The 1,153,433-nt window shown below is 38.2% G+C and overlaps 1 protein-coding gene and 1 non-coding gene across 3 annotated transcripts; both read right to left on the bottom strand.

Annotated features, from left to right (window-relative positions):
* Nucleotides 1–385,467: 385,467 nt before the first annotated feature.
* Nucleotides 385,468–912,555, bottom strand: UNC5D (unc-5 netrin receptor D). Of its 2 annotated transcripts, XM_055335242.1 has the most exons (17): nt 912,453–912,555; nt 608,557–608,775; nt 594,534–594,677; nt 568,161–568,264; nt 485,969–486,149; nt 484,945–485,112; nt 482,969–483,133; nt 466,646–466,678; nt 451,444–451,629; nt 447,607–447,984; nt 442,525–442,609; nt 423,636–423,804; nt 421,706–421,933; nt 414,133–414,282; nt 406,579–406,743; nt 399,181–399,359; nt 385,468–387,184 (listed from the first exon to the last, which is right to left on the bottom strand). In XM_055335242.1, the coding sequence occupies exons 1-17, from the start codon at nt 912,553–912,555 to the stop codon at nt 386,980–386,982; spliced, it is 2,862 nt and encodes a 953-aa protein (XP_055191217.1). In that variant the 3' UTR covers nt 385,468–386,979. The 2 variants fall into 2 exon arrangements, with proteins under 2 accessions (XP_055191217.1, XP_055191218.1); XM_055335243.1 differs by lacking the exons at nt 484,945–485,112; nt 912,453–912,555 and having other exon boundaries at nt 608,557–608,695.
* A 97,310-nt stretch (nt 912,556–1,009,865) lies between these two features.
* Nucleotides 1,009,866–1,009,973, bottom strand: LOC129516245 (U6 spliceosomal RNA). The gene has a single exon (XR_008665726.1). It is a non-coding gene; the product is annotated as a U6 spliceosomal RNA (small nuclear RNA).
* Between the last annotated feature and the right edge of the window lie 143,460 nt (nt 1,009,974–1,153,433).

Below are 1,153,433 nucleotides of genomic sequence, written 5' to 3'. Positions count from 1 at the left end.
CACCCCCTGTGTGTCGGCTAAGGTTCTAAATAGCTCAAATGACTTCTGTGTCATGGTGCAGATCATACCCAGGGTGTTCTATCACCCTGCTGAAACTCTAGAAAATCAGTATGATAAACCTCCCACCCGTTTTCGGCGCGAACCTGTCTCCCTAACCTTAGCCGTTATGTTGGGACTAGGGGTCGCTGCTGGGGTGGGTACTGGCGCAGCTGCTCTGATCCAGGACTCACAACATTATATTGAACTCCAAACAGCTGTAGATGAGGATCTACGGACACTAGAGCAGTCCGTTTCTAAGCTAGAACAGTCCCTCACCTCACTTTCAGAAGTAGTACTTCAAAACAGGAGAGGCTTGGATTTACTATTCCTGAAAGAGGGAGGACTGTGTGCGGCCCTGGGAGAGGAATGCTGTTTCTATGCAGACCATTCTGGAGTCATCAGAGACTCCATGGCCAAACTCAGGGAAAGGTTAAATAAAAGACAAAGGGACCGGGAGGCCCAGCAGGGCTGGTTTGAAAGCTGGTTTAACCAGTCTCCCTGGTTGACCACCCTAATCTCTACCATTATGGGCCCTCTAGTTATCCTGCTCCTGCTGCTAACTTTCGGCCCTTGCGTCCTCAACCAGCTGCTCCAGTTCATCCGAGAAAGATTGTCTATTACCCAAGCTCTGGTATTAACTCAGCAATGTCGGGCCCTCCAAACTGAAAAAATAAATGTTCCCTAAGATTTTAAGGTTAAAATCAGCCCAAACAAGAGGAGGGAATGAAGAAACCTCCCCCCTTGTAAGTAGGGCCAGCCCTAATCCAGAGGCAGCCCATCCAGTCTTCTTCCTGAAATTTTAGCAACTAAAAGCATTCTGTTTACAATAAGAAAACCGTTCCCCCCCCCCACACCCTGACTGGAATGTCCCTGAATAGGTTCATGTTGACCCTCCCCAAAATCAACCTGGATGCTACGAGACTCCCGCGGTTCTTTTGTCTTTAGGCAGTTTCTTTCCTTTTGCCTTTTAAAAGATACCTGTAACTGCTAATCGGGGCTCTTTTCCTCCTCGGAGGCGGAGAGCCCGTTTGCGCAAACGTTCAATAAACCCTCTTGCTAATTGCATCTGCCTGTCTGGGGTCTGGGTCTCTGGGGCGTCCACCGGGCCACGTTGGCACCCGTGAGCCAGGGTCCAACAATAGTTAAATCTATACTTTGACAAGTCAAATGTGTTTTTTAGGGTTAGGGGAAGAGAGAATAATTTCCAATCCAGGGAAAGGAGGTATAAGTATATTACTTTTCTATGAATGATATAATGAATGACCACAAATGGATAGCTTAATACAATGGAAATATATTCTCTTACTGTTCTGGAGGCCAGATGCTTAACATGTTTCACTGGGCTAAATTAGTTTCACAGGACTAAAGTCCTCTGGATGTTCCAGGAAAGAATCTGTTTCTTACCTCTTCTAGTTTCTGGTGACTGCTGCCATTCCTTGGCTTATGGTCACATCACTCCAATATCTGCCTCTATCTTCACATCATATTCTCCTATGTGTATATGCCTAATCTCCTCTGGATTCTTTCTTTTAAGGCTACTTGTGATGGAATTTAGGATGTACACAGATCATCCAAGATCATCTTCTCACCTCAATATTCTTCACTTCCTCAGGTCTGCAAAGAACCTTTTTTTCCAAACCAGATAGTATTTACTAGTTCCAGGGATTAGTATATGGACATATCTTTGAAGCTACTATTCTCCCACTACAACAGGAATAATAAAAATATGGTCTATCCAGACACAATGGAGGGACAGAAATAATGAGAATAATATGGCCAATAGCCATTTCCTATCGACTTTGTCTGTTGTTGACTGTTTATTTATTTAATTTACCTTTTTACTCTGAATCTAGATTGGAGTAATGGAAAGCATGAGGAAAAGAGTCAACAAACTGGCAAGTAGACCAGATCCAGCTCCCCATCTGTTTTTGTAAATAAAGTTTTATTGCAACACAGTCACAAGAATACTTTACATATTATCTCTGGCTGCCTTTGTGCTACATACAGTAGCAGGGTTGCATAACTGTAACAGACATCATAAGGCTTGCAAAGCCAAATATATATACTACCTGGCCCTTTCCAGAAAAGTGTGCTACATCTTGAATTAAATGATCCATTCCAAGCGGAAATAGGGAGAGAATTAGATGGATTAATTGACTGACTGTGTGTGTGTGTGTATGTGTGCCTATGTGATACGTATTTTGAATTAAGATTATCATTATTAGTCTGACACCTTCAATGGAATTGAAGTTCTCTAGGAGAACTGACAAGTAAAGGAAAAAAGTTTCACTTCCTTGGATTTGGAAATATGAATTCAGGATTTTCTTCAACTCTGCAGAATATTCTTAGAAGGAAGATTTGCAATTAGATGCTAAGCACATTGGACTACAGGGATAAGGAGCTGTAAATACTGCCAAAAGTTTTATGAAAAGTGTATGCAGCCTGTATTTTACTCCTAATGGGATGCACATTTTGGCCTCATTTTTACTTCTATTGTAAGCTGCCTCAAATCATTTTGGTGGAAGTAGATGTGGTATAAATAAATAACCATACATGGACAGCATGAAAGAAAGAAAAAATGTAGAGCAGAAAAAATAAATCTCATAAGTAGCTGTATTTTAAGTGGAAGGTCAGGCTATGCACTAGGTAGTATTTATAAGATATTTTGTGGAGTGCCTTAAAATGCCATGGAAATGTCAATGATGGTCACAGCTCTTGAAAACAATAGTGTCAGAATAGCTAACTTAGTTATTCCACTGCTTGGCTTTCACTTCTTTGTAAGAAACAGAATACCTGTTCTTCAAGGCTGCGCATCAAGCTCAGAGATCACATGCTCTCCCTCCCAGGGTACCACTGACAGCTTTCACTGACACACTCCCCCAACAAGAGGAATAATACACTTGGACTCTGAATTCACAACAAGCATGGCTAAATACTTAAGGATCTGAAGTTTTAGGTTTCTTTTTTCTTTTTCTGCCAATTATAGAGAAGGAAAGATAGAAATTTCTGTTTTATGAGAAAGCCTCCATATTATTTACATTGATACTTGTCTGAACTGCCTTCACGGTAAGCTGGGAGAATTGTCACTCTTTCTGGTTTGAGACAGACTTCTTAAAGAGAACTGACAAAAATAACAGGATCCTGCCACTCCTTACTCCATCCTTCGCTCATTATGCTTAGGTTTGCATGTCTTCTCCACCTCTCTTGCAAGATTCTCGGCAGAGCAAAGAAGTTTCCCAAGATGGGCCAGTAAGCAGTGCATGAAGAAATGGAAGAGTCAACTCTGGACTCCCCAAAGAACATCAGAAAACATACCAATGATGTAACCCTAAGTTTATTTGGCCCACTGCAGTAGGGGAAGATACAACCCCAGTATGAACTTTCCGGTATCTCAAAAGTGAGAGTTCAGGGGAAGGTATTCAAAGAGTTGTTATTTGGGCAGATGTTTGAAGGTAGAGAGCTGATTAGATTCAAATAACGGTTTTTTGGGCATGATACTTAAAGATTGGTGGACTCCAGGAGGTGATGGTCTTAAAGTCAATCTTGGTAAGGAAATTCTTTGTTTGCTAAGTGAGCTATTTGCCCAAGGGAACAATGTGTTTATCCTGATAGGAGAGCTATTTACCCAGATGAGCAAACGTTGTTCCCATAAATTGATTTGCAGAAATTCCCTGAAGCAAACAGTGAAATATTTTTATTGCTTTATGGCCTTATCTTTCTGGGCAAGAGTTAAGTCAGGTTGACAAAGATGGCTTCCACTGAGTTCTGTAGTTATCTGGATTCAGCGGAGTCTCCATTCTTAAACCATGATACAGATTTACAGGGTAGGGTCATTCTCATTTCTCCACTAGGGAATTGAGACTTCCTTATTATATCTCCAAATATATTTTCCTGAATAAAGGTGTCTAAAGCTTGCCATTGTTTGAGGAACATTGTTAGCCTCTGCTCATCTGGTCATATTCAGCAAGATGGCTGAATCTGTTGACTCTACACTTGCTCCATCTCCAGTGGAACTGAAGTTCTCATGAGAACGGATAATTGAAGGAAAAATATTTTACCTCCTCAAATGGGAAATATGGACTCAGGATTTGTTTCAACTCTGCATTCAGCTTTCTTAGATGCAAGAATCAGTTAGATGCCGAGCACGTTGGACTAGAGGGAGAAGTGATAGTACAAATTGACAAAGGCCTACCAAGCTGTATCTTTTATCATCCTACACCAGATGCCTTGTTTCAAGGAGCAGGAGAACATATAGCAGAATCATTGGACAGATGATCAGGTTTGTTCGTTTATTCTTAAGAGACAGAGAAAGAGAGAGCACACATGTATGAGCAGGTGAAGGGGAGAGGGGCAGAGGGAGAGGAAGAAAGAGAATCTTTTTTTAATTTTTTTTATTATTTATTTATGATAGTCACAGAGAGAGGGAGAGAGAGAGGCAGAGACACAGGCAGAGGGAGAAGCAGGCTCCATGCACCGGGAGCGCGATGTGGGACTCGATCCTGGGTCTCCAGGATCGCGCCCTGGGCCAAAGGCAGGCGCCAAACCGCTGCGCCACCCAGGGATCCCTGAAGAAAGAGAATCTTAAGCAGGCTCCTAGCTCAGCATGGAGCTCGACTCCAGGCTGCATCTTATAACCCTGAGATCATGAACTGAGTAGAAATCAAGAATTGAATGCTGACCTGACTGAGCCACCCAGGCTCCCCCAGATGAACATGTTTTAGAACCTGATCTCTGTAATGTAAGAGCTGGTCCTAAAATATTATCAAATCCATCAGAAACAAAGTCCTTTACTGGACCAGAGTGTTCATGCAGCCACTGCCCAGAGACTCCAAACCCTAAGATCAGACTCCTTGCTATCAGTGACAGTCCAAACTTGGCCTGAGTTTGCCATGGTTATTTGTTCAGTGATTAGAAATGATGGTGCCCTTTCTTACTTCCCTCATTCTCCCGGAGACCATAGATTTCTTTGTTTTTTATATGTTGCTATAGATCCTGAATTATTTCTTTACTTTATTATCCTTCACCAAAGTCTTAGCGTGGCCCTTGGGCCTTGGGCCATGGTCTATAATAACTTTCAGCAGCCAGCTACCAGGAAGACTGCCATGTCCTGCATGTATATTCCAGAGACTGTCTTAATTTTTGAGGCCCAATTAATCCATCTGAACTAAAAGAAAAGTTGACCAGAAAGCTGCCTTTTTCCTTCCCATTCCCCCAGTCTGCTTTGAACCTTATTTTCCATCTAATTAAGCTTCCTTTCTTGACTCCTGTCTTTACTGAGTCTGCTTAGGTTTGTTAGGATTTAATTTTTTTTTTTTTTTTTTTTGTAATTTCAGAATGCAAGCCCAGGCTGGCACATAAAGAGAGGCCAATTCTAGCAATTGTCACCAAGATCTCGTCCTACAAACATGCACAGAAAGACTGCACCCAGCATCTCCACTCAATTCCTGGGGTTTTAAATCCTGCTGCTCCCACTGTAAAAACTGTTCTCAAGGCATCTTGTGCAAATACTCTCTCTCCACGTCCTTTTCACCCAAAATGCGGTTCATCAGACTTTCATTTGGGACTCTCATTTCTCAGGGGAAAGATGGGAGCCTCAGAGCTTGTTTAGGCTGCTGGGGACTTGTGGAGCTATTCCTGCTGCTATCCCCACCTAGAGCTGCCTTGTTCTCTTACAAACTTGACTCTGGCACCTCCTTTTCACCCTCATTGTATTCTCTCTGCCTTTCTTATTGATCCTCCTTTTCAAAAAAAGTTAACCAGAGCCTGTTCCTCTTGCATTCAAGGAAAGTACCTTCCCAATTTTTGTTGCTTTCAAAAATTGAGGTCAGTTCCTTGGTTTCAGCCTTGAATGCCATGTCCTGCACTGGTTTAATTGCAACAGAATACTCCCATCCTGGGTCAGTTGCAGCCAGTTCCCTAGGCAAAGCCCTATAAAAACAGACACACTTAAAGGAAAAATATTTTCTTCTAAATTGAATACTATATCTGGCTGTATCAGGGACAAATTACTTCCTCCTCTTATATGATAAGCCAAGTCTGCAAGGAGACCATTTCAAAAAGCAGTGAGTCACTATCAATTTTGACTCAAAGCTAGCCGTTCAGAAACCAGCTCTTTTCTGAAGTTTATGTTCCTAGCTGTGTATGAGAGAGAGAGAGAGAGAGAGAGAGAGAGAGAGATGCGCGCTCCCATGTGGACAGATGGACAGACAGACAGGGATCCAAAATGGAAGCATCGAAAATAGCAGCTTGTTTGGGTAATTAGTCTTTTCCCAAGGGAGTGCAGCTTCCCTGTACTTTCATTTGCATCTAAACTGGTCTTAAAATCTTTCATCTTTCTTATCTACTCATTCTTTGGTAGTAACAATCAAATGAGAATACAAATGGCACTGAGGTTAAGATTTCCTGAAGGCCTCATATCTTGCAATTTCTCATGTGGAGGGAAATGGTCTTTGTGGCCAGAGCAGGTCTATTTGTGTCCAGAGGCCTTATCTACACTCACCTTCCTCCTAGATTTTTAATCAAATGAAATCCTGTTAATGTGAATAGCCAAGGCTATTGTGAAGAGAAAGAGAAATCCTGGAAGATAAATTGTGGGCAGGGTTCTCATTTGCCCTTGTCATAATGATGGTTTTGATAAAGAATGGATCTGGGTTCATGAATAATGAATAATATTTATATATGCAGCATTACAATAAATGCAATATACGTGCACACCTGTAAGTACACTAAACATCTAGCTCTCACTTTATGTCTCCCAGTAGCCTTGTGAGATGGGTGTTCATATGGTTATTTTTTTTTTTAAGATTTTATTTATTTATTCATGAGAGAGAGAGAGAGAGGCAGAGACACAGCAGAGGGAGAAGCAGGCTCCATGCAGGGAGCCCGATGTGGGACTCGATCCCAGGTCTCCAGGATCACACCCTGGGCTGAAGGTGGTGCTAAACCACTGAGCCACCTGGGGCTGCCCTGGTTGATATTATTAACCCAACTTTAGAAATACATGAACTCGGGGCACCTGATTGGCTCAGTAGTTGAGCATCTGCCTTTGGCTCAGGGTGTGATCCTGAAGTTCAGGGATTGAGTCCTGCATCAGGCTCCCTGCATGGAGCCTTCTTCCTCTGGCTATGTCTCTGCGCCTCTCTCTCTGTGTCTCTCATGAATAAATAAATAAAATCTTGAAAGAAGGAAGGAAGAAGGAAGGAAGGAAGGAAGGAAGGAAGGAAGGAAGGAAGGAAGAAGAAGAAGAAGAAGAAAGAAAGAAAGAAAGAAAGAAAGAAAGAAAGAAAGAAAGAAAGAAAGAAAGAAAGAAACCTGATGTCCCTAGACTTTGACTTGCTTCCAGGTCACGAGTTAGTACACAACTCTCAAGGATTAAAGGATGTCTGTCAACCAGCAATATCAGCACCATCTGGGAGCCTGTTAGAAATGCAGACTCCTGGGCCCCACCCAGAGCTGAAAGCTTCTCTCCAGGATCATGTCCCAGGAGCCTGGCAATGAAGGTAAGGAGTCTCAAAGTCTGGGGCTTCCGTGTCTCTTCAGCTTTTCTTTAGTCTGAGAAGACTTTCATTGTCACTGTTGGAAAACAAAAGTAAGCAGAGCTGCAAGAGGACCAAGAAAGCAGGAGAGAAAAACAAAGTGTGCTCAGTAGATTATTTCCTGTTCCTTCTGATTTAAAGAGCTGCTCCAAAAAAGCACAAACCATTAGGACTGAATTTTGAGGAGACTAGGGAGAGCCACAAATTGAGTCATTTTGCTGTCTGTTGTTAATGTAATCTACCAGGTAGACAGACATGATTTTGTTTCATTTGTCTCAGGGCTGTAGTACACTCTCTCTGTTGTGGAATTTTCACAATGAAAAATGGCATGGTTTAAGAATGTGCAAAATTATATCTCTCACTGGGAGATCCAGGATGGCAGTTCCATACATTTAGGCCAGGCCTGTAGGAAGATGTAAAGCAACCAAAACCAGTGCCCTGGAACCCCGGATGCTGAATTCTGACCTGCCCAGCCGCACTCAGCCACCTGTTCCCACTGAACATTAGAAGGTTGACCTGTTATCCCAAAGCCTTGGAAAAAAAGAAACCAGGATGCTATGTCAGTTTCTGTTGTTTTGATCACACTTAGGATTTGAAATTAACCAATGTCTGATCCATGATCCAACTGGTGAAACTCAGAGGGCTGCAATCCTTTTAATGTTTGAAAATCAACACCCCCCTACAGACACATACACTCAAACCAAGCAGTATCTGCTTGCTAAGTCCTTCAGGTTTCCTAAATTTTACTTTGTTTCCAGACATTTCATTCTTCCAATAGCTTTTCCTTGCCTGGTACATATTTTTCATTTCAAATCAAAAGATTTTTTGCGTATATGACTGTTTGTTTTTGTCTTATTCTGAAATGTTAAAAGGCAAAGTGTTCAAATAGGATGCAAAGAAGCTGAATGGCTGGAAACTGGGTCAAGGCTCCTGTTTCCTTGGGAGATAGCCCAAAACCTACTTCCCAAATGGAAAGATTTAGTTAACAAATACAGAGACTTCCAAAATTCTTCCTGTAGGTTTGTTTGTTTGTTTGTTTGTTTTTTTAAAGATCTTATTTATTCATGAGAGACACAGAGAGAAAACGGCAGAGACATAGGCTGAGAGAGAAGCAGGCTCTAGGGATCCCTGGGTGGCGCAGTGGTTTAGCGCCTGCCTTTGGCCCAGGGCGCGGTCCTGGAGACCCGGGATCGAATCCCACGTCGGGCTCCTGGTGCATGGAGCCTGCTTCACCCTCTGCCTCTCTCTCTCTCTCACTGTGTGCCTATCATAAATAAATAAAAATTCAAAAAAAAAAAAAAAGAAGCAGGCTCTATGCAGGAAGCCCAATGCGGGACTTGATCCCACAACTCTGGGGTCACACTCTGAGCCAGACACTCAATCACTGAGCCACCCAGACCTTACTGTAGGTTTTCTTTTTTTATATAAGATTTATCTTATTGGACACATGAAAATGATGTTAGGGAGGGTACATATGGTTCGGAGCATAATTTCTAGTGAAAAGATAGATCCAACAGGCTAGAGGCCAGAAGAGGAAGACTTCATCACTGGACAGGATCACTAAATCAAACACCTTCAAACTAAGGGGTGGGGCCAGGATCATCTTCTTCTTCTTCTTCTTCTTCTTCTTCTTCTTCTTCTTCTTCTTCTTCTTCTTCTTTTCTGGTTTTCATTTGAATACAGTTGATGTACAATGTTACATTAGTTTCAGGTGTGCAGCATAGTGATACCACAGGTCTATACATTATAGTTTGCTCACCACAGTAGAGTTACCATTGGTCACCATACAATACTATTAGAATATCAGTGACTACATTCCCCACTCTGTTCCTTTTGTCCCTGTGACTTACTCATTGCAAAACTGGAAGTCTGTATCTCCCATGACCCTTCATCTATTTTGCTCATTCATCTACCCCCTTCCCTCTGGCAACTACCCATTTATTCTCTGCATTTATAGGTCTGATTCTAATTTTTGTTTGTTTATTCATTTGTCTTGCTTTTTAGATTCATCTTTGCAGGCTTGCTTTCCCATGTCCATTTGTTGAGTGTCAAGTTGTTGACTATGGGGTCCTCTGTCAGCCAGCTGATATTTACTAAGCAGCTCCAATGCACTAGAGACTCTGCTGGCCACTAGGTGAAGAGAAACCAAGGCAGACAAGCCTCCTGCTCTCTTGACTCTTGCATTCCAGTGTTGTTGGTTATCATGATGGCAGAGGAGATGAGTGATCCAGAGGAATGATACCAATGATGTTTTCCTATAAAAAGGGAAGTGGGTTATACTAATTTCTTGTGAATATATTTACAAGAGCTGGTTGTCTGTCTCCTCTATCTCAAGGTGTGTCATGATGTCAGAGAGTGTCAGCAAGTATCATAATGTCAGGGAGTGTCAAGATGTGCTGCAAGCTGGATGGCCTCAGTCTTCACTCTTCCCTTGGTGATCTCGTGGATGTCACATCTATGGAAGGAGCTTCAGTCACAGAACTAGATTTCATCAGATTATGAAAGCTGAGTTTCTTAGAAACAAAACATAAGGGAGTGATGAATGACTAGCTTCTGGAGCTCGTGTTTTGCCCACCAAATTGATTCTCCCCAGGTATCCACTTTAAGTGGAATGGATTCGCACATTTACTCTGCGTTGCAGAGAATAAGCTGTACTAGCAGGCCACCTCAACGGTTGTCATCTGTCAGCAGTTACTACCTACCATTAAAGCTAAAGGGAATGTTAATGAAAAATATTACAGCGCGCTTTGTAAAATTCACAAGCCATTTTAATATTACCCCCTGCTCAGCCGAATATAGCAGTTTGCCTAACCACAAAATTTTACCTCTCACATCTTCTCCCCTACCCTCCTTTCCCGATACCCAGCATCCATCTGACTGGAAATAAGAAAGGCCACATTTAATTACTTAATGCAGAATTCAGTCACATTTTACCAGAGGTTATTCTGTAAGAGTCCTTTGTGTTTAGTTGTTCTGTGTTCTGATAAGAGCGTGTATTGAAGGTTGCAGACCATTCTCCCTGAGTCAATAGCTTTATGCGGACTCAGAAGCCTCGTTGTGCTGTCTCATGAAGCTGTAGGAAAACCGAAACAATGCTCTTCAATAAATAGGCTTTGTCTGCCCGTGCTGGCAGTAACTGCTTCAGAAAGAGTGCACAGGCAATATGCTAGTGTGTATTCCCTATAGGCACCCAGCACTCCTGAGCATAGCTTCCAAATCTCTCATCTTTCTATTCTGCTCTGGCCAAATTCCTATTCTCCTTGGCCGGGGACAGAAGCCATAAGCTTCTTTTCTAGTCTCTGGGGCCCATGATCATTCTTGTCTTGAGAATGTTCACTTTCGACAGGAGGGACACTGTGGAGCTAATTCTCCACCGTATAAGAAGTGAGTGAATAGCATCTCAGGGCCCATGAGGCATGTGCTAGTCAGCAGTTCTAAACCCAAAAAATAAAGGATCTTGGATCAACCTATAATCAGTAAACTAGACTCAGATCTTTTTGAGCTTTCGGTCATCTGAGTGTCTCCCCACTGTGACTGTCTTCACAAATAATACTGAGGAGAGCTAAAGAGACCCAAAGGGGTTTGATGGCTTCCATGGGTACATATAGTTAGTGTCCAAGCCAGGATCAGGGTGCCTGCTTCCTGCCCTCCATTTGACCAGCCTCAGTGCAGTTGTTCTAAAGACTTTGGAGAGGAGGAAATCTTTAAGCAAGGTCTTCAGGGTAAATATCTATGTGTTAGGAAAAGAAAAAATCTGAGAAAAAGTGCAACCACACACATGAAGGCAGGCATGTACTAAATGATGACTTTCTGAGAACTTCAGGGAACCCAGGAGGGTATACAAAACAAGAAGCGCATGAAAGAGGGTGGTCATGAAATAGCCTGCAGAAGTCCTTGCCACCAGAGATGGAGGGATGGATTGTCAGATACTACTAAGGAGTCCCCATCTCATGAGTAATAGGGAGTTGCTAAATGACATGATAAGATTTCAGTTTAGATAGATCATTACACGGTTTTGCTCACACAAAAATGATTGTCCTGGATATTGGAAATAAAAAAAAAAAAAAGCAAATGCAAAGACCAGTTCTAGCCATCCACCAATTTGCTGAAGAAATTCAGAAACTTCAGAGTTAACAGCCTAGCTGCAAAGATAAAAGAGATATCAGAGCAATTCTTTAGAAACACAAACTTAGGCTGTGCCATATGATTTGACATTTATAATAAGCATTGAGATAACGTCTGGGAGGGGACATATTTAAAGAGCAGTTGAAAAAAAAAGAACAGTTGAACAGATTTTTCTGGAGAAGAGGAATTCATTTGGGTTTTGATGGATAAGAGGTAAGAATTGAAGGGGGAAATAAATATTAAAAGCAACTAATTGTGGAATATATAGAACTAAATAATTTGGTTGTAAGAACAAGCGATGCAGATATTAGTGAGCAATGACTATGGGCAAATTTCTGGGTGGGGGGATGGATGCCAGATGGATGGCATCACAGCTTTAGGGAATACTCTCTTTCAGGGTTCAAGGTCAAGTTTCAAGGAGCCCAGCTAGTCTTATCAGATGGCTGGAACAAAGATTTTTTTTTTTTTTATCACAGCCAGAGTTACATGTCACAAGCAAGTGAAACTGATATTGGCTGATTGAAGCAAGAAAAGATTATTTTGAAAACTTATCATGTATCACCCAGATTTGCTTGGAATTCTGAAGCAATAGGCATTGAAAATGAATAGGAATAAAGTGAGAATATCGGTCATACCATAGCCAAGGTAACTGCAGATACAGTGCCCTGGGAAGGTGCTCCCACCGTTGCCCGAATGGGAGGCTGCGGCTCATGCCCTCAGGGCTGTGGTCACCAGGGCAAATGTCACTGCTGCTGCTACCAGAAAGAATACTTCCAGCCCTGGATTCTGGTTCAATACCAGACCTGGTGAGACTGCTACGCCAAGCCGAGGTCACAGACTCAACCGTGGAAAGGGATTCATATACGAGGTAACACCAAAAGAAGTTATATCAGCCACAATTTTTTTGTTGTGATTTTTGTTGTTGTTCCACACGCTTTTGCATTTTTCTTATTGAGTTCATGGGAAGTAGTGATAAGGTCTCTGGAAATGTTCAAAGTTCCTTAAGTCAGCTCCAAAAAAACCCCACTCTTTACAGCAACATTAGAAACACCACCTGACCCCCCCCCCAAAAAAAAAATTCTTGTTTCTCCTTGACCAGAATACTTACAGACAGGAGACCAGAGTTCTTCTTTCAAGTGTTTGTTTTTAATTGAGATAAAATTCTTGTAAGATTCACCTTTTGGGGCCCCTAGGTGGCTCAGTCAGTTAACTGCCTGCCTTCGGCTCAGATCATACCAGGGTCCTGGGATTGAGCCCTGTATGGGGCTTCCTACTCAGCAGGGAGTTTGCTTCTCCCTCTTCCTCTGCCTCTTCCTCAGTTTGTGTGCTCTCTTTCTCTCACTCCCTCTCTTTCTCTCAAATGAGTAAGTAAAATCCTAAAAAAAAACAAAAAAAAACCAAAAAAAAACACCTTTTTATTTTAGTCATTTTCACTCTCTAATTCAGTGGCTTTTAGTATATTCACAGTGTCATAGAACCATCACCACTATCTTACTCCAGAATATTTTCAGGCCGTGAAAAAGAAAGTCTATACATGTTATCCAGTTACTCTCTATTTTCCTTCTGTCTGAGCCCTGACAACCAGTAATCTACTTCGTTTCTATGGACTGCCTATTCTGGATATTTCATATGAATGGTATTATTAGGTATTTGTTTGTGAAGAGCCAGGCCTGAAGACAGGTCTTTCTTGGAAATGTGCAGTGATTGAACCATTGGCAGGTAAATTAACCCTTTCTTTCATGCCCTGCCACACCCCCCCAAGCTCTTGGCATAAGCTTAGAGCAAAACTATCATGTTTTTCTGGGCATCTGTGTTTGACATACTATTTATATATCAGATACAGCAATAGTATCAGCATGAATATGCCTCATAATTGGAGGAGTCATCATGGAGTAATGATAGACTTAAGAAAACAAATAATCTATCCTCTCAAGCCACTGCATACATATACTTACATCACATTCATATTTCTTTACCAATTTACTTATGTTTCCCCTTAATTTATCATTATTTGTACATTGTGATAAACTCATGCAGAACTATTCAGAATAGCAGTTGGTTAGTGGTTAGCTAAATCCCAGTCTCCCCTAGGCCATCCGTTTTCCATTGGCATTATATCCTGAGGAGGCTTTACGTTGATTTCTCAATATATTTGATCATCAATATCAGTGTCATCACATGACTTGTATACACAGGTCATTGAATCTTACCAACAATACCAGTACTGTATCCCAATATGGTTATGATAAAATTCTGTTTTAATACAGAACAAATCAGTAGGAATCATGAAGGTATTTGACATCTCTTCCTAACAGAATCAGCCTTTGCCCAATGATATTGGTATCATATTAGATATTACCATGGATAAAAATTGTTACAATTAGCAATAATTGAGCTATTTATGGGTGCCAAGTCAGCTGGGGACAAAGACAGTCACCCTGTCCCAGTTCCTAGGCTTGTGCTGACTGGTATCAATTGTTTGTTATTGTATAACTGGGCTCAGTTCCCACATAGGGACAGGACACAAGTGTTACTTAGAATTGTTTCTATTCTTATACCACAGTGTATGTCTTATTATGATTTGTTTGGCACGAGTGTAGTCATAGTACATCAGTGTAAATCGCAAATGCCCTCAGATTTTCCATAAGTATGAAGGTACCCAAGAGTCCTATCGGGGGTCCCACTGGGCCTCAGCAGTCAAGTGGAGGAGGTATTGCCTCAAGGCTCCCTCACCTTCCGTTTTTATTAACATAGTCAAGAGATGCTATTGAGTTGGGATACAATCTCTTTCCCAACACTGGGGCCTAACAGTACCCAGAATTAGACCTTAAGTCTGGTGGACTCACTTCACTAAAACTTTCTTGGATTTCCACACTTATTCCCATCCTTTGCCTCTTCCTAGAAGAGAATTTTCTCCTTTTTTTTTTTTCAGATTTTATTTATTTATTTGAGAGAGAGAGAAAGATAATGAGAGAGAGCACAAACCAGGGGTGAAGGAGAGGCAGGGGGCCTGAATTTGATTCCAGGACTTTGGGCCTATGACCTGAGCTGAAGGCAGATGCCTAACTGACTGAGCCACCCAAGCACCCCAAGAGAATTTCCTCTAACCAGTTAATAAATCTTTGCCCCTATATGTCACTCCCTATTAAAAGCAAATTTAACTTGCCCCATGATGCTCAGATCAGCACCTAACTCTCTTAAAGCTCTTCTCCATCTTGTGGTCCAGTGTCATTTAAGCTGTCATGGCTATTGTTGCCATTATGTACTAATGGTTGAAGCACTGTTAGGATACCTGTTCTATACCCCAAAATGCTGAGTTTCCTACCCTATGGTTAGATGGGGGGATAGTCACACCTCCATGAAATCTAGTCTGAGTATGCCATTAGGCCTCCTATAACCTTTCTCATCTCATTTCTGGGATGCTTATATCAGGAATTCACACCTACCATGTGGAGCTTGCTGCTTTATTCCCATCAGGAACCCATTATTCCTTTCTCTTCTGGCTAATAGCTTCACATTTACAGAAATAAAAGTGCTGGGGATCCCTGGGTGGCGCAGCGGTTTGGCGCCTGCCTTTGGCCCAGGGTGCGATCCTGGAGACCCGGGATCGAATCCCACGTCGGGCTCCCGGTGCATGGAGCCTGCTTCTCCCTCTGCCTATGTCTCTGCCTCTCTCTCTCTTTCTCTCTCTGTGACTATCATAAATAAATAAAAATTTAAAAAAAAGAAATAAAACTGCTATGTATTTGTTAACATCATGGTCATACATGTAACTGCTATATTTTTTTCTATTATAAGAAGGAACCTTTTTAAGCATTCAATCATCAAGGTTTATACTTAATAGTTATCAGTCTGCTGGGAGTTGCACATTACCCAATCTGATGGCCAATGGGGAGTAGTTTCCTGGAAATTCCTTCCCAAATGATGTCCTTTGTAGTATATGTAACCTGAAAAATGAGTCAAAAGATACTGGCACACTATCAGAGTTCCACTCAGTCATTAACAATAGGTCCAATGCATGATCATATCAAATAACCCAAGTGTCTCCCAAAGCAATGCCACTCAGGTTTGCAGCCTTCCAACTGACCTTGTCAGTTTCCAGAAGCAGGAAAATCCTGGAAAATGTATGGCTTCCCTCTTGAGCATCTTAAATAATTGTGCTAGAGACAGCATCATTCCGTTTCTCTGAGCCTCTCTTTAGGCACCAATGAAATATGGGATTTCCCTCTTCATTTATTCATTCCTCTACCCTCAGCTACTATTACTCCTTCTTTTCTCCATTTGTCATTGTTTTTAACCCAAACTTACCCATTTGTGAAAGGAATACATATTCAGTCTCTGTGTTAGGCCACATTGCTGACAGCAATATAAGTCTAGCACTGCCTCCTCCTCAGCCACTCTTGTTACATGAGGCAGGATTACATAGGTCCGGAACTAGTGAGCTCTCTCAACCACTAGAATAAATTTGCATTCACAGTCAATCCCAATGTTGCTAGATGGCACAATTAATGCCATCAGGCCCTTGGAAATTTTGGCATAAAAGTTTAAAGAAAGTTTCTTGCTTAGGAATCATACCTCTTTTGGCCACCAGTGGTCGTAGCCCTGATCCTAGGACCCCCATAATAGGCAGGAAAAAAGAAATTTGAGGTAATGTGGGGAAATTTTATATAGTTACACAGCATCTTCTCCCAGTCCTCTTCCCCACATCAACCAGAAAAGTAGAGGAAGCTGTTGAATAGGAACCTTTCCTCAGCACTCCTCATGTTGAGTGTGAGCCCACACTCATGAAAGCATGTCAGCCAGACCCTCATACTTTTATCTCCTCTCATTTTAGCAAGAAATGTTTCCATTACCCATTCTAATTCTCTATAAAACCATTTTCTCTGAGGATGACATGCAACATAATGTGTAAATATGATATGTTGTTACCCTATTTGTCCATTTTTGAACATCATAGGCTATAAAATGTGTTTCTTGGTTTCAAGAAATATAACTTGGCAGTCCAAATTGGCACAGTACCTTCAGTTCCAGTCTTTTTTCTTAGCATTTTGAATATTTGTGTTATGGACTGAATTATATCCCCTCCAAATTTGTATGTTAAATCCCCAATTCCCCAACTATATTTAGAGAAAGGACCTTTGCGGAGATAATTAAAGCTAAATGAGGTCATATGGGATCCTAATCTGATGGGATTGGTATCCTTATAAGAAAAGAAACACAAGATCTCTCTCTATATATCTCTTTCTCTCTCCCTCTCCCTCTCCGCATGCACAAAGAGAAAAGGCCATGTGAGGACAAAAGAAGAAAGCAGGTTTCTGCAAGCCAGAAAGAAAAATTTCATCAGAAACTGACCCTGCTGGCACCTTCATCTTTTACTTCCAGCCTTCAGAATGGTGAGAAAACTGGATGTTGTTAAAGCTACCCAGTCTGAGGTATTTTGTTATGTCAGCCTGAGCAGACTAATACAATTTGCATCTATCACTGGGTATACAAAGTCTAGTCCAGAACAAATGTCTCTTTACTGTTGGCACCCATTTCTAGACTCCTAGCCTTGTTGGTAGTGGTCTAGTGACATCTACATGTCAGCTATGTGTAGGGCTTCTGCCCTGGGGAATCTGTCTCCCAGCCTCTTCAATTTCTGCCTCTCTCCCTGGTATTTGTGCCTTAGAAGGTGCAGGAGGGGGCAGCCCGGATGGCTCAGCGGTTTAGCACCACCTTCAGCCCAGGGCGTGATCCTGGAGACCCAGGATCGAGTCCCACGTCGGGCTCCCTGAATGGAGCCTGCTTCTCCCTCTGCCTGTGTCTCTGCCTCTCTCTCTCTCTCTCTCTCTGTGTGTGTGTGTGTGTCTTTCATGAATAAATATATTTTAAAAATCTTTAAAAAAAAGAAGGTGCAGGAGGCATGTCAATGATCAGCCCATCTCAATATCGCTGAAGCTCCCCTATTTCCACTCACTTCTTGGACCGGTGTGGCCACCCGAAGTGAGCACAGCAGGATATCCATTCACTGGTTCCAATATTCTTCCAGTCCTGGAAGGGGATTCTTCTGATGGGCATCCGTATGTTCTACTTTACTGAGTCGCTCAAATTCCCAGAGTGGTTTCCATCAGGACTGTGACCCTGCAGGCATGCCCATCAGCCTGATCATAGGGCCAGACAACTGGCCATCACCCGTCAGTCTGTAGGCACCCAAAACATTGGACTTTTGTTGTTCAATTATCCCACCACTGCAAAGAAAACAACATGCAGGCCAGACCATTTAGTTGGTTCACTCTTGCCTTCTTTTTTTTTTTTAGATTTTATTTATTTATTCATGAGACACACACACACACACACACACACAGAGAGAGTAGAGAGACAGAGACACAAGCAGAGGGAGAAGCAGGCTCCATGCAGGGAGCCTGACATGGGACTCGATCCAGGGTCTCCAGGATCAGGTCCTGGGCTGAAGGCAGGTGCCTAAGTGCTGAGCCACCCAGGGATCCCGCTCTTGCCTTCTTTAATCAGAATTTTTTCATCAGCCAGTTATAGTGTGGTAGCCGTTGGAATAGGATGCTGTCCACAAACCAAGTAACTTCTTATTGGTCAATTAAGAGTTGTGAAGAGGGCACAGCCCATGTGATAATGTGATCTGGAATCCCCTCAGGTGATTCCAAAGTCAACCCTAGAGGAAAAAAAGGCTGCCTATTCATGAATACTCCTGGGTACCATCACATATTCTTTCGGTAGCATATTCCTATATGAACCATTTACATTTTATTATGCAACTCTTCTTGGCACTGCCTCTTTGTTAGAGTGTTTTTTGGACATTACCCAAAAATGGCCTTGAAATCTTTTAGATTTCAAGATTATTTTATGGCCTTCAGTCATATGGGCAGTTTCAGTTAAGGCCCTGTAACAAAACATTGTCTCTCAAATGGCGTGTACCTGGCTGCCACACGTGGAAATTTCCTGGTCCAAAATCCTGGTGGTCACTGCTGGGCAGCACTCATAGGCTTTTGGCATAAGCTCTGATCAACATAAGTGCAAGTCAAAGATTCTTCCAAACTAATTTGAGTGTGGAAAATAAGGGCCCAGAGGAATTCATTGAACCATGACTTTTTGCAATTCTGATATAGCCTTCTGTTATGCAGTTCCCTATTCAAATCACAGTTTTCTTTCAGGTAGTTTTATGGCTAAGAGGCTGCAATATTCCCATATATCCTCCCCAGTCCAAACAACCTGACCAAGTGCTGTGCTTCTTGCTTAGTTTCAGGCATAGGCAATGACAGCAGTTTATTTCTGATTGCCCAAGGAATTCCTGTCATGACTGGCTCCTGCCCAGGTTATTCTAATAATTTCCCCATTTAAGCAGGCCCTTGCCTCTTTGCTAAGTTTTTCAATTGGCCTATTAGTCACGTGTGCCATCATTGATTCAAGTCAGTTCTCACTTGTTCTTCCATTTTTGATACTACAATATCATCAAATTGTGGTGTCTTATCAAAGTGGGGACCCGCAGTAAATTCCTTCTAAACCAAATGTCTTAAATGCCTTCTAAACCCAATGATGTTAGAAGTTGATGAATTCAACTAGCCCGCTAGTAATATGATATGACAAAATGTAAATTGGGAGCCTTTCCACATGAAGGCAAACTGTAATTGGCTCTTTTCTGAGATCAGAATTGAGAAAAATATCATTTGTAAAGACCAGGCACTGAGTACCAGTTTCTTAGATTTTGGTGGTTTTTGCACTGTTGAAATCATATGATGGGCTGCTGATGCTCTGGGCCCTACTACTTTTTTCAAGCCTGGATAATGTACTGTTAGTCTCTGTGAGCCACCTGCCTTTTCCATGGGCCACATAGTGCAATCCTACTGAAAATGTGTTGGTACTGGCACTCCAATTTCTAACATGTCATTAATTAAAGTGGCAATCCCTTTTGCCCACAAGTTATGCAATACTGTTTCAAATTAACAACCTACATGGACTCAGGCAATTCTATAGCTTCCCATTTAGCATGTCTAATAATACTGGCCAAGGTATTACAATACCAAATAGTGGAAGTTTTCACCACTCAGATATAATACCCATCCAATAATACATTCAGATAAATGAGATGCATCTACTTCTATAAATTCTGTTCAAATATTTCAGTTTTCATCCAAACTTTTACCTAATTCCCTCCCTATAACCTCTCAATCTAATTGCCATCCACATTAAGACTTCACCAATGATTTCGGAATTACAGTTACCTGGAGTTTTGTCGAAGTTTCTACCCCCTTGGCTATTTATCCATACGTATGTATATGACTTTGGGTCCCCAGCCAAGAGTTGTGCCAATAGACTTTGGTCCCTTCATCAGTCTCCATCCTGATTAATTTGCCAGACCATTGACACTGATAATTAGAGGTTAGGTTTGGTTTGTCATTCATTTTGTCATCCAGCTTTGTACCTTCCCCCCAAATAGGATAAATAAATTTAATTAGGGATCTTCAGTTTTAGGAGACCATCAGGGGCTTTCACCAGTCTACCCAACCTCTGACAGTGTTACATTAAGACTTTTTCATTGACTCCACTGATATCTACATCATGCAGACCATTCCTTAATTACAACTTAAGATCTTTTCATTGCACTGACCAAGTCCCTTGATACTACTTTGTTTTTCCTCATTCTCTTGTGAACTACTCTAATTTTCATAGCATCTCTAATACCCATAAGAAAAAGTTGAGACAAAATTGATATGGCTTCTGAGATCATTGACTGATTTTTCAGCAGAAAAGTACAATGAGATACCCATGTAAAAGGGGGACCTTAATGATGGCATTTACAAACACCATAGCAAGAAGCATATTAAGTGGATGAACATTCCAATCCAGCATGGGTTGTATATGCAAAATATCAGCCATTTCATTTGGGGAGTTCTTCACATTAAAAGAACAAAGGACAAGTGCCCTTCTTTGAGTAAACAAACTGCATCAGCTCTGATCCAGTCCACTAAGCTAGCTGTCACTTAAGGAACATCAGTCGTTTGTATGGATCATGAACAATCATCTGTGATGATCAGTAGTAAGCTTTATTACTGGCATTAATCAATCCAAAAATGCTTCTCCATTCCACTGCATTGAAAACCAGGAAGACTGCTCCTAAGACTGCTCCTTAAAATCCATTTGCATTATCTTCAGAAGCCGGTGATAGCAATCCACAAAATTGGACAGCTCCATCACACTACAGCGTATACCCCTTGGTTAGAGTAAGTACTTCCTTGCTCTTCTGGTCCCACCACTGAGACTACATCATGGTGTTGAGGTTGTAGAAGTGCTGTTCTACAGCATGATTCTTCTCTTTGGTAGTGGCTCTGAGGCTAGTGGTCATAGCTTAGACTGGCTACAATCTGAGCCTGACACTGCCAGGATCTGCCCCAAACATTCTTTCTTTTATTTTAACTACTACAGTTAAAAATAAGCAACACATTGTGAGCATGATTTTCATTAGTTTTCATTCCCTGTGTATCTGTACAATTTCTTTTTTTTTTAAGATTTTAATTATTTATTCATGAGAGAGAGAGAGAGAGAAAGGCAGAGACACAGGCAGAGGGAGAAGCAGCCTCCCTGCGGGGAGCCTGATGTGGGACTCAATACCAGGACCCCGGGATCACAACCTGACCCAAAGTTTCAACCACTGAGCCCTTCTATGTACAATTTCTTGAGAGTTGGGTCTATCATTTTAAATTTCATTGGTAACTTTTGCTAATGTAGCTAATTGCAGGGTAGCTTCTGTCTCATACCATGGGTAAGTAGCCATAAGACATAAAAGGTGGGTCATCTGTCAACCCATCATTTTTCATTTTTCCAAATAGTACTTTCCCCATGTTTTAGAAAATCAGAGTCATGGTACTGAATCCCACTTGTGATACCAGTTGTGCTACAGAAGCTAGCACCACCCTCATGTTTAGTAATTTGCTAGAAGGACTCACAAGACTCAGAGCTGTTATCCTTGCTGTTTGAATTTATTACAAGAAAAAAGTCTAGGAGAAACCTGGCAAAAGCTTCTAGGTGTCTTTTTGCAGTGGTCACACAGATATGTTAATCTTCTCAGCAATAATATACTGTTACCACATGTAAGAAGTGTAACCAGTAAAGCTCACTTGAGCTGTGATGCCCAGTGTATATATTAGGGGTCAGCTATGTTTGCATATATCCATCTGCAGTGCTGACCTTAGCTACTCACATTTGAGACCCTTAAGCCAAAATAGACACTCATCAGAAATCACATATGGTAGCACAAACTATCTGATCACATGGATACCATGTATCTTAAGGTTTTTTATCCTGATACAAAAGCAAGTATTCATCATAAATCACATTTGTTAACATAAACTATCTCATTAAACTGGCACACCATGGCCCTAAGCTTCAGACGTACAAACACATTCTTAACAGGCAGAACATTCCAAGGGCTAAGCTTGTCTCCCAGGAGTCAACAAAGGTCTAATCCTAAAGACAGACCTTTGCTGGGAATGTGCAGGGTATGGCAATCAAGGCCCATGTTGATAGTCTTTTGCTACATACCTTCAATTCCTAGTTTTGGGACAGTTTTTTTATAATGAAAGGGTATTGGGTTTTGAGAAATTCTTTTTCTGCACCAAAGGAGAGGATAATGTGCTTCCCTCTCCCCCATTATATCAATAGTGGGTTATAGGTATTGATATTCATATGTTGAGACATCTTATATTCCTCAGATAAATCCCATTTGTCATGGCATATTTATTTTAATATGTTGCTGGATTTGATTTTCTAGTATTTTGTCAAAGTTTTTGGACGTATATTTACCAGGCATATTGGTTTGTAGCTTACTTATAATGTTAGTATATGGCTTTAATGTCAGGTTCATATTGGTCTCATAAAAAGAGTTAGGAAGTGTTCGGTCTTATCCTAGTTTTTGGAAGGATTTGACAAATACTGATGTTAATTCTTTTTAAAGTTTTGGTATAATTCACCAGTAGGCCATCTGGCTCTGGGATTTTCTTTCTTTGACATTTTTTTTGATCATTGAATTAATCTTTTTCCTGTTATAAGTATATTCATATTTTCTATTTCTTCATGAGTCAATTTTGTTTGTGCTTTTTTCTAAGAACTCATCTTTTTCTCTTTGAACACAATTGTTCATGTATTCTCTTAAAATCATTTTTATTTATGTAAGGTCATTTGTAATATCCCTACTTTTATTTCTGATTTTAGAAATTTGAGTCTTCTCTCTTTTCCTTGGTCATTGCATTTAGAGTTTTGCGAATTTTGTTGATCTCAGAGAAACAATTTTATTTTTATTTATTCTTCCTGATTTTTTTATTCTCTATTTCAGTTGTTTCCATTCTAATCTTTACTTTCTTTTCTCTCTCTCTCTCTCTTTGGTAAATAAGTTCTTCTTTTTCTAATTTCCAAAACTTTAGATTACTAATTGTGGTCTTTTTCTTTTTCAATGTAGGTGTTTATAGATATAAATTTTCCCCTGAACCAATTGGATTTTTCTATATTCCCTAGGTTTTGGTATGTGGTATTTGTGTTTTCCGTTATTTAAAAGTATTTTCTAATTTATCTTGTCATTTCTTCTTTTATTCACTGGTTATTTAAAATTGAATTGATTACCCCAAACCATAAGATACCTAGGAATAAGCCTAACCAAAGAGGTAAAAGATCTGTACTCCAAAAACTACAGAACACTTATGAAAGAAATTGAAGAAGACACAGAAATATGGAAAAACATTCCATGTTTGGAATCTGTGTTTGGATTGGAAGAATAAATATTGTGAAAATATCTATGTTACCGAGAGCAATTTACACATTCAGTGCAATCCCTATCAAAATACCATGGACTTTCTTCATAGAGTTGGAACAAATAATCCTAAGATTTGTATGGAATCAGAAAAGACCTCAAATAGCCAGAGGAATGTTGAAAAAGAAAACCAAAGCTGGGGCATCACAATGCCTGACTTCAAGCTGTATTACAAAGCTGTGTGGTACTAGCACAAAAACAGACATACAGATCAATGGACAAAATAGAAAACCCAGAAATGGTCCCTCAACTGTATGGTCAATTCATCTTCAACAAAGCAAGAAAGAATATCCACTGGAAAAAAGACAGTATCTTCAATGAGTGGTGTTGGGAAAATTGGACAGCCATATGCAGAAGAAACTGGACCATGCAGAAATTGGACCATTCTCTTACACCACCCACAAAGATAACCCAAAATTGGTGAAAGATCTAAATGTGAGACAGGAATCCATCAAAATCCTAGAGGAGAACACAAACAACAACCTTTTTGACTTTGGCCATAGCAACTTCTTGAAAGACACTTTTATAAAGGCAAGGGAAACCAAAGCAATAATGAACTATTGGGACTTCATCAAGATAAAAAGCTTCTGCATAGCAAAGGAAACAGTCAACAAAACTAAAAAAAAACCTACAGAATGGGAGAAGATATTTGCAAATGACATATCAGATAAAGGGCTAGTATCCAAGATCTATAAAGAACTTATCAAACTCAGCACCAAAAACAAAAAATCCAGTCATGAAATGGGCAGAAGACATGAACAGACATTTCTGCAAAAAGACATACACATGGCCAAAAAGCACATTAAAAAATGCTCCACATCATTTGTCATCAGGGAAATACAAATCAAAACAACCATGAGATATCACTTTACGCCAGTGAGGATGGCTAAAATTTACAAGACAGGAAACAATAAATGGTGGCAAGGATGTGGAGAAAGGGGAACCCTCCTGCACTGTTGGTAGGAATGCAAGCTGGTGCAGCCACTCTGGAAAACCTTGAGGAGGTTCCCCAAGAAGTTAAAAATAGAGCTACCCTATGACCCAGCAATTGCACTACTGGGTATTTACTGCAAAGCTACAGATGTAGTGAAATGGCCACCATATCATTACAAATGACACCTGCAACCCAGTGTTCATAGCAGCAATGCCCCAAACTGTGGAAGGAGCCACAATGTCCTTGGCCAGGTGAATGGATAAAGAAGATGTGGTATTTATATATTTATATACAATGAAATATTACTCAGCCATGAGTAAGGATGAATATCTGCTATTTACATTAACATGAATTGAACTAGAAGATATTATGCTGAGTGAAATAAATCAATCATAGAAAGACAATTATCATATGGTTTTGCCCATATGTGAAAAATAAGACATAGTGAAAGGGACCATAAGGGAAGGGGGCGGGAAACTGAGTTGGGAAAAATTAGAGAGGAAGACAAATGATGAGAGAATCCTAACTCTGGGAAACAAACAAAGGATTGCAGAAGGGGAGCTAGGTGGGAGGATAAGGGAACTGGGTGACAGGCATTAAGGAGGGCACATGATGAGATGAACACTGGGTGTTATACTATCTGTTGGCAAACTGAATTTAAATTAAAAAATTAAAAATAAATAAAATTGAATTAGTTAATTTTCACATATTCATGAATTTTTCAGATTTCTTTTGGCTATGGATTTCTAATTTCATTCTACTGGGGTCAGAGAGGAACTTTACATGATTTTAATCTTTTCAAATTTATTGAGACTTGTTTTGTGGCATAGTCTATAGTTTATCCTAGGAAATACTCCATATGCACTCAAGAAAAATATGTATCTTCTATTGTTGAGGGAAATATTCCACAAATGTCTATTAGATCTAGCTGGTAGTGATATTTTAGTCCTTAATTTTCTTGCTTTCTTTCTGTCTAGTTGTTCTGTTCATTATTGAAAGTGGGGTATTGAAATTTCTACCTATTGTTGTTAAACTACCTATTTCTTCCCCTCAGCCATGTAATTTGAGTCACATATTTTTGAGCTTTGTTGTTAGGTACATATACATTTATAATTGTTATATCTTCATAGTTTATTGGCTTTTTCATCATTATATATATAGCCATCAATATAGATTTATATACTTATTGTTTCATGCAGTTGTTTTTTAAATCATATACACAAAAAGGAATTATATCAAACTTATTAATTCTGACTTTTATTTTTACCTGTATTGTTACTTTCCTGTTGTTCTTTATTTCTTTGTATAGATTAAAATTACTGTCCTGTGTTCTTTCATTTCAGCCTGAAGTATTTTCTTTAGTATCTCTTGTAGAACAAGTCTACTAGCAACAAACTGTTAGTTTGTGTTTATCTGCAAGTATTTTAATTTTCCTTCATATTACAGGATATTTTTATTAGGTATAGAGTTCTGGGAGATAAAATCAGGGTAAAATAAAATGCCACAAAGCACTCTTACTGAGATTCAGCTGTTTTTCCTTGATTAAGGACTTCTCTTGTTTCAAACATTTGGCTAGTTTCCAGAGTTCAAAAAAAGTTGATTATGACAGTTTTGGCAATGTATTTGTTGCTTTTGTGGAGAGGGAGAATTTTATAGTTTCTTATTCCACCATTTTTGCTGATACCTTCCTTCCTTTCTTTCTTTCTTTCTTTCTTTCTTTCTTTCTTTCTTTCTTTCTTTCTTTCTTCCTTCCTTCCTTTCTTTCTTTTTTTTCTGCTATGAGAGACATTTCTCTAAAGGGTGATTGATTCTCTTAATACCATATGAAAACTTACCTTCTACCTGTGTTATGGAAGATAATCAGGATTGAGCTAAGTGGAGTTTGGCCAACTCAGGGCTTGTAGGGTATAGAAGGGTGCTAAAACATAATATGCAACTGGCAAATCTGATCTGTTGACAGAGCTCAAGCCAGGTAAAGGCAGTGAATACTGCAGCCCACACAGAGCAGTGTCAGAGATCACACTGCACATGGATATGGTTCACCCAAACATGGATTCCAGTAATTGCAATATAAAGGACATGATAGGGCAGTGAAAAATTCCAGATGGTGGATAATAAGATTGATCTGACTACTTGGAAGTCATATATAGGCAACTAAATAATAATAACAGAAGCTAACAGGAAATGAGGCAAACTAAGATTTAGAATGAAGAATAGGTCCACTTAAGAAGTTTAAGACTAGCCATGAAAAAAAGAAGAGTAGTAATGATTTAGTTAATTCATCTACTTTTCTTTTTTTTAATTCATCTACTTTTCAATCGTCTTATTAATCAATCATCAGTTAATGAAATAAAAACTATTTACCAAGCTTATGCTAGATCCTGCTCTAGGTATTATGGATATTATACTAAACACAATAACCATAACCACATATTAATGAAGCTTTCAGTCTGGTGGGAAAGCATGTTTTAAACAGAGAAACATAAAAATATAAAATTATAAATTGTAATAAATAAATAAGAATAAGATACTATGAGAAAGAACCATAGGTGGGCCAAATTTGGCTAAGGAGTGGAAAATGCTTAAGGAAAAAGAAACTAATACTTAAAAGATGAGGAGAGGCTCACCTGCCAAAAAGCAGAAGAGCATTCCAATCAGAAGGAATAGTATGCCCTATTCTTATGCAGTTACCGCTGCTTGGTGTGGGGGATAGGCTTGATGGTTTATAAGACTGGGAAGAAAATACAGCTGAGTTAAATGAGGCTCTTGTCTTAGCTAAGTAAATCCTGTCAGTAATTATATCAGCTAAGTAATTTTGTATATAAGTATATAAGAACCAAAGTTGGGTAACTAATTAATATTGGGTGTTAGGAAAGATATATCATGACCCAAAGTCTTATGAATACTTAGGGATCATTCTTAATACCTGCATTTTGAAATCTCCTTATTGGCAAAACCAATGCCAGTATTAGTGTCCTTACCATCATTTAAATCTTTCGGTTAATTTCCTGCCGATTTCTTCAACCTTTCTTCTTAGGGACCATTCAAAGCCATTAGCACTCTTCTCATTGTCTGTATCAACTCTCCTTTCCTCATGACTCTTAACAAATGTGTTCTGTATTTTCATCAAGAAAAAATCCTGGGACACCTGAGTGGCTCAGCGGTTAAATGTTTGCCTTCGGCTCAGGGCATGATCCTTGGGTCCCGGGATCAACTCCCACTTTGGGCCCCCTGCATGGAGCCTGCTTCTCCCTCTGCCTGTGTCTCTGCCTCTCTCTTTCTGTGTCTCTCATGAATGAATAAATAAAATCTTAAAAAAAAAAAAAAAGAACTCGATCCGCCTGGCATGAACCATCTCAAACACACAAATTCCCTTTACAAACTTATGTCACATTTCCTAACATTCTTCCTCTTTCTTCAACATTCAAAGTGTAAATTAGGTCTCTTTCAATTCTGGACTACCTCTTCCACTATCATTTTTAATGACATCCCCACTCCTTATTTAGAATAAGATAAAATCAGTTAACCCCTCATCTTTCACATGTAATACTCTTTTTTCCTCTCTTTCCTTTCAACCTGAAATGCTATCATCAAACCCTTCTATTTAAGAAAAGTCCACATCAGACCTGTCTCATCCTACCAATTTCCCTGTCTTTTTCCTTTCCTTCCTAGTCAAATTTCACTGACTTATTCTATTATAAAAATATATAAACCTATGTTCAGTGAATGCTGCATAAAAAGACAAAAAAAGATTACAAAGATCACAAAACTACCTGTCAATTCATTTGCACTTTTATTCAAGGTTTTCTAAAATAGTAGACACTTGCTATCATATCTGTGTTTACCAAAGAATACCTTAGTTACCATTTGGTGAGTATGTACTAGGTGCTCAGTCTGTATAGAATCAAGGTAAAACATTTTTCTTGTTTTTCTAATCTTCTTCTGGTCTTGCTGCATCTTGAGATTGACTTCTATGGTTAAACTCAACCTCAGTGCCCATTCTAACAGACCCAGCATGGTTCAAGGGAAAGAGAATAACTTTGAGGAGATATAGTTAGTGGCACAGGCAGCAATAAAGTCCTAATGACTACACATGAAAGCTTCAACCTAAATTGTGACATTTACAGGAGTTGTCCTTGGTCACCATCCTTCATCTTTTGATGTCTCTAACATTACAGCTCTGGCCCCTCCCCAGAATCTGGATTTTCAGCCAGTGCAGACTCCATCACTCACAGTTGAGAGTATGACATTGCTAATTGTGGTATAGAATTTTCCTTACCTCCTCAGCCCAGTCAACATATGTATGTCCCCTGATCTGTTTTCTCAGCACTTTAAATGAACTTAGGAACACTTACTAAAAATAAAGAGAAATAGGGATTCCTGGGTGGCGCAGCGGTTTGGCGCCTACCTTTGGCCCAGGGCGCGATCCTGGAGACCCGGGATCGAATCCTGCATCGGGCTCCCGGTGCATGGAGCCTGCTTCTCCCTCTGCCTGTGTCTCTGCCTCTCTCTCTCTCTCTCTCTCTCTCTCTCTCTCTCTCTGTGACTATCATAAATAAATAAAAATTTTAAAAAAATAAAAAATAAAGAGAAATACAGTGAATGTTTCTTACAGTGTTTAATTTGATGCCTTCATCACATAAGAACCTAGCTCAATAATTTGTTCATGTCTTTAGAAACTCCCAGCCCCCCCACCCCCCCCCCACAAATTCTAATGAGGGAAAATTTTATCTGGAAATTTCTTATTAATGACATTCTTATAAGATGGGTTTCTGTCATATGTCTTGAGGCACCTAATTAATAATTAAGAAGAAATGGAACATTTCAAAATCTGTTCTTAAATATCACTCTATTGCCAACAGCAGCATTTTATGTGAACTGAGAATATTTGGACAGGCTCAACAAGAGTTTGTAAGTGAGTAGAATCAATTCCAGATCCATGTCATCACCTGAATGTAGCTCCAATTGCCCTATCTACTAAACTTCTGCTGTCTCCTCACTTAATTAGGGCAACTGTAGGTGTACAGGAATGTAAGCACTGCAGGAATGCCCATCCTTGAAAGATGTTCATCCTACCTCTTTTCCAGGAGTCAGTGGATAAGCCATTTATGTTCTGTCTACAAAGTCCAGGCAGCTAGTCCAAAGAAAAGAATGTCTTTCAGATAAATGATGGATTCGAAAGTTGAAAAAAAAAAATCCAGGGCAAGTGATTCTTAGAGTAGGGATCATTGCCAGCAAATTTTGTAGCAGGCAGCAGTAACTCAGCCACTAACTACATTGTGGTCTGGACCACATTCTAGTTGTAAAGAGGTGATTGATAAGAATATGGTAGGTCCTCAGTCTGAAGGCAGCTGAGGCAATAGGAAAATCAGAAGAAGTATGTGTCATGGAGAGGAAGAGCTACTGAAGAGATGGAGGTGTACAATTAAACCCAATTAAATCAGCAAATATTTACTGAGCCTATAGAGTAGGAGAAATAGGCTGGGGGTAAAAGAAGGATCATATGGTGTCATTATCTTTAGATGACATTAGTCCATTTAGAAGGGTAAAATATAAAGCACCAAAAAGGTTAAATAACAATGCAAAAATATTATTTACTAAGGCACAGTGCTAAGATATGTTAAAAACTAGGACATGGTTAAATGGTTTGGTTTTGAATCAAAGTGGAATTTTCAGACTGAACCTTTGATATCTTTGTAAAAAAATATTGCTGATATTGTCTAGGTGAAAAGATAGATTGATTATGAAAGTGGTTTTTTTCATGCTACTGGGCAACATGCCATGCATTCTGTAGCATTTTTAAAAATAAGATCTTGGGATGTCTATAACAATCCTTCCTAATTCCTCCCTCTTGCAATTACTTTTATTAAGAGTTTTTCTGAAATAGGTCACAGTGAGAACTTATCTATCTGACCATTCCCCAGGGTAGGCTACAGACAGGTGGCACCTGGGCTTTGGCAGCCTGGCTTAGCAAGACTGTTTCCTGCCAAGCTTACTGCAAGGCTCACTTTGGTTGTGTCTCCATGACAACACCCTAGTCTGGGGGATACTCCATCATTATCCAGTTGCTATATTTTCATAATGCTCAGTTACTTATGTGAATGGCTTCCCCACTTATTTGATTGCAATGACCTTGTATAAGCTTATATATAGCCCTTATTTTTGAGGTAAATGGGTTTGTACCATTTCACAGCAAATGAATGGTTTTGTTCACCAGTGAACTAGTTCTATTAGCTGTGAATATACCACTTCTGCAGGAATTAAATGGCCGTTCTTCTTTTCTTTTCTTTTCTTTTCTTTTCTTTTCTTTTCTTTTCTTTTTTTTCTTTTCTTTTTTTTTTTTTTTTGAGAGAGAGCACAGGTGTGTGTACATGGACATGCATGAGTGGGGGGTAGGGGCAGAGAGCAAGGGAGAGAGAATTCCAAGCTGGCTCCACACTTAGCACAGGGCCTGATCTCACAACCCTGAGATCATGACCTGAGCCAAAATCAAGAGTCTTAATTAATGCTTAACCAACTGAGTCACCCAGGTGAACCAAATGGCCACTGTTGTCATGGACAGCTTAGCAAGTAGGGCTTTTCTTCTTCTTTACTTTCATTCTTCCTTCCTCTTTTCAAGTTTCTAAAAATAAATTGAGCTAATGTCCATGTAACTACTTACTAAGATGGCAAGTTCTCAGTCATACAACTAAACTGTAGTAAACACACTTGGGCAATGCATATGGAGGAAGCACCTAATTTCCTTCCTATTTTCTTCTCCATATATACTTATGATAAAATATCCTGTTTTGTGAATATTGCATTTTAATGAATTTTAATATGCAGAATCTTTTTTGAGTTTTTAAAATCATTCTTTTAATTACTGAGATCAGCTTGAAGCAAAGGACTTGAAAAGCTTTGCCAAAGAGGAAAAAATAGTATTCTAGAAAAAGTAAAAGTAAAGTGTTTTGACTTTATTTTTCTTCTGTTAAACTCATAGCAGTATTATGCTAGCAATTACCATCTTTCAAGTCAAAACTTTAAGAATCACTAAATATCAGCTAATCAACAGCCTTGTGCAATTCATTAAGAAAGATTTAAAACCCAAGTGCAAGAGGAAAAAAATTTCAAGTGGTTCTGATAAGCTCCCAAAGATCATTCCTTATTTGAAAAATTTGATGGAATCAGAGTAGAATGGAATGTCATCATTAACCAGGGCCATTTCTTCATGTAAATCATTTTTCCAGTATTGAACTTGAATAAAACTAATTCAGTTTGAAGAGGTCATTTTCTGATCTCTCAAATAAGATATTTTACAGGTCTGCATGAAACTCTCTTTCTTAGAATCAAAAATAGGGAAGCTTGAATTCCCAAATACTAAATTTAGGGTCAGAAAACACATTTTTTTAAACGTTTGTTGGGGTATCTGGGTGGCTCAGTCAGTTAAGTGTCCAACTTTTCATTTCAGGTCATGATCTCACAAGACTGAGCCCTGCTTCGAGCCCCATGTTTGCCCAGCTTGGAGCCTACTTAAGATTCTCTCTCCCTCTCCCTCTGCTCCTCTCCTTACTCCCTCTCTAAAATAAAAATAAAAATAATAAAATTAAATAATAAAATTAACAATATTTGTCATCCTGTTAGAGTGGGCAGGCAGGGGGGCTCTTGCTTCACCTTCATTAACATGCATTCCTTTTTGTGAGAACATGTTTACAATGGGACCAGTTTACTCACCAGGAAATTTTTGTCAATCACTCCTAATAGAGAACATTTCCCTGAAGATGTACTATTCACTTTGTCCTTGAAGCAAGAAAACAAATGAGAATCCAGAGATGCATAATTGATTGTTTTATTATTAAGTTGAAGAAAAAAAAACTTTGAGTCGTGTTCTCATTTATGTTATTTTCTGACTTTATGATGGTTTCCCTGAAAGGCAAATGCTCAGGATTGTAGATTATCAGCCTCTCTTGTTCTATATCATTGTGACTAACTTCTACCCTCTTCTCCACTGCCCTAAGTTATGAATTTTGAAGTTACTGTGAGTATTGCTTCAATCAAAGTGATCAGTATGTGTTGTCTTTAAGTGGTTTTCATAATTTAACAATTATTTTGGGTGTTTTTTATTTAAAGATTTTTTATTTTATTTATTCATGAGAGACAGAGAGAGAGAGAGAAAGGCACAGGCATAGAGAGAAGCAGGCTCCATGCAAGGAGCCTGATGTGGGACTCATCCTGGGTTTCCAGGATCACGCCCTGGGCTGAAGGTGGCGCTAAACCGCTGAGCCACCCAGGCCGCTCTATTTTGGGTGTTTTAAATTAAGTTAACAATTAGCATTAAGAGACTTATTCAGACTCTGCCACATACCAGCCATGTGACCTTATAAAAGTCACTCAATTTCCCTGGCCTTCATTATGCTCATCTACAAAATTAGATGGGTGACCATGACAATAATGCAGGAGAGACATGCCTCACAGAAATGACTCCCCAAAAGAGATTTGGAAATACAAATGGAGGTAACGTAGGGCAGAGTTGTGGAAAAATCTGGGATTAGGTGGGAAAAGATCAACATTTGGATAAAGGGAAATCCAGAGGCTTTTCCTACAGATGAAAGGGTTAGGACTTTGCAGATCCCTTTTTGTGTCATTTCAAACCCTGTGAGTTCCTGGAGATCCAAGTGTGTAGCAACTTTGTGAACAAAATCCTAAAGAAGCACTGAGTCAGGATCCAAGCAGTTGTGAAAAATCCAGGAAAAGCCAGGGACCTAGAGGTGATTCACACAGCAAGGACATTGCTGCTTTAGATGTTACCTTGGCCTTTGCCTACTGGATAGAGAGGAGGGGGAATTTGGAAGAAGGATGGGAAATCATTCTAGCGACTGACATGGGGACCAACCAGAGGCATAGAATTTGCCTTAGTACACAAAAAATCTGGCTGTGGCTGATATTCATCAAGTAACCCCAATATAGAAACCACTGGGGTTGGTGATGGTAGATGGAATCAGGATTTAGGAGATCAGGAAGCAGAAACTGAGCTCTCCGGTGAGATTTAATACATTGGAGAGGGCAGACGTTTAGTCATCCAGATGAGGTTGGCCTAGAAAATGGAAATTAAAGACAAACATCAATGTCTGGATGTCCAGGAGAGGAGGCTGTCATCTCAGTTTTGCCAGCATTTTCTGCTGAAGATCTGTTTGGTGCCAGGCACTATGAGCATGAGGACAGTATTTTCAGGCTAAAAATCTAGTCCATTTGAGAACTCGGCAACATGTACAGAGTAGAATTAGGGCTGAGAATGACTGGCTATGCTGCCCTTTCTACCTGACCCTGAACCCAAGTGTGGAATAATACACCAGCCTATCCAGGACTATATGCAAACAAGAGAAAAAAAGATATAGAGAAAATGTTATAGTCACCAAAGTTTGCATTTCTGTAACTTAAGTAGTTTATGAATCAATTGTACCATGAAGCAATTTCTTGCTGCTTCCCTGGCATTCCTTCCTACTTCCCACTTTCCCAAAGATCTTCCTTTTTTTGTGTTTATTTGGTTTTTTTGTTTGTTTGTTTGTTTTTTGGTTGGTCCATACAGTCATAGGGAATCTGGCTCCCTGCCAGTTCAATGGGTAAGGGCAAAACACATAACCTAGGCTAAGCCATTCACATTCTTTTGGTCACAGTGACTGGTTTGGGGTGGACAAGTGATCTAAGCTGGTCTAGTCAGTATTAACTGGAGGATTTCACCAAGGACACCAAGATGAAAACTCTCTTTTCCTCCTGAATGTCATTGAGGAGGCAAGCAACTCCAGAGGTGCTGGCAGCCATCTTGGGGGACAAGAAGAAAGCAAGTGTGAAAACAGAACTGACCCCGGGGAGAAAAGTTGAAAATTGGAGAGAGGAAAACCATGTGCTCAGACCATCCCTGGGAATGGCCAGCTATATGAGTCTCTGCTGGCTTCACCCCACGCACTTTTTGTTCTTTTTTCCTTATGCTAATTTGGATTGAACTTTCTCCTGCTTGAAACTAAAGACAATTTTAATGATGAAGCAGCTATTCTCTTTAACACGAGCACCAGGCTCCCTGGTCTGCCATTAACTTGCTTCGGCACTTGAGATTTCTCTGGGGGACATGGTGTCCTTAGATCTAATACATGTAGATTAGACTAATATATATTTACCATCATTTTCATATCTAAAGATCAATGATATTCATCATCATGGCCCCAAACTCATATCAAAGTCTAACTAGTTCTAGATCCTATTCTGAGAATAAGATTGGGTGGGAGAGAGAAGTGACCCCTAAAAGCCAAGGGTGAGTGACATGGAACAAAGAGTGTCCATGATACATTTTACTGGCTTTATTTAGAGTTTGAGCCAATTTGTGAGCCCTGGGTGCTTCTCACTATACTGCTTGGGAAGTACTTCAATAATGAATTAAAAAAAGGTCCATAGTGATGTGGAATTGATTAGCTAAAGGTATGACCCAACAATCATGGAGCTAGTCTGAATATAGAACAAACAGAAAATCTCTGGTAGAGGAATTACAGCAAAGTTGGACATTAAAGAGCACCAAAATCAAGGCAGACCTCTTCAAAACTGGGATGGTTTCTTCTGCTTATCAACAGTGTCCTATTGAACTAGCACAGCATTGTGCCTGTGCGTGTTAACATCGACTGCTTTCTTGTCTCCTTTCCCTTGCCACTCTATCCAGCAGTATTCTTGAAATACCTAAAATCGAAGACTGATAATCTAGTTGCATTGTTATCTTGATGGAAATTTGTAACATGACAAAATTACATGTAATTAAAATCACATTTGCATTGTACATAATGCCAAAATGTGCCATTGTCTAAAATTAAATCTTTGGGGGGGCACCTCCCCCACATGAATAGAGTTTTCCTACTTATTCTGGGGTCCTCATGCCTCATAATCTGAGTGAACCCCAGTAACTGCAGCCCTTCCCAAAACCACAGGGGAATGCCACCTATGCCACCATCTTTCCTATTCTCTGTGTCATCTTTGTCTTCTGCATTTCACTCCTATACTGGTCTACAGGGAGGATACTATAATTGCTTCTCCTTTGCAATTTCACCTTCTGCCCAGATTCATCATAGTTTGCTCTTCCTTCAACTCTTCTTGGACTTGCCAAAGAATGACTACTAATTCCCATTAAGATTCTTTTCCTCAGTGGTTCTTTAATTTCCCATTGACATAAATCACTTCCCTGTATTTAACTGGCCCACCTGTACAGTTAAGTCATGACACTGTTATTCTTGATGCTAATTCAGAAGATACTTGTTTGTTATGTAATCAGGAGAATTTTACTCCAAGAGCTGATCATCTCAATGTGTCTGTTGGAGATTAAGTTAGCTTAATGTATTACGGTGTTATAATTAATAACTAAAATCATAATCGTAAGTTGCTTTATATTTAATTTTTATAAGCCTGATAAATTTAAGTTCATCACAGCCTTTGTCCTTTAATCTGTTTTTGGACTACAAATACCCCGATAACATGGCAAGTATTTAGATACACAACTTTATGAACAATAGTGGAATCTTGGTAGATGACCAATTCCATCACTATGATAACTAAACTTCAAACATCAAATAGCAAAAATCATCATTCAGTTAACTTTTGGACACACAGTAATTGAGCCCCTGCTATGTGCTAAGCACAGGACTGAGTCCTATGACCAGAACAATGACAAATAAGCCTTGGTCCTTGTCTTCCAGAAGTTAATACAATAGTTCTGACAGTCTTCTAGCAGCTTACAATATGAAAAAACTAACAAGATTCTGTCAGAATTAAAAAAAAAAAAACATGACAGACATATAAGCAGTGTGCTCTGGGTACAGAGAGAAATGGGTGGTTAATTCTTTGAGGGAAATTGGTACCAGCTTCCCAGGGGTATTAGAAAATAATTTATAAGGAAGAAAGAGTAGAGCAACAAAATGAACACCAGTTGTCCCCTAGAAATCCTTACTCCCATTGTTGTTTTATCTATGCTAATGGCAATAACAACCTGTCGGAACAATAAACTCTAAGTACACACAATTTTGTTTAATCTTAGGACCTACCCCATTATTGAGATGACACAGATCATGGTAAGAGAATGAAACTGCACATAAAAATTTATGGCATCTCCTCAGTGTTTAAGTTTCAACATGTCAAGGAAATTGTTTTTAATGCATATGAATGGGCATTCCTTGGAACTACGAATCGGACTGCACATCACTGCCCTCAAATCAAGCCAAAAACGTGCCTTGGTAGAGCTTAACATGGTATGCCGCCGGCCTACCTCAACAATCTCACCTTCAGCCACTTTCCCATACAAATGCTGTTTTCAAATTTACGAGCCTCCATGCTCTTTGCCTTCCTGTGGTTGTTCATGACTCTGTCTTCGTGTTGTTCCCTTTTGCAGGGATAAATGCTGCTTCTTCTCTACCCTCTGCAGGACTGACTGCTATTTGTCAGAGTTCAAGAATCGTCCCTTTGGGAAATTTCAATGATACCCCCTTCTGGAATAAGCATGCTTAGAGACATCTTCCCAGATTATTAGGGTGCTAGAGGGTAGAGTAGGTTTTATAACACTTAATTTATTGGTATTTATCTCCCACTAAGCCATGCGATTCTTGAAGTTTAGACACGCTTGTTATTTTTATTTTCTGTATTTGTCTATTGGTACTCACCCAGAAATAGTAAGAACGTGGCATATTTTGCCCTCCTCTGTTTCTTCATACATTTCAGGCAGCAAAAGCCTACCACCACATAATTTCCTAGTCTGTTTTTTCTCAAAAACATTCTCATCCCAATTCTCCAGGCAGAGCCTGCCAATCACCCTGAGTTGGCACACAAATCCATGCAGTATTCTTGCCTTTACTAGGCTCTAAATCCTCATATAAATAATTAATTCATCAAAGATTGCCTCCTATTTTCATAATATCGTATCTGGAGCTTGAGTAATAGGTGCCTACTTTGTTTAAACCACCCTGCTTGGTTATTTATATACATTACCTGATATAATTCTCATGACAATGTTAATAATTTATTTTCCACATATGAGAAAACAGACACATAGGAGTTGAGACACTAGTCTAAGGCCATGCTAGTAAGCCTAGATTATAAAACACAGCTACAAAGTTTCTATTTTGCCAGATGAATTGATCCTAGAGAGCTCCTGTACGGCGTAGCACCTATAGCTGATACAACTATCTTGTACACTTAAAATTTGCTAAGCGGGCAGATCTTACATTAAGTGTTCTTCTCACACATACACAAATAATGATAAAAAGAAGAAGAAGTAAAGAGGGCAGAGGAAAACTTTTGAAGGTGAAGAATACATTATGATGTAGACTGTGGTGGTGGTTGCAAGGATATACTTAACTCCAAACGCATCAAGCTGCACACACCAAACAGACAAGGCATCTTCTTGTGTATCAAGAATACCTCAATAAAGTGCATTAAAAAGTAAATAAGCCCAACTGCTATTTGACTTCCAAGTCTAGGCTTTTTCCATTGCCTGCGGTAAACTTGGATTTGTCCTTTTGTTTGGTACAAAACCCCCCCTTCAGCCACTCATACTCAAAGAACTCTGACTCAGGCAGCTGCAGGTGCTCCCTCCTCTCTCCTAACTGGCTGATCCTCTGTCCCCATTCTACAGTGAAGAGATAAGTAGATGGGCTCAGGGTTGGGGTGGTGAGGAGGATGGCACAGCTGACCACAAGGAGAATGCGGGTGCAGGTTGACTGAATACAAACTCTAGGATCTTCATAACACCTTATGGAATTGATGTTTTCCTCACCTTTTTCCCAATCATGTTTTCTGCACTGTTCCTTATAATTGCCCTGTGGAAGTCTGAAATAGCAGCTGCTTTTCTCACCACATACACTCTCTTCCTCTACACAGACCTATTTATATTTTCTGGTTTGTTCTTGGGTCCTGGACTCTTGTTGATGGCTGATTCTTTTTTTCTATCTTGGAAAAAGGAGCTGCAAGTCATTGCCTTTCAGAGACGAAAAAGGGGCTAGGGAGAGGGGGAAACCACACACATCTGAAGGATTCCATGGACTTTGTAAATAGATGTTTCCAAAAGCTTTATTTTAATTCAATCAAATTTGGATTCGATTTAAGCCAATCTGATCCAAATTAGTCCAAATCAGCCTGAATGGTACCTCTGCCTATAAAGGAACTCAGATAAAACCTTCCATCAGAAACACAACATTTTGGGGATCCCTGGGTGGTGCAGCGGTTTAGCGCCTGCCTTTGGCCCAGGGCGCGATCCTGGAGACCCGGGATCGAATCCCACGTCGGGCTCCCGGTGCATGGAGCCTGCTTCTCCCTCTGCCTATGTCTCTGCCTCTCTCTCTCTGTGTGACTATCATAAATAAATGAAAATTAAAAAAAAAAAAAAGAAACACAACATTTTGCAGCTTAACATGGACATGTCTTTAGATTTAGTCGCTGGGAGCAGAAAAGTATCATGACAAGTGGAAATGTATCTCTTTCTAGTTGCTCTTTCTTCTTTTATACTCAGCACATGATCTCCTCTGCAGGGCTTGGGCTTTGAACAGACTTCAGTTCTGAATCATCTTGGTCATTTCTTTCATTTTTTCAAATGTGAGATTATGTGGACGTCCTAACTCCCCCAGTTTAAATCTCTCCCAAAATAACCTCTGTAGAATTAACTGTGAAGTGAGGAACCAGAGCTCATAGTGCAGATAGGTGAAAATCTGTTCCCTCCCTCATTCTCCTCCACGAGAAGAGCTGGTTGTCATCTGGGAGAGCACACTTCCTTTTAAAGTCAACCCTGATTAAACTGAGTCACTTATGAGGGTGCCTGGGTGACTCAGCCAGTTAGGTGTCTGACTTTAGCTCAGGTCGTGATCCCCAGATCCTGAGATTAAGTCCCCACGTGGCATCGAGCTCCCTGCTCAGCAGGGAGTCTGCTTCCCCTTCATTCCCTGTCTCTCCCCACTGCTGATGCCCGCTCACTCTCTATCTCTCAAATAAATAAAATCTTTTTTAAAAAAAAGTCAGTTACAAACTTATGCCTTGCTGCAGAAAATCAGGAAAACTCATTCTCTTCTCTTCAATTAATCCAGATGACTAAAAACCACTGAAAAAGCCTAACTTGCTTTTTTAAGAAGTATCTTTCATGTCCTGGAGTTCAAGCTGCTCCAGTGTGAAAGTAACATATTACCTTTTATCCTAAATAATGCTGAGTTCCATGCTACTTACCCTCAGGAGTCAATAATTTTTTAATGAATTAATAAGTCTGAACATGTATGGGACTAACTCTGAACATGTCCAAAAGGTTAACTCACTTTTAACTAGAGTGTAATGCTAAAAGACAAAGATTTTATGCCAGTCCTACTTTGGACCCTTCTGTTTGTCCCTCCTGGAACCTAGGCCACTTACCGCCTTATGCACTCATGCTTTGGGTGTAGAGAAGCGCAAGGGTGTGTGGAATTAGCAGCGTTAGAACTCTGTCACTTCAGGGAAAGAAGTGGTCATAAAGACTTTTCTGATGGATAGTGTATCTTCTGTGTTATCTGAACATTTATGAAGGAAGCAGGAGCAACATGCAAGAGTTTTGTTTTTTTTTTCAATTATTCCTCTGGATATATTCAAGGCTATCATAGAAATTTTCATCCTACCATTCTTCAGGAAGTACATACTAGAAGGAAATTTTATACAGAGTCTTATGCTAGATGTTAGGGGCTGGCACTGGAGTTAAAATAATTTCGCATTTTTTGCCTAAGGGAGAGGATATAAGCAGGTGCCAAATAATTATTCCTTACTTTGCATTATGCTTTGCTGCTGAGCAAAAACTTGTACATGAATGAATTATTGTATTTATCTTCGTAAGTCTTGGGGTGAAGGGGCAGACATTATTACTCTATTTTAGAGATGAAGACAATATAGCTGGGAGTTTAACAGGAATTACCTGCGGTAAATTACATCATTGACTGAATTCCTCACCCCTCCCTGCATCCATAGCCTTTGCTAAGTGACTTCAACTTCCTCCCACTAAAGGAGAGGAGAATATTTGCCACACCTTGATGCTGACTTTGCCTTTATCACTTGCATTGGCTAACAGAACAAGAGAGAAGCCTTGGTGTGTCCATTCTGAGGGTCAGCCCGAGGGATCATGTATGTTTACATTTACACTTGGACCCTCCACCAACGACACGAGAAGAACATGCCCAGGACAGCATGTGGATCTCAGAAGAAGAATGAGAGAAATGTGGAGCAGAGCCACCCTGGCTACACCTAGATCAGCTGGCCAACAGACTCCTGCAGAATAATAAACAATTGTTGTTTTAAGCCACTGAGTTTTGGCTGGGGTTAGTAGTAATAGCACACACAGCTGGTTAGGAGAAGACTCAGAGACCAGTCATTACTTTTGACTCCCAAACCACTGATATTTTGTTATGCCAGATGCCTACTGAATATATCATCTGAGGCCAGACAGCCTCAGTTTTGAGACTAAGAAACTTTCTTCTAGTAAACTGTACCTTACAAGCTAGTCTAACATACCCATCATTATCCCCTATCTCTCTGCTATAGACACACGGCTGTCCTTCCACCAGCTATTCAGACCTGTTCTATTTCTTTCTCCCTGTACACAGTCCTAGTAGCCACTACCCCTTCTCTGTTCAACCAAATCTTCCAGTCGCGTAACACTTCACTTCCAATCCATCCATTCACGAGCTCTCCCCTATTCACCTGTTCTCTGCTTACCTGGCACTTAGCATTTATGTGTGGTCTCAACCCCGCACAGTTACACCTCTAATCCCTGCCCTCGATGACTATATGTCTTGCCTCCATAGTTCAGTTAAGCTCCCCAGAGGGACCAAGACCTCTGCTTCCCTGGCATACCTATACTACACAGATGAGTGAATAAATAAATAATAATTAAATTCATAGGGTATAAACTATTCTAGAAGGAGGCTAAATTAGTGTAGCATCTTTTTTTACTGCTTGCATAATTGCTCCACTTCTCCAGACTGCTAAAAAGCAAATACAAGGATTCTGCGACATTACCTTGATCTCTTATCATCTGAAATACTATCGGAAAAGAAGAAATAAGAATGCCTTACCAAGAGAGATGAATGCTTCCATTCTCCACCAGGTGTCTCCTCAGGTTCAGCCATTTTTAGCAGCATTCCCGTAAAAGATGAGGATGTGGCTAGGTCTAACAAGCAAGCACAAGCGCAGAGGAAGGCCACCTACTGCAAAGGACTGCAGGGCTGGTTACAGAGCAGAACAAAGCAGGCAGAGATACAACTTCAAAAAGTTGCTTCCCTGTGTGTGTGCGATGCGGGCACAACAGTTATTTCAAAGAACAGACCTTCTGAAAACATAGCTCATGGATCATTACTTATAAAAGATTACCAGCTCTTCTTTTAAAATGTAATTTCCACCTCAGGGAAAAACTTAATTTCCATGCATATCACACTCATTACTTTTGGTACATAGGTGGCTTATTAGCAGACTGGTATTCTTAAAGATCTGTCTGTTGGAACTTCTGCATTTGAAAGAAAACCAAATCAGTAATAGTAATGCAACATTTGCTCTGCTGTTCTTCCCAGCTTTCTGATCACTGCACCCGGAGTTATAGGCATACATGAGCCTGGCTCCAAACTGTCAACTTGAAGAAGGACTGTCATAGCCACATGTAGGTACTTTGTGGGTCCGATAAACTGAAGGGTGTGCCAAGATGCTTCCAGGGCCAGATTATTAGAGCTATGTAGTCAGTGAAGTAGGAGATGAATCTGCCAGCTTGTATATAAAAAGACACAGGCTTTCAACTACAAAACTTATAGAACAACTAGGCCCTCCTGACAAAAAGCTTTTCTCTTGTATATAGCATGTGTGGCTTGTCACTATTTCTTTTCAGGGTGTGCCCTGGGTATTTATTTTAACAGATTCCTTAGATGTGTGTGTGTGTGTGTGTGTGTGTGTGTGTGTGTGTTACAGAGGTTATACATGCCCATGAGTATGAGCTTGATCTATGGAAGAAATCAAGTACTGCTTTGTCCTACATCTTTTATGGATGTTCCTACCTGATGAGAGGGAAGAAGAAAGCATTGTTCACAGACCGATTAGCTGATTCCTGTTCCTACTGAAACCCGCGGGACCAAATCAGTTCACATTAATGTTCTGTCCATGACCTAACATCAGGTAGATCAGATCAGAATGAGGACAGAGACAAAGCATGGTTGATATGTGGTGTCATGGGCTGACTTTTGCTTCCCACAAAATACATACGTTGGAGTTATAAGCCCAGTATCTCACAACATGACCTTATTTCAACATTAGAGGTTTTTACAGAGGCAATGAAGTTAAAATAAGATCATTAGGGTGGTCCTAACCCAATACAACAGGTGTCTTTATAAATTGGGGAAATAAGGACATGGACATAGACACAGGGAAAATGCCACATGAAGATGAAGGCAGAGAATATGGCATTGCATTGACAAATGAAGGAATTCCAAAGACTGCCAGTAAAGCATCAGAGCTAGGGGAGAGGCATGGAACAGATTCTCCCTCACATCCTCCCGAAAGAGCCAACCCTGATGACACCTTATCTCAGAATTCTGGCTTCCAGAGCTGGTGGGGAGGGACAAAGTTTCTGTTGCTGAAGCCACCCAGTTGTGGTATTTTGTCCTGGCGATCCTAGTGTACTAATACAGATAGAGAAGGAAAAGAGATCCCGTGCTTCTGACCTGATTGATGGAAGTAGCTTAAACCTTGCTGAGAACTTGTATTTAACTTTTGGTGGGGTGGGATGTGGTGAGGGTGCAAGGAAGTGAGCGAGAAAAGGCATTCCTGGTTAAGAGATGTACTTCCTTATTCATGTGGATTAATTAAGTAGGTGTTTGGACTCGTAAAGTATGTATAGTATAGTTTTCAGTAACTTACCAGTTATGTGTTGAATCAGCTTCCTGAGAAACATTTAGTTCTGAACATAAATGCTTGACATTTCCTAATTGGATTGGATCATAGTCAAATCCATCATGATCCTTGGCACATCCTGTGTTAACGATGGGTCACTTGCTGCTCTACCCATCCTCGCTTAGTCCCATTGAGTCATTACCTCCCAAGGAAATGTTTTGGTTAGGGTTGTCATTGTTATGTTAAGCAAAAATTCCACAAAAGCTCATGGTGAAATAATAACTTCTAGTGTCAATTTTTGTCCTGCCTTTTGTCTTGTACAATGTTTAGATATGAGGGCAATATTAAGTAGCTGTGAAGAATTACAATCAAATAGATATCATTGCATGGAATTTTCCTCGGCTCTGAAGCAGGCCTGGCATGTGATCCTGTGTTATAATCAGGACCTGGATTCCAGTATTCCCATATTTTATTACTGATTTTTAGCTCTAATGTCAAGATCTGTCTTGAAGCCACCCACATTTTTATTGTGGTAAGATACAGAGTGACACACAGTAATGGTAAAGGCTACTCAAGAATCTGGCCTTAAAACTATATAATCTGGCCAGAGAGATTTAAATGTTGAAGGACATATGAGTAAACAACTCAATATGTTCAAGAACATCTAGCAAGAAATACTTATTATCAATTAGCCAGCTCTCCTTCCTAGGCAGGAATACTTCACAATGCACACAGCACCACTCAGGTCTTCATTCTTAATGAAATTAATTTAATTCAACATCTTTTATGTACCTGCCATGCACAGAATGCTGCACTGGTGTTTATGTAATATTACTCACATTTTCTTTTCTTTTCTTACTTTCAAGAGAAAGAGTTGCCTCACCAGTCAGACTTCTTTCTTGTTTAAAAAAATGGCTTGAACAGTAATAGGGGAAACCAAACTCCTCTTTGATGAATGCATTGGTAAATGTCATTTTCCTGGAACCTGGGGCCCAGGAATTTGGAGCTTGTAACTACTGTTAATGCATGAGAATTTTAGGCTCCGGTTGCTGCACCAGAGCCAAGTGACAGACACCCTTGATTATGACAGTCTCTGAAGAAGAGAGTTTTGACTGACTACACAAGAAGGCACACAGCTGGAAACTGAGCTATGATCAAAATAGAAGGTGGGCCCCCTGAGGGAGGCTCTCTGGTAGCAGGGAGAGTATCTTGGTCACCTTTATTTCCTAGCAACTGAATGATCCCGGCCTCAAATGAATGTCATCACCATGTCCTGAATGAATAACAGTGGAAATGCTTATGGCTGCACATTCCAATATTGGGCTGCATGCTCATATCTGGATATTGAGATTTTCCATCCTTAGGATCTATTGTCTGCGCTACTTTTTTTCTACTGAATGCCAGAATGAAGTTGTTAAATCAATAAGCCTGAGATCCTGAATTGCTTTATACTTGGTTCTACTGGTTTGTCCCATGCTGGCATGGAGGAGCATGGGTGGTGGTATTATATTGGAGGGTACTAGGGAGTTTTCATGGACAGTAGGGGACCCTTTCTGAAGAAGTCCAACAGAGGCTGGCAGTTCCCACATTCTTCCACCTCTATTCACACATCTCCCCCAGAGAGAACTGTGAAATAGTTCTCACATCACTGCGGGCAGCTCAGGGCAGGATGGGGTGCCGGGGAGTCATGGGCCAAGCCTTGAGGACTATAGCACCTGCTTGGGTAGAAAGAAGTCATTCCCAGGATAGACTGTGCACATAGAAAAAAACATTCAGACTTGAGCTTTCAGCCCTGTCTGGATCTATGTAATAGCCATTAGAAATGGCAGCAGATGTACATACAGAAATAGCTAATGTGGTGCAAACTCCGAGCAATTGCAGAGACAGATTCCCTACAAATGGTAGAGAAGCCTCCATACAAGGGAATGATTCTTTCAGGGCAGGCTTGTTTAGGTCACAGAGGAGGATGAGCAGAAACGCCAAGGCCGCAACTACGAAAACAAAGTAGGGTCAAAATAGTCCCAGGATGGGAGGCCTGGGTGGCTCAGTGGTCGAGCCTCTGTCTTTGGCCCAGGTTGTGATCCTGGGGTCCTGGGACCAAGTCCTGCATTGGGCTCCCTGCAGGGATTCTGCTTCTCCCTCTGCCTCTGCGCCTCTCATTGAATAAATAAATAAAATCTTTAAAAAAAAAAAAAGTAACAGAGCATAAGTAACTGCCACTTCTCTCTTAGTGAGGCAGGATTTGACACTAACACTCGGCCCCCAAGCATACCATTTGCAGTTGTAAATATGAATGTATTCTTCAGTGCACTTCATAGTGAACCTATTAGGACCCATTCTCAAGCAATCCTGGGGTGCTTGTTAGGATCCAGATCCTTCCCAATTCGTTTACATTTTTTTCTTTCTTCTTGGTGGCCTCCAATTGACAATGGCAGTCGGGACTCTAGCTCTTAGGTGGCTAAATAGGTAAAAATAAAACAAAACAAAACAAACACAACCCCACTTGGAGAATACTGGGTTACCAAAGGTGTGTGCTTCTTGCTATATTGCCTCACAAATTCTAAAGCTGGCTGTGCTTTAATTGCTATTTGGATGGCTGGCAATGCAAAACTCCAAGATAAACAGCATCTGCTTATGAAAACAAATTCCGGTTTTGAAGCTCTAGGTAACGGAACTAGCCACATAGTTAGTGGTAAAAGCAAGTTTATTTTCTTTTAAGTTGTGACAAATACTAAATGTATACTTTTTAGTCACTCTTCCCTTGGGAGAACCACGGCTGCAGGCTTCTTGCTGACAAAGCTTATCACTAATTCATTTGCCTCCTTTAACAATAAGAAACGTTTTCCATAAACGAAAATGAATTTGCTACATTATAACTCAATCACCAACAAGGAGCATTTTCCTTCTGCATCGGTTGGAAACCATTTACATTTTTCTCCATTCTTGGTGGTGTAAGGATCTGTGTGTTTTCATGGTCCCATTTTTAACCCTGAAAAACTAGTTCCCTTCTTGAAATCCAGGGTCACCTAAATGCTTCATTCGATCAAAGCTTCACTTATCTTCATAAAGTTGGCCTAAGTTTCTTCTATCTGGAAAGGCATTGATGCTGAAGTTATTAAGTTTGTCCAAGTAAATAAATCAGAGAGAATCAGGAACTAGTTGGTAATCAAACTGAACTTCAGGCTTCTTGGGAAGGCTTCCCTTCATTTCTTTCTTTCTTTTCTTCTCATTTCTAAGTACTCACAACCTAGATTGGATGCATTTGTCTAAGGACATATTAGAAAATAATATGCTTTGTTTTGTAATAGCTAGGACACAAATGGGGCAATGGCTTTTCAAACATGCTGCATTCATGATGATTATTTAATTTAGAGGACAAAAATCGGCTGTTATGTAATTGAATACCAGTTGATTGTTAAAAGATTATTTTGAGGCTATGGGCAACTAAACCTAGTTGTTATATGACTTTGAATTACACACGTATCAAATATGTAATTAGGGTGGAAAATTGACGGTCTTTGTGCTGCAGTGATATAAAATGGTGATATGACTCTAGTACCAAAGAAAGCTCCACACAAAAGAATGAGAACAAAACCCACCATACAACAAAATGCATTGTGGTGCTATAACACAAGAGCAGTGTCTACGCTATTGAATTGAATTCAAGTGTCATGCAGCACTCCTCAGGATGTCCAGGTTCAGCCCCACTGACATTCAAGTCCCCAGAAATAACTCTGCGATAGGTGAAAACAGTCGTCTCCAAACTTTGCTACACACTAGAATCACCTAAGCAGCTTTTAATGCTGACACCCAGGTCATACCCTAACTGAATTAAATCAGAATCTTCGAAGGTAGGAGTCAGACCAGTATTTTTCAAAGATCTCCATGTGATTCCAATGTACGATAAAGTTTGAGAATCATTAATTTACAGAAAATAAAGGTTAAGATCAAAATATCTCAAAAAAGTTGAAGCAAAATAGCAGTCACATTTTGATGAGATGAGCTTAAATACAGGCTCTCCATTCCTTATCTAAAATCTTTGGGGATGGAAGTGTTTTATTATTCAGAAAGTTTCATACTTTAGAAGTTAAATAGTAATATACTTATATCATGTAACTCCTTGATCAGACTATGGGGATAGACTTTGTGGCCACAAAACTCATTCACATTAAGTGAGGAAATCGAAACTATATATAAAATCACATCTGCTGAAGTTGGGTTTTGCCACCAAATGAATTTATCCATACTAATAAATCCAGTTTTGATTTTCAGAGCTTCTGGGGTTTCTCATAATTGTTGATAAGGCCATGTGGACCAATACTGACTCAGACTTTCAGCAAATCAAATCAAGACCTAAAGCAATAGACTCCACTCATAGTAATCAGTAGCAGTGAGATTGACAGTGATGACAGTGAGTAGACTACCCTGTAATCTCAGCCCCAATCTGGTTCCCTTATGCTGAGAACAATTCTCATACATGAGCTAATAACTTTTCTAAAAGCTGAATTCCTTGTTGTATGTTTCTACATACATACATACATACATACATATTTATAAACATATGTATATACATCATGTCTGTCTGCATGTCTATTTGAAATGCCAACCCATTGGAACATATACCTTAAAGAATCAACCAGACACATTCCTAAGAGTAATCAATAACCATAGATTCCTTGGTGTGCACATCTCAAGGCTTTCAAACGCAAACTTCATAACCACTGGCACTACTGTGTCATTTAGTGTCTGTAAACCCCAGCTGTGGTCCAACAGCTTATGGAGCCTAGCAGTCAATCTCATCACATCCAGAAGAGAGCATGCTGAGTTATTTATTGGAAACAGTCTATTGGCTTTCTGTCCTAGGGTGGAGTTGCTCACTGATATTAATCAGATGAAGAGGAAACTCATGGATTTTTACTGGGAAAAGATGTGTATGGTCAGTGAGAACAGACCAACCCAAAGATGAAAGCTTTTAGCCTAAAGGCACCTACAGAAAATATAGCTTCACAGGATAGAATAGAAAGTCGAAGGTCGTTATACAGCTCTGATGTTATTTAGCCAGTAGAGGACACCATACAGTTAGGCTCTAGAGGAATCTGGTAGGATAATTAGAGGACATCCAAGAATTACCTGAAGCTAGAAGAATCATCCTCGTGGACTAAGTTCCCAAGACTTCCTCTAGGGACTCGGTGAGAAATAATTAGCTTCACCTGATGCCCTGAGTGTCCTCCCCTCCACATACCCCCATCTTCCTTCTCCCAGGGGCACCAAACCCAAAAATCAGGATGGTAAACAGGCCCTCTCTCACTAGCATTGTTTTAATTGTAGTCAAGCACAGGGTTTATTATACAAAGAAAACCACCAAGGATAGGAACGATCAACTCCATTTGAAAACCACAGTTCAGTCTTCAGAAATGCTCAAATGACCTTCCACTTCTTGCTAGTCACCTGCCTCTAATGTCCCATAGCATCCCATAGCATCCGGGACAAATGTCAAAATAAGAGTATTCAGCACAAGAAAATAACTTTTGAAATCCTCTCCACCCACCCCTCTCTCAGGAAATGAACTTAGTTGACTGAACAAAACGAGCCTATGATACATGAACCCCTCTCAGTTTCCTCCCCTTCACCTACAAACCAACACGCACCTTCTCCCACTTCCCCCGTTTCTCTGTCCTTCTCCAGTTCAGGCACCTCCCACCTGTCTCTTTCGCATCCCCCTCCCAGATAGAGCTCTCCTCTGTGAACATGCTCACATCTTTCCCACTCAAAAACCCCAGCAAAAAGGGGACATAACCTTAAGTTTGCCATAGCCTTACTTTCTGAGCTTTTAGAGCGTAGCTTCTGGAAGGGGGTGAATGGGAGGTGAGAAAAGAGAAACACTTACCTTGGCCCCTCCTCTCACTATACACTGAAATTGTTCTTTCGAGTGTCAATTATCCTAGCAGCTAAATTCAGGAGGCATTTTTCAGAGCTGCCATGTCTCACTTCCTTGTGGCATCTTTCCTGCATCCTGAGTGGAATTGACCTTTTGTGACACTCACTCACTCCTGAATTTTTCTTGAGCATCTGTAAGCCCTTCTCTTTCCATTTTCTTAATGATCCCTTCTTTCGCCTGCCAATTAAATGACTTTGAACCCCTGGTTCTGTCAGTGATTTCAACTGCATCCTTTACAACGCCCAAATCTACCCTACACCACTGTTATTAACTTAATTTAAAACTTCATCTTTTGGATTTCAGCAATAGCCTCCTGTATCTCCCACCATTCTCCTGGTTTTGCCTCACCTGCCATCAATTTGATGAGAGATATATGGCCCATTGTCTGCATCTCTCCATACTGTGCCCTTGACAACCACAGTCATTTTTAGCAATGGAGAAAAATATTACTTTTGGATGCTGAATCTTCTGCTGACTTATATTTCCATTAAGTCCACAACATACCTCACCTTTCCTAGATAGGAGTGGTGAAGTCAGATGAATTTCTTTGGAAGTGATGCAAGTGGACAGGAGCCATGGCTTTTGGCAGTTGTGTTGGAATAGTAGCCATCCTTGAGGACATAAGTATGGCCTTGTCCCAGGTTAGACTGAGCATGGGATGCCTCAACATCCTTCTCAACACAGTTCCAATTAATGGCGTTGAATGATGCTTGAAACTGTCATTCTTGCCTTGACTAGTCCCCACTCTGCTTCAGTGTGGTCCTTCTAAAACAGACACATGAAAATATGGAATGCTGTCTCCACTCTGCTGAAAATGTTTTAATTGTCCTTTGCCTATAGGATACAGCCTATGGTTTTGTTCTGACACAGAAGTTTTCACAAGGTCTGGTCCTGCCTATTTTATCAATCTTGCCTCCAGCACTCTCCGTCTTTCACAAACTACTTACTATTACCAAGAGCTCTAGTGCTTTTTTGTTTCTAGAAGATGTTTAATAGTTGCATCTGGTGACTATGGTTAATGATACTGTATGTGTACTTGAAAAGTTGCTAAGATATTAGATCCGGAATATTCTTACCATGAAACCTCCAACCAAAAAGTGGTAATTATTTGAGGTGTTGGATGTGGAAACTAACCTTGTTGTGGCAGTTGATTTGCAATATATCGAGTATCAAATCATTACCTTGTACACCTTAAACTTATACAATGTTGTTTACCAATTATATCTCAGTGAAGCTGAGGGGAGAAAGAATAGTCATCTATAGGGACAGATGATATCAACAAAGAAATGAGCATTCAAATAGGAGACAAAAGGCAGAAACCTACATTACAGGAATTAAAGAGAGGAGGAAGGTCGGCAAAAGAACAGGAAAGGAAAAGAGAATTATAAGCAAAATTAGTAGAGAAAAACATCACAGAAATCAATGGGTGAGCAAAAGAAAAAACTACATGTGTGTGTTTGTTTTGTGTATATTTGCCGTGAAATGCAGGGGAGCAGTGATGAGTGAGGGAGGAAGTAGATCTGGGGCTAGGAAGGTGATCAGTAATTGCAAATAACATGGATGGAGGGAGGTAAACAAGATTCAGTAGAAGCTATTCAATGTGGTGACTGCACTGACGTTTGCTTGGAATAGGTGTTTCAGCTGAATAGTGGGGAGAAAATGGATTGCAAAGGACTGTGGACTGAGTACGTAGTAAGGAGGTAAAATAAAGTGAAGGAAACATGGCTCTTTCCCCATTGGTCAATGAGCTTTTGGGAGGCAGACTAGCATCCAGTACAGGTCCTGTGCATAGCATTCTTGGATACATATGATTTTTAAAATACCCAGATCTGTAAAGCCCGCAACCCATAACCTGATCATTGCAATGAAGCTGAAAGCACAAAAGTGCCTTTGATTGACCTTTATTAAAGCTTGCCATGGGGACCAGGTGGACATCCTTTGCTCCAATGGATGCTCAGATTTCATATTGAAGCAATCAGACTTCAGAATCAATGGTCTTTCACTTGAAAGCAATTTAATACATTTGAATGATCTAAGAACAGACCATATAACCTCTATTGGCGGATTATGTGAATGAAAGAGCATTTAATCTAATTTTCCTCCCCATTTTTCTGGTTTTTTTCCTTTGTGCTACTCAATAAACAATATGGAACTTACCTCTTGACCTTCATCCCTCTAAAAGCTGCTCTATGCTGTCTTCACAATTTCAATTATCCCATGTCTTAATTTGTTCTTTCCTTTTTGTTCCCACTGTGCTACGTCATTCAGAACCTCTTTACTTTTCACCTCAATTGATTTAATAGCCTTTTTGAGGCTAACAGTGTCTTAATTTTTTTCCTATCTTCACATAGATTCTTTTCTTGCTAAAAAGCAAACAAAAGAAATAATTTCACAGGTTCTTTTAAATTATTCTCTATGACCTCCCCAAAAAACTTAGCCTGATTTTTAAGATTTGTGAATTGGGTACTTATTTTAAATTTTATCTCCAACTATTTCTTTTTATACTTTACCCCCACCGAAACAGTTTCTTTCCTACCAGGGTCTTCTACTGTCTGACTTATTCACATAGTTTTCTCTCCTCTCCCATCTTTTGGCATCTGTCCAAATTCTTTGTGTTTATATTATGGATAAAACAATTCATTCCATGGAGTCATTCTCAGTCTTCCCAGACTGGCACTTTGAAACTTACTTTTTTTTCATATGTGAATGTCCACAGTCCTCTATGCCTTGTCGGAGAGATGTATCATATTTTGCCTATATTGTAGTTGTTTGCAGATGTCTCAATTTCCTCTCTAGATCTTTACCCAGTTCTTAGCCTAGTGTCATCTGCACTGTAATTAATAAATATCAAATGAATGAAGAGGTGAAAATAAAGATTCATGAGTAAACTAGAATTAAAAATCAATCTTTGGAGATCTGCAAAGAAGTCCATCTCTTTAAAATCTGTGGACATATAAATTGGCTAAATTAGATAAACAAAATAGCATAGTGTGTCTTAAATTTTACATTCCATATTAGATCCATCTGGATAACCAAATCTCCTCTTCATATTTGACTAAACTAATATAGCAAGCAATTGTACCAAGTAACAAGGAGAGAGAATTGAAACATCTGTTTGAGGCCAAACTAATCTTTACTACACAGATTTATGTTTTAAATGTTTGTTTCTATATGGAGACCAGAGAATTACAACCCTAGGTTAGCAGTGTCTCTACAGACATTGGTAATGCAAATCTTTTTAAAGCAAGTTCTATAAATAGCTGCATTTGTTCTTAAAATATTTTTTCATAAAAGACCTAAATATATCCATCCACCAAGTCCTTAAAAAATACATTAGAAGTAACACTGAGAGTAGAAAGCAGTATGGAGCCAGCCTAGATTATGACCAGGTCAATCAATTAGCTGGAACATGATGTTAATGAGGTTGGGGTTACATATTCAATCCCCACACTGACCAGTTAGCTGGACTCCATTCAGGTTCCAAAGCCTAAACTTCAGTCCCCAATCAAGTGAGAAGAATGAAACTGAATCAGCACAAATGTATCCTTATTCTTAGAAAACAAAGCAAAATACTTCCTTTATGTAATGAGGGTCAGAATGGCCATCTGGTTCTAAAAAATACAGCTCAGGGATCCCTGGGTGGCGCAGCGGTTTAGCGCCTGTCTTTGGCCCAGGGCGCGATCCTGGAGACCTGGGATCGATTCCCACGTTGGGCTCTCGGTACATGGAGCCTACTTCTCCTTCTGCCTGTGTCTCTGCCTCTCTCTCTCTCATTCTGTGTGACTATCATAAATAAATAAAAATTAAAAAAAAATATTTAAAAAATACAGCTCATTAAATTGGGGTCAGGTTTGAAGATAGAGGAGTGGAGAAATCTGGGGAAAGGAAAAAGGATTTTGCTGCAGGTGAACAGGGAGCTGCATACCTGTATCTCCAAAGGAAGTTTGGAAGTTGAAGAACTGGGATGGGATGATTCAAAGTAGCTTAGTAGAAGTAGCAGAGTATTTTGAGGCAGATTCATGGAAGACTGAATGGTATTGGAAACTAGTGGAGAATTTTGTCAATCCTGCTCTGGATCCTTTCTCGCTTTTATATTTCGCTGTTTGTCATAGTGGCTTACTGCATTTCTGAGGAGGAAATAGGAGTGGAAACATTCTCAAAGGGCCTACTCTTAAGATAGTTGTGCTATAGAACAACAGCTGAGTGCCAAACATCATTACTTGTAGAATGCATTGGAGCACACCTTCCCCTTTCTTTTCTTTTTTCTTTTCTTTCTTCTTTTCTTTTCTTTTCTTTTCTTTTCTTTTCTTTTCTTTTCTTTTCTTTTTTTTCTTTTCTTTTCTTTTCTTTCTTTTCTTTTCTTTTTTCTTCTTTCTTTTCTTTCTTCTTTTTCTTTTTCTTTCTTTCTTTTCTTTCTTTCTTTCTTTTTTTTTTTTTTGAAATTTACCAGGGATTTTTTCTCTCCAAGGCAAATGATGTAGGTGGCAGTTAAAAGTAAACAATTAGAGATTGGGAGCTGGGCAAGCAGTCAGAAACTGACACTGGAATTTGAACTTTCCCCAAGCAAGTAACCATGCCTGTCTATAAAACGGCTTCAAGTGAGAAAAAGAAAGAACATTGATTGAGGCAAAGAAATCCACTGTGAAATGTTCATGTCTCCTTGGTGTGCAGCAGTAGCAAAGTAACTAATGTTTCCAAATTACTTTATCTTGGGTATGTATCTACTTCCCATCTCTCCCTGAACCATATTTGTTTATAATGACATATTGATTTCAAGTCCAGCTTGAAATGGAATGGAAGCCACCCCTCCACCAGAGAAGAGGGCATTTCTCCTGAGTCAGCTCGCCTTGCTCTCATTCTCAATGTACCATCTGTCTTCTGGGCGATTGGTCCTTAGACCACATGAGGAAATGAGTTTGAGGAAGAGGGGCTGGGGGAGGGACAAGAAAGGAAATGGGGGCTTTCTCATTTCAGAGGTGAATTGAGTTCCAGGCTTGGGTTAGGAGTTGTCTGTCAAATTCTGTCCAAAGCCTTCCCAAAGTCAAACACATTAAATCTAACAACCTTGACAACTCAGGACACACATTTTAAACTGCAGAGCTCAGTTCAGCATTCTGTCAGCATTGGCAGCCACTGCCAGGATTATTATCCTGTCACAAGTCACATAGAAGCTCATGAAGGAGATACTGACCAAGCAAACAGAAGACCTCAGAGTGTTTCCATTCTAATTTCAGAAAGCCTCCCCAGTTGTGAATAATCAGAAGGAAATGAAGTATACCCCAAATATGATGGTGATGAATCATATGAAATTTCACAGTATCAGATACTTGGAGGCCTGAATAAAATGCATACAGAAAGCAAGCCAGAATTATGGACGTTTAGAAAGCAAATACAGTCTTACAACTTTCAGCTACATACAGTAACTTTGATAGAAGGGTGTTTCCTGTTAGAGGGATGACTGGATCTGCTGTAATGAACAGATAAGATGAATTTGTCCCAATAGCTGTCAGTTTTCATAGAAATAGAATGGCAGGTTTTTCAAAATGCATTTTGATTGAAAGTAAGGGAAGGAGTTAATAATCATGGGGTTATCACTAAATGCTGAGGCTTGTGTTGGATAATTTACATATGCTACCTCTTTTAATTGAACTTAATTTCATTTAATTAAATTTAAATTTAATTTAATTCTAAAGAGTATTTAATATCTCTTTTTAACAGATGAGAAAACTGAGGCTAGGGAAGGGTAAGTAAAATACTCAAGTTTGTACAATTAGTAAGCAAGAGAATTCAAATTGAAATTCAGTTTTGAGCTCTGGGTCCCATGGAGCAGATTACATGTGCCAAAGAACACATTTGTTTTGTTAAATAACAAAAATTCAACGGAGCTAATTTTTAAGATCTAATTGACTTTATTGAATCATTCATGAATCCAGCAGTCTCCCATCCAAGTAGAAGGAGCTTTGCTGAGTTGCAGAGAACAAGAGGTTTTTAAAGGTGGAAAGGAAGCTGAGAAGGGAAATCATTGGCAAAGAATGCACTAAGTCACCCTCCTAAGGGGCATGGAAGTGCCTGTGGGTCAGATTACCTCACTAGTGCTGACAGGTAATTCCAGGTCAACGAGTTAAAGGTTACATTCCCAGGGAGTTGAAAACCTCCATCAGGTTGGGCATTAAGTCTTGAGGTTGGGTTTGGTAAGGTTGGGTTTAGCACAAGAGACTCCACAGAGGGCTCGCTGTTTCCTTTTTAATAGTTTCTGTTATTGGGCAGCCCGGGTGGCTCAGCGGTTTAGCGCCACCTTCATCCCAGGGTGTGATCCTGGAGACCCGGGATCGAGTCCCACCTAGGGCTCTTTGCATGGAGCCTGCTTCTCCCTCTGCCTGTGTCTCTGCCTCTCTCTCTCTCTCTCTCTCTCTGTGTGTGTCTCATAAATAAATAAAAATCTCTCTAAAAATAGTTTCTGTTATTAATATACATCACAGGGGGACGCCTGGGTGGCTCAGTGGTTGAGCCTCTGCCTTTGTCTCAGGGTGTGATCCCAGAGAGAGTCCCACATCAGGCTCCCTGCGAGGAGCCTGCTTCTCCCTCTGCCTGTGTGTCTGCCTCTCTCTGTGTATCTCTCATGAATAAATAAATAAAATCTTAAAAAAATACATCATAGGAGATGTGACTAAAAAATAGAGTTGCTTAGAAGCAGGTAAGTGAAATTAATGGTTCATTGTCCATGGGTACAAATGTTTTCCAGAAGTAAATTTGGGAAGTCTTAAGCTTATTCTATTCATGCCACCAATCCTTAACAATCTTAAGAAATATTTTTAGAATTCCTCTTTGGAATTGAGAATAGGAAGCTATATTTAGGACCTATTTATTGAGCACCTTCTAAGTCCTAGTTACTAAGCTGGGAGAAAATAAAAATAGGTGAAAACTCCATAATGCAAGTCCTACTCTCTGGTAATTTGAAATCTGGTTGGGGGAATGGGATATTTACACATCTACCTCAATACAAGGCAGTACAGCAGTGCACAATTAGTGTACAATTTGTGGCAGATTTGTGTACATATTGCATGTGACAGAATTGACAGCTACTCTATAATTAAATTTGGCCAATTTAAGATTTTTGGCTTTAATGTATTCTAAATTTTTTACCTTGAAAATGTATTTCAATAATGTGCAGAATGAATCACTTACCTATATCTGGAAGAACAGGTACCAACCTACAAGTGGAAGAGGTCAAGGAAAGCTGATCTTTTCTTTCAACCCAACAACAAATAGACTGTGTATGTGTGTGTGTGTGTGTGTGTGTGTGTGTGTGTGTTTAAAAAGCAAAAAACAATAAACTCCACATGACTGATCACAATGAGGGTATTTTAGCAGGATTAATGGATCATCTTGTTTTATCTATGATATCCTGTCTAAAATAATGAGTCTCGGGGTGCCTGGATGGCTCAGTCGGTTCAGTGTCTGCCTTGGGCTCAGGTCATGGTCCCAGGGTCCTGGGATCAGGCTCTCTGCTCGGTGGGGAGCCTTCTCCTCCCTCTCCCTCTGGCCCTCATCCCCACTTGTGTTCTTTGTCTCTGTCTCAAATGAATAAATAAAATCTTTAAATTAAATTAAATTAAATTAAATTAAATTTAATTTAATTTAAAAAGAGTCTCATTAGGTCATGGTAAATCTGGCCCAAAGTGGATTGAACTCCCACCTTAGTTATCAAATTTAGATTTCATCTTTTGAAGATAAGTTTTTTTCCAGAAATTAGCAAATCATCCAGAGCTACCATAATAGAGAATTTTCAAAATATCCTGTTGGAAGCTCTGATGACAGTTAAAAAAAAAAAAAAAAAGGAATACAAAACATATGCCTATCCAATAACACATTTAGGGTTTATTTTGTGTTATTTTGTTTTGTTTGTTCTTCCATAATACATTTTGAGTGAATGACCAGGTGGCTTCCAAGGTGGCCCTGGGAAAGAAATAACGTGTCTTTGTCAGCATATCAGACACAACATGAAGTCCAGCCCTCACTCTGAAACAGCAAAATCTTCCAGTTGGTGCCGGCCAAACTACAGAGATTTTGTTTCTGCCATCAAGTTAAATCTTCTGTCAGGGTTTTCTCTACTATGCGATCAGCATAAGATTTTCTTTAGTTCAGAGACCTTGTAATTTGGCATTTGTATTATGTGCAGTGCCTTTTGAGCAATTGTTTGCTCGGTATTTCCCTTTGCTTTTGTTAATCCAGTTCCATAAATGTATATACATTTATGGCCAAGAAAATAAGGACATTTAGTAATTATCTGGTTGCCGGTGGATGCAGAAATCCATTGAAAATAATTCAATAATTCAGGCACAGAAGTGGAGTTCTGGGCTTGAACTGTTCAATTGGACTATCATAAGCTATGTATAACCATGAGACTTTCTTTTTGCTTAGTGCTGTAAATCAGTCGCAAAATGAAAAGAGTTCCTAGGTATACTGTAGACGAAGGACACAAAAAGCAATTTTGCTGCTGTGTTTTCCCTCTCTAGGCTTTAAAAATTCTGATTATTAATCTGCTGTGGGAAGTTTCTATCTGTGTTTCTTTCCAGTTATCTTGCAAGCAAGTATTCCAGGAGACTTGCTCTTTCTAAATCTAACCTTTCAATAGATAAAATGTTCTAGAGGCTGGGAAATCAACAGAAACCAAACAAAACCAAGCAAAACAAAACAAAACAAAGCAAACAAACAAAAAACAACCCCATACCATGTGCTTTCTTCCACTAGTCACCAGAAAACAAATATCGATAGCATATTACAGGAGAGTAATGGTTCAGGCACTGCTCTCCATGTTGTTGAGGCACCCATGCATACAATGCCCAGGGCAAGGAGAAAAAGCAACATTTTATTGCCAATTTCCATGGTGCATTGTAAAGATTTGCAGATATAGCTCAAGAATGCCAAGTTCATTTCTGGGTCCAGAGAGGAAGGAAAGATAACCTGTGGTGGGGTGGGAGGAATATTTGGAAAAATAATGTACTATCAGATTTTCTACCTTTCAGGCCATTAGCTCAGATAAGATCTAAACTAAATATGAACTAAATCCCTCCTCTGTGTCTTTCATTACCTTCCATACCCATCCCTCCTTCATCATTAAGCTCCTAGCAGCAGGATACCCCCTGTGCTTTTTCTCCTTTATCGAAATCCTTTATCTTCACAGTCTTCTTGTGGATGTTGAGGCCACAGATATGGACACTAAGCAAGCTAGGCTCTCACCTTTCCTTTCTCTGGGCAGCCTGTTGGCAGAAGAAGGTGATGCTACTCATAAGTCTAACTGATGAGGAGAAGAGGTATTCCCTGGTAGAGGAGAGACAATGAAAGATATGCACTTTACTAAGCTTCAAACTAAAACTTATTTTGGATAGCTATGGATTTGGAGTAATTTGACAATTTTTTACACTATTACTATAGTTATTTATTTATTTAAATATTTTATTTATTTATTTATTTTAGAGAGAAAGAGTGTGTGCATACACACACACACATGAGAGTGGGGGAGGGCAAGAGAGGAAGGGAGAGAGAGAATCTAGAGCCTACTCCATGTTGAGTATGGGGCCTGACATGGGGCTGGATCCCACAACTCCGAGATCACGACCTGAGCCAAAACCAAGAGGCAGATGCTTAACCAACTGAGCCACCCAGGTGCCCCTACTATTACTATAATTATTTTACTCAAAATTAAAAAAAAATCTGTCCTTATCTCCAACTGATTGATTACCCCTTATGATATGAATTCATTTACAGACACAAACAAACACACACACACACACACACACTCACACACAGAGACACACACCCAGAATAAGGCAAAGAATTGAGTCTCTTGATTGTGGTTAATAGATATGAATATTGTTCAAGTAGCACCTGCTATTTAGGTGAAGCAAAAACAGTAGGCCATGTTCCTTAGGGTAACGTCTTGAAATTTTGATATTTTGGCTTATTGGACTATGGGATGTTCCTATTATCTTCTAGAGACCACAGAGTTGTATAACCAAAGGATAATCTTGACCAACCACTCAACCAATGTGTGAGTTTTCCTTCACAATATCTTCCAGCTTCTGGTTGAAGTATCTAAAGGGATTTGGAACTCACTGCCTTTCATTGCATCTTGGGTGGCTCCAAACACTACAATCTCCTTCCTTCTAGGGACATGGAATTTCTTATTTGCATGTTCCATACTTTGGTCCCGTATTAGTCTTTGCCATCATGTAGTCTGATGTAGTCTGATTCTTCCACAGGGAGAAATTTCGATGAATATTATAGATGGACAAAGTTACAACTTATTTATATAATTCAGAAGAAGAAGATATTAAAAAGCAACCATTTGCAGCTTTATTTGTGGAGTTTTTTGGTGCTATTATATTCTGAAGTAATTTTCTATCATGGGTACAGCAAGGTGACATACATAGGTAAAGAATAGAGTTTCCCTAGAAGAAAGTGGGTAGTCAGACTGTCAAACATTCTTGAAATGTATCAGAACTTGGAAAAAGGATGTATAACACAGAAGAGAAGGAAAAAACCATTTTCTTTAGCCCCAGCCCCATGGAGACTATTCTAGAAATATAGAGAAGCTTAAGTGTACTTTTAGGTAGCAGGGAGCTCTGCAGCAAAGAACCACTCTAGTTGGGTCCCTGTGGCCATCTAGAGAAGCCCTCTGTTCCAGACTCAGAGGGATGGGCTTCTAAGTCTTGAGAACAGCCCCATCTCATAGATAGTTGAAACCTTTTCCTGCATTAAAATCTTTTTTAATATTCAAATGTCCTTACTCTCAATAAGTGTACAATCTGGGCTTAGCTGGACTGAAAGCTGGACTCCCAAGGCAGAAACCTTTAAAGCAGTAGTTCTTAACCAACACCAACCATTCTCACCCCTCCAGGCAGTGTTTGGTACTGTGTGAAGACATTGCTATTGCATAATCAGAGGTGCTACTACATCCAGTGGGTAAAGGCTGGTGATGATGCTAAACATACTGTGATACACATGGAAGCCCTCAAAACAACGAATTTGCTGGCCACAAATATCATTAGAGCCGAGGCTCGGATATCCTGCTCTGAGGTTATGCCTGCTGCCTCAGACCTGTGGGGGAGGTGCATATTCTGGCCCATGTGTGAAAACCAGGCTGGCCACCTGGAGCCAAGTCAAGCAAGTGGCAGAGACAGTGACAGGGACCATATCAATGTGTGGCATTCACGGTGGACACAGTGAAGTCCCCTTGAAGTGGAGGAGACAACTTGAAAGGGAGACTGAGATATTTCTATCATTCTGGTGATCCTGAGAAACATTAGGTTTCACCAGTTAGCGTCTTCAGACAGTTAGATCCATTCTGATTCCATGAGTCCTTGAGCACTCTGAGGCAGGCAGTCTTGATTTGGATGTGATTGCCTTAGACCTTGATCAGCTGCAGCTTTTAAGGCAAAAAGTCAGTATCTCATCATTCAGAGCCTCACTCTTGTCTTTGGGCTGAGCATATGAAATACCAAAACTTTTGCCATGCTTTAGCATAGGGCCTTATGGTCTTTAACAGGAGAATGTTTCAGCCTCTCCTTCCCCAGCCTTATCTGGCTATTAGTTTAGTGTTTGTTTGGGGTTTTTAATCCTTTCATCTGAAATATCCCATTCTTAGGCTGATTTTTAACTTCCATTTTGCTGAGTCTGTGATTCCAACTCAGTATATATGTCTATATATTTTCTGTTATCTTGGCACAAGAGATATTTGCTTGGATACGCTCACAATGACAATAACTTTCTTTTGCATTCTAAGATTGATTTGAAGTATTACCGCACCATTTAGCATGTTTGCATCATTTCTACATATTGTATTATAGTTGGCAATTTATTTGTTCACAGGGGCTATACCCATTGCAAACCAAAATGCAATAAATATCATTACAACTTATATTGTGTTTAGGCTCTATTTTTGCTATAACACAAAGTGTCAAAAATCATTTGCTTTTTTTTCTAAGATAGATGCCTTTTCTATAACGATATACGTGTTTAATTTCTGAATATGCCATCTTTTGTAATTTTCAGTGTTCTTGAAAAACTACCCCACCTAATTTGAATAGTTGGCCTGTGTTCTTTATAGCAATGATCATGTTTATGTAATCATTGTATTTTTTTTTTTTTTGAAATCCTTTCAAGTTGCAGAACTTTATTTATCAGTAACCAGAACTGATGGTCCACTACACACCTGGGGTTTAGAGGAGGGAGGTTTTATTTTAAATTTTTAAATTTTTTATTTTTTAAACATTTTTATTTTTATTTATTTGAGAGAGAGCACAAGAGAATAAGAGCACAAGGGGGTGGGAGAGGGAGAAAGAATCTGAAGCAGACTCCATGCGAGTGCAGAGCCTAGTGTGACGCACAATCCCATGACCACGAAATCATGACCTGAGCTGAAACCAAGAGTCGGATACTTAACCCACTGAGCCACCCAGATGCTGAGAAGGGAGGGTTTAGATATAAATGGTATATACAACCCACAGTTGTTTGACTTTGAGGGAATTATAATCTAAGTTGAAACCAAACCCAGATTTCTCATTTCCTCATATCAATGATTGTTGTTTGATGATCCTTCTGCAGCTTTTGGGAATCAGATCCACCCATGATTCAGTTTTTCCAATCATGACCTCTGAAAGGCCTTTCTCAAAACCAGGGAGAATGAAATATTGAGTGTGCATATCCTAGTTTTACAAAGTCATCCTAAGAACTCTTTAATTAAGGGTCAGTAACCCATGAATCCCCCCTCCTTCCAGGCTGGCCTGTTGATCTGGTCAGCTCAGAACTCTATGATGCAATTTGAGACAGAAGAAACAAAGACAATACAGAGTAGTGGTTTATTAGGGATGTATTATATTCCATGCCAATGTCAATATACATGCAAAATAAAAAGCCTTGGAAAGAGCTCGTTGTTCTTCAGAATTTCATTAATCCAGGCACAAATAACAGAGGGCTGGTCCATCTCCCCGGCCCACCTCCTCCCCACCTTCAGTCATTGTTCAATTTTAAATAGTTTTAATGGCTCTGGAAGTATTCATGAATTCTGCTTGCTTCACTTTCCTAATCATGTTGTCGGCTTAAAATTCACATTTAATTAACCTCTTCACCCAAGGCATAAATCAATAATAAAGCTCCAAATGCTTACCATACAAATAGTGATTTCCATTTGGAGGGAAACTGTTGAAAATTAGACATTAGAACACCTGAAGAAAAGCAGAGAACTAGTGGTGTGGAGCTAAAAAGAGCAAACACATAAACTGGGATAATGAAAGCCCTGGATTTGAGAAGGAATATCCATTTATTATGATTTCAGGGACAAATAGATGTTTAGATTGGGTTCCAAAATAATGTTTTCTCTAGAAACATTAGAGGCAATCAAACATACTGATAAAGGAATGAGGTAGCATGCAAATTCTTAGCACAGAAAATGATAAAAGAAGAGTTGTTTCTTAAGGAAAGGAGGAGAAGGTTGACAAACAAAATTCAAAATCTGGCACCAACATTTTTGCTATGTGAACTTCATAGTATATTTTCACATCTCTATGTGTCAATTTCCTTGTGAAATGGAAATATTGACATCTACCTCATAGAATTATCCCAAGAATTAACCCTAAATATGTTAAACAGATGGAGGAGGGATTCAACATGTGTACATCATAGTGAGCATGCACACATATACACACACACACAATATGAGAGAGCTTGACCCTCAAATCACTATTGATTATCTATTGACCCAAAGGAGTACTGGAACCCAAACCAAGACAACCGATTTTCTTTTCTGGAATTTTTAACTAAGAGAGTTAGTTTCAGGGTCTCTCCATTAAGGATGCTATTTAAATGCAAGGCAAGGAGGCATGTCTCCTGACAAGAAAAGAAAGTGGTATCTATTGGAGGTATAGATCAAATACAGGGACATAATACTGTTGCCAAGGGGGACATGGAGAACAGACCATGTGAGGTGGCAAAACCTTGTTTTCTGGATCACTCTGGGGTGACTGGAAAAATACTACATTACCCTATTATTGTAGACCATGATTTTCCTCATCCAGGAACATTTAATATCAATGACCTACTTAGAGGTGATAGAGCAGATTTATAAAACTGGGTTCTAAGCAGGACAATATAAAATTACATAGTGATAATCATAACTCCTTTGATCTGGACACATATTTCTATGAAGGCCTTTTTTTGAACAGCACATTAAAAAATAATCTCCTTGATAAATCACCCTGCACAGAACTTTTCTAAAATTATAAAAGCTCTGAGATAGTTTTATATAAACTGCTAGATAGTTTTACATAAACTGCTATTAAACCAGAGCTCCCATGTCTCACTTCTTCTTCCATTTGCACTAAACAATTGATTTAATTGAGCCTAAATGTTGGAGTTGATATCAACCAGTAAAATTTTGACTTCTCATTTTTATTATAATAGGATATCCTTGAATACTTATTCTATTGTTCCACTCCTTAGCTATTCCTCTCAAATTTATGTAATTTGCACATTAAATGACTATGATCTTTTGTGTCCTTCACTCCATTTAAAAAGTTATCAAGGGTAAGAATTATTTCAGACTTGAGTAAATAATAGGGACTAGATTTACCCTCACATCCTCACACCCTAAACAACTAGAAAACTGGGGAAAAAATATGTGAAACAATGGTTGTCAGAACTTGAAGAATACTCAGTTAAGAACTGTGGTTTCTGAGAGAAGAGAGACAAATGCGATAAGCTCTAATATCACCCCAAATTACTGCCTAGACTAAGTTTTGAGGTTGCAACATAAGGAGGGGATACCTGGTTGTAGCCCAATGACCCTCTTCAGTTGAAGAGATTGAGATCAGCATTGAAAGACAAAAACCCCCTAGAATGTGTGGAACACATTTTCAGACAGGAGGGACTGCACACAGAGAGGTCCAGAGATGTGTGTAGGTAGGAAACTCCCTCCCGTCTTAGGCATACACGAGCAGTAATTATGCAAGGTCATGGAAGGAACCATGGAAAGCATTAAGGCAAATTATTCTCAAGCTCACCTAAGACTGGAAATCTGTAAACCAGACAGATGGAATGATGTAATACACAGGGCTTCTGTTAGTGTCCTGAGAGGATATCACCTTTGGGATTGAACTGAATTAGCCTAAGACTAAAGACTAAACTGGATCCAATCTAACAAGCCTTAAAAACAAAATTTAAGTGATAAAACTGACACCAATACCTTAACTGCATGCCTGGAAAAAAGTACAATATTATTTAAAGGAATAAAACAAAATCCCAAACCCCAAAATATACAACTCAATGACTATTTAGGTTCCACATCCAATTCCACCATGAGGGTGGGGGTGGAAGGGGTGGGACGGGTGGGGGGGTGGTTCCCACACCAACAGAGAAGTCTCTAGATAGCACCTGGGTGTCCTAGAATTCAGCTCAATTCTGACACCATCTACCCTGACATAGCATCAGATTCCACAGGGTAAGGGCTGTGTCTCAAGAAACTACCCTCTGCTTCAGATGCTAATCATAAGTCCAGGTTGTTACCTGTGCTACTGACCAAATGGCTATAAATCTGGGGTCCCAATAACACCCTTGTTGAGCTTAATTAGTTTGCTAGAGGAGCTCACAAAATTCAGGAAATCTGTTTACACTCTAGATTATAGGTTTATTACAAAGGGTATTCAAGGACACCACCAATCAATAGCCAGATGAGGAGACACAGAGGGCAAGCTTCTCTCCTTGTGGAACTTGGGGCCCACCTTGGCAGCCCATGAAAGTATTCTGGTTCCCCAACCTGGAAGCTCTCTGAAATATTCTCCACCACCAACAACTACTTTTTAATTAATGGAGGCTTCATTACATAGGCATGTTTGATTAAATCATTAGCCATTGATGATTGGTTTAACCTCTAGCCCCTTTGCCCTCTCTGAAAATCAGAGTGGAGCTGAACTGTTTCAACCTTCTATTCATGGTTGACTTCTCTGGCAACCAGCCCCCATCCTTAAGTGATTTCAAAAGTCATCTTATTAACATAAACCTAGTTATGATGGAAAGGGGCTTATCATAAATAACAAGACACCTATTTCAACTTTACAGCTCTGAAAGGAACTGAAGACAAGAGACCAAATTTATAACAAAAAGATGCTCCTGTTGCTTTTATTGCTAGGAAATCCCAAGCATTTAGGAGTTGTGATCCAGGAACTGTGAGTAAAGACCAAATATATGTGAGAGAGATATATACCTGGTCATCTGAATAACCAAAAACATATCTCTTGTAAATCACAATAATTCATTGATATCCAATAGAAAATTACTAGGTGTTTCAACAAATAGGAAAATAAGATACAGTAGAAAAATCAATCCATATAAACTGACTCAGAAACAGCAATGATGATAAATTTAGTAGATACTAAATTTAGTAGATATTAAAACACTAATCATAAATATGCTCAATATGCACAAGAATGGAACATGTGGATATGACAAAGAGAGACATAAACGACACAAAAAAGACCCAAATGAAACTTCTAGAAATGAAAAATACAATATTTGAAATGAAAAGCATACCAGATAGGATTAATAGTAGATCATATACTTGATGTATTTAAGGCCAGATTAGATAATACAAAAAAACAGATGGGTAAACCTGAAGACACAGTAATAAAAATTGTACAAAACAGATCATCAAGAAAAAAAAAGAAACGAATCATAAACAATTAAAGGCATAAGTGACTTGTAGGATAATAGCCTACAATCTAACGTATGTGTAATATGATCTCCAGAAAGAGGGGAGTAAAAACATTTGCAGATATGAATGTTGAAAATAGTCCAAATTTGAATTTAAAAAAAAAAAACCTGTAAACTCATAGATCCAAGAAGCTCCACAAATTCCCTGAGGAATAAACATAAAAACAAAACAAAACAAAAAAAACCCACCATAATCAAGTTGTGGAAAACCAATGACAAAGAGATAAATATTAAAAACAGAGGAGAAAAGATATATGCGAAGTTTAAAAAAGTAAGAATGATGACATACTGCTTATAAGAAACTATGCAAACCAAAGACAATGGAGGAACATTTTTAAATATTTAAAGGAAAAAACAAAACAAACCTGTCAACCTAAAGTTTTTTTTATCCAGTGAAAATATTTTTCAAAAATGAAAGTGAAATATTCTCAGACAAATAAAAGCTGAGAAAAGGCATTCCCAGCAGACTTGCTCTACATGAAACGTTAAAGTTTTTCAGGCAGAATCACATACACAAAACAATGAATAATGCTGGTAACAGAAATGAGCTGAGTAAATATATATTTTTCTCAATGAAAAATCTCTTTAAAAAATAATTGTCTGCTTAGGGCAAACATAATAAAAAATAGGCTGGGTTTACGACACGTAGAAGTAAAATGCTTGGCAATAGGACAATGTATTGAAGAAAAGAATGTACTTTTCAAAGGTTCTTATATTAATTGTGGAGTGCTGCAATATTATTTGAAAGTAGGCTGTGTTTTGAGGAAAGATGTTTCCTTTACCAACTTAGGTCCAGTGAGGCCTGCAGATAAACTGACAGATTTAATAGGAGAAAAGACAAAGTTCACTTACATATACATGTGGGAGCATTAGGATGAAGATGTGGTTTATACGCCAATCTCCTAGGCAAAAGGAAAGGGGGAGAAAGGAATTCTATGGGAAAACAAATGGGATTTTTAGGAAAGACAAATAGAAGACAGGACAGTTTGTGATAGCATTTGTTTATGCAACTTTTCCAGTGTAACTGCTGAATCTCTTACCTGGCTGCAGAGCTCCCTTGGAGAAGGGATTTAGAACAACTCAACTATCTGAAGGCTCTGCTTTTATTCAAAGAAGGGAAGTCTGAAAAGAGAACTTTCGAATTTGCTATCTTTCAGGTGTGTTAAGTTAAAAATGCAAATTATGAATCATAAGGCAACAGTGAAAAGACAAAATAGTGTATCTATTAAGTCAAGAGTTGAAATAAAGTAAAACCACACAAAACACTCAACTGTTCCAATAGAAGGCAGAACTGAGGGAAAAGAAAATGAAGGCCAACTGGACAATTAGAAAACAAGTAGCAATATAGTAGCTATGACAAAGTATCAATCATAGAAAATTATAAATTAGATTCACCAAAATAGTTAACTTGAAGGACATTGCCAAAAGAATTAAAAAACAAACCACAGACTAGAAGAAAATATTTATATAACATATCTAATAAAGGATTTCTATCCAAAATACACAAAGAACTTTTACAACCCCATAATAAGACCAACAACCCAAATTTTAAAATGGGCTGAAGATTTGAATAGATCTATTACCAATGAAGGTATACAAATGACAAAAAAACACAAAAAAAGTTCACCATCACTTCTCTTTAGGAAAATGAAAGTTAACTCCAAAATGTAAAGCAATGAAAGTGAAACCATGATGAGATACTACCACACATCATTTAGAATGGCTAAATACCAAAGAGGTCTAAGGAGTAACTCAAATTCTCACGTTACTGATGGGAATGCAAAATATCAGAGCCATTTTGGAAAACATTTTGGTGGTTCCTTATAAATTTAGGCATACCCTTACCCATTCAACACAACAACCACACTCCTATGAAATTAATCCAGAGAAATAAAGGCATATATCCACATAGACTTGTTTGTTCAAAGTAGATTAAAAACAAACAAAAACAAAACTGGAAACAATCTAAACAATTCAAATCCCCAACAACTGTTGAATGGATAAACTAATCGTGGTTATAACCATACGCTGGAATAAGTAAGCAGTAATAAGAAATAATGAACATTCAATGACATGCATGGACTGCAAAAGCATTATTCTAAATGAAAGAAGATAGAAAGGAAGAGAATTTACACGCTTTATATTCCATTTACATGAAATGCTAGAGAAGTTAAATCCTAGTGACAGAAAGTAGCCTGGTGGTTGCCAGAGTGATGACCTAGGAGGAAGCCACCGACTGCACGGGCCCCTGGGGGATGTTTTTAGACTATAGGAACTTTTCTATATCTTGATGGTGGTGATTCTTTCATGTCTGAAACAGTTCTTAAACTCCTCAATTTTTATGGTATGTAAATGTTGTCTCCATAAAGCTATTTTTTTCAAATTATCAAAATCAAGCATTTCTTATGTCCCAGGCCTTGTGCTAGAAGCAAGAATTAAATCAACCAACCAAACAACTGCAGTCCCTTCTTTTATTATATAGTTGGGGAACTAGACAACAAGTTTAGTAATTGCCAACAATAATATGATATGTGATATAAGTGTATCACAGGGTTCTAAGTAATATTGAGGACTTGGGGAAAATTACCAGATGAGTGGCTAAGGATGGCAAAGTGCATGTCCCTATTTTGGCAACCTACTAAATTCACATCTTCCACTAATACATACCATAAAAAGGCAAATAATTTTGCATATTAGAATTTTGAAAATTTTGTAAACAAGATGGACATGTTTAAATTGAATTTCTTTTTTTGTGCTTTTTACTGTCTGTTTTAGCTTATTTTTTTATTCTTTTTACTTTGTTCTTTTTTTGTATATTTTTTATTGGAGTTCAATTTGTCAACATATAGTATAACACCCAGTGCTCATCCTGTCAAGTGCCCCCCTCAGTGCCTGTCACCCAGTCACCCCAACCCCCCACCCACCTCCCTTCCACTACCCCTTGTTCATTTCCCAGAGTTAGGAGTCTCTCAGGTTCTGTCACCCGCTCTGATATTTCCCATTCATTTTCTCTCCTTTCCCTTTTAATCCCTTTCACTATTTCTTATATTCCCCATATGAAGGAAACCATTTGATGATTGTCCTTCTCTGATTGACTCACTTCACTCAGTTCCATCCACATCGAAGCAAATGGTGAGTATTCGTTGTTTCTAACGGCTGAGTAATATTCCATTGTATACATAGACCACATCTTCTTTATCCATCATCTTTCAAGGGACACCGAGGCTCCTTCCACAGTTTGGCTATTGTGGACATTGCTGCTATAAACATTGGGGTGCAGGTGTCCTGCCGTTTCACTGCATCTGTATCTTTGGGGTAAATCCCCAGCAGTACAATTGCTGGATCCTAGGGCAGTTCTATTTTTAACTCTTTGAGGAACCTCCTCACAGTTTTCCAGAGTGGCTGCACCAGTTCACATTCCCACCAACAGTGTAAGAGGGTTCCCTTTTCTCTGCATCCTCTCCAACATTTGTTGTTTCCTGTCTTGTTCATTTTCCTCATTCTCACTGGTGTGAGGTGGTATCTCATTGTGGTTTTGATTTGTATTTCCCTGATGGCAAGTGATGCGGAGCATTTTCTCATGTCCTTGTTGGCCATGTCTATGTCTTCTTTGGTGAAATTTCTGTTCATATCTTTTACCCATTTCACGATTGAATTGCTTGTTTCTTTGCTGTTGAGTTTAAGAAGTTCTTTTTTTTAAATATTTTTAATAAGTTCTTTATAGATCTTGGATACTAGCCCTTGATCTGATATGTCATTTGCAAATATCTTCTCCCATTCTGTAGGTTGCCTTTTGGTTTGTTGACTGTTTCTTTTGCTGTGCAGAAGCTTTTTATCTTGATTAAGTCCCAATAATTCATTTTTGCTTTTGTTTCCCTTGCCTTCATAGATGTATCTTGCAAGAAGTTGCTGTGGCCAAGTTCAAAAAAGGTGTTGCCTGGGTTCTCCTCCAGGATTTTGATGGATTCTTGTCTCACATTTAGATCCTTCATCCATTTTGAATTTATCTTTGTGTATGGTGTATTAAATTGAATTTCTTAAGAGAATTGTCTCTTTTTTTGTGTGCACCACTTCTCCTCTTATTTTGCCTTCATTTTTGTAAATTATAACATAGATATAGTAGGCCACACAAATCTTAATTGTACCATACAACAGATTTTCATATACATACATTCCCTCATAACTACCACCTAGATCAAGATTTAGTACATTTTTAGATTTTTTTCCATTTTTAAGGCCCCTGATTGCTCATTGATTATTTATTGGCAGTTTGGAATTCGAGAACAGAGGGCAATGCTGTCTCTCTATGGAAAAACTGTAGAGGAAGATCAAAATTGTCATTGCTACTTATAAGAACTGTTCAGCACGATCAATTTTGACTCTGTCAGCTTCATTATGAAGATAGCTAATTTAGGTAACATTTGTAAGCACTCCCAGGGTGAAGCATGTCTTTCTAAGAGAGGTAAATATCAATATTCTGCCCTTGGGAAAGCTATTGGAATTTTAAAATCATTTCACTACAGGTAGAAAATTATAATTTTCAATAGGAACATGTTGAACCCTGAATAAGATGAGGGCCTACTAGCAAATCTCCTCTGTGCTTTTGTGTAAGAAAAAATCCCTTTGTGAATTGACCTTAAAATGCACTTTAATCTATGGCAATAATCTATGGTTATCCACTTGAAATAATAATTAATGCTAATGAAATCGATAATTAGGAGCCATTCTCAATTTTAATTAGACATACAAGTATTCTAATTAACCAGTTTTGGACTTTGTCTTGAAGTTGAAGGTCTTCTGTTCCTTGACAGACAATGAGGACAGCTCAGGAAAAAAGAAAACAACCACATCCTCCTTCAATTAGACTCCACATCAGATGGCTCCTACTGTTGTTTTCTGTCTGTGTAGTAGTTGCTGAGAAAAGTCCCTCTCCAGGAAAATGGAATCCATTTCTGGTAAGAGGGATACAGTGCACACAGTGTTATTTGGCACCACCAATTTCTCTTAACAGTTCCAAATGCCCCACCTTCAGACTTGTTTCACTACATCTTACCTGGAACTATTTCTGTCCTCAATGCCAAGCTCACAGCAAATGAGAACTGACCATGTACTAAGGTCTGAGAAAGTGATGAAATATGAAACTGGAAAAGCGGATGGGGGAATGAGTTATAGATTTCCTTAGCTTCAGGTTTTCCCCTTCCCTAACCTCCATGAATCAAAACTAGTTTGAGATGCTCAGTCTTTGCTTAATCTTGCCCTATTAATGGGACATGGTGGTTGGTTTGTGGACCCATTGTATCACTGAAGCAATATTTTATTTACGTGTTTTAAAGATTTTTTTCTTAATTTCAGAGAGAGAGCAAGAGAGAGAGAGAGTAAGAGAGAATGAGAGAGTGAGTGAGCACAAGTGGGGGAGAAGGGAGGAATAGAGGGAGAGGGAGGAGCAGGATCCCCACTGAGCAAGGAGCCAGATTAGGGACTCAATACCGGGACCCTGAAAACATGACCTGTGCCAAAGGCATTAACTGACTGAGCCACCCAGGTGCTCCTGAAGCTATATTTTAAAAGATATTATCCAGGAATAAGTGATGTTATAAGCTCTTTCCAACATTAACAGAACAGAGTTTCTGGACCACAAGGCCTTTTGCCTTCCTTCAGATCATCTTTTCTGGGCAATCGTCTGTTCTATCTCCGTACAATACAGAGCTTACTCAGGCAGTTGGGATGTCTCACTACCTGGATGGCAAGCAGATGACATTGAGGAGATCCCCTCTGTCACTGGGAGAACTATGCCTGGCAGTTTGTTTAACTCAGCTCATTCCAAAAGCATCTATAGACAACATACTCTGCTCTCTTAAAGACTAGTGAAACTGGGACGCCTGGGTGGCTCAGTGGTTGAGCCAACGTCTGCCTTTGGCTCAGGGTGTGATCTCTGGGTCCTGGGATCGAATCCCATATCAGGCTCCCCAGAGGGAGCCTGCTTCTCCCTCTGCCTGTGTCTCTGCCTTTCTCTCTGTGTCTCTCATGAATAAATAAAATCTTTTTTAAAAGGCTAGTGATACTGAGGCACTGTATAGTCTAGTGTTTCCCCCTAGAATCTCAGTGGCTTTCTCTGAATTCACTTTAACTCTGTCAGGACATGAAGGCTACTCTTCTGAGATTGAAGCAGGCTAGTTTCTATAGTGTCACCATTCCAGCATCTCTGCCTTGTTGACTAGAAGTGTTCAGATCTAAAGACACAAGCCTGCAAACATCCCAGACTCTGATCATCCTTACCGCAGTTGTCACTCTTAGGACACATATCATCAGAATGAGACAGGTTTGTTTGTTTCATTTTCAAACAAAAGAGAATGGCTTGTTGCCCAGTCTACTCATTTAAGGCCCTAACAGATCACTAAGCATTATTTTTCAAGATAGAATTTTAAAGTGCCCCAGAGTGTCAGCACTGTGGGAAATTGGGCAACTGTCTCTGGAAGGTTTTGCTTTTTGTTAAATGGAGTATTTATTTGGAATAATTTGGGATAAACATTTAATTTGTGATAATTTGGGCTAATAGAAAAAATAGTATGATGTCCCTGTATATTCCTCACACAGTGTCAGTTTTCCCCATTTATCTTCCATTACCATGCTACATTTGTCAAAACTAAGGAACCAGCACAGATACATTAAACTCTAGATTTATTTTAATTCTAGCAGTTTTTCCATTAATGTCATTTTTTTTTCTGTTCCAGGATCCAAATGTGGATGGGTCCTCTTTCCATCTAATGTGAAGTCCTTTCTAGAATTTACCTTCAGATAGCAGTATTTTCTTTCCAGTAAATTCTTTCGGTCTGCTTTGGATCTTAATAGGAACAGTACTAAAGCCCTGAGCTCCATGTTACATGTTGTTTTGTTCCTCTCCGTGGTGAACCCACCTCATACTTACTGCCCTGGATCAAACCAAAAGAGAGTTGAAGGGTGATGGGTTTTTAAAAGTGTCCTTCATCGGTTTTAGCAAGGACACAGTAGAGGTAAGCCCAGTCTTCTTTCATTCTCTCTTCCTTTATTTTTTCTGAGTAAAAACATTTAGGTCAAATGTATCTGAACTAAAAAGCAGCTGAATTTTCCCTAGAATCAATAAAACGCTTCCACAGCATCCACACTGAAACAGACAAAACCTTCGTCAACGCCCCTGACAGGCAACCAGTCTCTCCTTTGTGCACCTGTAGGGTCACTCTTAGGATGCAGTCTTTAATTGAAAAAAAAAAAAAAAAAAAAAGTCCTTCAGACCTCAAAGAGTAGCAGAAAAAGCATTATTCCTCGGTCTGGGCAGTTGTGATGCATCATAATAGATTCCTTTTGCAAAACCATTCTCGCTAACACCAGCGCACCAAGTCTCTTTAAAGCTTATTAAGCACAGACATTTAGTTGCTCTTTTTTTTCTTCTAAACCTGAAGTTTTCCTCCTCTAGAACCAATGTCAGTTCACAGTAGCTCAGTTTATCAACGCATCTAAAAAGAAGGAGAAAGCAATTATTTGAGAGTAGCCAAGGCTGTGCTTGCGGGGTGGGGAGGAAATTGTGACAAGATTTTAGTATATTTAATTCACTTATTCCCTGAGTGAAAGGTGAAAATTATAGAGGGTTTTTAAAAATTTTTATTTTTTATATCCACTGCCTAGAGAATTATTACAAGTCTATACTGTTACATGATTACATGGACAAAGCATCCAGCTAAAATTATCAAATAAAATTAAATTTGATAATGAACTCTTTCAGTTTGGATTGAGTTTGGGTTTTACATTGCTTCACAGTAAATCTTCATAATTTAGGATCCCATTAATAGGAATCTAAAATATGATGGATGGGTTGGGTTGAAGTTTCATTGATACAATTGTGAAAGCATGTTTCTTTGTAAATTAACCTGGTAAACAAAGACTGTGGGCAAAGGTTTAATCCTGTCAATAAGAACTGCTGCTGTCAAATATTGAGGGTGCTCAACTGATTGGGATAAAATATGAAATTGTTTTGTTTTTCCACTAACTGTTATCAATTCTGCTCTGCTGACTTGCCATCCTCATTTCCTGAAGAATAGAATGTTTATGAAAATGAAGTCTTATTTCATAATATTCAGTTATGTTTGATTATTAAAAGTTATGTAGTTCTATTCCTTAAAAAAAAAAAACCCTATTATCACAACTGATTCAAAAATACAACTTCCTCACCCCTCTAGCAGGAGGATAAACCAGTGGGGCCAGTGACCTCCTGGGAGAATTTTGCACTCTCCCATGCTCTCTCTCTGGTACTTGCACCACACATTCCCACAACAACCCTCATCTCTTGCTTCCTTTCTTCCTCAGGCCCCTCTGCCCCTGCCTCCTGATTATCCCATCCCTGGTGTATGATAGCACCATGCTAGCCAGTGGATGCACAGATGTCAAAGCATAAACAAAATGTCAGACTCCCCTTTTGGCAGAGTCTCAGGCTATAAAGAGATTCTCTTGTGGATTCTTTTCTTTGGCTGCTATCCATAATAAGTGCATTAATCGAAAAGTGCTTATATGTACACTTAGCTTTTTATTCACATGTCAGTTAGAACTTTGAAAACTGGCAAACTGCTTTACAAATGCTTAAATAAAATGAAGGAAAAAAACCCAAGATCATGTCATCAGGTTAGACATTGAAGTTGTGCTTTTTCTCCATTTGTCTTATAAATTTGGGGAGTACATAAACAGTTTTTGAGGAGAAAAGTAGATGTATATTTTCAAATTGTCCATGAAAGGAGCCAAAAAAGTCATTGTTAATATCCAAATGACATATTAACCTAAAACCATTAGCTATATCATTTGCTTTATCTTATCTACTGTATGAATGTAGCAAGTCGAAATGAAGGCCCTTCCACTCATGAAAATACTGTTGACAATGGTAATGACAAACTTTATGTTCTAGGACTGATTTAATCTTGTTCTAAATCCCATCTACCCCGAGAAGCAGGAAGTCAGATCATCCACTGGAACTGTCTCAGCACAGCCTAGATATTCTGTTCCCTTTATTCTAAAGGGATTTTGATCTCAAGGGTGAAAGCAGAGAACCCAAGTCTAACCTCTTGCTCCTTGCTCCTTGTGCTCTTTTCTCATTTTCCCTCTCATACTAGAAGCTCTTTTCCTCCCCTCTTCCAGAGTGACCAGAACTCCAGTTCTATCATATTTTCATCTTCTCTAATTATAGACCTTTCTTTAAAATACTGTTATTCATTTACTTGTGCCCACAATCTTCATATCCTAGATTTAATGGTGGGAACACAACAGTGGAAAGAAAAACATAGATTGGTAATCAAGAAAATATTTCCAAAATGTTGTCCTTACTACAGAAATATTTGGGTGTAAATTTGTGACATAATGATATTCCAGGCTAATTTTTTTTTCTTTAATCCTGTGCTATTATCACCCATTTCCATGACTATGCTTTCATGAAATTGGAGCATGTGGCTGCTGTTCATGTTCTGGGTCTTTTCCAACATGACCTATAAACTCAATTTTTATACCAGTGATGTTTATGTTTTACTGTTTCTTTATCTGGGAGCTACCCTGCTATGTGAATCAATGTTTTCTAATCTTTATTTCTAATCTTTATTTAAAATATAATAAAGTAGCCTACTCAGGAAACACAAGGCTACAGGCTATACTCTCAGAACTGCTATAAAACACTCTATAGCTAAGTAGTTGGGTATGTAGTTGGCAACCCGGACATAAACTTGCATAATGTTTGAGTAGAATTCACGTGGCCATATTTCAATACTGCCTATGGGAAAGAAAAAAAAAGTCAGTGGGTAGTTTAAAGCGTACTATTACAAAATTAGAGAGTATGTTTCTAATAGAATTATTTTATACCACTTCTCAAAGTTTTAAGTTTACCACAAATAAATGAAAATTAATTATATTCACATAGATCTAAAAAGTTCTCAGCTCTAATTTGTCTACTATGAACTTCAACAAATGGCATTTAGAAGCTGATGTACAGGCTTTAGAAAGGAATTTAAACTGCATTTATATTCCTAATACATATGGTTCTCTGCCATAGGGTTAAGTCTGCCATCTTTGACCAAGTTCTCAGCTTTGGGACGGAACCTCACAGAGAATCAACAGAAGAAGATAGTGGCTTGCTGGGTGAACTGTGCGGTATGACAGCTTGGGAAACAGCCATAACAGAATACTCCTGAATGCATAGATTCCTTATTTTTAAAATCCAGATTTTCATGATCAGCTTAATCTAAATTAGGGAAGTTGGATGATACCCTTCAAAATATATTTCTCTAGGTAGCGATATTTCTTATAATCTAACCTCAGAGATTCAAAGTTCATCTTTTTAAAGTTAGCTAAAGAGATACCTTCCAGACAACAACAGAGAAGTATCAAAGTGATCTAAACTCTCTGGACCTTAGTTTCCTCAGAGTTAAAATGGGGGAGAGAGAAAAGTGAGGTCTCAATCCTTGGCTTGTCTGAAAAAAACAAGACAGAGTTTAGACTCTATTTCTGAACTATTTTCTTCGTGAGCAAAATGAGGACATGACTCAATCGAAAACAATGGTCTGATATGCATGTGTCTTGATGGTTTCTTTCCTGTTTCTGTTCCTCCCCAAATACTTTGGGACAAAGTGAATTTGAAGCACTAAAAGGGTTGCCTTTTAGGGTATTTTCAAATTGATAACCAATGTATTATGTATCAGTACTCATAACAATTTGGATTATGGAGGCAAAAGGAAACTCTTTAAACAATTCAAAGTAATAAACTGAAGTTAAGATTAGTGATGGAATTTCAAAAGCATTTGATACTTCTTATATAAAGCTTACCCTTAAATAGTTTGGACCTTTTGGTACAATTTAATAAATATAGGTAAATTGTTTTGAAAGCAAATAAAAAACATGGAGACAACATAAGAATAAATTAAAGCTAGTCATATGCCATTTGTCATCAATTCTGAGTCAATGTAGCACGATTTAACAGATTTACCCAAGAAAAGTATTAAAACAAAATAAAAAAAATTGGTGATAGGAGAGCCCAGGAAGGAAAGAATTAACCAATAATTAAATATGTGCCTCAAATATATTTTTGTCTCTCCAACATAACACATTATGGCTTTCAAACTCAGTTAGGAAATGCTTTTCTTTTTCATACTTCTTTTCTTGCTATCATCTCTTAGTTAAAGCAAGTGTCCCGGTTCACTGGGCATCACATTTCAATCTCTCTGACATGATTGGCAAATATGGCTGCTGCTCTGAGATTTAGCCCTTCGCCAACCAGGTGGTGACGATTTCAGTAATATTCTCATATTTAAATAGATTGTATCTCACAAGGCCCCTGACAGTTCCTCACTTACTCATCCTTGCAACACTTCAGGAAAGAAGACAGAGTTTGGCTAATCATGCCCTGGAGTAGAGAAATCAGAGATCCATATGGATAAAGAGTTGACAGGGAAAGACAGCACAATGGAATGTCACAAAGCAAATCCACCATAAGGAATCAGAAATGCTGAACGATTTTCAAGGTCAAAAATATGCTTCTAAATATATTCCCTTTAAAATCCTCTTTCTATTCATAATCATTTAAGAATGGAAAAGGAGATACACATTTTACCATTCTTTATTTGGTGGATTGGTTTGTGTGAGGGTATCTGAGAAACTCTTCCCCCTTCTTGGATTTCTGCCTCCAAGGAAGCTGGCAGGTCCATTTCTCCTAAAACAGACATAGCTTGGTTTAACCCTTGAATGAAAGCTGGCATCAGGATTTGCAGAAAGTTTACAGCTCACAAACTGCTACTTCCTGGGGTGAGCTACTACTCAAATGCCAAAGGACTATGAACTATTTTGCTTATTCTTTGACTCTGCCAGTTAATTGTAGTTATTATGTATAAAGTATTGGTATACAATTATTATAATACAAAGACATTAATAGACTTATAATGCTAGTGCATGTACTACATATATTTAAAAGTTTTGCATTTGCTTGTTTTGGGGGGTTGGTTATTAAGGATTAAAAGACTATACTTGTGGAAAAAATAAGACTTTCATTTCTGAGTGAGGATATGTTTCTACTTATTTATCAGGGAGAAGACAATCATGATCATTTTTCCCCCATGTAATCAACATGTTTTGAGAAATCTGTGTTTGATGTCAGGGAGACTGATGAAGGCAGTGGGGAGCATGAGATTTTTCAGCATCCTCTATCATGAACTATGCTGTAACAAAAAGATTTCTTCTGGCCCAACCTCATAAAGGAATAATACTTCAACACCCAGTCATAGAACAATAAAAAACTAATGTGTAGAATCTAGTGCAACTATGTCATTTTAAAAATATTTGAATAAACTTTTTATGTTAGATAGTGTTAAATTTATAGAAAAGATATAATGATAGTGCAGAGCATTCCCATATACTCCACACCTAATTTTTCCTATTAACTTCTTCTATTATTGTGGTCCATTTGCAAAATAACAAATATTATTATTTATAATATATTTACTTATTATATATTTATAATTACTTATTATTTATAATAATATAAAATAACAAGTAATAAACTAATGCTGATACATTATTATTCACTAAATTTAATTCTTTATTTGGATTTTATTAATGTTTCTCTAGCCACCTTTTTCTGTTCCAGGATCCCATCCAATATATCACATTTCAGTTAGCTGTAAAGTCTCCTTAGGCTTCTCCTTAGTCACTTATCCATTTATTTGTTTATATCACTATGAATTCATGGATAGTATTTTATTTTGTGGATTATACTTTGAGTTATAATCCAATACCGTATTATATATTTTGTTGCTCAAGTTTTTCTAGCTTTACCACTAGGAGCCTGTTCTGCTGGTTCCTGTGTCCTGGTATATTGTTCTGGGAGCTCTTTCCTACTTTCTGACACTACAAGACCTTCCAAGTTCATCTGGTATATTTCCTGCCTGAGTTGTCATATCAGACATTTTTTCTTTTTTTTTAAATAAATTAATTTTTATTGGTGTTCAGTTTACCAACATACAGAATAACACCCAGTGCTCATCCTGTCAAGTGTCCCCCTCAGTGCCCGTCACCCATTCACCCCCACCCCCCGCCCTTCTCCCCCTCTACCACCCCTAGTTCATTTCCCAGAGTTAGGAGTCTTTATGCTCTGTCTCCCTTTCTGATATTTCCCACACATTTCTTCTCCCTTCCCTTATATTCCTTTCACTATTATTCATATTCCCCAAATGAATGAGAACATACACTGTTTGTCCTTCTCCGATTGACTTACTTCACTCCACATAATACCCTCCAGTTCCATCCACGTTGAAGCAAATGGTGGGTATTTGTCGTTTCTAATGGCTGAGTAATATTCCATTGTATACTTAAACCACATCTTCTTTATCCATTCATCTTTCGATGGGCATCGAGGCTCCTTCCACAGTTTGGCTATTGTGGACATGGCTGCTAGAAACATCGGGGTGCAGGTGTCCCGGCGTTTCATTGCATCTGAATCTTTGGGGTAAATCCCTAACAGTGCAATTGCTGGGTCGTAGGGCAGGTCTATTTTTAATTCTTTGAGGAACCTCCACACAGTTTTCCAGAGTGGCTGCACCAGTTCACATTCCCACCAACAGTGTAAGAGGGTTCCCTTTTCTCCGCATCCTCTCCAACATTTGTTGTTTCCTGCCTTGTTAATTTTCCCCATTCTCACTGGTGTGAGGTGGTATCTCATTGTGGTTTTGATTTGTATTTCCCTGATGGCAAGTGATGCAGAGCATTTTCTCATGTGCATGTTGGCCATGTCTATGTCTTCCTCTGTGAGATTTCTCTTCATGTCAGACATTTTTTCTAAGTAGCCCTGGTTTCTTGTACTGGAGAATGGTATTAGAAATGAAGATCTGAGCACTGGCAAACATGTCCTTCTACAGATTACATAAATGAGGCTCAGAGAAGTTAAGGGATTTGCTCAAGATCCAAAGGTGACCAGTGGCAAAGCTAACACTGGGACACAAGTTATCTTGATGCTTGGGTCACTATCTAGCCATTCTATTACTCTGTCTTTCCTGTCACATTCCAGGACACATAGCCTTCATGGGCATATAAATGAAAAACTGGGTCTTTTGCCCCAGTAGTCTAGACATTCTGAGTGTCCTGCAGTTACATGCATTTTTATTTATGCAGGACTTTGAAGCCTCATAATGAAAGAGAAGATGAAAGCATAAGAAATTCAGCTATCTTAATAATGACAAAGGAAACCATGAAGGGCTGTTTCCCTATGTAGGGTATGGTTTAGGTAATGCAGAGAATATCAGGTGTGTCTTCGTATACTTGGACAATGTGCTGTGTAATATATTTGTGTGAATGTTTTATCTTCCAAGATCCTCATCAGTTTGTCAGAACCCTTTCAGACATGTGTCTTTACAGCCTTGTTGACCTAAAGGCATGTCTACTTGCATACACATCTATAAAGAGCAACAATAACTCTTGTAGCTGGAAATTTGATATCTGTTGCAAAATACTAAAGAGTAATGCATATTATTCCTTTTTGGAAGAGACAGGTAGTGCATTTCCTTGCAGTCTTTGTGATGTACAAAATTTAGTGATCAACTAGTACCTAAAGCATATGAAAACCCTTGACAATATTCTTTGGTGCTAGAGGGCAAGCATAGTATACATCTCCTATCATCTTATTATATATATTTATATATGGTCTAATTTTATATTTATTTTAAAGGTCAGTAGACCATTTTAATATTAATGCCTTAGGATTATTTCTTTTTTATCTCTACAAGATGTGTTTCTCGTAGATTCCATGCATTTAATAGTGAGTCATTCTTATCACTATGGCTGGTTATTAGCAAGATTGTTTCAGCTATTATGGGTAATGCAAAGATGAATAAATCCTAGTTCATGGTGATAAAATGATACCCTAACTTACATTTTACTGATGACCTCCATAGCTTCTAGCACAATATACCATACACAATAAGCATTAAGCAAGCAATCATTATTTAACAAATTAATAGTCAATTCATATAATATTGGGCCTTTACATTTTCCACTAGTAATTGTTTCACTAAAATATTTACAAGGCAATTGGTCAATATTGCAAATTCTTTGTTAGAAAAGTTTAAATGATTATTTCCTCATGTGTATCAATATATTTGTAGTTTTGGTATTAAGCCCTGTAAAATAATAACTGAGCCCATCACTATATGGGCTTCGTTTCTTATCTACCTCATAAGTGAAGAAGTAGTAAGCAATCTCTGAGGTACCATTGTCCTAAATACTTATACTTAATGGTTGAATTGTTCCTAGTAGTAAAGGGCTTAAGCACCCAGATTTTATTTCTTTTTCCTTAAAATGGGACTATATTTTATTTTATTTTGTTTTACTTTTTAAATGGGGACTATATTTTAAATACATATCCTTAGGGGTGACTGGGTGGCTCAGTTAAGTCCAACACTGAGTGTGGAGTCTGCTTAAGATTCTCTCTCTCCCTCTCACTCTGCTGCCTCTCCTTCCCACCCTGCTTACTCTCTTCCTCTATAAATAAGTAAATAAATAAATAAATAAATAAATAAATAAACAAATGCACATCCTTAGAAGCAATTTCTGTCAATTATTCTAATTTTGGCATATAAAAGAAAGAACTTGGTATACTTTTGAAACTTATGTACATTGTTCAAATTCCAAAATGTCAGGGTTTTTTTACCCTTTTATTATTTTAAATTTTATTTTAAATCTACATATTATATGTGATTGCAATTAATGCAAATGTATGACATTTATACCAATTACTCATCCTGCAGCAATCAACCAATTGCTAGTACTAAATGTTTAATGCAGGCAAAGCCTCTCACTCAGTAGTAAGAATAATCACATTTTTACTTACATTTATATTGGCTCATCAATATCTGTCTATGTATGTAATTTTTTGGAACACTATCTGATGGAATATGGTCAGAGACAGAGTTAAGACTTTTAAATAAAGAGTCATTTTATATGGGTTTGTACTAAATAAAGCTAATTGATGTTAAAGGCAACATCTTCAAAGAGCTTGTTAAGGGGTTTTTAGATGCTCAAATACACATATTTCTTCTTTTTTCCTGGTTCTATAAATTGAATACATTTCTATGCTATCTAAAGCAATTATCTCCCATCCCAAATGGACAAGGATCATTGTTACTTTTATAGCCCTTATGGTCTGTTCCACAACTTCTGTAATGAGTGGCTGAGTTTGAAAGTAGCAGATCTGTATGAAAACATTGAAGGAATTTTTCCTGCTTGTCTGGTTAAAACGTTAAGCATATCATCTACCTGAAAAATTTGGTCAGTGTGTACAGATCGGCTGGTGGTTCTTGTGTAAACGACTTAGCATCTCACCAGAGGTCTCTCAGGTTTCCTGCTTTCTGTTCTCAGAGGAAGAGAAAGTTCCTCGGAACTAATTTCTTGGGACACATAGGTGGCTCAGTGGTTGAGTGTCTGCCTGTGGTTCAGGTTGTGATCCTGGGATGGAGTCCCACATTGGACTCCCCATGGGGATCCTACTTTTCCCTCTGCCCATGTCTCTGCCTCTCTTCCTATGTCTCTCATGAATAAACAAAAGCTTTAAAAAAAAACACTAATTTCTCAATGAAAACGTACACACAAACACACACACTAAAATAAAAAACAACAGATACTAAAAGTGGGCCATGTTTAACTTTGTTCTTGAATTTTAGTTAGCAAATTGTAACACTTTTCTTCATTCTTGACTCATAATTTTTAAAATCCAGGGAACCTTCTTTGGTTTTAGTTTAATTTTCTTATGAAAGTTCAAGTTAGTCTCGGTTTCCTATTCCTGTTAAGAACTTCTTTGGTAGAACAAATCCAGAAAAAACATAACAAGATCCCCTAAACTTATCAAATTAAAATGAACCTATGAGGAAAGGTAAAGGCATTTGGGTTAACTTAACTCAAAGTCAATCTCCCATATTCTAAATCCTTGTGAGTGTTCAACACACCCAAGACTAAGCCGTGGTCTTTCATTTGGCATATTATCATTCTCTGAACTGGCATCTGGACTAAATTCCCTGATCTGTAAAGATTTCATTTTCCTCTTTGAGGATTAAGTGAAATTCTTCCCATATAACAAAGGAGCAGGATATTAATATACCCCACAGTTGCTTGATTTCCTTTTATTAAGTGATATACGTTGAAAACAATAACAATCCAGTGATATTGCTGAGATTATCAACATAGTCTGAATATCCAAATGCTCAGCCTTAGGGAATTTTGAGCATCACTCATATTGCCATGATACTACGGAGAAATGTACCAAAATATTATTTCTTCAGAGCATATAAGACAAAACTGAATTTGTAGAACATAATCATAAAGGAAGATTGGTCAGCCTCACTAAACAGAAGTTTTGGAGAAGCAGTGGGATAAATACATTGCTCAGAGAACATCTGGGGCAGAGAAATGGGTGCAATGCTTTGGGAACTACACAGCTTGATATAGGATTCTGGCCTCTTCCTTCTGGCTCTACAATCCCATCTCATACTTCTATTCCATGGCCCATTTGTTTAGCGGCAAGCATTTAGTGGCATGTCAGTGAACACAGGAGTTGCCAAACTATGGTCCATGAGTCCAATCTGACCCAATGCCTGATTTGGTAAATAAAGTTTTATTGGAACATGGCCATAATCCTTCATTTGTACATTGCCTATGACTATTTTGGGGCTACCACAGCTGGGTTCAGTAGTTAAAACAGATATAGTATGGCTCCTATAGCCTAAAATATTTTCCTATCTGATCCTTTGATAAAAAGTTTGCTAACTCTGAACAGAAAGGATTAGTTGATAACTCTGGATTTGCAAACATTAACATTTACTGGCTCAAAAAACCACTAATCATATATGTCCTATATTTCTTCATTGAATAACTCAGCATTTCAAATCCTAGATCATTTTCTCATTTTCACTGCAAAGAAAACTGTGTGCAGCATGTTAGGGAAGGAAATAAATAGCCCAGCAGGAAGGAAATTCAGAATCCTTCCTCTGACTCCACTGCTTTTCTCTACAGAGTGACTTGAAAACCCTAAGAATATAATGGACAGTAGCATCTCATGCTTCTTTTCAGCTCATCATTACTGGTTTTGCAAGAAGGCACAGACTTCTTGAGATTTCACTCTAGGGTTGGGTTCTTTTGTAGGCACACAAACACACACACACACACACACACACACACAGCTAGCCTGCACACACGCATGCCCAGCACCTTCCCTCATTTTGCATGTCCACTCAGGTGCTGACCGCCAGCTGGCATGAATGACAGATGATGCTAACTTTCAGCAGATGTCTTTCTGACCCCAAAGATAATGGAAATGACAAATAATAACTTTGTAATTACCTTAACTCCAACCAAAGCATAAGCTGAAAAATAACCAGATGAGAACTACAGGGAACATGTGGGACTGACTTCCCTATTAAGCATGTTTAAGTGTCCCCCGTGCTGCGCAGCTCAGAGGCTGTGCCAAGAGAGCAGGGAAGGCAGCCGAACATGCACCCAACCATAAATCTTCTTGGCCCCATGATAAACAAACAAGATTTCAGCATCTGCACGCACAGCTGATGAGAAAGGGAGAAATGAAGATTAAACGGAAACTAGGGCACTGGCAGAGCTTGCAGTTTTACAGGGCTTTGGATCAGATAAAAGCTCTCCAATTAAAAATACATTTTAAATGCTCACATTTTCTTCTGTGTGTTGTGTCTGGTCCTCAAGAAGAAACAATAGGAAAGCCCCACACACACCTACCCCCCCCCAAAAAAAAATAGAACTTTGAAATGTTGAGAGGACAGTTTGCCTTTGGTTAATAGTCTGGGAAGTGGGTGAGGCAAGATGGTGACATGCAGTGAGTGCACCATTTCTAACTCTGGCCAATAGCATGGCCATCTGGGCTTCATCACACCTTGGGGATGACAGAGAGACCCCTGAGCCTGGTGAAACTTTCCTTTATTTTTAGGAATCTAGAGGCTATTTGAAGTAAGTTTTTGAATAAACACCAGAAAGTGAATTTGTTTAGTTGGTCTAAAAACCCTGACCATCCTGTGTATTCCTAGGTGGAGATCAACCAATCTCCAGGTAGAAACAATTCTTATTTATGATGATTAATTTTATGTGTCAACTTGATGAGGCCACAGGGTATCCAGTTATTTGGTCTATCATTATTCTGGGTGTATCTGTTAAGGTTTTTGGATGAGATTAATGTTTAAATAAGTACATTGAGTAAAGCAGATTGCCATTTCCAATGTAGGTGGGCCATATCCAATTAATTGAAGTCCTGAACAGAACAAAAAGGCTGATCCTTCTCTAAATAATAGAAAAATCCTTCTGCCCGATGGCCTTCAAACGAGAGCATCAGACTTTCTCTTTCCTTTAGACTCAAACTGAAACATCAGCTCTTCCTGGATTTTGAGCCTGCTGCCCTTGGATCATAACTACACCAATAGTTCTCTTGGGGCTCCAGCTTACTAACTCACCCTGAGGATCTTGGGACTTGCCAGCCTCCATATAGCATGAGGAAATTCCTTAAATTTACACACACACACACAAACACACACACACACACACACACACACACACACGAGTCCAACTGGTTCTGTTTCTCTGGATAATGCTAACCAGTTCACCACAGACTCTGAGGCTAAGTATCTTAGGACATGCATGAGATGGCAATGATCTCACTGAAATTTTCTCTGTAACTTCCTCCCATCAATAGCTATAACAGAACCATACAAAGACAGTTGCCATGATCACCTTCTGCAGGCTAACAATGTGCATTTGATCTAGCCATTCCTTATTCAACATAATTTGAATTCTTCCAGTTTGCAGTCACTCTTCCTTAAATGTCCTACACATATCACACTTAAAGTGTGCCTTGCAGCCTTCTGTAGGTACAGAACAGCATGATCACTTCCTGAATTCTAGGGCTGTAGATCCACTAATGCAGCATCTATTGGCAGTAGCTTTCTTGAGGATTGTGTTGGGTTCTGACCCAATTAACCTAAAATACCCCAGCTACCCTAGATGTTTTTTTGCAAAACTGCATCTTTTTCTTTATGTAGTAAAACTTTTTTTTTCAGTACAGAAACATATGAAGCCATAATCTCAACTGTTACCTATAAGCTGTTTTCCCTTGGATAACATTTTTAGACCAAGTATTTCTTCTAAGCTCCAACATCAGTTCAATCACCTATTGGGATGTCCATCAATACCCTCCTAGATGTAAGCTCCACAAAGGAAGGAATTTGTTTGTTTAAATCACTATGTATGTCCAGCACCAAGAGTAGTGTCTGACATCTAGCAGGAATGGTGTCTGCAAACATTGTTAAGTGAGTAAATAAATGCATCTTAAAGTTAACATGTTCAAATACAGTCTTACCACCTTATCTCTCTTCTTACATGTCTTCTCAGGAATCGTACCACCATCTCTATGAGCACCAAAGCCAAAAATTCGAGAGTCGACCTATATTACACTCTCTATACCTCATATATCCAATTATATTTTAAGAAACACTTATTTCTCACCTGAGTGACTCTCAGATTGATCCCCATTTCTCTTACCATATTGCTTAAATGTAGGTCCTCATTTTCCCTACTGATGTTTTACTAGTTACTCCCTAACTAATCACTAAATTCTTGCCCCCACTCTTTTATTCCAAGCATTCTTCATACTTCTGCCAAAGTGGTCTTTCTGAAATGCAAGTCTTATCAAATTTTTGTACTGCTTAAAATCCTTTGGTGGCTTCCAATCAAGATCGGGGTTGATTCCAAATTCCTTAGCAAGGCACTCATTATTCTAAGCTCCTTCTTGATCTGATCCATTCCGACCTTTCTAGCTTCATTGTTACTTCCTTGCCCACCAGATGTTCTATTTTCCAGCTGTAATGAACATGCCACACTCTCCCTTCTGACCTGGACATGTGTTATTGTCTTTGTTTCTTCTATTTATTTATAGAGTTAACTACAACTCCCTAAACCATTCAAGAGGTGGTTACCAATCATCCCTAGCCTGAATAAAACACCTTTGTCCATGCTTACAGGACACCTGTGCATATCTTTATTGTAGACAATCATAACAAAGTGTGATAGGTGCACTCTTTCACACTCGACTCTAAACATGTACAAATTTGTATCCTGAGTGCTCATCCTAGTATTCGGGACATACTAAGTACTCCAGCGAATGAACTGCCCTCTATTAAGCATGTTGCAAAAAGTGGGAGAAGAAGTATCAAGTGGGTAGGAGACATTCTAGAACAAGTGATCCACATGAGCAAAAGCACAGAGGCAAGATAACTCTGCTGTGTCTTCAAGATTCAAGTACACATAGTTCAAGAAAGGAGGTAGAGAGCCAGAAGGCTAGAAAAAAAAGTTGTTTTTTATAAAGAGAATTTCTGAGGTCATTGAGTTGCCATCTGGCCATTTCTAGTTGTCCAAGCCAGCAATAAATTATGTGCATCATACAGACCTTCCTCTGAGTGTCCCACATCTCCCATTTTGCACTATCTCCCCTTCATCAGCAATAACACATAAAGCTCCTGAGTTCAGCACAAATTATCTTGTTAGCAAGGTTTTCCCTTCAGTGCTGCCTTTTTGCAACTCAATCTCTCTAATGCTGACTGCTAAAATGGCTTGATGTCCAGATGTAGATTCAACATCTGAGTCAGGAGATCTGAAATTTGTTCCAGCATTGTGGAAATGTGCTGGCAGATGTGATAGTGATTTATCTCTAGCACGTTTATTGGAACATTCCAAAGCCCTGAACAAAAATAACTCACATTTATGGAATGCTCGTTTTGTACCGGGTATTGTTCCAATTATTCTACATGCATAATCTCACAATATTCCTATGAGGTATATATCATTATTAACCCCATTTTATAGACAAGGTCATTGAGGTACAGGGAGGTCAGGAAAACTCTACAAACTCACACAGCTGGCAAGGTTTGGAGTCAGAATTTTTCAGGTGTAGCTTCAAGTTTCAAACTCCATGAACTTAATCATTATTCTATGGTGCTTCTTTAAAATGGGCAAGAAATACAAGATGAGGAAAAAGTACAGCTTCTAATATTGACTTTGCTATAAACTATGTGATTTTGGATAAGTCAGAACCCCATGAAACTTAATTTATTTCTCTGTACAATGACAGAATCTGTGTAAAAGATCAGACTTCAAATATTTTTGCTTCCAAAGCCCTTAACAATGTTTTTTAAAAAATTGTATCCCCTTGTACATTTTAAAAGGACATCTAGATTTTCAATATGTTTGAATATTTGCAAAAAAGTACTTTCTAGCATTTTATAAATACAGATTTTTTAAATAAAACTTTTCTATTAGCTTTTTAAGATAAGTACTCCAGCTCTCTTCTGGTTACTATTTGCATGTATATCTTTTTCAATCCAACTATGTCTCGATATAAACTATTTCTTTGTACAGCACATGTAATTAAATCTTGCTTTTTCTTCTCTAGTCTGATGATTTGTGCCTTTTGATTGGAGTCTTTAGTGCATTCATACTTAATATAATTATTGACGTGATTGGATTTATGCTTGCCAATTTTCTATTTGTCTTCTACATATCTTGTGTATTTTTATTGTTGTCATTTTTTACTGTTTCTTCTTTACTGTCTTTTTTTTGTATAACCAGTATATTTTAGTAAATTTTTAGTAATTTTAAATCACTCTGTAAAGATTTTAGCTTTGATATTTTTTAGTTAACTTTAAAAAAGGTTTACGCTAAGGTTTACAACATGCATTTTCCTTTGATAAAATTAAATATATTTAAGGTGTATACAGTATGATGATTTAATATACATATACACAGTAGATGATTATTATAGGCAAGCTAATTAACATCCTCCATCACCTCACATAGTTGCCATGTTTTTGTTGATGAGAGCATCTAAGATCTACTCTCTTAACAAATTTCCAGTATTCAATACAATATCTTACTGTATTGAATATTCATGTACATTAGATCTCTATACTTATTCATCCTACCAAACTGCAACTTTGTATCCATTGGCCCTCATCTTCCCATTTTCCCCATATCCCACCTTAATTTATCACAGGTCACTTCAGATTTGACTGACCCATTCTAGTAAAATATAGCTCCATTCGCCTCTCCTTGGTGCTAAAATTGTCATATATATTGCATCTATATATGCTGTGAACACAAAGTGTTGTAGTCACTGCTTTAAACAATCTTATGAGTATGTTTAAGAAATTAAGAGAAACAAAAATATATAGTAAGAGTATTTTGTATTTACCTGCTCTTTATTCCTTCATGTATATTTGTCTTCATGCCTAGTTGTCATTTCCTTTCAGCCTAAAAAAGGACAGATGTGCTAGCAAAAAAATTCTCTCAGTTTTTGGTTACCTTGGAATGCCTTTATTTTGCCTCGTTTTTGAAGGATAGTTTTGCTGGATAAAGAATCCTTGATTGACAGTTCATGAATGTCTATAACCCAGTAAGTATGAGGCAATTAGGAGTTGGAGAAGCATTCCCCCAAAGAAGTATATTCTTTGGAGATTCAGTTGCTATGGAATATCAATGGTCTATTATAGTTAGAAAACAGTGGTTTCTTTACAATAGGGATTCTCAGAGTTTTTAAATGCTAATATGTGTCTTGACTCTTGAAGAAGGTAGAGCTTAAAATGTTTCCAGAACTTTTCTGACTATAGAAAATCTTTTCTACTGAGTGTCTCACTTAACTAGTGTTCTACAAACAATATGTTGAAAAATGTTGATCTGGTTTGGATAAGTAAACTGAGGCATAGAAAGAAAGAGTTTGACCAAATGGATGAATCAATGGCTCAGTGAAAAGAATAACAAGATGATTATATTTCCATTCTATTCACTCCTAGTAGCTTTACAGATGGATCAGGTTATTGGAGAAGTAAAGGTTATGACCTTTATTGACACTCAAGGAAATATATTATGATTTGATTGTCATTGGGCTTTTTGTTGTTAATTAGTGCCCCACGTTTGATCACATAGCTTTATAAGTGGAAGTTCATTTATTATCTTTACCTTCATGTACCTACATGCCTGACTGTTACAGCTCACACTGAGTAGGAAAAAAATGCACAGTTGAAGCATCCCTACTTTATAATTATATTCTGATTGCTGAGGCATTATCAGGGCAGTCTACAAAGCTCAACTAATGCAAACTTAATTCTCCTTTAATACCACTCCCAGAAAGAGTTTAACTTGAAAACAGTAAGATTTCTTTTTGAGTCTGTAGATTATTTTAAATACTGGTTGCTGGATTTTATATACTGTATACAAGGGAAAAAATAGAAAGTCAGAAGGTTCTACTATTTCTTGTCTTCTGAAGGGGACAGGGAAAAGCACAATGCTTACAGTGGTCAGCTTTGTAGTTTGGGTGATGATTGTAGGAAATCTGGAAAATGACTGCAGAGCGAACAGGGAGACCATTACACAAAGCATGTAACGACTCCTCCAGTAAGATATATGAGAATAGGATTATGTCTTTTATAGAAATACAATCGTTAATGTGGTTACTATTTATTGAACTCTTGTTATATATCATTTTATCCATACAACTATCCAGTGACATAGCTATTACTAATTCTTTTCATTATAAAAATCAGGAAAATAAGCTAGAAATATTAAGTGAAATGCATAAGATTCACCCCAGGTCTTGTCTATGACTCCACATCTATGCTTTTAATTACTGTTCTACACTGTGGGTAACCATATAACAGTGATTCTCAGTCTGGTTTCCTAACCAAATCAATAAGAACTGGGCACTTGATAGAAATGGAAATGCTTGGATCCCATCCTAGACCTACTGAATCAGAAGCTCTGGGGATAGGGCCCAGCAATCCATTTTAACTAACCCTGCAGGTGATTCTGAGACTCTCTAAAGCTTGAGAAGTACTGTCATTTTAGCATGACATTTGGTAAATGTGTTTCGGGTTCAGGTATATTTTAAGAGACAATTTTAGGGATTTTTTTTTACTACACATTAGAAATCATCTCAAGTTTTCAATGTCAATCTACAGGGAACATTATAGCATATACCTTATATCTTATTTATAAAAATTCAGGGCAAGAAATGTTTTTTTTTTTTCTTTTCATCTTATTTCCTATATCAGTTAAGTGATCCCAAGTGCCACTGCATTGATTGCATAGGCATCTGATCCCACTGCCTTTGGAGAAGCCAATCTTACTTGCATTCTAGTCTTCTGAGCTTTAATCTTCTCATGTATATATCCCACCTAAATCCCAGAATTCATCAGTATCCAGGACAGTCTCTGGCACATAACAGGAAATTAATGATCATTAATTAAATGATGTGTTAAACTGCTATAAGCTCTGACACAGATTTTAATGATTCTTCTAGGTACTCTTTTGAAAGTGAATTCTTAATATTTGCTCACTATCTGATTGATTTGAGTATAACAAGAGTCTACCAAACAAAGTCAGGCATCATCATATTTCATTAAAATGTACATGACAAATGTGGTCACTATTCTTCAAATGTGGATTCCCCTAATGTACCTTGCTTCCCAGGAATCATGTCCTGTATAGTGACATTGGGTTAATTTCCAGAATAGATCCAAAAAAACCAACTACTATGTAAGAAGTCTATACTGAGACCTTCATGCTCTAGGCATCTAGCTAAATAGAGAGACTATATGGATAGAGAGAAATACTCAGTCAACTCCCAACTGTTCTGGGCTTCTCAGGTGAGGCACAAAACTTGTAGGTTACAAAGTTATCAGATATCGAGCCCAGCCAGGCCTTTAGTTAGGTTCCATCTATCAGAGGACTTTAGTTGCCCCATCTACAATGTAAATGAAATGAGCTGAGACACAAATAGCCCAGGTAAGCTCAGTCACTTAGAGAACAGTGAGCAACAATAATAAACTATTGTTTTAAGTCACCATATTTTGGGGGTAGTTTGTATATAGCAATAGAAAATAACAATTGGTCAGGGTTTAAAGGTATCCCATATGTTGAACATATGTTATGGTGCCTAAATATAATACAATGAGCTAAAAGAGAAGGGAAAGGTCTATGTATAATTCATTTCCTTTTGCTAGACTTAGCAACACATTGGGGTTGCTTAAATGTGAACTGTAAGTGTTCTTATTGTAAGTATAAAAACGAAATTTGCATGACAGGTAGTGTTGCATACTGTGTATTTCAGTTGAGTTAGAAATTTCTATAATAGCAAAGGGAATATTTTATGAGTGTCCATGAAAGGAAAAACAATGTGTATCCTGTTAAATAGTTTATAACTTGAGTTACACTGTATATTAAGTAAATCAGTTTCTTTTTTTTTTTTTAATAAATCAGTTTCTAATACCACCCAAGAAAAGTGACTGTTGACTGGCACCACTTCCATAAAGCAGTGAAGACATATCATATGAAGTAGAACCTAGTTCTTCATTCAGAGAGCCAGGTGGACATATATTACATGTTTCAGATTAGGGCTTTCCGTGTGACACCTGGTGAACCCTTCTAGTTAGCCTAATACAGCTTAATATCTGTCAAATTCCTGACCTCACAAAAACTTTTATATTAAAATTCTATCTTTTATCCCTCCTCCAAAACATAGAGAACAAAATGCACTTACTATTTATCACATAGTATATATGTTAGCTTTATCCTGTATGCAACTAAATCACAATGTATTTATAGGCAAAAATATTTTTCAAACTTTTGAGATATAACTATCATTGTGTAAGTTAAAGATGTACAATGTGTTGATTTGATGTACTCATATATTGCAAAATGATTCCCACCATAGCATTAGCTAACACCTTTATCATATCACATAATTGCCATTTCCTTTTTGTGATGAGAACATTTAAGATCCAGTCTTCTAGCAACTTTTATGTATATAATAAAGTATTACAATAGATTCCCCAGAACTTGCACATTTTATAACTGGAAGTTTTATCTTTTGACCAAAATCTTTCCGTTTCCCCTAGCCCAATATAATGTATATCCTGCCTCTGTTGGATGCAATGTTCTGTGTATGACTTTCAGTTTCACATATTCTAAACTATAGCTGAACTCCAATGTTTTTTTCTTGATTTTCTGTCTGAAAATGGAATATTTAAGGCTCCTACTATTATTATATTTTTGTCTATGTACCCCTTCAGATCTATTAGTTTTTGCCCAATATATTCAGGTAATTTAATGTTGGGTACATATACATTTATGATTATTACATTTCTTTTGATGAATAAATCTCATCATTATGTAATGACCTGCTTTTCTCTTGGTAAAGTCTAATTTGTCTGATATAATGATAGCTTCTCCTGCTCTCTTTTGATTTCCACTTGAATGGGATATCTTTTTCTTTAAGTCTATATGGATACTTAAAACTGAAGTGACTCTCTTACAGGCACCATATATTTGGGTCTTGTTTTTGTTTTGTTTTGTTTTTTTAATCCAGCCAGCCATCTATATCTTTTGATTGGGGAATTCAATCCATTTATATTTAGAGTAATTATGAATAGATACAAATGTACTAATGCCATCTTATCAGTTGTTTTCTGGCTTTTTTCTATTTTTCTTATTCCTTTCTTCCTCTCTCATCCCTTCTTTTGTGAATCGATGACATTACAGTATTCTGCTTTGATTCTCTTTTTATATCTTTTGTAAATCTACTGTAGGTGTCTGCTTTGTGGTTATCATAAGGCTCACATAAAACATTGCAATATATATAGTATAAAATAGACATACATACATATATGTGTTACACCTCTTCTTTTATATTTGTGATGTTGCAATTTGCACCTTTTTATATTCTGTATCTATGAACAAATTATTGTAGCTGTAGGTATTTTCAGTACTCTGCCTTTAACATTTATACTAGAGTTAAGCAGTTAATACACCACCATATTGCAGTATAGAGTATTCGGAATATGACTACATGCCTGACTTTGCTATTGCATTATATATTTTCAGATGTTTTCATGCTAACTAACATCCTTTCATTTCAGATTGAAAAATTCCTTTCAACATTTCTTGTTAAGGACGGTCGGTGGTGATGAATTCCTCTAGCGTTTGTTTATTAGGGAAAGTCTTTATCTCACCTTCATTTCTGAAAGACAACATTGTTGGATAAAGTATTATTGGATGATGTTTTCTCCCTCTCAACACTTTGAATACATCATCTCATTCTCTCCTGGCTTACAAGGTCTTGAGAAAACCAGTACTGCCTAATGGGAGTTCTTTCATAGGAAATATTTTCCACTCTTGCTTCTTTAAAATTCTCTTTGTTTTGGTATTAGAGAAGTTCATTTTAGTAGGTCTTGGAAAAGTTAGTTTTGGATCAAAACTTTGGGGCACCTATTAGCTTCATGAACTTGGATGTATAAATATCTCTACAGGTTTGGAAAGTTTTCAGCCATTATTTTATTTTATTTTTTTATTTATTCATGAGAGACACACACAAAGAGAGAGGCAGAGACACAGGCAGAGGGAGAAAGCAGGCTCCATGCAGGGAGCCCGACGAGGGACTCGATCCTGGATCTCCAGGATCACGCCCTGGGCAGAAGGCAGAGCTAAACCGCTGAGCCACTGGGGCTGCCTGCCATTATTTTTGTAAATAAGCTTTTTCTATCCCTTTTTGCACCTTTTCTTCTGGGACTGCAATGATGCATACATTGTTTCTTTCAGTGATGTCTCATAAGTCATGTAGTTTTTCTTCATTCCCTTTCATTCTTTTTGTTCCTCTGATTAGATATTTTCAATTGATCTGTTTTCTCACTCAGTGATTCTCTCTTCTTGAACAAGTCTGCTATTGAAGCTCCATTGAATTCTTCAGTTCAGCCACTGTATTTTTCAGCCTCAAAATTAGTTTTTTTTTGTTTTCTATATCTTTGTTGAACTTCTCATTGTGTTCTTATACTTTTTTCCTGATATGGTTTTGTTTTGTTTTGTTTTGTTTTGTTTTAATCTGTGTTCTCTTGTAGCTCTCTGAGCAATTTTTGGAACAATTATTTTGAATTCTTTGTCAGGAAATTCTTGTATCTCCATTTCTTTGGACCAGTTACTGGAAGTTTATATATATATTACCTTGGTGGAGTCATGTTTCCAATTCTTCATTGATTCCTGTAGCCTTGCACATTTGAAGAAGCAGTCACCTCTTCTAGACTTTATAGCCTAACTTTAGCAAGGGAAGACTTTCACCTGTAAATGGAAGCACACTGGAGCTCGCTGTGCCCCTGGATCTAGTGTCAGGGCACTGTCTCAAGTTGGGGGTATGATGTCTACTTGGTTCAGTCTGTTTGGGCTCATGGTATCAAGTGTGTGGTCCTTGGCAAGTATCAGTTGTGGGGGGAGGAGAATGTTCTCACAGTGGCTGCAAGGACTGTTGGGTTCCTCAGTGGCACCTCCATGTTGAGTAGCTAGGGACCAGGACAGCACTCATGGCTGGAGCCAGTGGAGTGAGCACTTAGCAGACATATACACAGGTGGACTGGAGCCAACCATGGGTTTACTAGCAGCTTAGGATTCCTGGAAGCCAGCATGCTGTCCTGTAGCAGCACAATGTCCTCCAAGGAATACAAACTGCAGAGGAGGGCCATGATGAGGGTCAGGCTGGTGGTATGCACAAGTGTAGCTAGAGAGGCTAGTTGCAGGTGATCATAGTGATGCAAGTCAGCAACAGAAGACAAGGTCTGATCTAGGCCCACAAGCAGCTGCAGAGCCTCCAGCTGTTGGCGTGTCCTCCCATGGCTACGCAACTCCTCCTGGCAGGTTCACTGAAGGAAAGAACAGTTGTGTGCCTATGAACAGCCAGAGGAGCTAGCCCAAGCATGCATGTGGCAGAAAGGGTCAACTGCAGGGGTTTAGCCTGGCATCTTGTACTCCTACAGCTACAGAGCTGGTTGTAGTTTCTAGGCTCTGGCTGGGGCAGGGGTGGGGAGGGACTGAAGAGAGGCCCCAGCAACTGGCATTAGCAAGCATGAATATGTGTGGAATGGTGAAATTTGCAGGGGGTCTGCAGTGGCCATGCTGTCTATTTGGTTCCTTTGGTGGTAAAGCTGCTAGATTTGGCTGAAGAATAGATCACTGTGAACCACAATCATTGCCAATACATCACTGCTAGTGGCGACTCTTGCTTTGCTTCCTTGTTCCTACACTCTCTATACATCTCAGCTTTGCCAACTTAGTTGAGGTGAAACCAAAGTAGGACCTTAGTCCGGTGCCTTAAAGGACTGGGGAAGCTGGCTGATCTCCTGGCTTTTCCTTCCTGGCAAAAAGGACTTTTTCTAGCTGAGAAGTTCCCTCTTGCACTATACAATGCTGGCTTGGGGAATGGGATGATGAAGGCAAAATGAAGCTGTCTCATTTCTCTTCTTGTGTGGCTATTCTCAGGTTTTTTTGTTCTGTTATGTTGTCATAAATTTGTAAGTAGACTCCAGAGTTCTCCCAGAGCTGTTTCTGTTCAAGGGTGGCTGTGTAATTGTTGATTTTTTTGGAATTTCCTATGCTGCCATTTTGGTGACTTCTGGTAAAGGTCATTTCTTTATTCCTTTTTATATCTCCCACAGTGCCTAACTTTTGTATAACTTAAAATCTTTAATAAATATTTATCAGATGAACAAATGGAATGATTGCATGGTACATTTGAAAGATACTGCATTTTGTTTTACAGACTGAGATACTTAAAGGACTATTGATAAGATCTTATTTTTATGTAATCTCTATATCCAATATGGGCCTTGAACTCAAAACCCTGAGATCAAGAGTGGGGCATGCTTCACCGATGGAGCCAGCCAAGCACCCCTAGGATTTTTGATATATTTTGATTGTTTTATCTCCAATCTGGGATTTGCCTGCTGAGGTCTACACTTTATTCTCAAATTTCATTAATCTATTCAAAACACAGGCTCCTTTGCAGAAAGGCATTGATTTTAATCCTGTAATAGCCCTGTGATCACCACCAGACTCACTACTCTCAGATCACTTCTTGGCTTGACTTAAGTAACAAACACTCCCTAACACCTCTGTGTTTTATCTGTTGTAAAGTCCTTCCTTAGAGAAAACTTTGGGAAAATAATTTGCAAAGTCATATGCAAGTATTCAACCCTTCATGAAATATTAAATCTGTATAATAGTTGACCAGTGATCTAAGCAATTGGCATTTACATGCTTTATATGTACTTTAAAAGAATCTTGGTATGATGTTTAATCTTGAGGTAATGGAGATAGTGTTTTGCAGCATCCTCTGAATTACCCCTGGCACTTGGTCTCTCAGTTTATAACACAAGAATGTTCATTTGTCCATAATTTGGAGAATTTGGTTCATGTGATACTAAAAAAAGTCCACCTGCCAAGAAAGAATACAGTGTGGCTATGTGCTGCACAGTAGCTTAGGCATCACATAGCCACATTTCCACTAAATACTTCAACAGCTAGCTTTGAAACAGGAAATTCTTTAGGAGGTCTCCAACTACTTGAGCAAATTCTACCAAATTCTACTAAAAGATTTCATATGGTGCATCACACACACACACATACGCTCACACATGCACACAGCTTTCCAGAGTGGAAAGGAAAGCCCAGCAGGCAGCGAAGTCTCCTTTTTTGCTCCTCTCAAAAGCTTCTTCCATTCCCCTTTCCTTAAGAACCTCATTACTAACTACTCTTTCCTCTCTCCAGCCTATTTTCACTAATATTCTCAAAGATTCAGGGGTGGAAAAAGAGGAAATTAAGAAAAAAAGCACCCTCTTCTTTAAAAGGTTGGAGAACCCCGATAAATGTCTAATTGTGGGCCATTTTTCACTGAGCCTATAGATGGGAAGAAAGATGAAGGCATCAGGGATGCAATAAAATTTAGTACATATGAGGAATTGAAACCTAAGGGGTCGATGGCTTTATTACTCTGCTTGAGCTGCTAGAGCAAAATACCATCAACTGAGGTTTAAATAAAAAACATTTATTTCTCACAGCACTGAAAGCTGAGAAGTCCAAGACCAAGATGCCAGTAGACTTGCTGTCTGGTGCAAATCCTTTTTCTGGTTTGCATTCAGACACCACTCATGTCTCTTCCTATGAGGACACTAATCTCATTTATGAGGGCTCCATCCTCATGACCCAAATACCTCCAAAGAACCCCCTACCTTCTAACGACCTTCCCACTGGGGGTTGGGCTCTACTATATGAATTTGGCCAGGGGACACAAGTATTCAATCCATAGCAGTGGCTTTAGACAGGGTAGACACCAAGGAAATCTATGAGGGGAGCAGAGTAGAAGAATAGATTTTGCCATGAGATTTCAAAATCCAGCAACAAAATCCTTGGAACTATGGGATTCATTCGGCTCAACTGATTTCCTCTCTCCATTCCACCCTCTTCTTCAGAACTGTTTATTTTTTAAAGATTTTTTATTTATTCGTGAGAGACAGAGAGAGAGAGAGAGAGGAAGAGCGAGAGAGGCAGAGACACAGGCAGAGAGAGAAGCAGGCTCCATGCAGGGAGCCCGATGTGGGTGGGACTCAATCTCGGAACTCCAGGATCATGCCCTGGACTGTAGGCAGGTGCTCAATCACTGAGCCACCCAGGTGTCCCCAGAACTGATTTTTGAAAAATTTTATGTGCAAAATTTTCACATACTTATTGACAGCTCTGGCTAAGACTATAAAAGTTATATAATAATGGTTATAATGCTACTGAAAAAAATGAAGCCAGCCCTTTCTCATTTCCATCAAGTCCCACAAAAGTGGCATAGTTGTGTGGCTGCTTAAAACATCTTTTTTTGTGTTCTTCAAACCAGTATACCTTAATTCTGTCTCAGAAAAATCACTGGTAAGGCTGTTGGAGATTGGATATGGTGAAGAAATACTAACCTTTGGCACCCATACATTTCAAATTTGTTAGCTGTGGAAGTTACTCTCATTTTGTTCATGAACACATGCAGGTTGGGCATCCAGATAGACAATACATGCTTGAATTCCAGTGATGATGGGCAGCTGACACAGCTCCCTGTGCTCCCCACCTGCAGACGTTCTGATTCAGTAGATCCGGAGTGGGACCTGAGAATTTGCATTTGTAACTACTGCCCAGGTGATACTGATGCTGGTCAACAGTGAACCATACTTTAAAAATCCATCTTTGCTTCAGGTACCACAGTAAAAACTTGCTTCTTAACCTATCCCTCATTGGTTGTTTTTTCTTCCCTCCCTCTTTTGCTCCCTTACCATTATTTCTGAAATCATCTTGCAGGTAAACTATTTATACCCAATCCTTAATTCAGGCCTGCTTCTTTATTTTTAAGAGTTATTTATTTATTTTTAAGAATTATTTATTCATGAGAGGCACAGAGAGAGAGGCAGAGATATAGACAGAAGGAGAAGCAGGCTCCTGGGGAGCCTGATGCGGACTTGATCCCAAGACCCCAGGATCATGACCTGAGCCAAAGGCAGATGCTCAACCATTGAGCCACCCAGGCATCCCTGCAGGCCTGCTTCTAGGGAAACACAAAATAAGACAACCATCTAGACTATTCTTGCCATGATAAACATGCGAGCCTCCTTGCTTAGAGAGATTAGGTTACATGTCCCATGTAACACAAGTGGAAAAGTCCAGCTGTGAACCATCACATGATGCTGTCTCCTTGACATAATGCTTGCCTCATATAGAGTGCTCCATGAAGGTTAGAATTAAATTCATTAGTGTTGATCAACTATCTCACAAGTATTAGAATCAGAACTTGCTATTGTTTGAAGTCTCAAAGTTACCACTACAAGTATTTCATGTTTTAGAGCAGACCCATGCATCTGGAGAGGTGACCAGATTTGTTTAAGCAATTCTCCCAGCACCTGAAGACTGGGATGGATTTGACTCTGCATTGACACTATGGTCCTTTAGTAGAATTGTGGTCTAGGGTTGCACTCTGAAAACTCAAATGGCAGCCTGGACAAGTTTACAGCTGCTTAATAGCTGGAGTCTGAACATCCTAATGCCCTCCTTTGGAGATAATTAGGCCCACTATCTGCTGTCACTGTTGCCCTTTGATTCCTTGTTTTGTATTAGCCAAGAACCCAGCTCCATCTCCCTAAAGTATGTATCATCTTTGCTTCAGCTCACCACTCTTAGACAGTTTTGTGGTGGTTTTTTTTTCTCCCTTTTTTTTGTGGAGGATGGGAATTTTTCCTCTGCACAGAACAAAGCATATGTTGCAATTTTTGAGTGGTCTTATGATTGAATCACACCACTCTTTAAACAGACTTGTCTAAAATTTAGAGGTGGTTGAATATTCAAAGCTTAAAATCAGACAGGGCTCTGGCTTCATAGATCAGTCAATCACTGAGCACTGGGAGCCCAGAGAGAATTGTATGTAACAGGAAAATAATATGTAATTGCGTGAACGATTCACTTTATTGGTTTCCTTGGGATTAAGCTTGTACCATCTATAGTAGTTTTGACAGCAAAGGAAGAAAAAAAGGGGAAAACTGTGTGCAATTTTCATAACTTATTCTTAATAGAATGAAATTTGAATTGAATTGTGATAAGCTAAAAAGAAAAAAAAGAAAGAAATGCTTAAAGTGAATTTAAGTTCAAGCTGATTTATTTTTAATTAATTTCAGTGATGGTGAAACAAGCCAGATTTTAGGCTTGGGAGTTAGGACAATACCCAGAACACAGGAAAATAAATAAAGAAGGGAGCTTTGCATAGTCCATGTAAAATGTCAATACCACTTGCACCATGAGTAGAAATACTTTAAATCAATGGTTTAGGGTTCTTACAGGGAGTCTGTTGGAACAGCCTCATTTAATACAAGGTACCTCTGAATCAGGCCTGATTTTGTAAATCCATTTGTACAAAATCAGAGTAAGAGGGGTATCTTGAAACAACTGAGCTACTAAGTGTCTGGTAGCTACAGAATTCTACTACTATCACTAATAATAATAATAATAATAATAGCAAACACTTATCTGTTGCTTATTTCTAGGGCCAGCTTCATGGGCATGTGGTCAGCACAGCCTCCTAGTGTCTCTTAGTCAGAAGGGAGACCCTCAGTAGGGTTTAATATCCTGCAGTTCCTGTCTTAAAATTCTTCATAATCTTGTCTTTGATTCTAAGACCAATGAGACAATGGAGCATGTGTTGGAGACCTGGAGTCCAGCTCATAGGCAGTACCGCCTCCCACTGCCCCTTGTGTCTCTAGGATATGTGCTCAGTTGCCTTCTTTCCCACCCCTTGGCACTTGGGGACCATGCTGACTTCCCTCTCCTACATCTGCCCATTGACCACTGCTGCCCTCTGTCCTCCCCTGGTTGGGGGGCAGGTGTGGGTGCAGGGAAGATTGAGCCCTAATCCCTAAGACTATGAATATAATGAGATATTGCACCCGTGATTGTGTTATATTACATGGCAAAAAAGGGTTCTGAGACTTAATAAAAATTCCTAATAAGTTCACATTGTGTTAATCGAAAGGGAGATCATTCAAGTGGGCCCAAACTAATCAAATGGGACTTTAAAAAGCAGTGAGTTCTCTCTGGCTGGGAGCAGAAGAAGAAATCAGAGACTTTTTTTTAAAGTGGGAGAAGGACTTGGCATAACACTGCCACATTGCAGATGGTAAAATACATGCAAGAAGAAATGTCCAGGGCAGGGGAGGTGTCTGGAAGCAAAGAGTAGCCCTTGCCTAACAGCTTGAAAGGAAACCAGGACATCAGACCTACAGCCACAGCACCTGGATTTTGAAAACAACATGGATCATCTTAGAAAAGGATTCTTCCTCAACAGTCTGCAGTAAAAACTCAGCCGGACTTTGATTTTGACCTTCTGAGAGCTCAGCCAAATCAGCCTGGGCTTCTGACATACCGCACTGTGAACCAATAAATGGGTGTTGCTTTAAGATGTTCAGTTTGTGGTAATTTGTTACACAGCAATAGAAAACTAATACACCTCCATCCTTCCTAAGTGGTCCTTTGGCATTATTTCTTTTTAAGAGGAAGTCAGTTACTACATGAAATTAATGGTTGGTTAAGGCAGACTCTTAAAATACAGCTTTTCTGTGGTTACATACACCTATAAACAGTATTCTTCTATGAGATAATTTATTACAAAGCGGAATAGTTTAATGAGCCACAACATTTATAGTCATGTTAAATAAAGACAATCAAATATGCATTAAAATATAGGAATCCTGGAGAGTTCTAAGACAAATTCTTGGCCTCACTCACGTCATGCACATATTTTGTGCAAGATATTATAAAACTTAAGAGTAATATTGTAATTTCCTACCTCTCTGATGATCATGATTATTCTAAAAAAGTGTTAGAGAAAGTGAGAATAAGACTGGCCTCAGTGTGTGGGGGGGGGTTATATCATATTCCTTGACCTCTGTTTTTTATCTTAATCGGTCATTCTGTCTTTTTTTGATGAAAATAATTCTCTCATGAAGTCAGAGGGGCTCTTCAAAGTTCAGCTCCTATGAGAAACATGTTGGTGAGTAAATGAGGCAAGGAAAAAGGAAGGAGGATTTGTGCTGGACAGAAGGGAGCCCATATGATGTGCTGTCAGGATTGAGGCTTGGGCCAGAGCTGGGCCCAGTCTCCTCGTGCTAGAGCTTGAGCATCATGCCATTATGATTAAACCTTCAAACTCCTCTCCTGAAGCATCTGAGTCACCCAGAAAAAAAAATAAATCAATGATACACTCTGAATAAATGAAATTTAAGTCAAGACCCATATTTCACACTTACTCCCCAGTGGAGGGAGTTTTATTTCACGTTATATTTTTAAATTGTGTGTGTGTGTGCGTGTGTGTGTGTGTGAGACCCAGCCAGGAGACTCTTAAACACAGCTTGCTACCAACCATTATTTATGCTCCGTTTCTGAGCGGCACCTAATAACTGCTAATTAAGTCTTTTGTAGCCTGACTCTGAGCTAATTAGGGTTAATTGAGCCTGCTTGTGCATTAGCTATTCTAGCTCTTGTCCTGATAATCAGGATTTTGGAGCACATTGAATATTTAGTCAGTCTGTTAGCTTAGACTTCTTTCCACCGGGCATTGTGTTACAGGCCTTTGTCATATGTTAATGGGAGACAGTGGGCTACTCTCTGCTTGATTTGCACCTTGCTTTATGGCGTTGCATGGGTGTTCGTGTGTATGTGTGTATGTGTGTGTGCGTGTATAAACAGCCAAGGAATATGATAGAAGAATGAGTCCCAAAAGAATGGACAAGCAGCAAGATTGGTGTTGTTATTTCAGCTTTGATTTTTAATCATTAAAGAGATTCACGAAGGGATATCTTTTCTCAGTGAAAGAGAATGGAGTTTCCAAGGCTGTGTTTGTGGTCTATAAATAAAACATTTTTAGTCTTCTTTCCTAATCCCATTTATTGATTAGATGGCTGTATCTTTGAACTGATTTTGAACTGTGGTATAACAGGGACCAGGATACATATCATGACTGTTGTCATTATGACTATTTTCAGCATGATCAGTTAATTCATATGAATAGCTTCTATGAGAGCTCCATTTCACACCATTTCAGATCATTGATAATGCAGTATGTTTTTGAAACTTAAAAAAAAATCACTTATCTTGGAATCCCATTTAATTGTTTGGCTGTCTTTACCACAAAACCAATTCTACATAAAAACCAATTGTGAAACATGTCTTCTCTTTAGTTTTTCATGGTTGTACCTTCCAAGGAGATAAAGTTTACCAACAAAAACTGAAATGCTTTTTAACATCATTTCACACCTTTTCTAATTTCACCAAACAGTTATTCAACAACTTATTTATGAGTATTATCTGAGGAGCCAGAATTTAAAGCAAATAATATGACTATAACAAACATAAACACTGTGTTTCTTTCTTTCTTTCTTTCTTTCTTTCTTTCTTTCTTTCTTTCTTTCTTTAGAGGGAGAGAGAGTGTGTGTGTGCACACTTGAGCAGGACGGAAAGAGAGAGGGGGAGAGAGAATCTTAAGCATGTTCCACATCCAGCCAGAGCCAGACATGAGGCTGAATCTGACTACCCTGAGATAATGATGAGCTGAAATCAAGAGTCAGATGCTTAACTGACTGAGACAAAAAACAATGTTTCTTTAATGAAACTCTGATAGGGAGATAGAGAGAGATCATCCTTGGAGCAAGAAGTCCAGCTGGCTTTTCTCTTTTATCTCATATACACTTAGCAAGAGTTTGTTGAATAATGAGTGACTGAATGAATAGTGAATGAATGTGTATGAATAACAGTAATTCATACAGTTACCTTCTCTGTCTCTATACAAACAATCTAGATATTTATCATGTGATTCTTTAATTCTATACTTTTGTTAGGTTAGCAGGTGAAAAAAAATCATTAATTTTGACCTCTCTCTTTACAGATGATGAAACTATGGATTACAGAGGTCAAGTGTTGGACCCAAGTTCACGCATAATTAAATACTGGCAAAGCTGAAATCTAAACCCAGGGGTAAAGTTGATGGGTTTCATTGTGAATGGAAATTCTGAGCACTGAAAAAGTCTGTGTCTGGTCATTGGCTGCAAGCTCCTTTACCTTCAGAAATAAGACCAAGCCAGTTATAGAGGCCAATGTTCTAAACCTCCATCTCTGCACAAATGCCCATTTGGCAGAGGCTATTGCTGAACATTTACTTTACTTTATGAAATTTGTATGAATGTGGTCCAAAGAAATCTTCATTACAAAGCTCTTAATTTACAATAGAAAGCTTCTTTTAAACACATGTCCAAATAATATAACTAATTAATTATGTATATATAGATATGCCCATAAATCAAAAGCCTCAAAGAAAGTTAAAAATAAATGGGGGTATATGACTTCATAAGCAAAACTATGCATAAGTTTGGTTTCTTTTTAATTGAATCCAAAATTAATCAATAAAATTATTACCTAATATATTACCATTGAGCTCCTAAAAAACCTTGTTTCATGGTTTTAAACCAACGATTCTTTCATATGTATGAAAAAAGTACTGCCAACAATCGGCAGTGCATCGAAATAATATCTAAATTACTTCAGTAGGTAGGGGAAATAATAGAATCTAAATTGTGGCCTAAAAAAACTGCAATTTAAAGCCTGCATGCTGCTGTTAAGATTTATGATCATACTAATCAAGTTGATGTCAGGGTTTATTTCATAATAGGGATTTTATGATTCAGGAAAACAACTATGATGGCTGAGAACAAGTTAAATGGATTTTGTCCGAAGTATTGTTCCAGAGAATGATGTGAACATGTACTGCAGTGCTTCCTAGGGAATTCCTCCATTTCTTTTCCTCATAGCTCCCTATATTCTATTGTGATTAATACTACAGGAAATTCTTGATTTTTTTCTTGTATGATTATGATTATAGGCAATTCTTGGGGGAGAGCAGCATGCAGAATACTGATAATTAGAATTAATCAAATTATTCAAGGATTCACTACTAGTTCTTGTTTTATCTACATTGAACCACTGTTGTGATTAGACCTGGAATTTAATTTGTAGACACTGACTTTAATTTATAGAAGTGAGGACATGGAGGGGTCAATGCCATTTAAAGAAGCTTTATTGCTCACAGTTCCCAAGAGAAGGCAATATGCCACACTGTGCAAGCCCATGTGGGAAAGTCTGCAGGTTGGTCAGGAGGCAGAAAAAGCGAAGGAAAAGGTGTAGCCCAGAGCTCTATTGTGGCTTAGGGAAAGAATGAGGTAGGGTAGACAAGCCTGAGCAAGTTTAAGATTGGACAGTTTAAGTAATTTCAGCAGGCTCTGGGCTCTAGATGGTCTCTGATTAGGCAGGACCTGACCTTAGATCAGGGGAAATATTGAATCCCTGAGAGTTACATAAAGGAGTTATTGGGAAGTGGGCTTTGGATTGGTTGGTTTGCACAGGAAAGCTGTGCTAACAGAAGAGTGATTTTCTGTCTTGGAATTAGCTAGCCCTGGGAGGGGCAGTCTCTCCTAACCTGCGTGGCACCAAGATGTCCAAGCATCGTAAAATACAGAAAATAGAAAACATGAATAATACAACCATCCCTTAAGTACTCTCTCTCTGTTCTCCCTCTCTCTTCTTGGCCTGTCCAACTTCAAAAGCAAAGATTGGTCAAGAAATGAGGAAGAAGAATCTGGAAGTCCTAAAAGTAAATAAGCCCTAGATTTGATAACCAAGAAGGGGCATGAATTAACTAGATAATTTTATTGAGTCCTTGGACTCTGCACTTGAGGGACTGAATTCAAATCTTTACATTTCGTCATCTAAATATCTATTCTATGGGATGCCTCGGTGGCTCAATCAGTTAGGCAATCTGTCTTCAACTCAGGTCATGATCTTGGGGTTCTGGGATGGAGCCCTGGGTAGGGTTCCCTGCTCAGTGGGATGTCTGCTTCTTCCTCTCCCTGCTTGTGTGCTCTCTCTCTCTCTCTGTCAAACAAATAAATGAATAATCTAAAAAAATACATTTTCTTTTTCTTTCCTAGCTTTCCCCTTCTCTTTCTTTCCTCTTCTCTCTTTCTTCTTTTATTTCCTGTTTTCTTTTAACAACAACAACAGAAATGATTGTGCTCAAATTATACAGTACACTGACTGAGTCCTGGTGATACAAGGATGAAAAGAAATATCAATATCCATATCCTCAAAGAATTGGTAGCAAAACACTGCTGAAATATGACTATTTTTTGGACACTCTGGGAGCTCTTCTAAGAAGAGTGTGTGAAGGAGGACACATGGAGCAGGAAGGTTCTCAGAGGAAGAAACTCAAGATGAAAAAGGACAGCACTTGAAAGGTATCAAAGGGAGCAGCCATCCCAGAAACAGCAAGGACGTGTGCTGCCCAGTGATGAAGGGAAATGTGTCGTTACTGGACAGAAAGTAGTTGAAACTGACTGAAGCATAGGGACTATGGGAAGTGGAAAACATTAGGTGAGAAATAAGGTGGGGGCCAGATCATGAAGGGCCTTTTATGTCATACCATGGAGTTTGGATTCTATTCCCTCCTTCCACAAACACTAATTGAGCATGTATTTTCAGACACCACTCAAAACACTGGGACTACAGCAGTAAACAAGACCTCGGAAGTCCGCTTACATTTCAGCCTAAACACCTCAACATCAACAAACAAATGTATAAAATTGTGTCAGATAGTGGTACCTGTAAGGAGAAGGACCAGGAGGGGGTTGCTATTTTAAATGAGGTGATCAGGGTGCCCAGGAGGCTCAGTTGGTTTAGTATCTGACTCTTGATTTCGGCTCAGGTGATGATCTCAGGGTCATCAGTTCAAGCCCCACGTTGGGTTCCGCACTGCTGTGTGTAGGGAGTCTGCTTTAGATTCCCTCTCTCCCTCTGTCCTGCTCTGCTCTTGTGCATGCTCTCTCTCAAATAAATGAATAAATTTTAAATAAATAAATAAATAAATAAATAAATAAATAAATAAATAAGGTGATCAAGAAAGCTCCCCAAAGCACAAGTCACTTAAACAAGGGTTTATTGAGCTCTAAAGAAGGAGCATTTTAACAGACCCAGGCAGTAAGGGGAAAAGTCCTAAGAATGTAGAGGCAGGGATGAACTGAAGCTATAGTTATTTGAGACAACCAGGAGAAACTGGGAGGCAGGAGCTGTGTGAGTGAGGAGATGGTGGAGGGAGTAAGGTTCAAGACATGGGAAGGGTCCTACCTACCTAATTACATAGGTGAAAGGGGGAATTGCATTTCATTCTGTGATGGGAAACTTTTGGGAGTTGTGACAAAGCACATAACATGATTTATATTTTACAAAGATGACTTTGATGTTTTATATCTTAATTGGATGGTGGCCTCCCAAATATATATACTCACCCAAATTCATCAAAACATACACAGTATCCATGTATTCTATGATACCTAAATTATGCCCCAAAAATATTTTTAAATAAGAATTTTTCTGGCTGTATGGAGATGCGTGCAGAGCCAGGTAGTGTAGAAGTAGAAGCTGTACTGTCAGATTTTTTTCTTAGCCATCAACTGAGAGTCCCTGAAAACTGCAGAGAGATGGAATCCGATTTATACCTTTGAAAAATAACTTAAACGATGGAGTACAGAATGGATTGGGAGCCTGAGAACAGGAAACCTGATTAGGAGTCCACTATTGCAGTAGTGCCGGTGGGAACTATCAATAGGGTTAGCACAGACAAAGAAAAGAAATAATTAAAGTATTCAGGACATGGAATTGCCATGATTTGGCCATTAGATAAAGGAGTGGGGATTGAGAAGCATCTAAGATGAATGATTCACAGGTTTCTGGCAGTGCAGATTGGAGAGCACAGGATACATTTATTGAGGTAGAAGTCACAGAAAAGAGGAAATTATATGCAATGTGTTTAATTTGGGATATTAGGTAACACACGAGTGGAAATGACCAATATGTAGCTGTAGATAAAGGGCTAAGAGCTGACAGTGCTAAGGTCCTTAAATAATAATTTTTGAGTTGTTACTAAATGAATATTGCTTAAAACTTTAAGTATGAATATGGATGCCCTGAAAGAGTGCTAAATCATGGTCTACAGTCTTCAGAATTCCTTATTGTGGAAGGATGACTCACTTCTCCATAATTCATGTCATTCAAACAAGTCTTTACCAAGCACTTATTAAGTGCTTGGTGGTAAGTGAGGCAGTATGATTGATTTTAAAAAACTCTGTAATTTACATGGAAGTTTTCTCTTAATGGGAGCTGGATGCACAAATTGGCTACCAGATTTATCATACCCTTTAAAATCTATCAACTCTTAGCTCCATTTTATGGAGGAATTATCATTTACTGTATGCCGAGTATTTGCCTGAAGCTGGGTGATTTTCAGATAAAGTAAATCACTTTGTGATAGGTTGAATTCTAAGGTGTCCCCAAGATTTCCTGTCGGTGATGTACATGCTCTACATGACCCTGAGTCTGAACACAACAGGTATCGCTCCATTGATTAGGTTATGTTTTATGACACAACTGACCTTAAAATAGGGAGATTATCCAGATAAGCGTGAGCTAAACATAAGAACCAGTTGAAAGCAGAGACTTTTCTCTGGCTGGTGGCAGAAGAGGAAATCAGAGAAATGTGTTCCATCTGGCCTAGGAGCCACACAGTGTGGAACCACAAGCAGCTTCTAGTTGCTGAGAGCAGTTCCTGACCAAAGCTAACAAGAAAATGAGGATCTCAGTGCTAAAACTGTAAGGAAGTGGATTCTCCTCACAGGCTGTGAGCTTGAAGAAGATCCTAAGTGCCAGATGAAAACCACAGTCCTGAAACCTGTAACCTTGGTTTCAATCCTGAGAAATCCTGAGCAGAGGATTTCCAACCATTCTGGGCCAGACTGCGGGCCTACAGAAACTGCAAGGTAATAAATAGGTGTTAAATCGGTGACAATTTGTTATGCAGCAATAGAAAACTGGTACGTACTTAATACCCAGCAATTCTCCATGTAGAGGCTCAGAAAGGTAAGCAACAGCGCCTTGCTCCAGATGCTGGTAAGTGGAGCAGCACAGATTGCAACCCAGGTAAGCTAACTCCTCCCCCCTGCTTCCTTCACTCAGCTCATCCAGAGAAACATCTAGTAGGCAGGAGAGTAAGGTGGTGCTATGGGTGGAAGTGAAGCGTAGCATCCTCACGGGAAGCCCTTTGTTTTCGCCTCTGAGCTGGGCCACCTCTGCTCACATCCACAACACAGCGTCTGCTGCCTCTCTGGAGTCCTATGGTCTGTCCGCCTCCAGGGAGAGCAGTGAACGCCCTTCTCATGTACCAATTAATCTTTGACCACTAAGGCTGCCTAACAGAGGTGGCAAGGGTGAAATAAACTCATGTTTTTTAGGAACCGAGCTGAGACCCCTGATTTATTTCACCTTGTGTGTGAAACAGTAGCTAATGATTTTTGGTTCACTACCCACTGGACTAGTTTGGGGTAAAGCTGTGTAGGTGTAATCGCAGGAGAACACAGTTAGGGCATGAGCCACTGGACTCCTGGTGCGGCTATAATTCATCATCCCCCAGGCTCAAAAGGCTTGGGTAGCCAGGGAACATTTACTATGGTCTTACAAAAAAGGTGTCAATATCTGAATGACCCTTTGTGCATGAGCGGGTGTGGATTACAGTTCTAACTTTACCCAGATAAACCCAACAAATATTCCCTTTGTGTCAATCACAGCCTAGTAGTAAAGATGCCTGGTCCTTAGGTGCCTTACTTTTAACATGAATATAGCAACACCTTATGGGAATATTGTAAAGATCAAATGTGATAATATACACAAAAATGCATTACAAACTGCAAAGTGCTATTCACACTTAGGATGTTACTTAGTTGGGCTCAAGGTAGTTGTCTACAAAAGGCCAAAACTTTTAACCTTTTGAAGCTTTAAGCATGTAGAAGCTGCTAGAGGGGAATCGTCAGCAGCTGAATCTGTCTTCCCTGTGTTAAACCTCTCACACCCCATCCCTCTGTCTCTGTCTCCATCTCTGTGTCTCTATCTCCATCGGTCTCTCTCTCTCCCTTTGTCTCTCTCTCTCACACACATACATATATTACTATGAAGTGAGATGATCCACTTTAACATCTTCAATCCATCCTTAGAGCACCTTGAGAAATGCTCAGGTCCCGCACGAAGTGTGTTCAGTGACACCTGATCTCATACTCTGACCTCATGGAGACAAGGTGGTGTTACTTACCCCGAGTCTGCACTTCCTTCAAGTTGAGTAGACCTGCCTGCCATCAGTGGAGTCCTACTGGACCCAGCCACGTCAGAACCATGGACGAGACCTGAGACAGCTGCCAAATGAAATGCTGAAATGGGTAGGGAAAATAAATAGAATTTGTTCAGCTCCTAAAAGGGAATTACCTTCCCTGGTGAGTGAGGAGAAGAAAAATCACTGAGAGAGTGTTGGAGAGTTACTTAAAACACATTTTTATGCATCGGACAACAGCAAGAAATTTGTCAGCAGTGGGCAGCATCATGGTTTGCCAGGCTGTAAAAAGGTTATGCAAACAGTAACCCAAAAAGAATAGAAACACATTAGAATTTATAGGCCTAAATTGCTCACTATGTAAATGAAGCTTTCAAATATATATGGTTTATGGAAATTAATGTCTTATATTTATTACTCAGCTCCGAGATTAAAATTGGAACCACACTGATTAGGTAACATTACAAATCAATTCCCATAGAGAGAAATAATAATAATACATCAAAGTACAAATGCTCTGATTAAACAACTTGATATATAAGAAGAAGGATGTGTGCTTCTCCTGACTGCTGTTTCTGAATTCTAGTCAGTTTTCTCCTTATTCTTCCCAAAACAATGGGCTGAAAGGAAACAGACAAGCTGGTTATGACACTTCCTATTTCAGTAAACACACAGGGAAAAAAAAGAGGGAGAAAGATCTGGGCTCCTTTCCTGCAAGTTAAATATCAAATCATGTGAAATTTGTGTTGCTGAATGTAGAGACACTTCAAATGCTATAATCAATGTAGCAGTTAGCCAAAGAGAAGGCAGGAAAGCAAACAATGTATCACTGGTCCAGCCTTCCATCCAAGTATCTCAATTTCCCTTCTTTCTTTCAGGCAGGGGAGCAGGGTTATAAAGTGGAAGGAATAATATTAAAGGCTGGAAGCATCCATTACTAATTCAGCCCTTGTGCTCAGGACCTACGGAAACTGTTAGGATTCATGATGTCCACAAACATTAGAACATTTTATTTCCAAGTGAGGAAAAGAAGATTTTACCCAAAGATGACAGAATGAAAGTAAATTTAAATCTCAGTGCCTTTCGGGGTGCCATGGGAGGAAGGAGACATTTCTAGAAAGATGCTTTCAGAGACTTCCATGGGAGAATTTTGGAGCACAAACAATGCTAGTAGAAGTACCATACGCCTACATGATTTGGGACCACAACTCCTTTATGAAGAGGCAGAGTGTCCCTGTTAGGGACATATAAATAAAATTTAAAACAGACAAGTACATATTTTTTAATTAACAAAGTGACTCCCTTCATCATCTTGCTTCTGTCCAGATCCAGCCCAAGTGTCTCATTTAAAGTAAATCACAGATAGCGAATGGGGAAAGTTTCTCCACTTCATTAAAGAATGTGGTAGACTTTTAATGTAGCCTCAGGATTTTATAGCAGTACATTTTCCTTCTCATGTCCATCTTTCATGAAGGTAAATATAATGACTATATTCATCCCATGTTGGGATGTCTTAGGTAGTCTTGGAAAATTCTGACTTCACGCCAACTATACCCACAGGCATTGGGTGATATGCCAGTGTTGGGCTCCTTGGGCTTGACTTAAACATCTGCAGAATTAGGTACACCCAGAACTAAAAAAAAAAAAAAAAAAAAAAAAAAAGAGGTATTGGAACATGCTAACTGGCACATGCTGTATTGGTAAATAGTGTCTGCTAGCATCAGAATGTCACTTCACCTGGAAACTCTACCGAGTAAGATAAGCATGTTTATTTCACCAGACTCATTGGTTTTTGAATTCATTTGTGTTAGTGCTTTCATTGTTTTGCCATCATCCTGGATGTCCATGCCCAAATGTTTCTATTTTCAAAATGAGTGTTCTGAGAATCATGTGCAAGAGCCTGTACCAGGTGCTTTAGCAGACACCAGGGTGAAGGAAGTGAGAGCCTCACCTTGAGAGGCTACAATCTGCCAGTGTAGATAGGGCAGATAAATAGTTACCTTGTTTTATTATTAATTTTAGCATCACAAAAGAGATGCAGGCCCTGACAGGCTCTCAGTTGCCACGCAGCCTTGGGTACTTCTCACTCAAGTCCCAATTCAATTCACTGATTTGATTCACATCCTGATCTCTGTTATGTGATAATGGTTTCTCCTCACCTGTTTATCCTTTTAACCAGAAAAACTTTCTATTCTGCTCATTTGGTACCAGCCACAAACTTATCTCAGTTTTTGGTTTCATTATTTCTTTTCCTGCGGCTAGTGTTCTCTGAGAATAGGGGAAGGCTTCATGAAGAAACCAGCATGGCAGCTGGGGTTAGGCTGTGGGAAACAAAAGCCAAGATGTCAGCTACCTCTGCTTCGTGGACCAGCCAAACCTCCCCGGAGGCAACAATGATGTGTAGCCTCTATATCTGTGGCCCTCATTTAGGTCAGCTAAAATAATAATAATATCTAAATAATATCTACTAGCTTCAGAACATCCCCATTTCATCTGGAGACTACCAATTAAGATAATCATGTTTATGGCCCAGATAGAAACTGGTCACATAGAAATCAGTATGAAGGGGGGTGAGGGCCTTTCTTGCAGAAGAATCATCATGAACCAAGACAGAAAAGGGAAAGCATATGTGTTTAGTTGTTTCTGCAGTTTGGCTGGAGCACAAGGGACAGACACACAGGAGACTCATGGGAGGGCCAACTTTAACAGTCATGTTAGGGTTAACATGGAAGATTTCAAATATCTGAGGTGTGAAAACTGAATTTTCTTGGTATCAGGAAAATAGGAAAGATTTTTGAACCAGAGAGCACAAGATCAGAGCTACTCTTAGGAAGGAGTAATTTGGTAGCTATGCATGGAATGTTTTAGAGTCCAAGGAAAGAAAGAAAAGAAGGAAAGAGAGAGAGAGAGAGAGAGAGAAAATTGGAAAGGAAGGCAATTGGAAGAAAGTAGTTATAAAAGTTCGTAAACACTATGCTGATCTAAATGAGGGCTACAGGTATAGAAAAAGAGGGTACTCCTTATTGTTGTCTCCAGGGAGGTAGGGCTGGGCCAAGATGTGGTGGTAACCTGAGTCTTGGCTTTTGTTTCCAACAGCCTAACCAACAGAATACCTTATAGAGTTTGTAGGAAGCAAATGGGAGGCAGGAGCAGGGTGTTCAAGAAGAAGCAAGAGGGAAAGCAATATTTCTCCAGACTGTAAATGGTGTTCCCCTAGACTGCAGGGAGACAAGACCAGTCTGTGGCTCATGGAGTTAGGGGGGGGGGCAGGTTCCCAAAGAAGCCTGGCTGCATGCAATCCATGACAAGCTCTTAGGCACAGAGCACCCAGCCTTGTGAGATTTTTTTCCTCCCATGTGTGGGAGGAAGGGCCTAAAGACTCAATGCAAATAGAGGAGGGATATATCTCATCACCACAGACATCTAATAAATGGGGGCTCCCTCTAGCATCCCCTTATCATGGATGTCCTAGGTGGTAGATGACCTGACCCATGGGTGTGGGAATGGAAGGAACCCTAGAGGTGCCGACCTTAAGTCAATCTCTTGCCAACAGATCAGGGTTAGGACTCAAGTGAGAAATTACACTGATTCAGAGAAAATTAAAATTGTTCTATTTTTTATCCACCTGGATTTGTGTATTGGACTTCACATACTCTAAATATTTTACATATTTTTGTTTTCTGGGCATATAGTACAGCATGTGCTAAAGCAGCCTATGCTCAATAAATAGGGGTACATAAACGTAAGTGGATGACATTCAAGATAAATCCAATCTACAAACACATTTGTCTTATAGTACATAATGATAGAAATGTCTGTGTATATATTTACTATTGATAGCTGCCTATTTTTTCTCTAAATATCTTATTTCTTTGTTTTGAAAATCAAATTACCAGACCACATTCAAGTAAAATTATTTTGCTCATCTGAAAGTTCCTGATTTTTTTTCTTTCCTTTTCTTTTTTTAAATTCAAGGTAAACCTAATATTGCTCACAGATTTTAAATCCCAAGAGATAACAATTGTTCTATTTAGTCACAGCCTTAACTGTGAGGAAAATAGAACTATTTTGCAGAAAAGAAATTTAATTAAGGCTTTAGCAGCAACAAACACTTAGTTAAAAAAAAAATCAGGCAATCACTTGCTTTCCTTGCCACATTTTACGTTTCTTAAATTAGTATATTTGCATCGATTTACATCAGAATTGAGTACATTTGCTGACATTATCTGCCCCCAGATTTGGGTTTGTTTATTGACCCCAGCAATGTCACACAGGGGCACCTGCCAACCTATGTATTCATTCCTGTGCACTGAAAACATCTGGTAAGTCTCAAATGGGTGCAGCTAGGAATGTCCTCTCATATTGACTGCCATTTACATGTGGGACCAGGCATTTTTTTCGTGGAAGGGGAGCCTCTGCTACAGTGATTGAAACTTCCCTACGCTAAATGGTGACCAAGAAAAGGAGGACTGTCATATAAAGCCTGATTGTCCTCTCCCGATTCCAATTTGGTTATATATGAAGGTTCTACTTGTCTTAGAATAGAAGAGATTGTCTAAAGAATTTCTGATGAGTTTGATGTCAATGATTTTTTTTACCCGTGTTTCTACGGCACTAAGTTTTCAAAATGGTTGGGGTCCCTTACCTCATAGTTAGCTTGGAGGAGACTGTGAGGTAAACACATGCAGACAAGCTAAGAGATAGGAAGTGACATATTCAAGGTCACATAGGTGGCTTAAGGCACCATGAAAATGAGCACATAATCTTCCTTCAATAACACTTCAGTCACTGATTGTTCTGCGGAAGCTTCTAAGAGCCTATTATGTGCGAGGTACAGTGGAGGCCCTTGGAATAAAAATATCAAGAGGCATAGTGTTTGTCATTAATGATGGTCTAGTACTTTATGAAAGATTGGTCAGGAAGGGTGGCAATTATAAAACAACATAATAAATACTTTGAGGGCTTTCTAGAAGAAAAGAACAGTGTTCCAGACTGGTTTTACTTCCTGTTGTAAAACATAAGAAATAGAATTTAATCCAGCTATTCTACCTTTCTTTGTTGTTGTTCTTCCATTACTCTCATGCTTTTACAGATCCAATGCCCCAGGACTACGCACAGCTATGGATTTGTAGCAAGGAGTGATTTGGTTTCAAGAAATGGAATTTGTCTTAAACTGGCTTAAGTATAGGGAGATCTATTTTAAGGACACAGAAGTAAGTCACAGAAGCTCAAAGCAGGAAACCTAAATAGGCCCCCAGGTGGAAGGAGGACTGCACTTTGGAAGACATTGAAAAGCAACGAGGACTAAAATAGTTTCTCTCCCTGTCTCCTTTTGCATTTGTCCTGTTTTCTTATATGAAAGACAAAATGCACTAGATAACTAAGGTGATCAAATGCACTAGATCAGCTAGTGATCAAAATGCACTAGACAACTAAGGTGACAACTAAGACCCATCTCTTCTATTGTATTGGTGGGGATGGAGAAGGATGGAGTTTTACAAGAAGAAATTATGAGCAAAGGAAACACATCAATAAATATCAGTTACTAAAAAATAATAATAATAATATCAGTTACATAGATAACTGTTCTGGGGCTTCTTGGAATGCAATATCACTAGATATTTGGATGAGGAGTTATTTATGTATTAAAATAGATAAGATACTTATCAAGTTGGTAGAATCTGTAAATATACCTCAATTCATTTCTACTGAAAAATTCTAGAAGTGACCAAAAAATATATGAAAGAAAAAAATTTTGCCAGCATTGAAAATCAAGAAAGTGTGCCAATGACAGTTTTGAAGACTTTCTAGAAGAAAAGAGCAGATGGCTTTGGATCAATCCATTAAGAAACAAAGTTTATTGATACTTAGAAAAGGTCTTTATCCTAGAAATGTAGGATAATTTGACATTAAGCAATATAACAATATAACTCACCACATAAACTTTTAAAAGAAAAAAACAATAGAAGCTAAATGCATATATATGTGTGTGTGTGTATATATATATATATATATATATATTATTTTTTTTTAATATCACTCCCCTTCTCTATAAATATTCAAAACCTGAGGACCAGGATTCAACCCTAATTTGTTTAAAAGTATCTTCTAGGAACCTATAGTCAGACTTATTTTTTATATTAAAAACAAAAATTCCCATTGTACCAGAATAGCAAATTTCCTCAGGTTTATTCCATGTCTTCAGAACTCCTTGACCACTCTTTCAGCCCCAAATAAATAAATAGCAGGAGCTGAAAGTCTTATTTCAATTCGGCTTAATTTAAAATATACAAAGACCCAGTAATGTAAATAGCTTCTCTAGGTGCAACTAGGTCTATATTTTTTTAAGATTTTATTTATTTATTTATTTATTTATTTATTTATTTATTTTATTTATTTATCTATCTATTTATTTATTTATTCGTTCATTCATTTATTTATTCATTCATTCATTCATCATTCATTCATTCATTCATTCATAAGAGACACACAGAGAGAGGCAGAGACGTAGGCTGAGGGAGAAGCAGGCTCCCAGCAGAGAGTTTGATGCAGGACTTTTGATCCCAGGACCCCAGGATCATGACTCAAGCTCAAGCCATGACACTGAACCACTGAGTCACCCAGGTGCCCCAAGGTACAACTAGATATTCTCTGAGATATCTCTGAAATACTTACTCCATGTTTTCATTTCCTCTCTTTCTCCCTGCTTCAATTGGCATCTAGAGTATGAGCACAACCTTCATAACTGTGACATTGGAGAGAACCTTTGGCTTCTTATGAGCCTCTGCGTGTGCACTGTCTGCTCGATGAGATGTGTTCATGCCTTTATTTAACCTCTGTGGTCCATTGAACTGTGGTCTCTTCTTCTTTGGCTCTGTGTGGGCCTCATGGCTTCTCCATGCTTGGTCAGTATTCCTGCAGGTCCCTCTGCTACAGCTTCTCTCTGCGAATCCTTGTCTTAATCTCCTTTGGACGGTAAATGAGACTACCCATCCATCAGCAAGTCACCCCATGAAGTCACCCCTCCAAGCAAGCCCTATGGAAGGCATTCTGGACAGACTGGAACAAGAGTCACCCCAAAGAATTCCTTGTTCACTCTCTTTCTGCCTGACTCAAGCTGCTCTTCATTATTATACCTATTGTTGGTGTAAACCATGCTTACAGAGCAGTAGGAAAAAAAAAATTATTCAGCTATAGTGATGTCAGCAAGATCAAAAGATATGTTTCCAATGCCTCACCCCTAACAGAAATATCAACTTCAACAACTATCCAGACATGAAAAGGAGAGTGATGTGAGCACCTGACTTCAATGCAAACCCTGAACCAGGGCCACCCCCGTGAGCCCCAGCATGAAGCCAGCCCCTGTGGCCTGAGGACCTATTGGACCTAGCCTCCAGGTTTGCCCTAGTGCCAAGGGCCCTCACAGCCCCAGGCCCCAGATCAACACCCAAAGCTCCAGGTTCCAAGCTCAACTAAGTGCCAGGCCAGCTCCAAGGGATTCAGCTCCTATGCTAGTTCCCATGACTCCAGGCTCCCATTCTGCTACAGCATCAGGCCACACTCATGGGCCCAACCTCCAGAATGGCACTTGTAGTCCCAGCCTCCAGACTGATCCTGTGCCCCAGATCCACAGTCTGCCCCAGTGCCAGGCCAACTCCCACAGACCCAAGTCTCCATCCTGCATCCCAAGGATGTAGGACCATAGCTCACCACAGCACCAGGATTCCCCCAGGCTCCAGGTTAGTTCTCACAACCTCAAGCTCCAGTCTAGCACCAACAGAGTCAAGATCCAGACCCATCCCTACAGTCTAAGCTTGCCCCAACACCAAGTAAGCTCTCACAGACCCAGATGTCACATTTTCTCCCACAGACTGAGATACCAGTCTGCCTTAGCACCAAGCCTGTGTAACTTAAGGAATGCCATTAAATACACACACACACACACACACACACACACACACTACACACACTCACAAACACATTATGGGAGTCCAAAACGAATAGAGAAAGAGAAAAAGACAGAAAGCTTATTTAGAAATGACAGATAACTTCCCCTATAGTGAGGGAAATGAACATTCAGATCTATGAAGCCCAAAGACCCCAAATGGATTAAATATAAAGAGATCTTTACAGTGACACGTTATAAATTCTCAGAAGTTAAAACAAGGAGAGAATTTAAAAGCAGCAGAGGAAAATGACTCATCATTTACAAGAGCACCGCCATGAGGCTATTGGTAGATTTCTCAACAGAAGCCTTGCAGGCCAGGAGAGAGGAGGATGATATGTTCAAAGGGCTGAAAGAAAAAAAGAAAAGGAAAGAAAAGAAAAAGATTACCAACCAAGAATACTATACCAGATGAAGTTGTCCTTCAAAAGTAGAAGAGAGATAAAGATTTTCTCAGATAAACAAAAGCTACAGGAGTTCATCTTCACTAAACCTGTCTCATAAGACATGCTACTCAGAGTTCATGTTGAAACAAAGGATCCTATCAATGTGAAAACACATGAAAATATAAAACTCATTATAAATGTAAGAATGTAGTCAAATTCACAATACTTTAATACTGTCCTGGATGTGCATAAATTACTTTTAACTCTAGCATAAAAGTTAAGAGGCAAACATAAAAAAAATAACTATAACTACAGTTTGCTAATGGTAACACTACATATGTAAAAGATAATAAACAAGATATCAATAACATGAAATGTGGGGAGAGGGAAAGTTAAATTGTAGCATTTTGTATGTAGTCAAAGTTAAGTTGTTATCTGATTAAAATTAACTGTTATATTAAGATGTTTTGTGTGAGTTTCACGGTAACCCCAAATATAAAGAAATCTGTAGTAGATATGCAAAAAATTTAAGGAATCTAATCATATCACAACAAATAAAACATCATATAACAAAAGAAGACAGAAGGAAACACAGGAACTATGAAGTAGTCCAAAAACAATTTTTTAAATGATAAGAATAAATCCTTACCTATCAATAATTTTCTTAAAAATTTTTGTTTATTATTTATTCATGAGAGACAGAGACACAGAGAGAGAGAGAGACAGACAGACAGACAGGCAGACATAGGCAGAGGGAGGAGTAGGCTCCCTGTGGGGAGTCTGAAGTGAGACTCCATCCCAGAACTCTGGGATTATGACCTGAGCCAAAGGCAGACACTCAACTGCTGAGCCACCCAGGTGTCCCTACTGAGCCACTCAGGCATCCCACTTTAAATGTTAATGGATTAAATTCTCTACAAAATGTATAGATTGGATGCACACAGGCTGTTAGCTATAGATAGAAAAATATATGCAAATGGTAAAGAGAGTAAGGGTGGATGTACTTATATTACACAAAATAGACTGTAAAATGGAAACTGTAACAAGGGACAAAAAAATAACTATGCAATCATAAAGGGGTCAATTCATCCAGAGGATGTATAAATACATATGCATCCAACATCACAGCACTGAAATATATAAAACAAATACTATCAGAACTGAAGGGAGAAATAGAGAGCAATAAAATAATAATAGGAGACGTCAACACCCAATTTTCAACAATGGAATCATCATCCAGAAAGAAAGTCAATAAGGAAACAGCAGACTTGGACCTAACAGACATAAATACTCTATCCTACAGCAATAAAATACACATTATTTTCAAATGCGCATGGAACATGCTCCATGGTAGATCACATGTTAAGCCACAAAACAAGTCTTAACAAATTTAAGATGATTGAAATCATATCAAGTATTTTTTCTAATCATAATGGTACGAAACAAGAAATAAATAACATGAGAAAAGCTGGAAAATTTACAAATATGTGGCAATTAACACACTCCTGAACAATCAATGGGTCAAAGAAGAAATCAAAGAAAATTTTAAAAATCTCAAAACAAATAAAAATGAAACACAACATACACAGCCAAACCTAGGGGATATAGGAAAAGCAGTTTTGAGAGGGAAGTACATAGCAAAAAATGCCTACATTAATTAGAACAACTTCCGATAACCAACCTAACTTTAAAACTCAAGAAACTAGAAAAAACAAACAAATTAAACCTAACGTTAGCAGAAGGAAGGAAATAATGAAGATCAGAATGGAAGTAAATGAAACAGAGACTAGAAAAATAGATTTAAAAAAATCAGTGAAAATGAGTTGGCTTTTTTGAAAAGATAATCAAAATTGACAATTTTTTAGCTAGCTTTACTAAGAAAAAAGACTAAAAAAATCAGATAATAAATGAAAGAAGAGACATTATAGATGACACCATAGAAATAGAGGATTGTAAGAGACCATTCTGAACTTTCACCATGCCAACAAATTAAATAATATAGAAGAAATGGATAAGTTTCTAGAGACATACAACTTACCAAGACAGAATCAAGAAAAACTAAAAAATCTATATAGATGCATAACAAACCAGTGTGAACAAACAAATCAGATAGAATCAGTAATCAAAACCTGCCCCCCACCCCCCAAAAAACCCCAAGACTTAATGGCTTCACTGGTGAATTCTACCAAACATTTAAAGCAAAACTAGTGCCAATCTTTCTCAAACACTTACAAAAATTGAAGATGATGAGACAATCTCAGATTCATTTTACAAGGCCAGTGTTACTCTGATACCAAAGGCAAACAACAAGAACACTACAAGAAAAAAAAAAAAAATATATATATATATATATAGGCCAATATGCCTGGTGAACATGAAATATTCTCAACAAAATATTGACAAGCCAAATTCAATAGCATATTAAAAGGATCACATACACTGATTAAATGTGACTTATCCCTGGGATGTAGAATGGGTCTTCATATACAAATCCATAAATGTGATAAACCACATCAATATAATAAAGGATAAATAACATATGACCATTTCAAAAAATGTAGAAAAAGCATTTGACAAAATTCAACATCATTTCACAATAAAAACCCTCAACAAACTAGTTATAGAGAGAACATACCTCAATGTTATAAAGACCATACATGACAAGCCCAGAGCTACCAGTATATTCAACAATGAAAAACAAAGTTTTTCCTCCCAGATCAGGAATAAAGCAAGGATGACCACTCTCACCACTTTGATTCAAGATAATACTGGAAGACCTAGCCACAGTAATTAGGCAAGAAAGAGAGAGAGAGAAAAGAAAGAAAGAGAAAGAAAGAGTATCAAAATAAAAAAGAAGTATAATTTTCTCTATTTGCAGATGGTATGATATTACATTTAGAAAACCCTAAAGATTCCACAAAAATCTCATAAAACTAATGAACAAATTTAGTAAATTGACAGCATATAAAATCAATAGATAAAAACCAGTTACATTGTTATGTAATTACAGTGAGCTACTCCAAAAAGAAATTAAGAAAAAAATCCCACTTATAATAGCATCAAAAAATAAAATTGAATGCTAAAAGTAAGTTTAACTAATGAGGTGAAAACCCTATATACCTAAAGTATAAGACACTGTTGAAAGAAATTGAAGAAGATGCAAATAAGTGAAAAGATATTCCACGTTCATGGATCAGAAGAATTAATATTATTAAAATGTCCATAAGTAATCTACACATTCAGTGCAGTATCCCAATGGTATTTTTCACATAATTTTTAAAAAATCCTAAAATTCATATGAAACCACCAAAGACTACAAAGCAATCTTAAGCAAAAAGAATAGATATCACTATACTTGATTTTAAAATATGCCACAAAACTATAGTAATCAAAATAACATGGCATAGGCATACAATCAGGCATATAGATGAATGGAACAGAATAGATGGCCCAGAAATAAATCACACATTTATGGTTAATTGATCTTTGGTAAAGATGTCAAGAACATACAATAGGAAAAGGACAGTCTCTTCCATAAGTTGTAGCAGGAAAACTGGTTTTCTACATGCAGAAGAATAAAATTGGAAACTTACCTCACTCCATATAAAAAATCAAATTAAAATGGATTAATGATTTATTTTTAAAGATTTATTCATTCATTCATTCATTCATTCATTCATTCATTCATGAGAGACACAGAGAGAGGCAGAGGGAGAAGCAGACTCCACGCAAGGAGACTGATGCAGGACTTGATCCCAGGACTCCAGGACCACACCCTGAGCCAAAGGCAGATGCTCAACTGCTGAGCCACCCAGGTGTCCCTGGATTAATGACTTAAATATAAGACCTGAAACTGTAGTACTATTAGAAGAGTATATGGAAAACGCTTCTTGACATTGGTTTGAGCAATGATATTTTGGATATGACTCCAAAAGCACAGGCAGCAAAAGCAAAGATAGACAAATAGAACTGTATCAACCTTAAAGCTTCTGTACAGCCTAGAAAATCATCAAGAATGAAGATACAATACATGGAATGAGAGAAACTATTTGCAAATCATCTATCTGATTAGGGGTTAATATCCAAAATATATAAAGAACTTAACTCAAAACAAAATGTATATACCTGATTAAAAATCAGCAAAGGATGCATAGACAATTTTCATAAAAAGACATATGAACAGCCAAGAGATTAATGAAAAGATGCTCAAATCACTAATCATCAGGGAAATTGAAATCAAAACTACAATGAGATATCACGTGGTGCCTGTTAGAATGGTTATTGTGAGTAGACTAAAGATAACAACTGTTGGTGAGGATGTGGAGATAAAGGAACCCTTGTATACTGTTGGTGGAAATGTAAATCAGTATAGCCACTGTGGAAAATAATATGGAGATTCTTGAAAAAAAAAAAAAACACTAAAACTAAAGCTACTGTACGATCCAACCATCCCAATTCTGTGTATATATCCCCAGGCAATTAAATCAAGATCTTGAAGAGATATCTACACTCCCATGTTCATTGCAGCATTATTCACAGTAGCCACGTATCTGTCAATGGGTGAATGCATAAAGATGACATATACCTGTACACAATGGCATGTTACTCAGCCATGAGAAAGAAGGGCATTTTATCATTTGTGACAACATGGATGCACCTGGAAGACACTATGCTAAGTGAAATAAGCCAGCCAGAGAAAGACAAATACTTATTATCTCGCTTACATGTGGAACAAAGAAAGAAAAAAAGAAAGAAAGAAGAAAGGAAAGAAAGAAAGAAGAAAGAAAGAAAGAAAGAAAGAAAGAAAGAAAGAAAGAAAGAAAGAAAGAAAAAAGAAAAGAAAATGAAAACTCAGACGCACATAATTGAACAGTGTTGGGAAGAGGGAGAGATATTAATCAGAGGATACATTACAAGCCTGTAGGATGAATAACTTTAGATATCTAATGTATAGGTGTGATGACTATAGTTACTGTTTTGAATACCAGAAATATGCTAGGAGAGTGGATTTTGGGCTCACTAATCATCAAAAAAATGGTAATTAGGTGAGGAGATATGTAATTAACTCAACTATAGCAATCATTTATATATATATATACATATACATATAAATCATGTTGTACACCCTAAATATATATGCTTTTTTATTTAAAATATATAAACAGGAAAGAAAAAGTGTTATTCAAAGACTTTGTGCTTATACAACAATGATAAAAAATGGAAGGAAGGAAGGAAGGAAGGAAGGAAGGAAGGAAGGAAGGAAGGAAGGAAGGAAGGAAGGAGAAAGGGAGGGAGAAAGGAAGGGAGGTTTCCAGTCATTAGGAGAGAGGCCAAGGAAGGAAAAGACTGGTGGAATTCACTTACTCTCCAGTCCAGTGTGTGACTGCACTCACTGTAGCCCCTCCCAGGCCAATTCAATGTCATGAGGTAGTCCAGTGAAGCTTCCTCTTCCCTGAAAAATCCCCTACTGCATTTTCCTCTGATAGAACAAAGTTTAAACTGCGACAATACAGCCTTAAATGTAGGCTACCCTTGCTAAAGCTCCAATCACAGCTTGCCACTATCATTCAATCAAGAAGTCAGTCAGAGCCTGGCTGGCAGGAAAAGAAGGCTTTACTGAATATGGAAATGTGTGCAGGTCTCCCATGGGTAAGGGTTAAGACACAGAGCTTCAACAACAACTTGATTAAGCAGATACATTCCAGAGAGAGAACTCTGGGAGGCTGTAAGAAGGGAAAGTAGATCAAATCCTTGACAAGGATGATAGAATTCAAGGCCTTGCCAGCTGAATTTCATACTGACTTTGTTGACAGAAGACCAGCATGTTCCTGGAGGCATCAGCTAAGGATATCCCCTCAGAGCCTCTTATTAGGGAAATATATGTGCTTTATAAAGTCTAGACAACCAAGAGGGGGGAAATTGGCTACCCCTTGACAAAAGTCATGCAGAGCTTCCCACTAGCCTCTTGTCACAAACTTAGGTTTATTGACTATTCCAGTCTTTGTTTCATGTGACTTATCTCGTGTAGGGTCTTAGAAGCACACACACTCTCCCCCAGCAAGTGGATTTATTAAGAGTTATATACCAGCTCTCAGAAGTGTCTTCCAGCTAATCAATATGCTGAGAGGCTCTATAAAACAGGCGATAGCCATCACAGCATGTCCAATTTCTCTGTGTTTTCACTTTTACATCTGTTAAAGGTCAGAGACTATATTTATCACAACCAAATATACATGGATATTGAAAAGATATCATTGCAGCATATTGTTTTGAAATGGGATGGGGTGTGAAAAGTCTTTCTTCCGGTTTCTGAAAAGTTCAAATTAAATTAAAGCACATTACACTTTTATGTGCTCCTTTCCATCAAAAGATTCCAAAGTCCTTAAACAACTTTAATTAAGTTGTTCCAGCATCTCTCAGGAGCAAATCAATATTTTTCATATTCCTTGTTACAGGCTAGGGAAATAAAGCCCAGCACGGGCCCCCACCCCCAGCTCAAACTGAACATTTTTTCTTTGAAAGATAGAAAATTCCTCTTGAATATATTTAACTATAGAGGAGTAAAATTTTCCTCTGTAACGTGCCTTACCTTTTCTCCTCTGTTAGAAATGAGAAGGAAAAATAAAAAGCCAGCCCCAAATAGGAATCTGAGAAAAATGGGATTTTTTTGGAGGCCTAGATATTGAAAACAGAATATATTTTTCCATTTCTCAGGCAATATGGGAGGACTGATTTTTTTCAGCCTGTAAACAAAAGAAGTATAGCCATATTTTCAGACTCCTAAGATGTTTAAAAATCTAAATCCTCAAAAGCCACAGAACCAACTCTTCACCTCAAAAGTGTCACCAGAATGAATCAGAAATCATCCCTCTTATAAACCGGTGGAAGAAAGGTAGGTGGGTGCTGAATTTTCTTCTGTTCTCTTTGTAGGATAATGGGTTTCCTGTGTCTTTTGATTGAGGATTGACATTCTCTGCTCTCAAAATGTCTAACTGTCCATTGGGGAGAATCTAGGCTTTTGCAGCAACCAATAGATGGTGAGCCGTACTCAGTATGACAGGAGGGCAGGAAAAGGCTGCTCTGCCCTCTCGGAGGTGGCACCATGGGGACTCAGGAAAAAAATAATCTAGGAGAAAAAAAGCAAGTTTACTCACATTTCTCCACCTGAGGGCTACTGTTTGTAGGAAACAAATTGCTATAATAATAGCTACACTTCTGCCACCTTCCTAGGTTCACCTTGGAGACGGATTTAAGCTCCTGGGATGAAGGCTTTTTGCTGTTAATGTGAAAGCTTGAGTGCCTGCAACTGTCCCTTAATGGCTTTTGGAAACAGAGACCTTCTGCATCTCCCATCTCGGAAAGCTCTGAAACTGAGAGCATCTCAGCTGAGCTGTATCTAGGCTTCACACTGAAGCAGCGACTTTCCTACGCAATGCAACAACCTCTAATTCTCTGTTTGTAGCATAAAGCAAAGGGAAATGGCAGCCATTAGACACGATAAATTGCCATGCTAGGCTCATACTCAGTTGGTAATCTCTTGGTAATCTGCTCTGAGACATTTTATCCCAATGTCCATTAAGGTAGTTTTGGTCAACCTTGGTTATCAGGAGGGTGTTGACAGTCTCTCTCCTTCTCTCTCTCTGTCCACATACACACTGCCAGGGAGAAAACCCTTACCCCAAATCCTCTTTTGGATTAGTTTTTAATCTACAGTACTCAAATATAAAAGAAGTTGATAGAATAAGGCTAATGGAAGGCTGCATTTTCTCTCCCTAGTGTCACCCCTAGAAAAAAAAAATCCCCATTGTGTTTCTAAAAAACGCACTTAGGAAGGCCTACACATGGGATAATCCCACCCCCTGGTTATGCCTGTTTTCCCAGTATAGTTATTTCTGCTGCTTCCTTTCACCTTTAGAAGCATCCTGATTTGGATGACACACTGCATGGTCATACTACCTGGCAAGGTCTTCCCCAAAAAGAAGGAATAGAAAGAAATACTTGGAGAGTTAAAGACAGAATGTTGGTCCTAGAAAAAGAAAAGAATGATAAAGACTGGAAGGGAAACAGTTTTGGTCAATTCCCTCAGAGCATCCTGGGCCTGCTTGGTATGTCTACTGAGGTTGGATGTCAGATACTAAAGACCTAAACTACATTACGACCCTTGCACCTAAGCTGGAGTAATAACAGGTCTGTGCATTCTGTACAGATCATGTGAACTTGAACAATGTACTTATCAGATACCACCACAGTGGACTGAAGACTAGAGAACATTTCTTTAGCTCCGGACATTCACATAAGCCACCTGTCTCCAAAGCTATTACTGAGTTTAAATTTCTCCCAACCATGACTAGTGTGGGCACAAACTCAGAACTAATTTGATTTAGAAAAATTAAACAATGTGGTATTTCTTACAGCCAGGTGCAGAGATAGAAAGTCATATGTAGTATACAAGCAGCTAAGAGCTTGTGTTTGTATCACTAAAGTAATTGTTAGACAGGTGGATGTTGAGTCTAGGACCAGGTGGTTGAATTAGTAAACATGTGAGGTTGGGGTTCTCAGTGGCCTGGGATTTTCTCAAGGCCTGGGGAGCCAAATGGGAGGAAATGGAAGGGATTGCTTATAGAGGCCCTGCAGGGTCATTAATTTATTCAATGGATTCCACACATATTTATTAAAATAAGTTAACTCTTTCCTGGCTGTGATGGATTCTTGCTCATGTACTCCATAGGCCCAGGTGCCTTCTACAAATACATGTTGTCTCAGATTGAAGAGTCACCTATGAGAGAGAGAGAGTTGAGCAAGGGAGTTTTTTTGATTGTTGGCTTGGTTTTTGTTTAGGTAGAACACAAGATTTCACTGCACACATGGGTCCAGGGATTCATATCTGGGGGAAAGTTTGCAACATGGGGAAAATCAAAGTTATAATAATGAAAAGCAAACATCTATTCCAAATTAAATGACTACAACAGAGGCGTTATGAAGTATCCAGGAGTACACAAAATATTAACTTAATTAGCTAATCAACAAGTGTTCTACTTGTTTCTTAAAGAAAAAAAAACATAAGAATTCTAAGGGGTTGGAAGGGTATGATGATTCAGGAAGTATCCTGAGAGAATGTGTACTACCCCTTCTAGGTTGCTTTATATATGCTGGGAATAAGGATGCAGGTGGTGTGTGACTGCTGGGGTAGTCTGATATATTAGGAAAGTATTCAGGGAAGGATTTCTTGGAGGAAACTAGGGTTGTAATAACTAGGACATCTGAAGGCTTATATTAACCCAAGGTTCATGAGTCAATGAACTTGTGGAAGATTTTTATTGTCCTGCTCGCTATTTCCCATTAGAGCATCCAAAATGAGAGTACAAAATAACTCGAAGTCATGAATGGAAATATCCATAAGAGTATCCATAGGCAGCAGAGGCAATTGGGATTCATGGGGGTTCATGGACTTGCTGGTTCTGAACAACTTTGGGAAAGGTTTTGGTGAGATGGACTTTGAAGTACAGATAGGAGATTGTTGAAATAGGAATAATGAACTCCATAATTATTCCTGTGCTCACTTCCAGTCATCCTGACCAATAGCAACTGAAGCCTAATGTGCTTATTTGTTTATTTGTTTTCCAAACAAACATTCTGCTAGATGCCTTTCAGTGGACACATAATAATCACAACAACAATAATAATAATCAGGATCGGCCATGGCCTAGACCTTGAGTGGACATAGTGATGACTGCCTATGCCAAGGCTGGTCCTCCTGTTTATGTAAGAGCCTTCAGTATTAGTCCTGGGTGGTTGCCTAGGAGGAAATTGGATAAGTCCAGTATCTCATTTACCGAGGCCATCAAGGAGCTATCAAGGAAAGATGACCTTTAACCACATTTGACTCTGACTAGATTCAAACCAGTGACCTTGAGGTGGGAAGCACTGGCTATAGACTCTCTTTCCTCTGACGGGCTGCAGGGCCCTTGGCACTGGGTTGATTTAAGCCTCACAGCTGTTGCATTAAAAATTATTTGTGCTACTACTGAAATCCTCTCGCTCCTGCCCCCTTCCCAAAATAATTATCAGTTACAGCACAGATATTAAAATGGCACTTTAAAAAATTAAAATACAGTTCTAAAAAAAGACCATATAAATGTAGAATTAATTGCTGTATATGCTTCGAATTACCGAGAGACTTTATTTTATTTCTGTCACAGCAGAAAGTGCTTCATCAGGAGGAATTCATGTGGAGATCCAACCATGTCCTAGTTATTTTGTGTTTAATATGCTTGAGATGTTTAATTATTTTTGATTAATTCATTTACCATTAAACTGCCCAAAGAGTTTGATGTGTTCTGCACGGCATGCCTTGCCAGCATGTTGCTATACACTCCCAGCCTTAAAGGAGTCAACATAAAAGCCCAGCATTGGGGGTCAAGGCAGATTCAGATTTAAATCCTGGCTCCATGACTTGCCAGTTGTGTGAATTTTGATAGTAAATATCTCTGAGCTACAGTTTTTGCATTTGTAAAGTGGGTGATACAACAAATCCAACCTCGTAGGGTGCTATGAGAATTAAATGGGGAAATGAATGTCAAGCATTTTGGACTCATGACTAGTTTAGGCAAGCACTCAAGGATGGTAATTGTTACTATTATTGTTATCCTGTCAAAGTGCTAACCATCTACTGTACACAGAAGAAAAATATACCATTGCTGCCTGCTTTGTCTCGCAGTGGTAGGCAGATGCCTTGGAATGAGCCCTAGTCTCAACTCAGTCAGATAAATCTAAAGGAAATAAAGGTGAGGAGAAAGTTCTAGCTGGTCCCAGATCACCTTTGGACCCCAGCCTATATTTACAGTCTTATCTCTTACTAATAACTCTAATGAGTACTCAATTGCAGTCAAACTGGGCACTCCCGTACTCCACTTATTTTTTACGTAACCTGAGAAGCCTTTTGTGACTACTGCAACCTACATGCTAATACTTTCTGGCAATTTATTGAGGAGCTCCTGACAGAAGCAGAGAATTTAGAACATGGAGGAATTAACAGAAGTTCAGGGAAAGAAGGGTCCGTGGACATCCTTTAGCCTTCTTTTACAGTTAAGAAAACTGAATCTTGAAAGATTAAATAACTTGCTCAAGGTTGTATAATGAGACAATGACAGAAGAATAAAGTCTCAAAACTCCCAGTTCTGCATTCCTGTTCTTACCAGCTTTCCTCAGCTGCCTTGGCTCGCTGATTGGTTTCAAGCTAGCAAGTTCTCAGACAAGAGTAACGACTTCATATTCTCTGTGGGAAGATTGAGAAGATCATGAGGGTAGCCTAAGCAGCAGAACATGAATTAGAAGAGATAATCTTTGCCTCTGTCTTAACTACCTATGTATAAGTATCTGTCTCCAGGAGCAACAGAAAAGAGGAAGGATATAACAGTTTCTGAGTCCTAACTAGTAGTTCTTACTATGTGCTTCTATGGCCTCATCTTCTCCAGGCTTCACCAACCTAGATCTAAAAACTAGAGAAAATAAGTATTCTCTCCCACCATAATGGCAAACCCAGACATCCTCAAAATTCCTGCCTCTAAATAAATTCTGGACATCCTGTGGGGTTGTCTCACTTCTGCTGTGAACATGTTCACAGCTGCTAAGTGATGCTTACCATTTTCCACTTCTCTTACTTTGGGTAATGAACATTCTTTTATCACCACTAACACAGTTGACATGATACAAATTGTGAAGCCACCACAATATGATGTCTTTTTGGTGTTGCCATATATGCATTGGTGTCTCTCATGAATCAAGATGCTACATCTTTCTATATTACATCAGATTCTAGGAGGAACCCAAAGAGAGGGAAAAGATGTTCATTGGCATAAGCATAGCACCTCATTGCAACAAAGCTTCATTTATTCTCATTTATCAAGGGAAACTAGGCTTTTCTTTGTTCGTGGCAGAAACAGGCCCAGATCGGCTTTGGTAGGTCCCCAACACATCTCCATCTCCAGTACTATGGTCCAGTCCTTAAACAAAACTTATTATCTCGGCTTCTCCCTTGCCTTAGAATGAATTACCTGCTCTCCCCCTCTTGAGGCTCTATCTGCACACAAAAACTCCTGCAGCAGGACCTCATCAGCCATATCTTAACACTAATCTGAAATTATAAGCTTGTGTTTACACAAACTTTAATTCATTTGATTTTTACAAAGCTGAGAGGAATAGAAAATATTTCTTCTATTTTTCAGATGCCAGCCCAAAGTCATAGAATCAGTAACCCAAAGCCAGGAATTAGAGCCAGGAATTGACCCTCTGTCTGGGCTCATGCTCTTGACACTGTGCAACAGGAGTTGAGAAAGACCCCATACTCGACCTCTACCTTGCAGCAGTCCAATTCTATTAATCTGTCATCCCAGCTTTCCTTGTTTAAGAGCTCCTTGTGATTTTTACATGTTCCTTCCATGAATGAATTTCTTGCATTGTTTTTATCCCACCATCATTAGCCTTGTGACTTACTTTGACTATCCTAGAGTCTCTAATGTTCTCTTATAGTCCAATAACTGATCTACTGTCCAGCTTATTTTATGTTAAAGGCAAGTATTTTTTAAAAAGCCACACAACTACACCATATTTCGATTAAAATTTATGATGGACTAGGTATAAGCAAGCAAAGCTGTTAGCTATCCTGACAATGACTAATAGAAGTTTGTGTGTTTTAGTGAATTATATATGCTGTACTGTAGGTACGGATGGCAAACAATGCAATTTATCTTCTATTTTCTTTAATGGTCTGGCCCATAAAAATAGGTCGATCATGAAAAGGCCTTCTTGAAATGATAATTTGGAAATAAAACTTTCATAAAGACACTCAAATGTAATTCAACATCCAAAGGGAAGAATAGACCCCTAGACTCTGAAGTGACTGAAGACATGTATAACTTATAAAGACCTTTGTACATTTTCCACGTCCAGAAGCCATCAATTATAATGAGGATTTCACACAAGGAAGTGTTCCTGACATGCTGGTCTCTCAAAATTTGAGCTTAGCAAAATGGCTTCCAGAAATTAAAGCCATTACAAATGATCACTCTGAAGAGCAGGTAAGTGTGAAAGGTAAGTTCAGTGGCAGCTGCCCCTTCTTGCTCCATGTCAGAAAAGTATCAGGTCTCTTAACATTCTGGAAGAGGCGCTACTCTTGATCAACTCAACTATTATCTCTGTATGCATCTTAGGGAACAGCAGAGAAATAATAAACTATCCTGTCTCTTTGGGATTAAAAATTCCTGAGTGCTAAATGGAAGCGAAGCTGGAATTGAGACAGATATTCCGAGTTATTTGTGGTATCTGTTATCCAGTTGATCACCTTAACTTCAGATCACTAGAGAAATAATATTAGCAGCAATAGCTAACATGAATCCTTCATTATCTTCTCCAAAGTGTTTGTGAAACATTAGTTGATTTAACACTGACTATATTATGTCATAATGTCTTCTCTGTCCTATCTTCTTCCTAAGCACAAGCCTTAAGCACACATTACCCAACTTTGTTTCTATCTAAAAGATAAACAGCCTTCCCTTGTCTTCAGTCTAGGCTGTTTTCCTTTACTGACATTCTTTCTGTACCAGCCTTGCTAACATTTTTCTACAGGCTGTAGATCAGAGTTGTCCAACAGAGTAGCCAATAGCCCCATGTTACTATTTAAGTGTACTAAGATTAAATATAATTAAAAATTCAGTTCTTTAGGTATACTAGCCACATTTCAACTGTTCGATATGTCTTGAAATAGCCACATGCCTGTTAATGGTTATTTTAGAGGATAGTGCACATACAGAACATTTCCATCAAATTAGATAGTTCTTTGAACAGTATTGCTCTATGATAAAGGAGAAGTTATTGTTGCCTGATCATTATTTTGTTTTTCCAATCTATCATAAAGTCTTTTTGATCTATACTCTTTTGAGGAATTTCTCTTCAGGCTACAGTGAAGTAACCAGGGCCATATTTATCCTTTGGTCTTAAACAACTAGAAAACTGGAAAAAAATGCATAAAATATATTTTGAGTTTTCAGGCATTGGAAAAGTGGCAGCACAGAACTTGACATCTGAAAAAAGTGAAACAAAAAGAGGTGAGTTCTATGATTACCCAATTTATGCTCAGTGACAGTTTTCTAAGCCTCAGGGAAGAAAAATCTAAACAGGCCAGAAGATTCCATGAGTCTCTGTTGAGGAGACAGAGTAAAGGGAGGTCAACAATGCTGGAATATGAGATGTGTGGTACCAAGAAAATTGACTACCTATTGAGAGAAATCTTGATGTTTATAGACCAGTTCTTTCATGTCTTTGGCACATTATCCATCTATTCATGCATGACAGAAAACCACACAAGGTTGGGGAAAAAACAAAACAAAACAAAACAAAACCTTAGAAAAACTAGGCCAAAATAGAATTTGCAAGGAAGGCTGTGAATAGGGATGCCTGGTGGCTCAGTGGTTGAGCATTTGCCTTTGGCTCAGGGCATGATCCTGGTCCAGGGATCCAGTCCCATTTTGAGCTCCCTGTGGGGAGCCTGCTTCTCTCTCTATGTCTCTGCTTCTCTCTGTGCCTCTCAGGAATAAATAAATTAAATATTAAAAAAAAGAAGACTGTGAATAGTTCCCCTCCCCCATTAGCCAGAAGTGGTTAAAAACTACATAATAAATATCAGGTCGGGATGCCTGGGTGGCTCAGCAGTTGAGCGCCTGCCTTCGGCTCAGGTCATGATCAGGTCCCGCATCGGGCTCCCTGCATGGAGCCTGCTTCTCTCTCTGCCTGTGTCTCTGCCTCTCTCTCTCAGTCTGTGTCTCTCATGAATAAATAAATAAATCTTTAAAAATAAATAAATAAATACATACATACAAACATAAATATCAGGTCAAATCCTCAGAAGGATATCACCTTAGTTAGTGGATATAAATTAGAACAAGACTAAAAGATGTTCTGGATGCTCTAACAAAGCTTCAAAAGCAATCTTTAGAAGGATCTACCTGCTTCTAAGTAACATAACTAAGTGCCAGAACAACACACACTATTTAAAGAAGTTCAAGAAAATGTAGTTTCCAAAAACCTAAAGTTCACAATATCTACCATCTAGTAAAAAAAACTACTGGGTATGCCAAGAAGCATGAGAATACGACCCAAAATCACTTGAAAATCAATTGATTAAAACAGACTGCCAAAGGGTGTAGATAATTAAATCAGCAGATGAGATGCCTAAACAGCTATCATATAAATAAACTTCAGAAAACCAATAAGATAAAGGAAAATGTGAATATAATGTGGAAAGAAATGGAGTATATAACAGTAACCCCAATGAAAACTTTAGAGTTTACAAATAAAATACCTAAAAGGAAAAACACACCACATAATGGATATAATTAACAGTAAGTTGTATACTACAAAAGAAAGATTACTACATTAGAAGACATAACAAAAAATTATACAAAATAAAACGCAGAAGAAAAATGACTGTGGGGTGGCCCGATGGCTTAGCAGTTTAGCGCTGCCTTCAGCCCAGGGCATGATCCTGGAGGCCGGGATTGAGTCCCACATCAGGCTCCCTGCATGGAGCCTGCTTCTCCCTCTGCCTGTGTCTCTGCCTCTCTCTCTCTCTCTCTCTCTCTCTCTCTCTCTCTCTCTGTTTCTAATAAATAAAAACTTTAAAATAAAAAAGAAAGAAAAATGAATGAACAAAATGATAGAAGAACAGCAACACGTGAAACAATTTCAAATGATCTAAGACACATATATTTGGAATTTCAAGGGGAAAGAAGGGAAATACAGAAAAAAAATAAGAGACAAAATAATGCTCAACTTTTGTTTTTCAAATTTAATGAACACTTACAACCCACTGAACCAAAAATCTCAATAAAATTCAAACAGAATAAGCAAAATAAGACTGTACTAATATACCTTATAATCAAATTGCTGAAAATCTGTGATAAATAGAATATCTGAAAATCTTTTAGAGGCAAAAAAGCAAAACCAAAAAACAAAAATCGACAAAGATTAAATACAAAAGAACAAAAAGAAGAATTTTACTAGATTTTTCATGAGAAACTCTGCAAGCTATTAAGGCAATGCAGCACCACTTTTAGATGCCAAAAGAAAAAGAAATTACCCAGAATTCTATACTCAAAAAGAATATCTTTCAAAAAGAAAGGTGAAATCAAGACTTTTCATACAAGTATAAGCTGAAAAATGTATCTCTAGCAGGTCTACGTTACAAAAGATAGTGAAGAGATTTTTTTTCAGGCAAAAGGAAAATAATACCAGATATAAATTTGGAACTACTCAAAGTAATGGAATACCAACAATGAGGGTAAATTAAAAAAACATTCTCAACAAGCTTAATCTTATTGAAAGTTGACAGCTTAACAAAAATAATCATATATCATGGGATTCAGAATATATGTATATGAAATCATGGAGCATATGGATGCTTACTGTTTTAGGTTCTTTTATATGTGAAGTGGCATGATTTTATTTGAAAGTAAACTGTGATAAGTTAAAGATATATTGTAAATACTAGAGCAACCACTAAAAAACAAAAATAATTATAACAAGTGAGACAATAGTAAAAAAGGAAATAAGAAAGATAATAACAGAAGCTATAAAATAGGAAACAGAAACACAGTAATGCATATCAAATCACAATCTTTTTTTTTTGGAAAGATTAGCAAAATAGGAAACACTAGCCAGACTAATGAAGAAAATAGGAATAACACTAATAATCAAAATCAGGAGTGGAACAAAGGTCATTATTACAGTTGCTAAAAATGTTAAAAATATGTGAAATACATATTAAATATAAAGTTAAAAATATTATGAATAGCTGTATGAAAAATTAATCATTGAAGATGTGTAAAAATTCTGTACAAGACCCTAGCTACCAAATCTCACTAAAAAAGAAACAGATGAATAGTCCAAAATTTAATTTTTACACCTGAAATCACAGACTAAAAATTCTACAAAGAAAACTTCAGAACTAGATAGCTTCATTGGTGAATTTTATTCAACATTTAAGGAAGATATAATATCAATTATAAAAATTATTCTAGGACATAGAAGAATGTCAACCCTCCCTAACTGATTTTAAAAAGGCTAGTATTACCCCATTTGTAAAACTGCAGTAAGAGAACATACCAATAAATATCTCCCATAAACACAGGTGCAAAAATTCATATTGTACTTTTTTAGCAAATCAAATCCAGCAATATATGCATCATGTCCAATTGGGGCAGGTCCCACGAATGTAAAGTTGGTTGAACATTTGAAAATCAATCACTGGGATTCATTATGTGGATGATTAAAAAAGAACCCTATAATGATTTCAAGGAGAAGCATCTGACAAAATTCAATGCCCATTCATAGTAATAATTCTCAGTAAACTTGGAATACAACAGACCAGTGCTCCTCGATCGAATAAAGGATACTTATAATAAAATCTACAGATAACATTGTAATTAATGGTGAAAAACTAAATGCTTTCTCTCTAGATAGAGAATGAGTCAAGAATACTCCATCTTCTCACTCCTATTTAACATTATACTGGAGGTGTTAGATGGTCGGGGGGAGAAGCACACTGATTGGAAAGGATGAAATCAAAATTTTTGTATTTGCTAATGTCACAAACAAATCACCACAAAGCAGCTAGAAATGACAAGTGATTTTAGTAACTCAGTAGGTTACAAAGTTAATATACAAATGTACTATATACCTTATTCAGCATATTTTGATGCAGTAATGTCAAATTGTTATAACAATTTCTATTACTTATTCTCAATTTTTGTAATTTTCTTATTATGGATTGGTAACAAAAAGCCCATGAACAGGCACCCTTCTACAGACCACTACCCACATGATCATTTTACTAAAAAATAGAATCTTCCAGTATTTATTCAGTAAGTACTTAGTATCAGGCATTGTGTTAAACACAGCAATCTTCAAAATGAGGAAGGCTCAAATTCTAGGATGGGGACCCCTAATGTAATATGCGACATGAGACAAGTTTACACATAATGAATATTTTCAAGAATATGTTTACTGACATAAATGATGAGAAATTATTTGTGTCCAAAGAAGAGGGGAAATCGAGAGGTGAGCGGATCCAAAAAATCTTAATGGTTGAAGATATTTGTGAATATGTCAGAGAAAAGCAATATGGAAACCCAAACTCATCCACATAACAATGACCTTAATGGTGAGAACCTGATATTTCATACTGTTAGTTTTTTAGGAAATGTATTTCTACAAAAGCTTCTGGGACATGAGGATGGGACTCTACATCTCCCCCTTCAAACATGCTCCCAATCTTCCAAATCCACTAATCCACTCATGCTTCTGATTCCCAAACAGGAATGATATTCATGGCTAAAATCCCAAGAATAAAGCCAATGAACAGATTGTAAACCTCTGTATCATAGAATCACAGAGTTTTATTAATGGAAGACCCTTAGAGGTAAGATGATGCCAAAATTTTGCAAATATGGCAATGAGAGGTAAAAGTTTTTTTCTTAGGCCATGTGGCCTTCCTGGAATCAGACTTTAGATCCAGCTCTGACATGAAATCTGGTGTTCTTTCTGTTATGCCATAATGCCTTCCCAGGCAGAAAGGAAATGGTAAGTACCAATTGCAGCTGCTGTCACTGAATGTAATTAACAAACCCAGTTGAGTAATCTATGTAACAGAATGACAGCTTTGATCTATACATAAAGGCATGTCTGAACGCAAATGAAGGACTGAGGACAAGTCCCCCAGGCATCTCTTTACTAGAGTATGGAAGAAGCCTTCTGATAAAAATATAACCAAAAGGAAAAGAAGGTATGGGAGAACCAATTCATACATATTAAGTCATTATTGAAAAGAGAAGATAAAGTTGAAAATACTAAATTCTTGCTAAGAATTTTCAGTGCTTATTAACTAACAATCACATCCTGGGAAAAATAAAGACTGCAAGATGAATTTCAAATAAAATGTCATTGTATCATTGAGAGCAGTCTTGGCCTTGGCATGGCTTTCAAAGATAACAAGACACTGGAAGGAGCAAAGCTTATAGGGGTAGGGACAACATTCACAGCTGACATGCAGGTTCTATGGGCATTTAGGGGTGCCTATAGTCTTAATGTAAATACCAAAATAGAATGATCCTGCTACCATATCCAACCAGCAAATGAATTCCAAAGCACATAAAGTAAACCAAAAGAATAATCATAGAAGCCTTCCATAAGATGGGTAGTAGCGTAGCACATCTTTATTTTCAAAAAGCTAAGTCTAAATATAGGACAAATGTATTTTAAAAAAGTAAACTACTGGAAATTTCATGATTTCAGAGTCTCTTCTCCTGAATGAATAATTGAATTGTGAATGAATGAATGAGTTAAGCATTTGTGCTTTTGTATGCTTCAAAATCATGTAAAACTACCCTGCACACAACAAAATGAAATACAACATGAATATGAAACCCAACCAAAATGATTCTATCACCGAATAAAGAAGAGACCATCCTAAAGATAAATTTTCCCTTTTGCCTTTCAAACCATAGACAGCACATATCTGACCCTATCTACAGGCTTCAAAAATTTAAACATCAAACACCAGTGTCAGAGGAGTATTTTTCCACATCAATAAATTATTTCATGATTTTATTTATTTTATTTTTTAAGACTTTTTAATTTATTTTTGAGAAAGTCAGGGGTGTGTGCAGGAGGCAGAAGAAGAAGGAGAGAGAGAATCTCAAGCAGACGCCCCACTGAGTATGGAGCCTGATGAGGGCTCTATCTCCTGATCCTGAGATTATGACATGAGCTGAAATCTAGTCAGAAATTTAACAGACTGAGCTCCTCTAGTTCATGATTTTAAATCCAAATATCTTTATGTCTTTATAACAATAACACCCTTCTACTTAAATAAGGTAAAGTATCTTATCCCTCCTGAAATCCAGTTGAGTCATAAACCCACAAAGCCAAAGAGTTTGGAAGAGAAATGACACCAGAAGAGAGGGGTCAATGGTTTTCTGGAAAATGAAAAATAGTGACTGAGTGGTAAATGCCTTCACATGACAGAGAAAACTGGATCCTGGGTGATGACAGACAAAGAAAGGAACAAACAGCCAACAGACCCATGCAGAGAACAGGGGGACACTTCAGGAACTGGAGGCCCTAGGTACATCAGATGGCTATGGTGGGAAGTGAAGTTACCAGCAGGATCAATTTAAGGTTGAACAATGGGAAGTTTGACTTACAGACTTCCTTTCCAACTCCATGCTGTTAATTCATATTTAAGATCTCACAATATTTGAGGAGGACCATTATCATGAAAGATAGAGACCAAGTCAAACAAAGGATGCTTAGAGAAAAAAAGGTGAAGTGAAGAGCAGAATAATTTTTTAAAGAATACAAGATCTTTACAGAGATAAGAGAAAATTTTGCATGACTGAAACAAAAGAAACTATAATAAAAATAATTTTTAAAAGTCCTTTCAAGACTTACATTGGATTAAATTATATTTGTATATGTAAACTATATTATAGTATATTATATTTGAACATGGAGGTCCTGATATCTTTTCAAATTAGTGATTTTGTTTCCTTGGGATCAATTCCCAGAAGTGGAATTGCTGGATCATGTGATAGTTCTATTTTTAATTTTTTGAGAAACTTCCGTACTGTTCATAGTGGCTATACCAATTTACGATCCTACCAAATTGCACACAGATTTCCTTTTCTCCATACCCACACCAACATTTTTTGTCTCTTGTTTTTCTTTTTGACAATGGCTATTCTAAAGGCATGCAGTGATATCTCATTGTGGTTTTCATTTGCATTTCCTTAATGACTACTAATGTTGAGCAGTTTCTTCATCCACCTGCTGGCTTTTGATATATCTTCTCTGGAGAAATCTCTATTTAAGTCCTTTGCCCATTTTTTCTTGAGTTATTTGGGTTTTTGCTATTTGTATGAGTTTTTGCTAGTTGTATGATTTCTTTATATATTTCAGGTATTAACTCCTTACCGGATAGGTGGTTTGCAAATATTTTTCCCCCTTCAGAGGTTATCTTATCTCTTTGTTAATGGTTTTCTTGCTGTACAGAAACTTTTTAGTTTAATCTAGTCCCACTTATTTTTTTTTTAATTTTGTTGCTTGTGCTTTAGGTGTCATATTCGGGAGATCATCACCAAGATGATGATGCCATGGAGATTTGTTCCTATATATCTCTTAAAAGTGTCATTGTTTCAGGTCTTACATTTAAGTCTTTAATCCATTTTTAGTTTATTTTTGTGAGTGGTGTAAAATACGTGTCCAGTTTCATTCTTTTACATATGAATATCCAATTTTTCCCAGCACCATTTATTGAAAAGATTGCTTTTTCTCCACTGAGTATTCTTGACTCCTTTGTCAAATATTAGTTAACTGTATATGCTTACGTTTATTTCTGGGTTCTCAGTTCTTTCTATTGGTTGATTTGTCTGCTTTTATGCCAGTACCATACTGTTTTGATGACTATAACTTTATAGTATAGATTGAAAGTATAGTATAGTGTGATGCCTTCTGCTTTTTTCTTCTTTCTTACGATTTCTTTGGCTATTCAGGGTTTTTTTGTGGTTGCATATAGATTTTAGGAGTATGTTTTATGCTTCTGTAAAAAAAATGCTGTTGGGATTTTGATAGGGGTTACACTGAATCTATAGATATCTTCTACTAATATTAGCATTTTAGCAATATTAATTCTTCCAATGCATAAACATGGGATACCTTTCTATTGTTTTGTGTCTTCTTCAGTTTCTTTCATCAATGCTTTGTAGTTTTCCCGTAGCTATCTTTTACCTCCTTAGTTAAATTTGTTCTTAAGTATTTTACTGTTTTCGATACTATTGCAAATGGGATCAATTTATTTCCTTTTCAGAAAATTTGTCAGTGGATAGAAATGCAACTGATTTTTACATTTTAATTTTATATCCTGCAACTTTACTGAATTCATTGATTAGATCTAAGTTTTTTTGGTTGAGTCTTCAGTATTTTCTGTGTATAAAATTATATCATCTGCAAATAGAAACAATTTTATTTCCTCCTTTTCAATTCTAATACCTTTTATTTCCTTCTTCTGCCTGACTGCTCTAGTATGACTTCCAGTACCATGTTGAATAGGTGTAGTGAAAGTTGGCATCCTTTCCTTGTTCCTGATCTCAGAGGAAAGGTTTCAGCTTCTCACCATTGTATTTGATGTTAGCTGTGAACTTGTCATATAAGGCCTTTATTATGTTGAAATGTGTTCTTTCAATGTCTAGTCATCAAGGGTTTTTTACCATGAGTAAATATTGAATTTTGTCAAAAGTTTTTTCTGCATCTATTGAAATGATCATATAATTCTCTTTTTTCATTCTATTAATGTGATGTATCACATTGATTGATTTGCATAGGTTGAACCATCCTTACATCCCAGGGATAAATCCCACTTGATCATGGTAAATGATTATTTTAGTGATGCTGACTTTGGTTTGCTAGTTTTTTATTGAGACATTTTGCATCTGTATCCATCAGAGATACTGGTTTGTGGTTTTCTTTTCTAGTAGCAACCTTTTCTGATTTTAGTATCAGGATAATGCTAAACTTCTAAATAAGTTTGAAAGTGTTTCCTCCTCTTCAATTTTTTTTTTTTTGAAAGAGCTTGAGAAGGACTGGTGTTAATTCTTTAAATGTTTGGTAAAATTCACCAGAAAAGTCATCTGGTCCTGGGCTTTTCTTTTGTTGAGAGAAATTTGATTACCAATTCAATCTCCTGGATAATAATTGGTCTTTCAGATTTTCTATTTCTTCCTGATTCAGCCTTGTAAGTTGTGTGTTTCAAATAATTTTTCCATTTCTTCTAGGTGGTCCAGTTTTTTTGGCCTATTATTTGTTTATAGTAGCTTTTTGTGGCCTTTTGAATTTCTTTAATATCAATTGTAATGTCTTCTTTTCATTTTCAATTCTGTTTATTTGGGGCCTTTCTCTTTTTTCTCGGTTTGTCTAGCTAAGGGTTTGCCAATTTGATTAATTTTTCCAAAGAACCTATCTTTAGTTTTGTTAATCATTTCTATTGTTGTTCTGTTCTCTGTTTTATTTATTTCTTCCTTAATCTTTATTATTTCCTTTATTCTGCTAACTTTGGGCTTAGTTTGCCCTTTTTATCTAGTTCCTTAAGGCATAGAATGAGGTTGTTTATTTGGATTCTTCTTGGATAATTTACCTATTCATTTATTGCTATGAACTTTCTTCTTAGAACTGCTTTTGCTGTGCAGCCCGGGTGGCTCAGGGGTTTGGTGCCGCCTTCAGCTCAGGGTGTAATCCTGGAGACCTGGGATTGAGTCCCATGTCGGGCTCCATGCATGGGACCTGCTTCTCCCTCTGCCTGTGTCTCTGCCCCTCTCTCTCTCATGAATAAATAAATAAAATAAATAAAAAAAAACTGCTTTTGCTGCATCCCATAGGTTCTAGTATGTTGTGTTTCCATTTTCATTTGTCTCAAATTCCTTTTTTTATTTCCCCTTTAATTTCTACTTTGATCCATTGGTTATTTAGGAAAGCACTGGTTAATTACCCTGTGTTCATGAATTTTTCAGTTTTCCTCTCGTTACCAATTTCTGGTTTTGTGCCACCATGGTCAGAGAAGTTAATGGCATGATTTCAATCTTGAATATTCTAAGAATTGCTTTGTGGCCTAATATAAGGTCTATCCTAGAAAATGTCTTATGTGTGCTTGAAAAGAATGTATATTCTGCTTCTTTTGCATAGAAAGTCTGTAAATATCTGTTAGGGCCATGTTGAAATATGCTGTTTCCTTATGGATTCTCTGGGTGATCTATCCATTGTTGAGAGCAGGGTATTAAAGTCCCCAAATATTAATTACTATATTACTATTTATTTCTCCTTTTAGCTCTGTTTTTGCATTATATACTTCAGATGTTTCAATGATAGGTGCATAAATTGTTGTATCTTCTTGACAAATTGAACCTTTTATCATTACATAATGACCTCCTCTATCTCTTTTTTTTACCATTTTTAGTTTAGTGTTTATTTTGTTTGATATAGGTATAACTAACTACTCCTGCTTTTATTGTTGTTGTTACTCTTTGCTTGTAATGTCTTTTTCATCCTTCCAACTTTTAGTCTGTGTCCTTACAGCTAAAATGAGACTCTTATAGCCAGCGTATTACTGGATTTGGTTTTTTTATTCAGTTACCCATTCTCTTGTCTTGTGGTTGGAGAATTTAACCTATTGTATTTAAAATAATCATTGATAGATAAGGACTTGTATTACCATTTTGTTCATTGCTTTCTGATTGTTTTGTAGAATCCCTTGTTCCTTATTTCTAATCCTGCTACCATTTTTGGTGTTTTGATGTCTTTTGGTATTTTGATAGTATTTTGCTTTGACTTCTGTATCATGTTCTTTTGTGTAATTACTACAGGCTTTTCTCTGTGGTAACCATAAAGTTCACAGAAAATATCTTAAACATACAACACCCTATTTTAAACTGACAATAATTTCAATAGAATTCATGAACTCCCGATTATACTTCTCTTCCTCCTAATATTTTAGTCGCTGCTTTTATAATTTACACTTTTTTATATTGTCTAACTAATAACAGAGTATTGTAGTTATGGTTATTTTTATTACATTAACTTTTTTTTAACTTTTAGATTGGAGTTGTACGTGAATTATGCACCACTATTAACATACTGCCTAATCTAAGTATGACTACATATTTACCATTACAAATGAGATTTACATTACCTTGTATGTTTTAATGATGTATTTAGCTTACCAGTCAAAGAAATCCCTCTAGCATTTCTTATAAGGTAGATGTGGTGGTAATGAAGTCCCTCAGCTTTTGTTTGTTTGGGAAAGTCCAGACTTTATAGCAAGAAATACTAGGTCCTTCATGGTCAGGTTCCAACTTTCCTGTTTGACTTAATCCTTCACCACCACTTTCCTCCATCCCTAGCACTCTACCTTTCATGCTAGGGCAATATCTGCTTTCTGGGCCTTTACACACTGCTTCTCTCCTTAACTCCTCTTATTCTTCAAGTCCAGCTCAGTCATCTGTAACCCTCATATAGCTTGAATATTCCATCTACCTACCACCATCACTTGCTTTTTAAAAAAATTCAGTTATATCTATAAATTAAGTACTATTTATTGAGTACCTATGGTATACAAGACACTGCAATGGGTGATGTACTTATATTACCTCTTTGAATCACTCTTTTAATCACTTGTTGTGTATATAATATACTATTATACCTATTTTCCAGAGGAGGAAAGCAAATCTTATAGAGGTTTAATAACTTAGCTAGACTTATAGGTAGTTTATTAAAGAACTAACATTTGAACATGGGTTGATTTTACTTCAAAGCCCATCTATCATTTTGTACTTAACACTCTGAACTATTTTTAGAAATGAGTGCCTGATTCTAAACTCCATAAGGGCAAGTACCATAATAAGTATGTTAACATTATCTCCCCAACATACAGTATAGTGCCTGGCTTATAAGTACACAATAAATATTTGTTGAAGGAATGATGTGTTTGTACAATGTTCCCTCCATCATTTGTGTGCTCCTTGAGGATATTAGTCATCTTTCTATGCTGAGATAGTAGTGCAGTGTTTGTTGAAAGAAAAATGAATATACCACATATTCTCCCTCTCTCTCTCCTCTCTCTCTCTCTCTCTCATGCATACACACACACACACACACACACACACACACACACAGAGTAGTTTTTGGTTGCTCATGCAGGGCCTTGAAAACATACCCTGCTGCTGGTTTTGGTATTATTTTCCAAACAGGTCACAGATCTTTAAAGTCAAGAGCCATGTCTTCAGTTTGGGATCTCTCCGCACTGTTTTGCACGCTTGGTAGATACTTGATGTTTAAAAAAGCTGCTTTGATTGCTCCTCTTGTTGCCACAAGAAGAAAGAGAGATAAATATATGTTCAGTGGACTGTACAAAAAGCTTACGTATCATTTGCCTGAATAACTCTTGCTTATCCCTTCAAGTGAGACACATGTTTGGCCGCGCAGATTTGAAAGCCATCTGATGTGGTCTGGCCTAAATGAGACCCTGGCACTGAGAGGAACTCTGCCAGGTTGTAAGCTCTATGGCTTTCTGGAGGTGAGTGCTCCAGAAAAAGCCATACCTGTTCCTCAGAGCTGGTGGGGACCAGGATATGGGTGAGAGAAGAGCATTAACATTTTATGTCTGGAAATTAGAGGTTTTGGCATCCCAGGGAAGAAAACGATGTGGCCTTTCTGAGGCTGCCAAATGTCTTTCCCCTTGAAACAAAAACTGTGTTCAAGTCTAGATAATTACCACTGAGCTGTGCCAAGCCCAGAAATCCTTCTCAGCCAAGCAGCCCCCACAGGGAGTTGAAATTTACATTTATAATCATTATCTTCAAAAAAAAAAAGTTAGTTTTCAGGACCAAGCTTCAGACACATAACCGTGGGGTTAGATCTGGTTGAGTCCTGAGGCTGGACCTACCAAGTCAACCAAAGAAAACCATGTAAGAGAAAGACAGCTTTTTTTCTTTCTCATTAATAGAGAATGCTTAGAGGGAAAATATTGAAAGAATAGAACAGCTAAAATATCAGAAGCAAGATTGCTTTTGTAGCACCATATAGCCTGTTTTTCTGGAATTTTATAATCCCAGAAATGAGCAGGCTGTTTTTCATCTGATCTCCAGATGACTCTCATAGACTCAAGAGAGACATAGTTCTCAAATCCATCTGATCCCCTTTGCCTATCTGAGCAGAATCAAAACACACAGAGCCCTCAAATATTTGGCTAAACAACAGAAGTAGCCAGGCAACAGATACTTAAACACACACACACACACACACACACACACACACACACACACAGAAAGAAAACCCACAAAAAAAACCGCCAAAAAAATAAAAAGATTAAATCATTTGCCTTTTCTTATGATAAAGGCACAGCCTTTATTGTCACTGAAAACATTCATCGATATTATTCATGTCTGATTAATTCAGAGTAAGTCCCAGTTTTCTGTTTTCAATTCCCTTGGTTTATGAATTCAGAATCATTAACTATGTATCAATGCCTTATGCTTTTATTTTCTTTTCTCCCTGGGAAAATTAATGTCAGTCTCTGTTGATTTCTCCATCTTCCCCAGAAAAGGTACCAAAAAACCCCAAGAAGATTCACAATAGAGGTATCTGATTGTAGTGTGATTGGTGGAGGGGGTGGGCGTTGATAGTTAGATAAGATGGGAGCCGGGGGAGCATTCAGCTCTCAGCCATGTCTTCCTATTGGGATTCACCAACAGTGGAAAAAGAATTTAATTGCCCCTCCCTCCTTCTTTAAGTTTGACAAGGGTAATATATTACTGCCAAACCTTGTGAAAACGTTAAGAAACATCATTCCAGCTGTTAGAGTCAATGAGAAAAGCCATGAGTCTTGTCAAGTCCTTTTGCTACTTCACAGCATAAAACTGTCACTTCATTAATTAGATGAGCGTGTTGCCACGCGACTCCAGGATGCTCACTCTTCATCACTGATCTTTGTCAATTTTGGTAATAAAACAGCAATTTAATAATCCCCCCTCACACATTAGTAACTGTTTTATGATGGAATTTCAGTTTCCTGGTGCACTTGATTAATCAGTCTGGGGAGGTCTTAAATAGATGTATTAGGAGTTTAATTAAAAGGCAGGCTGCAAAAAAAAAAAAACTGAAAGGAAGACACAGTTTAAAGAAAACAAGTTCAAGTGACTATGCGATAAAATGGATCTATATTCCAGATAATCAGTTTCTTTTTTTAATATTTTATTCATTTATTCATGAGAAAGAGAGAGAGATAGAGAGGCAGAGGCAGAGGCACAGGCAGAGGGAGAAGCAGGCTCCATGCAGGGAGCCTGACTTGGGACTCAATCCCGGGTCTCCAGGATCAGTCCCTGGGCTGAAGGCAGCACTAAACCTCTGAGCCACCCGGGCTGCCTGATAATCAGTTTCTTATATGCATTTAGGCTAAAGGCAGACAAATAAACTTATAGGAGCATGAAACACCATAGAAATCTTATGTTCTGTCCACAGGATTCCAAAAAAGCAGGGGTTTAATTGTCTACCACTCCCATCCCCACCTTGCACCCGCCAAAGCCCCCTATAACCACCACTGGCAGTGACTCAGGTGGCTGGAGGGCTCCTTTGGAACTCTATGTATGGCACCTGGTAATAACCTTTCTTGTGTCCAATGGCAGCAAGAACTGAGCTCTTTCCGTTAGGCTATGAATAGATCCCACAGGAGATTTTAAAGTAACCTCTTACTTCCCCTTAATAGAATCTCAAGTAATAGGGTATACATTAGAAACTTCTTGGTATAAATGAAACGGGACAGAAATAAATTGGCTACCTGGCTAGATACAAGCTGGTGGTGAAGAGCAACCTGGTGAAATAGGAAATGCATCAGATCAAAGCCAAGAGGGATGGGTTCTGGTTCTGGCTCTTCCACTGGCCACAATACATTTGAATTAATTAATTAACCAACTGTGTAATTTTAGGCAACTGTTTTCATCTCTCTCTGCTTCAGTTTTCTCATTTATAAGACCTCTACTGTCTTTTCCACCTAAACATTCCTCAACTCTCTACACTCTGTCTTGATTCCCTCTTCTTCCCTTCCCCCCCATTCCTTCCCCTGCCCTCAGCAGTGTGGCTTTGACAAGTGCTGTAGGGCCCTGAGAGGTAAAGGAGTGTGTGTGTGGGGGTAACACTTTAACTAAAAAAAAAATATGTAGGCACAGCCTTACTAATAAAATTAACCAGAGGATCTATCAGGCAGTACTACTATACTCCTAAGTTAAGTTATATATTACCACAAGAGCAAACCTCAAAAACAAACAAACAACAAAATACCAAGATGAATCTAAGAAAAGACTATAATATCTAGGTTAAAAGTGAAGGTCACATAATTCAAGCAGTTATAAAGATATATCAGAGAATCATTTTAATCATTGGAGTGGATGTGATATACAATCCATATTAACAGTCAAATTCTGTGAGCCTTTGAATATAAAATTGATGATTTTGGCTAATCTTACCCCAACAATAACCAAGAAAAACACACCCCACGGTTTTCTCAAGAGGAAGTATAGTTATCTAGGCATCAGTGCATTTCCATGGTACTTGTTACTAAAATACTTATTTCTTCTCTTCATCCTTATACTCTGCTCTCTGAGAGGTCCTGCAGAACAATTGATTCCAGCTCCTGATTGATCTTATTATATATGATTTTAAAGACGCTAAGGTGTACAGAATTGGATCAGCTATAATCCTTAGCTCATTATAAACTGTTATCAGTAATCCATATATAACATTAATTTAATTATCTATTAATTTTAATAATAAATAATAATAGACCATGAGACCTAGTAATTCAAACTCTGGTAATAACTTTTGTCTATTTATATACTCATCTCAAACCTGCCTTTCCACCCCAAAATAAATATAATCTCAAATTTTTTATTACTTATTTCCTTTAATATCTAGTATTTTTAGAATTAAGTATGTGTGGCTAAACAATATATCATTTAGTTTACTTGTTTTGAGTTTTGTAAAAGAACATTTATACTGTTTGTAGTCTTTTGGAATTTGATTTTTTTATTTCCATTAAATTAGTAAGATTCATTCGTGTCATAGTGAATATATGGGGTTGATTTAGTTACCTGCTCTGTAATATTCTATTGTTTGAATATACTATAATAGTTTTCATTTTGAACAAATTTATCCACCTTTTTTATGGTTAATAGTTTTGATATCTTATTGAAGGAAAAGTTTCCTACCAGATAATCCACAAAAATTCTACTTTTGGTAGTTGATTCTCAATGTATCTGAAGTTGTTTAGTTTGTTATGATATGAGATAGATTTCCAGCTTCCTAGCCAGTAGCATAAGATAGGAAAAATAAGTAAAGCATAAGGCTTTAGAAGAAAAAAACTGGTATGATTATTCAGAGAAATATTCAATAGATAATTATTATAAAATATATTATAGAATATATAAATATGATAAATATTATAAATTACAGGAGAATTGAATAGTTTTTAAGAGGACAAAATAGGGCAGCCCTGGTGGCTCAGCAGTTTAGTGCCACCTTCTGCCCAGGGCATGATCCTGGAGACCGGGGCTCGAGTCCCACATCAGGCCTGCTTCTCCCTCTGCATGGGGCCTGCTTCTCCCTCTGCCTGTGTCTCTGTCTCTGTCTCTCTTTCTGTGTCTCTCATGAATAAATAAATAAAATCTTTTTAAAAAAAAGAGGACAAAATATGGGACATCTGGGTGGCTTAGTTGGTTAAATATCTGACTTCTGATTTTGTCTCAGGTCATGATCTCAGGGTCCTTGGATCCAGCCCCACATGGGATTCTATGTTCAGTGGGGAATCCGCTTGGGAATCTCTCTCTTGCTTTTTCTCTTCCAGGAGCGCTGGGCAAAATATAAAATACTATTGTATTTTTATATATCAGTAGCAAATAATAAGAGAATGTAAAAATTTAAATAAAGATATTACATAGTGAGTAAGACTGTAAAATATTTAGGAATAAATCTAATCAAATATGTATAAGTTCTAGGAGTGCCAATTTATAAAATTCCACAGAGAGACATTCCAGAAGACCTAAATAATTGGAAAGAGAATCATGTTTGTGAAAGAAACCTATCATGGAGATGCCAATACACCCCAAATTGATCTATGGACTCCATGCAATGCCAATCAAAATCCTAAGTGGGCTTTGACTGAGGCTTATTCTTAAATTTCTGTGAAGGTAAGAAGAGCCAACAGTAATCAGGATAAGTTTAAAAACAGTTAAGAGAGAAGACATGTCCTGTCATATATTAGGCTTTACGATAGAACTATTATAACTGAAACAGGATGCATTTATGAAGAAACAGACACATTGACAAATGGTATAGAGTAGAATAGGGAGCCCATAAAAAAACCCAACATACACATGGAATTTTGAAAGATGATATAAGTAGCATAGCAGATCAATGTGGAAAAGGGGGTTATAATAAAAATGGAACTGGAAAAGTTGTTACTCACATGCCTGTGCGTAGGAATTGGTTTAATGTCACTTATATAATCAATTGGTATTTATTAAAGTGGCACTTCAAAGCTCACAGGCTTGTCTTCATTAATAACAAGCTCCTGGAAGTCTTCCTTTTGGAGAAGAATCTGAATGTCATAAGGCAGTTGCATTAAGATCTCTGGGGGACATACTTGAATAATAACAGGGAGTCTCCATTTCCCTTTCAAGAAGAGTGAGTCCGGTTAACTGGAAGCTTTCAGACTGGTGAATGAGAGATAACAATTTAAGACCAAAGTTGAACTCCATGAGGTCAAAAGGAGAAGCTGAATGCTAAGTCCAGCAGTCATCTTTCAAGGCTCTTTCCCCTCATAAGTATTCAACCTCTTTTCTTAAAAAAATGTCAAGTATGTTTTAAAGGGTGCAACTAGTAAACTATTAGCTTACTGGAAGCACTCATATAGTTTGGTCTGCTTTTGCCTCATGGCTATTAAGAGTCACAACTCATTTGCTTGGGTCTACATTTCAGTGCATTTCCATATAACCATTTATCACTGACTTATGTGTATCTCTTTGCCCCTGAACCATACCTTCCTGTAGTTTCAGTATATGAGAGCCTGAACACAGTAATTCATTTCAACCCATAAATATTCTTTATAGAAATGTACATGTTAAAAAATAAATGTACATGTTGTCTATAGAAGTATTCATTTAACCTTTCGTTCATTTACCCCATTGATATTTATTAAAGTGTCACTTCAAGGTTCTTGCATAGTACTCAGTAATAATAAGTACTCAAAAAGTTTTATTTTCTCACCACATACTATCTGAATTCTTTGGATTTGTGGCACCCTATACTGTACTTTCAACTATATTATTGATCTTCTCTGCTCTTAGCTTAATATCTTGTCCCTTGTCTATTGACTCAGATCCTCCTCTTGAACATAAGGCTGATATCACTACTTAGATATTTGACTTTTTGTGTCAGTTGTAATTTTAGTTTCTCTTTGTTCTCATCCTATGTTTCAGGATAATTTTTAGTGCATTCCCTAGAGACAGGGCCAAAGCATCCTACCCTAGCACCAGTTCACATGTCTAGCTTTCCCAACAGGCTTGCCCCTTCCTCTGAATGGAGAAAATAAGTCACAGAGCACTTTTATAAGCATTTTTCAGAAAGTGTACAAGTTTGGAGAAACAAAAGATATACATTAAATAATTAGAGAAGATTCCCAGGTTAGCATATGTCTTCAAACTACATCTCTACTGAATCATGCACACTGCATGTTTGAACTGCCTGGGTGAATTCCACCTCTTATGGAAAATCATCTTATTTCCTAGTTCACAGTTTGAATTTGTGCTTTCTCTGCTTAGGAAATATGGAAGTGTTCCCAAATCAGACAGAAACTTAAAATGGATTTGTTATTTGGAGTGCTTTTTCTCATGCTAGAATCCCCGTAGCCATTACTCTCCATTTCATTCACTTGACACAGATACACTAAAGACAATTAACAATAGGTTGTAGAATGTATGGCTTGTTTCTCTTCTTCACTCCCTGAGAACAGCTCTTCCACCTTTCAAAGTCCTCAGTCAGGGTCCCAGAGGAAGCAGATGACACATTCAAACTGGGATAATTTGAGGAAATTTAGTAAAGGGACTATTTACAGCCCCTAAGGGATAGTGCAGTATTCAGGGACTAGTAATTATAGGGCTGACTCCTTGACTAATTCTAAAAGGGTAGAAGAGAAAGTAGTCATCATAAGTCAGAAGCAGAGAAAGCCTGTGGAGCATGCTGATTGATCTTTGTTCAAAGAAGAATCTAGGAATAGTGCCTCTCTTAGGACAGTACTAAGGAAATTAATACCCTGGCCACATAATGCCTCTCTTCCTTCCTTCCAGTCTCCTGGTATTGCTTCCCATTGAAAAACAAAAGCATAGACAAAAGCAAAAAGTGACCCTTGTTGTAATCTATACATACAGCCTTCCAAGGTACAAATTAAAGTGGAGAGTAGAGAATGGGTCTGCAGGGACCAAAGGAAGACACATAACATATTTTCTGAGCCTCAGGTTACTTACATACAAAATGGACCCAACCAATATGGAATTTAAATTAGAAATAAATAGCAGAAAGATGTCCAAAAAATCCCCAAATATTTGGTAAATGGATAGTATATCGATCAAGGAAGAAATCAATAGGGAAATTATAAAGCATTTTCCCTGAGTGTAAATGGAAGCATAACATATCAGAATTTGTGGGATGCATATAAAACAGTACTTAGAGGGAAATTTATAGCTTAAAACTATATTAGAAAAGAAGAAAGATTTCAACCTAATGACCTCAGCTCCCACAGTAAAAAAAATAAAAATTATAGTAACAATAATAATAAAGGCCTGAGCAAAAACTAACATAACAGAAAATAGCAGAACATTAGAGAAAAACAAGAAAATTAGAAAGTGATTATTTATGAAGATCAATACAAATGCTAAACCTCTAGCCAGCCAGAATGATCAGTGAGAAAAGAAAAAAATACAAGCTATCAATATCAGGAATGAGAAAGTTGACATTACTACAGATTCTTCAGACACTAAGAGGATACTAAGGAAACATTATGAAAAATCATTATGTCAACCACTTGGATAGCTTAGATTAAATAGCAAATGCCTGCAAAGGCACAAACTAAAGAAGCTGGCTTAAGAAGTGGTTAACTGTAATAGCTCTGCATGTATCAAACAAATTGAATTTACAGTTAAAAATCTTCTCACAAAGAAAACTCCAGACCCAGATAGCTTCACTGGGGAATTTTATCAAATATTTAAGAAATAAATAATACTAATTCTACATAAAACTTTCCAGGAAAATATTAAAAGAAAAAAATAATTTCTAATTCATTCTGTGAAGCCATCCCCCTCTGACACCAAAACCAGGCAAAAGCATTACAAGAGAAAACAAAACTGCCTACCAATACCCTTCATAAATGTGAGTGCAAAAATATTTAACAAAATTCTAGCAAATCAGCTCAACGATACATAGAAAGGTTAATATGTTATGTCCAAATGGGGTTTACCTGAGGAATGTAAGGTTGCTCTGACATTTAAAAAAATCAAATAATAAAGATGGGGCACCTGGGTAGCTCCATTCGTTAAGTCTCAAACTCTTGATTTAGGCTCAGGTCATGATCTCGGGTCGTGAGTTAGAGCCCTGGGTCAGACTCTGTGCTCAGCAGGTGACTGCCTAGGATTCTCTCTCTCCCTCTCCTTCTGCTCTCAACTCTGCGACAACCCTTCCCCTCTTGTGCCCACTCCTCTTCTAAATAAATACATAAACAAAAGTCAGGGCACCTGGGGGCTTGGTTAAGCACATGCCTTTGGCTCAAATCATGATCCCAGAGTCCTGAGATGGAGAGACCTGTGTGAAGCTCCCTGCTCAGTCAGGAGGCTGCTTCTCTCTTTCCCTCTGCCCCTCCCCCCACTCATGATCTCTCTTTCTCCCTCTCTCTCTCTCAAATAAATAAATACAATCTTTTAAAATAAATGAACAATTGATATATTCACCGTATTAAAATTTAAAGAGCAGAACCATACAATTATCACAATAGATCAATGAAAAGCATTTAACAAAAACCAACACCCTTTTAAGATAATATCTGTCAGCAAACTAGTTAATAAGGGAAATTTCTCAGCTTGTAAAAGGCTATCTACAAAAAGCCTACAGGTAAACGACAGGATGGTTTCCCTAGAAATTCAGGAACAAGCAAGGACTTTGATAAGCCTCAGATTAAGTGGTTGCCATGCAGACCACCTGACCACAGAGGGAGCACTCAAATGTTCCTTTTAGGTTTAAAATAGGATGGGATTGGGCACCTGGGTGGCTCAGTTGGTTAAGCATTTACCTTCGGCTCAGGTCATGATCTCAGGGTCCTGGGATTGAGCCCCACTTGGGGGGGGGTTCCTGCTCAGCAGGGAGTCTGCTTCTCCCTCTCCTCCCCATTTGTGCTCTCTGTTGCTATCTCTCTCTCAGGTAAATAAATAAGATCTTAAAAAAAAATAAGATGGGTCACCTGTGTTTATAAACATAGGGTCAAAATCTTGTTTAGTCTCATGAAGCTATGACTCATGATCTGATATAATTCTTCTTCATCAATTTCATCACATTCTTGATTTAGTTCCCTGTCCTATCTCCTTTACTCACTGTGTCTACATGGAAACTCCACACACCTCACTAGGTCTTTCAGGTACTGCCTATTTCCTTGCTTGTTTACTGGGGGGGGGGGGGGTGGGGTGGAGGCCTCAAGAAGTTGTGTGTAGTCAACTGTCACCATTTCTCTCCCACCCTTTCTCTCTTTGTCCTAGTCCAAACAGGACTTTATGCCAGCACTGAATTAAAACTCCTGCTGGGAGGTCTTTAACAACCTCCATGTTGCCAATGCAATGTCAATCCTCTGGCTTTATCTTACCTCATCTGTGAAAAGTATTTGACACCTTTGATTGCTCCTTGGTTTTCTTGGTGCTTCTAAAACTTCTTCTTCTAAAACTACTTCTTAAATTTTTTCTCCTAACCCCCTGGCTGCTCTTTCCTCCCTCTTTTGCCACTGCCTCCTCATATTTTCCTGACCACTTAAAGTTGTGGTGCTCAAGGGTCTTTGTTTTCTCTTCTGTAAGTACACTCACTCCCTCTATGATTTCATCCAGTCCTGTGGTCTACACACTTCCTGTTTCACAAGCTCTGGCATTACTGTTCAGCTTTAGATGCAAACGTCGAGCTCCCTACATGATACCTCCAACTGCATGTCTAACAAGAGTCTTGATTTTAACACTCCCTGCTGGAAAATAATATTTAAATTTCATCCCCCATCCTCGTCCTGTTTGCCTTTTCCCTGGTCTTTCCCATGCCATTGAATGGCAATAACATTCACCCAGTAAGTCAGGCCCCAAACCTATAAACCACACCTGGTACTTCTAGCCTCATGCCCACACATGATACACCAGTTGGTCTTGACAGGATCCACACCACTTCCTGCATGTGGCCTGCTACAATGCCTTATAGCCAGCATCACATCTGTCCATGACTATTTTCCCTTCTTTCACTCCTGTCCCCTGAAAACCAATTCTCCTGCACTTAGTGGCTGAGTGATCTGACTCCATGTCAGACTTACTAATGTTCAGAACAAAATGCACATATCTGACCCTCATCCACACTATGGACCCATCTCCACATAACCCAGCTCTTCCCAATTCTTAGACTTTATCCCCAACTCCTCCTTTTCTCTCATCTTGTTCTAGTAACAGTGGTCTTTTCTCCCATTCATTGACTATATCGTACTTTGAATTTGTCACTTCCTCTGCCTGGAACACTTTTCCATTAGGCATCTGAATGTCTTCTTCCTGCACTTCAGTCATATCTCTGTTCAAATGTCACTTGCTCTGAGAGGCTTCCTGTGACCATACTATTTACCTCTTTGTCCTAATGTCACTTTTTCCCCTTATGTTGGTTAGTATCTTTTACCTTAAATCACTTAGACCACATTAAATTATGTATTTATTTGTTTAAGTGTTTACAATCTGTCTCCCTATTTAGAAATATAAATTCCAAAAGGGCAGGTTCTTTTCCTGTCCTGTTCATCCCCATATACTTGGTGGCTAGAACAATGTCTGGCTCATAGTAAGTACTCCATAAATAACTGTTCTAAGAATGAAATATTGAGAAAAATATTGCCTCAGATCAATATATTCCATTAAAACCTTGCCATGCTTTGAGATTTAGTTATTCCCCTTTTTATATGGCCTTTTGCTAATTGCATTCTACAAAATAGAGAAGTGAGTGATTTCAATAAAGCAAAAGAAATTCATGGCAAGTTTACATTTAAATATTAAAAGCATCAATCATAATAATGCTCTATGTTTCAATAACACTTTTATGGGTTTCTTGGTACTTTCTTATATACTGTCCCATTTCATCCTTATAATAATCCTTCATTAGTAGCTCCATTTTGCATATGAGAAAATGAAAACTCAGTAGAGCTGAGGGACTTGAACAAGTTCATGCTGCTAAGAAATGACAGACACAAGATTAGAAGCGATGTTCTTCAGACTTCTCACCTAGGATATTTTCACTATGTCACACTCCCAAAGCTCACCTGAATCCTTTCAACTCTGCCAGTGTCAGGCCCAATGTAAAAGAAACAAATTTGAAATGGCACTCCACAGCTCATATTGTGAAAATGCATATTGTCTTTAAAAGGCAGTCTCCAATTTGAAAAAGATTCTGATTCTGATTCTGATCCAGGAACTCTGAGAAGAAGCCAGACAAGGAGCTTGGCTCTGCAGATCCAATTCCCAGTTACAGGGCAGGAGCTGTAGGCATAGGCATCTGGCAGAAAAGACCGGCTGGGAGGGTCAGGCTTGGACCCTCCCTGGTCCACAGAAGAGCAGGTGTCTTATGAGTCAAATGTCTTAATACAGAAGAATAGCTGTAAATGTGTAGCTTAGGGACCATATACAATCTGAGTATTTTAGCTTGGGGTTCTATCTAATTTTGCTTTTATTTCTTTCGTGTTAGTGTGGTGCAAAGTTTATTTTGTATTTTAAATTGATTACAAATGTTCAAAGGACTTCACACAAAAGTCTGAGTTTTTCAGCTTCCTTTTAAAATGGGACAAATAGAAGGACAGCTAGTTTACCATATAAAATCATGACAAATCATAGTATGGATTAGTATCTACCTCTTCACATAGGGTGTGTACTTTCTATTTGCCATGGTCCCCAGTATTGGCTCATAAATTCCAGATTTCTGTTTTGCTCATCTATGTTACCTCTGTGGATAGTTGAATTTGTGGCCTCTGATTTAGGAATTCCTAGCTATATAAAGCAAGCATGAGGAACCAGATAAACATCAATGACATGAGGTGATATGAATGGGCTGTAGGAACTTGTATTTCTAAGTAAACATCTTTTTTTTTTTTTTTAGGAAGAAAAAAGCATCTTGAAAAGAGTGTGTTCATAATAAACATATTGCAACTACAATGCACAACCATAAGCAACCAAAAGAGCATCTTGCCTAGTGGGGCTGATTCCCCAGTACAATCTGTTGCTTTGATGTATGAGCTGAATCCATTTATTATTAATCACTTCCCCGAAATGTTTTCCCCAACATCTTCTCAGAGCTTTGAAGGAAGAACTCCAGAGGTTCAATATAATACCTTACTTATGAGGGGTAGAACACACTACCCCAAATCAACCATTTCCATGGTAGCATGTAGAGCAGAGTCTTAAGGAAATGAGGAACATGATATGAGAGGAAGGAGATCATTATATATTTTTAGCCAAGACAATACTGGATAGGGTGATCTTATGAAATACTTGTTCCACTAGGACAATGTCTGGGCATTGATTGTTGTGAAGGGAGAAGGATAGGTACTCATGGTAGGAGGGGACTCTAGTTCCCGCAAAAGAAAAGTATAGGGAAAACCCTCTCATTCTTACTTCTCCAAAAAAGAGGAGTCACTCATCTTATGGATGTATATAGAAGACCTGTAACATGTTCCACTCAGACTCTTCTTGCCCATCTTCAATATGCCTACAGAGAAAATGCATCTTGGCATGGTCTCCACCCTGTGATAAGTTTAAAAATCCAGATTCTGCCTTCAGAAGGTAAAGCCTTTCTAGGGGAAGAACTTCAATTCAAGGGTGAATAATAGGATGTCTATTATGACCACACATCTGAAGCTATTATCTCCAGATAACAGTATTATCATTCTTATCTCCATTTGTTTATTTTTTATGTTGCAATACCTAGTGAGCATGGGAGGGCTTATTTAAAATAACCATAGAACCCTAATAATGCTGAAAAAAGTGAAGGAATTGAGAAGTAGTTATCTTTTTTTTTTTTTTTGCCTTGTGTCTAGAATTTCTCTTGTGTAACTTGGAGGTTTTCAATCAGACAGGCTCTTGAATGAGATGACACATCATGTCCCTTTGAAACATGAAATTCTATAATTGTATAATAAGATGTACTACTGGTAATTAATATGTTTTCCAGCTGTACAATGTACAGTGAGACAAGAGAGGTTCCATAACCTTATTAACTCATAAAGGGAAACAAACAACTAGTTGTTCTGGACTCATAGAATCTACAAGTTTGGAAAGGAGTATGTAAAACCATTTAATTCCCAACTCATTATCTGTGTGTCCTTTCTATTCCTAACTAGTAAGCCCTCCAGTTATGCCTAAACATAGTATATGATTAGAAATGTAAGATCGTTCGTCTTGAATGACTGACTCTCAGATTGCAAGCTATATGAATATAGATTTTTAGCACAATTTCAGGAAAAAAACATACATATAACAGAAATGTATTGAATACCCATAATGTGCCAAACATTGTGCAATATTTTGACAGTATAAAAGCAAAATCTTTGAAGTCAAGAATTTTACAATCTGTTTAAGAGAACATATGTAGGCAAATAAATATTCTTGATTTATGGTAAATAGAAAATGTAGGTGCTATGTGAAACAAATGTGAGTGAAAAGGCTGGCTGAGGGTCTAAGTGGGGTTTTCACATCTTTGTTGTGAACCTTGGGTTTTCCTTTAGAAACACTTTCTCAATTCTTAGAAAAGAACCTTCATAATCGAAGGTTCTCTGTTTTCAATCAAAAATGGATAATAAATGACAGGTTAATCATTTCTTAGGAAACAGTCTGAAAGCTATTAGATACTACACCTATTTTCAAGTATCTATTCACATTTGTGATGCTATCACTTGATTTGGATTCTTATTAATGTAAAGAAATTGTCAGCCTCATTGAAACACTATAGCTAATCAGTAACTTAATGAACCTAACAGATCTCCAATGACCTCAACATAGCACACATCTTCAGCATCCCGGCTCAGGGTCACAACCACCAAATGTAATCATCACAACTCATACACCTTTGAAATCTTAAATTTGAAAACCTACTTTCTTATTATTATGACCCTTTCAACTCTTGCTTCTTTACTTGCTTTATACATGATCTTAGTCTTAGGAGGACTAGAGTCCCAAGGAAGTCAATCAGTTTTCTGGCTTCACTTACTTCCTTGCTTGGTCAAACCCCTAAGGTCCATCGCTTCAGTCACAACTTCCTCATCCTTCTCCCATTCCACCACCCTCTCCTGAAAAACCATGGCATTAAATATTCATGCCAGAACATCTTTATTTTTTCTTTATAGAAAATATTTCAGGGCGCCTGGGTGGCTCAGTGGTTGAGGGTCTGCCTTTGGCTCTGGTCATGATCCTGGGGTCCTTGGATTGAGTCCCACATCAGGCTAGGCTCCCTGCCAGGAATGTGCTTCTCCCTCTGCCTATGTCTCTGCCTCTCTGTGTCTCTCATGGATAAATAAATGAAATGTTGAAAAAAGAAAAGAAAATATTTCTTTGGGCACCTGGGTGGCACAGTCAATAAAGTACCCTTTCTTGGTTTCAGCTCAGCTTGTGAATTTGGGGTCAGGAGATCAAGCTTCACATTGGGCTTGCTCTGCACAGAATCTGCTTGACATTCTCTCTCCCTCTCTGTCCCTCCTACCTGTGCTCTCTTTCTCTCAAATAAATAAATAAATCTTTTTTTTTAAAAAAAAGGAAAATATTTCTTATACTTCTTAATTAGAAAATTTTGTTTTTTTCCTTGTCAGTGTTCTCCCTCTTAATGCCTTCAATAGTTATTCTGTATTAAATAAAAATAATTATATCAAAATCTGGAATACAAAATACTATAAGAAAATCAACACTATGTATACACTTTTTTTTTTTTTCAAAAAAAACATCATTTGTATCAGGTTGATGTATTCTTTAGGTCTTTTGTCCCCAACAAATAGGGTAATTTCACATGGTTGTATTTGTATGGTATATGCAAATTTGTGCCCTGCTTTTCCAATGAACCCTGCATTATAAACAGTTCTCCTTGTTATTAAACTACTTAGGCATCAATTAAAAGGACTGTATCAATTAAAAGGACAATGTAGAGAAGATATACAATGATTTTATCATCAAATTTCTTGAAAGAATAGATGTCGCCTACTACATTTACTTACTCATATACCACTCACTGTATCATATAGAGTGATAGGGCTAATGCCTGTTATTTCATGAATAGTATCCCAACAAAACTCATCAATGAATTCGTATCAAGGATTATGTTCAACAACAAGCAATACTAGCATATAAAACAAAAAGGTATATATGATATAGACATTTATTTCTTACTCAAGACAAAGTCCTGCCATGGGAAGTCCAGGGACAGTATGACAGAGTTGCTCTATGAGATCTTTGGGGACACAGGCTCCCTGCATATATGGCTTTACTAGCATGACCACCACTCACAAGACCATACTGTAGTTGAAGATGGCTGCTCCATCTCCAGAATAAGGCCTCTATTTCAAACAGAGAAAATAATGATGGACCAAAGGAGAAGACAAAAGGCCTCTATCAGCTACTTTAAAAAACAAAATCTCTGGATATTTTGATAGGACAATTATTCTAATATGTCCTTGGTAAGAACATAGTCAGTTGGCCATAGTTAGAAGCAATGGAGGTTAAAGCATGCAATGTTAATTCTAGGCAGGCATTTTAACACCATGAAGAATAGGAGAATAAGTATTGGAAGATAATGAGAAGTCTGTAACATAGGTCCCAATTACAAAACCTTACTTACCTTACTTAATCCCTCAGCATTATTTATCCTCATTGATGTCCTTATTAAGCACCCACTTCATGTAGTTCTTCCACTTTTATGATTATTTTTCATTAATTTCCACTTTAGTGGCTTTCCTTTTTCTTCCCACCACAAAATGTTGATATTCTCCAGAGTTCTGTCCTTGAACTTCTTGTTTCTTTTATTCTACTTATGATTCTGACATGTCCTATTAGTGTTTTTAACTACTAAGTATATACTGATGATCCCAATTTCTTCATTGGGATTGAAGTCTTCTATTAGAAGATTGAAACTAACGCATTTGTCATCTCTTTTGGGTTCGTGGACCCAGTTCCAACTTGTGAAGGGGAAAGGGAGGTTTCCCACACCACTAACAAGCAATTCTGGGACATCAATAGGTATCCAGGAATTCAACCCAATTATGACACTATCTACCCAGAGATAATATCAGATTCCACAGGTTAAGAATTCAGTCCCATAAGATGGCACCCATTTCAGATACTGGTCACATGCCCACCTATGCTTCTGACAAACTGGTTATAAATCAGAAGTCTATGAAATCCCCATTGGGTTTGGTTAATTTGCTAGAATGGCTTCCAGAACTCAGTGATAACATTTTACTTACTATATGACTAATTTATTATAAAAGGATATAACACAAGAACAGCCACATAGGAGAAATGCTTTAGGACAAAGTACAGGGAAAGGAGATGGAACTTCCATGCTCTCTCCTGAGCATGCCATTCTCCTGGAATCTCCAAGTGTTCACCAACCTGGGAGCCCATCTTTCTGGGATTTTATAGAGGTCTCCTTATATAGACGTAATTGATTAAATCATTGATCTCTGGTCTCTGATTAAATCTCTAAACCTTCTGCCCTTCCTTGGAGGTAAGTTCCAACCATAAAATACTTCCATTGGCTACCAGTCCCCATCCTGTGCAGTTCAAAAGTTACCTTTTAACATAATAAAACACCTTTGCTGTTCTTATCACATCAGAAATTCCAAGGGGTTTATGTACTGTCTGCCAGGAAGAGGGATAAAGACCAAATATATTTCTTTATAAATCAAAATATCATATCATGCTATTTGTATCTTCATGGATACTTAATAGAAGTCTCAAATTTAACAAGTCTATAGCTAAGCTCATTTTTTTCCCTTATAAATCTGCTTCTCCTCATGTCTTCTATTTTTGTTCTTTCCACCATAATACTAATGAAGCCAAAACCTAGGGTCATTCTAAACTTCTTCTTCTTCTTCTTTTTTTTTTTTTTTTTTTTTTGCACTACTATTCAGTTGATCAGTAACTGATTTATAATCAGTTTTATAAATTATATCTTCAGTGTGTCTCTAAAATCCGTCTCTTCCTCTACATACACACAACTGAAGTGTGGAAAATAACTGTGATTGCTATTCTGCCCTTAGAATCTCCCCTTTTTAGACCAAATTATATACTGCCCAAATGATCTTCTTAAAATAGTTGTTTATGCCACTCCTTTGTTTAAAATCGTTCAATGGTTATAATCAGAATACAGTCCAAATTTATTAGCTTTGTCTAAAATGTCACTTGAAATCAAATATCCCTTTAACTATCCAACTTCATTCCCCTTCTGGCTTAACTAATGTCATCAGTCCCGGTGACTATTGTACTTCTTGGAGTACACTATATTGCTAGATGCAGCCATCTTCTACTCTATGTTGTCTGCTATGTCTGAGCCCCAGTACACACTTACCTACCTATGTTTTTCATATTTGATTTTCTAAGTACATTAAAGATCATCTCTTTGATGGAACTTCCTTGGCCTTTCTCAAGCAGAGAGAACTGGGTGCTCAATTTTCTGTACTCACTTGAAAACATTCTTACATTTCCTACCTACACAGTCACAAATCACTCTTGTTACATTGTATTAAGTATGCTTGTTTTTATACTGGACCCTTTAAATTACTAATGGCATATCTGTTGTGTCAACTAATGTGTGGCACACACAGATAAGGTTTTATTAGAGAGAATTTGGCAAAGATTGCCTTAATTTACCATTTCTGGGTACTAAACTCCTAATTTCAATAGGTAAGAGGCATTATCAAGTAAGTGTATTTAAAAAAAATAATACTTTAAAAGATATTTTAGCTTTGGAACTATGAAGACAATAAAATGATTTATTGAAAATAACAAAAGCTATATTTTGAAATGAGATTTCAAGTAAACCGATTTTTATTGTATTATTAACTTCTAAAAAATAGCAAAAGTTTCAACATCAAATTCTAGTTCCTTTTCACTAAAATATTGGTTATAATAATACTCAATAGTGAGGTTACAAAAACACATTTGGTCCATTGTGGGCCAACTTCTGTGTGATGCACATTATTCTTGTCCTACATAATATGGTCTTAGAAGTATTTATTTCTTATTTCAGGATTATTTTTTTAAGATTTTATTTATTTATTAGAGAGATAGAGAGAGGGAGGGAGAGGCAGAGACACAAGCAGAGGGAGAAGCAGGCTCCATGCAGGGAGCCTGATGTGGGACTCGATCCTGGGACTCCAGGATCATGCCATGGGCCAAAGGCAGGCGCTAAACCACTGAGCCACCCAAGGATCCCCCATTATTTCAAGATTCTTATTCTAATCACCAAGAGTTCTTGGTCTTTTCTAAATAGTACTAGAAATGGTTTTTCAGCCTCCAGGAAATCTTAGCACAGCTTCAAGTGAGTGGCAGTGCCCTATCTATAGGATCAGAATGTATTTAAAAAAAATTTTTTTTTATTTGAGAGAGTGTGTGTGAGAGCAGGGTGGCAGGGAGGGGTAGAGGGCAAGAGATACTCTTAAGCATACTTCATGCTGAGCACAAAGCTGGACTCTATGCTCAAACTTACAAGCATGAGATGATGACCTGAGTGAAAACCAAGAGTTGGGGACACTCAATGACCTGTGCCATCCAGGTGTCCCTAGGATCAGATTTTTCTATTTCTGGCCTTTACATTCTTTCTTCATATTTTCTTTTATGTACTGTGATGTTGGGAAGTTGTTTTAAATTTCTTCTAAAGATCTATAGTTCTGTACATAGTAGGAATGGGAACTACAAATTGACCTCCCCCTATTTACAATCCGTGAAAGTTTCTGCACTCCATCATAAAAAAATGACTCACAACATTACTTTTTAATCACTTCCTGCCTAGTTTAGTTGTTGCCTTTGTGTGAATGGCCTGCATCAGAATTGCCTGAGAAGTATGTTAAAATTACAAATTCCTAGGTTCCAACCCAATCATCTCAGAAGATTTCCAGAACTGAGTCCTTTAATCTTGTTTTAAACAAGAAAAAAGGCAATTTTTATTCTAACCCAGTTTGAGAATGTATAAGAGCACAATGACTGTCATATATATAAAGTCAGCAGATACCATTTTCTGAATTAAAAAAAATTAATGAATGGATGACATTCATAAACATTAAAAAGTCATAAAAAACTTTTATGACCTTTCTAGAACCTTGGCTCCAAACAAGTGAAAACCTACCATCTGTTTGATAAACTAAGGCAGCCTACACTTTTGCATATGAGTAGAATGCAGCCCATAATAGCAGAGCAGGGTTTCCATAATAAGAGCCAGGAAGAGTCGAATATACTACAAAAACTCATGTATCTTAAGGCCTCAAAGAGAATTAGATGATCTAAAATCCCACAAGTGTGGAATATTTCCATGCCTAGCCTCCATCTTCTTCTAGGAGCATTTATCAATTCTGTGCCTGGGCTGACAACAGCACTTACTGAGAGCCTCTTATCTATTCTTGTGGGGAAGGGGTGATGGTGGAGAGATAGGAAATTTTGGAGAGATTGTGTAGTGTTGGACTAAATTTGGAAATGTGAGGGAACAAAAATGACTGGCCAGTTTTCCCTATGAGAAACTAGATAAATTCTGGTATTGTGAGGATGAATTCCTCTGAATAGTTAAGGAATAAATTATACCAATCTCATACAAACTCTTTCCCCCAAAATAGAAAAAGAGTGACTACTCTGACTGTAGTTATAAGGTTAACATAGCTCTTGATTCTAAAATTTTTCAAAGAACACTACAAGAAATGAAAATTACAAACCAGTGTCATATAATTATGGATACAAAACTCTTTGACAAATATTAGCAAATCAAATCGAATGGTATATAATATAGTTTTAAAAAGATACTGCTCTACAACACACTTGGGTATCCTAGGACTGCAAGATGGTTTTAAAATTCAAAAATTCATCTATTTAATTTACTACAGGAACAAAACAATTGAGATGATCATAAGATCATCCAGATAAATGTAGGAAAAAAATCCTTACAAATTCAAAATCTACTATGATTAAAAAGAAAAACTTAACAGATTAGAACCAAAGAATCTTTTTTTAAAAATCTGTAGTAAATTTCACACTCCATAGAGAACTATAAGAGATTTTGCTCCTGAGATTAGAAACATGGCAAAGATTCTCACTGCAGACCATTCTGTTCAACATTGTTCTTGAGATCCCAAGCAGTGTGATAAAGTAAGAAAAGAAACAAGAGGCAAATGGTTAGAAAGGAAGAGATAAAGCTATCATTACTGGCAGACTATGTGATTTTATATATATATGTATATATATATATATATATATATATATATATATATATATATAATCTGTCATATATACTTCCAAAACAATATTGAAATAGATGAATTTAGCAAGGTTGTAAGCTACCAGATTGATATTTAAAAATCAGTTTTATTCCTATATACTAGTAAAAGTAAATAAATCAAATAACTTAAAATATACCATATACAATAGATTTTAAAAACATTAAATACCTAAGAAAATATCTCCTGAAAGATATGCAGAATTTGTATACTAAAGTATTATAACATATTTTTAGAGAAATTTTAATAAGCCTAAAGAAATGGAAGAATATATCATACTTTAAAAAAGGCCAGCCAAGAGTATACCATCAGGCAAAATTCTGCTTCAGAAATTAAGGAGATATAAAGATATTCCCAGACTAACAAAAGCTGAGAGAGTGCACCACAACTATACAACTATATTTACCTTACAAGAAATGTTGAAAGGAATCTACAAGCTGAAATGAAAGAGCACTAATTATTAATGTTAAAGCATATGAAAATGTACAATATACTGAAATTTATGTATATAGTCAAATTCAGAATAGTCTAATACTGTAACATGGTAGCATGTTAACCCACATAACTCCAGTGAAAAGATTAAAGGGAAAAAGTATTTAAAAATAACTATAGCTATAATAATTTTTCAGTGGATACACAACATAAAAAAGTGAATTGTAACATCAAAAACATAAAAAGGTAGGGTTTTTGTATTCAATTAAAGTCAAGTTGTTATCAGCATAAAATAGACTGATATGTCTATAAGGTGTTTTTTGTAAACCTCATGGTAACCACAATGCAAAAACCTACAGCAGATACAAAAAGTAAAGAGAAGAATATCTAATTGTGCCACTATGGAAAATTATCAATCCACAGAAGAAGGCAGCAAGAGAGAAAATAAAAAAAAATAAGGCAGCCACAAAACAGCAGAAGACAATGAATAAGATAGTGTTAGTAAGACTTTACTTATAAATAATTACTCTAAATGTAAATAGATTAAATTCTCCAATCAAAAGGCATACTGTGGCTGAATGAACAAAAAGAATGAGATTCTACTCTATGCTGTCTACAAGAGATTCACCTCAGATTTAGAATCACACATGGGTTCAAAAGGAAGGAATAGAAAAAGACATTGCATATTAGTGGAAACCAAAAAAGACTAGAGGTACCTCTACTTATATCAGACAAAATAAACTTAAATTTAAAAACTGTAAAAGAAACAAACAAGAGCACTATATAATGATAAAAGGTTGAAGTTATCAAGAAGATAAAATAGTCATAAATATATTTGTAGCCAACATTGGAGCACTTAAATATTTTAAACAAATACTAATAGATTTGAATGAGAAATAGACTAACATACAGTAAGAATAAGGGAATTCACTACCCCCCTTTCAATTATGGATGGATCATCCAGACAGAAAAATCCATAATAAAACCTTAGACTTGAATTATACATCAGACCAAATGTATCTAACAGACATATGTGGGACATTCCATCCAATAGTTGCAGAGTACACATTTTTCTCAAGTGCATGTGGAACAATCTCCTAGTTAGATCATAGATTAGGCAAGTCTTAGCAGATCTAGATTGCAATCACATTAGGTATCCTTTTCAACCAAAATGATATGAAGTAGAAATCACAAGAGGAAAACTGGAAAATTCACAAATATGTGAACTCAAACAATATGCTGTGAACAACCAATGAATCAAAGAAGCAACCAAAAGTGAAATTTTAAAAAAATCTTGAAATAAACAAAAATGGAAACAAAATGTACCAAATTTCTGGAATGAAGTAAAATCAGTTCTAAGAAAGAAGTTCAAAGTGACAAACACCTACCTTTAAAAAAAAATGAATGAAAGATCTCAAATAAACAACCTAATTTTACACACCTAGGAATTAGAAAAAGAAGAACAAACTAAACCCAAAATTAGTTGAAGGAAGGGAATAACAAAGAACCAAGCAGAAATAAATGAAATAGAGACTAAAATGACAATAGAAACAATCAGTGAAACAGCTGGTTTTTTTTTTTTTTTTGTAAAGATAAGCAAAATTGACAAACTTTTTGCTAGAGTTAACATACAAAAAGAGGGAGAGAGCTCAAATAAATACAACTAGAAATGAAAGAGGAGACATTACAGCTGATACATAAATACAAAAAGATCCATGAGACTACTTGTATGGTTATATGCCAACAAATCAGATAACATAGAAGAAATCAATCCCTTGAAACACATAACCTAGTAAGACTGAATCATGAAGAAATAGAAAATCTGAACAGAACAATTAATAATAAAGAGATTGAATCAATAATCAAAAATCTTCCAACAAATGAAAGTTAGGACCAAATGGCTTCATTGGTGAATTCTATCAAACACTTACAGAAGAATTAATGCCTATCATTCTCAAACTCTTCTATAACATAAAAGAGGCAAAACTCCTAAACTCACACAAGGCCAGCATTCTTCTAATATGGAAACCACACATGGACACTATAAGAAAAGAAAATTATAGGCCAGTACCCTGATGAACATAGATGCAAAAATCCTCACAGAAATATTAACAAACCAAATTCAAAAGTACAATAAAAGGATCATACACCATGATCAAGAGGTATTTCCTCTAAGAAATGAAAAAATGGCTTGATATAGGCAGGTCAATCAACATGTACACCATATTAACAAAAAAAGGAGAAAAATCATACAATCATCTCAATAGACACAGGAAAAGCTTTTGACAAAATTCAGCATCCATTCATGATTAAAACTCTTAACAAACTGAGTATATTGGAAATGCACACAACATAATAAAGGCCATATATGACAAGCCCAGAGCTAACAACATACTCAGTGGTGAAGAGCTGAAAGCTTTTAGCTTTTTCTTTAACATAAGGAACAAAACAAGGATGCCCACTATTGCCACTTTTATTTGACATAGTACTAAAAGTCGTGGCCAGTGAAATTAGGCAAGAAAAATAAAAAGGAAGCATCAAAATCTACCTCTGTTATCCTGACTTTCTGATTGACCTCATTACCAGTTTTTGGTTTATCAGCTCCTCTCTATACAATCAATTACCTATATTTAAGTCTTTCTGATTTAAATACTCTAAATACTGTTTGGTAAATAGATCCAGATTAATATAACTCTCCATGTTTCAAATGATGAATTTACAATCATCTTTTACTCACATAAGCATGAGTTGATTATTTCATTAATGTCACAAGGAGTAGGAGGACAATACCCTTATTTGAAACAATTGATAGATCATGACTCTGCGACTCTGGGAAATTACAATGAGAGTTAAAATAGCCAGAGGAGCTCTTGAGATTGCTTAGCATGCACCAACATGTCATTACATATATCTACTAGATTTGTAATAAGACAGAGAAAAACATGCAACACTACTTCCCTTCTAATAGATGCAAAAACTGAGTAAGTAAGGTATCATAGTCACTTACTCTTATTGTCTAAGGGATCTTAAAGAGATCATCTTAAACCAGAGTTATCCTTAACTCAGGATAACAGGTGGATGCTGTATTAGTACCTAACGTAAAATACCTAAGAATTCTAATCCAAAAACTTTATAAATGTATAAACTGAGACCCAAAATGGTGAGAAGGTTTATCTATGGCCAAAGGATAAGTTCAAAATACTTGTGACTCTTGACTTCTAAAACTATGATCCCATCCAAGCAAGCTTCAAAATTTGTCTTATACTTAGCTCCAATACCCCATTTTTATCTTGAAACCAAAAAGAATTAAGTTGTTGTTATGATCGTTCAGAGTACATGTTGATTTTTTAATGGCAAGATCTATTTTTATATGATTCATAATCCTTGCAGATTCTGAGCAAGGTTTTCAATTTCCGTCATTGCATGGGTATTAATTTTCTACTACATTCAAGACACTATACCATGTACTTCGACATGAGATTTATTTATTTATTTATTTATTTAGACATGAGGTTTAAACCAGATTTCTCACTATGTACTGCATTCAGCTATATGAATAGATAAGTTGGACTATTAGATTAAACAGATATAAGCACTTATTTAAATTTATTCATTTATTTAATAAATATTATTTGAGCACCTACAAAGAAATGTGCATTGCTTTGTATACTGATGATATATAGCACTAGGTAAGATAGACACGGTCCCTGCCTTCCTGAAACATCTAAACTGTAGAGGAATAAGACATAAATAAACAAATTGTTTCAGCATGCATTAAATACTGTGGATGAAACAAATTGAATGCTGTTATAGAGGCTAAAGGGTTATAGGAGTGCTGCATAGAGTCATGCATGTTTTACACGCACAACCTTAGGAGGCCCTATTCATGTCATAGACACTGCAGATTTGTATATTTATTGCCAAAATTTTCTGGCAGATGGCAGTAAAGTGTCTTGTTTAAATAAATTGGTATATTATGATCATTTTCTGACAATATAAGTAAAGAGTCTTGAAGAAGAACTGTTGTTTTTGTTGTTGTTTTTCCTAGTTTGGCCAAAGATACCATACAGACTAGTAGAGGCCCTGAAAGGGGAAAGTACTTTGAAAAGAAAGTCAGATAAGACCATTTTGATGAAGTGACATTTAAGCTGAGGATAAGTAAGAGCCAGTCATTTGGAGAGCCAGAATAAGAACACTCCAGGAAGGAGGAAAAGCATGTGCTTGACATTATCCACTTTTATTTTTGGTTTGTTTATTTTGACATTATATTCTTACAATTAAAAATCACAAAGTTCTTTGTAGATGAACGTAATTTTAATTAGCAGTGTCTGTGTTTTGCATGATTTGTTTTTCCACTGGTGATGACCTAGTCTCCTTGTTTTCTCCCTCGAGCACACACTTCCAGAGCTTTTTGCTGAGGTTAGGAATGCAATCTTTGATCACATAACCTAGTTGACTGACCTCATATAAATTAAGGGCAGAGAAAAGTAATATAGCAAAAATTACGGAGTGATTTCATGACAATTACTACCATTTGTTGAGCATTTACTGAAAGCACGAAAATATATTAAACTAAACAATTAATCTGAACAGTTGTACTGAACAATTAATCTGACCTAATCATCACCATCAAGGAAACTTCCACTATATTCATCCCTTCCATCTTCCTCTCTTCTATGTACCAGCTAGTCTGCCTTTTACCTATAGGGCAGAGTTGAAATATGTATGACTATCTTGTTATAATCATAACTTCTAACATCTGTGGAGTGTTTATTAAATGCCAGGTGTCATGTTAAGAGCTCTACTAACTTTAGCTCATTTAAACTTCAACAACCAAGATTAGAGATGTTATTTTACCCAATTCACAGAGGAATCTGAGGCCTATCATGCCTCAGATTTGTGGAGTTGCAATTTTGTCCAAGTAGCCTGACTCCAGAAATCACACTCTTAATTTTTCATGCAGTACATGGTATCTAGAAAGATTAAGTAAATGTTTACTATTACTGGAGGCAGAATAGCATAGTGATAAAGAATATCACTCTATAAATGATCACTTATCACTCCAATAAGTCAAGATTCCTACCTCCCACATGACCTCTTATGACCCTAAGAGGAGATATGCCAAGTCACGAAGATTTCCTTAGAGAAATAGGCCAAACTAACGCAGCTACCAGGGGACTTGTATTTTGCTGTGTGCTTTCATGAGTTTACTGACATCTTTTGTCTCAGAAAAAGTCTTCACCTTTCCCCATGTAATCCTCAGGGTGAAGCACCCTTCAATCTCTTCTAAAAAATACCCGATTTCAAGGAGAAGGAGATATAAAACATGCATAAAATTGTCTTTGTTCATCCAGGTCCTCCTTCCCAAGGGACTACTACTAGAGTCCCCTAAGTGACAGAAGTAAATGGCAAAGAACACCAATTAGCAAGAAAGTACTTTCTCCCCCTCTCATTTATAGTGAGAGTAGTTCAAATATTTAAAGTGTCATGTGATAGATTTTTGCAGAAATTTGCAATTCTGAAGTACAAGGAAAACCCACATCATGAAATTAATTTGATAAAAAGACAATACGAAGCCAAGAGACTATTTAGACATGTCATTTTATTAAACATCATAAACTCTGCGTGTTATAGGCACAGTGGAACCAATAAACCATTAATATAGCATCATGCAATAGCCAAGAGCAGAATATGAACCAGCTTTGATCAAGAGCAGGTGTGAACACAAAGCAGAAAGTAAATTGTTCAATCAATTAATGGGAACAGAGTTAAACACTCTTGTCTATCGATGGGTTATAAATCATTGCATCCCGGTGGAAAAGGCTGCAATAATTTCATAACAAAGCTCAGTGATTCTAAGCACTCAGCAGTAAATCTTTTATCAGCCTCAGCCTGGCATCTCTGTCCCAAGAGCCAATTTGTACTTTGTGTGCTCAGCCCAAATCAGTGCCCAGAAACAATTTCAGTGAAAGGGACTTGTGAGCAAACCTCCAAATGTTCACACACCAGATCTTGGATAAATACCCACAAGTTCAGTGGCTTATGTTAACTGTTGAAACATGAAAATCCAAGCTGGAATATGTGAGAATAGGCATTGGGGGTAGAATTAAGTACCCACTTCAGAGAAACCAGGGAGAATTAAGAGTCACTCAAGGAAATAGGCATCCAGACATTTCAAATTTTTAAAATTAATATTGAAAAATATTCTTTTTTTCCTAAACATGCTCCTGAGTCTCCAGAGATGGCTCCCTAAAACTGAAAGTTTCCTCCCCCATTGCATCTGAAATGTGAAGCACTGAGAAAAGACAGAGCTCACTTTTGGAAGTCTAGAAATTGAAAAATCACAAACCAAACTGCAACCTGCTTAGATCACCAGGGAATGGGCTCCTTTTCCCTCACTGGCCTTTGTAATTTCCATTCAGCTCATCACTTCTACAATAATAACCTCAATGTGCTTAATGAAAGCCTGCCAGGAGAGCCAGCGTCTACTGACTCTGGGACTAATCTTCACTCCAAATGAGGGACATATATGAATTGCTTCTATGCGGCAGTAACTCGCTAGCTCAACCTCAAAGTCAATCTTACTATAGCGTCTTTCTGACCTTTGTGTTAAAGTTCCTAATAACTGGTTTCATATCACATTCCCAGTTGTGATGATCAAGTTGGTGCCTTAGCCTCCTGAATACCAATGTCTAGATTTTGTCCTTGAACTTTATTTGCCCAATATTTGTTCTAAAGCTCTACACATGCCACCAGCCTCTTTGCTTATATCTGTTTATTGCTCTGCATTATCTTGACCTGCATAGATTTTCCTTTCTCACACTAACAAACCTCTCAGCTTTAGAGTCAAGTTCTTCTCTTCCTTCCTGTCAAATGCTTATTGAGTGTTTATTTGAAACTGGACCCATAAAGAGAAAATACCCAAGTCCCTTACCTTAAGAGTAAAAATGGATATCAACATCCATATCCTGATTTTGAGTCATGTTAGGATTTGGTACTAGTTAACCTTTGGATCTACTTGATCTTTAGGTCCTACTCTAAGCCCCATAGAGCTTAAGTAACTGAGGCTGGAGTTCTAAAAGGACACTAAACATATCATAGAGTTGGCAGGACTATAGCCTTAATTGATAGACTCTTCCAAAGATGTCCATATTGCTAACTGGTTTGACTTGAATTGTTTTCTTTTTTTTGCCATTTTGCTTAATTAGGTTGAGCAGTATCAGAGTTGGAGTTCATACACAAATCTATGTCTGCATTAAGGAAAAATATTTAGTAATTTTGGCAATAGATATATAAACTTGATCCCTAACAAGGACAGTTTTTCAATTTCAGTTAGAGTATTTTGCCTTCACCTGTTCGTGTTATGTTCTCTGTCAAATAAAAACTTGATGTTTTCCACACAGGTCTCTGAGTGGTGGAGACTCTCTCAGTAACCCAACGAATACCTTCTAGCTCCAGTTTTGATAACACATAAATGTACAGTTAAATTTAAAATTGTATTCCTTCATAGTTGAAAGCTGAACATAAAATGTTTTCTTATTTTGCCTTTTTGCTGTGAATTTTTGTCTGAATTTCTCAAACCAAGTGCAGTATAAATCCCATGCCGTAGAGCAACTCTCTAACCAAAACTGGCACTTTTGTTTTCATTGTCTCTGCACACACCCACACACCACACCTCTGACACAAACATATATATTTTTCAAACTCCATCTACTATTTTAACAGAAGATAAAATTAAAAAGCAGCAAAAACACAAAAGCAGTTCCTCTTTTTTCCATAATTTGGGCAATGATTGAAGGAACATCAAGAATTGTAGATCTCAATACTAAGAACAAACACTCAAGATCATACCACAAAACTAACACCACAGTTTAATAAGAATCAAGCACTATGCATCAGATCCTTAATAGTTACCTTTGAGAATTACGGATTTTTACCAATTAGCAAGTTCTTGACAAACACATTACTTATTCATGGGAATGGATTTGATTTTCTTCACTAAACCATCAGTTGCCTTATTCAGTAACCTTAGAAATGATAAACTTAAGGGGTTATACTGGGCCCTGGGGTGGGTTTGTAAAATGTTTTGTATTTCTGGAAGAGAACTAGATTTTCTATGAGAAAACATGGATGGGGTTGAAGCTTAGTCCGTATACTCATTAACTATATAATATTGTGCAAGATATTTTGCCTCTCCGTGTTGGCATTTCCATACATCTAGAAGTCATTAACAATATTAACAATAATTGCTTTATAGTTTGACTATATTTCAGTGAAATTTTTAGCACTTTTTTATTGTGGTAAAATATACATAAAATTTACCATTTTGGCCATTTTTATCTGTACAGAACTGTAGTATTAAGTATATTCATAATGGTGCACAACCATCAACACTTTTTCATCTTCCCCAGCCAAAACTCTGCACCCATTAAACACTAACTCCCAATTGTACCCTATTCCAGCTCCTAGAAAGCACCATTCTACTCTCTGTTTCTATAAATTTGACTGCTTCAGAAACCTCATGGAAGAGAACCATACAACATCTGTCCTTTAGTGACAAGCTTGTTTCATTTTAGCTTACTGTCTTCAAGATTCACCCATGTTATAGCATGTGTCAAGATTTCCTTCCTCTTTAAGACTGAATAGTAGTCTCTTCCATGTTTACATGCCACATCTTGTGTATTCATTCATGGACATTTGGATTGTTTCCACCTTTTGGCTATTGTGAGTAATGCTGCTGAGAATATTGGTGTACAAATATCTATTTCAATCCTTGCTTTCACTTTCTTGAATATATCCTCAGAAGTAGAGTTGCTGGATAATCTGATAATTCTAGGGTTAAGTTTTCGAGGAATTACCATACCATTTTCCCTATTTTGTGAGTTTTAAGTAAGACAATATTTGGAAAAGAGCTCTGAAACTCTTATTCCTTATAAGCAAAATAATTTTGGTGGCAGTTAAGTCCATTTTTAGATAATGTTGAGAATTTCTTCTTTGGCATCTTCCTCTTATCTCAATCTCAATTTCTCTGAGCCACAGAATTATGACTATGAAGTCAGGATCATAATTTAGACCTTGTAAGTTTGTTGAGAAGTTTAAATGTATTAATAGATTGAACCATACAAATTGTTGTTCTAGGTTAAACATGGTCAAATGTTCATGATTTCATATATCTCAATATGCTTGCTGACATTCCTTGGCCATCCTAGAACCGGTCTATACATTTTAACATAAACTCTGTTCTGTGTTCTAAGAGCAGGGCTGCATGAACAGTTCTCTTGGCATCTGGCTTCCAATTAATTCAGAAGAGACAGGCAAGAGATTGCAGGGCAGGAGGAGAGTGTGTTTGAAATGTATATTCCCCAGCTTCCTTACTGCTAGATAACAGTTTGGCCAGCAATTGCATTCACCCAATGAATTCCATAGCTTTTCTCACATGGCCTTCCCCTACAGCTAGCTATAGCCTCAGCATCATCCATGTTTTAAGCCCCTTCAGGCCTATGGGTGCTAACAGCTCTTGGAGATTGATAATCTATGGGTACCCCACCATCTTTTATCAGTTTCTCTTAAATATGTCCTCACCTAAACAATTTCTTTATCAATCTCTCCTTAGTTATCTCATTTGAGTGTGCCATGTCTTTCCTGCAAAGACTCAAACTGATATAATATATAACATCTTTAATATATTGCCTTGCTTTCATTAAGGGCTCAGAAAATGATTGTAATTGTCATGAAAATTACATCTAGTTTTTTGATACTATTATTTCTCTTTGTCTTTGGTTAATCATACCAATGTCTTTGGTTAATCTTATCGCAGCTCAAAATTGTTCATATGCTGGTAGTATGATCAGTGAACCATCTTTTTAAAGACCACATACAAAAGTTGGAGCACCAGGATGCCTCAGTTAAGCATCTGACTCTTGATTTTGGCTCAGATTATGATCTCAGGGTTATGATATCAAGCCTTGCATCCAGTCTGCTCATCAGGGTATCTGCTTGAGATTCTTTCTCACCTTCTCCTTCTCCCCTAAGCCCCCCTCTTTAAAAAAAGGAAAAAAAAAACATATGCAAAGGTAATATCTTCTTTCAAGTATGCCTATTGGGTTCTCAAAGTAGTCAACAAGCTGGAAAACAAAACAAGGTAGCTTAATCCAGGTCCTGAAGTCCTTAATCCTATTTTTGTTCCATGCTTACTGTGTTGAAACAATTTAAAAATAACTGATTTGAGAAGCTAACCAACCCAAAGGTTACTTTTGGTTTCCACTTAAGGAAAGCATTTGACCTCTTGTGGAAGATATACTGTCCCAAGCCAATGGCTGTCAAGATGTAGAAAAGCCTAAATACAATGCTACTTTAGACTGATTAAAGATAGCAAAGATGGACTCATGAATGAACTCATGCATCTTGAATTGCAAGGACCCTTGCTTGTATAATCTCTTTTCAGGATCTCAGGTAGGAGAAATGTGTGTGCAAGGTCATTTGTGTTTGTAACTTGTGAAAGACAAATATCTCTTTCCACTGTGACTTCCCCTCTATTACATTTTCTCTAATGATGAGAAGCATTGAAGTAGCTGTGGGCATTGTGTGGAATATTACTAAGAGCAGGCTGAATTGGGTATTCATTGGGCTTATGAATATTTCTCAGTAAAGTTAATTTACTGTTAGCTATTCCATAAAAAACGGCTTCACGAATTCTATCTCTGGCTACTTTGCTGACTCAACCACCACTGTGGTATTAAGATGCAAAAATAGAGGCTGTATCACAATATGAATGTGTCGTACAACACCTGGCACAAAAATCTGTGACTAGTGGAAGAAAAACAAGATTTGCAAATGTGGAACTAAAAGCTCATCATCTATATGAAATTCTTTCAGTCATTAGACATGTAAAATTATAAGCAGAGAACTTAGTTCTCATCAATGTCTAGTCAAAACAGGCATATACTCAATAATGCAACATAAAATTATAGAAGCACCATACATTTTCATTTTTACATGGTAATCAAGCAAAACAGAACTTACCTGCATTTCTGTTATTGTAGAGCACAAAACTATAGGGATACTAAAAACAGCAATGTGTCTATAATGGTTCATAAATAAAAGAAATTTGATAAAGGTTTTTAAATTTTTGGCTACACCACTAAGATATTTGTATGACATTACTGTAATGAATTGTGAAGCAAAAAAGGCAACTTTTCTAAACTCTTAGTCATATACTGATCAATTATGGTAGATGAGAAACTGAATTATTGATAAAGACAATAATTATTACTGTGATTAAATTTGTTGAGCTGTCTTTCCTATTTCTAAATAAATATTGACTCTAAGACCTTTTTTTGGTATTTGTTTTCTGACAGAGATCTCCTGAAACTGTATAAGCCTCAAGTACCTTAACACTTAAAGCTACTCCTGAATAATAGAACAAAAGGCTACATAAAGTCTCCACTTCTACCTCATAGAGACACTCACGATAACCTCAGGCATTTGCTTACCATCTCCAAAGGTATTACATCTGTTTCTGCACTTCAGTCGAAGTAGTTTTGAGTATTTGATGAAGATGAGATATCTCTACTCAGAAGTATAGGAATTCAAATAATAATGATGATGATGATAATGATGATAAAAATCATGTTCCTGGCTTGACAGTCTGTGGGATGAATTCTTCTCTACTGGAGGCTCCAGATACACAGGTTCTCTGTTCCACTGAACTGGAGAGAGAGAGAGAGAGAGAAGAGAGAGAGAGAGAGAGAGGAGAGAGAGATTGATTTTCAGGTATCCTTTGCAATTTTTCTCATGGACAGAATTCTAGTATGTCAGAAAATAACCTTGCATTTGTGAGAAACCTTGTGAGGGAATCAAAATTTTCTACCTTATCCAAGAAATGTGAAGTGGTTTCAGAGAAAGTGAAGGAGAGAAAAGAAGATGTTGCTCTGGCTTTCTTTTCTAAGGTAAATTTTGGAGGAAATTAGTCAAAAGTAGCTGCTATGTTTCTTCTTTCAAGTGGCATTCAACTAGTATCTACTCTCTGGAAAAAGATAAAGCCATGAAAGATGAATTCATATTTTTCACTGTATCTCCTATTTATAAATAAGGAAATTACTATAACTATAAAGGCAAGTCCCTGCCTTTTTTTTACAAAAAAGGCATTTGTAAACTATGGCAAGAGAAACACTAATGCTAATAGCACCCAAACTGAAAATCATTTGTGCTATTTGATTCTACTATGTGGCTTCCATCCCAAGATGTCAAAAGCTATTTCTATACTCTTACATTTATACACTCTCTCCAATTAGCCAAGAGAGTTTCATGGATTTTGCTGAATTTGGTAGTTAGGCACCAAGAGCCATGGAACACAATCATAAAGATAGTATGAACACTGCACAACATACACATTGTTATGTGGCAATTATAGCTCAATAAAGTTGGAAAATAAAAGGACACTGTGGGTTGTTAGATGAAAATACTCTTCAATAAACATGTGTGACTTAGGGGGGAAGAATAGTATATGCCTGGGAGAAATGTAAGATGTTAAAGAACAAATTTAATTGAATTAAAAGATGGCAATTTGATTGGTACAAGAATTTCTTTTACTAGCAAAGTTGAGAGAAAACCAAAAAGAGAAATAGATCGTGACTATTATATGGGAAGTTTTAGGGTTATATAAAACATCATCACATCCACTCCTGGGAAAAATAGAGTAGAATTATTTTTCCCTATCCCTTCCCACTAAGTGCAACTGAAAAACTTTGAACATTGTAAACAAAATAAATCTAAGACTCTGAAGGGTGAAGTGAAGAAGACACTCTCTAGGGACATTTGAGACCCAAGGAATGACATGGTGGTGAGTTCCCTGGGTTTTCTATTTACATCATATACCCTGGGTTTATGGTTGAAAAAGCCAGCAATCCCAAAATGCCAACATATGAACACTTAAACAAACAAACAAAAAACAAAAAACCCAACAACAACAAAAGCTTGCTTTTTCTAATAAAAAGATCAAGAAAGGGATAGCATAAAAAGACAAATAAAATTTATACAATAACTGCTATACTTTAAACACCTACAAATACTGTGTACAACTCCCATTCATGTCAGCAAAGGTGAGGGGAGAGCATAGAATCCCACCTGAATGGAACTGTTACAAGGTGCCCCAACAGTTCTGTCAGTGAGGTGTCAGAGAAGGCCAAGTAGGGAATCAGCACCTCATCATCATCAAGTAGTAAGTAACAAGGCCCCCCACAGTATCAGTGGATACCACATGTGTTGTCTGGACTTCTACCCCAACCAGGAGTTAATGAGATGTTCTTTCTCCTCCCCTTTGCAGCACTGTCAGAAGAGGCCTCATAGAGAGTAAAAACTTTTCCTGGCCCCCATCAGTACTGAGGCCATCCTCTATTGGTACTGAGGTCATGTGGGGATCAGTAACAAGATACTCTACTCCTCCCAGCCAGAGTGATATCCACAGAGGCCTCGTGTGGAGCAAGAACAATCCCTCTTCCCCCCCAAAAAAAGTAAAGAGTTTTCCTCCTACGCATGGTGGGGGCCAATGGAGACCAGTTTGGAAACTAAACTTCTACTCCCAGTACAAGCAGTGACTCAATACTTCCATGCTTTCCCTGGATCAGTGTCAGGGGAAGCTAGCTAAAACAGAAGGTTCAATAAGATTCAGAATTTCATAACATAATACCAAAAATACCCAGTTTTCAATTTAAAAAAATCACTTGTCATACCAAGAGTCAGGAAACTCTCACCATGTAAAAAATGATGATTGATAAATGCCACTACTCAGATTACAGAGATGTTAGAGTTATGTAACAAAGATTTTAAAGGAATCATGATTAAAATGCTCCAATGAGCAATTACAAGCCTGCTGAAAATAAAGAAAACAGTGCAAAGTCTCCACAAGAAATAGGAAATCTCAGCAAAATAATATTATAGAAACAAGATGGAAATCTTAGAACTGAAAAAATAATTAGCCAAAATTTAAAACTTGCAATGTCTTCAAGTTCACTAATTGTTTCTTCTGCAACATCTAATCTGATATCTCATCTAGTGTAGTCTAATTTTTAAAATATTTACAGCAGTTTTAGATTCACAGCAAAATTCAGCAGAAAGTGCATAGAATCCCTACATGCCCCTTCTCCCCCACACAGCCTCCCCACCATCAATATCCATCATCGATGTGGTGCATTTGTTACAATCAATGAACCAACAATGACACGTTTATTATCAACCAAAATCCATACTTTATATTATGGTACATACTTTGTATTATACTTTCTATCATTTTTTGACGAATGTACAGCAATATGTCTCCACATACAGAAGAGTTTTACCTTCCTGTGCTATACCTATCCTTCCTACTCACCCCTCCCTGCACCCCCTCCCAAGTCCTTGTCAAGCATTGATCTTTTTCCTGTCTCCACAGCTTTTCCTTTTCCATAATATTTTCCAGAATTTTCCACTTAGAATCAAATAATATTTAGCCTTCTCAACTTGGCTTCTTTCACTTAGTAATATGAGTTTAAGTTTCCTCCACATCTTTCACAGCTTGATGCCTCCTTTATTTTCAGTGCTGAATAACATTCCATTGTATGACTGCATCAAGTTTACTTATCCATTCACCTATTGAAGGACATTTTGGTTGCTTCCATGTTTTGGCAATTATAAATGGAGCTGCTATAAATATACATATGCAGGTTTTTGTGCAGAGATAAGTTTTCAGCTCCTTTCAGTAAATACCAAGGAACATGATTGCTAGATTGTTCAGTAAAAGTATGTTTAGTTTTATAGAAACTGTCAACGTGTCTCGCAAAGTTGCTGTACTATTTTGCATTCCAAAAAGACTGAATAAGTGTTTTTATTGCCCCACATCCTCACCAGCAAATAGTTTTGTCAGAGTTTTGGATTAGGACCATTATAATCGGTGTGTAGTATAATCTCATTGTTTAAGTGTTCAATCCTTAATGATATGTGATGTATATCTTCTTAGGGGCAGTTCCTGTTAAGGTCTTTGTCCATTTTTTCAGTGGGATTATTTGATTTCTTATTGTTGAGTTTGAAGAGTTCTTTGTATAATTTAGCTAACAATTCTTTATTAGATAAGGTCTTTTGCAAATATTTTTTTCCTAGTGTGTAGCTTATCTTCTCATTCTCTTGATCATCTAGTATATTTTTCATCTCATATATAGTAATTTTCACCTCCTGAAGTTTGATTTGGTTTCTGTTTGGTTTGGTTTTTGGATTTCTTAACATATTTTCAGTCTCTACTTATTGTGCCTGACCTCTCCTCTAGCTTCTTAAACATACAGAAGACAATTACAACTGTTGTTTTGATGTCTCCTTCCACTAATTATATCATCGATGTGATTTCTGGATTTACTTGTTATATATATATATTTTTAATTTTCATTATGTGTTAGAGTTTTCTGCTTTATTTCATGTCTGGTAATTTTTTATTTGATACCATGCTTTGTAAATGCTGCCTTTGGGGTGTTTGATATGTTTATTTAACTATAAATATTTGGTGCTTTGTTTTGAGATTCATTTAAATTAAATGAAAACAGCCTGATTTGGGGGGTCTACAACTAATTTTGCACTACTATTTAAGAAAGACCCTTCCGAGTACCCATTACCCTATGAATTATGGAGTTTTCCACTTTGATGAATAACAAATCATCCCTAACCCTGGCTGAGTTACAGGAAATATTTCATCTAATTGTGAGGTTATTTCACTGGATAAATATCTTCTTACATGAATGAGCTGATCAGTTTTCAGCTGAAGCCTAGAGGGGGATCCTTTGCAGATCTTCAAAAACTTGCTTTCTCTGAATTTCCTCTCTGATATTCTGTACTGTGATCTCTACCTCCTAGGCCTCTTTGGGCTCCCAGCTCCCTGTCCTTTAGTCAGAGAAATGAAGTTTCCACCTGGGGCTCCCCCACCTGCATCACAGCCTAGAAAGTCTCCAGGCAATAACAAGGTCAATAACAGGCTCATCTCACTTGTTTCCTCATCTCTCAAAGACTGCTGTCCTTTATTACATGATAGTCAATGCTTTAAAAAATATTGTTTTGTTTATTGTGCCTGGTTTTTGTTGTTTCAGGTAAGAAGGTAAATCTAGGCACTGTTACTCTCCGTTTGTGCCAGGAACTATTTGAGACTCAGCAGCAAATCATTAGATCTTCATTAAAGTATTACAAGGTAAAAGAAAGGAGAACATTTAGACTTGCAGACTGAAGTATGATTTCTTTCAATGGATTCCCCATCTGGTCCACGGATACCACACACACACACACACTTGACCCCACTGTTGTCAGAGAAAGTTCAGCTTCCTCCCATCATAGCTTCTTTATTCTCACTGAGCAGTAAGAGGCTACACCAGCTTGCAGATAATTTTTGAACTTTTATAGCTGTGAGTCATTAGTCTCTGGATCCCCCAGATTCCAGGGGACTTATGTCAATTTCTCTGAGAACTTTCCTTGAACTTAACCTACCCCCATCATAAGGATTCTGACAACTCTCTAAGAATGTATTCTGTGCCAATCTCCAAACCTCTAATGAATTAATAGTCTTATTTCATAAAAGTTAGAGATAATTGATAAGCTAGGAATCATTAAACAATCTTCCAAAATCTTTGTATTATCTTGCAGAAGTCACCTGGTAATTACTGTTCTCAGCTTTTTGAGGGCAAACAACTAGAGAGGCATATTATTGGCTCTACAGTTTACAAATGTTCATAGAAAGGAATACATTTATAGAAAGGAATAAGAAATCATCAAAGATGAAGAAAATCTTAAAAGCAACCAAAACAAATGACATGGCTTTTCCTATATAGCAGGCTTCACATCAGTACTCCTGGATTTTCAAAGATAATAGAACACTATCTCTAAACTGCCAAGAAAAATAATGTTGCTTTCAACCTGAAAGTCTATACCCAGCTAGGCTATCATGCAAGGGAGGAAAGCAAAGTAAAAAATATTTTCTGGCTATCAAAAACAAACAAACAAAAAGATAATCTACACAGTACAAACTCCAAATAAAAGAACTTCTAAAAGGATCTATGTCTTTTAATAGGAAATAAAATGGAACCAAAAGAGCAGAGGGAAACAAGAAGTGTGAATAAGGAAATTTTTAAATATGTTAGTAGAATTTAAATGAGGTTTGACTGTTCACAATATACTAACAAGGTAATTTGTGATGTTTAAAACTACAATGAAACTAAAATAGAAGACATAAGATGGAAACTGAAGGTGAATCAAAGTGATAATAGTCCAAAGCTCATGTACCAATCTCCAAAAGAGTTGAGACTGCTGGCTGACCAGATTTTTAGGGAAAGGATGTTAAAAGATTTAAGGGTAACCACTAAAAGAATAAAAAACAAGTTATGTAATTTCAAGAAGTCAGAAAAAAAGGAAAACAAGGAAGTTTAAAACTAATTTTAAAATATAAAAAAAGGGGTGCCTGGGTGGCTTAATTAATTGATTGAAGAGCCAACCCTTTATTTTGGCTCAGGGTCCTGGGATTGGGCCCTGCTCAGGGCTTTGTGTTCAGCATGGAAACTGCTTGAGAATTCTTTCTCCGTCTCTCTCTCTCTCTCTCTCTCTCTCTGCCCATCATCTACCTGGTCATTCTCTCTTTCTCTTTCAAATAAATAAATAAATCTTATAAAAAAATAAAAGAAGAAGAAGAAGAAGGGAAATAAAATGTTAGTATTAAGTCCAAAGAGAATTGGGAGAAAGAAAATCTTCAGCCTCTGAGATCCAGGAAATAGCCTGACAATTACAAGTAGACCTCAGAGTTCTGTGAAGTAGGCCTGTCTCTCAAAGCTAGGTCATGAGGTTCTGCTGTCATGTGTAAATAATCTCCCAGAACAGCAACTTCAGACAAAGTCGCTATGAGATCACCATTAAATGAGACAAAACAAAACCACTCTACAATACTGTCTAAACCTAGTCACTGTCCCAGTCCAATCTACAAAATGCCAAATACCCACCTCCTGGCTAATGTGAGTGAATGCTACTTTTTTCTTGTAATAATCATGCTTTTGTTTGACTCTAGCCTGCCATCCTTACAGCTCAGATTTGTTAAGATACTCAATTACAGAACTGTCTCCATTTTCCTAAAGCATTTAATGCAGAAAAAAAACTCCAATTTTCCTAGACCATCCCCCAAATCACCTCCATAAAGCCCAAATCACATAAGTCCTTTATAACACCTTCTTATTAAGGAACCTCATTGTTTCTCAGGTTGTACAATGTCTCTTGATAGGAGTTCTAAACTCAACATTCAATTACGGGTGTGGTGCTGGGATCTTTGGCTGGAAAGCACTGACACTTCCAATCATAATAAAATTAAAATGATATTTTAGTTCACTTTTCTCACTAATCTGTTCCTAGATGAATTTTAAAATAACTCTGCCAATAGTCCCTTAACCTTTATCCCACCCCAAAAATAATCCCGTTGGAACTTTTCATTTTCTTAAAAGTACATAATAACATAGTGAGAATTAATGTTTTTCCAGCATTGAGTTTTTCCCTTCAGAGATATGATGTATCTCTCCAATTATATGCATTGTGATTTATGGCTTCTTTGTAGTTTTATTCTTACAGATATTATATATGACTTGTCAAACTTATTTCTAAATAATATATAAGAAAATATTCCTTAATATTTCTATAATAATATTCTATATAGATATTTAAGTATATGTGTCTTTATATATGCACATATGCATTTTATATAGTTTCTGTATATGTCTTTCTAAATTTATTTGTATATATTTATATTTTTGTGATACAATATATTGCTATTATATATGGCTATTATACTTTTTGTTTTCTAATTCATTAATATCCCTTTTTATTTTAAAATCTCTGACACGTTTTCTGATATCTTTCTAGAATTTAGAGTAAAATGATTATATTATTTATTTTTAATAAGCATTTAAGAATGTAGATTTTCTCTGAGCATAAATTTGACCATATGCTATAAATTATCATACAGATCAGTGCTCTTCTTGTCCTTTATTCCTAAGGAGGTTGTAACTATCATTTTTTATTTTAGCTGTCGAGGAGAGTTGATTTTTTTCCAGGCCAAGAAGCTTCATCTCTTTCATTTTTTTGTAAGTCATTTCTATGTTTAGATCATGATGGTGATGGAATCTTACTGTATAATAATTGATGTTTCCCTATTTTCCCCAGTTATCTTCATTTTAAATAATTTTTCATGAATATTTAAGAGGTAATATATGTTCCAGAGGATACAAATATTTGCACGTATTTTTTTTAAGTAGGCTCCATGCCCAGCTCAGAGTCCACTGCAGGGCTTGAACTCACAACCCCGAGATCATGACCTGAGCTGAGATCAAGAATTGAGTGCTAAAAAAAAAAAAAAAAAAGAATTGGGTGCTTAACTGACTTAGTCACCCATACATACCTGCATTTATATTAATACACATTCTTAATATATATGCATCTGTATCAATAAGCTTTTCTTTATACACCAAGCTCCAAAGTACAAGGACTATATTTGTCCTTTTCACTATTGTATCATTAGGGCCTGGGGCAATGCTCAAGAAATATTTGTTAATTCAACAGATTAATAATTTGTACCACTTATTCCTTTTCCCTGAATGACCTCCTCCAAATCTTCCACTACTCTGGTTGTTTCTATTTTGATGCAGGTGGTAGCTCTGGCCTTCTTTTCCTTGACATTGTCTGATAAATCTTTGTTCTAATTGTTAACTTATTAAAATTCTCTCATAGTTATGCTGCTTCTAAAAAACTAAAAATTTTGTAGTTGGTTGTTTTAACTAATATGAGCATTTGGCCTCTAAAGGTGACATGTTATAAATATTTCGTACACTTTTAGTTTTTATGCTTCTTTTTTGTTTTCTCTACCATTTGGTGTTTTACCAGTGTCTTTGCTTGCTTTTCTTTGTATTTCCTTAATAAGTTAGAAAATATACATTTTATTTTAATAGTATATACTCTCAATAATACACTTTTTCAATACATCAGTGTAATAAAAGAAATAATGTACTGCTTCTCACCAACACACTATTGGGAAAATAGCATGCTTCTATACTCCCCAAGACCTCTTCACCAATCCTCCACACACTCCTAAGAAAGAAATATCTGAGACTATCAAACAGGAATATAGGCACTCGATGTCATGTACATTAATGATTCCTGTATTAAAATCTTTTCCTGGTATTTTAATTTTGACTGTGTACATATTTATAATAATTCTTCAGTCTTGCTTTTCTGTTTAACTAGTTTCAAGGTTTTTCTTTTCTACCACAGTTTTCCCATTCCTTTTTTTTTTTAAAGATTTTATTTATTCATGAGAGACACACACACAGAGAGAGGCAGAGACACAGGCAGAGGGGGAAGCAAGCTCCATGTAGGGATCCCAATGTGGGACTCCATCCCAGGACCCTGGGATCATGACCTGAGCTGAAGGCAGATGCTCAACCACTGAGCCACCCAGGCGTCCCAATTTTCCCAGTCTTGAGTTCTCTGGTTTCATTTTTCTCTAAGTAATCCAGAAGACATGTTTAAATATTTTTCTCCCCAGGAAAATAAATCTATAAAAGTAGTGTTCTTTCTGCTTATGTTCTGCAACAATTCTTACTGTTGCCTTCAGGTGAACTCTAATTGATTTTCCTCCTGATCATCAGGTTTATGTGAGAGAATTCTTGTATGCATGCGGAATTTCCATTTCTCTTATCTGGATAGAAGTTGGATGTAGTCTAGGACAGAGCTCTCCAACAGAACTTTCTGTAGTGATGAAAATGTCCTATATCTGTGCTGCCTGATACAGTAGCAATAAGCTACTGCATCGGGCAATAAGCAATAAGCATAAGCCAGATGTGGCTATGGAGCATTCGAAATGTAGCTATCACAAATTTATTTTATTACATTTTAGTTAATTACATGTAAATAATTGCATGTGCGTGGTGGTGACTCCCACTGGATTATGCAGTTCTCGAATGTTCTGGGATCCTGAGTGAGAAGGCGAGAGGAGTTCAGTTCTATGTAATTTCTCACCTTGTTTTTATCTTCCCAATTAACTCTCCCTTCCTTGAAGAAACTGGATTTTCGTCTGGCTCGAGTGCAGATCTGGAATCTTGCTTTTGGCTGCTTTTCCTTCCCATTTCCTTGCACTACCAGCAGCATTCCCACTTTGGTGCCATTCGCTTCTCAATTTTCTTCCCTATCTGCTTTTTCCTCAGACTGCAAGCCTGGAGGTATTTTTTCAGCAGCGTTGTATTTAACAGCTGCTTAAGAGTACTGTGAAGGCTAAGGACTTGGATTTTGCTTCGCCCAAGAGTTCTAGCTTGTCAGTTTCTTAGCTAAAAAGAATCTTCCGCCTCATTCTGTGGCTTATTTTCAAGTCTCCTCACTCTGCCTTTGTAGTGTTGAAGCTCCAAAGGTTGTCTTTTCTGTTTGTAATGCAAGTACCCGATTTCAGCTTTGACTGTGGAGGCATCCCCTCAAGAGTATCTCCAATAGCTACATACAGACTGAGGAGCCAGGAGGGGCCTTTGTTTTACTGAACTTGGTTGATTTTGATAACTAATCCTTTGGGCCCTAGTTTTTTTTTTTTTTTTTCTTTTCCCCTGGCCTTAAATTCCTCCTCTTATGTTTTACATTCGCAAAGGGAGTGAGGCCTTGAAACCCTAGACCCCAACCCCAGACACCCTATCAGCAGAACCCCAGGCACTAGCTGTCTGCCAGAGACCTCATTGTGTCCCCACTGACAGTGCCTTGTATGCTCCGGGGCTAGTAAGTAATAAACCCTTTTTTCCTTTTAAGTTTCCTAATGGTTATTGCTGAAGGGCATCATGCAATCATAATAGGAATCACAAGGGTTGGTCCACTGCTGGCATTGGCTGAGATAGGGAAGTTGTCAGTGGGAAGCTCCCTAGGGCCCAGGAGAGCACCACCAGGCCTTTCTAGCCCATGGCATTAGATCAATAGGCAGAGACCAGCACAAAACAAAACAGCCTTCCTGTGCTTTCCATCCTGCTCAAAGGGACTGAGCTGTCAGACTGCTACAACTCACTTCCAAGCTTTGACTGTTCTCTTTTCCTGGGGTTTTGTTCTCCCAGTTTGGGTATCTCTCCACACCATCTTCCTAATTTTGTCAACTCCAGCATATGTTGCCATTTCTCTTGTTCCTTTTGTAGCTACTTTCCTGCTTCTAGTGCCTCTCAGCCAAATCAGCACTTTCCCCAAGTGTCTCTCTTTTTTTTTTTTTTCCAAAATAGAGGCAGTTCAGCTGGACCGAGAAGCACTGGAAGATACTGGCATGTTTTCCTTGAGGTGGACTCCAGGCCTCAGATTTTACTTTGGGTGAGGAGTGGGAGTGGAGGCCTTCATGGACAAGTCCAAAGTCATCTAGAACTGTCTTATGCATTCCATGACATCTTTCCCACACTGCACTTCCTTTGCCTCTCTAGTCTTCTCCTGAATGAAACCTGCTACCAAGTTCCCTCTATCATGGCCAACGGTGATTCCAAGCTCTTTCCAGTTTCTGCTGCACAGGTCATGAAAGCAACTGGAGCTCATTAATTTATCTGTAACCCGTAGTGGGCCATGTGATGCTAGTTTGCATCCTGAGGAGCACAGTTCTTGTCTTTGAAGCCATCACCATGCCTGCAAGTTGGGAGTATTGGCACTGTCTGGGGCACCACGGGCACCACAGGTTTTGTTTTATCAGAATTTCTGTCTTAGCCATAAGATGACATTCTCCCTGTTGTTATACCTGGGCTTGCTAACAGCTCAAATTTGCCAGTTACCTTTCCACTCTGAAGCTCAAGCACTGAACCAGGAGTCTAGCTTCTCAACCTTGCTGTGACAACAACCAGTAAGCCTCTCCAGATTCCCTGTTCATGAGGTCAACGAGCTCCCCTGGAGTCCTTTATTGCCTCTTGGGGCAAGTGTTCCTCCTGGAGTCCAGGAAGGGGAAAGCTGAACTCAGCAGCTCAGAGACCAGAAGAGGTGGTAGTGGGTGAGGCTCTGGTCAGCTCTGTCCCTGGCTGATGGGTTTGCAAACCAAGGTGGTAGGTGAAAGGCAGGAACCTCTCAATTCCAGAAAGTCTTTCACATTTAGGTCTTCCCCTCCCTTCTCTTTCTTCTCCTTTGTCTTCCCCTCATTCTCCCTCCCCTTCTCATTTCCTGGGGCCTCTAAGTTGGTAGATGGAGAGAGAATGCAAAGAAGGTGAGTGAGAGAATGTGGTGTGGCAGGTGAGTTTTTCTGGGAGAGGAAACGTGGCGGGGCGGGCAGAGAAGCTTTCCAGTTCAGCACTTTTACAAAATATGTTTATCTATGCATCTCATTTTGTTAACTGCTCAATAGTTGTTTTGATTTTGGCTTTAAGTCTCTCAAACTTGGGAAAATTTATGTTTTATTTCTTCTAGTTTGTATATTCTGGTGTCTTCTTTGGGGACAATAGTTATCTGTGTCTTTGATCTCCAGTCTCTCTGTCTCTCGTATGTAAGTTATCTCTTCCTCTCCTCATTTTGGAAGGATATTTGCAGTATGTCATCCACAAGTCAGTATAACCCAGTGTTGATTCTGCTCTTTCCTGCAATTAATATTGGTTTAATTATCCAATTGTATTTTCACTCCCCGTGTAGTGTTCCTTTTCTTTCAGCTCTCTCTCTCTCTCTCTCTCTTTTTTCCTGCATCTCAACCAGCATCTTGTACATTTTGGTTTCCTGCTACTACTTTTCATCAGCTCTCACATCTTATTTTGGAGTCTGTTTTTTTTTTTTTTTTAATTTCTTGAAAATAGAAACCACATATTTTATGAAATTTACTTCTCTATCTAATTATAAATAATTTTCAGAAGTCCTTTTTTCCTTCTTCAGCTTAAATTCTCATTTACATGGAAGATTTCTTTTATGAGCTCTATCTTGTTTGTTTTTCCTTCCTTCCTTCATTGCTTCCTTCCTTTTTCAGGAAAGAGAGATCCAATCACTTATGCAAGTAAATAAATTTTGATTGGTTCTAACTGTTGATTGTTTTCTGCCTTCTCTTAAAAGTTTTTTTTTTTTTACTTTATTTAATTTATTTCTTTATCTGAGAGAGAGATGTATGTGCCAGAGAAGGAGGAGAGGGAGAGAGTGAGGGAGAAGCAGAGTCCCCAATAAACTGTTTGCCTCACTCAAGGATTGATCCTAGGACCCTGGGATCATGACCTGAGTCCAAGGCAAACACTTAACCAACTGAGCCATCCAAGCTCTCCTCTTTCTGCCTTCTCTTGGATGACAAGCAGGAAAACTAAATAAGGTGCATAGATTCAAACCCATTTCTAATACGTTATATAGTCTTTAATTTAGAATGACTGGCCTGAAGAATCTTTTTTGTTTGACTTGATACCATCCTATTGGGGAAAAGTTTAACCTATATAATCTGAAGCAATCTGTGCTTCTTTACTGATCGAACATGATAAGTGAAAAAATATAGCTCTCTAAACGTAATTATCCTGCAACTTTCAGCCCTTTGCCTTAAAAGCTTGAGTTGTAACCTACAAAGTTCCACGTCCTTTCTGTAACCATCATCAATTATATTTCATGTTGGAAAATGTTTGGTAAAATCATGTCCAATGAAGGAAAATGAGAATACTGAACTAGCCCTGCTCAAAAGAAATTGGCTTTATTCCCTCTGAAAATGAAGACCTCTCTCCTCTGAGGTATGTATGTACAGGGATTTGATGGATTGAACACTTTAGCAACTTTTCCTCCATGTGGCTTGTCATTCTGCCTCATGACTTCATCTGAGCTGTGGTACATAGGCATTCCTCATTATATCTACATTTCCTAGAGTCTAAGACCCAGACTATTCTGTACTATTAAAAATGTCCACACTTTACTGTTTTCTTAACAATAAGATAAGATTGAATGAAAGGCAAATTCTTAACTTTGCCACACACAGTAGTCTAAGAGGCTTGGCCAAGCAAATACATATATTTGTACAGATTCTTGTTGCCCTGGTTATATGTTTCTCCCTTTAAGAGAAATGTGCACATTGTGATGATTGAGTGTTGTCTCAGGGGATATACAAGAGGGGCTAATTGTTCACTAACGTTCTAGTTCCCTGGCTGATTCATGTTATTTCATATCCCTTTCACCTCCTTGATATTTCCTATGCCTGTTTGTACCAGCAATCATTCAACTCATTCATTTATTCAGCAAATGTTATTTATCAGGCCAGAGATATGATTATGACTTATACAGATACAGCCCTTGCTCTTATAAAATGTATAGTCTAATGAGTAGAAAGCCAATAAACAAGTAAATGAATAAATAAAGAAATATTTATAAAAGTTATATTAGTCACTGTGAAGAAAGTAAAAAACTGCGAGTTGTCCTAGAAAACACAGAAGGGATGGGGCACAGTCAGTTAAGCATCTGCCTTCAGCTCAGGTCATGATCTGAAGGCCCTGGGATCCAGCCCCACATCAGGCTCTATGCTCAGAGCCTGCTTCTCCTTCTCCCTCTGCCTGCCAGTCTGCCTACTTATACTCCCTCTTTGCCAAATAAATAAATAAATAAATAAATAAATAAATGCTTAAAGAGAGAGAGAGAGGATGCAGAGGAGAATACTTCAAAGAACATGGTTGGAGACTTCTTCTCTAAGTTGAGAGAAGTGAGAAGAAGCCAGATTTGTGAAGTAATGTGAGGATGGCAATCTGTGTCCTACACAGAATTGTAAGTGGGAAGGACCTGAGGCAGAAGTCAGGAGGAAAGTGGGAATGGAGCCATAACATGAAGTTGGGAGAGGTAAGTGTAAACCAAAACATACAGATTTTCAAGGTAAGGAATATGGGCTAAATTCTAAATACCGTGGGAAACCACTGAATGATTTTAAATAGAGTGACGTGACATTTTAAACAGAGAGTAATGTGATATGTTTCAAAAACATAATTCTAGAATAGGGAATGGGGAGGATGTAGAACAAGAGTGAAAGCAAGAAAACCATTTAGATGATGATGCTACCTGCACCAGAAGAGGACACATCAGAAATAAATTGTACAGGTACAATCAGCAAGGCATGCTTCTCATTTAGACGCAGGGTGTAAAGGACAGGAGCAACAAGAGATGTCCCTAGTGTACTTGCTTGAGCAGTGGAGCAGATGACAATACCTTTTACTAAGATGGGAATGACTGGGATAGGAACAAATTGATACGGGAAAGGGAAATCAAGAGCTCACATTTGGACATGATACTTTTGGGAAGTCTTTAACTTTGAGAGTCCTACACATATGCATAGAATTTAAAGTCATAAGAGTGAAACTGAGCACCTCAAGTGAGAGTGTAGATAAGAAAGTCCTTAACAACACCAACACATTGAATTTGGGTGGAAGAGGAGGAGCCATCAGAGGAGACTAGACAGGAGAGAAAAACGAAGTAAAAAAAGGAAACAAGTGAAGTATAGTTAGATGAAAGCCAAAAGAGGAAAGTTTTCAGGAAGGAGGATAGTCACATGTGTTAGAGCTGGTAAGAGGTTGGGGAAGTTCATATGTCCTCAAAATTTGAAATCAGAGGTGCTTGGGTGGCTCAGTCCACTGAGCATCTAGCTCTTGATTTCAGCTCAGGTCATGATCTCAGGGTCCTGAGATGGAGCCCCACGTGAGGCTCTTCACTCAGCGAGGAGTCTACTTCCCCCTCTCTCCCTCTGCTCTCTCTTCCTATTTGTGCACACACACAATCTCTCATAAATAAATAAATAAATAAATAAATAAATAAATAAATAAATCATTTAAAAAAATTTGAAATCCTAAAGGTCATTAGCCATTTTGACAATTGCAACTTTGTTTGAAGGAAGAGGAGAGGAAACTGGGAGGGGTGGGGAGAGTTAAATTAAAATTTAATATAAAATGAAGGGGGATAAGTCATTGAATCACGGTCAGGCAAGTTATCTACACAGCATGTGTAGATATCTATTTCAAGATCTTTGAAGGGGCCAAAAAAATGGGGCACAACCTCAAGGACAGCAAATCAAAGAAGGTTTTTAAAAGATGGGAGGTTCTAGACCATGTTTATCCACTGATCAAAATGATCTTATAGAGGGGAAAGAGATGAGTGATGCAAATCAAGGAGAAGTGATCTGTCCCTGGGAAGTTGAGAAGGAATGGGATCCAGCATGCAAATGAGGAACTGCGTTTTGATAACAGAAGGGAAACATTAGCTGTTGTAGTGGGAAGAATGAAAATGGAGACAGGTAAGTTTATAGTCTTCTAGAACAATTCCAGATTTTACTAACCCTTCCTTGCTCAGAAGAGCAACCCAGTCCCAATTCTGCACTGCAAAAGCAGATGACAAAGTCAAGGACTACACCAACTGATCAACAAAGCCCTAGATTCTAACTTCTGTAGCTGTTCTCTGGAGGTCAGGTGCCAGATTTTAGATAACAATGCAGCAGTGATAGTAAAAGGTAAATTCTGTTTAGCATCTGGAATAGCTTTGCTCGTATTTACTCATGTATTGTATACCTGCTGCTATGAATCCTTTCATATCAGTGTTTAAAAACTTGTTTTGTTTTAGAGATAAGGATTTTTAAGTTGTCACTTTTGTTTTAAAAGTTTAAAAATAGGAAAGTGCACACAGACTGGGAGAGGAATGCAATATTGCCTTTAACTGCACCAAATGCTGAAAGAAAGACAACAGCATAGCTTGGAAGCCATTTTCTGGTGTACTTAAAAAAAAAATGTTTATTGCATTATCTTCAACGCAGTGCCCTGGGATTTTGAGCCAAGGCTGGTCTGGCTAGCTGATACTGACATTTTCTCCTTAAGATACATCTGACAAAACCCACAGCTCACTAGTCATCTGGCTTATGGAAATATTTATAGGCACCTTTGAACTCAATCACACAGCAAGTAAGACCTACAGAAGAAGGAAAAGCAGTGACAACTGTTAAATAACACTTGTCTTATTTTTCCACTTTTCTTAGGCATGAAGTCAAGGGTTAAATGCACACATTAAAAAGGGAAAAATGCCTGCTATTAGGTTCAGTTAAAGGAAGAGTTCAAGAAACATCACATCATAGAGGATTTTCTCTCCCCAAAATGAAGCATCGTTTTAGGTTGCTACCTACATATGTCAATTTAATTATAAAACCAATTTTATAAATCAGAAGCAATAATGGGGTTCTGGGTGAGTGGGTGTGTGTGTGTGTGTGTGTGCATGCGTGTGTAATTTTTAAATATTCAGTGTGCAGATTTTGCACTCCAGAGAATTAATCAAACTGTCAGGCCCAAGACCAAAAACTGAAAAGCACACACAGTGGTATGTCATGGTAACTTAGCAACCAGAGCTGAAGAGGTTAAGACAGAAATTGCTGTCATTTTCTTACATTTAAGAATTTCTACCTCATACTTTCCCTGCTCCCCACCTCCCAAACACATATTCTGATTCCTCCAGGTGGTAGTTCACCAAATCAAATCTTTTATATATTTTAATGATCTTGTGTTTGACAATTTCTATTTGTGGAGGATAAAAGGAATCACCCACTGAGTATGGAATTTCAGAGCATCTGTGGATACTTCATTGATCAAGACTCTAAGTCTTTTGTGCATAACACAGGTGTTGCCAACTTGACACAATTTCCCATCAGAATGTGAAACATACATAGATAATGAGCAATTCCTATACAGAAGCATAGCGTCAGAGGGACATCACCGGTTCCATGACAGGTCCGTTCTGGTACTAAGTGGCAGTTGCCTCTGTCAGGATGACAGGTGTGCAGCAGCCCTGAAGGGGCATCATGACAGGGCCTTCATATGGTAGGCCCTCTAGGCCAAGGAAATTCTGGATAACATATAGGAAAGAATTCTGTACCTTGAGTCTTGAGTGAAGGGCAGAAATTAAGTATTTGCAAACAAAGTGTAGAGGGGGGCATTATTAGGGTACTTAAAATGCTGATATATTTAAATTTGCATAATCCCCTATTGGCCTTGGATTAGAGAGAAGACAGAGGGATTACTTATCTCCTTCTGCCCGATCTCATCAATGTTGGCCTGTCTTATTGAGCACTCTTTACACCAGGCTCTTACATCAAGGAAAAGAGGCTTATTTGAGGGTAGCAATGGGCAAAGGTGAAATGGAGCAGCTGCATAATCCTCCTTCTCCATGCTGACCCTTGGAGAGATTGCTTAAAAGGTCTTATGTTTCCTTTAAGGTGGATGTGGCTGGGGGTAGATGGAAAATAGTAATCCCTCTCGACTACAGCATGATTGTGCTAGATTTTTGGTGCAACTTTTAAAAAGAGAAGGCCAAAATGTCAAGATACTGTGTGGAAAAAAAAAAAAAAAAAAGAATGTGATTATGCCAACCATAATAGTTCCGTTTTATTATTTGAGGCTCTGTTCTTGTGGTGTTCCTGGCCCTGGCCTGGTCCATTCAAAATACTTGCACCTGCCTCACTGGCCCATCTTTCCCAAAAATGTTAATCTCAGAAGCAGGATTTGAATGTTCATTGGTAAATTTAGTCTCAGGGTGAACAGGAACTTAACTATCAGTTCATTGTTTTATCTTAATTAAGAAGACACAAAGAACTCTAGAAACAAAAATATTCTGGAGCCAGGATTTACTGGAAATAATCGAGCTACTGGAATTTTTTTTTCTGTTGTTTTTGTTAAATCAGAGCTCTTGCAGTTCATAAAGACATTAATCATTTTTAAATTTTTTCCTCATTTACTATATGAGATGGGATAAGAGACTTATGGAAGTCATATATACAGACAGGGAGAGGTGGATATAAATAAAACAAGGCAAAAAAAAAAAAGCTACGTGGCTTCTTTATTGTCCTTTCCTACACTGATTTGTATGTGTACATATATATATATATATTTTTTTTAATTGGGATATATATACTTCCTGGGCCTCAGAAGTTGCTGACTACAGATAACTTCAGCTTGTGTCTGAAGTCCAAGGATCATCACACTAGATTTTGCTAACCTCACATGAGAAAGTTTTTCCCCTTTATCATTTATGAGGCTGTGTCATGATGCCCTTTCTCTCTGACTGCTCATTATACATTCATTCATTTAAGGAGTATTATCTGAGCTCCTTTGGGGTCAGATTCCACAGTCTGAAAAAGAAAGAGGTCATGTTCCTTCCCCTTAGATCTGAAACTAGACATACTTCACATGAAGGCATTCCATATCAGCCCCAGGGAGGTGCTTTCCCAGAGCTCTTGGTCAAAGGGTAGCCTGGTCATCTTGTCTGTCCTCTGAGTTACTGACCCTCAGAAAGGGTATATATACCTCCTGGATTGTGGAAGATAACTGCCTGGTGTATAGGAAGAAACTATTAGAACTTTCCTTAACATATTTTTTAAATTCAAGGAAAGGAAAGAAATTATGGAATCATATTAGTTCATTCTCATTTTTTCCTACTTTTGGAATCACATGTCCTACTTAGCATATGAAGTGCCCAGAAGAAAGAGGAGGGGTTTGCCACATGGATGGTTTAAATGGTGGCATCCTCACTTGCTTTTTAGAGTGTTGTGATACTGGGCAGTTTATATTTTCCCACTTAAATGGGTCTGTAAATTGTATTATCTAGTTCTACTAAACTAACCCTCAAAAATGTACAACTGCCTTAATATATTCCTGAATAAAAACACTACTGATGGATGAAAGATCTAAATGTGAGACAAGAATCCATCAAAAATCCTAGAGGACAACACAGGCAACACCCTTTTTGAACTTGACCACAGCAACTTCTTGTAAAATACATCTATGAAGGCAAGAGAAACAAAAGCAAAAATGAATTATTGGCACTTAACCAAGATAAAAAGCTTCTGCACAGCAAAAGAAGCAGTCAACAAAACTAAAAGACAGCCTACATAATGGGAGAAGATATTTGCAAATGACATATCAGATAAAGGGCTAATATCCAAGATCTATAAAGAACTTATTAAACTCAACAGCAAAGATACAAACAATCCAATCATGAAATGGGCAAAAGACATGAGCAGAAATCTCACAGAGGAAGACATAGACGTGGCCAACAAGCACATGAGGAAATGCTCCGCATCACTTGCCATCAGGGAAATACAAATCAAAAGCACAATGAGATACCACCTGACACACCAGTGAAAATAGTGAAAATAAACAAGGCAGGAAACAACAAATGTTAGAGAGGATGTGGAGAAAGGAGAACCCTCTTGCACTGTTGGTGGGAATGTGAACTGGTGCAGCCACTCTGGAAAACTGTAGTGGTTCCTCAAAAAGTTAAAAATAGAGCTACCCTATGACCCAGCAATTGCACAGCTGGGGATTTACCCCAAAGATACAGATGCAGTGAAACGCCGAGACACCTGCACAAGAAATATATCTCTTCTCTATGGCCTTTTCCTATTTTTGCCTCAAAAGGCTGTCAGCCATAGCTTTGTCTTTAAATGTGGCTGGATCACACTTTGATTCAGTTTTTTACTGACTATGTCCTATGCTCCTTTCTTTGCAGCAGTGTTCTGTATGGTTCCTCAAACAAGTACATTAGGTTAGCCGGTATTTTCAGGGGTTCCGTACTCATGTGGTGATCCATAAGCATATAACACATGGGCCACACCCTGATTTCCCCTCCAGATGCCTCATTCCCAAAGCCGATTTCTGTGCTCTCTAGTCTCCAAGGTGGCTCACCTGTTGTTGGTCTGCCAACCACCGGAGCTGCTGGGTGATATCTGAAGCTGGTCCCCCAGGCCCTAGAGCCAGGACACTGAAGATAAAGTCAGGCTCATCCAGATCAGTGGGTGACAGATTTCCTAAGTGAGGGAACTCACCTCCAAGGCTCGTGTTGGGTGACCACAAGCCAAGGGGATCTCCACCAGTGCCAGACAGAACCTTAAGTTTATGTGGATACACTAATAGGTTTTGGTCACATCTACTGTCAGATGGTCTGAACAACATATTGCTCTCTCAAGGCAATGAGAGAAAATGAAAATGGCTCCTTGAAAATGGCTCTGACTGAGAAAATGGTGGGCAGAGCCTATAGCCCAAGGACAGGTGGCAGGGGAGGAGCCTCTGATTCTCCTAAGCCAGCTTTCAAGTCAACCAGAGGTCCCAGTCTCTCCATAACCTCTTTTCAACAGTCAGGGTTTCAAAATCTCACACTGGGTCAGAAAATACTTTGTTGTGTGGGCTGTATTGTGCAGTGTAGGGTGTTTAGTTACTTGTCCCACTTCTACCCACTAGATGCCAGTAGTCAGCCCTCCCCTCCTAAGAAAAAATATCTCCAGGTACTGCCAAATAAATCCTGGAGGATAGATTCACTCCTGGTTGAGAACCTATTGTTTTCAGGGCTGAAAAACAAAATAGCAGATTGCTATGGGAGGAAATATTAGGGAAGATTTAGATGGGGCTACCTGAGAAAGCCACCCTTGAGGAGGAGGTATACAAGCCGCCACCTGAAGACCGAGAAGAAGCCAGTCTCCTGATGCGTGGATGGGGAAGAGTTTTCTAGGTTGCAGACATAGCAAGTGTGCCAGACTCGGGAACTGAGGCAAGGCCAGTGTTGCTGCATTACCGTGGCAAGAAGTAAGGCTGGAGATGTAGGTAAAGTCAGGATCACATGGGCCCCGTACTCCACTATGATGATTGGTCCTGGGAAAAGTCCTGATCTGCAGCCTTTCTGCACTCATTCTTGAATTTTCAAGAGGATTACCACATAGCCTTGTGGAGCTTTTTGGGAAAGGGTAATATTAGACATTGTAGATTAGTTCATCTTTCTAATAATTGAAGATATTCACCGTTGGAGCCTGAGAGCAGAGACTAGTCACACACACACACACACACACACACACACACACACACACACGTAGAATTCACTTTCCTGGGTGGAGGTTTGGCTCCAACAATTCACAGACTATTAGTTAACTTAGAATTAGATCTTGAATATTTAGAATCCTCGGGTGTTGCTTGAAATAAAAAGTTGGTGAGGAGAGAAAATTGAGATGTTATTTCTGCAACTCAGGATATGCATTTGCCAATTCCTCCAAGAAATTAGTTGAGAAATTAATCTGCTGTGTTCCAATTTGCATAATTAACTTTGTCCAACCCCAGATCTCTAAATTCACCTGCTTTTCCAAAGGAAGATATTTGCTTGATAGTTTCAGCTCTTTGGACCTCAGTTTCTCTCCCTGTAAAATGCTACGATGTTTAAGACCTAGTCAATGCCTAAAATGTTTTAATTCCCTGATCTTTTCTATTTTGCCCCCTCCTAATAAATATAATTATTTTAGTGACATCATGATGAGGCAGTATAACGGGAGAAAAATTGTTCTCTTTGATTTCTCTCACATGGATTACTTGGATTTGAGTTTGAAATGATATAGAGTGCCACATGGTCTTCCATAACTCAATTTCTCTATCAAAACCAAAGGTGAAATGGACAGGTGCCTTTGGCCTGGCACCCAGCCAAAGATCTATCCAAGAGCAATTTGCTGAAAAGAAATAAGAAACTTTCTCTTCTGCCAAACTTCCTCATGCCTGCTGCTCTTGAAAAGCTATTTCTACAGAAAAAATCTATAAACACAGATATAAAAAGCAACAGTTGCTTCTGTTCAAGTTCCCATCACATGTGACCTGATTTTTCAATCCTCTGTGATGTCTGGACCCTTGGTTCCCAGCGAGAGCCAAAGCAAACTGCCTTCAAGAGTCCCCATCCTCTGTCTGTTTGCAAACCATACCCAGTTTGCCCATTAGGTAGACATCTGGCATGGGGACCCCAGCACAGCTTCCGCGTGGAGCCTCATTCTGAGACGGGGGCCAAGCTATACCCTGTCAGAATGTATCTGAAGACATGGGGTTACTGTTGGGTGGGAGAAATGAGCTGGTTCCTGACAGGAGGACCAAACAAGAAACATTTTTGGGACAATGGGTGGCCTGAGGCTGATACTGTTTTCTGGAGAAGGGTAAAGAGTACAATCATCTACTTATTGCCCTTGGAAAAGCTTTTGCAAGGGAGAGAGAAAGAGTGTGTGTGTGTATGTGTGTGTGTGTGTGTGAGAGAGAGAGAGAGAAAGAGAGAGGGAGAGAGAGAGAGAATGTGAGCATGTAACTAATATCTGAATGCTAGAGAGTATCTTCAAATCATTCTAGAAAACATTCCCTACTCCTTCAGACCCTATTTAAAATTCTTTTTAAAATAACTATTTTTGCAAGAAAACATGAGCTTCTGGTCTATTTTGTTATCATTTGTACCTGCTCTTTGCCGTAGTCGTGTACTAAAATTTCTTCCTGATGTTTTGGACAAAACCAATGTTTTCAGAGCCAAATTAAAAATTTTGCATGACGATGCTTCTGTACTCTGGGAAAGAAAACTCTGCAGATCTCTTTTGTATGTATAAGAAATTTAGGAAGCCTGAAGTTGCTTAAATTTACAGTAATATCCTTGATGACTCTAATAAAAATACTACCTGGACTGGTTTATTATTGCAGAATAATAGATATTCCTGAAATGCAGTGGTTTAAAGCAACATGCATTTTCTTGGTTCACATGCCCAGGTTGGAAATTGAAGCTGATTTATCACGTGGCTTTCTGTGCAGTCAAATGCATGCCAGCTAGGCAGCACTGCTGCTGGGGTTGTCTGGCTATTGGCTAGAAGGATGGTGACAACTGAGTGACGTTGCTCTCATCTTCCAGGAGGCTAACCCAGGTATGTTTATATGTGGTCACAAGGGTTCAAGAGAAAAAAGAGAAGGCTTTGACTCAGAATGGTGCAGTTTTTATTAACCCAAGGCAAGTCACAGGATGAAGCTCCATTCCTCCAGTAGGGAATTAGACTCCATGGATTGATAAAAGTTGCTGAAAAGTTACCTTGAAAAGGAGTAGATACAAAAAGGGGCCAGTTTTGCAACTGACCTCACTACTTACTATGGGCACATCTCAGATATTGTGGGTTTGGTTCCCAACCACTGCAATAAGGTGAATATCACAATAAAGTGAGTGTTGAATTAATTTTTTGGTTTCCCAGTGCATATAAAATTTATATGTATCTTATAATGTACTTTATTAAGTGTGCAATAGTATAAATATGTATACAGTATGTATACAATACATATAAAAACATGTATACCTTAATTAAAAAGTATTCTATTGCTAAAAAATGCTAACCATCATCAGAACTTTCGGTGAGTTGTAATCACTGATCACAGATCACCAGAATAAAAATAATAGTAATGAAAATGTTGGAAATATTGCAAGAATTACCAAAATATAACAGACACAAAGTGAGCAAATGCTGTTGAAAAAAATAACTTCCATAAATTTGTTCAATGAATGGTTGTCACGAACCTTTAATTTATAAAAAACACAGTATCTGCAAAACACAATAAAGCAACATTCAATAATGAAACATGGTATGATATTGTACCTTTGACCATGCTAAGTGACTTACATAAATTTTCACCAATTTTTGCAAGAACTCAAAATTAAATATAATTTTCTTATTTTAGTGTTGAAAAAAATCAAGGTTTAGACAGACTAAGTAGTTTGTCCAAGATCATAAATAATAAGGAGACCAGCTTTGGACCAGGATTTGTGTATGTGACCTGAAATGTTTCCCTTTTTTTAATTCCTACTTGATATATATTATCTATTTTCATAATTATCAAAATCTGTTGTCCAATTCTAGCATCTCATTCCTCTATCTCTTTTAAAAAATCTCATTCAATTTTGTTATTGCTTCTATATAATTTATTAGTGTTTTTTATTAAAAGAAAATTTTAGAGTTGCTAGTTTGGTAAAGACTGGAACTAAATATTTTAGTCTTAAATAAAACCTAGATGGTAATTTACACTTTGTGTTGAAAATATTTCCTGGCTGTAATCCAATCTTCATGAATACACTAGAGTCGAGGAGTGGGGGCACATGAGGGTCCAAGAGAAAGGGAAATATAATTAGGAGAATGAAAACAAAGAGAATGAATGTTCTAGAATGGATGTGTAATTCTGGTCGTTTCTTATATCTTCATTCTCCTTGGGAAGATCCTCCCAGGTAAGTGCTTTCCTCATATGGTAGAGTGGAAAGAGCCATGTCTTGGCAATCGGATCACTTGCATCCCAAGGCCCTTTGCATGACTAACTAGTTGTTCTAGTCGGTACATCATTTTACTTCTCTAGACCTCAGTTTCTTCAATAATAAACCAATAATGCTATAGTTGTAAGCAACCTTGGATATAAACTATTCCAGCATTCTGATTCACTGCACAAGGACACCTGGAGGAGGAGATTTCTGCGGCTGAAATTCAGTCCACCTTCCAAGCTAGGCTGTCCCTCCAAGAACAAATTGCTGCCTTTTCCAAACTTTTTAAAAAGAGTCTACTTTCAATATGAATATGAATGTTCTGTGTGCCTACCAAAAGTGATGCCTTTTTGACTTCTCATAAATTTCTGTATAGTTAGCCTTTGTATTGCCCCTAATGGTCTCTATTCATCGTCTCCAGTAAATGGGAATGAGATCTGTATGAGTATTATGCTCTCCTCCTGAACCATGGATTAATGTAATGATCATTTCCTTCTAATTGAGTACAAGCACATGGTGACAGCAGCAATGCTTCATCCTCATAAAAACATCACCTAACGTTCACTCATTGTTAGGATGTCTCCCCCCCTCCCCTTATACCTGATGTCTGAGATTAACTTTCAAAAGGAATGAGTTGGGACTCTGGGTGGCTCAGTAGTTGAGCATCCACCTTGAGATCAGGGCAGGATCCCGGAGTCCCCGGATAGAGTCTCACATTGGGCTTCCTGAAGCAAACCTGCTTTCCCCTCTGCCTATTACTCTACTTCTCTCTCTATGTCTCTTATGAATAAATAAATAAAATCTTTAAAAAAAAAAAAAGGAATGAGTCAAGAGAAGATCTGAGGGGAGTGCTCAGGGAAACATTGATCAGGCAACTTTTGTTCTAGGCCTCAGGAGAAATACTCTTTGTCTTGGTGTCTTTCTAGGCTTCTCATCATCAGAGGAATAAGACCTTACCATTTTATATGAAGGTATGAGCTAGGGATAAGAGCACGAAGGGGTCTGGTTTTGATGGGGGTGGGGAAGCTTTACAATGGCCACACACAAAGAATCCTCAGAATCAGTAGATGCCCAGCCAGGCACTTCAGAATTGGGGCCCCACACAGTGTGTGGGACCAGAAAATCAGCTTTTAAAAAGAATATTTATTTGCTGGCTTTGGGCCCTATGCAGATTTCACTCAGGATTCTGTGACATCAGCAGACACTTAGCTATAAGCTTCACAATGTGGGATGCTGGTCAGTTTGGGCCCAAGTAATATAAGTAACTATTCAGAATGACATTTGTAGATTCCGTGAGGGTAAAGTCTTACTGCTGGGATCCCTGCTCATGGTAAGGTTTGTCACATCCATGGACTAGGCATTTCTATTTTTTAATTTGTGCTTACTATCTCAAGCTACTCATTTTCTTACAGGGCTACAAGCTATTGGAATATAAATTTGGAGTTAGTATTCTACTTCTGAGTTTTGTGGTAATTTTTTTCTTTCAAAACCAGTACTTACCTTATAATAATAATTAATAATAATAATAATAATAATAATAATAGTTGTTAGTGTGTTTGTCTAAAGGGGCTACCTACCATAGCAAAATAGACTCAATTTTCTTATGGTTCTAAAGGCTAGAAGTCTAACAACAAAGTGTCGATAGGGTTGGTTTCTTCTGAGCCCTCTCTCCACAGCCTCTCTCCATGGCCTGCAGATGGCCAGTCTCACACTATGTCTTCACATGTTTGTTCTTTGTGAACAAATGCCCCTGGTGACTCTCTGTTCTAATCTCTACTCATATCAGGTCAGAGGCTATACCCTAAAGACCTCATTTTAATTTTGTCACCTCTTTAAAGATGTTATCTTCAAATAGAGTTACATTCAAGGGTACAAGGGGCTAGGGCTCCAATATATAAATTTAAGAAAACACAATTCCACCTATATTACAGTCAACATTCTTTTTTCCCCACCAAATACGATTCTAGTCACTAGATACAGATTAAGTCCAGGGTTTCTCAAACACAGTTCCATTGATGTTTGGGCTAGCTAATTCTTTGGTACAGTGGGTAGAAGGCTGTCCTGCACATTGTAGTATGTTTAGTACCTTCCCTTGATTCTACCCATCAGATGCTAGTTGCACCTCCTTCCCCAGTTAGTGACACCCAAGAATGTCTCCAGACAATATCAAATCCTCCCTTGGAGACAAAACTGCACCTATTAAGAAACCTTCATTAAGTCTAATCTTTAGCACAACACTGCAAGTTAGCTTTCACTATCCCCAATTTATAGAGAAAAATACTGTGGTCAAGTGAAGGTAAAGGATCTGTCAAGGTCACACAGAGACTAATTAGCAGAGCCAGGATTTGAACCCTGGTTATTTTTTCATGACATTAACCTGTTCATTAGGGGCTGCCCTATACTTCTTTAAGCTTCCACTGTCTCTAATCTAGTTAACTCAAGCTCTGAAGCATTGGTCTCAGACTAATCAGTAATTAACCATTTGATGATACATTTTAATCTCTTTGTGAAAGTCCCAACTATAAATTGCTTTCCCCAAATGGGGACCTATAGGTATTGCTGATTGTCAGCTTGACATCACACTAATATGTCCTCTACTTCTGAGTTTGGTCATTAAAAGGGATGCCCAGCTGGTTCAGTCAGTAGAGCATGCAACTCTTGACCTCAGGGTCATGGGTTCAAGCCTCACATTGGGCATAGAGCTTACTCTAAAAAAAAATAGTAAATACTAAAATGATCATTAACAATTGAGAACTAGACTATAGAATACACTTCAGGAATAACAGATTCTTAAAAAAAAACAAAAACAAAAACAAAACAAAAAGAATAATAGATTCTGGGCACCTGAGTGGCTCAGTGGCTGAGCATCTGCCTTTGGCTCACATCATGATCCCATGGTCCTGGGATCGAGTCCCACATTGGGTTCCCTACAGGGAGACTGCTTCTCCCTCTGCCTATGTCTCTGCCTCTCTCTGTGTGTCTCTCTGAATAAATGAAATCTTTTCCTAAAAAAAGAATAATAGATTCTAAATCTTTGCTTAATCCTCACCCTTACAATTTATGAAAGCCAAATTTAAAGAAGAAAAAGGAATCAGAGAACTTGGGATATTGTCCACAAAGAATTAAGGATAGAATTAAAGGTTTATATTCTGCCTTGTGAAAAATTGTTTAAATATGTATGTAAATTTGTTTTTATATATATTTTTATTTATAGTATTTATAGTATAAATATATATATAATATTATATTTATACATATGTGTGTGCATGTATATATATATATATATATATATATATATATATATATAAAAGCTTGCACAGTAAACCCCAGAAAATGTGACAACTTCACAGTGATATCCATTTTTTCTTAAGAGTCCGTGGTCTCATCACATCTTACCTGAACTTCTAATAACCTCTGTAAGGAGAGAAAACTAAATGATTGTGTGAGTGTGTATACTGTGGTGTTGGGGGAGAGATCCCTTCCTTACTCTCAAGAGGTAATCTTTGCTTCCCCACCATGAAGCACAAGACTTGATTAACTTTATCCTAGCATACCAATAAATGTTGTATTGGCCATAAAAACAGTCAGCTCTAGTATAAATCCAACTCCAGTATTTAATTCCTTGACCTTCCATGTCAGAAATTCCCACAAGCAAGCTACATGCCCTGTGAAGTGTCTCCTTTTTATTGGTTCTAAATTTACCGTTTGATCACTTTGTAGCTCCTACACTCGTCGTGCTATGAGACAACATAAAAAAGGACTGTTCCAGAGACCTTCATATTTTGGAACATCTTTATCCATCCTACTCTGACTGTTCCCTCTGCCTCAACTCTTCCATATGGTAATGAATCTCCTGGGGCAGATGTGATTTTTTTTTCTATACTGACTTGAAGCAAATGAGAGAATCTTTACTTCAAGTGAGAATGATACCAAGCCAAATCCTCTGGAATATTGTTTCTACCTTATCCATTATTTTATTATAATTATAATAATTTACCTTAAGAGATTTCTAATCCCCGTTGTCCATGCCACAATTTTTAAGAACCGTTCTCCTATCCAACAGAAGAGCTTTGGAGGTAATTTTTTTTAAAAAATAACTATTCATAGAAACTTCAATGACATTGTTTATTTATAGGAGTGTATTTTAAATACTATAAAAATCCATCTATCCCTCTTCCTCTCCCTCTTGAAAAGGTTTCTCCTTTTACTGTTTTGAAATTTTTATTTCTATGTTATCACAGTTTTTTGTAGTATAAATTTTACTAAGGAAAGATAAGACATATTGGTCACTCTTGCCTAGGAGCATCTGTGTCTATGATTCTTCACCAAAGTACATCAAAGTCACTCCTGGGGATTTTCCTGAACTATGCACCATGATTCTTCTCCCTGCAGAGATGCACATTCACTCTGATATGCTTCAAATCACAGAGTTACTTTTACCAATGACAGTACATGGTATCTCTTGGTATGTCAAGGCTGTAAAATAATATTAAGAACCACTGGTCTGTATTAAAGAAAATGTATTATGTGGACTGGGATTTTTTAGAAGATGGAATTTTAGATTTTTTTCCCCTGAGTACTTTACCGTCTCTGTATACAACCATATGCATGCCTCATCTGGGTGTCCTCTTCTGCTTTTCCTATTGGTCGTTATGTACCTGGCACAGTTGTCTCCACCCTAGAATGCCTATTTTAGACAACCAGGGAGAGTTAGCTGTACTGGCCTCTGTGCTCTGTGCTCTCTCAAGGTATCAAGGTGAGTTCTTGACATCTTGTACAAAATTGTTTGAGAGTTTATCTTTTCTGTCACTAGACTTTCAGATCTTGAAATTTAGGGATGATAGGGAGATTTATATCCCTCATACAAAGAAACATGCCCAGTATATAGAGGGCTTTCAGTTAAATGCCAGTGAATGAATGAATGAACGAATGGAAATGAACTAATGAATGAAAATGAGTAAATGGATGACACTTTAGGGAAAGGATGGACTAAGTTAAAAAGAATTGGGAAACGTGTTGTGCAAACAAGGGTGAGCAATTTGAAGACAACTTGATGGGCTCTTAGCATGGCTGAGGCAAGATGACTAAAGACACATTTGCTTCACTAATCTGTTTTTAGCCAGTTAGGAAAGGACAACAGGCAAGAAAAAACATTGTTTTACTTTAAGTCCCACAGAGTCTAGGTTGGTTCTTTAATCTGCCTGTGTCCAGCAGAATGTCCCAATTTTGGGTGAAAGTGTAAATGGTAAACCCACCCCACTTAGAAGTACTGCCCCAACATGGCAAACTAGAGGAGGTGTCCCTGGCGATGGGTTAAAAATAATAAAGATGTTCTGAAAATTTGATGAAAGCTTCAGAGTAAATGTTATTTTGATGTCAGACACTGCAGCAACAAGAAGGCTGCATTCTAGAACTTATGAAAAAATAATGAAAAGGATTTGAGAATGCTGTTGTTTTTAATAATTATTAAAAAAAAAGAATAATCTCATTTAAGTCAGTCAAAACTGAAACAGCCTGACAGACCCTCGTAAAGAACAGAGTCCCAAGAGCAGATGGAGACTCCTTTTGTGTGTACATGGTGACAGAGGAAAATGTTGTCTCTCCCTTTACCTCTCTGACAGAACGACTGCCAGCACAGGACTCAGGGCTCTGCAGTGCGTGCATGCACACACATGTGGCCAAATATCTTAAATTTTTTAAAAAGATTTTATTTATTTATTCATGAGAGACACAGAGAGAGAGAGAGAGAGAGAGAGGCAGAGACACAGGCAAAGGGAGAAGAAGGCTCCATGCAGGGAGCCCGACACCAGACTTGATCCCAGGACTCCAGGATCACGCCCTGGGCCGAAGGCAGGCACTAAACCACTGAGCCACCCAGGGATCCCCTAAATAACTTAAATTTTATCAGGCTTTGCAGATAGTTTCTTACCCAGTTGCCCAAAGCCAGTGAAAATTAAGATGGTCCTCACCATTGGGAAATACAATTTGGTTCCTCCTGAAAAATATTTAAAACATGCATGTGAACCCCCCTGCCCATGGCTGGCTATCCTGCCTCTCATCCAAATACCCTGTTTTCATTCTTTCAGTCCCAGACCTCCTTAAAAGCCAGTGGGGGTGGGGGAGGAACCAAAAGTTGGCCAAGTCACAAATTAGGAGAAATTTCTGTTCTGTTTAGAGAAATCTTGGGTAAAATTACACACACCTGCATGAGGTGTGAAACAGGAAAGCAGAGAACACAAGCAGGAAACACTCTACTTTGGGAAGAGCGCAAGAAGTGTGGAATCCAGGCAAGGTGAAACACGCAGCGAACCAGGTGCTCGGGGGATACATTAGTGGGCTCTCCTCCACATCCCTATCAGCAAGTGGCTATTGGGATTGAAATGGCAAAGGGGGACTTTCCCCCCTCTCACCTGCTCAAGCTGCTATCTACAAATCACAGAACTGGGCAAAATACCTTGCTAGAATTTGTGTTAAATTATTATCACAAAATTTAATAGAGTAATGACAAACTCATGGCATTGAGGTGTCCCTGTCAGAATTCAAATTCCCAGATATGGTCAAAGCTCATTTTGCTTCTCTGTTATCTGGCTGTTTCTGAAATCCTCTGAGAGAATGTGTGACTTTTAGAATGACTTGGTGAACGGTGAAATAAATGGAATTTGTGACTATGCCCTCTCTCCTAGGGACACTGCCAATGCTGAGGAACTGAACAAACTAAATCCGAAACTGGAGCTAAGGGTGCCCATCCACAAAAGTGAAGTAGTCCAATGTAAATAGCACCCAAGTGGTGGCATTGTCCTGTCATATGTCACTGACTGTGGCAGAGACTGCTCTGCACTTGCAGAAACTGCTCTCATTTTCTTCATGGACACAAGCTGTGCTACATTTGCCAGCCCCTTTGCCATTAAATGTGGCCATAGAACAGAGCACTGATGAATGGAATGCAAGCAGAAGTGATATTGGTCATTTCCATTCCTGGCTCATAAAAATGAACTGTCTCTTTCCCTGTGTACTGGCTGAATGAGGTAGATATTGTGGAAGCATCTGGAGAAGGGTGCAGCCACGTGACAGATACTGGATCCCTTGTACGGCCAGCACATGCACTGGATCCCACATAAGGGTGAAATGTTGATTTGTTGAAGTGCTTGGATTTAAGAGTTTGTTGGTGCACATTACCTCATATACCCTAACCAGACTGACTACTCTTAGGTTAAAGCCTGTGGCTTCAGTTCTTTGTCTGTAAAAATGATGAGGTAGGCTCTCTACCTATCCTTGTTAGCACAGTTTGGGGAACTAGGAAGTGAAAGGATATACATATCCAAGTTTTGAAACATGCTCAAGTGTGATACGAGGCATTATGGCTTTGATGGGCTGTACCCTAGCACAGTCTCCTCATGCCCAACATTTTCACTCTTCCGTTTGCCAGCCCGGTGGGCTTCACCCATAGCCCAGACTCTTCTCTGCAATGGAGGCAGTTGATTCCCAAACATAGCTAGGAGACAGGAAATTTCTGTCTAGTTATTTTTGGTGATCATTGTGATGCTTAAGGCTGAATGAATTCACCGGATTCCTTCTGGACAGCAGGTTTTGGGGTTTGGGGTTTGGATTTTTTTTTTTTTTTTTTTGAGAAGGACAAGTAAGAAAGCAGATCATTCCAGATAGATAACAAGGCACTCTTGCTGACCAAGAAACATTTCCACGGCCATTTTTTCGGCGGTGAGAGTAAGCAGAGTCATCTTCTCTGGGAAGTCTTTGGCTGCTGCCAGGATTCTGGAATAGGCCAAAGACCTCCACCTGATCTTAACCAAGAGCAAGCATCTAGAAGAAACAGAAGGAGAGCCAGCCACAACAGTGAGTAGATGAAGTGGAAGCCTCTGTGATTAAATTTAACAAAAGTAAAAAATAGCACACTTAGGTTCCAAAATGTTTCCTATGTTGGCACCACATGGTGGCCACTGCTTTATGACACACACATGGGGGTTCTGGCTCCATGGGTCCCTTGTTAAAATGCATAGGTTGGTTACCTTTGGGACAGTCATACTCTAGCCTCTTTCCAGATAATTAAGGCTGAAGGATCTTAAAATTTGTCTAATTCTTTCTTCTCCCTTTTGCACTCATGACCGAAGCTGCAAAATCTTTTGTGCAGCATCACACAGTCAGCCCCAGAATCCATGTCTTCTGATTTCTTATCCAGAATGTTTTTTTTTACCTCACCACATTCTGCTATCCAGAGGGTAGTGATATTCTGAAAAGCAAAAATAAAAATAGTATCCATTATCCTTATATCTGTAGATATTGCACTGTGCCTACAAACACCAAAGCATCATCTATGTCCTTAAATGTAGCATATGTCATCTTAGATAGTTGTTCTCTTAGGCAGGAAGGAAAGGTGGTAGAGGTAAGGGACAAAAGTCATCATGCCTTCCCTTCTATGTTCAGTACATATGAACATTACAGAGAACAAATTTACCCTGTATATATGGGAAACTTCTTAGTAGAAGTCATATCATAAACAATGTCAAGGTATAAGCATCAGATTTGTTTGACAACAATTAGCCTTTTGCGTCTGCCATAGAGAGGCAGTTAGAATAGAAAGAGCTGGGATAGAGGATTTGGAAGAAAATTATGCTATTGGTGAGTAGCTCCAGAACATAAGACAAAATGAATGATTTTGGCTTTTGGTTTTTGGCTGCTACAGGCTACAGTTCCAAAGATGTGGCCACATCACTGCAGAAGCATCCTATAATAGAAGGCCTTGTGTACGTGTACTCAAACCAAAAATGTGCTAAGCAGATTGCCTTACCTATCTTCCTTCACAAACTTGCTCCACCTAGATCTTCCTGTTCTGGGTTAATGCCAAACAGCAATATTATTAAGAACACACACACACACACACACACACACAGCTAAGATTTGTCGCGACATCCCTTTTATTTATATAGTCCACATCTAATCTGTCATCAAATCTTGTCAATTCTACCTTCAATATACATCCCAAATCTGACTAGTTCTTGTCACTTTTACCACTGTCCAAACCACCCTCTTCTCTTGCATGGATTGTTTCCATAGCTTCTTCATCCACCTTTCTGCTACTGCTTTTATCCTCAGCCATCTATCATCCCCAACCAGAATAAGTCCATTAAAACATAGGTCAGGGACGCCTGGGTGGCTCAGTGGTTGAGTGCCTGCCTTTGGCTCAGGTCATGATCCCGGGGTCCTGGGATGGAGTCCTGCATCTGGCTGCCCATGAGGATCCTGGTTCTCCCTCTGCCTATGTCTCTGCCTCTCTGTATGTCTCTCATGAATAAATAAATAAAATATGAAAAAAAAACCAACATAGATCAGATCTCATCATCTGTTGCTGCTTAAAACCTGTCAGCACTTCCCATCTCTCCTAGATTAAAGACAAGGTACTTACAACAGCCCAAGAAGCCACACCTGATCTGTTGTTTTTCAGCCTCTCCAACTGCATCTGCTGTTCCTCTACCCCTCCCTGCCTCAGTTTCCCTTACACTGGCCTTTCTCCTGCTGCTCAGCCATGCCCTTCACTCTTCCATCTTCAAACACTGCACACTTGCCCTTCCTTCTGTCTGGTGCACCTTTTCCTGGGCAGTCTTGTAGCTTTGCCCCCTCACCTCTGGCCTTTACTCTGAACTCTACCCCTTTACTCTGAACTCTACCCCTCAGTGACTTATTTACCAACAATTATGTTTAAAATAAAAATCCTTCCTATCTCACCTGCCTCACATTCCCAGTCTATCCTTCCATGCTGTATTTTCTCCACTCTTCTTGTCATCATCTAGCGTAGTCTACCATTGGTTTTGTTAGTTGCCAGTCCCAAGTTTCTAGAATCTAACCTCTGTGAGGGCAGGGATTTTTGTCTATTTGGTGTATAGTGGCATCCCCAGCACTTCCAATGATACTTGATAGGCATTCAAAAAAAAAAAAAAAGAGCTTTTGAGTGAATAAATGAGGGAATGGATGAATGAGAAGTTAATGGATAGAAGAAAAGCTTAGTGTATGGGGGGATTTAGCAAATATTTATTTTTCTGCAGTTCTCTGTACCTTAGGGCAATGAGTTCTGTAGTGGCAACCTCTAGATTGGAATGATAAGCAAAACCATCTTCTTTTGCTTGCACAATATTGTTATCACTGCTTTTATTGAATTAAAATGCCGTAGGCAGCTCATGGATGCTACTGCTCACCATTCCTCCCACCCCCATACGTCTTAGACTTGGCCGGTTTGCACATTGACTTTACCTCCCTGCCTGAGGCTTGAAGGCATTTGAGTTTACCCTGTTAATTCCACTAAAAAGACTGCTCTGTAGAGCAACATTTCAGAGGCTAAAGTCACATAATTCATTGGTTCATGTGTGTGAATTGAGCATTTGTCATGAACTGGGCTAATGCCAGGGCACCAAAAATGAAGAAGTCCCTTCCTTCAAAGCTGGAAGTTTAATGGGGCTGTCACAAGAAGCCCAACTCCCACACCCAGCAGACCCTTAGACTTGACACAAATATAGCTCTCCATTCTCTCCCACAAAGGTACATTTCAGAGATCCCATCATATCAACATATCATTAGGTAATTCCTTTCTTCCTCTCACTCTCCTGGGCCAGATTTGTTTTTCCATCTTAACTAAATAGATTTGTTTCTGAGGAGGCAAAAATCTTCTGTGTGATGTTGGAGGCCCAATGAGGGTTGATCTGTCAGTCCTTGTCGGGGGAGCGTCCCTCTCCAATCCAGACTTGGCACATAGCGAATGCCCTGTAGTTGTCCGGAAGGATATACAGTCAAGGACTGGTCCCTGGCCCACCACCAGGCCTGGCCCAGCCCAAGTTATACACATATCTGTGTCCTTAGCCCAGGACCTTCACTGTGACACTTTTTTCCACTTTGGTTCCGTGTCTTTCTACTCCTAGCCCTGTCCCTAGCACATGGACCCATAAAAAGAGGGCAGGAATCTTCTATTTGGGGCTCCTCAGCAGTGAGATGATTTCCCTTTTGCTGCACTGCTTCCACCTGACCCTTGCCCCTTGCTGTTCTGTGTGGAAAAATGGAACTCTAGAAAGTCAGCATTTCCTTTTGTTTCCTGTTTGTTTCCTATGATCATTGCTGATTTTTTGACCCTTTCTACATCCAAGAAGGTTATGGGAAACTAATCTTGACTTCCAATTCTCTTATGTTCCTCCACTTCTTCCCCTTCTCCCTCCCTTAATACGATGGGACCAGCCAAAAGGCATAGCACTCTCTTGCCTTTTGCCTACCATTTGGGACTATGATTTTTCACTTTTGCTTCAGAGTCACCCCTGTTCCCTAGAAGCCACTAATGCCTTCTGGTTGTACCTAGAATGGCATGTAAATTCATTATCATGGATAATCATGCCCTCAAAGTTCTGGTCCTCACTTCTCAAACCTTACCTCCTTATCTCCAACAGTCTCTGCCTAGTTCATTCTATTTTAGTCATGCTGGTCTTCTTTCTGAAACAGATCAGACTCTTTCCTGCCTCAGGGATTTTGTACACATTTTTTTTTCTTTTTTTCTTTTCTTTTTTTTTTTTTTACCTCTGCCTAAAGTGTTTTTCCCCAGCTCCAAGCATGGCTGGCTTCTCATACATCAGATCAAATGTCCCCTCCTTATAATTGTACCTTTTCTGATGTGTCCTTCACCCAGACATCCCTAATTTCACTACCTTGCTTTGTGTTTGTAACCATTGTTGGTACCTTGGTACCTTAAAATACATTGTTTATTTACTTACTCATCTATTACTAAAATGTAGCTCTTATTACCTCAAATTGCAGTGCTCAGGAGGGGACATGGATAAGTACACGTTCTTCCTGTCTTCTATATTGACATCTGTCAACATCCAGGTCACTCATTGTGCTCCTAATGCTCTGAGTGTGTGTGTCCAGGTCACATTAATGGTCTATTCAGTTTTCTATTGTACAGTTCCATGAATTCTTCTTCTTAATGTATTTCATCATTACTCTGTCTCAATGAGTCTTTCTGAGAACCATAATTTGCCATCATCTCCAACTTCTAAAATTGTCCTCTCTTAGACAACAATTATCTATCTTTCTATCACACCCCTTTCTCAATTCCGACGGATTCTTTCCTTGAAGCTTCTATTGATTTCAGACCCTGAATCCTTTTTCTCCTACTTCCTGATAAAGCTTCTCAATTCCATTTCCTCTCTCATCTGCTTGGAACTCATGACTAAACATTTCAATGCACTCTCTCAAGCTTTGAAAGGATTCTTTTGTTACAAGACTGTACATTGGACTTCCTTGGCAATGCACTTGGACTTACAATGTCAATGTAATGGACTTCACAATGACAGTATTCTTTTTTTTTTTTTTAATTCAGTTTCAGGGTAGAGAGCACAGCTTTGCTTGGTAATGCTTTAATTCATCTCTACGGTGCCCTTTTTCATTCTTCAAAAACAGATAGATCCTCCTCTTTCCTCAAGCCTAGCCCCTCATTCTTCACAGAAGACCATGTTTTCTATTTCTATTTATATTTTCTATCTATCTTATCTATTTCTATTTTCTATCTTTTCCATTGAAAAAATAAACAATAAAGTTGATTCTAACAGGCATGGATTATTTCAATTACTTACCTCCACAGCTCCAAACTTATCTAAGACATCTCCTGGCTTTGTCTTCTTCCGAGCTATCTCAGAATAGGAAGTGTGCAATTTATTCTTGCATTTTCAGTACCTATTGCACTTTGGGATAGGCATTTGTTATACATTGATTGAATAAGTGAAACAACAGCAGATGGGAAATTCAGAACTTTATTAGCAGAAAGTGGGATGTTTAATATTCCGAAAACTAATACAGATGTGTTCAGACAGATTGGTGGTCTAGAATAGAACAAAGCTAAATACTAAATCCTTTTGACTTAGTAAAATTAGTAGGAGCGCACTTAGCTCTGCTGTCACACTGGGTCATATGTGACTGCATCATTTAACAGATGCCATGTGGGTACTGGAGTTGGAAAACACAATTTCTAATCTTAACTTTGGTACTAGCTGTCATTAGCACTCTAGACTTCAGCAACCTCATCTGAAAATGAGAGCCTGATAGGCTCAAATTTCTTTTCTGGCTCTAACAGTCTATGATTCCTTTATTCCCTTGTCACTGTGTCAAACTGACAGCTAACAGTGAGGACTTCATTGTAGAACAAGTGAACCTAGGTGATAGGAAAAATATCTCAAGTGGACTCTGGAAGGAAAGAAAGCACAAGGACATACTAAGTTTATTTATCATTTTGTCGGGGCCTGGTTATGGTGGGAGATGTAAAAACTTGAGAGAGGAACTTCTAGTCTTTGTACTTTTTTCATAAAGGAGCAAAATTAACAATCAAGAGGTGGCATCTGGTAGGAACATGTGTTAGGAAAGCCTGTACACCATGCAAATGATCTTATACTTCTAGTTTTGATGCAAAAGGAAAACACTGGTGGGTTTTACATAAAGACATAGATTTTTATTTTAGATATCATAGATATAATCTGAGTGATTAACACAAGGAGACCAATTACTTTTGTGATGATTTCAAATGGACTCCCTAACAGAGTTAATTATTGACTTTGAGTGTGAAAGCTCTTATTTTGCTATTTAATCATTTTTCAGTTATGGCCAAGAAAGATGAGGGAAAGGAGTAAGGCTGGGTGAGGTGACTGTCCCTTGTTTTTCTGAGAGTATTAATTGATGTTCTTACCCATCACAGACTCAAAAACTGTGATTTTAACTATTACTTCTAAAGCATGTTATATTTACATTTCTTCCTGTCACTTAGTTCTATCCTAGTGGTTCATCTTAAGCCCAAGAGAAATATGGCTATGCTCTGAATATACTATTATTGATAAAGTCTCCTAGGACCAAGAGGATACAAATAAACAACTATATTTTTCTCCTTCCGGAGTATGTATTTCTATGTAGTTCTAAGCACTGATAGTAAACTCAAAAACAAAGTAAGTTAGAAAGTAGCTATTTTTTTTACTTTATTATTTATATCTTGTGTTTATTTACAATATATTCTTCTTTCATTGAGGTATAATTGACATGTGACATTATGTTAGCTTCAGATGTCCAACATAATGATTCCATATTTGTATATATTGTGAAATCACCGTTACTCTAGTTAACATGCATCACAATACATAATTACAATTTTTTTCTTGTGATGAGATTTAATTTATTTATTTGTATATTTTAGAGAGAGAGAAAGAGAGAGGACACAAGCAAGCAGGGGAAGGGGCAGAGGGAGAGAAAGAGACTCCTCAAGTCAACTTACCACCGAGCTGGGAGCCAAGGGAGCACTTGATCTCAGGACCCCAGGATCGTGACCTGAGCTAAAATCAAGAGTCAGCTGCTCAAGTGACTGTACCACCCAGGCATCTCTCTTGTGATGAAAAGTTTTAAGATTTACTTTCTCAGCAACTCTGAATTATGCAGTACAGTATTATTAACTATAGTCACTAGGCTGTATATGACATATCTATGACTAACCTGTTTTATAACTACAAGTTTCTATTTCTTGACCACCTTCACCCATTTTGTGCTTCCCCGCACCCCACCCCCAGTAATCATCAATCTGTTCTCTGGATTTTCGGTTTTGATTCTTTTTATTGTTTTGTTTTGTTTAGATCCCACATACAAGTGAGATCATGCAGCATTTATCTTCTAACTTATTTCACTTAGCATAATGCCCTCAAGGTCCATTCATCTTGTTGCAAATGGCAAGATTTCATTCTTTTTTATGCCTGAATAATATCCCATTAGATATACATATCACATCTTCTTTATCCATTCATCTGCCCATGAGCACTTAGGTTGTTTGCATATCTCAGCTATTCTAAGTAATCTTGAAGTGAATATGGGAGTGGGTTGTAGATATCTTTTCCAGTTAGTGTTTTTGTGTTCTTCAGGTAAATACCCAGAAGCGGGATTGCTGGGTCATCTGGTTGTTCTATTTTTATTTTTTTGAGAAAATGCCATCTATTGGCTGCATCAATTTACATTCCCACCAACAGTTCATGAGGGTTCCTTTTCTCCACATCCTCACCAACACCTCTATCTCTTGTCTTTTTGATAACGGTCATCCTAACAGGTATAAGGTGATATCTCATTGTATTTTGTTGATTTTTTTAAAAGATATTATTTATTTATTCATGAGAAACACACACAGAGAGAGGCAGAGACACAGACAGAGGGAGAAGCAGGCTCCCTGCAGGGAGCCCGAAGTGAGACTGGATTCTGGGGCTCCAGGATCACACCCCAGGCCGAAGGCGGCACTAAATCGCTGAGCCACCCAGGCTGCCCTCTCATTGTATTTTGATTTGCATTTCCCTAACGATTAAATGATGTTGAGCATCAATGTATTATTTTTCCAAGGAAACAAGTTAACAGGCTTTTTGCATAACCAGATGCAAAATGTTAGGCACCATTGTGGGAAAAGAAAAGGTGTGGGGCCATTACCATAACTGGGTTTGTGTTTGCAGAACATGTTGTGAGACTAAGATAGTATGCTGTATTCCCATCTGGAATATACAGTATTAGGGGAATAAAATTTTGACTCAGGCATTGAGACATGAGTGTTGTCATTTGTCTTTCTGCAAGGACAATTGTACAGGACTGGGCATTACCAGGGCATGTCTCAGGATCATGGCAGCAACTATCATTACATAAAACAAAAACTACTTGTTTGTTTATATGTCCATTGTCATTTATCAGTTGGTCAGTACCATTATTGGCTACTGAAAATGATGAATTCTTCAGAGGCAGGATTAAAGAAAATGAGTTCACCCAGTGGAAAAACAAGTGGATGCTTAATAAATGTTTTTATGTTTTAATGATTGAGAACCACTTTCACTTGCATTGAGTTTATATTTACTTAGTGGCCATGGAGTGCCTGGCATTCTGCAAATGACACAGCTCTTACAAATGGCCAGATTTGGACAGTTATGCAGCCAGATAGCTGCTCATGCAGACAAAATACACTAAACTAAATACTACATAGATTGAACTCTGGATGGCTAAAGGTGGTAAAAAACAAACAGATGCTGTTTTATTTTGGTTTTGTTTCTATTCTTTAAAAAAAGACAATTCAATTACCCTTTAACTTTCTCCTTATTAACATTAAAAATGATAACATAGATTTATTCCATTGTTTATTTGAAAGAACTTTGGCATCCCAAGGTGCCTATCAAATATCCGTCAGCCATGTATCTTAAAACACCTGTAAAATTACCCATCCCGATTCTTCAGGCCCATAGTATATAAAATGCCAAATAAAAATAAACAATTTCCAGTTTCTTCTTTTCCCTAGCAAGCTGGAAACCCTATTTTAATACCTGAATATTCAGTTATAATGTGTGCAATTTTGTAGTCTTGCTGTAACGAATATTTTTCTTCCTTGTACAAAGACATAACAGATGCAATTAGAGGATATTATATTGTCATATGCATCAGAAGAATAGAGTTGGTATTAAATCTTCCACATGACACTCAGGCAAGAAGGCATCAGAAAAGGAAATGGCATTACTCAAAACCTCTTTCACCTTTCAACGCCAGGGGGTCTCATTATATCTGAGGGAAGATATTTGCAAAAGTCAAATGCAGAGTGGGCTATAAATTGTCATGGGGAGTGGTAGGGAAAGTAAGAACTCTCAAGAGCCAGAAGCAGCACCCTCTCAAGGACCGAAAGTGGTGATTTTATATGCTTTGCTGATCCTCCAGATACTGTGAGTAGAGAAAGGGAGGTTTGATAGATGAGACAGCCCACTTATGATTACAGACAATGGTAAGCGATGGCATTGAATAACAATGACCAGAGAACAGTTCATGCACCATCACCTGCAAATCCTGATTACAGACAAGACACCTACAAATGACTCTGAGATTTGGAAGTACCACAGTCCACGTTTTATCAGCAACTTGGAGCAGCCTCTGTAAGGTCATCAACTGCCAATCTTCATTGTATTAATATTCTAGGTTTCATATTCATTCAGATGAAAAAGTAATGAAACTTCAAAACAATGTAATCATATTACAGTATGTCTAAACCTACCTTCTAGACACCCCCTGTGCTTTGGATAATGCTTTGTGTCATTCAAGCAGACAACTTTAATGCTACATTAGGTTTATAAAAAAAAAAAAGCTGGAGAAAAATAGCAATGCCTAGGCCACTTTTCTTATGGTTGTTTCTCAAGTCCTAAAATGTATTCTTCTTGCATGGAATGTTCTTCTCTATAAATAGGAAGAGAAGGTGATTTAAAAGGAAATTAACTGAGTTTTCTCTCACTTTGAACTTGCACATTTCTCAAAGGTATTTTTAAATTTATTGAGTACCTACTGTATGCCAGATATTTTTATATATGACATTTATTCATTTAACAAATATTCGTTAAGTGCCAGACGCTGTTCAAAGAACTAATTAATAGAGTTGTAAACAAGGCAGACCAGTTCCCTCCCGTTACAGAATTTGCCTTCTATTTGTGGAAGGCAACAAATGAACAAGTAAACAAATAAGTAAAGACAAATACAGATGGTGATACATACTGTAATGGAAATAAACTGAGTATGCTAACATTTATTGAACATCTATTGTGTGCAAAACAATGTGCCAGATGCTTTCAGAGTACAGAAATGAATAAGAGAATAAAATTCCTGCTCTCAAGGAGCTTACGCTGTGAAGGAAAACATACTTCATCAATCATTTTGTTCGGGTTAAAGTATTATGCATGTAATGAGTTATGTGGTTTTATCTCTTAGCTCAATTCCTTAAAATCTCTTTCACAAAAAGTCCATATATGAGAGTATCATAATAAACAAGGGCTACATTTTAGGAGAGTTACAAATTTTAATTTAAATCCAAGAGAGGAACTAACCAAATTGAAATCCAGGAATCCAACTGAATTATCTATATTTAAATCCAAGAGAGGTACTTCATAGACCATTTCATAAAGAATAATTTTGTAATGTCAACCAGTATTGGAACAGTAATGTGAATTCTTACTTTTTTTTTTCAAACTTTGATATGCTATCTAACAAGCAAAAGTGGTAATTGGCCTGATTTTTGAAGGACTAATAGGAATTTACTCAGTGTGTGTGTGTGTGTGTGTGTGTGTGTGTGTGTGTGTGTGTGATGCTATATAACAGACATAAAATAACATATACGATAGGCCTAGGTTAGTTGGTTTGGGAATGTGAAACATTCAAAGAGCTTGGAATAGAGGTAGAATAAAACAAAATGAAGTTGCAAAAGGAAAGGGGCAAAGGTGGAAGCCCACAAAAGGCTTTACTAAATGTTTTAAGGATTTGGGGTTTTCTTTTAAGACCAATAGGAAGGCAGTGTAGTGTTTTAAGGAGGTCAATATAACGAAAGTCCTTTTTAGAAAACATCACTATATTGCAAAATAGAATACTGACTGGAGACTAGCACAATGTGTACAAATAGAAGAACTAGGTGGCTCTTGAAGTAGTCCACTCAAGGGAAGATAGTAGCATAGGCCAAATTGTTGGTGGTAGAGATGGAAAATGATGGATATTTGAGAGACAATCAAGAGTTATAGTTGATAGGATTTAGTGATCAATCACATATGGAGAGTAGAGGAAAAGGAGATATCAAGGAAGACACCTGTTTTTTAAGTTATAAGATAACTGGTAGTGCCATTAACTAAGATGACTAAATTTAAGTGAATATTAAAAATTTACAGGCTTTAAGTTTGAGTTGCCTTTCAAACATTCAAGTGACGTTGACAAATAAGTAGCTACATTCCAGGTATTGTATCAATCAGGGTCCAACCAGAGAAGCAGAATCAGGAGAAGATATTGCTAGATACCTAGTGTGTGTGTGTGTGTGTGTGTGTGTGTGTGTGTGTTATAGGAAATCAAAATCGGCTAACAAAATTTGGTGAACTGGTTAAACAGGCAAATCTCTATAAGACTATTGTCTCTGAAATAGAAAATTTGAACAGATCAATTACAAGCAATGAAATTGAATCAGTAATAAAAAAAAATCCCCAAAAAACTAAAGTCCAGGACCAGATGGCTTCACAGGTACATTGTACCAATCATTTGAAGAAGAGTAAATGCCTATTTTTCTCAAATTATTCCAAAAAAAATAGAAGAAGGAAAGCTTCCAAATTCATTCTATAAGACCAGCATTACCCTGGTAGCAAAACCAGATGAAGACACTACAAAAAAATATTATTTACCAATATTTCTGGTGAATATAGATACAAAAATCCTCAACAAAATGTTAGCAAACTGCAAGCAACAATACATTTTATTTATTTGTTTATTTATTTATTTATTTATTTATTTATTTATTTATTTTCCCAACAATACAGTTTAAAAATCATTCACCACAATCAAATGGGATTTGTTCCTAGAATGCAAGCATGGTTCAATATTTGCAAATCAATCGATGTGATACATCACATCAAGAGAAAGGATAAAAACCATATGATCATTTTGATAAATGCAGAAAAAATATTAGACAAAGTACAATATCCATTTATGATAAAAACTCTCAACAAAGTAGGTTTAGAGGGAACATATATGAATGTAATAAAGGCCATATATGAAAACCCTACAGCTAACATTATATTCAATGGTGAAAAATAGAGCTTTTTCCCTGACAAGACAAGGATGTCCATTCTTGCCACTTGTATTCAACATAGTACTGGAAGCCCTAGCCATAGAAATCAGACAACAAAAAGACATAAAAGGCCAATTCACTAAGGAAAAATAAAACTTCCACTATTTGCAGATGACTTAATATTATATATAGAAAACCCTAAAGACTCTACAGAAAAAGTACTAGAACTTATAAAGTAATTCAGTACACAGGATACAAAATTAATATTTGGAAATCTGTTTCATTCCTATACACTAATAATGAAGCAGTAGAAAGAGAAATTAAGAAAACATTCTCATTTACACTTGCACCAAAAAGAATAACTTTTCAGGTGTCTATTGGCCAACTGTATGTTTTCTTTGGAAAAATGTCTATCCAGGTCCTTTGCCCATTTTTAAATTGGATTATTTGTGTATTTGGTACTGAGTTGTATAAGTCCTATACTTACCTTAGATATTAATATCTAGTCAGATACAGCATTTGCAAACCTTTCCCCATTCTGTACATTGCCTTTTTGCTTTTCTGATGGTTTCCTTTGCTGTGTAAAAGCTTTTTATCTTGGTATAGTCCCAATAATTTAATTTTGCTTTTGTTTCCCTTGTCAGAAGAGACATAACTGGGAAAACCTGTTTATGGCTGTGGTCAAAGAAATCACTGCCTATGGTTTCCTCTAGGAATTTTATGATTTCATGTCTCACATTTAGGTCTTTAATTTGTTTTGACTTTATTTTTGAGTATGGTGTAAGAAAGTGGTTTAGTTTCACCCTTTTGCATGTTGCTGTCCAGTTTTCCCAGCACCATTTGTTGAAGAGATCATCTGTTCCTCATTGCATATTCTTGTCTCCTTTGTTAAAGATTAATTGATTACATGGGTTTATTTCTGGACTCTCTATTTTCTTTTATTGATTTGTATGTCTTTTTTGGTACCAGCACCATAATGTTCTTATTCCTCTGACCCTAGTGATGAGGCTATCTTACAGAAGTCAGAACCCTTCGTTACAGAGCTACATGCACTCACAACTGGCCCAGAAGTCAAAGAAGCCTGAGGAGGATTCAGGAATAGGTAGAACAATTACAGGCCCAGCTGTTCCTCCATGCCAACAAGGTAAATCAGTGTATCGGTGACATGTGTAAGCTGCACAGTGGCTGCTGCTCCTCTTCTGCCTTCCAAACTTCCTGGGGATCTCCTTTGTGGCCCACTCTAGCAAGAAATATACAAAAAAGCAAATTCTGGAATAGCAGTTCAGCCTAGCCAAGTTGACACAACATAAAGCCATCACAGGTACTGTGCTATTTTAGGTGAGTGATGTGAAGATTAAGACCATTTTTCCTGTTTTTGCATAACTGACACTTTTCATATTTTTTATTGATTGATTGATTGATTGATTGATTGATTTATTTATTTATTTATTTTTGGTTGTTTTAGAAGTAAAGATATACACAGGTGCTATGGAAGCCTATACAGGCTTTTCTCCCAGCCTGGGAGCTTAAAAAAAAAACACCAACAACAAAAACAAAAACAAACAAACAAAAACACTTTCTAGACTGAGTTAAGACTTAAATAATATGCATGATATAAGGACACAAAGAATGATAGGAACTGAGTTGCAAACAAGGAGAAGAAATGGAAAAAGTATATAAATCAGCTTTCATTTAGAACATGCTAATGCACATTGAAAACTCTCAACATAGGTTTGTTTTACTTACACTGATGTCCATTTTATTTGGCTGCATTTCTCTTTCCAATCTTCATTCTGAGCCCTGGACTGTAAAAGCAGTCCTCTCTGAAGATATAAGATGCCTCAAAGGAGAAAAGAGCCAATATCCAAATGACACAATGATTCCTAAAGATACTTGGGAAAATCATAAAATTCATTTCCTCTCATATTTTATTGGCCAAAGAAAATCACATGGCCAAGCCTGACTTCAGTGAAGTAGGGATGCATAAACATCTACATGGAGGATAGCAAATATTTCAAGCAAATAAAATCACGGTGTCTTGACCACAAATATTCTCTTTTCTCCCTTCTGTCCACTAAGTTCGCTCACTCTCACCTTCTTCCAAGAGACAACCAAAAAGTCTCATTCAGATTCAAAATCTAGGGTCTTTTCTTAGACTTTGTAATCAAATCTGCATCTGGTTCTTCTTGATTCCATGACCTGTAAACTTAAAGAGATAAATTATGTTTCTTCACATATCCAATATGTAATATTGAAATGGGTAAATCATAACTAAAATAAACCCTCCCATTTGGAAAGGAGAAAAAAGGACACTCACACTCATCAGTTGTTCATTTATATCAATACAAATACAGAATAGGTATATGTTTTAAGTGGTCCCTACTCCAGAGATCTAAAATTTTCTTTAATTTTGCCTCAGTTCTACAATCTAGGAATAGCTCTTCAGTATATCACGTCTGTAACCTTTGGTTCCACTTTCGGAAGGCTCTTTTTCTTCCTTTTATCCTCATTGGTTATATCTGAAGATGATACTGGAGAGTGTGGTTTTCTTTTTTTCTTTCTTTTTTTTTTTTTTTTTGAGAGTGTGGTTTTCTTAGAGGCTCAAGAGTATCTAAGCCTGCTCCCTATCTGTAAAATCTGTGGGGCCCAAGATTGACTATATTCTCCATACAATTCAGAAATTGCAGCAGAAACTTTGTTGGCTGTACCATAAATTTTGACTGTGCCATTAAGCTGTTGGCCTTCGGTATCCACAGGCCAACTAGATTTCATACCTTACCAGCTGGAAATGGCATTTAGTGGCATATTTAAACTCTGCAAGTCTCATAATCTCTGGATTTTCTTTATTCCTTTCAATTATGTGCAAATCAATTAGCACTTTTATGAGCTCATCTTTTCCTACAGTATTTTGTCAAATACAGCCAATAACAATCATGTCACCAACATTCTTTTTTTTCTTATTTCCCTAAAGCCACAAGTTATGAGATACATTATTTGTTTTCTGAATTATTATAGGTTATGGTTTTACAAAAGCTAGAAGAAGAGTGACAAAATATGTTTCCTCAATTCTACCAACCCCACCTGTGGTCCAGAAACCAGAGCAACGTATTTTAGTTCTTATTTTTAATGGTGGCACCTATTTTCATATTAGTCAAATTTTCCTAGATAATGCTACAATGACAAACAACCCCCACACTTGAATGGCTCTCAACAATAAAGTTTCTTACTTAGATTCATGTTCATTATTTTTAAGCTGTGGCTGTGCTCTACACACTCTTTATTTTGGGACCCAAGGTTGAAAGAGCATCCGCTATCTGGAACACACCAGCATAATGGCAGAGGGAAAGAAATGAATGGTTAAAAGACATGGTGACTCTTAAGGATTCTGGCTTGAAGTGGCAATTGTCACTTTCACCCACATTCTATTGGCTAAAGACAGTCATACAATCATGCCTAACATAATGGAGTCAGAAAGGAAAGGCAACACGTATTTTCATCAAATACTGTCATCTCCCACAAAATGAAGCTTCAAGATGACATTCAGTAGCAGTAGGATATAAAGTGAGAGAACAGGAATGGTGGAGGTAATACTAGAGTATTGAATGAAGACTTGTGTCTGGAAGGTGTTGTATGTAATACTAAAGATGTGCTTTTGTTTTGGAAGCCAAGCAGAATTACTGAAGGTCTCTAAGCAGTGACATTGTGATGTTTTTAGTTCTAGCAGTGCTGAATACAGGAATCCAGTTAGGATGTTATTCCCATAGATTCAATGATTGATGGTGGGATCAAGAGCTAGAGCTATGGTAATAGAAAAAAATGGAGGTGTGCCATATTCACATTTGGTAGGTAAATATTCATATAAAGAAGGTAAGGATTAAGAAGGGAAGGAAAGTTGACTATACTAAAGAGAAAGGATAATCAATGATCTTAAGGAACATGGCAGGCAACAAGCATGGGTAAGGGTACATTCTGTAGGTGGAAAGAGCAAGCTGTTCCTGAAGGCTTCAGCTTTCTGTATGAGATGTGAGATGTTCAGTTATAGATGAAAGGATATAGGAGTTGGGTAAGATGCTTGAACAAAATACTAAAGACACCCAGTCTCTGGAGGAGTGGGAGTGAGAACAAATAAAAATTAAAACTGTAAGATCATTAAGAGCCTTCCCTCCAGTAAGTTTATAATGACTTTATAGGGCATATTTGGTTGCTTTTCTCCACTAATGCTAAGCAGCCTAGGGGTTTGAAGGGATTATAAGGTTGAGTGGAAAGACTGGGTTTCAAGGTAGTTGAGGATGCCACTGAGAAAGCAATTGAGGTAATAAACTAAGTAGTCTGGACTATTTAGGGAAATGAGCAAGCCCAGAGGTGGCTGAAAATCTGGAAGACAGCAGGCCAGTCAAGAAGCTGTTGCCTATCACAGTCAGAATAGATGTCACTGGAGTGAGGGCAGGAGCATGGCTGATAACAGTTTGAGGTGAGAGAGTGGGATATTTACATTTAGGGTTTCTAATTTGATACAGTTCTGATTCCTGGGTGGTGATAAGGATTAGGACAAGACACGTATACAGCTTTAGTGATGCTCAGGAAAAATCTTTAGAATTGAGAAAAGGAAAGAAAGACGTGTGAGGATAGTATGTTGGAGTGGTTATGGAAATGGACATTGAAGTCACTCTTGATGTGAAAGGTGGAAAACAATGATAAGGGTTTGTTTTTTTTGTTTTTTTTGTTTTTTTTTTGGAAGAGGACAACTACTGCAAGAATAGCTAGGGAAAAAATTAGAGAATTATTGAATGTGTTGATTCCTACCTATGGTTGGCAGAACTCTAAAATGACCTCCAATGACCCACACCCTTGTAGAGTGGAATCCTCCCTCTTATAATTTGCTTCCAACCAATAAAATGTGCAAAAGTGATGGGATATCATTCCCACAATTTTGTTATGTGGCATAGATAAGGGATTTTGCAGATGTCATTAAGACCTCTAATTAATGGACTTTAAGTTAATGAAGCAGGAGATTATTCCAGGTGAGCCTGACCTTTTCAGGTGAGCCTTTAAAAGTAGGTCTATAGCTCAGAAAAAGGAGAAGTCAGAGAAAAGCTTTCTTGCATCAAGAAACCAAGAGCCACATGGTGAATTTCTTTTTTTTTTTTTCCACATGGTGAATTTCTAATGGGAGAGGAGGATGAGTAGTCTTTAGTTGCTAAGGGTCTTGTTCCTACAAGCACAAAAAAATGAATTATGCCAACTACCACATAAACATGGAAGATAAGACCCCAACTCTGGCTGACACCTTGATTGTAGGCTTGTGAGATCCTGAGCAAAGAACCCAGCTAAGTGAAGCCCAAACTCCTTACCCACTGAAACTGTGAGATAATGAATGCAATTGTTATGCAGCGAGAGAAAACGAATATACTATGTTAAATATACCACCTTATGTTAAGAGACCAAAGTGTTTTCATAAACCTTGTGTAAAATTCTATAAAAAAAAGTTTTCAATTTTTTTTTGTCTTAAACTTTTATTCACAGAAGCAAACATGAGATGGTTTCCAAATTAAGATTGTAGATTAGAGCATGAGAAGCAAGCTGTGCAGTAGATGGATAGAGAACAATGGGACAGATCTTAGGCATAATTCTCTCTACTCCTACTCCGCTTTCATCACCTTGTCTGCATGGAGAGGAAACAAAAGGAACAGGTGCGTCCAGTCAGAGGGGCTGGATCAGCTGACAATCAACACCTAGGGAAAGGAAGCTGGGCGAGGAGGGGGATAACAGAAGATGTGAAGCTGGCTGAGAATGAAAAGAAAAAGGTGGTAGAAAAGGAAACAGGGATAAGGAAGCATAGGAGAAAATCAGCTCAGTGTTTGCTTGATAGACATATGATTTCATGATGGCTTCTAGCATCTGCCCTCTTCCCTAAAATAATTCATCTTTCCAACCCGTGTGGGAGAACTTGCCTAGCCAGAAGCAGTAACAGTAAAATTTCCTTCACATTCTGAGTTCTACCCTTGCAAGGTTATTAGCAGTAACATTCCAGGACACCAAACAGATCTGAATGAAAGCTTCTTCCATTTTCTTTTATTCTATTGTGTCTATAGGCTTCATTATAAGTGAGCAGGAAAGGGTTTAATATCTGTTGGCTACAACAAAAATTAATGGCCATGCAGGAAGAAAGCATTAATGGTTAAATGGAAAGAAGTATAAAAACGTTTAGTAATGTATGAATTCACATCACTTCTACTTACATAAAACACATTTAACATTTCAGTTCTGTTCTAAAGGTTCACTTTAGAGCCAGAATGCAAAACTTTATGAAATTGCTAAGTGTTTCAGACTAAATTATGAGTAATACTTTGGGACATGGTTAAAGATTTGTTAAACACACCACAGAGCAGTTTAAAGTGTGCAATGATTCAATAAGGTACAAGAGATACAATGGGAGTCTTTGATTCATTATTTATGGAATTAGACTTGAGCTATCTCTGTAGAGTGATTTTTCAATGCTAGATATATATTCTTGACTGCTGTGGCTCATGGTTATGGGTAGAAAGAAGGTGGAGTTGATGATCAATTCAATATGGAAAAAAATGTCCTTATTGAACAAAGAATGCTCTGGTGACCCACTGAGAATGGGCAGAAATCAGGACAATAGTCAATATGAAATTTTTGCTGCAGTACGTGATTGGAGAGGAATTTGTATATTTAATAGATGACTTTTAAGGGCACCTGAGTGGCTCAGTTGGTTAAGCATCTCCCTCTGGTTCAGGTCATGATCTCAGGGTCCTGGGATCCAGTCCCTCAATGAGCTCCATGTTGGGCTCCCTGCTCAGCGGGAAGCCTGCTTCTTCCCCTCCACCCCACTCATGCTCTCTGTCGCTATCTCTGTCTCTATCTCTGTGTCTCTCTCTGTGTCTCTCTCTGTCTCAAATAAATAAAATCTTTTTTTAAAAAAAAAGACATGATTTTTAAAATGTACTCCATTCATATGTTCCTTCATTCAACAAATGTTTTATAAATACATATACCTCCTTTATTCATAGTGATCTTGACACACCTTTCATCCAAAGAGAGAGAAATTAATCCTTTTCTTTCCTCATTTATGAAGCCATTTGACTAATTACATCATATAATGGTCTTGTCAAAAGACCTCTACCTAGGTGAGAATTTAATTATGTAGGGTAGGCTGATTTAATCACTAATACTTTTATAGTCTATATCTATCTCCTTGGCAAGAGTAGTTAAAAAGGAAATTTAGTTGGCCAGCAAGTTAAAAATATTTCTGTTAGTCTGCAGTGTATAAAATGAAGGGAGTTGGTGTTCAGAAATAGATGATTTGGACTGAGCAAGGGTAGATATGCAGAATTTTAGAGGCCCATACTTCATAAAGCTGCATCAGATATTTTGAACCTAATATGTTAAGTTCATAAAAATCAGCAGAAAAAAATAGTCCCACAGGCAGGACAAAAAAAAAAATCATAATCAGTAAGTCTCTGGTAGAGAGCATGAATAAGAGTCTGGGGAAATTGTACCCAAACTGAAGTAAAACCAAAGTTAATTATGGAGATGCCCGGGGAGTGCCAATCCTGCCTCTGAGACCGGTGATTTTCAAACAAAAGGGGCAAAAGTCATCGTTATCACCCTCAGTGGCCTTTTCCTGCATTTGAAAAATTTACAAATCAGAGAACACACTTCCTTATGCTCTCTATAAACTCATTTATATTATGTGCTATCTCCATGTACAACTTCTCAATTTAACTTTATAATATTTTGACACGAAAAAAGGAATGTGATTTAAAAAAAAAAAGCTTTCTAGCTCTCTTCTCCTTCAGAATAAAAAATTCCCAATCTCTTTAGACTTTTTTAAGAAACTATTATTCCCCTACCATTTAATTATCTCTCTTATTTTCATCTCTGGACTCCATCCAATTTCCAGTCATCTCTTTTCACATACCAAAATTAAACCTGGTACAGTGTTCTGTTAAGGTCATGGCCGATTTTTGAGTAGCATCTATATGTCTGTATCTTATTAGAGCTTCAGCATTTGATAGTGAGTCATTTTCACTCTCAAGGTCAGGAGAGCCTGGCTGAACCCTCTTACAACCAAAAGAGTGCAAGTGAGGACTCTTGTGTCTGTGCTTGCTGGCCAAAGGAAGTTGCTGTGGGTTCTTCGAGAGACTGTGGCTCTCTCTAGACATTATTGACAATGTTAGCTCATAGGCAGAGCACTTTAAGCAGTGTTTATTTAGAGGCTTTCCTTCGATGAAGTGACAGGAGGCTCCCAAATGCTGCTCAAATCACCGCATGATGAACTGCACATTAGATGATCTTATGGCACTTCTGATATTAACTCCCAAGAATCACTTTAGACATGTGTATCTCCTTTCTACAAACAGTAGATAAATCAAATAGTGGCTGTTTGACTTCACGGGATTTAGAACTGATCTACAATATGATTCTGTGCTTTGTAGATACAGTCATCAGCTGGAATTGTCTCTGGTGAAGTATTTAAGTTACACAGGAATACAGCACTTATATCCAGAAGGAGAAAAGAGATCCCAATTACAGAAGCCTTTTATATTTGTTTTTACTCATTCCTACATGCATTGCCTACTTCCCTATTTAAAAAAAAATCACAAGATGTTTACATTTCTTTAAGACGTCTGACAATGGAATTGGAAAGAATCCTTGATTTAAATATTACACGAGTATTAAATGTTTTAAAGGGTGATTACAGATGGGATTTGCATCTGAGCCATTTTCCCCAAACAAGTTCTCAGCTGCAGGCCACTTAAGTGCAGTTAATTCATTAGAACAAGAAGAACTTGAGTTAAATACATTAGCGATGAACTGTTCATCTGGAATAAGGCGGGCTCATGCTGGCAATTTCTTGCATAGTTATTATTCAACATGTACTCTAGAGTCCTGAGCAAAGAAGAGGAAAACAATGAGAAATGCAGCTTGTCATTTAGAATCTGGGTTTTGAGAATAGTCTTTCCATGGCATTGGCCTAATTCGAACATCCCAGTGCTATAGACAAGTCCAGTTAGAACAAGTTAAGCATATTTCTATAATACTAGGCAATTCAGGGAAGGCTGGAAACCCAGGAAGTTTAGGGAGAATATGAAAAGATGGGTGAGGTTGTTTTTAAAGGCCCATGTCTTCAACTCTGGGCCTTGAAATGATCTCTTTACAACAAAGCAAGCCCTACTTAGAGCCAGTGACTCACCAGCAGTCCCTTATTCTCTGAGCAAATGAATTAATTTGGCAGTTGCTATTCCTCACCCCAGACCAGCCATGTGCTCTAATTGCCCATTTCCTCCTTCCGGGTTTGTAATGAAATACCTCCCTATCACTTCCTATATTAAATCAAAGCATGTGTCAGCATCTGGTGGTCTCTAATAAATGTTCTCACTTGTCCGTCTCCCTTCCCCTTCCCCGTGCTCTATGGAGAGATTTAGAATTTTCAAGGTCAGGTCTTTAAATCTCATTAATTTTTCTTTAAATGATGTGCCTATAAAACTCCAACTTCTAAAGTAATAATCAATAACCCTAATAGAGATCCTTTTGTAAAAACCCTGTGACTATGCCTTTAAAAGCAGTGTTTTCTTTGCCAGTAGATTTATAAAGCTAAGTCTCTCTCCAATCCTAATCAAATATTTAGAAATGCATGCATTGCAGGATCCATATTATCAATCAGCATACATTGCACTATCTGGGGTTAAGCTCTAATTTTAAGAGAATCTTACCAGTTCTCCTAAAACGTAATTTTAAGAAAACACTATGTTTGAAGCATTCAGGAAGGAGTACTTGGCATAGCCACAATGAATTTACACCTTTACAAGCCAGCATTCTCTGATACAGTGGAGTCAACTCTAAACTAAGTATCAGAAAGCTACTGCGATCCTTCCTTAAAATATCGATTTCATAGCCCAATCCTCTCTCCTACAAAAACATGATCTTTGGAGCTCACACTTGGGATTTTTGTTTTTAAGCCTGTCCATCAACCATTTTATTTGTTGTTTGTCTCCATCTTTTATTTATTTATTTTTTTGTCTCCATCTTTTAGAACATAGGCTCTTTTTGTCTTTTGTTCATGGCTAAATCTAAGGCGCCTAGACCAGTGCCTGGCACATGTTGGTTGTTGAGTATTGACTAGTTGAACAAACTCTTGTCTGGGGCCAGGTTTGAAAACTATTGCATTAGCAGATGGAACTCTGGAGCCAGATAATGCTTGGTTTGAACCCCAGGTCTGGCAAGTATGACCTTAGTCTAGTCCTTCATCTTTTGGAGGTTTAATTTCCTCATTTTCAAAATGGTAATCATAATCCCTATAATGAATATCTGTTAACTAAGTGAATGAAACCCTTAGGACAGTGTTAGATTGGGGCAACATATGTTGAAAACAATGCCTCAGTAATAATGGACATCCATTGTGATTATTTGGACGTGGAGGTAGCAAGGATTGGCCAACCAGAGGTCATGTTTATGAGAACCTGAGGATGAAGCTTATGGGAAGGCCAGCTGGACATAATGAGGTTAATGGCTGGCCCCAAGAACTGAGACTAATGTACTTGATTCATATCATGTAGAAGAACCAAATAATCAGGTTTCTCCAGTGACAGGAGTTTAGTGCAAAGCCACATAGAAAGCAAGAAAGGAGGGGAATCCATGTCATTGGAAGTGCCATAGAGTCTCCTAGAGAACTGAAAGTTTCAGATGGTCCCCAAACCCTGATCTCCCCACAGAATCTAAGGATCTATCTTTCCGCAGCTCTGCTCTCTGCTTAGCATCTGCACTGTACCCACCAGATGCTCTTCTACACAATCCACAATTCCTCTTTTAACCCTTTCTGAATCCATGCTTTTCTTTAACACTATGATCTTTCTTTGTGTCTCAGGAAAAACTGATAAAATTAGATCCTCTCTTAGAAGATTTAGTCTAGACCATACATACTGAATAGGCTTTTCATGCCAAGCCGCCTTACAGCCTTTTGGGCAGCTTCTATAGATAATTACCTATGGCAGAACTTCACCCTTTTGGAAAATCTTTGGTGGTCAGTGTGGCAACATCAAAAGGCTTGAAGTTTGGCAACATGTGTGTTAGGAGTCACTTTTGATCATCTTGCCAGAAGAGTTAAGAGGTTGTCATTTTGCTCTTATTGCTTGGAGATTGTATTAAAAAGATCTATCTATGAAATTCTGAGTGCCTATCAGCCTATTGGTCCCTTCAGGGCAATTTCTGCTGAGGAAGGACATTTTATGTCATTATAAATTACCATTTATGGCAATGCTAAACTTTATATACCTTATGAAGAAATCATCTAGTAAAATATTTTAGGTCTTACCACTATTTATTAAGTTCTCATACTTAAAACTCTATCTTTACTATCATATTTGTATATATATATTTTTAAGATTTTATTTATTTATTCATGAGAGACACACAGAGAGAGGCAGAGACGTAGGCAGAGGAAGAAACAGGCTCCTTGCAGAAGCCTGATGTAGAACTCGATCTCAGGACCAGGAGATTATGCCCTGAGCCGAAGGCAGATGCTCAACCACTGAGCCACTGGGGCATCCCCCATCACAATTTTTTTAAAGATTTTATTTATTTATTCATGAGAGAGAGAGGCAGAGACACAGGCAGAGGGAGAAGCAGGCTCTATGCAGGGAGCCCAATGTGGGACTCGATCCCCAAACTGGGATCACACCCTGAGCTAGAGGCAGACACCTAACCGCTGAGCCACCCAGGTGTCCCTCCCCCATCATATTGATATTATAGATTACACAAGATTAATTGGATTAGTCAGAAGAAAGTAATACACAGACACCTGACCTTGGCAGTGGTTGGTAGTCTGAGGGTGGAGAGGATATTGAATGCTTCCAGTGTGTTGTCTCTCAGATTGTCTTCTAGCCTTATTCCAAGGAACAAAATGTGTTAGTTTTCTAGGTAAAAAAGAGCTAAAACCCAAAGCAGGCCAATAAAAGAGTGCCATTCTTAGAGGCCAGGCTAGAAACTAAATATTAAAAAATAGAAATTCTCAGGGCACCTGGGTGGCTCAGTTGGTTAAGCATCTGCTTTCAACTCAGGTCATGATCTCATAGTCCTGAGATCGAGGCCTCCTGTCAGGCTCTCCGCCCACCAAGAAGTCTGCTTCTCCCTCTGCCCTTCCCCCACTGTGCTCTCTCTTGCTCACTCACTCTCTTTCTCTCAAAGAAATAAATAAAATCAGAAAGAAAGAAAGAAAGAAAGAAAGAAAGAAAGAAAGAAAGAAAGAAAGAAGAAAGAAATTCTCTTTTGTGGCTTCAGGGATAGCACAGGTGAGGAGAAGGAAACTTTCTCCAGCTCAGCATGATGAGCATTGGTACAAGATAAAAGAGTATCACCATGACCGCAGCACACGGGGGTGTGGCAGAGGACAAAGCCTCCTACGGGCTTTTTCAGAAGAGAAAATCCAGAGGAAAGAGTGAGAAAGAGCATCACTCATGAGCCCTGAATTCTGCTCTTTGCCCTTCTACACATGTATGTGTCCCTAAAGAAGAATTTAGGACTGGGTGGTGCTGTCAGGTAAACGACCAACTCTTGGTTTTGGCTCAGGGTGTCAGGGTCATGAGATGGAGCCTCACTCACATCAGCCCCTCACTTAGTGTGGTGTCTGCTTAAGACTCTCATTTTCCCTCTGCCCTTCCCCCCACACATTCTCTCTCTCTCTCTCTCTCTCTCTCTCTCTCTCTCTCAAATAAATAAATAAATCTTTTTAAGAAAAGAATTTATGAGGCTAGGGGCTCCAGCAATTCTGTTAGAGACAGATGACTCTTGGATGGGTTAGGTATTGCTGCATAACAATTTTCCCCAGAATTTTGTGGCATAAAACAAACATTTTCCCAGCTTCTGTGGGTCATGAATTTGAGTGGTTGGGTCTCAGGGTTTCTGATTAGGTGGAAATGAAAATGTCAGTTGGAGGATTCAGCCAACTGAAATCTGGACTAAAGCTGGATGAACTGCTTCCAAGCCCAGGCAGGAGTGTTTGGCTGGAAGCCTCAGGTCTCACTGTATGGAGCTGCTTGAGTGTCCTTGTGATATGGCAGTTGCCTTTCCCCAGGCAAGCAAATGGGGAGAGAGCGAAGAAGCTGCAAAGTCCTTTATGTCCTCATCACAGAAGTCACATTCTGTCACTTCCATCTAACTATATTCCTTAGAAATGAGTCACCCAGTCCAGCCCACACTCAGGGGAAGCAGTTTTAAGCTCTGTATCTTGAAGAGAATTCATAGACATATTTTAAAATATTACATATTTTAAATGGGTATTATAAATTTATAATTTATAAATATGTGTTAATTTCTTTAAAATAAGGCATATGTTAAAAAGTGAATTCATAGACATTTTAAAACCACTATGCTTTAGGGGCACCCGGGTGGCTCAGTTGGTTAAGCAACTGCCTTCAGCTCAAGTCATGATCCCAGAGTCCTGGGATGGAGCCCTGAGTCCAGCAGAGAGCCTGCTTCTCCTCTCCTTCTGCCTCTCCCTCTGTCTTCTGCTCTCTCTCTCTCTCTCTCTCAACTAAACAAAATCTTTAAAAATAAATAAAATTAAAATTAAAATCATCACAATTTGTACTCTGGCTACATTTATTTATATTTGTCCCATATGCAAAATACATCCATTGTCCCTCCCAAGGACCCCAATACAGTATTAATTTGAAATCTAGGATGTTGTCATATAAATGAGATCAAAACATCAATGAATCTTCTCAGATGAAGTTCTTTAAATGCAGATCCTCAGGTACAGTTTCCCTTGACCTGAAGACCTGTGAGCTAAAGAAATGAGTTCTTGTGCTCTCTCCATGCCCTACATTCAGTGGTGGGAGAGGCACCAGATAGCCTCCATAGACATGGAAGATGCCCAGGAGTCACTGGTCAAGACCAGTTCTGAAATCCAATCTAGAAGAGGTCGGAAATTTCTTGACTGGGACTCAAGACCTGGGAACAGTACTCCACAGTTCTTGGCTCTCTTGGCTCCAATCTTATTTTTAACTTCTGAGTCATCCTTCTTTTTTCATGACAGGTGTTTGTAGCCAAGTACTTTTCTGAGCCTGATTCCCTTTAGTAGAACTGGGGGCAGGGGCGATGATGCCTCTTTGTATTTAGTGTTACCTCTGGGCTTTCCGTCTAAACTGACAGTGCTTCTGCTGATATAATTCTGTTTTTAAAACTTTGTGGGTCTCCTGTGAATGTTGTTGGGCTCCAATTCATTAGATAAATCTATACCTATAAATCAAGATAAGTTCTCTATCTAGAGCTTCTGCTAAGGGACAATAACCATAAGCTTCTTAGAAGCCACATTGTTTGATTGAGGAGAGGCCTGAGACATATGTATCTGCAGAGAGCCCCTTTTTTTTTCTAACTAAATGGTATTCTGAGGCAGCCCCATTGATCCTTCTGAAGCCTTAATAAGAGATTTCATAGCCACACCCTCAGTTTAAACGTCAGACCTGGCAGATCCCTTGATCTGATATTTGTACAGAAGTTATTTCTTAATTTTAGTTTCTTTCACCATCTAGAGAGGCTGTGGAATTTTTTTAAAGATTTATTTATTTATTTGAGAGAGAGAGAGGGAGCATGAGCAAGGGGGAGAACAGAGGGAAAGAGAAGAGAAAATCCCGAGCAGACTCCCCATGGAGCATGGAGGCTGACAACAGGGCTCAATCTCAGGACCCTGAGGTCATGACCTGAGCTGAAATCAAGACTCAGATGCTTAACCAACTGAACCACCCAGGCGCCCCGAGGCTATGGAATTTTTTAAGCCAAAACACTAGCTTCTTTTTTGTTCAGCCGAACTTCCATGAGCCTCTCTCTCTCTCCTCTCACATTTTATCATAAGCAGGAAGATCCCAAGTAGTACCTTCAACATTCTGTGTAGAAATTACCTTAGCTTGTTCGTTCAGTTCAAGTCATTTTCCACTTCTAGATTATCGCAGGTGACAGTGTTGTTAACCTGCCTGCCACTGCAGAACAAAGATTTCTTCCTTTCAGTTTCCAGAAATGTAGTCCTCACTTTGTTTGAGCCTCACTGACAAACGACTCAAAAGCCCCAACTTCTGCTAACAGTCTATTTGAGGTTCATAAGCTTCCACTAACACTCTCTTCAAAGTCTTTCTCTGTGTCTGCCCATTACTTAGCTCCAAAGTCACTCCACGTTCTTGGGGTATTTGTTATGACAGCAATCTCACTTTCAGATACCAAAATGTGTATTGGTTATCTATTTCCACATAACAAGTTATCCCAGACTTAAAAAAAAAAAAAAGATTGTTATCTCACAGTTTCTGTGAGTCATAAATTTGGGAGTGCGTGTAGCTGGAAAATTCTGGCTCATGAGGTTGCAGGCAAATCCAGGAGGAAGCCACAATATTTTAGGTCCCAAATGACATCACCTACTTTCATTTCCATCACATACATTAGAAGCAAGACATTAAGTCCAGTCCCCACTCACAAGGAAGGGTGTTAAGCCCCATGATTTGAAGAATGTATCCAAGGATTGGTGATCATATTTTTCCAACCACCAAAAATCTGAAATTATTATATTATTTGTATCAAAACCACACTGTACCCTGAGGAAGATAGGGCCTAGGAAAACGATGACTACATTTATACAATCAAACTTTGCCAAGGTTTTCAGCTATGAATAAACCCCTACATCACTAAATCCAATGAACAAATTGCAGTTGTCGTCTGACTGCACCTTTCAGTAACACTGGGCATCACTCTTTACTCTTTGAAAGTTTCTTCATTTGGCTTCCTGGACATCGCATGTTCCTTGTCTTTCTTCTGCCGATAACTAGCTGCTTACTCTCAATTTCATGCACCACTTTCTCCTCATCTCTCAAACCTCATAACATTGGAACTCTAGAGTTCATGACTTGAACCTCTTTTTTATCTACATTCAAGTTTCTGCTGACCTAATGCTATCCCAAGTCTTTAAATACAATGGACTGTATAATTTATATATCCCTCATGTAACTCTTCCTCAACTCTAGACTCATGCGTAACCTCTCACCACTTGAATGTCTAATAAGTATCACCAACATAACCTACCCTAAATTGAGCATTGGATCTTTACCTCAAACTTACTCTTAGAATCGTCCCCATTTCAGTGAATGGCAACTCTATCCTTCCAGCTGCTTGGAATTCATTCTCATTTACAGATTCCTTCTCTCTCTCTCTCCCTCCTTCATTTCCTTCTTTTTCCCTGGGACACTTTCGATCCATCTGCAAAATTTGTTCTACCTACAAAATAAATTCAAACGTGAAGTACTTTTCACAAGCTCTGCAACTACCTCTGTGGCCCAAGGTGCTACCCTCTGTCACCTGGTTTCCTGCAGCAGCTAACTTCCCATCCCGTGGTTCCCCCCATTCTTGCCCCTGTAGTCTATTCTAAGCATGTCACCTGCAGTAATCCTGCTAAATATAAACCAATTCATATCCTTCCTCCATGTTAACTCTCCAGTGCCTCCCTTCGTCACTCAGAGTAAAAGCCTAAATCCTCAAAACTGACCCACCCCGTCCTATGTCATCTGATTTTTGTCACTTACCTGATATCATCTCCTACAGTTCTCCTTTCTGCTTATCCTGCCCCAGCCACATTCTCCTGCCCACTCTTGGTCAAACATATCAGGCATGGTTTTGCCTCTAGGCCTGACCCTCCTGCCTCAACACTGTTCTTGGAGCTCCACAGGATTTACTCCCTCACTTCTTTTAGATCTTCAAATGTCACAGTCTAAGTGAGGCCTTCCCTAACTAACTTATTAAAGTTGCAGCCAGTAGCCCCCAATTATCTTTCCTATTTTCTCCATAGCAATTATAATTGTCTAAGCATTCATTTTGCTTCTTTTTATGGAATGTAAACCATGTGGAAGATGATTTTTTTAATTGATTTATTCACTTCTGTATTCTTATGACACACAAGCACCAGTCAATGTGTTTTGAATAAACAAATGAACTGTCCACTAGTTTCGCCATCCTTATTTTCTTGGAATTCTCTTCTTTCTCTCCTTAGGCCCTCTAAGTCCCAAATTAACTCCCAGCATAACTGGTCAAGTCTCGTCTCCTCCAGGAGACTTTCCTCACCAATTTAGGCCTACGTGGACCTTCACTTTTACTTTCATCAGCCCTCGTGGTCACAGCCCAGGTCATATTCCTATATATTTGTTTGTGTGCCCCATTTTTCTCCATCTTGTTCATATATTCTTGTTTGTCTAAAAGATCCTTGGGAAATAATATTCACTTTCCTTTTTTTTTTGTACTACTCTTATGACCCCTCCTAATTACACAGCATGCATTTTATAAATCCCTGCTTCAAAAACAACTGCTAACCCACTGAAATGAATTTCCTCACCTTACACAGCTGATGGAAGATGCTACTTTAGGACGATACAATGTTTTTGTAGAATGTATACAATAGTTTTCAATTTATACAGTACTAAGTTTCAGGTAAAACCAGCTGAGCTACAAAAGCAACTCTGTTCTAATACTCACACCCTTATTATATTCTCTTTAGGAAATGGAATCCATTTTTCCACATGGACTGGAAATCCTTAGATGTTAAAAATATTTTTAAAAGCTCCGCTGAGATTTAGCTTCTTGCCATGATACTCTAAATTATTCCAGTGTTCTGTAAGGCATTATAAAACACTGTAATTTATATGCTCCTGAGCAAGTACCTCTTAAAGTGTTCACCAATTAGTTCACTTCAGAGCCTGCTTCTTATATCCCTGCAGGTAAGTAAGAAAAAAAAAAAAAACCTTCGTATGCAACCAAAGACTATATCAAAATCACTTATGTCAGCTCAATATTGTCATAAGAACAACTCTGAATTTTCTGATAGCTGGAAATTTTGGAGAAGCTCATTAAATGAATAGATGAGAATTATGCACAGAGATGTTTCCTTCTGGGAACTGAACACAATCTTCTAGTTTTTTCTAGATTAATCTTATTGTATCATGATTTAGATTTTGCTCAGAAATGAGGTAGACTGGAACTCAATCAGTTCATCCCCACCTCTAGCACCTCACCTTGGAAACTGTGCGTATCCACTTTGGTTGTAACCAGTCTTCTTAGGGTAAAACACACACATGCACACAAAGTCTAAATACTGACTCAATAATATTGGAGCTTGTAACTAACTCTCCTTGGAGGAAGAAAATTAATATTTTAAAAGGAAAACAAAGGATTTCTTAACTCTATTCAAAGATTGGTTTACGACTCATCTAGGTGCAGCTGATTCTAATTCAGAATTCTTTTATTGAGTTTATTTATAAATAAACTCAACTAAATACTTTTCTCTCATTAATTTCATCATTAATTTATTCTTTTATGTTGAAACCTTTGTGAGCTTAGTGTTTTAAATTATATTCAAATAACATAAAAATATTGACACTATATATCACTTAAATTTTACGATGTTCCTGGTACTGTCTCATACACATAATATGTTGCTCTTATTTTTATGAGCCATTGCTAAAGCATTATCTTAAAAGCTAACTATTAAGATAGGAATTTACCTCACGTAGTTAGCTACAAAATACCTCTCAAATATACGTGTGTGATCTCAGGGCTAAACGGATATCAGCAGTATCTAATTTGTGGGTTTATGACCTTTCTTTCACTCAGCATACCTGAAAAACAAGTTGGTCTTGAAGGGAAAGCCACCATGGTAATGTAGTAGTTTCTTACTGCTGTTATAACAAATTGCCGCAAATGCATTGTCTGCAAACAACACAGACCTATTCTCTTACAGTTTGATATGTCCGAAGTCTAAAATGAGTCTTATGGAGCTAAAATCAAGATGTTGAGAATGCTGCATTCCTTCTGGAGATGCTAGGGGAGGATCCATTCTTTGCCTTTTCCAGCTTCTAGAGGCTGTTCACCTGAATTTTGGGCTTATAGCTCCCTTCCAGTAATCATATCACTTGGACCTATTTGGCCTTTCTTTTCCTGACTCTGAAACTCTTGCTTGTAGTTACAACCATTGTAACTACACTAGGCCCACTCAGATAATCCAGGATAATCTGCCCATTTAAGCATCCGTATCGTAATCTCATCTGCCAAGTCCCTTTTGCAACAAAAAGCAACATTTGCAGAAATTTCAGGGATTAAAATTTACGACTTCCTTAGGACTTCTTTTGGCAGAGGAGGGCCATTATTCTACACATCACAGGTAGTGATCTCAAGAAAGAGGGGAGAGTATAGTAGCACACATATTTGAAAAATAAGCAGTAAGGCATTGTGATTAAGCCCATGGACTCTGGTGCCAGATGGCAAATCCCACTTTGCCACTCAATAGCTATGACATCTGAATACCAAATTATTGAAACTCTCTGTGTCTCAGTTTTGTAATTTATAAAACCATAAATGACAATATTAGCAAATACTTCCTACTCTTGTTTTAAAGACTCAATGAATTTATACATGTAAACATACTTAGAACAATTCCTGACACATAGTTAATGTATAATAAACTTTACTGTTATTATGTGCTCTCATGAAGATTAATCCAATCTTAACTTCTTTTACAGATGAAGAAATGGAGTCCCAAAGAACTTAACTGATTTACACAAAATCATATAGTGACATTAGATTCTGAAGCTTGTCACATTGAGATTATTCTGTATGACTGAACAAGTGTCTAATAAACATGTTTTCAATGATATCAGAATTTTAAAACTACTTCTTTTCTTATTTCTAATAATTCTTAACTTAACCTGGTGATATCATCAATAACATACTTCACTCTTGCTTTAGTAATGGGAATCCTATAAAAATATTTGATTTCTTTCTTAATTTTCTGAGGTTTGATAGGGTTGTATTATGTCTTATAAAAGGTAAGATATTTGACAAACTGACAAATTTGAGAAGACTCCAGGTCTAGCATTTCACATGATGAATCTGTCTTTGACTTTTTATATCCAGGTAATAATGTACATTGCTATTAAAATATTTAGAGGACTTTAAACCCCAGTTCAAAATGTTTGTAACATTTTCTTATATTTATAGATTTGATGTTGTCAATCTACTAATTCTACAGTATAATCAATCAACTGTTCCACACACCAAACTGATTATTAGAAGAACTGCACTAAATAAACCATTCAAGGGCAGCCCTGGTGGCCCAGTGGTTTAGCGCTGCCTGCAGCCCAGGGTGTGATCCTGGAGACCTGGGATCGAGTCCCACGTCGGGCTCCCTGCATGGAGCCTGCTTCTCCCTCTGCCTGTCTCTGCCTCTCTCTCTCTCTCTCTCTCTCATGAATAAATAAATAAAATCTTAAAAAAAAACATTAAAAAAATAAATAAATAAACCATTCAAGATAATGAATTTTGATAATTTTCATTGTGCAGAAATTTCCATTGATCCCTACTTTTCAAATATGCTTAAGAATCCTTCCAATCTAGAATTAGGATTCTAAGAGTAGATGTCATATTTTTTATACTTACGATTCTCCTACCTCTACCAGATCTGAAATGATTTTTTTTTGAAATCTCCTTTTATTGATGTGTTAAGCATAAAGTACAAAGAGAAAACTATTTTATAGGGAGAATTACTAAGTCGAGGACATGTTATTTTATCTTTCTGGTGAAATAGAAATTTCCCACTAAAAGTTAAAGTCTCTCTTTTCCCCCTTTAACTAACAAATTGAATAGAGTCATGAAATTTAAGAGCTGGAAAGGAAATAGAGATTATTTGGTCAAAAGCCTTCATTTTGTAGATGATAAAGGATATGAGGGGAAAATAAAATTGAGCAAGTTAATTTTAGACTTCTGAAAAAAATTCAATCACAGAATTTTTTTGGCTCTAGGCTGAAAACATTTCATTTAATTGTGAATAAGACACATTTTCATTCTCTGTAAGCTTTTTTTTTCTCACTGCTCTATTCTTTAGGAAGAGGCAAATAAGTGTTAATCATCATATAGGCCTTGATGGTACTGTACCCTTTTTCTAAATGATTTTTGCTGTTGTTTTGCTGCCAGCTAAAGATGGCCTTGTGCTCTTAACATATTTTCAATGACTGTTGTACAAGAAATGTTTATATATTTCTAAACTACTGTGCTTATTCAATTGTCAAGCGTCAACTTGGCATTCTTCTCCTTTTAATGCCATTCTTCTACTTTTTTTTTTTTTTTAATCAGCTCTGAAAGAAAAAGTATAAGCCCTTCCCAGATTCTGCAACCAGCTCTATTGGTTTTTTTGTTTGTTTGTTTTTTTACTGAGTGACCTTGATTAAAGTCACTTAAACACTGTATTTAACTTTTCCCATCTGTAAGATGAGGGCACCAACACAAAGAAAATGGGGTAATTATAAAATGAATGTAGGCTTCATAGATAACTATTAGTTATTAACACTGTTAATTATTTTTTGTCAATTAGAAATATTTATTTGGGAATCTGGCTCCTCATATGCCCCCCCTATGCCTACTGTCCAGTCCCCAGGTAATTGTCCTCACTTAATGACTATCTGCGTGCTGCATGCTCTACCAGCCCTCTAGGAAGTGACTGGTTGTGAAATATTCCCTTAATATTTCCTGTCTCTCCATCTATTCTTTAGGTCTCCTAAACTGTGAGCCAGTTGTCTCTTTACTATGTCCTCTATGACACAGCATGGCTAGATTGATTGACCTCACCTCACACATATTCAACTTACCTACTTTATCCTAGGTGATTTCACTTAGACAATGTCCTTTAATCCCAGAAGGAACCTATGAAGAAGATATTATTATATATTATAAATGATGACCCAGGCTCAGAGACATTAAGTGACTTGCCCAAAGTAATTCAAATATAAGCTGAACACTAGGTTCCTCCAGGTCCTAAGGAAGATTAGTGCATTCAGCTGAAGTTGTAGGTTTGATAGGGCTAATACTTTAAAGTATCTTTCATTCTAATTTTAACAGTTGTATGTTAACATCACCAGGCCCCTGGAATAATTTGGTTTTATCTTTAACCAAAAGAAAGGTAGTTACGATACCTCATCCTCACTCTACAATGATTATCACGATCAAACAACATGGTTTAAGAGAAAAGTAGCTAGGATGAAAATTTAAACCTGTCCTGCTATTGTGTGATGCCACCAGCCAGCAGGAAGGAGAGAGTTTTTGCTTAGTAACCAATATCCTAATTGCTTTCATTACTCCTCTCCTTACAAAAAAGGCAAGCTAATTTTTAAAATAATATTTTTTAATATTGGAAATATTACTATCTGAACATAAAAGAATCTATGTTCAACAACTCTCTTATAAATCATCATTACATTCATACAAATGCATAGTTTTTTCTCATGCTAAGTAAAACCACTTCTTTATCAGCCTTGATATCATCATCAACAGAACCCAAAAGGGAGCAACTGATCTCAGAGCTCAGTTGCCTTTCTTCTAGAATTCACTGCCGTAAGTCAAGTGGTGACCTCAGGTACTCAATGAAGTACCATTCCTCTGTCAGCATTGAAGCCTGCATCAGCAGAAATCAAAAAGTCATCCGTGCACTTGACATAAGACTGCTGCTTTGCTGACTAAGATCAAAAAGAATAGAGTTCAGACATCAGTGTTGTCCAGATCTCCAATCCTTTCCAGGTTTTCCACCCACCTCTTTGGTCACTACTCAATACACTTTGTTCGCTTCTTTTCTTTCATTTTCACAATCCGTATTAATAAAATGCTCAGGTCTCTGTACTTAGATATCCTTTTTTAAAAAAAAATTAGTTGTTCTAAAAAAAATATCAAATAAATAAATAAATAAATAAATAAATAAATAAATAAATATTAGTTGTTCTGTTAGTTACATCATCTAGTCTCATGACTATAAATACAATCTATACATTGGTAATTCCCAAGTTAATATCTCCAGCCCCATTCTTTTTCTTGAACTTCAAGCTTAACGTGTTAACTATTCAACATCTTCACTTGGATTGATTCCAGGTATATCAGACTTAATAAATTCTAACCGAGGTTCCCAGTCTCCCCAGTCCAAAATCCCTCTCCACCCCCACTCCAGGTAACAGTATCTTCATCCTTATATCAAAATTACAACTACAAATTTGGAGTCATTCTTGGTTCATCTCTTGTTCTCACATTCTACATCCCATCCAGGAGCATTTCCTATCAGTTCAGCTTCAAAATATCCAGAATTCAACCATTTCTCACCTCCTTTCCTGCCAGCATATTGATTCTTTTACCATTAAACATGAAATATTACTGAGTTATTGTAATAGCCTCCTAACCTCCCTGCTTCTGTCTTTTATCCATTATCATCTATTCTCAACAAAGTCAGTGCTATCCTGTTAAAATATGTCAGGTCATATCACAACTCCACTCAAAACCTGCCAACGGTTTCATTTAGGGTAAAAGCCAAAGAACTGTCAATAGCCTACAAGGTTCTATACTATCTGTACCCCTCCCCCATCACCTCTAAACTTAGCTCCTCCCACTCTCCTCTGCATTCACTCTCCTTTAGCAATGCTGGCTTTCTTGCTATTATTTGAACTGCCAGGCATCCTCCCACATCAGGGTTGCACCTCGAATACATTTCTCCTGGGTATCTATATCGCATTACTTCCTCACCTCTTTTAGGGCTTTGTGCCTTTAAAAAAATTTTGTTTAGATATTTATTCATGAGAGACACACAGAGGCAGAGACATAGGCAGAAGGAGAAGCAGGATCCCCCGTGAGGAGCTCAATGTGGGACTCAATCCCAGGACCCCAGGATCACAACCAGAGCCAAAGGCAGACACTCAACCACTGAGCCACCCAGATGCCTCTGGGCTTTGCACCTTTGTCAACCTCACTGAGGCTTTCCTGGGCAACCTTTATAAATTTGAAATTCCTACTCCCCCCCCCCCCCCAAATTTGCTATCTCTCTGATTTATTTGTCTCTTATAGCATTTATCACCATTTGGAACACTAGATATACTTACTAATTTTGCACATTGAGTACTCCTCCCACAAGAATGTGTAAGCTTCAATGGAGATGGGGATTCTTGTTGGTTTGTTCTCTTTTGTTCCAGAAATTGGCTTAGTGCCTCGTATGTAATAGGTGCTCTACAAAACATTTTTTTACCATGACCTGACAGGGACCTTAAGTTTTACATGCATCATGTTCTGCTTCTTCCTAAACCATGAGTTTTATTCATTTAGCATTCATTCAACATGTTTTTAAGTGCCTTATGTGTGCTGTGCATACTCTTACACAGATAACCTCACACAAATGACGATATAATTATAGTTGAGCTAAGTGTTTTGTAGAAAATCAGATAGACTTAGAGAACACTTAATAAAGAAGCCTAACATAAGTTGAGCTTGGCAAAACTTAAAGAAATGTCATTTGAGCTGAGATCAGAAGGATGAGTAGTGAGAAAGATTTTCAGATGCAAGACACAGTACCTGCAAAGTTCCTGTGATGAGAAAAGCATGGAATTAAAAGGAGACCTGGGGAGCCCAAGTATAACACAGGCACTGAGAAAAAGAAGAATATAATGAAAGGCCAGAGGTTTGCAGGTGACTTAAGGGCCATTTTAAGGATTTGGGTTTTAACCTAAGAACAGTGAGGAAACCATTAAAGACATTTCAACCTGGAGGTAGACCTCAACAGATTTGTGTTCAGAAAATACCCCTGAATGTGAAAAAAAGACAAAAGGAAGACTAGCCAGGATATTGTAAGAATTAGGATTTCAGGAATTCCTTCCCACATGTCTCAGGACATTCATTTTTTAGAATCTCAAGAAAAATCAATCAAGAGTTCAGAAAAATAGGAAAAAGTAACATAAACCTCAGGTAAGAACCAAAGTTCCACAATCCACATAGAGACTGATGGGGGTTTGAAGGAATCCACTGACAACAAGTGACAGACTAGAGCAGGAAATGCTGACATGGACATGTGGAATGGATGGCTAAGGTCAACATATCTAGTATTTGAGACAGGAACCCAAAGCAGAGAAGTGGTCACAATCAAATCTGTCAGTCAGCTCTTGTCATATTACCAGGTATCTCTCTGGCCCCGTATGCTGACAAGGGTGAATTCTTCACTCAAATAGAAATAATTAATAAATATGTTCATGTAGCATACTTTCTGCAAATCCTATGTGTGATGTTCTGAAAACATAATAAGTTTTGGATGCAAAGCAGTTAATTTGGTGGTTTGTCACGTGATTATGAATAGTATTATTAAGCTTATTAGAAGATCTGAAGTCATGTTACTTCAATACTTTTCAATAAATGATTCACCAGTGATTTTTGGTACTTGAATATTTACTGTGGGCTACACTTCAGTGTAAGCACTCGAACAGAGAAATATAAAGAGAAGAGGATATTGTGTGGACACCTCAACACAAAATTAGAAACTGATCTGAAAAAACACTATGGATTTCATGGCAAAACTAAAATTGGGGCAAGCAGACAGAACACTTTTATTGATCTAAAAAAATGAGCTTATACTCAGAAGTGATACATGTCACTTCTGCTCATATTTTGTTGAGCATATACCAAAGCATGTCATGTGACTGCACCAGTCTTCAAGGGCACAAAACAGTGTAATCTACCAGAAAAAAAGAGATCCAGAAATAGCACTCACTACTACCACCAGGACTAAGGGGAACATTGGAAGTTCAACCACAAATCTGAGTTTGAGCTGCCTTTAAAATACCCCAAGGAACGTGTTAAATAGACAGTTGGCTTTGTGGGGCTAGGAGCTCAGAGGAAAGATCTGGGATAAAGATACAGGTCAGTTAGTCATTAATATACATGTGGTTATTTAAAGTCATGGACACAGAAGAGCTTGCAAAAGTAGATATCATCTGTAAATATCCTATAAAAAAGTCACATCCAACACATGCACACGCGTGTGTCACATTCTATGATGACTTCTCTCTTGAGCCATCTGGAATTACAACTATTAAGAGAAATGGAGAGGGTGTCAAACTCTCTTTGGTGTCTTAGAAATATTGAAGGTGACTGGAAAGCAATTGGTATTTTATACCTGTCAAACTTTATTCTAAAGGCCACATGCTCAATGAAACCCCTGACATTATGTATGCTCCCTTTGCTCTTTGAGTTCCATAGCACTGTATTTAGATCTCTTTTATAATAAAATTCATACTTCATCACTAAATAGGGTATATGCTTGTTTTATCCCTCCTGCTAGTCTATAGCCTTTTGAGTTGAGGTCTGTGTTTTATTCTTTTTTATGGACATTAGAACATCTACCACCATACCTTCTACATGGTAGTGCAAAACAAGCAGCAAAAAAAGTGTGTTGCATAAATTATTTTCACCCAAATGAACTTTTAGCTCTCTAAAACAGATAATCGGCCTTTTCTTACCTTGTGTTTTGCTTTCTGCCTACCATACTGATTTCCAAATAATTGGTATTTGATAAATGTATTGATTGATGAATTGATTCAGACAAATATTAAAAGCCTTTTAATATACATTGTTAGAAATTATTTGCATTACCTCCAAATAGACATATATGTACAGACACACCTGATGCATTCCCTTCACCTTTCAACAATTCAAACTTAAATATTCAATGTTATTTGCAACTATCAAGCCCAAAATCAAATCTGCCTTCCCTGTCTCTCAAGTGTCAGACAAGTGTAGTTTTGTTTTGTTAGATACTTTCTACTCTGTAAGGTATTCCACGTCCCTGGAATCCCATATTCCAGATTTTATAGTGATGCTCAGGGTCATTAGTTCTTACAGATTAAGTTTTAAGTAAATATTGATTGAACATATTTATAAATTGTATACATAGGTACACATGTATGGACATATACTATAATATAATCATATTTACAGCATCACAAGTGACTTAAATTATAAACACCTTATACATAACAAAATATTAGAATCACTCAATATAATTATGTATGTAATTATACAGCACAGATAAAATTACAATTGATAGCAATAATCAGTTCAAATATATAAAAATATGAAAAGATTCATGTTTAAGTAAAATAGCTTACCTTGTAAGGATTATTATTAAAAAGTATCAACTGTAATACTAAAGTATTATGAAACAGTATAAAATAGAGTAAAAAAATCTCTAAGAAATGTAATAGTCAAGATAATGTACACAGAAGCTAAGCCAAATAGTTAAGAAGTCTAGGGCACTGCATTTTCTTTGTATATTTTATAGGATTTTGTAATAAAGCCAAAGGAGAAACCCAGAGGTATGGGCTTAAGAGATAAAATTAATTCAGCTGATTTGTAATTGTTGTATAATTGTCCAGCTTCTTTTTTTTAAGTACTTTATTTTACTTCTTTTATTTAATTTCAATTTCCAAATATATAGTACATCATTAGTTTTAGGTGTAGTTTTCAGTAGTTCATCAGTTGTGTATAACACCCAATGCTCATCACATCACATGCCCTCCTTAATGCCTGTTACCCAGGCTTCTTAATAAATTGGAAATTATTTCCAATAATTTGGAATCCTACCATAAGAGATTCTACCAAAACATATTTCTTCTTTTATTTGCATTGCTTTGCTCTTTGCTTTATAAACCCAATGTAAATAAATATTTATAAATTAATATATGCATTTATATTTATGTAATTAAAATATACAAATAAGTAAAAATATGTAAGCAAAATATAATACAAATAAATGTGCATAAATACATATAGCCACCCAGAACAAGTTTGCCCAGTCAATTCAACAGAACTGGGGCTACTAAATCACAGGCAGGCAGGAATGAATTGGTGTTGAAAAAAATTCATGAAACAAAATTCTTACAGCCTGAATTGTGATATGGCTTTCTTTTGAAATCATGCTTTAGTGAAATACTGTAATTTTTTATTGAGCACATACTATGTATCAGTTACTAGTTTATGATACAAAATGAAAAGAATACAGTTCCTGCCCATAGGCATTTACATCCCAATTCCAATGTAAATGTTAATTGCTTTGGGAGTTGATTCTTTTCTTTCACTAAAGATCTCTAATTTCTAGTTCCCATTTCCTTACCAAATACCAGCCCCTCACCTCCCTTGGACAGTGAGCTGATTAGAGATCTTGCACAGAACATTTTATTTGGTAAGATAGGTAAATGCTGACTCTTCCACTTGGGAAGAAGACAGTCTGAGGTGAGTCTGTCATTCTAAAATGTGCAGAAATAACCAACCACCATACTGATCCTAACAACAGATTAGCTCTGTCATTTTTAACTACCTCACCTTGAGCACAATGGAAAAAAAAATGTTCTCACTCTCCCCTTTTCACATACAAACTCTTTAGGTTGGTATCCCCTGAATGTCTTAGCAGGGCGCTGCAGGCCCCCTGAGACAGCCAGTCACAGATAATGAACTGTAATGGAACTAGCTGCTAAACTAAGCCAATAATCTCAGCCCTTGAGATTTACCTATGCAGGTGAGGCATGTACTAATTCCCAATCAGATTCCTGCTCAGCATTTGCTGCTGAAGTGAAATCATTTTCAATTACCAACAATGTGTAAAGATAATCATGAACACTTATCTAGTCACATTCACTTGCATACATGAAGCAGACAGAGCGCACACACAGACACACATTATTCCTGAGTGGAAGCAAAGACCTGAGTCTGCACAAGTCAGTAGCTGCCACAAGTCGGAATCTTGGCAATGGGTGCTTTCACCACTTGAAAAACTTTAGGTTTGGACTGACCATTTAAGACTGAAGTGCCTTTATTTAATTTGGTAGCTGCATTTTAAGAAATGTGTTCTCTCTGCTCCACCTCTATTGCCCTAGTGTGAGCCCCCAGGTCTTGTACCAGCACCTATAGGGAGCTTCCAAGTGTTACAAAGCTAAATCTCTTGACATTGACCACACCTCATTAACAAGAAGCAATAAAAAGCAGTTTGGATTGGAGTCAGAAGCCCTGGGTAGGACCTTAAACTTTCTCCTTTACCAGTTGGGTGAACTTGAGCAAGAAATAGAATATCACTGAGCCTGTTTCTTCATCTGTGAAATGGCTGTAACAACATGTAATTATAGAAGTTCTAAAATAGGAGAAAAGTAGCCAAGGAAATCTTCACGGAAAAGGCTGTTGAACTGCTGTGGCACAGAGTGGGATTGTTAGGGCAAGTGTTACAGAGTCCTAGTCCTCATCTCCATCTTGCAGGCTCAGTGATAGGAATGGCTGTCTTTTCAGTGACTCTTCACAGTAGCCCTGCTCACACAGATGGAGGTCTAACTTCTGAAAGCCTATGCTTAATTTAAAATGAAAACTATGACTGCCAAGAATCACTGTGCTTCTCTGTCAGCATACTATCTCCTTGAAGGCAGTGTCCATGGGAAGCCAGATTATTATTAGAAGGATGTTTTCTGAATATGCAGACCATTGAATTATCCGATTCTAGATATCCGAGAACAACACTCAGACCTATGAACCCATCCTTATAACAGGGATACATGTGCCATAACATTAAGATAGGTCAAATTCATGAGCACTCTCTATCCTGGATAGCAGCACTTAATGGTCACTTGAAAAAGATACTTACAAGATGCTCCTTTGCCTCGGCTTCTGTTGGTGGCCAAATTCCTTCATAACGGCATATTCTTGCCTTAATAAATTCAATCAAGTTGATGTCTTTAAATTGCGATCAAGTGTTTACCTAGAAACATTCTTGACTCTGAATGGGGATTTTGCATACCTTCCCTTTGGCCTGTTATATGCTGTTTTTTGTTGTTTTTTTTTTTTTAAAGATTTTATTTATTTATTCATGAGAGACACACAGAGACAGAGAGAGAGAAGCAGAGATGCAAGCAGAGGGAGAAGCAGGCTCCATACAGGGAGCCCAACATGGGACTCGATCCCTGGTCTCCAGGATCAGGCCCTGGGGGCTGAAGGCAGCGCTAAACCGCTGAGCCACCCGGGCTGCCCTGTTATATGCTGATTTTAAAGATACTCCTCAGAGGAGTATTTCCAAGCTTTAAGTTCATTTGAGAGATTTAGAATGTGAGAGGGAGAATTGGAAACTAGATATACAGAATCTCTGAACATCTCAGAATCTTTGACCTATTATGAAGATTCAATTAAATAAATAAACATTCGTTAGCTTCCATGTGCTTATATGATGAAAGCACTATAGAACTCTTACTTGATAATACTGTTGTGTTTAGGCATTTATTCTCTGGGATAAAGAAGCAAAGGGGGTGTTGTTCTTTTTGTTTTTAATTGACAATAAGCTGTATATATATATCTCACCCGCATAGGTAAGTCTCAAGGGCTGGGATTATTGGCTTAGTTTAGCAGCTAGTTCCATTACAGTTAATTATCTGTGACTGGCTGTCTCCGGTGCCCTGCTAGTACCTTTTCACATTATTTCCCTTCCACACCTCTCTGCTTTGCTCTCCCCTAGGCAAACACTGATCTTTCTGTCACTATAATTAGTTTGCATTTTCTAGAATTTTATATAAATGGAATTATATAGTGTCTTTCTTGTCCAGCTTCTTATGACATGATTATTTTTAGATTCACCTGTGTTGTTGTGGGTATCAATAGTTCATTTCTCTTGGGGTTCCTGGGTGGCTCAGTTGGTCAAGCATCTGCCTTTGGCTAAGGCCCTGATCCCAGGATCCTGGGATGGAGCCCGTGTTGGGTTCCCTGCTCAGTAGGAAGTCTGCTTTATGCTCTCCCTCTACCACCCCCTCACACTTGTGCTCTCTTTCTCTCTCTCAAATAAATTTTAAAAATCATTTTTTAAAATAGTTCATTTCTCTTTATTGCTGAATAGTACTCCATGGTACATAGATACCAAAGTTTATCTATATACATGTTGGTGGACATTTGAGTTGTTTTCAGTTTTTGTCCATAACAGATAAAGCTGCCATGGACATATGCTTTCATTTTACTTAGAAAAATACCTAGGAGATAAATGACTGGGTCCATATGGTAGGGATATGGCTAGCTTTTTAAAGAAAATGCCTAACGTTTCCAAAGTGGTTTTACATTACTATCAGCAGTGTATAGTTGTAATTCTTCTGCGTCATTGACAACATTTGATAAAGTCATTCTATGATTTTAGCTACTCTAAGAGATATGTAGTAGAGTATCATTGTGATTTTAAGACACATTTCCCAAAAGACTAATGACATTTTATGTGTTATTTGCCAGCTTTTTAATCTTCTTTGAAGCATCTGTTCATATCTTTGCTTATTTTATAATTCAGTCTTGTTTTCTTATTATTACATGTATGTGTTTTGGATATAGGTTGCCCACCAAAGATATGCTTTGCAAGCGTTTTTCCCAGCTTCTGGCTTCTCTTTTTAAAATTATTTTATTGGAGTAGAGTTGACACACAATGCTATGTTAGCTTCAGGTGGATAACACAGCACTTTCAACAAGCGTATGTGTTATGTTGTGCCCACTATGAGTGCAGCTACTGTCTTTGCATTTTGTTAACATCTTTCACAAAGCAGAAGTTTTTAATTTTGATGAAATCCAATATATAAATTTATTTTTTTATGGATCATGCTTTTGATGTCAAATCTAAGAAATATTTACCTATCCTGAAGTCACAACAGTTTTCTTCTATGCTTTCTTCTAGCAGTTTATCGTTTTAGGTCTTACATTACAGTTTAGGATTCACGTTTAGTTAATTTTTGCTATGTAATGTGAAGTATGAGACAATATTCTTTTGTCTTTCCTTTCCTTTTTTTGCATATAGCTATCTAGTTGTTTCAATGTTGTATGTTGAAAGACTTTCTCTATTCTACTGAGTTACTTTCTTGCTTCTGTTGAGAATTAGTGAGACATATATGTGTGGGCCTATTTCTCAAATCTATTCTATTGTTTTGAGCTGTATCTCTATCTTGATGCCAATACCACTCTGTTTTCATTACTGTAAGTTTATAATGCCCAAAGTCATGTAGTGGTAGTTTTCCACTTTTGATCTTTCTCAAAGTTGTTTTGGCAATTCTAAATCTTTTGCAGTTCTGTATGGTTTTTAGAATTTAGATATCTCATTTCTGATTGATTTATAATTTAATTTCATTTTGGTCAGAGAGCATGGTTTGTACTTCTTGAATTATTTTAAATTTGTTGAGACTTGTTTTATTGCCAAAATTATAGTCTACCTTCACAAATGTTTCCTGTGCACAGAAAAAGTAAGTGTATTCCCCTAAGTGGAGTGTTCTGTAAATATCAAGTAGATAAAACTGTAGAAGTTGTTCAAATATACATTCCTACTGATTTTTTTGTCTACTTAGTCTATAAATTATCAAAAATCACCTGCTGCAATTGTGAACTTTTTATTTCTCCTTGTCATTGAATTGGTTTCAACTTCATGTATTTTATAGCTTAGTAATCAAATGCATAAGCATTTAGGAATATTATATCTTCTTAATGAATTAACTCCTTTATCATTATAAAGTAACCTTTTTAGTCTCTAATAATATTCTTTGCTCTGAAATCTGCTTTGCTTGATATTAATATGGTCACTCTAGATTTTTTTATAGTGTTATAATGGTAGATATTTTTCTTACCCTTTACTTTCAAGCTATTTCTGTCTTTATATTTGAAGTGCATTTCTTCCAGGCAGCATATAATTGGATCTTGCTTTTGTATCCTGTCTATAACTCTGCCTTTCAATTTGATGTACTTAGACCACTATATTTAATGTGATTAAGTATGTGGATGAGTTTAAAATATAATAGCTTGTTATTTGTTTTCTATTTATCTTATCTATTCTTTGTTCCATTTCCCCCCCTTTTTCCTGTCTCCTTTTGAATTTTTAAAATTTTATTTCTTCTTCATTGTTGGCTTATTAGCTAAAGATCATTTTTAGCCGTTTTATAGAGTTCATATTATACATTTATTTTTTATTTCCATTATACTGAGATTTAATTGACATAAAATTGTGAGATTTTAAAATGTACATTGTGGTAACCTGATATACATAAATATTATGAAAGGAATCCTCTCATCTAACTGATTAACATATCTATCACTTCACTTTTTAAAAAAAGATTGTATTTATTTATTTATTCATGAGAGACAGAGAGAGAGAGAGAGAGGCAGAGACACAGGCAGAGGAAGAAGCAAGCTCCATGCATGGAGCCGGATATGGGACTCAATCCTGGGACTCTGGGATCATGACCTGAGCTGAAGACAGATGCTCAACTGCTGAGCCACCCGAGCTTCCCACTTCACTTTTTTTAAATGAGAACAGATAAATTCTATTAGAAAATTTAAATTAAACCATGTGGCATTAAAAACTATAGTTACCATGTTTTTCGTTAGATCCTCAGACCTTATTTATACCACAGCTGAAAGTTGTACCATTTTATCAACTTCTCCCTATTTCACCACCTCCAGCCCCAACAATTACTTTCCTATGAGTCTGACCGATTTTTTTCGATTTCACATATAAGTGATACCACGTAGTGTTCTTTCTATGTCTCATTTCACTTAGCATAATGCCCTCAAGGTTAACCCATGTTATCATAAATAGCAGGACTTCCTTCTATTGTGTATATATATCATGTATACACATACTACATCTTCTTTATGCAGTCATCCATTTTTTTGAAGGACATTTAGGTTGGTTCCATATTTTGGCTATTGTGAATAGTGCTGCAATAAACATGGAAATGCAGATATCTTTTTGATATCTTGTTTCTATTTCCTTTGGATATATACGCAGAAATGGAATTACTGTACCATACTTTTAAGTTTTTGAGGAACCTCCATATGGTTTTCAATATTGGCTGCACCAATTTACATTCCCACTAACAATGGATAAGGGTTTCCTTTTTTCCACATCTTCACCAACACTTATTATCTCTTGTCTTTTTCTTAACAACCATTCTAAGAGGTGTGAGGTGATATATCATTATGGGTTTGATTCACATTTTGTTAATGGTTAGCAAAGCTGAGCACCTTTTCATAAACCTGTTGGCCATTTGTGTGTTCTCTTTGGAAAAATATCTATTCAGTTTCTCTGTCCATGTTTTAAATCAGAGCTCGTTTGGTTTGTGTGTGTGTGTGTGTGTGTGTGTGTGTGTTTTGCTATTAGTTGTATGTTTCTTTATATAATTTGGATATCCACCCCTTATCATATATATTATTCTATACCTTATTTCATAGATTGCATCTTGGTGTACATCTTTAATGTATCACAGCCTACCTTCAAACAATATTATAACACTTGACCTATAGTATAAGAATCTTACAATTGCAGACTTTCAGTTTTCTTCTGACCTTTGCACTATTATGGCCATATATTTTGATTTTGCATAAATTATAAACTCTACACTATATTTTCATTTTGCTTAAACAGTTTAAAGCTATATTTAAAAGATATTTTATCATAATAAAATATCTTGTATATCCATGTCATTACCATTTTAAGTCTTCTTTCCTTCATGTGAAAACCATATTTCCATTGTCTGTCATTTTCTTCCTGCCTGAAGGCCTACCTTTGAAATGCCTATAGTAGTAGTCTTCTGGTGGTAATTTTTTCATCTTTGTTCTGTCTAAACATTTTCATCTTGCCATTGTTTTTTTTTTTTTAAGATTTTATTTGTTTATTCATGAGAGACACAGACAGAGACAGAGACACAGGCAGAGGGAGAAGTAGGGTCCCCTCAGGGAGCCTAATGCAGGACTCAATTCCCCAATCTTGGGATCATGCCCTGAACTGAAGTCAGACACCCAACCGCTGAGCCATCCAGGCATCCCTGCCATTGTTTTTGAAAGAAAATTGTGTTGGGTAGAGAATTCTAGTTCACAGATAGCTTGCTTTCTCTTTTTCTTTCTTTTCTTTAAAGATATTGCTTTACTGTTATTTCTCTGACTTATTAGCTAGCAATCATTTTATATACTGCTATATATACGATACTGCTTCCAATGAAAATTCTGCAGTCATGCTTGTTGTTGCTATTCTGTGTATAACATCATTTTTCTCTGATTCCTTTTAAGGATTTCTCTTTATCACTGGTTTTGTGCTATTTGATAATGATCTATTTCTGTTTAGTTTTATTCATGTTACTTGTCTTGACCTTTATTATGCTGCTTGAATCTATGTGTCTATAGTTTTCATAAAATTTAGAAAATTTAACTACTTTTTTCTACTTGCCCACTCACCCACTTGTTTTCTCCTTGGTGAAATTTAATTATAGTGTATTAGATTGCATGAAATGCTGCACAACTGACTGATGCTCTGTTTATTATTTTTTCTTAATATTATCTTTTATCTCTGTTTCAATTTTAATAACATCTATTATTAGAGGTATTAAATGTACTAATAATTTTTCCACAATGTATATTTTGCCATTAATCCTATGTATATTTTATTTCACACATTAAAGTTTTTAATCTCTAGGAATCTATTATGGGTTTTTGTTGTATCTTCTATGACTCTACTCAACTGTTAGAACAAATGGAATGTGATTATGATAACTAGTTAATAATGTTGTTTTTTGTTCATTTTAGTATTTGTGTTTGGGGATATTTTGATTGATTTGTCTCTTCTTATGTTTATATATTCTTGCTCATTTGCATGCCAGAAAAATTTTTATTAGAAGCCAGGTATTGTATTTTCACCTGCATATTTTACATGCTGGATGTTTTTGTATTCTTACAAATACTCCTAAGCCTTGTCCTAAAATGCATTTAATTGCCTTGGAATCAGTGTGACCCTTTCAGTCTTCATTTTGAGATTTATAGACTAGGTCAGAACAGTGCTTAGTATAGGGCTATTTATGCTCCACAACTGAGGCTAGACTCTTTTGTATATCTTCTTCAATGCCTCATGAATTATGAGGTTTTCCAGTTTAGTTGTTGAGAACAGGCAGTACTTTCTGATTCTGTGTGAGGGTTGAGTATTTTATTTTTTCTTTTTTAAAAAATAATCAACTGACTTTCTTTTTTTCTTTTTTATTGAGGTATAAATGACATATACTAACAGGTACTATACATTTCAAGTGAGTCTTCCCCATATGAGTAATTTCATCAAATGCATATTTTTATTGATACTCTACTGAATACTTGAGAGAAATCCTCTGCAGTTCTCTGAAGTTATTTTCTTGTGCAATTTTTTCCTCCCTGGTGCTCTTTCTCTTTCCTGTGAACTCTAGCTGTGTTGGTATTCCCAGATGTGTAGCCCTATCTACCCCACTCAGGTATTCTCCCAGGCTGTTCCTGGCTCCCTCCTCTAGCACCTTGGCCTGGAAACTTTTTCAAAGGCAATAACCCGAGGCAACTGTAGAATTCATCTCATCTCTGGAGTTGGTCACCTGATGCCCAGTGAGAGCTGTTGTGTCATAGTTTTGTTTATTTTTGGTTGTTTCAGAGAAGAAGGTAAACCTGGTTCAAACCTCTTGGCCAAAAGTAGAAATCTTTGGAATGTGGCTTTTTAGTAACATATATTTTATTCTTCATGAACAAAGACTTTAGAGTAGAGAAGGGAGCTGAGAGTTTCCTCTACTGTGGATAATAACTGCACTTTTTTGTCCATGATTTGAACTTTCTAGAGCCCTCTCTTCACCCCTACAGATAGGTCTTAGGACTAATGTATACGTTCTTGTGTAATAGACAAACAATTTAGAGAATGCAGATGTCCTTTCTCAGTGCATTTTCAAATTACTTAAGTAATTACATTATAAATAGTTAATCTATTGATTGTCACTGTGAAAATATCATTAATTCTTAAGAAGATACTTTCTTCTCTCTTTTCTTAAGCCTAGAATACATTTGTTATCAGTCTAGTTTCATGAAAAGAGGACTAAGCTTTAGACAGCATTCAGTCTATCCTTCCTACGTTTTTTCTCAGTCACAGAAACTTGTTCCGACAGCAAGCCTATGTGTGGCACAAGATGGACATGAACAAAACGTAAGTCGCAACATGATTACAATTAGAACAACTCAATCATTGAAGTTTCTAATGGGCAAGAAGCCACTGTTTTGCCAAGCAAATTAACTCTTGAGCCTACTGAACATAATAAGGCATCAGGAACAACAGAAACTTATCAGAACCTGGAATTAGCTGTTTTCTTGGAAGCTGGTTGTAGCTAATATGCATTTATCAACTCTTGGGAAATATTGAGTAACTGATAACCATAATACTGTTTCATATATTCTTTTCACTTAAAAATAACCCCAGTATTATTCTCAGTTTGCACATGAGGAAAGTAAAGCTTGGAAAAGTCAAGCAGCCATCCCAATGTCATACAGCTAAAAAATAGCAGTATAGTTTGATTCCTGAAGTGAGGTCAGATTTCAGATTTCTTGGTCTTTCTACTGTTATCATGCTGCCTCCAAGAAGAACGTAACCTTAATTCAAATTGGATGGTTTAGTGTTTCACTAGCAGGCATGGAAATTTTATTTCACATAGATTTTTTGCACTGAATAATTATAATTTTTCTTATGATTGATTAAAACTCAAATCATCTTGACAGTGATTTTTTAAAAATGTTTTTTTTTGTCTATTTATTGTGTCGTCAATTTTCTGACAAAAAGATTGTCATAGCTTTAACTTCAACCCATGCTATTTAAGAAACCACTACAATTTTAGGGTTAATATGCATAGAAAGTTCGTCAATAGAAGAAATAGAGTTATGTCCATATGAATGATTTCATTTGTATAGATGAATTTTCATGCTGAGGATAAGGATATTTTTAATAATCTCACAAGTTAATCAAATGTCAAATCTAGACAAAGTAGGAAAAATATATCAATATGGCATTGTAAGGGGATTTCATAAAATAGAGTATTACGTATGTTCTTTTAAAGTCTGTTTGCTTTGCTAAAAGTAAACCAAATGATGTAAATGGAAAGACAGTCTAAAGTCAGTCTTAAATCTAAAATCTAGATTTAATTCTAACAGTGCTTTTTGAGCAGGTATATGACTTAAGTCACTCACCTGGTCGATTTCCTTCATTTTAATGGGGAAATTGGGGATCGGAGAGGTTAAATGGAGACTTTTAATATTATTTTTCTGGTCTATTAAGGTAAAACAAAAATCCTCTCAGTATATAAACCCAAGAAACCAAGCTTAATGAAGTCACATTCTGTAATAGGTACCAAAGCAAACCCTGCAAGTACAGAGCTTATTTGGTTCAACGTGAGGGAAACTTTCATTTGATTGTCAGAAATATGTGGAATTTACTTTATTCCACATTTTTGGCCAGATTATCTATTCAAGAGCATCTGAGCATAATAATAGATGTTTATATCAGTAGTAACAAAATATAGAAAGCAACCAGGGCATCAACTATGTATGATTCAATTACTGATAAAAAAATTTCATTCTGGACTTAACCTCCTCTAAGTCATTCTAGCATTTTGATACATTCCTGTACCATTTCTTACTATCTTCTATGCCTTCAAATACCCTGACAGTACATAATTTCCATGGCCAGAAAGGATTTTCAGTGAATATATAATCTTGATTCTTACACAGAATATCCACTATATAAACACCAGACATACATATGGCAAACACATGGTGAAATTCTCTCTCTTCAAAAATCTCTGCCAAACACTGGCTAATCTCTGTTCCCCACCCATCAGTTTAGCAGGAGACTGGAAACACAAGCAAACAAAATAAGTAACACAAAACAAAACAAAACCTCTAATGAAATACTATCTAAAAACCAAAATGAAAATATGTTCCAAAAATATTGTATTATCACTAAAAGCAAAATAAAAAGAGTACAACATTCAGGTGATTGCTTCTAAGAACAGACAAATCAATCCTAATCTTTGTTCGTAAACATTGCTCCCCTATTGAGGATTTATTTTGTAGAGGGCACTGTACTCTTTGTTACATAAAAGAACCTATGGTCGGAGACCCTAAGTAACTCACTACATGAAAGAAGAGACAGACCTTTACATGACTTATTAATAAAACAAAATGCAATGAAAGAAAAATGGCAAAAAGGATATCTAATGTATGATAACTAATGGACGTGATAAAAGAATTTGAGCAGAGTCATGCAACAATTATTCAATAAATCAGTGGCTTGAACCTGTAACAGTTCATCAGAATTGCCTGAGGATATTTTTAAAAATATCAGTTCTTGGGCCTAACACTCCAAATTTCTGAATTATATGAACTAGGGTGAGACTAGTATTTTATAAAAGCTTCACAGGGTATGCTAATATGCAGTCAGGGTGGACGACCAACACATTAAACATGCTGTTGGTCTCCACTGGAAAGCAAATGCTGCATGTCCAATACCTGGTAAAGATGAATAAATTCTGGTCCCTCCTTATAAAGGTAATCACACTGTAATTGGGATTCTTATGCAGTTATTAAGTTTGAGCAAGTGGACCATTATGAACTTGAAGGAGAATTCACATGAAATAACACAAAGCTCTGTCTTCTCCAGTGACTCAATTTAAATAAAGATCAAAAAAAAATAAGCATTCATCACATCTCTGGATCATCTGAGACTGACAGGGAGATTACACTTTTGCAATCTTTTAAATCAAAAGTTAAGAATATTAGAACATACTAGAAAATAAAACAAATCTTTTAAAAAATCAAATAGGTCTAAGATAATAGGACTAAGATCATACACATGGGTCCCAACAATTAACTACATAATTATGTGACAGATGACTCATAGCTTAGCAAATGCTAGAGAGTCAACCTTCAACTGAAGGCTGAAGTTACCGAAAACTAAATTATATCCTCAATTAATAGAGCCATAAAATCTAAAATCAATGTTGACATAATCTCACTCTGTCTTGTCAGACTAAACCTAGACCAAGGTCTTCTACTCATACCCTTATTCTTGAAAAGAGGTATAGATTAATGTAAGAAAAAATAAATGTAAATTAAACAAGGCAATGAAAAATTTGAACTCATTTTAGATGGAGAATATTGAAGGAACTGGGATAGAAATGCAGTCGTTAAGATTCTTTTGGCTGAGTGTAACAGAATGCTCAACTAAAAGTGCCTTAAACTGTCATGGACTAAATGTGTGTATCCCCCCCGAATTCAGAAGTTGAAGCTCTAACCTCTCATATGATAGCACTTTAGGTGGGGCCTTTGGGTAGTAATTAGGTTTAGATAAGATCAGGGCAGTGGAGCCTCCATGATGGGATAAGTGTTCTTTTAAGAAGAGGGACAGACCAGAACTTTCTCTTCTCCTCCATGTGAGGACACAGGGAGAAGAAGATGGCTCTCTCCAAACCAGGAAGAGGTTTCTCATCAGAATCTGAGCACCCTAGCACTCTGACCTCAGATTTCCAGTTTCCATAACTGTTAAAAGATAAATTTCTGTTAAGACACCAGTCTGTGGTATTTTATTATAGCAGCCCAAGCTGATGACAAAAATGTTATTTTATTACCTCAAAAAACAAGTATAGAAGTTGGTAGCTCAAGTATTGCTTCAGTTGCTCATGATGTTATCAGGGACCTAAATTCATTCTATCATTCTGCTCCATTGTCCTCAACTTTTTGCTTTTTATGCTTGGCCTTTCATGATGGCAAGATGGTGCCTGCATTATTCCTTTACACATCCATATCCAAGTCAAGAAGGTGATTTTCCCTTTATATGCCTTTTTTAATTGAAAAATAATAGCAAAATATGTGCCCTTGCCAGAACTTGCCACATACCTACCCCAGAATAATCTCTGATATGAGGGTATAAAGCAACCATGACCAGCTCAGAACAATCATGATTCATTTCCAAGAACTGGAAAATTGTTAAATATTGATGCAACCAAATATCTAAATAAATTTGGGGAAAAAAATAAGGAATAGTTCTTGAGCTAGAAATCAAAGTATTTTTCTATGATGTTTCAGAGATGATGCTATTCTCTCTGTTACAAAAAGGATAGTCCCAATAGCTGTCTTCCAATATTTTGGTGAAATATAAATGGACCTTATTTAGTATAATCTGAAAATGTCAATCTAAGACCAATGGGATAAATCCATAGAGAGAAAGAGCTTTTTCATAAGGCTGTACAAAAGTTCCTGAAGCACTTCTGGGTTTGCTTTCATCAGTGATGGACAAAGATAGGGAAATTCAAGCATCAAAAGTTTTGTTGGTTGAAAAGAACTTTAAAATATCTTTAAAGTCTATACTTACAGAAATGGGTCTAACAAAAATATAAATAGACTTCTTTTAATCAGTATATAAGGCATAGCTACAGAGGTTAAAAAAATTTATAGAAATTCTTCCTTTATAAAAATACTTTGTATTAGTGTCTTATTGCTGCTATAACAAATCATGGCAAATTTAGTGGCTTAAAAACAACACAAATTTATGTTCTTACAGTTCTTAAGGTCAGAAATCTAAAAGGGGCCAGCAAGAGTGTGTTCTTTCAGGAGTCCCTAGGGAATAATCTATTTCCTTGCCTTTGTCAGCTTCTAGAGGCTGCTCACATTCCTGACTCATATCTCCATATCACTCTGACTACTGCTTCCATCACCAGCTCTCCTTTCTCCCCCTGCCTCACATGTCAAAATTGTTCTTTAACTTCAAGCCTCCTATCTCCCTCTTGTAAGGACTCTTGTGATTATCTTGGGCCCATCAGGTAATTTCCAATCTTAAGTTCTTTAACATATTCACATCTGCACAGTCCCTTTGTCAGGTAAGGTAATATATTCACAGGGTTTTGGAGATTAAGATTTTGACTTCTTAGGAAGGCCATTATTCAACTTACCATACACTTCAACTGGTGTTCTTTTCATTTTCTCTGTTTAGAATGCTTCACTTCACTGCAGAAAACAAACATTAGAACCACTCTTAATATTTCATACTGATGTTAAGGAAAAGAGTTAACATTATATTTTGAGATTTTCTATTTAGAGTAATACAGATACACTAGACCTTACTGTTTACAAAATAAATATGACATTAAAGAAACTGTATTTCTGGATTAGTAATATAACATATAACCTCATAAACATGTTTTTCTTCCTTGGACTAATTCAAAAGACCAAGAAAAATGAGTTGCATAAGTGATAGCCAGGAGGGACATCTCAAATGTCTATAATATGAATTGAACCATATGAAATTATCACTTTGCCTGGGTCAAACACAATTGAATACAATTTATTTTATTTAACTCAAATTAATATTATAATTATTTATATAAACATATTCTATAATATCTATTATGAAATATTGTAAGCATACAGAAAAAGGAATATTATGATGGACATCTATGTAGCTACCACCCTGATTTGTCACATATCATATTAATAATGTGATATATTTCCTTTTGATTACTTTTTAAATAACTAGAACAATAAGGTTGAAGCCCTTGTTTACCCTTCCCCCAAATCCCAGTCTTCTTTGGGGAGCTAGAAAATATTCTTTATGGATATTTGTGCACCCTAACTGGACACAATTTATCTTTTTTTCCATGAAAACAAAATCAATGGTCTTTCTTTTGGTCCAATGAGCCACTCAATTTCTTTTTCATTAAAAAAAAAAAGCATCTCTCACATATAGGTTTAATCAGATTCCACTCAAAAAACTGAATAACCTTTGAACATTCTATTGTGTATAATGGAGGAAAAGGGCAAAAGTAATCTTGAAGACTTCTCAAAAGTGATCTGATTGGTTAGTCACAGTGATCCAAAAAACTCAACCATTTTTTGGCAGGTGTTCTCAAAAACTCTGTGAAAGAGGGTTTAAGAGTAGAATGAGAATCCTACCTGATAAGATGATGGTACAATGGATCTGAAATCATTAATTCATTTTTATTTTTTTTGTTATTATTGTTTTTGTGTTTATGCAAATTCTTTCTCTTTTTATTCCTCTTGCCTCTTCAGTATTCAACACACATATGTGAGATTGTCTGCCCTTCTTGGTCATGCCATTTGGGGAGACACACAGTAGCTCCTCAACACATGTGGAAAAACCAGTCATGAATATTAAGAGAAAATATTCAAAAGGCTCTTTAAAAAGTTAAGCAGTTAGGATTTTCCTAATCGTATACAGAATAAAGCTGCTCATTTACAGACATGTGTGTGCATGTATAAGTACAGCTGCAGAATTAGAGGTAGAATTTTTTAAAATAAAGGTTTATTGGACTGTAGGACATATCAACCCCAAGGGAAGGAATAGTTCAAATATTCTTTTCAATCTCCAATTTTGATTAAAGTTCACATCATTGCCTTATGTCCATGTGCAAGTAGCCATTTCATCCTGAATTATAGTGACAGCTTTCAAAATTTAGTGGAGGATAGTGAGTTTCTTCTGGAAATAAATGAAAAATTGAAGTTCCTAATGAAGGATATTCTAGTTGGAGTTTGAAAGACTGCAAACTTTCATTTGGCATTTGAAATCCACAAACCTCAACTTTTTTTCCAAAGCTTTTCTTACCAAGAAACCTCTGCATTTCAATTATTATAAAAAGAATTTCAGAAGCCAGGAAGTAAGAGAATTGGTTTCAAAGTATAGGTAGACAAAGAAGAATGTTTGATTACTTGTGTTTTGATAGCCACTTTTTAACTATACTTGGGGGTGGGGGTGGTAAAAACTGCTTCTGATGCAAAAGCACTATCTATTTCCATTGAGGTAATTTGAAAACTGCAGAACTAGTTATCATCAAACTTTTCAATGTAATTTGTCCCCAGCACAAAAGCAAAAATTACTATAGCCTTCACACTCTGGAGATTGTATATGTGAGTGTGTTTAAACACATAGGATTCTAGTAGAATTGCACACTGGAATATGTAGAAAAGCTTTCACTTGGCAAGTAATTTGATATATGTCAAAACACTCTGATTGAGTGATTCACTCTTTAGAATAAACAGTCACGTAAGGATCTTGGAAGGAAGCTTTCCAAAATCTCAGTTATAATCATCCCATTTTTCAAATGCTGACTCCCAAAAATCTACTGACATCATTAGGACCTACTATCCATTAACCTACTACCTCCTCACGTCTCATATCCTTCTTTTTCTCTTCAGCTATCTAAATTCCGTGGTGTCTTTGAGCTACCTTACCCTCCATAGCATCACTTGCTGCAGTGTACCGTCCAGAGCCCCCCTTCAGGACAGAAGCATCCATTCACTCAACTGCTAAGACTACTGGCTATATTTGACTCACACCCTAGTCTACTCCTGCCCCCCAGGAACTGCCCTCCACCAAAGGGAACCAGATTGTCCAAGGTGACACTTCTTCCCCAAAGCATCTATTTTCAATGATTGGTTAACGTAAGGGTACAAAGGCCAAGATTGTTTCTTATCTCAATCAGAGTCATCTCTGAAGGGCCTTCCCAGCTCTCTTCTCCCACTAGGATCAGCTAAAGACCATATTGGGTTTCAAATTCTCCCTCTGCCTAATCCTATTCCCCTTACTCCATGCACATTTATTCCCCAGATCACTGTCCTATAAAACACCTACACACAAATCTCCATCTTGGAGTCTGGGATGGAGACTTAAACAGTTAGAATTAGAAGTGGAACAAGAGAGTGGATCCTAAAACCAGAGTTTGGAATGGGATCATCTGTCTCCAGTTGGCCATAAGGACCGCATGACTAGTGGCAGTGGAGTTAGGATAGCTCCTGGTGTGTCGCAGCGTTGTGATTATAGTAAACAGAGATGATATAGCCGTGGAAGAGAGTACACTGAGACATGATCTCTCAAACACTTGAGAGATACAGGAAAATACTAATCATATGAACTCTAGGGTTGGAAAGCTGCCACAGAGGGTTGTTAAAATGCTGTAGAAAGATAGTGAAAGGCCAAGGGTAATTAATCACCAATATAAGGCACATAGTGAAAGTATCCTTGGCAACATGGAAAAAATCTCTCATCTGCTGCAGCCGGAGGGAAAAAAGAAAATTGAAGATCAGGCTCAGGGCTTAATTGGTAGGAGTGCCACATAAACTTGAATTCTGCAACCTGAAAAGTCAGCTACACCCAGGCTGGGGCCCAGATTGGGAAGCAATGTGACTATGAGTCTTGAGATTTGCATTTCCAAATTTTGAATGGCCAGATTTTCCTGAACGTCCAGGGCTTGCAGACATGGTCCATTCCTTTCTATCAAAGGCTCGTGACCTCCTCTTACCTGAGAGGAGGGAGCATAGTCAGATTTCAAGTTCACTAAGGTTGTTAGCAGAGTTTATTTCCTTGCAACTGTAGGACTGAAATCTTTAGTCAGTATTTCCCTCCAGCCCACATTTAGTGACTGGTTGATATGGGGGGGTCTTTACTCCCTTTTCTCAATTGAGACATCTATTAAGAGTCATTCCAGTGTCAGGATCCTGAGCCATCCCGAGGGGGCACACCAGGGATCAGTTCAGCTCCTCCCTCTCCTCAAATCTGCTTCCCTTCTTCCCTTCCATATGTCTTTCCCAAAAGGACAAAACCACTTGTATGCAAATGTCACCTTCAGAGTTTATTTCCCAGGGAACATAGCCTATGACATTTGGCTAAACCACAAGCTGGTTGAATACAATGCTCTTCTCATTTCTTGTTTACATCCCTGAAGTTGATGATGACTAGAGAAAACCACACAGCAGTGCTAACTAACCCAGCTCACTCTGCCTTCATGCCCACTGACCTCAAATAGACCCTCACGGCTGCCCAGAAATTTTACCATCTTTTTTTTTGCTGTTGTTCAGTCTCTCTTAAGACTATTTCTCATCTTTCCTTTCTTTTTGCAAATCTACAATATGTACTCTCCATTCTCACTTTCAGCTGACAATCTTGCTTTTTATATTAATGATGAAATAGAAGCGGTAATGATAGAACCCCACTACTCCCACCATCTCATCTTCTCACCTGCCTGCATCTATGCCTGTTACTATTCATACTAGTCCCACTCCTGCCAAGTGCCACTTCCCACACGAGTAACATTTTATTCCATCCCCTTTCTTCAAGGACATTGCTCCAGAAATTCTCACTTCACTACCACATATAATACTGTTTCACCACTCTACAGATATTCCCCATCTGCACACAACCATAATGCTATTTTTTTCTCTCAACATCAGTTTATCATTCAGTTGCTGCCCAATTTTCTGTTCTTTTTTAAAGCAAAGTTCCTCAAAAAGTTGTTTGTACTCTTTCTTTAATTCATCACTTTGAGTTCCTTCTTGAACCCATTCCAAATAAGTTTTTTTTTTTTTTTACCTTCCACACATTATAGAGACTACTCTTTTGAAGGTCACCAATCAACTCAAACCCAACAGAAAATTCTTTAAAAAAAATTATTTGACAGAGAGAGAGAGAGGAGAGAGAGAGAGTGTGCAAGCAGGGGCAGGGAGAAGGAGAGAGAGAAGCAGACTCTCCACTGAGCAGAGAGCTCGATATGCAACTAAATCTCAGGACCCCAGGATCATGACCTGAGCTGAAGGTAGATGCTTAACTGACTAACCCACTCAGGTGCCCTGCAACAGACAATTCTTAATCTTCATCTTGTAATATCATTTGATACAGTTAAGTACTCTCTCTTTCTTAAAACACTGCATTCACTTGGCTTCCAGGATTCCATATTGTTCTGGATTTTCTTCCACTCCTTTAATCTATTCTATCAATTTCCCCCTCTTCTTCATACCTTACTGTAGGAGCAGCCTAAGATTCAGTTCTTTGACCTCTTCTCTTTTTTATTGACATTTCCTCCTTTGATAAATTCATCTAGGTTTATCACCCATAAAACAATATAAAACCTATTGACTATCATACCTATAATTTTTCGCAGAATTTTCCTCTGAACTGTCTTTGCAGGGAACCCTGGGTGGCGCAGCGGTTTGGCGCCTGCCTTTGGCCCAGGGCGCGATCCTGGAGACCCAGGATCGAATCCCACGTCAGGCTCCCAGTGTATGGAGCCTGCTTCTCCCTCTGCCTATGTCTCTGCCTCTCTTTCTCTCTGTGTGTGTGACTATCATAAATAAAAATTTAAAAAAATTAAAAAAAAATTTTTGAACTGTCTTTGCAACATCTACACTTGAATGTCTAATAGTCATCACAGACTTAATATGTCCAAACCTAAAATACAGTTCTTCACCCCTAAACCTTCTATTCCAGTTCACCCATCTCAGTTAATGGCTCCTCCATTTTTCCATTTTCTAAGTCTAAAAGCACTGGAGTTATTCTGGAATGCACTCGTTCATTTCATACACTTTCTTAGTCTGCTGGCTGGTATAAAAAACTACCACAGACTGAGTGGCTTATAAACATCAGAAATTTATTTCTCACAGTCCTGGAGGCTGGGAATTCCAAGATCAGCACCAGTAGATTCAGTGTGTGCTGATAGCCACCTTCCTGGTTCATAGATAACCCTCTTCTTGGAATGTCCTTACATGTGGAAGGGATCAGAGAGCTTTCAAGTCTCTTTCATAGGGGCATTAGCCCTGTTCATGAGAGCTCCACTCTCAGTACCTAATCACCAACCAAAGACCCTACTTCCTAATACTATTACACTGAGAGTTAGGGTTTCAAACATGAATTTTGTGAAGACATAAATATTCAATCTATGGCACACACTCTATCCAACCTATCAGTAAGTCTGTCGAGTGATTGTTGGGTTTGTAGGTTTTTCTTGGAGAATATCCAGAAGCTGACCACTTATCCTCTTCTCCTCTGCCACCTGCCTGCTCCAAGCCTACATAAGCTCTCCTCTTGATTATTGCAAGAGTCTCCTAATTGATCTCCCTGATCCCACACTCTCACTGTCTCATTGTCTATTCTCAATACAACCTCCAGTGTAATCCTGTTGAAACATTTGTTATTCTGCTCAATACCTCCCAACAGCTCTGGGCCTCTCTCAATGTAGAAGTCAAAATCCTTCTAATGGCCTGTTTGTCTGTATGTCTTGACATCCCCCTTGGCTCTCTGAACTCATTTCATAGGGCTTTCATTTCTCTTATTTTACTCTAGCCTTACTGTCCTCAAATGTCCATGAACACTCCCTTCCTGTTGGCCTTTGCAGATGCTGTTTTCTCAGCCTCTAATGCTTCCCCTAGATACCTGTTTTGCCTTTTTGCCTTTCCTATGATATTTACCCAAATGCCACCTTTTCAGTGAGACTTTCCCTAACCATATTATCTAAAATCACACAGATCCTTTCCTATACACATGCTTTCTATCCCTCTACCCTCCTTTATTTTATCTTCATAGCACTTTCCACCTCCTAGCATACTATAATTCAGCTACTTCTCTTATTACTGTCTGCTTTACCTGCCTGGACTTCAAGTTCATAGGGACAGAAATTTCTTGCTATTTGGTTCAGTGTTTATATTCCTAAGGCCCAGAATAGTACATAGCACATAATATTTATTGGATAAATGAATCAGTAAAGGAGTAGATGGATGAATGGATGGATGGATGAATGAATGAATAAAACTGAACTCTTCTGGGCACGTGAGTGGCTCAGTGATTGAGTGTTTGCCTTTGTCACGGGGTCATGTTCCTGGGGTTCTGGGATTGAGTCCCACATGAGACTCCCTATGGGGAGCCTACATGTCCCTCTGCCTGTGTCTCTGCCTCTCTCTCTCTTTGTGCCTTTCATGAATAAATAAATAAAATCTTTAAAGAAAAAATTGAACTCTTCTATATCAATCAGGACACCTGCAGAGAGTACATGGGAAATTCAAATGAGGAAGTTTCTGTAAAGTTTAAAGCCCTTATTTAAAAAGTGTGAACAAAAAAAAAAAAAGTGTGGACAGGATTGGAAGGGACCAATAAGGATGGTGAATTACCCCAGGGCCAAGAACAGAGATGTAGTGGTGCTGTCTCTACAACTAAAGAGCAAGGAAAGGAATCAGATACCAAAATATGAAGAGAGAAACTATAAGACAAAACTGTCTAAGAGAAGTATAAACTCCAGTAGAAAGATGTCACCAAAATCAAAAGTGACCCAGTGGGAAAAGAGCTTGGAAGACAAATACACAGACATCTTCCTTCTTTTGCCCTCATATATCCTGCTGATTCCTCCTATTGGCCAAACCCACCTGCAGGTCAGAGGACAAGGAAGCCTATAATATAGTCCTGCAGAGCCAGCATGCAAGCACAGTATTGGGTAGGAAAGGTTGGAGAGTGGGACACCTGGGTGGCTCAGTGGTTAAGCACCTGCCTTCGGCCCAGGGTGTGATCCTGAGGTCCCAGGATTGAGTCCCGCATCCAGCTCTTGCATCCTCTCTCTGCCTGTATCTCTGCCTCGGTCTCTCATGAATAAATAAAAAATAAGTAAGTAAATAAATAAATAAATAAATAAATAAGGAAAGGTTGGAGAATGAATCTAGCAAGAAAATGGCAACTCTCCTGGACATTTGATTTTTACCTCTATCACTCACAATAACTCCTGGGCTGGGATAGAACAAAAGTATTATTTTGAAATGAGCATCCATTTGCTGTAGAAGATAAGTTTCATTTATGCTAGAAATTTTGTATGTCTAACTTTCTTTTTTCATTGCCTGTTGATCACTCATTTCTTTTCCTTAAAATAAAAATATTCAATCTTTGGATTTTTCTTTATTTTAAATCATTACAGTTCAGACTGTTTTTCCCAAATCAAATACTAACCTTTAAGAAAATGTCTAAAGGCTACATTCTTTAGCTTGTTCTATTTAAGAAACTAGGAAGAAATAGTTTTGAAATTTGCTAAAGGCATCTTTGGAAATTTTTGAAATGAGTCTTAAAAACAACAACAACAACAACAACAACAAATGGAAGCAAGTAAAGTAAAGGAAATTGAAGCAACAATCTTGTCGTAGGAAGCAAGAATTCAACTGTGGCTAAAAATAGCACCCATAGCTGCTGATGAGAAAGAGAACATCTGGTAGGAAGAATACAGTAATCAATTTACACTTTTGAGAAGGTGCCTAAAGCATTTAGGACACCACAACCATCCCTATATGATGGTATCCCTAAGAAGTTGGAGTAAAAACAGACAAAATTTTAGCATTACTCTTAATGTTTAGGGTAAAGTAGTCTTAGCTTTCTATTCTGTGTTGGGACTTTCTACTTGTGAAGGGTTTCCCCTGTCTTCATTGTACCTTTACTTTAAAGAAAAGCAGAGAGAGAGAGACACACAGAGAGAGAGAGAGAGAGAGAGAGAGAGAGAGAGAGAGTCACAAAGAAAGGGTAATTGATGACTCAATAAGGAGGTTAGATAAAAGGAATCAGTCACTGGAAGGAATTTGGCCCAAATCTGGAGGCCCAAATATAAGTTCTTAGACCTAAGAGGTGCAGGTATAATACAGAATTGAGTAACAATATTACAAAACTCTACAGTGATTTTGTTCAGGGGCTATTGAATATGGAGATACTGCCTTTGACTCTTGATATGCATTCATTTACCATGGACATGTTCACAGGGTTGTTTTGTTTTCCTTTTGGATTTTTTATTCTACCATGTATGTCTCTCTTCTTTCAGCTCTGAGCTCTTGGGATTTGTGATTTTTGTCTTTTCTCTCATTTCTGTCTCACAATTCAAACTTTGTATCTTTTGCCTCCTTTGTGATTCCCTTACCACCACTCTTGATTAGCAAATAACGTGTGCTCTGTGTCATGGTTACTAATCATCAATAAATATTTGCTAATTTCCAGTAAATCCCACTGCAAATTCTTTGGTCACTTTTTACCTTTTCTGTGGACTCTTGGCATCTCTGAATCAGTGGCCCTGCCACACTGTCCTTCCCCATCTCAGTAAATCTTAACTGTAAATGACAAAAAAAAAAAAAAAAAAAAAAAAAGGATGTTTTTCACTTCTCTTTAGCCTCAAGACTTACTCAAAACTCCATTTTCTCCCTCCACATGCAGCCTGGACTCCTGCTTGTAGACATTCAGGCCTTTAATCAGATTTATCTAACTTACTTCAAACTCTGTTCCATCTGTTGAGGCCTAACCCAGATTACTTTCTCCATCATTATCCATAAAATTAGATAATAATACAAGAGTAAGTTAGAGCAATTTTGTTTGGGAAGCACTTAAATTGGATGCTACTGCTTGCTGCCCTTATAGACAACATTTGCCTATGGAAATAACAAGTACTATGCCAGAGCTCTGCTCCACTAATAATCACATCTGAATCATATCTGCAAAGTAGGTTCTGTTCTCCCCATACCACAGATAAAAATATTAAGATTCAAATAAGTTATTGTCCAAGATCATACTGTTGGTAAGTGGAAGAAGGATATAATACAACTATTTATCTAATGTAGTACTTCTCAAGCCTCAGTGTTCATTGGTATCATCCATATCCGTCTTTCCCAATATTTACTGCACACATAAATCACCTGAGGGAATCTTAGTAAAATGCAGAATGTGATTTATTAGATCTAGAAGAGGGCCCAAGATTCTGCATTTCTAACAAAGTCTCAGGTGATAGCAACTCTGCTATGGTCATAGGACATATTTTGAGTAGCGAGGACTTAGAGTGCATTTAAGAAATTATTTTTGCAAGACTCCACCAGACACATTCAAGCTTTGAAGATAAGGGGCCTTGTGGTACATGTACACACAGGAATATTACTCAGCCACGAAAAATAATGAAATCTTGCCATTTGTGACAATATGGATGGACCTAGAGGGCATTATCTTAAGTGAAATGAATCAGACAGAGACAAATAACTTATGATTTCACTTATATATGGAAGCTAAAACAAACAACAATAACAACAACAAAAAGAAAAGCAGACTCATAATACGGAGAATAAACTAGTGGTAACCAGAGAAAAGGGACTGTGGGGAAAGGAAAAACAGGTGAAGGGGATTGAGAGGTACAAACTTCCAGTTATAAAATAAATGAGTCACAGGAATAAAAAGTACAGCCTAGGGAATATGGTCAATACTACTGTAATAACATTGTATGTGACAGATGGTGACTACACTTACTGTAGTGGGCATTTAGTAATGTATATAATTGTGGAATCACAAGTACATTGTAAACCTGAAACTAGCATGTTATATGTCAACTATACCTCAATTAAAAATTAAAAATAAATGTTTAAAAAATTTTAAAAGATAAGAAGCCACGCACTTGACTTAGAAATACATTCAAAATAAGGGCAATTAATGGATATATACATAGATATATGATAAAGTAAGAATATTGCAAGTATAAATTTCAAGAGGTAGATATATGGCTTTTAACTCTAAAGTTCTATATGTTTACATATTTTTCACAATAAAATATTGGAGAATGGAGGTTAGAAAGAAAACCATTTTGGGGTTCAGAAATCCTTTCTTCCCTTCAGTATACACCAGTTATACCATTCTTCTCTAAAATAACCCACCTGTTATATCTTTACATAAGCTTTATTTTATTTCATTTCTTTCTGTAAATCTATTCACACTTATTTCACTGATAGGGAGAATTCAAATCTTTGAGGTGATTACAGATGACTCATTGCAGAGCATGAAATTTGGGGTCAGCTAAACCATACCAAGGTATAAATTTTAAATCTGTTCTGCCCTTCACATATTAGTATGCAATTTTACCCAAGTTACCTTGTTGGTCTTAGTTTCATAATCTGAAACTTGATATTTATGATAATATTAATAAAATATTTTCCTTATAAAACCAATGTAGCTATACTACATTAATATATACTAAGATACTTCTTCTCTATGTATACTTTTTTAAGACACTGAATCCTATCACATAGTAGTCTTTGCTGTCTCAAACAGCTATGATTTGTGCCACATGGCTTGTTACTGACCTATCACCACATTCCCCAACACACTCACAACAGATTGGGCACACTTTAGACTAGTAACCAGTTAACACTGACTAGTCAGTGACATCTGGCTTGTAACCTATTCAAAAAGATGCACTAAAACCATAGCTACATCTCTCAAAAATATAAATCAAAAGACTCAGAGAGAGGCAATAGTTGGTAGTAGGTTCTGAGATGGAAAATTGTATAAAGACAAGAGCTGGAAATCATCTTCATTTGGGTCAAATTTATGATTAGTAATTATGTAAAGTTTACTGAAAGAGGAAGAAAAAGTAGCTGGTAAGTAAGAGAGAAGCAGAAATGTGAGTCTATACTGCTTTAAAATATGAATAAAAGAACACCAGCTTCTAGACTTTTAGTTTCCTGTCCCAGTGAAACATAAGTGCTCGTGGTTCTCACGTGCCACATCACATTCTGATGTGCCTAAGATTCCCTGTTGAATTCTTTCACTAAGCTCCCCTTCATTTGAACTGAGTTGGAGATCTCCATCAGTCAGGATAGATTGTAGTTTGCCATTATAACACACACAAAATCACAGTAGTTTACAATAACAATTATTTCTACTTCCTACACGTTACTCATAGTTTACAATAACAAACTTTCTGGGGTACCTGGACAGCTCAGTTAGTAAGGTATCTGCCTTCTGCTCAGGTCAAGATCCCAGGGGCCTAGGATCAAAGCCCTGCATTCAGCTCCCTACTCAGTGAGACTCTGCTTCTCCCTTTCTCTTCCTCTGCCCCTCCTCTTGCTCGAGCTTGCTTTCTCTCTGTCTCTGTCTCTGTCTCTGTCTCTGTCTCTCTCCTTTTCCCTCAAATAAATAAACAAAATCTTAAAAAAAAATTTCTATTTCTCATTCAGTTCAGGTTAGCTGGGGCTCTGTTTCATAGTATCTGAGGCTTAGTTAAGGGAAATTTCTTTTTGAAACATATCAGCAATCAATTGCAAGGCAAGCCACCATGAGCCACTTGGTGAAGCTACTGCACAGAAGTCACATTTGTCACTTCTCCCATTTCACATGTCCATACCAGAGTTCAACAGGGCAAGGATATGTACTATCAGGGAAGGGCACTGAATATTAGCCAATAAAACAATCTACCACAAGGTCTCTGTTGTTGTTGTTTATTTTTTTTCCATAAAAATAGCACTAAATGAGAGATAACATAGCAAATGGCTGGTACATAACAGATAATAAATCAGTGTGACATTTGTCCTTGTGAAGATCTTTGCCCATTGAAGGTCTTTCTTAAAGTGTCAGATGGCTTTTTATTCATTAATTCCTCCGATATATAGAGTGTCTGCTATCTGCCAGGCTGGGTGTCAATGCCAGAAATAAAATGAAGAACAAGATAGATATAGATCTTACACACATGGTGCATAGGGAATAATGTATAATAAAGACCAACAAATAGGCAGTTTCAGTACCTTTTATAATGTTTATGATAAAAGAAGTGCTAGGTGCCTAAGAACATAGGAGGTGAATCTGATTTAGATCTGGGACACACAAAATGTTTCTTGGAGGAAATGACAACAGCTAAAACCAGATAAACAAGAAGAAATTAGACAGGCAAAGGGCGAAAGAGAAATAACGTTTTCTAAATAGAAAGGCCAACAAATTTACAGACCCAGATGTGAAGAGAGCATGGACCATTCAAAGAACTACAAAAAGAGAAGGGAGAGGCCCAGCAGTAATAACCTATGCAGTGGAAGTTGAACTTTATCCTAGGCAATGGAAAGCCCCTAAAGGTGTCAGGAAAGGAACTTCATCAAATTTGTGTTTTAGAAAGGACACTGAGAACACTAGGGCCCACTTGAAAGCCATACATTTATTTACCAACACTTACCTCCTACAGACACACCTGTGCTTATTAAACAAAAGAAAATGGACTTATTTCAACGAAACTCTGTGTTTTCTCCATTTCCCATCATAACTATTTTGTATGTGGCATGTGTTGTACAGTGTGCTGAAGTGGGAGCTAAAGCAGTGAAATGGATACCAGACAGATAGTTGCTTGCCCCAATTCTATTGCTTTCTCAAAATGGGCAGATCATTTAACTACTCCGAAAAATAGTGATAACAAGTTAACCTAAGAGCTTTGGAAAACATAAATCTATTACCATGGGTACCATTATTGGGAAATTTTGAATACCAGTAGTTCAAAAAAAAAAAAGAAACAGAAAATCTGTGCAATGATCTAGTTGTGGGACAAGTTAGATTAATATAGTTTACTTGTTTCATTTAGACACAACTTACCAGTAGTCTCTTTAGCAAATAAGATGCTCAGGTGGTACTCTTCAGATATTACTCAGATGTATTAATGGAAATTTTTCTTCAGTTATGTGGCTGACAAAGTAAAACAAGAGCTTTTGGGAGACTTGACTAGTCTCACCGATAAGCCACTTCTGAATACTGAACTTAGTCCATTTACAAGCATTGACTTTTCCTAGTTTGGGTTGGATTTTCCAATTTGCATTTGAAATTCAAAATGTCAGGCCTAATACTCCTGCTGCATCTCTGAGGGCATGACATGGCCTTTATAACTAAATGTTAACACATAACTTGATGCCTGATAGTTGCAATTCCATTTTCCAATGCTTGGCGCTGTCAAAGGCACTGTGTGATGTGCTGTCAAGCCAGGTTGGTCAAGCTGCACAGAATATCATCTCCTTTCTGGATATTGTTCTTGAACAAGGAGCATCTCATAGGCATTCCTGTTGTCTTACAAGATGCTGGAAAAGTCTAAGATTCCTTTTTATCTCTCTCCCTTTAAGAAGGTTCACCAGAGAAACCCTTCTGAGATCCAGAGAGTCAGTGCCAAGAAGTTGCTAAAGCTCATTTTTTCCTTTCTCTACTGACAATTCATTTGTTTTTCAAGTGAGGCAGCTGCAAAATGGAAAACTGTCCTGCAACTAGGTAGATTCATTCATTTGTCAAGGATGGCCTTCCACAGCCTGCAATGATCTGCTAGAGTGGAAGCAGTGGAATAGTTAACATGTTCTAGAATAAATGTGGTTTAAAGACCCAAAAGAAATATAATAATTGTCAAATGATTTTGAATAAGATATGTCCACATAAAAGTTAGTACCAAACTTATTTTTAATGACCTAGCTCACTATGGAGATGATCGAAAAGTCACCTTAGTAGGGGCTTGAAAAAGATTTAAAAAGATGCTTTTGCCAACAAATTAATGAATGACAAATTTTGATGAAAAGAAAAACAAAACAGAAGTTATGGGTTTGCTGAAAGAAAATACACAAGATGGAGGGCATTAGGAAAAAAAAAATGTATATGATCCTGAACTGTCAGTGAAGCCCAAATAAATGTGGAAATTCAGAAAAATGAAAATTATATAATGAAGAGTTTCCACTTCTGGTAGCAGAGGAGTTTGTTGCAAATCAACTGTCCAACAGACCAATAGCACAAAAATGTAGACTTGAAAACAAGCATTACTGGAGATAATGAAATTACTGATAAAAGTGACAATTTACCCAAAGAACATATTTTTTATGGAGATAGAATGGCATTTTGAGTTCCTGTAAAGCTTTTTCAAGAGTTCATAAAGTCGTAGTTTATAAAACATTGTTTTTACAATTATCAGTCAGTTGCCTCTCTTGTCATAAATTCACTAAGGGCAGAAATTCTATTTATTATTATATTCCTAAGTTCTAGCATATAGCAAAGCACAGAGTGGGAACTGAATAAATAATTTTTAACTGAATAAATGGTTGGATGGATGAGTATAGGGACAGATGAACAGATGGACAGATGGATGGATGGATAGATGGTCAGTCTAGGCCTCAGAAAAGCATTATGCTCTGTTTGTATGATAAATAAGATGATATCTGGACAATGATGACATAACTTGCATATTTTTAAAACTCGAATTATAGAGTTTAATAATGAGTGAGGAAATACTGGGACATCTTAGTTATAAAAATAAAAAATAGGCTTTAAAAATTATAATAACTGTGGAGCACCTGGGTGGCACAGTAGGTTAAGTTGCCTTCAGCTCAAGCCCTGTGCTGGGCTTTGTGCTCAGCAGGGAGTCGGCTTGAGGATTCTTCCTCCCTCTCTCTCTGCCCCTCCCCCATGATGTGCTTTCTTTCTCTAAAATAAATAAATAAATACTTTTAAGAAATTATAATACCTTTACTTAATGAGTACAGCACGGTAGAAACTTTCTGAAGCCTGATTGAACATGCCTCCCCATTCTCCATTAATTTCATTTGATACTTGTTCTTTGTACACACCTTTTTGAGGAGCTTCATGGGATAATAGGTTGTTAGAAGGGAAAATGTGAATATTCCTGGATCTTCTAGTCAAATGTCATCAATTTCCCACAATTTACTTCAACCAAATTCATTGGTTCTATGTTTATTATTATTTTCAATGCCAGCTGCTTCCCTCTTATTTCTTGTACTCTTTGGACCTCAGGTATTTAGAGAAGAAGATAGCCAAACCACAAATGATACACAGAATTAAGAGTCTTTCAGTGGGAATCACAGCCTCCTAATTCAGTCATTTCCTGTGGTTTTATTACTGATTATGTTCCTAATTACTTCCTCTTAATCTATCACATTGATGGTCCATGTCACCAAACCAAGTTGTGGTGAAGAAAGAAAATCAAGACATTCTTTTAGGAAATCCATCCAGATAACGCCATGTTCTCTAAAACATTTAAAATCTTTAAGCATCTGTTCAGCTTTAGTTTTTGTGCAGAAAGTACCTGCTTCGTAGTCATAAATACACTGTACCTTCCTGCAGACCTATAATTGAGTTAGTTTGGTTTCCCTGGCAACCACCACGATTAATTAGAATACTTAAGCATGGTAAGTTTATAGATGCAGAAAATATTTCATGTATAAATAGTGCAATCTGTTTATGCTCAAAGGAATTTTCCCCCTCAGTTGAGAAATGGGGTTATTTTTTTTCTTTTTGTATGGATTAATCACATTTTCTTCCCCATAAACTCTGTAAGTAATATTTAAGGATTAATGTTGATTGAACCCTTTCAGCCAGCTCTGGCACACATTGGTGATTTCTGGCCTGCATCCCAGGTGCCTGCTGGGTGAGGCATGATTGTTCTCACATTGTATTTAGTGACAAAGCTGGTGAAGCCATCCTCTGGGTCCCATCCACATTCCTATCCTTTTCATAAATTAGCTTATGGTACAAATGACTGTAAGAATATATGTATTAAAATTGGTTTTGCTTTATGATAATCCTTGCCCAGAACCAAAACAGAACTCAGCCAGTTGTTAAAAAAAAAGAAAGTCTCCAGGCAATTAATATATGTTTCACATTAGACAACATAGGAGCTATCATTTGTTGAATGTTTACTCAGTGAGTCAGTCATTTATCCAAGTACATCCCAGAGTATATCCCAAGTATATCCCATAGGCTATGTCATTTAGTCCTCATACTATTCCTATGAGGCTGATGCTCTGCACCTCATTCAGAGATATGTAAGCCGAGGCCCTAATACCTTAAGCAAGTTGTTCAATGTCCTTCACATATTAGCATCAAGTTTGAAGTTCAAACCTATACAAACTAACCTAAATCAAAAATGTAGGTATTCACACATCTGCCCTGACCATTGCCACTCTTCTTCTGAAGTGGTCCCAGAAAAAGGAATAAGAGAGATTATGATATTACATCAAAACAAGATGCCCCAATTCTTGGTTTGCACAGAATCCATCTTCATCCTTCTTTCAAAACAGATAAAATGGGTTACCTGTGTGACATGTCAAAATTTCCTATTACTGACACAGAGCTGGCCCCAAACTGATTTTCAGCCATCTATAACTGGATCTTAAGTGGTTTCTAATATTCAGCATGTATAGGTAAGTCTTATGCACCTAGACTGGGAGGTGTGGGGAAGAACAAGCCGCCAGATAAAATGGAAAAGGCACTGAGCTGCTTCTAAGGAGTTTTTTCATTAACTAGCTATAGATTTTAAGGAAGTACATTTTGAATTTTAGGGCTGGTAGAGGCTCTAGGAATTACTCCTTGTGATAATAATATGAATGCCCCTCCATTCAGTTATCTAGAAAATACTTTCTATGGCTAGCCCATTTCCTTCCAAGCTATACAATGCTAATTACAGAAACTCACCTTCTTCCTCTCTTGGCTAAATTTATTACAGCCTTAGAAACAATGGGGATTCTAAGCTATTGTCTCAATAATTTACATATTGGAACTAGTGCAAAGATCCTAGGAATGGTTAATTAACAGTCCTATCTCTGATCATTTCCCAATTTTACCATTCTCCTCTTGTGTTAATAATAATTTTACTGTTTATCATCTAAGAATATCTAATAAAAAATCTGGTTCAATTTTATTAAAGTCCAATATACATTATTCAGAGACCTCTCAAATCTTAAGTCGGATTCAGGATTAACTCATTTTTACTAGAAACTTGGCAGAACTTCCTTTTATGTGAGCTAGTCTCAGTGGTAAATATACATTCCCTGCTTTCATACTTGAAATTCTGAAATGAATTCACAGTGTTACTTAATTTTTTATTGACACTAATAGGTTATTTTTTGAGGGATTATTGACATGAAAAATTCTATTAGTTTCATATATATATTAGTTTACAACATAATGATTTGATATTTGAATACACTGCAAAATGATCAAGTTGGTTCACAAATTGGCTCCCATAGGGGGCAAGGAGAAATCAAAGGAAAGCAAGCCGCTTCAGAAGTATATCTCCATATCGGCCCTCCAGAATCTTTAAAAAGTTCAGCCATGTATAGATTCCAAAGGTTCTCAACAACCATTGCTTCTTGGAAATGGCTCCCTGTGGAAGAAAGAGAGTACAGGGAAGTGGGTGAAGCTCACCCAACTGCCCAGGTCCAGCTCAAAGGTCAATTGGGTGTCACGTCCTCTTGGCCTCCTCATACAGATTTACTGGAGTAAATCTAGTTAACATTTGCCACCATACATAGTTACACATTTTTTTCTCATGATGAGAAATTTTAAGATAAACTCTCGGCAACTTTCAAATATACAGTACAATATTACTAACTATAGCCACCATGTTGTGCAGTACATCAGCATGACTTATTTATTGCATAACTGTGTTTGTAGCTTTTGACTCACTTCTCCCATTTTGCCAATCCCACCCCAACTCCCTGCCTCTGACAACCACTGATCTGTTCTCCATGTTGTGAACTTGGTGTGTTTTTTTTTTTTTTCTTAGAGAGTCCACATACAAGTATGATCATAGGATACCAGTCACAACATATTAGATACTAATTTAACAGTACCAACATTGTTTGTATTTCTTAGTCATGACATTAGATTGCTTCTCTAATTTAGACAGATCTTCAATTTTAGGGTCAGCATCTAAATTGACTTTTGCTAAGAATAGAAAGTTCTGAAGTTTGTTCTCGTTAAATGCTGCCAGCCCCCAGAAACTGTACAGCATACAGAATATCTAGCTTGCTTGTCTCTTTCTTTTCTCCTTTGTTCATCCTTTCCTTCTCTGACAAAGAACCTTTTTTCTTATCCCCTCTGCTGGCCCGCATCTTAAATTCTCTCGATTTTGCCCCACTCCAGACATAAATACAGTTCAACTGACATGCTTAAGCAGCAATGATAGCAATTCAGGTCTTCTGACTGTAAAGATCTCCTAAGGCAATAGTAGAAGCCTTTCTGAAAGAGTAGACAAGGAATTGGAGGTGAAAGCATTTAATAAAATTGCCTCAAGAGCCTATAATGTTGGGACACCGAGGTGGCTCAGTGGTTGGGTGTCTGCCTTCAGCTCAGGGTGTGTTTCCAGGGTCCCGGGATAGAGTTCTGCATCGGGCTTCCTGCGAGGAGCCTGCTTCTCCTTCTGCCTGCATCTCTGCCTCTCTCTCTGTGCTTCTTGTGAATAAATAAATAAAATCTTTTAAAAAAACAGCCTGTAATGTCAACTATGTATTTCTAGATCTCTTAAGAGAACAACAGAAAGCTCATTTGGTGGCATAAAAACAGTTCTGAGCATTTTCCCTAGAGTCAAAGGCTCTAACTGTCCTAAGGGTAGGGGCCCTGTCTTATTCAGCAGTGTATTTCTAGCACCTGCCATAGGCCTGGAAGATAGTAGATCAATAGATGCTCACTGGCTTGAAGTTCCAACATTATAAAAATATACTAAACATGTTTGTTTCTAGGAAATTTAGGAAGATATTGGAGGAATTAAGCAGTTGAATTAATGTGACCAATATGTTTTTGCTTAACTCTATGGGGCCTTGTTTCAAAAAATGTTACTGATTTAGAAAAAAAAATTAATCATTTTGCAATTGGAAAGATTCTGATCAAGTTCTTTGGTTTTACAAGTAGAGCTGAAAACAGCTAAAACATTTGTAAATGCCAACTCTGATTCTTTCTACCTAACCAATATTATACCTAAGATGATGGCATCAGGCACCAAGACTATGTGTAAGATGATCCATCTTGTGGAGAGAAAATGGTCATCTGCCATGGCATCTATCTGAGATGTTAAGGACACCCCCTGGTCATAAACTTATACATTAAGTCATTACCTTAAAATTTCTTAAATTTATTTTCAAAACTGGCAAAAAAATAATAATGTCTAAAAGCTCTATAAAAGGTTTGGCAAATTATTTCTTACTTCCTATAACAACATGCTAACACAATACTTACTATTTTTCCTTATTTGCCTTCTTGGGACTTTCAAATAAAGACCCGTAACTCTTTCATCCTGTGAATAATAAACATGTCTATTGTGTAGACACTTTGCTTTCTCATGAATATGTTATTCTATCACCTTTTGCCTTATCTTTCTATACTTAAGACTCTTCAGCATGTCTCTCCTTTCAAGGGGCAGTCCCCAAACCTACACTCTCTTGAGCATTTCAGATTCTCTCACCAAATTTCTTCATCTCATGAATCTATAGTTTTTGACCTCAGAAAAGGGACTAAATTTCTTTATGGTTCAAGGAATAATCCCATAGAAGTGCTCATTAGCAGGCCCAACGAATGTCCACAGCAGTCTCCAGGTAGATAAAAACTGGTGGTGACAATCAAACTGTCCTATCTAATGAGCAGCAGGATTCACTGAATGACAGTGATCTTGCTTCTTCAGATAGGTGACAGAACTGTGGCTCAGGTCCTACTCAAGCTCTCTTGGCCCAATAACCTCCAAATGCATAATAGCATGACAGTTCTCCCCTCCAGTAAGTGTCATTAGGGCTTTTCTTTTCCAACAGTTTCCAAAGTGGCACTTCACATGTGCCCAAAGACCAATCATTTGGCCATAAGCACCACAAGACATATGCCCTTTTCTACTCCGGCTTCCACTTGTCACATCCATGAAGTCTCCTTGCCACACTGCTCAGGTTGACCATAATGAGAGCTACAACACATGAAACAGGGGTATAGCCTCTGATGGTCCCAAAGCTGCCATTTTTCAGGGAGCCAAAGCAGATTAGGTTCTGTGCAGAAGCAGAGAGAGCATCTTTCTCATTCTGAGCTACATGTTGTAACCTGGTACCTAAAGCAGTTTGCTTAAAAATGAAGATCCACAAATTTTCTCATAAGTAATTTTACAATTAACAGACCTTGTCTCTTAATCATATAGCTCCCAAGTCAGTCCAATGGGCCAGAAGGACAACTGGAGCTATGTGCATTTTCCTCCTTATCCTTCAGCCTACATTAATAATTAGACATTAATTATTAGACATCATTATTTTAGCAGCCTTTGTTTGGGGGAAATTATAATACATGAGTTTTTGTCATTGTTATTGCTGTTTTTATAATATATGAGTTTTTATTCAGGTATACAGAAAAAAACCAAGTCCCCACATTAGAAACAGTAAAACATTCTCTTGGAGTTTTTAAGCAACCAAGTTTTTTTTTTGTTTTTTTTTTTTTTTTAGTTTGCTCATCAAGAATTCAAGAAAAAAAAAAATCAAATTCCAGAACAGGATCACTGTTAGATGGAGAATTGTTTGAATGAAGCTGGATCCCTAACTAAGCTGAAGGTACTGTGAGCAGGATCTCCCCCTTGCGGCGAGGGAAAGAGGGAGGGGTGCAAATCAAAGAACTCAACCAGCCTCCAGTCCCCCTCAAGGGAGCCAGCACAGGAACCCAGAGCTGAGACAGAAAACCAGGCATATAGATTGAATTCTTCCAGGGTGGAGGGAAGGGCCATCCCTAGAAAGACTCTACTCAGGCTGCAGATCAATCAGACCTATTGTAACAGGATGCCAGGCTCAGCACTTATTGATTCACACTCAGGACTACAGATTTCTGATCCTTCTCTGTGACAGGTGGTCCTCAGGCAAGGATTGACCTTCTGGTTTGGTCATATCTTCTTTGACATAGAGCACCCAGAATTGAACACATTCACACAGGTGAAGAAAAGCCCTCTCACACCCAAATGATTTGGTGTAAAGATAGAAGTATTTGTTTTTTGGTTTCACATTATCCATGGTTGCATTGGACCTCTAGTGGCCTGTAAATTAATGTTTTTATGCCAAAGTCATTGGTTCTGTAATATTGCGGAGTGACCCTCAGCTGAGGTCTGATGGTGCTTTGGGGAGGTTACATGGTAATTTATTAGAATTGCAATGCTAACAATATTAAAAATAGTAACAAGAGGTACCTTTCTGCTCAGGTCCTACTTTATGCCAGTGCTTTGAGGGGTAGGGAGAGCTGTGGGCAAGCAGCACAAGACTGAGTAGCCCCACATACACACATGTGACTCTTCCCATGAGCATCCTGTGTGGAGGCCCTGTTATCTGAGCTGACCCTTCTCCTGCCTCATGATTAATGACTGGCTGGTACAGCAGAACTCAGTTCACAAAGCCCTTACACATGCAACATCTTGCTCAATACAATAACCCTGAGAAGTCCTTAAGATAACCTTTCCTTATCCTCTCCTCCCTGACACAGACGTTTCTTCATCCCAGCACACGAAACGAAGACTGAAAGAGCAAGGTCATATAACTCAAGGGGTGCAGCAGCTGTGTGACCAGAATCTGCCTTTCTTCACCCATCCCCCACCCCGCCCCCTCCTTGCTGCTGCCTTCTGCCCAGGCCCCCGGTGTTTTCAGAGGGCCTTTCTTTCCTGGGTTGCATTGGGAAGGAGAGGGGGCCTTCCAACCATCTCCATACCAACAGGCCACTCCTTCTCTCTCCCTTTTAAAATCACATCTTTTTAAAGGTCAAAAATAAACTCTTCCTTGGCAGGTTTTTGCATGTTATGCCTTGTGGTGCTGATTTCCCCCGCTCCCCGGATTGGGGAGGACCAGCAGTTGGTTGCTCCGTATTTATTTGCTCCATACATTGTTGTCCAGCTGCAGAGACGCAGAAAGTTTGTGCAGTGGAGCAGATTTCAAGGGCGCATTGGTGGAGCGGCTGCCTGTTCCCAGCTTGCCAGCTTTCTGTTATTTGTTTGCATTATTTGCTTTGAATTATCCAAGTCCTCCTGCATCAGCTCCCATTTCCGGTTACTATCGCTATCTTTATTCATCATAGTTGTTATCAAAGCACAGAGCATAAATAAACTACTTAGCAAATACGTTCTGAGCCTAACACAAGGAACTGTTCAGCAGGGTGGAAACAGATGCTCATTTACTCCCTGACAGCTTCTGAGCCGAGGTTCCCTGCACCAGGAATGGGAGATGGGGAGAGGCGTGGCTAATTTGGCAGAGGGTTGGGCCGTGGAGTTGCATGCCTGGTTGGCCCAGTACCCAGCAACAGGTGATCAGGTCATTCCCTCCACCTGGCAAAGGGGCAAGTGATGCTATCTTCATCTTCTCACTGCAGACACCCGGGACCGTGGGAGACTGACTCTGTACACAACCACACACCAAGGCAGTGACCCCACAGCCCTGCAGAGGGAAGAACTTAGAACTCCTAACCCTCTGGCATACACACCTTTCTAACCAGCCAGTCAGAGTCACCTCCACACATACAGACATAGCCCCAGTGCCACATGTCTAGGTGAGCGATCACGCACACAAGCCTGTGTAATACAGATGTGCACACATGCATGCGTATCCATATCCTTGACAAAAATCAGCCAGTCCTAAACCAACAGATTAGAGAGCTACATCTCATGCCTGAAATCCAACAGATCTCCCTTTAGCTTACGTCTTGAAAATATACCCTTAAAAGATTTTATAAGGTACACAGAGATGATTGGTGTGAAGCAGGTGGCAGGAGGAAGGTCATGCCCAATGTCCCCTGCCCACAAACTAAACTCAACAGGCATCAGGCCTCTGAGCATCTGTCAGAAAGGGAAGAAGCTGTAACCATCATGACTCTGTAGCCCAAACCAGTGAATAAAACAGTCATCTTCCCATAACCACTTAGGAAGGGGAAATCTTCTATTATAATTCCTTCCTGATGCTTTAATGCAATTGCATCTGAGATAATTCATGATTTGCTTTAGCTAGTTAGTCTCACCTCAGCATACATTGAGCTGAATTCTTGACATTCGTTAGCACACACAGATCCATTTATCTCTGTCCCTTTTTTGGCTTCAAGAAACCAACCTTGCATTGCAAAAAAGAAAAAAAAAGTACACATAGCTCATAAAGACCCACTGATAGAGTGATAGATCTTTTTTAAACACTGGGGCATTACAGGATTTTATGAAGCAGTAAAACTTTCTCCAGGCATGAGAAGTGCAGACCGACAGAGATCATTTTATCTAGAAGGCATTAAAGTATAAGTGCCACATCGAACAAGCATAATAGAAGAGGAAAAAAAATAATAATTTCAGGAAAGGCAGCCAACTCCTCGAGCAAAAAGGATCAGGCCAGGAGGTACCTAATGATCTTCAAGAAACCTGAGGAAGGACTAACCTATGCAGTGCCTGAGTTTTCAATCAGGGGAAACTTAGCTGCCATCCACCTTCCATCTCATTGCAAAAAGCAGAAAATTGAAGTAATTCCAGAAAGCATTTTCTGACATAAATAGTTCAGATACTAAGAGAAAGAGAGGATTCTATTTTCTCATCCCCTTGTATCTAATTTCCCCTATCACTTCAGTGACCACATGTGTAGTTTTATTGCTCTGCTAATATTTATTGAGCACCTACTATATAGCACACAGGCATTTTAGGTGGGAAGAAATGGCCAGGTCTCTCCCCTCAAGGATCATACATTGTTATGAGAAAGAGACTCTATGATAGTGACCAAATGAAATAAACTTGATAATTTCAGATTAGTCTAACAGCTGAGTAGAAATACAGGAGGATGTGAAGATATATTGGCAAGAGTTGTGAAAGTAGGGAAAACTTTTGATTTTATAATCTGAGAGGAAATTGAAGAACTACTAAGCAGGCTTAAGCTAGATGCCCTTGTTCCCTTGTAGTCTCCGAAGATTTCATTTCTGGAAGGACTCTCCTGTTTTCGAACCATTCCACTTGTCTCTCTTTAGACATTTTGGCTCTAAACCTTTCCTGTTAGAGGGATGTTTGTCCTATTTTAAAGGAGGTGGATTATTATATTGTTTTTATACCATTTTTGGGTTTGAAATGTCTTTAGTCATGACATTTCTACTTCAATCCAATTTCCTGTGTTGCTTAATGTAAGCATCTATATTGTTATCCAGTTTTAGTAGAGGACCTAAAAACTATTATTCTCCCCACCAGCAAGCTTTCTGTTCTTCATATGGGTATCTTTATTTTCTTTATTTCACCTTTACATGTAGTTACAATTTTCCAAGCTTTGGTTTTTCTAAAACTTCTTCAGAGACATTATAATTAGTCTATCTTACCATGTAAGAGTGCTCCGTTTGGATAAAGTATGAGTCATTTTTAAATGTCTTCGGCAATGAGAGACAACTGAATGCTTTCAAGCAGTGAGGTGAAATGATAAAGCCACTTTTAAGGATCACCTCCTCAACTCAAACTTCAGTGTGTTGGTGCCATATCAAAGGAGGCACACAAATTAATGAAGCCTAGGGAATAACTCTGTTACAGGCAGTCCTGGATATGATCCGTATTCTTGGATGAGGCAGTGATTTGAGTCCATCTATATATCAGGCGCTGAGCTTTGCATGCTGAGTTTAGATTGAGAGCTGTATGTCCTTACTTTATCCTCTGCTGAGGCCGGTGTATGAGTGGCAGTGTTTGAGTCAGTTTGAGTGTCACATCTGCCCCAGGTGAAGCCACCTCCATCCTGACAGCATTCTCTCGGTTTTAACATTGCCCATTGGTGGAGAACACTGTGGCCATCCTGTAGCATAAATTGTGGTTTTTCCAGCACTTTTGCCAATCCCCACATCATTCAGTTATTGTATTCATCATTCTGTAGTCAAACACACCAGGGGATTCTAAATGGTGTGTAAAGAGAACATCTGTCTACTGCAGGATAAGCACATCTGCACCCATTAATTTTTCATCATTTCCCCAAATCAGAGGTCAGATGTTCACAATGTGCTAATGTCCTGGCATCTCTCTCCCCTGGATGTCATGCTTCTGAAGCAGATCTTACAATTATAAGAAAATGGTATGGCTCTGGCAGAGAACATGTAGACTTGTGGAGAGACTACCTCCCACTCTTAATGTATATATATATATATATATATATATATACACACACACACACATATATATACAGATATATGTGTATATATATATACATATATATTAGAGAGAGGCAAATATACTTAAATATACTTTTAAAAAGATAGTATCTTCAAGAAGATGGAAATAAGGAATCAACTTGCAGCTTATTAAATATGGGATAATTATCTTTGTTATTTCCTACATGCTTGTTTAGAATAAAATAAACATGATTTTCTTTCTTGAGAGCTCCCTCTTTTGTATTGTTCCAAAATGTAATGGCCTGTAACATTATCTTCTTTTTCTTTCACCTGCCATCAGAACAGCTTACCAGCTATTACCTCTTTTTTCCTCTATGTATTTCTTGGTCTTTTATGTTTTATTTCATCTTTTATCTTTTTATTCCAAATGAGGATAACAATGATCTGGTGCTTCCAGACACCTGCTCTTAGTACTCCACTTGCTCAGATTTTTTGATCCCTCCCCTCTCCTCCTGTTATATTGGGTTGGATACAAGGTAAGGAAACAATTTTCAGCAAGACAGATAATCATGACTTTGTACATGACTGGCAGGGATAAATGTCTGCAATGAGCTTAACAAACATTTGCTGTAGGGGAGGAAAACCCTCATGCAAATATTACCTTCATATATAGAAGCAAACTATTTTCAGAAACATTGCCTTGGTTAATTACCAATCTCATGGTGTGTTAAATATCTAAAAATAACTATTGATTGTCCTTCTTTGCATAGAGTTGAAATAACAGCAGGAGGGCCAGGAAGAGAAAAGATGTTTTTAAAACTTGGATGGTTTCCCAGGATTTATTTATTATTTATTTATTTATTTATTCATTCATTCATTCATTCATTCATTCATTCATTTTGGGTTCCCACTTTCAAAAAATACAAGGTAATTTCAGAGATTTCCCATGCTGTCATAAGGTTTGGAGGGAGTGTGTCAGCATGCTCATTGCCCCTTAGGAAACAGGCTCTCTGGTTTTCTTCTCAGCTTTGCAGTCCATGTAGGCATTTTGTTAACAGCAGGTCAGCTGTTCCAAATTCACAGTGGCTATCAACATAGACCTCGTTATCAAGGGTAAGAAAATGCTTTTTTTCCAACCTAGTTTTCTTGAAGTCTCTCCTTTGTTAGAAACCATGGCCATTAATGCTTTTGTGAGTATATTTCATCAAAAACTTTCCTTCCTTAAGTTAAATTGCCTGGCTCCATTCCATGTTCTTCACAATGACTCAAAACTGCTGCCAACAGCAGGCACTGGCATCCTCAAGGTAATTATCCAGTGGACATAGTCAGCACAGGCTTTTCTTTTCATAAAAAAGAAAACAAATAGTAGTTTAGCATCCTGGCATCAGTTGAAGTATTTGAGTATCGGGTCTCTGTACTCTTTATCAATCAACCACTATAGACTTTCTGTTTGTTTCAGAGGTGCTGTGATCCAGGTGTTATAGGATTTAAAAGCAAAGATAACTGGCATTTCAGATGTGTATGGCATCCTACAGTTTACACAACATTTTCATAGTTGTTTTCCTTCCAAAAGCAGATTAGATAGTACATAAGATACAGTGACAAATCTATGGGGGGAGATTGAACTTATGCATGCTCACTTTTTTTTTAAATTGGGAAGGAAGCTAATATTTAGCATTGCACTAGGCATTGTAAATTTTTATGTATGTTGTCTCATTTTTCCTCAAAACAACCTTGCAAGATAAATTTCTCTGCCCAAACCAGCCTCCAAGAAATGAATAAATTGCCCTAAGTCACATATTTGAAGTTCCAATACCTGGTCCTTCCATTAAATCACACAGATTGATATTTGTTACAAATATATTCAGTAGGAATAAAGGAAATGTATCTCAGGGCACCCGGGTGGGTCCATTGAGTAAGCATCTGCCTTTGATTCAGATTATGATCCTGGGGTACTGGAATTGAGCTCCTCGTGGGGCTCTTTGCTTAATGGGGAGCCTGCTTCTCCCTCTCTCTACTCACCCATCCCCCACTTTTGCTAGCTCTCTCTTGCACGCACGCAAATAAATAAGTAAAACCTTTTTAAAAAGAGAGAGAAAGAAGAAGAAAGAAAGAAAGAAAGAAAGAAAATAAAGGAAAGAAAGAAAGAGAAGAAAGAAAGAAAGAAAGAAAGAAAGAAAGAAAGAAAGAAAGAAAGAAAGAAAGAAAGAAAGAAAGAAAGAAAAAAGTATCACTGCTGAGGATCCACAGGATGTCTGTATTTCAGAGGTCCTCATACATTAGGATGTTAGTGAAGTCAGCAATGGAGAGGGCCTGGTGGAATTTCATGTGCTGTGGGGATCTGCTGGGTCCTTAGCCCAGGTCCTTCTTCTCAGCCTCTTCACCTGACTGAGCACACATGAAATTCCCATCCTGATCTCCATGGTTACATGGATGTGTCCAGGTTCCTGGTCTACCCAGAAGACTGGGGAGTTTAGAAAGCAATCCAGATAACTCCAAGAAGCTTCTCTTTGGCAAAGTTCTGACCAATAATGAATAACAGACAGTCCTCCCAATGAATCCTTTCTCTTCTGTTTCATAAGCACTCATTCTTGGAAACAGACATAGTCCAATTTGAGAAGGAATTGGTTCTGCTCTGATAATTTACCCAAAAGGAATTGTACATAGGCTACAAAGTGAGTTTAACTCATACTAATATAACGGAATGTAAAGATACAAGTAACTTCCCAGTCAGAAAATGAACCTGCATTTCTATTACTAGTGGGACTCTACATATTAAGATCTATTTCAAGGGTTGTTGTGTGATATGTGCCCAAAACTCTAAAAAATTCACACTATTTTTCTCAGGAAAATAGAGTCTAGAAATATGTTTAAAAAAAAACAGAGTTTGGTAAAAATATTTTTTACGATTCAGTGGGTCATCAACACATTGTTTTCAGACCAAACTAGTTTTTAAATTATTTTACTGAGGTATCATTTATGTATGATAAACAATATATAATTAAAGTATACAACTCAATGAGTTTTGATTCATGTTTCTACCCATGAAACAATCAAGATACTAGACATTTCCCTCCCCTCCAAAAGCTTTCTCTTGCCCCTTGGGAATCCAATCCTCCCTCACTCTTGTCCTCAGGCAACTGCTATCTCTATAGAGCACTTTGTATTTTATGAAATCTTAGGTAAATTGAATGATTAGTACATTACTTTTTGTCTGGATTCTTTTAGTCTGCACAATAATTTTGAGATTCATCCATGTCACTACATGCCAGTAGTTCATTCTTTTGTTTTGCTAAATAGTATTGCATTGTATGTATGTGCCATATTTTGTTTATTCATTCACCTGTGAATGGACATTTGGGTCACTAAGTTTGAGGTATTACAAAATATTCATATATAATAACTGTATGGACAGATGTTTCATTTCTCTTAAGTAAATATCTGAGCAATTAGAATGGCTTATCAATCGTGGTAGGTATATGTTTATTTCATTAAGTGAAAACTTTTACACCGTATAAACAAAAAACAATAGTTAAATAAATTAATGATGCTATTCTCCAAATGGAGTGCAACACAATATTTATTATTTAAGAAGTATGGTGCTGAAGAATATTATGAACGTGAGAAAATATTTACAAAGCATTAAATGAAAACAACTTAAAATAGGCTCTCAAACAATGTGTATGATCTTTAGAAAAAAGACATGAAGCATGTACAATATTGTTAACAGTTGCTTTCCCAGAGGATAATTTTCATTTCTTTTCCAGTTGCCTTCCCTTTCTAAATATTCTGAGGTGGAAATGTATAATGGGAAAAAACAAGTGTTTATATAAATATATATGTAATATATATTTTCTTTTAGTCTTCCCAAAGGCACACCTACCCTATGAAGGAAAGAACTTTCCTAGCACAGGAACTCTGGGGAAAGATGGTAGAGTCAGAATGAATGTTTAAAGATATCAGTTGCTTTACTCTTAGCCAAAAGGTAGATGCCCAGCTATTCATAGACATAAGTAATAGCTCTTAACTTCTTTCTGAAGCAAAGCGTCAGATAAACAAATAAATAAATTCTAAAATTCACCTACCATTTTACTGTGTACCAAGTGTTTTCCACATATATTAACTCTGGTTAATTCTAACAACTACCTTGTAAGTGATCCCAAAGGAGTGTATTACTAGAGTAAGACTATATGTTTTGAGCTTAAAATTTGCCAGCAAATAAAGCTACCTCTTCAAGTGTTTTATTCAAAAGGATAAACTTTAATAAACATCACCTTATCATAGGCTTACTTTGCCTCTGTGCAGGCACATGTCCAGGTGCTTAAGAAAAGCCATCATGGTGCATGCCAGTGAAGGACATACTCTAAGATGCATTTGTACTGCTGTGAGCAATCATGGAGATATAAGTAGGAATCTAGGTTCTGGATTCTCCCTGTCTATAAACTTAAGCACAGAAGCAGATCCCTAAGTAAGAAGATGAAGGATGCTTTTTCTTCATATACATTCTCATTCCTTAAATCCATCATCTGTGCTTTCTCCTCATCTCTAATAGTGTTCTGTTTGGTGACTGATGAGTGACTCCAACTCTGAGACTTAAGTTGAATAAACCATGAAGCCAGTCAGTACCATGAAGCCTTCTTAGTGTTGAGTAGATTCTATAATGAATGCTCTCTATGGTCCCTGCTCTGACCTACTTCATAAAAAGGATTCTTCATTAACTTTTCACTGGGATATGGAGCTCACACATATGGAGCCATGTTAAAACAAAGCAAAGTCACCTGACTTTCTTCCTCCAAAATTCTGAATCCTTTATGATGTCCATCTCTATAGTTATATAATATATTGAATTTATTTTATTCAAGTTTGTACTATGATTTTATACAAAATTTTCCCCACCAAATTATATAAGCTCTCATTTCTCTTTATTTCTCTCTCTTTTTTTTTCTTATCTCTTTCACCTCTGCATCATTTGTAGAAATTTGTAGATAGCACTGTGGCTTTGTACACTGTGCTCAGTGTGTGTTCAAAACGTTAGTTGAATTAAATTTGTTTCATTGATTCATAATCCATTTTACAAAATACGAACAGATTAATGGACCTTAATGAGCTGCTTTCATCATATTTTTTTGGGCATAATGATCTTCATGAGTGATCACATTGTCACCTAATGTGATAGTCCAATGTAGACAAAAACTTTCTATTCATTTTGGAGGTTTGCTCTATGTTGCCCCCAAAACTCTTCTTCCTCCCACCCCAACAAGAGAGATACCTGACAAAGTCACAGCATCTTTAGTATGATCAGCACTATTTCTAGTTCTGACATGTAACTCCTCTCTGACATTTTATTCTACTTGCAAGCTACCAAGTTAACCTAACACAGTTTTGTGGGTTGTCTGGTAGAAAACATACAACTTCTATGTCAGAGACAAAGGACATTTATTACTCATAGCAACAGCAAGTGCCAGAGTGTTAGCATTTATGCTGGTTCTCTGAGACACTGACACAAAGAGGTCCAAATGAAATCATCACATGCAATAGGTTCCACTATAAGAAAGGGACCCTGAGCTTAGGGAACTAGAATCTTTTATCGTGGTCAGAAATCATGCCTGCTTTTTGCTCCAGAAGGAGACCTCACCTCTATCTTCCACGATTGTAAGTAATTATGTCCTTTGCTGGGGAGGGAAACACAATCTCTACCATCCAAGGATGTTTGCTATGCAAGTCTAGAGTGAAGGCCAGTCAATGTCTTGCTTCCCAAGTTGCACAGAAATACAAGAGACTCAGAGAATTATCTTAAACAACATCTACCTCTTCTAGAGAATTTTCTGAGTCTCTCACTTCAATATCTACTCTGAGTAATCTGACCAGCAGGGGCTGGGACCAAATCCATTCAATTTGTCTCATATAGAATTTAATAAAGGTACTATTAACAGGACTCCAAGCAGCTGGATGAGGCCAACCTTCAGTCATAACCTCAACAATGTCTCCCAGGATCCCAGATCCAGCCAGCTGAACAAACCACATAAGCCATCAGTGTTTACTTTAGAAAGTCAAGGGACTTTCTCTTTAAGGTTCTATATTGACTTTTCCACTTGACCTGAGACATTAATTAATGTACAACAGGATATATTTGCATGTTCCCAGACTCTGTGCCTTGGCCCATAAAAAGGAAGTCTAGAATAATCTCATAACCCATAACTGTTCTTATCAGTGATTTGGAGCTAAACTAAATGCTTTCTAGGGTAAAGTTTGTGTCATTGAGACAAATGTCTTATCACCTTTTTTTTTCTAATTGAGTGGCACCTATCATTATGGATAACTGTGTATCATACCATTAACTGTCTACAGAGTGAGCATAAATAATGAGCCAGTTATCTCTCCAAGAATTTCCTTTTGATATCTAATGGTAGCTTTACTTTAGACATCTTCTAGTCATCTAAGAGCTACATGACTTATTTTTGGTGTTTCCTTAAATACTCGAAGGTCTCTCATGATCACCAATAAGGTGCCAGTCATCATCTTTTTGGAGTGGCAAGTTACTGAATCTCTGACTTTCTCACAAAAATTACGATCTTGAAGGCACAAATAGTACCACTTAAAAGAGTTAACAATTATTAGGGCCTACCAAGTGGACTCTATATCAGTCTGATGGCAGAGGTTGACAATACCTCCAGGATACCCTGCCAGTCAGATGGCAGGTTTGGGTTTACTAGTTCAATTTAAATAAGTGTTTTTGAAGGGACATCCAAAAGCCATTCAATCAATCTGTCAGGTTTAACCACACCACAATGAGTGACTGAAAACAGGGTAGAGAAGACATCCTAAAGTGATGAGCAGTTAAACTGGGACCATCTGCTGCTGTCATCAGTCTTCTATGGACTTGTTGGCAAGTTTAAGAGAAAATGTGACCAAACTGTAGTCAGGATTATCTCATCAGGAATGGCTGATTCAACGCTCAATTAAATTTAAGGCACTTAACAATAGTTTGGGAGCGGTGCAACAGGTGTTTTTCTTTATGAAGAAAGTTCCAGAGACAACTCTGAAAGATGGAGATCATTAATATTTGCCCCCCCTCCAATATCTCTCAGGGTCTGAGATGTTCCGTCCCATGTACCAGGACTGTTCTCATTCCACAGCCACAGTAACATGACTTGTTCCCTACATGCACTCAGAACTTTTGCCTAAAAGAGGCAAGTGCAAGGATCCCTGGGTGGTGCAGTGGTTTAGCGCCTGCCTTTGGCCCAGGGCACCATCCTGGAGACCCGGGATCGAATCCCACGTCGGGCTCCTGGTGCATGGAGCCTGCTTCTCCCTCTGCCTATGTCTGTGTGTGTGTGGTGTGTGGGTGTGGTGTGTGACTATCATAAATAAATAAAAATTAAAAAGAAAGAGGCAAGTGCAAACAAGAAGAGCAAATGTTTATAAATCTTACACAGATCTATTATATCCCCAAATTTTGGCCCAGAGGGTCCTTCATATGGGAATTCAGCAAGCAATGTATTTGACCAAGTGTTTATTACTTTTAGGCTCTTGGACCCTGTCAACCCAAACAAGAGAATTTAAAGGCCTAAACCAGAATTCAGTTTCAGTCTCCTAGGTTACCTTTTGGTTGGACTGTCATTCAGAAGATGTGCTAACTGGGCTGACATCGGTTTTTTTCATTAGGGAAAAGAAGTATCTTGCCCAAGAATGGTTATGGAAGAATCCCGAATTTTCAAAATATGTCTATACTATTTCCTATTTTATTCATACTGATCATTACCCATAAAGTAGCTAAAAGAAAATGATCCCTCTCTAGGGAGAAATTATGAGGGACCAAACTACCTTACTAAAGTATAGAGCAGGTAAAGGAGGTAGAGTCAGAAATCTTTTTGAGTCAACTTTTAAGGAGGCCATCCCAAGCTCAATAATAGCAGATAACCATGTATGCCAGGAATGTGGAAAGTCCATCAAATATCTTTACTATTAACCTTTGTCAAGTGGTTGTTGCAATGAAATATACACCACTGCTTCACGTTTTTAGCCTGAAAATTCTCTGAAAAGCTGTAAACATGACACAGTTTCAAAGCCCACATGGTGAGGCCCAGGTCAGCTGATTGTTCACACACAACCACACAGTTACCTGAATCAGCAACATAAAGTCTTTTGCACCCAGTCTACAGTGGTAAATGTGTTGCTATGTATGGTATGATGGTAGAACCAGGCAGATTTGGTGATTTGTGTAGTTCAGGCTGTAGAAGGAGCTTGATTACAGTTGTCTTATCAGAGAACAGGTCCTTACCATGAGCATCTTTGTGAGTGACACAGATGGTTCAATCAGCAGGCCCCAAAGTGCCTTTAGTCTGCTCCAAAGGATGCCTTTAATTTGCCCCAAAGGGTGTCTTTAATCTGTCTGCCTCTGGTTTTCCAAGGGGCAAACCAAACAGCCAGACCATTGGCAACAGCTCAAGAATCAGTAAAAATACAACAAATTCATAAAGGCAAGTATTGGCCAAGGCTATGAGAACAACCCCGTGTCCTGTCCACTGGAGTGGAAGAGTTTAAAGTGGAACAACCACATCCATTTTCCCTGTTAAGCAGCTGGTACAGCAGGACAGTGGATGCCATCAAGGGCCAGCTTAGCCAAGCCATCTGTCAATTGGGCCCGATCATTTAGAAAATCAAAAGTCCCATTGAACCAATGACTTTGCTGCAGACAGTGGAGTTGGGAGTGAAATTTCCCCAAAATGGAATGGCTGTTACTCTTTCATGAAAACTGAGATACTGGTAGAGCCAGGCCCCCTATTCTTGAATATGCCATTTCCAGTTGAAAATTGGACCCCTCCCACCTTATCAGTCAGCAAGTGTGAATTGATCCAATCCAAAATAGAAACATCAGGCTGTAGAATATCAAATTCTCTGTGAGTTAAGGTTTGCTTTTGACAAAAGTCCAAAAATAGTCAGCTAATAGCTGCTTTTCAAAGCAGAGTCAACATATCCAAAATGTTTCCAGGTAGAGGCTGGCTCCCTTTGCTCCAAGCTCCAATTAGTAAATTTGTAAGTCATGAAGACTTGTAATTCAAAGTAGTCTTTAGACTTAGGGGACCCCAAAGGTATGAGTATCTCTCTATGTGCAACAATTCCTAGTCAAACTAATCCTCTCTGTTGTTTATGGGACAAAGAAAAGCACATAACACATCAGTTGTTCCAATGCATTCACTGAGTGCATTGACTCCTCCCAAAGCCCCATCCATACGGTCATGTCAGCATTTCTTTTCCGCTGATCTTTCCCAAAACCCATGAGTTGAATTCAGGGAAATGCTGCCTCCCCCCTCCCCACCCTTCGTAAGATTGGGTAGAATGGTGGCTTGGATGTCTTTATCAACAGAACAATCGGAGTTTAAGTCAGTCCCACCCAGAAGTTCCCTACCACACTGACATGTTAGGGATAGCTATATATGGCCTTTGATAGTCATTGTGGACAGAGAGACCTCAGCCCTACTTCTAATCATCTCCTTAAAGTAGCTGGGTTTGGAGTAGAGTATGAAAGTCTAGATGGCACTAATCACAAGGTATGTTTGTTTTCAGTTTTGAGAAATATGGTGGCAGCTTGCGACTCAACCAAATGAAATTCCAATGTTTTTTATCCACTAAAAGTCCATCTATTTCAGCTTTGGGAACCCTTTGACTCAGCAGCCATAGGAGCATTATCTCCTATCTAGGACCTTGGGTTTATGTTTTTGTGAACTTGGGCTTGATTTGCATAGTAGCACCTTTTTTTTTGGATAGATAAGATATGAACATTTATTAAACAATTTCCTTATTTACGGATACTGTATCAGTTTCTACTTCTTAAACAGATAAAATTTTTGTTCTTTTTATGACAGTTTTATTGATGTATAATTCACATGCCATAAAGTTTATCTTTATAAAGAATGCAACTCAATGATTTTTTCATATATTTCGTAGAGTTGTGCAGCCATCACCACAATCAATTTTAAAACATTTTCTTCACCTCAAAAAAATCCTCAGACACATTAGCAGTCACTACCCATTCACCACTACCACCACCCCCACTCCCAGTACCTGACAACCACTAATCTATTTCCTGTCTTTATGGATTTGCTTATTCTGGACATTTCTTATGCAGGCTTCACCTGCTATCCAAAAGTAGAAGGTTCCTATGAAACTTTTGTAAGCCCAAATGGCCTAAAGCAAAGAAGCAATTACCATTTCATGAAAGTGAAAATCCTCTTCAGATTTCTTTCAGTTACCAAAAACAGAATCTAACAAGGGTATTTTACACAAGTGTTGTGGCATAAAGCCGACTTTCAAAAAAAAAGCCGACTTTCGGAATACAAGGGAACCCTGTAAACAGAATTATATGGTGTGTGGCCTTTTGTGTCTGGGTTCTTTCACTTACAATAATGATTTCAAGGTTCAGCCATATATATATATATTTTTTTTTTGCATGGAGGTGTAATTCACACAACATAAAATTCACCATTTTGAAGTATACGATTCAGGGGTTTTTAGTATATTCATAATGTTGCATCTATCTCTGCCATCTAGTTCCAAAGTAAGTCCATCATCCCAAAGGGAAACTTTGTCCTTGTTAGCAATTCCCCCATTCTCTCTATCCCCTGGCAAGATTCAGCTGTGTTCTCCCATGTGTCAATACTTTATTCCATTTTATGGCCAAATGTTCCATCATATGAATACCATGTCTTATTTACCCATTCATCAACTGATGGACATTTCAGGTTTTTTTCTACTTTTTAGCTATTATGAACAAGGTTGCCATTGACATTCATGTACCAGTTTTTGTGTGGACATATATTTTAAATGTTCTTGAATTTATGGCTAGGTGTGGAAGTATTGAGTCATTTGGTAGCTTAATATTTAACTCTTGAAGGTGCTACCAAACTATTTACCAAATCAGTGGTTTTACCATCCCACCAACAACAGATGAGGATTCTAACTTCTCTGCATCTTTACCAATCCTTGTTATTATCAGTCTTTTTGATTATAGCCATCCTAAGGTGTGTGATATCCTATCTCATTCTGGTTTTAATTGCAATTTTCAAATGACTAATGATATTGAAAATATCAATATGAAAATGAGCATCATGGCCTGTGCTTATTTATGCTTATGTATCTTCTTTGGAGAAATATCCATTTATGTCCTTTGCTCATTTTTTAATTGGAGTATTTATCCTTTTATTATTGAGCTGTAGACATACTCTATACAATCTAGATCCAAATCCCTTATTGATATATAATTTGCAAATATTTTATCCAGTTCTGTGGGTTTCTGCATCTTCTTGGTGGTACCCATTGAAGCACAGAAGATTTTAATTTTGATGAAATTCAATTTATCTTTTTTTCCTTTTTCTCATGATGTCTTAGCAAAGAAATCTTTGCCTAGCCCAAGGTCATGAAGATTTACTACTATAATTTCTTCTAAGAGTTCAAAATTCTAGCGTATACATTTAGGTTTTGATCCATTTTGAGTTATTTTTCTTTATGTGTAAGAAAAGGGTCTAATTCCATTCTTTTTACACATGAATATCAGTTGTCCCAGCACTTTTAAAAATTGAATTGTCTTGTTTATCCATGTTGAAAATAAACTGACAATTAATGTAAGGGTTTATATTTTTTTAATTTTTTAAAGATATTTATTTATTTATGTATTTATTTATTCATTCATTCATTCATTCATGAGACAGGCAGAGACACAGGCAGAAGGAGAAGCAGGTTCCATGTAGGGAGCCCGACTTGGTACTTGATCTTGGTCTCCAAGATCACACCCTGGGCTGAAGGCATTGCTAAACCACTGAGCAACCCGGGCTGCCCTATATTTTTTTAAATGTAGTAGTAGCACCTTTTTTTTTTTTTTTTTTTTTTTTTTTTTTTTTTTTTTTTTTAAAGAGCCCATCTTAATCCCAAGCATTTGCTGCTTCATTGTCATGGTGACATCCTGTAAATTCTTGCCGGATTTCAATACAAGGGACAAGAGAGTTTTCTAGGACAATGGGGCTGATCATAAGAATGTATTTGAATTCCTTTGGGACAGTTTCTCATTCTCCAGTTTAGGTCACCTTCGTCAGCATTGAAACCCTTTTTGGGGAAATAAGAGCCCAAGTATTAGTCACTGCCTTATCTATGGTTTTCTACAGGATTTTGTCTCTTTTGGGGAAATCTCCCCAAGGAGCTAAACACCCCTATGGCTGCCAAGTCCTACTGCAAAGAACTCTGAGACTTTTTACTGTCATTTTCAAATAGATCTAAGGTTTACATAAAAGGCTGCAGAAGGGCTGAGCTATAAAATGATCTTACTATTACCTTTCTTTCTTCATAAGCATTATGTGTTCTTTACTATCAAGAGAATCAGCCAAAGTTCTAACAAATCACCTAGATTCTGACCATAGTGGCCCTAAATGTCATGATTGCATAGATGCATGTCTCCATAACTGTTAAGGGTCTGAAATGTTATCTTACTTACTAGCTAACAAGTTAACCTGCTACATTTTCATAGATGCTAGCAGAAGACATGAAACCACTAAATCAGAGAACAAGGATAGTTAATACTCACAGCAATAGCACTAGTCCGAGTAAGAGCATTGGTTCTAGTTACCCATGCCTTATTCCTACTTGGTGATGCAAAGAGGGACATATGACATCTTCACAAGCAGTGGATTACATTCCATGAGAGAAACCCAGAGCTTTGGGAACCCAATCCTCTACAATGAGCATAAGCATGTTTACCCTTTGTTCTTGAGGGAAGCACTCTCTTTACCTTCCAAGACTTTAATTAAACCTGCCTTTTGTTCCAGAGGAAGACACCATCTCTATCTTCTAAGGCTGTTCACTATATAAACATCTTTAAAAAGATAGTTTGAACAAAGGCTGGTCAATGTGCAGAAATGTAAGAGTCCCATAAAAAATGGTCTCTCAACAGGCAGCGACTGACCAAGTTCAGTGTTTTTCTCCTGCTTGTGGGATCCCTCCTAAGCTTTTATTGTAAAAACATTAAACGTGATTCTCCACAGAATAGTAGTAAGGTGTGGGGCGATACCCTATTTTGCTGATTCTTTTTCTTATACATTTTTCCAACACAGCCTATTCAGTGCCTAAACCAAGTGCTTTTATTGTGGTATTATATGTTTTATAAGAGTCCTAGTTTAAACAACTCCTCTTCTGAAATACTTTAATGTATCTTTGTTTGGATGTAAAGGACGGAAAGTGAGAGGTGTGTGTGTGTGTGTGTGTGTGTGTGTGCACCCACACACACACACACACACAGACACACACAGGCACATATACTGTTTTTCCTTAATACTATTTTTTAAGAGAAGTTTTAGGTTTATAATAAAATCTGGAGGGAGATATAAAGATTACTCATATACCTTTTGCCCCCCTATATGCATAGCCTCCTCCATTACTAACATCACTCACCAGAAAAGTACTTTTTTTTTTTTTTTACAAAGTCTGAATCTACATTGACAAATTATAGTCACCTAGATATCACAGTTTATGTTAGGATTCATTCTTGGTATTGTACAGCCTATGGGTTTGGACCAATGTATTATCACGAATCCATCATTATAACATCACACAGAGTAATTTCACTATCTGAAATCCTTTGTGCTCCACTGATTTTACTGTCTCCATACTTTTGCCTTCCTCAGAATGTCACATAATTTGGAGTCATACAGTATGTAGCCTTTTTAGTTTGACTTCTTTTATTTAGCAATACACATTTAAGGTCCCTCTATGTCTCTTTATGCCTTAATAGCTCATTTCTTTTTAGTCTGAATAACATTCCATTGTCCAGATGTGCCAAACTGTTTATCCATTTACCTACCAAAGGGCATCTTGGTTGCTTGCAAGTTTGGGCAGCTATACATAATGCTGTCATAAACGTCGTGTGTATAGGTTTTTGTGTGGACATAAGTTTTCACCTCCTTTGGGTAAATACCAAGGAGTGCAACTGCTAGACTGTATGGTAAGAGCAGGTTTAGTTTTGTAAGACACCACCAAACTATTTTCCAATGTATCTGCCCCATTTTGCATTCCCTACAGCAGTGAATGAGAGTTCCTGTTGCTCTACATCCTCACCAGCATTTGGTGTTGTCTGTATTCCAAATTTTCACCATTCTCATAGGTGGATAGTGGTATTTCATTGTTGTTTTAATTTTCATTTCATTCATGACATATGATGTCAAGCATCATTTCATATGCTAATTTACCATCTATATGTCTTCTTTGGTGAGGTGTCTGTTAGAGTATTTGACCCATTTTTTAATTGGGTTGTTTGTTTTCTTGTTGTTTGTAGTTACCTTTTGAATTCTAGGACTCTGCATTTTTACTCTTTGCTTCTTATCAAAGGTGCTGTTTTTCTTCCTTTTCCCCCAAGTTTTGTTGAGTCTTTCTTTTATTCTCTCTCTCAGAGTCTATATATTTGAAGACTGAACCTTCAAACTGCACATACTTTTAAGTCCTTTCCCTATAATCTGTGCTCTGATCCACCTATATATATATATTTTTTTTAGTAATTTTAGACTTAAAGTAGACTCAGGCTCTCTAGTGGTATGTTGAGATTGGCCCAGAGCTCCTTCACTGTCTTCCCTTTTCTGTCTTCTTTGCAGTTTTTCTTAGCCTCTCTTTGCATGCCAAAAACCCTACTGTGGAGGACAGGTGGTGTGGGAGTCTGAGAAATAGTGCACCCAAATTTGGTCATTTTTCTTTACAGATATTTTGAAGTTTGGACATCCTCTGTCTCTAAGTTCTGCTAAAGACATTGTTTTGGTGTCAACCTATCTTTCCCTTTTTATTATTCTATATGTTTTCTGGAGGAAATATTGGAGGATAGGAAGGTAGGCTACCACCTTTGCTTCCAGTTACCTGGAAGTCCTAGACAATTTATTAAAACATGGATTGAAATATGGATTATTAAAGCACTTTTAGAGTTTCTGATTCGGTAGGTCTGGGGAGGGGCCTGTGAATTCCTAGGTAATATTTAATGCTGGTGGTCTAAGAACCACACATTGAAAGCACTTTTCTGGTGTAAAACAGCTACTTAAGGAAAATGAAGCAAGAGGAAAGGATTATCCTCCATAACAAGGAGCGTACATCTGACCTCAGATTACATTACACTTAAACTGATTGTTTTGATCTGACATGGCTTCAGAAAAATATATATAGCCAAATTATTTTAGGAATTTAAAATACAAAATTATAGTGTAGAAGAGGGAGCTGAAACTGAAATAGTAACTATGGAGTTATAGTTGTGAGTCCATGAGAATGGCATCATCAGAGCTCAAAGTTTGAGAGAACAGACATACAGAGAGAAAGGACAGAAGATAAGAGTGACACAAGTTCATATCTTGAAATAATGATAAAGGCAATGAAGAAAATGAAAAAGGATTACATAAACAATAGTAAGCGATACAGAAGTGGGGTTAGGCAGTGGGGCAGACAGTTTGAGATTTGTATAATTGATAGGCAAACAAATATTTGTATAAATATAAATAAATAAATAAATAAATAAATAAATAAATAAATAAATAAAGGCTTCTCTGAAGAGGTGATGTGTGAACTGAGAAGTAAATGATTAGCAGCAGCCAACCATGCAAAAATCAAGAGAAGAGAATTTCAAGGGGGATACCAAGTGTGAATGTCCTCAGTGGGAATATAAATAATAAAAATGACAGCCTTGAATCGACATTTTCATAGCTCCCTGACCTCTCTCATTGCTAAATCAGTCACCATGGCCAGAGAATTAGGATCCTATTTGAAGAAGGAGGAAGTCTGGAAATAGCCACTGGGAATATATTGGAAGCCCTGTAACCACTCCAATATATACCTAATATATTGTATCCTTCTCAGTGCGTGCGTGTGTGTGTGTGTGTGTGTGTGTGTGTGTTTGTACATTGTCTGTGTTTCCCATACATACAATTTGAAAAATGTCCTTGTTTATCATAATACAGTGTTTAATATACAACCACAAATTGATCTTCTTCACTAGAGAAAAGCCAAAACCATGTCCACCTTCTACATCTTATTTTCTTTTTTTTAAAGATATTATTATTATTATTACTATTATTTTTGAGAGAGAGTGTGTGCAGAGGGAGGAGTAGAGGGAGAGGGACAAGCAGACTCCATGCTGAGCATGAAGCCTGATGAGGGGCTTGATCCTAGGATCCTGAGATCATGACCTGAGCTGAAATCAAGAGTCAACTGCTTTACCCACTGAGATATCCAGGTGCCCCTACATTTCATTTTCAAATGTAATCAGATCTCATATACATTCCTCAGAATTTTTCAATCTTTGAGCTAAAATTGCAACGACCTTTAATTCTTCCAATTTACAAGATATACAAAAAGATCATCACATTAAAAATTCCCATGATATGAGAAAATGCTCGACATCACTGGCCATCAGGGAAATACACATCAAAACCACAATGAAATACCACCTCACACCAGTGAGAATGGGGAAAATTAACAAGACAGGAAACAACAAATGTTGGAGAGTATGTGGAGAAAGGGGAACCCTCTTGTACTGTTGGTGGGAATGTGAACTGGTGCAGCCACTCTAGAAAACTGTGTGGAGGTTCCTCAAAGAGTTAAAAATAGATTTGCCCTACGACCCAGCAATTGCACTGCTGGGGATTTACCCCGAAGATACAGATGCAGTGAAATGCCGGGACACCTGCACCCCGATGTTTCTAGCAGCAATGTCCACAATAGCCAAACTGTGGAAGGAGCTTCGGTGTCCATCGAAAGATGAATGGATAAAGAAGATGTGGTTTATGTATACAATGGAATATTACTCAGCCATCAGAAACGACAAATGACGTGGAGGGACCTGGAGGATATTATGCTGAGTGAAATAAGTCAATCGGAAAAGGACAATCATTATATGGTCTCATTTATTTGGGGAATATAAAAATTAGTGAAAGGGAATAAAGGGAAAGGAGAGAAAATGAGTGAAAATACCAGTGAGGGTGACAAAACATGAGAGACACCTAACTCTGGGAAATAAACAAGGGGCAAGTGGAAGGGGAAGTGGGTGGGGGGTTGGGGTGACTGAGTGATGGGCACTGAGGGGGGCATTTGGCAGGATGAGCACTGGGTATTATGCTATATGTTGGCAAATTGAACTCCAATAAAAAAAATTAAAAATAGGGCTTATCTCAGAAATACAAGATTCTTTTAACACTCAAAAATCAATCAATACAATTCACCATATTAATGGACTAAAAAAGAAAAATACTATGTAATCATTTCAATAAAAGTAGAATTATTTTCAAAAAAAATTAAAAAATAAAAAATAAAAATAAAGATACCCATGTTAAAAAGCAGAACATATAGAGCAATATCTGGTACCATAACCTCCTTTCTAGGGAAACAGGCTTATTGATGAAATAACCTGGCCAGCCTCAGTTTTATTCTTTGAAAAGATTTCTCTTGTCCATTATCCTTCGTGGCTAAGAAGGGGCACAGAACAGGGCTTTTCTATTAGAGACCATTCTCCTTTAGCACCTCCTTTATTGTTGGCACAATTGTAGAAACCCAGAGGTTGCCTAAAAGAAGATTAAAGTTATAGACCTTAAAATATGGGCCTGGCTGAGCCAATGGTAAGCACAAGAAGTGAGAGTGGACATCAGCTATGGTTAATTTACCTCTGACACAGAACTTGGTCCTTTTAAACCAAACCGTGGCTCATGTAAGCAATGGCTATTGCTCTTTGCAGTCTGTAGGAAATCATAGGTGTTGAATTCTGCAATACAATAAAAACGAGAGTAGAAATGCTTCTTAAATATTCATAATTTTGCCATTATGGATTTACTATTCATGAGCATATTTCGACTTTCAGTCTTTGAATATAGATTTTACCTGTAGAAAAAAAGAAATTTTGTAAAGGGGTCTCTTTCTTTTAATTCTTTCTTTCTTACCATGGGGATGGTGGTGGTAGTATCATTTTCCTTCCTAACAAACTTTAATGAGTTTTTCATTTATAGACCACGCTGAGGGTGGGCAGCAGGGAAATACCACCAACACAGGACCCTATAAAAAAGAAAAGAGAAAATGCTCTATGGAATTTAATTCTAATATAGATCCTGGATACGTTTTGTAAAATCCATAACACACACACACACACTCACATACACACATAACATAAAGTTGATCTAGTAATCCATCCAAATAAATCAGTACATGTCAGTATGCCTCAGACACCTAATTTCCAGTTGGCTATTTTATCTAGATGTTAGACAGTAGCTCTAATTTTTTTAAAGCACTCCTATTTATCTTTTTCTAGTCCAGTGATTTGTAAAATTCATAAACATAGAATCATGTGTATTTAATGAAATGCACACAAACTCCCAGTAAATAAAACAAATAAAATCATATTTATTAGTATATTTTACACTTACAAATATAAACTAAATTCAACTTTATAACATGTACTTGTAAAGCTAACCAATAAATAAAGCTAATTCATAAGTTATGTTTCAATGTTACATGATATATTTGAATGTGCGTATTTTCTTTTTAATTCAACTTTTAAAACAGTTTGAAATAAAGTATAAAAAAGAGGTTTAAATAATCTGTAGAACCTATAAAAACCTCTGAGGAATAAACAGTTTGAAAGGCACAGTCTATATTGCTATATCTTGTCACATATTTCACTTAGCAAGTTTCTGCAAAGCACTGGCTGTACTAGTTTAACATCCTTGCAGTATAAAAAATTGTCTTCCTCTAGGTCCTTTAAGAGAAAAGTACCTTCAGAGCTATTAATTCACTTTTTAAAATTATCCTGGTTAGATAGTGACTCCAAAAGCCATCAATAACTAATGTGTCTAGTAGTTGCCCAGGAACTACTGATCATAGGTTCTCTCATATTTCCCTGTAAGACACTCTTCTTAGAAATTTGCCAATATGGAGTTCGCTATTTTCAATTTTCCATTGCTATAATACTGTTATAATACTGTTAAATGTTAATATACAAGAGAATATTTGATATCCTATATGAACTAGCTCACATGCATGTTTATATAGGAAACTGGAACTCTGGATGGTGTGTGTGTGTGTGTGTGTGTGTGTGTGTGTGAGACATTTGGACAACCACTGATAAAATGAGAAGCAAAACATCAGTAACCTCCTAATATGGAAAGATTTGGACATTCCTTGAGCAAACATATCAGATAACTAAATACTTGGGATATTTTGACTCTGATTTTGTCAAAAGGGGGAGATTATAGAACTTAATTAATACAATACAACAAAATAAACATGATTTAGGACTCGCTGAAGGATTAGGTCACCTGAGTTGGAGCTCAAATTGGTTCTGTGACTTTGGTGATCAATCTAATTTCTCAGAGCATCATCCCCTTTTCATTTGCATAATGAGATTGTTTAACAAGCTGTGGGCCTCAGTAGGAATCACCTGGGGTGTTCTTAAAGAAGCTGATTCCTGGGGCTCATTTCCCATGAAACAAATCAGAGTTTCTGGAGCTGGAGCCAAATTTTGGTGTTTGGTATTCTTTTTCCTAGGTAATTCTAATGTACAACTGGATTGAGAACCATTGCTTCTCCCTAGAGTCTCTTTGACTACTAAGATCCTATTTTTCATTAAGTTTCTTCTCATATTCCAGCTCAATGTCCCAGAGACTTTAATAAGCATCAGAATCACCTGGGGGGTTTACTAAAGTGCAAGTGTTGGGTCCCATCCCCAGTGTTTCTGGTTTAGGAGGTTGAAAGTGGAGCCCAATAATTTGCTTCTCTAACACATTCCCAGGTAATGCTGGTGCTACTGGTCTGAACACTGTACTTTGAGACTTACTGCTCCAGCCCTGGGCTAACTCAGGCTTATTCCACAAGGTATAAGTGGGCACACATACATTCTGTTTAGAAGCGTGGACATTTTCAGTTTTGCAAGCAAGCTTTGAGACCATCTCCTGAACACTTCATTCAGTTGTAAACTGAAATAAATGGAGGCCCAGAGAACTGAGTAATTAATAAGGTCATGGGAAAAGACTCTGTGGCTATTAGAATCACTGTCCCCTGTATCTTTTCCAGTGCTTCAGAGGGAGAATATTTGCTCCCTAAATAATTGTTGTCAGTGGGGCACCTGGGTGGTGTAGTCAGTTAAGCATCTGATTCTTGGTTTCAGCTCAGGTCATGATCTGAGCGTTCTGAGATTAAGCCCCACTTCCAACTCCATGCTCAGCATGGAGTCTACGAGAGATTCTCTCACTTTTCTCTCTGCCCCTCCCCTCCCCGCTCTCACCGCCTCCCCCCGCCCCCCCCCCCCCCCCCGCCATGCACTTTCTCTTTCTCTCTCTCTCTCTCTCTCTCTCAAATAAATAAATAAATCTTTAAAAAAGGAATTGTTGTCAGGGACAGCAATCTTCTTAATAAATGTTATTAATTAATGAGTTCATGATAGCTGCGTTCGATTAGTACGTATTTTGTGTCAGACAGTGTGCTTAAGATGCATCATCACAGTCAAAAATAAAACTTAACTGAGGTCTTCTTATGTGCCAGGCACTGTCCTAAGTTGCTGTCCATGGATCGGTCCATTTAATTTTCATGAAAGCCCTCCAAGGTAAATAATATTAGCTCCTCTGTGTAACAAATGAAGAGGTAAAGCAGGGGAGGATCAGTAACTTGCCCAAAGATACAGGTCCAGATTCAGGGAGTCGACTACACTGTTCTTCCACCTTCTGGCATTTAATCCTCCCAACAACCCTAGGATCTTTATTAAGACCTGTCATTTTACAGATGATCAGACAAGGTCGGAGGGTATACAACTTGTGGTTATTAAGTTGCTTGCTAATAAACTGATAAAGATAGTAGTTGAAGTTGATGAACTTTAAAATCTCAGCTTTCCCCACTATGCCAGCTCCTTAATCTGCACATAGACACTAAGGTTAGGACCAGGCAGACAATGCCAAACCATGGAACTGAGCAAGCTGGACTTGTTGCCTTATCTTTGGGTGAAAGTGCAAGTATTTCTCTCAGCTTTCTGTTTTTCAGTAGTGATTACACGAAAAAGTGGTATGAACAGACATTGCTGACAAATTCGTTCCTCCCACTATTCATTAGTGTTTTGTCACACAGCTTGACCTGAGCATCTCTTCCCCTGTTTGGCTTCTATGGGGCATGTGTCAAACACAGCTGGAGGGGGAGTCACATTGACTTGATGACTTTGCTTTGCTGCACAGGTTTTTCTCCTTTCCTCACCAAAATTAGGCGTCCATTACTTACCAAGCAGTAACTGTTTAGTGAATGCCTACTATATTCCTGGCACCATACTACTCATTACTGAGACAGAAAATACTGAGACTTTATGTGTATTGTTTTCACAGTCTGGGTTTCTAGTTGGGAAACCAAGAAAAATTAATGAACAAAACAAAACTAAATATGTCAATGAAAAGAACTGGAGAGTGAAACAGGCCAATGTTCAGTATAAAAAAATGGGTGCAGAGGAATCTGAGAACTGAGAAATGATAGAAGCTAGAGTTGCCATCTGAAAAGGCACAGCAGAGGTCTCCAACATCAATGAAATAGCTGAAATAGTGTCAATAATGGTAATCTTTCAAAGAGAAAGTCTACATAAAGGGGAAGGTGAGGGAGATCATTTAATGAGAAAAGAAAAGCCTGACAAAAGTGTGTAGTGGGCTAAGGCAAACACCACCATATCATCTGGTTTAGATGCTAAATAGACTCTCTTGGAGAAAAGTCTTAACAAAAAGAAGGAAACATACACATAAATGCATCTCTCACAACCCCTCCTTTACTATCAAACAAAACTCCACTGAAGAATCTGACAGAAGAGTTGTGGTTGAACTAATATTCTTATAAAACACTCAATACCACACAAAAATTAAACAAGAAAATCAACAGACCCATACAGTGGTATTGAAAAAAGTCAGTACACCTCAATTTTAGAAGCAAATACCACTCCCCCACAAAAAACCCAATCACAAATCAGAAAAGACCCCGAACAGCCAGGGGAATTTTAAAAAAGAAAACCATATCTGGGGGCATCACAATGCCAGATTTCAGGTTGTACTACAAAGCTGTGGTCATCAAGACAGTGTGGTACTGGCACAAAAACAGACATATAGATCAATGGAACAGAATAGAGAACCCAGAAGTGGACCCTGAACTTTATGGTCAACTAATATACGATAAAGGAGGAAAGACGATCCACTGGAAGAAAGACACTCTCTTCAATAAATGGTGCTGGGAAAATTGGACATCCACATGCAGAAGAATGAAACTGGACCACTCTCTTGCACCATACACAAAGATAAACTCAAAATAGATGAAAGATCTAAATGTGAGACAAGATTCCATCAAAATCCCAGAGGAGAACTCAGGCAACACCCTTTTTGAACTTGGCCACAGTAACCGGAGAAGGACAAACAGTGTATGTTCTCATTCATTTGGGGAATATGAATAATAGTGAAAGGGAATATAAGGGAAGGGAGAAGAAATGTGTGAGAAATATCAGAAAGGGAGACAGAACATAAAGACTTCTAACTCTGGGAAATGAACTAGGGGTGGTGGAGGGGGAGGAGGGCGGGGGGTGGGGGTGAATGGGTGACAGGCACTGAGGGGGACACTTGACGGGATGAGCACTGGGTGTTATTCTGTATGTTGGTAAATTGAACACCAATAAAAATTAATTTATAAAATAAAAAAAAAACCCAATCACAAAACAGAAGGAAACTACAAAATGACATTCTAAATGGAACTAAATATACTGAAACAGGCATTTAAGGACATGAAACAGTTTTCAACATACAAGAACTTGAATTGTGCACTCAGATACTGTTCTTGAAGTGTCTGCAAAGAAAAAGCTTTAGCTATTAAGGATATGTCTTTTTCTTTAAAGATTTATTTATTTATTTTAAAGAGAGGGCATAGAAGTTGGGGGAAGGGGCAGAGGAAGAGGGAGAAAGAGAATCCTCAAGCAGACTCCCCACGAAGAGCAGAGCCCAATGCAAGGCTCCATCCCAGGACTCTGAAATAACGACCTGAGCTGAAATGAAGAGTCAGACACTCTATTAACTGAGCCACCCAGGAGCCTCAAGGATATGACTTTTAAAACTTCAGTGAGAAGTCTGATGGTGAGCACTTTAAAATACAGAATGTTTGTCAGTTTCTCAACTTTGGGCCTATTGACATTTTAGGCTGGGTAATTTTTTGTTTCAAGAACTCCCCTGTGAATTATGGGATATTTAGCAACATCCCTAGCCTATATTCAATATTCACTAGATGCCAAGAGCAACGCCATCCTCTGCCCACTTTCATAACCAAAAATGTCTCCAGATATTGCCGAGTGTCTACAGGTAGGCTAAATTATTCTCAGGAACTACTGAGGTACGTCTAAGATGAAAACATCAGCAGGGATGAAAATGGAAGGTCAATATACAATATTATATATTATGATAAAGTAGAAATAATGGAAAGAGAATGGTGCACCTGGGTGGCTCAATCAGTTAAGCATCTGCATTCAGCCTAAGGTCCTGGGATAGAGCCCCAAGTCAGGCTTTCTGCTCAGCAAGGAGTCTGATTCTCCTTCTCCCCCCGCCCCCCGCCCCTGCTCATGTTCTCTCTCACCATCTCTCTCTCTCTCTCTTTCTCAAATAAATAAATAAAATCTTTAAAAAATAATAGAGAAATAAAGTAAAATAATTGATTGCTATATGGGCAACAGGTAGGAGTTAAAGGATGCCAATAAAAACCAGATAGAAGATTAAATAGTAAAACAATAGACCAAGTATTTTAAAAATATAGGCACAAAACTAAAATAATAATACAAATATATTTAAATCCAATTTTTAAAAGATTATTTGTTTACTTATTTGAGAGAGAGAGCATGAGCAAGGGTAGGGGCTGAGGATTAGAGAGAATTTCAGGTAGACTCCACACAGCTCAGAGCCCAAAGTGTAGCTCCATCTCACCACCCTGAATTCATGACCTGAGCCAAAATCAAGAATCAGACAAGAATCAGACAACTGACTGAGCCACCCAGGCATTCCTATATATCAATTTTTTAAATTATAAGACAAAAGACAAAAATATTATAAAGGCAAAAAATGGAAAATATAGTGAAATAAACAGTTTAAGAATACTAACACCAAACATATTCGTCATATGAATTTGAAAAACAGCTTTAACACACATACTAATTGAAAGAGATTTTAAATGTGTCTCATAAACCCCAAGTGTATTCTGGATACAAGAACCAAATTTAAAACAAGGAAAAGAAGCAGAAATAAATAAGTGGTAGACAAAGGTATATCAGGCAAATGGAAAGAAAAAGAGATGAGGAGTAATGATCCTGACATCAAACAAAGAAGTCAAGCCAAAACAAACAATAAGTAAAGGCACTTTTTAATGCTAAACATGACAGGTCCCAAAGAAAATATAAAATTGATGAATAATTGTGCACAAAACAACACAGTAACCATCTTTATGAAGAAAAAAATACAGAAGGTGCAAAGAGACATAGATAAAAACCCACTAAAAATACAAGACTTGAATACATCATTCACAATGCAAGTCAGATGAAGCAAATAAAACCTGAAAAAGAGAGAATACTTAAAGAAAACAATCAAAAAGGTAGAATTTATAGGTATATATCAATCACTGCAATCTGGTAATACAGGAAGAAACTTCTCAAGGACTCATGGAACATTCACAAGAATTAACCAAATATTAAGTAACAAAAAGCTGGTATGTACATATAATAGAAATATTACAGTATAGTAAAATTAGAAGTTATGAATAAAAACACAGAACAGCCCTTACACCTGGAAATTTTTTTTAGCCATTAAAAATAACTCTTCAATTAAAGAATACAAACTGTAATTACAGTTTTTAAAATTTTTTTAAATTTAAAATTTTTTAAAAATGAAACTGAAAATGCTACATACCAGAATTTATGGAATACATCTAAAGCAGTGATCAGAGTAAACTTCGTTGCACTAAACATTTTCATCACTAAAATAAAAGAATAAAAATAAATGAATTCAATTACCATATCAAGAAACAAAAAAAGATACAACAAACCAAAAGAAAGAACAAGAGAAAAAATAAAGATAAAAACAGAAATAAATAAGGTAATATAGACCTAATCTACACACACAAAAAAAATAGACAAACCACTAGCCAACTTGGAAGGAAAAAGAACAAGATCGCAGTATGTCTAATGGGAAATGAAATGGGAGACACAACCACAGAAATTTAAAAATAAATTCATAAAGATACTATTTTGCAGATGCCTTTACAAGTAAATCCAATATTCCAGGAATGCCATGTAGATTTAATACTAGAAAGTCCACTGATATCATATATTAATATAGCCAGAAAAACAATTGTGTAATTATTTCTATATGTGCTGAACACTCCATTAACAAAATTTGACACTCATCCATGATAAAAACATACAAGGAAATAGGAATCAATTTCATATAATGATAAAATAAAGCCAATATTTTACTTAATGCAAAAGCATTAGAGGCATTTCCACTAGAGTCAGAAACAAGTCAAGGATGCCTACTATCTCTGCTGCCTTTCAACACTATATTTGAGATATTAGCCAGTTCAGTTGGATAAGAAAAAACAGAAGCATAAGAAGGGGTTTAAGAAGGAAAACCATCTCTGCAAAGTGACAGACATTCTGCAAAACACCTGACCAGTATTCTTCAGAAGGGTCAAGGTGATGAAAAATAGGGAAATAGGGAAGAATTCTCATAGAGAATGGTGGAAATACCAAGCAGGATACCAACTAACTCCAATGTGAGACACTGAATGATATCCTGGGACCAGAAAAAGAAAAAAGGCATATAATTGGGAAAACTAGTGAAATTTAAATAAGGTCTAAAATTAGTACTATTACTGTGTCAGTGTTCACTTCCTGGTGTTGGTGATGATGCTGTGATTAAAGAAAACTAGATGGAGAGTATATGGGAACTATTTTTGCAACTTTTCTGTAAGTCTATGATTATTTCAAAACAAAAACCTACAATAATAAATTACTGTAGCAGTCCCTCCAATTGATTCTGATGCATGCTAAAACCAGAAAATCACTGCACTAGAATAACAGTCCTGGCCTCTTCCCTCTTACTATTTTTCCCCATAGAAGTGACATGCATTTGTCTAAATTTCTCAGGTGGGACAATAAGAACCAAATGATTGTCCCTTATATTTTTCTCTCTGCCATTGATCTGTAAAAGATCATGCTGTATGAAACCAATCTTTCACACCAGCTGATCTTCTCAAGGTCTGGACTTTGGGCAAGGGTAAGAGAGGAATGTTTGACCAATGTTCCAGAGTCACATTTTTCATTCACTTTATCAGTAATAAAACTAATATCTACCATTTCCTGCATCTGTCTTTCCAATGGTTTTCAATTTGTGAAATGGAGACCTCATTAAATCCAACACCTTAGTCCCATCAGCTATGCCCAAGGGATGGGGGTCACAGGGTCTTTATAGGACACTTAATTCAGTGAATGAAATAGGAAGGGTAATGTCCTAAATTAATTGAGTGCAGGTAGGAAGATGCACCTACCAAAGGATGATGACTTGCCATTTAAAACGTATTGAGGAATATATCTAAAACCATCAAGAAATGTTCCCAAAATTTTATGTAAATATGCAGTAGAGAATTATATATGAGGTACCAAGACAAGTCAATGGTGAAGAGTCTTTTAAATAAACGTGCTGAGACAATTGGATATTCACACCAAACAAATAAAATTAAGTTCTTTTCTTACATTGTAAACAAAAGTTAATCCAAAATGGATCATAGACCAAAATGTAAGAGTTAAACCTTTGAAATTTTAAGAAGAAAATATGGGAGTAAGTTCTCATGGTCTTCAATTATGCAAAGCCTTCTTCAATGTGTCACCAAAAGCACAAGAGAAAAAAAGAATAAAATGGATTAGTTGAACCTCATCAAGGTAAAAATAAGCATTTGTAGTTCAAAGAAAGTGAAGACAACTTTCAAGAAAGTGAAAAGACCATAAAACAGAAGAAAATGTTTGTAAATCATTTATCTGTTAAGGGAATTGTATCCAGAATATAAAAAGAACTTCTACAATTCATTCATGAAAGTATACATAATCAAATTTAAAAAGAGGCAAAGAATCTGACTGGGCATTTTTCTGAAGAAGCTATAAATCATCAATAAGCATATGAATTGATGCTCGACATCATTAGTTATTAGGGAAATGCAATCAAAACCAAAATGAGATACCACTTCACATCCACTAGGATGTCTGTAATCAGAAAGTCAGATAACAAGTGTTGGCAAGGGTGTGGAGAAATTAGAACCCTCATACATTGCTTGATGTATGAGGATGTAAAATGGTGCCGGTTTAGAAAAATAGTTTGACAGCTCCTTAAAAAGTGAAAAATAGAGATGATAAGCTCCAGGAATGCCTCTTTCAGGTGTATACCTAAGAGAACAGAAAACATACACCCGCGTAAAAACTTCTACACAAATGTTTGAAGCAGCACGATTCATAATAGTCAAGGAGTGGAGACGGCCCAAATGTTCATGGTCTGATGACTGGAGAAATAAACATTGTATATGCATACAATGGAGTATTATTCAACAATAAAACGTAATAAAGTGCTGATATGTATCACCACACAGATGAACGTGAAAAACTTTATGCTAAGTGAAAGACTCCAGTCACAAAAGAGCACCTTTTGTATGATTCCATTTATATAAAACATCCAGAGTAGGCAAATGCATGGAACCAGAAAGTAGATTAGTAGTTTCCCAGGGCTGGGAGACAGGCGGGAGGGGGAGGGGAGGTGATAAAAGCATTCTAAAGTTGATTGTGCTGATGCTGCCACGACTGTCTGAATACGAAAAGTCATTCAATGAGCTCAATGTACGGTATATGAATTATATTTTCATATGAATATGTGAATCAACAAACTTGCCTTAAAAAAGAAAGTCTTTAGGAAAGAAAAAAAAAACCCTCATACAACTCCATTAAACAAAACTTAAACTCAAACCCTTTAAATTATGGACCACAATCATTTCTGGGTGATAAAATTAAAGGTTACTATTTTCTTCTTTACACTGCTACTGTATTTTCAACAGGCACCAAGACTATTTTGTAAATGAAAAAAAAAAATTAAACCTTTATTGTAAGTGATTAAAATGGAGGGAAAGGGCTGGCTAACATAACCAGTTCCTCAGCACGCCAAAGAGAGCTATTTGAAGTGGAACACATCCCTAAGAGGAACCTATTCATCAAATCCTGGGATGGTGGTGCCTGGGGACTGGAATGCCTAGGACCCAAGTTCTGGTTAGCCACGAATGATTGACAGGCCTCTTTGGGCCAATCTTAAGAAAGATCTTTCTAAACACCATTTTGATTTGCATCAGGTAGCCTGGAATTGGAATCAGAAGTCCGGGAGCCACTTACTGGCTGGAGACTTCCAATTACTTACCTACAAGATGTGGAGAGAAAATAAATACAATGTGATGATCCAATCGCACTAGATTGGTGGCTCTCAGCCCTCAGAAGCAGCATCCGCTGTGAACCCAACAGAAATGTAAATTCCTGGTCTTCCCCTCAGACCTCCAGGATCAGAAACTCCAGGAACAGAGAGGCCAGCAATCTGTCTTTTTTTGTTTGTTTGTTTTAAAAAGATTTTATTTATTTATTCATGATAGACGGGGGTGGGGGGTGGGGGGGGGGAGGCAGAGACACAGGCAGAGGGAGGAGCAGGCTCCCTGCAGGGACCCTGATGTGGGACTCATCCCCAGGATCACGCCCTGGACTGAAGGCGGCGCCAAACCGCTGAGCCACCCGGCTGCCCAGCAATCTGTGTTTTAACAGATTCTGATGCAAGCTGGATTTGAAAAGTACTGATCATTATTTCTTCCGTGGATGAAAAGGAAAATCCAATCAGTACCTGGGGAAGGTTTTTGAATTACATACTTTAACCTCAGGCATTCTGAAATGCCCCTTTGACTTCCTACATATTCTCTTCCAAACACATGCACACACACACACACACACACACACACACACGAATTCCTACTTAATGAGTCACCATTACTCATGAGCATCTCTCCCCCAGTGTCAGAGGATTGTCAAGATGGCCCAAGACTTTCATATAGATGCCCTCTAATTTCTCTCAATTCCAAAATGCTGTGGTCTAGCAGAGTGCAAGAAACCACCCCACCCATTGGGAGCAGCTACAGTGGGATTTCTGGCAGGAGCAGGTAAATAGCTTTTGAAGCTGGGAAGCCATTTAGCACCTCTAAATTCACACTCCCTTCTTTTTTTGGATACACCTCTGTTGGAAATACTTGCCCTAGGGCACTTGGGTGGTTCAGTGGTTTAGCAACTGCCTTTGTCTCTGGTCATGATCCCAGGGTCTTTGGATTGAGTCCTGCATAGGGCTCCCTACAAGGAGCCTGCTTCTCCCTCTGCCTGTGTCTCTGTCTCTGTCTCTCATGAATAAATAAATAAAATCTTTAAAAAAAAGGAAATAAGTATTTCCTTACCTTTCATTGGGGTGGTTTCTGTTTTTTTTTTTTTTTTTTTTACAATCTTTTCATTTCTTATATTTAACTCTAGACTTTTTCCAAAAACTTCATGATGACACATCGAAGTATTCCTACCTCCTGCTGCCTTTATCACCCAGCTGTCCTGCCCCTCACCATTGTTGTGGAGTTTGGGGCCCAAAAGCTAGTTGTGATTTTGAGAGAAGTGGAATGCCATTTAAAACTGTCTAGAAGTCTGAGCAGCAGAGGTCTCTCTCTCTCTCTCTCTCTCTCTCTCTCTCTCTCTCTCACACACACACACACACACACACACAAAACACTTAAAGAGAAAGATGATATAAAGCCAGAAGTGTCAAAGCACATTGCTTTGTCCACCTGAAGGAATCTAAATTCAGATTTCGTTTGCTTATATATTTGTTTTTCACCACAGCTCTCTTCTGAGAGACCCAGTTTCTTTGCCCAGCACATCTTGCAATGTCCAAGACCTTCAATGAGCGCCTTGATCTGAGAACCACACAGAAAACATTTGCAGGCTGAGCAAGAAAGTGAGGATGGACCTCAAGTTAAAAATCTTCTTTCCCCTTTCGAAACAGCAAAAATAAGCAGATGCAATTTGTTATACTCACACTGTTGACAAGATTACCATGAATGCTACAGGCAAAGACAGCAGCAAAGAGCTCACTTCATCTGCCAACTGCTTTGTGTCTTAAGGGAATGTGTTGCCTCATTGAATGACTGAACTAAGCCATTTTGCAGAATATATGAATCTTGCCTCTGATCCTAACACTTAATGGCTATGTCGCGGGCCTGTGTTCTCCATGTCAGACACGATCTGTAACATGATAACAGCACCATCTCCTTTCCTCTCGTTCGCTTCTTATTTTTCTAAGGATAAAGAAAAGGAGTCTGTCCCCTACCACAAACATTTGGATCTCTCACCTTGTTGTTTAAATTCAGCCGAGAAGAGGTTGATGGAGCTTGTCACTGTGTGGGCTTTGGTAATAATTTCTCATGCTCAGAGAATTCCATCATAAGGTAAGACGGTAGTTATTTGTTCACTCCTGTTGGACAAGAGATCTTTGTGTCCATAACATACATACGAAATCAACTGGGAAGGGCAATGATATTTGAACACACTTGTTCTCTAAAATAATCTGATAAGCCATTTAACAAGGAGCAAAACACAAAGTCAGTTTGTATCTGGAATCCCTTTCCTGTTATTTCCCTCCTTAGATCGTTCTGGTCTAATGCCCCTCATGGAAATCCTCAGGGCACTCAACACCATTCTAGCTCCTTGCTTTCTTCTGAACACATTTAACATACTCCACGGATAATTTTCATTTCATTCTGGCCACAGAGCCTTACAGAACCGAAAGACTAAAGAATCACATTCTTCATTGAATGGAACCTCACTGGGAGGCTTTGATGCCCTACCCTGAACCCACAAATCAATCCAACAGCAGTCTATGACCTCGAGAGACTGGCCTAAACTTTGTCTCCTTCCTATTATTTAATCATATCTTTGTCTGTCTCAGAGAATCCTGGACTGATGTCCTGTATCTTTAGTTGTTTCACAGGTGGCCAAGGCATGTCTGTCCTGGATCTGCTCCCCCTCTCCTTATATTTGCTATAGAGCATACCCTCAGTTCTTGCTCCAGACACCATCACAACAGCAATGGAGTTGTGGAGGTGGCTTCCACCACAGGTGTGCTGGGTCAGCAGCAAGCTCATACACTGCACTGGAACAGAATGACCTCTTGGCTTCACATCTAAGCTCTGCCACATACAACCCTCAGGAGCTTTTCTAAGCCTTAGCTTCTCTAACCTATAAGACACTGATGATAAGACCAATTCTAAGGTAACGCTGTGAAAACTCACCTGTTCTTTTAAAAGTTGCAGGCAGTATGGTCAATAAATATTCATTCTTTTCTTTCTTGTTTTCTCGCTATTTATATCATTAGAAGTATATCTAAGACTTAGGGTATTAAGGGGCACCTGGGTATCTCAGTCAGTTAGGTGCCAGACTCTTGGTTTAGGCTCAGGTCATGACCTCAGGGTCACAGGATCAAGCCCTGTGTCCACCCTAAGCTCAGCATGGAGTCTGCTTGAAATTCTCTCTCTCTCTTTCTCTGCCCCTCACCCCATCCACTGCATGCATACACACTTGCACTGGTGCTCGCAGGCTTGCATGCACTCTCTCCCTAAATAAAATAAATAAAATCTTAAAAAAAAAAAAAAAAAAGACTTAGGGCAGCCTGGGTGGCTCAGCGGTTTAGTGTGGCCTTCAGCCCAGGGCCTGATCCTGGAGACCCGGGACTGAGTCCCACATCAGGCTCCCTGCATGGAGCCTGCTTCTCCCTCTGCCTGTGTCTCTGCCTCTCTCTCTCTCTCTCTCTCTGTGTCTCATGAATAAATAAATAAAATCTTTTAAAAAATAAATAAATAAGCTTTATTTTAAAAAATAATTAAAAATAAAAAATTTTAAAAAAAGACTTAGCATATTAAACATCATAACAAATTTCCAGACATCACAGAAACTAACAATGGCACACAACTAAACTAGTGCTAGGATATTTTTTTTAACAATATAGGTCTTAACAAAAATAATTTGTTTCCTTTTTCTTGCATTACTAAGTTTCCCAGCAAGAACAGTTAGCTGCTAGAAATGTGATCTCTATTCATAACCAATCCCTGTTACCTGGTTCAAGCTTCTCAATATTACCAAACTTCTGTTTTTTGTCTAAGAAATTACTGACACACCTGGACATTTTTAGAAACCGCATTTTGCATTCTATACTATCATGGAAAATAAATATTTTTGCTATAGATGTGAATGCTATTAAAACTGCAAATAATTTTTAAAATTTCTTTAATCCAAAGATTAGACTCCTCATAAGCATGATTATTCTCTGACTTTTGCCCAATATAGGCTGAAGTGTTTTTCAGTATTGAATCTCAAGGCCAGAGCTTTTCTGTATCTGCATGGCTGAGTTTATATACTACCTACAGCTAATCAAAGCAAATGTAATCAAGAGGACATGGTGCAATTGTCAGAGTGAAGAACCCTTAACATTACCAACTAACACACCTTTGATGTTTATTTAGTTGGAATAAGTATAATACCAAAGGACAATTAAGAATCTATTTCTTCAGGTCTTGGAGCAGGAACTATGCCCTGATTTTAAAAGGGCGGGGGGGGGGGGGGGTGAGAAACTACAGCTCTCAGTATGAAACCTATTGACTTGGTTTTTCACAAATTATTTTTGGGATGCCTGGGTGGCTCAGCGGTTGAGCATCTGCCATAGGCTCAGGGAGTGATCCTGGGATCTGGGATTGAGTCCCACACTGGGCTCCTTGCAGAGAGCCTGCTTCTCCCTCTGCCTGTGTCTCTGCCTCTCTCTCTCTCTCTCTCTCTCTCTCTGTGTATGTCTCTCATGAATAAATAAAATCTATTAAAAAACAAATTATTTTCATGTTCCACTGTATTTGCCCCACATTTAAATTATCGAGATCATATGAAACTTAAAACCCTGGCACTTTTTTGGAAAGTGTCTGATTAGAGAAACACCCACTTCTGAATCAGCGATTTTTGTAAAATCACAGAATGGTGTGAAAAGGAAGCTCAGGGTATCATTTCTAGCTTGTACCAATTGGCCTTCTCCTCTGTGACCATTAACCACAACAGATAGAACCGGTTGATTTCCAGGGATCCTGAAAAGCAATAAAAGTCATGAAGTAATAAACACTATTTACTTGGTACAACTCTCATTTGTCAGATTTTGAAAATGCCACCTCGTGTCCTAAGAGTCAAGGTTTATTTTTCCCAGGCAACTCTCTAGGCCCAGCAGAATGATTTTCTCAGTGAATTTTTTTTCCTGAAATCAGATTTCTTAAAGATAATATCCAAACAATTTCAAGTTAAGCACAATACTTAGGTTTGTGACTAAAATCAAAACAGAAATAGCCAGTTCTTCTATGAGGCCATTTCTGATTGTCACGCAAATCCTCTCTCTGCCACTTTCCTTCTAAAAAAGAAGTTGTGTGCATGAGAAAACAGGAGGCATAAAATCATTTAGCTGAAAGAAAGCTTATGTGTCAACTTATCACTGCAAGGATGGGAGGGAAGGAGGGAGGAGGGAAGGGAGGGATAAGGGGAGGGAGGAAGAAAGGAAGGAAAGAAGGAAAGACAGAGGGAGGGAAGGAAGAAGAAGAAAGCAAGAGAGAAATAAAGAAGTTAGAAATGAAAGAGTGATTTCATTCTGTTTTTATTCTGCTAGGTTTTCAAATGTCAGAACCGACAAGCCCTGTGCAACATTTAACTCAACCCTCTTCTTCAACTGGTGGACTTATATTGATGAAATTAATGCTCTGCAATCAATCCTTTGAATGTAGATGGAATTCTAGTGCTGAGTTCAGCAGAACTATTAAGAAGAAAGTTGGGGTCTTATGAGCTGAACCTAAAAGCTTTTCTCTATGTAGTGGCTAAAATATGGCAAATTTTCTTTTATTTTCTGAATTGACAGAATTATTCAAATTCTAAATGCAGGGCTATAACTTCAATTCGAACTAAATGCTAATGTTTTGTCTAAAAGGTAACTCTAAAGTGATAATGTTAATGGGCATTCTATTTCCTAATCTGATCAAGAAATAGCTCTTCTTCGACTCTCTCCAGAGATTCTGTAACATTTCATACCTGCTTCATCATCATTCATCAATATTCATAGACACATCTATAATTTTTGAGACACTGAACACAGCCCCATTAGTGGTGCAGAAAAAGCAGTCCCTAGAAGGGCAGTATTGTGAAGGAAGTAAAGTGTTCCCTTAGGGACCCTCTCCTCCTGCCCTGCCCTACCCGGATTCATGTCTCCTCCTCCAGGGGTCTTCCTACTGCCCACTCCTACCCAGAGCCTGCCATGACTCCCAGTGTCTTCTGCTTCTCTTCCTCTCTCCCCAAAACACCTTGCTGCAATGCTAACGTGATTGTAGTAACCTACTTTACATGCATATGTTAATGATTTATTAGAGTTTTTGTGTTCCCCTCCCAGGCAACATGCTTACATACTTGCATTTTTACTTCAGCTTCCTGGGCTTTAATCTACAGGAGAAACCAGACATTCCTAAGACGGCATTTTCTGATTTTAATAGTCTCCAGCCCCCTGCAAGAAAAGCAACTTCTTTCCACCTCCTTTGCCCTGAAATATGAAAAATCAATAACCAACTTCTCAAAATGATTCTGCAATGGTGAGTCCACCCCTAGCCGCAGGAGCATACCGTTCAGGTGACAGCCCCTAGACTAACACACAGCCCTCCGTGGCACAACTAGAAGAAGTCGAGATGGATTTGTCACTCTGCCAGCACAGCCTCATGCCCCTCAGTCACTATGTCCGATGAAAGGCGAGAGTGTCCCAGCCCAAACGTGAAAAAGCGCCTTCTTATAGTTATTGATTCCAGGGGAGAAGAGCGTGCACAGTTCACGGGCTCTAAGCCAAAAATTGCTAGGACTAGAGAACAGGAATATCTCCAAGAGTTCATTTGCTGCTGCCCTCACCCCTCCCTACTCTGCAAATTTCCTAGTATCATGCCCTTCGCCCCTCATTCTCTATCATCTTAATACCGGCAGGAGGGTAGGACCCATTTTAAAGCTAAGAGATTTTTTTTCTTCTTTGTCATGCAGAGCTTTGGGGCTACAGAATAAAGTGTTTGAAGGCCTGATTATCTCTCAGTGAAAGAAAAGATCTGCAACCACTTGGAAAGTTTTTCTTTTCTGAGTCCCCTAGCTTCAGGTACCCATCTTGTAGACCTGTTTGGTGGCACTGCTTTAGACCGAAGATCCTGTTCTGTGGATATTTGTCCCTTCCCATGTAACTGCGGAACCATCTGGCATGCAGTAAACAGGCTTATGCATTAACTGTGCTCAGGAAACCTAGCAGTTAGCAATTAATTTTCTCCTTGAATAATACAGTGGCAATGATAACCGATGGGACAAAAGCGGACAACACTGGAAAGAGCCTGAAAAACACTGCATGTCTACAGATGTACAAGTTCCTATGCATTCACTCAGATCAGAAATCAAGTCCATGTCAGATCATCTTATAGTTTATGGATTCTAGTTGGTTGCATAAATGGCAGCCCACTGATTATAAATTCCACACAGGCTTCCCTTAATGACCTTAATGGGTTGCCATTATTTTCCTGTGCTATCATTCAAAAAAAGCCCATCTGGTATTCATAAATACAGGCAGAGGAGGGTGGACTTTGACATTTATAAATGCAACTGAGGAATATCTTCAGTTCAGGTGGAATGGGGAGCTTCTCTGGCAAAGCATTTTTTCCCTCAATGAGTTTCATTAGATGCATCAACCCAAATGGCCACCATAAGGGACTGGTGTTTCTTTTACATGATGGATTATTATTTTCAAATGTGTTTACCTACTTTCAAGTACTGTGGAAACGGTTCAGTGACAAAAGAATGACACAAACTGCACATGTGCCACAATCACTACCATCTCATAAAAGTGCTAAGGACGACTGGCAAGGGACTTTCACTTTCTTGATCTCATTCCTTCCTCTTCTTTATAATGAGACATGCCCCAGTCTCAGTTCCTCCTATGCACATATTGACTAAAGGTCTAAGCATGAGCAATTTTTTAGGGCAATGATTCCAAGAGGCACGGTGAAGGGTGAGGAAGTGAGCTTCAGAAAAGAAAAAGAGTGTCAATTAATGAGTTGACCTGCATGGAAAATTGGAGAGAAATCCTGATGGAGATGCTCTGAGATGCTGACTTCTCAGAATTCCCCACCAGAATATGTATTAGTCAACATCTGCCCTTTATTGCATGCCAGTTGCTCCTGGAACACTTAGTCTTATCCCATGTGGACCAAGCATTCTTCCACTTCCAGAGTACAGAAAACTGCAAAAAACCAGCTGAGCCTGGGAGAACCATCTCCAGGGTGGGCCATGGAGATGCAGACAGGGTATCTAGAGCATCCGCTAGACAGCAATTGGTTTAAATAACTTCTTACATGCCTTCAATTGCTGGAAGCTTATTTAGAGGACAAAAATGTTACTGAATGATCTTGCTTTATATCTTTTGCATTTTCTACAATAAGCTTTAGAAGACAAAAAATAGGGGCACCTGGGTGGCTCACTCAGTTAAGTGTCTAACTCTTGATTTCAGCTCAGGTCATGGTCTCAGATTGTGGGATCAAGCCCCGAGTTCATGCAGACTCATTGGGGAGTCTGCTTGAGATTCTCTCTCTCCCTCTCCCTCTGCCCCTTCAATCTCTCTCTCTCTCTCTCTCTCTCTCTCATGAACAAATAAATCTTTTTTGCAAAGCATGTTATTAATTAGGTATTAGTCACCACAGTTGTGGTGACTAAGTAGCCCTCCATCCAACTGGGGAATTCTAAAAGACCATGTAGTTTACACCCCAGAGGTATTCCATAAGAGAGCCAAGGGACCTGAATGTTTAGCTACCACCTCCCGTTTTTCATTTGTTGAAAACTGCCTCAACTGAGACATTGACTCCCCAATATTGCTGATCTACACCATGGGTGGCAGAGTAGGCTCAGGTGGCCAAAGAGCATCCTTGGATAAAGAGAATAGATGCTTGGTGTTGGAAGTCAGCCAGCTTACATAAAAATAGTGAAGACAAGGGCAGAGTGAGAGCACCATCAACATCTGCCACAGAGGAAGTTCACTTCTCAAGCCCTATGGTAGACACAGAAGGCCTAGATGACCATGTACTGTGTTATATACACAACCTATAGCTTCCTATATTCATCTATGGAGGCCACTGGAGGGAGGGATCACACATGAGCACACTCAATCCTACTGCCTCCATCAAGGGTCTCCTACTCACCACAAATGAGCATCTTCATTGTCTTCAAACTCTTTCCATAACAGGATTATCTCTGCCACCCGTTGAGAATTTACAGCACCCTTCTTCGTTCTATAACTGGGCTGTACGTTTCTGCAGAATAGAGTGTCTGTCTTATTCTGTTCCACTCTCAGTGCCTAGCACACAGCAATGTTCCACAAATACTATTTCCTTGGATAAACTGCAAAGAATTAAGTATAGAAAAACTAAAAGGAAATGTGCTCTTTAAAATGGTATCTATGGCTGGTGGAATTATTTCCTGCTTTTGTTTTTGCCTTTGCTTTCTTTTATTTTTAACTTTTATTTTTCATGAAAACAATATGTGCTTTTTTAGAGAATTTGGAAAGAATAAAAAAAGCAATTTTTTATAAAATCGACTTTGCTTATAAAGACGAAAGTAGGAAAACAGGCTCCTGCTTCAAATATAACTCAGCCCTACATCTGTGATTGGCTCTGTATAATATCAGAATGTTTCAACTCTCAGAATGTCTCAAATCTCATGGTAATTTGTTAAGTGGTAATTATTCTTATAGGCCTACCTAAAATAGCAATGCCATCTTTCAATAAAGAAAAGAAATGGTTAAGATTGAACATATGACCTAAGTAACTCATCCATGCTAATCTCTAGCTTCTCAAAGGATTCTTTACCTCGTTGCTTCTGGAACTCTCCAGATAATATAGAATACTTCAGGTATAAAGACTGCCTTATTTAATTTAGAAACCAAATACACTTTAGTGCAGAGCTAAGCTTAAGAATGAGCTTTGAACTGCAATGACCCTCTTTAATTTCAATATATCATTATAAATACCAATTTAATTTCTCATGTTTTAAGAGAAACCTAGGTTTCAATCACCACATTATTAACAATTAATGGTCAGATTTGGGAAGGGATACTCTAATTTTAATAAAAGGCTTCACAGGAAAGGTCAGTGAACTCTACAGAATCAATCATTTATAAGCAGTCTTTGGTTTTCACTGAAATATTTATGAATGATAAAATTATTTTGACAAGGCGAAGTTTGATATGGAGGCCATTTCTGACAACATGACATGGTTTCATAAAAATTCCTGGGTACAATTAAAATAAAGCAGAAAGTTAAGCCAAAGGAAATGGATAATTCCATCTTAAATTCTTCAAGGAACAAAAGACATCTACTGTGAACATCCACATGATTATGTATGCAACATATTTTCAGGATCAGACCAAAAGAGGCAGCCAGAACCCAGCTTGAAATGAAAATAAAAGAAAATACAACTGTTCTCCAATGTCTCAGCAAGCAGATGTTGGAACTTTCTACAGGATAAGGATGGCATTCGGTCAAAAAACTGGTTATACGCATGAAGAATCAAGTCAACATTATTTTTTAATGTAGAATTGCCTACCTCTCCTAAGACCAAATTGCTCTAACAGAAACCAACTGCATCATGTTATTTAATTTAAATGCAGCAGAGACTACAGGCAGTTAAATTAAGAATGTCCACATGATGGGCACAGTGAATTGGGGCCACCACCTTGCCTACCACTGGAAGAAGGAGCTGCCTTTCAGATCTCTTTTTATAACATATGTATAAAATTAGTCCCTATAGCCCAGCAACACTGCCAGACAAAAAAGCAGGTTGATGTTCCTTTGAACCTAATTTCACATGCACAGAGACAGGAAGCCAGTAGGAAGTCATTCCTGTATGGGGTGAGCTCATTGAGATTTGCTGCTGACCCCTAGGCAGCCCACACCTCCACAGGCCCTCTGGTAGAGCAAATCAATAGGGTCTTAGTGTTCCCTGGGAACTAAGTGTATTTGCGGAACAGAATTAGGAATGGTTGATGTGAATGAACCAACCTTAAAGTTCCATAGCTTGGTTTACATTCTTTCCCTATCTTCCATAACAGAAAACACATCTAGGTAAATTGGAGTCAGTTAAGACTGCCTAGAACTAATCTGAACCTGTTTAAACTTGCTTAATTTTGTTTGAACATGGGACTCTGTAAGCCCATGGAAAGTGAGGAAAAAATACAAACATTTTTACGAATCTGATATATAGATTTGCAGTGTCAGTAAACTCACATTAATTTAGAATAATTAGGCAGAAGCGAAATATCAAAAATATAGAAATGTTAACATTATTTTAAGCACATATATATCATGTATAATTAAACTGTTTCCAATGGGATGCTGTGAAGTACTCCAGTTACAATATTAATGAAACTTTTCTGTTTTTTAACATTAATCATCTGCCTGTGACTTGTTCAAGTGGTTTCAGAATACAGGAAAACAATTAATTTCCTTGAGATTTTGAGGACAATGCTGGCCCGCCTTTATTAGTAATCTGCCTAAGGAGTAATTGTTTTCTACAGATGGTAGAGAATTTCCAACTAATAGACCCTATTCAAGCGAGTACAGATTCCAAATTTGTAAAACTATGGTTTATTACAGTATTTATTCCATCTCTAAGATTATTGGCTTCTGGAGGAATAAAGTTCATTTCCATCATGACAATTACTAATGTAAAATTTAATACTCTGAAGCCATGAAAAATGAGTTTGAAAATGTGGGAGTCTGCAAAACCAGTGGCCTTTCTGCCAATCTGGCATGAGCTCTACAGACATTTCCCAGTGCTGATTTCTCTCCCTGAAAAGGGTCATCTCCAGCACATTTGAGATTTCTCCTTCAGGGTCCTTTCAAAAGCATCCCATCCTTTTCACTGAATATTCCATGAATGTAGTCTCTCATCCCTGCTGGGGACTGCTCCCCACCTCCTCCAACGCATTCTGAATATTTCCCAAACACAATTCTGATCTTGCTATTTCTTTATTTAGAAATCTTCAGTGGCCCCCATTGTCTCAAGTTCAGAACAGTGAAAGAACACAAGTTGAATAACACAGCTTAAACAGCTGAATCAGTAAAGGTAAAAAAAAAAAAAAAAAAAAAAAAAAAAAAAAAAAAAAAACACTTCTTCCTGGAATTTTTACCATGTGTTAATATTCTCATCTGTTGAAATGGGATACCTACATTACCTGCATTTCAAAATAACTGGGAACGTTAATTAAAAATATGAAAGCAACGTTGCTCTGAAAAGTGTAGAACTCCAAACACATGCAGGTTATCATTGTATTTCTGTAAGTCTATCGGCCTGTTGGCTTTTTTGTTCAGCAAAAGTCTGGTAGTTTCTCCAGTTACCAGCCAGAACATGAGGGGACACATTTCTTTCACTGGTCCTTAATTTCTGTTCTGCCACAGAGGTAAATAAGCTAAAGTCAGACACACTTAGCCCCTTGCTGTGAAAACCATTATTATTCTTTTGCATAATTATCATGCTTACAGATTTTGCAATTCTTTCCTTGTGTTTGACATTTTACTTGGTGCCCTGTATCCAATTTTTGTGTAAATCAATTCAATTTAATCTCACCATCAGTCTCTCAGAAAAAAAAAAAGGGTTCAAAACACCAGACTTCAAAGTTTCATTCACTCCCTGCCTTCTCTGACTCTTCACTTGGTATTTCCAACATTCATATGGTCCCTTTGGAGATCACCACATAAAAGAAAGGATGCAAAAGGCCATAAGGAAACATTCCAGGATGCTTGTAAACCTAATTTTCTGGGTCCTTCCTAAGAGTCACATTTATAAAATGTGCACTAACAAAAGCTCAGTAACCTATTATAGTGCATTAAACTTAATCCTCTGTGGACTTTTCTATTAGACTGAACTCCAATTTGATTAGGCGGAAGAGATCCCGGGACATTAAAGCTGTCTAAAATGGGTTGGGCACACACATACACACACAAAAAAAATAAAAACGGGAGCAGAGCAAATTCTGGCAAAGGTTTTACAAGGTTTGAACACTGCCATTTTCACCTTCTGCATTTCTGTGGATTCTCATGGGGCAGGGAATCTTGGTGTTTTTATTTTTCACCTCCCCAAGAGAAAAGATGGAAGAAAGGAAAGGAGGGAAAGAAGGGAGAAGGAACAAAAGACAAGAAGAAATAGAGAAGGAAAGAAAATAACGCATGTGTAAATGATACACGTTTTTAAACGCAAAAGAGTGAGAGGAGAATAAGGAAGGAAAACATCCCTTGGAAGGGCCAACTCAATGCTATGCTTCTATCTCCCAAAGTAGCCATTCACTTCTTGAATTCACTCCAGTTCCAATTTTTAGAGCTATTAATGAGAAAGAGCTTCTTCTCTCTGAAGCTGAGAAATATAACAAAATAATAATAAAATACTGTGGTTAATACATACATTTGTGAATTAATACGAGCCAACCCTGCTCTTGTATGAAGGCTCAGAGTAGTTCATCCTGGTTTAAAATTTATTGAAAAGCAAACACTTAACCTTTGCTCCCTTCCATTCTCCATGCAGAGTTGTTTGGTAATTAGCCTGGAAGCATCTACATAATATATGTCTAGACTCACTAATGTTCATTTTCTGTGGTTGCTGCTGGCACTTTACATTGCATTACAAAGTAATGACAAAATACGAGTTGTGTTAAGAGCCTTGACAGAAGACATGAAGTATAATTTTCAAAGGAAGGAGGAAGTTAGGACCTTCTTTTCTACTACAAAAAGGCCCTAGTAGGTGCATTTAAAAATACATATTTTTAAATTTTTGGTCTTTGTATTCGGATAATATATTAAAAGGGAAATGGGAGTGATAAAAATTTATAATTTAGATGAAGTATGTTGGTTCCCTTGAAGATGATTGGAAGTTATTCTTATATATAACTCACCTGAATGACACCAAGAGCAAAGAAACTGAAATCAATAAACAAAGGGAAGAAAGTGAAAGCCGACTGTGTTGCATTATAAAACATAATCTACATCTCAACAGGAGTACATTAATTTAGAAGAAAATTAGCAAGGTTCTGTTAACAGAATAATGAATAGTTTCCGAGGTCTACCATATCAAAAAGCTCTGTGTTCATTAATACCCAACTCAATGTTATTGTGGAAAAAAGTAAATGTGAACAAAGCAGTAATGTGCCTCATATCCTCCAAAACCTGCACAAATGTTCGCTACCTGTTACATTTACTTCAAGATGTCCCATCTTAATGCCTATGGCAATATGATGACTATGACAGTCTCCAAAGATGAGGATACACACTTATTTGAAATTTGATTTTCAAGGGGTGTATGGGGATAAGTGGAGAAGGATATATGTGACCTTGTGGGTCAAAATGGAGTTACAGAGACCAAGACAAGGTAGTGTAATTGAAAAATTTATTCTGTACAGTGTAGATTTTAATCTCTGGTGCCCCAAATATGAACAAGAATCTAGGATCTCAGAGAAAAAGTGAATTTATACAATTTAGTGGGGAAACAAAATCAGTCAAATTGGTAATTTGGAAACGTGTAGACCAAATGTCCAGATGAGTGACTGTCATTTTCTCTTCTCAAACTGGTGTTTTTGGCAATAGTAGACTCAATATTGATGTCTGTGTTCTGGGGGAAATAAGTTTCTCTGTTGCCATATTTCATTTTTAATAATATTAGTTCAAATTTCTCCAGTGCCTCTCATTCCATTAGCTCAAAGCACTTTTCAAACCACTAATGAATTACACTGGCTGCCATTCCAGCAAGGCAGAAAGCAGCCCATCCATTTTCATAGCAAATGCTTCACTTCTAGCAGCACCAGCCCTTAGAGAATAGCCACAATTTTAAAAAATATATTTTTTTTTATTATTTTCTCACTTCCCATTTTATCTCTTGCTTCACAGGTAAGTCTGGAGCATTAAGAAGCTTCACGAGATCGTCCAAAAGGGGAGAGATCGCACCTTCAGTCCTCACTAATTTTAGTCTGTCCTACATCTTACGTTATCCACTGGAGATTGATCCAATCAGTTTCTAGAACTCTCCATGGGAGGCCAAGAGAAGGAGGGAAATGCCCCCCAAATCCAGTTTCCTATCAGGAGACATATCCATTACCCTTTTAGCATTCATCAGTGGGAAACAGAAAGGGTGGAAAGAACAGGTTAGGTGACAAAAGTTATTTCCCAAAACTGAGCGAATCATTGACAACATCATCCATTATAAGGTGAGGGAGAAAGCAATTGTCAAAGAGAACAACATTAATTTCAGGTCCATTTAAATTCCAAGTCAGTTTTTCGGAGAAATCCATCCAGAGTGGAGTCCTTTTGGGTTTATAAACAAACAAATGAGATGAAATGAAAGCAACTGAATGAGTCTATTTGCTCTCACTTCAAGCAATCGAATATGGTAAGTTCTACAGTTACCACTTCTGAAATTTCTGTTTTTAAAACTTTTCACCAAGGGTAAAGAATGACTTTGATCTGCTCTATATGTACACTACTGACCAGATTCAAATATGTAAAATAACAATGATGTTGTTGCCCCAATTTGCATTCCACAATTACTGCTTTTAGGTCCTTAACTGCATGTTTCTATTCCTAAAAAAATTGACACTTTTGTTCACAAATATATATATATATATATATATATTTAGATTTTTATTTATTTATTCATGAGAGACACAGAGAAAGAGAGAGAGAGGCAGAGACACAGGCAGAGGGAGAAGCAGGCTCCCTGCAGGGAGCCCGATGTGGGACTCGATCCCAGGACCCTGGGGTCAAGCCCTGGGCCAAGGCAGGGGATCAACCGCTGAGCCACCTGGTGTGCCCCAACATTTTTGTTCTTTTTAAAGTATGTAGACCTTCCATTTGTCCTGGCCCAAAGGAGTTAGAAGAGCCCTATGTCCTAAGTGACACCCTTATGGCTGTATGAACAGAAGAAGGGTCAAGCTTCACAGCCAAGAATGAGGTGGAAGGAAAGCTTTATATGAATCTCAGAGATCATAATATTCCTGCTTTGTGCGAAGTGTAACAGAAAGGAAGAGCAGAAGTGGAGGACTCTACGGAAATGCAACAACTTACTAGTCTTCAGAGTCTGAATTTGATATGGTATTTTAGTACTACATTATAAAATCTCAAATTATCCAACGTTTTCATAGTTAAATGGTAGTTCAAACATATTCTGAAGTCAAATGTAAGACCTATGAAATTTAGACCACAACATAGTAAAAACAATCCCAAAAAGGCACCATAAGTGCTCCTATTTTGCAGAGGTAATGAAGGGCCGCTGGTACAGCCTGTCTGGATGTGCATAGTGTGTTTCAAAACACACCCCTGAAAACAATGAGGTAGAAAAAGCTTCCACAGAAGCCCGTAGTAACTCCCCATCGACACCAGATGGCCTTCCACTGCCAAGTGTTCTCTTTGTGTTTCCCCCACATTAAAGAAAAGTGACAGATATTCAGAACGCTGCGATAAATACTAAATATAAGTGTGTTGTAAGCATTTTTAGATAAGTATATCAGCAAAATTTAAAGCTATAGAAAAGCAGAGATTACTTGTAAAGGTTTTTTTCTCTAAAGAGCTCAGCATATTAGTTTATTGATATAATCCTATCTCATCATTGATATTCATAACAATTTCTTTTGGAAATAGAAAAATGGATATTGCTCTTTTTATTTGACTAATAGAGATCAATGAGATACATAGAAATCAAGTCATGCTAGAAGTCAGTGAGAGAAAAGAGAAGGATTTGGAGGAATAGAAATCACTTGGACCTCAGAAACTTGGGTAACAATTGGATAAAATATAAATTAATAAAGTCACCGATATGTCATTTTCTATCTTCTTTATGAAATCACCTTTAAAAAGATCAGTCTCAGGCCTCAGGCAATATATGTTAAGGTCCCAGAATAAAACGTACCTTATACATGTTATTCTATACTCCTATGCCGTCCCTTTGCTTTTTGTTCTTTAGATGTTACAAACTGGAGTATATGCACTTGTGATACCTCACTCAAGATGGAAAGCAGCAGTAACTGAGTTACTTCTGTTGCTATGTAGCCCAGACTCAACATGAATAAACAGAGCATATTAAGACAGAGGGACCAGATGAATTTCCCTTAGAATTTCCATTCATGCTACTGAGGAGGTAAAACACACCTTCAAATAACCCCCTTGGCTGGCACACACTCCTTGATAAAGAGCATGGATTAGATTGCTTCAGTATGCTTTCCATAGTTGTATCAGGCAGTTAAAATGATGTCACTGACTACCTTGTGTCACTGATAATGGTGATTGCTTTTTTGTTTAAGTATTGGGTGTTATTTAAGGTTGGATGAATTACCCCAGAGAAGAAAAAAAAAATCTGCCGCATTAAATTGATGCTCAACGTGTAAATTTTGCATCTCTCCCAAAGCTGGCTTCTGGCTTCCAAAGATCTTCACTTTCTGTTTATACTTGCTTAGCATAGTACCAAAAATGTCATGGTTACCTCCTCGTTTAAGTGCTACTGAAGGGCAGAGACCACATCTTTCCTGACATAGCATGGTGTTTTGAACCACTTTGGGATCAGAAAAATATGGGTAAACAAAAAAACTTGGTGTGTTGTTGACATTAAATCAAAATGTTGTTGACATTAAATCAAGAAAAAAAGTCTTTTTCTTTTCTTCCAAGTGTTTGACACAGTCGTGGATAAGATTTCACCAGCTGACTGAGACAGGAGCCACTCTCCATCAGGGGCTCTGGGTTCTGGACGATGTCACTGTGCCATGGCCAAATATATGCTTTTGCTGGAGCCACACAGCATATAACACGAATGTTGGATCTAGACAAAACTAATGGAGCTAGTAAAAACTAACCCAGAAGATCTGATATCTTATGTCACCTACCTTTATATGTACATCCCTATGTTTAAAAGCTCACATCTCAGTAAGTATTCCTAATTCTTGAGGATAAGCTACTCAGCCTGACAAGGACCAATTCCACCTGAACAAATACAGAGGAGAAGAAACAAAAGCAAGAATCAAAGTATCATAGAAAGGAGAAAGAAAGCCAAACCCACTGCTCATTTGTTTTCCTTATTCTCCACAAGCAATAATAGTGCCTGCTCTCTAAGCCACTCAATAGAGAAGGGTAGGACTGGTGATGCCTAAGAGCTGTTATTCTCACAATAAAAAAAGACATTTTTCTGACTTTTTGGGAGGTGGGACCTGGATTTTAAAGTGTTCTAGCTAAGTTTCTCTTTGTTACATGGGTTTGGCATAGCTCAAAGGAAGAAAGGTTGAGTACACCTGTTCATTTTGTTTAGGAACCATGGGCCTACATGTGAATTCTAGTTTTACCACCTTTAGATTTTGTAAATTCTGAACCACTTCACTTCCCCTAAGTGTCAGTCTTGGTTTTTCTTTCTTATTATCCAAGATGAATGGGGGCTCCCTCTATTCCTTCCCACATTTCCGGGCACTGTTAGCTTATAAGACCATAGCATCTAATTTAAGAAATTGTTTTTTCATCCTGGTTACTGTCCCATACAAATTAAGGAAAATGATCTGGCTTGCAGAGCATCAAAATTGAAAATATTTTTCAGTTTCTTCACTAATAACTCATTTTGCAAAGAGCCTCAAAAAACATCATCCCTTTCTCCCTCCCTCCTTCCCTTATCTCCTGCCTTCTTCCTTCTTTCCTTGCTTAACATTTTGTGCAAATGTCCTTTTATTTACCCCTTAATTCTGTATTGCCCTATATGTGATCCAGAGTCTCCCTCATATTCAAATGAAACAAAACAAAACAAACTCTCTTCCAGATTTTTTTTAAGTGAAACAACCTATGTACACATATACATGTGACTTTCTCACTTTGGGGTTGAAATAATAAATTATAGGGGACATGCATCTTCAGCTTTTCTAGGTAATGCCAACTTGTTTTTCATCATAGTCTTAATAGTTTTGCTCCTACCAGCAGTATTGAGAGTTCTGTCTTTCTTGGTCTGGGCCATCCAAGGGGGATTGTTCAATTTGTTCATTTTTGCCAATCTGATGGGCATGTAATGATATCCAATAATTTAATGAGCATGGCCTCGATTGCTAAAGGATTTGAGCTCCTTTTCAAATATTCATTGACCATTGGATTTCCTTTTTCCCAAAATGCTTATTCAAGACTTTTAGCCATTTTTCTATGGGATTCCAAGAGCTCTATTTTTATAATTAATACAAGCCCTTTGGCAGTTACATGTGTGGCAACTATCTTTTCCCGCTCCATGCCTTGTCTTTTTGCTCTGTTCTTACTTTTTTTATGAATTGGAGTTCTTGGTTCTAATGTAGTCATCTTATTAATCATTTCCTTTATGGTTAGTGCTTTTTGCATCTTTTAAAAGACATTCTACCCTATCCTGATTTTATCAGTTCAATTTTCCTCCCCTTGGTTTTCAAAGAAGATTGAGTTTACCAGGCACTTGAAAGCTGTTGATTCAGCCTTGATTCAACAATGCTAAACCATACTTAGAACAATACTTTCACATTAAATGGAAACTGCTTCAGTGGCAGAAACAATATTTTATCCTTTTATTGGTATGATGGCATTGTCAAATCTTCTCATTGTTTGTAGACCTGTAGATTTGCTGGTTTAAGGCAAAAGCTTTCACATAAAGTCATCAGTAAAAGATATGTCCCTGCTGATAGCTTGATCTTAGAGGAAATGCTACAGAAATATGAGTCCTTTACTAGGTGAAGTGGTAAAAGGCAGAAACAATGGTAAGCTTACTAAACTATCATTTAGTGTGCATTGAGTTTATTCAGGATGTAAGATTTTCCCTCTACATTGATAAAGGAACTTAAAAAAAAAAAGCAATTTGTGGAATGTCTGGGTGGCTTAGTGGTTGAGTGTCTGTCTTCGCTTAGGGCATGATCCCAGATTTCCAGGATCCAGTCCCCACATCAGGCTCCCCACAGGGAGTCTGCTTCTCACTCTGTCTGTGTCTCTGCCTCTCTCTGTGTGTCTCTCATGAATAAATAAATAAAAATCTTAAAAAAAAAAAGCAACTGGTGCCAGCCCAGCTCGAAAAAGGTAAAAAAAAAAAAATAAAAAAATGATAGGGTAGCAAAATCTGTAGGACACAGTTAAAATCTCATAACATATTCAGCATCTTTCTGACTATCTATATGACCAGAGAAGTATGGTACTTTTTATCCAATGGCCTTTGGTTTTACAAACATGGTCAAGAACTTCCTCTTAAAAGACCCTCCACCTCCTTACTGCGGTGAATATTCCATACTCTACTCAGAAGTGTGTCTTCCTGGTACCCTGATTAATGTTTACCCCCAGGCTCAAAGTGCCCATTCAGACAGGCCAAGGCTTATAGGCACAAATCAGAAAAACAGAGCCACAAATCATTCTCCTTAAATAAAAAGGTCAACTGGTATTAAATTAGTTCATTTACAGAACTCATTGAAATTAGCAGCATGTTCTTAAATTGCTTCTTGATTGAGGACATTTGCCTCATTAATTCTGAACAACCTGAGAAGACTATTAAAGTCTCACAGAAAAAATTGACCAAAGGACAAGATGCATAATACCCTTTACCTCAGGGGGCAAATGGTAAATCCCAGAAAATATATACATTGAGAGAGAAAAATCTAAGATGAGGGAGTTTAACTTCCATGTTCTACCAAGGAAGTCTTCTGTGTGTGTGTGTGTGTGTGTGTGTGTGTGTGTGTAAATGTGTGCATATGAGCACATATGCACATGTGCAACAGCCAAAGAGAACTTCCTAACACACAAACCTAGTCATATGATTCTCCAATTCAGTGATTCCCTTTTGTCTTTATTTTTTAAAAGATTTTATTTATTCATGAGAAACACACACACAGAGAGAGAGAGAGAGAGAGAGAGAGAGGCAGAGACACAGGCAGAGGGAGAAGCAGGCTCCATGCAGGGAGCTGGAGGTGGGACTCGATCCGGGGTCTCCAGGATCACACCCTGGGCTGAAGGCAGTGCTAAACCGCTGAGCCACCCAGGATGCCCCCCCCCCTTTGTCATTAAATAAAGCTCCTGAAGATGTAGTTCTGGCTTACCCTCTACCTACCCTGCTAGTCTCTACCACACCAGACTGTTTGTTTCTGAGTTCGCTATTCTTGGGCTCATTTTGGAAGCTCTTCATGTGCTTCTCCTTCTGTTCTCTTAGCTTAGGCCAATTTCTCCTCATCTTTTAGGATTCAATTCAGGTATCCCTTTCTCTGAGAAGCCTTCTCTGAATCCAGCATGCCACCCTACGTGTCCCCTTTCACAATTCTCCTTACCATGAATCCCTACCACATTAACACAATTTCCTATTAATTCTTCTGTCTCCCCTACTACATGTTTTACAGAGACAGAGACTATGCCTTATACACCATTTTATTTCTGGCACATTTACCTGGGTCTTCATGGGAGCTCAATAAACAGTTGAGTGAATGAACAAATGAATGATTTGATTAGCTTAGCTCTTACTGAGCCCTTTCCCTGTACAAAGTAGGAGTACATGATCCCACTATATTGGAACTTGTCCTCAATAAGCATTCAGTATTTTACTCAAGAGTCATACACACAAGTCACTAAAGTGTAGAATACCAGAAGTTTCTAATAATGGGCATTTTGAAGAGCGAACTTGGAGACATCAGGGAATCCTGCTAGTGTGGGAGAAGGTGGACAATATGATACAGTTCATCTGATTATTAGCTGATGATAATGTAGGATTTGGATAAGAAAAAAGAAGGGATGGGTCGCCTGGGTGGACCAATTAAGTGTCCAACTTTTGATTTCAGCTCAGGGCATGATCTCAGGGTTGTGAGATCAAGCCTATGTTGGCCTCTGCTCTGTGAGAAGTTTGCCTGAGATTCTCTCTCTCTCACTCTGCCCCACCATGTGTGCAATTGTACTCTGTCTCAAATAAATTTTAAAAAATCTTAAAAAAAAAAGAAGAAGAAAGAAAAAGGAGACAGGGAAGAGCATTCTAATCCAGGGAAAGAATAATATGAGCAGAGGGCTAAAGGAAGAACATTATTCATACATTCTCTCATGTATTAATCAGTCATTGAAAACTTATTGAATACCTCCTTACGATGGCTTAGTCCCTGGGCTAGGCACAAGATACTCAGTAATGAATTAAACAAACTCAGTCTGGGGAGCCTGGGTGGCTCAGTCAGTTAAGTGTCTGCCTTCAGCTCAGATCATGATCTCAGGGTCCTGGAATCAAGTTCTACACTGGGCTCTCTTCTCAGTGGGGAGTCTATTTTTCCCTTTCACTCCCTCTGTGCTCTCCCCTCACCTTTCCAATAAAGAAATAAAATCTTAAAAGAAAAACTCAGTCTTTGCTCTGTTGTAATACTCTCATCAAGAGGAAAGAAAAACATTATATAGTGAATTATATAGTTATTATATGCTTTTAACTGTAAAGGTACTATATACTATAGATAAGAGAAACATCTTTAGCATCAGGAAAGTGGGATTGAAGGAGAGTATTTTTACAATGGGTGACATGTGAGCATGTTCTAGTCCTAGTAGCAGGGATCTGGGAGATGAAGTTAAGATACAAGTGAAAGAAGAAGTAACGAGTAGGATAATGGATAATGTCCCACAAAAGGCCAAAGGGGATAGTCTCTAGAGAATATGGATGACCTTAGATCAAAAAAAAAAGAAAAAGAAGGAAAACGAGAGAAGATGAGCCTAGCCTGGGCATAGGGTTTGGAGATTTGGCCGCAGAAAGTTGAGGTTGTACTTGTGGTCCTATATGAAACTGGAGACCAGATAATTTCACAATGGTGAAAAGAAAGTTAGAAAAAGGGACCACTCTCAGAGGTTTGAAGAGCATGACTATGAGCATCTGTGAAAAGAATCATGGAATTTGGTGTGACTTAGGGTTTGAGTTGTGGGAAATTAGGTTGGGGTAGAAAGTGGGGCCAAATCATAGGTGGCACTGGTTAGAAAGCTTAGTGTGCTTATCCTTCAGCTTCTGGCTGCCTTACTAGAAAATAAGTGGGAAAGGAACACCTGTCTAAAAGCTACCTTTTTACTATTAAGTAAATGAGGTTTTTTAATTTAATTTTTTAAAGATTTTACTTATTTATTCATGAGAGACACAGAGAGAGGGGCAGAGACATAGGCAGGGGGAGAAGCAGACTCCCTGTGGGGAGCCCGATGGGGACTCTATCCCAGGATCCCAGGATCATGACCTGAGCTGAAGGTAGACACTCAACCACTGAGCCACCCAGGCATCCCAATAAAAGTTTTTAAACACCTTTATTCTTGGTTGTGCTAAAGGAGAGGAAAAGGTCTTGCCTTTTACTCTGTGTTACTCTGACTGGTGAAAGAACTGATTCATGGAAGAAAGGAAATCACAGAGCACCTCTTGTTGTAAAAGTGCATAGACTGCCTCACGATCTCTGCATTATCAGCAGACAGAGCTGGCCCTCATTAGTGGTCTGTCATAGACGATCAGATGGTATCATTACCCCAGATTGCTGGAACAGAGCTTGGAGACCATGTCATTCATTTACCTCATAGCCCAGCTCACAAGGAACTTTTGGAAAGTGAAACCCCCTGCAGCATCCATCATTACACCAGGGTTCCAGTGTGGTTCCTGGATGACATTAAAAGGATTATTAAATTCTGTCTTCTTTGGGGCACCTGGGTGGCTCAGTCGGTTAAGTATCTGCCTTCAGCTCAGGTCTTGACCTCAGAGTCCTGGGATGGAGCCACAAGTCGGACTCCCTGCTCAGCGGGAAGTCTGCTTCTCCTTCTCTCTGTCCCTCCCCCTGCTTGTGCTCTCACTCTCGCACTCTCGCATGCATGCATGCATAAATAATAAATAAATAAATAAATAAATAAATAAATAAATAAATAAATAGATAAATAAATTTTTAAAATCGTTAAAAAAATTCTGTCTTCTTTATGTATACAAAAAAAAATCATTTGGTTTGTCCAATTTCGAAGGACTTTAAATTTCAAATTTGCTTAAGTTACTATTTTGATTTCCAGGGCCGCGCCAGGCAGTCATATTTTGGCCATGATTTTTCACATTGTTATAGTTCTGAGAATGTTAGTTGGCCATAGCAACCAACCCCCTTCCTTCTTTCCGTTGCTTAGTGTCCTTCTCTTGATCCTATCAAGGGGTTACATATATCTTGAAACATAATCAAGAATATCATCCAAAACTGGGAAGGAAACATGGTCTGGGACAAAGGTAGGCTTCTATTTTCATCCTAATCTGTCTCGGTGATGCCTCAAATAGTGACTACCTTTCATTCTTTGGAACAGCTGGAAGCTACTATCATCAGGGGCCAATCTATCATGTCTCCTTTTCTGGCTTATTCATGGTCATCTTTGACATTTTTTTCTCCTGGGAGCATTCCTCTGAACGTACTCACCCTGAAATATAGGTAAATACCCCGCCATATCTTTCACCAGACTTTGGAAAATTATCTCAATGTTCCCGGTCCTGAAAGTCAAAGAAATGAAGTAAAAGGAAAGCCAAGAATCCAATCAGCATCTTGCTCTGCTCCTGAGGTTTATGTCAACCCTAGCTGATACTGACTTTGGAGGAAATCATGAGGAATGTTAACTATAGAAAAAGTGGCTTGTTTGTTCACGCATATAGTTATGCGCAAGATCATTCTGATGTCTAAAACTATACATAGGCAAATAGACTGAAATATAAAAGTATATTCTGGAGAAAGTTTGAATAGTGGGTGTCCCACTACCCCTTTCTGTTTGCCTCCCTCCCCCTAAAAAGGCTCTACTTTCAATGTAATAGTCTTGAACTTAATTTTTTCTATCATATCTAGAGATCCTTTTATGTCAAATTACATAGTGTCAACCATAGAGGAGACAGACTTACTGTAAAACTGCATGTGCTCAGGTTGAGTTATTAATTTAGGCCCAAATTTCAATTTCAGACAGCCCGAGGCTGGCCTCCCTAGTTACCAATGCTCTCATCATCTAAAAGCCCTTTGCACCCCCTATAACCTTTGGCTACCTCATTACCCTCTCTTGCATAAATATGCCTATTGAGTAAATGAGTTGTAAAGAAAATGGAGCAGAGCAATGCATGAGACAGCATGGAGGGGGTTCTCTACTCTGTCACCCCCCAACTTGGTGACAAACTGGTCAGCATAACGTGAGTGCCAAGATAATTAGTGGGAATGTTCTTTATGGCTGTGTAATTTCCAGCACATCTTAAAAAAAAATTCTCCACCTGACACTGTGTTCCAAGGTTACTTTTTTTAATGAGCTGGTATGCGTGAAATACTAATTCTGACACATAAAAACAGAACCACTGCTGACGAGGAAGCCCAATGTGGTTTTTCAAATCTTATTTTTATATTTTTAACTCTTAGTTTTTATACACAGATTATGTGGTCTGAAGACATAAAGGATGCCACACTCCAAAAATACAAATTCAAAATGTTCAGACCAATTGAATGAGTTACATTTCATGGCTTCATCACAGCAGAATTTTATGCATCCACTGATTGGAAGCCTAAAAATCCTTTCCTTTTAGAAAACAACTTCCTTTCACTATCCCGTAATTTCCACATTTATCTTTGCAAATATGTAGGAATACATTTATAAAAAATAAAAAAAAAAAGAAATGAGAGAGTCTCATCTACAGCTGATAGTTTGTCTTCTTTTCATGACCCAAGCAAAATATTCAGCCACACTGTTAATCACCAGAGGCAGCTGAAAGAAAACACTGGAAAAAATGAAACTGTTTGGGTTCACTTATCTAATTCTGATAGGAATGCGTCACTTAGGAGGTCTTCTGGTTGTATGTCCAAGAGTGGAACAAACAATACACCTGTATTTATTATCTCCTTTAAGTGATTTAGTGATCCCACTCCTGGGATGATCCGTAGTTGAGCAATGACAGTGGGACTGTCCTTAGCATTCTGGTTGCTCAACATCATCTATGCAGTGTCTTGATCGCATGGCAACTACCAAACTCCCACGATGAAGTCAAGGCAGGGAATAGGAATGTGGGAAAGCCTTATTCCTAGAAAAGGTCTGTCTTTTTTATACTAGAAGCAAAGCTCTCCCATCTCCCACACCTCACTTGATGTCTCATTGGCCAGAATTGGAACTTGAGTCCACTCCTAAAACAATAAAGGGAATGGGATTGCCACATCTAGTAACTCATCCCTGGGACTAGGAACAGTCCAACTTCCACTGGGATGGAGGATCATTTTCTACCTTAAAATCAGGGGTCTGTTAGCAGAAAATAAGAGAAGGTCACTCTTGGGTAAGCAATTAATTGTGTCAGCCACACAGAGAGGACACTGTGTCTCCAGCCACTTGGATTATTAAGGTGTTTCTTTCATTAATAACTTATTTGCCTCTATGTGCCTTCCTCCACTAACTTCAGCTCACAGCTCAGTCCTGGCAGACTTTGGGGCTTTAGATCAAGAATGAGATCCTCATTCTCAAGTATAACGTACTTTCGAGTACCTAAACTATGACATGAACTATCTTCTCAGAACATAAAGAAATATTCTCCAAAACAGCATCAATAGAGCAACCAGGAAATGATACTTGAGATCCATACAGCCTGGTTAGTTTTTAAGGTTTTCATAAGCATTATTCCGCTTTACCATTCAAAGGAAGAAATTGCAATTTAGGCAAGACCTAGATGAAATTCAGGGGAGGAAGCTGGCTTGCTCCTTCAAGGTTACATAACTATTTGGTTACATAGGAAATGCTTAACCAGCCATCATCTGACCCAAATATAGAGCCTTTCTTCTGCTACTCTGAGGCTGCTCCACTTGCATCCACTGCCATAACTCTAGCCTACTGGAGCTGTCACTCCCAGCCATTTTGCTGGTTCCACAAGGATGGCATCTTAATATAATCCTTTCAGTGTCACCTGAGTGGCTCAGTCATTTAAGTGTTCAACTGCTGAGTTTAGCTCAGGTCATGATCTCAGGGTCGTAAGATCGAGCCCCGTGTCAGGCTGTGGGCTAGGCATGGAGCCTGCTTAAGATTCTCTCTCCCTCTACCTCTCCCCACTGGCCCCCCCATCTTACACTCTCTCTCTAAAAATACAAATAAATAAATAAATTCATTTCTGTTATCTTTCATATAGTTTCATCTTTTAGACAAAGACAATGAGGTACAGTTAGAGCTAAATTTACTCAACCAAAGTTAGAGTAAGTGTCAGCAGGGGGTTTAAGAGCCAAGCCCATATCATTCCAAATTCTACACTCTTTCCAACATATGGCTTCTAGACCACTTTCTGCCCCAAACAAGGAGAAAAGGTGGCAGAGAGGAAATGGAACTCAGAATGCTACCTTTTGTCTCCTAACCTCAGAAAGCAGCTAATCCCCCCCACTCCCCCCAGCCTACCATCTCGAGGTTGGGAGATTGGACGAATGGCAGTTGGGAAGTTCACAGCAAACAGGGTGACCCTGCAACTTATTGTTCTAAGTGGAATATTTTTGAAAGTGGAAGAAGGCCCTTTTGAAAATTTCATCAGGATAACAGGTGTAAACAAGGATTGTCCTAGGAAAATTAGGACATATGGTTGCCTGAACTATAAAGTATAAAAACAAAAGCTTGCAGGAAACAAACCCTTTGGGGAGTAAAATCAAGTAATATCCAATTTAAGATTCTGGCATCAATGTTCACTTTCTATGCTCCAATTCTATCTCTAAGAAACTATTTCCACTACTGCTCCATGTACAAAGTGCATCTGAATTGCTTTTACAAAGTGTAACTCCCCTTATAAGATTTAAGTCAGGGATGCTTTGGCTTTTTTGTTCCAGCAAATCTTGTTTATCTGCCTCTCCTGTCTCCCCAGCCTCATTCTCAGGCCAAGCTGTTAGGGAGGGAAGGTTCCAGGAGAGCCATATGATGAAAAGAGTTTTATCCGCTAAAACTGCGGGGAGCAGTGCACCATGGATCCGAAAGAGATTTTAAGAGTTCTGTTTGTGCTGGTTTTCCTTCAGTGCCCTCTAGGGAAAACTCTCTGGGAAGAAAATTGGCACTTGAGCCTGACAGGATAGTGGGAAGATCTTTGTTCAACTTTATAGACTGTGTTGAACTATTTGGGGGCTTTAAGGCAATCCAGCTGGAAGGAGCTAGCCAGGAGCCCCTATCAGTAAATGCAGGTGTGATTCAAGAAAGACTGTAAAATTTGGGGGTTATGTTTTGGGCGTTAGTTTGTGTTTTTTTTCCCCCATTTTTTGCTGATTGTGTGAGGTAAAAGCTTTGGGCCTTCTGCCTGCTGGGAAAATGGGGAAAGGTTGGAGGGAATGCTCTTCCACTTAGTCTGACTTCTGGAACAAGTACCCGTGCTGCTGAAGGCAACTCTGAGTCGACTGACCATCCAGGATGGGAATTACTTGAGGACAGGTGCATGCCACAAAGGCAGAGGGATGATTGCCTTGTCTGGTCACGTTCACTAGTTTCGCAGCTGCCGTGGCATCTTGTACTCACGCCAGCCCTGGCCGCAGGATGTGTTGATTGCAGGGATCCAGGCCCTTCCATTCTGCAGCAGGGATAGAAAAACACGCTTAGGCTCTGCCCAAGCTGGCCTTTCACTCCATCTGCTGCTTCCCTGCTACTCAGCCCCTGATTGATGAGAGAAGGTGGCTGGAGGGAGGAGGGAGGCAGCAGGGAGGGCTTCAGGTGTTCCAAATTAGGGATAATTCAGCATATTAGCCTAATGAAGTCAAAAAGTTAATTTGTAGCTGCCAGCTGTTGAAAGGAAAGTTATAAAGCTCCACAGTCCCACGCAGCCCAGGAGGGGGGACGCCGAGGCTGAGCGAGAAGCGCAGGGGACTTTGAATAAACACAATCAAGAGTGTTCAGCAGAGAAAAGCGTGGCAGTGGCAGTGGCCGGGTGGCCTCATGGAAGAAGAGATAATGAGAAAAATGGTGGGAGGTGGCCAGAGCTCCAATGGGTAGAGAAAGGAATATTTCTTTGCTCTGGCACTGGATCTAATCCCTGGTTTACAGCACACTGATGTCAGTTGGTGCCAGGCCTAGAGCCTCCTGTTACTACAGGAATCACGGTGAGTGTCATTTCTAGGTTTCCAGGCTCCCCTGGTAATTTATATTCAGCTCCCTCATCCTCCTGTTTTGTTTTATTTTGTTTTAAATCCACAAACTAGACACTTTTTTAACAATGGTTCATCCCCTGCACCAACCCAGGGAGTGTGCGTTCTAGGACAAAAGCAAACTTTCAGTTGTCTTGCAGGAAGGAGAGCAGGTTCTTTCTTCTAGCTCAGTATAAGGTCCTGGTTGCTATGTGTTTCCCTATGTGCTCTTCAACTTCTCATGGCCCACCTATGTGCGGATCTTACTGGGCTTCCAAGTATACTCCGCTTAAGGTAATTATCCTCCTAACTTGGACCTTAGAGAAAATGCAAGTTGTCTGGAAAGGTATTAGGTACATACTAGGATCAAAAAAACATACAGGTGAATAAATAAAAATAAAAGATTGCTTTATCTGTAAATACTTGTTTTAAATCCATAGAACTACTCTCAACAATTTCTCCTCCCAAGTATTTGGTAGATATTGGTATTATAGGATGTCTCACACTATATGGAGTTCATGTCTCTACAAACGTTCTTCTCCAGTAAACTGACTGTTCCATGGCATTCAGGAAGAAACAATAGGTCTGAAGAAATATCAACCAAATGAATGAAAAGCTATTCTTTGATGGAAGCCATCAAAATCAACACCAGTTCTTGCTTTTATTGTGATCAGATATAGAAAGCTGTTCACACACTTAACCAGCCACAGAAAGTATTGTTTGTTTGTTTGTTTGTTTTTCAAAGATTTTGAAGAGAGCATGACCAGAGGACAGGGGCAAAGTGAGAAGCAGACTCCCTGCTGAGCAAGGAGCCCAATGCCAGGCTCAGTCCCAGGACCCAGAGATCATGACCTGAGCTGAAGACAGCTGCCTAACAGACGGAGCCACCCAGGTGCCCCCAAAAAGGTTTTTTGACTGCCTTGTATTCTCCTCTGCCCTGAACACTACTCCTTCAGTGCATTGCAATTGTAATTCAGATGCATATTTAACTGGCCTGCTGTCTCTGGGCTGAGTTTGAGTTTTAATCTTAGAAAAGAAAACTGCTTCTTTTCGATCAGGGACTGGTCATATGTGAAAAGATTATCCCCTTGCTCGTTGGAAAATTATGTAATGTTGTGGTTGTAAAACTGGGTCTTAATATCTGGCTGGTGATTAAGTCTATAATCACCCACTCAGTGCAGTGATTTAGGAACTCAGCAAATGAACTGTTGAGGCTTTTCCCCGGGGCTAGAGACTCCACCAGCTGCGCTATTTGTGAGGGCAACTGAGAGTTTCCGAACAACGTGATCTGGCCACACGCGTGGCACGTCGCAATTCACAAAGTCCTCACCACATCTCTGGGATGATGATTTTTTTTTTCTCATGTGAGCAGTGAGAATGAGCACCATCTCACAAGGAGAGTGAGGTGCAGACAGGTTAAGTAAACTACCCAAGTTTGCATAGCGTGTAAGTCATGAAGCTCAGAACCACGTAAAAACCCATTATGTCTATGTTTTTCAATCTGCCGTGTAGGACTCCTGCTCCCTCTGGCCAGTGAGATCTTGAAGACCATGTGTTAATTTTGTGCTTAGAGTGAGCACCTCCATGAAAAATATAAGCACTTGACCATCACTTGAATCATCATTTTGACCATCTTTTAACCTAACGTACCCATGTAGTGACCAGGTCACCTAAAAGTCCAAGTTTGTGTTTATGAGCGTGTTTCTTCCATGTGATAACCAACTATTGTCAGGGAGCACCTTACAAATCAGTGTTTCACAGTGATTTTAAATAGGGAAAAGGAGTACGAAAACCAAACCCCTCAAGCCCTGCAACTTCAGCAATGAAAGCTGTCCTGAAGCTGACGGGGCCCCTGGCAGGCAGATGGCCCACCAACATCCCGCAAAGAAGCCCATCTCTATGTGGATCTGTACAGGAGCAGGAAGGCTGCACTGAACACAATTTCTATTCCTAATCCTGGTGAAAATCGACCGTTTGAAAGCAGACTTCAATAATGCAGCAATGCAAAGATTACCAGTATCTTTAATTGAATAAAACAACTTTAGAGAATGAAACTTCATTAAAATTTGCTATCATGAATTGATTGGTGGCAATTTTGATTAAGTATGTGGCCTGATTAACTTGAACTAGCCAATGATGCCTTAAAGGTATTAATACTCATTTGTAAAACACAATCACAAATTAACATTTTCTGTATTATTGAAGTAAAGATACCAAGAGAAATTAAATATAGGCCCAAACTGGAGGCTATATCATTCAATCGTTAAACTAAACATTAGTAATTTAATTTCATCAAAATAGCACCATGCATCATATTAAATTAATGTTATTAATTTGGATTTTATTGATTTTTACAGTGTTTTTATATTTAATTTATAAACTTGCTTTGGTTTTACTTGAGAACTGTAAACATAGGACACATGGAGATATAGGTTAGTAGATATTAAGTAACATTTTCACAAAATAACTGGTCTTTACTCAGGGTTTACAATAACTATATTTTGACTTTAAAATGATCCAAAATGCTCAAGTTTGGGAGCAATTACACTACTTTCCTCAGGAAAAAAAACAAACATTGAAATCTCAACTTGAGAGTAAAGCAAACTGAGTAAGTTATGGGTAAAATATTATATGCCAGGTTAATATCCTGGTTGGAGATGCTGCATATTTTTATCTATTTGCTTTCTTAAAGATTTTATTTATTTGAGAGAGAGAGTGAAAAAGAGAGAGCATCAGTGAGGGAGGGATAGAGGCAGAGGGAGAAGCAGGCTTTCTGCTGAGCAGGGAGCCCAACATGGGGTTGGATTCCAGGACCCCAGTATCATGATCTGAGCAGAAGGCAGACACTCAACTGACTGAGTCACCCAGGCACCCCTATTTATTTACTTTTAAATAGATTCAATGACTAAAAATAGTATTATCATGCTGACCTGTTTCTGCTAAATACTTACATATATATATACTTATACATGTGTATATGTTCGATATACACACATGTATATATAATACTATATATATACATATATACACACACACACACATATATATATACAGATGCCTAAAGAGATGCATATAAGGATGATTATCAAAATACTAATAGCAGTATCTCAGGTGGTGATATTTTAATATCTCTTATTTTTCTTTTCATATTTTGTGTGTTGTTCATTTCTTTCTCAAGGAGCATAATTGGAATTGGGAGGGCAGGGGGAGAGCCATTTTCATCGTGGAAAAATTAAGTCAAAAAGTGATATACAAAAATAGCACCTATGTTACATTTATTATTTTAAGTTATATGTGCAGGGGTACCTGTATGGTACAGCCAGTTAAGTATCTGCCTTCAGCTCAGGTCATGATCCCGGGGTCCAGGGATCGATCCCTATGTCAGGCTCCCTGCTCAGTGGGGAGTCTGCTTCTCCCTCTCTCTCTGCCCTTCCTCCTACCCTGTTTGTGCTCTCCTTTGTGCTCTCTTTCTCTCAAATAAATAAATAAAATCTTTAAAAAAAATTGTATCTGCAGATGAACAACAGTTGGAAAGGAACATTGGATATTGAAATCAATATTGAGAGGCTTAGGAGGTGAGAATACTGTTTGATTTCCTTAAGCAAAGGTTTCTGTTAAAGTTTCTGTGCAATTATAAAGACAAACACTGATTTCAAGGGCTCTCAGAGGACGAAGAAAACAACCAAGGGAGGAGGAAGGAAAGCAATAACAGAAAAATGAAACAGGACCTGGAATCCAGACCAGGTTTCCCAATTTATTGAATTCCTTATTTATTAAAAGTGATTTTAATAATTCTTTAAGTATGTATTAAATGCCTATGCCATTGTAGATGTCAAGATATTGAAATCCCTATCCTCATGGAGCTTAATTGTAATGGGAAGAGAGATAATAAGTTGCACAGTATGTTAGAACCTGGTGAATGTTCCATAAAATAAAATAAAGCTGGGAAAGCCATCGAGAATGGAGGCTATTCAAATGTTAAATGAGGTCCTCATTGTTTTTGAGCAAAAGCAAAGGAGTCAGCCAAGTGGTAGGGACGAAGCCCTGTGGATATTTGGGAGAACATGTCTGGTGGGAGGAGTAGCCAGTGCAAGGGCCCTGAGGCAGGAGTGAGCCTGATTTGTTCTAGTACCAGGGAGGAAACCAATGAGTCAGGAGTGGAGTGAAGGGGAAGTAGAGAGAAATGAAGTGAGCCACTCTGGGTGATAGAAGGCAAATTGTGTGGAGCCTATGGACCACCATAAGGACTCTGGCATTTGCACTGAGAAAAATGCAGAGCCATGAAGTTTGAGCAGATGAGTGACATGACCTGATGCTACCAGTCCTAGCAGGATCATTCTAGCTGCTGTGTTAAAAACAGACTGGTAAGGGAGGTAGGGTGGGCACAGAGCTATTGCTATAATCTAAGTGTATCAGTCAGGATCCCAGATGAAACAGTGACACACTAAAGTGGATAATTTGAAGAACAGTTTAGCAAAAGGACTGTTACAAAACAACGGGCAGGATGTCAGGAAACCGTACAAAATGGAGCATTTACTCTTCCTACCTCTAGGCATGAAGAGGTGAGGGAGAAAGTTGTCACAAAAACCCAGAGACAAAGAAGACTGGTGGAATGGGCTGCTTGAGGGATGGAGCCAGGCTGCCATGACCCTGCAGGTGCCAGTGGACTATGTGTGCCAGCATCCACTCTCCCTCTCATTCCTTGCTAATGTTCCCCAACTGACCAAACTCAGTGGAATCCACAGGGCAAGGGAGACCCCAATATAGTGCAAGTGTTGGCCCATAGGCCAAATGCAGCTCAGCATCTGTTTTTGTAAAGAAAGTTTAATTGGAACAGAACTATGCGCATTCATTTTCTGATTATCTACAGTGGTTTTCACAGCACAGCAGCATTATCTGCAACAGAGACCATTTGGACTATAAAGCCTTAAATATTTACTGTCTAGCCCCTCACAGAAAAGGTTTGTTGATCTCTAATTGCCCACACCAGTTTGCCTCTGGGGACTGAGCCACCAAGTGTGGTAGGCAGCGGCTCAGAGGAGGCGAAGGGAAGCTCACTAGGGCCTTGGGCATGAGGTAATGATGGTTGAGATGTATTTTATGTCCCAGTATATGGTCTATCTTGGTAAATGTTTCAGGGGCAATTGAAAGGCATGTGCAGTTTTCTGTTGTTCAGCGAAGTATTCTATAAACGTCAACTATGTCAAGCTGATTGCTAGCTGAGGAGATAGTGAGGAGTGACTGTATTCGGGAATGATATTGAAGTTAGGCTCCGAAGGATTACAAATGAGTTAGATCTGGAGTTTAAGAGAGAGTGAAGAGTCCTGGGTGCCTCCAAGGATGTCACCCTGAGGAATGGAGGAAAGCTGATGAAGGGATGGAGAAGAAGAAGGCAGTTTTAGGGGCACCTGGGTGACTCAGTCAAGTGTCTGCCTTGGGCTCAGGTCATGATCTTGGGGTCCTAGGATGGAGCCCCACATCGGGCCTCCAGCTCAGCGGGGAGTCTACTTCTCCCTATCCCTCTGCCCCTCCCCCTGCTCAAGCTTGCTCTTACTCAAGTAAATAAATAAAATCTTTTTAAAAAATGCAGTTTGAGACATGTTAAATTTTAGATGCCCATTAGACATCCCAGAAAAGGTATCAGGTAGAGAGTCTGATACTTAGGTCTGGACTTCAGGAGGCAGGTGTGTATTGGAAAAATAAATGGAAGAGTCATCAGCATATAGATATCTGAAGTCCAAGACTCCATGAGACCACTAAGGGAGTGAGAGTAGACAGAGGAGAGAAAAGGTTGAAGTACTGTACTCTGGGTCATTTTAAATGTTTCACACGTAATGAATCCTCACAATAATCTCCTGCTGTAACTCAACGATTATTTCTACTTATGGATAAGAAAACCAATGCTCAGAAGACAACCTAGTCAAGTGTCACAGTGCTATGAGTACCCAGATCAGGATTTGAACTTCACTCTGAACTTCAGAACCATGCTTTTAATATTCCAAAGCAAGCCTTCCCACACCATTGTCCCAAAAGTTTCTCCATGTCACAACCTGAGGCAGGAGCCTCAGTGCCTGCCACCCCCCCACTGTTAGTCCTTACATTCTTGCTGGTTCTCTAAGGCTTTGTTCTTCTCCAAGGTGTACCTTCTGTGAATCTCTACAGGCTATTAACAGAGGAACTGAGAGAATGAAAGGAATCTGAGTTAACTAAAAGAAATAAAAAGAAAAATATTTGGAGATAAGGAAACAAATATTTGGCTAATATAGGATGCGATCCTATATTAAAGTAGTAATAGTACTACTTTAATATATCTAATGCTATATTTTGCTATAATATAGTAGTAATAATGCTAATTTTTGTAATCTAACTATTAAAACATCTGTGAAGAATAGTTTCAAATATGTTTCATGGTTTTTGGATGGGTGAGTAGTCTCTTAATGAAGCTGATTCAAAGGCAAAATTAACTTTCATGTAAATGCATGTATGTGTATGTATATTTATGTACATAACGTGTATACAAACATGCACATAAATGTGTAAATACATACACACACTGTACTCCACCCTGAAAGGCACTGAAGAATGATGACAACCCTCTGTTACACATCAATATGTAAGATCTAAATGGTTGAACTGGTAAGTTTTTTAAGTTGTGACATCATAGTTGTTCTTAGCACTGAACACTTTTGAGGTTTTCTACTATTTAAGCTAAAAGTATGAGACTCCTCCATGACAACAGGGTGTGAGGCCAAGTATCTCACATTAATAAACTGACAAACTGAGAGAACCAAAAGGACTTTTGTTCAAAAGTACTTAAACCACATGACATCCAATATCTAGTTTTACTGTAGGTGCGTGAAAACACAATGTCAAAACAGGACGTTGTCAATCAGGACCTCATAAAGCCCCAGTGTGGCTCTGAACAGAACTTTGAGCTTCCTTAAAGATGCCTACACAAATACCTAAGAAAGCCATTTTGCGTTCATCAATTTGGACGAACTTCTTCATTCACCTTCATAGTAACAGTTTAAATTTAAAGCTACTTTTAATGAAATCCCAACTGAAAAAAACCAAACATGAAGCTCAAATAAACAGTGAGAATTTTATAGCATTTCAAAGGATCCTGTGTCATACTAAACACCAAATCCCACCATTATTTACATTACTGCCCCATCGAATCCATTTACACACAAGGTTTATAATTTATTTAATACATGTAAATATGGTTTGCTAACACTGGAAAAGTTGGCCAGTCTCACACTGTATTAGAATTTCTACAGGAAAACCATGTTGACTGAGAGCTCCTCTGGCAGGAATGTAAATTGCTGCGTTGAGGGTTTCCTCTCTTGTCACTCTGCACCGGTGTCCTCTCCATCAGTATGAACCTGATGCAGTAAAAGGAAGTCAGCCAGACTCTGCTAGCTCCACTACAAAGATATATGAAGACGTCCTCCTCCTGGTCATCAATTCTCACTCACCAAGCCTGTACGACACCATCCTCAGGTCTCCCTCCCAGAACCCAGGTGGGAAGAAATGATGGTGGTGCCCTCACCTGTGCCCCACCAGCCGGGCTGCGTGGGGAGAAGTCAGCAGAACTGCTCCAGGTCCAGCTGCTTGGCCTGGTGCGGAAAAATGTTGAATAATCAAATTGCCCATTTCTGCTCAATTGCTCTAATTTATTATCCCAGGCATTCGGAATGCTAATGAAAACTACCTATCATGCTAGGCCGTGTCACTCTACTTTATGATCTTATTAAAATCTCAGCGTTTCTTAGCCCAGTGACAATGAGTAGAGAGTGGGACAGCTGTCCTCCTGCCTCCAGTGTGGTTCATACACACGCCCTGTCACTGCTAACGGCTGAATGATTTAGGCCAAATGAGCAGCCTTGGAGTGATATTTTTATACCCGTGACAGGATTATATAACTTAGAGAAAGGCCATTAGCGAATACAAAGGAATAAGCAGGAGGAGGAAGCAGGTGACAAATGGGCAAGTAAATCTTTGGATTTGACTCTTCATAATAAAATGCCCTTCACATTTAAATTTAATGAGCTGGTTATCTCACCAAAAGGAAAGGGGGATCTGTCACCTAAGCTCCTTGGCTTTCCTCAAGATGGACCCAATTATGAGGGAGAAACGCGGTAACCACAGATGCCAGGCTCTTGCCAGGGCACAATGGCATTGTCACTGGAAAGCAGCCCTGGGGGGATAGTTAGCAGCCCTCGGATCTTCCTGCCTAGGAATGGGAAGAGAATCCAGGAATTCATGGGCATGACACAAATATAAGATAAGGCTAATGAATTTTGTTAACTATTTAGGCTTTTAGCAGATTTGTTGGTTCTTCATAGCCACTTTATCAAAATGGAAAGAACACAATTCTGTTAGCACCATATGGTGGGAACTATAGGACATGGTGGCCTAAAGCCATATCTTTGAGGGGGTGGGAGGTGCTGGGAAGAGCCAAACCATGTTTCTCCATCCCAATATTTTATTCTCATAAATTACTATGTAAACCATACCACATGGAAGCATCCAGAGAAAAGGTATCACTACCATTTTCTATTCAAGAAATATATTCATTTGCTTTCCTCTTGGACATGATTCATAAGAGAAAAATACTTGATATTTATGTGCATATATTATCATTTCTCAGAGTTCTCTGAGTTTTTGTTGTAAAGCAAACATTAGCCTTTGTTTTAGATGATGCTCATATATAAAGCTGTGCCATTTTTATTATACACAATACACATGTAATACACACAAAAAATATATTTACATGCATATGTAACCACAAAAAAATCCTTAATGCCTACCAAGCTCACCATCTTATGGGTCCTAAGTCAGATTCCTATAGTCTGAAATCCATAATATTGATAATCTTCTGGTGAATAGCAAGAGTTCATTGTATTTCTCCAGATATTCAAAGAAAGTAATAAATAGGACGTGGACATTTGGGGTTTTTTTTAAGATTTTATTTATTTATTCATGAGAGACAGAGAGAGAGAGAGGCAGAGACACAGGCAGAGGGAGAAGCAGGCTCCACGCAGGGAACTTAACGTGGGACTCAATCTCCAGGATCATGCCCTGGGTTGAAGGCGGTACTAAAGCGTTGAGCCACCCAAGCTGCCCCTGACATGGACATTTGTTTTACATTTATTTGGGCCCTGGATGCAGCCTCTCTTGCTAGCCCGGTATCTTCTAGCCCAGTTGATACCACTTACACCTGCTCAAAATAGATTGTGCTAATCTTACTTTTTATTCCCCACCCCCGCCTCTGCCACACCTATACCTCACATTCCCAGGTCCCAGGGTTTCTCTATTCACCTCTTTGAAATTCCTACTTCTTACCTCCAGATGTCTGATGTGCATGTCTCTCTCTCTTTTGCTTACAAGGAAATTCCTTCTCCTTTATCTTTAGAATCATAATTTTTACTGAGGAGGTGGTAGGAGTGAGACATGTCCCAACACATGTTCTTGCCGTCACCTCCAAAGAATGAAGCGATCAAAGTTTACCACCCAGACTTCTCCTCCAAAGGGAGCTGTGTTCTCTGCAGGGGACTGAATTGTGATGCATTCAAACATAGCCTCAATGTACATAGAAATATTCTTCTTTCCACCTTCTGCTCTATTTACTGGACCAGGCTCCTTCCTTCTTTATGTTGATATTTTTTTCCCTCCCTGCAGTCTGGTTTCTATCAGACTCTATCCAAGTCCTCATAAATATCTATAGTGCTCTGAATCCCCAGGATTAATGTTCTTACCCAGTGGCTGCCTCCATTCCAGGCACATCATGTAACGTGGCTATTCTTAGGGGTGAGGATTAATGAAAAATTTTCTTAACCTCTCATCCTTGCATATGCTAGATTGGGCTGCATTAGTTGGAGTACTACCATATGGGAGAAGGATTAAAAGAAAAGCAAGTGAAAGAAAGTAAGTAAATCTGGAAGTAGCTAGCCCTGACATTAACTGATTTATCTGGACATTTACTAAATGATATAGTAAAATCCAAGCTACACAAGGGGAAACAAATGTTAGCTGCATGCTCTTAAACCATAACTTAATGATCATGTCAATATTGCCCATGGAGATGTTGCATTCTCAAACTTGTCAAATTTAACCAAAAAATGTGAATAAAGAAAATACTGGTTTCCTATTCTGTGTATCACCTGCAGCTCAAAATGTTTTATATGGCAGAAGGTATCTATGTGGATGCCAGGAAAACAAAACTGTTTCATATTAGATTCTTTCAGCTTTTTTTATTCTACTCACTCACTACTGGAAATACATTGCCATAGAAGGAGAAAGACAGGATACAGCATGAATTCTTACTCAGCAGGCCAAAATCAAGCTCTGTAGTCTATTTCAGCTCTCCTCTGGGTGGTTTTCTGTGTGTAATCATATGTGTGTGTGCACATATGCATGTGTGTATGCTAATAATCATTGCCATTCACCTGGGAAGAAAAATCTTCAAAGATAGACTAGAATAATAATTGTGACCTTTAAAGGCAAGACTAATTTATTAGGTTTTCTAGGGGATGAGAGGCCATATATGTTACCGTCTCAAATCTAACACTCTCTCCTTTGCTTGGTGCTTCAACAAGCTTAAAGAATCATATGGCAGAGGTGGGCAGAGTAAGTCTTTGAAGTAAGAAGAGCTTCTTTACTAATGCTGTCTGTCCCTTGTTTAGCCTTTCCATCCATGCCTCTTCCTTGGGCATAGAAAAAATATATGCATAATCTGATCACTACCATGTTGGTTATTTGATATGTTCTTCTGATAAATGTGCACATTTTCACAGAAGGTCATCAGAATACCTAACAGAAGGAAGTAAAGTGTTGAAAGTAAAATCCAAAATATCAATAAAGACAATGGGGTAGATGTTTAAAGGGAAGTAAAGAGAGACATGCTGCCATTGCTCCAAATTCTACTATGTAGGCTATCATTTCCTTTGCTAACATTGTTATGCTACATGGGAAAAGTGGAACTTACCTACTCTAAGTTTAACTATATTGAGAGAAATTTTTCAGTTTGGGTAGAGAGCCTAGAGTTAAGTCATGGCATATATCCTAAAACTATATAAAAGAAAAAATTGAGGCAATTGCTAACTCTATGGAAAACAAATGTTATCAGAAGACAATGTGATATATGGCCCCACTTGGCTCAACTGTGAACACTGAATATTTATTTAATAAGTATGTTGGGAGGGTAGAGTGGTACAAGTTATGTGGAAGTTGTAGTGTAAGAGTTAAACCTTCATCTTTTATCAAGAAAATTTTAAAATATCTAAAACCAAAAATTTAAGAGATATCAATGCTATTTAGAAACATGGAAGTATAAAGAAGAAATTAAAGAGTTAATGGGATCTGCCTCTGCTGAACGAATGATGGGGTAAGGGTATACAGGGAGCTGCTGATTATTATTAATAAATGTTGCAGATCATTTGATCTTTTTCAAGTAAGTATGTGTATTTTGAAAAAAAAAAAAACCTAAAATAAAATGTTTTCTAAAAACCTCAAGACAGGGAAGTCAAGAGTTCCCATTTCACGGGACACTGGGGTGACTCAGTGGGTTAGGCATCTGCTTTCATCTCAGGTCATGATCCCAGGTTCCTGGGATAGAGCTCTGAGTCAGACTCTCTGCTCAGCAGGGAGTCTGCTTCTCCCTCTCCTTCTGCTGCCTGTTCTGTCTACTTGAGCTTGCTCTTTCTCTCTCTCTGTCAAATAAATAAATGAAATCGTAAAAAAAAAAAAAAAAAAAGAGTTCCCATGTCTAAATACACTATAGTTCCAGGAATCTAGATCAATGAAAGAAAAGGACGGTATTTCCTTGTCTGTCCCTCTTTAAGAATGAGGAAACTTCTCCCAATATTCTCCCAGCAGGGTCTCACGTCATATCACAGTGTCTAGAACTGGTCAGATACCCATCCTTAAACCAATGCTGACAGAGAGAGAGAGAGAGAATAGAGAGAGAGAGAGAGAAAGAGAGAGAGAGAGAGAAACCATAAGTAACTTGGACTAATCAGAAATTAACCCTGAGTCACATGGAATGCAAGAACACCCAAACACAACAGGTGCTCTGTCAGTAATGAAGAATAGAATAGAGTTGGGTGGTCAACCAAAAGTGTCTGTTGTCACACAAAAGTTTTGATAAGACCTATCCTTCTTCATTGCTCTTTGCTTTTTGGTTTTGTTTTAAATCAGTGGAGGAAAACTAGAAGGCTGTAGGAGTAAAATACATTTGAGGCCTTATAAAGGTGAGCATATCAGGATTTTGTGTTTATGGGCTTTAGACTTATACTCATGATGACGGAAAAGTGTCATATACATAATACTAATACACTTACATCTGGAACTATGTGTTATTCACTTTTCTTTTAAAAAGTTTTTACAAAAGGATCTGCTTTTATTCCTATTTATGTAATGGTTCTCAGTATTAAAACAGTCACATGAATTTGACAACTAGTATTAGTTCACCAACTGCTTGAGGTATATAAAGAACATTTAAATTATATATCTGTGATATGTACCAAGAGGGGTCTTGACTCTTAAAACCACGCACTTCCAGATAATACTTTGCTAGAAACCTTATTTCCTAAGGGACTAGGCCTACCCAATATAGTTGTAAATGAAATGCATTCATGGCTTTGGGGCATCATATAATCCTAATCTATGCAGTATACAATTTCTGCAGGTGTGCTCAGTAGCCCATTTGAGCAACTCAAATACATTCAGTTAGTGTTAACTTGAAGGCATGCTTAACAGTTACTGATGCAAGGTATGATTTTGATAACAGGCTCAAGTTTCAGGGGCTCCAATCTCAGAAGATCAAGACATATCCCTGTAACTTGACTCCATAACTTAATAGCTATTGAATGAGTAAATTATATACTCTAATCACCGGTTTTCTCATTTGTAAGATGATAGAAGAAATAATAGTAATCCCAAATGTATAGAACTATTGTGAGGATCAAATTATATAATTAATGTATCATAACTTTTAGCACATAATTATCAAATAAATGCTTAACATTTATTATATTACTCTTACTTCATTGTTGCTTTCAAGATTAGGTGAAATCATCATATGCAGTGTTCAGTAAACTGCACAAAAACAGCAACAATACCACCACTGAACTACCTAGGGAGGCTTCATTTACAACTATTATGATATAAATGATGCAGCACGGAGTTGGGCAACCCAGAGGTCCCACATGGGAAAGTCCAACACCTGCTAGATATTTTTATTGGTATTAATAATGCCTGATCCTTCTTCTCAAAGGCCAAATAATGATTAGCCTCTATTCTTTATGCACAGAGTATTTGGGCTACACATTGCTATTAACTTCTTCAAGGAGGCTCTGATGTTTTTTCTAATTTTATTAAGATATAATAGACAAATAGCATTGTATATGTTTAAAATGTTCAATATAAGGATTATATATATATATAACAGAATGATTACTATAAGTTTAGTAAACATCTGCATGTCGCACACATAGTTACAAATTTTTCTCGTCATTAGAGCTTAAGAAAATGTGTTATATATTTAGAAAAATGTAAGATATATATATATACACACACATATATATATAAAGATATATACATATATTTAGAAAGATGTAATCCTACCATTTGAGACAATGTGGATGGATGGACCATGAAAGTCATTATTCTAAGTGAAACAAGTGAGATGGAAAAAGACAAATATTGTTTGACCTCACTTATATGTAAAATAAAAAAAAATCCAAACACAGAAACAGATATTAGAGTTGGGGTTGCCAGAGGTAGACGGCATGGATGAGGGATGGGAGAATTGGGTGAAGGTAGTCAAATGTACAGACTTTCAGTGATAAGATAAATAAAATTCTGGGGATTTAATTTACAACATGATGTTCATTTTAAATCAATTTCTTATTAGAATGGAGAGAAGGATCCATGAAAGAATTTGCTCCTGAGGCTGCTACTCTAGTGACAATTCAATAGAAAGCTTCATAGGCTCCTGGCAGGCTAATGTGGCACAACCTAGGCTTGTGGTACAGCCTAGCTTTGGCAGGCTTCTATGCCTCTGGACTGATCCTGTGGCCCCAGGATCCCAATAAGCTCCTACAAAACTAAGGTCCACATGGTCACATACAAAACCAGGACCCTAGACAGGCTCAGCATGAGCTTGGTTATCACGGGCCTATGATTTTTGACCTATTCCAGCACCAGGCCCACCCCAACAGCACAACAACCCAACAGATCCAACCTCAACCTGGCTTTGAAAGCCTCAGGTTATAGACTTGACCTAAAGCCACGCAGATCCCTCGGCCCCAGCTTCCAGGTAAACATCTATGAAGCCAGACTCCTTGCCCATCCCACTACTAGACCAGTTTCCTCAGACCCAAACATCAGGTTCATCCAGTAGTCCCTGGTTTCTGATCAGTCCTTTAGAACCCAAGATCCAGATCCTAGACCCATCACAACAGCCTCAAGTGCCAGGCTTTCTCAGTTTTTGTCCCAGGTAACAAATCTACCTGCTGAAGCTTGCCCACAGATACCACCAGGTAGCCCACACAGGACCTTTGGATGGGCTGACAGGTGAAGAGCCTTCCCCACCAAAGCCAGGCTGTAAAAACTGGAAAGGGTGTCTATTTCCTCAAATGCAAAGACACCAACTAAGGCCACAAGGATCATGAGAATGACACCACCAAAGGAAACTAATGAAACTCCCAAAACTGACATGACAAAAATGAAGAACTGTGAATCATCTAAGGAAGAATTCAGGATAATTCTCTTAAAGAAATTCAGTGAAATACAAGAAAACACAAATGAGCAATTAAGGGAAATTAGGAAAGATTACATGAACAAAATGAGAAGTTCAACAAAGGAGTAGGAACTATTTGTAAAAATCCAGAAATCCTAGAGTTGAAGAGCACAATGAAAGAACTAGAGGATTCAAGAGACTCTTGATGTCGATTGTAAGTTCGAGTTCTATGTTGAGTGTAGAGATTACTTAAAAATAAAATATTTTTTAAAAAGAAATTAAAAATAGAATTACTATCTGATTCAGCAATCCTACGCCTGGTTATATCCTAAGGAAATGAAATCACTATCTTGAAAAGATATGTGCATTCCTGTGTTCACTACAGCATCATATATATCTGTTCATCATCAGATGGATGAATAAAGAAGACAAGATACATACATTATATGAAATATTAGGTAGCTATAAATAAGAAGGAAATCCTGCCTTGTGTGCAACATGAAGGAACTTTGTGTTATGCTGAAGGAAAGAAATCAGACAAAGACAAATATTGTGCATTCTCACTTATATGTAGACTCTAAAAAAGTTAAATTCATGGAAATGGTAGAATGGTAGTCACCAGGGGCTGGGTGGTAGGGAGGAATGGTAAGAGTACAAACTTCTGGTAATAGATTAGTAATTTTGAGGATCTAATTTAAAGCACGGTAAATATAGTTAACAGCACTATATTATAGACTTGAAAGTTGTTAACAGAGTAAGTCAAATATTATTACCATATGTATGCATACAAAAACAATTATGTGAGAATATCAAGGTGTTCGTTAACATTATTGATAATCATTTCACAATATATATGTGTATCAAATCATCAAGTAGTATACCTTAAACTTATATAAGTTATATGTTAATATTATCTCAATAATGCTGAGGAAAAAGCAACAATGAACATTTATTGAAAAAAATCAGAGAATATTTAAAAGTATTAGGAAGCATATTAAAATTGCTAAAAGTCCCACTGCCCAGAGATGACACCATTAATGGTATTAGCAAATGGAGGAATTTTTATCTGGTCATTTAACTGTATGTATATTGTAAAACTGGCATATAATTTGTAAACTGCTTTTGCTTTATCCTTAATATCATCAATATTTTTCAAGTCATCAAAGTCTCTGACAACATAGTTTAAGGAGAGAGAGAAAGAGAGAGTCCGGTGGACTATATTGTCTGAACTTTAAATGGAGGACAGCCAAGAAAGTCACCTTATTGTACTCTACCTCATTCAGTATCAATATTAATAGTAAAAACAATGTGGGTAATGCCCTACTTATCAGGGAATCAGAATTCAGGCATCATCAACCATCTGTAACAGAAGAATGACTTTTTTTTTTTAGTAGAGAGGAATCCAAGCAGGATATACTGTGTAAATGATTCTGCTTTATGAGGTCTATAGGAACACTCCTTTCATTATCATATATTATATATACTGCATCCCTTTTAACAAACAGAAATTATCTTCTGTGTATATTATATAGCTGTGTTAATGTCTTCAATCCTCTCTTGAATGTTCCTTTCCTTTTTCGTTGTCTATTATGCCAATGACAATGGTGATACCAATGATGTATCTAAATGTTTTAATAGTTTCTGATACATGGTAGGCATTTCATAAAGTTTTTTTTTCCTCATCATGGTACTTGCAGCTGTGTTCAGCATCCCATGTGTTCTCAGGTCACCTTTGAATATATTAATATTAAATCCTTAAAACAGTCCATAGGCAAGGTGGAATTCATGGTAGTCCATTTATGCTGATGGACAAGTTGAGGCACTAGGAGTATTAGTAGATGATATGGGGTACCTGGCTATGACAGGAATCCAAGTTCTTTGTCCTCTGCCACACAATCCTGCTTAGAACCACTGTGGTCTCTACATACAATGGAAGATCTAGAACAAGCTCTTTTTAGTCACAGCCCTGACTTCAGCCTCAAATGATGTTGTTCAATTCTATGTTATTAAAAACATAATTCTGTTAGAAAGCTCTGCCTTTACATCATAGTTGTAATATGACCTTTACAGTATACTCAGGGAGCACCAAGCAGGGAAAGACAATCATGGTGTGATTCCTGGGCCTAGTAATAGCAACCACTAACAGTTATGGAGCATTTGCTACATGCCTATCACATTCTCTTCTTCAGTCTTTAAATTAAACAAAACCTCGTTGAAATATACCTTATGATTTTCTCCAAATTACAGAAGAGAAATACAGCTTTTGGAAAGGTTAAGTAGCTTGCCCAAGGTCAGACATCTAGTAAGTGGGATAGAATGGGAACTCAGATCCAGGTGTGTTCAATTCTAAAACTCAGGGTCTTGGGACACTAATTTTGCATTATCTCTTCCTAGTTCCATAAACAGCCTCCCCACTAAACATGTTATTGAGGTCTAAAATTCTCTGCTAGACTTTCTGAGCTTAGCCTTGATTCTCTGCTTGGTTGAGACACAGTTATCTAATCTTCATGGATTTGACTCTACAAAACCTAAAGAAAACACAGTTCGGATGTTTCCAGGTGACAAGAGCCACCTCCAACCTCTCTGGAATTTCAATACTTCTTCACTTATATTAACTTTGCTCTAATCTAGTCCTGTTAAGTAGTTACTGAGACCAAATGGGAATCTGCTCACTTTCCTCCTTGTGATACTGTATTTTTTTAATATAAATTTATTTTGTATTGGTGTTCAACTTGCCAACATATAGAATAACACCCAGTGCTCATCCCATCAAGTGACCCCCTCAGTGCCCGTCACCCAGTCACCCCCACCCCCTGCCCAGCACCTCCGCTTCCACCCCCCCTAGTTTGTTTCTCAGAGTTAGGAGTCTCTCATGTTCTGTCTCCCTTTCTGATATTTCCCACTCATTTTTTCTCCTTTCCCCTTTATTCCCTTTCACTATTTTTTTATATTCCCCAAATGAATGAGACCATATGTTTGTCCTTCTCCGACTGACTTATTTCACTCAGCATAATACCCTCCAGGTCCATCCACATCGAAGCAAATGGTGGGTATTTGTCGTTTCTAATGGCTGAGTAATAATCCATTGTATACATTAACCACATCTTCTTTATGTGATACTGCATTTTATAATAAATATATATTTGGTCTTTGTCCCCCTTTCTGGCACAGAGCTCCTAAAGCCTTTGGAATTTCCAGTGATGAGAGGAGTCTTTTGTTATGTTAATAAGGCCACCATTGGAAAGCAGCTGAGGATGGGGGCCAGTTGCCAGTGGAGCAAGCAGGTGATTATTAGTGAAGGGTTGGAACATTCTAGTTGGGGAGACCTGACTGGCATACATGACATGTAAAGAAGAGATTTGGAAACTCTTATGAATAACAAGTAACCAAACCCTCAATAACAAGTAACAAGTAACCCCTGACCTCTGGGGAGGGGATGGAGCTGATAGTCAATGATTTAACCTGTTATGAGCATGTAAGGAAGTTTACATAACAACTGGATGGGGTTTAGAGAGCTTCCACGTTGATGAAGATGTGGAGGCTGGGGGAGAGTGGCTTGCCTAGAGAAATCATGGAAGCTTACCCTATACATCTCTTCCATTTGGCTAGCTTTGGAAGAAATCAACAATCTAGAAAATAAAATGTTTCTCTGAAGTTCTGTGAGCTGTTGTAGTAAATAACTGAACCCAAGGAGGGGTTGTAGGAAACTTCTATCTATGCTGGTGGGTCAGAAGCCTAGGTGACAATTTCTGCTTGCAGTTGGGATCTAAAGAGGGGAGTTGCAGTCCTCTGGTATTGAGTCTTCAACCTCTGGGATCTGATGGTATCTCTAGATGATGTCAGAACTGAGTTAACTTGTAGGATACCCAGCTGGTCCTGGAGAATTGCTTGGTGGTGTGGGCAATAAATATATACATGGGAACTGGTGTCAAAACAGACTGTCTCTCCTTGTTAGGCATTTTGTGTATCTTGCATATTGCATATTTTGTGTATTATTTTGTATATTATCATCATTGGCTTAGTATTGGGTTCCTCTGACCCTCACTCTTGCTCAGATGGTTTTTATTGCTGGATTTTACCTACTATGTCACAGACTGTGTTAAATACTTTAGAAATACTTTGTTTCCCTGCTACCCCAGCTTCCTTCAAGCCTTCTAAATTTAATAATTAAAGCAATAATCATCATCCTATCATAAGAATTTCCAGGGAAAAGGAGCTCACATTTAAAGAACTCCAGTATACAATTTTCCCCTTAAGGTAGGAGTTCTAGCCTGAATCTTACTAACACTTAATATCTCTGGCTATTCCTTAAGCAGATGAAAAGACTTAAATAGGCCCCGAAGGGTCATCCTTCCATTAGATTATTAACTTTACCTGGGCAAAGACAGGGGCGAAGTCCTTACCCCGAGAGGCTATTGGAGGAACTGTGGAGTTGAGAGAGGGCAAAATAAAAGTTAGAACAACAGCAGACTCCAAACATGTCTTCCATACAGCCAGGATGTGTTCACTCAGTAAGGAAGAGAGATGGAGGCTTCCCTCCAAAGTCCTTTCTTTCCAGCCATCAGAGGAATTCCATGAAGCCATTTTTTAATCACTTAACTAATTTTTGCAAATATCTTATAAATTTTTTTTTGCAAATATCATAAAATTGGATGTGACAGAAGAGAGTGAGACTCTGAACCTCTATTATTTATAGTCCAGTATCAGATTAGTAGAAATCCATCTTTTCTCCTATTTAGCAGCAACCCATTCTTAACTAAGTATAGATGGCTTAAGCCACAGTATATAGGATCAAAGAACAAGTAGATTGAAATGCTTGAGAAGCAGATCTATCATTCTCCTCTTTACTCAGTTTGTCTGATTGATCTGATATTAGAACTGCCTGTGATTTACTTCTGTTGGTTTCCATGAATTCCTCCAGCTATCTGCAATGCGAGCAGTGGGAATTGGGGTAGTGTTCTATGGGGCTATTGGCCCCTGGCACAGTCTCAGAGATCTAGCTTCCATAGAATAGTTCCCAAAAGGCCCTGAGGGAAGCAGTGGCACAGGTTCTTAATGGAAATACTTTGGCTGTAGAGAAATGAAACTCCCAACTTATGCTTAGTTTCTCCCTTTTTGTTTAAAATGAATGGCCAATCCCTTTGAAGTTCATTTATCACTTACTGATCCCCAACTTCGTACTAGATGAACCATTCAGTGATATGTTCAAGAATACATTTGCAGTGAGCAATAATTTGACTAGAGAGATGACTTGAATATAAAAAAAAAATCATTGTTGCAACAAGGGAAATTTAAAAGTAACATATCCCTGACACGTGCTTTTACCATATGCTAGGTGTTAGGTAACTGATATGGGCATAATGTCCCCCCAAAAACCCTGAAGGACTGGAAGGGAAATAAAGCCTGAATATAGAACAAATTGATAAAAAGTAAACATGATCCATTCAATTCTGAGCACTTCCTTGTTGCTCCCCTCCCACCCACTGGCCCTAAACCCGATGTGATTATTTCCAACCAGTTTCTAAAGTACAAATAATTCAAACCTCTTCCAGTTTCCAGCCCAAATCCCTACCCATTCCCCAAAGCTACACTCAAGGCCACTTTCCCCATGAATCTTCTTGGTCCTAATTCCCTTGCTCTGAGCCCTGTGTCATAGACCTTTGCCATTAGTTTTGGTTACTTGTTATTCATAAGAGTTTCCAAATCTCTTCTTTACATGTCATGTATGCCAGTCAGGTCTCCCCAACTAGACTGCATACTTCTTGAGACCAGGAACCGTATCGTACATTTCCTTTGTATTCCATAAAGAATCTAGCACAATGGGGATCCCTGGGTGGTTCAGCAGTTTAGCACCTGCCTTCGGCCCAGGGCATGAGCCTGGCACCCCGGGATCGAGTTCCACATCAGGTTCCCTTCATGGAGCCTGCTTCCCCTTCTGCCCGTGTCTCTGCCTTTCTCTCTCTGGGTCTCTCATGAATAAATAAATAAAATCTTTAAAAAACCTAGCACAATGGAAAAAATATAGTTGACTTTATTGAATCATCTAATGCCTGGTATAGCTCATGTTTCTTGATCACACTATCGTGAGCATTCACCTTCTAGGGTTTGAAATATATGTGTGTTTGTTCGTTTGTTTTTAATTCAGAACAGAGAGATGTTTGATGTATGATGAGATACTTGGTTGTCTGTGTTTCTGGTAGGCAATTTATCTTTCTTGCTGCTACTGTAGCTCTGACCTGTCTCAGCTCCCACAGCCTGAAGTAATGTTACATCATTGATCTGACTTGGATTGAAACTTCTTTGTGTCAGAAAAGGCATCTACTCATGACATATTTTCAATCAGGTTTAATACACATAACAAACCCTAAGAACACCATGGAGGTTGAGGATGATTATAATTTTAATTGCATCTGTAGAAGGGTACTTGATATTGAAGGTGGTGGCAGAACTGTGTAAAACATAAAACCTCAGAGAATGGACAATTACACAGGTACCCTGTGGCCTTCTGCTGGTTCCTGTTCCACTCAGTTGAGATTAAGTGTATTATCATGATTGGTAAAGTTTTTTCTTTCTTTTTTCTCCCCATTCTACAGTTGAAAGTGAACAAATACATGTTGAGGGTATTCCACTTCAATTAGGCACTTATTCTTTCCTTCTGTGGCAAATTGCCTTTGCCATGGAAGTCCTTTTGTTTTTCTGAAAATGCCTCATTGTCTAGTTGTATATTCATTTGTTTCCCCCTTTCTTTATTACAGTAATATATATACATAAGCTTTAAAATGTTGAATGGTACTTCTAAGCTTATACTGAAAAATAGCAGTTTTCTTCTCTATCCTATTCACTCCTAATCCTTGCTCCCCTGAGGAAATCCCTTTCAATTTTTGGCTATTCTTTCATATTTACTTCTGTATTTGTAAATACTATTTCTACACTACTTTCCTGATTTTTTTAAAGCTTTATATGTTATCCATAGAATACTTACTAGGGAGGATGAGAATCTCATTCAATTAAATACTTAACACACTCACACACACACACACACACACAAGGATATGCACACACAACACACACAACACAACCACATTCACTCATAAACACCCTATTCTGTCAATATAGTTATTCTCTTCTTCCAATGAAGATACATCACACTTTTTGTTAGATTACTACTCTGAGTTTATATTACCAAGACCAGGAAATAGTCATTCACAGCTGAACCATGTATGTAGTTCATCACAATTACATTTGCTTGTAAAATGTTAACTCCTTCCTGGTGGCCCTCTTTACCACATTTTAATTTTGCTTGGTGATCTCTTTATCATTCACAAATCTATCTCCAGAGCTCCTATCAGATTTGAAGACATCACCTGAAAATATTCAAACAACTCAGGTTTTCTGTTTTATTTTCTTGCTGGAGATCTTGCTCTGCAAGCCCACATACTTCCTGTTCCCATGTTGATTGGTTCCCCTCTACAGCTGAAGCTCAGCAATATCTCAGAACCTGCACCAACATCCTGGGAATCACTTTTGCTTCTCTTTTGTTTTGGAGCTCCCTTTTCTGGATTTCGAATTTTTCTCTTCTGAGTTTTTTTCTCTGTTTTCATGTGCATATCTTCCCAGAGTTCCCTAAAAAAAGAAAATGTTGAGACTTTTCCTGTCTGAAAATACCTTTTTTCTATCCCCCTATATTAGTGATAGCTTGGCTAGGTAGAGAATGGTGGATTGCAAATCATTTTCCTTACAATAGAGAAGACTGAATATATATCCTTCCTCATGTTCTTTTGTCTGTTTGACTCTGGAAACATTTAAGAACTTCTATTTGAGGTGTTGTGAAATTTCCAAGTAATATGACCTATTGTGGATCTTTTTTTTTTCCTTCATTCACAAGAGTTCTCAATTTATGTCCTGCTCTGCCATTTGAATCTTGTTTTGTTTTGTTCTGGACAATTTCTTCTTAAATGCTATTTTTTTCTGGATTGGCTATTATTGAATACTAATTTCCAAGTTTAATTCCTTAATCTCATGTTTCTCATCTAATTTTCTTATCTTTTTCCAGGTTTGGGAGTTTTTCTCAATCAGTAAGTTGAAACTACAAATATTTCTATGGAATTATTTTAAATGTTGGTGTCCTAGTTTTAGTTCTCAGCTCTTTTTTGTTCTCTGATACTTTTTAAAAATAGAATTTTTCATGTATTATATGTCTTATCCCTCTAAGAATATTAATCATAGGTGTTTTTAAGTATTTCTGTCTTGTATTTTTAGTTTGAGTCTCATCACTTCCTCTTATTTGTTTTTATTTTCCTCAGTTATTTTATTTTCTTTCGATTTTGGTAACCTTTTGGCTTCTTGAAGCTCTCCTCAAACGTCTGGTCATCGTTGGCCTTATATTCATATTTTAGAATTATGTCCATACACAAACCCCAATTTAAAAACTCTGTGGATGGGTAAGGCTTGTCAAATGATAAGCTTCATGGTAAGGTAATTAGGCTGACCCTGACTGTCTTGTTTGAGGGCCTCCGAACATCAGTATCCAATGTACTTCTCTTTCAGTCATTTCATTTCCTTGTTGAGGAACTCACCAATTTCCTGCATGAGTGATATAAGCATTATCTGAGACAAGACATGGGAAAGAGTGTACCATGGTCTTGAGAGTTCAATATGTTCACTGTCACTCTCCCTGTTCTAAGCATGGCACATATTCCTTTCTATAGCTGTACCTGAAATACTTCTCCAGCTGGTTTATTTTAGCTTCTTCAAAGTAAACAACCTCTGTGATCAGCATAGGACAGCCACCTCATATGATAGAGAAAATTTCTGGGAGTCTATTTGCAATTGCTAAAGCCTATCTCAAAGGATTGTTTAAAATTAATCCTGCTTGCTGATCAACTCCACATCCCCACCTTTACTGTTTGGCTGCTACATATCCCCATGTGGAACAGCACTTGGCACATATTAGGCACTCAATAAATTTTAATGAATGATTTATAACTTTTGACTCTGATTGCTGAGCATTTTTCATGTTTTACTATAGACTCCTACCCTGAAGGTCTGGGTGCAGCCTTCTCAGATATGGTACTTTAACTACCACTCTACTCCAATTAATTTCTTCTCACTGCTCTTTAATCCTTTCCCACTCTTCCTGTCTTTGTGGGCTTATGGACAATTTATCCCTCTTTTTTCTTTTTCCATTTTCATTCTTCTGTGCCATTTTTTTAGGCAATAGAGATGGGAAGAGATGAAGGCTAATATGTACCTAATGTGCCACAGAGCTACATGAAAGATTTTCTGCTTTGTCATAATTACATATATTCTGTTGATTGATTGATTGATTGATTGATTGAGATGGGGAGTGGCAGAGGAGAGAGAATCTTAAGCACTAGGTGTGGAGCCCAAAGAAGGGCTTGATTTCATAACGCTGAGATCATGACCTGAGCTGAAATCAAGAGTCAGATGCTTAACTCACTGAGCTACCGAGGTGTCCCTATATATATTTTGAATAAAAAATTACAAGCATTGAGATTGCATAAGAAGTATTTAAAAACAACATATATATATATATATATATATATATATATATATATATTCCTGCTTTGAAAAGTCTTATCATTTAGTCATCTTTGCTTCAGATTCATCTTTGTTTTAGTATCTGTCCCTGTCTCTGTCCCGGTCATGCTCTGTCACTTGTGTCCTCACTGTCTTCCCACTCTAATTTTTAAAGAACCAAAGCATCTCACAGGTATATAGGTAAAGCCTCTCAACTTTCTTCAGCTTTTTTTTTTTTCATTTCTTTCATTCCTTAGAGGTAGCTACTTCATTTAATAGGTCTTATTCCCATCCATTTGGATATCTTAATGTCCATGTATGTGCCCTAAATAACTTATGCTTTTATTTTGCATGTTTGAAATTCTATGTAAATACTGTCATATTATACATGTTGTTCTGCAACTTCTTTACATTCAACACATTTTCATAATGTATACGTGTTGATGCATTCACTTAACAGCTGTCGGCCATTCCAAGCATATAATCTGTATTTTTTACTTTTGTCTGTCTTAGATTAAAAGCTATCATGGAACACAAATAAGGTCCATAAAACTCACTGCATGCCACCACTGCAAACAAGCAGCATAATTTTAAAAGCATGGATTGAAATCTAGAATCTTTCATTCACTAGCTGTGTAGTTTAGGGCAAATTCTTTAGCCTCTCAGGCCTTGGTATCATCATTTATAAAATTTAAACACTGACAGTACTGACCTTGTTATTGTATTAAGCATGTAGATTTCAGTACAGTAAATGACAATAGTAAATAGTCAAATAGTACAGCTGCTATTATATAATGGTAACAGTTTGCTGACTCAGAATCTTAGAACTGGCATTTCAATTACTTTAGGATGTTCAGGTTTGCTTTACAAAATCCCCTCCAAGTAGTAGTCTGGCCTCTATACAAACACTTTAGTGACTTGAAATTCTTTGACTTCATCCTATTTGATAGCTATGTGAATATTACATTCACTGTAAGGAATAAAAAGAAAAAAAGTCTCCCTGAAGCTTCTGCAGAATTAGTCCTAATTCTACCACTTGGGACCAGGCAGAGCAAGTCTAATCCCTCTTCCATATGACAGACTTCCAAATATTTGAAGACAAATATCATGTCTCCCCATCCCCGAGTCTAATTATATTGAAAATGGGGGAAAAAAGTAGAAAAGAAAAGAAGGGGAACTGGTATATGTCAGTGATGGATGAAACCTCACCTATTGAAACAAATCGGTAAAAACAGAGATAAATACTCTAGAACTTCCCCCTTTTGCTGGTTCCTCCAAAAGAAAAAGCTGTCAGCAGAACTTCCCTTTGAAAAAAATCTTCTAAGTGCTATTGAAATTTTTTGCTAGTACCTTTTGGGGATCTGCCTTGGTGGTATTAACATAAGTGCTACCAAATGGACTGGGAAATAATCTTTAAACATATCTTATAAAGAGAGTCTTTATTGTAATCTATTATACTTTAAGCCTGGAATGGATAATAGTAGAAGGGGATGCTCTGGTTTTACAAGGCAATAATGTGGTACCTATACAGTCAAAACTTTATTGTGAGTCAGACTACAGAATAGTTTATCCCAAAGAAGCTCTCTGACAAGTACAGAAATACCACTGCAGAGCTGGGGTCAATTACAGAACAGTTCTGCTTTGTTTGGTTGGTTTTTTTTAATTCTGCTTTCTAATTCCCTAATTGCATTTCTGACTTTGAATCCCGATATTGTGTTCAAAACACACACACACACACACACACACACACACACACACACACACCCTATCATTATATCTTCAATGAAAACCACTTTTTAAGACTGACCATTTAGATAAAAAACATTAATACATAAGGACTTCTTTTCCCCAATGCACAGCAGATTCTCAACCTGCAGAGTCATCACTGGGAGTTCAGTGAATCTATTTTCATTCTTTGGACAAGTTGTCCCTCCTGAAGATAAGGAAAGGCTAGAGCAAGGTTTGCAAACTATGGCCCTCGGGCCAACCCAGGCTGCTACCTGTTTATGTGAGCTAAGAATAGTTAAAAAATTTTTAAAGGCTTTAAAAAAAATCAAGAGTGATGTTAGGGACACATAAAAATTACGTGGAAATCAAATTTCAGTATCTATAAATAAAGTTTTATTGCAACCTAGCCACACTCATTAGTTTACATCTGGTCTATGACAGCTTTCTTGTTACAGTGGCAGGGCTGAGTACTTTCAGCGGAGACCCAGTAGCCCCTAATATTTACATTCTGGCCTTTACCAAAACAGTGCACTAATCCTGAGAATGAAAATCGTGTTGGTGGGAGGAACCAAGAATCTCAACTTGAAGGGAAAGAGGGAGAAAAAATGTCTGAGTGATGTCCTAGGATGGAAGGACTTGACCAAAATTGAAAAATGCGAGCACTGTTTGTATGCTTCAACGGAAGTCCTGGATCAAAATGATCAGAAGCTTTTAAGATTCCTTAAAAGCTCATCCCAGATTTGAACAGCTCTGTGAAAATTATGCCCCTGATAAGGGGGCAGGGAAAAGTCTCGTTGTTTCTGCAGAATTGGCCCTAGGTCTACCACTTGGGACTGGGCAGAACTACTGTGATCTGTCTTCCGTATGACAGATTTTCAAATATTTGAAGACAATATCAAGTCCCCCTGAGTCTAATTATATTGAAAATGGGGGAAAACAGGAAAGAAAGAAAAAGAGGAGCATTGGTACATGTCAGTGATGGATGAAGCCTCATACATCAAAACAGACTCTTTTTACTCCCCCTCCTCCTCAACAGGCTCACCACTTATATAGGAGCTCTGAACAACAGTCGTCGAACAAGTATAGGATTGGCAACTGCTTAGATTTGGGCAAGGATGGAGATGATAGTAGGAGAGGCCATGTGACTTCTGTCTTCCCCGCGTGGCTTCAGATGTTGAGTTACTGATGTTGGTGGCAAAGAAGGGAAACAGACCTGCCAATTCTTGGAGTAACAGAAGGGAAAAAAACAGAAAACAAAGCACAGTAGTGAGTTGGAAAGTTGTTGAGAGATGCTGCACAAATAAAAGTCTCCCAGGAGATTTTCCAGACACACTGAGTATTGTCAAGAAAAACTTGTCAAAGACTTGAACATGGACAAAAGAAAGTACTGAGCGTCTTTTCAGGGAAGTGTTGAGTGTTGTTGAACTGGCCATCTGGGACTGTTTGATGTCTCTGTGTGTGTACATATGTATGTTTTCTTCAAATTCTTCTTTGGGCTAATGTTAATCAATTTCTTCTTTAAATGGTTATGTGTATCTTTGATACATGTTCATTTTGTATTTACCTGTGAGATGTTTTTAACTCTGTGAGAAACAGTAAATTCTTATATTTAGCAATATAAAGAATTACATATTCAATATATTCACTATAAAAAAATCTTTCATATATGTGAATAGGTTCCCTTCTAAAGCACTCCATTTTTTGTTAATGCATTTATTTGTTCTGACTGTACCAGGAAGGAACCCTCTGGAAGGTTCTTACATGTCTCGACCAACTCTAGTGTCTTCTAATGGTTTCCAATGCGTCAGGGCTACTGATCTTAAAAACAGAAGCACTGGGCTCCGGGAAGCCAGTAGTGAGCAGTGACAAATAGGGAGCCTATGCACGAGGTCAGCCTTGCAGACTCCAGAAGGTGAAGCTGGTAGAATTGTTTACCTGTGGCCTGGGTGATCCATTCTGTTAGAGGTCCTGCATTCTGCCCTTGAACTAAGACTTTCTATTCTATATGTAGAGTGGCTAAAAAGACCCAGAAAACAAAAACAAAAAACTTTGTTTTATAGAAATAGCACCCCAGAAGATGACCTGCTTAAACTCTGCCACCAACTAGCTTTGTCATTTTTGGCTAAGCACTGCATTTCCTTTCTACTTCTTTTTTTGTTTGAAGAAGCATATAATTACCCAGTTCGCAGGACTTGGAGGAAAGTTTCTAGACACAAAGCACCTCATGTCTAAATGTATGACTAAGTGGATAAACCCAATGAACTTTTAGTCAGTCAGTCAATTAATTTATTCAGTTTAAATGACTATTCTAATCATGTCCTTTATCCCCGTTGAGGTCAGCCACCAAATGATGTCCGTATCTCCCATCCACTGGACCATGGTCCTCATGAGGAGTTGTACATTTGACCCATTTCCCACTTTCCCAACTTATGAAACTCTTCCCTGGTGCTTTTTTCAGGACATCCTGATAGGGTTCAGGACACACTACCCCAAAATATGGCATCGTGGCCCATTGAATTTCTTAAGCTGAAGGAGTTTGAAAAAATGGAAGAAACTGAAAAGTCACTGTGACCATTCCTTTTCCCCTTCTTCCCTGAATGTGGGAGTTAAATCTCCCACCTGGAAGGTATCCTCCCTATACCAGGAGGAAGGGACACCTCCCTATCACCAGAGACAGGGAATGTAGGGCCGAGAAGGATGGATAAACAAGCCCTGTTACTTCTTCACTATTTACCACCCCTAGTGCAATTCTCTTTGTCTTGTCAATTCTTTACCAATTTATTGTTTCTTTGTCTAGAAGGTATAAAAGTTCCTGCTCTGGTCACTTCATTTTCTTCTGAAGCCTTCCCCTGTACATGTATAAATTCAATAGAATGTGTGTGCTTTTCCTTGTTTGTGTGTTTTGTGTCCGTTTGTTACGTCCAGCCAGAGACCCAACATTGTACTACATTGTACTACCGATCATTTCCTCCTTTATCTTGCTTTTAGTTAAAGCTGGCTCTTAAAGAAACTATTTCCTCTGTGATCTTTTAGGGGATTGCTATCTTCTCTCCTATACTTTCTACACCACCAGAGGTGTGGAGAAGGAGTTTCCTTCTTATGGCCAGGTCCAAACCATCTCTTTCTTCTCCCTAATATTTTCCATGTTTTGATACTCCTGTTTCGACAGCATACCAGCCACTATCTCTGCTGGTTGTAATAATCGACGGATGCCCAAGTCAAGTCCTGTTATTTTTACTGAAGCATTAGCTTCTGACTGTCATTGTATGCAACACACTCCCACTTAAATTGTGGAGATTTAATTTTGCAGATAGATGATGCTTCTACCTCCCTACTCTAATTCCTTGAATTTTGATTCTCCAATGATTTTGTCTTTGATCCTAGCTTACTGCTTACTGTGACCTATCAACACATTATAGACCAGTGGTTTCAGCTGTGATTGCTCCCTAGAGGATCTTTGGGAATGTCTGGAGATGTTTTTATTTGTCATAATTGGTAGAAACTATTGACATTTTGTGGGTACAGGCCAGAGATCCTGCAAAGTACAGTGTCGCCCTTCACAGCAGAGAATTATCCAGCCCCACATGCCAGTAGTGCCAGCCTCAGTAAGACTGTATCTGACAACCTGGATCACACCCCCAGCAACCCCATTCTTCTTTCCTTTGTCTGATTCTATATTCTCCTTATTTAGTCTTTAGTCTCTGCCTCCCTTCAGAGTGAATGAAATCTCTGTGAGTAGGGTAGCTTTGGTTCATTGCTGTATTCACATGGCTCCCAAGTGTTTACTCCAGTGAAGATAATAACTATTATTTTTTAAATCAACTCAACACCTGGGTAAAGTAGAGTCAATAGGAGGCACACTTAAAGGGTAAATTGTCCATTTTTCCTAAGAATATAAAGAGTGATACAAAGAAATGGTAGTTTGGGCCCATAAAAGGAAGAAGTATTAATTTTTAGGCTCCATGCCCAGAGCAGAGCCAGACACAGGGCTCAATCTCATGACCCTGAGATTATGATAGCTGATGCTTAGCCAACTGAGCCACTTAGGTGTCCCCTAGATGTGTTAACTTCTTAAGCTCTTGTGATGATGATGAATCAGTAGTTAACCTAAGCATTTTACATAATTTTTCACTCAAGAGCATACTCCTTTTGATGATTTTTCTAAAAGTATGTGGATGTTTTGAGCTCATGTGCTGGGAGAAGAAATCATCCCTATTTTTCTGGGTACCCTAACCAAATTATTCAAGTTAGGGATCTGAGGAGATGAACAAATCTGGGTCATTTAAAATTTTTTTTACCTGTATATCTAATAGTTTGCTCTCCTATATTGATCACATTGTTTTCTTTTGGCAACAGATAGATATGGAAAGGGGGACAGGATATGCATGATGCTGATTTAACAGATGAGGAAACTGGGACTCAGAAAGTAAACTGAATTGTCTGAGATTCCACTGGTAGGCATGACAGCTAAGATTAGAGTTCTCATTGTTTAATGCCTTCTTAACCTGCTCTGGGCTCTTTCTATTAATTGTACAGCATCTTTCTCCTGGCTGGACACTTAACATTCACCCCTTTGAAAGGAAGGATATGTTGAATTTTTCTCTGAGCTTAGAGAAAGCAAGGTTATTTGCTACAAGTCATTTCATTGGAAAGATGCTTCCAGCTTTTAAAGCAGTCTTTAGAAGATGGAGAAAAATATTTACAACTGACTCTTATCAGTCTTATGTGTGCCTTTTTAATTCTAGAGGAACATGGTAAAATTAAGCATTCGTAGCCAAGAATTAAAATGTTAAAAAGGTTGCCATGGGCTTAGCATATGCTTAGAGATGAAAAATTTTGCAAAATGCAAAGAAATGAGTTGGTAGATGAGAAAAAGTTGAAGAAAATCTAGACTGAATTAATTTAGGATGGAGGACCCAATTTATCTCTTCTACATCTTTGAAAAGTGGATCCCAGAATATTAATTGCGAGATGTTACTACATGCTCATTAAGTAGGAGTAAGTGATAAATATTTGGAAAATGTTGTAGACATTGTAGCCTTGGCTAAGTGATTAAAAATTCATATTAGCATAATTCTTTTTTCAGCTTTCCTATTTACAAAATGTGAGCAATAATAGTACTGACTTCATATGGTTGCTAGGGGATTAAATGAGTGAATCTGTGTAAAGTGCCTAGCAGACCGAAAGTATTCAAAAACTATTGACTACCCGTTATTATGTAAATAAAACCTTTGAGAATTCTTACAATAAAGAAGCCCCTGTGGATGTGGTTAACTCCACTTTTCCCATGTTGCCCATGTTTATGGCTAAACATAGGATCAGTACCTAATAACATAGCATGGAAGTTTGGAAAGTGCTATTATGGAAGATCTAGTGGATCATAAGAACTAGAAGCATGAAAAGCTGTATGGTAGCCTCTCCTGAATAAAATACTTATGAATCTATTTATCAATGTTAATATGCCTGTTTGAATGCTTCCCCCCCCCTTATTTTTGTCTGACAAATCCTTACCTCTCTCCGATGGAGAAATTGAAACCATGAGCAAAATTCTCCACCCTTCTTGCATCCACTCCCTTTAAAGCACTGTCATTTTTGCAACAGTTCCCATCATGAGTTGAATTCTATTTCCCTCTGTGTTGAATGCGCAGGTCTTATGAGTTATGTGGGCCAACAGAATATCACAGAAGTGACGGTGTTCCAAGACTATTCTTCAAAAACCTCTCCAGGCTTTTCTTCCTCTGCCTTTACCATGAGAACATCCCCAGCTGCACCTACTGTGTCATTAAGAACTGTGGGGCAGAGCTTAGTCCTATCGTCCTAGCCAAGGCCTTGGACATGTCAGGATCCGGGTCTGGAAGGGCCAGCACAGTTAACCTCCAAGACAGATAGCAGCACATACAGGAACGAGTTCAGCTGAGACAGCCAAGCAAGGCTCAGATCAGGAGGACCTTTCTACTGGTCCATAACTCAGTAAGAAGAATAAATGGTTACTTCAAGCCACAGATTATGGGGCTTGTTGCAAAGTGTTATTATAGATAGCTATGTTAATACATCATCTTTAAATCTTATCCCAGTGACCACATGTCCCTGTTAATTTTCCCTCACAACATACAACCTGGTTTCACCTCCCCTCCTTTATTCTCCCTTAACAATCCGTGCTCATCTCTTTCAAGCACTTTTTTGATGGTATGATAACCTCTCGATACAGAGAGAGGAAGCTTCATGAAAGTTGAGTCCATGGTGTTGTTTTGTTTTGCTTTGTTTTATGAATGCCTGCTTTGTTGTAGAGGGTCTGGCACATACAGAGTAATAATAAAGATAATAATAAAGAGTAGATAACTCTTTAATTTGTACATATACTCAAGATTTTAAGGTCTTTGTGTTGTCTGAAAACCAGAAAATGGGTCCTCTCATTGATGGAGCATCTACTCTATGCAAGATTACTATTTCAAACAAAATGTTACTTGTCTTAGTGATAGACACATCTTAAATATGTATCTCCCCCATCATCTGACTCCAATTCCTTTCTCTCCTAAAATCATTTTAGGTGGGTGGATATAATGGATCTCATTAAAGTATTTTCACAGCTTACTGTACTAAGCATTAACCTTTATATTTGAAAAACAAAATATTTTACTTATTTTTAAGGGCCATAAGACTTTTTTTACTTTATTTTTTGCCTTAAATAACTTTCTGCCAGCTATCAGAAAGACTAAAATTGAGTACGTCTATGGCCCTCTTGTTACTTTACTATGATCATATAGTGAACACTCTAGGACATCTCTGTTCAGAACCAGGATGAGCCAGAAATAGAGACGTGTTTAGTCATTATATTTATTATACTATTCTTGAACATTTACTTTGTACCTAGTGAGCTTGATAGGATTATCTCCTTTTAAAGACAGTTTCTTGACCTAGGTCACATGACCAGAGAATGGCAGACTCCAGGATTACTATGTAGCCTGTGTTGATCTCCAACACATTTTGTTAACTACCATGCCTATTTCCTTTCTAAAATAAGGTAAAAGTGAACACTCAGTTGCTTATTAAGTACCACATTAAGGATTTTACATGTATCTTTTTTTTTTCACTTAATCTTTATACTTTGGAAAGAATCTAGAATTCTATTATCATCCCTATATACTTAAGTAGAAACATAAGTATTTTGTCTGATATTAAATGCTAAATGACACAGGCAGGATTTGAATCCTGGCTTTGTTACCATGTGGCAGATCTAAATAAATATTTTTGAATGAAAAAATAACCCTATCAGAGTAAATTTGATCAAATTCTAATAAATATTGGCTACAGGGAACAAACATTAGCCCAAAGTAGCTTAATCCACTCAGAACCAGTTCCTAGGTAGATGAAACATTTTTTAGACGAAACTTAAAAAAAAATATTTTGAACAGTTTATTAGAGGCTCAAGCTGATATATTTTTATCCAAATGAGCTAGTTGTATCTGAATCTCTCTGCCAGGCGTAGCATTCTTTACAGTCGATCAACTCAGATTGGATTTGTTTGCTCTATTAAAATAGTTCTGAAACTTTGGCTTGGTTCTTCCTAATCATACTGATTTACCTAGTTAATTAAAACCAATTCTCATTCTACCAGTAACTTAAATATATTCTAATTAGCTTTAAAGCACTGGAACCTCTCACAGCCACTTTGTGGATACTATCATCCCTGCTAGTCCTATAAAATGATTCATAAAAAGAATTACATGGTCCAAAATGTTTAGAAAATGTTATATACACTCCTCTTTTAGAGATCCACCATATACATTAGATCCATCATACACTTAAAGGTTTTCAGAAATCTAGAGAATGCAGTTTCATTTTAGGGATGGTTTTCCAAACTTAATTTAATGAGCAGGGGTGGGGGTACAAAACCTGCTATCTTACTATGCTAATTGTATTTTGTTTAAAGACAAATTTTGGAAAACACTGGTTTTAAACCAATTTGTGGCCTTCTTTTAATTTATGGCTAATTGAAATACGTCAGAAACCATCTTAAACTGGTTCTGACCGCTGTAAACAGTTATGATTACAGTCTTTGGATCTTGGGAGCCTTCAGCATTTTTAAAACATCTTAAGCAGATTCAGTCAGTGAAACTGTATCTGCAATGTGCAACATTGTACTTATTTTTGTAGCATTTTTCCCATGAAAAGGCAGAAAATTTCTGTAGTGTCTGTAAAAAATAACCCAAGTATTTTGAGGTCTAAGGTGAATGATATCTCAATTACGTTAGGTTGGGATTCTCTCATGGTTTGTAAAACTACGTCCTAAGGATAGTTGTGTGTATGCATGGGTTGGGTTGAGAACCATAGGAGATAATCTCATTTTTGTTTCCAGTAGCTTCGTGGGGTCTAATTCTTGAGGCCACAAGGAGAAATTAGGTTCAATACGTTAATAGTTACTTGGAAACTGTCCTTGATGTAGAGGGAATTCCAGTTCCTGCTAGGATGTAGCAGAAAGTATATAGAGGGGGTACTCCTTAGGATTTCAAATTTCCACTCATGGATATCCTAAAATGTCAATAAAAGACTCTTTATTCATAAATAACTGATATGCGGCAATTTACGTCTGTACATTTATCTTGAAAAGTCTGTAACCATCCAGTTGTTTGTTGTTGTTGTTTTTTTGTTTTTTTGTTTTTTTTGCAAACTCTACATAAAACATCCAAACGGTCCATTTTGTTCAGTACAAAATAACACAGCTGTTTGGCATTACCAAATATATATGTATATATATTTATAGATATGTACATGTGCTGAAAAAGAAGCCAGTGCAGCCTTTTCTAAGAAGTCCATCCAAGTATTTACTGTACAACATTCAGAATTTACATTGATAATACAAGGCACAAAAAGTGTGGTATGAAGCCAAGGCCATGCTTTATTCAAACTCTCCTCTGGCTTGCTCACTCCTTCAGCTTCATGTCAATTTAAGTGTTCAGTTCTGCTTTTTTTTTTTTTTCTTCTGGCTTTGAACACATCAAATAAAAGTTGAGAGTGGTATGGGTTGGAGATATGAATCACGAAAAAAAACCACCCCTCCTCCTCCACGTACTTTCCCAAAATAAACAGAACAAAACGAAATTTGTTTTAAAGTTCTTCATACAGAAATGGAGGTAAACAGTTACTCAGATTTGTTGAGTTTGGGTCAGAAGAATAAGCCAGTTTTCCTCTAATTGCTTCTATCTGCGCTATTTCTGGGGGGACACTGTCTTGCGTGTACCAATTAGAAACAACTGTGAAGAATGGGAAATTTAGAATCTGTCTTGATTCCAATTTAGAAAGGAGAGAATTGTTTTCCTGACCAGAAAATTCCCACAGTGAGTTTCACCTTCTTATAGAGATGTGTTGAATGGGAAGGGCCTGCATGATTGAGATTGGTCCCTCGAGAGGGTTTCTGATTGAAATTTTTTACCTACACTCTGATGAAGCTTAGATCACAGCCTCCCTGTAAGAGGTGATCTTACTTTAGCATCATCAGAGTTCGCTAATGGAAGGATATTGGAATTATTAAATCTATTTGTGATTGTAATGTCTGTTTCAGTGATGGGGGTCATAAGGCAAGATATTCTGCTTACGATTCCCTTAAAATATCATCTTCCCATAATTCAATAGAACCATTGTTAAATCTCTACCTCCTGTATCTCTTTAATTTGAAGGTACTTGTACAATTTATCCCATTTTGGAATTTGTATGTAAATAATGCCTGCAATAGGGAAATACTCTTTGAGGTTAGCAAGATTTGAGGCAAAAGGACATTTCTGTCACAATCATGCCTTTTTTGTAAAAGTACTTAACACACATTTCCACTCATGCAAGAGTTACTTTACCAAATTTAGTGATCCATTTTATAATTCAAGGCGGTAACTTTTTGGAAAGGAGGATGTATCCTCTGCCCAACTCAATCATAGGGGTGGGGGAGGATATTTTTAAGCTTAGGCCTAAACATGAAGCTTACTGCCTTTTTAATCTTTGGGTTCAGATGGAGGGTGGACCCTAAGACATGAAGTTCACTGTCACCATCTTAGGTCCACCTCATGAGGACATTCCAAATCCATGATCTTCACAGCAAAAGGAAAAAGCAAAGTAGCTGCTTCAAACACCACAATTATTCTATGTGAGTTAAATTTCCTACTTCAGATCACAGTACTACACACTAGTGACTAACAGCCAGGTCTGATTTCCATCCCCTTTTTATCTTTTGAAAAAAAACATAGCACACAGAATTGCCATTTTGCTCTTTTGCTGATGACCCTGGGATGGGGATGTGAGGAGTCCATGGTAGACGCTGGCTCTCCTAGAATTGCTTTTGCAAAGAACACCACATGCTGTCCATACAGCCAAACAGCTTTTAGAACTGCAGCTTTTGAAAGAGTATGGGAAGTAAAAACACAAAATATGTAACACGTCTAATATTAGCAACATTTTCACTTTGTGACATTCGACAAAATACATTTTGCTTGTAGTTCAGGAAAACTCTATGCAGACAAAACAGTGGAAGCTGCGGAAAAGGGTGGCCGTTCAGCTTTTGGCTACAGCATCGATTTTTCAAATACAGCGCTATGGCAACTAACACTGAAGGGCTAATAAAATTTTGTCACTATCTGTAGGACAACATTTTGCTCTCCCATTTGCTGTGGATGTGACCCCTAGTCCGGTCAATGGGAGATACCAGGATTCAGAACTTTGCAATGTTTCATGAGGAAAAGTAATGGAAATGGGCCCCATGAGGGGCCATAAGAAGCATGTATTTCAGCCCCGTCAGGTTCCCATGACCTTCCCAGATCTGGGACAGAGACCTTGGAGGGAATTTCACCTTCACCACATCTGAGAGTGATTATTTCACACCTTTACAGAAGGACTAAGGGATTGTGGTGAAAATGGCAAAAGGAAAAGCAAGCACGTTCAATGATCTTCTCACAGTTTGAAATCCATGGGTAAATTTGCCAGAGGTTTGGCAAGTGGAGAATACTATCTAAAATCCATTACAGATGGTCCCCCAGTTATGACGGTTCAACTGACAATGTTCTGACTTTATACGATGGTCCAAAGGTGATAGGTATTCAGTAGAAACTGTCCTAGCAACTTTGAATCTGGATATTTTCCTGGGCTAGCGATACGAGGGATGACTCTCCCGTGATGCTGGCTGGGCCCCGGGCAGCCACCGCCCCCCACCTGGTCAGCCATGACATCTCAAGGGTAGACCAGCAGGATGCTGGCAACCATTCCGTTGTTTGTTTTCAGTACAGTATTTGATCAATGACATGAGATTTTCGACACTTCCTTACAAAGCAGGCTTTGTGTTGGATGATTTTGCCCAACTTGAGGCTAATGTCCATGGTCTGAGTGTGCATCAGCTAGGCTATCGGCTGTGGTATTTTTGATTTAACTATATTTTCGACTTACGATGGGTTTGTGAGGACATGACCCCATCATAAGTCGAGGAAGATTTATATTCCATTTTCATATTCCACTTTGTGATGTTGAGAATTTTTCTCAAGGAAAATAGGGGCAACAAATCCAGAACTTTTAATCCAAAGAGAACCCTGGTTTAGTCATCTGACTTAATAACCCTTCTCAAAGTCAACTGAAAGAAAAACGTAGGGACCATGGCACAGGAGAACACCTGCAGCTGGAGATAAAAATAATAAGAGAGAGAAAATTTCCCCTCTTTAAAGAGAATTGTGTCAATTCCTATTCATCTCTTACAAAAAGGCCAATAAAATTTTTGTGGGAGTACATCTGAGTTTTACGAGACTTTCTGCACCAGTAAATGAAGTTTGCATTTAAATCCATAGAGTGAGCTTCCTTTTGGCTTAAAGGATTTTGATGTAAACTGGTAAGACTGCACAAGCAATGTTGTAAAAACTGTAAATTAACTTTATGATGCAGCGGCAGTCTGGTACAGCTGTGAAGTGTACCTTTTGGTGGCATAATTTGAAGTCCTGTTTAAAGCATGACCATTAGACTTGAATGCCTTTGAGGACTGAAAGATTTGGCACTAAATGGGATATTTTGAAAAATTTTAAGTAACCTGCCAAGTATTCAAGCCCATTTTTCATGTGTTGGTTCCTTTTACACTAGGACAATAAGACTTCTAAGGTAAGCACATGTACTGACAAGTGAATCTCTTTCTAGAGGGGCATTGGTGTTGTGACGGGAAAATATTAAAATAGAAAAAGGGTTTAAGGTCACAGTGAGTAATCACAAGTTCAAGTTCAGTGAAGTCCATCTGATCTGTGATTTCCGCTCTTCCCTGACACCCCGACTCCCCAACCATGTCGGTAAATCTCACAAACATAGGTTCTCTTTGGAATTCTATTGTAAAATAGGATCCTGATGTGCAACGGCCACAGAATTTCACATATTCCTGTAGAAATCCTATGTAGGATGCTAGCAGAAATAAGAGAAATGAAAAGAAGGAGTAAAATAGGTTGAAAGATGGATTCGAACCTTAGGCTGAAGTGAGCGGTGAATTGTGTTAATTTGCTTCTTTGTTGTTCAATATGGTATGATGATCTTGTGAATTTATAAAAATCCAGGCCCCCCCCACCAGAAAAAAAAAAAAAAGTCCATGGTTGGAAATTCTAGACGTTGAGGGTGGATGATAATCTCTTAGCTTAAAATGATCTAGATTCTAGGGAAGATATTAAATTTTTTCATTTAAGATATTAAAAACATATCAGATCTAAAAAGGATCTGTGTGGATTCTCGGGTTATATGAAGCAATTATATAAGGCCAATTAGAAAGGAAAAGGAAAAATGGGTAGGATGGTTTGTTTTAAAACAAAAATCCTCCAAGGTGGAAATTTACAAAAGTTCTCTCTGATGTTTCCTGCAAATTATTATTAAAGTCAATGCAGTTTCTTTCTGTATACTACCATGCCAATAAACTCTCTAGTTTACTTTGGGTGACTGACCATCTATTTCAACATGTTCTCTGGAAGAGCAACATTCTTGCTCTTCCAGAAATGCTAGCAAGGGTGTCAGATGATTTACCCTCTCCTGCTTTCTCTTTGCTCATCAGAAGGAATAAATAAGTAGAGCACGTTAGCAAAAGGGTCTTTGCTTGATCTAGAGAGGTATTATGAAAATATGCTCAGCAGTTCTAAGAGGATTTGTTTGTTCTATATGATATGCCTTTGGCTCCTGAGAAAAGCAAGATGCTTTTGAATTTCATGTAGCAAAGCCTTTCATCCAATATAGGAGACCTATACCACACATTAGTTAGAGAAAATGGCTAATGCATTCAAGAGTTGCTAATGCCTTACTCATGGTTTTATAAATTACACCTATCTCTAGGCCTTTTTTACTTCAGTGGAGATTTATGTTTTGTTTTGTTTTACATGAGACTTACAAAAACATTTAAAAAAAAGATTGATCATAACCCCATTGCCAAGTACTCTCCAACACCCCCATTCCCTGACTAGATTTTATTTTAATGTAGCCAGCCTCTAAGTAGCTGATCAGTCTTGTAGATAATCTAGGTCCTTGACCTTGCCTGTTCTGATTGTGGACAGCTAATTAAAACATCCACCAGAAGATGAGCAGGAACAGATCGGCGCATCTTTAGTCTGCCAGGACATCTTTTCAAAAACTATTTCATAGGATAAAAGATGGAGTAAAATGTTCAGGTGAGTTTCATGAATTATTGGTGGACTTCAATTCTCCACAATATCATTGCCTGTTTTTTTAAAAAAGAACCGTAAAGCAAGAGTCCCATATTAACAATCCTGTAGAGAAAGCATACCTAGTGAGGTTGAGTAATCAGAGCTTAAAAGCTTCCAGAACAATGCATGTGGTTTCTGGGACATTGTGGTAGACCTACTCCTCATGTCTATTTGCTCCTATCATTTAGACCAAAGACTATCTGCTAATTTTCCAAGAAGCAGAAGCAGAAGGAGGATGCCCTATAGCTCTATGGAAAGATTTTGTGACAACACAGTATCAAGGGGCTAGAAATTTTCAGGAACCTGGATTGAAAAGTAGAACAGGACCCCTCATCCCCTCATAAAAATGTTTAGAGAATGGGTCAACACCTCTATCCTAGAATTATAGCTTATCTGAGGCCTGTGGCATCCGCAGTCCCTGTCCTATTTTGGGCTCGATTTGATACTGCCTCCCCCCAAATCCAAGTAATAAGCTGTGTTCTAATAGCACTTTGCACCTTGAGTGGCTGGGCTGGGAATAGAGGGTTCTGCATTGTTGAGTTAGGAGAAGTAAATTTCCATATTGAGAAGTTTAATTAGCCTCCTTGAAACCACTCCTATGTTATAGGTAAGGAAGGGGAAGAAAGAATGTGGGTAGATTTGTCTCTGGGAGAGAATGAAGGTGGCATACACAGCAAGAACTAGTTTGTGGTCCATCTTACCTTCTGATCTTATTTCCATTAAGTGGTTAGGATAAATAGAGAATCGGTGCTGGTGTGATGTACTCAGAGTCTAAATTCTAAATGCCTTCCTTGACATTACCAAAGTCCTACGAATGGGTTGGCAACCCCATTTCACTTAGAAAAGCCAGTTTTACAATGATTGTTGACATCACTGGATGCCAGTTGGTAGACAACCCTGACAATCTGGTACCAGAATCAGCTGGCCCTTTGGGGCACATCATTAAAAACCTGTTTTGAGACATGCACGATTCAATCTCTGCCTTCCTGGCTTTATTGTAGCTCATCTTTCCCCCACAATTGCTTTGATCTAACTATGCCCTCACTTTTATCCTTACCACTCCAAAGCTCAGAAAGTTCATCAAGTGTGAACCCAAGTGTGGATTCAGATGAGACAGTAGAGCCCTCTTATATTTAAGAGAGCTTGTACTCTTCCCTATTAACATATTATACCTATATAAAATTCAGTTTCTTCAACCAGGGATTCTCACTGATTGTAAATGAAGGCTGAATTCTCCAAATGCCACTGGGCAGAAAGCTGTCTCTTTCCCATTTAAAGCAAATGTCCCGAAGCTGGCCATCACTCTCTCATGAGCGATCGTGGACTACAGTCCATTTTGCCTGCTGTAGTTGAAGTCGGCTTCATCGAGCTGGGATTCTGCAATGTTGGAGAGTTTCGTGTGTGTCCTCCCAATCTCTTCAAGGGCACAGGCCAGGGAGTCAAGATCACCATCGTGCTGATGACGAGCTTCCCACAGGTTCAAAATGACAGCAGATGGACTACTTTGTGTAGCAAAATAAGATAAATTCCTAGACAGAGAGATTTAAAGAAAGAAAGAACAACAAAAATGAAGACGGAATTAAAGAACAAATAAAAATCACTATAAGGAAATTAAGAATGACTTGCAGTGGATATTCTTACAATAGGAATAGTATGTGAATGGGAGCTAGGGACAGGTCTCCAAATGACCTTGGGATTGCTCAGATTTGATCTCTCTCCACCTCCTCAAACTCAATGCATCAGAAATGGTTAGCTCTCCTATATTTCCAGATTGTCCCCCTTTGTAACTATAAAAAGTATCACTGGGATTGCAAACGACCTTTTAATCTCTCATACTGTGACATTTATTTTTGACTTTTCTCTTTATGTTGTTGCTTGCTTTTTGACATACTCAGTCTTCCTTTGCCCTTTGAGCCATTAATGCTGGCTTAGGTAATACTTTGCTTTTTGCTTTCATTCAATCTATTCTCTCCATTGGGAAGACCCATTTCCTTCTTTACCCTCTGTTTATCAAGATCGTACATTCCTGTTCATGCCTGGTTCAATTCTCCTCCACTCTTTGTTCAAAATGCTTTATTTTTTCTCTGAATTCTTTCTACTGTTGTGTTTAAATTTTCATATGAATAGGTTGGTTATATATTTCATGTGAGTTTTGCCCACCCAGCATGATTATAGACATCTGAAGGGAAAGGATCATAGCTAATAATCTTCTGATTCTGCAATAGTCCTTATCATAGTACTACGAGAGGTGTTTATTCAATATCCATTGTCTTGAGTAATTAATTGCTATGAGCTTTTTTTCAGATGATACAGGATCTTCAGTGAAAACAAATGGTGACCTTTTGGACAATGACTTTGCTATGATGAAGATTAAGACAACACAAAAGATTAAAGGTCACACAATTTTTCATAGGCACTTTTACAGCAGGGATAGAAATGTCGCCTTTGGTAAAATTTTGATAAGCTGAAAAGATCTTTGAGAGTCAACCAAGAATTGCGTATTTTGAGGATGGCACTACTTTCCCTCACCACATTCGGCAGTCACAGAGTAGACTCATGTAACGAGCGCTTGGAAGAGAAGACAAGCTTTTAAGGGCACATTACCATTTACAAGCACCACACACACATACAGTAATTTTGAGTGAATAATGTGCTGTTTTATTTAAAGGGCTCAAGGGACTGCTTAAAGCCAGTTTGGTTGCCAAATAGCATGAATATCAGGGTACTATATATACTTTCTACTACATCTGAATCTGATTGAGAGAGGGAGAAGGCCAGCTTAAAAATGTTCTTTCTAGCTTCTTTTATCTTCTTTCCTTATTTCCCTTGCCCCTTCCACTCACTTGGAATCAAATACAGTTACTTCTATACTAATAGAAATGGCAAATCAAATGGCTTGGACAATTGAAGGGATTCTGGTTCCTTTTATTTAAGAACTTTGTTTTGAATATTGTCACTTCTTCCTGGTCAGGGCCAACGTTTGTAGAGCAATCGGCTATATCTCTAGGTCTGTTCAGTCAACTGACCCACCCTTCCCAACATCCAGGCAGAATGAGAACTGAGGGAATAGCTGAGAAAAAGGCAAACTGAGAAAGTAGGGGTGGGTTAACTCTGGGTAGGCTGTGTGACAATCTCTTCATTTCCCTTTTGAGAATAAAGACCATAAACACATGTTTGTTCCTGGAATGGATAAATATTTATGTTCTCCATTGTTGTTTCAAAAAGAAAAACAAGAAAAAAAGAGAAGCATAGATTTCTCATCATTCTATTGAAGGTTTATAGTTTGTATTTGCTCTTGAAAAACAATGGACTAGTGTCCCATTAGAATAACTAGAATCCTTGTGATCTTTTCAACCCCCAAATTAGGCTTTTTTCTATACCAGGGCTCGACAAATATTTCTATGAAGACCAAATTATAAATATTTTTTACTTTAGGGCTCATATGTGGTCTTTATGTGGACTTTAGGGGCCAACTTTGTTATGGTAGTGTGAAAGCAGCCATAGACAATACATGTGAATGAGCATGACCACGTTGTAATTAAACTTTATTGACAGATACTGAAATTGGAATGTCTTACAGTTGTCATGTCACACAATATTCTTCTTTTTTTGATTTTTTTTCCTGACCATTTAAAAATCCTAAAACCCTTCTAGCCCCTGGCCTATAGGAAAGCAGATGGTGGGCCAGATCTGGCTTTTAGGCTATAGTGCTGATCTTTCTCCTATGTTGTCTTACAACCAAGCTAGATTTCCAGAAGTGGTAACGATTTGAGAGAAGATTAGACTGAACTTTTCATTTTGTGCTGCATTTGAAAATGAGTACCCCGAGGGCTAAAGTTGTTGAATCCACAAGTTACACATCCTGCCTCAAGCACTTTGAAAGCTTCATCCTCAGTAAATGTTCAGGGATCTTTGACATTTCAAGACATGACAAGAAGACCTGGGCAGGAAAATGCAATAATAAAACTCTGGGAGAGGCGTACAGAATACACTTCGGAGGTCGGGATGAATCTTTGTCCTAACATGATATTAAAAGTTCATGAATCTGTGGTGAGTATGGGAGTGGGCATGGGAAGGTGTTCTAAGTAAGTATACCTGACCAGAGGAAGAGGAGCAGGGATGGTGAATGGCTCCTGTCAGCCATTAGGTTCTCAAAAATCCCACAAATGTTCTGATTTGTGAATAGGCACCCAGGGCTAAAGCAAACTAAGTGATCAAGAGAGGCAGAAATATAATTCTCACTTGGCACAGGTCTCTGAACATATTGTAACAAGTGAAATGTGCTCCCCAAAGCATGGCTCAGATTTATACTCTATATAAGCACATTCATCATAACACACACAAATCTCAAATTCCACTTAATTTTAGTAGATACATACAGGAACATAATCAGTCTTATTAAAAATGATTCAGTTAGCTTTGTGATAAACAGACCTCCTATTAAATTACCTTTACTTGTCTACACCAGAATAATTAGTATATAAAAGATCCTAAAATCCTTTTTTTTAAATTTATTTATGATAGTCACACAGAGATAAAGAGAGAGAGAGGCAGAGACACAGGCAGAGGGAGAAGCAGGCTCCATGCACCGGGAGCCCAACGTGGGATTCGATCCCGAGTCTCCAGGATCGCGCCCTGGGCCAAAGGCAGGCGCTAAACCGCTGTGCCACCCAGGGATCCCAAGATCCTAAAATCCTAATGCAAAAGGCTACTCCTCTAAGATAGTTGGGTTATTTTAACTGGTTATATATGTGCAAATGCACTGATTTTTGTTTTGTTCTGAAAATTTGTATACCACGCATCTGTTTGGTTGTTTCCATACTGCCCTTTTGAAATTATTCTGATCCCAACCTATGTGACCCATTTCTCTTCATAATGGTGGTGCATTTGGACACTAGCACACACAATTCAGGGAATATTATTACTACTAGAGAATAGAATTCATAGCAATAGTTGGTATTAAGCAATTTTCTGATTGTCTTTGAATTTTTTTTAAATGAAATCAGAACATTTAGCAAAAGTAATAGTCCTGAAATTTAAGTGGATGCCTCAAAATAAAACTTATTTTTTTATTTCTCTTTGAAATACGTTTAAAGAACCGAATGGTAATTCTGGTCTTAGATGCTTCAAATTATTAATCTTTTTACATTCTGAACTCTGGGTGACCTTTTGTCATAGCCTTTTTGAATTCTGAGACTGAAGTTATTTTTAAAAAAATAGGATTTTTATTTTTGTGGTGTCATAAAGATGCTGTATATTATGCAGATAAGATTACTCTTAAATTTTAGGAATTACTTTAGAATCCTTCTAGGTCTTCAGGTTTATTTGTCCTAAGCTTTGAAGATTGAATGGCTTTATCTTTTCATTTGGAACTCCCACTAAAATAGTAAACTATAAAAAAAAACATGCTAAGACAGTTGGACAAATTTATCTAAGTTTATTGAGTAATAATGGCTTGTGAAATTTAATTTTGTTTCATTAAGCCTACATGCCTTCTATTCACCTGAGTTCTGGGGGTGGGGGGAATGGTGTTGTTTTATTACCATGATGACTTTCCTCTGAGACTTTCCTATCCCCATTCCTCATCCTCAATTAAAATCCCATGCTTTAGGTGGAAGCCAGGACAGAACTGGGAGCATGAATCTTTACCTTAGCAATTTCACTAGCTAGACACAGGCCTACCTATAATGGTGTATATGGTCGAAAACCAAATTTTTATACAGAATCCCAGTTTTCAAAACACATCTTCAAGTTAATAACCATGTTAAACTAATCATGGAGATTAGGTTAAAATTTGAGTATTTCTGGAAATCATGACTGTGCCTTCTGTTTCCTTTTTTGGATGCGAGGAGGAGGGGAGAATGAAGGGATCATGATCCAATATCTTTATATCCCATTATACGAAGGGCTAGTTTTCTGAAAAGGAAAAGTGGCTGGCTGTCCCTCTCCTGAAAATTCAGAGATACTGCCTTTTCTTAAGTACTAGAAAGCAGCATTCAAATGTAAATATCTCCAGGACTTACAAATCTTCAATCAGTTAACACAGAGATAAGAGTCCTGGGGTGCAGAGTAGGGGGTGGGAGGCAAGGAGGCACAGGTCTGAGGCTCAATCTTAGCCCAGGGAAAACATTCCAAGGGCACAGTGCGCTCACACTGGAGGTGGCCTGGCTCCGTGTTCTTCTGTCAGGTTGTGTGTGTGGCCTACAAGGAAGGGCCTCCCTTTCATACTAAATTCATACTGAATTCCAGATAACAAACTCTGAATCCTGCTATGATGGGGGCTGATCGCAAGCTGTGAGCTCTTCTTTGTCATTAACTGGGAGAATGGATTTCCTACCGAAATATAGTTGGGGAACCACATTAGAACTGCGCTGAATGTCGTGATTAGCACAGAAGACACCCTCATGGCAGGGGAATGCTGCAAATTCATGCAGAATTTAGGATTTCACCCAACGCCTTCAAGTAGAAGGGGGAGGGGCATTTGCACCTGTGATATGAGAGGCACCAAGTATGTTTATAGTTTACAAACTTGCTGTTTACATCTAAGTTACCTGAATTGTGTTAGCCTTTAAAAAGCCAATTTTAAAAATATCTTCTCAAGTAGGCTTGTCGTATAGAAAGTGAAAACGAAGTTTGGCTGTCTCTAACAAAGTGGGAGCCATCATTTATAGGAACAGTGCCTAATCCTGTCATTAGTGCCAAGTTGGGAAGTGAAACATAGCCCTCATGCAAAAATATTAATGTCCCGGCTATCATCCTAATTGTCTCATTTAAGGAAAGCCTCTCTGTGACCCAAACCAACCTTCTGTATGGTTCTTTTAAGGCCAAAAGAGGAGAAAAGCCATTCATATTGAACAGCAGTATTGGACACAACACCAGCACTTGTTCCTTCCATCAGGCTTCCATCCCCAAATTTCAACCTCACTTGGGTACTCAACAAACCACAAAACTACCCTTGGGATAGAGTCAAGTCGGTGTTTCATTTTCTAAAGACTAAAAGATGCAGGCCATGATACCATCTCTGCCTCGCGTCCCCTTGCCTTCAAGAGAAAGGCAGCTGGCACCCACAAGGACAGGGTCCAGGCAATGGAAACCATGGAGTTCCACTGTCTTGCCCTAAAAGCAGGTGCATTAATCCTTCGAGGGCAATTAATTTGACAATGAAATTCCCCTTAGTATTTCTTTTTGTCTATTCTATTAACTGGTTCTTGAAGGGGAATAGCAAGGCTTTTTTTTTTTTTTTTTTCTTTTTCTTCTTCTTTGTCAAACATTTAAAGACCTGGAGCTTTCAGGGCCACCCGTGAGTTGCCAGAGAACAAGGCTGGCTGTAGACCCTGTGTTCAATTCTCCAATTTCATTCCTGACAGGATGACATTGTCTATGACAATTCGTCATATTTGGAAGTGAAGGACAATGAAAACTACCAAGTCAAATTTTTAGTTTTCTTTGAATCGGGAAAGATCAAGGAAAAAGAGGTATCATTGAAACTAATTTTCCCCCTCATAACCTTGAGACATTTTCAGCATTGTGAGGGTGAAGGACATTGACCACCCATTTGTTCCCAGCAGAAGACCACTGTGTTAATGCTGAATAAAAGAAGTGTCAGGGGTGCCTGGGTGGTTCAGTGGTTGAGCATCTGCCTTTGGCTCAAGTTGTGATCCTGCGTCCTGGGATTGAGTCTCACATCGGGCTCCACATAGGAAACTTGCTTCTCCCTCTGCCTATGTCTCTGCCTCTTTCTGTATCTCTCATGAATAAATAAATTAATTATTTAAGAAAAAAAGGAAAAATGAAATATTTAGACTTCTCCTTTTGCAAAATACTCAGTATGTGTTTCGCTAAAACCTTGCAAATCACTGAAAAGAAACAGTTAATCTCTTAAAGGATACTCTAATGAATTAGGTTAAAGTCCTTCCTATAATTTAATTTTCTCAAATGATGCAAACATCACATTCAGGCATACTGATGCTGCCAGTTTTTTCAGAACTGTTGGAGACTGCTCTTCTGAAGGAGATTATTTAGACAATTAAGAAAGGGCCTTGGCATGTCCGTCTTCTCTGAAAACTCTATTAGCCTACGGGGGGGTGGGTAGCCTGTTATTCCTTCCTAAACCAGCACAAACTCACCCCTTGCCTAGAAGGAATGTAGTGCCCTTGTTACGGGCCCCTGGGGCTGGCGGGAGCATGGCTTTGATTCTCTCAGAGGAACATTAAGAAGTTTCTTTTCCACATTGCCTTTAGGATGGACACCTGCCACTTTTAAACGGTATATAGCTAGTTCGTGGCTACACTTGTCCCAAGGCTGTTTCAGCTTCACATTAGTGGGCAGTTTCAGGAGTCATTGACCTGGGTGGAACGAAATGCAAACACCCACCACTTTGCCATGTTGGGTTGTGAAGGCTCACTCTAAGGACTCTTCGCATTTCACTGCCTCCATAAGCCTCCTGGGCTACAAGCAGAAAATCTGATTTGGGTGTCACTCTATTTGCTTCCAAGGACTTGTGTAATGCTATCCCTCTGTATATTAACTTCCCTTGGAAGAGTCATAAAGGTGGTTTTGTTTGGGAAATGACAGCCTAACATCCATTTTTATTATTTAAAGGTAAGGATGTGTTTTCTAGCCTCTAGCCTGCAGACCAAAGCAGCGTTTGGTGTCCTCACGGTAAATCCCAAACCACGGGAATGAAAACAGCTAGTCTCTATGGTCGCTGCATGACCCCCCTCTCAGTGACCTGCCTGGGAAGCAGGCATCCTGTATGGATTTTGTTCGCCTCTTCCTCTCTCACCTCAAAAGGCAGCTGGTACTGGGGCTGCTCTACTTCTGGTGAGTTCTCAACAGTTATTCCAAGACAGATGAGGAAGCTGCCTTGTGACCTTCCTCTGTCCTCTTCCACTGTCCTCTGGCCATTTCACTGTTCCTGTATATCCAATTAAGAAGGTGGACAGAGGGAATGAAAGGATATGACCTCAATAGGAGAAGATTCTGTTTCTCATTAGAGGGCCTGGTGGAAAAACTAGTTATATAGCGAGGCTTATCAGCCATGAGGTTTGAGAAATTTGCTCGCAATTGCTACACCATCACCCATGAACATTAACGGCCAAAATGAACTATTTTAACCTCTGACCAATGAGAAATATGTTTCAGTTAACCCTTGAACAATGTGGGGAGTTAGGTCCCCACCCACCCCACCATACAGTCGAAAATTCAGTATGACTTTTGATTCCCCCAAAGCTTAAGCTATTACTAGCCTATTGTTGACTAGAAGCCTTCCTGATGACATAAGCAGCTTACACATATTTTGTATGTTATGTGTATTATATACTGTATTCTTATAATGAAGTAAGCTACAGAAAAGAAAATGTTATTAAGAAAATCATAAGGAAGAGAAAATACATTTATAGCACATTTAGGGGGGAAATCCACATATAAGTGAACTGTGCAGTTCAAAGGTTCAACTGTGTTGTTCAAGGTTCAACTGCGTACTATTATGAAAAACCGTTAATAAGATGTAATTATGTGCTTCTTTCCACCTTGGCACCCTCTCTTCCATCTCGGCTGCTTCCCCTCCGCTCACACTCCCATATCTCATGCTCTTTATCCAGCAGCTGTTCCCATAGCAACATGGTCAAGCTGGCTGTGTTTTCACAAGGGTTTCTGGAATATGAAAATCATGAGGCCTTAAAGAAGCATGATCTAACAGCAGAATTTTGGGGACTGTGTAAGAGCCGAGAGCAAAGACAGGAATCCTCTCTAATGTTAGCCTAGTGAACTGTTTTCCTTTGAGATCAATTTTCAAAATCCTTTGATGATTATTCCTATCAATTCTATTTATTAGGAAAGAAGTTTCTGAGGTCAAGCATCATTAGTATCCAATAAAAGAGTTCATGTCATTCATTTAAAGATTACTGAATTTTCCCTGTAAGTAGAGAATACCAACTTGGTGGGTTTAGCCACAAGTGAGAATACAGAGTGTGGTCATCACAATACAAAGTGCTATGGAAGTTTAGATATGGGAGAAGTCTTTTGGCTGAAGCAGTTAGTTTCCAACATTAATCTGTTTGGTCCTTAGCGATACTTCCCACCATCTACTTTCATGCCATCAATTCTTTATTTCTCAGTGCTACCCACCTGCCAATCACATGGCGGCCAGGAGCACTGAGGTAGAGGGTTGTTGCAGCTGAATTTAGAGAACAAATGTGTAATCTCAGCTTTGAAATGCAGCAAGTATGGACTCTGAGTAATAGTCAAAGTTTGCTCACAGAATCTATAATTGCAACTGTTCTCTATGACATTCTTTGCTAGGCTGTGGAGCTTCTTTGGCGGGATCCATATGCCAGGCAAGTTGCAAGGCCACCTGTGTTGCCGCCTCATCGCACACACCACTGACATTTCTCACATTCTCATCAATTGCTAAGCCTTTCACTTGATATTCCAAGTCTTTTCCCCTATTCAGATCTAAGTAGAAACTTGTTTGGCAAAAAGGCAGATTATCATCAGTGACATTTGCATTTCACCAAAAGGAGGCTATGAGAGCATTTTCACGGCAATAAAGTAAAAGCAAATGCTTCCTTCCATTCCCTTTGAAGAGTCTTTCTTCCTGATTGAGGGCTTTGGCTTTGCAAGATTTTGGAGATTTGGAAATTGAAAGGAGGTGAGGAGAGTCAGGTGAAAAGTGCTGTCATGAGATCAAGGAAGGTGAATTCTATAACAGCCTGTGTGCTTTGTCATCATCTTTCTCTTATGATCCCAGAGCTGATGGGATCTCAAGCTATGGGACAGCTCTCTCAATGATATTGGCATACTGACAATGTCAGGTTTTTGTATTTTAACACACAATAATGATCAGTTCCATGCTATTATTTGTAACCATAAGAGAGCCTGGCCAGTGATTTGGGGTTACACGATAGGAAGTTGTGACAAGTTGCATCTGAAAATCCCATTCTTCTGTGTTACGTAAGGTTTTTCCCCATGTAGGAGAGGGCAGATTTTTGGTACAGTAATGAAAACCTAAAAGGAACTTGACAATTTCTGCAAAATGAGAATGAGCTAACATGGTGCAAGGTGGTTTTCAGTAGTCTTTCCTCTACTCTGCTTCTGTGAATACATTGGTGGCCCATCTGCTGGAACTAACCAGGCTGCAGAAAAGGGTCCTATCCTATGTCCCTCTCTCCCCGCCCCCTCAAGCTTGGATGCTGAGCTGACTCAGGAGCCTCATCTCTGGGTATTACAATATCCTATGGAAGTTTTACTAAATGAGGGTGGATTTATTTAAATTAGGAGTCAGGTAACTACATTCTATAGGGTAAAAGCAAGCTGTTGCCTGTTTTTATAAAGAAAGTTTGTTAGACAAATAGGCATAGCTGTGTTTCATGTATTATCTCTGGCTCATTCTCACTGAAGAAGCAGGGCTGAATGGTAATTATCACAGATCCTATATGGCCTGAACTATTTGCTATCTGCTTAAACAGAAGGGAGTTTGCTGATTCTCAATGTAAACCATTCTCATTCCATAGTTAGACTACTTTGGGAGACTTAAGGACCTGCCATTCACTGAAGTTGCATACGTCCACCAAAGAAGACTGAAAGATAGCAGGTTACTTGTATTCATGCCCCCCATCTCCACCATTTGCTATTAGTGAAGACTGCAAAGAGTGACAATGATTGAAAATCAACATTTTTGGGGCACTGTGTTAGAAACTGCATAAAGTAGGTCATTTGTATTTCATATGTCAAGGAAATGTAAGCTTTCCTGTAGAAGGGCTCTTAGGGAAACCCCAGAGCAAGCAAACAGGCACACCAAGTATTCACATATAAGGATCCTGGACACTGGAAGGGCATTCTGTTCTCATGAAGCCACTTCCTGCTTATGAGAACCCAGGCACGAAAGGCTGTTGACCTTCATCGCCCAGTTTGAAATGCATTTTCCCTACTGTGCAAGGGCCACAACTGATGATTCTGGGGCACTTGTAGTTCTCATAGGAAGACTGTAAGCAGAGAATGAAAGGTGAAAGGAAAAAGGCAGGAATGAGTGTAGACTCATTCAGCAAATGAACCATAACTTCTGTGGATCCACAGATCCTTTGTGGCAATTATTTTCATGTGATTGGTGAATTAAAAATCATAAACTCTCATGGCCAGAATGGACTAAGGAGTTGATGTAGTTCGAATTCTACAAATTGCATTTGTGGAGAAGGAAATAGGACTAGTAAGTGATGTGTTGAGGCAGACTGGTATGGGGTTGTAGAACCAAGGATGCCTTACAGGGTCCCATCCACCGCCTACCCTTTTTTCTTTGCAAACCAAATTCTATTCTCAGGTTTTTCATTCTTGTCCCTGTGGGTGATCAGAAAGTGAGCTTGACATAGTCATGGTGTTCATGGGTTATACATGAGACATCTTCTTCCTTTGTCAAAGTTGCTGGGAAATAGTCAACCTAATTTTTTTTTTCCTGTACACTCAAACATTTTTGTGTTCTTTCATTTTCAATATATGACTCTCAAGAATGTATCTATTCTTTCTGGGCTTGTCTGTCTCTGCAAATTCCATTTTCTTTTACAGCAATGCATCGTTCCCTGATTTTCTTCTCTGAGTCTGACTGCCTTCTAGTTGGGTCCTTCGTTCCTGGATTCTGGATCCCTTTTGAAACAGGGAACGGCACTCTATAATTTCTTGGCAGACACCTACCTCCCCTTCAGAGAAGAAAGAGTCAGGTAGGATGTCTGTGAAAATAAAGAACACAAAACGGAAATGATAGAGCAAGCCAAACAGTAAGAAAATAAGGCTTTGCCTCAAAAAGGAAAAAAAAAAAAGAGTAACAGAGAAGAAGGGATGTAAATGGTTCTGGCGAAACTTGTTCTCTTTTCTAATCATTCTGGGGCATAAGGGGAGGTCAGGGTGGGGGGCCAGGGCCCTCTCCCTGCTAGTTATCCTACAAGTTCAGCAGGAGCTGCCTACCCATTGGTGCTGCTCGGGATGCCATCACTCTTGCTTCTTCTCATCGAAAGTAATCCAGCCCATTATGAATCTCTCTATTCAACTCTCAACTACAATGTTAGTATAGTAACGGGAGTCTGACACAGAGGCATGCACTTGCACTTTTGTAGGCTGAGCAAGTCCCCATTAAAGGTTAAACCACACATAAGGTGGTCTGATGCTAGGGAGAGGGTTTATGCAGCTTACTTGTTTGTTTCTATTATCACTGGCTCAAGACCATGCTAGCATCTCCAAGTACCAAGATGACCCAGTCTCTACCCCCATTTGGGTGGCCCAAATTAGCCAATCTAATGATGGACCAGGACCAAAGTAAGACTTTTCTATGACATTTCCAAAGACAGAATGGGTGGAAGGAAATGCCACACACAGGGTCCTGTTCTTGTTCTTTGCCTAGCTACATAGCTAGGCCTCACGTGAAATACAGCCAGAGGGATCTATAAAGGCATCAGGGTCTGGAAACCATGTGGATGCACCCAACCCCCTTTGTTTTTCAAAACTGTCAGTAACCTCTTTCAAGTTTACCCCCAATTACCTGTTGATGCTGTTTTTCTGTGCTAACATCTGCCAGTCCTTGCCTTTGGCATTGGGAGTATCGAATGTAGCACAGATCCGCTGTCTGATGGAGTAGGGGATTTTGAAGGCTTTGGGACCAGTCTGTGCAGGGAAAGTGCTATCCTCTTGTGCAAAGAAAGTGATGGTTTCTCTTTCACTCTATAAACAAAGAAAGCATGGTCAGATCTAAACGGAAGTGTTACTGGTCAACACTTTTATTTTTTTAAGAAAATCTATTAACACACATGCACAAAATGCTTGGCTTCTGTCATGGACTCTGTAACATACATTGAAATGTTCCCCTTTCCTCTAAAATAGTAAATAACTTCTCTAATAGCCTAGTGAATCATGAACTGGAGATTTACAACAGTGCCTTACACTCGAGGGAGTCATAATCATCAAGGAGATGTCAGGTGACAGCAGAATTAAACCTTTTTTTTTTTTTTTTTTTTTTACTCTCAGGGATGGATCTAGAATCAGTAGGAAGAAGTCCCCAAATGACAGATTTCAGTTCTATGAAAAGAATGACCCTGGTGATAGTCAGAGCTGACCAAAGATGAATAAGCTTAATCAAAGCTGCTGGCTAGGCAGGTACCCAACAGGAAAGCTACAAAGAGCAAATGATTGTTTACTGATCAACTTTAAGTTTGTGTTGCCCTGTTCTGGGATGTGAAGTGTGTGATTCCATAGTAAATATTCTGGTCTTGTTTCAGAATTACATTGCTTTGGTCATATACAAGCCAGCGAGGAGTCAGTGAGGAGGTCTAGAGCCTGTGGAGTGGCACAGGCTGGCCAGCTTCTGCCTGCTGTCTTCCCACCCCTGCCTTCTGATTTAGAGCTATCCAGGGAGGACTGGTTATTTCAGTGCATGCCAGAAATCAGATCATCATCTCCAACATAAAACCATATAGACATTGGTCAAATTAAAGTGGCTGCTGATAAGTTTATGTGAACCAACAGAATTTTAAAGCCTGAAAAGTATCTGACTGAATCCTTCCTGCAATTATGATATGCTACAAATCACAAGGGTTTCTGTAAATGTCACTAAGGCCTCTATAATCAGTTGACTATGAGTTGACCAAGAGAGATTTTCCTGGGTGGGCCTGACCTAATCAGGTGGCCCTTAGAAGAGAGAAGAGGCAGCTCTTATCTGGAGGCATCTCTCCTGCTGGCCTGGTAGAAAACAAACAGCAAGGCTGTGAACTGTCCATAGAGCAGGACAGGGGGCGAGGGTCCAAGGGCATCCCCTAGAGCTGAGAGTGACTCCAGTCTAAGAGACAGCAAGAAAATAAGGACCTCAGTCCTCTAGCTACTATTATTGGCCAATAATCCAAATAAGCTTGGAAAAGGACTCTGAACTCTAGCCTAGAACATATCCCCAGCCACTACCTTGATCTCAGCCTTGTGAGATCCTAATCAGAAAACCCACGGGCACCTGGATGGTGGTTAAGTGGTGAAGTATCTGCCTTCAGCTCAGGTCATGATCCCAGGACTCTGGGATTGAGCCCCACATCAGGCTCCCTGAGCCTGCTTCTGCCTCCTGCCACTCCCCCTGCTTGTGTGTGCAAGCATATGCTCTCCCTCTCTGTCATAAATACATCTTAAAAAAACCCAAAATGAAACAATTATGCCATGCCTAGACTTTCAACCTACAAAAAATGTGAGACAGTAAATAGGCATTGTTTTATTCTATTAAGTTTATGATAATTTGTCATATAGCAAAAAAGAAAATATAATAATAATATAAAGAGAACTTAAAGCATCATGTCTGAGATGGGGTTAAGGGACTTGGTTAGGACTGTTTAAACCACAAGAAACTGTCCTTCATGGTAGGAATTTGTCATCTCGTGTTTTCCTTCAAGGTAACACGTGCCATTTCTGAGCTGTTCTGTGATCCTGCCTTCAAGTTTTTTTGAACCTTAACGCCTCTTCCTACTTCGGGCACCAGAGCCAGGAGAGCCCTTCCTGGCAAGTGCCCAGGCTCACATGGCTATACACCTTTAGACTCAGTAAGTCTTATGTCTTTAAGAATCTGTTAATTGAGGAAGCTGGTTCACACAGAGATCTTATTAATGATTGATAATATGTTTTGATATTTCATAACCATTTGACAAAGTTACATTTTGAGGGCTCTATCTTGGAAATACAGTGCCTTTATGCAGTATTTCCAAAAGGGTATTTCAGAAGATGTTCCCAGAAAGAGCAGATCTATGGTCAAATACATTTGGGAAATCCTGCATATTATATCTTCTGCTTGGAAATTCAAAGTACATATTATCATATTAAACAGATTCTACTTACTGTTCTATTCCTTCAGAATATTATAGAACAACACTCATCAAAATTCTTCCAGTATTTCATGATAGCATGGGATAATAGAAAATCATAGTTTTCAGAGGTAGAGAGACCTTGCTTTGGAAGATGCTTTTATACTTCCTAGATCAGTGACCTTGGATGCTTCATGATGCTTCTGTCCCAATTTCCTAATCAGTCTTTGGCCTTTTTTATAGACCCCACAAAGGTTATGAAATGTAGTGAAAGTTACCCAGGTCAGTTTGTACATGGCTGAAACTAGCAGTCTGATTTCCTAATACCTATACCAGGATTCATTTCACTATGCCATCCTGCTTGAAGACAAGCAGGTGGTTAAGAAAAATGCTGAGCATTATTAGATTTATGCTTCAGGAATTAAGAGCAGGAAGGGCTTCCTGTTGGAGGCATATGGGTTGGCTTTGGAGGATGAGTAGCTATTGACTCAGTAGAAACTGAATGGGTAACTAGTTATTTTTGGTGAAACATACAACTCTTATTCTGATATGTTGGATTGTTATAAAATGAACCAACTCAGGCTTCTTAGTGCATGAAGTAGGTTACGAGAAACAACATTTTATTTTATTTTTTTATTTTTTAATGAAATTTTTAATTTTTATTTATTTATGATAGTCACAGAGAGAGAGAGAGAGAGGCGCAGAGACATAGGCAGAGGGAGAAGCAGGCTCCATGCACCGGGAGCCCCACGCGGGATTCGATCCTGGGTCTCCAGGATCGCGCCCTGGGCCAAAGGCAGGCCCCAAACCGCTGCGCCACCCAGGGATCCCGAGAAACAACATTTTAATCGTGGTTTGTAAAATTTCTTCTGACCTTTAAAAATGTAAAGCAAAAACAGTCAGTCTCCTTCAATTTCCTGACTTAAGGGAGAATGAGGTCCTTTAAAAAGATGGTGGAAACTATAGAGAGAAAAAAAGAATTCTATGCAAGACAACATGAGAGCTTGTCATTGTAAACTGGCATGAAAGGGTGTTAACATGTCAAAAAGTGGCTTGCCAGCAAAATTGAAAGCACTGGAAGCATCCATGATAAAAGATTCCAAGAGACTGAACTGGCTTTGAGTGGAGCAAGCTGATCAAGCTCTCTTTACTGTTGGCAGAAGGGAGACCACCCTGATCCACAGTCTTCAGGACAGAAGTGGTAGGATTTCAGAGTGAATAAAATATTATATGAGAATGACTCTTAAGTATTTTTTCTATTTTGGACACTTTAATAAGTGGGCCCCTGGTTTCCTTCTAAAGTTTCTCAATTTAAATATTTGCCATGCATAAGGATGACACTTTATGCAACATTTATGGTGCATTCTAAAAGACAGCTGGGCCAAGTAATAAGAATCCTGTAGATACATCACATTGTCTGATTGTTTAAATTAAATATGCAGAGGAACAGCAGATTTTCATGCTCTGCACATCTGAGATAAGCGGCTGCTACTTGGCTAGCTGGGGAGTTGTAAATCAATGAGAAATTCCAAGTATTCTGTCTATTTTGCAACAGACAAATCATCCCCCAACCTTCCACCACTTTTGGAAGAAAGATAAGGGAACTGCTTGAAGGGAAAATTGTAACATGCAAGTTTCGCATTTAAGTTCTTTCTTCAAAAAAAAAAAAAAGGCTTCTTCAATAATATTACATTAACAAGGGATGATGCAATAAATGACTTAGGGATTCTTCCATTCTCTTCAATATTAGTAAAATGATTTCGCTTTGGACTACAATTTTTAGATCAGGGATACCGTTGCTTTTGTAGACTATCAATTGGCAATAATCATTAGGTAATCCAATGAGGTTACATTTAAATAGAACCCTCCCGCTTCTACAGATTGGCACAATAATGGCCACTCTAAGGAACAGAAAAAATATACTGTCTTGATCACTGAAATAATTTTTAAGTGCGAGAATGATGTGAATGACTGTATTTATTTGGAAAGCCATTTAGATGAGAAGGCATGAAGGTATATGATGATGTGAGGCTTAATGTAAGGAACCAAGGACCTTCAGTGAGGATAATCACGGCATTGATTCAGATATTTATTTATTTATTTATTTATTTATTTATTTATTAATATTTTTTTAATTTTTATTTATTTATGATAGTCACAGAGAGAGAGAGAGAGAGAGAGAGGCAGAGACACAGGCAGAGGGAGAAGCAGGCTCCATGTGCTGGGAGCCCGACGTGGGATTCGATCCCGAGTCTCCAGGATCGCGCCCTGGGCCAAAGGCAGGTGCCAAACCGCTGCGCCACCCAGGGATCCCGATTCAGATATTTAAAACAAATGTTATCTTATATATACAATGACATACATCTATATGTATCTCTTTTACCTCTCACGGTACCATTGTTAAATTTGTGAAACAGACCCTAAGATCATACATTAAAATAAGTTAGAAGTTGGAGCTCTGAGCTTAACTAGACAGGGATTTTTGTTTGTTTTTTGGAGTGGGGAAAGGGGCAGATACTTAAAAAAAATTCAGACATCTATTGAAAGCTTGAGAAGATTTATTTCCTTATTATTATTATTATTATTATTATTATCTTTAATCAATGAAACCCTATTACTAACTTATTAAAACCACCTAATGCAGGGTCTTTCAACCTAAAAGCCATAAAGTATGATGCACTTACTGACTAATACAATTCATGTCTAGAATGCATCTTGACTCCTCAAGGTAATCCTAGCTTCTCAGCACTTTATGTATCTTCACTTTTTCTGGAACCATCTACAACTAGAATCCAAGTCATTTTTAGGAAGAAGAGAATGCTTTGTATTCACTAGATCTATCCTCAGTTCTATGCTTCTTCCAGGAATGAGACAGTCCTGGAGTTGGAAGGAACATTAGTGATCGATCATACACTCAAGATCTTCCATTGCAGGTGGACTGACATGTGGGAAATCTATTCTATTCTCGAAGACCTATAGAATGAACCCTTATTCCGGCCCAGCCCAGTCCAACTTTCTGCAGTCTTGAGGAAAGAACTTCCCAATTTTCATCTAATTTCATACTCAAAGACAAAATTTATGGTGCTACGATGTTTGTCACTAGTGCCTAAGCATCCTCTCACCCTCCCAAAGGAAGACTTACATTACACACAAAGCCCATAATCAGTATTATTAAATTAGACTTCCCTGATTGGGATCTGGAAGCAGTCTAGTATGGAAATCCAGACTTTGACCTGGACATCCTATAACTGGGTTGGGAACTCTTGCTCCCCATTGTTGGCTTTATCATCTGGGATAGAAAGTTTAAAGATTATTCAGATGCTTGCCTTTTATTATCAAGACATATGGTGGTGTCCTCTTTTTCAAAGCATTTCAAAGTGTAAGCTTGCTAAGCATTAGACCAGGAAATGGAGAGTAAAGGGTAAGACTGTGCTTATTAGCTCATTTTCCTCCTGTTCACTTCAAAAATTTGCTTGAGTGGGGAGGACAGGTACCAGGCTATCTCAACTCCATCACAGTCCTTATACATGGATTTCCTGTAATAGTAGGAGTTGGTCCTCACCATCTAAGTACCTTAAAAAATAAAAACCTTTTAAACCTGGAATTGTTGTATTGATCTGTGATCAGACATTTAGGGAGTTTGCATCAGAGGTTATCTTTCCGTCCCACCTCTTCATGCTTGCTTCTGAATGCCAGAAGGAAAATCTGCTTGGATTTTCCTTTTGTATTTATTTTAAAACTTTCCTGCAATTTTTTTATTTTACTTTGAAATGTATTGTGTTAAATATGCCATGACTGTTCAAGAAAGAGATGCTCAAAATATCCTACCCTATGTTTCTGGATCTACCTTGCCCATCAAAACTAGTTTAGCATACAATGTTAATTGGCAATAATGAATGCAAATACTGTACAAACATGTCAGTTAAGACAGCTATCAATTTTGAGGCACAATCCTTTAGAAAGCCATCCACTCTTCAGAAAAACTATTTGGGGAATTAGCAATGCTCATTTTGCATAAACAATGAATTGAAATGAGAATGGAGTGAAGTGATAATGCTGTAAGACTACAAGTTTTCAAAGAAAAAAAAACAAATTGAGTGGTATGTATATAACATTTGTTAGGCCTTCTGCCAAGCCTGAATGAATAAATATACATTATTTATATATTTATACATAAATATGTATGTGTGTATGTCTGTATACATGCACGCATATGTACATATGCTACTGATGAGCAATAAAATGTGTTTTTCTACCCTAGCCAGGGATTACCTTGTCATTGCTCAACAAAAGCATCTCATGTCTCCCCTGATTCTACCCCTCAGCTGCTCTCTCTCTCTCCCTTTAAATAACCAGGCAGGTGGGAATGCCATTGTCTCCTTTCTAAGCCAAATACATAGCCATGATGAAGCCATTCGGTGGTTTAGGGCAAATCAGAGCCATGGCAGAAATTAGGTGTCTTTTTGCAAAAGTGAATTCTCCTCTGACTCCCATTCTACCTTTGCCCTTTAATAATGATATGACCTTGGACAGTATCCTCTCCCTCTCTGCACTTGCATTTCCTTACTTTGTAGAATGAGACTTCTGTCTACTTTGTCGTACATTATTGCATCGATGAATCTAGATTTAATGGAAACTGGGCTATGGGGGATATGAGACATTGTATGACAGCAGGGAACCAAGGTCCTGAAGATAACTTATGGAAAAATGGTCAGAACCGTAGAAAAACAGCCCAATGGTGACCTCGTGCCTCTTCCAGGTCTGTGTCTCAAATGTACCATCAGTCTACAAATGAACCACAGGTGATACTCCAAACCTACAAAGGACGATTAGATGGTTTGTAGTTCTGTGCATAAAACCAGTGCTTTCCCCTAAAATTTAGCTCTCCACAGAGCCTCATCTCTGATGGGTTGAGTTTCTCAGCCCAACAGGAAGCTCAGTTCAACCCTCAGCTTGAGGAAGAAGTTGATTTGCCCTTATCGGTAATGATGCTTAAGAGTGAGTACATTCTGAAGCTCTTTTAGAACCTGTGTAACACGACTGAAATAGGTACATTTATCTTCCTGTCCTGTAGAAATGGGGTCAAGTGGTCCTGCGGACTAAGGACTCACCTCTAGGATGGATGTCTGCACTTGGAGGATCTGTTCATGGCCTTTGAGCTGCCGGATGCAGATTTTGCAGGACAGCTGGGTGGTGGTGGGCGTGTAGCGCTCCAGGGAGAAGGCACAGTGCAAGGGTTGCCAGTTACTGCACCACACGCGGGAGAAAGGGACTTCCTGCAGGAAAACAGGGGAGAGAAGAGGGGTCTGGTGTGCAGAGCCTGGCTGAGAGGAGAGGCTTAATAGCAATAATTATGATGATGATGACAATGATTGCAGCAGAGATAATTGCCTGAGCAACTTTGGTGAAACTGTTGTAGAAATAATGTTCCAGCATATGCCAAGCAGCACAAAAAGTAATTAATGTCAATTCCAATGGATAACATTTGAATTCCAAAACCACAGCGCAAGAACTCAGATTTCACTTGGTGACACACAGTTAGGATACCATCAAAAATTAATCCTCATGCTTTTCCACTAAAAAAAAATATTCTTTAGAAGACTCCTCTGGTCCATCCTTCTCCCTAAGCCTGGGGTAGGATGATATCTTTTCACTTAAATGAAAATTTTGCGAAAGAACTCACTGACCAAGGGGCACCTGGGTGGGTCAGTCTGTTAACGTCTGCCTTTGGCTCAGGTCATGATCTTGGGGTCCTGAGTTCAAGCCCCACATCAGGATCCCTGCTCAGTGGTGAGTCTGTTTCTCCCTATCCCTCTGTCCCTCCCCCCACTTGTGTTCTCGTGCACTCTCCCTCTAAAATAAATAAAATCTTAAAAAAAACCCAAACACCTGACCAGCACTTATCCCAACACCACAAACTTATATAGAATTGTGTAAAAGAACACACTATTGCTAGTGTATCCACCATAAAACATTATACATCCTACCAATCACAAGAGTACATACACACACATATACGCACACCAGAGAGAGACACAAACACTAGGCTGCCCAGAATAGTCTTGTTTGTCAACTCCTCATTCACTTAATTCATCTGTTCCACAATTATGTGCATGGTGCTTGCTCATGACCATAAGCTATACAAGATAAACAATTAAGAAACTAGGTTCAGTCTGTACCATCATGGGACTCACAGACAATTGAGTGGCAAAAGGGGTTTTTACTGTGAGGGGGGAAATAATAAAATCTATATACACCAGCCTTTTTTCCTATTACTAGTCAGTGTATGCCCGATTAGGCTATGCTCAGGCATGTGGCTTTACAACAATGTGAACTAGAGGTCACTCATTGATATTCTTTCATCTACTAAAAAGTCTCTCCTTCCTACTTTAATCAAGCTGAGATTCTTGGCAATGACCATGTATGACCAGCCTCTAGTAACGTTCATCTTCACCTTTTTCTCTTTTTTTCATTTCATTAATGTGTTCTTTTTTACCTTTCACTAAAGATATAATTTTCTCCAATATTAACACTGGCAGGTGGCAGAAGATACATCGGGTTTGGAGGTTTGATATTCTGAAGTGTGACTGGTGATGAAGCCATCATGTGTTATAAGATCGGGGGTCATGATTAAAATTCAATCAACTCACTGTGAGGAACTAGGAGTTACCAGAATTCTTTTTTTTTTCTTTTTAAGATTTTATTTATTCATTCATAGAGACAGAGACTGAGAGAGAGGGAGGCAGAGACACAGGCAGAGGGAGAAGCAGGCTCCACACAGGGAGCCGGACATGGGACTCTATCCCGTGTCTCCAGGATCAGGCCCCGGGCTGCAGGGGGCGCTAATCCACTGCGCCACCAGGGCTGCCCTTCTTTCAGAATTCTAATGGGCACATTGCTTGTTTCTTAGTTTTCTCTACTGGAAGTCTCACAGACCCGGATTTTGGATGATTCACGGGGGGGGACCAGCAAGGAAGGACAGCCTTTGATTGTTGCCCACTTGAAGAGAGGAACACTAGCTGTAGGGAGTCTGAGAGAAGAAACTCATGCCCTAACCACTACCATACATCCCAGCAAGGAATATAAGGCTTTGTGGTCTTGTTTCATTTGTTCTTAATCCTGAATCAAGGGAGAGGAACTGGAATTTTCTTTTTTTTTTTTTTTTAATTTTTATTTATTTATGATAGTCACAGAGAGAGGGAGAGAGAGAGGCAGAGACACAGGCAGAGGGAGAAGCAGGCTCCATGCACCGGGAGCCCGACGTGGGATTCGATCCCGGGTCTCCAGGATCGCGCCCTGAGCCAAAGGCAGGCGCCAAACCGCTGCGCCACCCAGGGATCCCCGGAACTGGAATTTTCATCTCAAGATGCAGTCAGGGACTGAGAGAAGGTCTGGTTGGTGAGGTAGCCCAGCCATCTTTGGAGGAAGTCATTTTCCTGACAACACTCAAAAATGACTTTTCACATGCACCAAATTCTACACCGGATAAAAGAAATAATGACATGCATTTACAAGTTCTGTCATTTCTTCTTGTTGTCCAACCCAAATCTTTCTGTGCTTCTCCCCCTAAGGCTTCTCCCATGTTGGAGGCCATGGGTAACCCTTACTTCAACACTTCTGTCTGCTTGCTGACTCTTCAAGATCCTATCTGTTCACAGACTCCTTGCCACCTCTCTGTGGAGAACTCTCAATAGCTGTATCTTTGGAAGTTATCTCATTATCAATCACTGACATTATACTTCTAATCATTTTATTTGGCCTTTACTTTCTCCAACAACTCTACCTTTTCAAAACAGATTATCACCATTCACTGTCTGTCCTCCAATTTTCTTCTCTCCATTAATGATCCTCTTCTCTCCTCATTAGAGCTAACTGTGGTGACCTGCTCCCCAATCTCCTGCCTTCAGTCTCTATGACATGGAGCTAATGAGGGGGTTAGGGCTTGTCCAGAGAGGCAAACAGGAAGCAGGTTATTGGTGTTCTTTAGGAAATAACACTGCAGTGTCTCTTCTACCTCTAATCATGAGTAGGGGACACGGATGTGACCAGATCTCCTGGGAACTCTGTTTTCATTACAAGAATCCTTTGCATTGGGGCCCAGTATGGCCCCCTGATACCTGCCACATTTAACAGAGTCTCCTGCCTGGCCCTCCGGGGCTTCCATCGTCTATTGTCCTATCTTCATTTTAATAGCCCTCAAATAAACTCTCCTTTAAGCAAGTATGTTGTTGTTGTTGTTGCTGTTGTTGTTTATATAGAGTTATTTTGCAACAACCTCCTTTCATGAAAGAAACTCTAAGATAGGGCTCCATGGTTAACAGGTACTTTTGCCTAATTAAGAAAACTAAAGGGACACCTGGGTGGCTCCGTTGGTTAAGTATCTGACTTGATTTATTTATTTTTTTATTTATTTTTATTTATTTACAATAGTCATACAGAGAGAGAGAGAGAGAGGCAGAGACACAGGCAGAGGGAGAAGCAGGCTCCATGCACCGGGAGCCCGACGTGGGATTCGATCCCGGGTCTCCAGGATCGCGCCCTGGGCCAAAGGCAGGCGCCAAACCGCTGTGCCACCCAGGGATCCCCTGACTTGATTTCAGTTCATGTCATGATCTCAGGGTTGTGAGATGGAGCCTTAATTCTAGAGCCTGCCTAAGATTCTCTCTCTCTTTCCCCCACCAACTCTAAAAAACAAAACAAAACAAAACAAATCAACAAACCCAACAACAATAACAACACCAAAGAACAAAAAGCTAAGGTTTTTGTGTTTTTAAATAGAAATTTGAGTCATTACAGTATAATATAAGTTCTTAAGGATCAGGGCCAGACAGAGCTGAATTCAAGGTGCCGCTCTTAAACTAACCTCCACGTTGTGCAGTGGATCTGAATCCTTGCTAATTCTTCCTTTCCTAAAAAACAAAACAATGGTACTGACCATTTATTGAAAAGTGTCTTCTCTGGTATACTTTGCTACATTTCTTATATTTTCTCCAGAGAATGCTGGCAGAAAGGTAAGAGAATCATGCTCACTGCAGAGATAATCTTCCCTTGCAGAAAGATATGAGAATCAGCACACACACACTCCTCTCTTTTCTTTTTACATTCCACTGCACACAATCAAAACATTTTAAAAATCTGATTTTAAGATCATATCAAAAGAATATTCCTTTTTATTGTTGGGTTGAGTAGCAGCTGCCAAAAGTGCTCAACAAAACATTTAAAAGTAATAGAATTAGAAGCGCTGTGATTAGTGTGTTTTCAGGGCAACCATCTTTGCTTTCAGTTATTAAAAAAAGAACAAACTATCAAGATGCTCACTGAGCGAGAGGAATGATGTGGCAAGTAATATGGGAGGACAAAGTGTAGCAAAGTTATGGGTGTTTAAAGAATTCCGGAAATGTTTTCATTTTGATTCCCATTATAATTAGGTTCCTAGCAGATGGAGAGAATGTAAATCACATCCTAGCAGGAGACAGACACAGGGTTCCCCAAGACACAAAGTATGCTGAAAAGAAAGCTGCTTTTATTCTAGGGAGGTGACAGCTCGTATTTGTGTTTTGTAGGATTTAAAAAATATTTTATTGTATACTGTTTATTCCAGCTTCTCCACCCCATAGTCAGCAACAAATAGCAGAATGGGTGATTCTGTAGCACCCAGGTCCCAGTAACCTATGGGGAGCAGAGCTATTTATTTACCTCCTAGACAAGGTCTGCTAAATCTGTGGAGGGGATCTCTAACTGTGGTCAAGTCTTAAAAAGCCTGAGAAGAGAAGAAATACTTTTTTTTTTCAGGGGAGGGGAAAGGGAAGACCAGCACTACGGGTTGTAGCATAGCATTTTGTCAACTCTAATCCTCCAGAAGCTAACCTAACAAGATTTCAAAGCCAGCTGGTCTGACTCTGGATCTAACCTTGAATTTACACCATTCTAAGAACATTCCTTGTGCAGTTGGTTGGTGTCTCATGGGGCAAATATTCTAGGCAGTGGGTATCTCCTAGGCCTGAAAATTCCCGGTAAATGCCAGCTATCCCAGAAGAAGAAAGTAAGGTTTCTTAGGAGAGCAGGCTTTGGGTGCCAGCTGGAATATGTCGCCTCTCAGATTCCAAAATTAAAGTTAGAGAAAGAGGGAGAGGAAGACCAGAGTTCTTCCATGCATTGAGCTGGAAGATGACAGAAGATGACAGGGAGATTTACCAGTTGAAGGAGAGACCTATAAATGATGTCAGGAAGAGTGAGATTTTCTGTCTCTGCAATAGCTCTCGGTTAGTTCCCATCCACTAAGCCCTAATGAAAAGCCATTCTCTATTATCCACGCCAAGTTTATCAGTGCACATCATGTTCTACATGAAGTTCAAGCAGGATGAGCACAAACCCTCCCCAAAGGGCTTACATCTGATGCCTGGAGCAAACACAGCATGGCCATTAAGAGCAGCACAATACGCATTCATACAAGCTAGGGGATTTTAGTGATGACAGAGGCAAGAAAATTGGCGGCAAGGGTGGTGGTGGCAGGGAAAGGAGGAACGGAGCAGAAAGCCATTTGTGGGTAAGAAAAATGAAGTGGAAATGAAACTCAGTGGCAAACCCCTGGTGCAGAGAAAATTAAATTATTTCTCAGCCTTCCAAGACTCTTTCAAATTATGCTCAATTACAGAAGGCAAATATTTATCCATGTTCACAACATCCATGCAATCCAAGCCATCCCAGCAGTAAAGCTTGTTGGGTTTCCTTGTGAGCCAATGCCCTTTTTCTTTGGTTGGCCTCTGTGGCATGTTTTGAGGTCCACAAGTTCTTAGGCCCCCACACCTTTCCTGCCCTGGACCCTCCTTGGAATTCCTGGTACTGGAATTATTGTTTAAGTGCTAGTGCAAGGTTATGGTCCTTTCATCTGACTTTTTTTTTTTTTTTATTTCTAAGCATTAAACTTAATAGTTACTTGGATTGAGGCACTTGCATTAAATCCAGTAGAAAGATGCCTTTAAGCCTATAAAGATTAATACAGAGGAATTTATGTGACTACCAGGATTTGTTTTAACAATGCCCTGAAGTTCAATTTGGACTGGAAACTTTGAATATGCTTTCCTGGAAACAGAGACACCTAGGTCTTAGAATATCATAAACGACCCATTTATTCATGGAAAAACCTCTCAGCATAAGGAAATATGCTGAATGTGTCAAAAAAATTGTTTGGGGCCATGAGAGATGCTCCTGTTGCTCTGAATGCTCTGAAAGAGTACACAAGGGGCAGTTCCAAAGGTAATGAGAAGTCTGAAAAGTAAACAGGAAAATACAACCTTGTCCACTCTGAAAAACATGAATTTTTGAAGGCAAAAGGGTTGGTGGTTCAACTTTTTTTTCTAACTCTCATGACTCAGGCAAGGTTTTTCTCTCTGTGATTTGGCTTGTTCTCATTCTGACAAGCTGGTTCATCTTGTGCATGTTTTTGGTTTTTGTTTTTAATAAATGTCACAAGAATGGAAAGGTTAAAACCCCACAAAGCTCCATAGGTTATGATAGAACTGAGACATCTGAAAGCCTCCTGTGATCCCAGATCAATCTGAGCCCACCAGAAGCTTTTTCCAAAGCTAAGGAAATGTCCTGTCACCTGGTGACTTTGATTTAGGGAAAGACTGTAGACCAGCCAGCTGCTTGTGATGACAGTACTCATCAGTGGGGATTTCTATAGAATTCGGTGGCAGAGTCACACATCGATAAGAGATCTTTCTATGCTAAGCAATTACTCAAATTCCCTAAAAGTGATCTGAGGAGACTCAAGTCATTTTGCAATGTTTTAAAATTTTTTGATAGAGGAACAATAATACAGAATATCTTTATATATTTGTTAAAGGGCCCTAAAAGGCATTATTCTTTCTCTCGCTCTCAGTTTACAATTTCCTCTTCCCATCTTACTCAGCTTACTTGGTGGCAAGCACTTCATGTTCAGAACAGAGTCTCTGGTGCCTACCTGGCCAGCCAGGGCTCCCCACAATTCAAAATTGTCACCCTTAAAGGATTGACATTAGGGGTGCCAGGGTGGCTAAGAGGCTAAGTGTCTGCCTTGGGCTTAGGTCGTGATCCCAGGGTCCTGGGATTGAGTCCTGCATCTTCTCCCTTTGCCTCTGCCTCTGCCTCTCTTTGTCTCTCTCTCTCTCTCTCTGTCTGTCTCTCATGAACTAAAAAAAAAAAAAAAAAGAAAGAAAGAAAGAAAGGAAAGAAAGAAAGAAAGAAAGAAAGAAAGAAAGAAAGAAAGAAAGAAATCTAAACAACTGACATCCAGATCATTCATTGTTGACCATGATTAAAATAGTGTCTCGTAATGAACTGGTTTTAATTAAAACAAACACCACACCAACCCTGCTCTAAGTTGTTAAATGACTATCTTGAACCTATACTGAGCAAGAGTGTAAGTGGGAGAGAGGAGAAATTTTACATTGCCTGACTGACATCAAGCATCTTTTCCCCCTACCTGTAGAAACCTGTGAGTTGATGTCAATATGATTGATTCCCTGTGTGTCGTCTAAACTGCTACATTTCTGTGACAGTTCTGAAATTAAATCCATACTTTCAAAGGAGAAGGTAAGTCAAGAGTACCCTTGCTACGGTTTAGTGACGTGCTTGCTGGTTAAAGCAAAGCTATTTCTGTCAGCAGCCCATTTGGCCAGTACCTGGCATGCAGTGAATGGTTTGATTCTCCAGAGGAATGGAGGGATATCCAGGACAGAGATCTGAAGACTGAAGGTGTTCCCTTTGAAATGCAGCAACTTTGGCTCTTCCAGTAGCTGTCCACCTTGATGTCTTTCATCTGAAACCACTTCCTTTAGGGCAGGAAAGAGAAAAGAGGCATAACAATGAAGTGTCTAATTTCCAACACGTTGCTTTCTATAGATAGGTACGCTCACTACCATGTGTCTTCTAGAAATAGACAAACAGCATCACAGACACACACTTCTTTGGTTCCCCCATATCCTTGTAAGGTCAGGGCTCCTGACTCAAAGCTGCTGACTCGTAAGGACCTAGGCTGAAAGAAATAATTGCTCTTCATTATTTGCATTGCTTAGGCTTTTAAACCAACACCGTTCCTTTCTTTAAAGCTAAAAGACCTCCCCTGCCCTAAGCAAACCGTTACACCATTGAGTTGCCACAACTGTGTGAATTTCATCTGCCACAACCATAATCAAGGGATGTGTTCAGAGTTTACACTGAAAGTTGAGTAGCACCCTCTCCACAGTTCCACGTGTTGTGAATACGGGCATTATACAATTACTTACTCTTTGGTTCAAAATAAATGTTATAGGGTGTATGGACACTATTTATTTGCAGTAATGTTCATAAAAGTAATGCCAAAAGGCCAAGCAAAAATAAGTTGTTTATCATGTTTTAGCTCAGAAAAAGGAAATCCGATTCCTGAAGATACATACCCTTGTATCTTTTGCTGAGAAATCTTTAAAATTATAACTAAAATAAACAATTCACCTATATTCTTTTAAGCCAGCCATTTTAATTGGTTCCAAATTTGTGGTGTTTAGAATCCTATTGAAGAGATGATAAGTCAAATCAAATAACCGACATGAATTCTCCAAAAGGTTAAACTGCCGTTGGGGTGAGGCCGTCAGTGCTATTGGAGATAAGAGAGCTCCCTAAATCCATTTCTTAAAATCACCATTAATTGACTTATAATTCCCCTGCAGAGTTACAATAAATAAGATAACTGAGATCCTTTAATTATGTCCTGTAATCTTCCCAGATTCTAAGAAAGATTGTGAGAAGGCAGGCAAGTGGGATTATAAATACAATAAAACTTACATTTCAATTATCAGCGAGTAAAAGCAGCTCCAGAGGTTATCTTACCAACTCTTGTCTACGTGCAGAATAACAGGAATAAAAACATGTCTTACTAAGATGCAGCTGTCCAGCTTTTATCCGACACATACCCGTAATTGTTAATCGGTTGCTAGTATCTTTTCCCAGGACTAACTGATTCAATTCCAAGGTCAATTTCTACACTTCATTTAGCAAGAGGAGGTGTTTCTTGGGAGCTCTCAGGTCAGTGCTGAACTTTCTGTGATGCTGGAAATGTTCTAGATCTGTGCTGCTCCACGTGGTAGCCACTGGCCACAGTGGCTATTGAGTACTTGAAATGAGGCTAGAGAGAGTATGGAACTGAGGTTTTTTTCGCTTTAGTTAACTTAAACATCCACATGTTGTCAGTAATTACTGAACAGCACAGTGCTAGGTAGTCCCTAGCTTTGTAGGTCTAGCCGGCATCTGAAGGGGGCTGCAAGAAGTGGAAGGATCATAGTAGGGTAGGGAGGAAAGAGAATGCAATCCAAATGCTGAGCTGAGATTTTTTAATAGATGCTGATCAGTGGTTCTTTGTGGAGATTTAATAAGTGTCCATCAGAGCTATGCTCAAACTGGACTCTAAGTTTATAAAATAAAACTGCCTTCTGCCACCAGAGAGCTCACAGTCTAGTAGGCATCTGACGTCATATCTAAGTATTACAAATACATGTATACCTAGGAGGTCAAGGCAAGGCATAGGGTATAGCCTAACCCAGATGAGAGGACAGGCCAGGGAAGTAAGTGGGAAATTAATAGAAGAAGTAATATTTGAGCCTAACCTTAAATAGGAGGGCGAGCCACTGGAAACGGCAGAGAAGCACGTGCTCAGGGCACTGAGCAGGGCATGTACAAAGGTGCCAGGTGAGGTAGAGCTGGGACAGGTAGGGTAGAAAGTAAGTGGCTGGAGGTGATGAAAATCCAATCATGAAGTCTCACTTGCTGTGCTAAGGGCTTTGTATTTAATTTTAGAGCATGGATACTCAGGTTTTAAGGTGTGTAAGAATCTTCTGGGGACTACATATACTCAAAAGAGGATGCATTTTATTAGCTGAAAATGGAGGCTCAGAATTCCAATCACATTTCAGTATGATTGGACCAGTTACTTATTTTCTGTAGGCTTCTGTTCCTTAGCTGGGCTTATTCATGGCCAAACAAAATCATCAACCTGATACTATATTAAGCTCTTTTTGCAATTTTAGTGTGACATTAGAAACACATAAAAATAACGAATGCACTTATTAAAACCATGTTAAAGCCATACGCTAACAATAGTGTGGACTCTTCAAAGTATATTTGACTGGGTTGTGTAAAGCATACTCCTTGTCTTTAAGTCATCTACCTTGCCTGAAAGCACAGAGAAGTAAACTGAGGTCAGAAGACGAAGCACCTTGGGCCAATGGCTCATTTCTTAGTGGAGATCTAGGTTATTTTAATATTTAGAAACCACACCGAGCACCATCACACTAGAAGAGGACTGAAGTTTTAAATCACCATGTACCTTTTTGCAGATGAAAATTTGAAGCACATCACCACCCCCAAAGAAAGTCATCTTCCTAAAGTTACAGGGTTAGTGACAGAGCTAACTACAATGGGGCAACTTGACTGTAGCCTAGTATTTTTTTTTTTCATTTCCCTGCCTTTTTATATCCTATGCTTTCTTTTATTCTTTTCTTTTTTTTTTTTTTTAGAGTCATGTGAAGGTCAGACTGTTATTAACTCTGTCCCATAAATAATTTTTCACTGGTGCACGATATATATAAAGATGACATAAGTCAGTCCATATTTACCCTATGGTCTAAGCAGTCCCTAAAATGCAGCATGGAGAATATTAAAAATTTTTAATAGATGTCCACTTATAATTATCACAGAGAAAAATGGTATCTTTTAGAAATTTCTGCTTTAGGGCCCCCAATTTTAATACAACCATGATTTATCTTTGCTTTTTTTTTAGCTTACTTTCATCTCCACACATCGAACCAACTCTACACAATTAACAGTATCTCATAATCTTGCACAAAATATTAAGCAACCACAGTTACTCTGTAAAAAAACATGTACTTATTAAAATGAAGAAGCCAATCATGAACTTATCTTTGTATTTATAAATTGTAAAGGCATAACTGGATCCATAGGTAGAAAAAAACAAACAAATAAAACCTCCTGAATACAAGCTTTAAAACACTCTCTAAAAAGAAGAAATTATACTTAGTCCAGAATTTCCAGTTATGCTCACAACTTATGGCATTCTTTTCAGGGCTAGTCCTGGACATCTGTATTTTTGAAGGCTTTCCAGATGAATCTGATGCCCAGCTGGGTTTGAGAATCAGTGGTACAAACAAACTCTGCTGAGCTAGTTCTGAGTCGCTCAGTGGATCTATCATCCCGGGTGTGAGGCCTGATACTCATTTCATTTTTCCTATCTGCCTCCTATGTGACAATGACCTTATGTTAAGTCTCTGGTTCTACTGTTAAATTATTATCTGCATTAATTAAACTAGAAAACAGGATCTGGCCAGTTTATTGTCTATAAAATGTACAAAAAGGCTATGGTTGGTGGTGGCTATAGTCTGTCTCCCTCCTCATTTCACACTGGGTGCTGTTAGCCATCCAGCTCCTGGAGTTGGCCAGGAGAAGCCTGGGCTTTGTGCCTCAGTGAGCTCTTTATGTTGATTTAACGAGACAGGCAGCAATATTCAGGTGTGCTTCAGGGAAACTAAAACAGGCAGGCTGAATTTACATATTTATGAGACAAAACTGTTTGAACTTAAGTGTGCACGTGCACGCATGTGCGCACACACACACACACACACACAGAGAAATTATGTCGCTATGGTGTTTTCCTTTAAATGCTTTACATGAACAATATTTCCCAAGGTTGCATTATTGATAAACACAAGAACTACATCTGGAGGAAATCCTTTGAAATTAGATTCTAAATCCACATTAATGCCAAGTAAGTAATGAGTACCGAGAGGTACTGAATAGGAGGGCTGGGAGCAATGGAGAAAAAAAAAAACTAGTTGTTTTTCCTTTTTTCTTTCTAAGATGAGGCAAGTGCTTAATTACTTGCTCCCCCGATCAAGGTTTGTTTGTGTGTGTGTGCGTGTGCATGCGTGTGCACACCCATGTGAGACACAGAAAGAAAACACAGACAAAAACCTAGGTCTTAAATGTATTTTGTACATATCTTACCATTCCTCAACCTTTGATTTGAATTCACCAAAGGAGATGATATCAAATACACATGCATAAAATGGCTGCTCTAATTATTGCAGACATACAGGAGTAGGATGGACAAAAAGTCATGGGTTGTTCTACTCTCCTCTCACCTTCAGGCAGACTTTTATTTTAAAAATATACATATATCTGAGCTGATTTAACTTCCTAGAGAGAGTTGCAGATGTATTTATCAGAATACATCTTCAACAACTTGAAACTAAATTATGTTTCAAGGTGTATGAGGTATTTTGTTTTTGTCATTGAGAGAAAAACCAGTACTATTATTCAGATGAAGTATCCCCAGAGCAGAAGAGAAGCCCTGCAGGAGGTATAGGGTAGGAGGGCAGGGCTGGAAAGGGACAATGTTTCTGTTCCAGTACTAAAATTATCCACAGGACTACTGTTTGGTGGGACCCACACTGGTTCTAGGAAGACAGAAGTTTTGGGTCTGGAAGCTGTCCTCCTTGCAAAGTTTCCAGTGAGGGAGGAGGTTTTAAGTATTTTATTGAACATTACTTCCCATTGATCTATGAATGAAATGAAAGATGTCATCATGATCTTCAACCAGGCTTCTTTCTTGGTGAAGAGGACAGTCCTAGTTGGGCACATATGTGTTGTTATTTCTCTGAGACATGAAAGATGCCCTACAATAAACACAGCAGCTATTGTAACCAAGCTTGTATCTGTTTCCAAATCACAACAAACATTTTTATCAAAGTGATAATGGAGGCAAATTCCAGAAAAGGCAATTTTGGCAGAAATGCTTCTGGGAAATGACATATTACTTTTGATTAGGAAGTTAGGGTTCTATCAGAGTTACAGAACATGAGTCATCATGGTATACAATATTTTCAGCTCATACCACACAAGTTGGGGGAGCTAATATTAATGTGTGAAGTCTGCTAGAGGTTCAAAAAGTGAATTGTTGCTAAGGCTTTCTTAAAGTGGAAGAGTTTTAATAGATTAGTAACTATATAATTTTTCCCCTCTAATTAAATACCACATACAAAGCTGTGAAAAATATGACACAGATGATGTGGGATGTTAAGGTGGTTTAAAGGAACCTGGGCAGAAGGCCCTGAACCTGTTCACTTATCAAGGGAACAATCCAGAATGCTGGATTCTTTCAGAAACAAAATCCCGAGACTAAGACTGTGGACTGCGTGGTTGTGTTCTGAAAACCTACAAGTTATATTTTAATCTTTCTGTGGGCCAGTAAAGTTATTCAACCAGGGTTGACGATCTCTCACCATCCCAGGGGGAAGCATGGCCTTTGCTGCTCATGACAGCTGTCACATACATCCTGTCAAAAACAAGTACAGCCAAACCCAACTTTAAAATCAGCTTCATTCGATGTAATAGGAGAGAGAAAGAATCACTGGAGGTAAATAGATTATGACAAATGAGGTCAAAAGTATTTCTACTGGAAAACATTTCTCTGATGCAAAATTAAACTGTTTTAAGAAGTATCTCTAAATGATGAAATAAAGATATTTGGATTCAATTTAGAGGGAGCATACCATTTTCCCTAGCACTGATGAAGAAAGGATATTACCCATAGGAAAGGAGAGTGGTTTGAAAAGCTGTGTTTAGGGCCTCATTTTCATGACTTCCACTGCAATTCATATTCATCTGTGAACAGTTGAGCTGTTATAGAATCTGCTAGCAATCAACAGGAATGAAAATAGATTATCTGAAAGTCACTTAGTTTTTTCTTTAGGCAAATGTCAAACTCACTGGTATATAATATACTTCAGCATTATTCAAAGTGAGATCAAACTGATTATGAGGGCCGACTTCCAAGGCACTTGTGATAAACAGATTCTCACAGGCACAGTGGTCGGCAGTGGGTTACCCATATGAGCCAGGAGGCTGGAAATCCTCCAAGGTCCCCCTGTGTTTACTCCAGCTTACTCAGCCTTCAAAATGTGGCTAAGTTACTAAGCGTCCAACTTGAGTCATGACGCATTCAGTGGTAGTAATGACCTCAAGTGATTCTTTATTTTTGGTTGCTGAATGTCTGTTATGTATTTTATTTTGGAAAAAAAAATGTTATTGGGGCGGTGAAAGTAGATTAAGATGATCAAATAGCAATCTTAGGATGACATTTAACTACTCACGTTGAAGTTTTTACAAAATGGTGACCCTCTGCGAAAAGGCCCTTTTATGAGCAGCCATATATTAAGTGTGCCTTTCAAAATGATTTGTGCTACTTAAGAGATAGTCAGGGAAGGTTCAAGAACATAGGTTGGCACTGTATCATCTTTGCTGGCTTATGTTCAGGATTCAGGTCATTGTATCTCTTTTATTGGTAAACATGAGTTTTCCAGCTCAGTGTCTTAAAAGCTAGTTACTGAGGAAATGCTCTGCATAATGGACTTAATGATCCAGGACTGGAATAGCAGGGATCTGGGATGAGGTGTGTCAGGAGAGCTAGGCTATTTATATACGGGCAAAGCTTACACAGGCATTTCTGCATTATCTTTGCTGCTATTAATAAACTCGAACTCTTTGTGAGTAGCTAATTTAAAATGAGTCTTACGTGATTAAAAATGCCAAAAATGGAAAGGAACCTTGAACTATCTCTGCCCTAGTAGCCCTAATTATTAATCGACTATGTATCCAGGATATAATATGCCTGCCTGCTGCCGGGTGTGATTTCCAATTGTTGTACCCTAACTACAACCTTCATTTGGTTCATTTTTCTCACTGCCTTCTGCACATTGAATAACTCTTGCTGTTCCTGTGGCTCATGCCATTCTCCTTTCCTGACATGGTAGCCCTTTCTCTTTTGCTCCTGAATGACATCCATCCCATGAAGGTTCACAAAGGGCTCTTGGAGATTATTCTCTAATTTCTCTATTGCAATTGGCTCTCTGTTTTCTGAATTCTGACACACTTCTAAGTCAGTTTATAATTTAGCACACCATGTTCACAAGATGTGGTTATGTAACTCTTCTCTGTTCCTGAGCGCCAAGTACCTCACATCCTTGGAACTCAGCACATTGTTGGACATATGATAACACAGCTCTTGTTTCAGGACAGGTATTGCTGGCAAGCCAATGGTGTGGCTTCATTTTGCAGACCCTCAGCTACAGAATTCTCTATGGATAATGATCTCTAGGAAATCCCATGCATTTGTGACCCCAAAAGAAGAATTCTAGAGAAAAAGCTGACCTGAAATGCCCAAGGGGTATTGTCCACACAGTAGACTCTCAAGTTGTAATCCAGAGAGTTACAGGACATGCAGCCAAAAACAGCCACCTTGAGTTGCTTCACGGCACAATCTGTGATTGGCTCTCCAGTGAGGGCATATGTCCCAAAGCTGTCTAGGAGCACATGACATGCAAAGGGATCCAAAAGGCAGTAACAGGATGTGGATTCATCCTCCACTGACATCACTTCCTGTTGGGAAAAGGTGTGTTAGATTCTCTCAGCTTGGAAATGAGATGTGACTTGACAATGACTTTGCATGGACATACACATTTTTTTTTTTCAGAAAATTCTTATTGCACTCCCTTTCTTGGTGTCAAATAATCTTTTTCTAGCAAAGTAACTGTTTACATCAGGAACTTAATAAATAGTTCTATTCCATGTGTTGGAATTCTATAAAGTTACAACAAACCTCATTTCCAAAGATCTCCTTTTTTTTTTCAGTTAATTTGTTCAGTGCTGATTTTAAGAAAAATCTTAAATATTAACACCCAGCCAGTAAACTCAGTCTTGAAAAAGGTCTATTTTTAAAAATCTCTTTCCATATCCTTAAGGTAATATTTATTTTCTTTCAAATATTTTATCCTCTTTCCACCAAATTCATTCATGAGGGACCATTACACGAAGGGTTTTGATAACATGTACTAGAATATTTCACCCTCCCTGATAAGAACTTTGGTTTGTGTGACTGGTTGGGTAGAGCATAAATCTAACACCACCTGGATGCAAAGCTTGTGAGGAGGTGCTCGATGAAAAAAATAAAATAAATAAAATAAAATAAAATAAAATAAAATGGTAAAAATCAAGGCAAAGCAAACCATAATGGAACAGAGAGCAAAATGTGGCCCCTTTATGAAACCCATGGAACTTCATGCCTAGAAAATGTGCCCCTGCTTGTACTGAAGAAATAGGACTGAAGAAATAGGGCTGAAGAAATAGCAGAATGCATTTTCAACAAAGAGTATAGGCTAGTTGTAGAGATAGCCTGGCAGGGTGAATGTAATCCATTGTAGCAACTGGAAATTTCTTCTCCTAAAGAAACAAGATTTTCCTTTTACTACTTTTGCTTGAAGCACTTCCTGGGAGGGAAGATCCCAGGGCTAGCTGGAACAGGTCATTCTGTTCCAGCAAGATAATTCAACTGCTTTCATGCAAAGTGACTTCAGACAGACATCAAAGGGATCTCTATCAGACAGATAAATCAGAGGTTTCACTTAAAATAGTAATTCCAGGGCAATCATTGCTGTGTCTGTCTGCCTTGTTGTTACCCTCCTCTGAAGCTTCCTCATTTTCTTGTCTTGTCTCTCTCTTCTGTTTTCTCCTTGGAATGAATTGCTTTCATATGTATTTCTATACACAGGGCAATAGTCACTCAATGATTTTCATTGCATTTGTTAGTTCACCAAAATATACTTAGCAACCACTGGGTTGCTGAGCATTTCAACATGTTATAATCCCTATGATGGCAAAATGACAGAGAAGTTTCGTTCATGAACACAGCCTGTGTGCCCCGAGCCTCCTCCCAGTCTCCACAGAGGCCAGAGGGAAAGTCAATTCAGGTAGGGTCATGGTCTGGGAAGAACAGGAATAAAGGGTTTATGTACCGAGGATGGTCACATAAGGGTACACGTCTGTGTGGGTAGTTACAACTGGATTCTAAAACCAAACAGAAAAGCTCTGGATCCTCTCTTGCTTTCCCATCATCATGGAAAAAGACTTAACTAGCTAGGACATTGAGGATGCTGTAATACACATGCCACAAGCCCTCTGAAAAAACAAGGAAATGCTTCCAGATTTTCCAGCAGACTCGTGTTAAGAGAGGGTAAGGTTAAATCTATCCCCACAGCTGGGAGCCAAATCTTAATTTTTCTTAAAAGGAAGAATAGGGTCTCACCTCCCACTTGCCCTGCTGTGTCCTCTTCTTTAAATGGATGTTCCAGTGCTCAGAACTGACGTCCGCACAGTGTGGTATGGTCAATGCAAAGGGAGTGGTGACAATCATGTCTGGGGGGCCACAGGTGACTTCAGGACTCAGGAGCACCTCGGATCCATCTGACTGGAGGCTTTACGGTTGGAAAAGGATACAAGAAGCGCGTAAAGAAGGGGGCATGTTTAAATAAGAATATAGTCATAGACTGGCTGAGGAAAACAGTTTCCCAGGATTCCCTCCTGGACGGCACCACACCTGCTCAGGGCTGGTCTGGGCAACAGCCATTTATTCAAGACTGCTCAAGCACTCGGACTGAGTTTAGCTTAGATTTCAAATCTAGGTTTCAACAAACAAAATGACAGGTATGTCTTCAGAAATATAGAGAACAGCAGAGAGCAAAGACCTGGCTGGTGTGTTACACACCAGCTGCTAAATCCTTACACTTGCTGATAACATTATCAATGACCAAAGCCAAGAGCTTTGTAGGAACAACTGATCTGGTAATCTTCCCATCAGATTCTTTTCTCCCAACAACACCTTCTATGAACATTTTTAGTGCTAATAAGTGATAAAACAAATTATTTCATAACAAAGCACACTTTAGACATACCCAGATTGAGTATGTCACTTCTGGTTTTGAAAACATTTGTTTTCTGCCAATGTACAAATACATGAGTTATATAGCAATAGCATAAGTAGACAGTTACAAATGTGTAAAATAACATACATAAATATATATCTTTCAACCCTTTCCTATTTTAGTTCTAAATTTAAAGTCATTCACCCAAACCTAGTGTTCAGGTTTTTCTGTATTGTGAATTATTCACAATGGAAATACAGAGTCATGAAACAGATACAGTGAAATTTAACTAAAGGGAAAGGATATCATTGAATATTTCTTTCATTTTCTTCTCCTTTGGTTTTAATCTCTGTCCCCAGACGGTAAGGTGGACTGGTTTATATGACAACGGGCAATGAGAAGAACCCAGAAGTCTGCTCATTCTTCCCCAGCTGTTTCTGGATTTTTGAACAAGCTATCTGATTTGGGGGGGGGGGGTCCTTGTAAGAATTACAGTGATACAGAATATAGTCCATAAAGCAATGTAGGACTCTCAGATGAACAATGCTACAGGAGAGTTGTTGAGATTGGTATCATTATATAGAACTTTCCTCTTACTTGACCTAGGAAGGGCATTTAAATGTCATCCCTCATTGCAAAAGCCACCCATTGAGCAAGATAAAGATGAAATTTAGCACCAAAGGATACCCTTTTCCACGGTATTATATAAACAGAGTTTTTCTATGAGTGTGTTTCACATGTTATTAGTTTCTGAGTTGCTTTTGTTGACATTGCTTGTTCTCTCTGAAGTTGGGAATGGTCATCCTGGAGCTACTATTCATAATTTGCTGTTACATTAAAAGTCCAGACACAGAAGCACCTGGGTGGCTTAGTGGTTGAGCGTCTGCCTTTGGCTCAGGTCGCGATCCCAGGGTCCTGGAATGGAGTCCTGCATTGGGCTCCCCACTGGGAGCCTGCTTCTCCCTCTGCTATGTCTCTGCCAGTCTCTCATAAGTAAATAAATAAAATCTTAAATAAAAGTCCAGACACATAGGTGGGCAGGAACATCTTCTATCTACTGTATCTAAAACAGACCTGAAAGTGAATACAGTATCCTCCCCCTTCAGAAAGGCCTGAAGACGGAGTCACAAAATTCAGTCTTCCACAGAAGCCGCTGCAGTCCAAAGCTGACAATTCTTCCCATAAAACCAGGGTTCAGGGAACTGAAAATCTGTCTGCATTTATTGTTAAGCAGAGCGGGCAAGCAAGGGGGCATGGGTTGCAAAGTAGTGTATTAGCAATAACAAATGCTCACTGAACAGCCTAGAATGATATACTTGAGGTTGGGGGATGAGGGTGATGTAACATTCCGGTATGAGCTAGAGGCAGCACGAGGTGGCAGCCTGCGTGTGGATACCTGCCAGGGGCCGTTAGGAAGGTGACACACTCTCTGTGTAATTGCCGCTTGCATTCATCACAGATAGGAATAGCAGGGATGCTTTTGAGTGACCGATGACAAGCTCTCCTAAAAGAACTATTTAATTGCTTTTGGAGAATCATCCCCCTTGTTGAACATATTGTTCAAACATATGGGAATTTGGGGAATTATTTAATGCCAAATGAGCTGAAATCAACTAATTAGATGAACTCTCACACTTGTGAATAGCAAGGCTCCTTTCCGTAATAACAAATAGCATTAGGAAGCAGAGGCAGAGCAGCCCAGTCTCAGGCAGAGCGGGGAATGGGAGCTTTGCCTTAAGCAGGCACTGGGCATTTCCACAAGTACAAAGGAAGTAAATCAAGATTTATATCTAATCCTCCTACTGTGAAAACAGTGTCTGTGGGTATAGGTCTCTGGTGAAGGAACATAACTTAAATCTCTCTTGTTCTTCTCTGTCATCTTCTAGCTATAGCAATCAAGGAGATTTGCAAAAATTAAAGATCTTCACACACCTGTGGAGGCAGGTGTTAACAGCATAAGGTCACAGAGAAGTCCATCAAAGCGCTGAGCTGCAAAATACACCCTAAATTTCTGACTCGTATGTAGGCCCCTGCTCTCTGTGACCAGACGTACTTTCCTTTTCTGTAACCACTAGCAGATTTCTGGTCAAGCTGCTGGCTCTTGTGACATCCCGAGTAAAGATAGGGAGAAAATCAGTCCAAGTGTAGTCATGGATACAGACTTAGGACATGTGAGGACAGAGGTCTGAGGAGAGGAGCCTTTTATTGGGCCTGGGCAAAAATATCTATCATAAGGATAGTTATGAATGACATTTCAGTTCTTCCATAGTCCATATGACAAGGAAGTATTCACATTCCTGCTAGGAGAAAAAGAAAAAGGCAAAATATTTTTCTAAAATTTCTGTGAGTTAATGATAACTGTGAAGTAGTAACAGCAGCAATATTAGGGCCATTGTAGGCACCACCTCAGGCATTATATGGTCTAGTGTAGATGAAGAAGTCTGGGGTGTCTTCAAGTTTTGCTACATTTCTCTTGTGTTTGATCTATCTGTCCATCCATCCATCCATCCATCTGCTCTGCATATTTATGAACACTTATGGATCTAAAAAGATTGATAGTTTAAGAGGCAGTTCAGTGTAGCCAGGTGGTTTGTTGGGCAACTGTATGGTAACTGGGTCATGAATTCAAATTTCAGCTTACACAGTGCAGCTGAGGGTTCTGGGGAAAACTCTGCCAGCTTTGCAGTGTTGATGCCCCCAGCCACAGACTATCCATGGAGGGAGAGGGTGCTCATCACAGTCACAAGAGCATTGTGCCTAGTAATCCCATAAGATAGAAGGACTCATGTTGCTACTTTGTTTAGTACTAGAAAGGGAAGACATGAGAAGGAGAGTTGCAGAAAACACAAGAAGTGGGTGAAAGAACATCCTAATGTCCTACTGTGTCCTCACTGTACTCTACACAGCATTGCCCTCGATACCACATTCCTTATCTGACTTTTTCTGTCATGAAAACCTCGGTTTGGCAGAAAGGAAAGCCCAGGTCTTTCTGGGCTTCCCTTTCCTAACATGCAAAATAACGCCTACTCTAAGATTGTAGTGAGAATTAAAACAAAACAAACATTAAGAACACCTAATATGTGCTCAGTGGGTGGAGGTTCTGTTTCTCCAATTCTGAATACTCACCTTTCCTGCCTTTTCATGAGCCCTATTTTCATAGGAACTGTGCTTTTTGAGATTGCTAACGGATTCAGTAAATTGTCATTATAGCAAGGTAGGCTTTAACAAACATTTCATGGCCTTGGAAATGGGTACTGTTAAGGAATTTAAGGTATCTCAGCAATCCTTCCTTACCTCCCATGATCTATTCTCAACTCAGCAATCAGTGAAACCCAATGTGCTCCCACCTCTATGAATCCCAGCTATTGTGCTGCTCTGGAGTGTTCCTCACTGACTGGAAGGTTTCCTCCAGGAAATGATGAGCTCTCATGCCACTCTGGTCTTTGCTCAAATGACGCTACTAGTGAGGCATTCCCAGACCATTCCCAAGACCAACACTCATCTTTGTTTTTTTTTTTCCTCCACTACATCTAACTGGCCTCTAGTACACTAATACCATTTATACATTTATTTTAGTCTCCCACAAGTGAGAACGTAAGCTCTATGAGGCTAGGGATTTTTTTTTTCCTGTTCATCATTGTATTTGCAATGTCTACTAGACGCCAGTTGTAAGCACTCAGAAATATTTCTTGAGAAGGACAGAAGAGTTAACTTGAGGTTGTTCTAATTGGTCAAAAACTGGAACATTTTGAGTATCAAAGTAAATAATGGTAGTATGGGATTATAACCCATTGAATAACATAACTCTTGAGATATATGGATATATGTGAATGAATAATGAGAAGGGAAAACTCTCCTATGCAACAGGAAGCCAACTAATAAATGGGAAAATCATTTGGCAACCAACCATATTCCAACCAATAATACACAACCTGAATCTAATCCCAGGAAACTATCAGACAAGCCCACACTGAAGGGCACTGTGCAAAAGAACTGATGCACACTCTTAAAAATGGTCAGTGTCATAAAATAGAGACACTTAGGAAATGCTTCATAATACAGGACTGAAGACACGTGGCAATAGAATGTAATGAATGGACTTGGATTTTCATTTGCTATAAAGGACGTTATCTGGATAACAGGCAAGATATGAATAAAGTTTGTGGAGTAGATAATAGAAGCGTATCAATGCTAATTTCCTGATTTGAGAATTGTGCTGTGGTTACATAACAGAATTCCTTTCAGGATATAGATACTGAAGTATCTAGGGACAAAAGGACAGCTTGTTCATAATAGTTACGTGAATAGGCATATGTGTATGTACGTCGATCTGTGCTTTGTGTGAATATGTACACACGTACACAAATTGACAAAGAAGAGGACGGAATACGGCAAAGTAAAATGTTAACACTCGTGAATATACCTGTGGGTTGGCTGGAAGTAATATTATTCTTGCAACTTTTCCCTAAGTTTTTTTTTTTTAAGATCTTATTTATTTTATCAGAGAGATAATGCAAGGGTGGGGAGGAACAGACACAGAGAGAAAGAATCTCAAACAGACTCTGCGCTGAGCATGGAGCCTAAAGCGGGATTCCACCTCTTGACCTGAGCCAAAATCAAGAGTCGGATGCTTAACGACTGAGTCACTCGGGCACCCCATCCTTAAGTTTGAAGTTGTGTCAAAAATAATTATTTTGACTGACTGACTGAATGAATGAATGAAGACAGAGGCCCAGGGAAAATTTTCCAGACTTGTCATAATGAAACAAGAGGGGTCACTGACCATTGCATAAAATGTGTGCTGGAGGGTGACAGGTGCTGCAGCCAGTGGTCCAAGCCTGGCCACACCAGCCACGTGGGACCTGCCATTCTGCAGCACCCACGTGCACACCAATGGCAACAGAAAAAAGGTCACGCCAAACAAGGTCTGCTACCACATGGCAACTGCTAACCACTGCAGGTCTGGAGGTGGATCTGTGCAGTTTTGCCTTTGTTCTCAATATTTCATGACCTACTTATGGACTGGTAACGTGTCACTCTCTTCAAGCAAAACCACCGGCTCCATATTTTGAGATGAGATTTTCCTTGTTGTTGTTGTCTGCCATGCTGCGCTCGGTAATTACACTCCCGCCTTTACTCCTCCTGGTCTATATTATAGATTAATGTAGGTTTGATCACCTTTACCCAGAGTATCACTCAGGAATGCAGGCAGGAGAGTAATGCTAGTTTTACTATGCCAGACCCCGGGTCGATACATAATTAAATCATATTTTAATGGAATAGACATAAAAGGCAGATAGATGGAGGCTGTACTTAGTCTTAAGACTGGAGCTCAGAAAACAAGGTAGCTCCAGCCTCCTACGGTTTCCTGCCCAGGAAGATACATAGTTTTAACTATTATTATTCTCTTTTTCTCTTTTCATTAAAAACCTCCTATATTGCCCTGAATTCTAAACATTGCTGTGGATGAAAATCAAGGTTTGAGGGTTTATTATTCCTGTTGTTTTGAGTCTGATACCTGTCTCATTCTCCAGCTCTGACCAGATCGTTCAGACAAGCCCCAGGAAAACAATATCATAGAATCTCCTGTGGAGATGAGCCCCCAAAAGCCAAGTGTGGCTCATCAGTCAACCCCAGCACCATTAGCATGTCTCCAGAGGACTTTCATTCCATAACTGCCATGTATGATTTAAGAAAAGACTTTTGGAAAAGGAGAAAAGGGGGTGAGGAGTAGAACAGAGGACAAAGAGAGAAGTTAAGCAAAATCTTCTCTTTATCACAGGAGACTCCTCTTTCAGTATTATGCAGGCCTGAAACCAAGAGTGGTTCAGAATTCTTTGGGCGGTTGACTCAAAATGATACTTGAAGACACCACCAGTTAAGATTTTCATTCTGTATTTCTGGGATTTTCCATATTTTTTGTGTTCCTTACCTGTAAGATAGCCCTGGCACCCCTGGCACTAACTTTTGAGAAAAGATTGTGCAATTCTTGAAAAACAGGGGCTTGTTTGTCTGTCCAATAAGAGAGGGTAGGCTTCTGAAATGGAGGTTGGAGGTGGTCAAGGTTAAATGCTCAGTCTTAAGGTCTCGGATGATGCTGCTGTGGTGGAAAATACAACCACTCAGGTACCGTCCTACATCTAAGCAGCTTGTGAATTAATAAGCAAGGATGTCAGGTTGGGAGGGTTGATTAGTAGTAACTGGAAATAATGCTACAGCTCATCAAGCCATTATACTACATTAGCTGGGGTGGGGAAAGGAGCAGTGAGAACAGTGGATTACAACAAGCAACAAGCACAATTCACTGAGGATAGAAGCATATGCTCTACGATGAAAAGGTTTAAAGATCTGGGTCACCCACTTGGTATTATCTGAAATAGGATCGCAGGCAGGGAGATGGCATGAAGGGGGCTGGGGTGGAAGGGAATTACATTCCTCCTGGAGTGCATATCTGAGTTTGCTGAAATGTGAGCAATCCCACAGAGAGATTAAACCGTTTGCATACGTTAAACGGCTTGAGTTTACACACACATGCCTAGGTGTTTACCAATTAATATACTAAAGGAATCACAAATCATGTGTAAGCCACCAATTCCTAGACACAATTTAAGCCTCATCTTTCATGCAGTGTCGGGCTTGTGTTCAGCTTGTTTACTAGGAGGAGCGGGATAGCAGCTCATTGAGATGCCTTAGGGTGAAAGACAGGGAAGGGGAGTGTGTGGGTCTCTGCAGCACACGACTACCATGGTTTTTATATCTGCCAATTTGTTCTATGGATTCACATTTTGAATGGGAAAAACAGAGTCTTCTGGAGCAAACCTGAGTCTTGTTCCTAAATTGTTTTCTTTTAGCCTGGGAAAGGACAAGGGATTATCAGCTCACAATACCATCATTGTTGAAATGATGAAACATGGAGTATGGCATGGGGTAGAGTGACATGGCCAAAGTCTTACCTTGCTTGTGACAGAGCAGGGACTAGACTCTCCAGTCCTGTTAGCAGTGGTGGTTGAAAGGTATGTGTCGGGGCAGGCAGGGGACAGAACAGAAGTTCCTGGGGACATTCCCCAAACCTAGCATTTCTAAGGTAAGACACTGGCATGAGAGTTAAAAGAGTGTACTCAAGGGACTGAGTCTTAGGATGGCAGGGCACTGAGGTCAGTTATTTGCAACAGAAGCTTGGGGTAGTTTCCCATTTTTACTGTATCATAGACTTAGTAGCTTAAATCAACACAAACATTATACAGTACTATAGGTCAGAAGTCTCACTGAGCTAAAATGAAGGTGTCAGAGGGGCCATGTTCCTTTGTGAGGGGCTAGAGAAGAATCCATTTCCTTGCTTCTTCCAGCTTCAGGAAGCTACTCACATTCCTTGGCTGGAGGCCCCTCTTCTACTTGCTGCTAGCAGAGCATCTTTACATCTTTGTATCTGACTCTGATACTCCTGCCTTCCTCTTACAAGGACCCTTCCATGATCCCACCTGCATAATCCAGGGTAATTTCTCCTTCTTAAGGTCCTTAACCTTAATTCCACCTGTAAAGTGCCTTTCATCATGTGGGATAACATTCGCAGGTTCTAGGTATCAGAATGTGGATATATTTGGCCATGCGGGGGAGCATTCCTCTGTCTGCTACCTGACTTTTAATGGCTTGTTCACTTTAAACTTAGAACCTAGAGATCCCTCTGCTTCTGCCTCCTGATCCTCTGTTGTCTCCAAGACACTACACAACTGAACAGAGGTGTCGGTTGACCTTTGGGCATGCCACTTCTCATTTCCAGATTGAAGCTTCGTATCTGCATGTGACTTTACAGAGTCCTGAGAAGTGACTTTTCCTTTGCCTTAAAGATGATAACCAAAGGAGTTAGAAGGTTAGTCATCTAGGTTTTTTAAAGCGTGGTGTGGATTGTCTTAGAAAGCATGGAGACCAGCCTCAGTGTGGGCTAGTGTGTTCTCCCGGTATTTTTATTAGGCTATAACTAAGTGAAGTGGAAAGGATGATATATATTAAATATCTTAATAGGACAGGTTATTTCTACTTCCAGCGTGGGCAATAAAAGAGATGGCACATACAAATAAAAATAATTACAGTATGTGGTGATCCTTTACAATATGCAATCAAACTCATGAACTGATGACTTTCTTCTTATTGAATTAAGGAGCACCTTCCATTCGGACCTATTAACAACATTCACAAACTATTGTTATCTTGTCAATGGCATCTTTAATTAAAGACTCCTCTGGACTGATCTAATCACTTCATATTGTCAGCTCACAGGAGCTTCAAACATACTCTGATGAAAATGACGGCTATTTTTATTTATACATATTTGTTTGTGGACCAAGGGGGCGTGGGGTGGAAGGAACGGGGAAGAGCATGGTACGGGGAAATTCTTTCCAAAAAGAAAAAGCAGATCATACAACGACAGTGTAAGAGTTCTCCAGGACCCCCCCCCCCCCCCGCTTTTCTTTTCCTTCTTCCTTTCTTCTTCTCTCCCTTCCTCTCATTTTGGGGGTAATGGCATTGTGTTCTAACCTAAATGACTTTGTGAAGGAGCCAGTGTGATTTCGCTGCAGTAAAGAGCACAGTCTTCAGCTAAAGGTGCATTAACCCTTCTAAGCCATTAAGATACCATTTGATTAATTGCCCCTTTTATCACACTGCATGGCAGTGGTAGCCTGAAAGAATTAATGTGTTTCCCAAATGGCAGCAATTTGCTCCCCTTGCACTAGTGGAAAGAGTCCCTTTGTTTGTTCCTTTGAAAGCACCTTTCCTCCTTAGCAGTTCCTTCTGCCTGATACAGAGCTCATTAATGCCAAAGCCTCTCCAAAGGATAGATATTTGTCATTCTGATTCTTGCAATAAAAATTTTGAAAACCTCACTTAAAGCAACAAGCAGGATTCTAATCTATGGCTGAACACTGAACAGAACTGGTGACAGAAATAATCTGTTCACCTTTATCCATCACTATCTAGTAAAGAGGGCCCGACAAAGCTTGTTCAAGGTGGCATAAGCCACCTGCCCGGCTCACTGATCTCCTTCTCTGAACACCAGTCCACTGGAGTCCACTGTTTGGACTCCACATAGTATACCTTTAGAATATAAATCAGAGGCTCCAGTGTGATGAGAGATCAAAGTAGACTCAGTGGAACTGATGCCAAGAGTTCTTCGTATCTTCACAAGGCTCTGATTTTAGAGTGAACAATTAAAACCTTTGCTATCACTGAATTAATCTTTCCTGTGAGTCTAGGGATGTAGTAGCGGTCAAAACGGAACCCAGCATCTTTGGGACAGAGCTAAAGCGAATTCCATGGACTCTAGAGAACTTATCTACATAATTAAAAAAAATAAGGCCAGATGAAAGAAAATAATATCAAAATATAGTATTTGTATGGTACTTTATACTTTTCACCAGAATTCTCATATGTGACATCATTTTGTCCTCACCATGCAATATTTCTAGATGGTAAAGTTGATGCCCAGAGAAAATAACTTGCTCACAGCCATTCAGGCTATAGGTGGCATGAGAGAGTTGGAACTCAGGCCTTTTGAATCTGTATTCTCAAGATCCCCCATCATCTCATTTCTGATCATTCTTTAACTCTTGGGATGCCAATGACTGTGTCTACACTACTTTATTGACAAGTTATGTATGTTATCAGTTCACTTCAGTGAACTCTAGGACTTACAGATCCTTACCCAACTAGAGAGGCAACGAAAACAAAGGTAGGCAGAAGACTGTGCCCTGCACAAAGCAGGCGGGCATGGTCTGTGCCCAATATCGTGATGTTTTGCTGAAAGTGTACTACTGCCACACACTCTAGCCAAAAGCTCAACATGGGATTTCGATTCAGCAGCTGTCTTTTGTCTTGGTTACAAATATTACTTTTGCGTTGTATTGATTTATTCTTTAATCAATTTCCTTTCTACTCCCTTTCCTGTAATTCAACGGGCTGTGTTTATTCCCTGGAAAGAAATCCAAAGTGGCTCCTGGAGCAACCATTATCACAAACTCTCAGGTGACCTTCAGCTGGGAAATCTCTCTTAACTAGTTAATCATCAGTTCCCAAAGCAGAATTCTGAGAAGTATCTTTGACTCCTTCATCTCTCACATTAACACCTCCCCCACTCCCAATCTCTTGTGCACAACCAAAGTCAAGGACATTCAAATGTAGGATGACTGTAATTTATTGTCCAAACTCAGATACTTTTGAGGATGAAGAAGGACACTATTAATAACTGTGCTAGGTAAAATAAGACATATCTTCACTGTGTTCACAAAGAAGGTGCTGGTATAAGGAAGACTTCAACTGGAAAGTGGTCGTGGAGATAAAGTAGAAGATAATATACTGAAAATGTAAATATGACCAGGTCTCCTGAAGCTTATCTTTCCCCAAGCTTATCTACCAGGTAAATGTCAGTTTCCCCTAGGCAGCAAATAACCCTCCCTCTACATAGTCTAGTCCTTATCACTCCTCCTTTCATATTTTGTTCAGATTTGCTTAGTTCCAAAATATATGAAGCTATTTATACCACCGTGCCTTTGCACATTCTATTCTTTGACTGGAAAGCCTTTTCCTCACTTTCTATTTTTAAGTCAATTGTTACTTCCTCTTGGAAATCTTCCCTGACTGAGCCTTTAGACAGGGTCCATCCCTTTGCCCCTGGTTAACATTTGTGTGTCTTTGTCACCACATGTATCATGCTGCAATATCCTCGGTGATTTGAGTAACTGGGTTTACTTTGGGGACTTAATCTATTATGGTATTAGGTGGCTCTAGTTTTCCTAGTACAAGTTGACCCTTGAACAATATGGGGGTTGGGGGGCCACTCCCACACGGTTGAAAATGAGTATAATTTTTGACTCTCCCAAAACTTAACAGCTTACTGTTGACTGGAAGCCTTACCGAGAACATTTACAGTTGATTAATACGTATTTGTATGTTGCATGTATTATATACTGTATTCTTATGATAAAGCTAGAGAAGAGAACATGTTAAGAAATTCATAAGAGAAAATACATTTAGAGCACTCTATTGAAAAAAAAATCAGCATATAAGTGGATGTGCACAGTTCAAACCTGTGCTGTTCAAGGGTCGGTTATAATTGCTAACGCTTGTGCTTAGTGGAACTGCCCATGGTAACAGGGTCCCTCGAAGACTTCTCATTTTGATTCTATAACTATTAAAATAGTTTATTTATAAAACATATAAGACCTAAAAAACTATTTTAGAAATTTAATCTTACATCTGATTCAAAATTCCACCCCCGCTCCCCAATACCAGGAACACAGACACACGTATCCACATACTCATGCACTCGCACATACACAGGGCTCTTGATGCTTGGTCTGGAGGAGCCTGCTCCCTCCTGTATTCCCTCATCCACAAGTGTATCCCTATGGCACTATGGTGGAGAGCAGGGATATAAAAATACACCATCTCCTTATATAACCACCTGCGACAAGGTGGTAATATTGTCTTGGATGACTTAAGTGTCTTAAGATAACCCTTACTGGAATTGGTACAGATAGGCAGGTGCTCCAAAAATCCTCCCTGACAGAGGGTGCTGGTGATGGGATTAAAGCAGTTACCATGGAACCTCTGTAGTTTCTTGCTGGTCTGTTACTTCCGCCAACTGGTCCCCATCTGGCACCATCCTGACCTTGTTCTTTGACTTCTTTGCCTCACATTGCACTGGCCCCTGGCAATCCTGTTTTCATTTTCACCTCCACTCCCTTCTGACTCAGATCAATCTGCCCAACTCCTTGGGAGGATGGGGACCTGGGAATAACAAATACCCTTTGCCCCTCTCTTCTTGGCTTTAGCAGCATGGAACAAGTCAACAAATGTACAAACCATGAGAAAATCAAACATCAGTGTCCAATTCTCCCACAGACTTTATGAGTAATTCTCTTGGGGCTACTCTCTTTGACTTTGGAGAGAGCAGGGGCAGCCATGTTTTTATACCTGTACTCCTCTCTCCTAGTCCCTTTCTTTTTATCAATAGGGAGGAAGAGGGCAGGGTGTGTAAGTGTGTTGAGGAGCAGTACTGTCCATGTTGATGAAATGATGCTTCTTGGAAAGTTCTACAGGGAGGTGGGAAAATTTGCCTTTGGCTTAGAATGTGGGGGCGCTTCTCTCTTTTTTTTATAAATCAGTTCTGAGCTTTGTCAATTTTCAGAACACAGAAGAAATCCACTGTACTCCCAAACATTCTGCAACATATACATAACTCTGTTCTCCAACCATCACCTTGACCAGAAATAAACTTACAGAAGGGATTGCATTTTATCCTGCTCCACAGTACTGGATGCATTTGGGACTTGATAGTCATGGACTACATTGAGCTCTAATACTAATTGTGAAAACATTTCCAGAAGTCTACAACATTTTTTTTTTGCAGTGAGAAGGTGCAGTGTTTTTGGTCTGAGCTGGGCAATGGCTTGAGACAGAGCATAGTGGGTAGGTCCCCCAACCTGGAGAAGCCCAACAGAGATACAAATCAACCCAGAAGCTTTTAATCAGATTTTCTCCCTGGTGGCAATGTCCTGACCAGTCACCTGGTGTCAGGCAGGGGAGAGCCAAAGGCAGGTGCTCTTGTTTTGGGGACCTCCACACTAACTGCAGTAGCCCAGTGGCCAGGGTTCTTTACCTTGTGAGAAATCAGAGCTCTGGGAGGCCCCAGAAAAGTGTGTGTGGTTTCCTATTTTACTGTGACAAGGAGTTTTAGAATGGCCTCAAATGTCCACTTTAATATAAAGACTAGTCTACTACAGATTCATTCATTAAAATTTCATTTTTACAAGCATGGCCATACCTACCCAGGTTTTCTTACTCTTGTAGAAATGAGGTCAAAATGAGCCTAAAGGTGTTTCTTGGTGTTTGTATCTTCTGCTAGGTATGATACATGAGGACGTATGTGTGTGTGCATGCTTGTTGTTCTTGCTACCTTGGTGGCAAAGCTACGTCATTCCACAGGAGCAGCCTCCACCGCCATGTTTAACTGTGAGCCATTACCAGGAAAGAAACTCTCTTCATTTTCCAAGGTGACTTTTTGCATCTTCCTAATCTCGTATATGGTCTTACCTCATGCTTTGCCATTAAAACTGTTGCTCCATCAAGGCACCCTAAAAACAGGTAATGTTTCATAACACTACCGTGTCTACTTCCCTGATCTTCACCTCTAGAAGTACCCAGTGGGTCATACCATTCAACAGCAAAACAAACAAACAAACAGAAGAGAAAAAGTGGTTGAAACACACTATCTGGGCTGAGCCCAAATTCCAAAATATGTGTCCTTTTGTAAATTCTTCAGTAAGGTTACTTATATTTCCTATTCCAGTTTAAGCATTTGGTCAGGGATATCCACATGACAGTATAATTGGAAAAAGAAATGAGTGTTTGCTTTTGGTTTCATTTTATTGCTTCTTGGAAGAAAGCTCCATATAATAATTTTCTGGTCCAGTTCTCTACTCTCCAACTATGGGGTGGGAGGGGTGCAGGAGCTGGGGGAGGAGCAGAGAGAAGGCTGTGCTGCATCCACGTCATTTTCTTATTTTACTACATGTGGGGGGAGTCTCTGAAATGAGACTTTAATTCTCTTGTTGAAATACCTGCATTTTATTAAAAAAATTATCAAAACCTGGTCAGAGAGGATGAGAAAAATTTTCCCTGAAAGCTTCTGTAGAGATGCAACAACAACCCCAGATTCGTTCAAATTGAAATTTGGGGAAAAAAGGGGGCTTTCGGAGAATGAACAGTGCTGCTTTCCTGCCCTCTAAAGGGGCTGATGGGAAAGGAGGCCATGTTTAGTATTGAGCTAGCTGATTAAATACCTAGATCTAGGAGGAGCCCTAGGGCTTCTACCAGCATATACTTCTGGCAGCCCAAATTTCATGCCTTTGCCTTTCTGTGAGGCTCTTCTAGTTCCCGTTCTTTTGATGTCACTAAAGGTCCTCTAATCCATGAGTGGGCAGTGCATGAAACCTAACTCTTTGTCTGATCTGTGCCCTGGCCTAGGGTACTGTTGGAAGAAAGCTGCTTAAGATAATGACTTAAAGCAGGGAAAGATATCTGGATTTAGCCACTCCCCCTACCCTTCTTATGTTACATAGATAATGGAAAACGTATCCTGGAGCTGGAAATTGAGGTACTGCCCTTATGCCTTCTTTGCCTGGCCAAAGTCTACTGATGTCTTAGACTCAGGTCAAGTGATGGCTCCTGGAAGCCACTCTCTCCATACCCCATCTATAAGTCTATACTTAGACTAGATTAAGGGCCATTTTGTATTTTTCCATGGGTTTTCCATAAGATCCCCTACTGCAGTGTTGTTCTACATTGAGTTGCAAAGTTATCACAGCCTTCCCAAATCTGAGACCCTCCCCATCCATTTCTCTCTCACCAAGCGTGCTTTACTGGACTCATAGGTAACATACCTAATTGCACCTTAAGGTAGGGATTATGATGTAACATCATAATACATTGTAAGTCAGACACTCTTGGTTTGGTGCCTAGTCTTGCTATAATCTAAGTCAAGCTTACCAACTTTTCTTGGTGTTCATTTTCAAATCTATAAAAATTAAGATAATCATATTCTGTTTACCATACAGGCTCGACATGAAGATTAAAGGATATACTGTAGGTAGAATGCTTTGCCAAACATTAAGTGTAGCAATGAGGAGAGAACACCTATTTTATCATCTTTTAGATTTTTGCATCACTGTGAGCCATGCAACCCCACCATACCCCTATAAGGTGGATATCTATTATTTTTCAGAGGAGGACACATCTGAGTTATAGTTTTATGAACCTCCCTAAGGTTACATGGATAACAGCAGTGAAGCTTAGATCAGAACCCAAGGCCTCTGAGAGTGGAGCTCACACTCCTAGCCACTGACCTCAGAAGTTTCCTAACATTCTGTCTGCTAAGATCCAGCAATTTAGTGGGACCTGTTTCCAGCCTCTGTGCTCTCAGTTCTATGATGTAACAACAGCAATTTACCTGATGTACTTCTAAGGAAAGTTTAACCTGATCCTGACTTTCTGTCTTGCTTAATTGTCAGTGCTCAGACAGTGATTCCAGAGGATGCCTCTTTAGAGGGGCCAAGAGTTGGAGCTGAAAGTCAGAAAGCTATTTCCATAAAGTCTCTGACATTAGGGAGAGATGATATCCTTTAGTTTGTGAGCACTAGAATTGTGGTCAGGTAACCTGAAGTCAAATCCCAGCTCTGCCAGTAAAGTAACAGCCCTTGGAAAGCAGCTTGGCTTCTTAAAACCTTCATTTGCTTAGATTGTTTTTTTTTTCTTATCTCTAAATTTGCTACAAAATCCTCTTCTTTTGACATCTTGGAAGACTTAAATGAGTCAAATGCATGTGAGAGCACTTTGCAAGTTACATGGAAGCAGAGGTAATCATTACTTTTTCAAGAACGCAAAGTCCTCGTCCAGCAAACCATTTAATATGTATGTACACACAAAAAGTCAACAGAGATAATTTCTGAAGTCTTATGAGTAACCAAAGGTCCAGATCACTGCAGGAGGCTGGAAAAGATTCATTAAAATGATCATTCAAGCCTGAACGTGTAGACAGAGCAGGGACATTGAAGAATGACATCATTCCATTTAATGGAAAGTACAGAGCCTCTTCCCGGAGGCTTCCCAGCAATAGAAGTAGGACCTCCTGAGAGGGGCAGGGTGCATTCAATTCATACAATGAACACCCTTACTTAAAATCTACCCAAGTTTCAAAATATAACCATCGGAGCCTGTTTGAATACAGAGAGTTATTTTAAGTGTGTGATTCATTCCACACAGCCCTATCTCTGGGAATCTGGTAGTGAATTTGGATCAATGATTTTAGTAACAGTTCCACTAAATCATCACCCTTCTATCCCAGGTATGTAACTCAGAAAAAAGCAACAGAAAGGTACCATCAATAGGAAAATGGGATGGACTTTAAATATAGCATAAAGAGGCTGTTTGGAAGATCGGCCTGTAATTCTGTGTGTGGAAGCGAGGGAGAGTCAGAGGGTAAAGAGAGCAGTGATGTTTAGGTCTATGGATGGTGAGAAAAAGAGGCCATATTCTGAGCACAAGTTCAGAATGACAGAAGGACAGCATAAAATGAAAATGGTTTTTTAAGTGACATTACAAAGGAAAGGTGACACTAAGCAGCGCCATGTTTGTGGACTTCTGATTAACCACAGGATTAAAAGCTGAAGAATTTAGATCTAAGCAGCCTCCTGTTAGGGATAGAAAAAATTCACCAAGCTTAAGAAAAGTAGCAGCAGAAAGGCATGTGCTATTTTTAGTGTTTTGATAAATAGTTTGGAGCTTCTTGAAAGGGAGTGAGATTGTCAAGGGAGCTAAATGAACAGGAGCCCGGGGACTGGTCATTTTCTTAAGAGCCAGGAACACATAGGAAGGTTTGAGCAACATGAAAAGGCATGTGTGCTTCTGACAATGGTACTTTGTTCTCCATTTAATAGACAGGAAAACGCACACCTCACAGATCTGAAGTCTTGGATGAACCGTTCCTGCATCTGTCCACTGTTTTGGAAAGCAGTAATAAACTCACTTCTTAGATACAGATGGATAAACCGAACTGGTTAGCACAGAACTTACAGAGCTAGTGGTGGCCCATGAGGTGACCGCATCAGGCCAAACCTATCTTTTGAGGTCTGGGGGCTCTGGCATGTTTTTCATATATTTCTCCTTATCTTATAATTGCAGGGCATCTCAAGTGACATTTCCCACATAAGTGCTGTATGTTTAATGCTTTTTGGCACATCCTAGCTCTGACCTCCTCAGATGTAGCTTCTTGTAAGAGAAGGCACTTGAGGTGAATTGTAAATTACGTGCCTTTGAAGATGGAAACTAGCCCTGAGTTGTTTCTCACATAGTGAGGCAGAAGATACTGGGTTTGAGAGGAAAGAGCTGTATGTAGGCTCAGTGGATGGATTATAAGGAAAGAAGGGTGCAGGGGCGAAGGTTGGCAGGAGGTCACGATTCGGGCAGGCTGACTGGATACTACTGCTTGGTACTCAATGTGCATCAGCATACATGTAATGAACCCTGACCTAAATTTTAAACCGGTATGGTTTCTCAAATAAGTCCACCAAAGAGCTAAAAAAAGAGGTGACTCTTATCTAGGAAACTCCATTTTTAGGTCTGCTTAACCGAGGTTCTGAATAAAGTCTCCAAACCCCTCTGCACCTTGGTGGCCTCTATTTGCACGTGGAGGTGCCTTCAGGAGCACAGGTGAGGGATCTCATTCTATAGGACTGAGAAGATAGCAGGAGAGCCAACCACAGCATGGCCTACTAGCAAGCCCTCTGACAGCCTCACCCAACAGCCAGCTAGCAGAGCCTTTTCCACCTCTTCCAAGCTTCCTCTCGAGAAGAAAGTTAAAACTACTGGGCACCAACAAATCCTTTCATGGAGACAGCTATCAGAATCTGTTTAAGCCATCTGTTTCTCTGGCTGTTTTTCCTTTCAGTGTTTTTCCTTCATGTGTTCTTTGCTCACAACAGAAAATCTAGTCTAAAATAACCAAGATGTTAAGTTGGAAAATGCCAGAGGTATACATCCAGTTTATGAGAGAAATTGCTTTCTAAAGAGGAGCTGGGCTGATCTTGTGTGGAGGAAAGCAACGTTTCCACAAATATTATACTTGCGCTAAGAAAATAACCAACTACTTTCATTAAAAGACTCCGCAACAAGATTTGTATTTGTTCATGTAATTGAATTTAATGCTACTGAAATTTGTCAGACCTGAAAACTACTGTGGCGTAGATGGTACTTTCACATTGAGGAAGATTACCTGAGAAATCCGCTCTCAGCCTAGAGCAGCAGGTCTTGTGCTGACCTGAAAAGGTGATAGGTCAGTCATTTTCAGCATTTGCATAATGCCTAGCCCCAAAGGACACCTCCTGGGATGATTTGTTTTGTTTTGTTTTGTTCTGAGAAGAAGACTCTGTGAAGCAGTCATTATTGATGGAGGGGCCCTGCTAATGCCTTGCCTACCAATTTAGTGTCTGCAGACCAGAGGTCAGTCACCTAGATTAGTTACCCAAAATTGCAGAGCCAGCTCTGTATGTTTTCATGCTAGCCAATAGTTTTGCAACTGGTTTTTCCCCTCTATGTAGCCAAGTAACTCACAGATTTTAGCTGCACACTTTCACACCAAGTTATCTTAAAAACCTCAGAATTTCTGCAGAAGCTCCATTCCATATTCAAAATGTCATCAATATGTCATGCTTCTCTGTTTCTCACCTGGGTTCACCTTGGTTGATGGACATGTAGATCTCCCAAGAATTCTCTTCTGGGATGGCGCCATGTGGTATGAGTAAACTCACCCCTAAAGCAGAAAAAGTCAAGAGGTTATTTCAAAGATCTCTAAGCCTCAGTCGAGCACCTTATAGATGTGTGCTCTCTCTCTCTCTCTCTCTCTCTCTCTCCACACACACACACACACACACACACACAATCTCACAGCAATTTATGAAATCCTGATATTTGAAAAGTTTAAAAAGTCCAAGATAATAATAGAGAAAACATTGTTTCCCAACAGTGACATAAAGAGGAGCATGTTATTTGACTGTGTACTCAAGGTTTTTAATTTAAGGTCTTCCTGGCATTTTTTAATTCTCTTAAAAGACTGGGTGTCCTGAGACCAGGCACTATCGAACGTATCTGAGAATATAAGAGTTTATCGGTGTATCTGTTAATCTGCTGCAAAATTTAGGAATGTATTGCAGTATCTTGTCTCTCTCCAGTCATTTCCTGAAAAGGTATCGAGATGGTGGGTGAGCCCTCTAATGCTTTCCTCAGGCCTGGTATGAAATTGTCTTATAAATTATACACCTCAAAGTAAGTTTAAAGAGGTGATCAATAGAGTACTGTATTTTGTCAAGAAAACAGGAGGGGAAAAAAAACGCATGGATAAGTTTAGGGACATTGTAGGTTGTTGTATAGCTGGTATTTCGTCCTCTATTTGCAAACTGAAGCTAAAAAAGATGAAAGTTAAAGGCAACGTAACCATATTTATGGTGGTGTCAAATAAGAAAAAAATCCGCAGCCTAACTTCAGCAAAATCCTACAGTGCGAGGGGGGAAGGCTCAGGAAGGCACATCACACTGCGTCTGCAATGTCCTTTCTCTCCTCTTGTCTACTGCGAAGTAAATATTTCACTTTGGCCAAGAAAGAGGAATCTAGACAGGGCAGAGATGCTCTTTAATGTAGCTTCTTGTTTATAAAAAGAAATGAAATAGAGACACAGTAAGATCTTTGCAAAATAAAATCTCAGAACATCCTCCTATTGTCTGAATAATGTAGTTCCCACCTTTCCCCCTTTCATTAGAGCTAATGTAATTGCACAGAAAGCTTTCAGGTTGCTGATGGTAATTTACATCTAGAGATGGCAGGCTTTACTGATATCCTTCTATGTGCCTGTTAGCTGCTATAGAATCAAGGAATGCAAGACTCATTGCAAAACAAGTAATTTGTGATGCACATTTATGAGCATTATTCAGTAACATGCTAGTTATCATCAGTATCGTTCGCCAGCACTAAGAATGAGGCACATTTAAATCTTGCTTACAGCTTTTCAGCAAGAGTATCCATTTATATTCTGGACTTTAATGTCAATGGAACTGTAATTGCCATACTTAGGGGCCTCTGATCAGGCTCCTCCTTTCATTTCCTGTTCTTTTTTAAATGTAGTTGCCAAATGAAGTGGACTTCAGTACATCCTTCCCTGCTGTTGAGCAGAAGTTGTAATACACAGGATAATCTGTGTGTGGATGTCAAGCTGAATGTACACCCTAGATATTATGTATTCTCTCTTAGTTTGACACAGTGGTTTTCCTCTGTTGCCTCCCTTTTATTTTTTTTAATTTTTTTTATTTATTTTATGATAGTCACAGAGAGAGAGAGAGAGAGAGAGAGAGAGAGAGAGAGAGAGGCAGAGACACAGGCAGAGGGAGAAGCAGGCTCCATGCACCGGGAGCCCGACGTGGGATTCGATCCGGGGTCTCCAGAATCGCGCCCTGGGCCAAAGGCAGGCGCCAAACCGCTGCGCCAACCAGGGATCCCATGTTGCCTCCCTTTTAGACGACCTAGGCCCTTGTGACAGTAGAGACATTCCGTCCTTACCCCTTAATTTTTAAAAATTTGACAGAGAGAGAGAGCACAAGCAAGGAGAGCAGCAGACAGAAGGAGAGGGAGAAGCAGACTCCCTGCTGAACAGGGAGCCTGATGTGGGGCTCGATTCCAGGACCCTGGGAGCATGACCTGAGCCTGCTTAAGTGACTGAGTCACCGAGGCACCCCATGTTCTTATTCATTGGCTTGGATATAGAAGCAAAGGAGGCAACATCAAGCAAGGATGCCATCTTTAGCAGTTACCCCCAAATAATAACTTCGTTGTGTTCCCATTTTTCTTTTCCCATTCTTTTCTTTTTTTAAGGTGCAATTCACATGCAAGAAATTGTACCCATTTTAAGAGTACAAATTGATGTATTTCTGACATGCATACTCTCATGTAATGACCACCCAAGATATAGAACACTGCCATTTCCACAGAGTTGCCTTGTGCCCTTTAGAGTCAATTTTTTAATTTCCAATGCAAATGGTCACATTTTGCTTTCTGACGTGTTGGTTAGCTTGCCTTTTGCAAACTTTCAAATAAATCATACAGTGCATGTAAGATAAAAAAGTAATGATGGCTCATTACATCAATAACATGTTGTACAACGCTTGGCACAGAGTAGGCACTCAAAAAACATCCTGAATGGATGAAGTAATAGGATTCAAAACTTTTTTTTTTTTTTTAAAAGCCAGGTTCTGAGACATGGTCTCTTCTCTAGATCATCAGTGCCTGATGGTCAACTCCCATATCAAATCAGAATAAATATATGTGTAGACTTTTGAGATAGGGCTGTTTGTAAAACAGATCATATCTCATTCCTTTCAAGTCAGCTTAATTCCCTATGTTCAGATTGAAACATTATTCATAATACTCCTAAATACGACCTGAATCTACAGGATCATTAGAGCTTTAAACGATTTCATGTTTCCTTCAATCAGAAATTTTATGATTATCTTTCTAACACACTTCCCTCCTCCCACTTTAAACATGCAAATTGTAAATGGAGATGGGACATAGTCAAACACAGAGGCAGGGTCAAGATGGGTGGTAGTGTGGGTGGCAAGCAGTATCTTATGAAGAATGAAAGGTGTAGTGGGGAATCCTTATGCCTGTGGGCCCCTAAAGAAGTGTCCATTTTCAATATGTCACTCACCAGTTACTTCTGATTAAAGAAACATACTCTCCCCCAAACTCCACCTGCTATCCTGACAGCCTTTTATTTGATATGACAACAGAACCACCTGTCTGAATTTCTTGCTTCATATTTTGCATAATAAATGATTTCTACAGAGTGGGGGCCATCCCATCCCTTTTGAAAAAATCATTGCCAGGCACCATACAATAATCTGGGAGGATGGCATTAGAACAATTTAATTGCTGTGCCTTGCTTCTTTACACTTATCCCCCCTAGGGCATATTTTGCATTTATGTTCTGCAAATAACATAGCATATGTTTCAATTCCCCACACTTATTTTTCCTCAAACTCATTCCCAGTGAACAGCTTCAATCTTGTCCAGGGCTTCTTATTAGAAGCTTTGAAAATGCCCTTTTACAGAGGAAGTGTTTGGGAATCAGGCAATGCCATCAGAACTTTTAGATTTCAACACAAGTGCTTCTTAAGTCAGAAGGGAAGAAAAAGAAAAATCTGTTTCATGATTTCATCTCACGTTCTTTGATGAACGTTAAACAAGCAAGGCCAATGAATGGGTTGATCTTGGCATGCCTTCCACATGTGTAAACACACACAAAGAGAGGAAAAGTGTGGGCCAGTTTATTCAGCAGATAACTACTGGGGGCCCCTGAAGTACCCCATACTGAGCTAGGAAAAGAATTCTAATCACTATATCCTGTTCTCAAGGAGGGGTTTGCATCATTTTCTTTTCCCAAAACCCCACTTCTAGTTTATAGATTCTTACAAGAAAGGTACTTGGTAAGCATGACTGACTGACTCATTCCACATTGAGCCTCCTGACTGCCAATTATGACCAGGGAGGATTACGTCACCCATTGATTCTTGCGCACGTTTAAACGAAGATTCTTACCATGTCCTAAGACATCAACCAAGGAAGATTTTGAGAACTGAGAGTTCAGAACACAAAATCATGAGCAGGCCTGCATTGGAGGGCTATTTCTGAGGAAGCAACTGAGGCAGGAGACCATGATATTTCTCAACTTGAACCAAAGTGCAGGGTCAAGTCACTAAGCTGCCATAGGGTCAGTTAGCTGCAATGGGAGCTTCAGACTAGTCCTATCGGAGATTTCAATTTAGAGGATAAAAGGATTGATCTGGAGAGGGTGGTTAGCTGTAGCTCAGAGGGAAGGCTGTCGAGGCCCTGATGGTCCTGATTCAATGCTGTCTGACTGTTCTGTCACACTTACTGACAAGTGTGCTCTTTCCTTTCAGCAGCCAACCAGCAATGACTCACAGCACTACCTAATTCTCATTGCTTAGAAATCAGAGGAGACAGTGCCTTCTCCTGCCACCCAGTTAGGTCTTGGATGGCAACTCTGAAGACTAATCCATAGATAGGATGCCATTTTAAAAGTGGTCTGGTCTGTACACCCTATGTGTCCTTATCAAAACATCAGGAAAATCTCCCTTCTCAGCAACAGGAGGAAAAAAATTCTTGAGAACTAACTGTGTGCGTGATATAGCCCTGGACTTGAAGTCTGCCTTCAAAAGAACAGCTCTGTACCGAACCTGCATTCTTGCTTATCATAAAGTAACATTAAAGCAAGGTCTATGGCCACCGATGGTGTTTATTAGGTCCCTTCCGGAGGAAGTTTGACTTTAGGTGTCCTTCCGCTAAATTATCTACTAGTGTATAAACCATGTTTGGCTACAAAACATGGTATTTCTCAGTCCTGTCAAGGAATGTTTTCAGTTAGTGCTTCCAGATCACATTCTAGGGAATATATTTCAAGGGGGCTTAAGCTCTGGAGGCCACGAAAACCTTCTAGCAAATAGGGCTCTCAATTCTAACAGGGCATCAAATAGAGCGGACCCTCCACACTGAGGTGAAGATTGCCAAATCTAATCTCTGTGTCGGTTCTGGTTTGCTGTAAAAATCAGGGAGCCTTAGGGATCCACGTAAGTAGCAAAGATGGTAAGGATCTTAAAAATGAATCTTATGAGACATAATTACAGACACATAAAACATTTAAAAGAATACTCAGAAATACACACACGCACACTTGACACCCACCTGTATTTGGCATGACTAAGCGTCCTCCTAAGTGGCCAAAGACCCCAGTGGTCCTCAGTTCTGTTCTTGTGGGGAGTGATGACAGATTCTGGATGTAGGGTGTTTTATTTCTGGGATGTATTGTACTAAAGCTGCGGTTGTTTCCATGGGGAAAAGTCCCAGAATGATTCTTGCCATGGTACTCGGCTCTCTCAGACACGCCCAGGGACACCATGAATGAGCTCTGAACTTTGACTTTGATGTCGGACAAAGGGTTAAAGAGTGAGGCCTCTGTCATGAGCTCCTTGTCCAGAGGGTCCTGGAGGCAGATGGGCCCACTATATGTTCGGCTGACCGTGAGGTCTGGTTGCATGGAAGAGTTCAGGAGCAGGGAGTTACCTGGTAAAAGAAAATCATTCTGTCACTCAGAAACTCAGAGGCGTCACAGTGACCCCCTTACCTCTGCCTCTGCCAACTGTGTAGCATCCGTGCCCTTGCCAGCTGCCCTTCAGGGCTGCCCCGAGAATCTATGGCAGCTCTCACAGGCTGGACAGGAGGGACTGGGGCCTTGGGATCAGGAGCTCTGGCTTGCACAGTGGATCTCTGAATGCCGCTGACCCGAATCGCTCCTCTTCCAGAGCTCCTCGGAGGCCATCTTTTCAAAACAAGTGTTCCTGCCACCCCGTCAGGCAACTCACTCAGGTATTATTGTTTATGTGATTATCTTAACTGGCAAAGAGAAGCTTAAAGGAAAATAAAAAGGAGGAAAGATGTTTTGCAATCCAGTTTGGAAGCAAAAATAACATCTGTTCCTTTTAAACGGCCAAGGGTGACACAGCACGGTGACTAGGTAGGGCTGTTTACAACCAGAGCGGCACTGGCGCCAGCACATCTCACGTGGAATCCCGGGCCGTTTCTGGAGTTGGGAGAGGAAGTGATGTGTCCTCAGAGCAAAAGGGTCAGGAGACCCCATGGATCACGCCATGTCTGAGTAGTCAGTCTGCTCTAATAGCGCATATGTCACTCTGACAGGGAAAAGAGGCCCCACACGGGCAGAGCAGCTTAGAAAGGCTTCCTTTCTGTCTTGAAACAAATGAAAAAAAAAAAAATCTTTACAAAAACATGAGAAATTGGACTTTCATCTGTTCGGGCTCAACCGATTTTTTTTTCTAGGCCAAATATTAAAAAGAAATGCTGTGCTATTTTCTTGTGATGAAGTAATCTCATTTATTAGTAAATAACGAAATAACCCCCGGTCCCAAACCTCCCACCCATATCAGTCCGTCAATGTGACTTCTCAAATTGAAACCCAAACCATATTAAACAGTTTTCCTTTGGGGCCTGACAAAACGTTTAAAGTATGATATTTTTGAAAATGTAGCAATTCTAGGCCATATTGTATTAGTCGCTATTGTTCTTCTAACTCATAATTTGTAGCAACGCCAGCAGGAAATCTATAACCCTGGCTTTTCCCACCTCTTGTGCCGATGCTCTAAGAATCCAAAATCATAGAGGAGGAGGTTCAAAATGAGATGAAATGGCTTTGTAGATCTAAAGGCTCCTTGATGATGCTTTTTTTTTTTTTTCCATGCTTGAGGCTCTGGTGCCAAGACGCAGGCACAATACAGGAGCTGTGCTTTTTAATGGAACGGCACTGAATTCTATAGGTCCCAGCCTTGTTCTTGTTTATGGCCTTCCCTGGCAAGAAGCAGGACTTGAGAACCATGTCACATCTGAAAAGAATTCGGAACAGGCCCTTCCACCAAGACCTGAAAAATCATATTGCTGAGTCTCATGGCTATTTTATCTCAAGCCCTCACCTCCTGCAGCTCTCACCACCTTTCTGGCCACTTTTAAAAGACCCTTCTCACTTATGTGAAGCGAAGCAGCAAAAAGATTTCCTAGAGTTACACCTAAGTCTAACTTAAGGAGAAAATGCCTAATTATACAAATATTTATCTATGATAAGAGTCCATCTACAATTTAAAGAAAGTTGGCTCATTACCCCACAGTTCCCTTTGGAAATCCTTTTAAATCTTCCTGGTTCACTCTAAGTACGGCATTCTGTTGAAAAGTCTCATCACCATTCACCTTCTGGCTTTATTTGCTCAGAAGGGATGTCTCTCAAGACAACAGAGGTGAAAATAGTATGAGAATCAATGTTAGGTGTATCTTCACAATGACTATATGGTAGAGTAGAATTTTATTTTATTTATTTTTTTTTTTGAGTAGAATTTTAATAAAAGAGTTTTGCTTTAATCACTAGCTTTGGGATATTCTTAGTTAAAAACAAAAACAAAATGGTGAAGTAAGTTTGGAAAGGCTATATATTCTTTTAGACATTCACAATACAATGTAAGCTCTAAGGAGACCCACACTATGGAGATATGTTTCAGCTTATGCAAGTCAGCATTCTCAAAATGTTTAGGCGAGGGAACCACCCCCTCATCTGCTGCCTGCTGTTCTACGGAACACACTGGCATCCTGTGCCAAAGTAAGAGGAAACCATTAGCTTGTAGAGACTCCTATTCATCACATTTATTGAGCACCCTCTATATGCCAAGGGCTTATAATCCTTGTTATTCCAGGTTACTTAATCCTCAGGAGGACCCTCTGAGGTGGATACGAGTATCCCCATTTTATAGCTCTAAAAATTGAAACAGAGAAGATAATCAATGAACTACGTCATATAGTAATTTGGGATTAATCTATTTGAGTTCAAAGCCTCTGTCTCTGAAACAACTGTATTTCTTTTGTTTTAAAATGGTATGGTCTGAGATACTGAGATCTTATTACTTGATGGAAGTATTTCCAGTTTCTTATGCAGTATAAAATCAGTTCTTTTTTCGATTTATTTCTAATTAAATCATATCTATTAAGCTAGGTACATATTTGTATAATCATATCATATCTACTAACAGGATGTGTCCCTTTCTGAGGCCAAGCAGGCTCAGACCTGAACCTCTGGGGCCCAGAAATGAGTAGCAGGCAGGAAAGCATTTTGTCTCTACTGGCCATCTCCCAGTTTCTACCATGTTCGGGTTCAACTTCAGAACCGGTCACTACTCAATCACTGCCAAGCAGTGAAACTTGTTCTTTTCCAGGGCCATGGGCAGTAGAGATGCACAACAAATAGAAATAAAGGTGGTTAATATTGACAGGAAGGGTCAGGGTGGAAAATTTTCACCCTCTAAAAGGAGATAATTCCTTTTTTTTTTTCCTCTAAACCCAAATCCATGTATGGCTCATCTCCATCTTGCAATCAGAAGCAGATTTGGTTCATATAAAGAGAATTATACGACTCCATTTTGAAAATGAGTCTTGCTATAGTTCAACATGATAGATTCCCTTCTTCCTACAACAAAAGATTGGCTCGACTGGGCAACAGGTAAGAGTCATTTAGGCTAGGAACTTCATTTTTTTCCCTCTGCTGGCTAGGGGAGATTCTCTAAAGTCTTTTCCACTTCTACAAAATAGAACACAAATAACTCTATCTAATAAAGAGTATAATTCATATGAATGGGATATTGTGGTGAAGTAGTTGGTCCTCCTCGGGGCCAGCTTGTTAAAATAGAAAGTTGGATAATCTGAGACAAAATAACTTGCTAAGTTTATTCCATATCAAAGATGGAAGAATGCTGCTCATGGTAAACTGACATCCATTTACCCTCCTAGTAGCCAAGGACTGAGGCCGACTACCCCACCGAGCCTAGTTTCCTAACATGTAAAGAGAATTAGGTAGCGGCTGTCAGTGCCAAGAGCTACCTTCACACAGGGCCGGAGAGCACTGGGCGTCCTGTGTGAGCGTAGTCTCTATGGTCCTGAGGACGAGGTGTTGAGGGGACCTACGCCGCTGACCTTGACGGACCGTTTTGAAGTTGAAGGTCTGGAAGCCACCTGTCAATGCAGAAGAGTCAATGACGTCCACGCCATAGTCACTCTGGCTCCGTCTATAAAGGGTGACGCCAATGACCAGGACTGCAACGGCCACCACAGCAGCGCCCAAGCCCGAGTACAGAGCAATGTCGCTGGCATTCTCAATGCCTGAAAGACACAAGAAAAATCCTAAATGGCCAACATGGGCACAGAGATGAAGAGCCACCCTGGGATACCAAATGAATGCTATTGGATTTTTGGAGCTACTGCTCAGAGAAAATGACAAATGCAGCTAGCTATAAGTTATACTCTCACACATAATCATGTTTCTCAAATACCTGTATAAATAAGATGGACTCTAGTCAAATATCTTGACTGCATTAAGGTAGCTTACCACATCATAAAATCTTAAAGAGAATCAATTTTGCGAAGAATATAATATTTTTCAAGGAAAAACAGACAACTCCTTAATTTACTTGGTTTAGAAGTCATATTTACCCACAAAGTATTTTTTTGGCATCTTATTTTTATTTGAGGGGGGGACATGAGATCCACATACAATGACAAAATATGAGCGGACTGCTCTGCTTCTATATGACATGGGGAACATGCATTCACAGAGAGTGGGTTGGGGTGAGAAGGTCATACATGGTCTAGGAGTCAAGAGAGAGAAGACCAGAGCTCACAAATAGGGATTTTTAGCTTTGGCACAAATCATTCAGTTTAAGAGAACATCGACAACATTAGCTTAGGGTATTTACAGTCATTGTGAGAGAATTTCTGTTGTGAGATATGGAGGTGTTGGTCCTAGGTGCTCCGATGTCCATGGTCAATGTTTTCTAGCACCATTTAAATGCTAGACTTAATACATTTTTGTGGAGGAGGACTCGTCTCTAAAAGGGCACATGCTGTTTCTCCCATACCTCTCCTACTCCATCCTATTGAATGCATAGGCAAAGCAAAAATAAGAGCGTTAGTTGTATTGAGAATGTGGGTGTCTCCCCAACCCCCAAGATTGGTTGTAGCTTCTTTCCATTTTGTTGCCCAGTTGCACTCTGGGTGTGGTTCATTCCTGAAGACATTCATAATGGCTACTGCGGTTCAAAATGAGATTTATCCAAGACCACACAACCCTGAAAGAGTCTTCATCTTGGTAAGTATGTGGAAGGAGAAGGTGGCCACTGCTAACTATGTAATTCATCTCCCTATAGATGATGGGGTGCGTACACTTAATAGGTCCCAAAGTAATTACCCTGTCACCCTGTGTTGGGTTTAGAGGCTAAAATAGAGCTATCATATATTCACCTTGTAATTGCATGGTGCTTACTATGCATTCACTGCAGCCTAATATGGTACTTATGTTATCAACTGAGTACTACTAACCACACAGGTAAAACGAATTTATTTTTGACAAAGTTAGTGGGTTGTAAAATAAGGCACTACCAAATTAAAGAGCAAACGAGGAAATCAAGCAGAACCAGTTCAGCAATAGGGCAGTTAATACATACAAATAATTTGTAAGGGAGTGTAACCATCCAAAAGAACGGTATCTGAAAGGTTAGAGGATTATAAGACACTTGGAATAACCACAACAGCCTACAAAGAGCTGAGACACAGGGCATGACTCAGGTTTTAATTCCAATTCTATGGTGGTCCCGGTGGGAAAGGAAAAGGAATGGAGGCTTCTGGGTGGTGGTCTGCTCTGATCAACCAGAAACACACACGTGGTGATGGGACCTGACCCCAGGGTTCCAGCATCTGTCTGTGTCACATAGAAAAAGGGAAGGGCAGCTATGGTCCCACTTAGGCTCCCACCCTCTCTCTATTCAATTAAGTTCCTTGGAGGACGTAATAGAGTAGAGAGAGGACATGTAACACAACAGAGTACCAGGGTACCAGGAGTAGTGAGACAAGTGTGGATGGAAACCAATTAGCCTTCCCCCTGCTTCCTGCCAGTTCTTCAGGCACTACTGACGGATGACACTATCATCAAAGGTGTATCTGGGGAGAACACACCTACCTGCTCATTCTATCTCAGCACAGACAGAGAAACAGCCTGGCCATGTACTGAATGCAGCTGCTGAGTTGGCAAAGTAGAGACAATGACCCAGTTAGCTTCCAAGGTGCTAAAACAGGCAGGAGCAGAAGCCAGGATGATGACCAGGACAAACTACTTCTGCTGGAAATGGACATCTGTAGACATGAATATCTCTAGATGAAACCAAGTAGTGGGAACAGGTTGTGTCTGCTCCTCTGTCTGCCTGTCTGATTCTTTGTTTCCACCCCCTTACTAGCCAGACAACCAGAATTCTCTTTTTCAGACACAAACCCTGTTTTTAGGAAAGGACCCTACATATGCCTTCAGAGTGAGATTTAAATGTTTGATATCGTTCAATGCATTTCCCAGGAATATTTGCAGAATCTATTTGAGTTAAGTTGACTATGAAATACTGTATTACAGAATTAAAAAAAATAAGTATGGGGACTTTGGGGATGGGGGTCGGGGGTGAAGGGAGAGAGACTCGTATGGAGGGCACTGTGTCCTTACAAAGCTCACCCTGGCACTTGGTGCGACAGTCTAATCCAAAAGCCAGAAGTCAATCGACTCCTAAAGGAAGATAAGCAATGTGGTATTTACTTTACAAGAACAATCTATCTTGGGAATGAAAAACTTCAGAATCTAATAATTTCATTTATTCAACAAACATTTGTTGAGGGACAACCATGCCATGGAAATGAGGATGCAGGGGTGAATTAACATATTCTTGTTTCTTGTCCAACAGCAGTGATGGGATTCTGACAGAGGCAGACACAAGTATTTGAAGCCACATCTATGTGTACTGAGAGATTTAATCAGACATCCTTATCCACAGCTCAAACCCTTCCAAAGTCGGGCCACAGTGCTTCTTTCTTCTTCTTCTTCTTCTTCTTCTTCTTCTTCTTCTTCTTCTTCTTCTTCTTCTTCTTCTTCTTCTTCCTTCTTCTTCTTCTTCTTCTTCTTCTTCGCTCTTTTCTTCTATCTATCTATCTATCTATCTATCTATCTATCTATCTATCTACTTTTGCTTCGCCTTATTCTTTTGTCTTTTTCTTCTCTGCTTCTTTATTTTCTAATCTGTCCTTTAGGAAAGGAGAGTGGTTTCTCCTCTAGGGATTGCTGCATGCTTACAAACACAGTTGATTCACTTTTCTTGTGTGTTCAGGACTGGCTCCAGAAGAATCTGAGATTTAGTGCCATATCATCCACTATGACTTCATGGGAAGAGGGTGGAAGCAGAGTGTATGTGTGCACACATGCACATAGGCACATACTCAACTCTTATGCAAACACTGAAAGCCACCACTGCTCCTTCCCAAGAGGAGTCTTTCCAACAACATGATTGACTGGGGCTACCATTACCCAGGCACTGATGGCTTTCTCCATGCTCTGCTTTGCTGCATTGCCCTACACCCCAAACTCAACTGTAATTTACCTGTCGGGTGGATGGATGACTGCTAGCAAATGGCTCTGTGTGGCAGGTTATTGTAAAATATTCCCCCCTTCCCCTGGGCATCCAGGTACTACTCATCTATCAGGTGCCAGCTCCAGGCCCATCTCCTCCTAGAAAGTAACCCTGGCCTGGAGGATCCAGCCAACCCTGCCAACCATGTTCTTCTAAATTCCAATATCACTTAGGGTTCCTAGAACTCATTTTGGATTATGCTTTTTATTGTTTAATTATCTGAATGCCAATGCATTCTCTCTAACTGCTTTAAACGCTTCAAAAACAGTAATATCTCTACAATGTCCCACAGAAATTTGCAGATCTTTGCAACTATTTATTGATTGTTTACCTGGTCTCCAAATGCAGCAACAGTCTGAGGTTGATTACAAAACTCCTACCGCAGGGACTCTCTTTACATTAACACATTATATGTTTATACCTGTCTGCTTACTCACATACACGTGTTGAAGGTCTGTTTGCTCTCAATGATTTTTGAACAAAAGCACCGATATCTTGTGACTGATGATGCCGTTCTGCTTTCTGTGGGCACAGGATACTTTCTCTGACCTTGTTTCATGAATGAACCCTTACATATCAATATGTTATTGATATCTTTCCTATGTTTTCACCCCCATTTTCCTTGATCCAAGAGTCACAAAAGCTTTAGGCAAAAGCATGGAAGGACCCAACATGTGGTACAAAAAAACAAAAACAAAAACAAACCTGTTGAGTAGGGGAAGAGAAGGAAAAATAAGATGAAAATAGAGAAGGAGGCAAACCATAAGAGATGCTGAACTCTAGGAAGCAGAGCATTGCTGGAGGGGAGGGGGGGAGGGGATGGGGTAATTGGGTGATGAGCATTAAGGAGGGCACATGATGTGATGAGTACTGGGTATTATATATGCAACTGAGGAATCACTAAATTCTACCTCTGAAACTAATAAAAAATTGTTGCATAAAATCTTACACCTTAGAGAAAACAAAACTGAGAATGGACTGAGAAATCTCTTGTATTCTAAATTAGTCAGGAACTACTGTGGAATAGGTTCGTTGCTGGAAGGAGCGTGGAATATCTGCAGAGAAAGGCTGCAAAGATTAATAGAGAGCTGGAAATTGGGACCCTGGAGAGGACAAGTTGATGGGTTCATTTGGCCTGGAGAAGCAAGAGCTGTAAGGTGACTGGAGGTGATCTTTAATGCACAGACTATTGTCACAAGAGGAGAAGAGGCTCACAGTAGGCGCTCAGTGACCCTTCCTTTATGATGACGCGAGTAACCAACTTTTTGCCATCTCTAACAAGGACTGCAGAGGAGGACATGGCCTTTTATTGTAGCAATTGGGACTCTGGTTAGATATTCAAATGACCTTTTCAACAATGAGGGTTGTTAAAAAAAAAAAAAAGTGTGAGGGAGACTATAGTTCTGAAGGAGACTGAAATTTCCTTTCAGAAAATCTCTGAAAAAAAAAAAAAAAAGAAAGCAGCACGACTTAACAACAGTCTGCAGTCATTTCATTTATTTATTTTTGGTCAAAGCTGGTGAGAAGGAGCAAGTGGCCTTTGAAAGTCCCTGTGAACTTCCTAGGGTGAGGAACAGGCATCAGCAAGTTCCATGTCTTTAGGAATTGCCATCACATCTAGTCATTTAGAGGAACCAATCTAGTGCCCAAAGGACTAAATACAAGGGCTGTTTACTCTGCCCTTTTTCACGACTCCCATGTGAAAAACTGATTATTGCCACTAATTAATGGGAATATAACTAAATTCTTGTGTTATGAGCTTAACTATATATCAGGTTAAAATCTCTTTTATATAATTAGATAGTGACACAAAATAAAGGAGTACAGCAAATGCTTTTCTAGAATATTCTATCTCCCATTAAATATTATAGAACAACTACTGCTACCATTTCATGAGAAAAAAACAACAACATGAATTGGCATCTAACAGAGATGGTAAAATACTGAGGAACCCACACCATCGAAATTCACAGAGAGGCAAAACAAATGGAAGACGAAAGAAGTTGTTGCTGTGCTCACTCCCCTGGAAGGGCAGCTACCGGCCATCTCAGCACCTGCCCCTGGCTCCCTGCACAGCCAGTGCTGTGGCTAGAGTCATGTGCCAGAATATTTAATTAGATGGTGAAATATAACAGAAGTTACTGTTGGAGTGGTTTATCCTTGCTGTCATTGAAAAGTAACTTTTTTAATAACACATCAGAAAATAGCTTTGAAATGGCCAGCCGTGGCCAACCATGGTGAACAATCCCAATTATATTTGCACTGCTTGGAATCTCATAACCCCTTAACCAATCAACACCTCGGCTCTTCTAATCTCCTGTCAAGAACCTCATTATTGTTATTGTGGTGACTGTTGTTTTACTGTTGTAATGAATGACAAAAATAGCCAATTCTTCAGTGTGCTTACTACGTGCCAGGTGCTGTTCTAGTTCAAAAGGAGCGCTCCTGCTCACCTGCTCATCTTTCCAGCTAAAGTCATGGTGACCGTCATATGTGAGCCCACTCCCCCACAACTCGAAATTCCTCCACTCCTGCATGCATGTTTCCTTCCCTCTTCTCTGTTCCTGTAGAGATGCTCATCTTCTGGGTCAGACCGGCTCTGATCCCGCCTTCTCTTGCCTCCCTTGAGACCTGGACTTATTCATTATTCCCTTTTGGTCTTGCATCTTCAAATTTTTCCTCTGCACCTGAGCCTTGCCCTCTGCCTCCACACACTGTCTAGTCTTCTTAAATCACCTCTCCACCAAATCCTTCTCCAACTTCCTCTCAGATAAACTTCTCAAAGGCGTGGTCTTCTCTACACCCATGGATTCTTAGCTCTTTGTTTAAAAAGAACTGAAAGCATTTTTTTTTTAACATTGAACTTTCTTTTTTTTTTAAATATTTTACTTATTTATTCATGAGAGACATAGAGAGAGAGGCAGAGACATAGGCAGAGGGAGAAGTAGGCTCCTTGTGGAGAGGACCCCAGGACCCAGGACCCCAGGACCCCAGGATCATGATCTGAGCCAAAGGCAGATGCTCAAACATCGAGCCACCCAGGTGCCCCAACATTTAACAGTTCTTAATATGTGTTTTCTTAATACATTTCTCTAACCAATTAACTGCTGTCCCTTATGTTAAGGGAATAAATAAAATACATGTATAAGGTGAGAAAATGTTTTAGGAAGTATAAAAACAGTATGCAAGGAGAAAATGCATTCTTCAACTACCATTTTTCCAGAAGTTATCTTGATAGTATCTTTGGGATCTTTTGGGGGAAAAATGTGAATGTCCTTCACTTATCTTTTTTACTCTAAAGGCTCTGCACTATATTTCCTTTACTGTATTTTATTTTGTTGGGGGTGATCCACATACAATATATTGTAGGTCTTTCCTATCAGAACCTAGAGATGCACTTCATTTCTTTTTACATTTGCTTCACCTGTTGCCAGGCCATATGATAATTAGTCCAGGATTTCTATGTTTGAATATTCTCCTACCCTTTAAGATCTGTCTTCCTGCCAAATCACTGTTCTTTCTTGAAGGCTGTTTACAACGTGTGCCTCAACAGTAATGTCTTTGTCTTCCTCTTTCCCACTGCTCCATAGCAGTAGCCAAGCCAAGCCAACCCTTCTTCTAGAGAGAAAAAGAATGTTCCTTAAACTTGATTCCCCTACCATCTCCTTTCTTATTTAGTAACTACCTTTCATTCTCAAAGTTCTATAGACAGACTTGAAAGCTCAGTTCTTAGTCCCTTTCCTTGCTCCATGCCAGTCTAATTGGATAATCACTCACAGACAATGCTTAATGATTTCCTTGATGCCGAACATTCCCCATTAGAGATCTCCTGCCTCATTTCTTTCCTGCTCTGTGGACAACACCACCTGCATGTTGTGCTAACATCACAAATCTGTCTTCTGACTTCTGGATTCATCACTTTTACCTCTTCAAATATTTTCTTCTCTCAAATTCCCTTTTTCAGGTAATGTGACACCATGAGTGAGACTGAAGACTCATCTCTCATTCCGTCCCCATTTAGTCCCTCCCCCAAACCACTCACAAACCTTACTTGTTATATTTCCAGTGCATCTCACATCTCAATTTCAATAGGAGACACTGCACTTGACACCCTCAGTGTACAGTCTCGTCTTACCTCGTACATAGTCTTTGGTCACTGAGAGCCATTTTACACGTGGATTAGTCCTCCCAAACACAGTTCTGGTACTGCCACTCCAACACCTTTCAACGACTCTCTAGTATGAATTGAGTCCGCTCCAGGAGGGAGTTATATTATGGCTCAAGATGCTTTATGCTCTGCACCAACCCATTTTTCAAAAGCTTTCATCCACTTCTCATCCACATGGACCCTACTCTCTGGCCAAGTCTGATTACTCCTATTTTCAATAGACCTTGTACTTCAGGAGAATTTTTGTTGTTGTTCAGATTTTTTGCTCTTACTGAAAGGTTCTCCCCTCAATATCTGTTTCAATTTTAAGCATTCTTCCAAAATTGGCAATAAAGGAATTTATTTTATAAAATGTTTCTTGATAGTGCACCTTCAGGCATGTTATATTCCTCCTTTTCAGCAAAGTTGCCAGATTTAGCAAATAAAAATATGACACAGTTAAACTTGAATTTTGGATCAATAATGAATAATTTTAGTACATTTCCCATGCAATATCTGGAATATGGTTATGCTAAAAATTTGTTGTTCACCTGACATTCAAATTTAAGGGTCCTCTTTTTTATCTGGTAGCTGTCCCTTTGGCTGCAAAAGAACTGTGCTTTTCCCCATCAGATAAGAAGAACAAATTAGGCTAGGGGATAGAGTAAAAAAGAATAGGATTTGAACTCTAATCCTTGAGAAAATAATTTTACTTTATTTAATTTCCTCTCCTAAAGAGTGAAAGCATAAACTCTGTAATCTTTGAAAATACTGACAAGTGGAGAGATGGGGCCTGTGAATTCACCTTCTAACAAGAAACTTGGGTTATTCTCTTGCTGAAGAACATACTTGTCTATCAGCTCCTTCTCTATCTGTGCTAAGTTCTGGGGAATGAAATGAAGAAAATCCCATCACATTCATTAAGGGTAGAGTCAACAATATCATTGAAAATAGTAGTAAGAAAAGGCACACACTTAGGATAAAAATTGGATAATAAGGACATTGGAAGTGGTAAGAAAATTACAAATGTTGCCTATATAGATGTGTTGGATTGATTCACAGTAGGGATGATCCTGAAGTACAAAACAAGTCATGCAATTTGAAGAAAGTGCTATATTTAGGTAATCAAAAATAATCAGCAGGAGATGAAGAAAAATGATGGGCAAACTACAAGAAAAAAATGTATAAAGCATGGTTGAAAGATCAGCATCGAAACCAGTAGTCTAATGTTAGCTTAGAAGAGCCTAAAAGTCTGTTGAGAGTGTAAAGGTATGTCCCAAAGTCACAGACAGTTCCATGGGCTCAAAGTGCTATTCAAGTCTTCATAGGCTAAAAGAAATGTCCAAATATAGTGTGGGCCACATAAATTCTGAGGCATTCCTTAACACTGTGAAGCCCCCAAAGGATGGTGATTCCCAGGCTCCAGAGCATTCCAATATGGATGGAGACAGTACATTTTTACAAAAGACATAATGATATGGGTGTTAGTGAGAAGGGTATACCTAGTTTTTAGACTTTAGGGACACATTTGGGCCGTTCTTTGACAGAAATGATTCCAGAAAGCACACGTTTTGGGCTTTAACTTCATGTCTGGTATAGAATAAATGATTATTCAAGATTGTGTCCTTCTCCTTCTCTGGAGTCATTTATCCTTTTCTACTTTGTATTGAAGCTGTGGGGAAGAAACATTTATTTTTTTCCCTCACACTTCACAGAGAAAAGACTATATAGAACAATTGTATAATAGTTAGCACATAAATGAGTAAAAATATTTAGAAGCAAATAGCTACTACGTAACTGAGTAAAAATATTTGGAAGCAGACTTTATTTCACCTTAACAATAAAAGGCCTTGTGAGGAGTTAATAGGAGGATGTAAGGCATTAATTCAAGTGTTTTGAATACATACATGAATCCATCTCATACCTACTAGGCCGGTGGTGAATGCCATAGATATAAGAGTAAATAAGACTCAAGCCTGTCTACCTGCAGGCAGGGATTGTCTGAGAAGGGGAATCCAGACCAGCATCGGGGCAATGAAAATAGAGAATTAGGAAAATAGTTTGATACTGGGTAAATTATAGGATGAATTAATGAGGGCTTGGTGGGTGAAGGTCTTATAGGGGATCTGAAGGAAGACTGAGGTCAACAAGTTCAGGATTAGGTGGAGGGAAAGTTTTCAGACAGAAGTAACAGAATGTACATGTGAAAATGGGCAGAGGGTATTCAGAAAACCCAGCCACTTTATTTGGCTTAAGAATAAAGGAAGCAGCAAGTGGAACTTACCTAAAGATTCAGCTACTGAGAGAAGCTGATATGATTAAGAAGAGGAAGCTGAGAACACATCATTTACGTATTCAGTAACCTTGGACTTGATCTTAGCACTAATGGTGAGCTACTGAAGAGCTTTAAACCCGCAGGTGGCGTGACCAGAATTTATGTTTCAGAAAGATCAGATAAATTGATGAAGGGCAAGACTGGATACAGGGAGGTAACTACCGAAAATCCAGGTTGGGAATGAAGATGTCCTGAACTTTTTAAACTTTCCTTCTGGGACACCATTTTCTTTTCTTTTGGTTTCTCTCTTACTCTGCTGGCTATTACTTTTCTGTCTTCTCTGCAGTGACTTCTGACCTCCTCCACATCTAAATGTTGATGCCCTGGAGGGCTCAGTCCTCTGCTTTCTTCCTGTCTCTAGGCACATTCATTAGCTGGGGATCTCTTTCAACCTAATGGCTTTAAATATCATCTGGACACCGACAACTCTAGATTTATGTCACCAGCCAGGACTCTCCTCTGACCTTGAGACTCATATATTCAACTGCCTGCTCAACCTCTCCATTTTGATGTTTAAGAAGTTTCTTAAAGTTAGCATCAGTAACACCGAATTCTTGATTCTTCTCCCTCTGGATTTGCTACACCAACCGCATTTTCTCTGTTATCAGTAATGGCAACTCCGTCCTTCTAGCTGCGTAGTCAAACTTTTGAAATCATGCCCAACACCTTTCTTTCTCTCACACTCAATATCCAGTCCATCAGCCTATCCTTTCAGCTTTCAAAAGATATCCAAATGTGATCTATATTTTTCAGTTTCTAATGTTGTCTATCCAAGCTGAGCCACATTCATCGTGAACCTTGGTACTGTAAGGGCCCCCATATGCTAACAGCCTAGATTACTGTAACAGATTACTGTTATAATAGATCACTGTTAACAGGTTTTTCTTCTGCTCTGATACCCTCTATGCTTATACTCAACACAGCAGGTGGAGTTTATCCTTGAAAATATTAGGTCATATCACTATGACTAAGCCTCAATGGCTTCCCATATCACTCAGAGTCAAGGGCAAAGTCATTATAGCCTATGCTACATTTGGCAGTTTCCCCTCTCATTCCAATTCTCTGATTTTAGCTATTAGGACTCTTCCCTTTGCCACTCTGCTCCAGGTATCCTGGCCTCCTTGCTGTTCCCCAGACACCCCAAGCAAGTTCCCACCTCATAGCCTTTGCATCTGGTGTTCCCTTTGTCTGGAATGCTCTCTTCCAGACGTCCAGAATGCTTGTCTCTTTGTTTTTTCAGTTCTTTTCTTAAGTGCAATTTTAATAGAGATCTGCTCTGAACACCTTATACCAAAAAAAAAAAAAAAACAAAAACAAAAACAACATTCCTTTCTATCCACCTGAGCCCCTACCCTGCTTTATTTCTCTTGCCATCAGCACTATATGTTTTCTGGTTTGTTTGCATCCCATCCATCTCCACTCATTAAAACTGTAAGTTTTGTGGGAGCAGAAACTGCACCTGTTCACCTCAGTACTGCTTCCCCACCACAGCTTCCTAGCACATGGTACATACTCAGTCAACAGCTGTTGAGTGAACGGAGGGATGGATATGGGTAGAGTGAAAATGGAGAGATACTGATGCACTTGAGATCTGTTCAGATGGTAGAACAGTCAGATTATAATGATTTACTGAGTAACGAGCAGGAGACAAGAAAGGGAAAAGAGGGGTCCCAGAGACTGCCCGAGTTACACACATGGGGAAGTGAGTTGATGGTGTAGTATTGGCTGAATGTGAGAAGATGAGAAACAGGACTGGATTAAGAAGAAGGGCAGATAAGGAGAAATTCAATTTTGAAAAATATGAGATGAAGGTAATTGGTAGACACCAGGAACCATCCTGGAGGTGGCTGACTTGGGAAGTGGTAATGGGATTTGTGTTTAGCAGGCATTGCTGCTGGAAACTATGTGGAAAGGAGATGGAAAGAAGACCATGTGTGTGGTTCTGGGTTATTTTTCAGGGGAAAGCGAAATCCTTCTCATCCCTACAGTGAACTTGCTGAGCAAGCCTCTCCTCAGGAGCCCATGGCCTTCTGGAAAGCCACAGCCCCAAGCCTCCTAGAAGCCCCATTGTCTGAAGGCAGCCTTTTTCCATCTGACTCTGGGGGTGCGTGTTTGCCATTCAGAATCTACTATATTTTACTGCACCTCCTGACATTGTTACACAACATTTATTGAAAGCACATTTGATGGTAATGAAGTTTCTATTAACTATGATTAAATCTCATAAAGCACCTGAAGATAATTTAAGATGTGCAGAAGCAGAAAATGAAACATTCGGTTTAGTACATTAGGATACGTAATTGATTAAATTATCTCGTTTACAATAAGTGCTTTCATGAGCTATGCAGTGCACATATTTTCCCCAGTTTGTCATTATGATTTGCCAACAGATATCTTAAGACCTCACTTTCTCTTTACCCCTCTCTGCAACTCAAAGCTGGCTCCTTGGCCTGCCTGCTCACAGAGCACTGCTTTCGAACTGAGTAATGTCTTCTTTCCACCAGGCCTTGTGGAGGATCATGAGTACAGCTATATATAGGAACAGGTTGTTTCTCAATTATCTTCATAATTGACTTTGATTTTGCATCAGTGATGATTCATATAGTCTTAAACTAAGCCCCTCTTTCACTGAACAACCACAGCCTGAATTTGTATAATGCACTCCTAACCATGCAGCTTACAGAACCCTGTCTGGATTCCTCTGGGAGCCTTTTGCAATCACATTGATTCTGTTAAGGTTTTATTTTTAGGAAATCACAAATTAAAACAGTTTAAGCGATTCCGTTGCAGTATCCAGCAATTAAGCATGGTGTTCATGAGTGAGAACCCCAAGCAAAAACTAATTCAGGAGTCCCTGAGGACTAGAAATAGCTACTGTGGGGTTTATGGCTGGAAGTACAGATGTAACCAAATTAAAATGGCACAGGACTCACAAACTAAGCATGAAATTAATTAAAAAAAAACCCCACATTTCTAAGTAACTCTCATGGTGGCCACCACATGGACACCCATGATCTTGCTGGTGCTACACATGACAGCCAGTGGGGGGGCATGGCTACGTCACCCGGAGACAGTGGGGGGGGGTCCAGCTGTCACTCTGAGGTCTTGACACAAGCACAAACAGCCAAATATTTACTGACTCGATTTTTTTCCTCCCTTCCTCAACATACACATATACACACACATATTCACAACCAGGTTCCCCCTCTTCAGCCTTCCTGAGTTCAAAATCACCAAGCAGGATGTCAGGGGATCACTATCTAAGTACCAATAATGACTTGATGGGCAGTGGACCTCAGGGGGAAAATGTTAAGGAAGTTTGTTTTTGTTGTTTTGCAAAGTCCTCAGACTCTGCAAGTTAACGCCACCATTATATCTCAAGCCTGCCTGAAGCAACATAACGAAGTATGAAGTAACAGCTTTCCCGGATCTTTCTCTCATGTCTCCTGACCCCCGTCCCAAGATGCCTATTTCTGTCTATCCTCACAGGATCTTAATTCCTTCAAAGAAGTTCGCTAATAAAAGCTATTAGCTCTCCCAAGCTATTTGAATTTTAATACCCTAGGATTTAAAAGATCAAAAGTCATTCACTTTACACTCAAATGGGAGATACTGGCTAGGGACATCTTCTAAAAGCTTATAAACCAAACTGGGCAGCTTGCTACCTCTCCTGTACTTAAGAGTTGTATTGTTGAGGCTCTTCTATTTCAAGGTTCCCCTCCTAGGCTTTACATACTTCTGAGTGCTTCAGGATCATTTGAGGAACATAGGAAAATGTAGATTCTCAGGAGGGCCCTCCCTCCTCCCGCCATCTTGTTCCAGGGATTCTAATTCATTTTTTCTATTCTGAGGTGGTGTGTATTTAACAAGCTCTCACCACACCCCAAGAATTTGAGGCAATGATTGCTGATCCCCTTTTTGAGAAATATTTTTCTAAGTTATTCTCAGCCCACGCTGCACATTGGAATCTGAGGATCTTCTAAAAAAAAAAAAACAAAAACAACAACAACAAAAAAAAAGCCAGGCATTCCTATCCTTACATGTGGAATCCAAACAAAACAAAACAAAACAAAACAAAACAAAAAACGAAAAACAAATGAACAAACAAAACAGAAGCAGATTCATAAATACAGAGAACAAAGTGGTGGTTGCCAGAGGGGTGGCGAATTGGTGAAATAGGTGAAGTGGATCAAGAGGTACAAACTTGCAGTTATTTTAAGTCCTGGGATTTAAAGTATAGCATAAGGGAATACACTATATAATATTGTAATAACTATATATAGTGATAGGTGGTAACTAGACTTATCATGGTGATCATTTCCTAATGTACATAAAGTTGAATCACTGTGTATATAATATTGTTTGTCAACTATATTTTAAGGGAAAAATCATATATATTGAAATATGCATTAAAATCTTTAGATCCTTAACAAACACAAAACAGGAATTCTAACCGATCCCAATTCTGATTCCATTGGTCTGGGGGTACAGCCTGAGAACTGGGCTTTTTAAAAAGGCCCCAGGTGGTTCTAAAGAACCCAGGTGGTTCAAAAGTTGAGCCAGGGATGAAAGCCATAGGGTCAAATGCCTAGCTGCCAACCATTCACAGTGTGACTTTTCCCAAATCTTGCTGGATGTGTAAGGTGGATATGATGTAAAAGCCTCTCCAGGAGGCAAGTTTGTGTATGGAAAGCTCAAGCTAGCACCAACACCAAAATTTTTAGTTTCTGATGATTTCACTGTGGAATACTGGTTTCTAATCACCCACTTGCTATGAATTTCACAGTTTGCATTTCAGGTGCCCCCTCCTCCTCCTTTTCCACCTAGGTAGAGAGGCTTGTAGTCAGGCTCTTGCACAACGCTGCTCTCATGAAAGCTTGTACTGACAAATATTTATTAATTTTAATGCTATAAATCTCCTTAGCAATAAGAATCCTAGATGACATTTGCAGAGAAATGGACTTATAGGCAGGCAGCATCAAGAGGAGAGATTTACTTTTACTCAGAGGTAGGGGAGGGGTGTGCATATTTCCTTTCGATTTAAATCTCTGATATGTGACTCCAAACCCAAGGAGTAGAAGTCTTGAAAGCCCTGGATCTTTTGCACAAACTTCAATTTTGTTTGGCTCCTAAACAAATACAACAGTAAGGCAGCAAATATGAGAATAAATTATATTCACAAGAGGAAAGATAACTTACTTTGGGGTTTTATTTCATGAAGAGGTTTTTTATCTAAAAGAAAGAAAGAGAAAAAGAAAGTTTCATTTAATAAATTTACATGGAGCAGATAGATTTCCTATATCACTGTATGTCCACCTCTATAAATGAAACATTTTCTCTATTTTTGCAGACGATAATGGATTATGTTGTCCGTATTTTTCCTTTTCATTCTAATTTCATATTTTTCTCTTGTGCAATATTTTCCTATGGTGATTGCTTCATTCCTTTTATTTATTTTTCCTTTTCCCTCAGGCTTACTAGAGTTTCTCTCTGCTGCATTTACTAGATTCTTATCAGCATGATGAGAGCAGGGAGTTTGCAGCGAGTCCCCTGTTCCTATAGCCAGAAGACAGCTCAGGTAAGAGATGCTATTTCACTATATGTGATGATGGAAAAAAAAAATGAGCTGGTGAATACGTATTTACAGGGATCCTACTTGGTTTAGCAGTTATTGTAGCCTGGATGAAAACTTTCAGGCTATGCAATTTGCCCGTCTTTTTTGAGGATGGATGCTGTATTGTGAGCTTGTTGGAGGCTTGTTTCATATCTCTCTGATCTGTTACGATATGTACCATCTCTCTGAATGGATCAGGTCATCTTGTAAGCGTGGTACCTAGCAGTGCAGCAGGCAGGTGAAGTGGACAGAGAAAAATCATTGAAGGGTCAGGCTCAGGTGAGACCTTTTGATCATTTCTCCCTACTGCCCTCCAGCCACTCTCTCCTGCCCTGTCTGTCATCACTAGAGAACCTAGTAAATCACTCTGAGACTTGGTGCCTGTGGCTAACTCTGTCGTAGACTGCGGACAGGCTGCTTCCCATTACCCCAGCAATCCTAGACCAACACCACCTCACCACGACACAGAAACCTGAGAAGACTCTGTTTTAGTCACTGCATCGGGATTCCAGAAGATTTGCAGGGGGTGACCTCCCTCTTATCAGTCTGCTTCTGAGAATTTGGATGGAACACGGTCAGACTATGAGCTCTGAGGCTGTTGCTCATCATTCGCAGAATCACACGATGGTAGGGGACCTTGAGAGGTCACCTTACACAGTCCCTTTCCTCCACTTGCCTGAGGGCAAGCCAGGCAGGGGGAGACACTGTCATTTTGGATTACGTTTTTAATGGCATCAAATCTAGCCCAGTACGTATTGGACAACTTTATAAACATTATCTGACTGCAACATATCCCCTCCCAGGCAGAGAGACACAGCCATATTCTGAATCCTTCACCAGATGCGTGTCCCTCTAACCTGCTCCTGCACTTAGTACTACTTCTGACAGCAAACCCTTGCAGTGTGCCTTCCTGAAGACAGCTCTTGTGGGTTCTGTCATCGATTTATCATGGAAGTAGCTTTTAAAAGTTGTAAGTCACCCTCTTGCAAAGGGACCACTGTTTGTTTGTTTTCCCCTTGTTATAAAGACAAGGATAAGTGGCAGAGGATAATTTCCAGCAAAGCTCTCTTTAAAATGAAAAATATTCATAAAAGATAATAATTTGCTCAAGGGGATAGGATCATATTCAGATTTTTACACAGAGTTCTTAAAACAGTCAACACTTGCGCCCCCCCTCCTTTCCTGCACGGATCTAGGGCTGCTGGTTTTCCCAAGATCGGGTTGGCACCTCCCAAAGTCCAGATGCTAATGCACCCAAGAATTAGAATCAAACGGCTTTGGTGGCTTTAACCTGACTTCAGATTTTGCTTATTGCATGCTATCGGAAAGCATTTGGAAGGGGCAGAGGATGCTGGCAGGCCAGGCCAAGACGTCTGGAAGTGATGCATTGCTAAGGCTACACACAGAGACTTGTAGAACATCTGTTTAGGACTCTAGCTGAGCTTAACAGCATTTTCTTCCCCCTAAACCACAGGAACGCAGATTATGCTGGGTCGCAAAATGAAACTCCATTAGAAACAGGTGAGATATAGAACCACTCCTCAGAAAATAAATCAAATACCGTCAGGCTGTTAAAACACCGAGGTGGTAGGGCTCTACCGGGCACAGCTCTAAAGAGTGAATGGGGCAGAAAAAGCCAGGGTTCAGCTGGTCATGAGACAAACTCAGTCGACAAGGGCACAAAGGGCAGAGAAGAGTGGGGCACTGCCTCTCTGACCAAGCTCTGGGGTCATTGTTATTGGCAGTGGCATTGTGGGATTAGTGCAGACTCCCATGGTTAGCATAAGATTTCCATCTTCAATGGTTATGAGAAATATAAAGCCAATAGCTTAGCTAGCACATGTTCAGTATCAATAAATGGTAGCTTATAAGTAATATAATTTCAATATGTTATGAATAAGAGCATCATTGCCAGTCACGCAGAGCAAGAACATGACTCTTTCTGCTGCTGCTGCCTGGAGACAAGTCACAACTCCAAATCAGAAATTATGGTGGATTTCAGGGGTACTTGAAGGGAGTTAAGAAACTTGTGTCCAGTCCTAGCTTCCACTTTAGGAAACTGAGCACAAGTTGAAAGTTCAGGTCCCTCATACAGAAAGAGAAAGACAAGGACCAGAAGACCTCTGTGGGCTCCCTAGCTTTCACCTACTATAAATTTGCAGAATAATAAGCAAAGACAATCCATAGAAATGCATGTGGAATGATTTTCTAAAGCAGAGTAAAAAATGATTCAAAGGCCACTGCTCTACTGGAGGATTTGTTCTGCTAAGGTCCAGCGTGTCAGTGTGCATTCTCTAACAGAAAAGGCTGGGAGCCTCTGGTGCCCGAGAGAGCTTCAGCCCCCTGGAATCAGCATCACAACTGGGTCCTGCTGGATTCTGTGAGATACCAGTATCTTGACAACAAGCTGCTATCATTAAACATTTCCCCAGTTTGAAATATCAGAGATTGTTCTACCATGAACTTGAGAGAGGTCTACCCATTGACCTCACTATACTGTGGAAGAACTGCTCAACCCGACATTCCACGTTCTTTTATTCTGTTTGCAAAATCATTCTCACAGGCCCTGGGCCATGCATCCACTTGGCCTTGGTCAAACAAAATCCTCTCTGCTTTCACTTTACCTCTCTCCAAGGCCACATTCAAATAACCCCTTAGTAAATTAATCCATTAGGGCCATGGTTCTTAATGTTGGCTGCACATTAGAATCACCTGGGGAGCTTTTTAAATAAATACCCAAGCCTGGGCCCGAGTCCAAGACCTCCTGACTAATTGGGGTTTGTGTTTTTGTGATTACCGGCTGTACCACTACTTCCTAGCGACAAATCTGGGGTCATGTGTACTCAACCAGTTAGTCTTGCCTCCCTAAGAAGCTTCAGGGTAGCTGTAGTATACCTGGAAGGATTCCTCCTGTATCCTATAGGCAGACAAATATAATTTTGAGCTAGTGGCAGTTGAGCTGTAATTTGGGAAAATCACAAGTTTTCCTGGGGTCTAACTTAGACACTGACAGGTACCTTTTGGGAAGTGGAAACTGATGTCATTGCAACTCAGTCTTATAATGATTGTGTGCATTTACAGGTTACAGATGCAAAAGTATGGTATTTTTTTAATTTTAAATTTAATTAGCCAACATAGAGAATATCATCAGTTTCAGATGTAGAGTTCAGTAATTCATCAGTTGCATTTAACACTCTGTGTTAGTATGTTTTAAATTGTCATGTTTTCTTTAAGAATCCTTATAGTCACTACACAATGTATCCAAAATAATAGGGATCCCTGGGTGGCTCAGCAGTTTAGTGCCTGTCTTTGGCCCAGGGCGTGATCCTAGAGTCCCGGAATCAGTCTCACATCGGGCTCCCTGCATGGAGCCTGCTTCTCCTTCAGCCTGTCTCTGCCTCTCTCTCTCTGGTCTCTCATGAATAAATAAATAAGATCTTTAAAAAAAATCAAAATTATATATATATATATATCTCAAAGGAAAAAAAACATAATTCCACACCAAGTGTTAACCATCCTTAATGTTAAGATAGATATAAAATCTAGGTTTTTTTCTCCCCCTAAGATTTTATGTATATATAAAATTATGTGCACACATATATGTTTATATGGAACATTTTTACATACAGAGACATTGAGTTATCTTTTATATATTGTTTTGCAATCTGCTTTGGTCTGTATTCTCTGTGTGTGTACAGAGGTATGTATATTTATATATATGAAAAAGGGAGAGGACAATCTATCTTTTTATTTTTGGTAGTGATTCATTTCTTTGCCATCTTTACTTTTCTTGCTTCCTCTGTTATATGAGATGCTCCTCAAGCATTTCCATGGTATCCATTGTTCTTAGGAGCTATTTATAGCTGCACTCGTACCTTCCAACCCACAGCCAGCCTTATCCTTTCTCTGCTAGGAAACAAGTGAGGCGAGCTATGTGTACCCTAGCCCATATCCTAGGGATATAAGGAGAGCAGGCCTAAGGAGAAATGGCACATGAGGACAGATGGGTTTAACTCCAACCCACAGAGTGGGCAAGAGACTGCTGTTCAAAACTTGTGGTTGGTTATTTGAAATCAGCTTCTCTGCCTTTTAAAGACTACAAAGGTATGTTTGGTACCACAGTCTATGTTACCATTTTTTGAGAATCAGGTACAGAAGCCACTCAATGTGACTAAATGCTCCCCAGGGCAGTGAGCCTGGACTCTCCTTCGAGGCAGCAATTCACATATGTCATTATAATTAATGATTATTACCATTCTTTAATTTCACTAAACCACTCATGTCCCATTTTTTTCATCTCCAAAGACCATCTTTATTATTTCCTTCATAGATTCTATGCTTTGAAACCCTTTTCATCAGCTCCCCCCACAAAAGGTATGCATTGACTGTTTTACTTTGACTCTCCAGAGCTGATTCTGAGGTCAGTGGAATAGTCAAATCTTCTTTCTCAGTCATTCTCTAGCTACTTTTTTATTCACTGGAATAATTCTCTAGCATCAGCACCTAGTAGTCTACCATGATTCCACCTTGCCTGGAAGTCATGGCCAACTGCTCTGCCCGCCTTCCAGTCTTCTATGTACTGGTCACACCATATTAAACGTGACTGAGTTTCTGTAGCACTTCAACGCAAATCCAAGCTCTGGTCCAGTTGATCCCTGAGGTCTCCAGGCTCACCTCAGTGCTGTTGCCCATGCTGTTGGCTCTCTTTGGAATGCCATCTTCCCTCCTATATAAAATGTCCTGTTTGCAAGGCACAGATGAATTTCTGATTCCTTCCTGAACTTTATGGTGATTATTTGTTCACAGGGATGTCTCATCCCTCTGGACAGCTTATAGTCACTGCAATACAATGTGTGTGTTTGTGTGTGTATGGAGGGGGCGGTGCCTGGCCTGCTCAGTCCATAGAGCATGAGACTTGATTTTGGGGTTGTGAGTTTGAGCCCCACATTGGGCAGAGGGTTACTTTATAAAAGTATGTGTTTTTTTTTTCTAAATGTATTACTTCAGAAGCATTCATATAATTTGTTTTATACTTTTTAATCACTGCCAGTTACAGGTCCCTATCACATAAATCATATTTAAATGATTAGCTCATAAATAATTGGCACTGTAACCAGAGAATCACAGTAAGAAAAAGAGGAAAAATGAAATTAAAAGTTATTTGTTTGATTATTTACTGATTGGCAGAAAAGAAGTTGACATTATTGATTACCAATGTGCTTCATTTATTCATTCTTTTCTTCTCCCCCATAACTAGAAATAATTAAGGACCAGTGTTATGCTCTCTGAATGCTAGCCAAGGCTGCAGGAAATCCCAGGGCCCGGTCGATCTGCCTTGTATTATTATCTCTGGCAGATAATTAAATAAACACAAGGCCTGCTTTGCTTTGGTGATACTACTGCGATTGAATATGTCAGGCAGACCCTGAAGATGACAAGTGGGGATTCTATTCTATGCTCTCAGCTATGCAAGTTCCTGTAGGCAGTAGAGCACAAAGAGACATGACCATAAGCTCCTGTGTTCCTCAAACTCTTCCAATGATCAAAACCATAGAAAACACAAAAGAGCATAAAACAGAGCCATCTCTGGTTTTCCACTCTTTTGAGTTTTTAATTTCCTAGTCATGTTTTTATTTTTGTTCATTTCAAAGATCCTGCTCAGAATTACTCTTTAAAGACCATATTTATGACACACGTTACTGGGTTAGTTCAATTTTTGCTTCCTTATCCACTCCTCCTACCTACTCCTGCTCCTGCCCCTTTCCAGCCTGCACAGACTATTAGAAGATCTACTGCTCCTTTGAAGATGCACTCGGAGCACATCCACGGAAGACAAATGCAGAGAATAAAAGGTTTTTAGAGATTCCTCCCAGGGTTTCCCAGCTGGTTAGAAAAACCTGCCAGGGACATTCCAGGTCTGAGGCAAAAACACTCACCTGAATAAAAATCCTGAAGGTCTGAGATACATTAATAAATGAAAAACAACTCTATGGATGTCTTTCACCTAAGAATTGTTCAAGATCCCATCATAGTTTGGGGAAGTCGGTGCCACAACAGAAAGCTTATGGATGTCCCTTCTCTTGATAATGATCTTTCAGAACTGCCCTTCAGTCGAAGCACATGATTAGTGTACATTAGGAGATAGAGTCTTCTCTTTCAAATCTGAGAAATGTGCTTTGCCTCCTCTAAACTCAGACAAGTCTGTGTCCATAATGACCGTGTTCCCAAGGAACATTCTCATATTTCATTTTTGAGCTAAATCAGTTGAATTTCTAGAATCCATACCATCATTGTTATGAAGTTCTATCCATTTCCACCGCTTGTGTGTTAGTTTCATTTTGTGAGATGGAAACAGAGTAAAATATGCTCTTGGGTCACTGTAAATACTTTTAAGCATGGGTCCATAAAGACTTTATCAGAAATTTGCCTCAAAGTAATAAAATGCAATGTTTCCATCTTTGCTCCAAAGGAAGATGTCTATTAAAATCCTTTTCCTATCCAATAAACTAATTTGCTTTGGTTCTCCCTTCCAACCACAATAGGCATACATACATATTCAAAACTAAACACTGTTCATATTGTATAAGTTTAAGGAATAATTTATTGGTTAAGGTCTTGATGATTACTCTCTTTACCTTAAGGCAAGAATGATGTCAGAATTCTTTAAAAATTTAAAAACCTTCTACAATGTAAGTGCCAGCCTTGACATAGGGTCATGGTGGTTTCCTGCTGTGTCCAGAGTTGTCCCTTTTGTGTTGCTGGATCATAGGTAAGTCTGAGTAGGGAATGGATGGGGATGGGGAGATTCAGGAGGGTGATAGCTTAATGACTATTTACCAATTGCTAAGGAAATACTTAGCAAATGATATACCTAGGATATCAGTCCCACCTTAAAACAAACAAACAAACAAACAACTCCTTGAAGAGAAATTGTGAAGAACCCTTGACTTGTACATGTTTTTAAGCCTAGTAGACTGAGCTACTTGCACGTAGAGTCTATATGTGTGTTTTCCACCTATTCCCAGTCCCTCGAACAGTAAATGGAAGTTAGTAGGTACTCAATAAGTATTTGTTGACTATTTCTACAAGGTTTTTTTTTTTTTACATATATATATTTTTTAATTGGAGTTCAATTTGCCAACATGTAGCATAATACCCAGGGCTCATCCCATCAAGTGCCCCCCTCGGTGCCCGTCACCCAGTCACCCCCACCCCCTGCCCACCTCCCTTTCCACCACCCCTTGTTCGTTTCCCAGAGTTAGGAGTCTCTCATGTTCTGTCTCCCTTTCTGATATTTCCCACTCATTTTTTCTCCTTTCCCCTTTATTCCCTTTCTACAAGTTTTTGTTGAACACAAAATCAAAGTCCATAAATTTCCTATAGTCTGTACAAATTCCTGGGATATTGTGGCTTTCAGGGAAAGGATTGAAATGGAATGCTAGTGGCCTGATTTGATGATTCATTTCCTAGGCGAGGCTGGCATGATTTTACCTTTCTCTCATATCTAAAAGTTGTCCCCCCTCATGATGCTTAATAATCATCTAAATGGCTAAATGGCTAAATTAAAACTTCTCCTCAAAACTGGCTAAAAAATAAGTGACTGAAAGCTCTGACATGTCAATGGTATTATCTTCACATTTTATATGCATACATGTATAAACTATAAGTTATTGAAAATTACCTATGGAATATATATATATATATATACACACACACACACACACACAAGCTTATATTTAAGATATAAAATTGTAATAATTTAATGTCTTTATAATGGGATGAAACCTAGAAATCATCTGCTTTTTAAAATAGATATGGACACAAAGGCACAGAATCGGGAGAGACTTGCTCAAGGAACCGTGTTTGTGTATGAAACAACTGAACTAAGATCCAGAACTCCTGATTCTTGATTCTGAGCCCTTTTTATCACCACGTGCTCTCTTTCTAAATGATCATGGCAGTTTTCCACTCTGCTGAACACTAACACTGTCCTCTGCCAAACACATGTATGCAAAGCCAGGTCTTTCCTTTTCGTAAGGAGCAAGGGGAAGGCCAGGGTGATAACAATGCCTGTTGATAATGTTAATATCTTCATTTTAGGTAGCACCTTTCTCCATGATCTTGAAGAGACACATGCACGTGTAATTTAAGGAGAAAAGGTAGGATCAACACAAAGAGGTTTCCTCTATATTAATTCACTTTGTTAGTACACCCCAGAGGCCACTGAATTATCTACTCAGTTTTAAATCACTTCCTTGATTGGGTTCTTGCCATTTCTTTTATAGCTGGACCACTCTATGATCTCAGGCATTAAATCTTCCTCTAGTCTAGACTAATATTTCTTACCCAGAGTTGTGTACTGTTGAATCCTGATTAGATATACGGCAAATGTAGAATCTGGATTCACACAACTAATGAAATGGAAAGTTTGTTTTATACTCCAGAAAGCCTAATTTTTGTAAACTTCCAAAAAAGACTTTGGATATCCATAGTTACTGACAACCAAACCCATTAACCATTTTTTTAAAAATATGGAAAAATATGGCAATATTGCTAATTTTGCGATGTGAGATTATACAATAAGGGAAGTACCAGACGTGTAACAAATATTAATCCAGAATGGTTGGCCATGGATGTATGATTCTGGAATCTGTATATACAGTCTAATAGTGTGTATGTTAAATTTTTTTTTCCAGAGAAAAAGAATTTTTGAATTTGTGTTAGAAAAATTAGGACTTGCTTTATAAAAATTTATTTTCTGATGAGGTGGTCAGAACATGTTTATTTTATAACATGAAGGAAACCTATATAATCTCCCAGTATGTATTGTGAGAACTGATTTTCTCACCTGGGGATCATCCCTCTCTGCAGCCTTTCCCTTGAGTGATTTTGAATTAGTGATGAGAGTCACAGCATTTTAGAACTGGTTGGGACCTCATAAATCACCTGTCTTCTCCTCAGGACCAAATCCCACCTGCAAAGGAAAACTGGAAGATCAAGAGCCGTTTGTTCAGCTACTTAGAAAGTTCTGAGAAAAGGACACTGAATCTTTGATTTGACACAAGGTTTAAGAATCATGATTCTGGGGACCCTGAGGGGCTCAGTTGGTTGAGCGTCTGACTCTTGATTTTGGCTCATATCATGATCTCAGGGTCCTGGATCCAGCCCCATGACAGGATCCACGGTCAGTGGAGTCTGCTTGAGATTCTCTCTCCCTTTCCTTTTACCTCTGACCCTCTCCTTTTTCCTCTGCCCCTTTCCCTCCTCACATGTTTTCTCTGTGTTTCTCACTCTAAAATAAATCTTTTTTCTTTTTTAAAGAAAAGAATCATCATGATTCCTAAACTCTATTTTCCAACAACTATTAATCAGAACTGGCTGGTATAAAGAACACTTTGTATCTCAGAGATTTTAATGAGAAGTATATGTTTTTTCATTAGACATACAATATTAATCAGGTATATTAGGAAATATTTTAAGAAAATATCTAAAATGTCACAGTGTCAGTATGTAGCAGAACATGCAAAACAATTTTTCTGCCACAGGACTCCCTTTAATAGAACACACGCATATGATAATTATTTACACAAATAGAGAACTTACTATGGATGCTAAATGGCTTGCATGGATTAGCTCATCTCCTCAAAAAGAACCCTTTCTTTTTTCAATATAATTTTTAAAAAGATTTTATTTATTTGAGAGAGATAGAGAGTGAGCATGGGGAGAGGGATAAGCAGGCTCCTCACTAAGCATGGAGCCCAACCTCCCAATCCCAAATGGGATCATGATCTAAGCCGAAATTGGACACTTAATCAATTGAGCCACCCAGGTGCCCTAGCACTATTAGAACTTTTATTTTGTAGATGAGTAAATTTAGACTTAGAGAAATTAAGAACTTGCTCATAGGACTGTATTATAATTCAAACTTAAACAGTCTGACCCCAGAGTTTGATCGTTTAACCTGTTCATCTATTCGATAAATGTTCTAGTAGGCTCAGCTCATTCATTTCTTTCAATCCAAGGTTCAGACTCATTTCCAATTTTTTTTTAAATTTTTTAAGTTTATTTATGATAGTCAGAGAGAGAGAGGCAGAGACACAGGCAGAGGAAGAAGCAGGCTCCATGCACTGGGAGCCCGACGTGGGATTCGATCCCGGGTCTCCAGGATCGCGCCCTGGGCCAAAGGCAGGCGCCAAACCACTGCGCCACCCAGGGATCCCTCATTTCCAATTTTTGATAAAGAGAATAACCAGTTTCAACTCAGAATCACAGAGGACCTTTGAAGGGTATACAGCCTTTGCTCTGAATGCCAGACCTACCTTGGCCTATCCTGGGCCAGCCTGTATGAGTTCAACTTCTGTACCTTCCGACAATAATCAGTCCTCGGTTAGTGCTGATGCCTTCCCTATGCTGCTTGGGGATGGCATCTATTACTCTTTGCTTTGTTATGGATGTGCATTCCCACTAACTATCTGGTTTTGTGGCTGAAACTTCACTTCCTTAAGAAATGTTTGTAAGGTTTCTAATGGGCTGTCTCGAGCTCACACTGTCATGGGGATCTGTTCTGATTTGTAAACTTTTCTTGGGTTTTTGTTTTTTCCAATCTAGGTGATATGATCTGGAGGTAATGTATCCTGCTCTCCAGCTGCCCAAATTTAATTTTAAAGTCCTTCCTATTTACAGTGGAGGTGTTCTATTTCAATTCTGTTCATAAAATGAACAAAGTTAACAAGATGTGTCTGAGATAAACAATCTTACAGAGATCAAATTTCTGAAGCACATGTAGCACTTTCTGTCCAATTCCACCAAAAGAATGTAAGAACTTAGCTCCAATGTCTCTTAATATGTAATAAGGTACATATTAAAATATGTGGATGGGAAGTGGATAGGAATAGGAAACAGTGGATGGAAAAGATAGACAAGTACAATAATTGCCTTGGCTTCAATTAGCTGAGAGAGAATTTCTTCCCTAGGCTCTTCTGTCATGATTCTATACATGTAGCACACAAGTCTATGCAGAAGTAAAGGAAAAGTGGTGACAGAAGAAATTTTCCTGGATTGGGAAAAGCATCTTAAGTGTTTTAGAGCCGATTAATAAGAAGGGCCATAGATTTTTAATGACTTAAGAAATACAGACCCATCACAGACCAATGGATGAAAGCCAATCCTTAGCTGGAAGGAGGATTATGTTTAAACAATGATCAGATGTCTTTGATCTTTTTTATTAACAAGGCTAAAAGTAGATAAGTCTATAATGGATGGATAACAAAGAGAGATTTCATGGTAATTTGTTGAATATGGTTTATTCTTTATTCTTTTTATGCTCCATTCCACTTGGGACATGACACAAAAAATGAGTTTTAGCCTTATAGAATTAAAAAAAAATGCTTTCACGAAAACAAATGAATATTGAGATACCTCTGCTTTATTTTCTTTTTTAATTAAGCACAATGGAAACTTCAGTCATGAGCCACTCCACTCTGTCTCATTAAAGCTTGTTACTCACAGGCTTTGATATTGGGTCCCATAATGGGAAAGTGTTTGCTGGGGCATGGGGGAGAGATTGTTGCTAAGCTGCTAATGACACCATATGTGTCCAAATCTACATTCTTATTGCTCCTGTGGGCCTGCAATATTATATCCACTTCTGCTATGCAATATACATGAAGGCATCTCTGAAGTAATTGTTATACAGAAAGGCAGCGATTGGGTATTTCTAGGAAAAATCTTTGTGTAGTAAAGGAGCACCTACTGTGTACTATAAATGGGATGAAAATGGGGTTTTAATATTAAAACTACCTGGTAGAATTAGCAAGCAGTAGTAAACTCCATGACAACTTAAGAATGCACTGTGCTAGCATGTTATCCTGCTGGTGCCATTTTTCTTTTGCCATGTAGAGTTTATGCTACAATTAAGCACTTGTGCAGTGCAGCTGGCTCTGAAATATGAACTTATCCAACACAAAGTTTAGTCAACTTAGTCAAGTGTATGTATTCCGGACTCTTTTGCCCATAGAAAGGAAAGGATGGGTTTTATTTTGGGAAAAGGGAAACCCACCCTTTGTGATCTTATATATAAAAAGCAGGCATTCTGTAAACCACTAGCAAAAGAGTTGTTTTAGATTCACTTATATAACCCAGAATGAAAATTCTCTTCTTTAGTGCCCTAGGAAAGACAGGGAAGGGACCCAGGTAAATTACTGTAATGGGTAACAATGAAGCTCAGAATGGTCCAGGAGAAAATGCTTACCAAGGCAGCCTTTAGTTTGATGTGATTACAGGCTCACCTTTTCAGGTGCTTCCTTTAGGTCATTTTAGTAGATCATTCAATAGACAATGTGGTTAGATTATTAGGTATAGCTTGGGGATGTTTATTTGAACCTGCTATTGTATAGATACGCCTTTACCCTTGATTTAGTTTCCAAACTGTCTATTCGAAACTTTTCTTATCAATATAACCATCAGAAACGAAAACAAACCAGCATTCAACTGATATTCTGGTTTTTGAACTGTCAATGTTAAACTGACCTATCTTACATCTTGACAAGAAGGACGGATTAGCTATCAGTTTGCTCAGCCTTAAAGATTTCCTCTCTCTTTCAGACCCCTGTGGCATTTCTCTGGCTTCAGCCTCATGACACATCTAGGCACTAATCTCCTCTGAAGCAGACTGATTTAATCTTCTCAAGCCACAGCCCTTAGTTTTTCTATCTGCTAAAATAGAGGGAGAGGGACAGGAGCAGGCTTCTCTTATTTCTCAGGTTCAAGCTAAACACCCTACCAATTTCACCCTTCTGTTACTGTCAATGAGGCATACACCTGTGATTGACCTCTGGCTGTGATCCTCAGAGCATGGAAGCCACTAAGTTCAGCAAGTAGAAAGGGCATTGGTCAGAAAACCACTCGATGCTGTTGTTTAAGCTTAGAAAAGTTTCTTGACAATCATATCACATAATTATCTTTCTGGGAGAGAAATGTTCTAGCATAAAAGCACTGGATGTTTAACTTTTAATTTGGATCCTTGGACTGTTATTGGCAAAGATTGCCTAATCTTACTCTCACTAGTCTTGAGGCATTTATGTTCTTGTGGAGAGCACTTAGGTGTGGCCATCTGTGATAGCATAACACTAAGGTTCTGTGCACCAGTCACAACTGACCAAGCAACAATCACACCCAAATATTAAAGTGATCATTCAGAGCTGGCAGCTCCATCTCTAGGAGTAATGCAGCCCTCAGGGACAACCAAAGAAATCCAGATATTCCGCTGAAAGCTAAATGAAATCTAAGAATTGTAGGTCATCCGAGAGTCAAGCACTGCCATTGTTAAAACTCCAAGAGAAGTCGGGAACTGAGAAATTGCTTTAGGGTTGTGTTTGGCATAAAAGGAAAAAATTAGGATGAAGGAATTCCCCAATCATAACATGACCTAGATCCTTCGCAAAGCTACTGCTCCATAAAGCTATTGCCCAATGGTATTCTAATCAAACCTGGCCTCCATTGCTGAAACAGCTAGTTTTACCAAGAGCGGTTTGGCAGGGTACCAGTGACACGTGCGGTGATGTTGGCATCATTTAGCTAGACTGCTGTTCATTGCTTCCTGCAGAGATGGTAAAATGTAATCCAGTTTTGTTGACACTGGTAGCCATTCTCTGTCTAAAAGGGCAGAATATGTCCTGGTGTTGGGCTCTTATAAACACACCCCTTTCCCATCGATGTAAAAATAGATCTCATTCACCTCTCTGATTTCAGAGGCTTCACTCTTTGTCCCTCAAAAAGCTCAGTCATTGTAGCCATCAAGAGTCCCTGATAATATTTGACAGACATTTCAATATGCATACGATGGAGGCCAGAGGTTGCTAGAAAACCATGCTTCAGTGGACAAGAGGAATGAATAGAGTAGAAAGGCTTACACAGCATTTTAAACTCATGGAGGGATTTCTCCAAACCTGCTTGTCTTCCTAGCAATTTTATTTCTGCTATAGGAAAATGGAAATAGAAAATCCACTAAGTGACACATGTATGACTAAAAGAAGACATGGCCAATGCCCAGAGAGAGGTTCATTCAGTAAACTAACAACTGCTTCAAGCAATTGCCTGAATTACGGCCATGACAGGCTCTAAGAAAGAATGGAGTCTTGGAACTCCACAAGTATGTACACATCTGTGGGGATTAGTTTTACCTATCAATTTGACTGGGCCATCGGATGCCCAAGTATGTGATCAAAAATCATTCTGTGAGAGTGTTTCAGATGAGACCAATGTTTAAATTTGCAGAATGCCTTCATGATGTGGGTGGGCCTCATCCAAGTACAGTTTAAGGCATAACCCTACCCTGAGTGAATTCTCCTGCCTAACAGTCTTTGAGATATTTGACTCTAAAGATACCTAAAGAATTGCTAGCTTTCATACTCACATGAGCCATTTCTTTATTATATATATATATATATATATATATATATATATATATATGAATACACACACACATATAATTTACATATTATATATATTGGAAAAGAGAAGGCATTTGGAGGGAAGCTAATGGTTGGACTATTAGAGAGCATGGCCTTGTCATCACAGACACTGGGGGTGAGTTGTCTTCTGATAGAGTCCCTTGCAGTATATCTGACATATGTAGGGTCCTCAGTACTTGGATGGAGAAAAATAAAGGCACTATGGGCATCATAGTGGTCATTTCAAAGTATTAACCATTTTAATTAATGTTTTAACCTCCTGGGTTTATTGTGAAAATACAACAGCATGTTTGAATATGCTTGCTTTGAAACCTACTCAGTCAGACCAGTGCAGAAAAGTAAATCCAAATTAGACATTCCCTTTATACTGTCATTTTCCCAAATAAAAAATGACACATTCTCCTGAAAAGATGGCAAACTATTGAGCTATATTATTTTTTGCTGGCTATTTTCCAAGAAGGCTACTTGGTTTTAGAGAGAACCTTAGGTTTTTTTTTTTTTTTAAGGACCTAAGCTAAATCAGTATATCTTAGTTCATCTGAGTAGGCAAGTGAAGAAGGGATTACTATTTACTAAGCAACCATTCTGTACCATGAAATATTCACATATATTCTTTTATCAGTTAGTCTTGCCAGTAACCAGGTTTTTGGTACTTACAAGGGAATTAAGGAGTTAGGTGACGGGTCCAGGTCACAAAGCTAGGAAGGGACAGCACCAAGTTAAAACCTGTCTATGTGATGCTTTGATCTTCCCATACTTTCTTACCCAGGCAGACTATCACCTAGAGGTGGTAACAGTATAAATCCAGGAATAAAGTAGAGGCTCGGGAGTTTTGAACTGGACACCGTATTTTGATACAAAACCACCCATCTCCTCAAGTGTCATTTTCCCCCCCAATTTATAAGGTGAGAGTCACAACACATGTCCTGTGCCACAGAACCATGGTCTCTGGAGATTATTAAAATCTAAATATATCTTATATATATTTATAAAATATAAAATTTGTGTGTATATATTATATATACATTATATATATAATATATATATAATACATATATATTATAATGCTTTATAGTGCTGTGAAATTCTTGGAAGAAATAAAAGCATATGGTCATCTGTAACAGTATGTCACCAAGCTTTAAAATGGTGGCTAGTAAAAGAACTGCCAACTTAAAATTCAATGTTAACCACTTTCTTAAACTCTTAAAATAGATTAATAAGTATGCACCTTTAAGGAAGTTACAGTGATACAATATTTAAAGTGATCCTAACGTCACTAAAAATGTACTTGACTACTTTTTACTCGTCTTACTCCTTTTGTTTTTGCTCTTGGTGCACAATTTTGCTTTCTCCTAACGTACGCAAGCAAATGGATGGTCACGACGTTTCTTTTCATGCTGTGGACAAACACTGAAGATGTTAAACAGAAGGTGTTACCTAGAATGCAGAGACCATCTGTACAGTTTTCAGATTCCTGGCTCAGCCCTTCACAGAATTTGCCCCCGTTCCTTGGGGGTGGCGCTGTGCACTCCCGAATCCGCAAATGCTCGCACTCTGGACTGCAGACGGACCATTCGCTCCACACTTCCCAGCTCCCATCCACTTCAAGGGAAACAAAAGGAACCACCATTAGAATGAATCTGGTGGCTGTCAAGAGACTCACCCCACGGCTGCTGTTGTTCTTACAGCTGGATTTTAAAGAAATCACCACTACCACACACACACACACACACACACACACAAAACAAACAAAAAACACCAAAATAATTTCTGTTTATCTTCTCTCCATGGTTTCTTTCCTCAAGACAGAGGGTAATATAAGCAGTGGTATAATTCTCTGGCTATTTCAGGAGGAGATCAGTTACTGAATTTAGGCACGAATTCGCATTATCAGTGCCCTTGGGGTGGCTAATAATGTCATTACCCATTCTTTCCCAGTCTTTCATGCCCAAGTGCATCTTAGATGGACAGACACGGTATGTGTGGTAACCACTGGTAATCGCCACTTCCTTGTGGGTTGACAGTTTAGAACGGAGAGTAGAATGAACTATCTTTAAGCCCTAAAAGCCCTAAACAATAAAAAGTTAAACCTATATATATTGGTGGTATTAAAGTAAAACAGGTCGGTCAAACCCCAAGATACCAGGACTTACATAAATAGAATTTTGCGGGTCACGGATTGCTTCTGTATGTAGAAATGAACAAACGGATTTTAATTCCACTAAAAATTGACCCTAGAGATTATGGCAGCTATTGGAGGCAATTGTCCCATTACCTCTTAGGAATAGGCCAACTACGCTTATGTGGGTTAAGATAGATCGTGCAATTTTTAATCTAGAGCAATTAGTCAAGAATTGGGTAACATAAAAAAATACTGAATTTGAAGGAAAAATTTTGAGTACTTGTCTTGGTTGTGTTTACATAGTGGCTCCTGAGCAATCCCTTAGCCCGACTTTACTATTTTTGTCAACGGGGAGATAATAAAACTCACAACACAGAGTTAAAGGACATGATATCTATAAAAGTATCTTGCACAGTATCTGGCACATAGTAAGCACTCAATAAATAAATGTTTACTGAATACGAGTTTAGAATTAAACTCTGAGAATAAGCTGCTGGTGAGAGCCTCAGCTTCGCTCTGAGCACTCTGATCTGAAACTTAAAAGAACACAGAGGCTCTAGTCCAGTGTCCTTGGGGTTAATGTTTTATAATGCATGTGAGACCCAGGATCATTTATTTCTCAGTGGGAGGATATGCTTTCCATAAAGAAAGTCATCTTCCATCTCATCTATTCCTCATTGTAGAAATTGGATTAGAGCCAGTAAGAGACGAACAAAAGAGCTTCTAAGAGCCATATTTGGTAAATGAAGCCTCTATTTAGAAAGGAAGGCAAACAGACCAAATATAAAATAGAAACTGCTGTGATACTGTACAATCTCTGCCAATTGCATTGGAAATAAATACAAAAATAATAAGGTTAGTTGGATTGGAAGTGATAAAAAAAGGGTCAAAGTTTTGCTACCAATTTTGTGCTCACAGATAACTCAATCCCTGTTACTGTATAAGTAAATGCCACCAAATGGGAGAACCCAAGGAGAGAAGGGAGGGCTTGGCCCAACCAAACGTGGGTAATATAGAAATACTCCAAAGCATTTGGCTTGTTGATGGCAAGTGTCCAGCATCACGGAAGTATTAAAAAAATGTATATATATATATTTAAGCCCCCTAATGGAGGTATCTCACCCACATTCTTGCTATCATAGTGAGTTTCACATAAGCTCTTTGGACAAAGGCTGCATTCTGAGAATGTGGGAGAGGATAACTTTGGGAAGGAAGGTTACATTCAATGCTTCCCACCAGTGTGCTAGTGTTGGTGGATCAGAAGGGAAAAGGGAATCTACACATATCTCACCAGGACAAAGAGAAGTGCAGGTTATTTTCTGCACTGACATTCCCTCACAAAAGGCCCCACCATTCAGAGGAGCTGGGTTGGTGCAGGTCCGGGAACGTTTCTGCCATCCTCTACCACAGCGAACATTGCAGGCTGACCACTCTGTCCAGGAAGACCAGCCTCCATTCACTGAGAGAGAAAAATGGGGAGGGGAGAAAGAAAGGAGAGAGGTTTTTATTGATTGCCTACTATGTGCAAGCCACTGTGTCAAGTGTTGTGAGTTCGGCATCCAGGGACCAAGGGGCCCTGGGACCCACATTGGCTGCTCCGTCATGAGGCCACAGTGGGGCTCACCTCACCTCTGTCCCTTAGTCTACTCATCTGGTGTGAGGGGGACCCAGAGAATTTCCTCTGTGGGGAAATTATGAAAAATAGGAAGAATTCATCAACACATCACTAAAGCACTTGAAAATCCACAGTACAGAAAGGAAATACCATCATTTGAATTTCTATTACTTTAAGTGCTTCAAAAATAAATCCCAGGGCTCTTCTATTGTGGAAGGGAATGCCTTTACATAAATAGCCAGGAAGTTCTTTTATATAATACCTGAGATATTCAGTAAAGAGTAATGTTTGTTTTTGGTGGATTTCCTATGCCAGGAGAAGTGGCCACAGCAGGTCCAGAGAGGATGGGGGTGGAAGACGGATCAGGTAGGGGTGGGAAACAGAAGTTGCCCACTTTGTTTCTTTTAAAATATAACACTACAGGAGGAAATGACAGACTTTTAAAATTATTTTTAAAAGAGGGATTGGAAATGTTCCTATCTCCTGGAAGTCCAATACTGGAGGGAAGAGCCAGCACATCAATAGCAATAGGGATGTGTTCTCACCTACCAAATGGGAGAGGCAGGAGAGAGCACAGTAGTGAAGGACTCCTAAAGTGGCTTTTGGCTGGAAACAATGGAAGTTTTAACGAAATACACATCCATCTACTTCTCTGCTTTCCGTCCTCCCTATCTATTCCTGGCCTTTGGGCTGGTCTTACCATAAACCACTACTGTGGCTGACAGGCTCCTCCTCTTGGCCACGATGTTGGCTGCCATGCAGGTGTAATTGCCTGAGTCTGAGAGCCGTGCCTGTCTGATGATGAGGTTGTGGTCAGCCCTGGTGTCAATGTTCTCATCTTGCTCAGAGTCAATGGGTTCCTCATTTTTCAGCCATTCCACCTATAAGGAGAAGGGAATGTTTACTTTACTGGTCATTAAAAAGAAAAAAAAAACCCTCTTTTCTGGAATTGCTAGATGAGCGCTTCTGGCATGGGGGAGATAGACATTTGTAACATATAGATCAACAGCAATGATTTTACCATATCCCATCCCTTTTATTTAGCATATTCAGGAAATTAGCACTCAATAAACTGGAGGCAGGAAAAGAACACAAATACGTACTGACTTTGACCCACTTTTAAAAAATGCAGTGGAAGAGAGAAAAGGGGGCCACAATTAGGTCATTTCATTTTATTTCATTTTATTGTGACTCTGATGATGAGGACTGTGTTTCCATGACAAGTCCAAAATGGAGCTCAGAAAATCAACACATATATGCAGAACTTTGTGATGAGAGGATATTTATATTGTCAAACAAGGTTTCATGTCAATGTGTGCATTTAAACAAATTTTAAGAAAGGTGTGATGGGGTGCATGGGTGGCTCAGTTGATTAAGCATGGAACTCTTGGTTTCAGCTCAGGTCATGATCTCAGGGTCCTGGAACTGAGCCTAGTCTTCAGCTCTGTGCTCAGCAGGGGAAGTCCTCCCCTGTCACTGCCTCTCCCCCTGCTTGCACTCTCTCTAAAATAAATATATTTTTTTTAAAGGTGTGATAATGTATAAAGGCCAATGTAATACAGATTTGGGCAATCATAGGCAGTTAAATCCAAATCTCAGTATTCTCTAGTCTTGTGATCAATTACTTAATTCCTTCAATGATCCAAAAGACATTTAGACCTGGCTAGATGGCAGAAACATTTAAGGCCCAGCTTCTCCCTGGAGGAGTGGACTTCCAATATCTTGGGCACAGGCTAGTCACATCTCTGATTTTTTTTTAATTTTTATTTATTTATGATAGTCAGAGAGAGAGAGAGAGAGAGAGAGAGAGAGAGAGAGAGAGAGGCAGAGACATAGGCAGAGGGAGAAGCAGGCTCCATGCACCGGGACCCCGACGTGGGACTCGATCCTGGGTCTCCAGGATCGCGCCCTGGGCCAAAGGCAGGCACTAAACCGCTGCGCCACCCAGGGATCCCTGATTTTTTTTTTTTCTATAGTTTGCTCCTAGAGAACCTATTTTATTTTTTCCAGTTCCTTTCTAATCCTACCCTTGGTCCCAAAGTCACTTGCCTTGGACATCTGGAAAAGACAGAGTTGGAAGCTTCTGTTCCCTAGATCCTCATCTTCCCCCCAGATGAAGTGCACCACTTTTAGTGCCCCTATTTTATCAAGCAGGCCAATTTCACCCCTGAACTACCTGCCTTCCTTCCTCATCATGTACTCTGCTTCCATATCTAAGCAACATCTCTACTCTCTAGTGCCATATTGGTAGCACTAGATGCATCTCATTTGACAATAACCATTTAGCTCTAGGTATTAGTATATATTACACACAGAAATTTAACAGACACACAAAAATCATAATTTAACGCAGAAAGCAACAGTGGTGACTATACCAAAGAGACACCACACAGAGGCATATGCATTGGGGGGCTTTTCATCATACCCTGCCCTCTGTTAGCACAGACGATTGAAAGTTGGTTTTGGAATAAGATGCCTCATTACTCTTTAAATCTAAAGAATTTTAATTTACCAATAAACAAGTGGCATCTGTTGTACAGTAATTTGGTTTTATAAGGATTTGTTGGTCTTTATAAAAAGGGATTTACTTATCAGAAGAAAGCCTATTACGATCCTTTATAATGAAATTTGTCCCAAGTATTTCCCCACTAACAAGTGTTCAGAGGATCCCAAATCATCACTATCCAAAAGTTACCCTCCAATTTTGGAAAATAAAGTGACACAAAATAACCAAAAGAAGAGGTCTGAGAACTTCTTTTACATATCAATAAGAGGAGAGAAAGGAATGTTGTCCAGGCCCTGAAGTAAAGAAGTAAGCCGGACTACCAACCTCAGGAGTTCCTGGGGTTATCACCATGTTCCTGCCTGGAGGAGGTGTAGGCACTGATGATGACCCAGAGCTCTGGTTAACAAAGCAGGGCAGCAGAGGGATTTTAAAGCATCTGACCCCCAGTCTGTCAGCAAATGCCATCTGTTCCCCACTGACACTGAATATTTTACAGTAATTCATTCATTCATCGATGAATATTCAAACACACACGGCTATCGAGGGGTCTGGAGAGGGGTAAAGCAAGACAGTCAAAACCCACATAGCCTGTTCTTTCATGGATCTCACAGTTAATGGGTAAGGTGGAAATAAAGAAGTCAATCGTGTCACCACCAGATAATAAGAGCTGGGAGTGACACTGTCACCAGTATCTGGAATGAAACACTTACTCTAAGGCCAACATGGATGGATTTTTGAAATCGCTATCACAGCTATGTCACTGGAAAGGACAAACTGGTCAGCTTAAAACAGGCGTGGGGAGCTTCTGTTCCACACCACTCTCCTGGTTCAGAAATTCTGAGGTTAAATTGCCAGTTTTTCTGTTAATTCCCTTACTCTTACTATTTGTGGTACCTACAGAGCTGTTTCCTATGTCCCCATCTAAGTCTTCTTTACCATAGCTCCCCACAAACAGTTGGTCAGTAAAGTCAGACAACTCTGACCCAGAAGTAAGTCATCTCTAGTGAGTCAACAGCCAGAAAGAGCTCTGGGGACCAAAACCAAAGGAGTCCCAGCACTTAGGAATCAAAGAAAACTTTCCTGAAGGAATTTCAGCTCAGAAGAATTCAAAACCACTATCACCAAGTAGAAGTTTGGCTTCAAATTGAAAACTTATATAAGAACAAACCATGCACAAAATTAAATAGCCAATAAACTAGGAAAATATTTGATACAAATTTGGCAGATAAAAGGAGAAAGAACATGATGATCTGAGGAATCATAATCTCAATAGCTCAAGCTCTCATTCACTGCTGATAGAATTCCACCCTTGGTAATACAGCGTTAAGATGAAGGAAAAAAGGGATACACAGCAATTAAACAATTGAATAAATATCCTACACCACTAATAGAAAAGTTAATATAATGAAGTTTTTCCTACCAAAATACCAAAGATTACAATTACACACAGACACACACACACAAGCACAGTTTTTATTTTTGTGGTTTGCTTTTTTTTTGAACTTGCAGATCACAGAACATTTCTGCAATCGCTCCTCTACCATTATCCCCTCTCCAGGATGTGAGCAACAGCGTCTAACTACCTGGGCTGTGGGGCTGCTTTCATTCTTGCCTCCACAGTTGATTCTCCACGAAAGAATTAGATCACATCACTTTCTGGCTTGAAATCCTTCAATGGTCATGAATCTCACTTAGGGCAAAATCGCAAATCTTCACCAAAGCTAACAAAGCGCTTCTTGATCTGCCCCCGCCCCCCACCAGTCCTCCACCTCAGGTGCCCCCATACTTGGGGCACCCCTGCTCCTTCTGCTCCAGCCCTCTTGGATCTGTCCAGTCCTAGAAAGCTTAAAGCAAGTTCCCACCTCAGGGTCTTAATACTTGCTGAATCCTTTACCTGGAAGGACTTATCTGTAGGCAACCTCATGGCTCGATCACACTTTTCATTTAAGTCTCTGATCAAATGTTACCTCCTCAGAAAGGATCTGCCTAATAGTACTTTTTCCTAAGTAGCCTCTCTCCCCTTGCCTACTCCCCCACCCTGTCTGCTTCAATCTTCTTCCTAATATTTATCTCCATCCAATAGTATTAAATATAGTAATGCCTTTTGTTCATGTAACTATGACCCCAGGAATTTACTAAAGTAAAGGATTAGGGCTACAAGAAGGATTTAAACACAATAAATTATTTTTGGTAGAGAAAGAGAGGGAGGGAGGGGAGGAGGGAGAAAGAAAAAATGTATATCAAAGCCACACACCAAATAGAGCTCTGTTTAAATAAATCATGATGCAACAATATGATTTAATGTTATATAGACCTGAAAAGTCATGATTTCAGCTAGTGAAAATACAGAAAAGGCTCTGAGTATATGAAAGGGTCCAAATGCAAAATTATATGCTTATTTAGTGATATCATAAATTCATAAAACAAAAAATTCACAAATATATATACTTAATGACTGGAAGAAAATGTAGGATGTGTGTATAGGGGTTTAAAGGGAAGCCTTTTCTTCCTGGTGGCTAATTGTGGCACATTCAATGGAAACCTATTTAGTAATCTGACAAAATCACTTTAGCTTAAAAAATCTCTCTTAATTACCATGTGGCACAGCGTTTTTCAAATTCGTATTCACAGAATGTTTCCTCAGTTTAATGCTTACCTGAAAGTCCAAGATGAAAAAAAAAAAAAAAAGAAAAGATAAGGAAATTTCTTATAATTCCTGAAGAAGTGAGGGTATTAGAGCCACAGATGTTAGGGAACCCAAGCTGTATTAACATAGTAATTCCCAGAGCCACTGTTGGCAGAACTCCAGGAGGGATCATTCATATTCTTCCCTATGTCAGTTGTGCCCTGTAGAGATGTTCAGGGCACAACCTGGACCACCATATAAATTGACCGCACCATATACTCTATCCCCTACCCACCCACATGTACTATGGATATATACAATGGTCTGCCGGTGGGTCTCCCCAGATCATAGTTTGAAAAACACTGATATGGGATGAATGAGGTATCATAGTTTTATATATATATATATATATATATATATATATATATATATATATATATATATGTTGTGGTAAAAGTTTTTTACGGTGTCATGACTGAGGTCCTGTGATCCAATTAGTTCTATAAACAAGTGGCGCATTAGTAGACTCCTAACCGTAGAACTGTTTTTTATCTGTAAACTAATAGTTTATCCATTAAACTGATGGCAGGATCTTTATGAGGAAATCAGTTTGGTATTTTCTGAGCTTATAAAAATGACAAATTGCTTTTGGATTTACACTTTTGTCACTTAGAGAAATTTTAAAACATTTTTGATGAGCTAAGTGCTCCTAATGTAGAGTAGTTTAATAAATAAGATAGAAGAGCATTCCCTAAACCAGCAGTTGCAAACTCAAATGTTCCTGGGGGCCAAGGAGGGCACATAAATTACTGAAGTGGCCCTGGGTGCAAGACATCCAGGCACATTGCTTGCATATTAAAGACAAAGGGCTGTTCATTTCCCCCAAAGGAATGAGCTCACTCTCATTTGTCTTAAAAAATGTTAGCACTTTCTGTCTCCTTTTGTTTTCCTACTTTAGGTAGAAAGACGAGTATTAAAAAAAAATCAACAATGAGTATAATATAAGCGACAATGACCTCATTTTTTGCTTAAAAATCTCTCAATTTTAAGGTAGCCATACTCTGAATTTCTGGAGGAATCAGCCTCTGTGTCAGGATATATGGGAAATGTTGGCCATTTATGACAAAATGTAGATTACGGGACCCATGCAAATGTGCAGCCTGACCAGTCAGGTCCAGACTGTTGCTACTAGTGTAACCAGAGCTTACAACTCTCACAAGAAAACTAGGGATGCATATTCTAATGTAATACTTCTTGATTCTAACATGAGGGCTCAAGATATATTGTGAGGGCCAGACACAATGTAGCCATAAACTAGATTCACTCCCCCTTCTCCACAGAAACTATAACACACCAGCTTTCAGGCCACTGGTGAACATTACCACAAAGAGGAGCTCAATGTCCTTCACTGAAGTTAATTCTTTTTCATGAAATCTGCTTCCTCCATCATCCTAAAATGTTATGGTTCACATGTATCACATGCCACTCTCAGGGCTTTCTCATGGAAATATCTGACAAGTATCATAAGGGCATGAATATTGAGTTAAAAAATTATTTTACAAGACACTGCCAACACCAGAAGGCCCTAATTAAGCCCTTAACAGAAGCAACACAAATTTTCAAATTAGCATTAAGAGATCAATACATTGACTACCTTGAAGCTAACGGATATTTATATCACTAAAGCCAAATGACCTCGTGCTAACAGGTCATCTCTTTGACAGGGAGGCTTACCAGACCCGAAGGTTGTTGGAGGCATTCACCCCTCAGAGAAACAATTCTTTGTATGATTCTCCTTATTTGGTTTAGATGGATAATCCCAGTTAGGAGTGTGTGAAGAAGCTAGTTACTTAGAGGTAATGAGCTTATGGATTTGCAGGATGCCCGCATCTTTTAGCATAGTGTTATGTACAGATGGTCTGCAATTTGTAGATTTTTCCAGTTTATAAACAAATCTGGAAAAGCAGACCATCAAAGACAATTAGATTTCATGCCAGACAGCAGGTTCCTGATCAGTCATTCTGGCTAGCTAGGAGCTGAACGTATGTAACTGATGAGCCTATAGGTTTTCCCAACAATAGGAAGCAAGGTGGTATTGGATGGGGAGGAAACCTCCTTTGGAAGAGTAATGGATTGATGCTTTGTGGGGCTTTTCTTATCTGAGACCGTGATTATAGGTGAAAATGTTTGAATGAGACCTAACATTTCACCTCTATTGACCTTTTGTCAGACATCTATGAATGTACACATATAAACCTTACACTTAAATGTTTATTTTCATCAGACAGTATGTCAGAATTCTAATACTCCTGTTCTTGTTAATATTCCATAAGAAAATGAGAAGGCAGTGTTATTAACCTTTCAGAAGTGTAAAAAAAAAAAGCCAGTGAGGATTATTTGTTGATATCATCTACCAAGTGTTCTGATCCTCCGAGACATGACAGCCATCTTGTGACTATGAACAAAAGGCAAGAGCCCACAGAGATATTGGTCCATGGTCTTTATACTCCCAAGTGAACACACTGTGATTTAAGGCATTATCTCATTGATTCTGAGAACTCTAAAGTAGGCAAATAAAGAATTTTCTTCCAATTTCACAGAGTATATGATTTGCCTAATACAACATCCTTGGAAAATGGTAAAACTAGAAGCAGTAGCCGTCAAATAGTTTTTCTACCAGAAAACATAGCTGTTTTCTTACGTCTCTCACTGACCATATAAAGTGCTGTTCTTTAACATCTCCTATGATTTGACCTGCCATTCTTGAATACGTCTTAACTGGGACTTACCTACTGCATAGCCCGACATTCTTCTATGCATAATGGAGCATACTGTCTTTTTTTTTTTTTGTAAAGATTTATTTATTTGAGATAGAGCACACACACACACACACACACACACACACACACACACACACGTGAGCAGGAGGGAGGGGGAAGCAGACTCCCTGCTGAGTGGGGAGCCCAATGTGGGGTTCGATCTCTCAACTCTGAGATCATAACCTGAGCTGAAACCAAGAGTTGGTACTCAACCAACTGAGCCACACAGGCACCCCAGAGAATACTATTGTCTAAGGTCAGCTCAGGCCATTACTTGATTTTCTACTTTCAGATGACATGTCACCTGTCCTCTCCTCTCCTTGATAATTTATTTCCTTCAAGTTATTTATAACCATACTATCAGGTTCCCCCTTTGCCTTCCTTTTCTTGCCAGACTGTATAGATTGATTTTAAAGCCTCCTACACTGCAGTTTCTTCAATTTAGCTCTACTTATCTGATTACGCATCACAAAAGGAAGCAGAAATCCAGCTTAATTGTGAAGTCACAGCAGCAGAACCAGGCAAATGATAGAAACTTAATGATCACAGATTGAATCGCACTCGCTGATGCTGAAGGAAACGACAGACATGCGTACCTCTGCAGAAGCCTGAATTCTGATGATGGAACTGGATGTTCTGACATTGTAGGTCTCTTGTCAGACCAGTGCTGTCCTTTAACTTCTCCTTCTTAGTTCTGAAAGTCAGGTGTTGTCTCATGTTGGTTTTTTTATTCATTTTGACAGGTAAATGGTCTCTGAGAAAGGGAACACCCCTTCCACTGTTTACTGAAACCGTAACATTGTCATGAGTGAAGAATGAGCCCTGTTTACATTAACATAAAACATTTACAATTATGATGATCAGAGGCAAAAGACATGGAACAGATGAAACATCAACAGGAGAACAGGGAGAGAGAAGCAATGGGCAGATGATTTGTCAGGGTAGGTACCTGTTACCATTTTTAGCTGTGTTTTCCATAGTGCAATACATCTTGTGCTTTGCTAATTCTACCTTGGCTCATTCCCATCTGCTAGGGAAAATGGATTCTGGCTTTGAAAGTTTGATGAAGTAACACCTAGAAGGTGCTTCCAAAGCTTGATATCCCAAGGAATGCTCATAAACATAGCGTCATGTGCCATTTCATTTTAAGAGACTATTTTAGGATGGGAAGAACTCTCTAACAAGATTGCAGAGTTGGCTTTCAGAGAGACTCAAAACTATTTCTGCATTCACGTTCCCTCCCATAATTCCTGTTTCCTAAATAAGGTTTAAAGGTGGTGGTTGGGAGATATTAATTAACAGTTTCCCTTTCCTGTTTCATGGTACGATGTAATATACACTCAAGTGCTGAGAAAATAGCCATTTTTTAAGGATTAAAGCATTAAAGACTGTAAAATGTTCATATCATAAACCGGTTTTAAAAGCTGATATCTGAGTTACATACAATTAGATACACAAACACCTATCACTTACACATACGTATATACACACCATTTGAGAAATCTAGTCTGCTCTGAATAAAAATGTTTCCATTAGCCACAGTGAAAGGCTAATCATGTAATGATCTACAAAGGAAATGCATGGACAGATATGGATTAGCTCAGCTTCTGTATATTGGGTGGCTGAGAATGAATTAGCATAATCATAAATTTGTTCCAATTACAGAAGGCAATTATCAGAGACCAGCGTAGAGCATTATCAAAATGAAATCACCAAAGTGCATCTACATTCCAGGTAGATGCCATTGAGTTAATAGTGCTTATATATAAAAAAAAAGCCCTATACTCATTCATCTTTCATCTCTTTGATTACTCTACACTCCATACAAGTTCCCTTTTAGCTGACAGACACAAAGCCACAATGAAAAAAGAAAAAAAAATACATGCTGTAAGAAAAAAAAATCATGCTCAATATAATAACACAACTGTAAAAAAGTCTTGTATGGATAATTTCTCTAGATCAGTGGTTCAGATAGTGCTTTTAAATTTCAGACAGGAATTCCCATCACCTCTTATGTTCTCTCCAAAATATTGATTAGGAAAAAAACTGTGACTAAACCTGTCATTATCTGTGCCAAACAAAAGTCCTCTGAGCAGAAACATAGTGCTGTTTTGCCAGGGTAACCCCACTGCTGCTCATACTGTTTTCATTTTTGCCCATCATAAATAGAACCTGTTGCCTTATTAACCACTGCCAGCCTGGAAAGAACACAGGAGAGTTAAATCTATTTTGTAAAGAAGGCAACAGATTTAATATCCAAATTTTAGAGCTAAAAAGGCAATTCAGCTTAACTACTTAAGATTATACATATATATTACAATGTGCTCAGAACTTCAGGAAACAAACATTAAAGAGATGCTTGAGAGAGGGCAGACTAAAGAGAAAGACAGAAAGGTATTTTTATTGTAACTACATACAGTGGGTTGTAGTGTTAGAAAGGATGGTGGGCCCAGCAGAGAGGGAGAAGGGAAAGAAGGGAAATTCACATTTTACTTGTACTGATGACCTGCTATGTATTAGACACTAATCTAGGTTCTTTTACATCTTAACCCACGAGCTGGGCATCTTTATGCTTTTATACTTAAAAAATAACTGAGCAGGCAATATTCAAACATGCTCAAAATTCTAGTGTCTTAAACAAATCAATAAGCAAACAAAACTCCTTCCTTTCTTTATCCATAGCCACCTCTTTTGAATTCTTTGGCAAACAATCATTCACCGTCATTGCACTTAAAACGAGCTTCCACCCCATCGACTCACTGGGATTGCTCTTGCTAAGACCACCAGTCATCTGCAAGTTGCCACATTCACTGAATGCATATCATTTTGCATTCTTACCAAGCTTTCAGGAATAATGTGAACATTCTTGAATTTTCTCTTCCATTGTTTTTTTTATAATGCCACATGTTGCCTCTTACCCTTCTGGCCAATCCTGCCTTGTCTCTTTTCTTGGCTTCTTCTCTATCCAAACATGAAGTGCTGCATTTCTTTGGCTCACAAGATTAGGTCCCTCTCCACATCCTCATTGCATAATGTATTTCCATATGATATCACCAGGTTTGTGTGTCATTCATGGTTGCATCCTGAACATTTACAAATCAATATCTTCAGTTCACTGACCTCGAGCTGTAGCCTCTTATATTCAGATGTCTACTCAGCATCTATTTTTGTATGCTTCAATGATACTGTAAGTTCAAGATGTAGAACTGGATTTAGATTTTTTTTTTGAACCTTCTCATCTGAAAAATAGGGATTCAGTGAAAAAACTGGTAGAGTTGGTGGCATAATAATTTCACATTAAAAAGCACACTCTTGATGTCATGTATAGAATACATGGGACAGGGAAGGGCAGGCAAAGCTAGAGCAGAGAAACCTATAGAAGACTATAACAATAATCCTAGGGAGATGTGGTAGAGTAAACTGGAAAGTATACACTGGAAGTATATACCTATATACTTATAGGTATATAAGTAAAGAGCCTTGACAAGAAGTGAAGGGATCAAACAGAATGAATAAAAATTTGTGACTGATTTAAGATTAAAAGAGAGGGCAGTCAATATTTGGCACCCATATTTCTGACTTGGATAAGTGATACAGGGAACACAGATGAAAAGGTCATTTGGGGATGTTGTACTGATATGCACTGATTATCACTTTGGTCCTAATACACAAAAAGCACTCTCAAATCAGACAGAAGCAGACAAGTAAATAAGAAATGGCAACAGAAAAATATGGCAACAGAAAATAAGCTAAGTAATTGAATAATTAACGCCATGATATATACAGTGAAATTTACAATGTATATAAGGCATTGAGATAAACAGCTTGAATCCAGAACTCTTCAGCTCCAGACAAACATACTCAACTACTTTTTGGGAATATTTACTACACAGGCTTCAGGGTAAACTGTATCCAAGCCTATAAGCATATATGAAATCAAGCAGAAAGTGTAAGATACAGGGGGAGATTTTAAGATATAACACCCTGAAGGGGTGGCCCAGGTGGCTCAGCGGTTTAACGCCACCTTCAGCCCAGGGCATGATCCTGGGGTCCCGGGATCGAGTCCCACGTCGGGCTCCCTGCATGGAGCCTGCTTCTCCCTCTGCCTGTGTCTCTGCCTCTCTCTCTCTCTCTCTCTCTCTGTGTGTCTCTCATGAATAAATAAATAAAATATTTAAAAGAAAAAAAAATAAAACCCGGAAGAAAATAATCATTTTAATGACACAAAGGGGAAGAGGAGACTGCCAAAATTGAGAGTGTTGATATTGAGATAAGAGAGAAATCAGGAATATATGTATCATGGAAACCAAGAAAGAAAACATTTTAAGTACTTAAAAATTACCCCTGAAGTAAAAGGTGAGTATAGTAAAATCCCAGGCTTCATTTCAACATGAAGTTCATCCTATAGCATGTTAACTAAAGGACTCTACCCTGTCTTTGTTAATGTAAATTAATAATAATAATAATAATAATAATAATAATAATAATAATTAGTATTTTCCTCTTCTGTTCACTTTCAGAAGTGAAATTGTCAATAATAGTCAATATTATTCCCTAGAATTTCCCCAAAGTCAATTGTCCACTTGAAATGTAAAGTGCTATCTCTATTTCACTCTTTACAGTAAAACAACCCCAGGCATATAAAATATTAAAAATATAGTACATGAAGCTGCAAAAGTGCCATAAGGAAGCACAGGTGAATATTTTGGTGGTTTTAGACTGGAAATGGATTTCCTGCATGATATAAAAGCAAAAGCCACAAAGACTGACTATTTTTATTTTTAAGACTGACTATTAAAGTTTTAAAGTTCAATATACCTAAAAGATGCTTTAAAGATAAACATAAAAAAGATGTTTGCAAAAAAAAAAAGATGTTTGCATCATATGACAAAGTGTTATTATACTAAAATCAACATGGAAACTAAATACATTTTGTAATTTGTACATCATGATGCTCATCCAATAAAAATGGATGCTGGATAGTATATTCAATCAGTATGTACTGAATAAATATCAACCTGCTTTCTAATATGCAAAGATCATGCTAAAATCAATACAAAACATGAATTCCAACAGAAAAACTAACTAAGTACTTGAATGGATCATTTAGAGGAGAAAAATATGTATGGAGAAGTAATATATAAAAAGTTGTTCAATTTCTCCAATAATGAAAATGACAGGAATCCTGTTAGCCTATCCCTGTCGCAATCCTGAAACTATATAGGGTTGTCAAAATTGTAAAATAGATGTTTTCATTTACTTAAGATGCTGGTCTAAATTAGTACATCCCTTTTGAGGGACAATCTTGCAATTTTTACCAAAACTGAAAATACTGACATCATTTGATGTCAATTTCCACTGGTGGAAATAATCATCAGTAAAAATCCAGAGATACATGCTAAGATGATAATTATAGCCTTGTTTATAATAATGAAGAAACTGGAACCAACTTAATTGCTCATCTACAGGTTAAATCAATTACACACATTTATTCAATGAAAATACTATGCAACCATCAAAAAACGATGCATTTCTATTCTACTAGAAGGGGAAATATCTCCATGAGACATTCATTAGCTGTTAAAAGCAGATCTTAAAACTATATGTCTATTATCTCTCCATTCAAAGACACTCATAAATAGCTGTAAGGCAGCTTACCAAACATTATTTTGGTGGTGGAACTTTCAGTGACCAAAATTTTCTTCTTTCTAAATACCTATACTGCTGAAATTTTTAGTATGAACTCTAACAAAATTTCTGGCTCTCCCTTACATGAGTCTGGGTTCATTTCCTGGTCCCTTTTATTTTGGTGGGGTCATGTGACTACTTCTGGTTAATTAGTCATCAGTAGAAGCTGTTTATTAGTTCCAGGACTACTTACTTTCCCATGTTGAGACTTTTTTGACTTCTTTGTTTCTCCCTCTGCCACAAGAGCTCACAGTTTTGTTTCTTTTCTTTCTTTCTTTTTTTTTTTTTTGAGAATGGCTATTCCATTAACCTTGGAACTGCAGTAACAGTGTCAAGAATAGAGTTCCCAGATGACATGTGATGGCCACGTAACACAAGAGAGAAATCAATCTTCGTTGTTTTAAGCTACTGAGATTTCTAGGTTGTTTGTTACTTTATCATAATCTAGTTTACCTTATTTTCTGCCATCTATATTATGCTTTTAAGCAAAAAGAAAAAAGCTATTTTCATTAAACAAAAATATGTTCCTCCAAATGTTTCTAACACTCCTGGTCTCTAAGAGGTAAACAAATTATCTTAAATTGCATATCTTTTATCCCCCCACAAGCTAATACATTAACTAGAAAAGCAATCCATTTCTAGATGTCTGGCAGGCAAAGTGACTGTCCTCCACATTGCACTTTATCTTCATAGGCTGGCTATTTTATATAACTCTTTGATTTCTGCATAATCTTACACAGTGTAGATCATGGCCAGTGAGTCATTGCATTCAAACCCTAACCTCTAAATTCGTGGAGAAAAATTTAAATGAAATTATACACTTTTACATGTCACACTTACTTCAGGTAACTATACAATTTCATCAACAAAATTGAGTTTTTCCAATTCTGTTTTTATTTTTTAAAATAACATAGGTTGTGTCGTGGGTTACAAACATTCCAGGAGGAATCTAAAAAGAAGTGACTTTGCACATCTGACATCATCTCATTTGAGGAGGGTGTTTACGTTTCCCATTTTAATCAGCCTGGTCAATTAAATTGGATGGTTACCTATTTGTTTCCTCCCACTTTATCCCCCTCTTCTTTGCATTCTGCTTTTTATGAACTAGCTCAAAGCTGCTTTTTGGTCTTCACAACACTACAGGGAATGTCTAAAAAATAAACTAAATTGCTTTCGTGACTTTGTTTTTTTTTAAATTTACTGAAAATTAGATTTTCAACAGCCTCTATGCTATAACCCCCTCCTTTCTTTTTAATTTAAATTTTGGTACTAAAATGAGCTTCCAACATTCCGTTAATATCACTAGGGGAGACACTTCTTTCCTATGCAATGTGCAGGTTAGTCTATAATTCCCCCCACTCCTATACTTCATTGTTCTATGATGTACATGTTATATATTTTACATAACATGTATATAACATATTTAGCAGTTTATTTGCCTTAAAAATTCTACCTTTCCATATTACTTATCAAAAGTACTCAATGATCAAATGATTAAATCTATTGAAAAAGAGAAGTATAACCTATTTTGAAATTAAATGCTCAATCATTTTGGGAAAAATAAATGGATATGCATGTATTAACTGAGTATACAGTTCTTAAAGAATTAGCTGAATATAAGGTCCAGAACCAGTAGTATGCTAGACCATAAAAATATACATTGCACTTTCTCTACAGATAATTCATGAATTCTATAATGTATGTTAAGATTATCGAAAGTTGATTCTATTTCATACTTCCTTCCCTGTTAAATCAGTTTGGAGTTAATCCCCTACTATCCCTCTATAAAATGAGAAAAAAAAAAAAGGCCCCTTCTTTCCCCTACTCACAAGGATCTTGGGAGATTGAAAATGAAACTATAGAACTATGGATGAAGCAATTTTGGTACAAACGTAAAGCAATAAATTAATGTAACGTGGTAGCAGACTCCAGGAATAGAGGGTCTCATGAGGCTTCACTCGGGATGTAAAGTCAGTAGTTCAAGAGGATGAGACCAGACAACAGCAGGCTGAATATGGGTTCTACCGGCCATTCCAAGTATTTGAACTCAGCCCTGAAGTCTCCAAGGGACCACTGATGGGTTTTAACCAAAGGAGTTTGGTTTCAGAAAAAATCATTCTGGTATCAATGTGAAGGTTCCAAGTGATGATGGGTTAGAGAGGCCAGATAAGTAGTTATTATTCCACCAAGGTAGAAGAATGATAAGGGCCTGAATAAGGCAGTCAGTAAAGATAGGAAAGATCTAACACAGAATAAATACAATTGATACGTAGTGGTAATTGATAATCAGAGAAGGGGTGAATGAAGGACCTGAAGAAATGTGCATAATTCACAAGTTCTTAGCTGGGGCAACATGTACCCTTAACCAAGACAAGGGGTCCCGGATTTTCAAGGTCAAGTACCTGTTTTCTACATATTTTCTACATTGTTAGACACTTTCAAGAACCGATCATCATCTTCAGCAACTGGACTCACCCAGCTAAACAGACATCAGTGTTTCTGGTTTAAGAATAAAAAACAATTCCACCAGGTGCTGTTATCATCAATAAAAATAATGCTTCTCTGTGGGCTTCTGGTTGGTGGTGATCATGTTATAGGTCACACCATAAAATAACTTTATAATTCTTGAATTAGGAGGAGGTTACTCTGCCCTTTATAGATGTCTGACTTTTGACTGTGGTCAATAGGTGGAGTGTACAAGCATCAGAGGTAGCACATCCAGAATGTCACCACTCCTTGAAGAGCAATCAATCATTTTCTGGGTGCAAGATACAACTGTAACTAGCATAAAATAAAAAAGGTCAACCTCTGGCTGGTGGTTATGACTTATTTTCTTATAGCCTGTTCTTTTTGGTTTATAAGCCCATGTTCTTGTTAATAAATAAAAAGGAAACTTATTTGAAGTTTCTTTACCCTTTATTTTTAAGCCAACCACTTCTCATCCACTTTTTCTGGTGTAAGTAGGACCCATCAAAATAAACTATTGAATACTTTTTGTAATCATTTTACAAAGTGCATAGTACCTGGGATAGAAATGAGGACATTATATTTGGGAATAATTAGGATCAAATTCTTCCTCTCATTTTTTAAACATTCTCTCTCCCTCTATGTCTTTCTCTATCACACATCTAGACATATTTACCCTAACCACTGTCCTCATCACTGCCACCATCACTACTGCCTGAGTGATCAAGACAGATATGATTATTGAGAAAGGGTACCTTCCTTATTTTCCTGTGGATTCATAGCTTATCATGAATACTTAGGTTATCTTTAGGCCAAAAGGCTCATATCATCAAATGTGCACCATAGCTACCATTGCAATAAATATTGTCAATCTGTCTGGTGCTTAAGAAGAGCAAAAATGCTAGCTGATTGGATTTGTCTTTAGAGTACAATGAATTGTAATAAGGGCAGGAAGATTGGTTGGTCAGGAAGTGCTAAAAAGATCGATCATTTTCTATGAGGCTCTGGGCTGCCTAAAGACAGGGAAGGTGCTAGCTGTTTTGTCTCATCCCTGAGCACTATATCTGGCACACATTAGTACGAAGCCTACCCTGGCGTTTCTGCACATAATAGTTAGGAATAAGTAAATCTCAATGAGTCCCTAAAGGAGATATATGGTAACAGCAAACCTGTGACCATTTATGACTTTGTTTTCTTTTCAGGGTTGTTCCTTTTTACCTTGGATGTGCTTGTTTGAAAATATCAGTGGGAGATGTGATAAATGTATGGAGGGACTCTGTGTTACCTGTTCTGTTTGGCATTTTCCCCTCCTCTTCAGCATCCTGGAGCTCAAGATCCTTTCCCTTTTCCTGTAAGTATTTACTTTGCTTTAAACCAAGACTTCTCTCCTATGAGCTTATATATATATATATATATATATATATATATATATATATATTTTTTTTTTTTTTTTACACAAATCACAGACTGAGTTTGGTTGTTCACTTTCCCATCCACACATCTGCAATCCCTATCAACCTTGGCGGTAATGCAATATCGCCAGAGGGCATTGTCTGCTTTATGAACTGCTACAACTTCAATAAAGCACAGGGCCTGCCTGGACTCTTCTAGTCTAGATTGTAACTCTAACTATAGATAGGGCTGCCAGGCCACATATCATTAGAGAACCAGGTTTCACTGAAATCGGTCTATACTGCATGAAGTTCTATTTTTTTTTTTAAGCTTCTGTTTTGTTTCTTTTTGATTTTGCTAAAGGAAAGAGACTCAAAGAAACACACGTCCTATGCAGTTCATACAGAGTCAGCACTGGAACTGATACATGTTTAGGAGAGTAATCAGTCCTGGCAGCAGAAAATGTGATTTGCAACCCATTGTCCTATTTTCTATGAGAAGATAACGTTGGCACAAGATGATGCTAGGTCCTCAGCCATAGAATCTGGAGCACCAGGAGGGAAGAACTATGGAGCAGGAAATAAGTTCAATTATAGCTCTAAGTCAGAATACAATTGCCTGGGGTTCAGGACTGGGGTCCACTCAGGAGTTCCAGACAAGAAACCCAAAGAGTGAGAAAATCCTACACTAACTGAACAGGTACAGTTACTGGTTTGTTTCTGTATTCAATGATACGTGTGTCATCAGTGACTGGGGGTGATCACCCAAAAGCAGTAAAATGTGGCAACAGAGGGACAGTTAATGGATTGTAGCTTTACTTCTGACTGCTCAGAAGGCTGATGTGTTCTACATGTCTAATAGATTGGCCTAGGGCTCTCGGATTTCCCAAATATTACAGAGGACTGGTTCTAGAACCTGACATAAAAGATCAATCTACAAGTGGGTGCTAAGGTCCTGAGCACAAAGTCTCCAGCAGGATAAAGGAGGAAGGAAAACGGTAATTGGGGATGTGACTGTGAAAGTCGTAGATTCTCTCTCTTTTAATCTTTTAAAGATTTTATTTATTTATTCATGAGAGACACACAGAGAAAGGCAGACACATATGCAGAGGGAGAAGCAGGCTCCCTGTAGGGAGCCCAGTGTAGGACTCGATTCCAGGACCCTGGGATCACGTCATGAGCCGAAGGCAGATGCTCAACCACTGAGGCACCAGATGCCCCATAGATTCTCTCTTTGTACGGCTTCTTTCCATCATACTCTTTCCATCATACTCTGCCAGTGCAGGGCTCATTCCCAAGCCCTTCCTATACAAAAATCTCCCTTGGGAGTTTTAAACCAGAACCAATATTAAACTGGAAATGAAGTTAAAAATTAAACCAGAAAAAAAAAACTTAAAAAAATTCAGATTTTTAAAAGAATGAAATTAAAATTTTAAAAAATATTTTATTTATTTACTTGAGAGAGAGAGAAAGAGCAAGAGCACACAAGCTGGGGAGTCAGGGAGAGGGAGAAGCAGGCTCCCCACTAAGCAGGGTGCCCAACTCGGGGCTTGATCCCAGGATCCTGAGATCATGATCTAAGCCAAAGGCAGACATTTAACTGACTGAGCCACCCAGGTGCCCCTGAAATTAAGTTTTAAACAGAAACAAGGAAGGACTAAAATGGGCGTTACTAGTCCAAAATTTAGGCTTCAGATCCTGAGTTTTCTCTGTCTTCAGTCAAGGATGTCTCATTATTTCAACTGCTGGGAACAAGCAATAGTATCTTTCAAACGAGCTCCTCTCCACTGCAAACAATTTCATAAATGTTTCTTGTCTGTGCCAATCCTAGGTGTAAAAGTACTGTGCCTTGCAATATTTACCCTGAAAGGAAAGCCATAGGAATTTACATGTCACCTATTTCCTGTCCTTACTTAGGACACTCACCAAGTGACCAGAACTCCTAAATATACACCTGGAGGTGTGTGGGAGGGAGGGAACAGTGGGTGACCTGCTCTAAGCTCATTTCATGGCAGAAGAGAAATCAGAACCCAGGCAGAAAGGGACACAGTAGGCCTTTGTTTGTTGTCAGCCACAATTTGCTTGTAAATAGGCAGCCCTGAGGGGAGGGAATCCATTTATTCCCAACCCCACTTCCTAATTGTCTAGTGCCATGGCTTTATTTTATCTCAAAGCAACATATATATATATATATATATATATATATATATATATATATATATATGCAACTCTGCTTCCCTCTGGCTCCCCTTTTTCCCATTTCCCCTATTTTATAACATAAACTAACTCCCAGCAGAATGAGAGTGATGAAGGGGTGTCTTTGGTTCTGCATACATTATAGGGATCAAAACTAAATGCTGGGTGATAAATACCACTGGAGAGCACAGAATGCTCCAGGAGAAAATGATATTTAATGGAGTCGCTCTTAAAAGTATCTGCATGTGGCAACGCTAAATACCATGAAGTCTCTGTTACAGATCACAGAACTCAAATGCATGAATATTAAAGAAGAAAACAGCAGTGGAACAGCTAAAAGTGAGTGGAGGAAGCTACTAAGAGAACCAAATTCATCAGGCTTACTTCCTGTCATATGGTCCCCTCCAGACAAAACCACAAAAACCTAAAACTTTTTCTTCTTGATTTATTGTTTCACTCATTCTTTCTTCTATCCATGTTCCTTAATCTTTCCATTTCTATCATGTTCTGCCCAGAGAGATAGGATTTGAAAATATTTGGAGAGTATAACAATGACACAGTCCCGTATATTTGTATTTTAATTGGGGCAAAGGTTTAATCTAAGAAATGATTCTCTAATGGTGAAATTTCAGGCAAGAATGAGAAAATGAAGGTGAGCATGAAATGAGTGAAAGTTTTGGTAAATTAAATCTTTAAGTTATAGCCCAGTGACACCTGGGTGGCTCAGCCAATGAGCAACTGCCTTCGGTTCAGAACGTGATCCCGGGGTCCAGAGATTGAGTCCCACATTGAGCTCCCTGTAGGAGCCTGCTTCTCTCTCTGCCTATGTCTCTGCCTCTATCTCTCTCTCTATGTCTCTCATGAATAAACAAAATCTTAAAAAAATAAGTTATATCTCATAAATGGTTTCCTATATTTATACAAATTCTCTTCTACAGGCTGACTTCTTCTCTATCTGTATTCTTTTCCCTTCTAAGAATGGGTGGTGGCGATGGTGGTGGGGTGCTTAGAGCTTGGATATATCAATTTTTTCAAATGTTGACCCTGAGAAAGTCAGTGAACATTCATGTCTTTGCTCCAGCAAAGCCCAAGGTATCTTAGAAACCATCCCTGTTGAAAACTCACTTGCAGGGAGGACGATGCCCATTTAAATGGCTGTTACCTACAAGATAGAGCATGAGGTTGATGGGGTTCAGGGCAGGCCACTGCAGAATGTGCCACTTTGATATGCAGATTATTTCAAGCTGAAGACAAGTAAATTCAAGAAGAGCTTTTTATTTCACTCTTTAACTGCCTAAAATAATTTATATAGAAGGTCTATGCCAGAAAGTGATTATCAAAGATAACTTTGTTGTTGTTTTTTAATCAGAAAGAATTCTCACCATGGCAATGACAAACAATTGATTACCAAACATTTGCTCCTTCCATCTTTCTGTAAATTGCCTTCTGCCTCTTTGAAGTCCCAGACTCTCTTCCCCTTTCTCTTTAGTTCAGGATGGGATATAAGCCTCAATTGTCTGTCAGGGGGCCCTTGTGTCTCTGTGGGGCTCCTGAATGTACGTAGTTAAATTTGTTCTTCTTCTGTTAACCTGTCTTTTGTCAATTTAACTTTTAGTCCAGCCAAAGAACCTAGAAGGGAGAAGGAAAAAGTGTTCATCTCCTGCAGATTGGGTACCCCATCACGAAGCCCTCCCCTCACCGGACACTGCTTGCTCCCAGCTTCTGCAGCTGGGACCTTGGGACCTCTGACAGAAGCTGGCAAGAAGTAAGAATTCTTACATCAGTCTCCTGGACCACTGGCTGCAAGATCTGGTGGAAGCAAGAACAGTGCAAGTCCTTGTCTTTTTTCTTTTTCTTTCTTTCTTTTTTTTTTTTTTTTCCAAATTCAGATTGGCAGGAGAAAATATTTGTGTAAACTAAGTTCCTTAAGTATAACAACTCCAGTAAAAATCTACTAAGAATATTTTTGTTTCCTATTAATACTTTTCCTTCAAGAAGAGATGGCCATCATTTTCCTCTTAGTCTTTTGTGTCATTGTCATAAGAGAGTTTTAAAACCATAGGATTAAACATAGGCAGAGGTCCTATTAGCCTGTGTTTCCAGCTGGCCACACAGATTGGGGAGTTCGTGGTTCTCACCAGACTGGCATCTGTTTAGATAAACTTTGCTGTGGATCTCCTATGTAAAAACCAGATAAGGTTTTCCATTCATCTTCTTTTATCCTGAGACCCTGGTTTTGTGACCAGTGAGAATATTCTCTCAGGTCTCTACCAGCTGGAAGGGGCAAGTACAGGTGCATATTGTATGGCCAGCTGAGTAGTCTGAGGTTCTGAAACACAAAGTCACAAGAGCACTTTCTTAGTCCAGTCATGCCTGCCTTCAGGGAAATGTGTCTTAAGGGATCCGGTCCATATGGCCTTTGTCCTCTCAACCTTGGTTGTCTTGTTTGTGCTGGAAAAGTCTCATTCCAGTAGTGCCTGCCTGGTGTCACAGATCAGTGGGTTTGTGAATTGGAGGCATATCATGGTGCCATGGGAGGCCACAGACACAGTTCCACTACACCATTCTTCCCACCCATGACAACAAAGGTTTTCGCTTTTTTAGGCTAACTCAGGGAGTGAACTTTCTAGATCTTATGAGGGTCACACCTTTTGCACTTTCCCTTAGACCACCTCTTGTGTCCTTGGTTAAGCCATAAAAAAAAGGCTTGCTGGTTTTAGTCAATACAGAGAATAATAGATCTTGCCCATTAATGGCCAGAAGATTTCTTTTGAATTAAAATAACTTTAGTATTAAAAAAAAATTAAAGTCCTCTCACCCTAAACAATTGTCTTATTGGTACATATGGCACCCAATTAAAAAGTGGATACAAAAGAGTATAACAGCTGGCCTTGGGGACACCCTTAAGAAGATGAAAAAACAAAAATTAAACTTAGAACAAAATTAGTCTACATTCAACAAAAATTCCCCTTCTTAAAATCCAGTCACATCATCTCCACTCCCAAACTTCACCTTCCCCAGAATATAGGTTAAACACTTAATGGTCTGTTTTAGCTTCCCTTTCCTACAAAATTTATAGAGAGCACTCCAACCTCATCTGGAGGCCCAGGGTTGGCATTCTTTCTCTGTCCCTTGAAAATGTAAATCTTAGCATGTCTCTGAAATGTAAACACCCCAGGAGGTAATTAACACTCGCTTGAAACTGAAGGGTGGTGCAGGTGGTGGTGGTGATGGAGGAGCAGAAGAGGAAGAAAAAGAAGAGACCTTTTAAAATATAAATAACAAAGTAAAGCGTATTGACTGTTACTATGTGTATTCAATATGAGTACTTACATATAGCATGATTTAAGGCTCAACAATACTGTAAGGGGCATATAATTATCTTCAATTCACAAGTAAGGGCGGAGGGCTTAATTAACTTGCCCAAAGTCACATAGCTGCTAACAGAAAAAAATAATAAAGAGACCATTTTCAAGTAAAATACATGCATACATACACACATACATACATAAATTACAAACTGCCAAAAAAAGATCTCTCTTGTCCAAACTCTAGATCACAGCATCATTAAGATTACATGTCAAGGGCAAATACAATTCTGAAAGTTTTTCCACAAATTAAAAAGTTTTACTCATCTGAGCAGATATGCTTTACTTCCTCCAACTGTTATTTATAAACTAGTGAGTTTTATATTTTTATACCTGATTCAGTTAAAACTTTACAATGGAAGCTTAAAAGATCTCTGTTTATCTGCATGTTTATGTAAGTCTATGTATGTCCTGGAGGTAGGTATTACAGGAAGACCCCTCCAGGAACAAAGAAGTTGGTAGGCACCCTCTCCTCCACCTTCCCAGCATAAACACATGGCCACTTGTGGGAACTAGCACTTTGCCTGAATTCCCTACCTAACTGGCTTACACCAAGCTCTACCTCCCCATGCTTCAGTGGATCTCCTCTTCCTAGTTAAGTTTGTCTCAGTCCTACAGCTGTGGGTTCCCTCCCCAAGAAGATCAGCATAAAGCTTGCCAACATATCTCCCCACCTGTGTGCTTTGTGGGGCATCAGTCCTGGCTGCAGTAGCAGCAGCCCATAGAGGACCAACATGCACCTTGTTAAAATTGTGCATATTACCCATGCACAATTCACAGATCCACTAGACTGACTCGGTCCCAGCAGCCCAGCATCAGGGTTCATTTGGCAAGGGGGCCAGCACACACTATGTTAAAACTGGATACCACGCAACAGCCCAGTTCCAGGGCAGTGGCATGTCTCCTCCAATATGCCCTCAGCTTGGGCCCATTCAAAGTGGTGCCACAAGCCTGGCAGAGTATAAGCAGCTCCAATAGAAGCCAGCACCAATCCAAAGTGAATCCGTCTCTGGCATGAGGGTAAGACAACCACACACATTAGTGAATGGTGGCCCCAGCAGTGGGCTGTGGGTAAACAGCTGGTCTGATTGTGGGCCTCACCCATCAATGAAAACTTCTCAAGGGCTGACACAGGGAAAGTGCCCTGTAGTGTGGTGCTACTGCATCTCTGGCAAATGCCTGGTCTGACTCAAGTCAAGGAGGCACAGGAACCAAACGCTGCCCACAAGAGGTAAGTGAGCTACTACAGATGCCTGCATAGAAGGAAAAAGTGGCCAAGATACAACAGAAGGGTGCACACAAAGGAGATGCCCCAGAAGAGCCAGGTTCTGGTGAACAGGGGACACTGCATTGCAGGGCACTATAGAAACTCTTCTTCATAAGGCCACTACTTTCAAGAGCAGGGGATCTAGCTGAATTTCCTAACAGAGAAACAGGCAGAGAGTCAGATGAAACGAAGAGACAAAGAGCTATGTCCCAAATAAAAGAACAGGACAAAATCAATGTAAGGAAACTAAGTAAAAGGAGTATGAATAATATGTTTGATAGAGAATTTAAAGTAATGATCATAAAGATAGTCACTGGACATGAGAAAAGAGTGGAGGAAAACAGAACAGTGAGACTCTTAACAAAGAGATAGAAAACATAAACAACCCCCAACAATCAGATGATGAACACAATAAATGAAATTAAAAATACATCTGATGGAATAAATAGCAGGCTAGAGGAATTAGTGGAAGGAATTAACAACCTGGAGGACAGAGTAATGGAACTAATCAAGCCGAGCAGATGAAAGGGAAAAAAAAAAAAAAGGTATGCAAAATGAGAATAGACTTAGGGAACTCAGCAACTTCATCAAGTGTAATAATATTTGCCTTATAATAATCCTGCAATAAGAGAGAAAAAAGGAAGTAAGCAGAGTGTTTATATGATGAAATAATAGCTGAAAACTTCCCTAATTATGGGAAAGGAAACAGATATCTAGATCCAGGAGGCACAGAGATTCCCTTGTGCAAAATCAGCCCAAGGAGGTCCAAAACCATGACACATAGTAATTAAAATGGCAAAAAGTAGTAATAAGGAAAGAATTTTAAAACCAGCAGGAGAAAACACAGCAGTTTCATATGAGGGAAAACCCATAAAGCTATCAACTGACTTTTCAGCAGAAACTTTGCAAGCCAGAGAGGAATGGCATGATATACTCAAAATGCTGGAAGGAAGGAAGGAAGGAAGGAAGGAAGGAAGGAAGGAAGGAAGGAATAAATCTGCATCCAAGAAGACTATCCAGCAAGGTTATCATTCAGAATAGGAGAGATTAAGTGTTTCTTAGACAAACAAAGACTAAAGGAGTTCATGACCTCTAAGCCAGCTCTATAGGAAATATTAACATAAGTAACATTAAGAAAAGTAGGAAGCACAAAAGCAGTAAAGATATCTGTAAAAATTAGTCAAGAAACTCACAAAATATAAAGGACATAAAGTATGATACCGTATACCTAAAATGTAGGGGAGAGAGAAATAAAGAATGGGTACAAATTTACATGACCATCAACTTAAAATAAAGTATTATATGCAGAACAGGTTATATACAAACTTAATGTAACCACAAATCAAAAGCCAGTAATACGTATGTAAAAAATAGAGAAAGGACTCCAAGTATATCACTAAAGAAAGCCAACAAACCATGAGGGAAGAGAGCAAGAGAACACAAGAGAAGAATCAGAGAACTACAAAAACAGCTACAAAACAAAATGGCAAAAATACATACCTATCAGTAATTCATTTGAATATATATGGACCCAATGTACCAATCAAAAGGCCTAGGATGACTGAATGGATAAAAAAGCAAGACCCATCTATATGCCACAAACAAGAGACGCCTTTCAGATGTAAATGTTGTGCCCAAGACTGTGAATCCTAGAAACCACCAAGGAGCCCACACTGATGCAAACAAAATGAAGTTAGTCCTGCTCTGCTTGTCCAGGGGTAGGGAATTTTTGTTAAATTTCCTGGGTCCCACAGTAAATACATATAGATTGAAAGTGAGGCAACAGAGAAACATTTAACATGCAAACGGATGGCAAAAGAAATTTGGGGTAGCAATACTTTTATCAGTCAAAACAAAGACTATAAAAAGAGACAGAGGAACACTAAATACTGATAAAGTCAATTGTAAAATGAGAAGATCCAGCACTTGTAAATATTTATGCACCCAACATAGAAGCATTCAAATACATCACATAAAACTGTTAATAACAACCACTAAAAGAAAGCAAATTAATTGATAATAGTATAATAGTAGAGAACTTTAAAATCCTATTTACAACAATGGACAGATCATCCCAAAAGAAAATATATAAGAAAACAGTTATTTTTTTTTTAAGATTTTATTTATTTATTCATGAGAGACACAGAGGGAGAGAGAAAGGCAGAGACACAGGCAGAGGAGAAGCAGACTCCATGCAGGGAGCTCGACGTGGGACTCAATCCCAGGTCTCCAGGATCATACCTGGGCCAAAGGTGGTGCTAAACCACTGAGCCACCTGGGCTGCCCAAAAAAGAGTGATTTTGAATGAAGCACTAGACCTTATGGATCTAACAAATATAATCAGAACATTACATGCTAAAACAGTTGAATAAGCAATTCTTTTCAAGTGCACATGGAACATTATCCAGAATAGATCACACACTAGGTCACAAAAGAAGCCTCAACAAATTCAATAAGTTTGAAATCATACCATGGAACTTTTCTGACCACAACACTATGAAACCAGAAATTAAACACAAGAAAAATCACAAATAGATGAAGGTAAAATAACATGCTACTAAACATTTAATGGGTCAACCAAAAAATCAAAGAACAAATCAAATATTACATGGAGAAAATGAAATTACAATGTTACAAAATGTTTGGGATGCAGCAAAAGCAGTTCTAAGAGGCAAGTTTATAGCAATCCAGGCCTACCTCAAGAACCAAGAAGAATCATAAATAAACAACCTAACCTAATACCTAAAGGAGCTGCAAAAGGAAGAAAAAGCAAAACCCCAGACAGCATAAGAAGGAAATAATAAAGATTAGAGCAGAAATAAATGATATAGAAACTAAAAATCAAAACAAAACAAAACCCCAAACAAATACACCCAAACAACAACAACAACAAAAAAAATGAAACCAGGAATTGGTTCTTTGAAAAAAATCAACAAGATTAATAAACCTCTAGCCAGATTCATCAAAAAGAAAAGAGAGAGAGAGAGAGAGAGAGAGAGAAGGCGGAGAGAGAACTCAAACAAAACCACAAATGAAAGAGGAGAAATAACAACTGCCAAGAATGAAATACAAAGGATTGCAAGATAATATTACAGAAAAAATATGCCAACAAATTAGACAACCTATAAGAAGTGGATAAATTTCCAGAAACACATAAACTACTAAAACTGCAGCAGGCAGAAACAGAAAATTTGAACAGACCGATTACCAGGAATGAAATTGAATCAGTAATTAAAAAACTCCCTACAACGTGCCCCCCTGGACAAAAGTCCTGGACCAAATGGCTTCACAGATGAATTCTACCAAACATGTAAAGAAGAGTTAATACTTATTCTTAAACTTTTCCAAAAAGTGGAAGAGTAAGGAAAACTTCCAAATCCATTTTATGAGGCCATTACCTTGATACCGAAACCAGTTAAAGATACCACTAAAAAAGGTAACTACAGGCTAATATCTCTGATGAACATAGATGCAAAAATCCTCAAAATATATTAGCAAATCAGGATGCCTGGATGGCTCAACAGTTGAGTGTCTGCCTTTGGCTCAGGGTATGATCCTGGTCCAGGGATCAAGTCCCACATCAGGCTCCCTTCAAGGAGCCTACTTCTCCCTCTATCTGGGTCTCTGCCTCTGTCTCTGTATCTCTCATGACTAAAAAAATAAAATCTTAAAAAAATATTAGCAAATCAAATCCAACAATACATTAAAAAGATCATTCACCATCATCAAGTGGGATTTATTCCTGGGAGGCAAATGTGGTTCAATATTTGCAAATCAATCAGTATGATACATCACATCATTAAGAGAAAGGATAAGAACTGCATGATCATTTCAATAGATGCAGAAAAAACCTTTGACAAAGTACAATATACATTCATGGTAAAAATTCTCAACAAAGTAGGCTTAGAGGGAACATACCTCAACATAATGAAGACCATATATGTATATCCTATAGCTAACATCATACTCAATGGTGAAAACCAGAGATTTTTTCTCTAAGATCAGGAAGAAGACAATGTCCACTCTCAATCACTTTTATTTAACATAGTAGTGTTAGAAGTCTTAGAGACAGCAATCAGACAATAAAAAGAAATAAAAGGCATCTAGATGGGTAAGGAAGAAATAAATCTTTCACTATTTGCAGATGACATATTATATAACAAAAACCCTAAAGACTCCACCAGAAAATACTAGAACTTATGAATAAATTCAGTAAGGTCACAGGATAAAAAATCAACAATAGAGAAAACCACTGCATTTCTATACACTAATAATGAAGCAGCAACCAAAAAAAAATTAAGAAAATAATCCCATTTACACTTGCATCAAAAATAAAATACTTAGAAATAAACTTAACCAAAGAAATGAAAGACCTGTAGTCGGAAAACTATAAAATTTCTTATGAAAGAAATTGAAGATAACATAAAGAAATGGAAGGACATAACATGCTCATGTAATAAAATGACAAATATTATTAAAATGTCTATGCTTCCCAAAGTAATCTATAGATTTAATGCAATCCCTATCACAATACAAATAGCATTTTTCAGAGAACTAGAAAAAAATAATCCTAAAATTTGTATGGAACCACAAAAGACCCTGAATGGTCAAAACAATCTTTTAAAAGAAAAACAAAGCTGGAGGTATCACAATTCCAGACTTCCAAGTTAGATTACAAGCTGAAGGAATCAAAGTAGTATGCTACTGGCACAAAAATTGATACATAGATCAATGGAAGAAGAAGCAGCCCAGAAACCTGCAACAATATGTTCAATTAATCTTTGACAAAGCAGGAAAGAATATGCAATGGGAAAAAGACAGTTTTCTTCAACAGTGTTGGGAAACTTGGACAGTTATATGCAGAAGAATGAAACTGGACTGTTTTCTTACATCATACACAAAAATAAACCAAAATGTATCAAATATGAGATCTAAAGCCATAAAAAATCCTAGAACGGGGACAGGTGGTAATTTCTCTGACATTGGCTCAGCAGTATCTTTCTAGATATGCCTCCAGAGAGGAAAGGGAAACAAAAGCAAAAATAAACTATTGGGACTAGGTTAAAATAAAAAGCTTCTGCAGAGTAAAGGAAATAACCAATAAAACTAAAACACAGCCTACTGAATAAGAGAAGATATTTTCAAATGACATACCTGCTAAACAGTTTCCAAAATACATAAAGAACTTATGCAACTCAACACCAAAACCCCCCAAATAATCCAGTTAAAAGATGGGTAGATGACATGAAGAGACATTCACCCAAAGATGACATCAAAATGGCCAAAAGACACATGAAAAGACAATTGTCACTTATCAGGGAAATGTAAATCAAAATTACAATGGGATTATCATCTGATACCTGTCAGAATAGCTAAAATCAACAACACGAGAAACAACAGGATGGAGGTTCCTCAATAAGTTAAAAATAGAACTTCTTGTGATCCAGTCATCATAATAGAGAGTTTTTATCCAGAGAAAATGAAAACACTAATTGGAATGGATACCACACCTCTATGTTTATTGCAGCATTATGTACAATAGCCAAATTATGGAAACAGCCCAGTGTCCATAGACAGGTGAATAGATAAAGAAGATATGGCCTATGTATATAATGGAATATTATTCAGCCATAAAAAAGAAACAAATCTTGCCATTTGCAAAGACATGGATAGAGTTAGAGAGTATGATGTTAAATTAAATAAGCCAGTCAGAGAAACACAAATATATGATTTCACCCATATGTGGAATTTAAGAAAGAAAACAAACAGAGAAAAAGAGATAAAACAAAAAAGCAGACTCTAACTACAGAGAACAAACTGATGGATATCAGAGGGTAAGTGGGTGGGGTGATGAAACAGGTGATGGGGATTAAAGAGTACACTTATCATGATAAGCACTGAATAATGTATAGACTTGTTGAATTACTATATTGTGCACCTGAAATTAATATAATATTGTTTGTTACTGAACTGGCATTACATTTTTTTTAAAGAAATATAATAGAAACTACCCTAAATATTTTTCAAGTTCATAGGATCTAAAATAATTTTCAGTAAATAAAACCTAATTTAAGATTGTCAGTTTAATTAGTACAGACATGTCTTTGGAGTTATCAGCATTAATATAAATAATACTTTCATTTTATATATGGTCACTAAACACCAAATAAGCTTATGCTGTCTGTGTTGCAAAATTTGTCCACAAGAAAAATAAGGTGATGGCCAGCTGCTTTTTAAAAAGATTTTATTTATTTATTCATGAGAGGCAGAGACATAGGCAGAGGGAGAAGCAGGCTCCATGCAGGGAGCCCAATGTGGGACTCGATCCCTGGACCCCAGGATCATGCCCTGAGCCAAAGGCAAATGCTCAATTGCTGAGCCACCCTTGCTTCCTGATGCCTAGATGCTTCGTATCTTATGAAATCTTCATAAATAATCTCAGTGCGATTGTTAAGGACAATGAAATAAATGTGAATTAAGAATTCTTAGTAAACTTTTTAGCAATAATTGTTTTATATCTACTCAAACAGTTCCCCAAACCTCTTTGATAACTTGTACGTTATTGTTTTGATAAGTCCAATTAAATGATGAAAGTTCACTGAGTATCTAGATCATTTCCAAATAAGATAAAACAGAAACAATGATTACTGAACATAGGTTTATTCGCTTTTGGTTTCCCTTTACAGAGGAACCAAAGGTACTTGGGTCCATCAGTAAACATATTTCATGCCATATTGAGAAACTGTACTATGAAGAAACACAGGTCTCTAGAAATTATGAAATGCATTTATAAATTTGCCAATCTAAACAGCACAGTCACAATGGCTTACTTAGTTTTCCCTAGAAAGTAACGTTTTTAAGCATTAAAAATTTTAATATATGTAGTTAAAACTCCTAGGAGCTTAATAAAGGAAATAACTTTATGCAAGAAAAGTAGGATATGTTCTTTTGGTTAGCAAAGGTAGGAGGTATAAAGACACATTTTTGTTAAAAGAAATGCTATTTTGTCCTAAAATGAAGCCGGTTATTTCAGAATAGAAAGGAACAAGATAAAAAAAAAATTACTATGGATTTAGAACGTTAACAAGAGAACAAAAGGTGACATCTTATGTGATCAAGCTGGCTAAAAATTGAATTGTTACTATAAGCTTTTAAATAACAATAGGGTACTCAAATAAAACAGAAACCTAATGTGTTTCATTTGCTAAAAGGACAAAGTTTTCTTGGATTATTGATCTGCTCTTGATATTTTGAAAAGTTTTCCTTTGCGTGGTAATATGCCTAAAACAAAGATTTTGTGTCTTGTTGAATAATTTCTTATGTTTCATATCAAGTCTTTGATTAGTTATGAAGTCTGGGTCTCATAAATATAGAGAACTGGTGGTTCCCAGAGGGAGGGGTCAGGGTTGGGCAGAATGGGTGAAGGAGAGTAGGGCAGACAGGCTTCCAGTTACAGAATGAATAAGTCATGGGAATACAGGATACAGTATAGGGAATATAGTCAATGGTATTTTAATAGTGTTGTATGGTGACAGATGTTCACTGAGAATCTGACCTCCTTGTAACAGGACACAATTGGAAATTGATTATAACACCAAAACCTTGACTGGAATGTCATATTTGAGAGAGATGTACAAAGAATTTGATAATAACCAGACAGCTTTAAGGAACTAAGTTTGACTTTAAGGAGCCAAAAAGAACCCTTGGAAAAATTGGCCTGGTACCTTGCTTATAGGGTTCTAAGCAGCTTTATCAGGTGAGTAAGGAAGGTCACTTGAACCTCAAGATATTTTGGGACCTTAAGAATAGACGAATTAGGGGATCCCTGGGTGGCACAGCGGTTTGGCCCCTGCCTTTGGCCCAGGGCGCGATCCTGGAGACCCGGGATCAAATCCCACGTCGGGCTCCCGGTGCATGGAGCCTGCTTCTCCCTCTGCCTATGTCTCTGCCTCTCTCTCTCTCTCACTGTGTGCCTATCATAAAAAAAAAAAAAAAAAGAATAGACGAATTAACCCAATTCCATGTACTGCAAGCATAATCTGATGGCAAGTTCTTGGAATGGCTTCCCAGCCTCAAGAGACTTTTAAAGGCCCAATCTGAGATTCCTTATAAAAAGTTTCAGCAAAGCAGATTAAAAGATTCTATATGGTCAACTGCTATTCTAGCTGCCCTTATGTAAATAATCAAGTCAATTTTATTGAAACGATGTAATTGGCAACAAATCAGTCTTATAGTTTCTTGATAGAAATGGGGGTGATTGTCGTAAGAAAAAATTATGTTTCAGTAGAAACTATACTATATACTTATGGATATTAGATTCTAGTTATGTTAACTGTCTTTGAGATTTTGTTTTCTACCTGTAAACTGAACCAAATCCCAAATTCCTGTTGTTTCCTCCAGTATTTGTCTACAACTCTCCAAACTAACACTTTCAATTTTTTTCTCTCTTTATGACTTAGAATCATTGAGAACTAAATCTGTGTTTTTTCAAAACCATACCAACTAAAGTTGGACAACTGGATATCAACTTCAGAGACATCATCACAACAAGCCATGCAGAGACAATCTTCATGTCTTTTGCTGTGTGGAACACTCAGAAAGCTCACTGGAGACATTCAGCCTGGAAACCAGGAAAAGCCGTCAGATTGCTATTGCCTACCCTCACTCCATCTAAAGAGGCTTTGAGCCTGACAGTGAGAAATCTTCTCGACTGGCTCTTCTAGAACTCAGAAACTTGTTTATAATTTGCTCCAATCACCAACTGCTGCTTTTATTTTGCTTCCGTAGAACTTCTGTATTAAACACCTGATTTCTCATACAATCTATGCCTAACTTTGGAGCCCAGCTGTGTATCACCTCCTAAAATGAGATACAACTCATTTTTATACAACTATGATTACACTGTTATGCCATCAGTTTAACTAAACTGACTTATTTTCAAGACTAAGGGATTAATTGAGTGAAATACTGGAGGAACAATCTAATAGCCCAGCTTTCACTCAATATGTGAAATTTCCATGGAAAAAGTTTCAGAGGAGGCAACTGATGGGGTCAAAGCAGGCTGCCCCAAAATGTGCCATCTTGGCATGCAGATTATTTCAAGTTGAAGACAACCAAGGCCAGACAGACTCAAAAAAAAGCTTTCTACCTCCCCCTTAACTGCCTTAAAATAATTTAGAGAATGTATACCAGCAAGATAGCTAATAACAGAGATAAGATTTTACATCAGAAGGACTTAACTGCATGCCATGGCAAGCATTTGTATACCACACATTTGCTCCTCCCATCCTCTATATGTCTTCCTCCCCCTTTGAAGTCCCAAACTCTTACCCCCTTTCTCCTTTGCTCAAGATGGTATATAAACCTGAATTGCTGGACTGTTAGGGTCCCCTCGTGTCTTTGTGGAGACCTTGTGAGTATACAATTAAATTTGCTTTTCTCATGTCCATCTCTGTTCTAGCCAAAAAACCTAGAATGGTGGAAGGAAAAAGTTTTCTTCCCCTACAAGGTCATACTTTTGTGAAAGTGTTGGTATGAGCACACACATGCATGTGTGCACTTACAGAAATGTACCTTGAAGATTTCAGTTAAAGGATAGAGGTTCCTAACTGCATTGTTACAAGGAAGTCAGCAATCACCATTAAATGTAACAGAGGTGATTAATTGATGCAGACCTCTACAATACCCAGAACACATCGTTTGGCTTACTAGTTCCATCTTGTGCATGTTTGCTTCTATGATTATACTGTTATGTCATCAGAATAATAAAAGACATAAATCTTCATTTCACAAAATTGATCACAAACCTTAAGAGAAGAAGAGGTCACTTTACCTGTGATACTGTCTAAACAAATCCACGGAGAGATCTTGAGTCCTTTAATCATGGCACTGTCATCTGGTTTGGGTAAGCATATTTTCCTTTCATTAGATTTAATATATAATCTCATTATAGAAACCTGACACTGCACTGACTCTCAACTCATAAATCAGCTTCTACTTCTATTCCGAAGGCCCAAAAAAGGGGGGACAAAGAAACTAACAAAATGTGATAAAAATGCATAGCATAACATAATTTAAACCATTCAGATAATGCTCCCTTGCTACTCTGCTTTCTATTTTCATTGTTGATTTATCCTAGTCCTGCTGCCACGTGGACTATCACACTGACTTCCATTTTTCTGTGCAATCAGACATTTAAAAAATATTTCACTCATGAAATTTTCCAAAAGGTCACTTCCTAACATCCCCACTCCCACCCATTTGATCACATGAGCCCTTCCATTTTTTTTTTAATTTTATTTATTTATTCATGAGAGACATAGAGAGAGAGGCGGAGAGACACAGGCAGAGGGAGGAGCAGGCTCCATACAGGGAGCCAGATGTGGGACTTGATCCCGGGTGTCCAGGATCACGCCCTGGGCTGAAGGCGGCACTAAACCACTGAGCCACCCGGGCTGCCCAGCCCTTCCATTTTTACAATATCATGCAATGTCTGGGCATTCTCAGAACACCAACATAACTATTTATAGAACATCCATGGCATGTCTTGTACTTTGCCTGTTGTTAACTGGGATGGAAAAGTAAAAGACATATTCCCTGGCTTCAAAGGTGATGTAATATCTTTGGGGGGAAAAAATCATAATTTTAATCCCAAGAGACTTTCTAAATGTTGATCTGTACTTGCTGACATATCTACAATGAACAGACATGGTTTATAAAATAAATTTTGTGGACATAATATACCTTTACCTAAAATAGTTTTAAAGAGTTTTGAAGTAAATTCTTGTATAGACAAAATGAAGTTGTTTCTCCATTTTATAATATCATGACCCCTAAAAAAAATCATTAGTCTGTTGAGGCCATATAATGTTTTAGTTTCAAATAGAAGCTATGTCACCCTAAGTAGATGTGAATTTTCCATATCTGAAAATTAGTATTTGTTTTGGGAGTAGTGTGTGTGCATGTATATATATATGTGTATACGTGTGTCTATTTTTTATTTTTATTTTTTTAAGATTTTCTTTATTCATGAGAAACACACACACACACACACACACACACACACACACAGAGGCAGAGACACAGGCAGAAGGAGAAGCAGACTCCATGCAGGGAGCCCGACATGGGACTCAATCCTGGGTCTCCAGGATCACGCCCTACCTAGGCTGTAGGCGGCACTAAACCGCTGAGCCGCCGGGGCTGCCCTATTTGGTATTTTTTAAAAAGCTGCTGGTAGATGGGAAGAATGAGAAGGAATGTATACACTTTCCTCTTTTATAGAGGTTAAAATAGCAGCAAATTCCACTCTGGCCTGTGTTGCTAAAGCTTCCCTGTGTCCAGCCTACACTGAATAACTCAGCCTTTTGGGAATATACTGTGATTGGTATTTATATTCTTGGGATTGCAAAGTAAGGGGAGAGAAAGATTCTGTGATAAGACCCAACCTAATAGTGATGGAGCTTTGGGGTAAAGCTCCTTGAGGAGCTTTGGTTTGCATTATAGAAGTCGAAATGAAGTAACTTTTTAGTCTGACTTAAGCAGAAGGAAGAAGGAGAAAAGAAAGATAAGAAATGGGGTATGCTCAGGAAGGGAGGCCCTGTGAAGTAGTTAGCTGTATTTCCCTTGAATGATGAGGAAAATAATTTTTAATCAGCTAGTATTCAGTTTTTTGCTTTCTATGTTAAAATTCCCTCTTCATTAACTTTCAACTTCTTGGTAAAATCTGATATGTCTTATAATTTACACACTTCTCTTGCATTGAATTTGGACTGCAATGGTTTCCAGAGGCCAGAAACATAACTAGCAGTGGTCTGTGCTAGAGAACGGTGAGCAGAAGCTTGAGATACCTGCCTTTCAGCTGAGAGGCAGGTGGCTCAGGAATGGAGATTGAGACAGGTTCTATAGCTCCCACATAAAGAAGAAGAAAGTGGCTCTTCACAGGGGGAGGCTGATGCTTGGATCACATATGCATAACTTGAAATTGTTCTTCCTGCTGAACGTGGAAAGGGTTAATATCAATAGCCCCCAAGTTGAGTATTATTCCCATGCAAATTCAGGTAGCATTTTACATAAATGGGTGACTGAAGTTGGGTCCAGCTAAAGTTACATCTAGCAAAATCAGTGAATTTTTACGTACTGCAACTCTTTATTAGAATTTGGCTGTTGGCGACTGTCTTCTCTTGCTTCCACGATGCTATCTAGTTGAGTTATTCTTGTAATGATGTGCTCCTTCCTCCTCAAAATTCCTAGAGCATTTACTCTCCACACCTTCAACAGGGACTAGCCCCACAGAGGACTGAAGTATACCTCACGGGAAGCTCTAATATCTAACTATTGCTTATTATGACACAGTTATCATTAAAATGATGACCATAACTGCTTCTTTTTATGAATAAGTACAAAAATGATTGTTGTCCTTCTAACAGAGCAAGTTAAATAAAATGGCGTTAGAGAGATGGTTATAAAGTCCATTATTTCTATTCATGGCTCCTTAGATACCAATTAAATACCCTAAAGAAATGGGCATCACTCAATACCATCAATTGAGAAGACAATGTGTATGAGTATTTGTTATATAACCAGGAGACTTACAACTCAATAACAGAAGATGACAATATTTTTGGCTAATGTACCTGTGATAATTGGCTAAAACCAGATAAACATGAAAAAGTTAACCTTAAGCATTTTTAGGATCCATGCTTACTTAATGGAATTATTTCTGTTGAATGCCCTAACACATTTAGCCATTTAATGGACCTTACATAAAAGTAGATCTGGGGCACCATTTTCACCACTTTAACTCATAGGATTTCAGAGATGGAAGAGGCTAGAGTTTGCCTAGCTCAGTCCCCTTGTTTTTGATCCAAGAAAACTTGGGGCCAAGGAGAAACACAAGTTACTTGAAATCACATGACTAATCTATAATTTTGGGCCCGGTAAATCAATCAAACTTACTCAGCCACATATGGAAAGGTATATATCAAGCTCTGCTAAAAGAAGGAAAACAAAAACAAAAACAAAACAAAACTAGAAATGCTGGCTCTGTAAGTATGACAGAGCAGCTATACAGGGAAATCTTTATTAGTACAGAGTAACTAAAAATGCTAGATAACATAAAACAAAACAAAACAAAACAAAACCCAACTTTTTAAAAGCATGGCTAGGGCAGCCTTGGTGGTTCAGCGGTTTAGTGCCGCCTTTAGCCCAGGGTGTGATCCTGGAGACCTGGGATTGAGTCCCACGTCAGGCTCCCTGCATGGAGCCTGCTTCTCTGCCTCTATCTCTCTCTCTGTGTCTCTTGTGAATAAATAAAATCTTTAAAAAAATAAATGAAAGCATGGCTAAAGCTGGTGCTAGTAAGATAAAAAATTAGAGGAGACAAGACATTTCAAGGTATTTTCTGGGTGAGTCTAGGAGCAGGCATTTTCCATTGGTATGCCTTCTAGTCCTTGGGGTCGTAAGAAATGCACACAGGATAGGGACAAAGCCTGACATTCAAGTAAGAAGGAGGTCATCAGAGACCCTGGCAAAAAGCAGGTATTGACAAAGGGCAACAACTCACTGAAGACATACTAGGAAAAAAAACAAAAACAAACAAACAAACAAAAAACACGCACAATTGGAGTTGATCTTAAGTGAAACAGGGAAAACAAAAAGTCTCTTGAGAGTTCCTTATCCAAAATCCATTTTCCAAAGAATGAGGCCAGGATTCATATGATAAGAAAAATCTCAGGAAGTATCAAATGAGTGGTATCTCTAAGTAGGCAGCAGAAACAATTTACAAATATTCTCTAGAGAAACACATTCTAAGCATAGGCCACAAAGTGTTCCTATAGATGAATTCCAACAAATATGAGCTCATCATAAAAAATACTCCTAAGTACACAAAGAAACAAGTCCTATGAATGAATCTGCAGAAACAAAAAATTAAGTATTTGATGTGCAAGACTGATTGTATATAATTAATAAGTGCAGAATATAATAAAACCTCATATATTTAAATAAAAGAATATATGAAAGTATATGAAAACAAGTCTATTAAATTGATCAGAAAATGCTGAAATAGAAACAAATAAAACTACAGAAATGAAAAGTATTTGAATTTAAAACTCAAATGAATAAAGCTAAAAATATAAAATTTAACAGTTGAAGAGGAACTTCATAAACTGACATACACAGATGAAGAAATTCATGCAAAGAGGCACTGAGAGAGAGAAAATAAGACATCTATGATCGAGTGGTTAAGAAGCATGGGAAAACAGAATAATAATATCTAACAAAGTTTGGTCCAAGTGTGGTTCCCAGAATTATAGCACTGGCATCAGCATATTCTCAAGACACAACATAGACCTATATATATGTAGTCACAAATATATTAAATTAATGACTGACATGAACGCGCACAGGCTTAAGAAGTTCAATTTGCCCCAAGCAGGATAAATAAAAAGAAATCCTGACAGTAAAAATGAAAAACACCAAAAACAGTAAGGTTTTTAAAAATAGTCAGTGAAGAAATTCAATTTAGAGTCATAAGAAATCATAATACAGTCCAGCCTAGAGAGAGGTCAGTCCAGACAAAAGCAGATGAGAAGCTTAAAGGAAAGACTCCTTCAAGATGTTAATATCCACTGAACATACAATACCTAATATGTTAGGTATATGTAAAAAAGATTTTGATACTGGCAAAAAATTTTATGGTTTGAGTGATTGATAATCACATGAAAAATTAAGAAAATTAAAGAAAAAGATTAGTAATCACTCCAGGGAAAACAAAATATTGGGTAATTAAAGTAATTATGCTATACCTTGTTCATCTGTGAATAGCTTTTTTACATCTTAATATAAATGATCATATAATGATATAACATAATACAACTATATTGGGAAGATGGGCACCAAAAAGTATGCACATATGTAACAAGGACCATGAGGGAAAAGGAAGGAAAATCCCCATTTTCTATGGGTAATACAGTGAGTATCTCAGTTTGAGAAATCAGGACATAGTAGTTTAAAACATGGAGAGAAATGCCGAAAAAACTACTAAAATGAGAAGTAGTGGATTCTGAGGAACAATGAATATGTTTTACGTTTTTAGCAAGCTTTCTTTAACTAGTTAACATTTTATACACAACCGTGTTCAATGTTAATAATACACCACTTTACCTTCCTGCTTATGATCAAAAAGTTGAAAGTTTGAAAACATAGTGTTGCTGAGTAAGGCCATAAGGAGCAGGGATAGCTGATTAAGAGTTTACTTTTAACCACTCAGGCAGGGATCCCCGGGTGGCTCAGTGGTTTAGTGCCTGCCTTTGGCCCAGGGTATGGTCCTGGAATCCCAGGATCGAGTCCCATATGGGGATCCCTGTATGGAGTCTGCTTCTCCCTCTGCCTGTGTCTCTGTCTCTCATGAATAAATGAATAAAACCTTTAAGAAAAATAATCTGGCAGCATGGCAAAGTGGGATATGCAGACTGTTTGCCAGCTGATTCTTATGTATGTTCCCTAGAGAAACTTCTGCACGTCTGCACAGGAAACACATCAAGACTGGAAATAATAGCATTGTTTGCATATATCTAAAGCCTGAATACAATCCAAAGGTTTTCGTTTTTACGTTTTTATTTAAATTCCAGGTAGTTAGCATACAGTATAATATTAGTTTCAGGTGTAAAACATAGTGATTCAGCACTTCCATATATTGTCCAGTGCTTCTCACAAGTGCACTCCTTAATCCCCATCACCCAATTCACCCATACCCCCACTCCCCTCTGGTAACCATTAATTTGTTCTCTATAGTTAAGAGTCTGTTTCTTGCTTGTCTCTCCCCCAGTGCTTTGCTCGTTTTTGTTTCTTAAATTCCACATCAGTATAATCATATGATGTCTTTCTCTAACTTATTTCACTTAGCATTATACTCTCTAGCTCCACCCATGTTGTTGCAAATGGCAAGATTTAATTCTTTTTTTATGCCTGAGTAATATTCCATGATATATTTATATATAACACCTCTTCTTTTTCTATTCATCAGTCAATGGACACTGGGCTGTTTCTATAGTTTGGCTATTGTGGATGATGATGCTATAAACATACGAGTGCATGTATCCCTTCCAATGAGTGTTTTTGTAATCTCTGGGTAAATATCCTATCGTATGATTACTAGATCACAAGGAAGTTCTATTTTAACCTTTTGAGGGAAGGTCTTCCATACTGTCTTCCACAGTGGCTGCATCAGTTTGCAAGGGTTGCCCTTGCTCCACATTCTCAACAAAACCTGTTGTTTCTCCTGTTGTTGATTTTAGCCATTCTGACAGGTGTGAGGTGATATCTCATGGTAGTTTTGATCTTCATTTTCCTGTTAAGTGATGATGATTGTCTTTTCATGTGTCTGTTGGCCATCTTGATGTCTTCTTTGGATAAATGTCTCTTCATGTCTTCCACTCATCTTTTAACTGGATTATTGGGGGGGGGGTGTTGAGTTGTATAAGTTCTTTATATATTTTGCATACTAACCCTTTATCAGATATGTCATTTGCAAATATCTTCTCCCATCCCATTGGTTGCTTTTTGCTTTTGTTGATTGTTTCCTAGCTGTGCAGAAGCTTTTTATTTTGAAGTAGCCCCAAGAGTTGATTTTTTTTTTCTCTTTTGTTTCCCTTGCTTAAGGAGATGTATCTAGAAAGAAGTAGCTGTGGCCAGTGTCAAAGAGGTTACTGCCTGTGCTCTTCTCTAGGATTTTATGGTTTCAGGTCTCACATCTAAATGTCTTTAATCCATAAAATGTCTTTAATCCATTTTGAATTTATTTTTGTGTATGGTGTAAGAAAGTGGTTCAGCTTCATTCTTTTGCATACTGCTACCCAGTTTTTCCAGCACCATTTATTGAAGAGACGGTCGTTTTCCCATTTATATTCTTTCCTTATTTATTGAAGATTAATTGACCATATAGTTGTGGGTTCATTTCTGGGGTTTCTATTCTGTTCCATTGATCCATGTGTCTGTTTTTGTGCCAGGACCACACTGTTTTGATTCCTACATAATTTGAAGTCTGGAACTGTGATGCCTCCAGCTATGCTTTCCAAAGGTTCTTAAGTAGGAAAATGACAAAAACTGTGGCATAGTCACCTAGCAGAACAGTATACAGCAGTGAATGGGGATGAACAAGACTTATACATATCGTAGTTGGATCTCAGTCATATACACGTTCATGGAATAAGGGAAGAGTACAATTTCACTTACATAAAATTCAAATGTAGACAAAACTGAATAACGTATTATTCAGGGATGTATCCAATATACCAAGCAGAAAAAAAAAAAAAAAAGAACAACAGAAAACAAAGGAATGAGTAGACCAAATTTCAAAATGCAAGTGATCATTAGTGGGGAGAGAAACAAGCTGTAAGGCAGGGATGAGGTAGGGAGGGGCCAATCTCCCAAAGGTTTTAGTTTTTAAACTGTTTTGGTGAGTTTTCTTAATGTTATTTAAGCTAAAACTGTAAGTTATATGTAGTTTTATTTCCCATTTAAAAAAAAACAGTAAAGCATAACCTGATTCATGCCACATACCCAGATTTTTATTTCTTAAACTGTCTGATCTCAGCCTCTGCAAACCTGGCTTCTAGCTCTGTTCTTAACCACTTTCTTTCCATTTCCTGCTTCCATGTTCTCTTCATTTATGCACCTATCATGGTGACTCTTAGCTTCTAACCTTGGGCCTCTACAGCTATGCTTTTCTTCTTTTTCTTTGGCTCCCTATATTTACATGTAACCTTCCTGTTCTGGCCTGGCCCCTGGAAACTCCTATTCACATACACTGTTTAAAAAAAAAAAAAATCCTAGCTGGATTGACCCAGTTTATATATAGATATCAGAAAAATAAAGGTTGTGTGTCTTTACTCCCCACTCAGGGCTGTCCTTTAAATGACACTGACTCTTTTGTGTCCAGCGATACAACAGGGGCCACAAAACATGAACACGGCGCTATCTCTGATAGATGTGGAAAGTTCTATGAACAGAGCCTGGCATATGACCACAGAGCCAAACACCTGTTAGGCTACTGAGAATGTAAGACCTTGAAGGGATATAAAGGGATAAATAAACAAACAAACAAACCCTATTTCTTTTTTGTTTTTTAAAGATTCTGTTTATTTATTCATCACACACACACACATGCACACACACACACACACACACAGGCAGAGACATGGGCAGAGGGAGAAGCAGGCTCTATGCAGGGAGCCCGATGTGGGACTCGATCCTGGGACTCCAAGATCACGCCCTGAGCCAAAGGCAGACGCTCAACTGCTGAGCCACCCAGGCATCCCCCAAAAGGCTATTTCTTGATAATGTATCTCCTTCACCTTGAAGATCATCATGATCTGCAAAGATGCTCAATGGCATTAGCAATGCAAATCATAGCTCCCCGGAGGCCCAGGGCTATATAAAAATAAATAGCCACCTTTCCAACAGTACCTCCACTTTGCAATCCAGGGTAGTGATCATTAAGAGAAATAAAAAATACTCTTGTTCTCAACTATGTATCATATCAGAAGCTGCTTCATCAGGATTAGTGGAGGCTCCTGACACCCACAGTAAGTTAATATTATCTCAGAGAGAAAGCCAGAACAACCAGAGGGCTAAATGATCACAAGTTTCACACCAAGTCAGTCACAGGGCAGAAGCCAGAGCCTTAGTCATTGTCTACTCTCTAAATTCCTGGTGCTGTGGGATTATTTGTCAGATATGGGTTATGTAGACCTTTCCTTTTTTTTTTTTTTGTAGACCTTTCCTTAATCTCTGTCTTCAAAGCCCGTGTCCACACGGCTTTGCCACTTTCCTCACCTGTTCGTTATAACAGTGTTCCTGTATTACTTTGACAAATTTTCCCACTTTTTATATTCTCATCCAATGATTCTTAAAAACCTGATTTATAAATGTAATTATGGAAATGTGACAAGATTCCTTTCCTTTGTTCTTTCTCCAAGAATGTAATCTCAGCGACAAGCTTAGTCTTAGTATGTGACAAAAATGCAATAACATCCCTTTCTGAGAATTCTTGTTCTTGACATTGCATTGCCTTGCTAGACCCCATACAGTTGCTTGCATTTTTTACACATACCAAAATCAGCATTAGGTGTTTTAGATTATTTATCTCTTGAGGACAGAGGGGATCTCTGCCCTGTCCAGTAGCCTTCCTTAGGCACATCGTGCCAAAGTATAATGAACCCAACTCCATCTGTCAATGACATAATTTTACATTATTAGATCTTGTCCTAAGTATTGCCGAGGGTTCTCACTTTAGCTCTTGTTTTTTGCAGCTTCTCTCACTATTGACTTTAGAAGGAGCTTGGGATCTTTAATTCCTTTAAGGACTCTGGCCTCTGAGGATCTTGTCAGACAGTTGATGCCCATTGTCTCTTTTGTTAATGATTTTAACAGTCATATGACGAATGTTGTTGCAGGGCTAGGATTCAGATTTTAGATTTAGGGCATATTAATCATGTACTTTAAAGATGTGATTAACTGGTTAATGAAAGACCATATCCTATGAGGAAGAGCTATTTGGCTTTTTTTCCTCGTTTTAATTGCAATACCAACTCACTCCTTCCTTTCTGCAGATACTGGACTATGATTCACTGGTGATATACTGGACTACAAATAGTACAGTACGTGTACGTGGTACACTTTCAAGTGATGCACAACACAGGATCAGTTGACTTCAATTACTCTCTAGTAAGAAATAAATGACCTGACTATTGCTGAAACTCTGGATCCCTTGACTATTGTTCATGGGAATGAGAACAGCAAATTATGTGAGTTGTCTTTGGAATGGTAGTTTATCTTGCTAACCTGGGAGTAAAGATGGAGAGAAACACAAAGCCTTGCTTTCTACAATGCTGATGTAAGCAGATTTCTTGAACTTAGATCAACAGATAAAAGAAGTCCAAAACCATTGTCTATACTTATTTCTAATTTGTCTTCATTTATAATTAACCGGGAAGTACCTACACATCGCCAATAGATAAACTGTACGAAAGGACAATCATAGATAAGAACATTGTATTTTTTGATAATCCACTAGAAGAGCATTTGTCCAGATAGCATTCATTTCAAAGATTAGGATCTGGACATAATTATAGAAAACCTAATGCAATAAATCAATAAAGTTTTGAGTATCTCCTATCCCTTAAAGTGAAAATTATGTAGTCAAGAGACTGAATAAAATTTAGGGAAAAAATATATAATGTTGGAGGTCCCAGAAGAAACATAATTGATGCACACAAATGCACAACTACACACACACTCCCTCTCAAATATACACACGCACCACACGGGAACTCAAAACTAGGATTTTTAATGCTAATGAAGCATCTTGATAAATGTCCCATGGACAGAAAAAAATAAATTATTTTCCATTGCTGGCGTGTGGGCCTTCTTTTTGATTACAGCAGCAACTTGAATATTTCTGCACTGTGTAGAAAAGCAATAGAGTCTACATGTGATTATGTTTAGAGTTATAGCTAACCAGGAAGGCTGCAGATAGAAGACATTTTCTGTTGATAAACAGTTGCCTTCAAAGAGTACATTTTTTGTTTGTTTATAAGATGCAGGTGAAGTCAGATAGAAACATCATTAAGATCTGCTAATGAATCATCCTCCTATTTGCACTGGGAATAAGTGTTTGAACTCAATGCTGCATCTATGTTTGAAGAAATACAATTATTGGTTAACAAATGTGTTACATTTAGGTGGTATGGCTGGATGAATACTAACTAAGAGAAAGCACAGGGTCTGTTATGCTAAAAAAAAATACAGTACATCAATGGCAACATCCCATTTTCACCTAAGCAAATACACATTTATATTATATTAAATATATTTATCAAGTCAGAGTTACTGTTTTTAAATTAATACTGTTCTTTTTTTCACTGATAACACATTAATTGGAAAAACTGTAGAAAACAAAGAACAAATAATCATCAACAAATCCCATCATTCAGTGATAAACACTTATAATTTTGGTGTCTCTGCTATCTGTCTTTTATCGTAGATGCACAAGCTAATTTATATATACCCACACACTCATTTGGAGCTGACCGAGAGGTAGATATACATACAGAGGTGGCTAGTCTTTAGTTATCACGATACTATCATTTAATTTTTCCCCCAGTACATTAGTGACGAACATTGATCATGACACTGGTGTCCGTAATTTATAATCTGGAGGTATTTCAATGACTAGGTTGAAGCAGAGTAGTCGTAATAATGTCTGAATTAAAGACATAGGAATAGAGACATAATGGGGATATTATTCTCACTGGCTCATGAGCCCCATCCAGGGTTCTTCCCAGGGCTCTCTCTGCTTCATTCCAGAGTCTTGGACTCAAATGGTTTCTGACATGTCATACTTAAAAAAAAAAAAAAAAAAAAAAAAAAAGTTTTACCTCTGTAGAAGAAAGTGCAGTGCATTTCTCCTTGACTTTTCCACGCCTAAATAGGTAACTCTGGTTTCTCAACTTCACTTCTTCCCTAATTATCTACACATTTAAAGCAGAGATTGTTTCACTTGCTTGGTCCAGACCCACCATAATACCTCACATACCATGAGTACCCAGAATATAGTAAATGCGCTCAACTGTATGTCAGTGCTGCTGCCTTAAATGAAAACTGTCTTTAATATTACTCTGCTCCTTTTTTCCCCAGATGTACTCATGTCACTTATATTACTCCATGGGTTCATGGTCTGTGCTGAATTCAACAGATAGAAGGTGTTATGGGTTTTATTTGGGAATTTATTATTGTTAGTATTAGAATTGGTTTAATTTTGGAACAACTTAGCACAATCTCTTGAGAATAAGAGATGTACTTATATATCTCCTAAAAAGAAGACCCTAAAAATGAAATGTTTCTAGGGAATTGAAGCCCTAAAAGAACACAAACCTCACCCTTATCCAGGGCCAATAAATAGGCTAAAGACAAAAGAAAATTGGGTCTAAGTCATCATTCTTTGCCATGTCTCATCTGTCTTGACCTTGACCAGCAAGAGGCTGGGAGGGCAGAAAAGAAGACAAAACTCTCGACATGATAATGTAATTCCTTTGCCTTGCCAGTATGAATTTTCTGAAGAACAACCATATCTACTTGAAAGTGTCCTAGTTCAAGGACTGCTACTGCCAGGAAGTGAGGCTCTAGATTTTCTGGCCAGGGAAAAAGACTTACTTAGAGTACATATGCTGAAAGAGAGAGGGAAGTCCTAGAAACAAGTAATAGTTCGCTTAAAAATACATTTTTTGGGGTGGAGAAATGTTGCACACGGGTATAAGGATCATACAGTTTACATGAAATTTTTTCCCTCTAGTTTCTTTCCTTGTTCTGTTAAAGGGTCACCTGGATGCTAAAACTACAAAGCAGCAGCCTCTGTGCATCTTCATAACAGAACACAATGCATGCCCAACGGATTCAATAAGTGATTAATTAGGGAGACCAGGCTGCAGCTTCAGCTTCCTCAAAAGCAATGTATTAAGCCAAATAAGGATACTATCACCTATCTGGAGGAAGTGCCTCTATGCAGTCAGCTAGCTCAGGGAAGTTCGTCCAAGAGTTCCAGGGTACATAACCAAGACATTTATATCAAGACGAAATATTAGGCTTGTGCAGAAAGAAGAGATGGGATGTGGGCAGGATGCAGAGTGCATGTGCATGCATGTGCCTGTGCACATGCACTCACATGCTCAATGTGGCAAAAATGGGAGCCATTAAACAGGACGGTGCAAGCTACCCTGTCCAAGAGAAAACAGATCTGTGGGATGGAAAGACAGAGACCTTTAGAATTCCTAGATATGATTACATTTATATCAGCTACTTGGAAAAGAATCAATCCCAGAATTCCAATAGGCACTGCTCCAAGTCTCAGTGTTTAATATGTGTCTATGTCAATTGAAATTCTAGGCCTCAAGTATCTGAATCTTAGTGATTTCACCTCATTACATTACATATGATGAAAAGAAAAGTAGAAATACCAGAAACAATCAGAGTTCACTTAAAAATGTTTCTTTGCGTGTGTGTGTTTTTTTTTTTTTGGGGGGGGGAGGTTGGTGAATGGATAAATGCTACAGGTGGGTTCAAGGAAACTTATGGTTTTTGCATATTTTCTCCTAGCTGGACACAAACGTGATTATAACCATAACCCTTCAAGATGATGAGAGAACTTTCATGTGAAGAGAGAAAATGGTATGCAATCTTGAAATAGAATCTGAGATGCTCTTTATCAGTCAGGACAGAAATAGGCAGTAACAGGACAACCTTAGTGAAGGTTACAGCATTAGCATGCTTAGAGCTCACTGAGTTTTTTGCGTTTTTTGTTTGTTTGTTTGTTTTTAGTCTGATACAATGAGCCCAGAGAGCTTTAAAAATGCTCAAAATGGTACTGGTTACAGACCCAGGAACTGAGTGTGATGAGTGACTTTCCATTCTGAGGCCTACAGTCAACTTTAATTCTCAAGATCTCACAAGTGTCTGAGGGCAAGAGAGGAGAAGGTGTATGCTGAATCAACATACATCAACACAGCTACAGCAAAGACAGACTTCCTGGCCCCTGTGGATGGATTACTGACATTAGCAGTGCTGATGGGAAATAAGGGTTTTCTTTAAATGCTCAAAACATGGTCATGGACATGTCTGCAATAAGCCCAAGGGATATCCCATTCCTCCTTTTTCTGCTAACCAGTAATATCCCAATCCTTTCTTCCCAATCTGTTCTGAAATAAAAAGGATCAGGAGATCAAAAATCTTGACTCTATAGAAGCCTCAGTTTCAACCCAGTAGACTCTGGATTTTTTACTACTTTCTTAGCAATGACAAATGCCCATGACAAGCTTTCTTTTTTTCTTTTTTTTTAAATTTTTTATTTATTTATGATAGTCACACACACACACACACACAGAGAGAGAGAGAGAGAGAGAGAGGCAGAGACACAGGCAGAGGGAGAAGCAGGCTCCATGCACTGGAAGCCCGATGTGGGATTCGATCCCGGGTCTCCAGGATCGCGCCCTGGGCTAAAGGCAGGCGCCGAACCGTTGCGCCACCCAAGGATCCCAAATGCCCATGATACATTACAATTTCTAATTTCCTGGAGGGACAGTTTCCTAATAAAATTGTGGGCAAAAGTGAATCTTGAAACTGGTGAGATGCATAGCCAATGGCCCAAAGCCTTCAAGAGGTTTACTGTTCTCCCCTTGTGACCTGTGGGTATGAGAGAAAGCGTGCACTGCAGGTGGGGTTAAAAGAATGACAATAGTCTTGGGCTATTGAAGCCTGATGAAGACCAGGGCTTTATTCTTTATCCTATTTCAATTCTGCTGATACAGCTTAATTAAAATGGTAAAACAATCTCTCCAGAAGTCATTCCCTTCTCTTTCCTGACCCATTAGCATCCTGAAACATTTTTAGAAATGTAGAAGCCACTAAATGATGTCAAAGTCATGTAAGAACTGATCTGCTTTGTAAACCTCAACTGTAGAGCTTTTAACAAGAGGGGGACTGCATGAAGGAGACTTGGGAAATGAAGACAGAATCAGGACAGTGGCTCTCAACAGAGGGGTGATTTCCCCCCCAAGGGATATTTGTAAGGTCTGCAGACATTTTTGGTTGTCACAACTGGAGAGAGGTACTAGTGACTTCTAGAGGGTACAAGTCAGGGATGCTATTATACATCCTACTGTGCACAGGATAGGTCCTAGAAAAAAAAGAAATAGCTGGTCCCAAACATCCCTGATTTAGGGAGATTAATAACTCTGACTTTTATGGAAACAAGAATTAGCACGATGACCAGAAGCTATTGTGTCCCCTTATCTAAGGATGACTTCCTGGCATGTTCCTAAACTTGAGATGATAAAACATTCAGTGGCTGTTAACTATTCAACAAAGGACACATGTTTCACCAGATTTAGAGTGGGACAGGGAGAGGAGGAAAACAATTCTTGGAACTAAAGATGGGGGGGGGTGTAATTTTTAATTATGCAAAAATGTACTTTCTGTGAGCTTAATGCATCATTAAAATGTCTTATAGGTGCTTAATGCCTCATTAAAATTAAATCTGTACCTGCCAAAAAACAGTACTTTCCAGTAATCTTTGGAGTATGTACTAATTAAATTTAGTGAATGCTTTGAGATTAGCCAAGAAGCCAGCTAGGAGAGCAATCTGTTGATATGCTTTCTCTCTTTCCTGATTTGATTAGTAGACTGTGCTGATTTGGACTCTGTAGGGTTCAGAGGAGGGCCATTAACCAGTGACACGTGGTTTTCAGGGAAATATATACACCCACTTGTTAAAGCCCGAGCATAAACCTAGATGTACAACTACAGCTAGTCCAGTGAAAGACTTGCGGGGAAGAGAGAAGACTGAAAAAAATCTCTAAAAGAAATAATACTTTCTCCTGTTGGTTCTATCACTTTTGTGAAAGGATACATGTCAAAATGTGGGAATGTACTATTTATAAAATATGACCAAAGAGGAAAGACACAGTGAAAGAAAAATCTCTTGACCCCAGGACTTGGAATCTAACAGTGCTTTCATCAACACTCAGGCCCTGTAGGTCACATGCTTAATTTACAGCAAGGAAGCAAGGTGAGGGGCAGCAGCACTCCTGTTAATTCTTCTATCAATGCGAAACAACTGCTTTAAGATCTATCGTATCTGTATGACTACAAGAGTAAAATCAATGGTATGAGTGGTATTGTCAGTCATATCCAAAGGAGAAGTTACTCCTAAGACCAGTGAGCCAGGGGGGCAGTTCAAAGTCTCAGATTGAAAATGCAAACTAAGGGGTGGGTGGTTCAGTAGTTGAGCCTCTGCCTTTGGCTTAGGTCATGATCCTGGGATCCCGGGATCGAGTTCTGTCTCAGGCTCCCCACAAGAAGCCTGCTTCTACCGCTGCTTATGTCTCTGCCCCTCTCTCTGTGTCTCTCTTGAATAAATGGAATATGAAAAAAAAAAAAGAAAGAAAATGCAAACTAACAGCAACAGGCTTTACTGAGACATTCCAGCTCCTTGCTCATAACCAATGTCTTAGAGTGTTTGAGATGATTTTCAGGGTGTTAAATTGTGAGATGGGGCCCCCAAATGCACCCAGGAAAGCACCTGGAGAAATAAGTTTCCTCTGATATTGTGCCAGGTCTTTATATTCAGATTATAAAAGTCTGAGACAGCATTTGGAACTGGGATCTGTGAGCCCAGAATTTCAGATAAATGATATTGTTCTCAAGGTGTATCTGCTTAGAGGTCCCACACTCCTGTTTTTTCAAGTGCTCTTGAAACAGCAGTATTTTGCACAGGCTCTGTGAATGGAGCCCAAGAATCTGAGTCCTTTCTTTATACCCATGAAATGCTGCAGAATGTTATATTGTCATAAAACATGACTGATTATAGAATATGACTGAATCTCTAATGAATATTAGCATTATTTTAAAAATGAAAGCTACATGTGTTCCCACTGAGGGAAAGGTAATTATACTCCTACAGGCCATTGACTTAAGCATCTGGCAAAGATCTCATCAGGCCCACCAGCCAGTGACCTCTACCTTCCCAAATGTTGTAGACTGCTTTTTTTTCTTCTTGGTTGGCAATAAGATGTGTTATACAGACATACTCCTGCTGGCCTGAAACTGAAAAGACAGTGAATGATTAGAAACTCTTGGCAGCTTTTATAAAATATAACTGAGAAGACACTGCTTTCATATCAAATGAGATGCATATGCACAGAAAAAAACTGCACGTTCAGCTTTATAGGTCAGAGAGGTGTGAGATACTTGTCTCTTTGAGAAACTTTCTCAACCCTAACCCATATTTTGTGAACATCTATATGAAACAACTTACAGTTCTAGGCTTTGATTGGGCCCACATCGAAACTACTCTCACATCTCAAAAAGGCTATCTTACAAGTGAAACACAACCAAAGAAAGGACACGCTTTTGTGTATTAAAGGTTATGGCTTAGAGAATTATTGGAGAGAACAGAGTGAAGGAGATAGAGAGGAGGGGTGGGATCATAGAGTTAGGTTTAAAGAAAAACAGGACAAAAATTCTAAAATAGTCTATTCCACTAAAAGTATTCCTTTGCTCATATAGACGGACTTTGCATATTTCATAATCTGTAGCCCATTAAACAGGAACTACTCGATAGATAAGAATTCAAAAACCTGCCAGGTAAGGTGACAAGTGTGAAAACATTTTTGAGCTTCTAGGGAGTTAGATCCTGGAAGATACAGCTATTTGAAATCAGGGCAGTATGTGTACTTCAATCACCTATGACTTCTGGCATCCTTCTAGGTTATCTTTCGTAGGCAGGGATGTAATAATGGAAGATGCCAGAAATTCCTAACACCAGGGCTTCTTGCTCATGTAGAGTCACTCATGGCAGCTTTAGGTCATCCTCTAAAGATCAAACTCCAGAATCTGAATTAAAGCTATTCACTCTATAGAGCATCACATCAAGAAGGGACAAAAAACAAACAAACAAAAAAACCGGTGGTGTTGGCCACATGCCCATTGTTAGTTGCTTTCTTCTAGGCACATGAACTCTCAAAGGGCTATGTGTTTCATTCCATAATCCTGAGTACAGATATATAATTAGATCAGGATATAAAAGTTTCAGACCAGGGAGTGAATGAATCCTCAATTTTGCAGAATTCAAGGAACTTTGAGAGCTGAAACATTTTTAGCCTAGTTTGGGTTTTAACCTCATGACTTGTAAAGTAAGAATAAAAGTTGCTTTTATAATTGGTAGAAACCACCATTTCCACTTTTTAGGTTTTTCTTTTTACATTTTATGAAGGTTTATAGGAGATATCTTAAATATTTTTCAAAAGCCATGTATATAACTAGACAACCTAGAAGATTTTACATGACTTAATGAAAAAGAGTTTCCCTCCCCTACTCCTTCTTGCCTTTGAGTTTTAGCTTCTACTATTTACATCAATATGTTTTAAATAATGTGCTTTCCTGGTTATTAATTAGATTTGAGATTCTAAAAATTGTCTCTTTGTTTCTCACTATTGAGGATGAGGATTTAATATATCACTATCCCTCAGCAGCATATTTCTTAATCACGCTACCAAAATAATAGACATATTATATTTTTGATTAAATTAATATTCATGGTTTACAGTGTAACTATTTAGCATTGTTTGCATTTAAATTACTTAGTTTGCTATGACTCCTTTTCTTGTTTTTTTTTTTTTTAAGATTTTTCTTTTTAATTTATTCATTTGACAGAGAGAGAGAGCAAGAGAGCACAAGCAGGGGGAGGTACAGAGGAGAAAGAGAAGCAGATTCTCCACTGAGCAGAGAGCCCTATGTGGGGCTGGATCCCAGGACCCTGGGATCATGACCCCAGCTGAAGGCAGACACTCAACCAACTGAGCCACCCAGGCGCCCTATGACTGTTTTTCTTTCTTGACACCTTCTTTTTAACCCCCTGGAGTTAATAATTCCATTAATTTTCAATGGAGGCAATTTTTCATCTAAATCTCCACAAGAACTGTAAACCTCTCAATATGTACAGATAAATTACCTGAATAAATTAGGTGATATATAGTTCCACTGTCTTCTTTGAAACAAACTTGCTGAACCTCCCTACCTCTCTGTTTCAATCAGGTTACCTGAGTTGAGGCCTGCTGCGCAGGTCATTTGCTTAGCTGTGTGGTTCCTTACACTTGAGGTTTGCTTTGGGTATATAATTCAAAGGCAGAATGGTACATTTATCATGATATCTATAGCACCTTTCTTGAGTCTGGACTATAGGAGACTTAACAAATGTTAATTAGAAAAATAAAATCAACCAAAGTAGGTATAACTCATATACCCTTCCTTTCCTTTACCATGTCTTAACTATAATAAGTCTCAGTACTTTTTTTTTTTTTAAGATTTTTTTATTTGAGAGAGAGGGAGAGTAAGCGAGCGAGAGAATATATGAGCATGTGTGGGGTGGGAGCTGGAGAGGCAAAGGGAGAAGCAGACTCTGCACTGGGCAGGGAGTCCACATGGGACATGATCTCAGTGAGAACCCTTAGATCAAGTCCTGAGCCAAAAGCAGATGCTTAACTAACGGAGACACCCAGGTCTCCCAGTAAGTTTCAGTATTAAGAGTGTTCACTTGGTCCTTTTTGCCTATTCTTGATACTATGACTGAAGCTAGTCTAAGGATATGTTTAACTTTAATCCTTTACTTATTAGAAGACAAAGAGCAAAAATATAACAAAAAAATAAAATAATAATAGTAAGAAGAGGAAGACATAGTCCATTCTTGTCGCTGTCATTCATTTAGTCAAACTGAATCTATTATGTGCCAGATACTATTTGCAGGCAGTAAATTCTGATTCAGGGAATTCTTTCTGTATTTAAACCAGTCTTCACATGCATACACTATACCTATTTTCGTTGGCTCCCATTATTTTTTCTCAAAGCCAAGCATCTAAGCTACTGTGCCTTATGGTTGAATCACTGAGACAAGTGTTTATTCTCATAATAAAAATATATGCAGGAAACGTAGGTGAAACATCTTCTTTCACTGTTTTAGATTAAACAGCAAATAACTGCCTTTCCTTAAAGATGAAAAAGTGTAAAAAAATCTTTAATTGGTATACACACAGTTCTTAGAATAAAAATGTGAAGAAAAGATTCCAAGCAAAAATGTACCACAGACTTTTTCATTTGTTCTTTTACATCCTTCTCAAGACCCAGATAACTTTGTCTTAGAGATATGCTGGACAGTGAGGGCTGGTAGTGACATGGGGCATGGATTAGAAACATAATAAAGGGACATGATCTATCATGTTGTACATTGGTTGGCTGGTGGATGGGGACTCAAGAGCAGGACTAGCAAAACCTACTGGTCAAAAAGCAGTTCTTGAATAAAATCAGAGGATGAGTGTTTCTTATAAGCATCATCATCACCAGGGAAGAATGAAGAAGTTCTGTCCTAGGAGATGGAGCACACTATTTTTTTCCCCTATAAAAAAATCCCAATCAGCTTCAAGAGACACCAATGCCAACAGAATAGGCTGACTTGTGAAGATATGGCCACCATGTGTTTACTTCACCCTCAGAGTTAATATACTGATACTGTCCAATCCCAGACTACCTCAGATCATTTAGAGAGGGCTCTGAAAATGTGAACTCTAATCCTAGCTCTTACATCCACCCCTGAAATGGGCTCATTATTACCGGCTTCCTCTCCATTTTATAGATGTGTTGTAAAGATAATTGTAAAGATACTCCAAAGTACTTTGGAGATTTCAGATGGAAATTGAAGTACAACTAGCTAGAAATTAATTTATTCTATGCACCTGGGAAGCTTGACTTCCATGTGACACCCAAATAAGACAGTATTTTCTATTGGTGTGACAACTGAATCTGACTTGAGCCACAATGTGTTTGTGACTCAATCACAAAGAAAAAGGTGTGATTATTTAAAAAAAAAAAAAAGACAAAGGAGGTAAAGTTCTCCAGAGCATACATCCGTCTATGAACCTGACATATGAACAATGTGTACTGTGAATCACGAACCACTTTAGGAATTGGTGATGGGCTCTCTACTCAAAAAGGTAACAGCAATTAATTGCACTATGTGCTTGGGCATGATCATTATTGCAATTCAACTTTCTAGGTTTCAAACATTTCTTATCAGTTGAAGAAGGTTTGTTAACATTTTCTCCAGAGGAAGTCAGAATGGGTGCAGAGACAGATCTCAGGCAGAAATAAAGAAATGTCCCCCACAGGGGAATGGACCTGACACTAACTTGTGATTTATCCACTGTCAGAATAAACACAGCAATGTTGTTGGGGTTATTATGCTTGGTACGGGGGTTACTTGTATCTGCTGAGTAAGCAGGAGTGCCAAGTTTCCAAAATATTTGCATAGGCAAGACATGCAAAGACCTCCTGAAAACAGGAAGAAAGGATAGGCCTCTAGAGGACTCAGTGGGAATCCCTCCATCAGTGGGCATTTCCTTGGCAGATGAGTTCTTTCACTGGGGATGAGAGAACCAGGCAAAGATTCTTTGCAGTCACCCGTTCCATGAGGCAGTCTGTGCACTGGTCTTTACCTAAACCAATGGTTACATTGGGGGTGATTTTACCCACCGCTTAGCAAGGGGATCCTGCAATGTCTGGAACCATTTCTGATTGTCACAATTGAAGCAGAGGAGAGATTCTATTGGCTTTAAGTGGTTGGAACCCAGGGATGCTACTAAACTTTCTACAATTCACAGGACAACCCCATGACAAAATTATTAGGCCCCAAACGTCAACAGTGTCTGATCTAAACCAAAAGAATGTATCCTTTACTTATTTGATTCTAGGTTATTCACCATCTCCTTTGTGATGGATGCTCAGTTACTAAAAATGACTCTTTGTAGGTACCAAACCTATTGTTAGACTCTGTTTCCTTCCCCAACTTCTGTGAAATTGATTTATACAAATGAGTATAGAACAAATCAATAGCCCCTGCATAATGCCGGGCAAGCGCAATACAGACTGGGCAGGAGGTAATCAGAACTCAAAATGATTAGGAAAAATATAATCACTGTGTAGTTTAGCTTACTCCATGGCCTTCACTACTGTACCTTCTCTTGGCACAAAATAAGGTCTTTTGAGATTTCTCCTTTCTTCTAGATATAGTTTCCTCCCCTACGTCCACCCAGTAATTTTACTTGTTTTATTTCTTTGAAGAGTGAAATGCATGTCCCCTCTCCAGCACGCCTGATTCTGGGAGAGGCAAGGCTGAGGCCATAATCTTCTAGTGCCTTGATGAGGAGGAAAACACAACAAGCATAACTCTTTTCCTTCCCCCCATTCCATATGATTTTTGATCTTCCATTTCTACATACATAACAATCTTACTGTATATGTGTCTTTTATTGTCAGCCAGCTCAAATCCTTTTGTGAAAGTAGGCAGGGTATAAATTACAAATAAATAAATGCCACACAGAAGAACCCTTTACTACATGCATCATGTGCTATATATAGCAGGTTTCACATAGCCTTCATCAATGAACTGCCACCAGTCAGTGTCGTTAAAATGATTTCTTACAACTAAGGAGCATTATCATGTTTTTCAAGCAGGCAAGGCAATGAGTTATTATAACTTCTGTTCAACTTCTTATTAAGAACTGAACTGCCTCTGAGCCAGAGGTGGTTTCCTGGGTAGGTGAGTACACCTTGGATGAGCGACAGGAAAAGTAGAAGACACGCATGTAATGGATTAAGAGAAAATGTGCGTCCCTTTCAGAGTCAGAGGATTTTGTTGCATATGGACATGCTGTGCGACAGCAACCACGGCATTACTCTATGGATCCATCACTGTAACCTAAACGATATAAATACTTAAAATGAGCCATCTGAGCTGAGTCAGGGACGAGAGTCAGGAGGGACCACGGAGGGTCCGTTCTGCCCAAAACAGGAAGGAAATCATGATGCCAAAGGATAGCGGGGGTGGCAGGGAGGAAAAATAAAACCCTAGCGGGTCCTTCTAAGAACTCTGTATCTGTTTTGTGCAGCTTTGCAGAAAAAATCCAGAGAGAAATAAAACACCATACGACCTATACCTTTATTTGTCTTATAAATGCACAAAAAGCACTTCAAAATCAGTATGTGCCATCACATCATCTATTTGTCCCTCCTGCATCAGTGTTTGCAACCTTTCGAAACTAAATAACTTGTCTCTCTGCACCCTGGAACTCAGTGTACTTCTTCTAATGCTCTTAATTCTATCAGATAGATCCACTTAGGTCACCTCATGCCCAGGAAATGAATTCACACAGCTCTAAGAAGAGCTATCTAGTCAGGGCCAGAGGACCTCGTGATGCAAATCTTTCTCATTTTAGCGCTCCCATTAGTGCGGATGTGTTTGCTCCAGCATTTCATTTCTGTAACCTTTGTTACTCCTTTGTGTGTCGCCTTGTTTAGATTACCACACAGAAGCAAAAATACGCAAGCCTCTTAGTTCTCAGGGAAGAGTACCATGTTGACTTGCCCTGACCGAATGGAAATTCTGGGAAAATGCGTAAGAGCTGAATGCTAGCAAAATGGCTACTGTTTTCATCTCACTTATGAGTTTAAAAGGCATTCTTCAAACAATTCTTATTTCACACCTTACCAACAACCAGAGAGATGGATATTATTATTGGGACTGAGATTCAGAAACCTTAAGATCACATAGATTAGTGAGTGGGGGAGTTAAAAATCAAATGCTAGTTTTTTGTGTCTTTTGTTTTACTATAACACCTGTGTTCTTCCTTGTAAATTCTATTGAGTGACTGCTTTAGACCAACTTCTGGGTTCTGAACTGGTTTCTAGCCAAGATTCTACCTTTCAAGTGACCATTCTTAACTCTATGGACTCTGACCTGTGGGTAAGTGATTTGCTTCTGCTTCATTGTCTAACCCCGGCTCTGTGGCACCACAGTGCTGCCTGGACCCCACTGATATGGGAAGTTTGTATTGGACAATAGACACTGCAGGTGTAGCCATTCTAACCACCAGGTATTTTACATGCTGCACTGGGCATCCAAACAGAAAATGATTTTTTATCTGACAGAACAGGAGAGGCTACAAGAAATTGCTCAATATTAGACTAGAGGCATCTGTATTCCTAAAGTTACTGCTATGGTTTAGAAAAAGTATTTACAAATCAGATAAAGGTGAGACACAGAGGCCTACCTACAAGGAAGCAATTTAGGCTTTTAACCTGGTAGCAGGTTAACAAGAATGTAAAAACAGACTACTAATTCACCTAAACATCGTAGAGCTGTAATTCTAACTTTTTGCATGCTGAATCTTCTCCCCAAGGGAGCACAGAACATCAAGGAGCATGAAATATCTCAGGCAGAATGGCTGTGGGCTCAGTCAATGGCACTCTTGGAGGAAGGCAGACAGCCTTACAGAATAGACCTCAAGCCTGCCGACTTGATGAGATTTTCCTAGGACCTAGACTTTCAGATCTGCAAAATGTCCTACAGAACCAACTTATCTTCTATAAGGTGGGAGTTGATTATTAAAACTGGAGTCTAAACAAAGGAGGTGAAAAATCCATTGGCAGGCAGTTTGTGGCAATGTGAGCTGTCGAGGGGGTAGTTTGATAGTTTTGAACTAGGGAAGAGGTGCTAAAGAAACCATAGTCAGTAGGTGAGAACTAGAGATGGCTGTTAGAACTGGCTGGATGACATGCCCCTGGTGGTGGAGGAGGGAATGAACCTAGACTTCTTGAGGTGAGTGGCCCTGGCCTATAATGTGCTATAATAGCGGGGAGAAGCAGAATGGTGAGAGGTGTGACCTCGCATGGACAATATGCCCTGTCCCACAGTGGACAAGACAGTGAAAAGAGAAGCAAGCCTCGACTTCAGGAATGTGTTCCTCAGAGAATTCCATTTCCCTTCTTACCTATGAATGCAGCAGCCACAGTACCACAGGGACAAGGACCTGGCTGGTGGAAGGTTTTCTTAACGCCTTGGAGTAGAGGTGACTTGTGCCAGAGGACAAATACATGAACTTGAGGTCAAATACTTCAGGCTTGAGGGATCCAGGCCCCCTTCCTCAGCTCTCCTGATCATGGTGGTCACTGTGGCCACAAGGAAGAGATTTCTGTTATCCCATACAACAGACCAAATAAAAGTAGCTAGGCTTTCAGTTCCAGGTTTTGGAGGGAATCAATGCCAGCGTAAAGAGATTTCAATTCTCTAAATAACATAGGATTTTCTTCACTCAACATGCCTCAACCAGGAAGCATGAGTGGATAAAAGATTGAATTTCACCATAAAGAGGAGAAATTGAAATATTTTCCAATATGAATGCTGATCCAGGGGCAGCGGGGTTACAGATCTGCCACTGGTCCCACCTCACATATGCACATATCAGAGTAAATAATTGGGTTATAACTGGTTCTCAGTTTTATGTGCAAGGAGGCCCTGTCTTCTCTATAGAAATGAAGCAGATTGTGTCTGGAAGGAGTCCCAAGGCCTGCCAGAAACTCAGCAAGACCAGACACATGCAGAGTACAAATGCCTGTATGGACCCCAGTTAGGAATTCATCTTATCTTTAGAGTACTGGATAAATGATGCATAGGAATTATTTTTTTGCTAATATAAGATCATAATAAATATGAACACAAGTTAGTCGTGTGAAAACACATTCTAAAGAAAGGATGAGAGTGATGGAACATGGATCCCAAAGCTCTACAACACATACAGATCCACATACAGTAATCTACATAATCACAAAAGGTCAAGCCTAAGAGTCATCATGGCCAATATCCTCATATTACAAATGTGGAACCGAGTCCCACGGAGGCAAAATACATTCCATAAGAGCTCTAAGCAGAATGGGGGTGTTTTCTTCACCTATTCTGTTCAGACTACTTGCTGTGGAAGTGAACATCTGAGGCACTTCTGTGTTTCCATTAGCTATAATTCCCCTAGTTCATACCTGCGCTATAGTGACAAAGAGAATGAGACTTGACCCCAGGGGACTGGCTGAACAACTTCCTAAGAGTAAGCAGGTGGAGCCACCTAATACATGGTGCAGCTGAAAGAACATCCAGCCAGGAGTCAGAGGAGGTACGTTGAGAGGCTGCCATGATGCTGACCAACAGCTTGACTCTGGATTTCATTTCACCTTCCATAAAATATGGTCAAAAGATCTTGAAGGCTCTTTCCAGCTCAAATTACTCTGTGTCTCCACAAAGCAGAGGTCACAGACCCAACATCCAGAGAAACTGCTTTCATTCCCAAATGATGATCGCCATGTATGGAGACATCAGTGTATTTGCCCTGACTCCCTGGGACCCACAATTATGCCCCTGAGGGAAGCCTAGCTTATATTAGGGATGAAATTTTGCAAACTTCTGGCAGATTTTTTCCCCCTTGTCAACTCTTCTGGCTCTGAATTAATCATAAGCTTTGGTAGCACTTTAAACCAGATAACTGACATAGATGGGAAAGATTTAACTAACCACTTTTTTTCTCTAGGAACTACTAGATAAGAGAAAGCAAGAAGCTGGATCAGATGGTGCAGTCCTAAAATTCTAATGAAGATCCCAGGAAATTACATAGGGCAAGAATTTGCAATGTGGGCCTTCGAGAGAGAGCCAGATCACTGTCAAACACACCTATCTGTCATGATATCCGTGGCTAGATGACAAAGAAACAGGAAAGGACACCACTGTTTCTTGAGTGTTAACAAGACTTAGCTTTGGCTTTTCCTCTGCTCCAGATATAACTAGTCTGGACGATTCAAGTCACTGTCAAAGAAACACTATGCTATCCATGAGGGGGGCCTTATTTTCTAAGATCAGGACAGCTCAGAATGCATATCAATGACTACTAATCCCTGATCAGACACTGATCACACAAAGCAATTGCAAGCAGGAGAAAAATAAATTCTGCAGATCAACGAACAAAAGAGTATTTGTTATATGATCCAACTTGCCGAATTAAAATTTTTACCAACTAATTCCATTTTCATAAAAAAAAAATTTCCTGTGTGAAGTAGCTAAAGTCCAATATAAAAAGTCCAGAGTTCCACTATTGTCAGGGAAGCAATTTATTAAATTTATTTCATTGGATTAATCAATTTCAGTCCAGAAAATAAAGACCAAATTAAGGTCTTTTCTACATGTAAATATCTATTACATGTTTGCTTTTTTTCAAGGAAAAATGGTTATCAGGTAAGAAAAGATTCTAAATAAATAATTTGATTTTAAAAAGGAAATGAAAAGGGAGGGAAAACAAAAAACCCTTATGGTTACCCCAAAAGAACACACAACTCTGGGCCTAGGCATCATAGGATTACCTCATTTATAATGATGTCAACACTTTCACGACTCAGAGGAGAACTGAAGACTGTAATAAACAGACAATCTATTACAGCACAGAGGTCACAGCTGTGTGCTAGAATTTGTATTCACTTTTGTGAAACTAAAGCATTCCCTTTTCTAATTACAGGAAGAATGAGCGATTCAAAATGTAGTAAAGTGCTCATGTTCAAGTAGCTTTGTACTCTTTGATTTAAAAACAACAGAAAGCACTGCTGCCATTATTTAGTAGGAAAAAAAAAAAGTTTGCTATTGAAAGGGTGTTAAGAGTTTGGAAGAAAAATGGCAAATATAAAAGGCACAGGTTAGAAGTCCTGGATGGAAACCATACCACAGGCCTGCTCCCCATCTCTACACCAAAGAAACCCACAAGAATACCAAGGGAAGACAGAGCACCAGACAGGCACCTGACTGTGTTTGCATTCTAAGATCTATAGTGAGGGTTGGACAACTCTAGGTAATTAGTATAATTTATCCAGATTTGACAATTGCCAATTCTAGGAGCTATACAGATATTTTTTAGAAGGGGCCATACTGTTGGAAATTTCTAATTATGGTATCACCAAGAGTAAGGCTCATATTGTGATATGGTATTGAGCCAGCTTCTCATGGTGTCCATGATAACAAATTGTTCTTTATTCCCTTCGTAAATCTAATTTCTTTTTGAACCTATAAAACCTATTACTCTAGGGTTATTTAGTACCAGTATTGTAATACCTAATCCATTCCCTAAAACTCTATTTTAAGACCTAATCCATTTCCTAAAACACTAAGGACAGAGTTTTGTATTTTGTTTTTAAAGACAACTCTTTGTTGATTGCCAAGTTTCTAAGTTTCAATACCAAAGAAAAGGAAAGAAAGGAAAGGCAAAGAGTAGGCACAGGGCATATTTCTCTGATTCTACAACATGCATGCATACTTTTCATTTTGACACCTTGAAATCAGGGCAGGTTTGAGAGTTGATAACATCTTAAAATTAAAAATTTACCTTTTTTCAGTGGTATATAAAGTAATGGTTCTCCTTACAACTGATGTCATCTTAAAATCTATGAAATACAGTATTATCTGTCACATAAAGACCAAATGCACACCTTTCTTCCCCCCAAAAAATAGACTGACAGTAAATACAAAAGAAGAGTATATTATTTTTATAAAGTACTGTCAACTGGAGAATGGCATTTGAAATCTCCTGCAATGATGACTATTTGAAAATCTTGGGTTATTTTCCAAAGAAACAAAAGGGCTGGATTTTGCTGAGTAAAGATGGCTGCCTTCTCAGGCAGAAGAAGACCCACATACTATAAATTATTCACCAGGGCAAAAGACTGCATGACTGCTATGAGGTGAATGGTGACAAATTAATATGATAAAGATGCCCTGAGTGCACTAAGATTCTGCAGCCCACCCCCCCCAGCCTTTGCTCCTGTCATTGCAAGATGATGAATCAAACAAATTAGGGCAGAAATTACCAGATTAATTAAGCCAGGTGATTATGTCTGAACGCTATTGTTCGGAACTAGTAACTCTACCTTAAAGGTCATTGCGTTTTACTCTAGAGGGTGTGTATAAAGCTGGTAAGAATTAGAGAAGAAGAGGCTAATAGGATGGAACCTATGGAAAACTTTTTTTTTACTTCTTTTCATTTTGAATTTAAAGATACCCGAATATATTCTGTTCACACCTACGCTTAATTTAAAAAGATGAATGCAGTTTTTGCCTTCCTGTTTCCTAGAGGATGAGTGTTGAAGGGTAGGTGGGAGTAGAGCATCTACTTTACAGATGTAGAGTTAGCACCCACTAGGTTAGGAGTACTAAGTGTGAAGTGCCCAGTGCCGGTCCATAGAGCCTTCCTAAGTGAATCTCTCTCTTACACCAACATACAAACCAGACGTCTGGGTGAGCACACAAGCAATTACAAACCAGCAAGGCAGTTTCATATAGAGATGCGGGCTCTATACGTATATGTAGTTTTGCCTGACAGTATTATCCTGAAAACGTTTGAACTCATACAGAGAAATAATGAAATATCTCTTGCTAGCGCACTGAGGATGCCTGGATGATACATATTCCTAGTCGGTGCTCTAGGGAAAGTAATAGCAACACAGCAAGTGGAAATTGTACCTTGCTAGCTCTGCTTTAATCATTTTCAAGCACTCCTATCTTTCAGATGGCTTTGAACCCAAATGAGCTGAAGGCTACGTGTGCCCTGCTATAAACGCAACACCTTACAGAATCTAATTAATCATTTTCATTCATTTCTAGCCTAGGAGCATGGTTTCCATGGTTTACCAAGCACCATAATCACATATATGCATATAGCTAATCAGAGTTAAAATTCCAAAAGGAGGCTATATTTTAATCTTTTGGTTGTAATTACAATTTGCAACTAAGTCCCACACAAAATGCAAGTGGACATTCTTTTAAGGATTTCTAAGATCCTATGACAATTAGTTGAGCATTTGTAAGCTACTGAGAGTAATGCCTAGAGTTTATACCTTGAGACTTTCTTAAACGTTGAGATTTCCTTCTCTCTTTTGCCTTTTTTTGTTGTTCATCTGAGTGGCCCAAGGGAAAATTTCCATGAGGTATTTTGCAGACACAATGGAACATGGGGTCAGCTGCCCCCTTAGTGCATATGGTTCCCATTAGTATTAATGAGAATGCCACACATACATCAAGAGAGAAAGAGACCTCACAGCTTCTAAACCACAGCTGAAAGACAGTCCTGCTATCTGCCAAGGAGCAATTTAATTAAACTCTTATTTATTGCCACTCACTCCAGTTTCATGGGTTTCAGAGAGCAACAGCGAGCAGCAGCAGCACCCGTGTTTGCTTATTACAAAACCAGTCTTGCTTACTTTCAACAGGGCTTTTAGATCAATAATCATTGAGACATATATTGCACACTCTGACTTGAGAACTGAAGCCAGTATGTCTTCGATGAAAAATGAAACACACTTATTGTATTTGTAACTAATGTTCCTTAAAAGTAAAGCAAATATTGATATTCTAGGCACACATAAAAACCAAGATCTATAACTAAGTGTGTAAAATCCACACTGCATGCATTTAATAATCATACTCCATTTTCAATAATGGGAAACAAGGTACAATGACTGCTATAATTCACCAGCCCTTTTTTTTCCCCTTCAACAAGCACCACATTGTTTTATTACAATATAGCAATCCTGCCACATTACATTTTACAGTATGTGTACAAGAACCATAAATACACTAGCCCATCTAAAATATGCAGCAATGACTCTCCCAGCTTTAGTGATACTTCCAACTTTGCTTTTTTATGTGGATTTCACATTTTGTTGATGTGTTTGCAATGAAATCAGTACTGCCCAGAAGAGAAATTATTTTACATTTCCATTAAAAGCTACAGTAGTAAATAAACCATCAGAGTTTATGTAGATACCCACTAGAACACCGAGGAGAGCCCATTAAAGTGCCAAATCCTGTGTTAAACATTTGATAAAAGAGTATCTGAAAGGCACATTCCTAACATTTTTTTTTCAGGTGATAGAGTTTTAAAGATATTTTATAATACTGTACCGACCTCTGCAGAACACTCAAAAATCAAGGCAAGTTTATGTTTGTCGGTAAAGCAGCTGTACGGTGCATCACCACGGAGAGCCCCATCAGGGCTGGAAAGGCAACGGTGAGAGAAGACAGAAGGCTACAGAGGCGGACGTTCAGAGACTGCTGGCATGAAACACACACACACACACACACACACACACACACACACCCTGAAAATAAGCATGCAGTCGATTACAATAATTAAGGCGTGATAAATAATAATTAACATTCCCGTAATTGAAAAGGCTCTATTTTAAAGAATAAATTAACAAGGAGATTTAATGTAGTCAAATACATATATGGAATGTGACTCAAAACAGCTGGCTGACTGCGGAGAGGGAAGAGCCACAGCAATTAGTTAATTTGGAGAGAGCCTGTGAATGGTTTTAAGATGCCCCATTTAGGTTTTCCCTTTAAAAAAAAAAGTGCGGGCAGCGCGGGTGGCTCAGCAGTTTAGCGCCGCCTTCAGCCCAGGGCGTGATCCTGGAATCCCAGGATCGAGTCCCAGTCGGGCTTCCTGCGTGGAGCCTGCTTCTTCCTCTGCCTGTGTCTGCCTCTGTGTCTCTCATGAATAATTAAAAAAAAAAAAGTGCTTGCAAGTTAAATGAAAAAGAATAAGGGAATGCGCGTGTATCCCATAAAGCTATGTGCCGAGCAGTGTACCAGTCATTTCTACATACTTCCTCTCATTTACATCTTAGAACATTCCAGAGGTGGGCATTACCGCCATTTTCATTCCCACCACTGAAGAAATCAGTTTAGAGAAAGGAATTTGTCCAACATCACACAACCAGTGATTGTCAGAAAGGAGGGTTTGAAATCTTGTTCCTTAATTCTGAAAACTCAGGCCTTTTGTTCATGAATGTGTAAGTAAAGTGCAAAAGCAAAACAAACATCATAGGTCACCTCATGTTGTGAATGAATGATACAGAGTATCAATCTTAAAGGCAAATCACTTTCACTCAAGTAACCAGAAGTGTTTGGCACTTTAATGAGCTCTGCTTAATGTGATGGCCCCATGGATATCTATATAAACTTTGATGTGCAGCTTTTAATGCAAATGTAAAATAATTTCTCTTCTGGGCAGTGATAATTTCATTGCAAACATGTCAACAAAATGTTCAGAAAGGTACTCCTGAAAATGATAGTAATGCATAGGAATTGGTTAAAGAGCTAAAGGAATCTCCAACTGTCGCTTCTGCTTTGGATGGCCTCTAGCACCATGCTCTACCAGTGTTCTGTGATGATGATGACATACATTATTCATTCACAAAATGCAGCATATATAATGACTTCTTTTTTTTTTTTAGTTTTGCAAGAGATTGATATGAAGGATTCATTAAAAAGCAAAATTTATTTAAAATGTGTAATTCTTAGCTTGCTTGTTTTTCAATGTCCTTGTTTTTTAAGATTTTATTTATTTATTCATGAGAGACACAGAGAGAGAGGCAGAGACAGAGGCAGAAGGAGAAGCAGGCTCCCTGCAGGGATCTCGATGCAGGACTCGATCCCAGGACTCTGGGATGATGACCTGAGCTGAAGGCAGATGCTCAACCACTGAGCCATCTAGGCACCCTCAATGTCCTTTTCTAAATGAAATGATGGTTATGGAAAAAGTGCCTGTTATTATATCTTAAAGTCCTTCCCTGAAAAAAAAATAGTTAAAAGTTGGCAATAATCGTCCAGTCCCTCCTCTTAGAGGAATTTTACTAGCCTGATATTCAGAAGTTGGAGCCATTCACTGCTCTGAAAGAGAGAGGCCAATCAATGACATAAGCTAACTACCATGCAGCTTGAATGAATAAATGGGAAGCCAAAGAAGAGGATGTTAAGAGAGGAAGAGAGAAAAAAAAAACAATTTTGGAAAAACTCAGGCATACGGGAATAATGAAGTTATCACAAAAAATAATAAAAATAAAATAAAATGTACGCCTTGGGTGTTCACAGCACATTCTCTGTTCCTGAGCCCGAAGTAATAGAGATTTTACTCAGCCAAAGAAAGTAATAAGGGGAACAAACACACATAAAAATGACTCAAAGCTTGACACACTGGATGTATTGACCAAGTGCTTCCCAGTCTTGGCTTGTGATTGGCCTGACAGCCACCTTGGAGAACACAGCGCTGGCTCTCACAGAGCAGGCAGTGAGAAGAAATCACCATCCAGGAGGCAGCGGGAAGTGATAACTTATCCTTTTTGCTGACTCTATCACTTAGAGCTTGGATCCATTAGTTATATTGATTCTGGATCTTCCACCTTGACTGGTACAGAGCACTTCCAATGACAAAATCAAGTTGTTCACATTCTTCATTATTTTACTTTGAAAGTAAATGGATTTGTCACTGAGAAAACATGATTCCAACAGTTGCTACATCCCTCACATCGAGAGAGATCGCGATCACTTGGAAAGAATGTGTTAGCCTGACTGGAATATGATGAGCGATTACAGGTAAGTTGGGGTGGGGATGACACTGGGCCACAGAGTTTTAGGAAGGGGGAATAATCGAGGCAACCCTCAACATGATCTTGTATCAGAACATGTTACAGTAGGAGAGCAACACGGTGCCTGAGTTAGGTCCTCAAGCTTGCTAGTGGTATGCTACGGACAAAGAGGAAAATTTATTAAAAAAAAAAAAAAGAAAAGAATAAAGCATTATTAGATTGCATTAACTAATGCTACAATAACCAATAACAATAGCCATTTACTGTGCTATGTGCTGAGAATTAAAGTAAATGCTATAATGGTATTATTTAATTTAAGTCAATCTTCCCAGTATCCTTATGAGGCGTCATTAATCCCATTTTACATATGAAGACCCTGAAATTCAGAAAGGTTATAGAATTAGCCCAAGATCATGCAGCTAATAAAAAGTGGGACCTGGATCGAACCACACCTGCCTTATGATTACAAGATACATCCTATTATAATAATAGGCTGATAGTAAATAATGTCATCCTTGGATTTTACGGGACCTCTTCCCCTCCCCCCTAATCCCTTGCCTTTCAATTAGGAAAGGTAATAGCTCCATTTAAGGAAGCCCCAAGGGGATTTTGACTTTCCAGTTTATGAGCTGAGAAGGATCTGGGACCCAAGTCTCCTGCCTTCGACATGTCACATTTCCTCCTACCGTCATATCAAGCAAACTATAGGATGAGTGGGGACATATTGAGCTTTGAAGGAACCACCATAGTGGCGTCTGAGGAACATCTACAGGGACATGTTGTCTTTCTTCCCTGCAGTTCACCTTTGGGGTCACCAGCAGGCTGTCTGCTTTGAGATGACTTTATTTTTAGGGTGGTGGCCTGAAGGGATTCATTCATAGCATACATTTGACAAGTTTAAGGCCACAGATGCAGTCTATAGTTGTGAGATGTGGCTTCTTCTTCTTCCTTTTTTTTTTTTTTTATGTGAAGCAAATTGGACTATCTGAGGAGTAGAGGCAGAGTGTAGACAATGACCATTCTTTAGGGAATAGAACTTAATCCTGCCTGACTCACTGGGTTTCTCATACTGATTTCCTCTTTGTCCATCTCTTCTTAAACATATTCACCTCATCTTTCACAGAGCAGTTCATGCCCACCCAATACATGTAATTTCCTGATTAATCAGCGAAACCAGCAATCATTTTCACTGGAGCTCTTGGCCTACTCTTTTCTTTCAAGCATTCCCTGGATATATACTTTCTGAATGCCTATTACATGCCAGGTACTATGCTAGGGGCGGCTATAGAGATGAATATGGCATGGTTTCCATTGTCTCAATGTAATCACAAGCAGCAGGCATCTCTTAACAGCTATCTGTTGATGCTGGGCTCAACTCAACAAAAAAAAATTACTGAACACATGCTTATGGCAAACAGTGGATTAACCACGGTGCATAGCATCTTAGGTTTCGAAACTACAGCAAGGACTGTGTCTCAACTAGGACTGGCATTTGGCAATGTCTGGAGACATTTTTCGTTGTCACTAAATGAGGTGTGAGGGTCGAGGTGCTGCTGGTGTCTAATGGGGAGAGGCCAAGAACACTACTAAATATCCCCCGCAGAACAGAGTGCCCCCCCCCACAAAAGAGTATCAGGCCCCAAACGTGAATGATTGTGAAGCTGAGAACTCTGCTCTGTTCTATGCTCCTCTGAGTCCAAGTCAGCATTAAGTACTGAGTGACCAGTACCAGAAAAGAGAAAGGAATTATTTTTGATAGATGCTGTCCTCAATTGCCTCGGGAACCCACAGTGGCTTCTGGGAGCCAGAAAGTCAATAGAAACCAGGAAACTCAGGGATGAAAACCCAGTAATAAGAGCATGATTAGGCCCCAGTACAGAAGTGACTTAGAGGAAGATTTTAGACTTGAAAGCAGGCAAATCAAAGGAATAATGGCTCCTGCACTCTAAATGCAGGAGGTAAGGTAAGCCATAATAGCACAAGGAGACTTGAGTGAATAAAGCCCAACTGAACACACGTGTACAGGGCGAAAGCAAATGCAAAGGGTAATTGAGACAATGGGACAGGGGAGGACGTGGGGAGAAACTCACTTCACATGATGAGTTGCAGAGGTAATCTAAGCGAAAACAAAAGCTCTTTCCCCGACTCGAGTTCCAAAGAACCTTTGAGAGGATATCCACATTATCTGGATGAAAAGAGCCTGCCTCCTGGAAACAATAATGCCAACACTCCACCGTCCTTTGTCTGCCCGAGCCCAGGCTTTAGCAAAATACCCTAACGACACAGGACAGCCTGAAAAGCCGGAGCTCTGCACGTGCCTCTAATGGGCTCAAAGTCACTGGCAGGCAGAAGGAGCTCGGCACGCTTCAAGGAGAATGTAGAGCAAGTACAAAGGAGGTGAAGGACACCTCAAAGGCTTTGCCAAATAGTTCAGGAAGCCCACACTGAATACAGAGTTCGCGAAGGGCAGGTGCAGGGGCATCTACCGACATAGAGATTTTGACCTCTCTCTTCAGCTGCTACTTCTGCTGTGAAGCAGGGAAGGGGAAGGCACCCATTAGGTAAGCTGCATAGTGTGAACGAAGTGAGTCCAGGCCATCGTACTTGAGGGCTACTGAACACAAATGTCTCCATTACCTACACTTCCTCCCATTAGCAGAAACGACTGGAGGGTTTTGGAAAGAGGGACCTGCCATACTAGCCAGGGTCATGGGAGGCAGGGCCAGTGGTCAGGCCCCTCAGCAGGGCACTGTTGAAAGCAGGCTTCTGCTGTGGATTTCCTGTTCTCATTCTCGAGACCTTTCTGCAAGTTCCCAATTATTTACAAATAAAGGAGCTTTGAAAAAGTTAGTTCCAAAAATGACATAGACACATATGTATTTAAAACTTTCTACAGGCTTCCCTGTTACAATATCATGAAAGGGTCCATGAATGAAAAAGTAATATGGGGGATCCCTGGGTGGCGCAGCGGTTTGGCACCTGCCTTTGGCCCAGGGCGCAATCCTGGAGACCCGGGATCGAATCCCACATCGGGCTCCCAGTGCATGGAGCCTGCTTCTCCCTCTGCCTATGTCTCTGCCTCTCTCTCTCTCTCTCTGTGTGACTATCATAAATAAATAAATTAAAAAAAATTAAAAAAAAAAAGAAAAAGTAATATGGACACTGAAAAAAACAGACAAACTTGTCTGGTTCAAATCCTTCAGTGGCTCCCACCACTTACAATCAAGACATCAGTTTAAGATGGCAAACAAGAGTTTTCACTCCAGTGATTCTTCCATTTGTTCTCGAGCCTCTCTCAAAAAGAAAAAAAAAAAAAAAAACAAACAAACAAACAAAAAAAAAAACCCTAACTGTATGTCCTGACCAACCATGCTGATTCATAGCCGTGTGCTTTTGACCATGCCGATCTTGTTCCCCGAATGTTCTGTGTAACTTCCCACTGTAATGATCTCTTAACCATCCTTCAAAAACCTACATGGGAATTGTATCTGGTTGACCACTCTGGCCAATAGATACAATTATGCAACTTCTATGTTATTATTGTTATTCTTATAGGTAGCACACTGTCTTAGGAAGTTATCTACACTTTTATCTCATTTATGGGATGGTGGTCAGGAATAAAGACCATCTCTCATTTATTGTTGTATGCCTTGAGGCAAAGAAGCCATCTATTAAAGTAGTAAGTGATGAAAGCTGTATTAGACCACACAGAGACTTTCCATGAATTGTCTTTAAGTCATACTCTGATACTTGAAACCACAAAGCTGACCCAAAACCAATGGGTGGATAGGGTGATATAACAGAAAGGATTCAACATTAGAATCAGATATATCCCTGCTGGGGTCTCTTCTTCCTTGCTTACCAAGTCCATGGCATATGGTCAAAAACAAGACACAGTGTTGGATTATCTCGAGATTTGGGCTTTGTAATCAAAGAGAACTTGGCCTCTTACCATCTGAGGGACTTTGTGGAAGTTACTTCATCTAAGCCTCAGTTTTCAGATCTATAAAATGGAAATGATAATTCAGTTGAGAGAATGAAATAGGATGGGATATGGTAGTGATGATAGCAGAGAGCCTGGCATGTGGTCCTCAATATATGGTAAATAGCAGTGATGATCATTAATAGGGGGAGTCTATTATCTGGTTGAATCACATCATTGAATGAAATGGCATATAAACACAATCCATCATTTTTAGCTCCCATTTCTACTTTGAGGTTTCTTTTCCACATTAGCTTTGTTATCCTTTTTACAGTTATCCCTCTACACTGCCAATACATGCTGCCTATTATCTGAATGATTTAATTAAAAATGAGAATGTGAGTTCCCTGGCTATGAAGTAAGAGACAAATTCTTTTCCAGGCAAACGTATGATGTCCATTACCACATAATACTTTACTCCTAAACATACCCAGATTTGCAACAAAGGTATTTCAGGCAGTGCATAGATGACAATGTTAAAAAGAAGTATTAAACTGACCACCTAGCTTCATACATAATTGATGCCCTAGAGTGACTGCTCCTGTCAAATTTGGTGGGTATTACGCAGATTTCCTTGCAGTGGCATGCCAGAACTGCCTCTTGAAGGTGATCTCCAAATGATACTGTTGAGCTAGCACATGAATCGCCAGCCTGACACTTCCCGCACACGGAAATCAAGGTTTAAAACATCACTTGTAACTAGCAGGAGCCAGTGCTAGCAGAGCACGGAGGGTGAGGAATATTGCACACGATTAATAAACATGTCGACAGAGATTCTGTTGGAAGGACTGATAGCCAAATCTCTAAGTCAATACCGATATCAACAATTAAAGGAACAGTTCCAATTTAGCTAAAGCAGAGTCAAGAAAGACTCAGTTGTATTTAAACCAAAATTCACCATGGCAGGGGATTATTTTTTTTTATTTTTCTTTTCTTTTCTTTCCTTACTTTTCTTTTCTTTTCGGAAGCTTAACTGATACAGCGAAGTGAATCTGAGTGATGTCTGGACTTGAGCCGCACAGCTGCTAGGCTAGGGTGGTGCGTCTGTCATGTGTAGTGTGCGAGCCACTGTAATTCATACCAACAAAGCTCAGGGAGTTTCAATAAGTCCCTCTCTTTCACTCAGTGTAACTTACTGCACTGAATCTAAGGAGGCTCCACGGGAGAGATCACAGCTCCTTTAGATTTTACGAAGTGGAGAAGTCTGAGCACTGTGCAGTGCAATGAAAGAAGCCATCTAGGATTCTTTCAGCAGGCACAAATTCTAGAACTGAAGCGAAACTGCAGTAAGATCAGCTGGGTGTATGTCAACAGTACCTGCAGGCAGGTGCTTAGTCTGCAGGTCTCTAACTCATGAAGCTGAAATGGGCACGCTCTATTTTACTAGCAGTTATGTGAAAAATTGCCCATGCTGCTGACGTGCCTTCTAGTTGCCCACAGTTAACTAAAAACAAAGGACATTATAGAAGGTGGCACTTTCTTCCTGAACAGACTCTACACACAGTGGGCAAGACATGGGTATCATGGCAAAAGACTACCAACAGAAGCTGATAATGTAGTGGCTGTTTGTTTCTGTTTTAACAAGATCTGCGTACAAAACAAAGGCATTTGCTAAGTGAATCAGGACGGTGTGTGGTATGCTTCACAGAAACATTAAAATCCATGCTGTCTCAGCAGGATTGGGATGGAGTTCTTGATTCATGCCCATGGAGCATTACTGCTGAATTACAGAACCACAGCTCTTTATGTGGAGGCCTCCCAGACTGCTTTTACTTCTGCATAATTCAAGATATAAAGACTGTTTATTGCTGCTAAACTGCGAAAAAAGGCACAGGACAGAGAAATAGCTCTCCGCCTTCATTAGGTTAATTTAGGAATCATACATTTCCTTTCCTTATGTGTTTTTCTTTAAATTTTTTACTACTGATGGATTAATTGCTAGCCTTCTGATTTTTCCTCCAAACCGCCTTCCCTCTTGATCCATTTGTTTCTTCTTCCAATTTGAGAAGCCTTAAACACAATATGCAAATTTTATATTTTTGAAGGGAAAAAGGATGTAATTTCCTGTCAAGGAAAAAAAAAATGGAGAGTAGGATAAAGGGATGTTCTGTTAGTAGGGTTTCTGCATCTCATCAAAGCCCACTTAAAGTTGTCACTGGCACTAAGCCACTCTGCAAAACCATCTCCAGAACTTGAACACAATGCAGATTCCAATGCCATCTAGTGATGGTGTTTAACTACAATTGGAGAGCAATAAGGCTCAGGCCTGTAATCCCAGACATGAGCAACAACATGCAGGAAAAGCAGTAGGCTTGCATGTGCGAACTCATATATATTTATAAATGCCATTATCTTACCTTAATACTTTTAGCTGTATATGTAGGAAACGAAATGGTAGACTCTTTAATGTCAGGCATGTATCTTACCCAGCTGCTACTCAGCATGCAATATCTGACACATAAAGAAGCTTCGTTGGGTGGATTTTAAGAGAATAGGCTCAGAAGCCAGGTTATCTGGGTTCAATTATTGAATCAATCATTTAGTAACTGTGTCCTCCAGTAATATGTAACCTGTCTGTGCCTCAGTTTCCTTACTTATGAAATTGGCAGATTACTAGCATCTACTTCAGAGAGCTGTTGGGAGGATTCAGTGATGAACTGTGCCGGCATAGAGTGCATATGCAATAAATGTTAGCTATATAGTAGTTTCTGCACTAATTTGTATCTGGAATAAATGACTCTATAACTAGATTCATTGCATAATGAACTCTCGGAAAGAGAAATTAAGAAAGTAGTCTTATTTGCAACTGAATCAAAAACAAGTATAATGCTTAGAAGTGAGTTTAACCAAGGAGGTGAAAGACCTGTACTCTGATAACTATGACATTGATGAAAGAAATTGAAGATGATACAAATAAATAGAAAAATAGAAAAATATACCATGCTCATGGATTGGAAAAAATAATATTGTTAAAATGTCCATACTACTCAAAGCGATCTATAGATTTGATGCAATCCCTATAAAAATACCAATGGCATTTTTCACAGAACTAGAATAAGTAATCCTAAAATCTGTATGGAACCCCAAAAGGCCTCAAGCAGCTGAAGCCACCTCAAGAAAGAAAAACGAAGCTGAATGTATCATATACTTGCACAAAAACAGACAGAAAAATCAATGGAATAAAATAGAGTCCAAAAATAAACCCCACCTTACATGGTCTTCATCCAAGGAGGCAAGAATATACAATATGAGAAAGACAGTCTCTTCAATAAATGGTGTTAGGAAAACTGGACAACTACATGCAAAAGGATGGACTGTTTACATATACCATGTACAAAAATAAACTCAAAATGGATTAAAGACCAGAATGTAAGATCTGAAACCATAAAACTTCTGTAATAAACATAAGTTGTAAGCTCTTGGGCATCGGTATAAGCAATATATTTTTAGATCTGTCTCCTCAAGCAAGGGCAAGAAAAGCAAAAATAAACAAATGGGACTACATCAAACTAAAGAGCTTTTGCACAGCAGAGGAAACTGAACAAAATGGAAAGGCAACCTCCTGAATGGGAGAACATGTTTGCAAATAATATAACTGATAAGGAGTTCATATCCAAAATATATAGAGAACTCACACAATTCAACATCAAACAAAACAAAAATTTTAAAAAAAGGCAATCCAACTATAAATTGATAAGAGGACCTGAGTAGGCATTTCTCCAAAAGAGACACAGATGCCCGCACATGAAAAGACACTACACACCACTTATAATCAGGAAGATGCAAATCAAAACTACAATGAGGTATCATGTCATCCCTCTTGGAATGGGTATTACTTAAAAGACAAGAAATAACAAGTATTGGTGAAGGTGTGGAGAAACCCTCACATACTGTCGGCAGGAATGCAAAATGGTGCAGCAACTAGAAAAAACAGCATGGAGGTTCTTCAAAAAATTAAAAATAGAACTAACATATGACTCAGCAATTCCACTTCTGGGTATTTATCCAAAGAAGACAAAAAGAAATTCAAAAGATATATGCACCTCTATGTTCATTGCAGCATTACTCACAATAGCCAAGATAAGGTGACAACCTAAGCGTCTATGGATAGATTAATGGATAAAGATGTGGTATATATAATGGAATATTACTCAGCCTGTAAAAAAAAGTGAAACCTTGCCATTTGTGATATCATGGATGGATCCAGAAGATAATATGCTAAAGCCAAACAAGTCAGATAGAGAAAGACTAATACTGTATGATTTCACTTTTATGTGGAATCTAAAACAAAACAAAAAGCCACAAATGAGCAAATAAAAGAGAAAGAGACTCATAGGTACAGAGAGCAATCTGGTGCTTGCCAGAGGGGATGCTGGTGGGAGAGTGAACAAATGGAAGAAGGTACAAAATTCCAGTTATAAAGTCAGTAAGGCACAAGGTTACAATGTCCAGGACAGGGAATATAGTTAATAATATGTAACACCTCTGTATGGGGACAGATGCAGTTAGGCTTATGGTAGCAATCACTTCCTGATGTACATAAATGTTGAATCCCTATGTTGTATACCTAAAACCAATATAATATTGTGTTTCAAGTACAGTTCAATAATAAAGAACAGGAGTACTGCTATATTGGCATACCTACAAATTGTAGCCTTAAGAATCCAATGAGTCAATATATGTGAAAATCTAATGTAAATTTCAAGGTGATAACTTAAGTTGAAGAGTTTATTCGTGGGTGCCTGGGTGGCTCAGAGGGTTAAGTGTTCAACTCTAGGGTTTGGCTTAAGTCATGATCTTAAGGTCATGAGATAGAGCTCCACATTGGGCTCCTTGCTGAGTGTGGAGTCCGTTTAAGATTCTCTCTCTTCATCTCCCTCTGTCCTTCCCTGCTCCTCCTTTAAAAAAAAAAAAAAGTTTATTCTTATATGTACCACACAGCCATGTGTAAATATTCATCCACTAAGTCATAAACACTTGCCAGGTATCCACTATATTTATTTATACATATGATTTATATATATTTTATTATATATAATATATAAATATATTTATTTATATATATGATTTGCATTTCCTATCCTGAAGGGAATTACCTTAAGCAAATAGGACATACAGTCATGAAAAGTTAAAGACAGATGAGAGGAAGGGAGTAGGGGAGAGAAAACAAAACGTTCAAGGCAATATGCTATAAAAGTCTTCAGAGGTGTGGAGACAATGCTGCCCTTCCCTGAACAGTCCACACCAATCAGATTAGGAGTCTCTTGGAAAGAGAGCTCCATGTCAACTGGGATGGCCAGGGTAGAGGTTAGAAACTGGCTGTGTTAAAATGGATCCTCCCAGGGCCTGCAGAGATGTCAGAGGTCAAGGGCATTCCAGGCAAAGACAAATTGAGCAGACACAGAGATTGGATTGGCAATAACAGAGTAGTGCTTGGTAAGAAAGAGACTGAGTGTGTGGAGCTACCATAGGAGATGGAGGGGGGGAAATAAAGAAAGGAAAAGGAAGGCAAGACCAGCAACTAGGCATCCTTTCCAATCTCATTGTGGGTCCTTGCCTTTGGCTTCAAGAAATGCAATTGTATCTTCCAGGTTTTACCCCTCACGGAATACAAAACAAGGAAAAAAAAAAAAAAAAGAAAGAAAGAAAGAAAGAAAAGAATTTCAAATCAGGAACTTCAAATGTCTTCTCTCCTTTTCTTCCTCAGTAAGGAAACACAGCCTCCCAGATGAGGATGTGGTAAAAGTCAGTACGTTAATAGGATTTACTTAAGGACCAGTTTTAATGATGAGGGTATTTGGGCTGTAGACAGACACTTTTTAAATAACTTATATTAACCTCATTTTCCCATCTCTCTTACGATAGCAATTTTTTTTTCTTTGGCAGAAATGTTTTTAGAGAAGTAATTTACTGGCACTTAATTACTAGTATTTAACCAATTCAACATTCTCTTTTCTTAAGAGTCCATTAGGTTTCTATTACAATATTATACATTCTAATCAAACGTGGCTTTCTGCAAAGGTCCTCATTGTCAGTCTCCTCAAAGCAAAGTTTATCTGGACTATTAGACATTCTCTCTGCTTTGGCTGCACCAAATTAGATTAATTATTTATACCTGAGGTCCATTGCTTCAGAACTTGGGCACCTCACTTAACATTTCTCTAGTGAATTATTAAGAGTCTTATTTTTAAAAAAGTCCTCATTTCATAGTCTGTTTGATTGAGGTTAAACACAATAGTCTAGTGATTCTTGTCTTAAACAGTTCAATATCATAAGATTCTCTCCTGGGTTTTATGCCAGTGAACACATTTGAAACAAATGAACCTTTCACTAAGAATACCCTCACAGGCGATGAGGGCAAAGGGCTTTTGACTCAAAACCAGTCCGGGCAGAATTATTAAAACAAGTCATAGAGAGTATGTGGATTCACTGTTTATACGTCAGGAATAACTAGAGATATGAAAGGGGCCGTAGGGGTTTTCTAGTGCCCCTCCTTATTTGGCAGATAAAAAAGATATTAATGTCCCATAACTTTGGCTCAAAGTGACTTGCTTTATTCCAAAGGCCACATGGTAGATGCACTGTTAATAGTGAGGATTCCTGATCACAAACAACAAACTCTGCTCTGGCTTGTGTATGCAGGAAAGGACTTGATTACAAAATATTAGTAGTATCCAGACAATCTTTTTTTTTTTTTTTTGGACTTTTACCTTAGAATAAGGGAGACAAAAAAAATCTCACATACATTAGAAACCATGTCAAATGGTCCACCAAGTGACCAAGATTAACAGAGCTTCTTAAGATATCTTTGCTATCCACTTGGGCATCTGGAAAGGAAAGACTCCCCTGCCCCCACATCCCTGTCCCCTCTCTCCCCTCCAACCCCCCACCAATAATTTGGCTTCTTATACTTGTCTAAGCTCTGACACATTCTTTGAAACAGCAAATATTCATTCTTTCATTCCACTCTTGGAACCTCCCCTTGTTATACAAGCATTGCAACCTAGTGATCAGTCAATGATAACACCGATTTGGTGCCCAGCAGAATGAAGGGAACCTCCTCCTTACCCCACAATGCACTGACTAGGGCCCCCGATCTTCTTGAATTGTCTAATTCCAGCACTGTCTTGACTCCTTGGTGAGATAAAAACAAGAATAGTGCCTGGCATGCACTGGCTCAAGGCTAGAATCTGTCAGTTGCTTAGCTTTGGGGCCTTAATTCTCAAAGACATTGAATTATTTTGAGTAGGCTGTTTACCTTGATGTGAGCAGAATTAGCCTTAGACACTAAGCCTTTATGGCAAGTTTTATTGTCCAAGGCAAATATAACCTGTTAAGATTTACAGGCTTTATTAACAGCAATAACCATTTTATAGCCAACATCAGTAAATCAGGGTTTATTGAGAACTCTACAATTTTAATCTGTGGAAAACCATTAAAATGTCGGCTTTTCATTGGACATAATTTCTAACTTTTATGAAAGATAGATTTTCCATTTAATTGGGGAGTATAAAAAAGTGCAGTGTGGGATAATGAATTGTTTTGAAAAGAGCAAATTGGTTTTAGCTAAACAACAAGTGTCAAACACTAAAGTCGCTATCTTTAGTTAGAAATGTCCCAAGGTCAAGGTGAGAAGCAACTGCAGTGACCAAAATGCTCTAATACATCCAGCTAAAGGATGAGCTCACGGTGTTTAGAAAAACTCAGATTATCATCTGTTCACATATCAGGTGTTTTGCAAAGAGCGCGTGACCTATTATTATTTCATCCAAATCAGTGTGTAAATGAGTCTGTGAGAATCTTCAAGTTCATATGCTACTTTTCAGAAAGTGTTTTACTACTCCTGGTACCATACATTAGGCTCTGCAATGGGGTAAGCAAGGTGAACAAACATTGATAGTCACCAGCTTCTGTCAATAACCATTTATTTCCTCCATGTGATAGATTAAAAGAGAGGGAGGTGGAGAGTGTGTCTGTCTTTTGATGAGCTTGCAAAGTAAGAATAGAGGGCTCAGGTGGGAAAGGCAGAGCTCATTGGTAGTGTGGGGTATGGAGGGATGGTCTTAGCAGCGCCCTGCTTTTCATGGGGCTGAAAATGTGTCAGATATTGTACAAGTCTCAGTTTTAATCTGGTCCTCCAGCTACAATGGAGCCTTCACCTCATCTCTGAGAACCAAAGGTTTGTGAAGCTTTCTAAAAGACTAGGATAAGGAGGAAGAAGAAAAACCATAATAATCTCTACTATGTATTTAGTACCAAAGACTGTTTTGCATATTCCCTGGCTTTTTTCTTTCTTTGTCTCCTAGCAATCCTACAAGGAAAATATGCTTCCCATTTTTGGATGAGGAATCTGAGGTTTAGGGTGGCTAGTAAACTGCTAATAGGTCACAGCACTGGGAAGTGCTAGTCAGGGTTTGACCCTTCATGACAATGAGATCTGTCATGGCCAATGCCAGATAAAGGAAAAACTGTAATGAGGGTAGAGATTACCCTTTCATACATCCACTTTTCTCCTCCTCCCTGTAACTCTGGACATTGTACTTTCCTATCTCCTAGGACAGCATCAAACCCACGTTCCTGGCCCTTGGGAGCGCAGAGCCTCCACAGACATCCTTCTCTAGACTCCTTGACCCCTTGAGCATCCAAAGCCTCCATTTCTTCATTTCACTGTTCTTTGTTTCACCACCAGATGACCTATCTCAAACGAAAGAACACAATTTGCAGAAGGTTTGGGATTGCTATATTAGCTAGAAGAAGTTTTAATCTAAAACTCCATTTCTAAGGATGGAAAGAAAGTCCGGCAGCATAACAAACAGAGAGGTTACCCCTGGCCTAGGGGCTCTCTAGCTTCAAAAAGCTTTAGGGAGACTCACTGAACCCACAGGCTCATTAAAAACCAACAAGAAATATTAGAGAAGGAAAAAAAAAAAAGATCTGAGCTTTAAGGTTAGATTGGCTTCCTACTGATCTGAGAGCTTAGACAAGTTCCTATAAGAAGGACATGAAAACACATTTAATTTTCTAGCATCTCTTTTGCAAATCACATGAAATAACACAGAGAAGGCACTGAACACGGTGCCCAGCACATGGGGACATTCTATACATGGTAGCTCTTCCTATGCTTATGCAAACCGCCTTCCGTGGTCATACAGGTGAATTAGTTGCCAAGGAAACTACTTCACGGAGAGAAGACAATTGTACAGGTCTTTAGTGTGCCAACAGAGGAGACCTCGTATGTCACTGCAGGACAAAACCCATGGCGCCACCAGGCACAGCCCCTTCCAGTGATGACCCCAGGGTCCCACAGCAGGTGGCAGGAAGGGAACTACATGGTGGAAAGGGAAGCATCCCTTCTCAAAGAAGATAGCAGGAGCTATTTTACAGTGACAATTCTTACCTAACTGACCGATTTCCAAGCAGAGTTCCCAACGACTGCCACCCTGGAGAGTCGTGAACGCTGCAGGATCCTCACCCAACGGTGATGTCAGAAGGCACAGCAGTGCACTCGTGGAGGTCCGAAGAGCGGGTGACAGGCGCTGTCAGACATCTCTACCCAGGGAGCCCCCTTTTGGAAGGGTATGCACATTCTCCCTTTCCTTCCCCATCCTGTCCTCCTCTCTCTCAGCCTCCTTCTGCCATGCTGCCCTCCCTTCAGCAAAAATACAGATGTCGGTGGTAATAACGACTGTGTGACCTATTGCATGCTAGAAGAGCTGTAAATATTGGCATGTGGATATGGGTAGTATCTGACTCATGATTCCAAGGTAACTCAAGTGTTTGGAATTGGGATGCCTCCTCGCATTATGATGATGCGTTAAATGCTTGTCAGGGCCCCACAAGAGTCCATTAACCCACGATGTAGCTGGAACACACTCCATATCCATCCTATGATACAAAATGTACAAAACACAGCTTTCCTCCACTCTCAGCTCCGAATTGCTGTTTTAAACCATCCTGCAGTCCTGGCTGCTCCTGGCAATGGCCCTCTATTTAAAATCAGCCAGGCTGGGGATCCCTGGGTGGCGCAGTGGTTTGGCCTTTGGCCCAGGGCGCGATCCTGGAGACCTGGGATCGAGTCCCACGTCGGGCTCCCAGTGCATGAAGCCTGCTTCTCCCTCTGCCTGTGTCTCTGCCTCCCTCTCTCATTCTGTGTGACTATCATAAATAAATAAAATTTAAAAAAAAAGAGTTTAAAATCAGCCAGGCTGGCTCTGAAATTTATTCCTAATAACGTACACATGGTTAAAATAAAAGGGTCATATGATACCAATGGGAGAATGAGAAGTGCACTGAGTTAGAGGGTCCCCCCCAGATGTCATGTCCACACAGACATCTGCAAATCAGGATTTTGAGGGGTAGATGGTGCCTGTAGCAAACTGCTGACACTCAAGTTAGAGTCCTGGGAGCACAGAGGCAGTCACGAATGGAAGTGACACATTCACCTGTGCACTTAGTGCCCTGCTGCCTGTCACCCTGCTCTGGACACCAGAGCACACTCTGGAAGGAACAAGAAGGTGGCAAAAGAAGTTCAAAAATCTTTCTGTTTCACATTAAATGAAAATCTAAAAATAAGCATTTTCCTTTCTAATCATTTCCTATCATGCATGGAATGTTCACTTTAATTTTCAAGTCCGTTTACTTCATTTCTGTGAACCACTTGAGCTTTGAATAGTGTCCACCCAGCATGCTTTCTGTCTAAACATGCAAGTGTGTGTGTTTTTTCATTTCCCTTTATTTTCTCATTCCTTTGTCCTTCCAATTGCAAAATCCCACAGCAATTTTAGCGAAAAATATGATGCAAAGGCTCTTTCTTTCCCCCTCCCCCCCCCTCTTTTTAAATCTCTACTTCTCAGTGAATAAACAAACCATAGCTCTGAGGACAGTTTCCTAGCTTCCTACAGAAGAGTCACAACTGGACTATCTACTGCTCACCTCAGGCCTACATTTATAAAACTCATCATTCTACTAAGCATTCCTGGTACTTCCTAGCTTGCCTCTACCCCTAATATTGCCTTCCTAACTGTATTACTCATCTATCAGAACATCTTTTAAGAGTGAATGAAAGATTTAGGAAGGTTTCTCTATTACCACCATAGGTCATCACTGACAACCATATTCTAATAGCATGGTAGGAGTTCTAGAAAACATGCAAGGTGCAAAAACCACAGTGACTCTGGATTTTAGACTCCCACTGGGAAGGAGACCTGTAGCTTCAACACTTTTTATATCCCCCATGCCGGCACAATGCCTACAGCACAATAAATGCTCAGTGAATGTCTGTTCCATTACTAAAGAAAGACTAATAAGTACAAACATCAGTGACACTTCGCTCTAGGGGCTGATCTCCTCTGTGGGCTTTTTCACGTGGCTCTGCCTGTTAGAGCTCAGGTTGATTCATGACCCAGTGTGCATATCACAGTGTCCAAGGTGACTGAGGACACAAAGGATACCACCTGTGTCACCTGAGGTCACCAAAATTAAGACAACAGACCAAATCCTACTCAGGCTACCTCGCAAGAGCTTTGTGTCACCAACCAAGTAGTCGAGAGACAATTTCCTCTTCCAAAATATTTGCTCCACAATTTCTTCATCATCTTTGGCAAATGGGTTCAGACAGCAAGAACACCACACACAGGCTCTTTTACCTCACTCAGGATCACGCGGGACTCGGTTCCCCTTCTTGGGTCCCGGGCCTTACCTCAGCAGCAGGGACACCCTCGGGCGGTCGGCAGTGTAGCACTATCATGCCTTCGATGGGAACCTCCCTTCCCTGTGGATCTTGTTCAAAGTTTTTCCGTAGATCTGCAATTAAACAAAACAAAACAAAACAAAACAAAAACAAAAACAAAAAAAAAAAAGAAGAGTGTGAGAGTGTGAGGTCCACGTGACAACTTGCTCTAGGGCCAGTATTGTTCACATTGGTTCCAGATGCAATAAGTTAGGGAGCTTAAAAAAAAAAAAAGAAAAAGATAGCAAGCTTCATGTCACAAACTAGATAAATACAGAAAAGTCACTGGGTTTCAGGAATTACAGAAGAAGAAAATTGTTTTCCCAAGTATTCACGAGCACATGTGAAATAAACCTGCACAGAACTTCCTAACGCTCTATCCTGCCGTGAAGGATGAAAGATTTAGTGGGAGAGCAGAAAGAAAACCAACAAACAACTCATCATTTCCTGAGTCTGTGCCAGCATAATCTGCTTAGCATCTGATGAAACACTTGGCCTGATAAATTGCTATGCACAGCTATTATGCAGTTGAGATGCACGTGAATTTTTTTATTATTATTAACGAAAGAATGCCTTATTAATCTGTAACCTCTGCCTTTTCCTTAACCCTCTAGAGGGCTCTAGAAGATGGTAATAGAGTGAGATTACCTATTAGGCTTTTATGTGTAACCAGGGAGAATGGGGCAACATTCAACCACAACAAAATCTATAACTCATCCAACCAAACATATAATTAAAAAATACAACGCCCTCCAGTCAAACAGTGATGCTGGGTATCTGCATAGTGCCCTTCAAGGAAGGCTCGAGGCACTTTGCAAACAAGCTGCAGTATTAACCTTTTACACATGGAAGGGTGATGTTTGGAGAGGTTAATTGGCTTGCCAGTGGTCACGGAGATCATCAATGCAGCGAGGGGGAAAAATTCCCTGAGCATCCTGACATCCAGGCTCTGCTGGCTCACCAGCCAAACTTTTTTCTGGAAAAGGACACACAGATAGTTCAGAGAGAACAAGCTTTGCTGCGTGGCTTTCCACTTGAGTGGATGCTTCGAGAACCAGAGTGGGAGTTGGCCTCTGCTTCTTTTGAGGTGTCACAACAACACTCTGATAATTTTACAGCACAGGCTTCACTCTTGCTGTCACTTGAAATCCTGGGATAGTTGAGCAAAGATAGCTTTACAAGTCTTTCTCAATGTAAATGATTCCCCCTCCCTCCCAGACGATGTATTTTTCTTCAATTGAGTATCTCAAATTACAGGCTGTGGATTTATTGATTTAATTTTCTTTAGTGCTTACAATAACATGAAATATGTTCTCTGTAAAGAGCAGAGCTCCAGAATCAGTTACATCTTTACAAATTGTATAAATACATTAAACTTGCTTTTAGCAAGTCAGAAACACTGGATGAATAACAAGCAGAGCAATCCATGTATTCACTTTCTTCTGAATTCTACTCTTAATGTTTTCCCTCCCAGAGGCAACCAATGTCTTTTGTCAGTAGTGCTATATATTCAGGGATCTTGATGAGTATATATGAGGCAAAAGATCTTAGAAGGACTTGCATAGCAGACAGGGGGCAGGATCCTTCTTCTCATTTCTCTGCTGTCCCCTAAATCGTAAAGCTAGCTAGCTTTCTTCTTTCAAGATCCATAAGCTTCCAGAGCCCTTAGGATTCGGAATTTCTGACTGCAAATGTGATGAGGGTTACCTGACCTAGGATAAAACTGTGAGTGAGGAACTGTGAGTAAATATCAGAATGAAAACTCTCCCACTTCCTGCACAATTTGGCCACAGGGTTTCCTTTGCTCTCCCACAAGGAATCTGTGAGTCAAAAAAAAAAAAAAAAAAAATCCCTCCTCCATAGGATTCATTTATTCATTGGGACCGTATTGAAATTAATCTAGCATACAGTGTGAGTGACTCTAACACGAGTTTTACCAACATTCACTTTGCTAATGGAAAGGGTTGAGTTTTCGTGGCCAATTTTGTTTGGTTTGTTCGCCATTTTGTTTTCCTTGATTGTTTTGTTTCCTAAATGAAGCCTTGCTTCATGCTGCTAAATAATGGTTGCAGCTTTGACAGCACCAAATAATCTGTATTCAACCAGATGAAGCACAGAAAACGGATGGTAGGAATCTCTATTCTATCTTTCATTCCTATTCCCTTTCTTTGCTCAGGAGAAATGGAAAAGGTAGCAAAATGCATAATTTATGGTTAGTTCTGCACTCCACTATGTTAATACAGTGGCAGGTGAAAAGAAAACTAGAGTGAAATCATTTTCCCCTCCATTCCCAACTGCTCAATGAAATAGGTTTATAAAAAAGGAAACCCTGTATTGACACCTTTCTGATATAGGAAAAAAATATTGTCAAGAAATTTTGAGAAAGTTCTAGTAGATCATATCCAGCCAGGGACCTAACCAACCTCATGCTCTTCCCCACTGACATTGGAAATCACTGGAATGGTTCTGACAAGAATCATGTTAAAACTCCTCAGTATGGGCAGCCCTGGTGGCTCAGCAGTTTAGCGCTGCCTTTGGCCCAGGGCGTGATCCTGGAGACCCGGGATCGAGTCACACGTTGGGCTCCCTGCATGGAGCCTGCTTCTCTCTCTGCCGCTCTCTGTCTCTGTGTCCCTCATGGGTGGATAAATAAAATCTTAAAAAAAAAAAAAAAAACTCTTCAGTATGTAAATACAAAGACAAAAGATTAATCGGCAATGGAGTGGGAGGTCAGGGGAAAAGTATGCTGTCATGTATCAAGATCCAACTCCTAAAAGTCAGCTGACCATGCACCAGATACCACACCAAGGGAGAAACACAATTATCACCGCATCTTGGCCCATACCAGAGGCTCATGGTGGGAACTCTGGCATTTCTGATTCCCAAGAGGGGCAAACAGACCAGAAAACTTCCAGATAGCTACTAAATGTAATAAAAATCATGGAAATAAACTCTTAGACACAGAGTTACATGCATCCAGTTCTACCTCTGATTCTCACCATAGGTCCACCCAGCCTAATTAAGTTTCTGAATTGGCAAAACTAAGTAAGTACTTTTATCGCCTATGTTAGTTCCAAGGCTTGAAAAATTCACATAGGAACCCATGCAACTTCCAATAGTAGAGAAAACATCCCCCGCCATATAAAAAGAATTCTTCTACAAATAAAGGAGGCAAACCATAGAACTGAGATTAAGTGGCTTCCTCTAAGACAAGAAACAAGAGGCATTTTTGGATGGCTTCTAATTTAAGCTCTTTAAATTCAAAAGGAAATAGCAACTGAGAATCTAGAGTAGGGAGTTATAAATAGGATAACATCTGAGATCAAGAAAACTGCCACTATGCAGGAGGGAAAAAAACGCAACATAAGTGCTGAGTTAGAAATACACATATCATGAAGACTGTAAACAGCATCCTGAATATTGCAGAAAATTAAACTAAGGGAGGATCCAGGCAGGATCCAGGCAGGAGAATTAAAAAGACAAAGGGGGAAAAAGTTGGAGTAATAGAGCTGTGAGACACTGGGTATTGGTGCTGGCACCTCTGGAACTTGGAAGAAGGACCCAGATCTCTGAAGAAAGACTGACCATCAGCCTGGTGCTGACCTCTGTGTGGCCTAACAAAGCTGGTTCTGGAAGTATTTTAGAAAAATAATAACCTAGAAACCAGAAGCAACTGCCACTTCTAGGATGAAGAAACTCTCAGGGGTGGAGGTGGGGGTGGGAGTGGTGATACTGACCTGGAAAGAAAATTAACAAGAAGTAGTTTTTCTCCCTCTTGCACCTGTCAGTCACCAGTCCCCTCTGGCACCTACCACTGGTGGAACCTTACAGGGAACCAGTGTCTAGCAAAGAAGTCTCCATCCACAGATTTACAAACTATAGACCAGTGGTTTTAGAGGCAAGAAATAATAGCTTTGTAATGAACAAAACCCATTTTAAGAAAGTTCCTCTAGCAGGACTCTTATGATTGCTTGCTGCCTATCTGCTTTCCTCACGAGATCGTCAATTCTATGAAGGGGGGGATTTATTTTTGACATGGCCACCCACATGTTCCCAATGCCCATATTCCCATATTCCCAATACTTAACATCTGATACAGACCATGTGTTTATGTTGAGGGATGCCTGGGTGGCTCAGCAGTTAAGCATCTGCCTTCAGCTCAGGGAGTGATCCTGGAGTCCCAGGATCAAGTCCCACATCAGGCTCCCTGCATGATGCCTCCTTCTGCTATGTCTCTGCCTCTGTCTCTCTCTCTCTCTCTCTCTCTCTCGAATAAATAAATAAAATCTTTAAAAAATTGAAATAAATAAATATATGTTGAATGAAAGAGCTAAGAGAAAAATGATAAAATGGCAATACATTTTCCAGGAAGATAAAATAAATAACAAAAGATAACATTGAGATAGAGAAATATAGCATTAAATATAATAGGAATTTCAAAAGGAAACAACAAGCTGAAAGAAAACACATAATAATCTGCTTAATAATGATAATAATTCTTTAAATTGTAAAAAAGTCTCGAGTTTGTAAAAGAGCTCACTGGATACGTGCAAAATAGTCTTAAAAATAAAAAAGAAAGATCCTAAATACATCATAGTTGAAATTTTGAATTTTAACAAAATTAAGAAAATCATAAACGTAACTTTATAATTATCTTTGGAGTAAATAAACAAACAACTAACAACATTATAGACTAGAAGAATTAACATTGTTAGCATTTCTATACTATCCAAAACCATCAATAGATTCAGTGCAACCCCTATAAAAGTTCCAATGGCATTTTTCACAGAAATAGAAAAAAAAAATCCTAAAATCACATGGAATCAAAAAAGACATTGATGAGCCAAAGCAATCTTGAAAAAAAAAAAGAACAAAGAACAAAGCTAGAAACATCACTTTCTGATTTCAAATTTTACTACAAAGCTATAGTAATCAGAGCAATATAGTATCAGCACAGAAAGAGATACATAGCAAAGGAAAAGAATTGAGAGCCCAGAAATAAAACCTCACATATACAGATAATTAATATTTGACAAGGGAGCCAATTATACTAAATAAGGAAAGAATATCTCTTCAATAACAGGTAGCAGGAAAATCGGATAACCACATGCAAAATAATTAAATTGGATTACTACCTTTTAACATTCACAAAAATTAACTCAAAATGGTTTAAGAGTTTGGAGCACCTGGGTAGCTCTGTCTGTTAAGCGCCTGCATTCTGCTCAGATCATGATCTCAGGGTCCTGGGATGAGGCCCCATGTCAGGCTTCCTGCTCAGCAGGGAGTCTGCTTCTCCCTCTCCCTCTGCTGCTTCCCACCACTCATGCTCGCTCATGCGCCCTCTGTCTCTCAAATAAATAAATAAAATCTTTTTTTTTAAAAAGAAATGGATTAAAGACTTAAATGTATGACCTGAAACCATAACTAAAAGAAAACCTAGGAGAAAAGCTTCTTGACAAGGGCCTTGACAACAACTCTTTGAATATGACAACAAAAACACAAGCAATAACAGCAAAAACAATACCGTATCAAATTAAAAAAAAAATTTGTCCAGTGAAAGAAATGATCAACAAAGTAAAAAGGCAACTTACTGAATGGTAGAAACTATCTGCAAACCATATGTCTGATAAGGGGCTAATTTCCAAAATATACAAAGAATCCATTCGACTCAAAAACAAAACAATAAACAGTCCACTTAAAAAAAACAGGCAAAGGACTCAGATAAACCTTTTTCAAAAAAAGACATTCAAATGGCCAATAGTCTTGTGAAAATGTGCTCAACAGCATTAATAATCAGATAAATGAAAATCAAATCCACAGTGAAATATCACTTCACTCTTGTTAGAACTGCTGTCACCCAGAAGACAAGAGATAAGTGTTGACAAGAATTTGGAGAAAAGGGAACCCTCGTGCACTGTTGGTGGGAATGTAAATTGGCACAGCCACTGTAGAAAACAATACAGAGCTTGCTCAAAAAATTAAACACAGAATTACCATAGCCTGCAGCAATCCTGTTCCTGGATATGTGTGTGTGTCTGTGTGTGTGTGTATATATATATATACATATATACAGGGCCTTCTGAGGAGGGGGCAGGGGGACGGGTTCCAGGCAACCAACCATCTCCCACACTCACAGCACACACTGGAGTGGGTGCCATGCCCACCCCTACCTTGGAACACCTGAGATAGCCTTCGAAGAAAGGGCCTGTGCACAGGGCTCTGAGGGATTTCCAAGGAAAGTGCCCAGCACCACCCTCAGGGGGTGAGGGGAAGGCCTCGACTCCACAGCTGTGCCGCCCACACCTTGGGTGGGTTGTGTGCACCCCGAGCCTGAGCCATGGGAAGACACCAAAGGCCCTCCCAGCAGATCTGGTCACACTTCTCTGCTTTAAGCCTTAGCCAACTAGTGACAAGTAAAACCGGATAATACCCATATGTTTTGGAACATTTATGTAAGATTGTCATATGAAATGCATTTGGGAACACATTAAAACTTTTAACTAAAAAAATATATATATATATATGTATATATATTCATATATATATGAAAAGGAAATAAAATAACTATCTTGAAATGATGTTGACACCCTATGCTCATTGCAACATTACTCACAAAAACATGGAAACAACGTAAGTGTACATCAACAGATGAATGGATGGAGTTGCGAGTATATACACACACACACAATGGAGTGCTATTCTGCCTTAAAAAAGAAAAAAAGGTCCAGCCATTTGTGATGACACAGATGGACCTCAAGGGGGGCATTACACTAAGACAAATATTGTATAATTTGGAATATAAAAAAGCTGAAATCAAAAACAAGGAATAGATCAGTGGTTGTCAGGGGCTGGGGAGTGAGGAAATGCAAGATAGAGGTCAAAGGGTCCAACTTCCAGTTACAAGATGAGTAAGTTCTGGGGCCCTAACCTACAACATGGTAAATATAGTTAACAGTGCCATACTGGACACTTGAAAATTACTGAGAGAACAATTTCAAATGTTCTTACAAAAAAAAAAAAAAAAGAAGAAGAAGAAGAAAGAAAGAAGAAAGAGAAAGAAAGAAAGAAGAAAAAGAAAGAAGAAAGAAGAAAAGAAAGAAAGAAAGAAAGAAAGAAAGAAAGAAAGAAAGAAAGAAAGAAAGAAGAAAGAAAGAAAGAAAGAAAAAGAAAAGAAAGGGAGGGAGGGAGGGAGGGAAATGTAGCTATGGGAGGTGATGGATATGTTAACTAACCTTATTGTGGTAATCATTCCACAATAATAACATATATCAAATCATAATAAATCAAAAGTTATGTAATGTAATTTGTCAGCTGTATCTCAATAAAGCTACATAAATGATTTTTTTAAAAGAAGTAACTGGCAAACAAAAATCAGGCTATGACTAAAACTTTTTCCTATATTAGCATATACCAGAGTATAATTAATCATATCTATCTATTTTTGAGGGGAAAAAAAAAGCATGGGCACTGAAATTTTGTTCCCAAACAAGTAATTATATGTGAGCAAACTAACAATATCATCTCAGACACAACAGGGCCAAGAGAGATTATTATCAGCTGCATATCTTCCTGAAAACATTACCTTTTTAAATGAGGCTCAAAGTAAGGGATTAAGTATTTGAAAGTTGTGGTTTCCAAAAATCTGGCAGTGGCCAATAAAAACCACCTTAAAATGTTTACATCTAAAACATCTAAAATGTTTATATAATATAGTAAGGAATATTCATAAAAGTATCCAAGAATGCTGGAAACAGAAATACATAACACATTATTATAACCACACATGATAATTAAGGATAAGGGTTTAAACTCTCAGGTCATTTGTCCCAGACTTCCACTAGGAGAGACCGTACAGTGTTGAAGAGGGTGGGGCTAGAGACTGAGCATCTGTCTGAATGCTGGGTCTGCCACCTACTAGAACCTTGATTCGATAAGCATCTTTATCTCTCTCTGCCTCAGGTTCCTCATCTGTAAAATGAGGATAATAATTTCTATTACAAATAGTTTGAGCATTAATTGTTAAAATGTATAAAATCCTTTCAAGAGCAGGGTACATAACACAGCCTAATAAAGGTCACAAATATTACTAATCCTAGTATAAAGCTGTGATGATTAAAAGGCGCTGGCTTTTTCATAAATCAGATATATATTATATATATATATATGTAATAAAATTTCAGAGCATTCTTCAAAGAGACTCAAAAGAAAATTTAAGTATATGGTAAAACCACAGCAGTAATAAAATACGTATTGGATCTTAGGATGGGGAAAGGCCCTCCTAAACAAAATTCAAGGAAGAATGCTGCAGGAAATGATTGGCAGATAATTGTTTTGGTAGAAATGTTTGGTAGATACTGTTAAAATTAAATTGTTTCATCTCAAACATTACAAGCAACATTATAGGCAGAGGTTTGACAGCCATTATACATAAAGGGTACTTTTAAAAGGATGTGGGAAAGATAAATATCCTATAATAAAATGGCAAAGGGGTATTTAAGCAAAATTTACAAAAGAAGAGACATAACTGACTAATAAAGATAATTAGAAGGCCCTATAGCACTAATTATTAAAGAACGGCTCATTTAAAAAGCATCAATAGGTCTCTTTACTTTTCCAAACAGGCTTTGTTTTGTTTGTTTCATTAAATACTAATCCCTGGTGTTAGAAAGAGTGTGGAGGGGTGCCTGGTGGCTCAGTCAGTTAAGCATCTATCTGCCTTTGGCTCAGGTCCTGATCTCAGGGCCCTGGGATGGAGCCCGGGTGTTAGGCTTCCTGCTCAGCAGGGAGTCTGTTCCTCCCTCTACTCAGGCTCTCTTTCTCTCTTTCACATAAATAAGTAAAATTAATTTTTTTCAAAGAGAAAGAGTGTGGCAAACTAGATAGTCATCAACACAGCTAGATGAAGTGAAAATGGGTCAACTTGAAGAGCAAGCTAGAAGATGTGTCAAAATCACTCTACAAATTCATTTTTACATTCACTTTCTAACGAATAAATAAATATGTGGTATATCCATACCATGGGAAGTTATTTGGCAATAAACTGAAATAAAATACTGAAGTACATACTACAACATGGATGAATCTTGAAAATAATATGCTCAGTGAAAGAAGCTAGACAAAAAAAGACCACATATTGTATGATGATTCCATTTATGTGAAATGTCAAGAATTGGTAAGTCCAGAGAGCAGGAAAGATTAGTGACTGCCTCGCACTACAGGGAGGGGGGTAGGGGGTGGGGGGATATCACGATTAATGGGAATGGCTTTATTTTCTGGTGTGATGGGAGTATTCTAATATAGACTCTGATGATGGCTGTTCAACTCTAAGAACATAACAAAAAACTAATAAACTATAGACTTTAAATAGATCAACTGGTTGCAAGGTACCATGGATTATATCTTAATAAAGCTATTATTTAAAAGAGTTCATTTACATAATTCAAGAAATTTACTTCTAAAATTTTCTAAGAAAAAGATGGGAGAAATACCTAGAAAAATGTGGTATGGCAAGATTGTTCAAATCATCACTTATAATGCTGAACAACTGCTAACAATCAAAATATGTAATTACACCAGGGGGACCTGGGTGGCTCAGTCAGTTAAACATCTGCCTTCTGCTCAGATCATGATCCCATGATCCCAGAGTCCCAGGATCCTATCAGACTCCCCGCTCAGCAGGGCATCTGCTTCTCCCTCTGCCACTTCCCCTTCTGGTTCTCTCTCTCTCTCTCTCTCTCTCTTTCTCTCTCTCTCTCACACACACACAAATAGATGAAATCTTCAAATAAATAAATAAATAAACAAGCAGACAATAATACAATAATGGTTAATATTTTTTGGCACAGTCACATAACGGAATAGTAAGCATACATTAAAAAGTCCAAAGAATATTTTAAATGGCAAGTAAATGTCTGAATAAATTGCTACATGAGATGAAACAGAATGGAGTGAATGGTCTCTATCTTTTATATATATTTTCTAATATATGAGAGCTGGCCTCCTTGAAACGTAATGATTATATTTTTATAGAATGCATCTATTTTCAAATAAAAGTAGGTACATCTGCATAAAAAAACCTGCTTGGGGGGGATTCCTGGATGGCTCAGTGGTTCAGCGCCTGCCTTTGGCCCAGGGCATGATCCTGGAGTCCCATCGGGCTCCCTGCATGGAGCCTGCTTCTCCCTCTGCCTGTGTCTCTCTCTCTCTCTCTCTCTCCTTTCTCTTCTCTCTCTGTGTCCATCATGAATAAATAAATAAAATCTTAAAAAAAAAAACCCAAAAAACCCTGCTTGGGTAGGTAGGCCTCCTAATTTACCTTCAGGTTTTCAGTACACATGCAATAGTCTCCTTCATTCATTCTTGCTGTGGACCATAGGCTAGACACTATGCCAGGCAGTGGGTGTGTCAGTGAACTTGATACACACCATTTCAGCCCTCCCACAGCATATATGCTATCAGAGAGAACAGACATTAAACAGGAAATTAAGATGTATATACAAATGATGAGATAGAGAAGCAGAAAGTTCTGTAAGAATCTACTACAGGGGGACCTACCTTAATCTAGTGATTCCAGGAAAGCTTCTCAGAGAATGTTATAGGTAAGCAGAGGGAGAGCACCACCCAGCCTACATAATACATACTGTACCACTTTTACTGTTTCAATCAGGCTTTTACTGGCTTAAAATAATTTTTTTTGTTTTTTGCATATAGATGCACTTGTTTCTTTCCTGCAAGTCTCTGCAAATGCCCGCCTAGCTACCTCTCTTTCCATAAGTTATCACATCACATAAGGACACTCTTTTATTAGACTTGGTCTTCTATTCATACATATTGAGAGGGTGGAATATAAATAGATTTCCACCTTCTGATCTTGCTCACAATCATGCTCACATAGTCTCTGGGAAGAAGAGAAATAATAATTTTCACATTATTTTGTATAAGGGAACTGAACCAGACTGCATACATACACATCACGATTGAAGGTTTTAAAATTTTAAAATAGCAACTGGTGTGGGATTACTATATAGGTTATAAGAAAAACCCTGAAGAGAAATAATTCAATATGTCAAAGATTTGCTGCTGGATGAGTATGGGTGTATTAATTCTCTCCTTCATTTGTTTCTGCATTTTCTAAGATTTCTGTAATGAACATGGATTATTTTTATAGCCAGAAAAAAAATAATGTCCAAAAAAAGCCACTCTTTCCTAGGAATTGTCAAGATTCTCTGATTTGCTAAATCAGAGTGAATCGGAAACCAGGGAAGAAGGACATTTTGTTTCATTTCATTGTAGCAAGTTTCACCCCTATCATGTCTATTAGAGAAGGAAGCAAGAAGGACTATATTTTCAATCTTTCGCGAATTCCAAAATATTGTTTTAAAATTTGACTCATAGGAATCTGTGCCTGAGGACAAATTTTTCATTTGTTTTGTTCACTGACTTGCCTCTAGTACCTGGAAGGGTATACAGAAGGCACTCAGTAAATATTCGTTGAATGAATGAATGAATGAGTTTCCATTTCATCTCATGTGAATGATTATAAACTTATATGCAACTAGGTCCCAATAGTTAAGATGACTAGAAAAAGCAAAAACATGATGAGATAAATGTACTATAATGATGTTCAAGTAACACTTGTTCATTATTCTCGTGTATATGTGTGAGTGAACGCACATTAACGATGCTAACAACATCAGCACTGACCAATGTGGAGCAGTCTCCTGTCTACTTCTGCTCCTTCTTCACCCCACTGCCCTGCTCAGTTTCACAGCAGAATGCCAACAAGGCTCAAAGTGACTGGAAACAAAGACAGCAGAAGGGAAGAGGAGGGCAAGGTGATGAAGCCAGGTATTTGGCTAAGCTGTAAATCATCTAATCAGCACCAAGATCATCTCGAGTCAGCAGTGCCTGCCAATAAGCAGTCCATCTGGGGCGAGGCCATGGGAAGCAGCAGACTCCCCTTCCTCACCCTATGCCCTACTTGGCCTTTTTCTCATTTTCCTTTCATGCTACTATGTTAGAAAAGTCATTGTAGCACAAGAAAATCAATAAAAATTCAATTCCGAATAATAGTTCTTTGCGGCTCAGCAACACCAGGGAGTTATCGGCTCATTCAATGTTCTGGCAGTTAATGCAATGAAATAAAAATAATTTACTCATTCAAACCAAATCAGCCAGTGAAAAATCATAGTCATTTTTTTTTAATAGTCATAGTCATAGTCATTTGTTAAGATTGCAGGAGGATGGTACAATGTCCCATTAGTGTCCAACGACACTGGTATGCAAATCAGCTTTGAATCTCTCCCACCCATATTTTTCGGAAGGAACAACAAACCCCATTTGTCATACATAAAAGGAATTTGTAACTTAGCCAAATACAGATCGTTTGTTGGAATAAAAGGGCTGGTTCAAATGCAGAACAGATGGATGCCAGCAAAATGAAAGTCAAGGCCTGGTGCCCCCATTTGGTTCTGCGTTAATCCTCCAGCCCTGGATGGTTATGGCCTGAGAACAACTCCATTTCCCAGAGGAAGCATATAAAAGGCTTCCTGTCAGGTCAATTCCTTCCTCTGTATATGCTTTCTTTGCCAGCCTGGCTTAAGCCCTCTGCCTTGCTGAGATCTATGAATTCTACACATTTCTTGACCACTGATCCATATTGATGCAGGGCGGTTCCTATCTTTTATTTTGTGTCTTCACTTTGGATCTTTTAGTTGTTTTGCTATATGTCCTTGAAGGACTATTGGTGCTAAAATGCAATTCTACATGTACGTATCTCTTTCCTAAAATCTGTAAATATTGTAGATTTGCCTCCTGCTGAGCAAATCTCACATCAATAGTGAAGGAGGGACACCTTTGACCATAGTTGCATTGCATGGGCCTCTCTGCATTAGCCCCGAATCCTACACTGGTGCCAAGCAATGAGCCGCCTCTGTTTATTGGGACAATAAAGCATTTGGCTGATAACAGGGGTCCTGTCATTCAGAGACTCCTCCAGGCTGTTTTTCAGGGCCACAGAAAAACTCTAGGGCTTTGCTAGATACCCTGTGTTCTGCAATCCCTCTGCTGTTCAATTGCCATTATCAATAAATAATTTTATAACTAGCCCTGTGTGTCACTAGCCCTTGCACACTAAGTAGCATAGTTTGTCAGGCACCAATGGTGTTGCAAAGGCAGCGTTCAGCAGTAGGGACTGATTATGGTAGGGATAACAGCTGCAGTTTTACAAACTGCTTTGAGCACGAATTTAACCTGCCGTCTATTGAGTGATCCCCAAGTCAATACATTCCATTGCATTTTGTTTATAAAGATGCAAAACTCATTCAGATTCCATATAAAAATTGAGCATTTATTGAAAATTAGATGGACAAGAATCTTAATTTTGAATCCAGGACTCATTGGAAACAAGAAAACCACAAACCAGACTGAAAGAAAGAGCACCACAAACAAGCAGGTCCTAAGAGAGACTGTAGCATGGCCAGACAAGAGGATGAAGAGATCCAGTGAAATCCTATTTACTGGGTGACTGCATAATTCTCTTAGCATGGATGTGGCCTCCATCACTTCTGCACCTCCTAACCAATTGCCTCTTGCTCTACTGTCTTAATGGCCTCTGCTTATCTGTTGCTCACACTCACTTGGGTCTTCTTATGTCTCAGGGTCACACAACCTGCTTCTTTGTTGATCTGCCCCTTTCTGTTGCCTCTGCCAACTACTGATCCTCTTTTAAGATCAAGCCATACTTGGAAAAGCAAGAATCTAGAAATACATAATCACTTTAATCTTTCTCGAGAGGGTCTCTTGTACTGAATTTACTCACATGCAGCGAAAGTAGTGTACATTCTTGGTCCAATGGACGTGATAGCAGGCCTCTGAGGGACATAGCGTGGCCACCTAGGCTTATCAACACCACTTCCCTCAGCAAAGAAATATGGGTAGGACTCCATACAGGGGAACTGTGCCTATAGAAGGATTTCTAAGGTTTGCTTTGACTCTAAGTTCCATAAAAGACACTTTCTGTGTATCAATAATAATAGGTTTGGCTCCCAGATGACAGCTGAGGTTTGACCTAAGAAGCAGATTTTCACAAGCTTCAATAGGGAAATGTTATTAAGTGAAAATATAGAAATTCTCTGCTCCCCTTGTTTTTAAGGCATTAAATCAAGTTAAAATAAAGCTCGTAACTCACATATTGTTATCTTTACATCATGTTCCATTGAACACTCTCGGGACAATGTACCCATAAGCTCCACATCCTATGAATTTGAGAATACAATTGCCCTACCTGCTGTGCTAATGGGGACAATGAGTCTTAGATGAATGCAGAAGGAGACACCAAACCAAAGTGCTTTTGATGGAGGGAAAAAAAAATGTGCAGACCCAGGAATCATTGACTAGATGGGGCTGCCCAGCTCTGAAGAAGTATAAAGAAAGGTCACACTGCTCATCTTTGTCCTGTCAGGGCTCCCCATCCACTTTGTGGCTTAAGCCCCACCCCACTACCAGCTGCTCATCCATAGCTCAGCATCCTGATGAGGGTTCCAATGCAACACAAGCTCCAGGGTTGATGAAACTGAGTTTTAAGGACAACAAAGACAATAAAGAATCATTCCTGACTGTCCTGGTGCCCTCATAGCTCTCCACAGAAGATTAGAAGGATGTAAACGAGCAATGCGGTTCAAAAGAAATGAACTAAAAATAACCTGAAGCATTCCATACCCACCATCTCATTTTAATTCAGTACTAGTACTGCTGAGATGGGGGATGGATAGAGAATAAAGGGTAGGGGGAAGAGAGTCCAAAAGAAAAAGCCACCCCAGCAGTAGGAAGAATATATATATATATATATATATATATATATATATATATATATATATAAATATATAATTTTTTTTAAATCTGCCTTTTTAAGCTTTCTGATTCTTCCCTACTCCAGGTCTCCTCCAGGCCAGGAAGGTCGATCAGGACAGGATGTGGCCAGTGTCTTGAGCATGTAAACAGTGGGCTATACCAGCAAACATCTAGCACCCTTGTCTCCTGCTTGGCCCCATGTGGCAACCAAATGAGAGGAAGGAAAACGGCATTCTGCTTTACTTTAAATCCATCTTGCTGGAACAAGGAGGATCTAAGAGATCACATTAGCCTGAAGCTGTTCACATTTTTGGTAGCAAAAGCCATGGTTTACATTAAGTCTTATAAAGAGACCTAAGAAATAATGCAGATGGGCTGAAAGTTGACAAGAAAGAATCAAACACTTGGAGGTCTGGCGGGGTGTTTTCAGGAAAAGGCTCTAAAATCATGGGTATCTGAAGAAGAAACACAGTCACAGGAACTGGAACAATGAAGGGAAGCATTGTGGTGTAAGAGAACACGAGAAGGGCTGGTTAATTCTTATGGGTCCCAAACAGCATTTGGAAAGCCAGCAGGAGAAGCACAGTCATGGGACAATGTGATCTGGGTTGTTGTTGATTTTTTTTTTTTAATATGCATTTTGGCTTCAGTATGGAGAATGGATTTTAAGATGTTAAGAGTGGAAGCAGGGAAGAGATGATTATGGTAAAGGAGTAACAATTGTCAGCACCAGGGGGATCCCTGGATGGCTCAGCGGTTTAGTGCCTGCCTTCGGCCCAGAGCGTGATCCTGGAGTCCCGGGGTGGAGTCCCGGGGTCGAGTCCTGCAATGGGCTTCCTGCATGGAGCCTGCTTCTCCCTCTGCCTATGTCTCTGCTTCTCTCTCTCTCTCTCTCGAATAAATAAATAAAATCTTTAAAAACAAAAAAACAATTGTCAGCACCGATGGAGAGAAGGTGGTGGATTCAAGGTGGGTTTTGGAGATAGAGCTGCTGCTGTTGGGACGTGGCTGGAAGAAAAAGAAGAGTCAAGAAGACATCCAGGTCTTGTCAGAAGCACTGCAGGGACTGCTACTGAACGAGGAAAGACCAGAGAATGAACACAGATTTGCAGCATTGTTGACAGACTGAAAACCAAGAGAATTTTCTTGGGCATATATTACATTTAAGATATCTCCTAGATATCAAGGAAATACCAGGTGGGCAGTGAGTAAAGAAGTCAAGGGATGAAGTGGAAGGTTAGGGCTGAGAGTCACTGACACTCAACAGACAGGACCCGAAGCCATGGAGGAAAAGATTTCACCTGGGGAGAGTCTGTGGCTTGAGGAGGGAAGAGGTTTCCAGAGGGAGGTCTAGAGAACTACAATATTTAGAGGTGGGAAGAGATAGAAACCTGCACAAGAAACTGTGTTGTGGGCAGTGAGAGAAGACAAGACAGCAAAAGTCATAAAAAAGCAAGCTTGGGCCCTACTCCCAGGGATTCTGGCTCTGGGCATCTGGAGCAAGACTAATTTAATGCTATCACTAAGCTCAGAGTCCTCAAAGATTAACAAAGTTTTATTTTTGTTTTGCTTAACAGCTGTTTGCATTAACTGTCAGAAGGTATCTTTAGTAGAGAAAATGAGGGATGAACTAAAATCTGTATCCTCTTCTCTGATACACTGAAGTGTTTACATTTTTTTTTTCAACTTCCATAGTAGGAAGACTTTACAACATAACCTTCTATGGAAGTTGAAAAAAAAAATATTCCTTTGTGCTACTTTTTACTGACCCTTATGTGACCAAGAAGAATTTGCAAAAATATGGCCACCACTTTTTTAGCACCTCCTGTCTGCTATTCTTGTGGTAAAAGTAAACCTTAAACTTCCCTAGAAAGTGGCCATTTCTGTAAACAAATCAGTGTATCGGAGAAGAGATACAGATTTTAGTTCATCCCTCATCTTCTCTACTAAAGATACCTTCTGACAGTCAATGCAAACAGCTGTTAAGCAAAATAAAAATAAAACTTTGTTAATCTTTGAGGACTCTGAGCTTAGTGATAGCATTAAATTAGTCTTCCATAGTAGGTTACGTTGTAAAGTCATGCTACTAACTAGTAATTCTCACCTTAAAGGTGGGTGTACTCCATTGTGCGCACAAATGAAGCCAAAGTAGCACAATTTTTATCAATTCTATATAAACCATTCTACCCTGTTCAGAGAATCACAATCTCTTATTGTTCAGTATTTCTCACACTTTCTACTGAAGTGCCCCTTCTGGCAGAGGAGAACAAATTCATATCTCCGCTGCATTTATGGGTGGAGCCTCAAAAGATGTGACATGCACAAAATGGCTTTAAAAATTCAAGTTCCATCTTCACAATTTAAGAAAATTTTGCCTTCTACTCCTTGTACCCATGTTTGTCTTTGATGACCTAAAGGAGGAATATACATGATGCTGCGGAGAGATATAGCATGTCTATCCTGAGGCTCCTATCCCCAGAACATCCCTGCAGTGTTACACACAGGGCTGGCTGGCATTTTGAGAGACATGTGAAGTTAAAAATGACCTCTTATGTAAAACATTCCTCAATTTAGGTTTGTCCAATGTTCTCCTATGGTTAAATATACATTAGACATTTTTGGAAGACACATCACTAAGTGATTCAGTCTGCTCTGTCCATCACGTTGGGAGACACACACTACCGACAGCTCCCATTGCTGGTGATGTTAACAGCCAACACTTGATTAAGATGGTATATGGCAGGATTTCCCACTGAAAAGCTATGTATTTCCCCTTGGTAAGTATTAAGTATCTTGTGGAGAGATACTTTAAGATCATATCAACATCCTGTTATTCCTGAAACTTTCACCTTCTAGTATGAGCATTCATGATACTTGTCTGAATCAATGAATATTATGATGGTGCTAAATGATGATTTCCCATTTCCATCATTCCTTTTACATTTATTTATCCATTTACTCTACTCTAAGGATATGCTCTCTCATTGCACCTATTTATTTATGCCTTCAATTCAGTTATTTTTTCAAAATACCAGTATGGATTTTTTCAGTTATTTACTGAGTTATAATCGGTCATTACCAATTACTTTGATATTCAAATTGTCCCAGATTTGGCCAGCGGGAGTCCTTTCTAGTTCGCGGATGCTTCCTCTTTACTAAGTTCAAATTGAGGGGCATTTTACAAAATAACTGACATTGATACTTCGCTCAGTGTCATGAATGACAGAGGAAGACTGAGGAATCATCTGCATTAAAGAAAGATAAAGTGACCTTTCAACTGAATGCAACCTGTCATCTAGGATATTTGTTATTGTTTGAAAGGATGTTACTGAACAACTATGAATAAGGTCTCAGGATTAGATAATAGTATTATATCCCTGTTAATTTCTCCATAATTATACTATACACAATTATTCTTCATAATTAGACTGCTCATTATGTCAGAAAATATCTTTGCTCTTCAAAAACCTACATGATGACGTATTTAAGGGAAAGGGGGCATCATGTCTGCAGTTTAATCTTGAACACGTCAGAAAAAAAAATGATAGTCTATGTACAAAAACATGTATGGACACAGAAAGAGAACACCAAAGCAAATGTGGTAAAATGTTAATATTTCAAGATTCTCAGTAAAAGATGTGCCTGGGTGGCTCAGTCGGTGAAGGGTCTGTCTTTGGCTCAGGTCATGATCCCAGGGTCCTGGGATTGAGCCCTGTGTCAGGCTCCCCACCTCTTGGGGAGGCTGCTTCTCCCTCTCCCTCTACCTGCAGCTCCTCCTGCTTGTGCGCTCTCTCACACTCTCTCTCTCCCTCTGTCAAATAAATAAATAAAATCTCTTAAAAAAAAAGATTCTCAGTAAAAGACTTAGGGGAATTCTTTGTATTCTACTGTAACTTTTTAGAAATCTGAAATTATGTCAGAACAGAAAAAAAAATGTAAAAACCCCTTTAAATGCACCCTTTACTCACCTAATGTAGTAATTCCTTTTAGAGAATACCGACCCAACACATACCTCCTTCTGGCCCGTGCATAGTCTACAGGAAAACAGGACCAAAGAAGAATGCCATGCATTTTTAGTTAACACCAAACATGTATTTTAAAACTTAGATACTATGATGCTGCCTCTGGCTTTGGAGTAAAACAGAATAATCCTGTTCCCAATTCTATGTGTAATCAGTTCGAATGAGTCCCTGGATCTTTCTAGGGCAGTTATTCCCTTTTTATATAAACATTACATCCACAAAATGATTCCTGAACCATCATCACATTACTGCCACTGAAAGCCAGCTTCGTGGGCATGGGACCAGTGGGTTGCCCGGGGCCCCACACTTGACTGAATGCTTTCATGTGGATGGCTTAAAACCCTTAATTTTTGTGTTTTTTTTTTTGTTGTTGTTGTTTTGTTTTGTGTTGTGTTGTGTGTGTGTGTGTGTGTGTGTGTTTAAGAACTTATTTCTTCACGAGAGACACACAGAGAGAGGCAGAGACATAGACAGAGGGAGAAGTAGGCTCCTCGCAGGGAGCCCGATGTGGGACTCGATCCCAGAACCCGGGATCACGACCTGAGCCGAAGGCAGACACTCAACCACTGAGCCACCCAGCCGTCCCAAATTGTTATTTTTTGTAAAAGGGGCTCCACACTGTCATTTTGCACTCAGTCCCACAAAATTAAGTACTTAGCCCTGTTGCCACAAGCTTATGTGGCACCTTTGTGTAACTTAGACACACATGAACAAAAGGCTTGAAAAAAATCACCTCTGGGTTAAGAAAAACCAGCCCCTGCCTTCCAGATATGCTTCCTGGCTGGTGGGGCACAGGCTGCATTTCAACCCCCATTCCTGTCCATGGCTAGATGTTCCTACACAGTGCCCAGCTTCATCCAGATGCACAGACTCTCATAATTTCAATAATACTCACATACAATTGATCCTTGAACAATACAGGTTTGAATTGCGCAGGTCCACTTATGTGTGGATTTTTTCTATACACACAATACAGCACTATAAATATATTTTTTCTTCCTTATGATTTTGTTAAAAATATTTCCTTTTCCCTAGCTTGCTTTAACTGTGAGAATCCAGATATAATACACACAACGTACAAAATATCTGTTAATCGATTTCGTTATCTGTAAGGCTTCTAGTCAACAGTAGGCTATTAGCAGTTGTGTTACTGGGAGTCAAAAGTCATAAAGAGGATTTTTTTTTACTGCAGGGGAGGGGGTCAGCACCCCTAATTCCCATGTTGTCAAAGGATCAACTGTAAATTAATTTCAGTCTAAAGGAAAGGGTCGACCTTTAGCAGAGTAAAATAATATTCTCTTCACTTAGGCCACATTCTTCCATGAAGAGAGAAAGAGAGTTTGGAGCTTTTGTGCAATTTCTACCAAGTACTGAGGGGTCCTAACAATTTCTTCCCATAACCTGTGAGCAAATTCCATGTTCTGAAAAGAGAGGAACAGAACAGTGCATGCAGCGCTGTCAGCCTTGGCCTCTTTCAGAGCCATACACTGTGTATCACAGAGTTGTATAGTTGTAATGATTCACCTACTCCCAAATCCCTTTTGACCCTTTCTTTATGGCCGTAAAGATTAGCAGGAGTAGTACACAAGGCAGGGAGGACAGATATGATCCTCATAATAATGTCCTGCTGAGCTATGGATTCGCTAAAAAGCCAGATGCCATGTTAGTACCAGGGTACAATCATGACAAACTACTAACCAGTGGAAGTTTCAGAGAATTGTATCGGGCATTGATGAAGTTGCCTTTTTAAACCAAACATTCCTAATACAAGCGATGTTATAGATCAGTCTCTGCAGTAGGCTCAAAGGTCAAGATAGTGAGGGTAATACAACTGAATCTTAAAGTAGGTTACATTCTAAGAAGGGAAATCGATCCCACACAATAACTTCAAAATTACTATGATTCTGGCCAAACTATAATAAGTATCATGGGATAAGTTCTAAATAAGTGCTATGAGAATTCAAGGATGGATATTTAGATCCTGTTAGTTTTGAAGCTGGAGATGCTACAGGGGGAGTATCTTTGTCAATGGCTCAGTAGATGTGTCAGGTACTGAGGTCAATTAGCATTAAGGGATTTATTAAATGGGTTTCATAGAGGAGACAGCATACAAGATGGGCCTTGGATGTAAAAATTAGATGGAAAGAGGTAAGAGTGCAAAGTGGGGCTGAAAATATGCTGTTCCAGGGATGAGAAACAATATGAGCACAACACAGAGGGGAAAAGTGGGTCTCATGTCCCAGAATCTGAGCTGTGCTAACTTAGTGGGAGCTCAGCACACTTGCATGACTTGTGGTGGAAGATGAGGCTAGAAATGTAGGTTAAGGCTGCATTTGAATATCAGGCAGATGTGCCTATATTTATTCCTATATCTAATGTGCTGTCAGGAGGGGGTCACTGACAGTTTTTAACCGGTGAAATTATCAGAGCTATGAAGTTGAGTTCCATAATTGAGGTTTAATTGAGTATCTTTCTTCTATGTTTACCAAAAAGAAACCACCACTCCTCCCCCAAAAGAAACAAATAAAAATAATACTGTTTTTACTGTGTGCCCATAAAATCAGGTAGAGAGTTTCATAGCTTTTTTTTTTTTTTTTTTTTTTTTTTTTTTAGTTTCATAGCTTTTAAATGAGGTTCTCCTTTAAACTCTCCACTCGTTCTTGGCATCACTGTAGCAGTATTTTAGGAGTGCCTCAAAGAAGCAGCCGATTTATATTATATTCAGGATGTATATTTTATAGATCTTAAAAATCAACAAAACCGCCGTTTCCTGCTGTGTTTCATTCTAAGGGCCAACTTGCTGTGTGACTATAACAGACACAGGTTTCCCTTCTTTTCAGCCCCAGCTCTTATATTCGAAAAAAGGCCCAAGTCTCAAGCAGCAATCGACCGACCAAGGGTTAATGATAAGGCAAAACATTTTGTAAGCAGATGAAGAAGAGGGAGAAAAACGGGAAAGAAAAGCAATAGTTAAGCAGCCAAATGTTCACACATGAAAATAAACAACTACGAATAATTGAATATTCCTAGTTTTGACAACCATCCAGCAGCAGAAGTAACAGATGCCACAGTGGCCCGACTATCTCCAGCTGGATTGGATCAGACAAACGAGAGAAGGCCCATGGGAGCTCCTCCCTGGAGGTGGGCTTCTGCCAACCTGGTGGGGGCGGCGTGTGTGTGTGCGGGGGGGGGGGGGGTAGGGGGTGGCTTTATTTATTTATTTTTACATTTAGAAAATCACTTTTGAAATAGGGCCTCAGCTATTTCCAGCCCCAGGCGTTTGGAAGGCGGCCAACATCTCCCTGACACCATGTAGAATTATTAAGGAAAATACAATAGTTTAAAATGACAGGCACTTTGGCTACTAAAACAAAGCCCGTACTGATTTCTCAATGGTAAGGCAGCAATGTGTTATGACTTCATGTATGTACATGTCTGTGTACGTGTGTGTGTGTGTAATACATACAACTTAAATGCATTGAAATATATTCAATAAATGCAATAACTCTACCATGAGGAGGAATCTACTCAGCAATAGAATGGAAAAGTAATGACTGCTTCCTCCAGGAAACACTTAAATGCACATGAACTCTTCTTGCTATGATGGTTCTCAAATTCCATTTGATAAAAAGGGATCAACAGGGCTTAGTAGCTAGAGCACAGAGGAGGGGGTGAAAGGGTGTTAATATCCCTCTGACTCTAATACGTCCGCCATCTGCTAGGTGACCTTGGGTGAAGCCACTTAACCCTTCTGAACATCTCTTACTCAGCTCTTACATGATGTAGTTGGATAAATGGGTTAAATCAACATTTCCCAAATAGTGCTTCATAAAGGTTTCTTTTTAGGAACCTGCTACTCAGACTATGGCCCATGGACCTACTGGCAGCATCATCTAGGGACTCTTACAAATAATCTCAGACCTTGGACTGGACTTGCTGAGTCATTTTAGTTGAAATTGCCTGTATTTTAATTGGATCCTGATGGATTTTTATGTATGTTCAAGTTTGAGAACCACTGTCTCTGAGCAGGATGTCCCAAGGTTACCTGATTACAGAATCACCTGGATAACTTCATGCAAACAAAGATTCCCTGTTCCCTCCTCCAGAATCTGATCCAACAGGCCTGGAGTGGAAGCCAGGAATCTGCAGGTTTAACTGATAACCCAGGTGGGTCCATGTCAATAAAAATACAAGTTAAATATATAAAATAATTGCATTTAATCCTGTTTCCTTTTAAAATTGAATGATGTCTAAGTGATATCATGCCAGTGAGCTTCCTGATATTCTTGCAGAGATTACCTAATATGATCACGTCAAGACACTCCAGTCAATACATCCCTTGGCTGAGTGCCCCAACTGCCATGAAGGTTCTGCTTGCTGTATTTTCCAAATTGCTAAATTCTTAGTGCATCATCGGCTAAATGTAGAAAGCATACGGAGCTCTGATGTTGAACTACAATAATTTAATGAATAATATAAAAATGATACTAATTTTGCAAAGTCCCCTCAAGACAATTGTCATCAGATTCATAAGCTACATTCATCTATCAAAATCCTTATTTAGCACATTAAGATGTCTTTACTACTTCAAAAACCAATCTTAAAAAGAAGAAACATAGAGACAATTATATCCAATTTGGCTTTTCATTTATTGGGAATAAAGACTATCCTCATGTGCAATGTGTTATTTGCTGGGAAGTACTTGCAAATAGCAGCCAGAAATCTTATTTCAACAAAACATGAAAGTTATTAAAAAAAAAAGAGAGAGACAGAGAGAGCGAGCCTTTTTTTTCCCCCTACGAGCAAATGAAAAAAATTTCAAGCAAGGTCCTGAAGGCAGTTTTTTTCCCCTCCACTTTTGATGTCATTAAACATAGTTAAATTTCAATTTACATTTTAATGTACATTGGTCCCCAAGTCAAATGCAATATTTAATGACAAATCATGTCTTGACTTGCATAAATAATTTTAAATAAATTAAAGGACCTGTCATTTGATACATAGGAAAAAATTAAAAATATGTTTAAATATAGGAGATTGCATTAATTGCATGATACAAGTTTTAATGATCATTTTAAATTTAAAAATAACACGCTTATCATATTCACATGAGCATACCATATACAAGAATGATAAAATGATTTTTTAAATCCCTGAACAGATTGGTGAAATTATTACCACAAAAGTATTAGATGATTCTAAAAAGGCAGGAAATGATAGAAAAGGGTTTTCCATTTGTAACATTCTTTGATCCTATCATGCCTGGGAGAGCTGAATCCTAGGGCTGCCCTAGAATGGATTTTTTTTAGAGTCCATATAGCCATAATCTACAGAACATTTGCTAAGGCACTACCATGTAACCCAGTACAATTGGTTTTGCTAAGTATTAACACACCTACTGAGGAGTAGGAGGCTCAAGTATGTCATAAACCAACAGCTAATAATTGGTAAGGGCTAACTCTGTGCCAGGTAGAGTTTCAAACACTTTCTAGTTATTGATACCTATGACTCTTCCAATAACTCTACGAAGTAGGCACCCTTTTATCATTGGAGACATTAAGACACAGAGAGATGAATAACGTGTCCACCATCATAAAACTAAGTAGTGGAACTGGAAACCAAGAGGAATGCAGTGCCTGGCTTCTTAACCACCGTGATATACATGGTAAAATGAAATTCCAGGAGCCAAGGCCTACATCAGGGGAGTGAGAGTGAGAGTGAGGAGTGAGGGTGATATGCCAAGTGCCTGGAAACATCTAGTGTACATGATCAAAGGTTACGGAAAATGAACAAAGGTGGGTTGGAGCCATTCTTTGCCAAATTCTGTGAGCCAGGGGAAAACCCCTGGAGCTTTCCAGCAAGCAGGTGACTATCAGAAATTAAGGGGACAAGTATGGAGGTGAGAGAGACTGGAGGTGACAGATCAGTGAGATGCTATTTATAGTAAATTACAGAAGAGGCCACATGGGCCTCAGAGACATGGAGGAAGGCAAGGAATGGGAAAAGTGATGTGGAGAAACCATAGACTGAGGGAGGGCATGTTGAAAACCCCTGTGCTGCTGTTTGGCCAATCTCTCTCTCTCTCTCTCTCTCTTTTTTTTTTTTTTTTCAGAGAGAGAGTCTGTAACATCATCTGCTTCACCCTGACCAGGGTCAAATACCCTGATTAGCCTCACTGAAGCCATGTAGGGATCACAGAACTGGCTGTGTTAAGGAAGAGTAGAATCCAACATACTCCCTCTTTCAGCGGACCTGCTACTTTAGAGTCATAAAGTATTTGTTGGCTAAAATCAACTAAATAACTATGGGGAAACAGTTTCCAATGGCTCTCATATGAAAAGCACAGCTGACAAAATGACCTCGTCTCCTTGGCCTACTAGGGCCCAGTCCACATCCAGGAAAGGGCCTCCCAAATTGCCAGTATAGTGAAGGTGAAACGCATATTTTGAGAAGAAGATTTCATTTCCCAAGAAACATAAATGTCTCTGCAAATAGCAATTCATTCCTATTCTCAATCCCTAAACCATCGACATCTGTTATGAATTCCTTGAGTCCTCAAATAAATCCCCCTTGCCCTGTATTCTTTATGGCAATCTCAAAAGGCAGCATTTGAATAAAACAACAATAACCAACTCTCCCCTCCTTCTCTCAATTTCTTTCTGGAGGAGCTTTTACACCCCTGGGCTCACCAAGGAGGTTTTATGGGAACCCACTGGGATGGGATAATGGGGGTAGGGGAATGAAGACATTTTAAGGAAGGAGAAAGGAAGTTTCTGTACTTCTAAATATGTTTGAGATGATAAAAGCACTGATGCTGAAATATGATGAAGACATCTTGGACTCTCCTGAAAAGCAATTTCCTGCTTCTTTTTTTCCCCCCCAAGTGTCTTTTTTTTTTTTTTTCTTCCTTCCTTTTTTTGCTTCTTTGGAGTTCCATGCAGGTCAAACACATGCAGTTTTTTTTTTTTTTTCACATGCAGTTTTAAAACCCATTTCCATGTTTTAAGATTCAGAAGCAAGAGGTTTAGTAGTAGGCTATAAAAATCCCTTAATCTTTAATGTCTTATTTTTGCAGATTTGCTGGAAAGTGCAGTTAACCATCACTGCTCACCTTTTTCCAGCAATGCCCCTTGAACTTGGTCATTGATAACGAACAGCAGAACCCACTTACAAGTGTTTCTTTCTCTCAGGAACCGATTTTCCGGGCATTGTTGAGACACCTGCGCTCTGACAATCTGCAGAATCTCTTAGCCTAACTGATTTGCTGATTGTACTCCAGAGGAAATTATCACACATTCAAAATACAACTCTAAAAGAGTAAATTTAGTAGAGATATAGTTGTGATAGCGCTCGATGTCCTCTAATCTCTATTCTGCAGAAGCACCTGGCACATCTAGAGCCCCCCTTCAACTCCACTGATCTCTGGCCCATGATCCCACCAGACAAGACCCACAACCCAGAATGTACTCACAAGCTATGCGCACGGAGGCCTTCCTGCTTTTGGAGGTCCCCAGGTGGCTCCATGCCACACACTGGCACCAGTAGTCCTCTGGCCCGTGGAAGTCCTCCACCTGCTGCCTGGTAACGTTGATAAACACCTCCCGGACCTTCAAGCCTGATGGGGAGACAGAGCAAATCCACTGAGGCCGCTGTATTTTTCAAACAGAAAGTTAAGGATAGCCAAACCTTTTCTTGTTAATTAAACAATTCGGTTTTTAATCAAGGCAAGGTTTTAATTACTCTGACAATAATACATTGCTGCTAATTAAATTCCAACAGCTGAGTAGGCTGGAAAGAATGAGTGTCAAGTATTACCAACCAAATACGGCTCCAATACAATATCAGAATTTTCAGAGTACCTTGATTAGTGCTTTTTCTTTGTCTTTCTTGGTGTAAAACCTATGAGGAATGTAGGATCACAATTAACTTCTAGGATTCTAGACGCTAAGGAGGTCTCAACACATGGACTCCAGAGATGTTATGCCAGGTGGCTCTAAATGGCCGTGTCCCTGGGTTTGACAGTGGGCAAAGGGTCTAGCAGTGTGGCTTAGGAGAAAGAGGAAACAGGGAACGTGTGTGAACAGGCAGGGAAACCAAGGAAGGACCAAGTTTCGGCTTCAGGAGCCTCAGACAACAAATGCAGTGCAGACATGTTGAACTACGTAAGTCTCAAACCCCTGACAAGAGAGCCCAGGAAGGCCCCATAGCAGTGGCCGTGTGGGAGGAGAGAAAGTAGAGGCTCTTACAGGAGCTAAGGCTACATCTTCAAAAGAAGATAAAACTAAGAGAGCCACCTCTTAGTGTAGTTTATTATTATTATTATTATTATTAATTACTTTGCATCCTCTTAATAGTTAGAAAATGTTATTTCTTACAGGGGAGTATGAGTTTCTTCCAAACCTTTGACCAAGGACTATCAGCCTTCCTTTCCTTGGGAAGAATAGTCACCTTGCACAGGGTGCCAAGGATAAAAGAGGACACTCCTCACTAGCCCTATCAGTTCAATCATCATGAGCCAGACAGCAGCTCTGACAGTCAGCCTGCTCTCTCCGTCCACCAAACACGCTGAGGCTGGGCCTTGCTCTGGGCTGGGCCTTGTTCTGGGCTGAGCCTTGCTCTGAGCTAGGCAGAGGAGGAGAAAAAGAGGCCATGCCTATTGAATTCCCCTTACGTACCTAGCATCATGATCAGCCTTTAGCCTACTCACTCACTACATTTTCTCAACACACTGATGCAGTAGAAACTATTGCATCCCCACCACGCAGACCAAAGCACTGTCTCGGAGAGACTAATTCACCTGTCCACAGTTACACAGTCTGATAATGGAAGATCTGGGGTCTTAGAGCAAAACCAGCCCCACGTACAGGTCCCTCTCGAAAATTAAAATTCTGTCTCTGTATTTTAGGTGCTTATACTTAATTATGGAAATAAGCCTAACACAGGGGACATTTAAAGAAAAATTAAATGCATAATTATGCATTTGTCTTCAAATTCAAAAGGAATTCATGGGATAGAGCCATCAGTGTAATCAAAAGAGCCCTGGGGCTTTTGATGGAGAGGGTGGAATATGATTCTGTCTTGGGTGCTGATAGGATGACAAGAACAGAGGTGCAGGATTGGTCAAGGCTGGGAGACAGTCCCTCCTAACCAATCCTTAACATGTTATCGATAGTATGTGAAGAGAGAGGTTTTTTTTAAAAATATTTATTTATTTATTCATGAGAGACATAAAGAGAGAGGCAGAGACATAGGCATAGGGAGAAGCAGGCTCTATGCAGGGATCCCGATGTGGGGCTCGATACCAGGACCCCAGGATCATGACCTGAGTCAAAGGCAGACGCTTAACCGCTGAGCCACCCAGGTGTCCCTGAGAGAGAGTTTTATGACCACAGAAATCACCATGCACAACTGGAGTCACACTTTCTCAATTTTTAGGAGGGACCACATATAGAAAATCCCTTTGATGACAGCTGATAACCTACGTTTCCCTGTTTGTGGAAGGAAAGAACACTTTGTTTCCCTGGAAGAGATGTAAGAGTCCCAAAAGCTGTGTCCTACACCGAACAGAAAAGAAGCCTGAGAGGGGGTTTTTATGGATGGTGGTATTTTCATCTTTGCACTTAAGGAAATATAAAGTGTGAGTGGGAAGACAGGGGTGAGGAGGAGGTGGGGTTGGCAGGTCAAAGAGACAGGAGAATAAAAATTAAGCAATCAAACAAAACAGAATGGTTAGGACAAAAGCAGACGGGAGGGGGGGGATGGGGAGTATAGCCACGCATGCTGGGGATTCGAAAATATGTTGAAATAAACAAAAATAAGGAAATGGGCTGCAGAGCAGGGGGCTTTTGTTATAGTTTTCTCTTTGATTTGAGGCAAATGATGATTTACTTTGAATAGTGGAAGGGAAGAGAGAGAACCCCAAATCAATACATCCTCTGTCACAGGGTGAAGGGACCTACTGAGACAGAAATATGCCCACTATTTAGGAATCAGGGGTCTCTCAGAGAAGCATTCAATTATAAGCTTGAGAGGTCTGCTTGTCTTGTCTGTATGCCCCTCCTCCTGCTTGTGCTCACATGCTCTTTTTCCAATAAATACGTTTTTTAAAATCTAGAAATATGTTCAAGCTGGGGGAGGGCTATTCTATTCTATTTATTCTTTCTCCATCTTACTAGAACATCTACATTATCAGCTTCCTCCAGGTTGGAAATGAAGACAAACATCACCTCAAAATGGTTCAGGACTATTTGGATGCTTATTAAACAGGAAGTTTCCATATCCAAACATCAAAACTTGCTATGATTTCATCTAGGCACCATGGTTTTTTAAGGGCACCCAGGGTTTGTTTTCCTGAGGTATGGTAAGACCACACAAAACAAATGGAAACAATTGTCCAGAAAGAAGATTTAAGCTCAGAAATCCCTAGAAACAACAAGCACAGCACCCAATGCAGGGCTACCTGGGGGATGCTAGGAGGCAGAGGGGCACAGGAAAATGAGGGCAAGAGCCTTTCCTGTGGTTTCCTCGGGAAGAGGCAGGGTAAACAGGTTTAGAATGGGCTGATTTGAATCATTTCAGTGGGACATAGTGGCTGTCCCTAGTTGTCAGGTACTCGGTCCTGAGGTGAGGATAGGAAAATATTGCCCTGGAGTCTAAGAGCTTAATAAAATAAGTGGCTAGGGGGATGGACTCTGGATTGATTGATCTGCCTATGAAAGGCACTCTCACAGACAGATTCCCTTTCTCGGTGAATTAGCCAGCCCTCTGGCAGGACAGCAGTGTCAGCAAGAGCCCACGACGTCAGAGCATCAAATACAGAAACTAAACTTGTGGGCACATAGGCAGCTGCGTATTTGTTTTGGGAAGCGTTAACTGTGGACCATGGATAGTCACCATGAAGGTCCTAACTGATCTTACCCCCTCCTCTAGACAAACTGCAGATGACAGCACGATGTTGAAGTCACAATTTCAATGCTAGGATGAGTCAGTTACACGTCTTTCACAGAGGCTTTCCCAGGGGACTGGAGAAGCCAAATGAATAGTAGAAACCCACTATTTCTAAGCACAGTGAGTTTTTCCTGCAGGTAGCATCAGGGTGGCAGGCTTCTTTGAAAGGCCACAAGAGACATCACCCCCCCACACACACACTCCCTCAAAATCACTATCTGTCTGTATTAGGCCTTCTTCTATCCACAAGTCTTCAGTTCTTGTCACACATTCTCTCTAGGAGAACTCTTGGAAAACCATGAATACCTTGTACCTATTTTACTTATCTCTACCATAACAAGAAATAATTCCATTGAATACAAAATATTTAAATGGTATATTCTCTCCAAAGTCCCCCTTATAACTCTGCCTACTGATATATACACCACATACACATATATTAAGTGCATGCGTGCCAAACACCCACGAGGAGCAGCTCTATTTAAGGAAATCTCCACCCACTCCCCTCCACTGAGGTTCATCCAACAGCGCCAACAAGATGGCTATCCACTTCCACATCTCTCCAGGGAACCTGTTCACAGGAAATGCTACTGAGGAGCACAAATCCTGGCAAACAGAAGATGACTCTCTCTTAAGTAAGGGTCGCACTGTACCCAGTAACTCGTGAACTAATAAGCACGGGAAGAGTCCAGCCCTTTAAATTAGTGTGTAAATTATAACCATCAGCCTTTGTGATGGACTAGAGGCTTACAAGATATAAAACTATGACTATGGGACTGATATGCTAATAAGCTTTCTGCGCTGTTGGATGGTTGAGTTGTATGGAGACTAATGTTGCCAGCAGATGAATAATTGCTCTGCATGTACTAAACATAACAGAGCAGCACAGAACTTCATCATTTGTCAGCTTTATTTGTTTAAATGAGAAAAATGCTGACAGCAGTTATTGCTGTAATCCCCTTATTTATCAGATAGAAAATACTAGTTACTCTTAGCAGGTCTAATCCTGTTGGGAGACTAAAAGTTACAGAGTTTTCCAACTAATTGAAGGTAGAGGCTTTAGTGTTCCAAGAAGAGAAATACAAAAGACAGCGGGGAAGAAATGTTGAGAGAAAAAGGAGGAAAATCATTTATTCCTGGCCAACTTTTAATAAAAGGGCTCTAGCCGTAGTCTTAACTTGTTCTGTAGGAAATAAAGAATAGAACATTCAGCACCATGCCAACTGTAGCCCAGTGCCTAACAGCTGTCCCACGTCTTTTATCTACTGCTCATTATCACACTTCTGCAAAGCCCATCGGCAGCATCCTGCCGTGGTCACTGTTGCCAACCTGCTCTCAGTTATACCTGCTGATGGGCACTTGGGAAGGGATTTGACACAGCTCTCCCATGCTTGCCACCCCTCACAGCCTCCTGTCCTTCAATCATTTGGAGGTTCTTTGTGGCCAGATGCTTGGCTTACTAGACTGGAGAACTAGATTCAAGATGGCAGGTTAAGGATCCATCTTTCTCCCTTGGAGACATCATTCCTATCCCAAAACCACACAGAAGTCAGACACCAGCAAACTAGGTTTTGGTGAACTGTTTTGTCATCCAAGGCTCAGTGCCCCTTTCCCAGCCCAGTTTAGCTCAGTGTTTGACCAACCCCGTGTTTCATGTTCCACACTGGAATGTTCCAAGATTGGGGATTAACCAAGAGAATGAGGACATTGCTTTCCAAAGACAAAGTTCCAAAGAACTATTTCCAACATAGCTTTATGAGTAGCAAAGGACCTTCCTCAATTCTTTGAAAGAGGAAAAGAGGAAAATCAAACTTTTCCTGGAAAGCACCATCTCATATTCAAGAGCCTTCTCTAAGGAACCATCATCTGTCACAGTGTTTTGGTCCCCTCCGATGCGTGCATTTGGCTCTGAGTCCCTCTATACTCCACAGTCTCCTGAGAAGACAGAAAACAAGCCATTCTGCTGGAGGAAAGGAGTCCACCATTTTTAGAAGGGAATGTTTGTCATGTGCCTCTTCCTAGTCTGGGGATAGAGCCTAGAAGACAGGCTTCAACAATGAGAAGCTCCCCCATTTTTGAATAACATTATTATCATTACTGATCATTATACCATTGTGTATAGCTTTTTACCTTTAGCAATGCCCTATTTCATCCTAACACCACATTAGTATTGTTTCTGTTCTCATCTTGCCACAGGTCCCACCTCATAGGAAATATATCAAAGATGTCACATGATCTGCAATGTATGTTATTTGAAAACAATAACCAAGTGCATCATATGTGCCTGCCACTATGCCAGGGGCTGAGGATATGGTGACAAAGTAGATGATCCAGATTCTTGCCCTGGAGGAGCTTCTGGGTTGGAGGGGAGACCTCTCAACCTGCCCCAACAATAAGGCATGAAAACTGCCCTGGCAGGAATGCAGAGGGCTACAGGACCCATGGGAATAGCTTCCCACCTCCCCACGGCAACAAAAGCTTCTGGGGGTGGCTGCCATTCCATCAGGGACTTGAAGCCTCTTCCCTTACCTGGTCAGAATGACATCTAAAGCAAAGAATTGCATTTATTTATTCATGAGAGAGAGAGAGAGAGAGAGAGAGAGAGAGAGAGACAGAGTCATCTGCAGAGGGAGAAGCAGGCTCCGTGAGGAGCTCAATGTGGGACTCAATCCCAGTACCCTGGGTTCACTATCTGAACCAAAGGCAGATGCTCAAATGCTGGGCCACTCAGGTGCCCCCTAAAATAAGGTTCAAATATATGTCCAACACAAATTGGACACATATTTGAAGTTTTAAAAGTCTGAGATATTAGGGGAGCATTCACAGAAGTGTGCCTCCATTTCTTTGGGGACCTTGGATATCTTCAGGCCAAAATGCTATTGAAAATAGTAAGTTAAATGTAGATAATTAAAAGGTAGAACCATATTTCATTTTACTGGCAGATGCTTAATTAGGGCTAAATGTCTTTTGCCACTTCATCTTAGCAACAAGATTAAAATGTATTTTGACCAAAAAAAAATAATAATAATAATCCTTTGAATGTGCACGATGCCTAATGAATACTCTTTAGTTTCCCCTAGATAATAACCACTCCACATATTCCTCAGAAGCACCACAAGTTCAGTGTTAAGTACAGAAACTAAGAATACACTCAAGCTCTCCAATTTCCTCCACACCAGAGATTAGAATTAATCAGCACAGAGGTGTCTGGCAGAGGAAAGCAAATTAACTTGATATTGTTGTCTGATAGCGGAGAGAAGGAAACTCAAGAGCCAGGAGTAGACACAGTAGGGTTACATAAAGGACAGAACCCTGTGAAGGACTTACTCAGACATCAGATTCACAGCTATGTGGGCAACAGTCATGATTTCCAACCTTGCCACCCAAGTCAGCGACTTCCCCATCCTGCACTCACCCAAATTATCTGCTGTGAGGTTAGGGTATATCATATGACTTCTACCACCCACAATGCTACCATTGGCTTGGAGAATAACATAAAACTTGAAGGAAAGAATCACAAGCCAGTAGCAAGTTCTTCTAAGCAAGACCAATACTTGCCTATTAATAATATCAGCTCTTTTGTCTTTTTGGAAGTATACAAGTTTGTAATTTTCTATTTGTTTTTGAAGAGTAATCAACAGCCACATGCTCCATTAAAAATAATAATAATAAGCAATTTTAGATTTATCCTTTTGAAGGCTAACCTTGATTGACCACTTGCTCTACACCAGACCCTCAGATGAGTAATCCTCATAGCAGTTTCAAGTGACAGATACAATCATAGCTATTTTACACTTGGTAAAACTGAGGTAGAAAGAAGCCAGGTCACATGTGTACCTGAAACAGTCTATAAAGGGAGAGTCAGATTTCAAACAGTACCATCTAACACTGATAACCTATGCTCTTTATCACCACGCTGTCTTCAAGCTTTCTTTGAGATTCCTCTAACTCCTACTTCAAACAACAATACTTCTGAGAGTTGTATGAATAGAAAAAATGGAAAAAGTCCAAAGGCACTGGTAAAGAATTTAGTGGTCACAACAGATCGCTGGTGCCTATCAGGAGGGGTTAGCAGCTAACTATCTCCGCTAAGGATGGAGTGAGTATAAATGGTCTCCAATTTTTTGTAGCTAGGATTAAACTGGACACGAGAAACAAAGTCTTCATACTCTGTCACAAGTTTATGGAAAGAATTCATAATATTTTCCTGGAAACCTTTTAAGAATAGGTCAGTCCTCTCTGAGTAGCAGACTGATGAACAAGATGAAATCTGGAGTGGGACGGAAGAACATTTCTTTGAAAGTAAGTTTTAAACCCACAGACTGTCAATGGAACCCCTGAGAGATTGATCATTTATGTGTTATGTGGACTAAAATATGTTTCCCAAATGTACCTTGGTGATTTGTGAGTCATTGAAGGTAACTTCAAATTAATGGTTTTCTGGAAGAAACTATATTCAAATCCCCATCACTAGCACAGCAAAGTTCTTAGATACAAACTTTAAAGATTTAATACATTTTTATTTCTACTCTTCTCCCTTTTCTCAACACAATCCATTAACCTTTTATCCCCAGAGAGGGACTCCAGTTGTTTAAAAAGGAAATCACACACAATTGAAAGCCTTGAAATGATATTCTTTAAGAAGAAAAATATTAGTTTACCAGAGTTGAAACTTTTCCCATAACGCATTGGAATACACATTATTTCACTCATTAGAGTTCAATATCTCCAAGGTAGAGTAAGATAAGAGCCATGGAGCGTTGTTAAGGGAACTCCTGTTTTTATTGAACAATAAAAAAGCGGTTTAGCTTATTGATAACTCAAGCTTCCCATAGGCTACTTTATCTTAATTGCCAAGGATGGGTTTTGCTCGTTCTTGTTTTTTTTTTTTTTTCCCCTCTGTGTGTGTGTGTGCGTGTGTGTGCCTTCCTGTTATATTAAATCTCTTAATTTCTCCGGTACTGAGCACTCTGCCTGTTTTCTCAGGGGCGTGATTCACGAGTTGGGATTACCTCTCCACTCCAGATGTTAACAGAGGAAAAACCCCAGGAAGAAGAGTTCCCATATTTCCAAATGAAATGAGGCAGAACAAATGAAAGAGGACCCGTTGGCTTGTGCACAGAACCGAAAGTGTACATTACTAAGAGGTATAGCCATGTCTGTGCAACACAGTAACTCATGTCAAATAAATTGTGCCTTTTGCAGGAAAGAACTCTAGCTCTGGGTTTTCCAAGCTAAATTGCGTGAAAACACACAATCCTTTTTCTTCTTATTTGAACTCTTAGATGACGGGGCCAAATTACCAGAAAGACCAAAGGCAGTTTGCAGCCTTTAACAACTGCAAAGACTTATTGCTTCCAATTTGGAAAATACAAAATATTCTGTGTCTACTCCAAACACTCCCAAGTCTTATACATTTCCCATTAGTACTTTGAAGGAAGAAAATGTTAAGCAAAAATAATATCAAAATTCTCTTGGAGGGCTGACATCGAGATTGTGTTGGCCAAAGATATATAAGGAGTTACTACCAGCTTCTCAAAAAAAAACATGGGCAATTCTCTACCTCTGCTCAAATGTGGTCTTACTGTCTTTGGCCTCTTGGCATCCTTTGCTCCTACTGGACTGGCAGGAGTTACTTTGCAAACCCAATCAAAAGCCATTAAGTCTGTAAAGGTAGTCAAGCCCTGTGCTCAAGCTCAGTATTGAAGACCCCAAGGGAAGTAATGCATCTATTTTTCAATACTGAAGGCCATTTTGTTTCCAGCCTTAATTGCACTGATGTATTGGTTTGGCATACACCATCTCCACTCATCTTGCTCCACTTTCCACTATTTCTCTATTAATACAGACCTTAGGAAACATAATTGCAGTGTGCAGTAGACAGTGATTTTCATTAAGTACAGAAGAAAACTGTTTAGGGCGAAACATTTTTTTTTTCCTATTGATTCAATCAAAATGACTTGGAAGAAAAGGTTGTGCTTATTAAATTCTTTTCAAAGAGGTAGCTGCTAAAATTTAAATTCTTTCTCAACAAAAAATTGGTATATAATCTCTTCAGGTTTTGCCATTTATGAATCCTTATTCTTTCCAGTTTCTTTGAAATTTGTGACTTCTATTGGTCTTTTTTCTTTTTCCTTTTTTTTTTTTTTTAAGTGGAGAGGGGCAACTTTTACATGGAAACAGAGAATGTAATCAGCGCTGCTATCTCCAAGACATGGAGTTGCCTAGCAATGCTAGAGGAATTAAAAGGGGGAAGCAATAGCAAAACAGAACATTGCAAAATTACAAGAGGGTGCAGTGTTAAATTGGATTGCAATACTTATCGAGAGGTCCTTCGATGAGAATGGATATAGGATTTTCTAGGAGTGGTATAAAAAAAAATGCCTGGCCATTTTTCAATGTTCTTCCTAGCTTTCATTTGGAGTTTACCCAATGGGATTCTGCTATTTTGAGTTCATTATGGGACAAAATCTAGGCCAGAAACATCTGACAATAAAACACAGAGCCTCACTGAGCCACTGGAACTTGAGTCCTTTCCAGCTGGACTAATTGAATATAAGACATATAAGCCTTTCATAGTCTCCCATTGTTCTACAGGCTTTTGCTCACATGGCAAATGCTATTCCCTTTGTTGTTCTTTCCCAGATTTCAGAGACCTCCTTTGAAGTTTTCACACCAAGGTAAATGGGGCTACTCTGTTTGTGACTCAGTCTCTCTCAATGCAAGAAATATTTAAGATCTCAATCCTGGGAGCATAAAAGAAGAAACTTTGCTGACACCAAGATTTGATTTGTCTTCCTCCTTTGCCTTGATTATGCCAAACCCTTTCTTTAAGAAGGACATTATACCTGCAATCGTAGAAATGTCTGTTTTCAGTTGGTATAAATTCTTGCCTAACAGCACCAGACACATGACTTAGAATAAAGGATTAGCCTTCACAAAGATGGCAGAAGTGCTGAGGGATAGAGAAATCCCAATGGAATGACTATGGGATTATACACTTGGGAAGCAGAAATACAGGCACATGATGAAAATGAGAAGCCATGTGCTGAAACCCATCCTCATGTCAGTAAGAGAATTTGTCAATATTCTGACTACACAGGAGAACAGGAAACTGTAGTATGTAAATGTGGCTTATAGTCTGGACGGACTATATCTGAAGCAGAAAGCAGGAGACCTGAGTTCTATTTTTCTAAGATTTTATTTTTAAGTAATCTCTACACCCAATGTGGGGCTCAAACTCACAACCCCAAGATCAAGAGTTGCACACTCTACTGACTGAGCCAGCCAGGTGCCCCAGGAGATCTGGGTTCTAGAAATAGCTATGCCATAAACTAGTTGTAGCTCTTGGAATTTAAGATTTTTATTGCATAAAATAGGGCTGTTAGATTATTACTAAGGTCCCTTCCAGTTCTCACATTTAAATTGCAGAATTATAAGCATGCTTTTGGTCTGCAGAACAACATCTCTAAAATAGCCACTTTTTTTTTTCCTTCTTTATACCAGGTCCAAACTGCAAGAGGGAATTGTGATAAGGTTTTAGGTGTTTCTCTACCTTTTGAAATTATGTAATCCCAGATGAGTTCAGAACTGTATGATGCTTAGCACTGTTTATATATGTTTAGTTCTTTGCCTTCTTTATTGATTCCCAGGCAGAAACAGCATCACCTGAAGATCTTTTGGAAAAAGTTTCACTTTTTGCTTTGGAGCAGAGCATACTCTCTCACCCTGTATGCTTCTTTGTTGGCTGGTGATATTACCCCTACTGACTCCCAAGGAAGTAGCATTCTGGATCCATTCTCTTTTCATGTTGCCCATTCTCTCTTGACAACTCGTTTGTCTCCATGGCTTCATCCTTTCTTTATGACGACCAAATTGACTCTTCTATCTCTGAACTCTATAAACTCCATATCTACATCTCTTCATTATATCCCACAAATATTTCAAATTCAGCTTGTCCAAAGATCTCAGCCTTCTCTCCTTGCTAATATATTTACATCAATAGCATCCTCCCCTTCTGCTTCTGTTGAGACTGTTACTCCTCCATCTTTTCATTCATTCATTGCACCAGCTAATAAGTCTGATTGGTTAAAGTGCTTCTCACACCAGAAATCTAGTTCTTATTTCTGTGGCTACCACTCTGGAGGCCAGACTTTTCTTTCAACTCAACTGAAATATCCCAGTCTCCTAACTCATCCATTCTTGTTTCTTCTTACCATTCCAAACACCTGTACCAGATTCCATCTTAAAAGCAGAGCTCCAGCCACTGCATTCCCATATGTCAATATAATCAATCCCACCCTGCCCATATTCGTGAAATTAAGTAAGGAACTGCTCACTTATAAGTGAGGCCTTTTAAGCCCTTGATTGAACTAAATTGGCCAGTTTCCACATCCATTTTCTCTTTCAACCAAATCAGACTTCTTGCTTTCTTTTTCTTTCTTTTTTTTTAATTTATTTATTTATGATAGTCACAGAGAGAGAGAGAGAGAGAGAGAGAGAGAGAGAGAGAGGCAGAGACACAGGCAGAGGGAGAAGCAGGCTCCATGCACCGGGAGCCCGATATGGGATTCGATCCCGCGTCTCCAGGATCGCACCCTGAGCCAAAGGCAGGCGCCAAACCACTGCGCCACCCAGGGATCCCGACTTCTTGCTTTCTTTTTAAAAGATTTTACTTATTTATTCATGAGAGATACACAGAGAAGCAGAGACATAAGCAGAGGGAGAAGTAGGCTCCCTGTGCAGGGCCTGATGCAGGGCTTGATCCCAGGACCCTGGGATCACAACCTGAGCTGAAGGCAGATGGTCAACCACTGAGCCACCCACTAAGCTTTCCTTCATTGCTAATGTTGACCTCCAGGCCACAGATCTCTCTCTCTCTCTCTCTATCTCCTATTTAGTATAGAATTAATAAATTAATTCACTCACTTACTTTGAATTAAGGAATCATCAATATTCCTTTCAAATGCTCTTTCTTGGGCAGCCCCAGTGGCGCAGTGGTTTAGTGCTGCCTGCAGCCCAGGGTGTGATCCTTGGAGACCCGGGATCGAGTCCCACATTGGATTCCCTGCATGGAGCCTGCTTCTGCCCCCCCCTCCTCTATCTGTGTCTCTATGAATAAGTAAATAAAATCTTAAAAAAACAAATGCTATTGCTTCCACGCCTTTTCTGATAATCCTAATTATCAGAAAAAAAAGTCATAAGCTTTTTTTTTTTTTTTAATGCTCCATAGGATAAGTACATCTATGGGTATATTGGACTTCTCCATATCAGTAGGTGTAAAGTCCCAGAGATCACTGTGTCTTCGCTTTCTTCGGACACTATATAAGGCCTTTCGCATTGAGTAGCAGTGGTATAGAGTTAATACATTAAGCTGACTTGAAACTCCTAATTATACTCAGGCTTTCTGACTTATTCAAAATCTGTTATCTAGAGAGTGAGTTGGAAGAGTAAGAGCAAAAATCTATAGTGAGAACAGATTGGTTTTAGGGTGAGGCTAAATTTTCAGGTGGTCTGAGGAGCCAAAGTTCAAAAGCATATACTGTTTCTGTTACACACTAAAATTTAACAAGTTACAAATTTCGCAAGTTTTTTAAAATGTATTATTTATTTTAGGGAGAGCAAGTAAGCAAGCATGCACAAGCAGGGGGAGGAGGAAGCACTGAGCATGGGGCTCAATTCAAGAGCCTGAGATCATGACCTGAGCTGAAATCAAAAGTCAAACACTTAACTGAACCACCCAGGCACCCTTAAATTTTGCAAGTTTGAAGTCAAATAATCTTGCTTTCAGATTCAGTACAAACCTGTAGTTTGCTTAGTGTCTCTGAGTCTCAGTTTCCTTATCTAAAAGAAGGTAATGACAGTATGATTTATCCCAGAGGGCTGTTGGAAAGACAGTGAGAAAAGGTCTGTCAAATGCTTAGATAAGACCTGGTACATAGTAAGTGTTCAATAAACACTAGCCAGTATGATCATTATTCTCATCATCCCCATAGGCTAAGTTAGCCAAATTAATAAAGACAGCCCCTAAATTCTTTCATAATGGAGATACTATTCATTTTAGCACTCAGATTTGGGCTCTGTCATCACACAGAACCTAAAGAAGATTCAGAAACCCTCAACCATGGAGAATGATGTTATAAGAATAAGATCTAGGAGGAAAGTTTAAAGAAACTGAAATCATGCTGCTGAAAAAAGGTGTTTGGTGAAAGATTTGCCTTCCAAAATATTTAGAATTGAGAATATGAAAGCAATGACTGGTAGATCTTATTTCCAGTGAGAATATTAGCTTCCATACAAAATTGGGTGCTAAAGTTATATAGAGGGGGGAAATAAAAATGCCCCTTTACTCTCCTAGAGTCAACTAGCAAAGTTGCTGTGGAGTCATTTAAATATACAATAGCACCTTGTATTCCTGGATGATGTCAATAGGACCTTATTCAAATAAAGCACTGGTGGGTGGCCCCCATAGCTTTTATCAGCCAGAGACAACATGAGGATCTAAAGAGCCACCATGTGAGGATCTAAGAATTGCTTCACATTCTTACCTGAACTCTCATCCAGACTCTCCTCAGAGACATGTTCATTTTGATGGACCCACTCGCCATTGCATTTGAAGAATATCTGCATGGCCGGCCTTGCTTTGCACCTCAGTGCAATGGGGTTGCTCTTGATGATGTAAGCATCGTCTGGCTCTTCTATGAAATGAGGCAGGGTCCCAGGAGCTGAGGGGATGGACTCAGGGAGGACTTCGCCATTGTCAGTTCCTGCAAAATCGAAGAGGCCATTAGCATGCTGCCTATATCAACAGTACATGTGTCAGGATGTGGGCTTTAGGAATCTGTGCTGGAAAACACTGCATCCTATCAATACAGCACACTCGTGAAGGCCTATGCACATGAATTCTCTTCTAGAGGACTAAACTAGTATAATATGGTGCCTCAAGCTGGACACCCCTTCAGGGTCACCAGACAAGGGAAAATAATGAATAGGAAATTTCCTCAAAATTGCAGTTCTGAGTCTGCAAGTCTTTGCTGAAAGAACAGAGACAACATGTGGCGGATGAGAAGCTGAAACTTCAATTCCATCTGGCGAGTGGTTTACTGAAGGTGTCCAATGAAGGCCTCCGAGCTGCCTCCAAACTTTGAAATAATGGTGGAAATAGCTTTTGTTCTCCCATAAATGAGCATGGATAATGCCAATGTTGTCGGAGGATGTTCAGTCTTAAGACATGTGAAAAAAATTCCAAATTGTCTGCCTTCTCTACCTATGAAACTGGAGATTGGCTGGTATTCAACAGTTTTCTCCAAAACCTCACCAACTTACTGAACCTTTTAAAAGGAATGCACATTCGTTCCACTTGACCATGGCTATATTCTCTGCCCCAACCCTCCCCTCAATATACTGTGAATCTCTTTCAAGGCTACAAACTGAAATGAACCATTAAAATAGCCATGAGCTTTTTACTTTTGGACCTATAATTATGTATCTTCAAAGATAAAAAAAAAATGGCCACGATTCTCCCCTAAATTTAGGGAATTGATGAGTAGAGAGAAGCAAAATAAAAAGGGAAAGGCAGAAGCCAAGACTTCACTTCACTACCTCTTCACTACACTAAGCAAGGACTTAAGTCCTGGGAAACTACCACTAAGTCACAGGGAGCAAGATCTGAATGGGAAGTGCCAGTATGGTGGAAGTGCCCAAGAGCAACAGGTATGCCTTCCATGACCACTCCAAAGAAAGAACAAAGAGGGCAAGAATTTCATAGGGAGATCAACAAATGCCCTGGAAAGGGTTATTCACATGCAAAGCAAACCAGTCTCCAGGAGAAAGCTGGGGAAAGGGACCCAGCTAGGGCACTGGATGAACAACCCAGTTCATCAGGAGCAGGAGCAAGCCTCGGTGACAGGGTGCATCCTGTAATGTAGACTGGCCCCTCTCTGTGCACCTTCAGCATAGTTTGGAACAAGAGCCTCTTATGATTCACACTTAGGTCCACAACATGTATCAAGGAAGCACCGTCCAAGGTAAACATAAGTCACAGTAGTAGGGGGTAATATTTTAAGACTTGGGGCATTCTCCAATGCAAATAGAAAGAGAGGGACTAGGGCATAAAAGGTATAACAGCCTATAATTCTATTTTTGTGTAAGGAAGGAAATGAAAGACAGTGAGTTATGAAAAACACGCCTTGTCAGTGGAAACACACAAGCACCACTTGTACCACTGCAATGAATTACATAAAACAAGAGTCTGAATCTCCAAACTATTTTTTTCCCACTAAATACATCAACGTAAGGGAGGATAAAACCTCACACAGCAAAGAGTTTAAGATACTGTAAGCTTTAAAATGCATTTATAATAGAAAAGCCAGATCATGTGTAAGTTACTGGAAGTACCAAAAATTCATCCTAAAGCAAATGCCCTAAAGAGCAAGAGAAGAAACTATTTATGTCATAAAAGTACAATACAGTCACTCAAAATAAAATGTGTATATGCCATATGGCATAAGAAGGGTTTCAGGACAGTATCTGAGAGGTTTATTGTGGTTTTTTTTTTAATGTTTTAAATTACATTGACAATGGACTTCATAAAATAGATCATATATTAATTCATTTTGTTACTGACTGCTCATGCCAATTTCCATCTTCAATAAATACTAAGTCCCCTCAGGCTTTTGTAAATCCATGCATTAGAGGAAATGACAAAGGTATTAAAAGATTTTATATGGACATCAAACAGCTCACACTCCCATCACGGGCTTGAGTTCTGTCCAAAGTAATTCATTGCTGCAGAAAAGGGTCACTTGATAAAGAATACCCAAACCTTATGGTGTCAGCCTCAATGAACAGCCCCAGGCATACATTTTGGATGATGCCTTTTGCTTAACTAGTAACAATGCACGAATGTCCAAAGTAACTACTAAAATGAGGCAGGGTGAATCATAAACAACTAATTCTAAATAAACAGTAAGGCCGCTTTATTCAGAATAAATAAACTGTCAAAGGCACTACATCATTAATCAAGTTTAAACCATCCAATTCACAAAACAGAGATCTAAAAGCAATTAAGCTACCATCCTGCTATTTTAATAAATACCCTTTAAACAAAGTAAGAAGTTTAGCTTTCACCTGAAACAAAACAGGAGAGTAGAATAGAAAAGTATGTAGGTAAGTGTCCTGCTATCTCAAGGACCTCCATTAAGAATCAATCAATCTTAATGTTCAGAGGAGGGGGGAAGAAGGCAAATTGTAACATTACATCTTAATTATTACTGAAGCCATGTCAAAGTCATGTATGTCTAGGGAAAGGGCCAGGATCCATGAAAGAAGGAACAAAGGAAAATGTCAATTTATCAAGGGTGGCAGTTGGAAGGTGAGATCATAGGTATATTTGCATACATATCACCATGTATTTGTATCCTTCCAACAATGAAATGAAATAAATGATTTTCTTTATTTGTTTTGTTTTGTTTTTGCTTTTCCGTTTTTAAGTTTTTATTTATTTATTCATGAGAGGCACACAGAGAGGCAGAGACACAGGCAGAGGGAGAAGCAGGCTGCTTGCAGGGAGCCCGATGTAGGACTGATCCCAGGATCCCCGGATCATGACCTGAGCCAAAGGCAGACGCTCAACCACTGAGCTACCCAGGTGCCCAGGTTTTTTGCTTTGTATAGTGAAATGTTGGTAGCGGTGTTTACTAACACCCTCCTCTAGGCCCACTTCCTCTCCCCTACGTTCCTCACTGGGCTCAGGATCAAATTTGTACTGCAGTAATGCCCAGCTCTCCAGATGGCTTCTGTGCCACAAGAAGGCTGGGATCTCCCAGCAGGCAGACCTCCAGGAAGATATCCCTCCCTTAACCCGCAAGGCCCAGAGTCACCTGCCTCCATTTAAGCAAAAGGAATGTGGCAGAAAGAAAAGAAGTGATGTGGGTACTTTTCAGGGGCTTAGAAGTTGCCAATGGATACCGCTCTTTGGAAGAGGTGGGAGGGGGTGGCAACTTACCTTAATAAATGGTTTTATGGAAGCCTGCATGAACAGTTGTGGGCTTCAGGGTAAAGGAACCTATAATCTCAATACACACGCCACTGCTTTCTAATTCAAAGAAAAGTTTTAAACCCAGTGTGACAAGCGCTGGTGACTATGTGACCCGGTCAATTGCCTTTTCCCATGCCTGCTTTTACAGTAGAGGCTGCAGAAGGCATGGACTCAGTTTACTTCTTTGCAGGTAGGAATGGTCACGTGACAACCCCCTGGCAAATGATTCCTAAGCAGAAATCTCTGAGGAAGCTTTTATTTTCCTGATAAAAGAAACAGGGGTAGTAGGTTCCTGTCCCTTCTCCTTCTTGTTCCTGCCTTAACTAGGGAAGTTCAAGAGGAAAAATCTCAGAGGAGCAGACAGTGTAGAGTGAAATAGCTCCATGGGGCATCCACCTCCAGATAATTTTTTTTTAATCTTTACTTATTTAAACTACTAACAGTCAGATTTTTCTGTTGTTTTACAGAAGATATTCCTCACTGATACAAGTAGGAATAGCTTCTTAAGCAAAACCAGAGCTCCAAGCTTCACTTTATTAAATTCCAATGTTCTCAGTGCTACAGAATTTGGGACAGCTAAAAAAGCATGGAAACTAGGAGAGCAGGGAGTAAAAACTAAGAGCTGCCATGTACTGAATGATTACAGAATATGGCGATGCAACTTCTATGTGGATTAGGTCACTTAAGCTTCATACCAACTCTCTGTGGGAGGCACTATAAGTATCCTGTTTCGCAACTGAGGAAATGCTTCAGTTAGTGTGCCTTGTCTAAGGTTATACGGTTGGTCAATGGGGCCCAGAATTTGAACACAGGTCTCAGACTCCAATCACCTCACAATTTAATTTTAGTTCAGATGAATGGACCCTTAGAAGTCTGGCATGATAATTTAGTGAGCGTCTTATGGCAGTAGCATGCAGTTCATAAAACCAAAGAAGATATAAAATTGTTTATTATCCATGTAGTACCTGAGAGCCTATGTTAAGTGTAATATTCATCTTAAAGATCATTCACACAGTTATCCTGTTAGCAGACTAGAAAGGTCAGAAAGGGTGTATTATGGACATATTCTAGACAAGGTCTTGAGAAAAAAAATATTTTTGAGAGAACAGCACAGCAGGTATTCAACTAATTATGATCAAATGACTAGGTATCCTCACTCAAGTCAGAAAACAAAGAGGTTGAAGAATAAGTGTTTGAGAGTAATGAAAAAGCTTTTTCATTATTTCATTTGGAAACAAATATTCTTGCTTAGGGATGAAACTAACTACTGAAACTCCAATTAAAATAACATGGAGTAGGGGTGCCTGAGTGGTGTAGTTAATTAAGCGTCTGACTCTTGGTTTCAGCTCAAGTCATGATCTCAGGGTCATGAGATTGAGCCCTATGTTGGGCTCCATGCTGAGTGGGGAGTCTGCTTAAGCTTCTCTCCCTCTCCCTCTGCCCTCCCCTCTGTGTGTGTGCACACATACTCATTCTCTCTCTCTCAAAATGACTAAATAAATATTTCAGAAAATAACAAGGATTATTACAGGAGACAGTGAACCTCAGCAAGAAAGAGACTGGGGCCAGGGCAATGCCATATTATCATGTTTAACCATACAACACTGCCACTATTCTACACATTGATCTATTAAATCTGTAACAGGATTGGGCACAGTGGAGGCCAGAGTCATTCCAAACTGGGATTCATAACACCCTGGGCTACCACAAAGTATGCTGGCATTGCACAGGGTTAGAATATCAATAAAGTTGAACTTTAACAGGCTTTACGAAATTCTAAATTATTTTCATACTTTTTTTTTTTCCCAAGAGTACTTTGAAACACATTTCTTCTTCTTTTTTTTTTCCCCTTTTCTATCTCCAAAGTATGCTGTATTCTCACTGGTACTAAATATCTGTATTTGTTTCAATGTCCAACCAATAATCCTGCCATAAAGACTATATCTGGTAAAAGAGAAGAACTTTAGAAACAAATAATCTGACTTAAACTCTAGGTTACCTCTGTGAACTTCTATGAGTAACTTAACTACAAGGTTCCAATTTTCTCATTAAAAAAAATGAGCGATTAAAATTTATTAGTCAGTGGTTTATGACATTAAAGTAAGATAAAGTATGGAAAAAATACACAGTATTCTCCAAATGTCACATAAATACAATGTGCCACCACTACCACCACCAACACCAGTGCCTAGATAAACAGCAAACAAAACAAAGATATTTATAATTATGATCTCTATGACTTCCATTCCCAAGCTTATTATCCTAATATTTGTATTTTAATTTTGTGATTATGACTCTTATGTTCAGCCCAGAGCCCGCATGATATGAACTGTCACTTGTAACATGTTTTTGCTATTTTCTACCCATATATATGTTAGTATAATTTTGTTAGGTCAAAACCCATGAAAACATGCTGTGAAGCATTTATTTATTCAATAAACACATAGCAAATGCTTATACCATAAACCAGGCACATGGCTGTCCTGCAATGCAGTATGATAATACACAATGGATTTCCTGCTGGCCAGATCCCAAAACCATTGCCTTTAATAGGCAAGCAGTTATTAACCATAGGAGATTTCACAGTATTCCAGAGCTCCTCTCACTGCAGTATTTAAATGAAGCAAGGCACCTTAGAAATAGCTCTTTAAATTCCACTTGATGTCTGTGAGCATATTGGGCCACAGCAATATACAAATCAGAGCAGAAAGCCATACGAGGGAAACCAAGTTACATAACCTAAGACAATACAATAGAGCTAGGTTCTTTGCTTTTGTTTACAGAAATGTGGCTTGTCTCCATATGGTTATTTAATTAGACAGGGGATGCATTGTACCACTGAATGCAGAACAAGAGCCAGAATTTTACATACCAAATATTTAATGCAATTTATGAAACACAGACTCTTTCCCTAGGCCTCAATAAGAGTTTTCTTTTTTTAAACTCAAACTATTCTACCTTCTTCCCAACCTCTAATAAAAATGGAAATGTTTTATATATCACTGTATTTGCGTAGTTCACCTCACCTGTGTCGATCTTCTGTATTGTCAGCCTAGGATATTATTCCATTGAGCAGATCTTAAATTTTTCAGAGTACAAGATGGTAAACAACACTTCCTACATAGTCAAAGAAATATGAAGGGCCATTCTTTGTTCCTCAAACAAGAAACTTCAGATTTCAGGAGAGCTTATAAAAGCACATTCACTATTCCCCAAATTATCACAACTTAACTTAATATATTCATTTTTTAAACTGACGTATGTGTGCATGCCTACTAAGATTAGTCAGTGTTCTCTGTATTGGAGATTCAAAGTTAACTGAGACATAGTTAATTTATTCAAGGAGCTCATACACTAAATTAGAGAGAAAAAATTACAGAACAACAATAAACATGCAAACAGTATATTAGAAGTATACACAAAATGTCATAGGAGCACTATGGAGAGGGGGAGGGAGTGAGGAGGGGAGAGAGAGAGAGAGAGAGAGAGAGAGAGAACCTGACTTTCCTTGGAAGGGTTCATGGACAACACCACAGGGAAGATAACATTTCAGCACAGTTTGGACACAGGACTTGAAGACTTGAACAGAGAACAAATGGAGAAGGCATTCCAACCTGAGTCATGGTATGTGCCCCAAATATATTTCATTAGAACTCACATTTGAAAGAGTTTACTTTGACGTTTGTACTAAATCATTGGTCCTACTTGGACCTAACATCTCGAATATTTTTATTTTATTTTATTTATTTGAGAGAGAGAAAAGAGAGAAAGCATGAGTAGGAAGAGGGGAAACCACACTCACCACAGAGCAGGAAGCCTGCCTTGGGGCTTGATTCCAGAACTTTGGGATCATGACCTGAACGGGAAGGCAGATGCTTAACTGACTGAACCACCCAAGTGTTCCCCCAACATCTATTTCTACCTGCCTCTAAGAGCTTTCTGAGATGCAGACACAGAGTAACCACCAAATTACAGAAAGATAGTATTCTTGGTTTAACAACATGGGCCCCAAAGCCAGGTTTAAAGTAACTATTTGTATAGACTTCCAATGAGGGAGAAACCATGTTTACTGCTATGTTGGAAAGAGTTATTCTTGAAATCATACCAATACAAGTGGCATTATCTCCCAAGGCCATAGGAAAAGTTTTTTTGTTCTTAAAATGACCACCATTTTGGTTCTCCCTTGACTTATACACAAAATAGATTTCTGACGCTGTGTCTTAAGGCAGAGATTTTACACTCTTTCTGATGGCAGGCCTTGTTCCTGAAGCAACATGCAATATACAATCAGAGTTAGCATGAGACACTTATTCCCATGATAGCAGTTCTCCAAAGGGAATAAGAGGCCACATTTAGTTCAATGGTTCTCTATGCATTATGAGATTATTGAGAATTTACATTTGCGTTGTTTTGCTTTCACTCTATTTTTAAAACGTGTTATATATACATACACTTAGAAATAGAATATAACAATATAACCATATACCTATATATAGCATGTGTGTATGTATGTGTGTACATATTTATACATAAACAATTCTCTGTTGAGAGAAGGAATATAAAAGTTTCTGTAAACTATGGCAACTTCCAGAATTTACTTCACGGCGTCTAACTTCTGTGTTAAAATTCATGAATCAGAAAAACTAACAAATCTATCCCTAGGAAAAAAAAATGTAAAGGATTAGATTATAAAATTTATAAAAATTATTCATTCTAAAATGTAAAAAAAAGAGAGTAATACTTTGCTGAAAATAGGAGGTAAGATTAAGCTTAGAAATTGTTTCTTAATTTTTTCCCCAACAATGGATATATTTGTGTATGAATGTGTACCACTGACTAGTGTTCAAATTCTTCTGAAAACCTAGTGGGATTTGGGAAAGGTTTTGCTTTTCAAAGTGTTACCACTTTTCATTTATAACTGACAGTTTTTGAGAGTGAGGCCATTCATAGTTATGGAAAAATGGTTGTTTTAATGCAACACTGAATGACAGAAAACCAAACAATCAAACACCATTCTCATATTTTTCATTCTTGGAAAATTACCTTTCAGGAAGAGCTTCGTATTTTATGTTCTGAACGCAAATACAGCAGGGACTTTCAATCTTTTTATGACAAAAAGAAGAAACAAAAGGTGGGAAACAAAAGCATAAGGAGCAAACACTAAATTCCCTTTGAAATAAACACACTTCCATTGCATGTCAGGTCACATTTTTAAAAACTCAGATGGTGACCTATAAATTCGCGTATCTCAAAATTTTAATATGGGCCAATTTGACTGCAACCTGGTTTGATACATTTTCTTGTATGTGAACTGGACTCAAGCAAAACAGAGTGGGAGTTCATCTTAGATAATATCTGGGCGAACTCTTATCTCAGACCCTCAGAGGTTAAACAACTTATCAAAGAGCTCCAAGGAGCAAACTTAGGTTGAAATCTCTCTGTTGACATCTAAAATAATATTTTCCCCATTATGCTGCTTTTATTTGGACAGGATACAAAAAACTAAAGATATAACTAAGTCTTGTGTTATCATCTATGAGAAATTTTACACAGAAAACAATCTTATAAAAATCTCTTATGATGACCTTGTAACTTGCAAACATTATAGTAAAATCGAACACAATAAAAAATATGATCTTTAATTTTTATGATGCTTTTTATTGCAATTTATGTCTTATTATAAAACATTAAATTAGAGAAAAATTAAGTGTATTCTTTAAAATATTGTTATCCATTATCATCAAATTCCCAAATTCCCATTCAGTATATTTCATTCTCTTTTCTTTCTTTATCAGATGTATATTGAATATTTGGGTTTTCTGTGCATATTTGGGAGATGTTATTTCATTTTCCCATGGTATTACTTTCCATTAACTAGATTCTTAATGATTGAGAGTAGATATGTCAGCTTTGAACTTGCCATTTTCTTACTATTTAAGAAAATACTATTACTTTAAGTATTAGTATAGTACTAAAGTACTATTACTTAAGTATTTAAGAAAACTTACTTTTAAGAAAATACTACTACTAATAAAACTATTACCATTTCCAAACTTTATTTTATATTGCTATTATAATGCTATTATAATGCTCCACTTATCTATTACTCTGATTAGACCCAAATGTGTCTCTTCAACCCATTTCCTTCTCTAGACATTCCAATCTGTATAAGAAATTGCCTCCAGATATATTCACATAAATGTCCCTATAGACTTATCAAACTATTTTTTTTTTTTTAGATTTGAGAGAGAGAGAGAGAAAGAGAGAGAATGTGCAAGTAGAGGGAGGAGCAGAGGAAGAGAATCTTGAGCAGACTTCCTGCTGAGCACAGACCCAGAAAAGGGGCTCAATCCCAGGACCCTGAGATCATGACCTGACCCAAAACCAAGAGTTAACACCCAACTAAGCCCCCCAGGTGCTCATAGACCCACTCAAACTTCTTATACCTAAAGGGACAGCTTATTACTTGGCTCCTGATCTGTTCTCTGACCTAAGTTCCCTAAATGTAGTAGTCACGGGGTTCTCCAAATTCCCCAGGGCAAGGCATCACCTACTTTCCCCTGCTCAGCCCCTACATCCAATTTATCACGAAACCCTACTGGCTCTGTCTCCTAAATATCTGTGTAATTCAGTAACTGCTTTTCATCTCTATTCCCACTACCCTGCCCCTAGTCACTACCACTGTTCTTCTGAATGACTATCACCAATCCAGTCTTCATTTTCATTCTTGCTCATCCTCCTTCACACCTAATCAAGTCACCACCAGGAGGCTCCAGGCACCACCAATTCAGTCAGTGGCCTAAGGCTCTTCACCGGGGATCAGTCTGTGCCATGCTTTCCTTCTGCCTACTTTACTAATTTCTCCCAGTTTACTTTACTAATTTCTCCCAGGTGAGAAAGCCTGTTCTCACCTTTCAAGCTTTATTTAGTTGACACATCAGTGTGAAGCCCTACTGGAACTTCGGGGATACATTACTCTGCTTTGCCCGTCCATAATACTTTGTACAACTATATAATTATTCATGTATACCAATGTACCTTCTTTTAGACTGTAGATTCCATGAAGGCAAAGGACAAGAATATCTAAATTAACAGATAGCTGAATGAAGCATGTTGAAACTCTGTGACCACTCTCTCTGTAACAAATATGTATTAAATACATATGATGTACAACTAAATTTATTTTAAAAAAACTTTGCAAACTGACATGGCCACCAGCATTATAAAACTTTATCATTTTCCTCATCCTCACCAGTAATAAACATTTGGTGATATTTGCTAATTGATGGGTAAAATTAATATTAAATGACATATACTTCTTGGTTATCAGCCAAGTTGAATATTAAAACATGTTTATCAACTATTTCATTTACCCTTCTACAAATCACAAATTTGTATTTTTTACCATTTTGATTTTGTTTTACAGTTTTAAAATGCAGCTACAGAATCTCTAAAAATAAGTACAAACATAAATTAATTGCATAGATTCCATTGTTCCTGTATCAGGTGCTTAATCACACGAATTACACCCTAATTTTATGCTATTTCTTCCAATCCATTAATTCCTTCTTTCATCACCAATTTGGAGTTACAGAAATCAAAAGATCAGTTCCACTATTCCAGAAGCAAGAGAAGTTTGACTAAAATGGTTAGCTCTAGACAAAAATGGTCTTGTGCAGGGAAGAACTTACATCTTAAAAAAAAATAAATCAACATTTTATGAGGAGGATTCATAAAGAGAAGTAAGAGGAACAAGATTTGTCTTCCATTTCTTAATGAAATGACCTTCTTTCCACAGCAAAGTCCTTCTTCTGGAAATCACATAAGATGTTGATATGAGGATGAAGTTTTGATGCTCATATGAAATTCCTTAATTCCTTTGTTATTTTTCCTAACACAGAGATTTAGTTGATCCTGCTGAGATGCGGTATTTAGTGAAGACTGACAATATACCACATAGCACTAGTGACCAGCAACAGAAGCTGTGTCCTGATCTGATCTGACAGTCATCTGATTGGGAGGTGGAACATGTATAGTTGAGGGAGCTTAATATCCTTATCCTCCTTAGAGAGGATGTCAGACACTGTCAGAAACAGATTTATACCAAGTTGTATTAGAAACACAAAATACTATTCCTCCTGATATCTTTTATCAAGAGGCAGCTTGATACAAGAGAACAAATGTGGGCTTGGAGGTAAGGCTTGATTCAAATCCAGGCTCTCTTACAATTAGTTATAAGACCTGAGGCAAGGTATCTAACCTGCTGTATCCTCCTAATTCTTCCATATAGAAAAAGAATACTATAATACTCTACAGAACTATGAAACTGTTGTATGCATTCAAAAGTAGGTAAGTGTAAACTGACCAGGCTATTATAGGCCATATAATAAGCACTCCATATTAACAGAAATTATTATAAATTTCCCTTCTTAAGGTCTGGCCCAACTGCCTCCCCAAATTCTCTTACCTCCCAAACTCCTCCATCTTCCCCAGAAAATCAGTTTAAGCACTCAGCTGCCTGTTCCAGCTTTCCTATTCCTACAAGATGTACAGAACCCTCCAGCCTTATCTCTAGGCCCCAAATGTAGAACTTATTCATATAAATGCAGACAGCCAGGAAGCAAATTTAGGAGAAGCATAAACAATAAGCTTCTTATGCTGGGCTCTCTAATGAGGCTCTATAAGTTTCAGGGCTTTCTAAGCAATGTCTTTTATGGATATATTCTCCACTCAAATAATTTGCGACCCCTGAACAACAGCACATCTAAATTACAAACCTTTTACCTCTACTTTTAGAAGATCCTACCAGTTTTAAAGGGGTAATTAAAAAGATGAATGGCCATTCACAGCCTAACTCACAGGGAACATATTTGGTGTTCTTCCCATACTGTGGTTATCACACAAGACTCTCCCTCCCCTATAAAGCCTCCCTCACAGAAGAAACAAATAGCCAGAATTTTTCCAGGGCCTCCTGCACATGACCAGGAAATGGTTTGGCCGGAGGCTGACATTCAGAGGCTAACAGACACATAAGTTGAGGCTTTTTCCCCTCAGGTGAATTGATCGAAGGTTAAATTGGGCACTCAAAAAGCAAGAGAACCTCCCATGGCCTTTGCTGGACATTTTGTACTATCTTTTCAAAGACATACTGCTTTTAACCCTGAAGCTCCAGAACACAAAAATCTTGTAATTTATATATCAATAGACAGTATTCTCTCTGATACAAAGGCAAAATCAGAATAGCATGCTTGGGTGGACCAAACTCTACAATAATGAAATTATTACAGTAGAAGAAGGCTACCCAATTCTTGGAACGTAGCTTACAGGAATGTACATCAACAACAAAACAAAAACAAACAAAAAGAGAATGAGTAATTCTTGATTTACAACTTGAATCTTTAGAGATACAAAATTGTAACTCTAAGAGCAATTCCAAGTCCAATCACCGTTTCCTATTTGCCTTCAGACATTTAAAGAGACTGTAAAAAAAAAATCGTAATATTGGAAGTAAAACTGTTGTGCACTGAAGAAAAAGAAAAAATTAGCCAGATTTCTCAAAGACAAACAGACCCCAAGAATCCTAGGAGAAAACCTGCATTCTTACCTGTCCCTTGAAGATATAAATCTTATCATGTCTTTGAAGTGTAAACACTCCAGGAGGAACTATATCTATACCCTAAGACAAAAAAAAAAAAAAAAAAAAGAAAGAAAAAAGAAAGAAGAAAGAAAGAAAAAGAAAGAAAGAAGAAAGAAAGAAAGAAAGAAAGAAAGAAAGAAAGAAAGAAAGAAAGAAAGAAGAGAAGAAAAGAAAAGAAAACAAATCCCCAAATCTGGTCCATGGTCTTCATAAGATCACTTGTCAAGAACAAATACAAATCTCAAAAGACTTCTCTACAAATATTGGTAAAAAACTAGAACCATATAAGTGGGTAACTTTATCTTGTTCCACCTGCCAGAGACTCCAGGATTCATAAACTAGTGAGCTTTGTATTGCCCCTGATTTATAGCTAAAATTTTAGAACAGAAGCTATGTAGTCTCTGTGTCAGCCTTTTTATATTATCTATGGAATATATACACATATATATATATTCCATATATATATATATATGTATATATATAGGACATTTTTCAACCTCTGGAGGTTATTGAAAAAATTAATTTGTAAAGAACTCTTTAATTGGCTTACAGACAGGTGCTTATCAAGTTATGCATTTCTAAATCTCAGAAATACAATGGAAATGAACTCAAATGTTTATCAAGTTCACACGCTCTCATATGTTTTGGTAAAAGCTAGTTTAATTTTGCTGATTTAATTTTAGAGTTATCAGCATTAAGTATAATACTTATAATCTACCTGTTTTTACTAAAAGTCAAATGAACTCATGCTATCTCTGTAACAAACTTTGTCAGCAAGATAGATAATTTCAAACGATGGCTAACTGCTTTAATGTCCCATGAAATCATCATAAGGAATCTAAAAATGGTTGCTAAAAAAAGTTTATTAAATTGAAGTAGGAGGAGAGTTTTTAGGTAATCATTTCAACAATGTTTTACAGTATGTGTACTTGAAAATAGCTAAATTTCTTTGACTTCCACTGGTAAGAGTTGTGCTATGTTAAATGGCATTTCATTGACTATCTAGATTATTTCCAAATACGATAAAATACAGAAACAGTGGTTATTGAACATAAGTTTATCCACTTCTGGATTCTTATTACAGAGAAACTAAAGATATCTGGATTTGCCAATATACATGCCTGATGCCACATACTAAATAAACTGTACTATGGAGAAAGTGTATGCTTCTAAAAAATCATGAAATATTCTCAAAAAATTGCCAATTTAAAAAATGCTGGCATGACAAACAGTTGACAAGGGCTTAGTTTTCACCAGAAATTAAGGTTTCCACGGGTTAAGAATTCTAATATACAGGGGCACCTGGGTGGCTCAGTTGGTTAGATGTCTGCCTTAGGCCCAGGTCATGATTCCAGTCCCACATCAGGCTCTCTGCAGGGAGCTTGCTTCTCCCTTTGCCTATGTCTCTGCCTCTCTGTGTCTCTCATGGATAAATAAATAGAATCTTAAAAAAAAATAAAACTAGGAGAAATAAGATGGCAAAAATGTATGCAAGGAAAATTTTATTTTTGTTGTTGTTAGAAAAGGTATGAGGTATAGAGATCATTTTTTTAGAGGAAAGTGAAAGTGATTTTGCCTAAATGGCTATTTCAGAATGGAAGAAGGAAAATGAAAGGCCAACTATGGGCAAAGGAAGTTGACCAGAGAGAGAGAGAAAAAAAGGAAACCTTGTACAGTTGAGTTGGCTAAAAAATTGATTTTTAATCAATTAATTTAATAAAATATAAAATTTATTATAAGAGTTTTAAAATTAAGCTTTACGGATGTCTGGGTGGCTCAGCAGTTGAGCATCTGCCTTCAGCTCAGGTCATGATCCCTGGGTCGGGATGGAGTCCCACATTGGGCTCCTACGAGGAGCCTACTTCTCCTTTTGCCTATGTCTCTGCCTCTCTGTCTCTCATGAATAAATAAACAAAATCTTCTAAAAAATAAAATACAATAAAATAAATAAAATTAAGTTTTCACCACTAGTGTGCTTATATAAATCTAAATCTGCTGGAAGGACAAAGTTTCTGGGACTGTTGGTCTGCTCGTGATAAGATACTGTGAAAGGTTTTTCTTTACCTTTTAAGTAATTTGCCTAGAAACAAATATTATTTAGTGTTCTATCAAATTAGTTTTCTGCACTTCATATTATCTTTATCATCAGGTCTTTGATTATTTAAGTACACCCAAGTCTTCCTGATATTGAAAGAGCTAAGTTTTGCTTGGACTATGTACTCTTCTATACTTGCCTCTGAAATCTTTCTGTCGTTCAGCTAAATGGATAATTAAGTATTGTTTCATAATTATCTGTAATCTTAGTTAAATGACTGAAGTTTTTTGTTTTGTTTTGTTTTTTGACAAAATTCCCAAAATTCAGTTTCTAAATGAAGTCTTCGTGGCCTCAAACTAACTTTCAGATTTCCCAGAGGAATCCCTGGAATATTTCAAAAGATTTGTTTTCTCTGTATTAAAAAAGGATGGGGGTGTGAAAAAGAGAAAGAGATAAGTTACACTACTTAGGCTTATGGGCACATTAATTACATAGGAAATACTGCCAAATAAATAGTAATGAATCTACTTAGGTTATATTTGGGGTGCCTGGCTGGCTCAGTTAGAAGACTCTTGATCTTGGGGTCATGAGTTCAAGCCCCATGAAGGGGGTATAGATAAATAAATTAAAACCTTCTTAGGTTATAGTATACAGGTAATTGTTATTAATACAAATGTTCTAAAATTGCATGAAATTTCTAAAAAATCTGGAATGTCCTGGTATAATGTTATCTCCTGTAGTTCTAAGTTATTATCTTAAATGTTGTATATTACAGAAAACCAAATTTCCTCATCAATAATGAACAATCCCTTGATCTTCAATGACTGTCATTTTTAAGTTTTTTGTCATTTATAGGAAGTGCATTGTTTTACCCTGATGCTTTTGCAATGGCATTCCTGCTAGTGTCACTTTCATTTTTAGAGAAAGTCATGGAAAAGACTGTCATAAGTATAGAATACAGGTATCTACTAACTTTCAGGTTCTATCATTGAATTAGATAAGAAATTACAGAATTTTAATGGAAAAAAAAAAACACTGATGGCTTCATAAAGTTGCTAACAAAAGATCCAGATCAACAAGAATGACAAGGAAGAGAAAGTGATGAGAAAGAATTTTTATGACTTTTTGTTTGAAATACTGCTGGCTCTCTAATATTTTGTTTTCCAGATATAAGGAAACTTCTCCTCCTAAGCAAACAATGACAGCAGTTTGGTAAAATAGACCTTTACAAGCAGAACTAAAACATCTTTTTCTCCCCTACCCGATCCTCCAGAATTCAGAAACACTAGTATTCTTATTTCATGGCCATGTAGTTATTTGTGTAAATTCCTTAAACATCTATTCTTGTAACAGGGCACAAATGAAAACATTAGTTATATCAACAAGGCTTTGATTAGAAGGTCATGTTTGAGACAGTCATGCACAGAGCCGGGTATAACCAGGCAGCTTTAAGGAACTTCACGGACCTTACAGAGTCAGTCAGACCCCTTGAAGACAGGGCTCCCGGGCAGCCCCGGTGGCCCAACGGTTTAGCGCCACCTTCTGCCCGGGCCTGATGCTGAAGACCAGGGATGGAGACCCATGTCGGGATCTCTGCATGGAGCCTGCTTCTCCCTCTGCCTCTCATGAATAAATAAAATAAAAATCTTAAAAAAAAAAAAGAAAAAAAAAAGAAGAAAGAAAAGAAAAGAAAAGAAAAAGAAAGAAGAAAGAAAAGAAAAGAAAAGAAAGAAAAGAAAAGAAAGAAAAGAAAAGAAAGAAAAGAAAAGAAAAGAAAAGAAAAGAAAAGAAAAGAAAAGAAAAGAAAAGAAAAGAAAAGAAAAGAAAAGAAAAAGAAAAAGAAAAGAAAAGAAAACAGGGCTCCTGGCAGCCTTACCAGGTGAGTAATGAAGGCCACTCGAGGTACCTACGAGCAGATCAGGATACTTGCAAGCCTTGAAAGGCTTTTAAAAATCTGAGATTCCTTATAAAAAGTTCCAGCACAACAGATGAAAAGATTCTCTCTATGGTCAATCACTTTTCTTGCTGTCCCTATGTAAATCATTAAGCCAACTTTATTGACACTAGATGTGATTGGCAAATGAGTCTTACTATAGTTATTTTGGATAGAAATGGGGGTGATGGTAGAGAGAAAAGCAGTTTCAGTAGAAAACACACTTAATGGAGATTAGATTCTAGTTCTATTGTCTTCGAGGCTTTGTTTTCTACCTATAAACTGGGTTGGATCCTAGATTTTTGTAGTTGTCTCCAATTCTGGGCTACAACTCTTCAAACTGACACTTTCAATTTCTCCCCAACCTTCTGACTTGAAATCCTGGAGAACTGACACTGCCATTCTACCGAAGCCATGCAAGCTACAATTGGAGGATGTGATATATTCTTCGAAGAAATCATAGCAGGTCATGTCTGAATAATCTCTGTGCCTATTGCTATGTGAGCCATTCACATGACTCAAGACATTCAAACTGCAAATGAAGAAAATCTGTCAGATTGCCATTGGCCACCCTGACTCTATCTGAAGATGCCCTGGGCCTGACAGATAGAAATCTTCTTGACTGGCTACCCTCAGAACACTGAAACCAGGATTGTACTCTGCTCTAAGCATTAACAACTGTTGTTTCTATAGAACTGTCTCCTAATACGTACCTGACCACTTGCTTGAAATGATTTTAACTGGACTGACCTATTGTCAGGACTTAGAGATTGGATCAAAGAGAACAATCTATCAACTCAACCTCTGGACTGTGAAATTTCTTGGGGAAGTTTCATAGGTGGGGTTCATGGGGAAAATATATGATCCCAAAATAGGACACTATGACATGTGGATTATTTTGAGCTGAAGGCAATCAAGAACTAACAGATTCAGTAAGAGGTTTTAGGTTTTTGTTTTTTTTTTTTACACCTCTCCCTTAACTCCCTGAAGGAATCTGGATAGAGAGCCTGTACCGTGAAGGGAGGTTATACCATAGATAACTTTTTATGTCAGAAACACTTATCCCTGTGGCATGGGAAAGATATGTGTGTGTGTGTGTGTGTGTGTGTGTGTATAGGTATATAATATATATATCTAAATAGATCAATAGATTTTTTTTTAACCAAACACTTGCTCCTCCCATCTTATGAATTGTTTTTCCCTCTGCTTATAGTTCCAGACCTCAACCTCTTCTCCTTAACTCAGAATACCATATAAGCCTCAATTGCCTAGCCTGCCTGATAGACCTTTGGGGTTCCCATATGTACAGAATTAAATCTGTGTATGTGTGTGTTACCTCCTGTAACTCTGTAACTCTGCCCTATGTCAATTAAGTGATTAGACCAGCCAAAGAACCTAGAAGGGGGAAGGAAAAATTCTCCTTCCCTAAGATCACAACCCAGTGACCAATTCTGAGGACCTGAATATTCTTTGAGGATTAAGGCCACTAGACTTCGCTGTAACGTGTTTAGTAAAGAGCTTTATGTACATCATTTAAAAACCTAAAGTTGTACATTGAGAATCTGGTATTTGACTTATGAAGCTTAAAGAAAAAAAAAAAAAGCAACAACAGAAAAGCCTACTACACACTTGATCAGCTTAGTATTACCTAATCAGCTTAACTGCACTGGGGTGAAACCTGGTCTGCATGCTGTCAGCAAGAACAATGGAAGGAAAAAGAACACTCTAACACTAAGTTTAATTACATGATGTGATTTAATTATTTAGCTATCTCAGCACCCTACCTCCATATACAAATAAATATGAATCAGACAACATGTATATATCACTAGGCTATTTGTTTGCCATTTGTCATCAGTATGTTGATACCTTGCAGATACCTAAAGCTTATTAGCAAGCATTCAATTTTTTGGCACTTAGGGTCTGGGTCAGAGATCTGTAATGACCTGTGTTACTAATGAACAGGTTTTGAAATTAAAAGAAACAACCAATACTAGTTGATACTTTGGGGGAAGATATTAAACCATCAATCAAATGGGTCCACACACCCTAGAAGGAATGAAACATTTCCTACCATTCAGAGGTAACTTCCAGGCAAAGATGTAGGGGTTCCAGGAGAAGATCAAAATTTTCTTTTTAGGTAAGTGGGGAAACGAAAGAACAGATGCTGAGATCATTACGCTATCATTCTCCTACTCCTTCTCCTGTCTCTTAGTCTTTTTTTGAAATGCAAATATATATCAAAGCAAATTTGACTATCATACTTACCTAGTCAAATACAAATGTTGCCATTTTAAATAGTAACTTATAGAAGCAGTAGCACTGCAAAATCTGGGGAAGGAGATATGTTCTGGTACCCTTACTTTAAAAATGGATCTATAAATTTTTCAGATACAGTTTTATCTAAATGGTTTAACTTATACTTGTTTAGAATTAATCTTAAAAAAAAAAAAAAAAAGTAGGCTCCACACTCAGCATGGAGCCCAAAGGGGAGCTTAAACATACAAGCCTGAGATCAAGACCTGGGCTGAGATCAAAAGTCAGACGCCTAACTGACTGAGCCATCCAGTTGCCCCGAGAATTAATCTTTAGGTAACTCTAGAATCATCAACCAAAGGACTCACAAACAGGAGACCAACAATGGCGTTTACAGTTGATTAGAATCAGAATTTAACACCCTAACTGAGAAATGGACACAAAGTGCACTATGTACTTTTATCAGAAGAAAACAAAGTCCCGGGCAGCCTGTGGCTCAGAGGTTTAGCGCAGCCTTCAGTGCAGGGCGTGATCCTGGAGACCCGGGATAGAGTCCCACATCCCCCTCCCTGCATGAAGCCTGCTTCTTCCTCTGCCTGTGAAGCCTGCTCTCCCTCTGCCTGTGTCTCTGCCTCTCTCTCTCTCTCTCTCTTTGTGTGTCTCTCATGAATAAATAAAATCTTAAAAAAAAAAAAGAAAGAAAGAAAACAAAGTCCAGACATTAAAAATCAGTGTAAGATAGTGCTTAAAGCTGATAGTATGAGGCATACAATGGCGTGCCAGTTCTGGATGAAGCTAATAAGAATGACGTTAGAACCCACTCACCAGAAAAACCCCTAGACCCATGCTGCATCGCCCTTCCATCCCTATTATACAATCCCTAAGATGCAAAATGTAAAGGCAAACTGAGACTTAGAAATGATTTTTCCCACTGGATGGTTGACAAGATGTTGTCCATACAAAAGACCAGTTGATTTTGGGACTCATAGTAAATCTGACTGAACATTGTCCGTCTTTCAGGAAGGAGCCTCTAGAGTACAATGATTATCACCACATAAAAACACCACCTCCTTGTTTATCTGCTATAGGTAAGGGATAAGAGAAGATCCTAAAAATCTCAATACAGAAGAGGAAAAAAAGCAATAAGGATCCTACAATTGTTTACTATTCAACATCTCAGAGTGCAACTTCTAAGGTGTTTTTATTTTTATTTTTTTATTTTTTTAATTTTTTGTTCAGGTGACTCATTATAGATAACAAGCCCATAATAAAATGTAATAAAAGCAGAAGTGAAGGCACACAAAGTTCTGACCCATACTAACTATAAGTAATCATCTACTCATAGAGGCAGTATGCCTGGCTATGGGGCTGGAACAAATGTTGCTACAGAGGGTATAGAAATATCAGATATATCAATACACACTTAATGGAGCAAACTGGGCATTCACCTCTTGTTAAAAATCACTGGGGCATGGGGCACAGTGAATACTCAGTGAAAACCAATGTAAGTGACATAAGCATTTTTCCCTCTTGGATAATTCCTTTTTCTTGGATGGCAGAAATCAGATTTTCTTCATGTGGGAAAACAATAATCCTTCATCTCTCAACATTTAAAGTTCTTCGACATAATCCGATAGAGATGAAAATGTGAACACTACAAAAAACAAAGTGATTCACTTGTCTTCCATTTCCCCCTACATTTGTAGTCCCCACCTCACACTCATCCTAGATGAAACTGCTCTGACAACCACAAAGACTGGGGTGACAGGGGAATCCACTTGGCTTCCAAGATACCACATGCTTCTGAGGTTATGTGTGCATTACAGATGCAGCCAAGATTGATGAGGCGAGCTCCCACTCTTATTATAGCTCCAGTGTCCAAGGACTCATGGAGCTACTTTCTGAAGAATGTGCTGCTGCTCTTCCTATGACTGCAGGGAACAACACAACCTGCAAGATAAATGTGGACCCCGGATTTGGTTGAAGGTGTGGGCTTGCAGCAAATGCAGATTACTGGTTTTCTATTAGTAAGTGGAAAACAGTGGGCTTCTGTTAGATTAATTATATATCAAAGCAATGTTCTCAATTGACAACAGTAGTCTTGAAGGTAATACTACTAGAACAGAACTGTGCTTTTTCCCTTGGTCTCACAGGGAACTATTTCACTCCTGGGCCATTGTCACACTGCAGTGATTCAGAGAAGAATGTAATGCTTAATGAGCCAAATATGAAGATAATTATGCCAGTTATATTTGGGACAGACACAAAATAACAGACCGTATTTGTCGACTCTTTATGAACACTCTAGGGCAGGGAGAGAAGAGAAGATTTTCTTTTTTAATAGCTGCACTGGATTTTACTATGACTAAATATCTTTGAAGTAACACATTGCTTTTCTGCCCAATTAAAATAACAACAAAAAGTTAGTCAAAGAGTGCATTCTTAATTTCAGAGGTTCTAAAAGGGATTTTAAGTTGCTCTGAAACTCTTAATCTTATTCATGTGAACTTCCAAGTGTATAATCAGATGTAATTTTTTTTTAAGATTTTATTTATCTATTTGAGAGAACAAGTGAGTGCACATGAGCTGGGGGAGGGGCAGAGGCAGAGGGAGAAGTAGACTCCATACTGAGCAGGGAGCCTGAGGCAGGATAGATCCCAGGACCCTAACATCATGACCTGAGCTGAAGATAGACACCTAACTCACTGAGCCACCCAGGCACCCCAGATCTGTTGTTTCTTAAAAGTTATCTACTGACACAGCAGTATCTCTTCGCAATTGATTTTTTGTGAATAACATTTTAGATAAGCCTACACAACACTACCACTGTAATTATGAGTAAAAATAAGTCTTAAGTCACAAAAGGACCCGAAGAATGAAATAATTCTAGATCTGTTTAATATAACTTGTTTAATATAGATCTGTCTTAAACAAAGCTGGTAGATAGCAAAGATAATCACTAATTGACAAATACTGTTAATACGGTTTCCATGGCAAGTATTCAGAGTAAGGGCAAAAGTCAGTAATGCTAAGTTTTGAAGACACGTGCTTTAAAAAAATACTTTATAGGAATATTTGGGGTGAATCCATTTTGGAACAGGCAGAAAGGGGCAGAGTGGTTGAAATCTACCTTAGGAATCTTTGTGTGTTAATGACAGAATGTACTATTGAAATCATCCCCCCTAAATCATTTTACAGACACGTAAAGTATCAATCAGAGAACCTAAGTAAGTTGGCCAAGTTTACTCAACTAGCTAATGATGAAGTCAAGCTCGAGAAACTAGAAACCCCTCTCTTAATAGAGTTCTTTTTGTCATCTGAAACCAAGAATCAAGTGCAAAAATCTGACATTTAAACCCAAAGTTACCTTAAAGTATTTTTTTCCTTTTATATGAAACTTCCTCTTTCTGCATAAACGTCTTGCAGAGTAAAAATATGCCAAGGCATTTCAGGAATTGGTTGAAATAGCAAAGCTCATTGTAATCATCTTCGCAAGCTCTCGGAGTTCTGGGAGGGCTCCACTGATCAGAAAAAGGGCAAGTGAAACATCACGCTTGGAGGGAATTTAGATTTGTCTCCACATGAGAGCTCATCAAAGACTAACCGAATTGAGTTTAGATCAGATTACTGCCAAGTAGGTGCACAACTGATTAGAAAAATGATTACTAAAATCTGATTTTAGACATCCAAGTAGGACGCCAGTTCTCTAATGCATTGTCACAGCATTTATTCCAAAAATAGTCTTTGAACAAAATAAACATACTTAAATGTTAATTTTTAGAATCAGCAAATATCTCATGAGGATATTAGGATTAGTAAAGCACGCTATGTGCAATGTTTTGAGGGCTGGGTATCATGAGGTCACAAAATCTCAGACTTTGGATACTCAACAATCATGTGAATTGTTCCTCAAGGCATCTTAAGTTCAACACCTAAGGGAAGCACATAAAGCTGATCATTGTTTTAATTTTAAAAAACATTTTGATTAAGGCTGGGTAGAGAGTTTGTTCATTAAGGTGCTGATGAGAACCAATTTAGTTAGGTGTGTAACAACGTTAGAGCAGCTGCTTAAAATACCATGTTACTTTTACAGTTTTGAAAAATGGACATATACGCAAAGAGAAAGACATATTTAAAAAGGCCAATAGGGATGTTTCAAATATATATATAATATATATATTCAGGGCTTATATTTATCTTCTATTTTAAGGTTCAATTGGGATTTCAAATGAAATTCTCACTAACCAAACCGTTCATGGGATTGGAATTCACAGCATTAGAATCAACTCCTAATCTCTACAAGGAGCCATTGGAAGAAGTCTGGACAACTGAGCATTTCTTAACTCCTATATTTTTCTCCCTCTCTAAACTAATTCAGTTTACCTACTCTCTCCTTTTGTCATTGATACAACCCCTCTTCTGTGACAGGAAAACGATCAAAATTTGGTTTCAGGTAGTCATCTTCATAAAAGGAACTTGTTCATTCCCCCATGTAGGTTCTTTTTTTAAGATTATTTATTTTAGAGAGAGCAAGTGAACACAGGAAGCGGCAAAGGGAGAGGGAGAGAACCCATGGAGACAGCCCTCTAATCACAGAGCCTGACTTGGGGCACAATCCCACAACCCTGAGATCATGGTCTGAGCCAAAATCAAAAGCTCAACTGACCAAGCCACCCAGGAGTTTCTCCCTTGTGTAGCTTTATTCTTTTTCTCTCATCCCACCTCACCTCTTCTTCCTCTGCTATTCCTTCTTAAAGAGCAAAACAAACAAACAAACAAAAGACAAGACAAAATAAACCCCTTCCTTTCAGGAAAAAAAAAAAGTTTTCCCTCCATTTTCTAATACAAAAAAAAAAAAAATCAGATTTGTATAACCCAAAACTCATTAACATGCTTGCTGAGCAATGGGCCACCTCTACCGGATGTCACCCTTTGTCCGTCTCTAGCAGTCTGTCTGAGGGAATAGAAACAGTATAAATGTGTGGTTCCATTAATAGCAGTGCCCTAGCTTCTTCAAAAGGTAGAGAAGGCTGCATTCAGATTTTCATTATACAGTTCTTGATGCATATAAACATTATAGTAGTAAACAATGGTTAAACAATATGCATAATGTGAACATGAGGAATGAAGCATGGTAATAAAAGGAATGATCCACTTATGTCAAGGAAATATCCCAATACCATGGCTCCATGTTCCCCTCTGATATGATGGCCTGTCTGAAATGCACTATTAACAACCACCACTCTATGCAACATTTTTCTTCTTTTAGATCATTTCCTCCTTCATGTTTATGGTTTTACCTTATGGGTATATAACTGTACACAATTTTTATTTGTTTTTGAACTTTATAAAAATCTCAGTAGAGTACAAGCATTTTTCTGACTGCTTTTAAAAATATATATATATATATATCTTTGAGATAGAATTCCTATATCTTAAAATTCACCCACTTCAAGGGTATAATTCAATGGTTTTAGCATATGCACAGTTACATAACCATCACCACAACCTAAGTTTATTTTATTTTTTTTAAGTAGGCCCCATGCCCAACATGGGGCTCAAACTCACAACCCCAGATTAAGAATCACATACTCTATAGACTAAGCCAACCAGGCACCCCCACAATCTAAGTGTAGAATGCATTCATCACCCCAGAAATTTTGCACTCTTAACTCTTTGAGAAACAGCCATCTCTTGCACACTGCCTATACAATTTTACATTCCCACCAACCATGTTCAAAGGTTCATATTTTTCCACATCCTCTTCAAAACTTATGATCCTTCTTTTTGATAATAGCCATCCTAGTATGAGTGTAAAATAGTTTCTCATTATGGCTTTGATTTGTATTTCCCTAATGGCTATGGATGTTGAGCATCTTTCATATGTTTATTGGCAATTTCTGTTCTTCTGATAGCTTTTTGCACTCAGCATTGTTTTCAAAATCCATCCATGTCAATGCATGTGGTCGGAGATCATGCATTTCACTGCAATATGCTATGGCATGAATATATCATGATTTACTTATCCATTTTCTTGTCAATGGACATTTCAGTTTGTTTTGTTTTGCTTAGCTACTGAAAATCATCCTGCTATGAACTTTCTTTACATATCTTCTGGTATACTCTAAATAATCACAACCCCCCCCCTTTTATCAACTAAATAAATGTCTAATAGTAAAAACTGCCTTTGTGCAGCATATCAAAAGGCATAACTGGTCAACCTAATAGGCTACAAGCTAAGTGTAATCCAATCATTCAGTACGGTCAGTACATGATGCATGCTGAGCATATATATTTGTTCTAAATTTTGAAGGTTTGCTCAGAAGAAGGAACACAATATGTATTTCCTGAATAAAGTGACAGATATATACATATCTATACATAAGTATAGATTCAAAAAGTCATATATAAAAACTATGCAGTAATACAGTCAGCCCTGTTCAAGGCTATCGTTTTTTTTTTTAAGCTTAGAACCCTATTTTTTAAAAAATAAGATATGAATCAATCTGAAAAATCCTTGATTAGAACTACACAAATGATCTAGGACAAGAAATACCAGGAGAATGACTCAAGAGACTGGATTCATGTAGTCTAAAGAAAAAAAAAAAAAAAAAAAAACAAAAAAACAAAAAAACCTTCAAATCAGCATATGGGAACACATGGTTGTTTTAAGGGTGGAGGCAAGTAGTTGGTCTTCATCACTTCTGGAGAAAAGCAAGAGAGAATGGGATTTCGATTAGAGCAGTAAGATTTTAGGTCAAGTGCTATGAAAAAAATCCCAACTCTAGTGTTCTGAGATATTAAAAAATGAAACCAAGGAATCTGTGGACTGCTACTGAAGTACGAGGGAAACTAAACCAGGAAGACAAGTTGACAAAAGTAAAGCCATTTTGGTTTCAGGCTGATCCTTAACCTGAAAGTCAGCAGGTTATAAAAAGAGTCACAAGATCTGACTGGTGGAAAACTACAAGACCTCACTTCCTGGGATCCCTGGGTGGCGCAGCGGTTTAGCACCTGCCTTTGGCCCAGGGCTCAATCCTGGAGACCCAGGATCGAATCCCACGTCGAGCTCCCTGCAAGGAGCCTGCTTCTCCCTATGCCTATGTCTTTGCCTCTCTCTCTCTCTCTCTCTCTCTCTGACTATCATGAATAAATAAAATCTTAAAAAAAAAAAAAAAAGACCTCACTTCCTCTTGAAGTAAAGGCCGTATAGGCTGGACATTCTTAAAATTGCTCCCTGTTGGTAATTAAACAACCCTCAAACAATGGAAAAACTCACTGCCTAACATAAATGATAAACCCAAAGTTAACCTCTCTATACAGTTAGCTAAAACAACAACAACAAACTTATAAAACCCTTTATTAGAGGTAAAGGTCGGGGAGGTCCTCTTCATCTGAGAGGAGATGCTACTATGAAGTAGCTCCTTTCTTACTTCTCTACTAAATAAATCTTTATTCCTTTCTCAAATGGCTTCCTCTTGAATTTTTTTCTCATCTAAAGTGAAGAAACCTCTTGGCAAGAGGCATGAGGTCCCACCTCTTGGTGAGGGGCATGGCATTCTTCCTCTTGGGGGTTTGGCCAATCCAGCATCACTAGTCTGATATTTTTTTTCAAAGAGTAAAGAAAATTTCTAGGATAACTTAAATTAAGCACTATTCATAGGGAGAGGGGCACATTATAAGAGTAGCATTCAATTCCTTTGATGACCCCTTCCTTTGGAATATATCATTTAAATGACTCTGCCTAGCAACCACTATTTGTTAGGTAATGATTTCTCTCACTGCTTTTTAATTAGAGACATAGAGAAATTTCCACCAGGACATGAGCCAGAAAAAGCATGCATAAATATATTCTAGATGTTTTCTAGACAATAAGTAAAATCAATACACCCATCTACTATGAGTAGAACTAATAAATCAAGGAAAGCATATTTGTGGAATAGAAGACTATACTGCAATAAGAAAGGACTATCGATCTACCTACCAACATGGGAAAAATCTCAACTAATAAGAAAAAAAAAAACACAGAAGAATATATCTGTAGGAATCCATGTTTATAAAATTTTATAAAACATGGTCATAAAGCAATGCAAGAAATAACTATTCACAAGTATGTAAATGTAAGCTAAAATATAAAAAAAAAATAGAAGGATATTAAATTACCAAGAGGAGCTGCTCTTAGGGAAATGGGGAGGGAAAGACGATGGAAAGAGGTATGAAAGAAAAAGTACTTTGATTTTATCTCTACTTTTATTTCTCTTGTTCAAAATGTACAAAGCTGTTACAGAAAACCAATGCCATTTAATAAAAAAAATAAGAATTAAAAATAACTAGGGTTAAAGGTAGGTATATATTTTTATGGTATTTTTTAAAATTCTCAGACAACAGATAATCAAAATCTCTGATTAATCCATTGTTTCCAGTATAACCCTACTGAATTTCAAAAGTTCCAGCCCAAATGAGAAAAATGTATTGTGAGTAAATGCTCACTTTTCGTTATGCTTTGTGAAATGCTGGAAATAATGTGCTTTCCCCAACTGCTCTACAACCCCATGGTATCCCAAGTTAAAGTCAAGGGGATGGCAACGGCTCTCTTCAATATCTTCGCACAGACAAATAATCAGACCTTCCTAATTTCATTTCCCTCTCTTTAAAAATAAAAGGAAACAATAAAAACATTGCCTATTTTCAACTAACCCCTATGTCAGGATTTGCTTTGTTACAGAGTTGCTACGCCACCAGCAAGAACTAATTCCTACCTTTCCATTCTTTTCCACCCATACATCTGGTTCCCAAATTCTTTGAACAAGATTGCATGACAGCCTACATGCTCTATCAATCGTCCAGCTACCTCAATCAGGGAAATCAAAGAGAGGCACATTCCGGAAGATGGGGCCGAACCATTGGTTTTCAGGGAAAAGAGAAGACATAGTTTTGGAAAAGAAGGTAAAAACAAGGAATAAAAACTCTCAACTACAAAAAGGCTAAATGATCTCAAAATCCTAATCCTAAAGCTTTTACAATTATTGTGCTGAAATAATCCTAAAGGCAGAGAAGAATGTAGATCTCTTAAAAGCTTCAGTGAGAACAGTGGGATGTGGTCTTATTCAATGTGGTATTATCCATTTTATCTTAAAATTTGGGCGAATTTTGAGTTTCACTTGATGATATAACTAGTTAATGAAAACAAACAAAAAATGGTCTCTTATGTTTAAGTAAAATCAATGCTCCAAAAAGATGGAATTCCTCATATATTTCCACACTGCCTGTTCCTAGGATGGTATACCTCTTCTTGGGAAGCACAGAATAGGTAAGCAAAGATATTCTTTGGATTTTTACCCAGATATAGGAAGGAAGAAGCAGCCCACAGGCTGAGCCTGAAGGGAAAGGTCTGGGAAAGTACATTTGGGAGGGGAAAGAGAGAGGAGGCAAGCTGAAGGATGTACGGTCAGCTTGTCCATTCTGCGTCTTGGGTACACCTAGTGTGAATGTTGCTGTGCTTTCATCAGTTGGCAACATGATATGAGGGTAGATTATGATCAGCACTGGCTTCTAGCAGATTGTGGAAGCCCTCAGCACACCAGCGTAGCTCTGCTGGTGGTGAACAAAGCAAACGAGCTATGGGAAATACCAACATCCAGTACAAACTGTAGCAGGTTTTTAGAAGAAAATATATACAACTCAGTTTGGAGCAAGGCTATCACGTGTATGCAAACAAGTAAACAAGTATATATAAACAACTTAACAAAATGCTCTTAATGATCGAATATTCTAGATTTGTATGCAACTGATGGGAATTAGAAAAAAAAACGTAAGCTGAAAGATTCCATAAACCATATCTATGACGTGGTCTGAGTTCACAAAGGCATTATTTCCAACTGCTTGCCTTATGGAAGGCTTATTGGAGAGAGCTGAATTTGTAGTAAGTTGTGATATGTAGTTAAAATATAAATTTGATAAATAGGATGAGAAAGAACATGAACTAAAGCATGGCAATTAAGGTAATTTGCAAGGAATATGCAGGAAACAACAGTTGGGCTTGACTGGCTCATAGGTCCAGAGGATAGTGGAAGATAAGATAGAAAATCCAAGTCAGGAGGATCTCATTATCCAGGGATGCGAATGCCAGCCCATGAATGTTAGCCCTTTCCCTGAGGTAACTGAAGAGTCCTGATACAGCCCGGTAAAACCCAGGCTTCAGAAAAATTCTTCTGACAGCAGCAATATTATTGTTACTTACGATATCCATAAAGTGTTTGAAGAAACAAGGGAAAAACAGTTTTATATTTATTCTGACAGTTTAAAAGGTTGCTGCCATTATGCATGGATTTTTGAAATCTGTTTTTGTTGATTGTACAGACTCTGCTGGCTATATACCTAACAAACTACAGAGGGATATAAAACTCAGTGGAGACAGTCAATTACTTGAACCTGAGATCAAACGACAATTTCATTTATACCCATGCACCAGTGCTTTACTTTGGTTCCATTTACCAGGAAGATGAACAAGAATAATTTCAGGCAATTAATTCAGATCTTTGGCAAGGCCACAAGAGTTTTGCTGAATACAAGAATACTGTTACAGCATAAAAGAAAAACGTCAACTGCCGTGCAGCAAGTTGAGAAGCATGAGTGTGTGTGCGCACGCATGTGTGTGCATATGTGCTTGTACGCACAAACGCACATATGTTTCTGTCATTGAAACTAGTCTTTTGGAAATTGCCCTAACCACCAGAAATCCTTCCACAGCTCCATAGACACTTTCGCAAGCTGGACTCTGATATCAGGGTAGTAGTTTCATTAGGGACCTCTCTCTTCCAAAGATCCACAGTATAAACTTTCAGAGCCGGCAACATAATCCTTCTCATCAAATATTTGGGCGACAGGTGGAAAATTGTTCTGCCAGCTGAAGAAGACAAAATCCATTCCTTCTGGCAATTTTCTGCAATGAAAACTCCAGAAATGAATGTGCAATAACTTGTGGAAATAAATTTCAAATATTATCACACAAAAGCAGTGTGCTCAAAATCTCTAACTGTAAACTAACTCCTGCTTATCTGAATTTTAAAATGTTGATTTCTCCTTGTGTTTGAATTGCCACTAAGGAAAGAGAAAATATTTTCAGATGTAAAAAGCCAAAGAAATGCTAAATTCAAACAAAGTAAAGCCATGTTGAAAGCTGTCTGAGGTTAGTGGCATCTCTCAGGTCTGGATGCCAGGACAAAAAGACCCTTTTCTACCATCACCTCATTCCTAGAAAGCATGAGAGTATCCCCCTCAGATCAGAATGCTGTACACAATCCAGCCTGGAAATGGATGTATGTTGGGCTTTGACTCTTCTTGGTTGGTTACAGTGACTTCCATCTGCTCCGGGATGCATAGATGGATCACGAGCATTCTGATAATGTTTCTTTTAAAGGCTTCTCTCAAAAGCCCTCATTTGCTCACTCCCTAACCATATAAGAGCCTGGCAGATGGGTATATGATGGCATGGGGAGGCTAAACAGGTTTGTGGCAAGTTAATGACAGAGAGAGGATTGCACACGAGCTCTCTGGGTCTTCAGTCTTATACATGAACTGTTCAACCATTCTTTGCTATATGGGGCTTAACGCATGTCAATCCATGTGGCTGCTGAGATATAAAATGGATCCAATTGGAGAACAGGAGAGCAATAAGGATTCTACTATTAAAACACTGTATTGAACAACTTAATTTAATCTATTTTCATTTATTTGGAAGACTCTCCTCCCTTTACACCAATAGCTTTTTTAAATGTGGTTTGTGTCTGTAACGATAACCAACTGATTCCAATTTACTTAGTTGGAGTTTTATGCAATCCACTGATGAAGTGTATTTTTTGTAATAGCTTAAAAATGTTAAAGAATGTAAACAAAATGACCAGTTTAATGCATTCGTTTTGAAAAGAAACTCTTTTCCTAGATTTTAAAAGAAACCATATCACAAGTCAACAACCATCATGCACACGATTTCAGTCATTGGAAAATGGTATCTTTGACCCTTTCTCTGTGCCAGCCACTCTGCTAGGAGTGGAATTTCAGTGGTCAAAGAAAACAAAACCCTTCCGCTTCACATAGACGTTCTTGGGCAGAGACAGACAATATACACATTTTTACATTTTTAAAAATAGGTAATAAAATAAAATAGTTTGATCATGGTAACAGGCCATGGAGAAAAACAGAGCAGGTAAAGAGGGATTAAAACTCCTGGGTGAGAGGAAATTGCAAATTACAATAGTGTGGTTAAGAAGGGTTTAGGAAAGCAAAGGGGATAAGGAAGCATATGGCTATTTACCCAAGTGTATTTCAAGTATATGGGGCACCTGGGTGGCTCAGTTGGTTAAGTGTCTACCTTTAGCTCAGGTCATGATCCCAGGGTTCTGGGATCGAGCCCGGAGTCAAGCTCCCCACTCAGCGGAGAGTCTACTTCTTTCTCGGACTCAACTCCCCCACTCATGTTCTCTCTCAAATAAATAAAATCTATATATATATTTTAAAAGACTGAAAAAAATATTTCAAGTATACAAAAGAACAAGTGCAAAGGTCCTGAGGTGGGAACATGGCTGTAATACTAATGGAACCATAGGAAGCCAATGAAGAGTAAGGCATGTATGGGGGTAGGGTGGGTAGGAGGGATTGCAGGGAGATGAGGAGAAGAAGAAAATAAAGAAGGCACAGTACACACATGGAGTGATTTAGAACATGGGACTCTAAGTCTGAGTGAGGTGACAGATCTTTAGAGTTTCTCAACAGAGGCGTGACAATTTCACTTTCTTCACATCAGCTCAGATGTTACCTTTCTGAGACCTACCTTGATAACTGTATTTAATACTGCAACTTGTGCCAGTCTTCATTCTTGATTCATCATGCTCTAATCTACTCACTTCTTATCCCACAGTACTTTTCACCTTCTGTCTTCCTAGATCTCTTTGTGATTCATAATGTACACTGTTTATTCCTGATCTCTTCTACCATGTCCGATATACCAAGGCAGGAACATGTATCCAGCTGGCTCACAGATGAATCCCAAGCACTTTCACGAGTCCCTGGCACTCAGTAGATGCTCAGTAAGGCTGTGAATCCGATCAGTTGTTTTGAGTGATTCAAAGAGATCTTTAAAATGCTAAGAATGATTTCAGAACAGTTCATAGAAACTTCTTTATTTTGAACACTAAAGGGAAATTTGAGGAAGTGTGTACTAGAAAGAATAGTTACTTATCACCCAGGTTTATGGGGGAGGAGAAGAGGAAGGGAGGAACCAGTTGCTATGAGAAGGAAACTAACATAACACATTTGCTGGGGTTTCTCTTCAAGATTGTTATACCCTCCCAAGTTCAAGAAATTGCTCTTTGTCAAATTATTAGAATCCTATCTAATAATTGGCAAGGGAAGAAATGTAATTTAAATTCTTCTTAGAAAATCTAATTAGTTTTCTTATAGATAATGGTAAAAGTTTCTAAGAACCAACAAGAATGCAGCCAGGTAACTAATGAAGCAACCGCAGACCAGATTGCTCTTTTAGTGTCTTAATATGTGAAGACAGACTTCCTTCCCATATTCATTTTTTTACTCTGGGAGTACGTGTCTTTGGGTAATGGACCTCAGAATGCCTGGTGAGTTAAGGCACAGTACAATACAGACACCTTCAATCTGGTCTCAAGTTCAATAGTTTAATAGCCATAAACAATTTATAGTAAACTACCCTTAATTTTATGCCCTAATTAGAAATGATGATCCTTTATCCTGATAAACCTCTAATATTCTCTATAATTATAACGAGAATTCACCAAGTAAATTAAAAATGTAATGACTGGGAAAGGAAAATATTTGAAGCTAGTGAAAAGACTCCTATGTTTCAAGGACTTCAGGAATCTAGTTGGAGAACTCTTTTTTGCATGATTATATGAAATGGGAAAGTTACCAAATTTCTTTTTTAATGTATACTTTATATATGTAATGTGACATACCATAGTTGTTATTCATTAGTTGATAGTCTTTTGGGATAAGGTGTTTTGGCCAGGTATGCTTTCTGATTAGAATTACAGTATCTCAGAGTTAGAATAAGATTTAAGTACAATCTCATCTCAATATACTTTAGATGATTGAATTCTTCAAAAGTTGTATTATCCATCTCCTGCCAGAGCACATCTGATGATGTGGTCCATCAATGCCTCTGAAGACCCTCTCTCTGTCTTTCAAATAGCCAGATGCACAGAAGGCTCTGGCAGTGGTAAGGAAACCAGCTCTGGGGTTAGAGAGTGTGAATCCAGATCCCCGCTACTACTACTTACTAGTGTGACCTTCAATAACGAACTCGACCTCTCTGCACCTCTGTTTTCTTACATGTAAAACAGGGGTAGCCACAGGATTTTCTTCCTAGGATGGTTGTGAGAATTAAGATTTAAACCCCAGAAGATGGGGGCAGCCCAGTGTCTCAGCGTTTTAGCACTGCCTTCCACCCAGGGCCTGATCCTGGAGACCTAGGATCAAGTCCCACGTGGGGCTCCCTGCATGGAGCCTGCTTCTCCCTCTGCCTGTGTCTCTGCCTCTCTCTCTCTTTCATGAATAAATAAATAAAATCTTTAAAAAAAAGAAACCCCAGAAGATGCTTGTTATTAAGTTAATTATATAGAAATCTGCATTGTTGCTATTATTGTCATTAACTTGGTTCTGCACACAGGTCCTGAGCTACTGAGGGCTAGCGTGAGATCATGTTAATTAGAATTACAAGACTTCATTTTGGTATTTTCTTGGCATCTCAGGATTTTGCAGACTTCATGTAGTGAAGTAGAGGGAAAGATCAGAGTTCAGTGAAAGAGGCACTGCTCTTGCATTGACCCTAAGATTATAATCTAGAAATCACTTTTAAGGGGGAAAGTTCCTGAAAGCTTGATTTCCCTAAGAGTTGTGAATTCTCTTATAAACGCAAGGAGGCCCAGAATTGATTGATTTGGATCTTGTTAGTTGGGTTCCAGTTAATGGAGCCTTTGTTATATAATTGGCCTTCCCCTCAATTAGTCTAAATTAGTAAATTTTACTGTACATTTGTTACTGTCAAGAATGAATTAATAATTTAAGTGTGACATTATATAAATACCAGATACTGATTTATGTGTGTCATCTTTAGTATCTTTAGTACGTATCAATTTTCCTGTTAAATCCTTCATAGTGACAAGAGCACAGAACAGGTAAGGTGATCAGGAAAACTTTTATGGTACCTACGCAAACCATTAAAAAATATGTGCAAATATCACTTCTTTAGAAAAGCACAAGATTGGTTCCAATTTATAGATTGTGACCGTGACTTGCCTTAATGCTGGGCAAGCTCTGTATTTGAGCATATTGGTGGGGCAATGGTGGTGGTAAGTCATCTATTTTTTGGACGCAGGGCAACCTCATGGGGCAGTGGTTATAAAAAGTGATTTGTCACAATGAAGCTTGGTTTTCCATAAATAAGTCAGAGCCAGGAGGTGATAAGTGGTCACAGGTGCTGAAAACATGCAAGCACACAACTGGTGATGTCTTTTCAACAAAGCTGATGAGAAAGGTTGGGGAAAGTATCCAGTGCAGGAAAGAATACAGAGGAAGAAATCCAGCATGTGATATACCCCAGAGTCTCCAAGAGCCATGTTTGAGGAAAAAAAAAAATTCCCCCAGCAAGCCAGGTAAGCTTGGGATCCATGTTCGAGATCCATGTTGACCATGTATTTCCTTCCTTGCTGTAGGGCTTTAGTAATCGTACCTTTTCCTGGACCTCCTTTCGCACTTCTTGGCCCTGGTACACATCCCATGGAGGGCTGAGGTCAGGCATGTCACCCTTCCTACTACCCTAATGGGATAATATATACATGGATATTTTTTTTTTCCTTGATGGATCTACAGGAAAGAAAAAATTGTGCTCCTCCTGTGATTCTGATATTCCTTCCTGCCCCAAACCCCACTCACCATATATATACTACTTCTACATGTCAGCACAATTTCTGAGTATAGATCTTTATTCCATGACATAGTAAAAAATATGGGAAAAGAGCATGTGGTGGCAGGCAGTCACAACTGAATGTGCACAATATCAGTTCTAAGGGAAGCCATGAAGGCTCCTTGAGAGGCTTATCTATGAAGATGCAATTTAGAATATCTACCTTGAGGAGTGGCAGCAAGACTCAAAGAAAATAAACTAATATCACATTTTCATTAGACATTAGATTTTTTTTTTTTGAAAAAGAGAGCATGAGAGCCAGCTCAAGAGGGATGAAGGGGAGGGTAGAAGGGCAGAGGGAGAGAGAGGGAGAGAATCTCAAGCAGGCTCCATGCTCAGGGCTCAACCTGAGATTATGACCTGAGCCGAAACCAAGGGTCGGATGCTCAACTGACTAAGCCACCTAGGTGCCCTGTAGTAGACATCGGCTACTACTACTAAGTTCCAACTATTATTTTAAGTGTTGGAACTATGCTCACTAAATCAAACCTGAGGTATGCACGCTGCTTGATTCCATTTTCTGAGGGTGACAGAATTTGCCCAAATACCTCCAGTTCATTTCTAGACTGCAAAGGAAGCCCTACATCTTTCTTTTACCCTCTCAGCTCCATGTAAGCTTATCACCAGTGTGTGTAATTAAGGGGCTTAGTGCTTCAGTGGCATTCTGAGAGACACAGTCCCTACCCTCGTGCCACCTGGCCATCTATCAAAATCTGCATCTATTTTTCCATTTTCTTCCCCAAAATCCTTTTGTTGAAGAGAAAGTCGGACGAGATATGAAGCCAGTTTCTATTTCTCAGCAGTACTTCCAAAAGGGTGCAGTTTGTCTTTCTGGAGCCTTCCTCTCCTCTCTTGCCTATTTCATAATGACAAGGGAAGACTCAAATGCCACAGTTTGGTGCAAACACTCCCCCATCTTTGTTTCTCACTGGTCTCCTAAGAGAAGTGCCATCTCTGTCATTAGAAAACTCCTGGTGTACTGATAAAGTCAAAATGTCAGGCCCTCAGCAAACGGGGATAATTAAAACATTTGAAATGATCTAGACTGAGGTCAGACTTTTAACTTTTTTTCCCAGCTGCCTCTGAAAATAGCCATTACCTTTAAATAGAACAGGCAAAAGACCCTCCAAAGTCACCGCACTAGGAGTCGACGGATGTCCAGTGAGGCAATGAGGATGCCAGGACGTTCCTAGGGGCAGTTTCTAACTTTCAAAGCATTCCTACATGCATTCAACCCTTTTGTTTATCATAAGAGCTTGGGGAGTTGCCATGATTAAATTCACTTTGCTAAGCAAGAAAATTCAAGTGCCACACTGGCCATCTCAGAACCAGCGAGTGGCAGAGCAAGGGCTTCTGACTTTAGGCTTGGCATCGTTCTCATAAACCAGAGCTTCTGCAATCTATTCAGTTCTGAAAGCAAGGTTTCTAGGATTTTTCTCCTTGACTCCTCTTTTTATCAATTTCCCCCTCTACCAGATATTATCATTGTCCTCCAGCACCTTCACCATGAAGCCATTCTTCGTTACACGGAGTGAGGGACAGATTCCCTCCAATGGCACCAATAATCCCATTATTTCACCTATACTGTGGGTCTGTCAACAGGGATTGATGAGAAGGGAAACCCCAATGGAGACGTGCCCCAAAGACTCACCTCTACAAAAACACCTTCGAAGGGTATGAATTCATCTGTTATACATGATTCTGAAAAGCCAGGATGACACTCAATAAATCAGTTAAAGCAATGTGGTCCATCTCATTTAGTCTTAGAGGTTGACAGCTCTTTTTTTTTTTTTTTTTTTTTTTTGGTTGACAGCTCTTTACTAAGAACCCTGACCCACAGAGTCACACGTGTCCCATTCCAGATTCACAGGTTACTCCCAACTCACAATATCACAAGCTCATGCCAGACCACACAAGTGTCCTGTTCCGAACCCTCCCTCTATGCCATAAGATCCCCCGAAATGACTTATTCAGTGCTCTCAGACTCCAAATAGATGCATATGCTACACAAAGCAAAGAGGTCTATGAATCACATCGTAAGGAAGAGTTTTTAAATTGTGAGCTTTAGGTTCAAAACTGTGTGGTTCAAAAACTGGCTTGTCATTTTCTAACTGTGTGATCTTAAGGAAACTATTTGAATTTTTGAAAGCTCAGCTTCTTTGTCTCGAATGCTAAATCCACCTCTATCTCTAATAGATACTACGGTTTACTAATTTCTTCTTCCTTCTGAAGAAAAACACCATCTTGTACACTCCTTTAGGAGGTTCTGCAATTTCTTATGACAATCAGGAAATTGCAATCCATTTGCCTTCCCAGGAATAGGCCCAGGTGGCAATTTTGACCATTGAGAGGTGTATGACAGGATGTTAGGGGACTTTGGGACTTATAAAAATACACCCAAGGAAGAATCATTTTTCTTCTACTAGACAGTGTTGTATCTGAATGTGATGGCTAGAATTGTTAATAGTGATCTTGTTACCAACAGTGGAGCCAGCCTAGGATACACTCTGCTCACTGGGGATTACAGAGTATAAAATTCAAAAGAACTTGGTTTTCTGATATCTTTATTGAACTACTGAAGTAATGATGTATGTTGTGTCAATTAATAAACATCCTTGTAATTTAGATAATCTGAGCCAGGGCTTTCCTACCACTTGAAGCTGCTAGAAAGCATACTAAGTAAAAATAATGACACTATCTAACATCAAGAAATTTCTCAATGTCAAGTATTATTTGAAACACTTCAGTATATTAACTTATTTAATTATCACAACGCTCCTTAGGGTCTGTGAGGAAACAGCACAGAAAGGTTACAGAACCTGTTCTGTTCACCCAGAAGGGAGCAGAAAAGCAGGCATTTCAGCACAGACAGGTCTGGGGCCAAAGCCAACACCGTGAAAATCTTTTTCCTTACTTACATACAAGATCTTATATGGGGTAACAGGCTTAGCTTTAAAAATAAAGCCACCTAGACAGTTCCTCATGTAAAGCTGAAGGCTTTCACATAGGCTGTGAATTTTGTTAATGATGTTCATTCTGTTAACACTTATGTGTTCCATATGTGTCCTATACTATCAAGCATCTCCTCATCCACTGCCATTGTGTAATCTTGTCTCCTTGGCATCTAGATGATTTATTTTTTTAAAAGATTTTACTTACTCATGGGAGACACAAGAAGAGAAGTGGAAATATAGGCAGAGGGAGAAGCAGGCTCCCTGAGAGGAGCCGGATGTGGGACTTGACCCCAGGATCCTGGGATCACAACCTGAGTCAAAGGCAGATGCTCAACCACTGAGCCACCCAGGCATCCCTAGATCGTTGACTTTATTGTTCATATTGACCTTCACCACAAACTGCCCAATTGTATTTTGATGGCCTACATCCCTATCCTAGACCTTGTCTCAAATTAGCACCACTTACACCTGATTCTTTTGTTGTTGTTATTGTTGTTTGAGACAGAGAGAGAGAATGAGAGAGTGTGAGCAATGGGGGAGTGGACAGAAGTTGAGGGAAAGAGAATCTCAAGCAGACGCCCCACTGAGCATGGATACAGGGCTCAATCTCAGGACCGTGAGACCATACCTTGCGCCAAAACCAAGAGTCAGACACTTAACCGACTGAACCACCTGAGTTGCCCCTACCTACATCTGATTCTCAAGACTAACTTCCTTTCTGTTGGGAGCTTCCAATGTTGCATGCCACTCTTCAGACCCTAATGTTATTTTTTCAACCTCTGATTCAGTTTCTTCAAGCCAGCCTACAGAAGAGCTTCTGACCATTCAGTTGTACTAGGGCCCTTTCTTTTTGTCTGATCTCCAAAATATTCCCATAGTTTTCCAACATCCTCCTCCAATGCTCCCAAGTGAATTGATCCAAATCATCCTGAACCAGTTCCTGCCTTCATGTGTTGACCCCATCCATAGCAGTGCTGCCTTTTAGGGACATTCAGGTGTCTGATTGAGCTACGTCTCCATTTGCAGTGGGAACTTGAGGGTAGAGACAGGTAGCTGGGCCTCGAGAGGGGAAGATGGATTCTGTTTTACTGTAAAGGAAAAAACCACTATGAAACCACCACTACCAAATGAGTGACTTATTAGAACTCAGATGTCCGAGTCCTGCAGCAGACATAACACAAAGTTTTTAGAGACGTGGCTCAAGGATATTCATTTTAAAAATTCCCCAGAAGATTCTGACGCACATTAAGTTCTAGGACTTTATCATAATGGCCCTAATGGCCAGAAAAGAACAAAGGAGCCAACAAAGTAGAGGGTTTAAATGGTATCTAAACACTTCCATATGGTATTTAAACCTGGGGTAAACCTGTCTTCCTTCACTTCTCTTGCTTTGTTCTTATACAATGAATTAATTACACCCCACTTAAAACACATCTCCACCCTTTCAAAAGTAGATCATTAGCCCACAGTTGTATTTACAGGGACTATATCTAATACTTCTTAATATTCCCAAAGTGGCATGAATACTAAGAGCTAACACTGATAAAGGATCCACTATAGGCAATGCCTAAGCACTCCTGTGTGTTAACTCTTTATGATGCTGTGCTCTTGTTATTTTGCCACATTACAAATATAAAACCAGAAACATCTCATAATTGGCCTATGGTCACAGAGCTGGTCATAGACGATCCAGGATTTGATCCTGGTATGTGGTTCCAGAATCAGTGCCTTTTGACAACAGTGCTTCAATGTCAGAGCCCAGTGGGAATTTATCAGTAGTTACTGCCTCACTCCAGCCATGAAGTCCCATGAATGGCACACTCCCTCCCTTTAAATCGAATCTCATACTCTCCCCTGCCTGAGATCCCCTCATATCTTCCTTATCTTTCTGTCTCTTATCCATCTTTTCAGGCCCTTGGTTAATAAAAGTCAGCCAAACATGGCAACCATTTCATGGGTTAACATTACAGGAGATAACATTCCCTACTTTGTAAGTTTCTTGAAATTTAAATTATATGTAAATGCTAATAAGCACTGGGCCAGCACATAGCTAGCATGCATAGCAGGTAGCTATATTTAATGTTCTTCACACTGGCCCACTCGCTTTCTTTAGATCTTAAGATAGCACGAGACACAAGGAGGCACTTTTAATATACACTCTTCCAGGGTGATGATTCAGAGGGAGGCACACCAGGAGTGGGAGTGGGAATTAAAATTCTAACTCCCTTCCTATTAAGAAAACTTCCTGCACAGCTTTTAAGCATCCTAATTAACAAAAACTTATGCTGCTCATTACCCTTAATTTCTCTGTAAGAGAATACAACTATAGCACAGAGGAGAGAACTATACTAGGTCTTGAGCTAGGGTCAAGTCCTATCTGACACTTGCCAGCTTGTGATCTTGGGCAAGTCATTTTACCTGGATGTGACTATTGGTGCCAGCAATGCCTCTGAGTCCTGGTTTGGCCATTTTATCAGCTGTGTCCATTTTGGCAATGCTGCAAATCACCTGGGAATGCTATTAAAATGCAGACACTGATTAGGTCTTTTGACAAGTTTTTAACAAGTCATTTCTAACAAGTTTTGAACTGGTCCTGATGCTCATGGCCTATGGACCACACTTGGAGAAGCAGTTTTCTTGTCTGTTAAAAAATAAATGAAAATAGCAGTGTCAACATCACAGAATCTTTGTGAGGACTCAAGGAGAGATACCATATAACATATGTAGCATGCAGCCTTAGAAGGCACACTAGGGGACCCCTGAGATACCCTATGTAAATGAAGGTTAGTTATTAAAATATCGGGGCTCAGGGAGCTTTCATCCAGCATAGTAAGGACAGCCCTGAAATGTGATCCTGCTCACACACAGCTAGGACAACTCTGTTTTGATCTGAATAGTACTTGCTCTTGTATTAGAGAGGGCTTTGGATAACTTTATGGGCAGCTCTCATCTCTAATTTCACTCCACCCTTGTTCTCTGTGTGCTTTAGGTAAGCTCTGCCAGGAGGTCCTTACTCCAGTGAGACTGTGCAGAAATTGAGAGGGGGGTAACTTCCCTGCAAAGTAGGTCAGTCATTGGCTATGGGAGATGAACACATTTATATCTATCAGTGAGGATTTAGTATGCTCATAAAACACAAGTGGTAGCTGAAAAGACAATATCATCATCCCATTGCAGTCTCGTTTGTGTTTTAACTCCTCATTTTTATATGTCTACCTATCTACCTATTTATATGTACACACACACACATACACACACATCAAAAAACCCTCAAATATTAAATATTAAGTAGAATGCAAGTTACAGTACTGCTTCTCACATTTATTTAATGCACAGATTAAGAAAGGAAACCACATTCAATAAACATGAATCAGCCCCTCAAACACACACAAAGCTTTATTTGCTAATACATCAAATGAAGCAGAGTACAGTATTCACTCACAGGTAAAATACTGGAGTGGGAACTCTGTAAGGCTCAAGGGAATCTATTTTCCTCAAATATGGTAAGGGTGGGATAATGCAATCCAAATCATTTATTTCAATTCTGAATGAGAAGAACAGTGAATTGAAACTTTTTTGTTTCTTCCTTCTTGTCTTATTATTATTATTATTATTGTTGTTGTTGTTGTTTTAAAGATACAACTACTCAGAACTAAAGAGGCTTCCTGACATGTTTGTTTTACAGAATCTGTCCATCTGCCCTTGCATGGAGACATCAACAACCCAGAAAGACAGATGTCAAAATTAAGCTTTGGCTCTGGGTAACTTGAGAACATTTCCCCAGAAGACTATTCCCTCCCTCCCAGCAGCACGATGGCTTCAACCACGAGGCTGGGCTCAGGGTGATCTGCACCTGAGAGCTCTCTTCCTAATTCCTTAGGGTCCTGTGACTTTTTTGTTGATATTGCTGTTTTGTTTTATTAAGATTTTATTTGAGAGAGAGAGAGAGAGAGAGAGAGAGAGAGAGAAGGAGTGTGCACAAGTAGGGGGAGTGGCAGAGGGAGAGGGAGAAGCAGACTCTCTGCTGAGTAGGGAGCCTAATATGGGGCTCAATCCCAGGACCTTGGGATCATGATCTGAGCCAAAGGCAGATACTTAACTGACTGAGCCACCCAGGTGCCACATCCTTAGGATTCTTTGTACAGAGATCTAAAAGAAAACAGCCACAAGCACAAAAGCCACACATAGGGGACAAACACCATCTAGGCTGTCCCCTGAAGGCTGTTTGTGTTTTTAGCCTTGGTCAGGCAACACTGGGAAATGAAGGAGTCCTCAGGAGAATTTATTTCTGGCGCTAAGCCCCTCTACATAAATGAGCTTATATCTACTGCCTTGGTAATCACATTTTGTGAAATGGGTGAACTTTTCCACAGAGCACTTTCATGGCTGGCTGTCTGCCTGGTTTTGGTCATCAGACATCACATTTTTACTGAGCACCTACTATATACCAGGTAATGAGCTAGGCAGTGATGCGTAACTCAGACAGGCTCCCTGATGCACCCAGACGTACGTTGCTAAGAACATGGTATTCTAAGTGCCTGAAGAAATCTTTCTCGCCACTTTTTCTTCACTTATTAAATTATAATTTTACTTCATAATTATGATTTTAACAGTTTTTTATGAACCCCAATTACAGAATTTTTTTGGTTATGCTTTTAATCCGTTTTGTAAACATATTTACCCACACCTGTCCTTCAATGTAGATAACATCTGGTGAAATTTACAATGATCTGGCCTGATCTTCTGCTTTAATTCATTCATTCATATGCATGCATTCAGTCAATCACCAGTTCTTCACGGATCATCCATGGTTTGCAAGGCTCTGTGCTGACCAGGAGAAGAAGTCCTCAGGATGCTCAGAGTCTAGTAAGTAAGGTGAAAACACTCCCAGGCAACATGAGTCGATGTGTTCAGAAAAGAGATGCCAAGAAGGGCTTCATAAAGGAGAAAATATAAAAGTCATTGGTTCATGGACATACAACTTAACTAGACATATAGGGAGATAACAGAAGCATTTAGCATCTTATGTCAAAGAGGTAAAGATAAATCTCCTTGAACACTAAGCCATACTGCTAGAACATAAGTCTTGATGCCATTCAAACATGAAATAAATTATCTAAAATGAAGGGTGATGGTACAAATTTATTTTTGTTGTTGCTAGATGCAGTCTTGGGTTTGAGTGGCACGAGGTAACGTTTACCCATTCCCAACTTGATAATTTCATTTGCACAAAATCCGATTAGAATATCAGATGTTTGGCATTTTCCAGCATGAGTATTAATGAAATATTGCAGGGTGGGAAAAAGATGTTTGAGTCTGCATGATTCACGGATGTTTTCCAGTATCACGCAATGCTCCAACTAATGAGCAATAGCAAAGAAGCAATATAGGGTATTAACTGTTACATATTAATGATGCCCTGCTTGGAAATGAAGATGGGCCTTTTACATGCAACTTACAAACAGCCTGTAGTCCTGCAGCTTCTCGCCTACCCCATTCCTCCCTCCAAGCTACTCTTCTCAAAAGCTTTTCAACATTAAAATCAGAACTTTCAAGGGAGATTAAACAAGTTCCTCAAAAATTGCTTCCTCTGGCTCAGTGATGCCCAAACAGACATAATTAAAATATATTTACAACATTTGTTTAAAAGTCTTCACCCCCAGAGAACAAAGTTTTCCCAACAACTCAACTTGATATAGTCGCCGAATCATGTGTGGTCTGTCTGATGAGAAGATTTCTCTCATTTCTGTCAGTTAAGTTATGACGAATCAAAGAGAATAATGTCCATGAGGGAGAACTAACAGAAAGCAGGGTTAATACTCCATCCTCCACCAAGGAGGGCACTAACCTAAGATTCCTCCCAAGTGCAATTACTGACCTAAGGTAGAGGCTTAGGAGGTCTCTGGTCTGAACAGTTTGCTAATGCATGGACTCACACACTGGCAGGAGGGCAGTAATAAGTGAAACTGGATCCTGCTCCTGTCATAATGGCACCTTGGTGTGGTGTGTATTCTTAGCTGGAGAAACATTTCATTTACTGAAGCTACTGGTCTGAACCAATCCCGAGGCTCTTCCCTCAACTTGATTTGCCGATCAATTGTTGTGATTAAAGGAAAGAGATTTGAAGGAGCCAAGTGCTGATTCAAATGTTAGAGGTGCTTACTGCAGTGTTATTCACATCCTGCTTTAGACTAAGCTGGTAAAGGTCCTGTTTCCAAGCAAGAAAGTTTCGAACGAAAATTTGATGAATGCTTGGAAGTAAGAGTTAGGGAAAAGGATCTACCCAAGGGAAAGAAGGATATAGGACTCAAAGTCATGAAAATATGCAGGGTAAATTCTGAAAAACCCAATTCTGGTCAACTATGTAGGGTTGTTTCCTTTAGTGATTATGAGTTTTGAGCTCATAAAGCCAGGTTCGTTGCTTCTCTATACACACGACTAGGTGGCCATGCCTTATGTCTAAATCCAGCCAACAGCCTTTAGAGAAACAGGCCAGACATATGAATGCAAATGTATCAAAAGGGAGGAAACACAAGTCCTAAAACCAACCATAAATCAACTGACATCTCCACACAGTCCTATGTTCTCTTCCTGGTGTACAGGAGGATTGTCCGTCTTCCTGTTCATATAAGTTTGCCTTTGATTCTATTTTCTGCTTTCCCAGGATGCTCATCTACATGATGTTTCCCAGTCCAGTTTTCTGCACTGATCTTGTAGGTCCATAGTTAGTTGCATTAAAATCTCTATCATATTATCAAAAGCATGATTCAGCTCTACTTTCTACACTCCTTCTTGTCCTTCACAAAAGGTGGCCCTACATTCATTATTCTTTCTAACCCAATCTTTAACCTACTCAAACTAGAATCATCCAAGCCACACAACTCTAATGTACATCACCAATGGCTTCCATGACAATCAACCAGAGGAAATTTTCATCACCCAACTTAAGTGACCTATCATCTTTCTTTCTCTCTCTTTCTCTCTTTCTCTTTCTTTCTTTCTTTCTTTCTTTCTTTCTTTCTTTCTTTCTTTCTTTCTTTCTTCTTTCTTTCTTTCTTCTTTCTTTCTTCTTTCTTCTTTCTCTTTCTTTCTTTCTTTTTTCTTTCTTTTTCTTCCTTTCTTTCTTTTTCTTTCTTTCCTATCTATCTATCTATCTATCTATCTATCTATCTATCATCTGTCACAACTCCCTTGTTCTAGAAATGTTCTCATCACTTTGCTCTTACTTGTCCTCTTAGCTCAAAGGACATTTCCTCTAAACTACAGGAGACCCCAAGGTCCAGTCCCAGACACTTTTTTCTTTTGTCTTCTTTTGCTTTTTAATCTATGCTCAGAGATTCAATTACCATCTATGAATTAGGTAGTTCCGCTGGATATCTAAGAGGCACTTCACTCTTGACATATCTAAAACCTAATTCATCACCTCTCCCTTCTTTATTGCTCATCCTGTCTCCTCTGATGCTACCTCTCTAAAAGAAAGGACCCACTAGGTTTCAAATTGCATAGGTAAACTACAACATGGATGCACTTTTGCTGAGTGAAAAAAGACAGATATAAAACACATTGTGTGATTCCATTTATATGACATGTCTAGAAAAGGAAAATCTATAGAGATCAAAAGTAGATTAGCTGCTGCCTAGGGTCAGAGAATGGGAATGGAGAGTGACTGTAAATGGGCTTGAGTTCTCCTTTTAGGGTGCTGAAAGGATTTTAAAATTAGACTGTGAACGAACTGATGGTTGCCAGAGGGGAGGGGAGTAGGGGGACAGGCAAAATGGGTGAAAGGGAATCAGAGATAAAGGCTTCCAGTTATGGAATGAATAAGTCATGAGAATAAAAGGCACAGCATAGGTACTGTCATAGTGTCGTGGCAGATGGTAGCTATACTGTGGTGGGCACAGCATAACTAAGAGAGACCGAATCACTGTTGTATACCTGGAACTCCTGTGTGCCAAATATATGGAAATTTTTCTTTCAGTTAGACTGTGATGTTGGCAGTGCAACTCTAAAATTAAACTAAAAACTAATGAGTTGTACACTTAAAATGGGTGAATTTTGTGACATGTAAATTGTATCTCAATGAAACCATTTTCAGAAATTATATAGAAAGAAGTCAGGTTTGATTCCCTCCCTTTTCTCTGTCACCTCCATTGTCAACCTACTCCTAAGTTCCACCAATCAGACTCTCAGAATACTTCTCAATTCACCCTTTTTGTGCTCTACTTTAAAGCAGCAGTATCTTTCTTAGACTACTGCCAATAGTACCCATCAGCTCTGGTACCCACAACAGACTGTTCTACACACTTCAGCCAGAAAGATCTTCCCTGCTTGGAAACCCTTTATTGGCTTCCAAAAGTCCTTAAAGTCCACATTCCTGGGATGCCTGGGTGGCTCAGGGGTTGAGCATCCACCTTCAGCTCAGGTTATGGTCCCAGGGTCCTGGAATCGAGTCCCACATTGGGCTCCCCTCAAGGAGCCTGCTTCTCCCTCTGCCTATGTCTCTGCTTCTCTCTGTTTCTCATGAATAAGTAAATAAAATCTTTAAAAAATAAAACCACAATTCCTTCAGTTGACCTAAAAGACCCAGCGTGACTGGCCTACTGACCCCCCTTCACCCATCCTCCCCTCCCATGCTTCCCCTGGGTCAGGGACAGTTTCACCTGCAACTCTTTTCTTCTCCAATCCTCACCTGCTCCATTTCCACTCCTTCTTGGGTGGCAGCCCAAGAATTAGATTGAGGAGAATTACCCTGACTTCTCAGTGTAAGTCTGCCCCATTAGTTATCGGTCTCAGAGAACCACAATTCATGTCTTCAGAGAACAGATTCCACTATGAAGACTTGGGTTCATATCCCACGTGTGTGCACATGCTTCTGCCCTTTTGTTCATCGCTGCATCTTCAGCACCTAGACTGGTACCTGACTGTAGATAATTGTTCAAAGAATAACTTCTCTGCTGGCAAGAGTTAATATCAATACCTTTTATTAATGAATATGAAATTTCTTTCTGGATGGGCCAGTCAAGGGAGAGGGGATTGATATTATTTTGTATGAAATTTTCACACACAACAATCCTTAATACAACTGTAAAATAACCTAGTTTCCTTTACTCCATCGAGCCTGGGTGAACGGAGGACTGAAAAGAACAAGCTGGCTGGTCTCTGAGAGGGCCAGGAGCAGCCTGAATGGAAATACAAGAAAGCTCCACCCCCTTAAAGATCAGGCAAATTACTTCAAAGCTTGTCTCGAAATCATGGCTTTTCTCCTATTTAATAGAAAGAGCCTCTGCCAGCCAAATAGAAATGTTCAACCTCCTCCAAAATTCTGCTGGGAAAAAAAATGTTTTGACATCCTTTCCTTATCTCTGGGCACACTGACTTCTCCCTGTGCCTCTGTTCAGACCTGCGACAGCACCTGTGGCAAGTCCAGATTCCTTAGTCTCTCTCTTGCTTTTTCTTGTGATGAAAATAAGCTGCCAGGAGCACCTGGACAGCTCATTCAGTTAAGGGTCTGCCTTCGGTCAGGGGCCTGGGATCGAGCCCCGAGTTGGGCTCCCTGCTCAGCAGGCTCCTGCCTCTCCCCAACGTGTGCTCTCATTCTCGCTCCCTCAAATATGGAAGATCTTCAAAAGATAAAAAATAAAATCGCTCCCCACCATCACTTGGCAATAAGGTTAGCTATGAGGTGTCTAGTCTCAACCCTATCCCTCCTTTGTAAGCCCTGAGACTCATTGCCCATCTTCTGCGTATCATTTCCAAATCCAAACCCAGAGCCCTTTTAAAGGCCATGTAGATGGGAAAGAAATCTGAAATTGTGGGCTAAAAAAAAAGTGTTAAACCAAGATTTCTAAAACTTTTTTCAGAGACTTTAAAAATGAAATAGTGGGGGCGGGGGAGTACAATTAAAACAAGGCAAAGGAAAGTCCCTTTTTAATAAAACAACTGGGGCAATTGGCTGGCTCAGTCAGTGAGCATGCAACTTTTGATCTTGGGGTTGTGAGTTCAAGCCCCATGCTGAGTATAGACATTACTTTAAAAAAAAAACTTAAAAGAATATATGAAACAGGGGCACCTGGGTGGCTCAGTCAGTTGAGCATCCGGCTTCAGCTCAAGTCATTATATCAGCGTCCTGGGATCCAGCCTCACTTCAGGCTCCCTGCTCAGTGGGGAGTCTGCTTCTGCCTCCATCTGCTGCCCTCCTCCCCACCACCCTCACTTATGCTCTCTCTCTGTCAAATAAATGAATAATATCTTTAAATATATATATATATGAAACAGAATTAAAATACACTTGGAACTAAAATAAAATCCACAAAAATGATAACTGACAATATTGATGTTGTAGATATGGACAAAATCCTGATCTGTCAGAATTATTCTAGGCAATTGCATCTGAATAAATATTCCAAGCATTTGACTCAACTTATGCGGGGCACACAATTAAAATTCTACCAGTGTGTACAAATGGTTTGAATAGCAAACAGCTGAATGGAGAGTACTGCTTTTCATCACGGTCACCATCTATCTGTAATTCTTAGGAAATCAATTCTTTCTAGAGATTATAGATTTTCCATCTGTAAAATGAATATAATAATACTTGGCTTTGTCACAGGATTTTTTTTAAAAGAGTAACAAAAATGTTGTAGCATAAGTAAAAGTTCTGGTTAGGAAAGACAGATTCTCATACTTCTGTTATTAGGGTAAAAAATCTGAAGATGTCCAAAAAATGCATTATAATGCAAAATGCTGTTCAATATATTTATTATTTTATTATTTCATTTCCTTGAGAAACATTCTGAACTGTGCTCTTAGGAATTGTTCTGCAGAGATGGCAAAGATTTAATTGGATACTTCATTAATGCAAGTTAAACATAAAGTTATGCAATTTAACTACAGCACTAAATAATCAATAATGTCACAGAGAAGGTAGTCTGTGTTTTTGCCCAGATTTCAGGAAATGGAGAGCCAACTAAAAGGAAACTGTAACCATTTAGAACAGATGAGCATGATGGGAAGATGAGAAAGATCATTTTGAGAATCTGACTCATCAGTTGGCAACTATCTGATCAAAGGGATCCAGCCACTAGCAAAAGGGGGCTTAAATCCTGTCTCCATGTACTGGAATGTTAGTCATCCAAAAACAAAATTATGAAAGATACAATTAATTTAAAAATATTTTCATAGATGTTCTCTTTGCCTCAGAGAAAAATCCACCTATTAATTTCAGTAACTTTCTCCCTGATATATTCTAATAAAACCTAGAAATGCAAGATCTCCTGCTCACAGAAATATGGCGGATAGTTTTTCAATTAAAGAAAGAAAATAAAGTATCCACTAAAAACCATTATAAAGCATACTATAAATCAAACTTAATATGGAAAACTTCAATATTCTCTTTAATTCAAACAATTTCAAATACTCAATATTGGTTTTTTTCTTTCATATTTATAAAACCAGCAACTGTTTTTGTTTTAATCCCATTTGTGGGTTTGGATTTTATTTATTTATTTATTTTTATTCTGTGATCCAAACAACCTAAAGCTACCTTTAAATTATGTGCCAACTGGAAGAGCAAATTTAGTAATTATAAACATAGGACCAACAACATAAGGAAACGCAATGGAGTTTTAAAGTAATTGTCTTCCAGACCCTCTGTGACACAACATTTCAAAACACACCGAACCCTGACACTCCCTCTCAGCAAGACAGATCACATGCTGCCTATTTTCAAGAGTAGGAACAGATGCTTAACTACAAAGCAAACTGGTTTTTGTCACAGGCTTCATTGAAGCAAATCTTAATTGTTAATAAAATTAAAGTACAGATAAGAGGAAATGTTCAGTGTCATAACGCATGTGACAGCTTCTGGGACCCCCATGTTCTCAACCACTGATAGCTAACTCTAGCATTTCCTTGGTTGAAGATAATGCTACTAGCCACCTTGCATTTCCCTGCTTTTGCAGGCTGATGAAGCAGCAGACCCCACCGACACAGTTATTTCTTTTGACTCACATCATGTCATAGTTAAAATAAAAAGAAAACAGATGAAAGATAAGAAAAATATATCTGTAAGCTCTGTGAGGAACAGCCTGGCTAGTGGTTTGATCTGACCAAAACCTGAAGCTCATTTGCTTAAGGAAATAATGACAAGAAAGGTAGACTCACATTTGGACTCTAGGAAAGAGAGGAAAAAAGAACAGTGAGTCTTCAGGAAGCAACAGAAAATAAAGTAAATTACCTAGTGAAATATTTGAGACAAGTTCATTATAGTTCATCAAATACATACTTCATATAACGGCCATCTATCTACTCAAGTTGAAGGGAAGGGTACACTGGTTCTCTTACAAGAGAGAGATGGAAAAGACAAAAAAAAAAAAAGAAAAAGAAAAAAACCACAAAGAAACAAACGAAAACAAAAACAAAACAAAACCCACACAACCACCACCACAACAAAAAACTACCACCACCACCACCACCACCACCACAAAAAACACAAACAACATGCACACAAAACTAAGGCCGAAGGGATCTGTTTAACAAATATCCCTACAAAAACTAACGACAGTAATATACATTCAGGATCATTTCTGGCAAATAAAGGTCTCGGTGGAGAATAAATAAGGAAATGCAGTTTCAATATTAGAAGGATATGGTGGGGGTGGGGAGGGGGGAAGAAAATGAAACCAAAAGGATACATGTGTCACAAAGTACCATTTTATCAATCCCTAAAGACAGTTCCTAGAAGCTGAAAGAACAAAAAGATTTATTTTGAATTGTGGATTTCCTCCCACAAGGAAACAATGTCTAAAGTGCTGCCTTCTTATTGAAGTGTATTTTTGAGTATGTTGCTAGAGCTACCATAGATAGTAATGCTTGAGTTCCTCATTTTATGCAAATGAACCATCTAAAACACCTAGTTTGTAAAAATCAGTTAAAATTGAAGGATGTGGGGCACCCGGGGGGCTCAGCGGTTGAGCATCTGCCTTCAGCTCAGGGAGTGATCCAGGGGTCCTGGGATGGAGTCCTGCATCAGGCTCCCTGTGGGAAGCCTGACTCTCCCTCTGCTTACATCTCTGCCTCTCTCTCTCTCTCTCTCTCTCTCTCTCTCTCTCAAATGAATGAATGAATGAATATTTTTTTTAAAAATTGAAGGATGTGGTAATATAATGATTTTGTATTAAGGTACCTTTAAATAATGACATCTCTGATGTAAATCAAGTGGAATCTAATTTATCAAATATAGGCATATTGCTTAAAGACATGGGTCTGTCATGTTAATAGTCACATTAAAAGTCAATATCTCCCTAATTCAGTTAATGTTTGTTTTGAAAAGCTACCACATGGTAAATAAATGATAATAGGTTCTCTAAAACAAAGCATTTATATCTCACTTGCACAAAAACGACAAAGGACAGGAAGAGATAAGCTTCTTGAACGAGATCCTTGTTTGATGAAACCTGCTAAAAAAAATACTTTCTTTCCCTAAATTTCAACTCAGCAGCCTCAACTACCTGAATGTAAACAAGCAAATGGAAAGCATTGGTAATCTCTTAAAAATGAATGTTAATACTGCAAAGTTCAAGCACTATAAATTAGGCCTATAATCACAACCTGTTTTTGCTTACTTTGCAAACAACTCTAGCCAATTCAATTATGTAAACACGCAGTGAGTTTTTGGAAAGCAAATAAGGAATGAGAAGAAAAAATGCTATAGGCAAGTTCATGAAAAGGAAGGAAACAAAACAATTAAATACAGTTAAAGAAAATTCTAACAAAAAAGTAAAAATTCTAAAACTATCCTTAAGAACTCAAACCACAGGGCAACTTGAAGCTGTTTGGTGAAATGACAACCAGCACTAAACTCTTATACCATCTCCTGAGCTCCCCGCTCTCCCAGAGGTCAGAAAAATGATAATGTTCATAAGGAAAATCCTAAATCAAAAATACTTAACACAGGTCCACTCTAGCTAATGCACCAAGCTAGAGCGTGATGAATGTGCATAAAGACATCTCCATCCAGGATTACTAGAGTGTCTATTTCAGTTTGGATACATAAATGACAGCTTTGGTTATCTAGAGGTTTCCCTCCCACAAACCTACAGAATCCTTTAATAAAAGCAAAATATATAATGCAATCCTGTACTTACCTTTCTAGGGGCTGCCAAAGGAGAGAAAACGGAATTGCAAAGTAAGGAAAGATCTGGTTATAAACAAGTCACAATTTTTAAGATTTTATATATACATAAATGAGAGAGAGAGACAGAGAGAGAGAGAGAGGGAGGGAGGGAGGGAGGGAGGGAGGGAGAGGAGAGGGAGATTTTATTTGAGAGAAAGAGAAAGAGAGCATGAGGGTAGGAGGAGAGGGAGAGGGAGACGCAGACTTCCCGCTGAGCCCGGAGTCTGACCAGGGCTTGATCCCAGGACCTTGGGATCATGACCTGAGCCAAAGGCAGATGCTTAACCAGCTGAGCCACCCAGATGCCCCTAAAATAATACTATCTTTATGTTTCATTCCCATTGGGGTTATATATAAGTGAAGTCCAAGTTGGTATATGAATAGCAATTATCTCTTGCTTTTAAATGGGCCATATTTACTAACTGTAGAAAATAAGTGATCTTCAACGTTAACAACAACAACAACAACAAAAAAAAAAACCCTATAAATAAAATTAAAGCTGGATGTAACTGTAATTCAGTACAAATCTTTGATGGACCTGGCTTAGATGGTGTCTCAGGATTCCAGAGTTAAATAGCATACCTTCTGCTGCATAACTTTTAAAATAACCAACTCAAAGCATCATAGATGTGAAAGGAAACTTCACAGATAAGGCTGACTTTAACAAGTGAACAGGTCAGAATGATATACTTAGAAAAGACTGCCAAGTGTCTCTGCCAGGGCTGCCATAACAAAGGATTTCCGGCTTAAATAATAGAAATTGAATACATCACATGTATGGAGGCTGGAAATCTAAGATCAAGGTAAGGGTAGGTTCGATTTATCCTGAGACCTCTCTCCTTGGCTTGCAGATGGTCACCCTCTCTGGTGCCCACACATGCCCTTTGCTCTGTGCATGTGATCGTCCCCAGCATCTTTGTGTGTCCAAATTTCCTCCTATAAGGACACTTGTCAGGTTGGATTAGGGCCTGGCCTAATGGCATCTTCTTAACTTAATCAAACCTCTTCAAAGGTCCAATCTCAAGGCACAGTCAGTTAAGCATCTGCTCCAGCTCAGGTCATGATCGCAGTGTCCTGGGATTGAGCCCTGCATTGGGCTCCCTGCTCAGTGGGGAGTCTGCTTCTCCCTCTCCCTCTGCCCCTCCACTTTACCACCCCCTTGTGCTCACTCTTGCTGTCTCAAATCAATAAATAAAATCTAAAATAAAATAAAATAAAATAAAAGCTCCAATCACTAAATACAATCACATTCTGAGGTCCTGGGATTTGGGGCTTCAATGTAGGAAATTCTGAAGGGAAAAAACCATTCAGCTCATAACACTCCACATTCTGGACCTCAAAATTCATGTCCTTCTCACATAACCAAACATACTCATCCCACCTCAATGATACCCAAAGTCTGAACCCATTCCAGCATCAAGAGTAAGTTCCAAGTCTCACGTAAATCAAGTGTAGCTGTGACTTGAAGAAGTATTTATTTTGAGGCAAAATTCCTCCCCAGCTGTGAACTTGTGAAACTGTACACATTATATGCTTCCAGAAGACAGTGGTGGGACAGGCATCAGACAGATATTCCCCCTTTCAAAAGGGAGAAACAGGAAAGGAGAAATGAATTATGAGCCTCAAGCAAGTCTGAAACCTAGCAGGGCAAAATCTGTCAGATTTTAAGGCTCAAGAATAGTTCACTTTGGGTTGATGCCTTGTCCGGGGGGCCCTTAGAGGGTGATGGGTCTGCCTTCCACGGAGCTGGCAGTGGCGACCCGTTGGCCCTGAGCTGCAGACAGGCCCTGCCTAGGAGGTAGCCCTGCCTTCTCGGACCGAGGAGGGGATAGAGTGTCTCACCTCTGAAACCAGGGCTCTCTGGGCCCACGGTGGTAGTGGCAGCTCTGCCAATCTCCCAGTCACCTTTTGGGTCATTCTTTGCTTTTTTTGAAGGGCAAGACATGTTCACTGCCAGAAAGCTCTATTGTTCCATCCTGAAGGAGCCCAGAAATCTGACAGTCTTCCTTCATTTTTTCCTATTTCTGCCCACTTTAGTCCAAACTTTATTACTTAGAAGTTCTATCTACCACAAAACCTTTAACACCTGTATTTTCACCACCCCAAGGCAAGCGAGGCTTTTTCTAACATGTATCCCAAAAATCTACCAGCCTCAACCCATTACTCCATTCCAAAGCCATGTCCATATTTTCAGGCATTTGCTACCAGCAGCAACCACCTCTCAATACCAGAATCTATATGAATCAGGGATCAATTGGAAATAGAATCAATAGGACATGTGTGGTCTCTCCTAAGTTTCATGAGGTATACATTTACACACAAAGCGAGAGGATCGGGAGATTTAAAATTGGGTCACATAACTGTGGAGGTGGGGTAAGTCCAAAATCCGCAGGGACGGCCAGCAGACTGGAAACCCAGGGAGGAATTGCAGTTTGAGTCAAGAGGCCATCTGCTAGCAGAATTCTTTCTTGCTTGGGGGAATCCCAGGCTTTGTTCTAGTAAGGTCTTCAACTGATTTGATGAGGCCCACCCACATTGTACCATTCATCTGCTTTACTCAAAGTCTTTCAGTTTAAATGTTAATCTCATTCCACAAAAACCCAATTTAACTGAAATATAAAGAATAATGTTTGACCAAATATCTGGGCACCATGGCCCAGCCACAGTGACACATAAAATCACTCCTGACACCACGTATAATTTTAGTTCCATAAGGCATATGCAGTAGTGTAGAGCTGTGTCCATTACAAGAGGCTCTGCAGACTCTGAAAATCCTTACCTTCTAAGAGGAATAACTGGACTAAAATCGCTTAAGGCAGTGAGTGTAATAAGAATCATGTACCAAACCTCAGTTATGACACTCTGGCCTGAGATTGGAGGGTACGACATAGGATTTTGCCACTGTCTACCAGGAGTTTTGGGCGGGGAGTCTTAAGATTTATGAGCATGTAGCTGTATGACCACATCTCTCAGCCTCCATTTCCTTAAGTGCTCAGTCAGCAGGTACGTTAGAAGCTAAGGTTCTTCTATGTCCAGTGACAACACTCAGGGCAGCCTCTCCAAATACCTCAGGGAATCTCCTGGACAAACTGGCAATATGAGATACTTGCATTTGGACAATAATTAAACTGAATTCACTGAAGTAGGGGGTTGGATTTTTCCCATCCATCTGATTTTTGCATCTTTTTCCAGTTATAAAGATAGACATTTTATTTAATAGGATTTCCTTACCTGATTCCCTCATGACAAATCACAGGCACTGTATGACTGGCTTTGATCTCATGCAGCAAACCAGTCAGTGATGATTAAAACAAAACCAAGTTAAAAATGTCATACTTTGACTCTAAGTTTGGATTTCTCTCCAGATTCAAATCCTTGTAAGTTTCCCATAGAGTAGGAAAGGTCAAAGACCATTTTCATAATTATCAGAAAGAGAAGCTCAGAAGAAAATTTCAAATGTCTTCTTGGGCCCCCACTCAGTCAGCATCTGAGTTTCTTCTAGTTCAACTGTCCTCAACCTGGGCACTAGATTACATGTTTAGGGGACAGATCCCCTTAGCATGTGCTGGATGAATCACCACTGCAGAGGGAGTTTAACCACATGTATGCGTTACAGGAGTTAGAACATGCTCCTCACGGCACTCAGCAAATGACTTTTATATCTACTCATGCTAATTAGGAAATTACTGAAAATATTTCCCATATTTAAAACAGCAGCACTCCTCATTGATATGCCACTCTGTCCTTATATGGCAACCCTGCTATGAATCAAAGCTGAATAATAATCCATCACTGTCAAAGGTAAATTACTGCCTAGAAAAAGCAGCAGTATGACATTTAAAAGCACTGAGAAATAGGCAGCCAGTCCTCGGTGCGATCCCTGAGCCACAGAAAAGCATGAGTGACGTGGGCAGTATGAAGGACCAGAGCCAGCGGAGGCCAAGTGGAACCCAGATCAGAGAAAATCATGCCCACAGTGGAGACCCTGATGAGGAGACAACTGTTTGATCACCTCCCCTGTGTCTACCACAGCTTTACACACACTGTTGCATTTGATTCTTGGAACTACTCTCAGGTTCTAATCATCTCCATTTGATACATCAGAAGCCTTGGCCACAGCAAAATTAAAACTGTGCTCAGTGTCTTGCTGCTACTAAAAAGGGGAGCCAGGGCTAACAAGCAAAGTCTGTCCATCTTCAACACTCTGTTATTTTCACTGGCCCTGCCACTGGTTTACTTAGGTGATTGGCAGTATTTTGGTAGGTAGCACCACAAAGCAGCAGGCCAAGTGGATTAATACAGTGGATATTAATATAAGTCCTGGAATATAAAATTACCTAGGGGCACCTGGGTGGTTTAGTCAGTTAAGCATCTGACTCCTGATCTCAGCTCATGTCTTGATCTCAGGATCCAGAGTTCAAATCCCCTGTTAGGCTTCATGTTGGGCATGACGCCAATTTAGAAATAAAAATAAATAAATAAATAAATAAATAAATAAATAAATAAATAAATAAATAATATTTTTTAGAGATTGCCTCAAGCTTTCAATGAATCAGATTGCACACCACCATATAATGGAATAATAGTTAACTACCGTAGGTTATGAATATTAAATGAAATACTCTTCATATTTAGTGATAGTGTATTAGCACAGACCTAATAAAAGTATGATGAACCAGGTTTATTCTTACTCCTAACTCTAAATTCTGAAAACAGTGACAAATGTAAGGCAATATACATATATTCTACTCATCTTGTTCATCTTTCAATAAAGTTACTTTGCAGGTATTCCAGAAACAAATATTTGCTCAGTTCTAGGGAAGCAGGAGCACATGCTATTGCTATAGTAACAACCACTAAAGTAAACATTAAGGTCAACAGTAAAGTAGATGGTTTGAGACTTTAAATACCCCGTCACTATTTATCTCCCCACCCACCCTCTTTTCTGTGCATTATGCCTGTCGAGGTTTGTCTCTTTTGAATCTGTGGATCTCTCTGTCGTCGAGGATAGTGACCCAATGAAATGATATGAAATGTTGTGTGGTGACGTAAAACATTACTTCCACAACATAGTTGCTTTAGTAAACATTAAACAATTCAAAAGGAGGTTCTTTGCTTATGGCAAATATGTATTCATGCTAAGATACTGAGAATGGGAGTCAGAGCACCTGACTGTAATCCAGAATCCGCAAGCTACAGTGAAACTGGGAAAGCTGTCCAACTTCTCTCAGCCTGAGTTTCTCCACTGAAGAGGGGATAACACCATCCCCAAAGGGTTGTTATAAAATAGGATGTGAAGCACTTGGCTCAGTAGAACACACAGTGCCTGCTTGGTACATTTTTGTTTTGGGAATGCTAGAGTCCATGTCCTTTAAGTCAAGGAAAGCCTTTAAGAGTGCTGGGATGATCTTTGCCTAAATCATGCCATACTGGCACCACCCATCCAAACCAATAAGCAAGCCATGGTCAAACAGGCAGCACATGGCATTTGCATAAGAATGTACTAGAATAGTTGGTCACCTGGGTGGCTCAGTCAGTTAGGCATCTGCCTTCAGCTCAGGTCATGATGGTCAAGGTCCTGGGAGAGAGCTCTACATTGGGCTCCATGCTCAATGCAGTCTGCTTGACCTCCTGCCGCTCCCTCCACTCATGCACACTCTCTTGCTCTCAAATAAAGTCTTTTAAAAAATATACTAGGATTGTACCATCCATCCTAAGGCAGAAAACCAAAGAGCCCTGCCTCTTTGGCTCTCTTTAGGCTCTCATAGTGGTCTATCATCAAATTCAGTCTCCTCTCTATCTCCAACCTGTAGATAAGGACACAGAAAGACTATTTAAGCAATATGGATTACCAACAATTATTCATTTTTTGAGCACCAACCATGTTTAGGTATTGGGCTAGGTGCGTGGAAAAGCAACCACAAACCAGACTGGCATGATTCCAGATTTCCTGAAATACATATTCTATCACAGGAGAAAGACCCAAACAAAAGCAGACAAAAAGTCACCACTTTGTGATGTAAGATAAGATAAGAAGATGCAAACCAGGAGAATAATGTTGGGAAGAACTATTTTAAATAGGCTGGTCAGAGCCACCTCTCTGAAATTGTGGTGTCTCACCTGAGACCTGCGGGATCGTGTAGGGGGAAGCTGTTATGCACAAGTAGGGAAGCACACTCAAAGCAGAGAAAAGGATGCTCTGGTCCTGAGGTAGAACAGATAGTATGGTGTTTTGGGCACTGAGAAACCACAGTGGTAAGGAAGAAGGACTCAGGAAGAGCCACAGACCATGAAGGGAGCCCTTGACGGCCCCTGAAGGATGCGGTATACATACTGAAAGGTCAGTGGGAAGCCACCAGAGGATCCAGGCAAGGGAGCGGTGCCACCTCAGTTACTTCTAAGAAGATCACTCTTCGAGATGAAGAATAACCTTTAGTGTCCCAGTGTGAGCGTAGTGAGGCCAGTCAGGAAGCTAGTTCAGTGACAGGAAGGATGAAATGGTGCCTCAGACATGAAATGGGTAGTGCAGATAGAGAAAATAAAGGGAACAGAAATAGATTTTGGAGCATAAGTGATAACACTTTCTGATGCTAGGTCAAGGCAGAGTGAGAAGAAGAGAAAAATGAAGAGTAACTGGACCTTCTGGCTTGAGGGGTGGGCTGGCCAGCCCCAGGGGAAGGCTAGACAGTGAACAGCAGCCAAACTTTGAGAAGTTTCCCACACAAGTGGAATAGGAAAGTTCTGTGGGGATGCAAGGGTTTTTATTCTTTTCTTCTTTCCTTTCCCTGACTTAACAGGGTTTTGACAAGGAGCTTGACATTGATGTCTTGGTGATTAAATATAAATATGCTTAATTCATTACAGCCAGAGATAAAGGAACTCAGCTGTCCCTTAAGGGTCATTATCTAGATATGATTATATTGTGAGTTGAAGCCAGGTCTCTGGAGGCAGCCGATCGATTGGCCAGTTCACAAAGCCCCTCCCCATCTCCCCACATTTGGATGCAGCACAAATATCCTGCTTGGAATCTTTACTCCCAGCAGCCCTGTGTTCACTACATTCTGAGCCTCAGATGTCAGAAAAAGCACTCTAAATGACTGCCTGAAGAAGAAAATAATTAAAATGTTTGTATCTCTTCTCGTGTCTCATTCTGCACTAATATATTAATTCAACCACTGCTCCAATGAGTGCTGTTTTTTAATCAATACCTCCTAAGACCCAAGGAAGCTGGGGTGGGTAAAGAAAAACTCTTAGCTTTCTTTGTGCCTAAAAACCTCTATTATAATGATGGAGAGATACAAAATCTTGGGATGCTGTATTAGGGAATTCAACACTGGAGGACGAACCATATTGCTATAGAGGTGAAACAAAAGTTCTAATTCTTAGATAAGTTTCCACTTTTCAAGCCGTACTTGGCTCAAGAAAAGCCAACCATATGAGTGACCCAACATAATCTGTGCTTCAGGAGAATTAGTCTGGCAGCAGTATATAAACTAGAGAATGTGGCCAATATTTTTCACACACACAGTCCACTCGTGTTTGGTGATGTATACAGACTCTGTATTGTGAACCATTTATGGCAAGTAAATTTAGCAGATACACAAATCCATCTAACTTGGCCATTGTGGAGGAAGAATAATAATACCTCCTCTACCTTTCCAAGTTCTTGGCTAAGGCACCCTTGTAATAAAAAGCTTAACAAGAGCAAAAGACCAATACAACTTTAATGACGTGTATACCTCCTATACACATGGGAGATACCCAGGAAAACTGAGAGACTCTCCCAAATGGCCCAAACTACCACCTTAAATAATACCTCCAGCTAAAGAAAAAAGATGGTGGGGGTGGCAGAGGACATGTTCATGGGAGGTTACCCAGAAAAGCACAGTACAAGCAGTAAGGTCTTCATACAGATTTATGTCATTGTCTTCTCCATGGAAAACAGTTTCTAGAGATTTACAGACATCCTGCTCTTCCTGGTATAGAGATGGAGACACCCTTACAAACAGAGATTTCCCTTATAAATACAAATTTCTCTTACAAAAAGGTAATTCCTCCATTTTCAGAGCTGTTGGCTGTTTCTTACAAATATGCCAAAGTAACCTTATGTCAGTTAGGCATATTTTGGGGTAACCAATTCTGTTCTCCTTCACCACCATCAGTAGACCGCTCTCATCGTTGATGGTGAGAGATCATTCTGAACTTAGGAAGGAAGAATCTTTTTGAAACTACTTAGTTCATGATTAGAGAAGATACATAACACCTTATGCTGTCAGTGGATGGAACTAAGATCTGGAGCCCAGTCCACCAAGATCCAAAACTCTTGCTGAGCATTGTCTCTTCTCCTCTTTCATATGGGACTGAACAGCAGCAGTAAGAAACTGGAAGACTCTCTTTAATGATGGTTGCCCTTACTTTGCAGATCATATATATTTTTAGATTTAATGTTTATATTTGTGGTCTCTCCTAAGTTTCATGAGGTTAGGTTAGTATGTGTGTCTGTTTCATCATTTACCTAACATGTTGAATTTGCATAAAGTATTGTTAAATATATGACAACAGGCCTAAAACGGAGTCACTCTGCTAAGCCCCACATCACCAACCTGAGACTGAGTTTTGGTTCTCTCACAAATAACATCGTAAACCAACCAAGATTCATTTAGTTGGGCAGACCTAACTGACTGGTGCCTATTATCCTCTAAAGAAAAGTGACCTTACAATTACCAACTAACTTTTTTGTCTAGTATCATTTTCTTATTCCCTCTCCCTTCTGCCTACTAACATCTTTCATTTTGTACAGCTACTCAGAACCCCTTTCTGTCTGCTAAATTGGATGCTTCCTGGTTCATGAGTCTTTTAATAAAGACCATAAGAGCTTTAAAATTTACTCAATTGGGGCACTTGGGTTGCTCAGTGGTTGAGCGTCTGTCTTAGGCTCAGGTTGTGATCCCGGGGTCCTGGGATCAAGTCCCACATCGGGCTCTCTGCAGGGAGCCTGCTTCTCCCTCTGCCTCTGTGTTTCATAAATAAATAAATAAAAGTATTTAAAAAATTTACTCAATCAAATTTTGTTTTTTAACAGTATTTAAACAAATAGTGATAAATTAATGAATTCTTTCTCATTTAGACAACTGTTTTCAATTCTAAGGTCCATATTTTAAGAAGATTTTTACTGTGTCTAGAATAGGCTGACCATGATGACAAAGGAACTGGAAAGTTATACTAGCAACATAAAAGTCAGAAGTGACATCCAGGAATAGGATGAAGATACAGTAGTATTCTTTGTGGACTTGAAAATTGTGTTTCAGAAAAATTAGGCTTATTCTGGAATTTCAAAAGACAAAATTAAGAAAAATGCATGGAAAGCAATGAAAGGCGCATTTAACTCAAGTTTAGAACATGTTTACAATCTAAATTGTCTAAAAAATAAAAATCACCCTTGGGAAGAAGTGCAGATGTATCCAAACCACCACTTAAAGACCACAGCCACCTGGAATTTTACTGAGGAGATGCCTTGATCTAGGGTAATGTCCCTTTCTCCAAAAATGGCATGGTTTTCATGCCATTCAATCTGTAGATTAAAAGGTGCATTTTTGCTTATTTTAGATAAAAAGTGATGTATATAAAGCATGTTCTAACACCTTAATTTGGTATATGGTAGGATATATTTGACAGAATAAAGACAAAAGCATGTAATCAGGTGTGAAGTCATAAATATTTAATTAGAATGATAAAAGTAAGGATAAATAGGAAAAAAAGGTATCTGAGGGACATGGGAGGAATTCAATCCACATATTCTTGTGAATAACTGGATATAGAGGTGAAGACATTAAAAAGGCACAGGATGATAATGGTTAGGCACAAATGAGTATAGGAATATTGGTAATATTGATACATTTTTTTTTACTGTAGAGGAGAAGTAGCTTTGGAAGAATAACTCAATTTTTATGGCAAATCAAAAGTTTAAGTGACATATTATAAATACATGGAAATATGCATCATAAGGTCAGACACTGATCTCAAATTCAAGGAGGAGCTTAAGACTCAGAAGCATCATAGCTATTACTGAAGGAGGAAAGGAAGAGAAAGATATGAGGGTGTAGAAGCAAGGGAGAAGAGGAAAGTTCTAGTAACCATGTTAGAGTACAGGCTTAGGAGATAGAAATATTCTCCAATTTTGGCTCTAGCACTATGTACAACAAATCTGTCAATAAGAGCAACTAGCAACTGTGTGGTTATTCTGTGACACACACTGCATAAAGTGCCTCATAAGCACTATAGTCAGTACAAAAAAGTAAAACCATCTTGATTAATAACATGAAATATTGTATAGATATTAAAAACAATTATTATATCTGTATCTATAGACCTTGAGAAATACTCACTATTCACTCTAGCTACAGAGAAATGTGTGCAGTAGGATCCTAACAGGACCACACATTATATATACACTGTTTATTTCTATCAATATTTCTTTTTTTTAATATATATATTTTTATTTATTTATGATAGGCACACAGTGAGAGAGAGAGAGAGAGAGAGGCAGAGACACAGGCAGAGGGAGAAGCAGGCTCCATGCACCGGGAGCCCGACGTGGGATTCGATCCCGGGTCTCCAGGATCACGCCCTGGGCCAAAGGCAGGCGCCAAACCTCTGCGCCACCCAGGGATCCCTTTCTATCAATATTTCACAAAATTCTTTGACGTGCTATTTAACATACACCAAACACCACACAAAAAGGTGTAGAGGGCTAACCATCATGCTGCTCACACCAGTTATCTAGGAAGTTAGAGGGTGATGGAATGAGGTGTCTAAAACCAAACCAAATAAAAAACAAAACCCACCTGAACATAAAGATTCTAGCATATTATGAAGTTAAGCGAAAAAATAAAATTCCATCCATATTAGCATAACATCCAATGATTGCATATGTTTATAGACTATAAGTAGAAGACATTTTCTTTTTTTAAGAGAGAGAGAGAACATACATATGAGGGAAGTGGAGTGGGCCACTGGGAGAGGGAGAGAGAATCTTAAGCAGGCTCCATGCCCAGGGCAGAGCACGATGCAGAGCTTGATCTCACAACCCTGAGATCATGACCTGAGCCAAAATCCAGATTGGACACTAAATTGATGGAGCCACCCAGGTGCCTTTAAAAGGTTAATATTTTTTAATAAAACCACTGACTTGAGGGTATTAATTTCAGGTTTAGATGGCAGTTGTTTTAACACTCTTTCAATATGATACTATACAAAACTAATCCTTATAGCTGAATCCAGAGGTCTACAAGAATGTATGCTCAGTGAAAAATATTTATTGTTACTTATTCTAAGTTTAATGTGGCACAACACAGAAAAAACAAGTATGTCATCAAGTGTTAAGTATGTGGGGGTTAGAGAGCCAATACAAATCTATGTATAGGATATATTTTTTGTGGGTTGTTATCCACTCACTAATTGCATTGCTGAGAGCAAATACACTCTGCCTCAGTGCTGATAAGAACAGCAATGATATCTCCTTTCTGCCTTCTGTACTCTAATCCTCTGCCCATCAGAGGGGCTGTGAGCACTTCATTCAATGTTAAAGGTCAAGTCTTTCTTCCAGTAGGATCTGTTTGCTTGATAAAGTATGCACACAGCTTTACATGCTAATAAAGCAAATAAAGTCAGTTGGCTTGACCAATGATTACTTCATCCACAGAATCAACTTGGAGTGTGTGCCAAGAAGACCCTCTGCAAGAACCTATTACCTTCTCAGTTTCTCACTTCGTTTACAAATTACAGGTGTTTAGACACAACTCCACATCTTGACTTGGCATCTCTCCACATAGGAGACTTAACTTTCATCTTAAACTACACATGACCAAAACTAAAATCCCTACCCGCTACCCATTCTCACCAAATTCCCCCCATCTTAGTGAAGAGCAACTTTAGTCTTACAGGTAGCCGGACCAAGAGGACTGGGGTCCTTGTTGAAAGACTCTTTCTCACATCCCAAATCTAATTTATCAGGAAATCTTGTTGGCTCTCCCTTCAGGATATATGCAAATTAGACCTGTTTCTTACCACACTCATGACTACTAGAATGACTGAAGCAAATATAATATTTTGCTCAGATAATTGTAATAGCCTCACAACTAGTCCTACCACTTTCTCCTTCGACTCTAAAAGTCTGACAGAAGATAGAGTGATGGCTTGGAAAGGGTAAGTCACATCATTTTGCGCCTTGACCAAACCCCTCAAATGACTCCTTATTCCCGTATATTTCCCCTGTCAAATGTGCATACATTCTCCTGCAACCCCTCTGGCTTCTCCCACTGTAGAGGGTTTGCTTGGGCTTTTCCTTCTGCCTGGAATGTCTTATTTGATTTTATAGGGGTGCAAGGTAGGTCACCCCAAAATGTGCCATGACTGAATACTGGTTTTTAATTACAGGTATTTAAGAAACAGTTGGTGTAGGAAGAATACTCTGACACTCCTTTGTTTCCAGACAACAAGAAATATATCTCCCAGGTGAAAAGTCTCCTGAACCAAGAGGTAGAGACATCCTTATTGTCAGAAATAAGGGATTTAGGGACCAAGAAGTCTATATAAACATATTTGAAGCTCCTGAATATAAATTTTCTTTGTCCTCTCATTCTGTACAGATTTAGGTTTCTAAAGTGTTTAAGAGCTGCATGCCTTGATCATTTCTTTGGGTCTCAATTTTATTACTGGGTCTCCATATGCATGAAATTACACCCTCCCCCCATCAAGTCTATTTTATTCTTAGACTATATAGAAGAGTCTTGAAAGGTAGAGTAAAATTTTTCCTCCCCAACATTATCTACTCTGCTAACTTCCCTTTTTAATTTCAAAGGCTATCTTTTCAATAAGGGCCACCCTAACAAGTTCAAATAAATGATTCTTGCAGAGGGTCTCCTTGGCACAAACCTCACCTGACCTCTTTTATCTTATTGCCACCCCCCTCCCCGTCTTGGCACTTAATCATCTTCTAGCCTTTTATAGAATTCACTTAGTTATAAAGTTTATGATGTATTTCTTGTCCCGACCCTGCCAGAACTTAAGCCCTATAGATCTGTGCCTCTTATTAATTACTGACGTATCCCAATAAGCTAAACAAACCTTCACATATAGTAAGTCCTCAGTAAATATTTTGTTTTATTTTACCATACCAACCAGAATTGAACAACGACAAATATTTGGTCTTTATCTTTCTCTACCAAGGAGTTTCTTTAAGATCCTTCAGGAACTCAAAAGAAAGAAAGTTCAAATCCTTATAGTACCTAAAAAAATAATTATCAAAATAGAGTTCTTAATCTCATCGACAACTCTTCTAATAAAGTCTTTCTTCTAAATATTCCAAAACAAAATTGTTTTGTTTAGTTTCATTTTTTTAACTTAGATTTTTAAAAAATAGTGTGTATTGCTCTTTATGACTTTTGTTTCCCTTTGGAAGAATAGTGGTATGATAGTGAAATCATATACATTTAAAAGCAAATATAGGGAAATCTACCATCAATGAAAGCCATGTGTTCAATATTCTACATCTAAATCACTAATTTAGTGCTGAAATGCAACACAATAAAATGGAGACTAAAGTGATCTTGAATAGGCTTTTAGCATATCACGGCCAACTCAAAGAGATCATAGTTTGTCACGGGATCACCATTAGAACCCTTGTTAGATAGGTCAGTACTGCATTCCAAAGGACAGAGTGATGGATTCCCCGAATTTTAATGAATATATTATTCATGAAGGGCTCCAGAGTCATAGGATTGACACTTATGCCCCAGGAATCAGATACTCAGACAGCAATTACTGATTTTAATTCCTTTGTATTTCTTCTCCAATAAAAGAAAATTACCTTCATAGAGAATCAAGCCCTCCCAAAGGCTAACAAATAATTTATTAGAAATTCCAGGTGGGTGACTTTCTGCCCCAAGTTTGAGGCAACATAGACTTACTGGTTCTCTGCGTGTCCACACCATCAAAAGGCAGGGAAATGCTCTTCAGTGCCTCTCAAGGCAAACAGTATGGTGTGAAACAAAAAGATGAAGCAATCCAGTACTGAAGATGTTGCTCTAAACTAACCTTCCTATTTCTGAGCTCCAAAGACTAATGATATTTCTCTAAGTCTCTTAGTCTAAAAAGACATCATGCTCTCTGAAGAGTTGTCCTTTATTTCACTCAGAAAATTTCCTAAAACCCTCTCCTATAATGACTAGTTTGAAATGTAATTTAAATAAACTCAATAGCTCAGAGTGAGGAGCTGCAGTGTAATTCAACCAATCGAGCCTTAAATCCCTAATGATCTAATTAAAAACAGGTTAAAGAATGTTGTACTTGACTCTTTGCTTCCTCGGATACCTCACACTTGATCAAAAAGCATAGAATGTTTAATGTCATTAACACATTTCAATACCATCAGCTTCAGATCTGATATTCAAAAACATTTAAAATAAAACTGAAATGAAGGATCAGAACTCAGTGTGGATTTCTCCCTCCTGAGACAGATATATGTGCATAGGTAAGCATGGTCTTCTGCTTGAAATCTGGCTCCATCATGAAGGAGTAACTTTAGCACCAAACGTGAGGGTTGGTGGAACATAAGATTTTGAAACCCGTTAACCCAGAAATACGAATCTTCGTGAGAAGAGACACTGAAAGCCAAGTTTGCTTATATGTTTTTATCAGAATATTAGAGTATAAGGTTACAACTTTATGATAACAATTCACTTCCATAAGTGCTACTGAAAGAGAAAGAGCTCTTAGGTGTGTGCTTCTAACCTATGGACTGTTGATGTCCAGTTCATTTTAGTCACCAATCTAAACGAACAAAGTCAGTATAGTAATATTTAAATTAAGGTCACTGTGTTGGCTTTCTCAAGAGGGCTCACATAGGTTTGTCACACTATGAAATAAGCTAAATAAAAACTAAAAAGCTTTTGAGGTAACAAACCCTTCTGTATTGATTACTTTGGATTTTTATCTTATTTCAGGACAGATTCTAAATATTGGCCTAAGATGTGTCAACCTCTAAGGGCAACAGAAAGGAACAACATTGCTAAGTGCAAGAATTATAAACTTGCCTACAGTTTTTTAAAATGAAATAATCTATTGATTAATGTAAGGCCTTTCATCGATCTTGATTAGTGATGATAGTTCTCTGGCACGGAATTAAAAATTCTTTATGAATTTTTACTTTTATGTACCAATGTTCGAAGAGTATCCCCCAACTTAAGCCAATGATTTTGGTAATAAAAATATAAATAGAAACTCAATAGAAGTGGCTAATTACTTTTGTATATGTGATCACTAGCACACATTCCAGACATGGTAAGATTTTTATAATTCTTATAAGTTGCACTGTATATCCAGATATAACCACTGAGTGTTGATTAATGACTGTTTGGTAGAATGAGCAGAATAATAATGCAATATTAAGTTTCTGGTCCATAACACTCTGGATGTAGCTAGTTTTTAGTTTTTAGTATTGTTTTTTTTTTTTTCTGTGTTGCTTAATAGCCACGCACGATTGTCTTTGATTGGATGTCAGAATAGTTTGTGCTTAGCTACATTCAAATTTTCTTCACACACACAAATTCAACAATTTTTTTCTGGCACAAAAAAAACAACATCATTAGCAGTGGCATCTCTCAACAATGAGCATCATAAAAATCATCTGTGAAGAGAAAAGAAGCTGATTTTCAATGATGTGATACAGACTTTGAAATCATGCAGGTAAATGCCCAAATGATATGTAATGGATGAGAAAAAACAAAAACCAAAAAACAAGTAAACGAGAAGATGAAATACCATCATGAGTCTCAGGCTTGTGTGTGCAACATGCACACTAGAAAGAATTATTATAAACATTGGAAAAGAAATTCTTAAACTAATCAAAGAGAGGAAAAGAAAAAGACGACATTCTAAGTTTTGAATGCATTAAAATTAAACCCTGGAATATCTTCAAAATTAAGTGAAATGAATCTCAAAAGTAGGCAAATGTCTTTTAAAGTACAAAGAAAATTACCTTAGAAGATTAGACAGAGGGTCTTTTCAAGTGCAGCATATCAGATAAACCAGAAGGACCCACAAGGGGGCTAGCTGCCTGGTAAATGCAGTAGATGTTACTAAACATTCACATGCATGCCCTGCTATAATAATCACAGAAGGAATGAGATGCAGACATTAGAGAGAGTGGCCTGATTCCAGGAGCAACGAAAGAGGAGGGGAAGAAAAAGGAGAACAGAATGGAAATCAGTATTAATGCCAGAATGGGTGATCAAAGCATCACAACTCAACATCCCGACCCTGGGCTGTGAAGCTTGAAAGAAATAAAAAGATACATATGCATAATCCTTCATTTATTTTTCTAGCCTGAGTTTGGAGGAGAAAAATAAACAGGAAAGAATGTCTGTAGAGGGAGGCGGTCTTAGTTTCAGCAAAGGTCTGAATCCCACTTGAAGCTAACCCAGAACAAATGGCCTTGCAGAAAGCAGGGCAGGAGATAATAGAGAAGGGAAACCTGGCTCGGAAATAAACTTTGGGAAGCTATTTGTCAGTGGTGGGGCTGAGGACAGACACTTACTGCTTTGAGCCAGTATTGTGAAGGCCAAGTTAAGGCCAGAGAGCATTCATGTTCTATATCACAGAAGATGTCTCTTCCTCTTATCAGTCTTCATACATAACATCCAAACTACACTCCTGGAAAAATGCAGATATGAATAAAATAATTCAAACTGTAGAGCTGGGAGAAAGCTTTGCAAGCATTTAGTAGAACACCTTTATAGCTCCATGAATAAATCAATACCTAGACAGGTGAAATGTCACAACAGAGCCAGGCCTAGACCCCAGGCATTCGTTCTTCAAGGCTGGTGTGCTGCATTTCCACCATGCTTGCAAGGGTCCATGGTTCAACTCACTGGCTCTTAAAACAGGTGTTTGCAGAAGATTCATTTGGAGGCTTGTTAAAAGATAATCCTAGGGACACTGGTCCTAACCCAACATCAACAGTTGACAGCAAGCAGGCTGAGCCAGAAAGAATTATTCCAGCTCTCATACAGCACTGCTACCTTAAATTCAATGTAAGAGACATTCATTGAGGTCTCTCTGTGTGCAAGGTACTGTCCAATGATGGAAAGTCAATGATGACAAAACACTGCCCTCAAAGAGTTTTCATTAATCTAGTTACTGAACCACTATTTCAGGCACCCAGGGGGCGTTCTGTAGATAGAGTTGACAGTAAGGATGCTAGAACCTGCCAGCTGGTGATCAACAGATCCAACAGTATGAAGAAAGGATACCTCTCCAAGTACAGTATGGATGGCCAACTCTCCACATATGCTCAAAAGAAATGGCGTTGGGTCATTATGGTCATGAAATGTCAACAACATGTAACTATGCCATAATATTTTAAAACTTAAGAAATTAGGATGCAGACCAATATACCCCCACCTTCATGTTGAAACAAGATATAAAACAGAAGGTGTGATGTCAAATAACTCTCAAAGAAGGTGCCAAATCTGCCTCCCCCCTCTTCTCCTCCCACACACCCATTCACCAGGAGTCAGGCCTGAGCCATGGTAGGTTGAGTCCCTTGGGTACTCACTGGGAAGGGCTGCTCAAAGCTAGAGGCACAAGATCAGCCTGCAGCAACTTTAGAAAGCTAAAGGTCCAGGGACCCCAGGTGGCTCAGCTGCTTGGACATCTGACTCTTGATCACAGTTCAAGTCTTGGTCTCAAGGCCATGAACTTGGAAATGGAAATCTCAGTGGCCTGATACAAGAAAGGGTTATTCTTTGCTCAGGTAAACTCCAAAGCAGGTCAATGGGGAACCACCTCCATCCAAGATTCAGGGACCCATAACTCTGCCATCCTGTGATGGCACCATCTCAACATGTGGCCTTCAAGGTTGTTGAGACCGGGGAAGGGAGACATGAGGCATCTTGCTGGCTTTTAACCAGCTCCACTCAGAAGTATCATGTCACACCTCTGTTCTGTGACCAGAACTAGTCCCACGACTTCATTCTAGTTTCAAGAGACCAGTAAAAATAAGGAAGCTCATGAAATATTTAGTGTGCACAATTTCTACTGTGACAGTAATAATTATCATCTACCTACAACATTAGCATCCATGTCCTATCTGGAAGGACCTTTTCCCCCATATTCCCATAGTCCATTTCTCAAAAGTTGTTTTTCTGAGTTTGAATGCTGAGAAACATTCTCTTCCAGTGATTTAATGAGGTAGTCAAGTAAACCATTAAAACCAAAACAAAACCGTGTCAAACAAGAAATTCTTGTTTTGTTTTTGCATGTGCTTAGGATCAGAAAGTAGAAATGGTCAAGAATGAACTGTGGAAGATCACCAGGAAAGGGGTGGAGAAAATTAAGGGGAAAAATTTAACAGTTGGCTGTTATCTCTGATGAACACGTTAATATGCATCTAAATGTAAACATCCTATAGCACAAGTACACATACCTACACATTCCACAAAACAGCACGGTTACATCGTCAATTGTGTGGACATATGGCAAGTCCATGATTCATAGCCCCAAGCAAATGAAGTCTAGGTATCATCCTAGTGGGTTCTACCTTCTACCATTCAATGCTCTCCTGGTTGCCCATGCTGACTGAAGAGTAAGAGATGTCCTTCAGATCGTTCTTAGAGCTTCAGGGGCTCTTGAGCTTGTAAAGAGAATTCTTTCAACTTAAATAAAAAGTATTTTTAGGATCTTTCTTTCTTTCTTTTCTATTTTTAAGAGAGGTGGGGGAAAAGCAGTGGGGGGGGGTGGATCTTAAGTAGACTCCATGCCAGCATGGAGCCCAACAAGGGGCTGGATCTCACAACCCTGGAATCATGACCTGAGCCAAAATCAAGTGTCAGATGCTTACACCCAGGCACTCCTAAGATGTATCTTTTAATCCAGGGTGAGTACCAATTAATATAGAAAGGTTAGGAAAAAAAGAAGTCAGAGGGATATGCTCATCATCCAAACATTCAACAAATACTGAATGCCTCCCACGTGTTAGGCACTAAATTTGAAGATAAAGCAGTGCATAGGGCTTACAAAAATCCATGCCTTCATGGAATCCACCTTCTAGAAGAACTGCATTCCCTAGTCTACAAGGCATTTTTTCTAGTTGGTTGTTTTCTTCAGTCTTCGTTTTATTCCCAACCCCCCAAGATGAACTTGATAGGCCAGATACTACTTCCTCTCTCGGTGTTCTCCCACATTGTCAGCTGAGGTTGACACCTTCCCTGTAATAGAAGTCATCTGCTCACTCATTTCTTGGAAGTTCTGTCACTTACTGTCAGGGCAATCACATTTAAAGAAACCTCATGCTCTACAATTGACAATGTGAATATTATTTTCACGTTCTGTTTTGCCTGGTTCACTGATCAGTCAGGCTGGCAGGACAACAACTCTGGTTTGCCTCTCTGATGTGCTTTTTGTGACTTCCACACCTGCACCACTGAACCCTCGTGGAAAAGCTGGCTTCCAATATTCTACCTTTATGCGATGCTTTCCATATCCAAACTTCATTTTTCCATCTTTTGCTCTTTCTCATTTTTCCTCAAGTCAGGACAAGTCATATATCATGGAAAGATACAGTTTGGGAGGAAACATGGGTCCTATGTCAATCCTGACAACAAAGTACTTCTTGGACTTTTAAGCAAATCACTCTTCCTCTTTTGTGCTTCAAGAGGATTCTTGGTTCAGAGCTCTTAAGCACAGATCATCCCCCCCACCCCCCGCTTTTATTTACCAAGGGGTTTTATGGTAATAGAGACTCTATGGCCTATTTTTTTAAATTATTTTCCTGGAATGGTCTCTATTTCCCACATCCTTTCCCATAAGTATGCTATCATTCTTGTCAGACCGTATCTTAATTCCCATTAAAAACACAAGGTTACAGTTCATCTGGTTGCTTACCAGGGCAATTCACATTTAGATCCAAAGCCTCACACTTTTCCCAAAGTTCTTCCAAATAGCCTTTTTTTGTGACTTTTTCCCACTCCACCATTCATCTCAGCTTAAGACCACGTATCGACCTCCTACTCATTCTGCCAACCCACTCTCGGTTCCAGGAATCACTCAACATCCTCTTTCTTCGTGGGCTGCTCTCCCAAACCAGTGCTCACCAAACCTCCTCTACCTCTTTTCAGTGCAGGTTCTAAACTATTGCTGCTCACTCCTGCGTGGCATCATTCTCCTGACTGTGCCCCAAACCCCTACTCATACATGCTCCTTTACCAGGAAGTTTTTCCTGACCTATGGAGCTTGTTAAGTGCTCTTTTGAGGAGATCTCCTTGTCTAACTAATCTCAAGTTTTCTGCATAAGTGGGAAACTCCATTTCAACACTGTGTCCTTGGGCAGCCCTGGTGGCGCAGAGGTTTAGCGCCGCATGCAGCCCAGGGTGTGATCCTGGAGACCGGGGATCGAGTCCCACATCAGGCTCTCTGCATGGAGCCTGCTTCTCCCTCTGCCTGTGTCTCTGCCTCTCTCTCTCTCTGTCTCTATGAATAAATAAATAAAATCTTAAAAAAAAAAACACTGTGTCCTTGAGGTCTGCCTGTCTCTTTTCAGTTTATTCTTTGAGAACAGTGGACGTTAGTTTCAGATGTACAATGCAGTGATTCAATAACACTCAGTTATGATATTCTCACCACTAGTGTAGCTGCCATCTGTCACCATGCAATACTATTACGATACCATTGACTAGATTCCCCATACTGTGCCCTTTATTTCCGTGACTTATTCATTCCATAACTGGAAGCCTGTATCTCTAACTCCCGCCACCCATTTCCCTAACCCCCTCCTCTCTGGTAACCATCAGCCTGTTTTCTGTATTTATGGGTCTGATTCTGCTTTGTGTTTATTCATTTTATTCTTGTTCTCTTAATTCCTTAGATAGGGACTAAGAGAATTCAACATCTTTACTTGTCCAGTACTGAACCACAAAGCAAACACTAAACTGTTTGCTTGTTTTGTTTTAATTTATATAGTCATTAACTGGTTGGCAGTAATCCACAATAAAGCATCAATATATCTCGTAATGGCAGCTTCCTCTTTTAATAACTCAATGGATCTTTAAATACTCACCGAACGCTACAATGGCCATCAGACAAAAGATGTGCCTACCAGTATGTGTTTGTTTAATTCATTAAGTAAAACAAACAAAAAAGGAGTTGTGGTCGACTGCATCACGAAAACATTACCAGATCCCAGAATATTAATTAAGTTTAGCTATGAAGAAGAACAAGGATATATACACTAACAAAAGAAAGATGTACTACAACAGAATGTACTAAAGCAACAGTTGGATGTTTTTACTACTTTTCTTTTGGTATTAATTGCTTTAAAGTCCACTGGGGAACTTGAATTAACACAAAATTCAGAGTTTTTTCCCAATGCTTGTAAGTTACCTTGCAAGGTGTTGCAATTCTGCAATTCACTGTAATTATAAGAGCCTTCAATGACTGTGTTCTTGGCTAAAATACGATGAGATTTTTGCAGTACCTTCCAGTTGCAGGGATGGGGAAGATAGGAAGGTGCTTTGTCCAATTCCTCAATTCTCTATTCCTTGTGAAATCTTTTCATCAAACCTTCCACAGCATATATCAATAGAGAAATTTACTTAAGGACTGTCTTAGAGTGGTTAGTCCTTGGCTATTGGGTATTTTGAATAAATATTGAGACGATGAAAGTATTAGAGGGTAAACATCATTTGTCACCCCTAGTTACAGAGCAAGGTCATCAAATAGTCCCTCTCAAGCCATGGCTCTGAAGGAGATGTGGGGGTAGACAAAAAGCTATGATCAAGGAATCAGTTGCAAGAGACCAGAATCAGAAAATCAAGGGTCAAGTGCTGGAATCCATAATAGCATGCTATGTGAACATAAGACTATCCTTTAAATCTGAGTCAGTTTTGACAGTTACAAAATAGGAAGTCAACCTTAAGGGTTTGTTACAAAGCTTAAGTGAGATGATCTCTAGGAAAGCATGTTTAAATACACATAATAAAAACTCAAGGCCTCAGTGGTGATGGTGGGCAGATGGTAGGTTGTCACCCACTGATGCTGAGCTGTGCTTTACCAGTCAATGGCAAGGGAATCCTATGTTAATTCTTCGCACTATGCCTGTATGTGTAGGTCTTCCTTCTCCAGCTAGACCATAACATCCTTAATGTCATAATGCCCAACTGACTTCCCACAAACCAACTAAGTGCCAGGATCAGAAGATGTTCAATACATGTTTGTTATATTAATGAATAAATTACATCAAACTGTATCCTGTTAGACTATGGCCACAAACGCTATTTTAAAGAGGAGAGTCAGGATCCCTGGGTGGCGCAGCGGTTTAGCGCCTGCCTTTGGCCCAGGGCGCGATCCTGGAGACCCGGGATCGAATCCCACGTCGGGCTCCCGGTGCATGGAGCCTGCTTCTCCCTCTGCCTGTGTCTCTGCCTCTCTCTCTCTCTGTGACTATCATAAATAAAATAAATAAATAAATAAAAATAAAAATAATTTAAAGAGGAGAGTCTTTCCTACAATCCCCCACACCATCCTGTTGGTATTTCCAAACCATTTTAAACAGACCTACATCAATACATGTCTCAGTTAATTGAAATTACTTACGCATGTTTGTCTTCTCAATTACTAATTGTATTTACTTTTTAATCCTCAGCTCCTAACTGAATATATATTCATGATTCTACGTAACCTTTGGCTGGAAAGTCATTCAAAATTCAAACCTGAAAAGTATTTATCAGGACCAGCGTCTTGCCCAATACCATGCCTACAATATCCTTCACCAATGGTATCCAAAAGACAAGGATGGAGCTGCTTAGCCATTATGTGGTGGCCATCAGACATTCAAGAAGGACAAAGTTCATTCTTCATTCTCTTACCCTCCCCCAGCCCCCAAAAAAGGCCTTTGCATATACCTAAATCTCCATACTATTTTGAGAGTTCTTCTTCTCTTGAAGTATAAAAACTGTGGTGCCTGGGTGGCTCAATGGTTGAGCACCTGCCTTTGGCTCAGGTCGTGATCCTGAGGATCCTGGGGATCCTAGGATCGAGTCCCACATCAGGCTCCCCCGCAGGGAGCCTGCTTCTCCCTCTGCCTATGTCTCTGTCTCTGTCTCTCTCTTTGTGTCTCTAATGAATAAATAAAATCTTTCTTAAAAAGTTATAAAAAACTGATGTATGTCAGGCATAAATGTAATAATGTGGTCAGGAGATCTGATTTTGAGCTGAAAACCTTGTATCGATTACTCAGATCTTCCTGGGGGAAAAGCACTATGGTTCCCTTCAAATGTTCTTCTTTGGCCCAATGAAAGCATTGCTGGATTCATAATATCTACCTTTGTGGCTTCTGCGAGAGAGGAATAGTTAATTCTATCAAGTTCTTGGAGTGGTTGGGAAATTAAGGCATAGATGTGTTATTGAATAGTTATTCTGAAGCAAAAGGAGTTATTAAACTCAAGGCTGCGTTGTTTTTTCCCTCTCACATCCCAAATATATGCACCAATACAGTCTGTTACAGGAAAGAGAGATGGTGTATTTAGTAACTTATAGGTTCCCTAGCTTTGGTCCTGAAAGTAACACTGAATTTTAATTATTGAATACTGCCTATGGACTGATACTATCCTAAGTGCCTTCTCTGCATTATATCATTTGCTTTAACTTGCAAGATAATGTGATTAGGCAAGCATTATTATGCACACTTTAAAGATGAAGAAAATGAGCCTCGTGGAGCCTAAATGAACTAAGTTTAAGTCGAATCTAGTCAGCTCCAAATTTTAACTAAGTATATGTCCTCCTGATAATTAGGTGCTTTTACCTATGCTGCTTTGATAACAAATGTCATCCGTAAAACTTGCTCCCTCTTTGATCAGAAAGGGCTAATAGCTCCTGTCACATCACTAGAGCATTTTTAACTTGCTGAGGAAGGTGTAATCAAGGATTATTTCCTATTATCAGCTACCACCCTCTCCAACGCCCACTTTCCCCAAAGCATGGATACTTTCTTTCTACAGAGGCTTCTCTGGCCACTTTTCTCCCATTTCTAATGCCAATTAACAAGAGCTCCCCTGTTTCCCAAGCACTCCCACATCCTCAGTTTTCTTCTTTCTAACCCACCTATTAATGCAGCATAAGCTAAAGAGAAGAATCCTAATTAAAAAGTCAGCAGCACTGTCCCATGGAAATCACACCTTCTTTGCCAGGAGGTGTTCAGTGACAGAAAAATGGGACTCCAGTCATTCTGCAAGACTCAAACTCCCAGAGCAATTTGCTGCCACTGGCCAGGTGATAATCTAGTTAGTGCTGGAAACTATCCAGGCTGTGACACAACCTGAAAAAAAAAAAAAAAAAGAGAATCTTGACCCCCATAGCTACAATCCCTCAAGGAGACAGAGGCCCTACCAACATAGAGGGTCAGAGGTACGCAAAGGAGAGCTCAGGATTTAATGGCCAACATTGATAACTCATTCTTTCTCTACTGGAAAAAGAGTATTGAAATACCACTTTCACTGCATGAGCTATTCTACCCAACATGGAGAATTTTGGTATCCCAAAGAATGCAGACAAAGCAGAGAAGTATCAAATGGCAGGAAGAGCTGGTGATCTTTGGCTTATGAAGCTTAAAAGCACTTTTTTATCCCTATTTACCTGAGGCTTCATTTCACATGTTCCCAGTGATCATTCATCACTCTAGCACTGGTAAACCCTCTACCAGAAGCATGCTTCCAGGTTAAGTTAGTTTCATCAACCACTGCATTCGGAGTGTCATCTTTATTTACCTGACTAAAGTCATCAGCTAGTAAAGTCTGTCCTAGTGATAACTTTAATTTAGGTTATTATTTCTTTTACGGGAACTTATAGAACTCAATGAGTATATATGTGTGTATGTGTGTCCTTTTAATAAAAGAATTTTAAGTTTGGCAGGAAAAAAAAAAATCATGAAGGCCATCCAGTATCACTTCCCACCCGACCTTTCCCTAAAAAGTGATCCTCTAGCCTTTTGGTGAAAGCCTTAGGTTATTGGAAGGGCACTCCATGCTTACTCAGCTCCTGTTGTAGGAGGATGCTTTGTAACAATGAATGAACTCTGCCTCCCCCCAACACCTTCCCCTAAGTTCTGGTTTTGCCCTATATGCCACAGAGTAAATGAGATAATTTTCTTCCTTCTCTATCTGCAAGTCCTTTAAATATTTGGAGACAGTTATTGACAGGTCACACAAACAAGCCTGATTTCTTTTTCCAATCATAGTGTCATTATGGCTGGGATGCTCTCAAATATAAAAAAATGGCTCTGGATTATTCTGAACATTAATGCTGTATACCTAAGGGGATGAATCCAACAATCTCACGTATTTCCACTGAATTTAAATTATCTTCCACTCTGCCTTCATGGCTTAACTTGTGCTTTCAAACTGTCAATCCACCCACTTTGAAGCCAACTAACTCGGCATGTCCACACACCCTCCCACACTTCTTCTCATCTTCCTAGAACACAGTTCCAGGATGAATTTGGCATTGGAAAGAGAACAGGTAGCTTTAGCTGAGTTCTCAGCAAAGGACATCAGGCTTTAGAAACTAGCCAGCCAGCCATTACTTAACATAAAGGCAAATGGCACTGAGGGGTAATTTTTAAGGCAGACATCTTAAAGAACTGATGAGGGCATATGAGTTTCTGAGCCTAAACATCCAAGTCCTACTTGTCAGAAGCAGCTTCAGAAGACACCCTACGTGTGTTTACATTCTCATCTTATTATAGCTGTATATGTTCACCAACCTGGATTTTTGCTCCTTGTCTAAGAGTCTCTAGGAGAAAGCATCCTTGACTTCATTTTGTATTCCAACAGAAAAACGAAATTAAGTTGTAGCAAGTGAGGCAATTTCCTCATTTTCTCCTGACCTCTTCCTAAAGAGAACACACAGGACACATACTATATAGTACAAACATGCTCAGATGAGGCAGTCAGTCTTCAGCTCATGTTGCACTTCTGAACATACAGTTGTGCTGTGTACAAAAGTCCTCATAAGCAAATGTATTTAAATCTGGTGTGCGTACCAACCTTTATTTTAAAATGGCAATGGAATTTTGATATATATATATATTCCTGCAATTATAAATACAAGACTGTTGAAATTCCAACGTTCTCATTTTTTTCAACTAAAAAGAAATGAGTTTCTCTTTTCAAAAGGGGTCAAAGAGATGGTCTTGTGGGATAAGGAAATTATTTCTTTAAGGAAATATCTCCATCTTGTGGGCATTTAGGACTCATGTTTAGCACCATATACAATGTTTTGCATTTTTACAATTTGATTCAAAAAAGCTTTGGCTTGAATGTAAAATTCTGTGAGGGGATACAAAAATAAGTAATCTACTAATCCTATTTTCTGGATATTCACAATCTGAGGTTAGAGAGACACACACATCTATCTAATAAAAGAGAGTGTGCTGACACAGGACACAAGGTTTTAGGCAAGTATGGTAGGGTTAGAGAGATGAATTTTGACTACAAGTATCTAGGAAGTCCTAGAGCAAGTGAGATTTACACTGGACTCTGACATCTATCTGATTTTAGTAAGTCAATGGGAAGAAGAAGCTTACCTTCAATACAATGATCAGCTTGAGTATAAACATGAAGGTGGGTATGTTAGTTTCCCATTGCTGCCGTAACAAATTATTTACTACTAGCATAGTGGGTAAAAACACAAATTCACTACCTTACAGTTCTGTAGAAGTCTGACATGGGTCTCACTATGCTACCTCAAAGTGTGATGCCACTTTCTGGAGACCCTAGGGAAGAATCCTATTTCTTTGCCCTTTATGACTTCTGCAAGCTACTCACATGCCTTGGCTCAGGGCATCTTCTTCCATCTTGAAAGCTAGCCACAGCAGATGGAGTTCATCTCACATGTCATCATGCATATCTTCTTCTGAAGTCCAACCCCACCAGTCTCTCCCCTCTGCCCTCTTCTTCTACTTTCAAGGACAGCTTTTGATTACACTGGTCCCACCCGAGTAATCCACAATCTTCTCCCTATTTTAAGGTCAGTTGATTGGTATCTTCAAGCCATCTTCATTAATTTCCCTTTTCCAGGTATCGTAACATCTTCCCAGGTTCTAGGGATGAGAACAGGGGTGGGGGATTTTATTCTGCCTATCACGATGGGAGAAGATCACAGTAAGAGATGGTGAGTAGAGAGGGTTTTGTGTAAAGAAACAAAGGCATATGGGAAGGACGTTAGGGGAGATAAAGTTGGAAATGAGAGATTTGAGACTCCCCACTGGCTTCTGAGCATGGAGAAATGTTATTTGATTTTGTTATGAAGAACACAACTCTGGCTGCACCATGGCAGGCACAGGAGACCAATGAGATGAGCAGGGATGGTTATGATAAGTGATTGTGTGACTAGCAGATGTGAAAAACACTGCAAAAGAGAGAACAGACATGACTTTGATGATCATCAGGGTTCTGGAGAAGACAATGGAAGATTCTACCAACACTGGGGTCTCAAATATGAGAAAATACTATTCTGTTAAGAGAGCTTGGGAACATAGGAGATATTATTCAAGTGTGTGTGGTGGGGGCCCGGGGGGTCATGATTCAGGAGATGCTAAGGAAAAGGGATAAACAGAGTTTTAACCTAGAGCGACAGTATCTGTAAGATCAGCCAAAAAGACTAGATGAAATATGAAAATAAACAGCTGAGAATTGACCTCCAGAGACTGCCTCCATGTAAAAGGGGCACAGAGGAAGAAAACAGGAAAAAGGTAAAGACAGAGTGAAGGAAGACTTAGAGATGAAATACAGAGAAAAACACATGGTGAAAAATGAAAGCTGCACATATGCTGAGCAGGATAAGAAAGAAGACCTACGAACCCAGGAAATTAAAACTAACCTGGGCACCCGAGGCTGGAGTAATTCAGCATTAGCAAGGGTTTTTCTCCAGGTGAGGGAAATCACACAGATCACAGATCAATACAAGCATGAAACTACTGGCCTGGTAATCATCAGGCAACTGTTTCCAGAGAGGTCACTGCAAGATTAGAAATCTGCAATGGATGACAGGCAAGTTTTCATCGAAGCATACTCATGGCCAAGTATTTGTTGGAAATTTTCTACACACCAGTCACTGTTTTAAGAACTTTACTTTTTGTTAAATGAACAAATATACTATCCAGGCACTACTGCAGGTGCCAAGGAGACATCAATCACCAAACAGATGCAACTGCTGGTCTTCAGGAAGCTTCCATTCTCTTGGATTTCATACACTCAACAGTCCTTTGAGGCAGGTCTTGCTACTACTGTTTTCTGGATCATACCTGAAATAGGTATGATCAACACAGCCATGAGACACAAAGCTAGGGGCCAAGCCAGGTGGTGTGGCTTCAGAGTAACCATACAGGTACTGCCTCTTGGGATATAATTAGTCCCCAATGGGAGAAAGTGATACCTAACATACTTTTAAAAATAGTTGCATTTCACATTAGCATTAGTGACTTTCCAGATTTGCATAAATGCTTCTATTTGCCTTCTCACTTTTTCTCTTGTAACTAATATTAAAACCCAGAGCTCTATCAATAAAATAAACATATCCCAGGCTTCAGCAAGCAACTGCAAAGTGGGGGATATGCTATGTGGGAGAAATGAGACATGGCTTCAGTCTGTGGGAACACATTCAGGCAATGCTGTGACATATGCAAATCCAACTGGAAATGCTTTTAATATCTACCTAAACAAGTTGTAGTTCTGCCAGGAAGAAAATATTTGTTAAGAATACAGATTCAACATGTGTCCAATCCAAACAGGTATTAGAAGTCTTACACAAGGATGTGATGCTCCAGAGGGGAAGACATCTCATGTCTTAAGAGAGTACAAAGAATGAAAGATCCGCCTGTGTTAGCTACATGCCTAGGGATGGTTACAACTTTGTAAGGAGAGCATTAAGTTCTGACGTTACTTAAACACATCATTAAGGCAATGTCTTTGGCAAAAACCAAGTTATTTGTTTCACCCTACTATTTTGGGTCTGTAACTCACCTATGCTAGGACAAAGACCCCATATCCCCTTGGTATGATATTCTCTTCTTCTTGGTCAGTGCAAGTGTCATTTAACACAGGGAAATTTAGAAAAAAAAAAGTATAAAAATTATTAAGACAACCAGTCACAGCCTATTATTATCTTTATTAAATTTGAGAATATCCCACGTAGGGGATCCCTGGGTGCCTTAGTGGTTTAGCTCCTGCCTTCGGCCCAGGGTGTGATCATGGAGTCCCAGGATCGAGTTCCACATCAGGCTCCCTGCATAGAGCCTGCTTCTCCATCTGCCTGTGTCTCTGCCTCTCTCTCTCTCTCTCTGTGTCTCTCATGAATAAATAAATAAAATCTTTTTAAAAAAGCATATTCTGTGTATAATTGATATTTTAAATACATTACTTGTATTGTTTAAGAGAATTCAATGTTGAATATTTAAGAAATTACCTTTACCAGTTCAAGTTTTAAATGAGGCATACTTGAATAACTTTTGTCTTTCTTTTTTAAGTAGGTGCCATATCCAACATGGGGTTGAACTCTTGATCCTTGTGAATCACATGTTCTGCTGACTGAGTCAGCCAAGTGTCCCTAACTTTTAAAACTGTAAATTTAAATTGATAGCTATAAGAAAAATTTCCTAAAGTTGTAAGTAATCTTGTAACATGCAGAAGAATTAAAATCCACTATATTTACAACCTGAATTTATGAGATTTACAAGTGTTATTGGAGCACGTGAGAAAGTTTATTTGTTAGACAATTCAAGTACTTAAAAAGAAAATAAAGTATCTTAAATTTATAAGTGCAGTTTAAAATATTTAAGTGATTTAATTAACTAGGTCATAAAAAAAACCCTCTTTAAAAGTGATTGCTAAAGTTGTCAGATTTAGTAAAATAATTAGATTTGTAAATTGAACTTAAGGCTTAAGAAAGAACTGTTTTTGAATTTATAATTTTAATAAAGTGAATATTAATATTCAAAATGAAAGTAGCCCTTCAATAATCTTTGTAAGGATTAAAATATTTAAGAATACCAAAAAGCTCACACAGATATCGTGTATCTGTTGCCTCATTGATTCTGAAAGGCCTGGGTCAAAGAGCCTCTAACATCCCAGCCAACTCCTTATAAAGAGCTGAAGGTCTTGTATCTGGCCTGCTGGGTAGTTTGTTATTCATCGTTGGTCACATTTACAGTCTTCTCCAAAGGGTCACAGGGTATAGTTCAGTTCTTATCCCAGAACCACGGTTCAGACCTTAAGTGAGTTGTTTCCCACCCTCACGCACAAGAAGTGGACTTCCCAGCCCCTGCTCACTGGGCTGCCATGAGAACTAAGGAAGCAGTGTTTCTTCTTTCATGTAGAGGCTACATCTTACCAAGACGTGGTTATAACAACTTTCTGTTCTCCTGTTTGTCCCTACAATGCTAAAAGGTGTATGTGAACAATATTCAGAGTGGGATGAATGTACCTCTTCTCCAGCTGGAATGGAATCCCTATTATTGTGTTAGGATCCATTAATGGTTGTGTGTATTGGATTTTTTCACCCCCTCCAGGTGATGGATGGGCTCTCCACCACCTCGCACGGCTCCACTTTGCTTCTGCTCATGGAATCTTTCCAGATACAACCCTGAGCATTTCTCTTTTCATCAGAATATAGTACAGAAGTAGGAGCTTCAGAACGTAAGCAATGCAGAAGCGTGAGATATAAACCCAGAAATAACTCTGAACTGAAAGGCCCCAACCCACCTACAGAAACAATGGAACATAGAATCTGTCAACAAATATCATTCAATGTCCCTTCTCTACCCAACCCCCTGTTGCCTCTCCTGTCAAAGAGTACCTTGCCCTGTAACTTTCTCCTAATTATCCAGGTAACTACCTCATCACGCCAACTCCACCTAGGTGACTTTGCTCTCAGAACCACCCCATCTGATACTCAGAGAGTGTCACATCCAGCAATCCCAAGCCCTGGGACCGAGTCTGCTTCATTTGCCTAAATGCACAAGAGGGATAATAAGGTAAGGATTTGCTCATGAGCCAATAACGGCAATCATCCTGACCACACTTCCTGTTTTGCTTTCCAAAGAAACAGACCACTGGATGGACAAAGTCTGAAAAATATAAATAGAATGAATCACTGCTGCTGGTGTCGAGATCAAGCAAGCCTTCTAAATTCGCTGAATGAAAGAACAGGGTGATCCAAATTAGCCTGAAGGGCATATGCACAGAACAGAGTAAGAAACAGAGAAAAACAGCTAGGAAAAGACCAATAAGGAAAACTGTCTCCAACATGTGAGCAAGGGCTTCAAGGGGCTTGAAAAACTTTAAAGGCCTCTGCATCACTCCAAACAAAGAGCAGGAAAGATGGGGACATGATAAATAAAACATACCCTCAAAAATCTATGAATAAAAATTAATTGGCTTTGCAGTTTAGCACTATAGTCACTGCATTTCCTTGGCTGAAACCCTATCTACCCAGGGGATTTTGAATAAGTTGATGAAGCCATGTGTGTTTCAGAGGTTTTGTGGTCCTGGTATAATTTCCGGTTAACAAGTTCAGACTTTGCATTTCATGTTATAGCATCTGGACCATTTCCTGATGTGGAGTTCATTTTAACCTCCATTTCCATGAGGTATCTTGAGATGCTCCACTCTGGTGTCACTCAAGCCGTCAAGGCCATCCCCCTGGGGAGATTTTAAGCTTTTTTAGGGAAGGCAAGCCTCAGGAATGTTTTGAAGAAGGGACTACTTCTCTTTTTTTTTTTTTTTAATTTTTATTTATTTATGATAGTCAGAGAGAGAGAGAGAGAGAGAGAGAGAGAGAGAGAGAGAAGCAGGCTCCATGCACCGGGAGCCCGACGTGGGATTCGATCCTGGGTCTCCAGGATCGCGCCCTGGGCCAAAGGCAGGCGCTAAACCGCTGCGCCACCCAGGGATCCCAGGGACTACTTCTCAATTCTGTTGCTCGGAAAGCAGCAGGGCCAGCATTTGCCATCCTGACTGCCCAGTGCACAGTCTTTTAATGTTCTTGGAGTAAATACATTTTGATAATCCCAGTTTTCTAAACTGATGCCAAAAAGAGCTTATCTTTCCTTTCCTTTCATTCCAAACTTCCATATCATTTGGGGACTGGCTCTCCTGCTCAGAGGAGCTGGCTGGCCCTCACTAGTTGCTCTCACCCCTTCCAGCATTCATGAAGCTGAATCCTCCAGGATAGATCTCTCCAGTTCAGTTACATTCTGTAAAGGCCACAGCAGATCTAAAAATACTTAATGAGCCATGTTCATGCAAATGTTTGCCAGTTATAGGACTGTCCAATGGCATAAAATCAACCTAAAAATATATGCAATAACATGTTAGAAATCAAAGCAGAAGGCTCATTAGTGTAACAGGAAGGGTCTACATTTGAAATAAGATACTTTTGGATTTGACAGTATCAGTGGAGTTCATCCACCCCCATAACTAAGCCCTGTCTAAAAAAAAAAAAAAAAAAAAAAAAAAAAAAAAAAAAGTAGCGTTTCCTTCACCTAATCTGATAAATAATGCATTGGTGATGGTGACAGGTTTGTAAAGACTGTGCAAGAGATCATGGGGGCTATGTATCTTCTTAATTCTTCCCTGTCTAATACACACCACGACCTTCAGCTTTGTGATTTGAACATTTGGCCTCAAATGTCAAAAGGCTTATGCAGTGAGCCGGTGAATTCAGCTATGTGTGATTGGATTCACCACAAATTCCAGAATTAATGTGTGTTCAACAAGCAGTTATACTTCAATAACATTTCAGCATGAAAGAAAAATGGGGCCAAGATGTAAAAATTGAAATGTTATTAGCCTGCTTCTCCTTGTTATTGGCAATACTATCATTTCTAGTTAAAGGCTTAGCACTGCTGCTTGAAATTCTCCAGCTTGACCTAACTGACTAAGACACGCCGGATGAACGAATGCAGCAGTCTCTTGTCCGCACCAGGGCAACAGAGGCTATCATCAACAGGGACCCAGCACTACTTGTGAAATCAGATGAATTAGCCTTTCTGATATTACCCTTCTTCTCCTCATACCACACCCTGAATAAGAGCTAGGGAAAATTAAGTATTAATATATCAATCAGTGACTTCCACCGAGATATCTACTGGTTCATGGACCTTCTGAAATTTTTTGACCACACATGCATGGCCATGGAGACCAAAAGAGGAAAAAAAAAAAAAAAAGGGAGGGTATGGGGATGGGGAAGAAGGGGAGGGAGAGAGGGGGCGGGAGAGAGAAGTGGTTTATATACTTAAGATAATTATAATGCTACTTATTTGGATAAAAATAAGAAAGAATAGGAAAACCTTCCAAATCTGAAGCTTGCCTAAGGTTATGTTGGCCTTAAAAAGGCTACTTGTAATGTTTTATTTCATTGTTTTCCTTCTGAAGCATGTCTCTGACCCTGAACGTGTATCAACAATTTCCAGTGTCCCTGGGGTCTCCTCTCGGTGCACCTGTTTTCATCCATCTGGAAGCGTCTTGTTATTTAAGATCAGCGTCTTGGTTTTCCTTAGTGGCATAAGTGAGGGCTTTCCATGCCAGCATTGTTCTCTTATTTGTTTTCCTTTAGATGCTATTAATTAAAGATTCCTTGTTGGAGTGAAGAGGGACTGAATCCCATGGCCAACAGGTCAGTGCTGGTGGCCTCAGAAAATGGTAGCACCAATCATGGTGAGCCCTCAGCAGCAAGCTACTGACAAGGTCAATAACCAGCATTAGCAGTGCTTCTCTGTGGAATGTATCCTGATGACCATTTGTACTAAATTACAGAATTCATTTCTGGGTTCATTACAAGGTAGGCAAAGGTACAGGTAGGCATTTCTGTGCCAGAAAACACAAACTCCCCACAAGGGGCAGTCAGTTTCCTGCTTTGCGCAAGGAATCGGACTGTCCTGGGCAATCTCCAAGAAATGGCTCTAACATTCTGTTCTGTACAAGTGGGGACAGTCCCACAGCCCCATTATTAAGGCACAAAGCAGTCCACCAAAGAGCTGAAAACTAACACATTTCATAAGGTCTTAATACGATGTTCCATGCTTTACTGCCAATTTGAATAAGCCTTTTAAAAAGTTGCTTGCCAACCTTTCATGAGATCCTTGCATGACTTGGGATTGTGTAGAAATTCTTCTACTACTAAGCTCTTTTATTCAAAAACTGTGATTGAGCCCATACTGTGTGGACACTGCGCCAAGCAGTAGGAATAAGAGAGTAAACAAGACCCAGTGTCCTCAAGCAGATTCTTCCCGTTAGGTTCCGGAGGGACTGAGGGAATAAGTGGCCTGGAAAATTAGTAAAACAGCAGAGAACTGCCTTCAGATATGTCCCTTCTTCATGGATTTGGGGCATTCGACACCATTCTAACCTTTCTCACCCACTTAGAGTGAGGCTGATACCCCTGCTGGCAGGTAGCACCCAAGCCAAAAGTATCAAAGTGTAACAATGTACTCAAACTCACCACCTTGGGGATGATAAATAGTATGGTACAAATGAATCAGCTGGAGACAGTCAGACCCTGGCCGTGGCCATCCTGTTCAGAAGCAGAAGGTAAGACAATAAAGGGAGCAGGTGGTCAGAATTTGAAGCTCACCAGTCTTTAACTGGAAGACCTCCCCCATCTGAGTCTTTTTTTTTTCCCCATCTGAGTCTTAAAGAACACAGAAACATCATGAGACCAGAAATTCTTTCCAATTATGTCTGAAATCAGGAGATTTCAATTAATTTTTAAAAATTTTAGTATTAAGCAAATGACATAAAAAGAAAGGGAAAGAATTAAGTATTTATTACGTGCCAGTCATTTCACAGGCTATACGATTTAATCTTCGAAGTAAACCTAATTAAGGCTAGGTGGTATTATCCCCTTAGCAGAGGCGGAAACGTGGCCCAGTTGGAAACAATAAGAATATGCGCTCGAGGGCATACATTAATAAATTTCTGAGCCAAGACAAAAATCTTGTCTAAGTGCACTATAAGTATAGGTAGTGGCATGTGTATTACCTATGTATTACATAGACCACAGCTGCTAAGAAAGTTAAGCATGAGACACATGTTGAGTGTGATCTCTTAAGACCTGAGAGAATGTATACATAAGCCACATCTTCTTTATCCATTCATCTTTCGATGGACACCGAGGCTCCTTCCACAGTTTGGCTGATACCCAACCCCTAGATTGTGTTTCCCATCGCCCTTTCTTAACAAGCCAGAGAACATTACTAAGAAGTGCAGCATTAAGACCCAGATTCCCATGTAATGAAGTGAAGCACTATTGGATTGAACAACTCTTGACTTTTAACAAATATTCTGACAGATAAGGTCAATTACATCAATAACTCTTTCTCCCGTGGCCCTTTGTGGTCAGGCAGGTCCTGCCTCACCAAACACATTTCTACTTTTAAGCACCGTGATGCTGTGACAAGCCACAATGAAACGAAAGCCTTTTTTTTTGGGGGGGGGAGCATCACCACCCCATTCTCACAGTGCATTAAGGACACAATACTAAATGTTGGTTACATATGACTATCTGCAACTGTCTGATGAACATCCATAAAGGGGAAAGGTTAATCTCACCCAAACTTCTCTAATTTTTGTGACCTGTTGTGTCCTTGAGTAGCAGGTGTCAAGTTGTGTTTGCATGACCAACAACATCAGCAGCACCTACAAATGCAGATTCTGGGCCCCATCTCAGACCTGCAGAACCAAAATCTGAAGTTAACCAATTTTTAACCTGGGAGGGCCTCCAACCTGAGGTTTGAAAAAATTAAATCCAAGCCTGGGGATGAAACTCAACCAATCTGTGTTTTCACTTAACAACAAGCCTTCTAGGTGACTTAAATAGTCATTCCAGTTTCGAACAACTGGCCTAAAGAGAATAGCAGCCTAGTAACCTGGGTTCTAAATAAGAGGGAAAGGGGGTGCTTGGGTGGTTTAGTCGGCTGAGTGTCAGATTTGGTTTTGGCTCAGGTTAAGATAAGATCTCCAGGTCATGAGATCAGAGTCCCGTGGTAGGCTCCGAGCTCAGTGTGGAATCTGCTCGTGAGTCACTCTCTCTCTACCCCTCCCCCTGCGTGTGCACATGCTTGCAACATTCTCTCTCAAAATAAATAAATAAAATCTAAATAAGAGGGAAAGAATCCGAAGTTCCAACCAATTATGATGCTAGGTAATATTCTAATGAAATCCCTTACAGAATGTGGAATCGGAAATATGCTTGCCTATTTTGATAAATGGATGCTCTTCCTTAAATAAAAATTAAAATCTGAATTATGCAGGCCATTAAGTTTACCTTAACTGCTAGAGTACAGTCTCTAAATTCTTGGCTGTTCTGTATATTTATTTCACAACCATCATCTGTGATTTTTATTATATTAGAATATCCATTTCTAATTTTAATTTTTTTAATTAATATTTTTAGAATTTTAAAACTTTATTTTATGATAGGAAGATGAAACATTTATTACTACTATGTAAAATACAGTTTATATCTGAAAGCACAATGATATAAATAGATGGAATGAAAGACGGATGGGTGATTAATAAATAAATGATAGATTGATAGATAGCATGGTACCTTCCATCTATATGGTAATTTTCACTGGAGCAAATCTAAAGTCTCCACACAGCCTCAAAAATTGTCTCTGCTAGATTATCAACCACATGAGAGCAAGAAATAAGCCTTACTAATTAAAGTGCTTAATAAATATTTGAGTTATAAACAAGCTCTAGAGAAGTTTTTTCTGAGTCCAGAAAGAGAAGCTGCCAAACAAGAAGCAGTTCTTCACCAGCACAGGGGAGGATAAACTTCCTCTGCACTCTCAAGGCGTGTCACTGAGGTTGGTGAATCAAACTGATAAAAAGCCAGACTAACAGGAAAAAAGGCAGATACATCCTAGCGATGTTTTTAATTTTTATGAGTTTGGGGGATTCACAGAAACGAGCGAAAAATCAATTAAATCATAGGCTTGAGGATTTATGTACCCTTTTAATAAAGGGAGATAAATTGTAGAGAAGTGACCAGACAAATGAAAAGGGTTTGAGCCTCTACGAACAGTAAACCAAGAAAGTGAAGATGCTCAGAAACTAATGAAATATAAGGGTTATTTTAGTAATGTTAGTTTGCACGGACATGTCTCAGGACAAACCTTCCTTCTCTGGTGCTTACAGTTGTTCTCTTCCTCCTGGTAGATGAGAAGAGACGAGGGTACATTCACAAAGAAAAGGTGATGCCCTGCTTTTGGGGCAAAGAAGGGGAAAGCAGAGATCCCTTCCTGGATTTGCTTCTTCTCAAGTGTCTTTGTCTCAAAATAATCCCTGTGATAAAGTGGCATATTTTGAGGTGGCATATTCTGATCCCCTTCACCAGTAATTCCTGAATCTCTGAGTCAGTGAAGAAAAATGCCTCTGCTTGCTGGTTCTCTTCTTTGGTATGTTTGTGTGTGTGTGTGTGTGTGTGTGTGTGTGTGTGTGTGACCTCCTCTAAGCTCTGGACCCTTATCCATCTGGGCAAAGAAGTTTAAGAATCACTACTGTGACAGTGATGGCCACGGGCTATTTTTCCCTTTCCACTGGTTTCTATGTAACAGGAAGACACTCAGGCAAGAGAGGGAAGGGAAGGCTGATCAGGGCGGCAGATCATAGGTGGGTGGGTCATAAACCCAAGACCCAAGTATCCTGGGCCATTTCATAGGTTATGCAATGCAAACAGCCCAGTATTATTATCTTTTGTTCTTAATGCTTTCCTCTATTTCTCTGATTTCGTATTTTTCTGCCATTAAGAGAAACAGGTTGGGGGGATGGGGGAGGGAAGTGATGGCTTAACAAAAAACAAAGCCAGCCCCTTCTACTGAGTGTGGGCAGGAGGCTAATTTTACACCCCAGCTAAAGCAAGATGAGGAATGTCCTGGTAGGCAGGAGAGTGGGCGAGTGGCAGATGTCTCACTCTGCCTTTTAGAAACCCACGTTTGAAAGTGGAGTCCTGAATATGCTACCCCCTTGAGATGCAAAGCAGCCAAGAGCCCTGCAAGGAGGGAACACAGACAAAAAAAAGAACTAGGCCAAACAGCAATTAGGAAGAGACATTAACCAGGAAAATGCCAGAGGACTTTATCCTCTCTTTTCTCTGTTCTCCGAGTACAAACCTAAAACTGTTATAGGAACAGAAGTATCCTCTTATTTGATTTGCTTTACTCTTCAACTGCTCTTAGGACTCTGTCATCAGGGAAGACCCTGAACATCTCTCAAATTATAATCATTGAGATTCATGTGACCAGGAGTTGCCAAAAATTTGAACTTGCAGGGGTAATGCCACCCACTTCCAAGTTACCTTTGCCTTAGGTATCCTTCTGAATTCATCCATTTCTCTCCCTTTTTTTTTTTAAGATTTTATTTATTTATTCATTGGGAGGCGGGGGATGGAGACAGAGACATAGGCAGAGGGAGAGGTAGGCTCCATGCAGGGAGCCTGATGTGGGACTCAATCCCAGGACTCCAGGATCATGCCCTGGGAAAAGGCAGGTGCTAAACTGCTGAGCCACCCAGGCATCCCATGAATTCACCCATTTCTCAATGCTGTCAAAATACAATACATTCACTTCACAAATCTCCAATCTCCATTTTGATGGAGATGGTGCACAGAATGGGCATTAACTAGTAACAACTACCAAAAAATTCCAGAATTTGAGGATAATAATTCATTGTTCTCTGTGTCATCAAATGCTACTGGAGACAGGAGCAGAAATTCAAACATGGAAGTGCAACTTCAGCCTCATGCCGTTCATCTGAGGTCAGTAATTAAAAAGATTTCCTCACATTCCAATGAAGACATTTCTGACATTCCAAAAAGAGGCTGTGGGTATTCTACTGATTTTGCATAAGTGTGAGAGCCAGAAGCCTGCAGGACAAATGCATTATTTAATTTTCTACTATCACACACTAAACAGCTTCTTTGGACTCTAGACATCAATTTGTTCCAATACTAAAGGCCCCAGTGGTAAAAAGATATGAAAATATTCAAAGTAAACTAATGCCCGCAAAACTCTTGGATCAGAATACTAATGCCTCCATCTGAAGAGGCCTTTAGTCTGTTATCTTTCCATTAGAAACCTTTCACATAAGTCCATTTGGACAATAAATACCTGCGGCTCATGGAGCAGTAGTCAGTAATATCCATTTATTTTCCTATGTAATGCCCTTCTTTGTCTGCATGCCTTGTGCAAATTTATCAGCTACACTGTTTTTGTGCTTTAAATCCTCAAGAATTAAAAAAAAAAAAAAAAGGCCTCTCCTAAGCCTCTTTTTTAGCTACCTTTGAGTGGCAACAAGGATAGCATCATGTGGTTTTGGTGCTTGATAACATTTGTTAATGAAAGATACTAGAATTCTCTTCTCTACACACACACACACACACACACACACACACACACACGCACACCCTGAAGCTCTAAGCAATTAAGTTAACAAATTTGTATGGTGCGCTTGTGACTCACAACATTAATTCACATGCTAACTCATTAAGAATTTGTTAAGTGGTTGCTATGTGCCAGGCACTGAGCACGGCACGTTGAATTGGACAGATAACACTTGTCCATGAAGAACTTACCAAATGCAGAGAAGGAATGCATGCAACTCTTTCACTAAATAAATGTGTCAAAGAACTGCTCATTGCTGGGTGGGAGTGGAGAGTGAGGACAGGGGGTTCACAGGAAGTGTTGGGGCTTCACAAGAGAAAGCTCTAGTTCTGGTTTCTTCTTCAACAGAATGAGGCTCTTCCTTACCAAAGGAACTTCATATTTCTTCCCTTCATATCACAGCGTGGAGAACAAAATGAACTTAAAGACAGCATGGCACCATCAATCAGAAAGGCCCAGGGCACAATCCTCTCAGTGTAGAGCTTATGGACTTTCAGCAACAAGTGCAGACTACAAATGACCTACGTTCAGTAACAAGAAGGCCCACACACATGCTCTGTGACACATGGACAAGAATATGGAAGAGCACATCATTTAAGATCATGAGAAGATGGGATCCCTGGGTGGCGCAGCGGTTTGGTGCCTGCCTTTGGCTCAGGGCGCGATCCTGGAGACCAGGATCGAATCCCATATTGGCTCCCGGTGCATGGAGCCTGCTTCTCCCTCTGCCTGTGTCTCTGCCTCTCTCTCTCTCTCTCTCTGTGTGACTATCATAAATAAATAAATTTTTTAAAAAAATTAAAAAAAAAGATCATGAGAAGATGAAAACTCCAGAACATTTTCTTCTGCAGTTGAAACCTTAGCTCAGTCACCTATGTGACCTTGGCTGAGCACACCTTCTCTCTCCATATCTTTCTGTACCTCTCTGTCCCTGTTTCTTCATTTGTAAAATTAAGATAGGAATGGTTCCAACCAAGTTGGACCAGGGTGAGGACTCCATGTCTTAACCTATATAAAAAGCTTAAAATCATACTTGTACCTAGTCAAGTGTTTTATAAGGATTTGCTAGCTAATGAATGACTCAATTAGTCACATAGGTTATAAAAAAAATAGCACTCTCGGTTCTTATTGAGTGAGAGGCAGATTGCTTTCAGGAAGTACTGTAGTTAATCTTCATTTGCAAGTATACTTTATAAAGAGTACCTAGCTTCCCCTATATAATATAGATAATAGTCCCTGTGGTCATAAGGTGTCACATGAATTATTACTTCATCATTAGACAAATTCAAAAGCACTTTTGTCTTCCTTCCTAAGTCCTAAAGTAAAGAACTAATCTACATATTATTATAGACCTCAATGTTATTAATAAATAAGAGTGGGCCAGAATAGGAAAACCCAGGGAAACATATGGCTGGTTCTTTTACTTGAGGATATTGTCTTTACTGGTAGAGGAGACCAATAAGCTCCCCTGGACAAGGCACAGGGCATGTGAACTAATGGTCACTATAAGTGACAAGGATGGAATTTTAGTGAGCCATTAGAGTGCATTAGCATGCATTTCATCAATCCAAATTTATTCGGCACTCCTGGACATGACATCTTACTACGTGCTAAACAGGTTACATTTGCATTTTTGGCCTTCGAGGAGTTTAAATTTTAGCTGAGGTATCATGTCTAGTATAATATAAACTTAACAAAAATGTGTCACGAAAAAGTTCCAGAAAAATCCAGGGTAGGGTTATTTTATAAGAAATCATTATGGGTCAAAATGGTCTCAATAGGCTTTGCGGAAAAGGAAGATAAATGAGAAGACTCTGGGACCAGTTTCGATGCCTGCAGGTGTCCTCTCACACCACCAAGCAATTCCCACACAGGAGCTGGATGTCTTACAGTTCAGCTCAATCCCAACTCTATCTACCTTCAGGGCTCAGTCCCACAAAACCATTCCCATTTCAAATACCAATCAAAAGTCCAGGTTGTTACCTGGATTTCTGACCAATGAGCTATAAATCAGAGGTACCTAACCTATAATCATCATCTTAGGTTTAATCAATTTGTTAGAGAGGCTCACAGAACTCCAGAAATTAGCTTACTCCTTATATTAGCAATTCGTTACGAAGGATATTAAAGGATAGGAATCAATAGCCAGATGCAGAGTTACTGTAAGGTGAAGCAATGAGCAAAGGACCTTCTGATCTCCTGGTAATCTTCAGCCTAGCACAGTTGTACAAGGAAGCATGTTCACCAGCCTAGAAGCTCCCTGAATCCTATCCTTTTGGGTTTTTATGGAGGCTTCATTACTAAAGCAGGACTGATTTAAAAATTTGCTCATTAGCAATTGTAGTCAACCCTCAGCCCCTCTTGTGGCGGAAGGAACCTGAAAGTTCCAACCCTCCAATCACAGGATGGGTTCTCCAGGCAACCAACTCCCATCCCCGGGTGCTGGCTAAAAGTCACCTCATTAACACAACAAAAGACCTCAGTTATTGCTCTCCTCTCTTAAAATTCCAAGGGTTTTAGGAGTCCAGATGCCAGAAAAGAGGTCAAAGACTAAATATATGTTATTTATTATAAATCATAATACCACACATGGGAAGCGATTCTTGAAAGACAGAAATGCATAAAAGTTACAAAGGTCATGCTGAATAGATCAACATTGTAGGCAAAAGGTCAAAGACTGGCAATTGCAATGCATAGTAGTCAATGTTAGTGTGAGTTTAGTTATAATACAGAAACCTCCTTAATAGAACTAGAATATAGTGAACAACTACGGTGTATAAACAATAGGCAGGGTGCAGAGGTAGCAAGCCAAAAGAGAGGCACACGATCTAATGGAGCTTTCCATACAGCTGAATACATTAAAAAAGGAAAAATACTGACAACATGATGTGAAATCAGTTAAATTACGTAAGAAAGATTCCAGTTCCCAAATACAGAAAATATAAACTCCATGAAGAAAGGAACCAAATCTATTTTCTTACTATTTTGGCAAAGTAGATGCTTAGTAAATATTTGTTTAATGGAGAAACATCAAAGAGATTTAAAATATTCTAGACAAAAGTAGGGTACAGGCCAATATTATAGAGGGGGGCACTGAGAGTCAGGAAATGCTTCATGAATGGGTTGCCATGTGCACTGAGTCATGGACAATGGGCATATTTCCATGACAGAGCAGAGTGGAGATGTGATGTGCCAGGGAAAAGGCTCAATGAGGAGGACCCGAGGGTGGGGTGGGGAGCAGGAACTTGAGTTTGGTCCAGTAATGATCATGTACAGTAATGATGACAGTTATCACCAATGTGGAAATAGAAAGTTTTGAGTTTCCATACTAATGGACACTAATCGCTAGAATTTTAAAGGAAACAGAATGTCACCCCAAAATAGGCCACTTTGGCATATCAATTATCTTGAATTAAAGGTATTTAATAGCCTGTGTGAGAAGGAACCTCCGACCTTCCTTGTTTGCCGTGAAATAAACCTCCCATGTGAAAGGTACCTTCCATGTACCAGTCATATACAAAAACTGTTGCTAAAACCAACATCCAAGAGCTTATTGCCTATATTTTCTCCTAGGAGCTTTACAGTTTCAAGTTTTGCATTCAAGTCTTCAAAGCATTTTGAGTTAATTTTTGTGAAAATTTTATAGGGATCTAATTTTATTCTTGTGTATGTGAATATTCAGTTTTCCCACCACTATTTATTGAAAAGACTATCCTTTCTCCATTGAGTATTCTTGGTCCCCTTGTCAAATATTAGTTGATTGTATATGTATGGATTTACTTTTTCTGGCCTCCCAATTTTTTCCATTGGTTTATGTGTCTATATTTATGCTAGCACTATACTGATTAGGAACTATAGATTGGTAGTATAGTTTGAACCTAGAAGTGTGATACTTTCAACTATGTTCTTTCTCAAGATTGCTTTGGCTATTCAGGATCTGTTTGTGGTTCCATTTGAATTTTAGGATCATTTGTTCTATCTCTGTGAAAAACGCTGTTGGAATTTTGATAGGGATTGCACCCAATCTTTGGATGGCTTTGAGTGATAGAGACATTTTAATAATATTAACTCTTCTGATGCATGAACATAAAGTATCTTTCCTCTTATTGTATCTTTAACTTCTTTCATCAAAGTCAGTTTTCAATGTACAGATCTTTCACCTCCTTGGTTAAATTTATCTCTAAATATTTTATTGTTTTGGGTGCTATTGTAAGTTAGTTTTCTTTATTTCTTTTTCAGATATTTCACTGTTCATGTATAGAAATGCAACTGATTTTTTTACGTCAGTTTGGTATCTTGCAACTTTGCTCAATTTGTTTACTAGTTCTGAGGATTTAAATTTCTAATAGCTTCCAGGTGCTGCTGCTGCCACCTGCCCTCCTTTCACATTGGAAGTGGCACTGATCTAGATGGTATGAACTTAGCAAGGACTTTGGGTCAAGTGAAGTCTATCTAGGAAAGTAATTTGGGCTGGGGGAAAATATTTATTAAGGAACAATAAGACATTATTTTTCAGCTTTCCAAGCATCCCATCATCACCACCACCATCATCACTATCATATTTAAAGCAAATGAATTAATCCTTCACTTCAATCCTTTCCTCAAGACAATCTTTAAAATATTCTTTTAATAGTCTTAAAAATACAATCACAAAATTCCAGTGGTCAAAAAGCATATGGAACAACACCAGCCTAATCTGATGGGGGCAGAATGGAATGGAATTTCTGTTTACCAATGGCCTTTGCTTTTCTTCCTTCTTCCCTTCCTTTCTTTCCTTCCTTCCTTCCTTCCTTCCTTCCTTCCTTCCTTCCTTCCCTCCTTCCTTCTTTCCTTCTTTTCCCCATCTCCTTTCTTCTTTCCTTCCTTCTTTCTTTATTCTAGGCCAGCATGTTTATTAAAAGATATTAATTTCAAATTGATGACAAAATGTGTCACTGCTGCAGCTGAAAATCCTAAGAAGCAAGAGGGAGTTGGAGGGAAGGGGAGACTCTGGAAAATGCTGGAAAAGAGCCTCAAAAAACAGCAGGAGTTTTAGGAGGCAAAATTCCAGAAACTTTCAGACAGAGGAGTATTATTTCCTGAAAGAATACTGTTGAATTTTCAGATCTTCTCAAGTTTTACTGCAACTGGTTTAAGACGATGATTATAGCAGCAGACTCTGGAGAAGAAGATGCAGAGTAAAGACTTGGAACTAGATTTTCTGAAACTCTCCATTCCAGGTGGGGTGGAGGGGATGAATAGTAAGTCCTCCAAGGTAATGCTTCTTCTCCATGCAACGGCAGTACCCTATGGCATGCACAAGTTAGCTCACCCAAACTATCTTGTTTTTACTGTAACTGTCCAATTATTGGCACTACTGCCCAAGAGACACATTTTTAAATACTTTAAATGTCATTTAAGTATCCCAATATCTTCTAGAAAAAACAGTAGTATTTTCTCTACTTTACAGATGAGGTAACAGGCCCAGAAAGGCTAAATGACTTGAAGGTCAAAAATCATACATATTAGTAGAAGGATTCAAACAGTTTCAAAGCCTGAGACTGTCCACACCTGTGTTGTCCTAGGCCCATTCCTTCATGAAGCTGATGAGAAGTGTGTAATCACAACCTCCCAGATGTAATGAGAACCGCCTGCAGCTCGCCACCAAACAGCCGGTGATTTGTCCTTGGCCAAATATCCTGCCCTCTCAGAATGCCATGTTCTTCCTATATAAAATGGAATGTCATCAAGTCAGTAAGATTAGTAGATATTTAGTAGGTTTTGTGATAAGTGTTTACCAGTAAACACCCAACTATTTCACTTCTCAGCCACATAACCTTAGCCAGCTTTCTTCTTCTCTCTGCCATGGTGAAAAATAAGAGTATTTACTTCCCAGAGTTTTTATACAAATTAAATAAGCTATTCCACAGAGACCACTTAGAATAGCCTGGCTGGTACAAAGTAATCATGGTAATGAGATGATGGTGATGACTATGCGACTTTTATCAATACCTGTCCGCAAACCTCCCGTTCTCCATGTAAAGGTAAAAGCAATTAACGTTCTGGAAAGCATAAAGTATAAGGCATCACAGTACACAGATATTAGTTCCCAAAGAGTCATTCAGAAACTTAAAAGAATGTGTTTACTGGAGGCCGGGTAGTGGATGGGAAGAAAAGCCATCCGAGTCCAGACTTAACGGAGTGCTGGAGGGTGGCCTAGGGATAGGGAGCTGGGGAGCTATACTCTGAAGCCAATGGCAGAAATGGATAAAGGTTGATATATACATCACCTGGTCAGGTGAGATATTTTACATTTAAATGATACAATTTGACCCCAGGATAAAAACATCACCCATAGCTAGAGTGACTCTGGGAATTCTCATCCAAAGTAAGACACTGTAAATGTGAACAGAGGGAGGTAATACTAATTATTACAATGGACCAAAAAGTATAAAAGAGACTTCTAGCCACAATCACCCTTGTCCCTTGATATCAAAATTACTAAATTGAAATTATTCTTTTCCTAGAGTCAACAAAGATCATTCTTATCAGATCTGGATTACCTTGGGGACTTGGGATTCAGATACAGTTCTAGAGGAAAGCTTGATATAATTGAAAGAATAGAAATCTGGAACACAAAGTGACCTAGATTCAAGATGGTGGTCCAGGCCAGAAATATCTATCCTATAATTTCTGCTGCTGTTGATTCTCCTAAGATTAGAATCACTTAAGACAATAAATTTTCCAGCTCTGGTATGATTTTATCACATGAATGGACTTGGGAAAACTTGTGTGTGTGTTTGCGTGTGTATGTTGTGTTCATTATCATACACATGCATTACACACACACACACACACACACACACACACAAACACACTTATTCTATGAGTTACATCAAAGGGGAAAAGAAAATCAATCAGGTCCTTCCACAAAGACCGAGAGAAATCTGCAACAGACTGATTACTTTCCAGGAGGTGAGCATTCTCTAAACATTTCAAGTAATATCACATGGAATATACTTCCAAACTGAAATCAGCCAAGTCCCCCAAAGAGTTTATCACTTGACTTAAGAGGAAGAGCTAGCAGAATGTACAAAGGTATAAAGTGAAGCATAAAAGCACTAACACATACACATACACTGCCCTTCAACAGAGCAGAAAGAATAGGGAACTTGATATTTGTTCCCCTGATGCCTACACACTCAGTAACCTTCTATCAGGAGAATGAACATACAGAGATAAGGTTAAGAGAAGATCCCTCTCTTGGAGTGTGGTTATCATGTGCCGTGATGAGCAGTTCATAATGTTTTTTTTAATATTTTATTTATTTATTCATGATAGAGAGAGAGAGAGAGAGAGACAGAGAGAGAGAGACAGAGAGAGGCAGAGACACAGGCAGAGGGAGAAGCAGGCTCCATGTCGGGAGCCCCACGCGGGACTTGATCCCGGGACTCTAGGATCATGCCCTGGGCCAAAGGCAGGCGCTAAACCACTAAGCCACTGAGGGATCCCCGAGCAGTTCATAATGTATATGTAATTGTTGAGTCGCTATGCTATAAGCCTGAAACTAATAAAACATCAGATAAACTTCAATTAAAAATAAAAACAAATTTACACATAGCAAAAACAAAAACAAAAACAAAACAGAAGTCCCTTCAAATGCCTTTGAACAGTTGGTAGAAATACCAAATTACTTTATTAGGCTATATCAAATAATTTCATTTTTTCAACAAAAATACATTTTTAAAAATGAGTCAGAAAAAGTACATACAAAAATAAATTATCATCAGCTTCCATATTAGAAGCAGTGAAGAAACTGGCCCTGTCTTATGTATGTATGTAACTCTTCTAAGAGGATCAATACAGAACTTAACAACTCTGTTTCTGTTCCCATGATGAAAGGTGATCAGCTACTTCTACCTAATATATCACATTCAGATACATTAACATACAGACTTCCATATGTAAATCTAATGCTATATTACATCCCCGGTGTTAAATTTATGGCAACAATCAGACCTCAAGGGAATGACTTCAGAAAGCACCGCTTCATTAAAAAGAAATCTTACGCTTTTAACCACAGTTTGTTAGAAAAAAGAATTCTCTCTAGTGTGAAGCTAAAACCATCAGCAGGAAAGGATCTGGAGCAGAAATAATACAGAGCCTTTCTTCTTGATTAGAACAAGACATTTGTCACATTTTCATTGGAATCCATAATCTATCTTTTGAGAACCACCAAAGAACTAAACATCATTTTCCCCAAGCTGCATCAAGATGGAATCAGATCATGCCTCTTGTAATCAGTATCTGGCTAGGAGCTTTTCCCCATTTATTCCCATCTGAGCATACCGGCTTCTGTGGCTTACTTCCCCTTGCCAGTAGTAACCGAGTGATCTGTTGAGATTAACTCCTGCTGAGTCATCTCCATGCTCCTGTTGAGATTAACTCCTGCTGAGTCATCTCCATGCTCCTCCTCTGGATACTGTACTTCATTTTCATACACAGCAAATTGATTCACTAGCATAGAAGCTGCTATATGCTCCAAGAAAGAAATTGCAATAGGTACATACTTTACATGAGTCCTTAGCATTTTCCTTCTTGGCACCAAGGAGTACATCATGCTTAGTCAAATAAACAGGGTTATTTGGTTTTTAGCACCCACAGATAGAATAAGCTCAGGAAGTATGGTATGGTGTAAAGACCATGTATAAATATGTAGTCTAACACTGTGTGGGTCAACTCTCTCTTCCTAGTTACTAGTTTTAAATTTAGAGGCAAGCTAATTAACCTCTCTGGGTCTAATGGTCCTCCTTATAAAATGGTGTTGTGATGTCTATAATCAATGTTAACATAAAGTATAGTGATGTGTGTGTGTGTGTGTGTGTATTGTGTGTGTGTTAATATGTGATAAACAGAGCTTTAATTTACAACCAAGGGTAGTTACTTCTCTGAATTCGGTTAGTTCTCATATAATCTAAGGGATACAGCAGCTATTAAAACCCTCCACTTGGGATCCCTGGGTGGCGCAGCGGTTTGGCGCCTGCCTTTGGCCCAGGGCGCGATCCTGGAGACCCGGGATCGAATCCCACGTCGGGCTCCCGGTGCATGGAGCCTGCTTCTCCCTCTGCCTGTGTCTCTGCCTCTCTCTCTCTCACTGTGTGCCTATCATAAATAAAAAAAAAAAAAAAAAAAAAAAAAAAAAACCCTCCACTTATCTTTATCTCTGATCAGCAAAAGAGATTTTTATTAAAAAGCATAAAAGATTTTTGAAATGGTGTTTCATTGACAAATTTTGTAGTGTAATTTAAAATTGTGTGGATAGGCTAGAAATGTTACACATTTCCCCGCATGAACTTGTTACACAAAGTCTGTACCTTTGAAAGGGACCTGAGATTTGGTTTTAAAAAGGACTTGAATCTCTCCACTATTACAGAAGATTCTGATTATGAAGGCCAATTATTCTAGTAAATAATTATTGCCTCTAGAAAAACTGTTGTTTGCTACAATTTTTTTTTGTATACCCTGTGGGTAGAACTCTTAAAAGAACAGACCACTGGATGTTGCTGTTCAACTACCATGATTATGACTAATTTGACACTTTCATTCCAATAAATACTTATATTTATAGCAAGGTTTGGATGCAAATATAATTTGGCATATAACAGTAAAGTTATCAAGGAAGATACATGTAACTCTCCCTACCTGCAAGGACTATTCATTAAAAATCAAACCAAAACAATAATAAAATAGCACCAAAAATACTTAAGGATTAGGAAAACCAAATTTGGTTCCATCAATTTATAAAACATAGAAAAATAAGTACAAATAATAACTTTGCATTTTACTAGGATCCACAGGATCCACAGGACAGATAGGCCTTGGTAAGGATGACAGGTGATGTTATGTATCTGGTACTCAAGACAACACGAAAAAGTTAGTATGTTATCATCGTGAAAATGAAATAGGTTCCAGAATCAGAATTTCATTGGCACATGGCTGGATCCTTAATTGAAGAATCTTGCCTTCTTGTTGTTTGTTCCCTTATTCATGTTAGATGAATGATAATGATACATGATGAAAAAACTGGATTCTGCTGAATATGGTACTAATTCTCCTTTACCTTTCACAGGTAATACCCAGTATTGAATGTTCAGTCAGCTTCTCTTATTAACCTATTCTGTTGCCCTACACTGGCTCAAATAGCTGCCCTACTTTCTATCTTAGTATAAAACATGCTAAAATGTGAATATTTGTAAATTGTAGCAATATAAAAAAAGATGTAAATTGTGGAATCAATAACATAAAATGTGAGAAAGTAGAGTAAAAGTATGGAGTATTTACATATGAATGGGTTAGTTGTCACATTAAAACAGACTGTTAATAATTACAAAATATTTTATGTAAATCTCATGATAATTGCAAAGAAAAAACCTGTAGTAGATATATAAAACAGAAAGAAAAAAACAGAACCAACTGCCACAAAAATATTAACAAATCTTTATTCAACACAGTACTAGTAGTAATAGTGATAAGCAATCAAACAAGAAAAGGAGATAAAAGGCACCCAAATTGGTAAAAATGAAATAAATCTGTTACTATTTGTAGATGACAGGATACTACACATGGAAAACCCTGAAGACTCTATGAAAAAACTATTAGAACTAAAGAATGAATTCAGTAAATTTGTAGAATACAAAATTAATATGGAGAAATCTGTTGTTTCTATACACTAATGATGAACTATCAGAAAGAGAAATTAAAAAAAACAATCCCACTTATGACTGTATCAAAAAGAATAAAATACCTAGGAATAAATTTAACAAAGGAAGTGGAAAAGCTGTACTCTGAAAACTATCAAACACTGATGAAAGAAACTGAAGGTGACACAAATAAACAGAAAGATCTTGCTTATGGATTAGAAAAAATATTGTTAAAATGCCCATATTAACCAAAGCAATTTATAGATCCAATGCATTCCTTATCAAAATACCAATGACTTTATAGAACTAGAACAAATAATCTTAAAATATATATAGAATAACAAATACCCCAAATATTCAAAGCAATCTTAAGAAAGAACAAAGATGGAGTATGTTCTCCAGACGGTATGTTCTCAGATTTCAAACTATATTATAAAGCCATAGTAATTAAAACAATATGGCACCAACACAAAAAGATACAAACAAATCAAGAGAGTAGAAAAGAGAACTAAGAAATAAACTCATGCTTAAATAGTTAATTAATCTATGACAAAGGAGGCAGGAATATACAATGAGAAAAAGATAGTCTCTTCAATAATTGACATTAGAAAAACTGGACAGCTACAATAAAGGATGAGATTGGACCACTTTCTAAAACCATATACAAAAATAAACTTAAAATAGAGTAGAGAACTAAATGTAAGACTTGAAACCATAAAACTCCTAAAAGAAAATGTAGGTAGGAAACATTTGGACAAAAGTTTTAGGGGATCCCTGGTGGTTCAGCGATTTAGCAAACATTTGGACAAAGTTTTAGGGGATCCCTGGGTGGCTCAGTGATTTAGCGCCTGCCTTCAGCCCAGGGCATGATCCTGGAGTCCCAGGATTGGGTCCCACATCGGGCTCCCTGCATGGAGCCTGCTTCTCCCTCTGCCTGTATCTCTGCGCCTCTCTCTCTCTCTCTCTCTCTCTGTCTCTCATTAATAAGTAAATATTTTTTTAAAAAGTTTTAGCAATATGTTTTTGGGTCTGTCTCTGTAGGCAAGGGCAACAACAGCAAAAATAAACAATTGGGATTGCATCAAACTAAAACAGCTTTTACACAAGAAGGAAACCATCAACAAAAAATGCAATTTACTGAATGTAAGGAGATATTTGTAAATGATACATCCAATAATACTATCCAAATATATAAAGAATAACTCATTCAACTCAACAGCAAAGAAACTAAAAAATCTGATTAAAAAATGGACAGAAGACCTAAATAGACATTTTTCCAAAGATATCCAGATGGCCAGCAGACACATGAAAAGATGCTCAACATCACTAATCATCAGGGAAATGCAAATCAAAACCATAATGAGATATCACCTAACAACTGTCAGAATAGCTAGTATCAAAAAGACAAGAAATAATAAATGTTGGCAAGAATGTGGAGAAAAGGAAACCCTTGTGCACTGTTAGTGGAAATGTAAATTGGTATAGCCACTATGGAAAATAGTAGGAAGTTACCCAAAAAATTAAAAATGTAAGTATCATATACTCAAGCAATTCCACTTCTGGGCATTTATTCAAAGAAAACAAAACTACTAACTGAAAGGATATATGAACCTCTATATTCATTGCAGTATTATTTACAATGGTCAAGATAAGAAAGTAACCTAAGGGCCTATAACTAGATGAATGGATAAAAATGCATAAAAATACATACACACACAAAAAAAAAATACATATACACACACAAATACATACACATACATACATACATTGGAATGTTACTCAGCCATAAAAAAGAATGAAATGCTTTATTTTGCAGCAACATGGGTGGATCTAGAGAAGGTATCAAACAAAGTAAATAAGTCAGACTGAGAAAGGCAAGTATCCTTATATGTAGATTCTAAAAACTAAATCAAATTTAAAAAATGGAAACAAGCTCATAAGTACAGAGAACTGGTGGTTGCCAGAGGGAAGTGGGTTGGAAAATGGGTGAAACAGGTGAAGGCGGTTGAGAGGTACAAACTTCCACTTATAAAACAAATAAATGATGGGGATATAAAATACAGTACAGGGAGTAAAGACAACAATATTGTAGTAACTTTGTAGGGTGACAGATGATAACTAGTTGTATCTGGTGATCATTTTGTAATGTATAAAAATGTCAAATCACTAGATTGTACATCTGAACAAGACTTCAATATCCCATTTTCCGTGATGGATAGATAATCCAGATAGAAATTAGTAAGAGCAGACTTATCACTATTGATGACCAAATGGATGCAACAGATATACATAGAACAATCCTTTAAAATATATATACATATATATAATTTATTTGAGAGAAAGAGAGTGTGGGGGGAGGAACAGAGGGAGAGTGAAAAGCAGACTCCCTTCTGAACAGATAGCCCAACATGGGGCCCAATCCCAAGACCCCAGGATCATGACCTGAGCTGAAGGCAGACACCTATCTGACTAAGCTACCCAGGTGCCCCAGAACATTCCTTCAAATAGCAGCAAAATACATTTTTTTCTAAAGTGCAAAAGGAATATTCTTTGGGACGTATCATACGTTAGGAAACAATAAAGTCTTAAATTTAAAAGGTCAAAATTATATCAAATATCTTTTTCCAACCACAATGGTATTAAAGTTGAAACCAAAACAGGAGGAAAAATTGGAAAATTCATACAGATGTATAAATTAAACAATACACTCCTAAACAACCAACAGACCCAATAAGAAATCAAAAAGGAAATCAAAAAATATCTTGATACAAACAAGAATGGAAAAAACATACCAAAACACATACGATGCAGCAAAAGTAATGCTGAAGGAAATTTATAGTGATAAACAACTACATTAATATTAAAGAATGATCTCCAAAACTCTAACTCTATACCTCGAAGAACTAGAAATAAAGGAATAAACAAAACCCAAATTTAGCAAATGAAAGAATATAGATCAAAACAGAAATAGAGATAAGAAAAGTAACAAAATATTAAGAAATATAAGAGTTGCTTTTTTAAAAGAACAAACAAAATTTATAAACTCAATTACACTAAGAAAATGAGAATAAAAAATAAAGTTATTAGTGAAAGAGGAGATATTACAACAGATACCACAAATATAGTTAGATAACTTAGAAGAAATGGATAAATTACAAGAAATATAAAACTTACCAAGACTGAATCATGACATATTAGAAAATCCAAACAGATCAATAATGAGGAAGGAGATTGAATCCGTAATCTAAAATCTCCCACAAAGTGCAAACAAACAAACAAAAAACAAGAGCAGATGGTTTCACAAATCTATTCTACCGAACATTGAAAGAAGAATGAATGCCAATCTTTCTCAAACTTTTTCAAAAATTGAAGAGGAATGACTCATTCAAACTCATGCTATTAAGTCAGCATTATTCTGGTACCAAAGTTATACAAAGACATTGCAAGAAAAAAAATTATAGGACTATTTCCCTAAGATAGATGTAAACACCCTCAAGAAAATGCTAGGGAACAAAGTTCAAAAGATTAAAAGATTACACAAATTATCAATTGACTTCTATCCCTGGAACGCTAGAATGGTTCAACATACACAAATCCATAAATGTGATATGCCACAGTAATAGGATGAAAAAGAAAAACCATTTGGTTACATCAATAGATACAGAAAAAAAATCATTGAACAAAATAAAACGTCTTTTCATAATAAAAACTCTCAACAACTTAGATACAGAAGGAATGTACTCAAATATAATAAAGGTTATAATGACAAGCCCATAGATAATATCCTCAAAAAGCTAAAAGTTTCTCCTATAAAATCAAGAACAAGACAATGCCCACTCTCACCACTTCTATTCATCATAGTGGAATTAGGCAAAAATAAGAAATAAAATACACTCAAATAAGAAGGAAGTCTTTTTTTAACAAATGACATGATTTTTTAATATAGAAAACCCTGAAGACTCCATCAAAAAGAGTTTTGGGCTAATACATGCATTCAGTAAAGTTGTGGGATACAGAATCAACGTACAAAAATCAGTTGTAATTTGATACACGAACAATGAACAATTTGAAAAAGAAATTAGGAAGACAATCCTGTTTATAATGCAATTGAAAAAAAATAAAATACTTAGGCATAAATTTAGCCAAAGAAGTGAAAGATCTATACAATGAAAACCCAAAACATTGGTGAAAGAAAGTGAACAAGACACAAATAAGTCGAAAGATATCCCATATTCAAATATTTGAAAAATTAGTATTGTTAACATGTCCATACTATTCAAAGTGTTCTACAGATTCAAGAAAATTCCTATCAAAATTTCAATGGCATTTTTCATAGCAAGAGAAAAACACGATCCTACAAGAACACAAATATTCAAAGCAATCCTGAGCAAGAAGAAACAAAGTTGAGGCATCATGTTACCTGAGTTCAAATTATATTACAAAGCTATAAGATACACTTCAGAGATATTGCAGGCTCAGTTCTGGACCATGGCAATAAAATGAATCTGGCAATAAAGTGAGTCAAATGAATTTTCTGGTGTCCTAGTGCACATAAAATTTATATGTATACTATACTGTAGGTCTACTAAGTATGTGGTAACATTATTTCTAAAAAAATGTATATACCTTAATTAAAAACATTTTATTGTGAAAAAATGTTAACCATCATCTGAGCTTTCAGCAAGTCATAATCACTCATTATAGGCCATCATAATAAATATAATAACAAAATTTTAAAATATGTGAGAATTACCAAAATGTCACACAGAGACACAAAGTGATCAAGGGCTATTGGAAAAATGGTGCTGACAGACTTGTTCAATGCAAGGTTGCCAGAGACCTTCAGTTTGTAAAAGTGCAGTCTCTGAAGCATAATAAAAAAAAAAAAAAAGTACAGGGCAGCCCAGGTGGCTCAGTGGTTTGGTGCGACCTTCAGCCCAGGGCCCAATCCTGGAGATCCAGGATTGAGTCTCACGTCGGGCTCCCTGTATGGAGCCTGCTTCTCCCTTTGTCTGTGTCTCTGCCTCTCTCTCTCTCTCTCTCTCTCTCTCTCTCTCTCTCTCTCTGTGTCTCATGAATAAATAAATAAAATCTTAAAAAAAAGGAAAAACTTTATAAAAAAGTACAGTAAAATGAGGCTTGCCTATAGTAATCCAAACAGTATGATATCAGAATAACAATAGACATATCAACTAGTAAAACCCATGCTTTCCTGGTCAACTGGTTTTGTTAAAGATTCCAAAAACATACAATGAAGAAAGGACTATGTCTTGGGACGCCTAGGTGGCTCAGCAGTTGAGCATCTGCTTTCAGCTCAGGGCATGATTCCAGGTCCAGGGATTGAGCCCTGCATCAGGCTCCCTGCTCAGAGGGGAACCAGCTTCTTCCTCTCCCTCTGCCTCTGCCCCAACTCCCTCGACACCAGTTCGTGCTCTCTCTCACTCTCTCAAAAATAAATAAAGATTCAGATGCAATGAAACGCCAGGACACCTGCACCCCGATGTTTCTAGCAGCCATGTCCACAATAGCCAAACTGTGGAAGGTGCCTCGGTGCCCATCGAAAGATGAATGGATAAAGAAGATGTGGTTTATGTATACAATGGAATATTACTCAGCCATTAGAAACGACAAATACCCACCATTTGCTTCAATGTGGATGGAAGTGGAGGGTATTATGCTGAGTGAAGTAAGTCAATCGGAGGACAAACAGTGTATGTTCTCATTCATTTGGGGAATATGAATAATAGTGAAAGGGAATATAAGGGAAGGGAGAAGAAATGTGTGGGAAATATCAGAAAGGGAGACAGAACATAAAGACTTCTAACTCTGGGAAATGAACTAGGGGTGGTGGAGGGGGAGGAGGGCGGGGGGTGGGGGTGAATGGGTGACGGGCACTGAGGGGGACACTTGACGGGATGAGCACTGGGTGTTATTCTGTATGTTGGTAAATTGAACACCAATAAAAATTAATTTATTAAAAAAATAAAAATAAAAAATAAATAAATAAATAAAATCTTTAAAAAATATGTTATTGAGAAAACTAGACATCCACATGCAAAAGAATGAAGTTGGACTCCTATTTTACACCATACACAAAAATTGACTCAAAGTGTATTAAAGACTTAATATAAGACTTGAAACTCTAAAACTTCTAGAGGAAAATATAAAGAAAAAGTTCCTTGACATTGGACTTGGCAATGACTTTTTGGATATAACACCCAAAGCACAGACAACAAACACAAAAATAAACAAGTGGCACTACACCAAGCTAAAAAACTTCTTCCTAGCAAAGGAAATAATAAAATAAAAAGTCAACCAATAGAATGGGAGAAAATATGTGCATGTGCAAGCCATATATCTGATAAGAGGTTAATATCCAAAATATATAAGGAACTCATACAACTTAATAGCAAAAAAAAAAAAAAAAAGAAAGAAAGAAAGAAAAAAATTAATAAACACAAAGAGAATCTAGTTCTCCAAAGAAGACATATAAATGGCCATCAGGTATATGAAAGGATGTTCAACATCATTAATCATCAGGAAAATGCAATTCAAACCATAATGAGATATCACCTCATATCTATTAGAATGGCTATTATTAAAAATTGAGGGATGCCTGGGTGGCTCAGCAGTTTAGCGCCTGCCTTTGGTCCAGTGTGATCCTGGGGTTCCTACATCAGGCTCTCTGCCTGGAGCCTGCTTCTCCCTCTGCCTATGTCTCTGCCTCTCTCTCTCTCTCTCTCTGTGTGTGTCTCTCATGAATAAATAAAATCTTTAAAAATAAAAATTGAAACATATCAAGTATGGGCAAGTATATGGAGAAAAGTATATCCTGTATACTATTGGTAAGAATGTTAAATTGGTTCGGCTATTACAGAAATCAGTATGGTGATTACTCAACAGAAACTAAAATATGATTCAGCAATCTCCCTTTTGATTATTTATCCAAAGGAATTTAAATCAGGATCTGAAAGACAAGTCTGCACTTCCAGGCCCGTTGTTGTTATTAACAATAGCCAAGATCAGCCTATATGTCATGATCCCAAGGTCCTGGGATAGACCCCTGCATCAGGTTCCCCACTCAGGAGGGAGCCTGCTAGAGACTCTCTCTCTGCTCCTCCCCTCCCAAACAGATAAGTCTTAAAAAAGAAAATATGCACATTCAAACATATATAATATATTAATAATAATGAAAGAATGCAAGGAAACAGTAGTGATGAATATGTCTGTGGCCTTGCTGTTAGCGTTGGTTTCATGGGTTGGTTTCATCATCAGTGAGAATACTTATCCCCATACACATCAGGTTTATACTTTAAATACACAAAGCCCCCCCTTTTTTTACACGTTAATCACACCTCAATAAGGTGGTAGAAAAAATAAAGATCTCTTAGTACAAGAAACCCCAATGTCATGGCAAAGAATGGGGAGTTGGATACACCAACAGGAAATTGCATGCCCTGAGGACCTGCAAATCTTCCACCAGGCAACACTTTAGAAAACACCTAAACAGCAGATCTTTATTAAACATAGTTAAGGGAAAAGATAATATCTGTTTCTTTCCTTCATCTTAGAACATTAATAGTCTGGTCATGGAGATAAGATCACCATGTATATATCACCGGACAATATATTTGAAAACACATGAATCAGGGACAGTATTCAGAAGACAAAAATAGCACTCATTAATCAAAGAATATACACAAATTAATTTATGACAAATGCTTTATGTGGCAGAGTCATTTAGGGAAGATAAAAATTGGCAACAGCAACTAACATTTGCATAGCACTTCCACATGCATTAATATTCCTTGTCTTTAATCAAGACAAGAGCAGCCAAGGAAGGCTTGGTAAAATTCTAAGAGCTCTGAGGTTCAGTGTGGTCCAAGTTTAGTAGAGAATCCATCAGAAAGCCCCAAGAGACGTAGTCACTATATGTGTCTATCTGGACACAAGCGCAAATTAAAAAACACACAAACCAGAAATACAAAAATCTTAAAATTCACATTTTAATTTTTTTTTCATTTAAGGCATGCTTCATGAAAAGCTGCCAGAAGTGGATGTATTTTCTGAGAGACACAGGCTGAGTTTGGAAGAATGCACTCTCTAACAGTGATTTGTGTTCCTGTGATATGCTCCAATGATGCACTGGGGATTCTAAAATGAGACCATCAACACACAATCAGAGGGCTTTTAGGATCTTAGATAAGCCCAGATGGCAATGCTTAGTTTCTTACCTATGAAGAAACATTTCTCCAAAACAAAAGGATGGAGTTAGTTAGAGCCGCCAGGGGCCTATCGCTACAGCTCAGCAATACAGGTCACCAGAGTGATAAAGGTGAACTTGAGGACAATTGTGGAAATGGAGGATCAGTGAGCATGCGGGGCAAGGGCATGTACCAAATCTGAAAGTACCTGCCTTGTGACCCTAGATCTCTATATAGTACAACTGAATACATCTTCTTATAACTGCAAATAATTTTTCTATCCCCTTTCATTTACCTTTAAAACATAAATTATGCCAGCCGGAGAGACTCTTTGCTACTTTGATACAGGCAGTTCAGTAAAGGATGCGGATTATTCCTCTCTTCAGCAGAGCAAAGTGTCCTAAGGAAAGATATTCTCCATAGCTAGGATAACCCTTCCTGGGAATGACAGCGAATTCAGTATATATAGTTTTGTTCAAATACTCCCTTATACATAGCAAAAGGGAAGCCTGAGAAATTAGGAGGTTGTTGTTATGTGGCCTCAAGAGACTTCTGCTAAAACAAGCATTCATTACAGCAGAGACACAGCGTTCCAAACCAGACGTTGGTTCCTAAACTTGCCCAAGTAGTGAAACACTTGGAATTTGTTGATTTGGGAAGAACAGCATGAAATGTTGATACTGTTCATTCATTTGTTTTGTCATCTGTTGCCGCCCACTGGCAGACAAGGAGCAGTCAACACCAAAGGGTGAAAACATCGATCTCGGAGAAACTGTCAGTTAAGAACATCCCAACCACACTCAGGTTTCCTGCAAATTAAGAAAAGGCTATTCTCACGCTATTTTATTAATAGTGGCACACACGGATCTGCTTGCAGAATGCAGCCACTGCACTGGGGCTCAATGATAATTACTATTTACTCAGAGCCTCAGGGGCAGCTGACACAATTGTAAGTACTTTTCAAATCTTTCAAACAGCCTGTGAGGTGGGTATTATTATCGACATTATAAGATCTAGAAAGAAGGCTTACATAATTTTAAAAACTTGCCTATACTCACTCGGCTTGGCAAAATGAATATTTGGACCAGAGCTGTCTAATTCACTAGGCAGATTTCCAGCCTCTGTATCCCCTTCTCCCTCCACAGAGGTCCCTTTACCTGCATTTCCCGTTTTATCCCTGTTGTCTCGGAAGCCAAATCTGTACCTGACATTTCCCTATAATCTCATGCCCTAATTATGGTAAAGAGGCTTCTCATGACTGTTCCCTGTTCTTGGATAAGCTGACATTCTAAATCCTTTACTGCCGGTGTTGTACCTTGCAGTTCTTGATCATTCATTAACTGGAGTTTTAACCTAAGCTTCAACCTTTATATTCTAGTTCTTGCAACTTGCTGCAGATTTTGCCAAAGCAAATTATGTGAATGCCAGGATCAAAGCAAACCTTCCATTAAAGGTGGTTTGTTTGTCTTATGTTAAATAGTCTTTGATACACACACACACACACACACACACACACGCGCGCGCGCGCGTACATATACCTATCTATATATACATACATATTTACACATATCACCATATATAGGGATCCTTGAAAGCATATGTGAATGTAAAGGCATTTATAGTTTCCTATATACAAGGTGACCACACATCATTGCCAAGACCAGACCTGATTTCATGGTGATTGTCCCGTATAATTAGGGATATGCCCGCCATTTAATCTCAAAGCGGTCTGTTTGAATGACAGACTTTAAGGTCATCCTAACCTATGTGCACTATTGAAACGTTGTGAAGGCACTAGTCAAACTTAATCTAACTTTCCACGTGAATTTGAAAATGTAGCTAACCTTATTCCCATTATATAAATGAGTTAAATGAAAATTAGCCAAGATACCTGAATCAAAGACACATGATTAACTAAATGGAGGTTAAATTCATATCCAAGTCTGTCTGAACTGAGGTTCCAGGTAGCCCTCTTCCACTAGCATGCTGCTTTCAAGCAGGTCTTTCCTAAGAGACCCTAGAACACCTGTTTGTCTGCCTATCCAACAGTCCATGTATTTTTTTTTTTGCCTTTTCCAATATAGATGTAAAGTGGCTGACAATTACACATACAATATACCAAGATAACATAAATCTGAAGTGAAAATAAAAATACTAGAAAACAGAGTCTTAAAATGGAGCCAGGTATAACTATAATTTCAAATTATTTAACATATGACTCAGTATTCTGGCTTCATGGGAGAGAAAGCTAACCAGTTTGTAAGCCGAGTATCAATAAGAACAGGAAAAAAAAAATCAAATGATGTAAAGAAACCTGTTGCTGGTACTAAGTCCAGAAAGTAGCAGACCAATTCACCTAAGAAGCACTCATAAAAGGGACATTGTATCTAAGGAACAAAAAAAAAAAAAAAATCACAACAAAATCTTTATAATAAACCTAAAAATGTTTTAAAGGTCTCTTTGCTATAGTGTCCTCTGATATTGGCTAATGGCACCACTGTAAAGGATAATTCAGGAGAAAGGGAGTAGAGGTAGAGAAGATAGACCGATTTTATATGAAGCTAATAAAATACAATTCAGGTAGGTGAATATTATAGCTGGGCTTAATTCTGGAATAGATATTAGCACATTTAACAGGTATTCATCAGGAAATCGTCTATAGATGTTGTTGCATTCAGCTTAATATTGACAGATACAGGGGGAAATGTCCATGTATTGCCAGAAGAAATTTGCTGGCCATTATATACAGATCAAAGAGCTACATATATTTTTTCATTATAGCTTTATATTACATATGTATCATCTATTCATTCCATGCTATAGAGAAAATTCAATACATTAAGAAATGAAGAAGTCAATGATATGGGCAAATTTTGATGGTTTTCAAGGAAATACTTACTAGTCATACCATGTGTTTAGGTTTTTATAACAAAAACGATAAATGCAGTATATATCCTAAGAACATTAGAACACACTTTGTCCCTCAGAATAACCAAAATGGATGTTTTAATGAAGTTTCATTATAGCAGTGAATTGAGCATCCCAGTATTGCTATGAAAGATACATTTGAAATAGTTTGTAAATATTTTCCTTTATTCCTCAATGTCAAACCATATACCAATTAGCACTAAGTGTTTCATTTTTTAAAAGGCTCTAAAAAAAAAAAAAGCGTAGAGCCTGTGCAAACTGGACTAAAGTAGAGATTCTGACTCGAGTAGTTATTCCTTTCAAATTATAGTCCCTAATGAGTTCAAGAGTTACCAGAAGACTTTGTCTCCTGATCAAGTGAATACATTCTGATTCTATCCTATTGTGATTTTTTTATTGTGAGTCTTAAATGGAGTTTTTATTAGTATTTATAAGGTAAAATGCAATGTTAGTTCCAAAGGCTTCTAATTGGGTTCATCGCTTAACAAATCTGAATGCCAATTGCTGAAAATACCAGAAAGTTCCTTAGCTAAATATATGGGTTTTGGTGTCCTCAAGAGTAGTTTTTGAGTACAGAAAAGTCTACTCAGAGCTTTTCTTTAGTTTCTATCATAAAATCCAATTTTTAAAAAATGCATAAGCTCAAAATCTTTCTTAAATTTTTAAACTAAATGAATGAATTTGCTATTTACAAATCTAATAAACTTATTTTAAGGGTGCTTTGAATAATGCTTGCTTTAGTTAAAAATTTAAACACTTCAAACATTTGAAACTGAATTTATACATTTAAAATTTTGTAATATAGGCCTTAGTGAGTAATTAAATTACTGTTAGAATCAATGTACTTAAACTATAATGTGAAGAAATGCAAAATTTATGAATTAAGTGTTCTAATAATGTTTACAAGCTTACTAAGACTCAATTTAAAATCATGGTTCTAAATTAATTTTTCAAATTATAAATTTGAATAATCATTATATTACTATAATAATATATTAGTAATTATTATAAATTTGAATAATTAAGTTAGAATTGGAGTTACAGGCTAATCTATTTTTCTAATAGTTCAAATATTTTTAAATATTTTAAGTTTTTATAAACTGCTTTTTGTATAAATATTAATACAATGAAATCAATGCTTCCCTTACTTCATGTTAAACTTCATGTTTCTCTTAATCTCCAAAAAGGTTTTTTATCTTATATGGATTTTTTCACTGTTTCATATGCTTAGAAACATTATAATAATATATCTAATTGAATTATGATTAACACATGGCTCTGTTGTACTATTTGGTTAAAGCTTTCATGGTCATTCTACCTATAATCTACAGTTCTCAGAAAGGAGAGAATTTCTTTTTTTTTTTTTTAAGATTTTATTTATTTATTCATGAGAGACACAGGAAGAGGCAGGGACACAGGCAGAAGGAGAAACAGGCTCCATGCAGGGAGCCCAATGTGGGACTCGATCCGGGAACTCCAGGATCATTCTCTGAGCCGAAGGCAGACGTTCAACCATTGAGCCACCCACGCATCCGGAAAGGAGAAGATTTCTGTATTATGAAGTCACTCACATTTTAGGATGGCAATTCATTTTTTCCAGTTTTCCCCAGAAATGACTGGAAGAATTTAAGAATGAAGACAGAGAATGTTTTCATGCAATGATAAAGTTATACTGTAGCTTCTCCTCTTATTCCTGAAGTGAAATGCAATCCTTAATATCTGCATTAGTATGTAGGTCATATTTAGTTCTTCATAAGTATTCCTGAATTAATTTGTTTATCATGTTAAGACATTCCAAAACAAAACTGCAGTCATATGTGAAATAGAGATGAAATGATTTGGAGAAACTCCCATATAACCAGGTAAAAGATCATTGTTCTCAACCCCCTTTGAATCATTGAACAACACCTTTCAGAAAAACCATATTGGTCTTAAAGGTTGCTAATAACTTTTTTTTTTAAATTAGCACTAGCTAATGTAAAAATCTCTCTCTCTCTCTCTCTCTCTCTCTCTCTCTCTCTCTCTCTCACACACACACACACACACACACACACACACCTCTAACAATAACAGACCAAGGGTTGATTCCCATCCTTTCATTAATAATCAACAGAATCATTCCTCTGGGTCTATAGCCAGAGAATATATTTTAACTGTTACAATATAAATTACAGTTGTTGTTTTGGTTTTCTTTAAATGAAACTTTATCTAGCAAAGAACTTTCATGACAGTTTTCAGGAAACTAACTTGCTTTTAAATTCTGGTATATACTTAGAAATACAATTTTCCGAATGAATGGTGTACGAGCCATTTCTAAGTTAAATGTAGCACTCTAGTAATCACTCAGGATTCATAGTAAGTGAATAACAAATATGCAAGGAGGAAGAGGAGGGAGAAATGAAGAGGAAGAAGAGAAATGCTAATTTTTACTTCTAGGAAAGAGTTTCTTAGCAAAAAAAGTTAATATTGTGTATAAAATTTGAAAGCCAGTGTCCTACACTTCAATATCAGAAGTGAAAAAGAGATCGTCTGTTGTTACACAGCTATTACTTAAAATCAAAATAAAACCATTCCCTCTTTCAACATCCCCCTAATAAAACAAATTTTCACCTCAGACAAATTCTAAGGCAACAATTAATACTTCTTAAAATCTAAAATTCAACCACTGGTTCTTATTAGAACTTATTATATTTCCACTAAAATGTTACCAAATTGATTTCTGTATTTCAGTATTATGGATGAGCTAATATACAAAAATCCATATCAAATTGATTAGATTTAATTTAATGTCAAGTCTCTCATAAGATTTCATAAAATTCACCACACTTTTCAATAAAGGCTAAAATTTTTACTTTCCTCAATCAAGGAATAGATTTTAGTGCTTTATCCCAAGACTTATCATGTTACATATTCTAACTCCTTCTTGAAAAAAGTGTTACTTTAAAAAGTAAGTTACATTCTAAACAAAGTGATAATAATAAAACATACTGCACGCATATGTTGCAAAATAAACTAGGAATCAGAAAAAGGTACCTTGCTAATGACTGAACTGATAAAGTTTCATTTATATAAATTAGAACATAAGGTCATTACCAGTGAAAATGGTCCTCTTCATCAACATGAAGCTAAGAATTATTTTACATACAATATTTACAAAAGTACTTTCTCTTCATTCTTATGCCCTCTGAGTACTGATGGTTTATAAACCAATTAAAAGATATGAAAAATATAAATATACTGCCTATATTCTTTCATTTATGTTCATATTCAACACCAGTAAAATATACCACTATTTTCAACAGTAGTCTTTCAAAACAGAATTAAGTAAACTTTTATGATTATGTTTTTGTTGGCCACAGGGGCGAGGGGGCAGGGGTTGATAAAAATTAGTCCATTTAAACTCTATAAACTACTACTGCTTTCTTTAGGAGTTAGTGAGTTTTCTTCTTGTATATTATTCCCACTATTAAACTAAGAAAGGAATTTTAGAAGATTTGGATAGATAATATTCTACATAATTTTGAATTCAATATTATAGTCTTAGTAAATGGACCAAGGAAATAAAGATTTTGAGATGCAAAGGGAGATTCCAAGGTACCTGTGAATATTACAGACGGGGTGGATCCATATCATCCTAGGTCCTAACCACTGCATTTGATTATCCATCCTATAATTTGATTCTTGCTATTTTTAGAGAGAGCTGGAAAACCAATGGAAATTTATCATCTAAGTCTTCATGCAAAACATGATAGTCAGTGAAGATAAATTTTAGCTTTCAGACTCAGCCTTGGAAATCAGGTAAGTATTCAATTCAATTACATAAGAATTTATGTACCTAATATGTATCAACACCATTAGCTGTCAAGGACATAATGTTGTATATGATATAGACCTTGACCTCCAGAAATCTCACAAATATTTATGAATATCCTGTCTGCTTAACTACACATTCACTGTTTACCTGTGTAACTAAATAAAACACTCTTCATTAGAGTCCTAAGAAATTAATTGTTCCTGGCATTAGACAAAGTTGCCTTGGCCTTGAAAGTGATTGCAGATCAAAAGTATTCAGGCAGGATAGCCAACTATTTGGCGAATTGAATTGAGAAACTGGAAACCTTTACTCTTATGCAAATATGAAAAATACACAAAATGTGATTTCAGTGCAAGCAAGATAAGGGATGGTTTCTTATTTAACTGACGAGCAATCCACTTTCCCAAGTCTTTCCATCATCAAACACTTTTCTCCTGCTTCTCCACCACCGAGAAGACATTAATTTCATAGGATTTTGCACTAACCTTGATGATCTAACCCAAGTGATTCTAGTTAGAATTAAAATATTCAGTATAAAGGGTAATAGTAACAGTAAAAGTAGATGGGTCTTTTCAGCACGTTGGACAGTACCGCAGAGCCAGAAAGGGAGGGAGTATTTCATAAAGCAAGACAATGGAAATTGGAGATCTTTCAACTGAGCATTTCCAAAGTTTTTCTGATTCATTGAACTGTGTCATAATAATATGTTATATTTTCAAAACTTGGAGGATTAAAAAACTATTTTGAGGAGGAATAGTAACAATAATAGAGGTCTATGTGCCTGATACGATTTTAAATATTTTCTGTGGCTAAGCTGGTAAACCCTCCCAATTAACACTATGATGTAGTTTGGTATTACTTCCCCTGTTTTATAATTACACTGAGATTAAATAACTTTCCCAAGGTCACACAACTAGTACCTTATCAAACCAGGATTCCAAGACAAATATCTTGACTCTAGAGCCCATGTTCTTAATCATTTTTCTGTGACATAATAAAGAAGAAAGTTTATGTTTTTAAATATTATAACATAAAGTTCCTGGTAATACTCTACTTAAAATTAATCATAACTTTTATGCAGAAAATTGTTTACTTCCTTTCATTGAAAAAGAGGCCATGCTATTTAATTTATTTCAAGAATAATTTATTGTTACTATTATTACTTGAGACAAAGCATAATTTATACATTATTTTTAATTTAATATTACATTATATTAAATTTGGAAACCCCACACTATGATAAAGCAGAGTGAAAAATGTAGAGTGATTTGGTATCAAAACTGTATAAAACATCTTTCATTATCTGATACTTTGAGTTTTTAGATCTTATTCATAAAAAAAAACATTTGGCATAAATATATTTGTGTTTTATTACTAAGTGATGACATAACAAATCTTTATAACCTCCCAAATGAAAAACCAACCTGAATATAATTTTTACTTGCTTTTTTCATTCTATGATTGTTTGCAAAAGCAAAAAACTAGGTGGTAAAATTTTAAAAGGGAGTTCCATGGCAAATTCAAACAAAATATTAAAATCTACAGAGACAAAAATATATAAAATCAGTAGTTGTCTGGCAGTGACAGACCACAAGGGGATATTAAAAAAACTTTCAGAAGTGATGGAAATGTTTGGGATCTTAATTAGGATGGTGTCAAAACTCATCAAAAAGTACCTGTAAAGTGGATATAGTTTATTACACATAAATTGTACTGTTGATGACATTGATAAAATGATGAGAACATTATTTTATACTTTGTAGAGTACCCTTACAAAACTCACTTGCCCAAGGGAATATTTTCAACATGAAAGGTTAAATAATAACAGTAATATAAAACACACTGAAAATAAAATCTCCAAAGAGAATATGGATTAATGGCACCTGGGTGGCTCAGTTAGTTAAGCATCTGCCTTCGGTTCAGGTCATGCTCAGGGTCCTGGAACTGAGCCCTGCATCAGGCTCTCTGCTCAGCACAGGGCCTGTTTCTCCCTCTGCCTCTCCTTGCTCTTCATCTCTCTCTCTCTCTCTCTCTCTCTCTCTCTCTCTCTTTCTCTCTCAAATAAAAAATAAATAAATAATCTTAGGGAAAAAAGGAACATGGATTCAAGACATTAGAAAGATTACAACACATACATATCTAGAGTTTTGAGTTCGACACCATAAATAAACAGATGTGGTTGAACATGCCTACGTTGGTTTCCACCAGAGATAAAACACTAAGTTAGTGAAATTCATATGGGGAAACAGGTCACAGGGTACAAAATCTAATCAACTGCTTAATTGACAACAGTTTATTTCTATCTCTATGAAAAATCAACAGTTCAAAATCACTTCCACAACACTCTTTGCCCTTTTAAAGACACTGACCCCCACTGTACCTCATACTGTTATCAAAAAAGTAAGGGATCAAAAGGGTACAAATACAGCTCTTGAAAAGCACAGTCCATATTCATGATGACAATCAACTATGATGTGTTTTATACAATGTAAATGAAGCATAAAATAGCCAACAGATTTCACTTTCATTGGTACCATATTTTCCATTTAACTAGCAAATTGGGGCAAAGAGATGGATTTACTCCAGCTTAGCATTATCTCTCATTCTCTCAATCAATTACCATATTAAATTTCTTTGTAAATTGCCTACTTTTTCAGTTATTTACTGTTTATTTGAAGGCTGTAAAGCCTTTAACAAAAAACAAGAAATGGTCAGGAGAGCAAACACTCTCCCTCCTCACACCTGAGGGTCGGTTTGCTGGTTTTCATTAGCAAGCTGTCTCTTCCTCACTACCGCAGAACTTCTTTTCCCAAGTTAAGCTATGATAGAAAATTCTGATATATGAGTTCTTGCTGCTGGTCAAGGATTCAATACTAATTTGCTAATTAATCTCGGGTATTCATTAAGATACATGGATATCCAACAAGAATTATAGTGTGTGTGTTTGTGTGTGTATGTTTATGTTCTATGTGATTGTGTGTCATAGTTTCTGAACACAAGCATAGTGGCCTTATGTTGCACAAGGCAAATGCATCATAAATGGGGCTGAGGAGAGCCAGGAAGGAGCACCACCCATTATTTTGCAAGAAGTAGGGTTAAAAATACAATGTGACATACCACTGAGTCCCTCAGACTCATGTCAGTGGATGAAGAAAAGGCCACACGAGCAAGGCTCTCTGCCTATCAGTGCCTTAGGATTCTGGACTCTGCATCCTCGGTTCAACCTAAGACTATGTCATTTATTTATATCAAATATTGGGCTTCCAGAAAAGATTTAGTTTTGAAAAAAAAATTGACTGTTGAAAGCATTTGTAAAATACAACTTTATAACACTCATCAGACCCACTGCATCAATGAGTTTTAGATTCATTGGCTCTGACTTGTCCTGACACAGAATACCTTGCTATTTCATTAGCATAAAATGGCAAATATGTCCCAGATGCTTGTGACATATAAATGAGCATTCCAGAGAAAACTTAAATCTGATCAGGTTGACAACATCCTGGAGATTATCAGTGACAGCAAAATTGTTCAAGAGAACCAAAAATAACTTAGTCCAGCCTGGTTAGTGTACAACAAAAGGGACAGGGATTAAAAGCTACTGTCTCAGAATCGTAGAGCAGAAACTATTCTAACTGAAATAACCCATAATCAACAATTTCTCCCTATTTGATGCAAACTCCATCACCACTATATCTAAATCTATCCTTACCCATTCTTCAAAAAGCAGCATGTGTCTCAAGGCTGATGATGGACAAAGATATCAAGCTCTGTTTGGCATCCATCCTGCTAAAACACATGAAAAATTCTCTGATCACAGAAGCAGTTCAGCAAGTAGAATTTCATATTAGCAGTAGTGTGAAAACTCTCTGGACTTCTCATTCTGTTTTCCTATCTGGATGGATACTGCCCTAGGTAGCCACAGATGGAATTTTGAAGGTCTGTGTTCACTTGTGCGTGCGAGTGTGAGTGTATGTGTGTGTGTGTGTGTGTGTGTGTACTCGCCTATGTGTGTATGAACATCAGTATAAGAAGAGAAAGAAGGGCCTCAGGTAAGCAGAGGTTAGAATAGGCACCAAATCCCAGGCATGTCTCCATCTCTTTATGGGTGATTTCAGCTAACAGGCTTGACAGAATAATTCAAAAGGAAAAACAAAACAAAACAAAACAAAACAAAACTCTGAATTCTACATACAGTATCCAGTTAGAGCTGGATATCCTCCAATTCTACCAAAAGCTGTTTTGTCAACGCAAGAGGAATAAATCAAGGAAGATGTATTTCACCTTTAGTGGAGCCAAGTGATTGCAAGAATCAACTCGTTCATCATCTTCCATCAGTGAGAAATTTAGTAAATAGTAGCAGAATAGGAGTCGATAAATGTGCTTAAATAATACCTTCGCTGTTACTTGCTGTGCTTTTAATTTGGTAAATAAATGCCTTCCACTGGGCGCACACCCTAGAGTCCAGGCAATGACGTGGATTAAGTACTCTGTTAGTTCTGCAAAGCTGAATGCATCTCAGAGGTCTAGCTAACTATAATGGTCCTGGAACATTCCGCCTAAATCTCCCTGCTGTTTAATTTCAAACACTAAAAAGGGGCATATGGGGGCAACAAAACTCTGAAGTTAAAAATACCACCTTTTTAATAGTTTTAAGTCTGTCAACTGTAGAAGAGATGAATGCTATCAAGTTAAGAAATACTAGAATATAGATGCCTCTATAAGATCATCACGAGATATTTCACTAATTATATTAAGTTAACCTCAAAACAACCCTCTTAATATAATACTAGAAAGGAATACTTAGCAAAGGAAAGACGCCCACTGTCCTCCTACTTGGTTTCACAAAAGTAATGCAAGAAGTGGAATACACCATTATTTTCTAAATGGTGAATTCTATGATTATCCAGAAGAGAAAAGAAAACCTTCACATGCGTTTCTGTTGCTCCTTTCTTTTCCTTATTTCTTCCATCTTTAATGAATCTGTGTTTGTCAGATTATATTTAAAGCACAACATTAAAGACATAGTCCTGTAAATCCACTGAGAGGAGAATAAGAAAACTTGGAACCATGTTTAACGAGCAAGACTTGAAAGAACTCAGAATTAATCCACCCAAGGAGAGAAAGGCAGATAGAAACATTGATGGAGGGTCGAGGAATCATGGCCAAGATCCTTATTTTCAAATATTTGAAGAGTTGTCGTGTTTAGGTGTCCTACACAGCTTCAAAGGAAAGAAGTTACAGGAATAAATAGTTCAGTTGAATTAAAGGGGAAAATGAGCTGCTCATACATGACCTGGGCTGCCTTAGAAGGTGGTGAACTTCCTGTCATTGGGGTTGTTAAAAAATAAACTTGGAGGAGAAAATGTCAGGATATTAGGATGTTAAAAAATCACATAAGGGGTTAAACTAGCTAGTTTTTAGGTTTCTCCAAACCCTTGAGAGGGTTAGAAAACAGGTCATTGTTACGTCTCCAAAAAGCAAACCTTCACAAACTCAAAGCCTGCCAATCCACCCCTTTGAAGTGGGGAGCAGGGGTAGGGCAAGTCGAGAATCCTGAGGGCTTGAGCAGCAAATAGGAAGAATCAGAGCCTTTGAGAAATGTATTGTCCTTGAGCAACTCAATCTGACCTTCTAAAGTACAGCTTTGTTCAAATTTCTATAAACACTCACTTAACTTACGGGCATGCTATGTAGCTTACCATAATCCTAAAGTGACACGGTATACTGAGCACAGCAGTGTTTTAACCTGGGGGTCTCCGAGGGCTTATACATCAGCATTTACCACATTTTGTGGCTGGATAAACAGAAGCATCAAGAAGCTAAAAGGGTAGCTAAAAGAATAATGCATTTAGCCAGGGGCTGAAACAGAACCTTCCCAGATTTCTGCCTTTACACTGACTCTATTTCTACACAGAGCATTAACAAGTAATGGGCTTCAAGGCAACTTCCCCAGGAAGGACTCACCTTTGCCAGAAGAAGGATAGTTTCAACTCTATACTTACTTGCCCATTCACATTAACAAATAGCCCTACAACTATCCCACAACCAAGGGTTAAAGAAAGAGAGAAGGTTAACATTCAGATTCACTATTTGAGTATCAGCATCCAATGAGTCAATCCCTTGCTTACATAAGGACAAATTTGTTATATGCTGAGTTATCTTTTGCAAAGCAGAGCCATTAGAATTGAAAAGAGGCCTAAGGCCTGAGTCCACCCTAAGGAGGTTGGTGTCAGGAACTGAACTTCAGAGTCCCTTGAAATCACCCAAAGGGCATCAGCAACAGACGTAGAAGTCTCACTCCAGACTTACCAAATCAAAACCTCTATGAAAAGGGTCTAGGATGTCTTATTTTTTTAAAGCTTTATAGAGAATTCTGCAACCCACAGAAGGACCATAGGGTTTGTGGATCATTTCTACACTGCTACCCCAGATCTGCCCTGTCTAATATGGGAGCCACATAAATTGCTAAGCACTTGAAACATGTTTAATCCAAAATGAGATATAAAGACACAACCAGATTCCTAAACTCAGTACTAAAGAGATATTATAAAATACGGATTACATTTCAAATGATAATACTCTGGATATATCATATTCAATAAGATAGATCATTAAAATTATTTCCTCTTGTTCCTTTTTCTTTTTTTAATGTGGTAAATAGAATGTTAAAAGTCATATATATGATCTATAGGCACTGCATTAATTACCTCTTTCATTTCTACATTTGTATAGATTGTCATATTTTCAAAGCATATGCTGCCCCAAACACTGTCTCATACAATTGCTCAACAGAAGTTAATCACTCAAACTCAATCAGAACTATACTCTATTAACATCTTTCAGAGACACCTGGGTGACTCAGCAGTTAAGCATCAGGTCGTGATCCTGGGATCTGGGATCAAGTCCTCTATCAGGCTCCCCACAAGGCCCCTGCTTCTCTCTCTGCCGATGTCTCTACCTCTCTCTCTCGGTTTCAAATAAACAAACTAAGTAACTAACTAAAAAAAAAAAAAACTTTCACTTTACAAACCCATTACTGCTATGTCGAGCCCTTTGGTTTCAATTAATGTCAGCAGTAGTCACCCTTTATACGTCTATAGAAATGATGCTGTTCTTAGTTTTACATCCTTCAGGATATATTTTTCCAATGACATTATCTTCAAAATTTGGCACCTATCCAAAATTATAGCCCTACTACATATTTGGTGATCAATGGTTACTTGCCAAAGTAGAAATGTCTCAAGTGTTTGTCACTTTCCTATTATTGAACACAATCACTGAAAAATTCAGTAAATTTCTATGTCCCTGTGTTTATTAATCAACTGGGGGGTTGTAAAATAAGGTATATGGCTTTTAACTTGAAGGAAATTCGTCTCATCAGGGAATAAGCTTACAACTGCACTGTGTGTCTATCACCTGTTCCAGGAGTTGGAGCAGCTGACTTGGCAGGGAGAGACATTTCAGAGAAGAGAAACATCATGAGTGAAGGTCTGAAGACTGCCATAAGGATGGCATCTGTAGGACACAACAAGGCCGGAATAGCTCCTGTGAAGGTGCTTAAGGACACATGTGGTGACAGAGGCTCGTGATATGTGTGTCTTCCCTGTTCTTGCCTCACCAACTGAATTATGAACATTGTTCTCCATGCAAGTAGAATAACATCATACCATATTTGCCATCAAACCACTGGCTAAGTTGTATTGCATCTGTTTCTCAAAAGCCAAAGGGTAGTTTCCACTTGTGAGTGATCAGTATCAAGTGATGAGTGACAAGACCTGGAGTCCAGCACCAGCTCTTCAAGTAGTAACTGTATAATCTGAGGCAAGTCACTAAAATATGGGGCTTTGTGTATTCTGTGAGATTCTTTATTTCAGAGCCTCAAGTAAGACACTTGCACCCTTTCCCACTTTTAATTTACTATCATTGCAACATGGTGGATTTTGGAGAGAGACTATTAATATTTCTCTATCCCAGTTTTCCAATTTTAAATTTTTTTTTAATTTTTATTTATTTATGATAGTCACAGAGAGATAGAGAGAGGCAGAGACAGAGGCAGAGGGAGAAGCAGGCTCCATGCACCGGGAGCCCGACGTGGGATTCGATCCCGGGTCTCCAGGATCGCGCCCTGGGCCAAAGGCAAGCGCCAAACCGCTGCGCCACCCAGGGATCCCCCAGTTTTCCAATTTTAAAAGAGAAAATACCACATATCTCATACAGTTGTTATAAAAATTAAATGTGATTATTTATTTACAACACCTGGCACATAGTAGGAGTTCAATAAATGATAGCGTTGGTCTCAACTATTATTATTTAAAGTGCTGTCAAGCCACATTCAAAATTTTATGCACATGAAATTTAGTCACACACACACACACACACACACACAATTCTCTTCTGCATAGATAGTGAAATTTATGGGGAAATGGAACCTCAGGATTCATGGGAAGATGTGTCATCTTTTGTCATTCTATATTGTGGAGGCAATTCTTCCACTCTTTAATGCCTGAATCCAATGACTGGTCTCCTACTAAGCATGGCAACTGTTTCTAGACCTTCACTGACAATGAAAGAATATTGTACCTTTAGAGAACAATCAAACCCTCTCTCACACCAGAACTGACTCAAACAGTTCTGCCTGGCAAAACAAAGGCTACCTGAGAGAACAGTCTCCCAACGAAACTCTCTCCTCTCCAACTTCTTTCTATGCAGACACATTTTTATTAGCACATTCTTCTATTTTGCTGTTTCCATAGAGTGTCATGGACAGCAGTCCAACTGTTGCCGTTACCGTGTGCCATAAGCTCACAGGAAAAAGGCCATATTGAGGTCTGGCAGCAACTTGGAGAGCATAAGGGTCTCTGCATAGTTGAAATGGCTCCAGAACCCCGGTGCATATACAATCAGCCAACCACATGCAAATAATCACTTCAGAGCTAAAATAGTCAAAAAGTCACTGTTGAAAAGGTGTTCCATTAACAGCCATGAAGAAGACAGAAGGTATATTACCCTTCTCAAAGTTCAGTTTCTATCTTGTGTTTCTCAGGAGGACATCAATGAAAATGTATTTATTCAGAAAGGCCCACTATAGAATATGTGGAGATATATATATATATATATATATATATATATATATATATGTTGAGTTTAAGTTTTCCTTTTCATTATTTCTAAAAGATAAATGATGGTATAAAGAGAAGTTTAGATTAGTCAAAAGAAATGTAAAACTGAGGGTGGGGTTACATAGATACACATATTTGATACATAAATATTTTATGGCTATAAAAATACAAGCTCATAAGAAACTAATGCAATCAATACTGAAGTGTATAAATTATAACACTACTTTATAAACAATGCTGCTGCCAAATAACAAATGGATAAAATACAAACAATTCCCATTATTAAAGCATAATTTAAAAGTTTCTAAAACAGGAGCTGCACTTACTCACCAAATCTCTTCAATGGGGATCTGATACATATTTGTCAACAATATAAATGCCTTCCCTCCTAAATTATGTTTATTCCACAATACTAATAATTCTCTTCTCCCCTTTCCAATTACAGTTATTAGGTGAGGTCTTGAGACCAATGCCAAGGCTGACTCGGCAGGGAGGGCTGGCAGAGGGGGGACAGTCTCCTCTCCATATTCAGGGCTTGATGAAATCATATTTCAGTCTGTGCCACATCAGTTGTGCAAAGAAGCTATGCTTGGCCTCCAAATGCCACAGCTCTTTCACCTACCCCAACTGTGCATCTGAGAGAACTGGCACATACTCAGATTAAGATGCATGCGGAAATCAGACCCTGATTGGGAGTCAAGGGAGGTGGAAGAAGGAGCACTTTGAGCCGCAGAGCTCCTAAATGGGCGAGAAGATGCCAAGGAACAAGGACAGAGTGCAGGGTGGACAAAGGGGGCACCTTATACCTTCACAAAGTTGCCTCGGCCCAGCCTTGCAAAGAAAGATAATAGCACCCAAGCTATAACTTAAGTCCAAGTCTCTGGTAATGCCAGAACAAAGGAGTCACACATCATTTCTGACCTGTATCCTATTTGACTTGTCAGACACTTTATATAATGGTGATTTTTATAGCTCTCCGGGGTCTACCTCTCTATACTAAGGTATGAGAGGAATATACACACTCCCTTCCAACATACTGAAATAGCAGTCTCTCCAGAAAAACCCATGGTATTAATGCATTTAATTAATATGGCATCAGTATGACTTTTCCACTCACTTACCTCCTAAACTGTAGACTATTATGGGAGAAAGAGAAGGACAGGAGGTACATCTGGCTCCTTATGGGGGAACTGGTGTCTCTACAAGGCATCTGCTAGTCTATTCTTGAGTTGTGGCTTCCACAGACTCCACGCTAATTGTAGTCAAATTAATGGAGGTAGCAGACACTTTATCATAAGCTCCATTCCCATATCTGACCTCAGGATATATCATCAGGCAGCTTGTACAGTCCCACCTTGGCAACTACCTTTATGAACAGTGAGAAAGGCATTCGTGCAGGGGGAATCAATAGGAAAAGAAAATGCTATGTTAGTTGACTTTAATGAGAAGTTTCCTAGAAGGTCAGATCTTATTCTTACATCTCTAATCAAGAGGATGTTTAGGAGATTTTTACCAGGTTTGTGAATGCTATTCAATTATAAATATATTAATAAAAGCTTTATGGCTTCTAGAAGGGGGCTCTTTAATTTTATATTCTTTTCTCTAAAAAAAGAAGAGGAAAAGGAAAAACAGTTGCTCAAATGATTCTTCATTAGCTGGCCACAGAGATGCAAGGATTCCTCCCAGAGGGAAGTCCAGTCAGCTGTTTAATTAGCATGACTTGTGATGCTAGAGCATTCTTGCTACACAGAAATCCACATGCAATTTGTATCCTACTTACTGCAAGGCAGTGGTGCCACTTAAGAAGTGCAATGGTTTAAAAGTAGGTGCTAATGAGCCACTTCATCGTGATACCCATGGCTGTATTTTGGGAACCATGTAGAATTGTGAATTTTTCTACTAATAAGTGGTTCTTGAATATTTCTGACTGCTTCTGCCACCCTAAGTCTATTCCCATTTCCAAAGCCCCAGTGCCCAACTAAAGTCAGGGACCATCCATCCCATGGGCTCTCAGGCCGTTTGCTCACAAAACCTATGCTGCTCCATCCTTCCACCCTTCAAAATACTTTACTGACTCCACGGTGAAGGTTCCAGGAATTTGTGCTGAACAATTTGGGACACAACTTTTAAGATACTGTAGACACAGAGTAAAGAGTTCAGTGTGCCAGAGTCTGCTGGTGAGCATAAGCCTACTCCACCACATTCATTTTATGTCAGATCATGATGCTATTAATGAGATATGGAATAGCAACGGGGCAGGGCTTTCCTTTACCCGGTCCTTCCAATTCATTTCTACTTTTTCTTGTAGTTTTGCCTTATCTTGTTTTGTTTTCTGCATCACAATCAGGAACTCTGGCAGGACTCTGACTGGCATCCTGACATTTTTTTAGAGACAGGAGCACAAATGCCCTGGCATTTGTCTAATTCAACAGAGGTACTTCCGTGTTTCATCAGCCTGGAACAAGAATCTGAAGCACATGGAAAAGCAGGGCAGCAATAAGGGCTTTAAAATCATCATTAATGTGCATTGAAATGAACAATATGCCCCAAATGCCTTTACTTGTCAACTAGGAAGTAAGCTTCTGGCACCTGCAGATGGAAAGACAATGAAATGAAGTGCTGGCAACAACTCCATAGCCCTGCGAGAGAACAGGATGAGTGTCTGGTAACAGCTGCTCCCTGGAGGCTGTGAGACTGCTGTGAGCAAAGCAAGAGAGGTAGAGGGTACCATAACCAAGGGCTGAGATGATTTCTGAATACCACTGACATGGGCCCTGGGCTGTAAGACACAAAAAGGCACAGGGTAGAATTTTTTTTTAATTAAATAAAAATAAATTTAAAGCTGATTAGCTCCAAGGGGGTGTTCTAGCCCTGTCTCTATTTTCAAAACTCTGCACTTGCCCTGGACAGCGGGCCCAGGGCCTGGGAGAGGGGACTGCTCAAGGCTTGCAACGGGAAATGAATACACTCACCAGATTTAAACTACCTCACCTAAGCACTGTTCAGTGGAGTTGAAAATGAGCATAGTTAAAATCTGGAAATCAGAGTCAAAAGTCCCATTGTCTTCACTCCACTGATTTATTGTGTGACACAAATACTCTGCCTTGGATGTTCTCACATCTGTGAATCTGGGATAATGATTCTTTTGTTGGTCTGCCTAGAAATATGGAAGCAGTAATATAACATGCCCAGGGGTCTCTTTGGCAATCACTTTTAAAATGAAAAGACAGTTCCCATTTCAACGGGGAAATTCAATAACCCAAAGGTGAATGAATGTCATAACAAATAAGCAAATGAAAAGGCATTAGCATGTTTAAAGGAGAAAAAATTTATTTGTGTAACACCTAGATTTGTGTCATTTAAAAAAGAAAATCTATATGTTTGACCTGTTACTTCAAACAAGATCAGAATGGAGTGCTGTACTGGCGGATTCATTCCATGTTATATTGCTTCTCTGCACACTAACTTTTTTCAAATGGCTCTGTTGGAGAAAATAAATCATTTGTACAATCCACTCCTTAGCCACATCAATCCTACTTAAGATGTATATCCAAACGTAATGCAAGTACCCAAACTCATCTTGCCCCACTGAATCTGATATAAAAATCAGTCCGCACATCCTTTCTTGACCAAGTTCTAGTTCTTAATAGCAGAACCCACATCCAAATGGTTCATTTTAAAGAACCCTCAGGTTGCCAAGTTCCATCTCAATGATAACTCAGCTTGCAGTCAGACCACGGACATTAAAAGCTGTACAATTTGTCATGCATTTATCTGCTGCCTTTCAAATGAAACAGAGGGAAAACTATGTGGCACGTTATCATTAGTAAATCAAGGTCACACATACTTTCTTCTCTCCCAGATGGAAAAAAATCAAAACAGATACTGTTGACTTGATTCTTATTAGAAAGGAAATGCCATAAATGCAACAAAAGTAGACAGTGAGGCCACCTGTGTTTTCTTCACACATTTATCCAATTAGATATTTTTAGGGTTATCATCAACTTTCCCTCTCAGGACTGGCTAACAATTTTTGATATTTACATTGTCCAAGCTTTTATAGATCAACTTGTTTATGAAGTACCAATTAAAACAAATGCCAGATTTAAATGTGCTCTGAATTAATCATTTCTAAATGAAAACAAAACAAGTATCAGTGCAGTACAATATCAAAGTGGGTTTTTGGTTTCGTTTTGGTTTTATTTTGGTTTTGGTTGAACTAGCTGCTTCTTCTCTCTCTCTCTCTCTCTCTCTCTCTCTCTTTTTAATCTCACTACCTACATCACCTTTCTGTGCTCAAAATCTGGTTTTCCTTTTCTAATTTAGTGACTAATTTAACAATGAAGCCAGCAGGTACAACCTCTCGACTAAGTCAATCTTCCTATGGTGATGCCTGACCCTTGGCACCCTGGAATCTTGCATCATAGAAAGGCGACAGCAGCAGTAGCAACAATTAGAAAACTTTACTTTATTCAATACTTTGCAGTGTGCAAGGTACATTCCCAGGGGAAGTCAAATCCAAATCTTTTAATAGAAACTCAGGTATCTTCCTAATCCATTCTGGTTCACTTTTCTGATGCATGAAAGAATTACAAAATTTGGGGCACCTGGGTGGCTCAGTGGTTGAGCGTTTGTCTTTGGCTCAGGTCATGATGGCAGGGTCCTGGGATCGAGTCCCTCATCGGGCTCCCAGCAGGGAGCCTGCTTCTCCCTCTGCCTGCGTCTCTGCTTCTCGCCCTGTGTCTCTCATGAATAAAGAAAGAAAGAACTTCAAATTTTAAGTAGTTTACATAGTCGACCATAGGAGAAAGTAGGAAGCACGGAAGCGGGGGGCTGTCATGGGCTTCATAACTGTTGGTATAATTTTGAAATACTCAAAGCTAAAAAAGACATAACCAAAGGTAGACACAGAAATCAGGAAAGTAGGGACACCCGGGTGGCTCAGTGGTTGAGCGTCTGCCTTTGGCTCAGGTCGTGATCCCGGGATCTGGGATCAAGTCCCACATCAGGCTCCCTGCATGGAGCCTGCTTCTCCCTCTGCCTGTGTCTCTGCCTCTCTCTCTGTGTCTCTCATGAATAAATAAATAAAATCTTTTTTAAAAAATCAGGAAAGTAGCAGAAACAGTGGGTGAAGGAAACTAAAAAGAACCACCTGGATAATTCTCCATTAGCAAGTGGGAGGCCACTGCATGCACCCTCCATGGCCAATGTGTAAGAGAAGTGTATAGCTATCTAGTTGAGAAGGACTCAGAGAATATTCAGGAAACCGAGGGGTGACTGCTTTGTGAGGTAGGAAAAAACTAAGTGGCCAGGCAACAGAGAGTAGAATACTCTTTCCTCTCTAACTTTAAATAGATTTTAAATAATTCAGGATGTGCATTTATAGGCTATTTAACGCATAAATAAATTGAAGAAGAAAGAAAAGAAGCCAGATGGATTGCATGGTCATAGACGGTCTGGAAATTTGCTTTCCAACCTTGACGTCACATCCAAATTACTGAGTTGTATGGAGTCACTTAGTTATTAATTTAGAAAAAAATAAAGCAAGACCCTGAGGTTTGTCAGACTCTAAACATACACAATTTTGTCAAGATTAGTTATAAATCTAGACACAAAAACAAACTATAAAATGACTATTAGGGATCCCTGGGTGGCGCAGCGGTTTGGCGCCTGCCTTTGGCCCGGGGCGTGATCCTGGAGACCCGGGATCGAATCCCAAGTCGGGCTCCCGGTGCATGGAGCCTGCTTCTCCCTTTGCCTGTGTCTCTGCCTCTCTCTCTCTCTCACTGTGTGCCTGTCATAAATAAAAAAAAATAAAATAAAATAAAAAATAAAACCTAAAAAAATAAATAAATAAAATGACTATTAGAAACTCTATAATAATTTTTTGTAATAGTGTTGGGTGGGAGGGGCAAAATTTTATAAGCAGAATTTCCAAGATAATTTTGTTTGAACTTAGTGGGTCTGAGATGGAAGTCTAGCCATTATGTACCTTATGGAAATTCCCTAGAGTTTGCTGAGTGTTCTTTTAAACACTGTGGTAGTTATTAGAGAATATTTTGTAATAAATGACAAGGGACAGAGTAAAATGAAGAGTCTTCCTATTCAAGGCCCAGTGCACATCTAATTGTTAACTACTGAGATAGGAGAAAAAGATCAAGTTTATCATGATTTGGAAAACTGACCCATGAAGAGTTGAAAGAAAAATATGAATGAATGGAATAATCATTGTGACAGAATTTCTTCAGAAGTAAATCCTAAAGCCTCCCACTCACATCAAAATTTGCACCAGTCCGTGGTAAAACGTGACAAGCAAGACAATGTATTTTGTTTTTCAAGAAGCTCAACTTCCTCTAAAGCTTTCCTCAACTTCCTCTGAAATTGTGTCCTTTTTAATATTTTGGTTCTCAAATGTCTTTTTTCAAAAGTGAAATTCCCCTGGTAGTAGATCGTAGTGTCTTTTTCATTGTGGAGTCTTGGATTTGTAAATAAGGAGCTGGAATACCTATATTAGACTCACAATGGAGCTAGAAGATTTTTTAAGTATGACAAATGAAGATTGTAAGAAGAGTATATCAAAGGTAGATAAAGAAGGCTACAATTGGAGAATAGGTAACACAGCATGCGTTAGAACTACATGAGAACAAGGTAGTCACCATAAATTTTAAACTTTAATGACCATGAAGTCTTGCATTAAGACCTACAACATAAATATTCAAGAGGTCATGAAGAAGACATAAGACACAGTTCCTGCCCTGGAGTGACTTATAATCACAATTTCATCAAGGGTTCTTGGATCTGTTTTGGATTTCCATGGGAATCTTGACTGCAGACTTTACAGAAAGATTAATATAATAGAGCTGGGTGGGGTGATCTAATAGGATTGATGAATGCTACAATAAGTGATTTCTCAGCATCACTGGCATTTTAAAACAACTTGGGGAACTTTATAAGCAAGTGACACGTTGATAGCTGTGTCCCATTCTGATCAAGAATCTGAGGATGGCTTCGGGACACAGATATCTTTTAAAAGCTCTTGAGATGATTCTAATGTGCAGCCAGCATTAAGACCCATTGATGTAGAGTCTATACTTTCGAAATTCTATATGACAGAAAATTTGTAGACCTATTAGGGGGAAAAAAACCACTCTCTGCTACCAATTTAAGAGATGGATTAGAGCAGCTTCTCTTTCCTCCACTTTTTGTGATTTCTTAGGCCAGCCTCACTACTTTTACAGAGCATTTGAAAAGATCTTAGCCGTTCTTTGAGTTGAATGGATGATTGGACGAATTTGAAATAAGTATTTTGAGCTTTGTACATTATTACAAGTTCCCTGGGTAGAGAGACCCTTTCATCAAGATCAAATTGTCTCTTTTTACATCCTGTCATGTGACTTAGATGATGGCAGAAAGTCAAAGGGCAATCATGATCGTCACCACCTCCACCATCCTCCTCATCATCACCACTCCACTTAGCGCCTGCCAGTACTATGGCAATAGCTGCTATTTTCACATTGAGAATGCAGCAGTAAAAGTCTCCTGGAAGCAACGGGCTTCTGGCTATATTCTTAATGAGTTTAAGAGGGGAGAGAACAAACAGCTGAATGTTTTGTTTTGTTGCAGAGTCTGTTAAAACCCTAGCTTCCAGATGTCCAGCTCCAATTTGCTAGGACTGCAAAGGAGTGGGGGGAGGGATCAAAATCCCTAATTAGAAAACCAGAGAGGGATATCTTTAGAAATCTAAAATGCAGGGAGATGGAACACAGCTAATGTAGATTAGTTTTGCACTGACGACACAGTGTAATTCACGGTTGTCCTTCGAAGTAAACAGACCAATACTGGCAAATTTTGTATGCAGCTCTGAGCATTAATCCACTATATGCTGTGCTCAGAGCCACTCAATGTAAACAAGAAACTGCCTCAATAGTGAAATTCAATAGAACCAGGTCATTTTATATGCCCAAAAGGAAGCCCGTGAGACCCACACATGTGTTATGAAGCTCTTTCAGTGGAGACTGCATACCCATCTCCCTCTTGAAAGAGTTTTCTGCAGCTCTCCATGTAATTAGTTTGGTTCTGTTTCTAGATTACAAATCCTGAAAGTTGGAAAAAGCGCCTAACTAGTTGTGCGTGATAAACAGGAGTGCACCAGGACAGTATCCCATACCTGACAAGAAGCAGTCTATCCCGAAGGAATATCTTATTGTGAGGATTTCCTTTCCAAAAAGGCCAGTGCTTTGTTTACATGTATTGATTCATCTTTTTAGATTCCTATTCCTAAAAAAGAAGATGCGATTTTGTCATGTTAAAGGTGATAAAACCAGGGCAGGAAGAGATTAAGTACTCTGCCTGAGGTCATAGAGAAGTCTTACAGTATTTGAGATTAGAAGTCCCATCTTTCTGATTTGTGTTTCATGTTTTTCCTGTCACTACATACAAAAAACAAAGGACCTCAGCACTGCACAATGAGCATCCTTAGCCCAGGGGGAACATCTCTAAAAGTTTCTTCCAAATCATTTGTTTTTACTTAACCCAATAGCATGCATATTTTTTAAAAAGTGTAAGATGAGATGGGAAGAGCCAATACCACCAATCTGTGCAGAATATTTTATCCCTATTAAGGTCAGTGTGGGCAATTTAAAGATGTCCCCCACTGCTGCCCACTGGAGGGTTCTAAAAATAGGACGAGTGGCAGGAGCGCAGAGAACCTAATCACCAGTACTGCATTCAAAATACCTGTGAAGCATTCACATGGGAAGAGATGTAAAGGAGAACACTAGACATTCATCAGAGCCAGTTCAGTCACCAATAAATAAGAAACAGATAAAACCAATCAGGGAAAAAGAGGAGGTCCACCATAGCAGATCACAAACCTTCAACGGGAGATGTTCTGTTCACTGTTAAATCCCCTCCTCTCTTTAATACCTCCCTAGTGTCACAGGGACAGGACAGGACAGGACATAACGTGACACACAATCTCTTCTTTAATTTTTAAGAGAATTACTAAAAGCAGGTAAGAATCATTTTATTCATTCAGTCAAGGAACAATGATGGAACACTTTTTAATACAATATTCAAAGAACCATACTGAGTACTACGGAGATACGTTGGTAAACAAAACAAACACAATCTTTGCCGTCCTGGAAATTACATTCAAGAGAAGAGAGAAAATAAGTATATATGTAATATAATGCTAGTGCTATTTATATCATGAGATATAAAGAAAACAGGGATGCATGGGTGGCTCAGCTAGTTAAGCTACTGCCTTCGGTTCACATCATGATCTCAGGGTCCTGGGATCAAGCTGCACGGTGGGACAGTAAGGAGTCTGCTTCTCCCTCTCTCTCTCTGCCCCTCTGTTCCTCCTCCGGCCCCCCATTTGTGCTTTTTCTCGCAAATAAATAAATAAAATCTTAAAAAAAAAAAAAAAAGGAGGGGAGAGGAGGAGACAAAATTTGGCTAATGGAATCAAGAATGACAGAGGTTGTATATATGGGTAAGGTGGCCAGGGTGAACTTCTCCAAATATGTGGACATCCAACTTGAGATCTAAGTGAGAACCATTTCATTCACTCAGTCATTCATAAAAAATTGGGTCAATGTCTACTCTGTGCCAAGCCCCATTTTAGGTATTTAGCATATATGTTAGAAAATGGCATCCACAAAGCCTCTGCTCTGTAAGAACTATTTAGGGGTAGGAGTAGAAAGATACAATTATGTCACTTTAAAATTATGAATGGTATTTGTAGGTTTATATACAACCACACAATTTATGCTCTAGTTTTCTTGTTTCTTCTTTAACCCCTCGAGCAAATTGAATTCACATATTTAAGAAATCATAAATGCAACAGGTTTAAACAGCTCAACTGGCAGGCACATCTGCAGATGGACTTCACGTATTCTGAGACAGCAAGAGACATTCTACTCCACGATGAGAACAAACTTTTGAGGCCTTCAAGGCCCTGAATGATTCATGTGCCATGAATAACCCATGGGCCATGGGTCATGGCTGGAAAAGCAACCATCCTGTGTCAGAAAGCCTCATTAAACTAAGCTGACACCTAGTTTCTGATGATCTCTCTCTCTCAAGTCTGACAGTGTTTTCCACCTGGATTAGAGGAATAACATAAAGTAATGAAACCCTGATGGTGCAGACTTAGCCACCGACTAGGGCTCCTTACTATGAGGGAGGGGCCTCAAGACATCCTTCTCTCAAATCAAACATTGAAGCTAAGATAAAGTCCAGTCACATTTCTGACTATAGAATACAAAGGAAACAAAAAACAGAGTTTCCATAGAAACAAAGAATCCAGCTTGAGGAAAATCTTGAAAAGGCAGTCATTTAGGGCTTTGTCCTAAGAATCAGGAGATGGGAACTCTATTTATGCTCTTGCAACAATGTGTTGTGCAACCTTGGGCGAGTTACATAATCTCTTTGAGGCTCACTTTTCTCATCACTGCATTAATCATAGGAGGCTTTCAAATATCTCTGCAGAGTCCAGTTCAATCTGAGCAGCTCTGCTTTTAGCTATTTTGACTGTATTTCTGAGTAAGACTTCATTTTAAATGTATGTTCCCTGATGAAAAAAAGAAAAACAATGTGATTATCACTGGAAGAGATGTTCTCTGAAGCTTCTTTCTGCCCTAAAGTACCAGGATTTCTACCACCCCTCAGACCTGAGGTCACAGCTGAGGAGATGAGGGGGGACCTTTTGAAAAACAAACTCTGACCCTGCCTTACACTTGTTACCTTCTACTTTTCAAAGGTGGAATAAGGTACCACCATGATACCACCACAATTTTGTTTGGCAACTGAGCACAGTGACCACTGCAGGGAGTTACCTGAAGGTTTTTCACTCTCTCTCTCTCTCTCTCTCTCTCTCTTTTTTCAAAAAAGAATTGCATAGTTTCCTTTACCCCTAAAGATTTCCCTTGAATAAAGTGAATGAGGAGAAAAGACAAAATCAATAGTATCTTTGCTAAGCTGCTGCTTTATCCAATAAATATTTATTGAATGCTTACTACATACCAGACACTAGTTGCTCTTGGGAGCTAACTAGATGTTCTCAAGTTAGAGTATAATCCTCAGTTAAATATAAATCCCAGACCTAAACAAAGGGAGTTACTTGTGCTTATGGATTGGAATACTCATTATCGTTAAAATGTCAATTCTTTCCAACCAATTTTATTTAAATTCAACAAAATCCCAATCCCAGCAACTTTTTTGTAGACATTGACAAGTTGAATCTAGAATTTATATGGAATGGCAAAGGCACTAAACAGGCAACAATTCTGAAGAAGAATGAAGCCAAAGGACACACAACCCAGTTTCAAGACTTACAATAAAATAACAGTAATCAAGGGGATCCCTGGGTGGCTCAGCGGTTTAGCACCTGCCTTTGGCCCAGGGCGTGATTCTGGAATCCCGGGATTGACTCCCACGTCGGGCTCCCTGCGTGGAGCCTGTTTCTCCCTCTGCCTGTGTCTCTGCCTCTGTGTGTGTGTGTGTGTGTGTGTGTGTCTCATGAATAAATAAATAAAATCTTTAAAAAAATAACAGTAATCAAGAGAAGACAGCAGATCGTGTTTCCAGTAACGAAATGAATAAGTTATGGGAATAAAAGCTATAGTATAAGGAAAGTAGTCAGTGATATTGTAATAGTGATGTACTGGGACAGATGGTAGGTTTACTTCTGGTGAGCATAGCGTAATGTATAAACTTGTTGCATCACTATGTTGTACAACGTGAAACTAATACAACTCCCAAGTGTCAACTATACTCAAATTGGTGAAAACAGAGACATACAGACCAATGGAACATGAAAGAGAACCACACAAAAACAGTAAACTGATTTTCAACAAAATACAAAGGTAACTGAATGGAGAAAAGATAGGTTTTCAACAAATGGTGCCTTAATAGCTGGATATTTTATGTAAAAAAAGAACCAAGAGCACCTGTGTGGCTCAGTTGGTTAACCACCCGACTCTTGATTTAGGCTCAGGTCAGGATATTCTGGTCATGATATTGAGCCCTGCGTTGGGCTTTGCACTGGGTGTGGAGCTTGTTTGAGATCCTCTTTCTCCCTCTCCCTCCTCCCCACCCCACCAACAAAAAAGGAACCTAAAAGTATAAATCATACTTCATAAAAATTTAATTCAAAATGGGTTATAGATCTATACATAAAATGTAAAACTATAACATTTCTAGAAGAAAAGAAAAACTCCATATGGCCTCAGGTTTGCTGGTGCTAGTCCTGATCTTAGATATGACACTAAAAGCCTGATCACAAAAGGAGAACTTTTTCAAAGTTAAGAATTTTGCTTTGCAAAACACAGAGAAAATAAAGACATAACACAGACTGGGAGAAAATGTTTTCATATCACATACTCAGTTAAAAAAAACTTGTATCCAGTGTGTGTGTGTGTGTGTGTGTGTCTATATATATGCATATATATATATATATATATATATATATATATATACACATACATGCAGAACTCTCAAAACACAACAAGAAAACAAAAGTCCCACTTTAAAAGTGGGCAACAGGGGATCCCTGGGTGGTTCAGTGGTTTAGCGTCTGCCTTCGGCCCACGGTGTGATACTGGAGTCCCGGGATCAAGTCCCACATCGGGCTCCCTGCATGGAGCCTGCTTCTCTCTCTGCCTGTGTCTTTGCGTCTCTCTCTGTCTCTGTGTCTCTCATGAATAAATAAAATATTTTTTAAAAAAACATAAAATTGGGCAAAAGATTTGAACAGACACATCACCAAAGATTTACATATTTCAATAAAGTATTTAGAATAACATAAAACTGCAGTGAAATACCAATTTCTACCTGTTAGAAGGCTAAGATTAAAACAAACAACAAGGGATCCCTGGGTGGCGCAGCGGTTTGGCGCCTGCCTTTGGCCCAGGGCGCGATCCTGGAGACGCGGGATCGAATCCCACATCGGGCTCCCGGTGCATGGAGCCTGCTTCTCCCTCTGCCTGTGTCTCTGCCTCTCTCTCTCTCTCTCTCTCTGTGACTATCATAAATAAATAAAAATTAAAAAAAATTAAAAAAATAAAAAATAAAAATAAAACAAACAACAACGAAAGCTGGCAGTTACAAGGATGTGGACAGGCTCTAGAATGCTCATACACTGCTGGCAGGAATGCAAAATGCTAAATAGCTACACAGCTTTCAAAAGAGTCTCGAAGTTTTTTGGTTTTTGGTTCTCGAGTCAAATAAAGTTAACATATACTTACCATACGATGTAGCATTCCTGCTTCTAGATATTTGACCACAGAAAATTAATGTAGGTCCACCCAAACCCCTGTGTGAGAAATTTTAAAGCATCCTTATTCATAACTGCCCCCAAACTGCACACAGTTCAAGCATCTCTCAACTGGAGAATGCATAAGCACACAGTGGTACACCCAAGATGTGATGCCACTCAGAGATGAAAAGCAAGAAATTATGGGTACATGCAACAATATAGATGAAACACAAAGGCATTAAGCAAAGTGAAATAAACTAAACTTAAAAGGCTACATATTCTACTTATCAGATATTTTAGAGAATGCAAAACCGTAGAGATCAGGGGATGAGAGGAGCTAAGGGTGGAGAGAGTGTTTCACTACAAAGTGATGGCAGGAGGGAGATGTTTGGGGGATAACAGAAGTGCTCTGTATCATGAATGTCATGGTGATTGCATGACTGCACATTTGTCAGGATTCATGGAACCATGCACTTTATTGTTTGTAATTAAAAATATGTTTGAATCAACTTAAATACATGGGCATCTAGACAGACATAGACATAGGTACAGATTTCTCTACCTCTACTAAATCTCTACTTAACTAGGAATCTAAACGTGTGGTCACATTGCAGAATTTTTTTTTTCTGAAATCCTACAGGTGAATATGAGTTTTAAATTGTGCTGGCATTGAAGCATGTAATATTTATGAACACACTTTTGATTTAATACAGGAAATATTCCTCCTGATTTCCCATCCCCGTTAAATAATACATTTCAGCCATGCTCTGACAGCCATGCAAATGAACAGCCAAATATTCGTAGGAAGCAGTCTCATTGGAGCTAACTGTCCAAGTTTGGCTCCCCATGTAATAAAAGTTCAACAGAACATAACAAAATCATACACACAGATACAGGCACACACATACACACACGCAACCAGTTACTCCAATGGACCTTTAAATCCTGTCCTTTTGGGATCCCTGGGTGGCGCAGCGGTTTGGCGCCTGCCTTTGGCCCAGGGCGCGATTCTGGAGACCCCAGATCGAGTCCCACGTTGGGCTCCCGGTGCGTGGAGCCTGCTTCTCCCTCTGCCTATGTCTCTGCCTCTTTCTCTCTCTCTCTCTGTGTGTGTGACTATTATAAAAAAAAAAAAAATTAAAAAAAAAGATTTAAAAAATAAAATAAAATAAATCCTGTCCTTTTCATTTTGCCTAATGTAAGTCAAGACCCTATTGGTATTAAAATAAGGACGTATATTCCTGGATTGTTATTTAAATATCGTAATTTAAAAAATAAAACATCAAAGAATTTACAGGAATACAAGCAATTGCAAAGAAGGAAAGTGAATCAAAGAGCTCTTTAATCTTTAAACTGAGTCAACTAACTCTTTAGCTGAGTCAACTAAAAAGATAAGAAACCCTGAAAACAAATGATTACATTTAAAATGGATCCCTTAGGTTTCTTCTCAAATATTAATAATCTTATACAATATTTTTATAAAAAGCACCTGTCTGAAATGATATGAGGATCACAAACTTTCCTGAAGAGAGAACTGACCCCACATGATATAAAAGTGGAAAAATAACTATAGTTTAATCTTCTATTTTAAAACTTACATTTCTATAATATACCCTTTGGGATTTTTATCAGAAATTGATCGAATTTAAAAAGAGAGAGAGAAAGAAAGTGATCAAATTCAGTGTAAAGGTGTATGTCTTCTGTCTGGAGGCACATTTACTAGACGATCAAAAATAGTTAATGCAAAAATATTACTATCAAGTGTTTTTTACTAATTCATATATACACATATACTTTATATATATATATATATACACACACACACAGACACATATACATGGCAGTTCATACACATACATGCATACATATACCATATAATCCATATATATGTAGTTCTGGATGTATGAGTTTGTGATACAATGAAAATATTCCTAGAATACATGTCCAATACTCTACGAGATTATAATCTTAACTATGGGACCTTGGAAAAGATACGTATTTTTCCTTATCCTTTAGTTTGCTAAATCTAGAAGATCATTTCAAGTTCTAAAATTCCATCAAAGTTCTAACTAAGGAAATCCCTCATGGGAACTTAAGTACCTTCTGTTTCTTTCTCCCACTTGGCCTCTCTTCCCCCTCCCTCAGTACCAAATTCTCTCAGGGAGATACACTCTTTGAAGCAGATGCTACTAGTATCTTTTATTATTAAAACTTTTCAGAGCAAATGACTATCTACACCGATCTTTCAGACCAGCCCATTATGATTTGGATGATGCACAGTCATGGAAAATTAAAGTAGCTAAGTTTTATCAAGGAAAGGTAACCTTGGAAAGCAATATAACTCATAATTCTCAAAAATATGTGTAACTTGTCAATACCTCAGTATGCAATATAGAGATTTAAGGTTTCCCAATTATCATCATCTTTTGGAATGACATTCAGCTGGTATCATTGGAGAAGATTCAGTTGCTATTTTGTTTTGTTTTGTTTTGTTTTAATAAAGATTTTCTTTATTTTAGAGAGCACAAGAGTGTGAGCAGGGAGGGGGAAAGAATCTGAAGCAGACTGTGCACTGAGTGTGGAACTCAACTTGGGGCTCCATCTCAGGACTGCGAGATCAGGACCTGCGCCAAAACCAAGAGTCAGATGCTTAACCCACTAAGTCACCCAGGCGCACCTACTATTTAAAAAACAATAAAAGGTAATTACAGATGGTTAAGCATCCAACTCTTGATCTCAGGGTTGTGAGATCAAGCCTTGTGTTGTGCTCCATACTGGGCACAGAGCCTACTTAATAGGAAAAAAAAAAAAGGTAATGATAATGTAGAGAACCTACGATTATTATCTCTAGTCCATCTCACTTGCACTATTTCATTATGAAGCCTGAAATACAATAAATGGAAGAAGAGGTGAGATCTCACATTGCATTATTTGTTCTCCATAATTAATCTCAATTTATGTTATTTTAATAAGTATAGAGAGCTCAGAAACATGTATATTTGTACTTCCCTTCCTTTTAGCCCATTTAAATCTACAAACCCAGATTGCAGCTAAATCTTTGAGTTACATATGTCAGGATTCTAAATTCAGCAAATTATATTCATATAGATATTATTTTTATATACTCCAGTTCAGCACACCAAAAGGAAATATATAGTCACATGTAATAATATTTTCCTACGAGAAAGAAGTGCTAAAAGCTGGTCAGAGTCGTAACTAGAAATGAAGTTGAAAATTAGAAAATGAATCAACTGTGATAATGTGATTTCAGAACCTATAAAAAAAAGTTGTGAATAGAGAATGTCAACTCCTGAAAACAGTTTAACATTAAGGAAACCTCATTACCAAATGAACATGGATTTATATGAAAATAAAGAATGTGGGGGGATTATTTTTAACTTCTCCTTTCACTAAATATTTTCAATTATCATGAAATATATAATACCAGCACCGTGTCAGCTTACTATGCAATTTAAAACCAGTTGGTCAATCTAACACAAGGCACTATGTGAACCATAGGCCCAGCTTGAATTCAAAGTATATCTGATATTTTGCCAACTGGATCTTTAGAATTTTAGAATATTGTAACATATTAATTAGAGTATAGGGTTCACTTTCACTCAGAGCCAATATACACTCCCAACAGCCCAATTACTATCCCTAATCTTGACTTCCAACTCTTTCCACTTTCTCGAATGCTAGGTGAAAACAACTATAATCTTATGGGCTGGAACTGCTGCTGCTATTAAAAATGAGATTCTTTATGCAAAGTCTCAACTCTTGACAGCTCTCTACTTACATGATATCTTAAAATTTTCTTATGTTTTCATAAGTGCTTTCAAATATATGATTATTTTTAAAATATTTACAACAAGGGTGCTTGAGTGGCTCAGTCAGCTAAGCATCTGCCTTTGGCTCAGGTCATGATCCTGGAGTCCCAGGACTGAGTCCCATACTGGGCTCCCTGCTCAGTGGGTTGTCTGCTTCTCCCTCTCCCTCTGCCCCTCCCCCTGCTCATTCTCTCTCTCTCTCTCTCATTCTATCTCTCTCAAATAAATAAATAAGTTCTTTAAAAAATATTTACACCAAAATCCCCACTTGATAGATAAGTATACTAAAAGACCAAAAGCCTAATATTAGCAGCTATTAGTAAGACTGATCCCTATGAAACCTAAACTGCCTAAGAATCATTTGAGAAACAAGACAAGGGTGCCCATTCTCACCATTCTTATTCAACACAGCTAAAGTAATGAGTAAGAAAAAGAAATAAAAGGTATTAGAATTGAAAAGTAAGACGTAAAATTGTCTCTATTTGCAGATAATGCTTTTCTTTCATATAAAAAATCCTAACGACTACATCAAAAAACAGATATAATCAATGAATTCAATAAAGTTGCAAGATGGAAAAGTAACATGCAAAAATCAGTAGCATTTACATACACTAATAACAAATTTTCTGAAAAAGAAATTGATCTCAAACAATAAATACTTAAGAATAAGTTTAAGCGGATGAAAGATCTCTATTCTGAAAACTATAAGATGATAACAAAAGAAACTGAAGAAGACACAAATAAATGGAAAGGTATCCCATGTTCATGGATTAGAAAAATTAATATTGTTAAAATGTCAATACTACCAAAAGCCATCCACAGATTCAATGCCATCCCTATCAAGATTCCAATGGCATTCTTGACAGAAGTAGAGAAAATACTCCTAAAATATATATGAAACCACAAAAGTCCCCCAAAAGCCAAAGAAATCCTGAGAAAAAAAAAGAACAAATCAAGAGGCATTATACTTCCTGATTTCAAGCTATACTATAAAGCTATAGTTCTCAACACAGTATGATACTGACATTAAAAAAGACAAACTGACCAATGGGGCCAAAGAGGCCAGATATAAGCCTAAGCATATATGACCAACTAATATTTGACAAAGGAGTCAAAAATACTCAATGGAGAAAAAAAAAGTCTCTCTCTTCATTAAATGGTGCTGGGATAATTGGATACTCACATGTAAAAGAATCAAACTAGACACATATATTACACCACTTCCAAAAATTGATTTGAAATTAATTAAAGACTTAAAACATAAGACTTGAAACCGTGAAACTCCTAGAAGAAAAGACAGGAGTAAAGCTCCTTGGCATGAATCTTAGTAATGATTTTTTTGCACAAAAAAAGCACAAGCAACAAAATCAAAAATAAGCAAGTGGGACTGCAACAAACTAAAAAGCTTCTGTACACCAAAGAAATCATTGGCAGAGTGAAAAGACAATCTACAGAATGGGAAAAATATTCACAAACCATATAACCAAAATATATAAAGAAGTCATACAACTCAATAGCAAAATAACAAGAACCATAACTCAATTTAAAAATGGAAAAAGCACCTGAATAGATAATTCTCCAAAGAAGACATACAAAAAGCTAAGAAGAACATTAAAATGTGCTCAACATCACTGGTCATTAGGGCAATGCAAATTAAAACCACAATGAGATATCAGGGTCATGTCTATCAGAATGGCCATCATCAAAGAGGCAAGACATGACAAATGCTCATGTGGATATGGAAAAAGGGAGTCCCTGTGCACTGGTGATGGGACTGTAATTCATCAGTATGGCCACTATGAAAACTATTTGGAATTCAGATATTCTATGGTACACAGGATCCCACCCACCCACCAAACATGAAAATAAAATGACCATATGATTTAGCAATTCCACTTATCGGAGCATATCCAAAGGAAATGAAAACAGTAACTCAAAAAACTATCTGTACATGTATGTCCACAGCAGCAGCATTTATAACAACCAAAACACAGAAACATTCATTTGGTCACTGACAGATAAAGAAATAAAGAAGTTCTCTCTCTCTCTCTTTCTCTCTCTCTCTCTCTGTAATATTAATCAGCCAAAAAAATGAGGAAATCTTACCATTTGCAACAAGATGGATGGCCCCTGAAGACATTATGCTAAGTGAAATAAGACAGATAAACACAAATACTGTCTGATCTCACTTACATGTAGAAACTAAAAAGCAAATAAACAAATGAAAAGACTCCCTAGAAAAAGAGATCAGATTTGTGGTCACCAGAAGTGGAGGGTAAAGGGAGGCAAAACTGGAAAAAGATGGTCAAAAGGCACATATTCCCAGTTATAAGATAAATAAGTACTAAGGGTGTGGTGTATAGCATGATGATGACAGTTAACACTGCTGTATGATACACAGGAAAGCCGTTCACAGGATAATTTTTTCTTTTTCTTTCTTTTCTTTTTAACTTATCTGTATGAGAAGATGGATATTAGCTGAACCTATTGTGGTAATCACTTCAGACAATCAAACCACCATACTGTACACTTTTTTCCCTCTTTTGTTTGAAAGATTTTCTATCTCTCTTTCTATGAGAGAAAGAAGCATGCATGCGTGAGCAAGGACCATGCCTCCAGAAATGTCTAACCACACTGGGCAAATCCTCTCTTCCATCCCATTACCACACGTTCTCGTGTTTTCTAATACACCCGTACGAAGTCACCATTTAACAGAACGACTATCTTTTTGTTTTCAATACTAGAGAGGCTACAGGCACTTGATGTACTCTAGCAGGCCCCCAGGGAGGTGAGGCTGGAGAAGGGAACACCATCTGCAGGACCTCAGGCTAGCAGAACAAGTGCAGACAGCACGTGTCAACACCCACACTGTGATCTCCACACAAGCAACCAGAGAGCTGGCATCAGATGAGATCTGGTGAGAGGAGGGGAGAGAAGTCAGAGGAGGGAACAGAGGGGAAGATGGTCAGAGAGGCACAATCCAGGGACAGGACAGTCTACCCCACAGGGAGCAACTAACTGGATTTAGTTCCATCTAGTCAGTCAAAGGACAGCTAAAGAAGATGATGAGGATTATCCCTTTTCTGAGAATTCTCTACTGTAAGTGAACTCAGGGCACTGAGGTATTTATAATTTCTCTACTTTTGATATGCCTCAAGACTGTTTACAGCCCCAGTGTCTTCCACACAGTAGAAGCAACATAGCAGCTCTTGGAACCGTACAGAGGACCATAGCTCTAAGAAGTAAGTCTGAAGCTGGATACAGAAGCATCCTCCTCCAGGTGTCCTAACCGTCCAGAATAGGCAGCAACACAAAGGTGTTAACATAAAGCATCTTCACTGAGGAGGTGACCTGAATGTGGCTTTTACAAATGTGACATGGAGATGGGAGACTGCTGGCCAGCAATCTTCATCAAAAGGTGAGATCATTACAAATGGCTTATGGTTTCACTTCCATTATTTACACTGTGTAAAGCAATGGCTGAACCTAATTAATACAGGGGGCAGGGAGCAGAAACAGCAAAAAGTGGCAAATGTCAACTTACATACTCCCTGACTTTCAGGGCCTGATAACTCCTATTTTCCAATGACCTGGCAGGACCTGACTATGACACCAGAAAGAAAGGACAAGTCTCTGAGAGAAAATGAATGTTTATGCAGGTATGGCTTTCAAAGACTGGAGTAGCACTTGAAAGTGAAGCCTGAACCATTAGAATCCCAGGGTCTACAAATATGGGGAACCCCTAAATGAACAAAGCATTGGATAATCTGAAGGGCATCCAACTGTCTCCAATTCCTTGATGGTCATAGTTCCCAACTTCTCACTATTTTTTTGGGCTAATGGGGAAGAGGGCACAAGGATAATAAAGATGTTCTGAAGAGTAATAGTAGTGATAAAAGTAATCAAGCTCCTAATGGAGACTCCTAATCCTTCCTCCAATGGAGGGTCAAGATGGGAAGCCATTGTCAGACAGCTTAATTGGTCATCAAGTTGGTGAATAGGGCCAAAGAAACCAATCTCTTCATGCCTCATAAGAATAGAGAGTTTGCATAAATTTCAAAATCCTACTTAAGAGGATAGGAAATAATGACAGACATATCAGATAAAGATTCAGTTTTCTGGAAGCCACTCAACAGGACATAAACCATCCAAACTCCTTGCTGGTTAGATTTAACATTCAGAAATGCAGGACATTTCAATGACCCATTTGGAGCATGAATAATGGAGCAGAAAAGCAATCACACAAAGACTGATCAGAGAGTGCATGGGTATGAAAGTGAGCAAAAGCGTTCCAGGTTAAATCCATTATTCACGAGGCCAAATTAAGATCAATATTAATTAATTAAGCTAATTATTAATGAAGCTAATATTTCCCTCCCAGTTTCTTATCCTCACTTTTCTTTTTTTTTTTTTTTAGCAATATCTTTGTCATGGTTAAGTGGACCTTATTCATCCTATACTAGGAGTTATCTTCTTTTATAAGAGGTGTATAGCTCATCAGGGTGGACATTCTTGAGATCATGCAATTCTATTGCTTATTTCTGGTAATTCTAGAGAATATTTACATGTAAATTGTCTTACTTTGCCAAAATAACAGTGCGGCTGACTGCTTGCTGAGAATGCTTCTAGTGCTAATGAATAGGCATTATGTATCAGATATATATATATATATATATATATATATATATATATATATATCCTATATATATATATATATACCCCCCTTCCCTGTGCAGGCACACACCACTCAGTAAGACAAATAACTGCACTAAGAGCCACAGGGGCAATGACAGACTTTCTGATCCCACTTCTCCTGGCTCTCCCTCACAGGAGAACTGAGCAGGAGAAAGTGGTAAACGATTGCAACTGAAGCCAATTTTGAGTGTGAGGGGGAGACAGTGATGATGGTGGAATAGCTACAAAACTTTGTCAAAATGTATCACTTTCCAAAATCGGGTCTAGAAAGTTTTTGGCAACTAGTCAAACAATACCTGTATTGATAAAAACCAAGGCACCATACTGGTGTCTTTGTTGCTCTAATGACCTGAAGGAGAACACAGGAGCGATGAATGTAGGGTTTTATTTCACTAATGAAAAAAAGGAAATCCACACCTGTGGTTAGACCTCTAAGGAACAGAAAAAGCCAGTAAAGGAGAAAGTGTCCTTGCTAACAAAATTCTGCCTTAATTGCTGTTAATATAATCCAGGATAATGAACAGCTTGATTGTTAAGCCCAATGGTAAAATATCTATCACCTAAATTCAGGTACCCACTAAAATATTTCACCAACACACACACACACACACACACACACACGCACACACACACACACTTTCAAATGGGTATCTTAAAGGTAAATTTATCATAAACGCATTTGAATTTTTAAATTAATTTTCCCAATGTATCAACAAGTTTGTTGTTTTTTTTGTTTTTTTTTTTTTTTTCACTTAGAAACAGAATCTCATCTAAAGGTGGCTTAAACTATAAGGACACATATTATCTCACATGTAGTATTGGAGGATACCTGGTGCTTCCAAGGTTGCTGCAAATGCCCAATGATGTAGTTAAAGGCACGTCTTTCTTCTTTTTTCCACCTGGCCAAAAGATTGTCAAAAGAGGGCTGCCATTGCTCCACACATCACATCCTTATTCAAAGGCAAAAAAAAAAAAAAAGTGGTTTCTCCATACATAGCTGTTTTTATCACGAGGGAAACATTTCCAGGAATTCCCAAGCTGAGCACACTCAGACTCTACTCCCTAGTTTTCAGATTTCTCCTCTGATCTCATGGTGCCATTTGCCTACTTTCTGGCTGCTGAGGCTTCAGAATAAGCAGATATTGTATCTTTTAGCCATACAGTTGAAGACAGCTCTGCTGCCAAAGAGGAACCCTAGTGAGTAGGCAATCAACTGTGTCCACAACCAGCTTTCACAATTAAAATTTAAACTCTTGTATTGAACGAAGATCAATGAAAAGCCTTTCTTCTGTAATTAAAGCAGTCTCAATTCCAATTTTCTTTTTTTTTTTCTTGTTGCTTAAAGAGACACAGATGTTAAGTATGCTAACTTTTGACATATATATGCATGGAAATTTGTGATGCCCAGATGTGGAAATGAGTGTATAAACAAATTTCCAAAGATAGTGGAAAGTACGTGGCTTGAAAATAGATATACAAACCCTTCACTTTGGGTTAAATCTAAAATGAAAGCTCTCACTCTAGAGAATAAGGTATCATAACAGCAGGATGACAGCAGTTAAGCCAAGTTTTGAATTCTACCCACAACTGTACACCTATTTGACCTATTTGGACCTTTGAAGAAAAAGAAGACAGCATTGCCTGGATCACCACCTAAAAGGTTGGGAAATGCCAAAGGCTTCCTAGCATTTGGAGTACACTGCTTTGTTCATAGAAACCAATTTTGTGCTTGACTAGTTCTGGGAGATCAGAGCAAATTCACACCTACAGGGGTGAGATGAATTAATTGATATAAAGAGAACTGTTTTTTATTGAATAGTATTCCTGTTTAAAAAAAAATAAATGAAATTTGGATCATTCCCATCTAAAATGCACACAAATCACTAGCAAACCAATATGCCTGTGAGTTTTTGCAGAGATAAAACGTCAACACATAACCAAATTAATCCTTTTACATACTCAGTAAGATAAAAACTGAAGAAATATCTTCATGATGTTAACGAAGGGCTCCCCAAATACAACTTTGGTGAGGGGTAAAATAATAAAGCAAGAGGAATGAAGAAAAGACAGATCAAAAAAATGCCTGTATGGAAGCTCAGCCATTACCTAATTGTGAATTTAGGAACTATTTATAAAATGTCTCCTGGGACTGCTGCTGCTTGCTGCTATAATGCCCATGAACTTGTGAAACTTCACAGCATAGTGGAGATAAAAGATGTTAAACAAATCATCACATAAATTAGTACATAATGATTATGACATGAGTAGTGTAAAGGAAAATGACAGGTTGTTAGAGACGAAGACAGGCATCCAATTTCGACAGACAGGGTCAAGTAAGGGCTCTCTGGGGGAGGGACTGATTATTAGGATGACGACGTTTCCAAGGTTGCACCTGCTGACCTGGAAGAATTACAAATACCACTCCCTTTTACTCTAAACGGTGTCCGGGTTTGGATGATAAATCATGTGCTTGCCCGACCTTTAAAGTAAGCTGTAAACATTAGGCGTTGACCGAACAGTAAGAAAGAAAAGTAGCCTTCCAGGTGTATGAATGAGCTTGTGTAAAGCATGGGGATGGAGAGAGCCCAGGGGCATGTGAAGACCTCGGAGAAGGCCAGCTTCTCTGCAAAATAAGAGAGAGTGATCCTAGATGGGGATGGATGAGTCAGAGCCAGCAGACGTCACATTACAGACTTTGCAATTCATCTTAAGAATAATGTGAGCTCCTGAGGAGTAATGTTAACCAGCTTTAAGAAAGTTTCGGCTGCTTTGAGGCATCTGGATTAACAGAGGCAAATGTTGAATAGAGAAGCTGGTTTGGAGGCCCCTGCGACATATCAAGAGATGAGTGGCTATGGAACGCCTGGGTAGCTCAGCGGTTGAGTGTCTGACTTTGGCCCAGGGCGTGATCCTGGGGAGTCCCAGGATCAAGTCCCACATCAGCCTCCCTGCAGGGAGCCTGCTTCTCTCTCTGCTTGTGTCTCTGCCTCTCTGTGTGTCTCTCATGAATAAATAAATAAAATCTTTAAAAGAAAGAGAGAGAGATGAGTGGCTGGAACTAAGATAGGGCAAAAGAAACTGGGTGGACTCTGGATCTCTTTGAGGCATAGAGGACATAGAACTTGGCAGGGGATTGTGTGTTGGAATGGAGGAGAAGCCAAGTAAAGCACCTATAAGTATTGGGGGGGGGGGGAGGGATGTGAGATATAATCAGAGTTTTCAACAAGTGCCTACTCTGTATCAAGTTTCAAAACAGCAGGTAAAGAAGTTAAGAAGATTACAGATTAATATACAGATTGTGCAGAAAAAAGATAACAGAGCAGGCCAGATGGCTATCTTTTCAAGGGTCTGTTTATAAAGTTGGTCCTTAAACTGGCCTCTGTGAACTTGGATTTCAAGAGGGCTTCCACCATTCCAAGAACTGCTATGAATGGTGCATCGTGACCAAACTGCTTATATAAACAAGACGGTTTACACTGAACATCTGTTTTCTTTATGGGAGTCTGGAATTTTGGTCATGCCAGTCAGGGAGTGCCTACCTTACCAGCCCCCAACAAAAACCCTGGGCAGAGTCCCTAATGAGCTTCCCTGATTGGCAACACCTCATATGTACGGTGACAATTCATTCCTGGAGGGATGAAGCACCTCTTGTATGACTCCACTGAGAAGGGGCCATTGGATGCTTGTGTCTCATCTTCCTTGGATTTTGCCCTGTGCACCTTTTCCCTTTGCAGACTTTGCTTTGTATCTTTGGCTCTAATACATCATGGCCCAGAGTCCTCCTAGTAAACCACCAAACCCACGATGACCATGGAGATCTCTGACATGATGATCAAATGCCAAAATGGAGATTTCAGCATAAATGTATAATAGAAGATAAAGAATGGAGAGTGGACAATGTAGGATACATGCCAGAGACAGGACTTCAGGGAGTACTTAGTCAAATAAATGTCAAATGCTAAATTCACTCCAAACTCATGTTTACACAGCTCACGCTCTGGAGCTTTCCCTTCCTTTCTTCAGGGAGATAAAGACACCATAGCAAGAAAAGAAATTACTGATAACAGTATTTTCTTGACATTCAGGTTAAATTTTCCAGTATTCCAGGGCCTGGGCTTTCCACTGTGCTGAAGAATTGAGTTTAAATTCTGTACCTGTGGACCACACAGAACACCTGGGGACTGTGACAGAGGGGAGACTAGGGCTTTGCTGATGTCTGATGAAAATAATATCAGGGGCTGAGGAAGTGCCTGTGGATTTTTTTTCCTGAATAAGAGGTGCTTTCTTGTCTTGTAAAAATACAAAATTTGGCCATTGCCTACCTATTCTGGATGGGAGGGACTAAATAGAGAGAGGTGAATTCTGAGCAGGTTTGGTCCCGGCATGGTGATTATTCATGAGTTCTCCTACCATCTGAAATGTTTACTCTCTAGTATTACATCTAAAAATAAGTTCTTGAGAGAAAAGCTTCCTTAAATACAAAATAACAATTCTAGCAACACAGGCAAAGACAATCCAAATAAACGTTAGGATAATTATAACATTAACTCTACCCCACAGTCTCTGCTGGCTAGCATTTTCTTTTTTCTTCTTGTAAATGATGTTAAGAACACTGCTCAGATGTTGCCTTTTACTCTATCAGATGTGCAAATACCTTATTTGGTTAGCCCCTCCACTTTCATAGCCACATGTTTAGGGAAAAACAATATTTACCTCTTCTTTATTTTTATATATATTTTTAATTTATATAATTTAATAGCTTTATCAACTGCCTAATATTCAAGGTACAGTTCTAGATATTGGCAGAAAATAGTAACCATAGGAATCATCCACGCTCTTGAGGATTCGAACACTGGACTACGGCTTGGACTAAAAGGTCTCCCTTCTGAACCTGACATTCCCAAAGCACTCAATACACATTGTCCATGTAATTTCCCACCAGTTCCATGAAAAAAAAAGAGAGTAGCCCTATGATTTTTGATTTTTGTTTTGTTCATTTTTGTTTTTATTTTTTTACACATAAATACTTAAGGCACTAAAAAGGGAAAAAAACTATTTGCCAAGGAAAGGTAAAAGGTAGGTGGAGGTGTTCCCACTGCTCTATCCATCTATTCATCCAATAAATGTATTTGACAACAAGTACCAGGGTCACTGCTAGATTCTGGGGATTAAGAAAAAAGTATGAAACCCAATTTACATTACCCTTGATCTAGAGATTGGCCCTTCTGCCTTTCTCGCTACTAATGTGAACTGACAATTAAAATGACAGGACTTCTGCCAATATGAGAAATAATACCTCTTCGTATATGCACAGCCACTCTTATCCTATTAATTTTCATGCTATCTTGATGACACAGAAGCTAGCATTAGTTTGCCCCATTTTTTGTAGTAATATCTTGTAGTTTTTTGCCTTTTCATTTGCTTTAAAGAGTGTTACTAAGCTGTTATATGCCATTAATTCACCAAAATTTAAGCCTCCTTAATTTTTATTTCTTTCTTTAGTCAATATAAATGCTGATCATAAATTTCAAGTCACCCAGATGTGTATGAAGCATGAAGTAACAGCCCCAACAGGACTCTAATCCTGTTAAATTGTTAAGGTATCATCTTTCCACATGCTCATATCTCAGCATAAATATAGACACATAGTTTTTAATAGTATTAAAATAAAATGTATATACACAAAAGCACACAAGTCATTGGTGCACACTCTTTATTTTCATACCTCTGGAACTATTTCCCAGATGAAGAAACACTGTAAATATACCACAAATGTAAATTCTACTGTCTGCAACTTCCCATGTCAGCAAATATTCACTAACACTACATTGCTCTTCTAAATTATTCAACTTAACTCTATTTGATAGGCATTTAGGTAATTTCCAATTTTTCATCATGTGAAGAATCACAAATATCCATACCCATGCAATTCTCTTCTGCTTGTAAGGAACTACTTCTGTAACACAAACCTTGTCAAGCCCGTGACAGAATGGTCAGGTGTGTGCCTAAAAATATATGTCAATTAAAGTCCTGGGGCTGAGAACAAGAGAGAGAGAGAGAGAGAGAGAGAGAGAGAGAGAGACCTAAGAAAGGGGAAAAAAAGGAAGAGGAGAAGGGGAAAGAAAAAGAGTAGGAAGAAGCAGCACAAAAACAAATTCCTATGCCAGCTCTATATTTATTCCCATATTTTATTTAGCCACACAAAAGTTTAAAACTGAGATTATCTTGGTTTAAGCTCTATAGTGTGTTAGTCCAATCTAATTTCAAACTACCATCAAAAAAAAAAAAAAAAAAAAGAGGCCAGGAGCACCTGGGTAGTAGTTCAATTGGTTAAACGTTCAACTCTTACTGGTTTCGGCTCAGGTCATGATCTTGGGGTCCTGAGATTGAGCCCTGCATTGGACTCCACGCTCAGCAGGTGTTGCTTGAGATTTTCTCTCCTTCTGCCTCTGCCCTCCCACCCACCCCTGCTGGCCCTCTCTCCCTCTGTGTCTCTCTAAAAATAAATTAAAAAATCTTTTTGTTTAAAAAAAGGCCAATTTTGAGAGTTTAACAAGGCAAGTTCCTTCACCTTTCCTTGGAACATACTTCACACAGGAGTCACAGGGTGGTCATGAGGTGCCTTGAGGCTCAATGAGAATACCTTCCATGGTTGAAAGACCTTATGGTAACTCAAGGGGAAAAAGGAAAGAGTTCTTTCTCCCTGTGCTTTTCATTTTCAGTAACTAAAGTAGGGCACTCAAATCTATGGATGCCACTGGTGCTTTTCAAATGAGGCAAAGTCTGTGCTGTTGATGTCTTTAATTTGGGGAATACTCTCTGCACTGTGTCTCGAAGAAAGGATTCCTAATTTATGTAAAATGATACTGAGAGCGCGATCTATACGATGGTGTGATATAAAAAGCTAAATGCAAGTCATTTCTCACTGAAGATAATTTGAAACAGTATTGTATCAAGGGAGTCACTAGATTACAGAGGATAAAATGTAGAAATAGGTATTCAGATATTTAGCTATATTTGCATAATCATCTTAAGTAGGTATCCCATGTTCTCCTGGGGCTAACTAGCACACAAAGAACAGGATGGTAGTTTCCTCTAAAAAAAACACCATAGAAAAGATTTTTTAAAAAGCATAGAATATATGAGTGTTATCAAATAGGTCTTAATGACATCCATCTGATTTTAAGAGGCAGAAGCTCTAAAGTTCTTGCTTTTTATGAACATAAATAAATGCTCCAAGATTTACCAAAGAATTATCTGTACCATGAAGTCATTCTGGTAGCCAAAGGTTGCAAGAGAATAGTTTTCCCAATTTCTAGGGAATTTATCACACATACTGTAGGGCAAATAATGTGACTTCTCCACTCTCCAAGATGTCCTCACCCTAATCTCCCGAACCTGTAAATATGTTATCGTATATGGCAAAAGAGCCTCTGTAGATGTTACCTTGCAGTAGTGGGAATATTCTGGATCATCAAAGTGGACTCAATGGAAACGTAAGGGTACTTAAAAGTGGAAGATGAACATGTAACTTTAAGAAGGGTTAGAGAGATTCAAGTTTGCTGGCTTTGAAGATGGGAATAAGGAGCCACTAGGAAAGGTATATGGGCAACCTCTGGAAGTTGAGAAGTTCAAGGAAACAGATTCTGCCTGGAAAACATCTAGAAAGGAGTGTAGTGCTATAGACACCATGAATGGAGCCCAATGAGACCTATGTGGGAATTCTTACCTACAGAACAGCAAACTAATAAAGGTGTTTTTAGCTACTAAGATTGTGGTAACTTATAGCAGCAAGTGGGACACTAATACACACTGCTTCTCCATCATTAAGTTTGAAAACTGAAACCATCACACACTACGTTCCTGTGGTAAGAAATACTAGAATCAAGCAAAAGGAAATACTTGTGGTTGATTGGTTGGTTGGTTTTGTCTCTGGAAGCTAAGACCATAAACCAGGTAAAGTAGGAAACTTATTGACAAGACTAACGGCTGGTCAATGATCCTGATCTCACTGTACCCTGATCTCACTGTACCATCCAGACCAGTTTTTTTTTAAGATTTTATTTATGGGGATCCCTGGGTGGTGCAGCGGTTTGGCGCCTGCCTTTGGCCCAGGGCGCGATCCTGGAGATCTGGGATCGAATCCCACATCGGGCTCCCGGTGCATGGAGCCTGCTTCTCCCTCTGCCTGTGTCTCTGCCTCTCTCTCTCTCTCTCTCTCTCTCTCTCTCTCTCTCTCTCTGTGTCTCATGAATACATAAATAAAATTTATTTTTATTTTTTTTATTTTTTTATTTATGATAGAGAGAGAGAGAGAGAGAGAGAGAGAGAGAGAGAGGGGCAGAGACACAGGCAGAGGGAGAAGCACGCTCCATGCAGGGAGCCTGACTTGAGACTCCAGCCTGGGTCTCCAGGATCACACCTTGGGCCGAAGGCAGTGCTAAAGCTAAACCACTGAGCCACCCAGTCTGCTCCAGACGAATTTTTATACAAAGAACCACACAATCAAAACCAGCTCCCTATCTACAAGACCTGCCTCAAACTCACCCACCCAGCCTTTTTATTTCATAAACAGCCTCCCTCATTTTCTTCCTTTTTTGAGACCCCCTAAGACTCCTCAAGTTGATATTCTTTCTTATTGAAGTAAGTCTACTGAACTTATGCTTAACCAACAGTGTTTCCTATTTTGAAGGGAAGTTGCACAGGACATGGGACATTTCTTCCATTGGCACAACTGAAAATGTCTCTATATAACTATAAAGGCAAAGGCATATAGACCCAAGTATACTTCTGACTAAGATGTAATAATGAGATGATAGAAATGAAAATGTACATTGAAGACAATTCTTCATTTGTTTGTATTTATGTTTTTAAATGCCAAACCCAAACTTTACATGTAGTAAAAATTTTAAATGGAGATGGGCTAAGTCTGTCTCCAACAGATAATAATTGGCTCACATTATAGAGAACTAGGAATTCCATCTGGAGCTGAGGAATGAAGATGGGAAGGAAGAGGTCTATGCATCATCCACCGAGGGAAAGCAGATGGGATGGCTTTTCCCCCACTGCATAACCAGCATTTCACAACATGAAAATGGAACAAATGTTTCACCTCAACAGAATCAGTCCAATAACATGCTTCTTCATCAAGACTCTTATACCTATGGCTACAGCACAGGAAATCCGGGCTTCTATCCCCATCCCAGCACATGTCAGGTGGCCAGTCACAGATGAAAGGTCAGGGACTCAGCTCCCACAAGCTCTAATTTCATACAAAACAGAAAGACTCAAGGAATGCCTTAAAGAATTCTAACATTACCAGTAAAAGAAACCTCCTTTGGGCATGTGGAATGTAGCTTTTGTTCTCTCTCTTTTTGTTTTTTAACTCTTGAAAAAATAAGAGGAGTAGACTGCTGCTGCTTTGGTTTAACCTGTTCAAATGACAATGAAGAGGAGTTCTAATCCATTACATCCAAATTACAACCATCTCTTGGAACGGGGTGTTTACTAGTGAACATGAATGTTTAATCCATAAAGAGGAACTAATGAGACATTTGAAATGGAACACATGCTTAATTTAGAGAGACTTTGCCTCTCTAAATGACATGCCAGAGTATTATCAATTAACAGGAAAAATATTTCTTTAGGATGTTTACTTTACAAAAAAAGCATGTTTGTTCATTTTTTCCTGAAGTTGTAATATTTTGGTTTTATCCTATCCCTTAAAGATTTTGATTCTCAGCATTTTGCTCTTTAGAATTATTCTTCTTATATTGTAACCAATACTGAGAAAGTTCTCTTAAAAGGACCTCAAGAAAAAGGAGCATTGCCATCAGTGATGATAATGTCAACAACAAGAATGATGGCCATAACTACTATTTATTGAGAATTTACTATGTATGCCATGAGTTTCAAACCTATTTTAAATTAATGCTCTTAACAGGTGGGTATAACCAGTAGGTATTTTCTCTTAATAGATAATGATGATTATAATTATGTAGCTATAACTGTATCTGGATATCCACATACATATTCTTTCTCATTTCCTTTTAACTTCTCATTACTTCTATATACTGCCCCCAAAGACTGACTTTTTTATCAGTCAGAACATTAACTTCCAGAATTCCATTAAGGAGGTGAACCGTGGTTGCAAAATCCTTTCTATACTGCAAAGTCATTTTCAGGCTTGGTAATATACATTTAATCATGTAAAGAAAGAAAGGGCAAGTTATTTAGAAAGTTGTAATATTCTTTTCCATTGTTATAAAACAGGAAAGCAAAGAGAATAGGATTCAGAATTGTCATAATTAGGGTCATGGTACAGTATTATTTTTTAAAAGTATAGATCATGATATAGTTCTTTACTACTTAAGATGTGGGCTGAAAACCTAGAGCATCTGCATCACCACCAAATCCTCAGAAATGCAGAGCTCCAGGCCCTACTCCATTTGAACAAAATGCCCAAGTGATTTGCATGCCCATTATAATTTGAGAGCAATGACCTAGATTTTTTTCCTCTCATACCTTGAGAAAGCCTGTACCAGGACTCAAGAATAAAGCAGGGCTTCTCTCCTAGTCTCAGCAATCAGACAACAAAAAGAAATAAAAGGCAAAGAAGAAGTCCAACTTTTACTCTTCACAGATGACATGATACTCTGTATAGAAAACCTGAACTCCACCAAAGAATTGCTAAAACTCATACAGGAATTCAGTAAAGTTGCAAGATATAAAAATCAATGCACAGAAGTCAGTGCATTTTTATACCCTAACAATGAGACAGAAGAAAGAGAAATCAAGGAACTTATCCCATTTACAACTGCACCAAAAATCAAAAGATACCCAGGAAAAAACCTAACCAAAAGGGTAAAGGATCTGTACTCTGTAAACTATAGAACATTCATGAAAGTAATTGAAGAGGACACAAAGAGATGGAAAAACATTCCATGATCATAGAGTGGAAGAACAAATATTGTTATACTACCCAAAGCAATCTACACATTCAGTGCAATCCCTAACAAAATACCATCAACATTTTTCACAGAGCTGGAACAAACAATCCTAAAATTGGTATGGAACCATAAAAGACCTTGACAGCAAAGTAATGTTGATAAAGAAAACCAAAGCTGGAGGTATCACAATTCTGGACTTCAAGCTCTATTACAAAGCTGTGATCATCAAGACTGTGTGGTACTGGCACAAAAACAGACACACATTAAAAAACAAAACAAAACAAAACAAAAAAGACAGATACACAAATCAACGGAACAGAATATACAACACAGAAATGGACCCTCAACTCTATAGTCAACTAATCTTTGACAAAGCAGGAGAGAATATTCGATGGAAGAGACAATCTCTTCAACAAATGATGTTGGGAAAAATGGACAGCCATATGCAGAAGAATGAAACGGGACCCATTTTCTTATAATATATGCAAAAATAGGCTCAAAATGGATAAAAGAGGGGCCGCTAGGTGGCTCAGTCGGTTAAGTGTCTACCTTCAGCTCAGGTCATGATACCACAGTCCTGGGATGGAGCCTGACTCTGGCTCCCTGCTAGGCAGGGGAGTCTGCTTCTGCCTCCACCCCCAGTTATGTTCATGCGCTCTCTGTCGCTCACTCTCTCTCTCGCAAATAAATAAATGAAATCTTTTAAAAAATGGATAAAAGACCCAAATGTGAGACAGGGATCCAGCAATATCCTAGAGGCAGGAAACCTCTTTGACCTCAAACACGCAACTTCCTGCTAGACACATCTCCAAAGGCAAGAGAAACAAAGGCAAAAATGAACTATTGGGAATTCATCAGGATAAACAGCTTTTGCAAAGCAATGGAAACAGACTTGTCAACTTTAGTTGACAAAACTAAAAGGCAACCTACCGAACAGAAGATATTTGCAAATGTCTTACCAGATGAAGGGCTAATATTCCAAAATCTGTAAAGAACTTATTAAACTCAATACTCACAAAAACAAAAAATCCAATCAAGAAATGGGCAGAAGACATGAACAGACATTTTTCCAAAGAAGACACACAATGGCCAACAGACACATGAAAAAATGCATCACTCAGCATCAGAGAAATACAAATCAAAATCACAAATGGCTAAATTAACAACTCAGAAAACAATGGATCTTGATGAGAATGTGGAGACAAGGAAACCCTCCTTGATTTTCGGTGTTAATGCAAACTGGTGTAGCCACTGTGGATGAAATCAGAGTAGACAAATCATAAGAGACTCTTAACTCTAGGAAACAAACTGAGAGTAGGAGAGGTGGGTGAGGGGATGGGGTAACTGGGTGATAAGCATTAAGGAGGGCACTTGATGCAATAAGCATTGAGTGTTACATGCAATTGATGAATCACTAAATTCTGATATTAATAATACTAATAATATTCCATTAATTAATTCAAGAATTTAATTTTTTTAAAAAAATATAGGGTTTCTCAACCCTAGCTGTCTATTAGACACCAGGGCAGAATATGACCTAAAAATTCAGAATCTCCAGAAATGGGTTCCAAGCTCCATGTTTGTAAAGAAAATTAGACACAGGTGGTTGTGATGTACAGTCATTACTGAAAACTACAGGTAAAAGTCTAAAGAGGTTTATTTTCATCCACTTAAGAACTACCTATGCACACACACTCCCTAAACATTCCTTAGTCTGTCAACTCGGACATGCAGCAAAGTTACATAAAATGCAACACAGGGCAGCCCGGGTGGCTCAGTGGTTTAGCGCCGCCTTCAGCCCAGGGTGTGGTCCTGGAGACCCAAGACTGAGTCCCACATAAGGCTCCCTGCATGGAGCCTGCTTCTCCCTCTGCCTGTGTCTCTGCCTCTCTCTCTCTCTCTCTCTCTCTCCGTGTGTGTGTGTGTCTCTCATGAACAAATAAATAAAATCTTTAAAAAAAAAAAAAAGCAACACAATGAACTCTGAATGGATTCAGTGAAAGGAACCACTCCATTCACTAAAAAAAGACATCCTTGAAGTCTCTTTGAAAAAAACAAAAACAAACAAAAAAACCTTACTCATTTCACTAAGCCGAGAAATCTTTGTATACACAAGCTGCATTTCTTCATCTCTAAATGTTGACTGCCTTATCCATGCTCAAATTTTACCTCAAATAATTATTAATTCAAATATATTCTGGCACATATCAGTGCCTCTCAATTCAAAAATCAGAAAAACAAAAAAGAACAGCCATTTAGGGAAATAGCATGTCAGAGTCCTGATAGCAGGACTATCTTTCATACACATTTTAATCTATAGCATGGAGCATGGGGATTACACAGATAGAATGTGTGCAGTTAATGGAACTGACTGGAAACATGCTTATAGGTTGGTAATAGTACTAACTCTCGCTGAAAAACTGTAGTCGTGCCATGCACTTGCCAGTGATTTGACTTTACAACCCTTTTATTTGGGTTAGTATTACAAGACTGTAGAATGTTCAGATTTAAATTTAAAGCTATGAAAACAAGGAAACACACTGCCTTTATAAGGACATTCTGAAGGGGCTCAAAGTGTGGTGGACTGAACATTCAGTGCTCGGTAACACAGGGAAAAGAAGGCAGTTTAAAGGGCTCTGGATTTAGGGCGCCTGGGTGGGTCAGTCGAGCATCCAACTCTTGATTTCGGCTCAGGTCATGATCTCAGGGTCATGAGACTGAGCTCCATGCTGGGTGTGGAGCCTACTTGGGATTCCCTCTCTCCCTCTTTCCCTATCCCCCTCTCTAAAAAAATAAAATTCAAAAAAAAATTTAATGAAGGGCTCTGGATTGTTTCCATTTTCAAATCTTCCTTCTTAATAAAAAGCTGATCCCTGAAGAGGACTTCAGAAAATACCTCTTTGGTATAACTTTTTACCCATTCTAGATCCTTTCCTCATAGGTTTATATATTGCTCCTTTGTGAATCTGGTATTACTTCTCTTCTTAACTGTTTATCCCATCAAAGGCTTCTTTCAGTAAAGAACCAGATAGCATTCATTTACACATTATCATAATATCAAATACACAGATAACTTCTTCCAAAATTATTTTATTGTTAGTCATAATTAAAATAACAGAATTTTTACTCCATGTTTACTAGGTCCCAGGTACCATCTCTAAACATATGTACTCACAAAATCTGTTCAGATGCATAATATAAACATCCCTGTATCATTCCTATTCTACCCATGAAAACACTGAAGATCAAAGAGGAGAGGTTAAGGAAGTGGTTCATGGTGGCACAGCCACCAAGTGGCCTAGTTAGGATTCAAATACAGATGGCCAACACAAGTGTCTTCACATTAGATCTCAATCTTATTTGTTTCTTTTTCTTTTTTTTTTTTTTTTTTTGAGAGACAGAGAGAGGTGGGGGGTGGGGAGGAGGAGAGGGAGAAAGAAAATCTCAAGGGGACTCTGCACACAACAGAAGCCCAGCATGGCGCTTGATCTCATGACCCTGAGATTATGACCTGAGCTGAAAACCAAGAGTTGGACACTCAACCAACAAGCCACCCAGGTGCTCCAATCCTGTTTGTCTCTTGGCTACCTTTCATTTCTTCAAAGTTAAAGAAGTCTGCACCTTTAGCCAACAGAGAAGTATTTTGAGCCGGTAATTGCAAGTAATTTGGAGACTACAGAAGGAAGGGTTCATCTATGAAAACTGTGTAGACATGAGGGTCTTATACTTCAGCATGTATCTGATCCATGCCTTCACTATGGAGGGGTGGAGGGGATGGGCCAGGCAAGTAGATCCTTTCTCACCATCCATCATTTGCAAATTACATCCATCACATTTCCTAAGTGATTTTTCATTTTCGATCTTCAGCTTCCCCTCATTATCACCTTCAGAAGAGAGTCTTGGTTTTAAAAGGAAAAAAAAAAAAAAGTAAGCCCTGTGCATATCATTTTCAACCAGAGCTTTCAAAAAAAGGTAAACTCAAATCGCCCCAACCCATAGTCACAGATTTAGCCACTTCTTGAGATTGAATTTAATGTGGAAAGCCTCCTGCATGCCACTTTTGATAACAAATAACCCCGGACACTCTTCAGTGCCATTTCTTCAATTATATTTTCTTTACTGTTCAAACAAGATAAATGGGGGGAATCCAAACAATTTTTCATAGGTCAGAGATTCAGGGCACCTGATGCAGCTGGAGTTTGGTTAACAATACAGCAATAGCTCTTCTAAAATTATAACCTAGACGTTTTTCCCCTCTTCAGGCTTTTTGTGGACTTTCTTTTCACAGCACTGAGTCTCCTTTTGCTAAATAAATAAATAAATAAATAAATAAATAAATAAATAATAAATAAATAACAGAAGTCACTCCATCTTTCAGTTAAAAAACAATGAGGTGCTGTCGTTAAAAAGGCAAGCAATTGATTGACAGGCTCTCGGGGCTGAGGGATTTTCTTATGTAAATTGCTGTGTGTATGTGTGTGTGTGTGTGTGTGTGTGTCTGTCTTTAAAAAAAGATATACCATATTTCTACTCTTAGCTAATAATTTTAATAGTTCCTGATTGAAAAGTCCATCTTTAAATTTGAGCACATGGTGCTCTTACAGAGTTTGGGTTACACAGCTTGAAAATAAGTGATAGCTGACTTTATCATTCCTCCTCACCTCAGAAATTTTTTTTTAAATTTTTATTTATTTATGATAGTCACACAGAGAGAGAGAGAGAGAGGCAGAGACACAGGCAGAGGGAGAAGCAGGCTCCATGCACCGGGAGCCTGACGTGGGATTCGATCCCGGGTCCCCAGGATCGTGCCCTGGGCCAAAGGCAGGCGCCAAACCGCTGGGCCACCCAGGGTTCCCCACCTCAGAAATTTTTACTAAAGAAAGAGAAACTGGGGGAAAAGAAAAGAAGTAAAAAAATCAAATTAGGCATGAACATTGACATTTCAAATAGACAATGAACCCCTTTATAATTCTGAGGTACATATAATAATTGATCCATGCCATAGGATATATCTGCAAACTGAACTGACACATGATTACACATAACACTGGATCACAGTCAAAAGTGAAATTGAAGGCAATCTCCTACAACAAAATACACAACCATTGCTTGCATAAGTTTAGAGGTGTCAGAAATTGTTGTGAAGCATGAGAGAAATTTTCAGCTAAAAAGCTAATCCCCTTTTTACTGGCTAAATATCTGCGTAATTCTGAAGAGGGTGCTTCTACTGCTGTCTTTTGTTGAGAGGAGAAAGGCAGAAGGACGCGAACACAAAGCCACCACAAGTGTGACCCTCTCTAATAGAGTAACCATCCTATTGAAAAATTGGTGGCATGTCGGTTTCAGGTGGTGCAAGAATCTTAACGAGGAGCTACAAGGGTCTGTGTGCAGAATGACAGCTTGAACAAATCAAAAGAAATTCACCACTGGGAAAGATCAATACCTTATCACTTGCATCAGTTAAAAGTGGACTGGACAAAGAACTAGAGACTCAACCGTAAGCAACAATCCCCAGCCTGGCAGAGAGGGAAGGGCTGGATGACATCAAAGACCTTTCCCATCTTAATTTCTATGAATTCACAGCACTAGCCAGGCCAAAGTAATTATTTCACTAAGGAAGTACTGTGCTTCGAGCAATAGCTTCTTGCCAAGGCTCCTTTGACTTCACACTGGCGTTCTCAGAATACCACTTAGGGAACACTTTCAACACATGACATAGAGGATAGAGACTCTGTTCACCACCTCACTGCAGTACCTGTTTCCAGAAGGCTCCAGTGTAATCTACCACCCTTTCATGCAAATTCCAAAACTAAGACCCATGCCTTGCAGGATGCCTGTACACTCCCATGCTGCTTCCAGACTGCTGTAAACTCACAGACCTAAAAACACAAATATTTTATGGGATGCCTGGGTGGCTCAGTGTTTGAGCATCTGCCTTTGGCTCAGTGCGTGGCGTGATCTTGGCTGGGGTCCTGGGATCGAGTCCTGATACCTGGCTCCACACAGGGAACCTGCTTTTTCCTCTGTGTCTCTGCCTCTCTTGTCTCTCATGAATACATAAATAAAATCTTTTTTAAAAAATGCAAACTTTTAGTCCTATCAAATTCCAGGGCTACACTTATGGTAGTAGATATGCCTTCCTTTCAGGGGCCAAAATCTCCACTCACCTTGTCAAATTTAAAACTGAGAATGAAATAAACTGCACCTTTCACCTGCTAGTTAATTAGCACACTCTATAAATGTGGGTCAACTGCTTGCCTCTTACTTCTCTTCGTCCCAGTTTGGGTTTGTGCAGGTGCTACCATCTGTAACTTTGATTAAGAGTCTGGCATTTTATTAAGCAGCCAAAATTGTTTAGGGGAACAATCGACTCATTTGGAAGCAAAGTTGCACCAAATAAATAGGCATTAACAACAGAAGGCGCTTTTAGAGGGTTGACTGTCAGTATAGACTTGAAAGATACAAACTACTTACAACTTAAACGGGGAAGAAGAGAGAACCCAAAATGGGCCAAGTGTGTTGAAATGCACACATATGGGTACACCTACATTTACAGTGTATTCATGTGGCAAATCAAGTCTTCCCTGAGGCTCTATTCTTCCTACGCAACCTAAATACTTTGAGAGATAGAGTTAATTCACAAATACGCCAATAATTTTCGAAGACCATACTATTCTAATTGTTGGGGGATTTTTTGTTTTGTTTTTCTTACTGCAGTCATACACGTTTATGTACGATGAACTCAGCTTTATTAAAAAATTAAGGATATTTCAACTGCAAAACAAGGTCGAAAACTGGAAGCTAAACTTTAGTCTGTAATTATTTAAATCCCACCTGTTCAGCCTCACTTGCTACCATTTCTTCCTCTGCGCAACCACAAGCCACTCCCATTCCCGCTGCCATGCTTTTGCCTGCACTGTGCCTCCTACGTGAGATGCTCTTTACCTACTGACTTATCCTTCAAGCCCAGATAGAAAGAACTCTTCTCCTGGAAATCTCTCAGATAACATCAGTCAGGTTTTTCCTTATGAACTCAAAGGAATGGGTACATAATTATGTAACTTCAGTAGCACTTCTAACTTGCCTTGCAATTTTCATTCCCTCCATGTGACTGTGTGCTCCTCAAGGGCATGATCTATTTAGCGTAATACGCAAATATATATTCTTGACACTTAACTAGGAGGTTTAACTAGAACACTTCCTTGTGACAGATGCTGCAGGAAATGACACAGATCGGGGAAAGCAAGTGGGGCCCTGAAATTAAAAGGCCCAGGTGCCAGCCAGGGCTCTGGTTTTACCAGTGGTGAGCTACTGGACAAACTGTCCAATGTCATTGTGATGAAGTCACCTTATTCGCAAAATGAGGAAGGTAAACTGCCCTCCCCTTGAACCGTTAAATCCGATCACTGATATGAAAGTGTTCTTTAAGTCTAATGGGTTGTCAAATCACCACTCAATATGCAGGTTCTTCTCTCCTACTTCTCAACGTGGAGTGTTTTAAGCAAGGTTCCACCGAACACCTAAAGTTTACTAAGCCTGCACAGTCTTCTAGCAAAGAATTCCTGGGACTTTCAATCAAAAGTCAGTGATAAAAGTACTAACAAAATGACAGTAACAGCGATAAATGGGAGAAGTGATTACGATCAAGGATATAAGCAGGAGGCACACGTTTTCACAGACGCATCAAAGCCACAGTCACAGTCCAGGGGTACAAACAAGCTCACCAGCATTCTGGGCTCCACAAACAAGCAGTGTTAAACTGGCGGGTGTGGATGTCCTCTGCGAGATGTGATAGCAGGAACCACGTGCAGACATAGTCATTGTAAATCTACAAAGCAAAAATCTCCTTTGCAATTCCTATTCATCTTTTGGAATTTATCACCGATGAAATATTCAAGCTTAGCCTCAAGACAATACAAAAGATAAAATACTTCAGCCAGTAAACTCTAAGGTGAATAAAAAAAAAAAAGTGTGTTTTTTAAAATAAATAAAATACCCGTAAAATCCCAAATCAGCAAAAGGGAGCATTACATTTTTTTTTAAGTCAAAAAATAAAAAGGGACATCACTGTTCACAGTTGTGTAAGCTAAGGACTCTGAACAAGTTCAGTTTTCTCTTAGAAAAAGTGACTTGAGGCAATTCTAAAAGTCTCTCCAGTGTTCTTTTTCTCTTCTGTTTAAGGACATCACAGACACGTAAAGGAGGATAAGAAATACAGTTGTCTGGCCCAAGTTACATATCAAAAAATGTCATCAACTGCTGTAGGGGAAAACACAGAACCTCAAACTCCAGGCTTCTGGATGCCTTTCAATTCACCTTGACAGATTTTATCTTCGTCTGGGCAGAACTGTGAAGAACTCCTCAAGGTTATTTGAGATTGCTTTATAGTGGGTCTACTGTGTCAAGATTTCCAGGCGCTTGTTACTTAAAAATGTATTTGCACTAAAATAATCCATAATTACAAAGTTATTTTAAAATCCCAAAAGGCAAATGAATTCTTTCAAAACGCTGCAACACTCACTTTTGATATCACATCCAACCTTCAAACAGGTGATCCTGGCAGTGTTGCTGTACTAGCATTCACTCCCCTTTTAAGTTAATGAAGATTTAATATGAAATGAAAACTCTGGCACAAAACAAAAGCGGCAGAAATCTGTAACAAGAAAGCATGAAGAGGAAAGGAGGCAGGGGCTCTGTTAAATCAAACCCAGGCAAGTGTGCAAAGCACAGGGTGACTATATGCTTTGTGATAAGGCTTTCTGCTAGAATCAAAGGAGCAAAACTTCAATATTTCATGTTACCATAGTGGCTTGGCAGGGCTAAAAATTTAATAAGTGCTATTTAATCTAATGGCAGTGCTTCAGACTGGAAAAAAAAGCTGCATAAGATTAAGCATTCTAATGACTACTTAATGAAACTTAAAAGAATATAGATCATCTTTTCTTGAATTAAATTACTCATTCTAAATAATAACAGTTAAGAAACATAGTAACAGCCCATAGCTGAGTGCTGCGTAAGAATCGGGAGCAGAGCTAGTGATTAGGCTGAGATCTCACTAACACTGAATGCCTGAGTGGGGGGCTTGTGCAATGCTATCGCTAGAAGGGATCTGTTAACTGAGCCATGGCTGGCCTAGCTCCTCTCCAAAGTGAACATCTATAGTTATAAATCACCCAGGCTTCAGGGCCTTGGAAGAGGTAGAGGTAAAAAGAACAAGATAAATTATCTGGACTCAAAAGGCAAAATTTAAGTGTCATTCACACCGTCAAAGTTCTCGTGGTCATCTCAGTCAACCCACAGAGGTCTCATTCATTCAAATTCTTAGAGGAGTTCTCTCTTCCACTCATCGGAACATTCAGGAAGCTGATTTTCCATGCTGATTATCATATTAATTTGACTTACTTATACATTTAACTAGAACAATAATTCTTCCTGGCAGAATTTTCACACACACACACACACACAAACACACACACACACACATCTTTGTATCTACCCACAGGGTCTGACACCATACCCGTTTTCCTGATTATCCAGTGAATATTTCTTGAGTGATTAGAAGGTTACCACCCAGAGCAAGAGGATGGGAAGCAGAGTCCTAGAAAACACGATGTCAGACCAAGCACTTCATTTTCAGGGCGTCTTTATTTCTCTTCAGAGTAGATCTAAAAACTGCTACAGGCTTAAAACAAGAACTATGATTCAAATATATGCATCCTATCAGTCTCCACACAATATACACAGATTGACATATTGCTATAATTATCAGTGTATGTCATTCCTAATTGTGTAAGATCCCAAATCCTCCTTCTTCATCTAATTGGCAATTTTACAGAACTGTTTGCTTCCTCTGCTTTATGAGATCAAGTGCAAAGAAGCCTTACTTTCAACTTTCTAACGTGGAAGCCAGATTCTTAAAAGCATGAAATTATATAAAAAATAATTAGCATTTATAAAAATCATACCCCCAAAATCCTTACATTGTATTCTTCACAAAAAGATTTCCTCTTCCCCCACAGAAAAGATCATGCCTTAGGATGCAACATCCTTCTTCCCAACATAATTCATGGGTCCATACTATAATACATTCAAATATATTCATACACATTTGTGTTTGTGTATGTGTGTATATGAAATGTATATAAGTATATAATACAAATGTATATAAAAATGGCAGCCTTACAAATCAAAGCATGCACTGGCTAGGCTACAAGGCCAGGGGAAGCTAACCTTAAGGAAGCACCAATATTTATTCCCTTTGTCTCTCTTCACAGAAGCCTTTGTGTAAATATGAGTTGCCGTGTTTGCTTTCTCCTCATTAAGTCACTGGTTTTCTTAACTCGGGGTCCCAGATAGAAACTCTAAGGCAACGGAGAGTCCAAGGGGACTCGAATAAGAGGGGATGGAGAAGATATATAGGTCTGTAGCCATGCATTTGGTAGATGGACATGGCAGTGTGATTTTAGGGCATGACACTCCAGAAAGTCAAGAACCCCCACTGCAATCACTAGTGAGACTGTTCTGGGGAAAAGTCATGCAGATAGAGCCACGTCCAAAGAAGACAAAGATAATGGAAGGAAGAGAAGAGATAAGAATAGATCTAGAGATGGGACAATCCACCAGTCCTAGTGACTCACAGAGGTCAAGAGAAAGGTTAAAGAGGATGTGAAGAGCTCCCACGTAGAAGATGGAGGAGTGGATGTGATGCTATTTGCATAAAGAGGAACAAGAAGAAGGTGAACCATTGGTGGGAAAAGAGCTGAAATGTAACTAAACAGTGTGAACACTGTCAGAGCCAATGGAAAGAATACTGGAGCGGGAGAGCTCAGGCCCCCTCACTGAGTAGCAGTGACCTTGGCAGGACACGTAAATCACCCCAGGCTTCAGTTATCTCCTGTCAAATGAGCAGGCTGAATTAGATGACATTTTATTCTTTCCTCAGTTCAGGAGACTACAAGTCTAGTGTTATCGCTCCTATTTCCCCAATCAGCAATATAGAAAATAAAAAGAAACATCTCTTCTCCTTGACATGGGCAGTAGCTATAAAGAAGGAGGAGAAAAAGGAGAGAAGGAGGAGAAGGAGAAGGAGAAGGAGGAGAAGGAGAAGAAGGAGAAGGAGGAGAAGAAGAAAAGAAGAAGAAGAAGAAGAAGAAGAAGAAGAAGAAGAAGAAGAAGAAGAAGAAGAAGAAGAAGAAGACCAGAGAATTTCCTGCTAACGTTCTTTCTGGGGCTCTCCCAATAACCAAGGACACCTGATTAATCGACCTCCACACCTGTGACCTGACACAACCAGAGACTCAACCTCCTGCTTTTTTAGTAGCACAAGAGGAGCACAATGAGAAGGCAACTGGAAGGAAGTCACTGTAGGAATTCCTAGTCCATCACCAAATTGCAGGGCCCACCTGTTCTGTTGCTCTTCCTTCCTTCCTTCCTTCCATGGTGCCCTGTTACCCCACAGAACTTCCACAACCCAGGAGTTCACCAGAAATACTCGGTTTGGGGCACGTGGGTGGCTCAGTTGATAAAGCATCCGACTCTTCATTTTGTCTCTGGTCATGATCTCAGGGTCATGCGATCAAGCCCCACGTAGGGAGGAGAATCTGCACTCAGAGGGGAGTCTGCTTGAGATTCTCTCTCTGTCTCTGCCTCTCTCTGCCTCTCCCCCACTCACATGTGCATTGGTTCTCTCTTTCTCTTTTCTCTCTCTCTCAAAAAGTAAAATCTTAAAAAAAAGAAGAAGAAGAAGAAGAAGAAGAAGAAGAAGAAGAAGAAGAAGAAGAAAGAGGAGGAGGAGAAAGAAGGAGGAGAAAAGAGGAGGAGGAAGAAGGAGGAGGAAGAAGGAGGAGGAGGAGGAGGAGGAGGAAGAAAAGAAGAAGAAGAAGAAGAAGAAGAAAAGAAGAAGAAGAAGAAAAAGAAGAAGAAGAAGAAAGAAAAGAAAAGAAGAAGAAAGAAGGAAGAAGAAGAAGAAAGAAGGAAGAAGAAGAAGGAAGAAGAAGAAGAAGAAGAAGAAGAAGAAGAAGAAGAAGAAGAAGAAATCCTCAGCTCTGTCTATAGTTTCCACTGGCCGGTGAAGCAGAATGAACTCAAAAACAAAGAGATTGATGCTGGAATTGAGGGCATTCCAGCAGGGGTGAGAACCCAGAAACCAGGCCAGGATCAGGCAGGTGCAGCCAAAAACATGGGAGCTGTGCACTGTGCTTGAGGAAGAATGCCTCACACTGGTCACAGGAGACACCTGAATGTGCAAACTCATGGAGTGAGGCACAGTCCTGGATACGGGCCAAACTTCAGGAGGCAAACCCCTCAACACCAACTAGGCTTGTTTAGAAGCAGGAGCAGGAGTCAGAGTGAAACCGGAAGGCCAGGTTACAGTATGGGTCATAGGTATTGTCAGGGAGGAGAACCTGGAGCAAAGAGCACACCCAGGGCCTGGCTACTGATTCCAGGAGACAGGAGCTTCTGCTTCAAATGTGATGTGACACATCCTTTCCAGTCAAACCAGAGTGGAAGGCTTGCCTGACTCTTCAGAACTGGGCCAGTCTCCTCAGATCCTTTCTCTGCCTGGAACCCACAAAGGAGGCTGGAGCCTTCAAGGAAATGCTCCAAGAGAACTGGTGGATTGAAGCCAAGTGAAAAGTGAGTCCAAAATAAAATTTTCTCCTTGGGCAGAAAATGGCACTCACATAGGTCTTCCTATCTGACAGGAGCTATGAAGGACCCCATGATCCTGCCCTTGTAGGGAGGACTGTCATGAGACACTGTGGGCAAGGAGATAGGGCATACGAGTTAGGAAGCCATCATGGCTAACCTCACAGTAGAATTTTTAAAAATACTAAAGATTTGAGGGTAGAGATGGACAGGTAAAAACACTAAAGACTGAGTAATGAGACAGTAGTAGCTACAAGTGATTCGTAATCACCGAATCACTGGACACAAGCAGTTCTAGGACACAAGCAGAGGCAGCAAAAGCCTTGGATGACAATAGGATGTCTGTAATATGGCAGGTGGATAGAGGCTGAATCTCATAAAAAGGAAAACAGAAATAAAGTATATATAATAGAAAAGGACAACTTCTCTGAGGAGGAAAACTAACTGGAAACTCAAAGCAAATGGACAGACACAGTAGAAGAGCACATTAAAAAAAGAAGTGTACATGTGACATTTTTGCTAAATCCTTCAGAAAAGTGACCCATGATGTCCCAGTGACCCAGCAGTATCCACATATATGAATGTCTTCCGCATGGCTCACCTGGAGACTCCTCTAATATATATCACCACCTTTCTATGTAAACACAGATAAACTAGAGGGAAAAGGGCAGACAAATCAAAGGAATTCAAGCTGTCCCTGCAGTCCTATAGAGGTTCACTAATATATTCCTGGGCTTCACAGCAGGAAGCTGGGGTCAGCAGGAGAGGAGGTGACATGGGGAGGTTTCCCACTGTGCTGCACTTATAGAAACACTCCACTTTAATAACCCTGAACTCAGAGCTTGCAGAGACATGCCACTCACTCTCTCTGCCCTTGGACACCCACTGAGTGAGCTCTGCAGGAGGCTCTGCACAGTGGGAGCTGGGTTCAGGGGCTCCTGGAAGATTTAAAATGCAAATAAGAGACCTATGCTCCACATTACAGGACAGTAGTCATCCTGCACCTGAGCCAGGATTAAGGTTCTACCAGAAAGTGTTGCCCTGTTACAAAGGCGAGAAGGCTCCTAGGCCCCAGATCAGGTCGGACATCCAAAGGCAGTTTTGTCACAAAGGTCTGCGATGATCCATATGGCCAAACAAAAATATTTGCTGAGCAAAAAGGCACTGTGCAGTATAAGATCTGAGAAGTAGACTAAAAGAAATACCACATGTGCTATTGTGGGGGAAAAAAAAGCCAACTGGAGAAGATGATGGGCACATAAAATAAATATATAAAAAGAGGTAAGGACTCCCAGATGGCAATCCAAGTCTACCAAAGGCAAGCAAAAAAGAGAACAAGCATTATGAGGTAAGGTAGTCAAGGACATTTTTATGAGAAAGTTATGATTTTTGCTGCCCATAAGGATGGTAGGGACATGAACCACGGTGGGATGGGATGATGACTCCTGGCTAGAGGACAACTATGAGCAGAGGGAGGAAGGAAGACCACGGTTGGTTACAGAGTGCAGACATCGTATCGGAGAGCCCTGGATAATGCACAGGCAGGTTAGGACTACAGGGTAGTCTGAAGAGACTCCATCATCTGGTAGAAGGAAGCACTGAAAGTTTTGGAGTTGGAGACTAACTTCTGAGAAAAATCAAAGGAGTCACAGATTGGAGGAGATGCATTGGCACATATTCTTATCAACTCTTTTTATCAGTGACATGCACTAGCAAAAAAGCATCTGCTTTCCCACCATCCCCTCTCCAAATAGCCATGCTTACTCACATACCTATAACTTGGGTTTTTTAGCAAGAGCTCTTCCCAACCAGGCTAACCATCCACCATCCCATGGATTGGTACTCATTACCCACTGTGCCCTGTAGCTGTTTGTCTCGCAAAGGACATCACACAAGCCAACGTCATTTTCTTTACCAAATATTTTACTGTGCAGAAATTATTTCTGGTCTATTGTCCAAAGTTATGATAAGAAAAGCCTTTTAAGCAAAGGCCTTTGGGGACAGGCTTAAAATTCTGACGTGTCTTTGCTCTATTGCTGCTGCTTACATGCTTGCTAGTGCAAGAGAAAGTACATGACACAAAGTACCCTTGTTGATAATCATCTGACCATTAAGTGTGAGTGTTAATTTCTGGACTATCCATTGTATTCCACCAATCTGTCTCTCTATCCTAAAGTGCCCTGGATTGGTCTTTGCATTAATCACCAAGGAAATGCAAATAAGAACCACACTGAGCGGCCACTTCACACCCATCAAGATGGGCAGAATCAAAAAGACACATGATATTAAGTGTTGATGTGGAACACCAAATCAAAGGGGTTCCCCCAAGAAGACAGTATGCAATATGCTCTGCTTATACTTCAGTTTCACTAGAGGGCATTTAATCCATTTTTGAAACAACAATTTTACTAAAAATGGGAAGTGGTAAGATTTTCTTTAATCAAAAATGCACAATATAAGACCTTCTTCAGGACAACAAGATACAGACTGCCGTTGGCAAACACCAATTTCTGGGATTGTCTCACATTTCTCCTGAGATTCAGGAGGTACAAAAGGTACAAAATTTTTACCTAAAATTATCTTTTTTTTTTTTTTTAAGATTCATTTATTTGAGATAGCACATGCGTGCACTTGCAAGCTGAGGGAGGAGCAGGGGGAAAGAGAGAATCTCAAGCAGACTCCCTGCTGAGCAGGGAGCCAGACACTGAGCTCAATTTCAGGCCAGGATCCTGAGATCATGACCTTAGCCAAAACCAAGAGCCAGAAGCTTAACCAAGTGCACCCCTACCTGGAATTTTCATATTGAAAGAATCTAAAAATTATTAGCATTTGGGAGCCCAAATACCGCCCTGGGTTCTTATTCTAAAGGGATTAAAAATATAATTCCTCTTTTCAAAAAAGCAGTTGAACTACTGGGACAAATTCAGTTGCCCGGCAAATCCTCTATAGCTTTAGGAACTGCAGACTCCATGAAACTCGACTGAAATCAATAGTTTGGATTAGAGAAGAAAATTCTCAATGACCTTTATTTATTCTGTTGCTCTAAAATGTTAGTGATTTCTAACAAATGGAATTCCCACAGTCAAAATTAAATATAGAATGTAATGCCACCACCATTAATCTTATTTGTTACTATTGTTACTGTATGAGGATTGGTTCGCCATCATTCGCGTGATCTGAACTGTAACTCAGACTTAGGTTTTGTGTGCCTGTTGTCTTTTTTATTAGATAAAAGACCAACTGCAGGAGGGGGGTTCTTAACCATCTCTAACTCCTATAGGTGGACTCTGTCACACCCACTTTTTTCTTCTCTCTCCTTCCCCAGTACCAGCAAGTATGGCAATTATCAAGGTATGAGCTCTTTAGGAAGACATACTTCAGGAGTTCATACTAAATACCTTGATCCTTTATTTTATTATTTTTATTAAAGATTATTTATTTATTTATTCATGAGAGACAGAGAGAGAGAGAGAGGCAGAGACACAGGCAAAAGGAGAAGCAGGCTCCATGCAGGGAGACCAACGTGGGACTCAATCCCAGGACCCCGGGATCATGACCTGAGCCAAAGGCAGACGCTCAACCACGGAGCCACCCAGGTGTCCCAATCTTGGTGCTTTAACAAAGTGTTGGCAACAGACATTTTTTGCTTAAAATACTTTCTGATTCTTCCGTGGATAGTCTTTTATGGAAAGCAAACTTAATAAAAGCTTTTTCCTCCCTTTACCTTTCAATGTGAGAGCGATGACATGAACCCACCTATAAATAAAGATTTTTTTTCCACTCTAGATTGTAGTTCACATATTTTTCCCTATAAAACAAGCTCACTACTTTCAGCTTTATTATAGCCTCTAATAATATGAATATAATTCTTAGCTGAATTCCACCTTGATACTATGCATGATTTTTAAAAAACTTGCAAATAAATAATATGGAAAAGGTTGTAAAAAAGAACAGTTAGCTCCCTGTAATAAAACATTTTTTTCTCATTCTCAGAAGGTTCGTTTATATGTGAAAATTTGATCTGCTAACGCTAATTAAAACTAGTCTTACCTCCCTATTAAAGCAGACCTTCAAAGAATCTCAGGCAAAACTGTGAGCGTTTAGTTCTCAATGCATCACATGGCCATACAATGTGCTTCCATTTTTAAATTCTAGAATCCAAACTTGCTACCAATTTTACTTCTCTCACAAAGGCTCTGATTCAGGGAAGGCCTTGATGTACATTTGTGACCTCTGTTAGGAGGCAGAGGGAGATAAAGTATAACTTAAGTGAGTATTCAGTGGATTTTTTTTTTTAAGATTTTATTTGTTTATTCATGAGAGACAGAGAGAGAGAGAGAGGCAGAGACACTGGCAGAGGGAGAAGCAGGCTCCCTGTGAGGATCCCAATGCAGGACTCAGTTCCAGGACCCCTGGGTCAGGACCTGAGCCAAAGGCAGACGCTCAACCACTGAGCCACCCAGGTGTCCCAGTGTGTTTTTTTGAGACAGTAACAAATACACATTTGGGAGTCTGCTACTGCTCCACACAGATGTGACTGTGGATGGAAGGGAGTGAGGAGGGAGTGAGAAGGTGGATAATTTCTAATAGCCTCCTTTGTGTTTGGTTCCTTCATGGACCCAAACTAGCTCTATCATATCCTGTCCATTCTCCATACACCAAAAGCTTTGTGCGTTCTCTAAGCTGTACGTTACGTTCTTGTCACTCCTCTGAAGTCTGTTTTCATAGCCACTTCTCATTCTGACCAGAAATTGGTGAATACCCCATGAAAAATCATTCTCACTTGTATTTTTTTCCTCCAACTTCTTTTGGACCAAAAGTGGAACTTTCAACCCTTACCATTACATCATCATCTTTGGACACCTGGCTGGGAACAGCAGACAAATCCTATTTAAAACATATACATTCTGTCATCATTTAAGTGAATTACTTCTAGTACTAAACAGAAAAGGAACAGTTTACGGGGAGAGCAAAGTAAAAGCACAGTGGTAATTTCTCCAACCGAAATGCAACATCATCAATACACATTTAAAATGTACATAAAACTACCAGTATACCAGTACGTCACACACACACACACACACACACACACACACACAAATGATTTCTCTGCAAAGTTCATGGTCTTTTTTTTTTTTTTGCAGCTATTCCATTGTATATAAAAAAAATAGCTTTTTAAATGCACGTCGTTCACTCACTTGCTTATCTTTTCCCTTAAGACAAAATAGTTCCCAACCCACCTTGGGAAATAATACACAGCAAAGAAAGAAAGACCGGTTTGATCTCTGGAACCCTGGTGCTCAAATGAGATAAGGAAGTGTCTGTACTGATGTGTTCATCAACATTTTTTTTTCTATAATGATACCAAAAAGTGAAGATGAGTTTAGACTCATGAATTTTGAGCTAACTCTGGGGTTTAAGCATTCACACAGTGTATAACCACAGATCGTTGATTCTGGCCTCTCCTCTCAATTCCCTATCCGCTTTCCAGGGTAAGCCAATCCTAAATGCATTGCTGATAAGTTCTCAAGACAGGGTAAATCCAAAATAACAACATCATCTGCCTTATCAGGGGGCCCCTTGGCTGCACAAACTGTCGCTTTATTGCACCAGAGATAGTAATTAAACCTTCACCAGCTCACGCATATGTCCCAGTGCAAGCAGAACAAGCATGTGGCTTCCTATTATGTGATGCTTATTAACTAGAAAATAAAAGCTGTGTCAAAAAAAAAAAATGTGCCCGACAGAAGAGAAGGATAAATATGGCCATGCTTTATTGCTACATGTATTTTTTAAAGAAATGCCTATTGTACCGTGGAGTAGGTAACATTTCCCAGTATGTTTGAAATCATTCAGTGTAGCACCATATGGTGCGGTAATGTCACTGAACAGTGGGGCACAAATAACTCACAATTCATTTCACTTTGTACTCTTATTTGTTTAAAAAGTAAAACTATTTTGAGAACACTGCCATTTGGGGTCCTTCAGAATCAGGAAAGGCTGAGCATGAGTGAAGTTATTCTTTTTCACATATGAAGCCATTGTAGAAATACAAGAGGACAGGCTATCCTTCTGGAAGGGATATCTAAATTAGTAAATGTGTGAGATAGGAGTGGATCAGGCAGAGAGAAGGGAGATGCTGTTTACCTGGCATGCAAAATAAAACAAACCACTGGCCCTGAAGTTGAAGAGTATTTTGGCACTCATTGGGGTGGACAAAAAGATGATTCAGTCAAAGGAAATGTGAATGGAGTGGGTGAGTTGAAATATTCAGACTGTCTGACCCATTATGAAATTGGGCACCTATTCCTTTTCATTCTGAAGCCTCAGCTTCAAATGTCAAATAATGGCTTTGTTAGGTAAGCCAGTCTGGTTCTTCTGTGAAAATATATTAACTCCTAAAAGTATGCAAGATCGATGTAGTTTCAAAGGGCCAAAAACTAGTGAGGAGCCAAATCAAGAAGAAATCTTCTTGTGTCATTATCAAACGTCAGTGTGAGGGTGGGGGAAGTGAAAGGAATGATGAGACTTAGATCAGAGGCTAAGATCAAAGAATCAAAGGGTAGTTGAGTAGTATGTCCCCATGATTCCTCCTGACCCACTCAATTAGACAACTGTTCATTTTCATACTTGTTTGATCTGTTAGAAAGGACCAAAGTCCAGAGGTCCTAACTAAGAAGAATGATTGTAAAAATGTTGAACTCTAACCATCCTAAACTAAGCATCTAAACTTCCTGATGGGACTCTATGCAGAAATACTTACCATTATACACAGTGAGGCAAATAAAACTATAACCAAACAAACAAACAAACAAAAAAAAAACCTCTAGAACTCCAAGTTATAAAAGGATGTGGCAAGAGTGTCCAAAGATACATGCTTCAAGAATTATAACTTGGACCAACTTTTTTTTTCCAGTATGAGTCTTGAGAAGTCCTGACAGCAATCAATACCTAAGGAATTGTAACATGGTTAAGTTCCTCTTACCAAACCAGGAAGACATACCTTCAACCAGCGGTATTCCTTCTACCAGGTATTTACTAGACAAAGGCTTGACATTCAGCCATAATCCTCAATGAACTTTTCAATTTTTTTAACATCCTCTCTATTTTTAAAAAAGGATGATGCCAATGTAACACATGTCAAAACAGAGAACTTCATCAAATGCAAGGGAGGGAAGTATTGAATCAGTACTAGCCTGGAAGCAGCAACACTTTTTCCTTTCTCTCACATTAAATGGGACCCAACTGTCACAAGTAAGACTAAGACGTAGCGATCCAATAGCAAAGGAGCATGAGGCATAAATCAGAACACATCTTACCTATATGCTCTCCATCCCAACTACCTCAGACACTTTTTGAAAAAAATAAAAATAAATTTTGTATGGAATGTTTTAACATGTACATCATAAGGAAGTCAACAGAAATTTTCCTCGGGTTTCTTTAGATGTGATTGACTAGGCTGTTTTACCACTTCCTTAGTTCCTTCACTCATTTGCCTATCTCCCATGAAGGGTAGCAACCCTCATTATGTTACACCCATAATTTCTCATGTTGTTAGAAAACTATGGTGGTACTTGGCTCCATACCAACAAATAGAATGGATTCAATAGCCTCAGCATGGTTTTCATGTATGTTTCATTTTCACGACTAAAGTTACTTTTATTATTTGGTTCCATTTTTTCTCAGCTAACAGGAAATAAAGCAGAAGTTGACAGACTGTTAAAAAAATATACAACATTCTAAACAGCACAAATAAAAGTGAACCATAAAAATCTTGGGAAAATTACTGTTTTTCCCCCCTCCAACGACAGTTTTTATTTTAAACATTTCAATATTCTTATGAAATCTTCTAGACACAATTACACTGAAAAGGCTTCAGACATTTAAAAAGAATATGACAGAGCACTTAGTTAAATGTTATATTAAAGATTCATTGTAAATTAGATATTAAAGTATTCAACAGATCCAAGTGTGGTTCAAATCCATCTGTTACTACAAGCTATATTTTTTCTTTATCTTAGCATTGCCATATGCCATGGCAGAGCACCCAAGCTTTTTTTTTAATTTTCCATTTGAAAACCTTCCTTAGAAATGAATAGTCATGGTTAATACATGGCATTTATTCTGCACCACAGATTATCACAGAGTCATATTTCACTAGGTTCAAGTGAGAAAGACTATAGGTAGAATTTAATTAGAAAAAGCCTTCCCCCACCACCAAAAAATGGGTTAGCTTCTTAGGCACTGTGGATAAAATGTTCATCACTAAATCAATCTCAAGGTATAAGAAAAATGAAGAAAGAGAAATATTTGTAAGAGTGGGAAACAAGGAAGTAGGAAAAAAAGAGATGCCAAACACAAAGCAAAAAGAAAATTGCAACCCAGAAAACAACTGAGAGGCTTTACCTTTCCATTCCTTGTGCCACTGACAATATGATTATTGACTATACAGAGAAAGCAAAGGAGAGAAAGATCTAATAAAATCCTTACTGAACAAAAGCTCATGAGACACAGGTCTGCTCATAATAGTCTATTCTGAGGGATAATGAAGGGGACAAAAAATGGACAAAAAAACCTAGAATTGTCTACATACCATTGCAGAACAACCAACATACCTATTCCCGGTGGGTGCTGCTTGCAAACAAAGACAACAAACCAGAAGAGGAAGAAAAAAGAACTCCACGGGACACATCTATGGATGAACATAGCCAGTTAAACAAACGCAGTCCTACTGGACCAAGGCAAGAGGAGGAAGCTGTTGACAGCAGATCAACCTACATGATATGGATTAAAACCTTTTCTGGCAGAGGCAAGAAAAATCTGAGGGGACTAGTCAATTGCCCAACCTCTCTCGATAAACATCCCCTTTACTGTTTTCCACCCGGCAGTAACAGTGCAATTGCCAAGTGTGTGTATACTTGATTTCTATTTCAAAGGCCCTAAATCCTGACTATTGAAAGGAATGTCACTCTACTCATTAATTCTTTTTAAAGATTTTATTTATTTATCCATGAGAGAGGCAGAGAGAGAGAGGCAGAGACACAGGCAGAGGGAGAAGCAAGCTCCTTGTGGGGAGCCCGATGTGAGACTCAATCCCAGGACCCTGGGATCATGACCTGAGCCCAAGGCAGATGCTCAACCTCTGAGCCACCCAGGCATCCCTCTATTCATTAATTTAAATAAAATGAATTCAAAGTATAGCTCTACTCACCAAGTTTTCTGCATTCCACTCAGCATTAACTAGATGCTGAGAATACAAAGATGAATAGTATGTGAATCCCAAATTACACCTGATTCTTGACCTTTAGAAGCTCAGTCTCTAGGGACACAGACAACCAGAGAGACAGGTCTTGTCATCACCACATGCTAATTATCAATATAGTTCTTCTGAGTTGTTACACTGTTAGATAAAATATGTTTAAAGTAGGATTATGGAGGGCATTTAATGGGATGGGCACTGGGTGTTATACTATATGTTGGCAAACTGAATTTAAATAAAAATTTTTAAAAATAAAGGATTAAGATACATTATCTTAAATAGATCCATATTATATCATAATTTATCATACGATAATTTTATAATGGTATCTAACTCAAGTTGCTATAACAAAATGCCACAGACATGGTGGCTTAAACAACTGAAATTTCTTTCCTCACAGATCTGGAGACTGGTCCAAGATCAAGTTACCAGCAGGGTCAGGTTCTGGTGAGAGCTCACTTTCCAGCCTGCAGGAGGTCACCTTCTCACTGTTTCCTCACATGGCCTTCCCTCAGTGTGTGCACTTGGTTAGGAAGAGCAAGCCCTCTCCGGTCTTTTCTTAGAAAGGCACTAATCCCAGCAGAAGGCCCACTCTCATGACCTCATCTAATCCTCATTACCTCCCAAAGGCTCCACCTCCAAACATCATCACATTGGAAGTTAGAGCTTTAACCTATGAATCTGGAGGGATACAAACATTCAGTCCATAATAAACATACTATATAATATATATTACATATGTTTTATGTAATACTTGACTATATCATATTATCTTAAATTTATACTATATATCTTAACTTCTACTAAATATTTTTTTAAGAGAGAGAGAAAAAAAAAATAAGAGAGAGAGAGCATGTTTGCATGTGAGCAGAGGGGAAGGAGAATCTCAAGCAGACTCCCTGCAGAGCACAGAGCTAGCTACTTGAGGGGCTTGATCCCACAACCTGGAGACAATGACCTGAGCTGAAATCAAATCAGATGCTTAACCAACTGAGACACCCAGGTGCCTCTAAATAAATTTATATTAAATATTTAAATTTATAGCAAGTTTCTTGAGTATGATACAATATGATGCACCAGAACATCTTTGTTTTTAGCAAGAAATACAAGCTGATGTATTCAGAAATGAACTACAAAGATTTCTGCAAATCTTTAAAATGGGCTACTTTAAACCTCTGTGTGTGTTGGGGTGTGTGTGTGAGAGAGACAGAGAGAGATAGAGAGAAAGCAAATGTTATAAAACATTAGTCACTGGTAAATCTGAATGAGAACTCCACACAAGTATATTTGCTATTCTTTCAACTTCTCCATAAGTTTGAAATTTTTCACAATAAAAATTGGGAAAATCACAAAGTTAACCAAAATGATGTTTTAAACCTAAATAAAGTCATTACAGATGTACCAGCTTTAAGACTTTTCTCTTTTCCTAGGTTTTTGGAAATATGTCACAGATACGATTTGATCTTTTTTGCTACCCTGTGATAACGTCCTACCACGTTATTAGACCACTACACTTCCAATTATAATCAAAAGCAGTATTACACCAAGCAACGTGCAAGAGCACACTTTAAGGAAATCTCCTTGTTAATCAATTTAAAATAGAGGTATAGAGAAGTATAAACATATGGAGAAGAGAGAGAGGGAAGAAGTAAGTAAGGCGGAGAGAGAGGAATGAGCAGACGGCCTTGTAAATGGCTTATATACTGGCAACCATTTTGTTATGCCCCACACCACACAGAAGAATGACTAATTGGTTTGGCTCATCTGGTCGAACAAGCCTGTAAGAGCAAACTTTCAGGGTTCCTGCAGCCCAAAGAACCACCATTGATACTGACTCTCTTTGCCACCATTGAACAATTCACTTTGTTTTTTGAAAGTCTCTGAAGAATGCCTTACTTTTTGTTTTAATTGTTGATCTCACTATTTTTCTACCTGCTATTTTATATCATTACAGATTCAGAATGCAAGTATCTCAGGGTATACATAGTTGAGAGAAGCGTGTTCAGTAGTTATACCATGTTCCAATCCTTAAGAAGGTATTCTCCCTCTGGGAAGATATAAGGGCACATTCTCTCATCCACTCCCAAACACACTGGTCGCCAACATGATTCATTTATAATCAGGTTATCACCTGGGGAGGGAACAGTCCCTGCTTTGGTAAGAAAGTCTAGTATGTCCGAAATCTTCCTTTCTTTCTTTTGTTTTTATATATGCAAGAGGTAAGAAAACTAGAAAAATTAAAGTTTAATGGCATGCAGGAATTGTGGAAGGTCATGAAAGCAGGGGGAGGGAACGGAGCTAAGAACTTATAATCATTCTCTCAATAGGTATGTGGGGTAGGGAAGAGAGAGAGAGAGAATGAAAATCACTGATTCTACAAGATGCTCCATTGTGGGGAGAAAGAAAAAGTGTTTATGATCATTGTGGAAACGCCATGTACTATATTCTCTGTGAGATCCACAATGAAGAATAGTATATATATATATGGCAGGCTCAGTAACCTCCATTGTAACAGAATTACTAGTACCCTTTTAGGCCAAGAGATCTGGTTGTTACTTCCACTAACTAAATTGTAGCCCAGTCCATGATACCCTTCCCTGTTTCTCCCAATGTGGGCTACCCTAGGAAATTATTCCTGCCATCTTTGAGCAAGGAAGTTCTCAAACCCTTCATCTCACCTGGCTGTAAGTGATGACTGGTAACTGTGTGTGGCTTTGTTAATCGGTCACTTTTGGTGGGGGGCTATAAAAACTGCAAGCTGAAGAGATAATCCTCCACTGAGAATTTTGGACAAAGAGCAGTAGGGAAAAAATTTCATGAAGGCACACGTTGTAAGGACTTCCAGCTGGGACCTTCTCTTAAAGCTATTTCTAGGTACGTCTTTGTTTTAACCTAATATATCCTGGAATTATCTCCAGTTCATAGATATCTTCATTTTTTTTTTTTGTTACAGCTCCACTGCCCAGGGCCAATCTATGGATGTATAATTTACAATAGTTAATTCAACCTTTCTCCTATGTATGGATATTTAGGTTCTCATAGTATTTTGCCATTACAAACAATGCCAACTAACATATTTTACATATATGCATTTCCTATATTGCTGGATGTAGAATAACATATAAAAAATTTCCATGTATCTGGCTCACTTGTATCAAATGAAACATAGAAAGCATACACTAGGCATTCCCAAGATGAGTTACACCCCCAGAGATAAGTGGGAACAGAATGGAAATATGTATAAATGGGACTGGGGTAGAAAGGACAGAAAGAGTGACTCTTCTCTGAGGGTAACTTTTCAATACTTCTGACTTGAGAACTATGGTAAGGTTTTACATATTACATAAGTAATTAAATAATATGGGAAGATGGTAAACAAACACTCATAAGTGAAATGAATTTTATTACAAATGAACAGCATAACTACACTGAAGGGAGGGTCACCTAGGTAACCCTGGAAAATAATACACTAACTATATAATCTAAGGCTAAAGACAAAAAAAAAAAAAAACACAAATAGGAGGCGTGTTTTCACAAGGTGTAGGGTAGCAATTTCAAAACTACCTTCTTTTATTCTAAGATTGAAAAAATTAGTATATCATACATAATGGGAGCCAGCTTTCTCACTGGAAAGGAAGGAAGTTATAAATAAGAAACAGGGAAAGGCTGGATTCCCTTTACGTTGGATTGAAATTAAAATAATTGGTATGAATTTCAATATACACACGGACACAGGAACAGAAATGCACATGTGTATGTGTGTACACTTACATGTGTTTATGTTCCAGCTCTGTTCACTGACAGGGCATAAAGCCTGTGGTACTCTAGTAACAACAGCATGTTTACTTCCTCCCTTCACTATTTCTGAATACTACTATCTGATAAAATGAGTCAGCCATCCTTAACAAAATACTCTGATTCCAGTGCTGGGGCAAACAGAGCACAAGATGAGCCCAGAACATCTTATGGTTCCATAATCTAAGAAAATGCTTAAAAAATGATGGGGGCATACAAACGGAAACAACAGCTTACTGAAGGGGCCTCCCAGCAGCCAAATCTGTGATGTTTCCAGAAACAAAATGAAGACGCAACGGAACTTTGCCTGATGTACAAAATAAGAATCCGTGAGCTCATAGTAATATAAACAAAGAGGGAATACGGGAAAGCAGGTCCTCACAGTAGAATTCCAACTAATAAATGAAAAAGGAATAATGAAACTAAAAGGCATCATTTGAAAACAATACAGTTATTAACTGTTTAAGGAAAAAATAAAAAAAAAATGGCCACTAAAATTAATGGGCAAATGTATGAACACATAGTCTCAAGGTGGGATCACTGCAAAGGAAAGGATCACAATAACTTTTTTTTTTTTTAAGATTTGTTTTTTTAAGTACTCTCCACACCCAGCATGGGGCTCGAACTTACAATCCCAAGATCAAGAGTCTCATGCTTTACTCACTGAGCCACCCCAGTGCCCTGTGACATTTAAATTAAAAATAGAGAAACAGGGGCACCTGGGTGGCTCAGTCAGTTTAAACATCTGTCTTCGGCTCAGGTCATGATCTCAGGGTACTGGAATCAAGCCCCACATCTGGCTTCCTGGTCATCAGGGAGTCGGCTTCTCCCCCTGCTCCTTCTGCCCGCTGCTCCCCCTCTCTCTCTCTAATAAGTAAATAAAATCTTTTTTAAAAATGGGAAAAGAGTAAGTGTATAGTGGAAAAACCTGGCAGATAACATACCATCCAAATGTTAGCATCGCCAGTAGGGGATAAATAGTGTGCTTCCTGATATAGTGCACAGAGAAGGTCACAGTAGCATCTTTGTGTTTTCTTAATGAAAATGTACTATCTAAATATAACCATGAAGAAATATCAGAAAGGCCCGAATTGACATACCACAGACAAAATAACTGGCCAATCTGCTTCATAAGTTTTGAAGTCACTAAATATAAAAGCAAACTGAGAAATTGTTTCAAATAGAATGAGGAGGAGACATGAAGACATGTAACACAGGACCTGGGATTGACTCTGGGCCCAGGAAAGGATATTAGCAGGATAATGGACTCATTTTGAAAAAAGGTCTTAGATTTCACAGGTTGGAAAACTAAGGCCAACTACCACCTCTTTTTATGATTAAAGTTTTTGAAACACATTCCTAATCATATCGATATCCTCTACGGCTGTTGTCGCACTATGATAGAGATGAACAGTAGCGACCAAGACCCTACCTCCAACAATGCCAAAAATATTCATTCTTTGGCCCTTTACAGAAAAAGCAAGCTCATCTCTGGATCAGAAAACAGTACTGTTCCAACAAGCAAGGTTAGTGCCATGATTTTGGTCACTGCTCTATGATTCTTAAAAATGTCAGTTTGGGGAATCTGAGAGAATGGTTTACAGGAGTTTCTGTTCTTTGCCACTGTTTTGTAAGTCTGAAAATATCTCAAGATGAAAAACTCAAAAATAATCTATACCTTGGAGTCGAGTGATTTCCATTGTCAGAGCGGTTCAGTCATTTGTAAGATGGATTCTTCCTTGGCATAATACATTGAGGTTTGGCCCTTCATTGCCTCTGGTGAGAGACAGCTACTTTTACGGGGCGCTAAATATGGAAATGCAAAATCCATGCACTCAGCCAGAAAGTGCTCTTACCTAGAACGCACTTTATGGTTGCCATTTATTCTGTGTCAGGCTCTGGCCTAAGTGCTTAACACCTATTTTCTTGTAAAGAAGTGCATTTGCAAAAAGGAAAATCCATTTACTTAGAGATTTCTAATCCCATAAAGACACTTTTTACTAGATAGTAAAGTAAGCAAGCAAGAGCTACAGAGGAATGGCATGAGATACTGACTCAACCATCAAGGACGCTGCGTGAAAGGGTTATTTTTAGCACGATTCCTCCATCCCAACATCCCAAACATATTAATGGAGGTTTTCTGTATCTACTTTACAATGAATATTGTCTGAATAAAGAGACTCATACCCATACCCTTCCTGGTAATACAGGTGAATTGCATAATCCATCTAATCTGAGATCCTATTGATTATAAGATACACCAGTGTTTTACTGATCACAAGGAGAAGAGGCTTTGCCGATTATACTTGGAATATGCCATCAATTATAAATACTTCTAAATTCAAATATGTATACTTCTGAATGAATTACATTATATAACACATACTCAATATGTGATCAGTAAGTATCTTTGGAGGTACCTTTTATCAATTTGGATTGTTCTGTGTGAAGGATATTCCAGGTCTGCCTTAGCAAAGAAGCAGATGGCCAGTTAAAGCCGTTGCTAAGACTCACACTAATGGGAATGCTGGTCAACACTGGAAAATTTCAGCTCTGATGAACGAAAGAAGCTGCACAAGCAATTCTGAGAACCCAAATTACCTCCCGCACAGACTCTGTTGACTGCAAACTAATGACCTTCTCACATATCTCTGCATTTCTGTGAGTGCTCTGCGACTGATATCCATGACAGTCAACATCCCACCTGAAAGAAATCAGTCCAGTGTCCTTATTTCTAAACATTCAGACCTGGCATACTGAGGACACTGCGATAAGTGGCCAATTTTTTGTGACTTTCGTCCTGAATGTTTGTTGTTCTGGAGAGGTTGTACAGTCTGATAATTTAAAGTCCAACTGCTCTATTTATTTCCTTATTTGTCATCCATGTTAAAAACAAGGGCAGCCAGGAGACTTTGTAGTTGGGTCTTAGATACTATCTAGTCTCAGTTCTTTATTCCATAAAGGAGGGGACCAAAGTAGAGAGGTGAGAGTATTTGTATTTAGAAAGGCAGTGAGGGAGACTGGGGCAAAGCCCAGACCAGAGCCCAGTGTCGTCCCTCTTGGTCCAGGAGCCAATCCATTTCATTACACAGAGGACTGAACCTTATTCAGTATTTTGCAACCCCTCTGAAACTTCTCCACTACCCACATGCCCATTATCACAATCCTGGCAAGCCTACTTGTTTTCATGTATTTTCACATCCATTAAACTTATTTTGCTTTTAAAAAAATTAGTCAAAATGTGCTTTTGATGTTTAAGGGTATATATATTTTTTAAAATCTTTTTAAAAGCAAGTTGTATAAAAATAAAGCCATCTAAAGCAACAGCAATTTTGTAATAGTATTCCAATCACAACTCTCCCACCTGGAGAGACCAACTGAAAAAACACAGTAGGAGTTTTAAACTATTGTCAGTAGCTATAGCTTGAGTTTTTAAAAAATACATGGCCAATTTCATATCACCTCTTGGAATATATATTCATATGAATATAGTCACACTCTACACCTGCCACGATGCCCATCTAGCCTTCCACACTCCTGAAATATGTACTCAGCAAGCAGAAATTAATAGATTGAATTCAGAAATGCACATACTTGACTTATAGAGAAGCTGCGGTTAAAATTCAGATGCATAGAACAGAGAAGACAATTTTTTTTTCAAGTAATGACTGGTAACCTATAGGCAGTGCACTAAACAAGACAGATTACAGAATCCTGGAACACACTCAGCATTCCAGAGAATATGCCGAGCAGCACATCGAGCCAATCAGCAGCTCAGCAAAGCCCAAGATCAGAGACCACATCTTCCATAACTCTGATTTAATGTAGTTCATAGAAGCTCTTTTCAAAGAAGAAGCCTGAGACAAAATTAAGAGTACAGAGATTCTCTAATTGAAGCACTCCGGGCAGAAAAGATGTGTGAATTACAGGAATTCAACATGTTACAACTATTTGGAATGGCTTTTCACATTTGCACATGAGAGAAAAATGAGACAACTGACCGTAGAGGCATGATGACATAAGCACCACATCTGACCCAAACTTGATCAATGTGCTGCAGATAAAGCCTTTAAGGACAGGGAAAAAAAACTGAGAATGGTCCAGTTTGAGGGGAAAAAAGCCTCAAACAACCAAATTTCTAGTGCATTCTCATCTGAGTTTGCACACTTAAGTAGAATAATTTCAACTAATTCAGAACAAAATTGAAAGTGATCACAGAGTCAGCTAATGTACAGAAACTCCTCATTAACCCTCACTTCCAAGCTTTTATGGTAGAATGATAATTGGTATTCATAATTTTAGATCCTATACCACTTTCTGAATCATCATAGAAGATCATCAGAAACATCCGTTTAATAAATGCAAATGCAACCCAGAGTATATTTTGAATAAGCTACATACTCAATGCTGCAGGACTGGAAGATATGAGGGTCATAATGTAGGTATTAAAAGGAAAGGGAATAACATATTTTTCAACACTAGGCAATCCATGTAGGGTATAAACAGTAACTTCATTAATCAGATATGCAATTAACTACTACAGGCCAAAGAATAGAGTTTACATGGATTGCTACAGGAACCACAATCCTCTCACACATAGGAGACCTGGATAATATTATAAATGTCCACAAATAAAGATATATGCAAAGAGAGATACATTCCACAGGGGTGATGAAGTCTTACCCCATGATTTGGCAATCATAGAGAAGCTGGTAGTCGTGTAAAGAATTTCTGTTTTGAGAGTTGATAGTTTGTGTGCAAGAAAGAAAAGGAAACCACGGGGTCACAGAGGTATTCAAACTTTTGCTAAATGTAAAAAACAAGAATGTAAAACCAAACAAAAATATGCTGTTCAAAAACAAATAAAATTTCTCTGTTAAAAGATTTAAAATCCCTAGGTCCACTTTCCACCTGTATCTTATATATTTATAAGCAAACATGATTTTGAATGGGTTAATTTTTGACCTTTTCATGTAAAAATCTAGTTTCCAGTTAACCTAATAAAGGCGTACAATGCTATCAATTCCACAAGAATACCAAAGGATAGCAGTAATATAGTTCCTAGATTTCTAAATAGGGAAGCATGAAAAACTGCCACTGGACAAGATTGTGTGTATCTTGTCCAAATATATGAATGCTTCCTAAGGAAAGAGATAGTTGGAATAGAATGGCACAAGGGTTCAAAGAGATCTCATGAAGAAGAGATGAATATTGCACTATGATCAAAAACATGGTATAGCAGATACAGAACACAGAACTTGATCTAAAACGTCTGGAGAGTAAGCAAAGATCTGGAGGCTAAAGAAGAATTTCCCAGAGTTTCAAATATGATATAAATATGGAAAGATGCTGTTATAAATTATAGTAACTTCCTACTCACCTGGAAGTCAGTCATATGGAAATCTCAACTGTCTAGATTAAAATAGCACCAAAAAGAGAAAGAAAAAAAGAAAGAAAGAAGAAGAAGAAAGAAAGAAAGAAAGAAAGAAAGAAAGAAAGAAAGAAAGAAAGAAAGAAAGAAAGAAGAGGAAGGAAGGAAGGAAAAAAATGAACAAAAAAGGAGAGGAGAGGAGGAAGTGGAGGGAGAAAAGAAAACAAACACACTGGCAAGCTAGCTGGGTCAACCACAAGTATGTTCCATAACAATGGGCAATAGTGCTTCATCCAAAGAACCACTGGCCAAAGCATATTTACTACTAGCTTTACTTTTCCAAACAATTGATCTTTATTTGGAGCCTAGGATATACCAGGTACTGTTCAAAGCAGTGGCAATATGGCACTCAAAAAACTCCAGTCTCTTACACATGAAATGAATGTAACACCGTATGTCAACTATTTCCAATTAAACAAGCAAACAAAAAAAACTCCAGTCTCCAGCCCCCCAAGCTTCCAGTCTACAAGGAGATACTAGACTAGCAATTGAGCAAAGCCAGCTCAGTAACATGCAAGGATATCTATCATGCTAAAAGTAAGAGGCTGAATTAGGAGCATATGCAGTAGAAACTTGGCCTTGGTGGGTCTAGGAGGGCCCCTTGAGAGAACTGTCCTTCCTTCTGAGACTTAAGAAGTAGTAGGGAGAGGGAAAGAGAAGGGAGGGGGGAGAGGCTGGAGAGAGCCGGGGAGAGACACCATGCACATGGCCTGAAGTTTATGATAAGTAAAGCATGCAAGGGGAACAAGACTGGTTCACACAGTTGGAACATCAGGGAAGAAGGGGAATTTGGGTCACGATGAAGCCTGAGGAAAGCAAGAACCAATCATTCAGAGGCGTGTAAGTTATTTGACTTTAATGGCAACAGAGCCATTAAAGAAATTTAAGCAGGGATTTCACATCATTAGATTTTCACATTAGGATGATCACCTCCAGCTGCAATGTGAAAAATAAAACAGAATGGAGACAAGACTGGTATCAGAAAAATCAACTGGGAGACTTTGGACAAAAGAGATCTAGAATAGTAGCCAAAACAGAAGCAACAGTAAAGAGGAGAGATAAAACAGGTCGGGAGTAGGTGCATGAAGTTTAAAGAGAGAATAACTAACTGCCTTATCACCATTCATTTATGCAGCTACACTGAGCACTACCATACTCCTAGGACCTCCTGGTGCTGGGGATACAGACACAGACAAGACACTTAGCCCATTCTTCTATATTCCCCTAGTCCACAGGATTGGTTGAATGATGAGGGCTGAAGAATTGGAAATAAGCCCCAGTGCCTTGTTAAAGGTGGCACTCCATAACAAGGTTCTCAGCAGCTACTTCAATCTGCTTGACATACCAAGATGGAAGACCGTGAAAGCTAGTCTTAAAAGGCTATTATGGAAGAATGAATAAGCACAGTTTTGGGGCTGTGGGTCAGGTTACAGACTGCTAGGATGAAGAGGAAGAAGAGAGGCTGAATTCTATATTCACAATTCCCATCTAGGCAAGTATTTTATAATAAGGTAAGTTAATAAGGTTAATAAGGTAAGGTAATAATAGTAAGTTGCTTTGACTCGGCACAGAAGCACAGGCCAATTGCTAACAAGGAAGGAAGGTACACTTTGGAGTTTGAGCTGAATGAGGGCATTTTAATACTTCCCAATAAAGTCCTCAGGATCTTGTCCAAGTTCCTCATAAAAAAAAAAAAAGAAAAGAAAAAAGAAAAAAAAGTTGGGATGGATTAAAATTAGTTCCAAATACTTTGACATGCCTTCCATCAATAGGTTGGTCCAAGTCCCCTGCCTCTGGACCTGAGTTGACTCCGAGACTGCACTGACTACAGAAATTATGGCAGAAGTGACTTGCACTAGTTGCCATGTCCATCCTAAAGAGACTGGCAACTCTCAATTCCTATCTCTTGGAAAAGTCACTCTAGGAAACCAGCTGCCAAGGAAGCAGACTGATCACCTGATACCACCATACTGGGAGCATCCAAGCCACAACAAGACTCTTGTAGAACAATGTGCTGTGTGGGCAGAGAAGCTATGGAGAATTGAGGTGCCTCACATTTGAGTGAAGACGCCATCTTAGAAATGGATCCCCCAGGGTGTGCCTCAGTGGCTCAGTCAGTTAAGTGTCTGCCTTCAGCTCAGGTCATGATCCCACAGTCCTGGGATCGAGCCCCACATCAGGCTCCCTACCCAACAGGGAGCCTGCTTTTCCCTCTCCCCCTGCTTGTGCTCTCTCACTCTCTATGTCAAATAAATAAATAAAATCTTTGAGAAAAAGAAAGAAAGAAATGGATCCTCCAGCCCCAGCTATGGATGAAAACCAAACCACATAGTCAAACCTTTCCTAAACTAAACCTTTACCCAAAGGAAAATCATGAGCTACATAAAATGGTTGTGTAAGCCTTTAAGTTTTGAAGTAATCTGTTATGCAGCAATTATCTAAGGATAACTGGGATGAAATTATAAGTGAACTAAGAAAACAAGGCCACCTTTTTAAAGGATCCTAAGTAAAAAATTGCTTCTTTGGTATCAAGAGAGCCTCTCCCTCTCCTCAGTGAAAATATATTAGCAACATAAATAGTGACCAGGCCAAGGATAGTAGTTACTATGTAGACTAAGCAAAACAGAATACATTATGCATAACAAAAAGAAAAAGCTCAGTCACCTTGAAAACACATGCATATGAAATAGCTCAAGTTGCACTGAAGCTCACTATACCCCTCTGTTAACATCTTGTAAGATGATAATTTTAAGTGCTTATTAACAAAGATGTCATAAACTCATAAAAATTCCCACAATGAACTTTTCCAATGACAAGCTGTCACTCATGTATTTGAGCACTGTCCCTGCTTTGCCTAATATATCAGAAGAAAGGAAAGACAAGAACAGGGTTAAGAAAAGAATAAACACATGGCTCAGAAAGAAACGGCCCACTTATTTTACCCTGTTTGAAGATTAAGACTTTTGAAAAAGGAAAAAAAGAGATAATGGCACTCAGTGATTCCAATAAATTTTCCTGTATTCAGTACAACCTTGTGAGTAATTACTGAACATGCCCAAAACAAACTGTGGGCAGCCATATTGATATCTTGTTTATATCTAAATATGTATGAGGTGCCTGGGTGGCACAGTCAATTAAGTATCTGACTCTTAATTTTGGGCCAGATCGTGAGATCAAGCCCCATACTGGGTTCCATACCAGGCATGGATCCTGCTTGAGATTCTCTCTCCCCCTCTCACACTGCCCCTCCCCTCACACTACTTTCGCTCTCTAAATATACATATATGTAATTTACTTTCAGGGCAAGTAATATATTTATATTATTTACATTATATCATTCAAACTCTAAACTTGGTAAAGAGAATAGAAAGAAAAGTCACTCTCACTATCCTGTCTTCAACCATGCAGCAATATTTCCAGGAGACGATAAATATTTCCTATACATATTTCTAGAAATATTTTATTTAATGGAAGTACATATGCTTTTATACAATTATATTAAATATATCCCAAATATATGTATCTGTGGGGGATATATATATATGCACATTTTATATATAAATTTTATGTACTGGAGTATGAATGTGTAGGTATACATAACTTTTATCCTTTCTACACATTCATTATACAATGCCATAAAGCTTCCCTTTTCCAATATGGTTTTGGAAATTTTTCCAATATTAATACACACTATCCTGTCACACCACTATTTAATCAGAGCCCCTGATGCACATCATCAGATGCTGGCAGTCTTTGCCCCTCATCACCAATGCTGTGATGAATGACCTCTTACATACATCCTTTGCTGGCATACAATATCCCTAACATTTCCAAGATGTGAAGGTTCTGGGTGACATGGTAAATATGGCTGACTTTTGAATACAAGTTTGAACTGTGCAGGTCCACTTATCTGTGGATTTTTTCCTTATCCTGGATTTTTTACAGTATAGTACTGTCAGTGTATTTTCTATGATTTTAATATTTTCTTTTCTACAGCTTATCTTAAGAATACAGTATATAATATACATAACATACAAAATATATATCAATCAACTGTTTATGTTATCAATAAGGTTTCTGGTCCACAGTAGGCTAGTAGTAGTAAAGTTTTTTGAGGATATAAAGTTCTAATAAAGATTTTCAACTGCATGGGTGGGAAGTGGAATTGTTCATGGGCAAAATCCCTGTATATTTATAATTTGGATAATTACAATTTGCCTGTGCAGAGACTATATATAGTTACAATCCCAAAGGCAATGGTTAATTGTATCCACAGACATGACAATAGTCTTAAATGGTTAGATTTTTGCCAAAATTGACAGGTGAAAAATTAGTATTTTGATTATTAATATATAAGACTCATTTGTGTTTTCTACTCTGTGAGCTCTTGGCTCATATTCTTTTCTGTTTTCCTATTGAGTTATTAGTCTTCTTCCCTTAGGTTTCTAGATATGCTCTAAAGAAATTAGCCATTTGGCTGTGATAGGAATTCCAAAAATTATTTTCTAGAATTGTCCTTTGAATTTGCTTTATGAGGTTTGCTATGAGAATTTTTTTAAAGATTTATTTATTCAGAGAGAGAGAGAGAGAGAGAGAGAGAGAGGCAGAAACACAGGCAGACGGAGAAGCAGGCTCCCTGCAAAGAGCCCGATGTAGGACTTGATGCTGGATCCCAGGATCACGCCCTGTGCAGAAGGCAGAAGCTCAACCACTGAGCTATCCAGGCATCCCTGCTAGACGAATTTTTAAAATGTAGTTGAATTTATCAAAATTTTCTCCAGTGGCTTGTGCATTTATGGTCATAGTTGTGAAGACTACTTTTCTTGATTTATTTTGCTTTAATGAATTTACTATCCTGCTCTACAAAAAGCAGATATTAGTCAAATGTCATTAAGAAATGTCATCATTGAGAATATCTTCATGTAACAAAAAATGTCTTCTAATCTCCTTATTAATGAATCAATTCTTTCTAGCAACATTTGAATCAAAGCAATTATAGTACAATTTAAGAAATACAATGGAGGCAACTTCTTGGTTTTCACCAGACAACACAATTTTAGATAATTTTTGATGTTGACAGTTTTTTACTTTTAAAATTATTGAACAGGGGATACTAGCAAGATGGAGGGCTACAGGGTCCCAAAGCTCATTTCTCCTATAAAAATAACAGATAAGTACAAATTGTTGAAAAATGGTCTGGGATAAGTTTGGGACTATGACAAAACAGCAGAAACTCTATACAGCCCCAAACTGAGGATTCCTGTGTAGAAAAACATAGAAAGCATCGTATCTGAATGACCCCATCTCAGAAACCAGAGCAACTTGGCACCAGAAGGGATTCCTTCAGAGGGATTTCACCCCACCAGAAAAAGAAGAGTAGAAAGATACTCAGCAAGATTTGCTGCCATAAACATTTGCAGCCTCTGCTACTGAGGACCCAAGTCTTCATCAACACCAAACACAGCTGATGGAGATACCCAGAGTCCAGCAAACACATCCCCTCCCTAGGACCAGAGATACTGCTGACCTGAACCCCACCCTCAAGATCCAAGTTGGGGCTCTGACTCCTCATACCCTGATTGAACTGCATCCCTGGCTACTCTGAATCCCTCCCTCTGGGTCCCAAATCAGAACTCTGACCTACCTTAACTAGGGCTGCAGCTGCTTTGCAGCTGGACCCTAGTTCCTAAGTCACTGCCTTGATTTGTGATCACTGGTACCCTGCCATTGACTCTCTGTGCTTAAACCTCTGGGGCTTGAAATGAGGTGTTAAAGGGTCATCACTAGGGTCATGACATTGCTCTTTTGCAACTGCCCCCAGAAGGTACTCAATCTCACTTTGACCTGCCATCCTTGGGGTGCACTGCTATAGCTCTGTACCCCACCCCAAGGTTCTAAGTTGTAGCTTTGACCTGTCATTGCTGGAGAACACTGATGCTGCTCTGCACTGCAACACATACCAAACATAAATTACAGAACTGAAAAAATGAAATGAATAAAATGCAAAATGCAACACAGAGCTACAATGGCAGGTTCAGTCAACCAGAAGAAAAAAAAGCCGAAACTGATCTTTCAATATTAATCAGGAGAAAAGAAAAAATAATATGAAGGAGAAAAAAGTGAGAAAAACCTGCATGAATTACGGGATACCACTAAAGAAAACAATATTAGCAATGTGGAAGTCCCAGGAAAAGAGAGAAAGGGATCAGAAACCTATTTTTAAAAAATCATGGCTGAAAACTTTTCAAATCTGGGAAGATGTATGGCCATCCCATGCACATGAAGCTCAAAGATCTCCAAATGGATTCAACCTAAGGAGGTCTTCATCCAGACACATTATAATTGAACTTTGGAAAATCAAAGACAAATGAGAATTTTGAAGGCAGCAAGAGAAAAAAGACTAATACAATGGAACCCTGATAAGGCTAACAGCAAACTTATCAGCATTAAATTATAATAAGAGATAAAGAAGGTCATCATATAATGATAAAGGGGTTAATTTACCTAGAGGACATAACAACTGTAAATATATACACACCCAATATCAGAACACCTAAATATAGTGAATTATTATTAACAGATCTGAAGGTAGAAATAGACAGCAGTGCAATAATAGTAGGGGATTTTAATACCCCCAGTTTCAACAATGGATAGATCATCCAGACAGAAAGTCAATAAGAAAATAATGGACTTGAACTATACTTTAGACCAAATGTACCTAACAGACACATACAGAACGTTCCATCTCACAGCGGAAGAATACACATTCTTCTCAAACACACACAGAACATTCTCCAGGACAGACCATATGTTAGCTCAAAAAATAAGTCTTAATAAATTTAAAGAGACTGACAAAACCATAGTAAGTTACCACCTCACATCTGTTCATGTGGCTCCTCTCGGAAACAAATAAAAACAAGAAGTAACAAGTGCTGGTGAGGATGTGGAAAGAAAGAAATCCTCCTGCTCCACTGATGGGAACACAAACTAGTACAGCAACTGTGGAAAAATATGTGGAGGGTCTTCGAAAAATTAAAAATAGAACTACCAAATGATCCAGCAATTCTACTCCTGGGTATATATCTGAAGGAAATGAAATCAATAACTCAAAGAGATATCTGCACTCCCATGTCACTGCAGCATTATTCACAATAGTCAAAATAGGGAAACAACCTAAATTTCCTTTGATGGATGGATGAACAGATAAAGAATATGTGATATATATACACATACACACATATACCCAGTAGAATGTGTGATTCACAGCCACAAAAAAAAAAAAAAAAAAAAAAGACAAAGAAATCCTGACACAACAATATAGATGAACCTGGTGGCTGTTACACTAAGGTGAAATAAGAGAAATACAAGTAACACATATTATCACTTACAAATAGCATCTTAAAAATTAATTTTAGGGACACCTGGGTGGCTCAGTGGTTAAGCGTCTGCCTTCAGCTCACGGTGTGATCCTGGAGACCTGGGATCGAGTCCCACATCAGGCTCCCTGCATGGAGCCGGCTTCTCTCTCTGCCTGTGTCTCTGCATCTCCCTCTCTCGCTCTCTCTGTGTGTATTTCATGAATAAATAGATAAAATCTTTTAAAAAATTAATTTTAAAAAAACTGATTTCACAGAAGCAGAGAAATCGGTAGCTGCCAGGGGCTGGGGTGAGAGGGAAATGAGGTATAGTATAAAACTTTCAATTATAAGAAGATTATGTTCAGAGGACCTGAGGGACAGCATAGTGACTACAATTTAAAATATAGAATTGTATACTTGAAAGTTGCTGAAAAGTACATTTGAAGTGTTCTCAGTTCAAAAAAAAAAAAAAAAAAGAGTTAACTATGTGAAGTGATAAACGTGTTAATTATCTTGGTATCAGTAGCTATTCCCAGATAGGTGTATGTGTCAATATGTTCAGAAAAAAATTATATACACAACAAATGATTGCTATGAAAAGTCTGGAAACAGAGTATGGACCAACCAAATCAAGCCAAAATTGTTGGACATCCCTCTATCAGAATAGCTGCTATTACTCAAGTGTGTATCCTTCCTGTTTTGTTTCAGTGCATATATATATATATATATATATAAATTTGGACATTTAATAACAAATTGGACATTATTTTGTTTAGCATTGAAAGAACATCCTTCTGTATCAATAACTATAGAACTATACACTTATTTTAATAGTTACATAATACCCTCTAAATTTATATATTTTTCCAACCCCCTAATGTTGAATTTTTTTTTAAGATTTTATTTATTTATTCATGAGAGATGAGAGAGGCAGAGATACAGGCAGAGGGAGAAGCAGGCTCCCTGCAGGGAACCCGATGAGGGACCTGATCCCGGACCCCAGGGATCACACCCTGAGCTGAAGGCAGATGCTCAACCACTGAGCCACCCAGATGTCCCCCAACTCCCTAATGTTGGATTTAGCCTATTTTTCATTTTTGAAAATATTAAAAATACTTAGATGTGTCCTTATGTAACAACATCTTTTTATATTTACACTATTATTTTCTGTTTCCTGGAAAATTTTCAAAAAAATGAATATATGAATCACTTCTAAGGAGTTTTAATAATTATTAAGAACTTACCATCAAGATGGTCCACTACCAATTTCTCAGTGGACACATTGCCCATTTTCCATATCCTTGCCAACACCAGCACCAGTTATCATCAAACTTTTAATCCTTTAATTGATCTTAAAAGGGGAAACATGGTATTTCCATATTTTAACTTGCATTTTTAAATTATGGATAATTTTTTAAATAGAATAAAAGTTTTGTCATTTATAATCCTATTAACACAAACCATTTCTTATATTAGGCAATTGCCTGATGAATGTCACCTCGGGACAAGGAAATTAGTAAATTTCATTTTCTGGAGGTGGTAGTTATTTAAAGCAATGAATTTTTTTCCTTCCTCAGGGATAATAATTCTTAGTCTTTATGTGCAGAAAAGCAGTTGTTTGGTTCTGCAATTTTTAAGGACACCATAGGTAGAATGGCTCTGACTATAATTTAGCAAGGAAGATGCTACTCTGATGGTGCCACTTGCCATAATATATGAGACTTGAAAAATATTTACACTGGCATATGTGAACCTGTCCAGCTTTATAAAATGTATAGATATATTTAATATTCTGAGTTCAGCTGCTTTAAATGCCACTATCAGGAATATTTTAGAAATCTCTCTATAAGATCACCTCTAACTTTTAAAAGTTATAACTGTTTAAAAGTTACATGAGTTATGTGGGGACTAGGTGAGTAAAGAAAGAAAAAAGAAAAAAAATTTAATGATCTTTTAGGGAAAAAAAATTTTTTTCATGTCTTTGGAAATGTGGCCTCTGTTAATAAGTACTTCCATACACGTGGATTCCTACACCTGATTTTAAGCCATTAAAAACCGATGCATACTTATGCCACTGTTTTCAAGTTGGCTGTTTGTAAAGCTTAAATAGAAAAAAATAAAATAAAATAAAATAAATATATGCGCACACACACATACTTTGCTCTTTTTACAACCAGTAGAAAGAAATATCCCCCTTACCAGAATAACATGGAGTCTCAAAACATAAGCTTCTATTTAAAAGGCCTTTTTTAATTTTCAGAATCCACCATTCTCCATTAAATAAAACCTGAACATTTTCCACTTCATGAATATAGGGAAACAACAAAAACAGCAGCAAATGCAATAACCCACAAGCACTTGATGGTCACAAGACAAGAGGGTGCACAGATTGTAAGGCAAAACCAATGCAAAAATAGAAAACAGCATGTTCTAACATATTTTTCTAAACATAATTCCCTTCATCTCCTGACTTATTGAATGAACCATAAACTTCACTTTCATGAAGACTTACAAAGAAGATGGAGGATAGGAAATTTGGCTGTTCCTAATAATTATGCCAAAACAATCACTTGGAAAAAATATGAATTCTCGATGTTCAAGTCCATTTTATTTTTTTATTTTTTTTTCAAGTCCATTTTAAAGCTAGACATGAGTTTTAAAATCCAAAGTCAGGGAGGGTGGAAGGAGTTTATTATTCCCTTAGTGTTTTCCTAAACATTGTACTGTTTAGTTTTCCACACTCTTGACATTTTATTAATGGAAATTATTGATTTGTCAAAAAAATACTTATTGAGGGGGCACTGGGTAGCTCAGTTGGTCAAGTGTCAGACGGACTCTTAATTTCGGCTCAACTCACGATCTCAGGGTCATGAGTTTGAGTCCCACACAGGGCTGCACGCTAGGCATGGAGCCTGCTTAAGATTCTCTCTCTCTTTCCCTCTGTCCCTCCCCCCACTCACTCACACTCTCTAGCTCTAGCTCTCTAAACAAACAAAACAACACTACTGAGTGCCTATGGTGTGCTGAGCACTCTTAGTTCTTTAAGATGCACACATGAATGAAATAGACAAAGATACCCAGCCTCACAGAGATCACATCAGTTGGCTATCATCTTTTTCACTTCTCTTTTTTTACCTAACATGCTTTAGAGATAGAACCCCATGCTCTGAGCATACTACAACTTATTTATCCATATCCAAGTTAATGAGCATTGAAGGTATTTCTGAGTATTTTTCTATTACACACAATTGAACAAAACAAACATATCTGTACATACAGTTTACTGAATATGTGCAAGGTTTTCTTGAGCCATTATTCTGAAAACGTAGTTGACACAATGCCGGGGGTTCCAACACTCTTTTAAGGGATCCAGGAAGAAAAAAGTATTTCACCAAGAACACTAAAATTTCTCCTTTCACTGTGTTGACATTGAACTTACGGTATAAAATCATGGTGGTTTCAACTTGGAGCACCTTAGCACCTTAACAGAATTGAAACAGTGACACCAAAGCCTACTTGTCATCATTGTATTTTCTACCACCACACCTTACAACCAAAACGGTGCCCGCCTCAGGCTCTTGATAAAGCAGTAATCATCATTCATTTTATTAGATCTCCACTCTTGAATACACGTCTTTTTAATAACAAAAACTATGCATAAAGCCCTTCTGCTGAATATAAAACTGGGATACTAGTATATAGGAAAAGCCCTCATGTAACTAGTTATAAGCTAAACCAGTTTTTTGTTTTGTTTTTCTCATAGAACCCCATATTCTACTTGAAAGAAGATTGACAAAAATATCATTCAGTGACACCTGAATGGCTCAGTGGTTGAGCCTCTGCCTTTGGCTCAGGTCATGATCCCGGGGTCCTGGGATTAAGTCCCTCATCGGGCTCCCCGTAAGGAACCTGTTTCTCTCTTTGCCTACGTCTCTGCCTCTGTCTGTGTCTCTCATGAATAAAATCTTAAAAAAACGAAAAGATATTATTCAAAATTGGGTATTTAGCAGAAATTTTCTCAAAATAAACTGAGATTACCACTTCAAAAAGAAACTGACAGAACTCATCACTAATAACAAAATTTGTGCTTTCCTTTGAAAATGAGAATTCCTGAAAATTTTTACCTGCTACTGTGAACTTTACAGTTCCCTGATACTCAAAGTCCTTTCAGGTGACATCAGTAGTAATGTTAATAAAAGTGATTTTTATATTGCATTATGAAATGATTCAACACTTGGAAGATCTGCAGAATTCTGTGAGCCAATAGTTTGTAATTGACTATATTTTCTATCTGTATTTCTGGTCAATAATTTCTATTGACCAATATTTTCTAACTGACCATCACAGAATGTTACAAATACATACATGGGTAAAGACCCACTCAAAATGCAAGCTAATAGAATATAAATCAAGTATAAAAGTTCTTTAATGCTGTGTCAGATTGATTAAATTTCACAAAACCACCACTCGTCAAGTTTTGGTGTTATATCAAAACGGATGCCCATAAATGCTGAAAAGCCTACTAAAATACTCATTCTTTTCAAGTATACATCAGCGTAAGGCCAGATTTTCTTCATATACAGGAATCAAAACAAGATGTCAGAATAGATTGACTCCAGATGCAGATATGAGTTGTTTCCTATTACGCCAAACATCAAAGAGATGTGCAAAAATATGAAATAACACATTTTTTAGTAAATTTATCTTGGAAAACATGACTTTTTTTCATAAGAATATGCCATTTATGATAATATGGAATAGACTTATTTTTACTATTTCTAAATATAATGATAAATATCTTTAAGCTGTCTAAAATTTAACACCTAATATTGGTAAAGATCAACAGGTAAAACCTATATAAATAAAAGCTTCCTTTGGGTTCTCAATTCTTAAAACTCTAATGGATCCCAAAACAAACTATTGAGAATCTCTGGTCTCAGGTACATTTCTAATATAGAAATACAGGATTTAGGATTCTTCACACACACCTTCAGCTTTATTAATGAAAAAAATATCTTTCAATTTTTACTCTTAGTTGTACATATTTAAGTGTTCCTCTTCTCTATATATCCTTTCCAATATTTGGAATTATCAGAACAATTAATGTTTGTGATCTTCATCACAAAGAACTAATATTTCACTGTTGTTTAACATTCCTTTTCTCATGACCCAATGAGAGCAACTCAGTGTGGCAACCTGAAACTGATTTTCACAGGCTGCTTTACAGCTCTTCATAGCATTTCTACATCTTTTAGTACTAGAAACAAAGAGGCTGATTTATACTGAATAATTAATTTGGTATATCCATCTTATTTTATCGCATGCAATAGGCTTCATAATTATTGAACTCGCTTCTCTCCCAAATGCACCTCACAATATGCCAGGCTTTTGCTTATCTGCTTACATGTCTTGTGCTCATGACTTTGTTCACTCTGTGATGCATTTTTTAGTGCAAATTACACTAATATGTACATAATTATTTTATTTTAGTAAAACAATGCCATCAATGATATGGGAATTAAATCTACTTTAATATAGTCACATGAACAATTTTAAAAGGTGTAATGAGAAACACCAAGCTGTCGATATTGGTTGTATCAGGTGGGGAGATTGGGATCAAATCCCAGGGAGGGAAGGAATCAGATCAGTTTTGCCCTTATACATCTTTGTATTGCTTTGTTTTACTCATTAAAACAAAGAGGTATTACTTCTGCAACCTGAAGAAACCCAAATAAAGATAGGTAAAATAAAACAGTATTTCTCTTTAACTCCAATCACATGTTACTCAGTTCTGCTTATGTTAGACCTTCATTAGTCTTCTGTAACTTTTCTTGTTCTTGCATCATGTGACTTCCTTGGGCACAGTATAATGTAAATTGAATTCTAGAGCATTCTACAGAGTTAAAAATCATCATACAAAAATTACAAATTAGGATGACAGTCATAAAGTATGAGGAGGACTGATCTGGAGGCCAGGTCACTTTCTCTCGTTGCTACCGATCACCACATCAAGGCTCATAGGAGTAGACTTAGCAAGGAGGGATGTGTTGGGAGTTTGAACAATGCATGATGGCACACAAATATTCTCCAATAAAACCCTAAAGGAATCACATCACAGGTTTAAGAGAATGAGCTCTAGGTATACTGGAGGAGGAGTGGAGGGGACAGGGGATGACACCAATTATGGTGATTCTAGTAAAAATTTTGCATCAGTACTCTTAAGAGAATTCTCAATTCCCAGAGAATGCACATCAACTGCAACTAAAGTGTCCATATAAATGTATTTAGATTAAATGGAGTATAGACTAAAGATGACTGGTCTACTGCCATATTTCCATCACACACTATGACACAGAAGTTTAGGTTACAAAGCTCTGAAAGACAATGACTAAATTATACACCCTGTAGAGCCTACCTACCACATGGGTAGATGATTAGCTCATGAGCCACCACGGCTGCTGCTCACAGAATCAGCCTCTGTGTAGGCTCTTTGCGACAACAAACCTATTTCTGGTCCAAATGAGTCAATTATTTAACTTGTCAGTTGGCGTAATCTGTTGACCACACTCACATTACAAGCCTCCAAAGCCATTTTCCAAAACATTAAGTTGTTCTTCACTACCGTTTTAATGGTGGCAAACATCCCTCTCCTATATTTGCTTAATTTTAGTTCCACTTCTGCCAAGCTTCAATTAACCCAGGGAATAGTGGCTATTGTGCTCTAATGTATAAATTGTCTTGTCTACATTGATGTATTATGTTACTCTGAAGAGATCCAGGGTGGTTTTACAGAAACAAACACAAACAGAAAGAGAAAATCATGGCTGTGGATGCCAACATCTGACACATAAAATCATTAGGGAAAAAAAATTAAAAAGAGGTAATATGAAGGAATCATGAAGGCTTACTGACTCAGAACAAACTCATTATAATTCTAATAAGAAGATTAATGTTTAGGAGAGTAACACTCTACTATCTACAGTCCAAATGAGCAATTGATTCCATTGTACATTCAGTATAAAATTTTTATCTGATTTTTTATTGTATCAAACACTTAATATTTAAGCTTAAAAATTCTTGGTTCTATGAAGATACTGTACAATATTTATATATATATACTAATATATATTTTATAGTTATATGTATATATATATATCTTTATCTTTATTCCATGGTTTTATATTTTTCCTGAAGATGATCAGAAATTTTTCTCTGATATAGTATCCCTCCAATTTCTTTTGACCATTTAGCCTGTTCCAACAACATAATGCATACACTGTCCAACCGTATATTGAAAAAAAAGCAGCAAAATGGCACATAGGATTAAAAATGAAAATACACCTTGAATTCCACATGTCACCAGGGTTTTATGTTGATTCTTCGAATCTTTGCAGCCCTCATCAGTTTTCATTACTTTCTATATAAATATATATTTAATTAGTCATTATCACTGGAAGTCTCTAATCTGATTTGCAATTCCACACAAAGGCAATGACTGCTTCCACACGGTTCCTCTGTCAGTTCCTACTAGTCTAAATAATGATGATATCATGACTGTCATCTACTTTACACCAAGCTACAGTTCATTTCTTTTCTCCCCAGGAGAATATACAAAATAAGAAGGGAGCATCAAGTAGAGCAAAATGTTTTTGGACATACAGAATACTTTTTCTTCTTTCAAGATTTTCAACAGGATGAGAATGGCTTGGAACTCCTCCACAGAGAATATGTACCATGACCTAGAAGGTCAGGGTAGACTACAGAGAGACACTAAAGACCACCAGAAATTACATGTGCAAATCTTCTTTATCTTTCAACTCGTTGGTGATATGCCTCACAAAGAGATGATTCTGCTTTTTAACTTAATTTTTTTGCTGTCAGGTGTGTATTAAAATCATAAAACCTTTGTTCCTTCCTTTGGACATTATCCATTTTATTAGGCACTTTCATGCATGAGTTTTTATTCAGTGTTTGAGGTAAAAAAAAAAATCTAATATGTCTTTCAATATCCTCTAAATTTTTGTGAGCACACAGAAGAACATTTAAAATAAAAGTTTATAGCAAAGTCCCAGAGATATAAAGTTGGCATATTGTGTTTCTGAGCACACAGCTACGTTTACTTTTCTTCCCATGCCTTACACTGTCAAAGATGATGAAAATTACTTTCCCAAATAAAAGAAATCCCTCTCTTTAAATGAAAATGAAAGCGGAGTCAGAGGAAGCTTACTAACACTGAGATGTGTTATTCAAATGTACCTAAAGCAGAGTTTTTGTTTCTAGAAATGCTCTGCCACCTAGTAGGAAAGCTCTCTTAAGGTTCCCTTGGGAAGATTTAAGTGTTTTCTAGGAGGCATTTTTCTCTCACACTTCGGCTATCTTATAGCAACTTATTTTCTCTTCACATGTTAGCAAAAGGGTCATGGAAAATTCTTGAAGAATCTCATGAAATGAAGATCCAGCAGGTCAGGAATAAATATAGGCATTATGAAATGTAAACACCACTGGATACAATCAAATATAATTAGATTACAAGAATTCTTTCCAGCTCCTGCATGGAAAAAAATAGGCATTTTGAGGTAAATGCCTATGATTTAGCAAATTTAGAAGTTAATATACAAATTAAACCCTGCCATATTTGAAACATTAAATGTAATTGAGTTACACTATGTAACCCTTTTGGCATTTACCACAGCAAACACTTTACTCAATAGGCTAGAGACATATGTACATTACCATTATGTTATTTCTATACAAGCACAGGAACCCACTTAGGTAAGTATTAATATTTATCTAGGATATTAAACACTAACATAAGAACATCATCTCACATTTTGAAATCTATGCTTCTTACATAAACTTTGTATCAATTAACAATACCCCGTCCTGGCCAGAAAGACAAACACTTCCAACCCCCTAGTAACATTTCTAAGGTTTTGAAAGATAAAACATAAATGGTCTGAAGCATCAGAGTACTGGATAACCATTCAAAAAAGCAAAAGATTCCATGTAGTAAACCTCTTTATGAGACTGTAGTTGTTGGAGATGAAATTGTATGTGGGAAAGGGTAGATTGCTTTGATTTAGAAAATTGTTGCCATTAAACAGTTTACAAAGAGCCTACTGTTTCTGCATCATTATCCCCAATGTGTCAAAGTCAGCATTTTCACAATATTTAAAGCACTCCCAACTTCCTCATAAATATCATTTATATTCCTGCACAGCTATTCAGCATATCAAGGAATATCATTTACAGTCTTCTACAGTTGCACAGTATCTGAGCCAATGCATGTGGACCCAAAATAACGACAGAGAAGAGGGTAAAGTTCTCTCCAAGCAGAATCATGGAGATCATGTACTTTTACTGCCAACATTGACCCTAGACTCAAGGCAATTATATGCTTTGCATGTGGAGAGTAGCCCAGGTCATCTGGCCTTATGTATGCAGCAGACTCTCACTACTGGGCAACTCAATTGTGAGTGAACAGCTGGCCCAGATACTGGCATTGCCATCTATTTTTATTTATTTGTTTTGTATTGGACGAGGCCTTTCTTATACTGACACTCCTGTGTAAGTAACTAACTCTAAGCCAGGAGAATGATAAAAGTAGTCTCTAAGGGGTATTTGCAAACAAATTTGTTTATGTTCAAAATGGCAATGCGACAGAATTGTAAGTGCCTTCCTACATCTAACGCAGTGAAAAACAAACAGTGGCTACCACAGACAGCAAGTTACCTCGGGTGCTGTGACTGGAAGAACTGAAGCCTGTAGTAGCCACAAGGTAAAAGGGAATCAACCAGCAAAGAAAATAATTTGTTTATTAAAAGTATAACTCTGCAAGTAGCCAATATAAAAGTTTAAAAAGAAAATGCCAGGGGTGCCTGGGTTGCTCAGTCAGTTAAGTATCTGACTCTTGGTTTCAGCTCAGGTCACAGTTTAGGTGGTCCTAGGATAAAGCCCTGCAATGGGCTCTGTGCTAGGCTGGGAGTCAGCTTCCCCTCTGTCTCGCCCTCCTCCTTCAATTGCCTGGCTTGCATGTATGCTCTCGCTCTTCATAAATAATATTTAAAAAAATAAACAGAAAAATGCCCAAACTGGGAAATATTTCCAAGATAAAGAGAAAACTTATTTTCTCTATTAAGCACTCTACCACAAAACCCTGAGACTAACAACACCTCATTGAAAAAGCTACAGACAGAAAAGCAACTTGCCCAATGAAAAGAGAATTTTCTAACATACCAAAAAAATCATGAATATTAAGAGTGGTAAAAAAACAAACAAACCATGTTTTACAAGACAACTATTTATTGATTTATTTGTTATTTGCCTATCAGATGAACAAAGACTAAAATAGGGAATGCCTGGGTGGCTCAGCGGTTGAGTGTCTGTCTTTAGCTCAGGTCATGATCCCAGAGTCCTGGGATCAAGTCCTACATGAGGCTCCCTGTGAGGAGCCTGCTTCTCCCTCTACCTATATCTCTGCCTCTCTCTGTGTATCTCTCATGAATAAATAAAATCTTAAAAAAAAAAAAAAGACTAAGATAGAATGATGAACTCTTGGGTTTTTGAGGTCCTGGCAAAATCACCATAGCTATCTACTGCTGGAAGGTAAGTTGGCAACATAGATCAGTATATTTGAAAATTGTGATCTCCATCCTAGTAATTCCACTTCTGCAAATGATCCTAAGGAAATTATCAAATCAGTGCATAAATATGTATATAACATAACTTATTATAGGAGAAAAAATGGAAATACCATACATGCCCAGTAGGAGACTGGGCAAACAAATTAGTCTTTCACTGAATCTATGATAAAGTCTTTGATTGAATCTATGAAATCCAAAAGCTGTGATGATCATACATACATAATTATTTAAAAAAGGAAAGTATTAATGCATTGCTAAGTGAAAAAAAAATCTGTCACAGAAAAATAAAGCATGTTATAAATATCTGTGTAATAGAACACATTATTAATCAATTAATGTCTTCAAATCGCCCAAGCCCCCCCCCAACCTGCTAAGGGAACCTAGGGATCTGCTTCCACAATTACTTTCCTCCCAAATTTTCTAAGTAGAGTTCAGCTAGTCAGACATTTTCTTTCAGACTTCTTTTCCTGTTTTTTCTTTAAGATTTATTTATTTGAGAGAGAGAGAGAGCCTGAGCACACAAACCAGTGGAGCAGCAGGAGAGGGAGAGAATCTCAAGCAGACTCCTTGCTGAGCAGGGAGCCTTGATGTGGGGCTCAATATCACCACCCTGAGATGATGACCTGAGTTGAAACCAAGAGTCAGACACTCAACCAACTGAGCCACCCACATGACCCTTCTTTCAGACTTCTGATATCATGTAAATTTAGAAACAAAAAGGATAGGAGTAGAGGATAATTGATATCAATCTGATTCTGGGTAGGGTTCTTTTTTTTTTTTTTTCTTTTTAGTGAGTTTTAGAAGAAGTTGTACTACTTAAAAAAAAAAAAAAAGTGCAGGAGCTACCCTAGAATTTGACAGGTGTGAAAAGAACAAAAGGATATGTTAGAATTGAATTGCCACGTTTCACATATCTAACCTTTAAATATTCCAAGAATTACAATTAAAGAATTTGTGCTACTTTAATTGCTTCTCCGTTGATGGATGTGTCCTTTTGAACACAACGCAGCTCTAAGACTAGACTTGGGAGGTCATGGCTAGCAGTACAAGACGGTATGTGATCTGATCCCCATGTTCACTTCTAGATGCTATGTGACTTAAAACTTTTACGTTTTGGTACATGAAATTTCTAATTCTCCTATAATGAACAGTCATTGCTAATAAAATAAGTATACTTCACAAAGAGTCATTAAAAAGTTAAGTTGCTATATAAATGTTTCTTAGGTACTCATTCTAGTTTCCTAGCATTAAGGTTTTTACTCCCCAAGCCCAAAGCAACCTAAGAGACAGGGATCTAAGTGAAAGTGGATTTATTTGGGATGTATTGCTAGAAAACACTGGCACGTAAATGCATAATAGCAATGCCTGTAGGTATAGTGATTGAAAGGAAGCAGGGAGGACAAGGAGGTCAACACAGGATACAGATCTGAGCAGGTTACTCTGCACCATGGGGCCCAATCCTGCTGGGAACCTCTGAGAGAGGCTGTTAGATGCTTTCAGAGTTGTCCCTGCCTTGGGGTATTTATCCTGCAATTCTCTTGCACTAATTCCTCTGGCATTTCCATCTCCAACAAACCTACCCTCAGGTCAAGCCAGACAAAGCCCACAGAAGCAGAATAGAGACAGGACCCTACTCTTTCCGTGTAATGAAGCATCAGCTACACAGAGACAATGCCATACATTATTCTGAAAGTTCCCTCCTTTCTTATCTCCTCCCCATGATAGCACTCAAGACTGAGTAAGAAATGTGATAGGGTCACCTAGGCAGCTCAGGGGGGTAATTATCTGCCTTTAGCTCAGGTCATGGTCCCAAGGTCCTGGGATGGAGCATTAGCTCCTCACCATGGAGTCTGGCTCTTCCTCTCTCTCTGCCCCTCCCTCTCATGCCCTCTCTGGCTCTCTCTCAAATAAATAGAATCTTAAAAAAAAGAAGAAGAAGAAGAAGAAGTGTTATAAGGTAACACTAATCTCTCACAAAACATCTGAGTCCTATAGTCAATGTCCTTAGAATGCAAACCTTTAGAGAGCAACCTGCCCCACGAACATTGTCCACTGTACTTGGTCTTTTTCTGTGTTCTCACCCAGGATACTCGGTTCTTGGCTGATGAACTTAGTAAACAACAAACAGAAAATAACACATTTGAGGTGAGAGGAAGGTCGCGAGTAGTAAACTCTGCGCTCAACATCGGGCTTGAACTCATGACCCCAAGATCAAGAATCACGTGCTTTACTGACCAAGTCAGACAGGTGCCCTAGAGGGGCCTCTTGCTGCTCAGGAAATGTCTTCCCTTTCAGATAATGCCTTGCACATGACTCGTCCTCAGATGAGTTGGGTGAAATTGGCTGTTGGTGAAATTGCCAGGCCTACTGACTCCAAATCAATGAAAGCGGTGAAACTGTTTAGCGAGCAGCCTTTGGCCAAGAGGAAGGAGACTTATGACTGGTATCCAAATCACAACACTTTGCACTCATGGGGACACTATGTTTCCTTTGCCTGTATAGAGACGAGCATCAGGACTTCAAGGATGAGCAGCTGCGTCTCAAGAAGCTTCATGGCAAAGGAAAACCTAGGAAAGGAGAAGGGAAAAGAGCCACAAAAAACAAAAAGTGCTGGTCCATCAGAAGAGAAAAGTTCTTCCTCAGCAGCTGACCACAGAAGGTATATTTATCTTTCCACTTGCTGGAGGAGTGTGAGCTTCCAAGACTGAAGAGTATTTGGAGGGACACAACCATTTCTGTGTTAAGTCCAATCCAGTTGAGTTGTAACTGGTTCCTTGGACACTTTCTAATTCTGCAAAGCTATTCTGGCTTTGGTTCTATACTGTGAGGTTTACCTCTTTCTCTGAAGAAATGAATGCATAGGTGGTTGAAGACAGACTCATTTGGGGTGGGAATGTAAGGTTGGGATCATGGGAGGAGACTCGTTAAATGAGCATTGTTTCATCTCCCCAGGATCCATTACACCAGCCCGACCTCTGCCATCCCTCTGGCCCTTCAACCACTGTCTCCACCACCAAGCTCACAAAGCTCACATTATTACCTAGTAATACCATGGTTAGCAAGAGAAAACATTCCCTGCCTCAAGGAACTTTCAGGCTTGTGGGAAAGATTAGTATCATTACATAAATAAAATTGTTAAAAATGCTACAGGGGATCCCTAGGTGGCTCAGTGGTTTAGTGCCTGCCTTCGGCCCAGGGTATCCTCCTGGAGTCCCAGGATCGAGTCCCACATCAGGCTCCTGCATGGAGCCTGCTTCTCCCTCTGTCTGTGTCTCTGCCTCTCTCTCTCTCTCTCTCTCTCTCTCTCTCTCTGTCTCTGTCTCTCATGAATAAATAAATAATTTTTTTTAAAAAAAGAACACATTTGATAAGAATACAAATATATGGCATAATTTAAAGCATTCTCATCCAATTATTCGAGGTAGAGAAGGAAAAGAAGAGGAAGTCATTAGACTGGACTAGAAACAGGTTTTTTGTTTTTGTTTTGTTTTTTTAAGAATTCTTCCTTTTTAAAGAGAGAGAGGGGAGAGAGGCCAAGCAACAGCAGGGGGAGGGGCAGAGGGAGAGAATCTTTCAAACAGCCTCCCTGCTGAGTGAGCAGCCCTGATGCAGGGCTCCATGCCATAACCCAGAGATCATGACCTGACCCAAAACCAACTGCTGGAACCCTTAACAACTGAGCCACCCAAGTGTCCCAAAACCAGTCTTTTTTTTTTTTTTTTTTTAACTCATTAAAAACAATCTGTCTCAACTTGCTACAATAGAGGTTCTTCTCACCAAGTATCCCCAGACCAGCAGGGTCAGTCTCAGCTTGGAGGTTGGTGAAACCACAGATTCCTAGCCCTCAGCCCAGACCCACTACACTTGCCAGAAATTCTCTAACAAGACCTCCTGGAGATTGTCGCATGTTCAAGTTGGGGAATGACTACTTGGAAGACTCATTTCAAGCTGCAGCTGGTATAATGTTGCTGCAGAAAGTTGTTTAAAATGTTATGGCACGACAGCTGTTAAGGATGAAGTGTCACATCGCCTGCAGCTTACTATGAAATAGCCCAACAACATCCCCTCTGCATTAGATATAAGAAGGGATACAAAGGAAATCTGGCAAATACTAACAATTGTCGAGTCTAAACGGAGAGTGCATGACACAGTCTTCCCAGAGATTGTGTTAAAACAGGTCTGTGCTCAGGGATCTGGGTTTTTACCAAGTATCTCAGGTTTTCCTTAGGATGATGGCTTACATCACTTTAAAAAAAAAAATGGTTAAAAAACACTGCTGTAGACATCTTCCATATTTCCTAGTAAATGATGGATTTGGCAGAGCAGTCATCTACCCCAGAAGATACAAGTGATTTCTATTTGACAGGCCAGCTGGTTTTATGGTGTGCTTCTCTTGCCCTCGCTCCCATTATCTGCACATAGTGGGTTACCAACAGCTTTCCTGATGGTTCAATACTTTCCTGCACACATCACAGAAGATCATCGTCAATGTGTTTTGAATCAGAAGGACACATGGCATCATGTGGTCACTCACTAGAAGATCAAGTCAGTCCCACACCTCCCTTCTTTCTGTCTATCCATAAGACAGAATTTGACCTACTTGGGATACTCACATTACAGGGAATAACCAGAACTCATAGACTGACCTCAATGAATTTTATATTATTCACAAGTTTTCTACCTGTGAGCTCCAAAGTCCTAAAAATTCCATGAAGGGCTTTGTTTGTCCCACAAATCACCTTGGGAGAAATCACTTCAATAATTGCATCAACGGTGAGTTAAATTTTACAGGACGTTACAAGGTTGAGAGCCCAGGGTCTTGAAGATTGGGGGTGGGGGGGGACAAAACCTATATTCTACAGTATTGATACCATGAAGCATGTCATTTAGGCTACTCTAAAATTATAGTGCTCAACATTTTGCCGTATTCTCCTAAATGTAAATAATTGGGGAAAAAAATAACCACATGCTACTCCAAGAGCCATTTATACAACATCTCTTTAAATATGTTTGTCTCATAAAGCTGAATTAGCTATGATTTTCTCATTTTAGAAATGTTAGCTGGCGGCTGCATGTTTCACTATCAATTCCATTTATACAAAATATTTGTCACATCACTGGCCACTCGTTAATAACGTGTTTTGTTATTAGTTATTTCTCCTATCAAAGATGTGTCTGCTCTGCCTAATTTACATGATTATTAAGCATCTTGACTTTCTTCTGAGTGCATATGTAAAGGTTATATCAATATGACAAGCCAAAATGTCTTTAAATGGTTGTAAAAGAAGAGGAAGAAGCAAATCCAATGGTGTTAGCTTATCCAAGGATCCATTCAATCAACTTCAAATCTGTCCCTTCTAAAAACAAAAGCTTCTCCCTGACACTACTGCCTCAATTTTGGTTCTGGCTTTTCTGCTCACTACCCTTCTATCTGGAAGACTATCTGAGCATTATTGCTTACGTCAGGTCAGAATGAACATCCCTGTAGTGCTGAACTCTACTCGAAGAGAATTGTTTAAGCCCTTTTTTCCACCTTAGATATATATATCAAAAAATGGATGCTAAATGTCTTATATTTCCCACATATAGTTTTGAGTACTTATAAAAATCATTTCTAAATTATAATGGAAAAACTCTGAACTATTTCAATATAATTTATATGGTAAAAAAAAAATTCTAGGGATTTTGGTCTGAGTGTCATGGATCCCCCAAATCTTCATGATTTAGTTGTGTTAACAGAATATAAATGAATAATCACAGAGAACTGCTGTTACAATAGTCATAGGTCAGGGTACGTTCCTTAGTTCTGAAATCAACCATTTTTAAACTATGGAAGATTAGATATAGAAAATCATTCTATTCTCCTGGAAATATCTTGTACTCTCAGGAAGAAGGTGGGTATCAAAGGAATAGATTTTTGGCCAAAATGCTTTTACCTACCTAACATCTGACTAGAAACATGCAGCCTCTGAGTTTCAAGGCCGGTAACAAATCAACAAATCTGTTAGTTCCCTTGTGATGCTATTATGTATGTCTCAACTCTAGGGTCCCTAAGTCAGGTACTACTTGTCTACTTGTTATCCGTGCTCTGCACAGCAGTATACACATATTCAGGTTTTTCTCCCAGTGGTATATCCCACGTGACCAAACATTGTGAAGAGGGAAGCAGAGAATACTGGACATGGGTGCCAGAGACAAAATAGAGATAAATTCTAAGTTGCAAATGGAAGATTCCCAAATCATTTCCATGACCATGAAGAGATACTCTCTTCAATCCCTTCTGCTGACTTATTGTTTTCATCCACACTTTACAATGCCTATCTAAACCCTCAAACACACCAAACCAGTGAGCATTTTGCAAGTAAAGCAATCGGTCACTAAATAAAACCCCACAGAGCAGAACAGTTCTGGTCCACAGACAACCACGTGCTAGGCTGATGTATCTGTTATTACACAGTTTACAGTATTCGTCCATAATCCTGTTCAGGGTGTCCAACAAGGCATTCCCAAGAAGATCTGCATTTAGAAACAGATATTCCTGCTATGAAACAGAGGAGTATTTTGTACTATAGGGATAAATTGATTCTGTGTCCTTTTGTGATCATGGAGTGTGCAAGGGTGCCTTTGAAAATTCTTTCACCAGTCCTGTCCTCCTGACTTGTTAAATGCACTCTGGATGGGAGCATAGGCCAAACAGCAGGTGTGAAAGCAGTGGAGAAACTGCAGTGTTTCTGAAACAGTAAGGCAGGGAGAAAAGCGTACTGAAGTCCGAGATAGGAACAAAACTTTTCCTCTGCCCCCAGTGGCCCAAGACCAATCCTGCAGTGGTCTCTAACAGAAAATCTCCAAAGTCGCTAGAGAATATGAGTTATGCACCCACTGTTCTGTGGCTCAGTTGATCCAGATCTTAAATCTATCCTAAGGAAAACGTCTTTTTGGCAAATCATCTCATGGGCCTTTCTTATTTTACACACATATATAAACACACACGTATACACACACAGACAAAGCGAAACATGATTAAACGAATATTGCTGAAGGCATCACTGAATTTTAGACACAAATCCATCCTGCCAATTGCTATTAGTTGCTCAACATTTAGAAAACAAAGAAAAAACCCTTAAGAACAGCAAATTTGAAAACCTGGACAAATCTGCCTTTTGGGACACTAGAATTTGGCAACCTATCCTGTGAGAATAGTTTCCAATGAACTTTCTACATTGTAAAGGAGAGTATATTACCTTTATGTTAAATAATCATTTAATTCCCCAGAAACTGCGTTTAAAAATACAGACATTCAAGAAGATCAATGGATGAATGTTGAAGGGTTTCATTTTGAGTTTCCTTTTAAAACACTAAACTAGCACAGTGATTGTGAATACTGTACAACAATTTTAATATAACCATTTGCATTCTGCAAACATTTTAAAGCAATGAGAAAGCAAAAGGCAAATTAAATTTTTACCGCATGCCAATCAATTTGGCTAATGCAGAAGTGAAAAAATATCACAAACACAGACCTTTAATAATTTATAACTTTGACAGTAATAACTAAAAATATGATTACCACTTTGGAAATGTTGAAATTAAACCAACGATTGACTTTTTTGACTATCTGATTTGCCTTTTTTGGTCCTAGAATAGGGAAAGATGATACAGTTTTTCCATATTTGCATAGAATGAGGCTTTTATAAGTTTTTCCAACAAAGATGATCAGAAGTTGAGTTTGTTTGAAAGAAAACATTCTAGCAATTTACTGAAGGGAGCAAAATTCAATGTAAGCTGTGTACCACACTGGAATGCTAAGAGGAACTGCCCACAAATTGGGGCACATTCTCTGAACTCGGAAGGAAAAGCTGACTGCTTTCTTGATGACTGGGAAGCTGAAGTCAGTGCACGTGCTCAGTCCCAGCAGACTCACTGAATAGGCTAAATGCATGAATAAAATGTCAGTAGTGGCCCAAAACATTACTTCCTTATGTCAGAATGGAAAGAAATTATTCTGTTTAAAACCAAGCTCTAAATAAGATACTGCCAAATAAATTTCCTCTGCCTTTCAGGATTCCTCAAAGAAAGTAACCAGTTTTTAACTGAAGAGATATTAGCTACAACCTTGGAAACTCCTATCAAAAATCTTCCCCTTCAGACTGCTCTGGTGGTCCTGTTGAGATGTGGGGGCAGAGAGACTGAAATTTATTAGAGACGCTGATGTCTCCTCAAGTGTGCATCTGAAAAAGACAGCATTAAGATCATTCTGCAGTTCAAGTCTATGATATATTGTATCAGAATTTATCACCACTGCAGTATTTCTAAATCATTACTCTCCTATAGTGGGGTCAGCATTTTGAATATTACTCAGGGAAAAGCAGCTATACATATAAACAAAGAAATATGAAAAATGCAAATAACAGTCCTGACAAAATAGTGCAGGGTGGTTATTGGACAGCAATTGCTCACTGGCATCTGTTCATCCAGCTGCTAGTTGGAAAGACAGACAGCAGGTGTCGATTTAAGTGCAGTGTTATGGTTAATTTCATATAAGGCAGCAGCACTGAAAATAATATCCAAACAACAGTAAAACTAAAAATAAAGTAGAAGAAAAATCAGCACTTCCTAATGTCTATTTGTTTGCAAAAACCACATCTTTGGAAAAGGGTCCTTCCTCCAGATACTACAACAGTTGGCAGGAAAGAAAAATGTCTGTGAACTGCTCATGTCTAGGCGACTTTCAAGCAAACTTAGAGGGAGGGCAGCTGCCCAGCTCTGACCCCTAGTCAGTAGTGATAAAACCCAAGAGCTTATCTCCACCTCCTGTGATACCTGGCTGGCTTTCAGCATGCAGACCAAAGAGATAACAGAACTGAATCTGAACACCCAGAGAGGACTCCTGCATAAATACATTAATATCTACACCTCTCCTTAAGCAGTCATAAAACTCTCCATGGGCATAATTAAAAAATGATTTCAACTCAATATTTAGATTTGAGGTAGTGTCAGAATGGGTAAAGAAGTACCTTGTCATATAATGTGTCACAGAATCACAGATTTTTGAGCTGGAGGCTAATTCTTCTAAATGGCAGAGAGGTTAAATAATGTCCCCAAAGCAACACAGCTAATAAGGAAAGTGGATCCCCTCTCAATCTAGAGATCGCCCCTCAATTACTACACAAGAATGAAAGGAGAAGCTACAGAATTGCATTCTTTATCTCAGTTCTTTTATTATTGACTTTTCATATATAGATAGATATTTATTGTTAACTCTCATTAAACTGATTACACATTTCTGTGCATTTTAATATAGGGATAGTCTTTTAGAAACTGAAATCTCTGGTGTCAATCTATCAATTCAACAAATCTTGGCCTGCTAAACCTTCTATGTATTTCATTAGCTAATAAGCATGCACATACCTCCCGTTACAAGTAAACATCTTTGTAAAGATCTTTTAAATATCTTTGTAAGATCCACCATTGTGCAGCATGACAAAATAATCACTTTTCACATGGATGAATTTTCCCAAGAAATAAAGCTAAGAAATTTCAACCCTGAAATTTTCTAAAGTTTTAAAATATTTGAAGTTTAAAAAAATTACAGTTAAGATGATCAATGTGTAATATAAATCAGGCATAGTACTAAATACTTCACATGAATCATATGATTTAATCCTTCTAACAGACTTGTGCCTTACATACCAGAGATTAAATGATTTAACCCAAAGTCATAAACTACTAAGTGATACAACAAAGATTTAAGTGGTACTTAAATCCAAGTAGTGTTTAGCATAGGACCCAGCACTTTCCTTCCAGGTATTTACCCAAGAGACTGAATGTGTCGCCATACATACAAAGACTTGCAAACGAAGGTTCACAGCAGTTTTATTTCTTACAGCCAAATAGCAGTAAGGATCTAAACATCCATCATAGGTAAATGGATAAACATTGTCACAGGTACATACAACAGAATACGACTCAGCAATAAAAAACTACTACAATGTACATGAATCTCAAAACAAGCTGAGTGAGAATTCTGACCAAGGGAAAAAAAAAAGAACGGATATAATTCCGTTTGTTTTTGGTTTTTTAAAAGATTTTATTTATTTATTCATGAGTGACACAGAGAGAGAGGCAGAGACACAGGCAGAGGCAGAAGCAGGCCCTATGCAGGGAGCCCAATCCGGGACGCGATCCTGGAACTCTGGGATCATGCCCTGGGCCGAAGGCAGGTGCCCAACCGCTGAGCCCCCCAGGAGCCCCAATAATCCCGTTTATATAAATTTCTAGAAAATGCAAACTAATCGACAGTAACACAAAGCCCATCAGTGAATGCTTGAAAGGGGGTAAAGACTAGGCAGGGACAGACTTGTAACAGGTATGAGGAAAATGTTTGAGGGTGACAGTTGAGTTTATTACCTGGGGTGACTGTTTCACATGGACTATATAGGTCCAAATTCATCAAACTGTGCACTTTAAATATGCACAGTGTATTGTACATTAACTATACCTAAATTTAAAAAGCTAGCTTCCCAACTCCACAGCTTGTGCCTGAGCCGACACAACATCCAGCCTCAGATACAGTAAAATTTCTATGGAACAAAAGAAATGTATTGACTTTAATTCCATTTTACTTCGTGCAACATCACTTATTTTCCTCTATATAAGATATAAAGGGCTAACTGACACCTGTTGTTCTAATGTATGACTGTCACCTCCCTGACAGTGAAATCCCTAGGGACAATCTAGTTTTGATCAATTCGCCCCTACACTGATGGCCCCGTACCTCTGCTCTGTTTTTAACTGTCCTTCCCAGCTGTGATCTCTACGGTTACGTTTTGCATTGTCTACGTGTCTCTTTTTTAAAAAAAAAAAACTTATTCTTTTCATCTGTTTTCCTCGATGCCTGCTATTCCAATCTCTGGGGTTATGAAGTTATGTAAAAATGGTAGAGCACATGCTGCATATAAAATTAAGTGGAAAAAAATATCAAACTGACTGGATGTCTGCTGAAGGAGACTGTCTGCCACACCTTGTCTACAAAGTAAAATGCTGTTAGAGGCATTTTGATTGACACTGAGGGCTAATTCACTTACACAGTTTGAGGGAGTCATTTCAAGACTACAAAACAATAAATATAAAATTTTGTCAGGATATGGAACCAGCCCCACGCAAATAAGAGGTAGAGTGCTTAAAAGTCTTAAGGGAAATCCATCTCCGATCTCAGAGCAGCTTATTCACAAGGACAATTAGGACACGTTCTTCTCCCCCAGCTGTCCTGGAATATCAGGAAACCCGCACTTGGTGAGAGCTGTAGATCAACCCCTCTCAGAAGGAGTGATCAAGAGCTGAAGCTCTGGTGTGTGCCTTTCTGGGGGCAGTGAATGCTGGAGTGAGAACCAGCTGGTTGTCAGGTGCCAGCTTCCCAGGCCTCAAACTAAATCCACTCCTCTGACCCCACTGCAGTTACCAAGGGAAGTGACATGGGAGGTGCGGAGGTCATTTAGCACTTGTCTGTGGTGGCCGTTATCAGATTTCTTTTTTTTTTCCTAAGATTTATTTATTTATCTATTTATTTATTTATTTATTTATTTATTTATTTATTTATTGATTATTTATGAGAGAGAGAGAGAGAGAGAGAGAGAGAGAGAGAGGCAGAGACACAAGAGGAGGAAGAAGCAGGCTCCATGCCGGGAGCCTGATGCGGGACTGGATCCCGGGACTCCAGGATCATGCCCTGGGCCAAAGGCAGGCGCCAAACCACTGAGCCATCCAGGGATCCCCAGTTATCAGATTTCTTAGCCCAGAAATGGAACTTCCAGAACTTGCTTGGTCTTAACCAGGACTGGTCTGCCCCTACAAAACTGAAGGTTGATCGTGTCAAATTATGTTGTTTAGCTATCAACATTTCATGTTGTAAAACCACATACTAGTGTTGGTAACAATGCTCTGACCATTGAGCTGCTAAACCAAAAGAGCTGCTGAATTAAATAAGAGTTCCAATGAAATCTTTGCATTTTGGAAATACTTAAGGTTCTTACTAAATAATAAAGGAGAGACACCTGCTTGGTGGTGGCAGTGATACTACTGTTATCCTCACTAGAACTTGAAAGATGTGTGCTTGGGAATATTAGACCCAGAATTTTGAGAGTGAGCTTTTAATTAGCCTGCTCCGCTGCATTACAGTAGAATAGTGATAGTGAAGGCCTCCAGAATGGATACAGACTGAACTCTAAACCTATATCTGACATTATTATATTTAAAAACTGCCAGGTAAGCACACTCCTAGCATTATGCCCACCCTCACTTTTGCCTGTTTTGGCCTAAAACAGCAACCTTATGATTTTATCTCTCAACAGAAGGTCCTCAGGAGTCATTCTGCAGTCTGAACACACAGTAGATAGTTTAACTGCAAGGCCTCCTTACATTAAAAGAAGAGTTTATTCCCTTCAGGCAAGAGAGAAAACAAGTGAAATTGTAATAATAATAATGACTAGCAAATATTGAACATGACCTATATGCAAGGAACTATGCCCTATGCACACTGCACCTGCCTTTTCCAAGATCTGGGCAAAGAAAACATTGTATTCCCTTTTCCAGATGAGGCACAGAGAGATGGAAGCACTTGGCAAATTTCTTACAGTCAGTAGTGGCAGAGGCCTGATGTAAGGCTGAGTCCAAAGCCCATTCTTATTTTGTATCAAGCAGTTCAACTGTATTCATGTCACTTTCATTATTCTTCTTGGTGGGGAGAACAACTAGTTCAAGATGGGAAGGAAACATTATAAAAATGTGCATGTAGTTAGGCTTGACCACAAAGGTCAGTCCATTTTCAAAGACTGGCGAAACTGGTAATATAAACTGGAATTGCTTTCTCTCTGGTTAACTACTGATGAACCATCAGACCAGCAGTGCAGTTGACAGAAGACAGAAGGATCAGACAGGTAGACACAGCACCTATCTGCCCACCAACCTGCAGGTCCTCTTGAAGCTCTGTGGCCACTGCTACCTCCATAGATGGAATAGTCTACCATATGAGAGGAGCAAAGGGCTCTGTGAATATTTATGGCACTGAGGCTGGGGCAGAGGCAATATCCACGCTCAGGAGTCTATAAACAGCTAGAGAAGGGAGCAGTCATAGTCATAGTCACCAACTTTGGTTGTTTTAATTTCTTTGCATCACTGGTCTTAAAGCAAGCCCAGTAGCCCCCCCACCCCCACCACCAAGGTAACAGCCCTGTGCCTTTACACAGTTTCAAGTATCTATATATTATAGGCTTATGAATTAACATCTATTTCTCTCTCTGATTCTTTTCTCTTTTTCTCAGTTCTGATCTTTCTCAATCTTGCTATTTATCTGCCTCTCAAAAAATCCCCTTTGAGGTACAATTCCTAAAAAAAAAAAAAAAAAAAAAATCAAAACTAAGATAATCTTAATTTAGCAAACAACAAACAAACAAACCCATCAATGACAACCCTATACAACCCAAAAAGCACTTAAAAGAAAGGAAATGTGGCTGCCTTACATTCTTGGTCTCCCTGAGGCAAAATGCTTTACAGTGTGACAGTGCACTTCACTTATACAATCATTTTTAAACTTACTTATCACTTTATCCACATTTTGTATAATGCAGCAAAAGAATACACTTGAAAGCCAAAGCATCCGCGCATTTAGAAGGCCTGTCATGGTTCATATCGAGTTCAATTTTATAGGTTTTTTTTATTGCAGCCCCCAGCTATGCCACTATATGGTATTCAAAGTCAGCCTCGTTCATATCATCTTATGTATATTTCAGATTTTCAAACTCAGAGTTAGAAGCCTAAATGTATTTTGTTTTTCAAACATTCTGAAAAATGATAGAGGCCCTGCAAAAACGTATCTAGATTGGATCTAAATGGAATTATACCACTACAGCTGAAGTGCAGACCAACTGGAATAAAGCAATAGCTATTTGCCCACTAACTGGTGCATCAGCTGGCGGTTCTGAATGATTTCCTAGTCACTACTTCTGATTTTATTCGTCAGAGTTTAGACGAGATCTCAGAGCTCATTTAACTCTTTCCACCGCATTTTAAAGCTGAAGAAAAGCCCAGAGAAGTGATGTGAAACATCACAAAGTGAAAAGTGGCATAGATGAAATTCAAACTTTGGTCTTCTAATTATAAGTTTGTTTCAACAGAATTCAGGCTCACTCTTCTCGATTCAAAAAGCCCTTCTGAGCAATGAATATGTGATAAAGACTGTGTTAGAGATGGAAATCTCATGCTAAGGACTGAGGCCATGGAGTCCGAAGAATGAAGAGTTTGAAGCTGGCTCGCCTATCTGCTATCTCCATGACTTTGGGCAAATCACTTAGCACCTGTGAAACCACAGACAAGTTACTAAATTTCCCATTGTTATTCCACAGTCACTCCCTCCTTTGTAAGTGTGAACAATTAAATGAGATAATGCAGCTGAAGTGGTCAGCACAGTGCCTAGAATTTATTAAGGGTGCATTGAATGTTAGCTACTGTTATTACAAGGTGAAGAAAGCATTGCCCATACCTGCTCAAGGGCTATAATTACAAGTCTAAAGAGATGGTGAATAAAAATGGGGTGAGTTCAGAACAATCCTGGAAGCAAATGTGAAGAGCAGAGACACCACAGATTCTAGTCAGTGTGAGGCACCCTCGGGCACACTGGGCTGGGTCCCAGTTATAGACTTCTTTATTTTTATTACTGTTAGTTCTGGGGGTTTTGTTTTTACTGGCTCAACTTTATTAGCAAACCCAACTGTAGCCTAACATACAAAAAGGAGTTGGGGGCGGGGGGGGGGGACAGAGAAACACAACTGAAATAATGAATGAGACTTTAGTTCTTCTTAACAGAAGTTAATAACCATGGTTCTGGTGCTTATCTATTCTCTGGTCTCATTGGAACACCAATCTAATTTATCGCTTTTGGGATTGACATCTAATTTTTCTTTTTTTTTTTTTTCCTTGATATGTCACCTGAATAAGAACCAGGAAATTGGGAATTTTCCCTACTTATACTGTTTTCATGTGCTGGAAGACGCTTATCTTTTTCTTTTTTTGATCAGGAATACGTACTCTTCTGCATAGAAAATGGGTGGAAGCATTAGGAACTACAGCGTGGAGGATAAAAATGGACTTGGGAAGTAAACAATTCCAAAGTCGAATTTTGGCTCTGACTTCCAGCAAGTAATTTAACCTCTCTGAGCTCAATTTCCTTTAACAAGAGAGAAATCATATCCATTTTATAGGTGCCAGTGATGAGTAGCAGGTATAATACACATCAGAGACTAAGCAGACCAAACACGGAACAAAACTGAAAGATTATACGCCATAAAATTCAAAAAAAAAAAAAAAGTAGAGAAAGAGGACTTTATAACTAAGAGAACTCTGTGAACTCACTCATTCATCAATATCTCAGAGAATAAGACTGAGATCATGAACTCCTGCAGGAGTGTGTGTGTTTTAAAGCAGGAATTTGGGACAGAGATGAAAAACAAACAAAAAACCGGAGACAGACAAATAGTGTAATGAGTATGTGTGTGTGACTGAGGAAGAAACAAAAATGAAATACTTGCAAAATGTAGCATGAAAGAACCAGCTCATACCAGTAACACGCAGAATGATACCCCCGTGGCTTCAAGGAGTAAATGCATCTCCTGATACAGACTGACTGCCCTGGAAAAGAAACTTATACATTGGGACAATATGACTTTATCAAGTTTATATGTGATGTCTCAGCTGGTGTATTAAAATTTTCACTCAAATTCAAGTCCTCTCTGCCTCGAGAACTGGTATCAGAAGGTCCAGCGTGTTACATCAGGAGGCCCGATACCAACGAGAGTTTATAAGAAAGTTGATCCACAGACATATTTTCAGAGTATAATTGGCATAATTATTATAGTGGGAAGAAAGAAAAGACTTTGAGTTCTGCTGGGACTGGAGCTATTAGTTCACAAAAATAAACTGAGCCTAGGTCCCTGCCCAGAAATGAATGTCAAAAGGCTTGCTCAAAGCCAATGTTGAGATAATTAAAACAAATACATAAACAAGCAAACAAAAACAGCATCACAAGTGATGATTTGATTTTACTTCCCCAGGGAAGATAAAAGTGCTTATTGTTTGAAGAGCACAACTGTTACAAACTCTATGGTCTGTGATTAAAAAGGATTTGAATCAATGATACGTGCGACTTTTTCAAAGGGATTATCCACTCACCATTCACGCAGCATCAGGCACACACAAGAAAGTAAATCCTGCTTTAAAAAATGATTTCCACGATATCTTTTCTTTAGGGTTTTGCATTTCTCTACAAATACGTACACAGACACTCTATAAGGGTCATGGCAAATGAGACTTGGCGGGGGGGGTGGGGGGGGGGGTGGTCATCCATATGTGTGCTGGTGTTATTCCAGGCAAAAGAAAGAAACCACCGTGGCACTGAAAGAGTAGAAATGTCCGTGGAGACCTTTCCTGACCACAGATTCCCAATCACACAGACCAGAAATTAACAAATTAACCCACTGTCCTCTATCACAGACCATCTTGTCGTAATCTGTGAGCTATTTCTCTAAGCCATGTGTCTAGCAGCTGTCACCTCAAACATCCACATCTCTGGGTTCACACTTCTGATCAATGACTCTTGCAACATTGTACTTGTGAAATCAACTGACCAGCTGGGAACCCAGAACTTTAACTCCAACTGTCACCTTCAATCCATCACCACAGATCGGAAGGCAGTCATAGTTCTACAGCCACACACCGTGCCATGCTTGGAAGGCAACTGTGGTTGGTTAAGCAGCTTAGGAACCAACTTTCCAGGTTCCCCCTACAAGAGATAGGCATCGTGCTCAAAGGAGACATTTGTACAGTCAATGCCGAAGACAGGGTTCTGGCAAAGGAGCCCTGTCAATCCTCCCTGGGGGTCACAGAACTCTGGGAAAGGGAAAATGGTCCTCCTGCCAAATGAGGACTCTGGCATTTTCTTGAAGGTGGGGATTCTTTCGCAGAGCATGGGATAAACAGGCAGCAGATGTGCACAGGCCACTGGCAGGAGATGGGTCAGCAGACACGCCACCAGCGATACACACATGCAGAAAAGGCATTCCAGAGCAAAGAGCATGCCTATAATCATTTGAAAAGGCCATTTAGTCCGTGTAAAAATTAACTGGTGCAATTTGCATACTTTCAAGTAAGTGAGTGGTATGCTTATCACTGGCATATCCTTTGGGAAACATGATTTAGAAAATATCATTATGGCTATATGTCTCAGAACTCAGTGGGCGTCTAATTCTAACAGGCAATTCTTTCTGTTCATCTTTCTGCCAAGACACTGGGTAATGCACCTTCGGTGCTTGGCCCTTCGTACAAATACATAACTGACCACTTGTGCTAATTCAGACAAATTTTCCCCTCCATGAGCCAATCCAGTTGGGGGTAATGTTCATTCCAACTCCACCACAGCTGAAACAAAATGACGCCACTCCTGGAGGTTAACACATTTATACAGTTGTAATCATCCAGGACCCTGTACTACACACACACACACACACACACAAACACACTGCTGTGGCACCTGTCACTGGGGATTACTGACTCAGCAGAGCTTCACCGCTGTTCTCCAGGTGCTGATGGCTTCTTTCTTATTTTTCCACATGAGACCTTGTTCTTTCAGCTCCTGTGCATCTCCTGCTCCTTAACCAACCATCTGGGCGGCTTCCCTGCCTGCCTTCATTCCTGATGTGCTACCTACACTCGGATGCTCAATCCGGATTTATTCATAAAATCTGGAAACATACACATTCAAGACCGGAGGGAATGTTAACAACATCTGCAACTGTCCCTACAATATTTTTGGTTGAGAGGACATCTTGCTTTGGCCTGAATAACTCCTTTCTCATATAAAAACTTTGTAAGGTTTTACCTCTCCTAGTAAGAGAATTTGGTAGAAAAAGGATTCGTTATATTCATTATATTAATGTAAATCATTGTGCAAGCTTCTACCTATTGGTCTCATTTCTCACCCTTGAGGAAAGAACAAAGCAGAGAATAAGGAATTTGGGTATTGAAAGCCAGAAGATCCTAGTTGGTACCATGGTAATACCATGGTACTTGTGGTATGAACTTGTGTATCACACCCAACCTCTACAAGCCTCATTTTCTCAACTCTACACTGAACAACCATGATTTTTTTTTGGTAAAGATTAATTACGGTACTTTAGTCTCTGGTAAGGGGCCTAGAGCACAGGGGACAATACTCAGATGTCTGTACTTTTCTATCTCCCCTTCTCCCACATAAAAGCCAGTCTCTCAGATGTCGAAAGGGTCATCAGGTCTCCCTTGAACAATCTCTTGATTGCAAATTCCTTAATGTTAGTGGAAACTTCCCCATGCATGTGCTCTAGTTGATTAGATTTTTAACACAGTACCCAGAATGGAATGCATTGCCTCATGTGTGTTCAAGCCAGTGTAGAGCAGAACTGAGACCTTGTTTGGTATTGATGCTGTACTTCTAATGCCCTCCTTGCCCCTTTTGTTGACTCACATACACTATGCCTTGTACTCAACACAGACATCTGCCCAATAGTCCTTCTGCCCCCACTCACTCGCCATGTCATGTTGAGCTTTTTCTATCTTATTTTCTTCCTGTATTCCTTGACCTGGTGCTTGTATCTGGCTACCCATCAAAAAAACACGTATAACATCACTTGCCAGCAGGGAAATACAAATCAAAACCAGAATGAGATATCACCTCACACCAGTGAGAATTAACAAGAAAGGCGAAAATTAACAAGACAGGAAACAACAAATGTTGGAGAGGATGTGAAGAAAGGGGAACCCTCTTGCACTGTTGGTGGGAATGTGAGCTGGTGCAGTCACTCTGGAAAACCGTGTGGAGGTTCCTCAAAGAACCCCCTTAAAAATAGAGCTACCCTAGACCCAGCAATTGCACTGCTGGGGATTTACCCAAAAGATACAGATGCACTGAAACGATGGGACACCTTCACCCCAATGTTTATAGCAGCAATGTCCACAGTAGCCAAACAGTGGAAGGAGCGTCGGTGTGCATCGACAGGTGAATGGATAAAGATGTGGTATAGTTATACAATGGAATATTACTCAGCTATCAGAAAGGACGAATACCCACCATTTGCTTTGACATGGATGGACCTGGAGGTCATTATGCTGAGTGAAGTTAAGTCAATCAGAGAAGGATAATCATATGGTTTTACTCATACGGAGAATAGAAGAAATAATGAAAGGAATTATAAGGGAAGGAGGGGAACTGAGTGGGAACAATTAAGAGAGGGAGACAAACCATGAGAGACTCCTAACTCTGGGAAACAAACAAAGGGTTGTGGAAGGGGCGACAGGTGGGGGATGGGGCAACTGGGTGATGGGCACTGAGGAGGGTACTTGATGGGATGAGCACTGGGTGTTATACTATATGTTGGCAAACTGAACTTCAATAAAAACAAATGAAAACAACAAAACAAAACAAAAACGAGGTATGATACTACAACATTTTCACTGGTAAGTTTCAGGATTTTCAAACTAGAAGTGTGTGGAGAGCAGTATCAAGTCAAATCTCTTTTAAAATAATCACCAAGAAATTTGTTTTTTCATCTCTAACCTCCAGCCTCTAAACTGTGTCTTTAAAATCTGTTTTGAAAATTAGCTGCTTAACCATTGACCCCAAAGCCCAAAATCTTTATTCATTGCTAAAAATTGCTTTGTCATTTCCCTACTGGATTCCACTTAGCTGCTTGATCCCTGAATCCAAGAGTCCCCCATCTGTTGGCCTTTCTAGGCTTCAGCTTTTCAGTGGCAAGGGAACCACCCACCTCATCTGGAAACCCCCCTCCCCCCATCTTTCCAAGGTTTGCTTCTTCTTTGAGAACATGACCATCTCAGGTCCAATCATGCTGACAAATGAGGTGATGAGTGGTATCATTCAACACAGCTCCTAGCACATGATAATGATCCCCCCTGTCCTCTTCTCCTGCCAAGGCCAACAAAAAATATGTTAAGAACAGCCCTTGCAGTATTGAGACTGCTTTACAAACACTATCCTGGGGCAGGGGTGGGCTGCCTTCTGCAGAACAGAGAACTAATTAGCATTCATTTTCTGTAACAAGCAAGCTGCTAATTTGATAGGAAAATCCAAGTAAATTTGCAGCTTCCCTTCATCATATAATATGCATTTTTATTTAGCAACATGGCCATCTCATACTGAATATTAGTTCTGAAATTTTAATTGACTATGTGTCTTTTACTCAGGAACCACAAACACCAAGTTTAATCATTTGTATGGAATATAAATGGAATTAACAAATGGTCAAAGTTACCTATGAGAAGGGCACACGAAAACACTGTTTAATAAAACAAGCAATGATAAAAATAAAACCTAATATTTGCACAGCAGTTTAGAATTTATAGAGTGTTCTTTATATATCTACATTACCCATTTTAAGTACTTTAAAACAGCAGGGAGACAAAAGATGGAAATGATGTAATGAACAGTTTAAACAGTATGAAATTGGGAAAATCACTTTTATTATTCCTCTTTTTGGCTCCCAGTGTCTTATGGTACATAGTAAGTACTCAGTAAACATCCATCTAATGAATAGAAGGTGGAATGATCCACCATTATTCTTATATTTGCCCAGAACCTGGGTACACACGGCATGCTCTTCAGAGCTCTGAACAGGAGACTTTTCCTAACAAAAATGGACAACTTGCCAACCCGTGAGCTGGAGGAAGGCAATGACTTTGCTATCAATCACCTTTGTGCACGTGGTTAAATGTATTTTGCATTTGTCAAAAAGAAAACAACAAGCTCAAAAGGAAGTCATTTATGGTAGGCCATGGCACCAAACTGGGCCTACTACCTAACCTAAATGCAGGTTCAACCTCACCCAGAAATGGAGTTTTAACCAGTCAGTCAGGAATTCTCTGGTAGGCACCAATGAGCTAATCTGTCACAAGGACCCTCTCAAACCCCCAAAGGATGATGACTTAATCTGCCTGATAAGGACCCTCCCCTCATTCCTCCTAAGGGAAAGTTGAAACAATCCTTTATTCTCTTTTGCTCCTAACATCCCTCTTATAAAAACCTTCCAATTTGTACTACTCCTAGGAGCTCCTTTCTACTTGCTAAACGGGATATTGCTGAATTCATGAATTGCTTAATAAAGCCAATTAGATCTTCAAATTCACTTGGCTGAACGTTAGTTTTTGACAAGTTTAACAGAAAAGATTCTGGAGACCTACTGCTTAGGTACACATTCAGCTCCACCCTAGAAAAGTAACAAGCTTTCTGTGCTTCAATTTATTCTTTGCTAATATGAGAATAAGAATAGCCTCTGCCCCATGTGGGTGCTCCAAGAAAATTAATGTACCAATGCTTAATAAAACTCTGCTCCACACACTACAGACATCCTATGTGTTTCTGGAGTTAGTGGTGGTATTACTTTCAGCACCCAACACATTGTGTGCCACAAAGAGCTGCTTAAGTGATATCTGTTGAATAAGTGAATGATCCGTGAGACCCATTTCTACTTGGAAAAACTGAATCTTTTCATAGTTTATACTGTCTAGAACTAATCAAAAATCATAAAGGACAAGAAGGTGGGCAGACAAGTAATTCTGCAACTCATTACAGATGGTACACTGCATTTCCATAGAAAGCAAAGTGACCCAGAAGAAAGGCTGTGTCAAATAAACTGAACAAAACACATAAAGATACCAATTAGGTAGCCCATTCCCAGTCGGCTGAGGCAAAGATTGGAATAGTTCCTCAAGATAGTTCCAGGTCAAAAAAAAAAAAAGATAGTTCCAGGTCTCATATTGTCTGAGACAGGCTTTTTCTAAAGTTTAATTCATGTTAAAAAAAAAAAAAAAAAAAAAGGCAAGGAGGAAGAAAAAAACAGTAAAATGTCAAGCTATTTTTTTCCTAATGTCAGAAATGGAAATGATGCAATGAATTAATATCTACTTTCTCTGATGGATAGTATTAGTTCAGCTCTCAGACTAAATATTGTATGATTCTATTCTGATACATGTGAAGGTCATATGAGCCCTACCGTTAAAACCAGATTGCCAAAGAAGAAATTTCTGGGCTCAAAGAAAAAAAGCCTAAAGATATGTCAACCAGAAATAGTTTGCTTAACGGAAGGACCTGCTGCTATAACTAGATATTATGTGGCAAAAAAAAAAAAAAAAGTACTGTATGATTTGTCTCTTTAAACCTGTCAATCCGACCTCTTCGGAGAGTAGTAAACTCATCAAATCATTAAAACAATTTAGAAAGATCATTTAAGAAATCGTAGTACTGAGTCAAAACCTTGTGCCATGATTAGGAAAAATTAGAAGCATTAAGTTCCCTATAAATAGGAAATCAACATATTAACCTTTACTTTATTTAAAGAGGAAGACACAACATGCATTGCAAATGAGGGACATTCGCATACACATATTTCCCATTCACATTGTGATTAAGTTCTCTGGAGGAGGTAGGGTCAGAGAGGGGATTAAAGCACAATGTTTCCTTTAGTCCCCTGGGGGAATCCAAAACTGTATTGCTGTGTAAAAGCAACAGAATGTCACAGGGAGTGTGTGACCACAAGTAAAGGGATGTACCCAAAGCAGATGCTAATCCCAAGAAGCTAAGTAAGAGGTGAGTATGTAAAATGAAGATTTACACGTTTTGTCTTAGTCAATTCATAAGGTACTCTTGCAGAAGAAACATGGTTTTCTGATTTAAAGGAACTGAGAGAGAGAGAGAGAGGAAGGAAGAGAGGAAGGGAAGAGAAAATGCTTATTTGTTTTCAATTCTTTATGTAAGTAATAAGAACCATTAAGTATTTGAAATTTAGCATATCTGAGAAATGAACAGGTAATAAATATTAATATATGCCTTCTGAGTAAGGAAAGAAACGGGGGGGGGGGGACAGGGGGAGGAGAAGGGAGGAGGAGAGGGGGAGGAGAAGGTGGGAGAAGGAGGAGGGGAGAGGTAGAAGGGGCAAGGAAAGTCCTTGACCCAGTAAATAAATATCCCCTTGACTGTAGGTACCTTTTAACACCAGAATCTGCTCCTATATTATGTACTATGTTCATAGCACTTGTTAAAAATACTTTTCGTCCTACAACCAGTGATTGATCACATGGATAATAATAAAAGCTAAGCTATGTTTAAGGCACCAGGCTGAGCATTTCACATATGTTCCTGATGTATTTGCCTTTTTTTTAATATTTTATTTATTTATACATGACAGACACACACACAGAGAGAGGCAGAGACATAGGCAGAGGGAGAAGCAGGCTCCATGTAGGGAGCCTGATGTGGGACTTGATCCCATAACTCCAGGATCATGCTCTGGGCCGAAAGCGGGTGCTTAAACCGCTGAGCCACCCAGGCTGCCCATGATGTATTCCTCTTAAGAAACCTATGAAATAGGTACTGTGGGTTTTTGTTTCCTGCCTGTGGGACAGATAAAAATATCCACGTAGCAGTTTAAAAAACTTTCTTATAATTTGCATTACCGTGTTGGTTCATCAGCTTGAGGGATGGTGAAATAAGACACAGTATAGAAAGCCAGCAGCCTCCTAGCATTTTATATAGGCAACACTTGCAATATGAAACCATGAAACCGTGGTGACCCAGGGACCCCAACTCCAAGGAAGACTCTGGCCTCTGATCTGCTTCTACAATTGCTTGGTTCTATTATCTGCATATCATTGAACCTACTATAGAGTTAACCTTCCACACCCCAGATGCTTGCTGTAGTCTTGAGGACAGAAGGTCTGACATGAGCTCACAGAAGGGGCGTATGATAATTTTGGGCTGCCTCCTACTAGAAGTTTGTGTGTTGAACAGTCTGGCATAAAACCTACTACATTATAGCCCACTGCTCAAAAGCAAGTTGTGGTACAAGGAATACACAGTCGCCACTTCTCCTTGGTCTCCAGATGCTACTGCTATTTCCCAGAAGAACGTGAGAATTATGAAGGCATATATCCTGTTTAGTCACTTTACAAAGTTTCAATCATATCAGAAGCTGATGGCCAAAATATAGTCTTGTTCTTTTCTGGCTTCTTTACTATGTAAGTTGAAATCAATGTATCTCAGTCTGGTGGTTCTCTTAGCTAACCACCATTTTAAAGGAGAAAAATGCAGAGGTTGGTGGAAAGTAAGTTGATAGTGCAGTGGTCTTAACTACACATTTCAGAGAGACAAAGGCTATTATATATCATAGGGAAATAGACAGTCTTATTAAGGAATACAGATTAATCTGACCTTTTTCCGAGTGCACACTGAATCAAGGATTCAGACAGCCTTGCTCGCAGCCCTTAAAGATTCTGGGCTGCTGCTTATGTAACAACAAAAACAAAATGTGGTCTGTTACTGACAAGTAGAGGAGCAAATTAAAAATGTATTCTAGAAACTGTAGCAAGTCAACACTGTTGAGGCCAGTGGGGGGCAGAGGGAGATATGCTCATGTTTCCATAAATGAGATGTTAAGCTGGCCTGAAGGCTATATTTTAATAGGAAGTTATAATGTGGTTGTACGTTTCATACAAGGGGGAAAAATCCAGACTTTATCATGACAACTTGTGCAGCTGAGCTGGAAGATGCCTTGTCAGCTAAGTACTAAACACAGACAACATATGGTTATGAAATGCTACCAGGGGGAGATCATCGAATCCTTTCTTTTTCTAAAGACCTGAAAGAATAGATGATTGTTGTTCAGGGAGTGTTGCTGAGGTCTTTCTCTAAGATTCTTTGCGCTCAGGCAGATTAGCTATTAAGGGAAACACCTAAATGCAGATTAATTTTTGTGTGTTGTAAGGATACTCTGGCAGATATACCTTGAATGGATATGTTGCAGCTCCTCCAGAAACTCACATATTTGTAGTTTTGGTATCCAAAGGTCTTTGGCAAAAATTTATAGTCTTACTTAGAATATTAATAAAGAGAAACTTCACTAAAATGGACCTGGGTAAGCAGAAGGGGGAGCAGTGCCACTCAACATCAATCACAGGAAGAACTGCCAATTACAGACCCCAACAGAAGAATCCTCAACAGGAAAGAATCATCAACTACAGGATGCAACGGAAAAAGATGCACATCACATCCCCTACAAGGATTTGCCTATCCCTGCCCACAGTATCATCCTGAACTCTTGCTTTTCTTCAAGGACTTTCATTGAAAAAAACCCCTCCTGGGATCCCTGGGTGGCGCAGAGGTTTGGCGCCTGCCTTTGGCCCAGGGCGCGATCCTGGAGACCCGGGATCAAGTCCCACATCGGGCTCCTGGTGCACGGAGCCTGCTTCTCCCTCTGCCTATGTCTCTGCCTCTCTCTCTCTCTCTCTCTCTCTCTCTCTCTATCATAAAATAAAAATTAAAAATTAAAAAAAAAAGAACGAAAACAACACCTCCCAACATCCCTGTCCTCTCCATAAAGCAATATTCCTCTCCTTTGTTGGACTTGTTTTGCCACAGCTTGCATGTTCCAAATTGCAATTCTCTGCTGCTCTGGAATACACCCATTTTGCTGGTAAAATAAGAGTCTTATTTTTAAGGTTAACAACTCTGAGAATGTGCTACACTGAGGCACATTCTGATTTGTGTTCAGGCTGTTCTGACTATGCTAAGGATAACAAAGTCTTAGCCAATGTGAAGTTACTTTTTCCACCTTTAAATATCAATAATCTACAGTTCTCAGAGAGAAAATACAGGATTAGTAAATACCTATGTGGTAGCCATATTAATATAGCCTGGAATGTACAGAACTGCTTTAAATCTTAACAATCTTAAAAGGCAGGTATCATTAAAATATTATGTATGAGGGACGCTTGGGTGGCTCAGTCAGTTAAGTATTTGTCTTCGGCTCAGGTCATGATCCCAGGGTCCTGGAACTGAGGCCACATCAGGATCCCTGCTCAATGGGGAGTCTGCTTCTCCCTCTCCGTCTGTCTCTGCCACCCCCTATGCCTGCTCCTGCTTGCTTGGTGTCTCTCTCTTTCTCTGTCTCTCTCTCTCTTGCCCTCTTTTTTTTTTCTTTTTTTTTTTTTCTCTCTTGCCCTCTCTTGCTCTCTGTTGCTCTCTCAAATGAATAAAACCTTTAAAAAACATAAAATGTTATGTAAGATAAACAAGATCAGATGTAAAGATACCTGTTCCAGGTCACACAGTTGGTAAGAGGTGAGGCTTGCTTCAAACTCCATGTCTGATTTCCAAGTCTATCCTTTTTGTACCTATGTTAGGGATTCATGTATTTGTCGTGCTTACTTTTTATACTGCTTACAGGAAACATAACCTGTCGGTTTCATCACTATTAATAGGGGAATGAGAATCAGTACTTATGGAGCTTTGCCAAGCACCAAGAAGATAACTGCTCTTTTACGTATCAGTCTAGCTGTACCCCTGGCAAAGTATGTCTACGCTTATGTAGAATCTGGCTTCCAACCTAGGCAGGGCTAGAGGCAGAACACAGAAATGACAATAAGGAGATATGGTACCATCCAAGAATTGGGGACTAAAGAGAATTAGGTTGCCTTCTAAAAGTTAAATAGTAAAATGAGATCAGAGACATGTAAAGTCCCCTTTCAGAGAGATTTCTGCTGCCTAACCCAGCTTGAAAAAGTGTTAATATATGTGGTGGCTGGGGAGGAGCAGGAGTATCAACCAGAAAAGATGACCAATGGAACTTGATTAAATGAGAACATATCCCTGCTGATCCTCATACTGCCAGGAAGGTGCCTTACACATGCCCCCAGCCTAAGTTCTCTTGTCCTGGAAGAAGGCAGTCCTACAGTGAACACGAACGTAAGAGGCAGTATTAGCTTGGGACCGGGAAGTATTTGACAATCATCAATGCCTGCTCTCAGTCTAACTCTGAGCTTGCCAAGTCATCTGGTTCCCCAAGTCAGTAGAAGCAGGACAGTGCACACAATAGGTCCAAATGAACAAATGAACATCTCCTTTGACAGATGGTTACATCTCTCATTGTAATGCAATGAGCAGATGGGCATTCTGCTCTCTATCCATAAGTGTCTTTCAAGGACTGCTAATGTGAGGTAGCATCCTTAGTCAAGCACATCCTGATAATATTGTTCATCATGTAATTTTTGGACTGGTAAGTAAAAAGTTAAATCTTTGACCATGACAAACTTATCCAGATATTGTTACAAGGTTCTTTATAGCCAGGAAAGCCAGCTAGCCAAAATGACCCAAAGTGCTTTCTTTTAAATATCTTCAGAATCCATGTGACTATTCAAGAAGAGATGTTCTCTTATCAGCAAATGGACAGAGTTCTTCATTTTAGCAGTAAGAGGTACACACTCTTCTGAACATGATATTTGGGAATCGATTAATCATAACTAAAGGATAATGCACTGGATGAGAACTAGAAGGTTGGGTTATTTTCCTAACTAGGCTGCTAATTGGCCACATAACCTTGGAAATGTTATTTAACTGTTCTGAACCTCGATATCTTTATCCATAAATGGAGATATTGAATATGTATTGTCCAAGGCCCCTCCCAAAGCTCTGGAGTTCTCTCACTTTAAGATGCTAGCTGATCCTCTAAAAGTCAGAGCATTCATTTTATGCTAAATGACTTCATTTTCTTTCAAATATTGGCTCTTTGGCTGTTATGGCTGCTCTCGGTGATTAAATCAATGTCCTCTGGTGGCCCCTAATACTGTCAACCCATCTGACAATATATTTCCTGAAAATGTAACATAATATAAACAATGAAGAAAACTAATCTCCCTAGTCTCTGCATTATCTCTGACCTTACTTACTCATCACACCAAAATGCAGGCTCGATAAAAATTTAACCTAAATAATTATACTCTCGATTAAATCTGTAATCATTTTCGTTCAGGTTCACATGAACCATTTCAGAAATCAAGAGGCTAGGAATCACTAAATCAAATAAGATAACAAAATCCCTCTTTCATTCTTGAATAGTTAGGGCAATGTATCTGATTTTTCTAAGATGCTAAGTCAGTATTCAGTAAAAGTATATGTTCATACCTTGTGAGTTAGTTTGGCAGATGGACAATCACAAAGGAGTTTTGTGTGCACTGAATAAGTGCCATCTATATGTTTCACTTAGGGAGGCCGAATGGGGACTGGCATCTTTACAAAGCTAATTAGCAAATGTATTCATTAAAGTCCCTTTCACACCTCTTTTATCAACTCCAATCATTTATTTATATCAACTAAAATCTTCTGCCTTGATTACTCATTATTGACTAACAAATGATTAAGTAATTGTACTTCCCTAAATGTGTTACAAACCCACAATTCTAGTTTTCTAACATCCAGTCAATAGTGCCATATAGGTATGATCATTTTTAACATGGCATTAGATAAAACTATATAGCTGCCCAACTGCTACCACCTTAGGTCAGTCTTCCATCAACATCCTGATAGATTAATGTTCTGAGGCGTTGGCTGACCAATTTTCAATATTGCCCTCCTATAACTCATTCTCCATCATGCAGCTCAACTGATCTTTCTAAGCTGTAAAGATGATTCTGTTAGTCTTCTGATCATCATTCTTCCCTCAGGATAAAAGCCCAACTTCTCACAATAACATACATTGTTCTTCATACTCTTGTACCTACCTTACTTCTTTCCTAAAAAGTCAGCAGAGTACAGTGAGTAAGAATCAAGAAACAAACTGCCCTGTTGCAAAATCCCAGACCTACCACTTGATGCCTATGTGACCAAGTTAAATATTCCCTGGACCTCAGAGGTAATTGCGGTTGACAATAAAAGGACCTACCTCAAGGTTTGTTTTTAAATTGTAGCAGATTACAAAATTGGTCCTAAGTATTCTTACTTTCCTCAAGATGTGAAGTCACATCCCTCACACCCTTCAATTTGGGCTGACCCTGTGACTTCCCTTGGACATTAGCAGAGGCTTTAATGTGGTTCAGCATTGAGATCCATCATCCTGCTGATCTTAGAACCCTTTGACTGTCATGTGAACAAGTCTGGCTTCCTCACTGAATGACCACAGACACAGGGTCAAGTCTTTTCCATTGCCCCAGTCAAAAGCAAAGCAATTGCTAGGCATGTGGGTGAGATCATCTAGACCATCCAGATTAGATGAACAACCAGTTGAGCAGGGATGAAGATGCAAATCTAGCCAAGATGATCCAAGCCTGGCCTGTACCACCAGAATTACCCTGCTGAATCCTAAATTCACAAATAACAGTAAGTGTTTTAAGTCGCTAAGTTGTGGGTTTACCATGCAGTAAAAACTACTGGATACAACACAGTTACATGAATTGATACAGTAGAACACTTTTACATGTACCAGGCATACATGAATATAAGCTATTAAAACTCAGTGGTCTCTATCTCACAATCTATTATTACTTGGACCACTAGTACTTACAATCCTGGAATACTCAGGTGCTCCCATCCCTAGCCCTTTCTATAGTTTATCAACCTAGAATACCAATGCCCCTACCCTAACTTCACAAACTCCTATCCCTCTGAGTTTAATTATGTCCTCTTTTGAGAATCATTTACTGACACCATTATGTGGTGTTAAATGTCCTTTCTGTGAATTCTCAAGAATGCTATGTTTACCCTTCACTGTGGTATTTCCATACTGTACTATTTTTACTTGTAGATTTGTCGCCCATACTATCTTACAAGCTCCTGGAAGGTAGAGCCTGTGTCACTACTAGGTATTAGTTACTGTTTCACTTGGGACTCCTCCTTAGTATGGCACTTAATTCAACCTTATCTAACCAACCAGAGCCAACTCTCCAAAAGAAAATAGTTTCCATTTAAAGGTTCAAAGTGGGGATCCCTGGGTGGCACAGCGGTTTAGCGCCTGCCTTTGGCCCAGGGCGCGATCCTGGAGACCCGGGATCGAATCCCACGTCGGGCTCCCGGTGCATGGAGTCTGCTTCTCCCTCTGCCTGTGTCTCTGCCTCTCTCTCTCTCTCTCTCTCTCTCTCTCTGTATGACTATCATAAATAAATTTAAAAAATTAAAAAATTTAAAAAAAAAGGTTCAAAGTGTGTTTAAATAAATTTCATTAAGCTTAGACTGCTTTACTATTGTGAGTTTTTAAAAATAATGACTTCATATGTTTCCATTAAACATTACTTCATTTTTTATCAACCACTGTTCTACTTCTTTTTTTTTTTTTTGAAACTTACATTTGTCATCAACATTAGCTACCCTTCCAGAATGTGTGTCACTCACATGATGTGCATCTTTCCAAAAGTCTTCATGGAAACCAGGGATATAAATACTGGATGAAGAGGGCAAAATAACTATACTTTTTAAAACTGAGCAGCCTCCCTTGAGAATAACAGTCATTCTTGTGGTATTCTACCCACAAAAATAGTAACTCTATTTGAGCAACCTTATGTTTTTACATTTTGATCAAAATATGTAATGAAAGAATCCATATACCTTGCAAAAATCCCAATAAGAGGGATCCCTGGGTGGCGCAGCGGTTTGGCGCCTGTCTTTGGCCCAGGGCGCGATCCTGGAGACCCGGGTTCGAATCCCACATCGGGCTCCCGGTGCAAGGAGCCTGCTTCTCCCTCTGCCTGTGTCTCTGCCTCTCTCTCTCTCTGTGACTATCATAAGTAAATAAAAAAAAAAAAAATCCCAATAAGGCATCTCTGATTCCAACAATCTAGTAACTCTTTCCAAAAATGCGATTAGGCTAGTTTGAAATGACTTGCTTTTAATTAACACATTATGATGATGGTGACCAGCACAGTTTTTTGTGAGCACTCACAAGCCATCTGTTTGATAATTCTGACTAGAATTTTTCAAAGGAGAAACTGTAACAATCTATTATTTTCAGAATCCAAATGTTCCATCAATTTAGAAAATTAGAACATTTCCATTCTCCTGACACCTTTCTCGTGCTCAACGAAGCATCGAAAAATTTAATAGTACTTAACTTCAACACATCAATTCATATTAACAAAAGTTATAATAATAATAATGGCTAAATTTACTGGTTTCTTACTATGCATTAGGCACTGCTCTAAGATAGAAAAATATATAAACTCATTCAATCTCCAAAACAATCCTATAGGGTTGTACTACTATTACGTCTATGTAACAGATGAAGAAACTCGTGCATAAAAAAGTTGCAATTTGCCATAATCACACAGCTCCTAAGGGACAGAGCTAATATTTGGACCTGGGCAGCACGATTCTGTGCCCATCTTCTTTTTTACACTGGGGCAACAAAATGAGACAACTCAAATCAGTCCCTGATGATCGGTGTGATCAATCAGGCCTCCCACCTGCATTACCTCATTTGGAAGATATGTCAGTGGGAGACCATCAAGAGTCTGCCCATTGCTCGTGTGAAGGACTGCTTATTTTTCTGCAAATAATCACAAAACTTCCATGTAGAATGGGATAATTATAGTAATCTTCTATCACTTGGGACATGGCTCTATTTCATTTCATGGAAGAGAAAATTTGATGAGCAGTCCACAATATGCTCAAAATTTTTTTTAATTTTTTTTAATTTTTATTTATTTATGATAGTAACGGGGGGGGGGCAGAGACACAGGCAGAGGGAGAAGCAGGCCCCATGCACCGGGAGCCCGACGTGGGATTCGATCCCGGGTCTCCAGGATTGCGCCCTGGGCCAAAGGCAGGCGCCAAACCGCTGCACCACCCAGGGATCCCCTCAAATGTTTTCTGTGCCACCAGTTCAGCAAAAAGCAGGATCACAGAAACAGCACCATGGTACTGAAGAGTATTGTACTTAATGACAAAGAAAAGATTTCCATGAACTATATCCTTCTTGATAAATATTTGCATAGATGCATCCTATGTGCCATTGACATGAGCTTGCACTCCTTGTATTTTAAGAAAAGTACAGTCCATACTAATGACATATCATGGGTGAACTCTAATAAAATAAATGCAGACTAATACCTATTCCAATGGGGGCTCTTATACTCCCTTTAAGTAGACATTTCCATTGAATTTGAACTAATTGTTCCTTTCAAAGGACCGGTTGAATTATCTTAATGCAGTTACCCAGCTGTCAGATAGAACCATCCTGCCATCTGATACAAAATTGTCAAATGACTGCATATTGATAGTGCTAGGTCCTCTGCTGGTCCAGGAGGAAGCTGGCGGGGGTGGGGGGGAAGCACTAATCTGATAATTTAGGTTATGAAGCCAAAGAGTAAATAAATGTTAGATAACAGTGACAATTTAGGGAGAGTTTATATTCTGGAATACTGTCCAAAGTTGAAATGCTAACTGCTAACGCAGAGGGGAAATTTCAACACAAATTCAACACTTCCTTTGATTCCAGTGAATCTGTGCTATGATCTGACAACTCTCCTAAGACAGCTGGTGTCACTACAGTCCATAAGTATTCTGAGATGCTAATCATTTGTTAGGAAGTCTATTGAACATGTCAAAATTCATTTTAAAATATTACCCAGTATGACAAACCCATCCTTATTCCCTTCAAAAGATCCTTGTATCCAATTTCCACATCTAATAATTCTTAGTCACACGGTCGGGGCTGGACAACCCTGCATTCTTCCAAAACTTGAAATGTGGTGTGAACATACAGGAAGACATTTATTGATACACAGGACATTAAACTTTAAAGTCACCAAGGAGAAGTGATGCTTTTTTATCTTGGCAGAGGATGTATTCTGGACATATATTTAAATGTTCAACTTGCCTGCAGTAGTAATTTCTGACATTTTCAAATGGTAGTGAATGCTACAGGCAGTAAAAGCACAATTACATATTTGACAATTATGTCATCCTGGTTAAACATTTTGGATATTACTATAAGCTGTGTTGGATCTTGCCACGAGAGGTGCTTTCAGAAGCTGGGTGATGACAGCAAGGCATCACAGTGATTTATGGTGCTTGTGACAGCATTCAATTAAATTGTTCTTAACTGATTTTAATTAATTGAAAAACAATGTTAGTTTGGGAAACATGACTTTACCTCCGAGAATGAAATACTGATTGAATGGAGTACAGCATGAGCATAAAAGCAAGAATTTTAAAAGAATGAAGGAATTAAAACGAAAAAAAAAAAAAAAAAAGAATGAGGGATTCCCTCCCTGCCATCGCTCTAGGAACAGATGGGTATACACTAGCCAATGTGGAGTCAGGAGTATTGATACAAGGACTGCAGTTCCGACAGAGTAAAACATATCCCACTAATTCCTGAGGACCCAACTGAATTTTCTCTTCCTTGTACTGTTAATATAGCTTTGATCTGTTCTCTTGCCTCCAGCACCTCCCCCAACAACTTCCTCAGTCAATTCCTCAAACTACTGGCCTTGCATGTAGGTGCTGAGGGTGATGACAATGTATTTTAAATCCTATTCTGCATTAATCATTTTCATGTTATTAAACCCTGGCTGGAACACCATCTCTAGCATAAATATATTTGCTGAATGAAAAAAAAAAAAAAAAAACGATCTCCTCTCCAACCAGTGTTGAGTGTCTGCTATAGGCCAGCACATTACATGCAGTCTTTATTTAGTGCTCAAAAGAGCCTCCTGAAGATGGGGAGGTGTTTGCCCTATTTTAGAAATAAAGAATCTACAGTTTTCTGAAGTTAGGTAATTTACCCCAACAAAGATCATACAGTTAGTAATTTACCCCAACAAAGATCATACCCTGCATTTGGGTTTGAACCGCTCCCTATTTCTACATGATCTGCAACCCAGCCATCAAACCCAGCCATGTTCATCAACCCCTGCACAAAATGAATGCCTGTCATCCATGGTCCAAATCACCGGCACAGTGTCAAGACCTTTTATAATGTTCTATGAAATAACCTTTCAGCTTCATGCCCCATTATTTCTCTGTACATATTCTCACTTTTAAATTTGTACATGGCCAAATAAGCAACTCCTCTCTGCCACACACCTTGCCTCGATTCTCTGTCTCCCCCTTCCTTTCACAAAACTGTATTTGGCTTCACAGATCTGTTTCAAATATAATCCCCTCCGTGAAGCTTTTCCCACCAGGTCCAATGACAGCTTTGTTCTTTACTAGGCTTTCAAAGGTTCTGTTGAAACTCATCACCTTATTGTCCACATCACAGTAGTACAGTTCAATAAGCCCACCAAATCACATACCTTAAGATCTGTAACTCTGTCTTCAAGCTCTTACATTTTCATGCACTATGAGACTGAACTGTGCCCGCTCCCCAAATCTCATGTTGAATTCCTAATCCCTAGTGTGACTGATTCAGAAATGGTGCCCTTCAGGAGGCAATTAGAGGTGAGGGAGATCATCAGGATGGGACCTAATGCAACCCAACTGTACCTTAGAAGAGGAGAAGACCAGAACGTAAAGAGACACTGGTGGTATGAGCCCAACATGTGAAAACACAGCAGAGAAGAGAGCAGTTTGCAAGCTAAGGAGAATGTCCTCAGGAGAAACCAACCCTGAAGGTATTTCAATCTTGAACTTCTAGTCTCCAAAATTTTGCTAAAACACATTTTGGGCTATGGGGCTCTGTTCTAGCAGTCCTAGCAAACTAATGCATCTACAGTAGTTTGTCCCACACACAGTAGATACTTAAAAACTCTTGGTGAAATAAATTAGAAAGGGATTCATGATATACTCCATATAAAGCAAGAGCCAAGCTTCTATGCAAATATATTTAAAGTATATAATCATTCAATACTTTTCCTTCCTTTCTCTTTTTCTTCTTTCTTTCATTCTTTATTCCCTCTTTTCCTAAATTGTTAGAACTCTGTGAAGAATGCTGTTCTAACTTCTATATTTGTCCCCCCCCCCCCCCCGGAGAGCTGTGTAAATTAGCTGTAAATTCCCAAAGGCCTAATAACTTCAGGAAATTTTAAGTATAGCTCCCTCTTCGTTCTGCATCTTTCATTTATTGTATTTATTTATTGGGAGATCTCTTTAAAAAAAAGACATAAAAGCAAATAGAATTTCACATTCACATTGGATTATACACTAAAACACAATTAAAATTACAAAGATACATATTAACTGTATGGCATTGTGTCCTTTCTACAAAAGACATTCCTAACTTCCAAGGAATATTTGAATAAAGTGCCTAAAGTATTAAGATCTAGTTATAAGAATAGAGGCTGAGACATGAAGAATCTCGAATAGCATCAAACTATAGAATCACTTACATGTATTCATTTCAAGGCAATACTGTAATTCACAATGTCTCAGAAAACAATAAATGAAATTAAAAATATAATCAGAATTCAAAACCAGCACACTTGGTTGATGATTCCCAAAATGTCTTTTTGATTTTCTGTAGGAGAACCACCTAGAACACTGAATGAACATGCAATGTCTTGAGCTCCACACCAGCACTACTTGATAGTGATTTCTGGGAGACTATAACCTTGGAATCTGCAATTTAAATGAACTCCCTAGGAAAAGATTCTATCTTTGAAAGTTTGAGAATATTCTAAATTATTAGCTAGGGGCGCCAGGGCAGCTCAGTCAGTTAAGCATCCAACTGTTGATTTCGGCTCAGGTCATGACCTCAAGGTCATGAGATGGAGCTCCCCATCGGGCTCTGAGCTCAGCCCTAAGTCTGTTTGAGATTCTCTCTCTCTCTCCTTCTCTCTCTCTTCCTCTCCCTCTACCCCTTCCCCCACTCACACTATCTCTTCCTCTCCCTCTACCCCTTCCCCCACTCACACTATCTCTGACTAAAATAAATAAAATCTTTAAAAATAAATAAATTATTCGGTAAAAACAGTAACTTGTATTGACAAAAATGTGAGTGAAATATTTCATGGGAATCCTATACTTCAATAGAGAACAGAGAAGCTTTGAGAGTCACTAACTATCCACAATTGAATTAATATTTATGCTGTAGTGCTCTGAGTTTGTTCCAAAGAGGACTCACACTTAAACAATATTTATATTGACAAAGAAAGGCTTCTTTTCCAGACACACGTGTCCCATGTAACAGAGGCAAAGACCTGCAAGAACTAAGAGCTCAAACAAGCGATAAGGCTGAAAGAATGGGCATGAGGTCACTCCAGGCGTTGTCCCTAAGCCAGTATGGCCATGACCGTGTCACCTAAGCCTCAGCTAAATCTTCCATGCCTCATGTCTCCTCTGCAGCAGGAGTGGGCAGGGTGAGAAGTCACTGCAGTTCCTTCTACTCTGAGAATACAGGACTTTGGGTGGCAAGGTCATTCTGAAGTTTCTAAATCCATACGTTGAAACAGAGCTCCATTCATGGGCAAACATTAGTGTTGGTCAATACCAAAATTGTGAGGGAAGTTGCCAAGCATGAAAGTTCCAAAACTGTTCACTGTTGAGGAATGAGGAAGAGCCCAGTTGAGCTGGAATCTGCTCTCAGCCAGTGTTCCTGGGGATAGTGGGTTTTATGGAAGGCACCACATACAAAGTAAATGGTCAGCAGCATGGCTGTCTTGCCATCACTATCTCCAGTGTCACTCGAGGCTACTGTCTACCCAGTCTGACCCTACCCAGTCTGACTCTCTCCCTCTCCCCTTCTTCTGCCTTCAAGCAGTGAAACTGCAGGCTTCTGTCCTCTTAAGTTTTATAGCATCATGGCTCCTTCCTGTTAAAGACTAAAACTATCCATGGCATAGTATATTCGTTACTGATCCACAAATCATGGCTATGGTTGTAATTCTAGTATAAACATTAACCATGCATTCACTTAAGTCCATACTATCCCTTCTCAGGAACTGTCATTTCATATGTATAAATATTGATTGAGCTTTGGTTCCTACTACCAGATGGCAGACCTGTGAAATACTAATATAGTTGAGGAGATTCAAGCAGATGATCATTCCCTGACAGGCACTGGAGACCACAGTGAAGGCCAGAGTTATTTCAAAAATAAGTAATTAGAGTTGACAGCAGAAGTGTAAATAGGGCCCAAATGAATAAATTTGCTAATTGGACTTCCCCTGGATAGTTGTTAACCCAGGACTGTTGGGTCATAAAACATGTTCACATGTCTACAGCTTCACTGTAAGAATGTCCTTGGATTCATGTCACAGAATGGGGTCCCAGGTGAGAAGTGAATTGTATTAGCTGGTAAGAATTTGGCTACTAATTTGTGTCTACTCCATGTAAGGCTTTGTAAATTACTTACTGACAGGACGCCCTTCTGACAGAGACGCGTGATACACAAAAATCACGTCCTGGAATAAAAGCTGCCCTCTCTCTAGGCTTCTGTTTATAGATGCACATATTATCATTACACAGAAAAGGCTGAAGACAGGTAACTCATCCTATCACTTCTATTGCAAACATTTCCTTCTTTTTAGTAAGAAACAGATAAGATAATCAAAGTGGTATGAAGAAGCTGCCTCTATAGCAAATGAGAAGTGGATCATCACAGCCCCAGCATGTAACCTCAAGATTCCCCCATAAGTCAATAATTAGGGTTCGCATCTCCATACATTCCAAAAGAAGATTTCAGGAGCCACCCGGCCCCTCACCGCCCACCAACCGTCTTTCTCCTTGCAATCAATGTGGAGCTTCTGACATTGAATCAATATTAATTGCAAAGTCCCTGCATGGTATTTCCATATGCATGTATAGGAAAGCAGGGTCAATTTTATCCCAGAGAATTCTCTCCTCACCCACTCAAAAGACTGCACAAGTGGAAATGCAAGGTTAATTAAGCCAGGTACACTGCAAATGACGATGCATTGCTCTTCCTTCTATTTCAAACTCTATCATTTCAATCTAAGGCAATTTAAACAATTTTGCACTCAGGGGACTTCCCTTCCCCCAGCTCATCCCTTCTCACCCTCTTTGGAATCTCTCCTCCCTTAACCAAAGAATTACTTGTAAGTTTTCTCATTATCCCGGTAGTAACCAGTACCAGGCAAATGGCTGAGTCCACAACCATCTCAGAGAATACTGAAGATCACCAGCTGCTTTGACTAATGCCACCTCACTTGAATGCCTTGGGAAAGAGCAGAATGAGAGAACACTAGGCAGGTAAGATAACTTAAGATGACCAGTAACCAGAGAGTAGTAATGAGGCAATGCAAAGTACATCGTTTATCTCAATGTAAGTCCTGCCCCTGAATTTGAAACTACGGTGTTGGCTACTGTTTTGTATATTCCCAACCATGAACACGTTTTTCTAACAAAATTTGAGACTTGCCAAACTGTCTTTCAAGTGGAAATATCAAATGACAAACTAAAAACAAAAGCACAACAAGAGTGAACGAGATAAATAATATTTCAAATTTCCTGTTAAACAAGTTTAAAGTATTTCAAATAAAAATGGAACTTTGGACTTAGGAAAAAATGTCTACTCACCCCAGAAGTTAATCTTAACTTCAGTTAAATACTCTTAAAAAAATATCAGATGTGAAATTCCAGAGATGATTCATGATGGTGATGATTTATTACAAAAGGTCTTCTTCTGGGACACTTGGATGGCTCAGTGGTTAAGTGTCTGCCTTTGTCTCAGGGTGTGATCCCGGGATCCAGGATTGAGTCCCACCTCAGGCTCCCCACAGGGAACCTGCTTCTCCCTCTGCCTATATCTCTGCCTCTCTCTCTCTCTGTCTCTCATGAAGAAATAAAATCTTTAAAAAACAAAAAAGGGTCTTCTTCCTCTAATGCTTGTAAATAAATCTAAACTAATCCCCATCCAGAGGTAGTTCATAAGTTTTACCAACCTGGTTGGCAATCAAGAATTACCAAAATTTCACTAGGGATTTAAGAACTTAAATAATTAAGGCTTATTCAAAATAACCCCTTAGAATGGATATGTATCCCTGTCTCTCTGTGTTTCTGTCTCTCACACTCTATGTATATGCCTCCATAATTTTTCATAGTATTCAGAAAAAATAGCACCAATTACAGTATCTGTCCCTTTTAAAAAGGAGTGATTTAAAAAATGACCAACATTACATCTATAAAGTGTATATCAAACCTGAAAATATAACTGGTAACCTTGAGAAACTGAGAAAAAAAAATCAAATGGATATTTTTAAGCCAGTGAGTCAAAGGGTGATCATTAGGTGAGAACATACTGAAAGCATCTTATAACTGAAAATAATTTTTAAAAAGTGCATGGAAAAATATCTGCCACCTCTTTCAAAGGTCTTTTTTTTTTTTTTTTTTTTTTTTTTTGCCTACCTTTCATCATTTACCCACTCCCCTACATAGTTTGTCAACTTCCTGTTATTCTTTTGCCATCCCAGGTGAAGAATGAAATACTTCATTATCTTTCCATTAAAGTGGTATTTAAAGTTTAACAAGTAGATCTACATATATCACAGAAAGCCATATTAACCTAATTGATTTCTGCATTATAAAGGTAAAATGTATCATTACGTCCTTTTTAAATATATTTAAAATTTATACATTTATACATTAAAATTCCTCCCACCACCACTATCTTCCCATGTATGCATATCTACATAGTGGTAGGAGAAATTTTCCCCAAGTCATGATATCCAAGTGGCTCACTCACAATTCTACAATATTTTGCTACAAACCCAGGCTCCCTCTAGAGGCCTGATTTCATGGGTCTCAAAGTTGGAAGTAAAAGAAATTTAGATGCTTTCTGCTTATGTTTTTAAGTCCACCTATCTAGTGATCTAATTCTGGAGAATGTCTGGCTTTAAGGGAAGGGACCTCCAAGGACACGAAGACACTGGGAACTCCTCAGGTCTCAAGGAATTAATTCCCTTCTATCTTTCGATAGTTCTGATCATGATCATGTCTTCCTTATATTCAATTAAAATCTGTCTTGTCACTTCCAGCCATTGATCCTGTTTCTCCCACCTGAAGTCACACAGAACAAATATAACCTCTCTTCCGTAAATCTTCAAATATTTGATGACAGCTATCATGATTTGCTTATATCTTAAGTAAAATGAAAAGGCTGGGATGACCACATTTCATGAAGATGACCTTCAGGATAAAGCTGGATGATCAGGGGGGAAAACCATCAATGGCACTGCTTCAATTTTTCAGCCTAAAATAATATAATACATTTCTTTGGCTTTCAAACTAATATAAATGAATATAATAACTTCCTTTTGTTCATGGCCGATTACATTATATTACAACAGCACGACTTCCAGGGCTAGCATGCAAAAGTAATTTATTTTTCTCCCACATCTGTAACTATTTGGAAGAACAGCTAAGTCTTCATAATTACGCTGCAGACACAGTAAATAGAGCAAACCCAATAGGTCACTCTGTGACTATAGTTCAGGGAGAGAACAATTATTTTATCCCATATAATTTGCATCCAACATTTCATATAGAAAACTAAAGAGAAAAACAAAACACTGGCTTACAAAATTACTACAGGCTTTTAATATTCGCTCTTTTTATCCCCCTATTTAATGGCTTTTCTGTTTGAAAAAGAACACACACACACACACACACACACACACAAATGACATGCCTGAATAATTTTCATTAAAAAGTCATTTCCTTTTAGGTTGTGATTTATTTTATTTTGTCTGATGTAGATTAAGTTATTATGAAATTAACTAAAATCGCTGGCATATCATTCAATTTCTCTACTTTTATGCTTTTCCTTCTCTGTGTGCAAAAATAATTATCTACCATCTGAAGAATGGTCAAAGTCAAGAAACAGGGTTTTCTGTTTTCATGGGCAGATACTGCCCAACACACATTTTCTTCCTAAGGAAAACCCATTGTCAAAATGCAAATCACTAACAAGCAAGCATCTTTCCCAGGAACCCATGTCTGAAACAGACAGGCTAGCATCAAGAAATGAAGCCAGAGTGCTTTCAGGGCTTTTTAAAATATTATTATTAGTGAAAAATAGGAACTTCAAAATGATTCTCTAATGATGCTGAGTGGGAAAAGAAAAAAAAAAAAAGATCAAGTCCATGGCAATTTTCTCTGGCAATTAAGGGATTTTTGTCGAGATTTCCCTTCTCACTGGGGACATCATTGTGAGTCCCTCGAGAAAGGAATCTAGTAGCCTTTGTTTTTGTAACACGAAAAAAGCCCCAAAATACACAAAACAAAAAGAAAAACGGTATGACAAGGACAAACAACTCAGACTCTTAGTGAAGAACCACCACCAGAGAACCCTGGTAAAACAGAACCAGCCTCCAGTGTGAAATGGTTTCAGCTAACCATTTGCATTTTTGTTCTCATTTCACTGTGGCCATGACTGAGATTGACCAAGAAATACATTAGCATTTCTGCCTGTGAAGTGTGTTTGCTTGCTCCTCTCTGAAAGCCCACCTGCTCATGCTTATAAACAAGCTGCCTCAAAATAAATAAATAAATAAATAAATAAATAAAAAATAAACAAGCTGCCTCACAGTGGACAACTTATGATAGGCATTCAGCCCATCAGCTGAAGTACAATTACCCAAAGTAGAAGAGAGAATTCATTCAACTAAGCAAACTCTCATTACCACCCAACTTCTGCTAAGCAACAATATTTCCATGTAAGAAGTTAGAGTGAAGATCATTGAAACTGTGAGTCATGTTAATTCAGATTTAAATGTCAGTTCCAGCACTGATGAGCTCTGAGGTCTTGGGTAACTGATTGTAATTCTCTAACTTATCCTGTCCCCTGTGATCACCATCAGCCACATGTTGCTACTGAGCACTTCAAATGTGGCAAGTGTGATGGAGGAGCTGAATTGTAAATTTTCTTTCATTTTAATTAATTAAAATTTAAATTTAAAAACAGATAACTTTATTCAATTCTTGGAACAACTTTGAGCATGTTGAACAACTTGGTAAGTAAATCTGTTTCAACTGTACATTTCATGAAATCTAAATACAGATCAAGTATTTCCAATAAAAATTCAGCATCCAAACTGAGATGCCAATGTATAAATAAGTTCCAATCAAAAGATACAGTATAAAACATGTAAAATATCTCATTAATAATGTTTTATACAATTACATACTGAAATAATATCTCAGATGAACTGAGTTAAATAGTACATACAACTAAAATTAATTTCACTTGTTTATCCTTTTAAATGTGGCTACTAATAAATAAAAATTATAGGCGTGCCTGGCTGGCTTAGTCAGTGGAGCATGCCACTCTCGATCTCTGGGTTGTGAGTGTAAGCCCCATGTTGGGTGTAGAGATTGCTTAAAAATAAAATCTTAAAAGAAATTTAAAATTACGTATGTAGCTTATATTTGTGACTTGCATTGTGCTTCAATTGGGCAATGCTGCCCCAAAGATTAGATTCTTTATCTGTCAAATAGGAAGATAAATATTGTAGAGTTTTATGAAAATTAAAATGCACATACATAACGATTATTCCCTACTGTCTGGCTAACCACTCAATAAATGGTAATTTTTATTAATTCTACTACCTAATACAGGGGATGGCCTACTTATCTTGAACATTTAATGTCTTAAAATCCTAAATAACTATCTAAATTTCCTAGACCATTATCTTCTTTTTAATACTTTGCAATGCAAGATCTTCATTAATACTTAATACCTGTTCTCCAAAGAAGTGAAAGAATTTTTTAAAATCTCATCTTCCATCCTGCCTTCAGATAGCATCCCTTCAAAATTACTGCTCTCTTTGTTCTATCTTGTGCATTCACATCCACACACACAGCTACCACTATTATGTCTGGTCCTGGAAAGAAGGGTCTTTAAAGCAGCTTTTGAAAATCCTCTAAAAGTCCTGATGTCATACAACATCAGAGAAAAGAAAATATGTAAAGAGCCTTGCAATTGGAATAAGGTCATTCCGTTGCACTGCATTTCAGTTGCATTTGGTTTAGCTTTCCCCTTTCATAATGCAGAAAACATCCAGAATCCTAAGGGAAGAGTGGAGAGATTGAATTTCTCCCATGAAAGGATTTTCTAGATTTGGCTCTTGGCCCATCTCCATTTGGAGATTTGGAGCTTCTCTCATTCCTCGAAACCCAATGGCACCACTGAGTCGCTCAATGCTAAATAAATATTTCAAGCAGAAAGGTTAGCTGTTGAATTTATCCATACTGGATTAACAAGAGTCAAATTCTACCCTTTCTCCTTCCTCCCAGCCTCCACTATGTCTCACCCCACTTAATCAGGCACAAAACTGTGTCTCTCAAACCACTTTCCAACCACTGCTGAAATTTTCAAATCACCTCCCAAGCTCTTTATCTGTACCTCTCTCTCTCTTTCTCTCTCTCTCTCTAATCATTTTAGGCTTACATTGTAACAAGATTTCCTTTACACACTTCAGTCACCTTCCCCTAATGTTAGTATCTTATAAAATCATGTAATTGTGAAACCCAGGAAATTAACCTTGGTACAATACTATTTACTAAACTACAGATCTTGTTGAAATTTCACCAGTTTCCCATGAATGTCTTTTTTCTGTTCTAGGAGACAATCCAGGATCCCACATTACACTGAGTTGTCATGGCTCCTAACTCTCCGGTTTATAATCATTCTGTCTTCCCTTCTATTTCACAACCTTGATACTTCGGAGCAAAAAAAAAAGAAAAAAAGTGGTCAGTAACTTTGTGACTGTCCCTCAATGTTTCTGTTTTTTTCTCAAAGTTTGATTTGAAGTTATGGTTTTATTTTTGGCAAGAAAACCACAAAAATGATGGCAGGTCCTTCTCAGTGTGTCATATTAAGGGATACATGATGCTAATGTCTTATTATTACTGATAGTACCTTTGATCATGTCGTAAAAGTGGTACCTTCAGGATTTCTCCACTATACATGTCCTATTTTTCCCTCTGTAATTTAATGAATACTTTGGAGGAGATGGTTTGAGACTCTCCTATTTCAACTCAATTTTTCTTTTTTTTTTTTAAGATTTTATTTATTTATTCATGAGACACACACACACAGAGAGAGAGAGGCAGAGAGACACAGGCAAAGGGAGAAGCAGGCTCCATGCAGGAAGCCCGATGTGGGACTCGATCCCGGGACTCCAGGATCACGACCTGAGCCAAAGGCAGATGCTGAACCACTGAGCCACCTAGACATCCCTCCCTCAACTCAAATTTTCATCCACAAATTAATTCACTTCTATCATTGGATCTGGCCTGCATCAATATTACCATGTTGTCTGTCCAATGCTGATGTTTCTATTTCCCCCCTTCTTTCTACATTTAGTAAATGGAATTCTCTAAATACTCCCTTCTCCCCCATTTATTGACTTTTTCAAGCATTTATATCAGTATGGACTTACAGACATTTTATCTTATGGGTTACAGTGTAAACTGTCCTACTGATTTATTTTCCCAAGTTGTTCCACCTTTGGCCAGTAAGAGTTCTTTCTGGTCCGCTTCTGAGTCCTTTCAAAATATTCCTATCTTTTTAAACATATTTTGGTACTACAAAATATTTGTGACTCACCTTGGATTTTCTCTTCCCCTATCCTGGAATCAGTTTTCCAAGTTTCTTTTCGTTGGAAAATGGTATTTAGAAATCAGGATTTGGTTGTCAAGGTGTGCTCATTGCTACTGGGTTGTCACTGCTTCTAGTCTCTCTCAGACAAAGGTAGGCAATAAAGGCATTTACACACATACTTGCACATGCATGAACACACTCACATCTATATTTCTGTATATATCTGTCTGTACATATAGTAAAAACCATGTATCCATATTAATACTTCCATTTCCAATCCAATACCCAGTGTTTACTCTATACTTCATCCTTCCAAAAGCGAGAAATTCCATGCACATTATCCAAAAACTCTTTATCTATTTGTTTAATCCTAAAATAGTCATAAATACACAAGTGCTACCCCATTCTGTAGGAAACAAACTTACTAAATAAAGTGTGGCACTGAAGAACACCCTTTTGTCTTCGGTCTTACATATCTAGTCAAAATGCTATTCTCCAAAGTTACATAGGTTAGTTCCTCTTCTTTCAGATGGTTATTTAACTCATTTATGATAAAGTTAGGTTCCTTTATATTACTTGTATTCCCTTTGGCTTCCACTCACAGCCTGGTAAATTTTAATTATCTTTTTAAATAAACATTATTCTGATTCTAAAAGGCAGAACAAAATAGAAGGTACAGTCAGAGAAGCATTGCTCCCTCTCTCATCTCTACTACCTACTTCCCGTTCTTTCTAGTCTTTCCTCAGCCCTCTCCTAAAGATACCTGATCTCAGTGCTTGCTTCGGCAGTACATATACTAAGATAACTGATCTCATTAGTTTCTGACTTATACTTTCTTTATTTCTTTTGTACAATTAGCATCTTTCAGATTATTCTTCTAACATAAAGGGCAACATATAGAAATGTATTTGCACTTTGCCTCTCCATTTAACAGTACATTCTGGAAATAACTCAATAATAATCAATTCACAAAAATCTTCCTGACTTTTTATACCTATGTAGTATTTCACTATGTAGATATAATAGTTTATTCAACCATTGTCCTATGTGTAGAAATTTAAGTTGTTTCCAGCATTTGCATTTACAAACAACACTGCAATATGTAATCTAATTCGTATGTATCTTCATATTGTTGGAGATGGGTCTTTTGCATAAATTCCTAGAAGTGGGATCTTGAATCAAAAGGTAAGTACATATGTGGTTTTGTTACATATTGCCAACTTTTCCTTCAGAAGAGCTGTAGCAGTTTGTATGACAGTGCCAGGCTCCACATTATTATTATTATATTTGTTCCCCTACATCTTCCACAAAGCATATGAATCACCTAAAAGGAAAAAAGAGAGGAAGAAAAGAAAGAAGGTGCTGATACAGAGATTTGAACATACTATTCTCCAGGTTAAAAATAAATGATAATTCCCTACTGTCTCTGAAATGAAACACTCATGCCTTTGGAAGTTCCCACAAGGCTATCTCCATGAAGATCTGAGGTTATATCCTCATCTTCAGCAACCTTCTCCTGACACTCATTCTACCAAGGATTTGCCAATCCTCAAACATTCCATGATCAGTCCTCAATTTTATTAGCTTTGCTCACACTCTTCCTTTTATTTGCAGCTCCACACCCCTATCCATTACCATTTATCCTATGTACTTTATACCCATTCACCCTACAACCTCAAAGGGCAATCTTGCTCCCTCAGAACAGGTTTACATTTCACATAGTCATTAATATTCTAGAAGTTCTTCATTCACACCATCTCAACTATACTGAAGTCATCATCAGCTCCAGGCAAATCTGACTTCTTTGCACAAATGTTCAATCTCTGACAGTGGGAACTCTATCTTACTCAACTTTGAAGCTCAATACTGCATGCACACAACAAATTTTCAACTGAATAAATAAGACATTGAACATAACACAGCTTCTTATTTAAAAGCAGACATATCTCTCTTGTATCTCTTCTAAGAGTTTTATTAACGTTCAAGTATCCCATCTCTCCATAAACATACTTTGAAAGAATAGATATCAGTACTTCCATCCAGAACTACCAGATACATGTCCTTCCAATACGTTTCCTTCTGACGGTCTTTGCCAATTTACTCTATTTTCCTTGCTTTATTTTCTTAAAGCAACCCTTGCTGCCACTGAGTGTACATGTCTGAACCCTATTCTTCATCACCACTCCTCCTTTCCTCCACCCGGTAACATACAAAGAAACTGGGGCAAAAATATAAAACTCTAAGCAATCAATCTTCATTGTGACAAAGAGGGAAGAGTATAATTGACTAAGATATTAATTTGTATTTTGTTCTGGTGCCATAGGAGCCTTCCACCCCATCTCCAATTCTGGTCCTTGAAACCAAGAGATGGACTTCTCTTTTCCCAAGTGATCATTAACAGTTGTTTCTACAAATACATATTCAAAAAGGATGTGGAGCCAAAGTTTAGGGGGAGGTGGGTTGGGAATGCTCAAGGCTAGGAGAAGGCAGAATGGCTCAAGGGGGAAGACAAGATTGGCTTTTCTGTGACTAGGAAGGATCCAGGGCATGTGGGGTGTTTCTGTAAGAGTCCTACACCCTGCTTGTATGTAAAGTGCAGATCAGTCCAAAAAGGCTCTAGAGGGTCAGCAGGTGCTGCTGCCTAGAGGTAACCTTCCAGAGCAGCAGGGGAGGCAGGGCCCTGTGGTTGAGCCTGTGGTCTCACTCTGAGGATGCAGCTCTTTGAGCAGCATCTCTGAGACTAATCAGAAAGAACACCAGCACTGACTTGTGAAGCTAAAGGAGAATCTCATTGACCAAAGACCAGGCTCCTACCCTCTGTTTTAGACACCAAGAATGCCCCATTTTTTTAACCCACCCAACGGAAGTCATGAGACTGCCAAATCTGAGTAAAACTGGGGTCTTAGTATTCTTAGTATCTTTATGTATGTAGGTATTGTGCCTTATTTAATTTGCTAAAAATTTTTTTTAAAAAAAGATACGCAGAAGACTTTAGGAAACAAATCATACCTGTCACAGTCATTGCCTATTAAATGCTAAAGGAAAAGGACTGAAAGTTTTCTATGCACCATCATCATCATTAAGATTAGGTCCACTATGGGATCCCTGGGTGGCGCAGCGGTTTGGCGCCTGCCTTTGGCCCATGGCGTGATCCTGGAGACCCAGGATCGAATCCCACATCAGGCTCCCGGTGCATGGAGCCTGCTTCTCCCTCTGCCTGCGTCTCTGCCTCTCTCTCTTTCTCTCTGTATGACTATCGTAAATAAATAAAAAAAAAATTAAAAAAAAAAGATTAGGTCCACTGGAGGACAAACTGGCACTCTATCCTAGTGAGAACAGCCAGAGTGAATTCTAGGTCCCTCTGGCTCTTCAACTGCCCAATGTGACCTCAGTCAGCTTTTTCAGGGGAAAAATCTCAAGGGATATGACTTCATCATATATATTATTTTATCCTCTGCTACTCAAACCACGGGAAATGAAGATCAAGAAACTGAACAAAACATCATTTCAAAAACACCTCTACCCTCCTAGCAGATTATTTTATTGATACCTGGAGGCCTGTCATTGATTGAAAATTGAGAAACCTGGTTAAGCCACAATTTAGAGTTAAGCTCTTTTCTTAAAATGGAACCCAACAGTCAAAGAGTATCTGTATGACTAGTTATGAGAAATTTTTCTAAGTAGAGAAAGAAAGTGAGAAATATATGACATTTGCTTTTTTAAGAGTCATCAAAAATAGTCAGAAGGAACACAACTCTGCCTGGGGTCAACCCTGTTGATTCCAATGAAAGGATACAAACATAAGCTTCCCACTAATGGTCATTACCACAACTAATAAAATTGTTTTTATGTCTTTAATTCAACTAAATATCTTTAATTTTTTTTCATATATAGGAGTTTCAACTCTAAGGAATCCGTCAATACCAGTGTTATTATGTGGCTGACTTTGAAGGACACAGATTGGCATGACATTATTTGCTGAATGCCCTTTGACTTAAAACTCTGAGTATTACACAATAGACAGTATGCTATATGAGAAAGTGGTGTGGTATACTTATTTTTGATCCCTGATTATAGTCAACTAATTTACTTTAAAATAAATTCAAGTTGCTTTATAACTATCTATGGAAGCTTTGACCAATGTCTAATATCGCAATGCTATAATAATTAGAACAAAAATTTTCCACTAGAAATGAATTAATAACTTAAGTTCTGAATATGCAGCATGCACTAATCCTGGTTTTTAAAATCTCTAATGGGCTTTGTAGCAATGCAATTTGGCAAAATGAGTAAAATCCTAACATAATAGATAAAGGTAATTAGAGATGCAGAACAAATTATTTTTAAATGCCCTGCATGCAATTCGGACACTTTAGTTCCCTCCTCAAAAATGGGAAACTAGCAAAGGCAAGAAATACATCAAGAAAAGAATAAGGAAAAATTGAACTGTATCAACCACAAAGGGATTTGGAGTTTGAGAGTTGTTAAAATTCCTTCTAGCTATTTTGACTTTCCAAAATTCTCAAGAAACTGGCCAACTTACAGTTATAAATCTCTCTACTTAGAAAGCTGCCTAAGTTTAGTTAGGATGCCAAAATGGGGGGAAGACAACTGGTGGTCTCAGGAACTAGAAGAAACCAGTGGTGAGTGCCTTAGAGAAAATGTATCCTTTTTGACATGGCTATACAAATCTTCTCATAACTAACAGCAATCATTTCAAGTAAGTCCATGAAGAACAAAATTGGGTTATTACATATAGAATTATATATAATATATATTATTTGATTCACACCTTTATGTAATTGTACTTTATTATATAATTAGTATACATTTATATATTATACATTATAGTAAATATTTATATATTCTACAATGTTGTATAAAATATAGTATATATATATAATAATTATATAGTGCTGGGGCGCCTGGGTGGCTCAGTCAATTGGGTGTCCAACTCTTTAGTGTCGGCTCAGGTCATAATCTTCTGGTCATGAGATCAAGCCCCAGAGCAGGCTCTGTGCTCAGCACACAGTCTGCTTCAGATTCTCTCTTTCTCTCTCTCTCTCTCTCTCTCTCTCTATATATATATATATATATATATATATATCCAATGGATAAATAAAATCTTAAAAAATAAAAATAACATATTGCTATATAATAAGTATTTATATTTACTACATTAAACATAAACCATTTTCATTGTTGAACTTCAACTAACCAAGTATAGATACAGCTCAGAGTGACATGATTTGCTGTAAAGATGAAATTCAGTTTGAAGTCTAAACAGGTACTCATTTTCTAAATTTTATATACATATAAAAGTAGCTATTTATAAGTAAATATACTTACTATTTACTAAATAATATTTAATTTATATAACTTATTCAAAACTACATATTTGTAATGTATTTAATATTTAACATAGTTAATATATAATATTCACAGGATAAATATTATGAATAGTTATTATTTAATATGCAATATTTATATTGCTGATATTTACAAGCTGTTGTTTACATAGTAGCTGAAGTTCAATAATGCAAGAGGAACAAGTGGAAGAAGTAGAATTTAGAATCTAGGCATCTCAGAGGTGGGAATGCCTCAGAGGTCACATAGTCTACTACCCACTTCATTTAAGCATAAAGGAGCAGAACTTAGAATTAACCCAAGTATCTAAGAGGTGACCACAGGGACAGGTTAAGCTGGGTCGAGAGCCAAGTCTTCGGTTTCCCAGTCAATGTTTTCTCCACTGCAGAAGTGATCTGTGCACCCCACATGAAGCTCCAGAGGCCTCTCAACAAGGTGGCTCACCACCACACATGATCCCAGACCACCAAGGATGTCGTGTGAACTTGCGGAAATGTTTCCTTTATGGTACTTATTTTTAGACAAGTTGGTTAGTTGACTTACACAACAATAGAAAAGAGATTCTGAATACCTACATTCTATTTGCTCTCAGCTTACGAATGGTAATTCTGAACAACTTGGTTTTCACTTAGGGCATTGGTTTGGGGGTTTTATTCTAAAGCCTGTCCCCAATAGTAACAAGAAGTAGCTGATCTGTTGTTATTTCTTCCAATTGCTTTGACACACCTTACAGTCACACTTTCTTCAAGTCCAATATGTTGGTTATATTTGACAGACAGAGTGAAACGCAGCCCTATTTTTGATGATAATGCCTTTTAACAGTTGTCAAGACAGATTTAACAGAAGGCTACAGTAATTCATAACTCCCAAACAGCTTTTTCATCTTTATATAAAAGTTTGGGGCCCCATGAATAGTTATCATTTTGAATCTTTTCCTGAGAAATGACATGCTCACTAAATTATAACTTTTTTTTAAGTGCTGGTCTAAATTTTATTTATTTTCCAAGATTTTTAACAATTTTATTTCAGTCCCAGTATAGCTAACATACAATGCAATATTTGTTTCAGGTGTACAACATAGTGATTCAACACTTGCATACAATGCCCAGTGCTCATAATTTTATATTTCTAATGCTATTTTTAAGTTTCATACTGTCACATAAAATTTATTAATTACATAATTGCAAGACTTTCACCTCTGTGGCTTGCAAACTCCAAATTGTAGGTGACAGGTATGAAACAGCTTGACAATGCTGACTGCCTCATTGTCAGGTACATAGATAAAGGAAGAGATCTCTGGATTCCCCCAGCCCTCTGTGGGGTAACTTTTCTCCAGGGGAAACAACTTTTGCTGGGTCTTACTAGCAAACACCTCAATAAGTAGTTTAACTTGATGTGATTTTCTTCACCATTCTGTGCTCTGGATCAAAGAAACAAATTGTTTATCCCAAATCACTGAATAAATATGATCAACTAACTTGATCATTTCTTCTCTTTTATCTCACATAATAGCAGAGGAAATGTGCCCCAGAAAGTTCACTCGGAATTATCTATGATCTACTATGAAGAAATTTAATTTTCTTTACAGATCCACAGAACCCTACAAATCGAACTTACGTGAAGCTTCCTTTAAGACCAGTTACTACTTCTAAGCAATATTATAGCCAAACATTCAGAGTAACAGTTCTCTGCTCTGTGCTACAGAATGTCCTACGACGAACGCTATAATTCTCCTACAGAGACCCAGGGAAAGGTGTTCTCCTGAAGATAAATTGGTCTCATCCTGTGGAGAAAAGGCTGGGGAAACCCACATGCCTGTTCCTCATCCATGAACCTGACAATGAGGCTATTGCCATCGTCACACAGTTGCACACTTGTCTAGCTACAATTTGGGATTTGTAGTTCACGGAGGTGAAAGTCTTACGATTATGCAATTAGTGATGTTGTTTGCATAAGCTTAAAAACACCAGAAATGAGTATACCATTATGGAGTGTATCATTTAGGTGCTAATAACTGTCTCAAAATCCCCCAGAATGAGACTGTTTTAAAATCACAGGTCAAAAAGGCAACAAAAAAGAGAAATGCACTCTAGGTCAATGGAGGCAAAGTGGTTAAAATAACTTTACTATATAGCATATACTCTGAGCAAGAAATGTTTGACTTATAGAAAATACATTATATTTTTAAAATAATTTTTCCCAGATTTTTCCCACTGTTAAATCAAAAAAGAGATGTGGTTTCTGATAGCTAGTTCAGATAACTGAAATTGTCAGGAAGTAGTTTATCTCCAATTACTGCATGAACCTGGAGTTTAGATGGATGGTGCTGGAGGTGGCAGAGGAAGGTGATATTTTTGACATTTGTGTGCAAAGAAAATCTCTGTCACAAGAAGTAGCAATATTTTAAGTTAAAAAAGGTTTTGCAATTTCTATGTCTTAAAAGATATTTGCTATTAGTTTATAAAAGCCACTTATGCCTCTGAGTCTATAACTGGTGTGTGTGTGTGTGTGTGTGTGTGTATAATTTCTAAACCCAGTGCAATTACTTCACCAAAAAGTATACGCAAGCATAATATAGTCTGATATAGCTTCATGTAATCTTGATCTTTTTCTATGTATTCACAGACCTAAGCCAAGACCAAGATTTTTTTGTTGGTATTCTCACTAAATCATTTCTTATTCTAAAATGCATTTCTTCCCAGTGAGAGTCCCTTTCTACACCTATAGAAATTACTCACGTGAAAAGGTTTCAAGATTTTTCTGAAGAGTCTAGACACTTGAATGACTTTTGATATAAGGAGTTCTCAACCTTGGCTCTGCTAGAATTATTCTGGGAAATTCTGAAGAAACACTTGCCTGGGCCCCATTCTCGTATATACTATGTAAGAATCTGAAGCTGGAGCCTGGACATGTGTATCTTTAAATCTTCCCAAGCAATTCCAGCCCACACCTGGAAACCTGTGTCACAGGCTAAACTGACTTGATGTGGCCCATCTCATCTCATGACACAACTGTTTATGTTTCCTCTCACTACCTCGAGATGTCCTTACAGAGAAAGTGCATGGCTAAGTAGTCACTGACTCTAGTAGGAATAGTCTGAAATTGGCCCTTTTATTTGCATATGGGGGACAAAAGGAGTCAGAATGACTCCAACAGGTAATATTCTATTTTTTAAAAAGGAGGAAAGGGAAACGATTACATGAGTAAATTTTCTCAAATTAATTTGTTTTCCTCCCGTACATGATACAGTTTTCTTTTAATGTGTTAAATTAAAATTGTCATCATAAACATCTTGCTAAAGTATTTTGAACTCCTTTTAGAAGTTCAATTTTTGTTTATAAATCAGTTTTTCCAGGGCTTCTGGATGGCTCAGTGGTTGAGCGTCTGCCTTCAGCTCAGGTCATGATCCTGGGGTCCTGGGATCAAGTCCCAGCAAAGGGCTCCCCACAGGGAGCCCGATGTCTCTGCCTCTCTATCTCTTATGAATAAATAAACAAAATCTTAAAAAAAAAAAAAACTTGGGGACACCTGAGTGGCTCAGTGGTTGAGCATCTGTCTTCAGCTCAGGGAGTGATCCCAGAGTCTGGGGATCAAGTCCCACATCAGGCTCCCTGAAGCAAGCTTGCTTCTCCCTCTGCCTATCTCTATCTCGGTGTGTGTATCTCTCGTGAATAAATAAAATCAAATAAATAAATAAATAAATAAATAAATAAATAAATAAATAAATAAACTAAATCAGTTTTTCCTTCAAGAGTATGTTCTCTCCAATCTACCTTACTCAATCTTAACTCCAGACTATTCCATTTTCTTGTGAAAAACTTTTTATATCCATTACCACTGACAACCTCAAGAGTGAACCTTCCCTAAAGAACCTCAGAAGAGCATTAAATCGTGGAACAAAATAATGTTTATGTAAACCACATGTAAACCAACAGTATTAGGTTTAGCCAACCTGGAGGATCATAAACCATCAAAAGTGTTTTCAAGACTGAAAGTCTATTAAGATAAATGTACTGATGTTTTCATATAATGGAAGATTTGTTTAAAAAAAAAGATATCGGGGATCCCTGGGTGGTGCAGTGGTTTAGCGCCTGCCTTTGGCCTAGGGCGCGATCCTGGAGACCCGGGATCGAATCCCACGTCGGGCTCCCGGTGTATGGAGACTGCTTCTCCCTCTGCCTGTGTCTCTGCCTCTCTCTCTCTCTCTCTCTCTCTGTGACTATCATAAATAAATTTAAAAAATTTAAAAAAATTAAAAAAATAAATAAAAATTAAAAAATAAAAAAAAAGAGAATCCTTTACAAGATGCTTCACTCCAGATTTAGAAAATAAAATTCCATAATCAATATATTTGGAAGGTTCCATTAGTGGTATTATGACTTTATGTTAGCTGATAAATATTATTGCTCCAGGATAGAACATCAAGAGGGAAACAGGTGGGACACCTGGGTGGCTCAGTTAGTTAAGCCTCCGACTCTTGGTTTAGGCTCAGGTTGTGATCTCAGGGATGTGAGATTGAGTCCCATTACAGGTTCCTGCTCAGGGGGGAGTCAGCTTGGATATTCTCTTCCTCTGCCCCTCACCTCACTCATGTTTGCATATTCTCTCTCTCTCTCTCTCTCTCTCTCTCAAATAAATAAATCTTTTAAAAAGAGAGAAAGAAATATGTTGTGTTTTCTGACTTGTTAGAGTAGCAAAATAAAGTTCAGCAGAGAAATAACATTTTAAAAAACATGGAGCACATTTTTACCTCAGAAGTTTTGTAGACTCTTGTATATCAGCTTCAGTAATTTAGAAGAGTCTATGCAGTTATATACATGGAACAAAACTATAGAAACTCTACCCTCTTCCTGCCACCCTCTCCTCCTTGTTAAAGAGATCTTACATGTGACACAACTTCTGATAATGCATAAGTTGCAATTGTGGAATTGATTAAAACTGGTGTTGGGAGTGGGGGTCATGGAGTCATATAGTGTAAGTTTGGTGTGTCATATCTTTATAAGAGGAGAGGGGATTACTGTTCTACATTTACATAATTTCCAACTAACTTTTAACAGAAAACAAATAAAAAGGAGGAAAATTTGTTCATAGGGCTGGTAGCCAGCAAGGCAAGAGCATGCTGTCCTGTGGACTTGGATGACACATTAATATTAACAGCAGTATTCAGAGAGTGGCCACTATTTCAAGAAGTTATTTCTAAAAAAAAAAAAAAAAAAAAGGCCATCTAGGATTAGCTTTTTTCTTATTTTAAGAAAAGCAAAATACATATATGACCAAATTCCTGCCTCTGCAAATTCCTCTGATCCTTCAGAGATTGAGAACTGTTCATTACAACTGAATCTTGCCTAGATGGCTATTAAATGATGCAAAATAACCCAGTATTTTAGTACCCAAAAGAATAATTGAGGACATATGAAGGGGTAAGTCATTAAATGTGAATATTCAAGAAGTGACATAAAAGTAATTCACACAACAGAGGATTAAGAGTTGAGAAGGATACTTAGATTCAGGATATTATCGGAATACCTTCACCAAATGCAATTAAACAAGTATGCTAGAAGTGAAGAGAATAGTATCTACTAAGAAGCATCAAAGGCATGACGGGATTTATTTCCCATTCTAATGAAGATACATCCCACGGTGGACAGCCGAATGAGGCTGTCCCAGCCTTCAGCCCTGAGGCATGTTCACAGAGGAAGATCCTACAAGAAACCTTTACATTGCCCATAAGCCTGTTTTCAGGAAAGGATGTATAGCTATGTTAGAATTTCAAAAGGAAGAGTTTGACAGAAAGTACTGGAGAGAAAGAGCTGTAGTAACTCATAATTACTCATTTAATGCAAGAAACATTCACACACCGAGACAGAGATTAAAGATCTATTTTTTAATAAGTGGTGTAGGGCCTGGACTGCACACAGCCACGGAGCAGGTCATGGGACTGTCTCTCCTTTGCTAAATCAGTGCAGGGAGAGCAAAGAGAAAAGAGGGGAATGCAGTATTGTCAGGAAAGAGGCAAACTTTACTGAGGCCCAGGACTCGAAAGAGCATTTGAAAGGGGCTTCAGTATAAAGAGGAGTTTGCCCCCAGGGAGAAGGTATACAGAGATGTGATCACAGAGCAGAGATCTGAGGCACAGAGCAGGCCCTGAGAGCTGGTGAGGAGCCAGGAGAGCTCTGGCTGGGGGAGCAGAGAGGAGGCTTTGTGCCTGCAGTGACAGGTAAGAAGCACCAAGCTGGGAGATATAATGAGTTTGGAGACAGGCACACATATGCTCTCACCAAATATCATGTTGGAACTTTATTTGCTAGGTGATGGGGAAACAGAGAGAAGGAACCTAAGAAAGGAGACACAGCCATAGAGTACAAACACACACACACACACACACACACACACACACACACAGAAAGCCATATGGTACATACACACACACACACAGCCACAGGGTACATACACACACACACACACACACACACAGCCACAGGATACATACACACACACCCATGGGGGACATACACACACACAGTCATAGGGTACAGCAGGAAGAGGAACCTGGTGACCCAGGACAGAATGAACCTGTGGGGAATGGCACCAAGGATAGATGTCCACTTGAATGCCATCTTCTGGACAACAGACAGCTAAGTGGCAACAAGGATGAAAAGAAGGTACAAGACTAAATCAGAATATCCATATTCCTAACAAGATAACTTGTTATGAGAAGTATCAAGGACAGTTCCAAGTACTGTCAAACCTATATGAATTCTGATCTGGCTGACAGCAGATAGAAGGATTAGCGAAGCAGAGGATGTATTCCTATTACTCTATGGAGCATCCTAATATTAACAGTCTTCCTGCCCCCAACATACACACAATTTCACAGGTAGATGCAGGAATAAAGCTATTTTGGGGAAGGTCAACTCTGATATAATACTGGACACAATGGACTCTCTCATTCAACACTAAATGATTAAATACCAAGATTCATTACTATCTTCTCAAAAAGATACTCTAGCACAGGTATTTTGCAACGTTGAAGAATTATAGATGAACGCCTATAAAGAAAATGCAGCATGTCTTCCTACAGAGTTGTATGTTGTCTGAGTCTTTAGCTTACAACTAAAAAGATGATGTTCCATTTCCTCTATGACAGCACTCAGAATCCTAAATGTTTCTCAATTTTATAAGGCCACATCTATAGATTCTATCTTCTGTTGCTGTTTTGGCTCGAACGTGCTGTAGCTAATTGGAAGCCAGGTATCTCTGGTCTATGGGAGAGCTAACAGCAACTACAGCCTGAGCCTGTCTCTGCCCCAATGTCTGTCTGAAGCAAAGCAAGGTCATTCCAGAAGTGTTCCTCATCAGAGCACTTCTATATATGTGTGGAGGGAGTAGAGATGAAGGTGAGAGGGAAATCACCAACATCCCTCGAGGTTTACGGTGGTAGTAAACCAAGTGGTAGACTTGGTTATTAACTGGCCATGGAGGACTGATTCCTCCACACTCTACATCTGGGATCTGCGTTCATTAATCACCAGTGTGACCTACAACAAAAATACACTGCTGACAAATTTTTTCTTCATTGCAAAGGGTCAGTCAGCTTGGGAGCAATTTGCCACCCACATAAAATTTATATTATGTTTATGCTCTCCAAATAGTTTACAAGTTCATCACGGTATCTCAGAGACAGCTGGTTCTTACTCCCAACACCATCTCCCTCACCCCCAGCAGTAGATACAAACACACCAAGTTATAGGTGGACAATTGTCTGAAATCCTGCATATTCCATTTGAGTGTATTTTATCTTCCTTTTTTGGAAACACTCTGGAATAATACCTTAACTCTGTAAGCACTAGTCACTATTTACAAAGTGACTGCACACACAGATGTAGGGTCCTTACAACATCATTTAAATTCCAGAAATATTCCTCATCTTCCTCGGCACAGCTCTGCAGGGTGAAAAGGGTCCTGTTGGAGCTCTCCAGACTCTCCTGGAGGAGGCTTGGGCCTGTAGTGGCAGGTAAGAAGAAGCAAGCTGGGAGAAATGGAAGGAGATGGAGAAATCAAAACTTTCATGGTATCCTCTTATGGTAACTGGACCTGGGATAGGGCAGAAAGCTCTTTTATTTAAATCCTGCATCTTTCTTAGGAAAGATAATCACTCACTACTTGTGACAGTAACTGGTACCTACTATACTGCACAAAATTTAACATTTAGTGGATTGTTTTAAAAAGATATTTTATTGTCTAGGTAATATACAGCCTCAAACACACAAGGCTCCATCCCCTAATTCAGATACCCACTGAAATGACCAACCACTAGATATTTTAAAATAAGGAATAATCTGCTTATATTTTTTCACACCAGAAAACTCCAAAGACTTTTCACTAAAAGATGGAGTCAAAATTAAGAAAAGTATGGCCGCGTGAAGACATCTTAGGTGTGAAGAAAGTGTATACCTGGGAAGGTTGTGGAGAAGATCCAGAAAATTGTTGCTAATATAGGCAGCAATGGTGGGGCCAAAGATGAGTGTGGGTGTCGTCTGAGGCATCTGTGACTTTCCTAGTGCATCTCGGGAGCAGAAGTGCCTGGAAGGCACTCTGAGCAGGACCTGACATCAAAACCCACTGCTGGATTAAACCTGGTTTTCACTGGGCTTGAAGAATGAAGCATGGTCCTGGCTGGCTGCTAATTAGAAAGACCAAGCCAAGCCAAGGAAGGCCTCAGTAGTCCAACTAATCCTTGCATACCACACTATAGAAATGTAGAAGACACTGGCAAACAGCCCTTTCTTTGGTTCTGGTCACCCTGGCCCGAGCAATGGAATCTCTGAAAATTTACCATCTTCTTTCATTAAAGACTGAGAAATTTGAAGAGCATTTATTGTCATCTCTGAAAGAACACACTGCAATTGCCAATCTGAAAAGCATGGACTTCCCCCGATCGCCATATACAGAAGCAAAATTTTGAGGAAACAAAGTGATTGTCTTCCTGAGAAAAATAGTAACAAGAAATGGGAAAACTGATTTTTAAATGTATTCCTTTAGTAGAAATTGAAAAGACACTGCATCTTTGTTTTGTTGGGTTTTTTTTTTTAATTTTTATTTATTTATGATAGAGAGAGAGAGAGGCAGAGACATAGGCAGAGGGAGAAGCAGGCTCCATGCACCGGGAACCTGACGTGGGACTCGATCCCGGGTCTCCAGGATCGCACCCTGGGCCAAAGGCAGGCGCTAAACTGCTGCGCCACCCAGGGATCCCCAGACACTGCATCTTTGAAACAGTGAGTAACAGAAAGCCCAGCCTCAGTTACTAAAGATGACAGTGAAAGTAGAAAGTAAGGGGGTGGAGGGGCAAAGCAAAAGTTTGAGAAAAGTCTCCCAAGACTCAAGGGGAAGGATGAAGAGATGGAAATTTAACAATAAAATCTGAAGGACAATGAAGGCAGGCCCAGGATGGCCAGTAAGCCCTACAGAAATACCAGCCAGAGAACAGAGCCAATATCCGAAAAGAATTATCAAAGGAACAAGTAAATGAAAACTTGTCTTTCTGGGGAGCCTGGGTGACTCAGTTGGTTAAGTGTGTGCCTTCGGCTCAGGTCATGATCCTGGAGGTCCTGGAATTGAACCCCTAGCCCCAAATTGGGCTCCCTGCTCAGCAGGGAGTCAGCTTTTTCCTTTCTCTCTGCCCCTCCTCCTTGCTTATGCCCTCTCTAGCTCTCTGTCTCTAAAATAAAATATTTTTTAATGTGTCTTTCCTGGGAAAAAGCTCTGAAAATACACAATCCATTTGCCAGTCTTTAAAATATATTGCCAAAAGAATATATTCCTGCCAACTGATGAACCAGTATTTCCAATACTGATCTATTAATTAACAGTGACGAGAACTGTCCCAAGCACTGGAGCATGCAAAATTCACCCGGATTCTCCCTGTATACAGACCAACATGGGAACCTGTATCATAACTCAGAAGACTGATCACTGAGTATGGGATCAAAACAAATGGAAAGAGATGGAGAAATCAAAACTTGCATGGTATCCTCTTATGGTAACTGGATACAGCCATCTAAAAGTATGTGTCACCACTATACTGATGGATCAAGAATGCTTGAATCCACTGACAAAAGCTCACTGTAGCTTGGGGAGCGTTTGCACTGACAATGTGACAAGGGGATCCTTGACGTCAATTGTTCAAGCTCTGGAGTCTGAGGGACATTCTAATAGATTATTTATTATGTTAATTCAATCAATCACTTTCTAGGCAAGGTCAGATCTTCCTGGCCCAGAAGGGATTCTGACTAAAAATAAATTTTAAAAAATTACCACATAGAGGACCTCTGATCTTTTTTTTTAATTGAAGTTTGATTTGCCAACATACAGTATAACACCCAGTGCTCATCCCATCAAGTGCCTTCCTCAGTGCACCTCTTCAGTGTACTTCCTCAGTGCACTTCACGCAGTCACCCTATCCCCTCAGCCTGCCTCCCCTTCCACTACCCTTTGTTCGTTTCCCAGAGTTAGGAGTCTTTCTTGTTTTGTCACCCTCTCTAATTTTTCCCACTCTTTTTCCCTCCTTTCCCTTATAATCTCTTTCACTATTTCTTATATTCCCTGTATGAGTGAAACCATATGATGATTTGGACCTTTGATCTATGACATGTCAGTTTTCAATTTAACACTCAAAGGACAAGCTTAATGCCATTATAACTGTGCTGTAATCGGGCAAGTCAGGATAACTCCCTCTACTGACAATTTACTGAAGAATTTGAAAAAGATTTTGAGGGGTTATTAGGTTATGCCTATACATTGAGAGCTTTATAACCTGCCCATAAAAAAACATGCATTTTATTTTCAATTCTCATGAAACACTAACAAAAAATTGATCATCTAGTAAGCCACAAAGGGAATCTTCTCTTTTTATCCACCCATCTTTCAAAAAATACAATCAGAACTTGCACATATCTCATTTCTCTGGCCAATGTCCCTGATCCCTTAGAGATTTACAACTATTTTGTTTACAAAAGGGCTTGGTGCTATGAGAAAAAACTCAAACTCAAAACAAATGAAAACCACAGTTCCATATATCTTATTAATTAATAATTATTATATATAATTAATGATTATATATATATATATATATATATATATATTACAGTCTACAAACAAAACTGCAATTAGAGGCAAATCAGTAGCACTTTATATACTATCTTAAGCTCTTGGGGGAGGTATCATGATGCCAATCTTACAGATAAGGAAACCAGGGCACACTGATTGCTTCAAGGTCACACAGAGAGTAAATGACAGAGCTTAGATTCTACATATGCCAGATTGTGAAGTTCATACTCCTTGTAAAAGTATAAACTAGACTTCAAAAATAATGAAGACAAATCAAATAAGCATAATTTCATGGAGCTGAATATAAACAGAGATTTAAAAAAACATCTGAAAAAACAAATAACAATTTTCAACTACACTGTCCTAGGGAAAAGAAAAGCAAGTCAAGTTCCTCTATATAAAAGATATGTCTGTCACACTGGTTTGTCAAGATCATATTGATTTGCATTTATAAAACCATTTCTTTCCAATACACTCTGCCTGAATTAAGGCCACATTATTTTTATAACAGATGGTGACACATGTTATCAGCTTTTAATCTAAAATATTAGATTTCTTCTGAAGGTCTCTGGGAGGAGGGGGTGGTAAGAAAAACAGGCAACAGGAACAGTATGAGGGAAATTTGGCCAAAATGTGGGAGGCAAATGAGGGGGAGCAAGGAGAGAGGAGTACAGATTTATTTTCCTATTCTTTATATTTTTACCAAAAGCTGATTTTTAGAATTGATCTATTTAAACCACTTTCACAATATAGTAAGTCATTTTTGCCTGCTAAAATTTCCTCTGGCTGTGGTTACCTATGATTAAAATACATATTCAGTGTTTCAGACATAGAGAGACAAACTCTGAAGTGATAAAACTACTGCTCAGCCCACCTGTGTCAGGGAACAAATAAAATAATGAGTTAATGTTGTTAAACTTTGCCAGCAAAAGATACCTTGGGGTATATCATAAAGTAATGGTATTGGAAGGTTTTCTTCCATGCTGATAAAACCATTTGTCATGAAACCACCTGTCATTATCATTTCAGCCGCATATGTGCACACCTATACACAGGCACATGCGCGCACACACACACCCCAAACCCCCAGAGGTGCTGGACCTCATCCAATATTTGCTGGGTAAACAGATTACAAATTCAATTCGGCTGGAGAATCATTTTCTCTCCCTTTTGAGATAGTTTAGTTTCTATGAACGTGATTGCTGCTACACTGGACTTAACGCAATGGTTCTTAAGACAAATCCTTCCAAGAGATTCACTAAACCATCAGAAGAAGCATTTTACTCTTGGATTTTCAGCTAGTCCTTTTGCGTCGTGGTGTATTTAAAGCCGCACATTCACATCATCATGGGAGGAAACCTACATAATATTATGATGACTAAGAAAAGACTTTACTCTTTGAATGCCAGCTGGTAACCAGCAAGATCTTTTGAACTTTACAGAGACAAGATTTGAGATTCTCAAAGGTTACAACGGGCTCCATTCAAACCATAATTACGAGCAGTTGAAGTAGACAATTGAGTCTTCATTCCTGAGAAAGTTTTTTTAAAAAGTTCACAATGAATTAAAAGTTCATAATAGGCTTTAAAATGAAACTAGGAAACCTAGGAAACAAATAAAAAGCTTCAGATGGTTAAGCCCTCTATATCTCCCAAAGTTACAAATAAAATTAATGGGGAGGATGTGAGATTCATATCTGACAAACTTCCAGGCTCTGTGGGTACTTTTCTGACTCATACTTCCTGGAAAAGCAACTGGATTTGGGTAAACCAATAAACACCCAGGAGTAACATGGCAAATTTTTAATTCACAACCTGGAATGGTTAAATGAAAGTAAAATATCAAAGTTAAGTTGAGTATGTTTTTTGCTGAACTTTATTTTTTCTAACTTCCCTGGAGAAAAATAATTCTGAAGTCATCCTTTTGGGGAGCTTTCCAAACATACCAGAGGTTCTGTACCACTATTTTACAGAACTCAGAGCACCCCCAGTAACAGAAGTTGGATTCTTCAAATCCAAAGGAGGCCTGGCCGGGCACCTGGGTGGCTCAGTGTTTGAACATCTACCTTCGGCTTAGGTCGTGATCTCGGGGTCCTGGGCCTGCATCAGGTGCCCTGCGGGGAGCCTGCTTCTCCCTCTGCCTATGTCTCTGCCTCTCTCTATATCTCTCATGAATAAATAAAGATTTTTAAGAAAACACAAAATAGCAAAAGAGGCCTGGCTGTCAGCTTCTCAAACTAACAAGATTAAACATGAAGTTCCAAAGTGCAAAGTTGGGGTAAGGAACTTAAATCACACCTTCTGATTCACCTTGAAACACCTACATGTTTCCTCACAATTACATGTCTGCGTGTGTTCACATGGTAGAGAGCAAACGAAAAATCAAAGGTACATGAATCGCCATGCCTGCGTAATTGTTTCAGTTGGCTCTAGCTGATTAATATAAGAAGCAGTACTGGGGATCCCTGGGTGGCGCAGCGATTTAGCGCCTGCCTTTGGCCCAGGGCGTGATCCTGGAGACCCGGGATCGAATCCCACGTCGGGCTCCTGGTGCATGGAGCCTGCTTCTCCCTCTGCCTGTGTCTCTGCCTCTCTCTCTTTCTGTGTGTGACTATCATAAATAAATAAAAATTTTAAAAAAAGCAGTACTTTGTTTGATTTTGTCTATAGACCTTCAAGACTTCTATCTGGCAGGAAGGTTATGAGACCCTCAGTTCTTGGTCATTATAATGAATGTGTTGCAACCGGATTCCATCTTTAGAGAAAAAAAGCACATGTTCCCCAGCTGTTGGGGCTGATGGCTTTCAGTTGAGCCCTCCTCTCAGCACTCCAGAGTTCCTCAAACTGTATCACTTCTGGGAGCCTTTCATGGCTCTCCTTAAATTAAGAGATGCTTAGGGGCACCTGGGTGGCTCAGTCAAGCATCTGACTCTTGGTTTCAGCTCAGGTCATAATCTCAGGGTCTTGAGATCAAGCTCTGAATCAGGCTTTGTGCTCAGTGTGAGGCCTGCTTGGGATTCTCCCTCTCCCTCTGCCCCTCCCACTTGTGCTCTCCCTTCCCCTCAAATAAATAAACTTTTTTTTTTTTTTTTTTAAAGAGAGAGTCTAACCTACTACTTATAAGTAGGCCAAACAACTTAAAATGTATTTAAGTCTTAATGACGTAGCGCCCATGAAGCACTACGCTTTCCAAGCTTTCAAAGACTGGACACTACCACATTCCTTTGCTGTTTTGCCTTGTTTCTCACATGGAACTTGCCTTTTCCCATACTGACTGCTGAAGCCTGGTTTTGAAAGGAAAACTTTGATCCAGTGTGGAAACACTGAACTATGTCAAGCTTGTCATTCCTGCAGGGTCTTTGTGAATCCACGGGGGAGCCTGGGACACTCAGGTACACAGTAGTTTGGAAACCGGTATGATTTCTCAGCCGAAGAGTCTCATGCACTCGAAGAAGCACTCCATGGGGAGGCCAGATCTGGTGACTACTAGGGGCAGAAATGGGACAAAGGGGTAAATTGAAGGTCATAGGCACTTGCCTCCATGTGGGACAATTCTAGAGGGTCATCCTGGTTTCCGAGCTCCCGTGAAGCATCTGAGGCCCCTATAGTAGCCACACTGCCTTTCAGCTTCTCCCTCTGCCAGTCCTGCCTGCTTCTCTCCGCCCTGGACTGAATCCCAGAATGCTCTGCATGCTGGTCTGCATCCTGCCATGTGCATCTCAGGAAACCCAACCTATGAGTTACTTATGACGAAACATTCAAACATGCAAGAATACACTCTCCAGCGAGACAACTGAAATTTTACTTTAAGTATTATTTATTTTTATGTATCATTTTTCAGTTTTGTTTGGGGTTGCACAAACACTCAGCAATTCAATCTCACTTTTTTTTCCTAAAAATCCAACAATTCCAAAAACAGCATCACATTAACTCCATTCCACAGCTGCTGGGATCTTTTGGAGATTTATTTCAGTGGTGGGCAGTGTCCATATGTCACACCTAACCAAGGCTACACTGCACATGTAGCTAAAAAAGAGCCTCCCATCCTTACTATGTTTTCCATGATAATTTTATCTACAGCGATGACACGAAGGCTTCTAAAAAGCGATCCTTAGAGATACAATTTATTTTAAATATACCCACTCATAGGGAAGTCCCATGAGGGAAGAAACCTATCCCTCATACCCTAGTGCCTGCAGCCAAGCAAATTATGGGCACTGGATACCTATATTCGTTGTTGAATAAAAGAATCTCTCAGATCCAGTTTTCGCACTTTCTCTAAAGATCTAAGTATAGGACAAAACTCATTAATCTCTCCTTAAAAGATCCGTCATGATTATTGTGACATGTGTGTGTTTTAAAAACAAAGCTCACACAAACAGATGTGCTCTACTGATAAGAAATGGCAGGAGGCCATCCCTAATAATACAGTAACAAAGCCATAATGTGCCTTAGGGGCACATTTTGATGTTAAGAGTTAAAGAAATAAATAGTGTTTTTTTTATTACAGTCACAAGTATAGTACCTTAAGCTGGCAAATGCAAGAAATGACTGCCTATAAATTTACTCTATGTTATGAGCACTGTTTTAAATGGCTAGGAAGCAGGTGTCTGCTAGAGACTTGTACAAAGCAAAGAGGTTCATAAAAATATAAATGAACAGCGCAACTCTGTCTTAGATCTTATAATTTAAAACCGAGAGGACACACGGTTTTACTTTTAATTTGGAGAATATACTAAATTACACCAACCACTAGTATAACAATAATTACATACAGTCTATCAATTTGTCAAAATAACTAATTAAGGAAGACAGCCTGTTGTGTTATTATTGTTATTATTAAAGTTTTTCAAAAGAAAAAGGCAAGGGGATCTCTGGGTGGCTTAGTGGTTTAGTGCCTGCCTTTGGCCCAGGGTGTGATCCTGGAGTCCCGGGATCGAGTCCTGTGTCAAGCACCAGGCATGGAGCCTGCTTCTCCCTCCTCCTGTGTCTCTGCCTGCCTCTCTCTCTCTCTCTCTCTCTCTCTCTCTCTCTCTCAAATAAATAAATAAATAAATAAATAAATAAATAAATAAATCTTTAAAAAAAAGAAAGAAAAGAAACATGCAAAAGCTGGGTGAATAAGGCTTAAAATTAATTCGATATAACCAGAACCAGAATGAGAAAATTATTTGTCATAAAGTTCATCTACTGAGAAAAGGAATAGAAATGGATTCCCTTGTAAGGATGGCCATCAGTTGAATTAAACAGTGAGGATGGGGTGCCTGAGTGGCTCAGTTGGTTGAGCAGCTGGTTCTTGATTTTGGCTCAAGTCACGTTCTCAGGGTCCTGGGATCAAGACCCCTGTGGGGCTCCGAGCTGGGCAGGTAGTCTGCTTAAGTAGTTTTCTCCCTCTTCCTTTGCTCCTCCCCCCACTCATGCTGGTGCTCTCTCTAAAATAAATAAAAAAAAATCTTAACTGAATAAATAATTCAGTAAGGGTAAAGGTGCTTGGGTGGCCCATTCAGTTAAGCGAGGAACTCTTGATTTCGGCTCAGGTCATGATCTCAGGGTCATGAGACTGAGACCCACATCAGGCTCTGCACTCAGCATGGAGCCTGCTTAAGATTCTCTCTCTCCCTCTGCCCTTTCCCCACTGTGTACGTGCTCTTGCTCTCTCTCTCTCTCAAAATCAATCAGTAAGAGTAGTAGGCACAGCAGGATCTAGCACCTAATTCTACAAAGAGCTCTAGCTTCATGCAATTCTATATCTGAAACCTGAGAAATGGACTGCTTACCGCATGATGAGTTTATGTGATCATACACACAAGCATCTGGTAGGGGAGTGCTTCAAATAAGATGGGAAATTCACAGGGAGAAATAAGGAGATGTTCTTGCAAGGGCAACTAGGGTAGGTCCCAGGGTTGTTACAAAGAAAAGTTCACATCTCCGTCTACCTCCATTTCATTTCTTGACCCCTACCCTCAATTTTCTTACTGTATCCAGAAGAGAAAACATTCAAAGTAAAGTGGTAGAATAGAACCTCTTTTCCCATCCTTCTCCCAATCTTAAAATCCTATTTTGCACCACCGAGGATGTCTCACACTTTGGTGTTTGGAAGGTGCCATCAACGTTGTACTGAACACAGGGTTTTATCTAGTGTGGTGGATGCGACCTGGCACTTCACAGTCACTGACCTTAGTTTGAATCTCCTTACCTACCTGGATGGCTCAGACTCCCACAAGACCTACCTTATTGTATTTACTGGTCAGATTAAATGAAATAATCTACTCAAGTGCTGAACAGAGGGTGCTCAACAAATAAATCAGCATCAGGAATAAGAGTACCAGACCAGCAATGGTAGAAATCATAACAGGACATGCCTGGCAATGGGCCAACCAGTGGGGATTAAAAACTGAAACAGTCACGGTTCTTGGTCTGTGCAACTTTATATTCTATTGGGAAATAAATTAGAGAATTAAATGAATAGATAAATAAATGCAGGAAAACACATATAATACATAAAATAAGTGGCAACGGTGCACATGGGAACCATAAATTTTGCAAAGGTGGTCAAAGTGGGCAAGAATAGAAAAGGAAGCATTTGAACTGGGTCTCCAAGAATGAGTGAGCACATGGACACCAGTTTGGGAAGAGGAAAGATCACACCTCAGATTTAGAGGCATGAAGAAAGACTGTTGTTTCGGACCGCTTAGGATCTGACTAGACCTGAGGATATCAGGTCACTATGGGCTGGAGCCAGGCTATGAAGAGGTCCAGAGGTTGCTTCATGAATTTCATCCTCTAAGTTAGTGGCAGGCAAACTTTTATCACTAATACCTTTTCTCAGTTATAAGTTTGTAATAGAGGCCTCATAAATGTGCATTACTTACTTATATATAGTGATATTTCACTATTATCTACATAGTGGATATCTATGTGGGAACTAGCATAAGACATTTTTCCATACTTCAATTTCCAGAGTGGAAATAATGATGGCACTGCTTTCATAGGGGTGTTATGAGAATTAAATGAGCTAATAGGAGCAACATTTTTAGAACAGGACCCAGAATCTAGTAAGATTTAAATACAAGCTAGTTACTATGATAGTATTGTAAAATATATCCCAAAGCAGAAAATACTTAAACATTAGAATATGAAGTATTTTTAAGACACATTGTTCTATTAAGAGTACAAAAAGTTTTGATATCACAAATTATCAATCACTAATATCTTTAACAGAAATATGACTGAATATACTCTGATATTTTTTATTATCTTGGTTTTACTTGGTGGTGAAGGAATTCAAGGCTCTGGCTCTAAATTCTATTTATCACTAACTGGAGGATGTCCATTAGAGTTATAAAAGATCTCCCAGGAAAACAAGGATACCAAAAGAAGAGTTATGTTTCCACATGTGCTTACAAGTAGTTTAATCACTATTCAGTTTTATCCACCTATTTTTTCAGCAATATTTTGTTAGTTTCATCTGGTAAATTTTCATTTTCACTCATGTCATTCAGTTGTTCTTAAAATAAATCAGAAGATACTAAAATTTTATATTTTTACAAAAGGTTGAAAGTCACTGAAAATGTTATCTTTTGGAAGAATTTAAAGTACATTTATAAGTTCCGTTCTAAATTTTCTAAATAAATAGATACAGAATTTCTAGGAAACACAAATAGTATTTGATATCAAATATAAATTAATCATCATTTCCAAAGTGAAATTTTCAAATGTTCTGTACATTGTAGAAGTTTATTTTAAAAATCACTCTGTTTTCACTCATTTTAATAATAATAAAAATATAAAACATGGAGCATGTGAGTGGCTCAGTCGGTTGAGCATCCAACTCTTGATTTTGGTCCAGGTCATGATCTCAGGGTCCTAGAATACAGCCCTGCATTGTCGGGGTTCTCCCCTCAGTAGGGAGCTTGCTTCAGGATTTCTCTCCCTCTCCCTGCCCCTAATCCCACTCACATCCTCTTTCTCTCTCTCTCAAATAAATAAATAAATCTTAAAAAAAAATCAAATGTAATTTTTCAAAAACTTTGCTGGAAATCTAGTGTCACTCTCCTGTCACCACACTAAAGGTCAGCAAACTTGGAAAATCTTTTTAAGAAAAAAAATATGATATTCATCTTTAAGTCTGACAACTCTTTAGGTTACTTTGCTTAAGATAATCAGAATTTCCACATGGCTCAAGAAGTATTCACAGTCATTTCCCAACTCATTACAAAATACTGTAAGATTCTGCAATAATTTAATAAGTTCTAGTCTTTCATAAAATAAGGTATATCAATGGAACATGCTATTCAGTGTGTCACTCTGGTTTAAGGTTCTCAACTTTTAGAGTTCAGTCTTGAAGGAAAGATAAATCAACTTCCTAGCGATGGTTTCTCATTAAACTTACCGTGAAAAAATCATTTTTATCCCCATCAACAGGGCTCCTTCACCAGTGATTACACTCACATAGATTTATTTATTGTTTACAGTTAAGAATTTATCTTCTCTGACTTTCCTTTAATGGCTCATCGAAAGAAAAATTCAGTCCCTGTGACAGATTTGTCCATGTTCCCCAATATTGTGACACTCTTCCCATCTTAAGGTGAGGTCTATGTCCCCTTCATTTCAATCCTGGTAGGCTTGTTGATGGCTTCAATCTACACAATGTGATAGAAATGACTTCTGAGGTTAGTTTGTCAAATTCTGTCTTCAGGCGGGTGCTTTTGTCTGGTTCTCCTGGAATGCTCACTCTCTAGAGGCTCAGTCTTGGAATGCTTCCTTTCAGCACCTAGCTGCCTTGCTGTAAGAAGCTAAGCCACACAAAAAGACCACATGTAGGTGTTTCCAACCTACCAGTTACGTGAGCGAAGAAATTCCCAGATGATTCCAGCCCTGACCATTTTGTCACTTATAAGCATTCAAAATCATCCCTTCTGAGGCCACAGACATCATGCAGCGGAAACAAGCCACCTGCACCGCACCCTGCTCAATTGCTGACCCATGCAATTTGAGAGCATAATAAAATGGCGGCTGTCTTATGCCACTACATTTGGGATGGTTTATTATACAATAGTCCCTGGAATAGATCTTTATATATTTCACTATTAGAACATAATCTGACTACATAAGCTCTGAGCTGTTGAAACTTTTGTACTTACACCTAACTCTGTGACAAACTTCCCGCGTTGTATACTTTCTTCTAATACTTGTTCCTTGAAAGGTTTGATATTTTTTACTATCTGCTTTCTAACAGTATTTGTCAGCAGAAGAATGCATTTCACTTAAATGCCATAATGTTTGGGGCATATTACTTCAGCCATTGTTACCAAGGAAAGGGAAATAAACTCTCTTTCAAGTGGTATATAGCCAATTAACTTTTGGCCTAAAGAAACCTCAAATAAGCTCCTAAGCTATCAAAAATAGTGAAATTTTATAAACTGCTGGAATGAATGCTCATTTTAAACATTCTGAGGGGGAAAACAATTAGAAATCTGTCCTAATGTTCTGAAGGCTGGTTTTCTTATGAAAAGTTTAAACGCCTACAGTCAGAAGTATATAATTAACCTCATATACCCATTATTCACCTTGAACAATTAGCAACACATGGCCCACTTTTTCTCATCTATATCTTCACACACTTTCCCTACACTCCCAGAGTATTTTGGATGATAATCCCACACATCATATTTCCATAAGCATTTCTGCATGCATCCCTGACACAGGGGTCAGCAAACTACTGCCTGCAAGTCAAATCCATCCTGCTGCCTACTCTTTTTTTTTTTTAATCTTTTTTTTTTTTAATTTATTTATGATAGTCACAGAGAGAGAGAGAGGCAGAGACACAGGCAGAGGGAGAAGCAGGCTCCATGCACCGGGAGCCCGACGTGGGATTCGATCCCGGGTCTCCAGGATGGCGCCCTGGGCCAAAGGCAGGCGCCAAACCGCTGCGCCACCCAGGGATCCCCTGCCTACTCTTATAAATAAAGTTTTATTGGAACCCAGCCACACTCATTCATTCATTGATGGACTGTCTATAGTTGCTTTTATTGACTGAGTTGAGTAGTTGTGTGCAAACCTATGGCTTCAAGCCTAAGTATGATGAAGCCAAAGATTTTTACTCTCTGGCCCTTATTCAGAAAAAGCTTGCCAACCCTTATGCTAAAAGATAAAGAATTTAAAAAAAAAAAAAGGTAACATAATATGTCTTGCTAGTCATTATGGTCCCGTACTTAGATTGGTAATATGGTACGAGCTTCTCACTATGATTAGGTAAGAGTTTAAATATAAACTGAAGGCAGGATTTATTATTAACTGTAGTCAAATAAGGTCACTTTAAAATGATCTGGCTCACTTTCTGTCAAGTCAGATTTGATTGTTACTGTTTTTCCTCACAAATACAGAACACAGGGGCATGCCCTCAGACCTGAAGATGCACATCTCTCTCGTTTTCTTCTGGTTTCATCTGCACTTGCCTCATTAGCACTATTTTCAATGTACTGTTGTGTGTGCAGGAATAGTTATGACCCATCTGCCCATTTACGTAGATTAGTTAAGACCAGAACATCACTTAGCAGTCCCCTGTGAGCCCTGGGGTTGTGTCAATCCTGCTTCTCCTGGGCTCTCATGTGCCATAAGGATGGTCCTGCCTGTAACCCGAGTGGGCTCAGGAGTACATCTGTGTTTTATGTATTTTAAAAGCTTAATGTCTTTTATTATCTTCTAGATACCAAGTTAGATGTGTGATAAAGTTTGGTGCAGGGACCATGGATAATCACTCTATAGTATTCTCTATGCGTTTTTTTTAATATACTTGAAACATTTCATAGAAAAAGATATTTTGCTTTTGCACTCCCAGAGATCATATTGCAAACCCCACTTTGAAGGCTTATGTGGGAATTTTCTTACTCCGTTCATTTACACTTTAAACATCTGCAGTGCCTGAGCAAATAAATCAATGAATTGATAAGCTACAGCTTGTGCTGTAAATTTAGTCTGTATATTCTGTGGCTGGATATAAATGAACCAATGCTTTCACTCCCCAAAATGTCAACATATCTTATAAATCACATGACCCAGTTTGATTACATTTTCCCTGGACCAGATAGAGATGACCCATGTAAGTTTTGTATCAAAATACAAAGTGCTTTTTTTCCTGGGAAGTATATTAAATTGAATACTGGTATTAATTATAGCCAAAAAAGCCACATGTGAACATTACTTTCAGATAAATTTGTGACAATTTTATATCACTGGAGTTTGCATCCAGTATAATAGGACATAATAGCATAATTTGTCAAATGAGAAAGTTATAGGCTAGGAAATTTGCTGACAGCCAGCCACAAGGTAAGTAAGTGGTCAAATGTGGATCATCCAAGAGGATGGGAAGAACTGAAAACATCAACCATGTCATTCTCACTCCTAACGTCAGTTCACCAGTTTGTTTTCTTACATCTACTCTGCCATTATCAAGGCTTAATACTCAAATGCTCTTTTAAAGCCTGAAGTCATAATGTGTGGATATAAAGCTACAGATGTGAAGTTTCATCATCACTAGGTTGAATATTTAAAAAGCCCACCATTAGTTAAAAATAAAAATGACAATTCATTAAGTATCCATGATGTGTTGCACAGATGAATAAAACACAATCCCTTAAAGTTTAATACAAACTTACAGAAATAGGCAATCTATGCATTGCAACTTAATACAGCAAGTCCCATATTTTAACTACTGGCTTCAGAGAAGAGTGATTCACTCTGCTTATTGGAATTTTTAGAAGAATTTCCAGTGGGGCTCACCTTTGAAATGGGCTTAGAAGATGAAGTAGGAGTTCATCAGCCCAATAGAAAGGTTAGGCAAATTTGTGTCTTGGAAAAAAGCATATGCACAGCTGCAGAGCTGTGAAAGTTCAGGGTATGTTTTTGTGATTGAAGTGTAAAGTATAGAGTGGATAGTGGTGAGGGATGAAACTGGAAGAGTCATTGAGGCTGAATTACATTACCAAGGAATGTGTACTTCAGTTTAAAGGCAATAGAGAATGGTTGTCCATGATGGGGAGTAGGGGGGGAATAGTAAAAACCATGCTTTTAGAAACAGATTTCTTATAGAAAGATTAATTGGACTATGGGACATGGGCAGGTAGCCCATTCTTGCCCTCGTACCTAATATACAAGATTCTATCTCAAATTTATGAAGCTATTGTTTTTTCTAGGTCTATAAATCAGTCTGGCAAACAACACAGTTATTTTAAGCACTTTGCTGAGAAATAAAATTTCTAGATCAAGAAATCTCCCCGTGAGGGGGACCCTGTTGTGTGCAGCTGGGATACCAGCAGCCTTAGTTCCCAATCCCAGGAACTACCCCACCCTGGCATTCCAATGAAGCCCTTCTTAATTCTCTCAATATAATCTTAGCTCTTCTGATTTGGGTAAAATTCTATTTCCTACTGAATACAATGTTTAAATTTAACTATGCTTGAAAAGGTGCTTCCCCCCACCTTTTTAAGCTGGCATAGCTGTGTTCAATAGTTAAGTAAGCTTTTAAATCATTTCAAATTGAACCTAATATAAAAGGCCAAATATTTAAGAAGCCAGGGCTGTCTGTTGGGCAAATATTTACACAATCTTTAAAACATTCAATATTTATTCACCCAGCCATAATTGTCGTTTCGAAGACATTAGTTGATGTAAATACATGCTAACCAGAAAGAGGGGGAAGAAATGGCTCTGGAAGAGAAGTGGCTCTTATCCTGTTAGCTCTCCTGGCTTTTACTTCCCTGGAGTTTAACAGGCTACAACTTAAGTATTTTTTTCATTTAAAAAGTCCCATTATCAGCTCTTATTAGTTGCACTTAAACTCAGACCCCTCCCCCCAGGACTGTTAAAATTTTCTGTGCTGGTACATAAGTTTAACATCGTGCCACTGCCTACAATGATCCCCTTACATCATGAAGGTAATCTGGAGAGTTTTTTCATTACTATACCTTGGAGGTATTATTCACACAGGTCAATAAAAAGAGATCAAGAAATAAGGTAGCTATAATGAGCCCATTTTTATTTTTGCTAGCACTGGTTCTATTTAGTAGCATCAGATATATTCTTGCTACAGATATATTTGGCTTCCAACACTGGTGGGGGGAAAAAAGTAGCTGAAGAGCTTAATTAAAAACATCCTCCTTCCCAAACCTAGCGGCAAAATGAAATTTCTAAACGCTCCCTATTATTCAGCATTAGAAAACAATAACACAGAGTACTTAAGATTGTTCTCATCAGAGTTAAGAAAATATTTCTGAAAACCATTTTTCCCCCTGTAACAACAGTCCATATTTTGCACCAATAATGAGCCTCCATTAAACACACACATGCACACGTACACGCACGTGCACACACAAGAATTATCGTTAGGCCAGGTTATATTTCCCTTAAAAGGAAGAGCACAAAGATGAGCACACAGAGCCCTCCATTGAGGAATAGCTCTGGCTGCCTATAGCATAATAAACTGCTGTTTACCTTTTGGATTCTATTTATGCCACATGCACATTGTTCATCATTATTAAATGATCCTTTTTTATCTTTCTATGACAGTTACATATTTTAACAGGTGACAGTTTGCCTTTATAAGCAGCAAAACACTGGTTTATTAGTATGCTTGTGTGGCATAAAATAGAGTTCATTTTTTACTGAAATAACTGGAGGAAAGAAACATCAATTGTGCACGGTTCTGAATAGCTCAATGGGTATAGAAGGTACTGGCAATAAATTAAGATAGGTTTGCTTTATTTATGAGTCTTAGGTATTCCTTCACAGTTGCTACTGTGCATGAATTTTAAGTGGCCCTTTGATGGGCAAGTCCATCCAAAGCAGTATCATAAACTCTTACACAGTTTCACAATTAATTGCTTTTCTGTAGTAAATTCAAAGAAGAGTGTAACTCTACCACTCAGAACATTCTCCCTGTCTCCCAACTAGAGCAGTGCAGCCTGTCTTAGAAGAGAGAGACAGAGAGAGAGTATGTCAGAGTCATTACAATACCACAGAGTCCCTGAAATGGCAGAGAATGTTCCTTATCAGCTTTAGGCTCTAGAAAACCCCACCCCACCCCAACACATTCTGGAAACAGCCAGCGATGTCCTGGGTATCTTCTTGGAATGAGGATCTGGGATAATTCATTGGCCTGCTAATTAATGCTGTGACCCCTGGGTACCCAAAAGAAGATAGCACTTCTCGCAAATAGCATTTAAGAACCTCAACTGCCACAAACCTCATATGCCAGTGTTTGCATTTATATTTAATAATAAACATAAATAAGGAAAATCTTGCCTGCAGATAATACTTTGTGGTCTATGCTTTGGGGAGGAAGCAAACAGCCCATCCAGCACAGAATGCCAACAGCCAGCACTGCCAACGAAGCCTGAGTTAGTAGATCATTTCTATGGCTGCTTATAGTAAGCACCTCATTGGGTAAAATATGGCCCTTTCAAATGATGGACACCCCAGAGGTGTCTACCATGCACAGGTGTGATGCAGGGGAAAGATAATGGGCCCGGCTGGTGGCTCAGTTATTTGTTTCCTACCTGACAGGTGAACTGTTCTCTCTTCATTTTTGAGGAGACATAACTATACCTGTCATTCTGAAGGCAAAACTCACTCAGGAATAGCTCTGCCAAATTCTTGATGGTTATGCTTTCATTCTCAGGGGTCAGAGATTTGGCAAATCAATGCCAAGGAAGGAAGCGGTGTTTTCTTCATTGAATTCTTGAGGAACACCATTTATTTTATCTTAGCATGGGCCTGGGGTGAGGGGGGGCGGGAGGATAAGGGCTATTTCTCCTCCAGTATGTTAAAAAGGGAAAAACAAAATAAAATCCCAACAACAGAGAAAGCAGTCATTAACTCTCCCCAAATACACATCCCTCTCTCCTCCTCACCCTCCTTCCCTCATCTACCTTTTTACCGGCGTCCACACACACAGGCCCGGAGCATATGTCTTAGACATGTTTTCATTATAGCACTTAAAAAAAAAAAAAAAAGATCAGTCAGCTTTTTGCACTCTTCTCTCTCGCTAAAGTTGCTTCTGCCCTTTGAAAATATGAAAGCCCTTGAGTGATTTTATATTTTCAAAGGGTAAAAGTGCTAAAGAGCACTTCTCTATTTCAGAGAGGAGGAAAAAAAGTAAATCAGTCTGCCTAAAGTGTTCACTTGGAAAAGGTAAAAATGAACTACCAATGTGATGGGAGCACCTGGAATTATATATATATACGGCACTCGGGAGCCCAGGACTGAAAAGCACAACACGAGGCATTGCCTCCACCCCAACCTTTGTGGTGTCTGTTTGTAAGGGAAGCAATACTTCTGGAACTATCGCGATGATCCAAAACCTCCTACCTAAAATCCCTCACTCAGTCCGGGGGTTATTTCCTCAGGGTAAACTCCCATTTCAGAGGCTCAGGAAGAGAGTGGGGTTGGGGGGGGGGGGCTCTCCGTGCTTCCAGAGCACCCTGTGGTGTCTCACTCCCCGCATTTCCCACAATGTCTTGTAGGTTTACTCTAGCATCTCCTGTAGTAGACGGTAATACTCTTGTTGGCAGTTATAGTATTTTTTATTTCTAGATCCCAGTTTCCAACAGTGACTCAAACACAGTAAGACTGGTAATATAAATGATGATGTATGAATTATTTTAGGCACTTTGCATATATTAATTAATCCTCAAAATATCCCTATGTAATAGGTATTGTCACTTATCCCCATTTTACAGGTAAGGAGACTGAAACGGAGAGGTTAAGTCATTTTCCTATGGCCACACAGCTAATAAGTGCTAAAAACTGAATTCTAACTCAAATATTCTGATTCTAGGAACTGTGGGCTTTATCACTATTCTTCACTCCCTTTCAAAAATAATATAGGCATACAAATAAATGTACCCAAATGTTTTTTGTAATAATTAAAAAATTCAGATCCATCATTTACAATATGAATGATTCCAAAAAGAGTTCATTTAACATCTTCCAATTTTATTTCCTTCTCTGCAATCTCAGTTTCCTCCTTTTGAGGACTAAATTTTAAAAAAGGCCTTGTAATCTGGCTAGTACCATGCATGAATGTGTTGAATATATGTTAACTCTCCTGCCCAAATACCCGCCAATGGGACTAATTATCTTAGTAGAGTCTCAGGCAATAAAAGCCCAGTCAGAAATACAGGCAACTTATTTTTACCTGAGGTGATCATTTGGTCTATAACTAATATTACCAACTGTTACCAGTTCCTACATCAACTCATGTATATCTTTGTGCAAAGCAAGGTCAGTCATCCATGGCACAGACTCCACGGCAGAGAGCTTCCTATTTCAATCTTCCCCTGATGTATGGGAAACATCCAGGCCTGAAACAGCAAGGACCATGCAAGGTAGGGCCCCATCACCAGCCAGAGAAGGCCAGTGGAGTGTGCTTACTGGCCCACTAGAACCTCAGAGAGCCCGACTCCATCATTCCTGAGCTTGCTGTTTACACTATCAAAGAGGAAGACAGGTGTGGTGGCCAAGAACATTTGCACGGTAGGAAAAACGGTCATCAGTAAACTGCTTGTACCAGAGACAACAGCTAAGGACAGACCCAAAAGATAAGACTCCAACACATGTTCCCCTAGGGAACGGCTACCATACCTAGTAACTAAGAAGTAGCTGGGAAAACCAACTATAGCTGGCTCTCAAAGGAGTATTATGTCTGAAGACTCCTGGACACTGTGGGACTCTTCATTATAAAATTGGAAGGCACCTTGATATGAGACAGAAGAGCATATATGTATTAGAGCTAAACTGACCTGTGCTCTGATCCTCCTCCCTTCCACTGTTACAACTATGGTCTTAGGAAAGTACATTTGAGCTTTAATTTCCTTATTGTTAAACAGAGAATAATGCCTACGTGACACAGCTGTTGTAGGAATTAAAGCATACGTATACGTATGTCAAGCATCTACCACAATGAGAGGCAAAGAGCAGAGAGTCGCATGATCATAAAAAATTAGCAAGCCAGAGCTCAGTTAACACACAAATATTCATTGTAGCTAACTACTCATCTACTCATTTATTCCTTGAATCACTAAAATGTGTCAAACCATAGGTATGCAAAGATTCAGGAAACAACAAGCCTGTCATCAAGGTGTTTTATATGGAAACATAAACAGGCATTCAACTCACTGCACAGATGACTACCAGCTATGAAACTCCAATACCATTACAGATATGCACACACTGGGGAAAAATACTTCTGTAGCTTAGGAATGTAGAGGCTTTCATTTTGGAGGTAAGGATTTGAACTAAGGGAGGTGGTGGTGGTAAAGGGACAAATGAATTGAAGACATGTTAAGTCACAGACTGCCAAAAAATATAGTCTTCAGATTTTTATTGTCTACATCTTAATTACTTCTGATGCATTTAAATCTTTTTAAGAAGAAGGTAAGAGGGGACTTGGCAAAGACTAATTGTTCTAATCTTAATTAACTTTGCCTATGAAAATTCCATATAATCGTTTGTTGCCATCCAAGAAACAAATACAGAATATGAGTGTCCGTAATGATGATTGCTCTTGGGTACCTAGAGACAGGCTTCACCACAACTGAGACAGTCTGCATACACGTAATAACAATAAATATTCTAAACAAATGTATCCCTATTTATCTTAGTCTACAATACTTAGAAGTGCTCATATTAGCCAGGGTCTGATTCATCTTGATGTTGAGATAAAATCCATGATGTGGATGTGGTAACATACCAGGCATAGAAAAACCATCCTTCAAAGTTGTCTTGGGAGTGTTAAAAAAAAAAACAAAATTGTCATTCAGAATTTCAGAGTAGTAACCAAATCACATATCATCCTCACACTGAGAGATAAAGAAATGATTTGGTGGTCTTTTCTCTAGTCACCTCAATGAACACAAAGCAATATTGATAGAAATTCTCAGAAGACACAGCTGTCAAGGGTACTACAGCTACAAAGGGTGTGTCCGTTAGCTCTGGCCAGTTGCTGAAAAATAACAAATATGTGCTATTCTCACATTATCCAAAGCACTGAAGATATGTCATAGGGATACTCAGAATCTGCTACCAAGAAGGCAACATTCTGAAAAGACAGGAAGAGAAGAACTAAAGTATTTGGTTTAGTACTCAGATAACTGATTGCTCCTCCTTCAAAATGGTAGACGCAGAGAGGAATTGACAGGATTTAGAGGCTAATAGAGGCACCGTGAGGAATGTGGCTTCCACCTGGAGAACTCCCTGGAGTGGTTATTTTTGCATATCTATTGGGATTTTGTTCTCTTGAATACTTTCCTGTATTTTCAAGTTTCTTCTAATAAACACTTGGTGTTTTCAAAATTAAGGAAAAAAATACTTCCACCTAAAAGAACTACTTAGAGTAAGTACAATTAAGCTCCCTTGGGCTCCTTAGTTGTATTAATCTAACCATTTAAGCCTACTCCTGACTTCCGGAATGGAAAAGAGAATGCCAGCTCTGAAACTCCCACTGCCAGCCCTGCTGGCTCACTGACTTAGCTTCCTGAGGTTCTTCTGCCTGGAAGCTCCCAGTAGTAAGCAGTGGAGTGAAAGAGACACTCAAGAGTTCACCTTCATGACTTGCAACAAAGAGCAAGTCGGAATGCTCACTCCAGAACTATAATCATTGCAGGCCCAGCTCTTGAACCAAAGCATACTTATTTGTAGCTGGTTCCCTCTTATCTCGTCCTTTCTCCATACTTGTCCTCTTTTTGAACCCTCAACTCAAATGCCTCAGATCCTTAAGTTCTCTTCTGATTATACAAATTCCCAACTATACAGCCTCATTCAATCAGAAACCCAGTGTGCTTTCAACCCAGCCAAACGTCCCTAACATGGGACATTTCAATACTATTATACCAAGTTCTTTAGCTAATTTAGGCTACTGTTATAACAGCTAATATTGTGGAAGTGTATTATCATTCCCATAGGTATTGTATTTCATTAGACAGGGTAGCACAATGATTCTACCAAAATGAATTATACACCTAAATGATGGAACGACAGAACATACTTATAAGCTCACACAAAGGTTCTGGTTTTTTTGTTTTGTTTTGTTTTGTTTTTTTTTTTTTTTTTTTTTTGCTTGTCTGGTTCTGCAATCAGAACACCTTGGAAACCTAATGGATTCCAAACATAGCCCTGTGTTAGATGTTGAGAAGATACAGTAAAATACAAAACTATCTCTGCCTTGGTTGGAAAAAATCAAGAGCAAGAGAGACTTATAAATAAAAGAACTAGAATACAGTCTGATTGGTGCAGTACCAGAAATGATGTCAAGGTCTGGAAATACAGCATTCAATAAGGAGAACTTACACTTTAGGTGAGGTGAAAATTCATGGATAGTGATCCACAAAGACAGCTTTGTTGAACAAGGAGCAAGAACAATGGCATAGAGATGTGAGTGAGCACAACATGCTTGGGAAAATGCCCCATGTCTGGATGTGAAGTGAATGTCATGATTGGCAATGGACTCAACCAGTCTGAGAATCCTGGACTTGCCACATATTCTTTTCACGTTTTTTCTAGTATCTTCATATTAGTTCATACTTCTGGGCAATGCCTGATAGTTCAGTTCTTTCCTACAGAATGGATAATGAAAGGTGTTCGGGAATAAGTTAAAAAAAAAAAAAAAAGAATCAGGGATCCACCAAGTTGTGTGACCCTGGTCACTGCATTTAAATTCTACAAATCTCAGTGATCATCGGTGGGCAAACACAATGAACCTCGTTGGATAATATCCCTTTATTTACAAATCCCAGTTTCGTTCAATGATTTGTCAAATATCTGTTAAGTGAAAGACCATATTCTGTCTAAAGATACAAAGATGAATAAAACACCACGTCTGATTTCAAAAATTCACATATAACAGAGCAAAAGAAATAAATATACCTAAAAATAATACATAAGGCAACATGTGATAGGTAGAAGTAACAAAATGCACAAGACAAAGGAAACTGTGGGGTAGTTTAAAAGCACAGCAAGGAGTCCAGTTAAGTAGAAGGCACATAAAGAGATAGGAGGTGGGGGGATCAGAAAGGTTTGCTGGAAATGTTCTAAACACAATTTAATGTCAGACCAAAAAATTTCTATGCATATATGAAATGTTCATATGTTACAAAGGTGACATCATAGATCATCAGAGAAAGTAGGGGACCTCTCAACAAATGGTTCTGGAACAACTCAGTATGCACATGAAAGAATGAAATGAAATCTCTAACTCAAACTCTACAGGGAAAAAAAGAAATAAAAATGTAGTCTAGGTGGATTAAAGGCAAAAATATGAAAAACCAAACTATACAATTTAGAATATAGGAGAATGTATTTAATTACATTTAGGAAGGATTTTCTAAGCATAACACAAAGGAGTTCAGCATAAAATGACTGAAAATACTGATTACATTAAAATCGAAACAAGTTCATTAGAAAATAACACAAAATATTCAATCATCAGGAAAATACCATAAAAAAAACTAGAAGAAATTTCAATCACCTGTAATACATTAAGGAGTACATACATATAAAACATGTATAACACATATACACTTAAAACTACTACAATTCAGTAATATACAATAATAGAAAAATGAGCAAAAGACTTGAGTAGGTGTTTCACAGAAGAAATATAAATGGCAGTGAGGTATACGGAAGAATGTTTAACTTCGTTAGTAATCAGAAATATGAAAATTAAGTCTATGCAGAGATAATCATATTATAACCCACTAAAAATGAGCAGAATCCTCCAGGCCTAGAAATATCAAATAGTAGCTGATGGGAAAGGATGAGAACTCACAAACTCACATACTGAAAAACAATGTGACATCATCTGGAAAATTTAAGATGCTTGCGTTCTCGACCTTAATAACCTGCTCTTAGATAGGTAAGAAACACTTGAAAATGAGTACCATTAGATATGCATAACAAAGTTCCTAGGAGCACTTCTACAAGAGAAAAAAATCTGAACAGGCCTAAATTTCACTGACAGCAACATAAGTCAATTATGGTTGAGTCACACCATGGAATATTGTATCTGAGGGAAGTGAATCAACAACAGTACATGTAATAACAGAGATGAAACACAGTCTTGTCGTCACAACAACTGCTGAGAAATATGTAGACTCTAATTTAAATACATCTCAAGAAGAAGCAAAAGTAAACTGTGTTTGGGTAGAAGTACATACATATTTGTTTCAGTTATTTTTTCTTAAAAAAAAAAAAAACAAGGAAATGATGAGCACAGAATGCAAGAATGATTACTTCTAAAGGAGAATCCGAGTGGTGCATTACAGGAGAAACACACCCAAGAGTCAAATGGTGACAGCGCCCCATTTCTTACCTGCAGTGCTCAGCGCACAACTGCCCAGTTTAATTTTATGTTTTAAAAAACTATCTATTCATATGCAACAATAAGATTACAAAATGTCTTACAGTTTACATATTTGATTTCATAAATAAGGAACCACTGGTAGTTGTGAACAGGGCAGTACTATTAGAAATGCTTGGGGTGGAAAGATACCCTACACCAAGTTGTCCTGGAATGGCCATGGTGTCCCTGCCTGCCTCTCTGCATCAACAGCAGTGGTGCAGACTGTGACAGCACTGGTGCGGACTGTGACTCTGACCTACACTGTAGGAGGAGCTGCACTGCCTATATCCTTCAGACACCAAGGCTAGTACAAAGATATTAATCCAACTCATAAGTATGACGACTTATTGTTTATGTCCTGGGCCAAGGTGATGTTCAGTAATGCCTCAAGGGGCTAGAAATCTATGAGCCCTGGGCTTTTGTCCAGAGGGGAAACATGGTACAACCTCCAAACGTAGGTTCCTTTTTTTTAATGTTTTTTTTTTTTAAGTTTTGATATATTTATTCATAAGAGACACAGACAGAAAGACAGACACATAGGCAGAGGGAGAAGCAGGTTCCCTGCAGGGAGCCCCATGCGAGACTCAATCCCAGGACCCCAGGATTATGATCTGAACTGAAGGCAGATGCTCAACCACTGAGCCACCTAGGTGCCTGGATTTTTAATATATGATCCCTCTCATATAATCTCATCTCTTTTAGTAATACCCCAGTTGTTCCCTCCTAGCAGATGTCTAGCTCCCAAAGGCTGAAATGTGTTGTGCCGATATCCAGTCTCACTCATGTGGGACACAACGTGGAAAGATGAGGCCTAACACAGAAGGGGAGGCAAATGCTGAGCTGTCACCTTTAATCTCTTAGTGATTCTCAAATTACTTCTCTAAATTTCAAAACAAGATCAGAACCTACATTTATATACAATCAATGTAACCATTAAGTCAATGGCTCTCAGTCTTGTATTCCCAAACTGAGATTCACCTGGGCAACTTAAAAAAAAATGCCAGTGGGTCATCCCCCCGGAGACTCTGACTTGATTACTCTGAGGTAGATAGAGGCCCTTGCCACAGCTGACGGAGAACAACAGAATGACCCTGTCATCATAATTTAAGTTATACACATATGGATTTCTGTAAACCAGGGTCACACGACACTTTGGGTGCTCATCTTTAATCTACTGTTTCGATAAAACTGTTTAAACATAAACTGTTAAACATCATTTTTAAGCTCAAAACAAAGTTGATGCCCACACACATTCAAAGGACCCGCATATGGTTTTCTCCCCCATCCTGGCTGACAACACTACAGACATCTGCCTTTCTGCTAAGTTTGAGAAAATAGCATTGCTGTGATGACCAGGGATTTGTAGATCTAAAACCTGACCACCAGTTCCAGCAGCAAGATCCTACACTGATAAGTGCTAAAAATAACCAGACCCCAATTATTCTGACACCTTACTCCAAGAATCAGAAGTTTTTCCACGCCCTATGTGTTTAACACTTTCCCAGCAAGGTGGCTTGGATATGAATAATCATCATGATCCAGTCCCCAGAGTTTCCACACTCCAGCTCAACCACAGGGATTGCTTTTTGCAAGTTATCATGGCCTTCAGAGGTGCAGAATTCATTTTAAAATAAGGAACAATAGGGATCGCATGAGAAGCAGCAACTGAAGCTTTTAAAATTATATCCAGTCACTCTCTTTGAATGCAGATGTATAGCCTTTTGAGGGTATCACTAGCATACTGCTGCCAACATCAAAAGCTCTCTTAGAAGAAGCACAAGTCAAATGTTTATGCACATTTGAAGTCTGTTCCACCTACTGTCCTCAGAGTGTCCAAACATTACATCCACTTGAATAACACCGCCTTATAATAGGCCCAGCTGACCATTCAAATTGCAAAGTGTTACCTTCTCACCACACCTGAAAATCCAGATTTACACAGGGAAAAAAACAGAAATTGGAAGTGATTTACTTACCCAGATACGAATTAGCAGCTGTGTGGCAATACCATTCTGAAAGTATATCCGTTGCGTAAAGCACAGCTCACAGTGCTAATATCAGATTGTATTAGTGGAAATGCAGTTAATATAAGATTCTTCCCTATGTACAGATTTTTAAAATAATGACATTTAGAAAGGATTTCGGGCCTGCTAGTGATTATAGTAGGTCCAAAACACCAATTCAGTATTTGTTCATACTGAACACACTACCAAGGATCAGAAGTAACTGAGACCAAAGCTCAAGACTCACCCCAAATTTCATCTCAGCATAAAACAAATCTATAATGTAAACCCTTTCTATGACATTAATTAGCTCTGCTACACTGAACTAACTGGAGTCCCTCAAATCAAAACCCCAACGTTCTGGGACTAAGACCTGACCCAAAAAGGGAAAACCGTATTATTTCAAAGGTATTTAGAAAAATATAAACATTTTAAATGAAAGGAAGACATCCTTTAACAGAGAGGAAAAATGATCAATAGTCTTTAGTCTTCTGGTATCATTTATTTTGAATTCCTTTGTGCCTCTATTGATTACTTTTGTTATTATAGGCCTGGAGAGGAAGAGAGGTAAGAATGACATTGAGAAAGGGAAGATCTGGATTCACAAGCGAACTCCACAAGAAATGACCTGTAAAAATCAAAAAAGCTACTTTGCTTCTCTAAACTTTGGTTGTTCAAGGAGAAAGTTGGTCTTTGGCCTAGTAATTTTAGGATTCTTTTCAGGGATATAATTTGATGATTTTCTTCTATGAGCAGAAAATAGAAGTACCTAGAAACTTGGTGATCAAATTAGTGTTTATCAAATGTTAGATGGATGGCCATGTAAATGCTTTCTATCTTCTGCTTTTAGACAGTGTGTGTCCACAAAGCTAAAGGAAGCTTTAGAAGTGCAGCTCAAAGAAAGATGAGTATTGCACACAAGAACTGACTGGCTCCCGATCCTTTAAATCTCTTCAAAAATGCACCAAGGTCATTGAGACAAATTGGGAGCCTGAATGGTCTATAGAGTGAGTTTTGTTCATCAAAGGTGTTTTATTAAAACAATGTGAGAAGACTTTGAACCTGGAAACATAACATTTCATAAGTCTGGTTTCTCTTAGAAAAAAAAAGTCAATCAATAGTGCAACCATAGCCCCTTGCACCCAACTGAGCAAAAATGAGCTATAATGGGGGTGGGAGTGTCCTCACTCCAGCTATTTTCCAAGCAACCCACTTCAGTTGCTAGAGTTGCTTGTATCTGCATTAGTTTACAACCACTGATGTAAGAGAAACTGATACCTAGAAATAAATGTTTTATTGTGTTGGTACCGTCCTCAAGATGCTTAAGCCAAGGCCTACCAACAACATTCCTGAAGTCCCACTACCTTGTCCTGGAAATTCTACCCCACGACATTTTTTTTTTTTTGAAGGTTTTGATACATATCTAAAATGCCAAGAAATGCTTCCTGAAATGATTAAAAAAAAAAATACTGTGAACGAAACATACAGGAAACAATAGAGGGCATCTCAAAGTGTTAGTGCATGAAGGAGCTTTATAGGTAATTTATTCATTTCTTTCTTGCTTTAGAAACTAAAAGAACCAGAGAATGAAGGGACATGTGGAAGGATATGTGGCCTTGAACAACCCAGGCCCATGACATTGCTTAAAGGAGAAAGGAGTTTTGGAGAAGGGAGTGATTGCAGGAAGAAACAGGCAGGGGTGCCCAGGTGGTGGCACAGTTGGTTTAGCATCTTGGTTTCAATTCAGGGTCCTAAGATTGAGCCCTGAATGAAGCTCCACATTCAGCGAGGGGTCTGCTTGAGATTCTCTCTCTGCCCCCCACTCCTGCGGTCACACAAGCTCTCTAAAATAAATCTTAAAAAAAAAAAAGAAAGAAAAGAAAAGAAACAAAGATTTGAGGGTTCCATGAGAGAACCTTGGAGAAAGACAGAAATGGAAGTACCTAAATTAGGAAGCTGACTTAGAAGTCAAAACTGTATCTACATCTCAAGTGTGTTATTAATGCCATTTAAATTAATAGCACAGAACTTTAATGATCTAAATTTGCTATAATGATGATATATGACATTCTGCTAATATATAATACATACACAGATATCCATGCATTAAAGCACTTATCACCTTGACAATTATTAATAATTGGCTGTACAAGTGATGGTCTTCTCTGCTGCAGGATATGATACAGTAGAGCTGTCTTTTCGCATCGCCATTCCAGAGGTTGACAAGCATTTCAAGCTGTCTGCTAAACTGGAGAAAATATTAAATGGGTTGAGTGCGGGTTTTTTTTTGCTTTCTTTTTGCCTCAATGTGAAAAAGGAAATGAAAGACAAATCCTTTATTCAGCTTTAATTCTTTAAAGCAAACCCCCAGATACTTACATCCCACCCAAATTTCACATTAACAAAACCTGTTAAATAAATAAATAAATAAATAAATAAATACCTGTGAACCTCCTGACTGTTTTTGTTGTTTGTTTGTTTGCTTGTTTTTCTTAAGGGAAACAACTTTGGAAATCTGATGCAAGCTACAGGCAATGAGTGTAGCTTCTGGTCCCAAGACTAAGGGAGATATAAGGGCTGACGATTTAGATCCAGGATAGTTAAACTTTTTCCAGCCTCTTTCAAACGGCTTATAACACACATTTGTCTGGTAAAGAATTTTATCTGGTGGTCTGTACTTTCTGGCCCTGCCTCTTTTTAAAGATAGGTTGGAAAACTCTTAAAGACACACGGATGAAAATTTTTATTGGAAGTTCAATCGCATTGTGCCACGCCACTACTTTCAAGTACAAATTTAAAGACCTTAATCTTGTTTTACAAGTGTACACAGGAAGAAAAAAATAAAGCACTGATATTGAACAGATGATAAAATTAGATTGAGACGTTTTTCAACCAAGGCCAGGTAGGTAGCCGTAAATAGTACCAGGACTAGAAGCTGAGCCTCCAGCTGGTTTCTGGGCCTTTTGGATTTCTTTACCATGGAATTCTGTTTTATTACCAGATAGGTTGATTAGACCCGAACCAGATGATACGACATTTTGCTCACAATACGTTTGAGACAGGGCTGTGGTTGCATGATATATGATGTCAGAGAAATAAGTGAATAAAAATTTTAGATGAGCTGTGTTGCCTTCTTGGTCTGTTGGTATTACGATTCTCATAGTTATAAACAGAGATGGCCCCGCCTGGGAAATGGGTCAGAAGTGATTGGAGAGAAGTAAAATTGTGAATATATCACTAATGGCATACTGCAGTATAGCAAAAGTTGTATGTCAAATATTCTGAGGAACTCGCTAGGCAATAATATTTTCTTCATCAAAGGAATTAAAGTGTTCATTAAAGTAGGTAAAATCACTAATTAGTTTCTGGTTTTATTTTTAAAGATGCCATTACAAACCAGACTCTTTAGAAATAGACTACTAGCTCCTCAATCTGCATGGCTTTCTTTTTTTAAAGGTTTTTATTTATTTATATGAGAGAGAGCAGAGAGGGAGAGAGCATATGCGTGCAGTGGGGAGGGGCAGATGGACAGGGAGAAGCAGACTCTCTGCTGAGTGGGGAGCCTGATGTGGGGCTCAATCCCAGGACCCCTGGATCATGACCTGAGCTGAAGGCAGACACTATCCCGCTGAGCCACCCAGGTGCCCCTGCATAGCTTTTAAATACTTTGTCTTTATTATTAATTTTGAGTTCAGGGTGGATGTGAAAATACAAAGCAATTGGACCTGTGAGCCCACCTTAAAAAGGTCAGGTTCCATGCAAATGAATTATTGCTCAAAACAGGCATCCATGAGATTGTCACTCTTAGACTTAACCATCTTTCTAGAACAGTCTGTCTAGGAAGGTAGGCTTTACAATCTAGTAAGGGAAAAAACAAATATAAAACCCTTTTATAGTTTTTAATTATTTCTCTGGCAATTAAATTTTCCTAAGTTATTTTATCAAGTATTAAATAAGTTTTAGCAAGTTTAGCCTAGTAAACTATGAATAGTATTCATACCTTAACATAATAGGGTTGGAGTAAAAACTATTGGTTGGCATATGCCATTGGACAGGGACTGCCAGGTGCTGGGTAAGTAACAGTAGATCATAATGGGCCCTGTCAAATAGAGACAACTATCTCACAGCAGAGAGACAGACCCCAAACAGCAACTACACATGCTATTGTGACAGCCACAATCCAACTGGTGGGGGAGCCTCCGTTCGCTATATGAACAGTGCTTTGTTTTTTTGAACCAACTGGTTTTACTTTACCTCTTACTTAGCTATAGCCTCGTTCTCTCATTATCCTGAATTCCAGATCATTTTAAGTGCAGGTACAGTCAAGGGATAACAGAATGAAGGAGTGACCCAGAGGAGTAGAAAAGCTTCTTATTTAACACTTTGGGCAAACTGCTCAACTTCCGAGGGACTCACTTTCTCTTTATTACATGCAAACATCAGTCCTCAATTACTTCAAAAGAGAATTCGGGACTTTTCAAATATTGCATCTGTCCTTACAAATGCCAAAAGCAGGACAGGGTATCATCTCAGAACGGAGCTCCAGAATGTGTTAGTTTTATGAGTGGCTGCATGTTTGTCTGAGTAAAAACTGACATTTGTGTTTACCGATTCTTGTATTGGCATTTTAAAAACAGTCTTACACTGAATTCCACTTCTTACTGGCATGCACGTGAAAAGCAATACTGAAAATACAAACCCTGAATTATTATCACCTATAGCCCTGCTACTCAAAGTGTGGTCCATGGATGGGGTCATCTAGAAGCCCTTGAGAAATGCAGAATGTCTGGCCCCTCCCCAGATCCACTAACTCAGAAGGTGCATTTTAAGGAGCTCTGCAGTGATTCAAATGCACATTAACATTTGAAAAGCACTGATTTGTGAGTTTCAAAGATATTACCAGCTTAGCTTCCATAACCCATGATCATTTGGTTTCCCCTCCTCTCCGAGAGTTTATTAAATTAAAATCAAATAAAGACGGTAACTAAAAAAGCACTGTTGCTAGCAGAAGCCACCAATCACTTTCACACTGCTCCCAACAACACGCGTACAAATATATTCAGAGGCAAATTTCTCATCCAATATTTAGAAAATAAATTTGCTTTTATAGTAAGTTATCAAAATCTGTGAATGATATTACACAAAACATAGCTATGCCAGTGCTGGTTGAGCCTCTGAAGTATGCAGGGCGATTTCTTCCTGTGCCAGCCTGCCAATCACCTACCTTCTGGAACTTCTGCACTATCATTTTCCCTTGGACTTACCTGATCAAGAAATTACAACACCTGATTTTTTATAACAAGAAAGTATCTGCGAAATTCATTCATATTAAAGCTCCACAACGTTGCAGTGCCGTTTTCCCCACACGATTCCTCCAGGTCTTACAACGCCAGGTTGGGTTGGTGGGATGCGAGCACAGAGGACTCTCTTTCTGGGGAGGAAGGCTCTTTTGCACTTTATGAACCACAAACTTGGTGACAGGGAGTCAATATCTGCATCAGAGTTAGGGAAGCTGTCATTGACCTCACTTGGAAGGCAGCTTTTGGCTTTCCAGTTTCCATGTTTATGAAACAAGGAACTGGCCACAGAGGAAGAGTTCAGGCCTCACCTTACTCTTGTCTTGTTAGAAACAGTATTAGGAAATACTTTTGAGTCCTGCACTGGTCTGATGTACCTGAGAAGCATAATACAGGTGTACTGCTTCTGCTCAAGCGCCAGACACACAACCCAGTATTTCTGCCCCTAATTTCTAGTTCAGTAAAGTCGGTGCAGTGGGGCAGGTGTAAGGCATAAGATACGGGATACACCCCGTACTGCGCACACACACCCGCTTTCAGAAGAAATACTCCAAAAGCACAACAGAGTTCGCAGTGGATTTCCCAGGCAGCCCAAAGTGAATACACCTAATTCTGAAAATTATCTACACACAGCATGTGTATGCGCACAGTAAGGCCATACGATGCAATGTGGCACAAACAATTAAAAGTTCTTTTCAAAGTGGAAATGCAAAATAGAACGAATATCTATTTTCTATAAATGAATCTAGCCATCTGCCTCGAAAGAGCAGCAGCAGGAGTACCCAAAGCAGCAGAAACAGCAGCCTCTGGTGTTAACAATCTACTCTCAAATCTCATGCTCCACATTTCCCCGGCAAACAAGGCTAAAAATACAAGACATGCAACAAATAGTCTCTTGGGATCTGCCATTCCATGGATGGTGTATTCAATCAGAGTAATATTTTCTGTTGAAATTCAAAATTGAAAAAAAAAGCAAGCTATCATATTAGAAACTGGCGTTCAGAATTTTAAGTGTGAATCCAATCCCAAAGTATATTGAGCTGAATGGTGAGAGGGTGGTTGTTTTCATACAACATAAATCTTTGAGATTTATCTGAATATATTTATAGATTTATTTAAGCTACTCTGAATTCCTCTACAACTCTCACAGTTATAGAGAAATAATTTTAGTCCTTTTGTCACCAAAATATAAGGGTCATTTTATTTTTGGCATCGTTCAGAAAGCAGTCCTATCGGAGTGTAGGTTCAAATCCAGGCTCTTTCATAAACTAACTCTGTGGCCTCGCACAGTTATTTAACCCCTCTTTGCCCTTTTTCCCCCCATGTTAGAAATGAGAATATTACTTACCTCACAGTGTTAAGGACTAAATGAGTTAACATACATAAACTATTTAGAATAATCAATGGCACACACTAAATACGATAATTGCTATCATTATGTCGCACTCAAAAAAGGCTACAAAAATGCCTTCTCCTAAGGAACAGGCATAATATAAAGAGTGGTTGCAACACAATGGTAACTTCTCACGCCAAAAGCAGCCATTTAGCAAATGAGGGGGAATGAACTGGCCAGGATCTTCACCTGGAGTATGCGGGTCTCATTACAGGAATGTTCCAGTTGGTTATTTGGTCATGCCATTAGTTCATGAAGACATCAGAATGAAGAGGACAGAAGAGAAGACGATGGCATGGCTGGTCAACTGGCACTCTCCAGAGTATAGGACGACCAGGATTGATGGCAAAAGTGCAATCAAGAAGCATCCCCCTATTGGGACTTTCTATGAATGGGGGCACCTGTCCTTTCAGATACCTGTATCTTCACAACTACCTTCTTTAAGAGGATGTTATAGAATAAACCTTTCTCCGGACATGCATCTGTCTTTGGGATTAGATTTGAATGCATGTAGTCTGGGTCTCTATCCTTCATATTCAAAAAAGAAAAGGCACAAAGGAGTGGTATCAAATATCCACTATCTCCTATACAACTGATTCCTTGAGAACCCTTTAGAGTTGGCAATATTTTAAGCTGGGTACCATATATGGCAGAAGGAGGACAATAAAGGCATCGAGACCATAGACCAAAGAGTGCTTCCTTCACTAGGAAGACAGCAGGGTCTGGAACTATCTGACCCACCCAGTCATACCATTCGGAGAGCTCATGGAGGATTCCTGGCCCCATAGCCTTTCCCACCAAATGGGGTACCACTTACAGAACCACGCACAGGTCACTCAGAGAGTGAGGAAGGGTATTTATTTTTCAAAGTAAGACCCGTGAAAAAGGACAAGTGCTTGCCTTCTAAGGACCAGATCAGAACAAGTAATGTCTTCTTAAGAACTAAGATACTTAGAGACATTTCTTGAGCAGAACACTTTGTTGGGTAGGAAAAGAAGATGCCATGGGACTGTCTGAGCTGAGAGCAAACAACCCAAGAGTCAGAAAAAGACAAATCTGGAAGGAAATTGGGAGAAAAGACACTTTCCTCACAGCACTATGTAGGGATAGTTTTTTTGTGGAAAAGGAATAGAATGAGAAAGGCCAGGCGTAGGGGAGGTTGGGGAAGGAGGCAGGGGCATATAAAGTTCATTAAGAAGGAAATAACTATAGATTTTAAAATGTATGAATCAGACAGATAAAAGGATTTAAGTATGTGTAAACCATCTGACCCTATTATGCACAGAAAATAAATGTGTATCTCTCTTGCCCTTAATGCATTACTATGGCTATGATAAGGAAGATGTCATTGTCCGGGAAATTTTTTAAAACAAGGAACTGTGTGTAAGTTTAGCCTATCTAAGATTACCTCCCTCCCTGCCTTTAAATGAGGCTATCTTTATGTACAGGATCTAATATAAGAATCACAACCAGATCTACAGCACTATTCCTGTTTTTCAAAGAACAAAAACAAATCAACATGACAACACGATGTAGATTCAATTAGCACTTGGCAGGTCATGAATAACTTTTAAACAATCTTCTTTTAAGCTGGAAAGTGTTAAAATATACAGTAATCATGGCACCAAAGTGCCTTCCTTACAGTTTGCCAGCAGTCAGGAACATAAATCTTAAGAGGTAAGTCTTGTTTGCAAAGGAAGGAGCCAGAACATTGCTCCTTGGGCTGTAACAGTTTTTACGAGCAGTCTCTTGTCCCAAGTACCTTCCTCTTTGAGTATATTCATTTAAAGCCAATCACTCCAAACCTCCCTCTGATTTTTAGATGGTTACATTAAGTATGAAGGAGAAGAAAAAGAAAGAAAAAAAGTTGGTGCAATCATCTTGCACACAAAAGATAAGTAATTGCAGAGAAAATGTTACTGAATTGTTAATTATTCTTGGGTCTTCAAAACAAATGGCATAATTCTATATACCCTGTTGTTTCAGGTGACAAAATACCTTGGTTCAAATCAACATAAAAAGGCTTGCAGAAAAAAAAAAATCACTGAGTAAAGAAGAACAACCTAGGGCCAACTCCACAGTGTCTGGTGAGACTACTCAACAAACATGCCACAAGAGTGCACCTCACCTTGCTTCTAATGAATGGACACGGTGCCAAGCTGGGAGAACTTAAGTAACACTGAAACACCCCCATGGTTCTGAAAATTCCAATTGTGCCCACCTGTCCAAAGCCAGGTGCATGGAGCTTCACAGGCTCCAGAGCCGGCTTACTGCTCATTTCATATAGAATCTCTGACAGGTGCTAAGGAATGGGCTTCATACCCCCAAACATAAAATACTACAAGGGAAATATTAGATATACTGCTCTACTCCATGTGTCTTGAACATTACTATGATCTGTGCAAGACATTTTGTTGTAAATAAGCCTGCAGAGTGTACAGTATGTTTTCTAGGAGACCTTTAAAGAACAGCTTGCAGACAAGAGGTGCTAGCCTTAGTTTCACAGCCAGCAAAACTCCATCCAAGAGGCTTCTGGCATGTCCCCACCTCTTGTTTGGAGCTGGCTTCAGGACAACTCCACCAACCAAATTCCAAGGGGTCAGTATGTGGAGTCAGTCACTCTTAGGTATTCCACATCAAATAGCAAGTAGGAATTCAGACATTTAGATAATTTAGAAAAGGCCCATTTTCCCCCATAACAGTGTACTAAAAAACAACTCAAAGCTGACTTTGCAAGGAGGCATTCTCCCTAGTAAATTAAATGGCTGAAGCTTATGCTTCTAGCAAGGGAAAGAACTAGGCTTCACCATAACCCAGTGTGTGCAATCACCGAGGCTCATTTTTAAATCTTTGCTGCTTTTTAAAAAGCCAGCTCTGAAAGAAAAAGAGAAGAAAGGAAAGAGAAAGAAAGAAAGAAAGAAAGAAAGAAGAAAGAAAGAAAGAAAGAAAGAAAGAAAGAAAGAAAGAAAGAAAGAAAGAAAGAAAGAAAGAAAGAAAGAAAGAAAGAAAAAGTTTTCAGGGAATGAAATGCAAATAGTCACTGAACAGGATCATAAAACAGAAAGCCTCTAACCCACCTCTTTTTCTTTCTTTCTTTTTTAATTCTTCATCCTAGGCACCCTGACTGCTTTTTAACACACCCTTAGCTTTTATAAAAATTAGACTAGCCTGGTTCTTTCGTGATCCTCGCCAACCCCTTCCAGCCTGTTCTGCCTCCCGGCTGCTGGCTCCGTTGCGGCTAGCCGGAGAGCCGAGGGTGAGGTGGTCAGCTCGGTCCCCCCTCTCGCCAGACAAGCCTTAGGTAAATCATTCGGCGCAATTACATATTCCGAACCTGGTGGATGGCACACCGGGAAGGAGAAAGGTAAAGATGGGCGGGAAGGAGAAGCCTCGGGATTATGTCAAAGGGAAAGCCACAATATTCAAGCTACGTCTGAAATTGCCTCTGATCATCTTCAAAACAAGTCGGCGGGATTGATCTTTAACTTGATGCTCCCGGTTCTCGGTCACGGTGGAGGTGAAACCAGTTGCAAAATGTTACTCCACTGGAGTCGAGAGAGAGGGGGGGGGTGGGATCTGGGGAAATGGGGTTTACGTTCCGAAGTCAGCAAGAAGCGGTGGTTTCCCCGCGGCCCCGTGGAGCCCCGCGCTCCCCGCTCCCCGGCTCCCCGCTCCCCGGCTCCCCGCTCCCCGGCTCCCCGCTCCCCGCTCCCCAGCCGGACTGGGCGCCGGGCGGGCGGCCTCGGGCCAACGCTTACCCCGGCCGGGCTCGGCGGGCGCAGGGGCCGCGGGCGGGGCGCGCAGCCCTCCCGGCTCCCGCACACCGCGGCCTCCTCGAAAGCAAGCCCAGGGCTGTCTAGGACCTCGGGCCGGTGTCGCCCAAGGGGCGTCCAGCTCAGCGGACCTCAGCTTGGCTGGTGCTCCCCAAAGGGAAGAGGCGCCCGCTCCGCGGAAGCCCACCCCACAGGGCCTGCCATCACCCGCCCCTCTGCCGGGAACCCTCGGACACCACGATGCGCCCACCCACGGTCTCTCGCCTCGGAGGCTAGTGGCGCGGGCAGCGGCGAGGGAGCCCGGGCTGAAGAGGGGGCTGCTCCGGTCTGCAGCAACTGGGGAGGGCTCCGGAAACGCAGCAGCGCTGGGCGCCAAGGGTAGGGGCCCCGGGCACGGCAACCTGTAGGATTGCGGCTGATGGCAAACTTGGGTGGGAGGCCGTGGTCCCCTCCGAGTCCTCCCCGCCCGGTGGGGGCCGCGCGCGCAGAGGCGCGGGGCGCAACTTGGGAAGCCGGCGCGGCGGGCGCGGGTCCCGCTCAGGGTGGCCGTCGCCCCCTCGCCGCGCCCCGGCCGCCCCGGCCCGCCCCGGCCCGCCCCGGCCCGGCCGCCGCTCCGCCCCGAGCTTACCTCGGCCAGCCGCGGCCCCCGCCGCCCAGAAGCAGAGCCCCAGCCACGGGAGCCAGCGGCGCGCCCCTCCGGCGCCTCCTCCTGCGGCGGCCGCCCGCCCCATGCTCCTCGCCCCGCTCGCGGTCCGGCTCCTCTTCCACGCCCCGGGCGCCCGGGAGAGGCGCGGCCCCGGAGGGCTCCGGCGAGGGACCGCTCCCCGGCGGCCCCCTACAGCCCCGGGGCAGGGCGCCCCGAGCCGCCGCCGGCCGGGCCCCGGGAGCCGGCCCGCGCCCCCATCGCCTCCCTCCGCCGCCGCCGCCGCCGCCGCCGCCCGCGCCGCGGTCTCCCCCGCAGCGCCCGCGCCGCGCTCCCGCCGCCGCCGGGTCCCGGACTAGCGGGCGGAGGAGCGGGTCCGCAGCGCTAATGAGATCCCCGCGGCCGCCCCTTCCCCACCCCTCCGAGCGGCAGCCAATGAGCCGGGCCGGGGCGGGGCGGCGGCGGGAGCGCGGGGCGGGGGCCGGGAGGCGCAGGTGAGCCCGCGGCGGCGGCGGCGGCGCCCCCCGAGCCTCGGCGCCCCGCGGACGCCCCCGCCCCGCCCCGCCCGGGGCCGCCGACCGAGGGAGCCGGGCCGCAGCGGCGCGGGGAGTGAGCGGCGCCCGCGGGCCTCCCGGGGCGGGCCTCCCGGGGCGGCCGCCCGACTGCGGCCCGCCGCTTGCACCGCACCGCCGCGGTGGTCAACTTTGAGCCCTTTCTCAGCCCTGCCTCTCCTGCTTCCATTTTTTGACATCCGCTCAGACAGCACTCCCAACATGTTCAAAGAAAAAGGAAAAAGAAAGAAAAAAAAAGCCTTAAATGCCAAGTGGGGAAAAATGACACTAGGATAAATCCATTATTGGAACTACGGCAAATATGCATGCGTATGAATAAGGAGGTGGGGAAATTACAGTCAGGGGTGCCTCAAGGGGTGTGGGATAGATTTTTATTTATCCTTTTTTTTTTTTTTTTGGACTGATCTGAAATCTTCCTCATTTCTGATGCCTCCTGGTTTTTGTTTGTTTTAATCTGGGCCCTGGGAATTGCCTTTTCTTCTAAGTACCAGGGAAAGTGAGTCGCGCTGGCCCTTGTAACAAGAAGGAAAGAAGACTTTTTCTTAAAAGTGTGGTTTATTTTGAATAAACTGTCGAATCTTTCGTTATTTAACTGCTTTTGAAAGTACTGGTGGTTGCCTCTTATTCTTCCCTCCGCACTAGTAACTCCAGAGAGATTGCCTTAGGCCACACAGTTTCAGATGGAAGAACAGACCAGGGGACTTGGTCCTGAGTCCAAGACTCCAGAGTCAGAGCGGGTGTCACCTCTCAGTAGTGAGCCCCCCATGTGGTGCCAGAAACCCCACTGGTTAGAATACGTGTCCCCTTTTGCCTGGTTGACCCCAGCAGAAAATGAAGTCTTGGCTCCAAAGAAAACCTTCTTAACGGTTCCCCACTGCCCACGCTCAATATTGATACTAGTACTTCTAGAAAAATCTATCTCTCTCTGGCCAAAGTGCTCCCTGCTCCCAAACAACTTTCTCGGGAGAATAAACAGTTTGGAGTGAGGTAATTGTTCTGAATGAGGTAATTGCGGTAACTCCTTTCTTCTGAAGAAAAAGAGGATAGTAGGCAGAAAGATTGATTCCCTGATAAGCACATAAGCCATCCCTCTCCTGAATGCCACCAGACATGTGAAGGCCACGGAGAGGAGACACTTGTTTCTCCCAGTCTTCTGGCGGCTCAATAAAAGGTTTTGGTCCTGGTCAAGAAAACCAAGCTCTGGGGAATGAATGCTTCAAAGCAAAGACTAATGTGGGGCTGGCTGGGGACTTGCCTGGAAATCTCTTTAGAATCTTGGTAAATGAGTGTTTTGTCCTTTTCCTCTGAGAAGGTGAATTGAGAATTAATCTACCAAATATGCTTTACCTGTCTTCTGGAAAATAGTCATTCATCCTCTGACTTTCCTTATTCTTCAAGACTATGTGGCAGTTCTATCACAAATGAGTATTTTCTAAAAAAAAAAAAAAAAAAAAAAAGAAGAAGAAAGAAAGAAAGAAGAAAAAGAAAAAAGAATTACTATGTTTCCAAGATAGTATTTAAGTATTACTACTGTCCCCAGAGGGAGCAAAAGTAAAAACAATTTTATTTATTAAAAAATATCTAGGAGGGGCGTCAATCGAGCGTCTGCCTTTGGCTTGGGTGGTATCCTGGGGTCCTGGGATCGAGCCCAGGGTTGGGCTCCCTGCTCAGTGGGGAAATCTGCTTCTCCCTCTCCCTCTGCCCCTGGACATGTGTGCTCTCTCTCCCGCTTACTCTGTCTTTCAAATAAATAAAATTAAAAAGAAAACATATCTAAGAAATAGATTAGCTAGTATTATTAGTTTAGTTAATAAAGTAAAACTGCAATGACAAATGAGACAGAAAGAGAGAAAATAAGAAAACTTGAGAGCATACTCTGTTCAAGGAATGGGTGTTTCACTTTTTTTTTTTCCATAGGAGTACCAAATCCTAGAATATAGGTACTATTATGCCTGTCTGGTAGATAAGAAAAGTCAGGCTGAGCATAGAAGTGATTTGGCCAAGATCACATAGGTGAGTGTCTAAACATCAAGAATGAGACACAAGGTTGTGTGATTCTAAACCCAAGATGAAGGTTGAAGTAGTGTCCTTTCAATCAGGTGTTCCAGAAATATACATTCCCCCTCATCCGTCTCAGTACTACTATTTAGCTATTGAGTTGGGAAAAGTTGAATCTTCTATATTACTCCCACATATTACACATCATGTGTGAATTATAGACCACGCACTAATTATGTTCCATATATTGGTATATCCTGTAATAATCTAATTCTGGCTATTTTTAAACATAAATGAATTGTTTTCCATTCCACTTGGAGAAATAAATTGAATAGTCACTGCCCAGGATCAATGTCTCCAGCCAGGTAACTGCGGCAAGGCATAGTAGAAGAACCAGCCTAAGAGTCCGGACACCAAGGGACTAGCCCATGACACTGCCAGGGACATGACACTGCCAGGGACTGGTTCTGTAACATGGGGCAAGTCAATATCTGGTTTCAGTTCCCTCATCTGGAAAAATGAGGGTATTTGACTAGAGGATTCTTTTTTTTTTTAAGATTTTATTTATTTATTCATGAGAGACACAGAGAGAGAGAGAGGCAGAGACACAGGCAAAGGGAGAAGCAGGCTCCCTGCAGGGAGCCCGATGTGGGACCCTATCCCGGGACCCCAGAATCAGGATCTGAGCCAAAGACAGATGCTCAAACACTGAACCACCCAGGTGTCCCTTGACTAGAAGATTCTAAGAGCAATCCTTTTTCAGATCCATCATTTTCAACCATAGTATGTTATGAGTCTGAATACTCAGTACAGCCAAATCAGAAATTAAGCCACCTATTCTGGAATTGGGGCAATTATGTAACAAATGCAAAATATGTTCTAGATAAGTTATTTGGGATTATAGCCACCCTAAAGGTATTAGCTGTAATCTGGTAATATTAACTCAATGAACAGACTTGGTAAAGTGTTATTTCTCAATTCTTTGTTGTTTGAATTGACTATTTTCTAACACTTTATACAAAAAGATTAAGAAACATTCTACCACATTTCCACTCGCATTGCCTTTGACCATCTTTAGCCCAACTAGTCTCAAAAATAGAAAATGTTTGAGTTGAATCAAACTTAAAAGGAGAGGAGATAGAGACTGGGCATGGAGGGATACATCCTTCCAAATATAATGAATTTTTTTCCAAATATAATGAATTTTTTAATGGCTTACTATAATTCCTTAAGAAAAGCTCTGTATTTGTCTGGAGAAAAGTATTTAAAGATGTTAACCAACCTGCTTGGTGTAAATAGTAAAACTCCAAGGGAAGTTAAAGAAAATAGAAATACAAGATAAGTAAGAGGAAGAATCTGTTGTTCTAGAATTTGGGGAAGGAAGAGAGGAGCCAAAGGGTTGGTGGAAAGCCACGCCCAGCCAAGATGTGACCTTTCTTCTGGTAGCTCCAAATCATCCTTAAGGTTATGGAGGCAAGTGAATTTCTGAAAAATGGTGAAGGGATTGTAGTTTGTATCTAGATTACTAAAGACAAAACAGACACTCAGGAAACAGCAAAAGGACCTTAGACATGGAAACTTTTGCAAAGTATGGAGATATTTTTGGATTGTCCTAAACCAGATACCTGGATTCTTTTAGGAGCAGGAAGTGCCTTATTTAAAATCTGAACAAAAGCATGATGTCGGATGCCAGTGAGATCAAGACTTTTCAGAAAGGAATACAGCTATAATTGAAAGGGAGAGGATATGAACTTAAGAACATTGAACATTAAGAACTTAAGAACATTGAACATTGAAAGAAAGGGCACCTGGGTGGCTCAGTTGGTTAAGTGGCTGCCTTTGGCTCAGGTGGTGACCTCAGGGTCATGATCTCGGGGTCCGTGATCTCGAGGTTGAGGTCGTGGGATCGAGTCCCACGAAAGGCTCCCTGCTCAGCAGAGAGTCTGCTTCTCCTTTTCTCTGCCCCTTCCCTCTGCTCCTGTTTTCTTTCTCTCTCTCAAATAAATAAAATCTTAAAAAAAAAAAAAAAGACTTCGGGAAAGAAGACCTGAAAAGAATTCTGCAATATATTTGTGCATCATGCTTTTATCTAACCTTCCAGGCTCACCTGGCAATTTTAGTTAGAACTTCTCCAAGAATTTCTCTTAAGGTTTGTAGGATGTTTATACACTGCACACAGATCCTTTCCTAGGCATGGGTTATAGGAAAAGGGTAGTCTTCCCACATTTGGGGTGTTAACACTATAGCCTCCCTCCTCCCAGAAGCTGACTAGTGTTTCAGAAGACACACTGGTGGATATTTCTGATAAAAGCACCATTTGTAGCAATCATACAATTATGATAATAAATGGAGAAGACCAAATATCAACTGGACAAAAGGGCAACAGCTGGCAACTTCAATGGGTGAACTTGGCAATGGAAGTAAATGAGATATTCTACAAGTGATATTTCCATAGGGAATACTCTGTGCCAATCATTTCCCCCAGGAAGGTCTTGTTCAATCAGAGCAGCACATTTTAGAAATGCATGCGACTTTCGGAGAACATGCTGAATTTTATTCAGCAGCACTGTGTGCTCACAGCCCAGCTCATGATTCATGAACCTGCTGGAAGCATGGGGTAAAAAGGATGTTCAAAACCAGGGAGCTGTGAGTTCTTCACATGTCATGTTCTATCTGTGCACAATAATCCAGGTTAACAGTCTTCCCTGTTAAAAGCAATATGGGATCGTTTTGTTAAGTAAGCCCTCTCACACAAAATTAGAGAAGTCCATTTTAGATATTGGGCTATAGAACAGCAAATAAAGTACAAAAATCCAATACATTCGTTTAAAAAGGGCAGCGGGCCACCAAGATAAGAGTCTAACTAAACAAGTTTTTCCTGACATTGCAAGTGTGCCTTCCCCATTTTGCACCCAGGGAATTCCTCCTGGAATCATGCATCCTGGAGTTTCAGCTTCAGCTGCTGACACAGACGAATGAAAGAACTTCAAAATAATAACAAGAAACACAATTCTTTGGCAGAAAAATTAATGTGTTAGTGCTTAAAAGAAATAATAAACTGAGGAGAAAAGATGAGATATGTTAACTCATAAGAGATGTAGCCTCGGATGACAGCACAACACGTGAGCCTGCGTTACCTGACCTTGGCATTTAGCTTCAGAAATGTGACAGTTTACACATCCTGGCACTTTGTGGTATTTGTGGTAGCTGAGGGATAGCCTGGTGTCTTTCCATAATGGGAGAAAACACCATGGCTCTTACTGTCAAATGGAAGATGCTGCCAAACCTCTGCGGAGTATGTATTTGGGACAGGTTTTATCTGGGACAGGTTTTATCTTGATCAGTTTTGTTTCTGTTTGTTCCTTTCAAATCCTGACTTGGGACTTCATTTAGTCACTCATTCATTTGTTCCTCTTCATCTATTATGGTAGACACTGTGCCTACTAGAAGAGGCAAGGGAAGAGACATCCAAATACAACTAAAGTAGGGGTGCCTGGTTGGCTCAGTTGGTTAAGCATCTGACTCTTGATTTCAGCTCAGGTTATGATCTCAAGGTTACAGTCTCAAGGTCATGATCTCAAAGTCCTGGGATGGAGCCTTAAGTTGGTCTCAGCACTCAGCACTGAGTCTACTTGTCCCTCTCCCTCTGCTCCTCCCCTCACTTGCTTTTTATCTCATCAATAAGTAATTTTTTTAAAAAAAGAAGAAGAAAAAGACAAAGAAATCTACAGTTCAAAGTCATATAACTGCCATGTAGCCTTAGTTAGAACACATAGGTTAAACACATAGCTATCTCCCAACAGAAGACTTCAGCCCAGAGGAAACGGCTGCCCTGCCAGTTGTGGTTAAGAATAGAGTCAAAATGGTAACAAACTGAACAAACTCATATTCCAATCTTACCATCCCCTAATTAATGTTATGAAATCCAGAGGTGATTGATTTTCCTGGTTCTGGCACAACACCCACAGCAAACCTCTGTGGGAAGGTAGAGTTAGATACAGTTTCAACAAACAGACATGACTCAGGCCAGTAGATATTTTTTCACACTAAAGCTACCCATTTTCCTCCCTGACAAGGGCTAAGGAATAGACGGACACAGTCAAGAGGATATCTGTGTGTCAAAATTGGGGACTCACAGGGCAGATGTACCTGTTTAGAGTACCAGAACCAAAAGAGGTTGTCTGGGCTCTGGAACAAAATCTGACAAACAGAAGGTTAGTGTACACATTTAGCGGGTAGCCTATGCTATCAAAGGAATTTATCTAAAAGTCTTTATTTATTTTTTTTAAAGATTATTATTTATTTATTTATTTATTTATTTATTTATTTATTTTTTTATTTAGAGCAAAAGAGAGGCAGGGACACAGGCAGAGAGAGAAGCAGGCTCCATGCAGGGAGCCCGACGTGGAACTCGATCCCGGGTCTCCAGGATCACACCCTGGGCTGAAGGCAGCACTAAACCGCTGTGCCACCGGATGCCCCTAAAAGTCTTTAATCATAAGCTACTTGTACAAATGCCAACTAGAAATCACTAAAACAAGAAAGGAATGGCTCTCTGAAATATAAAAAGAAGAAGAAAAGAAGAAGAAGAAGAAGAAGAAGAAGAAGAAGAAGAAGAAGAAGAAGAAAGAAGAAAAACAACATAAGTTTTCTTCCTATTTAGTTTTTACTTTCTGCTCTCATTTTCTTCTTTCCTTCACTTTCCTTGACTTCTCATCTGGAATAAGATATTATAAATTAATCCCTGTCACTAGGAAAAGGATGACAGCTCTAGTAGATTCTTTAAAGCAGGACTTAAGTAACTATTTCACAATTCCATTTGAAGGTGTGCAAAGAGAAAATGCTAGCTTAACAAACAGAATGGTTTCCAATTTTCAAATAAAGCTTTGACTTTTATGGCCCAAATCCTACCATACCTGCTTGCTTTCTCCATCTTTATAGCCCAAACCCTAAAAACCCTATGAATTTATAATTTGTTATATCTTAAGGCTCAGACAGTAGATTTAAAAGCATTCATTAGTAAATGGCTGTCATGCATTTTGAAGGAGAAAGGATCTACTTTACATGTTAAGTAGTATTTTACTGAAAATAAAATTTAAGAGAGTACCATTTGCAATTTAATTCAACTACATATTCCACTCATCTTGCCAGGTATAAGGATGACTTCATCCCAATTCAAGTACCAATTTCCCTGGAGACAGACAATCTAGTTGTAGAGTAGATTTTGGAGGAATCACTAGAAGACCATGGTCATTATTATTACTTTGGTAAGAAACTAATCCAAACAGAAGATAAAGCTAGAACTCCTTTGATTCTCCTGTACTCAATCTACTGACAATAACTTTTCTGTTGAGAAGAGAAAGCAAATTATACACACTCAGAATATATATACACATACATATATATGTGCACATGCATATATATATATATATACACACTCTGGGTAGATGTGCCATTTCATTTACATATACATGAAAGAATATTATATATTTATAAATATGTATATATGAATGAACTATGTGTATACAGATGAATGAATAAATATATCTCTACACATATGTATATATCACATGTCAACATACATACATACACACATACATATATGTTATGTGTGTATATAAATGAACTGGCACAACTAATCAGAGTGGTTTGTGTGCATGTGTGAAAACAGAACTGAAACATTTAAAAGTATTTTTAAGACTCCTTAAGAAAAGAAGATAACTTCTGACCATGATGACCTCATAATTTTACTTTAACCTTTGTCTGGTCTAGACACCCAGGAATGAGACAACATATCAAATATGAAACTGAAAAATATAGTGTGGCTCAAAACCAAGCTAAATATCTGCATGAATCATCAACAAAACAAAATTGCTAAATGGTGACTGGGGCTAAATCCGTGTACTTTCTGGGCCCTGGCTCTTGAAGCAGGTGTGGAATACAGAAACCCGAATAATGCAGTGTAATGGGCAATAAATGGCTCCATGACAAATGAGATGTCAGACCCAGTTGTACAACTGAAAGAAGGGATTGGCATGGAATCCCCCAACGCAAGGGAATTGGCTAAAAAAAAAATCAGCTAACCTAAGACTGCTATTTAGGGAGGCAATAACTACAAAGACACAGCTCTTCCCTGGGAACTGAATCTAGCCATATACTGGTTCAAGGGCTGATATGATATACCCCAATAATACTACAACTCAGATGTCCTGAATGACTTTTATTTTTTTTTATATAAATTAATTTTTATTGGTGTTCAATTTACCAACATACAGAATAACACCCAGTGCTCATCCCGTCAAGTGTACCCCTCAGTGCCCGTCACCCATTCACCCCCACCCCCCACCCTCCTCCCCCTCCACCACCCCTAGTTCATTTCCCAGAGTTAGAAGTCTTTATGTTCTGTCTCCCTTTCTGATATTTCTCACACATTTCTTCTCCCTTCCCTTATATTCCCTTTCACTTTTATAAGACCTAGTTTTCTACTTGGATCCTGGGTTTAAGTGGAGGTAGCCATAAATCTGCAGTTCAAAGAGTGGTAGTCACAGGACAGAGGTGATAGTGGGGAGGAAAGAGAAAATGAACCTCCTTCTTTAAAATGAGCATACTGACCAACATCCTAAAACATTTGCAGATAACAGGATGTTAAAAAAATACAGAAAAATGCAATGTTTGAACGTCAATTCACACTTTATAGAAAAAAAGGCATCATAGAACTTAAAATATATTTATTTGGAATGCTCCAAGCAGTAAAAGAAAGAACTACATTGATTACAAAATTATAGAAAATAAATAATAACTGAATTCAAACAAACGAAATGAAATGAGTATTGGTAGATAAGAAAAAATGTAAATCTAGGAACTGAACATTATGGTCAAATAATGGAAAAGTAATAAACACAAGGCTTAAGGCTGACAAAGTTGAAAAGACAATTAGATAATTTGAAAATAATACCGAAGCGAACTCAGATATAGAAAAAACTGCAAGTGTAATTGCAAACTTTAAGCAAAATTAAGAGACTCTGAGGTTAGATTGAGATACTCTGACAAACATCTGAGTTGCAAAGGATTATCATAAAAGAAATGGTGGAGAAATAACTTCTTAGAAAACAGAAAATGAAAATTTCCCAAGCTTAAAGACATAAATAATTATTCAGCTGATAATTATACTCAGATTACTAAATGCAATACATAAAAATATATCCACATATCAACACTTCATAGTGATATGTCAGAATAGAGAACTATTAAAAGTTATCAGATGTTTTTGAAAATATGTATTATGTAGAAAGGAACAGATTTAGCATCAGCTATTGTGGATGGCTAAAGACCATGGAATGGTATCGCCAGACTATTAGAGTGAACCAAGTATCAATGTAAAAGGTAATTAATTTAATCTATAGTATAGAACGTATTAAATGAATTCTTACACATAACAGATCAGTACATCAATATGATTAATATTTTGGCAAATTACATGAAAATATGGAAAATTTAATCAGTGAACTAGAAAAGTCAAAATAATCCATTACAAATTCTAGATCTAAAGAATAGAGTAATAATGGAAATTAAGAATTTGTTGGATGGGTAACATTATAATAGACACTGAGGAAGAGATAATTGGGGATATGAAAGAGAGATCAGAAGAAAATATCCAGAATGACACATTGAGAAAAAAAACAGAGATAAATGGAGGAAAGAGCACAAGAGACATATTACATTCTAGAAGAGTCTAACTTGGAATTTCAGTAGCCAGAAGACAAGAATGAAGAAAGGGCAGGTGCAATATTGAAAAAATAATGCCTGAAAATATGATTGAATCGATGGAACTCATAAAGATTCAAATGCTTAAAAAGCTGAAGCAGGATACAAAACAAAACTATAGCAAGTAAAACTGTTGGAAGAAGGGGGAAAAAGACTGAAATTGCTTTCTAGAAGGAAGCAGTAAAAACCAAGGAATGGCAGAGTAATGATAATGATTATTGTTCTCTTCACAACAAAATGATGAAAGTTACACGACAGTGGAATAGTATCATCAAAAGAATCAAAAATACGTCAACTTAAATTCTATATTCACTGAAAATATCATTCAAGGGACACCTGGGTGGCTCAGTGGTTGAGCGTCTGCCTTCGGTTCAGGTCCTGACCCTGGGGTCCTGGGATAGAGTCCTGTATCAGGCTCCCTGGGAGGAGCCTGCTTCTTCCTCTGCCTGTGTCTCCACTTCTCTCTCTGTCTCTCATGAATAAATAAATAAAATCTTAAAAAAAAAGAAAAGAAAAGAAAATATCCTTCTAAATGAAAGTAAAGTAGGTAAACTTTTTTTACACACAAAAAAATGAATTTATCACAAGCAGATATAAAAGTACTAAAAGGGAGTTCTTCAGGCAGAAGAAAGATACCTTATGAAAAGACAAATATGAAAACAGAAGAAAAGCAATACAAAGATGGCATTTTTAGCAAAATAAAATTGATTATAGCAATGATATAATGTTATGTTTTTTAAAAGACTTTTTACTTATTTAAGAGAGAGCACGGGGGGTGGGTGGCAGAGGGAGAGAGAGAAGCACCTGTGACAACATGTCCTAGACTCCATCCCAGAACCCTGGGATCATGACCTGAGCTGAAGGCAGACACTTAACTGAGCCATCCAGGTGCCCCTGAAATTATGTGTTTAAAATGTGTGTACATATATACATTTTAATAATGGGCAAAACTAATCCAGGGTGTTAAAAGTGAGGGATGAGGGAGAGTATGATGAATAAAAAAGAGACACAGGGGAGTTTTTTTCTGCTGGTGCTGACCTATTTCTTGATCTATCTGATGGCCTCATGGCTGTGTTCACTTTGTGATAAATTTTTAAGCTGCAAGATTATGATTTGTTCATTTTTCTATATGTAAGTTATATTTCAATAATGATTTTAAAAATTGTGTCCAGGGTACCTGGGTGACTCGGTTAAGCATCCAACTCTTGATTTCAACTCAGGTCATGATCTCAGGGTTATGAGAGTGAGCCTCACGTCAGACTGTATTAGGTGTGGAGCCTGCTTAAGATTCTCTCCCTCTCCCTCTGTCCATTCACCCTTGCTCTTTCTCTCTCTAAAAAAAAAAAAATTATGTCCAAACATCATAACTTGATAACATCAAAAACAAACAATAAAATGGGGAATATTTTTGCAACTTAAATGACAAAAAAATAATTACTATTTCTAGTAACAAGCTTCTATATATTAATAACTAAAAGTTATTAATAATATCAATATTATATAATATTGATATTATAATCAAAGAAAGGCAATTATCTAAAAGAGAAAATCCAATGGAAAATACACACATGAAGTAATTGATTTTATTAGTAGTCTGGACAAGACAGTTAAGTATACAATATTCTTCTACTGTTCACCTATAACATAAGATACAATACAAAAATGATGTTATGAAGAAGAAATGCTCACTCATATTTTACTGATGAGTGTGAATTACTCTTACCCTTTGGGAAACTTTGCCGAGAATGTTTATTGCACTACAGTGGTACTTTGATAAATTTATCTTATAAGCTTGAAAATACTGGTATATAATTTATATATACAAAGATGTTTATTTTTTGTAGGGGCAAATAACAACAAAGCAATAACAAATTCTTTGTAAATCCTATATGGATAATCATTAACCTGAGGAAACTGTGAATAGATTGTAGTTCATCCATCTTGTGAAATATCATGTAACCATTAAAAAAAGTAGGTGAGACATTTACATATGTAGATCTGAAGAGATACCCAATATATCCAATGTCTTTAACTTAGGACACTAAGTCATGAGCACTCTGGATTCCATTTTAATAAGAACGATAAAGCACTGAAACAAAAACATTGAAATATGTAAGTATTTGTGTATTTTCATTGCAGAAAAATGTAGGAATAAAGTGACAAAATTTTTGAGAGTGGGAAGAGGTTGCTAACTTTATGCATCTTTACATTATTCCACTATATAAAATGAACGTGTATTTCTTTTGAAATTCAAAAGTTGACGAGGAAAATTTAAGAAAAAAATTCCTTCCTAATTAAAAAACTAGCATAATTCACTGAAATACAAAGTGTGTACTAGAAACAGAAAACTACATATCAAATAAATTCTTTCTCTAAAATATTTTATTTATTTATTCCTGAGAGACACACAGAGAAAGGCAGAGACATAGGCAGAGGGAAAAGCAGGTTCCCTGTGGGGAGCCCGATGTAGACTCGATCTCAGGACCCCAGGATTATGACCTGAGCTGAAGGAAGATGCTTAACCACTGAGCCACCCAGGTGTCCCAATATAGCAAATAAATTATGAATATAACTACAAAGCTCTAAATTAATTAAAACAAATGCATTATACCTGTATGTGTATATATGTAATATATGATATATATGCAAAATATATATATACCTTTACATATATATTTATATATATGTAAAATATGACCAAGTAGGGATTTTTCAGGAAATGTAGAGAGGTTCAATACTAGAAAATTGTTGGGAAAGGCAGTTTGTTTCCTTTTGTGCATTCATTTTTCTACCCTCATGGCTGCAGAAGTGTGGGCCTTGGGTCTGAAATATTTCCTTACGGAACACTAAGGAGTCCCCACAGCCTATTCTGGGCATATCTCCCTATTTGGGAGTATTTTTCCTTAATCAGGGCTTGATGTATACCTTCTTTATTCTGCTTAAGGGTGTGCATCATGTGACCCTCAGCCATGCTCTCAGCTTTCTGAATTCCAGACCCCATGGGGGAGGTGTCAGGATCCTCTGCTTGCAGGAGAGGGGTGCATGCAGACCATCATTCTGTCACTTTGGGAGGGGACCCACTGGCTGTGGGGGCCTAACAGCCACCACTGAAGCTGATGTTGCTCTGTCTCTTCTGTTTGGAAGTAAGCTGTGTTCCATCTGATATGTGTATGACTCATGTTTCTTGCCACATCAGAACACAGAGTGAGTTGACAGCCTGGGACTGTGGCTCCTGATGGAGTAAGATCCCTGCCCTGAAGGTGATAACAGCTGTCACTTGCTGGGCAAAAATACTTGAATACTTGAAACTTTGCAGTCATCGCAATAGATGCTAAAAAGACATTTGCCACATTCTGCATATATATTCTGACTAAAAGTTATTAAACTGAAAAGAGGAAGACACTATTATGATTGACTATTCCAAGCAGAACCAAATTTATAAAGCAAAATACAGTCATTCTCATTAAAACTGTGAGTGGACTACAATGCTCTCATTCTATTTTTTTTAACAAGGCTCCAGATGATTCAGCCACCATAATACATTACACTTAACCTTGGAACAATGTTGGTATTAGGGGCATAGATCTCCCACACAGTCAAGAGTCCATATATAACATTTGACTCCCCGAAAACTTACCTACCACTAGCCTACTGTTGACCAGAAGGCTTACTGATAACATAAACAGCTGATTAAAACATATTTTACATGTCATATGTATTATATGCTGTATACTTACAATAAAGTAAGCTAGAGAAAAGAAAATGTTATTAAGAAAATCGTAAGAAAGAGAAAATACATTTACAGTTCTGTACTACATTTCTCAAAACCCTAAGTTTACATTATCTGTTTATAAGATGAATCATCTGTCAGTACCTACATCAATATTGTCTTATATAATACAAAACAGTGTAGATGTTATTCATATTACTAACACTAGACATAAAAATGAAAAGATAATGTGAAAAATAAATTCATATTTATTTGCAGGTATAATGATTCATGCGCTGATAAAGAAGTGGCAATATGATTTCTATATGGCAGCCCTGTGTAATTGATATGATTGTTTTATTGTAGCCTATACACTAATGAATTAGTCATTATAAAATTTAAAATAGGGATCCCTGGGTGGTGCAGCGGTTTGGCGCCTGCCTTTGGCCCAGGGCGCGATCCTGGAGACCCGGGATCGAATCCCACGTCAGGCTCCGGGTGCATGGAGCCTGCTTCTCCCTCTGCCTGTGTCTCTGCCTCTCTCTCTCTCTCTGTGTGTGTGACTATCATAAATAATAAAATAAATAAAAATTAATAAAATAAAATTTAAAATAAATACAGTATTACAGTCATACTCATAACACAGTATTAGAAAAATTGTTATTTTTGAAAAGCACTTACCTGTGATGATAGGCTGGTACATAGTTTCTCTGGTTATGAGAGAGAGACATACCCTCCGGTAATGTAATTCTTCAAAAGCAAAGTCATAAAATAGTAAAAAAAATTAGCACATTATTAACTTTATATTAAATATCACTCACTTTCTGCCTATGTAAAGATAGGCCATCCACCTCTGCATGAGCCTTGCATACCAGGTTTTTCACGATGAATACTTAGGTGCTGCTGCTGATGGCACAAATTGTCTCTTATAGTTCCGTGGTGCAGTTATTAGATTTTCGCACAAAGACACACATACACAACAGCTAAGTTTTTTAACTCTATGCAATCATCAGTATTCACTATTAACTAAATGGAATAGATCCTCATTGTCTTCACATTGAGTAGGCTGAGGAGGAGGAAAAAGGGAGGTTGGTCTTGCTACCTCCGGGGTGGCAGAGGCAGAAGGGGAAGTGACAGAGGCAGGCATACTTGCAGTTGACTTTGGGGAAATACATTCTAACTTCTGTCTTTGCTCTTTCATTTCTCTAAAAATATTTCTATATGGTACCAATCATTCCACCATTTGCTTAGTTTCAGTGCCCATATCATAGAAGGGTCCATGTTGTAAAAGAAGTCAAAACCAGTCTTAAATAATCAGAACCTTCCTGCCATGTTGTCTAATGTTAATGTGGTTTTTTGGTATTGCTTCCTTTATGTCTTCTTCATTATCATCTGGCACTGGTTCAGAAGCATGCATCTAGATCAAGCTATCTTTGATTAATTCCTCTGGTGTGGTGTCTCTTAGCTGTTAAATTTCTCCAAGGTCCATGTCTTGAAACCCTTCATCTCCTACCTTTTTGGCCATATCCACAATCTCTTTCATGATTTCCTTGATTAATTTTTTTTAATCCTGTGAAGTTATGTACAACATCTCGACACAGTTTTCTCCAACAGGAATTTATTATTTCAGGCTTGATGGCTTTCATGGCTTTTATGTATTTATTATATATATACATATAACTTTATATATATATATATATATAAACAGTAATGGCATCTTTAAAGGTGTGATCATTCTAGACTTTCATGATGTTCTCTTCATCAAGGTTCTCTTCCATAGGGTTGACAATCTATCTTTTCCTTAGAGTACTATGTGTAATAAGCCTTAAAAGTCTCTATGACCCCCAGATCTAGACAATGAATTAGAGATATTGTGTTTTGGAGCAAATAGATTACCTTGACACTTTTGCTGTCAAATTTATGGGGTTCTGGGTGACAGAAGCATTGTCCAATATCAAAAGAACTTCAAAAGACAGTCCCCTACTGGCAAGGTACTTCTCCACTTCAGGGACAAAGCATCACTGTAACTAATCCAGAAAAAGGTTCTCATTACCCAGGCCTCCTTATTGTACAACCAAATGACCAGAGCTGGTATTTATCTTTTCCCTTTAAAGCTCAGGGTAGGGGATCCCTGGGTGGCGCAGCAGTTTAGCGCCTGCCTTTGGCCCGGGGCACAATCCTGGAGACCCAGGATCGAGTCCCACGTCGGGCTCCCGGTGCATGGAGCCTGCTTCTCCCTCTGCCTGTGTCTCTGCCTCTCTCTCTCTCTGTGTGTGACTATCATAAATAAATAAACATTTTTAAAAAAAGCTTTTTTTTAAAAAAAAAAAGCTCAGGGTATTAGCTTTATAGACAAGGGCTGTCCTGATCATAAACCCAATTGAATTTGCCTATTCCTTCCTGCCTTAAATCCTGGTGCTCATTGCTCTTCCCCATTAATAAATATCCTTTGTGGCATCTTTTTTTTTTTTCCAGAAAAGGTACTTTCATCTGCATTAAAAACCTGTTCATGCAGATATCCTTTGTCCTCAATGATTCTCTTGATGGCACCTAGGAACTTGTCAGCCTCTTAGTGGGGAGAAGCTACCTCTATTGTTATTTTTGCAATTTTTAAGCCAAACTGTTAGGGTAGGCAGTTAGGTTATAACAAGATGCCTGGAGGCCAGCAAAGGGGGGGAAATCATGGCCTACTACGTGAGAGGAGGAGTTAGAGACCTGTTCTGGCAGCACTCCAAAAACAAAGTCCCAAGAAGCTGGATCAGACCAGGCAGGCCCAAGACAAAGAAGGCCAGGAATGCTGACCAAGTAAGGGAGAAAAGATATGAAACACTGTTGTCAATGAAATCTCCTTCCTAAATAATGAAGAGCCCATTCCCTAGGTACAAATGTCAATAAATTATAGAGACCCAAACCCAGGCTCATTGCTCCCTTTAGCTCAGCCTCTCTCACATCTTGAGAGTATATCCTCACTTTAATAAGCTTTTCTACTTGCAAGGCTCACCACTGTGTCTGGTCTATCCTTGAATTCTTTCTTGCTAAGAGACCAAGAAACTCCAATATGGATGGGCTGAGTAGATGCCTCAGGGCCGGGGGTCTCCCCCAGTCCACCAGGCAACAAAACCTCTCTTTAAAATTATCAAACCATCTTTTGCTAACATTACATTCTCTAGCTTTAGATCTTTCACCTTCCATTTGCTTTAAGTTGTCATATAATAACTTTGCTTTTTTTAAAAAAATCATATTAGAGTCTATAGGTAAGTCTTTCTGATAGCAATTCTGCACTCACATTAAAGCTGCATTTTCTTTTTTTAAAGATTGTATTTATTTATTCATGAGAAAAAGAGAGAGAGAGAGAGAGAGAAAGAGAGAGAGAGAGAGGCAGATATACAGGCAGAGGGAGAAGCAGGCTCTGCGCAAGGAGTCTGATGTGGGACTCGATCTCCGGGACTCCAGGATCATACTCCGGGCCAAAGGCAGACGCTCAACCACTGAGCCACCCAGGTGTCCCAAAGCTGCATTTTCAATATGAGATAAAAAGGTACTTACAAAAAGTCCCAGATTTTCATGCCAGTTGGCTTAACCAAAGCAATGGCTTCACAAATTTCCCTTTCTTTTTCCACAATGGTCCTTACACTGGATTTATTATTTTGAAATGATGGCAGCTGCAGCTGTAGACCTCAATCTTTGGTACATATCAAGCAAGTCAACTTTTTCTTGTTATGTCATGATTTTCCTCTGCTTCTTGGGGGCATCTCCAGAATCACTAGTAGCATTTCGTATAGGTCTTGTTATTCAAAATTTACACTATTGCAGTAAACATGATGAAAAATACACAAGAAATTCAAGAAATCACTTTTTTTCTGCCATATGCAGTTTACTAGAGAGATGAACTGCTTATGGGGAGATGATTAGGATCACATGGCATTTCTTTTTTTTTATTTTTTTATTTTTATTTTATGATAGTCACAGAGAGAGAGAGGCAGAGACACAGGCAGAGGGAGAAGCAGGCTCCATGCACCAGGAGCCCGATATGGGATTCGATCCCGGGTCTCCAGGATCGCGCCCTGGGCCAAAGGTAGGCGCCAAACCGCTGCGCCACCCAGGGATCCCCACATAGCATTTCAAGTGGCTACTCACCACACTTGAGCTCGCTGCAATAGCAACAGGAGGTGGCTATGAATTTATTACAGAATGTAGTATAGTTAATTTTATGCAGTCATGATTTGATACTGCATCTTTACCTTTGCCTATATTTCCCTGGACTGGGAATGGGGGCATGTATGGTCTGTAAGTGTGTGGGTAAGTTTTGGTAAATTTTAACTTTTTATCATAGATTTGTGCATATTTTGTGGTAGGATGTGAAAAAACAGACATCTATATATATTTTATGGATTCATGACATACTTAACTTTTTCTTAGTGTTTCAACATTTCTAGTCAATGTAGTTTGTCTGCAAATTTTCTCAAAATCACAAATCTCCAAAAAAGTTTTAAATATATTTATTGAAAAAAAAACCCCACATATAAGTGGACCCACACAGTTCAAACCCACGTCGTTCAAAGGTTAATTGTATTATTAAAATTATACTTACCAGAATGGAGACTAGGTAACAAACATTATTTATACGTGTATGATTTTCTTTTCTTTACTTTTTGAAAATATATGTATAATGTTCTAAGTAGAAACTAAAAATTACTAAAACCACTATGGTGATTTCTGCTTGTGGCACCAGAAAAAAAGCAAACAGACCTAGAAATACTGCATTAAATACCATAATGCAAAAACCTCTCTATACTGCATTGTCAAGTTCATGTAAAACTAAGGGGAAAGTGCAGAAGCCAAAAACGTTTTGAATTTTTAAAATTTTTCTGGAAATCAGAATGATAAGCTTACTTTGAGGCTGTGGTTGTTTTGATGTATTTAACAAAGTCGACAGCCTATGGGTTTGCATTTTAATGCTAATTATGAGGACAAGAGGCTAATTCTTTGGTCTTCCAAAAGGGAGGAATTAGACACGAGATCTACTTACAAACCAGGGACCCATTAAGTACTTCAACACAACTGAAAATGTGGACCAGAAATATCCACTTATCAACAAAGAAAGGCCACAAAAAAGAGTCATCTGTCTTGGCCTAAGATCTAGGTAAAAAAAAAAAAAAAAAAAAAATCTAAGAATTTTAAATGAGGCCTTCCCAAATGTAGGTTTGAGGGTCAAAATTATATTGTCTGTGTGAAACCATGAAACTAATTTGTGCTAGACAGGTAGAGTCCCAGGCCGAGCGTCCATAGCAGAAGGGAAAGGATGTCCTCTTTGGAGAGAGTACCCTTGAACACCGGGATTTTTTCCCACATAAAACCTGGGCAAATAAACTTACAGTCTGTATGGCAAATACCAGGAAATAAACATCAATGAAAGTTCATCAACAGAATGAACAAGCTAAAGAGTCATGTTACTGAAAAATTCAGATATTGCAATTTTGTTTATGCAATTTACATAAGACTTTTTATAATATTTAACAAAATAAAATAATTGAAAACACACTGGCAGGAAACAAGATGCTAAACAAAATCTACACAAAATGCTAAACAGATCATTTACCTCAGGAAGGTTGCAGGGAGTATGTCATTCTTCTCCATATGTTTATAATCCAGCACACAATTAGTAGATAGGGATGTTCACTAAGAGTTTGTGATTGGTAAAGCTCCCCCAAATTAGCTGAAAACAAAAGTTTGCAAGAAATTAAGGAGGAATCCAAAGAGTATTGTTTTAGCTAACTTACCTTGGTGGGCTGTAGAATACAACTACTTCAGAGTACTCAAACTTGATAAAGAAAACAAACTTATGCTTATGAAGGCATTGAGTGTCAATAAACACTATCTGGGGAAAAAAAGCCATTTCAGGGCTCTAAGAATAAGGGGAAGTGAGAGAAACCAAGAGGACAAAATGAGACAAGTTTGAGGGTAAGAACAGTGGGAGTCTGTGGCTTTCTGGGCTAAGGTACTCCTATCCTTCCTTCCTCACCTGAATGGTAAGAACTATGAAAACCATAGTTTTGCCAGCATAGGAGTGGCAACAGTCCTAAGAGTTTTGCTGCCAGAGTGGGAGACTCAGTTTTGGGCAGGGGGGACATCTGCTAGTTTCATCAGCTTGAAATGGAACACTCGATAGGAAATGAATGGGAAACACCTGCAACCGTGCAATCCCAAGACTGAGGTCCCAAGTTGTGGCAAGCAATCATGCAGAAATTTATGTGAGATTCTGGAAAGGTGAGAGCCGTAGAAGAGCTAAGATAAGTTCTATCTGCCTGGAAACTACATATAGGAGCAAAGGAGACCTGAGAGATTCCAGCACAAAGTAAAAGGCAAGGGAGATGTGGGCACTGGCTCTAAATTTGAACGTGCTCCCCAAACAACAGAGTTCTAAATGCACAGGATGGCAGCCTTATGGGCTTCAGGTGTTTGGATATAAGCTCTTTCCAAATCACCTCACTAACCACTAAGCAATGCAACCCCTAGGCAAACCCTAGGCAACCAGACTAGGACATAAAATAGAAAAATCAAAAGCTAAGAAACATCACTTGCACTGGGTGGGAGACAGATTCCACACTTTCATTCAAGGCAGGATATTCAAAATAAAAATAATGAAAACAAACAAACAAACAAAGAGAACCCAGGATATTGCTACAATATGTTATTTTAAATATCCAATTTTTAAACCAAAATAATGAGCTTCCCATAGAAACAGGGAATGAAACCTATATTCAGAAAAAAAGACTGTCATATAATTTACTGGGCCAAGGTGTTGGGTTAGGTGAGAAAGTTTCCAGCAGTTTATATATGTATTCAAAGAAAAGAAGTTCAGCGGATCCTTTTTGAAAAAAATAAACAAGTTTAAAACTGAAGAAAATGAGCCATTTCAGGCTCTGAAATTTAAATATAATAAATTGATTCAGGAAAGAGGCAACCAAATGCCAAAGGAGAAATAGAAACCATATAAAAACATAGAAATATGGTTGGGACAATAAAGTTATAACACAGGTGGAGTGACCCAATCAGGTGGAGGCTGGTGGCACAGGGGGGGTGAAAGGATTCACTTGAGGCAGAATAAAGAGAAGTTTATTGAATACACTGCAGGGGAATAGCTGGCAGGACTGTGGGGGGCGGGGAGGGATGGTTAAGGGGAAAAGGTGAAGAGGTATGGGGACATATGGAATTCTCCTTTGTTGGTACTTGCGCATGGCTGTAAGTAGCCCATTGGTCAGCTAGGGCTTATGGACATTTTGAGGTGGGTCTCCTAATGGGCCTATTTGCATTTGGCCTGGTGGTCACTATAGGCCCCTTTACCTTACTCAGGTTTCCATAGTTCAAGCCTATCACCTAAAAGTGGCCTCTATAAGACATACAGAAAATAAATAACAATATGTTAAAAATAAGCTCATCAGTAATTACTTCAAAATTTGTGAATGGATTAAACTTCCCTATCAAAACACCTAGATTGGTAGAATGGATATAAAGCCAGAATCCAACTCTGTGATATCCACAAGAGTCTCACTTTATTTTTATTTATTTATTTTTTTAAAGCTTTTATTTATTTATTCATGAGAGACACACACAGAGAGAGAAAGAGGCAGAGACGCAGGCAGAGGGAGAAGCAGGCTCCATGCAGGGAACCCGATGTGGGACTCGATCCCGGGACTCCAGGATCATGCCCTGGGCCAAAGGCAAGCGCTCAACCACTTCAGCCACCCAGGTGTCCCAAGAGTCTCACTTTATACCTAAGAATGGAGCTAAGTTGAAAGTACAAGGATGAGAAATAAATTTTATGCAAATAATAACCAGAAGAAAATTAGAGGTAGCTATACTATAGTAAAACCAAACAAATAGACTAAGTCAAAAACTGTTATGAGAGAAAAAGGACATTATATATTGATTAAAGTGTCAATTCACCAAGAAGATATAACAATTAGAAACATATATGTACCAAGTATAAGAGCTCCCAAGTTTATGAAACAAACATTGACAGAATTTAAGGGAGATGACAGACAGCTCTGCAATAATAGTAGGAAACTGGAAACTTCAAAACCACATTTACATTAATGGATAGAGCAACCAGATAGAAGATAAATAAGAAAATAGAAGTCATGAATACTATAGACCAATTGAACCTAACAAACATGCACAGAGTACTCCATCCAAAGACAGCAGAATACACATTTTTCTCTTATGCACATATAGACCATATATTAGACCACAAACAATTTTAATCATTTACAAAGATTAATGTTATACAAAGTATCATTTCTGATTACAATGGAATAAAAGTAGAAACCAATAGCAGAGGGAAAACTGGAAAATTGCAAATATGTGTAAAAACCTCATTCAAACAATGAGTCAAAGAAAAAATCATAAATGAAATTAGAAAATATCTTGAGACAAAGGAAAAAATTATAACAAAATTTAGGGGATGCAGTGAAAGAAGTTTTAAGGTGGAAATTTATAGTTGTAATGTTTACATAGATTATAGCACAGAGAAAAAAATAGATAATAGGTAATCATTAGAGAAAATTAGTGAAACCAAGCCTTGGTTCTCCAAAAAATTCAACAAAACTGACAGAACTTTAGCTAAATTCACTAAGTAGAGAGAAAACTTTAATAACTAAATCCGAAATGAAAGTGAGGACATTTTAATGAATTATACAGATAAAAAAGGATAAAAAGAGAGTGCGATGGACTATTTGTTCATTAACAAATTGTATAACTTAAATGAAATGAACATGAAAAACACAATCTACCAACACTGAATCATGAGAAGTAGAAAATCTGAACAGATTTCTACAATAAAGAGATTGAATCAGTAACTTAAAGCCTCTCAACAAAGAAAAGCCTAGTACCAGCTGGCATCATTGGTAAATTCTACCAAATATTTAAAGAAAAACGAACACTGAACTTTCTCTAATGCCTCCAAAACTATTGAAAATGAGGGAATTTCTCCTAACTCATTCTGTGAGAGCATTACTCAGTTCCCAAAGCTACATAAAGACATAGTAAGAAAAGTATATTTTTTTAGTTTGATGCAGTCCCACTTGTTTATTTTTGCTTTTGCTACTTGTGTTTTAGGTGTCATAGCAAAAAAACTTGTTGCCAAGACCAGAGTCAAAGAGATTTTCCCCTGTCTTTTCTTTTAGGAGTTCTATGATTTCAGGTCTTACATTTAAGTCTTTAGTCTATTTCAACTTAATTTTTGTGAATGGTGCAGGATGGAAGTCTAGTTTCATTCCTTTACTTGGAAACATCCATATTTTTTTTTCAGCACCATTTATTGAAAGACTGTCTTCTCCACTGAGTATTCTTGGCTTCCTTGTCAAATATTAGTTGACTGTATCTTGAGATTATTTCTGGACTCTTGAACTGGTCTATATGTCTGTTTTTTTATGCCAAGTACCTTACTGTTTTGATTATGATAGCTTGATTGTGTACTTTGAAATCAGAAATGTCACTCTTTCAGTGTTAGTTCTTTTTTCTCAAGGTTACTTTGGTTGTTTGGGGTCTTTTGTGGTTCCACACAAATTTTAGGATTTTTTTTAATTGTAATACACCAAAGTGTATAGGTGGCTTTGGGTAGTATGGATATTTTAAAAATATCGATTCTTCCAATCCATGAACATAAGATATCTCTCCATTTATTTGTGTCTTTTAATTTCTTTCATGAGTGCTTTATAGTTTTCTGTGTACAGACTTACACTCCCTTGGTTTAATTGATTTTTAAGTGTTTTATTATTTCTGATACTACTGTAAATGGAATTGTTTTGTTATGTCTTTTACGCATAAATTGTGGTTAGGGTATAGACACTATTGATTTTTTAAGCTATTTTTGTATTCTGAAATTTACTGAACTTGTTGATTATATTGAATAGTTTTTTGGTAGAATCTTTAGGATTTTCTCTATATAAATTCTGTCATCTGCAAACAAGGGTAATAATCTTCCATTATTAGTTGGATGTCTTTTATTTCATTTTATTGCCAGATTGATCTGGGGACTTCCAACACTATGTTGGGTAGAAATAGTGAGAGTGAGCACCCTTGTGTTCTTGGTTTTAGAGGAAAAGCTTTCAACTTTTTATCATTAAGTATGTTAATCATGGACTTATCATATATGACGTTTATTATGTTGAAGTATGTTCCTTTTACACCCAGTTTATTCAGAATTTTTATCATAAAATGACTTTGAATTTTCTCAAATGTTTTTTCTGTATCTATTAAGATGATTATATTATTTTTATCTTTAATTCTATGCATTAATATAATGAAGTATTAAAATCATACATCAAACTAAAAGTTTTTGCACAGTAAAAGAAATAACTGAATAAAAAGACAACCTATGGAATCATAAAATATTTTGCAAAGTACATATCTATAAGGGTTTAATATTCAAAATTATAAGGAATTTATATAATTCAACAGCCAAAAATAAAATAATTCAATTAAAAATGGGCAAAGGACCTGACCAGAGATTTTCCTGAAAAAGATATTCAAATGGCTAAGAGGTATTTGAAAGGTGCTCAACATTCTAATCATCAGGGAAATGCAAATCAAAATCACAATGAGATATTACCTCACATCTGTTAGAATGGCCATTATGAAAAAGACAAGAGATAAGGGCTGACTGGGATGTAGAGAAAAGGAAACACTGTACACTGTAAATGTAAACTTATATAGCAAGTGTGGAAAACAGTATGGAGGGACACCTGGGTGGCTCAGAGGTTGACTGTCTGCCTTCAGCCCAGGGTGTGATCCTGGAGTCCCGGGATCAAGTCCCACATCGGGTTCCTTGCATGGAGCCTGCTTCTCCCTCTGCCTGTGTCTCTGCCTCTTTTTCTCTCTGTGTCTGTCACTAATAAATAAATAAAATATTTATTATAAAAACAGTATGGAGTTTCCTCAAAAAATAAAAAATAAAATGATTAATATGAACCAGCAATTCCATTTCTGAGTATGTATTCAAAGATAAATCACTATTCTCAAAGAGCTATCTGCATCCACATTCATTGAAATATTATTTACAAAATCCAAGACATGGAAGCAACCTAAGATGTTATCAATATTGATGTAAAAATGCTCAACAAAATACTAGCAAACTAAATTCAACAACATAATAAAAGGAATATATACCATGACCAAATAGGATGCAAGAATATTTGAACAGAAAAACCAATCAGTGTTATACACCACATTAACAGAATGAAAGAGAAGAAAATGACACATGATCATCTCAATGATTCTGACAGAGAAATAGACATTTCTCTAAAAAAAAAAAAAAAACACAGAAATAAATGGAAGAACTAAAACTCTAAAATTTGTTTTAAAAAATAGAAAAAATCTTGTGATCATGCATCAGGTAAAGATTTCTATACTATAGCACCAAAAGCATCATCCATTTAAAAAATGGCCAAATTTGAACTTTATCAAAATTTAAAACTTTTGTTTTTCAAAAGACACCATGAGAAAATAAAATAGTGAGGTGAAATATTTGCAAATCATGTATTTGATTATAAACATATTCAGAATAATTAAAGAACACTTATAACTTGTTGTAGGAGGACAAAAAACCCCAAAAGAATGCATAAAAATTTGAATAGTTGCTTCACCAGTTCAAAAATAAATGAAGACAATCCAAAAGAGAACTGATAGAGGCTATTTATTCAGAGTTTGCTATTGTAAGGGTGTCAGCCACCATCACTTGAGTTGGGCAGAGACTCAAAGGCAGGTAAAGGAGTGGGAAATTTTTATAGTGAAAAATGAAAAAGGTTTCAGGCAGGTTTTGATGAGGGATTATTGGCATGGAGAAGCTGGAGACGGTGCTAATTGGGGGTGGAGCAGCCAATGTAATCGGTTTGGGAGAATATTTCGCCTTCTCTGGTCTAAGTTGAAAGTGGAGGCAAAAATAAGGAAAGCTGGCAATTACTGACCAATTCCTGACCTTTCTCTGCGCATGGGTGCAGCAGTTATTATTTGGCTTTCTGGACTTTTTGCTGCAGAAGTTATGAGTCAGTGCATTTTCATATGTGGTCAGGTTATTGTCCATTTTTTTCTTTAAGATTTATTTACTTATTTGGGAGAGATTGAGAGTGTGTGAATTGGGGAGGCAGTGAGGGAGAGAGAGAGAGAGAAAGAGTGAGAGAGAGAATCCTCAAGTTGACTCCTTGCTGAGTATGGAGCCTGACACGAGGCTTGATCCCATGACCCTGAGATTAGGAACTGAGCCAAAATCCAGAGTCAGCCCCTCAACCAACTGAGCCATCAAGATATCCTAATTGTTTTTAGTTAAGTCTTTTTACCAAAGAAAACATGAATGACCAATAAGCATATGGAATAATATTAAATGTTATTAGTTATCAGGATAATATAGTTAAAACTACACAATATACCACTACATAACCATTAGAATGGCTAAAGTAAAAGAGATTGATTATATCAGATTTTGGTGAGAACAGGGAGCAACTGGAACTCTCATACATTGCTGGTGGGTACAGTTAACTTCGGAAAAATAGTTTGGCAGTTTTCTAAAACATCTAGCATATATTTATCAACCAATCTTGCAATTTCACTCTAAGGTAGCTTTGTCTTGGGGTTGCAGAGGGTGGTAGCAGTATGGATTGTCTATAAATTTGTGGGTGGTAATATTTTAAGAACATGGAATTGCTCTGAAACTGAATCATGATGATGATAACAGCACTCCACAAATTTTCTCAAAATCTTTGTATTGTACACTTAAAATAAGTTAATGTTGTCTTATGTAAATCACAAATTAAAAATGACTGTCAGATTTCTAGAAATTTATATTAAGCAATGAAAATTTAAAACTCAATAAATAGCTTAAACAATAGCAAGGAATTTCCTTGACTTCACAGCCCATATCCTTAACCATTATCCTATATCCTGTATTCTGAATGTGTTTTAATTTTACAGTGGAATCAAGACATTGTTTTAAGTTTCAGTTACAATCTTACTTTCTGGCCTCAGAACATACGATGGTTTCTTGCTTCTTGTCCAATGAAAATAATTCAAATTGGTATTTTAATAATTTCTGCAATGCTCCAGGTTCTCAAAGATTAATAATAGAATATTATATCAGATGATATAGAAAACATTTATTACACTCCAGCTCCACAACATGTAAATTCATAAATTTGAATAGTAGACATATTCACATTCTCCTTTTCTCTTAAATGGGCACCTTTTTTAAAATTTATTTTTTATGACTTCATATACTGAGATGAAACCTTTTTTATTTTTTTAAATCTTTAATACAACAACTAGCATTTCCTTACAGCCCCTGAGAAGCAACTACATCTTTCCTGACAGTGCTTCATGCTTTTATACAGCCAATTATTTAGATATTTTAAAAGTATGAATATTTACAGGATCCATCAGGTGATAAAATTTTGTAGGTAAATTCCACACTACAAAAATCATGAAGTATGGAGGTCAACCCCCCATAAGCAAAATAAGAAAGAATATGACTGATATATAATTTACATTTTGATTAAAACTCATTTGAAAAGCTGTATTTCATTTCCTTTTTTAAAGGATTTTATTTATTTATTTATTCTTGAGAGACACACAGAGAGAGGCAGAGACATACGCAGAGGGAGAAGCAGGCTCTCTGCAAGAATCCTGGAATCAGGGCAGCCCCAGTGGTACAGTGGTTTAGTGCTGCTTGCAGCCTGGGGTGTGATCCTGGAGATCCAGGATCGAGTCCCACATCAGGCTTCCTTCATTGGAGCCTGCTTCTCCCCCTGCCCGTGTCTCTGTCTCTCTCTCTGTGTCTTTCATGAATAAATAAGTAAAATCTTAGAAAAAAAAAAAACAACTTTCCTTTAAAAAAATACTTTAATTATTAAAAAAAAAAAAAAAAGAATCCTGGAATCACAACCTGTGACAAAGGCAGACGCTCAACCACTGAGCCACTCAGGTGCCCCCATTTCTTTTTATGTTAATACCATTATTCTATTGTCAAAAATATAGAGTTTGAGGCTATGTCATTGAGTAAATTACCCCAGGCTTGGACTTGTGGTCATTCTATTAGACATAAAACAATGCCATGATTCCATTGTTGTAAAGGGAGTTACTTCTTTGCAAGTATGTCTTCTCTTTGTCTATGAAATCATGAGATGGTTCTATTGTCTGTACAAATGTGATGATGATGATTTTTTAAAAAGATTTATTTACTTACTTTAGAGAGAGATAGAAAGTGGAAGTATGAGGGTGGAGGTTGATGGGGAAGAAGAGAGAGAGAATCTCAAGTAGATTCCCCAATGAGTATGGAGCCCAACACAGGGCTCAATCATGACCTGAGCCGAAACCAAGAGTTGGACACCCAACTGACTGTCACCCAGGCACCCTATGATGATGATAATTTTGATAATGATTATGTCAAAAAATAGGCATTTCTGAATATTGACACTCAATTTTAGAACAAATGAATGGAGGATATATAAACTAAAATCTTACGTTTGTAAAAACCACATTATTTTTTAAGTATTTCCATTAACTGCTTACTAACTAGCATATGACAAAAACAATTGGCTATATTGGACAGAAAGAAGTTGGCATTCAATTTAAAGCATGGCTATAAGGATCACCTGCACTTTATTTCTGTCACCGCAAATCAAAATCTTGTATCTCCTTCGTGGGTTCAAGAACTTATTCTCAGTGATTTGACATGAAATGATTTGGCTGCTTTGTAAGCCTATATTAAACTGACAGACAAGAATGCTTACTTACTACAAGGGATAATAGGAATATCTAAATAAATAATCCTACCAGTTGCTGCAAGATTGTGGTATGCAGATGATGGAGTTTTGATGAGGGACCTTCATTCTGTAGGAAGGCAGAGTACTGAAGGTCAGGAAAGACCCTGAGAGGTACCTCTAACATATTATCATAACATTAGAAATTGCCATTCTTCATCCTGGTCTTTCAGCTACATAATGAAGTCTGGTCAATAGAATCATCCACTATACTGGCCATTTTGGAAAATATAAAAACATATTGGCAAATCCTTTAATTCACAGGCTTCTTTGTTTTATGTTGTTTGAGTCATCAAAAATGTTCTGGTATTATGACATGATGAAATAATGTACATATAAAGTGATTTTGAAGATAGCCCAAATGTCATCCAAATACATTTGATTGTCAGAACTACTATTCTCTTTTTGAAGATTTCTTTCAATAGCTAATCTAAAATATATGTTGAGTCCTTTGTGATAAAACATTCAGGTAGACTGTTTTCCAAATTTATATCTGAATTTATAAGTGGAGATGGGATTCCTTTTTTACAGTTTTATCATTTCCTATAAAAAATGCCTGCATCAATTATATCATTAAAACAAAATACAGTTAGGTTTGTACCAAAGTAGTACCTTTTCTTTCTTTCTTTCTATTTTTTTTAGAGATATAGAAAGCACAAGAGCCAGGTGGGGTCAGGGGGGTGGTGGGAAGGTGGAGGGAGAGAGAGAATCCCAAGCAGGGTCCACACCCAGTGGGGAGCCCAACATATGGCTCTAAGGCTCCATGTGGGGCTTGATTTCATGACCTTGAGATTATGACCCCAGCTAATATCAAGAGTTGGATGCCCAACTGACTGAGCTACCCAGGCACCTCACCTAATAAAGCAGTATCTAATACAATTATGTTTTGCTTAATGTCATTTCAAAAATGAACAACTTATGTGTTCTTATTGTTCATGCCAGGACAACATGATTATTACCTTATGATTTAAAGCTCTATTGTATATTGCTTAAGTATTCTGTCAGAGAATGAACACACTGTGCATTGCAACATTAACTTGGCCACAGTCAATGTTGCTTTTGCTACATTACAGAAAAGCAGGTTTGACAAATTAACCGATTGGTTTTTATTTTTTTTTAACACAAAGAAGGCAGTGTCCCTATCATCTAGGGGTTCTTGTGATAACCATGATACAAACAAAATGTACTCAGAAAGAGAAATGTAAACAAAGCAGAATTTCAAGTACTATGAGACAAGTCAAAGCAAAGCCACCTGGTAAAAATAAATTAAATGAATTGTATTATGCATAAGTATTCGTGTAAGAGGATTCTGTTAGTTGAGAAGTGTGAACTGCAAATCACAAAACAAGAGGTGGAAGGGTGGTTTGGTGTTGGTTGTGAAAATGACCTGCTCATTTCAGATCTTCACTTACCAAGCTACAGGAAAATAGGCAATTCTTTACTGACACCTTGGAAGAGGCTTTTAGTATCGAAATAGAAAAATACTCTCAGCATATAGTTTGAGGAAAAACACAAACATGGCATGGGAAAAAACCACACTAACATCTATCTACTCTAAACTAATACAATTGTTTTTATCTGTAGAACAAATATGACATTCCTTGAGTATACGACATCTGCTAGGTAGTGTTTTTTCTCCCTGAATGTAGTTATTTAATTACCAGCATGTAATTAAATGATGCAAAGCATTCCAAGGTGCTCAGTTACAGAATCATGCAATTCAATAAAAATGCAAGTCTACTAATTGGCTATAAGAAAGTCATTATATATAGCACAAGTGTATATATATATACAATAATATATAAGCACATATATATGTATAATGTACATATGTATATACCTGAGATATAAAAATCCCATCTATTCTTTTATATATATATATTCTTATGTATATGAGAGAACAAAAGTATATCTAGACTCTTCTCCCCTCACATTTTATTTTTTATTTTTATTATTATTATTTTTTAAAGATTTTATTTATTTATTCATGAGAGACACAGAGAGAGAGAGAGAGAGAGAGGCAGAGGCACAGGCAGAGGGAGAAGCAGGCTCCATGGAGGGAGCCCTACATGGGACTCGGTCCCAGGTCTCCAGGATCAGGCCCTGGGCCAAAGGCGGTGCTAAACCGCTGAGCCATCGGGGCTGCCCTCCTCTCACATTTTAGACACAAAGGAAAGGACAAGCTTTTGCCTTATTGGAGTAATTTCTTGAGTTAGGACCTAGAGTAATAAGAGCTATAAAAATGTCCACACCGAGCCAAACCATCATTTAGCACTGTCTTTCTGCCTTGGTACCAACTGATATTTTGGGTATATGTCCCTTCACAGTCCTGTTATCATGATCCAAATAAGACATGAGAAAAAGCTCTGCCAAAATAATTCATGAGTGTGCATGACTCTCTAGTGAATAGTCACAATTGCTGGTGCAAAACTTGTCAACATGATAATCCATGCGCAGTGGAGAACGGAACTGAGTTGAATGGTAGTATTGCTGCTAAAAAGATCTTGGTTATTGTGGAGATTTTCTTCAGCTTGTGTTTTAGTGATGTGGGAGTGGCTGGGCCTTGTTTGAATTCTGTTAACATCTCCTTGTTAATGCTTTAGATTCAAGTTGTTCCATGGGAAAATCTCTCCCATATGTCCAGATGGTGTCATGTTGCAAAACCCTAGATACAATGGCAGCTACCATGGTTATTCCATTGTGTGAGGGAGTTGGATGGAATTCAAAGACAATGGACGTTGTGCAACACACACACACACACACACACACACACACACATATATATATATATATATATATATATATTAGATTTATTTATTTTAGAGAGAGAGACAGACAGCAGGGGAGGGGGTAGAGGAAAAGGGAGAGAGAGAGAATCCTCAAGGAGACTTCATGCTGAGCTTGGAGCCTAATGCAAGGCTTGATCCCAGGACCCTGAGATCATGACCTGAGCCGAAATCGAGAGTTGGATGCTCAACTGACTGAGCTATGCAGGTGCCCCACAACACTTAATATTTATTTATTTATTTATTTATTTATTTATTTATTTATTTATTTATTTAAAACAGAGAGAGAGAGAGAGAGGCAGAGACACAGGCAGAGGGAGAACCAGGCTCCATGCAAGGAGCCCGATGTGGGACTTGATCTCCTGTCTCCAGGCCACGTCCTGGGCTGCAGGCGGCGCTAAACCGCTGCGCCACCGGGGCTGCCCAACACTTAATATTTAAACATCAATCTCACGTTATTTGTGTCTCCTGAACAATCAAATAAAAGGGGAGGGGTCAAACCACACGTAACTTGATACCCTAACACTTAAGAATCTTAGCAGAAACTGGAAGATTTAAGGGTTGGTAATTTGAAGTTTATTTAATTTTCAGAAGCTGTTTGAAGCATAAGTCAAGATCCTCATTTGAATAAATAAGTAAAAAGAGATGACTACAAGAGACAAAACATTAGCGATACCATAACCAAAGAGTCTGACATTGGGTATTCCAAAGAAACATTCCAAGATGAATGAGAACTTGTTGCAGCAATTATAGATCAGCTTGATGACTCAACTGATTTTGTAGCTGAGTCAGGGATATGGGTTATTGCCTAGGAAAGGAGACAGGATGATTCTGTGAGTCATTACAACTAGCTGAAAGGGGAATCAACACAGTCACTCTCTTCAGAAAGTGTTTTTTTTAAATTAACTTAAAATACAGTTTAGTATATGAGGATATATTTGCACCTGCTATGCTGATAAAAGAAAGATAAGATTAGGGCAGCCCCGGGTGGCCCAGCGGTTTAGCGCCGCCTTCAGCCCAGGGCGTGATCCTGGAGACAGGGGATCAAGTCCCACATCGGGCTCCTTGCATGGAGCCTGCTTCTCCCTCTGCCTCTCTCTCTCTCTCTCTCTCTCTCTCTCTGTCTTTGTGTGTTTCTCATGAATAAATAAATAAAATATTAAAAAAAGAAAGATAAGATTAAGTGCCTATGAAAAGAAAATAGTTTTCGTGAACATATATTATATCTTGTACTATCAAGAATCTACCACAATGATTTTGCCTCGAAACCAAAAGACTTAGTTGTTTTCGATAGTTGTTTAAACAGTAATAGAGACAATGTCCACAATGGTCATGCTGTTTCTGTGATTTTTGTGAGAATTTTGCTTCTGTAGAAGCTTAGCATTTTGCCTAAAACTCCTACATGACCAAGAGCTGTTCTTTTTGCAACACCAATGGAAGAAAGAGTGTCCGGCTTCTAGTGCACAACACGCCCTTACCTTGCTCATCTTACTCTGCAAGTCCTGACAAGGTCTGCTTCAAGTTGGTAATGAAACATTTATGTCATTTCACATCCCTTGCTTGCTTCTCTGCTCTCACTTTCATCTGATCAGTCTGTAGCTTATGAAACTTCTGCTAACTATCTGAAGGGAGGGCATACATACCCTCCTGGGGGCAGCAAATAGTTTCTCTTTACTGCTCCAATTTGTGCTCTTTATTTCAAGATCGTTCTTCATTTCTGAGCACACTGTTCCTCTTTTCTATAAAGATATGAGGGGTTATTTCATGACCATCTGTTGAGAAGAGTTGGTCTTGGGTTTATAGAAGCATGAGAATGACTAGGGAGTTTTTAAGTTAGCCCTTTAACTGACTCCACAGGGAGGAAAGCCCAGAAAAATGTCTGCTTGTTTAATTATATTTTTTCAGTCAGTTTGTATTTTTTAGTTGATTAGCAGTATTGGTAGGCTCACTTTTGGTTTTGTGTGCTGCATGCCCCTGCTAACTCACAGTGAATTTGAACAGATGTTAGTGCTGCTTTGAGTTGTGTAAGAAGCAAGACTGTTTAAAAATGAACATGAACTTCCTCCAGGTGGTCTGGACAAGGAGCTAGTGGGAGGGTTGGCATAGGGAAGTCTTTCTCCAACTAGAGGAGCTGCAACCAAGGTCAGCTTCCTTTGAGATTCATGGGATCTTTCCTATAGGAAGGGGAGGCACAGCAACATCCCAAGAATCCCAGGTTCTGGGCAGCAGGCATTTCTAGGCAATTGCTGTAAAATTGCTAGCAATCATATCTGGGCTGTCTGGAGTCCAATATCTGTAGGTGTCCCCTCACCATTCAGTTGCCCTGTGGAGAGAGAGGCAATCGAGAATGGAGACTACCCTAAAAAACGCCAACTCACATGGTGTGTCTGTTCCCTGAATGTTTTGCTGTGGGATACTGTGGGTGAGGGCCTGCAGTTTTTCTTCTCTTAATTATCCCTGTCTGGTGAGGTGGGCCTAATCTTGCAGGACAATTCAAAAAAAGAAATGATGCATCTCAGCAGTGTGGATGTGTATGATCATAAAATACACAGGTCTGAAGCCTGTAGGTACCTACTTTGTGTTCCTAAATTGCCTCCCTCCAGGTTACAAGCACGGTCTCTCCCTCGTAGGCATGTCGTTGATTCCTTCTGAAAGCTGGAATAATGAAAATAAGCTGTCGGGATGCCCCTCCTTCCCAACAATATGAAATGATGTTGACTTAGTTACAGAATAAATGCGTTAAACACATGAAGTAAAAGGGTGCTTCAGCAAGGATCTCATCTTGAATTCGGAGAAGGCTACATTCCCAATGGACACACTGATCCTTAAAAGACAAGATGGAATGAACAAGAAGAACTAATTTGCCAACTGAATTCTACTGGAAAACCATAGTCAAAATGTTCTTCTTCTCCTCCAGGTGCATTCCATATCTGCATTTTTCCTCTTGTAACAAATTTTCCTGCCCAAGAATGGCTTCCATGTTTAACTTTGATATCATTTAAGGTACAGACTAACTTCGGTTTTAAAAGCCTTGACATTTACAATGCAGGTTGACATATATTAATACTTATTGATACCTGTAATGATGTTGCAAAGGGATTTTAACATTCCCAAGTTGTAGTGGAGGAGACAGAGTCCCTTCTGCACTGTGGGCAGTATTAAAGTGTTTAGAGAGAGAGAAAGAGAGTGATGCTTACTCTGACACATGGGGGTGGAGCGGTCTCAACTTACTTAGAGGTATCCACTTCAATCAAGTATCCTCCTTTTCTCCTTCTTCATAGTGTACAACCAAGGCTTTCATTCAGTTTTATAAACACTGAAATACAAAGATCAGCCACATGTTAACTCAAATTTTTGGGCAACAAAACTAATGGCCAAAATTCAAAAGCTGCATCCATTCATTTACTTATTTGCTCTTCAATCCATCCATCTATCCATCTATCCTTCCATCCATTCCTTTCCATCCAATAAATACTAAGTTGAGTTTTCAAAGGGACCACAGTAGACTACATGTGTTTGTAAAGATGAGTCTTAATGGGAGAAGGAGATAACAGAAAGAAACATATAATGAAATGTTTCTTACAGAGCTGAGTTTGTGGACAAAAATCATAGGTGTTGTATATATTATTATATAATATAAAAATAATGAAATCACAATTATGATCATCGGGGCATAGATACTGTGAGTGTATATGAAATGAGGACATAGTCTAGAATTAGGAAATGTCCACCAAAAGGAAGAAGGAATTGCTTGTGTAAAGTCTTTAAGGAGAGAAAGAGATTGACAAAAATAAAAAAAAATGTTTGGAATATATATACATATATTTAATATAAATATTTTTATATATAAAATATGTTTCTATTTAAAGACTTCTATTTTTATATAAAATTTTAAATATTTTAAATATATATATATTTAAAGATTTTATTTTTAAATAATCTCTACACCCAGCATGGCGCTCAAACTCCCAATCCTGAGATCAAGAGTTGTATGTTCTACCAACTGAGCCAGCCAGGTGCCCCTGTTTGAAGTATATTGAGCTAAGTTATAAAGAGCTAAAACTTGAGAGGTGGACGTGGACTATCCTGCAGGGACTTTTAGGACATGTCAAAGATTTTTTATTTATACCAATGAAGGGTTTTAGGCAAGAAAGTGGATCAGTTACACTGCTTTTCACTTTCTCTTCTAAATTCTGCAGTTTTATTATTATAGAATTTTTTTTTGAAAATGTAATACTGTCACATAGCTAAACTTTAAAAAATGTAAAAAAAATTGTGTGGTGAAAAATCTCCCTTCCACAATATTTTCCTGTCCCCTGGTGACCCCTATTAGAGGCAACCGATTTTTCTATTTTCTTTGAATCCTTCCAGAGGTGCCATTAGTGTGGATTTAATTTGATAAAACTTTTTACTATAGAAAATATTAAGCATCTTTAAAAGTAGTGATAGCAGTATAACAAACCTCCATACACCCACCATGTGACTTTCCCAATTATCAAATCACAGGCAATCTTATATGTCTATAACTCTACCTACTTTGCCAGTGACTCATAAATTTGAAACAGATCAAGACATCATATAATTTTATCTATAAAGGTTTTAGAAAGTATCTCTAAAAGTACCTCTTTAATTTTTTTAAAGATTGTATTTATTCATGTGAGACATTGAGAGCGCAGCAGACACATAGGCAGAAGGAGAAGCAGGCTCCCTGCAAGGAGCCTGATGTGGGACTCAAACTCAGGACCCCAGAATCATGACCTGAGCCAAAGGCAGATGGTTAACCACTGAGCCACCCAGGTGTCTAAAAGTATCTCTTTAAAATAAGACATTGACCCTATAATCACACTACAGAAAAATAAAGTTATGATTATGAAATCCCCAGTGTCTTAGTCCAAGTTCCCCCAAATTAGGGAACCCTAAGACAAAGATTTGGATGCCATTATAAACTATCTTTGGAGGTGATACCAGGAAGCCTTTCCAAGTGGGAGGAAGTGGGCAAGGGAATGAATAAAGAGCGTGCTAATGGAGAAGTGCTGTTGTGGGAAAGTAGGATCCAATCCCATTGGAGACCTTGGAGACACAGTGTGGGGCACATGTCAATATTGTCCCACAGAAGGGCATGGAGGCTGGGTATTTATCCTCTGTCACATCTCACTGGTTGAGAATTATGTCCTGGGACATCTGGCCTGTTTCTGAGGCCACAGAATGTCCTCAGAGAGACCCATAAAGAGTCTGGCAGGCCCGAGAACTACTGTGGTGAAGTCAGCATCAGATACATTACTCACTTGTCACAAATTCTACTCTTTGTTTATTGAACTAGGATCCAAACAAGATCCATGCACTGTGATTAACATGCCCCTTAAGTGTCTTCTCCATTTCTCTTTTTTCCTTGCATTTTTTTTTGTTCTTGTTGATATAGAATCCATCATTTTTCCTGTAGAATTTGTTGCAGGCTGTGTTGTGGAGGTCATATGCATAATGCTAACATCCTGCATTCTCTAGATCTCATGTACATAAGTAGTCATCATATTCAAGTTAGAGTTTTTTTCCAGACTCTTTCAGGTAGTGCTGTGTTCTTCCCATAGGAGGTAACTAATTTCCAGTTTTCTCTGTTGTTACGATAGTAGTAGCTATTGCAAATCACTAATCACTAATCACTAGATGAATTAATTCATTTGAGGTTACAGAAGGGTAATATTCCATCATTCCTTCCTCAATCCTTACTATAAATACTTCTATATAGAGAAATCTGTCTTCATCAACTCTTTTCGTTGCCCTAAGGTATAGCTGTTAAGGGTTGAATGGTTATTTTCTTCCATTTATGAATTTTCAAAATCGTGAGGCTTAATATTTTCCAAAGGTGATGATTGACTTCATAGGTATCATTATGAATTCATGGATTTAAATAGTTTAATATTTTTCAAGCTACTTTGGTCATTACCTTTATCGATGTTCAAAATGTCTCATCTTTGATGAGCAAGGACCGGTTTAAGTTGGCTTCTAAGTTCTTTTGCCACAGTGTAGTCTTCTCAGATAGCTGCCTTGCTTTTTGGTCGAGAAATGCTCATCCTGTTTCTTCCATACACCTAACACTTTCCCAGGTATCCTCTCCTTGATTATTTTGAAAACTATCCAAGTCACATTTTTCTTCCCGTTAACAGCTATGCCTTCAAAGACTTCTCGTTCTTCTCAGTTGGTGATCAGGACCATGACTGGGCATCGGGTATTATTCATTGCTTTTAGGCCTTCCTAGGGGACAGAGCTAGAAAATATACATTTAAAAATGCATTTTGAATTTATACTGATATTTCCAATTAAAAATCAAGACTTATCCCATGCCTCAAATGATAGTTCTCAATAACACCAATGTAATTACTCATTTGCTTTATCTCACATTATACACACAATAGCCTCGTAACAGTAATACAACATTACCATCAATGATATGATTACTGAAAACAGCTACATTTTTTCTTTTGCAATTTGTTTCCCTTGGGATCTATCCCACTATGGACATGCAGCCAAATTATTGTGTTTTAGAGTCCCTTGAAATATTTCCTCTCTGAAATGGCTATGCCAGAAATCGAATTACACAGTTATTATTTATTTTGTTTTATTTTTTATTTCTAGGATCGTTTTTAAATTTAAATTTTATTTTATAATTATATAATGGATGTACATGATTTCAAATTCTAATTTATAAAACAAGCCACTGTCAAAGAAGTTTAGCTTGAATTGTTGTTTCCTTTACCTTATTCTCTCACCTACCCCCATATAGGTGTGCATAACAATGTAAGCAAATATATATATATTTATATATATTTATATTTTTATATATATTATATATATATATTTCATGTGTGTATGTACACACCCACGTATGTATTTACACACACACACACACATTTGTATTCCCTTCCTCCCTTAGATAGATGAATAGCAAACTGTACATACTTTTCTATATTTTTGAGAATACTGTTTTAATTATAATTGAAACAGTACTTAAGAAGACAACCTGTTGGGCAGCCCCGGTGGCTCAGTGGTTTAGCGCCGCCTTCAGCCCAGGGCGTGATCCTGGAGACCCGGAATCCAGTCCCACGTCCGGCTTCCTGCATGGAGCCTGCTTCTCCCTCTGCCAGTGTTTCTGCCTCTCTCTCTCTCTCTCTCTCTCTGTGTGCCTCTCATGAATAAACAAATAAAATTAAAAAAAAAAAAAAAGAAGACAACCTGTTGCGCCAGAGGCTGCTGTGTGATGAGAGAAGGGAATGTACGGATGTGAGGTATCTGTTACAACTGAAGTCCTTTACATAGTATAGTCAACATTTATATTGTTTTATGGCTTTTCCTAATGAAATTCTTAATTGCCACTTACGTGCTCTTCTTTGTTTGTGCCTGGTTTTGCCAGATAAAAATGCTCCCTTGACTTGTCTGAGTTAAAGATTACTCTTGAATTCTGATAGAGTTTCATACACGTTTTTATAAGAACAGGCTGCAAAATCCCCATTAGGACACATGTCCCTTATGCTACACACATACCTCATGCAGGAAGATGTTGGCTTTCCAAAGTATTAGCAATTTGGAAACACCATTTGCTCTTTTGTTATTTTCAATTTAGTATACTACTTTTGCATTTAACAGAGTCAGTAATAAGTGAAACCAGATTAGTCAATTTCACTATGGATTACTCTTCAATTTAAGTCAGTTTTCTTTTACTGGCCCTCTAGAATTAGCATAATGAAGTAAGCTTTAGCACCAAGAGGAAAACAAAGGCCATCTTGCAGATCTTGCAGGATATATATATATATATATATATATATATATATATATATATAATTTTAAAACACATTTTCTTCCAACTGTGTCAGGAAAATTAGTGATTCCTTATTACTTCAGACAAAAATGCAATTTCAGATTCTTTTTTCTTCACATCACGTCTGGAAAATGGAGCTGGCTTTTTTTTTTTTTTTTTTTGAGATTTTATTTATTTGTTCCTGAGAGATGTGGAGAGAGAGGCAAAGACATAGGCAGAGGGAGATGCAGGCTTCTCACAGGGAACCAGATGTGGGACTTGATCCCTGAACTGAGATCCCACTCTGAGTCAAAGGCAGACACTCAACCACTGAGCCACCCAGGCGTCCCTGAAGTTGGCTTTAACTAGAGGAAGCAAGTGCCTATCGGTGAACTTATTGCTTCAATAACAAATATTATCAGAACTTGTGGGGGTGTTGGTGGGGAGGATCTAGTAAGAGGTCCTGGAATGCGTGTTTAAGGAGAGTCTATGAGTGGACACTATGTGATGTAGAACTGCGTGGTTGGATTGCAATGCGTAAGTTGGTGCCCTGGTATGGGAGTGTGGACATTTTGTGAAGCCTTGTGTAAATGCATACCTAATCATATATACAAACCTTTTTTGAAATAACAGAATCAAAAAGTAATATTCTTACTAAAATCTTATTTCAAAAAATCAAAGTCATTCCATCTAACATTATTTTAGCAAAATTGGAAGTATCAAAACTTGCAACATAAAGAGACAAATATCACTTACTACAAAAAGTCAGTCATTTTTTATTTCCCGTAAATGGCAAACTTCCCTAATATTCTTACTTCACCAGCATTTGACTTAGCAACAGCATTATACGGAATTGTTAAGTAGGTATATTAATGATGATCATTTTTATAGCTTTGTTCACATGAGATCATTGGTGACCTTGGGAAGTCAACTGCAAATATTTATTTGAAGAGGGTGAGAAAGTGAAGAGAGCCAATATAATTTACTCATGCTTTTATTACAATAACATGTGTTATACTTTTAAGAAGTCTAAGTGTATATGACAAGGAACTCAGATGGTAGTATGAAGGTACAATGGAATCAAAGGACAGTTTTCTGATGAATTTTTTGCTGCTGGAATGGAATTTCTCTTATTTTTAAATATTGAATGTTTAATTTTGAGTAATAAAAATAATTTTTACAGGTAATACATTCATTTTGGTAAAAAAAAAACACACAAACCAAAATCAAACCAAGTGAAAAGTGTAATGTTGAGTCCCCATTTACTCTGGTTTTTGTTTGTTGGCCTCCATAGGCCACCATGTGTATCATTTTCTTGAATCTCTCTCCTAATTTTTCTTTATGCATATAAGCAAATATGAATATATGTTATCAATTGTGTTTACTGCTATCAGAGGACTCTTAGTGATGTAGTAATGAGATGTGGGGGAATGGAAGCATTCAATAGTACTGTGGTCAGGGCTCAGTTTTTTTTTTTTTTTTTTTTTTTTGAGAAAGGGGAGGGGCAGAGAGAAGGGGAGAAGGAGAATCTTAAGCAGGCTTCATGCCCAATGCAGACCTGGTGCTGGGCTCCATCTCACAACCCTGAGATCATGACTTGAGCTGAAATCAAGAGTCAGACGCCTAGCTGACTGAGCAACACAGGGGCCCGAGGGCTTGGTCTCTTAGTGAGCCTGTGCTTTTGGATTATAAATATGCAAGTGTTTCTCAGATTTTTCTCTCCTGTTGGGTAGTGGAAGGTGGCTGGAGTTACTTCAAGTTGGGTTTTTCCCTTCCCCATGTCAGTTAGGCTCCAGTTAACTCATTTTTCATGGGTAGACCCCACTATGTATACTATTCATTTTTAAAAGTGCGCATCCTCTGATATTTAAAAATTTTTCATTCCCAGGTGATTACCAATGTAATCATACCTACTATCTATTAGTTTCTTTTTTGTGGGCATTGGAAAATCAGTTGATAGCTTTGTGTATTCTTCATCCACCTTCTTTTCTCTCTTTTCTACTTCCTCCTCCTTCAAAGTACTTTCCCTATATGTGACCACTGTATGTGTAACCCTGCTTATACTTGTTTTTTGATTTGCCAGCTTTCATTGCTATCTCTTGCATCTCCGTTACTAGCAATGAGGCGTCAGCAAGTTTATTTTATGGGCACCCTCTGATTTGTGAACCCCTATAAACTCTTTGAACATTGCAGACTCGATTTTGGGGGCCTAAAACTTTATCCTGCATTTTGAAAACAAAACTACATTAAACCTCTGAGCTGGGCAAAAGCATATGACTGAACACAGACCATTACACCCACATTCTTGGTAAAAATTGGGTACTGCAAAATCTATTTTCCTAGTGACTGTCATAAGCTACTCCGATAACCAATAAATGGTAAAATGTAAATCATAATTTTTGGAAAGCAACTTGTGTATGTTTCTTAGTACTTCTTTTTTAAAAATTTTTATTTATTTATTCATGAGAGACACACACATAGAAAGAGGCAGAGACACAGGCAAAGGGAGAAGCAGGCTCCAAGCAGGGAGCCCAAAGTGGGACTCCAGGATCACGCCCTAGGCTGAAGGTGGCGCTAAACCACTGAGCAACCTGGCTGCCCTGTTTCTTAGTACTTCTGTCATTTGCTAATAAAAGCCTTTAAAAATGATTTATTTATTTTAGAAAGAGTTGTGGGATAAGAACAGAGAGAGAGGGAGAGATAATCTCAAGCAGACTCTGTGCTGAGCTTGCAGCCTGATACAGAGTTCGATCCCAAGACCCTGTGATCATGATCTGAGCCAAAACCAAGAGTCCATCATCTAATTGACTGAGTTACCCCAGCGCTCTGCTAATAAAAGCTTCTATGTCAACTAGACATAATTAGGGATGCTACTCAAATGTGTGCTGTTGAATTGAAGTTCTAAGACCTAAAATAAAGGCTTCTGTTTTGCTTCAGTGCTTCCTTTTTTCTAAGTCTATACTCTTCCATTGTTCCTTTTGTATGCTGTTTTCTTTGTATGTCACCAAACCATCTTGTGTTTCCATATGATGCTGTTACCCTGTTGCTAAATTTTCTGCTATCATTTCTCCACTGAGTAAAAGTCCTAAATCATTTCATCAAGCAAAGCTTACAGAAAAAGTATTCTCAGAATTTTTCCATTTTAAGCTGTCTGTAGCTATCATATATGGCTTTCTATATCTTACATGCTTAAAGGATAGCTTGGCTAGATATAAAATTTTTGATTCTTAATCTATATGCTTTTCATATTTTTTAGGCACGACTTCACTCATGTCTTTGGTCTTTGGGTGTTGGATATTATGGTAGAGAGAGACATCTGTTGTTAACTTGATTATATAGAGGGTTTTTTTTTTCCTTATGACTTCTTTTTTTTTTTTTTTTTTTTTTTGGTTTTATATCTGGAGAATTCTTTCATTATCTCTAACATTCAGTAACCTTACTAGCATTCATCATAGAGTTGACTGTTCTCATGAGTATTTTCTGGAACAAAATGTAGGCTGAGTTTCTCTATTTTCAGAAAAGTTTCTTGAATTACATTTTAAAACCTTTGTTTTGTTCCTTTGTTATTGTTGTTGAATTTTAAGGATTCCAAATGTGAATATGTTACCTGCCATTTGCCCTTCTCTAGACTCTTTAGAGTTAAGAGAGTTCACCCATTTTATTTCTTTTATTTTACCATTCCTACTGTCCCCTCAGGGCTACTGATAGCCACAAAAACTGCTCTCCTTGCTTTCTTTCCAATAATCCTCATTTGTGTAATCTTTTTGTTTTTTTGTCTCTTCCTTCTCTGAGTGTTGTCAGCTTTTGTTTCACTTGTCTGTGTTGTGTGGCCATTCCCCACACGCTCTTATATTTCTGCTTTGTGGTCTTCCTTTTTGCTGTAATTGCTTCATAACTCAGTTTAATGGTGGGATCTTTGGCTAAATCTTTGGCTACAACTTGACAATTATCTTTCTGGTGACGGTTCTCTCGTTGGAAAGTTTTACTGCTTCTTTACACATTTTTTGAATGGATTCTGTGCCACTGTTCTTTTATGACTCAAGGTGAACTAGGTTAGATTTTTTCCCAGACCAGCAATTTCCATGGTAGAGGGGACCGGGAAGTGTGAAACAAGAAAATGGCCACACAACTCAAGGATCTGTCTTTTGCTGCTGGAGGAACATACTGTTTACTTTGGTATGACACTTCCATGTACTTCTGTCTGTGACTTCCGAATAGGCCTCCACCATTTTCTGAAGTTAATGTGGTCCAGGAGGGCTTTTGCTACTAGCTCTGGGCTTGCAATTGGCTGTTTTCATGGGATCTATTGCAGGGTATTTCACTAAATGCTTTCTCCCAGCAGACCCTGCTTGTCTCAGCCTCTATTGGCATTTTTCTTGCCATTTCTGTGCACTGAGTCTCTTGGATAATCCTCACCTCTGTTCTCAGCATTCCTATGCAGATTTTGGACCTTATGACATAAACTTTATCTTTAGGAATTATTTTTGCCAGAGATTTCTGGGAACTCTTGCACTGAGATCCTTTCATTTCATTCATAGTTCACCACTACTCTTGATCCCAAATACCATGCCAGCTCCCTGACAACCCTGCTCCTGCCCGAGCAGCTTTCTAATTTCTTGTCCTTTTTTAAATGGAGTGTGTGTATCTTTTTGTGGGCACTTATTTTTTTTCCATTATTTCTTTCTATAATTTCCTAGAGAACAAGGGAAGATTCTGATTTAAATTCTTGCTATTACTTACTAGGGTGCTTTTTATTTGTTAGGTTTTAGTTATTTTTATACATGAGGAGACAAACACAGAGAAAAACATATAGAAAAAAGCCAATGGAAAGCCACAAAATAAAACTTTGAAGAAAAAGAAATATAAAGAAGTTCTTGAGAGATGTAAAACAGTGTAGTGTCAGTAACACAGAGACAGTTATTGTTCTCCAGGAGAGGGGGAAAAAAGCTTAGAGCAACATTCAGGCCAACCCTGAGATGATGGGGAGCAATAGTCAGATGAAGCAGAAATGAGATTAGGAATTAAGGCTGGATGAGCTAGAATTTCTCAATCATGTAAAGAAGAAGAAAAAGGTCACCCCTGAGAGTTAGGGATATGGAGATGACACTGGGCATCCAAAGACTCTGTAGTCTTGGATGGGATGTAGGATCACCTGCTGTGGGCTATTAATGGAGATAAGAAATGATAAATAAAATTTTCTTCTGGGTAGTGCAGGCAGTCTAATTGAGTTGGGAAAATGAATTAGGACATAACAGAGAATATTTTTTCATGACTTGTCTCCTCATGTTCAGCAGCCGGGAGCTAAAAGATTGGGAGAGAGTACAGGATGAAGGCTCAGGGTTGGGAATTGGTACAGGAATGGCAGAAGTTTATGGGGTGATGAGAGGTTCTACAATGCACCAGAAGATGTGCTGAAATGATAACCATAAGGTCTGGGCCTGGTGAGCACCTAGCCTCCACCTGAGTCTTTCTCCCTCACACACAGACTCACTGAGGCTCTGTTCAGCCAGCCCTGCACCATGATACAAGAAAACTTAATTTCAGGCAAGGACAAATTAACTTCTCTGTTTATTTTTCATACTTATGAGGATCTGTGTAAATATAATCTAAAGTTTAAAATTCTGCATAAGAAATTATGACCAATAACATTCAATTTGTTACTTAGTTAAATGTTCGGATTTATCTCAATATGAAAATCATTTCAGGTATATAAAAACCAGTTAAAACATGCTTCATCAGGGGATCCCTGGGTGGCGCAGCGGTTTAGCACCTGCCTTTGGCCCAGGGTGTGATCCTGGAGACCCGGGATCGAATCCCACGTCGGGCTCTGGGTGCATGGAGCCTGCTTCTCCCTCTGCCTATGTCTCTGCCTCTCTCTCTCTCTGTGTGACTATCATAAAAATTAAAAAAAAATCATGCTTCATCAAAATAATCACTTTATTTAAAAGGCATGTTCTAGGCCTTTCCATTTTGACTTCAATAAAGCCAAAGTTTTTCTGTGAGAGTGAATTTTTGTATAAATCAAATTTAGGTTGTGTTGTGTGTGTGTGTGCGCGCACACATATATATTTAAATCAGAAACTTCTAAAATTTCTAAGTAGTCTGTTCTTATTCACAGAAGCACGCAGGTTTCATTCTCTAATATGTATCTCCTGTAAACTGTGATGAAATCTTTATCTTGAAGTTCTGAAATATCCCAAATCAGATGGCACAGAACAAAGCCAATAGACACCTAAGTCATAAGCCAACTCTGTGAGTGAATAAGCAAACTACTCTAAGGTGAAGGAGAAAAGACACTCAAAATCTGACCAAATTCTATAGAGAAACTTTTCGCCAAAGCAGAAACTCTTATGAGGTGCTGTATTTTCAGTAGAGTAGGTACAAAAATGGAATTCTGGTCACAAGTATATAATCAAATTCAAGCTCTTGAATCATTGGATTCAGTTATTTAAAGAAGTGGCATAAATCCTTATAATACTTTACTTGTTCTGTAACTGAGAGAAATTATCCCTACTTGATATTCTCTTGACTTAATTGTGTCATGATCCAGGTTCAGGGGAAGAAGCTAGTCATTAACTACTTGCTTCCTTCTAATTTTAAGTAACTCTGATATACATAGGACAAGAGTCCGACTCTGTCTTTACCAGAAGGAGTGTCACCTCTCTGACAAATTTTTGTAACACAAAGGTCTGTATCTTCTCATATTGACTAATTAGCACATAGAAAAGTCTTCAGGAAACATCTGCCTCTAGTTCTTAAGGGAGACCTTTAAGGCAGCCTTACAATCACTGCTTGACAAACAGAAGACATAGAAGCATAGCAAGAAAATAATTCTGACTTCTGACTCCAGACTGCTGTGATTGCTTGTTTGCTGCTAGAAATTGGGCTAGAAGGTTCTCAGAGAGGTTTAAGGATACCAATTAAAACATTAGAGCACATAAGTTTTCCTCATTCTTTAAAAATTAGTATTTCTACAGGTACTTTGTTGAAAACTGTCTCGAGTTTTAAAAGTGAGGAGCGAGACATGGCAATAGTGGTAGATTAAAAAGAAATTGCTAATATCTTATACTTGCTTAAGAAAACAAAAGAAATCAAATCAGCAGAGTAATTCCTGCCTTTCAGAGAGGCAATTTAGCAGCTTGATGATATAGAAAATTGTGGGCTTAGGGGAAAACATTTCAGATTCCAACATTACAGGAAAGTTACCCAAGATGGTCTTTATAACATCTTATACATTGTTGTGCATAGCACTGCATATTGTAAAATAGGGGTTGTTAAGTACAAAAAGTGACAGAGCCTCTATAAGAGAGAGCAAGATGGAGAGATTATACTTAACACAGGGGATGTGGACAAAGAAATAATCTGGGAGTTGAGAAAATAATTCTTTATGTATCTATTTTTCCCCTTCTACCAGTTGAAATTGCTTTTACACACTCATTGGCTATCATAAATACTTGTTCAATAAATGAATGCTTATGCCACAATTAATCACAACCACCAGTGCTACTGACACATAGGGAAAGGAAGTAAATAAAGGGAAGAGGAAAGGTGTGACAGGAAAGATGTTAGATCAGTGCATCATCTGTAGTGGTTACAAGTAAAGATGGGAGTTTGGACCCACCCTGGGCTCACATCCTGGTTTTACTATCTCTTCTTGACTGTCACTCAACAAGCCATTAAACTCTCTTAATTTAATTTCCTCATCTACATAATAGGAATACTTCCCCAGCATCTCCTTCATGGAGCTATTATGAGATCGAATGTTATAAGCCATACCAAGTACTTAGCATATTATTGACATGTAGTAAGGATAAATAAATATTAGTTATCATCGTGTTATTAATAAAACATGCAGTACCATTTTTTTTGCTTTTATTTCCTGTGCTTTAGGTGTTGTATATATATAACAAAATCATTGCCAAGAGCATTGTCAAGGAGCTTTCCCCTATAGTCTTCTAGGAGCTTTACGGTTTCAGGTCTTACATTTAAGTGTTTAGTCTATTTTAAGTTAATTGTTGTGAATGGTGTAAGAGAGTAATCTAGTTTCATTCTTTTGCATGTGAATACCCAATTTTCCCAGCATCATTTATTGAAGAGATTGTCTTTTCTCCATTGAGAATTTCTCCATTGAGTATTCTTAGCTTCCTTGTCAAATATTAGTTCACTGTATATGTGTGAGTTTATGATTCACAATACTCAATTGTGTCTTTAAAATTTGCAAAGATAGTAGATATTAAAAGCTCTCACCACAAGAAGAAAATAACTGTGTGAGGTGATGGGTGTTAACTAAACTTATTGTGGTGATCATTTTATGATATATACATGTATCAAATCATTAGGTTGTTACACCTTAAATTTATACAATGTCATTATGTCCATAGTATGTCAACAAAACTGGAAAAACAAACAAAAAACACAGTATGGTGGTATAAAGCTGACTTACTTGGAGGGAATCTGCTCAAACCCTGTTATTTCAAGATCATTTAAACCCTGGAATATCTTTCGATTTGAACCTCAGACAAGTAATATTAACTTAGCAAAATAAATAATAAAAAAGTTACAGGGATGCCTGCGTGGCTCAGTGGTTGAGCATCTGCCTTTGGCTCAGGGCGTGATCCCAGTCCTGGGATTGAGTCTCACATCAGGTTCCCTGCATGGAGCCTGCTTCTCCCTCTGCCTGTGTCTCTGCCTCTCTTTGTGTGTCTCTCATGAATAAATAAATAAAATCTTTAAAAAATAAAAAAATAAAGTTACAAAGTGCATTGTATGTTCTATATTAGAAAAAATTTTAAGAAAGCAGTGGTGATTCCCTCCACCACCATCATCACGGGCACATAGTAAAAAAGCAGGTTCTCCTGGGAAGAGGAGCCAGTTTAAGACCATCGCTGGGGATATTAAAAGCGGCTCACTGAAATTACAAAGAGGATCTTTTAAAGTGTTAATGACTGCTGAGATTGGTAACTGAAAGGAGGAAGAGAAAAATGTCTTCCTCTGTCAGCTGAAGCCTAGTTGGGTGGGTGAAGGTGTGTGTGTGTGGGGGGAGTTGAATGAAAGGTTTGAGTCCAGCTGCACCATCCACTGCTTTTGAATCATTTTGTTCTTAGGATAATCAAAAGTTACATTAAAGTCCCATGAGCACAAAATCTCACCACCAACCTGTGAGAGCTGGCCAGTCCAGTGGGAATAGAAATGTAAAAATTCACTCACCTCATCATCTTAGATATTGAAACTCTTATGGTATATCGATGTTGACATATGATTAGTAGCATGTGAAGAGCTCCGTCCTAAGGAAACTACATGCTGACTGGATGCAAGAAAACCAGTCTGGCAGATCCAGAGCATACCACTAACTTAACATGAATTTTCTTCCCTTTTTTTTGGATAGGAAATCAATCATCTAAGCTTGCAAAAATTACCAAAGAATGTCTCTGAGAGACTGAATGACATCAAAAATGTACACCCTTTGATATGTTAGTACAACAAGAAACTCAGATGTTTCTCTTTTACTACTTACCTCTACGTGCAGAATGGTGCATCCTAAGGACAGAATGTTTATTTCCCTTAAAATTCATATGTTGAAGCCCTAGCCTCAATGTGACTATATTTGAGATAAGGCTTGTGAGGATTAGGTAATAAAGGTTAAATGAGGTCATAAGGGAGGGACCTTTGCCTGATAAGGCTTATAAGTGGAGAAAGAGACACCAGAGCTCTCTCCCTCTGTCATGTGTGAACACAGGGAGAAAGGAGCCATCAGCAAGCCAGGAAGAGAGCTCTTACCAGCAACCAAATCAGCCAGCACTTGATCTTGGGCTTTCCAGCATCCGGAACTGTGGCAAATTAATGTCTGTTATTTAAGCTGTGCAGTCTGTGGTATTTTGCTATGACAGCTTGAGCTGACTAATATAGTACACACTGAACACACAGGCTTTAAGTCAGACAGACTTGAGTTCAAATTCTGAGTTTGTGATGTACAAGCTCTGTGATCTTGGGAACGTACATAATCCTTCCCTGTTTCCTCATCTGTAAAATAGAGATCCTAATCTCTTCTTTATAGGATGTTATGAAGATTAACTGAGACAATGTTTATAAAACACTTGGCCTGGATTGACATTCATTCATTTATTTTTCCATTGAAAACCACCTCTCACATATCTATTCTGGCAGCTGTGATGGTGACATGAGAAAAAGACACAGTCCATATGCTCAAGTAGCTTATCCATTGTGGGGGAGAAATGTTCGTTCCTTCCTTTCTTCCCAGAGGATTTTTATGAATGGACCTTAGGTGAGATTTGGACTACTAAAAATCGTATGCCGCACTTTACACGCATGAAGACTTTTCTAAAGAAGAGATCAGAATTTTCATCAGAGCCTAAAAATGGGTAAAGAACATGTGGCATATGCATACAACAGAATATTTCTCAGCTTTAAAAAAGACAGAAATCCTGCCATATGCAACTATGTAGAAGAACCTGTAGGACATTATGTAAGGTGAAATAAGCCAATGAAATATAAATACTGCGTGATTCTATTTTTATGAAGTATCTGAAGTAATCAAACTCCTAGAAACAGTAGAACGATGGTTGCCAAGGGGTTGAGGGAGAGAGAAATGGGAAGTTGTTGTTCCATATGCATAAAGTTTCAGTAATGCAAGATGAAAAAGTTCTAGAGATCTGCTGTATATCATTTTGCTCACAGTTAACGATACTGTACTGTATCATGATCTGTTAAGGATAGATCGCCTGTTATTTTTTATCATGATAAAAATGAGTGTGACCCCCAAAAAAGTTATGAAGAAACTACCTTCTATTAATGTGGATAATAATGCTACCTCCCTCTGAGAATGAAGCTGACCATCAGTTGAAACATTGATGTAAAACTTATATAACCCTGCCTTTGTGTCTTCAATATCTGAGAAGTATTTACATTATTCCATTTCCCAAAGACTCTACTCTTACAAGCAGCCAATTAGGAGCAGCTTCTGCTCAGGTAATGCTGTAAATATCATCTCCCTTTCTCTTGGGTCTTCATCAGTCAGTGACAAGTTCACCTCCTAAGGGCTCCCAGAAAGGCAGCTCTGTGTACCAGCTGCCCAGTTGAGATAACTGCCTTCCTTTCCCACCACTGCTCAGAGGATCCTCACTTAAGCAAAATATTCTCTGGAAATTCTCATCTTTTGCCTTTGATACTTACCTCCTTAAGAGTGGAATATTTTACAAGGCAATGAAAACTTGCTCTTGCTATCACTGGCCATCTTTCAAACACTCCTTTCCTTTTAGCAATGAGGAACAAAAGGAGTGAAATTGAGAAGAAAATCCCATATGCTCATATACATGGAAATGTTTGGTAAAATATAAAGTGAAATAGAAATCATCACATCGCATGGATAATGCTTGCTAAGGCCTTAATGTGTTGTAGGCACACGGTTAAGTGTCATTTGTGAATTAGTTCATTTCATCATTATGACAACTCTGTGAGACAGGAAGATTATTTCTTTCATTTTAGAGATGACAAAGGAAGCTTATAGAGGACAAGTAATTTGAAGGGTAGGTAGAAGGGCTCCCCTGAACACAGGTAACAAAAAACAGAGTACGAAACTCAGTCTCCTACAAGTCAACAATAACTCTACTCATCTAAGTCTCAGCTTTTATTTTCAGGCCTTTAGAACATTTGTCTTCAGATTGCTTTGGAATATACATAATAAATAATATATTATCTATGTATCAAACAGTTTTTTTGTGGAATTGGCTCATGCATGCTAACAATTTTAACTGACAAACAGAAAATCTAAATCCCAAATTTTTCTAGCTGATTTTGTGATTCAGAATATCTCACTGTTAGCCCAATCTTTTCTGCAAAATGACGAGTATATGAGGAAAAGCATGCACCGAAGTAGAGACACAAACCAAGTGCTACCAAAAGATGCCAGTGTCTAAGCAACAGGAGGCAGGGACTTAGTACTCATCATTTCTGCTGTGGATTGTGCTTGCCTTGATTGAAGACATTTCACTGGACTTTGACTTGCTCATTGTTTTGAAGTAATCAAGCATGGAGATTTTATTTCCTCCTAGCCAACCAGAATATTGAGACCTGCTAAGAAATCATGAGAAAATAGGGCTCTATTTTGGGCTGATGTTTGTCCAATTCTGGAGTTTGGAAAGCTGTCTCCTTCTGTCATTAACCTGCTTCCTTCTATGTAGAAATAGCCCATAATGTAGCACCTTAACTCTATGAAGAAACTAAAAGTGATTTCATATTTCTTATAAGCCACTGTCCCAGGAACACTGTATACTCCTGGTTGCTAAGAAGCTGAATTATTCAAGGCTTATCTGACCTGTGTACCAGGTGGCTTAATGAAGGCAGAGAACAAGGAGAGACTACTCACAGGTCTCGCTGGAACTTCCTCCCCAAACTTGCAGAGAACTTTCTGGAAAAGGCACATTCATCCCTTGAGCCAAATGGAAATACAAGCGTGGCACTGAATCTGTATTGTATTAAGGTACAAGGAAGATGATTCTGGCTGCTGTATCAGTGCTCTCTGCGTGCTAACAACACACCCCCAGAGGACAGGGGCAGGCATGCTTGATACCACTGGTGGACTTCCTTAATGCTCACAGCTTAGGCAAGATACCCTCCTCATTAGCTCCAAAGCGAAGAGCTTCATCAGGTTTTCTGCGGCACAGGGTAATATCAGAATTTGTATCAGTGGTGATAATGGTAACAGATGTCCCTAACTGAATATTGTTTGTGGGTGAAGAGGGGTTATTACTGTCATTATTTCTTTCCCATCAGGTGCTTACTTACAAACTAGGTGCCATATGGGATGGGAAGTTAGTTTCCCTCCCGCCAGAGCCAAACGTGATTCTGCACGGACTAAGCTGAATGGAGAGTCTCCCTGGGGTGGCTCAAGCCAGCAAATAGCTTTGATGCGTTTCAGGCTGACAACGTGATTTTCAGTCATTCGCTGTGATGCCTCACAGCCACTTCAAATCTTTGTCAGATGCCAACTCAGTGGGGACAAGCTGACTTTGGTCTCTTTATTTCTTCCTTTGGGAAACTTGGAATTCAATCCCCCTGGAATATTTTCACAGAATTCAAATCTATATTGGCATGAAGGGAAGGGCAAGAAATAAGGAGCAGGCATCTTACGGGTTTCCTGAACGAAATGGTGTGTCTGGTCTTACAATGTTAGAAACTCACAACATTGAGCATAAGGTAATAATAAATAACACTGATCAGACACTTGTGTTACAGGCATTGTTACAGCACATTACAGATGTTATGCTATTTTATCCACAAGCCTGTATAGACTTATTATGTCTACGTCTTATTATGACTTCCATTAGACACAGAAGGTAAGTAGGGGGTCTAAGTAGCCCAAGTGCAGTCACAGAGATGGTAAGCTGCAGAGATGGACTTTGAATCCAGTCCTTCTGGCTGGTCCCAGAGTCCACCAGATAATTTGTAATTTGAACATTCTGGAAGCTATATTTCTGTTGCTGAATTAATAGGACTTCAATTTCATAAATAGTTTTCAATTAAATAATGAATTTTCACCATGCTCTTTGCAATAAATTTCTTGTCATGATGTAAGAAAATTCAGAAACCCTCCTGTTTCAATACTGGATCTGGCCTTATTACAGAGCTATTGCTCATATTCTTTTTAAAAGCAGTTCTATTTCTCCACAGACATCACAATTGGTATTTGAGAGGCAGTCTGAAAGAGCCTTATTATTGCGGCATGTTGCTGACAAGTAATGCACTATTGCCATCTATTGTAATGGAGACTAAGTTGATTTACTGCAAAGGATAGCGAGCTAATAGGAAACATTCAGTATGCAGTTGGGAACCGCAATTTATTGTTCTCCTCTGTCCAGAAGCATCTCTCAATAGCTCAGGGCAACCCACATGCCTTCCTCTCAGGGACAGAAACTTGACCTGAAGAAACCAAAACCTCCCTCTGTCCAGGGTCATGAATCCCATTCACTGATGAGGAGGCTAAGCTAGATGAGACAATTCTTTCACTCTTTTTCTTTAAGCCCAACAAGAAACATTAGTATTATCTCTTGCAAAAGCAGCATTTTCTCAGAAGATCCAATTCAAATAGCATTGGAGCAAGTGAGGCTGGGACTAAGCTCCCAGCAGCTTCACAGCATGATGGTGAAGGAAATGTCCTCCTGGTCCTTTCATGTTGGCACCATCGCCTGCTCCCCAAGGATATGCAGATGATGGTTCACTGATTTTGGAGAACTATCTGCTGAGTCCCATTGCCTTGCCTTCCAAAGCTCATCAGAAAGCCTTAGGGGGGCCCTGATACCTACTTTGTTTCCTCTTGCCTTAAATAACTTTGTGATCTGCTGGTTGGCACTGGGATCCTTGACAGGGGCAGCCAACATCCCACGCTTTTCTCATGTCTGGTCTGCTGTGGTGCAGGCCGGCGGATGCAGCTGATCTCTGGAAAGCCCTGCAAGGCAGCCAGCATCACTATCCAATCAGCCTGTGGCTGTTTAAAATCTGGCACATCCAAGCAAGTCTCAAATAGCATCAGTTCTTCTAGGAAATTAACTTGAATTCCTTTCCATTTATGTTTAACCTCTTTGGCTTGCTGTCTTTTCTCCTGTGCCAGGAGAGCACATTTCTTTAGCATGGTATCCCTCCATTTTGCCTGCTTTCCTGGATTTAGTGCATCTCTGTTGATAATCAGAAACTCCCACTCTAGCCCTGACACCTGTGGAACACCTTTGGTGACATCAGTTTCTATGTGTTTCCTCTTTGGTCTTCCCACAACTCCGAAGGGAAGTGGGAGAGATTCAAGTCATTGTTTAGAACCTCCCAATTCTGTTTTCACCAGCAGTTTTGAATTTTAAAAAGTGAAAAAATATCGATTTGTGTTCCTGGGAGGCAGCATGGAGTTAATCTGAACAAAAATCCCTGCACAAGCTATCCTTTCTAAAGGATATGGAAGACACTGGTGGCACCTGGGATGCCTGGCTCCGTTGTTTGCCTCATTGATTTCCTGTTTTATCTCATTCTTCAGTGCAATGAATACTACTGAGCTCAAACTACGAGTCAGGCATGGAGCTGAGCACTGAAATGCAAGGATGAAAAAGGAGTGATCTTTATTCTCAGTGTGCTGATGAAGCCAGATGTAATACATGGATGCCTCCGACAGACTCGTTCAGGGACATGATAGAAGTGTGCATGGCATGGAATGGGGCTTCGGAAAGTTTCCTGGAGAGCAAAACATCTGAGCTGATACTTGAAGCTAAGCAGGAGTAAGGCAAGTGAAGAACGAGTGCAAAGGACATAGACAAGTCACAGAGCATGACTTGGGTATTAAGCCAACTGCAAGAGTTTGATCTCGTTTGAGTATGAAGCGTGCAAGCAGGCAGGCATTCAAGAGACACTGACTTGCAAAGCAAATACAATGTGGGCAACCACTACCTGAGATGCCTGGAAGCATCTCGCTATCTTGCCTACATTTCTGCCTCCGGTAGAAAAAGCATAGAGTCTATCTAGGTGTCTATTGGGATCGTTGGATTACACTTTTTACCAAACCAAAAGATTCTGGATGGTGCCACAGAAGTCTTAAAAATGTGGAAGTCCAGGAATAGAAAGTGTCATGAGAAAAAAAAAAAAAAAAGGTCTGGACAACACTTGTATGTAGACATGCCCTGGGCAACTATATTCCCAAAATATGAATTCTGTGAAACTAGCCTGCAAACTCATCAAGGGGCTCCACTGCCTAATTTGTCATGGGCCCACTTTACTTGATTTGGGCAATTTAATCAGCATGAAGATGAATCGGCTGCAGGTCTCATATGAGCATGTGTCATTTCTCTCCCCTTTTTTTTTTTTTTTTGGAATCTGTATTTGTTGGAACAGATCCTCATTGGAGCCCTCACCAGGGCAGGGATGGGGAGCAGGGGGTGGGGGAGTTGGCAGGGGGGAGGGTGTGCAGTAGGAAACCAGAGTCAACACAAGCTGAAGCTCTAAACTTGCTTCTAACACATCCAACAGGCATAAAGCAGACTTTGAAGTGCATTTTAGGGTTGTATAAGACCTTTCTTAATCTCTCTCTCTCCCTGCAATGAGCAGAGAAAAATACTACTCCAATTTAACATGGGATCATTCTCCCCATAAAGGAAAGTACAACTGCCTCCTCTAATGAAATAACCCTTTCTTCCTGCTTTAATCAGCGTATTGGACTCCCTTTTAGGCTTAAATAATAATGGTCATATAATCTAATACAGTAAAAAGGAAATCAGCAAAACTATCTAGATGACCAAGAGTTATTATCTAAGCCACTTGAAGAAAATGGTATCTGTTCTGCCTTTTACAGATCTGGAATTTTAATATCTACATAAGGGAAAAATTTATCCACAGAATTTGGAGGTAAGCAAAAATGTCTGATAAACAAAAAAAATGTATACCTTGTTGAATTATCTTCAGTTTGTGAACAAAACTTTGTGGCACTTAGATCACTTATTCTAAGAAAGCTCCTCAGAAATACTAGTTCTTAGGGAATTTTCTCTCTGTTGTACTCCTAGAGTACTTGTTATCTGTATTTTAATTTGGCAATTAATCATACTGGATTCATGTGTATTGTGTATTGAACTGTTATTTATCTCTTGTAGTGCCATTTAATTTTTCATGGTTTTATGAGCGGTGGCTCAGCATAGGAGAAAGGATATGGGTTCTAGCAAGACAAGAGCTTAAACTTAAATTGGCCAACAGAACTGGATCGGACAACCTGGACTGCCTACTTTACAGCATTGTGTAATGTGGATTACACAACAATTCTGAATCTTGGTTTCCTCATCTTCAAACCAGAAGTAGTGGTACTCACTTTGCAAGGTTATTAGGAGAATAAAATAAAACATATCCACAATATCTGGCATAGAAACAGGTGATAATTAAAATAGTACTATTGTCAGGGCAATTGGGTGGCTCAGTCGGTTAAGCATCCGATTCTTGCTTTCAGCTCACATCATGATTGCAGGGTTGTGGGATCAAGCCCCATGTTGGTGTCCACACACAGCAAGAAGTCTGCTTGAGGATTCTCTCTCACCCTCTCTTTTTGCCTCCCCCCCCCCCGCTCATGCTCTTTCTCTCTCTCTCCAATAAATAAATCTTTGAAGTATCATTATTGTTTTATTTTACCTTTTAAGATGATTTTAAGCTCTTGGTACACTTGCTTAGGGGAAGCCAGTTGCCATGGTGAGAAATTTAATGACTGAGGCTGCCATACCATGAAGGAACCCATGTGGAAAGGCTGCATGGAGAGAAAGCATGAGAGCAAGAAAGACATGCCCAAGCAGACATCCTAATGTCCCACTTAGGCACCACACATGAGTGAAAAAGCCTCCAGATGACTCTGGCCTCATGACCATCTAACTCTAAGTGGGATGAGAGGCCCCTAAGTGACACCACCCACATGAACCTGGTTTACTCTAACAACCAAGAGGGATGATACTGAATTTTTGTGTGAAGTCATAGAAAAGGATGTTGATTGCCTTTAAGCAAGTGTTATTCGTTTCATGTTTTGTATTTCCCAAGATCTAGCATCCTACCTTATCCAGCAATCACTATTTACAAGTAGACTGCTGTTTCTATGTCTTTACTAAGCTAGAATACCGATATATCAGTGGATCTCTGTAACAATACACAGATTTAAAAGCATCTGATTTTCTCTCCATGCATCTTCACAGAGGGATTCTCTTTGTACAAACATGTATATAGGCATAATTGTAACATATTTTAAAGTAGTGCTTATTTACTCAGAATGTATGGTATGCTAATACTATATCCAACTTATCTATAAATCATAGGAACAAAAAATCAGCAAAAATCTCACAATAAACTATATTTTGGGAGTTGTTTTCATGTTTGCTCTTAAGTCCCCAAAAGAGATCTGTGACTTCACAGATGGAAGGAAAATTCTCATAGAAACTTAGGTTACACAATAATTACGTGTCATATTTAGAAACTTAGTCTATAGATAGATAGATAGATAGATAGATAGATAGATAGATAGATAGATAAGAAAAGTTACAGTGCCTTCATAGCCTGAAAAAACACGGATTTCAGTTACTTAGAAAAGACAATGTCTGATGCTAAATTCTGTGCAGACAACTTAATATAAGTCCTCAGATTAGAGTTCCTGATTAATAACAGATGAATTCTTCAAAAGAAAATTTGCTAGAAGATGCAAAAACTTACTTCATGAACACATTTCTCCCTCTCTCTCTTTACAAATTTTATTTATTTTTAAATAATCTCTACACCCAATGTGGAGCTCGAACTCATAACCCCGAGATCAAAGGTTGCAAGCTCTACTGACCAAGCCAGCCAGGTGTTCCCATGAACGCATTTCTTATCATGATCCTATATAAAAATTAGGATGTAATGTTAGATTTTAATTCAGTAAAAGTATTTTATTATATCTTGTGTGGTAGCAACAGAGGTGAAAGTTTGCTGAAGAAACAGCAAATTAATCTTATTAATTCTCTGTAATTAAGTAAAAACAGAGCTGAACACTGGAATGATGGAATATATAAAGGATGATAAAAGCCATACAAGAGAGAAACCAGAGCTAGGCTAAGAAACTATTACCTGGCATCAATAACTCAAAAACCAGGTTGAGCTGATGAGAGAAAGAAGTACAGGAAAGAGGTAGACCCCACATGTCATTGCATGTTCAAAACCCCCAATCTAGAGTAATTTTTATAAGGCCAGGCTAGTGTTAGCAATGCCCTAAATGTATTCCCTGGCACCTGATAAATTGATGTGAGGTGAATGAATGAATATGTCTTAGATTCTGTGTTCTCTTTATCAGCAAACTTGATACAAAATGAACTCAAGAAAGCCTGTAAGAATGGACGATTCACATTTTTCTTATACCACCCTTAGAATATTCCAATAATTCTAAGTTTTCTTTTCACACGAGTTTGAATAAGAAGCTCTCCCAGATTAATTAAGCTCTGACAAGAATCTGGAGTCCAGACTCTTGGCACATCAAGTCACATCCATTTGCTTTATATACTTGTTGTCTGGATGGCAAAGCTAACAGTCTTGGATAATGATTTGAAGTCTTCCCTATATAAAAGATTACACAATACTTTTCAGAGATAGATAGAGGTGCCTGCTTGTGGGCAAAGATTCCTGATAATAGTTACAACAATAATAAAAATATTAGTAACTTAAATTTATTCAGTGCTTAGTCTGTGCCAGGCATTCATTTCCTTTCATCTTTACAGCAATATGATGCTAGTATGCAATAATATGCCTACTATTATCATCATTTTACCAGTGGGGAAACTGAGGCCTAGAAAGGCTAAGTCCTCAGAGCTGATAAGGAGCAACTTTTAATCTTCCTTGAAAGTTCATATGAATTTTTGCCTTTATATGTAAATATTTGCTTATATAGCACATTATATAACACAATATATAAAAATAATTTTTCACTTTTAACATGTTGAGCAGAAACATAATCACAGAATTTATTCAAGCATATGAATTGGCCTATTAATCAATTTATACAACCTGTTGCTGCAATACATTCAGGAAAAATCCCTAATGAAACTCAATCCCACAAAGATTGATCAGGAGATAATGTGTCATACATAGATCAAGGATTGGAAAATTTTTTCCATAAAGGGCCAAAAAGTAGATATTTTAGGCTTTGCAGACCAGATTGCCTCTGTTACAGCTACTCAAATCTGCCATCATGTGCATGAAAGCAGCTATACATAATACGTCAGCCAATGAGTGGGTCTGTGTTCCAATAAAACTTTATTTATAAAAATAGGCTGTGGGGCAGGATGTGGCCCTTGAGTGTGATTTGGCAGCCCCTGATACAGAAGCAGTACATACACACAAGTAAATGTGTGTGTATAACGTATAATGTATAACATGTATGGGTGCACACTGCTTGTTATGTATACATACACATACACTATACATTAAAACCAGATATATACAATATGTAGCTATTTCCTTCCTACCTTCTATAAAATTAATTTCTGATACTGCTGCAATATTAAGCTGGTCTTTGTAATCACACTTTGATAATTACCTTCTATGAGAAGCAATTATAATTATAAAATTCACAAACAAATGAGAATTCAATTAGATGTTACATATTCATTGCTATATAGATTTTCATGTATATGATTCCCGAAGTTTCTTCCTCTACCATACGTAGCATTTTAATTCACTCTGTCAATAAACTGAATTGCGTTAAGTTAGATTTTTAAGTGTACAATGCTGACATTGTATTTATATTTGTAGGTGGTGATGATTCTTTGCCTATTGATCTAAGTATACTTGTAAATGCCTTACACAAAGAGTTAAAAATGCTTTCTTGTTCTTTTTACTAACTCAAGATTTCTTTCCCCAAGAAAAAATTTCTTTATTCACAGTATGCTTTTATATTCCATCCAGCTTGGGTAATTAAAGGGTCAGATTCTTTCTAATAAGTTTCTGGCTTTCAGCACTGCCATTTTTCCTTTCTTGGCTTTTTTTAAAAAAGATCTAGAAGAAGATGTTTAAACAGATGTAAAATTTCCTCTATTTGTCTTGGAATTAAACGTGTACAATTATTAGGTTTTAAAGATTATTTTACATTAATTGATTTCTACTAGTGCTCATTAAAAAAAACTTAAGACACTGATATTAAAAATTGAAGCTCAAGTACTTAATGTTTCATTGGAAAGGAAAGAAAATAAAAAAATCCCCAGTTTCAGACTTCCTGGATCTTTTCTGATAGTTCTCACATGCCCATTGAATGACTTTGGGGAAGGGCACCATGTGGCAGAGGGAAGGTAGGTTCAGCAATAGCAGGGGCCTGGATTGGGTCCCACATCTCAGCTGAGCTGCACGTGAGCAATACCCAGGCTCCTTATTTGCTACTTAGATCAGTGATGCCTGGCATACACTTATTACAAGGAAAAAGAAAATGATATATGATAGAGGATGGGTGGAGTACATCTCTTGTCTTCTTTTTTATAAGTAGTGTTTTCCGGATTCTAGAAGTCACTTTTTCATTTTTAAATGAACCATTCTTTAAAAAATCAGCATTCTAATAAAGGAAAAGCCACCTGAGAAAGGAAAGCAAGATGGGCACAAATGAGAGGGTGGACTCTGAAAGACATATCTGAGAACAAATTGCTTGATGGAGAGTGAGAATACCCCTTCCTCTGACTTTTGTGAATCCTTTAGCTACAGCCCAAGGTAGAATTAAAGGTTAAAAGAGAGTCATTATTGATTATTTAGAAGGTGATTGTAATGAGATGAGATTAAAAAGAAATCACATTGCAAAGCTTGAAACTTCTTTTCTTCAAGCAAAGAAAATGATTTCATCAAGCAGTATGAGAGATTGTTCAGGTTAGACTTGGGCATCATGTCTAGAGAGAGGTCGAAGACAAAGTCTTCTTGAATGCAGGGGCTTTTTGTATTCGTTGATGCATCAAGGAGGAGAAAAGGGAATGTGTATGCATAAGACAGGAAAAGATCATTTTATCAAAAAAACTGGACATCATATGTCCTCAACAGGGGGAGCTTTCAAGAACATCAGCTGGCTGCTTCTCAGGTTTGCAGTAGAAATTGAAGTCAAAGAGGGGAATTTTTCATCTGCAGAGTTTCTAATTCACAAGAAAAGCAAGACTTTCTTTGTAAATTGATTTTGGAGTTTCTCTCATCTGATGTGTGAAAGAAACCATGGTATTGTTTTCCTATTAAAATTTTTTTGTTTGACTGTTGTTGTTGTTTTTTTTTTTTTTTCCTTTACAGAGAATAAAATCCCTTAACCTTATCAGACTTTAACTCTGAAACTTTTTGATGCTAGGGAATGATTTCTTAGAAAAGGCAGTTGGGGGCAGCCCCAGTGGCGCAGCGGTTTGGTGCCGCCTGCAGCCCGGGGTGTGATCCTGGAGACCCGGGATCGAGTCCCACGCCGGGCTCCCTGCGTGGAGCCTGCTTCTCCCTCTGCCTGTGTCTCTGCCTCTCTCTCGCTCTCTCTAAATGAATAAATAAATAAATCTTAAAAGAAAAGAAAAGGCAGTTGGGAATCTGGAAATGTCATACCATCCCTCTCTGCTAGGTGCAATTATTTTCCTCAGCAATTTCTCATCCTGTGTATTTATTTATCTAATGTCTAGCTATCATGTAAGGGTACCCAGTAACAAGTTTAGTTGGTGAAGTGACTGGGTGGATACCAACTCACCCTGGTCAATGCTCACTCATTTCCTCTCTTGGTGACTGAAATCAGGCTTCATGCTGATCACCGGATGGTCCTTCCAGGCAAAGATTTGCCAGAGTTTCCCTTGTCTTCAAGATGCAGGAGGCCCACTCTGCAACTTTCCTGAGGAATGTATCCTTCTATTGATCATGAGCTGAAAGGGAGAAAATTTCTGTGAGTCAATGTGTGCAAGTGCGTGTGTGTGAGATGGCGACAGAGAAAGAGCATGCTTTCTTGTTGAAATGAAACAGAATTTATGAGTAGGAGCAGACAGTGTTTGCTCCTGTTTGGCACCATGCATAAAAAGGAGGCCTGTGTCTCAGTTTTCTTAAGGACTCAGTTCCAGTGCATTTCAGGTGTGTGTGTGTGCCAAGGAAAAAGGATTTGAGAGCATGGGGAGAGCTAAAAGAATCATGCAGGCAAATTCATCAGCATGGTGGAGAGGAAAAATCGGTATTGGAGCACTGTCCCTTTCCCTATAGAACATGGGGTGATCACAGGCTGAAAACCACTTCTCCAAAGAAGTATTTGTTTGAATTGCCACAGCGATGTGAAGGTCTTAATGCAACATTGTGCTGCTCTGTAAAGAGGATGGTCCCTCTAGGACAGGGCCAAAGTACAGGCGGGTAGGGAGGCTATGGCAAGGGCTCTGGGTTACAATTACCTGGGCTTTTTCTTGGCCTCTGGGACTCTGGCTGGGATCCCTCATTGGTCCCAAATTCACATTCTTATGCACCATTATTTTCTGCACGGATTAAAAGGAAGATTTTTTTTTCCCTCGCTGGATCAAACCGCAGCATGAGTCTAAGGTCTTAACGTTAACATTCTGTATTTCAGTTTAATTAAGTCCATATCCTAGAAAATGTTTTCCTGCCAACCCTTACAATAAAGACTCATGTCAGGCAGAGCTAATCTTCAGTGCTCTCTGGACTAGCCCATAATTAATTTTAAGAACAAAACTTGAATTATTAAAAGTTATCTATATTTAATCATGTTTGTCGGGGGGTGGGGTGCAAAGTATATACTCCCTTTCCAGGGTTCCTTTGTCACTGACTGTTTAGATTTTCGCCGGGACTTTGACGAAGACACCTCAAGCCATCAAAAGGCCCTCCCCAGACCCCTCAGGAATTTGTTACCAGTGAGATCTTGGCTTACGAAGCAGTGAATTTCTAGGAGACAGAGTTTTCATGGACACATTTTTACACTTTGTATTACTAGCAGGAAGGGAAGAATTTTCCTCTCCAAAAGCAATTATTTCCAGGATTGATTCCCTGTGATGAAAGCAAAGTGTGTGTGCCAGTTTGTGCAGTGTGTGCATGTGTGTGTGTAAAGGCTGATTGCAATGAGGAGAGTCAATGTGTGTTTCCGTTTGGATGGCAGGATTGCTACCTGGAAGCACCTTGCCAGTAGCATTTAATGATTGTCAATGAAACACGGCAGTGATGGGAATTAGCTTTCATGCTTTATCTATAGCTCCTATCATTAGTTGACCTTCAGCTAAGTAGCATGCTACCCCTCTTAAGGACTAGCTTTGTGTGTCTCCCATAAAATGTGTGAAGATGGTGCACACCAAAGAAGACCACAGAGGGCTCTTGGGTGCCACAGGAAGCCTCCTACATGGGGATTATAGGGGATGTGAAATACAGAATGCTGCAGTCATCCCAGGCAGATTCCTTAACTAAAATAAATGTTAAATCGTATAGAAACACTACTAGCATTTCCAGAAAAGATGGCTCAAATTCCTCATGCACAAAGGTGGCAAGACTTTTTAGGTAGGAACCTCCCTGGAAAGAGAAATAGCCAATATCTGAGGACAGTCACTCTGGAGCCCTGGGAAGGGTCTTTGACAGACAGCTGTATACAAACATAGTGATCTAGGGAAGGTCATGTCATATCAACTGTTGTAGCTCATGAATAACAGTTCAATCAGACTCAAAGATCTTAATTTTTCTACCTAACCTCCTTCTGAGACATTGACATGGACAGATGTTTTATCAACCATTTGAACCACTAATGGATTCATGAAAGCTGAAAAAAGTGTCCTAAACCAAATCGCAACAAATACTATGTCTTTACCAGTCCCAAGTTGATGAGATAATGTCTGGATTATATTAAGGAAGTCACCCCTTTTTATCTAGGAATATTAGTAAAAATATTTTCTTTTAGAAAAATGAGTATTTCAAGCAATTAAATCCAATGTCTACACTGAAAAACCATTATTTATACAACAAAGGAGTCCTGCTAACTCTGTCAGCCTGAGATTTAGTTGGACTGGCTCATTCATGGCAACCCCAACCAGCGGTGCACTTCCCTGCTATAACTCCACTTAAGTTACACCTTCTTCTTACTTTCTCCATGTCCAAATCCTAACCACCCTGCAACAACCAAGTTGTTATCTGCTCCCTTTTTGATAACATTCACGCTCACAGTGATCTCCTTTCTAAGTTTTGCATTCACCACTCATTTGTCATGTATTATTAATTAGCTTGCTTTTCTTTTTAAAGTTGTATTTTGAAATGACTTTAGATCTACAGAAGTGTTGTAAAGATAGTACAGAGAATTCTGGATGCCCCCCATCTAGTTTCCTGTAGTGTTAATATCTTACATACCATGGTACATTTATCTAAACTAGGACATTCCCTTGGTACGATACTATTAACTAAACGCAGAGTTGATTTGGATTTCCCCAGTTTTTCTAATATGAACTTTTTCTGTTCCTGGTTCCAATCCAGGATTCTACATTGTATTTAATCATCATGTCATTTTGTCTCCATCAATATGTGACAGTTTCTCAGACTTCGTGTGTGTGTGTGTGTGTGTGTGTGTGTGTGTATGAGACCTTGACATTTTTGAAGGGCACTGAGCAAGTGTTCTATAAACTGTACCTCCATTTGTGTTTGTCTTGGGTTTTTCTCATGACAAGAGGAGGTTATGGATTTTGAAGAATACTGAAGAGATGAGGCATCCTTACCATCATGTTATAGCAGAGGGCACTTGATACAACTGTGGCTTATCACTGGTAATATTAGTCTCAAAAACTTTATTAAGTTTTATCTGCAAGGTTTCTCTACTAAGTTATTCTTTTTTTCCCCTTTCATATTCTATTCATTAGAAGTAAGTCACTAGGTCTAGCTAGCTCACATTTCAGGGGAGGAAAATTAAGGTCCACCTCCTGTAGGAAGGATTATGAAAGAATTTCTAGAAATATAGTAAAGATGATGATGGCAATTACAGAAGACATGCTTTGAGGCTCTTCATTTATCCTATTATTTCTTAACATTTGCTCATTACCTTTAGCATCTATCAGCAAATCTTACAAAAAACAAAGTAGTTATTACTATGGTAGTCTAAAGGTACTTTTCCATTTACCTCACATCTTCTGTATTTTTTGGGATTCTTCTGGATGGAATAGTTGTCTATTCAGCATATTAATTAATTTGCTGAATCACTTATTTATATTAGTATATCATAGACATTTGTTTATATTATTATTATTTGCATTATAATCCAATATTCTCTTTATTTTGTTCCAGTGTTGGCCTTTGGAAGCTCATGTATTTTGGCATGTCTCCATTTTTTTTAAGTAGGCACCATGCCCAGTGTGGACCCAAACATGGGACTTGAATGCATGACCACAAGATTGGAAACTGAGCTGAGATCAAGAGCCAGAGGCTTGACAACCTGAGCCACCGAACCATCCGTATTTTTTTTTTTTTTTGTGAGCACTTCTTTAATTTCTGGAACCAAAAAAAAAAAAAAGAGATTCTATTTATTTATTTGAGAAAGGGAAGGCAAGAGAAAGAGAGGACAGGCAGAGGAGGGGTGAGGAGAAGCAGATTCTTCCCTGAGCAGGGAGCCCGATGTGGGGCTCAATCCCAGGACCCTGGGATCATGACCTGAGCTGAAGGCAGATGCTTAACTGACTAAGCCACCCAGGCACCCCTAATTTCTGGAATTTCAAGATGCTCCAGAATCATCTTCTATTTTCTAAACCCTAGAATCAACTATTTTTCTGAGAAGCCCTGGTTCCTATTATCAGAGAATGGCATTTTGAAACCAAGAGCTGGGCACTAGCTGTGTGTGCTTGCTGCTACCAGCCTGTCATTGCTTTTCAATCCTCTCACTGTGCAGAACTAGGAAATGTACCTGTACAGATCTATCCTGTGGATATACTCATACTTATTTTTCAATACCTTCCCTCCCTTTTCCCATTTTTCTCTCCGTGGACAATGTGTGCACACGCACACACACCGTCACACACCGTCTCTTACTCTAATCTCCTCCTTTGGCAGTGAAAGACTTGGCTTCGATTATTTAGGAGTCATTATACTCCAGTGAGTGTTTACACTTGCTAGAGTATACACATAAAGTAGCTTCAGAATTGCTTAACTATACCTCTGAAAAACAAACTTATCGACCACAGTACAGTACTTAGGTAAAGTTCTTATTTGTCTTCAGCTCTACATTTTCCAGTTAAGCTACTGCATGTCAAATTGACTTAGGTGGGCTCAATTTTTGCCCCACCCACTTCAGAGTGATTTTCTCACATATCTGTAATATAGTTGGATTCATTGGTCAGTCTGCATTCCATCTGGGAATCCCAACATGTTCTGTTTATTTGTTCGTTTAATTAGCACGTAATAAAGTTCATTTGTGGTGTATGGTTCTGTGTGTTTTGACAAATGCACAACGTCATTTATACACCTCCATAGTGCTATGCAGAACTGTTCTAGTGCCTCATAAACTCCCTTGTGTGCCCCCATGCATCAATCCCTCAAAGACTTATCCATTTTCCACTCCTATAGTTTTGCCTTCTCAAGAATGTCACATAAATGGACCATACCATATGTAGCTTTGTGTTTTTTTTTTTGCTTAAATTAAAAAAATTAATTTAAATTGCATTAAGAGCTCGTTCCTTTTTATCGCTGAGTAGTACTCCATTGTACGGATGTGCCAGAGTTCACTTAACTATTTACCTGTGGAAGGACATCTTGGTTGTTTCCAGTTTCAGCACTATTATGAATAAAGTTGCTGGAAATATTTGTGTACAGATTTTTTGTGAGTATAAGTTTTTAATTCACTTGAGTAAATACCTAGAGGTGGATTGCTGGGTCCCACATATGCTAGGTCATATGGCAAGTATAGGTTTAATTTCATAAGACACTGGAATACTGGTTTCAAAACTGCCTATATCACTTTGCATTCCCACCAACAATGAATGAAGGTGAATTAACTTTTTATATTATTTTTACCTGTAATACCAGCATGTGTAAGACATTGTTCATTTGTTCATAATTGAGTCCCTATGTATCAAACACTAATTGAATGTTTTTTGATCAAGATTTAATTTGGTTGTAGGAGAAAAAATACATGTATATATAAATAAAAATAATTTTAAAGATGAGTACCATTAAGAATATTGTTCTAAGATTGAGATGAACCACTTCGAGAAATTAGATCCTTAAAATTTCATTTGCCCCACTGTCTAAGAACTTAATAAAAATTCACTGAGACCAATGAATGTGTAATGGGTGTTTTGAAATGATGCTTTGGAAATGTATTATTCAAAGGAAATTGAATAAACTATAATCTTTCACTAAATTTCTGGTTCTAAAATCTCTTACTTGTATAGCAAGTGGACAAGGATCTCTTGAAGTAGGCTCAAGCCTCTGTTTTTTGTGTTTTTTCTTTAATGTTATTTGGTGAATAATAAGTAATAAGTAGGAGAACAGAATGGGAGAGAGACCAGAAATAGAGGGAATTTCTTGATAGTCATCTAAGATAGACTCTGCCTTGACTAAGTTGATTTAAAGGAGTACCTGGCTGGCTCAGCGGTTGAGTGCCTGCCTTCCGCCCAGGGTGTGATCCTGGAGACCTGGGATTGAGTTCCACCACATCAGGCTCCCTGCATGGGGCCTGCTCTCTCTCTGCCATGTCTGCCTCTCTCTGAGTCTCCCATGAATAAATAAATAAAATCCTAAAAAAAAAAAAAAAAAAAGAATTGGGATCCCTGGGTGGCTCAATGGTTTAGCACCTGCCTTTGGCCCACGGCGCGATCTTGGAATCCCGGGATCGAGTCCCACGTCAGGCTCCAGGCATGGAGCCTGCTTCTCCCTCTGCCTGTGTCTCTGCCTCTCTCTCCCTCTCTCTCTCCGTCTATCATAAATAAATAAACAAACAAATAAATCTTAAAAAAAATAAAAAAAATGTTTTCACTATCAATGAGAAATAATTCAATTTGCTACAAGTGTTCTAGTTTTAGAAATGGAAGATACAATATATATTTTTAAAGAAAATTATGAATTAATTTAAGAGATCATCTCAAGAGACATATAGTTTCATGTGTAGAAGCAGGAACAAACTTGATGTTTCGCTGTAGGAGGTTTAGCATTGATTTTCATAATATTGGATTTATGGTTCAATAGTTTTCTATTTGGATGGAGGTCAGGGTGTCAGAGATGTTTCCCTGATACCATCACATTTCTCTTATGTAGAAATGCATTATTATCTAACATAGAAGAGACAGACTCCCTGAAACTAGATATTTTAAAATATTAATCATGGAACTTTAGCGAATGAAATATCCTAAGAATGTCCAGAAACCTATAATGGTGCTCAGCTTAGGTTTCAGATGCACTGAACACTCAGCTGAATATACTAAACCTATTTCTGGGGAGATGACCCTTATTAGAAAGGCTGAGCTTGGCAGAGACAAAGAAGCTTCACTGGAGATGCAATTGTAGTCGAGAACAAGTGAATTCCAGTAACTTTAATGTGAACTGTTTCTACTGGTATCTGCTTTGGCTATTGAATACTACTGTCCTCTCTGCTCTTCCAAGTTTATGAAATTAATATTTGCCTATTCTCACTTAATGATGTGGCTTTGAAGACAGTTTAGGTTAGTAGCCTCTTGGGGAAGGGAATAATTTGAGGGGAAGTTATATTGAGTGTCATTGGAAATTAATGCTTTGCCAGAATTATGAGCAAAAATACTCAGAACCAATTTTGGAGGGCTGAAGTCATATTTCTACAAAGCAAAAAAATTCAGAGATGTCTCATGAGTTTGGAAGAATCTGTATAGTTCATGGACAGATCCCATTCTCTGTGGGATCATAATTCTCTGAAGCAGAGCTCCAGCATCACTCACCAGCTAAGGATCCCCAGAATTGTGATTGAAAGATAGACAAGCATAAGGCAGGTAAGACCATTGGTCTTATGCACATGAACTTCCTTGCGGCTTCTCTTTAGGTGATCAGCAACTCATTTCAGATGTATAGGAGTGATTTTCTACTTGTTGCTGTTATTTTAACCTCACTTTATGCATGTCACTTTAATAAAATGACTACATTTTCTCTGTCAAGATATGAAAAGGCATTGATGAATAAAACATGGGTGAATTTTCTAGGGAAGATAAACATGCATACATATATGTACATATATATGTGTAAATATGGGTATATACGTGTGTTTGTGTGTATATCTTCTTTGATCCTGTTTTGACTTTACTTGTCTCTGTCAGATTTCTGAAGTCAGAGCTTCTGTTCTTTTCCATGGCCCATGGCATTGATTAGATGCTATTTTCCTCAAAGCCAAGGGTGACAGTGTCAGGTAAGGGAAGAAAGGGGGAAAAATGAAAACTTGTTTCTGAGATTTAAAACCGACAACAATACTCTAACAGTAGGACTTGCTTAGGGAATTGTAATGCAATGAATATTTAAAATATTTTAATGAGGTAAACTATAGTTAAGCTCATTTAAAGCAAAGAAGTGAAAAATGATGAAAGGAAAGCCTAGATTTATTTAAATATAGGTCAAAGTTGGGATCCTGTGCAGATACGCTATTTTAATTTGTGGATGATCACCCGCTTAATGAATAAATACCATTTTTGGTGATAGAATTACGGCTGGTCCCTCTGCTGTTAGGGTGTACTGGAGCACATATGCTCCAGTGCATACAGGTCTGCAGCTGTCTGACTAACACAATCCTGTAGGCGCTGTATATATATTGATCTGCTTTGCAGCAGCTCCACCTATTGGTAACAAAGAGCAGGGGACAGACCAATGCAAATTGACTTCAAGGCAGATTTCAATGTTTGGCTATAGTGTACCTCACGCTAGGGAATACAAGGCAACAGGACATGGGACCACCATTTTGAACCTGACCCTTCATGTTCCCCACACTGAGCTGCAGGAGAAGCTGTCAATGTTTGTTATTTTAGTGCCAGCTCTGGGAATTAACTCCATCATACCGAAAAGGACAGTGAGGGGATTTGCAGACAAAATGAAGAGAAATACTGTCTGAGGATTTCAGGCTTCATGTTATTAACAAATATTAACAAAGATTTTCATCCCTCAGAACCAAAACAGTAGATTTCTTCTTTTTCCTTCTGTCCAGTGGTCATGGGGAAGAAAGTTCAGACCTCCTTGGAGGTAATGAGCTTTGAGCATTCATTCAGTTAAGGATTTCCTTTCTGCAAGCAGACTTTCTGGCTTAGGGATTCCAGAGGCCTTGAACAGCAGGCTGTATACTGACATTTCAACATTTAAAACTGTCCATTCTCCACATTCTAGGCAGGGTGATGCCAGGTAGATAGATGGTTTCTTTAGTGGATGCTTGGCCAGGCATTATGGCAGCATTGATGTTGGAATGGAGCTGCCCTGCAGAAAATTCAGAAAAATGCTGAATACCAAATTATTCTTACCTTCCCATTCCAAATGTAACTGGATCATTTGCAATTTCTACTTGTTGTAGTTGTTATGAGGAGACTAGAAAGAGGGATGCTTAGCAACACTGGTATTTCTAATTTTCTTATAATTAGATTTAATTTTGCCCCTGCTTCTGACTACTTCCTCTTTCTTTCTCCCCAGTTCAGAATGGAAGGTGGAGGAAGACAGGGCACTTTGGGGTTTATTTCTTAATTAAATAGTAGCAAGGACCCAATTGCAAGCCCTCATTTGCTTTCGATTCTCCCTCACTCAAATAATACATGAATCTAAGAATCTAAGGCAAGAATATAGCCATTAAGGAGGCAAATTCTTTCCTGACAGTATGTATAGTAAACAAAAACAATGAAATGGGTGAAGGGATAGCTGTCCCAGGACCCAGAGGGTTGAAAATTGTGAGTTAAAATCAGACGTAGTATTCAAACTCCACTATTATTAATACAGAGTGAATCTTGTCCTCTCTTTCTGTCATTTCTCAAAACCAATCCTAGAATCATGTATACTTAAACATACATGTCCTGAGCAAAATAATATGAATCACAAATGATCTCTCTTTTTTTTTTTAAAAAAAAAGATTTTACTTATTTATTCATGAGCGATACAGAGAGATAGAGGCAGAGACACAGGGAGAGGGAGAAGCAGGCTCCTTGGAAGGAGCCCAATGTGGGACTGTATCCTGGGACCCGGATCACATCCTGAGCCAAAGGCAGACACTCAAATGCTGAGCCACCCAGGTGTCCCACAAGTGATCTCACTTAATATCATCCCACCAAATAGCTCCTGTTCAATCAAAAAGTACACCAAGTGAGCTTTGCTGGAATTAAGTGCCTTGATCACCATCCCTAACGTAAGACATAGCAAAAGCCAAACATATAAAATAAAGTTAAATTAAACAAAGGGAAGAAATGTACCCTCTTCTCCAAATTAAACAAAGGGAAGAAATGGACTCTCTTCTCCAAAAAAAACACAAAAAAGCATGAATATTTCACTGTGTGTTCTAAGGATTAAAATAAAACAAAAACTGAGTTATTATTTGAATAAGTTATGGAGGAGACCACTCATTTCCAAGGGAGATTTTATGTTTAAAATCTAGCAGAGATAAGGTGTGTGCTTATTAAAATTAAATAGCATAATAATAGCAGTAAGCAATAAGAGAATATTAAAAAGGCAGCAATTAATTAGCAAATGAGCGGTACATCATGTTCTATGTGTTTATAAGAAGTGGTCACTGATGGTCTAGAGAAGCAAATGAGGAATCTTTTGGCTTTGAAAAATAGATAAATTAAAATGATTGTATGGTAATATTATGTCCCTTTCCTAATTCTTAAGTGTACTTTTCAGAGGTATCTTACTTTGATCTCTTATGCATTTTCTAAGGTAAGTGGTTTTATGCCTCTTAATTCAAGAAAACCTAAAATATGTCATAAAAAATGAAAAAAAAAGTTAAAAGGCAGCTTTGAACTCCAACCTCTTCAAAGAGCTAAGATAAATGAACAAATTTAAAAAACAATAACAAATCTTTGATGAGTTGGAATATACAGATGGAGACCATTAGACCTTGTTTTGGAAGCAGTGTATCATGAACCATTTTATAAATACCAGTGCCTGGACATGTGGCTCACAAATGCAATATATTTGATATTGCACTTGTACATATATTTATTTTCTCAAAAATTTGCCAAATCTTTATTGGGTGCTTACTTTAAGGACAAAGCCTGATCTAGGGAATAAACACTAGGAACTAAAAAATAAACACTGGGAAAAGACATGGATATTTGGCTATAGGAATCTCTCAAAATAGTGAAGAGACAAGGATATTCAGAGCTAAGGTGAACAATGTTATATAACAGTTACTCAAAGGGTATAGGAATCATCTCTGACCTTGGGATTCGAGAAAGTACCATGGAGGATATGTTTTTAGTCCTTGAGGAATGCTGAAATTGGAGAAAAAAAAGAATTATAATTCTTCACAATTATATAGTTGTAAATAGAATAAATAAATGGATGGAGGAAGGGTATGAATAGTTTAAGTAAAATGCTAAATAATTTGGAACAGCAAAAGAGTAGAAGGGAAAATTATCAACAATCTTTTGTGCCAAGATAGAGTTTGGACCTTACCCTTATAGCAATTTTTTAAGGCCATGGAATGATTTTAAGCCTTGATATTTTAGGCGTTGACTTTTGTTAACAAATTAATTTGACCAGATAATTGTAGCAAGGAACAGCTGAGAATAAAGTGCATTAGTTCTAGTAAAAGATATGAAAGCATGAAATAAATGAGAACAATTACACTGGGATAATAGTAAAAATGGAGAGATTAAAAAAATGATAGGAAGAAGTAATGGGAATTAGGAATGATTGTGTTATAAAAGAACTAAAACAGCAGAGTGATTAATGACTAAATTTTCTTACTTGGGTGATGCTGTTGGCTGTTGGCCAGATTAAGCTAATTTCTATGACAACGCCCACATGGTGGCTAAACACAATAAAAAAGTGTTTTTTAACTTATATTCTAATGAAAGTTCAACATAACTGTCTCTGTTCCATGAAGTAATTCAGAGATCCAGGCTCCTTCCATTTTGAGCTCCACAACCTTGCAGGATCTTGAATTCCTATACTGAAGCTTCTGCATCTCACCAGCAGGTGAGGTAAGAGGAAGACAAAGTAGAATATTTCATAAGGTTTTAGGATCAGACTCAAAAAAGGTTCATACTGGGCAGCCTGGGTGGCTCAATAGTTTAAGTGCCTGCTTTTGGCCCAGGGCCTGATCCTGGAGTCCCGGGATCAAGTCCCATGTAGGGCTACCTCCATGGAGCCTGCTTCTCCCTCTGCCTGTGTCTCTGCTTCTCTATCTCTCTGTGTCTATCATGAATAAATAAATAAAATCTTAAAAAAAAAAGGTTCATACCACTTCTACCCAAATTTTATTAAGTCACACGATCCATTTAACCTCAAAGGAGTCAGGAAATGGGTGACATTAAGGAATAGAACATGGATATTGTTGAACAATTGGCCGATTTCTGCTAAATGATCAGTAGATGGCAAAAAATTGAACCAAAAATTTAAAAACCAAGTTTGATGGAACACAAAGAAAATGAGTTCAAGGTTGGATTCGTTCAGTGTTGCATGTTTAACTCCATGTTGGTTGAAATGTTCTGCAGGTAGTGTTACATTCAAGTTTGAGTATCAGGGTGGAGTTTCCGACATGCGAATTATTAGTATGGAGATAGTATTATAAATGAAGTTGTGATTCAGATAAAGGGAAAGCCGTGGAAGAACCATAAGGGACCACATATTATAAGGCCTGGTAGAGGAGGAGAAACAAGCAAAGGGGGTTGAAAAAGACAGTCAGAAATGTGGAAAGAAAATATGGAGAAAAGACCATCAAGGGAGCCAAAGCAGACTAGAGCAAGAACGAAGAGGAATTCAAAATGTCATATACTGCAGGACAGGGGAAGAGGTGAGGACAGTGGAGAAATGAGAATTGGCGAAGATAAAAATATTTGCTGAAAAGTGCAGGAAAGATAAAGGGGCAGGAGACTAGGTAAAGGATGGCATCAATTAGCAATGAACACAAGCATTGGCAAAGCGTGTTTTTTTTGTTGAATTGAATTATATGGTAGATTGTGGATTCTAGAAATGTGAAAAGAGCACAGACTTGAATTTGGATTATGGCTTCTAACTTAGATCTGCTTAGCCCTGACACCGTGGGCTAAACATTTAATCTCAGTTTCCCCACATGTGAAATAAGCAATTGGACTCAATGTTCTCTAAGTCCCTTCTCTCTTTACAAATTTGAGTCAAATTATTAGTTAAGGCAATGCAGTGTAATCATAAAGAAATGAACCCTGCCTTAGTCTCATCCCTATGATGTAGCTTTGATCAAATCATTAAAATTCTCTAACCTTTATTTTCTCATCTCTAAAAATGAAAAGGATATCTACCTCCTAGGAGTGTTTAAGGTTTAAAGAAAGTCACTGATTATAAAACGCATAACACAATGCTCAATATCTAGTAAATAATCCTAAATGTGAGTGCCTGCTAGGACCCAGTTAAGCCAACACTTAGGCCATTGGGATGGATATGATAGTGAATTCAGAGAAGGCTACTGGTGTGAAATTTTGAAAAGAGAGGAACGGCTTGTGGCATCTAGGAATTGCTTGATTCTTACTGATTATACAAAGAGAACATGTGTGGGTATAAAGAGGTTAAAAAACAAGAATGGAAATCAATGCATGGATTCACAACAGACATTCAGGAGGACTTATAACCTACTCAGACACTGTTCTTGGCACCAGGAGAAGAGAAATAGATAAACAGTGAAAAGTTTGGTTTCCATATTTAGCCTGTATAAATGACTAAATTGTTTTTCATTCGTATCCTACATAGCCTTAAAACAATGGAGAATGATCTTGTTCTCTAAATGATTGTGTGCGCATTTAGAAACCAAAGCCTTACTAAAATACAGAGGGGAAATAAAACCAGAAAATAATTTTGTTTCTTTTTTGTGTAACCTGAAAAAGTGGGTAGCCTGCAAAAGACCAGCAGCAAGCCCTTGAAATATCCACTTTTAAGTGCCTCTGGTAATTTTTCACACAAAAAAGGCACTCTTGTTTATTTGAGTAACAGAACTGAAAAAAATATATGCACCAGAAGCAAGATAAATCAACATCCTCGCTGTAGTAGAATTAGTTGGCTGCAGACAGTGTTTTATGGGTTGTTTCACTACCACTTTAATTAACTTCAAACAAGGAATAGATTCTAGCTTTGCTCTTTTTCCAGTGTGTGAAGCTGGATTCCATATGTGTGATGATTATAACATTGAATTCTACCCTTTGGGAAATCAACCTGACATTGCTCTGAATTGCCCATTGAGTATACAAGGCATTCAACTCCTTTAAATTATAAAGGACAGTGTGAAGAGAGTCTTGCCTTCCATGTCCTGATTGGCTGTTACCTTGTTCCTCTGAGCCAATAGCATTAACAAGCTCAATTAGAAGGGGTAACACTGGAGCTGGGGATTGGGACTGAGCAGATAGAGAAGATGTAAAGAAGACTAGGAATATAGTATGATAGCTACATGCAGAATTTTAAAAATTATGAATGTTCTTCAGAAATACTTTTATAAAGAATTAGAATTCAGTTGTGACTTACATCTTTATCTAGCAGTTTTCTTTCCTGTTAGTTTTTTTTTTTTTTAAGTATGTGAGATGTATTCCTTATTTTTCTTTGTGGTATACATATAGTCCTATGTTCTCTGTAGAGTTACTGTTTACTAAACACTTGCTTTGTGCAAGGCAATATGCTAAGTGCTTTGTATATTTTACTCCTATACTCTCCATTATCACCTAAAACTTGGTTATCATTATCCCCACTAAACAGATGAAAAAAGTGAGGCTAAGAATTGGTAAAGTTGGCATTTCAACACAAACTCTTATCTCCCAAGACAACATACTTTATAATCACAAGGCTACATAGAGTACCAGTTGCCACATAAGAAAAGGAGGGGAGGGGATCCCTGGGTGGCGCAGCGGTTTAGCGCCTGCCTTTGGCCCAGGGTGTTATCCTGGAGACCCGGGATGGAGTCCCATGTCGGGCTCCCGGTGCATGGAGCCTGCTCCTCCCTCTGCCTGTGTCTCTGCCTCTCTCTCTCTCTCTCTCTCTCTCTCTCTGTGTGACTATCATGAATAAATAAAAATTTAAAAAAAAAAGAAAAGGAGGGGAAAAGATTAATCTTGGAGAGACTGAGACTAAGGTTGGGCTGAATGTTGTATCTTGTGTCAACAGTTAGCTGAGCTTATCTTTGGGAATTTCATAAGATTTATACAGAGCTACTTTTTCTAAAGTTTCAAGGGGGTTAGAATTTTTTTTTTTTAATGTGGCAACTTAGTTGATAAATTCTCTTCCGGGCCAGACAGAAGACAGGAAAGTGAATAGGGGCCATATTATGAAGTAGAAGCAATTTTTATTACTTCTCAGCTATGAGGTAGATCATTTGACCTCACAGAGTTAGTTCCTTTCTCCTTTATACCACCTGAGTCTGTGGTTAGCTTGTGAAAAGGAGAAATGCAGATGTTTCACATTGGGTTTGGCTGCAGCTGGAAACTTACTCAGCTAGGAATGGAAGAGATTTGTCTCCTGAAAAACTCAGCTTTTCCTGAGTCTGGAATATTGTATAAGCTCAAAATGGTAATGGCTTGCCAACTTCCTGCTGTAAAATCAAAGTCCCTTCAGCTCTCTTACTGTCGAGAGAGTCGCTATTAATTCTCACTGTGATTTTTTTCTAAGGTGAAACATGGATGCATACAAGCTCAACATGGTGCATGGCTTTAGAAGAGGTCAGTAATTATCCCACCTGGCATGAATCACTCACAAAAATGAATTCTTTTGGTTCTTGTTTTTTTTTTTTTAAGATTTATTTATTTATTTGAGAGAGAGAGAGAAAAAGAGAGAGAGAGTGTGTGGGGATGGTGGTGATGGTGGTTGGGCAGAGGGGGAAAGATCATGACCTGAGCCAAAATCAAGTCTAACACAACCAACTGAGCCCCTCAGGTACCCCTTGGTTCCTGTTTTGTTTTTTTTTTAAGGAGTATTTATGATCATAAACTCATCGGTGTTCCTTCATTTTCCATGGATACAGAAAATTGTCACATGACTTGACTACTGTGTCCTCACCCTATTAGGGACCCAGGATGATGTGTGAGCACATCTGAGTGTGTGTCTGTGGGTCCATGTATGCTATTCTGAGAATTTGTGATACAGAGGGAAGAGAATTGGCAGCTTGTTCAGTGCTGATCCTTTCTGACCTTTCACTGTCCTTTCAGTGAGCCACCTCCTTTAGAGAATAGAGGAAGAACTCCTCTACCATGAGATGCGAAAACGATTAGAATTCTAGCTGCCCCTCAGTATGTGTATGCCCTTGACGGCCACTTGACTGTTCTGAGCCTTAGTTCCCTTGGCTATAAAATCAGTGCTGTCATGCTTACTCACCTTATGGGTTTGTTGTCAGGATGAAAATGGGATGATGTAAGGGGAAAAAAGGTGACAGGAAGAGCATCATGCAGCTCTAGTGTGGTATTAATTGCATTGTCTTTGGTTAGGTATGCTGAGTCTTGCTTTTCCCTTGTCATGGCCAACTAGCCTGGACAGGGATTACATGCACGTGGTGGGCAAGGAGAGAGGGGGCAGGGAAGGTGGCAGCCAAGGCTGATCTGCAAACTGCTGGTAAAACAAACCAGGGCTTAAACCTGCAAATATTCCCTCAGCTTTCCTACAACATGAAAGCTAATCCTTAGTATTGGCAATTGCCTTTTCCCCTTAGACCTCTAAGGCTAAAATGTTTTGCAACTTATTATAATTTTTGATGCTATTTTCAGTTTATTTAGAGCAGATCTTATGTAAATATTAGGGAATGGAATGGTGGAAAGGAAGATCAAAAAAGTTAAAATTTCCTTTTGACTTTATACTTCTTAGGGATAACTTTTGGCCCTATGTCAATTTAAGACATCTTTAGGGATAAGATAAATAAAAGACTATGGTCCTTCCTTCATTTCTTCCTTCCTCCCTTCCCTCCTTCTTTCCTTTTAGGTAAAAAGGATAAGGTTAAGTTCATTGAAGAACTTTTTTTATTCCACATGCATGTAACTAAAGAGATTCTGATTATGAATCAGTCACTGAGAGCTTGGCATTACTGCTAGTAGGTATATTTCTATATTGACATTTTACTTAGATAAGCCAAAGGTTGGTAAGAGATTGAGTTATAAAATAGGTAAAGATCTTTGGTTTACAAGTAACTTATCTTTTGTGTGTGGATTGCAGATGTTTCACTGAAAGGGAGTCTAAATATGCTCCCTTAAAATAAGACTGGAATTGATGTCAGAAAGTGACTCATACTTATTAACCCAGAGAAGAACACAGATTGTATACATTCAACTCCAGTGTGCCAGAGTACAAATCTAAAGGGACTCATCATCCATTTTTGCTTTTTTAGAATTTATATTGTTCCTTCTTCAGCACTGAGAAATGTCCCTTGCAAAAAGCACTTCCCTATTAGCCCACAACCAGCAGGGAAAGAGTCTTCTTCAGTCACTGAGACCATAGAGAACATCTGGTTGATTAACAGATGTTAATGCCAGAATAGCTTTGGTTTGATCAATGATGTAATCAATCATGAAAGTTATAATTTTAGCAAGGTTTAGACTGTTTCATTAAATAAAGATGGAACATGTATGATGTTCCAGATTTTCAGAAAAAAATTTATTTTTCTAAAACTAGTATTTGTGGAAAATCTGTATACATACAATTTTAGATGTCATTTTTAACACATCCATATGGCAGCTACCTTATGTAAAAATGATACAGTGGCGGAAACATAAATATTTATTTTCCATTGTAGTTGAAAGAAGGATATGAATTTAGTCTGATTTTTATGGATTAAAGAGACAATAGAAAAAATATGAGTTGAAAAGCCAACTGAAGTCCAGTTAATTTATTTAGGAGAAAACTGTTTGATTGATTGTTTTATGTTTTAGATTTTCATATTATGGTATCTGAGTGTGATTTTTAGTTTTACTTTCTGTCATTAAACAAAAGGAACAACTATGCAACAAAACAAAAAGTGAAAATGAGAAAGAGAAACCAAAGCAAAATGAATGGTAAGCATTAATACCTTTTTTTTGTTACAGTAGGAAATTATGATGTCAAAGCAAAACCTAGAAAAAAGGAGAGATGTAATCTAATAGCAAAGACAGAATGCAACTCCTCAGGGATATGGCAAGGGAAGGAGATTGAAGGTGGATGAACAAAGAAAAATCTTCAAGTATTTCATGGAAAAATTTTTTGAAATGAATTTGAAGACGAATTATTTACCTATGAGTTGTTGCTAAAATAGCAGAAGAGCATGGTTTTCAGAAAATTTCTCAGAAGGATACCCTCTATCCAGGAGAGCTGATTATTTGCCATTATTATCAGAAGTCTGAGGACTCTCATCAAAGGGCTGGCATCCACAAATGAATCTGTGACACAGGCAACTCCATTGCATGGATGCACATGGCTCATATTCAATTAGCTAAAATGCCCAAATGTGTATAGCAAACAAAACTTGTGATATCACATTATTAGTAACTAGTTCCCGTTTGTTATATTGAATTCACATGTGCCTCTTAGTTTCAACTAGTTTTACACGTAAACACAATCAGAAATATAAACTCGTGCTTCTCTTATACATAAAGAACACCTGGCTTGAGTGTTTCTTACATTCCAAGGGTTTTACATGAACTAAACTCATTTAAGCAGCACAATCACATGACAAAAAATACAATTATTTTCTCTCTTTATGGATGAGAGACAGAAGCCCCAAGAGCTTATAATTCACCCCATGTTATATGACTATTAAGGGCAAAATTAAAATTAACACTCAGACACAGTTGTAACCACCATGCTATACTGATGTCTTGCAGTTTTGTATTAAACCATGATTCAAAAAGAAATTTAAAACATTTTCAAAATTTTTTTGGTCATATAATCTTACTGAATGCAAAACAGATGGCCAAATTTGATTCGTGATTGTAAGAAACAGTGTGCTTCACTCAGATAAGCAATTCACTTCTTCCTACCCCTAAGATTCAAAGATATTAAATATGCTCTGACATGAGCCTATTTTTCTTACTTATGTTATTTTGGAAAAAAAAAAAAACCTCTTGAGAATAAATTTTAAGCCCAGTGTTTCAAAAACTTTGATAAAAAAACAATTTTCCAAATGTCATCCAAGGGTAGTGCTCTCTAAAACTATCCTGTAAAAAATACTTAAAAGCCTATGCTAGCAAAGAAAGACATTTAAATCTATGAAATATGACATTGTGACAAGTGATATATAATCTTCTGCTGTGAGTTCAAAGTTAGGAAATATTTTCCTTCTTAGAAACATAGATTCTTAAAAATAACCAAATAAAAAAAAGCTTCTTGGTTCATTGGTACCAAATTTAGTTTAAGAAAAAGGGGAATGACAAACAATAATAAACTTCAACTTTCCCTCATATTTTGGAACATTATTTTCTTAGTAGTTTTCAACATCATGTATATTTGTCAGGGTTCCCCCAGAAAAACAGAACTAATAGGATGTATATATATATATATATATATATATATATATATAATACATATGTAATATAATATATATATCATACCATATATGTATTATATGTTAATGAGAGATTTATTTTAGGGACTCGGCTCATGTGATTGTGGAGGCTGGCAAATCCAAAATTTTCAGAGCAAGCTAACAGGCTAGAGACCCAGTTGATGTTGCAGCTCAAGTCTGAAGGCAGACTGCAGGCAAAAACCCCTCTTTCTTGGGGATATCAGTTTTTTCTCTTAAGATTTTCAACTAATTGGATGAGACCCTCCAACATTATGGAGGTAATCTGCTTTACACAAAGTCTACTGATTTACATGTTAATTGTATTTAAAAAATACTTCGTAACACCTAGACTCATGTTTGACCAAATATCTGGATACCGTGGCCTAGCCAAGTTGCCACATAAAATTAACCATCACACAATGAGAACATTTCTTCTAAGGATTTGTTTTTGGCAAATGGAAACTGACCCCTTCTATCTCAGTCCAGAGCCAATAAATGAGACATCTGATTTCACAATCTATTTCTATTATATAGAGAGAAGTACATTTGTCAGTTATATCTCTCTACTTTGGGATGGCTAAAGAGAATGTTGTTACTCAAAGAGTAGAGAGCAAGATCTTTTGTTACATTCAAATGTTAAATGCCAGCGCTGATGTCCCCATATGGGATGGCAGAGTATGTGTGAGATTATAAAGATTTTTGGATTTCTGTAGAAACAGAACATGGAGTAAGTCCAAGATCGATGAGCCCTATCCTAGATATCATTGTAGAGTGGTGTGTACCATTATGAAGGATGGGTATGGAGCACTTCACGTTGAGGAGTCTCTTTTATTGCTTGTGGTGTTTTAGAAAGTCAACATCCAACCTTCAATCTTTTATTATTTTTATGTGACTTTAAAAAGCTGCATTTCTTTGGAGCTGCAGGGCTTTTGAAAATGAATTCAGCTGACACATCGAATTGGGATGTATCAAGATGGATGGCAGATTCATATTCCAGTACATCACATGACTTGCATCAATTTAGTGTGTCAGCTAAAAAGTTTAAGGAGAGTGGAAAAAATCAGTTAAAGAAATTTCATCTCTGGTAAAACTGGATTTAGGAAACCTGTGGTTATTAAAGAAACTTCATATTGTGAATCGTCATAGGGGTTTCAAAGACTGTAAATATAGTGATATTTCTGTTTAAATTTAGATGTCAACATGGTCCATAGCAAAGATTATGGACAGCATTTTGTAGTCCAAAGGAAAAAGCAGGGAAGCATGAACAAAAAGTGATCTATGTCAGGGGGAAAATGAGACTTGTCCATAGTTTAAGGTAAGAATATCTGGGTGAGGGATCCCTGGGTGGCGCAGCGGTTTGGCGCCTGCCTTTGGCCCAGGGCGCGATTCTGGAGACCCCGGATCGAATCCCACGTCGGGCTCCCGGTGCATGGAGCCCTCTGCCTATGTCTCTGCCTCTCTCTCTCTCTCTCTCTGTGTGACTATCATAAATAAATAAAAAAATTAAAAAAAAAAAAAGAATATCTGGGTGATATTAATTGGAGAAATAGGACTACAGCAATGTTATATGGCAAAGAGTTCAGCTCAGTCAATATGGAAAATAAAAGTTTGTAGATGTTTCTAATATTTAGGTTATATATATATGTATATATATGATTTTACTTATTTATTTATTTGAGAGAGAGCACAAGCAGGGGGGCATGGGGTGGGGTAGAGGGAAAGGGAGAAACAGACTCCCTGCTGAGCAGGTAGCCTGACATGGGGCTCCATCCCAGGACACTGGGATCATGACATGAGCCAAAAGCGGATGCTTAACCGAGTCACCCTTTAGGTAATATTCTTAAAATTGAAGAATTAATATACTTATGGTATGAGTCAATATGTATTTATTACCTGCTATATACCAGACAACATTCCAAATACTTGGAATACATCCATAAACAAAGCAGACAATCTTAGAGCTTGCATTTTGGCAGGGGGAGATAAAAATAAGCCATGAATATAATAAACAAGTAAATTCTGTAGTGAGCTAGAAGGTGGTTAGTGCTATGGAATAATAAAAAGAGATTCATCAGGATTGCAGAGATTGAGAGTGCCTCAGTAAGGTCAGGGGGAGGGCTGGTTGCTCAGGTAGGCCTCACTGAGAATATGATATTCAAGAAAGAGTATGAGATAAGTGTGGAAGTTTACCTCTTTGCTTTCTTTTGCTTGTTCACTTTTTGCGAGGAAAAACATTCCAGGCAGAAGGAACACCAAGGCCAAAGCCCAATTGGAAGGAGGATAATGTAAGAATATAAAGTCATTGGAAGCCAAATTAATAGAGTCCTAAAGATCAATGCATTAAATTTGACCTTAACTTAGAGTGATGTGAGAGACATTGGTGGTTTTGGGAAGGGAAGTGAAATAATCTGACTTATGTTCTAAAAGGATGACTATGGCTTCTTTGTTGGCAATAGAGCATAGAGGGAAAACGTAGAAGCAAGGAGACATAGAAGGCAAATACAATAACCCAGGAGAAAGAAAAGATGGTGATTTGTACCAGAGTAAGTGCAGGGGTCAGGGTGGGATGGTGGGGTGCAGCATGGAAAGTTGGTTGGATTCTGGATATATTCTGAAGTTAGAACCAAGATTTTTTTTTTGGCAGTTTGCATATGGGGAACAGGAAAAAGAGAGCTAAGATGACTTAAAGATTTTTGGTTTTGGCAGCTGAAAGGATAGAATTGCCATCAGCTTAGAAGGGCTTGGATGAAAATGGAGTGACTTGGTGGAAATGAACTGGAGTTCAGTCATGACAGTGTACGGCGAGATATCTATTAGACAGCCAAGGGAAATGCTGAGTAGGCATTTGACTATATTGTTTGAGATTTAGAAGATACATTGAGCTGAGATTTGGCACCATGTAGATGGGATAGAAGTTAAACTATATACAGCTGACAATGCTTGATAATTTTTGACTGCAAATGACAGCAGTTTCATATGATTCAACCTAATAAAAATCTTTGGAACTGGAAGAGATCACCAAGGTTGAGAATACAGATAGGGAAGAATACCAAGGAGGGGGACTTGAGATAGTCCCTCTGAGGAGGTTAGAGGAAAGATGAGGAAAAACTACCAAAGGAAATGAAAAGTGGAGAGGCAGGAAGAAGGAAGCTGTGTTGTCCAGGCAGCCAACCTAAAAGAAAAAACAAAGGAATAAAAGTAGAGGATGTAATCATCAAGTTAGATGCTAGTGATAGATCAATGAGGAGTGATAATTAAATTTAACAATAAAAATCTTGATAAAATCTTTTTTGATAGAATGTGGGAGTATAAGCATAACTGGAGTAGTTCTAAACAAAATGGAAGGGAAGAAAATTAGAGATCACACATACAGACAACTCTTTTAAGAAATTTTGTTGCAAAGAGAAGCTGATAAATGAGGTGTTTGGGGAGGGGACTTCACATAACATTTTTTTATATGGGAAAAATTCATATACTGATCAGAATAAATCCATAGAGAAGAGAAATTTTGTGACATGGTGGAAGTGGGGAACAATGACTAGAACTATGTTTTTGAGTAAGCAAAAGGGAAGAGAATTCAGTTTACAGGTAGATTTATATCACCATTATATGGTCTTAGAAAGCCACACAAAGAGCTTAACTCTCAAAACAGAATAGAAGGTAGGCCATATGGACACAAATATAGGTGACATAGAAGTTGTACTGATAGGAGCATGTGAAAGGTTTTTTTTTTTTGTGGTAATTGTTTTTATTTTCTTAATTAAAAAATAAAGTAACATCATTAGTTGAAAATGAAGAGAAAGGGAAAGATGAGTAGAGGCTGCAACAAATGTGTGAAATAGTTACTAGGTGGTTTGGAAGTTGACTGGGGTAAATGAAGTAGGATTGCCCTGTGGTACTGAGGGCCCTTTGAGGATGGCAGTCATGAATTTAGAGTGAGGAGGGTCATCAGGGTGTGTGCTTTTCTCCAGACACATTCTGCTACTTGGGTACTGGTATAGGTAGAAGGAGAATTGAATTTAATTAACCAGTTAAATTCTGAGCAAATAGGAGAGAAGGGCAACTGAGTTGAATATATCTATACAAAAGAATAATCATTAATATACTGAGAACCTAGCATCTAACCTGTGTATGGAAACCAGGGAGGATGTAAAGAGTGTGGAGGAAAGTGAAAAGATAAGATCTAAGGACTTAAGGGCCTTTGGATTTGGGGTTCTGAAGGCGGTGAGCTGCAAAGACAGGAGGTGGTGCTTGGAATTGATATAGAAGAGATGTAGTCATTGGCATACGAAGCCTAAGCTGTGATTATAGGAGTGAATAAATGAGGTAGGGAGGAAAATAAGACCACTGGAGGAGAAAAGGTTAAGTCATTGAAAGCCTCTATATTGGAAATATCATAAAAGAAAAATTTTGAGATGATCAAGAATTAATCATCTAGGCTCATTTCATTCTTGGACAAGAAGATTGATTATTTCTTGGATGTTGACTGACTTTATATGTTTAAACACAAGCGAACTGAAAATCTCAGAAGGTCTTTTTTTGGAATTTGAAAGCATGAATAAAGAATTCTATAGAAATAAAATGATTGGGAACTCTGCAAGATGTTTGAAGATTAAAATACTAAAATTAGGGCACCTGGGTGGCTTAGTGGTTGAGCGTATACCTTTGACTCAGGTCATGATCCCAGGGTCCTGGAATCGAGTCAGCATCAGGCTCCCCACAAGGAGCCTGCGCTCCCTCTGCCCATATCTCTGCCTATGTCTCATGAATAAATAAATAAAATCTAAACAAACAAACAAACAAAAACCCCAAAATTAAAAATTTTGAATATTAAAAGTAATAAAGGAAGCTTTCTTACCAGGTATTATAATATGCTATAAATGAAAAACAAGACAACAAAATAAAATAATGTAGTAATGGCTCACAAATTAACAGAGACACCACCTTTATTTTTTTTTTAAGATTTTATTTATTCATTCATGAGAGAGAGTGTCAGAGACACAGGCAGAAGGAGAAACAGGCTTCATGCAGGGAGCCCGATGCGGGACTCAATCCCGTGACTCCAAGATCACACCCTGGGCCAAAGGCAGGCACTAAACCACTGAGCCACCCAGGGATCCCTGAGACACCAACTTAATAGAGTAAATAACTAAAAAATAGACAAGAGTATATTGGATTTATTATATAATAAAACTGGCATCATAAATAAATATGTTGAGAAAGTCTTAATAACTCAATCTAGCTGTTTAAATAGTTAACTATTTGGAGAAATAAAAGACTATACTACATAAAGATAAAAATTTGAAAAGTCACATGAAAAAATAAACCTTAAAAACAAAAGATAACCCAGGACAATCTTTTCTCTTTCTCTTTCTCTTTCTTTTTTATGGTATTTAATATAGGGAAGGGACTTCTTTGGTGACCTAGTAGAATTGACATTTTATTTTTTATTTTTAAAGTTTTAAAAGATTTTATTTTTTTATTCATGAGAGACACACACAGAGAGAGAGAGGCAGAGACACAGAGGGAAAAGCAGGCTCCATGCAGGGAGCCAGATGTGGGACTTAATCCTGGGACTGCAGGATCACACCCTGGACCAAAGGCAGATGCTTAATGGTTAAGCCACCTAGGCCTCCCTAGATTTGACATTTTAAAAAGGCTACTTTGGCTATCGTGTAAAGAATGATTGAGAAGTGTAAGATGAAATCAGAGAGACAAGTTGGAAGGCAGGCGAGAAATGGTGGTGCATACATGAATGCAGCAGTTTTTGATGAAGGGAAAATGTACAGGTTTGAGATGTGGATCAATAAATTAGTCCCAACTTTCAATCTCATCCAACAATCAATTTCCTAAGATGGAAAAGAAAATACTTTCAGAATTTGAGTTTTTCCTGAATTTTCAGTTATTTGGTTGTCTCTATCATTTTTTTTCTGTGTATTTTAGATTATTTATTTTTCTTTTTTTCTCTCAGGTTAGGTATTGTCTTGTCTCCCTGCCTTCTCTGAAATAATTAGACTTTCAAAAATGTGTAAAAATAGTATAGTCCCCTGTATTCTTCACCCAGCTTCTCCTAAAGGTAATATTTTTTGCTTTCCAATTGATCGATCATAGAAAAAAATGCCTTTTAATCAATATTTCTATTTTGCCTTAATTTGCTGTCTTGTATCTTTGAATATTTCTTTGGAAAAATTTTATGCCAGCTGCTATTTCCCTGCTTCACCAGTGAATACACTTTGACTGGCTAGCTTAGGATATTTTCTTAACTGGATGGGTTTTAGTATGGATCACTTTGTGACATCCTTCCTCAGACATAGTTTGCCCATTATTATGCATGCTCCAATCTTTGATTTCTAGAAATATCTCTTAAATTATAATTTTAGGTATTCTTTACAATTTGTCAATATTTTGGTGTTCCTTTTGGGAAACTCACACTTATCTTTGATTATTGCATGATGCCTTTCTCATTCAATGTTTTGTGGAAATTATTTTACATCAACTAATATTATTCTATCATGTGTATGTGCATAATTTATTCAGCAATTCCATTATACATGGTGTTCACTTTATTTTCTATATTTTGTTTACTTTTTAAAAGTCAAGCTTATTTATATATATGATATATTCTAAAATTTACCTTTTTTGTATTTAATTCTATGAATTTTGACAAGTGCATAGTGCTGTAATCACCACTACAAATTATAAAATTGCATCACCACAAATGTTCTATAATGCCTAGCCAATCCTCTCCCCACCCTTTAGTCCATAGCAACCCTTAATATGTTTTCTGTCTTAATAATTTTGCCTGTTACAGAATGTTCTATAAATGAAGTAACACATAATGTATATAGTGGTAACTCATAGATTTAACTTATATTTTCCTAATGTCTAATGGTTTGACCATATTTTTCTGCGCTTCTTTTTAATCTGTATGCCATATCTGTGAAATATTTATCCAAATCCTTTTCCATTAAAAAAATTGAGTTGCAAATCCAGCTTACTCTAGCCATCCTGTTCCACCTAAGGAAAGGAAAAGCTGGAATCAATTCATGAAGTTCACAGTTCAGAGGTAAACTCTCATTAAAGGAATGAAACCTAATCATAGGACTATAGATAGTTCCACTACCCTAACACCTTACCAACATAATTAAAAATATATTTACAAAAGTTTCTTCTATTTAGTACATCATTACTGTCTATCAAGAAGAAGCTAGAAATATACTAAAGAGCAAAAAAAAATCAATTTTAGAAGACAGAAAAAGCATTAAAATCAGACTCAGATATGGCAGACACATTGAAATTGACAAATCTGGAATTAAGACAACTAGATTAATATACTAAGGCTGTCATGGGTAAAGTAGATAGGATGTAAGAATAGACAGAAATGCGAGCAGAGTGAAATTGTGAGAGAAAAGAGAAAAAGAAATACTAAAGATCAAAATCATTGTAACAGAAATAAAGAATGCCTTTGATGGGCCTAATAGTGGATTGGTCATGGCTGAGAAAAGAATCTCTGAGCTTGAGGATATCTTAATAGAAACCGTCAAAACTTAAAAGCAAAGAGAAAATAGACTACAACAGACAATTCTAGAATTGTGGGATAGCTTCAAAAGGTATAATACACACACACACACACACACACACACACCTGATATAAGTGAAATAAATAGCAGCAATGGTGCAAGAGACAGGAGGGAGGTGTTAGGATTATTTTGTTGTTATAAAATATTAGCATAACCTATGAAGTATAGGGTCATTTGAAAATGGAGTTAGATTAGTTGTAAATGTATATTGCGAACTGTAGGGGAATCACTAGAAAGAGTAAAAAAAAAATAGTATGAATGATATGCTGAGAAAGGAGGGAGACCGGAAACATATAAAATGCTCAATTAAAATTACAAAAGGCAAAAAAAGACCAAAAGACAAAATAGTAACAAAGAACAGAGAAACAAATAAAAAAATATGTGAAGATTAAAGAACACATCTCTTAATAGCCCACAGACCAAAGAAGAAATTTCAAGTGAACTTTAAAAAATATTTTGAACTAAATGAGGATAAAAATACAACTTATCAAAATTTGTGGAATGTGTCAAAAGCAGTAGTTAGAGGCAAATCCATAGCATTGAGTGAATAAAAGAAGATCTAAAATAAAATATTTAAGCTTCTATTTTAGGAAATCAGAAAAATAAAAGTAAATTGATATCAAAGTGAGAAGAAAAATAAAATAAAAGTGAGAGGAGAAATCTAAAAAAGAACTAGGAAAACAATGGAATAAAAAATTAGTTCCTTGAACAATCAATAAAATTGATATATCTTCAGCCAGGCTAAGGGGAAAAAAAAAGGACACATATCATGAATATCAGAATGAAAGGGAATGGGCAGCCCAGGTGGCTCAGTGGTTTAGCACCGCCTTCAGCCAAGAGTGTGATCCTAGAGACCCGGATTGAGTCCCACATTGGGCTCCCTGCATGGAGCCTCTTCTCCCTCTGCCTGTGTTGTGTCTCTCTCTCTCTCTCTGTCTCTGTCTCTCATAAATAAATAGATAAAATCTTTAAAAAATAATAATAGTAATGATAAAAAAAAAGAAATGAACGGGAAGACATCTATAATCCAAAAGACATTAAAGGATAGTAAAGGAATACTATGAACAACTCTATGCCCACAATTTTCTTTGAAGATTTTGTTTATTTGAGAGAGACAGAGAGAGAGAACATGAGAAAGAAGAGAGCCAAAGGGAGAAGCAAACTCCCCACTGAATGCAGAGCCTGATGTGGATATCAATCCTGGGACTCAGGATCATGACCTGAACTGAAGGCAGATACTTAACTGACTGAGCCCCTTATGCCCATAAACTTGATAATTAAAATGAAATGGATCAATTCATTAAAAGACCAAAACTCACAGAAGAAATAGATATATTGTATAGGCCTAATTCTATTACAGAAATTGAGTCTATGAAACCCACAGTTAGCATCATACCCAATGGCAAAATGCTGAAACAAGATCAGGATTAAGACAAGAATGCTCACTCTTGCCACTTTTATTCAATATAGTATTGAAAGTCCTAGCCAGAGCAATTAGGCAAGGAAAATAAAAATGTTCAATTGGAAAGAAAGAAGTAAAACTATCACTATTTGCAGCTGATATAGTATATCACCAAGGGGGTGAAAAGATCAGTACAATGAAAACTAAGATCCTGAAAGAAATTGAAGAAGACATAAATAAATAGAAAGATACTCCATGCTCATGGATTGGAATAATTAATATTGTTAAAATGACCATGATACCCAAAGCAATCTATGGATTCAATGCAATCCCTGTCAAAATTGCAATGGCATTTTTCACAGAAATAGAACAAGCAATTCTACGTTTCTATGAAACCACAAAAGATAAGTGGGATCATATTAAACTAAAAAGTTTCTGCACAACAAAGGAAACCATCAACAAAATGAAAAGGTAACTTATTGAAGGAGAAAATATTTGCAAATCATATTATTTGACAAGAGTATAATGTCCAAAATATATAAAGAATGCATACAACTCAGTAGCATAAAACAAAAAACCAAACCAACAACAAAAAATCTGATTTTAAAAGTAGGCAGAGGACCTGAATAGACATTTTCCCAAACAAGATATGTAGGTGGTCAACAGATACATAACAATAGGCCCAACATCACTTTTGGAAGTCCACATCAAATCCACATGTGATATTTCCTCACACTGTTAAAATGAATATTATCAAAAAGAAATAACAAGTGTTGACAAGGATATGGAGAAAGGATACATTTGTGAATTGTTGGTGGAAATGTAAATAGGTATAGCCACTGTGGAAAAGAGTATGAGGGTTACTCAAAAAATTAAAAAGAGAACTACCATATGCTCCAGCAATTCTCTTCTGGGGGTTTACTCAAAGAAAATAAAAACACTAACTCAAAAAGATATATGCACCCCATGTTTATCACAGCATTATTTACATTAGTCAAGATATGAAAGCTACCTAAATGTCCATCAAAAGATAAATGGATAAAGAAAATGTGGTATATATGTACAACATACATTATTGAAACACAAAAAAGAAAGAAATCCTGCCATTTGCAACAACATGAATGGACCATTAAGACATTATGCTAAGTGAAGAAAGCTAGACAGAGAAAGACAAATACCTGAACATCTCACTTACATGTGAAATCTAAAAAAGAAAAAAAAATATAGAAATAGAACAGGGTGGTTGTTGCCAGAGGCACAGTGGGGTGGGGTGGGCTTGGAGGCAAAATGGGTGGAGTCAAAAGGTACAATCTTCTATTTCTAAAATACATAAGACATGGGAACATAATGTACACCAAGGTGACTATTATTAATACTGTATTGCATATTTGAAAGTTGCTGAGAGAGATCTTAAAATTCTCATCACAAGAAAAAATTACCAATATATGTAGTAATGAATGATAACTAGATTTATTATGGTGATCATTTTGTAATATATACAAATATTGAATCAATATGTTATACTGCTGAAGTAATGTATGTCTTTTTATCTCAATAAAAAATAGTAAGAAAAAAAGGAACTGAGTCTAATTAATAAGCTTCCATAATAGAAAGTACCAGACCCAAATGATTCTCTGTTGAATTCTAACAAACATTGAAGGAAGGCATTATGCCAATCCTCTACAATTTCATTTAGGAGATAGAAGTAGAGGGAATGCTTCCTAACTCATTCTGTGAGAGTAGCATTATTCTAATATGAAAACAGACAAAGACATTGCAAAAAAGGAAAACCATGGTCCAATATCTCTCATAAACATATATGAAAAATCTTCAACAAAATATTAGCAAATTAAATCCAACAATGTGTAAAAAGAATTGTATGCCATGAAAATGTGAGGTTTATCTGAGGTATGCAAGGCTATTTAATACTCAAATGTCAATTAATGTAATCCATCAAATCAATAGGCTAAAGAAGAAAATCACATGATTATATTAATAGATTCAGAAAAAGTATATGACAAAATTCAACACTCATTCATGATGAATTCTCAGTAATTGGAAACAAGGAACTTTCCTCAATTTGATAAAGAATATCTACAAAAACTCTGCAGCTAAAATCATACTTTATGATGAGAAACTTGAAGCTCCCTCACTAATTTAGGAAAATGCAAGGATGTCTCCTGTCTCCACCCCTTTCAAATTATACTAGAAGTCTTAGCTAATACAATAATACAAGAAAAGGGCCAAAGTATGGATTATGAAGGAAATAATAAAACTATCTTTGTTTGCAGACATCTTTGTTTATTTGTGTGTGTGGCCTTAAAAAAATAAACAAAATGATCCTGGAACTAATAAGAATAAGCAGTAATACCAAGCTTACATGATACATTGATGATATTATATGAACATACCAAAATAACTATTTACAAGTGGGATTCAAAGTTAAAAACACACACAAACAAAACAAAACAAAACAAAAAAACAAAGTTAAAAACACAATAACATTTACATTAGCATTCTCAAAGTGAAATACTTAGCTATAAATCTGACCACAGTGGTATGAAGATAGAAACCAATAACAGGGAGAAAGTTGAAAAATGCACAAATTTGTGGAAATTAAATAACACTCTATGAATAATCAATGGGTAAAAAAAATCAAAAGGAAGATTTAAAAAGATCTTGAAACCAATGAAAATGGAAACACAATAAATGAAAAGTTATGAAATGCAACAAAAGCAGGGCTAAGGGGGAAGTTCATATTGATTTCCACCTCAAGAAACTGGAAAAAAAGGACCAGACTAAGCCAAAGTTAGCAGAGAAAAGGGAATAACAAAGGTAAGAGTAGAAATAGTGACCAGAAAAACAATAAAAAATATAGCCACCTGAGTGGCTCACTGGTTGAGCATCTGCCTTTGGTTTAGGTCGTGATCTGGGATTGAATCCTGTATCAAGCTCCCTAGAAGGAGCTGCTTCTTCCTCTGCCTGTGTCTCTACCTGTCTCTGTGTCTCTTATGAATAAATAAATAAAATCTTTTTTAAAAAAGATAAACAAAGAATTTGTTTTTTGAAAAGATAAGCAAAATTGACAAACCTTACCTACACTTACCAAGGGGAAAAAATAGAGGACTTAAATAAACAAAATAAGTGAATGAAGAGACAGATTACACGTAAATACAAAGGACCATAGGAGATTACTATAAATATTTATATACCAAAAAATTGGACAACCTAGAAGAAATGGATAGATTTAGAAAAACATACAATTTACCAGGTCTGAATCATGAAGAAACAGAAAATCTGAATGGACCAATTAAAAGTAAGGAGACTTAACCATTAATCAAATGTCTTACAAAAACAACAAAGAAGCCCAGTGACATAAGGTTTTACTGGTGAATTCTACCAAACATTTAAATAACTATGACCGATTCTTCTGAAACTTCAAAACAATTGGGGAGGAGGGAATACCTAACTTATTTTGTGAGACCAGCATTACCCTGATACAAAAGGCAAGTAAGTATACTATATTAAAAGAAAACTACAGGTCAATATTCTTGATAAATACAGATGCAAAAGTTCTGAAATAAATTCTATGGAACCCAATTTAATACCACATTAAAATGATCATATATACCATGATCAAGCAAGATTTATCCCTGGAATGGAAGGATGGTTCAAAAAACGCAAATCAATATACATGATACACCACATTAATAGGATGAAAGACCAAAAATCATATGACCGTCTCAACAGATGCAGAAAAAACATTTGACAAAATAAAAAAATCCATTCATTATGAAGATGCTCAATAAGTTGTATATAGAAGGAACATATCTCAACACAATAAAGCTCATATATGACAAATCCATACCCCATACCAAAACCCATATCATATTCAAAAATAAAAGGATGAAAGATTTCCCTCTAAGTTAAGGAACAAGACAAGTGTGCCCACTTTTCCCATGCCTATTCAACAGAGTACTGGAAGCATCAACTATATATTTGTAAGTTTCTATGTAAGTAGAGTTGTAGTATTCTAACTATAGTACCAACAACAATAAAATTGTAATTATATATGGTGAAGGATGTGTTAACTAACTTTATTGGGGTAAACATTTCACAATATATACATGTAAACTGTATCTGAATAAAGCTGGGGAAAAAAGTGAAAGATAATCCACACAACAGGAGAAAATGTTTACAAATTATATATCAGAATTATGTATAAAACATAAAGTAACAGTTACATATAAAACAGAAAATATTCATATAACTCAATAGTAAAAAGACTAATAACTCAATTAAAATGGGCAAATGATTTATATAATAATTTTCCCAATGAAGACATATAAATGGACAATAAATATATGTAAAGATGTGCAACATCATTAGTCACTGGGACAGTGCAAATCCAAACTACAATGAGATACCATTTCCCACCAACTAGAATGGATGCAATTTAAAAGACTGATAATATGTTTTGGCAAGGTGTTAGGTAAATCAAAACCCCATACACTGCTGCTGAGAATGGATATAATACAGGTACTTTAGAAAATAGTTTGGTAGTTCCTCAATAAATGGAATGTATAATTACCGTATAACCCAGCAATTCTACTCCTAAGTATATATATCCCATAAAACAACAATATCTACACAAAAATTGTATGTGAGGGGCGCCTGGGTGGCTCAGTCCATTAAATATCTGCCTTCAGCTCAAGACATGATCCCAGGGTCCTGGAATTGAGCCCCACATCAGCTTCCCTGCTCAGCGGGGAGTCTGCTTCTCCCTCTCCCTACTGCTTGTACTCTTTCTCTGTCTCTCTCAAATAAATAAATAAAATCCTTAAAAAAATGTATGTGAGCATTCATAGCAGCATTATTCATGACTGGCTAAAAGAATAACTCCTATGTTCACCAACTGATGAAATGATACACAAAATATGGAATATATATTGGCCATATAGTAATGAAGATGCTGTGACATAGATGAACCTTTAAAAAACGCTGAGTGAAAGAAGTTAGTCTCAAAAGGCCACAATTAATAATCAAATTATATGATTTAATTTATGCAGAATATATCCAGAATAGGCAAATTCATAGAAGCAACAAGTAAATTAGTGTTTGTCTTAGAGCTGGTTGGTTGAGGAGGGGTCACTGAGATGGATGAGATGGGGCTGTCTAAATAGTGTGGAGTTTCTTTTGGGGGAGATAAAAATGTTCTAAAATTGTGGTGATGGCTGCACAAAACTGTAAAGGTACTAAAAATAATTAAACTATACACTTTAAGTGATTAGTTGTATGTGTGTGAGCTGTATTTCAATTAAGCTGTTACCAAAAAAGTCCTCAAGTGTTCATCTATTGTTGCCTTGGCCTTAGGACGGTAGCTGTGGTGACAGAAGGCTTTTATTGGTGTTTGTGTTCTACTCTCACCTTTGAGCCTACCAACACCTACACACAGGAAGGTCTGTCTCTAAGTGCCCCCCTCCTCCCCCACTGCTAAACCACGGTTCTTTCTTCTTAGCGCGTTGCCAAGCTAGTCTTGGTGATTCTGATCTAGCCCCTTAGACTGGACCAGCATGCCTGGGTCTTAGCGTGTGATTTTCTTGGCCTTCTGGAGTCTCCTCTCCATGGCAACCAAAGCGTTGTATCTGTGGAAAATCTTGTATAGAAGAGATTTTCTGATTTACTTTCCAGTGGTAAGTAACCTTTAATGGCATTAATAATGAGTCTAGGATCCAATGTTATTATTATTATTATTATTATTATTTTCCATCAGTAGTGGAATGTTCTGTTTTATCTTCTATCCTTTCATGAACTATCATGGGTCTTGATGTGTACCCTGCAGGTAACAGCATTTTAAAAACCTTTTTTTTTTTTTGGAAACTTAAGGCTTTGGTTTGAATGAGATAAATGTCTATGATGGGGGATTAGGGATGATGAGGCTCTATGGCTCTATGCCTTTTCCACAGTGGGTCCTCATCCCCTCTTGCATATCTACACTACAAAGCAGGTGTGTGTGTGGGGGCTTGTTCTGTTCCCCTGTCCTGTCACCAGTATTTTTTGGTGACTGTCTGATAAGTTTCTGTGAAAAAGACCCAAATGAACCCATGGGAGTAGCTTGAATAGCCAGCTCCTTTCTTTCCCTGTGTTCTGTCACAAGCAAATCAATCTATTTTGCCTTCCCCTGGGAGGGACCTGTCCATCTCTGGCTATTCCAGCTTCTTTAATGGTGTCAAGAAAAGGTATGATTTTTAGTTGATCCAGATTTTCTTCATTGTTCATAGGATCCATGCTTTTTAAAAAATTAATTAAAATTTTTTATTCAAGTATAATTAACATATAGTGTTATATTAGTATTAGGTGTCCAACATCATGATTCGACAATTTTATGTTACTCAACGCTCATCAAGGTAAGTGTCCTCTTAATCCTCTTCTTTTTCCATCTTTCTCCTTCCCAGTGAAAGAAAAACTCATTTGTATCTTTTGCCATTGCAAATAATTTCATATTAATAATCTATATACATATGTTCATATTAACTGAGGATTTTTTTTCAATAGGAAATATGACCAAAAGCAGGAACTCAGTGTCAAATGGTATGAGTATAGTTACTTTTGGGGTGGGATCAGGTGTATGTTTACGTTTAATTGCTCTTGCCAGATTTCTTTCTACGTTTTACAAAGACGGTAACAATTTATGTTTTCATCTCCTATCTTTGCCAGTAACATACTGTTTCAAAAAAATTTGCTAATCTTAGTGGTATAAAGTTTTATTTAATGGTTATGTGAAGGTGAATTTACCTAATTAGTATTAATTTTGTCATTAAAAGTTTCTATGCTTTGAATTGTCTTTGCCTACTTTTTGCCAACTTTTCTATAGGGTTGTTTGTATTTTTCTTGTTTTTTTTAAAACAATCCCTGTGTATTTCAAACAAAAGTACTTAGTTTATCATCTGCATTATTTTTTCATTTATTTTTATTATGTATTTTGGCATACAAAAGCTTACATATTTTAAATTTATTTATTCATAGGCTTAGGTTTCTTGTTTGGTTTAGAATGTCTTCTCTTCTTTAGATTTTTAACATGTAATCTCCTAGATTTTCTAACAGTATATTATTTCATTAAAAAATAAATTTAAGTTTATAGTCCATTTGTGATTTATTTTTGTATATGGTGTGAGGAAGGGATATAATTTTGTTTTCTTTTAAAAATATGACTTTGTTCACATATTCTTTTAAAGTATATCATCTTTACCCATTGAATTCAAATGCCCTTTTGTAACATGTTAAATAATTATATTTTCTTGGATTTATTTTTGGATTTCTTTCTTTGGTTCCCATAATCTATTTTTCTGCTCCTATGCACTATCACACTGATCATATTAAAGTGAATTTTTAGTATATTTTGATATATGGTAAGGCAAATTCCTATACTACTTTTACCCCTATTATTCTGTTTCATGAAGTTCTTGGTTATTCTTAAGTATTTATTACTCAACATAAACTTTAGGATACTTTTGCTAAGTGATTAGTACAATATCAAATCATATGATCTTAGTTTTCTTATATTTTGGTTAAATTTCTATAATGAGGAAGAATTTGTTAATTATAACTAGCAAAAGATACATAATATAAAAGACAAAAAACAACAACAAAACAAAGGTGAGAATATCGAAGGTAAATTCCCTTGTGCTTACTCTGGGCTACAAAGCTAGATTAGATAATCACATTGTAGGATACAAGCATTGAAGTAGATTAGGAGAATAAAGGAAAAATATCCTTTCTTTTGAGAGTTCTAAGACCATAAAGCTGATGCATCTTAAGTGGCAAATGATATCAGATTGATAGCCCATGGAACATTTTTGTAGCATTAAAGGAGAAATAATTTTTGGTTTCACACAGGGATTCCATGAATTGTGGTTTACATGTCATTCTTGGGCAGGCACCATGCTAATCTTCTCTGAATCTCTCCAATTTTAATATATATGCCGCTGACACAAGTATGAATTGTGGATGGACAGCGCAGCTTGATTAGAGTGCCACAGGTTTTGTTCCCAAGTTATGTTTTAAGGAACACTAGACTCTCTCTCTTGATGCATAGAGGTGTTCTTTGCTCAAATGGACATGGGAAATCCAGTTTATTTTGCTAAAATCTTTGAAGAAGATGCATGTAGCTTCATTTAGCTTTAGTTTCTTAATTTAACTTCACATGGAATCTTTTTTTCTGAGACATATCTTGAATCTCTAATGGGACTTACAGAAGATGCTTTGGAAGATGTTCATCCTGGAAGAGGTACAGTGGATATTGTCAGGTCAAATAATCTCACTGGGCAATGGATAAGGTGGAGGATGTCACTGGAGTCAAACTATATTTATGTAAATTACTTATGGCTAAAGTAGAAAAAAATTTTAAGATCTCAGAAAAATAAAGTTGATCTGAATTCTTGCTAGATTCATCTTTGGCCATAGATTATGCCTTGATTTTGGAAAGTAGAACAACTTTTAAGTGGTATAGTTAAAATTCTCCATGCCCTTTCTAATAATGTCCTGATTAAGTCATCATTCATTTTTATTTCTGTCTTGCATATTATTTTCCTTTGAGGCTAACAGTTGGTGTTTGGATCACCTAAAAACAAATCTTTTCCATACTTTTCCCTCTTGTCAAGTCTTATTCGTCTCTGGAAAAAATGCTCAGCATTATCTGAAAAGAGAAAATGCTCTCTGTGTCTCATTTTCCTGAGGCAATTACTAGTTAACTATCTTTGCCTTTAGCAGAGGTAGGAATATACATCGAGGAAGAAAAACTATATGTACTTGGCTTCTTCTCTAACATCATTACCTTGCATATGTATAGCTGTTCTTCTGAGGAAATCAAAGCATTTGTGCAACTATTTTATACTTTTGTCTTAAAAATGTGTATAGACTATGTTTATAAATACTATATACCAACATTCCCATGTAAACTGATCACTTAGCATTTATTCTAGTTTAAATTCCTGGGAACTCAGATGAGGCAGGTTTTCTGAGTGTAACAGCTGTGAGATGTAGTAGATCTGTGGATATGGAGGTTGAAAATTAGTGTATACCTGGTTGTGCAAGGAGAGCTATACTGCTGAATCTCTAAGGTCCTTCCTACCTCTAAGATTTTATCCTCCCAGGGAGAAAAGAATAATTTGTCACATGAAGGCAATTGCCTATACATGTAACACATGGCAGAATTAGCACAGGAACCCTGGCATTCCATTCTCCATCCACAGTCTAAAATTATTTCATCAAAACATTCCTTTTCATTTTGTTACTTTCCTTGTGGCTTGTGCTTTGGAGATTGGATAGATTAGAAAATGTTATTGTTTTGAGATTTTTGAATTCGGATGGAATGGGTAATCAGCTAGTGACCGGAGGCTTCTGGAGCACCAGGAAAACTGGCACTGCCAACATCCCAGAGGCTTGACCACCTTCTGCTTGAGCAGATGGTAGGCAGAAACAACATCTTGAAAAGTTGAAGGAAGCCAAAGTGGAAATGGTCCTTGGAAGGCAGTTTCAGAATGTAGTGAGGTCATTCACTATACCTTGTGCATTAGTTTGTGATATACTCTTTTTCTCTTGCCCTTTCTTGCCTAGAACACCCTCTATTTCATGCTTTGTAGGGCTGACTTCTTTTTGTTCCTTTGAGGCTTAGCTTAAATATGACCTCCCTAGTGTAGCCTTCCTTGACGACTCAAAATTTCTAAATTGCATTACCCTGTTATTCTCTACTTTTCTCTGTTTTAAAGTCATTTGGAACATTCACCACAACATGTAGTTACTGTATATTTTTGTTTGCTTACTTTTTTATCTCTTTCTCCCTCTCTCATTAGATTGCAAAATTCATGAAGTCTGGGACCATGTCTGTTTATTTTTCTGTGTAGTCAGTATGTTTTATGAACAAATACATTTTATGAGGGGAGCCTGGATGGCTCAGTTGGTTAAGTGTCCAACTTAAGATTTCAGATTAGATCATGATCTGGGGGTCGTGAGGTTGAGCCCTGCCTGCTTTGGGCTCTGTGCTCAATGCAGAATCTGAGATTCTCTTTCTCCTCTCTCTGCCCTTCCCCTTGTTCACACATGTTCTCTCTCTCTCATATAAATATAAATAAATAAACAAACAAACAAACAAATAAATATTTAAAAAATATGTTTTATGAATAAATAGCTCTAAAACCTATATTCATATCATTTTAAGATTAACAATAGTATAGTCACCTGGCAAAACACATGTCACTTGGCAAAATACATAATAGCACTAAATAAATGATAGTGTAAAGTGAGAAATTGTTTTTTAAGATTAAAAATTGTAGCATGTAGGATTGAAAATATGCAAACCTCTAAAAATGCTAGAAACAGTATGCACATGTTAAAATTACATTAGAAACCAGAAGACCAAAAAGGAGTAAGACTGCTGCCCAGAAGTGTAAGAGAAGTTGTCAATGGGTGATATTTATATACAATAAAGAAAGTACAGGTTATTTTAAATTGTTTCCTTTTCCTTCTCTACTTTGGATATTGATCTTTGGTCTACATATAGGAGCAAAGATATCCAAGTTTAGCAAACAGACTATGAGAAAGTATCAAGCTGCTGTACAAAGATTATGCTCTCCTGGCTTCCTGGCTATAATATATTTTATTTCAGGGAACAAGAAGATGCAAAAAGGAATCTAAAGAAGTTTGATTTTAGGAAGATGGAACACATGTACTTTTTCCTATTCCTCCCACCAGGTACAACAAAATGTGTTGAACATTATATACAAAACAACCATGAGATTCAGATAGATTGGAAAGAAAAAAGCAGAATGGCTAGGGACTTCAAGTTGAGGGACAATACATGGTGAATTCCCTAGGTTTTCAGTTTGCCTCGTATGTCCCAGACTGGAAGGAGCAACTTGAAAATTTGCATAGACCAAAAAGACAAAACAAACAAAAAGCTGCCGCCTTAACAAAAGGACCAGGAAAGGAGTAACATAAGAGGATGAAAAATTTTAGGGCAATAATTACTCTTCTTGAGCCAAACACCACAGAACATACTTCAACTTCACCCAAGTCTATAATGGCCAAACTAGAAGTCTAGATTTCCATTCTCACCAGGCTAACATGAGGCATCTTAACACCTTGTCACTATGGTGGTGTCTGAAGAGGTTGAGCATGATACTAATAGTTTTATCCTTCTTAGATGGTGAAGTGTCCCCTTCTCCTTTTCTATGGCATCACCAGAGACAATGCGGGGAGCCTGGACATTTTCTCCGTAGTCACCCACCCAACAATAATGAGGAAACCTACTTATTTCCTGCTGGAATAGAATTAGAAGAGGCCTAGTGTAGTAAGAACTTTAACCACCATCCAGCAGTAACACAACCCCTGCCCCCTCCCTTAGTGACTCAGTGGAAGCTGCCTGGGGAGCAATAAAAAGCATTTCTTGCTGTCCTGGCTGGAATTCCCATCTCTGCCCAGCAGTAATGAGGAGCTGCCCACCCTTAATTGGATGTTAGTGAAGGCCAATGAAAGATCCTAGACTTTTATTTGATATGCAAAGCAACAATGCAGAGCTCTCCCACACCCTCTTTCCTTGTCAGAGCAGTATCATACAAAGACAGATAAAAAAACAAGTTTTAAATAAGTCCAAAGTTTCATAACATAATATAAAATTGTTCAGGTTTCAATCGACAATTATGCATCAAAAATAATGAAGAGAATCTCAACTTGAATGAAGAAAGACAAAGATAATCAGTAGACACCAACATTGAGATGATGACAGAATTATCCTACAGTGATAAAGCAACCATCATAAAAGTGTGTCAAGGAGTAATTTTAAAAATTCTTAAAACAAATGAAGAAAAAAAGGAAAGACTGAATAAAGAAGCAGAAAGTTTCAGCAAAGCAATGGAAGATATAAAAAGAAATAAATGAAAAAATTTAGAACTGAAATATATATTAATTAAAATAAAAATATCAGTGGATGAACACAACATCAGAATGGGCAGGGAAAAAGGAAAATCTTAAAAGCATAGAAAAATATACCAAAAAAAAAAAAGAGAAAATGACAGAACTTCAGCAACCTGGTGTATACTGGAGTCCCCCAGAAGAATGTAAAGTGAGGCAGAAAAAGTAATTAAAGAAATAATGGCTGAAAACTTCCATATTTGGCAAAAGACATAAACCTACAGACTCAAGGGGCCGAAAGAACCACAACATAATGAACTTACAGAAATTCACATCAAAACAGTGCAGTCAAAATTCTGAATATTAAAGACAAAGAAAAAATCTCAAAAGCAGTGAGAAAACAATACCTTACCACATACAGAGGAAAACAATTCAACAATTAGAAATAGCAGATTTCTCATCAGAGAGCATGGAGACCAAGAAAAAGTAACATCATTTTAGAGTGTGAAAAGAAAAGAAATTTCAACCCCAAGTTCTATATCCAGTGAAAATATTCCTTAGGAATGACATAGAAATCAAGACATTCTCAGATGAAGGAAAACTAAGGGAATCATTGCCAATAAACCTATTCTAAAAGAAGGGCTAACAGAACTCTCTTAAACAAGAAATTACAGAAGGAAACATCCAAAAAAAAAAAAAAAAAAAAAAGAATGAACAATGGAAAGGGTAAAAATCTTTCACCACCAGTGTGGTATCAGTGAACATATATAAGTGCAATAGGTTATTGTGATACTGAATATTTTAAATTAAATTTGATGATTGAAGCAAAAATTATAGCACTCTGATGAGCATTTAAATGAACATAGAGGGAATATTTGAGCATTATATTATAAAAGGGGAAAGAGAAATTAAGGCATGGTTTCTACATTTCATTCAGATTGGTAAAATGTCAACATTGGTAGACTGTGTTTTGTATATAAAATGTAATACATAAAGCAACTACTAAAAACATACACTCAGAAACCATATAGATAAATAAAAATGAAATACTAAAAATCAAATAACTCATAACACACAGAAAAAGAAAACAAAAACGAAAAACAGAGATCACAAAATGGAAAATAGCAGACATAAGCTCTAACACATAATAATTCCATTAAATAGAAGTTGTGTAAACATAGCCATTAAAAGACAGGGATAGTCCGAGTGAATTAAAAGACATAGCCTGTTTTGCCTACAGGAGACACATTTTAGATTCACATATACAAACATGTTGAAAGTAAAGGGATAAGGAAAGATATATGATGCACAGACCAACCATAAGAAATCCATAGTTTTTTCATTCCAAGAATGTTATATAAATGGAATATATATATATATAAATATAATTTTTGGAATTTGCTTTACTCATACATATAATTATGAAGAGATTCATCCAGGTTGTATGTATCATATAGTTTGCTCCTTTTTAATCACTGAGTAGTCTTCAACATTGTGTATGTACTACAGTTTAACTATTCCCCTATTTTTTTTAAAGATTTTATTTATTTATTCATGAGAGACAGAGGAGAGAGAGACAGAGACACGGCAGAGGGAGAAGCAGGCTCCATGCAGGGAGCCCCATGTGGGACTCCATCCCGGGTCTCCAGGATCACACCCTGGGCTGAAGGTGGCGCTAAACCGCTGAGCCACCCAGGTTGCCCCTATTCCCCTATTAAAAAACATCTGAGTTGTTTCTAGTTTTTGTCTATTATGAATAAAGCTGCTACAGAAATTCCTATATAGGTTTTTGTGAACAGAATTCTCATTTCTCTGAGAAAAACACTTGAGTCTGCCTTATAATTTTTGTTTTCCACTTGTTCTCTTTGTTTCTCTGTTTTATGTTTTCTATCTTTCTTTAAGTTACTTGAATATCTTTTAGAATTTTGATTTGTTTTATCTATAGTGTTTTTGTATCTTTTTTATAGCTTGTTTTAGTGATTGCTCTGGGTATTACATTATACGCACATAATTTATCATAGTGTATTAATGTCAACATTTTACCAATTTGAGTGCAGTGCAGAAAGCACACTTTACTTTATGTCCCTTTACCTTTCCCATTTTTATAATATGATCATCCTAAATATTTTATCTCTGCTCACGTAGATCTGCATCTGACAGTGCTGTAATTTTTGCTTCTATCATCAAATATAATCTATAATACTCAAAAGGTAGAAAAAGCCCTTTCTATTTACCTATATTTTTGTTTACTGTATTCTTCCTTCCTGATAGTTCAAGTTTCCTTCTTCATGTCATTTCATTTCTGTTTAGTCATTCTTTTAGTGTAGGTCTGCTGGTGACAAATTCTTTGTTTTTCTCACCTGATAATATCTTGATTATCCCATTCATTCCTGAAGGATACTGTCTAGGTAGAAGAATCTGGCTCACCAGTTCTTTTTTGTCGAACCTGAAAAATATTGTGACATTTGCTTTTGGCCTCCAAGACCTCTGACAAGGGACAGACTGTCATTCAAACTGTTTTTCCTCTGTAGATAAGGTGTCATTTTTTGTGCTGCTTTCAAGATTTCTTTTTCTTTTTCTTTAGTTTTTAAAGCTTACTTATGATCTGTCTTAGCATGGATTTATTTGGTTTTATCCTGTTTAGGATTCACTCACTTCTTTTATTTGCCAGTTTGTGTCTCTTGTCAAATTTGGAAATGTTTTGTGTAAAGAATTCCATTTCAGCCTCACATTCCTTCTTGTATCTTTCCAAGACTCAAATGGCATGAATGGTAAATCTTTTGTTATAGTCTCATCTGTCTTTCAGGTTCTCATGATATTTATTTAGTCCATATTCTCTCTGTGGTTCAAACTGAGTAATTTCTATTCCTCTATATTCTAGTTTATTGACTCTTTTCTCTATACACTACATTTTGTTGTTGAGCCCATTTATTTTTATTTTGAGTACTCTATTTTTCAGTTAGAAAGTTTCCTTTTGCATTTTTTCCGTCTTCTATTTCTTTGCTGAGACCTTTTTTTGTTTCTAGCATTTTTTGTAATTGTTCATTGGAGCATTATTATAATACCTGCTTTAAAATTTTTGTCAGGCCAAGGTAATGAGAATTAATTGTACTTTTAAAATGAAAGTAAAAAATTTCAAAATAAAAAGTTCTCATAAAATACCCATAAAAATAAATAAAATAAAATTTTTGTCAGGAAATAATGTCTTTGTTATCTCAGTGTTGATATATATTTGCTGTTCATTTTTTATTCTGATTGAGCTCCTTGTGATACTTGGTATGATGAATGATTTTCCATTTAAACTAAGACATGTTCATATTATATTACAGGATTCTGGTTATTATTTAAATCTTCTATTTTAGCTGGTTTTGTCTGATACCACTTTCACAGGCTAAGCTGGGGATGGCTAGGAGCTGCCTTCTCAGTACTAGGTGGAGTCAGAAGTCCATGGTCCCTACTCACCATTCAGTGACAGCTGAGGGTGGAGGAACCTCCTCTGGGTAATGGTGGAAGTTCTGACTCTTCACTAGGCCTCTTCTGATGCCACTCTAGCAGAAACAAATTGAGGCAGCTTGTCAGTGCTGGGTAGGTATTGAAACTCAGGCTTCTTATGTAGTCTCCTCTGATACTTCATGAGTGGGACACTTGTTACTAGTCAAAAGGATTCAAAGTCAAGCTCCCATTTGGTCATCTCTGACATCACTCTGGCAGAGGTACTGAGATACCTGCCTATACTGTCTTGAGAGTGGAACTCTAGGTTCCTCTTTTGGCTTTTTCTGATGTGGATGAGGGTTTGGCACAGGTTTTTGTTTCTGTTTTTGTGTTATTTGACTGAAATAGAGTGGCTATTGTCCAAGAGTTTTCTGTCTTTCCTGGTCCTTTGAAAAAAGATGGCAGGCTTTGGGGGGGCTCTTTTTCTTCGTATGTGTTGGTATTTCTGTGTCAGTATCTATTTCAACTCTATGTAGGGAATGTATAAAACAAAAAGAAAACTCAAGGAAATCATTACTGTCCTGTTCCTTATGTTCTCAGATCCTCAGCCAATCTGTCTTCTCTTCACCCTTCAGAGTCTTCTTATGTTTATTTATAATGTCCAAGTTTTTAGTTGTACTTAGTGGGAGGAATAGGGAAATAGGAATGCTTCATCTTCTTACAAATGTAATTTCCCACAGTTGTTTTTAATATTCCATCTTATTTGTTGCTATCTGTTTTACTTGCTTTTTGGTACTTCTTGACTTTTTTTCTATCTTCTAGAGTTTATTCCTTTTCCCATATATCACCACTGATTTAACATTGCATATTCTTTCTATTTTTTATAAGTACCCTTAAATTTTTAATATGTATACTTGACTTTTCAGATTCAGTAGTTAATATAGAGTATACCTCTCCTTCCTTGAGAAAGATACAAAGATCTTAGGACTTTAATTCCAATAGCCCTCTCTCATGCTTATAGTAGATGATTTCTTTATATGTTTTATATTTTTGGTTCATGAAATGATTTATTGCTGAGATTTTTGGAGGGATATCTATGTTGCCTCAAGATGTGTGAGAGGTTTTGTGTTTTATGTTTAGCTTCCCAGAGTTGTCACTGGTCAAGAACTATTTTTTATTAGCTTGGGGACAGGTGTTCTTTAACCCTTAAGGTATAATAAGTTAAATCCCAAATGTATATAATATAAATTCTGAGTGAGAGGGATTCTTTTCAAGCACAGAAGCTAAGCCACAATGAAACAAAGAATGGAGGACCCCAAACAAACTTCTATGATTTTTCCTATTTTGGTGTCCAGATATTTTTCTAATATATCTATGTGCTAAGTCTGCTGTTCTCCAGGGGTTCTGGTTTTGTATGGCAATCTCAGTTTCACTTTTATACCCTGAAAAGGGCAAGCCTTATCTCTTACCCTTTCATGCATGCAATAATCTAGTCCTCGTACAGCTTTGGAAACTGGCATCTCCTCAGGCTGCTTAAAGTAGTGAGTTACCTATTGCTGGAGCTATTCAAGAATCTTTAAAAATGGGTTAGTGGGGATGCCTGGGTGGCTCGGCGGTTGAGCGTCTGCCTTGGACTCAGGGTGTGATCCCCGAGTCTCCGGATCCAGTCCCACATCGGGCTCCCTGCATGGAGCCTGCTTCTCCCTCTTCCTGTGTCTCTGCCTCTCTCTCTCTCTCTCTGTCATGAATAAATAAATAAAATCTTAAAAAAAAATGGGTTAGTGATTCCTCAAGATCCCTGCAACTTTAAGATGATTTGATATTGCATAAATAATCCTGTTACACTTTTATTGTGTAAATGAGATCATTATCTCACGAACATTGAGTGTAAAATGTTCAGTGACTATACTAGATGTTTAATGACACAGCATAGTAACATGATATGGATACTGAGCAAACATATAAAAAGCATAATAAGAAAAAACTACATGAACAAAAGAAGTGCAACATGGCAAACAACCATATCTTTTCCTTAGAAATTATAAGCAAATGCTTTCAAGTCTTGAACACATGACTGATTGTGTTCTTTTAGAGATGATGATAAATATAGATATTCTGCTCCTATCATTAATGACTCAATAAATAAAATCCCAAGATACTTTTCAAAAGTGCAGTGTGATATCCACTGTTAAAGGCAGCTGTGCCTCCTAGTGATGTGTGGAAAATTTGATAAAATGCCTCAAATATTCTGAAGAGCAAAAGTGCCATGTACAATAAATGATGAGTGATGATTGTAATGGTAGAGAATAGCCACAGGTATAGAGACACTATTGTTACCTAGAAAAAGTTGCTTCTTCTTTTTAAACACAGAAACATTGCCTTTTTTTTATATAAAGAACTTTAAGACCTCTCATATAGATCTGGTACTCCTGAAGTTGAAAATTTTCTAGACTCCGTTATACTCTTCAGAGAGAATTTAGTCCACTCTCTGCCTCTCTTAAATTAATGTAAGGATACTTTCTTGTTAAGCCATGCCAGAAAAATATCCTATATCTTCACATGGGTACCATTTTAGCACATTAGAAAAATTAACCTAGTCCTCTGTTGTCCTTCAACTTCGTGTGTATTGGCTAACTACTTTCATGGAAGAACAATATAGACATAAAATATGAGAGAGAATAGAACAGCTGACATTTTAATTCTATATTTTCCAGCGCGTTCTATTGATTAAAGAATCGTTTATTTTGTCCATATGAAGTTTGAAGGGTTATAAAAGTGGGAGTTAATGTGGTTGATCCAGCAATGGATTATGCCAATGTATGTAAATGCTTTTATCTTCCGCTTAATAATGTAAGCAGTTGGCAATACAGGGTGACTCATCAGGCTTTTAAATTTAGGATGGAATGCATTAGTAAAATTACCGTGAGCAATGATTCAGCTTGCACAGCTGGATTACCTTCAAAAATGCCGTTCTTGAGCACATATGTATAGTAGGAGGCTGTTATGATCTGGAGGCCTAACCTACCTCTCTCCTCCTTGAGTCTGGAGACATATAGCAACATTTATTTCCCCTGGAAAAACCCAGTGTTATGCTAGGTGAAGAGTGGATAAAAGAAGATGCTGTAGGTGTTCACAGCTAAAGGTTTCAATGCCTAATTGGCTTTAAAAATCCTGAAAATAGGAAGTGCCATTAAAAATATATTTTCAGTAATAAAGTGTGGTCCACAAAGTTAGCAAATCCGCAAAGAATATAAAATATTTCTATACTCCTAGCACTTTGATCATAGATCTTCAGCACACAGGAGCAGATGTCCTATAAAAATATCAGATCTGGCGGTTAATTTAAATGAGTTTCCCTCTCTTGATTCTCACTGACTCACTTAGGTTTACCGCTCCAGTTGGCAATATCCCAAAAAGACAACAAACATCCACTTTCTCTAAAGCCTATTTTTCAAAAACTTGAATGTAACTTCAAATAGGAAGAATTGTTAGGGCAAATGGACACACTTAAGGTTTGTTCATAGTCCCTAAAACGAAAAAAGATTAAGTATTTTGGAGGTACATATTAGAAGCTATGTTATTTTTTCCCTCTGTCTCATGTCAAAATAGTCCCATGTTTGGCCAATCCAGAGTAGGGAAACTAAAGTATGTTCAATTCAATTTTACTTCCAGAAGATACTGAATCATGTTTCAGGTTTTAAGTTTCTATTTTCTGAGAAACTTACACAGAAAAGTACTTCACTGTTATGTTTGAGAACAGTCAAATAATAGCATGGTGTTTAATATTTGTTCATAGGAACACATTTAATTACACAATCTGGATCACAAAATTACCCAAATTGCCCATCCTTTATTTAAGAAAAGAGCTACTCAGAACGTGCTGTGAATGAACAGTCTCCTTAAACACTGAACCTTGACCACATTTCACATTCTCTTTCCCCAATTTTACTGAACTCTCAGAAAATACATAAATATTAAGAAGAAATAAAGATGAGAAAAGGAGATAAAAAGTTAAGAGGAGTGAGAGACTGAATATACATATGGACAATGGCCAGATCATATGGAAAAACAAAAATCTGACCCACAATCTGCAGTGAATAGTTCAGGAAGTCAGCCTTCTATAAGTCAGATTTGTAGGAAGCCAGATTGGTATCTAATACTAATACAGGAAGGGGAACAATAACTTCTGTAACAATTGAACAATTGGTCCCAAAAGTCCAGGGCTTAATTAATAACTGACAACTTCTCTAAATTTTGTTCCTGTTTCCAACTTTGGATCAACCAGACAAAGCCAAATATGCACCCAATGTTAGTTTCATAGAATGCCCCACTTCTAGTTTGCCTGCCTCCAGCTTCCCATGCCAATAACCTCTGATCAGGGCCTACTTGAAACTTCTCTTTATATCACTCTAAAAATTTCCCTTTCCTTTGCCTGCCTTTGCATCTCTGCCAGAACCTAGATGATGGTGGCTGACTCTCTTGCTATTGTAAACTCTGATTCAGTCACTTTTTCCTGTCTCATTTGATTGGTCTTCACTTATTTCGACAGGAGAAATAAAGAAAAGGAAAAAGGAAGAGTAAGAGGAAAAAAAGGAAGGATAAGGAAAAGGAAGTTTACAAAACAAAATTAAACACCAAAAACAAAACAAACAAAAAAAACAAAACAAAAAAAAAACAAAAAAACCCTGTCATATCATTGCCAATCCCACAATCCCTGCACATGTTCAATCTCGCAGAAATGAAAAAGCATAAAATGAGGTTCCAGAGTTCAGTTTCATTTTGTTATGTCATCTACCTAGGCCTCCTAATAATTTATATAACTAAACCTTGAAGCAAAATCCATGCAGACCTGAAAAGAAGTGATCATCTCTTTGAAAGTCCATGTTAACAGCTTTCAAAATTTGAACAGAGAATTCCTATGAACAAAAATATCTAAGTAGTTTTTAGTATTTTATTTTTAATTTTTAAAACATTTAATTTATTTATTTGAGAGAGACAGAAAGCATGAAAAGGGGGAGAGGCAGACTTTGCTGAGCTGGGAGCCTGATGCAGATCTTGATCCCAGGACCCCAGGGATTTTGACTGGAGCTGAAGGTAGATACTTAATTGAGCCATTCAGGTGCCCCAGTTTTTTGTATGTTAAAGATAGGTGGGTCAGGACTGATATTAATCCTTTCCTAAAGGAATGACATCTGTCGCTACTTTAACTTCCTATTAGGCCTTCAAAGTACTTCATACATAAAGAATAAATGCTGTTGCCAAAAAAAAAAAAAAAAAAAGGGAGGGGGACTTCTCTCTGTAATGCGTTGACTGTCACCTCTACATTTGGCTCCTAGTGCATACAGAGACCTCGACTTTGAAGTTAGCTTAAGATATAAATTGTATTTGGACAGAATTTTTTCTTTCAGTAGAGATGGAGAAGAGAGTACTTTTTTGGGGGGGAGGGGGGGTTAAGGAGAAAATAATTGACATACATCACTGTCTCTTTTTAAAGTGTAAAGCATGGGGCAGCCCCCCGTGGCTCAGCGGTTCAGCACCGCCTTTCAGCCCAGGGCGTGATCCTGGGTTCCGGGAATCGAGTCCCACGTCGGGCTCCCTACATGGAGCCTTCTTCTCCCTCTGCCTGTGTCTCTGCCTCTCTGTGTGTGTCTAGCATGAATAAATGAATAAAATCTTAAAAAAAAAGTGTAAAGCATGATGGTTTGACTTACATATATTATAGGATGATTATTGCAATAGCTTCAGATAACACGTGTCTTCTTTTACAGCTACAATAAAGAAAAAGGGAAGAAGAAAAAAATTTTCTCCTTGCAGGGGCACCTGGGTGGCCCAGTTAGTTAAGTATCTGCCTTCAGTTTAGATCATGATCCTGGGATCCTGGATCCAGCCCTGTAGTGGGTTCCTTGATCATCTGGGAGTTTGTTTCTCCCTTTCCCTCTGCCCCTCTCCATTGCTTGTTTTATCTCTCTCTCTCTTCCTCTCTCATAAACAAACAAAAACAAACAAAACAAATATCTTTAAAATTTTTTTCTCCTTGTGTTGAGAACTCAGGACGTACTCTTTTAAAAACTTCTCTAGATATCATGCAGCAGTGTTACCAATAATTCTCAAGTTGTACATACCTAGTACTTACTTCTCTTATAACGAAATCAGTATCTTTTGACCACCTTTCCACAATTCTGCCTTCCTGAACCCTCTGTCTCTGAAAATCACATATCTGATTTTTTTCTATGAGCTTGGTATGTATATATGTATGTATCTATTAATAATAGATTCTACATATAAGTGAGATCATATATCATCTATGTCTGACTTATTTTATTTAGCATAATGCCTTTAAGTTCTATCCATGCTATCACAAATGGTAAGATTTTCTCATTTTTTTGTGGCTGAATAATATTCTTTTGCATCTGTCATCTATCATCTATCTATCATCATCTCACAATTTCTTCATCCATCCATCAGTGGACACTTAGGTTGTTTCCATGTCTTGGCTATAGTAAATAATGCTTCTATGAACAGGGAGGGGTACAGATATCTTTTCAAGTTCATATTTTTATTTTCTTTGGATGCATTCCAGAAGTGAAATCGCTGGATCATATGGTAGTACCAATTTACAATCCCACCAGTCATGCACAAGAATTCCTTTTTTCCACATCCATGATTTTGTTATCTTTGCCTTTATGATGATGGCCATTCTAACAGGCACAAAATGATACTGCATTTTTACTTTCATGTGCATTTCCCTTATGACTTGATCTTGAGCATCTTTTCATGTACCAGTTAGTCTTTCATATGCCTTCTTTGGAAAAAAAAGTTTATTCAGGTCCTTTGCCCAATTTTTAATTGGATTTTTCTTTTTGCTATTGACTTATATGAGTTCTTTATATATATTGGATATTAACCTTCTATCAGATATATGGTTAACAAATATTTATTCCCATATCATAGGTTGATTTTTCACTTTTAGTGATGGTTTATTTTGCTGCACAAAATTTTTCTTTAGTTTGAAGTAGTTCCATTTGTTTAGTTTTTTTTTTTTAATATTTTTTTTAATTTTTTTTTATTTATTTATGATAGGCACACAGTGAGAGAGAGAGGCAGAGACACAGGCAGAGGGAGAAGCAGGCTCCATGCACCGGGAGCCCGACGTGGGATTCGATCCCGGGTCTCCAGGATCGCGTCCTGGGCCAAAGGCAGGCGCCAAACCGCTGCGCCACCCAGGGATCCCCCATTTGTTTAGTTTTGATGCTGTTGCTTGTACTTATAGTGTTATATCCAAAACTCATTGCCAAGACCCATGTCAAGGAGCATTATTCCTATATGTTCTTTCAGGAGTTTCATGGTTTCAGATCTTATGTTTAAATCTTTAATCTATTTAATTTATTGAGTTAATTGTGAATGGTGGAAGACAGGAGTCCAACTACATTATTTCGCATGTGAATATCCAAGCATCTCAGCAACATTTATTGAAGAGACTGAATTTCTCTACTGAGTATTCTTGGCACCCTGGTCAACTCTTATTTGACCATATATGCTTAGGTTTATTTCTGGGCTCTTAATTGTGTTTTGTTGGTCTATTTGTCTGATTTATGCCATACTGTTTTGATTACTGTAGCTTGAAGCAGACAGTGTGATGCCTCTTGCTTTGTTCTTCTTTCTCATATTTCTTTGGCTATTCTGAGTCCATATACATTTAGGAGTGTCTTGTTCATATTAAGGAGTGTAAAAAATTCCATTGAAAACTTAATAGAGATTTTTCTGAGTCTATAGATGATTTTAGTATTGACACTTCAATAATATTAGTGTTTTCAATCCATGATTATGGGATACATGTCTACTTCTTCAATGTCTTTCATCAATGTCTTTTAGTTTTCAGAGTAGAGATCTTTCATTTCCTTGGTTAAATTTATTCCTAAGTGTATTATAGTTTTTGATGCTATTATAAATGAAATATAAATTTCTGTCTTAGTATTAGGATAATGCTGGCATTAAAAAGCAGTTTGGCAGTGTTCTCTTCTCTTTGATTTTTTTTGGAAAAGTTTGAGAAGAATTCGTGTTAATTCACCCTTAACTGTTTGGTAAAATTTGCCAATAAGCCTTCTGGTCCTGAGGTTGTCTTCATTGAGAGTTTTTTTTTTTTTTAATTACTGACTTAATCCCTTACTAGTTATTGAACTGTTTAGATTTTCTATTTCTTCCTGATTCAGTCCTGGTAAGTTATATTTTTCTAAGAATTTTTCCATTTCTTCTAGGTTGTCTAATTTTTTGGTATATCATTTTTCATAGTAGCTTCTTATAATGCTTTGTACTTCTGATAGCAATTGTAATGTCTTCCTTTTCATTTAGTTTTCTGATTTGGGTACTGTTACCTTTTCTTTGGTTAGTTTAGCTAAAGGTTTTTCAATTTTATTTTTCATTTCAAAGAATAATTCTTACTTTGGTTAATATTTTCTATTTCTTCTGTTCTCTATTTTATTCATTTCTTTTCTAATCTTTATTATTTTCTTTTTTCTGTCAACTTTGGGCTTGGTTTGTTTTTCTTTTTCCAGTTGTTTAAAGCAGAATTAGTTTATTTGGAATCTTTCTTGCTTCTTAATGTAGGCATTTATTGCTATAAGCTTAAACTTTCTTCTTAGGATTGATTTGCTGCATCCCATAAATTCTGGTATGTTGTGTTTCCATATTCTTTTGTCTTAAGAAACTTTGCTATTTTGTCTTCAATTTCTTCTTTGATCCATTGGTTGTTCAGAAGAGTGTTGTTTATCTGTGTTTGTGAATATTCCAGTGTTCTTTTTGTTATTAATTTCTAGTTTCATACTGTGTGGTCAGAGAAGATATTTCCATTTTCTTCAATTTGCTAAGATTGGTTTTATGGCATAACATATGGTTTATCTTAGAAAATTATCCATGTGTTCCTAATAAGAATATATATTCTGCTGTTGTTGGACAGAATGTTCTGTATATGCCTGTTAGGTCCATTTGGTCTATCATGCTGTTCTAATCTGCTCTTTTCTTATTGATTCTCTGTCTGGATGACCTATCCATCGTCAAGAGTGGAATATTAAAGTCTCCATTATCAGTGCATTACGTTTTATTACTTTTTCTCATTTTAGCTCTGTTTTTGCATTATTATTTAGGTGTTCTGATACTGCAAGCATAAATATTTACAATTGTTATGTCTTCTTAATGGGTTAACTTCTTTATTTTTTTTAAAGATTTTATTTATTTATTCATGAGACACGCACACACAGAGACAGAGGCAGAGAGACGGAAAGAGAGAGAGACAGAGACACAGGCAGAGGGAGAAGCAGGCTCCATGCAGGGAGCCGGACGTGGGAATCAGTCCCGGGTCTCCAGGATCAGGCCCTGGGCTGAAGGTGGCGCTGAACCGCTGAGCCACCCAGGCTGCCCAGGTTAACCCCTTTATCATAATGTGATGACTTTCTTTGTTTTTTTTTTTTTTTTCTTTTCATTTTTAAAGTCCAGTTTATGTGATGTAAGTATAGCTAACTCTGCTTTGTTGTTGTTTTTGTTACCATTTGTTTGAAATAAATTTTTCTACTTAATTTTACTTATGGTGTATGTGGATCTTTAAGGCTAAAATAAGCCTCTGTGGGCAGCATATTATTGTATTTTTTATGCAATTCTATGTCTTTGAAGAATTTCATCTGTTTACATTTAAAGTAATTGTTGATAGGTAAAGACTCACTATTGCCATTTTGTTAATTGCTCTTTGGTTGTTTTGCAAATTCATTATTCCTAGTCTCTTATTTTGCTTTTTTTTTTCTGTTGTAATATATTTTGATATCAGGATAAATTGATTTCTTTAACGTTTTCTTTTGTGTAATTGCCACAGGTTTTTCCCAATGGTTATCATTAGGTTTACATGAAATATAAACATTTATAAACCCTGTTACAAGGAGATATCAACTTCAGTCAATAGAGTCCCCAAACCTTACACTTCTACTTCTTCTCCCCCTTCACATTTTATGTTATTGCTGTCATAATTTACAGGTTTTTAATACAGTAAAACTAATAATGGATTATCCTAGTTATGGTTATTTTTACTACATTCATTTTCTTAAATTTTTGAACTGGAGTTGTAAGTGAATTATGTGCCATTATTACCTAATTACAGAATCTAATTTTAACTCTAATTCAACTCTAATTTGGATTTAATTTACCATTACCAGTGAGTTATATGCTAACTTTTCTGTTTTTATGATGTTGACCAATGTCCTTTTACTTCCACTCACATAGCTTCCATTAATATTTCTTGTAAGGCAGGTCTCAAGGTTATGAACTCCCTCATCTTGCTTTTATTTGGGAAAGCTTTGTGTTCATTTCTGACAGACAATTTTGCTGGCCATAACATTCTTGGTTGATAGATTTTTTCTTTCAATGTTTTAAATATGCTATCCCGTTCTCTCCTTGCTTGAATTGTCTGTGTTGAGAAATCTGCTTGTAGTCTTAGGAAGTTTCCCTTGTATGTAACTTCTCTTTTATCTTGTTCCTCTTAAAATTCTTTGATTTTGGCTTTTGACAGTTTAATTGTAATGTGTTTTAATGTAGTCCTATTTGGGTTCAACTTGGAGACCTATGGGCCTCCTGGATATGGATATCCATTTCTTTTCCCAAGTCCAGGAAGTTATTGGCCATTATTGCTTTAAATATACTTTCTGCCCCTTTCTCTTTCCTTTCTTCTTCTAGAATCTCCATAATGTGAATATTGTTCCCTTTCATTGGATCCCATAAATCTGGTAGCATTTCTTAACTATTTTCCTTCTTTTCACTTTACAAGTTATAAGATTGAAAGTCACTTATTCTTTCTTCTATATGGTTGAGTCTACTTTTGAAACTATTAAATTCTTCAGTTTAGTTATTATATTTTCCATCTCTAGGATTTTTAGGGTTTTTAGTGGTTTCCATTGCCTTGTTGATCTCATTTTTAATGCATTATTTCCCTAATTTTATTTAGTTGTCTGTCTGTGCTTGCAGTTCATTAAATCATTAAATGTCTTTAAGAAGATTATTCTGATTTTTTGATAGTTTATAGATCTCTGTTTCTTTAAGATCAGTTATTAAAGCTTTATTAGTTTCCTTTGTCAGTGTTATATTTACTTTTTAAAAAATCATTGACTCTTTGTAGTGGTATTTGCATATTTGACTAATCAAGTTCCCCTTCCAGACTTTAGGTTTGCTTTGGCAGAGACAGATCTTCACCAGTAGCTTAGTTTGAGTTTCTGGGTAATGTTCTTGGGCAAGTGAGTATTGCTGTTATGTTCTATTTTTGAGTGAGAAAGCTGTTTGCCCTTTGAGGTTGGGGATGGGAGTATGTGTTAATGGCTGAGAATAGTTGGATTGGACTGTTTGGCTTCCTACTCAGTGATGCTGTAAGATGGGTCCTGCATTTGCCTGGATTCTCTGGTCAGGCTTACTAGATAGTTGGGACTACAGACTATATTCTGTAGTAATATGAATTAGCTTGCCTGCCCTAGAAGGCATCAAAATCTGAGACCCAGGACCTGTAGCTGAGACTCATTGTTTGGGCTCCAAATCAGGCAAAAGTGTGCACTAAATTTCCTGGTCAGGCAAGGTTACCAGTTCTTCTCTGCAGATTCAGAAAGCCTTGGGCTGTTCTCTCTGTTCAAATACTAGTGTAAGCAAAGCTTTTGAATGGGCTACATAGTTTCTCATTTGCTCCATTTAGGTTTCCTGTATGGGCAGGCTGGAGTCTATATTCAGTAATGAGCAGAACTACAAATTAATTTCCATGCTTGGACCCAATGGGAGAAGGAGCTCTAAGACTGCTGAGATTCTTTGTTGTCTTAGCTCAAGCTGACCCATGCCTCAAGTTAGTTGGCCAAACAAGTTCAGGGTTTGCTCTGCCTGCCCCTCCTTCCACTTGAGTGCCACTGATCTGTATGGCTTCCAAGTGTTATCAATAGCCCTTTTGGCTGAATGGGGCTAGGAACCAGAGTGGGTTGGTGGAGCTATGTCTCAGCAACCTTGCCTAAGAAGGATGGGGGAAGGGCTGTTTCAAGGGAATCTCAAATTCCCAAACAACCTCTCTGGTTGGGACAGGCTGGGAGGGACCCACAGTTTTGTGCCTGTGCATACTACGGGAGTCTTCTATATTCAAAACTTGCTTTGTTATGGGAGTGATCAACCTCTTACCTCAAATATTATTGGGCCACACAGCTTCCAGGTATTGTCACCAACCCCTGTAGTCAGATGTGGCCAGGAAACTCTTGCCACAGTGTTTAAGGGCTGTGATTCAGCATCTTATCTGCAAATGGGCAAACCAGGCCTTTAGGGCTTGCAGAACTTCTTTTTTTTTTTTAATTTTTAAAAAGATTTTATTTATTTATTCATGGGACACACACACACACACACACACACACAGAGGAAGAGACACATAGGCAGAGGGCAAAGCAGGCTCCATGCAGGGAGCCTGATGTGGGACTCAATCCCAAGTCTCCAGGATCACACCCTGGACTGAAGGTGATGCTAAACCGCTGAGCCACTCGGGCTGCCCCAAGAACTTCTTGTTTAATAATATGAATCAATAAGATCTTCAGTCTCCCAAGTTTCCTGGTCAGAGTGCACTACTAACCTGGTTTTGCACATAAACAAAACTGCTGGTTGTGACTAGCACTTGGGTGCTGTGGATATAGACTTGGTCTACCAAGATCCATGTGCTGGTTGTTGCAAGACTTTCCCCTCTACTCTATCAGAGTCATTCCCAGTAGTTGACCCCTGAAGATTCTCTTGCAATCTCTGTGGGATAAGATCAGAATAGTGGCTCTCACAAAGCAACCCACAGTACTGGTGGGGGATCTGATTGTCCTCCCTGGATTCTCTTTTCCTACTAGAGAAGTTGGAGGCTCAGGATAGGTCTCTGTGCATGGCTTACCCTAACCTAGTGAACAGGCATTGCTGTCAACATTTAGCCCCTTTTCTTATTTTTCTAATGTAACCTTAGTCTTTGTCATGTAGGGGTTAGCTTCAAGATCATTCTTTCTCTCTCTCTCTCTCTCTCTCTCTCACTCCTTAGAATTGTCTCAGTGGTGTTTCGTTCTTGAATAGTTATTGACTGTTCTTGTGGCAGTCAAATTCCTACTTTGAAAAGGTACTTCTATTTGATATCAAAATGCATATTTAAGCTGTGACTTTTTGAAATGAAGAAAACTTTTCCAATTTGACTACTTAGGATCCTGTTGGGCCCCCTCATCTGTGTTGGAAGTGTTGCAGCACAAGGAAAAATTGGATGAAAGTCAAGATAGCCTATTTGAATTAATATTATTTCAGTGCATTGAAACAAAGTAAACTAGTCAACCTGATTTTATTATTTAGATAATCTAATCAATCATTAAGTATAATGAAAAATAATTTTATTATTTTAACTTTATATTTCATTTTAATTTTATATTTAATTTTATTTGAGAACCAGAATAATTTATCTCTTTATCCTATTTACCTATTTTGTACATCCCCACCTGTAGCAATATTAATGTTGTAACAAATAGTGAGATTTCATTCTTTTTATGGGAGTAATATTCCATTGCATGTTTTATATATATCATATGCAAAATATATGTTATATATTTATTATATGTATATATTAAATCTTACATATTTGTATGTGTTATATATTTGTGTATAATCTTATATCTTATGTATTTATTACATATAGTATGTTATAAATTTATTATATACAAAATATGTATTTATTTTTAGTAAATATATAATAACATTTAGAATTTTTATGTTCATGTTATCAGTGAATTATCAGTATATATACACTGATTTATACACTATACACACACATGCCATCTTCTTTATCCATTCATCTTACATTGCTTCCATATTTTGGATATTGTAAGTAATGCTGCAATAAACATAAGGGAGTATATATATATATATATATATATACTTTGTGAATATACAGATATATATATATATATATATATATATATATATATATATATATATATCTTTGTGAATTACAGTTTTTGTTTTCTTTGGGTAAATACCCAGAAGTGGAAACACTGGGTCATATGGTAGTTTTAGTTTCTGGAGGAACCTCTGAACTGCTTTTCACAGTGATTGCACCAATTTACATTCCCAGCAACAGTGCAGGAGTATTTTCTTTTCTCCACATTATTGCCAATCCTTGCTATTTCTTATCTTTTTATACTAGCCATTCTGACTAAATTATAAGCTATTCTTATCCTTTTGATACTAGCCATACTGACATACCTCTGAGGAGGTATCTCACTGTGGTTTTGATTTCCATTTCCCTGATGATTAGTGACATTGAGCATATTTTCATGTGTCTGTTGGCCATCTCTGTTGTCTTTGTTTATTTTTTGAAACTTTTTTTAAGATTTATTTATTTATTCGTGAGAGACACACAGAGAGAGGGAGAGAGAGACAAAGACACAGGCAGAGAGAGAAGCAGGCTCCCTGCAGGGAGCCTGATGCGGGACTCGATCCTGTATCCTGGGATCATGACCTGAGCCCAAGGCAGGCACCCAACCTCTGAGCCATCCAGGTCTCCCAATCTCTGTTGTCTTTGGAAAAAATATTTACTCATAATCTCTGGCCATTTTAAAATCAGGTTATTTGGGTTTTCTGGTGTTGAGTTATATAAGTTCTTTATATATTTTGGATATTAATCCATTATCTGCTTTATCATTTTCAAAGATCTCCTTCCATTCAGTAGGTTGCCTTTTCATTTTGTTGATGGCTTCCTTCATTGTACAAAAGCTTTTTAGTTTGATGCAGTCCCAATTATTTACTTCTGCCTTTTATATCTTTTATTCTCTTGTTGAGGAGACAGGTCCAGAAAAATACTGCTAATGCTGATATACAAAAGATTATTGCCTATGTTTTCTTTTAAAAGTTTATGGTTTCAGTTCTTCTGTTAGGTCTTTACTCCATTTTATTTTTGTATATGGTATAAGAAAGTGGTCTAGTTTCATTCTTTTACATGTGACTGTCCAGTTTTCTTAGGACCATTTACTGAAGGGTGTCTTTTCCAAACTGTATATTCCTGTTTTTTTTTAGTGCTGTATATTAATTGACCATATAAGCATGGGTTTATTTTTTGGTTTTCAATTCTGTTCCATTGATCTATGTGTTTGTTTTTGTGCCAGTACCATGCTGTTTGATGAATATAGCTTTGCAATATAGTTTGAAATCTGGGATTGTGATACTTCTACTTTGTTCTTTCTCAGATTGCTTTGACTATTCAGGGTATTTTGTGGTTCCATACAAAGTTTAGAATTATTCTGTGGTAATTGCTTTTTTTTTTTTTTTTTTAGAGAGAGGGAGAGAGAGAGAGAGAGAGAGAGAGAATGAAAGCAGGGTGGGGAAAGGGGGAGGGAGAGATTCTTAAGCAGACTTCATGCTGAGTGCAGAGTCCTTCATGGGCTCTATCTTGTGATCTGAGATCATGAACTGAGCCAAAATCAAGAGTTGGTCAATTACCTGACTGAGCCACTCAGGTGCCCCTGTTGTATTTTGATAGAGATTGCCATAAATCTATCAATTGCTTTAAGTAGTGTAAACATTCAGCAATATTAATTATTCTGGTCCATGAGCATGGTATATCTTTCCATTTATTTGTGTCACCTTTCATTTCTTTCATTAATATGTCATAGTTTTGTGAATACAGGTCTTTCACCCCTTCAGTTAAATATATTCCAAAGTAGGGGTGCCTGGGTGGCTCAGTCAGTTAAGCATTTGCCTTCAGCTCAGGTCATGATCTCAGGGTCCTGGGATTGAGCCCTTCATCAGGCTCCTTGCTCAGGAGGGAGTCTATTTTCTCCATCTGCTTCTTCCCCCACTCATGCTGTCTCTCTGTCTCAAATAAATAAATAAATAAATAAATAAATAAATAAATAGATAAATTTCAAAAATAATGAAAATAGAATTAAAAAATTATTCCTAAGTAAATTATTCTCTTTGATGCCAATTATAAGTTGGATTGTTTTCTTAATTTATTTTTCTGCTACTTTACTATTAGTGTATAGAAATACAACAGATTTTTGTATATTGATTTGTATCCTGCAACTTTACTAACTACATTTATTAGTTTTAATAGTTCCCACTTTTTCAGATCATCTGCCTATGTCTAATACTGACTTTAATTATCATGTATATACCTGTCATTCCCATATCTATATTTCCAGCCATGAATTCTCCCTGGAATAGCCCCACTTCTTCTTAAAGGTATGATAAACTCAGAGTAGACAAGTCAGAGCTGTTGGTAACACTTTAAACCTTCTGCTTTTTCCATTCTCCTATTTCACAGGTGATTAAACTAAGAACCAAGAAAACAACTAAATTATCCAATCTGAAAAATTGTCTAAGTTGTCAAGGAACTAGTAATGGGACAGGTAGAGTATGAGCCAAGGCAGTAGAACTCCTGAGGGTGAGTTCTTATCCACAGTAACCTACCACCCCCATGTCAATTTAAATTGATCTAAATTTTATATTCTGAACACACTTATGAAGATTTATTTTTTCAGAATATTTTTAATCCTAGAAAAGTTAAGCTACTAACCCAATGTCACCAGCTATTACTTTGTAGATCTGGGATTCAAGCTTAGGAATATCTTTCTACATATTACTTGTATAGGTTGCTTATTTGTTATTTTCTCTCTCCCAAAAATTTTGGTTCCTTGATCCAAGGTCCCTAAAGATATATCAGTACTTCATTCAGTTTCTATCTCCTTACTCCAGCATAATTTTTAAACATACTAGATGTTCATGGCATATGATCATTTTAATGTGCTGTTGAATTCTGTTCACTAATATTTTATTGAAAATTTTTACAGTGATATTCATCAGAGGCATTGTTCTACAATTTACTTTTCTTCTGGTGTCCTTCTCTGGCTTCAGTATCAGGATCAAGTAGGAGTTACTCCTGGGATGCAAAGCCCATTCAACATAAGCAAATCAATAGATGTGATACACCATATTAATATATTGAAAGATAGGAGTCAGATGATCTTAATAGATGCAGAAAAAGCATCCACCAAAATAAAACATTCTTATAATAAAAATGCTCAACTAACTGAATGTAGAAGTAACATACCTTAACACAATACAGACCATGTATGACAAACCCACATCCAGGAAAACCAGGGAACAAAAAATAATAAAAGGCATCCACATTGAAAAGGAAGAAGCAAAGCTATCTTTGTTTGCAGATGATGTGATTTTATATAGAGAGAATCTTAGATTCCACCAAAAAATTGTTAGAAGTAATTAACAGATTTAGTAAAATTGCAAGATACAAAATCATCATACAATAATCAGTTATGTTTCTAAACATCAATAACAAAATGTCTGAAAAAGAAATAAAACAATCCCATTCACAATAGCAATAAAAACAATAAAATATTTAGGAATAAATTTAACAAAAGAAGTGGAAGATCTATACACTGAATACTATAGGACTTTGATGATACCATATGAATTAACTTATATGTAAAATCTGGAAAAACAAAATGAATGATCAAACAAGCAGACAAAGACTGAAATAAACTTGTAAATAGAATGAACAGACTAGTGGAAGCCAGAGAGAGAGAGAGGTGGGAGTATTGGGTGAAATAAGTGAAGGGATTAAGGTACACACTCCAAGTTATAAAATAAATAAGTCACAGGATGTAAAGTACAGCATAGGAAATATAGTCAATAATATAATAACTTTGTGTACCAATGGATGGTAACTACACTTACTGTGGTGAGCATTTCATAATGTAAATAATCACTGAATCACTATGTTGTACACTGAAGCTAATATAATATTGTATGTCAATATACTTCAATAAAAATTAAAAATGAACTGATTAGTAAATAATAATATTAATGTGATCATAAAAAATTAAAGGAGTTGAATAAGACCCAAGCAAATGGCAAATATGTTCATGCATTGGAAGAATTAATATTGTTTAAATGTCCATATTACTCAGAACCATCTATAGATTCAATGCAATCCTTATCAAAATTTAAATGGCATTATTTTATAGAAATAGAAAAAATGTCCTAATTTTTTTTGGAACCAGAAAAGATCCTGATCCCCAAGCAATCCTCAGAAAGAACAAACCTGGAGGCATCACATATCTTGATTTCAAATCATACTATTAAGCTATAGTAATCAAAACAGTATGATACTGACATAAAAATAGACACATAAATCAAGAAAACAGAATTGGGAGTTTATAAATAAACCCTCATGTATGTTGTCAACTAATACTTGAAAAGAGAACCAAGATTATTCACTGGGGAAGGGATAATCTTTTCGATAAATGATGCTGGGAAAACTGGATAACCACATGCTTACATGAATCTTGGGCAACACTGTACTTTAACAATCTGACTTCTGTCTTCTCTATTACATAACAAACAGATGACTAGAGCTTCCTGCGTCCATCAGCTATTCAAATGCTTTTAGAACCATCACTAAGATTCGGGACATAATGAATAAATTGACTCACTCAGAAAATATTGATCTGTCACCTGAAGCATCTCAGTGGTATGTAGAAAGATATGTCCATATATTTCATTTATAAATGAATGGCAATCACCTCCCTGTTTGATGTATATTTTTAGTTTCTTTTCTTTATAGTTTTTTTTCTTTTCTTTTCTTTATAGTTTTTATCACATTGATAGCATACCTGACCCAAATTAGTCCTTGCCAGACTCGATTGTGGTTGTTTCTGAGAACTCATCACAGTTCATCTTGGATTCTCCTGGAATTTTCTAGGAAAGTCCATCTATCCATGGAAGGGAGAGCTTATATTTATCTTTACTTTAGCACATGGGAAGATTTAGGTTGATTCCTGGCACTGGATGGACACTGTGTTGATAGATGCAAAAAAAAAATCTGTTTCTTATTTATATAATTCTCAGAAACATATCTCAAACATGCCATTTTCTATGCCTATAATTAGAGGGTAATATCTCTCTTGGCCACCTCACAGAGCTATATAATGACTCAGCTGAGATAATGTTAAAAACAAAAATCTTGGAAATTATATAGTGTCAAATTAGTGAGAAATACAGGAGAGAACTAGCCTCTACAAAATGTCATAGTTTACCAACAATCTCCTTTAATTTTTACAGTAATCCTTTTAGGAAGAGGGATTCAGATAAATTGATTAATTTCTCAGGTAGACAGTTCAGGTTAACTGAATAATTTCACAGATATTAGGAAAACCAGCATTTTAAAGCTATGCTATTTAAGTCATAGGGTCTTGCTATTTTTGTTTCTCTTTTCCATAAAGATGAGATCAAATGTTACTTAAAAAAATATCTAAGTCTTTTCAACAATTTACACCTTTTCCAGATGTATTGTGATAAAAAGAGAAGCATAACAGACATCGCTGATTCTTCTACAATCTCTGAGTCAGCCTAACATGGTAGAAATAATACTAGGTGGAGAGAGTTTAAAATTAAAAACAAAAACCAGTGGCCCTCTTCATGGTTACTTGTGTGAACTTGAGCAAGTTACTCTGATTTTTTTCATTTTATTAACTTCTCTGTTCAATGTATTGTTGTTGGAACTGAGACTAAAAAGACAGTTAAGGCACTGCCCCTAAAGAGATGGATATGCAGCCAATTATTTAATAAAATATTATTAGCCGTATATCATAAGAACAAGCTGCTATGGGCTTGCAGCCTTGGATTGCTGCTTAGAGTATGTAGAAGCTGGTCACATGGAAGAAAGCTGAAATTTCCAGGAAGAGATAGAAAAGAGAGTCATTAGAAAATGCGACTACTAGAACAACAGAAACACAACTCTCTGGACCTCGTTTTCTTCATCTGTAAAATGAAGTTAGACACCATAATCTCTAAATTCCAATTATTCTATTCCTTTACTATTCTAAGAATTTGTTTTTACCTCTGTGACTTGTGCTTCTCCTGTTCCCATATTTGGTGTCAAAGGAAGCCAAGTGTATGAAGTGGCCCACTATCCTGTTAAAATAATACAATTAAACTTTGATATGAGCAAGTAACTGACAGGTCTATCTACTCTCAGCTGCAAGCTTTTGAAAAATATTAAAAATGGGTGACTTGAAGGCTAAGGCTTTCCTTAAGAAGGAGCGATTACATCCCTGAGCATATTTGATTCTCCCATAGGCATTAAAACAGCAGGGGCCTATATTTCCACTGAATTATAAAAGGGTTAAATGTCAGACATGATGTATTACTAGGGAATATCATCGAAAACGGACCAGGCCACTGCCCTTAGAGCAAGGCTCATTATTAGCCATCAAAGAAATAGCTCTGACATTCAGTCACCTCACTATACTTTAAGGTGAAGGATCACTTTGGGCAAATGGAAAGCAACTTGTAAGTACTTATTTTAAGAAATTGCTCCTATAGATCCTAATGGATACCTTCTGTAAATGTTGGTTAAGCAGTTAATCAATTCAGAAGTCAAAAATATTTCCCATTTTGATTTATCTCAGATTCCAAAGAAAAGGAACTTACAGGAGCGGTGGTTAATAAGAACCAAAACATCTTAATTTACAGAGGCGGCAGGGGTTAAAAGCTTAACTAATTACAAGGTCCACTTCTTATGAGACCTTCTTCATGTAGTTTTTAGTTTCAAAAATGGTTTGGTTCTCCTAAATACTAGTATTAGAGGACTTTGTTTAGTGGGTTGTATAAATTGGTGGTTTATTAAATTGTTTGGGAAAATAGAATTTTAAAAAAACCAATATTTTGTACATAGTTCTACTAATCCATTTTAACATGAAATATTTATAAAATATTAATTTTTATTTGATATTTTGTTGTAGGTCTATTTTTTTTTTTTTACATATGCACGAGTATGTGGGGGTTAGGAATAAACTCAGCAAGATGATAGACAGCTGTTTAGCAACTGACTGAACTATCACAGGTTTCCTCTTGGGACTTAGACCTCATGCTGGTCAAAAGTGGAACTTTAGGGGACTTGATAGCGGTGACAGTGAAACGAAATCAAAATGGATTGGTGCTTTTCCTTAAGTATAGAACCGCATCGGTGAGCAGCACACCTCTGGGATTTCCAGGTCAAGAGAAAGGAACAGAGCTACTATTTTAAGATTGCAGATCTCAGTGAGAAGACTGATCATAATAAACTTCCAGAATAATCTTGGTTACTAGAAATAGGTATGATTCTGACCACTAAAGTGAATGGATCTAAGATGTTAGGAAACTCCATTTTCTGAGGAATTTCCTTTTGAGTTCTTTTCTAGTTATCAAAAGCAAGACTTGCTTCTCACTCTAGGGACAGCTAGCCCATGCACTGGAGTTAGATGCATCATGGGCTTGTGGTAGACTTTCTTGATGATCTATCTTTTCATCTTCAGCACTCCTCTGAAGCTAATTTCAAATTGGTATTAAGCAGAGCCCTCACCAGGGTTATTCCTAAGTGATGGGCTCTACAGATTTGGTGATTCATGGGAAGTGTTTCCTAAAGTGTGGTCTTCAGAGCACCTTCTTAGGAATCAGCTGAGCCACTGTTAAAAAATTTAGATTTCCAGACCCCACCTAAAACTACTGGGAGTGATCCCAGTAATGGTATAAAAGTTCTATCTCTCCAAGTGATTCTTATATTAAAAATGTTTGGGAATCTCTAACCTAGATCAATGATGGAAGAGCCTAATAGATAAGGAAATTGCTGATTATAAAACTGCCTGATGTGATACATCTGCTCCCCTCCCCATGAAGGTGATGGATAATCTCTAAAATGCCAGAAAAAAAAAAAAAGCCAAGTTGATGAAAAGGGACAATTACCGCAGTTTATTAAAGGCTCCCAACAAGGGCCACCACACTTAGGAAATTCCCAAATTCAAGTGCAAAGTTTGAGGTCTCCAGGCTGCACCTCAAAGGGTTAGAGAGTGAAATGTTGTTCCACAAAACCCTGTCCATTATTTCAGTCTCCAAATTTTTCAGAAGCATTTTGACTTCATTGGTAAAAAGAGAGGAAAGTGAATCATATTTCTTTTTTTTTTTAATTATGATAGTCGCACAGAGAGAGAGAGGCAGAGACACAGGCAGAGGGAGAAGCAGGCTCCATGCACCGGGAGCCTGACGTGGGATTCGATCCTGGGTCTCCAGGATCGCGCCCTGGGCCAAAGGCAGGCGCCAAACTGCTGCGCCACCCAGGGATCCCCGTGAATCATATTTCTTAGCAGCCTCCATCTGTGAATATTTTGTATTGATCTATTAGTTAACACTACCTCCTTTATCCTAGCCTGGATATTAAACTTCAGGTTCACCTGTTGGCAGTAAAGTCTTCTCAATATTCTGCAATGATTTTGACTCCTCTGCTTATCACTTCTAGATGCAAGCGCCAGAGCAATCGTGAGCCTTTCTCCCTGCAGGGTCACTGATTTGTTTCCTACTACTTAGAATGTAGGAAATTTTGTTTTGCCTTTATGTGATGTGGGGACCAGGAAGCACTGCCAAGGCTCAACACTTAGCTACTGGGCACTTGCCATGTCCTCGTATAACCATTTATTCCAGATGATTTTCCTTCTGCTTCCTTATTACTTCTGGCCCTTTAAATCTGATCATTTTTATTTTACCTCTTACACAGCCCAAGGTAATGAGTACCAGCAGGTACCATGAGTCATGCTGAGTGTTTCCCATGAAGGAATGGAGTATGATTGAGGTAACAAAAGGTGCTTTGTTTAACACAGTGGATTAAAATTAGCCACACTTCATAATATACCTGATGTCTCTTGTCAAGAGAGAGGAAATGAGAAGCATGACTTGTGGCAGTATCTGCAGAAATCTGTTCAGGTAGCAGAATGCTTAGCCTATGTTAGTTCTGGTAATGAAGTGGTAGGGTTTAATTCAATTGTTGAAGTTACCTGTTATAAACATAATAATTAAGTTCTTGCCAGTCAGTACAGTACTGAATTTATCAGCAATAGAAAGGATATAGTTCAAAACAGCTAAATCAATTATCTTTCAGGAAAGGTAGAAGCTTACTGAACCTAGCCACTCAGGAAATGATTCATGTATATAAGCTGATGCTTTAATTTATAAACTCTTAGTTAAGGGGCTATAAGGCAATAGCAAAAACATTCCTCTTACCACCATCATGCATAACTTTCATACTCCACTTCACACCATTGCCCTGAGCGAGGATTTCAGCAAACTTCTCAGGCAACTACTGCAGCGTTCTGATTACTGTTCATTAGTTCCTGGCATCTCCAGACCTGATACTCTCTTCCAGACTCCCAACGATTTCCCAGATGTCTTATTCTGGAGATCCTATACTTTGGAACATCTCACATCTACCATTTTCTGCTTTCGGCATTAATAAATGTAAACCCAAGCAGAGAGACACCAAGCACTGTTGCCTACCAGGGCACTGTAACACAGTTGTGAAAGCACATGCTTTCGAGTCAGACTTCATAGGTTTGAATTCTGGCTCTGTCACTTAGTAGTTCTGTGATTTTGTCAGGTGATTTAACCTTTCTGTGCCTTGGTTTCTTTATATAAATTGAAGATAATATTAGTAACTATCTTAGGCAGTTGTGAGGATTGAAAGAATTAATACATGCAAAGCACTTAGAATAGTGTCTGAAACATAGTAAATTCTCAAAATTATTACCCACCATTGTGACTATTATTATCTAAGCATATGTCTTGTGTTTTCATCAGGGATAATTTGGTTATAAAGGAACATAACGGTTTGAAAACTACCCCAAGCAAAGCAAACACATGAAAAAACTACATTTTCCCCCCAAAGTTAGAGTAATAATCTTATGGATACCAGTATAACTGGTTTTCTGGGTGCTCCTCAGCCAGACTCAGAAGCACTCTGAAGTGCTTCAAGGCAGACTCTCTTATTTTATTGGGAATCAGATGACCCTTTGTCCCTGATCCAATCAATTGTGGAGAAAGTTTCAGAATCATGAGTCCCACTTGCCCACTAGTAATTATTGTGGGAATCTACTATATGAGAAAGGGCCTGGAGAGGATATAGATACATTGCTTACCTATTAACCACTAACTTTAGTTTGAAACGTGCGAAGAAAATGCCTACTGTGCCTTGGTAGACTTTTGATAGATGTGTCCATCTCTCCATAGATGAAGTGAAAATCAAGGAAAATAAACAGGTGAACAGTAAAATGCACCTTCAAGAAAATCTCAAAGCATAGATCCAGACATCTTATCTTAACCTTACTAATTTTGCATAAATTTGGGGTAATTTTGTCAATGGATGGTGAGAAATCAATCCTTTTGCATGTGAATTTATTACTACCTATTTCCCTTTTTAAATCATACTGCTAGAATCCTTTTTACTGCGGCACAGAACTACATGCTGGGTAAGGATTTTATTTTTATATTACTGAGATATGTAATTTAATACAACAGATATATATATTGGATACGTGATTTTTGAATTTTACATGTTTTTATAGGCCAAAAAAAACCAATCCCAAACCAAAAGTCTAACAGAAAAATCCAATTCCACAAATAATAAAAACTGCCAGAATTTGAAAATACGGAGTATTAAATCCATGGTCATTTGTGATTTAGATTTCAGGAATCTCAGATATTCTTTTTTTTTAAAATTTTATTTATTTATTCATGAGAGACACAGAGAGAGAGAAAGGCACAGACACAGGCAGAGGGAGAAACAGGCTCCATGCAGGGAGCCCGACATGGGATACGATCCCGAGTCTCCAGGACCACACCCTGGGCTGAAGGCAGGTGCTAAACTGCTGAGCCACCCTGGCTGCCCCTCAGGTATTCTTTATAACCATTTCCGAAGCAACCAGTTTCCCTTAGCTACTGTTCAAACTAAGACACAAGTACCTATGTATTACTATATACATTTTAATAGCATGTTAATGTAAGAATGCTTAGAATATTGAATTATTTCTACCTATTATCAGCACTTAGAGTGGGGAAAAAATGGAATCTAAATGCTACTTTTCCATTTCATTGTTGGCATTTCAAATATTTCTCATTGGCCAATTCTCTTATCAAGAGACTGGAGAGATTTATACTTCCCAACCCCCTGAAATTCTGCAAAGCTACAGACTACAGAAGGCCTATATAATGAGAGGAAAAGCACTGCATGTCATCTTCCTGTAAGGCATTTTGTTTTCAATGCTTGACTATCTAGTCACCCAGGATTTGGTAGTGAGTTCTGACGTAGAGATCCAAGCTGCCTGGAATACTGAGATTTTACAAGGAAAAAAGTTAATCTGGGATTCATTCAGACCCACAATGGACTTTGTATGAAATGACCAACTTCATCTTTATTTATTTTTATTTTTTTTAATTTTTATTTTTATTTTAATTTATGATAGTCACAGAGACAGAGAGGCAGAGACACAGGCAGAGGGAGAAGCAGGCTCCATGCATCGGGAGCCCGACGTGGGATTCGATCCCGGGTCTCCAGGATCCTGCCCTGGACCAAAGGCAGGCGCCAAACCGCTGCGCCACCCAGGGATCCCTATTTTATTTTTTTAAAAGATTTTACTTATTTATTCATGAGAGACACACAGAGAGGCAGAGACATAGGCAGAGGGAGAAGCAGGCTCCCTGCAGGGAGTGTGATGTGGGACTCGATCCTGGACCCGGGATCATGACCTGAGCCGAAGGCAGATGCTCAAAGGCTGAGCCACCCAGGTGTCCCTAAACTTCATCTTAATTGTGTTATAATTGAAAAATAAAAATTGTATACTTTTGAGGTACACAACTTGATGTTTTGATGATATTCATATACATGTGAAATAATCGCCACAATCAAGCTAATTAACAGTCATCACCTCACAAAGTTACCTTTTTGTTTTCTTTTTTGTTTTAAGATTTTATTAATTTATTCATGAAAGACACACACAAAGAAAGGCAGAGACCCAGGCAGAGGGAGAAGCAGGCTCCTCGCAGGGAGCCGGGTGTGGGACTCGATCCCAGGTCTCCAGGATCACACCCTGAGCTGAAGGCAGATGCTCAACCACTGAGCCACCCAGGCATCCCACCCTTCTTGTTTCCTTTTGTGGTGAGGCTTACTTAAGATATGCCTTCTTACCAAACTTCTAGTACACAATGCAATATTGCTAACTATAGTCATATTGCTGCATATTAGATTCCCAGAACTTACTGGTCTTGCATAACTGATACTTTGTGGCCCTTTGGGTATAAATTGCAGTTTGAGAGCTGTTTGTTACTGCAGCATGACCTTAGGGTAGATTCTGTTCACCATCCATTTCAGAGCTGACCAGACTTTTGGACCCATAGAGATTGTGGAAAATCCTGACACTTGTGGAGAAAGGGAAGGGAGAATAGGAAAGAAGATGAGTTTTACAGCAAATTCTTATATCTGCTTTTATGACTTGAGAAATAGTATAATACAACTTCTTCATTTTATGTACAAATGACTTAGAGACCCAGAAAGAGGAAATGACTAGACATAGTTCAAACATTTGTCAGTGGCAAAGTCTGTTAATGTTTTACATACTATTTTACAGAGAAATAATATGAGAAATAAAAGGGAAAGCACGGGCTAGGATGAAAACCCTGTAGCTGTGTGCAATTTTAATAAAATAAGATTTTGACAAAAACTGTCAGTGGAAATGTGAGAATCTTGAACTCAGATTTAAAAGTCTATCCTGCCATTCTGTTTGAAAAAAGAAATGAGGGGCACCTGGGTGACTTAGTCAGTTAAGTGTCTGCCTTCGGCCAGGTCATGATTCCAGGGCCCTGGGATCCAGTCCCGCATCAGGCTCCCTGCTCAACAGGGAGTCTGCTTCTCCCTCTCTCTTTGCCCCTCCCCCTCCTCGTGCTCTCTCTCACTTCCTCTCTCTCTCTCAAATAAATAAAATGTTAAAAAATAAATAAGAGGGGATCCCTGGGTGGCGCAGCGGTTTGGCGCCTGCCTTTGGCCCAGGGTGCGATCCTGGAGACCCGGGATTGAATCCCATATCAGGCTCCCGGTGCATGGAGCCTGCTTCTCCCTCTGCCTGTGTCTCTGCCTCTCTCTCTCTCTGTGACTATCATTAAAAAAAAAAAAAAATTAAAAATAAATAAATAAATAAATAAATAAATAAATAAATAAATAAATAAGAGGAAATGAGGCCCCATACAGTATTGTTAGCATGAGTTCGCCCTACCACCGAGAGACACAGGAAGATTCAAGCACTCTGCCTTTTTGTGTGACTTATATATAAAAAAAATAATAAAAGCAAAAGAGCAGTCAGTGACTAAAAATAAAGCAAAGAAAGCTTGGTAATAGCAGGGATGGGGCAAAAATACGAGTCTGTGTGACTGACAGTTAATTAGGGGCAGATGGTTAAAAGATGTGAATTCTAGTTCCAAGCTGGGGAAGTTGAGACAGGTTATTTAACTTCATTAAATTCACTTTCTGTACTACAAGAGTTGATTGACTTCTAAATTTATTTCTCACATTACTTTTTACCTTCTTTTCTCCACCAACCTTCAGTGATATATTTTTCAATATTAGACTACTATCCTTAAGTAGTAAGGTGAAAGTGTAAGGAATTTAGCAAAGAATTGTTGGGTAGTGCTAAGGTCACTTATTCTTTGACAATACTTCCTTCATGCCACATATCAACACTTGCTGTTGCAGGAACAAATCCTTTCCTTCCTGTCTTCAGCACTCCCCCTTTTTTTTCAGGTTGGACTTTTCTTGCCTTAAGAGCCCTCCACATTTCCCATCTCTCTTCCTACATGGAAGCTTTGTGGTACTGTAAGCAAGGAAATTTTCCTCTGATCTGAGACTTTTCTGTTTGTGCTCTTTCCGCTTCTTAGCTTTAAATGAAAATTGGCTTTCTCCAGTGGCTTCCTTTTCCTGGCTTTCTTACCAAATTCTTTTTTCTCTTGCCTTGACAATTCTTGAGACACGTTCATGGAGTCATACTTTTTGTTTAACCTGTCTCACGCTGTCTCTACTTCCAGACTATGGCTTCACTCAGTAACTTGTTTACTTTTGAGGTTTATGCCATTTTCTTTTAGTATCCTTTAGGTGACTGAAGACATTCACCAGATTCATCTATCAACGTCCATGATGTTTCCCTCTTTCACAATGAGCATAGCATCTTGCTTATACATTTCCTCTTTTTTTTATGGTTGTCTTGACCTTTACAATCCTTCTATTTCATAATATATATATAATAGTGAGAATGCCTAATAGACCTCATTATCATTCAGTTTGGGATCTCTGGGATGCCTTTTTTTTTTTGACTATCAACTTTTTATAAGGCCCTTGTAATCGTCATTCTTGCTGACATGCCTTTTACTTTCTTCATAAATATGAATACCTTAAAATTTCCCAGTTCTTATAGTGAATCCACTTGCCTTCCTACAAAGCCTGGGACCTATGGTCAGACAATTCAGTGACATCTCATTAATATCTTAGAATTCTCTACTACCACTCCCAACCTTCTGTCCTGTTTACTTTACTTTATCCCTAACCCAGGATAACCCCATCAAGCATTCTCAACTCTTTCTGCTGAGCTGCCAGCAGTAGACAAAGAAAGTCACAAAACTAAAATAATTGGGTCCACTGCAATTTCATGCTAAGTAAACACAGTCAGGCCTTCCATGCTGCTCAGTAATCCTTGATCTATTTATTTATATGTGGGGGATGCTTTGTTGCATCCCCCACAGCCACTGCTCCACATTATTCCATATTATTAATTTCCTTAGGTTGCCACCCCTACACATGTCACCTGAAGGTTCTAACTACAGTTATGATACTAGCAGCATTGAAAGCTTCTGACTTGAGTTTCTTTATGTTCTTCAATATCTCAATACATACAGGTGTCCTTCCTGTTCTCTTCTCTTCCTACTACAGAGTCATATAAAACCGTATCCTTTATTCCAAAGTTTTCTCCTATGCATCTGATCATAACCCCTGTCTTTATAACCAGTTCCTATAAATTAACTCTCTCTTTGAGCATCTCCCTATCTATGATTTCTTTTCTTTTATTGTGTCAAAGAGCAAGGCCAGATTCTACTATTCTAGAAAAATTAGTTTTCTGGATCATTCTCTACAATGCCCAAATTATTCTATTGTAACATTTGCATAAAATTATGGTCTCTTTTGCCTCTGCTGGCATTTAAGCTCTTGATCCTTGATATTTGCACTTACTTTGGAAGCCCTCTCTGAATTTCTGGTAAGGACAATATTTGAATATTAAAGTGACTTATAATGATATTTGGAGTTAAACTGACTAGAGTTTCTTAGCGTGTCAGGCTTGGGTGCAAAGATTCATGGAACATTATAGCAAGCTGCTAGGGAAGATAAAGATGGCAGGAATGGACTGTACTAACAGTTAACTGAAAGGATGATTCCAGATAGATTGCCAGTTATACAAACTACAGTGTCCAAACTTTTGGAAAACACACATTGTGTATCAGTACCCAAGGAGCCCAAGATGATCCCTGGTATGGTTGCAAGAACTTTGGGTCAATAAAAGAAAGTGGTCCCTGGAGATGTATGGAACCAATCAATAAATAGGTATGTGACCAGGATTAGTAAGAAGCTTGGTGATCAGTCTTCCATTTTAAAGGAGTCCACTGGGATCAAGGTCCACGTATTTCTTAGATTTCTATTTTCATGAACTGGTAAGTTTTCAGTCAGTATTTATCCCTGTGGTCCCTTGATTTAACAGAATTCAATGCACAGAGTAAGATTTAGTGACTATTCACTGAAGTGAATTGAAATGTAATCAGACAATTCAGAAAACCAAACCTTAGGACTAGGAAAACTATTTATAGATGGGTAATGTGAAGCTACAACTCAGCGAGTACACAAGTGTTCAAAGCTGACACCAAATTTAATGCAGAAAGAAATTTCAGGCTCACTGCTCCTTGATGATGGGAAGGTATCTCTTGATATACTACTACCCATGGTCAGAGTTGGCTCATAACTCAGTCAGCAAGTGATCCTCTCAGTGCATGAGACTGAAAAAGCCTGGTGGAGGCAAGTAGTCAATTCTCATTCTCTTTTGGTAAGTTTCTTTTTCTTCCAAGGAAGACTAAGCTCCTTCATTCTTGGATATATAGCATATTCTATCTTCAAGTGGACTAAACTCAGACTGCTTACGGAGATAACTCATACTGTCCTTGTAACTTTCTGTTGTAACCCTTATTGTGGTCAATATGATACATCTCTATAATCTGTAGATGTACCTGGAAACACATAGATGTCAGAAAATAGAATTCTGGATGTCAGGAAAAGGTCCAGAATTTACTTTGTGAAGGGGCTGATAAAAGTGTCTCATATAGATCCTGCTTTGTTGAGTGACTTCTCAAATGAAAGGAGTTTATCAGTGAAATTACTTGATCACTACTGGTGAGAAGAAATGCTTCCTGCTTTATTGACATAGCAGAATTCACATCCAAACACAGTGCCAGTCTGAGCCCTTATGAGACGTGTGTGAGACTAGAGGCAGATACATATCTTTCCTAGTCTCTAGGTGGAACACTGGCTTTCTTTTTCCACTGACCCAACACAATATGGAGCATGAATGTGGGACTTCTGGAGGGTCAATAAGAGAAATATGAAGCAAAGCAGGTATTTCGGTTAACATAGCTCAAGTTCTGGCAGTAATTTTTACTTTTTCAAGAAAGCATACAAATAGGCATGTTTGTTGTTTGAAGTAGACATTTGGCCTTTAATGTATTTTTTTAGTTTTATTAAGGCATATTATTATCAGTAATTTATTCCTTGTTATTGTTGACTAATATTCCATCGTATGGATATACTGTAAATCATTTATTCATTCACATATTGATGGACATCTTACTTGTTTCCAGGTTTTTTTCTATTCCAAATAAAAATGCTGTGAATATTCATGTACATATCTTTGTTTAGACATATATTTTCATTTCTTTTGGGTAAATATCTGTCTTGTATATTATGCCTATGATTAACTTTTTTAAGAAACTGTTAAACATTTTCCAGAGAAGTTAAACCATTTTACATCCCCACCAGCAGTGAATGTAGGTTCTAATTGCCCTATGTTCTCACCAACAACTGATAAGTTCATTCTTTTTAAACTTTAGACATTCTGGTGGGTATGCAGTAATATGTAGTTGTGAGAAGCATTTGTACTTTCCTAATGACTAATGATTTGAGCATCTTTTCTCATATTTACTGTCATTCATATCTTTGTAAAATGTCTATTCAATTATTTTTGTCTATTTAAAAATTTGGGTTCCTTATCTTCTTAACATCAAATTATAAATATTTATTTAGTCTAGACTCAGAGCCTTTCTCAGATATATGTTTGCAAATATTTTCTCAGTTTCTGGCTTGTTATTTAATTTTTATCAAAGTATCTTTTGAAGAGCACATTTTTCAAATTTTGATGAAGTACTTGAATTGTATTTATTATTGAATTGTACATTTATAGTTCATAATTTTTGTGTCCTATTTAAAAAATTGTTGCCAATTCCAAGGTCTCTAAGATTTCCTCTTCTGATTTCTTTACTTTTATTCTTAAAAGATTTTATTTATTTATTCATTAGAGACACAGATAGAGAGGCAGAGACACATGCAGAGGGAGAAGCATGCTCCCTGTTGGCGGGGTGGGGCAGGGAGCCTGATGCAGGACTTGATCCTTGGACTCTGGAATCACAACCAGAGCCAGAGGCAGATGTTCAACCACTGAGCCAGTCAGATGCCCCTTTTTTATTTCTTTTAGGCATTTTAGATTTTAAATTCTTACAGTAAAGCCTATGTTCAATTTTGATTTAATTTTTGTTTAAGCTGTGAGGTTAGGATTAAGGTTCATTTCCTGCATATGGGTATCCAATTTTTCCAGCCCCATTTGTTGAAAGCTATTCCCATAAATTCTCTTGGTATCTTAATGAAAAAGCAACTGACCAAATAAGTGAGTTTATTTTTAGATATCCTATTCACTTTCATCATGCTGTAGTTTCCTATCTTGGTGTCAATACTACAGTCCTCATTACTAAAACTTTACAATAAGTCTAGAAGTTGGGTATAAACTTCCAACTTCTTATTTTTAAAAGTTGTTTTCTGTGTTCATTTCTACGTTCTAAAAATGTGTGCAAATGGACATCATGTTTTAAAACATAATTGTAAGGAAATGTAAGAAGGAAATAACATGATATTTTCCTGAACATCTGTGATCCTAGAATTGTTCTTTTCTTCTGTTTTCTGAGTTCAGAATGCAAATGTTTCCCTCATCATAAAAGAGGGGTCCTACTGTTAGAGGCCTACCGTCTAAGACTCTGAAGTTATACTTCACAAAGTTTGGCCTGTAGTGTCCTATTAGCTGATCCAAAGTTTCTTATTGTGCATTTTTATTGTTCATTCATTGTGCATAGAAGAAATAATAATGTATGTAATTTTACATACTTACTATCTAATTGATATATAATCTTTCTCAAATTTATAAAATGGCTTACAATTATAAAGTATTTACTTTTCATAAATTTCACTTGAATCTCACAACAGTTTTGTAGAGGTCTTATAAGCATTAATAGCAGTATAGTTGTTCCAACATGTATATTATAAAACTCACAGCAGATACTGTTAAAATTTTGTACGTGATATGGTACATTACATACAACCATAAAGGTTATAATCCATTGCTTGTAAAAATAATGTTTGTAGTACAGAAATATTTACATGTATATTATATGTGTGTTATATTGTACATTAATATAAATTATTACAAAGTTATAAATTAATGTTTACTAGGGTATAATTAACTAATAGTTGAGATAGACAATATATTCTATAGGAATTAGAAAGGAGTGAAAGCATTCGTGAGATTGAATTATCTAGAAAAGGGTTCCCAGACTAAGAAGGACTCAAGATTCTTTTTTTTTTTTTTAAGATTTTATTTATTCATTTAAGAAAGAGAACATGAGGGGATAAGGAGCATTGTGAGAGGGAGAAGCAGACTCACTGTTGAACAGGGAGCCAGATGTGGAGCTTGAGTCCCAGGACCCTGAGATCATAACCTGAGCCAAAGGCAGATGATTAACCATCTAAGCCCCCCAGGTACCCTGAGAGACTCAGGTTTAATTTAATGGAAAGGTAATATGTTGGCAAGGAGGAAGATTTTTTTTTTTTAGGAAAATGCAATTGTATGAACATGGACATAGGGGTACAAGTGCACAACATTTTTGCTGAGATAGTAAAATGAATATGTTCTTTGTAGGAAAGGAATTGATTAGAAAAATGCCATAGATGATGCTAGAATTGTATGTTGATGTGGGTTGGTAAGAACCTTGAATGCTTTCTCATACAAAGACACAACTTCTACTAGTGTCTATCTAGTGATGATTCTTACAACCAAGTTTCCAAACCAGAACCCCTTCCTGAATTACAGATGTATGGGTGCCAATGCCTGGAGAATTCCACAGATAACTCCAAATATATATGGTCAAATCAGAATGCTATCTTTTCCACTAAAGCTTGTACATCCTCCTATATTCTTGATTTTATTAAACACAATCTAAGTTATCCAGAAACTAATCAGAAACCAGGGAGTGCCTCTAGTCTTCTTTCCATCTTTTTATATGACTGAATTATCTCTATTTTAACTTCCGATATATCCTCAACCTCTTTCCCCTTTTCCATAATCATTGCCATTGCCTTTGCAAAGGCTTTCATCTTCTCTTTTCACAACTATGGGGATGATCATCCTATTATTTTCCTCGACTTGGGTCTTACTTACACCATCATATAATTTCCTTAACAAAATTCTTCAATAGCTTCCCATAGTGATATAATCTTTTATTACGGCCTGTGCCCAACTTACAGTTTTTTTTTAAGTTTCGGTTATTGTAATTGGTGCCCTTCCTGTCTGTACCCTGTGCTGCTGTCATCACAACAAATGCATTTCCTTGGAAGTGCCATTTTCTTTTATACCATTGTCCATTTATTCTTGTTGTTCTCTCTCCTGGCATGTGTTCCCTGTTGCTCATTTATTGTGCCAAAGCTCAAGCTCTCTGCGTCTATGATGGTTTGATGGTTACCCCAAATACAATTGGGTGTTCTTTCTTCTATGCTCCACTGCATTAGGTTCAAGCTTTGATTTGTTTGTATGAACGTGCCCCAGGAAGACTGTGTGAGCATTTTAGGAAAAGGATCATATGCTATTTCATTTTGTTCTTGTTGTTCATACTCACCACGATGTATGTAGTCACCATCTGTCACCACACATTATTACAATATTATGGACTATATATTCTCTATGCTGTATTTTCATCTTCATGACTTATTTTTTTCCATATTTTATATGTAGGTTTGCTACCTTTAATTTCCTTTATCTCTTTTTCCTGTTGCCCCCTCCCCCACATTCCTTTTGGTAACCACCAATTTGTTTCTCTGGATTTAAGAATCTGATTCTATCTGTTCATTTGTTTTGCTTTTTAGATTTTACATATAAATGAAATCATATATCTGTTCTTCTCTGTCTTTTGTCACTTAATATGATACCTCTAGGTCCATCTATGTTGTCACAAAGGGCAAGATCTCATTTTTCTTTATGATTGAGTAGTATTCTAATGTATATATACCATGTCTTTGTTGGTTCTTCTATTGATGGACACTTGCATTGCTTCCATTATCTCTTGACTATTGCAGATAATGCTGCAATAAATATAGGGGTGCATATATCTTTTTGAATTAGTGTTTTTGTTTTCTTTGGCCAAACACCCAGTAGTGGAATTATTGGATTTTGTGATATTTCTACTTTTAATTTTTTGAGGAACCTCCTTACTATTTTCCACAGTGGTTGCACCAGTTTACATTCCCAACGGTTCGGGAAAGTTCCCTTTTTTTCCATATCTATACCAACACTTGTTATTTCCTATCTTTTTTATTCTAGCCATTCTGACAGGTATGATTTGCATTTCCCTGATGATTAGTGATGTTGAGCACCTTTTCACATGTCTGTTGGCCATCTGTATGGCTTCTTTGGAAAAATGTCTATCCAGATCCTTTGCCCATTTTGGTGTTGGGTTGTATAAGTTCTTTATATGCATTAAATTATATATATTTTATTAACATATATAAAAATATAACATATATTATATATTAAAATATGTTATATATTCTTTACATGTCAACCCATTATTGGATATATCATTTGCAAATATTTTCTCCCATTCACTAGGCTGCCTTTATTTTATGGATGGTTTCCTTTTTCTTTTCTGTGCACAAGCTTTTTATTTTGGCATAGTTCCAATAGTTTATTTTTGTTTTAGCTGCCTTTGCCTGACATATTCATAAATACGTTGCTAAGGGCGATGTCCAAGAGATTACTGTTTATGTTTTCTTTTAGGAATTTTATGTTTTCAGGTCTCATATTTAGGTATTTAATCCATTTGAGTTTAGAGTTTATTTTTGTGTATAGTGGAAGAAAGTGGTCTAGTTTCAATCTTTTGTATGTTGTGGTCCAGTTTTCCCAGCACTATTTTTGAAAAGACTATTTTTTCCCCTAATGTATGTTCTATTTTTTTTAACTGAAGTATAATTAACATACAATGTTATATTAGTTTCAGGTGTACAACATACTGATCTGACAATTCTATACATTACTGAACATTTGCCACAATTAGTGTAATCATAATCTATAACCATACATGTAATTATAATATTGTTAACTATATAACCTATGCTATACTTTTCATTGTTGTGACTTATATATGTTATAACGGGAAGTTTTTGTCTCTTAATCCCCTTTATCTATTTCACCCATACACCCCACATCCCCTTTGGCAACCACTAGTTCTCTGTATTTGAGTCTGTTTTGTTTGTTTATTGTTTTTAGATTCCCCATACAAGTGAAATGATATGGTATTAGTCTTTCTCTGTTTGACTTGTTTCACTTAGCATAATACATTCTAGTTTTTTAAATGTTTTAAAGATATTTTGTTTATTTGAGAGAGAGAGAGAGAGAGAGAGCATATGTAAGTGCCTGAGTTGGGAAGGGGTAGAGGGAGAGGGAGAAGCAGGATCCTGAGATCATGACCTGAGCAGAAGGCAGATAGTTAACCAACCAATTAGTCATTCTAATTGTTTTAAATTATTTTCCTGGGGCAGCCAGGGTGGCTCAGTGGTTTAGCACTGCCTTCAGTCCAGGGCCTGATCCTGGAGACCCGAGATTGGGTCCCACATCAGGCTCCCTGCATGTAGCTTGCTTCTCCCTCTGCCTGTGTCTCTGCCTCTCTCTCTCTCTCTCTCTCTCTCTCTCTCTCTCTCTGTCTCATGAATAAATAAATAAAATCTTTAAAAAAAAACAAAAACATTTTCCCTACCATGATAACTGGCTTAGAGGAGGTGATAAGTATATACATTTTTGAATGCTTGATGTGAACAAATAATACAATCAAAGTCCTAAAAACATAAACTTGGTGAATTAAAACAGAATGAACGGGAGCAGTGAATGATGCTGGGTAGTCTGATATCTGAGAAGCTTCTTTAGAATAGGGGTATGGTGGTGAGTACCCACTATTTGCACCTTGGACTTAATCTAGATAACCATTTTTACCCTCCTCTACGTCCTATTTATGAGTCATTTCTACCCCATTTACCCAATCACCCACCCCATTTTCTTCAGTCCATTACAAGTCTGAATCAGAGAATTGGGTGGCTGAAAGTCTCATGGCTGAAATTCCTTTTAGGAAGATAAACCAGGCCAGAAAATTCAAGCACCTGGTTTTTAAATAATTACATAATTTTTGAAGGCTTACATCTGCTTCAACAGTAAGAAACTAGGAAGTGTTATTAGAGGCCTTACTTGCCCCCCAAAAGAAAGGTGATGATGGAGATAAGAGACACAATAAACTGCTTGAAGAACTCTATTAGTATATTTTTGGGAAAAGTAATTGACCATTGGCAGGACTGACATTTTAATCACATTTTCTCTTCCATTCACTTATATTCTTTAAATCCAGCTTGCTGCTTATTGAATTGGAACACTATCCTGTCTAACCTTGTTACTTTACTGAAGTTCACCTGGTGGCTAAATATTTTCAGTGCCTTTAACCTTCTTTAAAATGTGTAATTAAATGATGCTTAACCTTTGACATGATTCTTCACTTTTAAGAATGAAGATAGTCAAGGTACTAAATATAGTTGCAGTCACAGAATAGAATAACAAAAACAAGAAGAAAGGCTCAAAAGAGATAATGTTAGTGTGGAGGGAAGGATGAGTCAAAGTCTTTATGTTAACTGCTTTCTTTTTTTCTTGTTGGTCTTTGTATAAAATAAATTTTCATAGACTTGTCATTTTACACAAAAAGCAACCAGAATATATGTACTATACCACCAAAAATATTTCCAGTGTGTTTTTTTTTGGGGGTGGTGGTGGTGGTAGTGGTGAGGGCATGGCAGCAAAGGAAGTCAACATGAAGAAAAGAAAAACATGAACAGTAGCACTTGGTGAATGCTGATGAGAAGCAGATGTATCAGATTATAAAGCAATGGGAAAGTCACAATTAGCACCAACAGGATATTGGAATTTCCAGCTGTGACAGGGAGCTTTCTTAATTCCTGGGCTCACTGCCCACTATAAAATATGTTTTCACAAGTAACCAATCCATCAATCATAAATCTACTCACTGTACTGGATGTTATGTAGAACTAACCATAAATCAAGCATAAAATACTACATACCTACCAAGGGCTTATGGCTTTTCTAGGAAGGCAAGATATGATGACATGTTCTCCAGAGGAAGTAAAAATATCCAGTTGCTTTTTCTTTTCCTCTTCCTCTTCCCCCTCTCCCCCTCCCTCCTCCTCCTCCTACTCCTCTTTCTTCTTTTTCTTCTTCTTCCTCTTCCTCCTCCTCCTCCTTTCCCCCTCCTCTTCATCTTTGTCTTCATCTTCCTCTTCTTCTTCTTCTTTTTTTCTGGTCTATGGAGTATTTTGAAAAAGAAGCAGAGTAGAAGAGTTTACTGAAAATTGGTATGGAGTTGGGATCAGAAGCTTGGATGTCTGAGATTTAAAAAAAAAAGCTTCAGAGAAAACTTTGACACTCAAGAGATACATATAAGAGGAAAACAGTGGGCATTCTGTTCTTCCCATGGAGTTTCTCTATATGAAACTATTAAGTAATAATAATTATAATATTATTAGTAACAATAATGTAATTGTTACAATCTAACTGCTACTATCAAGTAAAGGTACACATTTAAAATTTTTTCACATCACTACTGACTAGAATCTCCATTTGATAGTGGGGCAGGATTGTCTGTGAAACTAAGGATCCTTACTCTGCTCCAGTGCATTATGGCAAAACAGTAGAGGATATAATGTCTGCTAAAGGGCTACTTCATTGCTGCTGTTTATATCCTGAGCAATCAGTGAAGTAGTGGTTCAGCCAGTCTAAAGCTATCTTGTTCACTGATATGATGATGTTTTTTCTGTTTCAAACAGTTGTAGAAGCCTTGGTGGTTTTCAGTTGGAGAGATCTATTTGCCCATTGATGTTCTTTAGCTTGCCTTCTTGTCCAAAGTTCATCCACTGAATGTAATTGGGCTTTCTCAGCCGACATAAAAAAATCTGATCACAGTCTTTTTTCCTGAGTCATTGGGTACCTATGTGTCTTACATTTAGATAAAAATAGGATTCCACTCAAGTGATTCTTCCTTGAACAAAATATAGTCCAAGGTAACATGTGATCTCTATTTGGACAACTTTCAATGACAACTTGTCTTAAAAATAGAAGCATAATATTCAAGCACTGGATTGCTTAGCTACAATTTATTGAATACCCACTGTATACTGACTTTGAACTGGACCACAGTATCTCATTTAATGTGTAATTCCAGTCTATAGACACAGGCCATGAAAGTGCTAAAATAACTTTCAAAATAAAACCATAATTTCCAATTACAGTCTTTCTGATTTTAAACAGTATATTCTTTCCTCTGTGTCAGAATGCTTCATGCTGATAATACACTAAAAACAGTTGGAATTTCAGCCCTAGGATAGAAATCAGCAAAAAAAGATTTTCCTTAATGTGAATATTTACAGGGTATGGGCCATTAAAATATTCTCTAAAAGATAGCACATTTCTTTTTTAATTTTAGGAGAAAGAATATTCTAGATAGAGCTGGATAATTAGTGCTGGGAAGTATTCGAGACTAACATGACTCATACCTTCAAAAAACGCATATGTAAAAAGTTAGCAATATACACAAATGTAGTAAGGTCCTAAAATATTTATTGATTTGATAAACACTGATTCAATGTCCACTATGTGCCAGACACTAATAGAAGTGTCAATGATACAAAGGCATGATGATCCTTGTTCTCTGAAAACAGTATAGTGGCAAAAGTGAATCTTTGAATTATCTCAGCAAAGAAAGAAAATGACAATTTGAGATGACCAGATAACCAGCTATCTTGGCAGACAGTCCCTACACACCTTACCAAAAGATTAGGAAAAAGTAGCACCCTTCTAGAAAATGATTCACACTTTCTCCTCTCTCTGAAATACTCTTAGCCTATAGTTTCTTCGTTCTCTGAGCAAATCTAAATACTCAGGGTAAAATTTCCATGATGTCCTGCCTCTTCACTTAGCATCCTAGGTATTCCTAATATTAGACTTCATCCTATCTCCCCAAGGACATTACTATAGTAATTCACCCTCACCAGAGTCATTAATAATTTTCCTTTTTCGTTTGATTTTTTACTGACTTCATTATTTTAGAGCAGTTTTGGAGTTTTGGGTTCACCACCAAACTGAGAGGAACAGAGATTTCCCATATACTCCCTGGCCCCATCCTCGCACAGTGTCCCTCTTTATCAACATCACTCCTCGGAGTGGTGCATTGTTAAACTGATTAACCTGTGTTGACATATAATCACCCCAACTCCATAATTTACTTTAGGACTTATTATATATATTCTATAGTCATGACAAATAATGAGACAAATAAAGATAAATAAATAAGTCATGACAAATAAAAATCCATTATTTTAACAATTTACAGAGTGTTTTCTCTCCTCTAAAAATCTGTGCTCTACCTATTTATCCTTCTTCCACCCCAACCCTTGGAAACAACTGACTTTTTTACTGTCTTCACAATCCACCTTATTGGGAGCATAAGAATAGAGGAATAGTTGAAAGTAGTGCTAAGTATTTCCCAATTTCCCACTCCTATACTAAGGCTGGGATTATCATATAGACATTCTACTTTTGTGAAGTATATATCTTACAGCAGATATGATGCTTGTTAAAAGTTTCTTCTGAGTCTCACATGGTTTTATTTTTGGAGAGCTGAGTCTTTAGGGCTGTTTCTGAACAGGATGGAAAGAAGGATAATCATATAAGCTCCTGTGTGTAACTATGGCTTTGCTGCCATATATGTCCCTTAATAATCCCCACATACATACACATAAAGCTTCTGTCTGTTAGAAGTAACTTATTCTTCTACTCTAAGATACTTGGAAGCAAGAGCTTATCTTCTCATTGGCTTATGTCTTCTGAAGTGGAGACACAATTTCACCAAGGATTAAATAAGTTCAGTAAATAAAATTATTTTTCTGTAGAAGTCTAGATAGCCAGTAGAAATTTACTCTTAGGACAGTCAACATGCCATTTTGACCATTTCTTCAATTCCAATAGTAAAGTTCATGTTAGATATTAGGATATTGTTATTGTAAATATCCCTGGTTTTATATTTTGCATTTCAATTCTTGAGTTTGAACATGTCAACAGTACTTTAAATTTGTACTTGATATTTCTAAGTTACTATGTTTTTATTCACCAGGTGTTATTAAGACTATGAACTGCTTGAGAAAATTATCTTCGTTTTTTTTTTTTTTTTGGTTCTCCGACAAAGCCTAATCAATTTTACTATCTAACAAATAATAAATATTCAATGTTTAATGAATCCCAGATTAAATCACTACAATCAAATTTTATTGCTTGCCAAATGATAAGTTTTAACCAATAGCATTTTTTTCTATCTCTCTAAGAACGCACAGAACCTCACTGGGAGTCTGTAAGAGTAAGGTGTTAGCTTCGCAATGGAGCAAATCTCAGGCTCATGGACTAGTTTCCCAGGAAGGTACACCTCTACCTTCTCTGAAACACATTTGAGGAAGAAACATATTTAGTTCTTAGACTAGAATAAACCAAACAAATTGAGGCCAAAGAAAAGAGAGATCACTTATAATTTGGTATGAGTCCTAGACATATACCTTGAGAAATAAATAAGTCATGTAAAGAGAATGTGGTCACTGCATCTGGAAAGGAGCTCAGATTCCCAGGTCTGACTGGATCTTTTTGAAAATAGGCTCCATTTATTTATTAAAACTTCTCTTTAGAAGTGAAAACAAACAAAGCTTGCCTGTCCTTTCCTGATTCTAGTTCTTTATTTAGGACCGGGCCTTGCTTGGGCTGTGTGCCTCAAGAAAGGGATTTCACTAGTCCACTTTACCAACAGGAGTCAACACTCCTCATCAGCATTTCACTTAATCTGGCTCATTAAACATTCAAGGCAATCAGAAGGTTAAATTACACCGAACAAACACCAGTGACTGGTGTACATGTAAGAGGAGGAGGAGGTGTCCCTGGAGGGCAGAGAGTGGCAGGGCTGGTAATTTTGTGAATTGTATCATTAATAAAATATATTTTATTCTATTTGATGCTGACTTTAGGAAGGTTCCTGTGTGATGATTACATTTTTAAGCAGGCAATTTTTTTTTATGGCTTTACCCAAGGCTAAAGGGAAATCTAATACAAAATTCAGAAAGACTTCGCTGAAATGCCCATTAAAATTTTATTTGTGTCCTTTTAGGAGTTTTTAAGAGCTGTAAATTCAAAGCTGCCCATGACAGAAAAAATGTAACTATAACAATTACATAACTCATGATGGGGAGCCTACCAAAGTGTGATGGTTCTATAATTTTAATTCAAAAACACTTTAGAAGCTTTTATTTTCCTGATGAATAATATTTATAGAAAGTTTATGTTTGGGGTGAGAGAAGTATCTTAATGGCAATTAGATTTTTTTCAAGTTAATTGAAAGACAAATTTACTTATATCATCTTTTTATATATCACAAAGCTAGGATAGTGCTTTGCCATTAATTAACTATGAAGTCTTTAACCTGCATAATTGAAATTTTATGGACATCAATCCCTTCAATTTTTATGAATGATGCAGAAAACTGTATGCTATTCAACATTTAAGATAAACTTGGCAATATCCAAAGAAAGTATTCCTTCTATCTCCTAGCATGCAATAGATCAAAAGGATTAATTGAAAGAAAAAGGATAGAAATTGGACAGCTTCCCTGTGTTTCTAGAATCAAACCTCCATAATGTGAAGTTACTATTTTAATTTCAATCAGTCATCAAATGTTGGTTTACATTTCTTAAGCCAACATTTAATGAGCTCTTTCCTTGTGAAAGACCCTGCTCTGGACATTATATACAAAGTTGACTAAGAAAGGATCTCTCACTGACAGAGTGTAATCTATAGGAGAAATAAACAGTATTTGTTCACAAATATCTATAATATCCCATAAAAAGCAAGTCAAAAGCAAAACTCAGGAAGAATCCCTGGTAGAAAGGTAGCATGTCAGATATTCCTGTAATGGCTGAGAGTAGGGGCTCTCAAATCAGAACACCTGGGTTCAAATACTAACCTTACCATCATATTGGTAATTACTATCTCTTGTTTAGTTTCCTTGCCTGAAAATTTGGGGAAAAAACAATGTACTTAAATGGATGGCTGTGATGATTAAGTGAGATACTATGTGAATAGCTCTTCATCTGGAGGCTGACATATTACAAATCTTCAACACATAAAAGCTACTTTAATTATTCAACACTTGAAATTATCTCATTATTCACACTTCAGATCCATCTTCCATTGGTTAGAAAAATTAGTGCTTAGCCATAAATATATATTTATTTTAAATGTGTGAATAGATAAACAAACATCTATCCACAAGTAGAACTGAGTGAGGGGAAGACAAAAAATAAATGGATAAATAGACACATGCAGCACAGTGGGAGGGCTTAAGTTCCAAAATCAAAAATAAAGGAGTTTGAGAGGTTGAAAGCTTCCAGTTATAAATAAAATGATTATGGGAGACCTCACTAATATTACGTGTAAGTAAAAATCTGAAGGAGGAAAAAACAAGGCATACAAGTATCTGAGGAAACAGATTTGAGAGGTAATGGATGAGGCTGATTGTGTAGGACCTTCTAGGCTTTTGAAAGAATCCTGACCTTTACTTTAGGTTGTGTGGAAAGCCATTAGAGGGTTTGGAGCAGAGAAGTAAGAGGATCTAGCCTACTTGGTTGCATCCTGAGGTTTGGCAAAGAGAAAAAAATGAAGACAAGTTATAAAAATAACAGAGAAGAGCAAATGCTGCTTTGGCAAAGGCCTTATAGTAGGGATTGTGATAATTATCGGAGGATTCTGTATATCTACTGTGGTGGAGACAGGAGGTTTTCCTAACCGATTCCTGACAGATTTTCCTAAGCTACATGACATGTACATTCAGCACTAACTGAAATGGAGACTGTGGGTGGAGTATGTTTAGAGAGGAAGGTCATATGCTCAATTTGAAATGTCTTTTTAATGATGGGTGTGCTGAGTGTAACAGCAGGGAGTTGGAATTACAAGCCTGGAAGAGTGAAGACCTGGCTGCCATACAAATTTGGGAAACATCAGCCTACAGATGCTATTTAAAGTGAGGCTACTAGATTAGACCACAAAATGAGAAGAGTGAGTACAAAAGTATGGAGCTCCAAAGAGTAAGTCCTAGATTACCTAGAAGGCCAGGACAGAAGGGAAAACCAGATGAAGAAACTGAGAAGCTGCCCCCAGCAAAGAGAAGAAAAAAATAATAGAGTATGATATCCTCCAAGTCAAGTAGAGGAAATGCTTCCAAGAGGAAGGAATGATTGATTATGCAAAGTATTAGTGTTACCTCAAGAAAGATAACTAAGAATTATTTATCAGACCTGCCTATACTACTTGTGAAGTGGTATAGTATTTTATTTTATTTTTATTCCAGTATAGTTAACATATAACATGGAGGGCTTGTGTGAATTTGATAACAGCAATTTCAGTAAAGCATTACTGGTGAAAGCCTGACTGGTGTGGACCCAAGGGAAATGGGAGGAACCTAACTGACTGCAATAAGCATGTCTCTTTAAACAAGTTTTCTTGTAAAGGGGGAGAGAAAATGATTGCTGAAAGAGATGTTAAGAGAATGAAAGCATGTGTGACTGGGAGTGGGACTGTGCATTAAAACAGGAAATTATGAATTATGGTTTCTCATTCCACAGGTAAGAGGCTTGACAGTTGTCACCCCATCCTGATAACAAGTAAAAGTCTGAACAGACCGAAAAATCAAGAACTCCTGTAGCACCCATAAAAGAGGAGGACACAGGATAAACCACCACACCCAATGTTGGAAAGACAGGCAAATACAGAGAATAACAACTCACTAGAGCAAGACTCATGTGAAAACTGCTGCAGGAACCAGTGCCAGAACAGAGAAAGCTCAAACTATAGTTGAACTACCAGAGGCTTAGTGTGGACAACTCTGAGAGTTAAAAACTCTAGCAGGAAACTAGTCATAGGGAGGCCCCGCAAATACTGTAAAATTTACCTCCAGGAGATCAAATCAGATTCCCACAGCAAAATATAAAGAAACATCCCCTCAAACACCTGTCAGGGAGAGGAGAAAAGGAACCATTTTGAAATAAGAGAGTGCTCTGTCCTTAACAAGGTCTGCCCTCAAACGCCTGGGTGGCTCAGTGGTTGAGGGTCCGCCTTCAGCTCAGGGCGTGATCTTGGAGTCCCAGGATTGAGTCCATATCCAGCTCCCTGCAGGGAGCCTGCTTCTTCCTCTGTCTTTGCCTCACTCTCTCTGTATCTCTCATGAATAAATACATTTTAAAAAATCTTTAAAAAAACAAACAAATAAGGTCTGCCCTCAAGGGAAACTAATTAACCAGAACCTAACATGCTGGCATTTTATCAGGGCCTAATTGACCTGGGGGAAGGGAAATACCTAAATTCAGCCCACTCTAGCCACCCTCTCCTACCTGAGGGAAGAGAAAATAAACTAAGACACACTTGTGAACTTCACAGTCCAGAGGCACAGCCTCACTAAAAGACTGACACCTATCATAGAACTATATAAAGCTTCCTCTCCCCTTACACTTCACCATCATAGTACTAACGGCCTACTTACAGCAGTTTCTTTTACCCAGTACATCATGTCTCACTATCAAAAGAAAAAAAAAAAAAAGAAAAGAAAGAAAAGAAAAAAAGAAAAGAAAAGAAAAGAAAAGAAAAGAAAAATTATAAGACATACCCAAATGCAAGAAAAACACAATTTGAAGAGAGAGCAATCCTGCAAACCAGATATGGCAGGGATATTGTAATTATTAGATGAGAAATTTGAAACAAGTATGCTAAGGGCTTGAATGGATAAAGTAGACAGCATGCAAGAACAGATGGGCAATGAGTGCAGAGAGATGGAAATTCTCAGAAAGAACCAAAAAGAAATGCTAGAGATGAAAAAATTACTAGAACAGAAATAAAGAATGTCTCTGAAAGACTTAGAAGCAGAACTAAGGAGAGAATCTCTGAGCCTGAAGATATCTCAATAGAAACTCAAAAGCAAAGAGAACAGAGATGAAAACAAAACAAAACAGAAGAGAATATCCCAGGACTGTGGGACAACAACAAAAGGTGGAACATATACACAATGGGAGCATTAGAAGGAGAAAGAAGAGAGAAAGGAACAGAAGAAATGCTAGAAATAATAATGACTGAGAAATGCCCCGAATTATTGTCAGACACCAAAACAGAGATCAGAAAGCTCAGAGAACACCAAGTAGGATAAATGCTAAATGCAAAAAGCAAAGCAAAACCAAACCAAAACACCACTACTACCACGAATAACAACAACAACAACTAAAACAAACTCCCAAAATTCTACATAAGCCTAAGTATATAATTTGCAAATTACAAAACAACAACAACAACAACAAAAAAACAAAGCTAAAGAAAATGTCCTGAAAGAAGCCAGGGAAAGAAAAAACACCTTACTTATATAGGAACAAAGATAAATAAATCTGAATTCTCCTCAGAGACCATGCAAGCAAGAAGAGAGTGGAGTAAAATATTAAAAAGTATTGAGAGGAAAAAAAAGCACCAACCTAGAATTCTGTACCATATATAATTATCCTTTAAAAGTGAAAAAATAAAGAAGATTATCTCAGACAAAAAAAAAAGAGAGAGAGAGAATTTTTTGTCTGTAGATTTGCCTTGCACGAAATGTTAAAATATATATATATATAAAATACATATATAATAAAAAATAAACAAAACTTGGATCAACACAAAGAAAGGAAAAGCATCAAAGAAGGCTTAAGGGTAAAAGAAAAAAACTTTTATTTTTATTTTTCTTCTTAATTGATAGAATTTTGTTAAAAACAACAATAGTAACAACATACTCCAGGGGTGCTCATGTATGCATCATATCTGTAACTTACATATGTATTTATATATAAGTGAAATGAATGACAGTAATGATACAAGGGTAAGAAAAAAGAATTAAGATTATTTTGGTATTATAGAGTACTCACACTACTTGTGAAGTAGTATAGTATTTTATTTTTATTCTGGTATAGTTAACATATAATATATACTGTTATATTAGTTTCAGGTGTACAGTATAGTGATTCAACAATTCCATACATCACCCAGTGCTCACTAAGACAAGTATACTCCATTCATGTTGTTATGAATGGCAAAATTTCATTCTTTTTTATGGTTGAATAATACCCCATTATCTTATATACTATCTCTTCTTTATCCATTAATCTGGTATAGTATTATTTGAAATTGGATTCTAATGCATATTGTAAACTCTAAGGCAACTACTAAAAAAAAGTCTTTAAAAAAAGAGAAGCATAACTGATATGCTTAGAAAGGAGAGAAAATGGAAGCACATAAAATGCTCAATTAGAACCATGGAAGGCAGAAAAAGGGTAAAAGACAGAAACAAAAAACATGGACAACAAAGAGAAAACAGTAACAAATATAACAGATATTAATCCAACAATATTAGTGATCGTTGTGAACATCAGTGGTCTAAATGTACAGGGACTGTCATATAACAAGTTCAATTTTCTAACAATCCTTAATGCATATGTATTCATAGCATCGAGTACATACATTAGAAAGAAGATCTAAGGGATCCCTGGGTGGCGCAGCGGTTTGGCGCCTGCCTTTGGCCCAGGGCGCGATCTGGAGACTCCGGATCGAATCCCACGTCGGGCTCCCGGTGCATGGAGCCTGCTTCTCCCTCTGCCTATGTCTCTGCCTCTCTCTCTCTCTCTCTCTCTCTCTCTCTCTCTGTGTGTGTGACTATCATAAAATAAAATAAAAAAAAATTTAAAAAAAAAAGAAAGAAGATCTAAAATCAATCATCTAAGCTTCCATATTAGGAAACTAAAAAGGAGGATCAAATTAAATCCAGAGCAAGCAGCAGAAAAGAAATAATAAGAATTAATGCTGAAATCAATGAAATTTAAAATAGGAAATCAACAGCAAAAAATCAATGAAACCAAAAGCTAGCCCTTGAAAAGATCAATAAAATTCCTAAACCTCTAGCCAGACTGACTAAGAAAAATAGAGGACACAAGCTACAAACATCAAAAATGAAAGAGAGAATATCAGTACACATTCCATAGAAATTATGAGAATAATGAAGAAATACTATGAACAACTTTGTGTCCATAATTTAATAATTTAAATGAACCAATTTCTTGAAAGACACAATTTGCAAAAACTCACACTAGAAAAACTAGACAATTTAATTAGGTCCATATCTGTTAAAGAAATTGAATCAACAATTAATAACCTTCCCAAAGGCAAAACACTAAGCACAGGTCGGTTTACTATGGAATTCTACCAAATATTTAAGGACACAATTATAATATTCCACAATACCTCTTTTAGAGCACAGAAGCAGAGGGAAGACTTCCTAAATCATTCTATGAGGCCAGCATTATTCTACTACCCAAATCAGGAAAAAAAAATCCAAAACATTACAAGAAAACTACAAATATCTTTCATGAATATAGATATAAAAAGCCTCAACAAAATATTATTGAAATATTAAATCTAACACTTTGGAAAAGGATTTATACAATATAAACAAGTTTTTCTCATGATTAGCTTTATCTCAAGTATGCAAGTCTCGTTCAACATTTAAAAAACAAAGTAATCTATCATACCAACAGGCCTTAGAAAAAAACTCACATGATTATGTCAATAGATTTAGAAAAGCATTTGACAAAATTCAACACCCATTCATAATAAAATTATATATATATATATATATATATATATATATATATATATATCCCTATATATCCCTCCCTATAATCTAGGAATAGAAAAGGAACTTTCTTAACTTGGTAAAGAATATCTACAAGAACTGTACAGCAAACATTATAGTTAATGGTGAGAAACTCAAAGCTTTCCACTAACATCAGATACAAAGTAAGGATATCCCTTCCATCACTCCTTTTCAACATGTTACTAGACATTCTTGCCAATATAATAAGACAAGGAAAATAAAAAGGATACAAATCTGAAGAGAAGAAATAAAAAAATCCTTGTTTACAAACTGTATAATCATTTACATAGAATATCTGAAAGAATTGACAAACAAAAAACAAAAAAACCTCCTGGAACTAATATGGCAAAGTCACAGAATAAAAAGTTAAGATATGAAAGTTAATTGCTTTCCTATATACCACCAATTAACAAGCAGGTGTTGAAATTGAAACATATCTTTGTGGCTCAGTTGGTTAAGTATTAAATTCTTGGTTTCCGCTCAGGTCATGGTCTCAGGGATGTGGATTGAGCCCTGAGTCTGGCTTCACATTCAGTGGGGAGTTACTTGAAGATTCTCTCCTTCTGCCCTTCCCCCACTCTGTCTCTTAAATAAATAAATCTTAAAAAAAGAAAACATGATACCATTTATATTAGCATCCAACATTTAAATTCTTATCTATAAATCTAACAGAATATGTATAAGGTCTGTATGAAGAGAACTACAACAGTATGATGAATGAAATCAGAGAATAGCTTAATAAGTAGAGAGATGTTCCATGTTTATGAATGGGGATATCCTCATTGTAAGGATGTCTCTTCTTCCTCCGTTAATCTATAGATTCAATAATCCTAATCAAAATCTCATTAAGTTACTTCTATATATTGACAAGCTAATTCTAAAGTTTATATGGAGTGGCAAAAGACCCAGATAGCCCACACAATATTGAAGGAGAATAACAAAGTTGGAAGATCTTTGAAAATGGAGCAAAGGCTATACAATGGAGCAAAGATCGAATTTAACAAATGGTTCTGGAACAACTGAACATCCACATGCAAGACAATAACAAAACTACACCCAGACCTCACATTTCTTGAAAAATTAACTCAAAATGGATCATAGACCTATATGTGAAATACAAAGTATAAACTCATGGAAGATAACAGGTGAAAACCTAGATGGCCTTCGGTATAGCAAGGGCTTTTTGGATGCAACACAAAAGGCACAATCCATAAAATGATAAGCTGGACTTCATTAAAATTAGGAACTTCTGCTCTGTGAAAGTGTCAAGAGAATGAGAAGATGAGCCACAGATTGGACAAAAATATTTGGAAAACACACATCTGATAAAAAAAAATTGTTATACAAAATATATGAAGAATTCTTAAAACTCCATTCTTAAATTCTTTATTAAAATATGGACCAAAGTCTTAACAGATACCTCATCAGAGAATATATACAGATGATAAATAAGCATATAGACAGTACTCCACATCCAATACCATCAGGAAATGCAAATTAAAATGATAAGATATCACAGATCAAAATCTGGAACATTGAAAACACCAAATGTTGGTGAAGATGTGGAGCAACAGGAACTGCCATATATTTCTGCTGGGATGCAAAATGGTACAACCACTTTGGAAGGCAGTTTGGCATTTTCTTACAAAACTAATCATTCACGTACTGTTAGACTCAGTAATCACATTCCTTGGTATTTACCCAAATCAGTTGAAACTCAGGTCCACACAAAAACCTGCACGTGGATGTTTATAGCAGTTTTATTCATAATTATCAAAACTTGGAAGCAACCAAGATGTCCTTCATTAGGTGAATGGATAAATATATTGTGGTACATCTAGATAATTAAATATTATTCAGTGCCAAAAGAAATGAGTTAGCAAGCCATGACAAAACAGGGAGGAATCATAAATGCATATTACAAGTGAAAGGAACCAATCTGAAAAGGTTATATAGTGTATAATTCTAACTATCGGACATTCTGTAAATGGCAAAACAACTGAAACAAAAGATCATAGGTAAATAGATCAGTAGTTGCCAGGGGTTGGAGAGTGGGAGGGATGAAGAGGAGGATTTCAGAGCATTTCTAGAGCAGTGAAAATACTGTGTGGGATATCATTATGGTAGCTACTTGATATATACATTTGTTGAAACTATAGAATTTATAGACACTAAGAGTAAATTATAATGCAAACTGTGGACTCTTGGTGACAATGATGTGTCAGTGTAGGTTCATTGGCTGAGTGATGTCAATAATGTGGGACGCTGTGCATCTGTTGGGGCAGGGGTAAATTTCTACCTTCTAATGAATTTTTTGTTGAAACATAAACTGCTCTGAGAAAATAAAGTTTTAACTAAAAAAGTAAAAGGAGAGGTGAAAAAGAAACAATGGGAAAAAAACCATGCTAGCAATAAACATAAGATAGCTGGAGTGGCTATATCAATATCAGACAAGGCAGATGTCAAGTTAAAGAGTATTATAGATGAAGGGAATTTCATAATTATGAATATGTCATTTTTTCCAGGAAGACATACTTTTCACAAGTATGTATATGGCCAAAAATAGTTTTAAAGTATATAATGTGACTGAACTGAAAGGAATAATACTAAAATCTACACATTTTTTTTGGAAATTTTAACACCCCTCTCTAAGTACTTGATAGAACAACCAGACAAAGAATTAGTATGCCCATAAATGCTCTGAACAACACTAAACACATCCTGGAACTAATTATAATTTATTAGAACACTATACCGGAATACATATTCTATTCAAATGTACTGTTTACATTTACCAAAATAGACCATATACCGGGCTGTAAAACAAGTTTTGATATGACAAAAGTTTTCAATGTTTCAATATGGCTAAAAGACTGAAATTTTATAGACAATGTCCTCTGTTCATAATGAAATTAAATTATAATGAAATTAACTTATAAATTAGTAATAATAAGATCTCTATATAACCCCAATGGGCTTTAAGAATAAATCAATCACAGAGATATTAGAAATTAGTTTTTACCTAATGATAATGAAAAGATAAAAGATCAAAATGAGTGGAATTAGGTGTAAACTTGATCGCATTAAATGCTTATATTTGAACACAAAAAAGGCCTAATATCAATGATCCATAGGTATAACTTAAGAAGCTAGAATAGCAAGGTAATTATAATGTAATTAGAAACAAGGAAATAATAAAGATTAGAGCAGGTATGCATGAAATAAAAACCAAAAGTATAATAGAAACAATATAAAGCTAAAACATTATTTTTTGAAAGTATTAATGGAATTGATACATCCCTATGTAGACTGTGTGTGTGTCTGTGAGAGAGTGACAGAGACATAGAGAGAGAGAAATATAAAACACCAGTGAAATATAGTATATCAGAATAGATATACAGATATTAAATGGTACTAATGGAATGTTATGAACAATTTTATGCCACTAAATCAGACCACTTAGACAAAATGAATAAATTTCTTGAAATGTAAAACCTACCGAAAAATGGTACAAGATAAAACAGAATCTGAAGACTCATATACTCCCTAAAGTAATTCATATATTTATCAAAAATTGTTTCACAAAGAAAATTCCAGGTCCTGATTGTTTCAGTGATGAATTTTACCAAACATTTAAGAATGTAATTTTATAAATATTACACACATATTTTGAGAAAGTATATAAGGAAACACCAAGTTCTTTTATTAGGCCAGCCAAATACTGACATCAAAACCTGCCAAAGATATTCCAGAATCAAACATGTTACATGCAAATATTCCTCATGAACACAGACTCTAAAACTTTAAAAGATATATTTGCAAGTAAAATCCAACAATACATAAAATGACAATATATTATGGGCAAGCAGTGCTTATTTTCAGAAAAGCAAAATTGGTTTAACATTTGGAAAACAATCAATATGTAATTTGACATATTAATAGGATAAGAAAAATCATGCTGTCATCTCATTAGATGCAGAATGGTATTTGGCACAATCCAAAACTTATTCCAAGAGTAAAAATTTGGTGCATGGGTGGTTCAGTGGTAGAATTCTCACCTGCCAAGAGTAAAAATTTTCAGCAAACTGGGAATAGAAGAAAGCTTCCTCGTTCTGACACAGGGCATATACAAGAAAACCCCACAACATCAGGATAAGGATAAAGCATGGAGTCCATTATCTCCATGATGTCCACTCCCACTAATTTTATTTTGCTTTGAATTGGCTGTCTGAGTCAACGAAATAGGGTAAGCTAGGAAATTAAAAGACATTTATTGGAAAGAAAAATTTTGGCTTTCTTCTCAGATGACTTGATCATCTACAAAAAAAAAAAAATCCCAAAGAATCTACAAAAATCACTAGAAATAGGTAAATTTGTTAAAGTTAGAAGCTAAAATATCAATATACAAAAGTCAATTGTATTTCTTTATGCTTGTAACAAACTTTGATATTTAATTGAAAAAATAATATTTAAAATAATATAAAAACCCAGCATACTTAAGAATACATTTAAGAAGTATGGTGTAAGACTCCTACACTAAAAGCTACAAAATATTACTGAGTGGAATTAGACATACACTGACAGCATTTTTTTACAGAACTAGAACAAACAATCCTAAAATTTGTATCGGACTGCAAAAGACCTCTAATAGACCAATTCCTACAGAATGGGAGAAGTTATTTGCAAAAGACATATCTGATTTAGTGTCAAAAATATATTAGGAACCTATAAAACTCAACACCCAAAAACAAATATTCAATTAAAAATGGGCAGAAGATACTAATAGATATTTCTCCAAAGAAGACATCCAGATGGCCAACAGACACATGAAAATATACTCATCATCAGGGTAATGCAAATCAAAACTACAATGAGCTATCACCACACACCTTCAGAATGGTGAAGCTCAACAACACAAGAAACAACAGGTGTTAACAAGGATGTGCAGAAAAAGAAACACTTGTGCACTGTTTGTGGGACTGCAAACTGGTACAGCCAGTGTGGAAAACAGTATAGAGGTTCCTCAAAAAGTTAAAAACAGAACTACCCTATGAGCTAGCATTACTGAGTATTTACCCAAAGAATACAAAAATACTAATCCAAAGGGATACATGCACCCTGATATTTATAGCAGCATTATCTACAATAGCCAAATTATGGATATATATATATATATATCTCCGAAGGAGTATTACTCAGCTATAGAAAATAATGAAATCTTGCCATTTGCAACAACATGTATGAAGCTAGAGAGTATAATGTTAAGTGAAATAGAGAAAGACAAAATATATCATTTCACTTATATGCAAAATTTAAGAAACAAACAAAAAAAATGAGGTGGGGGGGAGAAAAAGAGAGGCAAACTAAGAAAAGACTCTTATAGTATACTCTGAGAACAAACTGATGGATACCAGATGAGTAAGCTGGGGTATGGGTAAAATAGGGGATGGGGATTAAATAGACACTTATCATCATGAAAAAAATAAAATAATAAACTTATGGAGAAATATACATATTTATGGATTGGAAGATAATAATTCAAAGATGTCACTTCCTACCAAATTCATTTATAGATCAAATGACATCCTATTTAACATCATTTAATTAACCAACCATTTTCCAGAGCTATCAACACCAAAGTCCACTTTTGTTGTAGCAAATATTGACATCTCCCAGTATACTAGTTTGAGAAATTCATTAATGTTATGAAAATCGTGTATATATTTCTGTAAGAAGGAAAACAGAACTTGACACAAGGAGGTAATGACAGAGGACAGAGGGGTAGAAAGTCACAACAGAGAAGCCTGGAGAACAGAAGAGATTTTGCTGGCTCTTCAAGATGACTTTGCAGGCTTTCAAAGTTCACCTAATTCTAGACTTAATTGCAGTTTTTTTCTTTTTTTTTTTGTTGTTTTGTTTTTTTCCAAGTCTTTCTAACTTGGGGAAAACTCCGTATCTTTGCTTTAAGCACTCTAGTTTCTATGGTGTAAGCTATATATATATGATCTATAAATCTCAGCAGGGCAGAATTTATGCCCATCTTCGTCACCTTTATATTAGCCAGTATAAGGCACAGCAAGTATAGAGTAGATGCTTAACTTGTTTCTTCATTCCTTTATCCCTTTATTCCTGGAATATTTAATAAGTGCTCACCATGTGTTAGGCACCATTTTAGGTACCAGAGCAATGGCAGTGAACAAAATAAAGCTCAGCTTTCCTAGATCTTAAAATAAATTTTTGTCAAATGAAAAGAATGAGCGAAAGAGAAAAATACCACCTTCTAATAAACATTTATATTTTTATAGTTTCCAAGCATATCGTTTCACCGGGGTTTCCTAACAATGATGCAGAGAAGGCAGAGTGCAGTAGTGTTTCACTTTTGTAGATAAGGAACCTAAAGACCAGAGAGACGGTGAGCGGCTGTGTCCCACAATGATGAAGCAAGGACATGCAGGCAGGTCTCTAGAGGGGAACTCTCACTTCCGTTCTTTTTCCTTTAAAGTGGTCCAGAAAAAGGATGAAAATAGATGAGCCCCACAATTTAGGATTTATGAAGCCTGCGGTCCTTGTTGTCCAAGCAAGGAAAGCTGGAAGCATTAAGGACTTGCTTATTGTTTCACAGCATCAGCTGGGGCTGCTACAGCGGTGATGCTTTGTTACCAGGAGGAAGAAGCATGGTTGCTTTGACACAAATTTTCTCTTGTGGCCTGCGGAGGATCAGGCATTCATCATGTGCTGTTATTTATTTATTGTATCTTAGACATGGCCCTCAATAGCACAAATGTGAAAAAAGCAGTTTCCCTTCCCCCGGGGAAGGCCAAGGCTGATGAGTCAGTAATTAAAAAGAGCCTCAACAGCTGACACTCCCTGAAAAGCTGCAAAAGGGCAGGGGAAACAAAAAGTTCTTCTTAGGAAGTCAAAGCAAACTTCGTCAGTGCAAGAGGAGTTGTGGGCAAAGGGGAGAGAAAAAGACTGAGGGGCCCTGGTGGACCATTAGCCTCCTGGGAGTCAGCCACGCAGAGATTCCATCTGACAGTAAGTGTGATGCCAGCAAGGATCTGTAACCTCAAAAGTGCTGGCATATGATGCTAGGGGGACATTTGATCCTGGAAGAGGATGCAAAGTTTAGCTCCACAACATGAGTTCGAAATAAAACTGTAAGAGAAGTTTCTGATGACCCACAGAAGAAGAAGAAGAAGAAGAAGAAGAAGAAGAAGAAGAAGAAGAAGAAGGAAGAAGAAGAAGAAAACAGAAAGATAGATGACTGCTTGAAAATCCTCAATAAAGCACATTGAAAGGATGATAAACTTTCATTTCCACTGGACACAAGAGGAGCAAGAATGAAGGCTATGTTGAAGCTAAGGATGTTAAAATAGTCCAAAAATAGCCAAACATTTCATTGTTAGTGTTGTTAAATAGCAACAGACTACCTGGAAGAAAAAAAAAGTTCCATTTGTTTTCCTCCAAAAAATGATTTGAGGACTGTGTTAATATAGCGCTTATTACTGGATAGAACTGGAGGGCAGTGGATGGTGGGATCTTAGAAGGCCCCTCCAAAGTCCTAGATTCTATTTTCATTCTTTTGGTCTCTAAGGAGGCTGGTGCTCACTGGGAAGTGTCATGCCTGTTGACTTCATTTCCACAGATGCCAGTGAGTAGTGCTGAGTTAATTTAAAAACATCTTTATATGGCTTTTTGTCCTCCTCCTCTAGTTACTGAGAAGAATTCCCAGAAGAACACAGGTAATCTTTAAAAAGCATGTTTTCTCCAGTTGTATTTTTCTTATATTTTCTTTCTAAGGCTTCATAAACATCTCATCTGAAATTTTAAGTATTTGAAGCATTAGTTTAGATAAAGAGAAGAAAATGCCAGGGTTCATAAAAGGTTTCAATAAAACAATATGAATGAAAAAAATGCTTTGAACTTACAACTCTCCTCGTGGCATTGGCCTTAAAGATCTTCCATCTACAGTTTGCAGGGGGAAGCCCATGAAGGAGAGGGAAAAACCAGGCTGAGGATAAAGCTGTTATTAGACCTATCCCAGGCAGGGCCCCTCAGTTAAATGACTGACTCTTGATTTTGGCTCAGATCATGATGTCAGGGTCCTGGGATCAAGCCCTGTATTAGGCTCCAGGCTCCAGGTTCAGGGCTCAGTGGGGAGTCTGCTTGAGGATTCTCTGTCCCTCCTCCCACGTCTCTAAAATAAATAAATCTTAAACATACCCAGATTAGGCAAGAGGAAGTCCTTGGTGAAAAACCAGCCTTAATGACCTTCAGAATTATAGTGCAAAGGGTAGAATTGTAAACCAGGGGCTCTCAAAAGCCAGCCTTAGCAGGATGCATGGCCATAAACCCACACATGTCCTGGTTTTACAGTACTTGAGAATCTCTGTATTCTGAATGCTCTCTTATCTCTTCAGTTGCCTTAAATTTCATCATTAGAACTTCTGATCTTCGACTTAAGGGTTTTTGTCCTTGTGATGTTTCCTGGGGTCACAGTGTAAGCCTTTAGGCAATGCAAAACAATTGATCAGATACATTCATAATAGTTTATTTGGCTGAGGGCTGAAGGTGTGAGGAGGGCAGAACATGAGACATCAGAGACACAGATAAAAGCAAAGTAGAACAAAATGTAAGTATTGGAAGTGATTTTTAAATCCATATTATTATAACCACCCAGGACAGAGTGAAATTCCTATGGATGCTATGATTTTCATCTAGTTCATACTTTGAATTTGAAACCACAACGAAGAGGAGAGATGCCCAAAGCCTGGAGATTAGCAAATAATGCTTCTGGTTTCAAAAAAGAAGATAAATTTCAGCAAATAATAGGCTACTGAACAGTGAAAATAACAAGCTGATTCATTTTGTGCAGTTTTATTGAGATATAATTTGCAACCACATAATCCACCCGAAGTATGCAATTCAAGGACTTTTTATATATTTATAAATTGTGCATCCATCACCACAAGTTTTATAATGTTTCATTATCCCAGAAAGAAATAACCAATTACACACAAAGTTAAGAGACATTAAAATGTTTATAAAATAGAGCAAGCATCTAGATTCTTTGAAGAAGATATACAATGAAAGATATTATTATTCATAAAATTTGAATCTAAAGTTCTAGCTCATAACAACAAAACTGATAAAGGAGGAGAAGGAAACAAAGTTAGGTACTTTCTCACCTCTGTAGGAGGAAGATTGAAGACACTATGATTAGAGAAAAGAAGAGGTTCAACATGTTTTATAAAAACTATATAAAGGCTTCTGTGGGTGAGATAGATAAAGGAGATTAAGAGTGCACTTATGATGAGCACTGAACGATGTATACAATTGTTGAATCACTCTATTGTACACTGGAAATTAATATAACACTGTTATGTTAATTATACTGGAATTAAAGCAGTTTCAAGGCTTCTAAAAATAAAAAGTAAATATAGTCTAGTTTAGAGAGAGGAAAAAAGTCAAAGAAAAAAGCAACCTTTAAAAGTGATAGAAAAATGGAGACAAAGAAGTTTAACCATATGGTCCCCCCATCTCCTGTTCCCGGTCCACTTCACATTATTCACAGTTAATTTAAAGCTTCACATCCTTCCATGGGGGTGCCTAAAGTAGGCCTAGACTTTATACCCAGATTGAGAAAAATCCCCTTAAATCATGCTCCCACAGTTTCCCCATTATTAGCATTAATTCCACATATTAATATATAACTAATGGGCCCTCCAAGGAATGCAGAGAATACATCTATCCTGCTCATAGATGTATTGTATACAACAGACATCTTATAAATGCATGTTAAATGATTGAATAATGGATTCATGCTTGATCACAAATACAGAATGTGCCAGTACGATTTCAGAACAAATATACCAATTTACCCATTACATGGAATATATAAGAATCTATTAAAAATCATGTTTTTTTTCCATGAACATTTGTTAGCATGGACAATGCTCATGATGAAATATTAAATGAAAATACAATCCAACAGTCAAAGTTTGTACTGAAAATACACAAAAAAGAGAGCCAAGAGCAAGTGAGAAAAAAGAGAGAGGGCGTGGGGGAGGAGAGTTTGGAAGGAATTTTTGTTAACATTGAACATTTCTGGAAAGCCTTGTATGACTTTTTTTTCTCACAAAATGATCTTTTCTTAAAAAATTCTTTTAGTATATGGGAAGGACTCATTTTGTTTTATTTGTTATAGAAATCATCTTTTTTATTTTTTACCTTTCCTAGCACCTTTAATCCTTTTGTTCTTACCTTCCTTTTTAATTTTTTTTATTTATTTATGATAGTCACAGTGAGAGAGAGAGAGAGAGAGAGAGAGAGAGAGAGAGAGAGAGAGAGAAGCAGGCTCCATGCACCGGGAGCCCGATGTGGGATTCAATCCCGGGTCTCCAGGATCGTGCCCTGGGCCAAAGGCAGGCGCCAAACCGCTGCGCCACCCAGGGATCCCCCTTCTTCTTCTTCTTCTTCTTCTTCTTTTTTTTTTTTTTTTGTTACCTTCCTTTTTAAATTCAGTTTGTCAGTTTAGAATTTTTTTTTTACTCCAATCAGTCAACTTATTTTATTTTTCCCATTTTTACTCCATTTAAAAAATTCATTTTAAAGTGGAATTCTTTGTACTTTGTGAGATCATGTTTACATGCTTTTCTTTCACCTTTTCCCTATCTTGACTTTGGTCTTACACCAAAATTAAATATACTGATTGCTCACTGTCCAACCTTTTGCCAAAAAAATTTACATTATCTTTTGGTTGGATGAAGATCATCCAGAAAGACTCTTGACAAGTGTCTATTTCAGGCATATATCATTGTCTGTGGCCTTGACAGTTGGACAGTAGCTTACTTGGAGAGAAAAACCTTGGATCGCAGTTCCTTTTCCATAAGCTTCTTCTTTTTTTTTTTTTTTAAGATTTTGTTTATTTATTCATGACAGACACACACACACAGAGAGACACAGGCAGAGGGAGAAGCAGGCTCCATGCAGGGAGCCTGATGTGGGACTCAATCCCAGGACCCCAAGATCACACCCTGGACCAAAGGCAGGTCCTAAACTGCCTAAATCCAGGGATCCCCAAGTTTCTTAAAAATATTGTTCCACTACAGCCTTGCTTTGTAGGTTGAGTTTGAAAGGTCTCATCCCAATATCATTTTCTTACTTTGGTCTTAGGGTATATAAATCCTAAGACTTTTTGTCTTTAATTTTAAATTGTAATAGTTTGGGGCACCTGGGTTTGTCAGGGGTTGAGCATCTGCTTTTGGCTTGGGTCATGATCCTGGGGTCCTGGGATCAAGTCCCACATCAGACTCCCCTCAGGGAGTTTGCTTTTCCCTCTTCCTATGTCTCTGCCTCTCTGTGTGTCTCTAATAAAAACTTTAAAGAAGCAAATTGTAATAGTTTTACTAGTGTATGTCATGAAGTTCAGAATTTCAAATCAACTATTCCAGAAACCCAGTGGACCTTTCTAATATGTAGAAGCGGAGTTTTTTTTTTTTTTAATTCTAAGATAATTTTCTTTGACTATAGTTTTTTTTTTTCCTGATTCTTATGTATAATTACATGTACGTACCTATGTAAGATTCAACCATTTAAAAAAATTTATTTGAGTTCCAGTTAGGTAACATATATTAGTTTCAGGTGTACAATTTAATGATTCAACAATTCCATACATCATCCAGTGCTCATCACGCCAAAAATACTCCTTATTTCCTATCACCTATTGAACCTATCCCCCTACCTATTTCCTTTCTGGTAACCATTTGTTTATTCTCTATAGTTAAGAGTCTGTTTCTCAGTTTACCTCTCTTTTTTTATCCTTTGCTCATTTGTTTTGTTTATTAAATTTTATTTCTTAAATCCACATATGAGTGAACCATATGGAATTGTCTTTCTCTAACTTATTTTGCTTAGCGTAACACTCTCTAGCTCCATCCACATCATTGCAAGATTTCATTGTTTTTGATGGCTGAGTAATATTCATATATATATATAATATGTATACACACACACACACACACACACACACACCGCACCTCTTCTTTATCTATTCATCAATCAATGGATCCAGGCCATTTCCATAATTTGGCTATTGTAAATAATGCTGCTATAAACATCACGATGCATGTATCCCTTTGAATTACTGTTTTTGTATTCCCTGGGTAAATACCTAGTAGTGTGATTGCTGGATTGTAAGGTGGTTCTGTTTTTTAACCCTTTTTTTTTAAGATTGTATTTATTTGACAGAGAGAGAGGGAGCACAAGCAGGGGAAGAAGGGAGCTCAATGAGGGGCTTGATTCCAGGACCCTAGGATCATGACCTGAGCAGAAGGCAGCTTAACCGACTAAGCTACCCAGACATCTCTGTTTTTAACCTTTAATGAATCTCAATACTGTTTACCAGAATGGCTGCATCAGTGTGCATTCCCACCAACAGTGCAAGAGGGTTCCCATTTTCCACATCCTCATGAACACTTGTTTCTTGTTTTGTTGATTCTTATCATTCTGACAGGTGTGGAGTGATGTCTCATTGCAGTTTTGATATGTATTTTCCTGATAATGAGTGATATTGAGAATCTTTTCAAATGTCTGTTGGCCATCTGGATGCCTTCTTTGGAAAACTACATTCATGTTTTCTGCCCATTTTTGTAATTTTTTTTTGCATGTTGGGAGAGGATGATAGCAAATGACTTATATGATAACAGGTTAGTATCCAAAATATATAAAGAATTTATATAACTCAGCATCCCCAAAATGAATAATCCAATTAACCATTTTAAATGTAGAATATGATGATTTTTGACAACATATGCACTTGTATAAACCATGTAACAAATGTCACAATCAAGATATAAGACTTTCTCATAACTGAAAGAAGTTTCTTCGTGCCCCACTTTGGTCAATACCTTCCACCAACACATTTGTAACATGCCAAAACTATTCTGGCTGTAAGCAAGTACTGATTTGGTTTCATCACTATAGATTAAATTTGACTTCTCTATAATTTCATATAAATGGAATCACACAGGATGAACTCTTGTGTCTGGCTTCTGTTCTATCTTGTTTCTCTTTCTCAGTATGGCTTTAGAATTTATTCATATCATGTGTTAGTAGTTTCTTTTTATTGATCAGTAGTATTCAATTTTATGGATATATCACAATTTGTTTATGAGTTTCACAATGTGCTGTTTCATTTTTTAGCTATTAAGACTAAGCCCTCTATGAACATGTGTGTAAAAATGTTGTGTGCACATATGCTTTTCTTTCTCTTGTGTAAATCGGAGCAGAATTGTTGGATCTTGCAAGTGTAAGTGCACATTTAATTTTATAAGAAACTGTCAAACTATTTTGCAAAGTTCTTGAACCACTCTACATTACTACCAACAGTGTATAAGTATTCTGGGTGCTCCTTTTCCTTGTCAATACTTTTTCTCTTCAGTTTTTTGTTGTTCATTTGCTTTTTTGCTTTAGTCATTCTAGAAGGTCTGTAGGGGTGTCTAATTGTTTTAATTAGCATTTCCCTGATGTCTAATGCTGTTGAACACCTTTTCATGTAATGCTTTGCTACTCTTATGGTTTGTTTTGTGAGGTTTCTGATCAGATCTTTTCCCAGTTTTGGGGAGTTTTTGTGTTCACGTTATTGAGTTGTAAAGTTTTTTCTATTTTCTGCATACAACTCCTTTATCATATATATGTATTGTGAATATTTTTCTTCCAGTCTGTGCAGCCTATTAATTTCCTTAGGAGTATCTTTTGAAAACTGGGCATTTAAAAATTTGATGAAATCCACTTTAACCATTTTTAATTTTATGCTTCCTTTTTCCTTGTTCTTGTCCAAGGAATCTGAGTCCTGCTTCATCAAAGATCATAAGTTGCCTTCTATTCTTTCTCCTAGAATTTTTATAGTTTTAATTTTTACAATAAGGCCATGAATTATTTATATGTTATTTTGAATTAATTTTGTGTATGATGTGAGGTAAAACTTGAGGTCTACTTTTTTTAGTGGATGGATATCCAGTCATGTAATCACCATTGCCTGAAAAATTAATCCTTTCCTTCATGGAATTACCTCTGTGCCTTTGTCAAAACCCAATTACTCATAAATATCTAGGTCTGCTCTGAATCTTCTTTTCTGTTCCATTCAGGTAAATATCCTTTTTTAAGGCTAAAACCTCTTTTTTACTTTGCTGTAGTGTAAGTCTCAAAGTCAAGTGAAATCCACCAATCAGCTTTTACTTCTCATATAGTGAGTTTTAACTTTCTGTTAACTGTATTTTCAGTTATATACTATGCATTTTGATAAAATTTTTAATTTCTCTATTGCTATCCTTTATCTGTTCATTCAGTTTTATCATTTTTCCCCAAATTAATTGAACATTTTTCTTTTAATTGATGCTTTGAAGTCTGTCTGCTCTTTGGAAGAACTGCTCCTGCCCAGATTATGTTTTAATTGTCTGCCCTTTTTTCTGTGTATGTTTATTTATTCATTAATTTTTTTAAATTCCACTTTGAGTGAGATCATATGTCATTTATATTTGTCAGACTGGTTTATTCCACTTGAGGTCCACCCATGTTACCACAAATGGCAAATCTCTTGTTCTGTATGGTAGTATAATATTCCATTGTGTATATATATATATATATATATATATATATATATATCACAAGATCATTCTTATCCATTCATCTATCAATGAACACTTAAGTTACTTACATATCTTAGCTACTGTAAATAATGCTGGAATAAACACAGTAATACTATATCTTTTGGAATTTGTGTTTCCATTTTCTTTGGATAAATAACCAGTAGTGGAATTACTGCATCATGTGATATTCCATTCCAAATTTTTAACTTTTTGATGAAGTTCTATACCGTTTTCCACAGTAGTTGCACCAATTTACATTCTGATGAGTAGTGCAAGAGGATTCCCTTTTCCTCATATCCTCTCCAACATTTGTTACTTCTTGTCTTTTTGATGCTAGCCCTTCTGGCTGGTGTAATGAGTTTGTATTTCCCTGATGATTAGTGATGTTGAGCGTCTTTTGATGTGCTGTTGGCTTCTGTTTGTCTTCTTTGAAAAAATGTCTATTCAGCTCCTTTGCCCATTTTTAAATTCGATTTTGTGTGTGTGTGGTGTGTGTGTGTAGTTGAATAAGTTCCTTATATTTTGGATATTAACCCCTTATTGGTTATATTACTTGCAAATATTTTCTCCCACTCATTAGGTTGCCTTTTTGTTTTGTTGATGGTTTTTAATTTGATGTAGTTCCAATAATTTATTTTTGCTTTTGGTTCCCTTGCCTGAGGGGATATATCTAAAAACATGTTTCTATGGCTGATGTCAAAGAAATTACTGCCTGTGTTTTCTTCTAAATTTTTATAATTTTGGGTCTCCCATTTAGGTCTTTAATCCATTTTTAGTTTACCTTTTGTATAGTGTTAGAATGTGGTCCAGTTTCATTCTTTTGCATGTAGCTGTTCAGTTTTCCCAGCATCATTTATTATAGAAATTGTCTTTTTCCCATTTTTTCCCTTTGTCATAGATTAATTGACTGTGTAAGTGTGGGTTTATTTCTAGGCTCTCTATTCTATTCCACTGATAAATATATCCATTTTTGTGCCGGTGCTATACTGTTTTGATTACTGCAGCTTAGTAGTGTATCGTGAAATCTGCAATTGTGATACCTCCAGCTTTGTTGTTCTTTCTAAAAATTGCTTTGGCTAGAAACCTATACAAATCTTAGAATTATTTGTTTCAGTTCTGTGAAAAATTCTGTTCGTATTTTGATTAGGATTGCATTGAATGTGTAGATTGCTTTGGGTAGTATAGACATTTTAACAATATTAATTCTTCCAATCCATTAGCATAGAATATCTTTAAATTTATTTGTGTCATCTTTAATTTCTTTCATCGACGTTTTATAGTTTTAAGAGTATAGGTCTTTTACCTCCTTAGTTAAGTTGCCTAGGTATTTTATTCTTTTTTGGTGTAATTATAAATGCAGTTTTTCTTAATTTCTCTTTCTGCTACTTCATCATTAGTATGTAGAAGTGCTATTAATTTCTGGGTATTAATTTTGTATCCTCCAACTTTACTGAATTCATTTGTTACTTGTACTAGTTTTTTGGTGAGTCTTTAGGGTATTCTAGATGTAGTATTTTGTTATCTGCACAAAGTGACAGTTTAACTTGTTTCTTACTAATATGAATGCCTCCTTATTTATTTTTCTTGTCTGATGTGCGGCTAGGATGAAGTTACTTGTGTTAAATAGATATCTTTTATATGGGTGGGGTGGTGCAAGGAAATAATTCATATGTCTTTTTTGCTTTAATTTCAAGTGACCTATTTTTTCTCTTTATTCTTTCTTTTGCCTTCGCTATTAGTTTAAAAGGATATCTTCTCCTTTCTACTTATCTGCTTCTCCTCCAGAAATGTTCTCTGGACGTCTGTCCAAGACTACCATCTCAGGACCTATGTATTTTCAAATCTTTTGCCACATCTAGTACTTTCACCTATCAGGTTTTAGACCTGTGTTCATTGTTGGATTTTTCTGTGGTAATTTTGTGTTTGCTTCGTCCATGCCCCCTTTTCTCTTTTCCTGTTTTCTATGCAGTTGCCTCAGTCTTAGCCTTGTTCTCCATATACTTGTTCTTCAGGTGATAGTCAAAAGTCTAATAGTAGCTATTTTGGCATTTAATCTTGATTTCTCTACATATAGGTAATGAAAACTTGTAGTAGTCTCTGTTTTCTAATAATACTGAAGCTGTGTGTTTTGTATGGTTTTATCTGTACTTCTTCATTTATCTATTTGTTATTTTGCAGACTATGTGGGTCTATTCTGATTTTGATAGCTACCATTATACCAGGGCCAATTGCACTCTATATTTCCATGTGATTTTGAAATTTTCTACAATAAATATTTATACATTTTATAATAAACATTAATAAAATATTTTCCCCAAATTTTAGCAAGGTACATTAAATTTTCTAAAGTCATTCTAACTTTGGGGATGAGATAACTAAATAAATCCTAGCTGACAACATAGAAAGGTAAATTTGAAACCTTTTAGGTAACCACATACAAAAAAACCCAGGATCTTAAGAATCATGTCAATTATGAGGGAAAGCTAAAGATCAAAGGGTTCTGTTACTGGTCCTGTACTATCTGATGTTTTAATCAATAACTCAGATAAAGGTTTAAAGGCATTTGTTTCAGATTTTTTAGTGACAAATTTTGAAAAAGCTACCAATAGTTTAGATTACAGAAATAACATTCAAAAAGAATCCTAAGAGGATAGAAAATGGATTAAAACCCACAAAAGTAATTTAGCACAGTGCTTTTTGATTACTTTAGATAAAAGAAAAAAATCAGTTGTGTGAATTTAACATGTGATAAACTTGGTTTGTCAGGAATTCATACGAAAAGACCTGACATTTCTAGTTAACTGTGACCATAATATAAATCAACAATATGATACACTGCACAAAAAAAAAAAGAAAAAAAGAAAAAAAGATGAGCACAGTGTTAAGTGTTGCTATTAGGCTATTGTAGGATGAGTGCATATAAAGTACATTTTAGTACAGGTTTTGCCAGAATACGCAGAGATTTCTGAAGTCAGACCATTTGAAAAATAATAGGCTAAGTTTAGTTTGGGGAGGAAATTGCTTGTGATATCTGAGAGTGGATAGATAAATTCAGTGGAGGCTCCAGAGGATGGTCATAGAAATATGGGTGTAGGTGATTAGGATAAGTGATAGATACTTAGTATAAGAAGACATTTCTAAATATTCAACCCAATCATGATAAGCCCTTTCCTGTGAATTCCATAAGCTCCCATCACTGTAAATTATTAAGCTATGTCTACTTATATTTTGTGTATCTGCTTTGTGTGGAGTGTAGCACAGAGATGACTTTTCAATCTTTTTCAACTTTAAAATTTCATTCTATGGGGCAGCCCAGGTGGCTCAGTGGTTTAGCGCTGCCTTCAGCCCAGGGCCTGATCCTGGAGACCCGGGATTGAGTTCCGTGTCAGGCTCCCTGCATTGGAGCCTGCTTCTCACTCTGCCTGTGTCTCTGCCTCTCTATCTCTCTGTGTCTCTCATGAATAAATAAAAACTTAAAAAATTAAGTCTATGATACTATGCTTACATAAAACAGAGAACAAAATAAAAATGTTTTGAAGTCTGTATGACTACAGAGATAAAATTGGTAAGGAAACACTACAATCTCCCTTCCTCTCCACTCGCACAGGTAACTGGTCAGATTTATTTGATACACTGAAAAAATCAATCACAAAAATCACTGGGAGAATATGTTTAAGTTCAGATTTGATCTGCAAATTGCTCCATATATAGAGATCATTGTGAGATAAAATGCCAGCCCATCTCTATAGTAGAACACAAATCAGAATTCTCATGAGACACAAAATATGACAGTGTAGACGTGGTTAGAACAGGGATGACACACATTTGTAGAAGTGTTTTCAACACTTTCTACACAGTGAAAGAATCTTGCAACTTTGTTAAGTTACCAATAGAGATAACTAGAATCGTACAAATAGGGTTTTCAAGGGCTTGCTGCTTAGTCTGAACTTTTAGTAAGAGAGAAATGGAAAATGTTGTGCAATTCACTGTTAAAACTGAAGCACCTGGGATTTTTACCTTACTTTAAGCTAGTAAATTACCCTACCACAGATGATGAAAGAAAACAAATAACTTCTGGATTAGAGAGAAAAGACAATTAATTACACAGTAGCCAGAGAAGCAGTCTTTTTATGCACTGATGCCCTAAGCCCCAGTTCCCGCAAGGTGATGTGAAGAGGGGCCGGTGACACTTGTACATGTGATGGGTTATATTACAGGAAAGAAACCTTGAACTTAGGAAACATGTATCTTTTATACTGGGCACTAAGCAATCCTTCCTGTTGCTCTCAAGGAAGACACTATATCCTTCAAGGTTGCTTGTTGTGCAAACATTCATGAAAATATAGCTCAGAACAATCATATAGTCAGGGTTTCTGCTTATAAGATATGTAGAGAAATACAAGAGATCTATAGATAATTGTCTCCCAATACTGAAATTTCCTAGCTGCCATAATGAAGCTGCTATTCCATTGGAAATCAGATATAAAGAAGAGTGACCCAGGATGACAAAGAAAAAAAAGAAAGACTATGACCAAACAAAGATCTATTTTTTTTAAGATTTTTTTTAATTTTTATTTGTTTATGATAGTCACACACAGAGAGAGAGAGGCAGAGACACAGGCAGAGGGAGAAGCAGGCTCCATGCACCGGGAGCCCAACGTGGGACTCGATCCCGGGTCTCCAGGATCGCGTCCTGGGCCAAAGGCAGGCGTCAAACCGCTGCGCCACCCAGGGATCCCCAAAGATCTATTTTTAAGTTCATTTGATTAATATTATCACTAATTGCTACCAAAAAAAAGGGGATTAGGCATTATAACCAGAACCATGTTAAATATTACTCTAATTATTGCCTATTTTTTCCAGAGTCTGTACTTATGTCCCTTTCTTTTTCCATACACACATGCTCTAGTAAAGCCATTCCATTATGGACATTAAAGTATTTTCAATTAACCCCCCCCCTTTTTTTCAGTTCAAAAGTTCAAAAGTCCTACATGTATTGTTATGAATAATTGTTTTAACTAGCTGGAACCCAGTTGATAATCACAGTCAAGAGTCTCATGCCAAAGAACAGACAAAATTATTAAGAACCCTGTGATTCTTGAACTTTCTTGAGTTGTCTCTGGGCATCATCTTACAGAATTCTGTCTTTCTCTTTGAGGAGTTGTAGGGTCATTCTCATAAACTTGATTTTAAAATACACCACCAGTGATTTTAATGCTGCTCTATTTGAACAATGATTTGAGAACTAATGCTTGCAGAGACAGCATTATCTATTGAGTCTTAGTGGATTAGTATAAAAGGCATTGAAATATTAATATCATTTTTAAGATTTTATTTATTTGAGAGAATGAGAGAGAGAAAGCATGAGAAGGGGCAGAGAGAGAAAGCAAGGGAGAAGCAGACTCCCCACTGAGTGCAAAGCCTGGTTTGGGGCTCGATCCCAAGACCCTGAGATAATGACTTGAGCCAAAGTCAGATGCTTAATCACCTGAGCCACCCAGGTGCCTCGGCATTGAAGTATTATTAGAAAATACTTTTTCAACATTACTAGGCTATGTCTATGTGCATTAATGTATGCACATTTGAGTGAAGACCCTACGGAAGTGGACCCTATGGAGAGAAGCAAAAGTGGATGGAGATCCAGAAGTCTCCAATTTAGAAGAGATAATGGAGTCCTTACCTGATGATAATGGGAAATATTTATGGTTCACTATAATTAGTGCAGAGTTATTAACTTAATGGAAGTCATTCAGATATAGGCAATGTTTTTATTTTACTTCTGAAATTGCCACTGGAAACTTATAAGTTTTACTATTTCTTTTCTCAACCCTTAATTTGCAAAGTCACTGACTTGTTTATACAAATTGTTATAAAACTTGTGGTGAGAAGCCAGACCTTCATTTTATTATAATCAGAGACCAAACAAAAGTGTTGATAGGTATCACTCTTCTATTGGAAGTACTCTGAGCCCATCAACTGGAGAATTTCAGTGATGCAAGGGATGCTTTGTTATCATGCTCCAGTAATATGTCTCGTGGCTCCTAGGTCTAGAGTTCTAACAGCAAAAGTTGTAATAATACATTTTGGACAGGGAGATTGGAGCCTCATGAGCCCTCCTTTAAAATTCTTCCTTTCATGCCTGGTTGAAGGGACTAATCATGTGGATTTCCTAACAAGCAATGCTTTAGTTTTTATTATACTTTGCTTCTGCTCTACATAAAAAATGCAGTTGAAAGAGTTAGATGAAAACTTTATTACAGTTTTTCCTTGTAGATGTTTTCTACTGAAATGTAAATGAATTAGGAAAATGAGTTTTCATTTTTTCCAAAAGGGGATCAGTTATGTTGAATGCCTAGGGAGATACTTTTACAAATAATCATTTACATTTTATTTTTTCCCAACACTTTATTATAAAAAGTTTCATACATAGAAAAACATAGAAGGGTACAGTGAATACCTATATACTTACCACATATATTCCTTGATTAACTTTACTGTATTTGCTTTCTCACATAACTATCTGTCCCATTGTTTACCAACAATCCACTTAAGTTTTTTGATGCATTTTAAAGTAGGTTGTGGGCTATAAATAAATATTAAAATCTACTTAATGATATGCATGGTGAAGTGTTTAGGTGCTTCTAAATACTTCGGCATACATATCATTAACTGGTGTTCAACATTTGTTTATTGTTTTTAAGGTAAAGTTTTTATGTAACTATATGCAAAAAATTTAGTGTACAATTCAATAAGTTTGGAATTTGCATACATCTGTGAAACCACAATTCTTTCAAGATATAGAACTTTTTAAAAAAAGATTCTATTTATTTGAGACAGAGAGAGCGCTCATGGGTGACAAGAGGGGCAGAGGAAGAAGTAGACTCTCTGTTGAGCAGGAAGCCAGATGTGGGGCTTGAGTCCCAGGACCCTGAGATGATGACCTGAGCCAAAGGCAGATGATTAACCAACTGAGCCAGCCAGGTGCCGCAAAGGTATAGGACTTTTCTGTTACGCTGGGAAGTTTTTTCTTGCCTTATCCTCCTCAATACCTACTCTCCTGCCCTCAGATTCACACACCCTTCTGTTTTTCTTTTCTGCTCGAGATTAGTCTTGCCAGTTTTATTTATTTATTTTTAAAGATTTTATTTATTTATTCAAGAGAGAGAGAGAGAGAGAGAGAGAGAGAGGCAGAGGGAGAAGCACACTCCATGCAGGGAGCCTGACGTGGGACTCGATCCCGGGTCACCAAGATCACACCCTGGACTGAAGGCAGCGCTAAACCACTGAGCCACCAGGGCTGCCCAGTTTTGCCAGTTTTAGATCTTTATATAAATGGAAACACACCTTATATATTCTTTTATATAAGCCTTTTTCATTCAGTTTAATGTTTTTGAGACTATGTTGGTGTGGATAGGGAATTTGTTTCTTTTAATGGATGAGTAGTACTTCACTTTATAAGTGTACCACTATTCATTTTTTAATCCTCTTACTGATGGACAAATGAGAGGTTTCCAGATTCGTCTATTCTGAGTAAAACTGCTATGAATATTTTTTTGTACAAGTTTTTTTTTAATGTGTGTTTACTGTGTCTAAATAGCTATTTTGATAATTTTTTGGGTCGACTTGGAGAATGTTTTTGGATGAGCTTAACATTTATAATTTGAATAAGTAGATTGTCCTTTATAGTGTTGGTGAGCTTCACCTAATCAGTTGAAGGCTTGAATAGAACAAAAGATTGGCTTCCTTGAGCAAGAGGTAATTATTCAATACATTGCCTTTGTATTTCATCTGCACCATTAGTTCTCCTGGGTTTCTTGCCTGCTGGCCACATGGAGTGGGGGGTAAGGTCCTTTCGTACTTTTGCTGTGATTAGTTGTGTCGCTCGTAAGTGTTGTTAGACGCAGGGCGCAAGTATCTGTATATATATATATATATATATAATATCATATGGGGGGGGGAGGGCGAGGGGGGTGTGGATTTGTTTAAGTGTTTGTGTTGGTTGGTTGGGTGGGTAGGGGTTGTGAGTGTATGTCTATTGTGGGTTTTTTGGGTTTTGGTCTTTATGGTGGCTTGGGTTTTGTTTAGAGGTGGTGAATATTGGGTGGGAGATCGGGGGAAACGTGGGGAAAGGATTGTGTTAATAGTAGGGAGAAATGGTAAGTGGGTTGGGGTGGGTTTGGTTTTTTAGTGGCTGGTTCGTGATTTTTTCACCTATTTATTTTTTTGGGGTTTTGGTTATGGGGGAGCGTAGTAAGGGACGGGGTAGAGGTGGGTGTTGTGTTGGGGTTTTGTGGGTAGGGGGATGGTGGGGTGGAGTAGATGGTTTTTGGGAGTTGGGTTTGAGAGTGTTTTGGTTTTTTTTTTTGAATTCGGGGGGGGTGGGGTTTATGATTTTTTGTGGGGTGAGGTGGGGGGATTTACTACTGGTAGGGGGAAGTGGGTGGGTTTTGTGGGGTAGGTGTGGAGAGGGGTTGTTATGGGGGGGGTGGGTGGGGTAGGTTCGGGTTGGTTGGGTTGATTGGAGGTTGGGATGGATTGTTTGGGTTGGCTGGGGGGTATTGGGGGGTGTGTAGAGAGGAGTTTGTAGTGGGGGGATTGGGGGGGTTGTTGTGTGGAATTTTGGTGGTGGGGAGTGGGGTTGGGGTGGGTTGGATTTGTCGTTATTTGTTTTTTGTTGGGTTTGTTGGTATGGTGTGTAGAGAGGTAGAGTGTATTTTGGGGTGTTGGGGTGTCGTTAGGGGTTTTTTTGGGTAGTGCGTGGTTGTTATGGTAATGCTTAGTTTGATGTTGGTCATTGTGTTCGTGTTGGGTTGTGGGGTGTTATTGTTTGATTTATTTGGCTTTTGTAGACGTTTTATTTGTAGGGTTGGACATATGGGGTGCTGTCTATGGATAACCAAGAGAGAAGAGTTCTAGTCAGAGGGAACATGCATGCCAAGGCCCTGAGGTGGGAATATGCCTGGTACTTTTAAAGAATATTTTTAAAAAATCAAATGTATTTGGAGTTTACTTCTTATGTTAGTAGACTAAATTTACTATTCATCTTAGGGAGTGAGAGGAAGAGCAATAAGAGGTGCTGTTAAGGTAGGGAGATCCAGAGAAAGAGTTTTTTGTAATACCTTTGGTTTTCATTTTGGCTTAACTAGGGTTTGCTAACAGATTTGGGGTAGGAAAGTGATTATTATCTGGCCTATTATTTCCAAAATTTACTCTTAATCTCACGACGAAGACATACTGAAGCAAAAGTGGAATGAAGGGGACTGGATAAAAAATAATTACAATAAGTCAGGCAATAGATTATGGTAATTTGGTTTCAATAACCAAAGTGGTTAGAAGAAATTGACTTCTTTATTTTATTTAAAAATTGTTTTATTTATTTTGTTGGGTACGTGAGTGAAAAGGGAAAATAAGGGTAACTAAGTTTTCCTTTTTGTTCTTGGATCTGAAATAAGAGGTTGTGATTTGGAGAGACTGAGAAAAATGTTAAGTGTGCTACAGATTCAAATATGAGGATAATGATTAACTTTTTTTGACAAAAATATGTTTGAGCTGCCTATTAGACACTGTGGTGAAGAAGTCAAATAGTAAATTAATATGAGTGTGGCAGAGAAGAGGTTTGGCTTATGACTTAAAGTCACAAGACTGGATGAGATCACTGATAGACATGGGCAGGGAAGAAAAGATGTGAAATAATTGAGCCCAGGGGTACTCTGAGTTTAAGACTTTGAAAGGAAGAAGAGAAATCAGCAAAATACATGGAGAATGAACTAGGAATGAAAGGGGAGAGCAATGACTGTATTGTGTATTGGAAACCACAAGTAAAATGTTTACAGAATAAGAGAGGGATCAACTCTGCCTAATGTTGCTAGGATAAATATTAGTACTAAGAATTATCTAGTAGGTTTAGTAGTATGAAGCTGCCTGATGATTTTGACCGTGTCAGTTGAGATTGTAGGTAAAAATCCTAATTGGTGTAGTATAAAATATAATGGATAAGTTTTGCTTCTGATTAGAATGTGCTGAACTAGAACATGTGTCACTTGCATACAAAAAGTAAGATAAATTACAAAGTCATTAATTTTCTGGAACCTACCATGTAGTTGATGTGTAGGGCAACCAAGTAGCCTAAAGGTCAAGGACAAGACCTTTCAGGAGAGAGAAATAATAGAGCATGGGAGGGAAGACCACCAGTTGTCATTCAATGGGTAAAAATCCTCAGTAAATACAGTAATGAACAGTGAATAGTTGAATGTGGGCTAATATGACAGTATAGATCCCCTAGAAACCCCAGACACAGTGCGGTTTCATACTCACTTATAGGCTATTTTTCTTGAACATCATTCAGGTGCATGGTAGAAAGATTGATGGTCCAGAACAGGAGACCAGAGACTCTTCCTCAGTGCTATAGGCCTGTAAGAGGGGCTTGATTGCATTCCTGAGCAGGCATAAAACATCACACATTTCCTCAGACTCCTTTGCTCATACAAAAGAAAAGTTTTAAGCCTCTTGGGAAGGGACAGTGAACCTTAAGTTTTTTGTTTTTTTTCCCTGGGGAAAGGATGGAAGAAAAATCCCTATAATCCTAGAGAAAGAATAGAAAAGAATTTTAGGTTGATTATCCTATATTCATTGTCTAGAAGCAAAAAATTCTTCTACCACAGACCCAAGGCAATGTTGACTGTTACAGGGAGGAGGAGCTGGAATGCTGAGAATCTCTACATCTGAGGTTCAGGAAGAAGGGGGCCAGTCCACAGTGGAGGCTGGACCAGTACAACAAAGCACCTGTCCTGTCCTGCCCCAAGCACAGGAAGTAGATAATGACAGTTGAAAAGCACCCACCTCACTGGGTGAACTTAAAGGGATTCACCATGACACATTATAATCAAACTTTCAAAGTCACACTTTCTTTCTTTTTTTTTTTAAGATTGTATTTATTTATTTATGAGAGACACAGAGATAGAGGCAGAGACATAGGCAGATGGAGAAGTAGGCTCCTTGTGCAGAGTCTGATGCAGGATTTAATCCAGGACCACGGATCATGACCTGAGTTGAAGGCAGACACTCAACTACTGAGCCATCTAGGTGCCCTTCAAAATCAAACTTTCAAGTGAAAAGTGATATTATATACTATTAAAAGATTGAATACAGCAAGGAGATATAATAATTATAAACATGTATGCACCCAATAACAGAGCATCAAACATATGAAGCTAGCATATGCTACTTTAGTGAACCTTATGCTAAGTGAAATAAGCCAGCTACAAAGAGACAAATATTATATGTTTCTGCTTATGTGAGGTAATAAGAGTAGCCCAAATCATAGAGACAACAGGTAAAATGGAAACTGCCAGGTGCTGGGGGAGTGACAAATAGGGAGTTATTGTTTAAAGGGTATAGAGTTTCAGTTTGGAAATGTGAAAAAAGTTCTAGAAATGGATGGTGATGAAGGTTATACAATATGAATGCACTTAATGTCACTGAAATGTACACTTAAAATGATTAAGATAATACATATCATGTTATATATATATTGTACCACAAAAATTAAAAAATAAGAGAATGAAAGAAAACAGGCAAAGACAAATATGGGTAAGTTTTTAAAGGACTATTATTATATCAAGGAGCATAAACAGGGATGGAAATGGGATAAAATGAGTTGTTTCTTTAATATGGGAGAAATTGTAGCAAGCTTGAATACTGATTGGAATGATCCAGTGGAAAGGATGATATAAGATAGAGGGAGGTATTCCTGGAATGAATGCTTTAGTAGGTGAAAGGGAGTTTGATTTATTGCAGTGGAAGAGTTGGCCTTAGGTAGCAACACAAATATTTAATATCTAGTAAAGCTAAATAGTAATAGTACTATTTATAGAAATACAATAATAACTGACATTGATGGTGTGCCCTTGTTAGGTGTTGGGCATTATTCAAAGCATTTCATACATATTGCTTAGGAGTACATACATACTGCTTAGTGATGCAGTTAGTCTGGTTTCAGAATTGGTTTACTAACCAGATAGGCATGGTTATAATTTTGATTAGCAAACTGAGGCTCAGACAGGTCCATAAACTGGCTCAAGGTCACGTAGCCTTTCAATGTGGAGTGGGCTTTATTGGATCCCCAAAACAAATCCCTTTCTAGGGCCCCATATTTCCCTAATTCTGAGAAACGAAGCTATTATAGGTCAAAAACTTAGAACAGCTCTCTAGACTGTATTTTTGTTGGTGTGCAAATGACATCAGAAAGCATTAGTATGCACCCTCTCTCTGCCCCTTACTTATTGGGTGTGCCTGGATGGGTTCCTTGATTTATAAGTATCTCCCATTTTTTCTTAAAATGAAAAAATAATAATACCTCCTATGGTTCTTGTGAGGATCAAATGATTTATAAGAGTGTTCTGCACACAGTAAGTGATCTATGTGTTAGTTACCATTTAAAAATTTTATGCTATGCATTTTAGTGATCATAATTAATTATCTCATTCATGCAATGCATTGTCAACAGAAACTTATTGAATTAGTAGTTATAGTGCCTCGTGCTAGGACACATGGGATACAGAAGTGAGTTAAACAGTACCATATTTAAGCATATAAATAAACATAATTATACACATACATATACACAAGCATATGCAAACAGAGCCATATCATTTTCATGTTGGAAATGACAATTCTGAATCACCAACTCCAAGCTCTCTGGCTCCTCCCATCTTAATGAATTCCTCATGCCTGACTAGACAAGTGACTCAAAACTGTCACAGTCAGGGTTGTAACCTCCCACATTGCCTAGTATAAGCCCAGTCCATGGTAGGTATTTAATAAATGTTTGTTTAGTGAAGAGGTTTGAAAGGAACATAAGTTACAGTCCCGAATGGTAGAATGATCTCTGTGCCACAGGAAGGGCTGGCTGTGATGTGCTTCACATTCCAACTGAGCATTCCAGCATCCCTAAATCAATGCTGAGCACTAAGCCTATCTGGACATTGGTGATGCTGATGCCAATAAGGAAATGTCAGACAGGGAGGGAGCCACTCATTATTTCCAGAAAACTGCATGGATGCAAGGTCTGAAAGATGCATCATGAGCCACTAAAGAGCCTTTTGTTATCGACTGTTCACAGGCAACTGCTTGTCATCTGGCTTCTGACAAGAGAATATAATTTTCCAAAGTGGAATCATTTTCCTAGGTAAATGTATCTTGTGCTCTATTCCACTTTGATGGAACTGACATATTTGGTGTTGGATGCCTTCCATGTGAAGATTTATCATTTAATTATAACTAAGAACACTGACTCAATCCCAGCTGCTTGGGGAAATTACTTATCCGAAATGCAGGATTCCCAATAAAAGACCAGGAGCTTATTTCTGATCCACAGACTCAAGATTTCGATTCCGTAAAAGTGACAAATGTTTCAGGCTTCAAGAAAGAGAGAAGCCCTAATTATGAGAAACGTACTATATTCCAAATTAGAGGAGCACAAACATGAGCCACTCTGAAAGTCATTTGGGTGGTTTGAAAAGAAATCAGGTGTGTTAATTCCTCACTCCATGTGGGCAGTGTATGCCACCCTACTTCTATCAGTTGTGACCTATAGCAGCCTGAAAAATGTGTCTCTCGGTGCCATGTGGGTAACCACATCGCTTAATTATTCTGTTACAGTGAAAGGAAACACAGAGAATGTTGTTTCTAGGCTTTTCATCTTTTGCTCTCTAACCTCAAAAGAGCATTAAAGGGATGGGAGCTTTCAGACAGCCAATTTCATTAAGAAAATTAATTCAATGATGCAGGGAGCTTTCACCATTTGGGCTTTTACCATTTGTTGCTATGATGGATACCTTAGGACTAGATTCCAGTGCTGGAGGCAGTTTTGTGCAAGGAAGCATTTGATACTGTTTCATCATGCAGAATTTTGAGCAGTGGTTCTCAGTGATGGTATACATTAGAATCATATGGTCATCTTTTAATACATACCAAAGCTTTGGTCCCCACTTCATAGATTCTGATTTAATTAGTTTGGGGTATAGTCTGGGTACTGGTATTTTTTAAAGCCTCCCCAGATGATTTGTATTTACAGACATTGCTATGAATCACTGCCCAAGATTCTCCAAGTCAATATTGAGCCACCAGCAAGAAGAATCTTGAATAATTAGAATATATCTAATTAAAGCTGAATCTTCTTCTTGGCTGTAGCTCCAAAAGGACACAATTGCTGTGATTCTGGCTTCTGTAGGCGATTCTACATTTTGGATTCTAGTAACATCTTTCTTTCCTTTGTCCTTTTAGCTAGAAGGAAGTAGGGATTTGTAGGCACTAATCTTGGCCTCCTTATCTGACCCTACTGGTGTCTCAGCTTTTGCTTTATCTAGTTAAATTACCTTTGTTTTATTTTTTTATTTTTTAAAGAATTTATTTATTTATTTATTTATTCATTCATTCATTCATTCATTCATTCATTCATTCATTCATTCATTCATGATAGACACACAGAGACAGAGAGAGGCAGAGACCCAGGCAGAGGGAGAAGCAGGCTCCATTCTGGGAGCCCGACGTGGGACTCAATCCCAGGACTCCAGGATCACGCCCTGGACCAAAGGCAGGTGCCAAACTGCTGAGCCACCCAGGGATCCCCAAATTACCTTTGTTTTAAATGCTTTGAGAGATTTCTGGTTTACTGGTGGACTCTGATGGATAGAATTCCCATCTTTAGACAATTCTTGCTCAAACACTATATTCCTCTTAAATGAGGGTCACATTTCTCTATGCTTAAAACTTAGCAATATTTGTTTCTACTTCCTTTTTTTTCATATGTTGCATGAATCTTTCGTGATCAAGCTTTCATATTCCCCAGGCCAACCAAAGTATTCTCATAGAATCAATTGTGAAATATAATGAATAATTCTGTCATTTTCTTACTTCTCAGCAGCATTTGACAAAGTTGATTATTTTCTCTTTTTGAAAAGTTTTTATCACTTGGTTTATGGGGTCCCTCTTTTTCTAAAGGTTACTCCATCTTAGTTCCTTTCTCTGGATCCTCTTGACTTTCCTGAAGTCTAAATAGGTGCCAAAGTCCTTGATTCTACCAGTGATGCAGCTAGGAAGTGGACCCGGAGAAGCATCGTGGTTCTCATTCCTCTTGTCCTACAATCTTCCCCCCATTTTTCTCCCATTGGCCCAACCCAGCACAGGTCAGTTAACCTGTGAGCATGGGAAATGTGGCCTATCAGGACCAGACCCTGCAGAACCAGGGAAGTCAAGGGAGTGGATATAAGATGGAAAATGTTATGGTACATTTGTTTACTTCTAGAAATGATCAGTAGAAAGGGACAAATGGACAAAACAGAGAAAGAAAACAAGGAAGAAATGTTTGCTTTTTTTTTTTTTTAAGATTTTATTTATTTATTCATGAGAGACACACACACACACAGAGAGAGAGAGAGAGAGAGAGAGAGAGAGAGGTACAGACACAGGCAGAGGGAGAAGCAGGCTCCATGCAGGGAGCCTGACGTGGGACTCGATCCTGGGTCTCCAGGACCACACCCTGGGCTGAAGGCAGCGCTAAACTGCTGAGCCACCCGGGCTGCCCAAGAAATGTGGTTTGTAAGGGACTGGAGGTGTGTTTATATCACTCCTGAACCTCCTCTTACCCATCTTGTTTAAGGGCACTACTGCACATCTTGCTGCCCTGACATAAAAAATGTAAGTATCCCCTCCACAGCTACATCCAACTGATCCATCAGCAAGTCCTATCAGCAACATCTGGTAATGCGGCTTAAATCCACACATATCTCATTATCTCCTCGTTAGGTTTAGCCGTTATCTCCTCCTGCCAGATTATCCCAATCACTTTTGATAAGGTCTCAGCTTTCATTGTATTGCCCTGAATCACGTGCTTACAAAAAAAGCAAGGGGCTTCTTTTTAAAATAGAAGCTGTTGTTACTCCCTTGCTTGCCCTTAGCCTTGGGCCCATGGCCTAAACTCATGCAGACTATGTCCTGACCAATTGTGGGGACTAGGAATGGTGCCTGTGTCATTAAGCAACGTAGAGGCACCACTGAAAGAACACATACTAAAAAGACTAATACGGGGCACCTGGATGGCTCAGTCTGTTGAGGATCCCACTCTTGATTTCAGCTCAGGTCAAATCTCAGGGTTGTGAGATGGTGCCTGGTGTTGGGCTTAGTTTTCAGTTGTGAAGTCTGCTCATCTCTCTCCCTCTGCTCCACCACCCTCCCCACTCCCAAATAAATAAATAAAATCTTAAAAAAAAAAAAAAGAACAAATACATGATTGTGGTCTCCAAAGCCCTGCAAGGTTGGTCTGACTTGTTTCTTGGGCTCATCTCCTACCCTTCTCCTCCTGGGTCACTACACAGTAGCCACACTGGTCTTTCTTTTCTTGATCATACCAAGCTTATTTAAATCTCAGGGACCTTGCATTTTCTGTGTCTTTAACCCAGATGTTCTTCACCGACACCTGTGGGTGCCTCATCCTCATATTTTATTCAGGCCTCTTCTTAGATATTATCCTCTCATAGAGAACTTCCATGCCTGCCTGTATAAAACACCATCCTCCACCGGAAGTTAGACTTGTTTAAAAAGTTTGATTTGCTTTCCTTTTTATAGTATTTATCCACCTGACATTATATGTTTTTTTTTTTTTTTGACATTATATGTTTAGGGCATATTGTCTCTCTTTTCGTCTAAAACGGGAGCAAATTTTTGTATATTGATTTCTGCTATGATCACAGTAACACAAACAGTATCTGGCACATAGTAGGGACTTAATACATTCTTGAATAAATACAAGATAGAAAAAATAATGAATTAATGGTGGGTATTTGCTCTTGCCAGAGCTGAAAGCATCCTTTCTGTAAACGCCTGAAACTCTAATGCAGCTATTTCTGAATACTGTATAAATCTCAGAATGTCAGAGTATTGCTAAATTCCATGCAAAAGTCAGAAGAATGACTTTCTGCCAAGCCCCATCTCATACATGGCCCCCCAAAAGGTTTTTATTTTGATCAGTGTTATCTGTGTTCCCCTATACAACGTCTCCAGGCTCTAGCCACAGACTCAGACACTCATTCTCTACATGGAAATTATTCTATCCACTTGCTGCCTTTCCTTGAATCACAGAGACTTGAATCCTGTCCAGGAGGCCAGACAGAAGCAATCACCATACCCTTACTGGCTCTTTTCCTTTGTCTCTAACTGTGCTTCCTGAGCTTCAAATCAGAGGCTCTTTGGCATATTATCATCAACGGAGGAAGAATTCTGGGCATAGAGAAGAGGGTGTGCTGTTTAAGAATGCAACATCAGGTCCCCAGCAGAACCCGCCAACTTATTCCATACTAAGAAATACAGGTCATACAAAGGCAAGTTACACTGAAATATGTATGACAAAATGATATGATGTCTGAGATTTGCTTTAAAATTACCCAGTGGACATAAGGAGAAGGGTGGGAGAAAAAATTGGTCAACAGTTACTATTTTGAATCTAAGTGACGGGTACCTGAATGCACCCGTGTGTACTCTTTTCTACACATTTATGTTTGAATTCTTTCAGGATGAAATAGCAAAAGAAACAAACAGACAAGGGAGAGTATAGAGTTAGCATCAGCAGAATACTAAACACCTTGTAGCTTTGTAAATCAGAGTTGTCTGGTATTATATTTCTAATGAAAACCTGTAGCTGAATATACAGATTCCAAATCAAAGACTAAACCTTCTCTCCCCTTTGATAAGTTTCACCCTTGAGACACAAGTTCTCATTTCTAAATGAAATGGCATCAAAAGGTATCTAATCTCTCTTTTTTGTTGACCTCTTCATGATAGATCTTCTAAATATATCCAGACTCTTTCTGAGGAAGTGTTTTTGGTGTTCAAACAGGCTGAAAGAAAGAGGCAGACCAGCCACATAAGATCGACTTGGCAAAGTCTTCCCATGGAAGGTACTTTTATGGCCATTACATCTGATATCAAATGCTTCAAGCAGAGAGTCATTGGCAGCAATAGCTGCACACTCCAGTGCTCATGGGACCTTCCACAAGCAGAGTGAATAGGTTCATTCTTACCATTTGTGGTTCTATTTTGTATGAAGCTTGGAGGAAAATGGCTTTCTAAAGTGCAATACATCAGCCTTTCTCTTTGAAAGGAGGCACTCACCCATCTGGCCACCTGCCCAAGCACAGCCCTATTAAGCTTGACCTTTTGGGTTGTCCAGACTGGTTCTTTTCTACTTTCACCCAGAGTCCACCCACTGTTCCTAATTAATTTATGGGGTAAAAAAAAAAAAAAACCTTAAGCAACTGGGCTAAGCCATTTTTTTTAGCTGTCTCATATCAGAAAGATCCTGCTTGTGCTAGAATTTCTTCTGGTCTTGACAATTAAAAAATATATATATATATGATATATATATATCATATATATATATAAAAAATATATATATATATGATATAAAAAATATATATATCATATATATATATCATATATATATATAAAAAATATATATATATATGATATCATATATATATATCCTTTCCTAAGTGTCCTTTCTTCCTGCTGCTGTTTCTGACCCAAAACAAGGGAAAGAGTTTCAATCAACACTTGAAACTCTTTGTTCTTTGGATTCCAGAGTGAGCACTCCTGAAGGAATCCTGTTAAGCAGCAGCAAACTCTGTGTCATAGGTGATTTTTCGCTAGGTCTGCTTCCTCAGAGGCAGAAGGATGAAGTTTATAAACCACAGGGAAACCTTCTGACAGAGGAACCAAGGGTTCAGACTTGAGCAAGCTAATTACTCCATTCTGAAACAGGCCAGGTTGGCCTGAGGCGAAGTTGTGAGCACTTGGCATCTATTGGTGCATCACCTAGATTTTCTTTCCTTCCTGCTCCTTATTCTTGCTTTTTTAAATTATCTATTTCCCTGCCGGGTGACCAGTATTTCTCTGTGTTCTATTTCTCCCACACTTAAGAATTAATTTATTCTGAAGTATTACATATTTTAATGTTAACTTCTTACTTGTCTCAGGTGAGTTAGAAAGAGAAGAAACCCAAAGGAATGGATGGTGGAATTTCAGTGCTGAGGACACTCTGGAGAGGGTGGACTTTTCCTTTTAGAGAATTCCATCAGTGAAAAGTGTCAGTATATGGAAGAACTGGGGGCCTGATTTCTAGTCTTTACTCTGTCAATAATTAGCTTGGTTACTGCAGAGAATCAACCTACCTGTCTAGACTTCTGTCTTTATTTGCATGAAATGAAATGGTTGGTCTGGAGCTAAAGTGTTCCAGAGACTAGCATCACATCATACATGCACATAGTTAAGTATGCCTCCAAATATGTGGTGACTGAAAGCACGGAAACTACTTTCAGCTTTACCGTACTGTGATAGCGCATCTTGAAAGCAACACTCTATCTGTGCACCTATCTAGGCCTCCCATTTGACCAATTTCATTGCAAATTCCATTTGCTTGGTTGAAAGTTCATAGGAAATAAGATTACATTTTAAGGTAGTTCAAATTCTTATAGAGAAACTTTAAAGGGAGCTTTCATCTGAAAGGCATAATCTATGCTTCTAAGAGATGGTTTGTTCAAGATTTGTGTACAGCACAGGCTAGGTCCATTAAAAACAGTTTAAGTCAGTAATAGAATATAAAATGTCCATATAAAGCAATAAGAGATATGCAATATAAAATGATAAAGAAAAGCCATATGTATAGCATATCCATGGAAGATGTGCTTTAAAGCTTCAGATCTTTTACTGAGAAAGTTAGTAGGTGTTCCCGCGAGGCACTTCTTAGAAGGGTTCCATTATTTGGAATATTATAGGAAATATATCAACAATGCCAACTTTCTATGGATTTCTAGGCATTGGGAATCATGCTGGCTAGAATACATTATTTTCTTGCACGCCATATTCATATTCATTTATTCATTTACTCAGTAAGTTCTCATTTGAAGATGCATTAAGTGCCAATTACTCTGAGTTACAAGGGCTATAAATATGAAGAAAATATAGTCCTTATTACTGACAATCTCATTGTATAGTTGGATAGATGGATAGGTAAAGATAATTACATCATTGTAATAAGTATTGTGATGATTACTTTGAAATAATGCAATACAGTACTTTGAAATAATATAGAAAGGAAGGAAAAAAAGTACCTAAGTCTTAGTAGACTGACGGGTTAAGAGTGGCTTTATTGAGGACATGGCTTCAACAGTGTGAAGTTGAATTGTAAATATGTAGAGGTAGAGAAGAACATGAAAATCCCCTTCGCCTTCCACTAATAAACTAAACTTTTTTTTTTTTTGGAGCACAATGTAAATTTGGGAGAATACAAGGGGTTAAGACCGAAGTTGGTTGCAGAATTTAGTTTGTGAAGACACAGATGAGTTGAGATTTTATATTTTAGTCTTTGGGGAGCTAGGGTGTCCTTTGAAAGAAAAGATCAGTTAGTCTTTGCCATCTTGTAAGTCTCAAAACCTATAGTCATACACACAGGAGAATGGTACTTAGTGATAGATGTACTCATGGACCTGATGAGGTATCTTGGGGCACATCACTTATGATTTTTGTGAATTAATCAACAAATTTTAATTGCCATGTACCTTAAGCCTTCAATTGTACTCAAAGATGATTGCTATCCTTTTTTTTTTTTTTTTAAAGGAGCCAACATACTGTTAAAAAGAGAGTAGAGGTTAAGTGGCTCAAAATCTACTCTAACACCAAGTGTCCAGTGTGAGAGATCACTGATGTTTAGAGTAGCACGGCAAGGTGTTTGGTGAGAAAGGTAAGTTTCCAGCAAAATTTTTGGTTTGTTTAGTTTTTCTTAATGTCCTTTCTCCATTCCATGATTACATCAAAAACACTGCAAAATTCTGTTTAATGATCATGTGTTCTTAGGCTCCTCCTGGCTATAAGAGTTTCTCAGATTTTCCTTGTTTTTGATGACCTTGATAATTTTGAGGAGAATTTATGAGGTCTTTTGTAGACTGTAACTTACCTAGAATTTGTCCACAAAAGACCTTATAAATTCTCCTCAAAATCTTCTCATGATTAGACTGGAATATGGGTATGGGTTTTTGAAGGGAAAACCACAGTGATAAAGTGATATTTTCTTTCTGTTTTTGAATTTTTAAATTTTTTAAAAAAGATTTTATTCATTTATTTATTTATTTGACTGAGAGAGTAGTTAATTTTTGCTTTTGTTTCCTTTGCCTCAGAACACATATTTAAGTTGCTATAGCTGATGTCATAGGAGTTACTGACTGTTACATTCTAGAATTTTTATGGTTCTTAACTCTCATATTTAGGTCTCTAATCCATTTGAAATTTGTTTTTGTGTATCGTATAAGAAAGTGATCCAGTTTCATTGTTTTGCAAGTTGCTGTCCAGTTTTCCCAACACAATTTTTTGAAGAGATTGTGTTTTTCCCATTGGATATTTTTCCTGCTTTGTTGAAGATTGATTGACCATATAGTTGTGGATCTGTTTATGGGTTTTTTATTCTATTGTACTGAACTATTTTTGTGCCAATACCATATTGTTTTGGTTACTACAACTTTGTAATATAGCTAGAAGTCCAGAATTGTGATGTCTCTAGCTCTGCTTTTCTTTTTTTGACATTGCTTTGGTTATTTGGAGTCTTTTGTGGTTCCATACAAACTTTAGGCTTATTTGTTCTAGTTCTGTAAAAAAATGCTGTTGGTATTTTGATGGAATTACATTAAATGTGTAAATTGCTTTGAGTAGTATAGACATTTTAACAATATTAGTTCTTCCAGTCCATAAGCATGGAATGTTTTTCCCTTTCTTGTGTGATCTTTAACTTCTTTCACTAGTTTTTTTTTTTTTTTTTTTTTTTTTTATAGCTTTCAGAGTACAGTCTTTCATCCTTTGGTTATGTTTACTCCTAGGTGTCTTATTTTTGGTGCAATTGTAAATGGGATTGTTTTCTTAATTCCTTTTTCAGCTGCTTCATTTGGGGGGGCATAGAAGTGAAACAGTTTTCAATGATTGATTTTGTATCCTGTGACTTTACTGAATTTATCAGTTCTAGCAGTTTTTTGGTGGAGTCTTTTGGGCTTTCTATATATATAATAAAATGTCATATGCAAATAGTGAAAGTTTTACTTCTTTACTGATTTGGATGTCTTTTATTTTTTTCTTGTCTAATTTCTGTGACTATGACTTCTAGTACTATGTTTAATAAAAGTAGTCTTGTTCCTGACTACAGAGAAAAACTCTCAATATTTTCCCCATTGAGGATGATATTAGCTGTGGGTTTTTGATATATGGCCTTTATTATGTTGGGGTATGTTCCCTCTAAACCTACTTTATTGAGGGTATTTGTCATGAAAGGATGTTTACTTTGTCAAATGCTTTTTCTACATCTATTGAAATGACCATATGATCTTTATTTTTTCTGTTTTTGATGTGATGTAGCACATTGATTGGTTTGTACTGAACCACCCTCACAACCCAGGAACCACCCTCACAACCCAGGAATAAATCCCACTTGATCATGGTAAGTGATTTTTTAAAAGTGTATTGTTAGATTCTGTTTGCTAGTATTTTGTTGAGGATTTTTGCATGTATTTTCATCAGAGACATTGGCATATAGATCCCTTTTTTGTGTGTGTATGGTGTCTTTATCTGGCTTTAGGATCAGGGTTATGCTGGTATCATAGAGTAAGTATGGAAGTTTCCTTTCATTTCTACTTTTTGGAATAGTTTGAAAAAAATAGATATTAACTTGTGTTTTGTAGAGTTTGCCTACAAATTTGTTTGTTGGGAGTTTTTAACTATTGATTCAATATTTTTTGCTGATAATTGGTCTATTCAAATTTTCTATTTCTTCCTATTTCAGGTTGGTAATTTATATGTTTCTAGGAATTTATCCATTTCTCCTAGGTATCCAATTTATTGGCATTTAGTTTTTCATAGCTTCATAATTGTTTGTATTTCTGTGGTGGTGTTTTTTATTTCTCCTCTCTCATTTGTGATTTATTTATTTTGGTCCTTTCTCTTTTTTTCTTGATAGGTCTGGCTAGAGCTTTATCAACTTTGTTGATGGTTTTCCAAGAATCAGCTCCTGGTTTTATTTACCTCTTCTATTGTTTTATTTCTGCTCTGATCTTTATTATTTCCTTCCTTCTGCTGGTTTTGAGTTTTGCTTATCTTTTGTTTTCTAGCTCCTTTAGGTGTAAGGTTAGATTGTTTAAGATTTTTCTTTCTTCTCAAGGTAGGCCTGTATAACTATAAACTTTCCTTTTAGAACTGTTTTGGCTGCATCCCAAAGGTTTTGAACTATTATGTTTTCATTTTCATTTTTTCCCATGTACCATTTATTTCTTCTTTGACTTCCTGGTTGACTTGTTCATTGTTTAGTACCATGTTATTTAACCTCCATGTATTTGTATCTTTCCAGATCTTTTCCTTGTGGTTGAATTCTAGTTTCATAGTGTGTGGTCAGAACAGATGCATGCTATGACTTCAATTTTGAATTTGCTGAGGCTAATTTTGTGGTTCTCCTGTGATCTATTCTGGAGAATTCTGATGTTTTTCCATGTGCACTTGAAAAGACTGTGTATTCTGTTTTTTAGGATGTAATATTCTGAATATACATGTTCACTCCATCTAGTCCAGTATGTCATTCATTGTTTCCTTGTTGATTTTCTGTTTGGATCGTCTATTATCATTAATTAGTTCCATTCTGTTTGTCATTAACTCTTATATATTTGGGTGTTCCCATGTTGGCTGCATAAATTTTTACAATTGTTATATCTTTTTGTTGGATTATCCCCTTTAATATCATATAGTATCCTCCTTTGTCTCTTATTGCAGTCTTTGTTTTAAAGTCTATTTTGTCTGGTAGAGGTATTGCTACTCTGGCCTTCTTTTGACAATGATTTGCATGATAAATATTTCTTCATCCCTTCATTTTCAATCTGCAGATGGCTTTAGGTCTAAAATGAGTCACTTGTCAGCAACATATAGGTGGGTCTTGTTTTTTTAATTCATTCTGTCACTCTATCTTTTGATTGAAGATTTTAGTCTATTTACATTCAAAGCAATTATTGATAGATAAATGTTTTTTGCCATTTTATTACTTGGTTTGTGTTGTTTCTAAAGATTTTTCTTGTCCTTTCTTGTCTTTCTTTCATGACTTTCTGATTTTTTTTTTAGTGATCTATCTAGATTTCTCTATTTTTTGCATATTTATTAATGGTTTTTGATTTGTGGTTACTGTTAGATTTGTATATAACATCTTCTGCATATAGCAGTCTATATGAAGTTGATGGTCATTTAAGTTTGAACCCATTTTTTATCTCTCTCCTCTCACATTTTAGGTGTATGGTGCCATATTTTATATCCTTTTGTTTTGTGAATTCTTTGACTATTTTGTTTTCCAGAAATATTCATTTTTACTACTTTTGTGTTTTCTACCTTCATGTCATCAGTTTTTGTCTTTTCACTCAAAGGTTCCCCTTTAATATTTCTTGTGGGCCTAGTTTAGTAATCATGAATAATTAATTCCTTTATTTTTTGTTTGTCTGGGAACCTCTTTATCTCCAACTCTTTATTTTCCAACTATCCATTGTCCATTTACTTATCTGTGTAATTCTAGTTTGCAAAAGGAGGTATCAATGATCAATTTATATCATCATGGGACAATTTTATCATCTGGAATACAATTCTTATGTATATCTTCTTTTGCCTTTAGTTTGACATATTCTACTCATTTCCAGTTACTTACATCAGCAATTTCCCCCATTCCCTAGAGTGAGGTTGTTTCATACATTTGTAGTAGAGTTAGATTGTTTTGTCACATTCTGCATTCCATCCTGGGATTCTCCTGACCCCCTACATGTTGCTTATTTAATTTGCATACCTTAAGTGCTATACGGTTCTATGAGTTCTGACAGTTGCATATTATCATGTATTCATCATTACAATATCACATGGAATATTTTCAACCCCCTAAAAAGTCCCCTGTGCTTCACTTATTTAGCCTTCTTTCCCCTTTCCTCAAACTCCTGGAACTACTGATCTTTTTATGGTTTTGTGCTCTTTTATTGGTTTGGCTTTTTTAGAATGTCATATAATTAGAATCATACAGCATGTAGCCTTTTCATACTGACTTCTTTCACTTAAACATTATGTATTTAAGATTTATTCATCTCTTTCTGTGGCTTGCTAGCTAATTTCTTATTATTGCCAAATAGCATTCAATTATACAGGCATACTACAGTTTGCTTATCTATTCATATATGGAAGCACATTTTACTTGCTTCTAGGTTTTGCTAATTATAAATAAAGCTGCTATAAACATTCAAGTGCAAGTTTTAGTGTGGTCATAAGTTTTCACATCACTTAGGTAAGTATCTAGGAGCATGATTGCTGGATCATCTGATGAAGCTATGTTTAGCTTTGTAAGAAATTGTCAAAATATTTCCCAAAGTGATTGTACCATTTTGCATTTCCACTAGTAGCAAATGAGAATTCCTATGAATTACTATACTGTACATCCTTGCCAGAATTTGGTATTGTCTTTTTTTCTTTAGCCATTTTGATAGGTTTTAGTGGTATATTGTTTGTTGTTTTAATTTGCAATTTCTTAACAAAAATGATGATGAAAATCTTTTCATATGTTTATTTGCTATCTGTATATCTTCTCTGGTGATGTGTTTGCTCAAGACTTTTGCCCATTTTTTAAATTTGGTTGTTTGCTTTCTGACTGTTGAGTTTTAAGTGTTCTTTGTATATTTTGGATATAAGTCCTATGTCAGATATGTGTTTTGCAAATATTTTCTCTCAGTCTGTGGCTCATATTTCCATTCTCTTAACAGTATCTTTCACACAGCATAGTTTTTTTTTAATTTATAAAGTCCTACTTTCTTTTGTCTTCAATCTTGGTTTTGGTGCCTGTATGCAAAAACGCATCAGCAAGCCTAATATCACCTAAATTTTCTCCTATGTTTTCTTCTTGAGGTTATATAGCTTGGATTTTACATTTAGGCCTATGATCCATTTCAAGTTAATTTTTGAAAGGTGTAAGATCTTTCTATAGTCCCTCTCCCCTCTCCCCTTCTCTCTCTTGTCTAATTTGGCATCTACTTGTTCCAGGACCATTTGTTGAAAAGACTATTTTTTCTTCATTGACTTATCCATGCTCCTTTGTTAACCATTAGTTGACTACATTTGGTTTGTAACTTTCACAAGTATTTCTCCATTTAGATGAATATTCTGTTCTATTGGTCTATGTGTGTATTCTTTAACCAGTACCATACTGCGTTGATTACTGAGGCTTGTACTAAGTCTTGGGATCAAGGTAATGTGAGCTCTCCAACTATGTTCTTCTTCAGTATTGTGCTGGCTATTCTAGGCCTTTTGCCTTTCCATATAAATTTTAAAATCAGTTAATGTTAATATCTAAAAATATCTTACAGGAATTTTTATTGGGATTACATACAATCTTTGGATCAAGTTGGGAAAAAATCAACAGCCGAATAATATTGAGTCTTCCAATCCATGAACACAAAATGTTGTGCCCAAGATTACGTATCCGAGGAACCACCAAGGAGCCGACACCGATGCAAAAACACGAGGGTTTATTTACAAGGTCCAGCTTGGGTCCAAGTATACCCGACTCAGTGGAGCAGGGACTTGGACCCTGAGGTGGGTTCCAGCTTAGTTTTATGGATTGGTCTAGGAGACCTCCAGAAGGGGGGAGGAATTTCTCAAGTTCTGTTTACATTCTGATATGGGGCTTTCAAGGGCATTGAGCTCTGTTCTCATTCTAATATGGGGCTTTCTAGGGCGTTAAGCTGTAAGCTGTTTTTTCCTGTAACTGAAGCAAGGTAAATTTCAGCTCTTATTCACAGGAACCTGAGATGTCTGTACTTGTGCTAACGCTGAACTTAAGGTGGAATGGGGCCTTAATTTTCTCGACCTCCACAAAAATATGTCTTCAATTATTCAGATAATTGTTTTATTCTTTTTATATCAGAGTTTTATAGTTTTCCATATATAGATCATCGACATATTTTGTTTGATTTGTATTTAAAGAATTAATTTTTCGTGTGTGTGTGTGTTTTTTTCCCATTTAGGATATTTTATTTTTATTTTATTTATTTTTTAATAATAAATTTATTTTTTATTGGTGTTCAATTTGCAAACATACATAATAACACCCAGTGCTTATCCCGTCAAGTGCCCCCCTCAGTGCCGGTCACCCATTCACCCCCACCCCCCGCCCTCCTCCCCTTCCACCACCCCTAGTTCGTTTCCCAGAGTTAGGAGTCTTTATGTTCAAAATGGTATTTTTCTTTTATTTTAAATTTTAATGGTCTGTTGGTGGCATATGATACAGCGATTGATGTTAGTAAATAAACATTATATCCTGCAACCTTGCTATATTTGGTAATGTTTCAGGAGTATATTTGTTGATTCCTTAGGATTTTCTACATAGACAATCCTATCATCTCGGACAAATGAGAGTTTTACTAGCTCTTTGTCAATCTATCAACATGTTTTATTTCTTTTTCTTATCTGATTGCAGTAACTAGGCTTTCCAGTATTACACTGAATAAAAATAAGAAAAGACATCATTGCCTTGTTATTGATCTTAATAGGAAAGGCAACCAGTACTTCACTATTAAGTGTAATGTTAGCTATAGGGGTGTGTGTGTGTGTGTGTGTGTGTGTGTGTGTGTTCTTTAACAAGTTGAGGAAAATCCCCCCTATTACTAGTTTGTTGAAAGTTTTTATCACAAACGGTTAGTAGGGGTTAGTAGGGGAGAGAAAGCATTATATAATCTTATGATTTCATCTTGTTTTCAAGGGCCTGGGTCTCAGGTTTGTAACTTTCACAAGTATTTCTCCATTTTTATAGCTGTGTTCTTCCCTTAGATTAGACAGGAAAGCTAGAGGGTGGGAAGTGGCAGCAATGTTCTTACCTCATTTCAGATAAGACTTTGGTTAGATCTTTTTTTCCTGAAGAGAAGGTCTTTGTATGGAGAGTACTCTTAGAGGGTATTTCACATTGACTAGTTTCCTCCTGGCACTATGAGAGAATCTTTCTTAGATCTTCACTTTGAGAAACTAGTAGATTCCTGGAGGTAAAACACACAAAATCTGGGGACTCCTTTAAGACTGCAACTCTCAGGAATATCTTACTTACATGTTCCTATGAATTTTTGACTCCAAAACTCCAAAGTTTGCTGTAGGTATGAGCATGCCTTTTACACATTTGAGCTGAAACCAGAAGTGTAACACATTGCTTTTGATCTCTAATTTGGAAGCCCAGAAAATTTAGAACCTACTCTGCATTCCATGGATCATGATGTATCCTATTTGTCCTATAAGTTTATGTTGGTCACGGAAGCAGAGAAACATTTGCCTCTAGAGCAAATAAGGTAATTTCAGTTTGAGAATATAACGGATGAAATCAGGACAGGAAAGAGAAATGAATTTTCAACGTTTAGCTTTGCAAAACCCTTTTGGGAAAAAAAAATAGGCCTAAGGCAACATTTTTCTGGATGGGGCAGTTGCGAGCATAGAATCATTTATTCCAGAGTACTATTATATGCTTAGCTCTATGGGAGGTGCTGGAGCTATGAGAATAGGTAAGATGAAGGTATCCATTCTACATGCTGAGTTTAAAGTTCAGGGAAGGACATACAATCATGGTATATTTAATAGTGTGATTGGAGGATAATCTTTAGGCAAGAGAAAAAGCCTAAGTAAACCTGGAGATAAAAGAGAACAAGAACCGAAAAGAAACAAAGAATCCCAGGATGGAAGGAGCATGGAATTTATTCAAGTCAGAATCAGAGTAGGAAATACATGGCACATTCAAAAAGTTCAGTTGAGGATAATTTAAGTGACAGACTGTTTTCAAAGATGTTGACAAGGTTATGAAGACTATCAGGAGTTGATGAAGTTGTTCCACCCATTGAAAGAGTCACGGGAGGGAACGGTTATGAAACCTAGGGGAGAGAGATAACTGTAAGAGAGGGCTGCCAGAAAGGAGATGTTCCCCTCAGTTGAGGAATGTAACTTCTATCAATTGCTGGCCTGATAGGAAAAGATGCAGGGGCATTAAACCTCTACCCGATGATTTCCCATAGTTGGCTATCATTGGGGGAACCCAAAGTCAAAGTTTCCTCTTTTTTTCCCACTAATTCCATGATCCCATTGCTCTCTATCAGCATTTCCTTTGGATGGCATTATTTACGAGGTGGGATGAACCCAACCATAATCTCCACAGCAGTTGAGTCCTCAGCAGTCCTGATCTTATTGCTTTGCCTCAGTTTTCTATTAATTAATATGATTATTTAAAAGGCATCTGGATGAATCTTCTTGATATTGGTGATAAGTCCTTGACATATCTAATTCTCTATTAGTAAACTGAGTGAGTCATCTCAGCCAGCAGAGTGATTACTTTTACTACTTGTTGGTTAAGCAGCATGAGAAGCTTCAAATGGCTATGAGACAGTCTCAGCTTTAAAATTTAGACAGAAACGTGACTATATTCCCCAACAGAATCACCTCTTTTTTAGGCACTAAAACCTCCAAATCCACTATCCTCAAGCTAATGGGGAAGGGCAAGAGGAATTCCTTAAGTGTTAGGTATTAAATTGACTTCTTCCATTGGGTTTCTTGATACCAGGACCAACTCACTTTGACTGTGGGTAGCCATAACTATATGTTGCCCACACATGAAAGAAATATGCTACACTTTGTAGGACAACACTATAACCCTAGGTCCTAATTGGAACAAATTACTACCTGTTCTGCGATGGAATCAATCTGCAACCAGGTAGCTGCTCTTTCTAATGCTATACTGGGGCTTAGTGTTGCCTTCTTCTGATGGCAGCCTGGGCCCTCAGCTTTGGCACAGTATGAGCAGTATGCCCTTTAGTTTTTTGAAGGGAGGCGATTTTAAGTTTTTATTTTAATTCCAGTTAGTTAACATATAGTGTTATATTAGTTTCAGGTGTGCAATAGAGTGATTCACACTTCCATACATGATCCAGTGCTCATCACAAGAAGTGCATTCCTAAATCCCCATTATCTTTTTAACCTCTCTCCACTCCCCTCTTCTCAGGTAACCATCAGTTATGTTCTCTGTAATTGAGTATGTTTCTTGATTTGTGTATGCGTGTGTATGTGTCTCTCTTTTTTCCTCCTTTGTTTACTCGTTTCTTAAATTCTGCATCTGGGTGAAATTATATGATTTCTGTCCTTCACTTATTGACTTATTTTTCTTGGCGTTATACTATTTAGTTGTATCCATGTCATTGCAAATGGCAAGATTTCCATTCTTTTTTGTGGCTCAATAATATTTCATTGTATACATACACCACTTCTTCTTTATCCATTCATCAATTGATGGACACTTTACCTGCTTCCATATCTAGGCTCTTGTAAATAATGCTCCTATAAACATAAAGGTGCATGTATCCTTTTGAATTAGTGTTGTGTTAGTCTTTGGGTAAATACACAGTAATGCAATTGCTGGATCGCAAGGTAGTTCTATTTTTAAGTTTTTGAGGAACCTCCATACTGTTTCCCACTGGCTGCACCAGTTTGCATTCCCCCTAACAGTGCACAAGTGTTCCTTTTTCTCCACATCTTCATCAACACCTGTTGTTTCTTGAGATACCACCTTATTCTTGAACAGCATTTTAGGGATACTCTCCATGTCCCATTGTTAGGTATTCAGTCTCTACCAGAGCCAAGTAGTAATCTAGCAGTTGCTCTTCAAAAGAAGACATATCTACAGGAACCAATACTGCCTTACTCAAAAATTGTAGGGAGCTTAGCCATAGACTCTGTAGGTCATCTCTATGTTCCACAAACAGCTTCTGACACTATTGGGTCTACTGGGTCATAAGATGCAAATAATAGGACAACATACATTATAGCCTCATTCTGCTGCAGTTTCCTTTTTCTCCAGATCCCATTCAAAACATTTAGAATTTTAGGTTACCTAGAAAATTAGACAACCCACCACATTCAAATTAGCCTATGTGGTCTTCCAAAACCCAAAGACACTGCCCCAAATGCTGTGCCTTTTTCTGTTTGATGGTTAATACAGGGGTAGAGACTTGATTCCTACTTTAAAAGGCTTTTGTTGATATTGTTGTTGTTTTGGTCAAGCTGCTTGTCAGTGGACCATTAGTAACTTCACCAATGCAGCAGGCTCTGCACTTTCTTTGGGTTTATTTCTCATCTTTTGATATGAATGTGCTTTACTTAAACATATAGGATAATGGCAAGAAATAACCAGGGCAGATTGGGAAAATTGTCCTTAATGTAATGGATGAATGTATTCTCCTATAGGACATCAAGATCTTGAAGGTTTTGCAGACAATTGACTGGAGAGTTCTCCTATCTCTATGTGTAGATAGTGAAGGTGAATCGCAGGTTTTGCCTTCTGAAGCCAAACTGCTTTTGATTATCTTTGCTGAGGTGGACTAAAAAGAAAGCATTTATTCAATCAATATCTGCATATCAAGTATGAGGTGCTTGTTGGTTTGTGTTAGAAGGTCCCACTTCTGGAACTATAGTCATGATAGTATCACCACCTGATTAAATTTATAACAGTTTATAGTCACTCTCCATGCTGCATGTGGGTTTTGTACCTGGCAAAGAGGTGAGTTTAATGAAGCCAGAAATCACCTACTCTTAAATCTTTGAAGCCTTTACTGGTGGCACTAGTTGCTTTAATAGTCTCAATGAAAAGATAACATTTGGGGGTTACTGTCCTGGAGATTGGGGGGCAATTTCTAAGTTTCTGGTATTCTGAGTTCTGACTTTATTTATTAAAAGGTCATATAAGACTAGGATTGTATATAATATGATTTACCAAGGCTTTAAGAGCCTGTCTAAGTGGTAAGCTTAAACAGGCTTTCCCAGTGATATTAGCCAACTTTGAAGTGAAAAGTCTAAAAAAAATAAAAATAAAAATAAAAAAGACTAAGGGAACGGAAAAGATTTTTTTTGAGAGGTCAAGGTCCAAAAGAATGATATATAAACATTGGGGTATTGTTAGACAAATAGACCAGATTGCCTTGAGACATTCTTAATGTTTCAGTTGGAAAGGAAAAAAAAAATGAAGCATGAAACATAAATACAATCCATTTACCAGCAATGGAAGTTTCCAAGGGTGACTTTTTGCTTGTTTGGATTTTTAGCATAGCCAGAAGTATTGTTCTTTTCCCAGGTACTGCCTCTTTCTGAAATTAGTAATGGAATAGATATTGTATTTTTATTGTATAGAATAAAATGGTTCATCTTAAAGCAGTGGGAAGTATGAAAGTCTTGTCTCAAGGCATGGGCATGCATGCTTATTTTATAAACATTAAAGAGGTAAGTGTGTACCTGGAGAATAATTTGGAGGAGGCACATTTCTTCATCTGAATCCCATGCTGCTGCTCCAAAAAGATCTGGGCAATCAATGCTTCCTTCCGATATTGTTTTTATCAAAACTTGTCTATATGTAATGTTCTTTGGATGTCCTTAACAAATTCAATCAAGACTACTAATTTTATATCTTTATCCACAAAAATTTGCTTTGTGGACATAAATTTGTCCTTCCAGATAACACTGATTTAAGTTCTGTAAGGATATTAACATACTCTATTTTTCTTATGATTTTCCATTCTTCCTTGTATTATTTGGGCTCTTGATAAGCCAGTAAGTTACTGTGTTTTCTAGAAAAAGAAAGTTGGGGTATGTTAACATTCTCTTCAGTTTCAATACTTTGTCTTGAAGATGATGAGCTGTCATTAGCTCATTCTTGGACCCCAATACAGAAAATAGACATATTGTCAAAATACAGGTTAAGAACTTGGCCTGTTGATATGAGGAATATATATTTATTCAAAAATATTTATTAAATATCTAATATGTGTGAATATAATGGCAAGTATAAGAATGTTGATCTCTTCCCACAAGAAGCTGAATGGAAAAGACATAAAATATTGCAAAAAAAAAAGTAAATATAATCACATTGAGAACTTATAGCATAGGCATTTGACCTAGTAGGGGGTCAGGAAAGACTTTCTTGATGAAATGAGTTTAAGCTGAAACCTGCAACATGAGTAAAATTGTGAGGTGAAAGATGTGTGTTTCATGCATACACAGACCAGTGTGTTTGTGTAAGAAGGAAGGTATTTCAGGGAGGATGTGATGTGGAAAAAAAAAAAAAAGCTTATGAAAAACCTTATGAAATAGAAATAGCAAAATACACAGAGAAATCTCACAAAGGAGTAGTGGAAGCATAGAGTGTAAGGGAGAACATGCTTTAAATAAGAACAGAAATGTTACACAAGGTCTTGAAATCAATTTAAGAACTTTTGAATGAATTGGATTGAATTCTGAAGCTAATGGGCAGGCAGTTAAGCATGTTAAGCATGGAACTTGACATAATCAGATCTGTGGTTTGGAACAATCATGCTGGCTTCCATGTGAGAAAGCACTGTGCTTTTTATGGAAAGAGCAAATCATTAATAGAGAAACCAAAGAGAGCCAGCAGGAGGTGGTTGTCCAGTTCAGAATGGAAGAGTTCCTAGTGAATGTTGGTGGATTTAATGTGAATGAAGGGGAAGTAGAGGAAGGATTGAAAACTCATGGGTAGGAGTAGAGGCAGGAGTACAAATAAAAGAGTCTATCTAAATGCTGGAATAGATCATGATAAGTCAAAAAGGTCAAGTACTCAGGACTTTCACCTAACTTAGAAAATTGATAATTATGTCCTTTTAAATGAAACACTGTCTTCATTCTTTTAATTAATGGTTAAAAAGCATGTTCAGTGCTCAAATACTATGTATCATAAACATCATGTAGATGTAGAAGCCTCAGTATCTTCTTGTATCAGTGTGAATATGGTTAGGAAAATGAAGCCATTCCTGGAATAAAGGGTTTCAACATAGGAATTAAGTTTTTTACCTAACTTGGGCAATGATGTTCTGGGAGGCCACAGTTAGATTAGAGCTGATAGGAAGAAGATTGCAGTTAGAAGAGTTCTGAAAATTTCAGCCTGAAACACTACAGTGGGTGTTTTTCAAAAGTACTATGATAAACCACTACAAATTTTAAGTCTTTGGGAAAGATCCCACCATTTTCCCAGTTTACCATAGTAAAGAGACAGCTCACAGAGAGGTTTGTAAAGCCACTAGATTTGCTCACAAAGACCTCCAAAGCATAATGACTTCTCTTCCATTCTGCCTTCTAAATTCATGCAAGTTACTTTCATAGGTAAACTTTATAAAGAGCCATACATACAGGAAAGGAATAGCTTAGAAATGTATCTTCTGGCTTCTACCCTGCATTGTAGAGGAGATCTTAAGATGGGGGTATATTAGTGTAGGTCATCCAGAAAGCTGACTCCAAGATGGAGTTAAGTGCACAGTTTTTATTAGGGGGAATGCCTGTAAGAGAAAAATAAAAAGCGAGCTAGGGAAGGCTGGGGAAAGCATCAGGTCATGATGCTATTCTGATTAATAGTAAAGGAAGAGAGAAAGAAGGTTGGATGGAAATGAGGTGTACTGCCATAGAGTCAAAATAAAGTTTGCCAGAGTATCAGGGAGTCTTCAGGCCAAAGTTGCTCATTAGAGTAATCCTAGGTCTCCCAGAAAGATGCCTGCCTATACACTTGCCACACCCAGTCACTGTCTGGTTGTAGCTCATGGAAAGTGTGATCTCAGTAAAACGTGGTGATAGATTTAAGAGCACACACAGAGTTCTTCCTCAAGTGGGCTCTCTGCAGTTGAGTTCTGGGAGTCACATTCTCATAGCCATCACATACAAGATCTAGTGAAATGTTGGCATCTGACAACCTAGCACAGTCCACACCTTTGTTGACTTAGCATCCATACCACCCCTTTAACCCATATTTAACTGGAAGAAAGAACAACATCTGGCTAACATGGAGGCAGCTGGTTGATTACAAACAAACACCTTCTCATCTTCTCACTAAATGGACACATGAAGTTATATATGCTACTTTACTCACCCTGAGTGAGATTACTCTTCTAGTAAGTTATAATCCTTCTAGTAATTTACAGTCTTTCTGATATCCTTAATTTAAAAACTGAGTTAGAGAGTTAACAATTATTAACACATTCTGTTTTTTTAATCGCTAAAAGTGTTTATTTTAATCCAGTTATTAACTTACAGTGTTATATTAGTTTCAGGTGTACAGTACAGTAATTTGACACTTTCATGCATCACCATCTATTAACACATCTTACTTATATCAGATACAAAGTAAATTGAAGAAGGGAGAAAGAACTGGTAATTTGTATGTGTGTATGTGTGTGTTTCATACACAAAGTGTATTATCTATACTGAAACAATGAAAAATATGCATAAATAATTTGGTTCTCATTTTTGCAACTGGTCATAAGTCTACAACTGCAATTTGTAGCTCTCCTTCTCCACTGCTCATTTCATTTTTCCTTTCTACTCAGCCAGTGCCCCAGATGGTTCTTATTCTGGTGGGTCTGTACTTTTAATAGTTTTGATTATATTTTGTTATTGTGGTTTCTTACCATGAAATATGGGGATAATAAGAGGTCCCCCAGAGAATATCTTGGATTATAAGCATACTCCTTTGTGCCCCATTGTGTATTAGTAACTGTATCCCCTGGATAGTCAGAATTTGTCATCCAGCCAACACATAATCTGTTTGAGAAGCCCAAAGTGGCCAGGCATCAGTCTTGACTTACCAGGTCAATGAAATGCTTGCTGGGTCACCTAGAAGTTTCTCCTTTTTTGGACACTAAGACTTCTAATAAAAAGGAACCCAAAGTTTTGAGAATGAGAAGCAAAAAACTTCTAGTAGGTCATTAGATGTTCTCGTGAGAGAATTTATTCTCTTTCCACCTTTGTGTTCCAGACTTGTATATGCTGACTCAAATCACATATCATACCCAGAGGACATTACCTAGCCATTAAACTATCGTATCCCATACCCAACCAAGCACTCAAAAATACATTTCACTCTTTTACCAGTTAGTTAACATCCCTTTAAGTGATCTTTTATGCTCATTCTCTCACTAATAGTGATTGAGTATGCCCCTGTCTTCAAAACTGTTAGAGGCTGCAGAAACTTTATTATCTTAAGCATCACAGTGATGTATAAGATGTGATTCCTTCTTTTAAGAAGTTTCCAGGGATTAAATTGTCATTGTATAAGTAAGAAATTAAAAATACTTTAATAGACATACAAATAATATGTACATTCATTATTAAGGGGAAAAAAAAACACTTTCAGTTTGAAGGTCAGAAAAATCTTGATGGGAAAAGACATGTGTAGGTGGAGGATTATTCTAGGCAGTGGAAACCAGACAAAGACAAGACACGTAGCGATTTCAAGAGCTCAGCAAGAACAGTCTGGCTTGGCTGGAGACAAAACAAGCACAAGAAACAGGTGGGACAGGAAGTTTGAAAGGCGAATGGGTATGAGATCTTTGCTGATACTGCAATGTCAGTCTGTCTAATGACTTCTTACTGCACTGAGAAACAGCAGGAGGGTTTTCCTTTTGTTTTTTTGTTTTGTTTTGCTTTCTTCTAGAAAAAAATTGTTGCAAAATATTACAGGTGAAGAAAGCTTCAGCCTTGCTTCTACTGCTCAATTTTATGATCTTGGAGAGTTCATTCTCTCTGAGCTTCAGCTTCATTGCCAGTAAATATAGACAATAATACATCCTTCACAAGGTTAAGAGGATGAAATGCCTGTTATAGTACCTAGTTTTTATTAAATAAATATGCCCTGAGCTATGCTCTGAAGTGGGTAGTGGATCATGATGAAAATGAAGATAGATAATTGCCCTTGGGAGGCATCATGTATGGGTGCAAACCACCATTCACCTTGCACCAGCCCCCACAAAGGCTTTTGTGAGACAGACTCTAAGAGTGGGAGTCCTGGCCCTCTGAGTCATTGGACATCAGGAGGTAAAGTGATGGGACTCTCTTCAACCACATTTTACTGGACCATGACTTACTCCTTTTAATTTCTTTCATCTCCTCATTCTTTAGGGTGAAAAATTACTGTATTACAATCTGTTGCAATCATAAAAAAGACTATACATAAGTATAGAATTTCATAACTTTAACTATCAGATAAAATATAAATTGCTTAAATCTTTTAGGAATTTTAGCAGACTTTTATATCAGATTCCCCTCTCATTTCCAATACTTCCAAGCCCCATGCATTGTCTGCCTCGTGGAAAGATACCTTACTCATAATGCATCATGATCATTATAATAATAGCTTGTTCTTGAGATGTACAGGTGCTGTTATAGCACTGCACACATATTATTTTATTTAATGAGCAAAACAACTCTATGAGGTTTGTGTGGTTTTTATTCTGATTTTGCAGATGGAAAGAACTGGAATACGAGGGGATCAAGTAATTTGCCAAAGTCTTACTTTACAGCTGCTGAGTGGCAAAACTACAGTTCAAAGCTTGAGTGCCACTCATACACATGTCTGGCTCCCTTTAGCACATGCTGCAGCATGGCTGACATCAGAGGATCTGCCTTCCCCCAGTGGTCCTCTACACACCTGCACTGGGTTCCTCCACTCTAGTTCTGTCTTCCTGAGTCTTGGTTACTAATAATATCTATGGATTTCATGCAGCACCTGAGAATATTTCTAATAAATTTCCTTTATGATTAAGCCAGTTTGAGATGGCTTCTGTGACTTATAAGCAAGGGTCTGTGTCAGCCACTGTGCCTCCCACTTGCACTCTTGCACACAGGCTACCTGTCAAACAGTTCTTCAATAATAAATATTATTTCACTAAACCACACACATACTATTATTCTTCCCTCAGTAAAGGAAAGGCACACTCAAAGACACATACACAAAAGGAGCTTTAGCTATATTTCACTTTTTTCTATCAATTGCTTAACTCTTATTTTATAGCTAGAAATTTCCTTTAGGTATTTCAGCCAATATTTATTTTTATGAAATATAAATATATTCTTAAATCTGAATCTTATAACTAATACTAAATCCTGAAGCCATTATTGCTTAATGAAACTGAAATAGCATTTATTGCCTTGAGATATTACTGAAGTGGACACTTGTAAAGCAAGGTGCACCCTCTCTATAGTGAAGGACACTGACAATGACAATCTTGAGAAGTGGCACTTAGCAAGAGTAGCAATAGTACCGAAGCAAAGCTGGGCAAGGAAGATCAAAATTTTACTCTTAAACTATTTTGGATTTGGATAGGAGGAAAAATGTTTATTTCATAAAGTGAAGTTTGAAACTACATATTTTAATTCTATTTAAAAATTAAACCAATCAGCTTATCAATTAATACATATGTTTACAAAACCAATTAGGTGCCCAGTGCATTGTTAGGCTATTTTAGTGTTTCTCATTCTTTTGGTTCTATTATCTTTCCAATTAATCTTTTCTCAGGCCTCTCAATGAAATCAAAGGTGAGTACTGGGGCAGCCCAGGTGGCTCAGCAGTTTAGCGCCAATTTCAGCCCAGGGCCTGATCCTAGAGACCAGAGATCAAGTCCGACGTCAGGCTCCCAGAGTGACTCCCTGAGGAGCCTGCTTCTCCCTCTGCCTGTGTCTCTGCTTCTCTCTCTCTCTCTCTCTCTCTCTCTCTGTCATGAATAAATAAATAAATAAAACCTTAAAAAAAGGTGAGTACTGTGAATGCCTTTGCTTTAGATTCTATCACCATCGCTTGAGAGAGACACATTCATGATGAGAATAGATTGACAGTCACTAGTGTCCATATATCTCTCCCTGTCTTGTGGTTTATTCTTTGTATGCCACATTTTGGGCTTCTATCTAAATTTTTCTCTTAAAAATTTCTATCTAAATATGGAAGTTCAAAATGCTACTATCACCTTTGCTTTTGGTCCTATGAGTCTTCTAACTAGCTTGGCTTGCAAGAAGGGACGAGCAAAGCTTAATTTTCCCTCAGTGAAGTGGTTCTCAACCAAGGGCCACTTTGTCCCTCAAGAAACATTTGGCTGTCTTTGGAGAAGTTGTTGTTTGTCACATGGTGGGAGCTGGAGGAGTATCACCGGCCATCTAGTGAGTAGGGGCCAAGGTTACTTGCTTAAACATCCTGCAACACATGGGACAGCTCCTCACCCCTCAGTGTCAATAGTGCCAAAGTTGTGAGACTCTGCCACGGTGTTACTGCAAAGGCAGTGCAGTGAGAAGGTTAAGAGCACAGATTTGATTTTATTAATTTAATTATTTATTATTTATTTATTCATGAGAGACACACAGAAAGAGACAGAGCCGTAGGCAGAGGGAGAAGCAGTTTCCTCGCAGGAAGCCCAATCAAGGGATCCCAGGGATCATGACCTGAGCCAGAGGCCGATATTCAACCACTAAGCCACCCAGGTGCCCCAAGAGCACAGATTTTAGAGTCAGACAGACCTGAACTAAATTCTGGCTCTTCCATTTACTAGCTCTGATGTTATTGCAAGATATTTCTCTTATCTGTTCCTCAGTTTTCCTATCTGTTAAATAAAGTAACATGGTAATTATCATTGTGTAGGTTTGCTGGGAAGATGAAATGAGCTAAATACATGTAAAACATTTAGCGTTGTTCAAGACATGTAATACTTGGTAATAAGTCATAGGTTTAAATTTTTTTTTTATTTATTTATCTACGATAGTCACACACAGAGAGAGAGAGAGAGAGAGAGAGAGAGAGAGAGAGAGAGAGAGGCAGAGACACAGGCAGAGGGAGAAGCAGGCTCCATGCACCGGGAGTCCATGTGGGATTCGATCCCGGGTCTCCAGGATCGCACCCTGGGCCAAAGGCAGGCGCCAAACCGCTGTGCCACCCAGGGATCCCCTAAGTCATAGGTTTAAATTCTTCACCTGAGATACAGAATTTTTCCAAAGAACTTTTCTAGGAAACTAAGGCAAATATACAACAAGCAGGAACCAAAGGCAACAGTGCAGAAGTAGATACAGTATCGAGTCAAGATTCTGTGTCATAAGACCACTGTACCCCAACCCCCAAGAAGCCTGCTGGATCCAGCCATCTTCCTTTGTCTTTCTTAGTTTGTGTAGAGTACAGGTAAGGCAAAGTCAAGTGATTGCAGTGGCCAGACAGCTAATATAGATGACACAGGTAGCCCAATGTTGGCATTTTAAATATATAGGAATGTCTGCACTTCTACAAAGAAATATACTTGCTCCCATTTTTCTTGAATCATATGGCTCTTTCAGTCTTTTGTTTTCCTGCTGTTGACAGAGACATGGGTACAGAGAATTATTTATCTGCCTTAATCCATACAAAGGTACAATAACATTGATAAATGGCAACTAACACTTGGCCTTGATAGATAGATAGTTAGAGTTGGCCTTAGAGAGATAGTTGTAGGTAAACTAGAGAAGGTGAGCCTGGCCTTAAAAAGATGCTTCTACTCAAGTTCAGATGATTGTTGGAATGTGAGAATATAGGCCCAGTGGATGCCGAATCTTTTCATATTTTGGAGAGATGCCAAGTCCTGGATTTTTATGTGAACTCTCTTGATATTTGAATATTTGTTTATATTGTAAAAAAATCGCTCTGCAGAAGAAGCAAAATATGGTTGAGGACTGCATTCAGCCTAAGGGCACTCAATCTACTGCCCCCAGACTAGTAAAATAAGGCTGTCTCCCTCTACATTTTAATATCATTGTCATTATTCAAAATTCCCAGAAATATCTAATGCATTTGCTCATTCAACAATTATCACTGAAAATTTACTGTATACCCAGTGCTTTTAAGTGCTGTGGATATAGCAATGAACACAAAGTGCCTATCATTATGAAGCTTGCATTCTTGTGGAAAGAAACAATGAAAATAAATAAATAAATAAATAAATTAATTAATTAATTAATAATAATATAAAAGGCAACAATATGTATTATGAATAACATATAGCAGGGGAGATAGAGTGCTTTATATGAGAGGCCTCAAAATTAGGATGTATTTGAGCAGAGATACAAAAAAAGAGGAGAGGGGGCTTGCTGATGTTTCTAAGACTAGAAGTCCAGGCAATTGGTACAGAAGGTGCAAAGACCCTGAGGCAGACAGATCACTTAGCAGAATTGAAGAACAGCAAGGAGGCCAGAGTATAGTAAGTGAGGACCAGTGTGGAAGGGCATATGGGCTACAGGAAAGGTTTAGATTTTGTTTCCCAGTAGATGGGAAACCATTGGAAGAGTTTCGGCAGAGAAATGTGTTTTTATGTATATTTGAATAGAATTATTCTGACTTCTCTTGAGAATAGATGGTAGATAAATAATTTATTTGAGTTTTCTGAGAATAGTTGAGGCTGGATCTTGGTGGCAGTCAACTGTGAACACAGCTGAAACTGATGCTTCAACTTAACACTACTTTTCCCTGAACTTTCCAGTTAAGCTACAAGTTCCCTTCCTCTCACTAATAGGCACAATCTACAGATCCCTACGTGTTGTGTTTTTTTTTTTTCTTCTCTAGCATCTTCCAGGTTCATGTCTTTGCACTTGTTCTTCCACCCTCTGCTCAGCTATTTATGGATTTGACTCTCTCAGCTGGAATAGATACCTCTCTTATCAAATTCATCTTTATCATAGGATGGGTGGTATTTGCTTTACTTTCTTCTCCATTCCTTTTCTTATCTCTGGATTTTTTAAGCATCTAAGCACCAGCAGTACCTCCATGTTCTACTTGTTCTGGAAATGATTTGAGGAAGACTTCTGCCCTGGATACGTCTCTATGGCCATCTCTTCCCCAGTAAGCAATTGTGCATTGTACCCTCTGTGGATAGTTCAGTCATTTCAATCATTGTACCCTCTGTGGATAGTTTTCCCTTTTTCCTTTAAGGGGCTTTTATTTTCTTCATTCTCTCAGTTCATTAAGAGCACAGGCTCTGGAGATAGTCCATCAAGGTTTAAACACCACTTCCAGTCTGTGGGTCCCGAGGCAAGTAACTCAGCCTCTTTGTTACCTCCTGCATTAGGTGGAGACAATATCACCATCCCACAGGATTGTTGCAAATATTAAACATGTTTATGTAAAGTACCTAGCAAAGCATCTGACTCATAGTATTCACTTAATAAATGTTAGCTATTACTATTACTGTTACTTTTCATTATTTAGATGCTTTAAAAAGTTTTAAAATTTTGGGAAAGAGGTAAGATGGTGGAAGAGTAGGTAAACTTTAAGCTTGCCTCCTCCCACAAGCACAGCTAGACAAATACCAAATCATTGTGAACACCCAAGAAATTGATTGGAAGTCTTAGAGAACAAAGCTGCACATTTACACACCAGAAAAACGATCCATGGAAGGCAAAAGCTGCAGAGTTGATTTATGGGAGAAAAGAGCTGTAGGTACTACCCAGGAGAGGGAGCACTGGTAGAGGGAGTGGCAAGAGAAAAGGAGAGAGAGAGAGAGAAAGCATGGAAAAAAAAGAGTGAAAACACACACACAGAGGACTGCACAAGAAAACCATTCCTCAAAACCACTGACAGAAGTTTAAGGAGAGGGTTATAATACCACCAGTTTTTATAAACAGCTGAGCACAGAATCTGAAGTTTGGGAGGTCTGCGATATTTTCAGTATTGTGCCTGGGGAGCTGAATGGTGCTCTGGTAAGGAAGCAGGGCAAAGCCCCAGGATCCCAAGGGTCACACAGGAGAAACAGTTCCCCTGCTTGGATTGCATTTGGTAGAGGTGATAAGGCTTCTCCAAATGCAAAGGAACCCCACTGGTGCCATCTAGCTGCCCAGCTCACCAGTATAGGAACAGTAATCCTTGGTGCCAGCTGTATGTTGTGATTTACCACAATCTTTGAAGGTTTGGTTGCAGAACTGTAGTCTGAGTGGGCACTGGCCACAGCACAGGGAGATGCAGAAGTTCAGCGTGGGTCCATGCTGTGGGCATCTCTAAAGAGTGGGGTTTTGAAACACAGTAGTGCCTGAGAAAACAGGAGTGTGATGCCTTTGTAAGGTAGACTGCTTGGACACAAGGTGAAGGCTGGAATCTGATGGAAACCAGGGACAAAGGAGGGGTCATTCTTTGTACATCCGTGAGGGCTTACTGAAGGGGGGTGGCATGCATTTTCCACTCTAGAGAGGAGAGAACGGGGTAAAGTAATTTTCTCCCTGCACCCACCATCTTGATCCACCTCAGTGAGTCACAGCACCACCAAGTGGAGAACAAAGCCTACACCAAGTCACACCTCCCTGTGCCCACACCAAGTCTACTGATGGTAGACTGCTGTAAAGCCTCAGCTCTAGAGGAAACAGGATGTAGTATCCTTTGTTTTGTTTTAGTTTGTTTCTGTTTTGATTTCGTTTTTGTCTTGGTCTTTTTTTTGGATACAGAAAGAATAATTTTTAAAATTTTTGAATTTTACTTTAGGTATTTTTTTATTTTAATTTTTTTCTTTTTTTTTTCTTTTCTTCCTTTCTACTTTTTTTTTTAAAAATCAAGCATCTCAGACAAGAAGACCAAACACACCTAGGACCTACCTTCTTTTATGTATTTTTTTTTAATTTAAAATTTTTATGTTGTTTTACTTTGCTTTTTTTCTCTTTTCCCTCCAAAATGAGAAGATGGAGGAATTCACCCCAAAAAAGAGAACAGGATGAAATGATGGCCAGAGATTTAATATAGATATAAAAAGATGTATGAACTAGAATTTAAAACAACAATTATATGGATACTATCTGGACTTTAAAAAAGCAAGAAGACATTAGACAATTCCATACTGCAAAGATAAAAGAACTAAAATCTAGTCAGGCCAAAATTAAAAATGCTATAACTGAGATGCAAACCCAAACGGATGTCATAAAAATGAGGACAGGCAAAGGAAAGGACTGAATAGTAATATAGAAGATAAAATTATGGAAAATAATGAAGTTGAAAAGAAGAGGGAAACAATGGTAATGGAACATGAATGTAGACTTAGGGGACTCAGTGACTTATTAAAATGGAATAACATTCGTATCTTAGGAGTCCCAGAAGATAGAGAGAAAAAGGGGAGAAGGTTTATTTGAGCAAATTATAACCAAAAACTTCCCTAATCTGGGGAAGAATACATGCATCAACATCCAAGAAGCACAGAGAACTTCCATTAAGTTCAACTAAAGCCTCCCATTGCCAAGACATATCATAGTCAAATTTGCAAAATACACAGACAAGGAAAGAATCCTGAAAGCAGCAAGGTAGAAAAAGTCCTTTACCTACAAGGGAAGACAGATCAGGTTTGCAGCAGATCTATCCATAGAAACTTGGCAGGTCATAAGAGAATGGCAGGATATATTCAATATGCTGAATGGGAAAAATATGCAGCCAAGAATACTTCATCCCGTAAGGCTGTCATTCATACTAGAAGGAGAGATAAAGAGTTTCTCAGATAAACAAAAACTAAAAGAGTTCATGAACACTAAACCAGCCCTGCAAGAAACATTAAGGATGACTCTTTGGGGAAAATAGACCAAAGGCAACAAAGACTAGAAAGGACTAGAGAATATCACCAGAGACACCAACTCTACAGGTAGCAGAATGACACTAAATTCATATCTTTCAATAATCACTCTAAATGTAAATGGAATAAATGCTCCAATCAAAAGACACAGAGTATAAGAATGGGTAAAAAAACAATATCCATCTATATGCTGCCCACAAGGGAATGCAAACTGGTACAGCCACTCTGGAGAACAGTATGGAAGTTCCTCAAAAGGTTAAAAATAGAACTACCCTTGGATCCAGCAATTGCTAGGTACTTACCCAAAGGATACAAAAATACAGGTCTGAAGGCATATATGCACCCCAATGTTTATAGCAGTATTATTAACATTAGCCAAACTATCGAGAGAGCCCAAATGTCCACTGACTGATAAATGAATAAATCAGATGTGGAATATACACAATGGAATATTACTATCATCAAAAAGAATGAAATCTTGCCATTTTCAATGACATACTTGGGGCTGGAGTGTATTATGCTAAATGAGATAAGTCAGAGAAAGACAAATACCTTATGATCTCATTTTAATATGGAATTTAAGGAAGAGAACAGATGAACATATGGGAAGGGGAAAAAAAGAGAGAGGGAAACAAACCATAAAAGACTCTTTTAACAATAGAGAACAAACTGAGGTTGATGGAGGGATGTGGGTAGGGGACGGGCTAAATGGGTGATGGGTATTAAGGAGGGTGCTTTTTGTGATGAGCACTGGGTATTGAATGTAAGTGATGAATCACTGAATTCTACTCTAGAAACTAATATTACACTGTATATTAACTAAAATTTAAATTTAAAAAGTATTAATTTTTCAATATATATCAAATGCATGTACATACTGCTCAATAAATCAATGTTTAGAACTAAAAGGAGTAATGTCAGTAGCTTACAAAGGTTTAATTATTCACTGAATAATATGGTCAGTATTAGGGAAATGTCACTTGAATGAATTTTTTTAAAATAGGAGGAAAAGAGGATGTTATAATTTAAATGAATCAAAGCTATTCTATTTCAGAACTCTGCCAGAATATGTGTATTTAAGAATTTTAAGTGGAAAAGACAACCTCCCATAAATATTTTTTTCTTATGTTCATATCTGATCCATGTTGGATAATTAGGTTCCTCAAGGGGTATGAAAAAAAAAGAGGTGGAGGGCAGAGAAGGAAGGAGGTTGAATGATGCTTTTTCTTTTGTCTGCAGAAAAAAATAATGGCTCTGAGTGATCAGACTTAGTCTCCTTTTAAGAAGAAAGGTGAGGAAAGAAAGATCCAAGGGCTGAAAGAAAGCTAGAAAGCAAAGAATAGTTCACATCATTTAAAAAACCCCATAGTGAGTTCTATAATTGGTATTTATGATTTCCATGCTTTAGGGAATTCCATGGGTGGGAATCTAGCATACAAAATAAATGCAAGGCAATCTTCTTTTGTAAGATTCAAGACAGGGCTGTTTTTAAGGCAAAAGTTCCTTGGGTGTACTTAAAAGGAACTCAAATTGTAAGAAAATTGGTTTGCAAAGAGCTTTTTGAGAACCATCCTTTAATAATTTACGAATCTATTTACATGTTTGTGATTTTATTAATGATAGCTAGACCCTCTGGAAATCCTGTTAAATCTGAAATCCTTATCTTCCAAAGTCTGCATGAGCAATGATTAAGGGATTGAGGCAAACAGGTGACACCAGTCTTTGAAAAGATTTTGAAATAGAGTAAGAAATTCACTAAGAGCTGTTGGTCCTCTGATGGAAGGCTCATCCAGTTGATTTACAGTGTTGACCAGACTAGACAATCATTTCAGGGTCTTGGAATTGTGGTGAGGCATGACAGATACCACCGTTTCTCTACAATTCATCTTTCTCTGATCCCTATTCTCAGGACCCCTAAATTTCCTCCTTTAATGCTATATGTATTTGCATGTTATACATATTTAAATGAAGTGTTTATACATATTTCAATAAAAATATACTTTTAAATGAAAACACACGCTTAAATGAATATACATGTCATACATATTTAAATGAAAATAATTGAGGCCAGCAGATGGATTAACATCTTTCAGGCTCAATGCTCTTTAGGTGGTGATTCAATTTTTCTGTCAGTTCATTTATAAATCTGCTGCATCCAATTGCAAAATGCAGTAATTTGGTTTAACCATTGGCCTGGTGTGCTACATCTTTCTCTGAGTTGAATATCTTCCATCTCTGCATGGCTTCCTGTTAAATATTTATTATTGAACAATGTTGGAAATCAGGTGAGATTTTGCATCCAACTAAGACACAATTGTCCCATGCTGAGTCCCTACCTAATTAAACCTCTAGATCCTGTCCTTGTAAGGAATGCTTCAGTAGAGAACATAAAAGAACAATAAGAATCTTCTGATTAGCGCAGACTGTATTTCCAATGCCATTAAATTTTTTTTAAAACTGGCAAGAAACAAACACTATTATGAAACTTTCCTTTTTCAATTCTTAGGCAATGTGTCAGTTACCTTGGCTTTAATACAGGGTATCAACAAGGTGATATACTTATTAGAAAAAATGCACTTACTTGATTAGTTCCTTAATTTTTGGTTTGCTGAGATCAGAGATAGATGACAAAAATATAGCTGATATATGAAAGTTGGATCAAATAGTCTTTCAGGTCAGTTGTTCTGGAAAAAAAAATTCCTCTAGTATTCGCTTTTGCTTCCATGTGTTCACCCATGTGAACCCAGGTTCTCACCAAAAAGTATCTTTTGAAAGGCAAGGTTAGGTTCATACAGGACTTGATATTACTTGATGGTCTGTTTTCATTTTTGGCATTCTGTTTACAGATCAACAGTTACCAAAGTTACATTTATATCTCTCCTTTCTAAAAAGAGTTCCAGTTACGGCCAGTTAGACCAAGGTATGTACAGCAAAGTCATCTGAAACACAATTATCCTTATTTCCAAAATGTTAACTTACTCTATATTTTTCATGATCTCACCTTGTTCTTGAGAAAAGTAGTTTATCTTGTTAAATTATATTAATGAAACTTCTTTGTAGGCAACTCAGAATGTTAAATTCTCTATCAAGACTGTTTCTCTCCATTTCCCTTTCCATGTTGAAGACTTGGTGCAGAGAGAAGGGCTTCTGTTATTCTATCATACACATGGTCCTGTCTATATTTCTGAAAGCATCCTTCATTTTGTTGCATCTCTGCATCCCTGGGTATTGTTTGTTGATGTCATCTGAGATAGGATGGTCCCACCTGCTTTCTTTAGGTTTCTTGTTATTACCTGCTGTTTAATTCTGGCTCAAACATCCATGACACTTTTCCTGGTCTCAAATTTTCACAATGTAGTGACCTTCAATCTTAATTCCAAGCCTTTATAAAGAAAGTACAATAGCAGAATGGGTTTCATTAAAACAATGAAAAAGATTTTTTAAAATTATTTTTGCTTACAAGTCTTAATTGTACATAAATTCTGACTTGTTTCATACGGTAACCCATTTCTCTATATTGTTTTCTGCTTTAAATGTAGGAGCCATTAATATTTTGACATCAGATACAGGATAGATGCCAGCTATAACTTTTCTGCCAATAGAAATTATATTTGGATGAATAAGAAATTGACACAAAGTGATAAGCAAGAACCACCTGGCACTTTTTCTTCCTGCAAATGATAAACACAGGTCGAGGGAAGAAAAATGGTATCTGAAGTAACTTTGCAGCCAGCTGATTGCTGCGTAAATTCATTTCTTGATGAAGGAAGCATGAGCCAGTATTTCTCTCCAAAGGCTTTAGGCTACTTTTCTAAAGTATTTTTCTATACTATATTCTATGCATATTCAATATATGCATTTATTGTAATTAGCACTGTCTGTGCCCAGTATAGTGCCTGGCTTGTAACATGCACTCAATAATATTTGTTAAAAAAAAATAATAATAATATTTGTTAAAAGACAAATGATTGAATGGATTGTCATATTATGCTGCTTCTACCTGGAAGTGAAGATACTAGAAGGAGGCTGTGAGTTTAGTTGTTGTTGTTGTTTTTTTTTTTTTTTTAAGTCAGGAAAATAAAAGGAAAGGAAGAGGAGGAAAAGAGTGAGGTCAAAGCAGAGAAGAAACACGAGTCCATAATGCAGGAGCTATAGGAGAAACTTCTCAAATTCTTCTATGGCATTGCTGGCTTACTTATTACTCTTATCAAGCCTTGATTCTTTAAAAATGTCCTTTGAGTCTTTCTCTATTCTCTAAGATGTCTTGCTAGTCTTATTTTGTTGCCCTTTTTAATTTTTCCCTTCTGTGTTTAGTTGCTTCTATCTTTCCACCTCTAGAACAGGGGATTCAAATCAGTGTGTTAAGGAAATTCAGAATTGTAGGAAGCAGGGCCTGTGAAGTAAATGAACATCTCTGCCCACTTCTTCCAGAGGCTTTCCAACATCAAACATCAAGGTTTATCAAGAACTATGATGCTTCTTTCAAACCTAGAAAGTTTTCCAAATCTGTGTTAATCCTAGGTTATAAAATGTTCCCCTTCAAAGGTCAGCAGAAAACCAAACACACACACACGCACACACACACTTTTTTTTTTTTTTTTTAATAGCAAAGTCTGGAAAAACTCCAAAGAACTGGGAATTCTCTAATGATGGCACAGGAAACAGTAATTCTTCTCTTGCTGGCCTTAGTATTTACAGACTGCTAGAACCTTTGAGGCTGGGGCAGCCCCTCATAGGCAGAAAGGTGACTTCAAGGCTCAGAGAACTCTGCAACCCTTCCTCAACAGTTCACTGCTCTGAAAGTCCCTATACTAAATATTTTTATGCCAAGGCCATGAAAATCCAGGGAGTGCAGCCATCCTCAAAATTTCTCATTTCTTACCTGCTGTGGCAAGGTCATTAGGTGGCTGCACAAATGGCTGTGGGATAGATTACGTACAGCAGGGCAGGCAGAAAACAGGAAAGGGATTTTACTGAAATGGCACTGAGGCCCTTCCAGAGCCTTCCTTCTTTCTAAGGCAATTCATAATGGTCCTCCAGCTCAGGTTGTGCAAGTGGGCTTAGTTGCAAAAAAATTCTGAAAGGCTTCCTCTTACTGTTTTATGACTGTGTTAACATAGTTTTATTGCTCAGATTCAGAAGAAATAGGCTCATATTTAGTGCTCTTTCCTCATAGTATAATGCTACTTGACTCCACACGTGTTACCTCTGTCAGCCTCCAATCTCTAAGAACTAGTTTCTTCTCAAAGGTGCAAATTAACTCTGCCCACCTCATGAAGCTGATCTAAAGATCACAAGGAGGTAGTAAAATTGGAAAGTACTTCATCAACTGGCACAACAGGGAAATGTATGTAATGAGTTTTGACTCCATACATCACACATTTTCCCCCCTAGGATTTACCAGAGTACACACTGGGTGCTGCTTCTTTCAACCTACTGATAATTTATTCAGTTGAGTCTCATGACCTACCATGAAGGTACTTTATTGAAAAGCTCTCTCCATGTAGGGCTCTGAAGGGGGATGGCCACTTCAAAGGACAAAGTCCACTGGAGGAAGAAAAATGGCACATAACCCCTAAGAAATATATAATAGTAAATTCTTGCTCTTAGTCAACTGCGGGAGGATATTTTTAAGATCATATTTCTTTTATATTTAAGCATTCTATTTCTATTTTCCTTTAAAATATTTTTCTCCTGATGCTCTTTACTTTTTCAGATTTTCATTTTTTCAATTTTGCATTTTAAGTTCCCCATTCTATTCTTAATCCTTAATCTAATTTCTTTTACATATTTAATTTTTTATCTCCTGAGCTTTAGCCTTTTATCTTAATTTTTATTTTCTGTACTTTCATTTGTTTTACCTCTTTATCTTACTGGCTTCTTGCTCTTTATCTTTTATTTTAAATCACATCTATTTTATCTTATTAAGTTTTAACCTTTAATCTTATCTGAATTTTATGTTTTGACGTTTACTTAATTCTTTTTATTTTCTCTCATATTTTAGTTTTAATTTGCATTTAATTGTCTATCATGCAGTCATTATTTTTAAAAAGTAAAAAAGTCTTTTTACTATAATATATTATTCAAAAAATTTTTATGATGATAGGTAAGCAGTATGGTTGTAGGTGTGATGGTATAAATAAGAATCTGAAACTTAATGGTCAGAGGCTCCACTTATGAGCTGTTCCTCAAGGTACCTTGAAAAGGCTTCCATTGTTAGAGGCTGCATTGTTCAAAAATACCAGAAAATCAAAAGATCTAGAGGCTGAGTCTTCTCTCTTCACATTGGTACTTTTGGTTTATTGGAGTGATGCTATTTCCCACTATTATCCCACCAATGCTTTTGCGATATTTTGTGTGCTTATAATCCTTAAGAATAAAGCTTTATTTGGTTGGCTTATCAGTAAGATGCAAACACAGCCCATACACCTATAATCTTCCCCATTCCTAGTATCAAACCCCACTTTGGGTCAGAAGAACAGAGTCATCTGGATCAGAGTCATTTGGGCCAGTCAGATGGAGCTATATACTCTGCTGGAAAAAGCTGATTTCTTGGAACTAAGATTAATAGCAAGGTCAAAAGCTCTATTTATTTAAATTCAAAATACTCTGTGGAGCATGTACCATCTATCCCACATGATGAGTGCTTGAGATATGAAGGGTAAAGATCTGTAGGTGTTGCTTTATCAGTATATCCAATATTATTTGTATCTAAGTGATGAGATATTAGAACAGTTACCATGCTGATCTTATCTTAGAACTTATTTTTTTGGTTGGTTATCAAGGCTAAAAATATGACCTCTCTGTCAACATTAAGAATCCTACCACTGAATGTCCCATGTCATATAACCTGAAATTTTTCATCCATTCCTGATCTGGTTTCATACAAATGAGGACATGACTTTTTGTGACACTTACATTCTTACTCTATTGGGACCTTCAATGCACTGAGCCTATTATATGTTCAGATTAAGCTAGGCAAGTTAAGATAGATGCTATTTTCTCATTGCTCCTGTTTCCTCAGAAGAGAAAGAGTCAAAGTCACAAGCTAAGATTGAGGATGTTTTAAGTGTTTGTAGAAAGAAAGAAGATATAAGTGGCCGCAGGGAAAGGGATAATTCATGGGCTAGAATATAATACTATTGCTGTGGAGTCTACAAATATAAAATGAGTCCAGTTGACATAGAAGTGTGTTTCTAGATTCATTCAGTTGTGCAGATGCTGTGTTTAGTTTGATAGCTGCATTTAGCCAGGTTTGGGATTTTGCCAAGAAGAAGAAACAAGTGAGGGAGTCTAGGGAGTTCAAGATATATCCAGTGTAACATTATAATATGAAATTTAGGCTGGGGAAGGGGGGAACCAATGACACGGAAGGTGTGAGTTACTGTGAATATTTAATAGCTTGAATGCACTGCAGATCCCAGTAGGGTCAAAGAGTTTAAATTGTCAGAGTGCTCAGATGAAGTGAGTTTGAAAGATAGAAGGTGGAAATCAGAAAGTGAGATGCTTGAAATTGAGGATACAGAAGGAATATAGTTATTGGTAGAGTCTATGGTGTAACTATTAGAGAAAGTGACTGAGATTGGGGGAAGAACAAGGTCATCGGAAGAGAGGAGTTCAAGGATCTGAGATGTCAGGGTCTGGAAGGATCAGAATCAGGGCTATTGAAACCACCAAAAATTATCATGTGAGTGGTGATGGACAGAGTAAAAATGAGCCATGAGCCAAAACAGTCTGGGATGAAAGTAAGTAAACTGAGAATGTATAGTGACAGCACAATGAGGGGTGGAGATCACCCCAGCACAGTGAGGTGTTAGTTGAGGTTCAGATCTAGAGCCTTTTATAGCATATGGAGGGACTATGCTTTGAGAAGAGCATGAGGGGCAAGGAAGACACAATTACATCTACATGCCTAGGATTATGAAGTGTGTGAGAAACAAAGCAGCCATCAGTGGGGAAAGCTGCAGGAGAGGAGCTGTGTTTTCCCCGCTGAACCACATAGAACAAAATGAAACAGGCATTTTGAGAGAAGAGCCTAAAAATAAAAAAGATGTAGCTGATGAGTGACTCTTAGTTTCAGAGGAGTAAGGGTGCCAGGAACAAAGAGAGGCCAAGACATAAATTTGGATTAGGAAAATTTGGGTGCTCAGAGTTGGGAGTGCTGAATTTCTTGTCAGGAGAGGGTAGTGGGTCAGGAGTGGGTCAGGAGTGGGTAGGAGAGGTAGAGGGACAAGAGCGCTTCCTCTTGATGCTCTGTCTCTTTGACGGTGGTGGTAAAGCTGGAAGTTTTCCAGGAAATGGAATACAGCCTCACCAGGAACACACAAAATGTTAGCACCCCAACTTCCCTCCTGTCTATGGCAGCATGAAGTCAAGGGATGGAGAGTGACTGTGGTAGCTGAGTCCTTTCTGTCTTCCCTCACCCTGAGAAAGAATACTGTAGATTGGAGACCACTTTTAAGTTGTGACTTTGGTACAGATGCCTGGGACCTCACTTGCCATCATTAGTTAGACTGGTAAGATATGAGGAAGGAGAAGAGTCAGATGTACTTGGAGATTTCAAAATCTCTTGGGGATCTGTGGTTTTATAAGGGCTTTTAACTCTGACTTGGAAAAGGATCTGAATAGACTGTTCAGCAAAGAAAGAATACCAAGAGCTTATAAACATAGAAAACAATTTTTAACCTCTCTATACTCAAATACATGCAAATTAAGAATACAAAGAGATAACCATTTTCAGCTGTCACATTGGCAATATGAAAAATAATTATAACATTTAAAACTGGTGGAGTGGGGTCACAAGAGGAATATCGTAACTACTAACATAAATTATTATAACGTCTGGAAAATAATGTAGCAATATGTTTTAAAGTCTTAAACAATCGACATCTTTTGATCTAGTAATATTGCTTGTAGGAATCTAGCTAATGAAATTTATCAGAAGGTTCTATACATAGAAATGTTTACGGTTGTATATTTACAAGATTAAAATTAGAATGAACCTATATATTAAAAATAGAAAAATATTTTAAACTTTATAATCTGTTCACATGATGGGAAACCATGAGATTGCAGAGATTATTAAAAAAATCATGCTTTCAAAGAATCTTTATTGAAATAAAAGAATGTTATAATATTTTATATATTGTATATTTGTATATAAATATATATTTAATAAAATATAACATATATATGATATAACAAAAACAAGGCAGCGTATATAAATCAAAATTGGTTCTCAAAATTGGGGTAGTTGGGAAATTTATTAAAATTGCAGATATCTTGGTCCTATCTTGGAGCAATTGAATCAGAATCTCAAGAGGTTACATATGAAGTAGGAATATGGACAATTACAATTAAAAAATCATATTGTTTTTCAAAGGAATACTTATTACTTTTATAATGAGAAAGTTATAATAAATATTAAAATGTAATATATCCTTCTGGTGCTTGAAAACAAGGCTTCCCTTCCAACTCATTATAGGAAGATTGCTGATGCCCTAATATCAATACTATCCTCAGAGCATATCAGTAAAAGAATATCCTTGCTATAGACAGAGTCAAGGTTAACAAGGATTAGTAGGTAACAATGTAAAACAAAATAAGTTAATACTTGGATTTAGTAAGAATTCTTCTAGGATTTTTATCTTATTTACATTACTTACATACTCACATAGAAATCTCAAAAATACACAACCTCAGGTGTGGTCACAATATGTAGTGAAACCCAAAGACCTTGGCTGGCCAATAGATCTGGGATGGGACTGATGGAAGAGTCCAGATCTTAATGAACAGGAAGGAACTTGCTTTCCCAAGCTTCACAAAGCTGGCTGACTGCCTTGAACTTTACTAAGCCAAACCTACTTTCTGAGTAGGTGCTGAGTGTAAATATTTTAAGATTTTATTTATTTATTCATGAGAGACATACAGAGAGAGGCACAGACACAGGCAGACAGAGAAGCAGGCTCCCTATGGGGAGCCTGATGCAGAACGTGATCCCAGAACCCTGGGATCACACCCTGAGCTGAAGGCAGATGCTCAACCGCTGGGCCACCCAGACATCCCTATCAGTTTGTTTTTTAAGAGAACAAACCTTTATTTCTCCTAATTAGCTGCCATTAGTTCATTAAACATTCCATATAAGACATTTGCCAGTTCTCTTATTGATCATTGTGTTGTTCATTCTAAGGCTGATCTTCTACACCAAGAGAAAACAAGGTTGATGTATGGTTATATTGCTGTTGACCCCAATTAATGGCACAATTTGTCATTGTTTGTAGAAATCAGCTGGAAGAACACGAGATTATGGCTAGTACTGACCTTTCCACTTTCTTTGTTTCCGTGACATGAATTGTTTGCCAGGTAAACTACTGGAGCTCAATATAAGCTCAGGATACTGAGTTTTTATTGTTCATATAAATCCTTTCTCACAGTAGAAGAGGAACTGTATCAGATAACAACACAATTTTTAGCAATTCTTAATGGAGATGTGTTCTGCTTTTTAACTTGTCCTTGATAACTTGAAATCACTCTTGGATAAGTGGATATATGCCCTTTACCACAGAGGACAAAAAGATGGTGCCTTTTCTCATATGCAGGTTACACAGATTTCTTTTGTCAGGAAGAAAGATTGGTCTTAATAGACAACTGGCTCTTTTGTCAACTGTCAACATGAATATCACAAAATCAATTTAAGATTGGTATATGATCTCTAATACTTACCTGACTTTGAATCAATAGTTATATTTAGTGAGTTAATTCATTTAGTTAGCTAGGCTTATATTTTCAACCAATTTACCTTGGAGAGTACACCAGGAAGTTATATGGCCTAAGGTAAAGTAACCATGCATGGAGGGGGGAGGCAGCTTATAATGTTCGGGGAAGCCTTTTTTAAAAACAGCATAAAAAATCAGGTGTAAGTTAAATGTTTATGTAGACAAGAATAAATCACAACAGGGGCACCTGGATGGCTCAGTAGGTTAACCGTCTTGACTGCTCAGGTCTTGATCTCAGGGTTGTGAGTTCAAGCCCCAAGTTGGGTTTCATGCTTGTTTACTTTAAAAATAAACAAACAAATCAAAACAAATTACAACTCATAACAAAAAGTCAACAAATACCACAGACTTTATAAGTTGTCAGGATCTTTCTAGAATGTTAGAAGGGTCCTGCAAATCCAGAGCAATGAGACTTGAGCCTCATTAGCTTCATGAGGTCTAATCAACACTTGAGTCCTTGGGAGCCATATTGAAAATAATGGTCATGAGAATGTGTGGAATTTGGGTTTGTCTGCTTTAAATATCTTCAGAAACATGATTGCAGTTTAAGATTTGGAGGCAAGTATGCAGTTCAGTGCTTGATGGTGGCCAATGAAAGATACTTTTTAAAGAGAATTTTGGTCTTTCTACCATGTATATTTAGGAGGCCTATATACAGACAGAGAAAATGAGTGGGCTTAAGAGCACAGATTTTTTTTTTTTCCAGATTCTCAACTTTTATAAGAGGATGCCAGCTAAAGCTTACCTGAGCAAGCAGTTAAGAGATAAGGCTCCAGCCTTTACTGCTCCCAAGACACTTGTCAGGAAGTTCACTACCCTTAAACCTTATTCAAAGCACAGTTTGTGGAAGCAAGACTTATTGCTCACTCTCTAGAGGAAATACATTCAATCCACTCCTCTAAAAACAATCATCATCTTTTTAGTGCAAGGAATCAGTTCCCAGACATGGAGACACTAATTGATTTGGGTCATTACATATTGGTACTCAGGGCCATAAACATCGGCAAGGCACTCAACTACTCTTTTCAAATCTGTTTCTAGACAGAAATATTTTTCCAGGTATTTTTTTTTCTTTACTTCTATGCACTGTCCCCAGAGCCTTAAGACTTTTAAATTCTATCTTCTGCATACTGGCTCCAGATTATGTTTATAATATGTCAAAAAATCACACTTTCATCTTAGAAAGATTCAAATACTCTCTTTGTATGCAGAATAAAATCTAAATTTCCCAACTTGAGGTTTTAAAAAAATGAACTTGTATCCCTTTCACTCATTTCTCCCTCCCATCTCCTGATCTCTGACAACCACAAATCTGTTCTCTGAATCTATGAGCTTGTTTTTTGTTTGTTTTTGATTCCACAGTAAATGGAAGCATACTGTATTTTTCTTTCTCTGATTTATTTCACTTAGCATAATACCTTCAAGGTCCAACCATATTGTCACAAATGGCAAGATTTCTTCTTTTTTACGGCTGAATAGTACTCCATTTTATCTATTGATTGGTTGAACAATAGACAGATATCACAATTTCTTTATCCATTCATTCATCAATGTACACTTAGATTGTTTCCATATCTTGTCTATTGTAAATAATACTGCAATAAACATGGAGATGCATATATCTCTTTGAGTAAGTATCTTCATTTACTTTGGATAAATATACAGAAGTAGAATTGCTAGATCATATGGTTGTTCTATTTTTAAATTTTTGAGGAACTACCATACTGTTTTCCATAATGGTTGCACCAATTCACATTCCCACCAATAGTGTACAAAGGTTCCTTTTTCTCCACATCCTTGCCAACACTTTTAATTTCTTGTCTTTCTCAAATAGTCATTCTAACAGGTATAAGGTGGTATCTCTTTATGATTTTGATTTGCATTTCCTTAATAATTAGTGATTGGGTAACTTTTCATGTATCTGTTGGCCATCTGTATGTCTTCTTTGGAAAACTGTCTATTCAGATCCTTTGCCTATTTTTTTATTGGATTGTTTGTGGTTTTTTTTGTCATTTAATTGTATGAGTTCTTTATATATTTTGGATATTAGATTCAAATCATATATGATTTGCAAATATTTTTGCCCTTCAATAAGTTACCTTTTTTAACTTTGACTGAAGAATTAGTCCATTTACATTTGAAGTCTATGTCCCTAACTTGTGTTTCAAAGTCTACTTTAAACTTATGTGCTCATTAATCCAACTAACTCATGAAACTTCCAGATTTTGCCATATGCTTTTGCTTACAACTTATCTTCTCTTTTCTGTTTTAGGTATAATGTACTCATTCCTCATATCTGTGTAGTTATCTTTCAAGGCATCACTAAATTTAGATCTTTTCCATGAATGTTCTTAATCATCCAAAGCAGAGTTAATCTATTTATTTCCTATTCTTCCACTGACATTTTTTCCCCTGGTGTATGAGTGTAATGACTATACACTCACCACAATTTTCTTTTGCTGTGTCTGTTTGTTTCTCTTATATGATGGTACGTCTGCATAAGTGAACCTATAGTACTCAGCAGACAATCTTATACTACAAAAGCATACAGGTATGATGATGAGAGTGACTGCCAGATGGTTTTGGATGAAAACAGCTCCCCTCTCTCAGCCTGTACCCTAAAGGGCTTTGTGAAGTAATGGCAAAATTTAGAACTGATTAGACATATAACCAAATCCTGACTCTGTTATCATTCAAAAACTGTGACCCTGAGAAAAGAAATTGCTCTAAACCTCCATAGTCATTTGCAAAATAGAATATTTACCTGTGAAGATATTACCTGAACTAAAGATAATGCAAGCAAAACCAACAGTATATGTTTGATTAGTGTGGCTGTTCTATAACTGTTTAATTTCCAGATTTCTTGCCCCTGTGGTAAGAATCACGAGATTCTCCAGAGTCAAGGCATCATATTTGCATCTACTTTAGTCCTGAGCCCTGTGGAGATGTGTGGAATTTACTTGTCCTCATCATCTATGCCTGAGTCAAGACTTTTCTCTTTAATACGGATCCCCTCAAAGGAGTTTAAACATTTGTCATGATAACTGAAAGACAATGTTATGCTGACAGGCTATGAATTGAATCCTAGTAGGCAAAATTTGGAAGGGAATTTAGTAAAGATAAACAAACCTCTGAAGCTGTAAAGTGTTTAATTCTGCCACCATGAGGAGCCATGTGTGGAATTCCTTAGCTTTGCCTATAGGCACCAGGTGTCTTTTGCTACTGTCATTCTTTTGCTTGGCTTCTTAAAATTTCATTTTCTTATGGCTCGTGTTTTACCAATGCCTTGTGGGCTGAGGACTCTGTGAGGAGTGAGTGATTAGGAACTAAGATTCATGGTGTTTCCTTATATAAAGGTCAGTGACTATATTCTTTTATACACAAATAAATTTCATTCACGTACGTATAAATAAACAAGTGAACCAACCCTCTTGGGGATGATTTGGTTGCTGAAAAGGAGTACAAAACAATAGTATAACATAAGTGTGTGTGTGTGTGTGTGTGTTGCATGCATGTATGTGTCTATACTTATTTTTTAACTGATTGAAGACATCTCAAAGTACTTCATAATAATGAATTTATTAATGCCAGCTCAGGGGTTCTGCATTTCAATGAAGAAAACTATCTGTGTTCGGTCCTACACATTCCTCAGTTGGAGAGATCAAGCATTTTTCACTTTTTTTATTTTTATTTTTTATCTTTACGAGGCTGAAAAACTGGGTAAGATCCTAAAATGTATCATGTGATCATTCCCTGGTTCTTTTTTTTTTTCATCCTAATAATCTACTTTTACTAGCCCACCTAGGGAATAGGCTTCTGTGAAATGATTTATCTGGAAATGGTGTATTCCTGGTGCATATATCAGCAAATGTCGTTTCTGTGAACCAGCTGTAATTCTCTGAGGAGCATTTCTCATCCAACTGTAGACATTCTAAGGTCTAGTAATCTGGCCATTTATACTCTTAATATCTAACCATAACATTACTCCTTCTCTCCCAACTACTCTCTTTTTTACACACACACACACGCACACACACTCACGCACACACATTGACACACATATTGACACATGCACAATCATTCTTCCTTCTCTCTACACTATGGGTCCTTATAAGTTCTACCATTACATATAATAAATAAAATTATAATGATAAATGAGGGGAAAATGCAACATATTATAACATATCCAGGCATTTCCTTAAGCTCAAGGAATTGTCTTATGCTTAGAAACAAATATTCATCTGTGTAAAATATTTCAGCCTAGAGTGTTATATTTATTTCTCGTAAGAATACTTAAAAGTGCTGCTTATTTGAGCATCTGAATGGATTCTTTCATTATCTTGATATTTAACTATTGCCATTACAAAGCAGTCCGTTAATAAAATACATTAGAGATGTCCCTACAAAAATGTTTAGTTGATCCAATAAGTCATTAATACTTACGAAGCCTGTAAGAATTCTCCAGATTCCATCATCTCCTCCCTTCCTAAACCTAAATGTCAACCCACATCTTTCCTTACATATCAGTCCAGTGCCCTCCCTCTTCTGGCTGCTGAGACAGTTCCAGAGGGAGGTGACAGAGTCACACACATCAAGTTTGTGTCAACAATCAGGTGAACCCAGGACCAGGACCAGGACTTTTCTTTCTTTCTAATCCTAGGTAGAAAATAACATCTTTATGTAGCTTAGCTCATTCCAACACTGTCTCAACAAAAAGATATGTTTTTGTCACTTTCACACACAGATAAGACTTGTATCAAGGTTGTTGGGGAAGGCATTGCAATTTTTCAATTTAAACAACTGCTCATATCAGTGAAGTCTTGGTGAAACAAATTCCCAGTGAAACACAAGATAAGGCAAATCCATTAGTATATTAAATGGAAATTTGTTGCTGTATTATGTGTATCAGTGGGGGGGAAAAGGAAGGAGAGAACATCTGGGTGTGATCTGATAATTACCCATTAACTAGTGCAATTAATAAATTCTCCAGACAATAACCTTGACCCAAATATTTGCTCGAACCCACAATTATTATGTTTATGGTAGATGACAAAGAGATCTTAGACATAATCTTGCCCTGCTTTACCTGCCCTTGCCTATGTCTGAGCAGAGGTCAGGTGGGTCTTGCTCCCATCTGGTGCCTTTGATTAGCTTGTGTTAGTTGTAGAGATTGAATTCAGGAAATATGGAGAGAGAAACATATGAAAGTAATCTATGGAGGATGAGGTGACTTTTCCCCCTCTTCCCCAGCTACAGATTAAATTAAAACACTAATTGTCATACTTACTTCAGGCTATTAAAAAAAATCCACAGATTGGTAGCTTAAAAAGCAAACATTTATTTTTCACTGTCCTGTGGGCTGGGAAGTCCAAGATCAAGGTTTCAGCAGATTTGGTGTCTGGTGAGAACCTGCTTCTTGCCTTGTAGACAGCAGCCTATTGCTGTGTCTTCACATCCTTACATGATGGAGAAAGTGAGCCCTGGTTCCTTCATCTCCTTATGAGGGCACTAATCCCATCGCAAAGGCTCCACAGTCAGGACTTCATCGACACCTAATTGTTTCTCAAAGGCCCCATCTACAAATGCCATCATATTGGAGATTAAAGCTTCAACATATGGATTTGGGGAAGATACAAATATTTACTCAACATGCATGTAAACCATGTGGTTGATTGCAGCCTTCACCTTGTGGAATAATTCTGGTGAATGTTGGAGCTCATGGCTGATGGGCCAGATGGAGGTAAGCTCAAAAAAAGTGGTGTCAGCTGGACTGGGAGGCAGAAGATGGCTGAGAGGATGTTTCCAAAGGTTGAGTGGGAAAAAGTTGAAGGCTGGAAGAAGGGGTATTCCTGGGTCTGTTCTGTCCAATGCAGTCAAATCAAGAGATAGATCTGTGGACTGCTAGCACATTGCCTAGACGGTGGATTTTTTTTAAATTTTTATTTATTTATGATAGAGAGAGAGAGAGAGAGAGAGAGAGAGGGGCAGAGTTAGGCAGAGGGAGAAGCAGGCTCCATGCACCGGGAGCCCGACGTGGGATTCGATCCCGGGTCTCCAGGATCGTGCCCTGGGCCAAAGGTAGGCGCCAAACCGCTGCACCACCCAGGGATCCCGACAGTGGATTTTTTGCACTACAATATTGTAAATGTATTTTCTCTTTTTTAAAGATTTTATTTATTTATTCATGAGATACTCACAGAGAGAGAGACAGAGAGACAGAGAGGGGCAGAGACACAGGCAGAGGTAGAAGCAGGCTCCATGCAGGGACCCTGACATGGGACTCGATCCTGGGTCTCCAGGATCATGCTTTGGGCTGAAGACGGTGCTAAACTGCTGAGCCACCCAGGCTGCCCAATAAATGTATTTTCTCTTCCTTATGATGTTCCTAATGACATTTTATCTTCTCTAGCTTACTTTATTATAAAATTATAGCATATAATGCAAATAATACATAAAATATATAATTCACTATGTTATCAGTTCAATAGGCTATTAGTGGTTCAGTGGAGCCAAAAGTTGTACATGGATTTTTGACTGTGCCTGCCTTGGCGACTCTAATCCCCCCTCTTCTCTCACCTTGCACCATTCAAGGGTCAACTATATACTTAAATGTACAAAAATCAATTATATATATTTATGGGATTATAATGTGAAATGTATTTCCTACTCTAGACTATGTTTAAACCATTTGAATGGTTCTGTAAGAGGAAGTGAGAAATAAGAGAAATATGGTCCTGTAAACCATAGAAGTTAACAGGACATGCTTTTCACAGGTTAGATACGTGCAGGTAGAAAGAAACATGGCAAAGCCATAACTACTTCCAGCCTGAAACATCAATCCCTTGTCGCAGGGGGAACATCATAAAGCTGGGCCATACCAGGGCCTGATCCTCTCTGCTTTGAACATGGGCCCTATGCTGCCAGCAGATGGAATTGCTGATGGCTTCCTGAAGGTGGAAGAGAGGGTGCATTCAATTTCAACTTATAAAATCAAACACAGGGAACCCTGGGTGGCGCAGCGGTTTAGCGCCTGCCTTTGGCCCAGGGCGCGATCCTGGAGACCCGGGATCGAATCCCACATCGGGCTCCCGGTGCATGGAGCCTGCTTCTCCCTCTGCCTATGTCTCTGCCTCTCTCTCTCTCTCTGTGACTATCATAAATAAAAAAATAAATAAATAAATAAAAATAAATAAATAAAATCAAACACAAAAGAGGGCCCACTTAGAGCTGTTATCTGCTATCAGTTAAATGTTTCCACTGGGAGTTTTTCTCCCTTTAGATCTCCCTCCACCTTTTTTTTTTTCTCCTAAGAAATAAGTGAATAAAAAGTAAAAGCAACCTTGAAATGTTGGTGACACCTTGACTGATGCATTTACATGACTTCTGGGAATGGACCAGCTTCATGGGACAGTAACTTCACTGAATATTTCTTATGGGCCATTAACAACAGAGAGGGAGGTCTGTCCCAGGGATAGCTTTGCTGGCACTTTTTTGTCAATAATGATTGACAGGTCACTTCAGCCACAATGATGAGGAAGACATCTTCCCTTCACCATTTCTGCAAAGACAACGGAGATTTCAAGCATTGGATCTTTTAAATTACTCATCCTAAGGAGGATTTTGATTTTGCTGGAGATATAGGGGAAAGAGAAGTTCTTGAAAGACAGTCCCTGAGAGAATAAAATTGAACATTTAGCTCTCACTGAACTAGAAAGATGGATCCTGTTTCAACTTTGGGAAGAGAATCTCAGAAGTAGAAATGTGGAATTTTGCTGTTTTGCCATGTGATCTTATACAAATTATTTAATCCCAATTTACTTTTTCTGTGCCATCTGGTAGAACAGGAGTTAAGATCGAATAATTTCAATTTAATGCACATTAGAGTTATCTACATGAAAGGCACTGAGCAAAGTACTGGAGGCATAAAGAAGAATAGAGGGCCTCATCTGTGAATTTGACATATTAACAATGAATGTTAATATAAGGTATTATAGGGTAGGCTGCATGCATCATAGAGAATAAGAGCACTAGGATATGTTGACCTAGGCTGTGAGGACCCATCCTTGGTTCCTCATGAGAGTGGTCTCCCACCTGCTAACAATCCTGCCCTCTTATTGTTGCTGCTCTTTGCTCCACCAAAACCACCCAAGTAGCCATCCTCTCCCCAACTGGTTTCCAGCAATGGCATCCAATGTTTTGAGCGTACCACAACATTTAGGTCTATGGAATTCACACAAGTTGTTCTGTTTCTCTGACTAATTTTGACTAACTTCTGCTGATCCTTTAGGTCTCACCTCAAATATCTTTTCTAGGGGAGACATTTCTTGACCCAAGAGCTTATTAGATCTATGGGCTCACCCCACTCCCCCCCCCACCTCAACACTCATCATATGTGAACTGTAATTTCTGGTTTAGCATCTCTCTTCCCTGCTCCACTAAAACTTCTTTTAGGCAAGTTGAATTCTATTTGAAAATGGAATAAAAACAGTCCTTCCAATGACTCTGCATATAGATTATTGCTGTTAATGTCACATTTACTTTCCTATGAAGAAGAAAGCAACAAACAAGAAAGATTTATCGCTATGACTTCTTTATCGCACTTTAAAATAATGGAGTAATGCTTAAGTATCTCTAAGTTCATTCAGCAATGCCATTCTATAATTTCGTTCTTAGAAATGATATTTAGAGATGACAGTTAAGAGTGGGGGACTCCTGAGACCCTCCCCTCTCCTACCTCTTATTAACTTGGTACATATGGAGGTTCTTTGAGAGCTAGATTTCAGAGAAACTGGTATATGCCAGCACTCTTCAAAGTGGAAACTGGTAACTGCATTATTTGGATGAGCTCAGATATACCTAACATGAATTTTTTTACCTCTATAAAGCCACCTCATTTGATACATCATTACAATTTTTTTTTTCAGGAAAGTGAATTGAGATTGTATGGCATGGGGTCATGAAATGTGTTTGGACTGCTGAGTCAGCAGCCCTGAACAGCAGCCCATTCTTGGGGGGGAGAGAGAAACTTGAGAAGGGCAGCCTGTCCCTTGGGGGAGGATTTTGTCATAGAAACTGCCGCTGCATGGTGACAATAAAAAGTAGGCTGACTTTTTATAATTGTTCTTAATTTCTCTTTAAGACACTACACTACCCTCTTATTGCCTGCAGAGCAACAAGGGATTTCCTTTTTTTTTTTTTTTTTTTGCCATCTCACCTAAGCAATCTTGTGCACACCAATGGATGGGTTTGTTCTCTTACAAAATTTAGAAACTTACAGGTTTGATATTCCTTGGTTTATAATGCCAAGTCATATACATTTACTTGGAAACCTTGATACTCTCTGAATTTCTGTAATAAGTGCAACTATGGTCTCAAAATTGTCATTATTCCCTTTCACCTCTGCGGTCTGCACATTAGAACATTTCAGTATTAAATATTTACTAAAAATGTTAGATAAGGGGAAACACACACTGTGTTCATTCTAATCATCTGCCAGTTCTTCAAATTTCCAGGCTTTTTGAAATAGGTTAACAGAAGGCTATTTTCAAATCAGATAATTCTGCTAACCAAGAAACTTCTTTCTTGGCTCTTAGTAAAGTATGAACTCCTAAAGCTTCCAAAAGTCATTCCATCCATACTGAAGAGGTGAAAAATATCTTTCCTAAATTGGATTAAATAAAGTAAGGTGTGGATAAATATGTATATAATATTTTAATAAGGGGAGTAGATTATGCTTTCTTTCATTACATCTTCCATTCATGTCACCCTGACTATAGAGTACAGAGGAAGGTGTTAAATTACATTTAATAACAGAGCAGGGTGTAGAGTGTATATTAATTAAATATCAGCAGATGGTAAAGGCAGACCTTGCTGAGTATGAATAAGGAGAGAGAGAGAGTGAGTTCTCACTGCCGTGTAATTAGGCTGAATCTGTAGAAACAATAGAGGTGAGATTACTTTTTTATTAACACATTTTACTTACATGTGATGTGGAAGGATTTTAATTACTCTGTAACATCTATTATGTTAATCCAAGTTGCTATCACATCTAGTTGGTCTGTGTTACCCATAAACACGATGAAGCAGTCTAAGTCACATTATTTCTAAGCATTTTGATGTCATGTTGTGCAAGTTCCTGAATGTGCCTCTGTACCACAAGGTGGCTGGCATATCACTTCTATTTCCTGCTAAATATTAGTGGGTAACTCCAGAACTTTAGAGAAGAGCAGAAATAGAAGGGCAAGCTTGTGTTTCTTGCTGTGGCATGTCTTGGACATATCACGTTTGTTCATCAGGTTTTACCCAAGTTAGAAAAAGACAGGAAAAGAGAAAACAAATCTGTTTCTGCCTTGACGTTGGTAAACAAGTTAGTTGCCTTGAATTGTAAGCAAGTTCAATCTTTGAGGGTATGTTTGCTTTTCATGATCACTTGTTCATTTGGATACAGATATATACATATATAACATTTAATATTTTAATATTTTATTATATATATTTATTTTATATATATGCATACATATTTTTAAATTTTAAAATAGGAGAATTTAGTCTTTTCTTTTCTGGTGGTGCTGGTCCAGGTCTAGCATCCACCAATGTTTTCATGGAATTCTCAGAATGTTGAAGCTTTTTTTTTAAGGTTTATTTATTTGAGAGAGAGAGAATGTGAGCAGGAGGGTGGGGTACAGAGAGAGAGAAGGAGACAAGTAGACTCTCTGCTGAGTGGGGAGCCCAAAACAGGGGAGCCAAACAGATCCCAAGACCCTGAGATCATGACTTGAGTTGAAATCAAGAGTCAGACGCTTAACCAACTGAGCCACCCAGATGCCCCTTGAAGCTCTTAAAGGAAAAATTGATAGATGTTCATGGGCAGGGCCCTTGATTAATATTTGTGATTCATCTAGACCTTCCCTAGTCTGATTATGGGCATATGAAAACTGATTTCAGGAAAGCAAAGGATGAATAGCAAACTGGTAGTTCCTAGTATGATGAACGCTTATGGAAAGAATTTGTTAAACAGTGCCAATCTTTGGTGAATATTTGCTTTTACGAGGAGAAATACCTCCTGAAATTATCTGCACAATTTCCTAACTGAGAAAGTAAAAGTATTAGCAAACAGGCAAACCATAGAAGGAAGCATTGCGGATCACCCCTCAAATACCAGCCTTATCATTTTCCACTATATTGTGGTAAGACTTGATCTCTACCTCTTTCTCTGTCTTCTCAATGTTGGAGCCATGAATGATAACACCAGTTGTCACTGACTGTGAGCTCTTGATTCAAACATAGCCCAGGTCAGGGATAGTTTAAGGGGAGCCCTAATTAAAATCTGGGATGGCTCAATTCAGGGTCAGGCCAACCTTAGTTCTAATCGCCTCTTTCCTCTTTTTTGTTTACATTTAAATATGGATTTCAAACCAAATTCTCATGTTACACTTTAATGCCTAGAATTGGATCTTGGTTTGCTGCGCTGGCTGAATTGTGAACCTCCCAGTTTTCAAGTCTCTTGGGAATGTAGATAGTAAAAATAACTCACCCAAGATTACAGACTTATCAGTGAAGGGGCTGAATTATCCACAGCTCTGACTTAAGGGCCTGAAAATATTAGTCATGAAGTTCTGATGACCTGAGGTTTTTCTGTTTGGGGCCATTTATTTCTAATGCTCCAAACATGAAGACTTTCATTTACACCCCCTCTCTGAAATTCTATTTAAAAAAGACATATTCTGCAATCAAAGTCTTCAGTTTCAGGAACTGAAACAAACAAATAAAAAACTAAGCACACTCTTATTTTTTTTTTTTTCAAGGCGGTAGTAAAAGACATTAATCACTTTATAGACCTGGCTGAACCACTGGCCGTCTCTGCAACCCTGCTCCAGTTACTTCAAGTCTCTGTTCCTCTGTTTCTTTGTATTAAAAATGGAATGATAAATCCTGCTTAATTAGGATGCTATAAAGATGGAAGAAACTAACAATGTGGTCAAATGTTAAGTAGCTGGTAGTCAGCTACCTTTTTGCCTTTCCTAACGTCAATATAACGTTACATAGGGCTTGGGAGGGAGGTTCTCCTATGATGATTGGATCATTTCAAACCAGGAATAGAATACAAAGGAAATCTCTAAAGATCAATCAGTATCTGGGATGCCTGGGTGGTTCAGTGTTTAGCATCTGCCTTTGGCTCAGGTTGTGGTCCTGGGATCGAGTCCCACATCGGGTTCCCCATGGGAAGCCTTCTTCTCCCTCTGCCTATGTCTCTTCCTTTCTCTCTGTTTCTCATGAATAAATAAATATTAAAAAAAAATCAATCCATATATAGGATTTGTATTTTTAAATGATGTGATGAAGTAAGAATGCTCTCTCTCTCTTTTTTTCTTTCTCAGAAGGAGATTCTCGGGAAAATTCTAACTACCCACTTTGGTTAATCCTGATAAATTTTGGATTCAGATTGTGCTTTAAATTATTAGGACCCAGAGTTTAAAGGCATTTGCTCCTGAGTCAAATATAAATGGATCCAGGTGATGGATCCTCCTGGTATAAGAACAGGAGTATGGGATCCCTGGCAACCTCCAGCCATATCACAGAAGTGGCTGGGAGCTAAAGGGCTGATATTGATCCTGAACACAATACACAATCTTTCCTAACTGACAGTAAAGGAAGAAAATGTCCACAGACATGTACATTATCATTGATCCATGGATAACCATTCTTTTTTTTTAATTATCAAAAGTCATTTTAAAATACTGGTAGCCTCCTAAAGGACATTAACACTTAAAACACTTTTAAAGTGTTTCAAATTTCAAAGTGGCTTTAAAAGTTACTGACTCTGGGACACCTGGTGGCTCAGTGATTGAGCATCTGCTCTAGGCTCAGGGCATGATTCAGGATCCGAGGATTGAATCCTGCATCGGGTTCCCTGTGAGGACACTGCTTCTCCTTCCTTCTGTGTCTCTGCTTCTCTTTCTGTGTGTCTCATGAATAAATATAAATAAAATATTTTTTAAAAAGTTACTGACTCTAACTGTCCCCATCCCTTTTTTTTCAGGTAAGGAAACAGAAAGCTGATGTGCCCTGCCATTCCTCCGTTTAATACCTAGTTCCACCCTCTGCTTCCATTACCCTTTCCATGCTCTACCCTCAAACATCCCTGAATTAACTGTGTTGAATTAGCTTAATCATGCCTGGGAAATAGAAGGAGTATACATGGTTCCTTACGAATCTGGTATTAAATCCTCATGGGCGGCCTGCTTACCTGTAGTTTTTAATGAATAAATGGAACCCATGTGTATATAAACATAGTCATTCCCATTAGACCCGACAAGCTCATTGGGCTTATACCAGCTGCATGCATTGCCAGAAACCCCAAGAGTAAAGTTTAGAGTATCTCTCTGCTTTTGTAATAGCCCAAGTGTCACACTCCATGTATGGACTCCTTTTTTAAATCCACTTCTCCCTCCTTTGGTTCTCTGGCAAGATTTGTAACCAGAGCTGCCTTCTCCAAAAGCAGGATTTGAAACAGAGTAGTATATCCAAATGTGCCCACTATAGTTCTAAATGGAACCTCTTTCTAAAAATAAACTTAAGAAATCAGCCCTCAACTATTAAATTATAAGACACAATTAATAATTCATTTTTATTAATACAGATAATTCCTCTGGGTCATTTGCAGTAAGGGCCAAGCCAACATAAATTCACTTCAAGTCAGTCTTACTATTTTTCTAAGAACCTGCAAAGATGTAGGTAAACTGACACACTGTGGAGGGAAAAGAAAAACATGTTTCAGACTAAAAACAACAACAACAACAACAACAACAAAAATTCCCAACAATAAATAAATCCACTATGGCCTTCAAAAATTGCAAGAATACAGGAAACCTTCATATCTAGAAATAAGATAGAATATTATATGTATTTCTTCACCACTGGCAAAGACACATCTGATTTTTCTAAATTGTGAGAAGAGCATTAGGGCAGCAAAATCTCCTATTCTGCTCTATAACTAAAGAAAATACTCTAACCTCACAGACAGTGGAACCCAGTGCATTTTTTTGACAAATACCCTATAATTTCAAGCATGGTGTTCCTAAACTGCAAATAAATTCCAGGATATTTAGTCCAATAGAGTAACACTTCTAAAGTGGTTATATAGAGTAGAACCTATTTCTGGCCCTGAAGAGGACACAGTAAGTGGATCAGATTACAGTATAGGGATGTGAACCACATTGACCAAGGTTTGAACTTGTCTTTGTGGGAATGAAACACCCTTGGCTTCTCCCCTATTCGTCACAATCAAAAAATGTCCCTGCAGTTCTTAATACCTCTATTCTATGCAAGCAAGAAAGACCACATTGCTCAGTCTTTCTAGGCAAGGTAATAAGCAAAACACTGCAGGGGATGAGCCTCTGTCCATTTGAAACATTATATATCTCTCAATGTGTGTTAATTTCAGATCATTTTCCTTTTCTCTTGGATATGGAATGGTTTCCCCAGCAAGGCATGAGAGAATGTTTCCTGATTGGGGCCCATAATAGATCATAAATAATTCAAACTTGATTTTTATTGATGCTCACACACAAACTTTGTATCCATTCTTAACTTCTCTTTATTTTTGCACATCCCACATGACTTGTTTTTGTAGGTTCTACATTCACAATACTTTAAGAAAATCACTGCATCAAACTTCCACTGTTCTTTTTTTTAAAAAAAGATTTACTTATCTATTTGAGAGAGAGAGAGAGAGAGAGCATCTCAAGCAGACTCCCTGCTGAGCACAAAGCCAGACTCGGAGTTTGATCCCACAACCACAAGATCAGGATCTGAGCTGAAATCAAAAGCTGATACTTAAAAAAAAAAAAAAAAAAAAAAAAGCTGATACTTAACCGACTGAGCCACCCAGATGCCTCATTCTCTGTTCCCTGTCTTGTTCAGGAACCCACCATTCATCTTCTCCAACCAATTTCCCTTTCACCCACATGCCAGTGCAGCTTATTTGCCCAATGACCAAAGGGCTCCTTCTAAATGGTACTAAAAATCCTCCTATAGCTTCATAGATAGGAAATTTACCTCCATACTGATTTTCGATATATATTCTCATTCACTTTCTCTCTCGCTATGACTTTCTTGCTGATTCTGAAATATGTCAGGCATACTTCCAACTATGAAACTCTGCATTTGCTTCAGGGAACTCAACTTTGTCAGTATTAACACATACCACACACCCTCAGTTTCTTACGTTGTTGCTTAGATATTCTAAGAGAGGGCTTTTTAGACTGATTGAACAAAATACCCAATTTATCTGTTCTCCATATGCTTCAGCAATTTCATCCCTAGTATTTATTTTCACCTGAATGATTTAGATAGATTGATGGATGGACGGATGGATGGATGGATGGATGGATTGACTAATTGCTTTTCCTCTAGGATATGAGCATCCTGAGAGTATGGGCTTTACTGTATAGATCTTCCATCTATGACAGTGCCTGGCATCTAATATCTATTTGGTATATATTTGTAGAACGAAGTAGGGTGGAAAAGATCATTCTAATTGATTATAATTAGCAAGATTCAACATGAATGGCCCCTACTAGCTTTGGATGGTCCAAACAGATTTTTCCTGGATCAAAGAGGATCCAAGTTGTAAGGTTCAGTTTTCACATAGCTTTCTACCAACTCAAATAACAGGCAGCAGCTGGCTACTCTGTGATGTTTCTGAAGGAGGAACTATCACTTTTTTGTTGTTTTACCTTCGCCACCTAATATACACATGACCTGTATCAGGCACTTAATTAAGGATCATGAATTAGGTGTTTCCCAGAACAGAATGCAGTAAACTAATTCTGATTAATTTGTGTAAGACACACTCTGAAGTTGTATTTAAATATGATAACTTACTAAAATTTCTCCAACAGCATACCTGCAGCTGATGAAGAAACTATATTTCATCACAGCCTTTTCTAATAAAAACAATTATATAGATCTTGTCTTTTACAAACTCAACTATCACAAATAGCATATGAAGTCAATTTGGAGAGAAGCTTTCTGAGTCTTGTAGAAAGTGAAACAAATTAAGATTAGTATAAGCAGAATATTTGAACTTTTAAAAACATATGCACTGAACTGTAATTTCAGTATGACAGAGTTGAGGGTTTTCTTCCAAATTCATAGTGAGATCAATTCTGCCTTTTATGTAATTCCCTAGGAAAAAACTGTTTGCAGTTATTGATAGTCTTTATTTAAAGAAAGAAATTATGACAGAAAAAAATGCTAGCCATAGATAACTAGCTAATTACAAAATCATAGTAATTGTTAATTACTATGTAATACAGTAATTAACAATTAATATATTAATACTTATAATGCATAATATATCAATAAATATAATATGTAATTAATATGCTACTTAATATAATTATTAAGTGTACTGTATTAATACACTTAATATTATTATTACTTACATCTCTTAGGTGCTTCACCAAATGCCAAGCACTATGTTAAAAGCTTCAGATGAAGTGCATATTTAATCCTTAAGCAGCTTATAATACAGATACTAATGTTATCTTTGTTTTGTAGACAAAGAAACTGAGATTTAGATAATGTTAGTTTTCTCAAGACCACACAATTAGTACTTGATTGAAGTTGCATTCAAATTCAGGTGATTCTGGCCCCAAAGTCTGGGTTGTTAGTATTCAGTTTTAAAAGCTACATTCAGTTATGACTGGGGATGTATCCTGTTTTCTTATTAAAATATATGCGAATTAATTACAAAAGATTATCTAGAGTATACTATTAAGTATATAGGAAAAGAAGAGATATGAGAAGATATGCACACATCTGCTCATTTCTGCAAAATGGAGAAGGTATAAACCAGAAACTAGCGAGATGAGTTGCCTAACAGGAGCATAGAGGAAGAAGGGGTGGGGTGATAATATGATAAAAGGGATGAGGAGAGAGTGACTCTTTTTTAAATATACCTTTTTGGGGATGCCCGGGTCGCTCAGCGGTTGAGCATCTGCCTTAGGCCCAGGGCGTGATCCTGGAGTCCCAGGATTGAGTCCCACATTGGGCTCCCTGCATGGGGCCTGCTTTTCTCTCTGCCTATATCTCTGCCTTTTTCTCTGTGTCTCTCATGAATAAATAAATAAAATCTTTAAAAAAATAAAAATAAATAAATAAACATACCCTTTTGTTTTCCTTGGGTAAAGTTTAAATGTTTAATGTGATATTGTGACATAATTATATCTATATCTATCTATATCAATATCATCTATATCTATATCTATCTATATCTATATCTATCTGTATCTATTTGCTTTTCCTCCCCATTTCTGGCATAGAGCTCTTAAAACTCTTGGAAAGCAATATAGCTGTCTTTTGTTGTATTAATGAGGTGACTTTTGGAAGGACCTAAGGATGGGGCTGGTTGCCAGGAGAACAAATTATGTAATTAGTGAGTTGGAGTTTTGAATCCTACACTTGACCTCTGGGGAGGGGAGAGGGACTGGAGTTGAACTGTCAATGGTCCATGATTTAGTCAATCATGCCTGTGTAATGAAGCCTTCATAAAACCCAAAAAAGGACAGGTTTAGGGAGCTTCTGGATTAGTGTACACTCAGAGATTTTGAGGGAGTGGCTCTCTCAGAGAGGACATGGAAACTCTGTGCCTCTCTTAACTCCATACCTCACCCCATTCATTGCTTCCATTTGACTTCCTGAGTTATATTCTTTTATAATAAGCTGGTAATCTAGTATACAAAATGTGTTTCTGAGTTCTGCGAGCTCTTCTATTAATTGAACCCCAGGACAGGATTGTGGAAACCT

This window comes from Nyctereutes procyonoides, unplaced genomic scaffold (assembly GCF_905146905.1).
Source record: "Nyctereutes procyonoides isolate TBG_1078 unplaced genomic scaffold, NYPRO_anot_genome, whole genome shotgun sequence".
Taxonomy (NCBI): Eukaryota; Metazoa; Chordata; class Mammalia; order Carnivora; family Canidae; genus Nyctereutes; species Nyctereutes procyonoides.
Note: the sequence above shows the minus strand (reverse complement) of the source record. Positions and strands in the feature narration are given on the sequence as shown.

Excerpts from the sequence above, each read along its gene's own strand:
- UNC5D (XM_055335242.1), bottom strand. The coding sequence starts at position 912,555 with ATGGGGCGGGCGGCCGCCGCAGGAGGAGGCGCCGGAGGGGCGCGCCGC. Across the intron at positions 466,679-482,968 it reads AGATGGTCTCTGCATTCTAG|ATAAAAAACCTCTTCATGAA; the intron begins GTAACACCTTCT and ends TCTTTCTTTTAG. Across the intron at positions 442,610-447,606 it reads CTTAGTCATGCCAAATACAG|GGGTGAGTTTACTCATACCA; the intron begins GTGGGTGTCAAG and ends TTTCTGCTTTAG.